The sequence below is a fragment of the Falco cherrug genome, chromosome 5, assembly GCF_023634085.1.
Source record: "Falco cherrug isolate bFalChe1 chromosome 5, bFalChe1.pri, whole genome shotgun sequence".
Lineage (NCBI taxonomy): Eukaryota > Metazoa > Chordata > Aves > Falconiformes > Falconidae > Falco > Falco cherrug.
Window position 1 is genome coordinate 76,205,816 of NC_073701.1, and position 1,153,433 is coordinate 77,359,248.

Consider the following 1,153,433-nt stretch of genomic DNA (forward strand, 5'->3'; position numbering starts at 1 on the left):
GCATCTGGAACATGAACATATTTTCATGCAGGTTGGGTGGAAGTGTGATATCCACAACTTGTTGACAGTAAAGCTTCCCCAAGAAGAGCTGCTTACTTCTGCTCAGTAGGTGCCAAGGCTTTCAGCCACCTTGACTACCACTAAGCAGGAACTTCACCAGCTGGCACTGTCCCTCCCCAGCAGTACTGCCCTGCCCCACTTCGCTCAAACCTGTAAATAAGGTTGGCTGCAGAGTTTTCGAAATTCTGTGATTCAAGAGTTGTAGCAATTAATAAATGACTATCAGTCCCACCATGTTTCACATATCTAACTCTAATCCAGATCAGATATCACAAAAACCCATGATGTGTTGCCGTTGCTTTACATGGACTAGTTTAGGTACGAACACCTCAAACCTTCCTCCTTCAACTTTCAGCCCCAGGAGATTCACAAAAGCTGAGCTCAGCCCAGCACTAAATCCAAAAGGGGAAGGTGCTGTAAAGTTTAGCCCAAAGTTCACCTTATGTACATATCTATTAGTAAAAACAAAAGCAGGTAGTAAGCATTTTGAAATATTATGTATTTGCATCCAAGCAGTTCAGTAAGTGTGACAAACGTTGCCACCTCATGGACAGGTGCAGGGTTTGATGCAGCTCAGCGGTAGGAAGGAAAAGGGATCGCGGAGATGACTCATCGCTGCCCTTTCACACTCTCCTGAGGGGGGAATCGGCAGCTCGGCCAGAAAGATGCTTTTGTCACTTAGATTCACCTGGAACTCATTCATCTGGGTCTGAATCCAGTAGCCTGGCTACACACCCACAATTGGAGCAAAAGAAGAGAAAAAAAGAAAAAGTTACAGATATTCAGGGTATTTGACAACCTCCAGTATCAGAGCAGGGAGGGGAAAGAATGATTTTTCCTTGGAAAAAGTGTAATGGTCAACATAAGACATGCCGTGGCCTTGTACGGTCAAACAGTCAACGGCTAGCATTCAGGAGTAAAACATCTGAGTAACAGGCTGGGGGACCTGGAGTTTTCATCTTCAGATCCATGATGACAATAATCCCAAACTGGACCAGGGGATTTTAATACCCATAAAGGCAGTGGCAGTTGGGAATCCTCTACTGGTAAACTGGAGACACATATGACTGTAGTGTATGCCATCATGTATTTCCAAAGTTTTATGTTCTAACACCACACTGATTAGTCACTATTCCACTTCTTCCGGGGAACTGCTACAGGAATACTCTGTCACCTGTTGCATTTGTCCCTTTCTGATGGAAAGGCAGCTGTGTCCTCCTCCTCTACAGGACACATCCCGTTACAAAACCCATTACACAGTGTGTATCTTAAACTATATTCATTCCAAACGGCATTATTATTAACACTTAATAGAACTGGATGAGTGCAGGACTATAAAACGTTTAAACTAAAATAAAAACTTTCAAGTTTGACATCAGGATAAAACTTTCAGAATCAATGATTTTCTAAAACAAAGCTCTGTAAAAATAGATTCATAGTCAACATTTATGAATGGTCTGAAAAAAAGACAGTATGGTGATTAGTTGGGAGTTTCCTATCATCATGATCTCCATATAACAGTGTAGCAGTCTGCCTACAAATGACTTTAGAGAAAGAAGAATTTATACCAGCTTGATTTTAAGTATGTTCTTATGCTTATTGTATTTTGCTACTCCACTCTTCTAAAATGGTGGCCTCAGGAAAAGCTGCTTTGGCAGGCAATCGCAAAGATTCCTGCGGAGAGGAAGTGAAAAGACTGGGCATACAAACAAGGGCTGCTGCCATGTTCAAAGCACTGGGGAGAGTTCATAGAGCAAAATGCAGTCCTAAGTAAATGGGTTTCAGGCAATTTCAGTGTTAAGATAACATCATTAAGAGTAGAACAGATTGTGCTCAAACCCTGCTGTTTATAATTAACACATTGCTTCCAAATACTCCAGGGTCCCTGGTAAATAGTCCTCTGCTCAGATCCACCCAGACCAATCAGAGTATTTTCATCAGGTTCCATGCTGGGATAGCACCTGTTTGGACAAATCCAAAAGAGCCAAAATACTCTTCTTTCTGGCCAGCTAAGTAGAGAGATGAACACAGCTTGCCTTAGTCATTGTCACAGTGTCCATATGGCTGTGAAGCTTGTTTTCACAAGAAATCGTACAAGTACTTTATTATGTCGAAGTTCACGGTCCTATAAACAAAAACACAGTATATTAGAGCAATCATCTTAGCAGTGCTAAGACTTTAACCTGTTTGGAGACGCACACGTGGGACATTCTGCATAATCAAAATTAAGCAATATCCCAAAAAGAAATGCAATCAAGGATGAATGAATTTTTAACTTCTAATATTTTTTACAATACCTATCTTCTGATTACTTAAAGTCTGTAGGATTCTGAAAAAGAAATAAAGCAGCTTTCTAGTAAAAAACCGGAAGATTCTTACTTTGATCATTAGGCAGTAAAGATGTATCAAAGTTAGTAAGATTACATTTTCATATGGTAAATACAATACTTGAGTTGGTGATGCAAAGCAGCAATCTTTTTATGCTATTGAATGTTTTGTTCATCTTTCAAACCACCTGTTTTACCATGTACTACTCCTTCATCTGTACTCATTTGCAGTCTATGTTCTTTCAGTTTTGACACTAGTTGACCCATGTTCACAGCTAAATTTGAAAAATCCAAAAATGGCACTCAATGGGACAGAAGATTTTAATGTATACTTTTGTACTTTAATGACAGGCAGAATGAAACAACAGTAGAATAAAACATATAATTATTTTTTTGTCTCTAAACTCATTCTGCTATACAATCTAACACTCAGACTTTGGGGTTTACTGTTTGAATAAATAATGCAAATTACTGCATGTAATGACAAGTATAAAATTAAAAGTTTTTTAAGCATTCAATGATGCAAAAATAACCGCTCACAATGCTAAGTGAGATTAACTGGCTGAACGTCTTATTTGTTAGACTGCAATCATTTAATATTCTCTGTTCACACGCCATCCTGTAACCCACTTTTCAAAAAGTTTCTATAAAACATCGTATTGGGCAAAGAAAAAGTTCAGAAAACCCCAAGATATATAACAAGAAATACTGTGTTTGAGTCTACTTGTAATTCAGAGACAAATTTAAAGAAATTAACTGCCACTGTTAAGACTCACATGACATTGTGTCACTCAAGAAAGTACTTTAGTTACCACAGAAACAAAATCACACACTCTAACAAATGTTGACCTTATCAACTAAATGAAGCACAATTGTCCTGTCATAACAACTGGGTTCATTAGAGACTATATGAAAAGTTCCTTTACGTTCAATAAACATTAAGAGATCCCTACTTCAGCTACAGAAAACTTATGAACTTAGGGCTGAAATTCTCAAAACAGAAATTTAAAATGTGTAAATACTAGATGGTAAAAAGCATGGGAATCTGTCTGCAAAGACTGAATGTATGCAACAGAATAGAGGCAGACATGAGGTTCTGTGGTACTGAACAGACAGAATGTACATGGCCAGTTGTTATCACACTAAAAGCCACCGGGAAGAGACAAAAGTGTTTCACTTTTTTCCAAAACCAGGTGGCTTTTGTCTTGGTTTTGTTTATAATCCATACTTCACTTTTGCTTATAACATACAGAAAATGAAATGACAATCTGAACAGCTTGAATGGTGGTGGGGAGGGGAGGAAGCATGCATTTTCTGTCTTGCTCTTTGCACTTTTCAGCCTTCCATTAGGAAATACGCTACAGTAGCAAGGCTGTGATGGTAACAAGGCTGAGGTATCTGAAGATTTTATTGACTAACAAACTTATTTTAGTACTATTACAGTAATAAAGAAAAAAGAATCAGGGGACGGGACTGCTTACTTGACGTGTATTTTGGTTGAAATGGCAAAGTAGTTATTCCTCTGCAATAAATGTAATCTCACCCCTGAGTCGTTAAAAGCTACAGGCAGCTGGCAAGACTATAGCACAGCTGGAAAATGAAATTTCTTAAAGCACAGAAGATAACGCCTTTGCCCTGTAGCTAGCCCCATCAAGACAAGGGGGAAGCCCATTTATCATGAGTTCATGAAACCTTGTATCTTTATGGATTGTCCTCCTTGAAGATTTCACAAAGACTGTGGGCTGGAAAGATACTTAACAAAAGAAGTGTAACAAAGGAACAAATCAAGAAAGAAAAAAAAAGTGGGAAACAGGAGAAAAGTAGAACAGGCCAACTTTACAATCTGTCAGGTCACTTGAATGGCCCTACCTAGGCAGCATATAAACACTTCCAAACTACTTGGAGGGGGGGTGGGGAAAGAACTAAAGAACTGCTTTCTTCCTTATAAAATGTAGGGAAAGTCAGTCAGGAGAGAGAGAGAGAGAGATACACATATACACACACACACCTGACCTAAAGGAAAGCCAGCCAAAGCACTATACGGTGCACTGAGGTTTAAAGTGGTAGCATCTCCAACAACCACTTTCTCCAGTAAATGTGAGCTGTATAGCACAAGTTTTGGTCCCGTTTTCTGGCTATATCTATCTTCTGGCAACTTTAATGGAATCAATGAAACTTCTAAGGATGTTAAAGTTGCAAGGAGAGGGCCATCATTTCAAGTATCTTAATCCAAGGCCCCTCATAGTCAGTACAGAGTTTATGAACTCATCTCTCTATTCACCATAGGAGTTAGAGCAGAGACAAGAATTTAGGGATGTTTGTATACACAATGATCCATGTTGCTGAGCAGATGGTCTGCTGTACATGGTACCAGTGGGAGCTTTTTCAGGGCATCATTCACAAGTGACTTTATTGCTGGGAACAGCAAATTGACACAATGAAGTCATGCAGGCCTGAACCAGATGAATTTTCATTCTATGGCCCGTCCAACTGCAAACTGAAATTAGCATGTCTGTGGGGTTTACTGACAAGGCTATCGGACATTTAACAGCTCAGGACAGCAACATGGGCACTGATGTTATGGGATACAGTCCACATCACAGGTTCCTCTGAAGTCCCACATTACAGAGAGGAGTTGGCCTTGAGAATGTTTCTCCTCCTTTTCGCCACATGTCATTTCTGGGCTCTGTTCTAGCTATAGCTTCCTTATCCAAGACCTGCTAATAAGCTGGCTGCAGCAACAGGTGTGAGGTAATGCTGTTGGCATTTCATAAAAATGAGATATAGGTTTGATTGTTGCCTATGCATTGCATGCATTTCTGCCTGTAATTTATCACAATCTCTCTTGATAGACCTGGAACTGTTCTCAGACTCCAAAACTGAAAGTTCTGAATGAACGGAGCAGATGAGCCACGCACATTCATTTACTGAATTAGTTTGTATTAACTACAGATCACACAAGACAGACTATGTGGAAGAATTCTTATAACCTATGTAGGTTTTGTATCATACGTACAACATTTCAGATTCAAACACCATAATGTGCCTTTTGGTAATGAAATGGACTGACATTTTTGAGTGGTATTTTCACATGAAGTCCTTGACCTTTATTAAGCACAAAGACAATATGTTACTGTAACACATACTGCCACTGCAACAATTTTTTTCTAACAGGATTGGACTATACTTACCTCAAGTTCAACACTTCTCATAAATAACGTGATTCATTCACTAATTCTTCGAAAACATTAATAGATTTCTACTGTGGTCTGCAGAGCGCTATACATTGAGCAAATACTGGGTGTGTTTTTCAAGTCAGCACATAGAACAGTAAACGATCTCTAACAGACTCACCGGGCAATAGCTCTGATGAAGTCCAGAGATACAGTACATTTATATTGTGGTCCATCAAGCTGGTCATTATGACCAACCATGGATAACAGCTGGAGAGTCACAAGAGAGGTGATCTACAAACAACAGACATGAATAATGTTAGTAATTTTTGCCAAGGTGAATAGCAGTGCCCAATCTTTATATTTTTTTTCCCATTTGGCATCATTCCCATAATTCTTTTGGAAGCCACTCACACTTGTTCACTGTTTTTCATATAGTTCCGCAGCTAGCAAACCCGGGAACATACATATACATTTTCACCATTACATTTTCAGCACGGGAAGTGACAGGCATAGGCTAAACCCTGCATCCCTCATATCGAGTTATCCTGGAGTTCTAATTGGAGAGACTGTAGTGGGTTGACCCTGGCTGGATGCCTGGTGCTCACCAAAGCCACTCTACTACTCCTCAACTAGACAGGGGAGAGAAAATACGATGAAAGGCTCGTGGGTTGAGTGAAGGGCAGGGAGATCACTCAGCAATTACTGTCATGCGCAAAACAGACTCAACTCGGGGGAAAATTAATTTATTACCAATCAAATCAGAGTAGGGTAATGAGAAATAAAATGCAAATCTTAAAAACACCTTCCCTCCAACCCTTTGCTTCTTCCCAGGCTCAGCCTCAGCCCCAGTGTATCTCCCTGCCTCGAGGGGTGCAAGGGGATGGGGATGGGGCTGCGGCTGGTCCCTCCCCTGCTGCCTCTGCCTTTCCGGTCAGGGAGGCTCCTCGCGGGCAGGGGGGCTGTGGGCACCTGCACACAGCGGCCGCCCCACTACTAAAACCTTGTCACGCAAACCCAGTACAGAGAAAGGTGATGCAGGAAACAGAAATAATAGGCATGAGCTGAACATTTTCCAAATCTCTTCCTGCCAACCAGGAGAGACTTTGATTTACTTTCCTTTACACCTGACGACCTCCTCTTGAACTTTCACACTCAGAAGCTGGATATTACTGTGCCAGCTCATACCATATTTTGAACAGATGGATGTATCACTCTACTCCAGACAAAAAAAGAATTTGAAGGTTGGAAAGGAAAGGCTGGAAGATTGTGTGCTTTAGAAGAGCAAGGACTGAAAGGAGACAAATTAGCCTATAAACACACATACAGCATCTTGACAGAGGCACAGATTATTTTACCAAAATAGCAATGTACCAGAGTATTTTTCACTATCTTTGTTCCTTCAGATGATGACTGTGGTATCACTAATGTGCAGTCATGGGATGTCACTGTTGAGCACAGCCCGTCTGTTCTGCCTCAGTTAGGAAAAAAAGCCATGGCAATTCCACTGTCTCCCTACCTCCTCCCAGCTCCCAGAGGAAAGAAAGATGCAAAAGCAGAAAATAAGAAAAATTTTCCCTGGCCTTTGCTATAGATGCCAGCGACAATTCAAGGCAACGAAGTTACACTCTATGAAGAACTGGTATCTGACCACAGCTCTACTTTTAAAGAGAAACCAGCCAACCATGACCTACCTCTGTGTAATGATAACAGCATAGTAAGGAATTTCTGAAGAATAAATGTATCAGGAGAGAGACTGTCACTTTAAACTTTCAAGGAAGCACATTACTATAAAAAGCAACGGCAAGTTTGTTCCAGCATTAATAACAACAACAACAAAAAATCTAACTCAGTAATAACCCTACTCTTTTGCTGACAGTGAACTTGGGTCTTCAAATTTGTGACAGTGCTTGCAGGAGACAGGAATCATTATTAGTTTTCCCTTAAGTGGATATATATATATATATACACACACACACACACACATACATATATATATATATATACATATATATATATATATACACACACACATATATATATATAAAAGACACCTACCTATAGAGAACAGAAAAGATTATGGTCACCAAGAATGAGGCAATTTTCCTAACAGCCTGTGCTTAACTATCTTTTAAGTGGCATAAGGCAACAGTAGTTTGGATGCCATCATTCTGCAAAGTCTTTGGAGTATGGTTAAGGAATACTGGTCTACTCTTATTCACAAAGACAAATTCCATTTACTTAATTCAGATCTATAAATTACATTAAAGAGTAGCACGTGATTTACAAATTGTTAGCATTGAGTTCAGTTTTCTTGAATGCTGTCAATATAAAGTAAATGGCTCAAAAGCCCATTCATGAATCACTGGAATGTATCACTGAATTAGGAACAAACTCAAACTTGTTAGGTGTTTATTTTCTTCAAATATTCATGAGTTTGAGAGCACATTTTTCTACATTCTTCATTCAATGAAGTCCTTATTTAGACAGTGCAGAAGCATTATGGAGTCAACTGCTATATAACAATTGCTAGTTTACATCCCAGTGCACCATACCTAGTGAATCACTTCTGCAATACATACTTGCCGCTGGCCTCATTCAGAAATCGCCAGCGAAGGAATGCCAGGAGGCTCCTAAAAGCTCCCAACGAGCACAGCAAAAGCCTAGTTTGGAGTAGCACCCATCTCGGTTTTAAGTGGGATGTAAAAGTGACCTTGCTGCTGCATTACAAATGCTCCAGCAATACTTTTAACAACAAATTGCAACCATTTTCTTTTCCAACTGGCACCAAATGCTACATATGTAACAAAGTCATCAACATAAAATTCCTTACTAAAGGCTGACTCCATAAATCTGAAATAGCAGACTACACGCTAAGTTTCATTGATGTTTTTGACTCACTCTAAAGACTCAATATACAATATTACAAGACAAATGATGTTATTGATCATCAGAGTAACACAAAATCACTTAGCAAACTGCAACCCTTTACTAATTTCTTTCACAAATCCTCTGTTTATTTAGATTTAAAATATCACCACAGGGATGTGAGTGCTAAACAGTGAGCCCTGACACTGAGACTGCTTAAAAAGACAATCTTTTTATAGAAAGAATCGCCATTTTAAATTCATGCAGGTAAGAAACAGTTTTATCTCCAACCACCTAAGAGGAGTAAATAGGAACCAGCTCCCCTACAGACAGGCAAATGTTGGAAGCTAAAATACCAAACTTGTGAGTCTTTGGAGCAGAATTCAAAACTTAATTACAGATGTCTAGCCTGTACATGGAGAAAGGCAGAGATCGTGGAAGGACAAATCTAAACGCCTGCATGCTGAGGGGGAAGCAGGCTGGAGCTCTGTTTGCACAGCTTTTTCAACAGGTTCAGGAAGAATCAAAACCAACGAGAGAACTCTGCCACCCCACAGCAATGACTTCTTCATTTTTTCCTGCTCTATACAATACAGCCGGATTTTCCTGCTGCTGAGTCAGTCACAGAATTGCACAACACGCATATTTTCTGCAATAAATTGCTTTATTGGAAGAAAAGATTCAATTGTGGTAGATGTTGGATTATTAAGGTCCTCAAATATTTTGCGCTGAACCTATCTGTCTAGACCTCATTAATAAAAATAAGACAATTGTCTCCACCAAATGGTTAAGTCTTCTAAGACACAGAAGATTCAATTCCCTCCTGCCACAAGATTTCATGCATCTACTGAACTTGTAGCAGCTAACTGGGATGGGGGTAGTGGAGGAAGAAATTACCAGACCTAATTTTCACTCTAACTGCTTCTGGCACTGAGCTATTTTGCATAAAATTGCATCTGTGCCTACTTAGGGCGTTAACCTGGTAAAGCAGGGTACAGTAGAATAAACTGGGCTTAAGACAGTGTGTTTGTAGCAAAATTTAAAAAATCAGCAATTTTCATGTTAATTCTTAAGGTCCAAATGCCACCCTGCAACTTAAGCATTGAAAAAATGTTACCACTTTAGAAGTTCAGGTGTTGCAAAACTATGGAGGCAATCTGTTCTTAAATGAAGATACATCAAAAAGTTTTAAACAACTGGGAAAAATATGAATGCAATGTCAAACAAATTGCACTTCTTAGCAAAAAAAACCCCTAACTTCAAAGTTTTTGTTTTGTTTTGGGTTTTGGTTTTTTATTAATACCATGGGTACAGTGGCTCCATTTCATTATCACAAAAGCTTGGGAAAAAACATCTGGCAAGAACAGACTAGAAGCAAGCCAGAAAAACTGTGTGGGTGACATAAGAATACTTATTGAGAATCTTTTGAACAAAAGACGTTACAGTTGGAAGAAATATTCTAAAGCTATTCATAAAAGTAAAGTTAGATCTGGTAATGATTTAATACCAGCAGAAGTTAGGAAGTAAATTGAATTTTCTACAGGAACAACAAGAAAAGCTGAATAGAAGTTACTGATCTGAAAGATGCGAAGGAACAGGTGTCACATGTATGTTTAAAAATAAGCCATGACTGAGCTTTCTTTTAAATATATTTGTGTGAGAAACCTGTTGCAGAAAGCTTGGGACCTGGCTGCGCATTGGTTGGCGGGTGGTAAGCAATTATATTGTGCATCACTTGTCTTTCTTTTTATTTCTCTCTTTTTTTGTCTCTCTCTTTTCATTACAATTATTACTACTACCACTATTATTTTTATATTTTATTTTAATTATTAAACTGTTCTCATCTCAACCCATGGGTTTTAACTTTTTTCCAGTTCTCCTCCCCATCCCACTGGGGAGGGGGCCGTCAGCGAGCAACTGTATGGTACTTAGTTGCCAGCTGAGGTTAAACCACAACAACCACTGAGGTTGCTTCTAGAGATTCACTGGTCAAATATGGACACTGAACAAAAAAGCAATGCACAAGCCATCCTTAAAGGCTGCTTTTTTCCTACCAGGCTGGACTAACAGATGGGCTTTGCATCATTCCCCGAGCAGACACAAAGACTGGCTTTGTCAGCACACGGCTGCATGGAAGCAAGAAGGATTCCAGAAGTGAGGGCTGTCTGCTGAGAAAGGCCAGGCTCTTCCCAAGGACACCATGAAAAGCCAGAAAACATTCATGGAGGTGCAAAACATGAGCAGAATTAGGACCTGAGATACAGGGAAACACATGGCTAGTTTGTGTAAGCAATGATTGACTGCCACAGGAAAGAGTCTGAACAAAGTGTGTGACAGATTCAGAGGACAAAACTAAACAGAGAAAATGATGCTGATTACTGGCGGGGGGGGGGTGGGGGGGTGGCGGGATTTTTTTGAGGGGGGGGGGGAACTGTTTCCTCAGAGATGTGATTGAAATCTCACCAAGTGGTACATTTTAAACTGGACTAGGAAAATACTAATGAAATACACTAGCAGGAACAATTTCAAACTGGCAGAGACATACCAGATGATCAGCAAGGTATTTTTCATCTCCACAGTCTATAATTGCCAATTATCTTGCCCAAGGTACAATGTTAATTGTAACTCTTCAGTCAGGCATACTTTCACCCACAGCTTTTTGATTCTGAACTTCAAACCTACCAAGAAATTAAGAACTTTCCTTATTCATTACCATGAGACAACAGTACTACATTCTTTCACAGTCCTGCTAAAATGTATACACACCCTAGCACTTTGCAGCACCATCATCACACAGCTCAAAGCAAACATGCAGCTCACTGCACGTGTTCAAAACTCACCACTGCCAAGAATTATGTTCACACCCATGCTAAAACCACTGCTATGCAACAAGGTAGTTTGAAAACCAGACGCCGTTTAGAAAACACATTTCAGTCAAAATTACTGCCGCAATAGTCTCCTGGAGTTAAATTCAATGACCCTAGTATAAATTACGTGAGCATAAACCAAAACCTACTCAAAACAATTTCACTCAAAATTATAGCTAGAGTATGCTCAGTATATCGTGTCAGTCTCGTTAGAAGAACACTACAATTATATGTATTTAAGTCAGCGATTGATCAAAACTGTTTTAATAAAAATTATTAAAAATAAATCAACTTTTCTAAACACTTAAGATTTTAATAATCAGGTTTTGATTCTGACTTATGTTTTGTACAAGGCTTCTAATGCATTAAAAAAATACAACAGAAGGGACACCCCTCCAAACTGCTTATGGCCTCCCAGTGTGCACTTAAAAGCATTCACTACTATATGCTTCAGCTAAATACTTTACCTTTTTCTCAGCTTAAATTCATCTAGTGCTTTGTGAAACTATCTTATGAATGCAGTCAAAATGTTTTTGACGTTAACAGCCACTAACAGGCAGGGGCATCTCCCAGCCACAGCCTTGGTGGTGCTCCACGGACAGTACTCTGTGCCCCTCATTTGGTAACATGCACATAGGTGGCTGTATAGGATACTACAGTGATCCAGCCTGCTCTGCAAGCCGCCGCCTTCTATGAATGTTTGCATTTGGTGTTTTTGTCCTGTATTAGTCATTTTCTACATGTCTCACACATAAATGTGACTTCACTATTTTGCATTGACTCTCTAGGGCCTTGCGTGTTATTTCTTTATCTGCAGTAGTACATACCACAATTCCCAATTTTTAGGTAATTTCTGCATCTCATCAACATGTTGACAATATTTTAGCAGAAGCCTTCATCAGACTGGGTCAAAATCTAACATTAATTATTAACTTGAACAAACTTTCAAGACATAAATATGTTGACAAATTCCAGATGAGACAATGTTATAGTCACTAAATGTTTAATTACTATGGGGTGGGGGGAATGTGGGGAAGGAAATCAATTACTACTTCTGTCTGCTACCATTTATCCTTTAAAAACTCATGTTGCTTAGGTTAACAGATTGTTATTTTTATTTTTTTAATTTGTACACCCATTTAAGGATTTGGAAATGTTTGTTCTATCATGATGTTAGGGATGATTAGCTGTTACTAGGAAGCACTCTTGACAGTCTGGCAGGGAAGATTTGTATAACGTTTTCCCCTGGGCATTATCATGCAATGTGCGTACTTTCAGTCTTGAGTACAATGAATAATCTAGTGGATTGAGATCAGTCCATGTCACTGAAGCCATCATGTCCTACCATCTTTTTCATGAATGCACTAAATTTTATCAGGAAAACAAGAAGATTTTTCCCTCCAGCACAATGACTCCCACAGAAAACTTTTTTCAGAATCTTACTGATACACAGATAGGAAAAATTGCTTCATTTTCTTAAGTAATTTTATTCAAGACCTATTTATTTGAATACACTCTTAAATTTTAGTGATATCTTTTTTTATTTTTTACTCTGCCTCTCTGTCTTCAGTCTCCTCTGTCTTCACACAAGGTAAATCTGTATGATTTACAGATTTAAACAAGTTACCCTTTTGGCTTTTCTAAGCTTCATCATATTGGTGGATCAGTCGAATTATTAAGACAGCCAAAACTTCCTTTAGTTTCTAAAAGATGATCCCTCTGTTTTAAGAACGACCTTGAATATGACCTTGAATTTCATGCTGTTAAACCCACTGAATTTGTATCATGCTCACCACCCTCACAATATTTCTTGCATGGCTTCATAGCAGAAAAGCATACTAAACCCTTTGCATACAATAGTTAATCTTACACTGCAAGATTCTTTCACTTTCCACCATAAAGGTCATTAGAGTGATTCTCATACGGTATTTTCCCGTCTGTAAGTGTTCACCACTTCTGTCTTATTCCACTCAGTCTTACTTTTTTTTTGTGTCCCATTTATACTAAATGATATCTGACAAAAAACGCTGTCAACTTCACAGACTGGTTCAAGGGATAAATGTGCATCTTTTCAATATCAGGACCTTCCCCTCCTCCCCTTCTGCATGACCCCACCCTCTCCTGTCTTTCAGACCACAGAACACCCTTCTTCTGCATACTAGATGCTGCCTTATTTCTACATTCTCCTGCAGTTTGCTTTCTTGAAATTGAAGAGAAGAGCCACAAGTGAAACTAATGTATTTTCCTCCTTTGAGGAGACACTTTCCCACCTTGCTCTAGAACTCATATTCATACTTTAGAATGACTCTCTTCGATTAGCAGTCTGTCTTCTAGGGTTTTTTTGTTCAGAGACTCTGACTAAGTGCAAATCTTGACTCATCAGTGCAGCGTTCTTTCATTTCTCCTTTGTACTTTCTCATTATGCCTCACATCATCTCTTCCCGAACTGAGTATTTTCCAAAAAAACCCAACCCCATAGTTTTTTGAAATGAGGACACCGAAACAAGATCCAACAAACATCCCAGGAAACTAAACAGGCAATTTAAAAAAGCAAACAAGAACTCAGAAGGAGGTATTTCTTCATCCAAATTTGTAGTTAATCTGTCACATACTTTGCCACTGAAAAGTCCGTGCAGTGGTAGGGGGTTTTGTGGAGTTACAAAAGCAACTGAACACATTCATGGAAGGAAATACAACCACAGGCTGCTAAATGCAAGGAACATCGACTCCGTGGCAAGCATTTAAGCCATGGGTAATAAGATGTAACGTATACTAGAATAAACTCATCCTCTGTTTGCCAGTCATCTATTTTTCCTGCAAGTCTGATATTAATCAGAAGTAGTCAGACAGTTTTACTGTCTTCTAAGAAGTAGAACAGTGAGTAAGCCCAGTTTTGGCCTGATTTAATGTGGCCGTTATAATGCATTCACTAAAGTATATCATCTGCATCTTCTACATCCTACAACTTTGTGTTTCCCCTTCACCTCTCTCTTGGGTATCTGCAAGGGTGCTCTCACTATTAATGACTGTATTCTTCCCATACTCTGCAGTCTTAAAAAAAATAATTAAAAAAAGAGAAATATGAAAATCCAGCTTCCCCCATCATCTGGAAAACTCAGTATCTCAAAAACATTTGCACAGATTAGCCCTACCCACTCACTGTTACAACAACATCACTTTTTAGAAGTAGTTCAATAATTTATTTGGTTTGGGACTATTATTAAAGGAATCTTTCAAAGTATCAATGAGTTTGCTTTTTGTTCATTATTTTTATTCAATATAGAAATTAGGAAAAAGCCTCTTTTTTTCTCTTAGCACATTTACTTCAGCATTAATCAATTTGCCTAAGAAGAAAATTGAAAATCAACAGCAATTAACAACAATCTGTGCTTCACTGCTCATCAATTTAAAAGAAAAATATAAAAAACCCTAAGAGTAATGCATGGATAAATCAGTATTTCTGAGTCAGTTCCCTCACCTTGAGGATCAATTGAAGTACTTTATAATGCCCTGAAAGGCATGCTAGAAATTTGCTTAATGTGGTATTTTCTGAGAGGATCAAATTCTTTTCTGTACCCGATGATATATTTGGAAATATTTTCAGAAATTTGTCAAGAGCCCTGGAACTGATCACAGGGGAGTTTATTATGATCCTCCAAAACATGCAAAACCGAGATTTGAATGTACTTGCAATCTGTTGGAGGTGCATGCATCTAATTTACTCCATAACAACCCAGGAGAGGTACTCCTTAGGAGGAGGACTACAGAAACGAGTTGTAGACAGATAATTCAAAAGTACCTGCCTTTCTATTTCATACTTCAAAATCAGAGCAACGGAAGATGGTAACAGATGGTCAAAAAAACACTTGGGGAATGATGTTTACAGTTAATTTGATTACTTAAGTCATGTAGCTTCATAAAGTGGACACCAGACAAAGGCTGGCTATTTTTCAAGGCACAGGCAATAGCTAGCCAACAGAAGTATCCTTCTGCCACCCCCTGATTAATTTCTGCATCAGAAGTCTCAGGTTCCAAGCATTTCTTAGAAGATGAGGAAGGCAACACAAAGCTGGTTTTGCAGAAGCAAACCTCTGTGCAGCTGGCCAAGCATAACCTTAAATGCCCAACTCTAGAAAATTTTCACCTGCTTCTTTTTGTCCTTCATTTATAACACTTCTGTCCCACAATGGCAGTATTTCTAGATATTGCAAGACGAGTTCCATCACAAACAGAAAAAAGTAACCTGAAAAATACTACCAAGCATCTGTGATACTGACAGGTCTTGAAACATTTACAAGAAGTCTCTAAATTTTTTTATGCTAAGTAAAATACAGAACTGTGTACACAGAGTTACTAGCCTTCTACTGCTATGTGAAAGAGGTTTGTTTGCAATTATTAGTTTGTACTCAACAAAATTAAAGTAATAAGGATTTCTAACCTGTCATGAGGACAAAAATCGGTACTCTGTATATGCTATGAGCAGAAATCATGAAATTAAAAAATTCCCATAATCAGATGCCTGAAGATTTCCAACATGTCTTAACTGCAGTCTAATTTTGGATGATTATGATAATTAAGTGTTAAAAGAATATTGATCCAAACCTTGTATAAAGAAACATGATAGTAAGAATTTTTAATTAAAACAACCACTTCAGAAAGATTTAACCCAAATACTTCTAAGTATGAAAATCAGACATTTTAACCAAAAGGCTAGACAAATGGTAAAATACATTGTAGTCTGAAGTGGGAGTCTGCACTGAAAAATAACAATTTAAAGATACATTTATTTTGTATCTTTACACTCCCCACAGTACCACGCTGCATCCCAACTGCTCAGGAGAAGCACTGCAGAAGACTGCAATCAACACCATATTCATTGTGACTACATAAAACTGCACATTTTAGTGGTTCTATAATAGGAGTAAATAGTAACAAAAATAAAAATAGAAGCAACTTGTATCAGTCACTAAAGTACATCATACTGGTACAAAACAAAGATCCCTCCTGGTCCAACATGCTGTCTCTTGAAAAGACGCCAAAGGATGCTTAGGAAACAGTACAATAAAATTGTAGGCAAGGGAAAATTCCCCAACATACATGACTGGCTTCTGGTAACCTTCATTTCTGGGACTTCAAGTAATTATGTATAAAATTGTTCACAGATATGGATATGACCTATTGGAAGGTGATATCTCATGTTGTTCTTGTATTGTCAAACTGGAGCTAGAAAGATGGTTGAATTGTGATGTTAATGCACCTAATCAACAGATGAGAGAAATTCATTATGAAGCTACTCATAAACACCAAGAAATTAGAAACACCACCACTGTCTAGCTCTCAGCAAGAGCTGCATATACAGCATTGAGTCACACTAGGTTTTACAGCACCAAATAGGGGAGATTAAAAAAAAAAGATCTGATTTCCTTTCCTATAATGTAGTAAATAGAATTTGATTTCATACATAATTTTGGATCCTGGACAAACCAACAGTTACAAACAAAGTTCTTGTACAACAGCAATTGAGAGGAACAGTTCCACTTCTGTTCAAAATCTTCCCTAACAAAATGAGGACATTTAAGTTTAACATATTCCTGTATCTTTCTTCATAGGTAGCATTAGGCAGAACAGAGAAAACACCCAAGATGAACGCAAGTCCCAATTCCAGGATGGCCGACTGTCACCATGCAGCACAAAGACAGGACTCTGCAAAGTCACTGTTCTTAGCAGTGGGACATGGTCAGATCTGGAATCTCCCCCAAGCATGCCAGCAATACTGACGCTCAAGGAGAATATTCTGCTTGCTCTGAATCAGAGTATCTATGGCATTCTGGCCCTGCCAGTAGCAGGACAAAGACCAGGATGAAGACTGTTACTCAGGAAGTCAATTGATCCCTCTAGTTGCTTCAAAAACCAATGAAAAACTCCACTTAACAGCACAAAGCTGATGGTTGTAACCTACCCTGAGAAATTTTGGGTTTATTCTTTAAAAAAAATCTGTAACTACAATTTAAGTTTGGGCACACTACAACAGAGGCTATAAATTTATAACATCCATTTTTGTTAGTCTTTCTACAGAAAGTAAAGCTTTCAGTCATCCATGAAATGGTAAGTCATTAAATATTAAAAATTTAGGCTCAATGACCCATTAAATACGTTAAGATGCGATCGCAAAATATATCTATTAATATCTTTATACCTCCTGTACGGATGATCCTGTAAAGCGGTCAAAACTACCAGTTTTCCATCTTTTATTCAGTTATATTTGGTTTTATCAGATAAAGAGTATTGGAACATCATCTGTCAGCGTGGAACATCATCTGTCAGCAATTAATTGGGAATGAAAAACTCTGTTCTTCAAAGACAACACTTTTTTTATGTAGTTTCTGTCACCCTTTAATGCAACTGTGAAATTCTGCTAGTTGTAACATGTATCACTTGGCTTTTCTAACCTGAAAAAAACCAGTTTCTGACACTCACAGGTTTGGCAAGCACATATTGGGTAAAAAATTAGCAGCCAACCAAGGCAACCAATGAATATACTGTATCTGTAGGCAAGTGGGAAGGGAATGGTCAGGTTGGAATGAGGGAAGAGAAAAATTTTGTATTGAATACTACTACACTTCAAGAAATCCACCAGAATTGGTTTGCTCTTTGGAAAAGTGACTTAAGTATGTGTTCCTGCAAGAGGGAAGAATTGCTTAGTGATGGTATGCAGCCAATAAGTATTTCTCCTGACTTTACTGCATTCAAGAATAACACCATTTAGATAGACTGAAACATTCAAAGACACAACCCCTCCATAGCTTCCTAAGAACATCTTGCTATATATATTGTTTTAAAATTTGTGTAGCTGGTAAACACTATATCGCTCCTACATAACCACAGATCATTTATGGAGAAGCAGAGTCTAAAATAGTAATGTGCTGTACAAGGCAATTTCCACATAATTCAGAAATGGATTAAAAACATTAAAGAACCTACACAAGGCATGCTATTTTAGTTTCGGTGGAATACAATGCAACCAAGAAACAATTTCTCAGGTTTCCATGACTAATTAGCTTGTTTTTTGCAGTTGATTGTTGTGATAGTCACTGTATTTTTTCCATAATCATTGTGTCAAGACTTTTCTGTAACATTGAGTCATTATAAATCTGAATTATTTTGGAATGTTAAAATAAAATCACCATAAAAAGGTTTAATCCCCCCAGAAGTACTATATTGATCACCAAACTCTGAAAAATCCATACAAGAAATGAATGGAAAGGTGCAAAAAAGCAGGAAAGAATCAAGCAATCAACAAATTCTTTTGATCTCATGGATGAAAGACAGTCACCCTCCAACTAACAGGGATATTGCCTGCTGTAGTGAGAAAACACAGGAGAAAAACCAACTGAAGAAACAGAGGGGAAACAGATACGAGTTCGCAAAGACACTAGTAGGGTCTGATGAAAAGCTGCTTGTCATTCCAATCAACTCTACTATATCCTGAACACTTTTTCATCTCCTTGGAGGCCTTTCACATCAACTTTACATAATAGATAAGTAGCTCCCACGGCTATCTTCTGGAAACTTTTTGGTAAGCAGAAACAAAAGTATAGCCCAAGTATACTTTAAAAAGTCCATAGCAGAATCTGCACTGCAGTCAATAAATGTTAAAAAAAGCTCTACCAAATAACCGACTGATCAGGAAGTATTGTTATCAGTCTGCTATTCCTCAACAAGAGAAGCTCAAGCAGCAGAGACCAAAATGTCATCTAGGGTATGCTCTGGTTGACAACACTTACCCTGGGGGTCTTCCCCTCTGCCACTGAAGACTCACCTGCTTTTCAAGGAGTTGTCAACATATCTTGTATGAGACAACACATTAAAACCAGAACACATGCAAGGTAGTTACTGCCAGGAGTTGTTGGATTAGACATCCAGACTAGACCTCTAAGGTGCCTGGCAGCCTGTACTTAACGGCCACATTCAATTTTGTACCTGAACTTGTGCAAAGCGTATGATTTTCTGCATGACATCCTTGTCTCTAAATTGCAGAGACATGGTATTTGATGGATGGACTGCTTGGTGGATAACCAACTGGCTGGATGGTTGCACTCAAAGAGCTGCAATCAATGGCTCAATGTCCAAGAGAAGACCAGTGACAAGCGGTGTTCTTCAGGGGTTGGTATTGGGACCACTGTTGGTCGATGAGATGGACAGTGGGATCGAGTACAACCTCAGCAAGTTTGCCAATGATACCAAGCTGTGTGGTGCAGTCAACACAGTGGAGGGAAGGGATGCCATCCAGAGGGACCTTGACAGCCTTCAGAGATGGGTGCATGCAAACCTCATGAAGTTCAACAAGGCCATGTGCAAAGCCCTGCACCTGGGCTGGGGCAATCCCAGGCACAAATACAGGCTGGGTGGAGAATGGATTATGATCAGCCCCAAGGAGAAGGACTTGGTGGTGCAAAAAGCTCAACATGACCCAATGAACGTGTACTTGCAGCCCAGAAAGATAACTGAATCCTGGGGTACATCAAAAGAAGCATGGCCAGCAGGTCAAGGGAGGTGATTCTGTCGCTCTGCTCTGCCCTTGTGAGACCCCACCTGCAGTACTGCATCCAGCTGTGGGCCCCCCAAGAAGGACATGGACCTGTTGGACCGAGTCCAGAGGAGGGCCACAAAGATCATCAGAGGGCTGGAGAACCTCTCCTGTGGAGACAAGCTGAGTTGGGGTTATTCAGCCTGGAGAAAAGAAAGCTCCAGGGAGACCTTACAGCTCCAAGCTGCTTATATCAGCCTTCCAGTACCTAAAGGGGGGCCTACAAGAAAGCTGCAGAGGGACTTCTCACAAGGGCATGCAGTGATAGGACTAGGGGGAATGGCTTTAAATTGAAAGAAGGTAAATTTACATTAGATACAAGGAAGAAATTCTTCAATGTGAGAGTGGTGAGGCACTGGCACAGGTTGCCCAGAGAAGCTGTGGCTGCCCCAGCCCTGGAAGTGTTCCAGGCCAGGTTGGATGGGGCTCAGAGTAACCTGGTCCAGTGGCAGGTGTCCCTGCCCATGGCTGGGGGGTTGGAACTAGATGGGCATTAAGGTCCCTTCCAACCCAAACCATTCCATGGTTCTATGAAGTAACATTCTTGAAAGTAGCAGTGCAGATCTCCTCCAACTTAACCAGTGTTCAAAACTAATTTCCCAAAGCTCTCTCTGTCCTTGCACATCTTGTCTTACAAAAGCACTACACATTGTTAAAACTTAACTAATTTTATCTGGAAAGCGTACCAAGACTTCATCACCTCAAAAATAATTTTAAGACCCTAATCTCTGACACTGCATTTCTAAGATCAAATTTGCATCACAAAAAAGAAAACAACCACCAACCAAAAAAACAAAACCCCAAAACACACAACCAAAAAAACCCCCACAAAACTAGAACAACCATTTATATAAAGACTTTTCTGTCTCTAAAACTGTTCTCAATTTATTTTATAACAGAGAAATTGTGCAATATGAACGCTACCATGGTAACAACTCACTTTATTGAACAAGAGAGAAAATAATTATCCCAAACCTGCATATCATGCAAGCACATGCAGTAAATTTAGTGCTGCCCTTTTTCCCCTTGCTATTTTTCTTCTTGCAAAGAGAGATAGATTTTGAATTTATACCTTATAGCAAGCCAGGCATCATTTTGCTTGTCCCTCCCACTTCTTTGTATATTTTACACCTCTTGAGTGCATGATGTGAAGGACCCAGTTACTTACAAAAAGAAAAAAGGATTAATGAATCAGAAATACTCTTCCCCCTCCTGAGTTAAGTACAGAAGACTCCTATGTAAATGCTTCACACATTTAAAAAAAATGAAGCCCTAAGGCAAGCACAGCACATGCTTAGTATTCACTCAGTATACTTAAACAGGAACCCTTACATTTATAGTAAACCAGGAGTTATTCATCTCCAAACATAAATTAAACCTGATTTTACTGTTCTGTCCAAATATTCTTTGTGATATTATGTTTGTGAACATTTTTTTTTTTATTTTATATACAAGGGGCTGCAATATTTTCAGAAGAACTGCATGGATTTAGCCATACAAATCCAATTAATCTCAATAGAAGTTGTATGGCTAAATCCCTGTGCTCAGCTTTGACATTTTGGAAGCAGTGGGGGAGGTTTTTCAAGTAGTGAATATGTATTATACAAAACTCACTCTTCTCAAAGAGAAATAAAATAGCATATAGATAGTTACAGATATCAACAAACATTTATGTGACTCTGTCAAGAAAATCACATTCCTAGTAAAGCAGTCAATGATTTCCACAAAACTGCTTTACAAAAACTAACAGTATTATCCTGCAGTCCATGAGATAAAACTAATCACATGTACATATTAGATGGATAAATTATTCTTAAAGTCATTTTTATCTTTTTTACTTCATTTGGAGCGGATCTGCCTGTCCGATATAAAACGTTAAAGAGCAAATTTAATCTTGTATTCACAGAGGATAGCCAAAATAATGTTTGGGATACATTAAATTCTTGTTTTTAAAAGGTCACCTTAAAGAAGTGACTTGGAACTGTTGTTTAAAAACATCTCTATTTGCCACAGACCTTCCACACTTTTTTGGGTTTATTTACAATCCCAAACAACTTAAGGAGTAGAGACAAAACTATTCTTATCCAGCTTCAGCAACAAAGAATGCAGCTAGTTTTGGCTATTTCTTGGTAGATTTCCTCAGTTACTAGGAATAATTTACATGTGCACACATTCATGAACATACAATGCAGGCTGTGCAAAACCTTATTTCAGCAAGCTGTCTTCATAGAGCTGGAACTCTCCAAATCATCCAAATACAGCTCATCTTGATAAAGAATTCTTTTTGAATTATAGACTGTAATGATGTGTCCTTCAGAAATACACACATACGTCTATACTACTAAATGTATTCAATACCTCCCTATGAAGGTTTTAGAGAAAATGGGAATATAATTCCAGTAGTTGAACTGGTAAAACTTATGATTCCATATAAAAAAAGGCTACTCTTAGCTGCCTTCTGTCTTCCCCCAAAGTCATCAACAACCAATACCAGGATTTCACTTCATAAATATCAACTAGCTGCTTTCCATTTCAAGAAGCATAAAAGCAAAACCACTAGAGATGTGTTTCCTATACAGCAGTTGAACAGTTAAATCCCAAGAGCATTTTAACTGTAGAAAAGATATAAATAATGTCTCATTTTACAATAATTTAAGTTTTCCGTTTAACAGCACCTGTTGTATGGATACTTTTCTTCCCAGTTCAAGCATAATTCACACAGAGGCAGCGGAGCCTATTTTTTTTTTTTTTTTTTTAAAAAAAAAAAAAGAAAAGAAAGTAAGTGACCATTTGGGAACTAGCCGGGCATATGAAGTATTTAACAAGCAACTGAACGATTAGAACAAATTCACCTAACAAAAGCCGTCATGCTGCAGTTTATTTTTGCTGTGTATGCATGGCTTGGTTGGTTGCTCACAGGAAGGCTTAGCCCACATGCTACTTGAAAAGTTTTATACAAAGCCTGCTATATTTCAAATTAATCATGACCATTCAAGCACCATAACCGTAAAGGCAGGAACAATAACCACAATTTTTGCCTGAAAGGGATGACAAAATCTGTTACTTCAAAAACACCTAACACCATTAGAAGTAAAAACATTGCTATATAACTATAAAGCAATATTTTTCTGGACTGCTATATTCTGAAAGCCTTATAATCTGACTTAAAGCAAGTTCATAAAACCATCAGCATGTTACAAAAAATACCTATCATCGATTGGGACAGTATCTGAAATACTAGTCCCTCTGGCCAGAAGCTCTGCTTCTTCGACTTTTGTTTTGTACAAAAGCTGTAAGATCTGGGGTACAGAACTTCAGTATATTAAAAATGCTTAACATGATTATACATAAGTGATAAAATGTTTAATACTTAACTACTTAAATAAGAACTAGTTTTGCGAGGAAGACTTTCATCAATAGGTCTTTCCCAATGCAAAAATCTGAAACACCCCTCTGCCCGTGTCTCTTACAATCTCAGTTACTTCTATCCCACTCACAATTCAGAATCACAGATGGCTGAAGTTGGCAGGGATCTCTGGAGGTCAGCTGGTCCAGCCCCCTGCTCAACCAGGGCCACCTAGACCAGGCTGCCCAGGACCATGTCCACACAACTTTTGAGTATCTCCAAGGATGGAGACTCTACCACCACTTTGGGCAACCTGTACCAGTGCTCGGTCACCCTCACAGTAAAAAAGTGCTTCCTAATGTTCAGATGGCACCTCCTGTGTTTCAGTGTGCCTGTTGCCTCTGGATCTGTCACCAGGCACCACTGGAAAGAGCCTGGCTCTGTCTTTGTTGCACATTCCCTTCAGGTACTCATATACACTGATCAGATCCCCCTGAGCCTTCTCCTCTCCAGGCTGAACAGTCCTATCTCTCTCAGCCTTTCCTCACAGATGCTCCAGTCCATCACCTCTGTGGCCCTTCAGTGGACTCTCTCCAGTATATCCATGTCTCTCTTGTACTGCAGAGCCCCGAACTGGACGCTATACTCCAGCTGTGGTACTCACCAGTGTTGACTAGAGAGGCAACTCCTTCCAGTTGCTCATTACATTCCTTTACACCCCACACACCTTCTGCTCCTCCTCCTCCCCTCCTTTTCAGCACAAGATGCTCCACACCCTGGTGCCTGGGTCTTGGTTAGGCCCTTGCTAAATTGCCAGCACCAAGTCAAACAAAAAAAAACCCCAACCTGCACATGTGCTGAAGAATCTCCTGAACAGAGGGTATGAACACAGACACCAATTTCCATTAGATGTGTAAGACTGAGTGTCTTTGAAATTTGTGCCTGTCATTTTCAGCCAGAACTAGATAAGCTTAAAATGGGTGTGATGGATATAAACAGGGTGAAAGAACTCACAGATAGGCGATCAAGTGTGTTTCCTTAGGTAACCATGCGAGAAGATAAGAAATGAAGTAGCACTCTGAAAAGCAGATACTGTGACTATAAGGCACATACTAAAGATCATCACATTCAAACATACTAAATACTTGGGTGAGATAGCCTTATCAGATTTATCCTCAACAACTTAGACAGTACTTCTGTGCTCCAAACAAAACAATGTTTGAATGTGGAGGAATGTACAAGAACTCAGTAACTAAATACTGACATATTTATCCTATTTCAAGTTTGTTTTGTAATGGTGGTTTGGGGTTCTTTTTTGTTGTGGTGCAGGAGTTTTGGCCTTTTTTGTTTAATTTTTTTTTTTTAAAAAAAAAAGATATAAACCAAATCCTTCCTTAAAAGAAAGAAGAAAAACCAGAAAACTGAAACAAGTATGAGATTCGCATGCAGTCTCCTCTGACCAAACCTTCCTGGTGGTCTTTACTAGTAGTAGCTTGTTGAAGAAATCCAGGATGAAATGCAGTCAGTGGCTATTAATGTCTGCTTCACAAATAAACTGTTAATTATTAATTCAGCAATGTAATTTCCATTCAGTTGACTAATGAAATGATACCTCACTGTTAGATTTTTCAGAGAATAGTCATCGTTATCTAGGTTCAGGGCTTAGCTTTTAGTCTCTAAATGCTTATTTTCTTCAAGTGACAAGACTCTCGCACTTCCGCTTGAGTGCAAACCACACACACAAAAAAACGTGTCTCCCTGCTTTTAGGCTGGCTCATCACCAGCCAGAGCCCGAGTTACAGTTCCCAGTGGCAGAATGCAGCCCATTCAAAACAGCATGATTAATTTAACTAAAAAGAAAGCCACAAGCAGAGAGAAATGGATTAAAAAACAACAAAACCCTACATACACATGGTCTTATCTGAGACTTGCCTTGTTAACATTCCACTTTTTTCAGCCACAGGGTGAAGCACTTGCTAGTACTGCCTGAGTGCAACTGCTGCCTCTGACACTATAACCTGAATCCTTCCCCCTCTCCAACACAACCCAAGGCTGAATTCAGGTATTGTTCCTCCCATCACAAAGCAACTGAAAGAAAGCCACTGCCAGGTTCCCAGAAAGCTGGGGAAAGGCTTAACTGCATTTAACCCTTAGGGTTCCCTGGAACCAGCCACGCTACATCCTCTGGTGCTAGGGACACACACAGCACCAGTAATTCTCAAGTTCTTAACTGTTAAATGCTGTATTTGAGAATGTCACAGATGATGCAGGCACAGAGCTTGGAAACGGTGCTATGAGAGTTTCATTTTCTTCAGTGTGATCAGGTGTTAAAATTCTCCTAAAAAGAACTAGCGGCAGGACTAAAGATACAATATGGTATTAACAACTATTCACTGTCTGTTTTTTTCCCCTAACAAATAAATTTATTCAATTTTCCAAATTTTCTCCCCAGGTTGTCTGTAAGACGAGAATCCAATAATGTAACAGACTGACAGGAAGGCAGCTGTGCCCCAAAATACACATTTTACCATTTCAATTATATGACTATTATTCACAATAAATACCCACTGCTACATTCCTTGCGCTCAGAATGGAAAGATAGCAGTATATATGTTTATGGATGTCCGGCTTACCACAGCTGCAACTCCGTATTTAAGATCGGACAAAGAAAAAGCTGAGACAATGAAAAAAAAAAAGTATCTAACATACTGATGAAAGCAACTGGCAAATCTTATTTAATCAAGAGGTTAAACACATACGGAAGAAAAAACACTGGTGACTTACATTGGGTCATCCAAATACTTGACATAACCAAAGATTCCAGTGACACAAATGAAATTATCACTAAAGTCAGCTACTCAGTAAAGAGGCAGTCCAGACACCAGGATTTATTGCAGCTGCATTGTCTGTCACCTTAAATTCAACAAAGAATTAAGGAATTTTGGAAGATGATAGCCTATTTCAACATAAATTAAATGGCTTTCCAGACAGATACTCAAATGTTTGCTTGCCTTCTACAGTTCAAGACTAGTTGATTATATTTTTAATGTATTTATTAAGTATTGTCACTTAATATCACATCCTTTTCCTTGAACTCTTACTCTAGATTCCTAGAGCAATCAAAGTTTCCTGGCCTATCAATCAGTTTTAGAGTTGATGAGGTCAATATCTGTGTCATTTCATATAACATACTCAACTATGATTACATACTAAACAATGTAAAGATACAATTAAAGAAAATGTTCAAGTATTACAAAATAACTAAGACAAGTACTTGCACATCTTTTTAGAAGCTGGAAAGTGTCATTTTTTAAATGTCTCCATTTACAAACAGTGGGCAACCTGAAGATGCCGGTACTGCATCAGTGACTTCAACTACAGAGTACCCCTATATTAAGGATGAGTCTTCCATGTACCCACATGATCATGTGTCTGGAGCATAGGGCTAGATCCAGTATTTCTCCAGAACAGTGCTTGTTTGTTTGTTCTAACATTGCTACAAAACAACAAAAAATTAAAAAACAAAAGCAAAAACCACAGAAGATGAAGAATACATGGGCCAACTTCTATGTCCCTGGTTTCCAATTCCTGCTTCTTCCTATTCAAAAGGTATTAGGATTGAACATCAAAATGAGCAGCTTTTCTCTTACTACCTAAGCAGATTCAATTAAAAGTATTATGAAGATGACAGTGATTGACAGTTACATGACACACATCACATCTGCCAATACTTACTTTTTTCCTCATTCATGCAAGTTTATTTCTTTTTCCAGAAGAATATGGTATTTATTAGTACAACATTTGCTAATTCAACATGCAAGAAAAGTTGCTCAACTACTGTTTTAACATTTGGTTGTAAAATAAGAGTTAATTATTTTTAAACAAATTAAACCCCTGTGTTTCAGTACTTTTATTCATATGAATGTGACCTTAAGCAAGATTATCATCTGATGCAATAGATACTTTACATGGATAGCACTTTTATAGGTAATACAGATAAGAGTATTGTTCCACTCATGAGGCAGAGGGAGTTAAATCATGAAATATTCAGTTTTAATGATGATGACTGTATCAAAGACAAGGCTTAATGCAGAACTCAAGTAAGGATCAAGGTTAATGCCTGTTCTAAAGGAAATTTACATAAATTATGTTTCACTAGTGTACCATGAGCCTTATTTTGTCAATTTATACCATGTGAGATCATAGAAATTAGAGATGGAAGAGATCTAGTATCTATCTTCACTCTCCTCCCTCCAATGCAAAATTCTTTCCTCCAGTTTATGTCTGAATCCTTTGTCCACTATAATTTGCAATAGCTCAAGCAGTTAGGCATTCCACTAAAACTTCAGGGGAGACTATTACACACTTTAACATCCCCAATAGGAAGGTTTTTTCTATGGTATTCAAAGTGAAGATTCCCCTCATCTTAGTTCATTACTCCTACTTAGACCTCTTTGGACTCCTCCAAATGAATCCTTTCTTAGCATTTGAAGCCTATAAATACTTTCAGACATTTTCATCATCCCCTGGTAGCTATTTAGCCACATTAATGTAGGGATCATCTCTCTTCATCTGAACATCACCAAGCACACAGATAGCTATAAGTAATAATTACGCATGTTCATTTCCTTTAATCTTTCTTCACAAGTCATTCCCTTCTAGCCTTTAATTTTTTCCACTCTTCAAGCCTCCATCTTCTTTTAAGTGTTACTACTTTCAATAATTTTCCTTTCTCTGAACAGCTTTATTTCAGGTCATTTCCACTTATGTATGCTAGCTTGAATTTACCACTTCATCCTGACTTTTCAATGATGTGTGTAGGTTTTTGAGGTTTGGTTTTTTTGGTTTTGGGTTTGGTTTTTTTCTAATAAAATATATGGCTAAAATTCCTCCTCTGTTCATGTCAAACAACCCCAGAAAAAAATATTACCACCTGCACTACTGACCAACATTTTATCTTACTAAAAATATGAAAAACATAAGTGCCTAATAAATTCAAATTGTTTACATTACTCATTTTTATGTTTGATTCTGTTTTTCCAGGGTTTAAACAGCATCACCTTTGCGCAATCAGTTTGACACACCTTTGCTTTTCAGAGTACAGATAATTCATGCTTTTTCTTTGTATTTTTCTTTTTTAGCAAATGCATTGACACTTTCACTAACAAGAAAATTAAATCAAGAATTCAAACGTAATTTTTTATCTCCTATAGTATTGAGGATTCCTATCATGTTTGCTACCTTCCTTCCTGACCACTCCAACACACCAAGCTATCCCCAGTGTCTGAGCACAATATAAAGTTACAAAAGCCTCACCTGAGCCAGACTGAGATGGCTTTGCTCCCATCGGATGGCAGTTGGGCTCACTGAAGTGAATTCCAGATGTGGAATAGAATTAAAATCTGGGTATTTTCGGTATGGGAGATGAGAATAAGAGATTGGTTTGAGCAGGTGTTAATTTGATCATAGCAGTGATAGAAGTAGAATTCTTTTCTGCTACGGAGATACTGCCATGCTAATTCTCCACCTATACCCTCTTTACTTCTCCCAGTTACCAAGTGGTCTAGTTCTGCTCATGGTTGCACGAAAAACATGCTAAATTAAATGGTCAAATAGCACTCCACAAGCTAGTCCTGTGAAATGCCTACTACAACATTAAAACCAGCAAGGTCCCAATGCTTTTTGCTTTGTCTAGGAGGGAAGGAAAAAGGCAGGCTAACCATGTGTTGACCAGCAGATCAGCCTACCCATACAACAGCTCCAGTCAGTCAGTCACCACATTTTCCCAGTTATGCATCCTTCCCCACTCACTACTTCTACTGGTAGCCTATTGCATTTTATGATACAAATTGATAATTTAAACAAAAAGCTTAGCTATGTCAGAAGTTCATTTGTAAGAGCTAAGTATCCAGGATGAAGTTAAATGGCAATCCCCTGTCACTATTAACTAATAGGCAGTCAGGTGAAAACAAAAGATAGATTTTTCAGGATACAATTAATAAGCCATACAGAGAGATGATGCCATTGATGTGCCCCTGCGATACCTGTTCAGTGAATCAAAACAGATTACTTCAGTTTCCCAGTTTTCTAGACTGTCAGTCTAGCATCTTTCACAAGTGCTACAGTCACACAAATTCTTAAAAAGCTTTTCTCTACACCATCAGCGTTACACATCCATTAGAGGCCACTCCAGGCTAGAAAATATCTGTTGCAAGAAGTCTTCCTGGGCCATATGCTTGTAATAAATAAAAAAAGGCTGGAAAAGATAATTTTGTAACAACAATCTTCAGTTTTCTTCTCATGTCTGTGTGGTAATCTCTTAAGTCAATCTGTTTACCCCTGATCAACTATAGCAATTATTTTATTTTTTATGTATATGATTTGTTAGTTCATCTTTTGACATTCTTATTTCTTGCCTAGATATCTAGAACATGGAATGCCCTCTTGTTCGTTTTATGTAGGTCACAGATGGTCTACAACATATCCAGCACTCTTCAATTATTAAAGCAGATCAGCTTGGGTCTTCATAGTCTCTGTCTATGCCTTTTAATAAATACTTCAGCTACAACTGCTCCTATTTTTTTTAAGCTCACTACTAACCAAAGTCCGAATTCAGACCATTTCAGACGACACAGATGTTCTGTCTCTATATTCTACTCCTCATACTGGAATGTTTTAATACATTCATAAAGGATGATAAATTTCCCACTCTTCCTTTTATTTCAAGAAACCTTTCTGGAAGGTAAGCAGGCCAGGAAGAAAAAAAAGTACGTAAAGACATACAAACTGAAAGACACCTCTCAATGTTCTATGCAAATTGCTATGGAGACCTAAGAACATATCCTGTTAGAAATGGCAACATATATAAAATTATAACCATATTCAGAAATAAATGTTAGTTGGAAGACAAAACAGTAACTTGAAGATAAAAATACAGAACTTTTGGTACTGGGATTTTTGTTGTCATCATGTTGGGGTTTTTTAAAGACCTTCCTCTACACGGGTAACAGCTGGGTAATGGATGTTGATCTGAATGAAGTTAAAGCTGTCCTGTCACATGTTAATGAAACACATACGGATCAGCATCTGCTCATCCAAACTAGATCCATCTTCAAATATTTCAATTTTAATTTCAGTTATGCTGTGCCCAAAAATCCACTCTGGATAATTTAAGTTGTATTTTTCAATTTTACCTCTAAAACACTTCCTGAAACGTAAGTAACTGAGTAGCCTTTGATTTTTTTGTACTTAATCTATGAATTCCACTTGCAGAGGTTACACTTTGCCTCTTCCTATTTCAAACAAGAAAGGCAGAATATCCTACCTTTCTTGATGTATTTTGTTTTCTCACATGGGAAAAGATCAGTCTCAGTGTTTTCCACATGACACTGAGCTGTCCTGTAGCTGCTGTTATAGAAATACAGTTCAAACACATACAGTTCACATTCCACTTTCAAGGATGACAGATCATCATTACAGAATTCTGCAAAATAAGCTTCTACTTATTTCAAGGAAAACCTTGTCACTGAAAAGACAGGGTTTCAGCACTTGCTTTCAGGAATAAGTCAAAATGAGTCCAGCAAAAAGGGACGGGAAGGCCAACACCAGCTTGCAAGCCATGCAATGCAACCCTGGGCATGCTCTTCCCAAGTATACAATTCAGCATAACTGGCCAATATAATCCACAGGAGGAGTAAGTGGGAAGGTGAACAAATCAATTATTTCCCCTATTCTGCAAGTGTTCTGACATGGAATACAACATCCCAGAAAGGATATTAGATGCTGAGCTTTTCCGTTTGTTTTACAAGCAATTCAGCATAATCACTGAGAAAACAACTTTTGGTCAGTATGAAGAAAAATTACTGAGAAAACATCTTTTAGTCCTTCAGGATAGAATAGCTTTAGATAGCTACAATGTAAACATTTGCATCTGAGGCTGTGCTGACTCCATTTCTAGTTGATGACACAAAATCAGTACATCAGGACATGGTTCACTGTAACCTAGTACAGATTTTAAAACTTTTCATGAATGGAGTAGTTTTAGATGCTCATGTCTATATCAGGGTGCATTGAATGATCTCTGCATGCCTATTTCTCTCCATTAACTAGAAAAGCACACTAAGTGAATCCCTGAGATACACTTTTACTGTGCAGACACATATATAGCTAGAACCAATCTCATCCTAAATAATCACACTATTTCTTCTGTTGTCCACCCTCCCTCACCTCATGTGAGAAATTAAATGGTAAGGTGGTAAGGACAGAAACCTTTGTGCAGTACCCAATACACCTTCAGATATTCAGCACCATTTTCAACCTTTAAAATAATCATCATCAATTTCATGGCAGATTCACCTGTTGATTAGCCAAATCACAGGACTTTTTCTAAAAACATACTTTTCTGGATCAAGCTTTTCCAAGTCTGAGGTACTGTAGGATTTGTTTCAGCTTATTCTATCACCCTCCATATTTTAAATGAGCACTAAGTACAATGTTTACTATGAATGTAAACTTTTTGTGAGATTTACTCATGTCCTGCTATTAGTTTTCCACATTGCTCCCCCAAATATCTTCCAGTTTTCTTTTCCATAGATTGAGAGACTACATCAATTAACTACCCATCTATCAAGAGGCATTCTTTTGTCAACAAGCTTCATATTTTGAAATCCTCGCTTTCAAATTAACTGTAATGCAGCTGCTTCTTTTGTCCAAGATACTGTGGCAAGCCCCACTACCCCCTATGCAATGAACACAGAAAGCAGCAGAGTCTTTGGGGGAGGAGAGATTTCAAATGGAAAGTCAGTAGCTAGAACTGACTGCAGCTGGCAGGGCAGAAACTACAAGTATTCACCAAAGTGATCCAACATATTCTTTAATGTACCATTTTGCTACCTTGTGCTCTAACATTGTACATGTACACAGCCTCGTGCTTTCCAACCTCATCAAAACCTGGAAGGGGTCCCTAGTACAGATACAATGCTAAAAATTTATTTCACATGCGATACAGCAAAATCATCTGTATTGAAGTGACAGGTATGGTGTAAGTACCTAAAGAGAACGTAGTCTAGGTAGGGAGATGTAAAAGCATCTTAGGCAGGGAGAGGAGGGCAGGGAACATATGACTAAAAAGAATATAAAATTACAGTCAACTCTTCAACCAGTAATTCTGACCATCTTTCATTCTATTACTGAAGTTGCGGTTACATTCATTGCTGTATGTGCCAGGAAGTAAAAGACATACTTAGCAAGTGAAGGCCTGCAAAATTAAGATATTGAGAGGATATCTGCGTGCTTACAACTCTGCTGAAGCAAACACCAAGGAGCAAGTAAAGCTATTTAGGCTAAAAGACAATGGCAGAAAAAAGAAAAGCAGGTAAAATCGGTCTTGAGTAGTCTTAAACATGGAATTAGATGTTAGTTCTACCCACCAGGGAAGCGAAAAAATGGGGACACTCAATGTAACTATTTGACCACAATGAGTAGTTCTAGTTCTGAAACTGTACTTCACTGAACCAGGTTCTATACAAATGTTCAATAAAGAGTTGGTTCATTCCCCGAAACAGACTGTGATCCAAACTGTCAGAGAAATCAGCAAAGTTATTTTTCAGGAAAAGACACATAAAATTTATGAAGTGTTAATGATGTCACCTGAGGACTCAACAGGTTCTTTGTAGTCTTGTATCATCTTTCCAGTCATATCATCTTAAATCAAGAGATTTGCAGGAAAACCCATGAACTCTACCCCAATTCTCTAATTTACCTTATTTCAGTATTGTGTCCTAACTTATTTCTATGAATAGCCAGTGATTCTGGAATAGATTATGTGCATACACTAAATGGTTAAAGCAAAGTGATTACAGAATTTGTAATATACAGGCTGGTTTTAGATATATATGTTATCAAGAGAGGTTGTGCAGCACTTGCTTAATTAATCTTTGCTATCTTAACAGATGAAGCAGATGTACTATTATATTCTTTGTTCTTCCCTAAAGAGGGGATGAGCCGATTATTTGTCTCCAAACAATAGCAGTTCGTGTACCACAGTGAAGAATTATTTTTTTTTTAAATCTGGAAGGCAATCACTAACAAGCTTCAGCTGCAACTGCTTGATGTAAACACAGTGTGAATTTTTTCCTGGACTATTAAATTATGTTACTTCCATTAACTACATGAAACCAATTTCTAAATAGGAATTTAAAGAAAAAGGATGGAAAAGACAGTTTGGAAGGGGGGAAAACTCCCTTTCATCTTTCATGTATCCATATTTACTTATTTTATACACTAACACATTTCATAGATAAGTTAAAATTTGAAGCTTCAAATATTGTTTACAAATAACGTGCTGAGAGAACAGAAGTTAAAGAAACTGTTGGTTGATGCAACACATTCCCTATGTTACATAGCATGCAATCTAAGACATGTGAAGGGCACAAAGGAATACATAACATTAAGTTCACAGGGCCATAAGAATTGTTTGTGAAAGTTATTACCAGATTCACAGAGCATACAAAACTTCATCATTACCGTAGCAAACTTGCATACCTTAACCCAAAATCACATTTTTTTTATTTTATTATAATTGTGAAGTATAAATTTATTGTAAATCTGTTTTAGAAAACCTTATTGTATACCTACTTCCTGGTTTATGTGACTCTACAAATTCTCAGGGAGATGCTACTAAAATGAAAAAAGATTAAATAGAATTACAGTTTTGAAATAAGTTGGTTTTTCTACATAAAAATGACAACAAATTTAGGGATTCCCTTTATCTTCCTGATAAGGACTTCAGATGAGATTGAGTTTATTCCCTCTCTCTCAATAGCCTTTCCCTTTCATAACCAAAATTTCTTCCATAAAACTGGTTTTCAATAATTCACAACAATTTGTCTTCATAAATACATTAAGTGCTTTTAAGACACAGATTAAGTGCCAAGCCGGGCACTTCACAGAAGCTCTTCGCAGAAATAAGGTAAGTTTTCTACCTTAAATTACTGAAAAGAACGAACTCTAATAGAATAGAACAGAATTTGATTAAGAAAGCCTCCCCAGAGATTGTAAAGCTGTATTAACAGTATACTCCAAAAAGTGAAAACATCATCAAACTAGGTCAAACAATATAACATAGCTCAAACATAATTAGTTTTCCTAAAAGATCTTTTCTGTATCAACTAAAACTAGAAGAAATCAAGCATATTAGTATTTTCACAATTTTAATTAGAAAGTACTACTTGAACTAAAAATACTTTTATTTTTATTCACAGCCATGCTGAGACTTAAAAAAACCACAGTCAGCTATTTGGTTAAAAGTAATGTTTTCTCCTTTCCTTGTGCTTAACAGCAGGCGCTCTCAAGCTGCCATAGTCAGTGCTAAAGTGCTAACTATGTCACCATGCTGTGCATCACATTAAGTTCCCATTTCAGCTCATGAATTTCTGCCAGATTAGTCCAGTGACCAATAACAGAAAATGAGAAAATAAGAGTTATTTATTACCTCTTATCATCATCTTTCCAAACCTACTGAAAATCAACAGAGTACTGATCAATACATTACTGCACTTTCTAATCAATAGACAGATCCAGCAAATAAAGCATCTGATGTGTAACACACCTATAAAAGCATATAGCCATTAGGATCAAATACAAAAATAATAATACAATCTTATCAAAAACCTGCAGCTACAAATTTGCCAACCACTAAGAAAGCTGTTCTAACAATTTAAAAAAATCTTTTAGGTATGGGCAACCATGAAGCCACAGGATCAAAAGGCTGCATTACAAACCTGTTTGTACAGTAAACCTGCATATACAAACTATGTATCTATATAGATATATAAAATAATATGTTACATACAACATTTATATAAGACTAACAAATATTCTGTGCTGGCAAGATGTGTCTACATATCTCCACTCACACTGAAAGAAAAGGGGAAGTTTATTTGGACCAGTAATGAGAATGAGATAACCCCAGAGCCTACAGTTTATATTCAATCATTCCTGTCACTGGAAGGCTATGAAGCAAAGGTCTTCTGACAGACTAGATAGAGAGGTATACCATAAATCTTAATACTTCTCATGAAGAAAAAACAAAGAAGAAAAAAAAAAAGAGAAAAGATGACCTTTTAACACCTAGTTCCATTTTTTTTTCTCGAAGTAAATCTTTCAACAAGAAAACAGGAAATCTCACCACAACATAAACTTCCATAATGAAGTTCTGAATGCTAAACTCATCTGAGAAAAGGACAGAAATGTATTCTACCAAGAAGGTGACCCACACACTTACACAACTAATATTTGCTACAAAATTCTGAATTATTTCAGGCAAAATTTTAGCAGTGACACTACCTGGTTATCCAGAAAAAAGACAAGCACAACGCTTAAGAACTTTCACAGTAAAAGGGAAGCAAAGGAAAGTGGTTTCAGAGAAGAAGCAGAATCAGCAGGAACTTTCATTTTTCCAGCATATTGCTTGTTTTCAAAAAGCCTAATGACAAAACCAACTTACTTACAGACATATAACCAGTACAAGAGCCTACTCTGTATTTTTCACACACTCTAACATAAAAGTCTCCCACTCATCTTCATTCTGTTTTCTAATAAGGCCTCTTAGGGAACAGCATAGCATAAGACACATTTTTAACAAGATCTTTTCCTCTGGAAGCTCACCTACCTGCTCACTTTTCAATAGAGATTATTCTATTAATGTTAAACACTCTAGTCTGGCCAGATATAAAAAGTTCCTATGAGCAGTCCCTGCAACAACAAGGAAAGCTGGAACACAATACAGGAACAGCTGATCTAGCAAAAATGAGTAACTCTCATTCTGCCAAGAGTTGTCAAGTGTAGAATGGAAAACCTAGCATTTTCAAACACTAACACAATCTGAGCTTGTAGAAGCAATTACAGCATTTTCCATTTGTAAAAAACCTGTTGACGAAGTTAACTCTCATAGATGACTTTCAAAGTTGCTGCATCAAGGGGATCTAACATAATGCACTACCACAGCACTACAATCGTGGTGTAGATATCTGGTATCCAGAAAGGCTGCACCATAATAAAAGCAAACGCAACCAGACATCTTTCCAATCTCTTAATCAGAATTTTACCATAGCTGGCAATTTACAAAAAGAAAAAAAAAAAAGGTAGTTTAAATACCAAATTCTCATCTCTAAAAGCAAGATACAAACTATGCTTCTAACATAACAGGGACATAGAAATCTTGCAGGTAAATTGCCACATACTGTTCCAGTTTACATATATAATACTAGCTATTCCTTCACCCATCCATGTAATGCAGACAAGAAAGCAAGAAAAAAACCAAACCTGCCCCAAAAGCCGCCCCCCCCTCCCCTTTAATTAAAGTAAATAACATTCCTCTGGCTCTCTCCAGCTGGAAGCATGCTATACATCAGTGGTTTTGTGTATTTCTAACAGAACCATATCATATTGGCACTTAACACACTATGCTAAATCTTGTATCTTCAGGCTTTTTCTAACTTCAGATAAAAAGCTTTTGCTCTGTAGCCAACAGTTTGCAACGCTGTTTATCATTTTGCCAGACTGGAAAAATTCTAAATTGCTAACCTTCATTCCAAATTCTTACACATTTATAACCACATTAGTTTTAGGAATTTGTAGTACTTGTAGGGAAATTCTGGTGCTTTTCTTAGATCCTATCAAACAGATAAGAAATATCTAATAAACCAGATGTAGACTATGATGTGTAAGATACCTGACGTGTCACCATACAACCTCTGTAGAATTCTCTGTTTCCAAATGCACTATAATCAGAAAAGAATATCTATACAGCTATCCAAATATATTCACTGAACGTGAGTAACAGTAAAACCAAACCCGATTCTGAATGTAGACACCAAACTTTGACCTAACAGTCTAATGCATTAGAGTGAAAATGCAACCAGAATTGAAGTTACTGATCAGTTACCTACTCGCTAACTTTCAGCTATTAGTGTATTCTGAGGAGTTATCACGCCTCTCCGCACAGATGTCTTTCCAAACATTCAGGGATATATTAACTGGAATAAAATACCAATAGCATGCAAGACAAAGGGTTTGATTCCATTTTACCTAAAATATATAATACCATAACTCAAAACTACAAGTATATCTAAGTCAAGCCTTTTTATGAAAAGCGTATTTCACAAGAAAGCAGAAGCAAGTTAAAACATCTAAAAATGAAAAACGGTTAGGAGAACTGAAATGATTTGAAGAAGTAATTGAAAACAACATTTTGGTAAAGGAAAAAGTATTGGTTAATTTTGGCTTGTAAACCCTAACTGTAACAACATCTGCTTGCTCACTGGTTGTGATATGAAATTAACAGCCCTTGTCCCCTTCAATGTAAAATGAGCTGACTTAATTTAAATTGGTGCTGATAATTCTTGCATGGTATTTCATGCATAAATTCACTCATGTCCTATACTAAGGCACATTTTTATAAAAAGAATAATGTTGTATTTCTAAATGTGGGAAACCTGAAATGAAATACTACTCTTCTACAAATCAGAACTAGTAAAATCTCAGAACCTTTCCCAAATGCACTTGAGATAGGCATTATAAAGTTTCTTTGTATCCCTCCATTCTGTACTATTTGCACTTGGGCACAATGCACATTTCATATTCTGCACAGTGGGTCCATGTGTACACACAAATCATACTCCTGGCTGCTCCCTAAGCCTGAAAAGACATCAACTGCTGTGCCTAGGTAAGGAGAGCCTATGATTTATCTGCTGTGGTAGGATGCAGACTGCATACCCCAGAGCTGCACTCTTTAGCATTGTGTGAAAGTACATTTGCATTTTTTCACCATTAAAAATAGTTTTATCTTTTAAAAATACTTCAGCCACATGCTCAGCCTAGCCATGTATTAACCAGGCCATCGACTGCACGAGTTCTGCCCCATGCACAGAACGTAACTGCCCAGTAGTGGTGGCAATATCATCTCCAACCTGTTAAATTATTACACAAAAGTGCATCTGAAGAAAAACGTTTAAAGATCTCGTGCTCCGAAAGGGCTGCAGAAATCCATAGTGTTTTAACCTCTGTTATCTCCTGGTTTAAAAACCAAGCAAATAAATTCAAACAAACAAATTCAGTGACATGTTACAGTAACACACAACGTGTTAAAAAACAGCATCATGACAAATTAGAACTACTAAGAAAAACAGTGAATGTTCTGCACGAAAAAAAGCACTGAAAATTTCCCAAGTGAATACAGACCTATATCTACATATGTACTGAAATCAGTAGTCTAAAACAAAATAAAAAAAAAAAAATCTTACTTTAACTTCCTCTCAAACAATTCTCACTAGGTGTATGACAATTTTATTTTAAAAAAATCACGCAAAACCAAGAGAAATTGCAACTTTAAGGGGATAACTGAAAAAATTTTCATTTGCAGAAGTGGAAATTTACATTTGTTTTTTTTATCCCGATGCCACTGCCCTGTACTACTTAACAAGGAAAAACAAAGTGAATGAGCCCAATTCTTTCTCATATAACCCAATTACACCAAGAAGTCAGAGCACGAAAAACTTAGTCTCTTACACAAAGATCATGCTTCTGAAAGGAACATGTTAACTTTTTGTTTAAAAAAACCTATGAGACCATTTTAAGGACTAATTAACATTAAAAGGCAAAAGTTAGATTAAGATTCAAATTTTAAGTTGAAATTCTATTTAGTAAAATTGAAACATTTTCAATAAACCCTAGCATTAAACAGAAAATTGAAATTTTGCTGCTTATTAGCATAAAAAATCTGCTTTTGAAAAGCTAATAACCAGAATTTTCATGTGAATAGAAATTATGCACAGAAACAAGAAGCAATAAGAAATATCACAAAATCAGCAGCATGACAGATCTTAAAGCAGCTGCTGGTCCTTCTTGAATCTTGACTGAGATTGTTGATCAACTTTAAAGCCAAGGCATGCTATTTTCTGACAGTACATGGGGAGAATTAATAAGTATTTGGTTCATGTACAGCCGTTCAGTTTACAAATTAAAGAGCACATAAAATTAATGTTGAATTAGTTAAGAAGCCAAATATTTGATTTAGAACATGTTAAACTTCTGCACAATTCAAGAATGATTTCCATGCTGTACACACAAACAAGAAAATAAAAGCTTGTGGTATCTAACAGTAATACGTAAATGTCATCAATACTGCTAAGGATAACCCAGCTCCTACATATTTACCCGATTCAAAAAAATACATTTACAGAATAACTAGTGGCAAAAATCAGTGGAATATAAATTGTTTTAAACTATTCAAGAAGAAAAAATTGCAATTACATATTACGCCTAGATTAAACTACTTACGAAGTCTACTTCAAATTCTGTTGTATTTTATGTTAGTTTACATTAAACACTTCAAGATTTTTTAATTAAATTGAATGCAAAAATCGTTTTCATAATTAAAAATACTTTAAAATAATTTATGACATTTTATTTCTGTATAAACAGATTTAGTTTCGATTTCTTTGCCCCTCCTAACCTGGTTAAGGTTTAATACAATCTTTTTACATCTTTCTTTTAAATATATATATCTTTATAGCTTAATCTGCATACAGCTATTCTTTGATAACACTGCCATCTAGTGTACACTATAAATTAAGAGTGAAAAACTTGAATTGTTTCATTCTGCAATTTAGTGTCAGGAGGAACGACACTCCATGTACAAACTATGTCTTCAGTTCTACTTAACTGTGCATTGAAATAATGACATTTGTTCTCTCACCTGGAGTGCATGTCAAATACGCAGACATAGACATTTTGAGAATACACTGTAAAACTGTTATACAAGATATTCACAACTTAAGTATACCAAGATAGTTTTGATAGCCAAAGAGACTATACAGTGAATCCTACACACAAAGTTTTACTATGTAGTGCTCCCAGTTTTGTCATAATCATTCCTTTTCACATTACTTGAGTAAATTGCGCTGAAATTTGCTCCTGGAGATTGTCAAAATTCAGGCAAAACTGTAAATTTCATAGTTGCAGTTGGACAATCCATTGTTTTGCTTCTTGCCTGTTCTTTCATTTTATGCCTTAAAGGTTGCCCTCTTTCCATCTCAAAAATGAAATGTAGTTTAAAGATCATAGTGACAAGAGTCTTCTAACACTTGAAGAAAGAAAGAAAAGCAGAGTGCACACGAGTGCACCACAGAGCCAGAGCCAGGGGCAGGGAGAGAAAGACAGAAAGGCATTGATGAGAGAGAGAGAAAGGCTTGAAACAAGAAGTACCTACATGGTGAACCATCAGTAGGTTTACAGGACAAGTGAAACCAATCTGAACATGAATTGTATCTTACTTTCTTCTGAATTTCCTTAAGGCTCAACATGACTCCATTCCTTACTGAACTAAACCTAGATCAATCATTGATAAACTAACATCATTAAACAAGACAATCGCCTTTTGCCTCAGTACCCTGAGTTTCAGCTTCAACACTTCATGTCTTAAATCAAAAAATGCACAAACCAGAACAAAACACAGAACCAGTGTCCTGTAAGGAAAGAGGCGTGAGCGATACCTTGACGAACAGACCTGATCAACAGACTTCACAGTACCATGAATTAAAGAACCAACACAATGCCCATAAAAAAGCAATTACCTCGTGCTACATCTGACACTGGCCCCCCAAAAAGTGAATAAATATAGCCAGCCAAATGTATGCATTTTAATGAACACTAAGGTCCCTGTATTCTTTGTACTCCAAAGTTGCTACAAGTAGCTACAAGGCTGCAGCCATCATCCAGTCTGTCAGAAACCGCCTGCTTCAACAATCTCTGGTGTCCCTTCATATGGCACTCACCCATAGGAAATTTCACATAGCTTTGAAATACTAACAGAGTTAGGGTTCCTTCTGAAAGCACAGTGAATTACTGAGGTGCCAGATGACAAGATAGGCAAGAAACAAGCAGAGGATGCATAAACATCTAAACCTGATTTTTTCAGCCACTTCCTGAACACCTCTGAGAGCTAATCCATTGACCTCCCAAGGGGTACAGACTGTAGACTGAAAAATCACTCATCTAATTACAAAAAAAAGTAAATGCTTGTATTAACAGATTTTGGAGGTTGTTGTCTAATAATTTCTCATGCCCCAGATCATATAATAACCTTTAAAGGAGCTTGAGAGAAAACATCATGTGAAGGTGTGAGTTCCCTACAGCATCTGTAAAGCACCCTGGTCCGCATCACTATTAAGATATTCACATAGCACTGAATAAACCAGTACTACAATCCTCTAGCTTCTCTATTGCCTGATTTTACAGTATGTATATTTATGGTTAGTTATTATACAAAGTTGGGAAACTAATTTTGCCAAACATTTGTGTGAACACTGAACAGTAATGATTAAAGCCGTAGCAAAATTAAGTATCTTGAGCATATGTTTCCTAACTTTACACAGACACAGACATCAGATTCAAATAATCCTTGGTTAAATTTGAGACCTAACAAGGAAAGGTAGAAAACATTTCTGCAAGTTAAGCACAACTGGAAAGCAGGACAGAAACTGAGATCTTCTGAGGTGGAGATGAAAGATCTAAGAATCACATTGACAACAGAAAGCCATCTTTACTTATACAGAATAGGTATTTACACTTGACAAACTCAGAGCACTAGAGAAAACTCCAGATTTACTTAATTCCACTCAACTCTATAGTTATGCTGCCATCTAGCGAAACAGGATACCCGCTCTCCTCTGTAAGGCTCTTAAAAGCTGGTCCATGGAAAACATTATCCCTACAGATACATGCGTCACAAACACACACCTTTTGCCCGCAAATAGCACCTTATTCTTCCCTCTGCTCTTTCTTCACCACTACATTGCTGTAACATGTTACAAAGGAACTAAGTTTGGCCATAGGACAGTGAACATTTATATACTTCACTTGAAACGCAAGCAGGCTAACAGGCTTCAATGAGAAGCCAAGGACCTAATCAGCGCAGATCACAGCCTGGGATCAGAAGAAAGTTTGCTATTAGAAGGTTTCAGACCATTACACAGATGAAGTCTTGAATTCATAGTTAGTAATGCAGATAAATACTACTCTGAGCCTTCAATTCCAATTACTGTTGTGGTTGTTTTCTCATTACATTTAATTAGAATGACGACTCACAAAAAACAATGTAAAACCTTTTCAAAAATTCCAGGCAGTAAAAAGGAAATAAAGAAAGTAAGCACACACCCACCTGGGAAAATATATTTGCAGTTGGAGGAACTCTGTTGTCCACAATACTGTACAATATTGCTAACAATCTGTCCAGGGGAAATGGCTTTGGCCCAAGGAGGTGATTGCTGGTCTGCAACAGAAACAAGACTTGTCAATCCAATAGATCTTCCGTGGGGCACCACCGGGGGTTATTCTCACATCTTTTTAGCCTCTGGGGAGGCACTATAATTCACAGTAGTCTTTCATACAGCCTACTTACATATTATGGAGAACACTGAATACATGCTTATTGATCAAGATAAAGATACAGACATAGACCTCTATTTAACATGGCAAGAGCTCAAACTGCACAAGAAATCAGAACATTTTTGAGCTATAACAGAGGATCTGATGCCAACTTTCCTGTCACTACGTTTATAAATTTACTTGTCATATTTAGTTACTTTGCCCATTCTAAAGATTAAAGAAGACAGACTATATTTTATGGCATTCTCAAGATACACAGTTTTCTTCAGTTTCTCAACAGCAAGACAAGTTAGGCTTCTTAAAAGCACACAGAATTTCCAGCTAGTGAAAAATTTTAAAGGTTTAGAATAATTATCTACAGTCTGTCTATAATACACTATCACCTACACAGAACTGCCCACAACAGAACTATACTTTTTATGAATCTATAAAACCATCAACCGTTTTGGTTACTGAAGACTGAAGATTTTACTGGAATTTGCATTTGAAAAAAACATAAAAAGAGAAGATTCTGCTAAAGTATCAATGTACCCACTTTCTTTGAATCACTTTAGCCAAAACCTTTTCTCTTCCTCTCACAGAAATGCAAAGTCATAACAAGAGTTTCTTATCTTAAACGTCATACTGAACTACTCTGAAAAACAGCCTTATGGTCTAGAACACGAGTAGAGTAATTTGGCAATGGGCACCAGCTGTAATGCAGGAAATTGTATCTAAACACAGGAAAAAAAGCTTTTTTACCTGAGGGCACTACAACTTACTGCCCAAGACAAGGTTGTGGAGTCTCCATCATTACAAATATTCAAAACCCAGCTAGACATGGTCCTGAGCAACCTGCTCTAGGTGATTCTGCTAGAGAACCCATGTCACTGCCTGGCTGTCCTCAGAAGGAAAAAGGTTTTCCTTATATCCAGTATAATTACACTCATTGTTTCTCACTATCCACCATTGTATCATATAGTCTTTATGATCTCTGCATATACAGGACAGGCTACTTTTGGGCCTCCCTTCTCCAACTTGAACAACTGTAATTCCCTCTGCCTCTCCTCGCAGGGCAAGTGCTCCAGCCTCTGACCATTTTGATACCTCTCTGATGAACTTGTTCCAGTTTATTGATGTGTGCCTTGTACTGGAAGGGGGCAACACTGGACTGTGTATTCAAGATGCAGCCCAAAGAGCGTTGAGTGTGAAGGCCCAGCATGAATCTGCCTCCCACAAGTTCAGCTGGCTAAAATAGAGAGTTCAGCTGGCTGAGCACAAGGTCAGCTCCTTTGCTGGTAAGAGCTGCTGTATTAAGAGCTACCTACCAGCTACAGACAAACGTTATCAGAACACAGCATATTTACCCCACTTTGCATTTACAAAGCTATTCTGTCCCTTATCCTTCTTTTACACCACCCTCTTCATCTTCACACCTCAGCTGACACTGATGGACATCTTGGGCATTTCAGGTTATTGCATGTAGTAACACCAAATTCAGTTGAATGAAGAGAAATAGGAGTTCCTGATTTTTCGTTGTTAAATACTTTTAAAATAACCAATTTTACAAAAAGGAGAACATTTCATAAGGCAGAGCTGGGCAGTATTACAACTCAGGAAGCATTGTTAGGACTACAGAGATTTATTTATGACCCAGACTGTCAAAAGTTCTGACAAGGAAAATACTTGTTTCCTTTTAAGGTTGTATTTCATTCTCTCTACTTTGACATCCAGTTTCCTTTTTTGCAGTGTACATTGATTTATTCTTACTAGCACAGCAGCCAAGATTAAAGAGAAATTTCAAAATAAACTTTGTTTCAAAATGCTTCTGGGAAAGAACATCTCTCAAATAACCCACCAGCAACTCTGTGCTGTTAGTCATCAATAAAACACAACCACTCATTTCTTCAGCAAAACAAAAAGGTATTTCCAATACATATTCTAGATTTTCAAATCTAGGAAGTGTCCCCAAAGCTACCTCTTGGCTAACAAAGAAATAAATGTGAAAAATAATGGAAACGTAGTCAAAACTTCAGCACAGCACTCTCAGTTAGAATGCAGGTATGGTGTAAGTTATGAACTGTACAATTCCCTGCCCTTCTGCTTCTAAACATGCCAGTTATGTGAAACATACTCTTTATTATCAACAGGGAAGTCAAACACACAGTAATTAAAAACTGCGCACTCCAAGCAGCTAGCAAGCATACTTAGCATGTTTGCTTTCTGAAGCTGTGTTTAGCATAAAGTTGCTTCACAGGTTTCTTGCTCTTAATATTACCAGCTCTCTGCTTAGACAGAATACTGGTTTGAACTTTCAAATTATTTGAGAGAAATGCTATCGTTTGGAAAAGCCAGAAGAGTTAATTCCAAGAAAGTATAATTTCTTGAAGAAGCACTTCATTTTTATTTCTTTGAGAGAAATAAATTCCTGGAAGAACAGGAATGGTTTAGAAAGTCCTCCAAACAGAACATAGTATAGAATAACAATTTTACAAGTCTTCTGCAAGGAGCTAAGGCATAATACTGTATAGAACAGTATTTATAAAATCCAAGGGATCCCTCAGCTCAGTTAAAAACAAAGACAACTTTCACATTTAGAAACTGTCTTCAAAAAGTTTTGTAGCCATCTAATTAATTCTGTCTGTCCTCTACCACCCTCTATCATCTTTCCCCCTTGGCAATACGCTTGCCTAATGGTTCAAAAAAGACTTTTCCCCAGTTGCCACTATCTGTGCTTGTGCTTTTCCTGTACTGTGTCAAGAGTTTCATGTTCCCACTGTTCAACTGGCCTAAGTCTTTCATCGTCCCACAACTGCAAACCATGTATAGGCATTCCAGAATTTCACAAACAAGAATGAGAACCAAAAGCATTCTTTAAAAGGTAAAAGCTTAACACAAACTAAATTACCTGCACAGAAGGGAGAAAGTCCTTAGCATCAGTTGGCTGAATTTTCAACCTTTTTAGCACACGCTGAAAAGACAAAACTACACTTCTCACTTTTTTAGCTCAAAGCATTTCCGAACTTCCCTGGTTGCCATACAAATAAAGCATCTTAAGTTGTAAGCTAGGAATTCTGATACAAAACAAAACCTAGACTGAAGTTGAAGCAGATATACTAGACAAACTTTTTTCCAATTAAAAAAAAATAATCACACCAACACATTTGATCTTCTGACAGGCTGACATCTGAAAAATCATACTCCTGCAAAAGTAGCTTCACCAGGAAGATCTCTCACTTGTCACTAAACTGGAAAAACACTGTTCCAGGGCAACCATGCAAAGAAACCCAACAAATTGTGCTGTTAACAGCAACAAAGCAACTAATAGAATAAGGACAGTATTTTCCCTCATTCACAAGATTTATTTTTCTAATAAAAAACCCACAGCCTCTGGACTGAACAGAGTTAAGAATCAAAAGATATTTAGCCTGGCTGTATCTAAACTTTTAAGGGTTTATTTCATCTAACGTTAGCTTCCTGCCAAGTAGGTATGTACAGCCAAACTAGTTTTCTACGTTCCCATTATAGCCAGTAAAAAGTCTAATCAATACAATTTATGGTGCAATTCATCTAACTGAACGTATAACCTACTTTAGTATGAGACTAATCACACCCTACACTCCAATGACTGCATTGACTAGCTCTGCTATAAAAAGATACTAGCTTAGATGCAGGTACCCACTTGGAGTTACGTGAATCTGATCTGTAAATTGGTCTTTAGACAAGCTTCTCTGAGGGAAGGTATACTGACACACCAACTGAAGCAAATCAGCCTTTATTTATAACACTACATAATGTAATTGTCACAGTTTAACCCCAGCCAGAAACTAAGTACCACACAGCCACTCACTCATGCCACACACCACCACTCTGCAACAGGATGGGGAGGAAAATCAAAAAAATGTACAACTTGTGGATTGAGATAAGAGCAATTTAATAATTGATACAAAATAAATAAGATCTAATATAATAATAATGTAAAGGAGCGAGAAGGGGAGAGGAATAAAATCCAAAGGGAAGGGGAAAAAAAAGCAAACAAGTGACGCCCAGCACAATTGCTCACCACCTGGTGACCGATGCCCAGCCAGTCCCTAGGCCAGGGCTAGCTGGTGGCTGCTTACCCTCCTAGTGGATACACCCAGCATCTCTATGGTATGGAATAGCCCTTTGCCTAGTTTAGGTTAGCTGACCTGACTGTGTCCCCTCCCAGTTGATTGTGCCTCTTCAGTCCGCTTGCTGGCAAGGCCTGAGAAACTGAAGTCCTTGACTTAATATAAACATTACCTAGCAACAACTAAAAAGATGTTATCAACATTATTTTCACACCAAACTCAAAACACAGCACTGCACCAGCTACTGAGAAGAAAATTAACTCCATCCCAGCTGAAACCAGAAGAGTAATCCTTTACCCCTGTATTTCAGTTTCCCTCACTATAGAATCATAGTACCAAAATATACAAAGTTTACATCTGGGTGATTGTGTATCTGTACCAATATTTATAAAGGTTACAGTATAGGAAAAGGAACGTAGATAGGTCTGGAAGATCCTCCCAGGCACTGAGTCCTGTTCCCTACTATCACAGCTACCCTGCCTCAAAAACCGTCAAAACCAGACTCTGCTATGAACCTACAAGCACTTTCAGTTTCTGGCATCAATACTTATAGCAAAAAGGGTCCTTACCCCTGAAGTGACACCATAAGCAGAGAATTGGTGCACTGTAACTAGAAGCAAAGTTACTTGAAGTGCCACAAAGTTCCTTTCCTATTCATTAATCCCTAAGACACACTCCAGTTTATGTCACACAATCAAAGTTTTGTGACACTGTCAATTCAAGAGATATTTTCTGTTAACTATATTTACCAGGATTACGAAGCTGTAATTCTCTTCATTTGCATTCTTATAAGTTCTTCCTGATCATGCAAGTTATTACAGCTGAACAATAAACCAAGCTTCTTTAGCTCACACAAGTACAATCACACTTTCAGTATAATAGTTCAGTGCTTAGGTTGCAGGGTAATATAAAGTCTACAAAACTAGAATTAATCTAATCAAAGAAGTAACTGAAATCTTACTCATCTTTTTGACCATTAATTTTGTTTACATTACATTTGAGTTACCCTCATTTACAGTTCTTTCCTTAGTATCTCCATCTGTTCTGGTTTTGTACCTAGTCAGTAGCATTTAGTTTGCTGCACGAACAATAATAAAATGAAAACCAATTTATCGTTAATGTGGGCACTTCTGAACACCAAGTAGCAACCTCAGATACAAGCCCATTTAACATAAACAATGACACAAGAGAACAAGCTCTACAGTACAGTTAAGGTGATCGTGACCTCAGAATTTCTTCATCAAATCTCTATTTTCCCATTCCTTTTATGTTCCTAGCTGTTCCCATCTCATCATCCAAGTTGGAAATCTATTGCCAACAAAAAATAAAAAAACACCTTTCCTGCAGAGGATGCAAAGAAAGAAGATGATTTTGGTGTAACATAAAATAATTATTCCTTCTCCTGAAAAATATTTATCAACTAATTAAGATGTGGAGCTATTTCAAGAACATAGCAGTCCTGAAAATCATTAAATGCTCTGGAAGTTCTTGTGAGTTCATGTGCCAGGGACAAAACACATGAGGTCTACATGTACAGGGCACATGCATTCAGAGACTTCAAAATTCTTAAATTCACATAAATATCTACCTAAAAGTGAAACACTTCATACTGCTGAACTAAAAGTATGCTCACTTACACTTTCACATGCAAAAACTGTGCTCCTACAGAAATAAGAGAACTTGGAAAAAGTCTTTGGACAGCCAAGGACTCTCTTCTTGCAAGGGCAGGAGAAAAATTAGGGAAAAGGCTATAGGCAGGATCAGAAGCCAAGGATTATTAGGCAACATATCATATTAAATTTTTTCTCATATTATTTATACTGCCTGTAGTTTAGAGAAGAAAAGGATATAACTATTATTTCAGTAGGAATTCAGTGCTTGTCTGCACTGCTCATTATTTATAGATTTGTTTAAAAATAAGTCAAGTTACCAATGTTAAAATTTGAATTGTCTTTTTACTTTAGTTATAAATATACATACAGGTATTTATTTTTCCTAGCATATCAAGCCTCTGTCAGTAAAAACTGGTATAGCTCCACTGAAATCAATTAAGTTTAGCTATTTATAATCATGAAAAGGTCAGTTAATAGTCTGACGGAATCCTTAACAACAGACAGAAGTGCAACGTTTCCAAGCCTCAACACACAAACTTAAGGTGTTATACCTCACTGCATCACTGGGAATTAAAGTGACTCGACTTTCAAAGCTACTAACCACCTATTACTCTAATATCTTTGACAGAAATTCCAATATCTGGCTCTTCCCTATATTATGTCCTTCAACTACCTTTTTTAAGCACTTTTTGTTATACACAAAAATATAGCTTTAGGAAGCAAATTCATGCTACATTTACCTTTCAGTGAAATAAAAATGTGTGTATCATACAGAAATTTGTAACATACGAAACAAATACAATAATAATTGTTATTTATGCAATTCTGTTGTATCTAAAGTAAACAGTGAGGTAAAATAAAGTATACATCCAGCAGTACAGCAGAAAAAATATTTGTTGCCAAGCTCAGCTTAGAAAGGTAAAATACATACCTTTTCCTGTTTCTTCATAAAGTTGGTCTTCCTAATTTTCCCATGATGCTGTAAACAACAGATGAGAAAATATTATATGTCAGTTATTTTATGCCGCTTCTATAGCAAAGAGAATCAAAACCGTGAACAAAGGACAGACACGTTACATATGGTAGTACACTAGTCTGGGTCTGCTTCTTTACTACACCTCCAGTATTACTAGCAATCCTTCTTACTAGAAGCCTTAAAATTATACTTGCCTTACTTCTTGCTTCATTGTGTTGCAAGCGGTGCCAAGCCAAAAAACAACACAAGAATATTTTTTTGGTGACATGTGTGACTTTTTTTTTTCTGATCTGATCAGGGACTGATGAAAAGAGGCAGTAAAAATTTGTTTTTAATATGACTTCATGCCACCATCCTACTCCTATCCTCAATCATCTAATGAAAAAGACAGATGTTTCATTTCTCTTTCCAGACAAGTTTAAATGATTGCCACTTCATTTTTAAAATGTATCCATGCATAAAATCCATCTGAATTTTCACCTTTTATCTGCTCCATTTTAAAATTTGGATGGTACACAAGTTGGCAGAATGACAAGCAGGAACTAAATCAATGAAATACAAAGACAGCTCAAGGTGCAGGAGCTAAACGACAAAGCGAAAAGGCTGCAGGGAAACATCATTTAAAAAGGCACAGTTTTAAAGTAGCCTTAAGAAAGGAAGGACTATCCAGAGTATCAAGTGGGTTTGGATCTCAGCTGAAAAAGTGAAGGCAAGACAAGGACAGAAATACAGTAAACAAGATGTTACAAATGAATGTGTAAAAACAAAAAATTTAAAAACACAAAGACAGCCATGAAGGATGACATGTAAATGATGTATAAAACTAGTGGAGAGGTACATATATAATATTCTTTAAAAACAGTTAAGTGCTATTTCTCAAAATATCTGAAAAAAAATTCTCGCCTGTTGAATTTTTCCACTGCCTTCAGAAATATACCTTATTACTAAGTATACCTTACAAGCATGGTCAATGAATAAGGGAAAAAAATATCTCAAATGAAGGAATTAACTTCTCATTATCATGTTTAAAATCTTGTACTTAGTGTTTGTGGACCTCACTACTCAGCCACGTCAAGACGATCTCAGTAACTGTGCCTCTTCTTGACTGACTTCTGAAGAGCTTAATATTAGACAGGGCTTTAAGTTTCCTTTACATCATGTGCTAGATTAGAAAAAAAAAGTAGTTCATTCAATGATACATATCACACATACTTAGAGACAGCAAAGTAATCTTTTTATCATGCCTTTGAAAAGAAGGCTGCAGTGGTAACAGAGACCTTTTGGAAGGGAAAGTGATCAAGCCTGACATTATATGGCATTTTAGTGATGGATCACAACATACTGCATTCGTGCATTTTAAAGGTTATGCTGGGATGTCCATATGGTGTATTTAAGTTATATCAAAAGTGTTTCAAAGCAAGTATGCAGGTGCCCTATTTCTACGCAAGCACAAAGAAACGTAAGAAATTCAGGACTAATTTTCAGTTAGCTTTTAATCCTGGTTTCTTTAAAATGATAAAAGGAAGACTTTATATAGATTGCTATACTTTTTTGTTTTAAAGACTACCTTTCAAAACCAGCTTCAAATTATTCTCTCCATCTACTGCAAAGCTCTTAAATTTTCACATAACTAACAGCAGCGCTGTCAATTACTGCTTCATTGCTTTATCAGTCTGTTAGCATTCCAGGCTGCCACAACCTGTGACTTTATCTTTAGCTGTAGTATATGCTAGCACCTGTACCAGCAGTGCAGTGTATAGGCTAGCACCTGTACTAGTAGTGCACATTAGCAGCTCAATGACCATCTCTTTGTTTGCAGCCCTTTTGCTGTCTAGCACTCCTTAGTCAAATCACTCCAGAAGACTTTTCTGTAGTCTACTCTGAATCTCATTATAAATCTGATAAAACTAATTCTATTTTCACAGGCCACATGACTCATGAAAACATTCAGCTTGAACAACACCCACCCCCCCCACCCCACTCCCGAAAAGCATTTACTTTGTTGGGCTTTGAGATGCAGCTGTTTCTGAAATTCACCTTAGCACCTGATGAAGGGCTAACTGCTATCCGATGATACATGTAGCAACAACCGTAAGGTCTCCTGATTCACCAATTTTTAGCAAAAATACTTAATAACAGAGATTGAAACACCGTCATGGTCCCTGCTTCAAAAACCATAGAAGGTCATGCTTTTTGTGCACAAGTTTACTACAGTTCAGGTGCAAGAGTGGAAATTAACTTCAGAGATACTAAAAAAGGAGAAACAAAAAAAAAAATGTAATTGACAAGGCTGGTCAGTGAACACAAACAAGAAAGATATGGCACTTTTTGATAACACGCTTTACTGACTTGACTGTTGTCAGCTTTCCCGTTTCTTTGATTTCCAAGATCGATATGGAAAAATCTGGGCAAAACCACTTCTTCAGCAAATAAATCTCTCACAAAGAAATTGCTTTGGCCAAGTGAAAAGAACAAAGGTTGCCCTTAAAGAAAACTTGTCAATCTGCACTTACTACAAGTAAGCCTCCATTCTTCTCAGGAAAGGACTAGACAGAAGGGTGAAACAGCTACAGCTTTCAAAGTAAGATCATAACAGAAACACAAAACCCATATTTAAACTAAAAACTTGCTAGTATATCATCACTAGGAACTGCAGGAACTTTTCAAAACATGATTCTACAATTTTTTTTTCAAGAGGGAAGAAGGAAGCAAGCACACTTGTACAGATTTGTCTTGCTCCCATTTTCTCAGTTGTTCAAACCTTCTATCATGAATACCATACATACACACATGCATACATTAAAACACACTGTAATAATCTAGAAAACCTTGGCATTGGTAAAATGCATAGAAAGCATAATTGCCCAATCACTTTTCCGATAGCTGTCTTCCTGCCTATGTTTTGTCATATAAAGACCCCCAAAACAACACAATGAGGCAGGCTTGAGGAGCATAAAGATCCTGGGTAAGAAAGAGACAGATTACAAACTACGGCACCATAGCATTTGTTTGTGGCATGACCACAACATAGCCCAAAGAAAAAGAGAAGAAAAAAAAAATTCAACTTGTACATGGCAATAACTTAGAGAAAACAGGGTTTAGCTTATTATTTGGTAGTGAGGATTAATATATTCACCCCAAAACATGCACTACCATCATTTCAATACAACATGTGCCAGCTAATAGAACCACATCTTCTACAAAAGCAACCATTTTACATTTCTGTTTCAGAAGCTTAAAATTGTGTAAGTTAACAATGCCCTATGCCATTTTACCTCATAAAAGGCTAAAGGCAGTTATGGTTTGTATCTTACTCTGGAAATTTCAGTGTGGCTTATACCTAAGGACACTGCAAGTACTCCACTAAAATCTTTACCAAAGGGAGCTGTACCAACTTACAAAAGCAAAGAACAATACCTGTGTTATATAACAGTGTTACACATTGTGACATGAAGAAGTTGGATTTATTTGCCATTAGTAACGACGAAGTGATCGTTACCAATCACAACATGTGATCTACAGAAAAACTTCTGATCAAATCAAATGACGCACACAGAGAAACAGAACAGTTGAAGGGTTTTAAACAAGGAAATGCAGTATGCAGGAATACCACAAGCAGCACTAAGAAAAAATCTCATTACCTTAAGAAAGAACCTTTTATCTGTTCTAACAGGATTGTAGGAGGCAAGGTAAGCAGCTATTAGAAGAAATTTGGAGTAATAAGGAAGTTCCACATGTGTATGTGCAGAAAGTCCTATAAAATAAACAAACAGTTTATGAGTCACTGAAACCAGTCTGACCATCCACAAACTTCAAATTAGACTTGCTTGCACTCTTCCTTATCTCCTGCTCTACTCCTGTAGCTAAATGAGTATGGCTACTTTCTCAACCCCATTATCACAGACATAGTATCAGTCAAGGGCCAAGAAATGGCACAAAGCTAAACAAAACTAACATTCTGGACTCCTTATGAATTCATCTCAGAAATTTTAACTGAACCATTGAGGATTCATAAATCGTAAGGTGTGATCTCCCTAAAAAAAAAAAATAAAAAAAAAATCCCAGGATACTTTCATTTAAGATTATTTTTTTCTGGCAAACAGGGCAGATGAAGAAATATGTTCAAATATAATGGCAAAGCTTTCCTCCAAGATCCAACCTTGAGGGTGCTCCAGACTGTGCCAGACAGCTCAGCCAGGAATAGGGATGACATGGTAAAGAAGCCGTGCTGCACTTCTGAGAAATAGTTCAGCATCTCACAATTTTTAGCCAATGTTTTATTTGCTACAGAAAATGGTTTCAAACTTTTAAAATTGATCCAGTTGACCTAGCTTGCTACCACGTATATAAAGTCTCACACATTAAATGGCACAAGAACTACAGTCTAGTATTTTCCTTCCCTCTTTTTACTTTTACTTTGTATTTTTTCCCTTTACGTTCTCCTGCTTTTGTAAACGTAGTTGCTTCTTTCACACAGATAATGCATATGAGTAGGACGATCAAACCACCTTACTTCATCAGTTGTCTAACTATGGAGACCACTAAAGGGTCTCTCTTGTGCCTTCTTTGCTTACAGATTTTCACTTCAATGGTATCTTGTTCTGTGAAGTACCTGTACCCTTATGCTTAATTCACAAGCATCAGCAAATAAAGATCAAGGAATCAAACATTAGAAGTTAAGATTCAGAGCCCCCAGTGTGATGAGAAGCATCCTAGATGACAGCTAGTAACAATTTCCTCTCATGTGGGCACAAAAGGACAGCAGTTTTAGTTTCATTTACAATCAAGAGACTGCTTTGTGCTGCATGTTAATTACAAAATCCAACACCAAATAAATTTACTTTAATACAGAAATATCTGTTTCTACACCATTCTTGACCTGGCAATACTGCATCGTGCACTGAATTATATGGTTATTTACATCAACAGTAAAATTTATTATAATTGCTTTCTAAGCATGTTATTATCAAATGCTTCTTACCAATAAGGCAATTTTTCCTTCTACATATACCTAAAAATATTACAAAATGCATTTTCAATAAAGCCTCCCTTTTTTGGGTTCTCAGGTGCAAAAGTTTTTCATGACCATCTAGGCACAGAAGGAGGGAGTTTACTAAGAACACTTTGAATGAAATTCCTTTCATCAACAATGTCAAAAAATTTCTGATCATAATGCAAATACAGGAAACAGTTTGATCACAGCCGCTTAAATTGTCTTAAGATAATTGCAATTTTACCTGCTATCTAAAGAAGAAATTATTTGTCATGATAAATAATATGGATTAAGTGTTCCCAAACTACAAACTGGTCAAAAGACCGTGACTGACTGACATACCAGGAAAATGCTTCAGTATTTCTTCCTAAATTGTGAATGACAGCTGACAGATATATTGAGATTCAACTTTCAAGCCTGTCTAAAGTATAAAATCAACAAACATTTACTCCTTTAATGAAAAAACAGAAAGGATTCTTGCAATTCTGGTATTTCTCTTTGCCAAGAAATCAGGACACAGCACAGTTGTTTTGTTTAGGAACATGTTAATCCAGTGTAATACACCAGGTATAATATTCCCTTCTCCCCACTCAGACAATTCTGACAGTTGGCACATGGAGGTCTGACCATCAGGGGTCAGCTCAGTCCTCATCCATTCTTACATAAGAAATACTGATTTAAAGAAATCTGCTTTTACCCACAAAGGACCTTAGAAAAGATTACTACCAGGATATATGCTAGGGGGGGAAATAGTCCTTTGTAGAACACCATTTCTCAAAAAAACATGATTACCCTGAACTGTAACTGAATGCTAACAGGTACCTTCAGCTATATAATTTTATTCACATGTTCTCAGATAATAACCACCAAGTCAAACGGAAAAGTATACATTTCACATTACAGAGTTACTGTATCCAATACCTTTCAACTGCCCAGGTTCTCCACTGCCACGCTGGAAGCTCTCCCACTGTGAGCTAAAAGACAAATAATGCAAATATATAAAGACAAAGTATTTGTTAAGTCTTTTAGAGAAAACTACCTGCTTGGTATATATATATTTTAATTTCATTACACTGGCTAGGATACAGTCAGTAAGAAACTAATTAAAAATTAGTGCAAGTCTTACTATGTTGCACATAACTTTCAATAATGTGCAGACTATATGTATTTGAAAAAACTGCAGAAAGTAATGTTATATTAAAGTATAAAAGTCAGTACAAGCTAACTGTAAAACAACAACTTCTTTCCATCTTATTATCACCACTAAGCAAACAGCAATAGTATTCTAAGTTTCAAGAACAATGCAGAATTGGATAAAAAGAAAAAATACTGATAGTTTTGAATATATTTTTTATTTGTGTAGTAACTGTTTATGCTAGTGAGAACAACACTGTAATTACTTCATAATGCAATTTTGAAGCCTATGGAAAAAAACAAAGCAATATTCATTCTTTACTTAAAAACTTTCAAGACATCCAGATGGAACATTTTGTCAGTGAAAAATGTCTGCAAATAGTTTGGTGTTTTCCTAAACAATAGCAAAAAAATTCACCTTAAAATTCCCTTAAGAAATTATATTAAAAATGTTGTGATTTTAGATAATTTTGTATACCACAAGGGGATAAAAAAACCACCCAGGTTTTGTAAAGCGCCAGTGCTTTTCTGTTTTGAGTTTTTTAAGATGTTTATGAACAGTATTTATCAGCCATAAGCCATAAAACTCATGAAAACAGTTTAATGAGAGCTAATGTAATACTCAAATTATAATGAATTATCAACCAAATTATCAACAAGCAAAGTTTTTATCCAATGTCCATTTTACAGGTAGAAAAAAGTAGTTTCATTTTGATCTCAGTTCAGGGATTACAACAGCCGATAGCAAAGTTCTATTGCTTTAACTTACAACTTGAAGAAAAGCTGAGAGTAATTACAGTTCTGTGGCCAGAAAAATTGATGAGGTCATTTTAATTCCTCAAGCATTTACTGGCACACAAAGGTAAATCCTAGAACTATTATGCAGAAAGCTGAAATTTCCAATAAAAAACCAGTAAAGCTCAAATTTATAATCAAAGAGAACAGTAAAGAAGGAAATCAGCTATTTGGAAACAATTCATAAGCTATTTTATATAATAATCTTATCTTACACCCTAATTAGAGCAGGCAATTACACAACCTAAGAAGTCAGGATGATCCTGAGTAGAGTGTGTAATGAAGATCAATACTGAGTATAAATACATACCTGAGGCAAACAGAATAATGCCTCATGGTACAGTGAAGTCTAGCTTATACGGGGTAAAATCCATTTTCTTTTTGAAGGAATGATCACTTTTCCAAAACATTTAGCAAAGACTTCTGCTACACACCAAAGTTCTGTTACCAGAATACTCTATGGCCTCAATGACATTCAAAGGAAAGAAATCACTATGTTTGTATAAAGGTAAAGAAATAAAACACTACTGAATTATCTCTATTTACATGGTATAACATCAGAATCATCTTAAAGACAGAGAAGACATTAAATCAGAGGTGATTATTGCCATTGAAAATGAACACCACCATCTTTCTTCTAGCAGTCTAGCAACGTAAGAAATAAACAAGGAATCCAAAACCATACCCACAAGAAACTCCGTCTGTTAGCAGGACACCAGCTTTTAATGCTGTCAAAAATGGCAATTCCATATAAGGAAAATTTTGCCCTTGGACAAGAAAATAAGGGGTCAGAAAGCACAGCAAATGTACAAATCTAGCTCCAGTAAATAAAGATAAGGAACACCTATGTTCAAAACCTGTAATGTCTCATAAGAATTTTGAAGCTTCCATCCACCCTTGGTACAGTGAGGATCTGCCAAATCAACTTTACAAGTGTGCTTTAAAATGTGCCTGTACATTCTGAGGATGGGTTCCCATGCCTGGGAGCTTCATGTATGACAGAAAATGGATATACCTGCATGACCATCAGTGAAAACAGAACACAGCTTGCTGCCACTGATTTACTTAAATATTTTATATGCTGCAAATACTGTTTTGTTTAAAAATTTCCTCCTGAGATGCCCTATTTCTAACATTATATGGCAAGAAAGAAATACAAATTAAAAAGATTCTACCTAGCAAGAAAAAAAAATGCCACGAAACGTAATACTTTTATTATCATCAAATATTCAGAGAGGAAGCTTGTTAAAAACAGCAACCTCAACAAAACAAACCCTCGCTCCCCAAATTACCTGGATATTTCTCGGAGATAAACAGTCTGCATTGCCTTCTTCAAATGAGGTTCAATATTTTTCCAGAGCTTGCGGGTGTCACGTTCATTTGCTGCATCAAGCCAGAATCAGCTCTGTTAGATGTTTAACTCACACAACACTACAAGTCTTACCTCTGACACCTGAATAACCACAGGCAAGATGTAAGTCTAACACCCTGACTCTGAAATGCTGTATTCGGATGATGCACCATCATCATCCATTTGTAAGCACACGCTACCATGCAAGGCTGTTTCTCTGTGGGTATTCTGAGATACTCTGGGACAGTGTGGCAGAACCCCCACTTTCATTTCTCCTTTTAGCCTTGACAGAGAAATTACTTATCCCATTACTTCGCAGAAGTCCTGGTGGTTGAGTAAGGAAGAAGATTTATAGGGGGGAAGCAAGTTTTCACAGTATTTCCATCTCATTTCCGTAAAACACCACCCACAAATGCCATCTACTGCTTCCGCTGCAAATGTTGCCTACTGGGTGCAACTGGAATAAGTATGGCCATCGTGACCAGAGAAATGGTCACAACACAATGAAGATCAAAGCAAAGTCCTCCACAAAACCCACAGGAAGGCACCTGTACTCTCATACACCCGCTCAACCTAAAGACATAAACTTACCTTCTCCTCTGACCACTGGTTCACAGTATTTAGAAAAATTGAGCACTGCCTACAGAAAGTAAAAAGTACAACACATTAAAAATTTAAATATATTTGATTTAGCTACAGAATATAACAAGCAGCATAATTCATTACTTTGCAAAAGCAATGAATTATTTTTGTTACTAATTATGCTGCTTACTTCCAAATGTTATACTGTAAAACATCACAATACTTCTGTAGATTAAAACACAAGCAGAAGTCATCTATCACAGGTTACTTGGTTTTGATCTCAGCAAAATCTGTTTACTGTACTCAGAGGTTGCATCGGGTTTTTTACAAAAAATAGTAATTAAACATTATAAATGCAATAAAAATGTCTTAATTAACTTTTTTTACTCCATTTTCACATAAAACTTTCCATTCCAGGAGCAGTTCAGCATGTGGAAAAGTAGACCACACACACAAACCAAAATTACTTTAAAAAACCCAAACAAACAAACAAAACCCCCAAATATAAACCGACCCTGCTAACACATTCCATATTCAAACTATATCCTTTTGCTTAAGGTAAGATTGAGAGAATTTTGACAATGTTGTCATCTAGATTTTTTTCTACAGTGGTTAAATCAGTATCACACAGAATTTTGTAAAATAACAATCCTCACATTTCTTGCTCCTATTGTCCTATTGCACCTTATTAAATCTCTGTGCTAGTATACAGAACTCAATGCAGTAACTTCCACATCTAAATCTAAAATCATTCCAGAATGTATTCATTAATAATCATGCATAGTAAAATACACATTTAGAGTCTCTATTAGCCACTACGGAGTTGTTCAGAAGCCCGCAGAGGGTTGTATGTGTCTGTCATTACCTTCTACAGAAGAGACCTGTCAAGCACAATAATTTATGGTCCAGTTACATAAATCTTTTCATAATGTTAGTATTTCACACACACACAAACACTACATCTAAAGCTAATGAAATCGTTCTGTTAAGCAGAATCGCTCAAGCACATGTCTAGAAGAACTGTGACCCTAGTTTCTATTTGCACCTCCATCAGATGTCAGCCATCTCATTTAAATATAAAACCTTTATAGTTAACAGGTAAGTTCAGCTGAAGTTTAGCTACATGGTGCTGATGGAAATGCAGGCAGGACGTTCAGATTCTCTCACCAGCACTGCTTTGTTCACCGGCCATAACCACTGATCCCTTCAAACTTGTAAAATTTCCTTGTACAAAGTAGTTATTTAAATAATAATCTGGTCAGCTAATAATTGTTATTGCTGTTCAGCTTTTCTTATGCAAAGGTCACCATCAAGTAATCTTTTATTTTTCTTCTGTTAGTTTGTTCTTCAATTGATATATGGTTAAAACTCCTTTTACCAAACACCTTCAGTTTATTTTTGTTCCCTCAGGCATGACTATACTGCAGGAACTTTGACTTAACTATTTTATTCTTAATTCCAAAACAAAGACAGTGAAAACATTTATGTCACTCCTCGCTTCTCTAGGCCTTTGAGTCATATTAATATGCTATGTTTCTGTAAAACTGTGCTGCAGATCTGGCTTGTAGCAGTTTACCTTAAAACCCTCCACAGGAGGCAAATCAAGTGAAAATTTTACATTCCTGAATAATATAGGAAAATATTTCAAATTTGAACTTAAATTTCCCATAAAGTAGAAGTATAAAGAACGTTGGTGGCAAGTTACATTTAATAAACACAGGAAACAATAGAACTTGAGAATGGACATGCTGAGACCTGCATTCTTCAAATGTTGAAAGCACCTGTTCTGGCATTCCACTCTATAGTCCAGAAAATGAATACAACAGAAGGCTATTTAGGGATTACAGATGTCCATGCAAGCAAGAAGGCAGGAATAAGAGCAAATTCACATAAGCACATGTAAAAATAACTTGAAGAGAAGCAGCACTGTGAGGCTTATCACTGCTTGAAAAAGTAAAATTGTAACTATTACTACCTCTGACTGAACTGCAAACAAAAAAATCATTAACCAAGTAATGGAGTTGTTCCTCAAAAACTGCTGCAATTGCAGCAATCGATTCTGCTGTATTTATTAGTAGGAATAAAAGGTTTAATCACATCTACCTTCTTATCCCAACAGGTAAAAATAGGTAGCCTAGTCTTCCTAGTCACTCTCTGATATAAAGGAACAGCTTGAGCTCAAAAACCAAAACAGATGTTCTAGGCTGGGTGAACCCCATGCAGACTGGCATCTTGTTAGTGCAGCTATTGTCTCCTCTGACTGGAAAAGTACATAGTAATGGAAACCCTTTACAGCCACCAAAACAATTGCAGCCTTCTTTATGGACTTTCAGCGAAACTGCATTTTCAGCTAACACATACTTAAAGAGGGTAGATTCAGACTAGATAAGGAAGCAATCTTTTATGGTGAGGGTGGTGAAACACTGGAACAAGTTGCCCAGGGAGGTGGTAGATGCCCCATCCCTGAAAACATTCAAGGTCAGGTTGGCAGGGGCTCTGAGCAACCTGATCTAGCTGCAGATGGCCCCGCTCATTGCAGGGGTGTTGGAATGGATGACCTTTAAAGGTCCCTTCCAACCCAAACCATTCTATGATGCCATGATTTTCTGTTTGTCCTTATTCAAAAATAAATCTAGACTTTCAGAGCTCATTTGGCAAAAAGTACCCCAAAACAAAGTAACAAATCTAAAGGAGCTCATCTCACCAGATGCTGAAGTTCTTTCAGGTCCCTACAGACCATATAGAAGACACCAAGCAGAATATTGATATATGCAGCATAGAAATCCGCAGAATATTCTGGGGGATGATTCTGAGACAAGATCTTCTGCAGGTGTCCTGTTTAAACAAAAATAAGTTTTGCTTATCTAAAGCTAACAATAAACTGACTGCATTTTACAAGTTAAGTGGAAAACCAAACTGTAATCATCACTAAAAAAACCAAAATCCACAAAAAACTACGCTGATTAAAAGAATCAGCAAATCTAAGGGAACCAAATGTTACTTTGAAGTGTTTTGGCAAGTGGAAACAGACAAATCTTTTAGAGGTTGTGTGAATACAGGCTTTTACATCCCAGGAATATTACATATTCTGGATTCTGTAAAAGGCATACTGATAAACACAGAAAGAACATTTGGATGTTGTTTGACAAAGTATTATTGACTCCCCAAAAAGCAGATTAAAGAATTATTTACCTATGCTGTAATCAGGAAAATACAAGGTGAATGGCTCAAAGCATCCAATACTTGGACGGAACAGTTCCCATACTATTTCACTGAGCAGAACAACTGTCACATTTCTGTCAGTCTACAGAGAGAAGAAATTGAGAATGAAAATGAGAAGAATTATTATTGTGAGTTTTCTGTCCCACAAAAATCATCAAATTTACAGCTCAATACAAATTACTGGCATAGAAATAAAGCTTCAGCTGGCCTAATCAAGAAGCTCATTTGCAGATTTTCATAATTACATGAGATTTTTCTGCATCCCTTGCCATTTCACTGACATGTAAGCTTTGTGGGGTGATAGAGCTCTGGTACTAGACAATACCAAGCAGATTCCTGCCTTACTCCCACAGTTAAGACAGCATTTTACTTTGGTAAATAAACCCAGACTTTCAGAACAAAAAGAAAAAGTTAAAAAGCAAAAAACCACTCAGTTTTCGTCTGAAATCAAGCTATATAGTACTTTGTTTTTAATGACCAGCTTATTTGTAAAATAAACAAAAAAATCCCAGAACAAAAAAACCAGTATTAACTGTGTACCTTACCAACAATGGCTGCAACATAATAATACATTCTTTTTCACTGATTTTTTATTGACAATTTATTTGCCTTGAGTTTGATGTTTTGGTCAATAGACAACAACATGCTTCACATTAAAAAAAAAATATCCTTATTTTGATAACCCTGCAATGTATCAGCTTCTTAATATGAAGCTAACTGATGCATCATTCTTCCTTTTTGCAAGTTTTTTGTAACCGTACTAAAAATCCTGCATAACAAAAGATGTTTTTAAATATAATTTTTCAAGAAAGACACTTCAAAACTATCGAGGTGCCTCAAGAAAATAAAAGGAAGTAACCTGATCAAATTACAATGCTTAATATGAGATATGAATGACTTGAAATAAAAGTTAAAATGCTATTCCCCTTCCCTGAAATTCAAGTAGAATCTTCTTTTGTTTACTCTTTCTACTTCTTGCCAATGTGGCACCCACTGATATTCTTTACTGTTTATTCTTTCCCTGGTTTTATGGAACATTTTTTTCTTCTAACAAAAGTTCATCTTTCCATAGATTTCTTTCAGTTGTATTCCTCTCCCAGACTTCCTAGTATTTTAGCTGATAAAAAGTGCTAGAGTATTTTTAGTTTAGCTCCTGACAGGCCTTCCAACATGAAAAACTTCCCACCATAATCTTCATGGAAATCAGGCATCCCATAATCCATTCTTCACCAGTTCCATGAAGTCTTTCAACACTGATGAAGTTTCTTGCCTCCCTTCACTCCAGGAAAGGAAGTGATGTAGTAGATTTGCTCCTACAACATTTCTTTGCAACATCAGCTGCACAAGAGTTTTACAAAGCCTCAGTCCAGAATTTAAGCCTTTTTGGTTCCTGAACAGCAATCATAGGCCCAAGGTTTCCTCCCGTCTCTGCCAGGTTGTTTCTACTTCTGGGGCAGCAAAATCCAGAACATGGTAAGAACTGACAAGAAGAGCCAGAAAACACACCAGCTGCCAGCATTAAGAACACAGCTGTGAATCAAGTCTTCATTCAGCAAATAGAGAAATCAGTGTCACCAGAAGATTAAGAGTACCACACAAAAATCTTGAGATAATAAGTATCATTTCAGCTATTCAGATGTTCAGATATTTCAAAGTACCACCATCTTCTGGTTTTGTCCTCAATTTCTTTTCAGAGGATGCACCATTTTTCCCTATTCCAAGGCATAAGCTTTGATACTACAGAAGGGAGAGAAAGATGCAATGGTTTACTCCAATCAGAAACATACTGTGGCATAGCAGTGTACAAACTCTCTGCCAACATAAAGTACGTTCACAGCTGCAGCTGTGCAGCTCCAGCAACAATTAAATAGCTGGTGGTCTACTGACCATCCCCAAGCTGACCACTGCATAGTGTTCTGAAGTTTCACACTGGAGAAACTTGAGGAAAACAAATGTTTCACAAATTGAAAATTCACAATTCCAATGCTGAATTCCTTCAATGTGGCTGGGCTCTCTGAATCAGCAGCCGACTCAAAAGCAGACCTTGGATTCCCACACAAACATCTGACAAACTCTAAAAGGGGGTTTATTTATTTATTTGCACCAAGCTGACAGGAGCTATGTTGAAGCTTCTCCTTACAGATTACAGCGTGCTTGAGATTTTTTTTCGCCAATTACTACAGAACTTTATTTAAAAAGTATAAAAATTCTTCTTAAAAACAAAAAAAAATTACAGAAAAGACAGCTATATATCTGACACCAGCCTCAAAAGAATCTACAACAGATCAGATATCATAAAACAAGATACTATTAAAACAGAATTCTTAAAAAGAATTAAGAAAAACCTGCCAACATTTACATTCTGGTTTGGTTTCTAGTTTTGACCACTGCCAGGTGATTACTGGGGTGGGGGGTGGGGTAAAATTAATTTTGCAAGCCTAGATGGACAGATACCATGTGTTTAGTTACTTTCAATATGCAGGACTCACATGGCTGGTTTTTTTTTTTTTCAGAAACTTACCAACTCTTGAAGCCGAAGAAATGCTGGCAGGATGTTTGCTTCCATTTCCCTCAGCTGTTCTGCTCTGTCCAGTACCTTTTAACAAAACGATGACATTATATAGACAATGTCAACTTCCACTCTTACATGGACTTAAAATCAATTCATAGCTGTTGGAAACTTTTCACCAGAGGCTCTTAGACAGCAGAAACCACATAAGTATCAAGACTCCTTAAACCAGCAACTTTGGAGAGATTATTGCTTCAGGTGTGCTTCCAGGAAGACCAAGCAGCACTGCCATCCTTTAAAAACAAGATTCAATCCCCAGGCAAACAACATTCGCATGCCTTAGGGCAGTTAAGAATTAAAATTTAAGTACATATCAGTCAAGAAAACCACTGACAAAGCCATGATAGCATTAACCACCATTGAAATCTCAATTTTTATTCAAAATCCTTCTAATATTTCAAAATTATGTGTAGTACTATAGCACTGTATAAACATGTTTACTGCAGGAGAGCTATCTTTTCCCACTATGAAATTATTTTTCAGAAACAAGTAAGAGCTGATATTTTCAAAAAGTTAGCTATCTGGAATTCACACAACTGAATTTTGAGAGAAACTTTTCTTGCCATAGTTTGTAGCCTAGAAATTTAGAGGATTTATTGTACTGTACGTAAACCTCACATAGCAGTAACAGATATGTAGCATATGTAAAGCTTAATTAACATTTTGGAACCTAGAGAAGAAATAGGAGCATGAAAACATGCAAGTTTATCCTTTGGCAAAAAAAATACATTATTCCCAGTACAATTAAAATCTTGACAGGAATGAAAAAAGATAATAGAAATATATTTCTTTCGTGTTCTATTTACTACTCTCAATATGAATCTAAATTCTGAAATTCATTACTTCTTTTGACTTACTGCTGTTGAAAGAGAATCTATAGGTCCCTATAAAATGTATTTTTTTATCCTTCTAATATTTTGATGAGGGGAGGAAATGCAAGATACCTATCATTTCTGCTGCCCACAGTAAGAAAAAGAATTTTATGTGGACAACCAAGAAACAGTTTATGAAAATGGTATTTCAAAATCACACTGTGCAGGAAAAAAACCCTGAAAGAGCAGTATCTGCATTAATAGTTCATACTTCTTGGAATTTATTAAAACAGCAATAAAACATATGATTTTATACTGACAATTGCATTTGGTTCATATAATAAATAACTTCAAGAGTGAAGACCACTTTAGGTCCCAGCCAAATAGACGCTACATATTTTTACTAATAAAATACTGCTTATTGGATCCACTGACATGTAGCTACCCAACACAAAGCTTTAAGATCTTGACCTCAGTAGATCTTACTTTTTAGCTAAACAGAAAAAACCCTAGAGTTTCTACTTACAGCAGATACAATACACTGTGACCCTGGCTTGCAGAGTATGTCAAGTGGTTCACAGAAACAGTCTGCCCGCAGACCTATAAATCCATGGCTTATTCTTTAGTTTTAATATAATTTGTCACCCTTCAGCATTTTAAAAAAAACTATACCTTTTAGGACTGTCCATTGACAGCAGCTTGTTACTTCTGTAACGTGCTAAATACTGTAAAAGTATGAATAACTACAAGTTATACTTGCTCCAATTTTTCAGACAGTCAAAATGAATAAATTCATTTTTCACAAGTAATCACACAAAATCAGTATCCATGCTTGGGTTAAGAGAAACCTTTAGAAACCTTTCACTGTAAGTAAACATTTATCTTAATTGGCTCCCAGTTAATTGGGCTGAAATATCGCATTATTTACTACCAAAATGAAATAAACTAAATTAGCATTGCCAGTTTATGTTACCAGCATGCTGGTCTTCCATCAGTCTCAATTTCAACCACTCTACACTAAATCCAGATGACACAGGTTAATACACATGAATTGATTTTCCCCCATTCCTGTCTGTTCCCATGCAGAACGGAACTGAAATACTAATTTAATACTGAATTCTTCCGATTCAGCAACTATTTATGTAATACAATTGAACCTTTCCAGGTATTTAATGGTTTGCTTTCCATAACCATTGTTTTCTCTAGTTTTCTGAGTGATACTAGTTTTCATATAACTCATGAAGCATTCTTTACTGATGTAGAACAGTTTTTTAATGCAATTTTTAACCTGAAAGTAACATTTTGCTATATAAATTATTTTTTTTAATTCCCTAAAGGTTATTTTCGCACTAAATTTTGTTCTTATGGAATTGTTGAAGGCTGCCAATACCACTTTTGTAACAGTAAATTAAAATGAATTATCTATGTATAACTTCTTACCTATTATAAGTACTGGTGCATTTTTTCTTCCTCCAATTTTTAAGAAGTATGTCAAATTTATTAACCTTATGAGCTGGAGAAAACTATGAGATAGCACTGTTTCCACTAAACATAATATGAAGTTATTTAACACAGCAGTCAACTATTTTTGAATGGAAATAAAACTTACTGAACTATAACTTGTGAAACAGAATGAAGTATAATTATGTTATGTAATTAAGTGTCATTTAGTTCAGTGTAATTACGAATTTCTTGTTTGACTGCAAAAAAGCCAAAGCAGTGTGCCCATTGATTGCTCTGAGAAACATGCAGAGTGATTACCCAGGGTCATTAAGCTTTCAATCCTGAACCACTTTCAGGTTTTCTTAAATAATTTCACCTCTTTTAAAACCTCTTTACTCCTGCTGCTGGGCTGAAGTTTCAGTCCACGTGTTTTGAAGGTCCACAATGCATATAAAATGCATTAGTAATACTATGGCATTCAAATTTTTAAGAGAATTTATTTTTTTCAACCAAATAAGAGCTGAGAAAAAATAGTTTTGAGGAGTCTATGTCCTTTCTTCAGACCTTTTGTATGCCTAAAATTTGTTTCTACACTCATCTCTTGGCATAATAAATGCTGTTGCAAATGTCTGCAAATTTTGAATCCTTTATATAGTTAAGATTATCACAGAGTAAAACCAAACCCAAAACCAAACCCCAGTGTTCTAGTACTACACTGATTCAATCATATTTGTGATCTAAATTCCGATTATTTTTCATGCAGTCTGCCTGTTTATTCCACTTGAGTATGTCATCAAATTTTTCGTTGCCTTTTTTTCCATCTTAATTTTAAAACTACAGTTCTTGTCTCTGAGGACCACAAGCGTAGCTGAAGACGTAAGATCTCAACAGCACTTTTACAGAGGAAATTATGCATATTAGTTCCTTAATACCAACTTCTAACTTGAACCTATTCTAACCAATCAATTCTTGTAATTTGCGCACTCTGTAATTCACTTCTGCCCTGCTTTCCACCTTTGCTTTCTCATTTGTGAAGCTATCTTCACAAAGAAACAGATAAGCATGACTTACTCATAAAACAAATACAGGCTCTCTATATGTAAAGATTTTGTAATACTATTACATACTCAATTTAAATATGCAGTGTGATTTATTGATTTATGTTCAGTATTAGCTACACTATACAGGTTTTCTGCAGAAAAAAGTTCTAAAATCAGGAAAACTACAGAACCTCATCTGAAGTCAGTAAAGCAACAGAAATGATAAACCAGTCAATAGATTCTGAATGAGGCCCACACAAAAATTTTGTGAAAAGTGCTCTAAAATGCAGGTTTCACATATGTAGTATTGATAACAATTACTCACACCACCTTAACAGAAATGGAACATTAAAATTACATTACTTACAATGTATAATGTTTGATCTTGAAGCTCTTGACTCGCAACAACTTGTTTAAACAGACGTACAAAGTCATTTAAACTATCACAAGGCACATGAGAAGTCTGTTCTATCTTAGAAGAATAGCTTTGCAACTGGATGAGAATTTCTTCTAAAAGAAGTCGTGAAGAAAAGTATTCCACACAGTTCACAAATACATGAGGAAGCTGAATAGGATAAAAAGAAAGATACAACATTATTTGGCTTTTTCAGTGTAAATACTCCAGAATCAGTTTTCTTTTCCAGGTGAGACAACTGAAGAAACCACACCGTGCCAACAGAATACAGAGCACCAAAAAAACTGGCAACGAAGAGTGATTACTTATGTACCTAGTCAAAATATTATATATCACAAAGTGAATATAAATCTGATGAATGCTCATACAGAACAGTATATCTTCTAATTATGCTTAAAAACTGAAACACACAGTATATCTTATAACTGTATTTAAAAATTGTGAGCGATATGTAAAAAGAAAACCAAACAGCACTTAGTTTACAGAATAGTTAAGACAATTTTAACACATCACAGTATCGTAAAATAGTCCATTACAAACTACGGTGTCTAGATAGCATGAACTTCTCAAACTTACGCTACAAGGAAAATAATCTAGAAGCACGTTGCCCAAAATTACTCCAGTATTTTTGGCATTCGCTGCATACAAATGATAAAGTGTAAGTTCCTGTATCAGACGTGTAATTGGCCTGCTTGTGCAGAACATTTTTAGAAAACCGAATCTTTTTAGAGCAAAGAGCATGTGAAAAAAACAGAGTATGAGATACATTTAATGGCAATCCATAAAACGTACTTGTAAGTACCAATTTAGTAATATTGAAAAGTTAAGATCATTTTTCTAGAAATAGAAGACACTATAGACTACAACATAGTACCAGTATTCAAACACACATAAGGCAAAAAACAATTTTCTAGCAACTCTATCTTTAAGAAATAGATTATTTGCATAGCTTCATACTCTCTGGTAAGGCATATGCTCTTTTTCACACTGAACGTTAAAACCTCTGTAAAACATTAATCACTGGGATACATACGCACTACCTGAAAAACTAAACTTCTGATACAGGAATGTGTGTGTCTATAACAAAACAACAACAAAAAAATCTAAGTACTTCATTCCAGTGTTACTACTTAAAATACAAAATATGGCATATAATTCAGCAGATGTGGGAACGTGTGGGTATATGCTGGCAATCCACTCAAACATCATGTAATAAAAAGCTTTTTGTTATTTTGAACACTACTAAAAGAAAGGAGTTATATCTCCATAACACCTATGCAAAGTGTTGCACCTCTACAGCAAAAGGAAAGCCGGGTGCCTCAGATATGATTCACACCACCACATTATGTAGGAGACACCTATACTTGGCAATAGCAAGTTCTACAGAAACAGTTGCTGCTTCAACCCTATTGATTTCCAAGGTCTAGCCACATCTTTGGGTATGTTGCAAGTGGGCAGCACAGCCTAAGGAGCATTGCACCAAAGGCTACTGCATGGAAGGGGATCATTAACCACCATCTTCCACCTTTCTCCCTCTGCAAAATTTTTAATGAAGGAGATTTTTGCATAAAACCCAGTCCTGCAGATATGTGTTAAGCGGACTCGGGACAAGCCAAAAGTATCAGGGCTATGAGAACATCTAAGCGGAGATGTACGGTTTAGGTGTGAAGGTAGCACCTGTCATTGGATTTAAATCCCTGAAGTTCATGAATGACAAAAACATAGGTATTTACATGTTTAGATGGAAATTTCTGTAATGATACCCTTCACCTTAGGAGGACTTTAAAATATGTTTTGGGAAAAATTAGAACAACGAATAAAACTAGCATGAACATACACACTTGCTAACGGAAAAAGAAGGGCCACAAAAGTGCCAAGAATCTAGTGCTTGGAAGTCTTCTGCCAGCAGTGACTAGAGAGGGACTGAAAAGGACTTAAGGCCATACCTCTCTACATCATTCTTCAAGATAACTATTTTTGTAAGAAACATGCATTCAGCCATGACAACCCACACCTAGTTCAGATTCTCACATGAAGTTTAAAAAGTAGCTTTCTCTGCCTGCAGCCCTGGCAACTGAAGTTCATTCATAACAAAGTTCCTGCTACAGTTTAGTAACCCATAGCAACTCCAGTATTAATCAAGGATATAACTCATCCCCTAGTAGACAGTATTAGTTTTCTTCCGTAACAGTTGAGAGAAAGAGTGTTTGTAGTCCTAGCACCCTAGGAATGCGAGGCTCCAAAACCAAAACTGTATAATGAATTCTCAGTAGTTTCCACTTCATATATTCCATGATCTGTCTTACCAGTCCTCCTTGACCTACTTCCTGCCTACTCCCACACCAGTTTCTAAGAGCAGGAATCCAAAGGAAGTTTATGTTAGATGGTGAAGCTGAAAAAGAACATACAGTCCTAACACTTCTGAAAGTGATGCTCGTACAGGAGTAGCCTGGTTTCAGCTGGGATAGAGTTCAGTTTCTTCTTGGTGGCTAGTGCAGTGCTGTGGTTTGGATTTGGTGTGGGAACAGTGTGGTTGGGGACTTCTTAGTTTCTCAGACTTCAGGGGTGGGAGGGCTGGAAGGGCACAGGAAACTGGGAGGGGACACAGCCAGGTCAGCTGACCCGAACCACCCAAAGAGACATTCCATACCATGGGATGTCATGCTCAGTATATAAACTTGGGGGGGGGGGGGGGGGGGGGGGGCGGGGGCAGCTGCTTGGGGACTGGCTGGGCATTAGTCAGTGGGTAGTGAGCAGTTGTATTGTATGTCACTAGTTACCTTTCCCCCCTTCCCTCTGGATTTCATTCCGCTACCCTTCTCCCTCTTTTTCTTTATAACTATTATTATTGTTGTTCTTTTATTTCAATTATTACATTGTTCTTATCTCAACCTCAAGTTTCACGTTCCTTTCCAATTCTCCTCCCGACCTCCCTGGGTGAGGGGGTTCTTAAATACCAGCTGGGGTTAAACCAAGACAAGGAGGAAAACAACAATAATGCTGGCATAGGAGAATAAGATCCAATTCACCGCAAAAGACCTGGTAATGCCAAGCTTAGTAAACACAAACACACCTGGATAACTGATTTTATTACATTAGAAACCGTGAATGGCATCCTGTTTATTAGGGTTTCTAACTTACAATGCATATCAAGACGTGTTTGGAGGATCTAGAATAAAGTGCACAAAATTTGTATTTTTAAACAGGTTTGGAAAATATAATGCTAAAAAGGGCTATCAGTACACTTTTCCCATGTATAGCCGATTCATTAAGCAAAAGAATAACTGTTAATTGTTCAGGAATTAAATCAATTGTTCCTATGCAACATTGCTCCAACATTTTAGAACTCCTGCACTGTTTCTTTTTTCAGAGTTTCAGATTTTCCTGCTTCTGTAAGAAGGATGATCACAACCAACCAAATTTACTGCAATGAATACAACATTCACCTCAAGTCTGCAAAAATAACTATCGATATCAGAAAGAATGGCAGCTGCCTGGTATCCAGCCAGTGATTTTCACCATTTCAGACTCAGGTGTGGGTTTTTTTAAAGCAAACATGTATAGCTTGTACGTTTGCTTTGAATGCTTTTAACAACTTTATTGTTTAAGCTTTTAGGCTGACATTTACACAGATCATAAACTCTATTAATTTCATTTGGATGTGTGTCAACACAAATAGAACAGAATTCCACTACTGCAAATTCTTCTCACTGTTCTTCATATGCTTGCTCACTCTTTTCACATACGAATAAATTAGTTTAAATTTTTAAATAAAATAAAGGAGAATAACAAGAAGATTCAAAAAAGGTACACTATCAGTGACTCAGATTGAATTGTAATCATCATAAGAGTACTTGTCACTGAAGCTATTTCAGGTTAAAGTCAAGGGAATAAGCTAAACAAAACTGGGCTTCTTTTTTTCTTTTTCAAACTTTCTTAGAAAAGTTATTATGATTTATATGGCATCTCAGGGTTAAATGAAGTCGTACATACCAAGTGCATAGTGAGAACAGCAACACATTCATCAAACAGTAAGTGGAGAAGAACTGAGAAGGCAGAAATGGCTGAGGAAACAAACCATTTCAAGTGGAAGCTAGTTTGAGGGATCATCTGTTACAAATAAATTCTAAATTCAATCGCCATTGTGAAAATTCTTACCTGTAAGGTGTTTAGAAGAGTTCGCATCACGTAAGTCTTTCCACTAGATGTATGTCCATAGATAAAGATGGATGGAAGACTAAACTGCTGACGCTAAGGAAAAAAAAAAAAAAAGAAAAAAACCACTGCCGCCATTTCAATTCTTTTTTCATTCAACAGATGTAAGATTTATCAACAAAGTTTCTCTCCAGAAGAAAAGTTATCTTTTAAACTGAGACATTAAATATAAAATATGCCAATTATTATGGAATCAGCGTGATCAAGATTTATGTTTCATCTTCACTGAAATGCTGGGAGGATAAGTCCCAAGAATCAAGTATCATACAAAAATACTGGTGAAACTGTTATAACCACTATATATTTATTTTTTTTTTGGGGGGGGGGGGGGGGGAGGGGTGGAGAGCAGGACGGAGACGGACAGACAAGAAAACTAATTTGAATTAAGAACCAGCTGCTTTTCTTACTTGGTCTATGTTTTTGTTGGTTTGTTTTTGTTAACTAACACAAAATCTCAGTAAGCACAAATTGCAAGTTTTACGTCGTTATAACTTCTGCAAACACTACAAACTCTGTTTCTTTCCATTAGCACCAAACAGAAAAGAATTAAATGGTTTGATGGAGGAGATGGTAAAGGAGCCCACTCTTCTCTCACAAGGCAATATTTGATATAATAACTCATTTATCTAATGGTACTGATGCTGTGTATTTCATGGATTTTTTTTTAAGATGCAAGGAGAACAACTCATTCTTTCTATTTCATTCTGAACAGGTATTTATGTTTGTGCTTTTCTCACTTTTAAGAATCTTGTACATTGACTTAAAAATGAATAAAAAATAAATTTGACAAAAATTTAATGAAAAACAATAATATTCAATTAATCCAAGATGAAGGCACTGTTGTGCAAGACATGCGGATACTCTAACCTACATATTTAAGAGGAATTTAAGTACCTTTTTTTTTTTAAGATGACTTGTTGCCACTATGCTTGTAATAAATACATAAAACTTAAATATTGTAATGTGATGTAATTATTATCTATAATTAAAGGCAGAACCAGAAAGAGATACTAATTTTCATTTTGTTAACTGAATGTAAATGGATACACCAATCGCCTTTAAGTTTGCAGATAAAAATCTCCATTACTTTTTACCACAGCTTTTCCTAGCATTAACAGAATCAATTAACAAGCCAGTGATTTCCACCTTATGGTCAGCAACAGAACTAAGAATCAGACCAATTTCATGTACTTCGAATTCAGGCACGTAGATGTTAGATTAACAGCTCAAAAACAGACATAATTTCTACATTGCCACTGAAAAAAAACCCCACCAAACATCAGAACTCTAGAACACGGAAGCAGACAGACTTACTTCCTGCTACTAAATGACAAAGATGGAACAGAGCTGGAGCGAAATCAGCCTTCATCGACAGCAAGGCACAAACTGCTCTAAGCTTGTTTGGGTCCTTACAGCTGCAAAACAGCTTTCAATCTTCAACCTTACTAGAATTTATCTGTCAAACACTAACGTTAAAGATGAATAACAAAACAAACGAACAAAGAAGAACAAATCCCAAAGACACAACCAAAATATGTTCATCGTGACATCACAAAAATGCCCTTAAATTTCTACTCTCCCCTCTGAGACAACAGAATGTCTTTGTTCTACTGAAACGTACAACATAAAAAGCACTACCTCTCCAAATATTGACAGCAACATGGACACTTGGGATTCTCGACAAGGCACCAAACTTTCCAAGTGAAGCAGTGTAGCTGCTGGGTACGCTGGATGTTCAAGGTTAGGCATTTTGATGTTCCTGTAGTTAGTTACCTAAACATGCATGTCCCATTTAAGGTGCAGAGACAAGAGAGAAAGTGATCTGGAAAATAAAAGGGTTTAATTATCACTTGCTGTCATATACATAACGGAGAAAAATGAACAAAAATTGACATAAAATCTAAAAAGACATTCTAGCTCAGGATAATGGTATCATTATGATAGGCTTAAAAGACCTCATCAAAATTGAATGTTACTATGTAATGCATTATACAGACATTTTCACAACAGAATTTAAAAAATCAAATAAAAAAGGGAAAGGTATACAGGGTATGAGCAAATCAATATAACAAAGAATTGTTGTAGTTTAGTTAACTGGAGAAATACATATTTAGTTCTGGTTTTATATACATTTAAAAGTAGCAAGGGAGTAAAATGAGGAAAGTAGATTAGTCACAGATCATCACCTCCCTGGACAGCCAATAAACTAGGATTTACAAGTAACAGAGAAAAGGTAGGGCAGAAGGAAAGATGAGGATGACAATATAGTAACTCTTCAGACGTTAACAGAAATGCTCACCCCAGCTTAAAAGCAGCAGAGACATATGAAGAAAATTCAGCTGATGGTAAAGACTGGAAATACTCTTTTAAAAGAGCAGGAACACAAACCAGTTAAAAGCTGTAATTAAAAACAGTCTCCCTTTTAGACAAGGACTAGTCAAGAAAGACTGGGAGTCTTGATTGTCCAAACACTGGGAAGGCAGAACATGGGAAAAAAACCTCAGTCAAAGGCACTACTACTTTGTCCACAGCTTCTAAAACTGCTGGAAAGATGGTACAGCTACAGACAAATGTAGGATAACATGCAGAGAAATCAAGTAACCTCGAGAGCTGAATCCTGACTTGGTCAAATGTAACAATAACTTGACAGCCAAAAAGAAAGTTTGGTACTTTAGGTAGCACAATAAAGATATCTCATCAGCAGATAGGAATATCTGAAAGTTATCAAGACAAAGATAATAAACAAAGCACTCCAAACACATTTAAACGTATTTGCAGCCAAACTTGTTATACTGGGCATAAGTACAATGCCACATGATAAAAGATTAAGTTAGCACAAGGAGACCAGAAATAGCACTGGACATGGAAAACAAACTTTTCTGAAGAAAAAAAGCAATATTGGGTTGCACTGACAGGGGAGCTATTGGGCTACAATGAGGTTCATAAATACAAATGTAGTTACGGAAAATGGTATACTAAGAGTTCATTTGGGGACCAATCTCTATTAAGTATTTCCATAAATACATTTGAGGAAATAGGGTGTGTGCGTGTGGGTGTGTGTATTTTTATACCTCACCTTCAGAGTTTTCTGAAGTAAAAATCAGGATTGTAGAATCATCAATAGAAAACCAAGTGGAATTAGTGAGGAAAAAATGGATAACCCCAGTAACAGAAGTAATGCCAGTATAGTACTTCAGTACTTCAAATTACACATTTTTAAGCATCACACACAGTTAGACATCAAGAAATTGTAAGTGTGAAGCAACTTGGAAAATAAACAAGTAAATCACATACTGTATGGTTTAACCCCAGCGGGTAACTAACTACCAAACAGCTGGTCATCAACTCCTCCCAGTTTATATACTCAGCATGATGTTCTACAGTACGGAATATCCCTTTGGCTAGTTTGAGTCAGCTGTCCTGGCTGTGTCCCCTCCAGCCTTCCTTCCGGCAAGGCCTGGACTTAGTGTAAACATTACCCAGCAACAACTAAAAACATCTGTTATCAACATTATTCTCACACCAAATCCAAAGCACAGCCCTGCACCAGCTACTGAGAAGAAAATTAACTCTATTCCAGCCGAAACCAGGACACAGAGTAAATACGAGAAATCAAAATAATGCGGCTATCAAAAACCAAATGCATAATCATATGTATCAGGCAAATTACCTCCCCTAAAATCATACAAATAGCCTTGGCTCATTTTATCAGATCAGCTTTGAACAGATCCACCCACCCGTCCACAGTATCTATTCAAAATGGAATGAAGATACAAAATACTGAATAGCTTGATTAAGGTTGATCTCTAAAACTGATCTAGGAATAAATATCAAGGATGCAAAGAAAAAAATTCTGACAGTAGCCTCCAAAACAGAGAACAAACAAGGACGGAAAGTTTTAGAAAAGGCTGAAAACTTTGTGTGGATTGAAGAAAAAAAAAAATCTTTTGCTCCACTGACTACATGACTCAGTGTTCTAAATGCATCTAAAGTCATAAGGTACTTCAGCTTCTCTACCCTGCTGCCCAACTGCACTCCAAAAAAAGCACAAATTGCCTGTTGATGACACCGTATCTGCCAGTGCTCTTTGCTTCCCAAACATCCCAGCACATCTAAACTTATACTAAACGCTTTTAAGCCACTGGATGAAAACCCATGCTTCCACTGACTATGTTGGTATCTCAGTCTTCAAAGGGATCCCATCCTAGAGTTCACATGAGAAAGAATGTTTAGAGCAACATATTCACAAAACAATTTAGATTAAATGACAATGCTGATGCAAGGACTAGCATCAGCCGAAGCTTGAATTCAGGATGTTCCTGACCAAGAAAGGTTGTACCAAGGTTGTACATGTCATTCCAGACTGATCAGGAGGGACAAAAAGTACTTACTTTCCAGCTAAGTCCAAGTAAGGATACCAAAAGCACAAGTCAGATTTCATGGTTGGATTTGATGATTTAGGACTTGTCTCGGTTCACTGGTCCTAAAACGCCTAGATTTAGCGTGTGTTTCCACAGTTTAGCTGGAGAGACTCGCTCGGTTCTGCTTCCCCTCAGGCCCCATAAGCACCCTGGCCCCACTAGGTCACCGTCAGCACCGGCGTGCCCGGGCTGTGGGCAAATGACGACCCTCAGCCTCCACAACGCCGACCCGCTCCACGAAGCCCGGGCTAAGAGCTCCTTCAGCCACTCGTCTGAGAGGCCGAGGGCGGGTCTCGGTCCGGGGGGCGGCTCTGACGCCGGCAGGCCGGGGGGGAAGCGGACTCCGGGCTCCTCACCCCCGCGTGCGGCCCCGCACCGATTCCCAACCGGAGCGCAACAGGAGCAGGTCTGCCCCTTCACCTCACTCCCCTCCTCTCCCCCAGCTCGACTGCCAGAAGCCAGACAACCCGGAACCGGCCGCCTACCCCACCACGCTCGGCAGCTTACCTCATCTTCCCGCCCTCACGCTGCCCGCGCGCCGGGCTCGCCCAGCCCCGCCCCCCGGCAGTGCGCAGGTGCGGGGCCCGCACGCAGGCGCCGTAGGCCGCGGGGCGGGCGGCCCGGGCGGCGCGGGGAGGGGAGGGGCGGGGCTGATGGGCGGTTCGGGAGTCCCGGTGCTGAGGTGGCATCTTGTCCCGTGGGGACGTCCCTGGGCGTAGGTGTCTGGAGCTGCGTTTTAGGCTGCTTGGCAGCAGTTCCGCCGGGGCGAGGTGGTGGTGTTGCCGTAGGGAGCCGAGTGTCGCTGGGAGGGGGGCCGCGCTGCCCCCGGGGGTCAGGCCTGGACCTGGGGCCTGGAGCCAGGAGGAGGTGGCAGGTGCGGCAGTGGCTATGTTGAACTCTAGCCACCTCCTGTAGGGGACACAGGACGGCCTTTAGGGGACACGGAGTGGCGTGCGGTGGCCGTGGTGGCTGTTCGTGCAGGGCTGGGTGTGGGCTGCAGGGTGCCTGGCGTGAGGGGCTGGCAGGAGGAGGCAGGAGGCCTTGGGCCTGTCCCCTCTGCACACCGGGAAAATAAATGTTACGGGTAGAGAAACGACTGAAAGAAAGCCATCGAGAAATTGTGTGCGTAATTGATACATACCAACACAGAACACAGCTTAAAGGCATGGCTGTGGTGTCACTGAAATCGGGAATCCAACCTCTGAACACCAATGCAGTGTTAAGCAACAGGCACTCCTTTATTGCAGTGCTGGGTGCTCGGTGGTGTCTCCACAAATCAAGCACACCTATGCAGGTTTCACCCTTACATTTATGCACAAAAATTACAAGGTTGTACACTCCCAGGTACAGTGATTGGTTAGTAATTTGCATATAATATCTGCTGTGCCATCCTCTTCTGTTACTACGCTTGCGCAGGGGAAGGTTCTTCACCTGGGCAAGGGTTGTCTTGACCTATGGATGTATTTTTTAGTATTATAAAAATTTATAATATAAATAAAAATAATTTAAAAAAAAATTTAGTATTCAGGACACCTTAAAAGTAAGTTTTGTTGCCAGGTTGGACGGCTAGATATCTGCCTTGCCGAGTTGTCCAGTAACTCAACCTATACACAATAGAACCTAGACGCTCTGGTTATGGTCTAAAGATTAAGGACTAAAGTTATTATGGTCTATAGAATAGGAACTTCAAGTAAGACAGTCTTGGATAACAAGCAGCATAGCTAACGTGGAGGTTAACTCTTTAAAATGAAGATCTTTCTATAACTAACTGTTTCACAAACACAAAATATAGAAAGATTCAGTAAATCACTAAGACAATCTGCAACAGTGGAGCCTTCGCTCTGGTCAAATTTTGCGAATGGCACTCTAAAATGCACAACAATACGTCCAAATTACAGTTAAAGTTATATTATGCATAATTGTTGCACTTCGTATTAGAGGGATAAATGACTACTGCATCCTGGGCTATGAAGGCTAAAGTGATATTCTCTCTCTGGGGTCTAAGCTGGGTGAAATATTTAAATAATAAAAGTTGTGTGAATCAGGCATGGTTTCTTTTTACCAGTCAGGTTTTCTGTTTATATACATACGGGTGCATGCACAATCATCATAGCTTGGCCTAAACAGAGTTTCAGATTTAGCTATATATTGTAAATTAATGGACCAAAACTATTCTGAATGGAATTAGGGAAAGAGTAGCAGAAAAAGATGCAGCTGATTCGGATTTATGTTTATATATACCAGTTTGTATACAGCCTTGTTTTTTCAAATGGCCTGTTATTCATCACAGTTTTGCCAAAGCATACTAATAAAATGAAATTGGTTTTAATGTTACTGGATTTGCATATAAGTGAGCAGAAGTTTTAGTATGTAGTAGACTAATTTAGTCCACTTCTTGTTAAAAAATCTTAATTTGGAATTATAGGTACATTTTAAAGCATCGTATGAAGGCATATGCTTTCCAACAGAGTGAAATACTTTTTTCTAGCTTTTGAAACCGTGGAATCTGTTGGGGCAGATTTCTCTGTGTACAGATAGGCCATCTTTCAGAAAAAAAACCCAAATATAATAACTGCAAGGAGTCTCAGAAAATCCACGTTTTGTATAGGCTGTGTGGGAGCTGAAATTAAATACTTTGGAAGCAGTTCTTAGTGAGGTTCAGAATTTGCATCTTCTATGGATTACTACTGAGCAAATCTGAAATTTGGCTTTGAGTTGAGCAAGAATCCTAAAATGAGAGATCAGTCTTTAAAAAAGTAGTTTTCACTTTAGTGACTCTGTGAGGCTGTAGTCCCTCCTAGGGTCACTTCAACACAACATAAATCCGTATTGCCTTGAAGAGGAGAGTCTCACTCTCCCTGTTCAACCCCCACTTCTACTCATTTTCTGGTCTAGGATTTGGGTGGTTATGAAGAGAGCTAGCTCAGGGAACCAGTCCAGCTGAAATTAGACCAAACCAAAAAATAGCTACTTCAGTAATTGCAGCCTTGCTTCCGAAAGCCTGCTTATTAACTGAGTGGGACCACCACTACTGTCTCATTTAGCTTCAAGTCTGGAATTCAAACAAAATACCCAGTAATAATTCTGCTTATTAATCCAAAGTGGCACCATTATTATAATGAGGTAAAAAATGAAAAATAAATATATGTATAGCTTTAGTAATTTAAAATTATTAAGAATATGGGTATTGATGGAAATGGAGGGACTATAATGCTGTTTTTGCAGGACTGACCTGAAGTAAGTAATACAGAATCCTGGACTCTTAAATTTGTAGATGAAAAGCTGTTACTGAAGACTGTTGAACAGTTCTGTCCAGTTTCTCAGGCCTATCAGTGTCACAGAATCACTGTGACAGAATGGTTGGGGTTGGAAGGGGCCTCTGGAGATCATCTAGTCTAACCCCTGCAAAAGCAGCTCCTCCCAGAGCAGGTTGCACAGAGTTACATCTAGGTGGGGTTTGAACGCCGCGAGAGAAGGAGACTCCACAGCCTCTCTGGGTGGCCTGTTCCAGTGCTCTGTCACCCTGAGGGTAAAGTTTTCAGGTGGAACTCCCTGTGCTGCAGTCTGTGCCCATTGCCCCTTGTCCTGTCGCTGGGCAGCACTGAAAAGAGCCTGGCCCCGTCCTCTTGGCACCCACCTTTGAGATATTTGTATGCATGGATAGGATCCCCTCTCAGTCTTCTCTCCAGGCGAAACAGTCCCAGTTCTCTCAGCCTTTCCTCATCAGGGAGGTGCTCCAGTGCCCTCATCTTCTTCACAGCCCTGTGCTGGCCCCTCCCCAGTAGCTCCCTGTCTCTCTGTAACTGGGGAGCCCAGCACCGGACACAGCACTCCAGGTGCAGCCTCACCAGGGCAGAGCAGAGGGGCAGGATCCCCTCCCTCGCCCTGCTGGCCACGCTCCTCCTGATGCCCCCCAGGACCCATTGGCCTCCTTGGCCACCAGGGCACACTGCTGGCTCATGGGCAACTTGCTGCCCACCAGGGCTCCCAGGTCCTTCTCCACAGAGCTGCCTCCCAGCAGGTCAGCCCCAGCCTGTACTGGTGCATGGGGTTATTCCTCCCCATGTGCAGGACCTTGCACTTGCCTTTGTTGAATTTAACATATGTGTCCATATATTCCTATAGGAAATCTCTACTTTCCAGTAAAACTGTTTAAATTTAGTAAGTGTGATTTTTTATTTTCATTCAGGAGGTCAAAACTCTTTTAAGTAGCAGTTGCTAGAGATAGGATTCATGCCTAAGTATCTGGCTGGTTATGTGGTGTGTATGACGTTTTAGTTTACATCTTTCATCAACCTCAATTTTAATTTATGTTGTTACTGAATATGCATTTCTGCACAGCTTTAAATGATTTCTTTATACTAAGCTGTCAGATGTCTTCATCTTATACTGACTATGAGTTGCTTACATATCAAATACATTCAAAATGAGAAAGCAAACAGTAAACTGAGGTTTGAAACTTGCATATAACAGCAGAAGAGAATCCTTTCACATTGTGTTTATAGTCAGGCATTTTATATTAATACTTTTTTGTTTGTCAAACTTATTTTCAGTACAAGTAGTGATTAATTTTCATTTAAGTTTTCTTATCCATAGCTCCAGTTCAGCAACAATCTGTTAAGTATAAAATGTAGTACACTCATCTCATTCAAATCACTGGAATTCCTCATTCCTTAAGCTTACAAACGTGTGCTCTAAGTGAGTTACAGGATTAGATTCTTCAATTTATACATGTAGTACTATACGTACATACATACATAGAACTGTGTATAGAAAACTTACATATTCTATGTAGATTATGTAAGAATGTGGAACTATAGTGAGAGAATTATGTACATAGAATATATGCTTTATTTTTTTACTTCTCTCAGTCTTTCCAAGACACATTTTACCAGAAATGCCATTGTGCAGGATGCTATTGAGACTGCGTGTGGATTATTATATAGCAGTCTCTTCCTATTCAAAAAAAGTCAATTCAAGCTGACAGAGGTGCAGAACAGGGCTCTGACAAAGAGCAGGGAGATAAGAAATTACTGGTCTGGAAAGATGTTCTCTTAAAAGCGTCATTGAGGTGGTTAAGAAATTACTGCAACCAAGTTTTCTGCCTTGTTGGATGATACAGCTCTTTCAGCCAAGCCAGTGTCATCACTACATCGCTACAAGGTAGTCTCATGATCTGCCTCTACACAAGTCATCCATTTAACTCCAGTTCCCAGGTGGAGATTATTTAAAGTACAAACTGAGTGATTTTTCTTTGAAGTGGATGAAGAGATTCCAACTGGTTCATTGTGCACACTGTGGTAGAGGAACTAACCTTAAACAATGAAAAAGAAAAGAAAACTGCAGTAATTTCTACAATGGTTTCAGCTTTATCTGCTAATGGTTATCTGACACATCCTAAATAAGGGTGGGATGTGAACTTTTCTGAAGAATAGACAACAAAGGGGTGAAGAGCTGCTTAAACTAAAGGACAAGGTTGTAACAAAGCAAATAAATATTTTAAGTAAATACTGCAATAAGGAGGTTCACAAACTTCAGTAAAATACACTAATAAAAGCAAACTCTGTAATGTTTATGCAGATGGAAACCTGACAGTCCAATTGGTATCATTTTGCAAGTGGGTTGTTTAAAAAATGCATATTTAAATACATACTGAAAGTACATTTGAAGGGCAAAAGTATGTTGCACCAGATAACTCTGGTCTATCTGAAATACATCTACTCTGCTGCAGGCCGTTCTGGGGAAGGTAGTAGCTCTATGCACCAGCTGTAGGAAGGTGGCCAGGTGCATAACAAACACATTTTAAATGCCCACCAGAAGCCTAACAATTATTACTTAATGTCAAGTGAAGTCACAGAGAGGTAGATCAATCAGTCTGTGCCCACATTGCACTTGTAACTGCAAGAAGTTGTTCGGTGCCCTCAGGGTATGGGCTCTCCCGATACCATATTGAAACAAGGAACAAGTTAGGCTTTCTAACGGAAGATTTGGACCGAAGGACTCAGAGTTCCATCAGGAAAAGTAGTCCCTGGAGACGTTTCTGTGGGCTGTAGATTGCAGGAGTGCAATATATTCCTTTCACGTCTTTTGCTATCTCCCAGTCAGCCCCTGTGCTGCTGCCAGGGGGTAACAGCAGAGGTGACCTGGCACTGCTCACGGCCAGCCGCGCTTCTCATCCACTGGCACTTAGCTGTAGGACCAGAAACTGAGGATCTGATCCCTAATTTCTCATTAATTTTGCTAAAGATAGACAAAGATGAATGTTTAACAATCTAATCGTTCGTGATTATAATCACTGACAGTGGATTTTCAAGCAATTAGTGGTAATTAAGCTCTCATTTATAACTCATTAATATGAAAAACAGTAATTCTTTGGATGAAATACTCCCATAGTATCTAATGTAGAGGATTTTGCAGACAGAAATATGACAAACCATCTAAAGTTTGAGATCTCCAAACAAGATTTGATAAAAATATTACCGTAGTCAAACACTGCTAAGTTTCAGTGACAGCTAAGCCTGTCGCATAGTATCATAACATATTACTTAGAATTCAGGCCTCAAGGGGACCAATCTATTAAAGGTGAGGAGAGAAAATAAATTTACAAACTCCCAATAAACAAAGTCAATTCACACTGTAGATAGTTTAATTTTCAATTACATTTCAATTAATTTTAGACACTGTTTATTTTCCATTTTATTTTTCTGGGAAAATGATGTCCTAGCACCAACATCCTCAGTTAAATCAGTGTATTAATTAGTATGTGTATTTCTCTTAAGAAGGTATGTAGCAGATTGCAGTAATGTACATACCCCTCACAGAGAATGCTTTACCAAAAGTGTATCATTTTTGCATACAAAACTGCCAAGTTTTTGTAAGTTACGTTATGCTGTTTACAAATCAGGAGGTCTAAGGGAGATGAATGTCACTACATATATGTAACCAAGCCCTTTTATTTATCAATATATATTCAGGTTATGAAAGTCATACCAAAGTGATGCCAGTTCTACCTGAAGTTAGTTCTACCTGGAAATTCTTGGTTTACTTGCCTAAATGCCTGAACTTAGACTGAATTAATTAAGCATCTGAGTTTGGACTTAATGAGTTTCCATAGCTGGAATTTATGTATGTGCTGCAGAAAAATGTACTTTTTTTTGTGAGACTGCATTGGACATGTTAGTGACTTACCAATCCTCTTTCAGAATCAGTATAAAGCATAGTTTTTATGGCATGCAAAATTTAAGCAAATCACCAGCAAGCATCTAGAGATTTCTCTAGTTATGTGTTAGAATACAGTCACCTTTATCTGAAAAGACCTTTGTTATTCTGCATCTGCCACTAAGCAGCCATTTGGCTACCTAAATATTGTTATCTGTAGTTCAAAAAAGGAAATACTTGTCTCAGCTAACCTGTGAAGATGGAAGTGAGTCTTCTTGCTGTCATATTTCCCCAATTCTATTTTGTTATGATTTTCATTGCAAAGTTTCAAAAGACTAAGCATATATCTGCATATTAATGAGTCATAAATTAAAGGAATGTTCCATTTCATGACATTATTTGTAATGCCTTACTTTGCTTACTTCCTAAAATATCAAAGTATGCAACTGCCCAGGGAAAATTACTGCTCCAGATCTGCAGTAGAGTACTTACCGATGTGCCCATCAGTGAAATGAGATGAAGACATATTGCTCAGCCGTTTGGTGTCACAGAGAGGTAATAAAATTTCCTAATACAGCTCACTTTACAGTCCGGTTTTGCGTTGCATACATGTGTGAGTGTCACCATCAGCCCAGCCGTTCCTGCCAATTTCATTTTTTTATCCACTTGCCAATTTCAAATGTATCTATAGAACAATTCCTGTATTTATGTACTAGCTATGTAGAAGTTTATTGAAAACAAGCAGGAATGCCCCCACCAAAGGAAACATTCCTCTTTGAGTTTGTACCCCACCATGCACCAGAGAAGCCTTGAAGCAAAGCTGTATCTGAACTGATTGCCATGGTTGGAGATGTTTCCCTTTCACAATACTGCAGTACTTTTTGCTCTGCAATACTTTCTGGCAGAAGTTAGGGTGGTAACCTGCGTCTCCAAGTCTTCCTGGTCTATATGGCTCGCTGATGGGAATTCCCAAGTTTCTGCTGTGAAATGCAGCAACGTTTGCCAGGTTTCTCCAAACATAGTTAACATGACTCCATGCATATTCTCCTACTAATCTGGTAGTGGAAATATTGACAAGGTACCACATCGTTGTAAAGGAAGATCACCCATTCGCAATTGATGAAGATAGCTTCACACGTTGTTTTAATGTCTGAAGTTGCTAGAAATGTAACGTGTGAAAGCTGAACCACGTGACACAGGTGGAAGCTGAGTATCATGTGAGGATATCCTTGCTATAGCCATAAAAATGGGATGATGCAACCAGTCAATGTAATGCGACTCAGCCCACATCACTGTTGCCTGGAACAGGGAAAATGCCAGAGTGCTGTGTTATGTACAAAGACAGAGGTTGTAAGCTGTTTGGTGGGGACTTGTGCTCTGCCAAAGCATTGGCCTACAGACAGGGAATGTACTTTTTAACAGTGAAAATGTATTTTTCAGTTGTAGGTCAGTGTTTTAATTCTCTCTTTCATTCAGCCCAGTGTAGCATTGTCTCAGAAGTTAATCAAAGGCAATTATTATACCACTCGTATTTATACTATGAGCATATGAGTATATACACGTATGTGAGTATGTATTCATGTGTGTATGTGTCAGGAGTGTACTAAAAAGGAATAGTTCTGCCCGTTAAAGCTTGTGATAGTTCAGAGTATTGAAGTGGGACACTGGCACTTCTAAAAAACATGTTTGGTGGCCATGTTTTACTTTAAAAAGGAATTGCCATTCTCTCACTCCTAAGATACGACATGGAAAAAGACATGCCTGTTCAGTGGACTGGCAGCAAGGTAAGGCACCTCGATTAACATGAAACGAACCAAAACTAAATATGCAGATCCAGGTGGGGAGAGTAGCTAATGACTAATGTCACTCTATATGCATTTTTTTATAAGAAAAACCTGTAATCCCAATTTCTCATTGGTCATTTGAACCAAAACCATGGCATCTGGTCATTACTACTCCAATGCAGATACATGTAGCAGTGCTGGGGCGGGGTAAGGGCTGCACATCACATCGACTGAATCACGTGGTTTCCACTGGGGTACCACCACAGGCAGTTTACACAGACACTTTGTTAGAGACTCGTAACACTTTCATTAACTCCATCATTAATTCTAGATTAACTGCATTCCCTCAGCTGTAGGCTCATCAGGAGCTTTCTAGATCCCAGTGTAAATTAAAGCAAACCTGAAGTTGTTTTCACCTATATTAAACTCCCCATAGTGCCAAGAAGTAACACGCTGCTTTTATCTTTGCCCATATCCTCGGGTACCTTAAACAGAGATTGCTGACAGTCTTGGTTTACAACTTTACCCAGTTACAGAGCCTTCTGTGCTGGGACATGACGTCCTAGAAACTTTAAAGTGTTTTTTTTTTAATCTCCCATGACATCATCTGCGATGCAGGAATCACAATCCCAGGGAGCACAATCTGTTGGGAGACTTTTCCTTTCCTTAAATTGGACATGTAACTGCTGAAGCATCCACTGTGAGCCAGTTTTCTTTCATCTGGGCTTGGTATTATTTTAAAAGTGGTTGAGTCAGTTGCTTTCATAGCCACAGTAATATCATTCCTGTGGGGTTTTTTTTGCTAGCTTCCAGTAAATTATGAGAGATAGATCCCAACACATTTTTGTCAATGTAGAATTGAAAATGAATTTAATCTTTAAATAGAAAATCAACTAAATATCGAGGCTGCAGGAGGAAGCAGCAACTGAGTCATCACATTTGTGGACTAAACTTTAATATCACAATTTTAATCTATAAAAGTAAAAAAAAAAGCTGAATTTCACCCTGGGCAGATAGACAGCTTACTGAGACTAATAAGAAATCCTATCTACTTCTCAGCTTGAACTTTTTCTGCAGCTTATTTTCCATGACCGTGCAGCTGTCTCAGTCTTATGCCAACCTCCCAGCAAAATAAAGTTGACATTTAAATAAGTGCAGAGGAGAAAATTTCCATGCTAACAATTTTTAATAATCCTAATTAATTATTGATTAGTGCTAATGACAGTAAGCAAAAAATTGGTTTGCTGTTTGTAGTGAGCTGAAATAATTTACTCATAAAATGAAAGCAATTAACCCACAAGACTAAGAGTAACAATGTATCAGTCTCCCATTTCTAATTCACTATATTAATAAAAAGGTGTCTGTTTGTTAAGTGATAAGCAAAGGAATGCAAGATAGTTTTAGGTAGTAGATCTTTCATTGAATTTATCACCAGTGTGTTGTGCTTTCTTTCATCTACAATAAATAATACATGATTTGGAGAGAAAAGCTGTACAAACCTTGGTATTTTTTCCTTACAGTACCCTTTGGGTAGCAATAAATGACCATGTAGGACTGACTTCTCTCTTCTTCATGTCTTTTAGCTACTTCATCAATATTTTTAACAACTGTAGTTTTTCTCAAAGCATTCTAGTACTTAACCCATACAACCTATACTCAGCTTTTATCTAAAGAAAAATCTGTGCTGCCTTTGAGAATTTCTGCACTTAGAAATGTTTTCTCTTCTCTTTACTTACTAGCATGTTTTTGTAGTCAGGCATACCCTGTGCTTGTGACATGCAAACAGCATCTTTGCTTATTATTCTTTTAATAGTTAAAACTGAGTATTTAAAAATAAATTCTGAATATACATGCAGTATTTCACCGATACCATATACTGAGCATCATATTGCACCTTCAAGCTTTTGTTTGGTATTCCCCATTTGTAGGTCCAGCAGTTGTTGGCCCCTTATTTTATAGCTGTGTGCAAGAAGTTCACAATCAACAGGCTAGTTTTGATTACTCTCCCCCACAATCCCCCAGAATCTTTGTATATTACTTAATTTCAAGATATAATCACATACTTCATGATTATGACCTATATATTCTGTTCCTATGTGTATGTGTGAGATTGCAGTCCAAAAAACTGGAGACGGACAAACTGGAGACAGATCAAGCTGATCACCGGAACAAGCCATAATCATAATGTAGCAGAAGCCTAATTATTCCTTCCCCGCCCCCCCCCTTGGTATATATAATAACAAAAGGCAGTGTTAAGGAAGGAATTGGAAAGAGGTAGCTGTGCTGGTATTTAAGAAAATTTATAAAAAACTTTTTAAGTGTAGGTGGTCCTGATTGGAAGGACAATTTTGGTTGAGAGCATGACACCTGATCAGAGATGCAGGCAACATTTCGTGTTAAAAGAGTGTGGAGATGTGTGTGTGGTGATGGGCTATATGTGCAAAAGTCCTGTGCTGAACAGAGACATCATTTCAGAACAGAGATCCATGGTGGTGCCTGGGTTACAGGTGACCAGCAGGATGGCAGTGTTGTCCCAGAAAGTCCAGAAAGAGGGGGAGAGTCCAGGCAGGTTAAGAACTCTGTTTAGACCCTTTTAGCTCAGCATGACTTTTAGTCACTGAGGACTCATGTGAGAGGCTGTGATTTTTACTTCTGTACAAAAGAGGACTGACTTGAAGAGAGAAAGAGTTAGTATTGCTGAGCTGAAATAGAGATGGGAGCAAAATTTGTATTTCGTACAGAAGATCAGAAGAATTAAAAGAAAAAAAAATTGTCTGCTGATACTCTATCAAGAATAATTCTCTCAACTATGAGTAAAAACAGTTTTCATTTGAGGACATTTCAGCTGATGATTTCAAACTTCCGAAGTACAGTAACTGTTCTCTCTGTGAAACTAGTAATGCTGCCAAGCCCTGCCTTTGTGTCAATATGTGTTCTGCCGGTACTACAGTTTTGTTTACATGTCTCAAGACACTACATGTGTTGAATTCTACTTCATTCTGAAAAGATCAAAAGCAAAACGGTGTAACAGATGCATCAATTATTTATAAATCAAGTCACGATATTGAATTAATCTTGATCAAAATACAGCTATGGCTCAAAAGGAAAGCTGACCGCTACTCCAACCCAGCATAATTCAGAAACTGATATGTCAAAGTTGTTCATTTTTAAGTTGTCATTGTTACCAAGACTGCCATGGCAAGTAAAGCCCAGCTTCATCAGCAATTCTTGAATCCAGGCATGGAAGAAATGCCCAGCACTGCAGACATTGTATGTCCTGGTGGGTTGTCACATGTTCACAGAATACTCCAGAAGCCTTATATATTTCATACACTTTGTTGCTATGTTTTTGTTACTTCCAGTGGAAGTTAGTAATCAGAGAGATATCTTTGCTGCTTTTCCTGTCTCCATCTTCCTGCAAAAGATGTATAGCAGTGGCAGACATCCTACGGTCTGCTATGCCTACTATGTATCTTCTAATGTGCAAATTACTGTCTGAATCAGGAATAGCCCAGCAGCCCAGAGGGGAACAGCATGGATGGCAGCAACAGGCCCTGGAGGAGGAGAGCAGAGGGGTTCTAGGGAGTAGCAGACAAGAATATTTGGAGGCAGAAAGTGGGAGCTTGCCAAGTGCGAACGCTGGGCAGAGTGGTGAAACAGGGCTGTGATGGAGAGTCCTGGAGATGCGAGAATCAGATGAGAAATAAGAATGTGCAGGAGTTGCTGTGATAGGTATGAATATATCCTTGGCATCTAGTAAAACAGTTCCTAACGCTAACAAAAGTGTCTCCCGGAAACAGAGATGCCAGTTCTAGAGCAAAGAAGTGGAAAGCCATCCAGCAAAATGCTGTTATTGTATGATGAAGTATGCTAGTTTTCTTCTGGAGTTCAGGGTGAAATGAAACATGTAAGGATCAACTAAATCTTGACAACATTTCCACATCAAGTATGAACAAAAGGTGTGATATCCCATGTGTTTCTGTAATTGAAGATATAACTCATTTTGGTGACAGCTCACATAGTGGCAGTGAAATAGCCTTGACCTAGAAAACACTAAATCAGGAATAATCAAACAAGAGGCACAAGTGTGACTCAGACAGATTTGACAAGAGATGTATCAGTCATTTTCAAAGAAGAAAGGTGTAATATTATCATCTTTCTGAAAAGGGATAACAGTGGGGCAAGGGCTGTCTTGTCTCACCCTGATGCCCTGCAGTGATACATGTGGCCAGTGACTTGATGTTCCCAGCAAAGAATTGTCCCAGGTTCTTATCTATGCCCAGCGCCTGTGTCTTCAAACGTGGTGGCTGCTGCTGTGTCTGAGAATAGGCAAGGATTAAACCTTCACCACCGGAGTTAGCTACCAAAGTGTCTGTAATCATCTATCAGGAGAAAGCTCACTTTCTGGCTTCCTGAAGCAGATTTCCATGCTGTTACACCTTCAGGCCAACAGGACACTGTAATTATTTTGCCAGCCAAAGTTTTTTTTTTTCAAATTTGCATCACAATACGTGTCAGTGCAGTTTATGAATAAGTCCAGCTCATCCATGTAAGGAATGAAGTAAAAAGCTGTAACTTAGTAAAATGTTACTTTATATTTTTCATTAATTCTTTTTGAGTTTGAGAGCTTTCTTCAAAGGTTTAATGAATTATGTTGTCAGTTTGATATGACTAATGTATACTAGCACATCGTAGCATTTATAAGAATAGATTTACAAGTTTAATAACCAGATCACATGCGATTGCTTTTTCTAGCCTCCAGTGAGACTTGATCACATGGTCAATTATATGATTTCAGTTGAATTTGTAAGATTCCTTTTCCTGCATCTCATTAAACTTATTTATAAGGCACTTAAATTTTAAGCTCCAGATTCTCACAATAGCAACAAAGCAAAATATGGAAGAAGCCTTGGATTTTCATAACCACTTCCTTTAGGTGTTGTGAGAATTAGCAACAAATAACTTCCGTTAAGTATATATTTGTTATATGTAAATTGTCTCAGTTAATGGAGTTTTAAAAGTTTCTATCATGCAATTTATTTTCAAGTTTGCTCACCTCTCTCTGTGGTCCTTCAAAAGCTTTGCTTCTTCATGGCTAGTGCTGTAGTAGTACAGTCACAGTGATAATCCTGCAGGAGAACATGGTCTGTCTGCACAGGAGTGAACTTAAATCCTAATCTTGTTATACAAGATTTATAATTTTTTAAATGAAAATGCAATTCAGAAGAATGCTGTGGCAATTTGCTAATCTTCTATGTCAGTGATGTTACTGTATTACATTGATTGAAGGGAGAGAAAAACTCAGTTGTGCTGAATTACCATGTGCTTTGGTATCACCAAATAATCAGCACGGTCTGGATTTAAAAAGAAAAAAAAAAGGGGGAAAAAATGGATATGTGGCACTTTTCTGTAACATTCTAGAAAAACTGAATTCTCAGAAATGTCTAAATATTCACTAATGTTTCATGTTGGGCACCCTGAATTGTAAGTATTCCAAATCATCTCCTATCACTGGACCATATATGAAAAATGTGAATTATGATTTGCTCTTTTGTGAACTTTCTGAATTTAACCCAACACTTAGAAATATTTGAAAGACATGGCTGACCCATTTCACCTACCAGAAGAGCCACTTCTTTGCTTCTTACGTTTCAAAAAGAACTGTCTTATGTATTACTTGAACTGCAAAACTGCATGCTGAGGCATTGCACAAAGCAACGGGTAACTGGGGAGACCTTCTGGGAAACGCTGAGACACAGATGCCTCTCGTGATACACCAACCAGTCCATTTCTCACTGGCATTTTTTGTCAAAAGCTGATTTTAAAATGAAGTTTTAGCTCACATGAGAAGTCTGTGTTAAATGAAAAGAGCATGAAGATTGTGAATGAACAGATTTCATGAGCCTGCACAGATTAGGTACTTGCAGCCACATAATACTAACTGGCTTCATCATCTGCAATGCAGCAAGTGTATTAAAAGTAGCTGGTGAGTCCAGAAATCACTTTTTTTCACCCTTCCTGCCTGAGAACACGATGCTGTTTGGGGAAAGGGAAGTTTCTGTTTGTGTTGCAGCATCATATGAAGCTGGACTAGTGCTGTAGCAGTGAAAATGAAGCTGCTTAGACTCCTGGCACCATGAGCTACTGCACTGGGGAGCCTGAGCCTTCTCCTGTCCTTCACAGTCACTGCATGAACAGCACTGGCTTAAAAGAACACGCTTGACTCCATGACAGTAAGAGATAAATCAAGAAATAAGAAAACTTGATACAGATTGCAGGGATGCTCCCACACTCTACATGCAGAGTTATCGATGGAGGAAGAACACATGCTGCAAAAAAGCCTCCTTGGAACATCTGGCAGGATTATAAATAGCTGCATATTCCCAGAAGATAGCAGAAGGTTAAAAAGAAAAAGAGACTCTGCTTCATGCCTGATGCTCCTACCCAAAATATACATTATTATGGATCATAAAACAGAAGTGGAATTGTTAGCCAGCGCTCAGTCCAGGCATCACTGAAATCGGGAATCCAACCTCTGAACACCAATGCAGTGTTAAGCAGCAGGCACTCCTTTATTGCAGTGCTGGGTGCTCGGTGGTGTCTCCACAAATCAAGCACACCTATGCAGGTTTCACCCTTACATTTATGCACAAAAATTACAAGGTTGTACACTCCCAGGTACAGTGATTGGTTAGTAATTTGCATATAATATCTGCTGTGCCATCCTCTTCTGTTACTACGCTCGTGCAGGGGAAGGGTCTTCACCTGGGCAAGGGTCGTCTTGACCTATGGGTGTGGTTTTTAGTATTATAAAGAAGGTAGTTCACTTCAGGACACCTTAAAAGTAAGTTTTGTTGCCAGGTTGGACGGCTAGATATCTGCCTTGCCAAGTTGTCCAATAATTCAACCTATACACAATAGAACCTAGATGCTTTGGTTATGGTCTAAAGATTAAGGACTAAGGTTATTATGGTCTATAGAATAGGAACTTCAAGTAAGACAATCTTGGATAACAAGCAGCATAGCTAACATGGAGGTTAACTCTTTAAAATGAAGATCTTTCTATAACTTACTGTTTCACAAACACAAAATATAGAAAGGTTCAGTAAAACTTTAATCTGCAACACAGGTGGAGTCCATTTCTTAGTAGCACTATTCTGAAACTCCGCAAGCATTATAAGAAGCCATGGGGAAGCAAGCAGAAATAATTAGGGAATCTGTATCTTTAGAGTAAAAGCTAAGTCCCCTGCTGCTGACCCCTGCTTCAGTACTTTGCAGGGTTTGGCAGTGCTTACATGCTGCCAAAAATGTGTCTGTGGAGAATGGAAGCAGGGTTATTCAAAACAGGTTTGAAGAGCATCCTAATGTCCCTGTCCAGCACCCCCAGCTCAGCTTCATTTCAGGGCCCACAGTACACATGGCCACCAGGGAACACCAGTCACAGAACAGAAAAATAAAATTTCCTCCTGTCTGTAACCTTTTTTCCCATTCCTCTGTGGTGGAGACTGCCAGTTTGGCCCTTGTGGCTTCCTTAGTAACCTCAAACGCTTAAAAACCTTTTGGAAACCAGCTCATACTATTTCTTTAAGAGCTTCAATTCACAGCTTCAAAGCTGTGTGGGATAGTGACTCCATCTAGTCTAACTGCTAACACAAGGAATCTGTATCTACAGCTCCAACTCAGAAAAAGTGAAGGAATTTCGCTCAGCCTTTGTTAGTGTTGTCCTAAATAAAGATGAATTTTATCACGTAACTAGGCCTTTATTCAAGAAAGCACTTTTGCTTTCCAGTGCATCTCTAAGACAAAATTCAGATTAATTGCCTTGATACTAAATTCCTTTGGGAGCTCCCTCTGTTACCCCAACTCTATGTTTCACCTCCAAAGCCTTATGTTGAAGCAGAAAGGTATTTATTTGCGAGTCAGGTTTTAAACTGTGATCTTTCACTTGAGTCGCATTTAGGCAGGGAGAAGAAAGAAATTCTCCAACACTTCTATTGTATGATTTACATTGCAATCAGGTTCTCGATAGCCCACTTAGCAACTATTTGGCATTTGTGGGCTTGCAGTGTGGTCTCCATTAACAGACCCGGACAAGACCACATGCAGCACCATTTAGTGATGACCAAAGCCCTACTCACACCAGCTTCCAAGCATTTAGCTCAGCTGGCTCATCCAAAGTGATCTCATGCTAACTGGATGGAAGAAAAGAGATTCAGCCCAGATTGCTCCAGGCTCTGGGATGCTCTTCATCCTCTTTTCTTCAAACTGCAGCTACATTGCCTTTCAGTGGCCCCATGCTGCGGAGCAGAGCTCTAGCTGAGCACAGTCTGCCTCTGCTTTGAATGCTGCTCAGCCTGTTCAGGGGGCATAAAAGCTCTTTCTTGTTCCTTTCTCCTTGTCCTAGGGCTTCATCCTAGGAAAGCTGGCTACAGACTAGCAAACGAGCAAGCATATGCTTCATTTTAAGTAAATGGGTATTACACTGAAATGAACTACATCTATTCACATACTTAATGTAAAGCATATGCTTAAATGCCACCAGGATGCCTAAATCTTTGTAGAATTGAGCAACCTGCACTGGAACAAACCTCTGCTGGAAAAAAATGATCAGCCTGAACTGATGTGCATCACCCTGTATTTGAAGCACAGTGGGTTTAAATGTATTGTCAACCCCCCTGCGTAACTCCCGTGCGTGTTTGATTTAATTACTGCATATGATAGCCTCAGGGAAAAACATCTGATTTTTTAATGTACTGCATCAGTTGCTAAAATTCATGTGAAGGAAGCCAGCATGAACTATGTGCAGTATGAGAAAGACTAATATTCACGCTTCTGCTGTTATCACTTAGGCTGTAACTACTATCAGCTATTCCTGCAAAGGGAAGGGCTCTGAAAGAAGCTCATACAGCTCCTTACTGATGGCAAAATTAGGAAACTTAAATTTGGATTCCAGCCTATCTTCCTTACAAATGCAGGTCTTAATTAGAATTGAAAGGGAAGGGAGGGGCGCAGCCTGTTCTGGGGCAGACAAATGGGGCTGCTTCACACTGTCTGAATCATTGAATTCACCAGAGGGTGTGTTACTGTTTCCATTAAGTGTTAAAACTATTAACTGTCCTTGGGTTTTATAGGATGTTCTCTGCAAGAGACTAAACTCATTGATTAGCATCAGTGCCATTTCTTCTCCTTCCCTTCATCCAACGACCTGGACTGGATTCCCCATCTCCTGCCTTCCACCTTTTTTGCCTCCTTTCACAATGGTTTGAACCAGGGTACCCCCAGGATTTTCCCGGAGGGGCTCGTCGTCTCATCTGGATCACCGCAGGAGCAGACAAGGACTCCATCCTACTAAGCAACAGGTATTATCTTTATTCAAATATAGTATTTGGGAATACTTCTGGTTTTGGGGACCGGTCTGTTTGTAAAGCTATCCGTAAGACATAAGACTGTTATATACTTATGCGGGATGGCATATGCCGGGTAGCTAGCACTCCAGGTATACATTTGATTTGGTGTTTGTTTCAATATTAAGCTAATGTAGATGATTTGTGGTTTTTTTGTCTGAAGACTAGATACTTTTGATGATTTGGAGTCAATCCATATATATAGGCTTGATAGTCATAGGCTTGATATTACTTGTTTTGCTCGTGTTATGTTGCAAATGTAAAGGAATTTCTGTATTGGGTGTGATATAAATGTGGGTGTGTGAATACTGTCTTAAGCATCCGAAGGGTGAGTGTAAACCTCTATACGTTTTAAAGTGTATATGGTGTAAAGAAATATTGTATATACAGTGGGGGCAAGAAATTGAATGCCCCAATTGTAAGGTTTGGACTCCTTGGGATAAGAAAGAGAGAGCTGTAAGTGAGATTAAAGTGATTTGTGGTTGGGATAACAGTTAAGGTGTTATGGGGTGGAAACAGCAGTGGAATATTAAGAAAGAGCCCTTTAGGATGTGTTTTGAGCCATTGGAAGGAAATAGGAGGACAACCTGGAGGAAGCGTAAATAAGAAAACCCTGATTAAGTATTGCAATCAGTGGTGGCCCCTGTATAAGTTAGAGGAGATGGGGAAAAGTGGCCCTTAAATGGGACACTGAATTATAATACTTTGTGGCAATTAATGTTATTCTTAAGGCGGGAAGGAAAATGGGATGAAGTAACGTATGCAGACATGTTTTTCACTCTGAGGAATCACTCCGAGTGGCAAAAGAGTTGCGGTATTAATTTAGCTCCACAAGACCCTCTAGTGTTAGCAAGAGAGAAGGATCAGAAGGGTAGCACACGACGATGAAGAGATGCTGTTCGGCATGTAGTATTGGGCAGAGATGTATAAAATTGAATGAACCAGAGGAAAGGATGGAGGATTTTGTTTTTGCTCCACCTTTGCCTCTGGTACAACCAGAAAATAATGTAAGTGAAGAGGCAGGTATTGAAGGAGCAAGTGGTGAATCGAGCTCAAAGGATTTAGGTTTTACTCCAATAACAGCTCGTACCTGAAGTAAGGTTGGGCTAGTAATTCAGGCCCCCTTACGACAAGCTATAGGGGCTGCTGGTCTGGCTAGGACTAAAGTACCCTTTACAACGAATGATTTGGATTCTTGGAAAGAAGCAGTAAAAGGGTATGGAGATGATCCCGAAGGAATTGCTAAGAGATTTGAGCCAATTGTTAAAAATCTAGATACAGATTGGAAAGATACAGATTTAATGCTAGATGCGTTAACTGAAACTGAAAAACAATTAGTAGTTAAAACTGCTCGGACTCAGGTCCAAATTCAGACAATGGCTGGGGCTCTACCGGGTGCAGTTGATGTTCATGTGCCAAGAACAGATCCTAAATGGGGTTATAATGATTATCGATTGCTAAAGAGATATCAGGAATGGATAAAAATTGGCATTGAAAATGCAATACCAAAATCGGTAAATTGGTCAAGCTTGTATACTGTAAAACAAGGACAAACTGAAACCCCTACGGAGCTTCTTGATCGATTAAGAACAGCTATGTGAAAATACACCACCTTAGATCCTTCACCTGAGGGGGGCAGACAACAGTTGGTTTCATTGTTTCTAGGACAATCTACTGAGGATATAAGGAAGAAACTTCAGAAATTGAAAGAACCAGAGATAAGGTATTTGGAGAAACTGGTAGAGGGGGCTTGGAGAACATTCCGAAATAGAGAAGGGGATGAGAGACAGAAATTAGGAAAAACCATTTCTGCAGCCACTGTAGCTGCATTGAGAAAACAAGAAGATCCCCTCCGAGGAAGAGGTTGGGGAACTGGAAGACGAGGACTTCGACAGCCCTTAAGATCAGAACAGCGTGCCTACTGCAAAGAAATACGTCATTGGAAAGGACAATGTCCTAAGTTAAGTGGAACTCAGCCTGTTACAGCTAGCATTACCCCTGATCAATGAAGGGAAACAGGGGAATCTGCCCTAGCAGATCCACTGGTTAAAATAAAGCTAGGGAATATAGAACAGGAAATAGACTTTTTAATAGATATGGGGGCCTCTTATTCAGTGTTAAATCAGAAATTGACACCAGAAGATAAAGAGTTTGTAACCGTTGTAGGGGCTACTGGCCAACAAGAAAAAGCCTTCTTTTTAAAACCACTGAAATATAAATTGGGAAAAGAGATGGGAATACAAAATTTTTATATTTACCAGGATCCCCAAAGTCTTTATTAGGTTGGGACTTGTTGGAACAGCTAGAAGCAGAGATCGTTTTTGAAAGTTTAAACCAGAAACTAATAGGGTGCAATTTATATACTACAATAAAACAGGTATCTCAGCAATGTGAAATTTGTCTACGCAATAACCACAATGTGGCAAATAGGATAAAACTGGGAGTCATTAGCAGAGGGTATTATCCAGGACATCAGTGGCAAGTTGACTTTTCAGAACTCCCAAGAAAAGGGGGGTATCGATATTTATTAGTTATGACTGATATGTTTTCAGGTTGGCCAGAAGCCTTTCCTTGTCAAACAAATAAGGCAAAAGAGGTAACTAAAGGATTGTTGAACGAGATTATCCCCTGCTTTGGGGTCCTGACAACAATCTCTTCTGATCGAGGCTCACACTTTTGTGCTAAAATAGTACAACTAGTGAGTACAATACTAGGAATAGATTGGCAGTTACACACTCCTTATAGGCCCCAAGCAAGTGGACAGGTTGAAAAAATGAATCATTTAATCAAACAATAGCTAAAATAGGACAGGAGACAAACTTAACTTGGCCACAATCTCTTCCCTTGGCATTATTAAGAATACGAACGAAACCTAGAACAAAGGAAAATTTGAGCCCTTTTGAGATATTATACGGGAAGCCTTACCAATTGCAATTTGCGGGAGATTTAATTCAGTTAGGGGAAGGATATTTATGTGAATATATGAAGGCCCTCCAGAGACAATTACAAAATATAAATAAACAAGTTCTGGGGACTAGGGCCAGAGGATTAGACCATTAGATCCATTCTTTTAAACCCGGTGACTATGTATATGTAAGGACTTTTTCAGGAAAACCTTTGGAAGAAAAGTGGGAAGGACCGTATCAAGTATTGTTGATGACCTTTACTGCCGTTAAGATAAGAGAACAACCATCCTGGATACATTACTCGTGGATAAAGAAGGCTCCTGAGAAATCATGGGCCGTCGTCCAGGCAGGACCCACGGGACTATGGTTCTTCAGATTGTGATTATAATGGGACTGTTGCCAAATTTGAATTTAACCTTATGGAACAAAAATGTACATTTATCATTGGTACAAGGCATCTCTCAGTCTTTGAATAAGACTGGCTGTTGGATATGTACTCATATGCCTGAACATGGGGGAAAAGGTGTATTGTTAATTGGAATCCCATTGCCTAAGAATCAATCCTGGATAAATCTTTGGGAAAATACTGCTTGGGATACTGAAAATGATGAAATTCTGAAATTGGAGATAAATAGTCCTGAGATTCAGAAATCATACTATACATGTGTACAAAGATGTAATCCACCCAGAGGACTAGGAAAATTAGATTGTAATTCTGTAATTATGTAAGGGTTCAAATGGTCTGTAATACGACTTTAGGTATTGGTACCTCATTTTTTGTTAATTCTACAGCTTGTAGTAATGATACAGCCTGAAATGTTTTACCAGAAAATTGGATGGGGACATGTACATTGGGAGCAGTAGTTCCTAATATGACTTTGCATGATTTCTTATCAAAAGGGTACCTGAGAAATCATGTTCGGAAAGTTAGACGAGATGTTGAAAACCCCCTGATAAAAAGACTGAGTGCTTTTCATAGCTTTGCCCAATGGTTTATCCCATGGTTGGGAGTAAGTGAGTTGGAAAAGACCATAGTTAATGTATCAGCAATAATAGAAAACTTAGAAAATAGAACGATTGATGCAATAAAGGCTCAACAAAGAGAGGTATCTAGTTTGTCACAAGTAGTATTGCAAAATAGAATGGCTTTAGATTTATTATTAGCAGCTCAAGGAGGATTATGTACAGTTATTAATACTAGTTGTTGTATGTACATAGATCAAAGTGGAAGGGTTTCCACTGACTTAGAGTAAACAGACAAGGGTTTTACATGAAATTGCCAAAGATGATTTATCATGGGATTTTAAAGAAATACGGAATAAACTAACCTCGTGGTTGCCTAACCTAGAATGGCTAAAACACACTTTTGTTATAACAATTATAGTAGTAATTTTAGTAATACTAATATGTATATCACTTCGATGTTTCATTTGGTGTTGCCAAGGAATTATCATAGGGAACGATGATTTTCTGTAGTTGCAAAAGGATTTGCAAAAGTTACTAGAAAAGGTGGGAATGATGAATGATGTACCACTTATCTAAAGAATAATATGTTTATCTAAAAGTTGGGAAACGTCCAAAGACCCTTATTGTTGACATAAAGGATGTACTAATTGCTAAGTCCTTGGGTTTTTGTTATCTTTAAGAAGGCCATCTGGTCCTAAGTTCTTGTTGTCTATGCAATGTGGCAAAGACAAGGACTTTAAATCATGGTCACTAGTTTAGTGAGGAACAGAGTCTGTGCAGAGACAAGAGGTAAAAAGTTAACTGGAGGAAGACTCAGGATCTTCATCCTGAAGACCCCCAGACGACCACTCCTCAAGGATATTGCACAGGCATGAGATATGTAAATGAGTTCCCAGAATTGTAATGAATATGTAAACAATTTCCCAGAAAATTAATGGATAGGTATGAGTAGCCTGTATAAAGAAGGGACTGAAAAGTCCCCTAGGTGTGCATGACTTTGGTGGGGCGACCCCCATGCACCCAGCACTGCCGAATGAAGATATCCTCAGCTCGCATATTGGTGACTGATTCTTTAAATCAGCTTTAGAAGAAGAGGGGGCTATTTCACAGGAGTTCAGTATAGCATCAATATAAGAGGAACTTTGAAAATAGTGTTGTTTATATCACTCAGAGCAGTGCACTACATGCCAAAACCCCACACCATGCTCTGGGTTTACTCATCTATCCACATAGACTTGGACTGGGCACAGTCTAAGTAGAGTAATTAACTAAGCATTAGTTTCATGACAAAATACTTGCAGTTTAGCCTGTCTTCTTTGGGATTTCTCTGCCACACAGGCATTTCTTTAGTTCCAAGTTTTGTTGTCCGGACTATGTCCAGCACATCCATTCCAGTCTCTGGAGATACACACAAAGCGCTGAGTGTCAGACACTATTAAAATGAACTGAAATGAGTGAGATAAAAAGCAAGCCCAACCATTCTTGTTTAATTACATGCCATGTCTCTTTCAGTGGTTCATATACCTGTCTCCTAGATCATGTAGGCATACTTCTCACCAGGCATGGGAGAGGGAAACCTATCTTGGAGCGTACTTGGAAGCAAAATTTAAGTCTACCTTAAGAATAAGCAGTTATTCAAATAATATAAAGATGTACTAGCATCCCTTACAACCGGTGGACACCAAGTACAGTACTTCAATCATCCCTTGGCCTCTTTGCTCTTCCAATGCACTGCATGGCCTTAAATGAGAGCGGGTCCTGGCAATGAGACACCATAGCCTGGCTGTGATGGATTCCTTATTTCAAGTACACTGACTGACTAATCTTTATGACAGCTTTGTCGTTTCTTACTTTGAGTCTTTGATAAGGCACAAATGACCAGGTGAGCTCGAACAGAGGCAGGAATTGAGTAAACATATTCCAGCTCACAGGCTGTCCTCAGCAGCCATCCTTCCCCAAGTCAGGAGCAGAGGAGCTAACCGGGCAGTATCTGAGATACATCCTGGCCCACAGGATCAAAACAAAGCTAATGACAAGTGACAACCTGCTCTCCTACAGCTCCAGCTGCAGAATCCCTATGGCAACTTAGCCAAAATGAAACTGTCTTCACCACAGCTGTAGGAAGCTCTCTTTGAGTGCCCAAACAAGCAAGAGAACCTGACAGCAGATTTACTTGCTTGTCACCACAGGAATAAGGTATCTATCTTTTTTATATACAGCAATTTTTTACAGGGATCATCTTACCCAGATCATCTCTATAATAAAATCCATGACCACTTTCCACTACATTCCTAGAAAAAGCAGGTCTCACAAAAAACCTGTAATGCTCAGCAGCACATAATTCACCAGTCTCTGCAACAGCCACAAATCATCAGCAACCTGGTATTTTGAATATATTTTTAGCAACACAGAGCAATGAGCACAGAGAACATAAACAGAGACTGAAATGTGAGTATAATGACAACATTTTAATGGTCATTTTAAGTCTAACTTAATCCAACCTCTATACTGAAATTTATGAAGAGTCCATGCTACAAGATTTTTGTCTCAACATCTGTATATTATCTAATACTGCTGGAGGGGCCCCGACACACTTTGTTTTTAAGAAGTCTAAAGAAATCTGAAGACACTTTCAGAAAACATCAAACAAACCTTAAGTCATTCAAGTTCCCCACTAGTAGCAGGGAAGATACCAGAATGCTTTCCACTGGTAAGCTTTTTGTATTTCTTCTGAGTTCTGTACTGCCTGTCAGTAATGTTTGTCTCAGCACAAGGAATTAACATCTACTTGAGTCTGCCTTCGCCATTCTCTTAACTCCTCATATTTTGGTTCCTGTAACAATAAACAGCATCTCACTTTTATTTCAATCTGTTTTCAGCTAACCATAAAAGCCCTAATAAAGTTTCTCCAAATTTAATCTTGGAATCAAAGGATTTTCCAGATTTCCCTATATCAGTGCCAACTGCAGTCAAACACCCTGCAGCTCAGGAGCTCCAGCTAAAAATACTTAGAATTCAGGGCAGTCAAACCAACATCCCTATGTGTTTACAATGAGCGTGGGAAGTGTCCATCCTTTATCAGGATTTTTGCATAACTGATCACTCAGGACCTCACTGAGGATAGTATTTCTTGTTGCTTTCCTGCACTGCAAGGTCAGGAAGGCCACGTTTTAAGGTGGACTGGCCACCGACAGGGCACTAGATCACCCTGAAGGCTGGTGGTTCCTAATCTCCAAAAAGGCAATAGTGTCCTGTATTTAGAGAGGTTCACTAAAGCTTGATAGTAAGAGTGAGTTTTGAGGAGAAGACATGATAGGAAGCCTGCTGAGTTTTGGAATATTCTGTACATGCCCCAGACATTTTGTATCATGTATCGGCCATCTCTCTGCAAGCTTGATCCTTAGCTGAGCACAGATAGCACTAGTCATAAGCAACAGAGCTGCGATCCAGATGAAGGGTAGGTGGTACAACTGCATGATGAGATGGGAGAGTGCAGTTAGGTCTTGCATATTTCTGTGCAACGTATTTATGACGCATCAGGGATGCAGCAGCCCCACTGAGCCCATGCTGCCTATGTGGTCAGATGCACAGTAGTTCCTAAACCTGTACAAGAGTAATCGATGAGAAGTTATTAATGAAGGAGGCTTTTGATCACTGCTGCTGCACATTTAATAATTTAAAGCTGTAACACATACTGCAGCTACAAGGAAATATTCATTATTTACTATTTAACCATGAAGAATTTTGAACATTTCTAAAGGAATTTTCTTACACTAATTTTTATATCAGTGTGTTTTGTAGGTTATTTTGCCAGGGAAGTCACTGCCATCCTACCTGCTAATGAATTTTGTGTATGTGAGTCAAAAAAATTGCCTTTTTATGCATGTTTATGCAGATGTTTTATCTTCATCCTCAGAGGAATACAGAAGAAAATAATACCGAAATCATAAGTAATCCATATTTTTAATGTAAGTTCCAAGTATGCTTCAGTTATGCAAATCTTTCTTTTTGAATCTTGGGTTAGGCCAAAAGGCAGTTGAAATGCCTTTGAACAAGGACATTAATTTGCGGAAAGGCTGACTTTGTTTCATTGTAATCTGAAGAGAGCAATAACAGTTTGCAAAATGCATAATATGATTCACTAACTGCTACTATACAGAAAGGCATGTTGACTGGTAAAATCTTCAAGAGGTACATGAAGACTTTAACAAAGTTCATCCCAGGAGCCTTAGAGCTGTACAGCCAGCTGGCTGGGATTTGGGCTGCAGCAGTTTGGTTCATTTGTGCAATTGATGCAATAGCATTTTAACCTACAGTTATTGATCCAGAAACTCTGGAATCTGATGTTTTGAGCCTCACCTTAACTTTCTGCTGAAGGACATGCAAGAAAGTCAGTGCTTCCCCTATTTTATTTCACTTTGCTGAACTTTCAGTCTAGTAAATGTCATCACACCCATGTTTGCATGGCTTTTAGCGAGTCCGATTCATACAGAGCTCTGGTTCCCACTCACAGAGCACAGCCAGCAGCCAGGAAGGGAAAAACATCCTTGGATTACTGATGTCAAACAAGCAGGCCCATTTGGACCCCTCTTTTCCATCTCTGATAGTAGGCCAGAACATGAAATACAAAAGTTTCCCTGTAACCCAGGCTCAAATATTCAGAAGTAGCAGTTGCTGTTTTCTCTGTCTGAAGAAGAAAATAAAGCTGTTTTGTCTTTCTTCAGTGCAAAGGCTGCCGAGGCCTGAGAAGTTGCAGCTCCATTGTCTGAGGCTTAAGAAAGGCTCTCTTGTGTTCGGTAGACTTTGATGTAAATTGTTCAAGAAAAGGGTTGTTTAAATAGGAGTCACATCTGTGATGATTTAAAAATACATGCAAGGTGGGCCTTTGAGGGGGTGGTAACATCTTATTAGACCAGCAGAAAGTTGGGAAAAAAGGGGTGTGCTTTTCATCTTACCCAAAGGGCTTTCATGCATGAAAGCTCTTTTCTCTGTTTCCAGCTGCATCAGGCAGTCAAATGGAGAGGTAACTTCTCCACACAAGCCTTGTCTCTATTGGTAAGAAATACCATCTCTCCTTACCTGCTCTAGTGTGGAATTGCTATAATTTATTAGTTGATTTTCTTCCTAGAACTCTTCTCGCTGTTTGAGTCCAATTGTTTTGGAAAGCTTTAAGTAATCCATTTCTCCATACTCAGGTTGCCTCCCCATAGATATTTACTACTTAAAGAATAATGTGCCTCAGTGCTAAAGCAAACTGTCTTTCTATAACCAATATAATAAACTCCAAGTATTTTTATTATTTTTCTCAGTGTGACCAAAGGCCTCATAGAAGAGGCAGTGTGGTTTATCAGCTGGAGTATGGACCCCGGGTCAGGAAATCAGGCTCTATTCTTCTTGTGCTGCTCAGTGCTCATGCCATGTGCATAAAGCGTGAATTTTGCAAGCCATGCTGATCTGTGTCCAAGCAGAAACTGCACAGCCACAGTTAAGATAAGGTTTATCGCCCACAACACACCCCCTGCTAAGAGAGAGCCGCATATTCTTTGGTGCAGTGCTGTGCCAGCACGGTGCAGGGCTGCCTCTGGGCTCAGAGAAGAAATGTATTTGCATCTTCCTACACAAGAACACACAAAGAGGTGCCTGTGCCCCCAGATCTCCTCTCACTTACCTGCATGGTCACTGTAGATTTTAGGGAGATTGGAAGAGGATTTTTTGCATCCAACATCTTTTTATAACAGCTCTTGTAGTTAAACTGTCATCTTCTTTGGGGTGATCCTATGGAAATTATGAATTAATATGCCACATTACTTAATACAAAACCACAGTTGTCGGAGTCGTAGGATACAAGTAGTCCAGAAAGTTCATTAGCATTCTTCACCAGATAAATCTGGAAATGTAGTGTACATGCTAAATGATGAAAAGATGTTCAGGTGCCTATCTCAGGGAAATGACTTCTTGTCCCTGGTGGGTTGTTGTGATTACTCAGAAACTGCATAATCTGAGATGGTGATGCCTGTCTCTTCTCCTGAATGATTAGAAATCTTTCCTGTCAGAAAATATTTAGTGTATAGTTTGTCTTCCATTGCTTTCACTTCCCAAGGCAATTACATCAGAAAGACTTAGAACTGGACCGGTGTGATTTTCTTTCATACTGATGTGGTTTCATCACTAGAAACATACTGTTGATGCATATTCTGGATGTGTGGGTGCCTATTCTGCCAGAATCGTTATTTCCCTGGGGATACTGAAAACCACCATTTCCACATGAAGAGGATATATTGCTGTACTTAAGTCAGTATGGGTAACATCGTGTGAATCCCAGTTTTGGCAAGACCTAAGAAATAGATACAAGTTTAGTTTAGAGGGCAGCCCAGCTTCCCATTGCTATCTGCTATTGGTTAGGATTTCTGTACCTGACCAAGGCCTGTTACTGCTCCAAGGGCAACAATCCTGGATTGTCTCAAGCCCTCACATTCAGAGGTTATGGAATATACATCCATAAAATGGGAAATACTTTCTCCTTTGGTTATAGTGGTGACTGGATTGGGTAACAGTGTGTGTTTGTAATTATGTCATCTATATTTATTTGGCAAATCATCTCCAAGACATACATGATCACACACAGCACAGTGGAATTCCCCTAAATACAAAGGGGAACAGTGATTTATGAGCTAAATCATTGTACCTAGCAGAAGCATAAATACGCAGCTAAAAGTCAAATTAAAACAATTCAAAGTTTTTCTTTTTAATTCCTCCTTACATCCTGGGGGGAGAAAGCAAGAGATGGTAAAGCAACAGCAAAGAACAGAAAAGAGGATATCTGGCAAGGGGGTCAAGCTACTTAAAGATTATTTTTTTAAAATAACCCGAATTATTTTCAAATAGTTGAGAATGCAAGGGGAAAGAGAGAAAATCCAGAGTATGAAGAGGAGACAGCTGAATGATCTAGTATTGCCTCCTCTAGAACTGATCCATAAGAAGTTTACTGACATTTACTGACATTAGCAAAAACCTAGCTTCTACCAAGGCATCCAGCCCTGGTCCGTGGTGTATAATTCACAGGGAAATAAGTCCGCTTCTCTGGTAACTCAAATTAGGAGAGGAATTTGGAAGGAACAGTCTGCGATTGACAACTGGACTGGAGAGGCTGAAGGGTTTTGTGAGAGGGATGCAGGGATGGGGGGAAGAGTACCTGCCCCGCTCAGCTCTGCTGCCTCTGTGGTGCAGGGCTGGATTTTAATTTCCATTGGGTTTAGGAATCCAACCCCAAATTTCTGGTTTTTAGCAGGCGGTTAAAAAAAACAACAAACCAACAACAACAAAACCAGCAATGCCACCACTGGTTTGTTTTGGGTTTAGTGCATTCAAGGGTATAAGCTACTCTTCTGTCTCAGACTACTGACATCATTTTTCACCTTTTGGCTTCTAATCTTAGATCTTTTATACAAGCAATACACATTCAAACACAGAATACTGTTTTCTGTTCTGGCTAGGACAAAAAGCCAAATAACTTTTAAATATAATAAATAATCATCTATCTATTTCAGACAACCACAGCAAAGAGGTCCGTAAGGAATGGGAGACAGTCATTTGCTAGGCATTAAGAATCATCTTAAGATAAGTTTGAAACATAATAAAACCATTGGCCAGTTTTTAAGGCAATATAGAGCATTCAGCTATTTCTTTCTCCCCAGACATCAATGTCTTTCCCCTTCCAGACCAGGCCTCTGAAAAGATTGGTTGTGTTTCTGTAGTAATCCGAAGAACTGAGTAACTCAAAAGGGGAACATCTTTCTGAGTATTAAATCACTTGTTCACCAGCAAGACACTATACCCATGTGTTTAGACACAGTCCTAGTGTATCCTCAACTATTCTCAACTTTCTTGCTGGTTCTCCAGTAACAACAGTTCAAGTTTTTGTGCCTCAACACTTCAAGGAGCATTAACCCCATGCTGCTTAGAAGTATTTGCAAACACGCAAAATGACTTTGATACTTCCCCCCACAAAGAGAAGGAAGAAATTTAGGAAAATTATGCAATTTAGAAAGAAAAGGCTCAGCCTCCATTTCATCAGTTATGTGGTACTGAAGGCAAGGGAGGATCGTTTGCCCAGAGTGCTGAGGTCACCTGTCATTTGCTTCAACATTTGCAGGTATTTTGGTAGGGCTTGGGGAGGGGGATGGAGGTGTCTCTGATAAAAAGATATTTCACACATGGCAAAGTCTGAATGACTGCTCTGAGTGCATCATTCTGAGCTTTCCATAGGATCTCAGCTTCTTCTGCACTTGGGTGGATGCATGCAGGTTGGGTTGATTTCAGCAGCCCAGTGTCACAGGCCTGTGTCATTGCTCATAAACATTGGGTACTGCTGCATAAATGAAGGAGCTATGGCAAAACCAGGCAGCACACTATAGAATCAGAATTAATTGCTGATAGACGTGGAGAAGCAGGGGAGTAATTTTGATGTTTCCCTTCTAAATGTTTTTCAGAGTTACCTTTTGATAACTTTTGATATCATTAAAGTGGCAAAAGAATAACAAAACCAAAAAAGCAGAAGGAAGGCAGAAAGTTAGAACAAGCTGAGACATCCTGAGGTATTTTAGGATAGTGACAAATGAGTACCCCCACAGTACTTCAGCTGTTGCAGTTTTAGATGCTGGGTCAGTACCAAACACAAGAAATGGATGTGATGTGCAGGGAGTGTAAGTACATCACACAGATGAGAGGAGGGACAATGATTTTGCCTGCCCTTTCCCAGGTCTCCAGTTTGTAGGTACCCTGACTGCACTTCCAAGACACCAGCAGCACTTTTCAAGGCTGTTTCTGGTTGCCTTACCAAGCTTGCAGCTCCAGGCAGTCAGGCCTTTCCCCATCAGTATTTTTTTCAACAGACAATTCCTTGTGTTTAGTAATATTCCCCTTCTAACCAGGCTGCCTTGCTGGGTGCTCACATCAAGGTTGGTTTCTTGTCTTTTGCTCCATTGCATTTATCTGCCAGATTTGGGTCTCTGTCTGTTTGGTTTAATGCTATCCCTTTTTCCTTATAATCCCATTTGACAAGATAACCTTAGCAATAAAAATTATTATATCCACATATCCTTAACAGTCAGTGTGACTGACTCCCATCGCTGCTTTCTGTATCAGTTTAGGTTTGGGTCTCTTTGCCCTCTTGCTTGTGGCTTCCTCCTTTTCTTATCACCCCTTTTGCATTGGGAAGGTCCTTGACCAAACACCCTTCAGGGAGCAGATGCTCTCTCCTTCCGCATAGCTTTACAATAATAATTAGGATCTTGCTGAGCAGTGAGGAACATGCTATCAGACAGCAAAAGGAACTGGTGTAATGTTAAACATATTCTACACTAGTAGCAGGACTTCAAACTTGACACAAAATTTCACCAGAAGCCAGCACAGAGACTTTAAAATGGGAACATTATGTTGAAACAACAAAGCGCCCAGAAGACTGTGAGCTGCTGCATCCTGAATCAGCTGCATTCAGGAGATAACACAGTCGGTAACTCCTGCAAACAAAGAATTGCAATAATCCAGCCCTGAGAAGTCAAACCAATTGAAAATCCTCCCCTCTTAGGAAGGGATGCAGCCTGGTGATGTTTCATAGGCAGCACAAAGATGGCTTAGTAATACAACGCACACATATCTGATGATCAGTCTGACAACAATACAAAAGCTTAACTCTTGGGAGATTGATTTAAAAGTGCAAGATGAGTTGAATACTGGGATGGCCACCACATTCAGCAAATGTCTCCTACATGAGCCTTATTCAACTCCATAGTGATTGCTGTGTCCAAGGACTGACTTTCTTCTCCTTACAGTTTGGCCTAATACGGTTGCTGGTGTCTCCCTTGCCCTGTCCTGGGTTTGTCTCCCTGCTCTTTGTTTCTCTGCTGTCTTTGTTCTTTTTTAACACAGAAAGCTCAAATGTGCCATACACAGCCACTGGGACCCTTGTCAGACAAGATACCCATTATGATTAAAAGTAAATCTAAACAGAAACTGGTAAGACATCTGCAGCTGTAATCATCAAACAATACAGATGTCACTGATAGTACTGAGTCATGCCAATATAGCCCAAAAGTGGAGATTCAAACTCACTACTGTTTTCCTCCATTTACCTGTCAGCAGTTACAACAGTGAATGTGGAGTGGGACAGGGGACAGTGAAGGAGAGGATAAAACACCCTCTTCTCTTTGCAAGAAAAACTGGAGCCCCAGATCTGCCCAGCAGTGTCCATACTCCCACCTCCCAGAAGCGCCTCTGTCCACCCCCACCATGAGCAACACAGGATGGCTTCTTCTTTCCATGCTCCCCTTTTCAGAATCTTGCCTCAGTGGGGTAAGGTGGTGTTAATTCAGTCTGTAGAAACAGCAGAAAGCCTGAACCATTGCAGTTAACAGAGCAGGGTACAGCAAGGGCAAAGAGGCACCTGCTACCTTTGCGCTAATCAACATTTCAAATCTATCACATGCCTCAAATTAATTTCTAGCTGAAAAGCAATCATTTTTCAAGCACTTGATACAAACCACATGTAGAAATTAGACATAGCTTTGATTGATGATAATTTTTCTGATCAAAATGGTTATTTATGATAGTTACAAATTTGATGAAATAAATTCATTTCAGTAAACTCCGATTTTTTTGTTGACAAAACCAAAGAGCATTCCCTTGGCAATTCCTGTGCCAAGTGTCACAGAGATCCCACCTAACTGTGTGTTTTGAATATCATCTCGTCGGCACAGTCAGACCTAGGGAATGCCTCTGCTGCAGTAAATGAGGTGATTATATGGCACAGAATTGTTCATGTTAACTCTGAACTAGCAGGGATAGAGGGGATTGTGCAGCTGATGGAACATCCCTTAACAGAGCAGTCAGGTAAGGTGTCACGCAGCACACGTGCAGTTCGGGTCCTCCTTCCCTCTCCCCTCAACTCAATCAAATCAAGTCTGATCCAGTCTTGGAGGTAGCTGTCAGTCCTGTGACGGCCACAGAGGGCTCAGAGAGGAGTAATTTAGGCTCATCAGTAGAAAACACTTGAGGAAAAGAGCTCCTCATTCCTCAGTCATCACCGGGAGAGAGCAGGCACAGAACTATTCACTTGGAATTGCCCTAGAAATGTGGGTTCATTCCCTGAGAAAAGCCCTCATCTCAGCAAATCACTGCAAGGCAGAATGAGCACGTGGCTGACACATTCAGTCTGTTAGTGGCTGGCTCTAGATATGGTGCTCATGTGCTCAAAGCTCTTGCCGGTGGTTCTCTCAAAGAGCCAGCCCAAGACCTCAAGTCAGCACCCAAGATCTCCTGACCATACCTCCTGGGCACTTAGGTGGGCTTTTTCAGTGCTCTGGTTGGACTTGAGCTTCCTACCTTCCCAACGATCACCTGGCAAGAGGGGAACACAAGCCTGGGAATGGGATGCTGCTGCTTCCACCCTGAGGTTTACTCCTGATCCTCCCTACAAGACCAGGGAAAACCGTGTCCCACAGGAGCAGGCCAACGGAGGAGAGACAATTGTCCTCCCTTACCTGCTGAAGGACACCTGTGACAGTCATTTAGTGAAGTGCCAGTCACCTTCCCCAGCTGAGGAGCTGTCTGCAACCCAATACAACAGTCACACACAGAGTTAACCCTTTGATATGGGCATACACCCCCCTGCCACACTCTCTGGAGGCAATCCAAGGTAATTGCAAACCTGTCTACCAGTACCATGAAAGCAAGTGATAAGTAGTGAAATATCTTTATGGGTTTAGGAGGCTGGCTGTGGTGTTCACACAGTTCCTCCAAGAGGAATAATCTCAAAATAGATTTGCTTAGCACTAATGAGAAGGTACTGGTATTCAATTGCATGTGGTTTCCATGTGTGCCAAAAAGACATGCAGTCTCATTAATCTGCTTTAACTGTGAGCCATTTTTCTTCCACTTTTAATATTCTCAAGCCCAAGGAGTGCCAAGGGGAATACAGGACAGGATGACTACAGAAGAATTATTTCCTCTGAAATCATGCTCATCTGTCTGTTAGGAATTCCTGAAACAACTGCAATAAATCCTGAATTTTTAATATGGTTCACAAGTTCAGAGACAGAAAAATCAGTGCTCAGACAGCTGGAATTGTGGTAGTTATCTACGATGTCAGGGTACACATGTTTCTGTAAAAGGAAATCAAACGGGAAACTGCATTGAAAAAAAGAGTGATAAATATGGTGGAGAAGGCAAAGAATGACTGCTGGAAAGCAGAGGAAGATGAGTCAGTAGAAATGGGTGTGAAAGGGTCAGGAGAGAAAAATGAGCTCTCTGCCTGATTCCTTATTGTTCTACATTATGGCCAAATATATGGGCCTGTATTTGCCAACACCATACATGTAAAGTAACAGTACTCCAACAGTGTAACCTAGGCTGCTGTCTTAACACTCAAAAATCCAGATAGGCCGACTCCTTACAGAATTCTGAATTGTAAACACAGCAAATGAGACATGACTCCAGGGGAGCTACAGATTGCTTTGGATGGCCTTGCTGCCCACAGAGCACTGCCTGCAAACCGATGGTGTGGGCTGAAATCTCCCTCGTGGTCCCCTCAGACTCAAGAGAGAAGCACATGAGGTATAAGAGGAGGAATGGCTGCTGCACTGCACAGAATCATTTAGTTTGGAAAAGACCTTTAAGATCACTGAGTCCAACCATGTCATCGAGTTCAACCACAGACAACTGCATGTGTGTTACTCAGCTGCAGTTGTGGCCCCACTGAAGCTGAAGCATCAGACCCCACATTTAACATCAACATGGCAAAACATATGCAAGGAAACAGACAGAATTTACATTAAAGAAAACTGATACGTCAATGGGCATTGACACCTGTGCACACCAACAGATGCAGCTGGGTCACAAATGACTTCAGGAGCTGCAGTAGGCTTGAGGCTGGAGGGTGAGGAATGAAAAAGAAGCACGAAGGTCAGCTGGAGCCGAGGAAAACAACAGAAAGAGGATATCGTTCAAAAACTGCAGCAGACCTTGTCTTGTTCCACCACAATGGAAAAGACAATGAGGTCTACCTTCACCAAGTCCAAGACAGCCCAGTCATGCAGACAGAGGGCCAAACTGTTGTGAAGGGAACACGGCTTGAAAGTCAAGGAAAGACAAGAGACAGTGTGCATTGCAAACAGGTGAACTAGAGGTTCTCTCTTGTCAGCTTTGACAGTGTGGCCAGTAAAAACCTGTGATGAAAATAGGGAAATCTCAATGGGATTTGTATGTGTCCACATATGGCCAACCATCTATGATCCCGCTAGAGCCAATGGTGATCTAGTCAGTGCCAGTTAATTAGTGTAGTGGTGTGATTAATCTAATAAGAAGTAAGCTTCTACTTTAGGATGGTATCAATCATGATCAACTCTATTGACTACAAAGGGACTGGGGTCATTTCCTGTAGATGCTTACAGTCTGGATAAATACATGAATCCAGATGACTATCCGTAAAGCAAAGAACAATAAAGAAAAGTCAGTGACAATGGCAAATTCTGGCCATTACATATAGCATTCCAGGAAATAAACAAGATTTCCTGCATCAGTAAAAGTCAAATACACTCCTTTAGGTTTCCAGGAAATGTTTTCTGCAGCCTTTCTGAAGGCAACAGCATCAGTCAAAGTTAGTGGTGAGAAGATCTTTGGAGAGTCTCTCCATGAGAAGGCTGGCAGTTTCAATTTCCAACCCACTACACTTGCTGATGTAAACAGTGTGTGTGGATAGGTTTTCTGGTGCTTTTTGAGATTTCTGATGGTGTTAAGTATGTGAGTTGGTCTTGAGATGTTCTGCATACTGACAGGAACATAAGGCTAACCAATGCCATGTCCTGGGCTGGCCAGCACAGACCTTTCTTGCTGTGTCGATGCATTGCCTGGCTGTTCTGCCTGGGTGTGGTAACCTCTCTTCTTAGCTGATTCCATAATTACACAATTTTGCAAACATCTTAATATTAACTAAAACTCCAGTCTCGCAGCTTATCATGGTTTGCAAGCCCCATGCAGCTGGGGAGAGAATCAGAAGAGTAAAAGTGAGAAAATTTGTGGGTTCAGATAAAGGCAATTTAATAGGTAAAACAAAAGCCACACACACAAGCAGAGCAAAGCAAGGAATTAATTCACTACCTATCAGCAGGCAGGTGCTCAGCCGTCTCCAGGCAAGCGGGGCTCCATCATACGTAACAGTTACTTGGTAAGACAAACACCATAATGGCAAACATCCCCTGTTCCCTCTTCTTCCCCCAGCTTATATACTGAGCATGATGTGCTATGGTATGGAATACCCCTTTGGCTGGTTCGGGCAGCTGTCCTGGCTGTGTCCCCTCCCAGTTTCCCATGGCTCCCCAGCCCTCTTGCTGGCAGGGACTGAGAAAGTGCAAAGTCCTTGACTTAATATCAATATTACCTAGCAACGACCACAAACGTCTCTGTGTTATAAACATTATTCTCACAGCAAATCCAAAGCACAGCCCTGCACTAGCTACTGAGAAGAAAATTAACTCTATCCCAGCTGAAACCAGGACACAGCTTCAGGGATCTCTTGAGCATGCAACATGGGTTACTGTGCCAAAAGGTTTCTCAGAAATGAGATGTTGTCTTACACTGGAGCAGCTTGACATGGAATCAAGGGAGATGCAAGACCTTAAGACCTGCTAAGAGATCTTCGAAGCACATAGGAGAAAACAGCCTCAGGCATTCAAATGTTGGTAGCATACGTGCTACCTAGAGGGTCAAGACCTGAGCTTAGGCCACTTCCTTCCTCACATTAGAATATTTCTGCTAGTGAAGCCAACTGGCTTTCTTCAGCCCTGGGCTAGAATGGCAGCTAGCAGTTCAGTGTTTTAATGATGGTCAGGAAGCTTGGACTTCCCTTAGCTGACGATTCCCAGCTAATACTGTGGGGAAATCTGGTTAACTGCTAACCCAAATACACAACAAGGCCAGACGGTGATCAGAGGAACCCAGACAGCCCAGCCCATGGGAATCATCCCCTCCTAAGCCCATCACAGGTGAACAATTCAGCAATTGCCCCTCTTGCAGAACCCTCTAAGGCTTTCATCAGAAGAATGTCACTCTGCAGTGCTATGCAAACCAAGGGGGACTTTGCTAAAAGGACTTACTGTGGGATGTCGGAATGCATTAGATCTGATGGTCCTTAACAAACACCAACAATGCAAACACATGTCCATGAGACCCTCCTTGTGGAGGCCTCATCCTTGCAGGGCACAGTTGCATCCTTTGGATGCCAGGGATTAATTAGGGATTGGCTAAATCAGCCTGAAGCTGACGTGGAAGAGCTTGGTGAGCAAAACCTACATAAAAACCTACATCCCTACACCGGAGAGGCAGGAATCCTCAATAGGTATGTGTCCAGAAAGGGTAGGAGAGCTTGTTCTCATATGTGCATATAGACTTGACCCTTGTATGTTGGGGATATGGGACCTTGATGTAGTGTAGCAGATTGGTTAGCTGGTTTCACCTCAAATGTGGATCACATGAAGAGGCAAGGAGGGAAAAAAAGGAAGAAGTATTGCCCCACTAACCATGGGGTGGAAGGCTGCAGCCAGGCCTTGCAGGTTTCTGAGACTGGGATCTGCACTACTGTACATGCCATGCACATGGAAAGCTCTCACAGGGAAGTCTCTACACCTTGCACAGACACACTGCCAACGATCCCCGCTCCTGCACAGCTCATTCATCTGCACACAAATCAATGCTCGCACTTTGCCTATAGATAGCTGACATCCATCACAGCAGGGACAGTACCTGGGGCATCAATAGCTCACAAAAAACAAGCGACTAGATGGCACAGGCTGTTGCACAAAATAAAACTAAATAATGAGAAATATGGAATTGGTTGGTAGGGGCTAATATAGAGATGGCTTAAGTGCTACTTTGGTTTTTGATTCTTTACATATAGAGAAAGAAATAAATATGTATTATGCACATACAGAAAAATACTATGCATATACTAAATGGTTATACAGAACTTTTTGAATGGTTCAGATAGTGGAAAACTCCAGAAGAATGACAGCCAAGGGGTTATTTTTTACATTTTAAGAACAACAAAACAATTCTTGCAATTCCTTTTGCACGCCATGGATTGCAGTGGGAGCTGGAGCCAGTTTAGCTGTAAAACAATAAATACCAAGCCTCTCACAAGTATTGACTGGGTATGGGGAGAAGTCCCCTTTGTGCCTCAAATGCCCACTTCTTGTGAGAGGAGCTGGCAATGAGAGCTGTTAAGGAAGCTGTTTGGCATTCATAGCTGGGAGGATGGCTTGAGGATGGCTTCCCTATGCAGCACTGATTCACCCAGGATGTGAATCACCCAGGTGGCTGGTTGCCCAGAACGCCAGGTACCCAAAAACTGGTATGCTGCTGGTAAAGTGGCAGTTTTCTGGTGAAAACAGGAGTTTGACACCAAAGTGAAAGATGTGGCAAGTGTGTGTAATGGCAAGGATTTCTGCAGCAGTAAAAGGTCAGCTCCTCTTTCCGAATAATTTCAGGAGAGTTGGAAAAGCTGGTTGCTTCACATAGAGCGTGTATGGCCAAATAATAATTAAAAACCCAAACAAACAATCTTCTTTTTAAGAATTCATGGCTTTCAAGGCCTGTTTCTTTATTTTGGAGTTTTGATTAGTCACATCAGATCATGAATGAAGAATCCAAATGTTGACTCTTTTGTTTGTTGCTCTGAAGTAGAACTCAGAATGCGTTGAGCCCCCATGCAATAGGCAGATGTCCCTCCCTGATTGCAGGGGTCATTGAAACCATCAGCCCAAGAACAACTTCCTTTGCAGCATAGTGTACTTTTTTTCATCTGTTTGTAAAAACACAAGGTAGACTTACGAAACCAGCCTTCTACAACAAAATTGGTGTATACGCAAGGAAGCAAACAGAATGGTGCAGAAGAAAATCAATAGTTGGGCATTCACAATGCAACCAGCTTTTAGCTGACTGCAAAGGAATAGTTACAGCAACACTGTACAGGATGGTCTGGGGATTCTTTTCAGATTCAGTGGTCTTCCATTCAATAGGCTGAGAAACACTACATTAAAACATGATCAAAGGTCCATTGATGCCACTTAACACTGTTTTGATGGCTTCCACTCTCTATGAAGATGTCCAGCACATACCTGCCAAAGAAGTTTACTGTGTTGGTTGCGTGCATAGAGCTCACGGCGAAACATGTTCAGAGCACTAAGCAAACCACCTGCCAGATGTGGCATACTCCATGACTGTTGTTACTCACTTCTCTGTGTCTGCTGGTCTGGAGTCCCAGAGGGTCAGAAAGTCACTGCTGTCACCATGACTAAGTAAGGAAGAAGTGTCCTTGAGATGCTTGAGACGAGATACAGGGAGGCAGTGGGAGGCTGCTCACTGCCAGCATCAGGCGATTCAAAGTTGACTTGAACTGCTACCCACTTCAGTGGAGGTTTGACTAAGTATTATTATTTTATCAATTGGCTTTGTAAAATTTTCTATGTTCCTCCTTTCTTGAAGTTCTGTTTGCTTAAAACCAGTTTAAAATCGCCACTCAGATAGGGGAAAGCCTTAGGTTTCCAGATGGAGGCTTGGACTGGAATTACTTCTGTTCACTTGAGAAAGAACCATGAAATTATGACACCCAGCTAACATAGCCCTTTTTAATGCCAAATGCAGCTGGCAAAATGATTTGTCTCTAAAAATACCATGGTTTTATCCTTTGCCAAGCATTTGCAGTATTTTGCTGTCATTTATGTGATACCCATTTATATGCTACCTTTCTTTTTCTAACTTAGACTATTAAAAATGCAAAAAAAAATTATCTGTGAGCTGCAGAATCTTAAAGTCACCAAATCACCAAATAGCTGGGGTTGGCAAGGACCTCTGGACATCATCTGCTCCAGCCTCCTGTTCAAAAGCAGGGTAGTCTGCTGTGTTCAGCCAAGTTTTGAATATCTCCAAGGACAGAGTCCCCACAACTTCTGTGGGCAACATGTGCAAGTGCTCAGTCACCCTCAAAGTATACAATTTTGGGGCTTTTTCCAATATCGATACGTGATTTTCTGTGCGCATTGCTTCTTGTTCTGTCACTAGACACCACTGAGAAGAGCTTGACTCCATCTTCTTTGCTCTCCCCCATCAGTATTTATACACATTGATGAGATCCCCCTTAACTCTCTCTTCTCCAGGCTGAACACTCCCAGTTCTCTCAGCCTTTTCTCTTAGGAGAGATGCTCCAGTTCTTTCAGTACCTTTGTGGCCCTTCACTGGACTTGCCCCGGTATGCCCATGTTACTCTTGTACTGAGGAGCCCAGAACCAGGCCCAGCACTCTAGCTGTGTCTCACCAGGACTGAGAGGAAGAGGATCACCCCCTTGACTGCTGGCGATGCTCTGCCTAAAGCAGCCAGGAGACTAGAGAGAATCATGAGAGTCTGAATCAGAAGATGAAGGCATTTTGGGGCACTGTGGCTCTGGGTGCACTACTCAAGTTTGGTTTATAAAATGTTTTGACATCCACTGTGGGGCATATTCATATAAACTTCAGAGCGCTCTCTCATGTTAACCCATATTCATGTTTGATCTTGAAGTGTAGTACTTGAATAGTTGATCAGTTTTGCTTATGCTGAAGTAATTTTTCACACAATTAGCTGTAGGGAGACAGTAAGAGAGATGGTTCTAATCCTGTTACTTCCCACGGGTAAGATCAGAAGTCAGGCATTTTTAGAAGTTTCTTGACAGGGACACGGTGAAAGTTTTTTTTAAAAAAAAGAGTACAATTGACGTCAATGATACAGTACTTCTTGGTAGAAGCAAGAAACATTCAAATTGCTAAAAATATCTTCTTCTTTTTTTTTTTTTTTTTTTCCTTTTAAGACCACTGGTAACAGCTATTTATTCTGCTTTGGCTTTCCCTCGAAGTCTTCACAAATGTGTCATTCTGTTTCACCTACAGACTTGAAAGCAGGAAACAGAAAGTCTCATTAGCTGTTTGTATTTTTGAAACTGTAGGCGCTCAAGTCCCCCAGAGCCTGTGCTGGTGAGATGGGTGCAGGTTGCTTTGCTGTAAGTGCTTGCACGCAGCCCAAACGGGCAAAGTCCTTGTGTGCATGGGATGGCTGAGCCCTCCCTGCTTCCTGAGTGGGGCAGGTGACTTCAGATCTGCCTGAACAAACAGCATCACTTTGAGCACAGGCTCTGAGATACAACCATGGCCACAGAGAGCTGCCTTGGCAGAACACCCAGCAGCAGCGCTCATTCTGATTTGGGCCCAGCTGATGGAAATGAAAAATAAGAGAGTCCTCTTACAGCATCACTTGTATTCCCAATACAGCATCAGAAATGGTGACATCTACCTTCTGTATCTGCGATGTGATGATGTCCCACAGGGGAGCTCTAGTAGGCACTTGGTTTCAGAGCACCTGAATTTGCTTCCAGGTTGGCTGAGGCCAGACTTCAGGTGTTCAATGATGGAAGATGTTCAGTCTTACTCAGAACATCAGCTGCATTACCTGGGCTGTTTCTCTGACTCACAGGCATGAAACCATGAAGTAACCCTACTGCAGTCACAACTTGCTGTCTCATATGGCCATTAGCATTCCTTTCAGTGTAAAATTTCTTTGGATTTTCTATTCAATTTCAAAACCCTGTGTATTTACCACAGTGTTAGTGGCAGCCCAGTTTGATTGATCTCATATTTATGGTCCAGAACAAATACCATAAACATAGGGGATAATTTCAGTAAGATGTGGTAAGTTGTGGACTCATTTTCCATCTCCTCCCTACCATTCCTGAAACTTCTTCACAGTTCAAGCATCATGTGTACTACCTTGCAGATTCCACCTTTGCCCTTTTCTTCTAACTTTCTGCCTACTTTCTGCCCACATGCAACCATCTTTTGTTTGGGACCTCTCCCTGTTCTGGCTTGATCACTCTGCAAATGTCACTCTGGAGAAAGTCCTTTCCCAGAACTGTATGGGCTTCTTACTGGACAGGGAGGTAGTTCTGAGAAGATGCTAACACCTCTGCTATCTGCCTATTTGATCCAAAAATTACCGCTGCACACAGTTAATGTCCATGCCTTTCTACAACTGCCAGATACACTCTGTCTGGATGTAAGTGGATTAGTCCATGTGTACTCAGCGTAAACCTGCACATTGTCTTCCAATCGTTAACATCCAATTTTATTACTAATATTACAGAATTAGCAATGTAGTCAATGACTTTTTTAGTATCTCTTTGCTCCCAGCATCATGATTATCTGATACACTGCAGTGGCTCTCCTCAATATGAATACACAGGCATTGTTTTGCAGTTTAAAAAGGACATAATGGGCTTCCCCACGTTTTCAGACCTCCTCTTAATAGATAATGAAGGGAGATGGGAACAGAGGAAAGAGAATGAAGGAGAAGTAAGACAGTAAGGAATTAAAAACAGGAGTTCATTCACTAGTTTGGAAGAGAGTGGAAGGCAGGTATTGGAGGAAGAACTGCCAGAGAAATAGAGGTCAGGAAGAGAAAAAGAGAGTAGTAAAAGTGAGTAAAGAGAGTGTTTGGTGGAACAAAAGATAAATTAGAGACCCTGATACATCTTCCTTTTGGAGGAAGAAAGATATGCCCCCAAGAAAGAGAGAGAGCAATAAAGCTTGCAGAAAGTCTGGCACAAAAAAAGGAAGTAGGGGAGCAGAAGTGTTTGTGGGGGAAAAAAGCAATCCAGAAACCAGGGGTACCATCTGTGTTAGAGATGTAGTTCTTGTTAAAGGAGAGCTGTAGATTTTCTGTAACCTAAGCATTTTTAGAAACACTGTGGAAGAAAGGGAAATGCTACAGAAGAGAAGAACAGGAAGAAGTGTTGGCCTGTGTGTCTTCAGTAAAGCATCCTTCAGTTAATTGTTTACAGGAAGGTTATTCATCCACCTTCTGAAAAGGGTTGTTAAATATTTGGGATGCCATTCTTGACCCAGACTCTATGCGTGTTGCTTTTGAATGCTGGAGATTGTACCAGGTGACAGAGCTCCGGCCACCTGTCCCCACATCCTACCTACTCTGTGCTCCTCTGCTGACCTCAGCACTGGGGGCTGCAGGTCATGCTGCCCTCTCCACCTGGAAATGCAAGTTGGTGGCTGAGTCTAATGGTGAGGAAAAATATTTTAGGACATGTCTGGGTCATTTAATGCCAGGAGCCTGTAAGTGAAATAAGCAGGTGTGCAGACAGCTTACTTAATCCAATTGTACCGCTGACGTCCACAGAGGTAATCCATCTGGAGTGCCACTTCCTTGGATAACGGCTGTAGCAGCCCAGCTCACCAAGACAAGCATTTACAGGGAATCCCCAGGGATGAGTGACTGTATCTTTGAATCCCTGCCAGCTTTCACTCACATAAGGTAGAGCACATATGTCTTGTTAATTCAGAAGAAAATACGATTTTGAAATTGCCATAGCACCTGACTCTGTAGCAAATGTGCATGCTGTGTACAAAGGGCCATGTACATGCAGAATAAAAATCAGGGTCCACAGAAGCAGAACACAACACCAGATCTTCTGATTTTGCAGTGGGTACTGATTTTTACAAAGTATTAGGTCAGAGGAAGCTCGTTGCTGTAGTTATAGCTGCAGTGTGTAGTACATAAGTGTGCCATCTGCAGCTTAGAGATAGCTTATAGTCACTTGTTTCAGTGTTGGAATGGGTTTTTGGTTTGGCTGCTTGCAGTCCTCCCCAAAGCAAAAGATGGAATGGAATTGCCAAAAGCGAGCAAAATACTTCAACTAACGGAAGATGGAAAAGTTTAACTGGGCAGTTAAGCCTAATGAATGCTACCAAAGATTTCTAGCACTGAGAGGTCTTCTGCTGTGGGAGCAGGTGCTATCAGCTGATAGGGGGATTGCAGCTGGAATGTGAGCTTTATCTGCAGAAGCATGTTGACACTTAGTGGATCACACTGCACTTTGCCTGTGTGCCCTGTCTCCACTGTGTCAAGGGATGAGGGACCAGTTCATCTCCCTTTACCTATTATCAGACGCTGCCAAACACAGAAGAGCACCAAGATGTGACTCCAAGCAAGCCACCTTACTAGTGAGTTTGTGTTACTGCCGCATCCTAACTAAATTATCCAGCACCTCCAGGACAACAGGGAAGTATTCTTACATCCTTCCAGCTTCCTGATGTAGCACCGCATCCCAACACATCCTATTCTGGGTACGAGAACTTCACTGTGAGACTTTTCTCAGGCTGGTCAAAGGGCATTTCCACCAGCTAACAGGCCTTCCTGGCACTATGTAATGCTCCAGCTGGAAGTGCACCATTTTTCATTATTTATACAGTAATACGGTTGGTTTTCTATTAGTCTGAATTCCATACCGATGACTCAAGTGCCATACTCAAATCTGCTTTTGTCCCTCACAAAATTTTGGTCTTCTCTGAAAGTGACTGCTTCATACAGAGGACATTTAATTCTCCTTTTCAGTTGCATTAGCATGGTACAAAGTGGTTGTTGCAGATCAAAAAATGTAGTCTCTTTCTCATGTCCTTCCACCTGGACAGATTGCTTATCATAGCATCTATTATCACCTCCACTTCTCATTACCACTTGCTGACACTAGCCGGTTTGAAATCTTCTTCAGGTAAGTCTGTTCCCTCTCCCACACTAATCTCACTGCAAGGTGGGATGGGTTTGCTTCCCTGAGTTCATCACCCAGAAAGAAACGGTACATTTGGCAAGAGAAACCCCCATAGTCACACTCTTGTCTCATCCATCCATCACCTTTCTAAATCATCTCTTCCCACATCTTAAGAAAAGCCTACCATTCTGGAGTCCCCTCGCCTGGAAACTGGTCTTTACCCTCCTAGTTGCTGCATTTTGCACAATTTCCCATTAATCTGCCTCCTAATAAACCACTTGCGCTGGCTCCCTGTTGTGCATCTGTACACACTTCCATCTTCTGCCTGGACTATTGCAAGTCCTATCAGTATAGTTTTGTTCCTCTCTCAAAAGACCTCTCTTGACTTCCTATCATCTGCAAAACCAGCCTAATCATCCCAAAGTCCCTTAACGGGGCTAATGGGTGGTCTCTGCATATTGCTAGTTATTCCCACTGACCTCCATGTGGTGGCTCTCCTTAGTCCTCAGACCAGCCTGAACCTGAACCAAGTAACCTTGGATCTTCTTTTCCCATTACAGGGTTCACTGCTGCTGTCACACCAGCTACAAACAATCATTTTGCAGGCTGTTATATACCTCCTTTATTAACACATCATCTCTTTCAAAATTGCAGCCAAAGTCCTCCACTCTATCTTGCTTACAGCCTTGCAGGCTGTGCCCCACACCCTGCCTTCCTCCTACCAAAGCGTCCCCTAGTTTATGGCCCCCTATCTCCTCTGATTTTATACTGCTACATTTTACATTTTCCCTTGCTGCAATTATTGTGCTTCCTAAGGTTTTGTATGCATGACACCTTATAAAAATAAATGGAACCTCTGCTCTTTTTACTGTTTTCTAGCCACAGGGGAAAGTAATTCATTTGTTTGAGGAAAGGGGTGTGGAGAAGGCGCCAGCACTAGGTCAAAACTACTCAAACCTAAAACAGATTACACTTCACCGAAAGGCAGAGAGATCAAAATGTTTCTTCAAGCACTTTTCCAGACATATGGAGATTAAAGTTAGAAATAAAATTGGTTTGTATATATTTCCCTTCAGCTTGTGTCACTTTATCAAAGATAGTAATTTTCAAAAATGTCTCAGTAATAAATCAGAAATAAAACTTTGGAGAAACCAATGAATCTTCACTTATTTTTCAAAGATGCTTTTAACTGGATCGCATCCCACAGATATGCATGGCCTTTCTCTGCATGGATATTTATTACTGCTTCACCTGCCTCACATGCCTTTTAATAAACATATTAAAGTGTCAGCTAGACTCATTCCATCTCCCCTAAGAAGTAATTTTGCATCCTTCACTTAAAAACTAGATTTGAAACATCCCCAAGCAATTATTCCTCAGTGAATCACAACAGACAGCTTGGTATTGTTAGAGGCAGAGTGCCTAAGGGTACTACTCTTTCCTTTTCCTCAGGAACCAGAACAACAGCAATGGCACACACCCCACCTCCAGCCCCTCCACTCTGTATGCCTCAAGCCAAAAAAATTCTTCGTTTACAGTCATGATCACAAAATGTGTAAAAACGCATTTCAAAGGGCAGTTATATAAGAGCGCAGGTAAGTATGAAGATAGTTAAGAGCCAAAGCTACACAATTTTTTACTCCGAATCTTACAGCATTTTATTTCTTGAAAAATAAATTATTTATGACATCTTTCCACATCAGTTCCTCATAATGTAATCCTTCTAGGAGGCATGACATCAGTGTTGCTCTCCTCTCTCACAGCGGGAATTGTGAGCAACTTCATTTGCAGTTTGTATTAATTACAGAAGATGGCAGTACTAAAAGTAATTATGATGCATGGCTGATTGGAAGATTACTTCATCTTTTATTCTGTCTCAGTCTGGCTTTACAGAGGCTGTAGCACACCAAAGCCAAACTGGGCTTTGAGGCAGAAAAATTATGAGCTCTGGGCCAAAGCAACATTTCAGTAACTTCAGGTGAATTAAAAGGTTTGGGTTGTATTCAACATGAATAGGAATGATTCCTTGTATTATTTAATTATGCTAAATATTATTAGAAATACTGTTTCTATTAGTTCTACATTTCCTTCAACTTTCTACAATAAAATATTTTCGGAGTGCTGCAGAGTGCTGGAAATTACAAAGGGGATATCCATCCATTGGCACTGGAGACTCTGTTCATTGTGGAGAAGGTGTGGGGGCATCATCCCACCATACCCAAAAGGTGTGGGATCATCCATGTGGATTTGAAGATCTGGGTACTCAGGAGGTGAAGTCCTCTCTTTCTCCCGCCACTTCATTCCCTTTTCTTTGTGGGGCACTGAGTACTGCAGACTAAGGAGTGAAGGAGAAGACATGTAAGCAGATGTCCTTGGGCTTCTGGGTGAACATCCCAGCAGGAATCCATGGGCTCCTTTGCCCATGCCCTTCTGGGAGCCACTCAGGTGGCTGCTGCAGCTTGCAGAAGAGCACGCTGTGGCTGTGATGGGTGGCTGTGCTGGGTGACTGCTCACTTCTGGGAACTACAACTGGTTTTAAGGTTTTAAGGAGCCTTCCTAACCTGGAGCATGACCATGGCAGTGATAGGAAATCTTCAGAAGGGACAGTTCTGAAGGTTACAGTCTGCAACATTATCCAGTGCATTTTCTTTTAATTATTAGCTTTTCTAAATCCAGACAAAATCCAGAAGATGGTTTATTACGAGAGGATATTTTTTCCTATTCAACCCTCCATATAAAGGTGAACAAATAATTGACTTCTGGGGATCATAAGACCATTCTTGCAAGTAGCTGGGAAAATTACTATCTGCATTTCTGTTCAGAACTTTTAAGATGCAAATTCTATTGCAAGCACACAAACCTTCAGTAATGAGACTGATGCAAAACGCTGTGAAAACCTGATCTACCAAAATCAGGGTTTAGGCTCTTTTAATGTCCAAGGAATAAATCAAAGAATTTGAACTGCTTGCATGATTTCATTATTAGTTGTTTCTGGAATTAATTATTTATTTTCTTTAATGCAGAGATTCGATTCTGAGATGAAGACAAAAATCTAGTTTCACTACTCATTTCCATGAGAGTTAATAGCCCAGTGACTTCAAAAGGAACAGCATATAGCTCACCAAGCCTGAATTTGGTTCACATAATATAAAATGAAATATGCTTATGCAAAACAAAATCGCATAAAAGTCTTAAAGGATGAAATCTCACAGTCATGGAACCCACAACAGAAGCAAAAACTGAACAGGAGAAATTCCAACTCTGCTACCACAAGATTTCACCATTTTTTTAAAGAAGTGTGTGTAAAGTGATTTATTTCTTTATGCGGGTTGTTTCTTTACCTAAACCTCCCCAGTCTTCAGTGATAATCCTACTGCAAATAACACAAGTGAGGGCATGCAGATAATATTGAAAATGCTGCAGAAATGGAAAGGATTTTCCTCTGAACAGACCTCAAGTCCTCCATTTAATTTTTGCTAATACTGCTTTTATAAAATTATTTTCCATAACTTCAAAGTTAATTCCAAAAGGAATTGAGGATGGCAAAACCTACTTAAAGAACAAAGTGGGAAAGCCTGCTTTACATTAACCTGCAAATTCAGACAGACAACAGAAGAAACAACCTTGAAGATCCACTTATGCGCATGCATTATACACACATGTAGCCCTCACTTTGGCTCCATGCTCCCCACTGAATAACCTGGCTTCCAAGAATGAAAAATGTGACAATAAGTACAAAGAGAGGAAAGGAGGGAAATTCCATGAAATATTACTGGGGTGAGTATGTCCACCTTTGCTAGGCAGATTCTGTTCCTTCCTGAATTTGTGCCTTTGTGCCACCTAAGTGCGAGCTGAGAATTCAAAACTGACTTAAAGCTAGTTTAATTAAATCCTGGGCCTGTCAATCTGTCTTGTCTTCAATAAATTACATCGGGATATTTTTAATCAAGGCAAAGCCAGAGCAGATCAGCCCACAGGATCAGAAACCCGGCTATGCCCTGTTCATCATTGCCCGGCTCTGGTCGATTAAGAGTATTTTGAAAAGTATCTTGCCTGCGTGGCACCACAAAGCATCCAACAACCTTAACAGGATTGCAGTTCTGCAAAATGAGGACAAGATCATGATCAGTGAAGGGCAGTTTGCAAGAAACTTTCCCTTTTCATCATCCCTTGCTCACAGCTGCCTTCAGTTGCAGTCCTCTTGCCTACCTCCAGCAGGCACGAAATCATGCTCCAGAATGCTTGGGATCATTGCTGTGAAGCTGCACGGGGCCTGCTTAAGCACCTCATCCTCCTAGATTTGCACCAACGCAGCATTATTCTATCCTTCTTCCAGCATACACGACACTTCCTTTATACACCTACTGAGCATCAGACAAGTGCAAGGTACACCCCATATATTTGTCCCAGCCATCTAATTATCTTACTGATGCTGTTCAAAGCAGAATCTGTTATAGACCAGATCCTACCAAGCACTGCTTCTACTTCTGTTAACATTGGTCCCAAAGCTTCAGTGGTTGTTGGTCTCATACAGACCTCATGCTCCTGACTACACTCACACATGCCATATTCAGCCCTTGCTAGGATAGGGGGAGGGAACTTGACAGTGAAATGATCTGTAGGGCATTGCTCATTGATGCATCCCATCTCCAGCGATACAGAGGAGGCAGGAGATCTGAAGCCCCAGGATGCAAATTTAAAAAGGCAAATACAAAAGGTACTTGTGCTGTGGCAGTACCTGGGGAGGTGCTGGCATGCACACTTGGAGTGCTGTGTGGTGTGAGTGACTTGCGCGCCAGTCAGTCCTACTTCAACCAGTGGTAAAATAAGAAAAAACTGTAAAACAGAGGTGTGTCGTCTTTCCTTATTAAAGAGTAGGTCACAAGTGTTGCTCTGTGGCTTGGGAAAATGCTATGAACTTTTTGTTCATTTTTGTGTGATTTAGCCACTTTGAGATGACATTCAGTAGAGATGGTGACAGCAGTGGGAATATAACATACGAATTATTTCCTTTATTACAGGCAGAAACAAGTTCCTGTGAAAAGTATGAGGGAGTGTTCAAGGTTTTATCAGAGAAATTGGCTAGCTCTCTCTTTCACTAGTAAGAAATCCAGCACAAAAAATAATTTACAATTAACACTATTTTAGTGCCTTTTATTGAATTACATCGGAGCACTTTGCAAAGTGGTCAGCAGCCAAAGAAGTTGAGTTGCTTTGTGTTCACGTTTACAAGGTCATTCAGTCTGGGCAAATCCGGAACAGGATCCCAGTAACTCTGATCCCTGGGTTCTGCTCCAAGCCTATGGAGTTCAGATTCATCAGGGTAAGTAGTGCAGTATCAGTTAACAAAATCATTAACCATCAAGAGGACTTTTGTATATACTAACAAGAGAAAAAGACCAGTCTTGGCTGTTTTTTCATTACCTATTTACTATTCACAAGACCAGACAATTAATTCTACTTTGTTTGGGTATGGTGATGTTACAGTTCAGATACCAACAAGCCTCTCCTATAACTCATTTTGTACATTACCCTTTTACTATAATGTGTACCCTGTTCCAGTCCTACTGAAAAATAGTCTTAATCCCATACTTGTTTAAAACCCTTATCTACATTGACTTTATTGATCTAGTTCTTAACTTGAAAATACTCTCACTATGTCCCCTTGAAGCCTCTTTAATAGAAAGAAACACAGCTCCTTTAACTTTTCTTTATGTCCTGTTTTGCAGAGCTAGTGCAATCTTTGTTGATCTAGCCTGTACCCACTGCAAAGTAATAATGAACTGTCAGTGTGTGCAGGGACTGATGTAGTGCTCAGTATTTGAAATAGTGCTTCACAAGTGTCTTATCCAGAAAAAGGATCGCCTTTTTATAGTTTGTCTTTTATTGGTACATTAGTTGTATTTTTCTTTCTGAGGCATTAGTGGGCATGAAAATTCCAATATTGCTTTCATACAAGCTCCCGGTCTTATTTGATTGTTTCATTTAGCACCAATTTCTTGGGCTGTTTCCTCAATCTTGGACTAATTATTTTACAGAATTCTACACTGAATTTCCTTTACCATCTGCTGGTCTAATCAACCTAATGATCCATGTCCTCTGGAAGCAGATTGCATTATTCCTCATTATTTGCTCTGCTTCTGACTTTACCATCACTCACTCTGCAGACTGAGGACTTGGCTGCAGTTCCTGGCTGCTGCTGAGGGCAGTGACAGCACAACTTTAAGCAGATGTTAGATAAGGTTACCTCCAGAGGTATTAGTATCATCTCCTATGACAATTCAGAGTAGCCTAAAAACTACCTGAAATGAAAGCAGGCCCTGATGATCCCCACAGCTACAATCACTTAAATCAATGGATTCCACAAAATCATGGGGATTGGTGTCTCATAGCCATGCTCCAAATGGTGCCTGAGGAGGGGGAATAACACGGAAGCCCACTTAGTGCCTATATGCTACCAAAGATTTCTCCTACCAAGATTGACTTAATGGAAATTTTATACTATCTTCAAGGCGTAAAGCAGTTGAAGTGCTTGTCAAGATCAAGCCCGTGTTTTGACATACTTCTGATTGTTTTGGTGTAGAATTGTTGAGTATGAATCAGGGCCCTTAAAAGTGACTCAGAGCTACTCCAACTGTAATGCTGGTGAAGCAGTAAATAATTGTTCAGGATCAGAATGTCAGTTTTTTTCAGTTTTAAAAGCATATAGCTTCTGCATTAAACAGAAATAAGCTGGAGTTCCAGCAACACTTGTGTTGCTGGTGTTTATAGACTCAGATCTAGGGTCTAACACAGCCACTCATCCTCACTACTGCTTCTGCGGAGGCAGTTCCAGAGAACACATTAACTGTCAGACTCCTGACTGAATTAGCAAACCTATTGAATAGGAAAAGTACTTTTTCTTACAAGCTGAACACTTCTCTGCTCAGGTATAGAAGTCACTGAAAGTATTCATAATGTCTGCAGGGTAAAAGTCTACAGTAAAGTTTCTGTGAGGTTGGTGTTAGTCACTGGAATGAATTTCTTTAGAAAGGTACTTGGATTTCCATGTATTTCTGAAAAGAGATACCTGCTTTGGCTTCTTCTGCAGCAACAAACATTATGGGGTCTATATTTGGTTTCCTACAAATAGGTTGTAAAATATCCTATGGTATCAGAAACATGGGGGCAAACACTAGTTGAGACTTTTAGAAGACCTTTCTGAGATGGCAGTGGGAGGTGAAACTATATTCTCTAGGCGATGTTCAATAGTCCACAGCACCTAGGTGTGGGCAACTGGACCCCAAATATAGTTTCAGTGTATGTACCAAAGCCTTCTCTAATATTACGTAGAGATACTTTGCAGACTATCTGTGGTGGTCAAATCCCCTAAAAATGGTGAACACTGCCTAAGAAGGGTAAAGCAGTGGCGAGAGATGTTCTGAATGGCGAATTGGTTATCTCTACAACAAATATGTCAGGTGTTATTTTTGCAAAAAGCCAGCAAAGCTTCACACACTGCAAGCCTACCCAGGGCATTGCACAATTAACACTTTCTTATCAGCTATGATTTATAAGATCTTTTAACATGAAAGACATCCATTGCACATCCAGCTGCCTGGGGGGGTAAAGCACAGATAAGGAATCAATGTTGCAAGGAGACTGCAGAGAGAGGCATCCTGGTCCCAGATGAGCCTGACGATGTTTGCATTCTCACAGAGAAGAGCTAATCAAAGCTGTGACATGGTTAAGTTCCCCTAAATTAGAAGATAAGGAGGAAGGGGAACTGAAGTCCCCAGGAAATTATTTGATACTTCATTTGCACTCAAGAGGCAACCCGACAACTGTCACTGTCACTGGGGGGACAGAAATGCAAGAGAGATGCTGATTCCTTAGGATAACTCTGAAGGAGCTGAGCACTGCTGATTTGCTTCCTTGGCTTCTGTGCCCCAGAGAAATCTCACAGTGACAAGTAGACTGGAAGTTGCTTTTATTGTTTGTTGTTTCCCTTCCAGAACTTGGTTTGTAATGAGGAATTTAACCTTCGCTTTTCCACATAGCTTGTTTCAACAGAAAACTTCCTGAGCTTCTCAAGTTGAGGTGAATCCAGCAAATCTGTAGTGCATGCATTGCTTCAGAGGAGATGAATTCAGGGAGAGCTCACCTTGCAGGCACCTGCTGAAGGGGAGCAGGTCTGGCAATTACAAAAAATGGGATGTTTTGCTCACCGTCTGGAAAGTTTGGGTTTGCGGGCTTGCAGCAGCATGTGCTGCAATGAGGTGAGAACCACCACTGGCAGGTGTTCTCAGTGAGGAATACGAAGGGAAACCATGGCACCGTGGTCCTGAAGATTATTTAATACAAATAAATCTAACAATGTCATTTCAAATGTTCAAGCACATATAAGCGTGCATTAAAAATTAAGATGCGTTTGAAGGTGGCTGCATTCTTTGGGAAAGAGTATGTGAACCTCAAGCCATTACAAAACAGGGTGGGAGTTACTTGACCCGCATAGTTCAGGCCAGATCTCCTTGAATGAAAAGCACTTGAGAGAACATTTTCTAGAATGACCTCAATTCATTATCTGCAGGGTTCCTTGCATGTGGGAATCACAAGAGCAACTCTCAAATTCTGCCACTGCTTTTAAGAGCTTATATGTCGCTGGAATTTATCTGACTTCAGTTTCTAGCCAGTGAATCATCATCTGCATTTGTCTAATGGTAAGAAGACATTTATTACCAAGTTTATTTTGTGAATATATGTGTGGATTGATTGAGTCCTCTTGTAGCCTCATCTTTGCTAATCAGATGGATTTGGAATGCGGGGTCTTTCAGGTTAAAGCATGTTTTCTCCTTTCACTGCTGTTCTGATCTTTATGTGAACCATTTGTAATTAATTAATATTCTCCATTACCTGGGGTACTAGTGTTACACATACCAGTTGCATGACCTCCAAATACTCTTCACTTGATTTTTTTCTGCATGTGCATCCCAAAATCACATCTATAGAGATGTTTTCCATCATTCCTATGTGATTTAGATTATTTATAACTTAAATTTGTAAAATGAAATGTTGTATATTACTAAATTGAGTATCATATAGATGCAACTGCATTTTTTTTTCAGACGTGTTGAAGGCTGGTCCGACTCCCATAAGAAATTGTTACATGGACTTAATGCTTTGTCTGTCTCAAGAACATCTAACCACTACATTATTATAATGTACAGTTCTCTGAGTAGGACTTTTAAAGACCATGGTCTCTGTCCCTGGAAGTGATCCTAGGAAAACGGCTTTATGGAGAATTAGTTTCTTTTGTTGGCATAATACAGTTAATGCTGCTAGTCCTACAAATCTAATATAGTGACATTACTCTTCTTCTTTCATATTTTAATGCCTTCAAGGTTTTCATTCAATTTTACCTTGGGATGACATTTTGCAAATGTAAAAAAAAAAAGAGCTTCTATTTCTTATTTGTCCAGACAGATAGGAAATTTTATGACAACCATGGGGGGGGGGGAGATGCCACTCCTTTTTGTCTCTGGTGTTAAGGCATATGACAAGAATAGGTAAGGATTCAAATGCTCAGGTGGTTTAGAGCTGTTATGATGGAAACCACTCAAAAAAATTGGTCCCATACAAAATGCAAAATTAAAATACTGACCCTTGAGTGTACATTTGCCATATAGAAAGAAGCAATGTTTAGAGACTGAGCCAGCCTGCAAAAATGCATCTGTTGGACACTTTCAGTAGTGTTTAAGAGACTTGTCATTATCATACTAAACAACTATTAGCCTGTTCAGTGACAGACTATCATGTTGAGATTGTGAGAAGCATGCGGAAGGGTTGAATGTGCAAGTCCTTCAGCAAAGACAGGCAGTTCTGCTAGTGATGGCAGCTCCTGTCCCCCCTGTCCTGGAGAGATTACAGCTCCTGTGAGGTGCTAACTACCCTGCGCTCATATCACAATTAACCTGCACGCTCACAGACACATAGTGCTTGCAGACGGTCGAGGGAGGCATCTAGACAGCCACTCACTGAGAACCAGAGTTACACCAACTTCCCATGCATATGGGCTCTGGAAAAGCAGGGAAAATTTACGCAGTGATGCACATCTAAGAAGGCTGCAGAGAATGAACTGAACTCCTGCTTGGAAGCTGCTCACTGCTTTTGTATCAATGAGGCTTTTTAAACATACAGCTGAGTTTGATCAAGCGCTTCAAAGTTCAGGGGAGTCACTGTCAACGTGCTGGAGTTGTACCTGAGTGGTGCCAAGAACCTAGTCTAATGTCCACAGCCATTCCAGCATTGTTCTTCTTTCCCATCAGGAAGAAATGCATCACTTCAGAAGAAAATGGGCTTTTTCACTCTATACTTGCTATAGACTTGAATTTACTTCTGACTAGCAAATATTATCATGTTTCGCTTTCATGTGATATGGAGGAACTAAGAACAGTCTCTTTTTTTGGGCCATTTGTCTAAGCATATCTTTGAACAGCTGCAGCAGGTATTTTCTCTTCTTTGGGACTCTTACAAAGGAGTTTTTAGGGTTTTACTTTGCTTTGATATAGAAATGTATTAAAATTGAAATAAAAAGCCTGCAACAATTTTGTTTCAGGAGTCACGCTGTACAAAACAAGTAAGGAGTAACCAGAGGAGATTCAGTAACCTTCTCACGCAAGATGAAATATTTAAACATCATCTCACTCAGGGAACAAGGACATACTTCACACTGAGAAAAGAAGATCTAACCACTGAATTCCTGTAGGAAGTGTTTCAACCTCTGCTTGACGGCCAAATAATATCATACACTGTCCATGCAAAAGAGCAAAGAAGAGGCAGCAGACAAAAAGACTGTAAGGAAATCTCTCTGCAGGCAGATCTCTATGTGATATTCCCTGCTCTGCTTCTCTGGACAACAGCAAAAAAAAACCAAAAAACCCAAGGGTGGGGGGAAACATCCTGGTCAACTAAATTTTTCTTGGATTCAGGGATTCATATATGCAAAATCCAGCTCAGCAGATCTGCATGCTCCTAAACACAACTTCTGTGGGCAGCATTAGACCTATGTCATGCTCCAGGAGCTAGCAGCACATGAGCTACTGAGTCCTGGAGTGACCAGAGTTCTGCAAGCTTGAGGCAACCACATGTGGGCTTTTGAGTAAGGCAAATGGCCCACATTTGGTGGGGCAGCAGCTGTGTCTTAGGAGGCGTAAGCAGGATGTTTAGCATGGTGAAGACTGGGTTCCACCAGTAGATTTCTGCTTTCTCCTGAAAGGTAAATGTTAGATAAATCACAGCCTGATGAGGCTGGACTGTCACCTGCTGGTAACCACTGGACCATGGACTGTTTCTGAGGTGTCTGCAAAAAGTGACAAAGAAAAGTGAGTCTATGATTGGTATATTAAAACTTGCTACACCAGCTTTGTACCTTCCCTGGGAAAAGTTTATGGGTCTGCAAGGTGGAAAAGGCCAGGACTCTGTGCATGGCTCTGCTTGGAGCATGGTGGCTTTCTGCTGCAGCACTACCCAGAACACCACCTCAGAAGCGTGCTTCATTCACCCTGCACAGGCAGTCAAGGGTAAGGATTCCTCAGTATGAGGCAATTCAAGAGCTGGAGGAAAAACATGAGAGCAATAAGGGAATCAGACAATTCTCCAGGTGGCAAGGAAAATGTAACTATTGAGCAGTTAGGTAGGTTCAAAGGCACAGCTTACTCCTTCCCCTGCGTACCTAAGGGACAGTTTAAGTTCTGCTTATTATGAGAAGCCTGCAGCCTCCCTGTCCTCCCCCAGCTTGCCAACTGCTGTTTCCTAGGATGGTGCCACTGTCGCTGTCACTTACTGGCTGCCACTGAGGCAGCACAGGATGTGCCACTACGACTGAGGGTGGGAAGTCACGAAAGTGCTTGTTGAGACCAACTGTGTCCTGGGGTGAGGACACCCACTTTTCAGGCAACGCTTTTGCTGAGCATCCAGATGGCTGGGAGGAAGTTTGGTAGCAGGAAAAGGATATAGAACAGAAAGTGCAGCCCTGGAAAAGAGTAAAAATATCCTAGAACAAGGAAAAGCAAATATGCAGACAAGGACACCAACCTCAAAAAAAGAGCAAAACCTGGAAGAGTAGGCTCTGGCTGCCCTGCAATGCACACCACTGAATACAGAAGAGGGACGACAATCTGCAGTGAAGCTGTCAGCTGGGTCAGGTTTGCCAAACAGAGGGGATGAGGTGTTACCTAGGGCAACAAAACACCCGTAACTGCTTATGAAAGTGGCTGCATCTTTGCAGCAGGTCTGACAGTCTGCCTGAAGCAATGGCCATCTCTGGCCCTGCAGCTGTGGAGGGCAGGCTGCGGCCGCCAGTGTGGCTCATCAGCCCCAAAGGTAGGGACAGAGCTGAGAGCACAGCAGCACTCAGCACTGCTGCCCTTTGAACCAGCTCAGAGGAGCCAGGATGTATTAGATAAACACCTCCATCCACTTTAAGCAAAAGAATTTATTCATAAATGTCTCAAGAGAAAGGAAGGCACACCTTCTTCACCTACATAAATGTAGTTGATATAACGGTTTGCAAAGGATTTGTAATGCACAGGTTAGCAAACAACCTTTTTCAAACTCCTGCAGAAGTGGGCAAATGGTTGTATTCAGACTCCTGCAGAGAACATTGGCACCCCAGGCACTGTCATGTCTCCCCCTTTTAACAACATAGTATGCTTACAATTTTGCAGAATGTACAGGAAAAGAATAAAAAGTCAGGAGCTGTCTCCTCTAGAAATGTAATTATGCTGAAACGTGCTAAAAGATTACATCAATTTCAATAACATTTGAAAGAAAAAATCCTAAAAATTCAAGGCTGAGATGGAATCTTACTTATGCTTAATTCCTTACAATTATCATCTATATTTAGATGTTTATTATACGTTTGCTATTTTTCTCACTTTGTTTTCTGCAAACGGGGCAGTTCAATAAGGTTATATCACATTTATGAGCTGAATTATTCTGTGATTTCAAACTTCTCACTTTTGTTACCTCTGGGCACAAAAATCAGTCCCATGGCCAATATTGACCTTGGTGGAGCAGACTGTGGATGCAGAGTTCGACCTAAAGCATGGATAGAGAATGTGGTAAGGCCAGGAGAAGATCATACTGTGGGACTTCACAGTTCCCTATGCCTTGTTGTGCACCTGGCATCCCTGGAAGCAGACTGAAGGAGAGGAAAATCCAAGCAAGCTCTGTACAGAAAGGGCTGTCTACAAATAATTTGAAGTGATTTGTAGTGAGGTCTTTAACTCCAGGTCTGTCTGCTCTGTAGAAGAGTTGGGATTTAATTATACTTGTTGCGAAGCTTTTGTAACATTCTTGAGATAACTGAGCACATACTTAGAGCAGCAAACTCTGCAAACCATTAACATTAATTTTTCTTTACAGATCCTGGAAAAATAGAAACACTGTTCAAAATAGATATGGCATTTTTTAATCATGCTGAACGAATGGTCAGCAAGTGTGTCAGTCAATGTTAGTGATTTCTAGCAAAAGGATGTAACCTGTAAGTTACAGAAGAATAGGGTTTTATCAGATTAGTGTGTCAGAGTGAGAATACCATACAGCATTTAACTTCCTATTGTGTGACATTTTGATTTAAAAATTAACACTATCCAATATCAATATTGCAAGTACTTAGTGGATTAAAAAGTAACTTGGTATGTTTTATGGGGTATTTCTTAAAGAGAATGCTTAATAGAAGAAGCTGTCTGAAAAGCTCTCACAGTGATGGCCCAGTACTGTTCTTCTTTTTTTTTTTTTTTTTTTTTTTTTTTTTTAAATAAAAATAGGAACTGGCTAATAATGTTTGTAAAAATTCATGCAGTAGCAGAATAGTAAATCATTAGGAGAACTTACATAATGTGATTCTGGACCACTCTGTAAACTGAATACATAGTGCAGGGGGAAGAAAACAACAAAAACCCCGAACAAATAAAACCTACTGCAGCCAATGACAAGACTTGCTGCCTTTGACAGAGATGGGGTTTTACATGACTTGTTTTAACAGAGCCAGACAAAGGTTAATGTGTCTGTAAACAGAGATTGCAGTTCTGCCTGTGAAGGCTGGGGCATTGTATTAGGATAAACAGGACTGGAAATATTCATGGGTCAGGGCAGCTCAATCAACTGAACAGGAGCGCTGATGATAAGACTGCTGCTGCAGGGCTGGACTGGGAAGCAAGAACATTTTAGCCTCTTTGAAATGGAGCCCTTGGCCTGAGCAAGTCTGGGAGCATTCACTCCCGTGATGCCAAACAGCTGAGTGGTCCTGAGCCAGATGCTTCACTTTTTCTGTCATTCCTTCTGTATTTCCATAGTTAGTGATGTTGTGGGCCAGCCTCAATGTTTTTTCCATCTCAAAAGTCAAACGATTATCGATAAATTGGCAAAGGTTTGGAAATGAGCTGGGCGAGTAATCCAAAATCTGGGAAGTGCATATTACAGTGATTAAGCATCTCTGACAGCTTTTCAATGAGTAAGAAGTAACTTGATCAAGGTCCTTATGTAGGAAGAAGACAGCCTCTGATGCATTACAGTTCTGTCATATATAAGAAAATATATAATACCTGGAAGCTGAATCTGGACAAATAATTACCATTATGTGATATCCTAAATCTTGTTTGGGGTCTTGCAACAGGCTGTCCCTAGACACTTTCCTGGGCAAGTAAATCTGCAGAACAGACCTAACATTCCAGTGTAGCATCTTGATTTCAAGACCCACACTCAACTTCAGACGGGTTACTGTCCTTAGCTCTGGGCCCCGCAGGCGAGGCACAGCAAGGAACACTACAAAGGAAACAATCACATTATTTTTTACTCAGAATTCTTTTCATTTATGAGCTGCAACATTTGAAACAGCCAATGCCTGAAGGCAGCCTTACTCTGCCAGGTCTCCCCAGCACAGGCACGCCAGCACTTTACATCTCCTTGGCCAGGGCATTTCCCATGGTGGTGGCAGGGGCAGAGGTGTTGCAGGCTGAGGTTGCTCTGGCCTCTGCCAACTGCGGGCTTCTGCAGAGAGGCATCCTACGTGGCCCTGTTCTAAAAACCCCCACGGCACAGCAGTGAAGACCTGTATGATGCTGATGGCCCTTGATCACTTTCTCTCATCTTCCCCATCCCTGGTGGCTGGCAACGACCAAGCCAGCACTGTCAGGTGGGGCTCCAGCCCACAGTGACTTCTACAGGACTTTTGCAAGACCAAACGGGACCTGTAGTTTGACAAGGAGAGCTCCCAAACTGTGAGATGTTCTCTGAAATACATACCCTAAAGACCAAGCACAAGTTGTTGGTGTGGAGGCAGGGCATTCTTGGTGAATTATTACAATCTGTGTTTTGCAAATGAGTCTATTACATTCATTTCTCAAAAAGACACATTATGAATCAAAAATCAATTCACATATTGAGAAATTCATTTTGAGTAATAGTACCAGGGGAAAAAAAAACAAACCAGAAGTGCTCTGTTTCAATATTTTCAAAATGAAATGGTCTTGGTTTTGTTATCTAATACTGCTTCACTCTAAAATTGGTCTATGTTTAGTGTTAATAAATGGTAAAAATATGTGAAAAGCCAGTAATGTATCTGACTGGATATTAGTTTTCCCTAATTTATTTCCAGTTTGGCCACCAAACAGAAAAATCAATTATACTCACAATTCTATTCACTATAAATAAGTGCCTCTCTTCCAACATACTGCTCTGCACAGCTTTCTCCTCTTTTATGGAGACTCTTACTTTCACCAGATAATACTAACTTGTGGTTTTCCCCAGATGATCTTTGCTGATATTTTCATTCATATACATTCCCCTTAAATTTTTCTACTGTTAGTCGTGATTATAACTAGTTAGCCTCTACTGTAAGTTTCATTAACATGATGTTTATTGCCTCCTTCAGATAATGAAGCTATTAATTAAAATTGTATCTAACAAGGATCCACTGGGTATGTGACTAAGTATTGCTCCAACGTGGTTAAATGTTGGTTTTGATTATTTTCATTGTCTTTCAAAAGGTTTTCAGTACACATTGTAATGAGCCCATCCAAGTAATTTAGAATAATTTGGACAAGACACTACAAAACACAGTATCATGTTCTTCAATGAAATCAGAATGCTATTGCCCTTCCTTCCTATTGCCATTTAATTGGCAAGAAATATGTTGGATAAAACATTTACTAGTAAAATCCTATGTTTACTGCTCATTGTTTTCATTAACCTCTTCATGTTAGTGGCCATCTGCATCTGTTTTCCCCATCATTGTACGCACACTTGTTTTATGCACAGTGTGTAATATTGCCAATTTGCCACGGTGAAACTCTTGATATGTTTTTGAGAGCTATTTAAGTGTTGGCTCCACTCAACAGTTGTTTACCTTATTATCACCATTAAGATGAAAAATCAGTTTAGAAACATTTTTGAGCCAAAGATCATTTAAGCAGGAAGTAAACATTTATTGAAAGGACAGCCTGGGCTTAAAACCAAGGAGATGTTCCAGAAGTCCATTAGCATCAGGAGAAGGACTAAGACACTACAGAAGGTGTTTTACTTCTCAGTGGAAAGGGAAAATTTATAACAGATGACACGAGGACTGAAATTTGGAGGGGTGGGGGTGTTGCTTCATCATGCTAAATTTGATCATATATTATCATCATTACAAAGAAGTAAAACTCCAGGTGTGGAATAGGCATAGGAATAGGTTAAAGACCACTTATATGGGTTTGTTGATCAAGGGAGCCCATGGAAATTACTGAGGGAACTCTAAATCTTAACAGGCAAGAGGCTGAGACAATACCATGGTATGCATGGGGGATGAGAAGTTTTAGAGTATTAGAAAGATTATAAAAACACAAATATAGTGTCTGTGTTTAGAAAAAGATGAGGGAGGAGTATGAACATGGAGAATAGAACTGAAGGCGTTACAGATCAGTCCGCCAAGCTTTAATTCCTACTATGGAAATAAACAATGGTTTTTTTATGAATACATGGAAGATAAAACAGGGATGAGTAACAGCTAAGATGGGATTATCAAGGAAAAATCTTGTCAATTTTAATTTATTCTGTTCTATTACAGGATAACTTGTCTTGTAGATGAAGACAAAGATATAGGTGTGCTATATCTTTAAGGCTTTTAGTGCTCTCTTATGTAACATTTTCATAGCCAGATGAGAAAAGGTTGTTTAGGTGAAGCTCCTGGAAGGTGAATGCATAGGTAGGTGGCAAGGAACCCTTTAAAAAGTAGTAACTTGTAGCTCACAGCTATATTGGATGTGTGTATCTTTAGCAGTTCCACAAGAGTCTGCCTCGGGTTTGCTGTTTGTCAATACTGTTATTAATGGCTTGAACAATTAAATAGGTTATATGCTTATTAAGTCATGAGATTATATTAACCTAAGTGAGCTGCAAGCACTCTGGAGACTTAAGCAGTTAAGTACATAAGCATGATGGTGCGCCCAGGTTAGTATAACCTGCTTGTCATCAGGGCTAGTTAATCATATTAGCATCTTGCTAATGTGACCACACTGCTTGCAGTAGCTATGATACCCCTGAGTGGCACTGCATTATGCCACAGAGATACTCTGAAAGAGAGAAATTCCATACTTTTTCCATTTAATCTCCTTCCCCAGTTTGCTCCAAGTCAAGATGCTGATTTACTGGCAGATCACTTAGGTATGTTTAAACATTTTACCATAAATCCTCCTGGAAACACAGCAGATTTAGTTGTGCTGTGTTGTGTAATGCCAGGGTGAATGCTCACTTTATGCTAGAATATCATCTTGTGCAGCATCAAAATCACTCTCTGCAGCTCTCAAGCTTCCCTTGCAGATTCTTCTATCCAAGTATTGATCAGGTTCTGCATGTTAGAAAGGTCTGCATACTCCCCAATACCTACACTAGAAGAGTGGTAATTTTCCTGCTTTTCCTGAAAATGTATTAGGTTGCAGGAGGACTATGATTCTAGCAGATCAATGCCAGAGGAGTTAATATCACCTACTTTGGCCTCCCCATTGTATAGCTCTAAAATTAGAAACAAGCAGAAACACTATGCAGCATCCTAATTGGCTTGTCACTAGGGTAAAGTAACTGGCCAGCTTCTGACTTACTGGAGATCAGAAGGTCCTTCTCTTGCTGCATCCTCACTGGTCTGTTGTTTAACCTCTCGGGAAGAAATATTTGGAAATAAATGTACCATATATTTAATTGAATTAGAATGTTAATCTACTCAAAGCATAATTTTTTTATCCAGCGTGAGGTAAAATGTTTTTTGTCATTCTCCACTGTGAAAAAAATTACCTGAAAATATAGTAAGTTACCTCCTGGCTGCAGTACTATTAACTTCTTAAGGGCAAAGAAGGGACTTCAGTACTGGCAGGTATAATTTTTGAAAGTCTCATCAATGTTATGTTTAAATCATATAATCCTTATTCAAACGACTGAATGATCATGCTAGTAAAGTTGCAGCCACCTACACAATGCTTGGGGATCTGGAAAGAAAACCTAAAACGCATCTTGTTGGCAGGAGAGTTTGTGTACTTATTTTAAACCGGACTAGTCTAGAGAAATATATGTCTTTCTCCATATGAATTCCAGTCTAGGAGACATATCTTAACTAAGCTGTTATTATATGAAAAACATGTCTAGACACAAGCCTTAACTGTACAGCTATCTTTGAAGAAAAGCAATATATAGCCTGCAGCACAGCATTTCACAGTGCCTTTTGTATTGAATCTACCGACCCTCTGACAAACAGCTGCCACAGCAAGACAGGTGAAATTTCCATCATCTCAGGAGTCGCTGATGGTGTCTCTGAACAGCACAACACAGCAACCCACCTGAAAGCTCTGTCTGGGTTTATTAGCAGCACTGACAAGCAGGCTACGCTAGTGAGGCAGCGCTGAGCTGTGTGGTTATTGTTGGGAGCAAGACCACTCGCTCAGAGAAGCCCTAGAGGCTGCCCTGGGCCATGTGGAATGCCCTTCAGAGCTTGGCAGGCCCCGAGAGGAAGCCTTTCTTGGTGGGCAGGGACTGGAAAGTTTAAATCCCCAGCTCCCAAGTGGCCCATGAAGTTTTATTTTAGCTAGTGTGTTTCAGAGTCGTTCTGCATCTCCTCCAAGTTAGAGAGGCTGAGGGAAGGAAGCTGAAGCAGGTCTTAGCCAAGCTGTGCATCAGAGTGAACTAAGATCTCTTCTTCTTTGCCATGGATCTTAATTATGTTCCCTTTTTCCCTCTACTTACTTCACCCGGTTCATCTGTACTCCCACCCGCTTTCCCCTTCAACAGCCACTGCTCATCCCGCTTTTTCTCAGGTGAATCTATCCTGGGTTATAAAGTACAATCTTCTGCTGTCACTGAGGAACCTGCAACTTAATCCCTTTCCCATGCTTTTATTTCTTTTAAAGGCTGGTGGAATATTTTCTTCCTTTCAATATTTGCTTCCACATACAACCCAGGTATTTCTCTACCTTCCTCACATCCCTTCTGCCTCACTGCAGCCACTGCTCCTTGTCAAACCACCACTCTCCTGCTAGCCCCCTCTCTGCCTGCTGAAGTGGACTCCTGTCATTTGCAGCCAACTACCTTGATTCAGGGTAGACTTTGCAATATGTGGCTTTTTCCTAATGATTGCACTCCATTTCCCAGTGCTTTAGGACATCAAGTCCTGCAGCCTGCTTGGGATGCGGCTCCAGCAGGGCCTCACTGTGCTTCCTGGCTCTGCCCTGCTTTATGGGTGCCTTACAGGACTCCCCATCTGCTATCACCAAGAGCAGGACTAAATTCAAGAGAAGTGGGCCAAATCTTCTAAGTTATCAACTTTCTAATTTTTAAGGTAGGCCTAAATTGGACCATTTCTGACTGAAACAGTGACAGCAACAGCAGTTTCACCAATACTGATAATGGTAATTCTAGCTAGTCCTTTGCTGTGCTTCTCCCACAGTTGTAAACACTACAGAAACAGAAAGAAATGCCATTTCCCACTCCCTGGGAAGGAACATTTCACCAGTGTGGCCGGACCCCAGCAGGAAAGAAAACCAAAATGTGCAGAAACTAGTAAAAAAAAAAAAAAAGACATAATGTAAAAGTTAATGCTTTTTGATAGACAGCAAGAGCTCATCGGTGGAGAGGCTGTGGGTTAATGTAGCGATGGGGCTGCACACCAGGTGGAGAGGCTGTGGGTTGCTGTGGCGATGGGGCTGCACACCAGGGTACCGGGGCTCCCAGCACTCCCTCCACTGCCCAGTCCTGGGCTTACTGGGAATCACTGCTGCTCTGGGCAAACACAGCCAGCGACTGTTTGCAGCTGGCTACAGACAACATGGGACAAGGGAAAAATTGATCTGGGCTGACATGTTTTAAGATGCTACCTATCAGTGCTGGCACCTGGTTAAGCTGTACTCAAGCCCAAAACATGCTCAGGTTATCTTGGCCATGGCACAAAAATTGCTGCTTGTCCCTTTAGCATTGTCCCAGCTTCAGCTCACACTAAGTGTAGGAAATAGGGAAGCAGAGTGGAGACTTTCTGCTTTTTCAGCTTCTGCTTTAAATGCCCCACATACCCTTGGACACAAGCTGGAGCAGCATCAAGACTACCATGGCTTGCCTTCCACCTCTTCCAGCCTCAGGATCTAGGTCAGTCCAAATTGGATGAATTTGTTTGTTGGACATATCCATATCAGTTGTGTTAAAGGGTTTTAAAGAGTTCCGTGTAGCTATTTAAGTGGGTTCAGAGTGAAATTACCAGTTGTTGATAGGCATTGGGTGAACGTGATAGCCAGTGAGTGATACCACAGAAACCCGGGAGGTAAGTCCCAGAAAGGTAGAGCAGTTCATGTACTCTTACATGCAGTGACAGATATGTAAAGCCATCTGGCACCTAGACCCCTCTGTGAGGTGAAGAAGGGAAAGCCTCTGAGGCAGAGCTGCATTTTAAGAGGGTCAGATGGGGGAAACCACTCAGAGGGGTGGGCAAGAGGGAGTCATGTGCCTGAACAGGGGCATCTCCCTCCCATGGAAGTTTGCCTCTGTCTGTGTGATCATGTTCTCATGTGCTCAACAGGTCTTCCCAGTTCCTTCGACTGTCACCCTAGCAGGGTCCAGCCCTACCAAAATGGATCATTCATTTTCAGACACCTTTATTGCTATTTATTCTTTAACACATAACTTCTTACTACCTCATTCCCTCCTCAGACGCTTCTTTCTTTTTTGTGTAAGTCCTCTCTCTTGCTGACTCTTCTCCAACCATGCATTTACTCCATCTCCTCACTGTCTTTCTCTTAGTTTCCCACCACGTGAATACCAATGATTTCCCAGGTGTACATTTCTTGCCAGGCATCAGCCATGGCCCAGGAACTGCATTCATCTGTTGTTCTTACCCACCGTATCCAAGGGTTTCCCCAGTACAACATACAGGCCTTCCACACAGCACACCAAAAATGTTTAAGCAGTTCTCCACTGCAGCTCCACCACTGCAAAAAATTGGCTAGTTCCAAAGAGAAATGCTGGGATTAGAAACACTAACCAAATAATAAGTTTTTATGTAGTGTTTTGTGTAATGATCTATACATACAAAAATGAGCACATCTGTGGTCAGAAAAAATGATCAACAGTATGGTCAAGGCCAATTTGGGGCACAAAGTGTATTTTTAAAGATTATCTATGTTGTCTTTAAATGTGCCTATTTTTAACCACCTGTGCACACAAGAATGTTTTTTAAAAACAATGTTGTGGTTGTAAAATCCAGTACTGAAAAGTATGTGCCAAAAATGAGCTGTCTATGCCACTTGATTTATATCCCCTTTGTTCTGTGTCACATGCTCATTTGCTAATTGGTGAACAGGATCCTACCTTATCAGGTGCATGAGACTGCATCTGCTGTCCGGAAAGATCAGGATGATGAGAATCCTGTTTCACCTGTTGAAGAAGCTTTTGGTGAAAATCCTGGCTTAAGACTCAGACTTTTTTAGATGAGACTAGATGGCAGCCACAGGGCTGGGACGCAGTTAATTCTCAGGGAGAAAAATAGTGGAGGTACAACAGGGCTGTTGAGAGAAAGGATAATCTTCTGAGGATTAAGATGATGAAAGCTGTCCAGAAGAGCTGGAGACTATCCCTGCTTCTGCCACAGAATTCTTCTGTGATGTTACTAGGCAAGATGCTTACAACTTTTTATAGATGAGCAGCGACTCAGTACATCTCCTTCTGAGGCCTCATTTGCGGAACTGCTGCAACCAAAATCCATAGGAGCTCTGCTTTGAGAAAAGAGGGCCCAGCTGCCTTTTCACTGTTCTGTCCAGAATACACCATCCTTTTATCTCATAGAGACGTGATATTTTCTAATACTCTGAAGCACACATGTAATTGTGGTAAGAAGCATCAGAATGCCTCTTGAGCTTGTTTTTGTATATTCTGAAGAAATTTGTGATAGCAAAGAGTAAGACTAGAGGATTCAAAGCTCTAGAGAGGGACACAACTGGAGTGACTCAGGTGCTCCAAAAACCAGACAGCTAGTACCACTTTCCCATTTTTGATGCGCTAAACTGAAGGACTACTGGGTATCACTTAAGAGTCCATGTGAAATCTTTTTGGTGCTGGAGGCCAGGCAGGATATCCTAGGACAACCAAACCAGCCACTGCCTGGACACAGGCAACCTTGTCTTCTTTCCCACACTCTTTTACTCAGCTTGTCAGCAGAATCCTAGTTTCTTCCCCTGCTTCTGGCCTTTTTCTTTCATGCCCAGTCTGGCTTCCACATTTCCCTACCCCAGCCTGATTCCCTTTCACTGGCTTCTCCTCCAGTCTCAGTTATTTTGGCCTCCTCAGCTCCCTTGGCCGATTTCTCCTGCAGAGCACCTCATTTCTCCTCTTCTGGCTCCTTCCCAGGTCTGTATCTCTTCCTCCTGCCAGACCAATTCCAGGTTTCATCTTCCTTGTGTGCACATTCACAGGCCCGCTACCCCTAAACCTCCCATTTGGCCCAGCTGTTAGCATGTAAGCTAGCATATATCCTTAGCAGTTCTCAGTCCTCTGGCTTCTCTCATGTATGCTCATGCACTCAGTCTTTCCACTCCCCTCTGTCCCATCTCTTGAGACCTCAGGTGCACACTTCATATAAAAGACAGGCTTTCTGCTGTGGTTCCTTTGTGGTACACTGATGTCCCTGAAGCAGCTCGAATGTTGCTGATGACTGATACGTATTCCTCCTTTTCTGAGGAGCTGACAACGTTGCCGCTTCACCCTTGGGAAGGCCACCTTCCCCACTACCTCCTCTCTTTCTGATCTCTCGGGACTTCTTGCCCAGCCCTCACTCCGACTTCCATCCCTAAATTGTCTCTGGCCACTTCAGGCCAGAGCCTTTTTAAGTCTGGCTTGTATTGTCTTAATCTCCATCCCCTGTGGCCCCTTAGAGGACAGGGAAGGCAGGCATCCCGCACCAAGCCCTGGGGTCCAGCTGGCCTCATCCTGGAGGAAACAGGACCGAGCACTGAAGGGGAAGGCCACGACTCCTCCTGCTGCTGGAGGCTGGAAGGAGTGCAGTCCCTCTCCGAAGGTGGTGTATGAGCAGTCCGGTCACGCGCAGCAGCTGCAGCAGGAGCATGCTGAGGCAGTGGAGCATGCAGGGGCACCCCTGTCAGTGTTGCACGCACCACACTGGGTGGGAATGGCCAGGAATTTCAGCTGTACTTTGCACACTCGAACCCACCTCCCTAAGAAAGTGAGGCAAGCTTGAGTACATGGGGTCCACGCCACCCCCGCCGCCTGTGTCTGAGCGAGCCTGCGCCATGCGTGCCACCCCACTGCCCCCGCAGAGGGGAGCGCTCCCGCATGCAGGGCAGTTGCGGCAAGGCTATGCTCTGAGGCGGCTCCCTCCTGCTCTCACCCCTCGGCAGCAGCTCCTGAAGCTCTGACTGTCCCCAGAAATGGCGCGGGGGCCTGGAAACCCGTTGGCAGGTGCTGCCCCTTCCTAGCCCCTCTGTGGCAAACTCGGGGAGGGCCGGCGTGCCGGCCCTGCTGAGCTGCGCCTGGTTTTTGGCAGTCATGGGGCAGAAACGAAACTTCGAAACGGATTAAAGATCCTTAAGAGCGCCGGGAGTAATTTCCACGCGACCCTCCATCCTCCCGGGACTGGCGAGCACCGGTACGCACCGCCGGGCGGCCCCTGCCTGCACCGGGCGGCCCCTGCCGGCCTCGGGCGGCCCCCTGCCTGCACCGAGCGGCCCCTGCCTGCACCGGGCGGCCCCCTGCCGGCCCCGGGCGGCCCCCTGCCTGCACCGAGCGGCCCCTGCCTGCACCGGGCGGCCCCCTGCCTGCACCGGGCGGCCCCCTGCCTGCACCGAGCGGCCCCCTGCCTGCACCGAGCGGCCCCTGCCTGCACCGGGCGGCCCCCTGCCTGCACCGGGCGGCCCCCTGCCGGCCCCGGGCGGCCCCCTGCCCCCAGCCTCCCCGCGCTCCGGCTGCGAGCACGTCCCGGCAGGGGACAGCTCCCCGGGCGCTCTGTGTATGCGCCATCAATTACCGCTATTAACTCAGGCCCGGCGCAGAGGTCAGTGACTGCGAACGCAAGCGTCGCTGGCATAGGAATGATTATTACCAGCTGCTAATTGCTCATTAATATACGCTAACCGCTGCTGCATGCCAACATGCTCAGCACACCCAGCGCCCAGCCAAAGTCGCTCGACCGGAGCGCAGCTGCTCGTCGCCACCTCACCCACTCGCACCGAGAGCCGCCACCGCGGCCCCGCGGCTGCTCCGTGCTCACAGCGGGGTCTTCCCCGCAGCTGCCACCCCACCTCCTGAGGTGAGGAGCTGCCCCCGATGATTCCTGCGCCCCCAGGCTCCAGGCTTTGCCCCCGCGGAGGTTTGCTTCAAGCGGGAGACAAGCACCTCGGGCTGCACCGGTGGCAGGGCCGGAGGCCGCTGCTGTCCCCAACCCAGGGGGCTCGGCAGGGAGAGCCCCCCGCTGCAGACTGACGGGTGTTCTGTGAAGGAAGGGGCAAACCCCACACACGGGTTTTCAACTTTAAAACCCGCTGCCAGAACGTGCCTCCCCGGACACGCAGCATGCGCGGCGCCGGGAGCCGCTCAGCCGGGCAGCCGCTGCCCCGCCCGGGAGCGGCGCCCCAGGAGCCCGACGCCGGCGGCGCTGAGGGGAGGCCGCGGCGCCCCCGCCGCCCACAGGGCTCGCCTTTCCCGCCGCCCGCCCGGCGACAGGGCGCCAGCGGCCCCGCCGCCGCCTCTCCTCAGGCACGGCGCTCCGGCGACCCCCCAGCCCCCCGCTGGCGGGCGGCGGTTGCGCAGGGCGGCGGGGCGCCCCCGGCCCCGCGGCGGGCCCCGTGGCGGGCGGCGGCTGGCGCCCGGCGCGGCGGGGAACCGCGGGCGGCGGCGGGAGGGCGGGCTGCGGGGCGGGCGGTGCGCGGCGGCCGGCAGCGCTGCGCCCCGATAGGCGGCGGCGGGCCGTGTTGGTGCTGCCGCCGCGGCTGCTGCTGCTGGCGCCGAGCCGCTGAAGCCCGGCGGAGGGGCTCGCCGGCTCTCGCACGCAGCGGCGGCGGCGGAGCGCGTCGCGTCGAGCGGAGCGAGCGGGGAGGAGGAGGCGAAGGAGGAGGAGGAGGAGGAGAGGAGGAGGAGGAAGGGGAGGGGGGATCTTCTCGGCGAGGATGCCCGGAGCGGCTGCAGGGACGGCGGCGACAGGAGCAGGCTCGTCAGGAGCGGCAGCAGCGGGGATGCTCCCGGCTCAGGAGGCGGCCAAGATCTACCACACCAACTACGTGCGGAACTCGCGGGCCATCGGCGTGCTCTGGGCCATCTTCACCATCTGCTTTGCCATCGTCAACGTGGTGTGCTTCATCCAGCCCTACTGGATCGGGGACGGCGTGGACACGCCGCAGGCGGGCTACTTCGGGCTCTTCCACTACTGCATCGGCAACGGCTTCAGCCGGGAACTCACCTGCCGGGGCAGCTTCACAGACTTCTCCAGTCTGCCCTCGGGAGCCTTCAAAGCTGCTTCCTTCTTCATCGGGCTCTCGATGATGCTCATCATCGCCTGCATCGTCTGCTTCATCCTCTTCTTCTTCTGCAACACAGCCACCGTCTACAAGATCTGTGCCTGGATGCAGCTGACCTCGGGTGAGTGAGGGGCAGCGGCCCCGGCTCGGGGGGGGTGTCTCCGCGCCGCCCTGCGCTGCCCGGCCCTGCCCGGCGCCGCCGGGGGCACGGGCGGCTCTGGAGAAACTTGCGGCGGCGGCGGGGCCGGGAGCGGGTGGCGGGGCAGCGGCGGGGGCTGGCGGGGCGGCGGGGCCGGCACCGGCAGCGCTGCGGCGCGGTGCCGGGGGCCGCCTGGGGCCGCCCCACCGCCCGGGTGGGCACCGGCCGCGGGCCCAGGTCAGGCGCAGCCTCCGCCCCTCGGCACCGCCCCGGGGAGCGGGGGTGCCCGGAGAAATTGTCCGGCTTCGGGCCGGGAACCGACCCGTGAGCATCAGGCAGCTGCGGGCAGGGCTGGCGGGCAGTGGCAGCCCCAGGCTGTCCTCCGGCGCTTGGTCTGTCGCTAAAGGTCGGGAGAAAATGGCAGTGGGGGCCGTGGGGGACGCTTCGAGGGCGCGGCGGTGGGTGAATTTAACTCAGCGCCTGTTGAAGGTTAGTCCTGAGCCCGGGTGGCCCCCTGGTCCAGGCAGAGCCCGCTCCAGTTCAGCGGGAGGGGATGGCGAGGGCTTTTGCTGGCCAACTGGAAGGGCAGCCGAGGTCATTGGGTGTTACATGCGTGAGTTTTGGTTGGGGTCCGTTCCGCCTGTGCAAGGTGTATTCTTCTCTGTACGTTAGGAGTGTAAGAAAGAATTCCTTTTGGTTGCTGGTTTTGCCTCCGAAGGTCTTCTTACTTTCCCCATCACATCCAGTGTCTCCCTGGGGAAAGCGCATGATAAGGAGGGAGAACACCAGGACATCCCTTTCTGCATTCCCAACACAGCTTCCCCTCTGAGTTAGTAGAGAACGGGTGATTTGTGTGCAGCTGGGAGGCAGAGGAGGAGAAGAGAATGGTCTGTAGACTTGAGATAGTAACAAAATCAATTTTAGCAAGATAGTAAAGATTAATTCTTCAATAATTTGAAAAAAAAAAAGTCTAAAATCAAAGCATACCTTCTTGCTTGTCCTCCTGATAAAACCCTGAAATTGAGAAGTTTTGTCTTTGCAGGAATAAGCTGTTAGGGAAACTGAGCAAAATATCTCCAAAATGGGCTCACAATCACTTTTGAATTGACCTATATTCATTTCAGTTTCCGAGCAATAATTCTTCTGAGTTGTTTGCTGAGCAGCTTCAGCATTATTCAATTTGCCACCTAGTCCATGAGGCTTAGTGGAAATTTCTGGTTTGGATTAAACAGCTTTAACCATTTCTCTCTGTGATGCTGGTTTTATGTGTTGTTATATATATATATTTATGCTGTTTCCATCACTCATGTTTATGGTTTCTTTCTTTATCACTTGGGGATTGATCTGCAGTCATTTGAGGTTGGTAGATTTTCTCTCAATTCCAGTCAGGCTAGGTTTGGGCTCATTATCTCTGCAATGGGAATCCTCTTTGATGCTGGTGGCTACTTTGTTCAGTAACATGCATTCTGGTATGATCTTATTAATTGTACACAGTCATGTCACTTGGCTCCAGGCAGAGCAAACTGTTTCATCTTTGCACCACTGACGTCTCCTCTGCTCGGTTAAGGACTTTTGCTTTCAGCTGTCTCCTCTCCTTATGGCTCCGCTGGTAAAAGGTGGCATGAATATTCACTGGTTTGGTGCATCCTCAGCCTGTTTTGTTCATGCCCAGTATGCAGTAGGACAGCACAGTTTCCAAATCCCTTACATTTTCCAGCACCAGAGATAATGGTGTTTTATTTATATGGTTCCACTGCTTCATACCAAGAAGATAGTGCAAGGTATATAAAAATGAATCTGATTCCTTTACTGCATTTCTGCACAGGTGAATAATGATTAATAATAAAAACGTTTAGAAACCACTGCATGCAGCTGATCTGTGGGAGCCCTACCAGTCTATAGCATGCTGCATATGTGCAGGTATGACACCGAAGATACGTTTTCAGGCAATTAACACAGAATTTTTGTCATCTCCAAAGCTGGTAGATGCACTGTTGGCATTAACATTCAACATCAGGAGTTTTATGTCAGCAGTAGAATCACTTTTCAGACTGCTTACCTCCAAAATTAAAATAATAGGGGAATACATGTATAGCCAAGTGGTTATTGGCCATCTTTCCTGGTTTGTATGTAAATGCCCTGGAAGAGCTAGAACAATGTTGGGTGTTGAAAGAACCTGAATTTGTTGTTTTGCTGAAAGTTGTACCTTAATTCAGCATTTCCCTGACTGTTAATTACCTCAAAAAAGTTTCCTCAAAGGGAGAGGAAACTACCAGAAAATCCGTATCGGTTTGGGTTACACCCTTTGAAGAAGAAAGCATCGGTGGTGGGACAGAAGGAAACCTTAGAAAAAATTGTGCAGGACAAGAGAGTTATGAGTTCTGCTAGGTTTTCTATGAGCTATATGACCTACTTTTGTTATTATTCTACTGTTTTGAGAGGATAAGTAATAGGCAATAATAAGCTTAAGGTGCTTATCTCACAGATAATAATATAGTAATGTCATCTACATATGTGTGTAGTTCTTTGTAGTACAGGAATAAAATTGAACTTGAAGTAGTGAAATAAGCAAGTGTGTTAGTATAACTTTGATTTTGCTTGCTATTATGTACCTTAGTAGTATTAGCATTCATCACAGATCATATAATACTTAAAATTTAATTTAAATCTTCTAAGAAGCATTTTTTTTTTGACCTGGGATCATGCTTGATTTAGGATTGCAGATGAACGCTTAGGAGCTAATTTCTTTAAAAGAAAAAGATTTTGTTCACATTCTGTCCTGCATGAGTCATTATAAATTGTCAGCATGATATAGCTCTTGTTTTGAAGAGATGTTTTTTAAACAGGGAAAAAATAAACAATATCTTGGACATACACATTTTCAGGCCTCCTTGCTGTCTAATCATGTCTATGACATGATCAAGCAGAAAAATCCTAGGAAAAAAGCAGTTTCCTATGTGTACGTGAGGACAACATTAGACTGCCTTACGATTTTGCCATGACTTAGACTGCTTTTTCTGTTTCACGTGCATAATGCAGTCAGGGTACACTTGATATCTTGAGAGCCAGTGTTGGCAGCCTTGTTCTCCAGCCTCTAGTCTCCCCTTCTGCAGTTTCAAAATCATGTACAAACACTTGCACGTACACTTACCAAATCTGAGCAGCTGCATGAACACACTTAGTGAAAGTTAGAAATGAGGTATTATTGTTCTTTATTACCCTGCATCTAAAGTTTGCAAGAAACCTTACAAAGACATTTCTTGAGATTTATTCCTTTGTAAGTTAAATAAATTAAATGCTTCAGTTCTGTTATTGTGATTTTTTTCATTATTAGACATGTCATTACTTTTGTCTTTGCTAGGATGTTGCAAGTTACAGGAAAGAAAAGTAAAGTAAGCAAAAGAAAGGCATAGAAGCATCCCGTGGACAAGTAGGATGAAACCAATGTACATATTTTTCAGGACACGGCTAAGCCCATGCCACAGTAAGAGGACAGTTGAACAAAACGACATAAAACCTCTGTACTTTGTCAAACCACAGGCCCAGTGATCTCCAACAGTGGTCTGTCACATAAGCCCACAGAAGCATCAAAGCTTTGAAAGCTCATTTTGCCTTCACTACTCTCTGTCCTCCAGCACTTGTGTTCAGGGATTTGCTAAGATAAGTCTTGGCATTTAAAAGCTCTTGCTGGAATTAATTTCTTTTTCATTACTTTGGTCACTTTTTGAACCTGTGTAAACTTACAGTGTTTACAGTGCTCCAAAGCAAGGAGTTCCACAGCTTAATACGTCTTATGTGAAGATTCAGTAGTGGGTTTTTATGTTTTAAACCTTGTACCTGCCCATTTAATTTGATCCCCCAGCTCATGTTTTGGAAGAGGCTGTGAGCAGGGTGTTCCCAGACACCTTCCCTGTGCTGGTCCTTGAATACACCTTTGCTGTATTCCCTGCTACCTGTTTTTGAGACTTGATGAATCTTTGGCTTCTTAGTCATTCCTTGGTTGTTAGGTTGTACCAGGCCTGTGGTCATCCCTGCTGCCCTGCCCGCAGCCGTTTCCAGCCTGCTGTATCCTTTCAGAGGCGATGGGATGAGAACTTCATTCAAGACAGGCAAACCAGCCATTTATACAATGGCATAATAATAATCTCTCTTTCATTCTTTGTTCCTTTCCTAGTAATTTTTAATACTCACTTTTTCACTGTTAGTGAACGGTGAGCTGATTTTTTTATGGAACTACCTATTACAACCCCAAGATCTTAGTCCTGAAGTGGTAATAGTCACCTTGGAGTACATCACTGTGCAGTTAGGTATTTTCCCCTCAAGGAAATGACTTTGTATTTATTTATCTACATTGACTTTAATTTGCCTTTTTATTGCCTAGTCGCTCAGTTTTGTAAAGTCTTTCTTCATAGTCTTCCCTTATCTTAGCTACCCTGAATGAACATCAGCAGCAAACTTTGTCATCTCACCATTTACCTTGTTTTCCAGTTCATTTATAAATAAGCGAGCAGCTCCCAGGTTCCAGCACAGATCCCTGCAGGACTCCACCGTTGACCTCTCTCCGCCTGGGAAATTGTCAGTATTCTCCTACCATCTGTTTCTAATTATTTATCCTTGCAAGGACATTTATTTTTATCCTCTGGGAGTTTAGTTTTTTTAAGACTTATGAATGACAGATTTATCAAATGTCTTTTGGAAGTCCAAGTGGGCTTTGTTAATGAAAATTTCCACAGATCGCATTATTTTCTACTTCTTTGGAGAGCTCTGGTAGTTTTGTAAAAAATTACTTAAAATAGGTGTGTTGGTCCTACCTTACTCCCTTTTGTCACACAAATATGCTATGTTTGTGCATGTGCCAACATAACTCTGTTGTTGCTGATGTACATGGTGCAGATATCAGTCTTTCTGTGGTTCCCCAGGTTTTACCTGGACCTGTTTGAAACCAGTTTTTAAAACTGGTTCCATATTACTCAATTGCCAGTTCTTTGGAGAGGTTATTACATGCCACAGTTAAAAATTCATTTAAAACAGGGAATTGTTTCAGAATGAGAAGGTGGAATTCCTCATTGCAGCTGTGTTGTTTGACTTGAAATCAGTCTGCAGGACCAGGTGACTTTTATGTAAGTCTTAAATGCCTTGACCTTGATGCTCTCAGAGCCTTTGTTACTGCTGTTTGTCAGATCTTGGTATAGGGGTAAATTCCAGAAGGCTGGATGAAAAACCAGTCTTGCACCAGTGTTTGAGCAGGATGTCTGGTGGGGTCAGGCAAGGCGCTTGCCTGTAGCCTCAGTGTCTTTAAAAATCAGTTGGGAGAATAATATACATTTATAGCTGCTGAACTTTGGAGGTGGTACAAAAATTATTTGTTTAATAAATTATAGTTATTTGTTTAATAAATTACAGTAAGGATAGCTAATTCCATAGACAGATTTGGATGTCATAATAACCTAGGCTTGCTTCAACAGCCTGTATTGTAATACATCAAATGCAGCGTAAGGCTTCTGGGGATCAAAATGTAGGAGACATCCTACTGATGGGAGAATTACCGAAGTTACGTGTTATGGAAAACAGTTATTTAGAAGAGAAATTAGAGGCTGTCGTAGATGTGTGTCTGCGTGTGAGCTCTCACTGCAGTGCTGCACTTAAGAAGTCCGATGTGGCCCCTAAATGTGTGCGCAAACAATGGGACTGCTGTTACCACAGTGGTTCCCATGCCCACTCTGTCCAGGACAAACATCTGTCAAGACTCCCTTTCAAGTATAAAGGAGATAGGATTTCAGGACTGGTTTAAATAAATGAAAGAAGAAGACCTAAAAGGATGAATTTTCTTGCTATTCAAAAGAAGATTAGAATTTGACAGATTATGGTATATCAGGACCTACAGGGGGAGATTTCAAGTCATGCTGTGCTCCTTAACTTGACAGATGCTATGTCTGGAAGCTGAAGTTACACAAACTTGCATGAGCCATGAGGTATATACATTTTTAACCTGTTAAATTTAATTTGTTAATTATCTTTACAGTGATTGCTTCTTCACTTGAAGCCTTTACATAAGATTGGCTGCCTCTTTCTAAGAGGCATGGCCTAACTCACCAGAAGCAAAGGACCTTAACCAATGCGGCTGCCAGCTTTTGTTCCCAACATGTACCTCAGCTGTAAAGCGAGAGGCACATGGGAGGCCAAAGGGAGAGGAGGGCAAATCCAGGAACATCAACCAGAATTTTGAACTGCATTTCAGCATTGATGCTGACTTTAATAAGAATGTTAACAACCCCCACCCCACCCGCAGGGTGAGGTAACTGAGGTTATTTAGTGGTCTGTGAGCAATAATGGGAGCTGGACCTTTGGTGGAGAAAATTCTGAAAAATTAGGGATGCTGAGGGCTCTGACCATGATAAAATGAGGATTGCCTCTGCGTCTTGGTGAAATGGGGTGCTGGAGTTGGGCAGGTGGGCAGGGAGCAGGGAAAGAGCTGAGTGCTCTCCTTGCTAACAAATAGACTGTCTCATCAAGCCTATAAGGACATTTCCTAAATTGAGTGGGCCCTGGTGCATGTGCTTCTTTTTCCTAGTGGAGAAATCATGCTGCCAGTATGATTTTCTGTCCGTTCAGCTCCAGAGGAAAGTTTCCCATCAGGCTTAATAGAGGTTCCCAGGGTTCCTCATCCTTAGGGTGGGAGTGCCCCATGGTAGCCTGCACTCTGCTACTGTCATGCTGGCTGTGATGCGTACTGGAAGTGCCCGTGTTCTAATGTGAGTTGGAAGGTTAGCTGGGTAGGTTGGAAAGATGAAGAACTGGAAGTTTTGTTATTTTATTTGAAGTAAACATTTTGATGTATTTCATGCTTTGGCTATAAAAATGAAGGTTAAAGGTGTGTCCTGTGAACAGTGGAAATGAAGGAAATGTGCCTCAGTGTCCCCTCCGAAAGTAATTTCTTCCCCAAAATACCCTGTGCCCACAGTATTAAAAGTTCTTTCCTGCATCCCGTCATCCCTTGCCTTCAGTAGCTAAATTGTCTGACTCCTCACACGCTCTTCATCTGTGTAGTTGACAAGGACACAGCATGTGTTAGAGCTGGCAGAAAGCTGTTTGTGTGTTGATTTGATGTCCTCAAGCTGCCACCTAGATTTGTTAAAGGATAAACTATCCCTGTCTTTCCACTAGTGGGAATTAGGAATACTTTCTGCTCTGCCCAGGAGCCAGCTTTTTCACAAAACTTGCAGAATTTTAGTATCTTGGAGGCTTGTAGCATCAGTCAAATTTGTTTGAAGTTGGTCATCAGGCTTAAAGTCACACAGCTGCATCAGTCTTGATACCAGAGGGAACCTGGCTAAAATGTATCACGTAAGAAGTGTATATCATTTATTTGTATGAGTGATTTGAGATTTTGATAGCAAAACTTGTTTTTGAAGGATAAAGGTGTGTTGGGAATAAAGAAGTTATATTTTCTTTTGTTTTAGAGTGTAATAAAGATTTCAGCATCTTATAACTCTGACAATTGCCTTTTATGAACATCCTGGGGGCTGTGGCCCACTGTTTGAAAAACACTAAGATAACAGAATAGTAAGATATAAAAGGAAATATATGAAGTTATTTAGGCAATTTGAGGCCAAATTCCAGTTCACTGAAAAAAAGATGTATGGGAGTTGAGAAGGAAGCTGAGAGGGAATTCAGAAGAGGGGTATATCACCTATAGAAATGTGGGGCGCTGAGAACTTGAATACCATTGGGAAAGAGAAATGGGGGTGAGCTTTTGGAAAGCAGCTGATGTTGGCACAGTTCTGCTTTCTTGCACCTGAAGGGGCATCACTGGCATAGATATGTCTGCTGCTGAGTTCTTTCAAAAATTCCTTCTAAAAGTTTAATGAAGAAAATGGCTATATGGGAAAATGAAGCCAGAAGAGGAGAAACATATGGATATTAGTGGCAGTAGAAGGCATGGTATAAAAGGAAGGATAGGTTTCAAACACTAAGGTTATTCTACCTTTTTTGAGAAGTGAACCTTTTGAGCAGTGTGTCATAAACAGCATTAGCTTTGATCTTGCAAACATGAAGAGAGCAAACATATCAGAACAGAAAATCTATGGTGTGATCAGGCAGTGTGGACTCAATATTTGAAACTAACAAGATCCAGCTGTGAGGAATGGCAGGGTCACAGTAGTGAGGCATCACAAAGGAAAAAATAAAAACATTTTTGCTCAGAAATGGTGAAATGGAAAAAAGACATGAGCAAGCGAAGAGCCTGAAAAGTCTGCAGAATTTGATAACATCAGTTGCTATCAGCATTGTTAAAAAATGCAGTGGCAGCATGACAGAGTGAATAGCTAGAATATGCATTACTGTGTGGAACAGTGTGCAAATCCCAATTACTAAGAGAGAATTACAGCTGGAATCTTTAAGAAGGGGAATATAATAGACTTCAAGATCTATCTGTTCTAAGGAAGATATTATCTGTCTTCATGTTGGCATTCAGAGATAGTGCAGACTTGAAAAAAGCTGGCCTTAGAATGAGTAGGTCATACGTACCAGGGGAAAAGGTTGCTTTATTTTCTCCTTGAGAAGCCAGATGCAAATTTATGAATTTCATTGATTTTAAAAGGTAGCTGATGGCCTCTGTGGAGAGCCACTTTGACACAAGCACATCATGTGCTATTTCAGAGAATATTTCAGAGAATTATTCAATCAAGTAATTGAGAGTGCATCAGAAGGAGAGAGCTACCGAATAAATGGTTTAAAATAAATTATTACAAACAGTTGATGAGTTGTCACACATTCTACTTTCCTTATTTTTCTGATTGTCTTTCAGAAAGGAAAAGTTTATAGAGAAGAAAGCTAGACATGTTGTACTTGCAGGGTCAAAGACAAACATTCTGAGTTTAGAGGTTTAGAAAATGCTACTTGTGAAACCTTTGGAGGTTCTTGTGTTTACTGCTCTAAGTCAAAAGTCATGCACCTTACTTATAGAAGTTCATTGAATAAGGTGAGACACCTTGTGCGATGAACATGGCCAGAATGTGTCTTGCAGTGCTGTGCTAGACTGCACCTCCGCAACCTCTCCCTACAGTACTTTGTTGTGATGGACTTTGTGTGCAGCAGAAGTGTGAATGAAATCGGACATGGTCTCTTAAGATCAGGGAAGATTTATGCAGGGAGGGGAGGAGGGTGGGCTAGAAGCAGTGTGTTTACCTCCTATCTGACCTCCTGCCTCTTTCTCTGCAGTAACAGGCTTCTGGAGTGGCTGTAGAAAAGCCAGTGTTCCTCAGTTCTATGTAACATAAAGTCTCTTTAGGAGAAGGTTGTTTTGCAACAGCCCAGATGCCAGCATGTAAGCGTGAAACACCTACATAAATGATCCCATCCTTCTTGGAGATTAAGTCTTCAAAGTTAGGCTCAGACATTTCCGTATCAAGTCATCTCCTCAGCTTCCCAGTGCCCAACAGAGGGAAGCAGTGGCTGGGCCTGTATCTGCAAAGTAAGCATGTCCAGAACCACCCTCTGGTGCACAGTCAGCTGGAACGCTGGCCAGTGTCCATACTATTACATTTTTTTACCTTCTCAAACTGGGTCACCGGACTCACACTGCCTATGGGGAACCATTCCTGGCATGTCCTGACTTGCAGACTGTGCCCTGGCAATATTTTGGAAGATTGTTAGTTGGAACAGACTGAAAACACTCCCGTGACACATGCTGTGGGACAATTCTAACAATTTAATAGCGTAGACAGTTGCGTTTCAATGCCTGGGAGTGCTCCCTGGCGCTACTTAATTTATCCGTGTAAACATAACCACTACGTAGCAAAGCCTCAAAATGAGGAGCTCAAGAAGTACCCGTGCAGGAATGTGAATGTGACATGGGATTTAGTCCTTTAATTTAAACCAATTTATAACTGCAATTCAGTGCCATAGCGTTCAGTTGTGATTTTCTTTGTTTAAATTAACCATAAAAAACCCTGTGGATGAGAAATTGGCATGAAGTGTAGTTAGCTTTGAAACTAGGCTTAGTAATGACCTTGAAAAAGAAAAAGGTTTGTAACCTTTGGCAAGAGGAAGAAACGATCAGAAATGTAGAACAAGCCACAAAAAAGTTTTTCACCTAGACATGGGAAAATGTTGTCCACGCATCTAAATGAGTCTTCTCTCAGATGTGGACTGCATGTTTCAAAATCAAATTTCCCCCAGGTACCTTCAGCTTGTCTAATACGTTTTTGAACACTATAAAACTGTTACGCATTGAGTCTTTACCGGAGAGACATTCAGTGTGGCTTCATAAAGAGTTAATTCAATGTTTTAAGATTAATTCCATGAGAGAAATATTAAGACTTCCCATGAAAATAAAACTAGTCATCCTTGTAGCTTTATATTCCTCTAAAGAAAGTTAATTATTACTTGGTTTCTGTGTCTTACTATTTAGCCTTCCTATTACTGGTGAAGTTATATTAGAACATCAGTAAAATAAAAAGGTTTAAAGTGCAATTCATGGTCATTATACTAGAAAAATATGGTCCAGAATAGTCCAAACATGCTGATGGGTTACCAGCAACAATTGCTTGCATTTAGTTGATGTCAGGCATTTGTATTTGAATGGATACATTAGGTAGTGTGGCATCAGCTGGTTCACCAACAGCCATTCCCAAGCTGATGCTTCACTCTTTGCCAACCTGGAGGAGCAAGGTGATAGTGGTGGCATGGACTCACTGGTGCAGAGCATAAGTCCATGCAGCTGAGGATGGGTAATGGGTGAAGAGAGGGCCTAAGTACATCTGTTCACCAAAGGATGACAACGGGATGTCAATGTAATGTGGCTGTGAAGAGGGCATATGTGATCTTGGCACATATTTCATGAACTATTTCTAGCTGATTTAGGGCAATGTTGACATTGTTATGTAATACACAGTGATAATTCATGTAGAATTCTGGACACTGATGTCTAATCCTGACTGAGACGGCAGTAGCTGCAAAAAAGGAAAACCAGGTGATGTTTCTTGCAAGGAGAAAACTAGGAAGGCTTGGTTACTTTAATGTAGAAAGAGGAAGTTTGATAAGATGTCCATGACTGCTGTCTGAAAATGCATGGAAGGCTGAAAAACAAGAGGAAGGGAAAAGAATTGTTTAAGCCCGTGCTTTTCACTTCTATTTGATTTGATTCCCAGACTTTTTCCAAAGATGATGCTACATGCCCTGTTGCATTGTTAGAGCAAAGTACAACCTGTTAGGCCTACTTTGCGTCATGACACTTTAAAAATCTCAGAAGTGGTTTATGAATACCTCCTGAGTCCATGGCCCATCGAATGAAAAGTAATGACTTTAAACTTGTGGGTAACAGTGGCACAAGAACAGACGAGTATTGTCTGGATACAAATCACTTCAGCCTGGAAATTAAAAGAAGGATTCTAACTATTAAAGCAGTAAGGTTCTGTAACAACTTTCTAAAGGGAGTAGATTTGGTAAAATACTGAGCTGTACATTGGAAACAGATTGAGTGCCTGAAAGAGATTACAGAATGCAGTGTTTGTAACAGCATGCCTTGTTCCCTTCTCATTTCTCAGAACATCTAGGTGAATGCTCTTTTCTATTCTACTCCCATTTGTTCTGTTTTTTAAAACATTATCACTCCTATTCTTGGTGCCTTCTAGGATTAAAAATAGACAGTGACCAAAATATGTAGATCAGTCAAGTGGGGCTCCGTTCTGCCATTCCATTTGGCATTCTGACCAAACAAACAAGCAAGGTTTGGTCCTTAAATTCCCAGCAAAACTGTAAAAGTGTCAACAACAGCTGCTGTGGTTAATGTGCTTCACATTTTCCCTTTGCAGTCAACATTTTCATGTGACTTGGATATTTAATTTCCTTTTAGAAAATTTAAGTTATGTCAGCTAAATACTGATGTTTAAAAGTGAGAGTGGTTGAAAAATGAATCTTTAAAATATTCTAAAAGACCAAGGTTTCAGGAAAAACAGTTTACAAATTGTCAGTTCTATGACTAATGTGAGATCTAGTTTTGCTAAGGATGTTTCCCTGATAATTTGTTGCTTGTTATCTCTCCATGCACCTAATTATTTTGTGATGCCATGCTGCTACGTAAAGAACCTTTCTAAACAGCTAAGAAACATATAAAATCTCTTCCTCTTGTTGATATGCTACTGGATGCTGCATTTTTTGTGTGAATAACTTTATGTCAAATGCATTGGATATTGTAGAAAGAAAAGGCTCAACAAGTGGTCCTTGCTCATGCACACTGGGATGCGGAGCAGCACTGAGTTCCGTGTTCTGTCCATGCTGCCGCCTTTCCTGCCTCCTGTGGCAGTTTGAGAGGGAGAGAGAGGAGGGAGCACTTTGGCAACGGGATAAACAAGTGTTCAGTGCATCAAACAACTGTATGTAAGGCACACCCTGAACTTCAAATGAAACACTTTTGATCTTGCACTTCTCTATGAAAGCTATCTCATGCAGTATGCATACTTAAAAATGCCTGTTTGGGATTTCACACCCTCAGGGACACATCTGCAGATACAAGTATCTGGGTTTACATGTAGCCTTACTGAATTCAGTGAGTGTCTATGTCAACCTAAGATGGTATATTTAATAGCTGAGTGTTAAACATATAGCACAACATTTCATTTAGTTTTAATTGTGTGGTATTCTGGAGGAATTGTGCTGAGGCAAAAGTAAGGTTGTCTGGGAAGTGGTAACTGCATTTTTGTCTCTTCCCAAGGCACGTAATTTTTTTATTCCCTGGGGCTGCTTTTTCCCAAATCAAGTCTGAACCAAATGCAAAGCACACTTCTACAGACAGCTCTATTTTACTATAAACTACATCAGGCAATGGGTAAGCATAGATACAACAGCGGAGTTGTGCCAGAGAACATGCAGTGAAACACCTGGCTACACACGTCTGGCTTAGACTGCGGTAGGATGGTGTCACCATCGGCCCTGGCAGAACTCACCTGGCCCTGGCAAGGCCAGGCAAGTGTTTCTGCAGTGAATCCATGAGTGTTCGTCTTAGTGATAACTTACAAATACAGGCCTATTCTGTGCACTAACGACCTGCATAAAGGAGGAACTAAAGCGAGGGACTTCAAGGACTGATCAAGGAAACACTTGCTGCAAAGAAGGTTGTCTGACTGGAAGGTTGCCACACCATGTAAAGTCAGCAGAATTCACAGTAACTAGAACAAATGTAACAGTGGCAGGGGGAGATTGCGATTGCCAACTCAATTCAGGACTAGAAGACACCCACACCTGCCCCCCGACAGGTGAATTGAAAATACATTGTAACTTTAAATCAAAGGAAGAGATATATAGACCACTAGAAAACTATAGTGTATAACCAATTACCAATAATATCTTTCAGGTAGAGTTTGGAAAATACGTATGTATAACTAGACTGTATAGATATTATTCTTCGTCTGAGTTTTGAGCTAGCTTTGTGGAATGCCACCTAGCTGCCAACTTTGCACAGACTTGTAATAAAAGAAATACCTCAACACTGTGTGTATTGGCTTGCATACCTGCGTAAAGATCCCACTTTTTGGACATTAGGTTATTATGTCAGTCTGTGGAGGCCAGGCCATCAAGCAGTTGCCTACATCCAGGTGTCTGTGCTTAAAGTGCCTCAAAGATCCTGTCTGACCTGTGACTGCTTTTCCAGGAGGATACAGGCCTTCCAGAGGTTCTCCATCATCCACACACAGATGTCTCATGAGTGGTAGAAGAGCTCAAGTGGTATTAGGCACCAACATGATGGCAAGCGAATCAAACCCTAGCTTCTACTCTTAAGTTGCCTTAACTTAAAACTTAAACCACTTTCATTTAGGTTTCTCAGTCTGGAGATTAATCCGACCCTCTGTGGCTATGAAGCCATCCTGGTCTCAGGCACCTAATTAGCCCTGGATATGAGCTGTTCTGAACAGAGCCACCATGCCTGCATGGCATGGCTGTTCTGTCATCTGGTTAAGCATTCAGAGATCCTGGAGTTGACCAAGTGCCTATGCAGCCAGCTAAAACTGCCTGCTTTGGCCAGTGGTCTGCAAGAGGATCATCCATGGGACTAACTGTATAAGTGTTTTAGTTCTGGTTAGGAGTGCATTTTTAAAGTTGATCTTCTGGTTGCCCAGCTTACTACACTTTGATTCACTTGGTGGAACAGTCTTGGGATGTGCAAACTGGGTTTCTTTCTAAATAAACTGAACCAGATGTCATCCAGGAGTACACCTGATGCACTTCTACCACTGATGTGTGTGCCTTCCACCAGACCAGCCTAGGGCTCGTCCAGAGTGAAACCTCTGGAACGCACACATTGTGGATATTAGGTCCTAAGAACTGTTTCACTTTTTAGGTCCACTTTGTTGCAATACATAACTTGCTGATGTAGATACAGGCTATGCTTCCATCCATTGGATTATAAAGTTGAGTATAGGAATGATTAAACAAGTATTTTGTTTTAAATTAGCCATGTAATGTCATAGTTCCTTCTTAGTAGGCTTTTGCCTGGGATTAAAATAAAGCTGCAGTGTCATAAATTAATCAGAAATATGATAAAGGAATTTGAATTACCTGATGCTGAAGATTAGTGGCTAGTGTATGAAGAGCTGCAAAATAGGTATTGACAGTTGCTAAACAAAGCTATTGTTATTTATTGCTTCCATTTATCATAGCACTAAAAGTCAGGTTCTAATCATTTAAAGTAAATACCTCAGTTCTGCTGAGCTTCAGTCATCCCTGTCAGAGAGGAATAAATGCAGGAAGTAATGTGTACCTAACATAATTTTCTGAAAAACTACATAATTTTAGTAGTGTAAAATGAAATTGCATTAGTATTTTTTATGTAGGTTCTGCAGTGCCTTAGTTTTTGATGCTGTATCCTCAACAGACATTGTGATAAGTCATTAATTTGTATGTGGATTTAGCCAGTTGAGAATAGGAGCAAGGAAGGTCATTGTAAATGAATACACATTCTTTTGTTCTGTAAAATAGTGTATTTAAATTGTGATTTCTCAAGCTCTTCTAGAGTACATTATGGTCCTATTGTGCCGATCTAGAATCTGTTGGCGTCAGTGAAAAGATGCTGCCCATTGGTTTCAACAGAATCCATCAGCTGAGCAAAGAATTTAAGCACATGCTTTGATGGGTTGGAAGCATGTTTTAAATGCTTGGCTTAATTGAAATCCAGAAAAAATACTCACCCATCTGGGTATCAATCAAATATTTCCTGTATATCCTTTTTCATTATTTATACAAACACGTACATTATAATAAATAATGGAGTAGCAGATCCATACCAGAAAACTAAAGGGTTAACTTCTAAGGACCATTCAGCAATCCTGATGTGGTACTGAGCAGTCTTACTCTTGCAAATAATCCCACTGTGTCTATGCCATTCAGTATTAGAGGAGCTATTAATTCTTATATTATACCCAGTTAAGTCTTTTAAAGAGAAGTAGCTATATGGTCATTTGGTTCATAACGTACTGCTAACATGGAGCCACATTTGGATTCCGTGACAGACAGCAAGGTGGGAGTTAGTAGATACTATATTACTGCAGTGCTTAGTGAAAGTTAGCGTGAATGAAGTGATTTCATTAGCTTATAGTTAGTGTACCACAATGTGATGTGCTGTAAAAATGTGTAAGCACATGCTGTATAAAAAGGTCTACAGCAAGAATTGTCCTAGCAGCAGATTAGAGAGGGAGGTGTAAACCTAAGCATAATACCACTTTTTGTAAAGTACAGTGTACTGTAAGTATGGGGTTAGTGCAGTGTGAGTCAGTCTCCCGAAGGAGGGAATAGTAGGATCCAGTTGCTGTCTGTCAGTGTAATCAAAGACCATAGGAGTGAAAGTAAAGTGCTTGTGCAATTAAGATTATGAAGATAAACTGCTATCTAAGTAACTAGACAGGTGGCTGTCAGTAATGCGCTTATATTTCTTACCCACCTAAATAATTTAAATAATAATAGCTTCCAGACTTCACAGTTATCCAAAACAATGTGAAACCTTACATTCAGGTTACTGCTTTCTATCTGTCCCTCTCTCCTTCCATCCCTTTCCGCTGCGTTTTGTGTTCCCACAGAATTATGTCCCTACTGAGACTGCAAGCCCCCTGGAGCAGGGACTGGATTTGATTTGATGTTTGAACAGAGCCCAACATAAGCTGAATCCTGATTGTGGCCTCCAGCCTTGACTGCCGTGCATATTGCAGTAAAAATAATAATTATGGTTTGAATTTTGTTTGAGTGGTGTGAGTAGCATGAGCAGATGAGCTACCCAATTTGCCACAACTCTGTACTGAACAGAACCTGCTGTGCAACCTTGGGTAAGTCATTTCACCTTTCTGAGTTTTCCCGACTGTAAAATGAGAGTGAGATAATTCCTTAGAAAATACTCTACGGTCATAGGCTTTATTACTGCAAAGAACTGATTGCATGCAGATTCTGGGTCTGCTTTGTGCAACATGACCCCTCACCCCAGACGTCTCTGGGCCATCTTAGTAGTAGTCAGTGTAAACAAGGAAAAATGGTAATTACCTAGAATAGGAAAAAGCAAAATTAAACATATTTGTAGATGTACATCACTGTGAGCAACCATCTGTAGGACGATAAATAGTGGCATACGTATATAAACACACTGGGTTGTGATTCCAAACAACATATTCTGTGTGTTTATCTCTGCATTAATGAGGTACTCAGCCTGCGTTTGACATCTGTCACTTTGCAGTCATGGCAGTGTGGTTCTGAATTTGAGAACAAAATGCATGGGGATTATTTTAGCCTTTCATTCCATGCACTGGAAGTACACGTGATGGAAGACATTTGGCCAAACCAGGTTTTTTCTCTTGGATGACAAAACCAAAATGACTGCATACGTAAGCAGATGACATAGCTTGAAATGCATCAGTTCAGGAACCCAGGTACTGAGGCTGTGATCGTCATGGGCAGGCTTGAGAGCACTGCTTTCGTACAGGGAGGAATGACTGACAGATAAGCAAGGTTTAGCTAATCCTATTTATTTGGTCACTTCAGCATTCAGCAGAGTGTTACACTTCCTTTTTGACTTGCTTTTTCTTTCAGAAAAGAACAGCAGCATATCCAGATACATAGCTGATGGCTCATTTACTCACAGTGCCAGCGAGTGCCACCGCAGTGATTCTCTTCTGAACTTACATGAATGACAGATTGTTCAGACCACTGGTTTTTAGCATCCCCAGCATACTGTTGGCAAGAATTCCTGCAGGGAACAGAAGTACAGTTGATACCTAAGGAGTTACCAAAGATACTCAAGCCACATCCTGGTACCATTGCAGATGAGCGCACTAGCTTTAAGTTCCCACAAGATTTAGCATTTCACTTTTTCCTTCTTCCTCCATGTGTTCTGGTTGTTCAACTGTCACTGCTTTGAGAGGATAGATGGTGGCATGCAGGAAAGACAGCATACACAGAGAGGCAGAGCTGTTTACAGAGTGACTTAGAGGAGCAGCAGCCAACACTGATTTTCTGCATCTGGGTGGAGAGGGCAACCTCACCTTCATCAGAAGGACCAAATCTTGGAGACTTCCAGTGCTCTCAGCTATAAATCAGAATTTAGTTTAAGTCTCAATAAAGAAGGAGGATTTTTTTCCTTCTTCGCTCTTGGCTCCACTGACTGAAGTTATTATTCTTAGAAATATATTTGCCCTTTTTGAAAACAGTCTGTGCACCTGAGCTCGTTCTCACGTAAGGCATACTCATGAGAAAATGCAGGTAGCACAGAATTACAGGAATGGGTAATTAAGCACCCTTTGCGCAGTCATGGTTGATGGCTGCGTAAGTGGGTTCCACATTTTAAGAGCAAATGGGTAGTCATTTGTGGTGCATTGCTGCAAGCTAGATTTCTTCTGTCTGAAGAACAGAGAAGAACCTGCAAATTGCCTCTTAGAAATTCTCAAAGGTAGTTCGTGCTGTGTATGCTCTGGTTATCACTTGAAGTTCTTACAGAAAAACTGGTGTGAGCCTGGAAGTAAAGGGATAATAGTGAAACTCCAGGTAAATAATCCTTGCTATTGTACTGCAAGTATATCTGTTACTTCTCTGATGCTAATACCTTGGAGTTTCCTTCCAAAAAGCACAAAAATAGTAAGAAGAAAACCAGTTTTCACCCAAGGGTGGTAATCTGACAAAGATATGGATACTATTCCTGAGCTGTGAGTTTTAGTGCTACCTGCAGAGATGGTGGATGGATAATTTCAATCACAAACACTTAGGAGAAATCTGATGTGGGGCACTGTTCCAGGAAAGCAGTGCCAAGAAGGATAATTTTATTCTTCAGTGTGGTTTTGGGTGGTACTTGCCTTATGCACTGAGAACCCTTTATAGGTTATTTCTTGAGCCACATTTTTGTCGATGAATCTTCTGCTCCACGGCCAGGGAATGCTTCTGGCTAGGGGAAGAAAAATCCATAGTGTTGGCAGCAAATTTTATGACATATTGGGTGATGTCATTAAGGGAGCTGTTAGCAATCTGTCATTTAAGGAACAGCTTCGGCTAGTCCAACATAAGGGAAGTGATTTAATTTCATGTCTGCTTGGATTTCTCCTATATAATCAGTGGAGGCCCATGAGAATTAGGAGGCACAGCATGATCCTCTCCTGATTACTTTGCTGTCATCTCCAATTTATGGCCTAAAATGCATGAGAATAAAGTGTTCATGCCCAGAGGAACTCATGAGGGCTTGTTACAGGGTGCTGCCCCGATTCATTTAGCTATAGTGACTGTACAGGGTAGGCACCCTTGTTCAGGGAGTCACGGGGATGACTGTAGCATCTAGCTCAGGTTATGCAAACATGGTTGCTGACAAATGGCAGGGGGACGAGAACTCTGTAAGAGTATCCATGAAGAGGTACATGAGGAGGTGCTCTTCCTGGCAGAAGGCTGCGCATTAACCCAGCTTGTACCCATCCCTTGGGGGTTATTGTGACTGTTACAGCTTTCTGTCAGCCTTCATTTCACCCCCAGGTGACTTGATCTTGTCATCTGTGAGTTTTCCCATGAAGTGGGGAAGTGAAGGTATGGATGTCCCACAGAAAGGGCAGCTCACTAGAAATGGAAGGAGGGCATGTTCTTATGTTGCTTCCTTGAAAGCTCCTCAGCTCTTCAGTGCAATATTCTGTTTCTGTTGGTTAGTTGTGTTTTAGGTCGGAGAACTGAACAGCAGAAAATTATCCCAGATTGTGGTTTGGACATGCTGCATAGCAAGTTCAGCCTCCTTCTGCTTTTACTGTAGGGCACGGGAAGATGGCTTGGGAGTACCACCACCAGGAACCACTGAGGCTGGTCCTTCTCCCCATCCCTGCAGGGTGCAGAGCCCAGTACTGTGATGCTGGTGTGGGGATACAGGGTGATAGCTCCAGTTTGTTGCCAAAGGATGTGGAAAGCAGAAGCACAGGTTGCTTCAGAAAAGGATTAGACAATTAAAGAGAGAAGTGATCCAGTGATGGCTATTGAACTTGCTGGTCTGCATGGATCACCCTCTGGGGAGGAGATGGGTGTCAGTAAGGAAGGTGTGATGGGGGAAGAATGCTTCACATTCAACTTGCTTTTAAGTGTCTGATACTGTCTGCTGTTGGGAATGTCATTCCAGGCTAGATGAACCTTTAGTCCCAACAAAGTGTATCTGTTGCTCCTTTGCAAGTATTTTTAACAGAGATTATTTATTCTTTCAGTGGGCCATGGCATATTCCAGTATGAAGTACCAGTCAGAGGATTGCCTGACCATTAGCATCTTGGTTTGAATCTTGGAAGTGCTTCGGGAGACTTTTTCTTTTCATAAAATTAATTCACAGATCTACAGACTTTAAGGCTAGACAGGTCCATTAGTCTGCTTTACTGGATAACATACACCATAGAATTTTACCAAGCTATTGCTGTACCGAGCCCAAGTATGCTAATATTTGTTCCTTTACCCTGCTAGAAATGGTAATGAGATGCAGTAAGTGTTTGCTGCCAGAGTCAGAATCATTCTTTTCCCTTCCCAGGAGATGGCTACTGAGTTTATCTTCTCCATATATCCTATGATTTTAAAAATACAGTTGTGGCTGATATAGTAAATGGTTTGTGCATAACATCTGTGAATGAAAAAATGCCCTAAAGTAGGAGCAATATCTAATAATATATAGTTAGCATTTATATAGTGGCTTTCAACTGTTTCAAAATACTTTGTACATAAGGATAGGCATGGTTATCACTCTCCTAGTTTTTTCGGCCTCGGCATGTGAGGACAAAATGCTTTGCTGTCTGCCCACTCTTGTGTTGTACATCAATAGCAGAGTCCAGAATAGAATCCAGCTTCTTGCTCTGCACTGTTGTTGTCTGTCTAATCAAACTGGTATGATTCTGGCACAGCCCTTTATAGGGCCAGTGGTTCTGCAAGTGGTTGAGCTTGAAAGGAGTGAAGGGCCATAGCTTCAGTGACTGAACTGCCATGGCAGATAGGCACTTCTGAAATGCAGCTTGGTCTTCACCGTCCCCAGGAAGTGGTGGCAGTGATGTGGTGAGGATGAGGGGTCAGAGGTGGGAGTGGAGCACACTGCAGTCACGAAGGCTGAGAATGGATCACATCGTGGGAAGCAGAATTGGCAGCAGTGAGAACTCGGGTGCAACCACTGCTGTTACTTGAATTCTTAAATCTGATCGTAAACTAACCATGAGTCAACTACCCATGAGTAGTCATGAGTCAAGACCTCCTAGAATCAAAAGTCTGCATAAAAAGACATCACAAAACCCAAATACCCAAAGTTGGTAAGGACTAATTGCCATTTAGAGTCATACCTTTTCAGATTCTCCTTTCCAGAGTTTGGTCTACAACTCTGGAGGTTAACGTGACATTCTTGTGACTCGTAGATCTCCAAGAACCAGCTCTTTGGTAAGTCACAAAACGTCTGAGATACTTGGTGAAATTCTGAGAGTGAGCAACACTGGGGAAAAAATAACAATTAACCTAGAAACTGCAGCCTGAGCTTCAGTGGTAAAGAGTTGCAAATGTACTTTTTTAGGGAGGAGGAGTAGATTTTAACCTAAGTAGGAAAAGCAGTTGGTGAGACAAAAATGTTGAAATCTAGGTAAAATGACAGGGCTGGCTGATGAGCCTATTTTTTTTTTTAAAAAAAGGTTTATTTACGTGGAGGACAGGAAAATGGCAGAAGGGAATGTGTCTACAAGAAAATTTATGACAGTTAAATTCTAGCACGTAGGGGAGTGTTAGAAATTGGAAAAACACCTGTCTAAGAGAGATAAATTTGGCTGTGCAATGATTGTCTGTAAAAGCAAAGTTTAGTACAAAAAAATCAGCTCTTGTAGGTTTTTAAAATCTTAATTGTATAATTTCTAATAATCTGCAAGGCTTACTTCTTCATCATAAAATTCCTAGGAATCTAGGCAGGAATTTAAAAAAAAAAAGGCAGAATGAGATTTTCAGTTTCAAAAATAGTTTGCCAAGACTGGATGTTGAGAGAAATCACTCTGCAGTGTTTTATTGAAGAATAAGTACTATTGAGTAAAAGAATAATTGATAAATGATTTTTCTCTCTTTCTATTCTCTAAGCTGGATTTTGTTGTTCTGTCTAGATGAAATATTCACGATGGCACTGACCCCTTTCTTGTGCAATTTGTCCAATATTTGCTTGGAGATGTTCAGAAGTAGTGGAGCAGAAAATCCCCTGCTACAGCCAGCATTTGCTGGGGATTACTCTTCACACTGGTATATGTTGAAGGAGAATCACTGGACAAAGTGATGAAACAGCTGTGTGACTTCAAGACTAGAAATCCTTTGTGAGTGTGGTCCAGCCAAACACCCTGTCCAGAGATGGAAAGCTGTGGTCGATTTTTATGAAAGGTGTAAAAATACAGAAGATGTTGAACAGTTCCTTGAAGCATGCACATTTGAGCTTCAGGTTAATGAGAGAGGTGAAGACAGTGCTGTCTCTGCTTCTTTTCAGTCCCTAGGAAGGGTATTTTTGGGGTCGACTGGGGATCTCCATTTCCTGAAGGAATGCCGAGTGTTTGCTGATGCATTATACCTGACCATACTGACTTTGCTGCAGCGCCACTGTGAAGGGCATTCTTAAGCATGGGGTGTAAGTCTCAGTTAATTAACTATCAAAATAAGTATGTATAGAAATACCTATGTGTCTTGCAGAGTGACCAAGGGATTTGTGTTCTCTCTTTTGATAATTGGCCAATTTTGCTAGAACTCACACCTGGGAGCTCATCAGAGCAGTGACGACTCCTGGTTTCTGAGAAGCGCATGCTTCTCTTTGGGTACTCAGAGTCATACTGCAAAAGAAGTTGTGATCAGAACACTTAATTAGTTTTTATCTTCTACTGCCTCCGTAACCTGTCTCCATTATCGTATTGTCGCATTTTGCTCATTACAGATGGCTAATGATGGCTGACAGCAGAGCAGGTGCAACCTGCAGCGTGAGCGAGCCCCTTAGCTGCTCTGTTCTGTCTGTGGGATGTATTGCAATGGCCATCTGGCTCCAGCGCTGGCATTCTGGGCATTGGAAACACCAGCGTTATCCCTTCCAGCCTAAGCAGCTGTGTCAGAGACGCAGTGAGGGCAGCATCTCATGTCTTGCTTTCTCCCTGAACTTTTGGTTCCCTAGATCTATCATCCCATTTTTATTTCCCCAAAAGTCTTGTCTCTCTTTTGACTCTGTTTTGCCATTTGGCCAAAAGGATTTGTGGCAAACGCCCAAGAGGGCAGCTTTTGCTGAGTTGAGCACCAGTTACAGGAACTTACTGCCTGTCAGGATAAGGAGTGTTTCCGGAGGGGAAGGGTGCTCCTTTTGGTGGTGGTGGTCAGGGAAGCTTCCAGTTGTAGGCTTACATCTGCCATGAGCTCCTCCTGGCACTGTAGTCAAATAATGTTCTGAATTTTATTTCTTACAGTCAGCTGAGCAGGAGAAGACATTATTCTGGCAAACTCTTAGTTATGCCAGGTAGTGGGGAGGTTGTTGAGATAACCTGGATGAAACGAAAACACAGATGGTATCAAACATGCAGGTAAGGCAGAAGGCACATGTGCATGGAGGAAAAGCAGGCCTGTGACGTTGCTGGTCGCATGGTGGAGCAGTCCCTAGATTCTTTCAGGGTGAGTACACAGAACGTGGTGCTGTGTGAATGCAGCTGTACTGTTTCCTTTTTGGGATACCCATGGTATGGGGCACAGATGGATTGAGCTGAGGTGTTTTTAAAGAATGTTCTACCAAACTTTGCTGAGAGATATTAGTGGTAATTACATATCATCTTGCTCCACGGTCCTCATTTCTAATTGCTTGGTCTCTTTATGTCACTGTAGCACAACTTGGCTCTAATCCAGTCCATCTCTGGTCCACTGTACTCCTGTCTGCTAGAAGTTTTTATACTGAAGAGCTGCCATAAATGTACAGTATCAGCTTTCCTAACCTGGTTAACTCAGTATTTTTTTCACTACGATATCAGAAGGTATCTGCTTTTATGGATGGATGACTAGAGAATATATTTTTGTGAAAAAGATCTCTTTTTTTAGTTAGGAAGCAATTCTAAAGATTCCTGAACAATTCTTAATGATATTTATTCTACTCATCAGACCTAAAAATAGTTAAAGCAATTTGTGTAGGAATGAAAAATTGCTTGCCTGTGGAGTTTCAGCTCTTGAGTGGAAGGCAACCTACTCAGATCAAACGGTGAGGTGAAAGTCAGGATTTCCTAGTTTAGAATTGCAATTTTGATACTTTGCAAAAGTACTCATTGTGGCTTTGAGCACATCATATAGTTTACTTCTTTAAGTCAGCTGTGCAGATTACTTACTACCTAGGTCTGCTATGGAAATGCCATAGTTAACATTTCTAAAAGTGCTTAGTAAGTCACATCATGCTGCTTTGTAGTTGGGATGCATTTGAATTTAACCTGGAGATTCATTCCATGTAGGTCGTGCCACATTGCTTGGGTTTCCTTGGGAATTGTTGGAGAACAAGAGGTTAATATGTAACCTGCTAAAAGCCTGTTTGGGCCTCAGGAAGAAAAAGGTTTCTCACCCTTGCTTTGCTCTCTGATCTGAGAGTGTTGCAGCACTTTGCAAACATCCACGGGTGGAGCATCTTAACCCCAGCAGGAGAAGGGCAGCTCTGCTGCTACTTAATGAGTAGAAAACGGAGGTTCAGAGAAACTTACACCAGCAGTTTAGACTCCAAGAGTCTGAGTCTGAAGATGCTGTTTTTCTGAGGCTGGGTCAAAGTTGCTTGGGAAAGCTGTGATATGGCCAGGTCCGTAGCCTATAACGCTAGTCTCTCAATAACCAGATTACCCCTGCTGTGACTGCCAGGCATTCCTCTGAATGGAGCTTCATGCAGAGTTAGAACTGATTGAATGGGAAGGCTGACACTGTATTAGCTAGAACACAGCCGGTGATATTGACATGAAAATACAGCCTAGATTAGCCAAAAATTCTGTGTTGTATGTTCAGTGGCATGTTATTTAGTATTGAATGACCTTTTCCATCATATTCTTTCCATGACTTATAAATGGAGATGAATCCAGGTTTGTCTGAAGTTGCAGTGCTGTGATGCAGCTGATGATAACCTTACAGTAAAACTATGTCATGAAAAACCTATTTACTGTGAACTCTCTCAAATGACAGTCCTCTCGTGGGCATGCCGGGAGTCGGGGACCCCTCTGTAGTGTGGTCTGTAGGAGACTGATGCACAGGGACTGAAAAAGCAGCACACTGTCTATTTGAAGGGCCTGACCTCTAGCTGAGCATGAGAGCCTGCAGAATAGCGCAAGACTGCAGTAGGAAGGGAAAAGTGCCTTTCTTGTGGCTAAGACGTTGGGCACTGGTCTTCAGGTTGGTCTGTGTGCTAGTCTGGCCCAGAGAGTGAAGTGCCTTTTCTTCCATCTGGAAATTCCATCTCCATTGATCTTCACAAACTATAAGGACAAAGGGACCGCTTCGAACACTTGGCCTGACCTTCTGGTTAATGTGGCCCACAGGGCTTCCCTGAATTAATTCAGGTTTGAATTAAAGGGGAAAAAAAAAAAGAGAAAGAAAACGATTCTCCTGCCAGTTCATCAGATTCCTAACCAATTCATATTTCAAAACTTTTAATTGTACTAGTTTTACTGCAGTTACTGTTTCTTTTCCAGTTTCTTTCTAGTTCAGATCTGGATTGGAGAACACCATTAAGTGTGTGGTTTTTCCATTCCTACTAAAGGCTTTGCATAGGCGGCGGGCTGTAAGGAGGGACTTGGGGCAGAAACTCTGGAGGATTGAGCAGGGGCAGGATGGATCTAGTTCACTCTGCTGCCATGTAGCTGAGAGGGTGTAAGGGAACAGGCACCTGCACAAAATGCCTTGGAGCAAAGGGCTGTGAGAGGGCAGAGGCCGGTTGTGCTTATGGCAAGATGAGCTGGAGTTCCCATCCCTAAGACCTGGAGGTGAAGAAGGAAGCTTTATAAGTAGCTTGTCAGCTTAAGATTATTTTGATAAGCTTTGAAGCTAGTCAACAGATGAGATGGGTTAGGAAAAAGATACTCTGTGGTGCAGCACCTGCTGGGCTTCTAACCACAAAACCCAAAGTTCATGGACCTCAGAATCTACCTATGGCTTCTGCCCTCTTGCTTTCTAGGAGGAATGAGGCAACAGCAGCTGGACTGTCTGCAAAGTCAGAGGTCTTTTTTCCATTTCTGCTCTTGTCCATCTTTTCTTAGGGTGATGTGACTTAGCAGTCCTTCAGGGGCAGGGCTGCACTCAAGCCTGAAGCATGAGATCAAGGTGCCTGGCTTGGCTTGGCTGCTGAAAGCAGTACTTTCCTCTTGACAAGAAGCAGCAAGGATCAGACTACACAAAAGTCAGTGTACTCAGGTCACTATTGTGATATAACTGTCTAGGACAAGCATCTCAGCCTCTGATTGTTGTTTGCAGTATAAACAAACTTTAATTGCAGTTGTGGGACAGTTTTTCCATTGATGTGAGCTTCCCAGCAGGAAAGGCGAATGCAAAGCAAAGTTTTCATAGATGGAAGGATGCTGGGAGGTCCTGTCCCGCCATATCGGTCATAGCAAACCGAACTTTTCTCGTGTTATAGTTCAACACATCCTGAAAACACAGCCTTTATCTGCACCCTGTTTGGCTGCCAAAATTCTCCAGTCATCACCCTCGTGCCAATCCAGTCATTCATCCTGCCTATGTATGTGATTCACCCTGCTTTCACGGACGGTATCTGTGTCCTCATTCCTCTGTCTGCTGTTGTCGGTGAGCTACCTGGCTGTCAGGTCTGTCCAGCTGAGATGCCAGAGAACAAGTGCAACAGTAATTGCTTGTGCTTTATAAAAATACCTGAACTCTTCAGTGAGCAAGAGTTTTTCTGCAGTTCGCAGCATTTAAAAGTGTTATGCAAAATGCTGGCTTATCTAAGGAAGACCTGATTTCCAAACCAAAAATTGATTGTTTTTCCTGACTCCATTTCCAATATATTCCATTTCCTGCAAATCCCGAAAGTGACAAAAGGTCATGCAAAAAAGCCCACAGAATCTTTACGTTAGGACATGTGTATTATTTTTTTTCTGTTAAATTTTAGAAGTCTGTTTAAAGAAAAAGAAGAGTTTATTTAAAAAAACCCTCATGGCTACCCAACTTCACTGTAGTAGGTAACAGAGCACTTTCCAATGGTGCTGACAGCTCAAGGCAGGTTGCTGGGGGTTAGCAGTGTTCTGGCAGAGCACATTTAACCTCTTAACTGACTATGCTCCAGTCTCCAGCCCTGCTAATTACCATGTAGCACAACTAAATAAATAATGCATGCTGCATTCCTCTGAACTTCTAAATAGGCAAGTGTTACACAATCATATGGACCTTCCCATTAATGGTGTCCTATCTGCACAAGTAGACAATTTGTTAGGGCATCTGTCCTGCTGCTTGGTGAGAGACTCATTAAGAGGTGACACTTCTCAGCTTTTCTGCATTTCCTAGATGCTTGCTAGTAATGCTGGGTCTCACGTCCCCAGCCCATAATGATATGGCTGGGAGCTGTTGATTTACATGAATCACACCCATTCTGGCTTTGCCTACTACCGGTTCACATTGTAAAAGGTTTGCAGTTGCTTTATCCAGTGATAAACAGCAATAAGGAGACATTTGCAGTGTTTGTTTATAGAATTTAGTTGCAAGATTGGTTCAGAAGTAATGGGTGCAAAGACATTTCCAAATCCATCAGAGGAAACATCTTGGGAAAATTTGGTTGTTTCTGTTCCAAGATCATCCATATAGCTGATTGGAAATTTTAACAAAAAGATTTTTCATTAGAAAGTGCTTATTTGCAGTCATCAAAACCACATGTAGGAGCATGTTCAGTTCCAGCAAAAACTGAAGGTAGTGGGAGTGGTGTCTCCCATCTAGGGCAGGAATTATGAGGGGAATACTTGGAGTAGCCCATTGTCTGAGGAGCCGAACACCCACTATCAAATCTTGAATCAGAAAGCCTAAACACCTAAATGTTAGAAGTTTCTTCCTGCCCAGGAGGATGCCCTGATAGTCACCCTGTTGGCTGTCCCAGGATGTCTCTCCCTTTTGTGGAAATCTTCAGAAAGGTTTTGGTGACATCGCCATGAGGAGTGGGTGTCCTTTAGGTCCCTTCCCAGGGTAACCGCACACACAAGACCATCCTGCAGTGCTGAAAGCCAGTGTAAACTGTTGCTTTCCCCTTCGCCTTCAAAAGGGAGTCACTCGTGGCAGTGCACGGGAGTCTCTGAGATGTCACTTGCTGAGCCACTGCGTGTGTTACGCTGCTGGGGCGGCTGAGCCCGATGTGGTGGGGCAGGGTCCCGGGCAGACCCCTGCCCCCGCCGTGCCACCTCCAGCCGTGTTCCTACCTCTGCATTGCAGGCAGGGAGCAATCCTGCGTGTCGCTCGCTGGTAAGTTGGGAAAGGAGGAGAAATCATCTTGCATGCACTTCCCTGCTGTGCAGCTTGACAGAACCAAGTCTTAAGGCTGTTGTTGTGTTTGCCTCTTATGGAGGGAATAAATAGGCCAAATAAATAAATGAAAAAGGCCAAAGGCTTTTTGTCAATGGTTGTTCCTTAATTGTGTTTGGATCCTTCCCCCCCCTGCCTCATAACTTACAGGAAGCCCTTTAGTACCAGTTCTCATTAATACATGAATGAGTCCTTATTAAAGACCATGCATTCCCATACACTTTTCCAAAACTATTATCTGTCCATCCTGGCCTCTGTAAGAATTCAGAGTATTTCTTGGGTTGTTATTGTGGTGTATTGCACTGCCCTTTTCTGGATGAGGATAATAATGAAACCTTGCTATAACCCATATTTTGTCTGTCTAACATCCCATGACTGTCACCTTCTGAAGGAAAAAAAAAATTGTAATGTGGGTGCTTTCCTTATTGAAAATTAATTTCCTTAACCATAGTGAAAGAGTAACGTTACCTGTAATTATATGACTAAAGTTTTTTGAAGCTTTTCCATATCATAACATAGATGGCAATGTAGTCAGATTAGCTGTAAAGAGGAATGTTTTTTCCTTTATGCTTTTGTGGCTGTGGCTGTGTCATAAGGTCATATCCATATTATTAGTATGTTTGGCTTGTTTTTCAGTGATTAATTCGGTCCTTATTACTGTAACTTGTTAGATAGTATTTTCGGTTTCAGTCAGTGCTTTTCCATTTACATTAATATCTATTCCAGATAAAAATACTATAATGAGTGCTGACATAATAGATGCACTAAAGGGTGGCTCTAAGGAGCTCCAAAGTAACAGCTATCTATTGGTGCATAAGGGACTATGTTTGGTTTTATGAATTTTCTATTTTGTTCATTTATTACGACTGCATATGCTTGACAAATAGATCAGGTGGAAGGCTTTAAAAGATGTACAGGAGCCGAACAATCCTTAGCGGTTCAGATCATTCTGTTTGGCTGAATACTGATACAGGAAATTTAATTGGAATGCACTCTCATTTCCCAGGCCATTTGAAAATGTGATGAATTTGGTGTTCCTATGAATGCTGGCCTGATTATGTGGCCCACATATTAAGCTAACTTTGATGCCACTGATCTGGTAACCATAGAACATCTTACTCTGTCCTGTGGAGGCAAGTCCTGAAGTTCTCAATGCAGTTCATCAATTTAGCTGACTGGTGACCAATCTGTTGGGTTGCAACCTGCAGACCTATCAAGGTTTAACGCAAGGCAGTGTTACAAAACCCAGCTTGACTGATTGATTTCTTCTGTTTCAGTAACACCAACAGTGTGGTAGGTCCTGTACAAGCAGTACCTAACCCAAATAGTTTGCTTTCTTAGGTCAGCAGGTGGCAGATAAGGGGGAGGGATAGAATATATTTTCAAGGGTGGCTCTTTTAAAAGTATTTTAATGGTTTCTTTCTTTCATCGTCATTGCTTTACTATGTTTCTTGTATATGTCAGTGTAGAAATTAGTCTAAGGGGGGGCTCAAAGGGAAGACTGTACTCTTACAGAGTGAGCAGGTAATCTGCTATATAGCCAAAGGATGGTGCCTTAATCACAAACATTCTGCATAGGATTATTTTTAACTTTGCATAAGAACTTTTGACAGGAGACCTCTAAACCATTTGTATTGACTTACAAAGGGCTAGGTGTGACAGCAGTAACCCTGCTGCAGAAATGGATTGCAAAAGTTTGCTTTCGCAAGTTTCTTTGCTATGGCTAATCCAGACCCAACAGTTTGTCCATGGGCCACAGTGTTCAGGGTGGGATTCTCTTTGCAAGTTAGGTAATTTTATAAAGTCTGTCTTCAGGGATGCCTGGGCAAACTGGTGATTGCCTCTTTGTCTCACTCTTATTCAGTGTTTATCAAGGGGAAACAGTGGCTGCAGTGAAAGCCCATGAGGTCGAACTTCATCAGTGTGTAGAGAACCCTAAATCCAGCCCTTATGGTGAAACAACCATTGCGAGGCTTTGCTTTGCGAGGGGAGTTTCTCACTGAAGCAAAGACCTCACCAACTGTGAAACAGCTAATGCTTAACTGAGCTCAGCTTGCCAGTGTCCAGCATTCACTCTTGACCACAGTCCATTGCAAAACTTTTGCTGTTGGGTTGAAATCTTTGACCAATTTTGGGTCTGGCTGTCTTAGAGACTATCTCTGCCATTAGCCTGCACTGCATCTGCTGCAGTGGGTTGTTGAAAGCCCATGGGTGAGGGATGCTTGTCCCAGCTTTGCTCATGAGCTGCCGCTGACTGTTGATAAGGGAGCATTGCCTCCCCAAGCCTCCACTTCTCTCTTGACCTTTCCTGTCTTCTCCAGACTGTGGGTCCATTTGTTCTTTGGCTAAGCAAGATCTGAATCTACGAGACCAAATTCTGAACAGGGACTTTTGAATTTCACATATGTGACCATAAAAAGCCAGAATGCGCCAATTTATTAATGTGTACATTCGTGTTGTCAATGCTGCAACTTTGCGCTTCCCTGCTTACAACTGTTCTTTTCTCCTTTTAATTATTTGTATCTTTTTATATCAAAACAATTTGAATCTATTTCTGTTGTGAGATGGTGTAGGGTAATGATAGGCATTTATGGGTTCCTTTGTTGAGCTGCAGAAAGTGTTTTAAAAGCCTTGTAGCTTTATTTTTCTCTTGGAATGTCATGCTACTTGCAAACTGACATCTTCATCAAGGCTCACTTATGACAGGACAATGCAACTTCCTGTGCTCATTGACAGTCCTTGGAGCTTATTTCACTCCCTGCTCTTTTCCGGAGACTATATTTGAAGTAGGTAAGATCACTGAAACCATGGTGAGATGTGAGAGGCTCCAGATAAATTAGATGGCTGAAATAACAGTGATTGCTTTTAACTTGATTTTTCTTTTTCTCTGTTTGCAGGCAGATGGGAGAAAAGGTCTGTACTGCAGTCATTTACATGATTGCCTACTTTATCGCTTGACCTGAGAACCTGAGTAGTGGTAGGTAGCATAAGCTCTAGTCAGGCAATGAGAGGCCAAAGTGAACAAGAGTTTTCTTCGTTTAACCCTTCCCTACTGCTTTTACTGAATACAGCTAATTTTTGTCACTCACGTACAGAGGCATTTTGAAGTTGAATAGAGATTAAAAGGGACATTTTAATCTATCCAGCTTTCTTTGTGTGAAAGATCAGCATTTAACAGTTGATTTTATTAACAATTCAAATGAAACTGATGAGTTTTCTGTATATTGTGTTGGTCTTTGTGGCAAATAAACATTTCTGCAAACAGTAAAGAGCTCAGAAGGTACATGTGGTGTATGTTTATTACTCATCTGAATTAATCTTTTCTACCTGTAAGTGGTGGTGGGTGGGAGTCTTAGAATTGAAAACAGAAGTATTTAGCAAGATAAATTTGAGATGACAGCAACATTCTGGATTAAAAAAAAAAAAAAGATACAGAAGCAGAAAAATTCAGTGAAGAAAATTTGGAATAGACTCTTAGGGAACAAGGATGCTGGAAAAGAATTGGACAGGAAAATCTCTGTTTCACAGAAATCTAGAACAGGTGCTGAAGTTGCTTGTGCAACATGTTTGATTTCGTGCCTAATGCATATACAGAGCAAGGAGTGATGGAAGCAGACTGAGTGACATTGGCCATAGCATTGCTGAGGTGCTGTTCAAAGATGCTGATGACTACAGAGATCAAGCCAGTGAAAAGAGGAGCCTGCTAGTCAGAAGGGAGCCCACCTGAGGAAGCCACCCAACCCTGAGGGCCGTGGAGAGAGAAGTGCCATGATAAACACGCTTTTGGGTGTTTGGTCCCAGACTGACTCTAACGCACACCAGATCTGTGTGTAGGAGTATGGGAGATTAGCTTTTCAGCTACACACAGGTAATTCAATGGTAGTTAAGTTAAAAATTAGGTAAGTTAAAAAAGGTTTTTGCACAGGATTTGTTTTTCTAGACAAGTCCAGAGTTAGGAAGTTAAAAGACAGGTCATTTTTATTTTTGCCAGAGCTAGTGATTTGTTGGCTGGCTTAAAATAAGTTATCTAATAAAGGAAGCTACAGTTTAATTACTTGCTGCTTTTGAAGTACGTGATGTGATCTAATATTAGAAAGGGAAAGATCATTCTAATACTTCATTACAACTTCTAAAATTGTGACCATAATTTCTGCTCCTAGGGCCAAATAACATTCTGCAGCTGAGGTGGGGTATCTTTAGTTACAGACAATTCATGACTTAGGTAATTTTATGTAAAAATTGTATACGCAGACATGCTTGAATTTTTAAAAATAATTAGAATAATCTGGAAGACAACAAAAAGAATCAGTGAGTGCTTTAGATAGTAAGCTCCTGTTATTTTAAATCTGAACATAATTCTACATGTCCTGTACCAAGTAAGTACTAGACAGGTGGAAAGGATACATATTTATATAAATAATAATCTTTGTCATGACCTTTTGAGAGTTCAGGAAAAGGTTTGTATCTTTGGTGTCATATCCAGGTACTGTGTAAGTATTTTCAGATAACTTGAAGGAATCTTCAGGATTTTTGTAGGTGCAGTTTTCTGAAAGCACATAAAAGGCCTTCAGAATTTACCATCTCTGGATGCACAAGTGCTCTGATGCTTGAGTGAAATGTTTGAAAGCAGAAATGATGCCTCTCCCTCTTAAAGCCCATGTTCTTTTCCTCGTCAGAGCAGTCCATGAAGATATGCAGTTTGCCACATTGCTAATTCCATTTATACAGTTGTCAAACACAATTTATTTCTAAAGATTTCAAAATACCTTGCAAACTAAATGTTCTGTTGCCAACACAGTAGATCTGAAACCTGGAACAGCGGAATCCATATAGTGGGTGAAGGGAGGATGACCAGGGTCAGCCACCCATCAGTAACCACCAGGCACGTCCGCGGTGAGGAGGCAGCTGGGAAGGTCAGGCAGGGAAGTCCATCAGTGTGGGTCGCATGGCACGTGGCCAGGTGCTCCCGTCCCTAGAGTATATCCCAGCAAAGGCGAAAGGGAGAGGTCTAAGCCAAAACACAGCTCCTGAGCCAAGCCTTCTCAGCTTCTCAACACAGCCCTTTCCCGCAGCTGAGCTGTTTTCACAGCAGTCGTACCGAGAATCATGTTGGTGCAGTGTGCTGGAGCAGACCTCAAACAGAGCAGCTAGACCCCAGGGAGGAGGAGAGGGGGGTACAGAGCGCACCAGCACCCATGGCAGATGGTGCCAGTCTGCACGTCCCTGCTCCTAAATCAAACATAGCTGCAGCTCACAAGCTGGGCTCTTCAGATAACTCTCCTGGGGGATGACATCGAGTCTTGGGAGCACATTCTGGGGGCACTCATGGGTGCTCCCCATCCCCGGGGAAGGCTCCTGCCAGCTGCACCACCTGGATTGCTGTTTAAAATAAATGGCAATTGATATTTGTCACTATTTCTATTTCCCATTGAGAAGACTTGTGTAACCTTCAAACTCTTGCTGCTGTTTTTTGGGAAACTGTAATCGTTTCCAAAGTGCTCTGTGTGCTGGTTGTTACTCACACCAAATCACCGTTCAGAGAGGTTTTAGTTGCATCGTCTCTAGAGCACATTTGCTGAAATTCATCTGAGCTGATGCCTATCTCAAGGTACATGCTGGTCAGGAAGATAAAACTGCTCAGTTTGTGGATATGTATTTCACAGTGGAGTTGATCATGATTGTGAATACAGTTTCCATCCTTTTAGTGAAAAGATCTGGCTGTCTGAGTAGGCAGAAACTAGAAATGCTAACCCAGAAATTATATCCTCAGAAAATAACCTTGAGTGTCATGGCTGAAAACATACCTTTAGGGAGCTGATGAATTCAGTTGATGAGGATTTCTTTAAAGAACACAGTTCTTTAATGCGGAACAGATATTTTGTTCATTTTGTTCCAGAGCATTGCAGTGGTAAAAGGTGAGGTTTCCCAAAAAAAGAACACCCCAGCTCAGGTTTCAGTAAAAAGCCAAGTGAATAACCATGTATAATTCCTTCCCACTGCTTTCTAAGATGCTCTTCTTTATTAATTTGAAGGGAATCCAGGAACAAGGCCTGTTGATGGGCACTGAATACAGGTATGCCAGGGGAGGACTGGATCCTTGCATATTTTTTTTTCTCCAAATGGGTGGACATAAGATCTTTTGTTCAAGAATTCAAATTTTAAATATAAATAAAACTAAATTGCTTTGACCTCTAACAAGGCTTGGGTTAATGAGGGCAAGATGTGAGATTCAGACATTGTAGAAATAACAGAACAAAAATTCCATGTACTGGAGCAGTTTTTCTGAACCAAGAAGGAAAGGATGCCAAGGAAATTACTAATGTAAAAATGCCAGCCCTTCAGATCTGAGTACACAGGCAAAATCTAGGACTGAGTAGGTCATCTTCTTCAGTCTGTTTTGGGATGTGTCACTGCCTCTCCACCTGAGCTCTCGCTTTCTTATTTCCTTATTGCACATGTCCCTGTCCAGAACAGCGCTCAGCAGAGCTGTTCTGCCCAGGTCATCCTAGCCCCTGTGTGCACCCTTGCAGATAAGCTCATTAGGGCTAGTGATAGCCAATCTCTGCCCTCTGTCTAAAAGGCAAAACGGTGGCTAATGTTGCCACTTTCTGCAAAGTTTGATCGAGACATGGTAATTAGGGCTCTTTCTTTACTTGCCATCATTGCCCACTGGGTCTGAAAGGGTGATACCATGAACAATTTGCTGAACAGAAACCAGAGAAATAGTTCAAAACATGAGAAGTGGCATTAATATGCTGACAGGTTCTGTCTGCCAGATGATTTCTGGTAGTGAATCCAAACAGCCCAGACCACTGAAACCTCTGTAGGTACATTCACTCCCTGCTTATTTTTCTCCCAGCCTCCAGAGAAGTGGAAGATTCCTTTTCTGGTCCGACCGCAGGGCCAGGGGATGGTGGAGTTGTGGCACAGACTGTGGTACTTCATTGTGAAAGCTGAACCGGGCTAGTAACAGCTTTGTCGTGGAGACAAAGCGCTGGTTTCAGCTTGGGGCCCTTGTCCTGTGCAGAACCCTGTTGAAGTCACCGTCTGAGTGTCCCTCATTTGGCTCATTTTATCAGAGGCCGTCCTCTCATAGAATTCCCTCTAAAAATCCCCAAATTTTCAGTGGTTTTAGAATTATGAAATATGTTCATGGTCGTGTGAGAAGAGAGGAGGCGGTTGCACTTGTATTTTGTCCATTTCCTCTGCAGTCATGAAGTTGAAGCCCCTCTACATAGGAAGCATTCAGGTGCTCTGGCATCCATTCTTCCATTCCTACTTTATCACCAGTGGATAAATCAGCAATATTTCCTTTTCTGCAGATTACAGGTTGAGAGAAGACAGTAATTTTTTTCCTGAGTATGCTTGCTCCTTTGAGAAATCAGGTTTTGAGGTTTTGGTTTCCTACTTAGGACAGCATTTGCAATCTATCACTTCAACAAGGCTATCTGACAAGGCATCAACATTGCTTTCTTGTGTGAGGCTGCACAATCACAGTGGTACAGTTTTTCCAACTATACAGCAAATCACTCCTCAGGTTTGCAGATTCTGTTGGAGATGGTGTTTGGGTGGATGTTCGGTTGTGATTCAGAAACTGCCTCCTCTGCAAGCCAAGCTGCAAACAGTCTGTGACTGTCCCCACTGTCAGGGGTTTGTTGCAGGTTGTACCATGATTTTCCTCTGTAGAATTACTTTTTTTCTGTAACCAGCTGCCATCCACTTCAACTCAGCATGTGTTTGTGTCAGTACATTTCCAAATTGTTGCCAGTTCCCAAACTAAGACTAGCTTACTCCATCCAGCATGAGAAGAATAGGAAATACGGGTAAGCCACAACATGGACCGTTACAGGAGTCTTTGTAGCTCTGAAAGTGGCAAACCGCAGTCTGCTGATGCAGAATCTGCTTCTCACCCAAACCACCGAGTTTCACAATAATGATAATTTATTTTTTTAAAAAAGAATGTTCTATAATAGGAATAGAATCCTACAAAACTCTGTGTATCTGTGAACATTTAGGGAGCTGGCCCATTCAGTGCACAGCCTCCTTTCTTTATGCTGATGGAAATTTTTGTTCTGATGATAACATGCCTCCAGTAAACTTCCAGGCTTTGGAACAACTCTCACTCCTTTGGCTTTAGTTCGAAATGAGCAGTTGTCAGTCCATCTCAGATGGATTTTAAATATTTAACTTCTTGCAGAAACCTTTTTTCAGCTGGCCTTAGGATATCATCTGCAGGTAACATAGGAGCTGAGAGAGGCAGACCAGGTAATACTACCTCTGTAGGACTGACAGATGGGGCAGGTACACTGCCCAAGCCAGGGGTCACCATACATTGCTGCAGCCTGCGTTCAGCTGTGAAAACAGTTTCCTCTATCTTTTCTGTCCACTTCACCTTGCCAAAACCCATTATCATATCTCTCTTGGTTGAACCTGCTGCAGAGTTGGGTTATCATCTCTCTGTAATAATGGATAAGAGTAATTTCAAATTAAATTAATTTTCATGGACTAATAGAATAACTGAGGTTGGAAGGGAAGATTATCTGTCCAAGCTTTTGTACCTTTTCTCCACTTCTGATCTGATTTTACCATATTTTTTCTTAACCAGAGCTCTAGATGAGCCCAGAGACTGGTTAAACTCAGTTACGCATTTCCTCACTGACTAGGAATACTTCTCACTCTTGTAGAGGGAGAAGGGTTGGTGTCCTTTGGTGTCATTCCCTTGCTGCCCCTCTGCAGGCAAAGTGAATGGGATTGGGAGAATGATTCCTGGTTATTAACCAGAAGCATCTTAGACCTCTATGCTGGAAAAAGGCCTGTAGGTTGTGTCTTAAATGACATAAAGAGCTTTTAGCTCTTGGTGCATATCCTGGCTGCATCTTAAACCCACAGTGGGGTAGGACTGAAGTGCCTCGCTTTCCAAGGGAAGGAAGTATGGCACATAAGCCTTATCTCATTGGTCCCTTGTCTGGAAAGCTGCTGGACTGGAGCTTTGGCCATCATAGGTACTCTTCACGGTCAGTATTTAGTCATGAAGTCTCTTGAAGCTTAAGCTTCTCGTCTTTCTTGCCCATAGTATTCCTTTACACCAGTCAGGGTAACTGGTTTGGGGTTTTTTTTCAGCTTTTCTTCCATCTTTCATGATCCTTCATCATCTTCACAGCAAAAATGTGTCCCTGTTCTCTTCACCTAAAAGGCAGTAGCACCCTCAAACTCCCCAACAGTCTAGGTCCCAAAGATGCTCTAGCCTGTCTTTTTACCTCCGGAAACTATCCCAGTAGTGAATAACTATTACATGGGTTCTTCCCTTGAGTGAAGAACAATTTGCTGACTGTGTATAATTTGTTTCATCTGACCCACATCTTTCCTTTTTTCTTCCCTCTTTTTTGTTTTTTACAATACAAAATAACAACTGTCTCGGTGATTCTCATGTATCTCATCGTTAGTGCCCTATCTTCCTCCACTTAACCACCTGCTTCCTAAACAGAAGAGGGACTTTGGTAATAAGGACGTCTCTTTTGTTATGCATAAATTGTTCTTATTTTTCTAGCTATTTTTTGACTGTGCAGGCATTAGCTAAATGAGTTCCTATAATTTTTCTACCAGGTCTCTATTCTCTTTGGCTTAGAAGTGACTTTTAGCTTCTTTTTTGTCTACTAAATATGAGTCTTTCTTTGACTTTGTACATACTAAACACAAAGTTGTGCTTACAGGGCTTGTGGCAGCTGGTCTTTCTCACCAGTGCTGCCTTCCTATTATGGGATGCTATTACAAGGAAATATTGAATGTCCTCTCAGAGGCCTCTGTTTTCTGGTGCTCACCAGTATGTCCAAGCCCAGCTGATAAAGTTCATGCTGATTCACTGGCATTTCATCCTATAAATTCTCAGTGCTACTGGGCAAGTTTTCTGCATCCTTTAGCCTTCTTAGTTCTTCCTAGACAGTTCTGGTTTAGAGCATTTTTCCATGTACTTAAATCTGTCTGGCTGGACCCTGTGCCTCTCACATACGGGAGCTAGCTGCATAACTGACAGAAAGGGTGGGATCCCAATCTGCATCATTCAGTCTCCTCCTAAAGCATAAATCCTTCGAGGGGCCCAAATGGGCATCCCGTGACTCTCTTCCATTCTTTCTTGAGTATCTGATTTCTTCCCAGAGCTGAATTTTGTGATGTATTTTCTAACCTTCTTGCTATAGCTCATCTCTATTAGCAAATTCCAGATCAACCAAAGTCTGTTTGCATATACAGGAGGAACTCTTAGTCTGCAGTAGATAGACAGGTGTCTTTGCTTTGCTTACTGTTTGCAGTTGGAAGTTCTTATCGGAGCTCTCCTTTTACTTGCGTTGTCCAATGTGGCCATACCCTGGGGTTGTTTCTGTGGGATGCCCTCCTGTTTCTTCACCTGTACAGTTTGCCTTAACATGCGTGGCCATGCAGTCCCCTACACACGCACATACGTCCCTGCACCCCAAAATACTCAGCATTGTTATTTCTTTCAGAACGTTTGAATACTTGCTATGCACTGTGCCGGGATTTTAACCAGAAATGTATTTCTCTGTCATCTTTTATGACGTGGATGATGGTAGCTAACCGTCCTGATTTCAATGAACTTTAACCCACTTTGAAGATACTCTTCTCTTTAATTAACTTGAGAGACTCAAACCACATCTTGAAAGCTGGCACCACCAACAGTGGCTGTTGGGACAGCTCTATTTGAAGGCCAAGTGTGAGTTGACAAGTGGGCAAAACATCCTCTCCCCAAGTCAAAGGGAAGAAGTATTTTACATTGAGAGTTGCAGCGGAGGTGGTAAGAGTACCAACAAGGTGGATGAAGGGGAGAAAGTATCTAAAGACACATAGTAGGCTCTGTAGATAATTTTTTCTGGAAGTGACTTGTCTACTGATTCAAAGAAGATGAATATAAAGAAGTGGGTGGATAGATTTCTTTCAGAATGCAGGAAAAGTCAGGTAGTACATCAGGATATAAATTAGAAGGTCTGAATATAAATGAGATGGCACAGTAAATGATGAGATGTAAGAAGAGGCCAATGAAGGTAACGTGTTTTGTTCTCTTAGTCTGGAGACTTTGAGAGACTGAAAGAATAAAAATGTGAACAGCACTGGGGGTTTAGTGATGGGTACAAACCACAGGCTGGAGTCTTGCTCAGCCTGGTATAAAACCAGAGGTACCAAACTGAAATCAGAAAAGCTGCCTTAACACAAAGCTGACAAAAGTGATAATCAGGCTCTCTATGAACAATCTGGAGTTCATCATGACAATCTGGGCTCATCATGACGGCTGAAGGGATTGTATTAAACAAGGATATTTCAGGTGGCAGTGGTAGCAGTTCAGAAGAGGCTGTTTTAGCCAAGGATGAGATAATTTATCTAAACATTGTCATACCTTTTCTGGCTTACTCTAATGGCTGTAAGCATTCCAGCAGTGAGTCAGTAAGTGACTGCCATGGCCAAGTTAATTAATACAAAGATCTGGAACATCTGTTTGCACAGGCAAATTAGCGTGTGCGTGTGCACAAACCTCCCCTCCCCCCCCGCCCCCCCCGCCCCCGCCCCCCCCCCCCCCCCCCCCACCTCGGTTGGTCCTGCTGAGCTCCGTGGAAGTGTTTGAATCAGAGGCTGGGAGAAAAGGTTTATTTTTTCCCCCTCAAGTGTGATTCACCTTGTAGGATGTTCTATTTAAAAAATACTATTCTTTGAAGTTTCTTGCCATCATTTTCTTTCAGATGTAATTCATATGGAAAGACTGGTGGTGGAAGAAAGGTGTTATCGGGCATGATACTGCAATGTGACTCTCATGCAAAAATTCTGTTACACAAATAATCTATAATAGGGAATTCTGTTATTTCAAGGATTGTGCTGAAAATTTTCAGCTTTGCTAAGGGCAGATTCTAATTCTTAGAAGATTTTATAGATTTTTTTTGATTACCAGAGAAATTGTGGACAGAGGCAAAAAACAGAGTAAAGTATGTGTTTGTGTTGGAAGTGTGGCTATAGACAGGATGAGTGGAGGTAAAAGTTACTCTGTCCAGCAACAGAATATTCATTTTGCTTTGTTTCTGAAAAACTTACGTTGAGGAAATGGGAACAGAGCAGCTCCTTGTAAAATCTCTTTACCTTTTTATTAATCCTTTCCTCCTCAGTAAGATTCCTTTTCAGTTAAAGGAGAATTAAGTATTGTACTGTTGTGTACAGAACTTGTGATACCTATTTTTTGGAAATCTACTTTATGGGAAGGTTTACAGTCTACTGCAGTGCAGGTTAGTGAGAATTTAATGCACATGCACGGGATTGTCTTTGTATTTCCGTGAACATCAAGAGTTATTGTTTCACAAAGAAATTATTGACTGCAGGTTGCTTTGGTAAATATTTACACTGCATTCAATAAATCTTGATATTCATCTCAGCAGAAGTCAATATCTACTTATTAGTAGTATTTTTCAAAAGAAGATTATTGATAAGAGCACAAAATAGCCAGGTGTAGGTGACAGGCTGCTGATAAGCATTCTGAAGACGCTAAATCAGAATTGTCATGTGATAGAGAGGTAAACTAGTAATATCTAGAAGTTATAGTCTAGTTTTTTAAAAATATCAACTACATTTGAAATGGTGCGAAAAACAGAACACGAGTGCTTGCACCTTGGGCATCCAGGAAAGGAGGGAATTACTTAGACATTGTATATTTACCAAGTAGAAAATTTACATGCAATAGATTTTGAAATTCAGCAAAATAACAATATGTTGGATGGTTCGGACGTTCAGTGGTATTTATTATTGTGCATACTTCTTATAAAGTAACAGCTAGAGTAGCAAAGATCCATAAGATCATTAAATGTCTTGAATATGTGCTATTTTCCACCATAATGTGGCAAATACTGTATCAACAGATAGTCAAGAATATTTTGTTTACAGCCAAGAGGAAAAAAAAAAAGCCTAGAGAACTAAAAATGGCACCTAATGAAGCTTTTTGGCATTTCTAGTGGACCTTTCATTGTTGCAGCTTTCTCAGAAGCAGAACAGAATTTCTAGTCAGAACGAGGAGAAATAAAAAAGGGAGAAATAATGGAAGTAACCTTACATTTTGCTTTCTTTTCATCAGTGGAGATCAATAAAATGCTTGGTTGGATGCATTTACACTCTCCCTCCCTCTCACCTTCCTTCAAAAAATTACAGAAAATAAGGCAAATTTTATTTTGATGATTCTTATTTCTCCTTAATTCTACAGCACAATATAGGCTAGAAATATTTACAAAGCATCCAGATCCATCCTGAAAAAAAGGCTGCATGTTGCTTGAATTGGTAATAGTCCTGTTCCAGGATATCTTTTATGTTTCTAGAGCACAAACATCTACAAGGGGAGTAATAATATTATTTCATTGTATTACATCCATTTGTTGACTTCTTCAAGTCACAAGGGAAGGAAAATACAGGAAATACTGGATTGTTAATGGTGTTTCTGAAGATAGAAATTCCCAAAAGAAGGGTCCAAAGTAGCAGTTGAAGAGAACTACCTCATGATACTTTTGATAATGTAGGAAGGAGGAAAAAACAGATTGAAATAATTATTTGCCTTTGAAAAGACATATAAAGATAGAAGATTCTTCACAAGAATCAAAAGCAGTTCAAGTCACATAAATGTAATGGAAAAACTTAGATATACTGACTGAAAAGTGCAGCAAATAAAACTAGGTGAACCACCTTTTGTGACGAGGGTGTCAAAGCTGATAAAATTCTAGCTTATCTACTGGGAGGGAGAAATCATGAGGAAGAAATTTGTTAAATAATAACTGAAAGGCATGTTATAAGACATTGTCGATCTATTTAAATCTGCCTTTCGTGGTTCCTCACGAATGTGTATGTATTGTGAAAGAGAAAATCTACTGGAGTATTTAAAATGTAAAAGTTTTGAGTTCTGTCAGCCTCAAGAAAGTTGCAATTGCATTAGAGAAGTCATTAGCTTAAACAGAGACGGAAAGGGTTGTAACAGTTTGAAATTTGGGAAAAGCCCAGGACTACTTCTGTACAGTAACAGTCTGTAAAATTACAGACCTAATTACACCAGGTCTTGGTTAATGTTCTGACAAAGATGCTCATCTAGAAGCATGCACTGTCTTACTATCAGATGACTCATAGGAAAATAATGCCACAGATGAGAATGCTTTTTATTACCAGTGTCTCAATAATAATAATAATAATAATAATAATAATAATAATAATAATAATAATAATAATAATAATAATAATAATAATAATAATAATAATAATAAAATAAAATCACACTGCATGCTGGAGAGAAGGGCTACTGGCCTTGTGACTGCAGGGAGGCAACTTGGATCTTAAGACATATCCAAGGTAGATATCTACACCTGAAGCTTCCTTTATAGCTATGTAAGAGAGAGAAGTTGCTTTGCCCTGTTTTCAGGTGAGATAAACATCTGCTCAGACACCTCAGAAGTGTCTTTTTCCATTGCCTCCTTTTGTTATTACCTTTAAATGAAGTCTAGGCATCAACTCAGATGTACCTACTCACCACATTGAAGCCTATATTTGAACAGGTAAATCCCCCACCAAATGCTTTAGACTGCAAACATAACTATTTCTTGGAGCCACTTTTCAGATAATATATAACACATATTGACCTGTAACCTTATAACCAGATCAGAAAAAAACAGATCAGCCTTCACGTTATTCTCTTGGTGCAGCGAGGGCCTTTGACTTCCTTGAGAGGCTGATTTTAAATTAAATATTTCTGTCTGTGGCCCCCGGCATAGCCGTAGCTAAATGTTTTATACTCAGTCTGAGATCCAATTTTCTAGCAAAGGGCTGCTTTAAAGGGAAAAAGAGTAAAGGTGATCCTTTAAAAACTTTTTTATTTGCCTAGTTAATAGAGCAACTAGTGGGAAAAAGAAAGAGATCTTGTGTGTCTGCTAAATGATCTGAAATTGAAGTGTAACACAAAGTGACCTTACATTTAGATGACATTTTACTTCATTTTACGTAAGTTGCATCTTCTGTATCATCTCCTTTCTGGGACAATTTTAGTTTTAGCCAAGTATTGAGCTATAAAGTAGACATTTCTTAGAAATACTATCGCTTGTACTGATGGAGGAGGAAGTCAGAGTTCAAAAGTTTCATCTCATAATACATAAGCTACTACAAAACCGATTTTTTAAGTATATATGTACATTATTTAACAGGCTGCTTCCTGAGTATTCCTCCTTTTCTGAAGTGATCACAAGAAGGAAACCTACTGTCTAGAATAAAATATATATACATTGGCTGGGCAGATAACATACTCTACATATGAATTGTCTGCCTCATGTCTTTGGCTTTTCCATGTGGTTTTGGCAGCTCTTAAGATTTCTACCTGGAAAGTAGAAAAGGAGGTTGTAAGAAGGAGACTGCAAACCGAATTAGGATTAATATCTTCTGTTTTAATAGTCATGTCTGAAATAAAGAAGAATGCCTGTTTCCAAGAAAATCATTGTCCTTTGGAAAGCATTTAATCAGCATTCAGTTAATGCAGATAATCATTTAAGGAGAAAGAAAATTCATCACCTGGGTTAGGAATGAGTAAGCAGCTGTTTGGATAGTGGTAGTAAAACTTCTCCGAATTCCAGACTGTGGCACCTCCGTTTTTCTAAAATGTCTTTTTGAGTCCATGAGTTTACACTGTAATTGCCTTATAGACATTGGGTTGCAAAGTGGCTGGGTAGATCGCAGGGTGGTAGGTGTGATTTATGAGCCACAGCCTTTGTTTGAAGTAAATGACCATATAAATTACGGTAACTCTATAGTCATCTCTGGTTAAAGGAGATAATACTGTTGTTTGTTGAACTCATTATATTTGCTGTGTTACTTTAATATAGGCATATGCTGCAACAGTCTGCTTAGACATTGCTTTTGAGTAGGTAGGACCCCAAGCAGAGCTTATTTGTGTTAAACAAAACGGATGTGCTTACGATGAGGCCTGAGGTACATGGGCACAGCAGCCACTACAGAAGCTGTGGTGCCCTCAGTTAAAGAGTAAATCAAGACACCTAATGGTGTGTGAGGTTTCCAATTCTGCTCTGCCTTTACAGGTTTCCTGTGGATGATTTTGGTGAGAATCCAGAATAAGTAGGATTTATTTGTAATTGGGCTTGAAATTCTATCCTGAAAAATTAAAGAGGATCAGCCTCACAAAGCCTCTTTGTTGAGTTTGCTTCTGGTGGAGTTTTCTTGCTGTGCGTGCTGTGCAGCGAACCGAACCACTGGCTGCATGTTTTCACCTGCTCACGCTGCAGCAGGGCTTTGCACGCCGTTCTTGTTCATTCCTAGCTCAGTCCTTCCAGGTTTCTGAATGTGTTCCTTACAGCCACTGCAGCTGATGAAGTACTCAAGTACTCTGCTCGGAATGTCGGCACGGTTATTGGTGTTCAGCCATGAAGTATGGTGTAAGAACTCACAGTAGTTTTCTCTGCATCCGTGATTGGCCACAGACAAAAAAACCCAAAAAACCCAAAAAACCCCGCAAAGAACTTCTCAAACTCTTTCTACAGTTGTGCAGCTTGTTCTCCTGCTCTCATTAACACGGTGCAACATTTAGGCCTTTACTTCGCTTAGTAAAACTTGTTACATACATCTGTTGAGCATCTCTCTCTAAAGCTTCTGGAAGAGGAAATGCAAGCTCTTGCTTTCACTCTTTAAAGACCAACATTTGTAGTGGGTTATGCTACATCAGCCCCTGTTGACCTCTGCGGGATCAGAGGGAGCGTGCTGGGCTTCTCCCCAGGTCGCACCCTGTGGGCAGGGTTAGCTCAGCAGCCCTCGCTCGCCCACCAGCCTTGAGCGGGCAGGGTGACTCTCGATGGACTGCAGCGTCAACAGGGCAAACAGCAAATTCTGGTGAGATTTATTACCCTTTCTATAAAGAATACTCGATAGCATCCTAATCTGTACAGAAGCGCAGGACTGTCGCTGAATATATTATGCTGTTGCTGGATGTTTAAGATATCGTTATGTTTAATGACTGCCATTATTGGTGTTAAAATGGTGCCAAGAAGCTGAAATGGGGCATCTGTGCCTATCTTGGGTTTGGCATTTCCCATCTATGGGATGCTTGACGTTGCAAGCCTAAAACCTTATTATTATACCTAGGGATAATTAGCATTATAATTCACAAGGGAATACACAAGACTAAAGGTTTCAACAGAAACTATTATCTTTAACTAAAATAACAATTTAACTAACAAAGAATTTTCCTGTAGCTTTGCTTGCATTAATAATGCTGGTGGGCAAGGCCGTTGGTCCATAATAGCAATATATGCACTGAACTGCTAAAAAAAAAAAAAAAAAAAAAAAAAGAGGAGTCTGTTTCAGTTAACTCTAGTAAAATAATCAGCATCTGTTGAAGGAAAAAAGGAAAAACATCAATATAGAAGAAAAATATTTACACCATCCAGGAGGGACTGAAAAGTGAAAGGGAAAAAAAATCTTTAGAAAAATGCACTTTCTAGTGTCTTTGAGAAATGGATCAGAAACAAAATAAACAGCCATTGAATGTTCAGAAATTCAATGTGGTGAAAGTGAAAATCTTTAGGAATAATTAAGGTGGATAAAATCTCCTTGCATTGCAAACAGTAGAAACAAAACCTTAATCACAGTAGGAGTCAAGCTTGATAAAATGAAGACATCAGTAACAGTGTCACAAATAAGTCATTACCAGGCTGTGATCTTACTGTCACAGCACAGATCAAATTCTTAATTTTTTCAACTGAGAGATTTGTTTGTATGGGGACTGCACAATTCTGCTAGATGTTTTTAGAGTGTTTTTACTCATAAAAAGTAAGGAACATCTAGAAGCCTGGATGTAAAATAAAACTTGGTGGCATAAATGAAATTATATCAGAGATACCTTAATAGGAGTTTATCTTTATCCCCACAATGACCATTTTGTTAAATTTTGGTGTGCTGAAGTCAGAGATGGTCTTGAAAAACTCTAGCTGAAAATTGTGGGAGTTTGTGGGTTTTTTTAAGAGAATGTATTGGTCAAAATGTATTTCATAGCAAATGTAATGCATACAGCTCAGGGACTATGTTCCAAAGAAAATCTATTCAATCGAGAAGCATCAAAGCATTCAAGCAAGACCTTGAATGAGTTATTAAACAGTAAATAGTCTGGGAATGAAGGTAGAAAATAGATATGAAAGGGAAGGCAGTGGATGTGATGAGCCTTCTGCAGAAGCTGTTTTTTCCCTTGGCCTGTAATTTAGACGTGAATTTATTCTGCACTGCACGTATTATTTATATCTTTCCTCGCCACCTTTTTTATCTCATGCTTTTGGGTTTGGAGTAACTTTAATGGGAGCAAGGAACAGGACTTAGCATAAAATAAAGATGTCATCCTGAGAGGCAGGCCAGGGTTTGGCCTTTTTGAGGATCAAGTCCTGAAATATTAAGGGTCATAACAGTTGTTGATTGCCTGCTGGAATTTCCCCTAAATTATTGCCTAAAAATACTCCCAAGTTTAAATGGAAAGTGTCATTTGCCCCCAAGTAAGCTATTGCTCTTTAGCCATTAATTGGAGAAAGTACTGTGAGCCATCTGTTACTCTGCTCAGTTTCTGCAGATTATGTAGCAAATTTTAGTGATTTTTTTTTCGCCACTTCACTGATTTGTCTAGTGATACAGTGTTTTGGGGTAATTATTTCAGCTGCTAAAGATCATTTAAAGTATAGGTTTGCTATAAATATACACATACACATAAAGCATAAGGCAAGGAGAAAGAGTACTGGTGAAAACAATTTCATCCCTAAGTTATCAATATAAATCTGGCCAAGCTCTGTAATAACGTAAAGCTTTAAGATGTGCATTTATCAGCATATCCAGCCTTGTTTAGGAGAACAGACTTTCTGCAGAAAGTCTGGGAGCAGGGGTCAGGACTGAGGTCGCTTGTCTACAGCATCCCTTTCCTTTGTCTGCCTGTGAATCCTGAAGGTTATGTTTTTGGTAGCCTCTTTCATCAGGACTTTGCTGCCTTTTCGACTTTGGGATTCAGAATCAGTAGTCTACAGCTGTCACCTACTTAAAACTTTGGGAAGGAGTGAAAAAGAAGGATGTTAGTTGAAAAGGCTTTTTAACTGGAAAAATAAACTTTTCCAGGAGAAGTAGAACAGGAAAAAAATAAATTTTTTTTCCAAGGGAAATTTGCATTGCTGCTGCATTTTTATCTGGTAAGTAGACACATTTGTGGAGTGGCAGGTTTTCAGGCTCCCAGAACACAGTATAATGAGCTCATCTAAACTCCTGGCTAAGAGAGGCCTCATGTTTTTCTCAAATGAGTTAAGTTTGAAACAGGACATACATATCTTTCAGAGAAAAATCCTGTGAAGTGTTTAGTTTCTAATGATGCAACATTTGTCAAAGAACTGGAAATCATCCTCCCTATAGAAAGTATACACCATATGTCCGAATGGTTGCTTCTGATTCAGTTTCCAGTTCTTGGGTCTGTTCGCCACACTGAGGAACCCTCTAAATCCAGTTTGTGTTTGACATGGTGCATCATGGGCTACAAGCAGATACTTTTTGCTCTTAAATATCTTGAACACCTTGAACTTTTTCACGGGAACCATGTTTTCCAACTCTTTCATCGTTCTTTTGGCTCTTTTCTGAACTCCCTCTGACTACTCAACATCTGTCTTGAACTGCGGGCATCAAAGCTGGACACAGTATTTCAGTACCAACCACTAAGGTGAACACCAGGTACCCCATCCAGTATTTCCATATACAGGGATCACATCCATTCTTTTAGCAGAACATCTTACACAAATGCCTATTCAGCTGAAAACCCCTCAGTAAACCCCAGCTCTTTTCAGATTTGTTTTTTTCTGAGAATAGAGCCCTCTCTGCATGGTCTTTGGTGCTGTTGGAATTGATGTCAGTTGGTTGTGCTGGTTCCCAAAGCAATCCATTCCCCTCTGTACCGCTGGCTCTGTGTCCTCATATTTCAGCCACTCCTCCAATCTTTGTCCCATCGGCCAACTTTATTAGTAATGATTTTGTGTTTTGTTGGAGATCAGTGATAAAATGTAAAGAAGAGTAGGGCTACGGACCAGTGGCTTTAGAATCCCGCTGGAAACCCATGTTCAAGAACAATTCCCTAATAAATGATCAATTACTTAAATTTTAATCCTTCTAATGTATGTCATGTTGATTTTTATATTACACAGGGTAATCAAAACATCATGTAGTAAGCATCATCTAAAGTAGCCTTTAGAAGCCTGTTACACCATCATGGTTACTTTTAGCAACTTGAAACCCCATATAAAGTCAAATTAGTTTGACAAAATCTGCTTGCTCTAAGCGTGTGTTGATTGGCAGTAATTATATTAGCCATCTTTATTTCCTTATTAATCAAGCCCCTCTCAGCCATTTCATTATTTTCTCTGGGATTGCTGTCAGGCTCACAAGCTTTTAATTACCTGAGCTGCCTGTGTACTACCTACTGAAAATACTGGAACAACAGGAGTTTTCTTCTGGTTGCCTGAAAGTTTATGTCCTCACATATGAAGAACAGTGTCAACGGCACAAGGGCCTCTTAAAATCCTTGGTGGCATGTGGAGCAGATTATTTGAAATCTTGAAAAAACTAAGAAGGAGAATATATAGCTTTGTGGCTTACAGAACGTTAACAATCAGGGCACATCACAGGCAGGCAGAAAGATAGCATGTGGTTTATATGGAAAACAATTTTCTGATTGCAGAGGATTTTAACATTACCTCATTCATTTGGAAATATGAGAGACTTGATAAGTGGGGAAATGTTACCTGAAAGTAGCATTCGTAAGTTATTACTGTCTGAGCATTTCTCCACTTATCTCTGGGCCTGTCAATCAATATTTTTTTCTCCATCATCCACCAAAAATATAAACAAATTAGAAAATTGGTGAAGTTTTCTGCTAGAGAAACTTTACTAGAAGTCCTCGCTTATATATTCAATTTTGCAAATATCAAAGTCTCGCTTCAAATTAGAAGTTCTTCTTGCTCTCTGATGTAAGTAGAAGACGAAGCCTTTGTTACATTCATTCATAATCAATAGATACAGACGTCCAAACCTAATGTCTTCAAGAAGACATCCCGCTTTCTTCCCTTCCCGCTGTCCTGGCTGTACATCCCCATCGGCTGGACATTGCCGATGTGACGGGGGGACCCACCAGCATCGCATCACATAGGGCTTCAGAGCTCCGCATCCCGCAGGCTGGCCTGTGCGTGCTGGTTTCCTCCAGCTGGGGTACCGGGCAGCCGGCAGGTCCCAGGCCAGTGCGGGGTGGCAGTGGTTTCGTCTGAGGGGACACAGATGTCAGTGGGAAGCTAGGCACTCGCCTGCTTTGCTGGAGACTGTGAGCCTAGAGGAAAAATAGATGAACAAGGGCAGGACTATGGGGAATGTGTGCTGAGCTTCTCGCAGACCCACAGAAATGAGGTTAAAAAGATGAAATAGCTCTGCTGCTCTTCCCCTGAAGCTGTGTGGCCATTTACTGAGGATGTTATCCATGGAAGTGCCCCTGCCAGGGCTGTCCTTGCCCGGCGGCTCAGTGCCCCGGCCAGGGGCAGGACTGCAGCCACGGCACGAAGGTCAGCCCGGAACAAAGCCGAAGTAGGAGACTGGAGTTTTTTCAGAGTCTTTAGTGAAATGTGTCCACCTGTGAGCTGGGACCTGAATCTGTGCAATGGGAAAGCAAACCCTGTGCTGCTGATAGGGAGAAGGTGCAGAAGCAAACTCCTGTGAGAGCATCTTCCCTCCTTCTGCTGTCTCTCTGTCATGCTGTCCTTTGCAGATAGAGGGGTTTGTCTTGGTCTTGGTTGGTTTCCAAAGGAAACTGAATATCATTAAAATAGTTAACTGGTTCCATTTGAAATGCCCATGGGGACAGCACTATTGCCACTACATCTGGAAGCCCCACCACTGCCAGAGGACATCTGCATGGTGGGACTGCATGGCCCAACACTTCGCTGGGGGCACCGTGCAGTCAGAAAACAGGCAGTGGAAAGGAAAATGGTTTTCTTAGACTGTTCCACCTTTTACAATACCAGCTACTGCATCATATGATGTTGTCTTAATACCTGAACTCTCATGCAGTGCTAGGATGTTTGAGCCAGAGGAAGGTGCTGCTGAGGGGGTGGCTGCCCTCATGTTGCACATTTGCCTGTTGTTTGCCTTAGCTGACAGCAGGTTAGCTTTAGCAGACAGCAATCTGCCAAGCCATGTTGTGCTTGGGGATTCATTGTGCAGCCCTCCTCTGTGGTTGCACTGAGGTCTGCAGGTCTCCCAGCAGGAAGAAAAATTACTCAGCCAAAGCATGGGAGCAGATTAGCGTTAATTAGTGTATTGATTATAATCTGTGCGGTAAGTGTGTCTCAATGCTCTGGCACTTACACATGTGAAAATACTATTTGAACCATACCTGCAATAAAGGTACTGAGCTTTAAAAAATAAAAAAGCAGCGATGTTTTTTTACTCTCAGGTTACCAAAACCTTAGTTTTATAGTATTCTTACTAAAGTATTCTTACTAAATAGTATTCTTACTAAAAAGATGTAATTTTAAAACTTCGGTCCTTGGTCTTGACCTTACAGTTGATGTAAGCAGACTGCTGTGCTTGCCCTGAATGCCACCCCACCCTTTGTTAGCTGTAGTATGAAAAAAACAGTTGGTCAACACCCTTTCAAAATTATACATTGAATGTCTTATCTTTGCATCAGGACATGGTGTTATCTTTTGTGGTGGGGGAACTTATTGCCACTTCCTGGCTGGTATATCACTGCCATTCACTTGCAGGAGCTATGACTTAACCATGACATTGAAGAATCCTTCTTGCTCAGAAAGAGGTTTTATCACAAGGGGGCTGATTTACAATGCAAGGTTTCTGTGCTCTTCCTTGTATTAACCATGGTCGTATGTATATTTCTCAATACTTTTATTTTAGAATGTTCATTCCTATATAAAACCACGTTTCAACTCCTAATTATTTCTTAGGTTTTCTCATATCATGCCCATTATTTTTATCTTTTAAATAAAATGTGCTCAGGGACAGACGTTTGCACAGATGGTGTATCTTAATGGGCTTTGTATCAGCCTGGTGGTAGATACTGTTGTCCGTAATAGTTAACTTTCTGTTCTGAAATTCAGAGGTAGTAGCATTTTACCAGGGCTGGTCAAATACAGTGACATCGGAATCCTGTAAAGTTTTATTATACTCACTACTCTTTAAATTGGAGTTACTGATTTTGTCATTTGAGATTTTAGGTTACCTACTTGACATTTCTTTGTGTATAGCACAAAATGTGCTAATTTTTGTATTCATAATGTAAAATGTGCTGAGAACATGACAGGTTCTGTATAGCTATATCCGAACACAGCATTTTTCTTTGTGTCAGTACTCATGCAAAATACCATGTTAAGATCCCAATCCAACAGCCTTGAAAATTTGTTTTTGGTTGGGGTTTCTAGCACTGTTCCTTGTATCCCCTGTTCTCTTCTGGTTCACAGGCTGATGCAGCTGGAGGAGTCAGCCCTGCATATCTGGAGTTTTCCCAGGGCTAAAGGAATAGAGGAAAGATGCTGTTGTGTTCATATCCTGATTCCCTGTGTCAAACAAGTATTTCTTCCACACCATAAATATTCAAAAGCAGAGGGAAGCTCCTTATCTTTGAAATTATTTGCCAAGCTATCAACATTTACAGAGCATATGGAGGATTTTTTACAGAACTTGTCTTTTGCATAATTCATCCATCTAATTTCTTATCAGATCGTTCCTACCAGATCTTTCTGCTGACTCAGGCTGTGGTGATCATGTAATCCTATGAAATGTTCACAAAAACAACACTTACAGTTTGTTGCAGAGAAATGTACAGAGTATATTATGTTTGATAGAGGGATTTATCACTGTTCTCATAAAAGGAAGTCAAATGTTTACTGATTTGTCTTACTTGCCTATGAAAATGGTTTATTTGACTTGATCAAATTCTGTCAGTAACCAAATCCAGTCCATTTTACTGAGTGCTTATTGCAAATGACTCCAGTGAGGTTACCTGTGTAAATGATAGCACATGAAGGACTTTGCTCTAGACAGCAGGAAGACCCATCGTAATTCCATACCCCTGGGTAATTTCCATCTGCTCCTTCTTTTTTGTTTCTTGTACTCAAGAGCAAACACCTGTATACCCATGTTTTGTGTCGGTGGGTGCACAAGAGATCCCTTCTTTGGCAGCGTGCGCTGTGTTTGGGCAGCAGGTAGCTTGTCACGGGGAGCAGCATCCCCCAGCAGTGAGTGGGGTCTGACAGCAGCCTCCAGGTCTGCAAGGCCAGGCTGGGATTTCTTGCATTCGAGCGTGTAAGTGCCTGCTCCCCCAAATGCAGTCAGAGCAATGGCTCCGGTGTCCTCACATTCACTCGTGTGGAAATTGGGCTTGTAGCATTCTCCAGCTAATTCTTGTTCAAGAGCCCACACTTTTTTACCAAGATAGCCAATAAAGTTAACACAATGTGAGGTCAAATGATCAAGAAATGATTAATTTTTGCTTTCTTATCAACTTCTATGAGAACCAGTGAAATACTTTCTTGCAGGCCAGATACTGAAAAGCTGCCGTTGATTTTTTTTAGGAGAGGGTGTAGAGTTTAGAGCCCCCGCATGGGCAACTTTCTGATGATGATGTACCTGATTTGGTGTCTAGGAGAAGGCTACAAAAGGAAGCAGTGTGCCGTTAGGTCTGTCAGGACCATGAACCAATACTCCTCAAATGAGGAAGAATGCTGTGGTTGGGAAAATATGTATAAATTCTAAGGCGTCTTCAGCAAATATCAAAAATGAAGTGAGAAAATGAACACCAGCCTATTAACCATAATGCAGTGTAGCACTACACCAGGCTTTCGTTCTGGGAGAACGGGCTTTCACAGGCTGGGATTAGTGTGGCTAGCATTTGCAGGCGCAGACTTCTCTCTTTTTCCCCCTCGTCACTGCAGCAGAGCAGACACCCCTGCAGCCCTGCTGGTGCTAACCTGGTCAGGGCTGCACCCCAGCACCACAAGGGACTGGCTGTGCAAGTGGAGGCACGTGGCAGGTGCTGCTGCCTTTTGCGCTTGTCAGTGCACAAATGGGCTGTGCTACATAGTGGCTGATGGAGCAGATACGTTGATGTGTACTTCCAGTGGAGTATAAATAAGAGAAATTACAGCAAAGTTAATCACCTACTATTGCTGCTGCCATCCCTTCACACAGTGCAGGATGGCACTTCTCAGGCCTGGTTCAGTCTGTCACTTGAATGATGACCGGAGTGCTGCTGATGCACATGAAATAGGTGGCTCAAAGGAGTCCCAGCCAGGGGTCTTTCTGCCATGATGGGGCAGGGACACACACACAGACACACACGCACACACACACCCTCCCCCCCACCCCCCCACACATTCCCACCCCAACCCACACCCCCACACACCCCCACACCCCCACACCCTCCATGAGTGTGCAGAGGGGTGAGGGGTACAGGGCTCCGCACAGGGGGGGGCACTAATCTGGCAGACATCCTCATCCCCAGCCTGGTTTGTTTGTGCATCCTGTGGAGTCTGCTCTCGGAGAGGTGCCGGCAGGCTGAGAGGAGGCACCCAGTTTGACTTCAAGGCACAATAAAGCCGATTGCAGCCAGCATTCTGCTTTTTTCCCCGTGTGATAGCTGGCAGTTGTGTATACCCATCATTGGCTGTAATGAGATCCCTTTTTGTCTTGTTTTTCCTTTTCACTTTATTCTCTCTCTCCTTGGACATACCTTCCAGGATGCCCAGGGAGTGAATGTACGGGCCTGGTTCATCAGCTCTGTTCACTGTTTATTTAATCAGTGATCACCTTGACTTGAAAGGGCTTATTTTTCCTGCTCAGGCTGTGTCTAGAGCTTTCTTTAGTTTTATTGATTAATTTCTGTCCAATCTGGGTTTTATGCCTGCTTTTGATACAGGATGAGGGGAGTCAGCATTTATATTCTTAAATATTTGGAGGTGTTTTGCCAGAGGGTAAAATCCTGTTAGCTTTTCTCAGCTGGTAAAGTTCAGCTGGATGGGCTGCACAAGGATGAGAAGCGTGATTTCACTGTGAGCTTGCATTTTGTATCAAAAATAACAAGAGTCCATCAGAGAAGTCAGAAAATGCCATTTAAAATTCAGGGACACCCTTGCCCAAATCATGTCGTATCGTCAGCTATCAAAGGGAATTACAGATACCTTCCAGCAGGATCACTCCTCTTTGTGTACTTTTGTTGACTTTGGAGCTTTTGTGACAGGTATTTCTTTCCCCTTTTGAAAGTCTCCGGTTTCATGTAATGGCTCAGCTCAGAAAATCACAAACTCACTATTTCAGCTGCAGCATCACCCTGTAGAAATGTCCGGCAAAGCAGATAAAACCAGGGTATTTTTTGGTTTTCTCTGCTGTGAGCTCAGGGGCAGCGTGCCTCTCCCACTCTGCAGAGGTGCCCCCCTCCGCCCCGAGGTCCTGGCATCCCCCTGCCTCCCAGCTTACCTGGGTGGGACATGCAGCCACAGCCACTTCCCACAGCGCCTAGCTATACTTCTTTTGATTTATGACAGCAAGGAGCCCAGTGTGATTAGTCCTGGTAGAGTTAAGAGGAACTTAATCTATCATTTGGAAAACTATTGTCAATCCACTGTGCGGACACTGCATTTCTGTAGCAAACCTTGTATTTCCAGCAAAGAAAAAACCTTTGTGCTTCAGTGGCGATTAGCAAACTTCAGCTTCTCAGCAACCAAAGGGCATGGGAAAAAAAGCGAGCTTTAATTTGTTAAGAAACTCTCTTCACTTAGTGGTTGTCATTACAAGTTGGAGGCTGCACATGTTCTCCACGGGCTGCCCTGGAGGAAGGGATGGAGGGGTACAGCTTCATGACCAGAGTCCTCAGACACCTTCGGGCAAGCTGGTGGCACTACTTACCAGTTTCACTTCACAACAGACCCTCAAACAAGGAGCAGTGCACCTCAGCGTGGCATTTTGCATTGATGACAGCATGGCACATGGGAGTGATTCCTCCCTTTGCGTGTGAGCTGGCACAAGCAGGATGCAGGAACAACCACAAAACCACAGATGAAATGTAAAGAGTAAATAAATCTTTGTTACCTCGCCAACCAGGGGATCCCTGAAGCAGCACCCAGGCAGAGGCACCCAGGCACTGTGAAATTCTATCCGTGCTAGAGGATCATTGAACCTGCTGGTGTTGCCTGTATTTCAGGGATTCACACAGGTGTAATTTACCACTGTGCTTTGATCTTTCCCACAGCAGGGCAGGAATCTCAAGCATGTTGAATAGGGTGCCTCTAAGTCGATCACAAGTCTCTGTTACCTAAGGAGAGGTGTTCTATTTGTCCAGCACACAAGGCCAAACAATTAGTATTATATATGTGTTTTTTGACACCCCAGCTGCAAGTCACTTGAGTGTGTTTACACTCCTCCTCGCCAATCTTCTGTTATTTTGCCCCACTTTGCTACTGGTCTTGGTAACAGCCACGGTTGCACCTAAGTTACATGTAAAAATAACGAAGGACTAAAGTCTGCTTTCTTAAATTGATGGGAGAGGGGCATAGATGTTGCTGTTCTGGAAGACGCTCCATAGGCAATTATTTTATTTTTTTTTAACCTCTGGTTCACCTTCCTCCTTCTTAGTGTGTAAGGCTTGCTGCCAATATATCTAATTGAATAGAAGCCTATGGTGGAAATTAAACATTCAAAACACATGCTGGTCACAGCAAAATAACCATTATCCGTGATGGGAATTGTGTGTGCATACTGAGTAAGGGATTCACCGCTCTGCTTTTAATTCTATGTCATTTAGAATTACTGAATGAATAGGAGTGTGTGTATTTGGGCTTGTTTTCATCCCCCTAATGCACAAAAGATCAAATCCTAATTAAGGAGAAATAATTATCAGTCCATCCTCTCACAGTTCTCCTTTCTGTGTTCCACTGAAATGGTTCTGAGTATGTATAGATGGAGTCAAAGATTAGCAGCGGTTTATGGCCAAATTGTGATTTTTAATCTTGCGGCAGGTCTGTCTTGTTCGCTGGTGAGCTCATAAAACAGTAAATATGATGGCTCCATAATTAGCCTGATTTACTGCTGTTTAGCTGATAGTGCAAAATGCTCTTCAGCAGTGTTCATCAAATAAATACTTATTTGGGCATATCATTTGAAAAATGTGGATTGTTTATCTACTGGCCTGAGATTTCTCATCAGACCACAGCATGGAGCTAACTTGCTGTTGCCTGGCCAGCTTGTGCCTTCAAACCACTGTTGGCAGTGAGGGGAGGATGGGGTGCCTGAGGGACATCAAGTCATTGGGGGGTGCACTTGTTAGGACACCCAGTTTCCATAGTGCAATGCTCCTGTCTATCCCGGAGCTTGTCAGGCATGAGTGTGCGCTACAGTCCTTCCGTCTTCCAGTCATCTTGCTTCTTGTCAGCATATGCCAATGCCAGCCCAAAGCAAACCCGTGACATGTGGGCGCTTCTCCCTCCTTCAGGCACCTGCTGGCTTGTCAGGGATCGTGGCAGCAACCACAGCATCTCATTCTGCCCTCATTTACATCCACGCAACAGCACTGACATCAGCTGCCTGTACCACGCGGCAGGTGCTGGAAGTAGTATGATTTACAGCAACTGCTCTGTCTCACAGCTTTGGGAAGATCATGCCATAACAGGAGCTACAACACATGAATTGTCTCTCGTCTTGTAGTCACCATACTGGAAGAACACAAATTGTTCTGAACAATAGCTTGAAAAATTCGGATCCTCACTGACAGCTGTATGTGCCCATTTTAATGAATGTTTGTGAGTGAGCTGGGGAGGATTTGGAAGAGGATGTGTGCAATGCGGGTGCAGAGAAATGAAGGCAGTGCGTTGATTAACATTGATAATATGCAGCTGTGGCCTTGCTGTGAAGGCAGTGGGTTGATTGACATGGATGATGTGCAGCTGTAGCTCATTCCTGCTAAGTCGTTAAAGAGCACTGAGGAGTGCAGGAGAGGAGATGCTAGATGAAGGAGGAGCCTGAAGAAGGAAGAACCCAGATATAGCAGAGGTAAGGAGCAGAGTGGTCTGGCCTCAGGAGGATGGGAAAAACAGCATGGACAGTAGGCTCTGACCCACGGTAAAGCCTTATTGCAGTTTGCTAGCTTGCTTGTGCTGCGACAAGTGGTGCCATGTGTGAGGCTCTAACTGCTTTGGGCTCAACCTGCAGCATATGGGCAACTTTAAAGCAGCATCAGCATGGGAGCAGGTGTCCCCAGATGCAGTCAGGGTGACCAAACTGACTTTTTCCAGCCTGGAGTATGGCAGTCACGTTTCTTTTACAACAGGTAAGCCATTTCTTGCTTTAAGAGAAAAGACTGGGTCGGTCTGCCTGGAGAAGGAGAGATGTCGCACTCTGAGAAGCCACCAAGAGAATCGGAGGGGGAGAAAGCTCATGTTGCTCCTTAAAATGTGGTAGATGGTGGCTCATGGCAAAGAGGGTTCAGCTTGATTTGCAGGTTGCAGTGGGAGGTTGTGAGGTGGAGGATTATGAATGGAAGTTTGCTTTTGTGCTTTGTGAAATAAGTGTATTTAAAGTTGAAAGAAAAACCTGAAATGCCACAGACCATGAAATGAAGATTTCACATTATATTTCTGGACGGAATTAAGCATTGCATGCTGTGCAGTGTGGGGATCGTGCTACAGTCCTGCGTCCCACAGCCAGGTACCTGCAGTAGCCACAATCACTTCTGGGCTTCTCTAGCTAGCAAAGACATGTTGGCTTGTGGCACTGATTTAGTGATCAGGCCAAAGAACCTGTGAATGTAACACCATGAAAGCAGGGGAGCATTACAATGCTTTTGATTTGTCATTATTTAGGAAACACTGAGAAGACGGGAAATGTGTGGACGCTGGGCACAGAAAAGTAGGGTCTGGAGTCAGCAGGTTAATGGGGGGCTGCCTGGTGTGTGGGCTGATGTGGAAAGCGGTGTGGGGTGCAGCAGGATTTCAGTTCCTGTTCCTGCTGATGGTTGTCTCTAGGTGCAGCATGTTTTTGTGTTGGTGGCTGAGGTGAAGATTGCACCTTGTACCCGTGCACTTCAGCTGCCTTTACCTCATCGACTGTTGAAATGAGAGCAACTGAACAAGATCTTAATTAAAAAAAAATAGACTGTTGTCTAAAGCTTGTTCTCTTCTTGTGGGATCCCTTCAGCTTCAGTTATCTTGTGCATTGTGATTAAAAGAACCCTCTGGAAAAATTAGAAAGAGGTGGGAGTAAAATCTCTACTGGAGGACATTGAAGGCAAGAGCATTTCCTTGCAGTGAGAGTCATGTGAAGGCCAACCCTTAATGTCATAGAGCAGCATATGCATTTGCCACTGCGTTAAAAATTATTGCTAAAAGACTTTTTTATAGTCTCATTTCCATAATATCCACATGCCTCAATTCTTACTCATCTTCAGCCCCAGTTAGTGAAGAGAAGAGCAGGGTCTGTGTAGACATAGTCAGGTGTTGTAGACTAGGTTACTGTAGCCTCAAGGTAGATTGCTGAAGGTATGTAAGCACATAATTTTCTTTAGCTTAAGAGATCTCTCTAAGGTAATATGGGATGATTGGGCTGTAGCAGAGATTTGAATCTAGGTGCACAGTCCTCTATTAACCCATGGATTATCATGTTGCTGAAGCAAGGCAGTTGGGAAATGCAAAGATACACAGGTGTCTGTGCGATCCTTATCCCGGTTTGATACAGTGAATTTAGAAAAGAAGGGGTTTGGATGCAACCTTTGATTTCGTAACATTGTGAACAGCATATTTAGTACTTCTGATCCATTCTGCTAACACAAGAATCGTATTTCAGAGATGTGGAACAGCAGGTGAAGTGTCTTACTTTCAAGCCGTGTTTTATTCTTAAGGACAAATAGTCCATCAGAATTCCTGCCCTGCATCATCTGAGCAGAGAAACTGGAATGAATGATGTGGCAATGATGAATAGGCCTATTACCTTGTAAATTGTAGTGTGTAGTACCTCGCGTAACAACACGAGATGCTGATGCATTTTTCTGATTTGATGATTTAATGCCTATAATGTTGTTTTAGCTCTCATTCTGGAGGCAATATAGACAGAAAGACATGTATTCTATAATGAAGTTAAAGTTGATAAGTTTGTTTCATATAACCATGTGAAAAAGAACCATGCTTTGTATTAGTAATAATAATAACAACAGTCTGTAAATTACACTTTTCTGGTACCAAGTTTGAAAAATTTCAAATAGAGCTACTTGTCTCTGTCACTAGGAGATATTTATTGCCTAGTTATAGACAGTGGAGAATTTTCAGGGTTATGAAGTTAGGATAAAAGCTGATGATCTAAGGTAAAGTTTTTACCATTCCTATGATGTTTGTATACCTTTGGGTATACCATTGTTGCAAATAGTTCCAGAAAGGAATGCTAAATAATCCTTTGTAGATAAATTAGTGGTGTTTTGGCCTACTTAGGTCACCTCGGTGTGAGGTGGAACCAGTTGATTTGCTGCATTTGGTGTAGGGAAGACATGACTAAATTGGATAAAATAACACTCACCAAAATCTGGGGTTTCTGCTCCTTCAGAAAAAAATCTGCAAGACAACTTCTTTGTGTGGAATCATAATTTTTTAAAGACCAAGTAGCATCTGCAGGAGGTTACATAGGAAAAGTCTCACTGGAGCTTTTTGCTCAAGCTCACAGTGGAGCTCAGGGACCAAAAGATGCTCCAAAGGGCTTCCAGCCTCCATGGTTGCTGTTAGTAGTCTCATACAGCTTCTCCTGTATCTGTGTCACCTTCTATCTTGGAAGTAGTTAGATTAGTGGCCTCACTGCTCAGTTCATATGTTGATTAGAAGTGTCCTTCTTACTTTTGATATAAATGTTAGCAATAGACCTATACATGTTTGTTTTCTTATTGTCCTTTAACTTCACCAGCTCTCTTTCCTCCCTGATAATAAATATGCAAATTCTTACCCTGATACTGTGTTTATATTGAATAATCATAATCTGCTCTCTACTACCCCTTGCCATCCCAACAAACTCTGTTCTAGTCTTCTCTTGTAAGTCAGATCTTCCATAGCATCATAAATGTCCCATCTCTGTTCTTGTTCCACTTTGAGGTCATCCTTCTTAAACATATAAGCATGCTATAATTTAATACAGAATATTGTGGGGGAGCTCTCACCGTTTTTGTGCAATGCTGTTAATGCTTCCCTGTCTCTGTAGCAATATTTCTGGTATGTTGTAGGATCTCTTCTGTCATTTCTGTCTCATGTTGGTGGTTTGCAGTGGTTCTGGATATCTAGCAGTGTCTGTCCTCTACCATTTCCAGATGATGAGCTCTGTTTATGCCAGAAATGCTCATTATTAGTCCCTAGCGGTATGGCCTTGCACTTTGCACAATTGATTTGCATCCATTTCTGTTAGTTCAGACCTCAATGTCAACAGGTTATTACTGTGTGCAATCCCAGTTCCCTTCTGAATTGACAGAACTCCCCCTAACTAGGTATCATTGGCAAATTATTACCATCCTTTTGGTTACAGTCTTTAATGAGATTGAGCCCCAAAGTGAGTCTTTCTGGAAGTCCCCTGGTAACCCAGAGGTTTACTCTCAGGTTTCATTGTAAAGGCACAACTGGCATATGCTGGAATTTATCTGCATCTTTTCAGCTATTGCTGTCTTGTTGGTGGTGGTGTCCGATGGCAAGTGGCTGCCCCTCCTGGGCTCCCTTCTCTGCCATGCTGGCAGTCCACAAAGCAGTTTGGGAGAAGGCGATGGGATGCTTCACCCCACCCCATCTGCCTCCAGCTGGGGCTTGCAGCCATCTCTTTCCCTCTTCTGTTTTCCCCTGCGGACAGTTTGTCCTTAACATAAATACTGACACTCTGTGCTAACTTTTAATTTGTTTTAAATATCAAGATTGACTTAAAGTCAACACATTTTGCCATAAATAGGGTGCGTTTTGTGACAAGTACATAATTAACTTTTTCCTAATTAGTCATTGGCAGCTTGCCAAATTAATTCAGTCACAATATGTATTATTGCTTAGGATGATACCAAGAAAATTACTAGTATGTCAACTAATTGAAAATGTTGAAATATCAAAACTTCAGCGGCCTGCCATTTCCAGTTGGAGGGGTGCTGTTGTAAACTTAAATGGGTAAGTTTTTTCCGTGTGAGCACCATTTATTACCTAGGATTGATGCCATCATCAGAAGTTATGATCTAAGTCTGTAACTGGGTAAAACTTGATCCTGGAGTAACCAGCTTTGATGCAGTTAGCTGAAGGGTGAGTTTAGCCTTCTGCCTATACACAGAGTAACGCCAGCATGATGTGGTAAGCCATGTGCTTTTGTGCAATAATGGAGGTTATTGCCAGGTGGTGAATTGTTGACTTTTAGGTAAAAAAACCCACCAACAAGTAAAACTGGTACATCTTGATTTCAGTTTTTGATTAGGCTTGTGAAAAGCCCCATTCAGTGGTCTGCTGGGAAGTACAGGGCTTTTCTTTCCCTGGTTCACTGCCATGCTTGGAAATCCAGTCCCGGCATTCCCAGCTCACACTGCTGTCCCAGCAGGGAAGCAAGGGTACAGGTGAGGCATCTTGCATTGTCTTGCATTTAGTGACCTTCAGCTACTGAGGAGATCCCACCCTGCTGTGTTTTCCAGGCGATCTCATGGGCAGCAAGGCTGGCACCTGGTGTGCTGTGGCATCCCTCTGCAGCAAGGCTTGGCACCATCTTGTGCGCTGCTCGGGCAGGGTGAGGTGACCTTGGCTTGTTTCTCTCACCGCCTGGATGCAGGGGCTGATGCTGCTCCACCCCCACCCCCAGTTTCAGTGCAGTACAGGCCAAGTATTTCACCTGTAAAGAAAACCTCTTGATGCTTAGACTTTTGTGGGGCTTGCAGCAATCACTGTCGTTTAGCTTTCCTCTCATCCTGGAACATTTTAAAAGGTAATGGTGAAAGAGGACTGATGTAGGTAATGTGTTGGTGGGGCAGTTATGGTGATCTATTTTTTTTTTACTTTTGCATGTTAAATTAGAGGGCAACAGGGAAAAAATGCTATGCACCAGTTATGGACCTGTATTTTCTTCCGTTTCCCTCCTTTGCACTTTACCAGCCAGGGGTGTGTGTGTGGGGGTGACATGGCCCCAGTAACAGCTGGCATGAGACACATTTCCTTCTCTTTCAGTTTTTGATTTGTAATTCTTGGTGTGTGGCAGCACCTGGAGTGCCTGGTCTTTCTTAGCTTGCTCCACGCAGGCTGAGTGCTCTTGCAGCTGTGTCTCCAGAAGGCTGGAGAGGAGAAAGGTGCTGTGGACCATGCAACAAATGTGTCCCCCTGGCCCCCAGCCCAGCCACTACCTGCCTGGGAACTAACTGGAGGAAGGGGGGCATTAGAGAGCTGCTAAGCCCAGCAGGGAGCAAGTAATGAAGTATGCAGACACAGCTGGCATTATTTGCCAGTAATCATAATTTAAGTGAATGCTAGTGAATCAGCCAGAGAGCTCATGTCATTTTCTTAAGAGTTTTGCTGTGTAGTTGGGAAGTTGGGAATGGTGGGAGGTAGCAGAAATACTCTGGAAGACCTTAGAAAGTGGGCAAAATCCAGGCTGGAGGGATGAGTCTGAATAGAGGTATGCTGAGTTTAATGTCGCTTGCAACCCACACTTTTAATTGCCACTTACTGTAAAAAGGGTGGTAAAATCTGAGCACGACAAGGGGTCTAGGGGAACCAGAATTTGTTGAGATACAGTAGCCTGAGCCTGGTGGCTGGCAGGGGAGCTGCACTCCTGCAATGCAGGAGATGTCCTTGCCCCTGTCAGCTGGCTCTGGCAGAGGGGACCTGGCATGCACTGGGGCTTGAGCGTTTCCTTGACCAGGAGGTATTTTCATGTCACTTACTGTTTAATTTTATTTTTTAGCTATAACACCACATAAGCATTTTTTGGGGGTTGAGTTAATCTAAATCTGAATAAACAGATCAAACCACTGAGACCATTATTTGGCTGCAGTAGTTCCTGCGTGCAGCAGCCACCCATCAGAGCTGCAGCCTTTCAATGCTGCAACGTTTCAACGGCCTGGAGGCTTTGTGCTGTTCTGTAAGTAGATCTATTGCAAAGATGACTTGTTTAAAATCTCTTCAGTTTAGATGAAGCAAAGAGCATCCCAAAGGGCTGGATTCTGGTCTCCGCTACCTCAGCGTGGTTTCACAATTGCTTACCGTCCTGGGGTCTCTGGGCTCTGGTTTTCACCCTGGGGTGAACCCATTGATTTCGAAGAGAGAAGAGAGCTGTGTCTATGCCTGAGGTGAGTGCCCATGTGTGTGCTGGTGGAGGATGGCGCTCCCACACCTTGCACGCCTGCAGAGCAGGCTCTCCACCTCTGGGAAGACAGGAGGTCTGGCAAAAGTAGGTGACTGGTTTTTCTACTAAAGCTGGCTTTCTGCAAAGCGGAGATCAGCTGAACTGCATCCTCAAAAGTATATCTCTCTGTTCACTGTACGGAGCAGTTTACGTGGTTTAGTGGTGGACTTAGCAGTATTAGCTTCATCTTAATATTGGATCTTAAATCTTGATCTTAAGTCTTTTCCAACCTAAATGATTCTATAATTGTAAGAGTCTATACTTGAGTATGGAATTAGGGGAGGTGAAAATATCCCTATTTGGAATTGGCTTTGTGGATATGATAGAAATATCCTATCTGCCTTACATCTCTCTTTTCAAGTATAAGTTGCGAACTCCTCAGGACAAGGTCCATCTCTTTGGGCCCCATGTATAGCACCTTGCACAGTGAATCCCTGAACTTACCTGAGGTCTCAAAAGGTCACTGTACTGTATCTTCACCTATCTTATCACTTCTCTATGAAGACTAGTATTATTGTAATATGATCAGTAGAAGTGATGCATTACACATTTGCATTCTGTTAATGAACATGCCAGTCTTTAGCTTAAAAAAAATTTGCTGAATTTTTCAAACCTAACCTCTTTATGACTAATGTACTGCAGTGGTCCCTTTTAAGTTAGCCACTGTAGTATGCATTAAATGTCAAAGTGCTCTGGACTGAACAAAACAATATGTCAACAATTATGTAGCAGTTGAATGCTAGATGCATTTTAGATGCCCAGCAAAGGAAGAGAGATGCTACATTGTTAGGCATTCTTCTTGACTTTCAATCAAATAGCTTATCTGAAATGCCAAACACAAACTGCATTTCATTTAAAAATGCTGCTAGGTAGTCTTTGATTGAACACTTTGAACCTGATCAGAATCTAATTTGGTTTTGTATTACAAAAGACACTTCTATTAGCACCTCTAGGAGATCAATAACAGATTTTAATGCATACTAATAAAAAAGGTCCTAATTTCAAATATAGCTTTAAGTTTCACAAGAGCAACATAGTTCCTGCTAATCAAATATCTTTGTTGAACAAGAAGCAGTGAAATGGAGTCCTGTTTTCAGACAGATGTCTCAGAATTACACTAACAAATGCTGCAAAAGGAAACCACTCTATTTTTCAGTTTTGAGTGCAATTAAATAGTGCATTTTAAGGGAAAACACTTCCTCATGGGGGAATCCTGACTTCTTCCTGATGGTTAATGATGCTGCTCAATGCATGCTGCAGTAGTTTGCCTTTATGACAATAAAAACTGTCATCTGTAGAATTAAGAAAACATGGAAAAAACTATGTCCATACATGATTGCTCACACTAGCAAGTAGTGTATTGACTGGCAGAATGATTTTGCGCAAAGGATTTGCCATGGTTGTACAAACTCCATATTCAGCTAATTGATAATGAAGACAACCCTTCATCTCTCTCTTCTGTCGTACACCAGCCAATGCGTCCTTGGCAGACTGGAGCCCTAGGAGTGCTATTGCAATAATAACAGTATGTCAATCTAGTAATAATATGTTAATTCAAAACTGTATATAGATAAGATGCAATTTGATATTTTTTTAGGATTTATTCTTATTTACTCCATTGCTCTGTTAATTACATTAGTGGATTTGGTGAGCAAAAACTCAGCCTGTCTCCCAGATTTCAGCAGCCAATGCAAAACTTGAGAAATTGATCTCAGCAGTTTCGTGTAGCACTGCAGGCAATTTGCTGTGTGGGAGGTGGAGGAAGATTTTATTGATCCTGTAATGTCATTCCCGATACTTCTATCCTTCCACTGATCTGACCATTTCTTCTCCCCTGCAATCATCCATGTATTACAGAGCCACACTCCTCTCTCTGGTATAGCACTAGCCTCTCAAAGAAATGCTTATGACCCCCCTTCACTTTACTACCCACATCTATTCCCTGGGTCTTGTATTCTGACTGTGTTGTGGCTGGTTGTAGTTTAGGGTTTTTTTGTGTGCACAGTCATACTCATTCAAAGTATCCAAGATTATTTTTGCTGGGCCTGCAGAAAGAATTATGCCTGTATAGTTTATCATAAAAAACATTAGACATGCGGGTCTGTATCTGTTCACCAAAGCAAACAAAATATCCTGAGTGCCTGGGATTATATTCATAATGTGATGAGGAGGCAAACTGTGTATACAAACTAGTATTTGTGTTGGAGCCCCTGCTTCTATATTTCAGGCTTTTTCATTCTAGAGAAAGCTATGGCGATTTTCAGTTAACGAGGCAAAATTATTTCTGTGGTTAGGTAATTAAACCTCACAGCACAGTCCTGTTTCCATACACTAGGGCCATGGCAAGCAGGGTGCTTGTGTCTAAGCTCCACCTGGGAACTGGGGAAGGGCAGTCCAGAGTCACTGGGAGATGTCCTCCACAGCCGACTTCCCACCATGTGGAGGTTGCTGCTGAGGATGAGGAGACTGGATATGGGATGCCACAGGTTTAAAATGCCCAACCTTTTCCCTTCCGAAGTAGCAAAATGCCCTGCCTAATGTCGTACCTAGATAGCAAGTGTTCAGCATCAGTGTTGTCCTAGTGGGGTCCATCTGTGAGTGCTCTCCTTCCCTAACTAAACAACATGCTTGCCCTCTTCAGCTGGCACTGGAGGAAGGGGTGCTAACACCACTTTCAGACAAAAGTTTGCTGTTCAGCTCTTGGTTAGCTTTTGCATGGTATTGTTGTCAGCTGGCCTGGACGCTGTGGGGCGAGACAGCCCTGCTACCATCAGAAATGGCAGCTGATGGCACCAAAATGAGCACATAAGATCCTCCAGGCAGGGAAGGTGCTTACATGTGAAAAAGAAAGAAATAGTCCTTGGAGATGATGTTCCTCAAGTCTACTTTGGTCTCTCTCCTTTCCACTCTTCCTTGTCTGATCTATCAGGCTGAATTTACAATTCCCAAAGCTGAGCATGGCTCTTGCTCCCAGGCTGGCTTGGCAAGCATGTCTCTGGCTGACAGCACACTGGAGGACCCACCAAGCCCATCCCCACTCTGAGGACAGCTGCTCCAGGGATGATGTGGGCTGCAGGTTGAGACCACCAGATGCAGCACATCCAGCAGTAAAACACATTGGGAGGTGCCTGTGGTTTGTTTGGTTTGTAAATTCATGGACATTTTATTTCATAAAACATTGCACATTGTGGCATAACTGAAATGTGGGCTGCTTTTGTAATAGGATGGGCAGAGATAGAAATGGGTGGATTTCCCTAACTGTGGGTTGCTGAGCTCAGAAGTTTGCCAAACTGCGTAGGATATTTGCTCCTGTGGGATGTGTTCTTTCACAGAAGTACTTTGTCACTCTCCCTTAAAAACTAAACTGAAACAAGGACAGTAAACATATTAAACACATGAAGTTTGCATATGCAGTTGGATGGTCAGGATTTTGCTGGAGATTAAAGGCTGCACAAATGGTTACAAATCTGGTAAGGAAGTGTCACTGATGGAGTGATATGTTACTTATGGCCAAATTTGCTTCAATTTTGTAATTGTGGATTTCTCAACAGTATTTAGTAGTATTTGCCTGCTGATGTTGCTGTTGTTCAGAAATACAGTGTCTCTTTTGCATTCATAATTCATATGAAAGAGGATTTCTCAAACTTTTGTCCTCTTACCGTTACTTGCTATACTGGAAACTATTCTTTCAGAAAAGCAGATTTTTGGTTATTGTTCATTCTGTAATAGCAAGGTTACTAATGCAAAAAGAAACCTAGATACAGCCCAGAAGTTTTTATTAACATTTTATTTGGTGATGACTTAAATCTAGAAAGGTTATATCAAGTTTAAACCACATTAGCATTTGTATTGAGCACTAACTATTCTCTAATGACTTCAGAATTACAGTTTACTGCCATGAATACTTCATCTTGCTTACTGGCTTTTAAATTAGTAGAATAAATGCGGCTAAAAAGAAAAAAAGAACAATTCAAGTTAAGTACATAGTGGAGGTTGTAAAACTATACATTATCATTAAATCTGCCGTAGTATTTGAAGTTGATTTAGGACTCAAAGGACATACTTATTTTTTATGGACAACTATATATGGAACATAAATAATTCTAAATACAGTTCAGCCAAATATAAATCAGTAAGAGTGAGAAGAGGAGGGGCCCTGAACTATATCTCATTGCTTTTTGCCGCCTTCTATATACAAAAAGAAGCATCAAATTGTTAGCTTCTAGTATTTCAGGCATATGTATTGTTTTAGTATCCTGATATCAGTGTTGTCTGTGTCTATCTGCAGCTTGGGAACCTGAACTCATGGAAGGCAATGCCTGATTTCCCCAAGAGAGCATATCTGTGGTGTTAGAGGTGCATGTTTCACTTAGTTTGCAGTGTATCCTCAGGATGACTGTTACTAATTTGTGGCATCCAAGCTACAGAATAGGTTGTTTGAAATCCTACCAGCTTGTTAATCTTGAAATCTTGCTGGGTGCAAAGGGAAAACACAGTAGATCTAAAGCCAAGAATTTAGTCAGTGTCTTAATAGCCCAATGTAAGTGGAGTAATAATAACTCTTTCAATGATCACAATGAACACAAGTCCAAATTGTTAAAATTATATATGCACAAAACTTTCTAATACCCATCAGTTGCTCTGGTGTTGTGCTCATCCTTCCATTGGTTTGCTGGGTTCCACTGTCAATAGCTTCAGTTTTGGGGTACAGGGCATCCTCAGCATCCCAAGTTGCATGATGTTGATGTTTCCTCCTAGAATCCTCTTGGGATTGTTTTTTGTCTTTACAAACGTACTGTAACTTGCCATTTCTTCACTGGCTTGCAAGTCCATGTTAGATCCAAATTGATTGTGTCTCTCGCATATGGTAAATGCTTGGTCTTTGTTCATCTTGTCACTCCTAAAACCAGTTTTGCTCAGCTTCCAGGCTGCAGTCATTTGACCAGTAATGCTTCACTGGTGAGCTGCTTATAGCCCTGGAGCCACTGGTATTATTGCTGTTATGAATTTGTCATCATTTAGAGGGAATTTCACAGAATTTCTTGCTTTAAACTGAGTTTTACTGAGGGACTGCTGAGGAAACTGATGGGGCTGTTCTGTTAGGCTGAGAGGGAGAAGTCCTTAAAGCCTGGAACATTTTGAAACTTTAATTGCAAGTAATTCCTCTTGCAATGCTTATCAGGTGAATTGTACCTATTATATAATGTAAAATACTGCTCTAATCATAGCAGTGATTATTATGCAAAGCTTTTTTCCAAGGTAGGTCTCGAAATGCCCTAAGGACACAGCAGCGAAGTGTTGGGGAATTCAGGATGCTTTTTCACACTTCTGTTCTATTCCCTTACATTTCACAACACCCCATGCCAATCATTTGTTAATGAAGAATGGGGATTTACCTTGTTGTCATTTGTTCTTGAAATTGTACTTTTCCTCTGAGATACACACTGAAGAAAGAACTTGCCATTCAGATGTTGCTCTGCTTTCAGTCAACCTTTGTAGACCAGATAGAAGAAGGTGATCCTGAAATGAAATGACCTTCTTGGTGCTGCAATCTCAAATCAACAAACATAGAATAAAATAATTAGGAACTCTTTTTCTATATCATAAGGCTGTGGTATTCAGTTTGCATTTCTTTTCAGTGGAAACACTGAAGATTGTGATATAATGATGTCCACATACAAAAAGCAAGAGTAAGAAGGTGCAGGGTAGTAACACCATCGCCTTCTATGACTAGGCTAGCTGCTAGGTTTCACGTAAATTGGATTATTCCACAGCATCACCACTCTAAGTAGACTATTACCCTACACCAGAAGTAGAAGTTGCCATCATGCCAGTGTGCAGTGAAACCCAGCATCTGTCACTGCAGCCAGACTGTGAGTCAGGAGAACGCAGGTCCTGCTTGTGTGTCCCTCCTGGTATGCAGGAGGACCCCAGTCTTTCCCCTCCACTCACTGTTTGCATGCTTTTAATTTTGCTGACAGCAGCATTTCTCAAACTTATACTTATTCTGAATTCTCCCATGCCAAATGGCTGTACATTTGTACCATAAGAAGGGTGGCTTATTCACTTGCCTGGTGATGCCACTGGCATAGTTCTCTCTTGTTTAGTTGCTCAGTTGCTGAAATAGTCATATTGAATCCTAAGGTCTTTCTTCGAATCACAGCTGTTGTGGCTTTCAGTTAGTGATGTCTTTGCCTGGAAGCAGGATGTAAATGTTCATCAAAGGATGCTGTGGTTTGTGGGTGAGAGTCTGAGAGTGGTGTAAGTGTCCAGTCAGCCTGGGGGGCAATCAGACTCGCATTTCTCACCTCAGAGGAAAGCTTCCCACCTCCTCCACTGTGGTTATGGTGATATAAATCCTTAGCCATTGTGGAAAAGTGAGAACTTGGGGCTCCTCCTCCTGGACAGGCAGAGAGACAGATTTCATTTTGCTCATGCTCTCTGCTCCAGTCAGTCTCCAGTTACCTTCTGCCAGGTACCAGTGTTCCCCGTGGGGTGGAGCACCTCTGGCCTGCTGAGGGCTTGATTTCTATCACTCTCATGGGGCTTCCAGGTCTTCCATGACCTGGACTAGTGCTGTCACCTGTGATGTTTCAGGATGGGGAAGAGGTCAGGGATGTCCCTGGCTCCACCAACATTAGCCACATTCATTGGGAAGGTGTCTGGACATCTGCTGTACAGGGATCTCTCCCAGCAGGATTGGTCAGGTGCATTCAGAGAAGTTTGCATCCACCTCCTTCCGGGCCTGGCATGGGAGGGTCTGTTGAGGGTCTTGGTCATGCTTGGGTCCAAAGGAGGAACTAAGCTGTGTTAGTCTGCCAGAACTATGGGGGACAGCTCCAGATGCAGGCACCTCTTAGGCTTTGGCCTGATGTTGAATATTGCATCCGTGGGCTGAGACACATCACTTCAACAAAAGTCAGCTGTAGCCACCTAGTCCTTCTGTTGCTGTGGGCCCAATCCATAACAGGGCTCGAGCTTCCCACTGTCACCATAACCCCTGACCTCCCACTAACCCCTGTGAGGAAGACAGGCTGCCTGCCCAGGCTGGCATCAGGAGCCTGAATACTGTTGTGGTTTGTGGCCCCATGGTGTTAGCTTCTGACTGGTAAAACAGCAACAGCCGTCCTCCCCTTCCCAGGGATGCGCTGACACTGGCTGATTTCTGGAGCATGAGGGTAGACCACGTTTCATTCATCTTCCCAGTTCTAGATGGGACAAAAATCTACTCCAGCATTTAAAGCTTAAATAAGGGAGCTTATCAACAAGACCATGGACATATCCCTCTTCCTTTGTCAATGTGGAAAATAAGTCTTTTAGATTCCTCAACTGGTACTTTGTATTTTTTTTAGGTCGGGATTCTCCTTTTGTTTTTAATGTGGACATTTCTTTTTGCACTGTTTCTTTTAGCCATGCATGCAGGGTTGCTGTGGGATGGTAACCATAGTAACTGCAGAACATGGAAGATGTAATTTCACCCCTAAAATGCATATTACTGGGTTTGTGTTTGCTGGAAGTGAATTGTCTAGCTCCCTGAACAATAGGAGGATGCAAAAAGAGCCTACCATTTCAGTGATTAAAGGAGAAACTCATAGTTAGCAGACGGTGGGAGAAATAAGCATTAGATGCTGTTCTGGTATCTCCAAGAAGCCAGTATAGACAGATAAGACCAAACAATCTGAGTGCTATTTCCATACAATATTTAATAACAATGAAATCTAAGCTGAGGCTTTTTTATCCATACTGGGCATTTTGTTATCTTTTTGAATGTTGTCAGGTGATCTCAGGGGTCTGGTGGGGGGGGCTTCACTGCTATGATGCCAAAGCCGTGGTTCTGCATTACAGGTGATGCATAACTTGCCCCTTACTCCCCAGCAGATGCACCAAATACAGCAGTAATGCAGTGTGGGGCTCAGCCCTTCATCACCCCTGCCCAGCTGTGAATGTTTACATACAGTGGGGGAAGCAGGGGTCTCCCAGGGTTCTCCCCCAGGTGATGGAGTTCAGCATCTCAGGAAATAATCCTGAGCACCAAGGCCCCAGGCAGGGGAAGCTAAGGAGTTTGTTCCATGGGATTTAAAACTGCTTGGGAGGACTTAAGAGTATGAAATCATACTGGAAAAGCCAAGAAGTGATCCTGCTGTAATGACATCCACAGCCTGGTAAAATTGCCCTGTTGTGTCAAATACAATGTTCTGTGTGCAACCAAAACATTTTTATTTACTTGACAGAGGTCCCCATTTGAACTGGGGTGTTACATGATATTACTGCATAATGCTGTTGCAAAAAATCTAGTGTTTTCTCTGCCACCCCCTTCTCCTTATAAACAATCCTATTGAAGAGGCAGCACAGGCTCCATGACTGCAGTGATTTCAGTTTCCAGCTACACAACAGACTTGTGTATTTTAGGGACCAAACCAAGATCATGACAGTATGTAGTAATGCGAGTTATCTGTCTTCCTTTTGATAGCATTTAAACATATAGCTGCATTTATTGTTGAATGAAATAACTTATTATAAAACTTCACTACTAAATAGTTCTAGGGATTTATTTTTCTGTGCATTTGAAAAATTAGTGCCTTGATGAATCACACACCAATAAATATCTTTTTCTACTAGAAATACCTTTATTCAGGGGACTGCTAAGCCTAACCCTGAGGAACTTAAAATTACTACACTGCTTAAAGTAATAAGATTATATTTGTAATACTCAATTTTTAATAACTTTAAAAATAAATTACCCTTGCTTTTGAACTGATATTTACTTTTACTACTTCTCAGAGGGAAACAAACTTTAAAATGAGAGAAGCTGAGTTTTCAGACTAATGAGGCTCCACAAGACAAATATTAATGAAAAACAATAGTGGCAAGAACTGTTGACTTAAGAAAAGAAAAATGAGGCAGCTTAGCACTTCTCAGCTGGTCTAATGCTGAAATTGGAGTTACTACTTTATCTTTTTAGGAACCTCCTCCCATTATGACTTCCTACAGACTTGAGTATTAGTATTTTCATCATGTGGAAATACTTGTTTCTCTCCATTACAACCAAAAAATGTTACTTGGGGACAAACAAGCATTTTTGCAACACTGGAGAAGAAAAAGCAAAGCCACAGGCTTGTAACAAGAGGCACCTTTCATGGCTATGCTTTTATACGCTTCCATGTGGATAAGCAAGGGCACCTTCACCTTCCCCAATGAGCATTTTGGGGTTTTGCATGCTGCACTTCTTCCCTATCTGATCTCTGGTAGACATTCCTCATGAAAATGTTGGTATTCCCCCAGGTTTCGTTCGTGGGTTTGAAAACAGTGAGCTCCTGTTATCCAGCAGAGAAAGTGGGAGGATACTACTACAGCTGCTGCAAATTCAATAACAACATGAATGATTCTTCACTTCATAAAAAAATATTTTTTGCCTTAAAGAAAAAGAAAATCCCTTAGAGAACTTCCAATGTACAGCAGAGTGAATGATGCAAAAAAATATTTAATATAGCAATAGTGGATGAATAAATTGATTACAAGAAAAAAACACTTTAAAGATTCATGAATAAATGCAGTTAACCAAATCACCTGCTATCACAACTAGCAAACCATGTCTGTGTGAAAAATATATTGCCAATTAAATGTTATGTAAGTGAAATCAGTGAAGGAGGCTGGCTCTTGTACAAAAAGGAAAGAGGATTAATTGGTATTTTTAACTGAATTGAAGAATTTACTTTGTTCTCTGGAAGAATTTGATTTCTTAGCTCAAGTTTCAGAGCTGTTGCCTTTCAAAAGGTTGTGAAAATATTTTTTTTTTCAGCATTCAAAAGATGTCTTTCCATGTCCCTTCCTCCCAGTTAAAAAACCCACCAAAACATCTAAAGTTCAGATGCTGTAGAAAAATATTGCCCTGAGGTCTGAAACCAAATACAAGAAATTTCCTGCTGAAAGCATTTATTCTCCCTGCAAGACAGAAGCAGTGACAGGTATATTTATTTTAAAGGGAAGGCGCCCCAGCCTGTGTGCAGTACAGCTTGGAAGAAAACACTGTTAACTCCAGCATCAGTAGCTGTGGAAGGGAGACTTGTCAGTTGAAGTGGTTCCTTGTGTAAGGAGTAACATCACAGGCATCCACCTTAGGTGGGTGAGCAGGAGCATAGCAGGTTGGATGTCAGATCTGCTGGTGTGTTATTTACTTCTTTCTCAGAGCCTGGCAGTGAACAAGCAGGACCAGTTCTAGCTTTGAAATCTCTGAGGAAGCTGCTAAATAATCTGCTAATCCAGCTGGTGGAGGTATTAGTTTCAGTGGCATTTGCCTCTTCCTGGATGGTACTGACCTGACATGACCAAAACAGGAGCTGGAAGCGGTTTTGTTTGTGTTGATTACCTTGATTGCCTACTATAAACACCTGTTGAGTGAGCTGAATGAGCAAATATGTTCTTAGCATGTAATTTCTTACAGTAATTAGAAATATCCCAAAAGCTCTTTGACTTTTGTGAGCTCTACAAGCTGACCCTCCCTTCTGGTTTAAAACTTCATGTTCGGTTTATTTTAGTTTGCAGTGTATCATGTGAGTTGACTTGGTTTTGATGTTGTATTGTCTTCCCAGCCTTGCACTGTGGGCTGTCTGAGTGTCTGATGATACTCAGTGGCATGCAAATAAATAGACAATTACAGTTGGTACAAACATCCATTGTATTTCACAATGTGCAGGCTCCATAGCTGATTTCCAAACCTAAACATGTGTAAGTGGTTTCAAAAAGCTGTTTTCTGAAAATACACATTACTGTCAATCCAGGCCACTCCATGGAAAATACCCTTTTAAAATGTCTTTATTCTCTCGTTAGTGCTTGATTGGCCCAAAGATGTGAGAACGGTGCTGCTTACCTGGTGGGGTGCTGCACTGCTCCTCACTCATTTAGGTGCTCACCCATAGTCCTAGCTCCCATCCCAAGAGATGGAAAGCTCAAACAGCTTTCCGTGTTATGTTCCATTAACATTTTAAAACTTACAATACTTTGATATGTTTCAACCCATTTATACTGAGAGAATGATCCCAGGTATTCTTCCTTCCATGTCCCAACTGTGTATTAGATGGCAAGGAATGGAGTTTCATCAGAGTTTAAATATCCAGTCCAACATGCCAGCAGGCTTTTCTGTTTTATTACTGCTCTGAAGATGTGATTGATGCCATGATATTCTCCATGCTGAATATTAGATGGCCTGGATCCGTTATACAGGATCTGTTTCTCTGCCTCTGCGCAGCATTGCCTTCATGCTTATTGAAGGCTCTCCAGATAGGCTAACCTAGCCCAAACCTTAGTCTGAGGGTCCCTGGAAGAAGCTTTCTTTTATGTGCTGGTTTTAGTTGCTCCAAGAATCTTTGGTATGATTGGGGGTTTCTTATATGATGTTAAAAAAAGGAAGTGGTGATGACAGAGGGAAGAGACCTGGGGAGTCAAGCCTCAGTGACCACTAACACCAGTGGGCTCCCTTTTACACTGCAGGTAGGTTTCGTTCCCACAGCTGCTTTCGTCCATGCTAACAGTAGTTTGCGTGGATTAGAAGAGAGTCACTTTATTTTGTGGTTTCTTTTGTGCTTTTGTCAGAGTGTCTTGTGTTTATAAAGTTCTATGCATCTAGAAACAGAAGCTTTCCTTGGGTGCTTTCCAGTCCCTCTCAGCACGACTAGCTGCTTGGTTACAGGTGCCACCAGGGAACTGGTCTCCAGCAGCAGCAGCTAGATCTGTCTGAAGGGCACCAAAGAGGAGCTTCTTTGCGGTCTCAGTACAAGATGGATTTAAACGAAAGGAACTGTGAAACCACAGTGTGGTAGTGTTAAAATGAAGGATAGTCAGGTACAAGCACACCGCGGTCTCACGCACAGACATTTGTGTTTCTTTCCTGTTGACCTGTTGCAAACAGGAAAGGTAGGATTCGCCTCCACTAGCTGTTCGTGTGCTCATCACCACAGATTGCCAGAGGATGCTGTATAGAGTGATCATGTCCTGGGGTAAGAAACAACATGATATAATGGTGCTGCTTTCCAGTAGATCCCAGGACTTTTTCACTAGCAAAAAGTGTAGAGGAGAATCTGACTCTTTTTGCATGGATGATCAAGTTGTTTTAGAGAGCACTGCCAGAAAGCTGTAGTGTTTGGTGATTCAGGAAGTAAACTGTATGAAATTTCCATGCTATCTACCAGAACCACAACCTACCAGCCCATCTTTGTGCTAGTTTTATTCCTGAGCTTAGCAGCATTCACCCAAATCTGCTAATAAAACTTAATGGATCAAATTATCTATTCCACATTAAAAAGTTGGGCATGCTCAGAGAGCTAGAAATAGAGCAGTTAAAGACAGTCAACTGAAATGCAGAGTCAAGTGATTGCAGAGCTTTGTAAACACTCAGGTTTCACTTTTCTGGAATAAATCACAAGAAATCTCTTCATACAGGTATCTGGTTTGCAAATCCTGCTGCATGCCCTGGTCTCCCTCTTCTCTGTTATGAGTATCTTCCTCAGCTATAAGTAGGATCTTAGCCCGTGAAGCTCAGCTTACTGACCACTTTCCTCTCTAGGTATCAGTCTAGTCCTGTCTGTATAGGATATATAGGAGGATTGGAGCTGGTCTGGTGGTCAGTTCAAAGCAGCAATGAGACAGCTGACTGAGACAAATGTCAGTTGTCTATTACTCACTAAGCTGATGTATGGAGATGGAACAAAGAGATGTAATATGAAGGCAAAATTCACCTTGAAGAAGCAATGAAAGAAAACTGGAGGTTGAGGTTGGCCAGCCAGAGAGAAAGCACTTAGCTCAGAGAAAAACGGTCACAAGGGAAAATGAACCTGGCATGGGCAACTGAAAAAGTGATGGAATTGAAGTTTTGAATCCAAAGATGACAGTAGGAATAAAAAACCCAGATAGAATCACTACCAGGTAGTCAAAATTGCAAAGGAAAGATGGAGGAGAGAAACAGAAAAAAGCACAGAAGAAAACTGTAGCTACTTGAAAGCTTTAGTTGCACCTAATTAATGTCCTAAACTGCTTCACGTGTAAAATAAAGTGATGAGAATCGGAGTAATATATCTTCACATGGGAATTTGCATGAGTCTAAGTGATTTAAACATACCTCCGCTTAAATTGTCTGAACAGTTTCAGTATGGAAAAGTCCCAAGAGACAAAGCAACAGATGAAGTTATCCTTAAACCTTCTTCCTGGTTCTGGACAGGATAGTGAATCCACTTGTCCTGTCCAGAAGACCAGTGGGACAGACAGTTTGTACTGTGAAAGTAGTCTTTCAACAAACTAGTTAATTTTAATATTTGGATTTTGGAGTAGTATGTTAAAACATGCATTATGCTTCACCTTAAGTTCCCATGTGTACTAAATTGGCAGAAAACAGGAAAACTCTTCAGCAGAAGTCTGCAAGACGTGAATTCAGATTTCCATACTCCTGCACCCTGTTCCCTCTCCTTCCAGAAAATGTCCATAGTAATAGTTGTCCTTATATCAGCCATTAACCATATCAAAGAAATACAGTTTAATACTGAATAGGTGCTAGTTATAGAGAGGTCACCTTGAATAATTAAATCCCAAGCACAGTGTCTGTAACACTAATCTTTGTTTTGAAATATTCCCCAAGGCTTTTTCCAGTAAAGGAGTTAAATACTCTTCTGCAACCATCAGGTCTTCTTTAATTTCATCCCTTAATTTTCCCTTCTGTTTTTATAACCACCATCTATTTTTCCTTTCCTAACTATTTGCTTAACCTAGCGGTGTTGGTTTGAACTCTTTATGATGGGCTTGCAGGGTTAAATTTAGCAGTTATAGACCCTGCAGCCCCAGTCGTGTTGTTCTGGCTGTGTGAATGTACATTTGTGTTTGTTTATGCTGAAAAGGTTGGGTTTTGAAGGAAGAAAATCTCTGTTTGACTGCCGAGCAGCTCATTGATTCACTGAGAAACACGAAAGGTAATTTGATTTGTCCTTACGTGGTTGCAGCTCTGCCCTTACTTCTGGGGAAGGTGTTCAGCAGGGATCTTGGAAGAGGCAGGTTCATAGCCCCACTTACTTCCCCTCACGTAGAAAGTAGTGCTGGCTTCATGGAGATGCGGTTTTTGCAGAGGAGTATGGCTGTGCAGTATTGCTGTGCGTACTAGAAAATCGAGGATGGCCTCCAGGATTGAGTAATCTGTGTACCTAAAACTTGGGACAGTATCAAAGTCTTAAAATACTTTTCAACGTATTTGTAGTCAAAAGCCTTATCAAAAGTGTAATAGGAGATGGCAGCCTCTTTTGACAGCTCAGTTTTAAATGCCACACTCCAGAAAAGTAGGCATAACAGTTAGGGTATTTCAATTAGTATTCATATTGGATGGACTTTCTTACTTGATCATAAAGTCACAAATCAAAGCTTATGCATGGTTGCCTTCTGGGATATTGATCCATGTCCATGCAGGCAGCCTGGCAAAGCTTCTGTTAAATTAATGCAGCTCTCAAGAGTGACTGAGCAAAGGATTAATGTAGAAGACTGTTAATCAAATTAAGTGTTTCCTAAAATTCTGTAATACATTTTATCCACAAAGGAAACTTTGGTAAGAACTCGTTATTACAACAGAAATTATTTATTCTATTGTATTTCATAATACCAAATGGAAATTTGTTCTCTTTTTCAATGAAATCTGGTGTTCAAACATTATAGCATGAAACATGGAAAAAAGCCTGGATGCATAATGATTTGCAGCAGGAAAAAAGGATGTGCAATATGGAGAAAAAGGTAAAATGGAGGTTCATATCTTGTTTAGTCACTCATGTCATAGGGATAAATTTATGGGCGTGTGTCTGTATAGATTTATGAAGCTGTTTTGACCTGAATTTCTTAGCACTTCGAGCAACTCCAGTGGTTGCTTTGTGCAAGGCAAGCAGGTTCTTGACCCCAAAGAGTGGACTTGTTCTGCCTAAGTAGAAACAAGAGCTCAACCAGCAGTGCTCTCCTGCAGGCAAAGCCCTTGCTACTTCTCCACTGGAGCACCTGAGCTGGGCAGGCGTGTGGAGAGGGATGAAGCCAGGTTGTGGTGCAGTGGTGCTGCACAGCTGCTTTGCAAAGTTTTGAGTCCATGTGGTAGCCTCCAGGTTCCCAAATTGTACAGGTCTTATCAGGTGATGACAGCTAGTTTGTTGAACCATGCTGGTCACATTTGAGAGTGGTTCCATGCTGGCAAAACTGCAGGGGAGCTTGTGGATTAACAGTTGTCCATGGGCCACAGGTTCAGCTGTAGCCCAGCCCTCCCAGTTAGTGGTCAGCCATCTCCTGCTTGTGCATCATCAGGGTGCCCTTGGGGTGGGAAAGGCCACATGGGTCCTGGGCTGTGTTAGCATGAGGAGAGGGCCCTGATTATCACCCTATATTCAGCATTCCTGAGGTCTCATTTGTTACGCTGTGTCCAAGGTGGAGCTCCAGTGCCAGAGAGAGATGTTGGCATTGATGTACTGGAGTGAGTCCAGTGGTTAGCCAGCAGGATGGCTAGAGGGCTGGAGCACATGGCATATGAGGAGAGACTAAACGGGTTGTGTTCAGGCTGGAGAAGAAAAGGCTAAGGAGAGTTGTAATTCTTGTCTTCAGCTAACGTCAGGAGGTTGTAGAAAGGGCCAGATTTTCCTGAGGCACACAGGAAAAGAATGAATGGCAGTGGACACAATGTGTAGCAAGGAAAAATCTGAGAAGATACATGGAAATAATTCTTGACAGAGTTGTCGGACATTGGAGCAGGAGCCAGAAATGTTGTTGAGTCTCCATCCTTGGAGAGGTATGAGATTTTGCTGTTCAAGGTCTTGAAGAGTTTAAGCTTGAAAGTGATCCTGCTCTGAGTAGGTGATTGGCTCGGAGGACCTCCAGATGTCCATCCCAACCTAAATTATTCTGTGACTCTATATTCCTGTTATAGTTCAACTGTCCTGCAAGGCTGGATGGAGAACTCTGCTGAACAGTGGCATGGACAACTTCTTCCTCTTCCTTCATAGAGGGCATTGTTATTTTTTTCTGTCCCCCAAAATTATTTGGTATATTCACAAAGAAAAGGGATGAGTTTTCCTTTTAATGTGTTGGGCTGTGGAACAAAGGCAGAGGTCCCTGTTGGTAGCATTTAAGTCTGTATTTGTGAATAAGTGAGTAATAGCTTTATTGACCACTGAGTTTTTCCACGAAAAATACACCCTTTCTGTTCCCAAGATACTAGCAAATAATACCTTTTCAAGCTACTGATCAACGTTAAAAAGGGCAAACTGGTTCTCACATAGGCTGAATTTCATAGTCACTTGTTATGGCACGCTTGGAAATCCTTTCTCTAATACAGGCAATGTACTGTGACACTGCCCTGTTTGCAAAACGGTGATCCACACAGATTATCACATTTCTTACAGGAGGCACACTTGGGTCCCACCCTCGTGCCCAGCCTGAATGCAAGCATCAAATGAGTGATGCCAAGGGTTTTGGCACCATCATGACTGTCTATCTGTGACAGTAGAATTGCAAGCTACCCCCGAGATATGGATCTCCAAAGTTGCCCTCTGGCAATCTGGCACCCTCTCAATGTTCTTGAGAGCACTCCGGATCACCTGGATCCCACCAGGATCTTCCAGTTCTGCTTCTCACCTCTTGTATGTTAATGGACTATTATTGATAATTATGTCCAGATTAACAGCTAATAATGCTTCATCTGGTCTGATGGGTAGATTAAGTAGTGCCTGTAAAGAAATGCAGGAAGGAAAATGCTATTAAAGTTCTCAATAGTAATATTTATATAACCAAAATCCGAGGAGGAGTATGATGTTGCAGTGTGTCTGTGTGGGCAGAGATACATCAGCACTGCTGCCTTCTCTGGAAGTTCTCTATGTTCACTGCATACATGGGTGAGCTTTTCATGTGCAGCTTGATATACTACAACAGGTTCATAATTTTTTTCTTTCTTCCCTTCCAATTTACGACATTTACTCCAAGGCCTGTTTTGATCACTCATATTGCCAGACTTTGCAAAAATACATTGGACTTGAAGAAAAAAATTCAGATACATGTAATCAGTACACTCTTTGCATATAGGAAGCAACTTATTAAAGGCAGCAATTTGATATATGAAGAGTTCATAATATACATGAAGTTTACCTAATTTAACAATTACATATATCTCTCTCTGTGGTTGACAAACCTGACTTATTTGGGCTGATAAATTACAGACTGCATTAAGTCATTGGAACGATTTAAGACTATTCTGCAGAAATGCAGCTGAGGCACATTACAGTGGGTCTTTTTATTTTTAAACCATATTATTTTAAGAGTTTAAATTGCTACCATAAACACTGTTTTAAGCTTTAACCATACAAGTAGGTCTGTTTTCAAAGACCGTCATTTGTCTAGCAATAAACAGTAATTTATGATACTCTGTGTTGGTTTTCATTGACTCCCCAGCTCTTTGGCAGTGACATAATGCTATTCAGCTGCTTTTGTGGAAAAAAAAAGTACATCATTATCATTTGTGTTATTCTGTGAAACAAAAATACCTCCTGTGTTTAAGAAAATAATGGTTTGAAAGTTGGAGAGAGTCCTGCGATTTGTTTTGGTTTGAAAGTGCCTGTCCGTGGCAGAAGTCTGGTGGGAAACTTTCCCCTTCCCATGGGCTAATAGTGGAGGGCTGGAGGACAGATCCTCCCACTCCTGCGACCCCTCTGGGGAGATCGGATGAAATCTCACCTCCTGGGGCAGTTCTTCTCCCAGTCCCACATAAGGAGCATCCGGGGGACAGTGTATGTGTGGATGTGGTTTCTGAGCGCTATTTTAATATCTGAGTGCTAGTGGGAAATTTTTTTCTTTGATATGTAAACCACCTAATAAATTGCATCTTGAATGTATGCAGTATTTCTTAAGGTTAAGTTACGCCGCTCCCTAATAAAATACAATCAATAACCATTGCGCGAAGCCTGTAGGGTAGTGTATCATTTATCTTGAAACCTTCTGCTCTGAATAAGAATTCTGACTTCACTTTTCAGTATAAATTGTGATCTCTCGTAGCTTCTGCCAGGGATACCATAAAACACGTTGTTATATTAATCAAAGTCCCAGTGTCCTGGCATCCAAACCATGAATTATTGCTGTAGTACAAATGCTCAAGAAAGAGTACTGTGTCTTCTCCTAGGCTTGCTGAAAAGTGTAACATTTGCAATGTAGTGGCAGTGAGGGCAGGAGAATTTGTAGAAATGCTAATTAAACCTTCTCTTTGGAGATTAGATTGATTTGATAAGTACGCTTTAACACTTAATAATCTCTTTATTACATGCCCATAAACTACCTATGACCCTTTTTAATGTTTTATAAATAAATTAATGGCTTAATTAAATATTTCCTATGTACTTTCCAAATAGACTTATGAAACTCTTGAAGTTCACTAGAAAGATTTATGGACCTTGCTGTATAATGCAGTACTTGATGTTATTTAAAATTTTTTTCAATACTTGAATAAATGTTGAAAGGAGTTTGGGGGCAAAATCAGAGCTGTAATTTTTGGAGCCAGAGCTGCCTTAGCCTCTGGAAAAGAATGTTCCAGGTTTTTCTGTGAGTGACTGGCCTCACAAATTAAGTCTCAGCTTCTTACTTCATTTGCAGGGAATTACCTTTTTTAATTTGTTCAGGGAACAGCTATGTTAAACATTTACATGGAAAGGATCAGGAAAACACAATAGTGTGTCTCTGCGTAAATGTTTTCATGAACTGTGAGTAGACTGCATTAAAGATTAGACAGGAAATATTTAATTCATTTATGTATTTATAAAGTTCTTCACTGTGTTTAGAATGGATTATGGAGGGGTAATACAGTGTCAGAAAAAAGCCAACATCAATTTGTCTAGAACAAATTGTCAAAAAATAAAATTCCCTCCTAGAACAAGGGCAGGAGACTTTGGGGACAAAGGGAGAGCAAGGGATGTCACAAGGCTTTCGGTGTCTTCTCACATGGGAATCTCCAAGCAAGCTGGAAAGGGAAATCTTGTCTAGGGGAAACTGTGGTAGGTGAGCACTGGCTGCGATAGCCATGCTCACAGGATGAAGACCATGGATTAATTTCCAACAAGAAACTCCACAAAGTCATCCTGAGCCTAACGCTGCTCAGTGATATGAATGGGAGACTGAGGAGGCTGCTTATTAAAAATCTACATGTGACAAAGGAGCTGGATGGCAGGTTTAGAATTAAAAATGATCTATCTCCCAGATTGGGACAAAATTCTGAAATAGTGTAGCATGCTACTTGGCAAGTTTCTGTAACTTTTTTCCCAGCCTCCCTCACCCATTGGCCACCAATTGCACAGCATGTTGCTCACTCTCCAGGCACAGGTTCCTCCTCCAGGTCCTCTTTCTAATTCGGTTCTTCTTAACAGGGTACCTGTCTGCTCACAAAAAAACCTGACTTGGCACTGAACCTATCACTTGGATTTATTTCGTCATCCATACACCATGGCTGAGCTTGATTCTCTGCAGGAGACTGACCAGAATGCACTGAGCCCAAATGTTCAGCAGTCTGAAACAAAACCAACCCCATCCACAGCTTCCCTTCCTCTGTGTCTAACGAGTTCAGTGTATGTTGTATCATGCGTTTCTCTCTTAAACCGGGTAATGTTGTTATCCATATGCAATGCATACAATCTCCTGCCAGTAGCCGCTGTTTGGCTCATCCAGTTTGTCTTCATGTTTGAACATTCCCCAAGTGCATGTCCCTCCACGCAGTGATATATGTGTCTGTAAACCTCTGTCAGTCTTCTCATAAACTACACACATCTGGCTTGTCAGTGCATGATCCAGTTGCTCAACTACAGTAACAAGTCTGCATATTTTCCAAGCTCCATAGCACTGCTGTACACAGCAGCAGCAGCTGGTGCAAAAGCACTGAGCACTGGTAAGATCCTGCTTAACTGAGACTTTGTTACACACACAGTCTATAAATGTGGCAGTAGCATCCTCTGGGTGGCAGAGAATGGTGAAAGAGCAACCGCCATTGCAGAATGCAGAGCCATGATACATATAAGACATTAAATAAATAACAAAAGAAATGTTCCACTGAGAACAAGTGAAAATTCAGCTGGAGTAATCAGTCAAGATTTGGGCACTGCACTTCCAGAAACAAGTGGATCACATTGGAGAGCAGCAAAGGTAAACAGTAAGACTAATCAGAGATTTAGAAAATGTGGTGTAGTAGGAAAGCTTGAGAGAAAACTGGTTGTTTAGTCCAAAGAAAAGATGGTTGATAGAAGACATGTCTGTCTTCACACCAGAAATCTGTTCTGCTGCCTCTCCCAGCGATGAGACTCTCCATATTCCCTGTACACTGGATAAAAAAGTAATTTGCTTAAATAGAAGGACATGGAGAATTAGGTTTTGTTTTAAAATACTAAAGCTCTGGGGGAGTTTGCTGCAGAAGACTGTAGTATCTCAATCGCTGGATGATCCTGACAACAAGTCCAAGATATGCGTGTGTCAGGAGTGGTTTGAACCTAACCAGTTCTGGTGGAGATCAGCCCCTCTCTCAAAGACCTTTCCTTTCTCTCTTCAAGAAAACAGGCCTTTATCCTGAGCTAGATGCTGGTTGTGTGACCAGCACGTAAGTTGCTGTCTTACTTGTCCCGAGTCTCCTTTTCTGGGAGGTGCAAGTCGTCACAAATCCAACTTGTAGGTTTTTTTTAAAAGGAAGATATTATCATTTTTATTTTAAAGGTGGTGCTTCAAAAGTCAACCTGAAAAGTGCAGTTATCAATAGAAAATCAGCCTGTTAAAAGAATCTTTCAAATCTCATAGTTTTCAAGCTGTCATTATTTTTCATGGGACTGTCTTGTGTTTTTGAAATGTTTGGAGTTGGCTGGCAGGTACTCTGATACTTCATATTCACACAAAAATTCCATGGTCCCACTGAAAATTAGAGGCAATATCATTGAGTAAGAACTGCTTGTGTGATGTGGGTGTTTGCAGAGTTAAACCCTTCTTTGCAAATTCGTAAGAACTGTCATCTGTGGACCCCAAAGCAATTTAGAAACATTTAATGTTAAAAATCAACTTGGCTCAGGCCATAACTGAGTTCAAGCAGCTTTGTGGAGCTGGCTGCTTTTCAGTGGAGAAAAATAATCCCTTTGGAAAGCAACTGGGCTAAGTGTTTGTAGTATTTGGAGTGCTAAAAAAAATTTAGGGCAGATATTCTTAGATCCACACTGGCAGCCATCTAAGCCAACTCACTGATGCAATGAACCATGAGTAACCCTGTCAGGGCTTATTCCCTGTGGTGGGTTGGCCCCGGCTGGTGTCCGTGCCCCCCAGGCGGGCAGGGGAGCCACCCCCAGCCAGGCCCGCGGGGGTCCGGGCAGGGAGATCGCTCTGGGGGCCGGGGCCGGGGCTGCGGCCGGTCCCTCCCCCGCCGCCTCCGCCGCCCCGGCCCCCTCCGGGGGAGGCTCCTCACACGCCGCCCGGCTCCAGCCCGGGCCCTCCCGCGGGAGACGCTCCTCCAGGCCCTTCTCCAGCGGGAGCCCTTCCCGCGGGGGGGCTGCAGCTCTGCCCGGGCCGCTCCTGCGCGGGGCCCTCCCGCGGGGCGCAGCCCCTCAGGCACAGGCTGCTCCAGCCCGGGCCCCCCGCCCCCGGGGGCACCGGCCCTGCCCGCAGCCCGGCCCCGGCCGGGGCTCCGCTCCCCGCTGCCGGGAGCTGCTCCGGCGCGGCGCGGCGCGGCGCGGGCTGCCCGCCCCCGGGGGCACGGCCCCCTCCGGGCACCCCCTGCCCCGGCCCGGGGTCCCCCCCGCTGCGATCTGTCCCCCCCGGGGCGCCGCCGCCGTGGCTGAGGGCTCGGCCTTGCCCAGCGGCGGGGCCGCCTTGGAGCCGGCTGGCACGGGCTGGCGGGCAGGGGGGGCTGCGGGCACCTGCGCACAGCGGCCGCCCCGCCGCCGCCGCACACGCCTGGCGCACCAACGCCGTACATTACCACAATGAGAAGGGAACCTGGGTACAAACAAACCGTAGCCGGTGTAAACTCTTCATTCCCTTTTCGGGCTGTAGCTCCCGTGCGAAGTGCCCCGTGTCTCTCTGCACAGGAGGCACCCGGCAGTGCGGGGGCAGTGGGCCCTTACACGCTGCCCCTTGTTCCCAGTTCCCTGCTCCATCCAAACCACCCGTGTTTGAGTATTTCCAATCATGTAATAAAGATTTCTATCTTCAGATGCTGCGGTGCTACATTCAGTAGCAATTCATCCAAGAGGATGAAACGTGATTGTTGAGGCTGGAAGGGACCTTTAGCAGGTCTCTACTCCAACCTGCTTCAGGCAGGTCCAGCTGTGGGGTAGACAAGGTTGCTCAGGGCTTTATCCAGTGAGGTCTTGGAAACCTCCTGTGGACTGTGTGACGCCCCTGGGCAGCCTGCCCTACTACTTGATATCTTCATGAGGAAAAAGTTTTTCTTCATATCCAATCTGAACTTGTTATGTTTCAGCTTATGCCTGTTGCCTCTTGTCTTCCTACTATGCCCTGCTGTGTGGAGCCTGGCTCTGTCTCCTCGATGGCCTCCTCATAGACACTGGGCAGCTGCTGTCATATCCCCCGATGCTGTGTCTTCCTCAGACTGAACAAGCCCCGGGTCCTCAGCTTCTCACAGAGCAATTGTTCCAGCCCCAGCCAACTTGGTGGCCCCTGCTGAACTCCAGTTTGCCTATGCCATTCTTCTTTTAAGGAAGTCTCAAACGGGAGAGCATGTTCCCCATGTGGACTGGTAAGTGCTGAGCAGAGGGAAATAATCACTTGTTTTGCTGGCTGTGCTCCTGTTAATTCAGCCCACGATGCTTTGGCCTTCTCTGCTGTTGCTGGCTCCTGTGCAGCTTGCTGTCTGCCAGGACCCCAGGACCTTTCCTACAGAGCTGCTTCTCTGCCAGTCAGTCCTTAGCTTGTATCACTGCAAGGTTTTCCTCCTTCCCAGATGCAGGACTTTGCATTTGTCCAGGTTAAATTTGAGAAGATTCATCCTGTTTGGGTCCCTCTTAATGGCAGTCCTACTTTTGACCGTGTCAACTGGTCACCCAGTTTGGTGTCTCCTGCAAATCTGACCAAAGGGCACTCTGTTGCCTCCTTCAGATCATTGGCGAAGATGTTGAACGGGTTGTGTTCCAGGACAGACCCCTGTGTTACCCTCCTTGTCACAGGTGCCCAGGTAGAGTGCAACTCATTAACTACTGCCCTCTTGAGCCCCACCACACAACCAGTTAGTTTCTTATATAGCTGTCCATCCATCTTGTATCTGCTTGGATACAAGAATATTACGGGAAATGGTGTTGAAAGCTTTGCTGCAGTCAAGGTAAATGGCATCCCTTGTTCCCCCCTTGCCCACAAGCCCAGTTATTTTAATATACACGGCCATCAGATTAGTCAGGTATGATTTGTCCTGGGTAAATCCATACTGGCTGTTCCCAGTCACCACCACCTTCTTCATGTGCACAGAAATGTGTTCCCAGAGGACTTGCTTCATGATTTTCCAAAGTGGGGCTAACTGCCCTGTAGTTCCCCACAATGACCTTTGCCTTTTTTGCAAATGTGTGCAATCTGCTTTTTCCCAGTTGTTGGCAACCTCTGGTGATCTTTCAGTTAACTCTGGCTATTAGAGGTGTTGGGAGCAAGCCTGACCCCGACCAGGAGCAGTCTGAGAAGTTCACAGGCACTGCTGGGTGTTCTAAAGATTTAGATGCTTCAGATCCAAATTTAAAAGGCGTGATGAGAATTATCTAAGGAATTTCATAAGTTTATCCTTCAGTGGTGCTATGTTTTTTTATGATTTAAAGGCTGTTGGGAAGGAATAATATTTGGTTAGTTGTTTTTTTAATGCAAAATAATATACTGAGGATGCAGTTCACACATTTTGCTTCCCCCCTCTACAGGAGAAGAGGTTGGCTCAAGCTTAGCAACAGGAAAATGGAGATAATTCAAACTTAGCAAGGAAAAATCTGTGGCTTGCATTAGTGCAAGCGTATGAATAATTATAAAGCATATGAACTGAGTATGTCACAAGTGTGCGCCTGGAGTCTGTATTCAGTATGCTGTGCAGTCCGAGCTCCTTTAGCTGAGCTCTTGAACAAAGCCAGAAGCTACAGTGGTTTTGTTAATGCATGGCTAAAAAAACAGAGGCAGGAAAAATTGTAAGAACTAGGTGTTAGTTATCCCAAGATTTACTGTGCCAATATCATCTGGCGTGTGCTGTCATGAACCAAATTGAATAGCACAGTGGTGTGGAGCAGATCTTGGAAAATGAATGAAGGGTCTGGAAATGGCTGCTGTGAAGCACAAGCACTTGAGGACTGAGAAGAGCATTCCTGGGAAAAAACATGGGAAGAAATTCTGTAATTCTTTTGTATGCAGAATTTACAAAGTGAGACATGGTGAAGGTGCTAATACAGGGAAAGACAAGCCGTACATACAGGTGCAGATACTAGCAAAGTACTTTGGGAAGGGGTGTTTGCAAGCACTGAGATCCCACCAGAAGAATACCTGAACCAGAGTAGGTACAGCATGCCTACTGACAGTATTCCTTAGACTAGCCAACAGTGAAATGATCCAGGAATATATACTGGATATAGATACATAAAATGTAATATATTTAATATATAACTCAGCCTGAAATCCTACAAAATTACTAATAGTAAAATGTCCCTAAATCAAAACAGCTAAAAAATACCTTAAAAAATGCATTTATAATATTCGGGGAGATAAAAGTAGCCAGGAAAATATGCTGAATGTGATTGCAAAGGAGCAGGTATTTGTATTTTTGTATTACGTCCGTCACTGTTACAAGTTATCAGAAAAACAGGGAAGTCATCAGGGCTTCATGACAGCACTTGTTTGACATAAAATTATAGTGCTGCTTTTATAACCCCTTCGGAATCTTGTGAAGCATTTTGAGGCATAAATCTTAGTGTGCCTCTCTTGATCCAGAGTTTAGTTGCTAGAAAGTCAGCACATCTGGTCATGAGTGTCATGCAGGTGTTGATGCAGGGGAAATAACCCCGCAGCTCAGTAAGGCACCATCACGTGAGTAACCTGTCTGTATGTCAGGACTTGTCTTTTCCTAGTGAAATCAGCTGTTTGCTGAAATCCCAGCTCCACTGTAGTCAAATGGCAAAACCCCACTGATAGCTATGAATCCATGATTTCACCCTCCAGTCTTCTCAGATTGAGTCTGCCACACCGAAAATTTCACCCAAAACATCCATCCTGGACTGCTTTTTTAAAGATCTCTTAAGCTATTATGGATGCTCACTGACATTTTTTCTGGCATTGAGTTAGTGTGGGCCATGATTACCAGCATGCAGAAGCTGGAGAGCTTTTTCTGACCATTGCAAAGACACATTCCTGCTGCGAGATCAGAAAAATCTCTCCATGAAACAGTCACACCTGTTGTGGCCTTCCTGCTAGAAACTCTTAGGGGTCCAGGATTAAGTTTACCACAAACTTGACGTACCCTTGCTTTTTTTCTTCAAAAAGCAACTTCTTCACTGGGTTTAACCTTCTGGTATCTTTGTCAAATATTGCCTCAGATCTATTAAAAGTGTAAGAACATCTCATGCTGTATTGAAATAGCAAATTTTATTTGTTTGTCATTTAGCAGCAAGGAAAGGCTGCAGAAAGTAATCCTACCAGGGATTACAGAGTATTTTGACAAGTAGTAAGTGCTCAGATTCAGCTAAAGCCTGCTTCTTCCCAGGCTCCTCAGTAATCCTGGTTCAGACCAGCAGAATAATTAAGGTGTCACAGGAAACCAGAGAGTCCTCAAAACGAAAGGTACCAATGAATTTGTAAAGTTCAAGAGCAACTGGACCATGAGAGGTAGCAGAAAATGCAAAGAACAGTGCAAGTCTTGGAAGAAATACCATTTTGAAGGAGACATTTCAAATTATTTGTTCTGAAAGAATTCAGAAATCCTAAACTTTTTATTAGAGCAACTAATCCCCCTTCATCCCAGCACTGAAATTCCGGGTGTTATATATGATAGCTGTTAAAGAAGAAACTACAGTTTATTGTCTACCAATTTGTATGTTTTATAAAGGCTGGATAAAGAAACAGGTACCAGCAAAATATTTCTGAGAAAGTTAGTTTGCCTTTATGTAGAAATTTGCCAAAGGAAAACATGCATTTGCAGCTCATTAGCCCCAAGTTCTGGTTATGGTATTCAACATTCTTGACACATTTTGTAGCGGTTATTGCCAAGTGAAAAGATTCGATGCTAGATTCACAATAGTTTCTTTAGAGTGTAATTACCAGTCTTACAAAAACTTAAACAGGCTTATAGCTTGTGAAGCTAAAATTATATCTAGCATCTGGACACTATCCTCACTCAGCTTTTTCCTGCCCCTTCCTTTTCGTCAAAGAATCAGTTTAGTGTATCATTATTGCTGTTGGGAATAACAATGATGAGAATTGGTAAAAATATTTCCAGAAATCTCTTTCTCTCATTTACCATTTAAAAAAGAGCAACAAACAGATGTAAAACAAGAGATAGCACTTAAAAGCTACCAATAGCTTCCACTGGCTTTCATTTGAGGAAAGGTCTTTTCTTACTTTTTTCATTATTGTCTACTGATAGTATTAGATAACACAGTGCCATTCATCACTGGTGGTGTATAACATACAGAAAAGCAGCCACCTACCTAGCACTAGGGTTTGCTTTCCTACAAAGAATCACATTATTTTTCCAAAGGGCATGTAAAGTGACATGATTGTGCTCTGATTAATTCAGCCTGAAACCATGGATCTAACCCCATTCCTAGTGGACACAAGTATGATGCAGGTTCAGTACATGATCTGTGGTTCTGAGAGACAAACCCCCTGAAAGAGATGGTGGTACACCTTGCCAGACCGTTAAGTGGTCACTGCATGGCCCAAGAGCAAGTTAGTGCAGTAGAAACTGTCCTTGACAACCTTTGGGAGATCGGCTTGTCAAAGGCAATTGGAGGAAAACCTCATATGAAGGTAAAGATTATAAGGGTCATTTATTTAAGAGTAGGCATCACAATAAAAAGGAGTAAAATAGGAATAATACCAAGGAGTTGGAATGGCAGGCAGAAGGCCATAGTCAATGAACCAATGAACCTGAAAGAAGGGGATTCAAAAGAGAAACTAGGAAATACATTTTTCCACTGTAAGCAGTAAGACTTGACATTCCCATGCCATTAAAAATTGTTGAAGCCAAGAGTTTAGTAAGATCTAAAACCAGACTGTATGTTTATATGGATGACACTTGGAATAGTAGGACTTAACAAGTTAAGACTAACAACAAACTGTTGGGAAACTGTAAATTCGCAAGTTTCAGGACTTGTTTTCAGTACCAGGAGGAAAGCTTCCCAGGAGAAATACCACCTCATAACTGCCTTCTTGTAGGTCATCCCTAAACATCTGGTATTTAGCATTACTGGCAACAAGATTTAGATGAAGTGGGCAGTAGTGTGGTGTAATCTGGCAATTTGCATGGGGAGAAGGAGGTCCAAAAAGTATTTGGTCTTATGCACGCGATTTCAGTTTCAAATTCCCCATGTGACTCAGTTTGGCTGGCCAAAGTGATAGGCAAAAAAAAAAAAACCAACAAGCCCTCAGTAGAAATAAGCCAGAGATTTTGATCAGAATAAGCCAGAGATTTTGATCAGTCTATCTTTAAAAATGATTTGCAGCAGTATAGCCATGCCATGCGTTCTGTGTATTGCATTCACAAATAGCAGAAGGAAAATGTAATGGGAACGACAGTTTGCAGACAAATCCAGAACTATGGGAGAGGCAGAGCAAGCATTTACTGGGAAAACTATTTTCAGCTTTGCATTGTAATATTTTACATCTTTGGCAAATGTGGCAGTGCGGAATATCTGGAGTGCTGGTTTCTGGAAAGGCCTCAGTCCTTTCCAGTCAGTAGAGCAGTTTTTAGTTTATGCTCTGAATAACCATGTACCTACTGTTTTCTAGTTGGTGTATGTTCGAGCAAAGCTTGCCTTGTGAGTAAAACCAGTTTTACCTGACCTGCTGTTTACCCTTCACCTGAGCTAATGTAAGAGATCTGGACATAATACCGTTTATAAATATCTCTCCCACTGATTCCTTAATGCATCCTTTTAGCTTAGGCTGGAGTCCTCAATGATATTCAGGTCCCACTTGTACAGCTTATAGCGTTCTCAGATCACTGGAGTCTCTCTTGTATACATGTCATCTCCTTGAGCTGGTTCCTTACCCTCTCCCTTTGTCCTCTGTGTCCCCTGCCCTTTCTCTGTGCAGCAAAAGCTTCCTTTCTCTCACTTTGTGCGTGGCTTAAAGTAGCTTTGCTACATGTAGATCCATGGTCACATAAAACCCAGAGGCAGCTTAGGCAGTTTAGGCAGAATCTCAGTAACTAGGTCCAAGAGTGTGAACCTCTCTGTCCTGTCTCATCTTTTTGTATGGATCTGTCTGTTGACACCTGAGTTTTTAATGCATAGGTTCTCTGGAGCCAGAAACATGTCAAGAATGGCTCCAGCATTGACAGTGTTGAGCGGTTTCATGCCATCTTATGTGCAAAATGGGAGATACACAAAACCTATGTGAGTGAATGTAGAGGAATGAAGGCAGTGGGTTGATTGGCATTGATGGCATGCAGCTGTGGCCTTGCCTCGGAGGCAGTGGGTTGATTGACATGGATGATGTGCAGATGTAGCTCATTCCCACTAAGTAGTTAAATAGCCCTGAGGCTTGGGGGAGAGGTGGTCAGATGGCAGTGAAGCAGTGTGGTCTGGCCTCTGGAGGAAGGAGATACAGCACAGACAGTAGAATCTGACAATGGTAAAAGCCTTGTTGCAGCCTGCTAGTTTGTGCTGCAACGAGTGAAGTGACTGGACCGCAGGGTTGTACCACACCTTCATGCATACATCTGCTTCTACGGTTTCCAAGAGATCCCATTGGTCTTGGCTGGTTTTCTCCATGATAAGTGATAATGCTGTAATCCTTGAATCCAGACATGCAAATGCTCAAGAACTTGCCAGAAATTCCAGTGTAGATGACTTAGTCCCAGATTTCTTATCTTCAGGAGGGCAAGAGTGAACCACCAACCACCATCACTGTTGAGGCCGTGTTGCTTTGCAGTAGTGAAAGGAGAATTGACTTCACCCAGAGGAGCTCCAGTGTGGTGCCTGCAGTGCTCTCCATAGGCTGATGCCATGAAGCAGTCCCTGGATGAAAGGCAGATTTCTGATGTGCTCTACCAGCCAGGACATATCACTGGCCAGGGGCCACTCGTGGTTTTGCCTTTTGAAGGCATGTTGAAAGCCTCCACCTCCCTGCTACTCAGCATGAGGAGCGTGAAGGGCTGGTCTCCTAGGCCTTTGAAATAGCATCAACGCTGACCTGTGGGCAGACCTAACACTTATTTTAAAATCTATTTTTATTTTAAGCTTTTAGTTGGGTATTTTTGGCACAGTAAAGGCATATTCTTTACGGGACCGATAGCAGAAAATTTAGTCTTTCACCTTTCGTACAGGAGTGTGATTCATCTTTGAAATTGTCTAGATTGGTTGCCAAAATTCAGAGGCATGTCACTCGTTAATTATTCTTGCAACATGAAAAAAGCACGTGGCATTAGAGTAGTGCATATCACCACTCTTCAAAGGCTGAACTTTTGCAAGTGATAAATGTTAATCTTAGAAGAAACTTTTCCAATACTGGAAGAAGCAACTGCAATGAAGGATTTGGACTAGATCCAGAAGAGGAGGAGGCATTTACTGGTTAAGTGCTGCCGTGCCTACCATTTAGGGTGCCTGATCCAGGCAACTGGGTCCAAAACCCGGAGTCACATATCTCCAGTTCCTCTGCAATGCCTTGCAAAAGGAAGGACACACAAGGCATTACATGCTTAACACTGTACAGACTCAAAACATATTTCATCTCTCCCAAGGAGCCACTTCTTTCTGTGGAAACAGTCTTTGCTTTAAAGAGAAGAGGATGAGAGTACCTTAATGTACAACAGAGTACAGTTTCTCTGTAAGAGGTTGAAATCAGGAAAGACAACATTATTTTCCCTCTAGTTCAGCACTACATTTACAGAGAAACAAATTCTTCAACCATTTTATCAGATACTGCCGTCAAATTTCCTTGTCCTTTGCCAACTTCTGTGTGTGGACTTTGTTAAGTCTCTATACGAAGAATCACCCTAAATTCAGATCCAATTTAACGAGCGAAGGCAACTCTGTGCAGAGCATGAGGGACTTCCCCTGGCAGGTGTAATCTGTGCTCCCAGGGTAGAGGATCATAGCTGCTTCCTGCTCTGTCTAATTTTTTTAGAAACCTCTTTGCTTTTATGCAGTTTTCCACAGGTCTCAATCGATTCAGAATTTATCCCATCAAAACCAGTCTGAAATGTATATTTCTTCAAAGTGAATAGATACCTAGTTCCCATGGGAGTGTGAGGAGAGGCATACAGGAGTCAAGAAGAAAACGAAAGGGTGAAGAAAGGACACAGAAGCAAATGGAAAATGTTAAGAAAATAGGGGAACTGGGCAAATTGAAGAAGGACCTTGCAAAGGCAAAGGTACAAAGTTAATTTTGTAGGCACACTTAAGTTCCACATCGCTGAATTACGATGAGACTTAGATGAAACTTTCCTCTTGATTTCCATCTTGCTGAGTGCCTGTAATGAAATGGTACTCAGGCTTCGAGGACCATTTGATCCTTGCAGAGAGTTTCTGGCCATTTCCTACAGCCATTCCATCAGCTGTAGTACTACTGCCTGGAAACAGCCTGGCCTGCCTTTCCAGGAGATATACAAAAACCCTGTAACTTTGTGGGTAACTTTTCTATGTAGGCAGAGCATCCCAACAGCTGAAGCAAAAATTTAGAGACATGTAGCTTTTTATCTTCAAAAATAACTATTGCACTGCACTGCAGTAATATATAAGCCACCCAGCTGGGTTGTACCCCACTGCACAAACCTGCTGGCTGCTTGGTCCTGTAGGTAGGCAAAAAATTGAGGTTTAACACTAGATGCAAGAGCTGGGGAAGCGTGCGATGGGAGGGAGCATGGGAAATTAAAACAGGCAAGGTGGTGCTCCTCAAATTGTGATGGTATTTATGCTGGAGTACGTGCTTGATGTTGAGGGCTAGGTGAAGGAAGCCCATGCCTTACAATTATTCTTAAGTCTTGTTTCTTAAGGTTTTTCAGGTATTTCTGCAATATGAAAAATCCTTTTGAATCTCTGTATATGTGTTTGCTGCAGGAGTGTGACAAAAAGACAGTGAAATTGGCAGCCCAGCGAGGTCAGAAATGTTCCAGGGCAAATCTAACACTTGAACAACTCAGCTGCAATAAATTGATTTGTGCAGGGTGGAAATGGAAGGAAAACATTGTCCTATTCAAGGCTTTTGATCAGCTTTTCCCCCCATCTGTTCATTCATTCCTGTGACTTACGCTTGCAGTTTCAGTTATTTTCCCTTCCCAGAACCCTGTTTTTCACTTTTCCTTGGGTTCCATTTTATTCTGTACATTATATTTTACTATGGTCAGACTTTACTTCTGACCACAGACTTCAATATCAAAGCATTTCCCAAGAATAAAAAAATTTACAGGGCTGTTCTGAGGCTCAAATAATGTTCAGCTGTCTGATAACATACAGTTTACTAACTGCTACTGAGTTAGTAAAAAAATAAAGAGTGGTATATATTCTGAGAAGTAAAAAAGGAAGTTTATCTGTCAAAAAAAAAAAGGAGTAATACAGATATGGCCAGCTGATAAATTCTACACTTAACAAAAAGTGGACTTAAAAGCATACATAATTTCTCTTTAATACAAATGGATATGCCATACTTCGTAAGATTTTAGCTCCCAGTTGACTTTAGAAGTGTAAAGATCAGTTGCATAACTTCAGAGATGCTTTTAAGCCGGAAGGATGACAAGTATATTACAGCATCTTCAATCACAAGAAGAGCTCTAGGCTGGCCTGGGACTCCTAAGTGCCCAGACAGAAATTAAAGCTGTAAAGAGAAGCATCAAAATCCTCAAAGATCCAGAGGTCTGCTTTGCTCTTGCACTGCCACCCAGCCCTCCCAGCAGTGGGAGCAGTGAAGAGAGCCTCACAGGTGTGCTTCAGCAGCAAAACCTGTCCCCTTTTTACCTAGCAAGGTGACAGCAAGGGTGAACATGCCTCTTGCTGCCCTGTCCCTTGGAGCTTTTTAAAGGTGGTTTTAAGGCCTCTGAGCTGTCTGGAGAGAATTAATCATGCTATACTTCTGGAGAGGGCAAAAGTCAGCAACAGGGAAGTTTATACTTACCATAGGTTCACCCAAAGCCTTCAGAGAGCTCAGCTCTAAACATACCTAAAAAGATGCTCCCAGTGATCAGTAATTTCTAACCTGGTAAAATGCTGTGTTCCTGCCACAACCTGTTATTATTCATTGGCTTTGCTGTTGTTCAGAGGAGTTCTAATCACGCAGCAGAGAACCGAGTAATGCACAAACACAGAGCATGAAGGCGGCCAGGTATAATACAATACAATACAGCAGATGAATGTATTCAGAGGGGTACAAAAAGCAATGAGACAATATATTTCATCAAGTGCCTTAGTGCTGTCAAGTTAGATTTTTTTAAGACATCCTGATAAAAAGAAAGATTTGCCTTGCCTGTCTTGTGCTGAACTGGATATAGTTGTCTAAATCACCTGCTCCCTGTAATCCATGGAGAGAAACAGGCCAAAGAGTACTAATTGTCTCTCTCTGGCCGGTGTCTGAGCTGCTCAGGATGTGTCTTGGCCAGGGTGAGTCCTTGCCAAGGACTCTGCCTTGTGATCAGAGACAGGGCTCCCCAGGTTTAATTCTCAGCTGAAGTTAAAAGGTGATCTCGTGCCTGTGGGAAAAATCAGCATAGCCCTGGGCAGCCCTGGTATCAACACCCCCAAAGTGTCGACTCATGCTCTGCAGTCCTGTTCAGTCTTGGCAGTCTGTGATACCCTCTTGAAGCTGCCCAGAGATGTTGCAGCTGACCTGCCTTCACACCTTCTGGCTGAAGCAAATCTCCTCCCTGAAGGACCTCATGCTCTTCACATTTGTGCTCTGGAAGGCAGACTGATGACATGTGCTCCGGATCAACCTCCTAACTGTGTTCACTAATCTTGGTTGTATCGTCTGGTCACCGTGGTTTGAACTGTCACCCTTCCCATCTGTGGGGCATTTTGGTATTGGCCTTGGATGCAGAAATCTCGGGACAGTTCCAGTTCCCCTGAAGTTTGCCTTTCTGTGGGAGTCCCAGAGATAGGGTGATAAACTCCCAAGCGATGCAGCAGAAACTGCTCCAACTCATTTTTTAATAAAATACACGGCAAAGGCAACCTTGCAAAGAGGAGAGGGGACAGGATAATTAGCTCAGAGCTGAAAGCAAAGAAAGATTGCAGCATTATTCTTCTGAACACAGGCACTCTATGCAGAAAAAATGATGATTCTTGGCTTTTATCCCTCAAAGGCAGTTGAAAAGCCACAAGCTTCTTTCGTTATCATTTCTTCAGCTTTGTGTCGGGGAGTGTAATTGCGCGTCCCCACAGACTGCCTGGCGGCATTTGCTGGCCGGCTGCTCCTGGCACCAGGGAGCAGACCTGGGCTCTCCGCCTTGTGCAAAGAGAAAACGTGGAGCTGGATGAAACAGCCTCACACCACGAGATCCACCACCTGTCTCCACCTGTCTTACATCTAACACAGTAAGAAACCAAATGTCACCGGATCGATGTGGGCTTCTGTTAAATTCTCCCTTAAACTGAGAATTTTTGATCTCTGCATCTCTGCAGCTGCCCAACCTCCCATCCCAGTGCTTGCTGAAGCAGGGAGGTGTTGAGCTTGCTGGAGGGATCCATCCAGATTTTTCTATTTGCAGCTGAATACAGGAACCCATTCCTTTGCCATCGGGAAAGAGTGGGTAAAAGAATATCTTGACCTTTTCTGAGCTGGTATGAGGCTTTCCTCAGCCCTGCACCACTCTCTGGTGGTGCTTTTCCCTGGGAACAGGGCATGTTGCTTTTAAAAGCCTTCAAAATGCTCAAGTGCCACCTGGGCAGCTTTAGCATAATAGTAGAAGCTATTTAAGAGATCAGTCAGGAAGAAAATTGGGATTATGGTCATTCTTTCTGAACAGGTAATATTCAGAGTATAAAGAATTATTTAAACCCAATCAAAATGCCTTTCCCAGTGAAGATCCCATGCATGATATATAGTTGACAACGTTCTCTCCTCAGCATATATATATTGCTAATACTATTACTACAATAAAAGAGAAAGTCTACCCTTACTGCACTGAGGGCAAAGCCAGTCTCCACTATGCTGAGAAGGCAGCTGAAGCCATGGAGGGCAACAGGAGTAGGAAGGCATTGTCCTTCAAGGCTGGCATTGGTGCCCTCTTCCAGGAGGTTTTCCATTGTTTTCTGAGGGTAACTTGCACAGAGGAGAAGATTTAATAAGCAAGGGAGAAACCCACTCGCGAGCCAGCTGGGCACTGCCACTACCCCATGCCTGGTGAAGGTGAGCTTGGTACTGCCTGCGCCATGCACTTCCCTCCTGCACCATGCCATTCTCTGCCTGCTTTCCAGCCACTGGCAACGAAGCTCTCCAGGCACAGCCCAGGCAGAGTTGAGGGAATGGCATGACCTAGGGCCAAAGCAGCATCCCCAGCCTGTGCTGTCGAGGTGGTGTGGGCTAAGCAGCTGGGGCAGGATGGCTTCAGCACAGCTTTCGTGCCTTTCCCTCTCCCTGATTCAGAGAGGAAACCACATGCACTGGCTGTGCTCCCCCTCCAGCTGCATCAAACATCCCTGAGGATGCGTGTAGTGCCTTTGCACTGGGCTTGAGTGTGAACAGACAGCAGAAGAGACATAGATGGGTCAGAGGTTCCTTAAACCTGGCAGTAGCCCAAGGTAGATTTTCAGGGCTGTAGAAAGCCGTTTTGCAGTGTGGTTTCTCTTGCAGTGAAAAGTGTTTTTTCTGTCTTATCTCCTGTAACTGATATGCTGGTGGTCCCCTGTGAGTGAACAAGATGTCTGTATTAGTAACCCCACGGCACATGGGATGAGGTAGCTGCAGGAGCAGTTTCCCGCCAAGGCCAGCTGTGCTGTTCATCTGCACTCACAACTCACGAGCTTTGGTAAATGGTGCTCTCACACAAAATTTCTGACTATCCAGGCTGTTTTCTGTGGTTTCTAACTCCAGTTAGGTTTTTTAAGGCTGTGATTTATTTTTCTTCTGCTCAGTAGCATTTCACTCTGACATCTCAAGTGTGAAAATATAAAACATATGAAATACATCCTAGGCAGAAGAAGGGTCCAGTATCACCCCATCATCTGAACTCTGCAGTGGCAAAAGGACCTGGGGAGAGCACACGAGCACAGCCATTTTCTCCAGCCATTGCCTTGCACTCTGCCAGCATCCCCTGCCTACTCCCCTTCCCCATCCACTAATAGTCCTGTCTAATCCATTTGAAAACTCGCTGTGCTCTGTGCTCCCACAGCCTCCTCTGCAGAAAGAGGGCTTGCTCTTACTTCCCAGTGCCTGTACTGAATGTCTGCTGATGTGGTGGGCTTTGGTAAACAGCAGCTCTGCTTTCACCTTCCCCGCTGCCGTCTTGGTGCCGTGTACCAGCCCAGGCACAAGAACATTTCCCAAGACCTTCCATCCTTTTCTGCCTTGGTCCTTCCCCAGACAGGTTGTCCTGAACTTCACCAGCACCTGCCTTATTTCTGCAGCTGTCTTAATGGCAACTGAGAACCCCCTCAGTGGGAGACCTCTGCAAGGACTTCCCAGTTTGGCCTCATGTTCAGAAGATGAAGTGATGAATTCCTTTAGCTAACATCATGCTTAAATATCTAAGATAGCTGAAACTGCTACCTGTGCCAGCCTCTTTATTTTTACAAAAGTTTGATCCTGCAGCAAGAACATTTAGTGGCAACCACAACTACATGTGTGTAGGAAGTTTTAGCAAGAGTGCAAAACCCAGCTATTTTCCCGTTCAAAATGGGCATGTCTTCAAAATGGGCATGTTTAAAATTCTGCTCCTCTTGCAAAAAAACCAGGATAACAAAGATTACATGACTTTTAACACAAGCTGCGTATGTTCCATATCTGATCCAAGGTATCCATTTATTCTTTAGCTTTGTCAAACTTTGCCAGCCAAGAAACCATGTGAGCAGTCTAACGTAATTTGTGGAGCAACTCACCTGTGCAAGATTTACAGCAAAAATGTAAGGAGATAAATTAAAAAAAAATAATCAGGAAGACTTTTCAAATTATTAAAATATTCTCTCAATTTTCAAAATTGTTTTAAAACTGTGGAACATATGGATTAGGAATGCATTTAAATTAAGGCATAATTTCTCTATTTATACATTCATTTACAAGCTCCCTGATATTGAAGCTTAGGATATTTTCTAGGTTCTTGAACGAGTTTTCAATGCTATAAATATTTTATTGTGTTAGTAATAAATACTTGTTTATATACTAGGAATTCACCTGTGTATTTAAATGCTGTCGTAAAGATACAACTAATAAAAATACGACTTTTGTGCTTTCCTTTATTGTCAGGAGACTCAGCAAGCTGTTGTGCTTTTCTGAGTGCTGAATACTGATTTCCATCCTGGCAAAGACTTTGTTAAGGAAAATAAGTTTGGTGTCAGTGCATTGAAAAAGCTGGCAAAATGCTGACAAAATGGAATGCATTTATCTTCAAAAAGCTATAGATTTTTAGATACCGACATTAATGCTCTGAGGCCCAAAGATCTGGAATCAAGGAACTGTACCTTTGCTATTCTGCTTCTGAGTATGAAGGGACAACAGTTATTAAATTTAGCCATGGATTAAGAAATATCAGTACCTGACTTGTAACCACAGCAAAAGGTAACAAGGTGCAGAACAAAATCAAAGGCAGTCCTTTTCTTAAGTTTCTGGGACAAAAATTGTTGCTCCCAAGTAAGAAAGTGCCCTATTTTGTGAAGCATGATATCATCCAAAGCAACAAAAATGTGAAGAGAGAGGTGTGACAGGGTGCAACACCCATATGTCTATCATCATGTCTTCTCCATCACTTTCACTGCCTCTTTCTGCTAGCTGGGTTATGTTTGGAACAAACTTCCTCTGTGGTCATTGTATTTTGTTCATTTTCTTGTATTTTGTTCATTTTTGCTGGCTTGTGTGCATATCTAATGTTCAGAAGAGACAGGTTAAGCTTAATAGCATTCTTTGCTGTGGTATAGACTAAGAGCTTTTAGGGGTTGTTGGACCAGTTTGTGGCCCATCAGAATCTATCTCTGTAGTTAAGATGAAAAAGGTCATGAGCAGCCAGGTGGAACGGAGAGAATCAGCTATCCCAGCAGAGATAAATGGAGCCACTTACCTTTTACATTAGATGATGTCTAAATCCAGGCATCCCTTAATGCACCCAAATTCTAACCTGAGGGAATTTGCTGCATGTATTTCCACAGGGTCTGTGTATGACTTAGGTCAGGGATAGAAATGTTTTGGGGTCTAGTCAGTCCTGGTGACTCCCTTGATAAGGTCTCTCTTATGGAGACAACTTGAAGCTCTTGTTTTCCAAATGCCTAATGCTGAAGGTATTTGTATCCATACATTTTTTTCATGGACTCTGGTAGTGAAGTGCAACAAGTATCTCCTTGCTTTTTACAGTACAAGAGCTTTCAAAACCAATGGGGTGAAAAATAGATTTCAACAAACAGCATATTCTGAATATTTGAGTTATTTGTAAATAATCTCACAAATTTTAAAGTGGTCATGGATGAAGATGTTTTTCTAATTAAGACCTGTGCTTGTTTCATGGCACAGTGCAGTTGCTGCATAAATGCTTCGTTACCAACATTCTGCTCATTTTCCTGCTTCTGGCTCTCTCAGCAGTTACATGTATCTCCTTTGTATCCAAACCTGCTTAAAAAATCTTACTTTAGATGAGATTTCTTCCACTTTAAGAGAGATTAGGGAAAGTATTGTACCTCAGGAACCTGGTTTATTTTGCTTTCCCATCTGGACACAAATTTTTGAAAGGGATTTTCTATGTCAGTTTTGCATCCCTTGAGTGTATGGTAGCTTGGATTTTGGTGTTGACTGCAAAGTGATCACAAAATACATTAAAAATTATTATGGGTTGTGTGATGCTGCCATTGCCCAGTCCTTCCCGTACGTATATTCAACGCATAATATTAAAATCAGTTCTTGCTCATTTATCTTCCATTACAAAAAGCCATCTGTTGTGAATTCCACATTCAAATGTTTTAAAGTTGTATAAATACAGTATTGCAGTGCCCTTAACGCATGGTACAGTATTAAAAAAAAAAAAAATACTTGAAGGGTTTTTAAGGGAAGGATTCATTGCCAGCCAGCTGATGCCAGTGCTGTGGAGAGAATTATAAACTGCCTTTTCTAACCAACACCGTATGGTGACTGGGGAGAAACTGATGCGTGATTAATTTATGTGACGTTCATTGAGGTAACCCAGCCAGTAGTAAGGGCTTTAGAAATGCAGAAAGTAATAACAGGTGAATTGAAAAGTCTCTGTTTTGATTTACTGGAAAGGAAAGAGATAAAAAGGTGAATATAAGAGAGGAGGTATATGCTGTGAGAGGGGAATAGTCACAGGGTGGGCTCTGCAATGTCACCATGGGTCCCACCAGCCCTGTGACAGCAGAACGGCCGCTGCTGCGGCATCTTCTGCAGGTGGCCTTTCTTCTCTGTCCTCTTGCTGTCACGCTCCAGCCCACTTGTAATACAAACCCTTATGAAATGTGTATCAGAAGCAGCATTTTGCTGTTTCATTTTGAACTTCTTACATTTGCTTTCCCTCTGTGTTCAAGGGAAATCATTGTTGCAGTGTAATTTGAGTTCCACTGCTGCTGAAGATTGCAAAAAGTATATATGTGTATATACAGTTGAGCTGGCAAAAAAAAGGAGACTGATTGGCACTGGAAATAAGACCTTATTGTTTTCAGTCATTAATCTATTTGTTGATAAATCAAATCTTATGAATATAACCCAGAGTTGTTCAGGAGAACTGAAGAGCCTCATATTTCTGTATAAGCTGTATACCCAGTAGGAATGCTACAAAGCTCACCGTGTGTACATTTTAAAAAATTAGGAATTTCAAACAACATTAAAGTTTAATTACGTTAACGATGTTCTATTTGTGCTAATTTGCTGTAGATATTTTTGTCTGTTAATGTCTGACAGGTTGCTGTTTCCAAGACTTAATTGATACAGGAATATGTTGCAGAATAATAGAAGCACAGGCCTGGAAAAGACTTAGGTCCTTTTGACTGCACTGATACAGAAAATTAATGATCTAAAACATATTAATTAAAAATCTATTTTATCAAACAAAGCAGTGTTATTTATCCAAAAATTTGCCTCTGAAGGTTTTTGTGCGTTATCTATTATGTCACAATTTAAACAGGTCCAGTCAGGAAGCAGAAATAACACCATGTCTGTTTAGAGTGAGGTACACACAATACATGAAGTATGATGATGCATTTTAATACACTGCTTTATGGCAACTGACGTGTCTATACATTTAGAGTGAATATTGAGCTGTCTTCTGAGCTGAGAACAAAGCCAGTTGACAGGTGAGAAGTCCTGACTTATTTCTGTAGATCAATTTCTCTGCATTGATCTAACAATAGGGCTCATTAGCAGATGTTTAATTGGCTCTACAACTTGTAGAGATAGTAGATAGAGAGCAATTTGAACATACAAACTGTAACTATGGGTGAAGCTGTTTCTATGGCCAACTAGCAAGTGCACAGAAAGCCTTGGATCTTACTGAACTTGCACCGTCAAAGGTTTTAGTGTGGGTCTGTTTGCTGGAGTGGAACCTTCACATTGCAGACCCACAGGGCAAGCATCCCAGCATTTAATCAGCCCTGTTACCTTGTGCTCTGCCAGGTGGTTGGCACTTGCTCCACCAGGACTTTTTCTTAGACAAACCTTGGTTCATACGCAGATGTGCCAGTTTTGGAGGAAGAAATTATACTTATTATCCAAAAAAGCTAACACAATAAGTTGTGTCTGTGAATCCCTGTTATTACTGAATAATTGTTCAACATAAATATGACAACCAGATTTTGGGCTGATTTCACCCCCCAAGTTCTGTAGCAGAAAAAAAAAAAAAAAAAAAAAAGTAAAACAACTTAGCAGAGTAGGGTAGAGTAGAGTAGAGAAGGGTAGCATAGAGTAGGATAGGGTAGGGTAGGATAGGATGGGATAGGATATGTAAGTTGGAAGGGACCTACAACAACCATCTAATCCAGCTGCCTGGAATATAAGTATGAATTTATCCTCTGTAAATTGATTTGTCTAGTCCATTTTCTAATTTATGTGTTTATTTTTTTACAGCATTCTGCAGTGTTGCATTCACAGTTCAAATACTCATTTTGTAGGGGGAAAATAATCGTTTCTTTTATTTGCTATAAATGTCCTGCTTGGCAATCTCACTGTGTTCTTCATAGTTGTTGTGTTACTAGAAACAGAAGGAAATCATTCCCTATGCACCTTTTTCATCCCCTTCAGGACCACTTCAGCAGCACAGGGGCATTCTCACTGTTGTACCCAGCCTAGCTGTGGGACAGGTTGCAGGCTTTCCTGCAGTGTAGCTTGGACAGAGACCAGGGGTGGGAGCTTCAGCTTAAATGCAACTCCTGAGCAAAGTGGAGGGACCCGTGCTAAAGTTTCCTGCAGCTCTCTTTGAAGCTGGACACCTACAGCCCCTCTAACCTTACTCTGAACCAAAGCAACCAAACCCCAGCAGAGAAGGGGATGCCTTCAGGTCCCTGATATGGGGAGAGAGGAAGACCAGCCCCACAACTACAGCCCTCTGAAAACTCAATGTCTTCTGTGTTTAGTAGGATTGCAGCGCTTGAGAGTATCACGATTCTTTTCTGCTACCTGTGGCGTGAAACAGTCAAGTATGTACTTACTACCAGATCTCAAACACAGCACTTTATTTCTTCTGGTCTCTTGTTTTTCTCGTGTTTTATCTGGAGTCCTAGTTGAGGTCTTCGGTAAGTAGTTCAAATACAACTACAGATGTGGTATTTAGACCTGCCCAGCAGTTCTTTCCTAGGACTTTAATTCCATGAAGCGTACTGCAATTTACTGGCAAAACCACAAATTCTGCTGGGCCAAAGGAGCAAGTTTTTGGGGAGAAGGAAAGCAGTTGTGTTCTTTCAGAGACAGTTCAATTAAAAAAAATATCATTCATTTGGGATACCAGAACTGCAAAATCATGAAGTGTAGGCTGGGAGGATCTTTCTGTAGTCATCGTCCCTTCAAATGTGATCACCCTTTCCCTTTATTGCATCCTCCCATCATTGAAACTGTCTTGATAACTAAAATGAGCCAAGGACCATTCTGCAGCCATGTGGCCAACTGGCTGGACATGCCTTACAAACATATACGTAATCTACCAGACCACAGCCAATAGCCTACCTGAAGTGGCGTTGGCATGCTAAGCCCTCAGCCTTTCCTAAGCATTGTACGGGAGAAAAGCAGAGGGTCATTGTAAAAACCATGCCAGGAATTGAACAGTGAAAAATTATGGACAATAACAGGCTGGTGCATGTGCCTGTACCCCAGCAGTTTGGTTTCCTTGTGTTGCTGTAGCTTTAACTACTGTTTACTTGACTCATTAATTAGATGTTTCACTTTAAGAGATCATTGGAGGTCATTGCAATTAATAGCCAGAGATTTCATATGAAATAAATACAACAACAGCATGCTCCTCAGAGAGTTGTCTTCCAGCCTGCTGGCCACGTGCCTGTTACAACTGGCTGACATACTGAAGAGTATATTTGCACCTGCAGGATCTAGCCTTAAAAAGCAATCTCAGATTCAGAAAGATTCTCTAGAGTAAAAAAACCAACGAACATTGCCTCCATAACCAGCTGCATGCCGAGATAGATCTACAGCCATTCAACAGCCTGCTCTGTGCCACCCTGCTGGGAGAAAGGGTGATGGCAGAGGGATGGGAGCATGGCAGAGGAGCACCTTCCAGCCTTTGGAGAAATCCTTCTATGCCTGCACAGTTAGGGACATTTTTCTGGGGGCTGACTAGACACTTTTGCTCCTGCAACTGCCTAGCACCAGCTCACCCTGTTTGTAAGTCTGCTTATTAGCGTCTGTCACAGTGCGGAATGGGTTTTTCTTTCCTATACAGTGGAGACTGGGATACATTTGCACTTCCCTGTGGAGTAGCCATCCCTTCAATTCATCCTTTCTCCAGCAGCTCTGCCTCACTGGGTTAGCAGTTTGCCTTCGGAGATGGTATGCTCTGGCATGGGCCAGAAGGATGGTTTCTACAGATGCTGCCTCTCCATTAATGCTTGTTCCTTGGGGCATTTCTGTTTTCACTGTCCTTCAATATATGCCATGCAAGGAAGCATGTAGCCCTAATTCCCTACTCTAATCTGTAATTTGAGCCTTTATTAACATTTATGAAATTTTAATGAATATTACTGTCTGCTACCCTTGAAGTAATACACACAGAAAAGAGCTGCTTGCCAGTACAGCCATCAGACATGCCTGCAGAGAAGCTGGAAATCTCTGCTAGAGAATTATTACCTGATAATGCAACACATTGCTGCTCAGTAACACTACACACCGTCTTTTACACCATTACCATCCTCCAGCACTTTTATTTAAACACGCTAGCATCAGCTCTGTGTGACTCCAGTCACTGAAACTGCATTAGCATGCCTTTTTGGTCTCCAAGAAGTTTTGAAGTTAGGTGAAGTCTTTACATGTTGACTATTTTGGCAGGCTATATTGTTCTACAATTTATCATTTGATAACTTTTGCTGCCTCACAGTCATTGTGTTTTCCCAAGTGAAGAACCTTTGGCTGAGCTCTGGAAATATATGCATTTCACAGAAATGAAAAGTTATTAAATCAGTACTACAGGGGAACGTAAAGGAATGATCTGTTTGTAATTCGGGGAAAAACAATTTAGAACACTGTTTTTAAAGCTTAACAAAATTACTTAAAATCTTTCACAAAAACAACTAACCTTTTTCATCTGGTCTCCAAGGATTTTGTTTATCTTTCAGATCTAGTTGCTGCAAAATACTGATAATGCAGAAATTCCATGAGGCGTTAAATCTCCATCTATCAGTGGCTTGCAGAATTAATCAAATTACCTTTTAAAGTTAATGCAGCCTGTGAGAAGAGTTTAATGATATTCAAAACCTTCATGGTAATAATTACAGATGAAGAGGGTCAGTCAGTTGAGAATTAATGCAAAAAGTGCACAGAATGATAATCTGAATTAATGTATCAGACCGTGCAGAAGGCGTTGGAAGAGTGAGCCATGAAAATAAAATTCATTTGCCTCCATTCAGAAGAGTGAAATAAACTCGCATGTGTGAGAATTTGAAGTAAAGGATAAATTTGAGGCATGAGCTATGCTATAGAGGAGGTGGAGGGTTGAGAGAGGTGAAGGAAGGGAAGAAAAGGAAGAGAGAAGATGAACAGGGATTAATCTGGATTATCTCACAAAGTTTGAAGCTGTCAGTCTTTCTATCGTGACTCAAAGAAGCTTTTCCACAAATTTCTCTCACCCTGGGGCTCTTCACCTTTTTGATTTTCTCTATTCTGCATGCATATTCCCCCCCGCGCCCCCCCCCCCCCCCCCCCCATTTTAGAAAGGATCAAATACTTGGCAAGAGCAGAGGTTTAACTGTCCTTTCCCACGCAGTTCTTAGTTCTTTTGCTGATAAAGAAATGGAACAATTTTGAACGGACTTTCTTAAAAATTAATACAATGTGCTGCCACTTAAACTGAATCTGGGTAAGCTCAGGCTGCACTTGGGTCTCCCCAAAATAGGCAGCAGGGCCGTCTGTGTGCCAGCAAACCTGGAGCTGAGTGTTCATGTGACCCGAGACCATTGCCTCCAAGCACCTCTTCCTTCTGGTGACTGGCATCAAAAACCGCTGTCACTGAGGCTGTCACAGTTTCCGAGTGCTCCATCTGAGGTAGCGTGCAGTGACATTGCTGTCAGAGGAAGGCTACTCAGTGCTTTCTGGAAAACAGGCCTCTATTACAACTTGACAACCCCAAATATCTTCAAAATTACAGTCAATTTTGGAAAATCTTGACCATGTTGATCATTTATTTCCCACTTACCATTTTTGTCCCATTAATACTTAAATACACCTGTGTTTGTTCTGTTCCTCTGAGAGATGTTGTCAGTTGCTGTCTTTTCCATACTACTAAATCTGCTCAGGCGTCATATTATAAATGCTTCTGAAAACTGAGGCAGTGTTGCTTTTATGGTTAATTGCATATTGAACTTTTTGTGTGCTGTTTTCACATTTCAAGCTTCACTGCGTATCAGCCATTCAGATGCTTATTTTGCATCTATGAAGGGACTATCAAGTGTGCCTGCCAAGCCCCCTGCAGAGAGCCTCTTTACATAGCAATGCAATTCTGCAATTGGACTGTAAGGATACAAATTATGTTTCTGCATAACTATATATATACTGCACTCTTCAGATCAGCAGTACCCAACCTGCAGCAGCCAGGGAGTTGCAGTGACACTGGAGATTTCCAGAGGCCCAAGTTGATCGTGGATGGATCCTTCACTGCAGTTGCAGAATCAGAATAGAATCATAGAATCATTTAGGTTACAGAGACCTTTCAGATCAAGTCCAACTGTTAACCTAACACTAAGTCCACCACTAAACCATGCCCCTAAGCACCACATCTACACATCTTTTAAATACCTCCAGGGATGGTGGCTCAACCGTTTCCCTGGGCAGCCTGTTCCAATGCTTGACCACCCTTTCAGGGAAGAAATGTTTCCTAATAACCAATATAAATTTCCCCTGGCACAATTTAAGGCCATTTCCTCTTGTCCTGTCACTTGTTATCTGGGAGAAGAGACCGACCCCCACCTGCCTACAGCCTCCTGTCAGGGAGCTGCAGAGAGCAGTAAGGTCCCCCCTGAGCCCCCTCCTCTCCAGGCTGAACAGCCCCAGGTCCCCCAGCTGCTCCTCACCAGACTTGTGCCCCAGACCCTTCACCAGCTTCTTTGCCCCTCTCTGGACACGCTCCAGCCCCTCAACATCCCTCTTGTAGTGAGGGGCCCAAAGCTGAACCCCGTGTTTGAGCTGTGGCCTCACCAGTGTCCAGTACAGGGGGACGATCACTGCCCTGGTCCTGCTGGCCACACGATTTCTGACACAAGCCAGGACACTATTGGCCTTCTTGCCCCCCTGTGCACACTGCTGGCTCCTGCCCAGCGGCTGTCACCCAGCACCCCCAGGCCCTTCCCCCCAGGCAGCGTTCCAGCCTCTCTGCCCCAGTCTGTACTGAATCATGAAGCTATATCCACTTGTGACAATATGCCATCGTTGCAACTCAGGTTCACTGCTAGAGGCTGCTTTGCTCTCCAGATGCCTCCTGGGAGGATCACTCTGCTGCTGCTGTTTTTGTCCTGCAAGCATATTCCCAAGGGAAAGCTCAAGAGCTTCTCCCAACTCTTCAGTGAGTCTCACAGTGTGGCTGTGCCTTCCTGGGGCTGTTCTTGCTGCTTTATGAAGCGACTGAAGGACAAATTGAGCACATCATATGATGGCTTTGTACTGCAGTTGTCCCAAGTAGTGACATAAGGACATACATTTCTGCAAAATCAGAAGCTGAACATGGTTCAGCTTCATTCAGCAGAGCTGACCTTGCAATAACGCCTGACATATTGTCCCGCTGAGAGTTATAACTTTTAATCAAAGCACTTAAAAATACTGCAACCCTTGTTTTTCCAATGCATTACAAAGAAATTTGGCACTTCCCTTGCTTTGCTGCAAATATTTTTGTTTGCATGTTTGTCATTTGAGAAGTGTAGATAATTGGTTTGGCTGTGTTTGATCTCACAATCTGGCAAAAAAAAAAATATCCCGTGGTGTAAGCGGTTTTTTTATGAACCACTAAGAAGCAAAAATGATGTAATTATAAAATGTTACAGTTAATGCCTTAGTGATCTTGACATTTGGAAAACGAAAAAGTGTGCAAATATTCTTGGAGGTTCTGTGATTAGAGAACATGTTCAGCATAAGTAGATAGTTGTTTTTAAACTAGGTATCAATGTTTTGTGTGACACACAGGTTATATGGGTAGAGGTTAACTCCCTCTTCTGTACTGATTTCATCTGAAAGATACAAGAAGATTTCCCAAATAAAAATTTTGTTGTTGCAGCTATCAAATCTAAGAACTTGCTTTGAAGGACTCTTTGTAAGACTAGTCAAGATCTTCTTTCAAACCATTTTCCAGTAGTCTTTTACCTAGACTGAGACTGGCTGTAGGCAACAAAGTTTTGTGTAAAAAACTGAGCCTGGAAATAGTTTTAGCCAAAAATCTAAATCGAATTCAGATTTGTGATGCTTCATCCCTAAATAGGCTTCAAACCAGTTAGAAATGCCTCCTTCCCTCTCCCCCATTCCCATCACATCATTCCCAGCACTGTTTTGCAGCAGTGAAGGTGTGAAGGAGGCTGTGCTGCAGTGTGCATGCAGGCCAGTTTGTTGTTCTGGTCCAGATGCTATTGCAGGGTGTGAGATGACTTAATACGAGCATCCCTTGTTGTGTCATTGGAAAAAAAGCATTGAAGTACAAGAAATTATGTCCGCCCATCTTTTATTTACTGCTGGCCAGTTGGTGCTTTTCCTGAAGCAAAGCACTTTGGTGGAGTGCACAGAGAAGTCACAGCAGCTGCCATGCAGCTGATAGGCTTCCCCCATTTCATATCTGTGTCATAGAACCAAAGATCAGATTTACTAGCTTTAAGGCAGGCTTCAGAGTTCAGTGCTCTGTAGTAAAAGTGCTCAACATAACACCTTTCATTCCTCACTGCTTGTGTTAGCAATACATTAAAATCAGCCTTACAATTTTGCTGAGGAGGTTCACCAGCCCCCACCCCAAATTCTTCTCAACAGCCCTTTGTTCTGATCATGGGAAAGAAAAAAATCTGACAGTCATTTACTTCTGCCTGAGAAAAAACATGTTACTGATTTGGGTAATAAATGAGCAAAGCTTTCTGAGATCGCTTTATAGCTTTAAGTGCTGACATTGCATGAGCTTTTTAGAAAACGCCAAAGGTAATGATGCCCTTGGCCACGTGTTTCTCACTCGTGCCCTCTCCATCTCTCAGGGGAGAGCTGCTGTGCATCCCAGCTTGTTACAGGGTGGCAAATAGCAGCTCTGTGCAGACTGTAATGCCCCAGGGCTTACGAGTCCCTGGGGGTGCTTGGCTAATTCCCCTGTTGAGCTGGGACTGGAAAAGGACCCTTAACATCTCTTATGAGAAAACCCATCCAACTCCAGCCTTAACAGTGTTTAATGATTAGCACGAAGTTTTCTAGCATCGTAGAAAGCCAGTGCCACAGCTGGAAGCCTCTGCTCAGCAGAATATTGCAGGGTTATTAAAGCTCAGGCGTGCTGGTAGGGCCCCAAAGGGGAGTTTGTCTGTGCAGACATGGACCTTGGGTTTCTTAGTTTCTCAGTTTCATTTCTGACTTCTGCATGGCTGTGACAGCATGTACACTTTGTATAACACGGTGCAAGTTCTTCAGACACTTACCAGTGCATTTCAGCCTTGCCCAGGGCAGGGTGTGTAATAAAAGCAAAACCCATAAGCTTTGTACCTTCCCATTTCTCATTTTCATCCAGTGTTTGATCCCAGCCCTGTGCTTGCCCAGTGCCATCTGCAGTCTGTGAGCAGCTGCTTCTGCTGCCTTTCTCCTTGCGGAACCCAGGAAGTTAGTTTTCATGCCATATGATACATGTACCTTCTGGCATCAGTCACAGTCACAGAATGATAGAACATTTTGTGTTGGAAGGAACCTTTAAAGGTCACCTAGTCCAGTCCTCCTGCAATGAGCAGGAACATCTTCAGCTAGAGCAGGTTGCTCAGAGCCCCGTCCAACCTGACCTTGAACATTTCCAGGGATGGGGCATCTACCACCGCTCTGGGCAACCTCTTTTTTTTTTTTTTTTTTTTTTTTTTTTGAGGTTTCACTACCCTCATCATAAAAAAAGCCTTCCTAATATCTAGTCTGAATCTATGCTCTTTTAGTTTAAAACCATTACCCCTTGTCCTATCGGTACAGGCCCTGCTAAGAAGTTTCCCCCCATTTTTCTTATAAGCCCCCTTTAAGTACCAGCAGGCTGCAACAAGGTCTCTCTGGAGCCTTCTCTTCTCCAGGCTGAACAACCCCAATTCTCTCAGCCTTTCCTCGCAGGAGAGATGTTCCATCCCCCTGATCGTTTTTGAGGCCCTCCTCTGGAGCCGCTCCAACAGGTCCATGTCTTTCCTGTGCCCGGGGCCCCAGAGCTGGATGCAGAACTGTAGGTGGGCTCTCACCAAAGTGGAGGGGCACAGTCACCTCCCTCGACCTGCTGGCCATGCTTCTTTAGATGCAGCCCAGGCTATGGCTGGCTCTCTGGGCTGTAAGCCCACATTGTTGTCAGGCCATGTTGAGCTTTTCATCCACCAGCACCCCCAGGTCCTTCTCCTCAGGGCTGTTCTCAATGCCTTCATGCTCCAGCCTGTACTGATACTGGGGGTTGCCCCAACCCAGGTGCAGGACCTTACACGTGGCCTTGTTGAACCTCTTGATGTTCACATGGGCCCACTTCCTCAGCTTGTCCAGATCCCTCTGGATGGCATCATGTCCCTCAGGTGTGTTGACTGCAACACTCAGCCTGGTGTCATCTGCAAACTTGCTGAGGGTGCACTTGATCCCACTGTCTGTCATTGATGAAGATGTTAAAGAGCAACGGTCCCAATAGGGACCCCTGAGGGACATCTGGACATTGAGCCATTGATCACTACCCTCTGGATGCCACCATCCAACCAGTTCCTCCTCCGCTGACCAGTGCATCCATCTAATTCATATCTCTCCAACTTAGCGAGAAGGATGTTGTGGGGAACTGTGTCAAAGGCTTTACACAAGTCCAGATGGACGGCATCTGTAGCTCTTCCCTTGTCCACTGATATAGTCACTCCATCATAGAAGGCCACTAGGTTGGTCAGGCAGGACTTGCCCTTGGTGAAGCCATGCTGGCTGTCTTGAATCGCCTCCCTGTCCCCCATGTGCCTTAGCATAGTTTCTAGAAGGATCTGCTCCATGATCTTCCCAGGCATGGGGTGAGGCTGACAGGTCGGCAGTTCCCAGGGCCCTCCTTTCTACCCCTTTTAAAAATGGGTGCAACGTTTCCCTTTTTCCAGTCAGCAGGGACTTCACCTGACTGCCGTGACTTTTCAAATATCACGGAGAGTGACTTGGCAACTACATCAGCCAATTCCCTCAGGACTCTGGGATGCATCTCGTCAGGTCCCGTAGACTGAGGTATGTTCAGGTTCCTCAGGTGGTCACGAACCTGATCTTTTTCAGCAGGAGGGACTTTGCTCCCCCAGCCGCCGTCTCGCGGTCCCTCCACTTGAGAGCTGTGGGAAGAGAGGTTGCTGGTGAAGACTGACGCAAAAATGTTGTGGAGTACCTCAGCCTTCTCCTCGTGCCTTGTTCCCGGTTTGCCAGCCTTGCTCACCGGGGGAGGTATGCTTCATCTGACCTTGCTTTTCTGGCTGACCTACCTGTAGAAGCCCTTCTTGTTGTTCTTTGCGTCCCTCGCCAAGTTCGGCTCCAGCTGCGCCTTGGCCTTCATAACCACATCCCCGCACAGCTGTGCGGCACCCCTGTGCTCTTCCGGGGATGCCTGTCCCTGCTTCCACTGCCTGCGCATCGCCTCCTTGCCCTTTGCCCAGCAGGCCTCAGCTCTGCCATGCCGGTCTCTTGCCTTCCTTTCCTGGTTTCTTACACCTGGGGATCGAGAGCTCTTGCGCTATATGGGAAGTGTTCTTAAAGATGTGCCAGCTCTGTCCTGCTCCCTTGTCCCTGAGGGCAGTTTCCCAGAAGTCCTGTTGACTAACTCCTTAGCTGGAAGTTTGCTTCCCTAAACTTCAGGGTCCTGACTTTGCTCTTTGCCTGACCTGTATCCCTCAGGACTGCGAACTGCAGCAGTGCATGGTCACTGCAGCCCGGGCTGCCTCCAGCTCTGATGTCACCATCAGCTCACTTGCGCTGGGGACCAACGGGTGCGGTATCGTGTCCCCTCTGGTAGGGCTGCCATTACCTGGCCTAAGAAGTTATCCTTAATGCGCTTCCTGGATCGCCTGCAGCTCGCCGCGCTACTGCTCCAGCGGATTCGGGGTGGCTGAAGGCCCCCAGCAGGACGAGAGCCTGCGAGCGCGATGCTGCTGTGGCGGCGGTGGGAAGGCTTCGTCAGTGGCTCCGCTTGGTGGGGCGGCCTGCAGGGAGCACCAGCCACACGGTTCCCTTCCTTCCCTCGGTCTCTGATTCTTACCCATAAAGTTTCAACCTGCTCGTGGCTGTTCTGCAGAGACAGCTCTTCACAATCTATCCATTTCTTGATGGAGAGGGTCACCTCTCCACCCTTTCCTCAGCTGTCCCTTCTTAAAAAAATAAATCTAATAGAAAACATCTGCTTTCCCGTGCTACTCTGTTTCTCCTGCCGCCTGAGGTTGAAATCGGAAACTACATTCTAGTATTAATATCTAGCTTTGGTGTTTGAGACTTAAGCTTAAAGGAATCTTAAATAAAATCCTTGATCTATGGAAAATAATACTAAAAAACCTTATTCATGCACAATATTAACTGAAAAATAGCTTTTGAAGGGAAAAATGAAGTAGCTTTTAGCCGGTAGTTAACAGACAAATTGTCCAAGCTTGCAGAAGGTATGATCTGTGGGTATGAGGGATAATTAATTTATACCAGTTCAAAAATTCTTCCTGAGATGTCAGCTGGTATGCTGCATTATAGCATGAAATATTTAAACCGTATAGTTTCAAGAACAATCCTAGAAAGTCACCAAGAACCTTAAGGATAAGATAGCTGCTCACTGGGCAGTGCTGTATTTCACTTAATGTCCCAGTTTCTGGAGTGGGAAGAAGATCGTGCGTCGGTGGTGAAGGTGTGGCTGGACTTCCCCAGCCACAAGGCCCTGCCAGCTCAGGCTTGGAGACCTGAGCATGGGGAACACTTGATGGTGGCCAGGGACATGAATGTTTCTGCAGAGGTCCGAGCTCTGGTGAGATGCTGGAAGGAACCACTGCCCTTGTGCCACCAGGGACACCTTTGGGGCAGTGTGTGGTGGTGCTGGGCTCTCAGGTGCTACAGCACTTGCCCAAATGTTTTCGCGTTTCCAAGGAGCCCAGCAGAACTGCAGGCAAATTATTTGGGAAGTGAATATAGTCATACTTGGTAGTGATGGTTATAGAAAAGTTACATCAATAGGAAACTTTAAAATCAAGCCAAGAATGTGAGCTCACATTTATATATTTTTTTGCTTAAATCAAGAATAAGTCAGCTGTTTGTTGGGCACGCTACAAAAATGAGCAGAATAAAAATGTATGCTTGCATAATACTGAGCTTTTATCCTCATCTCTGCATATTGAAGTTACGGATTAATTAATTCTCTGTAGTCTGTTTTTTAATTTATTTTTTTGTGAACAATGCATTGCTCTGGAGATGGGTGCCTTTTTAAAGTAGAGAACAGGCAGGGTTTAGCCTGTGTGGATTTCCCCAAAATACATTGCCAGTCAATTGTAGCTCCAGTATTTTTTATTAACAGGTTATTTAGTATTTTTGATCTTTTGATCTTTGGCTCTTCACGGATATTGTCAACATGACTGCAGGAAAATATTATTTACAGCAGTGTGTTGTCAGGGGACCGTTGTATTGGTAGTAAATCATACCTTAAATAAAACCCACCTGAATGTAAGTTCTCAAATACTCAGTACATTTGCTAAAACGAGGTATAGACTATTTAGCAGAGTAAAGAAAAAGCATTAATTCCAGTTCTTGAAAAGAAACAATTGGAATTTGGCTTTTTTTGGGAGAAGAGCTCTGTGTTCAGGGTGGAGATGTACACAGAAAAAGAGGAATGTGGTGGAAATGCTTCGATCCCTCCCTGAATCCCTTCTTATTGACAAGAAGCCAAAGTGCCACCATCCTGGCAGCTGAAATAGCAATAGTTACACTATGGTGAGATTCAGTGGTAAGGGCAAAGATAAAAAAATAAATATAATATTTATATGAATTATTGAAAAATATTATAAATTAATTAAAATAACTATAAGAATAAAAATAATGAATATAAACAAGGTAACCACAGTTCCATTCCAGGGATGAGCACCCAGACCTCGGTACTGTTGAGGTGCCCATTTTTCATGTCCCTGTGTGTTGCGTTTTCACACATGCACCCAGGTAACCAGTGTGCCTTTGAAGGGTCTTTTCCTTCAGGACTGACAAGAAAGAGCCAGCTCTAGGGTAGCAGGAAAAAAAAGCAGGGGACGTACTGGATGGAAAGAGTGCTCACAGTAAACCTTCCCTTGTCAGACTACACATATAACCCCTTTTTCCTGTGAAACTGTAGAGAATCAGTTTTCTCTGCAGATCACTTGTCGTTTGTATGCATGAAAATGCGATATTTCTGCTGCAGTGAAGAGCTTTCCCACAAACTTTTACAAACTGCTTTGTTGTATTCATGCCTTTTTTATCACTTTATTCTCTTCTTAGAAAGAGAAATAAGGCAAGTATGACTCCTTATAAGCTGTCCACAGATCACAACCCGCCATCCATAGAATTATCTCCTTTTGGGTCCTTCATGAATCTCGGTAACTTTGGACTCACAAAGCAGTAGATCTTTTGTATGCAGCCAGGTTATAAAAATGTCATGCGGTAGTCTACCACATCCATTGATCATGTGTTTCTGTGCTATACTATTGTCCCATTACAAATGCATGAGTTATTTCTAGTTCTGTTTCCACCAAAGATTCATTTTTAGGAATGGAGACTATTTTTTAGAGGAAAAACCCTAGAACTAAAGTACTTGCCTCAAAAAAATAAAATGAATGGGGCAAGGAACTCCCCATAGTGTGCATGTCTGGTAACATGGATCAGAAAACTCTTGTGACCTGGGAGACCAACAGGAACAATGATGCACACCCATCTGCTCCTCCCCACAGGATTGTGCTTAAGTCCGGTGTGGAAAATGAGCATCCCTCCATCAGGGAGGCTTGGCAACTCCCAGTGGCAGACATCCAACTTCTGGGGTAGAATCTACATTCTGTGGCAAATATGTGAATAATATACAAACCTTGAAAACACCACCTTTCCTGCCTTTGTTACATGTACTTAAATCCATGTTTATTGGAATCCGTGGTCTTTGAAATACACTGGTTTATCCAAAAATCCTGGCATCCCAGAAACATGCATTGAAATGCATGAACACAGCTGTTATTTGATATAATGACTAATTGCTCATAAGCTACCTGACAAACCCCCCTCCCTGCTGAATTCAGGGAAACACATTATTTAGTATAACTAATCCTTTCTTTTTCATAAAAATAGATCAAATAAATTCATAGTCTCTGCTCAAACATCCCAGTCTCTCTTTGGCCTGGAGGAGGCTGAGTCGTTCTTTGCTGTTAAATGAGGTATTGATTTCCTATTTCTGCTGGCTGACATCCTGTCATATGAAAGACTTTAATCAATAGATCATATGTCAGCTGTAGTTATTTCACATATCATATTGTTATAAACATCATCATCATTTTTATTAGTTTGCATTTCTGCCTGGGCGGCTCTGGAGTTATTAGTGTGTTTTTCCCCTTGCTCCTTTCTCTAGTTCCTCTTCAGCGTAGGAGACCTCGCAACATAAGCTGCCAAAGGATAAATTTGTTTCATCTTATGTCAAAAACAGGCAGTAAAATGAGGGATTAAAGAGAAAACTGCCCTTCCCCAAGAACCCGCCCTACTCTTTCTGAATCATCCCGAGTAATCTGTTCCATCTTTCCTAGCCTGTTTTTTTCTGTACCAGAGAAGAAATGAGCTTCTCTCCTTCACGTTTGTGATCACAGAACTTCTCCTGGCAGGGTAAAAGCATCAGCCCCGTCCTGTGTGGGAAACGAGTTGTGTTCCCTACTCCTGTCAGTGGCCGGTGCCTGCTTTCCCTTGGCCCGTCCTTGCTGCCCAGGGGCCAGCGGAAGCCCCAGACCTCAATTCACCGCAGCATCGTTGTATTGTAGTAACCACACCAACATGGGTTGCCATACATCCTACAAAGTGCAGTAATTAACCGAAGGACATTTGCCCCATTATTCTAATCTAGGTCTCACTAGTGTTTTACACAAGTTGGCCTCACTAAAGAAACTCCTCCATTACATAAAAATGGTTGAGAGCTGGATCGAGCCTTCATTTCTGGAGAGAGACATTCTACTGCCTGTATTGTCAATCCATATGCCTCATTTTTCACAGGATCCGCTGGGACTCCAGGCTGCTCAGAATTAGCTCGTGTAATTTGTTATATCTCCTTTTCCTAGGCTTTTCTATAATGATGCGTTTCTGTTGTGTCTAACGCATTTCTGTCAACTTTCAGGTCTATTATTGGCAAAAGGCACAGCTGGAATCTCTAACAGAGAAATAACACACAAAAATTCATTTCTACAGTTGCATCCTTTTTTAGCTGTGGTGTCCCTTTGCACATCTAGCACAAAATTAATGGCAAGCTATTCTTTTAGAAAGAAGTTAATGGCTTCCTTTGAACATTCCCAGAAGTTATGGATATTCAGTGAAATTTATTCACGTTGTCAACTAGAATTTTTTTTTATGTACACATATATAATCGTTATTTTGGTCAAGAAAACAGTGAAGGCATATGTTAGAGAAGCAATGTATGAATACTTAACATGTGTAAATAAGAATATCTTACAAAATCCTGGATTTCTATTTTAAATATTTTTTTTTTTTGTGGCTTACATTCAAAATAAATTAGCGCCATAATGAATACATTTTAGGACATCTACAAATTACTTTTATGAGTCTTTTTCCTATGGAGTCACAGATGTTTCAGCTTGTAATTGGTAGCAATTCTACCTTCTCATGCTTCCAAGAGGGCAAAGCATAGTTCTCTGAAATACGGAGAAATACTGTACATCTGACCTTCAGGCCTTGAGAGACACAGTTATCCAAAACATAAAGCTTTGCACAGAACCCAGTGCAAGTCTTGTGATGCAGAAACAAATCCTTTCATTCCAGTCTGCAGCTGATAGTCTAATGATGAAATATTTTTGTTTCAGGCTGTTTAAAATTCCCATTTAAATGACAGAGAACGTAAGGAGTTTAAATTCTTTGACTTAGGAGGAACCTGGCAAGATCCTAAGCTATATCCTAAGAAACTTTAATCGTGTACGTGCATGATTTAAATTTTACTTAATATGTGAAACTGTACATTTTGTGCTCATCCTACATTTTCAGTTTGTTTTCAAGTTATCACACTGGACCTCTATTTCAATGCAATCATGAAAAAACTATCTGCAATTTGATGTAATTGGGCTGTGATGGGATCTAATGGACAGATAAAATACCTTTCGACAGCTTTTCAAAAGTCTGGGGGAAGGGAAAATACCCATTCTTTTTACAGAAATTCATATATAACTAACAATTGTGATTATGATACTCATAACTGGGGGAAACACTACCTTATACCAGGACTATTCCTACTGAGCTGAATGAGTCTACATAAGGAATTAATCTCCCCAGTCTGAAAAAGGGGTTATCTGACATTTTAGTGTTCCCATTTTACTTGACCTTCAAAATCATGACCTCATGAATTTTCCTCTGACTTTGCAATGACCCTCTCCTGATTTCCCTGAAATCTTCCTTTCTCTTTGCAAACAGTTTGCTTGTGAATATGAAACCTTTAATTTCTGGCCTTTCAGAAGGCATCGGTAGTCAACCAGTGATCAACAGCAAAATCATTGAGTATTTGATATGAAGCAGTTAAAAACGTTGATTTTTTAAGCCAATAGGAATTTTGTGTTCATTACTATTTTAGGAGTTGTCCCCAAATAAATTACAGGCTTTCACAGGCAAGGAATGTCCTTTCAGATAAATCCAAGCCCAATGACAAGTAGCACAAGTTGTATGTTTCTTTGTAAAGTAAGATGTAAACCTTAGTTGTTAGTTCAACCAAAGCTCCCCATAATCTGAGTAAACCTGTATTTTTTTTTTAAACTGTTTGAATAGCAAATTTTTTAGGTTATAGTTCAAGATCATAACCTCGTTTAGCAGAACTCCTAAGCACACATTTAAGAACACGCTCACGGGTTTTGATAACTTAAACCCAGGGCTAAACTGCCCTGTGCAGTTGCAGAGCTACTAATGCTTTCACTGGCTGTTAGTGTTAATCCTGCGTAGACGAAACTCCCATTTGAGCCAGTATGGGAAGAAAAGCCAGCTGGGTTACCCTGACTAAGGAGTTTAGTCTTCACTACACCATCAGGAGGAGCATGCAATGCTGAGGTTATCACTTCATCCTGTGCATTTTGAGTTACTGTTTAGGTCTGTAGATTCAGGCAGAAAATAAACATTCACACAGAGATGATTAACAACATGTAGAGAACGGATAGAATACTGCATTTGCTAACAAACAGTTTTGCAAGCACCTGTTCTAACAAAGCCTAGTTTCCTACAGATTTATGTCTCTTGCTTGATGGGCTTTATGACTGAATTACAGTGAGATTTTCTGCTGTCCCTGCATATACGTACAGTCTCCTCCTGCAGAGTAATTTGACAGCAACTTGCAAGCAACCATTTGACTGCACATCTCAGCTGAGACTGACAAGTGACTGGGGTAAGGCTGTGGGTGTCTGAACCACGGTTTCTCCTCTGTGTAGTCCACAGCTTTCTAGGGAGTCTGTAGGATCTTGATTCTCTTTGAGACCTTCCTCTTTTGCCCGGTATGGTTGGAACTAGATGGGAAATTAGTGGCAGCAGAGGGAAGATGAGGTCCCGTGTAAGTATGCTTCCTGGTGCAGTCCAGAGGGATGTGAGAATAACCAGGACCTGGTCTCCAGGAGTATTTCCCAGGTCCACTGGAAGGTGGAAATACATAAATGAGATAGGATCACTGAAGATGTAGAAAGCCATGGCCCGTTTTACCAGGCTTCTCAGGGCAGAGCTGTGTAGCTTCACTGGAGCCTGACCACGCTCCCTCCTCCAGCGGCAGCTGCTGCTGACCTGCAGGATGTTGCTCAGCGGCTGGTGGGGACTCATCTGGCTTTCCTAAGTGATTTGCAGCCAGACCCTTTGGAGACTATACCTCTAGATACTTTTTTAGCACAGAGATGAGTAGCAGGAGGCAATGCTTCACTTAAGCTTGCCCTTCCTTCATATCTCTAAATGTCTTCTACCCCCATCACCCTTTTCCAGGCTGAGGACTTTGAAGGTGTCTCTCCCCACTGTGAATCTGCTGACGTCTTGTAGAATTAGCACCCCAGCTCACCTGCTGGATGTGTTCTCAGTCCTGCTTCCATTCCTCAATGTCAGGGAAGATGAGGCTGCAGCTGATAAGCTTCTCCTTAGGATTAATCATCCTTGCTGCGTGGTTGCATTTCTGTTCTTAGTCTGAGCCTACATCCCTGTATATGTGTATGTATATGTATATGTGTATGTGTATGTATATGCGTATGTATATGCGTATGCATATGCATATGTATATGCATATGTATATGTATACATACATAGAGGCTGCCCCAACATGCCACAGCTCCTAATTGAGGAGGTACAACTTTATTCATCTGAAGTTTTTTGTCCCCTAATGTAGTCAGACTTTTTCTTCCTTTGGATCACATCGGAAGCCCAATGTAATATTCAATTCAATTTAAAAAATTAATCTAAATATTTAAAAACATTATTTAAGAGAATACTCTGTGTAAACTTTGGATTTTCTTCATGAGTTGGCTTGCAGTAAACCAAGAAGTGGTTTAGGTTTTAATTTATTTCTCTCTGCTGGGCATCCGTCACTTCACAGGTTTCTCAGTCCGGACAGGTTTCAGAACGCTGCCTGCCATTCCTTCAGTGTTGCCTCTGACACTGAATCACGCGGTGTATGCAGGGCTGTGACAGACCTGGGCGTTGCTTTTTAATGTTCTCTTTATGACTGTGCTTCACCAGTCTTACTGCAAAGAGGCAAAAATCTTTCCCACTTAAGATTATAAGGATATTTTTTTTGTTGTCGTGCCAGTTATGGCAAATCTACCTGAACATACATCAAAATCAAATTACTTCATTGTAAATTTTTCTTCTAGTCAGGAAGGATGTGGAGGAATGTCAAAGCTACTCAATATCATTTTTCATCATTTACGATCCCTAACGCATACCTGAGATTTCCACCTTTGGCAAAAGCATCGTAAACCTTCACCTTTTTATGTTGCTACTAATAGATGGAGGAAAGGCAACAGAAATCTTACCTCAAAGCTAGCTACATCTAATAACTATGGTTTGTTATGTTAGACTCGAGCCTTTTACTATTTTAGAGTGAGATTGTTGGGCTAATTTCAGTTAGGTATTCCCATATAGGAAGTCCTCTATACTATATTGATGGAAATCTATTTCCTATGCAAAGAAGGTCATAAGAATTGCAAATTTCTTGGTCTATGTCTCTGGATTTTCAGTGGTTTCTGGAATATTTCAGAGGTCCTCACTCCCTGGCTGGCATTCCCGGAAAGCTTGTAAATGTTGCAAGAGCAGAGACCTTCTGGTCCAGGTAAGATATAGAGCATATAAATTTTATAGCAGCAGGAACAAGTGCTGGAGGCAAAAGTCTCTCTAGTACTCCAGCTTTATAAATGCCACAGGTGTCATTAACCTGTTGGGTGTTCTTGATCCTAGCCAAAATAAGATCAAGAGGGATGCCTTCTCATACTTCAATCTGAATACATTTTACTCTGTGGTTTCTCAGCCCTGAACTGTAAAATAAGTGTCAGCTACACTGGAAAGAAGTTCTGTCTTTCTGATCCTCTACACAAAGAGAAGAGATTTCTTGTGAAATCAAAGTAATGAAGAAAACCATTTTTATAAGAAAATGGTTGTGTACTATGTGTGAACATGGAAGTGTGTTTTCATAAAGCTGCTAAGCAAAGTAGTAGTTTCTATTTTAAGAAGAAAAAAGACAAAAATAAATAAACGATACAAGATATTCCCCCAAACTGTCAGACTTGTGCAATGCATCTCATTCCTAGTAGCTCAGAGGTTCTTCTACATCTACAACATCCTTTTTCTTCAGGTACATTGATGCTCTTGTCCTAGCTGCAGATGTGCCTACTGGGACACACCTGAGCTTGATGTAACCCTTACCAGGGGTCCTGAAGGCAGGGTAGCTGCAGAAGCACAGGGAGTAGTGCAGGCTTGAGTATTTTGAGCAGGTTTGGCTCAAATCTGAATTGAATTTTCCTGTCAGCCAGTAAAGCTACCTTGGGTATGCTGACAGCAGGGCGAATGGACCCCACCACACAGCTGCAGGGGTGAAGTTCAGTTTGCTATGAGTAAGTATATGCACAGCAGGCACCTGTGGCTTGAGTAAATCATCAGGAACCACGGCAGGGAAAGGAAAGTAGAGACTAGCTTCTTAATTTTACATTAATTTCTCAAGCAATAATCAACCAAAACAGATTCACATTTGACAGAATCCATTCAAATGGAGGTTACATATATTTTGTGGAGCTGGAAGCATTTAATTAGTACTGTTTAGAAAGCAGGATTCTATGCTATATAATTTATTGATTTAAAAAGAAGTTGTGCTCTCTGCAGTCATCCAAGAAAATTTGTTGGCTTCAGTAAGGCTGTTGAGAGGAGGAAGCAAACAGGTTTTGGACAAACCAATCGTAACAGCAATTATGATTTTTGGTGAGATGGATCCCAAGAAATATTTAAAAAAAAGTTCCTGGAGATCAGTTGGCTTTTGTTACATACAGTGCCATCACCTTCATCTCACTTTATATTCTGTTGATATTTTACCTCTCTGGGCCATGGTGCTTCCTTATTAGTCATTGTCTTCATTAGAACATGTGTTCATTAGAACATTGTGTTCACTTATTCTCATTGCTGCATTTCTCTGCTGCCCTATACCTGTCCTGCTTGAAAAAGCATTTTCAAGCTTTTAGGTACAATTTCAGATCTTTTTTACTGCAGTGTTGCTGGTGGCACCCCTAAAAAATACTGATATTCTGGAAATTTCAGTCAGAGATTCATAACCAATTCTTAGCCCCATGCCTATCTATTTCCTACGTATGCTATTGTAATGACAGAAAATTAATCAGTCCTTGCATTAACAGCCCAGAACAAAGATTTGCTTCAGTTTTGGATCTGCCTATATACAAGCATCCTGTTTGCTGTAGGAGGTGATTTTCCCATCAGTTCCGCTCCCCTGCTGTGCACCCAAAACAAGGAACCAGGCAAAGGCAAAAGGAGGGCTCCTGCTTCACCCCCATATATGATATGCTCTTCTGGAGACCTCACAGGAACATTTTGTGGTCCCCCTTTACTCCCCCGATCCTTCCTGGAAACTGCTCCTCTCCTGTGGCCACAGCACAATGGATGGCAAGTGCACCTGTGCTTTGGACCTGTGCATCAGCTGGAAAATTATGTGACTGTCATCTGTCACTCTTCACCCATCAAGGGCTCTGGAACATCACCACCACCAGGGAGAGTGGCCAGGGATCCTCAGACCACGTGTATTTAATTGACACCATGGCCTGGTACCTTCAGTGAAGAGACATACAACTCCAGCTGCCTGGTGGGGATCCAGTGCAGCAGAAAGTAGCTGGGGGGCAATGGTTTCTTGAAGCTTTTCAGGCATAGCTAATGTGAGTGAGGAGAGACAAAGCTCCTTTGAATGCTGAGAAATGCAAGTTGAAATATTTCCGGAAGCAACAAATACTGCCCCTTTGAAAGCAGAAGCACAGGGACAAACTCAGCAGGGAAGTTAATGGATAAAATCAGAGCTGGTTTCCAGGTTGAGATTCACAGAGTGTGTGGGGAATGATCCCCTGCACACAGTGCACCAGAACAGGGGATCCAATGAGGAGAAAAGCCCAAAGCCTTTGCTGGGTCTGTTGAGGCCACATGCTGAAAAGAAATGGGGGATGTCCTGCTCTCCCTGTCAGAGGTATGAGGGTCAAATAATAGAGTATGTCCTACAAGACACAGCATGAAGTGCTGCGAAATTATACCTTAAAGACCTGCAGCTGCCCTAGAAGCCTCTGCCCACGCTCTTTGTGAACACAGGGTTTCAGAGTGATTCCCCAGAGTGCTCTCTCCCTCTCTCCAGGGACTGCAAGGGGAGTACAGGATAACAAACCAGCTGAGCTCTGCTGCAGGCTTAGCATCTGCCTCCAGTACTCCAGCAGCCAGCTAAAGGCTGTCCCGCTGCTTATAGGAGACTATAAGTCTCCTATATATACAAGACACAAGTGCAGACTCCTGCATCCAGGTGCTGAAAGGGCCAGTGCTTCTCCCTGGATAACATTTATCTGCTGCATAATTAAATAAACATTACTTCAGCTTTCTGCTATGGGCAGGAATGGGCTCAGGCAGCATCAGCCCCATAGTGGCAGTGAGTTAAATAAAAGAAATAATGAGAATAAATAATGATGTGTCACATCCTCCGTGTGCTTTCACAGGCAATGCTATCAGTTCCCACTTGGGCTAGAAGTGCCACAGCTGACAGGCATCTAGCAGGAAGAGAAAGAGAAGTGCAAGAGCTTCTGGCAGATACTTCATGGGTGGTATCACATGCTCAGCTGTATCAGGGATGCATTACAGAAAGCTGCACTTTTTGTATACAGTAAACATACAGGAAAATGAGTGTGCAAACCTGTGAGACAAGCAGCCTCTTGTTCTGGCTCCTGCATGACTCACTGGTACGAGCAACTGAAAATACTACTTTTTAGCTGCTGGCTCTAACAGATAGAGGGGAGGGGAGGCTGGAGGTCTTTGAGAAGGTGTACAGCTTGTAACCCTGCCCTGGCAGGGGCTATCTCTTTCTGCTAGGAGATGGCTCCATAGATTTGTTTGGGGAAAGAAATCCATATCTGATGTTGTGCAAAAAATTGCAGGCAAGGTTTCTGGTTACAGGAAGATTAGGCAGTGCATGAATGTGATCCCATACTGTCTCCTTCACATCAGAGTGATATAACCTGTTCCTCATCCCCACAGAGTCGGGATCAAACAGATCAAGCCTTCAGACGAAACCTCTAACAGGTTCCCTAATGGGCATCACCAGCAGACAGGATTCAATAAAAAAGGTTCTTTTTTTTTTTTTTTTTTTTCATTAAAGTGAAAAGCAGACACGAACCCTTCCAGGAGATAGGCATTTTTCAAGCAAAAGGGGAAAGGTTCTGTATTCCTATGTTCTCCACAGGTCCAAAGGAGGGATGTTTTGAACTTTTGACACAGTCTCATGCACTGGCAACAATACCTGATTTCAGGAGGGTGAGCTGCAGCCTGGTTTTGAACCGCGCTGCTGGAGGCCGATGGCCACGGGAGCACCGTGTCTGCTCTGCCCGGGCACTGTGCCGGAGTGCAGCACTGAGGGCACCACGGCTTCTCTGGCACAAGGAGCTACTGAGACAGGAAAACCAGCAACAGGCATGTAATAACTGAAGGAAATGGCTAAAAATACCGAGTGTCCCTTGCCATTCCTGCCTGGGGTCAGGTGCAGAGCTGGTGGTTCCCCGCTGAGCACCAGGTTGTGGCTGTCCCCTGCCCTGGCGTGGGTGGGACCCCAGCCTCAGCCCTGACCTCCCTGCGGCCACGCGGAAGCAGGCGCCTTGTGCTGCAGGTGCTTTTGATCCATCTCCAGGCGTGGCTGGATCTCTCTGGGGTTCTTCTCAAATCCACCTTGTTACGAGGTTGCAAACATAGCCTGGCTTGGTTTTTCTCCACAGAGCCCTCTGGTCTTTTTCAAGCTGCTTTGAACGAAGGACTTTGTTATGCACAGAGGGGTTTCTGGGTCAGCTTTATCAAATAATTTTGGTAGTGGAGGCATATTTTATACTAGTAAGATAACTTATATCAGTTTCCTGAACAAAGTTAAATTTTAGTGGTAAAGGACTTTTTTATTTTTTTTAATAACTATTTCTGACCTGATTTTCTTAATTGAGGGAATACTTTTTTTTCACACTACCAGCTGGCTCATAGCAATAATATAAGCCCAAGTGAGGTAAATAGTCTTTCTGTGCTGGTTTTTATGGGAAAGGGCTTCCCTTTAGATATTTGCCAGCAAATACCACCTACATCGGACAAAAGAAAATACAGACCGCTTTCAGAACACGTGTTTCCCAAAACCAGGCTCGGTTATCGCAGGGTAATCACACAATTTGATCATCATGGTCTTTTTAAATTTTCCACAAGCACAGCTTTGAAATGCACTTGTTTGCTCTGTGTGTTTTCTGAAGGTGGGGGACTTTTTTCCTTGCTGTTCCCAACCTCGCAAGCAGGGAACGCTTCCAGGCATACCCCAAGGATGCATGTGGCAGCCGCAGCAGCTCAGAAACCTAAAAACTTGTAGGTTGGTTAAAGGCCAGAAGGGTCCATGGGCGACTGTGGGTGCTGAGGGGTTGCTGTGTCACTGAAGTCCTAAGTATAAAGCCTCTGAGGTACGTCTCAGAAGATTTAACGCATTTCTCCAAACCCATAGAACAGTTCAGCCGCTGCACGCCCCATCAATATGCTTGCAGCATTACTGGTGCACTTACAGTGTGTTGTAAAAGAGACGGGAACCTTCTCCACAGCCAGGCATTTTCAGACTGCTCCAACGATTGTGTAAAAGTTGGAATTTACATAATGGCCCCATCTGACAGGGAAATGGTACCTGGAGAATCATTTTGCAGGCATAATTTTTAGACAGGAAAATCTAAAAAGATTTACTTAAAAAGTAAGGGGGTAACATTCATCTGGACGTGGGTTCCCCTAGAAATTTAGGCTTGGTTTCTGAATCAGATATTCTTCAAAATGCATGTTCTCTCCAAATGAAGCCGTATCCCCAGCTTAATACATTTTTTGTGGTGAGCTCAACCATCCATCTCACAAGTTGAATACTCTAATTCAGAGCATTCAAGATTTACTAATGTAGCTCTCAAATTGTAATGCAGATAACAGTGCCTCTCTGTGAAAGCATTCAATTTAGAGATAAAATAGAAAAGGACTCTATTCTGCATTTCAGTATTGATATAATTTAAATGCCGCAACAGTGCAATTCATTCTTGGATGCCTTTGGCCAACTGCCAGCCCAAAAATGGTGCGTGGGGAGAGGGAGAAAAAGAGAAGACATTGCAAAAAATATAAAGTATCCTGCGAAAAGGAAGATTTTTATGGTAGAAACTGTACCTATGCTATTAATTTTGTTGCACAACTCCAGTAAAACTCCGTCCATAAATTGTCCGTGGGCAAACTTGACTGATAAAATGCATCATTTTTCAAGGTCTGCTAACTATTTTTCTATTATCAATTCTAGTAATTATTGCATTGGCAAACAAAGAAACAGTAAAATTGAGAACTGAAGAGCAAGGCTCTCAGAGATTTCCTAAGAGAGCTATCTCAATAGACAGCTTAAATGTTCTGACGTGGAACAGTGCCAAGAGGGCCATCACCTGTGTGTGCTGCAGGGCTGGGAGTATGGATGGATCAGCTATTTGCATGGGAGAAGTTGGGATATTTTTCACTGAGATTTTCCTGGCTGGATTGTTTTAGAATAGTTTGTTCACATTAGAGTTAGTGTGAATAAATTACTTTTAACTAACTCTAAATATTGTGGCTCATGCAATAAAAAGAGATGTATACTTGCACTTTAGCGAACCTGGGAACAGTCTCATAAATATTAAAGTGGTACACTTCATGCAAAGTCCCTTTAAGCCAGCCAGCCCATTTCCATAGCGTAACTATGTCTTAAGTCTCTTTAAACGAAAATCGGCGATCATGTTTCTTTTAAAATAAAAGATGGATTAAAAGTTTCTGTAAGAGCTCATTTCCAATATAGCTCACCCATTCTCAAGCCAATACTGCGGTCCAAAACAAATGTTCAGGTCATCCACAAGGTATTTTTGTCAAAACAATGAAACAGCTGTCAGTCTTCACCATCTGTTTTCTTACAGTAATTCTTGTTTTCACTTGAATTCCCATCTTACAAGTCGTTTAGGTTGTCCAGAGACAGGCTGGTTTCTGCAGGCTGCAAATGCTGTGTGGTTCTCTTAGAGGAAGCCCCAAGTGTGATCATTTGAAATCAGTGAGTTTTTAGAACACAGAATTAAATGGAAAAATATTTTGGCTGTGTTACAGTGAGGACTGCAGCAGTGAGGAGTGCTGTTTATTTTTGATTAGGGAAATAAACAGTAAAGTGGCAAAATGGAAGAGTGGAGCTGGGGAATTGGACTTGTTCAGATTGTGTCCGTAACAATTGAGTCTGACCGCTGTCTCTGTGTCCAGCGGTAGGGGTGCTGTCAACAGAGTGTGGATTTCTATTTGGAAATGCAGGAAGCACCGTGCGACATAAGGCTAGATGTCAGCCCGGTCCATCGGGTAGCCTTGGGTGCATGTGCCTACAGTGAGGTGCAGCACAGCAGAGAGACGGTGTGGAGAGGGTGGCACAGCAGTGCTTGGTGGTCTTCAGTGCTTGCAACCAGATTCAGCATGGCTGTGTGAAGCCAGCATTAGCACGCTTTTCTTTAGGCAAAGCACTGCACTGGTTTGGCTGGACTGCACCTATGTCAGACGGGGAAGCTCAGGACGTGCTGCACTGCGCTGCAGAAGCACGAGTCCGCTCGGTCCGTTGTGTCTGCATCGTACACCACTTTGTTGTGTATATTTCTAGCACCCCTGAAACTAAAAATCTTACAGTGGTCAAGCTAATGGCTAGCTTAGAAAGACAGATAGACATTTATATTTCCATTTTATTTTACCTAATAAAGTGTGTGCTACTAGCTTTGTCATTGTTTGATCCTTTTGTTAATTCTGTAAGGCTCTTGTTACTTCGTAGCTTGAAATAAGGACATCTGGGGTTATTGAGCCATTTTGTTTTCTAATTAAAAAGAAGACATTATCTCAGATGTAGATGAATGCTGCCTTCCAAATACTTGAAATGTTACTTGGCTTTTGACTTATGACAGGGCAGAGAACAATGTTCAGTATATTCAATTTTGTTCACTTGCTCTCTACAGTCACAGGCTTTTCAGTTTGTCTCTGATACAGGAATTATTTTCTACCTTTATTGACCTATGTACATTAATTAGTATTTGCACTATTCCTTTCTGAACTCTTTCTGTTTGAACTCTATTCTTTTGAGATACGAAGCTCAGAACAGACACACAGTTAAAGGCAAAGGTGAGCATTTTGTTTACCTTGGGACTTTACAAGTTAAGAACTGTCTGTCCTGTTCCTTGTGCATCCCAATATTTTGGCTGTTTCTGTAAGCAGCAGCTCATACTGAGCACGGGCACAGGTCTTTTTTCCTTTGTGGCTGCGTTACATTTCCGAAGTAGTAATACAGAGGAGTTATTCAGACCATTTCCTACACGTGTGTCTGTGTCCTAGCTGTCACATCACTTCATCAGGACTCTCTTGAGGACTTCCTTCTATTTTTTCTAGTTTTAATTAATCTAAAGAAGTTGGGGTTTTGTTTTTTATTTTTCCTTGTCTTTTCTCTAGTTCTCTTAGGTCATATATAAATATAATTAGCACAACTAGTTTCCGTTTGGGACTTCAACACGCTCAAGTGTAACGTTCCGTCATGTAGAGAAGCGACCCTTTATTGATGCATCTGTTCCGTCCCTGCAGTGTCTGCAGGCCACATCACTGCTTATCTTTCACACCATGATTTACTTACCTTCTCAAACAGAACTATGCCAGTGGCTTTTTGAAAGTGCTGTTGAACCCTGTCAGATACTGCTGTTCCTATCCGCTATCTCATAGGATGGTGAAAAATGGAAAAATCCCTCCGAGCCCCTCTCCCTGAGCAGCAGTTTAAGGAATGCAAGAAACACAGTTGTGACCAAACCATTTCCCTTTTGTTCCTTGTACTCAAGAAAAGGACAACTGAAAAATCTTCTCTGCCACAACATTTGACTTATGCCTTTCTTGTTGACTGATTCTCACGTTTACAGCCTTGTCTTTATCTTAAATTAAATCAATATTAGATATTGTTGAAGCCAGACATCCTTTGAAACTTCATGCTGATCATACAGAGGCAGATACCAGCTAACCGGCAGGTATTGAAATACCAACATCAGCTTTAGGAAAGGAGGATACAGCTTTTTTACAAATGCATTTTCAATGTAATTTTTTTTTGTTCTTCCTTGTGCTCCTAAAAGGAAAGTAGCAGCATTCTTTGATCTCAGAAGGCTGCAACGCATTGATGAGTGTAACAAAACTGTTTCCTTGCTTATTAGAAGAACCAAAATGTTTCATTCTTTCCTATAATTTTAGCATGATAGAAAGCAAAACAGCTGATATTGAAAAGGAAAAATTTGTCTCTGCTCATTACGTGATTCAAAAAGGGACTGGAGAAATGCATGGCATGAAAAATCCGTTGCAGCCATCAAACGCTGCCTCTGGCTCAAGAAGTCCCTGACCTACAACATGCTGCAGAGTGGCGAAATATCCCTATATATTTTCCCTGTGCAGTCTTCCCTTCCTTTCCCTGGGGTCTGCTATTGGCAGCTGTTGAAGAAAAGGTACTGGGAAGAATGGAGACCCTCTTCAGGGTCCCACTCTCCAGGGGGGATGGAGGAAAGACAGTTACTGAGCAGTGACACCTGCCTAGGTGTGCTTGGAAAGCCAAGTTTCTCCCTGAGAGACATGGATGAGCCAGTACACCTTGTTGTAAGGCAGTTGGGTCTTTTCTCTTCCCTTACACAGAGCACAGGAACTGGAATCTGATTGTTTCCTTCAGAGCAAAAGCAAAAGGTTCGCCAAGAAGGCGAGTACTTCAGTGCAAACAGAGGATATTGTTGCTTTGTGAAATGCTTTAATGAAGACTACAGGAACTGTATTCAGCATCTTTGAAATATGACGTCTTTGATCAGCTGTATGTGCAAAGATGGGCAGAGGTAAAAGACAGGGAGAGAATGCATGGTTCCTTTTAATTAAAATGATTGATTACGACAGTGTGTGATAGTCCAAAACTGATTAATGTTCTTAATGAATTACTTTCATCTATTTGCGGGAGGTTTTTTCAAGTCTCTTGTGGGTATACATTAACAATACCTTCCTTCGCTAAAGCAAATTATTTTTTCTCTCTTTTTTTAGGCTCATTTATCCAGATAGCCACATTCAGAATTACAGATGTTAGAACTGAGGTTGCTTATTCATTGGCAGGAGATTTAACTAATTATTATCTAAAACATACGGCCTTCTAATAACCTTCCCCAGAAAGGCAATAGAGATGCAGAATGAGACAGTAGTAATCAGAGAAGTCACAAATGTCAAATTACAGCTTCTGAGTAACAGTTTAATCACTGATTAGTTCATGCTGGTCACTGTCTTGCCTTTTAGGAGGACAAAGAATAAATCCCAGTTGATGACTGACCTTACGGTCCTCCTACATGATGGGCTGGGCTGGGGCTTCTTGCTAGAGCCTGGTCCTGCTGGAGCATCCCTCCTGTGGTGCTGCCAGGAGGTGATGGTCCTGCGTTCCCCCTGGGACTCAGTGGAGGGATGCTGAGGGACCAGGGGCTTTTTGGGGGTTGCTGCTCTCAGCTGAATCAAGAAGAGGTGGTATGTCCACATCCAGAGTTTGGCAGAGGTGATGGAAAACTGATCACCTGATTGATATTTTTTCTGCTCAGTTAGGAATGCATGAAAACACCATGTCTTCACTGCAGTCTCTGGTCCCATTGTGCACCCCGTGCACAGTGGCAGCACTGCACTTTTGGGCAGAAGGTCCCAGTCTCTCCAGAATTTCTGTCTCTTTAATTGAAATTGCTGGAAGAAAATGCCTCTTAAACCTCAAATCTAGTAACTCTGGAACAAGATCTTTGAATCACACAGCTGTTTAACACCTGGTTTAAAACCACTCAACCTGGCAATAATGAAATTCATCTTCATTAGGTAAACTTGATGGCAGTGCCACTCTCCCTAGGCTGCAGTCATCGCCAGTTGTTATTGGTCCCTTTAAATGACTCCAGGAGATGTCTCACTGAAGGGCATGCCTTGGGTCAGTCATTCCAGGGAGAACAAAGGATCCTATAATTTTTCTTTTATTGCTTATCCTTCGTTCCAAATGCAAAAGCATCTCTTCTTGTGTGGTACAAAAGCTCATGTGCTTCCTGTAGGTCGTCTCTCTGGTTTCTTTTTAAGTATGCCTCTGTGCTTGCAGGAGCCTTTCACTATATAGATGTGTGATTTCTTTGTACCCAGCGTAACTCTGGGACCCTGTGGAGACTTGCCTGTGGAAAGAAATACTTGTTCTTGGCAGTGCAGGGTGGTCTTGCTTCTCTGTGCCAGCTGACTGAGCAGTGGGAGCTGTTAGATACAGCTGTTGCTGTCAGAGCTGCCCATCACTTTGGGTGTACCTACAGTGCTGCATCCAGCTCTGGAATCCTGGGCACAGGAAAGACATGGACCTGTCGGAGCAGCTCCAGAGGAGGCCACAAAAATGATCAGAGAGATGGAACATCTCTCCTGCGAGGAAAGGCTGAGAGAGTTGGGGTTGTTCAGCCTGGAGAAGAGAAGGCTCCAGAGAGACCTTGTTGCAGCCTGCTGGTACTTAAAGGGGGCTTATAAGAAAAATGGGGGGAAACTTCTTAGCAGGGCCTGTACCGATAGGACAAGGGGTAATGGTTTTAAACTAAAAGAGCGTAGATTCAGTCTAGATATAAGGAAGGAATTTTTTACAACGAGGGTGGTGAAACGCACTGGAACAGGTTGCCTATATACCACGGTAAATGCTCCATCCCTGGAAGCACTCAAGGTCAGGTTGGATGGGGCTCTGAGCAACCTGATCTAGCTGAAGGTGTCCCTGCTTATCGGAGGGGGATTGGACTAGATGACCTTTAAATGTCCTTTCCAACCCAAACCACTCTATCGTTCTATGATTCTGTGATTGCCTCATGCCTCTGACGCAGAGCCTGCAGGCAGGTATTTGCTGTTTTGTTGGCTGGATGAGGAACTGGATCAGCTCCATCCATTCAGAAGCCTTTGGCATTAGATATTTGTCTTCTGCTTTAAATTCAGCCCGTGAAGGTAGTATCCCTACCTACAAGGATGGTGCCAATGGCATGATGAGTACTCATGTCCAGGTCTGCCACATCTGCACCACGGTTGCCCATGCTGTGAAGCAGTTAAGGAATATTATACAGTAAAGAAGCAGGCTGCTTTATTTTTTTTCACCCCTAAGTTCTCCATGCTCATCAAGTTTGAAAGCCTAGGGCAAGATTAATTAAAATCAATGGAGCAAAGCAAATTAAGCACTTAAAAGTGCTCTTTGGGGGCTATCAAAACCAGAATAATTCAAAATAAATATTCAAATGTCTGGGGCTTGTTATGAGACTATTTTATCGTTCAGCCCATTCATCCTCTCTCTCTCTCTCTCTCTCTCTCCCTTATTGCTTTATCTGCTTTTCACAGGGCTCAGCAGATGCTCTTTCCTCAGCATTTCACACCAGCATGTCTGTGTAATCTCAGGACTCTGCTCCCACGCACCCAAAATAAAAATCGCACTCCAAACACATGGCCTAATCCAGCGACTGTTACTCACATTAGTAAGCATTGCAGAGATATAAATAGCACTGTTCAGGTTAATGGGATGGTTTGTGAGAAAAAAGTCAGCTCCGAGTTCTAAGTAGCAATCGTGGGATGAAAATCTGTGTTTTGTTTTGACTAGAAGCAGCACAATTTTGTATTGTGTGTCTGTGATTATTAGCAAAAAACGTATCACTTGCAGGTATCTCCAGATGCTTTAAGCTGTCTCCCCAGTTGTCTTCCAGATTGAAGCCCAGACTAGAATAAGCATCCTCCATACAGGAAGACTTGTAAGGCTAGATATTCAGTCTGTGAAATCTCAGATCTTTTTGGTTTTGTTTTTTTTGATCCAAAACTCAGATCAGTTTGGTTTTGGTTTGTAATTCGGTCTGTGCTTCTGCACCACCTGAGTGGTCCTATATGACCCTGTCTGGTAGGAAAATCTGCTGGTTAATATATGCCTGCTTCTGCTTCAAGGTCTTAGTGACTCTTTTAAAGTGATTCCAGCCATAGAATCCATCACTCGTGAATGGATGTATTCGATACTTCCTAGTATAATTCCAGATTTTATGGGAGTCTGTGAAGGTGATCACTGAAATCTCTAGCAGAATAGTTGTTGTCTACTTAGATGGTATTCAACCTGATTACACAAGGTGAGCAGTGGCATTCAGAATTGCATCGCCTGTTTAGCAAACCTGGTATTGAAGTTACCACTTGAAGGAATAAGGATCGGGAGATAAATCCTCCAGCTTACATTGTGTCTTCGGCTCTACGTGGTATGAAGTAAACTCTGAGTCCCCAGGGTCCTGGCTGCTTGTCTGTAAACCATGTGCCGCACTGGGCACCAGGCTTCTCTCAGCGCTGCAGCACTGGTAGTGCATGACGAATAGGAAACACTGTTACCTGCACCCCAGCCTACGCTCTGATATTTTTGTGGTATCAGAAAACAGATCGACATGCATAGAGTTGTTACTTCAGATCTTTTTTTTTTTCCCCTCTTAAATAATTTTCCGCGCTCTCTCCATTTAGCTGGGTGATTGGAGTGACACTGAAAGGTGCTGCGCTTGTGCTAGCCAGATCGAAAGCTCGCTTTCAGAAGGCTCATTTGCTTCCCGAGTGTGAGAGAGATTGCTACCTGCAACAGAGCTACCGGTCCTCTGGCTCCTGTAATAATCTTGTAGCCTCTGAATACAGTTTTTATTTTGGGGAAAAAAATAATTGGTTTTCTCTGCTGAAGTTAAATGCATGACAGTTTGCTCAAGTCAATATGGAGCCATCATAAAAGCAGCGCGACGTGAGCCACACACACCACACAGAAAGATTTATCGATGGGGATAGTGCGGCACCGACCCAGGACTTCCTTATGAGGATACCATAGGTTTGATCCTTACTGAATTTCTCTCTTTCAAATGCAGACATCTGAAAGTGTGAGGTGCAGTTTTGTACATGAAGCTGGAACAGAAAATAAAGTGAGGGCTAATGTGTGGCCTGGGTGAGTGAATACATACGCTGAATTCTCCCAGAGACACGCCAGTCTAAAAGGTTCAGCTCAATAATCCGCAGTTAACAGTTTCTGGATGAATAAATGTCATCATGAAGCCTGATGGAAAGCTAACAGAGGTAACGCAAGTGCTTCCAGGGACTCAGCAGCTCTGAACGGTTGCTGGATTTTGTCGGTGTAATTAACAGACAAGAGAAATGAAGGAAAAAAAGTAACTAATTCAGATAAAAAATCTTTTCAATGGCAAATTGCACAGCTGTTGCTCTACTTTTAGGGCGTTTTGATAGAAAAATTAACAACTTGGTAAAAAAAGTGGATACTTTCAAGGTTTTAGTTGTTGAAAATCTGGAGAATTACTGAATGTAAGTCTCCAGAGACCTTTTTCTCTAATTACCTCTGCAAAATATTTCAAGGGGTACTGTTAGCGAGGAATACCCCTGTTAGTTGGCCGCATGGGAGAGGAAAAGACGTTTTGCATCTCCTCATTTCTTTTAAAACATAGGAATCTAAAAATAAGCAATTTACCTAGATGTACTTCTGCATTAGGGACTAAAAACCCTTTCTTACTTCTAAAGAGCTTTTTCAAGATTTAGATCTTGTATTGGCATGTTACCCTTACAAAACCTCAGCTGGATAGGGAAGGACATACTGAGAATTTGCCTTCCTAAGAAAAGTTTAGACTTATTCCAGTTAATAAAAATTAGTCAAACATCACAGAAAAATTCTTTCTGATCAATTTATACTTTCAAATAACTAATTCAGTTGGGGCTGACTTGCACCCAGTGTTTGCTTTTCATAAACATTTGAGTGATGAAGTTTTACTGGCATGGATGTTCACAGCAAGTAAATACATACTCTAAATAGTCAATTAATATTACTTGATTTTATATAGTAATTAAAGGTTCCCACTGGGACTGGAGCCCCCAGGAGCCAGTTTAGATGAGGAAATGTCCAAGACTCCATTCTATAATTCATGGCTTCCTTTTCAAGGCCAGGGTCTCTGCCCTTATTCTCTAATTCCTTCTCTCCTCTCTGGTCCCACATTTAAAAAAGGTCACAGATAAAAAATAAAAAGATAAAATCTAAGCTTCTTTCTTCCTATGCCCTGTCTAAAACCTTTTTTATCCATATAACTCTTTCTCTGTTTTTAATGTTAACACAAACATTTGGCTTCTTTGGAAAATTCAAAGTCTGAACATTTCAATATTCGGGTGTTTATAGAGGAATATCTGGTTTATCTAGGAAGCATTTGCTCTTCTGCTGTCCTCTGAGGTGATATAAATATTACAGTCATGTACTGACAAGCAGACATGCAGCTGCTGTTCTCCCATCTAATAAAGAGCAAAATGAAGCAGAAAGGCTTCACCATATGTATTTCATTCTTTAGAAAGGTTACTAAATTATAGACTGGTGGCTTCCTCATACCACCAAACTGACCAGCCTTACTGAAAGAGCAGCTTTTGGCAAGAAAATGTCCCAGAAGGGCAACCATAGTGTGAAGGTTGTGGGAGCCCTCTGTATAGCCTTGTAAATACTGCATATTCACTGTGACTTAAATAGCTGATATTTTGCTTAGTGCCCAAAGCCATCTCACTGGGCTTTACTTTTAGAATGTTGATTTAGTGTAAGTTGGTTTTCTAGGCTTCCTCAAGAGTTAATAGAGAGAGTGAAGCTTAGTACCTCCAAGGAATTAATCTTGCCATGCTGAGATTAGTACCTGAGCTGTGCGAGATGAGTCATTTGCCAGATTTGCTTCTTTCTTTTCACAGAGTCACAGGCAACGGGCTTAGATGAGAAGCTGTGCTCCTGGATGCTTCATGTGAGGCAGGACGGATGCCCCTGAGCAGGGGCATCCTTGCTGGTGTTGTCTCATGGTGCCAAGAACTGCACAAGAAGCTCTGGTTTCTGCCAAACAGCATCAGTTTCTGGCAAAAGGCTACTGCTGAGCCCCAGCAGCACACAGAGCCGTCATGCCCAGGCTCAAGTGCCCTCCACAAGCCGACGACTGGGAAGTGTGAAATGGGTGACAGCAGCCTGTGGCAGAAGGAGAGCAGACGTGGCCACCTGGGTCAGCCCTCAGAGAGGCACAAACTGCTGGGGGGGGCGGGGGGGGCATCTCCCCATCCTGACACCAGCAGATCACTGGGGAAGAACCTGCTTTTTTCGGTGAGAGGAGGCTGAAATAATATGCAAATAGTATTCACTGGTTTTCCTAATCCTGCTTTTCTGGTTGTCAAACTGCTGCTGGCATTGTTGCCTATGCACGTGTTTGTCACAGGAGAGCACCACCAGCTATGGACAACGCTCTTGAAACTGCTGTCAGACCAGGGCTTCCATCCTTCCCTGCACTGCCGGCTCTAAAAGGGGCTGCCAAGAACAATACACATATATTTAAATATATTCTTATGATTCAGTTGCAGTTGAGAGCTGCAGAGAGGAAGGAAAACAGCTCATGGTAATGCTGTCCACAGCCCAGCTCTTGTGTCTGTTGGCAGGGGACTCTGCTGTGAGCATTGTCACTGCGTGCTTGCCAGACAAGGATATCATCCGTCATGGTTTGTGACAAAGGCATTTTCACCTATAGCAAATCTGATCCATTCAGAAACTTGGTACAGCCCTTGCCAAAATACTCACCTTTCTTTGAATACTTCTTCCTAGACACAGAATTCTTCCTTGCCACCAAAATAAAAATGATGCTGAAGTTACAGTGAACTGCTGTTGTTCAAAAGCCGGTATCCTCTAATAATCATATTAATTCTTCCCCCATCCACGCTTAAATGAAAACCTGTCTGTGCCACTGTTCAGTTTCCCTGGTTACAGTGACTTTATGTTATTCAGGTGCGCATTTCTGATGTTAAACACAATGTCTTATTGCTTTTGGGCTGTGGTAAAGGTTAGAGGGGACGGATGAGCTTTTGTGTGAGTAAAAACAACATATTCTTATTAACTTACATAAAAATGGTAACATTTACACTACGTGCATGTTTGTAATTTTGAAACAGACAGAGGATGTCATGGCTTAACCCTGGCTGGCAACTAAGCCCCACGCAGCTGCTCACTCACTCCCCTCCCAGTAGGATGGGGGGGAGAATCAGAAGCGTAAAGGTGAGAGAACTCATAGATTGGCATAAAGACAGGTTGATAGGTAAAGCAAAAGCCACATGTGCAAGCAAAGCAAAGCAGGGAACTCATTCACCACTTCCCACGTGCAGGCAGGCTCAGCCACCTCCAGGCACAGAGGGCTCCATCACACCAAACGGTGACTTGGCCCAACAAACGCCATCACTCCGAACGTCCCTTCCCAGCTCCTCCTTCCCCCAGGTTTGTATGCTGGGCATGATGTCATATGGTCTGGGCTATCCCCTTGGTCAGTTGGGGCCAGCTGTCCTGGCTGTGTCCCCTCCCAGCTCCTTGTGCCCCCCCAGCCCACTCGCTGGTGGGGTGGGGTGAGGGGCAGAAAAGCCCTTGGCTCTGTGCAAGCGCTGTTCAGCGGCAACGAAAACATCCCTGTGTTATCACACTGTCTCCAGCACAAATCCAGAGCACAGCCCCATACTAGCTACTATGGAAAAACTTGTCTATCCCAGTCAGAACCAGCACAGAGGAGTACTTCTTAATCAACAGAGGAGTGAAACTGGGAAAACATACTGTGCTTGGTTACCAAAGATACAGGTTTTGTATAAAATTTGATGAATATTTGATTTACATCTTTGTAATCTTAAGCAAAGCAATTGGATATTCTGAATACATAGGAAAATTTTACCTTTGGTGGTCATAAGGCACATTCTTTATTGCTGCTTCAGCTTCAGCAACGAATAAATGGTGGCAGCTTTCTTACCTGTAGTACTGCAGGCTGCGATGGTTAGGGAACAGTTTCAGAATCCCCTTTGCCAGCCATGCAAAAGCAATGGGGGCAGACTGCAGGATTAAACACCTTCTCACATTTTTACTTCGACCCCACTGCACCTTCGAGTGCTGGTGTGGATGCAATCATTTCTCTTGCCCAGAGGCTGCATTTAGACCATCCTGTTTTAGAAGGTTACAGCTGAAAATATTGCAAATTACATTCCTTCTTCCCTCTCATAACGTATGCCTAACATGCATTGCCTTTCATTCCACTTGGACCATGAAAAGCAGCTACACAGAGAATTTTGCAACATCTACTCCAGCACTGGATGAGAATGGTTTGGAAGTAAGCATCCTTAAATGTTGGCACTGTGTGGGTCTTTCCGTCATGCTTCCATGATAGCATTCCTTTGGACAGGAACCTTTTTTTTGTGCTTGGAGGCAGTTTATTATGAGTTTTACCCAATTATGTTACATAATCCTGCAAAAGTCCGAAATTAATCTCTTCTGTTTTATCAAATACTGTATGATGTTCTGACACCAACATTACCTAGCATGTTCTATCCTGGCATATGTCTGTTACAGAGGCACAGAAACTGCCATTTCAGACCAAAATGTAATTTCCTGGTGCGTGGTGTCCTGTCTTTGACAGCTGGTTGCAGAAGAAGTATAAATTAAGATGAATGGTCTTTCAAAGAATGTGTTGTCGTTTGGGGATTTTTTTTCTTACCTAAAAGAGTGCAAGGTGAGCTTTCTGGATTAGGAAACACTTTTGGTTTTCCAAAATCCAGGCCTGGTATGGGGTTATTGACTAATGATTGGGGGGTTTTAGGCTTAAATAAAATTGTTCCATTCAGAAATAGGAAGATTTTCTGTTTGATGGATCAGGAGTTGAGAATCTTTAACTAACAGACAGCTCCTTTCTCCTAAGCAAAAGGCTGATCTCTCAGAAGATACCACAGTGAAAAGTCAGCTGCCCATCCTAGCAGTTAAAGTGAAACCCCTGCTCTGAAGGTGGTCAAAGGGTATGGACATGTGCAAGCACTTGCATGTTACAGACACCTGAGATAGCTCCGCTCGAGCTCAGCTGTACAGCACAGCATGGTGCTGCACAGACGTCGTGTCTGGCTCTGTAAGTCACAGCCACATCAGTACAGCGCTATTCCCAGGCTCATCATCTCTGCCCCTCAGCAGAGCAAACATCCCCGGGCATACGTCCACACCGATGACTTGTATTGCTTTTCTCTCCATCTCTACATCAGCATAGTCGGGGAAACTCTGTCCTTTCTTCTACTGCGCATTACCAACCTGCCTGCACAGACCTTGGAAGAAGTGTGGATGTGCTTCCTAACAAATAACTTACAAAGCAACTATGCAACATCCCTGGCCAGGCCAGTATAAAGAGAGCATTTCTGATTAAGAGTCACTATTTTTCTCCCCAGTGCAGTCTGCACAGTGGAATTGAGTAACCTACCTATGACCAGCCATGCTGGGTTGAAGTTCCTTCAGACGTTGCCCAGTTTATCTATGTATGTATTTGTGGCTGAATGTATTTAAGTGCAACTATTTTAAGAGGAAGCTGCAGCTGGAGAGCTGAAGGAATGGGAAGAACAACCGTAGTAAAAACAAAAGAGTCTCTGGGAGCAATCTCTCATGTCAGTAGCTCATAGTCTTCAAGAGGCAGCCTGTGAGTTGTACCCACCTAGGTGGCAGGATGAGAGCCTTACTGGTGAAAATACCTAAAAAGTAATAGAACAAAAAGTTACACCAAATAAATTTGGATAATATATTTTCTTTCTTAACACTTACATGGCCTTCTGTACATTAAAGACACTTTCTAAATATTTGAAATTTAGTCACACAAGTCAATTTGGATGAGATTTTTACTTTTTACCTAGTTATACTGTGTAGATGACTCTCCCCTAGTAATTACTGGAGGGAGAGAGAAAGGTACTTATAGGGTGATTCATCCAGACACCTTCGGATTTGCGTCCCTCTGCAAGTGCTCAGCTAGGCTCTCAGATTCAGCTTATCGACATCATCCGACCCTGTGAGAAACACATGAAATTGATTAGACATGCCGCATAAAGCAAGAGCTACAGAGAGCTTTCAGTTTAGCTTTGTGTGATATTTAACAAAAATACCCTATGGACTCTTTGGTATAACAAGATTTTTAGCCTGGTTTCCCCTTGAAATGAGGCGTATGAGATCAAGCTGTCTTCCTATCTGTCACGTCCTTCTCAGAAATTTTATTATCGATGTGTACTTCAGACGCATCTAACAGAAGAGACCCAAATGTCATATCTTCCTGAGAGGTCTGATACCAACTAGTTTGACAGAAGAGTCCCGAATTAGTATATTCACTGGATGAAAAATGGGAATGAGAGCTCGGTGGTTATCAGTTTGACCTCGTGATTGGCTGCTGGCAGCCGATGGACTGGTAAGTCAATAACGATGCATGGAGCTACGAACCAGTTACGGCCTCTGCTGCTTTATATCTGGTCAGCATTTAGGGGATAGGGGAGTAAGGAGATCTCCTTACGCTTGGGGAATTTGAAGAGGAGGAGTAAGAGACTTGGATATACTGAGGTATTGCACCTGAGAGCTAGTGATATGGGACACAAAGCCATAAAAAAAATTGCCTAGTTCTGCTGCTCCCCCAAAAAACTTTTAGCCTGTATTTTTAATGTCACCGGATTAAATACTAACCAGCATTTTCAGTTCACAGCACTTACCTGGAAACTGACACGCAAAATAATGATGAACCCACACAACTGTTTGTAGAGTATTCTCAAATTATCCTCTGATATATCTGTATGCACATCATTCCTGTTGAATTCTCTGAATTCAGCATCATTCCAGGACATGATTACTTAAAGCACTGCCCATATACCAATTTCTCACTCTAACCTGAATGTTAATATTTTGCAAGTTTGAAATAGTTGAACGTCAACACGATTTACAGACTCTACTGCAATTTTCTTGAGCAGTTATCATTTCAATTCTGTAACTATGGAAATTAATAAGACAGGATAGAAAAATAAATGACAGAATCATCTGTGCAGAAATGATAATACATGGGTTAAATAAGGGCCAAGAGTGCATAATGCTGAAAAGTGCCAAGTGGCGACTCAGCTTCCAGAAAGATTGATAGTAAGGGCCATTATTTTGCTATTCAGTTTGAAATGGGATTCCCCATCGGCTTAAAAATTGAGCCATGATATTGCCAGGATATTCCCATGACTGTTTTACTTACCTTTTGCTGTTCTTGAGGACTACCCTCATGGCAGCATACTTTTTACTGTTTTTCTTTTCTCCCACATACCTCCTCCTGGCTACGCTTTCTGAGTTTCTTTTACCCGTCTTCCCTCCATCTCTCCAGCAAAGCCTCCTCTGTCAAAGACAGTCTCTCATTCCTCCTCCTTCCCAGTCTACCCATTCCAGTCTCTTTCCAGCAGCCCACTCGCCCTCTGCACTCTCAAAGGCCAAAGGATTTGTCAACAGTTCAGCTTTTCCCTTCCTCACTCAGGGCCCTCCTGAGCACTCATCCCTGTCATCCTCCCTATGGAAAGTGAAAGAAATTCAGGCAAACAAATGTGATAATATCTTCATGCCCCACTGAACTATCCCATCATCGCTCTGTTGCCACCCTTACCTTTATCAGCTTTCCCTTCTACCATCTCTCTGCCTTGTCTTGGGTAGTAAACCATGTGCAGTCCAACTCTTTGAATCAGCAGGAGTATCTTTCCATTACAATGTTCTATCACAAATAATGAAAGTGAGAGTATATTCTATACTGCTAACTACTACATATTTCACAAGCTTTGAATTTGATGAATCGACACCAGGGAAACCCACTATTTTTCTATTCCCCACACAGTGTGTTTAGATTTTGCTGTTTAATCAAGTGACGCTTAGCTCATTTGAACTGACTTATGTACAATTCTCAATCGTCAATTCCCCCAGTCTAATCAACAGCTTAATAACATGCAGTAAACAATCATCACACTTGATCCTAGCAGCACGCTGCACGGTGAGGCAGCAATCTTGAATTCAAGGACAAAACTCAGTCTGGATCCACCCTTGTTGGGCCAGAGACTGATTTTCATTTTCCTTGGCAGCCAGGGGGAAAAGCTCGTCACGCAGTGCGGTAGATGTCTAAATTTGCTTTTGGTTGTTTTTTGGTTTGGTTTTTTTTGTTTGTTTTTTGTTTTTTTTTTAATCAAAGAGCAAACCTGGCACAGGTTTGCATTTTCTGTACAAAAAAATATAGTACCTGGAGGTAGTTAAATGAATGCTAGAGAAAACGTCTGTTGCTTGGTAGGCTTTATGAGTTGTAGAACATTTTGGCAAAAAACTGTTTGGAAAGTGCTAATGCAAGTAAATTTAAGAGTGACTTCTGAGGCCGAGTTCATCGGTTATTCCCACTAGAGGTCACAAACTGGAAATATGTGTCATCCCCCTGCAAACACATTATGTAGCTGGGTTTTTTTATTTCCATTACAGCATTAACTGAAACATCTATATGCAAATATTTTGAATTATTTGCAAGGAATACACAGCTCTTTAATTTGTTCAGACTTCTCATAATCTCACATTGTAAGACTAGATGTCTTGAGCAATAAATACACCAGATGGATATATCGATGACACCAGGATGTACTTTTATGTGTTAAGCTGTAGTGACATCATTACACTGTAATGCATCAATGCCAGTAATACCCCACTGAACAACACTTTGATTAAGGAACATTAATCCTTAAATCTACAGGTTAAATTTACCATTTCAGTAGACATACATCACACGTATATCACAGGCAGAGCTATGTGTATGCTGGTGTGTAGGTGCTATAGGCAAAACACTGCCTGTAGTAACTTGCCTTTAGTAGCTCAGGATCACTGTGTGTTATGTTCAGTGAGTTAGAGATGTTGCTTGAATTCCATCTTTAATTTTCTAGTTCTGAATTACAGTCAAAACCATCATGTTGCAGTTAATAACTAGCAACAGTTTGACAAACTGGATGACACAATTTGTTGCTTAGATAAATAATTTCTTCCAACTGGAAAACAAAACATCACTCACAATCTAAAAGAATTGTGTACAGAAAATGTATCTTTTAATGGGAAAGCGGCACTAATGTGATGAGTGTATAATTACATTTTTTAAAATGATTTCCCAAACTACTCCCAGCAGGGGGATGTCTATTCAGATTGGCATTTATATGCTTTTTTTCGTTTAGGTCCTGCTCCTGGGAGTTGCCATTGCATTGCTCACAGACAAACATCACTTTCTATTCATAATTTTCCATTTGAAATAAACAAAATTGTATCAGAGGAAAGTTACACTTTTGAGAGTGTAAACTCAAAAAGCATTAGGAGATCTGGTTATGGGCTCCACATCTGGTGTGCCTTACCTCGCTTGCAGTTTCAGTGCATTGTGCTCTATTGTTTAAATTTCCTTCAACATGTGCATGTAATGTGTCTGAGATACCATGAATGGATTGGTACTAATTAAAGAGAAAACACAGTTATATGAATGACTCTCAGGCAGGGGAGGAAGATCAAAAGAAAGAGAATCCAAAATTCAAAAACAATTTCTCTCCAATTTTTACAATATTTCTGGATTTAGAATTACCAGACAGAGAGCATTTGCATTTAAGTGTTTGGATTACTTATCCGGAAGAAAATAGTAATTTGGGGGCCATACTGAGCATTTTAAGAAGGCTGAAGGATAATAGAATAAATCTCACACTAATGTACATCTTCACTCTATCAGGGACAAAATACTGCAAAAACATGGGGCCAGTGCCTACAATAAAGTTTTCCTTTTCAGACATACTGTACCAAAACAGTGTTTCTATATTAGAAATATTGGCTTAGCCGAATCAAATATTAAAATCTGGTTAAATCGACACCGCTTCCCATGAGCACAAGATGTAAACCTAACACACCAGTATAAGCACGCAGTTTATTACACAGCTGTTTGTGATGGAAAGCTGCGTGTTGCCTAAACCCCTCTGAGGTATCTACCTGTAGCTGAAGAGGACTTTGACCAGAAAAAGAAAAACAATTTTTGAGTAAAAGTATCTGAAATATCCCTTGGCTGAGTAAGACGAACTGCCATCCTCTATCTCTAAAGCTATCTGTCTTGTAAGTTCTTCCAGGCAGATCATTTTTCTGTGGCCTGGATTCTGTTAACATTATATCAAATTTATTGCACATTCATTATTCTATTTAAAATATGAGACTAACTCCAGTGTGACTGCACTGTGTGAGTTCAGATTTTCTCTATGGTTGGTGTATAAATGGAAACTCACGTACTTTGGAAACATATATGCTGAGGGAACTGAAAAATCTAAAGATATAAAGGGACTTGTGTTTAAGAAGGCTTAAGTAGGCTTTACTTTTAATCCTTTTTTATAAATAGACGTGCTGAACAATTATTCATTCAGAAATTGTAAGCCATAAAAAAATACAATGCTATAAGGTAAGAACTGCAAATGAAATAAGGTCAAAATCCTTTCTAATATGATTATAGTTACACATTAGGATATTCATGATCTAGCAAGAGTGTAAGAGCATCCAAACCCTGGTTCATCTATACACAGTTTGTTTAACAGAGCAGAGTTAACCTATTTAACACAGCTGGAGCCAAAGTATTTATTTTCTTTCACAATAGTAAATGTCTACCTTTGCTGCCTGGCTTATTATTTCTGCAGCAAAGGAAAATAAATCCCTAGACCATGGAGTGGGAGATGGAAGAGAAGAATGATAAAACCTCTTAGAGTGATGAATAAATTTCTAATTAAAGAGAGAGCTGTTAGTAGTGCATGGGTACTGTGGCCTTTCTCACCTACGGTTAGCACTTTATGGCTTTCTTCACGGCACTTCATGCAGTTTGCATTTACACTGCAGAAACATTATGTTAGACAGACCAGAAGAAAGACTTCAGAAATACTAGTTCGGAAAAAAATGGTAATACACCCTGGGAGAAAATTAATGTATCTTCCAATTCACTGCGCGTGTATAATATTTCAAAAAGTCTAATTAAAAATCACTTGTGACTTGCTTCAGATAATGTGCAGGAGTGTATTCTAGTTTATCATCTTGGCCAAAATTTAGTTCTGTCCCAGACATAGTCAGAGCTGTGTTGGTCCCTCTTTTGCTCAAATGCCAGCATTAATAAAACCAGGGCACAGGGCAGGATTCAGTTTGCAAATTAATACTTCAATTTAGATGTCTATACATGGAGGGCTACATGTGCATTCCGCGCCCAGTAACTCCCAGTATAGCTACTGGAGATGTGGTCAATAGAGTCAGTAGAACCTGGGGAGCTATGCAGCTCACCTGGAATACGATTGATGAGTGAATTGCCACCTAGACTCTGCTGACTGTATTGACCACATCTCCACGGAGCGTAAACAGTTCAATTTGGCCATCTTATTCTCTGTGCACATTGCCAGCGTGAGTGCTGGTTGTTCATACGTGTGTCAGAGTGAATTACGGAATGGAGCTAAAAAAATCCTGAATTATGCCAATGTTATTTGGTAATATTATAAGCAAGAACCTCTTAGAAAGCTGTGGAGTTTGGCTGCTTAACCAGACCTGACTGAGTGTTTGAAGCACCCAAACCCAATGTGCTTAAAATCACCAGCTGCAAATGTTTATCTTTCCATACCTAATTTTCCATGAGTTTTTAAAGAGCCAAAGGACCATAGTGAACATCTACATTGAGTCTCTGCTGAATACAGGTAGTTACCGTGTCAGCAGATCGAGGGCAAAGATTTAAAGGCGTTGTTCCCTCTGGTTGCCCCCCTTAATTCTACTAGGTACAGATCCACTCGGGGTCATGGAGTGAGGAGGACTCACGCAGCTGCGGAGCTGTGTATCTCCCACCATAGGCTATGGCTATAGCCAACCCTCCACGTATGGAACAAATGCATCTCAAAAGTTTCTAGTGTCCCTGCGTGGGCTGGGGGAGGCCACAAGGGTGGGGATGAATTTGCTCACATTAGAGCCTTTGAAGCTGCGGTGTTAAAGACCAGGATTGTATTTCTGCAGCTTGAACCTGAATGCTGAAATACCAGAAATGTCCTATGTGTCCCCATGAGTAACTGTTCACCTTGAATATTTTTGAGTGAAGGGACCTGAATAAATTTTATCTTGTAGCAATTTTTATATGAAGTTTATGAAACAAAGTCCTTATTTCTTCACAAGTGAGCAGAGGGACTGACCCTGGTGCCATTTAATCAATTCTGCACTTGACTTAGCAGAAGCAGAGATAGGCCCATGGTGAATATACATCCAGGGGAAACTACACCCAGGTACTTTTCGATAAAATATTTATCCAGTTTAAAATAAAATCCTTATTTCTTTATTTTGACAGACAGTACTCTCAGTACTTCAGGCTAGCTTATGCATGTTGCCTTTCTCTACAATGCATTTACATAGAAAAATCTAATCTCAGCTGCAGCCTTTGATGTTGAAGGAGGTGTTTGTATGTGGCTTTACTTACTAAGTTCCTTCCCAGCCAAATATACTGAAGTACTAGAGTGTCACACTGTGAAGCACAGTCTGAGCAGTTAGTATCACCTGGAGTGTACAGGGGAAAGAATGTTTTGATGATATTCATGCTTGCAGCTTTTCAGGTCTTGTGCATATGTTTTGCAAACCTTAGATATCTTGCATGTATTTCATCAGTGTCAGCTATAATATAAATCTTCCCTGAGAAAATTATACAATATTATCTACATAGTAAGTAAAATGTACTGATACATCTGAAAGTGTTGCCTGGAGTTTGAAGCTGTTACAAGCATTATGATCCTAGACACTATTATTAACCTATCAGGGTGTTTAAATATGTCAAATTAGAAGTCTGACAGAGAAGGCTGGTGAGTATTGCAGAAAGGAAAAAGGCATGTGTTCAAACACTTCTCCTCACATAAAAGCTTTAGAAACAGTGTTACGGGTGGCGCCCGAAATTAGTCTGCTCAGGTCTGCCGTGTTTGAAAAGAAGAGTGAATTTCATGTGGTTGAGCGTGAAGCTCTGATAAAGCGGTTCTTTGTTCCTCTCCTGCCAAGCATCCCTGCGTGCCGGCACCAGCATGCTGCACCAGCTGGTCACCGCAGCGATGCGGGAGGGTCTGCCCACCCCGAGGAGGGGCTGTGCCTCCAGGCCAGCTTTGGCAGGGCAGGGCTGAAGCCTGGTCTTTAGATGATATGTCTGTGCTGGATCCAGAAAGTTTCCTACCATAGATGTCAGGGTTTGGGGTGCAAAATAATGGTGCCCTGAAGGTTTCCCTGTCTACTCAAGGGTGGGATTTAGGAACAAGATGTCGTATGTAGAGCAGATCTTACAATGTGACTGCCAGGTCCTACCACCTGGAGAAGGAATGATGCTAACAGTGTGTCCTGGTTTCAGCTGGGATGAAGTTAATTTTCTCTTCAGTACCTGGTACTGTGCTGTGTTTCGGATTTAGTATGAGAATAATGTTGATAATACACTGAGATTGCTAAATAACCTTTATAGGAAGCCAGGGACTTTTCAGTTTCTGGGGCCCTGCCAGCGAGAGGGCTGGGGGGGCACGGGACACTGCGAGGGGACACAGCCAGGACAGCTGCCCGAACCAGCCAAAGGGATATTCCATACCATAGCAAGTCATGCCCAGTACATAAACTGGGGGGAGCTGGCTGGGAGGTGCCGATCACTGCTGGGGGACTGGCTGGGCATCGGTCAGCAGGGGGTGAGCAACTGTACTGGGCATCACTTGTTGGGGTTTTGTTTATTTGGTTTTTTTCCTTTTGGATCTTATTCCTCTCTCTCCTTTTCATTACAATTCTTGTTGCTATTATTATTATTATTATATTATATTATAGTTATTGCTATTATTATTACTACTACTACATTTGGGTTTATTTCAACTGTTAAATTGTTTTTATCTCAATCCTGGAGTTTTACTCATTCCACCAATTCTCCCACCCCACCAGGGGAGGGAGAGGGGGTGAGCTGCTGCGTGGTGGTGAGTTGCCATCTGAGGCTAAACCACGACACTGTATCAGAAGTGCTGTCCTGCGGGTGGTGAGTATCTGGGCTGAACCCCTAGTTCACAGCTCTCTGTGGAAAACCAGGCTGGGCACAGGCTCCTGTGTGCACTGGCCCCAGATCGGGTCCCAGCAGCAGACTGAAGCAGTGGATTTGTTTTAATTTACTTGTAATTATTTTATCCGCATGCCAACCTTCAGGTGTACTCTCAATTCTTCTTTTTAAGAACCCATAAAAATCTTCCACGTTGAGGTAACTGTTTTAAAACGCTGTGATATTCGCAGTGAAGCGGGGAGCGCTGACAGCGCTGGTGCGTAACGGTGCGGGAAGTGAAGGATGCTGTCAGGCCCCACGGTGCTATCACGCAGCATTCCCAGGGGCGCTCAGCCACAGGTGACATTCGAAGGCATTGTGATTTTTCTCCAGCAGGAGCAAATACATAGTCTCGCTCATACTCCAAGATAAACGCTTCACTTATTAACATGTCTCACAGAATTTACGACTGCTGCGTCAGCAGAGATAAAATGCAGCAATTGTGGGCTAAAATATTACATCTCCTATAGCAGGGTTTGGGGTAGTAGATTTACTAATTTTTCTTATGTGTGTATCTTGGGGGATGCAAATGCTCAACAGCATCTGAGTTTGCAAATCTTTACTTTGGCTGTTCATAAGAACAAACGGAGCACCGGGCCCTTACCAAGTTCAAATATTTCCTTCAGAATGAGACCTACAGCTGTAATCTGCAAATGGTGGAGCCTGGGAGAAAAAAAGACAACTTAAAACCCTGGCAATTTGACTTTGAATTCAAGCATAATGAGGCAGAACAAAAAAACCACCATTTGAGGAACAGCTAGTAAAAGGCATAACAACTACTAATCCTTCTGGAAAAAAACATCAGGAGGAAATCTGCCAGAAGTCCAGGAAGATGATCAAAGTATAAAGTCTCTGAGAAGTCTCTGATAAAAGTCTCTGAGAAAACAGGGATATTCTAGGAAAAGAACTTAAAATAATTCTTCTGTACACTCAGTTACTTTGGAGGAGTTTGAGGAGGTTCCCACACAGAAAACCTTCTTTCCAGGAGACTTGTCGGATGCTCTTAGTTCCTAACGGAAATGGAGATAGCAAAGTTCATGGAATAAATAGACAGAATTAATGATAACATATCAGCAGGATTGACAGTAACAGGTAGGCCAGAGAGTTTTAAAGGAATTTAGAGATGAAGTATTTGACATTTCAACAGCATTGTCTAACCTCTTGTTTAATTTAAATTTAAAATTGCCTTGGTACCAGGGGCTGGGAGATGGTTAATTTGGTACCAGTTTTCAAAGAGTTCGGAGGAGAAAGAAGGAGCTGCAGAACAGTATGTTGGTGGCTGTACTGGGCAAAGAGGTAGAAGTTTTGAATTAGTGGCCACATTGGTAAACATAAATATTGGGAACAACCAGCATGGATTTTAGAAACAGAAAATATAACTCAGCAGAGCAGCTCTGAAAACGCTCAGACAGGGGCAGCAGAGATGAGCAGAGACAGCAAACCTCTTCCATACCAGGACAGACTGAAGAGGCCAGAACTCTCCATCCTTGCAAAGACATGATAAGACAAGGGAAGGGTCTATATAAAAGCAGGCAGTACATGGGTAAGTCTGATTAGAAGGGTATTGTCCACTGTAGTTTCTAGTACAGGAATTAGGAACCATTAAATGAAGCTAGCAGGTGAAAAATGTAAACATATTATTATTATTATTATTATTATTATTATTATTATTATCATCTAATGGGTAACAAAACTGTGGAACTCTTTACCTCAGGACATTGTGGCCACTGAAAGTTTACAAGAACCAGCTGGACAGATTAATTGAGGAAGGAAAAATTCATGAAATCTCACCAAGTATAGAGATACCTCCACTGAACTGCAGGTTGTCTGAGACTGGCAGAATGCCCCAGGGAAATGCTGCTGCCAGTTTGTGCCATGCTTGCTCTGTTCTGCTGCCTGCTGCTGGGGACAGGGTGTGGGGAGATGGGAATGAGGACAATGATATGGAGAGAAACAGCTAACCTGGTGCACCTGGGTTTATATTGTTAGGTTCTTCTGAGCTTTTTGATCACTCTGTCTTCCTCAGTTGTCCACACACAGATAGGTGGAGGACCAGAAGGCTAGAGGTATTTGAGTTACCCATTCTAGCTGATTTTCAAAGGAGTTAAACCAGTCAAATAGTGGTGGTGGGCACCTGAATAATATATACTTATTTACTGCCAAAAGAAAATATTTTCCTTTAAAAAATAGCATCAGTAGTGTCATTTATTCAAATGGAAGCTTACAGACCTTATCTCCAAGTGGTACAGAGCCTATTACTAAGAAGTTCTGTATCAGCAAAGGGCTGTTGCTTTGTAGGGGTTAGATGCATTACTGCAAGTGACAGAGCTGTGACAATGCAGCACTGGAAGAGGGATGTCACTGCAGGACCTCTTCTCACCATCAAGGTGAGTGAGCCAGTGAGGTCCCTCTGGGTTCCTGCACTAATATTTTGAACAAAAAGAATTAAAATGCAACGTTAACAGAAACTGTTAGAGAAGTCTTTAGCACTTATATTTGTTACTGGTTTGTGAGGATTTTGATGCATTAATAATGCAAACTAAGGACAGATAAAGATACAGATAAAGCCCTGCAAACTCTTAAGTAAAGCCAACTAAACCCAGGTCCCAGCAGGAAGATTTGAGAATTTTGAAAAAATATGCATCTGCAGCTCACTAGAAAGGGAAAGCAGGAATGTGCCTGAGTGACTGACAGGACCAAAGCAGCAATCAGCCTGCAAATGTTGCTGACATGTTCAAGGAGGAAGACAACAGGAAGGAGAAGACTGGGAAATACCTGCAGGAAGCATATGGAAGCATTCAACTGAGAAGTGGGGCAATTCATTTCAGAGAGGTTGGAGAGTTATCATTTAAACAGTGAAACAGAACAAGGTCTTAAAAAGATTAGTCAGGATGAGTTTGGTACAATGCTCTGGGTGATGCTCTGTTTGTGTTGAGAAAGTAATGTACTCTGAATAAAAGGTTCCACTGACGATGTTAAAGGAAAGTACCCTGAATAATTAGAAAAGATAAGGTGGGCACCTGAAGGAGATAAGGAGACCATGAGTCAGGAAATGGTGGAACAAAGAAAGCTGAAAGATTTCTTCCACCTAGATCCCTCCTATTATGAATAGAATGATTAGGTGTCAAAATCAAATGAATATGTATGTAAAGATGTTGTAGCCTCTCAGGAAAACTATAAATTACCTGACTTTTCACTGAAAACCTTGGAGCTAGTTTGTCCGGTGCGAATCGGCTAGCTCCCCAGCGTTGCACAAAATAAACACCTTTGCTGCTTAAAGACAAAATTCGTCTCTGAGCAGTTACTCTGTGCCATTTTGGCATCATCAGAAGAACAAGAGAACAGAATGGAAGACTGAGAGGAAAGAGATGAGAGCTCAGGAGCACTTCCCAAAGTTGGGAAGACCATCAGATGCCACTTCTTACTCCCATCCTCCCATACTCTAGGTTTGGTCACTGTAGTCCCTATTAAATCTCTTGCATCTTGAGTCCTCACCAGTGTGTAGGTGTTCACACCAAAACTGCGGCAAACTGTTCATTTTTATGTCCTCATTCAGCTTCTTTGAGGGGATGGAGATCTTGCTACACTAATTGTGGAAGCCGTGGAAGCTGCAGCCGGCCAATGCTCCTACCTGCCTGATTCAATATCAGGGCACATTACACTTGCACTCTTTGTTTTATGAGGGCAGTTTGGGATTAAAATCAAGGTGCTCTTGCAATGAATGCTCTATGGGATACCAGCACTGCTCCCAGGAAATCTCTGGAGAAACTTCCATCGTAGAGATGGGAACAGCCATCTTCAGTCATCTGGACAGCAGCCAGGCTCATCTACCAACCTTGTGATTAAATGGATGGTTATTCACAGACAGGGCTCTTTCGGTACCGATGTGCCTGTACAGGGAGGGGACATGAGAGGATCCTGACTTGTTGAGTTTAAATCACAGTTTTTCATCCGGGTGACATCCATGAGACATAGATTAAGTGAGTCTTCAGCAAGCATTCATTCACGCTGGAGACTGCACGGGTGTCTCAGCCTTCACAGATAAGATACAGGTACCCAAAATATTTCATAATGTCACGCATCTCTGAGAGAGGTTTTTCCACTTTCCCAATTCAGACAAATATGTTGGAAAATGTTGTATCTTGGATATAATCTGTCTGTTGTGCTGCAGACAATGTATAAAATCTATCCATTGTGTGCTGTGTGGAAGGAGGGTTGGCAGACAGAAAAAATACCCTGAGCAACAGATGGTAGGTGACGTGATAACTGTCTGAGCAGTGATAACCTTAATCTTACTAGTTTCCTAATAAAGATTAGGAAGATGCCAAAGGTGTGAGAGAAGGTGAAGAAGAAAACTGTAATCTATAAAACAAATGTAAGAGGATGAGAGATGTGCTGATGGATAAGATGCAGGAGAGGAGGGAAATCACAACAAAAAATACTGTATGTCTTGTCAATATGAAAACAAAGTAGTCAGACCTTGCATCAGCAAGCATGCACGGAAGAAGAAAAAGCAGGATATATGACAGAATTATAAACCATTATATGGATAACTGAATGACCAGGAAGGGTCAGCAGGTTAGGCAAAAGTAGCAAGAATTATTTTAAAAGTATATAGGCATTTGAGAAGAATGAATGGCATTACCATTCAAACACAGTTGGAGGTTGCCTGGTTTCTGCTGGGGCTATGAGAAGTGGAAAGGCAAGCGAAAGGAGAGGCTGAGGGATATCTAAATGAAATTTTTGCCCCAAGCAATGTCTACAGTAGAAACTGTTAAGAGGACCATTTCCAGCCTTGCCTTTCACCTAGGAGCTGTGTACATTTAGCTCCCCTTGTCATGCTGGGATTTTTACCCAGAAAGCTGTCCCAGCAAAGCTCCCACTGCTCCGTCAGCACTCTGTGCTACTGATCAGCTTAAATCTCTGCAGCTGCATCAGCTGAGCTCTCCTCTCTCTTTTATATTTGGGACAGATGATGCGTTTTATGCAACTCCCGTAACTGTTACAGCATCTGCCTATGCAGCACTGAGAAGTGCTTATGCAGAAAGCACAGAGCATGGACATTGTCAGCTTGCTACAGGCATTTGCTTCCCAGCTGCAAGTGCTGGAGTGGAGCACGTGTTTATGAACCAAGCCTCAGCAGGTGGGACCAGGCCATCGGGCACATCAGGAAGACTCAGCAGGGGCTGCAGAGCATTTGTGTGTGAAAAGTGGCATTTCTTTCTTGAGCCAGGCACTGGCAAACTTGGCAAGAAAAACCAACCGGCAATAAACCTCAAATTACATCTTTTCTACCTCCGATGAAAATGCACTTTATTTTTGGAGGGATTCTCAATGATAATTGAGCACTTACGGTTTTTCACAGAAATGCCTTTGGGTTTTGTTTGGTCGAGTTCACAATGGTCAGCCTGAACGTTTACAATGTTCACACTGGCCTGCTGCACTCTATTGGCAAGAAAAGTTTCAGAAAAAATGTTTCACTCGGTACTGCCAGAAAGGAGAGGTACTGTGGCACTGGTAAGAGGGAAGGCATTAGCTGGCAGCCTTGGCTGGCAAAGGATGTAGGGGCAGCAAATCTATGAGAGAAGCTGAAATCCAAGTAAGTGAGGCCATTAGTGGGTCTTTCTGCATAAGACTGTGAGTACGGTTGTGCATAGGATCTGCCAGAAAGATCTCACTGTCAGGTCAGGTTGGTTATATTCAATAGGAATTATTACATTTCTTCGGTTTGTTTCTGACTAGCCACGAGGGTATCACTACAGAAATACTGGTTTGCTTCAGCAGAAAGAAAATACTACTTTTCTTATTGGTAAAATAAGGACAATTATTTGCCCTGCTAGGCAGAAGCAAGGTACCCCCAGGCTAGTGCAGGGACATCGCAGGAGCCCCAATGTCACACAAGGGAAAGCTCCAAAGAACCAGTCCTTAATTGTGCATTTTAGCTAATTCATGCATTTATTTTCAGGAGTGCGTAAGTTAACACACGGCAATGTAATTCTTGGATACACAAATTACTTCCACCAAATTTCTGTCAGCACTTTATTATCTTGTTCCCATGGTTACGCTATTAGAACAATTTAACATAGCACTTTCTTGCTAACCATAAATAATTCTAGCAATGAACCCAAATAAAAAATACATTGTTGTTATTGTCCAGTTTAACAACTGGGCAAGGTCAATATAACTTCTCTGGTCAGTGAGGCGGCTCTTATTTATCAGTACACCACGGAGTGGTCTGGAGAGATGAATTTTTAAAAAGGCAGCATTGCAAACAAGAATGTTTCTTCAGAGCAGTATGGTCAGAGTGAGGGGGGTAGCAGTACCAGTTGTGCTCCAAGGAGCCCGAAACGCTCTTTGCATCTGTGGCTTGGTGTGCCTTTCAGACTTGACTAAGAATAAAGTTCAGTGTTGTCTGGGCAGTTGCATGGACGAATGCTAAATGTGGTTCTCATTAGGCTGAGAACATTGAGCTGGTCATGGTTCAATGAATGTGAATCAGAGATTTATATTATTAAGGCTGTATGGTGTATCTTTATGTTGTGAGCCAGGATGGGAAGCGTTATTCTCATAGTAGAAAGGCTAAGAGGAAAGACTGATTTTGAGGGGCTCAGCAGCAAGGTAGTTGAGGTGCTGAGAAGCTGAGTGCCTCACCAGCAGCCCTCTCCATACACTTTGAGTTAATTTGTGCCATTCCTGAATAGACTGTATTTGCCTTGGCTGGGTATTATAAGCACACTGTTAGTACATTTCTATGAACCTAATGGACTTATTCAGGGACTTTGAGATGTCAAATGCCAGTTTTCAAGGACAAACATTATACAATATTTTATACCATGCAAAACTGAAAGCGCAAAGTATTGGCTACTGTTGCAGCATGAATTACAAGTTATCTCTGCAATCTCTATTTTTCTTGGCCTTAATGAGAGGCAAATTGTGACATGGTGTTGTGTCTTCAATCCCAAATCGATAGTGTCCATGTGGAATGACTGCTACTGTACAGGTTTTAAGGAAGTTTGATTTTACAGTCTCTGTATTTGATGTCTCAGGAGTTGGGTAGCATCTTGGTGCGCTTCCCTGTGCATTTCTGGAGTTCCTGTGCATCCCCTGGACCAAGCACTCCAACCTCTCCTTTCCGTCAGAGTCTGAACTTGGACTTTTGGAGAGAATTAAAGAACATGTTTTCCATATGCCCATGTCTTTATCATCAGGGTTAGGGTGTTTGTCAGCAGATTGAGGAAGGTGCCTCCTCAGTCTAAACAAACTTTTATAAAGAAACTGTCATGAACTCTGAAGTAAATTAGATTTACTTCCAATACACTTGTTTGGAATTGGTATTAGAAGCTAGAGGTCAGGAGCTCTCAGCCCCATCACTTTGTAGTACCATCTCCAAAGAAATAGTCCTGTGAGACTGAGAAATGAATTCACAGGTGTCACTGGTAATAGAGGTAGGAATAATACATTAAAGATTGCTAACAACTATAGCCAGTGGTGATTCTGAGGGGCGGAGGTCTTGAAGTACATATTTCCTCAAAACATTTATTTATAAAATTCAAGTAGTCTGAATGATGAGATACTGGATTGTTCTCAAGGTACACATTATATTTTCTGTACATTTATTAGAGTGCTCAAATATCTGTTACACTGTAGTATTTCAGCTGCTTGCAATGTAGTGATAGAAACACTTACTGCCTGATGCATTCAGGAACATTTTGAGTTGCCAGTGGAATTTCTTCTCTTTTTTTCTGGTGCCCACCCAAAGAGTTAAAGTAAACCAGTTGCTTTAGAAAACACTTCTATTATACAATTTTTCAGTCATTATTTATTTATAGAGTGCTGGAAAAAGGACATGGAGTCCAGGACCTATGAACATTTTTGAAAGAAGAGACAGTTATTGCAATCCCAACTAAACTCCTCTTTCCTCTGGCTCTATCTCTGGATCCAGCTCAGTTATAGTCCTCTTACTCCCTTTGGAAATATCGTATCTCCTGGTTCATCCTTCTTAATGAGCTGGTGGGCAGCATGTACTTCTGGGGTTTCAGAGGTCACCTAGCAAGCCCTCAAGCTTCGTAGCCAACTTTGCAGGTACCCAGCTTTCCCAGCAGCCCATGTCAGTCTCCTTGATTTTGGTGGGACTGTCAGGTTTTCCCTTTGCCTTGCATCGCTGCTGTGCCTTGCATTTTTCCAGTCCTTTCAGTGCCTGAATAGGCATCTCTAAGGCAGAAATCACCAGCAGTAGTACGTTAATAGGCATATGTCAGTCATTTTAAATGGAAGGGGACCTACTTTCTGTGACTTCTGGACATTAGGGCTGAAAATCAGCACCAGCATGGTTGTTTGCCATGCTGGAAGTACTAAGGGTTACTTTACTTCAGAGGCATTGCAGCACTGCAACAGTGCATGTGCTGGACTTACAGAAATGTTCAAAAAGGTATTACAACTTGATATCATAAACCTAGACAGGACTTGAAATGGCATGTGCGTGCACACAAGGTTTTGCTGACAACTATACAGGTAAACTTGCTGTATAGTGCAAATCTTGGGGTTAACCAGCAAAACTAAAAATAATAAAGGCACAGAAATGTAATTCTGTAGAAGTCAAAAGAAATTCCAAAATTAACCCTTCCAGTTAGTAACTGGTAGGAGAGTCAGGATTGCCAGAGCACCAAGGCAAGGACTGTTGCAGTTATACTGAACAAAATAGGACATATTATTGATCAAACAGACTTCATAGCAAATGGAAGATGAGATGTGCTTGCCAGTATAGATATAAGAAGATATTCTTAAATTAGTTCAGATTCCTTCCACTTTTTGTCAAAATTTTAAAATTTTCTCAACTCTGGCATGTCAAAAGCACTGAGTTTAGGAGGCTGAGCAATCTCATGTGCTTAGCCCTAGGTAAAAGGGTAGTCTCCCCTTTAACAGGAAAAAGACAAAGGAGAAAAACATCACCAGTGTTCCTGGTCTCATTCCCCAGGGCTCTCTCCTACCATCCAGAGCAGAAACTCTTGGTGGGAGAGACATTGCCGCTGCTGATGCCTCTGCTGCTTTTAGCTTCAATGAGACATCAGCTCCTGAAAGGCAGCGAAGTCTCGCTGCCAGATGTCAACTTTAATGAAGAAGCAATGCAGCCGAGCGGTCTCAGGGCCTATTGTCCATTTCTCTTCTGCCGAGCAAAGCTGTTAGGAGATCAGGCAGAGCTATAGCAGAGATAAGTGAAGAATAGCACATGACAAGCTGTGCAGGCATAAAGATGTATGCGTGCGCCTCAGGGGCACTGAAAGGAACTATACAAAAGTCGATGCCTTTATCATCCGTTCAGAACTCGTCTTGCCTCTGTGCCAGTCTATTTGCAATATCAGCTAGAACTGCTTTGGAAATCAGATTTAAATGATTGCAATGACTTTAGTTAAACCTAAACCATTTCCATCTCCAGAATAGGGCTGCCTCCTGCCTCCACCTCTCACTTATTTTAAGCGGAGACCGCTCCATATTACTGCCTCCCAGCCGCCCATCCCCTCCACATATTAAGGTCCTCCCTTCTGCAGGTCTTTGGCTTTGCATTGCCTGCATCATGTGGCACTTGCCTGCAGCATAAAGGTGCTTCAAACCCTGTCTCACTTTTTCCTGTCCCACAAACCACTCTGAGGTACAAGCGTGGGTCCACTCCCTCAGAGGAGGTGGGGAGCTGTGTGCAGGCTGGCTTTGGGAAGGCTGCTGATTTTAAAAGGGGGAATGAGACCAGTCTGGAGCTGGATCTTCCCACACAGAGCTAGCTGGAGCCCTCTGGCAGAGTACATGGAGGGATGCCCAGCCCTGAGGAAACTGGGGAATCCTGAACAGATTTTAATACTTGGAGGGTGAGCCAATGTCTCAGAGAGGGTGAGTACGGTTCCCGTTTGTCAAGGAAAGCATGGCATTTAGTCAGCTGCAGGCAATCTCTAGCAAAACATTAATGCTTTACAAAAAACAAGAGAAACAAGAGCCTTCCACTTTCTCCCACAATGCATTCAGTTACTTCTTTTTTTCCTTGCTTATGACAGAATGTTCCCTGGTCCTTCACGTCATCTTTCTTCCTGACTTCAGTCACTCCCTCTGAACCTTCATTTTCTCTACTAAATACATGGGAAACACAAAGCTCAGAGTGAGGGCAAAGGGAATGTCATGCCTGCAGTCGGGGGATGAAATGCCTATAAATTGCAGATCTTAAACTACTTCTCGTTTCAGCATTAAGTCACATTCCCATATCATGATGCATTATATTCTGAGAATTGTAGCCATGCTTTGGCAGGGAACGTAGAGTGACCATAAGCCTGCGCCGCAGCTTACAGCAGAGAAATCTTACCAGTGCCTATTTATCACACCCACTGCCAAACAACTACTTGAATCTCTCAATCAGCTTCCATAGGCAAGATTTCTCCAGCTGGCCAGTGACCAAGAGCAGGCAGAGGCATCTGCCTGGCAGCTGTCTGTACTGCAGGTATTTCACTGCTCCCCATCTGCCACCCGGGTGCTGAGTCAGCGTTCTGCCCGCAAAGGTGTAGGAGAGGCACAGCAAATTTAAGAAAAGTCCTCTCTCACCTTTTTTATTTCATTTCCTTTTGCAAGTGTACTTATCGTTTGGGTTCCTTTTGTGGCAGCAAAGCGGAGGTCAGATAACAGTTGGTTGAATTCTTGGTGGCTATTTTGAAATCGCTCGCTCAGTTGTTGGCCACTGACCCATGCTATTTCAGGTACTGGATGGGTGAGTTACGCCATTTTCCAATAATTTCCAACCGTGACTGTCAAATACCTGTAAGGAGTCATGTAAATGAAACTGTGAACGCAACCAGAACATCATACCAGATGTTCTCTGAAGCCGTAGCGTGTGGGGGCTGATTCTTTAATGCATTGCTAATGCACTACTGCTGTTAGTGTGCTCCGTGGCATGTACCAGGTGGGATGCAGGCAAACCCCTGCAGTCAAGGGTTGAAGTAGTGTGGATGGAGTTCAGGAACTGCGTAGGGAAATCTTGCTGGCTGTGAACTCCATGAGTTTACAATGTGTAACCACAGGAGGAAAAACAGTCAGCAAGAAGCTTTGCTGACTACAATACAGGGCAGGGTTTATTCAGATAAAGAGTTTTGATAAATCTGTGGTCAAAGGAAAATAAATCTGAAGCTTTTCAGCAAAATGGCCATGGTGCCCAAGCCTGGAGTTTGCCTCTCAGTGTTGCGCCTTCCCTAAGGCTCAATTGGGTGCTGTTTGCGTTGTCCTCGTGTTCAGCTCTGCAGCTACTGCAAAGTTCCTATGCTGACAACAGTGTTGACCTCAGGTTTCTGAAGTCTGAAGAAACATGGTGTAAGACTTTTAAGTTCCTGCAGTTATCTTAAAGGCCCGAAGTAGCTGAATTTAGCCTCACAGAGAAACATATCCTAATACATTTTTAATACAATGACCAAACTCCATCTTTAATTACTATTTAACAGTATGAACTTGGACAACTTAAAACTTTTCGGCCTGGCTACAGCTACTGATTTTGTGCCAGAACCTCTCCCCTGACAATTCAAAACTGCCTTCTACTTTATAGCCTAGATGTATTCCTGGACGTTTTATATCCGTTTGTTCCAGTGCCAAGACTGCCCTTCCAGTTAAATTGCTGTTCTCCCTCTTTGGGTCCATTCTCTTGTGTTTATACAAAGTAATCATAAAATTCCACAGTGCACCAGCACTATAAGGCATGCAGATCTATTTTCTAGGTGATATTACATGGGGTTTTAGAGGTTTTTGACTCCTTTTTTGCAAGCGAGTACTTACTGGCTGTGAAGTTGCTAGTTTTCAGAAGCAAAAGATTACACAGTGATATTTATTGTGGACTCTACTATAAAGTTAGTTGTAGAAATCCCTTTTTTCTATGAATATCTTTTGCTTCTGCATCTTGCTTCTACCTCGGAAGCCTGCAGAACCCTCCCATGTTTATCCTGAAAATGGCGGCTGGTGCATTTCCAGACTCCCCGCTCACCAGCATGTTTAGAATTGCTTGCAGTTGCAGTAGCTGCAGAAACAAGCCGGAGACATTACTTCCCAAGTATAAAACCAGGCTGTTGTACTTGCTTGATGTTTGGCAGGGAAGTCAGGATAGCTTGGATGAGGACTGGCAAAAAAAAAGAAAATAACTTCATGCCTCTCCTCTTTCATTGCCATCACACTGTCAAACCTTTAATAAAGATGAGAAAAGGCAAATTTCCGTAAAGACCACAGTGAGAGACCCCAGTAGTGACCTCCTTCTATGCCTCGTACCCTCATTTATTCTGCTAGATTTTCTTGGTTTGATGTAGACAACACTATTTATGATCTTAGCTTTCTGTATTGCTATCTAGCTCCTAGTTCTTTGGCTGCTATTCCCTCAGATATCCTTCTTTATTAATTTCAAATATGTTTATCTCTCAGCCCCCTCATAAGAACATAGGCCTAGAAACCACCTACTAAATCATCAAATCTAATCCCCTTATCATGGCCACTTACAGCATCATGCAATACTTTTCCTAAAGTACCACATTACATCTTAAAATAATCTTGCTCTCATTAACTGGTTGTTCCAAACATCACTCTTCTAAAGATTAGAAACCAACAGCACCAGATGGCTCTAGTGATTACATTATGCTGAAAAAGTTTTCCCTGGTGTTGCTAGTTCTCATGTTTACCTTTTTCATGGGTGCATTTTACTAGTGACTCAAGGTCCTCCAAAGGCTGATCAATATACTTTCATGTTTTCTCTTCTTTACCATTTGTCCCACTAGTCTTCTGCATTGTTAGTGCCTCCCGTCAGTGGATTTTACTACCAAACCTCTACTCTTGCCAAAGCTTCTAATGAAAACACTAAATGATTGATACTCAGGCTGGTCCTTGAGGTGCCCAATGTATGCTCAAAACAACTCAAGACTTTTCCTTCAAGCAAAAAATGTCAGCTCCCCATGAACAAGCACCTTAAATTCTCATGCTAATCTCTGTATTCTCCAGGTTAATAAATGTTTCTATAAGACACAGTATCTAATGCTTTCTGAATAGCGTGTTGCTTAGCTTTTTATAAAGTCACTGCTTCCCAGCTGTCAGGACCATCACCCCACTTCGTATTTTTTTCCATGTCTTCAATTATTCTTTCCTTCAATAATTATTCAAAGAACTGAGGTCTAAGAATGGATAGGTGAGTGTTTGCTCCAATTACTTTTCAATTCTCAAATTTGTTTTGTTTTTTTTTTTTCTAAAAATTATGTAGCACATACTGTTCGCCAGTATCTCAACAATAAATTTGTTTTTAAAACCTTCCTACCAGCTTTGCAGTTTGATGGGTTGGTTATTTCAGTATTTGGGATTGGAGGGTCCATTCCTTCACCTTGAGCACATGATGATCATTTCAGGTTTGCTATGGGCTTGGAGGCAGGAGTTCCCATTTCCAAATGTTCATGCCCAGCTGTCAGGGCATTGTCCCCCTGTTCTCTGTCATCCTCCTCACTGAAAAATGAGATAAAGAATTAGGTCCTAGACCCAGCCTCACTCTGTGTCTGCTTTTCTTCTTCTTTTTTTGTTAACCTAATTGAAGGTTATTTGACTTTTTGTTTCAATTTGTCTTGAAAGATTTAGCACAGATTGAGTTTTGGCAAGCTTTTAGACCTGCATTATCTAATCTCCAAAATGTGTCTTTCTTTGCTAACTAGTCCCTTTTCCTGTCATTTCTAAGGTCTTTGCGCACATCTTTCCTGGGGTGATAGGTAATGAGGGTAGAAGTGAACAGAATTTGCTACTTATTCAGACAAAGCTGAAAGTACCCCTGGAATTTTATTCATCTTTGTCAAGCTACTTCAGAAAATGTGTATCTTTGAAAGAAATTCAAGGCATTCCCCACAATTAAGTATGGACCTCTTCAGTGTAGTTGACTAGTTTCTTTAGATTATCAAAGTTTGTCCCTCTGAAATATGCATTTTTTAAAACCCAGTTTCAGCACCATTTTTATTCCTGTTCATTTTATTTAAACTGAATTGACTCATGGCCACCAATGGTAAGATTATTTTCAGGTCTTGCTTCTCTTTACCAAAACCGTATTTAAAATAGCTTCACTGCTCGGATCAGTAACTTGTGATGAAACATCAGCTGTATAAATCTCAAGCAATGTCTAGCCTACGCCATTCATAACAAAGAGCACCTATTCTCCAGCCTGTCTGCTGCAGCTGATGCTGTGTTTATATTGAGTTTATTCATTAGCTAAATCCAGTACATTTCAGTATGCTATGGTTTGATAACGCTTGGCTAAAGACCAGGTTCTACAAAGAGAAGTTAACATTACATTAGAAAGCTGTAACACTCTGTGACAGCATTCAAAACAAACACTTCCAACGGTAAGTGTTGTTACCAAGCAAAGCCAAGCCAAAATTACATTCGATGGCTGTGATCTGGCAAAAACCAAAGATGCAATATAAACAAGGAGTTCACGCATTACTTATACATTTCTTTTTCAGGAGACTCTAGCATATGAGGAAAGTGGCTTTTGGATATCCCCACATCATCAAACAACCTGGCTTCATGTCAGTTGACTCCCAGGTAGTCTCCCTCTGAGCACATGCATTCGCAAGCACCTTTGTCATATCCGTGATCTCTGGGCACGGACCTTCAGCTGACACACAGAGCTCGTAACACACATTCCGTGATACAAAGACATGTTAGGAAAAACTCTGGTGGGCTGTGACACAGTTTCCATGTTATTTTAGACATTTCAAACAGAAAAATCAGAAGAAAAAAAGTTCTTAGATCCCAGGGCCAGTGGACATCACAGGAGGCGATACAGTGTAAAGGTAACTTTTGACACATACTTTCCTGTGGGGGTCTAGCTATACAACCTCCCATACCTGCTTCATTGTGAAGAAGTATTTTTATCTCTTGTCATATACAATTTCAGTTTACCCATTTTTCATCAGTTAGTCATCTACCTCTGCTATAGCTGTTAGCAATTCATTGTCATGACATTTCTAGACATTTTTTGCCCACACAGTGATTAGGCCTGCATCCATTAATAGTCCCTGGTTTCCAAATTTTTTCTGGACAAGGCACTATAAATACCTATGGCATATAACCATGGTTGGAACAGCAGAAGTTGTGGTCTTTTGCAAGGAGTCATAGGGATGCACGTTGTGAGTCACCTGCCACACACTCATAAAAATCTATGATACTCTTACATTATCTTTATGCTTAAGATAGTTGTTGTACTAATTTATTCATAGAACTGCATTAATCTCAAAGTTTAATTACCGTGGCTAATGATTAACACTTGGAAGTTAAATGCTCCCATGATGATACAACCCCTCATGGAATCTCTGTCTCTGTCATATCAAAGAAATCTCTACCCATACGTAAATCCAACACTTGAGGTCTAAAACAGGTCCCCTTAGTGCAGTAAAATTTCTCTTACAGTTCTTCCCCCAAGCGATCTTAACTGAAGTACCTTGCACTGTCTTGGTGATTCTTTTCTACATATTTACAGCTTAACACATTCCTCACATATAACTTCACTTTCCCAGTTGTTTCCATCTTTCTGAACAATTCATGCTCTTTAGTGCTTGTCTTTGGGAGTGGCTATTGGTCAACCATATTTCTGTTATCCAGCTTCACACCTTGCAGCAGCTGATAAAACACTTCCATTTTGCTGTCTAAGCATAACTAGCAGGCATAAAAATCTTTCAGGTATCTGTCAGCTCAGCCAGGTTATGGCGAGTCATCTCTCCCTTATTGTAGCACCTACCTCACTACCACTTTTCACAGAATTATTTTCTTTCTCTTTGCCGTCCAGTCACTGAATATTTGGTCTTTTTTTCTTTCTCTTAAAATCAGTGTGGGAAATACACATATCTCTTGATACATGTGTGTAGATATATATATTCTTACCAGATTTGGCATCAAAAGGTCAGTCATATGGCATTTGCCTCTTTGTATTTCACAAGAACCATTTCAGGTGTTAAGGAAGCTCTGCATGGTTCAAGAGCCTAGGAGACTAGGCACAGGTTTTGTGGTGATGAAGCCCACACATTGAGTCAGAATGTTAAGATCCTCATCCAGCACCGAAGAACTTTTGGAAAGGAACTTCTGATCTGTTTTATATGCACGAGAACTGTTTCTGTGAATGGAAGCAGTAAATGGAGAGAATCAGTGCATTTGCTTCAAAACTGCACATTTGCTCCAAGCCAGAACATAAATGTAAACACAGAGCATTATTATCCCACTCATAAGCACAGTCCACATCACTCAGATCAGTCTCAGCTGCATGGATGTGCAGCCTCTGTGTTCACTCAGGACTGTATTTGACCCCGTGTCTTCAGCCACCTCCCCTCATTCTTTCTTTCCCAGGTACAAGACTGTAGTCCTGATGAATGTCCCCTGCCAGACTCACCTTTCGTTTCACTCTGTCCTAGAAGTTCACCCCACCAACATGGCTGGCAAAATCTCTGTTCAATTTATTGGAGTTTAATGGGTCACTGGCTTTGTAAATATCATTTAGAAAAAAACCTGAAAGCAAAGAATCTTTCAGGTTTTGGAACTGTGGAAATTTGGAGGCTCTTGCACGTGTGGGTGTGGAAAGAAAATGGCTGGTCAGTACAATTCCCATACAGTTTTTTTGACTCTTTTGTCAGGAAACTTGCCATCGTCATGCTCTACATTCAAGCAAATTGGGTGTGTTTTCAGGAAAAGAATGAAGATGAGAGAGGAGTCTTGCCAGCAGGAATTTCTCAGCACTGGTTTCCTGTATAACAGTCAGCCTTTTTATAAATAGAACCTCATTCCATGCAATGATATAATATTAATCTGTCACCATATTTGGCACAACCATAGGATCATGAACTACTTGCTTGCTAATTACCATTTGAGCTCATGCACAGAGCACAGGCTGTGATAATATTAGCTTGGTCAGAGTCACAAGTCTGTCACTGCCAGCAACAATTCAGTGCCTGTTTCCAGTTTCTAAAAGTGTTGTATCTGCATCCTTTTGTCCGAGGAGGTAAAATCCTGGACTCCCACTCTTAGTATGAATAATTTGTCTTGTCACTCAGAGCCCTAAAGGAAAACCATGTGACAGTTTCTGTTAGCTGTTCATATGATAAAAAAGAAGTGAAGTAATATGTATCAGGCATGTTTAACTACTATTTATTAATCATTTTTTTAAAAGCTTGAAAAGCTTCACCAGACTCCCAGTATGCAGGAGAAACAATTTATTACCCCATGTATTGTAAGAAAATTAGAGGCAGGACTGGAGGATGCCCAGGGCCATCGTTACAAAAGCCCTAGCCCTGCCAGGAGCTTTCCTAAGCAACCAAAGGGAAAACAATATGGATATGATTCTTGTAAGTTTTACAGTTGCCCGAATAGTTCTGAATGGTGTCAGTGACACTAATCAGTCATTTATCAATTTCCTCCTGCTGCTTCTCATGAAAGCTCTTGATTAGCTGCAGAGGTCCTAGGCTGGGCTGTCTGCAGGCTCAGCGAGATGGCGTTAATCCAATGCATTCAGCTCACACACAGAAGACTGCCTTCGACCAATATAGATTTAACTTTTTCCTCACTTGAATCAAAAAGACTGTAGGAACTGATGATTTAAGGCTTTTCATTCAATAGGTGAGCTTTCCAAATGCAAAAGTTTCTCAGTTTATTAGAATATATATATTGGATAGTAGTAGTAAAACAGTGGTAGCCTTTGTTACATTTCCATTTCAGTCACGTTGCCATTAGGGACAGTGGAAGTTCAGAAAAAGATATGGGACCCATGTCTGTGTTATAAAATCATCTCTTAGCAGTTTCACTGAAATTGCATAAAATGGTTTCCATTTTTCAAATTTGTATAAAACTGGAAGTAATTTCCTTCTAGAGAAAAATCTAATCCTTTTCAGAAGGATTAAAAGGTAAAAATTTCTAGCAATACAAAGTAGATCTGTAGGTGGTTTTTATACCTGTCTTTTTGGTCTGGTAGCTGATAGATGAATCATTACCTGTTTTATATTTTTGAGCAAGTCCGTATTCTTAAAGGCATTTAGTGCAAAATATTCCCTCAGCAAGGCAAGACTTGGGGCTGACTAATCCTGCTTCTGTTAACCTCTACAGGTAAGTTACGATTCCTGCATCTGAAAATGTTGACCAAGCAGTCGTTTAGTAGAAAGTATCTAAACTGTAGAGAGAAAGGAGAAAATAATTATATCCCCTCTTTGATATCTGCCTTTATGCAAAGGGATCTAGTTCAGCCACCATTTACCTCTGTGTCTTATTACCGAGAGAAGTCCAACTGCAATCAACAGAATGACTCCAGAAAGTTAAGCAAGTATATCAAAGCGTGCAGGAACAGAATTCAGGAAAGATGAGTTGATTGGAAATCTGAGGAATACAGCTGGAAAGCTGTACACTGAGTTCCTGAAATAAGGACTTATATTTTTAGTTAACTAGGTAGGAAAGAACAAAGTGAAATTATGTTTAGGAAATACTAAGAACATATGTCTGCTGTGCTATGTAATAAAAAAAACACAGAGACATTGGTATTTGCTAATTATTCTTGCACAATTAGCAGAAAAATTCCACATCTATTGTTCATTAACTGATCGTTAAGCTTCCTCTCATTTTGAGGACAATTAATAAAAGTAAACTGGCTTTGGTAGTTGCTGTTATATAGTAAATCTAACTTTTGTCACCGGTTACCTAGGTAAACGTGGACATTTTCATGACCACCAGACATACGCAGATTTGCTGCACCGTTTCAGTGGAGTCCCTCACAAGTGTGAGGGCAATGCTTATGTGTTGACTGTGAGAAATACTCTTTCTGTAAGTGTGTGTAGTGAGCTCAAGAAAGCAAATTATTGTACAGTTGGTCTCTAAGATCTTTGGAAGATCTGGTGAAATTGTGTAAATGAGTTAAGGCAGGCAGTAGGCAACTTACAATTTGCCAAACCTGCATGTTCTGAGTAAATCAGACCTTATCTAATTGTCCTTATTTCTAAGCCTTATTGTCCTTGAAAGTGTTATAAGCTGTTATATTTTCACAAAAATGAACTGCTTAGGAAGAATTTGTCGAATGCCTCAGGTGCAGCTTTTGTTCTACATCAGGTGCTTTCTGCAGACCTGCTTTCAAGGCTTTGTCTACAGCAATTGTGTAGCTGTCGGAAAGAAACTGCCATTCCTGAGCTGTTTTCACATCTTTCTTCCAGGATTTCATCATATTGATTCAGTGCAGGTGTGGTTTTGTTTTGTGGGCATTAGAGATATGTAAAATTACAGTGCTTATGGTTGTCCAGAAAAGACAAGAGCTTGTTGCAATTCCCACAGCGATGGCAGCTGTTGGTTGCACAGGCTACTCGGTGTATAAACTGTGGTTTCCAAACAGAGGTCTGGCTCAACAACTGCTTAAAAGCCCAAAAGCCACACAATGTATTCTTTTCAATTAGCACATATACCTGCAATTTAGAGCACAATGCACCAATATAACATTAAAACTTATAAAAGATGGTTTAGGATCCGTCGTATCTCATCAGCTATACTAAGAAGAGCTAATGCTGGAAATACACTTGGTTCCAAGTTAGAAAAGGCGGTACAGACAGTTACTGAGAGCATATGGATTTTCTAATTCTCCTAAATGCAATAAAACCTGAGCAATGAACTCATTCAACATCATCTTTATTTTTAGAATTTTCTTGGTTTATTTTTAGAATGTTCATGTTCTACTTAATTTTTATGTCCTGTCCTCCCCTACTGAAGCCAACCCTCTGCCATTTCCCTGGCTAGTGCTGCACTCACATTGTTTGCTTCAGTGAAGGCAACGAGTCCGTCAGCATGACCAAGGGCTGCACTGAAGTGTGTCTGTGCACTGTTCTCATTGCTCTGATAGGAAATGTGCCATGGGTACCCAACTGCTCGGTCCCCTGTTACCAACATGCCACCTCCCTGCTGAAAACCAGTTCAGGTCGGATGGGACCTCTGGAGACCACCTGGTCCCTCACCCCCCTCACAGGAGGGCCAACCCACATGGGGGTTTCCCAGGGAAAGACATTGTCCAAAAGCAAATGACAAGGTACAAGTTGTGCTTTTCTGTGCTCCTTCAGCTGTGCCTGGTGACAGTCCCTGCAGGCAGTGGGAAGCCAGGTCCTGTGCAGAAGTACATCTGGTCCAGTCCTATGAGATTGCCATATTGGCATGTTTTCTCAGCCCGTGGATTTTCTCAGGTAGAGACTCAGTGGGGACCAAGTCAGTGAAGATTCATTCAGTGCATGGGTTTGCTTTTTTGGGTGTGTTTCTGTAATAATCTATCACCACCTCAGGACACATCATATCCTCTCAGGGACAGAAGCCCTGGTGCTGCATCCCTGTCATGGTGCCCTCCACTGCAAGGCACACAGTCCAGTAGGAAGAGAGGGCTGCTCCCCACAGACCACAGGACGTGTCTGAACAGCAAGTCATGGGCTAGCCCAAGGCTGTGGCCAAACCCCGGCTGGTAAGATGCTGGGGCAAGGACTATGACCATGCCCCAGAACCCAGCAGGGGCCACGCTTGGGGTCTTCTTGCCCAAGAGCACACATGTCCCACCCAAGATGTGAGTAGCCAGGCACAAGTAGCCGTGCGTGCTCAGCCCTCACACTGGCACCACATCCAGGCAGGGGACATCACAGCAACTGCTGACCAGTGGGCAAGATTGACTCTGCTCCGGGTGATGGAGCACGTTACTTTTGGAAAAAAAAACCTTGTCACACCATCTTGCTTGCTCCACAAGAACCACATTGGCCCGTGACACTACCTGCTGTCCCACAGCAGGGCATTTTCCCTGGGAACCAAGTGCAAAACCAAATTTCTGCTACTTAAAAATTAAGCTCAGCCTTTTAGCAGTCACACAGGCTGATGGATGAGCACCTGAACGTTCACCCTCTGCCTCTGTCCCCGCCATGGTACGGCTGCCCCTACCCAGAGCAGCTGATGGTTGATGTCGGCTGGCTCTCCATGCAGGTAGAGGCTTTTCATTTCTCTTGGTGTTAAAAAGATCAGTGCTTTTTCATGTTTGAGATGTCATGTGGTGATTCCTCAGGTAAACCAGATCAGCAGTTGACAGCAATGTTGACAGCTTATTTTTCTTTGCAGAACAATGTCATTACTTGTGTTTTTGAGGAGTACAAACCCGTTGATGCATAAAATGTATTTCAGTTAAAGGAGTACTGCCAACTGACAAAAAAAACCCAACCAAACCCTCACGCTATTACCTACGTTTGTTACCTATCTGTGTTACTTTGTTTACCAGAAATGAAAAGTAGTTTTTTTCCTCTATTTTCCTCTGGTTTGTTAGTAACCAGTGTTTCCTCTGAATATCCAGGTTATTAATTGTTTTCCCCTTTTGTTTTGTGTGAGTGTTTCTTACTACAGTGAAGAAATCAGTCTCACTAGGAAAATGTGATTGCACTAGTACAGAAGCTGGCTGGGGATTCAGGACTGGGGTTTTAAGCAAGGTGCTCAATTGATGTTGGATCTTAGGTTTTTATATTACATACTTAATCACAGCATATAATCCTGTGACTTGTTTTTAAGTAACCTAGCTTTGAAGCTCAGAATGAAAAAGTGTGTTGCTTTAATGATAACTCTGTAGGTTCTCATCAAAACGAAAGTTTGGTCTCATTATCCCATTGTTCTCCTTTTCTTTTTTCTCCAAGCTGCCTGTCTCGTCCTGGGTTGTATGATTTTTCCTGATGGCTGGGATTCAGATGAGGTAAAACGGATGTGTGGTGAAAAGACAGACAAGTACACGCTGGGGGCTTGTTCAGTCCGCTGGGCATATATCCTGGCGATTATTGGAATCTTGGATGCCCTGATCCTCTCATTTCTGGCATTTGTGCTTGGCAACAGACAAGACAGCTTGCTAGCAGAGGAGCTCAAGTTGGAAAACAAAGGTAGGACTGCTTTTAGAAACACTATTATTGGGTGGCCTAGGGGGCATTTGCTTAAAATCAATTATTGGTTTCATTTTATTTTATACTTCAAAGTTGGCATGCTGGCTTGCTTCCTAAGTTGCTGGGAAAGAAGAAGTGCAAGGGGCAGAGGAAGTTTTGTTTTTCAGCCTCCAAAGTCTAAGAATGCTCGAAATTGCCGTAATTGCTGTACTATGCATGACTTTCTTAATAGTATTTAGAGCTGTAGATGGTATTGGTTTTGTGTTACTCACTTGTACATTATTTCATTAGCATTTAAGTTTCACAATTTCCATCTTTTTCTGTACCCCATGCAAAATTTGTTCATTTGGTTCCTTTAGGATTTTGCATTATAATGTGAATGGCTGTAATGCGGCATTTGTGTTAGCACAGTACACAGTAAGGGGGGGGAGTGTTGGCTTGGGAGATGGGCTGTGAGCTATGTAACGGGGCTGCCTATACAGCCAAGCACCAGTGGACTAAGGATCAGAGCCAGCAGTGAAGAGGAATCCTAGTTCTCGTTTGATTGTGTTGCTTTGAGCTCATTAGTCAGCTCATGGGAATCTAGGATGCTGTAGTAACTGAATATTCATGCAGTGAGTTGGGGATGAAACACATTTCTAGATTTAGAACATGAAACTGGCTCAGGCCAGCAGTTGGTCATGCAGTTGCGAGAGGGGAGATGCTGTTGGGTGAGTGTGTGCAAGCCTGGCTGATTTCTGGGGCCCCTTCCCCTTTTGCTCCCCCAGCACCCACAGCTGTGTATCTGACGTGACAGATACCACAGAGGGCACATTGCCTTGTCTTTGTAATGGGCCTGTTGTCCCTGGATCTGTCTAATCCTTTCTGAAGCTGCTGATAACTGTTGGCTTCTGCAGTGCTGTGTGGCAGCAAGTTCCTGAGGCTCACTACTGACTGCTAAAGAAGTACTTTATTTTATCTGTTTCAAAGTGATCCCCTACTAGTTTCACCGAGTGTCCTCTAGTGCAGGATTCTGCATTCAGCACATCCACCACCTATGCAATTTTGTAGGCTGCTTCTAATAATAGCAAAGATATTAGGAGCCCTTCACCACTGGATTGGAAATCAAAAGCTGTTTGGCAGCCTGTGTTGTACAAAAATAGCTGGCCTCAGTCCTGCTCCAGAAGAACCATTATCCGTATATCTGAAAGCACCAGTACAGTGGCCCCAGCTTGCTGAATCGCAGACAGTCAGCACACTCAGCCCAAAGATAAATGGACTTGAAGATTGAACTTCACACACAATTCCAGACCTTGTTAGAGCCTGCTAATGTTGTGGGTTAAAGAAAGTGTGTGTTGCTTGCAATTGCATGTGTACATCTGTTCTGCAGGTAAACTGAGGCCATCGGTTTCAAGAACTGTCCCTGTAGCCCTTTTCTGTAAGGATAATACTCATCTGCATTTGAAACTTAAAATACTTACCAGAAGGGCATTCACAGCTATGCCACAAGTGTTTTTGGCATCAGCACCGTGTCTGATTTGTCTATACCATACAAAGCTCATGAACCCGACAACTACTTGTATCAAAAAACCTCATCTGTTTTGGCACCTTATGAGCAAAAAACAGCTTCTGGAGACTCATCACCTCTCACATCGCTGGCACAAGCTCCTGCCAGAACATTTGGTCCTCAGCATGTCAGACAAAATCATTCAACAGCTAATTTTCCTTGATTAAACACAGAAACATACCATACCACTAGCTACAAAGCAAATCAGAACTCAACAAAAAGGGACCCACCCCACTTTCCCCTGCCCAGTCAAGCCTGATGTTCACCACTTTTTAAACTTATCTTTCAAATGAAAAGAGAAAACGGCAACTTGCCTTCTAAAAAAGACATCCTCTCCCCTCTTGTCCCAAAAAGCTTCTGCTAAGGAATGACAGGGCAAGTCTAAATTCCCCTGCAGCTCCCTGGCTTTTCTGCACCTACATGTGTTGCTGCCAGGCACAGCTGTAGCCCCAGAGGAGTCCCAGGAGAATACAGCGGTGGCAGGGGTGGCATGGGGACATGGCAGGTACCAGTGCCAGCAGAGCACCAGCTCTCCCCTTTGCTGGCCAGAGATCAGTCCTTCTTCTGGCCTTTTGGACACTAGAAAAGCCTGCTTGCAACCTAGTAAGCAACAAGGCAGGAGCACTTAATTCCCTCCTGTGGTCTCCGATCTCTACTGGCCAGGCTGCAGTTTGCCATCCCCAACACCGTGCTGATGGAGCAGGGCTCTGGAGCATGGTCCCTGCAAAGCAAGGAGAGGTTCCTGCCAAAAAGTTTGCACTCTGAAATATGCACTGGAATGTGTAGGTAGTGTTCACGTATTTTTGCAGTTGGAAGTTATTTAACGATGTTTAGGAGGAAGATTTTGGGTTCATGTGGCCAGAATTATGAGGCAAGTTTTGTAATCCTGGTGGTCACTGGCTGCATGCTCAGGTGATCAGTTTGGGGCAGTGGTCTGTGGTTAGAGGAGGTGTTGATTACTTACACCATAATGATGAAGAAGCTGGTAGAATGTTAGGGCCAATGCTTGTCCTTGAGCTGGCACCAAACAACCTCCAGTCTGCACCCCTGGCACACACTGCACATGCATGAGAGCTTTGACACTTACCCCATAAACTACATCCCCTTATCCCCTTTCAGGTTAAGAGATACTGCAGCATTAGTCCACATGAAGGGTATCCATGCGCCTTTGGGAAATGGTCAGGATGGGAAAATACTGAAATATGCAAATATCATTAGCATGCCTCTCGTATAGACAAGAAAATAAGACTAAGGATATAAGCAATACCATCCTCAGCCTCCCAAGCTACTCTTACAATGTGAAGTCAAAGCCCTCATAACCAGTAACCATGAAGATTAAACACCCCCCATCACTTCTTCCCCCTCCTCATCTATGTGAGATCTGTCTCCAGGCTTGTGCTGGCTCCTGCTACTAGATTGGCAGGTATGGATGAGGAGCATCCCTTTCTCAAGGAGGAGTGCCTGTGCTGCTGCTGTCTTCCAAGGGGCAAAAAAATGTGGCTGGATTGTCAGGGCTGTCTGTTGGGTGGAACCTCAGGGACTCCTTCCCCTTGGTGGTGGGGATGCCCTTTGGTCACAGGCCTGGGATGGCCAAGGGATGTCCTGGGATGGCTAAGGTGTTCCTTTAAGGGACAGTCATGGCTCCATCATTGCTTTTTGGAAGAGTCTGCCTGGGGAGCAACCAACACTGTACCTGAGAGGAACCTCCACTTGCCCTGGCAGCTCTTCCTCTGCTGCAAGGGCATTAGTCCCATGCACGTAGATATCATTCTGTGGTAGCTCAGCGGAGGGGAAGAAACAATAAATTAAGTATAAGAGTCACAACAGAGTTCATGTATGTGGAAAATCCTTCAAGAACAAGAAATGACTAGCCAATGATCAGCTGGGCAGATGTTTTCTTAATCAGGTAATAGTTCTGTCTGGAGGCTTCATTGCAGATCAGCTCCCACAGGCTCATTAATGAGAGCCTGCGGTGGCTGTGCGAGTACCCGGCACAGCTGTTTCTGAGCATTGGTGAAAGGAAACAGTTAAAAGTATAAGCAGCAACAAGACGGTAAAAAGGTGAGAAGATGACAGAAAAAGAGCAAGCTGTACTTCTCTGTAGACTTACTATGCTGAAGTGTCCACCTGCTCTGTGCTTTTGATGATTACAGTTCTGTATTTTTCCATAGGTTAATGAATGCTTGTAAGTAAGGAATTTGACTGTTAAAATTATTCGTGGCAGAAGATGGATGTATTTTTGCCATAAAAGAAAGTTTCCTTTTTTCACTACATGATAAAAATAGTGCTTACTCATTTCTTATTTGCTTAGGTGTAAGAGTAAACTACCATGCAGGTTTCACATCTGAGAAATATAATTCAAATTTAGCAGACTTTCTTCAGGTCATAATCTATTTAATGCAGTTTCCTAATCATGCAAATTTTACACAACAATCTGTCCCTTTCTCATTTAAAAAATCATCTTTTGAAGAAAAAAGGTATTTTACAAAGACTTTCCTATTATGTTTATGCCACTAGCAAAAGGAGGGGAGAGAACAGTATTACATGGTTTTCTTTAATTTATAGGAACTAATGGTAATGACTTTTGAAGGCCTGTATGTTATTAAACTAATGGCGTGCAGGGTGATAACAAATAGTTAGAATCCATCTTAGCTTTAAGCTTCATCAATGCCATTTTGAGTGAGCCATCAACATCACACATAAACCTGGATGTGCTGTGTAATGACATAATTTAACATTTTTAACTGTAATGTCTTAATGACATAGAATTAAAGTTCTGGCCAAAGCGTGAAGAGACCAAACGAGAAGTTTCCAAAAGAAATTGAGAGTGCAAGGCAATTACTTTTATGGTAGAAAGTGGTAATATTGTCTGCATTATGAGTGAAAAATACAAGTTTAGAAGAAACTATCCTTAGCAGTCAGAGCAGGTGGGTGATGCACTTTGTGGACAGCTGTGGGTTTTCTGATGGGTAGAACAGCTTCACAAGGTGTTTATGTTTAACAATTGACTCATTGTTGGGGCCCATATGGTCACAGATAAGCAATTTGCACAAAAGATTTCCTGGAGTTACAAGCCCAGGGCCAAAACAGATAAAAGGAGCTGGGAGCTAGACAGGAGATTTGAAGGATTCATCTACCTTGCAGTGATTGCAGCTCACGTGGACTCAAACTATACCACATTGCTCCCAACAATGATGTTGCAGAAAGCTGCCCAACCCGGGACTTGACAGTTGGTTGACATTTACACCCTCATTATTCTCCATAGCAGTATTGTCAGGGCCTGATCCAGGTTGTTGAAGGCTGGCTCCATACATCTGCCTGAGCTGCAGTCACTGCAGAATAAACACATTTAAAGATAGAAGCTAAGGTAAAGTTGCTTCTTGGTGACAAAGCAGTTTTCTGTAAAAGAAAAAAAATAGTCTTGCACAGAGATTTGTGCATCTTTGGCTAGAGAAACATCTTCTGTAAACAAGAACAGTCTACCCACGTGGTTGCTGCTGCAACAGAAAACCATCTGCAAAAGCCCTAGTATCTGAAGCTGAGTGACAGGGGGGCAGCAGCACTCTTGTCCCATCAAAGAACTACATGACAGAGTGTGCATCAGCTGTCATTCTTCAAAAGAATAGCTCAGACCACAACACGTGCAAAACCGCTGCAAAATTGCAAAGCCCTGCTTATCAGCATGTCATTCTCCTGGCATACGCTCACAAACATTCAGGCTAAGATGTTCAAAGCTAGGTAAATAAACATGAATATTGGTACCTGATTTAAGTTTTCACATATAGCCCCAGTAGTAATAGAGTACAAATCCTGTCAGAACACCATGTATATCCATGTTCTCTAACCAATAAATTTATATAGTCGCTTTTTTGTAAAGTTGTGTACTCTCTGACTCCTCCTGAAACACAAAAAGCACCTTTTCATGTCAGTGAGCATGTACTTTTCAAAACTAAAAATACTTTCAAAAATAAAACGCAGGATTTGTTACTGTCTCCCCTTTTTCAGACTGGTATTGCTCTTCATGTCTGCTACTCTCCTCCGATCCTTCCTTTCTGAAGGGTTCAAGAGTCACCCACTTCAACCTCCTGCTGCCTCGGTGTGTGGCTCCATGTTCAAATCACTTACGGTGACTTTGAACTCAGAACCAGCTTGGCCACTTGAATTTCCATTTGAGAAGGGAAATGTGGAAGAAACTCACTGGGGAGTGTTCTGTGATGGATTGCTATAGACAGCCCACCACATGCACTTGCCAGGCTGCAGCTGGCCAGAGGAAAGTGGAACTGGGTCAAAAGGTTTATGTTCTTGCCTCAGGGGAGAAGTATTTAAGTACCCTGCTTTTCAAAAGCAAAATCAGGCTCTTCTTTGAAGCCTACAGCCATAGGTTCCAGGCTGGGAATTCCCGGGCTTCATTTCTAGCTTCTAAACATGATTCTCTGCCATGTCAGCCAAGAACAGCTTGTCACAGCTGTGAAAAGCTCACATGTTCTCTTTCAGTTTCAACTGACAAGTCCTTCATCTATCATAGCATCACTGCAATTAGCTCCAGTTGTTTATTTCTTTGTTTAATTGCAACCTATTTTCCTTCAGGTATCACCTCCACAATGAGCTACAAGAAGCTCTGAGTACAAGAACAGTAGGCAGGTAGTACAAGACACATTTAATCTAGAAACCTGCAACTAGAAGCCAAAATAGCAGATGTTTTTATAAAATTTTTTCCCCAAAATTTCCTTCTTTAGATCATGGCAACCATTTGCCTATGATTTCAACTATATAAATAATATTTTTAAGAGAGAAAACACAAAGATAAACATGGAGATTTTGTTGTGTTTGGTGTCAGAGGAAACTGAATCTCTCCAGGATGAAGATTCTCATAGCACTGCTGTAGGATCTATGCCCAAGGTATGAACTTTTATCCAACAGCTCCAGCCACTGGATTTTTGGGCTCCCCCCTCCACAGCCGTCTACAGCATGCTGTTAAGAGAAGGCTGGAAGCCTGAGCACCTCCAACTTGAGGAGAGAACATCCTCAAACTAAGGCAGGCAGAAGATCAAAGTATTTTGGACATTTTAGTAGAAACTGAAGGGAAGAAACTGAGAAGTGAGACCAGAAGTCGAGGTTCTTTGATACAGGCTTAGAAGGCACTTCCAGATCACCCTTTTGAAAATGTCTACTTTCATGTTTACAAGCATGTGAGAAGCACATGCATATGCATGTGAGAAGGTGCTTAGATTTTTCTACTGGTATTGAGTGGCAGTAAGGCAAAAGCCCTGGAGAGGTGTTCTGAATAGCTGAGTTTGATTCCCGGTTCTCTTAATGAGCTTGGATCTAACATTTAATTTCTCCATTTCTCTGTCTTTTAAATGGGGAGGAATGAGACTAACCTTGTTGATAAGGTATATTGTGGTTCAGCCATGAAAGGTGAATTAGAAAAGGTAAATGTGGTGGAATTATTATTAAAGTATATATTCCAAGACTAAACCCTAATAAAAGTGTTTTATCAGGGAACTACTTTAGCAATGCGCTAAATGATGATACTCTTAAGGGAAGGCAAATGAGGCATCAAAACTAAAAGTTTAAAGCTGATTAAAATAACTTATTAAATAAAGGTCAATCTTGCAGCAGAGCTGATTGATACATCAGCTGATCCAACAGTTCCTTTCCAGCTCTACTTTCTGTAATGAGAAAGTAAAACTAGTCATAAACATATGCATTAATTACTTAACTGAAGAAGTTGGAGACCATGAATAAAGAGTCCTAGTTCCCCACTGATTAATGAAGGAAAAACATAGTGAACTGCTTTCTGTCTCTTAGAAAGATGGATCCCACTTGCTGCTACACTCTGTAAGGAGTGCCATGCAGTATCTCGGTGAAAGAAGTTATCGTTCTGTTTAATGAGCTCATGATCTGAGGAGCCAAGTATGGGGAATTAAGGCATGCTGGTAGCAAAAAGCTAGGCAGCCTCAAAAAATGCTTCTTAAGCGGTATAGGGAACTCAGTGCATTGTATGGGCTGTGTGCTCAGCCAAAAATTCTGTAGGGCAGCAAGCCACAGAGGGGTTGAACATTACCAAGTGGAGTAGCATGATCCGTGGGAATGGGGAATGAAGTCATTAGACAGTGCTGTTACAAGCTACAGACAGTTCTCCGGGCTGGTCAAGACAAGTCCATACAAAGCCTGGACAGATCTGGAGACCCGTGGTGTTTACTTAAAAGGAAGCCTATGGCCTGTTACAAGCAAGACCATATTTACTGAGTTAGAAGGCAACGAGTCCAACTATGTCATTGCCAGTAGCTGCATTAGAAACGGTGTTTTGAAGTTTGGAAAAAAAAAAAAAAAAAAAAAGGATATTTCACAATACATAGATGTATAGAAGGGAAGTAGCTGACGTGTTTCATTCCAGGTAGGGCTGGTCACACACAAAGATTATCACACCCCACTATCCACACCTTCTTCCCTACTGACAGGAGCCACGTTTGTAGGAGGAACAGCAGAGAATGGGTGAGCTCATGACTCAGCAGCTCTTGCATGAATGTTTTTGGGCAAAGTGTTAATGCAGACTAAATAATGAAGGCAGGTTTGCGCCAAGAATCTGGACTGTGACTGGGAACAGCTGATCTAGAGGACATTTCTGCTGCCCAGCCATCCTGCCACTTGAGAGAGCTGCCTGGGCTGTTCATACCAACTTGCCTTGTCCTCACACACAGAGGAAGCCTGTAGAACTGAGGTGTAACTGCTCCTTCTTGAAGCAAGTTCCAGTAATTTTCTTGGAAATCTTTCTCATGATTTAAAATGTCATTACTTTCATTACCTCATTTCTACAGTGAATTTTTTGTGACTCTTCTTCAGCAGTTTCATAAAGCCAGGATCATTTTCTATCTGAAAAAAAAAAAAACCACCTGGAAAAAAAATGCAGGTAACCTCTTCCTTTCTGGACATACAACAATGTTGTCAGTAGCTCTAGAATAAAGGAGCTACCAAAAAATCCAAATGACAGCAAGGCAAACAGCCCTGTTTCCCAAAGTTATATTCAATGAGGCATGTAAGTCATACCTAATGAGATATTTGAGATATCTGTCTCTTCCTGGTTTCTGTTACAAGTGACATCCAAGACCACTTACACAGTAACAAGTAAAAGTTAACCTGTTGGATGCTGGCAGTGTAGATTCTCTCTATTTAGCCAGTCATTATTATATGGCTTTATTCTAGAACCTTAAAACTGTTCATGTTACTTCTGGAGCACTTCCACAGTTGGTAAGTACTTTCTGTTGAGCCCCTCATCTTCTCCTGAACGACAAGCTTGGTGGACTCTAGTCTGTCGTTCCCGCTGACCTCTCCCTGGATCCCTGGGAACCCTGGCCCTGGGACAGGTCCAGACTAGGGCACCCACATATTTTAGTTCCTTGGCTTATTTAGTGGTGACTTCAAAAAGACCACATTCAGAAACAAAATCAGATTGACATAGCTAAAATCAGCTCACCTTATACAAAATGTTTACTACTATTCTTTTAATTTTTTGATAGATTATTGAACCAAAATCCTCAAAGTTTTTCCACTGGGCATGTTGGACATGATTATGCAGTTGTGGTTGTTTTTTTTTTTCATCCTGTGAAATCAGTAAAAATTTTAGAGGGTGGGAGTAAACTGAATTCATTAGAGCAACTCATACGCTTTGTAAACTGTTATGAATCTTACGCTAATCCTTGAGCACAGTTTCAAGCAAAATTTTTCAGGTGTTTTCATGTTTGTCATGTATCAAATACATTTACATTTCCTTTGAAAAATTATCATAGCACTGACAATAACAAGTGGCTGACCCCTTGCAAATAAAACTCTGAAAAAGCAATAAAGTTCAGGCATCATATATCCTGAGACAAATATTGGTCTACTAGAAAAAGTGCAAGTCTACTAGAAATCATTCGATGGGTTTCAAATGTTAAGGAGAAGAAAACATCGTCAAAGAGTTGATAGGAATTTGGTACAGAAGCCATGCTGGCAAAGTATAAAAGTGACGTACTTAGGAAGACAGTGACAAAAACACAGTACTTGCATCTTTAATGGAAATGCTGGATTTGGCAACATGGACAGAAGTAATGCCAAATGGTTAAGGAGCAACTTTTCTTGGGAGAATAAAAATTTGTATCAGCGTTAAGGCTGCATTTCTGTGCCCTTTCAGATCTAGCCTGCAGCATTTAATTGTTGAATTTAAAACGATAGTTGAAAACCTCTGAGCTTTTAGTGTCACGTGGCCTCAGCACTTCGAAAGCAGAGGCAATAGCTATCTAAAGAGCAAAACTGCCCTCCATTGTTCTGCTGCAGTTTTAGAAGTATGCTTCCTCCTGCTCTGTAGATGTTAATTCTTAGCCCATATGGACAAAGATGACATGTTATTAAATACAATATATCTTCCCATATAACCATCAGCCCAACTGTTGTCCTGAAGAGGACTGACAAGCTTATCTTAAATAATTCCCTAAAAGGGCTCTGAAATGATTAGAAGTTGTGTGTTTACAATGATGCCAGAAGATCAGCAGGTTTATACACTGATCAATCATTTATATGCTAGTGAGCAGCTGGCATCTGAGGCTGTGTGTGCTCATCTGTCAAGCAGTTCTTACAAAGGTTAGAGGTAGTAAAGTCATACTCAGACACAAATATAAGATCCTGATCACAATTTGCCAAGGTGCCACCTTCTTCCCTAAGTCCAGCTCAAGCCCATCCATTGCTTTTCAGTGCAGTTAATGTCCTTGCAGGTAGACGCAGCATATGTGCTCACCCAATTTCAGCCTCAAAAAACATCTGTGGATAGGATAATATTGACCTTTATCCTCTGTACTATGGAAAGTGTTTTTGAAAGAACAATCTGGGAACCGCTGGAGAAGCTGGAGCTGGGTGCAGAGAGGAAGTCCAAGGGCCAGTGCTTGGGTCTCTGGCTCTCACAGGCTGTCTGCTTTGGAAGGGACCAATTCTCCCCATTTCTAGGCAAAGACTAGATCTGACTTAGAAAGAAATATAAAGAGAAGTCCAGGAAGGGAGTCCTGAACGGTGCTGTGAGTTCCAGCAGGAAAACAGAACAACCAGCAGTCTGGGTCCTGTTGGTTTGCCTGAAAGGGTTAGTGGCATCTTCATAGTCTTTCTCTTTCCACCTAAATCGTTACTTTATGCCTATGAATGTGAGCACACATGCTTTCAGTGGTGCCATCCTCTCAGCTTTTGTGCTTATCACTTCACAGAGTGCCTTCTGTAGAGTGCTCTTCCAAGCCTTGAAACACAGATATTTGTACATGTATGAATATTGGGAACATGCAGGACCCTTCAGAGCACTGGGAGCACAGGAACAGTTACCACGGTAGGGAAATGGGGTAAGCACTGGGAGAGATTCTGGTAGCCAGTGATGTCAGTCCCCGCTATGGCACTATATTTACTACTTAGATTCTTTTTTAATATAACACCGAAAACCTGACAGGTTAGTCCAGTACCATCTATCCACGCTAAACCCACATTACATTTTGTCCCGTTATTCTTCAGAATATTTTCTAAAGCTCTGCATTCCATCAAAATCACAGTTATCAGCCTGTGTTTGTCTAGACCTATAGTTAACGTTTTCTTCTGACATAAATTAAGACTCTTATCCAAAACATTGCAGAGAGAGAAAGTATAATCTCTTTCAAACTAGGGTTCTATTATAAACAATATTAAAAGTTCCATTTTCTTTTCCCGTCAGGTTTCCTGGGCTGTGCCTCAGTTCCACCTTGGTTCTTCTTTCTTGCTTTTCCCTGCCTTTCTCCCCTCTCTTTTCGTAGAGCATGTATTTATTTCCCATTTGCTAAGCAAATCTCTTTTATTTTACTTTTATTTCAGCCCTTCAGCTTTCATAATCCCAGGATAAGGTGTTCATAGTTTATATGTTCATAATTACAGAAAAAATATTATATCATCATTTAAGCAGATGAAAACCAGAAGTTAAAGGGATTTTTGGTTGGTTGGTTGGTTGGGTTTTTTTAACGTATGTCTAGTATCACTTTCTAAACTTTAACAGTAAAAGCATTAGAAATGGCATTGTCACTCAGCCTGCTTGGGGAGAGGAGGTGAATGTTATCATGTAATAAGTATACATGGGCTGTTATACCTATCACTCAGATCAAAGCCTGCTGCATTGACCAATTCCATTTTTTTTTACAGGAAAAGAATGCAGCAATTTATCACTTGTCCAGTCTAGTTAATGTTTTGTGCCTTTTTTCCAAGAGTGGAATTTGTGAACTGGCTAGCTTTGACAGTTTGAGATACTTGGTACTTTTCATTTCTAGATCATTGACTAAAATATAGCGCATATTTGATGAAAACTGACTGAAAATTAAATTTGGAGGATGCCTGATGGCTGAAGTATGTAAAAAAATGTTGGTTTCTGCTCAACTAATAGTAGATGGATGCCAATAACAAAAAAAATACATATATCTTAACCCTGTCCTAGCAAACATTCTAACTAGGGAGACTCAGAAATGAATGGAGAACATACTTACTTTTGGATGCCTTCATCACTAAACTCCTAACTTTAGCTATGGCTTACCTAACTCCAGAATCGGAATTCACCTAGACATGCCTCTGAAATCTCTGAAAATCAGATTGTCAATCTAGTATATATCATGCACCGCCCCACATCCAATAAAGGATGGAGATTATCCTTGACTCTCCTTTTGTTTCTAGTGCATTTGTAAAAATATTTTTTGTTACCTTTTATGTCAGTAGCCAGCCTGAGTTCTAACTGGGCTTTCACCTATCTAATCTCCCTGTGTAACCTCATGACATTCTTATAGGCCTCCTGAGTTGCCTGACCCTTCTTCCAGAGGTGGTAAACTTTTCTTTTTCTCCAAAAAAGAGTTCCAGCCAAAGCTCTCTGTCCTTACAGACTTCAGACTGGGCACATGATGGAGATGGGTGCGGTGTGAATATCTTAGGAGAGAGCTGATGCACTTTGGCAGGGCTATATGGTAGAGCCAAAAGTCAAAAGGATGGTTTGTATCTGCCTTGGAAAATACAGCAGTCTCTTGGCATTCCCAGTCTACTTTGCCATTTGAATCTTATTGAATTAGTGAAGTGAATTAACCTAGTATTTGACACTTCTTTCTCTAGGTTTTTAAGAAATTCAGTCTCCAGTGATTACAGTTTTGCTTTGTCTGCCATTTTCTGGTGAAAGATTAGCTCCCAATTCCCAAGGAACATAATGAGATATTTAAGATAAAAATAGTCCTCCTTTTGTGCTACACTGTCCAATTTGGGTAATCTGATTTTTAACTTGCATTCTCATTTAAAGAAAGAAATTTTGCCTTACAGCAATGAATAGATGGCCCTCCCGTCCTTCCAGGACTGCATGAATATTGTTGCTTTTAAAAAGACGATGACAGGCAAACCAGTCTTGGCACTACAGTGGCAGGTCATGCGCTTGCACGCTGCACTACACATTTGGATAACACAAGTAAAGGAACTGTATGTAGTTCAGAGTTCTGAGTTCAACTGTTCAGAGTTGCAACTTGTCCAAGTCCTGGAGTTAAATTCATATACTTTCAGAGTTGGTAGCAAGGATGACATTTCTGATTGTTGTATTTTCCTGTCCTCAGAGAAATAGAAGGACTTTTTCAACAACAATCAATATATTCAGAAATTGGACTTTAGTTTCAGCAATGTTGCCATGATTCCTTATGGCATGATGTGTACCAGCTAGATGTCAAATCAACCCAAACCTAGTTAAAGAGCCTTTTTTGACAAACTGCAATTGCAATGAGCAAGAGTATTTCAAGAAACAAAGCCTTTTAATGGATGGCTGTTGAATTTAATGCTTTGCTTTAGTTGGATTTTTTTTTTTATGTTAATACATCTTATTTTGATAACTGAAGGCAAAAATTTCTTACTTCTCCATCAAAATAATTTCTTTATGAAACTACATTGCTCATCTGCCCACCTGTTTATCAGTTCTTCTCCCTAATAACTTTCAAACGTGTTGTCCAATTTCAACAAAATTTAACAAAGGCTAACACTGTAAAAATGTCAAACTCCCAAAAGTATTCTGAAGATCAGTGGCTGGATAAAAAGAGAGCATTAGCTAGTGAACTCACTGAGAAAGCCAGGAGATTCAGTGCTTAACAGCACTTTAGCTGACCAAGTCAGCACAAATCTCATTTCAGATATTCTGCACTGTCGGCCTTTTCTTGATCATCTGTCATGCTCAGTAAAGTCAGCTAGAGTACATAGGAAACAAGGCAAGCAGTATTTCTGTACATATATGTTTGTGTGTGTATATATGTAGATATAGAGAGAGATATATAAAAAAGTGTAGGGAAAGTGGAATGAAGCCAAGAGTCCTGTAGGAGAGAAGCTGTAAGAGACATCTGGGAGCATGTGGGAAGCATGGGAATTTGGAAAGGTCTGGGGTGTGAAGGGAGCTGGAAGTACTAGTGAAGGAACCAAGGACGTGAGAAACACAGGTATCATAGACAGAAGGTGCATGAATGGAAAAGCAGACAGGGTATTGCTATGGAAGTGTCATGGGGCTGTGCCAAAGGAGCTGGGTCGTTGTACTCTGGCCGTGTAGGAGGAGGGGGGCACTGAAAGCCGGGCTTCACTGATTCCTTGTACCACTCATGCAACATTAGGCTTATTTAAAACTGACCAAGAAAAAGGTTATTCAAGTATCTAAATAACTCACAAAGTATTTAATGAAATATTTTGGTTTAACTTTAGAAAAAAAGATACCATAGGAAGTAGTGGGAACCCCATTTTTTCAAAAGAAACTGAAAAATTCTGTTTCAGTTTAGCCCCAAACTATTATTTTCCACTGCTTGCTTCAGCCATTGAACTGAAAAATTGGTTATTTACCGAACAGCCATACTTAAAAATATTTGCAACGCAGGCATGGCCAGTACCTTTCATCCAGAGCTCTGCTGTGGGGACAGCTCACAAAACGTGCTGGGGAACCGGTGCTGCCTATTAAGTTCTGGCTGATAAGATCTCAGGCTGTGCTTCGGAGAATTTGTTCCCTTGTTCAGCCAAAGATAAACAAGGTAGAACCAACCAACCTGCCTCCACTGATGATAATCTTCCTAGGAGATGCTATCATTTCAGCAGCCTCTGTAAGAAACTTTCCTGAAGGTCGGTGCATACAAAATAATCAATTCTCATCTACAGATTACAGTTTGAATGTGCCAAGTGCTACCAGGGCTTATGATACCTGGTTCGTGAGAGGAAGTCTACAATACTGATTGAAGACATGACATTTGCTGCAGCTGACAAACTGAATGGACCACGGGCAATTCAGAATTCAGAATTTCTGGGGAAATTCTTCTAGCTTCCAGAAAACACATACTAACTACTTCTAATGAGCAGTAGGCAAGCAATGCCCACAGTACAAGTGGTCTGTAGATAAGCAAAAAGCTATATTCACAAATAACTGTTGATCAACACTTTGCAGCAATTTCCTTTAAAAAGAGAGAGAAGAGCTGGTCTGGGAAATTCAGCGTTTTGAAGATGCAGTGTTTCTCTTGTTATAACTGATGAAAACGTGGGATATAAGCATGTGCCATTAGCATGCAGCCTCACCAGCACTGCACAAGGGTATACTACATCTGGCAGCTCCGTCCCAGCTTCAGTCACCTTTTAGGCTGAACCCACACCCAGCACCTCCAACAGACAGTGTGGGGCATGAGTGGACTTTTGCCAGTGGAGTGAACGCCTATGATAAACCTCCATCTCCTGATCTCTGCTGTGGCTGCAACAAACTACTTCAACTCTCACAGCAGTGTGAGCAAGATCTGAATCAAGTCTGTAATCTTTGTTCTAACAAAACTGAAGACAGTTTTCTTCTCCTGAAACAAGAACCTCATTATCCTCTGTCCAGCTGGCTAAACCTAGAGATCAACCCGGAGTCAGATTGTAACTGCCAGTTCAAAACATCCAAAAAAAAAGATGGGTAGAATGCAAAGTTGATGGTACCCAAGGGAAGAATCTTAATTCAGTTACTTTGCATGCTGAGACAGTTTTAGGAGAGCATTAGGTACATCTAAACTTGGCCTGTGGCAGCATATTCTTCCATGCACGTGCCTCCCTTAGCTTGAGAGGGAAGGAGGTCACAGCATCACTGTGGCAACGTGATGGGTTTGGAGGTACTGGCCCTTAAGGGACACTGTTCACTCCAGGCCTGGAAGCAGGTGCAGCAGCATGGCTCCATACCAGCACTGGGCCCAGAGGCGACGCACGTCAGCACAGGGTTGAGCTGACACAGCCGTATTGGGTTTAGGACTCAGCTAATATCCACACAGCACCTCGTGCCAAGAGAACGTGCTTTGAGCTGCTGGTTTGGTCTCTGCATGTCAATTTCTGTTGGTCATTTCCCTCTGGATGTTGCTGAGATGCTGTTTCCATCTGGAAAGGAGCATTTTAGGTATTTTTGTCTTTGGCCGTGTGTGTATCGCCTAATGGAGCACAATGCACAAATTCCCTAAGCTCACAGCAACCCACGCAGACACAGGGCAGAGCCTGGCTCAGGTCTTCACAGTCTCATAGCTGTGTTATTGCAGCACTGCCTAAGATAAGAAACCCTGTTGGTGTGCAGAATTTATGGCCTTGAGCAGAGAAATAGCCCCGTCACAGCTGCATCCCCCCTTTCAGGCAGAGGCAGCTGCACAGGGTGCTCTGAGTTGTGTCATTTTGTGTGATGAACAAACACCAAGTGTCCCCCAGCATCACTACCCAGTCTGCCTCATCAAGGGCTTGTCTCACCCTCTGCAATCAAAAGAAGTACAGTTAGGTGCAGGAAAGGAAGAAGTAATTCAGTGCTGGAATAACTACAGTTGGCTGGATTAAAAATGAGCACTGTATTTTTGCTCAAAAGCACCCAAAAAGCAGAACAAGAGGAGGCTAGAATCTGTCCTCACCTTGAGGCCAGAAGAGAGGCGTGGACAGTGAAAAGACTGTTTCCAGTTCTGTGGGACTTTGGAAAAAGCACATAACTATTCTGTGCCTCAGTTTCCCCATCTGTTCTGCAGAGGCTCCAGCACTGTTGCTTGCCTCCAGCATCTTCTATAAGGCTTTTTCAATTAACACATCTAAAATGGTTGGAATTCCTCATAAGGATCAATAAAAGTGCATATTACTGTAAAAAAGAATTTGCTAAAAATAACTTTCATCAAACTGAGGAAGCTGAAAGAAGGTGCTGTTTTGTTCAAACAACGTAAGGGAGAGCCAGAGAGGGAACAGCACAAATCTCATCCTACTCAGATGGAGAAGACCAAGTGGCATTGCAGGCATTGCGTCTGCACGGCGCAGCTGTATGTCCCAAACCAACTTGCATTTCTCTGGCAAATGCAGGGGGTGAGGTGTGTCTATATATAGCGAGCAGGGCAGGATGTGATGGAAGGACAACGATGCTGGGGGGGACAAGGTGACATCTGCTCCTCGCGGTGCCGAGCAGCTTGGCAGGCGGCTGCCATGCTCCCGGCTGCCAGGCAGGATCCAGCCAGAGCTGAGCGCTGCTCTCATTAATGCCACGCTCTCATTAATGCTGCACCAGGCTCCTCTGCGCTCTGGTCGGCTCAGGGCTTTTGCTTTTTTTGCTTATGCAAGCAGCAGCCCCCAAATCTGTACTGTACAGGGGAAAAAACTCTGTCTCATTGATCAGCAGGTTCAGCAGGACCCATGTGCATTGAGTTATTGCCAGGAGAAACTTCAGCTGCTGTAGCAACTGTTCTGGCTGAGTTGCTGGAGATTGGCAGTAAGAAGCTTTCACCAAGATACATACAAATAAAACTCATGCAGTTGCTTTGATATCTCGGTCTTTGTTTGCTACAAGCATTCATATCAGCAACTGGCTAACTCACAGCAAATTCCAAGAAAGTGTGACCAAAGAAGTTGCATGTCCTGCAGAGGATTTCTCTGCGTGGCTTCACCTCGCTTGTTAGAAATCTTTGATTTTTTCCTCTTCTCTCCAAAAGTTTCAGATATTTGATCAGGAAGAAGATACCACATGAATTTATGAACCATCCTCCCAGAACAAACGAGCAGTGAGCAGAAGACGAAGCAGCTCAGAACGGCACAGGCAGAACAAGCAGGTTGAGCTGTGAACAGCAAATGTGTGGAAACCAAACCCTGTTACCACAGAAAACACTAGCAGAAAACAGGGAGTTAAATTCGCTGAATAAAACACTTGTTTGCAGAAGTTTTCCCCACTCTCCCAATTGACTATGCAGTGGTTTCCATGCAGTTTTCCAGCAGGTATTTGGTCCAAGCCAGTTTGTCAGGCGGAGAAGTGGCTGGGTTTCTCCACAAGCAGCTGCTTCTGTCCCCAGATCAGTTACGGATGGAGCTGCCCCACCAGGAGGTGCCTCCAGCCTGTACGGCGTTGGTGCGCCAGGCGTGTGCGGCGGCGGCGGGGCGGCCGCTGTGCGCAGGTGCCCGCAGCCCCCCCTGCCCGCCAGCCCGTGCCAGCCGGCTCCAAGGCGGCCCCGCCGCTGGGCAAGGCCGAGCCCTCAGCCACGGCGGCGGCGCCCCCGGGGGGACAGATCGCAGCGGGGGGGACCCCGGGCCGGGGCAGGGGGTGCCCGGAGGGGGCCGTGCCCCCGGGGGCGGGCAGCCCGCGCCGCGCCGCGCCGCGCCGGAGCAGCTCCCGGCAGCGGGGAGCGGAGCCCCGGCCGGGGCCGGGCTGCGGGCAGGGCCGGTGCCCCCGGGGGCGGGGGGCCCGGGCTGGAGCAGCCTGTGCCTGAGGGGCTGCGCCCCGCGGGAGGGCCCCGCGCAGGAGCGGCCCGGGCAGAGCTGCAGCCCCCCCGCGGGAAGGGCTCCCGCTGGAGAAGGGCCTGGAGGAGCGTCTCCCGCGGGAGGGCCCGGGCTGGAGCCGGGCGGCGTGTGAGGAGCCTCCCCCGGAGGGGGCCGGGGCGGCGGAGGCGGCGGGGGAGGGACCGGCCGCAGCCCCGGCCCCGGCCCCCAGAGCGATCTCCCTGCCCGGACCCCCGCGGGCCTGGCTGGGGGTGGCTCCCCTGCCCGCCTGGGGGGCACGGACACCAGCCGGGGTTAAACCACCACGCAGCCCTAGGGATGCTCATGCTCCATGAGCAGAGGGGCATGAGCATCTTGTGCTAGTAGAGTTCCCTGCAAACGTATTCACCTGGATTTCCTTGCAGGTTGTCTGCATGGGTAACATTTTAGTAGCACTGGAAAACTCAATCTTTAACGGTCTGAAAGAGCATTATAATATGTATCATTCCATCCACATCTTCCTAAGTAACAAAAAAGTATGAAATGGTTAGAAACAGATCATTTGCAATGTATGGCAGCCTGGCTTTTTATCTAAACCACTATTACTGTCACTTTGGGGAGAGGAGAAGCAGCTTTTTTCCAACATAGTAGCAACACAAAAGTAAGATTTCAATTGTAGTAATCGAACTAAAATAAGGGTATTTGATGGTAAGTCTGTTTATCTTTTGTATACGCACTTTTAGTCTCCATTAGAATATATAGTGTCTTGTGGCACAGTAGGGTGTTTTGGATGCTCTCCTTGGATGCACATACTCATGATGTGCATTGCATGGGAGCTGATCCAACAGCTCATCACTGCCAGATGAAGGCGATCCAGTTGCCTTCCTCACTTTGAGCCTCTGCCCCCAGGGGCAAGCTCCATCCTTCTGCCTTATGGCTGCCAGGCTGCCTGCTGGAGCTCAGAGGAAGAAAAATTCCTGTTGCGTTAGTGATCAGATCAGATCACAGGGATGTCCCACAAGCTCCAGCAGCACCCACACTGTTGCTGCACAACACAGAATCTGCGGGTTCAGGAAGGAGAGGAGGGAGGGAAAGTCAAACCACCTCTGGATGGCAACAAGGTGTTAGATTGACATGGCTGCTTGCTGGCCTTGAAATACCTCAGACCCTTTGAAAAGACTGGTGCATCCTGAAGTGATCTGTACATATTGGAAAGGAGGTATTAGCCAGCTGTGCTATTTCATCCGAAGCACCATTAGGAGGGGTTTTCCGCTCAGGTAACCACACAGAAGCCTTCCAGCATTGGCACCTGTTTGCATTAAATGCTATATTCACTCTAGTTAACTGCAGTGCCAATGTGTGAATGAAATTGGGTCATGATTCTGCAAAATATAAATAAGGCATTATTAACATGTCCATCAACTATTGAGGATGTGATACATTTTGCAAACTGTTCATTAATTCTATACAAAAACAGTGACAGGTACGGTATTGTTTCCACAGCTGGGGGTGAAGGATGTCTCATGTGCAAACCTGCAACATCTGCCTGGCTTGGGGATTTACCATCCTTTTCTTAAAATGAGTAAAATATAGATGAACACTGGAGTCATTCACCTGACACGAGTCAGTAATTACTGACTATTAATCCTATTGTACTTTAATTCTGTGGATTGTAAACAGCTTTTCATTGTGATGGAACAGCATGTCTGATCTACTTGGGAGCTGATGAAACTTAACAGCAGCAAACTCTTTCTTTTTGAGACATGTTGCCTTGTTTAGAAAAGTACATGAAGCCAAGTGCCTTACACCCCTGAAACTAAGGATGACTTTACCAGAGCAGGGGCAGAGGGGAGCAGAATAAGGCACCGATTTCCCATGTGTACAAGGAGCCTTAAAGCCTTTCACGGAGTGGGATCAGCCTCGCAGGGAGTGTGAGCCTGCCCTGCTGAAGCCACTGGGAGCTTTTCCACTGACCTCAAGGAGAGATGGATCAGGCCATCATGCAATTCCACTGTAAGGAGAGTTAGGCCACGTGATAAAGCACTGTTATCCTTTGCAGCGAGGGCATCCATGCAGGAATTAAGTGCGCTTTGCAATCACATCATCTGCTAATTTACCTCCTCTTTCCTCAACAGCTGCCTTTAGATATGCCAGCCTGAGCACAACCGTTTAATGTTGGCACCACACAATTTAATTGAGCTGATTTCCAAAAATATTTGGTGTCTGCCTGGCAGCCTTATAATAGCATATATTTCTGTATTTAAACTTCCGTGATTGCACAAGGAAAACCAGGATATATGTAAGGAAATATATACAGACACTCTGGGACTCACAGTTATGATGTTGGAGTTACAAGCATGCTTTTCCCCCACTTTGTTTAAAAAGGATGTGTGTAACAGCACTACATTATTACATGTTGTAATTACACAGCCTCATTACATGATTATATGTCTTTACACTAATTACACAATTAAAAACCATTACAGAAATGTTGTGAATATATTTGAATCAATTAAAATATTTTTAAACCCACTGAGGCAACTGACTAACAACAAACCATCTAGGGGTAGCAGGCAAACCTGCCAAATTCATGGTATGATACCCCACTGGGTCCTCTGAGAACCCCCTCAGAGCTGTTTTACTCTTGGATGAACGGGAAGTGGAACAGCACGGGTAAATGTTAAAAAGAACAATTTTGTGCTCCATGTACCTGGAGCAGAATTTTGTAATGCCTTCTAGCATGGTTGCTCTATAGCAAAAGAATTACAGCCAAGATGTGGTGCCAGTGTCTTGAGAACCTGGAAAAGGTGTGTTGTTAATGGCGAGTCAGGCTGCTGATTCACCGGATTGAATCCAGCCCTATCTGTCACGGGGTGGAACCAAATAGGATGGTTGTGAACATGTACAGAGAGCAGGGCTGTTACAGAGCAGGGCTGTACCGAGAGATCTGGACAGAAAACAGAGAGTCTGTGGGGTTCAGGGCCACCAGAGGAGATGGGGAAGACAGAGACAAGGCTGGGGTGCTGGTGGCAGCTCCACTGCAGTTGGGTTTGGCAAGGGAACATGCTGGAGGCCATTGCGTGGGTGACAGAGCACAAGCACAGGTATGCATGTACATCCACTCTGTCGTGAGCTGCCTGGGTGCCCTACGGTGAGAAGTGTGGCGACCACCTTGCACTGTTGGGGGAGGTCAGCAGAAGGCACAAGGATGTCCCTTCTGCTGTTAACAAGAGGCACGGGATCTGTCCTGCATGGAAAATCCCACTTTCCAGAGAATATCTGGCAGCCTATTGTTGGAAAATTGCAGAGAAATCTGTTTCTACTGGGCATGCTTCTGCTCTTTGGAAACAAAGACTTAATTTTTCAAGGCTGTCAATGTACTATTTTCTGTAAGCACTAAACTCACCTGAAACTATTCCAGGCCCTAGGACATTCCCAAAATGAAAAGGAATGTGACCGGCTCATTTATCCCAAACATTGCCAAGGAACAGTCTCATTATGATCACTACCATAGACAATGCATAGAAAACAATAATTTATTTGGTTTGTCTATATTTTGCTTTCTTTCTGTCTAAGCACTAAGGGATATTAATGCACTGACAGAATTTGTGTATAGATTAACAGCAGATCAGTAGCCTGACTGATGCAGAATTAGTCATAGGCTGCCAGCCCTGCCAGCAGGGAATGAGTAGGTATTTTTCTGGCATGAGCCTGCTTTGGGAAATCCCACTCCCAGACTTTACAGTTCCTCTTTATACGTGAAAGCGAGAACATTATTTAGGCTTTGATAAGCAACATCTTCTACCTGCAGCATAACCATTAGAAGCTCAGCAGATGTGTTTCATGAGATATATAACCCTTTCGAGCTCCTTTTTATCCTGAAGGCACAATAAAACCTTCACACAAGATAAAGATAGTGAGTCGAACTTCCCTGGTTTTGTTCAGCTTCATGTAAATGTGTTCTGTTTGCAGTTTCGTTCTCCATTCATTCCGTATGGTTATTTTAAAATATCTGTATCAGTGTCTCCCTGTATGTATCTCCCACTCCTTTCAGGGCTTTACTTCTATTTCCCTGAACAGCAGGGCTGCTCTGTTCAAGAAGCTGTTCCTTTTTCCTGTTCAGTTCTCACAGTTCAATCACATTTTAATGAACTTCAGAAGACACTCCTGTATTTTTCTCATGATGACTAAGGTACATCCCCTGTAAGTTCAGGCAAGGCTCAGAGGGCAAAACGTGACATGGTATAGATACAGAACCAGTACGCTGGTTTCAGGCACATCACACTAGCAAGCTGATTAAAGCTGTATCTCTCTTGGCCATTGCTTCACACACCCAGCATGGTCAGCTCTGCTCCTTTCCCTGTTTGACCTGAGCAGAGCTGCAAGCAAACTCCGCACAGCAGGGCAGAGCTAGCATCAGGCTAGCTTGTACAGGCACAGCAATGGAGAAGTGGTAGCACAGGCTAAATGTACCCATAAATTAAAGCACCTGGATGCTGCATAATACTAGTGAATGATGCCTACATCATTGCACCTGCCACTGCTGTAAGCCTTGCTATGTAACAGATAGGCCACAGCTATCCCTGTTTATCTTTGATTACAAGCTGCAATCACATTATCAGATAGCTGCAGCATAGACATATCTTCGTTTGGTTATGCCTTGCATCCCCAGTATGTCTGTTCTGCAATAGCATGGCCAGTGACAACACAGCCACTAGCACAGTTTGGGTGGGATTCAGATTCAGAAGACACCTGTACATAGATGCCTGAGCTCTTGTATCAGGGGAGGTGTAGTCAGCACTTGTCAATGGAGAGCAGAGTGCAGAGTCAACGCATCCTTCATGGGATGCGCATCAGGTGCCCATGTTTAAGTGCCCACAGCCATTTGAGATTTCCAAGTGGATACGAGATATCCACAGTGTTCTGGGGATGAACTACAATCTGGATATACCTATTTTCACCCTGTGACTTTTAAAGGGGCCTGGAGGGCTGATTTTGATTAGATTCCTGTTTTTTAAACAGTTAATAAACATTACAACCTTCCTCCCAGTGTAAATGAAACTGAAATACAAAAGTGTATCATCCAACTCTTCCAACAGTGAAGGGCAGACACATCCTCCACATCCAGTTTGGGCTCCCTGGCTACATCTGTATTAATCATTTGTACACAAACAAGGGCTGAAGCACTGTCTGCTACTGTCCAGGCTGTTAGCGTACTGTGGGTGCATTCTCTGACCCAGCTTTGATTTGCTCTGGATAGTAATATCTGGGACAAGCTTTGGGAGATAACATTGCCTAGAGCCCTTACGTGTTAGGGAGGAGGTCATTTTGGGAACTGGAGAGGATTGGAGAGAGGCAGGGCTGAGGACACCCTGCTATGCTTCTTGCCCTCAGGACTGGAGAGGAGGATAGTTTTCGTTTACTGGAGTAGATGTAACCCTGGACCCCAGCTTGAAGACAGGCTCTGGAAGGTTCTGTGAATGCTCCACACACTGCAGTAGTCTCTGCTACTGGGGCTTTTCCTGCTTTGCTGTTTCATCACCCATGCCAGCACCTTCTGCTAAAGCTTCCTCCACATCCTCTTGCATTGCTCCTGCTCAGTCCCTCCTGGCAATAGGAGGAGAAGATTTCCATTCCAGCTCTACCTCACTGCAGTAAATACACACTGCATGTGCTCTAAATTCATCCCTCTTGCTGGAATTTACCTTTGTTTACTTAAATATCAGCACAACATAAACCTTAATCTGGAATTCCTCTTGACCTTGGCAGTTTTCAGAGTCTTTTCCTCTGCAGGGCTCCTAGTGAGATGAAAAAGTTAGCCTTTTGGGCAAGGGCAATAGGCATTGAAAATTGAATTATTAAGCATTTTTAGCAGGCCGGCCTTGATTTAGAAAAACAAATGTGACAGGTAGTTGGAAATCAAGCCAAAGAGCAAGATTTTGTGGTTGCATCTGCCTCACTGAAAGACGAAGACATTTCATATACTTATTGACATGTAGAAACCAAGTTAAATTAGACATCAAATATATCTGATAATATATTGTTACAAAAAAAACCCTGAAAAATTAAAGATTTCAAATAGCAGTTCTTCAAATGAGAAATGCAGTGCTTCGTTTGGGGATTCCTGTTTGCTGTGGGGTTTTTCCAGGGGACAGGAGAGGGATTAGGGGAGTTTATAACACCTTGCAGCTGTAACCAAGGGCTCAATCCTGCATCCCTCATGCAAACTGAATTCCTAGAGCCAATTTTTTAACTAAACGGAGCAGGACCTTTCCTTAAATATCTGCCCTCCGCTAAGTCATCAGTGCTGGAGGATAAGGTTCTCTCTTGGCTTGGATGCAGCAATAGGATTAACACCCGTTCTTGCCCCCCCCCCCCCGCCACCTGTTCGTCTATCAGTGTCAGTTCTGCTTCCCCCCCAAAATTAGATTATTTTTCATTCTGGAAGTGATAGCTCAAATTATTTTCATACAGTATTGCTGCAAAGAAATCGTCTGAAGAACTTCTTTCTCCACTGACTTACTGTACCCTGCATAGGGGGCAGCAACTACACCAGGCTGAGATCAGACCAGATGCATCTGTGTGATTGCACTGATTACATTAAAATGAGATTCTTGACCTTTTTAGTTCCTGAGCACCCCAGTACAATTTCTTCAAAGGTTCAAATAATCTACTAAATATTCTGTATCTATAACTAGACCAGATAGCAAGCTGAACAGTTAAGCTTCCCATAGCTTTACAAAGCAAACTTCCTACCTGGCATCACATCAATCAAATTCCAGAGAAATTGCCCCCCCTGATATATTCCACCTACTAACTAAGGTAGTTTAATACAACCCTAATTGATTTTACCTGTATCAGTAGGCAAATAATTGGAAAAATTCTGGCTCCCTGTGGATAGATTTTGTGCATCTCAGTCACATACCTAAATTTGGAAAACAGGTTCCTCAAACCACATGTCTGGCACTTGGTTTGGTTTCAACAGGTTACCTCAGACAGAGTTCCCAGCCACTCCACTGCATGTGATGTGCTTTCTCAGTGTGTGACTCTTGTAGAAAGCTCCAGATGGCTGAATATACCTGAGGAAATTTGGTACTTGAGCAAGCCGACCATTAAATCTCACAGCAGACATTGGCAAGGCTGCCTGACATAGGAGACAGCCCACCACTGACCTTTCTGCTTTTCACTGGTTTTCATGGTTCAACGTATGCTCAGATCATAGTTAGCATTGCTTCTAAACACAACTAAAAATGCAGAAGAAATGAAAAAATGGTAAATGGAGATATTTTTTCCTGTAGCGACTCCTGCCAACTGTGATACAAGCATTGTTGATTTTCTCTTTTCCCCAAATATGTTTTTTTCCAGAAGAAACAAAAGAAAAATTTTCATTTCTTTTTCTAAATAAACATAATGTAATATCAAGGGGATGATACTGTGTGAGCACAGAAAAATAAAATCAAGCTTTGCTTTCTGTTAGAAAAACAAATAATTTATGACTTGAGGAAGAAAGAGTTTTGCTAAGCTGTAACTAATTTGAATAGTATCAACTATTTAAGGTTAGAAATTCATTCCTTGCAGATAGATTTTTTTTTTTTATGGTGGAAAACAAAGACTCCTTACAAATCATCAGTGATTCATTGATACGAACTATTTTTCTTTTTTAGACAAAAAGATTTACATGTAAATTTAGTTCACAGTATTTTTCTTGTTTTTAATCCATTCACATACAAAAGCTAACAGCAAGATAGAGGAATATGGATAAAGTTTAGACACCTCAAGGTTATCTTTATGTGTGTATTCTATTATTAATGTACATAATCATTTTGATTTTCTTTTAATCTGTCAGGATTCAGAAGAAAATGCACTGGAATGTAAAAATTCTCCACAATTTACAGGCAACAAACAAGACTTTCTTGACATGAATTTGGGAAGGAGAAAACATCTCTAAATAATTTTTTAATAATCAAAGAGCCAACGCTTAGTTTGATCCCCTGGTGTTCCTCAGACCAAACTGAAGCAGGAGTCACCCCAAGTGATTATGAGCCTGATCCAGCACTTCATATTCCAGGAAAAGAAAGAAAACCACTTTGTGCTTTCTCCAACCCAAAGCTCTAAAACAAAAAGCAGAAAAACATTTTGCTCATCAAGGTCAAATTGGGTAGATCCCAATCCAAGCAGTAAACTTACAGTGTTTGGGAGCTTGGGATTTACAGACACTGACAGCCGGTCCTCAAGGGCCATCTAAAATGAGCATCCAGGACCTCAGCCTCGCCCCTGAGAGGCAGAACACACACATCTCCCCTGCAAAAGGAAAAAGTAATTAGTATGGTTAGAAAATTAAAGAAGTAACTACTCCAAAAAGAAAATCTGAAAGCATTTTTTAATGTGAGAAGTGCTTAATAAAATGCAAATGCTTTGTGTTGGGTAGACACAGAAATCTGACTGCCAGTGTAAGTTATGCTGGCAAAGAAACACGGCAGGAGGGAAGCTACAGGAGTAGCTGTGGGAAGTGACATTTCCATGGCTGCCATCTCCAGATCTCTACCGGACTCCACGCCACCATGCACAGAGCCATGCAGTGAGGGGGCTGCAGGTACACTGGAACATGTTTGAGCTCCCCTGGGGTACAATCCTGTCACCTCGGTTCAGAAGAAGGTGCTGTGTCGGAGGGGAGGCTGGGGCGTTGGGTCTGTGACCCCGTCCTGTAGGACCTTGGTTTCTTTGTGCCTCAGGCTTGTCTGCTCGGCTGCACAGTTGTGGATGAAATACACATTCCTGAAGCCTTATAGTCCGCTGCTCTCCCTGGGAAGTCCCTTTGCTTTCCCTCTCTTGCTCTCATCAGGTGAGCAAGCGAGCTCTGCATTTCATCTTCAGTAATGCCGCAGGGCAGAGGAGAAGCCACTGACCCATGGGGAAAGCCTGGGGAGGTGATGGGGTAGGGGGCATAGGGAAGCGATGGGCTGGTGCTGATGGGACCAGGGACCTGCTAGTAACAGCCAAAGGGAGAGCAAAAACAAAATCAAGCTACAACTTTCTGCCTGACAGCGGGAGAAACACAGGGTGTCTTTGAAGAAGGCATTTTATTGTTGCTTCAGTATGTGCCAAACAAAGCAACCTTCAGCAACCTGACCTGGTGAAACATGTCCCTGCCCATGGCAGCGGGGTTGGACTGGATCATCTTTGAAGGTCCCTTCCCACCCAAAGCCTTGGGACTGTAGGGTTCACAAGTCCTTCGGTGATGATGGGCTAGGGCATGTCTTCACACAAAGAATTAGTGTTGTGGTTTCATTCCATTTCTACCGCCAGGCTTCGTGTTGGGAGACCAGGGTGAGGGAGTGAGCCACCAGCGCTGGTGACCCAGAGCAGACCACTGTGGCCACTGGCCACCACTGCTCCAGGGGCAGATGCTGCAGCATGGCTGGTCACAGGCGTGCGCGGATCCAGCATACCTGGGCCAGCGCTGCAAGAGTCCCTCCTGCTTCTCCCTCAATTGAAATCCAATCTCACAATGTTGCAGCAAACAGAAATCACCCAGCAGCAGTGTCACTGGGGCTCCACCTCCCCGGCTGCTTGCAAATCTAGATTTTACGAAGCCTGATCACTTCAGTGAAGGACCTCTTGACCCTGATGTCCATCCATCACACAGAGCAATGTGTTTGCCAACAAGAATATCCAGTTGGACAGTCAATGATTTAATAAGCTTTTCTTCCTACGCAGAGTTTATTGATTTTCTCTTTTAGTGAGAGCAAATGACTGTATTGTCAGAGCAGGTGTTCTGCAGCTCTTGCATCCTTTCCTCTTGTATCCTTTGTTTTATTTCCCTCTGTGTGATTTCCATCATCCCTTATTGCCACAGATATGCTTTCTGTCATCTCTGTGCCCCGAAGCATCTGATTTTCTTTTCGCTTGTTCCTTGATTAATGTCTTCATAAGTTTTGCTTTCCTCTACTGTGGAGTGGCTGCCCTAGAAGCCTCTTTTATGTGAAAACTATTGGGATTTGTGTTTAGATTTTTTTGGTAATTTTCATTAATTTCCACTTCTCTGTCTCTCTTTGTCAATTTGAGGTATTTTATCCTGATCTCTCTATTGATTTTCTTATTGTACAAGTTAGCAAGGTTTTGTTTAGTTGTTGTTAAATCAGCTGATTTAAATGTTCATCTCTACCAGCCAGAATGCTATGCTTTTAATTGCCCGCAAATGTGGACTTTAGGTCTAATTTGCCCTTCAGTTCTTATTGTTTAATTAAGACAATTATTGAAAAGTCAATGGATTATACCACAGCCAAACTGGTAGAGGCTCACAACGGAGTCTGCAATCAAGCCTTTCAGTTTTCTGTCAAATAACTCATTCTCCATCCTTTTGAAAACACATAACTGACTCATTAGTTGTGCCATTTGTTACCCCTCTTACCCCTCTCTGCCTGCTAAAGGAAAAAAAAAAAAAAAAAAAAAAAGGAGGAAATACTCCTGTGCTAAACACATTAGTGAGTGATACTGCTTACTGCTCAAGGAAGAGCTTTTTCCCTTGTACCTCCCAGGAGCAGCTACAGCAGCTGCATTTCCTGGAAGTCATGGGAAGAAAATACAAGGGGTCCTGGAGGAAGGAGTGTGGGCTGGGAAGAGAGCAGGATCTTAAGTTTCTTACTATATCATTATGAGACCAGGCAATTTTCTGCTGAGCATCCTTGGGTGATCTGCAGCTTGTCAGTGGAGATTACTATTAGGGAACTATTCATGAGCCAAAGGAAAGTTACTCTTTCCAAGGGCTGAATCCTCAAGGGTCCCAGACATGCAGTCTGGGATATTGCAAGGCACTGCAAATTCAACCACAGTCTACATGTCTTTCTTCTCCAAGGGCTGCTCCACCATTACTAGCACTGTTCAGATTTTTGCTCTTCTATAGGAAGTGTATGGACATTTTGATAAATTCTTTAGTTGACTAAAGGAGTCTCCATCCTGAAAAAGTCTACAAGCACCATGACAGGGTGTTAGCATTCCCTGCTTATTTCCAGCATAGCTCTTCTCTCACTAAAGAGATGCATTTTGTCAAAGATAAATTTATGAAAGCCTGAGACACTGTCCATGATGCAGTCACCTTCCGCTTGCAAAGCCAAGTGTGGGAGTTAATTTTTGCCAGCATCTTGCCATGAGACTGACAATTTAAAGGAATAAAAAGTTGCTGCAGTCCACTTCAAAGAAGGTGGGGGTTATTGTTTTGCCACAGGTGACATCATACCCACCTTATTTTGAGCCTTTTAGCCCTGTTAAGTTCAATCCTGCCATGGACTGAAAAATATTATAATTATATAGAAAGCCATTTGCTAGATGTAAAGGCACAGCTGCAGCAGAGCATAGCTAGAACAGGGTGCAGGGCTGATTCACAGAGTGTGCACAGCTAAGTTCACCAACTAAGTGAAAGTGAAGCTTTCCAGTAGGCATTTGAAGGATGTTGTTGCTCCACTGGGGAAAAAATTGTTTCTGTCTGTGGAAGATGGAGAAATGGAGAGAGGAGGCGGGGGGAAGATAACAATTTCAGTTAAGAAAGAGTATTGAGTTTCAGACAGAAAACTCTTTCAGAATGAGGAGACGGGTTGTTCTCCTGAATAATCCCCCTGAGGAAGGCATCACCCACCAGAGTCATGTCAGCCTGGCTCAGCACCCCAAGCCACCTTCCCTGCTGGGGACAGGTGCGAGCCGGTGTAGTCACCCCTGCAACACCCTGCTGTCCCCTCTGCTTGTTAGGAAGAGTTTCAGTGAGGTCAGACAAGCAAGGGGTTTGTGCTGCAAGGGATTTTGGAAACAGCCAGGCAGGCTTTTAGGATTAAGTTCCAGCACTGGTTCCTGGCATGATGATCCTGTTGGAAGGGGAGAGAGTGACAACAGGGGCTCCTTCTCCCTGCACAGACCCCCAGCTGACATGCACACCGCTATGCACCTCCAGATGTACAGGGTCCCAGAGCTCAAAGCTGGAAGAGACAACTAGGCTTTATCACAGCGCTTGAAATCTCACCCTGTTCTGCCTGCATTGGGATGGACAGAAATAAAACATAGCACGTGTACATTTTTCTCTCTCAGAAAAGCATTGTGACATATTCATCAGCACTGCAGACCCCTCAGCAGCTTGTTTCCAACCCTCACTATGAACGTGTTTTGCCTGATTTCCTCTTCAGATATATCTGGTTTCAGCTTTCAACCATTCATCCTTTTCCACCAGATTAAAAAGCTTTTTCCTCCCTGTGAAAACCTTTCAATCCTCTTTTTGATAAGCTAGACAAATAGCGCTCTCTCTCCCTATTAGGTGCCTTCTCTATTCCTTAGCCACTTTTGCAGGTCTTCTCTGCATCTTTCCCAGTTTTTCAGCATCCTCGGTGATAGGTGGATACTGAGAACGCAGATAGTACACGCCTGCCAGCCTCAGCTCCTGCCTCTGTCTCAGTCATCCCCTGGTTAGCCACCCAAAGTCTCTAGCCTTCTCAGCTATTAGAGAACTTGAGGTTTCTTCTTGTTTGGCCTCTAAATCCTTTAGAGGAAAAAAAAAAATAAAATAAAAAGCACACTTAACTAGAGCAGCCATTATTTCTTCTTCTGCAGACTTAAGCTCTTAAAAGGTGGCTGTACTTAAAAACAGCAGATCCAATTTGTCATGGCACTCTCCAAACTAGCCAGCTGCAACAAGGTCTTTTACAATCACATACCAACATACACTTCACGCCAGTCCCTCTGCTGCTTTCTCCTAGTCTCTCCTCATTCAGGGCCCTCTGTCTCTCTTCTTCTTCCTCTCTCTTCCTCAGCTGCTCTCTCTTCTTTGGCTCTCAACCACTTAACAGAACCAGCCACAGCTGCACCTTACCTGCATCGGCCAAGCCACCGCCCCTGAAGCCAGCCCACAGCTGTATATTATCAATGATAATTAACCTGCCTTCGTTCCTCTACACGACTGACCAAGCAACAGGTCTTGTATGTATGGCTGCCTTCTCTTCACGGTTTAAACATAACATCAGTTCTTGTGCAAGCTACAGATTGTATCAGCTGTGATCTGATGCAGTGTCTGCACTGTTGTTGAACAGTTTAAGGTTTAGGAACAAGCTCTGCACATCCCTACTAGGAACACCCCTGTTTAATGATGGTGGCTCGTTGTCAAACACTCAGGGAAAGCAGTTCTTCATATCTCTGTCCTACACGCTTTATTAACTCTACATAGTGCTGATGTTATACCCTGCAATATCAAGCCAAACACCTTAAGAAGTCTTTTGTATTGTGTAAATCCATGCTTTTTATAAGCCATCTTGAAATCTGGTGCAGTAGCAAAATGTTTGTCTGTGCTGCGGAATTCACTGTGGCTGTTAGTTCGGCAGCTGGAGGCAATCTCCAGCCATAGTAGCAGAGAACCCTCGTGTGCTTATTTACCCTGGCGCCCTACCTATCTCATTAGCAGCGCAATTAAAGAGGCAGTTCAAGGAACTCCTCCACATCAATTCACTGAGAAAGTTATGACAGTGTTAGAGAGAAACAACTGTAATTTGTTAATGAGCATTTTTCTGGGCAAATACAGCATTTACTTAATAATGATTCCCTTACCCACACGGAGGGAGGACCTACCTGTAGGAAATATTTATTGAGGTGTGGGAGGGAGACTTGGTGATGTCCAGGGAGCATTCTCTCCTATCCAAAATCCCAGCCAGCACACTGCAAATCTGAAGATGCACATGGCTAAAGGAGGCAGCCTGGGCTAGGAATGAGTACCACCACCAAGGATCAAGGCTTCATCCCCTCCTGGCCCTGCAGAGGTCCCAGGGGAGCTGTGAGATGTCCCAGCAGATTTTGTGAGAGACAGCTGGGAAGATTTAGTACAGTAGAAGGGAAGACAATAAGTGCCTTCCTGGAGTACAAGGGTAGGAAACAGCAGGGGTCCATAGAAATGCTCTTGAGTAGAAGCTTTCTACCAGCAAGGAAAAGCTGAGTATTTCCTCTGCATTTTGTGCAGAGCTCAGCAGGCTTGCATTTCAAATGCATCCTGGCTTTTATGTTTTCTGTCTTCTAGCACAGACAATCCTTCTGTGCTGTATTGGCTTTTCTGCATCCCAAGCTAAGGAACCTATCTCTCCCCTCACACTGCAAGCTGCCTACCTTTTATATCCTGCTTTGTGAATGCTTGAGGAGTGTGATTTCTGAAAAGTGGGTGCTATAGTATCGTTGCATGATAGTATGACCACTCTGTGAATCTAACCCACAGGGCACGAACAGCCCCAGGGCACTCTGCACCAGCACAGCAATGGTGGGATAGGTATATACTGACATTTAGTTGTAAAGGTCTTCATGAGTGATTTTCACAATCAAATTCAGAAAAACTGCATCCAAATACCATTTATTTAATGTTTGAGTATTACTGTGACAGCCACAGGAAAGCTGATGTATTTTGTCTCCTCTCAGAGTCAGGAACTCCTTTAGGCAATGGTACAGGTTCTCAAAAACTGCTGAACTGCTGTGCTGAAACTTTAAAGGAAAAAAAAAAAACCACAAAAAAAGCAACCTGAGGCAGAAAGAAGTCACAGAAGATTCCAGCCCAAATTATTAACATTGAGGGTATTTATTAGCAACTGCAAACAGGAGTGTGCAAAACACCCAGCGAACAGCATGGCAGGCAGCCCGGTAGTCGGTACCACTGCCTCCCTGATGCAGCGGGGCACTGGCTCCAACGGGGCTGTACCAGGGTCTCCTCCAGCACCCCACTGCTTCCCGCACTCCCTGGCTGCCAGCCATTGCCCTCCAATGATAAAGCAAATTATAGGAGTCCCTTCATTTAAAGCAGTTGTAAGGCTGCAGCACTAACTGGCTTTCTGCAAAGAAATAGGTGAAGTCTAGACCTAAGGCATTCCCAGCGAGCTGGGTGCAAGTTTTCCTTGAGTTCCTTTGAAATCATCCTCTTTCACTGCAGAATTTCAGACTAACAGCTCTTCCTTTTTCAGCCTTTCCTGCTGGAATAAGAGCTTTTATCCCTTCACCCGTGCCAGCGACGCGACTGCTGTGGGGCTGCAGGGAAGGAGGCGGTGCAGGAGGCTGGCGGTGACTAACCTTATCCAAAGGACTTCTGGGGGGCTCAGTTTCAACTGACTTTCAGAAAATGAATGTCCAACAAAATCCATTCCTGTGCGAGGGGTGTAATGCACCCAGTATCACTAGCTACTTTTGAGAAACCTGGTCCCAGCATTCAGCAGAAGGAGGGCAAGGTGCAGCTCCTCCTTCCTGCGACAGCATCTGCGCAGCCCCAGGGTGATGCCCTGGCCTGCCTGTCTGTGTGGAAGGACAGTCCCATCACCCACAGGCAGGTTTCTCCCTGGGATTACCATGGCTGTGCTGTCCTGACCAGTTACCTGCCCAGCTGTGCTGGGGTGACCTTTATCACCCTGCGCTGTGGAAGCTGTTCCACTTTTTATAAATGTCTCCAAGTTCACTGCATGGGGGAACTGAAACTAGGGCTTCCTCCCTCAGATGAAAGGAGCAGGAACGGATGCTTTGAGTTAGACCCTTTGGTCTGCAGCTACCGGCTGTTAACAAAGAATGATACTTTCCTTCCCCCTTCTGCACATAGGTGGTACTTGGTTTATGGTTTCTCCGAATGCTTTCTGTTGCAATTTTGCTTTTGAAATATGCACCTTTTAGAAGTCACTCTAAATTCTGGTTGTGTCTCCATTTCTCCTGAGGAGATGAGGCAATGCACTACCTGTGTCCAAATTATATAGTTAGCTACCCAGGTGCCATACACAAGCCAAGCAGGATGAGTAGTGGGAAAAGGAGCATGGCAGCACTTTGCAGCCATTGCTGTGTATTTTACTCCTTGTACTCTTAGTACGGTAAATTGCTGCTTGCAGAGAGAGCAGGAATGCCCCTGAAAAAATGCAGACACGAGGATGCCAGGATGGAGCAGGAGTAGCTGTGATACACCAGCTGGCTGTCAGCTCGTTAGACTCAGCACTTGTTCCTGTCTGTGCCAGCCTGCAATTTCAGAGGAACTGAAGCTGCTCATCCCAGGGTTGAATTTGGGTCACCACTTCTCTTTGAGCATTTTTGATGATTGCCTACCACATTTGCTAGTGATAAGTGCTCGGTGTGGGGGAATTTGCAGGGGTGATGCTGTAAGGAGAGAAGGAGCTTGGCTGTGACACAAGGGAGGTGGTCCACATGGTTTCTGGGTCCCCTGGCCCTGTGCAGCAAGGTGCTGAGCAGTGTTGGCAGTTCCCAGCTGCTGCTGAAGAAAACACACAAAAAGCTGGTGACCCTCTGAAACACAAAGCGCTGGAAGGATGTTCAAAGAACCTGGACTCAGATGGCACAGGGGATGCACTTGCCGTGTGCAGGGGCACGCTCCATTAGCTGTGCCATCCGGAGGAGAAGGATGGCAACAGTAAAGTCAGCTGGAAGACAGCTGTTCTCATGGGTTGGAAACTCTTGAAGTTAATTACAATGGCCCTGGTACTACAGTTACACATGGCATTTATCCAATATTCATCTAAATGAGTTTATTCTGGTCCTGCATAACTGTGATTCCTGATTTATACTAGTTTGAGATCCAAATCTGACCCCTTATCTAGTGTGTTGCATACTGATGGTTAGAAAAATTAATTTGTCCTAGAATAGCCTGGTTTTGCAAGAGGGCATTGCACTGAGAGCTTTTCCTTGTATAATAATTTTGCTTTAGAAACTGATTACTCACGATTCTGATCAGATCTGAATTGCAGATATCTGGGGGAGTGTAGCACTGGGATATTTTAGATTGAAATAGCTCTGCTATCTGTTCTGCTGTAGCTCTCTTCTAAAGTAGACTTTATGTTAATAAATTACTCTATAGATTTGTAAAGCATGGCATAGAAACATTATATACCCTCTAAGTGCTTTAAAATTAATTTGTTCTTGAACATGTCCATGTATGAATGAATTTGACATAAGCCTTTCAATTTTATGCTTCACTACAGAAAGTGTACAAAGTACAAACTGTAAATCAACAGCCACACTTACTGAAATAAGTGCCCATAATTTAAAGAAGATTTAGATAGAAAAATAATAACATGTACAAGAGAGCTGACATACAGCCCTAGGACCTTCTAACCTAAACCAGCAGGCTTAGTGAAGTAGCACTGATGTACAGATCCTTTAGGCTGGGGCTGGCTCACAGTGGCGAGGAGACTGCAGGGAGGCTGTTGAGATTGTGATACTGTCTTGACCACCGTGTTGGTGGAGCCGCAGGATTCACCAGCAGCCCTCCTGCATGTGCAGGGAGAGCTCACGGGCATGGGCTGTCATGGAAAGTGGTGGTTTCAATGTGCATGGCTATTGCTCAGAGGTGCTGAGCGGTATTTAGCAGCAACATTTTTAGTTATTAGTTAAGAAATGCAATTTGGGGTCATAACAGTTCTTTATTAATTTGGTCAAATTCAGCACTAGTTTTATCTGATAGTTTGGACCTTGGTGGCAGTTTCCCTCTTCCTTCCCAGGTATACTGATGTTGCTGGAGGATGTGGCTCCAGCCCTCCCTATCCTGGGAGCGAGGAGCCACCTCTGCCCTTCTTCAGTGCTCATCCATCACACTGCACAGAATTTTTGGGGAATGTGTCTGAAATCTCTTCTTTCAATATAGTTTAATTGGATTTAAATGGCTTCAATGGCCATTCCCACCAAGCTAAATCCCAATGGTGCTGTGCCTCAACCAAAGGCTGTACCAGGCTGCAGTCATTCAAACACACATTCTTCCCCCTCTCTCAACTGCTGCAACGAAAAGTAAAATAGCCACACCAGGAGAGCTGGAGAACATCTTATTTCTGGTGACCTCTGGCTGGAGCTAGGGAACATCTCTACTAAAAGAAGGGCTTTGGCTCAAATCCCTGCATGTAGCAGAGTGTGGGTTTGACCTCAATGATTGTCTTTTCCTTTGAGTACCAGGTCAGGGAAGAATAGCTGCCATACCTGCCTCTCCCACTTTGTGATACCAGGCTTTTTTTCCTCTACTTTCATACCACGTCCCTCAAATTGTATTTTGCTGATCTGAAATTAAATTAAATTTTTCAGCATTGCATTTTGGAAGGTTGACAGAAATCTTTTTTTTCCTGGTTCTGCTGCTGAACCAAAAAAAGCCCAGTGATTGTTACAGCTGTCACGGTGAGAACCCTCTGCTTGCTGCCATGAGTGATGCTGGGAGTCTAGGGAGACCCAAAACAAAAGCAGCAACTTAATAGGGAAAGAAACTAAAAGGGACCTCACTCAGCTGCCGTAGAGATAAATATTAAAACTCCCACTGACTATAGTGATTCAGCAAAGAGATCTTTCTCCTCGATTACACAGGTAACTTTACTATACATGATATACACCTCAGAAGCAAAACCAAACCTTTGGATGGGGGAAATAACTTTGGGGACAGATCTTTTAAAAATCATGCATTGACAATAATAACATAAAGGGATGAAAACTAAAGGTGGAATTAAACAGATTAAGTCCAAACTTCATTGCTTCTCTGAGAAGACAATGGAAGTAAGCTTCAGTCAGGAAAAGATGAAGGAAGTATGGTTTTTATTTTCAATAGGGTGTTAAATGCTGTGTTCTTATAATAATAGGGACAATGTGGTGCTTTTGTTCCATAGTTTAAAAATGTTTAATGGCTTAGGTAATGGGGGTTCTAGCACCCCTGTGTTTTGCAACTTAGATACCATCCCTAATATGTTTTGCACACAAAAGCGCTACCTAAAGGGAAGTATTATTATTACTAATACCCAATTCTTACTAGAAACCCAACAGTGTTTTTTATACAGGCTATTATTGTTATTATTACTACTAGTTATCCTAGTGTACAACTAATATTATCACTACTATTAATAGCTGCCTGTATAAAAAAATGTTGTTGGGGTTTGGGTGAGTTTTTTTGACAAAATCAATAGGGAAACCTTTTCTCCAAATATTTTTATTAGAAAATATGACAGAACTACTAAGATGTGGTACACTTCTCTGCTCAGCCTTGCTATTAGCCTCCCCTGGGGTGCTCCGGGATCCAGGCAGGTGCTCAGGGCCTCATGCTCCAGTTCCTGCTGTGCTGACAGCAGCGTACTGCCTGCTCTGCTGCAGAAACCAAGTCAGTGCTTTCTGTGCTTCTCTTGCCTGTCCCTTTCCCAGCCAGCATGTGAGAAGGAGAAAAATGTCTTCTCCTCTTCCCTGCAGGCTCCAGCAATGAAGGTAGGTCTGGCTCTAGAGTGCAGGTCTCCATCCAGCAAAGCTTTTAAGCATGCAATTAATCCATCCCCATTTAGAAAAGTACAGACACAGCTACATTTTGCCAAGCAAGACCTGGGAGCATATGCCAATTAAGGCACTTTGGTAAGTGCTTTGGTGAGCGAGGCTGGGCAGCTGATCGGGGACCGCAGAAGGGCGACAGCAAACGATAGAGGGAGGGCAGCTCTGGTGGCATCGGAGCAGCAGGAGCAAGGAGGGCTGGGAGTCAGACCATGACTCAGGAAAGCCCACTTCTATTTCAGTGCCTTTGTTGGCTCTGGTGTCACCTTTTCCAAGTCACTTCACTGTGCCATTAGAGTTAATAACAGCGACCTCCTTGACAATATCCTTCTGAGATTTACTACACACGAGGAGCACACTGTGAAAGCCAAGTGTTAATGATGACATCTTTGGTGAAATCACCTGGCTTTGGTATAAGTTCCATTATCTCTCTAGAAGCTGCTCAAAGTCCTTGATTCTGACCTTGGGGATACAGCTGGGATCTCACAGATGTTTCCCACTGCTTCACACAGTCTCAGTTAGGATCTGCCCCGTCAGCTCAGGGACATGGAAGGGGACACAAGTCAGGGCAAACTGCTCAGCTCATGGGCTCAGACTAGCCCTCCAAACACCATGGGCAGATTTAAGGGCAGCCGAGAGAAAGTAAATACAGCCCCTCTGCTAGCAGCAGGCTGTGTGTGTCACATTCATGTGATCCAGCATCAACACCTGCAGGGGAAACAGTGGCTTTCAGGAAAGTTATTTTCCAGAACGAAAACAACTGAGTGGATGGGAAGGAGGGAAGTGAGATTTCCATTGCTGGGAGAAAAAAATAAACGCTATAAATAAAAGACTAGATTGGCTGAAGACCATGGCTTCTTTCAGGGGACACTCAGCACTGCCCAGGGCCAAACCACAGCTCAGCAGAAGAGAGCAGGTCATGAATCCAGATGCTCATGTTGTCCCAAATTATGTGCTCGGAGTACTCCTTGATACCCAGGCAGCCTGTCGCCATGACTGCTACTTACCTTCGGTACAGGCGCTCTTAATTCACTGGCACGTTTGAAGCACCCGATGAAAATCTCTCTGATGATCTCAATTTGGAAGCCCTTCTTCTACAAAATGCTTCACAGGAAAGTCTCTTTTTTTAGGAGATGTACGTACCCAAAAAGTGCTAAAGACTATATTGTTCAAGACAAATGTATGAATTGCTGTCATCTAAAATAAGCAGCTAGTGCAGTTTGATGTACAGCAGAAATTTTCTGGATGTTACAAAAATAGCCCCTTGTATTAATCTGACAGGTCTAGCCCCCACAGAGGTGTGCAAAGACTTAGCGCTAGCAAATACCTTCTGATGATGCCTTGCTGAGTCACTACATCACCAGCTCCAGACGGAAGCCTTTGTCTAAATATATACTTTATGTTTCACTAATTGCTGTGACGTGTAAAATAGGGCATGTAAGCATGATACAGGTTACAGGGGCTGGACTGTGATGTTTAATTATAAGCTACAACATCTCAGTGTCATAAAGATTGTTTCTATTAGTGATCTGACAAGGCTTCTTGCATCTTACTGCAAGATGTCTCTGTGGCTTTAATTCATTGAGTGAGCACTTTCCTTTTCCCTCAAGAACAGGAGAATTTCATCATAAGAAACAAATTAATCAAATACTTTTTATACTAAATATGCTTAACCTAAAGCTCTCTCCCTATTATTTCATAAATGCCTTGAGATTATAGAGGCTCAGCTAGCTTAGTAAAGATGAATTGCATGTGATCCTGGGAATACAGCCATTGCATTAGTTATTATTCTTCCTTTCTGTTGCGTTACACTTTTTGTAAATAATCTGCATGTTTAATCAATGGAGACTAATTAAGAATACAGGACACACTTTACTGTTGTATTAACACCTGTTCATTGCCATAGGCAAGATGTCATCAGTATTTTTTAGATTAAAATACTACTTCTGGAGATATACATCATGGAGAATTTTACTGTAATCGTTACAAAAGCTAAAAGAATATTTTGTCACTGGGCACAAACAGCAATATGCAGATTTGCAGCTATATAACCAAATGCATCATTCACCCATGCATATGATATTTTGGAAGAAAGGGATTATAATGGACTTGATTATTTCTTCCTATAGCCCAAAATTCGAGGAGGCCAAAAGACAGAAGAACCTCTTTAAACTACCTCCATGCTGCTCTACACATCTAAATAAAACCAGTCAAATGCTGATACCAGTTATTGCACTGTAAATATGTACTTTCTTCATTGACTTTAATAGATTTTTCCTAAATTCACAGTGGTAACAAAGCAGTTACTGCTGCCCCAAGCAGCTGATTTGTATGTCAGATAATACGGTGGATAAATGCCACTGAGGGCCGGATCTATCAACTTTGCTTGTACAAACAATCGCATTGATTTGAACAGGATCAATCAAGTCAGCGGGATTTACTCAGGCAATGTCTGCATTAAGAGTCGGAGCAGGGCTGCAGGGTGACCCGGCTTGTGCGGGGGCCCTATGTCCGTGCCAGTGGCGTGGTGGAAAGAGGATGTTATTCCAGGCAAGCTCCCACTTGGCCCCACAATTGCCCATTGTCAGCTGCAACAAGCACAGTAAATGGGAAATTCACCTCAGAAATGTTCTCCTGATCCCAACTGAAACATGGATGTGTGCATAAGCCCAGATGGCCCCAGGCCTGCCAGTGTCTCATGCACATTGTCATGATTTACCAAGGGAAATAGGTTGGGGATTGGTCTTCCCAGTTCACCATGAAGCGCTAGGTCATTCTAATGGCTGGTCTTGTTCAGGAGCGTCCTGGTTTTGACTGGAATAGGGTTAACCTTCTTCCTCATAACTGGTACAGTGCTTTATTTTGGATTTAGTATGAGAACAGTCTCGATAACACACTGATGTTTTAGTTGTTGCTAAGTAGTGCTTACTTTAAATCAAGGACTTGTCAAGTTTCCCATGCTCTGGCAGTGAGCAGGTGCTCAAGAAGGTTGGAGGGGACACAGCCAGGACAGCTGACCCGAACTAGCTGAAGGGATATTCCATACCACAGAATGCCATGCTTAGTACATAAAGTGGGAGAGGGGTTAGCAGGGAGGTGCTGATCACTGCTCGGGGACTGGCTGGGCATCGGTCAGTGAGTGGTGAGCAATTGTACTGGGCATCGCTTGGAGTTTTTCCCTTTTGGATTAATTTCTCTCTCCCTCTCCTTCTCCTTGCTTTTTGTTTTAATTATTAAGCTGTTCTTATCTCAGAAAAGGTTCTACCTTTTTCCCCAAATCTCCTCCTCATTCCTCTGGGGGAGGGCTGTGAGCAAGCAGCTGTGTGGTACTTAGTTGCTGGCTGGGGTTAAACCACAACAAGGAGACAGCCACCAGCTACATACACTTCACCTGCTTAGAAACCTATATTGTATGTGTATTTTGGGGTGAAGAAAGTAAGGTTCATGAAAGGTATGTCCCTCAAGGAAAGATGCCAAGGGGGAACTCAAGGAAGGACAAGAGTTTTACCTCTGACCAAAGGAAACCATTGCTTATTAACCAGTTGAGGGCCAGAAACTATCCCTACTATGGCTACATGATACTTACTTTTGTATGGAGGCGAAACAGTCCTTGACCAAAGAGGATGGCAGGAGAGTCTCCTGTGGAGAGGAGGTGTTGCCCAGGACAATAAACTGGTGCAGATTCCCCAAGAGGTTTGAATGGGGAGATTTGCTTTACTTCTGTATGTTTTACACTAACTGGGTGATAACGAACCCTTCATCTCCTTGGGGATGGTGAGCCTAAACCAAGGCGCATGGGACAGGTGACAAGCACTTGAGCTCGCCTGGGTCTTCTCCCCAGCATCCCAGGGGTGAGAGTGCATGTCCCTCAGCCCTTGGTGGCTGCAGGGATGGCATGGCTGGGGGGCAGGACAGGCAGGGACATCCTCAGGCGATGCTGGGGAAAGCTCCCTTGTCCGAGGAAAGGCAGAGCATGGGGAGCGTGGAAGCCTTCGTCAGCACTTGAATAGGGTCTCAGTTTTCCTAGGGTATTTCGCAAGTGTCTCCAGTTGGTGTAATGCTGCTGAAAGGTAGCGACTGCCGCCTAATCCGCACGAAACAGCATCGGTTCCACGTAGCCGCAATGTGCCAGAGGGAGGCAGGGAGCCAAGCACAATTACGTCCCTACAAATTTCTGATCGTTGGCTCGTGCAATGCAGAAGGATCAAAATAAAATAGGGGAAAAAAGTAAAATTATGTCAGTATCACTTGTTTAAGAAGCTATTTTACTTCATTTTCCCCCAGCATTGTAAGACAGCCGCTTTGCTTTGTATCTCAGTACTCAACCAGTGTGCGTGTTCTTCAGCACTTCTGTTCCATGTTTCATTGCTGAAATAATGGTAGGAGGCAAGTCCATGGAGGCACTCCAGTACCAGGATACGAACAGTCGCAGCTTCCAAGAAAAAAAGAAATGCAGCAAATTCTTTTTTTTAAAAAAAATGTATATACACACACACACACACACAGATACCAACATATATCTGTTTTTCTTACTGCCTACTGTGAATCTTTAGAAAAGGTAATATATTTTCACCACTGACATGCCAATCAGTTAATCAATGCAGTTAAATATTTCCAGCTACTGTGTCTAATTTCTCTGCTGTATTTTACAGTGCTTCTACATTAGACCTAGCTAGAAAACACAACTCTGATGTTATTTTGGCTGTTTGTGATTTATACATCAAATCCACTTTGAAGTTCTTAAATTCTTTTCAAAACAGTTTTCAAGCAATAATGGAACCATTGCTCTGTGTTCTTAGTTAAGAAATTACTGCTTTAAGGTAGTGTCTCAAATTGTATCTGTTTTAGCATCTCCTTTGAGGCTTCTCTGGCAGAGCACAAGTTTAGACCAATTGATTACTCTGCCACTCCCTCAGGAGAGACTCTTGTTCCTTCCATGCTTGTTATGGATTTTTAGCTGTTCAGCAGTATAACATATAGATGTGCAAGTAAAGATTTTTTCTTGATACAAATTTTTCAGCTTGCAGGTGACTTTCAGTATCTGTCCTCATCAGACATGAAAGGTTTATACACTTACACAAAGTACTGTAAATTCACAATAAATTATAGGAGTGGGTGACTGAAGATACAGCCCTTTGAGATCCAAAGTACCTTTAGGTTCCCCTGGGCTTTCTCAGGGCATCGTGGGCATAAGGTCTCACCAGAGCAGGCTTCTGTGGGTACGTAATTAAAAGCGCAACACGTGGCTGCCTTTCACATCTAAGCTGTTAGGACAGTTTGTGTGTATAAGGATTTGTAGACTGGGTCTTTCAAAGGATACCTATGATTCTGGAAGGATGATAAAAAATGATGAGCAATGTGTCACCAAGATGTGCATGTGTTATTTTCATTTTATTACTGTAATTTCTTATCTAGAAGAAAGACCTCTGTAGATCCATACATACTGAGATGATAACTGATGTAGTTTTATCTCTGATCTCATTGATTGTTCTGATCTGTGGTTGTTTGTTTTTTAATTTTGCATCTGTTTTCAAATGTTTTTGAAGTAGCCAGATTAACGTAGTGTTTAGAATTGCCCACTGATCAAAAGGTGTTACTGGGAGTTTTGATTCTGTCGTGACGGCAAAAAACCCACAGTAAAACAAAAATTCTTTGCTTTTTTATGTGTTTATTCATGTTCTGTCACTCTTTCTCCTCTGTTAATCCTGGTTTTTTCATCTATCTCTTAGTAACCCATCGAATCGCTCACCTGGCTTTCAGAAAGTTCCCTGTTGGATACATTGAGGCAGAAGCCTGAACCATTGGCACTCTCCACACTACAGCCAATAATGAAATTGTTTACAAATTATACTACGATGTGCAAGATCTCATTTGATTTTACCTTAACTATTTTGTTTTTCCCTCCCTACCTCACAGATGATGGAAATGCTTAAAACAAGTTAAGGTAGTGTGACACTGACTAATGTAAGTGTGCGCATGGCATCCAGGAGACAAGCTGTGAAATGTTTGCGCGCTTCTGCCAAAATAGATTGTTGCATGGCTTTCTGCTGTTGTCTCGTGTTTCTGATGTTAGGCAGCATGTTCAGCAACATGTAAGCATTTCGTTTGATATTTATATTCCCAGCTTTGGTTTTGTATAGTCTTAATAGTCCACGTTTTTCAGGAGCTTGTGGCAGCTGCTAGTGGCAAATCTGCAAGCTGTGTATGTTATTCTTATGTTCAGAAGTACCTACGAGGATCAGGGCCCCATTGGATACGGCTGTTTAGAAATACACTGTAGAAATGTTGAAGTGTGCAATTCAGATGGGTCAGAAACAGTCTCGACCCTTCTTCTGTGCTTGCCGGTGGAAAGCATCAGCTCCCCGTCTGCCTTGTTTAGAAGTCAAGCCTGGCACCGGTGCAGCTGGCTGCTGCGTATGGCTCTGCTACCCACCTCTGTGCCTTTGCAATGGGAATGCTTTGTGACGACGCTTCTGTTCTCAAACTTCGTGTGACAGATGACACATTGGAATTAAAAATGTTATGTTTCACAGTACTGTTTAAAAGAGACTACTATGGGCAAATGCGATGTTCTCCTGTGTTTATATACTTCTTTTAACCGTAGTGTATGTAATGCTTATGAAGGTGAGACCAATCACAGCATCTTGAAACATAGAGGTCTTCTTCTGCTGCCTGGTGTTGGGAGGCAGAACTCAGTTATTCCCTGCCTGGATTTCTGTTCACCTGGGATTGCCACTCATATTTTAAGCACACTGTAGGTTTTGCTATATGAGGCTGGTCAGATATTGACCAGATTGCCCAGCAAAGTAGTGTCATCTCCCTCCTTGGAGGTACTCAGAACTTTACCCTGGACATTATTCTGAGCAACCTGCTTTGGTTGGATCTGCTCTGAGCAGGGAATTGGAATACATGACTTCCAGAAGTCCCTTCCTACTTAGAGTTGTCAATGATTCTGTGATTTCCTGGCTGTATGGGTGGGGAGTAGCATGAAGCCACCAAAATATCTTTTGCTATGCTGTAAGCTATGATTTGAAACCAGATCACCAGAGATCAGTGCGCCGGTCACTGTTCCACTTTTCTGGATAATAAAATGGAGATTATCAAATGCTGGTTGTTACTCTCAGTATACCCAGTTCAGCCACGTGCAACGGAGCTACATGTGTAGGTATTTGCTGTATTTTCTTGTCATGCATCAAAAATATCTCTTTACTCCATTGCACCCAATGTGTGTAATACGTGTGGAGTTACAGCATGTGTTGTGTGAGAACAGGATGGTTTATCAGAAACACATCTAGTTCTGAATTACTGGAACTACGCCAGCTGACACTGACAGCTGTCTACATGATGTTTTTATAGCTGTTCTCAAGTTTCCCGTGTAAGAACCCTACCTCTGTTCCTAAGACATTAATGATTAGACTGTCAGAGCTGAGAAAATCCACATGGCAAGCAAGGTCACCTTCACCGTTCTCAGTAACAAAGGAAAACACCAGGCTAATGAGGCTAAGGAAGTCCTAATTAACGTCAATAGTGAACTCAAAGCTAGGGAAAAATAGGGCTGGCAAAATAAGTCTCTACAGAGCAAGGTTGTTTTTTGAAAGAAGCTTTCATTGCAAAGGAAGCCTGGAAGCTGTATTTTCAGATACGGTTAGTGCTGGGGATGGGTTGCTGAAAAGAAAGGGAGTCAGTAATGGGTTTGGGATTTTCCTGCCTCCTCCTCCTTGGTGAGTTCCCACCAGCACTCAGAGCCTCTGATACTCAACTGACGCCCCGAGGCAGGAGCACCACCATAGGTCGCTGTTCCCACCTGCCAAAAAGTCACCATGCTCCTTCTTAAGCTGAGCCCCTTCACTCCCCAAGAAATACGTCTCCTCAGGGAAGCTGGAGCCATGACAGACACGCAGAGCTGGACCACCCCATAGCCTCCCACCTCCTCCCCTTGCTGTTAGAAGACCCACCTTCTGCATTCCTGCACAGCAAAACAAAACAACAGCCAACATCTACCCACAGTTGTTGTGCATGGTAAATGGACGTCCCATTGCGCATGGTAAATGGATGTCCCACAGATCATTTTTGATAGGGGCCAACTCACAGATCCATCTCTAGCACCACTTAAGGATCCTGAGTTTGCCTGAGTCTTGCTGCACTGTGCCACTGTGACAAGAAATAGTCCATCCTCCCAAAGCACCCAATTAAGCATTTTTGCTCCTGTTTTCTTCCCCTAAACTACTCTTAGTCCAAAGTTCAGATTCCCTGAATTGGGCTAATTCCCCAGGTTGCTACTCCCTCCTCTCAACTCTCTGACCCCCACTGCTGCAACCAGCCGTCTCTCAGACCCTTGTATCTGGCAGAGAACTGCTGAGCCATGCAATGTTTCAGTCTATTCACTTGTATAACCTGCTGTTTCACACTGATGTCCTTACTTAACCATCTCTGGTCTCTGCCAGGCTGGTGCTGCTGGAAGAAGCCTGTTTTCCCCACTGATTTCCCTTGCATGGCAGGGACATCTCCAGCTCAGCTCTCTTAGTTTACAAGTGGGAGGGAGCAGTCCATAAACAAGTGACTATTCTTGGTTTTCAGTGCCTGTATATGGATAATAGCACCTGCAAGCATGTTTCAAATTCCAGAAAGAAATATTCAAATCAGATATGACAAAAATCCCACAGCCTTTTCAGCAGTGAGGAAAGTGAACCCAGAAACAATTCCGTAAGGGTACTGTGAGTTTCCAGTGTTGGAGAGCCTCAGGGACAAATTATTCAAACACATCGGAAGTGACACTGGTGCAATTAGCCTACCTTGGGACAAGCAGTGGTCTGCATGACCTCCTGAAGTTATCTCCTGCCGTGTTTTCATATGATTCTGTTATTTTAAATGATGTTAACAGCCTCAGCCACAAAATTTAATCACTGTTCTAAATTATGCGCATGTGTAAGTGGCTGACACCAGGACACAAATCTGCCGGTAAGAGAAGACAGACTTGAAGAACCACTGCAGGTCACCATCTCCCTCTTGCACACATACACACAAGGGTGTAAGTCCACGCACACTGCTCCTGCCTGTTAGCGTAAGCTATTACATACTCAGCCAACTCCAGCACTGGCCACAGAGCCAGCTGCCATGGCCCACTGGATCATGCTCTCATGTGTTCTTCTGCAAACCATGTTGTCTTGGCTGCCTTCCTCTTTGAGCCTCAGAGCATCCATCCTTCACCAAATCCTGCAAGTTACCTTCTCCACTTATATCGTTCTGAGCAAATGATGGGACTAGTTTTTCTAATGACCTACGGTGCAGTTTTATCCCTCCCATGAAGGTTAAATCCTCAGAAAATTAATCACAGATTGCCATCATTGATCAAAATGGTCTCCTACAGTTTCATTCAACCTTCAGCCACACCCATCTCTGACCATGTCTGATTAGGAGACTTATTTCCAACATCTCTCCTCTTTCATTAACAGGAACACATGCCTTGGGATTTACCATGAAACCCTCTGCGCTTCCCAGGCAGGGACATAGCTCCTCACAGTGATGCTGGGTGGCTGTGAATCTGTCAACACTGCTACTGCCTGCTGCTTCATCTGCCCAACAGCAGCATTAAGCAAAAGCCAGTGCTCTCTGAAATTATCACTGCCAGCTCACTTGCCTACTCTTTGGGTTCCTCTGTTCCCTGTGTTTAGATATTCTCTGCACCGTGAAGCTAGCCATGCCCTCATCAGGACGTTTTTTGTCTCATGCCCTAAACCCTGGCAGTCCTTTGCTGCTAGATATGTATGCTGGTCTCTGTCATCTCCACAAGGTCTTCTATCCCAACATTTCCACTTGCCTCATCCCGTCATGCTTGCCCAAGCTGCTGTTGCAGTGCCACCTTTGGGGTTCTGTGATCCCTCCATGACAAAAAAGGTACACACTCCATATCTTCTTCCGCTCCCACCTGCTGTTTTCAGCCACGTGTGATCACTTCCAGCATTGCCAACTTTGAGCTCAAAGTGTTATTATTTGGGGAGTAAAGATGAGTACATGTGTTTCTCACCAGAACAGTGCGTAGGCACAGCTCTCCTTTTCCTGATGCTCATATTGCTTGTAACCCAGAACAGTGCTTTTTAACTTTAAGCAAAAGCATACCCTACTTACTCATTTTCAGAAGTGTGGCTGCGACTCAAGCAAGCAGTGCATTCCCAGGCAGTGTCCATAGCCCATCCAGCATATCAATATGGCTTCAAGGGATATGAAGGAGTTTTACACAAATGGGGACATGAGAGAGAAGCTGGACCCAACCCAGCAAAGCACATTGTTTCCTGGAAGTGTGTAAGGAGCCCTAACAAATTCAGCAGGATGATCCATGGACTGAGAGGTGTGCTCTCATCTAAGTGTTTTGCTGGCTGATGGCCACAGACCAACTTGCTCCTGAAAGCCCATGGGACGACTGAGAAAGCGAAATCTGCCCAGTGGAATACCAATGCCTCCCTTGCCCAAAGACTATCCAACTTGCTGACGTGTGAAAATTGTAGGGTCTTTATCAAAGACATTGAAAAGCTCAGCCAACCTCAAACTTTCCTTCCTTCAGCAGAGCACAGTTACAATCCTTCACTAGGGCTGGCCAACCTTTCTGCATCACGAGGCCCCAAAATGCCAATCTTTTCCAAGGCTGGCCAACAGCCATCAGGCAGACCATGAAGAGCTGAAGCAGGACAAAGACAAGAACAGGGTCTCTCTCTCATGCTCGCCATGGAAGACAGCTTGGCTGGGTTTGTGTCTGAACCCCACATGTTCTGGCTGTGCTGGTATCTGCAACCCTAAAGCCTGCCCTACCCCAGGGACTCCTGCATCAAGTGGATGCTCTCAGTCCCATGGGGACCACTGTGCTTTGGAACCAGGTCCGAATGACTCATCCTCAAACCTACCCAAAGGATCAGAAGTCATCCACTGTCTTAAGGGTTGCATTTGCTGTGTGTTGTTGGCATTCAGACTACCTAAAGAATTTAGCAGGCAGAAACCTGTAGTAGCATTTTACAACCCGTCAATGTATTAACCTGGGAAGTTATTATCCGTGAGCTGAGCTAGAACTGACTGATGCTGTTGTACATGCCCCTTTACTTGTCTTCCTGACAAATGGCTATTCTGGATTTTCCAGTCATTCTACACGCTCATCTTTAGGAGCATTTTCTTATTTCTTAAGATACATTTCCCTTTTGTAGTCCCACTGATAATCACGTTGGCACTATGAGCACAAATGCTCATCTTCTTCATGACAGCATTTTCAGCAGAAAGTGATCCTCTGGAAGACTAGAGATAGAAAAGACTATACTGATGCCCATGGAACCAGTGATTTCCCCGTTCCAGATTTGTTTCATACCAAAATGTGCACTGGAAACCATACCTCCTGCTGTAGAGAACCATCTTCAACTGACTTGGAGTGGTGTAAAGGGTAATTACGAGGTTATTCCCATCCCTAATCTCTGTGACAGAATTATAAAAATCGCAAAATGCAAAAATCTTTCCCTGCTGACAAATGAGATCTGTTGTTTGATTTTGGTACTCACCAGAGAGGGAAGGGTGGTTAAAGGCAAGGAGACCAGGTACCTCTGTAGCACCCTTTGTCAACCAGCAAGAAAGGGCAGCAGGGTTTTTTTTCATTTTGGTGTTGGCTCGGGACACGCAGGGCACCACCATCTGGATGCCAAGGAAATGCATAAAAAAAGCAATTTCCTGAAATGAAGGCATACAGCTATCCTCAGCCTGTTATATATTAAGGGGAGGGCAGTCATTCTCCAGAATGCCTGAAGCCAGCTCTGAAGGCAAAGCTGATATATTCTCAGAGGTGCTTAAGCTCAGATCAGCTTTGAGGGGGAGAAAATATTGCTTCCATCCAGTTCGTGCCAGAGGAGATCTCAAGAAGTAAATCAAAGGACACTAGGGACAGATCTTTGATAAAAGCGTATCAAAACTTTTTTAATTTGTTTGCACTGCTGTTGTAAAGCAGACTCACCGGAGACAATATGATCTACAAATGGAATTTGTTACTAAATCAAGACACAACTTACTGGAAGGATAAGTAATGAGTTCATCTAAGTCATTACATCTCGCTATCAATAGCGTATCTCTGTGTGGAGCATGCTCGCCTCTGGCTGAATATCATATAAACCCTGTGGAACAGACTTTAGATGCCTGACTCAAGGACATGGCACACCCAACCACCCCAAAATCAGTGGGTCAGATGGTCCCTGGTTGAGATCAGAGGTGCATAGTTACGTACAATCAATGGTACATGCAATATCCAGCACATAATCCTTTTGGTTTGTAAAATTTGATTCTGCCCAGATATGTGGGAAAGGGACATTTGTTAAGAGCAGAGAAAGGGGATGTTTCTCCTGGATACAGGCGTGTTCACAGGCACTGTGACCTCCAGGTCTGACACATCCCAGGCACGTACTCATGGCATCAGTGTGCGATACAGATTGGACCAAGGGAGCATGCATCTCACAGTGAGTGGATCTGCCCACGTGCACCTCCAACCTGCAAAACTTTTGCAGCAAATATCAAAAATACTAAAATGCTGCCTAGGCAACATTTCTGAACAGGGCAAGAGTACCTGTACATGGGGGAGCTGCACCAGTGTGGTGGGTTGACCTTGGCTGGATGCTAGGTGCCCACCAAGCTGCTCCAGCACTCCACTCCTCAGCAGAATGGGAGAAGGTCGAGGGGGAGAAAATAAGGTGAAAAAAATGTTGTGGATCAGGATAAAGACAGTTTAATGAAACGATAGCAGAAGTCACGCATACAGAAGCAAAAAAACCCAAAATCTGTTATTCTCTACTTCTCATCAGCAGGGGATGTTCAGCCACTTCCCGGGAAGCAGGGCTTCAGTACGCGTAGTGGTTGCTCTGGAAGACAAATGTCATAAATAGTTAATGCCCCTTCTCCCTCCTCCTTTCTTTTAGCTTTTATATCTAAGCAGATGTCATATGGTATGGAATCCTTTGGTCAGTTTGGGCCATCTGTCCTGGCTGTGTCCCCTCCCAAGATCTTTCCCACCCCCGTCCTGCTGCTGAGGGGGGGAAGGCTGGAGAGGCAGCCTTGGTGCTGCGCGAGCCCTGCTCAGCAGCAGCCAGAACCCTGGAGTTTTAGCACCACCTTTTTAGCTACCGAATCAAAGCACAGCACTAGGAGGGCTGCTACAGGGCTCAGCCAGACCCAACACAACCAGGCTGAAAATCAGGATGCTGGATAGCTTTCCAGACAGCCTTGCCTTATCCCTACATCCCTCATCTCTGTCCTTTATACTGCCAAAGTCTATTTTGTGCCTTTCTTCCCTTACATGTTTCAGTGCAGCTGTTGTCCATGCTCTTTTTAAATCCTTCTCCTTAGCAATGTCAGCTTCTGGAAACATCATTCATTTCCTTGGAGTCTCCTTCTTTGCCTCTTTTTTTAAAAAAAATACCTCCCTCTCTCTTCTGCAGGCAGATCTCCACTTTCCAGAACAGTAATGCCAGTTAGTTTCATTAACTATACAGCTGTAGTTAAAACTGACCCCCATATCTTACCTCGCATGCCTACCCTGTCTGATTGTAGTTGGGAAGCCTATTAGCTTCTGCATCCAGGCAGCACACACCCTCAGTGTTATTTTAAACATTATCACCATCTTCCCTCTTCTTTCCAGACTGATGCTGTTATTTAATCCTGCTGACATTCCCTCAAGATTGTCCTGCAAAACTATCTATTATTATTTGTTCCCACAGTAAGTCCCTGATAGCTTCATCCTCAGTATCTGTGACCTTCTCTGTTCTGGCCCTCTTGATCCTCACGATGTCTTCCCTCAAAACGTCACAGCTCAAATCAATTCCTTGCTTCGATTCCTTAGCAAACCACACTAAATACTTTCACTGCTTCACCTTCCTCCTCTTTGTCAAGATCATGGTCCAACCTTTCGAAAGTTGCCATAAAACTACTCCTATGGCTTTTCCTGATTATCTCCTCCTTTCCTCCAGATTACTCATTTCCCTTTCCTCTTCATGGTCCCTCCTTCCCCCATCTCAGGCCTCCTGCAACACAAAACCTCCTCCCGCAGTGACACCAGAGAGACTTTCAAACCATACCAATCTTCAAGTTTTCTATGGGTTTGAGCCATTTTCGGGAAATCCGGCTTGTCTGTGCTATATTTAAGTCATCCTTTGGACTCCCACCTACTCCTGCCTCTGGCGTTGAGGTACTGCCTTTGATGATACACATGCAGTAACTCACTTGCTCTACGGTCCTCTGTGGAGACAAAATATGTGTGGAGCAGCTGGAGGAGAAATCAATGCCATGCTCCTGCCAAAGTTAGCCTTGCTTGAATTTACCTCGAAGTAAACAAGAGCCAGCCTTCACCTGTCATTTGTTTTTGTAGCAGGGGACCCACAGCTCATATTGGCTTGAAAACATCCTTTTTTTTTTTGGGGGGGGGGGGGGGGGAGGGAGACACAGGCCCTGCGTGTTTCCTGCCTCCATTCTAAATTATGTGGAATGGAGAGTATTATGTCTCTAAAAGACCTAGCAATACATTAAAATTATATTGAAGAAAAGATCCCTCTCAAAAATGAAAAGGAATTTATGAATGAAATTTGGATCAGGAAAGTGTCTCAGGATGTCTATGTCCAGATAATTTTTTTTTTTTCCCAGAGGGAAAATTAAAAGAAAGTGACAGTATAACCATAAGATACTGAGTAGACTGTATTGAGCAGAGTTTAGTACCCACCATCCAGAGGATATGCATTCATCTCAACCTTGTATTTGGTTCTTAAGCCAGATATGAGGCTTAAAATTATTTACTGTATCCCCCACAATTTCCCTGAGCAGCTTATTTCAGCTGGTTTACAAAAAATTATTTGCCTGACAGCAGCCATCTCTGAAGTAGTTTGTAATTAATATGTGCATTTTCAGATTAAAGACAATGTTCATAATAAGTTAGAAAGATCAGAGATGCCACAAAGATTTCTCAATAGCAATAATTAGTTGTGATTAAATAGATCACTGTAGAGTGGTGAATAGACTTCTCAATTACATATCAAAGTTAATACACAAAAAATGAGTACAGCTATTTTATACTGATGATTTAAGGAAGCATGCACAAGAGTGGTTCGTTCAAGTCTGTGACCCAGAGTACTTACAGGTGTTGGTGGTTCATGATTTTGGGTACCCCGCACTAGACTTAAAAGGGTTAAGTTTTTAAAGTCTGGATATTTGGGCTTTTTTCTGAAAGATGAAGTTGCTACAGAAATGACATCCAAAATTAGAGGGTTTGAAAGGGCTAATTCCATTTTGCCAGTTGTCAAGCCATTTGTAATAGGTTTTCAATAATGTTGCCAAATATGTGCAAGTTGTAACTTAACTGCATTGCTTGTACATTTTATGTCTAATTAATTATAGCCCGTATAAAATATTATGATGCTCCATTCACATGCTTAGAATTTAATTAACTTGTAGTTTACATGCCTAGGGTCCGTGCTCTTGGTCCAGAGGCTTACAAAAGTGCACAGCTTTTCATCAGCTTTAAAGGCAACTCTGTCACTGACAATAGTAAAGTTTACTGAGTCCTACAAAAACTGCCTCCTTCACATAACCTTTGTTGACCATGTTGTATGAAAGGCAACAGGCAGTATTTATAGACTACCTGCATCAACAAAAGCACAGGCTGCACTCAGACTCCCTTGAAAAGCCTGTGAACCAGGTAGTAACATCCCAGTGCTGGTCTGGGGGTTCGTATCAGTGCAGCAAATAGCCTATGTCATTTCCCAGGTAGAAAATGTAACACAAAAAAATCATCCAAGTTGGTTTAAAACACTTCATCCTAGCGATGTGCAGGGTATGGCAGTCTCCTCTTACCACCTGTTGGGATAGAAGCTGGTTTTCTAATTAGAGCATCCTGAAGGCTTGTTCCAGCCTCTTTTCAGGAACAATAAACCAGTCAGTCAGTCAAATATGTTTTTAAACATTGTCTGATAGAAACATCTTGGAAAAAACAGGAATATTTTGCTCAAAGGAATAGAAAAACAGGGACCATATATTCCTTTGGCAGGATTTGTTAAACACTGTGCCATTATAGAGTAATACAGTCATGTTTCTTGCTAAGGATAGCAGCTGTCTGGAGGAACCCAATTAGGCAACTTGGCCATTTACCCAGCTAATCAGAAATCCTCATGTTCCTGTTTTTCCTCACCATCAGTGATACTACCAGAAGGTGCAGCAAACTGTTTCCATGACCCGCAGACACCCTCCCTCTCTGCTTTAGCGTGGGGCACGCACAAGATCACTGTCAGCCATGCTGTTGGGATTGAGGGAACAGCCTTTTTTTCCTTTTAAATCCGAAGCCACACACCCCACCTGAAAAATTAATGACTGACTGGGTGAACGTTGCCTGCTGGGGAGTTTGAAGTGAGGTCAATGCTGATTCACCCTCAGGAGACGAAGGTGGTTTAGGGGTTGGCACAGTGCCTTGGGCTGAGGGTTCAGGCCAGGCAAGCAGCAATGTCTGTGTGACCTGGACTTCACTTGCCTGTAGTTGCCCCTCTGAGACTGTACGTGCTAAAAGGGTTCACGAAACAGCTGGATATATTCATGGAAGAAAGACTTGCAAGGTGCTTATGTGCAATGACGCCTGTTGGGCTCCTGAAGGCCCCACGCTGCAAATTTTGGTGAATGGTACAATATCCTGGGGAAACATCCCTATGGCTTTCCCCATCCTCCGCTGCCCTGCATATCCACTGCTGGCCACTGTCAGAAAAAAGGAACAGGGTGAGCAGACCTCTGGTCTGACCTGACACAGAAGAGGGAGAACTGTGTTTTCCCACCTACCTGCTCCTGAGGAATGCCTGTTCCCCCAGGGAGCACTGCCACCCTGGCTCCTATGCAACCTGCCCTTCGCATGCCCTCATGTTCCCACCAACCCTGTATTTGTCTCATTACAATATTTATGCAATTACAATAACGCCTCCTTAGCTCCCCACCCCCCCATCACAGAGCAGGAGCTCCCCGGAGTGCTGGCTCAGCAGAGCATCCTTAGTTCAAAAGCTCAGCCCAGCTCCCTCTTGCTGCCAGCGCTGTGTCACTTTTTTCTCACGCAGCAGAGATCTCTGTTTTACTGAGGTGCACAACATCCAGATTTATTTGCTGGAGTTACAAAATATACAAGCTGATACAACAACCAGTTTCCACCAAGGCTGCAGGACAAAAGGTTGTAACTCTCTACCAGAGCCCCAGCTCCATCAGGAAGGAGGAGGTTTCACATGAGCGAAGTACAACACGTAACCACTTCATAAAAACAACCCGAGCCCACTGGGGAACCAGCAGAATGTACAGGCGTTGTGCCAGGAATGGGAATCCAGTTGAATGGCAATCCATTAGAAAATACACAGAGTAGTTAATATTTTGAGGTTGGTTTAGCTTTATTTGTGTATCTTGATAGGTGACATTTCCAAGACACCACAGGTCTCTGCAGAGTTGGACCTACTATTGATATTGAGCGTGCAGCTGAACTTTGAAAAATCCTTACATGACAGAGAAATAAAGAAGTGAAGTTCTCGGAGTCATTTCTGCCGGGGAGATTATTCCCTGAGGTTTACCATCAGCCTCCTGGTCCTGTTCAACCGGAGGCAAATGCCTTGAGCTACTACTACACAAAGTGGATCTGGAAACCTACCTTTGCTTTGACCGGAGGTCAGCTCCCTGCCCTTTGCCCAAGACTCTTTTCTCACTTGTTTCTGTTCTTGCAGCTAAATACAGGTGGGAGTTTCCTCCCGGGTGGTGTTCCCAGCAGGTATAACCTCCTGTGGGGTTATGTTCTTCAGTGGCTCCCTGGCTGGCTCTCAGCTGTAAAGGGTGTGCACATGGTCTTTTCCCTGATGGCGCTCCAGCAAGGAGAGCCATAATTCTGCAGGACAGTTGGCATCGTCCCTTCTGCCCGGGACCCTGCAGATGGCCGTGGGCAAAACACTAGCCAGAGCCAGGCCTACAAAGGGATAAACAGGGTCATTTGCAACACTGATGTAGGGCAGGAGCTGGACAACAGGTTTCATCAAAGCCGTAGCTGGAGCTACTGGTGACTCAGGTGGATGCACCAACACCAGCTGTAAGGGCAGCTGAAACAGCTCTTGAATGACTCCTGTGAATAAGCTTCTCTGAGACTCCTGCAGACAGTTTAAGAACTTCCTGATGGCCACGTATGGAACCAACCAGTGCAATTGGAGTCCTCCTGCGAAAGCTACTGAGGACAAACCCTCCTCCCCAGCATCATGCTTGCCCAGCTCTTCACGAGGAGCGCAGGGAATGTCCTGAGAGGCTTAAAGCTGTTGTTGCCCACAATGAGACAAACAGAGGAAAAAATATACTAAACAGTTGTTTCAGCAGCTGAGACGACTGTTGTGGTTTCTTAGCAACTGTGGGAAAAGAAGGTGCTTGAGATCTGAGCTGCCCGGTCAAGTGCAGCAGGCATCCCTCTGGAGGGAAGCCCTTCCTGCGCCAGGGAAGATGGCAAACAAGCCCACCTCCCTCCGCTGAGGGACAAGGGGACAATCTGCCCATGGGATGAGGGGACAAGCTGCCCATCAGAGCCTTCACGTGTGGTTCCTCCAGATGTGGGAGGGCTGCTTGGGATTAGGCTGCTTTTCATTTTAATGAGCATGGAAAGGATGAGGAAATCCTGCACTAACAGCTGCAATCAATGACGTTCCCAGGTTGCACCTGAAATCGGAACTGCAGCAGAGAAGTTGGGCTGCGGCTTTTCCATGCCTTGGTGACAGGGTCGGGCTGGGGGGAGGCAGGAGGACACTCCCGTGGCTTTGGCCATCAGCCTATTAGACTCTGCGAACTAAACCTGAGCCTGACAGCTTGGTGCCGCAGGAGCCTGGCATCCTCCTGCGCAAGGCACTCACCTCCTCTGCTGGCAGTGCAGGTGGCTCAGTTACAGCATCCTTCAAAGGCTGCTGTTTTGTGATCGCTGCTCTGAGTGCATGAAAAGCTGTTTACAGCTGTTTTCTCAGTGATCAGCAGTGTCAGTCTCTCGCAAGTCCCTTGAGCAAATCCACAGAAAGGGCTGATTTGTGCCAAACTGTTTCAGATCTCGGTGAGCATCTGTGCTGGAGGAGGTTTCGGCACTGGTGCAACGTTTGTGTGGGTCTCTGGGCTGGAGCAGCAATTTCATTGTTTTGGTTTCTCAGGGACAGCGTTTAAATCATTTAAATTCATGCCTGTTAATGACATACTGGCCGCACTCATTGCTAATAGCTTATTTCCATCCATACTAACACTATCTCATTCATTCAGACATAAGTATGAGGATGCTGACCTGTAGTTAATCCTACACATCCCTGACTTTTAATTTAATGACTATTAAATATTAATGGAAGAAGAGAGTGGAAGTCAGATCACCTTTTCAACAGCTTAGTGCCCCCATCACCAGGCTACAATGTCATCCTTGATCTTGTTTTTTTATTCCATTTCTCCCAGTTTCACTTATAGGACAAAGAAAGCTGCATTTTAGAGAAGACTTTGCAGTCAAGCAGCTATTGCAAGGATTAGAGCTCTACCAGGATCTCCCACCTTGTGGGTGGATGTTCAAACCACCATGCTGTTGGATGAAAAGGTGGTCTTTTTTGTCCAGATCGCAGGAGAGGTCCCTACACCCCAGCCCAGAGGTGGAGAAGAGGGGAATGGATACAAACACAGACACCCATGACCTAGATCCCCTGCCGGTGCTGTGCAGGAGAGATGTGGAAGGTGTCTGGCGGTTAGAGCCCTCCCCAGGGTATGGGAGCACTGGTCATGGCTCCACCAGGTCTGCCTGTGCATAATTCATTAAACAGTGAAGTCTACAGTCTGGTGCTAGGGTGGACCCAGATGCCCTGGTGCAAACCTTCCTCACTGGAGTGCCATGTGCCCTGTTGTGTTCCCAGGCTGGTGATGGGAAAACTTTCCTGGCTGGTCTGGGGTACAGAAATGAATCCTCCCTTCTAGAAGAGAGAGATGAACATCACCCTCTCGGTTCTTGATGAGTATTATAGTGTCTTGATTCTCACAGGGAGCACCATCGATTCTTCTGGACGTGCTTCAACAAAAGCAAACCACGTCCTCCACATGACCATCCAGAGCACATTACATTTTCAAGCCGCGAAGTTTTGGGGCAGTGGTGGTGGTATAGGGATCTCTTTCTCTACATCTTCCCATGTCTTTTATTTCCTCATGGTCTTTTCTTTGCATCAGGCAGTTGTGACTGTGTCCTTACAACAGCTATATCTAGCTGCTGGAGGTATTTGTGCTCAAATCTACATATCTTCAGATGATGATATTTTTCTGATTATAAAGCTAATGGAATAAAGCAGAACTCAATCAAAGCAGCTGGGCTTGAAGTGCGTTAATACTTAGTACTACCTTTTACTATTGTAATTATGATTTATTTACTTTTTTAATTGCTATCTGGTTTACTTATCTCTATGAGAGACATTTCTCAAGAGTATCTTTCTGACTATAGTGGTTTATTTTTGCAGGAAAATGCAGGCATTTAGTGGGGTGGAAATTACTTCCTTATTATTTAAAATTAAGTCAGCCTGTCAAAATGACCTCATTGCCATGCACAGGGCTCCCTTTTTAATTCATTCTCAGCCTTTCCAGCAACTGAAATTCTGTGCTGAGATGATGTACATAGGAGGCTTTTTATACATATTAAATGCTACGTATTAGGAGGATTAAGGCCGCATAAACATTTTAGAATTGGGGACATAATTAAGAAACAAGTTTTGCAGCAGGGATAAAAGAATGTCAGTTTTCCATTGGTCTTGTAAACTGCTTTGCTAGCCAGGAATGAAGTTGCAAGGATGCCTGATGGGAATAGAAGGGACTCTTGCCTGCTCCTGGAGGACTCCAAGTTTTGCTAAATCAGGACAAAAGTAGAGAAAATATTTACATATAAATAATTGGGATGCCAGTGCTCCCTCCTTTTCTCTTCTTGGAATAAAAAAGAAGAGAATGGAAAGTAGAAAAGGGCAGAGGAGATTGAAACTTGTGATGAGTATAGGAAGCAAAAACCTTAAGAGTGGGAGAAAAGTGCCTGTTGCCTGTGGAGGGAGGGAAGAAAATAAGGGGTAAAGGGAGGAAGAAGAGGTTTCTGACAGCAGCAACCTGCCGTCCGGTTGGGCCCACAGGAGTTACTTCAGGATCAAGAATCAATGTCTGTCTCTCCAGTGGGCTGGAATTGCCAGAGAGGTGGTGCAGTGGTGGGCAGGGGTGCAAACTGGTCCCCCCGCGGGGTCAGCACTGCAGCAGGGGAGGTGTTGCAGCACACCCCACCTATGGCTGCATCGCAGTGGGAGGGGAGCATCTCTCAGCAATGCTGTCTTAGTCCCTCAATAAGAGCTGATACAATTAAAGCTGTGTAAAACAAAGCCTAGTGGCAGGAGCAGCCAGCTTCAAACCCGAGTCTTGGGACCGCCAATCCCAAAACCACCCTTGCCAGTGGGAACCAGTGCTAACTCACTCCCCATCCCTGGAATCTAAAACCTCAATAACTGCACATGTGCTGTAACTTGTGCTACTTTGGTGGATGTTTCTGGTGAAAAAAGCACCTATGAACTGCTGAAGTACCAAAACCGTATAAATAAGAGTCCATGAGAAGAAATCGGAGCTTGCTTTCCTCCCACGTTCAGAGCTTCCTTTGTCCCATCAGCTGTGGCATTCCCCCAGCAGCACTTCGGAGGTGGGAAGCACACCTGGGCTCTTACCTGCCTCTCTGCATTTTGTTTCAGGTGATTGCAATTAGCTAAGGATCCTGCCACCAAACTCTGTTGGGACAGCAAGATGTTGGCTTTTTCACATTTAACACAAATTACTGTGAACCATCACGAGTGTTTTATAGATAAAGTTTCTGAGGTTAAACAGACTGGGCTTTAGTTTGAAGTATTTCATCTGTGTGTTGCAAAACTGTAGGAAAAAAGCTCACAATTTTCAGATAAACTAGTAGATTTTAATCGCTTTTTAAGCGAAGTCTGGTAACTTCAAAATACTGTTTAATGAAGGATCCTAAACCGAAGAAGTTAATATTTTTTCATTTTGAACATTTAGTAATGGTTTCAGGCCTATTCCAATTTTACACTGTTTTGCATTATGTTACAAGTAACACTAATTAATTTTCTTGGTAATGCCAGTGATTTTGAAATTACCAGTACTGGTGGGAGTAAGCGGGTAACTCTAGGTGCAGCAGTCCCCTCTAGTGGGTAAAATCACACCATCCCGATTTTGCATGACCTGCTGCCTCCTGCTCATTAGCACTGGCTGGAAAGAAAAGCTTTGCTTTTCCCCCAGATAACCTGAAGACTTTGAGTTGATTTTGTCTTTTTATCATTTTTTTTATTTGTTTATGGTATGTTATTTCTGTTCTGAATTCTAACGGAAAGGAGAGAGGGACATGTGAGCCTCAGGTTCAGTTCGTACTTGTGAACCTTGGTTCACAGCAGTAATTCCCCACATGCCCTAGAAATCCTGCTAAAAGTGTCATCAAAACTAGCAAGCTTTGCGTGAAATACTTTATTTCCACAAAACATTCTGGGAGCTGAAATTATTTCTTAAATAACAAAAGGGGACTAGGCGCTTCATGAAGGACAGGTTCAACAGACTTCACCGTCCAGCTCCTGGCTCAGCAGCTCATCTAAACCCACTTCAAAATCCTTATGCACTGGCATATTCTGATTCAAAGCTATGTCCTTGTAATATTTCCCCGTTCTGTGAGCAAGAAGCAATTATGTTTAGGTTTTAGGAAGCCATTATGGTCAATATAATAAAGAATACCCTTCCCCAAAAAACATGTCTGCCCATTTGTTACAATTCTGCTGTGGTGCAGCTGTAAGGGAGAACTGTTTCTAACACCCCACACCTCTCTTTTGTTTTTCTGTTGCATAATTGCGATCATGTTTTTAATTAAGTTAAAATAGGATACTGCACCAAGCTTCTCAACAGCTTTCTGAATTTTGTGATCTATCCCGTCAATCGACTGAAATCCGAGCCCCATCTCCACTGGTACCACACACACTGAGTACAAGCCACAGATATTTGCATGAACCAATTTAGCTCTTAAAAATATTTCTTCTTGACTGAAGCATAAATTGCCTTTACCCTAATGCGCTAGGTAATGAATTGCATTTGAAATACGTTTATTTTTAGCAAACAAATGCTAATGGCAGCTTGCTGTTAAAAATAAACTGATCAGTTGGCACAGAGATAAGGGCTGGGGAATCTTTCTTTCCCTGATCAGTGGAAATGCCCTTTGTGTAAGTCACCTGGGGAGAAAACGTGATGTCCCTGTGGAGGTTAGTCCCTCCAGCTGGGGGAACTGCAAACAGCAAGTCACCCCTTGCCACCTGAGCCCTGGCTTACAAATAGCCTCTGCACTGCAGCCTCTCCAAGGGGCTGTCGTACCTCCTGTGGGGCAAGGGTTGTAAGATGGAGACAGGGCATTTTTCTTCTCCTCTCTCCCTGTGGGATGTCAGTGGGTGCAATACAGGTTTTTTATGTGCCTCCAGCTGTGCCTGGCTGCAGGGAGTGGGGGCATTTTGGTGGGGGGAGCGCTCTGGGGCTCCCACTCCTCTCCCAGTAGCTGCTCTGCTGGCCAGCAGGCTTTATCCCAGGCAGGCTTTTCCTATTGTCTAAGCGAAATTTCCCTGGCTGCACTTTAAGCCCATTACTTGTCACATCCCCAGAGAGAATGATTTATTCCCTTCCCTTTTGCAGCAGCTTTTTTTCATAGTTCAGAGTGTTATGTCTGGTAAGTCTGCTTTCCTCTAGACTAAACAGTTCAATTGCCCATATTTTCTCTTGCATTAAGATTTCCAAGGCTTCTGATCACTCTTGTCACTCTGCTCTTGTCTTTACCCAGTAGGTCCACTTCTCTCTCATAGTCTAGTGCCAAAAATCGAACCACACAGCTGAGCCCTTGCTGAGTAGCCTGGCAGAGCTGCTTTGCACATCTTGCAGATACATTTTCCTGCTTGCACATTTGTCCTTTTTCACAACAGAAGGGGCCCCATGGACTCATGTGGTCAGTTGGTCCCTAACTTATGTTTGGTACAACTCCTTCTTCTGCCCATGTACATATTGCTATTTAATGTGTCCTATTTTTTAAGGCCATTTCTCTAATTCATTATATATGTTGAATACTGTTTCTGTTACAACACACTTGCAGCCCCTCCTGGAGAAGTGTGGGCTACAAATGGCAGATGACATCCTCTATTCCATTGGAGATCCTCTATTCCACTATCCAAATGGTTAATGAAAATATTTTAACAACATCAGACCTAAGAGAGATTCCTATGAAACTAATAAATGCAGTCCTTCAGCTGGACAGTGAGTTGCTAATCACCACTCTAACAATATGTTTTTCCATCAAGTTTTTCATGTATTTTCTTAGCAGTCTACTTAAATAGTGTTTCCTAAATGCTGTGAGAATGTTTTTCAGATCGTAGCCTCAAAGGTGAATACCACAGACAAGATTTGCAGGGACGGTTCAAGTCTTTTAGTAAACAGGCTTATATAAGAAGTGGAAAACAGATAACCTTCCAAGCACACAGGAGCTACACCAACCAGTGTGCACCAAATACTTGTGCTATACTTTCAGTAGATTTTCTTTCACTTCATCCAGCATTGATGAGGCCGCTGTGATACAGGGGCTGGTCTTCTCACCTCATTTTAATTTGTGGGTGAAGTATTGTGAAAGTGCTGGTTCTAGTGATAATTTGGTTACACAAAGATGCCCTAAAACCGGAGAGACATGCTCACAAGGTCTAACTGCACCACCAAAATCTCCTAGGTGTGGCAAATGATGCCTGGGAGCAACCCAGCTGCAAAGCTGCGCTGGACTCCTGCTGTCCCCTCCAAGGCGTTGTATTTTTGCTTGCAGGTGTTGTCCTGTGATTCTCAGCACTCCTGGGGCTGGATTTGCCCTGGGAATAGTTTCACGGTGCAGCATGGAAGAGCTCGCCCAGCTCTCCCAAGCCACACAGAGGATATGTCCTTCAGCTTCCAATAAAATAGCCTAAAGCACATCTGCTGCTCTGCACCATTCATCCCACCTGGAGCAGGGACCCAGTTTGGCACCTGTGGGCCAGTGAGTTTCTCAGACATAGGATTTACGGAGAGGAGGGATCTTCTCCTCAACAACAGCAGGGGCAGTGGCAGACTCCAAGACCTCCTACTCTCAGGGCTGAATGTCTGCTGGTCTCCAATGGGTCGTTGCACTGGGGCTCACCTGGCCCTGGATAATTTTGCATTGAAAGCACACAGTTACATGGTAACCACACTAGAAAGGGCTCCTTGTAAGAGGAACAATGTTAACTTTCCTGTGAGAAGTTTGAAGTCACAGACAAGGAAGTGCTTTAGAAGAGAAGGTGTGACACAAATCTGCTCTTACAGGCTCAAGTCAGGAGGGCTGGCAGCTGCCACCATTCCACTCCAGAAGCATTGAGGTTGTTTTCTGGCTCCTAAACTAGTGTGAGACACAGCCCCTGCTCAACAGAGATTACAAATCTAATTTTGAACACTATTTTCCAGCATTTTGCTTGAAAGGTAGGTTCAAGTAGGGCACTGTCTCCTTCTTGCTGCCAAAGGATCTTATCCACTGAGCTCTAGTCAGCAAATGCTGCCTTCATTTAGCAAAAAGGACAGTTTTCATGGAGGACCAGACAAGAAAGTCTGAGTCATTGCTAGTTGAAAATTACCCAAAAAAAGCTGATAATTATAAGCTTAGCAGAAAATTCCAAAGTCCTAAAAGATAATCTAGTAAACATGATTTATTTCTTTCATATGTAATCAAGAGAAGGTTCTTAACTTGGGAAAGAAAATCCCAATGGGAAATCCTTGACAGATCCACAGTGCTTCTCATTATCGTATGATCTTACAAGCCGAGTTGGCTCTGCTGAGTCAAAAAGGAAATAGAAAGGTCCAAAAGGGTTTCCAGCAGATGTAGGTTGTAACAGAAAACATGGCTGGGAGTCTAGATAAAAAGCACTAGTTTAAGACAAGTAAATCTGATGCCTTATTGACAGGCTTTAACATTTTCTGGGACAAAACCCATTACTTCATAATTTTAGACTGCAAGCTAAACTAGTGTTATAACAACCAGAAGTCAGGAATCCCAGTTAAAGATTTACCCATGGTAATGTGTGTTCCATTAGCAGGTAACATGAAGGATCAGTATTTTATGACCTGCCACATATTTGAGTCATCTGTCATGTTTTATCCTTAGATATTGAAATTATTTGACAGCTCTAAAGTAGAAAGAAGCAAAACAGAAAAGACGGTTTTTGCTGGTGTCACAGTCTCAGACAAATTTAACAGGTAATAGTCTACAACAAGCAATTAAAACACATTGGTCTCTTATTACAGAACAAATTCTATTCCCTGGGGCCTGAGGGAAATGCATCTCATAAAATATGCTGGTTTTATCTAAGACAGCACAAACTACATTTTTCTTGCATGAAAAAAAAACCCACAGAAATGCTGCTACTTAGCAATGCGCAGAAGAATACTGACTTGGTCACTTCACATAACAGGGAAGCAGAAAGGTCCACTTGCAAAGCCTCAACACTTGTCTTCTTGTTTTCTGGTGGGCTCCAGCTACTCAGACCTCAGATACCAGAGTCAGCAGAACCACAGACCTAGGAACGTACCCATATGGACGATACTGTGTATCTGTTGTCCAGATAAAAAGCACAGCAAAGGGAGGAGATTAGATTAAATAAAGAGGAGGAAAGGATGAAGATGAAATGCCTGTGCAGTTACCTACAGGTTTAGAACTGTCACAACTGCTCATGCTATTTTTTTTCCCAAGTCCCAACTCTGAGTCACATGCTACACTTGAATCTCAGCTTTCAAAAAAAAAAAACCCCAAAACCAACAACCAACCAACCACCAAAACCCTTCTGTTCATCATAGTTGCAAAGAAAACCCCTAGCTCTCAGGAAATGTGAAGGAAATAAGAAAGAAATCAGGCTTTTCAGAAGCTCGTGTTTGTATGTCTCCCTGGTTTGTGAAGGTTTGTGGCTCATTAAGGCTTTCTGGAAAACAAGGACTTCATTTCATGAGCAGCATTGACAGGACAGGTCTTCTCTCCCTTCTGGTGTGGAACGGAGAAGGAGACATTTTCATTTTTATTTGGTTCTCTAGGTAGTTACTCTAAAAAAGCCAGTTTCCAAAGTAGGCAAGACCTTGTTTACCAGAGCACTTGCTTTCATTTTCCACATCCCCCTAGAATAACTGCTTTGATGTGATAAAAACAAGAAGGACCTGAGAAAACGTCAGTATCAATAAATTGGTATTTTGCACTGAAAAACCCTCCAATATAGAGCTCCTACAGGCAGTACCAGGAAAGCCCAGGAGAGTGAAGAAATCTAAATGATGGCATTTTTCCCTGTCTTCAAGCAGTCAATAATAATATGGAACTTTACTAGCAATGGGTTGTGAGAAAAACCTCGGAGAACAGAACAGACACATGGTGCTGCAGGGGACGTAGGATGTAGGAATGACCACCAAGCTCATCTCCAGGGTTTGGTGACCCACCACTTTGGGAGCACCACGAAACAACCACCTTTACCTAACTACAACCATGGCTGATGCTCTCCATAGTGTTGCCCACATGGAGTGAGCCACCCCACCACAGCAGATGCTCAGCCCATGGCACCAGATGCTCAGCAGCATGTCCCAGAGACAGCCCAAGGTGGGTGCTAGGCCACCTCTCCCTGCTCTGCGTAACAAAAGCTCAACTGCCTTAATCAGGCACATCAGAAAAAATAGAGGTTTTTATTTTTCCTTGAGTTTCTGCTTATTGTTAAATTTGCCAGGACTGAAGCAGCAGCTTGGCTCGCCCCAGCTGCACGGACTTTGCTGCCGGCAATCCCCTGCCCTGCAGTCCCAGAAGCCAGGCAGCCTGCGCTCTCCCCCAGGGCTGCAGCGATCTGAGAGGATGTGACCGCTAGAAAAGGACTGCAAATTAGGAGACGTTTCAGTGTCTGAAACGATGAAATATTTAATCCCTGCTCTCTCTGGGATATGCATCATCACAGATTTACTTATCTCAGCTCACTGACAGCAGTGGCTGACAAGGACGATGACAGCTGACATGCATTAACCCAGCCGCACAACACAAGCTATCACTCCAGAGCAGAAATCCATCATTATTATTTAAGCACCAAGGAGGTGTCTCAGTTGGTGCCGGATACCAAACACAGGCGGCACCTGCACTGAAAAGTTGACGCTGCTGGGGTCTGTCGGAGGCAAGGGGCTCCCAGCACAGCCCCGAGCCCTGGTAGCCCAGCATGGCCAGCAACAGGTCCCTGAGCATGCCAGCGCTGAGGGTACGTGCAGGGTCCCCTGTGCTCCCACCACTGACCTGGCCATACCGCGATGGCAGAAAATGAGAGGGAAGGATGGACAAAAATCATTTGATAAGGGGGTAGGAGGGTAGGAGCCTTTATTAGAGCTTTGCTAGAGCTACACAGCAGGACAGTGCATTAACCTCCCCACACACACATCCCTGAAGGCTGTAGGTGGAACGAAAGGCATCGCTGCACGGCTCCTCGGGGAGTGCTGCTGCAGGTGTAACTGCGCAGGCCACACTGGTTTTCCCTTTGTCTAACTCCCTGCTTTTTTACAGGTGAGTTTCATTTCTGAGTAGATCTGTATCAGTCTGTTCTTTATCTAATGGGTTGTTCTGAAATGTTACTGTCTCTGAGGAAGGGGTGACTGAGCTTTGAGGGATCCTCATGAAACTTTTTTGGTTTGAGGGCGTGGGGTGGGGTTCCCCCACCCCCCCCACACAACCCCATTAGTGTTTTCCTCCAGACTGGTTGCTTCTTGAGACCACCCTGCTGTCTCTTGCTCTTACAATGCCTTCCTTACATAGAAAGGTGGCATTTACACAAGAATTGCCTTATTCTTATTGGTGGGAATTTCCAAAATAATGGAAAAGTGTGCATTCATGTGCGCTGTGTGTGAATTAGGTGTAGGTGGGAAGGGGGAAATAATCATGGAATGGTTTCGGTTGGAAGGGACCATAAAGACCATCCAGTTCCAACCCCCCAGCCATGGGCAGGGACACCTGCCACCGGACCAGGTTGCTCAAAGCCCCATCCAGCCTGGCCTGGAACACTTCCAGGGATGGGGCAGCCACAGCTTCTCTGGGCAACCAGTGCCAGTGCCTCAGCAGCCCCACAGCGCAGAATGTCTTCCTTATATCTACTCTGAATCAACCTTCTTTTAGGTTAAAGCCATTCCCCCTTGCCCTGTCACTACAGGCCCTTGTAAAAAGTCCCTCTTTACCTTTCTTGTTGGCCCCTTTAAGACTGAAGGCCACTATAAGGTCTCCCCGGAGCCTTCTCTTCTCCAGGCTGGACAACCCCAGCTCTCAGCCTGTCTCCACAGGAGGGATGCTCCAGCCCTCTGATAATATTTGTGGCCTCCTCTGGACTTGGTCCAACATGTCCATGTCCCTATGCTGGGGGCCTCAGAGCTGAGCACAGTGCTCCAGGTGGGCCTCCCTCGACCTGCTGGCCACAGTTCTTCCGATGCAGCCCAGGCTATGGCTGGGTCTCTGGGCAGCAAACGCACATTGTCAGGCCATGTTGAGCTTTTTGTCCACCAGCACCCCCAGGTCCTTCTCCTCAGGGCTGCTCTCAATATATTCTATCCCCAGCCTGCATTGGTACTGGGGGTTGCCCCAACCCAGGTGCAGGACCTTGCACGTGGCCTTGTTGAACCTCATGATGTTCACGTGGGCCCACTTCCTCAGTTTGTCCAGATCCCTCTGGATGGCATCATGTCCCTCAGGTGTGCCGATAGCAACACTCAGCCTGGGGTCGTCTGCAGACTTGCTGAGGGTGCACTCAATCTCACTGACCACGTCACCAACAAAGGTGTTGAGCAGCATCTATCCCAGTAGGGACCCCTGAGAAATACCACTCGTCACCAGTCTCCACTTGGACATTGAGCCACTGACTGCAACTCTTTGAGTGTGACCATCCAGCCAATTCGTTACTGGGATGGATGAAGAAGCCACCAAAGCTCCTAAACTCTGGAGCTGATCTTACACTGTATGAGGTGTGATCATTCCAGAGGAGGCAATAAGATGGGTTATTTATAGTGCCACATGGATGCCACATCTGAGTGTTAGAGAAGGCTCTGCTGGAGAGCTGGAGCTTGTAGAAAGAGCTGCCCTTCAGACCGCTGATGGTCTTCTCACTCCTGCAAGAGACACCACAGGTTACAAGTGAAGTTCATATGGTTAAGGCTTCTGTATTCACACCTTCATATTGACAGGCCTCAAGGACAGGGCCAGAAAACACTGGATGTATTGAGATGCTTACAGACTGATTACCCAAAGAGTTATTTACTTAGTCTCTTTTGTGAGGGCATTACGTACCAGAGCCATCACCAGGAGGGACTGTGTGTGGGGAGTGCAGCAGCATGCAGAAATGGGACAGTGGGAAGAGCAGAAAACAGCTGTGACATGGCACTAGGGAGATGAAGCGATTCTGGATGCAGAGGGTGGCATACAGGGAACACCTGCGTCTGCAGGGCTCCTGTGGGAAGTGGGAAGAGGTGGGAGCCAACAGCTTCCCTCCAAGGACTGGCTCCCTCAGACAGGAGGAAGGCAGTGCTAGGAGTGATGCTCTTTTTGTTGGCATTGCCGTTTCCTGTGCACAGCAGTTGCTGAGCCTCGTATGGCTAAAGCTTCAGGGCTTGCTGAATACACCAGGTCATCACCTTCCTGTTCTAACCCAGAGGAGAAAGAGCACAAGCAGGACACTGTACCACACCTGTCATTCAGGGCTGCTGCTAACCAGCCTGTCTTCCTGCATGCTTTTCAGCTGGCAATTTCATAACACAGCTTTCCACTTTCTTCTCTGTGATGTTTGTGGTTTTTTTCTCTGCACTGCTAATCACAGTCTGCCTTCTGTGCTGAAAGCTCTTCAGGGAAGGAATCTCCTCTTCTTCTTTTGCAAGAGTGCACTTAACACTTCTACAGCAACTCAGAAAAATGTTTAAGGGAATAATATATATTAATAGCAATAATAAATCCTTATATCTTGTCCAAAGCCTGCATAAATCAGTTTTGCAGTAATCCTGTGGGACAGCTGGAAAGGGAAGATGTCTGAAACAATGCCTTTAGAACCATAAGCATCCAACACACTCCTTGCCACCCATCAGGCAGGTTTCCATGATGGATGGTGGTCACCAAAAACCTCGCCCTCTCCTTAGACCCTGGCTTTGCCATGTCCAAAATCTAGCCTCTGTTCTAGCTGAGTATCACCTAAATGCAAGAGATTTTTTTTCAGTAGTTTGACATGTAAACTTATAACCTTGGAAATTATCATGGGCCTTAGGCACAGTCCCAAATATTTCCTATTTTCCTAGAGAGTATGTAGCCAGTTAATTTATATTCTTGTGCTCAGGTAAGGTAATCCACAGTTTTGAAATCTCAGACTAAAAAGCTTCTCCAGATTGTTATCTTTCTGTTTCCCATAAACATGTAACTTGGCACCTGTATCTTTCTCAGAGGCAAAAATGGGATCAGTGTTTGCAGCTCATTAGCAGGTTTTGATTGAGACCCAACATTAACAGCAGCCACCCATTCCATGAAGAGTTTGTGGTCAGGGCGAAGGACCCACCGCCTTGGTTTGGTCAGCCCCTGCCCCAGAGGCACTCTGGATGAAGGCCTCCAGCCCTGGAACCCTTCCCCCACACTCCCAGCCCCAGCCCAGCCCACTTACCAGATTTTCTCTTCCCACCAGCACAAGTCCCTACAAAGAGAAAGTCTGGAAAACTTCTGGAAACCCCTGGATGTGCCTTTGTACAGCAGGGAATCAGGTGGGATTTGTGCCATGCTCCCAGGTCACACAGCTTTGGCACTGGCTGGAGAACAGGGAAATTCATTTCACACAAAGAAAGTTCAAAAGTTTTCATTATTCTGCAGCATTTAAGGTTCACCAGCATTGATATTTTTTACATTTTCTGAGATGTTTAAATTGAACTTGTTGTAGATGTTTTAGTTATTATGCTATAATTAAAAATCAGCAAATTATTTCAGGAAATTCCGTTCACAGAAATGCCATTGTAACATGCCAGAATGGCCAGAGAACTGTCATGGCTCTTGTTCTTTCTGTTATGAGTAAAATCACATTATATGAATCGGGAAATCATTTGGAGAAATCCAATCTGTTGAAAAAAAAGAGCAGAACTCTGTTTCTGTCACATTGCTAAAATAAGCCCCATCGTAGCAGTTTCCTTATGCAGACATCCTGGCTGGCACCTTCAAGAATCTGCCTCGATATCTTGGCTTTCTCCCAGGGCCAAACTCCTACTCTCTGCTGCACAGAAATGCAGGCTGGAACCAACGTGACGCCGGAGCACCACGCTTCCATCAGCGCTTCCATCGGTGGCGGGCTGTCCCCAGCTCGGGCGTGCTCATAGCCCCCTGCAGCCCACGCTGGCCCGGGTGGCACAGCCTGGACAAGCAGAGCTTTGGATCAATGGATCAACAAGATCTGTTTTCCCAGACCAAAGATGTGCCAATGTCAACTTCTGACATTGCCCAGCACAAGAAAACTCCTGGAAGATGTAAAGCTAATAAAGCTAGATACAAACTCTTATTAACAAAATGAAAAAAGGTAAGAGGACACAATGATAATGCAAACATTGTCTGGCCAATCTGCCCAGGACCTTTTCAAGTTACCTCCACTGACATGGCTGGACCCTCAGAGGGGCTCTCAGCAAACACACACAGATCAAAGTTGGTAACAGTTTTTAAAGACGATGGAGACCTTTCTGAGCAGTCTGATCACGCAGCTTGAAGGCTGGTGAAACAAACAAAAATATCTATGGATCCTCTGGGTTCCAGGGGAGAAACTGAAAAACAACTCCAGCAAATGTGCAGAATATAAAGAAAGTAAAATATTTTCTCATTAAACAGTTAAAGAACAGGAAGAGTTTAGGAATCGCTGTTCAGGGACTCCTGTTTAGTGACAGCAATTTATTAGACCATCTGGGTAAAGAAAGACTGCAGCAAACCACACGGAGGAAATAAAAATAGATGAACAACAAGTAACTGATTTTGCTTGACTTGAGCCTACAACTCCGTGGAGCAGGAAGCTACTTCATGTGAAAGACGTTATTGATGAAGGCATTTCAGTCTCCCTCCAGTCCTTCCAACAACATACTAGATCTCCCATGCCAGCAAACCTATCCTGAGACGTGACTCCCATCCCAAACTTGCCAGAAACATCACCAAGTACAAAAGACAAATTGATGAGCCTTCTGGAAAGGGACCACCGGAGGAAGGAGCATCTCTGTGGTGCTCCACAGTAAAAGAAAACTCTTTAGAAGAAAGAATAGGAGGCTTTTTGCTGTGTTTGCTCACTATGATAAAAATCTTCCTTTTCTTGACAGGCACAGAGCAAATACTGAAATGGAAGAAAACACTGCCCACTGTTCTGGGATCTCATCACTACATTTCAGTGTTTCAGTACCCACCTTGAGCAGACACACAACCTCCTCCCTCGTTCAGGGCACGCTGTGCTGTGTGTGATGGTAGCAGAGGGGCAGTTGTGCCTTCTCCGGAGGTACACCAAGCTGTCCAGCTGAGGGACCCAAAAGCTGTTGGTGGCAAGGCGTGGGTAGTAGAGCCATCACCTGAGGGAGCCCTGTTCCCATCAACCCAGACTGGTGCCAGCAGATGACGGGGATGATGACTTGCTCCATCCTTGGATAGGTCTCTCTTCCCTCTGCCTGTCACTCTCCTCCTGCCTTTCTCACCAACACATACACATATGTTCTCTTCTTGGAGCCACATTCAAACCAGAGGAAAGCCACCTGAGCCAGGGATTAGGAAGGGTGGCAGGGAAGCTTGAATCCTGCCCAGATTTGGCGTTTCGGGGCCCGTCAGTGCCACCAGGTTATATTTAGGTGCAGCTGAAGGAGGATCTTGCAGAAATAAGAAAATTGCCAGGCTCTGATGTGCTGCCTTCTTTAGGCTGCTCTAACCCTGGTTCTCAGGGTTTGCAGTCGAAATTCACCTGCTCCCCCAGGCATGGTGTCGCTGGCAAGAGCAGCCAAGCTGACTGCCACACATAGCTTGGCTCACGCCTTCCCACCAGGCTGGCCCACTCTTTGCATTCCTACACCCAGGCTGGTGAGCCTTTAAGCTGTTCAGCTTATTTTACTGACCCCTCCCAGGCTGGGGTTGAAATCTTAGACCCACCTTCTGCAAAGCCATTTGCTTGTCCATGAAGGCAGTCCTAGTACACAACTAATTTCCAAATAAATCTCTCCTTTCCCTACTCCACACAAGGTGATCAGACTTCATTGCTTAGTCCTTTTTTTTTTTTTTTTTAATTGATTTGTCTTGACAACCACAAGTTGTCAAGAAAAAGTAAGACTTTTTCTTACTCACATAACAGCTTCAAAAAACTTTCTGTCTGGAGAAATAAAAGAAAACATAGAAGATAATATTTCCCTGCTGTGTCGCTCTTCTCCTCCCATAGCAAACTGCCTAGAACCAAACAGCCTCTGAACTGACAGCCGTTTCTTCCTGCCATGTGTCAGTCTCCACACAGAGCAACAGAAAAAGGCAGAAAAAACAATGTAAGAATAAACTGGATTTTAAAACTACAAGAATTGGCCAGAGTGTGGCAGGGAAAAGCAGGACCTAGACAGCAGGGCAGTCATGAGAAGCATGAAGTGTGCAAGGAGTGTAGCTTTAGGTCTGCCAAAGCGCTGGGTTTTTTTCTTGTGAATGACAGTATATGAGTTGTTGATGGCAAATATCTGTCCGTCTGTATGTCATACAGGGATACTGGAAACCTGGCAAAATTGATCTGACTGGATCCTTCAGCAATTTTTCTGTTTCTTTGTGGAAGATGTCCAATAATAGAGCATTCTGTCTGTTCCATGATTAACTCGGACCATCACCACCTTTGCAGCCCTGAAACCGCCCTCCCAGATGCTAGAAAAGCCCTTGTGCAGGCATGAACTGAGCCTCCTGCCCTCAAAACAGCCTGGGCCACCTTTGACAGACATCCAGAAAATTCTTGAATGCTCTTGAAACCATTTCCTACAGCCCTAAAACACTTCCTACAGCCCGTGCCCAGGAGTTCAGCTGCTGCCACTAACAGGGTGCATGAAATACCACCTGACAGATAGAATAAGCCCCACCATTCCACACAGCTCTGGTTTCACGGGGCTTGCATACCGAATCAGTTAAAACCTTGTCGGTTTTTATGTGATGCAATTCTATTTTATTGCAAGGAAGTGCTGCGGCAGAAGAGCCAGCTCGCACACCCTTCTGCTGAGACGAGCTTCTCCTCTAATGCCATAAAGACCAAACCATCACCTAATTTCCACCCCAAAGTTTTGTAAAGTTTTCCTAACTCCCCAAGGTTTGCTGTGTACTCTCTTTAACCCTTCCCCTCTCAGGTCACCTTTGGTAGCTGTGAGTGACAGCAGAGCAGACAGTTGCCGGATCCTGCCCGCTGGTTTGCCAGGAGGAAGAAGGAAACGTGCTCAGGCAGCGCTGGTGTGGGCAGGTCATTTATCATGTCTTGAGAAGATGTTGAACAATTAAAGCACTGAAAGAGGGCTGCTAGCCAAACAGTTATGGAATTTCTCTCCATTCTTCCTTCCATCTCCATAAGGCAGCCTTGTTCTCTCACTACTGTGTTTGAACAGCAGTGCAGGGGTAGGGACCAGGGAGCACAACTCACCCACCTCCTGGCCACACAGCTATTTCCAGGATGATCTGTGGGCAGCATCTCCAAAACACATGCTAGACTTTCAGCTTGGATCACCAGGGCTCTTAAGAGTTTGGAGAGGACCTGAGTTGGCATATGGCTGTTTATTGAGAGCACAGTATTTGCCCCAGGATGGCTCTCCACAAGCACCCCTCAATGAAGCCAGGGCAAAGGATGTGTAGTGCATCAAGAGGGGAAAAGGCACCCATGGCAGGTGGGCAAGTGGAAATACACATTCAGAGGCAAATGGGAATATGGATTATTCCTGTCTCATCACATGGAAAACAAAATCATTCCTCCAAGCCACTCAGATAGGTTTTATATGTGTAAAGGGAATATCCTAAGAAATAAGAGAAGACAGGAACATGAGTTGCCTCATGCAACTGGGCATCTACCTACTTTCATGCCTTTTAATTACACGCATCTGGATGTTGCCCAGGCCCTGAATGTATGTTGCTATTTGAATTTAGGGATGCAATAGCGAGAAGTGGAGCTTTAACACACTTAGCATTGCACCAACCCTAACATAAACAACGAAACCATCTACCTGTGGTTATGAGGGCTGACCCAGCTCACAAGCAGAAAGGCGAAAACTCCAAGCACCTCATTAAAACTGAACTTGTCCAAAATTTTTGGCCTACTGCCTGGGCAGCAGTGTTATGCAGGGTGCATCAGAAGTCTGTTTTCAATTGCAGACCTTCAGCACAATGTTTCCCTCCTCCTTCATCTCCTCCCACGCACCAAACCCAGCGCCAGCATTCAAGAGAAGAGAATGTCACTCTCTAGGCTAGAGGAATACTGTGGAGACACTGGGAAGAAATCTCTGGTGCTTCATTAGCCCATGGGTTTCTGCCAGCTGATGTGGTTTCAGAATAGCACCAGCTGTGGTGTCACCATGAATGTTGCTCTCTAGTTTGGTGTTTGTGTGTGTTTGGAGACAGCGACAAAAGATTAACTCTTGGAAAGGTTATTTTCTAGGTGCTAGTCAAGTAAATGGTAAAGAAAGTTGCATAAATATAGCTGGTGACAATTAATGGTGTAAAGTGTTAAGACTTTCAGAGAGACTGCGTATTCAGACCTAGAGGGTCTGCCTTTTTCTGTATATTTACTACCCATCTGACTGCCTTTACAGTAACAGCAGGTAAGGGACTATCTGAAATTTGGTACGTGCTTTATACCTTGGCAGGGAGCAACCTGGAAGTCTCCCATGATTCATCTTCAAAACAAAGAACTATCAATGGCCTCTCTCTGCTAATGTACATAAACACAAAAATGCTGCAAATGCCTCCAGGTTGACTGTACCCCAGCTCTGCAGTCAAACAGAAGAGACTGCCCTAATTGAACAGGTCAAATACCAATAATAACCATGTTGTCAGGATGTCAGCCCAACAGGCAGCCTTTCAAGGCTTTAAATAGAGAACTTAACAGCAGAGCACCTAGATGGTTTGGGTAATACAGCTTTCACGAAAAGTGCTTTCATTAACTGATTACTAGGCAACAGCACTAGAAAAGGGTTGTAAAGTAGCTCTGAGAAAAGAAACTTCAAGGAGTCAAAAGCCTATGATGTGATACAAAGCAGACTGAGGGATGTTGGATGTGAATGACTTATTTCTGCCTTATCAGCTAGGCATCTCTGGCATTTATTAATTTTCATTTCCATGTGTACAACACCTGTGTGCAAATTTGTCAAAAAAACCAAGAGGTTTTAGTATGTTACAACTGAAACACTGAGTACCACTGGAAATCCAGTAAGCACTGTTAAGGATTTGAATAACACAGGTACTTGAGATTATGATTAAAAATAATTGAAAGAAATGGCTCATTCAGTTCTATTAACTATAAATTGTTCCTAGGAGTATCAGGGCACGTGCTCCTCACCATGCAACTTTGGCTTTCCCTGGATTTCAGTCTCACCAACCATTGTTTAAGAGGCTCACAAAATATCTCACTTAGCAAATACACAGATTGGAGGCTTAAGCACTTTTTCTTTCTTTTATTGAGTAGCACTACTTACCTATATTAATAATTACCATATCAATTAAATTAGTAATCATATTAATAAAATGCACCAAAATTCCCAACAGACCATTTTTAATAGATTATATTTATCACAAATATGTGCATTTCTCATCCATTCTTTGTCCTTCATTTTTGCCACATTTCAAAAGGATAAAGAAAGCTCATGGAGCTCTCAGTGGTGAGTTTTCTTTTCAGTTGGAAACTACCATCCCTATTACATACTTGTGTCATAAAAGTGTTTTTACCACAGTCAATGCCATACTGCATATTCATTTCCTGACGAAAGCAAAACTGATCCATTTGTGTTCTGCAGGGCCCCCCTTAGCTCACCTTCTGTTTCTCGCATAGCTTATTTGCTACTTTCTAATCTCAGCAACATCAATTAAAAGTGCCTTCTTTGTAAAATGTATGTGGACTACAGATACGTGCTGAACGCTTGTGGGCCATAACAAGTCAGGAATTTTTTTCTAAAACAAACTTTGCTTGTAAAGCGTCGATTTGTTGGAAGTTGATGGGGGAAGCAGGCATCCAGGGTCCGTGGCAGAAGGATTAGCCACCAGTGCGCTCCTTGGGTCATGGTACCACCATCCTGAGCTCTCAGGTCTGGGCATCCTGCTCTGGGGTGTCACTTTCCCTGACATCTGCAAGTGAATCAGCAGAAGGACAAGGTGACCGTGAGTGTCAAGGCGGGTGAGGAATTGGTGGGAATGGGAGAAGGTGACTGCTCCATCTAACGGAGGGGGGGGATTCAATATTTCAGTCTTCTTACAGTAACATTTTTAAGAGTTTCTAGTACTGAAACTCTTAGTTCACCACCATTTCACAATGAAATTCATTCTTATTGTGATTTCCCCTGAGTTCTGCATTCCAGCAGTCTCCTGCAGAGGCCTCTGCATTACGATGAAGGCAGTGGGGTTGTGATGAGGGTGGCTGTCTTCTCCCCCAGTCTTCGGGCTTGTGGGACCTCTGACCAGGGAGCCTTTCACAGGACACAGCGGGGAGGCTGCCTGCCAAATGACTTCACCGTTTGGTCTGAGTGATCCAGGAGAGTTCAGCTAATGGTGAATTTGAAGATGTCATTTGGTGCAAAAGCCTTCTGATCAATGCCAAACGCTGGACCAGTCAGGTTTTTACATTTCTGTATACATAGGTACTTGCACATATACATTCTCATTAAGCTCCTGTTCCGGTGCATTGCCCTCTGCGGCACCAACTTATGGACAGTGACCTCCAGTGAGGAGAGGGGAGCCTTGGTCGCCCCGTTTGCAGTGCCACCGCAGCCCGTGTCCACTCTCCTGCGTACGCGCCTGTTTACGGTACATGGAAACTGGATGGGTGAAAATTAGTTTTTAAGGAAGCGTTTGCATTGAAAACATCTCTGTCCTCATTGGGGTCTGCTCCTGCGAAAAGTAACACAAGGTGTTATTTCATGCTGTTTACAAATGTGGATTGTGTGGTCAGCAAAATGAAAGAAGTTATTAATATGGAACAGGAAATGTCAGGATTTTAACTCAATTCATGGTACTCACGTAGCAAATGTCGTTCTTGCCCCACACACATTGTAGCTTTATTTTCATATTGTTCAAACTTTAGATGAAATAATCTCATTATTTTTGACTTCTCGTGTCAAATAGCTGATGAAACCTGATTTTTAAGAATTCCAGATTACAAATCTTTGTCGTATCTGAAGATTAAACTTGTCATTTTTCATGATAAATGGAAATGCAAATAATGAAGTGTATTAGAATATTGATCAGAGTCTTGCCCTGAGCCAAGCACAGCATGAACAACTTTATGTTTGCTGGCAGTAAACCAGCTTCTTTCTTCTCTCTGTTTTGCACAGTCCTACTAAGCCAATCCTCACTAGAATGAGCACAAAACAAAACGAATAACAGCTTTTGTACATCAACATTAAAATGAGAAGAAGCTTGGGAAAGGGCCTCTAACAGAGAAGAACGCTGATGAGTGCAAAAACGCGTGATGGGTAAGCACCACCTTCTAAACGTAGATCAACCAGACATGGAAGTGATTTTCAGAAGAGAAATGCAATCATGGATTACACACCAGCTCATTAGAAACTGTTGCTGAATACAGCATCCAGAAGACATGCATGAAAAGTCACATTTGGGGAATAAATTAAAAGGGGTGTAGTTGTTGCTAGATAAACATATGTAATATATATGCATTGAAGAGGTTTGTAAATGTCATTTTTTTTATTCTGATGGAAAGCAAAAAGCTTTAAAACCTTTCACAGTAGAGAGGCAGTTAACTCCAGGCTATTCCTATACCAGTAGCCAAGAAGCTGTTAGAACATCTCTCTTAAATTAGCATTTATAAATAGACTGAATGTTTCCATCACCTAGTGGAAAAAGCATAACTTCTACTGCTACATTGCTGCACTTCATTTACTTCACTGTATAATAAGTTGACTAAAACTGTAAAGCTTCTCAATTTTTACTGCATATGTGTTCCAATTAATCTATGTCTGTAACAAACTTAACACTGAAAAATTATTTCTGACCTATATTCTAGTTCTATGAAGCATATAAACTGTAAGGTATGTCTGACTGAATATCATAGTACTATAATTTCCCGAGGCACATAGAATTGTTAGTTTTTGAAGTGACAAAATAAAAGCACTCGATTTCTTTTTTTAATAGGAGAAAGTAATTTACCCCTTAAATATAATACAGAGCTGCTCACTGCAAGGGCATTTCTGTTTTTTTCCCTTGTTCTGCCATCTAACCGCTGAGTGACACCCTCTGGTCCGTGCTAATGCCAATCAGGCGAGGTGATCCAAGGATCCCTTTAGGCCTTAAATTCAATACATAAATGAAGAGACTCATAAGCAAATACACACTGCAAATAGCTATGTGAGGTCTGGGTGCACAGAGCCCTGGAGCACCGGTGGGGCTGGTGCTTCCCTTTGCAGGGCTCGGTGGGTGGCTCCCCAGAGGACAGCCTCATTTCCAGAAGCCCCTGAGCAGCAAAACAGGGGGAGGCCGAGAGTTTTCAAGAAAGACCCCACAGCAAAAGGCCTGGATGCCAAGTGCCAGGCACAGAGCAACGGAGGGAAGCAGGGACCCCAGGTCCTCTGCTCCACTCCGATACCTCCCAGCGTGGCATGGGTCTCCTCCTGGCTCAGGACTGGGCAGGAGCACGCTGCTCCCCACATTTTTTCTGCCCTCTTCTGCGTATTGCAGCTGAATCCAGCCCAAACGGACCCTGCAACGCTATTTTCTTCAGATTTTTTTAAGCCTGTTGCTTCATTCTTTGGCTTGTGAGGAAAATGGCTAAAATAATAATTCAATGCTAATGTTGATCCCAAATAACACAATATGCTGAAGACATGAGCAAAATATGAGTTAAAACTGTTCTTTAACCATTGGCTGTACAGTACAAATTATTCCAGATTTTAGTGCATGAATCTCAGAAAATTTATTTTATTTTTGAACAAAAAAAATTATCTTTAAGCAAACTGTCAATAAATAAATACAGGGAACTAGATGACTCTTCTACCTAGCTACCAAGGTCCCAGTGTGGCACTGCTTGTCTTAGAGACTGAACGCTGATATGGGTATCTACCAATTAAACTTATGTGTGAATCTGGGCAGCATTTTTTAAACAAATACGTTGTTTTAATACAAGTCTGTCCTTGTCACTGTGTCTAGGAGTCTCCCCTGACTTCTACAACACCAGTGTTAGAGCTGGTCAGAAACCCCATCCAAATTATCAGCCACCATAAACATATTCCCAGTACCTGCTACTGACCTAAAGGGGGTGGAAGTAGTTTACACATGAGGCTTCATAAACTCATTAAGGTCCCACTTCAGACAGGTTTTTAAATCTGTCATTAGTCCAGCCAGTGTCAGCTGGAAAATGCACATCCTTAAGGGCCAGATGCCTTCAGGAGTCCCTGTTAAATCACGTCTCAGTGAAGCCTGTCTTCATTCACTGCCACACTCTCACCTCAAAAGCCTGTGAAAGGGTTTGCTATCTGGATGTGCTATCTTATCACCCTCTTCATTTGCTCCTTAGGTTTACCTCTATTCCACATTATTGCAGTCATGGCACTTTTGCTGCAACAGAAATCACTGAAACAGGGTTTCTCTGTATGGTATTATTTTATTACGGACACTAAGTTTTGCGTCATGGTGACTGTGTAATGTAAAATCCCTTTCTAAATATACACAAACATTGCAAAAAAAGTGTCATCACAAGACCTTGCAACCCTGCCAGGGCAGCTCAGTGAATATGTACACAGTCAGAAGGAAAGACATACCAGGATGTACATCACTAAATGTTGACTCAGTATGAACAGTATGTTTTACCTTTTTAAATGTTACCGCTTTCCCATCCCACTCCATTGTAACTTGTCAACTGTAATTTTTTTTAAGTCAACAAACTGTAAAGAAAACTGTTGAAATACTTGATTTTCTGTAAAAAGTAATAACAACAATAATTTTTGTTACTTTAAAGTATGCTTGGTATTAAAGTACCTAATAAAGTTCAACAATGAATTTTGTAGCATACTAAAATAAAGTGTGATAGTGCTTTTCTCCAGCTCATCTGTGGTAACAGCTGCTGTTATTGGGATTACTGTCCTCCTCCTAAACACAAGCCTGGCCACCTCCTATACACTTGTACCTACACAGATCCCTGAGGTATGTAAAGTCCAAGGAAAATCTGATGCCTTAATGTATGCAGGGATTTGCATGCATGGATCAAATTCACAGTGTAAGAACTTTGTTGCTAAGTCATCTCCACCCTCTCAAACCTGACTATATATATATATATATACACATATATAGGCAACAATATAAAGTTCCTGATCACTTTTTTTTTTTATAAAACTTAGTTTATAGTAAGAGAAAAGTGCAAATTATTTAGGAATTAATTATAGTTAAATAGAGAACTGCCAGGTTTGTAGGATGCTGAAGTCCTGTTCATTTTTATAGGCAATGCCTTTCAGTTATTCCTAAATATCTCAAGTGGACACAGTAAAGCTCAGGAACTGATTCCCCCTAATTTCACTACATGAAGTTACACTGGAGCTGTCAGGGGCTGTCCCAGATGTGCATCATCCCAGAGTTTGCACCAACAAGAGGTAAGTACTTTCTTGTCAAATAGACGCTGGATTTGCCTCCGTGATGCTGATGCAGTGGTATCCGTGTTTGGTGATGATCTAGAAATGATTGTGACCAGGGTCTAATTATTCCCAAACTCCCAGGCAAATCTGCTATATTTTGACAATGGATCAGCTTCCCTCACACCATCCAGCTTCCCCTCTTCTAGGTAGGAAAAGGTAATGCTGGGCCCAGCAGCTTTCTGTCCATTTTCACTCTAGTCTGATGTCCTTCAAACATTTAAAAGTTTTAGTAGTTTCAGCTGATATTCTGAGGATTTGAAATGCAGTAAGAACTAGAAAAATTAAATTAAAAAAAACAAAACCAAAACAAACAAAAAAAAAAACCCAAAACACCACAACACCACATTTGTCCTGACTAGTTTATACATTGGAAAGCCAGCCATATGCTGAGTAGCTTCTCAGGCAGTGCCAGAAAGCAACATAGGTTTTTTCCCCATGTGCTAAACCCTAGTGGTTTACACATTTCTCCTTTCCAAGGAGCTCTGTGCAGAAGGGAGCATCTTTGTCTGCTGTTGGAGTAGCGTGCAGTACCTGCACGCATTGCAGCCATTCCACCTTGATCTGTGATCCTCATTGGCTTACATTAATATTTTGAGAACAGACTTTCATGGAAGACTCAAAATTCTGCAGAAAGTAGAATATGTACTTTAAAAATTCATGCTCTACCCTTTATATCAAACAACGTTAGTCCCATGCTGCCAAATACAAAAAGCCAAGGCTTGCAGTGATCAGATACTGCCGTGACACTTTCTATTACCCATATGCCTCTCTTAAATTTTTGCTTTGTGTTACTTCATACTGCCTTCTGAAATGCCTTTTGCATTTTAAAAAGTAAACTGCTATATCCTTCCCTTCTTTGAGATAGTCTTGTAACACCGCTGTGGGCAGTTACATAGCTTTTCCACTTCACAAGGTGACAAGGGAAGTATTGCCTGTGCAAGAGAGAAATTTCTGGGGAATAAAGTGTAAGCAGGCACACTGTGCTCACCAGCTCCCAGGAGGAGTTGTGGCCCCTAATGGCCTCCGAGACACTAAAAAGCTCCCCTCCTTTTGAAGCGGTTCCAAAAATTGCTGCAAAACATTTCCCAAGACCACTGGTGTAAGACCAGCCTCCAAGTTTGAACATCAGCTCAGTCACCTGGGAAAACAGCCTGGAAGGAAAGATGCTCCAAAAAGCTAGGAGCTGGGGCTGGGGAATTTACCTCCACAAACTGGTTTCAAATTAGCGTAACAATATGGATTATTACTCCTGGTTTTGTCAAGCACAAGTTAGCTTTATATTAGCCCAATATAGCTGTAAGAACTGTTAATAAGGAAAATGAATTATGTATTCATAATTGTTAATAATAATTTTTAATCTATTACCTTGCTTTTTCGTAGGGAAAAAACTGAAATAAAGGTTGCCAAAATCCTATATGCTAGACTGATGTCTCTTCGTGGGATTGTTTTTTTTTTAAACATGTAGTAATCCTATCAGTTTAACTCCAGAAGATGCTCTGGAATGTCAGTTACATTACCAGTTATACAGACTTAGGATCTGGCCTTCGGGTTTTAACACAGAAAGGTATAAGTTTGGCTCTGCCGTAGAGAAGATCAGGCACCTCATTACTTTGACGATTCTCAAACATGGCCTTCTTGCAATGTACCAGGTAAAGCACTGGGATGTCAGCACAAATATTAGGCTTACAGGCATGCAATTAGCACCTTGATTCTCCTTTATCTGGCTTTATGCCAACACACTGCAAAATTAGTAATGAGCTAGGTGAGAGTCCTCTCTGTTTGCTTCATTTTTTTTTCCATTAATAAAATGAAATTAGTTGTAGTGCCACTGGAATATTCTGAGGCTCAATTAAGCACTTGCTGTATTTGTTGAGTTTCTCAAATGGCAATTGAAAATAATGTAAAATGTTACATGCTTCAGGCAATGAGCTGAGGTGGTCGGTGGCATCAAAACAAGGAAGTTTTCTGGAAGAGCTTTTAGGCTATCAGCTGCTATATCTGGCATCAAGGAAGGAGCTGGTTTAGTCAGTATAGCTGAATTCCATGTATGCTTCAGAAGGATAAGGAATACAATCATTCAGAAATTCTGAAAGAGCTTCCAGCTTAATACATGTCACTGCTGTGGGGTTTTATGTTGTGGGTTGTTTGGTTGGTTGTTGGTTGTTTTTTTTTTTAATCTGCTGTAATATAATACGAAATTCCCCATTTACAAATTTTAATTAATTTTGCGTTAAGTAATGTGAAAATTCTTCAGCCACAAGATACGCTGGGGATGCTGAGCGCAATGGCGGGGTTTCGGTGGAGCAGCCCCGGGCAGCGATGGCTATTGAGTATATCTGTGCTGCCACCTAACGGCCAGCCGCTGCGGCAGCGGGCCACCCAAAGGGCAGCTGTGCATTTGGGTTCACAGAGATGAAGTAACACAACCAGCGGACACATAACCTCCTGTGCCTCCCAGGAGCAGGGCAAAAATCAAGAGGCAAAACCGTCAGTGCATTAACCCGCACTGGACAACTATCAAATTTGAGAATTTCTACACTTATATTTGAATTTCTAAAGACTGAAGAGAACATTAGCTTCATCTCTGTACATGTGGATGAGAACTTTGCCTAATGTTTTAAAAGCGTTTTCCAGAGCTGTACAGCCCAGTGCTTCCCAGGGACAGGTTCCTGCATTTCCCAGATAGGACAGACGCTAATTCTCTACCCTCACAAGGAGCACGTGGGTGATGATGACATTGTCTTCCCTCTTGGCGTATGACTAATTCAGACTTGCAGTGATGGTATATACAGCTTCTCTCTCATTTCACTGTAGTCGCATCACTTTATTAAAGAATATTTAGCAGCCTTCTACTTTTTCCAGTTTGTGGATCCCACACAAATTTTTGAGATCCCTTCCCAGATTTCATATACACACATGACCCTACAGAATATGGAACTTATTTTCAACAAGTGATCTTTTGTATATCTCCTAAAAGCCACCTGCGCATCCTCAGACTGAAAATCATTGTTCCAGAAACACGTCTTCTTCTGGGACTCAGTGCATTCCTATACCCCCTTTCCCAAGAGCTGTTAATACCCACTGTTTGCTTCCCTCTCCCTCCTTTTCTCCCTGTTTTTCCCTACTCAGATGTTCTGTCCAATCCATTGAATCCCTTACCCAGAAAACATGATGCTTAAAGCTGGTTTGAGGGAAAGGGATGGTCTGCTGTGATTATACAGCTTAACGTGAAGTAACCAGCAGGACGACTTTCCATCACCTGAAAAGGCTGGGGGATGCTTTCATGATGGCTAGCTCCTTAGCTAGAAATAAATAATCTGTTGATCATATCTGAAAATCTAAATCCTGCAGAGCAGAATAATTTGGACACAGAGCCCCACTCCCCGAGGAACATGATGACTCAGCAGGGTGCAGACCACCTCTGAGAAACAGACAGGACACCAAAACTACAGAAGTAGTGCAGGGGTTGAGCCCACCCACAGAGCAATGTGAATTGTAGGAAGGCATAGCAGAAAAGAGGAATCAGGACCGGGAGAGCTGAATGCGAGCCCTGAAGAAGAGAGTCCCCTATTGCCATGCCAAAGAGTCCTTCCTAAATCCCACAGCCTTTAAGATCCACTCTCACCTCCAGCATAAACTGGGCAGGAGGGCCTGTATCAAGGCCCTAAGTGGTGTTTGAGAGCATGAAATGGAGGGATGGAAGAGCACAAGTAGCAGGCATCAGAAAGAATGGAAAAGTTAGGTAGCTTAAGTCAAACCCCTGTACCAGAAGATAAGCATAACCAGCCAGCATTCCTCCAAATTGCTCCTGTTGGAAGACCAGAGGTTAATGAGGCTACTGAAAAAACGACTCTGAGACAATACTCAATGTAGCACTGGTGAGCTATGGTCATGCAATAGGAGACTCATGACCATCTTCAAAGGTGACAGAACAGGGAAAATTGATGGTCCCTAAAGGAACAGGATATCAGATTTAGGCCATCCTAGATAGCGTCTGCTCTGAGCATACTAAAATCTGATGAGATTATGGATTACTGGGTTGAAGGCTCTGAGCAGCTAAAGCCCCTAATCCAAGAGAAAGAAGCAGGGACTCTAGAAGCCATTAATACATTAGCCATGAGCAAAAGTGTTCTGTGAAGGTGCAGCGAGACCGCCAGGCTGTGGCAAGCATATCAGCAGCAATGAGTCCTTCTTCCCACAATCCCGAAGAGACATTCCCAGGCCCCTACCACTCCCTGGTAACACCAAGGGAGTGTCTGGGGAATAGGAACTGGTGGCGGAACCATCCTACTTGGGCACTGCCTGAGGAAGGAAAAGGCTGGGCATGTGGCAATGCCCAGAGAAGCAAACTGGAAAAAGTCCAAAGCCAACACTGGCATTCGGACAGGGTTTCTAGCAGAGAAGCTCCCAAAATTATAAGAAGAGTACGACCACACACATCTGTCCCATGCATTTCACACCAAAGCACCTGATGGTCTTCTCAGAGGCCTTAGATAACAGGTCTCCAAAATGAGTTTGTAAAAGAAAATGACATTGCATCTATTTAAGCCAACTGCATGACCCTGCCTGCTGCTTTTGTAAGACAGGAGTCACTGCTCCGCGCTGGGCTCCGAGGAACTACCACGCCAGGCAATATTCTGTTTGCCAGTTAATTGTCTTTGGACTGTGCTCCTGTTCCAACACGGAGGCCACATCTCCAGCTGTCACCTTACCAAATAAAACATGCCCTTATATTTCTTCCCCTCTTTGCTGCTTCTCTACCCTTACAGGCTCCTCCAAAGTAGAAGAGCAAAATACTAATATCTGTACTCGGCACTCATGAAAACCTCACAAACACAGCCTGTTTTACTGCTTTTCAGTGGCATGGGGTTTTCTCCTTTTTACAAGAATTATGGAGGGATGAAGAGGCTGGGATAAGCTTTTACAGACTGGAAAATCCATGGAAAAATCTTAAAATCTGATATCCATGCCTGAGAGGCCTGGAGTCACAGCATCGCAGGGACACTCGGAGGGGCCTTGGGAAGCCTCTAGTCCAACCTTCTCCTGCTCCTCAGGGACAGGGCTCTACCTAGGCTTATAAACATCAGTGGTGAAGAGCACACGGTATTTCTGGGCAACCTGCTACAGTGCTTAATTAGCCTCATGAATGAGTCGATATTTAAGTAAATATCAACCAGGAGACACTGATAAGTGGTATCAGAGCAGCTGCTAGGTGTGCGGCCCCACTCTCAAGGGAAACCATTCCACTCTTCTTACAGTACATTTTTAACTCCTAGGCAGTCAGATTTTAATATATTTATAGTGCTAACTTGTCGTTGGTACTGAATTATATTCTTGCTGTAGTTGGAATGGAAATATTTCACCTAAGCTTGTTCATCTTACCTGTAAGAGCTAAACCCAGAAAGTTTTATTACTGTGTTGAGAAGTAATAAACGCACACAGACCAAAAAAGAAATTAGTGGTCTGTAGCCCTCACACTTGTAGCTGTGTTTGCTGCAGAATTCCCCAGCCAGGAAAAGTCAGGTTGAACTAACATGTGACGACAAGACCCGTGCCTGCAGCCCAGGCAGTAAATTAAACTCTGCCAGCATGCAGTACCTCAGTTTCATGTTGTATAAAAATACCAGGTTTTATGAAAACTATTTTTCAGCAGTAGATAGGAAGATTTGCAACAAGTTATCAATGAAAACTGAAGCACATTGTTATGCAAAGCTGCTGTTGAAATCCAGAAGGATGTGAAAGAAGCCAAGCACAAATTCCTTGTGCTTCGATCCACCTTGGTGGATGTAGGTGCACACAAGCTGGTGTGGTGATGTAGAAGATCAGTGTAACAATCAGCGGTGTCTGTTTCCAGACCATGAATTCTGTTCACCTAGGACTTCTTCTTTGCTGGTGGAAGAAATCCTTCCAGACACAGGGAAAGCACTCAAAATCTGGAGACATCTCTGTGAGTGTTACACCATCATGGCCCCTGTTTCTTCTTGGGCTTAAGCCATCTTTTCAAGGTAATAAGTTTTCCTTCCTGTTTCTCTGATTTTCTTGTCCCCTTATCTCCCTTCTACTTTCTTAGCAAGAATATTGCCAGTTATCCTATTTTTTTAATTGAGTTTCTGATAACTGACGTTATTCTGAAAGCCCAAATAATTTACTCTGGACTTCTCAATAAAAAGGTAAGGATGTATTATGTTTGTTTTGTTGCTTATGTAGTTTTTGTTGGTTTGGTTTTTTTTTTTTTCCATTTTTAAAGTGACTTCTGAGCACGCACAGTCATGCTGAAAAGCAGGAAGACATGCATATCACGTATTCTGAAGGTTTCTAAGCCAGAAGGCAAACAAAAAGAACTCAAAGCTCAACAGTACTTAAGCCTCATTATTTTTAAGCCAAACCTGTGCTACTTTGTAGCCTGATTCACTGTATTTTAATGCCAAGTACTGCAGTAACCAGCTAAAAAGCGCACTTTTCCTGGGGTGTGGAAAGGAACATGTCAGCCAGATGTCGTCCCAGGCCAGAAAACAAATTAGCATGCAGCAACGAAAACAAGCTCCCGGTCTGAGCCGCCTGATGCGGTGGCTGCTGGGCATCGTGCCAGGAAACAACCGCCTGAAGCAGACGTTTTCCCAGTTGTTGCTCCTGTTCCCTCCTTTTTCAGCATATTTCTACGTTAGGATTTTACAGATGAGGCTTCTGACCCGCAATCCAGCACTCAACTTGTCTTTCCTTTGTCTTCTCCTCCCCTCCAGATGCCAGATGGTTTGTATCAACAAGAGACTTTTTAAGCAAAGGAATTTATTGAATACAACAGGAAGCGAAGTGAAACTTTACAGACTGAATGATCATTCCAAAAGGTCAAGGGAGGAGAAGTATTTATGAAGACAGAGTAGACCAGAGCCCCCGTACAGTCCAGACCAAGATTAATTGCTTGCAGATTGTAGTAGCTAGATGAGAAGCCCAATACCTCCAAGCCCCCAGAGCCAGTCAATGTCAAGTGAAGGCCCATTCAAAGACAAAGATCTGGGGGTTATCACAGAAGGATGGGACAGAGAATCAATAGGGCTTGAGCATCAGGACCCAGGAATTCACCTCCTGAGTTAAGGAGCAGATATGTTACTAGAAAAAAGTATTTACTTACTATGCTACAGCTGTGAAAGATCAGTATGATCCTTTTCTTGTGACCGCTTGGTAATTTTAACTAGGAGAAAATTAGCAGATGCATTACTCAAATCGGGTGCAATTTCTCTCTCCCCATAGGCCCAGCCATGTGGTCTTGGTGGTCCTGGTTCTTTCTTGTTGCATGCAGGGATTAGCCCACGCTGTGGCCAGGCCAGCTCCATCAGAACTACCAGTTGTCCCAGTATCCTGGTTATGCTGTCTTTACCAGACAGAAGCAGAGGAATTTGTCCACTGGCCTCAGGTCTTGTGCAGCTTCATCTAAGCATGAGCCCCACCAATAGTTTTGCCTGAGCTGCCCAACATGCTAAAATCACAGACAAATCACTGAGAACGCGGTGTCATGGTCGGAGTATGTCAATCTAAGCACATGCTACTGCCAAGAGGAGCAGTCCTGCCCTCCCCTGCCTGCTCCCATCACCTCTCCTGTGTCAGCACTAGTACTTGTGTATCTCCACAGTAAGCTGCACCACTGAGCTGGTTCAACCCACGCTACGGCCACATGATTACCAGCGCCAAAATGCATCGGGGAGCACCAATATGGGGACTGAAAAGGAAGCCCGCAGCAGATGGACATATTTTGTTCAAGAAACCTACATCACGACTGTGTGTGCAATCTGGTGCATCCTGATCCCATTGATGACACTTACTTACTGTGCATAGTCTGAACAACCCACCCAGCACTTGCACAGGAGGTCCAAAGCACCCCAGGTATATCAGACTTGAAGGACACATGTTGTGAAGTCCATCTTTGTGTGACCACTAAGACTACTTAATATGCACAGACTGCACCAGACAAGTGGGGCCATTAGGTGGGACACTGGATCTGCCTAATGCTGCGTAGACACAGCAGGATCACTCATTTATCTGTGGAAAGGGCAGTTCCACTTAAGACAACACCACCTGCATCCATACTTCTGCCTGCAGCTTCCCAAATTTCCCACCTCTACCTGACTCTATACTCAGGACTGTACTGAAAGCAATGCGCTGGTGCAGCAGGTGAGTCAGACACAGATGAGGCAGCTGTAAATGGTGCCCATGAAAGGGAAGAAAGATGACTTTGACTACCGAGGTTTTTAATCCGACAACAAAGCCTTCCACGCACTTGGAAGCTGAAGCTATTCAGATAGAGAAGTACGACAAAAATGTGTAAGTAGGAGGGTCATCCATTATTAGTACATGGCAAGCTGCCTCCGTTTCAAGGTTTGAATCAAGATCTTCAGCAAAGCAACGTTTGGCCTTGGCTGAGGCATTTCTGAGCACAATGGTATGTGTATAGAGACTGTGTATCGCTGCACGTAAATCCCAGGCAGCCCTGACAGACAGGCTTTAGCAGATCTTCCTGCTGTTGTTCAAGGAAGACTTGCCCCTATCTCTTCCCTCTGCCTCGCTGCCAGGGCCTGCTGAGCCCACCACGGGGCTCACAGAAGGGAGTTTGCCACTTACGTATAAAAAGTCAGGTGACTGTCAAAAATTGGCAATTAGGATGAGTATACAAGCAGGACCTGGCCCAGGGACTGTCTAATGACTCCTCTGAGAGCATTAACAGCAGAGGAGTTAGGAAGGAGAGGAAGAGTCACAGACAGAGTTAGGAGGGAGGAGAGGAGTCATAGCTCAGGAAAAGCAACTTAAACTGGACGAAGGGAACTAATCACAGTTAATTTACCAACACCCTCCAAACAGCCCACAAAGTGGTCTGGCTTTCAGCTGACATAAGATATATTATGTGAATGTAGGATAATTAACATTATATGACTGGCAAAAAAAAAAGTTATTTCCAAGTTTAATTAAATTTATATGAAAATAATCCCAGTTTTAGCTGAATCTTCCTGAGCAAAGAAAGAGTTGCAGATTCAAGGTTGATGTTTTTTGCCATGTAAAGTTATTTATATATAGATGCTAGTGAAATTACTTAAATGTTAACAAGTCAGAAGAAGCAAAATAATTTTAGCCGAGCTTGAAGCGCATGCACTGCACACCAAGCACCATCTTTCCCTCAATGCATTCAGTGTTCCCTCAGTTCAGTTTCCATTTTATCAATGCTTGATTGAACTCCAGGTTTACAAGAGCACGGGAGTAAGTCCCAGTGAAAGGATACTTCCCCCTTGGTTTTCTGTGTTGTGTATGAGCAGGAGCAGTGAAAACAATGGAAAGCCGAGCTGCACCCTTTCGCTCTGCACAACTTCCTCCAATTTCTCCCGAGTGAGATATGAACTGGGCTACAGCAAAACACAGGTCATGGTTAAAATGGCATCTGTTAGTTGTGCTGTGGAATTTGGGAATGGTGACATTCTCAACCCATCTGCTTCTTCAGGATAAATTACTTCGTTACCCAGGTGTATAATAAGATGTAAAGGGGAAATTTAAGATTAATATCCTCCTGGGTTTTTACTAGTCTCACCAGGCGAACAACAGAAGTCCCGTTTTAAACTAAGGAAGGAGAAGAAGCACTAAAAACTGCAGGGGAAACGGCCCAACACTGCAGAGGACTCGGATGAAAGGCTTTCAGAGCTGCAGGCAGAGGTCTGACTGGGGAGAGGCAGAACCAGCCGCTCCTCGTCACTGCCCCGGAGCGAAAGCAGACCTTCACCCACAGCAGCGCATGTGTCAGCGCGCTGCCGGCCCTGCCAGACAGACCGACCCGCACGGATTAACCAGTTTAAACTGGGTATTTGAAATAAGCCGCAGGAACTTTCCTGGAGGGGATTAGCAAGTCCCTGCAGCGCCTGCCCTGGCCTGACAGCATATCTGAGGGCATCCCTGGCATCGCAGCTGCGACAGACAGCTGAGACGGGGTCATGTCTTCATCGGGCTTCAACCGAAAATGTGGCAGACAGGGCAGCACTGTGCGGGGAGCGGTGCCAGCCCGAGGTTTCCATTCCTGCCCCAGCTGTCACTGCCCTGCCAGACGTCACCGTGCTGCTGCCGCTGGCTCTTCCCCAGCTGGCCACCACATTAACCGGAACGGGGAGCTGTGTCATGGGGCCGGGGCAGCTGCGACATCCCAGAGCTTATGTCTGCCTGCAGCCTGAGAAGTGCCTGAATCTGTTTTTACTTTAAACCAGTTTTACAGTCTGGACTGGACTGGGATTTACATGTATTTTATGTGGCCTAAACCACCCACTGTGCCTCATAGGAGATGACAGTTCCTGCCATGAGAGGTTTACAGCCTCAGAGCGACTGCAGATGCCCAAAGACCAGGGCGAAGTCTGCTCACTTCTTCCTTTCCGTGACTCTTCCCATGGCTGGCCAGATCACTTGGTGGTTTCTGTGTCCCTTCCCTGCCTTGGGGCAACGTCAGCTTCTCTGTACAGGCTGAACAGGCTTCACACGCTTTCTCCAGAGTCTGAAGCAGCTTTCTGAATCTCAGAGCTGTGCGAAGGTACAGGAGACGTCCTGCTGGCTGTTGCCACCACCCAGGATGAGGGGTGACCATCTGTGAAGCTGACCAAGTGGGAGGTGGTGGCAGCAACATCCAGAAGACTGGAGGAAGGGAGAACCTACTCTAGCCACCAAATCTTGCAACATCTCTGCACAGCACACCTTGTTTTCTCAGGTTTCATGCTTGTGTCCTGCTGTCACCAAGTCTGTACAAGTCTACAAATTAGAAGCTGGGGGCTTTTTTTGGATGAATCTAAGGGAGTTAGGAACACAGCTCCCAAGAGCATCACTTTCCCAGCCCAGGACTGTACCTGCAGACCAATGACCACTCTGTGTGCACACGGAGGCACACTGCAACCTACCAACACATTGCCCCTCTGTAGCTGCCATAGGACAGGAGTAGATTAATGCACACCCAGAAAAAAAGGGCATTGAAGAAAAGGTGTGTAATAGAGGAATGTGGCACACAAAATAATCTTTGGGATCATCCAAGGAAGACAGACAGGATGGAGGGCCAGCAGCGCACGTACAGCATATTCCTTATCATCCTCTTGTGATGTTCAGCGGTTTGCAAAGGTACAAAACCAGTGCTGCGTTCAGACTATGTCTCACCAGGAACCGACACGTTGTAAACCACAAGCTAAAAACTCACACACAACAGCCTCACCTTCTTGATAAAAACAGTGAGAGTGGTTTCTTTATATCTAATCCACCGATAAGGGAGGAGATGCATGGTCTGGGACAGCAGAGCTGGAAACTGTTTCATAGGAAGTAATATAATCCAAGTCCTATATATTTTTAACCTGTTCAGCCCTGCCCCCTCATAAAGCAGCATTTCAGCATGCAGCACTTCTGTTAATTGAATGCCTTCTTAAATGCAAACAAGGAAAGCCACACTAAAGTCACTCAAGACTCCAGATAAGATTTGCAGCTGGTATAAATAAGTGAAATGTCACTAAGGCCAGAGGAATTGCTCTGTTCTTCCCTCTCCTGCTGCTGCAAGCTGTGAACTTGACCCTACATTTCCATAATCCTATGAGGAGCAGAGCACAGCATCAGGCATGTTGCTGCAATCCCTCCTCCCTCCCGCCTCAGCCTGCCCTTAGCATGACGCAGGTCAAGCCCTGGCCCTTCCCCTGGGACACCGGTGTGTCAAGCGGGCTGGAGGGAAAAAGAGCCAGGGAGTGTCTGGCCTGGGCGGGAAGGGAGGCCTGCGTTCCCGTCATTTCCTCTGCGATTACTTCAAGAATTTTCAGTAAAAGTCTCTACAGGATGGGATGGGCTGTTTTGTCAGAGTGAGATTTGAGCAGACCAGTTTTCAGTGAGGTCCTTTTCACCCTGCAGCCCTTGGCCAGAGCCTGCAGACCTCACCTCCCCAAACCCAGCACAGCCTTGCCCAAATGACGGGTGCATTGAGTCCCACTGCGGATGGCAGAAGGGACCGCTGACGCTCCCTGCAGGAGGACAGGCTTTTGCTTTCATATAAGAAATAACACTAAGACCTTGACTGCTGACAGGCAGTCCTGATGGTGTAAACATAAATCTCCAGGTCACTTACTTGACAAGGGCAAGCTTACTCCTTCATAAGCAATGAAAACATGAAGGCATTTGAAACTTTCCAACCAGACCTTTGCTTTCCCAATCCCTCTCCTTTTGGCCTCACATTTTAAGCAGAACAACAGCTTGCAAAATGAGCAGGAAACAACAGCTCCTTCCTGCTGCACAGCCCCAGCCACCCGTGCGGGGAGCTTGCCTGCTCTGGGGCAGGGTTTGGGTGTCAGCCAGTGCTGACCAGCATCCCTGTCTGAATCACAGAATCCTAGAATAGTTTGGGTTGGAAGGGACCTTTAAAGGTCCTCTAATCCAACCTACTGTCACTCTCCTGTTGCTACTGATGTTGAGTAAAAGACTGAGAGACAGGTTACCTCAGCTCAATCCCAGTAATCGCAACAGAGCAGCAGCTCTATTGCAGCTGACACAGATAATGCTTTTTCATTCAATCGTTTCTAAATCCTCTACATTTCACATATCTCTTCAGATTTTCTGGGCATTTAAAATGTATGCCTGACATATGACAGCACAGAGTAGAAATAATGATCTCAGTTTGGGATATTTTTAGATAAAATCTTTCAGGGAATAACCCTAGCTTTTAAGGATGACACTACTATTAGCTTATTGTTTTTATCTGAGAGCCCCAGACATCAAATAATCTGCACTAATCCCATCTGATTGATGGTGCCCCCTACGTATTTGGAAACCAAACCTGAAGATGGCATTCAGAATAAAAGTTAAATAATTCAGTTAGATATTTGCATTGTGCTGATGAACAAAGATAATTTCTTGATGTTCAGACATGAGTGAGATGCATGAGAAGTTTTCAATTGGATTAGTTTCAGGTGAGCTCCTGCATCCAAGCAGGTGTGCAGAAGTAGAATCTATCCCATAGGGAGAAGAACAGCCACGAGCAGGTTGAAACTTTATGGGTAAGAATCAGAGACCGAGGGAAGGAAGGGAACCGTGTGGCTGGTGCTCCCTGCAGGCCGCCCCACCAAGCGGAGCCACTGACGAAGCCTTCCCACCGCCGCCACAGCAGCATCGCGCTCGCAGGCTCTCGTCCTGCTGGGGGCCTTCAGCCACCCCGAATCCGCTGGAGCAGTAGCGTGGCGAGCTGCAGGCGATCCAGGAAGCGCATTAAGGATAACTTCTTAGGCCAGGTAATGGCAGCCCTACCAGAGGGGACACGATACCGCACCCGTTGGTCCCCAGCGCAAGTGAGCTGATGGTGACATCAGAGCTGGAGGCAGCCCGGGCTGCAGTGACCATGCACTGCTGCAGTTCGCAGTCCTGAGGGATACAGGTCAGGCAAAGAGCAAAGTCAGGACCCTGAAGTTTAGGGAAGCAAACTTCCAGCTAAGGAGTTAGTCAACAGGACTTCTGGGAAACTGCCCTCAGGGACAAGGGAGCAGGACAGAGCTGGCACATCTTTAAGAACACTTCCCATATAGCGCAAGAGCTCTCGATCCCCAGGTGTAAGAAACCAGGAAAGGAAGGCAAGAGACCGGCATGGCAGAGCTGAGGCCTGCTGGGCAAAGGGCAAGGAGGCGATGCGCAGGCAGTGGAAGCAGGGACAGGCATCCCCGGAAGAGCACAGGGGTGCCGCACAGCTGTGCGGGGATGTGGTTATGAAGGCCAAGGCGCAGCTGGAGCCGAACTTGGCGAGGGACGCAAAGAACAACAAGAAGGGCTTCTACAGGTAGGTCAGCCAGAAAAGCAAGGTCAGATGAAGCACACCTCCCCCGGTGAGCAAGGCTGGCAAACCGGTAACAAGGCACGAGGAGAAGGCTGAGGTACTCCACAACATTTTTGCGTCAGTCTTCACCAGCAACCTCTCTTCCCACAGCTCTCAAGTGGAGGGACCGCGAGACGGCGGCTGGGGGAGCAAAGTCCCTCCTGCTGAAAAAGATCAGGTTCGTGACCACCTGAGGAACCTGAACATACCTCAGTCTACGGGACCTGACGAGATGCATCCCAGAGTCCTGAGGGAATTGGCTGATGTAGTTGCCAAGTCACTCTCCGTGATATTTGAAAAGTCACGGCAGTCAGGTGAAGTCCCTGCTGACTGGAAAAAGGGAAACGTTGCACCCATTTTTAAAAGGGGTAGAAAGGAGGGCCCTGGGAACTGCCGACCTGTCAGCCTCACCCCATGCCTGGGAAGATCATGGAGCAGATCCTTCTAGAAACTACGCTAAGGCACATGGGGGACAGGGAGGCGATTCAAGACAGCCAGCATGGCTTCACCAAGGGCAAGTCTTGCCTGACCAACCTAGTGGCCTTCTATGATGGAGTGACTATATCAGTGGACAAGGGAAGAGCTACAGATGCCGTCCATCTGGACTTGTGTAAAGCCTTTGACACAGTTCCCCACAACATCCTTCTCTCTAATTTGCAGTTATGTATTAGATCGATGGACTGCTCAGCGGATGAGGAACTGGTTGGATGGTGGCATCCAGAGGGTAGTGATCAATGGCTCAATGTCCAGATGTCCCTCAGGGGTCCCTATTGGGACCGTTGCTCTTTAACATCTTCATCAATGACAGACAGTGGGATCAAGTGCACCCTCAGCAAGTTTGCAGATGACACCAGGCTGAGTGTTGCAGTCAACACACCTGAGGGACATGATGCCATCCAGAGGGATCTGGACAAGCTGAGGAAGTGGGCCCATGTGAACATCATGAGGTTCAACAAGGCCACGTGTAAGGTCCTGCACCTGGGTTGGGGCAACCCCCAGTATCAGTACAGGCTGGAGGATGAAGGCATTGAGAATAGCCCTGAGGAGAAGGACCTGGGGGTGCTGGTGGATGGAAAGCTCAACATGGCCTGACAATGTGCGCTTGCTGCCCAGAGAGCCAGCCATATCCTGGGCTGCATCACAAGAAGCGCGGCCAGCAGGTGGAGGGAGGTGACTCAGCCCCTCTGCTCTGCTCTGGTGAGAGCCCACCTGGAGTCCTGGGCACAGGAAAGACGTAGACCTATCAGAGCAGCTCCAGAGAAGGCCACAAAAATCAGGGATGTAACATCTCTCCTGCAAGGAAAGGCTGAGAGAGTTGGGGTTGTTCAGCCTGGAGAAGAGAAGGCTCCAGGGAGGCCTTATAGCAGCCTTCAGTACCTAAAGGGGGCTTACAAGAAAAATAGGGACAAAAAGAAGGGCCTGTAGCGATAGGACAAGGGGTAATGGTTTTAAACTAAAAGAGCGTAGATTCAGACTAGATATTGGGAAGGCTTTTTTTTATAATGAGAGTGGTGAAACAGGTTACCCAGAGAGGTGGTAGATGCCCCATCGCTGGAAACATTCATGGTCAGGTTGGATGGGGCTCTGAGCAACCTGCTCTAGCTGAGGATGTTCCTGCTCATTGCAGGGGGACTGGACTAGGTGACCTTTAAAGGTCCCTTCCAACCCAAAATGTTCTATCATTCTAGGATTCCATGAGACGGAATCTGTTAGGGGAAGGGAAGGCACTGTGCGAAAGACTGACTCCATCAGAGAGCATTTGTTTGAGGAGAACTATAATAATGAAGCAAAGAAATCAGAAAGGTTCGAACTCTTTTCAAGCAGAACCCACCCATCCCCAGCTTTGGAGAGGAGAACTCATACTGCAGAGGAATAGAGGTTTAGTCAGCACAAGTGAGAGAGGATGGAGGGATGACGTGGAGTGGCAGGACTACAGCACAGAAGAGGTTTTTAACCTCAATACTGATCTTAGTGTGCATGTGCATCAAAGGTCCCTACTTTCTGCTCCTATGTAAAATACATAAAACCATGTCTCCTGGCTGAAAAGAGCGGAGTCAAGCCATGTCCTTCTTCTCCACGGCCTGCCTCCTGGAGTCCCATTGCGATGGTTCTACCACCTTACTGGATGCTCCTTATCTTGGCTCTTAAAAAGCCCATGTGGGGGTGCAGTACTGGGCACTTTGTTATTTTCTGGGCTTTCCCCTGCCCAAGGGTGTCCTGTTTGTGAGGATGCCAGAACTCCTTCTCCTGTTCTGCCCATAACCTGCCACCTGAAGGGCCTGGCTTTCTGCCTGGGCAGCTGCAAAGAATTAGCCAGCTAAGGTTCACTCACACAGGGGAAGAGTGCAGGAAAGACAAGACTTCTTTTTTTTCCATTCAGTCCACTTGAGCTTCAAGAAACTCTGGAATTAAAGCCCTAAGTGGACGTGTTGAAACTGATGGTAGGGTCAGTCCAGTCTGTGGCAATCCTGGTTTCACTGGTACAGATTTGCATCACTACAAAGGTGTCTTGAGAGGCCCTAGTGTTTATTTCTTCCCTGCATCCCATACTGGGGATGTTTTTGGTGGTTCCTATCAACTTACATATATTCCCCAAGACTTAAAATGCCTTTTTTTCCATTACAGAAGACTTTAGGTATTCTCCCAAAGGAATAACCTGTTTGCTTCAGATGGTTTTGCTCATTCTGAAGTACACTGGTTTTTCCCAATGTCAAGCTGAACAGTATTTTGTGCATAGAATTTTCCTTTCTACTTCACTTTCTCGCTGTACTGGTACTCACAGATTTGAAGTATTTGTTTGGACAAAGGCATTTTAGAAAGCACATTACCCATTCATCCTCAGATCATTGGTCTTTGTAATTCACAATGCTTCTGAGACTTGTAACAATTCAACACTGGCCTTGAAAATTTCTGGAGCGTCCAAACATTCAGGAGTTCCAGAAAAAAGCCAAATTATAAATCATTCCCCACTGAAAGGAAAGGCTCCCTTAATAATTTCTATAGGATTATTCTTAAAATCTTTCCTGGAAAGGACCTCAAAAAGTATCCCAGGCCACCACTTTCCCCAAGACAGGGTCAGCTATGCACTCCAGATATGTTAAACTCTTCGCCAGTTCCAGCAAGGATAATTATTTGCTTATGACCAAGTCAGAAAGTATTTCTCTCTAGACAAAGCAGTGGATTATTTCTTGCCCTTTTACTGATTATTTTTAGTAGTTCTCAGATTTCGTTTTCAAAGTGGACGGGAATTGGTTTGAGGTGGATGAATTATTCCCGCATACAAAGGGATTCAATTTCATGCCTGGCAGGAAGCGTTATAAACTGGAAAGGGAAACCAACTTGCCAAGCAGAGGGAAACACAAACTTTGCTTCTTCTTCCACTGTCTTCTTCAATGTTGATCAACATGGACACCTCCACCCACCTGTCAGCCGGCTAGGGCTGATGCACAAATCTGCCCCATGGTCTGTCCCCTTGCCTACCCAGCATGGCATTAATCCAGGACACTCTTGTCCTCCTCCCGAGGTCTTCCCAGGCCAGTGTTAATACCAATACAAACCTGCTCTGAGGATCATTGCTGTTATTAATACCACAGAACAAAAGCAAGGGAAGATATACCAGACAGTGGACAAGATGGGGAGAAGTGTACATCCTTGTACTACCACAGGGAATGTCTTCATAGTGTTCCCACTCCTACTTGCCATCCTCCTAGTGGCCGCATCCACCCTGACACAAATAATTTACAAACAGACAACATAAAATGCTCTCAGTAGCCTGTTGCTTTACGGGAAATAAATAATGACATAATTGCTCAGTAATATCTCATAGAATTCATACTAATTGCTTTCACTGAAGCTCCAGGTTTCCTTATCAAACCTGCTAGTCTGAAATAAGCGAAAGTCTATAAACCAGTAAATAATTAGCTTAGAAAATCTCCTTCTTGCATCTCCTGGTGTTCCTTTTACCCACAGCAGGGAATGGTTGAGCGGGAACTCAAGGGATTTCTGCCAAGAACTTGTTTGTGCCTCCTCAATGCCCACTTTACATCAATTCAACAGGATTAACATCAAGGGAAAAATGAAGCATGTGAAAAATGCTTGACAGAGAGCAGGGGCTGGAGGCAGTGGGGACACCCCGCAAGCCAAGCCGGGCTCCTGCCACAGCAGGAACAGGGGCTGCCATGGCAAGGGGGCAGTAACCAGGCCCCCAACCCCATTCCTGTGGGTAGGGTGTTTTTGTAACATCTTTGCATATTTGTGCTTCTTTGCAGGAAGGTGCCAAAGGCTGGCGCTTGGGTGGGAGCTCCCACCTGAAGGAACCACCACTCTCTGATGTGCTTCAGTCAAGTCCTGCAAGGAACCGCCACAAGATGCTCTCCCTGAGAAACACCTGCCTTCTCCCACTCCCCTCTGTGGTTTAATTAAAGCATTTTAAGCAATTTCTGCTTGGCAGCTTAGCACTGCAGGAGCTCTGTCAGCTGCAAGACCTTGCCCTAGGAGTGCAGCCATTTCAGGTGTTTGCCTGGGCATCAGGGCCCACCCCTCATTTATTTTTACCAGCTCAAACATGCTTTAACCCACAAAACCTCCTTAATGAGGCTGAGCATTCTTAGCAAACCCTGCTCTTTCAAGACCATGCCTGTACCTTATCTTTCCAATCATCTTGTTTTCTGACAGGGCAGGCCCCAGTGCCTGCCTGTAAGCATGTTTGTTTACACAAGCGATGCTGGTCCTCAGCAGACTTCTCAGTCTTGCCTCAAAACAGCCACTGCAATGGTACAGCTGAGGGAGGCAGATGGGCGTTTTGCCCCTGGCAAACAGTTCATGTGCTTAAGGAGGCTGTGCAGCCACAGGTACTGCCATCTTTCCCATTCTACCAGCCCGTGTGGGTCAGTAGTGATGGGTTTATCAAGCTGGTAGCCACCCCGCTGCCTGCCAGTAACACAGAGATACGCCTGACGAGTGGTTTTCATCAGTCGTCGGCATCTGACTTACAGTAGATGGAAACAGGACAGCAAGTCTCTACGTGAGGTCCTGCTCCTGGCAGAAAGGTTTCCCTTCCCTCCCAGAAGCTGATCTGCAGCAGGGGCCTCCTGCAGCAACCCAGCACCGCAGGGCAACGCCAATGCATTTGGGTGTTGGGACAACTCCTGCAGTGGTTACCCTGCTTCTTCACACCTCTTCTACTGCTACCGCACTATGCTGAAGTACCTGAGATCCAGAGAGTTATCTGGGCGGGAGACTGGTCCTGTGCAGCTGCAGAGCATCCATGTACTCCAAGGAGATCTGAATCCCCTGGGGCAGGAGGAAAGCCAAAGCAGCTGCAACACCTGTCCCTCTGAGGTTTCACCCACACTCCACAGCTCCATGTATGCAAATTAAAATTAACTTATTAAAGTAAATTAAACTTGTTGAGACCATTCTCTGCCAGACAACAGCCCACGCTCTTACTATTGTAGTCTCAGCCCCCAAAGCAGTGTGGCTTCACCCAGGCTGCCCACTGGGAAGGGGACCTGGCACATGCCAATTCCCAAATCTTACCCCAGCCTCATTTGGGAGACCATCTTTGCCTCAGGCTAAAACCAGGCTAGGAACCACTGTGCCGGTATAGCCAGCTTAGCTCCTCTCCACAAGAAAGCTCCCTGATACTGTTTAGTTTGACACAGGACACTTGTCCACCCAAATTTACCTCCCTACTGGACCGTGAAGCCTACAGAGATGAGGTTTGACCCTGAATTCAGTGGGAGGTGACCCTGTTAGTTCACTGTTCTTAACACAGAGAAAACATTCCTGTAGAGATACGTTATTTGTGAATTTCTCAGATCAACCTCGGTCTTAAAAAATCCAATTTCATCAATTAGTGTGACCAAACTTCCCCTCCTGTAAGATACCTCTTTATATATGAAACAGCCCACCTGGCTTTCTCCACATTTGGGACAAAAGAGGTTTGCAGCTGACCTATAAAGTATGTTATTAACTTACACCTTGTTTTGTTTCTCCAGAAACCAGCCCCTAGGAACACAGACCAGCCACCGCAGAACAGTGGCCCATGGTACCCTGTGCTCCCTCTGGGCTCTGCTCTGTCCCACGGGTAGCTCTCCACACATGTGACTTTGCTTTCAAAACAAGAAGCATCAACACCACAGAAAGCAGTTACCCATTAGGAAAGGCTGTTTATAATTGAGGCATGATTAATCCTTTGAAATAAGTTACAAGTGTTGGTTGATGGGTCTTCTAGCACAACCCTCTATTTCTATTTCACTTCAAATGGTAGCATGTATGTTGAAAGCACTGAATACTGAGAAACAGAAATACTTAAGCTTAACAATGGGTTGAATTATTAAATACATTGTTAGTTATTTAATCAGTTACTATAAATTTTAGAAGTGCTTTAAACCCCTGAAATGTAAAAAATAGCTAAAGAATGTAAGAAGGGCTGAGTCTTCACTGTCTTTCGCACACTGTACTTTTAATAGCAAAAGGAGCTGCCATATCAGTATCAAACATCCTTTCTGTACACTACCAGTTGCAAAGGTATAAAGATGAAGGGAATTAAGGTCACCGAAAGAGCACATTTTCCCTTGTCTCCACACAGCTTCCTGCCCTGTGTGCTAACTGCGCTTTGCATAGGGCTGAGACACTTCGCTGAAAACTTCTGAGGGAATTTATTTTAATAAACAAGTTCCATTTTTAATAAGGATGCTAAGATGTTTGTTAAATGCTGTGGGCAGGCAAACTGATGGCATGAAATCTGAGAAAATATATGTATAAACCAAATACCCCCTGGTATTACAGAGCCGGGAGAGGAGCGATTTTCAGTAGGATTTGGGCAAATCCCCCAATTATTAAAAAAAAAGCACCAAATGACTAACACTGACTCACTGTCTTGGCATGATGTAGGTAGGTTTCCTACTGTTATTTATAGTTGTGTTGTGTTCTGGTCTGGTTATGACATGCTGTCAGTAGAGAAATGGTTTGAAATATGTTAGCCTGGGGTCCAATAGTTCTTTTGTACCATTCTGTGTCCTACAAAATAGGTTGGGGTTTTTTTTTAACTTCCTCCCATAACTCAACATTCAGCCACCCGTTTTCCTCCTGCAGCCCCACATAATCCCCACAGTTCCTATAACTTGGCTTGCTCGCACTAGTGGCATTCAATTTACAGGTTTCTTTCCCTGCTAGCTGTCAGGTCCTGTCTCATCCTGGCTACTTGCCCCAGGGAGGGCCTCTTTCTTATCCCTGCCAGGAACAGGAACCCTTGCAAAGCACAGAGGTTGTCCTGTTTTGTCTTGCCAATCCGCAACCCAAACCCCAAGTTTCAGGACAGTTTGTTTGGAAAGAACACACTTTAGCCTGCATTTATAAAAGTGGTCAAGTACTTCAGGAGCCATTTTTTAAATGAATTATGTGCTTAACATGGTTTCTAAGATCATCCAACATAAAAGAGCAGCTGTTTTGGCATTATAGGATGTCCAAAGTGCATAAGGAGACTTAATAAAGAGCAATGGTATGTTTTGCTTCATCTTAAAGAGCATAGTAAGGTGTTTATATGAGAATGAATTAGTTGGCTAAACCAGAGATAAATGCAGGGAATTACACGTTAAAGTACATTATACAGAGAACCACTATGCTTCAGAGCCCAGTCCCCCACTAAATGCTCAGAGGCAGAATTCAAGCTTATTTTGTATTTTTCCTCTAAGAGGCTTCTTAAACGTTCTTCTGAAACAGCTGATACCAGCTGTTCTATAAACAAGTTACTGCAATTCTATGCGTTGGGTTGGATTTTAATCTCCGTTTGAGATTACAAGAACTCATGTGAAGTGATTGCACAAGTCTTGATTCAATATTTAAGGTAAGTAATATTCTAGATAAAAAGGCAGGAAGGACAGCCTGTGTTCTGTCAAAAAGAGTGGTGGACTACAGCATCAGGGGATATCCTCCTGCTAGGTACAGATGCCAAATACAGATGTGGAAACCTTGTGTTTTTATTTTCACAAAACCCATGTTGCCCTAATCCACCTTTGAATTAAAAAAGGTCCATTTGCTCTACCACAGTACGGGCAAACAGGATTAATTGGTTAATTGATGACTTAATGAAGCACCATGTCTTCAAATAGGTGCTTTTCTGTGTTTGGGAATCAGTTTCAAGGTCATCTAGCAACTGGTAGTGTCACATACAGAACAGAAAGAGCTCAGTCTGACAGTAGTGTATCAACCAAGAAAATGTTGATACAAGGTGATGACACACTGCCCTCCTGAATATGCAGATAAGCCTGCATCATATTTGGATATGGAAAGTGCAGTGCTGCTATCAGAACCACCTGACCCCACCATTTTAGAAATTTAAGTGAATTAAGGTCACATAGCCTTGGAGAGGAAAGGCAAAATGTATTGACAATGAAGTATGCCTGGTATATTGTGGGCAGTTTCAGCTGAGTCACTTGGACAACAGGGCAGTAAATCCCAGCACTGTGAAGAGCAATCCCACCTACCTATTTTGGAACTGTTTGTTTGCTTAGCGCTTTCCATGCGGAATTTAGCAGGGATGCCCTTTCACCATTCTGCTACACAAATCTGGTGCTTGCGAGGTTTCTGCCAGTTCCCAGAACATAAACTTTAAGTCTCAATTACTACATTTATGCTATAGTTTCCTTGGGTTTTTAATGCAAGATTTTGTAACTACAGTGCTATTTAACACTGCAAATATCTGTAAGTCTTTGGGAGAAATGCAAGTCTTTACAACTTGCTGCACAGAGTCATATTACTTCTATGGTTTATAAACTTATTTCCTCTAACTCCTAGTTCCACTGCCCAGAGGGTAAACCGCTAGGGTTAATTTAAACCTTTAGCTTTACTGCATGCTAACTTGTCCCATTTCAGGTCTAGCTACGTGTTGCTGGTTGATGAGTCTGGTCATAATTTAGCTCCTTATTTTACGTCTAACCTTATTAAACAAGATGTCTTGTTTACATTCCGTTGGAGAACATTTCTCATGTAAAGCCTTTATAACTCAATTGTCTGTCAGATGAGATTCATTTGCTTCTCATCTTGGAAACAGAGCCCCCAAATAAATGAGATCTACCTGGATCCTAATGAAATCATAACAAATGTTGGCATGCAGTTTCTTTTATTTTCCTTTTAATTATTTAATGTCATAGAAAAATAAGCTTTTAGGTAATTGCTTTTAGTCACAGTTGACTTGTTAGAGTAAGATGAAAAGCCTAACTATTTTCTTTTTTTAAGCAGACTGTTAGAAATCCAGATTTATGTCACAAAACTTGAGGTAGTTCTCTCTCACCTAGTCTTATGGTACCTGAAATGGTTGGTCTCCTCTCTCGTCCAGTAGGACAGGAGAAATTTAGAGCTGTTTAATAGACTACATTTCCATCTTTGTTGCATTTAAACTGTCCTCAAAGTCCCGTTACTGAACAGAGTGTTGTGACAGTATTATTCCAATAGGAGACAAACTACATTCACTAAGCAGCTTTGATGGAGCTTGGGCAAATTATTACCTACAATTCCTCTAAGCCTCCTCAGTTGCTCTGAAGCACAGAGACACTACATTTTGTGATACTGTATTTCCCAGGAATCCTAAGACAAGCCCCTTGGTCTTGATAGCACTGAATGCAGGTTAGGTGCCCACTTCACAGCTAGGCACCCCTCCCCCCGGTCTTGCCCGTGGGCCCTGCAGTTCCCAGTAATCACCCTGAGCAAACAACGTACCAGAAGTCATCTTCATTCAGTCTCACGGGTCATGATTTGATGGAGCTGAAGCTGGAGCAGAGCCTACCCCAGCACATCTACAGGCTTAGACTGAGGACCTTACTCAGCAAGTGCGCCCTTCACCACACCACTGATGAGCGAGGGCAGTCACCTGCGTGCAACCACTTGCGGGGTCGTGCTGTGAATCAGACCAGTGTTGGGCTTCTCTGGCTTTAAAAGACAACCCCACCCTGCCCCCCAAGTGTTCTGGTCTTCAGTGCTGTTTGTAGGGAATTGTGTTCATCCAGTACAGTGTCCCATAGCACGGAGGGAGAAAGAAGTCTGTGAGCTGGTATTGCCATCGAAGTCCCCGCATCATCACATTGCAGGATGACTTCTGCTCTGCCAGATAGTTCCCTGAAGCACCCAAGGCATGAGACACTCTCTGATCCACCCCTCCACAGACAGCATGGACATCTCACTACTTGTACTTTCCCTGTACCCAAAGCTCTGGGGCTGGAACATCTAAAACATTCCAGTGTGGGAATGCTTCCTGGGGCAAGTTCAGCTTTCCTTTTGCTCCATCTGATGATATTTTAAATTGAAAGGGTTTTTCCTTCTAACCATACGGAACAGTCCAGGGTGAAAGAAGGGTGGAGAAAATGTAAGAAACAAACAACTTTTTCTCATAGGATTTCTTACTTTCATCCTACTTTAAAGTCTCCCTAATAAATAGTTCTTGTATCCAGTACCAAGATATTTCAAAAGGACAAGCTAAATTTTTTCCTTATGCGACAGTTACTGAAAAGCCTTTTTTGAGTATACTTACTCAATGCATGCTGGTATCTTACCACGTGCATAAATCAGATATTCCTCAAGGTGTACGTGTCAGAGCCAGGAAGAAGGAGCGTGCCTTTGATCGCACAGCTAGCACATCACGTTGAGTTTGTGCCTCACGCTGAAGCTGCTGACATGTTGAAAGTATTACTGTAAGAGAGGTCAGTCCTGGGAAGTAAAGCAGCATCCTAAGGGTATGTGGGATCAGACCCCTGCTTCTCTATACCAACATACAAGTTTGAATGAATCCAAGCAGAATAGTTCAAAGGTTTGTTAGATCAGAGCAGTCTGTCAGGTGAACTTGGCTAAGATACTTCCATTGCTGCAGTTAACCCCATCATGGAAGGAAGAGGTTAATTTACCACCTGGTTTGCTTGGACATAAAACTAATCCCAAAAGACCTCTTTCATCTGGGTTGGGGAGGGGCTAACAAATTAAGACGTGAACTTGCACATCTGGCTGCACAGTGGGATGCTTTAATGACTCTGCTTCTCCCCCTTCTTCTATGCAGGAGTGTTCACAATGCCAGCACACGGACCCACAACCTCCATGTGTCACCATGTTTATCTTGTTCAGGAGACTGGAAAGCTGACAGCAAATAAAGCAGATACTCCAGACGCTCAATAATTTCCCGTTTCACATGTAAAGTCAGCTCCCAGGTGCAGACTGCTTCTCCTACATAACGCTTGCCAGCCGGGCTCCTGCAAGCAGGTACCTCTTGGGATGGGGCCTTTTATTTTTCTCTTTAGCCTGCTGCCATATGTAATCAGAGGACTTCTAGGAACACCAGCCATTTCAAACCAGGCTTAAAACTAGTTCGTACTGCCAGAATTGGGCAAAACTTGTCTATAGGAGTTAAGGATTTGGCCTCAGTACCTGCAAGTAACTGAGCCATTCTCTGCAACAACTGATTTCTCCAGCCAGATTACCCTTAAATAAAATAAGAAGCTGAGAGATAACGTCCGATAGTAAGGAAACCTTCGTATCAGTGCTACTGATAAGCCTGATGTCTTGGAAGGAAAAAAGCAGTGCATAAAACTATTCTGGCAGAAATATGCATGTCTTCTCCCAGAAGGGTGACTTTCAGTACAGACCTGCATGGTTCAGGAGATTCAGACAGTCAGGGTCTCACTTGCGCTAGCAGCTGAAGTTCCAGCTAAGTTCACAGGAACCACCAGGCTGGGCGTTCTGCTTCGCTCTGCTTCCTTTTTCTAATGATTCCCCCAGTCTTCAAATTACAGGTCAGTTGACTACTGCCAGACCTATCTGGAAGCCTTTTTCTGTAACAAATCACCAGTGAATAGCAGCTGCTGCCTCCTTTAATATGCCTTGTGTTTCATTCCTGATAAGATAGAATGATTACAAACTTGCAAAACTCTCAGGGCTGAGAACAACTAACCCTTATTTACTCCATAGATCCTGTGCCTCCTTTAATATGCCTCGTGTGCTTCATTCCTGATAAGATAGTATGATTACAAACTTGCAAAACTCTCAGGGCTGAGAACAACTAACCCTTAGTGACTCCATAAATCCTGACAATTACCACTGTAGTTACATTGGAAAATTCCTCAGGTCTTAATTACAGTTGCTTACAGCTGTGCACCCTCACCCCCCACCCCCACCCCACCCCCTCCAAGTGCCATCTGCCTGCAGCTGTGCCACCCCAGGCTCTGTGAGCTGATGAGTTTTCATAAGCAAATTAATTTGTGAGCAAGAAACCTCCAGGTGAAAGTGCTTCCAGGAAAGCAGCACTGGGGACATTATTCTCCACTGCAGAGCTGAGCCATTTGCCCCAACATGTCAGTGGAGGAGTTGTCTGACCGGAGACTCCCTCTCATCCATCTTGAGGTATGATTTTTCTCTGTATTTCTAAACCTCCTCTACTGTAGCTAACACCCTTCTGTTCAAAGTTCCTAGATCAGAGAGAAGTGCGCTGTGTAGACCTGATTTTGCGCAGCAGCTTCAGCTAATGAAGGTGTTTTTGCGTCCTGTCCTGGGGCACGTTACTGTTGCTTTTGCCCAGGATGATGGTCTATAGCAGCAGCTCTTTCACTGGTGTAAGAAACTTCTCCAGCGTGGTTGAAGCAGTTGTGAAAACCAACCCAATTCTGCTATGAGCAAGTATGAAAACACAAGCCACAGGCAGACCAGGCAAGTAACAGCAGAGGGGAGACTGACACAATAAAGACAAACTTGAACAATTTTCAGAACAGGCAAGAGGGCTAGTTATCTAATTCACAACAGAGGCAAAAAATCTCCTTTCAGCAGCCTCTCTCAAGGAGGTATCTATATACCAGCAATTCTTACACTAGTTTTCCCAGTGCTGCATTCCAATTCTCTTTGCCTAGGATAAGGAAAGTAGTATGCAAGATGCACAGTTACGTCCAAGTGCTTATGAGTTTCAGAGCTGTCCCCCAAATCCTTGCAGAATACACGTTCCTTTCCTAGATGTTACTCCAGGTGATAAAAGAATTATTTACTTTAAAAAAAAAGGGGGGGGGGGGGGAGGGGGGAAATGTAAGTATCTATAGTGAAAACCAAGAAAGAAATTTGAAAAACATAGGATGTTAGTTATATTATGAAGAGTTAACAAATCATGTCCTCAGGAGAAGGAACAGACACTTAAATACGTTAAGCTGGGTTGCAAGATAAGCTCAAGAATGAATTGGTTAATGACACCAAACAGATTATTTGAACCACATCACCCCTTGAGCAACAGAGCCCCCTACTAACAAAGTCCTTTCCCCACAGAACATATGCAGGAAAAAAACCCCACCCCAAACACTGTACCTTTAAATGGAGACAAGGCTTGTAAGAAGCAAGCGTGACTAAATGTAATTGTTAACAATTGTTCAAAGTGTATAAAAGTTTTACTATGTGTTGAGAGGTGTGCTAGCTTTGTGGATTTACCACCCAGCACCCATCTCTGCGCAGACATGCAATAAACAAGTATCTCTACTGCGTGTGGGTCGGCTCTTGCACACCGGCTGAAGAACCCAGATTTGGGGTAACACAGGTACTAAGCCAGAATGATTTATTAGAGAAGGCTGGAAAAATGAAAGCAAAGACCAATTAACGGCATGATAATCGTATCAGCTCCGTTATATGCATTTCTCATCTTGTATATAGATTGTGTAACTGATCTCCCATACAGCTGAGCAGACATGTATGAATGGACAGTATTCTACAACTACTCAGGCAACCAAACCAAAACCCACCAGGTCTCCTTCCACTGCTTTCTATAAACCCAAATGCTGTCAGACCGTGGGAAACATGAGACATCACACACATCCTTGATCAGTCACAGGCTGATGAAGCACAGGGCAGCAAGTCTCATGCCTAACCCCTTCGTTCAGGCTAAAGCGAACAGCAAGTTCCTTTATGGAGAAAGATGGTTGGGCACAGCAGAAGTCACTGTCCAAGTACAGCAGCAGGGACACAGATTGGCAATGGTAGCGGGAGCTTGGAGATAACCGTCTGAGGCACATGAGCCTTTGTGAAAAAGAAAAATCAGCAGCCCAGCAGAGTGAACAGCTCCAATTTCAACCAGGACAGAAGGCGAGGCTCTTTGACACATCAGCTTAGCTAGAAATGGAAGGCTGAGCATGGTTACTGAGGTAAGTACTCATTTTTATGCCTTCCTGCAATGTTCAGAAATACAGTGCTGCACTAAAGATGTATGAATTTATCAATGGGTTTATCCTCCCACTAGAAGGACCCAGCCAACTCCAAGCCAGGAGGAAGCACTGTGTGACTGCAACATGTGTACACTGAAACACTGCAAATACTGAAGAACAATCATTCCCTGATGTATTATTACACCTCAAAATGAGAGCACAAACCCTTCCACAGATACTACATGGCCTGTAAAATCAAGACTAGGTATTCTCATAAAATACAGACTGTAATTGAGAGGGAAATTACTGACTTAATGAAAAAGTTAGCAAAGGTTCTACTGATTGCATTATTTGGGAAGTGAGAATAAAATCATACTCATACCTCCTGATCTTAACATTTATGATCAAAGTAGGCATCTTGTAAAAACAAGTATTTTGTTTACTCCTTTAGTTTTTCTTAGAGAATATATGCATAAAAGCCAGTTGATCTACACTGTGCCCACGGGGCTGTTTTGCAAAGGACATGAATAGGAGGAGACACATCCTCTCCTAAGCTTGGCATGGGGGAATAGTGCTTAAAAGCAGAGGAGGTACTTGGCCTGATAACAGCTACTGGGAGGATGTACCTAATTTGGAAATTCAGTAAATAATGATTAAATCATTAGGTAATAGTTCACACTTAATACAAAGTTATTAATACAGATTTTATTTTATTCCTCCCCGCCCCCCTTTTTACTCCCTATCCATTATCTTGCTTGTATCTGCTTGTCAATGGTTTTCTATTGGTTTAATTGCCTTGGAGTGCGATACTCTCATTACCTCACCAGTGTGGCATCCATATTGATGAGGACATAGCTTCCTAGTCATGACTGAAAACAGAAGTGATATTGAAGGAGGTGCCCACACCTATTCCATCCATCCCCGGCCACACATACTTACCTACTCCCTTCTGTCCACACTAGTGATTACATGACCACAGATCTGGCTATAAAATAACACAACCCTGCAAACAGAAGAGTTCTTTTCAACCAGAACACCACGAAGGGCCATGTGGGCACTAGAGTCAGTGCAATGAAGAAGGTCACGTATGTCAGTATGGTGAGAAATGATGGGCAGTAAATGTAGAGCATTAAATGCTGCAGACAGATTGTGCATATAAAAAGCAATATCCAGGAGAAGAAACAGTGCATTGAGAACAGCTTCCAGAGCCACATGGCTATAGAATATACAAAAGACATTCTTTGGCATAGCTGGTTTATTTCTAAGATTTCATAAAATCAATTAAATATCCTCCCCATTCCTTGCATCAAGACAAACACAGTAAGAGATTTTTTTGTTTCACCTTTTAATTCTTTTATCTTTATGCATTAGAAAATAAATGATCGGTTTGCAGTGCCAAAGGCCAGGTTTCTTTTTATTGTGAACATACAAGAGATTACTTGCATGGTTAGAATAAAAGATTGTCTTATTCATTACCGCTCTGCTCCTACAACACTTTGAGTTAGTCCTGGACTTCTGCATGGGTGTAGCTTGTGTATATTGCCTGGCTGAGGTCTAGGAGCTCTCATTTGTTCATTAATCTTTAACAAACAGTCCAACTTGCCAGGGTACTTTCACAGTAGCAGGCCAAATTCCATCTTTTTATTTCATTCTAGTGTAAAAAATTTTGGAGTCACCAGAGGGCACCATTACAGATAGCTTTGTAAGTTTCGCATAACCGATGCCCTAAGAAAGCAGATTTTGGGAAAAGTGCCTGTTAATAGTCATAGGAGTCCTCATAGGGATGGCAGCATTCGCAGGACAAGGGAGTATTTCCGTTTGCCCTTTCCTTAGACTCAGCACAGTACCACACCTAACCTGCACTGCAACAAATACTACAAAGAAAAATTCAATTGCAAATAGTTTAACTTAATTATAAGCAGATCCAAATCACAGAATTAGCAATTAATTAAAAACGTGTGCTTCATCTTCAGCCATCTCTTTTTCCCCACCTCCCAGTTCATGTATCTTGTCTTAGCTGTATTTATTCAGATGAATCTAACAGATTACGACAAACTAAAAGAAATCGCAAACCTTGTATGACACCATATTCCATCTGACTTTAAAGATTTTATTTCCAGTAAATGCTTATTTTTTTCTTCCTGAACGTGGCTTTGCCTCACAATCCGTTTCAGCAACCAAAAAAAAAAAAAAAATTTACCTTCCTTTACCCAAAGGGATTTTAAAATGAAGAGTCAGTCTCGTATCGTTAACATACAGCCTCCTAGCTCTCCTTGCCAGCAGAGGAGTCTGTTCAGCTAATTCCCACACCTCTTCAGCCAGACCTGCAGCTATGTTAAGAATAAAGCAGTTCCTTTCCAAACACATGTTTTCAAGGACTTTTTTTTTTTTTTTTTTTTTACAGTATCAGACTTAACATTATGACATCCTTTCCACTGATTATTGATAGATTCATTTCAACTCTATTCATGCTTATCTGGAAAGATGATCTTGCACGCAAAAGCAAATGTGGCAATAGTCAGAGCTCAGAGCTGGCCGGCCCCTAGATGTCCAGGAAAGTATTTTTGATGGATTTAAACCATTTTTTTTAAAAGGCAGGAGTTAACTGCTGCAATGCTGTGTAAGGATGGATGCACAAGCTAGTAACCACAAGCCAGCAACTCTGCAAGGAGTATCTATGTACACACTCTTACCTGCCCCCTCCCTTCTTCCTGTAAATGCAAGATAAAGTTACTTTTTAATTATGTCATGCTTACTATTGTGTATTTTAGGGAAAAGCATACACACACACACTTACTGTGAAACAGCACATTAACAGGACGTGAAGCATCAGTTTGGATTCAGCCTTTTACAAAGTATGTGTTGCCCTTGTATGTCAGCAGTATCAGTTCTTATATGTGCTCCATGCACACATTCCAATCCACAGACCTAGCAGGCCTATGCCAATACTTGCACTTCTTTGTTTTATCAAAACATGAAAATGTAACTGCCAGTCTTCTGGAAACCGTTACTACATTATTCACTGAGCAGTAATTCAAATGCTTAGTAAAACTAAGATGATCATTTACTCCCAAGTTGCTGGATTTGAGTATTTTTCCCCCCCTTCTCATATTTTGCTTTCTTTCATTGGGTAGTTTAGGACTAAATCAGCAAATGACCTTTTACCAGCAGCTACATCAGACCTGGCACTGTCAGGTTTTCAAAGACTGAGGTTAAGCTGCACAGCCACAAGGAGCCTTTTGTTGGTATTTTAAAGTAGGTAGGTTTAATGGAAGAACAACAACGACCACACACTTTGCTCAAATTATTAATGACAACATTCTGTGCTCAGGAATGGCTGACTTTGCTAAGGAGATTTGTCTCTGAATTAATTTACATTAGCTATTTCAGCTATGCAAACCACACAAGTGAAGTTGTGTGCCTTTCAAAGAGCTTCACCCAACACCTTACTGAAGATCCAACTATGCAGGTAAATTGTTTCTTCACCTCTGCTTGGAGCCTTTATCTTCTTCAGGAAAGGAAAAAGGAAGCACAAAGACTGTACTGGGCAAAGAAAGGGCACTTTTCACCCCCCCTTCTAGTACTCTGCAGATTCCCAAATACCTGTCTGGATTATTTTTCACACAGCATCAGGTACGGTCATGAAATGGTCCTTCATACTGAACAAATTAACTACTCATAACAGATGGCCCCCAGAGCAGACTGAAAACTTCCAAGGGTTGGACCTGCTCTGCTGGAAACAATCCTTATACCCGATTCCCCTGAAACTGCTCCAGCTCAAGCGTGAGAAGTTTTCAGCTCAGACCCTGATCTACCTGTGGACAAAAGCAATTTCTAGTCTTTACCAGGTCAGATTCAAGTACGCCATCAAGTACATGCAAATAACTTAATAACTTCAAAATACATACAAAACCCTGATTTGATCCATTTTGTTGTATCCACTCTTTTGCTGCTACAAGTAGTAACTCCTATTAACTTACACAGCAACATTAATTCTGTGGATTTCCACAGCATTTTTTGTTTGAAAGTATTTCACAGACATTACTTGCCCTTTACAGACACACCATGTCACGGCATTTTTGTGACATTCTGCAGAGAATGTAGAGAAGTACTACAAAACAGTCACATTGCCCAAGTCATACTATTTATCAGCAGAACCATAATCCTTCACTAATGAGCAAGTAGTAGAAACTATAAGAAGGAACAGAATTATTAAACAGATAAACATGATACACTTTGGGAGAGCCCACAGGGGTTTTTGTAAATTGAAATCTCTATCAAGCACTATGAGACTTCCTGGAATGGCTCAGCAGCCACAAAAATGGGGATGGTTTGCTTGTTAAGTGTATCTGAGTTTCCAGAAAGCTTTCAACCATGTTCCTCAACAAGACTTAAGGAAACAAAGCAGCCATGGCTTAAGAGGGAAGATCCTTCTAGCGTAAATAATTGCTAAGATCAGAAATGGGAGACAAGACAGTCAGAACCCACACTGGACCAAATTCATCACTGTGGTTCCCTAGAGACCTAATGTGGAGCTGTCTGGTACAGCACACCTGGAAAAGGGGGTGAACAAGAATATGACAGAGCTTACTGATAATACGAATTATTGAGGATGGTGAGAGTGAGACACAACAGACTGGACAAAGAACCAGTCAGTAGGCAATAAAATGGCAGACAGAATTCCATATAGAGAAATGTAAAGGTATGCATATGCACAAAAGCAATTTAACTTCACATATGCATGCCCATGTATGTGGCCAGACCTCACCATTAGCACCGAGAAGTGAGATATTGGGGTTACAATACAAGTCTCATACAGTTTCAGCTCAGCGCTCAACAGACATCACAAGGATGCTGTGAACAGTAAAGTTTAATACTAGCTCAGTGGAAGAATGGACAATCTTGGAAATGCAATTTGTCAAGGTTTGTTAAATGCACAAACCCCATATTCAGCTCAGGTTGTGAAAATGGTTGGAGGCTGGGACAGCAATAAAGGAAGAAGGATTTATACCTGCTCTGTTCTTAGGCTTTTATCAAGGCATCCACTTACGGTGTCTGCTGGAGGCAGCATCAGTATCAGCTACATGCATCTTGGCCAGGGCCAGCACAACCATTCTTCTATATTCTAGTTACTGCTCTATGAAACAATCGTAACCCTCAGGAGCTTTCACGCTGAGAGGTACCATTGACAGAAACTGCTATTTTGCTAGAAATGTCATCACAGAATGGCAGGTAGCCCAGTCTAAAACTGCTCTGGGTCAATAAACCTGAAATAAGCAACATCTTTAATCCCTGGAGAGCCAGTAAGACAGAAGAATGCTGGCAAGGCTAAGAGCTTGCTGCACATTATGCTTAGTTGTGTTTGCATTTTAGAGGTATCAGAAAGTTTGGGACTTTGCATCAGGCCAGAAAATAATATGGTATTTGTGTCCTTTGAACAATTTGAACATATAAGAACCAGTGGAATTTATTTCTTTAGGCAGCAAGCCACCAAAGGCTCATGTTTTCAGAGGTGTCATAGCTAATTAGTTCACTGTAAATTAATTACTCTTACTCTGGAGTTTGTGCTTTTATTTGTAGCCTGGTATCTGGAGAAATGAGGTATTTTCAGACATTTGCAGTGAGCAATCTGAGAAAGTATTTATGAACTAGACTTAATAAAACTAAACCTAGAGTTTGACTTCCAAGGAGGTAGCAGCACATTTTCCTGATACTATGCAGCGCAAGGAAGTGAATGATTATGAACATACAGCATAGTCTAAACCAAGTAAAATCTAAACTTGCATCATGTTAGCAGTCGGTGGAGTTTGAAATTCAAATTAAAATCTGGCCTATCAGAGAAATTTAATAGTTTGCAAACATAGCTACCTTTAAGTGAATCTAAATCTTATTTTTGTCTTTTGGAATACATGAGTTAATTTTTTTTCTGTTCAGAGCTTCATTTTGAATGGCTGCATTGTATAGCTGGACTGAAGTTTGCGAACCCATCAACAAGTTAACTCCTACACATCAGAACTGCACTGGATCACAATGTAGGTGCTCAAGCACACACCAGTCTCCCCACAAACTAAAAGCGAGGCTGGATCTCCTCTCAGCCTCTGCTCCTGGAGAGCTGCTTGCCTTGCAATGCTCTCAGAGAAACAGCACAAGAGGGCGCCTCATGCCTCAGATATCTGAAGTCTGACTTTCACAGTCTTTTCTGCAATAATATGTCATATTCCCAATGTCAAATTCATATAAAAAAATGATTGCGGTTGAGGGGGGGAATGGGAAGGGGCACAATAAATCCCTGAGCAACACCACAGCTGCATACGGTTTAGCCTCAGTTTTGCTATCCTGCTGAAAGCATTTTAGAGTATTTTTGTTGTCTACTAAATGAAGACTTGATTCTCTGTTAGCAACTCCTGGGTTTCCTAAATGCAAGCCCGCATTAACTTTTGTGAGGGAAAACCACCCCTGCCATACATGAGATTTAAATGGTAGGAAGCAGGAGAAACATCTCCAGAGAACAGTAAGACAAAAGCCAAAAAGGTTAAATAATTTTATGTCACATTTAGCCTGGCAACCACCCAAACCGTGGACTTTGGCAGATTGCTTGCTGGTTGTAACAGAAGCCACTTCCTCTGCAGCAACAGGCATATCAACACTATTGTCTGCTTCCTGGGGATGGGCTTGGGGTGCTTCAGTCCTCCGGGTGGGAGCTTGAAGCTGCATAATGTTGCTTATGTGGAGCCAAGTGACTGTAAAAAAAAAACAACCAACAAAAAAACCCCACCACAAAAGCCACAAACCCCCACCAGTGGCCCTGTGGGGAATTCTCCCATGCATACCTCGTCAGGAAATGAATCGGGTATTTTTCTCCCTGCCCTGGCTTCGGGCACTCTGACAGCTCCATTCAGCAGAGGGGAGGAAGGCTCTGCACAAGGTTACTCTACAGCTGCAGCTGACTCACACTGGAAGAGCCCCTTTCAGCCAGATTTAAGGGGACAAGAAATCTTCCAGAAGTTTTTCCAAGTTAATTTTAAGACGCCCATTCCTGTAACTTCAAAGCTTTCTGCATAATCACTGCTTACACAGTGGAGTCTGGCCTGGTGCAGACCAGACAACCTGAGGAAGCAGGAAGAGCAGCAGGCCGAGGCTGCTCCCCAGGGGTGCTGGGGCCACCAGCTCCCTCCTGGCAGCCATGCTCCTCCCTCTCCTGCAGCAACACCCCCAAGGAGAAACGGATCCATCCCTGCTACATTCTTGGGACACACAGGAGAACCAGAGAAACGAACCCTGCTGCTCTCCTGGTCCACAAAAGGAGCACTGTGCAAGCGGGACCTCCTCGGTGCTTTCCTGCTGTGACCAGCACTGCCTGGCCAGAGAGGCAGGGACATGTCTGAAGCTCCTGTTCCCCCTTTTCATTGCTTTGTTTGCTTTAGGAATAAGTATCTTCCCTACCCTTCTCTTCTATAGCTCCATTCGGGCTATGGAGGCACAGACAGAGTTATGCAGGCTCCAGCAGCTCACCCACACTAGGTGAAGACAGACAGTCCTGTAAATCCTGAAGACAGTTCTTTCTACAGAAGACAGAACGAGGAAGGTACCTCTCCCATCGCGTCACCTCTTCCTCCAGCTCTGCCCCCCAGTTCCATACAGAGAAGGCTCAAAAAAGGGACCTTCCGTTTGGATTTCAGCTGTCAGAGCAGACACAAAGTCTTCTCATAGGGGAGCAAGAAAGGCTTTCTTGCAGAGCTTCAGGCAGAGCACACCATCATGCCCCCCCCAGCAGCATGTGTGAGAATGACATCATTATGCTAATACATGAGACAGGAAGTGCAACCAAGCATAAAAACCACCGAGAAAGTATCTATGAAGTGCTGCCAAGAACACTAACGACAGCACTAAACAGAAAAGGAGGAGAAAAAAAAAAAAAGGTTTGGTTCATCTAACTTCTTCCAGTTTTAGTAATCACTAGTGTCACTTGTAATAAAAACAGGTCCTCAGCCACTGCTCAGGGCCTTTATACTTTACTAGGAAAAATGAATATTCCCCCTCCCCACAAGGTGATGGTGTCCTTCTAATGTCCTATCCCAGTCCACAAACTGAATTCAGTACTTTGACATCAGTCTGATGATCCCGATAAACCAGCTGGTATTTGTAAACCTGCCCCCTCCCACACCACACCACACCCCCACCTCCCCCCCTTATACTAGTTCATTACCATTATCTTGGTTAGCCATTCTTGCATTTGTCTTTTTACTATGTGGATTCCTTCATTTTCCATAGAATTGTACTGAGGTCTTCAGTCTCCTTCAGCATGGCTCACCTGCCTAACTGTAGCTGCTCAAGTCTGAGCCTAAACTTCTTTATAGTCACTCAAGAGTCACCCATTTAATTGTGGATTAATGTAAACATACAAAGAGAGTGATCTGAACCACACTTCATCCGTAAGACTTCTCTCCATCAATCCTAGAAATTTCTAGAAAGATCCCAGAAACTCATAGGCAGCCAAGTTTGTGACCTGCCACTCTATCAAGCAGCTGACAAAGAGCAGCAGCATCCAGGAGAAAGGTGGTATTCTGTTGCCTTTGACAACCACAGCTTTCCACAGTTATGCATGTGCATGTAACTTACAGATATGACTTCCTGAAACCATACAGCCAATCTGATTACTGACTGCTGCCAAACCAGCACGCTCCCCCTCCTGCTTCTCTTGCCTGGGCACTCAATTGACCCCACAATCAAGCTGTTCATGGAGCTACACTGGCATCAATAAGCCACTGCAAGAAACCCAAGTTTTTTTCTGCTGACCCAGCTTACTGCAAGTTCACCTGCCTGCCAGTGCTGGTATATAGGTGGACTGGGGAGGGAAGGAAGCTCACACAGACTGGGGTATGCAACCTGCTTGGCTGAATCACTGAACGATGCACTATGTTACTGAACAAATTGAAGTGAATTAGTAAAGACCCCTGTATGGACATCTGATTGGAGTTTACAACTCTTACTGAGCAATTATATTGATTTGACTTATTATGCCCCAGTTTGCAGGCTTCAATTTCAATACTGCAGGACTAATGATGGGGCACAGCTCACGGCAGTTGGAGCAGATACTTCTGCACCATGCAACATTTGAGAGGTCACTCACTGAAAACACCTCCAATCTCCTAAAGTTTCTAAAAGTGGTTTCCCATACAAATCATGTTAATTTAAATCACTACCAACTGCAGAATTTTTGAAGCTGAAAGCATGGATATATGGCTCTGCTTCTTTTATTTATGATACAGAATCTGTACAGCATAATACAAAATACTGCAGCCTTAGCAACATTTTCCTCTCCCTCAAAAGCTTGTTCATAAACTGACTTTTTCTACAACATAAGCAACCCCACGCAGAAATCATTAAATAAAATACAGACACACGCTGCTGCCATTCACAAGACATTTTCGGCTCCCTGCTGTTGTATCTACCTACCTAATGTTTGGAAAATACAGTAATTAAGTATGTTGTTACATCCTCTCATAATTCAGCATGAAATCCCATAAACCTAGAGGTATTAAAAATATAATTAATCCCATGAAATCCTGGAAAAAATTATTTAATAATCTTGGTTTTTAACTCTCAGACAGTTGAAATGTGATGAAAGTATCACTGGTTTACGTAGCAAGATTGACAGATTAATTCAGCCCCCACTTTAAATAGGCTTCTGTACAAAATACACCCAGAAATCAGAGACCTCCCAAAAAAATCCCAACCTTAAATAGCATTAAGCAGTCTTTGAATAACCACTAGTCTTATCAGCAGACTTATCAAATGAAGGTGGCCTGCTTTGTCTCATTTATACATCCCTACAGACCAGGGCAGAAGACCCTCTAGAAATGAATGCTGCATACTGCTGTGACAATGACATTACTCCTTAGTGCAGTCACTTGTGGTATAAGCTACAGGCCCTGAATTTACCTCCCTTAATTTTGTAAATGCGCTCCCCATTGTAAATACTTTGAAAAGAAACCAACCAACAAGAGAAAGTAACAACTGCTGATTTAGAACCCATAGCAAACAATTCTTTGCTTCAGCTACGATAGGGGGTACATGAATGAATGAATGAATTCACTGCTTTTGACAGCAGCAGGGACTGGGTTGGCTTCCCTGTTCCCAGGGCTGTTCTCTACTACTTAGTACCAGGAGCAAAACCAAAAAAGATAGTTTCTGGGTTATGTTTCTTCAGATAGCAGCACTGAGAATTTTCAGTTATTTGTTCAAAGCTTCACACCAAGACCAGTTACGAGAAGTTTTAACAGTTCCTGTTCAGAGTCACCTCTGAAGAAAGGTAACGGCAGCAAGCCTAACACTGAATGTCTCAAAGGCAGCGGGGCAGTCTTCCATCACATGACTCACACCCAGGAGCACATCAACAACGTGACTAAAGCCGGCCAGTCTGGAGCACAGTCACGTGAATTTATCAATTCCTGTTATTTTAAGGAGAGTATTTACATCTGTAGTTTTGCCCTGTGGACAAAAGTACCTCTAGGAAGCCAAGACAAGGCCATCAGCATCTGAAGCCTCACTACTGGCATAAGGGGACCACTACCATCCGAACCATTACCCCAGTGACTAGCATCGACTGGAAAGGTAGGACAAAAGCCATCTGAGATGAGTTTCCTAAAAATATGAAAGAAACCCCAAAGAGACATAGAGAAAGGAACCCAAGCCTGACAGCTTTGCACCGTAATACCCCATGTAACATAATCGTGCGGAGCAACAATGACAGCCTGAATTGCCAAGGCCAGGACCGGAGGCAGCGAGCAGGTCTGGAAGCACTCCACACTGAGGCTGGTAATACAACACAGTCTTAATGAAGAACTCTTGAAGTACCTGAACTGCACGCTGAGCCCATCCCAGGTTGTGCACTTTTAACAGAATAGGCCAGACAGGACCACACAATCATAGAAATACCCTATTATCTACCAAGATAACCATGTGCTCATAGAAGCACAAACGTTTTTAGCTTTAGGCAGCTACATACCCTTGAACGCAATTCATGAAAGCACTAGGTCATTTCAGCAATACTGTACAGTTAATGACAGATACAGCTGCATGTTCACTGCAGATTTTTGGCAGCTATAGCCACATCATGGGACCGGTCACTTATTGTGCTACAGAAGAGCCACTGAAGAGACACAGAAAGGATTATTTTCCCTTAACTTGTAACTGGGTGTGTCTTTTCAAAAACACTGCAAAGGGGACTCTACTGTGCCAACCAGCCCAGGAGGAGACTATCCCCAAAACACGGGGATGGCCTTGGTGCTCTCACACCCTTGGGGTCATCAAGAGACATTGTCCCTGGCTAGGGAACAAGGCTGCAGCATCAGGGTAAGACACAGACGAGCTCCACATGAAAAAGCAAATCTCATCCTGAGGGAACTTCTGTTTACTTGAACGCCTTCCCTATAATCCCATTTTATGGGCCACATGTTTTGGGAATGCTCCCGGCAGGAGACTGGCAGACTAAAGGGAGGCGATTCCTTTCAAAGCACTGCAGAAAAGCAGGATACAGCCTCAAACACTCTCACGGCAGCCTTCTGCTTAGCTATATCTGTATTATCATAACAAAAGTTTTGGTCTTAAGCAGGTACTGAACTCCAGGCAAGAAATGTAAATTGTACCTCTTGTAAAGTAAGAAAACTGTAATATGAAGGTTTTAAAATTCACCTTGAAACACACTGTTCCCATTTGAAAATGGAACATGAAAAATAGCACCTCAGCTTCCTAAAAAATAAGCTCCAAGATGATAGTGTAGGTGAAACAGCTTAAAAGAAAAAGGAAAGAAAAAGGGAGAGTGAACAAGTTCTACCATTTCTGGCTTGATAGCTCCCTTCTTTATGGCTAGGTCCATTAACTTGCAAATGAAATAGCACATAACTTGCCAATAAGTCTGAGTTGATTCAGAAACACTAACCACCCCTATCTCTTTGGTGAGGTCTTAGATCCAGATACCCTATCCTTTCTTTTTGCAGTAAAGACTGAGCCGAAGTGAAGCAGCGTCAAAGAAAATTCACCATGCTTGAAGCAAACCACATACTGTGTAACTTCACCCCCAAGACAGTAAGTACTGGCACGGCTGCATACAAACAACTTTCAGGCTTAAAGTACATCAATTATCAATTGATTCACATAACTAATAAAACACTCTCAGCTCCTTTTACCAACACAAAACCTTTGTTCTCTAGCCAGGGAGCCTAAGTTTTAATCCCCGCCCTCCCTCTATTCCAGTAAGAGCAGAGTGCTCAGTACCTGGCAGGACCAAGCACCTGTTAAGCTGCTGTGATTCCTTTGCATTAGTATTTTCCATGTAGTACTTTGGAAAAGGTGGCAGGCAGATAATACAGTGACTTACAATCCTGAAGAACAATGGGCATTTCTGTGAGCTGGTTTTCTACACAGGATGTGGGGTGAGCCTTCTTGAGCTTGTGTAATCAGTCTGGAAGTCCAAAAACCACACTCTGAAAACATGTTCTTCCTTTAACAGTCACACACACACACACACACAGTCTGACATTAGTTTGCGTGGCTGTCATTCACCATTAAGGGAAATTTTCATTAAAAACTGTTTGGAAAAAAAATATCTTACTATCTAAAATAAGGTACGTGGGCCTTTATCCAGTTAAAATATATAGCCCTTTTTATTCCAGCAGGAGCTATACTAGGGGATGGAAGCTTCACTTATTTAAAATGGAGTGAGGAATTGTATTTCTGGTAGTGCTTTAGGTGCTAGTTTAGATCCTAGGATCACTAATACCCAGAGATGAAAACTCAAAGGCACTGGAAACATTTTCATTGAACGCACTTGGAAGGGACTTACAAAGTGAAACACATTCAGATTATCCTGTGAACTAGGCTTTTCTAGAGGCTCCAAGACACCAGATTTAACAAATTCTGGCAGTCCACTGAAGTCCCTTAATCCAGACACTCCATTAAGACCAACTCTTTCCCCTTCCTCCAAGCAGCACCAAAAGATATTCCATGACAAGAAACTGTCTGCTGTACAAGGACTGGACCATGTATAGCAGAGGTTAAAATATGAGAGGGAAATGGCTTCCTTCAGAGCTCTCCTCTGGCACTGTTAGATAAAAACCCCCAGCAAATCTGAAGCAGCATACGAAAAAAGTACATACAGGACTAATGTACTGTTTCATGCTATTCCACATTCAGAAAGCCTAAGCAACAGTTTTCCTACTTATTTCAAAAGCATTCCTATATAAATCTAATAGAGTGCCTGAAAAAAGGAAAGAACTTCCACTGCAAAAGTATTTCCATCACAAATGCCTGTGCTGTATGGTGCAGACAGCAGAATAAAGGCACTAGAGTCTTTAGAGTGGGCCTTGAAGTGGGGTCTCTGAAGAACATGCTTCACACTAAACAGCAGGCTAACATTTCTAAGCATTGGAAAGCATGTCATCACCTTACAGAAGTGCAAGACTTAACTGAAGTGATAACAAGTACTGGCTATGTTCTTCCTTTTAAAGATTTAGTTTATCAGAGTTACCTGCCTAAAAAATTGACTACCCCCCTTTTCGGTTTGCCTCTTGAAGCTGTAAAACCTGGTTTATCAAGAGCAGTTACTGAAGGAGTTCATATGAATTCTCTTAAAAGTCTGTGTTCATAGTAAAAACACAAGTCATATCTGACACTAAAATTCAGTACTGTAACAAACTGTTAGGAGTACTTCTCGCCTAGGAAGCAAACAGCTGAATGAAGCAGGTATGTATTTCAAAAAAACTCGTTATCAACTTACTACTGTAACTCCCAGCGTTATATATTTTTAATTCCTAGTGAAGCCAGATAGTAATTTGTAACTTTATCATATTTCCAGTGCTCAGTTTTCTGAGTTAATGTTTCTGAAGCCACAGCTTTTTCTTCTGCAAGTAGCTTTTCTTTCTTTCTGTGGGAAATGGGGAAGAATGGAAGTTGATTGAGCAACTGGGGAAAAAAGTCCCAGTACTCCAGCATACTGGAATTTATCTTTGCATACTATCAGGTTTCAAATGGCTAGAAAACCTGGAGAAATCTACCCCCATTTCCATACGTTAACTGAGATTAGCATACGTTAGTTTAGGCAAATTGTGAAGGGATAAATCCTCAGCAACATTACATGCAGCAGTTCCTACCGCACCCTATGATATTTTGACAATTACTACACAATCTGAGTCAGAAACTATTACATTCTGTGCAAAACTGTTTGGCTTCTGTCTTCATCTCCAGCAAGTTCCTGCCTGAGCTCACAGACTATGCAAAAACAGCTCCTGCAGCTATGGAGGGGAGAGCTGCAAGGAAATCCCAAACCCCAGCAGGAAGCAACATTTCTGTGATTCAACATGTTGAGTCTTTTCCTCTGAGATGGCACCAACCAACATAAAAAGCACAGCATTAACTGCATGAAAAAATCCTTGTACCTTCTGCATTACAGATCCTAGGACCACTGAAGTTTTGGGTGACTGAGTCCGTCTCCCCCTTCCAATTCCACCAAGTATTCCTTTAGCGTAGTTAATGCTATTGTAGTTTAAGGGAGAAAAGAGACTTGACCCTTTTACTTGAAAAAAAAAAATATGATCAATGTAATATGCTTATACCAGTCTGTGACTGTAGTGGAAGTAAAGCAATGTATCTCAGTGAAGGCTTATGGCAGATACCCCAGCACACTGGAAGATGACTGCACAGTACAGTGACTGGACAGGAGGAAGGCACAAGCCATCTTCTAGGTAAAATAACAATGACAATATCCAGAGTTTTGTTAACATCACAAGCCACAAAACAGAATTAAAAATTCCATTCTGCTCCCTGCAGTTCCCATCTGGTTTTAATTTGCTAAAGACAACTGAAGCCTGTATTCAAAAAAGACTGAGTTGTAAACATTAGTCTCTGCCAGCATTACTAGTAACTCGGGAGGTACTGGAGTTGCCATGGAAAGGCAAGGGGGAGGGCGGGAGAAAAAGGTCTGTGAAAGTAAGACTTGCTCTGTCATTAGGATCATTCTTTTAATTGCATTGTTTTCATCTATGAAATAAGAATGAGAAGTGTTTGATGGTCAGAAGAAAACACTTGCAGAAAATCCAGTTCTACTCATCTCTATTTTGCAACATTACGAAATCAAGCAGGGGAAAGCTGAAAAACGTCAGAACAAACTGTCTGGGCCACCGGACCCCCTTGCTCTATAAAGCTTATAATTACAGGCTGCATACTGTTGCCTAATTTATTTCTCATCATGTATCAGTAAAAGATCCCTGCGTCATCTCCTGCAGGAATAGTTTTGTTAAATTGTGACAAATTAATGAGCCCACAGCTAAAAGCATCTCATGCTAATATTTAACAATATGCCTTTAATGAGACTTTGCCCCCTCTCTGCCTTAGACTTCCTATGCAACAAAACTCCTCTAGCCAAATTTTTCATGGCTCACCAGTTAATAGTTTCTAGTTACCTATGCCCCTGACATAAAGCACTGACATGCTTTGCAAATTCACTTACACTGTTCAAACAGAAATGTAAAAAAAAAAAAAAAGGAAGGAAGAGGTGTTTCTACCACAACACAGGCCTGGAGGGATTTTGTTTCACATCATACAATAGTTGCCCCTCCATTTTGATGGATCTTTGAACCACAACCAAGCCCCAGTTCAAAAATTAAACTCAGGGGCGGGAGAAAGCAAACTCATTAAGCAGACCGATCCTGCGTTCACAGCATACTCTCACAAATTATCAACACAACTGAGGTGATGGAGCACTACGCTCTGGTATCAGAATAACCCATAGGTAGGAGTGGTGAAGAACAACTATAGGAGAACATCTCAAGCCAGTATTGCCTCTCGCACCCACAACAGGCCCTGACATACCACTTCCTAGTCAGGGCTCATTAAGCTGGCAGGGTTCCAATACTGCATTGAACTCCTTCAGTCACCATCAACATGGTCCTACTGCTAATTACTTTTTACTTTGTTGGGTTACTTTCCAACTAGTTATTCTTTCTTCCAACTAGCTGCAACACCTCCATGACTCCTCCAGCCCTTAGGCCAAGCTAACAACCCCATCAGTTGCCTCAGTGCTGTTTTTGTCAGTCCTGTGCTTCCAGATCCAGTGTCCGGTAAAGTAAGTCTTTACTTCAGCACTGACTTCTTGATGGCAGATGTCATTAGCTAACAGCCATTCAGTTTCAGCAGGTCCTCACATAAGGCTTCCTTTTCTTCCACCGTTGCTAAAGATGGCTCTCTTCCCCATACGCCCTTCTCTTACTCCTGGACTAGCTCACCACTCTTGCCCATTTGATATTCACTCATCTCACCAGTTCCCACCCCCATCTCTAGCTCTCAGTGCTGCCTTCATTCCTGGAAGTCCTTAATTTCATCTTAATTCACTCCCCTTAGCCTTGTTGTGTCCGTCTGTCTCTCAGCCACCACTTGCTTCTTATTATTGATCTTTCAATAACAACAAAAAGCTTTAACCAAGCCATTTCTTCCTTTCTGCTCAAATGTTAGTGTAATTATAAGCAATTAACAGTAATACATTCTCATACACTCAGCTCAAAAGTCCAGAGTGACCACTATATGAAGAATTTACCCAAGCCTTCCAGATCTAGTTAACGTTCTCAGCCTCTACGAGATACATGTGAACAGGCTATGTTATACATGGCTAAATCACGTTTCACACGTCTGAGGTATGTATAATCTGACTAGCATCAGGAATTACGAAAGGCTCATTTTGAAATGTAAGCTTCTTAAACCACGCCCACTACTTAGAGACACTCTTTTCCCATGAAAGGATCACAACTTGGACAAACTTTCTGGCAAGTTCTCAAACAAGCAGCAGGAGGCTTTACTCTAAAGCATAAAACCCAAGAACTGGGGCATGATTCTCCCCCCCTCCCCCGCAACTCTACTACCTGCAACTTTATAATTGGGATTTAGGAAAATTAAAAACATATCAAGAACAATGGGTGCTACTGCCCTGTTTACATTCTAATCTTTCAATGTCCACAAAGGGCTTACATGCAGTTCATAGACCCTACTGTTTGAAGGGAGCATACATTGACTTAAGCCACTGTCCTTCATGTGATTCACTGCTTTAGCTTATGTTTATATACCGTTCAGCTACAAATGGTTCCTTTTTATCTTTTGATGGAGATTTGTAGAACTACCCCTAACTACCTAAGCACTCAGTTAAGTTTATTACTAGTTTCATATTACATTACTGTAAGAAAATGAGAATGCTTTGGATGAAGCTGCAAAGCAAACCATAGAAGCCTGCAGAGTTACCAAGTTTAAATAAGTTTCACTAGCAGCAAAAATCTTGATTTTTATCTACAAAATAAAAAAAAGTATTTGACAGCAAATGGAAATGCTAAACTTTCTCACTAGTCAAGTGACCATACTGCTATGTCTTTTGAACTGAATGACCATGATTCAGACATCAGGGGATTAAGGTTTTACTGTCTGGGCCTCAGTAGTGATGCAAGAGGTTGCAAGTCTCTGTCAGACACTCCATTTTTTTTCTCCCAAAGCTCAAGATTTTCAAAATTGTATTCTCAAACAGTATCCTTTCATGCATAGTTTTCCAAAGCAGCTAATACCAGCATGAATTTTGCTTCAGCAGGAAGAATCCCAGTAAGCAGCTGAGATCTGTTCAGATTTCTAAAATCTTAACTTTAAATGAAACAAAACCCCAGACAAAATTGCAAACGAACATCCCCAGAGCATGACCCCCATTGCTAAACATGTGGAACGTTTACATAGAATACTGGAGGAAAAGCACAGTTCTACACTGTAGTGACATGTCTGTGTAGCTGCTGGAAGAGCATGCTAGGACAAGCCTGCTGTTTCTATCTTTGCTCCACACATGGGGACACTTCTGCATGCCAAAACTAGTATTTATCTGCTTTTTGCCTGAGTGATTCTAGGCCTGTTCTGCACTCGCTTCACAGTGCCAAGAAGCTTCATACTTTTAAGTGGATTGCTGCAGACTGATTTTTGACAGGAAGAAAGATTACTTACACTAAGGGTATATGAACATTGATTGCAAATATAGTGAGACCCACATAATAGCCCCAGATGCTTTTCTTCACAAATTCAGCACCTGTATACTGCTGCCAGTAAACTCATGCAACAAGAAAACTGGTCTTACACAATTTTTACAGTACCAGTAACCAGGACCATATGCATTTTTTCGCATTTCTTCCTTAGAAGAAAATCCAAAGCACTGCTATGAATCTCTTTATGCCTCTGTGGACCAAGGTAGCAATTTAGGGTTTGTCTGGGTTTGGGTGGGGGTTTTTTTGGGTCTTTCTATTTTGTTAAGTGGCAGCAGTCTGGCATAGCTCTAAATAGACAGGTACTCTTACCAAGTTATTACATTCCTTTGCTTTATAGTATGGATACATACCAAACCTACCACAACAAGTAATTTGTACCTATGGATAAGAAGAGAAGTGGCAGCTAATGTGAAGACATTAATAATTATTACCTAAATATATTCATGTTATAATGACTAAGAGGCACTAGAGTATTCGGTTTCACTGATTTCTCGTGTTAAGTCATGCTTTGCATACCATCAAAGTTCCCATGACAGCAACTAGAGAAGTAATTCTACCAGCTTTAATAGCCATGTTTCAGGATTATCCATATACAAGTAACAGCTGCATTCTTCTTTCAGTCGAGAGGCTTGATGCCTTTGTGTTGTGGGGAAAAAAAAAATAATGCTGTCAGAGTAGTAAAATGTTAACTACAGTACTACACACCCCAACCCTCAAAGGCTGCGGGGGGTGGGGGTTACCAAGCATAATGACCTTGTTCAATTGGAGCTCATAAACCAGATCAGCAGATCAGGGTTACTACTTTTCTTACCCTTGCCAAAGATACCCAAAATTCTGGGGGGAGGGGAAGACAGGAAACAAGAACTCTTCCTGCTCCCCAAACCTAAAAATAATCAAGACAGTATTGCTGCAACGTTTAAGCCACACAAGCACTCAATAAAGCCTGAAATATTTATACTCTGGGCAAACAGTCACAGAACTCTTGGTTTTTGCCCAGTATCTTTTTATCATTATCCAAACAGATCAGGAGATTGTGGCAGGAAAGTTTACTTTTCTGAGGGTAGACATTAGCCTGTTGCCAGCTGTTGTTTTAAACTACAGCTTTTTTTTCCCCCTGCCATTATCTTAGAAGTCCGTTAAGTAACAACTACAAGCTACAAGACCATTGTCAACTCAAGCAACTAGCTTCCCCCTTCAAGCGCCTCTTGTTCCATCATGAAAAAACAGCACATTTAACAGTTTCTCTTTCACATTAGGAAACAAAAGAAACAAACACCTCAATATTCATAAAGCTGAGTACAATGTACTGGAGATAACCTGGTTAGTACAAACAGCATGGGTAAATAAGCTAGAAGATCACATACGTTACACAAAAGTTAGAAAACTAATACATAGAGCCAGCTGCCATTAGACAGATTTTCCATGACAGTATAATAAATCATGTTCTTTCTACTTCCACCTATAAACACCTAAATTCCTAGTAATTGAGAATTGTAAAAAAACTGTGAGATTTATTTATGCCACACAAATTTAAATCATACAAAGCATCTGCAGGACGTTGGAGGCATCCTTACAGACAACTTCATTTCATTTCTCCTGCATTTTAACAAGACTACCAATTTGGTGGTCAGAACCTCTTCTTTCAGAAAGCTACAAAAGGAGATCTGGCATGAATGTTAAGTTTCAAAAGAGGATTAAAAGTGAAAGGCAGATAAAGATTAGCACCTTCTTTGCTGTGCTGCCCATTCTTGAGCAGTCTTCCTCACTCTGCAGCTTGCTTCCACAGCTTCTTTATGTACTTCACAATATCCATTTATTGCATAGGAAACCTGTGAGCTGATTTTGGAGAATTCTAGTAGGCAGGTGGAAATTTAGGTATAAAATTGCTATTCTTCAAGCTAGCCTCCAAGCCCAGTCATTTTCTTTCAATGTTTAGAAATAACAGGGTGCCATTCAGATATAGCAAAACCATGTTGAGTTTTGAAAGTAAGAGTCCTTAAGTTTGAGGGTGAAAAAGCTTAAATGGGTCTCGCATGCTATACTGTTAGCTTATACATACTACCCACTGACCATGATAATAGCATAGTACACCTAGCTGTACTCACCCAGAAAGCTAGGGAAGGAGTCAATGATTGACTTTCTAATCAAGGGGTCCTCAAACTTTTTAACCAGGGGGCCGGCACACAGATGCAGTGGCAGGCAGTCATCTGCGGCTGCTTGGTTTCCCCCCCCAGCCCCTGGCAGGGGGATGGGGGTGGCAGTTCTGTAAATACTGGGGGCTGGATTGAAGACCCTGGGGGGCTGTATCCAGCCCGCGGGCCGTAGTTTGAGAACCCCTGGTCTAATCCCACAATAAGATGGCTTCCAGCGACCCTCTCCCCCTGGCGACTCCAAAGCTTACTCAAATTTCATATATGGGCAGGAAACCAAAGTATATACCACATGGCCAGAAATCCGTAATGTATCAGACATGAGTTCCCAACAGGAAGGAAGTTATAGTTAAATATAAGTCCAATCTGTGTTTCCCTCCACAAGCTCCATAAAATGAATGGAAAAAAAACTAGGCTCACAACCATGTGCTGCATCCTACAAGTGCTTGAAATAGGGATGTTATTCACATACAGAAGATCCCCCTCTAAAGTGGTCTTTCAGAACTCTGCAGTTAAATATGCCTCTGTTTTCATCATTTCTATGATCTACCCTAGACATAACCTTGAGCTACTTAGAAGTTGTCTGCTATTCAAGAACTACAGGTTAGGCCTGCTTATTTTCCAACCAAGACAGCCAAATTTCAGTCAGGTTTCCTTCTCACAGTCCATCCTTTTGCTGCAGCTAGGGGCAGGACCTCTCATGATAATGTACTTGATTCAGGATTCCCCGCCCCGCCCCCCCCCCCCAACTTTTTTTTTTTTTTTTAAGTGAAGAACAGCTTAGAAAACCTGCAAATGCTGATGAGAATACTTATCTAGGAACCATCCTCCAGTTCACATCCAGAATACACCCTTTGCTTCAAGCCATCTATTCCTTGATCCCTGACCCTGAAGATCTACAGTTACTTCTGGAGGCCTCAATCATCCCCCCTTTGGTCACCTGTAATTGCAAGCATGGTCATTCACATATATTGATATTCTGTGTTTTGACTGGTTTAGTTCACATATACTGAAGAACAGTTATTGAAACAGACTAAATGGATCTCAGGTACGTTATGAAGTTTGTTTACACAAGAATGTATTTAACACTTTTTCTTGCCACAGTTAGAAAGGCCAGGAGTCCCCTTCGACCATTTTCAGTTGAGCATTAAGTATTTGATACTGAGGGAATTTCAAAAAAGCTATTCCAAGTCAGACATGCTCCTGCTTAATGGGGCTCAAAAAACTATTTTTTAAAAAAATCAAAGCTTACATTAACACTTGTGTAAGGGAAAAGCAAATGTGTTTAACAAAGCATCTCATCTTTATTTTCCATATGACACTTACAAGATTTTGGCTTATGAGCTACAGTAAAAGTGTTTCTAAGCTGTAAAGAAATCTTTCCTTCACTCCAGTGCACACAACTTGGAATGTCCAAAATTCAGATTCTACCAAGAACCTTAGATAATCACATAAAAGAAAAAAAAAGGTCTACTGGACCTACCTTTTTGGTCACCCAGTTCAGTTTTCTTTTTGCTCTTTTATGGCTTACTACTGTAGTGGGGACTGATGATGCAGAACGGTAAAGAGTACCAATCCCAAAGCAATACTTATTCTTGCATCATGTAAGAAAAACCCACTACCTGTTTTAAACTGTTACTTCAGACATCCCTTAAACACTTCAGATTTGAAATACAGAATGGCTTTTGAGCAGCTGTGAAGCTGAAATATCCAGGACTGCAACATGCTATTTCTAGAAAGATGCAACAGATGTTTTACACTTGTTAATATGTACATCCTGTTCTAAACAGGATGTAGAGTTTACTTGTACTGAGTGCAATCAACATGTAATTGTTGCTCAAGAACATTCAAGCAAGAAGAGGAGGCACCCAGAGCAAGATACTTCCTCTTAAATACATCAGCTGTCTACATGAAAAAAAATCCAAGCTTTATGCAGCATCTACAGACATGCACAAGCACCTTCCAGCAAGTCACTTGAGATAGCAGCATTTGTAGACTGCTCAATCTCTGCCTACTTGTGAAATGCCATTTACAAAATACATTAAAAGAACTGAGGACTAGTCACATGTGACATTTAAGACATAAACCTATAGTTCTGATCAGACAAGGTAAAGGCAGAGCCATCAAACTGAACAGAAGAGGACACAAGTGTATTAGTGTTCCTGCTAGGTTACAGAAGTGTGTGGAGTTAAGTTTTTTTTTTTTTTTTGTTTTAAACAAGGAAACAGTTCTAGAACATGTTGTAGTATCACTGCACTATTGAAATTAAAGGGTGTGTTTAAGCAAACAGACTTAAACAAGAGATCAAGTGCAGAAGGTATCATACCCTTCAAAGGGATTACCTTGCTTTGGTAACTGTAGGATGGAGTTACAACAGGTCCAATACTAAGTTCTCCCCCCTCATGTAAGCACTAACACTTGGCCTACAAAGCAAAATTTAGATAGCTGCTCTTTGCCTTGGTATCTGTTAACTACGCCAATTTATTTAAATGGGAATAGTATTATTAAGCAGTCATACCACTGAAACAGAACACAAACCAATTTGGCTAACAGCTGCACTTCCAAGGACAGTATCTGTAATGCACAATCTGCAGGAAAGCACAGAGGAGCAGCGTGCCTGTTCTAGGAAAAAACATCACACAAAAAAACCCAAAAGACCCTGCTATGCCAACTCATACAAGTAGCACAGCCTTAGCCACAGCCTTCAGGGTACAGTCCCAATAATGCTTTGAAACAATGATTCCCTCCCATTGATTAGGTCTACACTAGCAACTGCAGTGGTTCAGGAGTCAGTCAGTCTCTTGAAAAAGCTAAGACGTATGCTGATTTTTCACTGTACAATTCATCATACAGCAGCACAATTTTTTTCTTCCTATTCACAGTACTTAGCCCAGTTTGAAATATCCCTGCCTGTCAGTTTTAAAAGACAAACAAAACCAAGTCTAAAAACTTCATTAGTATTCTTTACTTTTGCCCAAAGCTACATAATATATATTCTCTGAAGCAGTCCTTCAGTTTTGGAATTCTCTCCCTAGTATAGCAAGAGTACGTTAACACCCATATTCAGTGTTTGTATTTCAGGCCTAGTCTGAAGCGCGTGATCTTGAACACATGAACAAAAAGCCTTAAAATACTAGTCCTACTTACATACAGAACCCAGCTGCATTTTTGTGCAACCTTCCAATGTCAGTGGAAATTCGTGGGGAAAAAAATAAATCACACAATTGTAGTAAATAGGTTACTGCAAATCAGTAGCAAGTCATTAAACAAAGGCACTATGCTTAAGATACACCAGGAGAGATATCAAAGCATTCCAGCTCTCAACTCTTCTTGTACTCCATCAAGTGAAACAAAGCAGATGCTTTCACACTAGCAATCAGGATTCCTATTAAAGTGACTAGTCTGTCAAGCACCACAGACCTGTATCTTTTATGGTCTATCAAGCTAAGGACTCAATAGCCGACTGCTGCTACTTCCTAGTCATTTCCCCTCCCCAGGAGAAGTCAGTGCAGATTCAACTTCACTATCTCTGAAGAGGAGACAAGTTCAAAAATTGCTGTTAGCTGTACCCAGACACTGTGGCTCCTACATAAAAGTATAGTCTTCCCTATGCTTGTGCAGAGATAGGAGACAGAAGTGTTTCTCAGAAACAGTTTAAAAATAGGATCTGACAGCTGCCCAGCATGCCTTTATAAGCTTATGAGCTTGCTCCAGCATATGAATGCTGGGGTAACAGAACACAGCTTTGGAGATGAATTCAAAGTGCAGCAACCCTCTGATAAAAGCAATAGTTTCATTTTGAGAAAAGTAGGCTTGTAAATCAGGATAGCTATGACGATGACATTAACATGCTCTTATAAAGTTTTCTAATTAGAAAGCCCATAGTTCTTCTAGATGGAATTTGAGACAACTAACCATGTCTCAGCAAACAGAACTACATCAAGCAACTTATCATCAGCCCAGCAACACTGGGTCACAAACACCATGACCCAAAATGAAGCAGCACAACCGTTACAGTTTAGCACTTACTAGGGAATAAAGCTGGTAAAAGACCCCTTAGGTTAGAGGCTAAATTACTATCTCAGTCTCACAACTAGCTACAGTCTCACAGTCTCTTCAGGGGATTGCTCTGCCTGCACTAATAAAGCAGCACAGCTCTGCACCTCCAGTTTTGGGGTTGTTTTGTTGTTGTTTCAAACTTCACATAAATTTGGGGAATCACATGACAATCATCCAACCTGATAAGGAAAGGCAGGGACATGGGAAGCAAGGAAAAGAGGGAGTTTAGCCCAGGAATTAGTGACAGCTCTTCAGCTGAAGTTCTGCTTGTGCCCTCCCCACTAATTTTGACACACCCAGACCTACCACACAGGGTAGTTGTGAACTTGTATCTGGTTGGTCTATAGCAACTGTACTGCTATACTGCACTGGATTGAGCAGCTATCAAAGATCTGTACTTGTGACAACCAACAGGACAGAAAGGCAGGTACTAATTTCTGTCGATCAGATACTAAGAACTGAACTCCACTAATACAAAGCTTCATTAGTTACCAATCTACCGAAGTTTGCAGCAAACAAACCCGTTATTGTTGCCAGCGGTACTCAATGTCAGAAAGCTACCCATTCCGGGTATACCATTCTATTGCCAGATTTCTGAAACTGTTTGAGCCCTAATACGCCACATTGAGGACTACGGCAGTGAAGCCTTTCAAGACAGGAAACACTACTGCACTCAAAACTGCACTTCTACTTTTAAGTACAAACTACCGTATGACTGCGCATCATTAACAAACCACCAGACAGTGCTCCCATACTTAAATTTTCTGAACTCCTGTGGTTATTTGTTGAGCCTGTGATTGTTCCCTACTCCATTAAAAAGCTCCCTCCAGACAAGTCACAACAGTAAGTTTCAGCACAGATAAGCGCTGGACAAAAGAGGTTCCTTAATAACCACACAAACAGAGCAGCTGAAGGTGTTTTTTGTTTCCAAGCTTACAAGCAACACAACTACCTGTTTTCTCTGTAGCAGGACCACCTCCAGCTGCCATTCCAGGATGCTGGAGCCCACAATTCAGTAACTTCCTGACTCTGACACAGCACAACTCTCAAACTAGAATTATTTCTCCCCATTTTCTTCCTGGAGATCCTCAAGAACCACCATTTGTCTGCATCTTAGCACTGATGGAGGAACCATTCACCTGCCAGTTATTTCCAGCATCTTCATCAAAGAACTGTTATTGACAGGCCTTCAGGGCTAGTGGTGTATTACGATCAAGTCAGTCACAGTATTACCTCACTTAGGAGAGTAACTACACAGCTTAATGCTGCTCTTCAAAGTAGCCAGAAGTTCAGAGACTCTACTTCAAAAAACAAGGTCATGCTAGACGGAGAAAACAAACCACTGCCCCACTTCACTACACAAAGGTCATACCAGTGAGCTGGACTTGGTGCAAATTCCCACTAATCCTGGGATTAGTAGGGCACACAACAGCTTTAAACTTGCTCCTATAAGTGAGGAACTCAACTGTTAAGAATTGTAGAACCAGCCAATAACTTGTTCTCCTTCTGGAGAAAAACCTTACTAGTTCAAACTTTTCCAGAGAAGCTACTCATAACACAAAGGCTGAAGTACTGTGCAAAGGAAGTTCCTGTCCTGTCCTGCTGCTCAAGCCTTGAACAGCCTTTACACATCCAGGTGGATAAATTAATCAGTCACTGCACCTGCTCTTATACTACATGCAAATAATGCATATTCATTTGACTAGTGACCACTGTGCCCAAAGGTGGTTGTTTTTTGGTTTTTTGTTTTATTTTATCTTAAGATTAGCTCAGAACTCATGAAGTAAAAGTAATTATTCACTCAATACCCCCCAATTGCTACATTATCAGCCACTTCTGGAAGAAGCCAGCCTATTCAAGTCTTACCCTGTTCCAATAAAATAAGCTCCTTGAAGTCCAAAATCCTGTGAACACTTAACTAGGCTACAGTTGAGAAGAAACAGCGTTTCACTTCTTTTTGTAGGCTAGTATTTCAGTGAATATGAAGTGATCTTGCCACGTACAACTGTAGGTTAATCTAGCGGTGCCTTACATACTCTTAAATTAAGTTTCAAACTTTCAGTGCTGGACTCCTTAAGCAGCAATTTTGGCTGCACTAGCCAAGTGCCTTAAGAGTTGCCTCTCAAAATTCCCTAAGAACTGCATCTCTGCTGAGAAAATGCACACCTAATTTCACTAAAGGTTAAAACCTGCACACCTCCATTCTCCCTGCAGGTGCTTCTTCCTACTCCTGTTCAAGCAGGAGTGCTTGTGAAGCCACATAATGAACATTCACATTAGAAAACCATCCATTACAACTATGCTTATGCTAGATCCATTCTTCTCTTCCCATGTGATCCCACACACCATTAAAAAAGGTGTGGTGCCACAGCAAGAATGAACAGCTAGGAATAGGTGCAGGATCATCTTTCAGCATGAGCTACCACCTCAACTGTTTAAACTATGGCATTAATGCATACTCAGATCTATTACACTGTTCGTATCACCCTCCTTTCTCCCCTGAATACCCTTGAACTCCTGTCAGTCCCTTCATAAGGCTGAAGGTAAACAACAGTGTTTAAATAACAGGTCTTAGCATAGGCACAGACCACATGCACAGACAGGCCATCACGGCAGGTTAAAACCACAAGTCTAACTGCTGGAGAACATTCAGCCAATTGAAGTACCCTTATTAAAAGGAAAGAATTATAGTTCAGTAGAAATTGTTTCTCTCTGTGGTATCTACCATAAAAACAAGCTACCTGCCTGGTTTTTACCCAGTCTCCCTCTCCTACAGCTCCTTTCCTTCCCCCCGCCTTCTAGATGAAGGCATAGTCTGCACCAGACCGGCCTCTGGACAAATCCCCTTACGTGAAGTTTCTGTCTCAAAGTAGTTAGCCCGTTTGTTTTTTCACTCATCTCCTGCAGCAGAACTAATTCAGAATGCATCAGACATTGTTTGAGACTGCACTACAACACTGCTGCAACTACTGCTTCTTTGAAGGTAACCGCTTCCCTGAGAACAGCTAGTAAAACAATCTTGAACAGGCAAACAATAAAGTATTACGTGCTCATTAAAACTTGCCTTCATTGCTACAGCTTCATAAAATCAGAGACAACTCAAGTGCTGCTGCAATAAGCTACCACTTACACAGAGAACTTCTACAGCAGGTCACTTGGTTTTCAAGAAAAAAAATAGTATTAACATGAACTACCTAAAAGGGTGCTTTAAGAATTAAAAGCTCTAGCTGTCACAGTTAAGCTTCTGATTTCCAGGTATTATATATAAACTACTCTGTAACATAAGCATTTGAACTGCTCCCCTGTAGGGAGGTAGGCAACTACTCCCCATTTTGTATAATACATGCCTAAATGCAAGTACTAATAAAATAGGAATGTTTTTTTCCAGATCTTTAGTTTGAACTAACATTCTTCATTTAACACATCTTCAAGGAATTATTTACAACATCAGGTCCCAAATAAATCTGATCTGTATCAAAAGAACCATTGTACGCTGAAAGCCACTCTGGAAGCTTCCATTACAAAGGGAGTATTTATTTACTTTGTGTCATACTATGCCTACACAAAAAGAATCAATAATCCAGTCACTTAAATGTTTGGTCACCAAACCAACTGCCTCCTTCTAACACCATTTCCAGTAACTCACGACCTGTTGGACTCAAGAATCCTGCTCTCTATAGTAGTCTGCACAGAAGAAAATTGGTTGGTGTGATACTCAGCTGACAGCCACCATGTGACACTCCAAAAGCCAGGGGGAGGCAGGGGGGGATCCTGTTCTTTTGGGAAGCAGAGCTTATATCCTAAAAGCTAGGCTCACATGAGACTCCAAACTTTCAATAACTCCACACTGTGTCATCCTTAATTAGCATCTCCTCCATTTCTTTCCTGGTATCCTTTATATAACCTACAAGGGAAAAATGTAGCACTATTAGATGCTTCCAATCCTGTTCTTCTACCCCTCTCTGCTCCCCCCCAACCACACAGATGCCCTGCAGGCTGTATCTGCAACCAATATGGACTACTTACAGTAGTTCCCAAGTCCCCAGTCAGTTCTTATGTAATGACTCCACCCCACCATATTACTTATGTAACACATATTAAGTAGCGTCGATTATATAGGAATCTTCTATATTAGTCATATACCCAGTTACTTTCATTCCAGTAGTTCTCACACAACATATTCACCAAATACTCAAGTTTTATTCCCCACCAGGTCACCACTGTGGGGGGAGAAGAAAAAAATATTCACATCTCTCTGGGAACAGACTAAGAACAGTGTGTTACGAAACTTCTAAATGGAACAAGCCATCACACTTAAAGCATCAGCAATTTTAACTGTTAATTTGTTCGTTGGGTAAGATGCAGAGGCTAAATTTACACCCTGCCACACAAGAACATGTGAACTAGCACTGAATTGCTCTGAAAACACGAGAACCCCACCCAAACAGTAACACCAGTTGCAGTCCTTGAAGAAAACAAAAAAGCGTTAGGATTGGAAAATACACATTTTTCACTTCCCCGTAACAGAAGACTGAAATAAAAAAAAACCCAGAGAATGTATCTGCCAAGCTTCCAAGCCTACCCAGACCTGTGTGACAAATTCATTTTCCAATGAACCTCTGAAAGACATCGGGGCATATTCACCATATTCACATCCCATAGTTTTCATTTGTACCACGTATATATACTTACATCGTGGTGTTAAGACACAGGCCACCCGCGGCCTAACCTTGTCATACACACGTTACCCCACAGAAAAGCTGCTCAAGCCCTACAACAGGATCCAACAACGTACAAATAAAAGCATATCGATCCATTTTTCCGTAACGAAGCTCTGTTCAAATAGAATAAAATTATTAATAGCTTCCAGATTTTTCCCTCCGGCCCCCCACCCCGGCAAAACAACACTAGAAAGGCGACGACCTCCTCATCAGAGCAACTCCGCATAAGCCTGTACGTTTTCGCCAGCTGTTTTAATGAGGTCATTTAAACATCGCCGAAACCGACTCTTTGCACAATTCCGGGGAACCTAACTTACAGGTAACAGGGCTCTCGTACACGAGGAGGGGAAGCCGAGCGAGAGCGGGTGGCATTTACGTTAGTAGGGCCGGCCGCCGCGGGGGCCCGGCGCAGAGCCGCGCACCGCCTGCTCCCACGCTCGGGCGGAGCGAGTGGGCGCCCGGGGGAACTTTCCCTTGCGATGGGTAAAGCCTTACGCAAAGAGGGGGCGGAATGGAAAGCTTCCCCCGAGAGCAGCTACACCCTGGAGAGGGGTGGAGAATGAGGAAAGAAGCGAGAACCTTCCTCGGCGGCAGCTACACCCTCGTGCAGAAGGTTAATGGGGGAAGGGAAATGGGAACCAACGCGGCACCGACGGCACAGTGCGGGGAGGAGGGGGTGGGAAGCACGGACTCTCCCGGGCCGCCGCCGCCGCCTCAGCCAGCTTGGTCTGCAGCCAAACCCCACAAGAATGCAACGCGGTCACATGACCTCCGGCGGACGTGCAACTCCCTTCCCTCTCCAGGGAGACCCTGCGCCATCTTGTACTGACGCAGTTACAAAAGCAAGCACGAGTTGCTCTTCTCCCGCTCCTCTCCTCACAACCCCGGCACTGTTTGGGAAGGAGAAGCCAAGGCCTGGTCCTGCTTTCCTTTTCACCGACTCTTCAAGGATCCCCCGCCCGTGAAGTCCTCCCTCTCGCTGGGATCATGGCGCCCGTTTTCTCCCTTTGCACCAGCCTCCCCCGGCAGCTCCCCAACCCAGCCCAGCTGCGGCTGCCCCTGCTGCAGGATGATGTCAGCGTCAGCCAATCAGGGCGCGCCGGGCAAGCCCGGCCAGCCCGGCTATTGGCTCCCGCGCAGCTCCCTCCCCCCTCCTGACTCAGTCGCCGCCGCGGTTCGTTGCGGGGCCGCAGCCAAGGCACAAGTGGGGGGAGGGGAATAGGAGGGGAAGAAAAAAAAAAAAAAAAAACCTACACAAAAAACCGACAACCAAACCCACCAAGACGGCAGCCGCCATTTCGCGCAATAACAGGCAGAACCCGAGCGAGCAGCCCCAGCCAAGCGCCCTAAGGAGAGAGAGAAAGAAACAAGAGACACACGCACAGAAGAGTTAGACAGGAAAAAATACCCATAGACTCCGCCGTGGTCACAAGACGTTTAATCGCCCCCCTCCTCCCTCAGACTCAATGCCCCGTTACAGCCGCCTCCTCTGCGTCCAACCAGCTAGCGGATTCCCTTCACCTCGGCTCCCTCCTGCCGCAGCAGCAGCTCTTTAGAGCCCCAAACTCTCTCTGCCCAAGGTGTGGGGGACGCTAGTCTATGGCGCTGCTGCTAACTGCTTCTCCGGTCACCCGATTGTGGCGGCTCCATCGAGGCAGGGTAAGAGCTGCCAGCCCAGCTTTTATCTGGTGCCCCGAGTTTGCGCACTGAAGGAGGCTCGCTCAGCCCCTGGTGGGCGTCGAATGAAACCCCAGCCGCCGCCTCCCCTCCCTCAATCAGCCATATCGCTGGAGGGGCTGAAGCCGGGCAGGGGAGGCAGGGCGGTGTGCGGGCTGAGCAGGAGCTGGGAGGGGACATGGTGGAAGGAAGAGGAGGCCGGTACAAACGGCAGAGGCTGCGTCTGCCTTGAAACACTGCGCGAGCTTTGCCAGCTCCCGCTGGTCCGGACAAAAGCAGACCGTACCTGCTCCCCAAGTGCCGTTCCCTAAAGGGGAAACTCCCTTTAGTTCTTCTAAACTAAGAGGAGCTCGTTCACTGCTCGTCTCGTTCCCGGCAGAAAAGAAACGCCTTCAGTTAGTGCTGTCCCACTCGCTTTAAGAAAAAACGCTGTCTCCCACTTGCCTTATACGAGCCCTAAAACGCCTTGGGGAAGCTTCTCAGCCTCGAGTGCCTTACTGGCAGCAGAGGTTCAGTCAAAACCTCCACGTTGCCCTGAACGGGTCTCAGGCACAGCTCCCACTCCCGTTTCTTCCCCGCCCCTCAAGTAAGGTCCTCTGCTTGTGCTAGACCCGGCGGGTCTACCCGGCTTTTTTTGCCTGCTTTGTGGCAAAAATTTATCCCTCAGGCTGAGATTCATAAAGAACAGGTATGCTGAGAGTAACGCCGGCCGCGGGGAGGAGGCCGAGGCGGCGGGGGGGGCAGCCGGGGAGGGAATTTTGGCGTGTTTGCCTCAGAGGATGCAGTTCTGAGTCAGACATCCTCCCGCCCGCGTTTGGTCCCGCAACAGCCTGGGACGGAGCCCCTGCCCCTCCCCCGCGGTCTGCGCCTCCGGGGCTGCGCATCGCCCCCGGCAGCAGCCCCAGCTGCAGCCGCCCCTCCTCCGCTGCCCTACTTCTCTCCACACCTCCTCACAGCCCCCCTGTCCAGCCCCTGCCGCAGTCTGGTGTCTCGGCCGCGCCCAGACCCGAGCCGTTCAGTGTAACGTGCAAAGCGCTGTTGCAAAATGGACACTGAGGGCTCGGCGGGCGCAGACTGCGCTCCCAGCCCGTAAGCAAAATGGCGGCTGTTTGGCTTCGCCTTGGTAACCCTGCCCCTGCCAGGCGGGGCGGGTGAGCCCCGTGCAGTGGGAGGGAGGGGAGAGCGGACGCCATTTTCCCAGAGAGAGGCAGTGACATAGAAGGGAGCGTAGGAGGCTGAAAGGAGGGAGACACGGGAGCAGCGGTGGCAGCGGGGTTTGTACATAGGTCCCAAGGCAAAGGCGCTTCCGAGCTGGTCCTTGTAGGGTTCTGCGCGCTGAGTTAGGTTTGGGGGGAGGGGGGGGTCTTCTTTCCTTTCTTTCCCTTTTCTTTCTTTTACCAGAAGCCTGCTGAGGGTTGAGTCCTGCCTAGGGTAGGAATATCCGCAGTGGGGCTGTTGCATTGTTTTGGTTGGGATAGAGAAGGGGCTCAGCCGAGGGGTCCTGCTGCTTGGCCTGTGACCATTACAGGTGAGTCTTCGGTTATTACCAGCGTATTCTGCTGTGGGTGCTGTGGGGAGGGGGGTGGCAGAAGGGGAGTGAAATGCGACGGGAACGTCTCATTACCCTCGGTGCGAGTATAACTCCTTCCCACCCTGAAATGCGTTTAAATTCTGTTTAAGTTGTCTTGAATTTGTTTTTCCTTTTGTGGGGTTTGGTTAAAAAATGGCAGGCTGTCGCTATATCTTGTGAATATGGCGGGTTACTGTAACTGGAGGAGCTGAGGAGAATTTTTTGGCAGTTACGCCAGATTTATGCATTATGCTTGGAAAAAGAGCCAAAAGGGGCTATTATGTGACAACGTACAGTTCCTTAGACTGGTGGTTTTCAGAAGGGGTTTGTGTGTTACTGGGACTGCGTATTGAGTTTTATGAAGCTTAGGGAAATCTATTCTTTTCCTCCATCCTGTGTATTTTTGCTTTGTGGTACTAAAATGGCTCGTTATAGGCCTAATCTCTCTGCCTTCCACACCCCCGCCTCCTTTCCTCCCTCCCTGCTAATACCTCTGCTTCGTGGTGTAACCTGGACGAACGGAAAGCAGTCCTGAAGAGTTTGTGCCAATTTAAAAGGGGATCATTCTCTCCACCCCCTTTCTTGAGGGTGTAAGTAGTTATATTGGTGCATCCCTTTCTTGCTTTAGTTTCTGCAGCCAGTGTTCGTGTTCCTTGGGTGGCATATTTCATTCTCAAATAAATAAAGATCGGTGGGGTAGACCCTATTGCTGTAGACATGGGGGGGGGGAGGGAAACAAACGGTTCACTGTGTAGTACTAAATAGGGTAGAGAAACATAATATAGCTTGATTATAAAGGTCCTGTATTCCCCCATACTCAGCCATTAGGGAATGTGCGGTGGCTAAAAGCCCTGAGGTCCCTAAAACGGTACATACTGCGTGTCTTTAAAAGCAGAAGTTTTGTGCTGCATCTAGATTTAGGAATGTTTTAGTCTGTTTATTTACAGTACCTTAAAGGAATAATAACGAAACGTTTTTGTTACTCAGGGCTCAGATCAGAGAAAAGCAAGATATACCCATGGCTGTACTTGTAATGCATGATTAATTGATTATTATCACTATACTTTTAAAGTTACTTTTCAAAAAATGTGGAGCAAATTTTTTAATTTCCCTCTTTTGTCCTTTAGAGATTCTAAAAATGGCGGCCTCAGGCTGATGTTGTGGTAATCTAATCAGCTCGGGTCCTCCACACCCCATGCAGTGCGTTTGTCTGCAGCGTATTAGAGTCTTACTATGTTTAAATGAAAAGACTGTTCCCTTCAAATAACGTACAAAACATCTCTTGACTTTACTGCGATTTAAAAATGCTGTGTTCCAGCTGATTAATTTTATTGGTTATGTGTGTGAAAGGCAAGTGAACGAGACCACTCTTGTCGGGGAAAAGGGGGGTGGAAAGAGGCAACAGACTCAAGCAGCTTCTTTGAGGGGTGTGTTTAGGTTGCTGTAAGGTAATATGTATGTCGGTTTAATAATTAGGAAAACCCCCTGCGTTTGTGATGGGTACTGTACTTCTGTCCATCCTATTAACGACATAAACCCGGTAATATTTATCAAAGATCACTAAAACAGCCAAGTTCTTTGTGGAATCACATTTGTGAACATCAAGTTCACCTTCCAGGAAATACCTCTGCTGGGCATCAGGGTAGTAATTCCATGTATTTATAGTTTGAGAATGCTAAAAGAATTTAATACTTGCAGATATAATGCATGCGAATTTATAACCTGTTACTTTATTAAGATGTGGAATTTCTTCTGTCACCATGTGATCTTGGTATTACATTTTTTCTTCAATTTATTTTGTATATTGCTGTATGAATTGTATATGTGGTGATACACATACAAATACTGAGGGAAAGTGCGGTGCCTAACCTCTAATTTTTTTCCTAATTGAAATATGAACCTTTTAGTATCACCACTATAAATATGTTTGAGTGGGGGGAAGGGAGGTCACAAGGATTTATTATTTGGTAGTTGGTGTAGTGTACTCTGATACAAACTGTGGAGGCTACAGACTCTGTGGTTTAAGCAACAACAACAAAATAGTAATTTTTCACTTTTTTGTTTTTGATGCCTGTCTTTAATCTTGTCCTTGGTTTAACGAGGTATGAATTCCTGTGCTAGTATAGCTTTGGAACCTTCTGGATTTAAACAATCAAAAGTGAGGTATTGAAGTGGCAAAACTGTCTGCAATCTCTAAAGAATTTTAATTTAGGTAGCATTTAGAAGCACCAATACATGGTTTAAGGTATACCTGAAGTTGAACAATGAGATAGTAAAACATTTAGTGTGTTGTTAATGCATGCCTTTCATGTGTTTTGAGGCCAAAGGCTGAGTGATTCCAACCACCAAGTGATGCGTTAATAGTCCAGTATTGCATGCTTCCATCATACCTTCCTTATTTATATAGATTTGATATTTTTAATAAACCATGTCTTACTCTGTATATTTAAAAGTACCTGAATAAGATTCGAAAGAATGTATGTATAGGCCTTTCGGGAAATGTTTTCCTTTTGTTCTCTAGGTTTAAAGCTTCTGTTCTTGTGAGTAATTTTTTTAACGTTACGACTTAGAGGGCTACACAGTTCTGCAGTCGAACTTTATGGCCTCAGTCATGTTCTCAAGCAGGCATCTGATTCAAGATGAAAATTAAAAAAAAATTGTACACTTAACAAAAAACATAGGGTGGGTGGGTGTGAAATAAACACAAAGATTGAAATATTCAAAATTTTCAGCTTATCTTAAAGATTACAAATTTTATGCATGAAGAGTCTGGAATTTTGAGATTTTCCGGAGTTGCCCATGTATGAGTTGTAGTGAGTCATTTTGCCTTTGTGACTCAGTTTCTCCATTTATAAAAACAGATTTGTGATTTAAGGAGACAATGTTACAAAGAAAAATTTGTATTTAACTCCATTGATGTTGATATGTTGAAGTATATTCATGAAAAATGAAATGTCCCCTACAGATTAATGAACACCTCTTGATAGAGGGAAGATTTGAAATCTGAATTGCCTTTTTTTTTTCTTTTTTTTCAAGAGGCATTTCTGATTTACAAACGTTGTGTTACAAATGCACTGTAATTTGTAGACTGTAGTTCTAAAACCGTTTATGTATCTTCAGGCTTTCCATATCTGAAGGAAAAAAAATCTGCTTAACTGTCACTTAGCCTTTTGGGTGAGCTTTTTTGCCATCTGGGAAATTTCGGAGGGGAAATAATACAGGCTTTTTAGACTATATCTAGGGGAAGTTTCTCTTAGCAGTAAAATTCAGATTACTTTTAGGAGTTGCATTATCTCATGTCTTTGGTAAAGTTTTAGCACACAACTCTTTATTCTGTTGGAAAGCATAAGAAATGCAGAAATGGGTGTCATACTGAAGGCTGTAGTGTCTCTCTAGTCCTGATCTCAGTTTGATTTAAGGACAGTCTTTCTTTGTGTGCATGCTAATAATTATTTTATATGTGGACTTGGGTGAGTCTATTTAAGTCCTAAGTTAAGGATTATTTGTGGGACTCAGTTAAGGAGTGGTGTACGTAATTGTGAAATTGTGGCATTGTTCTAAATAGATTAATGTAAATAAAGGCTTAATGAAAGTATTGTGCTGTTTTTGTCTAACATTCTAACAAAATTGAATGAGGGGATGTAGAGCGGAGAAGATAAAAAATATAAAAACCAATTCAGACTTCTAGAGAGATCCTAAAGAAGTCCATCTATGTTATTGGCCTAGTGACTTCCATACAAATGAGCATTTGTGAATCTCAAAAGCAAATTTTGTTGGACAGTGTTTTTGGAACAGGTACAGTGCATAAATGTTTCCACTGTGCAAACAGTAGTTTTGATTTATTGCTAAGAATGGAAGTTAAGGCATCTCTGGTTTAAAAAAAAAATTACCTTATGTATAATGTGGATTAAGGAAAAGAAGAAAGATTTTTTTTTATTATTCCGAATTCTGGATTATTTGAAATGCTAATTGTAGTGGGTTTTTTGAATGGTGCAAGATGAATATTTCTAACTACATCAGTGTTCACATTTTCTTATTAACCAAAGAATCATACCCACAGAAGTTAACCTAATTTTTCTGAGGATTCAAAATTCTGCTGATGGTCTTCATACTACAAAGCCCCCCTGCTATAGTTGTGTTCAAAGACAAAACTGTTGTTACCTTTAAGGAATAACAAACAAGTTATTTAAAAGAAACCTTGTCAAGGTTTCATATACTTACTGGGAAGCACTGAGATTATTTTTCTTTCCTCTTACAAATCTCGATGTGGTATTAATGAAACAGCCAAGATTTTAAGCTGTGCTGTTTGTTGAAAGGTTTTAATAATGAAGGTTATCTGTAAACATTTGAGGACCGTTTTGTTGTAAAACATATATATTTTTAAAAATACTTAAGTGCTTTATTTTTTTAAATTAAAATATTTAAGAACTATGGTAAGTCACAGTGTCTGCTCAAGTTAAGATTTTTAAAAGTACAGATGAAGAATATGTTGAAATAGCACACAGTGCATCTGTGCAAGTAGGATGTGTTTGTTAGTTTTGCATATTTTATTGAAAGAGTGCTAGCTCTCCTTTCATGTGAAAGTTCTTACACTGCTTAGATGGAGATGCAGGGTTGTAAAACAGCCTCATTTACAGAACTGCTGGTCCTTTGCAAGCCTCACCTAAGTGTAGGAATGCCAAAATAGTATTGTTCCTAGTTTTAGAATTTAATTTTAAGTTAACATTTGTCAGTAGGGGTAGATAATAAAATGTCGTAGTGCAAGCTGAGGTTTAAAGAAGCTTTTAAAAATTTTATTCTCATTTGTAGTTTTGTGTATTGTTTTATGCCGTTGTAGTCTAGCTAATCATTCACCTTTATGTCTTTATCTCAAAAATAAGTTGTCATCAAGTTGAAAGACAAGATGATAAGACTAGGATTTTAATGACACTATTGTACCTTATAGTACATTTTAAGAAGGAGGACCTATAATTGGTTGCCCATTGGTTATTGTATTATTCATAGAAATTAATATCCTGTGTTCATGAAGTGAGAATTTTAAATTTATACAGAACAGCAGGTTTGAATCTTACCCTGAGGAGCTTCAAATATTTTAGTCAGTTTGGTGTTCATTACTCTCTAAGTCTCCTTACTTGACTAGGTCTAAAGATACTTTTTTCTTTAACAGTGGGTGATGCTCTTAACTTGCCTTGAGTAGTCAAAATGAGCTAACTCCTAATTGTTACGGTTGTAATGGGGCTGTGTTTAAAACTGTATCACAAGACAGATGATATTCCAAGTCTAGACAGCTAATCCTATTTTAACCATTTGTTTAAAGACAGTTTTCCAATGTTTTTAGTAGATTCTACTTAAACTGAAGGTGAAGACCTGAGAATTACAGCAATTTATTTATAACTTTTGAGGAAGGTATAGAGAGATCATACCTCTCATTTAGTTTCCAAACCTATTGTTCTATAACTGTGAAGGAAATGTGAATATATATATGTGATAAACAATACAGTAGTTATTTTACTAGTTATAAGGATAAAGTTCCTCCCTCAGATGCTTTACCAAGTGACATAGCTAATTGCTCTTTGCTTGGGGTAGAAACTCTTGATGTGAATCTTGGTCTTTAATTGCAGGGTTTTCATGAATGACTAGTGTTTTCTAAATTCTGTTCATTCTCCACTGTCTCTTTCCAATCATATCTTCTGTACTGGAAGACAAATAAAATACAAACTGCATCTTCCCGCTCCCCCCCCACCCGCGTCCACCTGCATCTGTGTGGCAGTAGTATTGAAAGTTAAAAGCTGTGTTTTGTGCTTCTATTGCTGGGCAGACCATCATTGTTTTTGTGTTTATTTTAAGATTATCTATTTCATATCTTTGTTTTTGCAATTAAGAATACATACTGAGATACCCTTGGAAAGCACAGAAGTACAGTTACAAATGCATGGAATGTAAATTTCTTAATACAAATCAGTCAATATAGTTTTGCAAGATAATTGCAATTGAAATGTTTTTTTGTTTTCTTCAAAGTAGGAAAGGTCTTTTGATACTTAAACTTCTGTACTTTTTGGCTGTCCTTGAACATGACATAGTCCCCTCCATCTGTTCCCTCACCCTTTCTTGCACTCTTCCTCCCAAAATTTTAGTAAAGAGCATTGAAATACTGCCAGGTTGTTACCAAGAAGTACAGTCCAGGTTGAACTGTGATTAAAATTATGTAAAAAAGTTCTAACTGCTAGAAAGTCTCTGTTTGAAAGGGTGCAACTTTCTGACTTGCTTTTGTTTTGATTCCTGGGCGTAAGTGTAACAATTAAGTGAATGTCTACAAACTGCTTCTACAAGTAAAAGTAGAAGCACTGCTGTACAGTTCATGTAAGTCAAATGATAAAATGGGGAACTAGGCTTTGGAATCTACCTAAGTAGAAACATAACAAAATAAAAATTTGCTTAGCTGAAATGTCAGACTTCAAATAAGTCAAAAGAATATACTTCTTATGTGGCAGGTACCTAATAATTATAGTAGAGTCCTAAGTCTTATTAAGCAGCATAGAAAAAAAAAACTATTTTATTTGATGTCATGAAGCCACCAAATGTTTAGGCAGTTGAAGGCAATACCAATGTGTATTTGTAGCCAGATGCTCCAGTTCCGCTTTTCCCCCCCAGCCAAGCCTTACTACTTCTCCAGAGGAATTTTGGGCCTTAGAATTTAGACTTTCCAGTGGCAGAAGTACCATATGACACACTGTTAAATTTAATAAAAAAATAAATAAACCCTTACAGTTGCAGACATAACTTAGAGAGTACTCTTTGTATTTTGAAATGTTTGTCAAGAATAATGACTTAAAGTAATGGGTGTGAATAATGTTTTCTTGGAGAATAATTGGTAAGTTGCATACAGGCATTTTGTGTAAATTTAACCAACAGTTATTTACCACTTTCTGATAGATGGAGAAAAAAGTTTGCAATAAAACATCTGATAGAAAAAAGTGACTTAAAGCCAAGATCTGTTTATTGGTGAATTACTTCATTTGTTTCCTTAACCTTTGAATTCCTATTTAAAGGAATTTTAGGTCTTGCAGTGATACAGTGTAACACGGTAATGCTAGGTAGCTGATGCATACTTAAAGTTACAAACAATACTGCTATCAAAAAGTAATTTTTTCTCTTTGCTCTTCTTCATTTGCTACGCCTGTATTTTAGAATTCCTTGATTCTCCAGCTGAAATAATTGGTAATTTTTGAATGGATAGGCCTTTTTGTTTGTGGTATATTTTAAGAAGTATGGCAGGTGTTCAGTAAACATAGAGACATCAAGTAATTGGCAGTTAATTTTCAGGTTTGGGGGTTGATTTCTGTAAATATAAAACCCAAAATCTGGAAATGTATTTTTCTCTATAACTCTGCTTACTGCTTCTTTGATAGATTTCTGTTCAATAAGCTAATCTTTACTCTTTCTGTAAGTGCATTTACTTTTATTTCTTTCTACCACTCATTCTTTTTCTATTCCTAGTCTCATACTTTGTCTAACTTCCACTGAGAGAAGAAAAGGAGGAGTGAAGAGAGAGAAGAGGTAAGGGGAAATCTTCCATGTTCTAACGGGATGGCATAAATATTTGAGGAAGAGAAATCGCTTTCTGTGCTTTCTATCACTTCTTCAGCAATACGCAAAAGCAGCACTCTTGGACCAGATAGTAAAGGGAAGATAGCCTATGGCCGGTGGAAACTACCTCTTCCGTGTGGCAGAAACTTGGTTGGCTGACAGACTGTTCCTAGGTTTATACTTAAAAGGGCAGCTTGCTTTCCAATGACTGGAGTTGGTGTAATGCATATAATGAGCTGTACTGAAGAACTGATACATACATGGTAGGAACTCAAGTTTTTTACACATGAATCTTGGATACCATGGAGGAGGCAGGTTTTTTTCTTCTTTGTTCCAGATCCCAAACTTGAGACCAATTCATGAAGTTTGGCTGTCATTCCAAACATGCCTGAGGTCTTTGTTGAATGTAAAGCCCCGTATTTATTGTATTGGAATGTTCATAAGTATGCTGATGAACTCCTTATTTCACCATGCTTGTTCTTACTCTATCTTGGCACTAGACTAAAAGCAAAGTAGGAGGAGGAGCCTTACCCGGTAGTAGTTTGGCTGTAATAGCACCGTTTCTTAAGTAAGTTGGTCTAATGATCACTAGGTGTCTCTCAGTACAACTGATAACTTAAAAACCAAAAATTTGATGGTTAGGAACTTGGTATCCTTGAGATTTCTGAAGCTTAATGAAAATCCAAAAGGGGATGGAAAGGGGCAGCTATGACTAGTATGCTGGGAGAAGTAGGGAGAGGAAGCGTAATGATTTAGCCATTACCTGTTGTGTGTGTAACTCCAAACCAGCTGTAACAGGTACTTTTTTTTTCTTTTTTTTTTGGCTGGTTGGCAGGGCACCTAAAAAGTAGGTGAGATCGACCTGACTACTGACAATGTGTAGGTCAGTGTGGATGGCATAGGAGGTTATTGAGGGGCTTATAAGGCCAGGACCAGTTAATACTGTGATGGGGAGGAAGATACTGCTATGAGAAGGATATAGAGAATATTAGGTCAGTGGGAATGTTTGGGCACAAACTCAAAACACTTAGGAAACCAGATTTCTTTGAGTAAGGTATTTCTTCTGTGTGATTTGCAGGAGTTAGTCATTACTGAGTCCTAATTTGTGTATTATATTTGAGTATGCCTACTCTGTCTTATTTTACCTATTACCTTTTTTTGTCTTGGCACAAATTTGAAGTAGACTGCTAACTTACCTGTTAGGTTACCATAGAGAGCCTCAAACAGTAGCCAAGGTCTGAATTTGGACTCATAGTTTATGTTTCTAAGCCTGCATACTTACACCACTGCAGTTGCAGTATGAACATTTGGAAGTTGGATATCCCTCCTAATCACTTAGCAAAATCTATACCATGGTGCAGCATGCTGGGGGAAACAGAGAAGGAACTTCCTTGTGGGTAATATTAGTCATTTATTCATGTATTCTGCTTCTAGGTCTGATTAAGGATGTGTTATCTCCTTAGAAACAGCCAGTAATACATAAATACTCAGATTATTTTGATACATGTTTTTATGCCGCATGTGTATGCTACATACATTTACTCCGGATTTGTGTGTAGATACATACATATATGCATATACACACATGTGTGTGCACAGAGTAGTACACTATTGGAAGGATATCTAGAGTATATCATTAAAATGTCAGTTTGTATCCCTAGTTCTCCAGATAACCTAACTGTTGTATAGAGAAGATGAGAGTGGTTAGAGCAGTAGTGGAAAGCAAAAGTTTACCAAAACACATAGGGTTTTTTTTTAGTAAGATCTTATTAGTGTTTTCTTCTCCCTGTAAACCCCCTCCTCCAATTAAAACCAAATTTTTTAAAAAAAGTAAAAAAAAGAAAATAGTAGGCAGGGAAGCCAAGTAGGAAAGCTCAGTTTGTTGGCTCTACGGTAGGTCAGGACAGCAGTTTTCACACTGGATTTGTGGACTATAACACACAGCATTTTTACTTAGAAGTTTCTCCTGTATAATAGTACCAGAGCATAGGTGTTACCAACTTCTCTTAGGTATGCTCTTGTGGATTTCTTTGTGGGAACGGTGTTTCCCATGACCACAAGTTAAAATTGTTGGCCTGTAAATCTGAAGGAAGGCATGACAAGAATTGCTTTTGTTAACGATTGCAAAATGTGTATACACATATGATGTAATCGGGGGGGGGGGGGGAGAAGAATGTTTAGATTGATTGCATGCTCAGTAAATGGCAATTTATGCATAAAGATGTTTTTAAGCATTTGTCCTCTAAATTCTATTTCTCCCTTTTTCCAATGTATGTAGTAGACTTGGTGTGTTTCAATTTTAAGATACATAGCTGTGTTCCTGCATGCTGTATTGAGTACCAGCACTTCAAACATGCTTTTATGCACTTCCCCTTATAAAGAAAGCATTTTTAAAGGGGAAGGAAGGCATCAGCACACCTTGTAGACTGTTCTTCCTGGTGTGGTAAGGAAATTGGATGGAATGCTACCTGTTGGTCATCTGTATTACCTGAGATGACTTGTATAATACAACAACTAATGCCAAGTTCAGCAGGAATCAGCAGAGGTCTGAAAGCAGTAGTATGATCTTGGAAGTCTTTGCATCTTGCCTGAAAGACCCTGTTGAGATGTGAGACTCTAGTTACTAACTTCAGAATGATCCTGTGGAGCTGACAGGGACCCACAGTAGCATGAATTTTCTATTGGGAGCAAACAAAAGCTGGGGTTTTGGTTTGAGCTTAGTGCTGTGTGAGTACAGATAGATTGCTGTTACATTCAAATTGAAGTTACAACGAGATTAGCATGATGTGCTGGTTGAACTGAAAGGTCTTGCTTGACTCAAGACTGTCATGTGACTGGTTTTTGTATTTTACGTCTTAATCATTTTTATCTGTAAATCTGATGACTCTTCTCTATCATTCCTCTTCCTTGCTCCACGCACAAGTGGAAAATTGCCTGTACAGATCACTTTCTTTCAGCAGTTTCATCTGTTTTGTTCCAGCAAGCTTCAAGTTAATTCCCTTGGATTTGTACACATCCGTTAAAAATGAATCATTATGTGTACTGTGTGTATTCTGATACTTAAATATTGCTCCAGGAAATTGTTACTAATTTTTTTCTTTTATTTAAAGGATGTGAGGCAGTGGGTTAATCAGTACTCTTACTTTAGCAAAAGAGAGCTGCTTCTGTACTTTTGCTCAGGGGAAATAAGCTCTGCTTAAACATGGGTTGAACTGCCTGTTTCTCCATAAGTTGGGAAACACAGGCTGTAACTTTTCAGATGTTCAAGAGTGCTAATTATTCTCAGGTGTTTCAGTTACTCAGTTTACTAAATATGGGTAAATTATCACTTTCACCTTTTACATATTTTGTGGTATATTTAAAGTTACATTTTTTTTTCTATTAAGGAAAGACAGTTGGCATTTGTACATAGGTTAGAAGGTTTGATTAATTTTTTTACCTCATATGTATTTTGTATGTAGACTTTGTGAAGATGCAGAGCAAGCACACTATAGAGATGGTAATTTGGTTAATGTGATTAATCCTTCTGCAGTGACATTAGCAAAGGACTTTGAGGTAAAGTTGCATGCATCAGTATAAAATCTAAATAATTTTTTAATCATAAACCAGCACTGTTTCCTCTCATTAAACACACAGAATTACAGGCTAATCTAATTATAATTAGATTTTTCTTTCTTAAATTTTTGCTCTGGGAGGGCCTGGTAATCCTCTCTGCAGAGGCATTCTGTGATGAAAGCCCCAAGTCTTGAAACATCTAAACTATGTAACTACTTTCCCCCCTGCTCCCCCCCCCCCCTCCTCACGTTGTAATTGTCAGTGGGTGGTGACCAATGGAGGCAATTGCTAGATAAAAAATACTGAAGAACTTCAGGTGTATACTGAGGTAATAAACAGGAACAAAAATACTATTTTTTTTAATACTTAGTGATGTGAGAAACTTGAACTGATTTAGCGATCAGCTTACTAAAATTAGTGTAGTGTTTTGTTTATGTGGAACATTCTTAGATTCGAGCTAGGAAATAATTCAGTTGTAAGCTTAATTCATGATTTCACTGAGGTCCCTCTGTAAATCGGAAAACAAGTGTTGTATTGCACGTAGTTTGAATTCTGTTCCTTTTTGTAGTGGATTTTTCCCCCCCCCCCCGACTTCTAAATACTTTTTGTCTTTAGTACCTATCACATGACAACAGAATCTGGAAATTGATTTATAGGGAAGGAAAGACAAGGAGCAGTGACACTGTGTGAAAGGCTGTCAGATGTACTAAGAATACTAACAACAGATTTCATTGATTTCCCCCCCCCCCCCCCCCCCCCCTCCCCAGCCCTTTGGTTTTTTAGCATTAGGGATAAATGTGGATTAAAAAAAAACCAACCCAAGCCAAACAAAATCCCACCACCTTGTTACAGTAAGTATGTCATATTATCATATTAATTTCTTTTCAGGATTTCTTTTATGATTAAGGCAAAAAATTTGTTACTGGTGCTGCCACCATCTCTTATCTTTGATTTTTGTGAAAAGTTTTTTATCTGTGCACCCAGATAAGAGCTTTAGTGTTCTTACACATATAGCATAGGTTGTAGCAGGATACTTAATCCTATTTAATATTCCCTCTCCTTTCTTGAAAAAGATTAAACGTCTTGCAGAGGTGAGCTACCAGTATAGCACGTAACTATGTGAGTTGTACCTTTCCCAGTACAGCAAGTGCTGTTCGGTTTCTTCTCGTTTGAAAAACATACTTCATGATTAATAAAAGTAAAGGTAAGTTGCAGTTCTCTGATCAGATTTAGATCCTTACTTTCTGTTTGAATCTAAGTACTGGGATCCCAGTTTCTGAATCTGTAAAAGAAAAGGCAAGTAAAATTAGTTAAATGCTTTTTTAAAAAAATACTTTCCTACCTGAGAAAAAAGTCGAAAGATGCAAAATATTACATGGAAAATGCCGTGGAAGAATTTATCTGGACTCTTGACACTTAGAGGATGATTGATAGCTGGGGTTATGAAATCTTGTTGGAGTCATCTGAACAGTTTGGCTAGACTTCAAGTTCTTATTTTTCAAGTGTAGTTTCTGTCTGGGTGATCTGTCATCTCCTTGTTTTCTGAAACTGTTCTGTATAGCTTTTGATGGTCTTAGAAGAAGCAGGTGGAAGGAGAGAAAAAAAGACATGCTGATAAAGTAGACTTGGGTGTTCTTTTTTGCCAGCATTTGATCATAGCAACTGGATTTAGTTTTGAATGTTTGGACCCTGTAGGATTAGGTTAAAAAATACAGATTTAGTTTAAGATTACCCATTTACCTTCTGATTTAAGAGTTGAGCCCTCTATATATTTTTTATTTCCTTCCTCTGTGTACCAGTGAAAAAGTTTTTAATTCTGCTGTCAAAATTTGATCTTACAAGGATGACAGAAAGGAAATGTAGTCTTTGTTAGACCACAGAATAATGTTGTGTAAGTGGAATACCTCAGGAATAATATGCAAGTTATTTTCTGTTGTTTAGTGCTTAAGTGATGTCATTTGTATGGAGTCACACAAATGAGTAATTTGCAATGTATTGTGCTCTTATACTTCTGCTAGAGCATGATTAATTTAAAAAAATGATTGTGGTATCATAAAATGGATGATGAGAAGTATGGTGAAGCTTCAAATATTGTAGACTTGATATGGCTATTAAGTCAAAAAGCTCCTATGTATTTTCTAGAGGGAAAAAAACACTGCCAGAGAAAATGTAAACCAATGTGACTGAATGGTAGAAGTGTGGTAAGTTTCTTGCAGGAGGTTGATTTCGTGCAAGATAAATGCTTTAACCAGGTTGAACAAGAAGTGTTTTTGTTTTTTAAGATGAAAATTACATTATTAAGGCAAGATAAGCTTTTTTTAACTGCACCTAAATAAAAGCAAAAATTCTTCAAATAAGGAATGTGTTTTAATATGGAAAGCTGGGCTGGTAGGGTGATAATGCAGAAAATCTTACGGATCTTAAGGAATGGCCAAAATTTTGTCAAAGCTTACAGTGTCTTATCACTGAAAGAATAGTGGGCCCTAACAAAATGGGAGGTCCTCTGATGCCGAGATTAAGCTACAGTACGTGAGCAACTTTGCCCAATAAAGAGTTGATCGTTGAACGCTGGAGGACAGTTTTTACGTAGTGCCTTTTAACTATATGACTTTGAAATTAACCAGAGAAACCAGCATGATCTTGCTGACTTTCGAATTATCATAGTGCTTGAAGACAGACTTTCTTAAATATTAAATTGTGTATAATCTGCTTGGATTGTAGGAAGACAACTTCTCAGCACCCTTCCTTCCAGTCCTTCTGGCCAGTTATTTAAAGGAAGTGCACCTATGAAAACAGTTTCTTAGAAGGCCACGGGTGACAGGTTGTCAGAGGCCTGAAATAGATGGGTACTTGCAGAGATTGGGAAGTACCATATTATGATAGCAGATAGTATTTTATGACTCATCTAAAATACCAAGCTTCAAAGGATAAGCAGTCACTTTTTAAGATGGAGAAGGAAGAAAGTTCTCCAGGGTTACGTTATTTTCTGTTCCGAACTTTCAAATTTTTGTAGTATAATCCAATAAATGACAATATTTTAGTGTGTCATGGCAATACTTCTGGTTCTGACATGACAGAAGATAATTATTTTCCTTCATCCCAGGTCTGACATCACTGTGTGTTCGTCATTGGATGGCCTATAAGGTCACAGTTCTGTTAATAAGTGAGCATAGTGTAATGACTTTATCCTGCGTCTCCCCCTACCCCTATTCTGCCCTATTGCAAGAATTGGTTGAGGGTGGCTACTCAAATAGTGAGCTGTGTTTGTTTGAAATAACTTGTCTGTGTAGGTATTGCGAGCTGGTGACTGCCTACATTCTTCCATACTTAACTATAGGCAGAGGAAAAGCATTCGAGGGTTTTGTGCATGTGTGTGTTGTCAAGACCTGAAATCTTAAGGTGGTAAAAAATGATGAGGTAGCATTACAATCATGTTCTGCTTCCTTTTAGATGAAACAACTGTTTAACACTGTTTTGCCAAAGTCTTTGATTTTACTTGGCATAGATTAGTCTCAGAATTTGTGGGTGAATTCTGACTAAGGATGTATTTCAACAGCTGACAGTAGGGTAAGAAGTTTGTCTTGGCTCTGTTGTTCCTCCCCCCCCCCCCCCCCTTTTTTTTTTCTTACAAGAGTGGTGATGTATTTGCTTGGTCAGAGATAATGGCATCTATTGTGCCATGCATTAGCAATTAATAGCCTGCCTATACATAGCTCTTTTCTTTTTCCACATCAAAAGAAAAAAGCATCCCCAAATTTCACTTGATTTTCAGATTTGGTAACAACATCTTTCTGTGTTGCCAATGAAGGTCACTTGAATATGTGATGATTGGGTAACCTTAGTTGCTTTATATAAGTTTGTAGATGTGCTAGCCCATGAGGCAACTGTCGAAGGCAGGTTCTTCACTTCCATCAGTCTCCTGGGCATTTTTGTGTATGGAAGTTTCCAGTTGTTCCTTTGCTTGGTCAGAAGCGTTTCAAGAACACTCGATTAAGAAAAATCACACCACCACCAGGAACAGTTTTAAGTGCAAAAAATGTGTAAGTGCAGATCTTGATGATCTCAGGCAGTATGTCTTTCAGACCTACTTTGAAACACACTGAAACTGTTCTTCAGAATTCTATAATAAGCATAAAATAAAATCTCTGTTATGCTAATGATTTGTTAGCGTCGGTGAAACTGCCGTTGGTAGTGGAACAACCTTTAGCCTGTGATAGCCAATTTACCTGTACTAAAGAAGTTGATGGTTTCCTTTCAATTATTGGGTAGAAATTAATATAAATGTTTTACTTTTTCAGAAGAGAACTAAATGATAAACTGATGTTTCCTGTAAGTTGTAGATGAGGCCATTCAAGGTTCTACCCTATGAGTAAACTATATGGTGGCAGAATGAGTGCTCACTTAAACTGTAAGAGGTGCTTGGGGTTTCTTTTATGCCTGCTACTAAAACTCTATACCTGCTTTTGGTGTAACATGTATTTCTTGCTGCTTATTCTTGAAAATAGTGTGTGTTTTCCTTAATTTTATGCATTTAACAGTTGTGGTATTCATTAAGAAAATGCTCAGTGTTTAAATGAGGAAAGCAAGATACCCCAACAGCTAGTTGGCCTGATTGCTTTCCAGTTCATTGTATTTTGTTACTCGTGTAATGGGACCAAAACACAACCTCTGCTGTCTAGAGGGAGTATGAACTGTAGAAGGTTTAGGCACTTTAAGAGCATGCCAAGATGTTTGATGTTAATTGCCAGCCTTCAGTAGTGAGATAAAATTTAAGAAGTTAGATGAAGATTTGCTGCCAGTTCATACCTTAGAAATGCCCTGTTGATGCCACTTATCATCCTGAAGATGCCAGCTTTATCGATACGAAGAGCAAATTCAGATTTAAGTCCACAATGTTTTCCTGGAGTCCTCCAATTTTTCACTGGAGGCTCGTTACTTTTTTTGTTTGCAATCTAGTGTTTGGCAAGGGTGAGTGTGTTAAAATAAGTTGATCTCAAAACTGTTGGGCTTTTGTAAACTGCAGCTAAGATACTACACTTCTGTCAGGTGGGAGGAGTGTATTAGGCACTGTATGTGCTTCATGCAAAGTGGTCTCTGTTCTTGCAATTTTGACATTTTGGAAGGAGTTTGCAGTTACTTATTATGCAAATATTGAAGATGGGGGTATTTTCCTTCAATTATCTAGTCACCGGTGGAATACCTTGTGTATATTAGGCTATAAAAATGCATCAGTTTACTAATCTGTGAACACAGGTATCTGAGGTGCTGTGTACCTCTCATACTTGGTTGAGTGTTCTGTCCTACTTGGCAAGAGGAGTGGGAGACTAGCAGTAACTGCCATACAGGTAGGATTGGTGTATTGACTTGTGTGAGTCAAGCAGACTGTAGCTTTGCTCTACAATTAAACTACTTCCGATTCTTTTTGGTTTACTACTTAAGAAAAAAGTCTTGTAAAATTGGCACCTGATGGGTATAGTATCTTCTGATGGTGATCTATTGAAATGAGGTGGAAATTGTTTCATGCCATTATTGTGAATCATTAGAATGATTTTGGTTTAAAAAATACCGAATGGAAGCTGTGACACTTTTCTTTTGACATCCTTGGTTTGTATTGTAGATACTGAAAGTTGTGTGTGGTGGGATTTTTTTGTTTGTTTTTTAAAGTGCAAAACAAAAGTGACCTAAGAAATACTTGAAAAATTCTGTAACCAGGCTTCTATTCAAATGTACAGCAGTTGAGCTCAGACAACATAGAGCAGTAAGCAAATGTACTTTACATCTAGTAAGTCTGCCTTAAAGTCAGTCTTTGTCACCTCCCTGAATGTGAATATTTTCATCGCTAATTTAAATGATGATATTTTTGTCAGTTTGTAATATTTCAGGCATCATCACATGCTTAGAATAAGTGTATTTGAAGTTAACTTTTAAAGATGATTGAATATTTTCTCTTTGCTTCTGCAAAATAAAACTAATGAAATTACTGCAACAGTGATTATTTTTTTTCTTTGTGATGTAGAATTGCCTGGTTTTAAAATGAACTGACCCAGTCTTCTGCCTTTTTTTTTTTTTTTTTTCTTTTCTTCTTTTAACAGGGTTTGTGGATGCACTTAGATGTTTGCAATGAGCACTGTGGCTGGCATGCCCCAGTGTTTTGGATACCAATGCATAGGACTCCGTAGTAATCGAATTTATCAGAAACGAACGTCATGAGCATAGTGATCCCATTGGGGGTTGACACAGCAGATACTTCTTATTTGGAAATGGCTGCAGGCTCAGAGTAAGTATGTGAACATAATTTGTAAGTTTTCCTTTTCAGTGCTGCTTTTAAATTTATTTTTTTCCCCAGTGACTTGTGTTTTTTTTTTTTTTTTTATACCAGTGGAGAGGATTTAGGATTCAATAAAACGAAGCAGACTCCCAATACTTAAATAACTGTCACTTGATTCTGAAGTCAGTTTATTCCTCTTTGGGGAGAGCAAAGAAGAGAAGCTAAACTGTTATACCAATGCATATTTTCCTTGCTTATCAGACTGAGAAATACAGATGCTGCCAGTTTTGCTCTTGTTGCTTAGAATACTTTGCCTTTTAACTCTATGAAAAAAATATTTTGATTTCCCATGTTGGAAAGGTGAACTCATTTGGTGTGGCAAACTGCAAGAAAGTGGTAGTAATTAAGACAAAGATGCCTTTATGAAGGTTGAAGACTTCGCTTAATTGTCTAATGCTATGTCTTCCCAAAGTTATTTTATATTGAAGAGCTAGCAGAAATTCACTTGTTAATAATTCATTTCAGTTAGTAACTTTATATAAAGGATTACAAAGAGCTAATGAAATCCTGAATTCAAGAAACTCTTCCTTTGCATTAAATAAGCCATAGTGGATTTCTGTGTTTGGCAGCGGGTGAGGGGCAGGTGGGGGTGTTTTGTGGTTTTTCATTTGTTTTGGGAGGGGATTGTTTGTGGGTTTTGGTGTGTTGGGGTTTTTTGTGGGTGGTTTTTTTTTCCCCTCTAGTGGTGTCTGTATCTGTAGAGTATTGATAGGCTAGCGTTCATCTCTGACTGGAGGTTTTTTCTGTCAGACATACATCTTTCCATGTGTATAGTATCAAGCCGGCTGTTGAATGTTACGAGAGGAGAAATAGCATTTTGGACAGCTTGGTTCTTGGAGAGGTGAAGGACCAAGGCGGTATTGTAACTTTCACCAGTGTACATAGGTACATGATTCCCTTGATGTCTATATATTTCAGACAGGTTTTTTTTCCTCCATTTTTCTGTTGCTTTTGCATTAATGGAATATATGACGATGAGTTTCTTGGGAAGAGATGTGTGTCAAAAGATTCTAAAGTTTAAAGATGAAGAGAGTTTGTATAAGCCACAGTCAACCTTGACTACTACTTTACATACACATACAGAAAAAATGCCCAGTTCATGTCTTAGATCTAACTAAAAATGTTAAATTCATCATTTATATTAAATTGACTTTTTGGGATTTGTTTTTTGGTTTGGTGTTACTCTTTGCCTTCCTCTGAACCTTTCTGTGGTAATGTTAAAGGCTTTCCCCATCTTTGGTTACCACAAAAATAATGTGCTTGGTTTAGATACTGAAACAATCAATTAGACTTATTTTACATACATGTTTGAAATTTTTCATAGATCAAAAATAAACTTCATAAAGTGGTCCTTCATTTAATGGATGCATTGAATAACTAACAGGAATTTAAATAGTTTATACACAGTCTTTGCTGGAGAGTGTGTGCTAAGTAATATTATTCCATTTAAGGAGCAAATGGCTTTCCTTCCAGACTTTGAAGGAATCATTATGCATTTTAAGCAGAACTCGTGAACAGTTCTTAAAAGGGCTGTCTCTCTCCTATGCTTTCACTTATATATGAGGCTATTCTAACTTTGTGCCGTTCATCTGAAAAAAATCAAGCATTTGCAATTTGAAGCTTCTTGTCATATCAGTTTTTTAAAGTTTTTGTTGATCTCTCATATCATGAACACAGGTTTTCTTGGTGCAGGATATTTTTTAACTTGAGTGACCCATTCACAGCTCTTCCCATTATCTTTTCCTGTGGTTTTCTTTTATGTTTGGAGAAGGTCATGATACCTGAGGTTACTGACATTCCTTGCAGACAGAGCATGTTATGCTGAAGTTAAAATAAATAAATATAGTTGTTAGTATAAACAAGATAGTTAATTGTGTTATTTGCTTGATACTGTGGCATAGCAACCCAGTTAGGAACTGCTTTTCCTCAGATATTAAGTGACTGTTGCCAATTAGATTAGTTCTTATCATCTCTGCCAAACTTACGCTGAAAAATGTGTAGTTGCATGATTGACTTATGCTGACTTAAAAGCCATGTCACTGTCTAAAGAAGCGTGACACAAAGGTGTGTCCCTAACCTACCAGCTTACACAGATTTACATGGGTTTTGTATGTTTTCTTCCAAAGGGTAGTGTGCTGGATATCAATTGTATTGATAGTAATCATAGATTGTCTTTTAGCAAGTTCTGGGGTTTTCCCAAGAGGGAGGAGTTGGAGTTTCTTCGCTGTGACTGATAGGTCTGATACTGCTTCATCAGTTGCTGAAGCATGGGGGTATGGCAAACCTGATCATGTAGGGAAACTCTTACCTTAGTGCAGTCTCTTAGTGCTTGGAGATTTTTCCCTTATGCTTCAAACTAAGGGATAAGCCTGTTAAAAAGTTACAAGTAAGGGTACTTAATGTGATTGCATAGTTTCACATATTTTAATAATTGTAGGGAATAGCTTTGTGGAGAATAACTCCTATTAAAAAGTTTGAATGTCTCAAAAATTGGTTGAAATAGTCTGTCTCTTGTTATTTGTACCTAAGTGAGCTCTCCAGCGGTGGATTATTTTTGTAGTGCCATAGTAGTCGGAACACACAAGTATTTTGCCTCCATTTGTAAGGGGCTTACTGAAGATGAATATGCATGACTTCTTACTGTTAAAGACCTTATAACAGTAAGCACAGCCAGCCATTTTGGAAGGTTTAGAATGCACTTCCTGACTTGAGAAGAGAGCATTAGTCTAGCTTAGAGCATGAGTATAAGTTGCGCACTGGGAAATGCCATTGATGGTACTGCTCTCCTCTTTAATATCTGCATATGTTTTGTAGAGAGAAGGCCTGTATAATGAATCCAACAACCACAGTATATGGGTCATTCTATTGAGCTCAATGTCCAGGAGAAAAGTTTATGAACATTATTGTAGTCTTAAATGAAAACTACCCTCCCATGACTGTTTCTGAAACAGGGATTATTTTTTTTATTACTGTTTTTTAAAGTATTTTAAGACAATGGGAAGCTTGCCTGTTTGTACACCAGTATCTGGTCAGCTTATAGTTTTAGGACCTGCTATGAAATGCTTAGGTAGCAGAACCCACTCTGTGGTAGAGTAGTAGTACCCGGTTCTTTGTGGTCTAGATAGCGAAGCCCATCACGTTTTTGATTAGGTGAAGTGTCTTGAAATAGAAAATACTGGTTTTCATACAAAATACATTCCTTTATCTGAGCTGACCTTCAGCCAGATACTGCTCAGGGCTGCTGGTGCAACAGGACAACAAACCTGAACTCCTTGAAAATGAGATCTGTCAAACTGGTGTATGGCAGATTGATGCTGCTGAAACATGCTTGGAAGCAAGAGGTTTCATTTGGAGTTCTGGCAAATGTTATCAGGAAGTATTACTAGCTAAGTTCTCATAACCTAAAGCTTGGATTTGCTTTTGGCACCTGCCTTTGAAAGTTTTAGTTTTAATGAGATTTTATTTCCCATTTGAGAATGTACATTTTTATAGAAGTGGTTGATGGCCCCAAATTCGAAGGACTGATTGTATTTCAGGTATTAGTCAAACTGCTTGCTGGGGTCTTTTTTTGTTTTCTTCCTTACTACATGGTCAGAAACAAAACAGTATTTAAAAGGAATGAGGTGGGGGAGATGAAACTTCTTAAAGTAGAAATTACTATTGCTTAGAATGCTTGATAGCCGATTCCCTTAATACAGGTTAACTATAGGCTTGCATGGAGTTTTGTAAACGATCTGATTCCATGTGTTTTATTTCATTTCTCACTAATGCCATCTGCTGGCTACACGCAGAACTTTTTCGGTTTGAAATTTGAAATATGAACGGTAGGAAATGAGCCAGAACATGAGGAGTTTCACTTGCAAAATGAAAATTATTTTAGGGGGTTTTAAAAAATATGGGTATCTTTGCTTTTTTTGATTAATTTGAGAAAATATTATGTTCCTATTTTCATATGAACATCTTGAGTCATTGCAGCCCAAGAGCATGGGAGAAGGTTTTTTTGTGGTGCTTTTTACTTTGTTCCTTGTGAATATTTTGCAGTTTCGAATTGCTAACTGAAAAACTTAACAAATACATGTGATGTTTTAGCAAGATATCATGGTCAGTTTATCATGGTAATTTGTTTATCTTGGGGCATAATACTAAGATTTTGGTCTAACTTCAAATACACTATATTGTAATACTGACATTTCAGTTTTGATAAAACTAAAAATGCCATAAATATCTCCCTTAGTTAGACACTTAAGTGTGCATTTGCTTGAGGTGAAGCTGAAAAATGTGGTGTGCTCAGAAGGCTGACAAGCTTAGTACCTCAGTCTGTTAAAGAACTGGCTTATGTTCAAAAATACAAGAAGGGAAACCTCATAGTATTTCAGATCTGAACGCTTATGCTTTTTCTTCCTGAAAACTTGATTTTTGGGATGCTCTTAAGAATGCCAATGGTGAGATTAGGGTAGGTGTCTATAATACAGTAGTTAGTGCCTTGCTACTTGAGTACAAAATTTCTTACAAAGCCATTTTTAAATTAAGTGCTATCTCATGCTTTAATCAGCTGTACAATGAAATAGTTTACCAAGGGGTATTCCTTCACAAAACTTGATTTTTGAGATGCTTATCTAAGAGCAAGGCCTTGACCTTTGGACAAATGATAGTATAGAGGTGTATGTTTTCTCTTTAAGGTGAGGGTCATGCACATGGTGGGTGGAAGGCAGGGAACAAGGAGTTCAGTGCAGGGCATATTAAAGCGTTGGCAGACCTGTCTGCCAAAGCTAGAAGGTTTTCTGTAGTTGTGTGAGAAATCATAGTCATTCTGTACTGCTTATGGGATGAATATCACTTTTCTATTGACTGTAAAGGAAACCTGTGATGATTAATTCCTAGCTTCAGTAAATGTTCCACCATGTCCTTCCCATATTTCTCTTCTCTTCTGCACAGTATTGCCCACCCTGGTCTAGCATTTGAGTGGGTAAATGGAACAGTGAGTTACATTCAAAGCTCTGGTGATTATCTGTTATAAGAAGTACCTGTGGCTCCCCTGGATACACATTTGAAAAAAAGTTTTTCTGAAAGCTGATTCTGCTCTAATTTTGTATTTGTTAAAACTTATAATACAAAGGTTTAATTGCCTTTGCGTTGCGTAATTTTCTCCCACCCTTTTTCTGGCTTTCCTTGCTCAGATGAAGCTGTGCTTTTTGCTTTTAACCCTGTACTCTGAATCTGGTCTATAAGTGTTAAAATGGTTGGGGGTAAATACATTTATTTTAAGTATTTTGGTTTTGGAAGATTAATACTTCTGCTTCCCACAGCTGTTATGCCTCTAAATACTAAACTTGGTTTCTCTTAAGTGGTTTATAAATTGCTGGAGTAGGTAGAAATGGATTCAGGGAGTGTATTGTCTTGCCACACCTTTTTAATTTTTGTAGTCAGTAGATGAAATAACGCATGACCTCTTTTTTTAGGACATTGCCATTCTGGTATCTTTCACTGAATTCTCCCATATTTAAGTAGCTGGTATTTAGGTCGTGTTAATATTTATTTTTAATGAAGGAAATTCTCCTAAATTAATTGTGGCATTGTTGAAGGATGGATTATACCTGAATTCTGCACACTGTTCTGTATCAGTAAGCCTTCCTGCTCTGAAAACTGAGTTATTTTCGGTATAGTGAAGCAAACAAGACTGAGGTTGAGCACTGAATGTGTCGTAGATAAGAGTAGCTGTGCTGCTGCTTGTCCCATTCAGTAAATGTTGAAGTATAGCAGTAGAAGGAATACAGTGGTCAAGACCCTCTTGAACCATAATTTCTGTCCTAGCTATGATGGATAGATAGGTAAATGCCTCGTTCATTGGCATTTTGATTGGCTAGATCATTAGAGGGATTAACTGCATGACATTAATGGTGTATGATTACTGCATAAATCATCATGTCAGTAAATGCATAATGGCAAATCTGTTGGAAAGGCACAGCTTTTCCAACTTTGTATGGATTTTCTTACAGTCATGGGTTAAATGAACCTGGTAAATTCTGGGCTGCTTCTAGAAGATAGTTCCAACAAGCTCTGAATAAAATTATTTTCAGTTGAGAAGTGGTGTAAGAGAGTAAATACAGATTTTTCTGCGTTTAGAAGGCAACGAAGGGCAAGTGTCATCAGAGTTGGTTTTTGTCTAATGCCAGTCAGAAGTTGTATTTCTAACATCAGTACTTTGATTTGTGCACTTGCGTGTTTGCTCACTAGAAAAAAATGCAGCTGGTGACTGTTAGACATGAATGTTTTTAAAAAGATGTTTTTTCTTTGGACTCTAGAAACCAAAGTCTTCACCCAATAGTGTTTTTTAACTAGTGTTTCTTTTATTGTGTAGTAACCTCACATGGGGAAAAGCCAGTAAGAAGTGGGCCATCAAAAACATTAGTAGGACACTTTCAAGTCGATGTGAAAATACTGTATGTTATTTTCAGAAAGCTAATGATTAATTATACTCTTACAGAAAGTGTTACCAACAAATCTAAGTTGCTGGTGTCCTTTTAAATCAAACTAGTATCACTTCACAGCGTAACAAAAAAGCCTCTATTTAGTATCTCAACGTCTTAAGAAAAAAACCTGGTATCTATTTTAACTTAAGATTCAGAAATACCAACTTCATTAAAAAATCAATTCAAGGAATTATTGAGATATTTCTGAGGGGAAGTAGACTTCATACATAATAAAACTGCAAATGGGAAAAGTGAAACGGGCTTGATTTGAGATGCAAGTCAAAAGCCACTTCTGTTTTAGGTATTGATATATTCCCCTGCCTTCCAATGTTAAAAAAAAAGAAAAAAAATGTAAAAAAAAAAAGAAAAGAAAAAAGAGAAAGAAAAAGTTACTGGGTCCATTTAGAAGTTTGTCCTAGTGTGATTGAATCTTATGATGCAATGAAAAAACTAGAATTTACTGACCACAAGTGTGTCTCAGTCATGTGTGTGCTTGCATGCACACGTGAATGTTACTGCTGAGGAAAGGTGGTGAAGGTATACTAGTGCTTTAAAAGATCTTCCTATTTTGGTATTCCTTTATCTTTCTTGTCTTTGGTGGCATGGTTTAGTGCATATAAAACCATAATTTATATATTAAAAAGACACTGCCTTTCACTCCAAAACCACCTCTTGCAATTTTTTATCTCTTTTTTTTTTTTTTCCCTTTAAAGATAAATGCATACGCTGCCTTTAATTTTTCCCTAGTTGGGATTCCTGTTTGTAGAAACAGTGCTCTGCTGCCTTGTGGGCTGGTTCGTGCTGGTGGCGTGTGAACGTCGCCACTAGATGTCATTGCAGAATTGGGTGGGATTGGTGGTAGTGCAGGGCTGTATCTGGTCTGCAGCTCTCTGAACTACTGCTTCTATCTTTTGTCATAATTAAGCTGAAGTCCTTTCTGCAGCCTCTGTTACAACTCTCTAGACTTGGGTGTACAGACTGATGACTCCCTGATGAAGTGTTCTAACATGCTTTCCTGTTCCAGTGATTCAGCATGTGCCTTTTTTTTTTTTTTTTTTTTTGGAGAAAAAGTTCTAGCTCTATAGAGGTCTGAGTTCTGCCACTCTGGAAGCTTCATTTTAAATGAAAGGAGGAGGTTGGGTTTCCTTTTTTTTTTCTGGTTAGTTTTGTGGGTTTTTTGAGGGAGCTGTTGGGGGCAGGGGTTGTTTCCTCCCTCCCCTTTTGTATGCTCCTTTAAAACAGGATCAGCAGGCAATTAATGATAAGTTGTGCAAGAAATACCTATAATTTATTAATACAAAGTACATAATTGCATTTCTTCTGTCTTTTGCCTTGCAGACCAGAATCTGTAGAAGCTAGCCCTGTGGTAGTTGAAAAATCGAACAGTTATCCGCACCAGTTGTATACCAGCAGCTCGCATTCACACAGTTACATTGGTTTGCCCTATGCAGTAAGTTTCATGCTAAATATTCTGTATAAAATGGGTTATGTAAAATCTGCTGTTCTTAACTGCAAAAACTGATTCATGCTTACATTTTTATATCTTACTGGGAGTTGGGTAGGTTGGCTCAAGATGGTTGGTTAGAAGTAGAATGCAGAACACAATGCATTTACATGTAAAAACATGTTGAGGAGGTAGAAAACAAGAATGACTAGATTTTAAACTATTAATAAAAATAAGTCTCTGAAGTTCTTTACAGAGTGAATTTTTACACTCTGGCTTTAATAACCATCAGCATATGAACATTTAAGAGCTATAACTATCTTTCAACAAACATCTAGGACCATAACTATGGTGCTCGGCCTCCTCCAACGCCTCCAGCTTCTCCTCCTCCATCAGTGCTTATAAGCAAGAATGAAGTAGGCATATTTACCACTCCCAACTTTGATGAAACCTCCAGTGCTACTACCATCAGTACGTCAGAGGATGGAAGCTATGGAACTGATATTACCAGATGCATTTGTGGCTTTACACATGATGATGGATATATGATCTGTTGTGACAAATGCAGGTAACGAATACTAAAATAATTTAAAAGGTAAAAATTACTTAAAAGTTAAAGCTGCATTGAAAGGAAATGTAATTAAATGGTGTTTTAATTATGTTGAGTCATAGGAAGTTTCCTTCCATCAAAGCAGTGTTTGAAGGTTGTATGGCTTGTTGGTTGGTTGGTTAAGGCCAGTGAGTGTTTTATACTTGTTTCCAGTCTGCCTTGACTACTTGTGTTAATTTGTTCATGCCTTGACTTGTGCCTTGTTGTTTAGTAAGAGTATCTTTTTCCTCTCTTAAAAAGGAGATCACTTTGGAATTTTGTCCAAGTTATTTGTTAGTATGGTAAAATAAAGGCCTAGGGGTTGGTTCTTAATCTGCATATACTGAGTAGCAGAGCATCTTTGTAAGTTATGTATATGTAAATCAAGTAACTTGCAGGATGCAAAATAATCTGAAAGAAATTTCTCACATACTGGTTTCTCTGTGCATGATCTTTCTGATAAGAACTCTTAATTTTCAAAGGACATAGTTTTAAGAATTGCATTAACTATGGAAGGACTAACCTAGATTCTTACTGGAGAAGCTGAAGTTAAATGTTTAAACTTCTGTGTTCATGCTTAAGCACCTGCTTGTCATAGTAAAGTAAGCAGGTGCTATCGGACTTCGAAAAAATGACTTGGGAACAAGTCTTATGTTTCTGGACTTTACTCAGTATTAACCTGTATTTTTACATTCAATGTGTTTAACAAATGCTGCTGAATTTTAGATCGTTGTGTATTTCTAAAATGATGGTTAGAGGTAATTAAAACAGTAATTTGAGCTGCATGATTCCATCTGCTTACGTAACAAGCTTGCTTGTAGCTCCATTGCTGAAAGAACATCTTAATAAGCTTCAATATGAGGGAAAATGTTATCAGAATCAAGGACCATCAATAATGAGTAACAATCAGCACTTGGGTAGGGTCTGCTTATTTTGAAGAAGAGATTCTTTGTGAGGAGTTCAAGAGAGTTGTGATAAATTCACATGTGGGAAGATAATGATTTCTGCATCCCAGTTCCTTCTAGCAATGTGGGAATGAGCAGAAACTACTGTCCTAGGTTAGCTTTCAGTCCAGCAAGCACCCTCCCTTCCCAGATTGTGGGAACCAGTTAAAGCTCTTCCTATGCTGCGTGGCAGTGCTACCAGTCATGTGGGGTGTGTGTATGCAATCCATATGTTTATATGTTCTGTCAAAACATACAAGTAAATAAAACCATATATTTGTATATATTTTCATATAGAAAAATAAAAATAGTATTTTATGCATATATTTATAAAAGGAAATGGAATCCTTTTGTTTAAAAACAATGCTCCTGTTACAATGTAAAGCATAAGTCTTGTTGCTGAGGGTATTTGTCTCGATCTTGTTCTCTATTGTGATAATTTGCCATTTTTTATTTCCAGTGTTAGAGAAAAATTTCCAAGAGGGAAATGAGTCTAAAGAAGCAGAGAGACACCGGGAGACAGCAACAAGATTGGAATTACAGTGATCAGTGGAATAGAAAATCAGCTAGCAGAGTGGTGGCGAAGACAGTGATTGAGATGTAGTTTTAGGCAGTATTCAATCTGAGTAAAGATCATGATGAAAAAAAAGACTGTCTCGCACTCTTTGTGTGTGTGTGTGTGTGTGTGTGTGTCTGTATTATGCACACGATTTTAAAAATTGTACTGAAAATTAAAAGTTTTTGGTTTTATTTTTTAAAGCGTCTGGCAGCACATTGACTGTATGGGGATTGACAGGCAGCATATTCCTGACATATATCTGTGTGAACGTTGTCAACCAAGGTGAGTAGTTTGGTTGATTGTGAACTCTAAATAACTAGAGACTATAAAAAGGGGAGGTACTGGAACAATCGACAGGGAAAAGCTTAACTTTTTGATGGAGGTGATCTTACTTTTCCCTTGTTCACAGTAGTTATTGTTTCACCTCGTGAGGCAGCACTCAGCAAAACAGCGGTGATTCCTGGATCTTTTCTCAGGCAGACTGATACATAGACGGGCCATTCCATATTTGTTTCATGGCTGTCATACATTGAGAACCCTTAACAATGGTGTTTTCAGGTCAGCTGCCCTACCAGTAGTTTTCAGTGTCTTTTGTTTTTATGGCCCCATTCCAATATGCTGCAGACCTCACTTCAAGGATTTCTTGCTCCGAAACGAGTATGTATTTGTATGCCTGCCCTCAAACTTAGTCATGACATGACAAGGAAGGCATTTTGTTCTGACTGTGTGGTAGGTAGATAATACCTGACATCATCGTTGTCCTGTGACATAAAGTGCTACTTGTTACTTACATTACAGATTGTTAATTAAACAGTGAATAAAGACATGTGCAGAATATTTTAATTCCCAATAAATTAATTTTTTATTTTTGACAATAGTTTGGACCTTGTTGTAGAGTATTTGTATCGTATTGTGACAATTGTGTAGAATCTGCAGGAAAATGGTTTAATGCCTGCTTACCTGTAATCTGCGGACTGTCAGTCTGTCTTCTGTGCTATCAAGTTTTCATTATATTTGAAGTGATTTGGATACTTGTATGCCTGTGCTTTGCATTAAAATAGAATGGAACAGTGCACAACTGATGTTTTTCTAAGTATCTAAACATGCAGCTGGTTTTGTTCTGTAATAGTCAATGGAAAATGGTAACTATGAAAAGGTTTGTTTTAATAAATTGATATGTAAGTGTGAGGAATGGAATAAAATCTCTTTTCTAATTTCAGGAGTTTAGATAAAGAAAGGGCAGTGCTGTTGCAACGAAGGAAAAGGGAAAATATGTCAGGTGAGCAAAGTTCAAAGATTTTTCCTTAGTAAAATTTCTAAAATTACATCAACTATAGATTTAAGAGTGTGTACATGGTTCCTGCAATTTTGATAGTCTTCAGTAGATAAGGTTCAGTAAATCAACTGATTTTTTTATCGACTTCATTGTTACTAAGATAACATTATATCAGAACCATTGCAGTCCCATGAGTTTTGCTAGTTGCCACTACTGCCTTTTTTCTTATCACAGTGGATTCAATCTTCAACCTGTTTGAACATTGTTAAAGTTTCATAATAATGAATGTGGCTTTTATAATAACAAGACTCCTTTGAGTAAGCTACTGAAGATAAGGTGGAAGAAAAAAATATTTCACAGCTCTGTAATTTTTATTCTTTCATAGTGTAGACTACTCATTTCCTTATACTAATCTCTTAAAATGACTCCATTGCAGGTGATATTCCTGTCTCTAAAAATTACATAATTGAGATTTAAAACAATCTATCATAGTTTTGAGAGGGAATCCTGATTCTTATTGGTTTGCTCTAGATTTAGGGGTGTATATTTGTATGGTTTTGGGTTTGTTTGACAAAAATTGCTAACCTTGGATAATACAATTGCATGATGTTTTGAGATTTTTTTTGGCTTTTGATAACTAGATGAAATGTGTATTGGAAGTACTTATTTCAGTCTCTATATTTTATGAAATTAGCTCTCCTGCTGTTTGTAGAATGTCAAAACCCAGCTGGCCTGACTTGTCAGGAGTTCTGTCCAGTAGTGTGCCCAGGTGGCCGAGAAGGCCAACGGCATCCTAGCTTCTATCAGAAACAGTGTGGCCAGTAGGACAAGGGAAGTGACTGTCCCCCTGTACTCAGCACTAGTGAGGCCATACCTCAAATATTCTGTTCCCTTTTCGGCCCTCACTACAAGAGGGATGTTGAGGTGCTGGAGCGTGTCCAGAGGACAGTGAAGCTGGGGAAGGGTCTGGAGCACAAGTCTTGTGAGGAGCGGCTGAGTGAACTGGGGCTGTTCAGCCTGCAGAAGAGGAGGCTCAGGAGGGACCTTACTGCTCTCAGCAGCTCCCTGACAGGAGGCTGTAGGCAGGTGGGGGTCAGTCTTTTCTCCCAGGTAACAAGTGACAGGACAGGAGGAAATGGCCTCAAGCTGTGCCGGGGAGGTTTAGACTGGATATTAGGAAACTTTCCTTCACTGAAAGGGTGGTGAAGCATTGGAATGGGCTGCCCAGGGAGGTGGTGGAATCACCATGCCTGGGGATGTTTAAAATACAAGTAGATGTGGTGCTTAGGGACATGCTTTAGCGGTGGACTTGGCAGTGCTGGGTTAACAGTTGGACTTGATGGTCTCAAAGGTCTTTCCAACCTAAGTGATTATGATATGAAAATGTGTTGTTGGTTTCCTGATTGACAGGTGGTGCTTTCAAGCTCTTAAAAAGTCATAATTTGGGAGGAAGTCATCCTCCTAAATTTAACGTGCTTTACTTTCAGATCATGTCTTTGAAATACTGGGGTATGTGCAAGAGTGTGTGCATTAAGATTTCTTTTTAAAAAAACATGTAGACAAGGTCCTGCTGCCTACTTCATATGCCTTCAGAAGGTTCTGAAGTATGATGTAGCCTAGAAGCGTGTGGGGCTTAATAGCGCTTCTCGGTGCAGTCAGTGCTTTCTGCTAATCACTGCTAAGCTGCATTAAGTCCCTTAAAGGCATTAATGACTGACTTAGAAAACCATGATAATTTTTGTTTTGTTTCAACAAAACCAGACTTAACTTTGTAAAGCTTTTGTTGACCGGGTAGATAATACAGATTATTATTTTTTTTCGGAATGTTGGAATTTATTTTTGCTGATTCTATTAAAATAATAGAACAAGTACATTTATAATGCATTTGGAGTTAATGAGTTTGCTAAGCGGTGTGATGTATTGTGAGGATGAACCTGAATTTACATCCAGGATAGGGGAATTTGATGACCCGAGCTATTTAAGTCATCTGTTAGGATTTGTAGCCACACTATGTGGTTATTTACTATAAACTTAAAGGAAGAGATAGTCAAAATCTTAGCAGGAGCTGAAGAGATTTTACCTTTGAAGTTAGTGTTCAGCCCTCCTTAATCCTAATGATCAGTCTTTTAAATCTGTTCTATGCATTCAGTAGGAAAAGAGATAATAAATGGTAAATCTTAAGTATCAAAACAGAGTAAAAAAATGTAAAAAATTAGTCTTAAGACTTAGCTGGTGCAGTATAATTACTGTGATTTATAATACATAATGTCGAATGTATGCTTACATCTCTACTTAATTTTTATTTTTTAATTTTTATTATATTTATTTATGATTTATTTATTATTTTTGTTTGGTTTTATTTAGCTAGTACATTTACTTGGCTTAAATGCACTTCTTGTATGTTGACTGATAATATATGTTTCAACCAGACTTAAAGTAATTCTGAGTATGGACTGTCTACCCTGAGACACTAGTAGAACTGGCCAGTTTTCATAATGATTCCAAATAGGAAAAGCAAAAGTGGCATCTGTTTTGATGTATCTGTTCAATGTTTTTAAGTATTCAACAGCTGCAGAATGTTACTTGTAACTTACTTAGCAATAAGTTACAGGTGTTTGATTAAAGGTAAGATTAGACTGTTTGGTTGGTTTTTGATGAGTAGGAGTGTGTGTATATATGTATGTATTTTTTTTCTTTAGGTTTATGTATAGTGGGACTTTTCACTTAGATATGAGTGTACTTTATGGTGTAATAGTTTTTATTGTTAAGATTTCTGAAGATAGCTGTTTTAGCCATGTTGCATCCAAATGTAAACAGTGGGAAGCAAGAAGTAGATCAGTTGGTTTGCCTCAAGAAAAGGGCTTTTAAGTGAACGTTTCACAATACAAAATTTTGTGAAAGTCTTGCGCTTTTATGCGTAACCACATCACCTTTTTTCCTGGCAGCATTTGTAGCCTGTTGTTCTGGGGCCTGTGGTTGTATGTGGTGGTGTTGGTTTTGTTGTTTTTTGTTTTGTTTTGTTTTTTTGTTCTGGGATGAAGGTGTAATTCTGTTGCGGCTTACTGTGCATTGGATTACTTGCTGTGGTTCAGTGGAGTGAGCACCTTTGTTAAGCCCCTACTCAGCAGTATCCTGGATCTTTTGGCCTTCATTTTTTTTATTTTGTTGCAGGGGGTGTGTGTGTGGTGTGGTGTTTATTTTGTTCTAAAGATACAGGATCTACATGTGTAACTTGTTCAAGGATGTTTCTTCAAGCTGTCTGGTCTTGAAATTGGTGCTGATGAAATCACTTGCTGCTTATGGGGAAATGAGTCTGGGCCCATAACTTCTTACGAAATTTGTAGAGTTTGTATCTTGCCTTCCAAGATGCAAAATCTTCCCTTAGTGTGCTCTACTGAGGCTCTTTACAGTGAAAGCAGGTTATGTAGGTTAGGAAGGAGTGTCTCAAAACAACTCTGTAATTATATGTTCAGTTTAGGTAATTATTCTTTACAGTAAGTTAGGACACAGTGTAGACAACAATTTTGAAATGTTGCTTCCCTAAGGAAGACTGTGTTGGGGGGTGGTGGTGTTTTGCCGTGACATAATGGTTCTGTAGGCACTAGTGTATGTACTACAAACACTGACAATTTCAAGAGGGCCTTGGGTGTGATTTCTCGGTCATTAGTTATTCTGCTCTTCGTTCTTCTTTGATTAGACATTTCTTCTTTCTATGTGGTTCTTTTAATGCTAGTTCAGAAAATAGTCCCAGCAGAGATAAACACTTCCAGAAAACATCATTGGTTCCTAATATATTAAGTATAATTATATACCTAATAAATTGTTCAAAAGAACAACCAAGATGGTAAAATTGGATTGGTTACTATGCACAGAAGAATCCTGTTAAGGAATGTTGTGAGCAAGGAAAATCCAGAGTAACCAGTAGCTGGAGTTCTTTATTTAGTAAAGAAGGTTTCAAGAATTAGGGCTTGAGTGCACTGATTAAGGCAACATCCTTCTGAGCACAGAAGAAGTGCTTTCTCTGCTCTCACATGAAGTATTTGTAAAGCCTGCTTTTATGCAGTTTCAGAAAAAGTCTTGCTTAGTGTAAAATGTATTTACTGAAGGCAGAATATTTGGAAAAGCTGCTAAAATCCAAGAAGCCTGTACTGAGGACATGTGAACAGCAGTTTCCTGTCTGTGCGCACCATCTCTCTTCCAATCATCCCCATACTTCACAGCCTTTTGTCTTGACAGAACTAGGGTAATCCTGTTCCAGGTCAGGAAATGTATTTGTCTGACATAAATGCTGATGTATGCTAAATTTCAGGCTTTGGCTTTTAGGTCTGTGGGTGCACAGCACAAAGAAAAAATATCTTGTCAGTTTGTGTATGATCTTGTTTTAACAAAATAAACTTCACATTTCTCTTTGCTGAGTAGTGGAATGTTACTGCTGTGGGATTTTGAGAAGAGAAGGCTTTTGGCTAAACTGACATATTTACCCTGAAAAAGGCACTTGATGCTGAGAATTGCAGCTGAAATAGTTGATTATGACTTACATGTGACTGATTAATAGGGCTTTACAAGAAATGCTGGGCAGTCATTAATTTTAATCCCATCTAGAATACAGTCATCTGAAAGAATTCTAAAGCTATATTACAAGTAAAAGCTATATATAAATGAATGAGTTAGGTTTTTTTTAACCATTTTTGTTCTGATTCTAATTTTGTTTATAATTGAATATGATAATGTAATTCCATTCTTTGGAAGGAATTAATCTGGTATCTTTTACTTATTTGGCGTTACAAACAAACGTCTGTTAATTACCAGCTTCTCATTGGTCATTCATTTTCATGCTGTTGCAACTGTGGGTGAATTTTGCATGTGAGTGCTTGAAGCGTTTGTCAGTATGCATTTTTATATTTTAAAAGCAGGCGTAGAGTAACTAGTGAATGTTCTTTCTGCAGTATTTGATTGTTTACAGGATGTTCTTTGTTTTAAAGATGGGGATACCAGCGCAACAGAGAGTGGTGATGAGGTTCCTGTGGAACTGTATACTGCTTTTCAACATACACCAACTACAATTACTTTAACTCCTACAAGAGTTACAAAAGTCAATGATAAGAAAAGGAAAAAAAGTGGAGAGAAAGAACAGAACATAGCAAAATGTAAAAAAGTAAGTGAATGTAATTTCTCCTTTTATAACTCTGTTACAGGTTATAGCTATGTGACATCTCTTACCAAGAGACACTGGTTTTAAAAATCAGGCTATTATTACTAATAATGTTTTACTACCTGGGTTTAGCTTGAAATGTAATACTCCGCGGTAAATGATACAGTCCTCCCTATCTGTTCCCCGCACCCTTGCTCTTAATTCAAGTTAATGTGTACTAGCCATGAAAGTTCAATTTTACAACTGAGGCAGAATTTGTAAGGAGGAATTGTGTTTACTGGACCACTAGGTATAGTTACAGATTGGGCAGAGCAAGCTTTGGGTGCCCAAAGAAGGATTCTCTGTCTGAAAGTTTTCAGTTGGGGTTCTTTTAGGTTCAGAAATACTTGCTGTCAGTTGTCCTGATGTGACTTCGTGCCGATTTATTTGGGTTGAAATTGTGTGGAACTGTACTGTCAGAAAGTTAGCTACTGAACTACTTGAGTAAAAAGGATATTGACATTATACTATTTAGCTATAGGTGTAAACAATGTAACACATGTGAAGACAAATATATTGAAGAAGTAAAGTGCATGGGATTTCCTAAACTTAACCAGTTCCTTTCTGCAGTTCAGTTTCACTGGCTTGGATGATAACTTAAAATTTAAGTCAGAATTAGTTATTGATACCTCTTTGGAAATCTTGACTAAAATGTTTCCTTTGAATGAATAGTTCCGAATGTAAATTTACTATCGCATTCTTCTGTTACCTCCCAACATTGTGTGAGATGTTTGAAAGAATTAAGATTCTGTTGTAGAATTACAAACTTTTTTCAGAAGTTAATGTTATGGGATGTCTGTGACACCTGCTTCCCTTTCCCCTCTTTCCATAAATCGTGAGTGGGCAATTTACAGGTTTATGTGATGGGCATGGGGTATTCTGTAAGTATCTTTTTAGTTTCTTTGCCTTGAGTTCTGAAATTCTAGAGTGATACTGTAACAGGGGAGAAAGGTAGTGGTACCTGGATGACTAGCTCTGACATCCAGTGTGTACTTAGCTTAGAATGCTGAATGGGTTTTTAGAACATGTGTTGTGAGATGTAACCTGTTGCCGCCTTGGGATTTCAATGTAGTTTGTTCTGTTGTTGCCTTCCATGTTTTATTGAAAAGCTGTTAATACATTAATAGATTTTGAATTACTTAAGAGATTTTTGCATGTCCTCCAAAGAAAATAAATACTTACTTTTGTTTCAGGCATTTCGAGAAGGATCCAGGAAATCTTCACGAGTAAAGGTAACATGATTTTGTTTGGGTTTTGTTTTAAACCTTAATTGTACCTTACTTAAATAACACGAAGCATCAAGAGTGCAGTTGGGGCTACACATTAAGCACTAAAATACTCTCAGTAAGAAATGTGCTACATACACGTTGTAGTAATTTTAAATTAAGGTATGAGCACTACATCTTTATGTCCTGGGAAGCTAACTGAAATAGTATAGTGTAAATTTTTATTCTGGGAATGCTTGGTTTTCAAGAGCCAGTGGAGGAATTAGGGCTTGTTTTTGCTATGCAAGGGAGTAAATTTGAGTGCACATCTTATTTGAACTTGGTAGCTTCAGCCTTTCATAGCTCTAAGCAGCAAAAGAACGAAGTGGCTATATTGCATTTCAAAGCTAAACTAGCGGTTCTGCTCTGTCATACCTCCATGTATTCATCTGGTGGGACTCTACTCACTAGTGCTGGCATAGTTTAAGGAATCATGTTGGGATGTCTGCTTTGTAATATTTAAGTGTTATAGCAGTCCTTAAATTGTCTGTGAGATAAAAATATGCATGGTTTGAAACTAGGTATCTCCCATAGTTTATTCATCCTTAGGATATATAGAAACAAGTGGGACACAATTTACATTTCAGCTTTATAAGATGTGACTTGCAAATAGTGAAGACACAACTGGGGAAGAAAATCTATTCTGTGCTTTTTGAATATGGTGCTTGTAAGGTTCCATTGCTTTTTTCATGGTTTTCTTAGCATCATACTTTTTAAAATGTTGTTTGTGTGTATGGTTCTCTTGATGAACAAAAGAAATCTGAACAGGTAAATTGAACTGCTGAACTGCTTGCTGTTTTATTATGTTTAATAGTGTCTCTGCTCAGGTGGCTAGAAAAGGGAGCATTGGTTTGCTGCTGCTGTCCGTAAGGAGCATTGGTTGGCTGCAGCCTGGCTGCTGCTTGTGAGGTCTTGGAGGTACTATGGCACTTTCTTTAAAAGTGGAAGGATCTGAAGCACCGCAGAAGAAAATTGTTTAGTGAGGACCAGATAAGGGGAGAAAAATGATCTGTGCAAAGCCTGTAACACTAGAGTCACAACCTTAATGTAGTAGATGTAAGATGTGAAGTTGAAAGGGGAAAATCAGATCTGTTTATTACAGAATGGAAGCTAGAGTTCTTTTGCATATGTTCAGGAAAGTTGAGTAGGCAGGGAGATCTGGCCCTCCAACTCCAGCCCTCCTAGATTCATGATGCAGTGCAGCTGTGGGAGGAAGCAATGTCAGTTTCTATTCTCATCCCACTAAAAGCTAGAATACATATTGAAAGGGGGAATGTATTCCTGAATTTGGGCAGTATTTATGAAATGATGCAATTCCTAAAAGGACAAATGTAATGCTACTGAATTCAACTCAGTGCTTGTGAGTAATGCAGAATTTTATACCAGACTTTTTTTAAAAAAACCCAAACCTTGAACCCATGGCGCACCTTTGCCCTTCGTTATGTGTCTTGTTGTAGACTTGGGTTTTTTTAAATTTTAGTATCTTTTTCTTACCTTGTAATATCTGACCGCTTTTAATTTCTAGGGCTCTGCTCCAGAGATTGATCCTACTGACAGTTCAAACTTCGGATGGGAAACTAAAATCAAGGCGTGGATGGATCGTTATGAAGAAGCAAATAATAACCAGTACAGTGAGGGTGTCCAGAGGGAGGCACAAAAAATAGCTCTGAGATTAGGCAATGGAAATGACAAAAAAGATGTCAGCACCAGCAATCTGATTTTCAAGCCTCCAGTAGAGGTAATGAGCTGTGCCATGTTGTGTTACTGCATGCTGGTTTCGTGCCATGACAAAGATAACTGTTTAGAAGCCTGAAAGGAAAAAAAAAAAAAAAGGGCAGGAGGGCATACATGTGACACAACTTCACATTCATTTTCTGTATCTAGTCTCACCAGATCTAAGCATTAGAGTTTTAACAGCTTTTTCAGTATTTGTAATTGATTTTTATACATCCTGTGTCACCTCTGGTTATTTACACTTCCATATCAGCTCTTACAAAAATAGCTAAGGTGTTAGTCTGAGTGTGAACACTGAGTTGTCCTTGGACTGTCTTTTGTGGTGGACATTACACAGTAAACTTTGCTGTTGTTTCTCTGCTCTGTGAGGAGTATCAGGAGTGATTAGAATAGATAGAAGCATTAAAGTTGGAATCTTTTTTTCCTGCTGTGTATATCAACATGTTAATTGTTCACATCTTTCTTAAGGTGTGGTAAGTGTTCTGGATGTTCAGGTACTCAGGATAGAATTTCATTTACTTGTTCATGAAGGCTATTTCTGGTGGTAGGTCATACTTGATACTGATTTTCTTTTTTCTTTTTTTAAACTCATGTGATCCTGTAATTTCTAGTTCATGAAGAAACTGTGTGATGTGTTTTTCCTATCCTTAATATCAATTACTTAACCAGCTTCAAATCAGAGCCATGTAACAGATCTTAGCATTTTGTAGAAGAAATCTCGAGGAGTAGTTACTGTAGCAGATTAATGGAAGCATCTTCGCTTCTTTTCCTCAAAGACCATCATGGCGTATGGGACACCCTCCTTAGAGGAATATCCCTGCTTAGAGAGCCTTTTGCCTACGTAAAGGCCATTTCCTTTTTGATTGGTGATGACAGTTTTGAGAGGTGTGAGTTCACTAATTGTCAGGGTATGTACTGGTTTTTAAGTAAAAGCCGTCCTTCCACCTAAAGACATGAAAATAAATTTGGAAACTCTCAGGATTCTTTTTTTTACTATTGTTGTTTTTTCTAGTCTATTTTTCCTTGAATGAATCATGAACGTCCTTTTATGCCTGCATGTTTTCTTTTGTTTGAAGGAATTAAAGCCTTCTGAAAGTGTTATGTGAAACAATGCAGCAGTTCATGCTAGTAGTGATGGGAGTTAAGTGCACTAGGGGATGTAGTGCTTGAATTGTGAGAACATGAGTGTCTTTTGATTTTCAGGCATGTGCTGGAGAACTAGGGCTAAAGCATCCCTTGAATCTAAATTCATAACTAGTTCTGTTGGCAGGGGAACAGGGCAGTTTGACGAAATCAGTCTGGAGGTTTAATTACAGAAAGGAGGGTGTTTTCATGCAGAATTGTTCAGTAGTTGTGAAAGTATAATCTGCTGTTAACAATAATGGAAAAATAGTTGAAAATGATACTCCATAAATTAACTTCTGTCTTTATAGAGTTACGTGCAAAAAAACAAGAAAATTTTAAAAGCCGCCAAAGACTTGCCTCCTGATGCACTTATTATTGAATACAGAGGGAAGTTCATGCTGAGAGAACAATTCGAAGCTAATGGATATTTCTTTAAAAGGTCTGTTCCAAATATTTTAATAAGGTAACCATTAAAATGCTGTTTTCCCAAACTCTTGCCTTAAGTACAGCTGGGTCTTGGTTGCCAGCAGTGTCTTGCATTTTAATGTTATGTGATTTAAAATAATTGCAGTTGGAATCTGGTCTCCCCCTTCTCTTCCGGATATCCTTACAGATCTGTTCAGGAGTTGGTTTCGTTTTTCTTTGTTCTTCCCTGGTTACAGGATCCTGCATTCTCAGTGGGGTAGTTGTGACCTTAAACCAGAGATTGGCAGGTTCTACCATCCTAAAATAATTCAGAAGGTAATGGCAAAGATGTTCTCTTTTGTGAGAGAACTAGATTTTAAACCCATCAGGCTGAGAATGGAATTGGACACAGGTCAACTGGGGGCAGATTTTGCTGCTGGAGTTCTCTAGTTGGTTAAGTTCCTGAGCTATGCATGGCTTCTTCCTGTGGATCAGTTTCAGTGCTGGCATTAACTGCACAGACATGCAATACTATTGGAGGAGATAAAACGCAGAAGTTTTGCTCTGTAAAGATGGAGGGATTCCTTGACACTTGTAATAGAAGAACTTAAAGCACACATTAGCAAAGTGTTTAGATGCCCCTTTTCTTGAGGAGGGTTGGGTGCTAGTGATACTGCAGATGTTAGGCAGGGATGTGGAGGTGTTAATATTTTTTTTTGGATGACTCTGAGGCACCTAAATCTCTACCTGAGTTTCCTTCTAGGAGGTGCCATAAGAAAAGCTTAAGAAAGATGAAAAATCTTAACCTTTTTTCTTCCACATTAAGTGCTTGTCATGTTATTGTTCCTCCCTTTAGATCCTTTGCAGAAGAATTATATTCAGGGCTGTAACTCTGACTTTGAGTATTCTGAGAACTAGAGAATGTACCAGTTACAGTCCTGAAGCTTAAATTACAAACATGTCATTCTCGGATTAACCCACAAATTTGGTGTAGCATGCCAAACATCATGTTACAAAACTAACTGATGTGAAGAGTAAGTGATACGTAACATGTTTAAAAATTATAAACCCCTGGTTTTCTTGCATCTTTTTCAGGCCATACCCATTTGTTTTGTTTTACTCCAAATTCCATGGGCTAGAAATGTGTGTTGATGCAAGGACTTTTGGAAATGAAGCTCGATTCATCAGGCGTTCATGTACGCCAAATGCAGAGGTGAGCATATACATAAAGGTAAAGTAGGCTTTATTTACTTAGAAGTCTCCTTTTCCTTGAGTGTCCCAACTGATAATTTGAGCAATCCCTGTAATTTCTATACAGGCACTTAAAAAAAACCCCCAAACAGACAACCAAACACCCCCACCCCCCCGAAAACAAAAACCACTTCCCAAAGTACTTCATGATTTCATTATAATATAGTTATGTTCTCTTGAATGTAGGTGAGGCACGTAATTGAAGATGGAACAATTCATCTTTATATTTACTCCATCCATAACATTCCAAAGGGAGCAGAGATTACTATAGCATTTGATTTTGATTATGGAAATTGGTAAGTATTTGAGCATGCTGTTCTAAAATACATCTACTGCATTGCAGTTCAGAGTGGCTTTGTTCTTACATCATTTGCTTTCTTGCATGCTCTAATAACACAGAGCTCCTTAAGCACTGTATTTACAATGAACAGAGTGTGTGTGGGCAGGGTTTCTTTGGTATTTGTATTTACTGCGTATCTGTTGCCGTTTTCAGCAATGTTGCAGTTACTTGTAAATGATGTGGAAAACGTGCGAACTTAGGTGAATATGAATAAAGATGTACTATGAGAATTCATTGTGTGTAGGTGTCCCATAGTGTGGGGAGAGTAGAGGGAAGAAAATGTAGAATTATACAGTAATGCCCTATTTATTGCAGAGTGCCTCTGTAGCATAACTTCAGGAAGACAGTGTCTGTGGAATTTAGTTATAAGTTGTGTTTGATATATGATTAAGAGTGTTCACATACACTGAATGCTTAGTGCCTTAGATTCTATAACCTGTTACACGTCTTCCTGAATATAACTGCTGCTCCGTTGATAAATTGGGGAAAGCTCTAGTAAACTGTTGACATTGTAAGCATTGTTTTGAAATGGTAAAGGAAATAATTCACGAAGTTCTGTTCACGTATATAGGGACTGTTATTCAAACTCTTTGAAATCTGATGGCAAAGTAAGGCCTTTGAGTGGTACGATCTAGTAATGGTTTCTCTTGGCTCGTAGGAAATGTTCTAGGGTATAGGTGCATAGTGCAGGAACCCCTAGGCTAACACTAACCTTGGAAACTGAGGCAATGGAGAGCTTATTTTTATATGTGCACTTGGTTGTGTACAGAAGCAGTCCAGTTGTTTTGCAACACCAAGGTAATGCGCTTTTCTGTGGTCTGCTCGTAGTTCAGCTTGGATGCTGTGTGGTCATGCCTTCACTACTTCTGGACCTGAAGTATTTATGTCCAAAGAGTACTATTTGTATTAATCAGTTTGGGTTCGGTTGAGCTTAAGTCACCTTACACTCTCAGGTGTTGTAGACACTCCTACATGCCTCACATGAAGACAACCTGAAAAACTGCCTGATTGGTAGGGGTTTTTTTGGGCGGTTATTTCTCCTTTTAGAAGTATGTAGTAATTGTGTTTAGTACCTGCAGCTGAAGCCTGTGTAAGTTGAATGTGTTTGAATAACATTCCTACGTACCCAAGTGGAATTTAAAATTGTACGAAGTGCCTCTGAATTCTTGCCGGTGTGCTTGTTCTGTGAATTGTCTGCTGTCTTTGTGTAAAGCAAGAACATTGTGCCTTTGATGCATATCTTGATCTCTTTAATGTGGTAGCTATATTTCCATCCAGGATATACCAAGGTTTTAGATGTCTTCCATCTTTTAAGCAAATACTAACCTTGAATTTAAAGGAATTTCATGTGGCAAACAGCCCCAAATTCTGTTAACCAGTATATGTTTTTTTGAATTACAGTGGTATTGTATATCTTGGTGCAAATGAGTCAGCTGCTTTTTATATGGTTAACTTGCATAATAGCAAATGTTTAATGTGAAATGTGCCTGCTTGTGTAAATTAGTATTGAAAAGTCTCATTGCTGTACAGCCTAATCAAAATATGCCTTCTTGCATTTAATTACTTCTAGTAAATACAAAGTGGATTGTGCTTGCCTCAAAGAAAATCCTGAATGTCCAGTTCTCAGACGTTCGGAGCCTACAGAAAACATCAACACTGGATATGAAACCAGAAGGAAAAAGGGCAAGAAGGAGAAAGATACTTCAAGAGAAAAAGAGACTCAAAATCAGAACATCACATTGGACTGTGAGGGAGCAGCCACCAAAATGAAAATTGCAGATAATAAACAGAGGAAGCTCTCTCCCCTCAGGCTGTCCATTTCTAATAATCAGGTATTCATACAAAAGATGATCAGAAAGAAAAGCTAAATACAAATACTCTCCATTTGTAGTTACTAAAGGAATTTGAAAAGTTCTGAAAAGGGGTATGGAGATTTATCAGAAATCCTAAGGATGGATAAATTCTTTAGAATTTTTTTTTATACTATTCTCAGTTTTCCTTAATATTTGATATGTTGGTTTCCATACCAGTTTTAACTATAATGTTTCCTCTGAATTTCTTGGAGGATCTCTAATGTAAAAGCCTCATGTTCACACTTTGAGGAGCTCCCAGTCCATCCTGAAGTGCCTTTAGCTTAGTTGCATATGTTACTCAGAGTAGTATTTTAAACTCAGCAATAAGTAGCCCTGCCCTATAAAAAATAAAACTTCAACCCACAGTATTAAGTGTTTGCTGGAGCTCTTGTTAAATAGAGCTCTGCAGCTCTATTAAATAGTTCGGGGCGTTGGGAGGAGGATGGTGTGTGTTGAAGCTAAATAACTGGATAATAGGTAGATAGTATAGTAAAGCCACCTGGTAATATACCATGGTAATAAATTTTGTATTAGTCTTTCTTTTAATATGTCATTTCAAAAGAAATATTGAGAGGTCTGTGAGATTAATTATTAACATAATTTTGCAGACAGATTATTAACATGAGCAGATGGCTACCTTAGTAACTATCAATCTTCTCTTTCTTTTTGAGGGTGGTGATTTTTTTTTTTTTTTTTCCCTTACATGATGGTTTTTGATGATGCTTTGGGATAGAGAGGAAGGAGTTATTCTGGGAGGGAGCCATTTCCTGGTTCTTCTAACATTACTTAGGAGTAAAGGAAATAAGATGAAATTGAACATAGTGACACTCAGTTTTCATAAAATTATTAAATTTTTCTGGGGTTTTAGTAGCTAAATAGCTTAAAAGTGCTTGGAAGTCCAGAAGGCATGGCATGTGACTGTTAGAAATTATGATCTCCAGAGAGGCAACGCTTAAACTTTTATCATCTTAATTGATTTTTAAAAAAATTGTTTGGGTGTTTTTTTGTTTTTAACAAGTGATAACTGGTATCTTCTTCTGAGCTTTTAATGTACTATACAGTGCTTATATAGAACAGTCACAGGAGAACTATTGTTTTTCAAAACTGAGCTTGAAATGGTAGGAATTGTGAGAATAAAGCTGTTAAAATGTGTGTGTAAACACAGAAGCCAGTCATCAGATTTTTTTTCCTGGGGTAAAATACGTAATGCTAACCAAAGAAGGAGTATGGGGAAACTATAAATGTACTTTCAAGACAAATACTAAAAAAACCTTTTATGTAAAAGTGAAATTGCATATAGGACTAATGAACACTTAACTCTTTTCAAAGTTACTGTTTCATGGTTGGGTTTGGGTCAGTTTTTTAATTGGGGTTTTTGTGTGTGTGGTTTTTAGTTTGGTTTTGTTGTTGTTTTGGGGTTTTTTAACAGAAAACCATTATTAGTTAGCTAACTCTTGTGTTTCCTTATGGTATGGCACTGTTGTATTGTGTAGTGAGACTTAAAATTGAAAATCTGACCTTAATAGAACAGTTCTTAGCTGAAAAGAACTTCTGTGTAATTGTTAACGTCTCCTTTGGCACTTACTCTATTTCAGTAAAACAGATTTTATTCTATTTCAATAATTTTTTTTTTTTTTCATGGGTATGTAATGTAAAGCTCATAATTCTTTAACTGATTATAAAGTGGCTAGGACAGTGGCCGTGTTAGTGCCCAGAAGTTTCTGTTGGTTTGGAGGTTTAATTCTGATTATTTTTTGTTGTTGTTGGTTGATGGGGTGGGGGAGTGGGCATGGATCCCCAAAATTTCAATAAGATCAGTATGCTGAAAAAAAGATACAGATGCTCAGAATGGAAAAGATCTAGTCAGCTGATTATGTTTACAGGTTTATACAAAGGTACAAGTGGTTGTTAGGTTTTTTTACATTTTTGTCTTCATTTATTGGCTTGGTTACTTTTGACGTAGTGATCTGAGGATTCTTAGTTCTGTGCAGCTTTTAGTTTTCCCTGGTTTGCAAGATTAGTAGGGCTTCTGTAAAGCAGTCATTTCTGTCTTTCAGGAGCCAGACTTTATTGATGATATAGAAGAAAAAACTCCCATTAGCAATGAAGTAGAAATGGAATCAGAGGAGCAGATTGCAGAAAGGAAAAGGAAGATGGTAAGTTGGGAAGCAAGTAGCTGCCTAAAGTTGTCATTAAGTCTTAGTGACACCTGCTCTTCTCATGCTAATTACTACCTTTTTGTAGGCTTGTAGAATGTGAGTGTATATGAAGTCAGATCCTCACATGAACTTCAACTTAAAATGCAAGGCTTGCTATTTGATAGCATTTAATGTGGCTTGATCATTGCTTTGTGACAGAAGCCTGCTTTTATCTTCAAATGTGTGTAATTTTTTTATTGCCTTTTAAAAAATATTGTAGAAAATCTAGATTTCTTTGCTCTTTATTATTGCTTGTTATTTGTAGTGGCCATTTTTATAGATAGCATTGGGGTCAGGATTTTTGCCTTACTAATTATTTGAGTTCCCATCTTCCAAATCCTCAGAAGTCCTAATTTTGAGAGGTTGGTAGCACAATGTTACGGAACTGGCATTTTAGAATTCTGTTAGGTGTTCAAAATTTGAGATACTGAAATTACTAGTTAAAATCTTAGCCAAGTTATTTAATGAAATACTAATACTTGGAACTTTCATTTTATTGTTCATGCTCACAGAACTTCTGATAAGTAGAGTTCAAGGTGGCACCAAAACTGTCTGCGTCTGCCCAGAACTTAATAAGAAAATGAAGGGGCTAGGGGCATACATTCCTTTTGGTCAGTATTTTCTGCAGTCTTGTCAGTATCAAAATTGATGAGACGTGTTTATTAGACATCAGAAAATAAAATCTGCTCAAGTAAAATGTATATTTTAATACAAGACCTGAAGAGTGACAGCATGAGCTGTGATACTATCAAACAATGGTGTCTCGTCGTGGTTTTGAGGAATGATTCTCATCACACTGTTGGATGTGTTAGTTTTGCTCCAGAGTATGTGCTGGCTTTTTTTTTTTTTGTTGGCACGTCTTAATAAAATGAAGCTCTCTGTGGAACTTCGCTACAGCAGAGTTGCTGTAGTAAAGTTGTAATTAGTACTCTAGCACTGTTATGAGGATGGTGAATAGTTGCAAGTTCGTATTTTACCAAGCAGAGGCAGGTTGAGTTGCAAAACAAAATTGCCAGAACAAAATCATTCGCTTATATGACCGATACGTTTGCAGGTATTCCTTCTTTGATACAAACACATCGTTGCTGTCAATGCACTGTTGAGCTACAGATGTTATATAAAAAAAAATTTATAATAAAGCCCCCAGTTCTGCCACCTCTGTATTGTCTTAGCAGAGCTCTGTGCAGATGGAATCTGCCTCTATGCAGCACTAGAACCTGAATTACAGATAGACAGAAAACTAGCTTCTCTGTGTGACCGTACGTTACCTTGTTTTGAAATGGTGATTCTTGGATGTTGATTATATGTTTTGATGTAGCTTGTGACACTTGGAAAATTGGGTCAGGGGGTAATGCTTTCTGTTGCTTCATACATGTATTAGTATTTCATATCTTTCTCATCGTTAGCATTTTATTGTTTTTGACTACATGCAAGTAAGTGGCTCAGAGCTACATGTTATTTTTATGCTTTTAGGTGAGTGATTTACTAGTAAATTATATTTTTAGTAATTCTTAATCTTAAATCCAAAGCAGGACAATCTTGTTGTTTGTCAAGGCTGGTATGAATGCCAGCCTTTCTTCAGAACTCTGTAATAATTGCAGTCACTGTAACATCTCCCTTTCCTTTGAGAGCTTCTGCTGAAATTGATATCCATGTCAACATACACTGAACATGTTCTGAACTACTTGGGGGGGGGGGGGGGCGGCGGAGAGAGTATGTATGTATTTACATATGTGAAAGATTGACTGAAACTTTATCATGATTATTATTAAATCCATCAGACAAGAGAAGAACGGAAAATGGAAGCTATCCTGCAAGCTTTTGCCAGACTAGAAAAAAGAGAAAAGAGAAGAGAACAGGCTTTGGAAAGAATCAGCACAGCAAAAACTGAGGTTAAATCAGAATGCAAGGAAGCACAGATTCTCAATGACACTGAATTTATTCAGGTAGTTATCTGGAACTTTATTTTAAAGCTAGTTTTTAACATGGCATATTTTATCGGTTTGGATGTTGAGCTGTGCTTCCTAAGATATATGCCATTTTTCCCCCCTCTGAACTCAAAGATACTTGATCAAAATCTGTATAGCTCTTTGACATTATATTCCATTAGCTCATTTTTTTCCCCAAGAAAATATGTATAGAATTCGTTTGAGGAATTCTAGTTACAGTAGTTTATGCGAACATGGACACATGCACACCAGCTCTGTAATGCAGTCTCTCTTAGAAGTTCAGGATAGGAGGCATTTACCAATGTTGACTTCAGTCACAGGAGGTGCATTTCCTTAGGCACCCTCCGTAACCAGTGGAGAACAACTTGCTGCTTCAGTGGCTTACTCAGGAGTAGATTATAATCCTTTCTTTTCTTTTAAAGGCAAGGGGTTATTAAGGTGTAGTTTGTTCTGAGTTCTTGCAGATGATACTTAATGTTTCATAAACAGTTTTTTACTCTGTTGCTGGATGCTGGTATGCTTCTTACTTGCAAATACTCCTGCGGGTTCTCAGGTCAGGTTGTTTACCTGGGTAATTTCTGTCAGCATGCTGTCACAAAAGGTACTTGACAGTGCTAAACGCGTAGTAAACTATAAATTGCAGAAAGGATATTGGATGGGAAGAGATAATGTTGTAAGTAGCTGATTTCTACCTTATGGATGAATGAATGTGGTATGGCAGTTCTTTACACAAATCTGTGGTGATCTAACCACTGACAGGTGTGCATGAATACTCTGCCAATGGTATAGCAGGTGCTTGGGAGGAAAATACAGGAAGTATTGCAGTTTGCCTTGAATTAGGATAGAAATATTATCGCTGAAGTATTTTCGTTCTAACAATTAAAATGGGATAAAGACTTTTTAGACCTGTAAAGGAAGGGGGAACTGACATTTTGTTTTAAGAAGATAATGTAGCTTTCATGTGTATGGGGTCTGTTTACTAGACTTCTGTTTTGTACCAGGAACCAGCAAAAGAAGAAACTGCCACCAAGCCTACCCCAGCCAAAGTTAATAGAGCTAAACAGAGGAAAAGCTTCTCACGGAGTAGAACTCACATTGGGCAGCAGCGTAGACGACACAGAACTGTCAGCATGTGTTCAGATATCCAGCCATCTTCTCCTGACGTGGAAGTAACTTCACAACATCATGAAACTGAGAATGCTGCACTGGTAGCTGAGCCTGAAACAGAAACTGTTGTTACAGAAATGGTTACTGAAACAGAAGCTCCAGCACTTAGTAAATGCCCTACTAAGTATCCTAAAACAAAGAAGGTATGTCTCCGAAGGGATGGGGAAAAGAGGATGGACTTTTAAAAAAAAAAAACCTATAGGTTGCTGCATCAGTATGCAACTATATATAGATTTTTAAAAAAGAACCTTTGACTTGTTTCTTTAAATCACTATTATGTGATTTTTTTTTTAGCTACTCACTGGTAATAAATTAAGACATTAAAAAAGGTATGTGCAAGATCCATTGGTAGAAGTTATTTTTGATTTTAAGAGACTTCCAAAATACATCTTTCAGAACACTTTTAGAACAACTGTTTTCTAAGGGAAGTACTTTCTAAATGGGCTGAAATAAATTACGTTTTTGATACGTATACTAAGTGGTTAATTTAAGAGGAAAAGAACAGAAATAAAAAGTTGAGTTTCCTTTCTTTGTTCATCATATGCTTTAGAAAGTATTTTAATGGTAGCAAACAGTATCTTAAAGGAAATCATTAACTTCTAATACTTCGGAGATGTCTTTTTCTAAAGTGAATGGATTTAAACACTCAGATTTATCTGCATGTTTGGAAGGACGATTCTTTAGTACTTTGTTTTAATTTTTTTATTATTGGAGTGCATTGCAGAAGGCTTTAAGAAATGCCTCAACATTTAAAGACACTTGAAAAAAATCTTAAAATCAGCAAGTGTGAATAAAGTAGTAAAACTTACTGCTTTAAAATTCTACAGACTGCACTCAAAAGTGACTTTTTTTCAGTGTGCTTTACAAGTTCTGAAAACTATTCTGTGGAGGGGAAGGAGGAGAGGAAGTCATAGGTTGAAACTTCTTCCGAAATAAACAGTAACAATTTCAAGATGGTTTGATCTTAACCCCCCCAAACATACTTAACTTAAATATTTATTTATTTTCCCCACGAGGCACCTGAGTCATCCTGTAACACTGCTTATTGCATCGTTATTAAATTCTTGTGAGAATGGAGACGAGAATCTTTTTTCCTTTTTATGTATGGCATAGCAAAAAAGAAGGAAGATACAGAAGTCTGAGTTTCACTGCACTTTTTTGCTGTTTCATAGTATTGAGGATAAATGCCTATGAAATGCCTTCTTGTATTGTACCCAGTGTACCATGTGTGGACAAAATCCTGCTTTAAAAATGAATTAATAAATATAAATAGGTTTGTAAAAGACTAGCAACTTCAAATATTAGTATGATATGAAGGCTTTAATACAGATTATAATAATATATTTAATGTGCTGGGTTTGGATGTCCTTAGCTTTATTTAAACATCGTAAAATTTAGGAGGTTAGTCTGTATCTGTTAATAGGAACCAAAATCCACTGGCATGTTTTTAAAACCCCCTGAACTAGCTAGGAGAGAATTCCTCTTTTTGAACAGGTGTGCCTTAGTAAATGTGTTGTAACTTAATATAACTACAATAGTGAATAATGTTCAAGGCATCTGCCTGACATGTTGACTGAAGCACAGTCCTGACAGTACAGAAGTCTGAGGAGTTTACTTTAACTTTGTTCTATTAATGTTACATTACTACTCCTCAGCTTAGGTGCTTGGGCATAAGTTTAAAATTTGTCTTGGAATTCTGTTACTAAATTTATACTGTAAGTATAGTTGATCTGGGCTCTTGTATATTCAGTGAGACTTAAATAAAAGAACTAGATGTTAGTTTACAACAAACAAATCAAACCCAAAAAGCAAAACCCCCAAAACTTCGGCATGTAGAGCAAATTTATAGTGATTCCTTCTCCTGTCCCCATTACTTTGCTAAAGCTGTCCTCATTCTTGCCCTATGTATTCTTAAATTTGCAGCCTGGAAACTAGCTGTTTTCTGGGTTGTGTAACAGTTGACTAGGTGAATAATTAAACTAAACAATTCCTAAAAGCCACTTATAAAAGCACTCATAAACCACTAATTTTTTCTTTCTCTCTGTTTAGCACTTGGTCAGTGAATGGTTAAGTGAAAAGAGTGATAAAACAGGGAAGCCTACAGACAGTCTATCAGAAAGGCCTCTACGCATAACTACAGACCCTGAAGTTCTGGCTACTCAACTGAATTCTTTACCAGGTCTCACTTACAGTCCACATGTATATTCAACTCCAAAGCACTATATTCGTTTTACTTCACCATTCCTTTCAGAAAAGAGGAGGAAAAAAGAACCTGTGGAAAACATTACTGGCTCTTGTAAGAAGGTAATGCTTCCCTTCATTATGGTTCCCCATCCCATATTAATTAAAAAAGTCTTTGTTTGCTAGCACAAATTCAGGCAGAAAAAAGCTAGATTGGCAAACCAATTCTGTCACGTGTAATGTGTTTTGAAACATTTATTGTTAATCTCTTAAAGTCACTGATTTGAACTTGGTTTATTACAGCGTTGGTTGAAGCAGGCTTTGGAAGAAGAAAATTCAACAATAATTGATAGATTTAATTCACCATCACAAGAGAGATCTAGAAGTCCAGCCATCAATGGTGAAAATAAAAGTCCTTTATTACTGAACGACAGCTGTTCCTTAACAGGTGAAGCTTTTATTAGTATGGTACATAAGAGCTATGTCACCGTAGTGAAATGTGGAGGACTCTGTTTTTTAAAGTGATGAGTTAATGAAAATTCCAGGGGTATTTGCACTATTTCCTGATACTTTCCTTGAAAGAAATGCTTAGTTACGTAGTGGTTGGGATTTTGTCCCCTTTGAATGTATAATTGATACTACATAAGTAACCACTGTATCTCATAGTGTTTACAGTCCACAAAAGACTGCCATTTTTGACTATGGGTATTAAGAGATTAGATTATAAATTCATTTTCTGTGCTGTTCTGTATATTTAGAATTCCTTCTAAATTCAGTTGGCCTGTTGCACACAGAGGAAAAGCTGTGTAATCTTGTAGGCAAAATGAAAAATGGGAACATGCTAAAAACTAAATACACTTCCGTAAGGATATGGAGTTTATGAGATAATTCCTGTGCACAGTCCTGAACTTGGAATTTCCACTTTTTAGCTGAACAGTCTTAAAAATGCAAGGAAGTTGACTTTACCTATTCTGGAAACAGAGACAGTTCTTGCCATCATCCTAGCACACAAGTTTCAGGTTTTGATGTAACTGTAAGCTCTTAAGAGTGTATTTTTTCAGGAAGCCTGCCCTTAAGAGGTTTTTGTAATCTTACTGATTCTTTCATATGGAATTCTTCATCCATATTTAATTCATTACATCAGGTACTTAAACAGTTGTAAGTGATCACTATATCTAGACCTCTTCTATCTGTTCTCTAATTTTAACACACAGATCTAACCACACCACTAAAAAAACGAAGACTGTATCAGCTGTTGGAGTCTGCATTCTCAGAAACCTCCACACCAACTCCTTCTCCATATGCCACACCGACTCATGCTGACATCACTGTCTCCGAGGCATCATTGTTTGCTACTCCACCTAGGATAAAACCAGAAGATGAAGCTTGTAGAAATGGTTACAAACCCATATATTCACCAGTTACTCCTGTAACTCCGTGTATACATGGAAATACCATGCACTTTGAGGTAAGATTTATAGTGAATTTCAGCACGTTCAGAGAATGTGTTTAGATATTCTAGTGTAAATCACTATTGGTACTCCTGCTAGAACTGACTTGCAATTTCTTCTTATTCATGTAGAATATTTCCTCACCTGACAGTTCCCCAGAAATAAAAAGGCGAGCTTACAGTCAAGAGGTAAGGATATTTGCCAAAAACTGCAAAGGGTATCTTGATTTCACCTGTATGACTGCATCTTTCTTAGTAAATGCTCTTCACCAGGCATTGCAGGTTTCCTGGAATGTAACGGGTAACTTCTATGCAGGTTTTATTTGCTTACTACTCTGTATGTCCACTTCACCTGTTTCATTTTGTGTTTTAAATGTTTCTCTCTCCCCTTTCTCTCTATCTACTTAAAAATCCTGATGGCTGTCATAGAAAGGAGTAACTACTGCAATTTATAGATAAGAACAGAAAAAACAATGCTTGTGCTTTTCAGCCTGTAGTTAAATCTGAATTAACATTTCTCCTTGTTACCCCCAGTATCTTGTAATGGTTTTTATTAAGCCTAATTATGCTCAGAGTGAGAGAGCAGAGCAGAAAGGTAATAAATGGATGTGGGTGGATTAGTTCAGGAGCAGCAAGTGCTGCTGGAATGTGCCCAAGTACTCCCAGCCTGGGGGATGGATGTGTCTGTGTCCCAACGCTGGAGACTTTCACTTCTGGCCAGCTGTGTAAATGAATGATCTGGATAGTCTCCCCTGGGAGTTCAGCACATAATGTAGGGGGGTGTGTGTTAGGTTAAAATCTTAACTGTTGAAATACACAAAGTTTTTCATGCGATCGTAGCTGTTGACTGAATATAACAATTGCTTCCAAACTATTGTAACTGAATGTTTTAATGTTTATCTGACTCAAATAGAGAGGTTTTACTTAGGAACTTTGCTTTGTAATACAAAGAATTTTAAAACGATTTATGAAAACATTAAAGCATGGTGATTGAGAAAAGCTGCTTCCAACCATGGATATGTGCTGAGTACAGTTTTAAGAAGTACAAAAGTAGTTTCTTTAACTTAATTTTTTTTCTCTCTCTACAGAGTACTGATTTGAATATTGTCTCAAAATTTTAGAGTATGTTTTCCTCCCCACCCCCCAAATGAATATTTTGACCCTGAGGATCCTTTTTATGTTCAACTGAAGCAAATGCTTTGTAATTTCTTGGCTGGGGACTTGCTCCTGTTGAAGCTCCTCCCCTTCCTCTTTGAGTTATAAAAGAAAACCTGGCTTTTAAAGTTTATTTTGACTTTGGTTAACATGCATTTTATTAAAATGCTTTTACATGATATATAGTAATAATAGAAGTAAGTGTCTGGCTGTAGAATTTTTTTTTTTAAACCAGACAAATTCATGGTTACTGGAAGGCCTTTAATCCCACTTAAAGGCACAACTGAGTATCAGAATAGTTGCCATTTTGTTGGAGTGTGAAAAAATAGTTGACATGCTTTTTCTTCACACAGGGGTATGACAGAGCATCGATTCTAGCACTGAATTCTTTCAGAAATTCCAACCTGACAGAAATGGGCCTGCAAGAAATAAAGACTATTGGATATTCCAGTCCAAGGAATAGGACTGATGTCACACGGCAGTGCACTGGAGAAATGGAATCTGTATCAGACCTCCAGCAGCTGGGACTCGAAGTAATTGAGCAAAGTGCACTGCATAAAAACCTGGAAGCCCCCACACATGATAGGACTGATTCAAACAGCCAATTAGAAACTGCTCATTGTGGCCGGGGCACAATTTATTCTTCCTGGGTAAAAAGTCCCGACAGGACAGGTGTAAATTTCTCAATGAATTCTAATTTGAGGGACTTGACCCCTTCACATCAGTTGGAGGTAGGAGGTGGATTCAGAATAAACGAGTCAAAGTGCCTGATTCAAGACGATGCTAGAGGCATGTTCATGGAAGCATCTGTTTTTTGTACTTCAGAAGATGGAATTTCATCTGGCTTTGGAAGGACTGTCAATAACGACAACTTGATGGATGGAAATTGCACACCCCAGAATCCTCCACAAAAGAAAAAGGTTATAATTTTAAGAATCATTTGGTCTGTGTTACATAGTCTGCTAATGATATTTCTTTAACGGAAAGAAACATAAAATAAAAAACAGCTCATGGCTTATCTTTAGGTACTGTAATATAGTAGACATTATTCAGGGGCAGTAATGAAGAGCAAAGAGTAAAGCTGCATATACCCAGTAGTAAATTAATTTTTCCAAGTAATAGATACACATTCACCTTTATTTCATATGAGTCTTAAATGAATTGCTCAATAAATAATCGCTTTTGTGGTCTGAAAAAGGTTGCTTATGCCACCAAGTATTACAATATTCTGTTATACAGAATATATGCTAGTATCAGAGCGATCATGTACTGCGAACATTTGTTATGAATTACAGCAAGAAATTGCACTAACATATGTATGATACTGATGCTTTAAAAAGCCCATTTTTATATACTTAAGGTGTCATGGCTTCACTGTTAGAACTACACAGAAATCCTAGGTTCCAAGAAATCTTCTTGGCTTAATTTCTTTTTTTATAAAATATTGTGTTTGAAAAATAAGCACAATCTAAGTCTGCTGCTCTCAAAATGGTTCTTGTAGGCAAGTTGTGTGGTCATGGGCAGCTTGAACCAGAACTGGAAGCTACTCTGCATAACTGTCCTTGTCGAATTGTACAGGAAAGCAGAGTCTACCTTTGCTCCTTGCAGAAAAGAAGGATGACAAACATGGAAGACGATAGTCTCTCTAATGCAACAGCTGGCCAGTTCTGTGTCATAACAGACTGAGTAATCTTTCTTGTTTGAAAGATGTGATTTATTTTCTTTATGGAAATAATGATGAGGGGGTGGTGTGTGTTCTGTGTATGCACATGTATGCGGAAAGGGGTTTTGGTTTTTTGGTCCCACTGAAACCCCCTGACACACCTTCTTCCCTGTGCTCTGGGGGCATCCTGCTAGGGAGCACTCATGGTTCTTCAGAAGTTCTCCATCAGAATTGGGTTTTCATTTACTGTGCTTCAAGCAGAGATGTAACTGAAGCAAGATGGTAGGAGCTCTGTTCTTACCTGATCCTGGCCTTGAAAATTTTACAGATCCTCTGTGTGTTACTTCTGGCAAAGAAAGCCAAAAAACCAGAAAAGCCAAAATTTCTGTAGCTTCCTTCTTCTTTGAAGGTTAAATTAATTTCTTTTCAAATCCCAGCAGCACTTAGCAAGGAACAGGAGGGAGGGTTACTGAAGCACTGACAATTGTGGATTCTTCCAGGTTGTTACTGCTGAGGGTTTATGCTGTGCTAATCCTCAAATGAAAAAAAGTGTGGCTACCTCCTGACACACACCACACACAAGCTGCCCAGGATTGCTGTCTAAAAGTCTCTGTTTGAAGGAACAGTCAGAGAAGACTGTATCTGTACCCCTGAAAGAATGGGGTTTAGGCTTTCTGAAGAGACAAGACGCCAAAAAAAAGGGGGGGGGGGGGGGAGGGCAGCTTTTTACAGTGTAAAAAGGGGTGGGGGGAATCTCGCCTAAGGAGAAGCTGAGAATACAAGAATTTTAGTAGAATAATAAAACCCTTTGCCTAGGATCATGTAAGACAATGTACTTAATGCAGTTATTAAAGGAGATTTTCCAGATTTCAACATGTCTATGGGCATTTGCTGCTCTATTTTCTCTCACCATTGTACAAGCTGATCACATTTTGGTATGGTCCTGTACATTGTGGCCACATTGCATAATTTCATGCATTCTTAACATCCAGGTTTGCTTTAAAGCAGTATTCTTCAAGGGATCCCAGTCATGTGATGTGGAAATTGTTTGAAAACAAGAGCAGTTCTTAACCAAAACTTTCTTTTACTAAAAATAAAGTATTTTTAACTGGTTTTATCCTGACCTGTAGCTGAGTCTTCTAGTGGGTAGATCTGTTTGAAAGTGAACAAACACAAAGCCCTAGGACTTTAGACAAAGCAGACTGCCTTAGTTCTCTCTGTGTAGAGATGGATGTCCACTTTTATCGAGGACTAAGCCAGTTAAATATGAATTTTTTTCATTATTGCTCCTTAGTTTCTTGTTTTGGGTTCTATATGGTTCTGAGTAGGTTGTTGATAACTAGAGAAAAATATTGAAAGACATCAAATGTCATTTCCACCAAACCAGTGTCATTACTGAATAAAGTAGGTCTGAAGGTCAGTATTTCAGCTTTCTGCTTGAAATCCTGAAGATACATAGGGAAAACTGTTGAAAGTTATTTTTCTCACTGAAGAGAACTTACTAAACATTTAAACTTTTCTATTCTATGGAAGCTTTATGTAGTGATTTTATATAAAAAAATATGTATAAATTAGAAACCACTCTTGCCTTTGTGTGTTACTGGTTTTGGTAATAAACTTGACTTGGAATTTAGCTTTAAAGTATGTTCTTAATCAGTCTCTTTTAAAGTGCAGTAAAGACAGAAATTCAAAATAAACTGGGAAAAGAATGAAATTTCAAGTTGTGAATTCTATATATTAAAGAAAAATGTATGAAGAGCTTAGAGTCCTTTGATGCATGCATCAAGAGTGAAGCAGAAGCACAGCGGGTTTTTCATACAAGGGAGTCAGACTGAGCACAGTGTGAAATCTCTTCAGATGAGCTTTACTGTATCAGTATTCTAATGGTGCAGTTCCAGGGGAGGCCTGTGAAGTGCCCTGTAGCTTCAACCAACCGTATGACTTCGGCAGCAAACCTTTTGCTGACCTGCGTCATTGCCCGTTTCTTTTCTGAGGCAAAATGCATACTTCTTTCTCTTGGCAGAAACTTTTACATCATCCTTACAGTCATTGGTAGTAGCTCAGTACTCCAGAAATTCACTGCAGATGTGGTGAAGTATCTTCAATTAATTTATCCCTTTTCTTTTAGAACCAAGTAAATGGTATGTCTTACCGAAAGAAACGGTGAGGAAGGGAACAAGTCAACTTCCCTTCTAATGTTTGTGATTTTTTTTTTTTTTTTTTTTCTCCCTAGGTATCTTTATTAGAATACCGTAAGAGACAACGAGAAGCTAGAAAAAGCGGCTCAAAGACAGAAAACTTCCCTCTGGTTACTGTATCTCCTCATGCTGCTGGTGGAGGAAATATTAGTAACAACGGTGCTAATGATGGGTTTAACAACAGTGGTGAAAACGGGGAGCAAACTGATACCGCTGCAAGCCTACCTTTACCACTGCCAACTACTGTTTATAATGCAGCCCCAGAAGACAACAGCAACAACTGTGCAATTAAAGAATCTTCTTCCAGCGAAAAGAATGAACCAGAAGTTCAGTGGTAAGCCATAAAACTGTAGGACTAAAGTGCTGAAGAATTACTTAATTCTAAGTCTTTTCTATTTGAAATCTAGTTTTCATAGGTAAGGGTACAGTTGCAGATTACTAATTGGAGGGCTCTTTTTAAGATTAGTAGAGTTATCTTACCTCTTTCCTCAGAAATACAGCAGATACCTCATAAAGACTAAAATAGATGGAAAATTACCCATAAGATACTGGTTAGCTTATTTTCATTGTGCTTTGCTTTTTTATTTTCTGAGAGCAAAATAGGTATTGGTTTAAGCAAAACAAGTTGCCTAGTTCTGTAGATTATAAACTCAATGTAGGTAAAGTACAGTTTTAATTTTATAGAAAATGGCATCGGTGAGTAGGCGTGCTCCTTCCACCATTGCACAAGCTGGGCTGGGTGTGCTTGCTAGGGTGTGTGGAGGAGAGATAAGCAGCAGCAGGATGGAGAGGATGCTGTGAGAGATTTTTAGTTGGTTTGGGTTTTAGTTTTTCTCAGCATGGCCTTGGCTCTGCTCTCATGCCCTTATATCTCCACTGCTTTGTCTGTGGGCTGAAGAGAATATTTTTTCATCTTAAATCTCAAAACCTTTCCAAAAGTACTGTAGGGAGGAAGGGTGGAACAGGAAAATAGTCTGTATTGATTAGGAAAAGCTTACAGAAGACTTCAGGATATTTGTTTTTCAGTGATCTGGGGGGAATGTGTTTGTGGTGGTTGCTTGCTGCTGCTTAAATGCAGTGTGCAGGGCTGCATGCAGTCTGCCTAACGGCTCCTTCTGCCCAGGTAGAGAGTGTGTGGTGATACTGGGATCGTTGTTTGTGATCATTAAATGGTTCCCCTGTGTGCAGAGCACGTGCTCTGTTGGATGTCACACCAGATACCCCACCAACCAGAAATCCTGGGCAGACAGACACGGTGAAGGGGGATGCGAGGGAATGACTTCAGTCTGTATAAACATTGCACAACATTTTCCACTGCGTTTTTGGTAGCCTTAAGGTCAGCTGTGGTGATGCTGTCTCCAAAAATGTTATTAGCACAAAATATACCCTGCAGATGTTCTTTACGCTGTAGAGAAGGCCTAACAGTACTGGGGATGAACGTGGGCTGAGGAGTTGGAACATCCTCCTGCTCAGATGCTCCAGCTGTTCCAGAATGGAAGGATTTTGTAGAGCCAGTTGTAGAGAGAATGTAAGTGGAATCTTCAAAGTTTCACTGAAAAGGGGCTGAAAGTTCACTGTGCAGAAGCTAGTGTATTGTATTGTAAGCAAAGAATGTGGGAACAGGCTAAAGGGGGAAGAATTTATCAGCAAGTTTTTGGAGTAATCCTGTAGACAGCAGCACCAAAATTTCAGTACAACAGTATTGTAAAGCAATGCTGTATGGTTTTGCCTGAAAGAAAAAGAAGAGATTTACAGAGTGCTGTTGTTTATGGTGTTCTTGATCTGGTTGTTAGACGTAATTGACTATAGAAAGCAGATATGACGCTTAATTTCTTACACACTATCTGGCAAGTTAGTAGAAGCATAAACGGAGTGTATTTGTAGTTGTGAAGTATTTATAATTACAGATCCACTATTAAAGAGCAGTTTCTTAAACTACAACAAAACAAAAAAACCCCACATTTCCAGCTTTGGAAGAAGACAGTTTTCTACAAATGGAGAATATGAAGTAGTACCTGCAACTTTTATTTTTTTTAAATGTAGTTTTTCACTTTTCGTGGGTCAGAGAAGGAGAAAAAATAACCCAAACCCCAGAGATTTACAGATGTTGTTTCCCTATTAAGAGGAAATGTGAGTTCTTTTAATGTAACAAGGTGGCAGGAAATCAGTATATTGAAAATTGGGAGAAAATAGATACAAATTACTTAATAAATCCCAGTTATGTACAACTAGTTGACTGCATGTAAGAGCCAGGTAACACTGTAAATTTTCTCTGACCCAGTATTTGCATATACATTGTCCTAAATTTGGTCTGCGGAAGTACATTCTCTTAAATTTTAAATTACGCTTGTCTCTTCTAGGACTGCATCAACCTCTGTGGAACAAGTGAGAGAACGAAGTTATCAGAGGGCTTTACTTCTCAGTGATCACAGGAAAGACAAAGACAGTGGTGAGTTGATTTATCATGTCGAAGGTAGATAAATCTAACCAGTTCCCCTGTGGTAGTCAGTAATCATTCTAATACTGTGTTTGGGTCTGCTTCATCTGTAGGGGGAGAATCACCTTGTAGCCCATGTTTACCGTCTCCACCTTCATCTCATTCAAATCTCATTTCCCAGTTGCAGCTTAAGGTCCCTTCTTTCCCTGAATTTATGAAAGGTCAGTAAGCAGATGACCTTGTGTGACACTTGACATACTGAATAGTCTCTTACAATAACATCAGTAGCTCTTTTAAAGTCAAATATAAAGTGCTTGACCATCTTTGTGAAAGACTTGATTTTCCCACTTTGATATTTGTCTCTGCTTTATGTCTGTAGAACCTGATTCGGAAAATCCAGAGCCTACTTCTGAATGTCCGTCCCCAGATACTTCGCAAAGGACGTGTAAGAGTCCATCAAAAGCAAGCAAGGTATGCACAGCGTATGCAGGCGCGCGTGTGTTTGCGCAGACATCTGTTGTATAATATGCATATGAGTATGTATGTACGTCTCTATCTTAAACTTAACCTCATGATTTACTACTAAGGTTACATACGCGCATGTTCGTCTGGCTGTGCGGTAACTTAACATAGGTGAACATCGGTAAGAATAGTTGTGGTACTCCATACATGCTAAGAAGTTGGTTTCTGTGTAAGCATTCATAGGTGATCTTGCGTTCTGTAGACGTGGAAGAGATTGTATCGGTGGATTCAGTGTCGCCACAGCTCTGCAGGGTGAATGGTGAAGAACTGGCAGTCAGAACTGACAGCAGTAACAGGCTTTATGTACTTCATAGCTTAACAGGAGTTTGCCCTTGCCCCGTCAGGGTTTGGCACTGCCGGAGTAGAGGTACTGATAGGAAGAAAGATGTTGAGTAGCTGCCTGTACGGTATTAAATGAAGTAATTCAGGTTGTAACGGTTAGTCTTACCTGCTTGTGCTATGCCAGTTTTAAGATGTTAAATCACTCTAAAAATGGCGTTATTTTTGTAAATGGTCTCGTCTGGAATTCTTTCTCACAGACTCAGAAATCTAAAACTTGGAATAACAGATTCTGACTTTGACCTGATGGGTCGTATTTCTGTTACTACTTTAAAATACACTTGCTAGTCTTTGACCAATGATTGATCTATCCTTGCTAAAAATGGTGTCTTGCTAAGTTCAAGCTTTCTATTGTTACTGTGCCTCAACACTTCTTTTCACGGTCAGAGGGAAAGAATATTCTAGGAAGTTCTTTTCATTCTAACACGGGTGTAGTTGAATATTCGGAATGTTTTGCACTGACTGACTTTCTCTTCATTTCAGCCCTCTTCACCGAGTCCTGTAGTTTCAACGCAGTCACTTGGGAAAACACCCACAAAACCGGATTCGCACTGGGAAACTGCAGCTAATGCACCCGAGGCCGAATGTGCGAACCATCCAAAATCCGAGCTGCAACAAAAACAGCTGACAAACAACGTCCAAGCACTTTCAAAAAACCATCCATCTCAATCACACCTGCGCAGTTCTGCTGAGCAACTTTCACATTCACAGAAGTTGCCTTCTGCACCTTTGAAGCTGCATTGCCCCCCTTCACCTCACGTCGAAAATCCTCCCAAGTCCTCTACGCCCCACGCGCCCGTGCAGCATGGTTATCTTTCACCAAAGCCTCACTCGCAGCAGCTGGGATCTCCGTACAGACCTCATCATCCACAGTCACCTCAAGTTGGAACGCCCCAGAGGGAAACACACCGCAACTTCTATCCGGCGGCAGCAACCCTTCCGCCTGGGAATCAGCAGCAGCCTAGCGGACCCCTGTTTACTCAGCCAACTTCAGGACAATCTTCAGCTTCTTACAGCCAGTTTAACCAACAAAATTTGAACAGCAATGCACCACCTCCCCCGCCCCCCCCACCCCCTTCTTCTACGTACTATCAAAGCCAGCAGCCCTCTGGAAACTTTCAGAGTTACAGTCAGCTGAAGGGCAGCATCCCCCAACAGACTGTCTTTTCATCTGGACCAAATCAAGCACTTCCCGGCACTGCGGGTCAGCAGACGGTGCCGGGACACCACGTAACGGCAGGGCATTTTTTGCCTTCTCAGAACCCCAGTATTCATCACCAGGCATCAGCGTCTGCCGCTCCACCTCCTCCTCCGCCACCACCTGCTCCAGGCCCTCACCTTGTACAGCAGCAAAGTACCCATCAGCAGCACTCCGTAGCACACGTCGTCGGTCCAGTTCATGCCATGGCAGTAGCGCCTGGATCGCACATTCATTCTCAGGCTGCTGGTCACCATTTGCCACCGCCGCCTCCGCCACCAGGTCCTCTCCCCCACCACCAACCTCCCCATCCTTCAGCGGGACACCAAGGTTTGCAAGCACAACACCAGCATGTTGTAAACTCTGCACCTCCCCCTCCTCCACCCCCCCCCTCCACTGTTATAGGCTCGGGGCATCACCCAGCATCAGCACAAGGGTTACACCACCCATCTCATCAAGGACCCCCCCATTTTCCTTCAGCCGCTCACGCGAGCGTGTCCTCTTATTCCTCACAAGCCCCACATCACACAACGTTAGGACCTGGACCTCAACATCAGCCTGCTGGAACAGGACCTCATTGTCCACTCCCCGGTCAGGGTCCTCACCTCCAACCTCAAGGACCAAACAGTATTGCAACACCCACTGCTTCGGGGTTCTGCCCTCACCCCGGCTCCGTAACCCTTCCCCACGGAGTGCAAGGGCAGCAGCAGGCGTCCCCTGTGCCTGGACAGATCCCCATTCACAGAGCACAGGTGCCGCCCACTTTTCAGAACAATTACCATGGTTCAGGGTGGCATTAGAACAGATCCCTTTAATTCTAAACATTTTTAAAATGTTCTGTAATATAACCTGTGTATATTTCGTATGTACCTATTCAAGGTACTTTTTAAAGCTTGTACATGATACTTTGTATAAAAGCAGAACACCAGTGCTCTTTCATTGTATTCTTTCCATTTTTTGCTTTTTAAAATTCCTGAAAATGTGCTGTTAAGCCAGTATTAGGTATTTCTTTTTATTTTGTAAGTGGACATTCCAGCGGTTTTTTCTGGCAGTAGGTTTGATGCTGCATAATCTTTAAAATTTTATTGTTGCAGTTAAATTCATTTAGTGAATGTTTTCTATATTACTTTTATACATATGTAATTAAATAAGTACACAGGCTAAGTGATGGCACTAACAGTTTTTTTTTTCCCATTTTCTTCTGTCAACAGTTCTTCGTGTGCATAGAGATAGAAAACAATGCAATACAAATTTTTATAGTTTTGGTGTGGACATGGCTTTTTGTTTCATCAGTTATTTGCAGGAATTGTAATTTAATGTATAGACTGTTTCTAATGTCTCCAATGAGTGCTGTAAATACTGTATTTCTTTTTGCTTGTACAATTGCTTAAAGCTTCTTTCATTTGATATAGTATTGTATATAATAAGTCTCTTTTGCAAAAAAAAAAAAAGTGTGATCTTTGTGAAAGTAGTACAGTATATGATCTTTAATTTTTTTTAATATACTGTCACATTGCAGCACTGGTTGGGCATTTTAATTCATGTTAATAAATCACGATTATGTCAGTTTTAACTGCTTGTCCTAAAAGGGTGGTATGTCTTCAGGGAAGTGGCCTCAAGTGTGTAAAACACACAGCCTGGCCCCTCTCTGTGAGGCTGTTCACTTCCCTGCAGTTTCCAGCTGTGCTTTATTGCTGTAGCGTGGACAGATGTGGAACTGGCTGGAGGAGGGGGGGTTATTTCACCTCCGGAACGTAGAGGTGAGGAAAAATCACTCTTAAGCACAGCGGGGTCCGGTGTCGCTTTACCAGTGGGTTAATCGGTGGGTAGCGCTGTTCGTATACCAGCGCTGTTGTGCACTAAAGCTGTACTAGACGTGTCGCTCTGCCCTTGGTTACAGGCGCTGCAGCACCACCTGTTTGCCTCCTCTGGCGGATTTCAGCCCCTCCTGTTAGTGCAGACTGCGGAGAGCTGAGTGAGCGGTGCTGCAACAGGGTATGGAACGTTACCAACTATAGAGCAGTGTACTTTTAAAGGGAGGGGTATATTCCTGCTGCTGAAGAGCTGTTGCACTTACTTATCAGGTGCAGAGTTATTCCGTAACTGGTGGGTGACAGTGTCCTCACGTCTCAGCAGTGACCGCTGTCATAACCAAACTCTGCTCAGTGGCTCCGCCTCGGAACCAAAGAAAACCTGAAACTGGATGGGAATTGGCCGTTCCTACACACTGGAAAAGGTGGTAATTCTTTTTAACATAGGAAAAAAAAATGGGCAGGGGCTGCTTTAAATTCTGATTTGCCTCCCATTATTCAAAGAAGTAGTTAGTAAAAATAGTACGGTACAAATACTTCCCTGAGCAACCGCTGTCTATGCAAAACAGGCGTTGCATGGAGTACCCCGTTCTGTACTAGCACGAAGCAGAACAGGATTAGGCCATTGACCGCAGCAGAACAACCCACCCCACCCTGACTGCTCAGGCACCGATTTTGACGAAACTGCATCGCCCGCTGTAGCCCAACATTCAAATCTGGTTGTCCTGCCCCCTGCCCCCTTCCATTCCTCCATGACGGATGTCAGTAATAGTCTCAAATACAAGAAAGTGTAAAATACACACTGTACGGGGGGTGCGGTCTTACAGCAGCATGAGCAGCTGCTGTTGTGGAACAGGACTGGTGCCGCGCGAGGTCCCAGAGTCCCCTGTATCGCCATGGCCAGGCGAAGGGCAGAGGTGCTGCAGTTACTCGCCTTGCCTGGCTCGCATTTGAACTGCGCTAGACGCAAGCGCGAGGATTTTCTATGTATTCAAGAACAGGCTTCTAATTAGCTGCAGCAACTAAGCACTACTGGGGGCTAGGCCAGGTGTGAAGATGAACGTAACGTTTACCTCTAGCTCTGGAGTCCATTGTGGCATTGTCCTCAACCCGTGTCTTCCTTGCAGCCATTAAAAGCGGTTCCAGTGTGAAGTGCTCAGGGTGTGGAGGGTGAAGGCACGCGGTCCTGAAACCCAGCTGCTGGCGGGGCCTCGGCACGTGGACCAGTTCCTCCCGACCGGTGCGTGTGTGTCACGCTGGGGTGGCCTTGCAGTTTCTTTGTGGAAGCGCGGCTGCACCAGCCTACCGGGGACGGGGTAATCGCCGGCTTGTCCGCAGTAGTTAAACACCTTGTATGAAATACTTCCTTGGGGGTTTGTCACGTCTCACCTAGCACCCGCTTACATACCGCCCCTGGGGCCATACTACCCTTCAGGACGCTCTGGTTTACACCAGGTGACGTATTTTATGAATTAACACAAAAGCTGTTTTTTCTCTTGGGCCTAGCTAAGGCAGCCCCCCCGCCCCATCACCACAACTCGGCCCCGCTGTTGCCATGGCTACCAAAGATTCCAATGACCAGCACAATGTCTGAAAAAACAAACCACTTTAATTAGACAACTGCAAGCACCTCAAACAACTGGTTATTGTTACAGCATGGGGCTATCTTCTCACAATCTAGTTATTGCAAAGGCATGTGAATAAATTTCATATGGACAAAAGTCAAGAAAAAAGTGGCACCATAGTTACATGAAGATCAGAAGTAAGCTTACATTCATCCCACTGACTTCTAAGAGGCCAAAACACACCTCCGTACTGTACATTCTAAAATCTGTATTGCCTATAAGCTTCAGCCTATGCAGCTTGCTTTTTTTTTTTTTCCTAGGAAACAAGTAATTGTTGCGTGCATCTTACAACGGGTAGTCGTATGTCTAATGATGGGAAAGAAGAAAGCTAGTGCAATTTGTTTTAGAAACATGTAAAGCTATGAATGGAATGAGCATGATCTCGTTTCTTGGATTATTTTACCCGCTGCACTGTAAGTAGCTGCAGCTATATCCTTCCTTAACTGATGCCAAGCACACACTTTTATTATAAAAGATCAGGAATTCTACACAGAGAATGGTTCTCATGCTCTACTTTTAATTTTCTTTTTTCTTAAGGTATAGTACAACTTACAGTGCTTACAAAAAGGCAACACCATATGGTACCATGTCTTCACTATCACATTGTAAGGGAAATTGCTATTTTTCTTTTCTTAAAAGCACTTAAAATAGGCAAAAGTTCTAAAAGGGAGTGCTAAATGGTAATGCATACTTTATTAGAAAGAAGTCTAGCCTTCCTTTAAAGTGCCATTTGGGGAATGAAATCCTGTAAACCAGAGCCACTTTTTTTAAAATCCAATGAACGGGAACTGCTACAGAATAGAAAGTTTACACAATTCCTTAAAGCAGTTTAAAGTCCACTACATGCAATTGGTTTGCTATAAAGCTCTCTAAAACTTAGTCGCTTTACTCTGAAATTGAGTCCCCAGTCCCATATTTAAATGGAAATAAACATTTACAGGGTGCATTTACATACACTATAATACAAGAATGACGTCCCTTTGCCAGAAGATAAAATTGTACAATTCCTCGCCGTAACTCAGTTCTGACTTGATAAATTTCTTACACTCGTAAATTATATAATATGCATCAGCTAAAATATTTTTTTTTTTCATAAATAGTTACAAAACTTGCCAAAACACATTGGGGGGGAAGTTTCCTTTGTTCAAAAATCTGACATCTGAATGCCACACAACACAAGAAACAATGCTTAAAGACACGTTAAGTGTTTTCTGAAGAAAGTGGGTGAGTAAACTACTAGCTGAAGACAAAAAGACTACCCTTCCCCAAGAACACAGTGCACAAAAAGCAAAATGTCAAACAGTACCTCAAGCAAAATAAAGGTCTGAGGATTGAAGCCAGCTCACGTGTGATCCTGCTAAAGAATTTGTGACAGTCACCATTTAGGTCCAATGCATTGGAAAGTGGTTGCTGGCTTTTTTTACAGCTGGGAGACTCTGCTAAGAATTCAGCCACGGATGCCTAAGGCATTCTCCAGCTGAAGCACGTTTCTCTGGGACCATTTCTAGCATGGGAATCAGGAAATCTGTAAACTGTGCAGCATCTTCGTGAGGCCAACCATACTTCTCCACAAGCACATCAAAAAGACTCCAAGGTTTCAGCTTGGTAATGTGTCGCAGTTCTCCTGCAAACAGAAATAGTAGTGGCATTAGAATAGGACCCCGTTAGCCCTAGTAGCGACTAATCCCTGTTCCGTTTTTCTCCCACTCTGCATTCACAGCACCTTGACCAGGCTGAGAATCGTTATTGAGGAAGGGCAGCACAGGGCAAGCTTGCTCGAGGTCCTCAGAGGAGACGAGGATGGCCGACGTCAAAACCAAGAAATCAGTCCTACAGCAAACCGTACGTTACACCTGGACTCCACGGTACACATCATTTCTGATGCTTCCTTTTGGCTTCATGCCGTCTCCCGCACACACAGGCTCTCATGCACACACACGCTCACGCCGTAGACAAAAAACCACGGCAGGCCTTCCCTTCTTAAGCAGCCAACAAACCCAGACTTTACGCACACTGCTGCAGCCCTAAGCTGGAGGTCTCGGCAACCACCGAGAGGCCACTGCCCCGCTGCATGGCAGCTGCAGGCTACGCAGCCGAGCAGCCATCCGTTCCAAACCAGGCCCAGCACAGAGGTTTGGCACTTGGAGATTCTGCTCCATCCCTCAGACAAACACCCCCAAGAAGCTGGGTCTGAAGCCCTCCACAGAAGGAAGCGCCCGCTTTGGCTATGTCTCCTTCAACCAACCACCCACACAAGCGGTGGCAGCAGCTGCAGCACTCGAGTTCCATCAAGGGAGGGCATCTGGCCACCCCGGCAATGTGATTCAGACCAAAACAAATGAAGGAGGCGAGAACCCTTCTGCCATTCAGACCAGCAGTGTTATCCAGGTTTATCCACAGGTCATCCAGCGATGGGGAAAAAGACTCTCCTGCCTCCTCCCCCGCCATCTCCCTTCTTCCCAGGCATATGTCAGAGCCAGGCGGTCTCTATGCGATGCTACAAAAATCACTTCGGAGACCCTGACAGTGGTGAGCCTGCGTGTCCCCTGAACTGCTGGAGTGTGATGGCTCTCGCCCAACACCCACAGCTTCACAAGCACGCTGCACCGTCCAGTATGGGGGTACACGAGCCATACTATTTTTAAGCCAAGTGGTTTGGCAACATAATTGTCGTCCCTGGCTGTAATCTACTGCCCATAAAATGCCATCAGACATCAGCTTGCAGGTCTGAGTTTCTACACATCCCTGTGGCTGCAAAAGTTCCAAAGCAGGAGAAAAAAACCATGTCTTCAGACTGACCCTGAGAGGGGGAGCATCTGAATGCCACAGATTAAAAGCACCACAGGGCCAGCAGGACACAATTCTGCTGCCTCGGGCCATAGCAGAAGGTTCTAGGCAAGGCGCAACACTTGGAAAAAGAAGCTCCCTGGGTGCTATCTTAAAGATCCCCAAAAAGCAAGTGTGCATATGGTCAATCACTCACAAGAGAAAAAGAAGAGACCTGCTGGTAATAGAAAGTCAAGATGTGCTTCCTACAGCTCGCCCACTGTCCTCTTCCCATCTCACAGGGTGGGAGGGGTGCCGAGGTCGAGAAGAATGAAAGCAGAAGTGATTCCTGCCGGCCTGTGTCCGTACATTTCCAGTACGGGCATGTCCCATCAGTACCCTCGAGTCAAACACAAAAAGGCTGTGCTCTGGGCGCGTGTCACTAGCCCTCGTTCTCGTGGGGGACTCCAACCTACCGCACGCCTGCTGGAAACACAGCACAGCGGGCGGGAAACGGCCACGGAGGTTCCTGGAGTACGCGGAAGAGAACTGCCTGCCACAGCTGGTCAGCGAGCCAGCCCGGGGAGATGCCCCACTGGGCCTGCTGTCAGCAAACGGGGAAGGGCTGGTGGGCGATGTGTGGTCGGAAGATACCTGGGGCATAGCGAACATGGTATGACAGAGGGTTTGGTTCTGGGAGAAGCAAGGAGGGGGGTCAGCAGAGCAGCCAGCATGGAATTGCAGAGGGCCAGCTTTGGCCTGTTTAGGATCCTGGTTGACAGAGTCCTGTGGGAGGCAGCCCTGAAGGGCCACGGGGTCCAGGCAGGCTGGACATTCTTCAGGAAGGAAGTCTCAAAGGTGCAGGATCAGGCCATCCCTATGTGCCAAAAGACGAGTTGGTGAGGAAGACCAGCCTGGCTGAACAGAGAGCTGTGGGTGGAACTCGGGGGAAAAAGAGTTTACCACCTTTGGAAGAAGGGGCAGGCAGCTCTGGAGGACTACAAGGATGCCACGAGGTTACGCAGGATGAAGATTAGAGAGGCGAAAGCCCAGCTGGAACTCAGGCTGGCCGCTGCCATAAAAGATAACTAAAAATGTTTTTACAAATACATTAGAAACAAACAGAGGGCCAAGGATAATCTGCATCCTTACTGGATGCGGGGGAGAACATTGCCACAAAGGACAAGGAAAAGGCTGAGGTACCTAATGCTTCTTTGCCTCAGTTTAATACCAAGACCAGTTACCTTCAGGTTACTCAGCCCCCTGAGCTGGAAGACAGGGATGACGAGGAGCAGAATGAGGTCCCCACAGCCCAGGACAGGAAGGAACTTGGTCAGTGACCTGCTGCTCCACTTGGACACACACAAGTCTATGGGGCTGAACAGGATCTACCCAAGGGCACTGAGGGAGCTGGGGGAGGGGCTCGCCAAGCTGCTCTCCATCATTTACCAACAGTCCCAGCTAACTGGGGAGGTCCCAGCAGACTGGAGGTTAGCCAGTGTGACACCCATCTACAGGAGGGGCAGGAAGAAGGATCCAGGGAACCACAGGCCTGCCAGCCTGACCTCAGTGCCAGGAAGGTTATGGAGCAGAACATCCCGAGTGCCACCACGTGCCACATGACAAGCACAAGGCCCACCAGCCTGACACCACTCGGGCCATTCACATGGACTTTCAAAGAAATGCTAAAACCGTAACAGTAAGTGAAAGATTCCTAACAGAAGCTCTTTATTTAGATGTTTGATAGTGAAGCACCCAGGAAATATCCTGAGAGGACAGCAGAGTTGTCAGAACTGTAAAACCCCTGTGGCCAAAGCGGAGGCAGCGACAGACCTTCTGAAAAATGGAATGTTAAGTCAGACAAATTATTAAAGAAATTTCTGAAGGGCCGGGGGTGGGGGGAAGATGCTATTTTAAAGCTTTCTTTGATGACTGCAGTACAAAGAAACAGAGTTAGACTATGGAATTTGTCAAAGACAAAGCTGTGTCACCGCACAAGAGGGATATGGATTACTGAACAGTAAGAAAAGGATGACATGAAGGACTGGGGAAGCAGCAGGGGGATATCATCTGCTAGTATGTATTTAGAAGACACGCTCCTCAGAACTAATACAGGAACTGCTGGCGAGGCCCCACAGTACTGAGGTGGAAGAGAGGGAAGTGGAGGAGAGCCCTCTCCTTTCTTCCAGCATGGTAAGTAAGCAGCAGTGTTTTTCCTTGGTACAACTTCCAATGGGCAAAGCCAGCACCTAGCCGGCATCTCACACAGGTTTAGGTCACAAGGAAACAGGGCTAGGAAATACCAGAAGAAAACTAAAAGGGTCCACAGCCTAGCAAACATAAAAGCGTTTTAAAGTTTTAGTGCCAAAACATATTAATCATTTCTACAGACAAAACAGCTTTCATGAAGGCACTGGAAAAAAGGACTCACTGGAGTTATTACGCGGCTCAGTCAGGATGAGACCCTATAAAAAGTATGTGAGCATTTGTGTTATAGTGACTAAGCAGTAACTTATAAATGCTTTTCCTTTTTTAAATGCACCCTCCTATTTTACTGAGAAGAAGGGACTTACTTAATCCTGTAAACTCGTTAGTTGGTAACACCTTTCCTTTTGTGCCTATGACTTCAGTGGCAACTCAAATATTTCAAGTTTGTCTCTGAGGTTGAACTTGCCTAGGGACAGGAGCAACACCGAAATCGTAATTCCTCGATTTTCACCCAAGGCTCATGTTTTCAAAACAGGAGCCTACAGTTACATTTCTAAGCCCACTTCTACACCGCAGCATGAAATTTTTGCAGAAGCCCCAGGCCTGTACTGCATGGCTTCTGATCTCAAGTGCTCAGGTCATAAGCAGATGAGTACAAAATGCTTGCTGGCCAACTTATGAATTGTATCGTTCCCTGCCAGCCCATCAAACACAGAACCCTCCCGTGGGCACCAGAGAGGCTGGCAGTACTGAGGTGGCCAGGAAAAAAGAAATGGATATCTGGTGCCCAATTCTATGAAAAAAATCTCAAGCGAGCAGGAAACCCACCACCTCCATTTTCCCTCCACAAAGCGTTTCAGTTTTCCTGACTTGTAACAGTAGAATAACTGGTATGATCTGAAAATGCAGCTTGGGCTATTACGCCTCCAGCCCGCATTTGAGATTTTCTGTTTTGAGCAGAACAGATGGGATCCAGTCTACTTAAGCTTCCACAGCAAACTTGCATTTACATTTTGTGTGGCAGCTGAACCAAGTCTTTCAAAGTGCTTAAATCCCACCCAGAGCCAAGGGAGACGACGCCTCTGAGGAATGTCAGTGACGTACAGGCCCTACAGGACAACAGCGGCACTTAGCAGCGGAAGATCTCATGGAAGCACGTGGAACTCTTCACCTCATGGGAATTTTACAAACTACCCTCTTCTGTGCGCCGCAGACGCTGTGGTTATTGTGTTAGGTCATTTTAAGGTTCTACGACATCATTAAAAAAATGCCAACCCACCTGGTGTAAAGTGAAAAGCGGGAACGTGAGATATGCTTTAAGGGGGGTCAGGCTGGGTGATCTTTCTAATTCAGTACCTGCCTCTGACGGGGGCGGCGGGCAGAGGCAGGGAGGGCGGGCAAGGAGCCTTCCCGAAGGCCCTGCCCACGCTCCAGCAGCTGCAATTCCTATGGCGGGGGGTGCCAGAGGCTGCCCCCTGCCCACCTCTTTTACTGCTTTATACAGTGTGGGCCTCTCAGCCCTGAGCTTGCTCATCTCGGTCGACATGAGTCTCTTTTCCAGGCTGCTGCTGCTAAGGCCGCTCTCTGCGAGCCCTGTGGCAGCGGGCTCCTGAAGCTCGCCGCTGCGCAGGGAAGGACTTATTTTCAAGCCACCCCCGCAACTTTCACTGGGTGTCTCCCAGCCCTCACGTGGCAGGTGCTGGAAAACTGCAGCCGTCTTCAGCTTATCCACTAACTTCCTGATTTTGTAAACCTTTATTATTCCTCCGGCAACACTCTCCCCTCCACGCAAAAAGCCACAGGTATTCTAGACTCCCCCAAACGGCAGTTGCACCATCCCCTTGATCACCACTGCTGCCCTTCTTCACACTGTTTAATGCCATTACATCCTCCTTAAGGCGATGAAGACATGCAGAGGTCCCTGCTGTACCAGAAATACCCACGCACACGCCAGCCCGCTCTCACGCAAGGGAGGAATGAATCACTGGACTGTATCCTGGCCCATGGTCCCAGCCTCTCAGAGCACAGTGCTGCTGCCACTGCTGCCCCGGCACCACACGTGCCCAACGCAGCTGGCTGGCACCAGCGCTGCCAACGAGCTGCACGCTCAGGCACGGGCAAGAAAGAAGCCACAGCACTGTTCAGCAAGAAAGCGTGCTCATCAGCTGCAGCCAACAGCCCCCGCAGTTCCCCCACCACAGAAGGGGATGCTCCTGAGATACCATGTCCCTCCATACAACACAGTGTTGTCTCAATATATTGAGGGGCCAAAAGACTCTTGAAGCATCACCACGCTCCTTCACGTGTCAAAAACCTGTCTTAAAGGGCAGCCTGAACAAAGACAAAGTACAAATTTGTAAAAGAACTGCAAGGCCCAGCGCATTTGTTCAGATTACTTACTTTCTTGTATCAATTGACAATTTTAGAGGGGCTGCACTTCTGTACAACGCCAAACAAGCTAACTCATCACCTACGGCTGTGGCACTAAGGCATTACAGTAATTCGGAGCGTCTGAAGTGCGACAGCACGGAGCACAGCAGAGCAGCTTTCTCCACCACTCTTGTCACACAGCGATCTTTTCTGCATGCTGTCCCTTCAGGGAAGTTCCGAGTGCGTGACGACTGACTACATGCAGCTGCGTGCCTACTGCCCCCTGGGCAATATTCCCTTCCCACCTTGGTTAATCCTTGTCAGTGGCATATGCTGGACCACTATGCACGAGCAAAAGTAGCTGACAGGTGATTTTCCATCGCATTGCAAGCTATGCATCGCTCCATTCCGTACGTTTACATGAACACTGGACAACAACTTCACACAGACATTTGTTATCATCCACACTTTGTTGAGTACATCCCAAAATGAATTTTAAATGTAATATTGAAATGAATACTGCAAATCATGGCTTTTCTCAGAAAGCCAAGTTTACACCAAAATTCTTCTTTAATACGAGCTCTCCATTTAAACGGATATATTTCTTCACTACCCATAAATGAACATATTCTCCTTTTGGATAGTGCTATGCTTTAAATTAGTGTTGCATAAATACCGTTACCTTTTTTGGTGAAAAACTCCTTGGAATATTTCCCCAACATAGCGTATTTTCGAGGGATTTTTCCCAGCAGTTCAATGATCAATGCTATGTGGTCTGCATTGGAGAACATTGCCAGCAAAACAGAAACATACAACAGTTTAATCAGTACATTGCATGCACACACTAACACTGGCCCGGTACAGACAGAAATAGATTGATCCTGGTAAAAAAAGATACGTGCACACTGTTCAGTGGCTAATTTGGAAAGATGCTTTCAGCAAAACTTCCTTCTGAAAACAACATTTGAGTATCAGCTGCTACAAACAAGTTTTGCTATGTAATTTAAAATGTACCAATATTTCCAGAACTTTTAGCTAAAAAAAAAAAAAAAAAAAAAAAAAAAAATTTATAAAATTTTGTCACAGATTCCTGCATGTTTTGTTTTTCCAAAAGAAATTTTTGTTGCGTGATTTCAGGAAATGTTCCTCAGTGGGACATCTACAACCAGCAACAGCAATTCCACTTCTGTCTGCATCACGGCACCTTTCAAAAAGAAGAGGTACTACCTCTGCGATTGAAGAATTCCCGAGAATATTTTCCAGATAGAGCAAAGTGCCTTGGGATATTGCCTAGCAGCTCTATGATGTGTGCTATGTGGTCTATGAGGGAGAGAAAAAAAGGATACGGGAGTGGAAGGGGCAGGGAAAGGATGGGATAAAAAAGAAGAGGAAAGAAACTGGAATTAGTAAAAAATCAGAAATAGTTTCAAATCAACAATGTTTGCAGCAAATCCATGCAGAGGTTTCCAGGATCAGCAGAGCTCTGGCATCATTAGTAGCATTTAGGAACAATGAATGATGCCCACATTACCACTGCAAAGAGCATTTACAAGCAAACAAGCATGAAAATGGACAGGTATACAGATGGAAGCAGGAGTTAATTCTGATTTTAAAAAAAAATTAGTATTTGCCCAATTCAAATAAAAATACACAACGTAGACATTATTCCAGTGTCACTCTTATAAAGAGAAAATACTATAAACTTCAGATCTGTCGTTTCTTTTCTAAACTAAAATGTTGTTATTCTCAATCAGGTTTCCACACATATGCAATCTTACAAGAAGGGCAGTTTAATTCCTTCAGGCAGTTGTTAAGTAGATGAGTATCTGCAGAAGGCAGTTTTTGCCCACCCACTGCTAGTGATGGAACTTAAAACTAAAAAGAAAAAAATCATATTTATATTCTGAAAACAATGTGTATGAACAGTTCACTCAAATACAAAACTTAACTCCACTCTAAGCTCACTGGAAATTTAAGAGGAGTGTGAAAATACGTACAAACTCATACAACAGCTCAAAAGATTCATACCTTCATCCCTGGAATAGTCTTCACCAGAGTGTGGTTCAAACAAATAATCTCCAGTCGCAAGCTCAAAAGCCTATAATATAACAGACATATTTATGGGTATTTCAGAAGTAATTTCTAATCTTAAGATGTCAGCAAAACGTCACAACTATCTGAGAACCAAGAGGGAATTAACATTCGAAGTTCAAGGGCTACAAGTGGATCTGAGACTGAGGACAGGCCACTTACCTGGGGACCGTCATTCCCGCAGTGCAGCGACAGCACGAGCCCCGGCTCAGGAAAGAGCCCCCGTTCAGCCCCGAGCGCCCCCGTCACTACCAGAGGCTGGAGGTTTGGACACGGGCAGCACACCCGAGCCCCAAGCGTCCCCACCTACTCAACCAGGATGAACAAAGGAGACGGACAAGGAGTGTGGAACTGCAGTCCCTTCCCCGGCAAGCCCTGGAGCTCCACCAGCTGACCAAGGAGCACTTCCCGGGAGACAGCGAACAGCACCTGGCAGCAGAGGAAGCGATTCCGCACCGATCGGCTGCAGGAGGTGTGAAGGGGGCACCGGTGTAAGCTGATATTAAACGTGTTTTACCTACCAATGTGCCGTCTTGTTGATCGTGTTAAATATGTGTAAGTTAATGAAGCTGAGAGAGAGGTATTTCTAAATATATGAAAAACAGCTACATTTCTAACTGAAGGCTAATTATCCGTCAGCTTGCATGGTGGGGACCGAAATAAAAAAAAAAAATCAGAATCAGAAATAAAAAAAGAATCAGAAAAAAACCCCATTTAGAACTACAATTAATCACTTGAAATTAGAAAACAGGGTAAGGTTCCTTGATGACTCTAAATCTGGAAAGTTTTTTTTAAAAAAGTATTTTTGTTGAATCAGAAGTCATCAAAGTAAATACTGCAATCACGGGGTAAAATAGTGAGACTGACATTGATGAAGGAATCCAGAGCACACACCATGATGACTGATTCTTTCGGGACACTGCAACACTTCGACGGGATGCTAACCCCTATGTTAGGTCAGGACAAAACTGAGTTTCTCTTCATGGGTGTAATGCACATTAAATGTCACAAAGCACTGAAAAAACTATGACAGCCCATACTTGTGCACAATCATGGATTCACCTAGCCTAATTTGTTAAAACTCTTCTCTTTCTGTTCTGGATCACCAATTACCCAAGAAACCACAGGAATCTAATTCTTTCCAGGTGGTTTACTCAAACTATTTTCCATCTCCAAAACCAGGGAAAAGATCTGATCCAGAAAATCATTCCAAAAAACAGGCAGAACTTCCTGGCACATTTCTGGGATGGGATTTCACTCTGTTAGAACATTTACTACAAAATATTTGTCTCCTAAAAATATACATGCTTCTGTTCCAATTTGTAGTCTGGAGTTGTTAAATCACCTGCAAATTTAGACTATTTATGGGCACTTGGCTTTTTCAAGCTGGGAACTGCAGTGCCATCCAAGTGGGCTACAGCCAAAATAATTCATTGCCATCACACACGGCAGCCAAGAAAGCAAGAATGCCCCTTGTTGACACTGATCCTATGAGTGGACCTTTAGCTTCTAAAGTCACCATCACTGGTAAGAAGTCATCCATTCTTTTTCTTACTCTACTCTTGGATCAAGTTTTCATTTTACAGCTTAAAGAAAAAAAAAATATATATGAAGGACTTTAATAAATTACCAGGTATTTGGACCAAAGAAATTTTTAGAGTGGCGAGAAGAGATCACTGGTAGAGGTCTCTAACACAACGTGGAGAATATTGTTATTCTCTTGAGATAAGACTGAGAAGCCCCAAGAGTCCCCTCTGTATCTCACGGCAATATATTCGCTGGAAGAGCTGGACCATGCTGATGGGGCCGATTTCTGAGGACACTGAGAAACTCACTGCTGTAATTAACACAGGTTCCTGGAGAACAATGGAAACGTGGTTGAATTTAGCCACAAAGGTAGACTCCAGAAGAATACAGCTTCTGTCCCAAGAAATGAAGTATTAATAGCTTGACATGTCTCTGTGGGACTACAAAGATTAAGTTGGAAAAATGGTCAAAACTGTTCATAGAGAACCACAAGAAGTAGGCATACCACTATGATACACTGAATATCAGATCAGTTTGTATATAGTAAGAGCTGCAAACGCTAACAGATTTGGGATACTTGTACCACCTTTTTGCTGAAGAGAAACTAAAGCTTTTCAAAATGATGATACCGCTGCTTTCTTCCTTTGTGTGTAGCTTTGACTCCATGCCCAGTGGGCTGGAGCCACAGCATCTCAGACACTCCATTTCCTGACTCTCTTTAAAGGTCTCTGCACCAAGAATGAAAAAAAATCTTCTGACTCGGATGCACACATGGACAGCCCAGAGACAGCCTTGCTTTTTGGGTGCTGCAATAAATATCTGCAATAATACTTCTTCGCATTCATGCAGGACAACGCCTCACAGGTTCATCTGTAGCAACCTACTAATAGGTTTCTAGATATTTACAGGATGGATTGGCTACATAGCACAAGGTAAATGAAATCAATCGGGTCTCGTAAAAAAGAATAAATTCTTGAGCTAGGTTTTTACCATAACTTAAAAGAATCAGCATTAATAAGCACATACATAGCCATAAGAAGGACAATGACACCTCTGGATTGTATCAATCGGCATTCTTCTGCTCTTTAGGCTGATGTCCAAAGGCCCGAAGTGCCAGAAAGACCAGAAAGTGCGCACAGTCCTGTTAATGAGTCAGTGCCACCGAAAGAAGAGCACTCTGCTGCCCGCACTCCGAGCTACGCTTCTGGCAATGCACTGCTGCTTTGGATTCCCCGAGCACTCTTCAGTGCTTACTGACACTTCGCACCCAACTGCAGGCACAACTGTAAAACTGCTCCAATTCCTAAGTCACTCCGTGATAAAATCAGGAGGTGGAGACCCTTGATGGACAGCAAGGTGAACACAGGCCAGCAGTGCACTCTTGTGGCAACGGAGGACAAACACGCACCGGGCTGTATGTAACAAGCATGTTACCAGCCCTCGGTGGGACGCGACTTCTCCTTCCCCTCAGTGAACCAGTTTGGGGCCACCAGTATGAGAGAGACCCTGCCAAAGTGGCGATAGACCAGGAAGGACTTCTAAGAGATTAGGGGGCTGGGCAGAGGATGCAGGAGGAGAGGCTGGTGGGGCCGTGTTTGTTCAGGTTGGAGAAGGGGAGAAGAAGGAGGGATGTAATTGCTGCACTCCACTGTCTGAAAGGCAGTAACAGAGAAGACCAAGATACGCTCTTCTCAATGAAAGGCCAACAGACACAAAGCGAGATGGGAAATTCCAACCAGACAAGAAGAAAAAAATCCTTCAGTGAGACTGGCTGCTCAGAAAGGCTGCGGAAATGCCATCCTGACAGATGGATTGCTCAGCTGGATGAGGCTCTGAGCAACCTCATCTAACCTTGACATTAACCTTGGTTCAAGCAGGAGGCAGACTAGTAGTGATCTCTTTCAACTTAAATTTGGCTATTATTTCTTTGATGCAAATACAAATACAGATTAACCACATTTACTTACCCGATTTCCCTTTGAAAGTATTCATTTATAAAAACTAGTTTCTTGACAGAAACTTCCAACTTTGAAATACTATGATCTTTTTTACTTAACGTTGACATTTACCTCAACAGAAATCAGCATTTCAATTATTATATGGAGATAACAAATGAGATACAGCACACAACATATGGCACAAAAGCGCAAGGCAATCATCCATCCTTACTGACTGTACTGGCAATTGCTACTTATCACTCTCCTAGGGTTATCGCAGGAAAACAGTCTAGACTGTTTTTCTCCATCTGCAGATGGAGACCCTTTCATATACATGGTCACACTGTCGCTTCTGTAGGCTCTGGAGAGGCTACGATTCCTTTTCTGCCACACAATTCTATACGAACCTACCACAACACTGAACTGTTGGCATCGCTACCATATACTGTGGATCCGTGTCTAATCACACAATTGGAAATAGCTACATTTTCACCGTGTGACAGCTGTGTACTCAATCTGGTGACTGAAAATGGATGCACGCCTAGGGAAAGCTGTCTGGGAGAGGACTGGAAGAACAATTCACTTGGACTGCATCAGCCTCCCTGAATTCCTCTTATGAAACCCCAGCCGAAAAAGGAAAAGCTATAGGCCAGAATTATTATTTTGACAGTTGAGATCTGGCTCTTGCCCAGAGTTTCTCCGCCCCAGCTGAAATGAAGAGCTGTGAATGAGAAGATTGTAACCGTTTCAAAAATAGGCTTAGTTTTAAGAATGCTGTTCCACAGGTAAGTGGGAGCGTGGAAAGAAGAGGGAAAAGCTTTTTGAGATATGCATACCAACTGACAAGTCTGTTCTCCCATGGACATCTTCCTAGGCCAGGCAATGGGAAGAAAATCAAAGGACATTTTGCATGGTTACTGCATGGTGAGAAAGGCCAGTTATACACAACACCGACATGCATGGGATGCTTGAAAAAGAAACAGGTTTCTATTATTTGCTGTACTCCAGTCTTGGAATCGCGCACATGCTGAGTTGTTGCTTTGGAAAGTCAGTTTCTTTTGAAAATTATTTTCTTTTGAATGCTTCGGGCTGTCCACCCACCACCTTCAAAAAGGGTGTACAGTGATTAATACAGCATTTTCCACTGGATCTGCCTACTGAAAAATATGTGCATACTGACTTCAACAACTTCTTTTCTCTCAAGCAGATTTCTGATTTTCCATTTTTCCTAAAAATACTGCTTCTGTGCAGACTGAGGCTTGTCATCACACCTTTGGTATGTGCCACTCACACATACTAACATGATGATACTCATGATCCCATGGAGACACAATCATTTTTCCCCCCGCTTAAACACAGGAAGAGTGGTTAAGGACAGTTACCTCTCCACCCCACATTACAGGACATCACGCAAAGTAGTAAACTGGGGGCTGAACTACAAGCACTTACATGTAGGTTTAATTTTGACATCGTAAGTTACTATATTCTGCTCATTCTTCATTCTGTCCCTCCAAGTTCTCTCACAAGCACAGAAATCTCATAATAAAAACCACCGCTGTAAGCTCGCTTATCTTGTAGCAGCATCTCCCTAATTTTTAAAGCTGTTTGCCTGACCACTTTCACTTTCACCCCAGCAGTATTCTCTTTCATCGTTTGTATTCTCTTTGGGTAGGTAAAACCACCAAATACAATTTTTGCCTTCTTTGACCTCCTGCTGATCTACAGCTATGATCTACTTGCTAGTTCTTATTATAAAAAGAAGCTATTTCAGGAATCACAACTCACCACAAAAGCCACCTCAGATAAGTGTTGAAAAAATAGTCTTGTTAATGTCCTAGCTCATGACACAGTCATCTCCCTGCAGCTCAAACAAGGCTGTACATAATGAACAACAAAACTCAGATGATGAGACTCATCATTTCAGGTGTTTTTCCGGTTTCCAATCCAAAGAGCATAAACAAGGAAAAGCAGTGGAATTACGGTGCTTGCAGTCATATCCAGGAGCAATACAACGGGATGCCCTCTGCCAGTACTAACTCCCTTATCTTGCCAGGATTTCTTGGCAACAGCAGTGGAGTGCTGTGTTCCATCATTTTTGAGATTTAGGAAATCCTAAAGCATGCAGTGCCTATTCAGTTTCTGCTCCACAGAAAGCAGCCCTCTCAATACTGCAAACGTGGAAATTCAGCCTGATAAAATTAAACGATCAAGGCTGGTTTCAAGCCTGTCAAAGGCACTGTTGGCTCCAAATCTGTTCCCTTTTTTGAGTGAAAATGAGAGATGCACCTCCCTGTTGGCTGAACTAAAATAGGGTTTAGCACAGCAGGGGAAATTAGAATTTTCTAGAATTTAATAAATGTGGAGAGACATTCCCAGCGTCTAGCCTTCCATAACAAAAACTGAGTATCCCACTTAAATAGGCCACACTGCTAAAAGAAAAAGAAAGGGCACTGTGCAACACTCAGAGGAAGGTCACCAAAGCTGGGGGAAAAAACCTGAAGTTACACTTTGTTGCATTCTTTGCTGAGCACAGACCAAGCAAACAAGTCTATATTGCACTCCGGAAGAGCCACTGGCATCTCACTTCTTTCATTAGGCTCACAGCACACCACACACACACTGATTACAAGCCTCCAAAGATCTGTATCATCCTCTTTTCTCCCCTGCCTTCTTTTTTTTTCTTCTTTTTCTTAAAGACTCTGAGACTCAGATCACCTGCGCACAGGACTGGTGCTTGCCTGAGGATATTCACCCTCATCCTTTAAGTCTGATTCAAAGTTAAGGGGCACAAGAACTGGGCCCTGCCAGATCATCAAAAACTAGAACATTTAGCTCGCAGGCTGCTGGCTTGCAACGCTACTAATTCACTGACCTAACACCAAAAGAAACAGAACTGTAAGGTCATTATCACCGAGTTATTTCTCCCTCTTTTGCTATTTGGGTAGAGTCCTTACGTGATTCTATTCATGTATGCTTCCAGCACAAGTAATCCTCATCAGAATGGCTACTCCCATACAAATAAACCAGGATTTCTTTCCTGGAAGCTGCATCAAAACCACGGAGGATGAAGCCAAAGCCATATTAACAGAGCCCAGGCGAGGAGCACACTCCACACAGACACGACACGCGTGCCTGTTTACTAGTACGCAGAGTGTTCTGGACTACTTGTGAGCCAGCCCTTTTAGCAGAGTTTGGCAGCCATGTTGTGAAACTTAAACAATGCCCACTGAGATGAAGAACCTGACCACAACTCTGAACCAGCAGGTCTTCTGTCAGCAAGAGCTACACAGATGGAAGAGTGAAGAGCACACCTGGATAAGTCTCTGTGAGAGTACTGGTCAGAAATCTCCAATCTGAAGCTTGTGGGTACACACGGATCTGTAAGATGTATTTGCACACAATTCCATCCAAATGAGGTCAAAATATTTTGAACCCTCTTTCAGTGCAGGTTCAGAGAAATAACTTGGTGATTCAGTTGTGTGCAAGGGTTTTAAAAGCACAACATCTCATCTTTGCTTTGATACTACCTTACTAGACTCTGCATTCACATTAATACATATCATTCGTATTAGGCACACATTTTTGCAATATGTGAATCAACATTCAGTAGAGAAAAGGAGGAGAGGAAGCTCATCCAAGGTCAAAATCATAATCACAATGAAGGACAGCATCTGCAGTACTGTAACGTGGCTCCCAATGCAAAGCCCCATGGCACCCTGCCTACCCATTCACAAACACGGTATTTCTGACAGGTGGAGACAATCAGAACAATTGCTTACCTAACCTGGACACAGCCTCAGACTTAGGTCACATAATGACATACAGCTACCCCATAACTGACAAACTTTTTCAAAACAAAAAAAATTTAGAAAAGGAGGACATTAGAAATACCATATGCAACCAATACAGAGTCAGCTGGTAGGACACTACGTCACGTGTGCCCACTGTCACACTGGGTGAAGTATGGAAGGACAGAAACTCGCGAAGAAGAAAGTCATGGCAATACTGCTGGAGCATTGGTTTCGCATAGCACTGCTTCCAAAAACGTCCTTAATGACTTTGAACTTGTACAAGCAAAGCAACACAACAAAGAAGTCTCCTTGCTCTCCTTTAAGAGTCTGGGACAACATGGCTAACAGGGTATCTGAGCTTTATTTTGGCTGAAAATAAACAACAGCTCCTGCTCTAGCAGACAGTCCTTTTGAAAACACAAGTAACAGTAAAGGTTATGGAATAAAGCCATTATTAAATATATAATTTATATAAAAATAGATACTATAAATATAAAATATAAAGTAAAATTACATACAAACCAAGAGCAAGATAACCCAGAAATGCATTTTCTGAACCACATCTAGGTACCACAAGGATTCCAGACTTGACAAAGCCAGTGGGACTACAAGGGCATTAAGACACTTTGGTACTTCACCGTTCTTGGCTGTGTTAGGGATTGGAGAGAATCAAATCATAATTTTTGAAGACAGCCTAAATAAGTTAATTGGGAGTTTGCAGTTCCACACCAGGAATGCTTCCCTGGCCATTAATCTCTCTTAGAAGTCCTCTGCAGAAAAAGCTGCTCAGGTCTTCAAGTCAATCCCTACCTCAGAGCTGTTTTCCATCTGATACAGGATCAGCACTCACAGCGCTTTGACCTGTTTTCTCAACCACACAGGATGAAAGCAGATCCCGAGGGGGTTTGAAACAACAAATTTTTGGAGTGAGCTTCAGAGACCGAACCCCACTTTTTACATGACTATACAATGACAACAACTGAATTCAACAATTGTATATCAGTGCTGTAAGATTATAAAATTTCTACTGCATTTTTAAGGGCAAAACCCCAAAGGTCTGTGGCAGAAGACATAATTCCAGTATTTCTGCTTCAAATGCTTTACTATCTTTAAAGCTTACATAACAAAAAAGCAAAAGTATAGATTTTGCATTAAGATACTGAAATTTCATAAATAATTGTGAATCTGATCTTATGATACTTTATGATACCCCTAGCGGGAGAAATGCTTTAGGCTTTTTTTTTCCCCTTGAGTCTGAGAAAGGACTCACATGAAGAAAGCACTTATGTAACATGGAAAAAATGTAAATTGTAAGGGGCTGAACAATCCTGTGTATTGTAAGACAATATTCCCGAGGTGTGATATTGCTGTGAAGTACCCCACTTTCTTTAAACACAATCCTAGATAGACTTCAGCCTTTTTTATGTGGCTTTAGCTACAAGACCCTATAAAATTAGCAGGGGATAGGTACAACTGTAAAGAAAGATAACTCTAGGGTATTCAATATCATAAGAAGGTATCAAAGTTCAACTGAGGTTTACCAAGTATCAAGCGAAAGGAACAAAAAGCCTCTATAATAATTTTGTAGTTAGTTAAGAGAAGAATCATTCAAAGAATTAAGGATCAAAACTGTGGAATATTTTCTCTGCTTTGTTTTCAATGCAATAGAAAAATTCTACATTTTGCTCCAAAATGGAAAAGTAAATTTGGAAATGGATGTTCTTTTCTGTGTACCAAGTAAAAGCTAGTATTAAACTCCAGAGAAAATATACTTGCGGTTTTACTTATGGGTTAGTTACTTCCAACACATGGCTTGTTGAGCTTATAATATCTGTAGGATTTTATGTTCCTTTCAGTCCTCCTCCTCTCCCTCTGAGCTCTGCAATTCTTCTCATCACCCACGCCTGCAAACTGTGTCTAGTATTTGAGTCTTCTCCTCCTCCTCACACACTTACTCTTTTCAGACATGTATTTGTAAAATATAAAGATTTGAATAAGTTTTCACTTTCAAAATAGACAAAGATATTTCTAAATGTATTTCCAAAACTATCTTTAATGAGAAGATGCATATAGCTTATTTGTCCTCAAATACATACTACAAACCAAACAGTTGAATGATTAAGTTTTTACTTTTTCTATTCTTTAAAGATTTTTTTAAAAATCTGTAATTTCAGTTTTACTGTGTTAAAACGGATTCTGCAGAATGTTACTACATATTTTACTAATAAACTAAATTATTTTCAAAGTTTAGAACGTAAAGCTGTGATTTGCAAGCCTAATTTGATGAACGTTTTTTCTGCACTTGGCAAGAATTTTAAATTATTTCACTATCTGCTACTTTATGCAAGAAAAAGGAATGGAAACACAGAAAACAGTCGCATAGATTCTAAGATGGGAGGGAAACATGCAGTTGTACTACTGCAGTTAGATTTTTTTCATTTAAAATACATATGTATTTCCCTCCAAATGTGAATGTTTTTAACTAAAAGTTTAAAATGCATCAAATGAAAACTAGAAATGCCCTACAAAATAATTCCTTTTGATTACAAATGCTTGAGAAACTGAAATAAAGGGGGAAAATCATCAGCAGCTATCTGATATGACATAATTTATGATAATGTATTTGTGTGAAAATGTCAGAACCATCCTTGCCAGGTTTCCTCACTAAATAAACAACTGGTTTTAGGAGATTTATTCTTGTAAAATACACATTGTATTGTTCTTACCATACATGCTGTACTCCAGATATCAGCAGGTGTACTGTAACCTGCTCCTATTAAAACCTCTATGGATCTATATTGTCTTGTCTGGATGTCTTCTGTGAAGTGTTTATGCTAAAATAGAAAGAACCACATTAATGCAAAAAAAAAATTAATTAAAAGGCCTATTCTAAATAGTGAAGGCTAAACAGCTAAAATGATGTAGTTATACTTACCACCCAGCAGGCATTCCCCAGGTCAGCAATTTTAACTCTAATTTTATCTGCATTTCTTGGGTCCAGTGGATTTACCAGTAAGTCAGCAGCACGAGTTTTTGCTAACACAAGCAAAATGCAGAACAGTTAGTATTTTGAGCACCCTATTCAATATCTCTAAGCAGTTTTGCCTTGACATTTCATCCAGTTCTGTAATACATTAAAGGCATCAAAATAGTTTGCTGAATGTTACAAGAAATTAGAACAACATAAATAGGGTTTCTTACCTTGATGTATAAATATCCTTACACATTTCAAGTGCAAATTTTTGCATTCTTTAACTGCCGAATTACTATTATTAGAATATCCAGAGGATCTTGTAAGCAAAAACAGCACATGTATTTCCAATAACAGACAGAAAATGTTAAAACTCAGACTCCCAAGAAATCCACATGAAAGATAAGTTATTGGAACAGTTCGGTTGAGAAAATAAATCCTACACTTCCACTTTTGGCTAAGGTAAATAATTTATCTTTTTTAAAAAAAAATCTGTCCCAAAGGGAAGACAACTCACAAAACCACGGCTAATTTGGGAGACTAGGGGACTGTCACTGATTTCACAAATAATTCAGCATTGAACCAAAGTTCTCTGAAGGTCCTACTTGCATTGAGCATGATTCAGATTAAAAGGGCAGAACTAATTAATCCTGCAATCTTTAGAGGCTCTCGGGACACTGATGACCCTAACATATGACAGTGAAAGACTGCCACTTTTATTTGTTTTGACATACCACCTGCTAGCTCCTAAACTGCACTGGAAAGAAAGAAGATTGACTTGAACATGGAAGATAAAACCAGGTATCACAGATCATATAGCAGTAGAGGATTGATTTCAGTTTCCTTGCCCTAAAGCTAAAAAGACTAAATTGGAAACTGGTGAATGACTTACTAGATCCAAAAGGCGCCTGGGACTCCAGTGGGATACAATGATCTGTTAAACTGAAGTAAGAATTGGAAGAGGAAAATACACCAGGCATGGGACAAGGAGAAAAAATACAGGATGTCTAATGGTGAGTTCAGAGTGACTAAAATCAGATGAGGATCTTCAGCTGCTGGGACAGCAAGCCTGAATGGACCATCAGGGCACTGAAATATGGGCCAACCAGAAAAGAAAGTGGCAGGATCCACCAGGGAGAGAAGGAAAGATAAGACAAGACTGAACAGCAGAAGACAGAAGGAACAGTGACCTCAACAAAACAGTCCTCTAAAAAAGCTGGAACAGAGTCCAAGACTCCAGCTTAAAAAAAGCACCAACTCAGGGCGTAAAAGTAAAATACACTGAGACAGTAAGGTTGCAATCCAGCATTTAGAAGACAGGAATATTAACGTCTTCCCTTATGAGTGTGCTGCACCGTACAGTTGAATTTTTTTAGAAACACCGTCACATGCATTATTCAAGAAATAACAGGACCTTTCTCAATTCAGTAGCCCTGGCAAAAAGGTAATAAAAAAGAAAGATAGTGCTAGATAAATCCTTCCCACACATTTGTTGAAGGTGAAGGACTGAAGTAAATAATGCGGTATGAAGAGGGAAAAAGGCCTCATCAGCAAGACATGCGAATATGACGTTAGGAAACAGCTTTCTTCAACCTTCTTGTAACAGAGGGACCCCTCACACAGTAATAGGCAAGTGCCTACACATCTGCTTTTCTCAGGAACTCATGCAGTTTATGTCCCATATTTTCCGAGACATGAATATGAGACCTTCAATTTTGAATTTGACAAACATGCATCAATCACAAGTGAAAGTGCAGTCAAAAGGAGCATACTTCTCGTAAGTACTCTCAAAAAAAAACATCCAAAGGAGCTCATTCTGAGCACAAAATTAGTGAGCATTTCTGATTTTCATTTTTGTGTGTCCTAGTTCCGTAAAATAGAAGTATCGCCTCCTCTTCTCACAGTCTCAGCACAACAGTATACTTAGTAAACATTCAAACACTGAAATGAGGAGAAGAGTCATGAGCAAATTAATAGATCTGTCTTAGGGGCATTTGGTCACACGGTGAAAACTTGAAAAAGATAAAAACTTAATAGCTGTTCATCCACTGAACACAAATTGGTCCGTGCACTGACTGAGGCAAGTATCCTGAAAAAATCAAGTGAGACCATGTTACTTAATAATGTATAACAATGCCTAGACAGAGAGGAACAAATAAAAGTCTACTTCTATACAAGAAAAGGGCACTAAAGTTATAGTGAAAAAGTAGCACCTTTTAAAAATACTGAGTAGCCTGCAACTCTTGTATCTTTCTTCTTTCTAAATACCTTAATCTGTTTTATTACTCTTTAACCCAACATCATCAGTGGTGCCATTAATAATGTTTAGCTTTTCCTCCTTCTGCAGAAGAAGTGAGCTATGGATGCATTTACTATCTTTCTTCTTTCTTTGTACAAAAGGTCTGTAAATTGCTCCTGGTGAGATAATATCAAGGAGGAATAAAGCAGGTTTGTTTCTCCAGCTATGGAGATAAGCTGCTCCCATGATGACAAAACCAGCTTTACTCTCTGGAGGCATGAGGATTTTACACACCACCCCAGGAAACCAGCAGCAGAGGCTTTCTGCCTATATACTGTCAGCAGCACAAAGGAAGAGGCTATAAAGCATCTAGCAACCTCCTGTACATGGTTTCAGGGACTACAAAGTATAAGGAGATGGACTGGAAGACTTATTTGTCTGGATCTTGACATTTTCCAGAAATACAGCTCTACTCAGTTGTATTTTACTTCACATTTCTTGCCTACCTGCAGATTCCGTTACCTGTCAGACTCTAATAAACTGTGTGAATTGTTCTTCTAAAGTCTTAAACCAACAAATACACTTGACCGTACTTTTCAACACATCACTATTTAAATTCAGTAATTCCATCTGGGACAATGCTGATGGCAGGCTTAGTGATCTTCTCCCTAAGCCATCTCTTTTTTTTTTTCTATCCACTTACACATTTAGTCTCTCAGTATTTTCTTCATTGAAGCTGAAACCCATATATTTATCATTTAGCCACAGGCACTATAAATAAAACCTATGTGTAATACACTGAAGCTATTTAATTTAATGGCAAAAATCCAGCTCTTTGCAATGAAACAAAGATTTCACCTTCCATGTCTTCAAGAAACAGGATTTACAGGCAAAAGGTCTGGATCTGAGCAGCTCTGGTGGCCAGAATTTAAATGTCCAAAACCATGCCGAATATAGAAAAACCATAACGAATTGAGGGTTGGCAACATGCCTTGTAGAGACAAAGACTTCATCTTGCTAAGTTTTAGTAAAAGGCTAAGACAGGAACAGTTTCAAACAGAAAAGAACCATTAATGAATGACTACACAGCATATCACAGAATTTTTTAATATGACTGAGAAAAGATAAAACAAGAAGTAACAAATAGAAGCTGCGGCTAGACAAATCCAAACTTGCTATAGTTCTTCTGAAACAATTCTGAGTAGAGACCAGTGGAACACACTTCAGCCACACTAGATTTTTTATCATTTCATTTGTCCAAATAAAGATCAGGTATCTTTTTAGAAAATATGTTTTAAGCCAAAAACAAAGGTTACTGGGCTTAATAGATGGTGTATTTCTGGCTTGTTATAAAAGGAAGTCAGATTACATGATCTCATGATCACCTTCTCCCCTTAAACTATGGGAATAATGCCTACTTGCAACTATAAACTTTCTTTCCTCTTTCCTGTGTAGACTTATCTGTCAATGTGAATATTTCATCTACAGTAACTTGCTTAATACCCTTAAAAACAAGTTCAGTGCGTGTGCACGTTCAAAATCACAGTTCTGTGTTCCTCTTAAAATTTAAGATGGAAATTCGTTTGACTTTAACAAGAATGCTTTCGCATTGTGTTTCAAGCTGCATCAATCAAACTCCCAAGTTTGAATGCAAGAAAAATATCCAATTCACTTAAAGTAAACTTAGCTAAGCTATTGCCTTTAATTATACAATCACATTTTTTTCTTAACTACTGGCTTTTTCTATTGCACTTAGTGGCTGCCTTTTTTTTTTTTTAATGTAATACATGCTACTAGACAAAAGTCTTCCATCGACTCAAATCAAAAGTGTTCTTTCCCCCCTGTATTTATAAAAGCCATTCAAAACTAATACATTTGCTTTTCCTTGAAACCTGGTCCTAGGAGGTCAAAATTCACCAGAACGCTTTTGGACCAAACTAACTTACGCACCTCTTCTCCATTTCTAGATATCTGCTCTGCCTTTTTGCCAAAAGTCTTTACAGATGAAATACCAAGTTTAAAATAATCATAACTGAGATTTTGCATTTGTACAATGTATGATTCAATGAGCAAAATATTCAGTGTAGACATAACCAAGAACATGAAGTCAGCCAGCAATGCAAAAAGGCTTCCCAGTAGCGGGCTGCAGCTGTAACCCAGCCCTAGCTATGGTTAATCTGACCCCATGATCCAGCTCCCTCCCCAAGTCTGGGGAGTGCCTAGGAAAGAGAGCATCTGGGAGCAGGCTGCACAGATTCCTCTGCCTGCAGAGGCTGGCACACAGGCACCATCTTTTCAGTGGGCACTCTTCAGACTCAAGCACGAAGCAGGCCCAGACATGAGTAGGTTTGACACACACCCAGAAACTCAAAATGTTTAAAACACTTCACCTGTAGGTACAGAAAAATCACCATCACTGAGAAGTGCTAGACCTAGCATTCAAAGTCAGGGAAATGGTGTGGTAAAGAGTTCTTGGTGGTTACTGAAAGGTCCTTCTGTGTTACTGAAAGAAGTGTGTGACAGCTGACCCATAAGGCTTGGTATTGATTTTTCATCAAAAATCCCCAAACAAATAAAAAGTAAAATCTGCATATATGTGTCACTGACCACAGGTAAAACACATATGTAAGGTTTAACTACTCATTCTACAAAAGATATCACCTACAGCTCCAAGAGACTTCAAGCATGGTGTACTGCACTTAAAGAGGAATACTCACTTTTTGGCAAATCCCCAGTGCTTGAAGCTGAAACTGTTCTGCTCCTGTCGTGAGATGGGCTGCTCTCCTCTCTTTCGGTTACAGTTGATCCTTCAGAAACAGCAGAACCACAAGCTACAGATTCTAGAGCCCCAGAGAACACTGAGGCTGAAAATTCAGAGAACTGTGACTCGGGAATTTTATGACGTCCATTTGGCAATTCACCATTAAACTGTTCATAGGAGCTGCTATAAGAGTAATCACTTTTTGCATTTGGCTCATCAAGATTATACTCCTCTGGGTTTGGATACTCCTCTTCTTCCTCATCTTCATCTTCAATCTGTTGTTCCAATAGGAATGGGCCGTTCACAATATGGCCATTTGTTTTGGGGGATTCTATCCACTTAGGGTCTGTAGGGTCAGTGTTGACAAGTTCCTGCTCAACATCATCATCTTTTTCAGTGTTTTCTTTCTCTGTGTCTTCTTTCTCATCCTGATCTTCTGCTTCACCTGGAAAATTTCAACGATCAACACATTAGATTATACATCAATATACCATTTTTAAATTAGGCATTCATAATTCTTAAATCTTTAGTTGACTAGTTGACTCCTGACATATCACACAAGGAAAGACTGATTTGAAATACTGCAATATGCAAAGCATTTAAAACCTAAATTAAAGGCGAAAGAAAGAATAAGGCTGTGGGAAAAAACTAAATAATGGGAAGTGGTTCAGAAGGGAACAATTCAGCAGAGAAGAATGTTATGAAGGGAAGGTATATGATGTCCTGAAAGCAAGCTTTACAAATCTGTAATTCAATCTGTGTCGAACAGGGAGTCATCATAGAAGCAGGAAAATACGCAGTAAGAGCAGAACAAAACTAAACAAACCAAACAACAGTCTCAGTAGTTACGTTTTAATCAGAATCAGAGAGAGTTGACAAGAAAACCCAGGGAAGCCAGAATAGAACTGGCCCACAACAATTCTGCTCCAAATCACAAAGGCTAAATAAGAATTTTAAGAAGACATTTAAAAAAAATTTAGTGACAAACCTGCCATTATTATTACCTGATAGATCATTACAACAAACATTTAACAAGAAAAGACGAAAGCAATGATGACTCTAAGTACATTAATGTTACAGAATACAACTTCATCGTTTTTCTTCTATCTCACCAAGATACTTGGCTATGCCACTTAATGTGGTATGACAACTGACTGTTCTGCTGAACTTTCTGTGCTCTTTTGTGGGATTTGATAGCTAGATCGCTATCCATGTTTTTCTTCACTTCTATAGTAGGATTGGCTTTTCTTTCCCTTTCTAGACTTTGTAGTTACCATTTTACCTACAGGAGGAAATGAAACTTAATGATCTAGGACAGTATGGAGATTTTGTTCATTGCACCAGATGTAATGCTGCAATTACTTTCCCCTCTGAAACAGTAAATTCAGGGTCAATAAAAGCAGGTAATACTAACCATCATCGTTACCAGGTTCTTCATCTACTACCTCTTCTATATCAGCTGTTTTTAGTTTCACCTCTGGGTGGTACTCATCTTCTTGTTCATTTGATGGCACAGCTGAGGTTACATTTTCTTCTATTTTTTTCCTTTCAGCTTCTCGCTCTAGTTCTTCTATTTCCTGCAGGCGTTTTTCTAACAGCTCAGCTTGTCTCTTCTGTTTTTTCTTCAGTTTTTTCTTTTTGTTTTTGGATATTTTTCCAATCTGAAATATTAATACAAGCAAAAGAAAACAAAGGGGAAAAAACCACCTCATTCTCAAGGCATCTTACACCGAATTCACCTGCAGTATGATTACGTTTTACTTGAAAATACTGGATGGCAATTAATATAGTAAATACATTGCTTTTTCCATTTTACATCAAATCAAGAATGACGTAGGGTTAAATGAGGCAAATAAAGTTACCAAAATTGTACATAGTTATACATGCTTTTACATGGTTGTTTATTAGATACAAGAGCAAAATACATCGAAGATGTCACAGTAAAATTCCTATAATCTCAACTAGGCAAAATAATATTGAACTTCAATCTAGACTAACAGGTGATCCTGTATGTAGAAGACAGTCTGCTATCATATCTAGTTGTTTACACATTAATTCTATACATGATTTTTCTCTGTATAATGCAGGTAATGACTAGCAAAAGTATGCTGAGAAAAATATATGACAAAACTAAAGGGACTGAAAACAGTAAAGAATTTAAATAAACCCTGTGTTTATTTCCTTGTGAAAGGAGAGCATTTTTATTATTCACTTCTGGCCCAGAACATACGATTCACAAACAACAGATGGCCATTATGAAAAGTTTCACATTTTATATAACGTAAGGATCGAAACACTCAGGTGCAATAACAAGAAAAAAAAAAATCAACACATCTGAGCTAGGACCGAAACACTTTCTCATATTTTAACTGAGATCTGACTGCTGTTTTTACTATTTGATAAATGACATCCATCCAGTTTTAATTCATTGTTTAGGTATCACAGTAAGTAATCCTCAATTCAAAAATAAAGTACTAGGAACAAAGGGAAATACTATTTTCTCAAAGATCTATCTGTAAATCCTGTTCTCTTCAACAGAAGCTATAGGCCAGTCAAAACAAGACAGTTAATTTGACAGTCCTATTATATTTCATCTGCGTCGTACGCCCATTGAAATGATATAGATTCTGTACACACAGAAAGCAGGTTTGACCTCAGATATTTCTAAACAGCTGTATTATCAGTGGCTATTTGCTTTATGTATACAGCAAAAAGATCTTTAAAAACTCATTAAAAAGCCCTGTCTTTTAAGGCCTTGAAGATTAAGGCCTTGAAGTTCTTAAGCTATTGCAATGCATGATACTTACTGCATGCACCCATTTTTGTCAGGATTTGAAAAGAATGGATTATTCCTCGAGAGATGAAAACGGCAATGCTTAACTTCCTTTGTCATAGCTATAGAACAGTACATCTATGAGAGCTCCCATCAGAGCAATACTGTGCCTAAACTTTGTAAGGCCGAGACATTAGAAGAAAAGCATTCTTTGAAAGATAAAGGTTTATTCAAAGGAAGCTTTTAAAAATGGTAGAGGCTACCAACAGTCTAATAGGTACTAACACCTACAGAACCACAGAAAATAAGATAGTTAATTTGAATTACATAACAATACTTACAGGCTTTTGTTGTGGAGCTGTACTCACTAAAAAAGAAAAATAAAATGTTAAAGATATATTTTTACAAAAACAACTCTATAAAAGCAGAAAGCAGTAATCATGTAAAAATATTCTTAACTAAATATAAGGCTGTGATTTTTTGGTTTTTAAGCCAGATTTTTTGCTCTTTATAAGCACCTGCTGCCTGAAATCGTCTGATGCCTCCATCCGAGCATCTGGAATCAGATGGAGCTAGCACCAATTTCTAGTCACTCTGTTGTGACTGAGGGAGAGTTAATGAGTCAGAAAGGAATGTCTGAATCAGTAAAGAGTGGACAGAAAACATTAAATGACTGCAGAGTTGTCACAGATTAAACGTATGTAGCCAGCTGACTGGGCAGGTATAGATAGATTTTAAATAGTTCAGGAAGTATCAAAGACGACTACTGTGTTGCACTCAACAGAAAAGTCAAATATTCACATTTCCTTCATTCTGAAACAAAGTAGTTTGATTGCTAGGACTGGAGGCATGAAGAGGTGCCTATGTCAAAAACACACCACCACAGAAAAAGCACCTCCAGCATGGAACTCCTCCTAAGAATCTCTCAGAAGGGTACCATCAATGACTAGGTCTGATAAGAATACAAAACTAACTGTGAAAATGCACACAACAGTAATACAAGCCACATGACACACAACACCACCCCCAAACAATCAAAACCAATAGAAACAACCAAATACAGGAGACAGAGGCAAAGTGGAAGCGAGGAAGAGGAACTGAATGGGGGAAGAAAACCTCTCACAAACCTCTTCAAACACACATGCATATGGCAATTAACAAATGCAAAATAAAAAATTTAGACAGATGAGCCTTCACAGTTCTTTTATACGTTCAGTTCCTGCTGCTAAGTTCAGTGAAAAAAATGCTTCTATGTCACTGAAAGGGCAAATTTTTCAAAAAGATTCTTAAACTTGAGTACCGTCATTGCTTTAAAAAGGAAAATTATGCAGAACCTGTTCTTGAAATGCTGTAAAGAAAACACATCTTCAACTCCTGTGTAGAAAGCCAAAGATTCACTTACAATTTGCTAAGAACAAAGTGTGATAAGAACTCCAGCAATATATTCCTTAAAATAATATTTATTTTAATGTCAGGAAGCAATATAAAGGTTGCACGAACAAAATCAAGTTACCTCCCACACAAATAACATACACTCTTTAGCTATGTATTTAAACTCAATACAATATATTAAGGATTTATATGATTTTGCATCTTAACATATATAATACTGTGAAATATTTATGAATTTTGACCACAGTATTTGTTCCTGATATAGCAAGTATTTTTATTAGACCTCAGAGATTTTAATCTGTGATAAGATTTCTGACAATATTACAAAGGTATTTAAACCTTATTTCTCCACTGCTTGTAGCTTATGTGTTTGATTGGCAAATAAATAGCAACTGTGGTACTAAAGATGACTAGAAAAGCCACACGTCCTCCTTGTTTGTCTTTACTGACTGCTGTGAAGTTCTTTACCTTGGCTTCTCCTAGCAAAACATAATGTACATTTCGTCTTTAAACTCTTGGCAAGTTTATTATAAAAGATTTCACATACAGTGCTAGGGAAAAGGGCTTATCACAAATTCAGTTAGGTACAATAAATTCCATTTTCAAGGGTGAAAACCTAAGGACTCTAAGACTTTTCATTGTGTTCTGAGAATAAGTCATAACTGACAAGAAGGCACATAATTTCACAAGGATGCTGATGAACTTGTAGCGGGACTAGACACATAATTTAGATAAGATTATTAATTACTGTAAATATTAGAGATGCAAGGCTTCAATGCGGCTATAACCCAGCCATTAAAGCTTGTAGGGTGGGAAGAGAGTAAGTTTACGCCAATAAATCTTTCTCTGTATCTGGGGATCCCGAAAACTTGAACGCGTAAAACCAAGAAAAAAGCATTTTCCTGATGGTTCCCAGAGCATGAGTAAGAATTAACTAGACATGTATTTTTCACATGCAAATATTTAAAATGTTAATGTTCATTAAACAAAATATTGTTCATGTTAATATACTGAAGGAACTTTACTACATGCATTTAAATATACTATCATACCTGCTGAACCAGAGGGGGGAGGAGCACCAGCTTTCTGCCACTCAGTTGCTTCAGCAGCCATTCTACGAACATAGGCATCATCCACACACATCAAAATGTTTTCTGGCTTTATATCTGTATGAATGATCTTGCACTTGCTGTGTAGATAATCTAGACCTTGAAGTACCTAATTACAGAAGGAATTTTTTTAAAATTTATTTTAATTATCCAGTCCAAGCTGAATGTATTTATTATTAGTACCGAGATGTTCAACCAATTGCCTGCAGTCCATATGTGGCCTGACAGGATAATTTATTTAGCTCATAAACCCAGCTATTGAGACTTTCATGAGTAAGACACTGGCTAGATTAATTGTCTTGATGACAGCAACCTGCTGTCAGACTTTCATTTCTCAAGTTTCATTTCAGCTCTTCAGCTGATCTGCACATGTGTAAAAAAAACTGATGTAACTTCGTTTAAAAAAGGAATTTGGTTGCTTAGTCAGAAAGGCTGATTGTCACTGGTACTGGGTCCGGTCTTGTTCAACTTGTTCATCAGTGACCTGGATGAAGGGACTGAGTGCACCCTCAGCAAGTTTCCTGGTGATACAGAACTGGGAGGAGTGGCTGATACACCTGAAGGCTGAGTTGCCATTCAGCGAGACCTGGACAGGCCAGAGAGGAACCTAAGGAAGTTCCACAAAGGCAAGAGCAAGGTCCTGCACCTGGGGAGGAATAACCCCATGCACCAGTACAGGCTGGGGCTGACCTGCTGGGAGGCAGCTCTGTGGAGAAGGACCTGGGAGCCCCGGTGGGCAGCAAGTTGCCCATGAGCCAGCAGTGTGCCCTGGTGGCCAAGGAGGCCAATGGGTCCTGGGGGGCATCAGGAGGAGCGTGGCCAGCAGGGCGAGGGAGGGGATCCTGCCCCTCTGCTCTGCCCTGGTGAGGCTGCACCTGGAGTGCTGTGTCCAGTGCTGGGCATCCCAGTTACAGGGAGACAGGGAGCTACTGGGGAGGGGCCAGCACAGGGCTGTGAAGAAGATGAGGGCACTGGAGCACCTCCATTCTAAGGGAAGGCTGAGAGAGCTGGGACTGTGTACCCTGAAGAAGAGCAGACTGAGAGGGGATCTTATTCATGCATACAAGTATCTCAAGGTTGAGTGTCGAGAGGACGGGGCCAGGCTCTTTTCAGTGGTGCCCAGCGACAGGACAAGGGGCAATGGGCACAAACTGCAGCGCAGGGAGTTCCACCTGCATAGGAGGAAGAACTTCTTCAGTTTGAGGGTGACAGAGCACTGGAACAGACTGCCCAGAGAGGCTGTGGAGTCTCCTTCTCTGGAGATATCCAAACCCACCTGGACACGATTCTGTATGACCTGCTTTAGCAGGGCGGTGGACTAGATGATCTCCAGACATCCCCTGCAACCCTGACCATTCTGTGATTCTGTGACTGTTTTTTTGAAAAATAACACTGCAAATAGTACACACTATACCTGAAGTCTGGTTTGTGAATAACCGTCTTACAACTGATTATTAAAAAAAAAAAAAAAGACAAAAAGGGAATTGTGTTGTTGAGATGAAATGCTAACTGTAGCTTTCCTTAGAATGCCAACAGTAATTCAGCTTTTAATGTGATTCCACATAAGGATTTGTCCACCTGGATTTGTCACATGTATTTTTCCACTAGCCTTTCATACTTTCTGCAGGCTAACTTCTGCTAGCTCATGTCAAACGTGCATATCTAAAGACTTGAAAATGCATTCTAGGATATAAATTAAAACATGTTTTTTTACACAATGAAAAAAATTCTCAAACCTAAATGGAACACAAATACTTGTAAAATCACAGAAATTACTGTATTTTAGGTAAGACCTAGGGAAGCCAATCATTACAATTATTCAGTATAGAATAATGTAACAGTGTAAACTAAGCTATTGCTATGTTAATCCACAGAAATACTGTAAAAAAAATATCAGCAAGAATGATAAAAAAAAGCAGTAATCTAGCTGATCCCACTTAAAAGACTTCTATTTTTAGAGAACATTCTACAGCATGAAACAGACCTCCAGACTCATGAGCTCCAGGTACGAAAACATTCTGCCACTCTAGGTATATTTATTATAAATAAACTAGCAAGCTCTTTGCTCTCAGGATCCTTTAAGACATAACTAGCTAGGGTGAACTTTAGAAGCAAAATGTGTTGGTTCAAAATACCAGTAACAGAGCACAACGACATTAGTCCACCATCCAGTCCTGAGCTAGTACCAGAACTGGTACATCCATTCAGCACACAAGGTAGCTCAAGAGAAGAGCAGTACCATACATATATTTACACTCAGGCTAACGTATCCTAGAAATGCGTGGCACTGCTTTCTCCAGCTCTAGAGATAGACTAGAACAGCAATCATTCTGAAAAGCTTTCTTTATAAGCCTATATAAAACCTGTATGTTCACTCCAGCTGGACTCAGTGTCAGTTCCAACGGTGCACCTAGAAACTGCTGCGTCCTTGATAATTTGGATTTTTTTCCTACAGATCCAAAATATGCTTGACTACTTGGCAAAGCAACTGAAAGAACATACAGTATGTCTCAAAGTAAGAAATGTTAAATAAAGATTGGAGGGTAGGTAGTGGTTAAGTGACTTCAAATTTTAAGAGGCATTAACAGCAACAGCAACATAAAGATGGATTATAATAGTCTCTTCCTCGACCCACTACACTACACACCATCTTACAAATTATCACTGACTATCTGTAATTCTGAGGCCAAGAAAAAAAAGATTCCAGAGTACACTGAAAGCCATAAACATTCAGAAGAAAAAATATCTGTTCCACTGTGATATGCAGAAGTGGAATTTATGTGAACCTAGATCCGATATCTCCCACTTTAAAAATATAGTCTTTCTCCTTTTAAATAACAATGTTAGGGTAACAGCTTACAGCTTTGTCTTTAATTTGGCTGAAGAGTCTTTTTTTTTTTTTTTTTTTTTTTTTTTTTAGAATCCAAACCAGCTCCATGATTTACCATAAAGGACCATTCTGCTAGAAATTTAAAATTAGAAAGAATGTTCTCAGCTGTCTTAAAATGTGGACCAGACTGCCTAATGCTAAAAACTGGAAGTACATTATACCATTAAACCGGTAAGGAAACGTATACTACATGGGCATGCTTTGTACCATGCCCTGAGATGATGGGAGAACAGGGAAAACACTCCTAAGTTTTTATTTACTTGTCCACTGAAAAAGGGGAAAAAAATTAAACGGGTAATGTACTGTGAGTCTGAAAAATCATGACAGTCTGTTACTACAATCAAAAATGTAAATTAGAAGGCTGTATTTTTTCCCTTGTGAAGGTCACATGGTTACTTTCACAAAGAAACTAATTATTAGCAGTTTCTAATTAATATTCGCTTCTTTTCTTTTTATTCAACGAGCCACATCATATTACCTCATTAAACAGATTATTTACTGTATTGTAGATCAAAGCAAAAGTGAGAATTTTCATTGATCAAATACACAATGTTTGCTTCAGCGTTAGTTTCGATCCTCTCAAAAGAGACTGAGACTGTATGTTTTACAACCCAAAGTAAGGATTCCAGAACGAAATAAATGGGCACTTCCAACCACATCCACCGCAAAGAAGGAACTGTAGCAACTAACCCTTTTTTAAATTCTACAAGGTCTTCTCTTGCATGACAGTTCATAGAAATCTAACCCAGGGGAAAAAAAAACCTGCTTGAAACCAAAATAAAAATTCTTATTAAGAAACTTAACTATCAGCTGCATTTAAAAAAAACCAAAAACATTTTGTCCCAATGTTCAAAAGTACTCAAAAATCGAAAAAAGTATTTTCCAAGTCATAGCATAAAAATTCCTTTTCAATTGTAGCATGGAATTATAGTACTTTTTGAAATAAAATTGTCTGCTGTACAGTAACAGCAGTGCGATAATTATTTATGAAACTTGAATATGAAAAGTTTTTAGTACACGTGTAGCACAAGCCTTGCTTGAGTAGAAGAAAGAATAAGGATCTACATCATCTTTAACGAGATGAACAACCTCGAAGTCGTACCAGTTTATGATAGTCTCACTAGTCCAAACAGTTCACTTCAACCTCACAGAAATTAAACCTTTTTAATCTTTCAGGACTAACCTACTCCTCTTTTTTCAGGTATCAAGTGTTTGAATTACTTGGAATTCTTACCTTTGCTGACATCCAAAGCGTAGTGTAGGTTGGAAGACTGTGCGACTTAAAGCCTCCCCGTCTAAGTCATAATAGCCTCAAAACTGTATCTAATGTCAAAGCAGCCTGCTCAGAGGCCACACTGCAGACAACCTGTTCCAGTGCCTGACCACCCTCACAACAAAGAATTTCTTCCTAATACATAACTAGAATTTCTGTTTCTAAATTGTGTACATTGCTTCTTGTCCTATCTCCACGTATCGACGAGAGAAATCCAGCTGCCATTACTCTACCTGTGCTGAAGAGATTAAAAGTTTCCCCTTTTATTAGCCTTTTATTAGTTCTTCCCTGCCAGGTTACAGGAGCCTGTTGGCAAAGATGCTGTGAAGCTGGGCTCAGAAGTTCTCACCTTCCTTCCAAAAAGGGGTTGTTTTCAGCCTGGACCCATTCAGAGGTCTGGTTTACAAGCAGTGTAATTGAGGTAACAGTACACTGCCATAGGGAGCTCCTAAACCCGACTTTGCTGCTTAACCCAGTGTATCAAGAAATTTAATTGTAATTTCTCAAGTTTTGGCCAAAAAACAGTGCAACCAAAGCAAAAACATTCCAAACAAAAAAAATGACATTTACTGAAAACGGTGGATATTTGTATGTACATATAATACAAATACACACATTCCCATTTCTTAGCAGGCAGCTCAGTTTGGCTGGAGCACTGCATTACTACAGCTCCTTATTTCTGAGACACCTAGTTGTACAGAACTTAACGGACCTAAAATTGCAACTATATACTAACAACTGCATCAATCAGGTTATTTAGCTAATTCTCATTGAAGAGGTGATAGGTTGATATTCACCAGTTGACATACAATAATAATTACAAAGAAACTAACCAATTAACAGATCGCTTATGAATAAAACAGAAGTAAAGTTGATGAAAGGCAATACAAATTGCCTCTAAGTGCCAAAATACTTGGTTTGTAGGTATTAACTGTGAATAGATTAATAGTATATACAAAACCACGGAGATATAGCTAAGAGTTTTCCTTGCTGAGACACTATTTCTCCTTAAGATCACCTCTCAGCAATTTGATTTTCACAGTATATCAAAAGAACATATTTAGAAAGAACAAATCCCAGTGAAATATTCTGAACTGTTTCATCTTGTTAACTCTCTGATTTTACAAAAACTTAAATACAGACAGACAACAATTTTTCAAAGAACAGTTTTTCCTTTAGAACCTCTTTTTCAGAGTCAGATACAATTTTTGTTCGGTTTTATAATGATAATATATTATTTCCCACTGTTTTGATGTTTTATCCAGATCTTATTAAGAAGCATGATGTGTCAACCAAAACTGCAACCGAATATGAAAATCCTTAGATCTAACTTTTTAATTTCTAAAGCAGCTCAGGAAACTCTCTGATCAGTGAGAAAACTTGATTAAAAAACCAAACCAAACACACCACCACCACCACCCCAAAACCAAACCCCAGCATGCAGAAATACAGGATATCCAGAAAGATGCTCTTGCAACCCCACACCCCTCCTTGGCATTACCAATAATACTATCCTTATCCTAGGTATTTATTAGTAAAAGTGCAGAAATACCATAATTCTAACCTTCAAACAGTCAACAACGGTAGAAAAACCCAATTAAAACATTAACAGGTCTTACCTGTCGAATTATACTCTTTACACAACGGATGGGAAGGCCTTGATAATTGGACTTGATTATCCATTTTAGGAGATGATGTCCAAGCACTTCAAAGACCATGCAGACATCTGGGATTTAATTAAGGATAACTTCCAAATAAACTTGTTGATGAGATCAACACAAATGTTTGTGTACTGGCTAAAGCAATCATCACACTGTTTAGAGGGAAAACAGTTCCCCCTAAAATGAGCAGAACATGGTATATGCTTTGGTACTACAGTTCAATCATATATAAACATATCAAGGAACAGTGCCCGAATGCAGAACAAATTAAAATAAAAAAATTTAATTATGCAATTCTTGTCAGCTATTTCTACACGTTAACAGTAGCATTAGGGTGAACAATGAAACAGGTAACTGTAAAAATAACATTCATTTTTGTTGTCTTTGAAATAGCTGAAAGTACTGATTTGGCCTATTATCTCTAGTTTCTAATAAATTTTAAATTATATGAATAGAAGGTTTTAACAACAAAAGTCTGCAGCAACAGTGTTTTCGAAAATGAACTGTGCTAAACATCTTTTTGATTAGGCTCAATTGAGAATACTTGACAACAAAGACTAAAGTAGTAAGAGAATGGCTCCCTTACCACCTACAGTTTTAACTGCAGAGAATAAAGGCAATCACCAAAAAAGTCAGGAACAAAGAATATAAAGAACTCAGAAACAATATGCAAAATACACAATGCCAAAAAATCTAATTTGACCCAGCATCTATTATTGGCCGCCAACAGAGGCCAATAGTAGATGACAAGGGAAGAGCATTAGGAAAAAACAAGATGTAGGAACTTCCAGTGATTTGTGGTTCAAAGGCTTCCCCTTTTATATAGAGAGAGATTCTACAGTTAATATACCTGGGTAGGTTATTTTTCTATTGCAAAAAATACTCAGATATTCAAGCTAATTTAAGTTTAAAGATCCACAACATTACAGCAAGAAATCATACTACTTGTCTGAGGATTAACTCAGCATAGTCATGAGCTTGGAATGACCTTAACGTCGCTAGAATCAGAAAGAATGTTCAAAATCTTAATTATATGACACTGCAACGTTGCAAAGAATAATGTAATACAAATAACAGAAAATTAACTTATTGAGAGATACTGCAGGAAAATCTCAATGGATGAGATTAGACTGTATCTCAGAGACCGTTCATAAGGAACTACACTGTTAGGGGAGAAATCTTACCCAGCTTCTCTAAGTTTTATTAACTAGAGTTTTAGCAGTGATCTTAAGAGTCCATGACTTAACTTGTGTCAAAAGGAGACTTACTTTGTCTATCGGTCTATCATTTACATTCTTCTCAAGTACCTACCTATATGCATAAACTGAAGTTTTAAAGTCTGCATCCCCTATGTTGGAGTTAGATCAAAACTAGAGGGTCTCAAGGCTGTTCAAAGCACAACATAAAGAACTGTAACATTTTGATTGCTGCTACCCGTTCCTCTCACTTCATGTTCTTTAACTCCTGCATTAGAGGAAACAGTGAATAGTCATTTCCCAATCATACCAACCAAGTCTACTCACAATATTATAAAACTGTTCCATTCAGAAGAGGAAACAGTCTTGGTTACTTTAGCACACAAGCATCCAATGAACAGAAGTCACTAGTAAAGCACACAGCCATCAAAAAGGATGAGCAGAGCACGTTAGCTCTGTAGGGCTTATTAACTTAGCCCATGCGCTGAAGTTGCACTGCTACAGGAACGCTACAGCAACACAGATTTCAGAAAGGCAAGACACTGCAGCATTCAGAAACGAAATTTAGGACACCCGCCCACAGTCCTTCAGACCACTGCTGCCGCAGACTCTCCAGTGCACATTCCCGCCATTCCTTGCACTTGGAGAAGTGCTAAGGGTTGCCAGTAACCAGAAGAGAAAGATGTGTAGGAAAGTGAACAGCGGAGAGGCAAGGGGAGGACACAGAGAAGGAACAGGCAAGGAGGAAGGCAGAGGCACACAGAGACAGAGGGCCACAAGAAAGAAGGGATGTTTACCTGAAAAAAAAAGATTGCAACGTTTTGCTGGGAGGACTCAGACAAACTCAAGACATGTTCAGTACTGGGGAGTCAACTGGGATGGGAAGAAGACATACAGGAGGCTCAATGTTTAGAGTAGGTATGCAAAAATGTGACTGCTGTCCGATCTACTGTCCTGACTTGAAAAACATTAACTGTAAGCCAGACTGCGCACAACAAAGAGTTTGGGAAAAGCTGTGAGTTAACTATTAGGAAAGCAGCCTTGCAAGCCCCAGGATCTTCCTACAGCACCAACATCCTGATAGATGAGTGTGTCCAAAAAGTCCTCCTGCAAAAATAAACCTGAAGCCCACTCAGCAGACTAATTAAGCTACATGAAATAAGGCTCTGGTACCATCATAGAACACTACTGGACGTACCTCAGTTGCTACTCTATTAGCAGCATTTCAGCTCTATGGTATTTAATTAGTGCTGTATATTCTTTGGAGATAAATTATTACAATTATTATAATGTCTGATTCTGTCAGGAATGTTCCCATCTTCATTTAACTTGTCTCTCCAAACGCTTGTTTCATTATGTGACAATCTGAATCTTTTATTAAAAAAATGCTACACTCAAATAAATATTTAAGGCTCTCATAAATATCCAGCGCAGACAAACATAATAATCTACACTTACTAAAAACACCAAAGTGCCTGATTTCAGGAATTCCATTATTTCATGAAAAAAATCATAATTACAACCTTTTTAAAATGTACAAGTAGTTAAAAAATTATCAGTCTACTGTAGCATAACACGTTGTTAAAATCCCTCTGTGTATCAACGCTTATTTCAGCTCCTAGGAGAAAGATGACTGTTTCCAGACACACAGTGCAGGCCAATGGCTCCGCACATTCCCATCTCTGTGCTACATCGTTCCTGACAAGTTTCCCTGTTTGGAAGCTCCATGACATTTTGTGGTATTAGCCATCCAAAGGATTCACCCACCTCTCTTCTGTCTTGCTTTAACTTTTAAATGCATTCCATAGCCAATAATCAAGCCTCTATGAAGCATATGTTGTTTTAATTTACAGTCAAGGAACAGATATATAGAGACGTGCTCAAAGGAAGCTGGAAACAGCAAAGCATGGAAAAACTCTCAAAGTACTGTATTTCTCTCATCCTGTTCAAATCAATAACACTACCGTAGCACTAATAAGGCATTTTTAAAATGGCAAGAAATAGCAGCAAAATGTTGAAGTCAGTTACCTGCTCCCTCCCAAAAGAACCTGCACCAAAGATTATTTTCCCTAGAAGGTAAAAAGGAGTTGATTAAATAATCAATGCAACCAACCACTGCTCAAATAAGCAACGCAACTCAGGACGCACAAGCTGTTCACAGGAAAACTTGAAGTATAAGATACTTGTTACCATATTTTCACTGATGGCTATGACTTCAACAGACTTCCAGTTGTAACTTAAATTTGAGTCCAGTACAGCTCATCCTGTCTACTGTAGCTTTCTGAAAAATGCACTTCTCAGGAAGGAACATTTGCCTTCCACATAAAACAACTTCTGTACTGCCACTTTTCAACATGAAAGTAACACTGAAATAGAATGAATCAGTATCAGCTGTCCAGTTTTAATCTGCTAACACAAAGCTATTTGAACCCTTTTTTTTTCTTCACTAGTACGTGGTCTCCTTTTGGCTTTGTCAACTTAAGTGCTATATTTCAAAAAGATAAAAGTTTGGACATGCTTTCAAAATATTATCACTAACCAAATTTACTCTTCAAACTTTGAAATGGCTCTTACCCTTAATAAAGATGTATACATACATAGCAATAATTGAAGAATACTAGTGGGAAACTGCTCTGTTAAATAGATAAAAGAGTTATTTCTATGTATAGTTATGAATGCATTTTCTTATTCCCTGTTTTGTATTTTTTTTTACATATGTTTTACAATGAAAACAGTAAGTCAGATTTCTGATTTCTATAAATAAACTTAATTATTTTTCAGTCATACAGCTGTCAGCTGAAAACTCAAAATGCTTTGGTTGGATTAATTTTTTGTGAACCTAGTTAGACAAAACAGATATTTATAAAACAATTCTTAATAAGCATCTTAAGTCATAAATTAAAACCTGGGTTTTGTAGTACAACAGCAGCACCAAGAAACCCTAACCCGGGTTATTCACCTCACTGTGTTAAGCAATTTCCTTGATCACAAACCATTTATATCCAGGTTGAAATGACTACTGGCAACTATATGGTTTATTTTAATTCATTTTGATTTGATGATAAAACCTAGGAAAAAAGACTGCACTAACTTCACCTACTTTCTACCATGGTAGTGGACCACTGAAGCAATGAGGAAACAAATCAAAATGGGACAAACAATGTAGTTAAGATGTCATTCTATAACCGAGAATACTTGTCGTCACCCCCCTGCCCGCATTCTCACTTATCACAGATCCAAAGGCTCCATAACTAATGTCAAGAGGCAGATGGATGGGATGAAAACCGCTTGCACACATCTCCCTGAAAAGATGCTTTCTAGTGGGCATTTAGGTTTCCTGACAGTTACCTCCTAGATTCCTCTCCTAGAGGATGAGAGTTGGTGAAGAGCATCTTAACCTGATCCATTGAAGATTGCAGGCACATCACCAAAAGCGACTTAGTGTTAAGCGCTCTAAAGCAGGAACTGTCTCTTTGTCTGGTAGTGCGACACCATGAATGATGAGGTCTATTATCAGGGCTCCAAGACACAACAAGCATACCCATAAATACCAGCTGTAACAGTAAATGAAAGCACAGTAATATAATAAGCTGCTAAAATATCTAATACAATTAGCAAGGATAACTCACTTCAGCTCAACTCTAAAATCAAACATATTTAGACTTCCTTGAGAACAATATTCAGTCATATTTTACTTTGTCTCCTTTTTTTTTTTAAGGAAGCATTCAAAGACAAAAGTTTAAATACCTTTGCCAAAAAACAGGTTAACACGTGGCCAAAAGAGGATCACATAAACAAAAGAAGAATCTCCATGCCCTCACATTTTCCACAAGAAAACAGAAACCAGCTTCTTTGTGACACTGATGCTTTCTTTCCCTTTACTAGTCTAGAGCAAAACATATTTCCTGTAAGCCTCGGTTATTAAAAATCTTTTCAGTAAACTCCAGTTTTAACTAAACTGCCTCTAGTTCTAGCAGACCATGACAAGATTCAGAGGAATTTTTTGTTGTTTTGCATTGTGTTTGGAAACGCTAAACAACTTCCACTCCAGTGAGTGCGTTATACACTGGACTACTCTTTGCATCTACATATATTTTCAAGTTTCTATGCTACATATTTAAAGTAAGACCAACTAGAAAGAAAACCAGAACTGAACTCTTACTTATATCAGTAAACCATTTTTAATGAAGATGCCATGTTTTCAAAAGGATACGAATTCCATTCATTCCAGAAATTTTGAAGTCATCAATTAGCTGTACAACCATATCCTTGTTGGGATCATTAGGGTCACTTTCACGAACCTAAACCAAGAATGTAAACAGTAACATTTTAGGAGAAAATTCACTTTAAAATACTAATTAATTACCTTTCCACATGAAGTTAAACAATATTCTGGAGATTCAGAAATCATTCAGAATAATAAGCCAGCTATCCAGGAAAAAAACCACAAACGTAAAAAGAGTTTAAAACCAATATTCTGCTAGGTTTTTTTTTTTCATTCATTATTACTATTATTACTGGTATTGAGCACTGCATTGCATGAATGATACTTACACATTTAAGCAGCTTTATTTCATCCAAGGCTGTCTCTGTATAATGCTGGGCACTTTTTACAACTTTCATTGCAACAAACCTTTTCCCCCTTGAAAAGAATAAAAAAATTTACAACAAATCCTCTGAGCTAAAACAGACATACTTTAAATACTGGGAAATTTTAAATAGAGTATTTCATAACCTAATGTAGTCTGACAGAAAACACTGAAATTACACTTAAAACCCACTTTCAACCATACTGTGTTAACAGTCGATTTATTGGATATTTTGTCTCCTTGATGCTAATGTCTTTAAAAGAGGAATTTGGTTACACTTTTATCATTCAATCAAGGTATAATTATATTTTTTCATTAAAGATGGATACAGCAGAAATAAAAAATCAGCTTACTCTCACATGTTCAAGACAACATGCACATTCAGTAAGCAAAGATAATTTGTAAAAGAAAACAGAATTACACTTATTTCTGAGAGCTTTTATAAACTATACCCTCAACCAAGAGCAAAGTAAGACTGCAGACATTTTTCTGCATAAAAAGATAGTAAACATTTACATAACTTTATCATGCATGGAAAACGTAAGTTACTGCAAACAAAATAATATAACATATTAAGAAAAAAAATGAATGGAAATAGTTTTCTTACTGCATATCCCAGCATAGCCAGACCGTAGAGAAGTGTCCCCATCCTAACTTTCTAATAACATGATATCGGCCATTGAAAAGATCACCAATTTTCACTGGATGATAGCCTCCTTTCATGAAAAAATGAGTAGAAAAAGAATATTCAGAAAACAAACAATAATTCCCAGGTTTTCAAGTAATTCTTGTAGTAGAAATCTTTCTCTTCAAATTGTCCTGCTCTATAAATAGGAAACCTAAAGAAAATTCTACTCTGATGTTAAGCATTGTGCCCTACTTGGCCTGGAGGGAAAAAAATCTCACGTCCTGTAACTACTGTAGGGTTCATTCACCCTTCTCTCTTGACGGCTTTTATTTGTGGCAATATAACCATCTGTTCTCTATTTCCCCAGGCTTATCTTCCACTTCACAGAGAGTATAGGAAAGATCTACATTATTTCTTTATCATATTTGAAGCCTCTCCAGTCAACATATTTTGGATGATTGCAGTATCTCAACAGAGATTGTTTTAATTCCCATTTGCTTTCTACTAATAAAGGCAGCAATAAAATACTTCCTGAGAAAATGTTACGAACCACGCAGACTGTATTGATGCTCTTCTGCTTGCTCCTCACCCACAGCAGCAATGCATTTTTCTCATGTCTGTTTTTGCAGTGAGGAAGAGAGAGCAGGCAACTATGGGCTTGAACTGTTTTTTAATTACTGAAGTCTGCAGTCCTAACTTACACCACTACACAGGTCCTCAAAAGCCCCCTTGACAGGAAGACAACAGGACAGAGCAGGCTGGAGCTTAGGTTTCTAGCTAGTGTGAGGAGTGTAACGAAGCTTTTTAACTCCTTCATATTTTAAGAGGCATGCTTCCTCCCAGTGAAACATAGAGGAAAACAGTGATCACACAAGATTATTATTCCGTATTTAACACGCTAATAATAACATGTACAATTTTGCCTAAATTGCAAACAAATAATAAAGCTGCACCATGCAACCCTCCAGCACACCACCAGCAGCCAACTCAGAGCAGCTGTCAAGGAATCACTTCTTTGGTTCTTTCTGGTCCTTCACAATGTCACACCCAACTGTCCTTTGGCAGGATCCTCAGTTACCAATTATTTCACTTAAAATTAGGAAAACCTCAGATCATTATGTCTAATTTGCTATATTTGTTTTGAAATCCCATTAAAATCTTGTTAGAACTGGTGCCCAGTTAAGACAACAATGTGAACTTATCACTTAATTCCTTGGATTTAAAACATGGACTTCTCTCTTATCTCCTTTTTTACCTGTGGAACAGTGACATCGCTTCTGGATATATTTGGATCTTTTCTTTGCTAATAACATATTTTGTCTTCAACAGAAGTTCAGTAGTTTGTGTACTTTTCTCAAATGCTTCCAGAGCAGATTAATAAATTTAATAGTCATACGATTGAATGATAAAGGTTAGACATTCAACAGAACAGTAATTCTTAAATAATGTATTGCTTTAGAAGTTTGTATGTCTAAACGGAAACTCTAAAACACACACAGCTTCGGTAATTGTATGTTAAGGTGTAACTTCAGGCTTAGCAGACACTTGCTGGTTTGCTCACAGCCTCAACCAAAAGCTGACCCATCTGACAGGGTTGTAGCTGCCCAGGCTCCCACACGTTACGCTGCTGGCAGTGACTCAGACAGCTTGGCCCAGAACATCAGGGAAGCAGCACTCAAGTTCTTTGTCGCAGCAGGGGCCCGTCTGAACCAAGCGAAAGCGATGATTTGAGATGGGCAGTGTAAGTCTCTGCTATACACAGCATTGAGTGCATGTACCTCCCTGCCCACCTGCCTCCCAGTTTATACCACTCCAGAGGGCCAAGCATGTTCACCAGGCACAGAAACGAGTCTGCTGTGCATCGGCAGCATGCACAGGCACACAGAGCAGTCGGCTCCGCCAGCCTAGCAGGCAAGGTGCTGAAGTTTCTTCTTTCCCATGACATTTTGCACCCAGATATGAGAACAACCTTTAAACTTTTAACCTATAATAACTGTATACTTACAATCACATACAACATGTAATTTCACAAACCAGTAGGTATACAGACACCAATGTTTTCAGTTAAAATACAGCAAAGAAAAAAGGCCCTAGTTCAGGAGCAGTACAGGGCATTACAGGAAGACTGAGACATACAGAACCAGCCTAGGACTAAGTCCCAGGGACCCCTCCTTGGGGAAAGACCCCCCCCCTCCCCTCCATCACTGGGAAGGAAAAGCCCATGGAAAGCTGCCAGGACAGCTAACCTTGCAACCTAAAAAGGTACCTTCATTTCCACTGCTGAATTGTGTCAGCCTCAGTAAGAACATGCAACGTTGCCAAGTGGGAACTTACTTCCCAAAGAAAAGTCAGATCACTTTTGGAACACCTGACTGGATTTACACTCCAGGAAAGGAGTGGGGGACACTGACTTAGAATTGTCGACTGTTATGCTGTCCACTTCATTTGCAGTAAGAAACGGCAATAACCAACATAAAGCCCAAGTCTACTGCAGCTTCATTATCACAGCAATTTTTCTGAATAAACTCATATACACAAATCCATACTGAGAGAACCATTAAAAACAAAACTAAATTTTAATTTGGCTATTTAACCATCCTTGCAGTAACAGCTGATTAAAATATTTTAAAATCTGGATAAATATAATCATATTTAAAGACAGCTATTGACTGGTTTAAAAAAAAAAAAAAAGAAAAGAAAAAAGTATTATTACTCTTTGGTAAATCGATAGAACTCTACCCAGGATGACAAAGTGACAGATGTGAGTGGAAGGTTAAGAGAACATGCAGCAATTTTACCTTTCCATTACTGAAAAGGTTTGCATTTGTGAAATTAATCAAGTCTGCTGACCTGACAGCAAGAATTACTCAAAACAGTTCCACATAATCATTATCACAGTATCATTTCTTCCAATTTGAGTTCTGTCCAGCATGTATCATTGCATGAGAACAGTGAGAAGTAGACTTTATTCTCTGTATAATCATTATTCCTTTGCAAACAGATGTAATTAGAAAAACTGAAAAGTATTTAACATGCAGTTTTAACACCTCTCCACAGCTTGCAAACAGGTTTTAAAATTCAACAATACAAATACTTCTGGAATGTTTTACTATTTTCTTCAATATCTTGTCGTATTAAATCATTCCTTAACAGTTGTATGGCTTCAGATGTATTATGAAAACACTCAAAATTCATGCAGCCTTTTGCACTGCTAGAATGGTGCTAATTGAGCCTTCAAGTATATAAAACGTTTAGTGCAAAAAAACTACTTCTAGACAAAGTATTTGCTTTTTTAACATGTTAACAGCATAACACTCAACTATGAAGAATTTTAATGCAGGTAAACATTATTTCTAAGAATACTTTAAGTAAATAAATGCTTTATGAGTGCCACTCTGCAGATAGCTTCAAAGGGTCAAAAATATAAAAAATTTGGGATCGTTTTTTTCCCATCAGAGACAGGAAAGAGAACACCCTATGGAGGAAATCAGTCAAAGACACTAAAGGCATGTTAATAAACTGGGGGTTGCCAAGTTATTTTAGTAAAATCTACGTACTGCAAGAATAACAATACTATATATGTAAACGCAAAGTTATTTTAGTCCCTACAGTACTGTCATAACTAATTATAGCAATACACCAGCATATGCTACAGATACCAATAGCTCTAGCATATTCTCTGAGCATATATACATATATATACACACTTCACAAGATACTTTCTACTGTCCTAAGCCACAACATAAGCAGTCTTGGAAATAATCGATTACCGTTCCTGCACACAGAACTCCTTGATTATTCATGTCAGCAACATACTCATTTATAGGCTGTGGACAACCAGGTAACAACATGCTTAGTTAAATGCATTTTAAAAACTGGTGTCATCCTATGATGAATGTAATTAAGCTCTTCATCACACAGGAAGTATTTCTAGATAGTAGTAAAAAGAAAGCATCTATGCGAAGTTAACGGGTTGAGAAAAATTATGTGCTTTTGGAAAAACAGTACTGGTATTTGAAAATACACAATGTGTAAGCGGCACTGCTGATAATGTTACAAAAAAACCTGTTGTCCTATTCACTGCAACACACGCAGAAAAAGTCTCACAGCTAGCTAGCCAGCTACATGTACTCAAGAAAGAGGGTCAGAAAAATGAGATCATTATTCCTAAATGTCTCCTGAATGTATTGGTAATTGTAGCTGGCTAGTTCTATGTTTGTATAGGGAATTATTCCCTTTGTGAACTGGATGAATGGGAGACATCTCTAGGGGGCAAAGATGATGATCAGAGAAGCAAAGAATTCCAATTACACCCATGACACAACAGGCTCTTGAAAAAAATCTCCAAGTGTTTCAAGGCTTTTCAGAAAAGAAAAAAATCCTAGCTTTACTGCCTAAATACCCCTTCAAAAATCACATAGTTAGACTTCTGATATTTTCGTTCCTTAAACAAATGAAGATTTGAAAAGCATTTGATGTAAATTCAGTGACACCAACAGAAGTCATTTCACAGATTTAAAGAGGCCCTGGAGGATGCCCAGGGGGAACCGAGGTCAGTCTGCTTTACACTGATGGCTGTTAGTTTTCTCTTTCACATCAGGTACTACCTGAAACTAATCCTGTTTCTTGCTTGAAAATACTATTATGACTATTTACTAAACACCATGTAATGTGGTGAAGGTGTAAGCCCAGCACATAGTAACATATTCTTAAAAATCTGAGATAAAAAAAATTAGTAACAAAAATACCCTGGCAATGGGAAGTACAGTAACAGGTAAAATGTGGAATTCATTAAAAAAATTAACTATATACTCTCTCATCAAAACTGCCCTCCTATGAGATTTCAGATCAGGGTTGAGAACAGATGAAGTATGCTCTGTGTCTCACTCAAAGGTCCTGGGAGATTGACATTTTGGAGATAAAATTAGGAAGAAAAGAGACACTCCAATAATATGTGATAATTTCCAAATATTTATCTTCCACACTGTAAATACAGGTAAGGCTACCCAAAATAGAAAAACATATTCAAACTAATAAAACACCTCACAAAAAAATGGAAATAACATATCTAAAAGCCATCCCTGGAATTCTTTTCCAAGTAACTTACTCATTCCCCATACCGAATATAAAAAAACAGAAAGTCCACACGGCCCCAGATCATCCCAATCTGGCCATTCAATTTAGATTTTTATGGTGACCTTCCTTCAGTTCAAGCCCAGCAGACCAAAAGCAGGAAATGTACTGATCAGTCTTACAGGAAATTACGGTCAGAAAATAGGTAAATAAACCATCTACTGAAGCAACAAAAACACTGTTCTCGCATAAACAAATAATGATTATGACATCTAAATGAAGCAAAGCTTCAACCATCTTTAACACACTTCCCCCAGTTCAGAGCTCCAAAACCAGAAGAATTCTGAAGAACCCTTAGTGTACAGAAGTCGCCTTTAATTTTTCAGGAAACTTGGAAGTATTCTCAGCATAACATGCAGCTCATTGTAAAAGCACACAGACCTCACTACTGACCTGCTTATAGTCACAGAGACTTCAGTTAAACAGGTAACTTATAAGCAGGCTGTATACTTAGACTGTTTTTTCATTTGTTTTGTGATCTAGCTTCTCCAGATGGTGACATTTTGCAAGAGATACTGGAACACAGACAACAATGGATTGTTTGAAATTAAATGCAGCCCTTACTTCAGGGAAGAATTAAGTGGGGGCCTTGAAACACTTAATCTCAAGGAAATAGAGATGTTTAGAAGTAAACAGATGTTTAAACAACAAATCCTTACTCACTGATGGAAGATGTTACAGATACCAAAAGTTATCTTAAGGAACAAATGTGCTGTAACAGAAATATTTCTTTAAAAAAATACAAACATGCTTTAGCAACACGTTTTCCTTTTCCCTGCTGCAGACTTCATTTAGTTTGAGTTTACTGTTTGTTTTTCACTATTGGTATCTGTAAGCCACCTAAACATTTGAAATATCACATATTAATAAAACTTCTTACACCAAAATGCAGTATTTTGAAGAATAATTTCAACTGTTAAAGCTGAAAATACAAAACACTTCTTCCAGGATGGGAGAGGGGATACTTAAAATGTCCAGGCTTACGCAGAAACTTCTGATTAAGAAGACATCATCATATCTGACTGAGAAAGCATTTCTTGGTATGAGGAATACAGCGTAACATATAGTCAGTGTGCATGCAGTGGTTTTTGGCTGTTCAAAAACATTAATCTGAAGCGATAAAACTCTGATGTTTCCTAAAGTAAATTCATATCCTTGAAATCTAATATGATAGATAAATTATAAATAACGAGTCTATCAACTTTGGGTTTTCATGTAAGTACACTATACGTTTTACACTAATGGGAAGAGACTTGCAACTTTAGCAGCGACATTAAAACAAACATAAGTATTGATGCTATTGTACTGCACTTTCATGTTTTCTTGCACTTAATGACATTTACAAAATGAATACAAGCAACTACAAGAATTCCAGAAATCAAGAGCTAAACCAAGGATGTAGAGAGCTTCAGACAACACTGAGGGCTCTGAAAAACAACATGAAAAAGAAGCATGTAACATAGGCTGGTGCAGGTGAGACAAGAAGGGGAAAAATACAAGTTAAAAAATAAATGTAGTTGATGTTGTTAAAAACATCAAGGCATTTTAGAACTTTTTGGAGCATGGGAGGGGTTGTTTGTTTTTGTTTGGGTGGTTTTGTTTCTCTTGTAACTAACATCAATCAAGAAAAGTTTCTTCACTATTGCTCTAACTAGGACATCAGGAAGAAAACAGAGATGCGGTATTCATACACTTATTGCAAAACGTATAAGCAGGCTATGGCTAAGCGAAAAAGGAAAGCTGAAGACAGTTGTGCATCTGGACCTGAAATACACAGTTGTTCATAATTCTTGTATAAATAAATTCTGTAATTAAAGATCAGGTTTTTAAAAGCCTCACAAGAGCCAGTGTTAAGGCTTGTGCAACAATGCTTATGCCCATCGACACTGCTGAATTGCACACACCTTTACAGTAATCTGCGGGATCCTCTTGCTCCTCATCATCAGACCCTAAAATCTCCTCCTCTGGCTCTGGTGGTGTAGGCTCCGGCAAGGGCGGAGGTGGGGGCGGGGGTGGAGGTGGAGGTGCAGAGGGAGCTTTCTGTTGAGGCTCTGGCCTGAAAATGAAAGACAGCGTATTTAGTAAAGAGCTTCCACACAGGGGTAACAGGGGGAGGAAAAAACACCTTGAAAAATACTAGCAATGCATCTCACTTCTATTCTCACTGTCATCTTTCCTGTCACCTGTGGGACCCTAGGGATGCACCTGACCAGACCAAAAGCAGGTCTCAAGTAAACTTGGACTTACTTGCTGGAACAGCTTGCAAAAGACAGATGAAGTATATTATCAGATACAGACAAGCTTTTAGAATTTCTGATGAGCAAGTAATATGTTCGACTTATCTTCCTGAGCATGATTGAGAAGAAATATTTTTCAGAGAATATCAAGTTATTCAAAAGGTGATAGAGGAAGGAAGAAAGATCTTGTTAATACACAGCAAGAAACAATCTTCTAGCAACACTGACCCAAACCAGACGACTTAATGCACTTCTCATCTGTAGCTGCTGCTGAAGAACACGGAAAGCTCTATCAGTATACAAAATACTGAAATCAGCTATTAGGAAGTAAGAGAGAAAAATTAATCTTCCTAGGTAGCCTATGACGCACTCCTAGAACTCACACAGCATGCTTTAATATGTACCAACCGAAAAACAAAACAAAACAAAAATCACCAAAACCAAACACTGCCAACCAAAACATGGTTTTCCAACTTGCATTGCATCACCAGTTTAGAAAAAAAAAAAACCAAAAAAATTATATGTTTTAGATCCTATTCTGAGACAGGCTGTACTTGGTATTGCTAAACACCTACAAATTAAATTTCCAAATTCTGAATATTTTCAATACACATAAAAAATTAAATCTGGGGTTGAAGTATACCTGTTTATCAAATAATTAAGAAAGCCTTCTCCAAACAGTTTGACACTTATTTTTCATATTCATACTTCATAAAATTAAAAAATATATATTTGCCAAATGACAGCTTGCAAAATAAATTTGCAAATTAACTTAAAGCATTTATGCCAACAAAGGTTTCCATAATATGCCTTTGTAACTACTTCAAATCTAAGCCATCTGAAAAATACTGTATTAACAGTAATTTGTCATTCATACAATAATAAAAAGAAATCAGTAATTTGCTATTTCTTCAGGTCCTATAATTCAAATTCAAATACTTCCTTGATCATGAGTAAAACCTGCATTTGTTTGTCCCACCCCTATAGTCCTCCTCTTTATAATTCCTCCCATTTACACACTGTGATTGTTCAAGACAGACAAAGCATTTGGAGCCTAAGAGTACACAGTTTGTCAGAAATAAATTCCACTGGCAACATGCACCGCCTGCACAGCAGCTGCTATTATGCTTTTGCTTTAAAGGACATCACTGGAAGTTGCACATACCAAATTTATCTGCCTGCTACCCCTTCCAGATAACAGCATTCTTCTGTTCCTTCAGTATATGGTCAGATTTAAAAAGAAATATTTTAATCTAATTTATTAATGTTTAAGTAATAATAAGAAATCTTATAATAAATAAATTTATGTAATTTTTAACTGCGTAAAGCTTAGGATAGAGCAGAAGAGAGAGAAGGGATCCACTTGTAGGATAAACAATAAATATGTTTGCATGTGCTTCTACTTACATAAATTACGCTTTTCTTGCCTTTATCTTTCCTCTTTTGTTCCCAACAGATGTCTCTATATTGTACATTGCAAGGAAACCAAACCGATATAGCAAAAGGAAGGTACAGCACGTTCTCTGGCCAGTTAATCTTACTACATGATAGATTAGTGGCCCTCCAGTAGCCTGGTTTCACAGTGTCAGCAAGCCGATGGCCCCCACACCCAGTCTGATGTTGGCAAAAAGCTTTAACCAAACAAATCATGTGTAACAGTCTACATTATAAACCTTGAAACCTCACCTGCTGGGCACAGGCCATTTTGGATACACAGATCAAGAACAACGAACACTCAAAAATTAATAATACTAATGATGAGCAAGAAAGATAAAGGAGAGCAAAAGAGCCTGAACTTCATAAATGGATCTGAAAGCAGTGTGCCAGGTAACAGAGGCACGTTCATCAGTGCTTGGACTCATTATTTTGGACAGTACCATCGGTTTACTTCATTCTGACCTCAAGTTTCTATGTTGTTGATCACATAAGATGGTACAAATATTGGAAAACCTAGGGTAGGTTAGGGCAATGTGGCACAGGGGTCCTAAGTTCAAAAATCCATTGAAGCTGTGTCAATTTTGTCTTTAAGATAGCAACTACTTGGTCTATTTCTGCACACGATAAAGATGATGCTTTAAAGAGAACTGGAAATATTTCTGGAATTGAGAATCACACATTTTGTCACTCATTTTGAAATAAACATCAAGGAACACCAAGAATCTCTCTTCAAGAGAGGAAGAAGTGTACAACTTTAGATTTCAAAACAGCCAATATCTGAATTTATTCCTAGGGAAACAGATTAAAAAAAGACTCAGAAGCAGCTCTACTTTCTCATACTACTATATTTAGTTTTATTTTGAAAAGGGTTTTTTCCTGTCTCCAATCCTAGTTGTATTTGTTATTGAGTGTTGTCTTATTGTCCTTTGTGGACATCTACTTTATTTCCTTATGGAGTTAGTTATGATTTTATCTGTGAATAGCAAAACACTGTTTTAAAGTCAGGAAGAACTTTCATTTGCCCTTTTAGTTTTGCTTGCACCTTTCGAAGCAATCAAATACTAGTACATGAAGAAGGGTGAAGGAAAGAAATGCTACTGGGTTACATCAGTCTGCTAATTCTGCATTACTGGCTTATTTTGCCATTTTTTGCTTCAGTTTCGGATTTTTAGTGAGAGATTCTTAGCACTGTTCTTATGTTTTGTTCACGGTCACATTTCTGGGGTATATGTAAAGATCAAATCTTTAACACTTGACCTGGCTGCTTAAATTCTGCCTGCAAGTCAAATAACACATCCTGGCATCACTGATAGTTGCTCTTCTGCCAGTACACAATTTCAGAGTTAGGTAGGACATGAGTTGATGAAAGAAATCAGATTTTGCCATTTTTTAGTAGTCCTTGTGTTGAATTGGAAAGAGAAGCTATGATGAATGTTTCCACAATACCTTCCTTTACAATATATGGCATGAATATATACATTATTCAGCTTAGATTGCATTTTTCCAGTATAGAATTTGCTAAAATGTGAATTATTTTTTCTTCAAAGTGGACTTTAAAACATCTTTGGCATTAAAAGTTCAGCCGTTAAGAACACTGTGAGTAATACACATGCATGCTCACCTCCATTTCCTTTTCAGAAACATAACTGTCAAAACCTACCATAACATAAGCTATTCAACAACTGCATTATTTCAGGTTATTACTCTTTCTTATTTCCTAAAAAGATGCATGCTATGATATGCATTATGTAACATAACTAAATCTGTTTTTCTTTTTTATGAAGTAATCATTTGCTACTCTGGGGTCTATCACTACTAGATACTATCACTACTAGATTCATCACCATCCGAGCATAAACAATTAATAGAAGAAGATGACACACCATCTCTAGACTCACAGTATTCTGTCAGTAGGTATGCAGAGAACTGACCATCTCCACAGGCTACAATGACACATCTCAGAGCTGTACTGAAAGTAGCATTACAAACAATAACAAACACTAGCCAGGATATCTTATCTTTTAATTAATCTGTTTTAAATGGACAAAAATAGATTTACCGCAGAGTCCAATCAAAACGCAACAGAATCCTATTTTTACCCTGGTCTTAGAGGGAATGCTTAGTAAAAGACAAAGTAAAAGTTGAAGCATTTCTCTTCTGCGGTGAACTTGAAGCAAAATATGCCAGAACGCTGATTGCCCACCCTAAGAAATACAGAATTACTGACAACTTAATGAACATACTGCTCCATGTTCCAAACAGGGAACGCCCAACAGTAAAAGCAATCTCTGTAACATTACAACCTGAAAATGCTGGAAAAATTCTATCATTAGAAATTCAGGAAGAACTGTTCAGGTTTTTTGTTGTTGATGTTGTGGGGTTGTTTGCTGTTCTTCTGTTCTAGAAAAGGCAAAACAATAGCAGCAAGGGTGATTAAAAACATGAAATGCCTTCCATATGGGAAGCATCTGAACACACCAGAACACTTCAGTCAGGAAAACAGATAGCAGACATCTATAAAATCCTGAGAGGCATTGAGAAAGCAAATAGGAAATGACTGTACACTGCCTCTCCCCATGTAAATTGAGCCAAGTTGACAAAAAATCTAAAGAAAAAAAATACAACATGATGTTAAAAACTAAAGCCACCTTTTTTCCTTGGGTATCATGGATAAGAGGAGTTACCTAAGTTCAAACAGGGTTCAGAGATAACTCACAGAAGAAAAATCAACCCATAGCTAATACTAAGCCACCTTTGAGTCACGAAGCGTATCAGCCCCAGATCACTGAATTTGGCAAAGTATTCAGTGTATCGCGCCCAACCCTGCACCCTTCCACAGGCAACCGCTTGTGTTGACACACCTTGGGTCTGACCTCACGTAGTCACTTCACCTTCAGACATTCCTTCCTTTTCCTCAACAAATGAATGACTTCCATTACTGAAAACCAAAACAGACTTCAGGCCTCTTTATCCAAAAACCCCACGCAGACAAAAAAACATGTGTTTATTGTTATTATCAAGTAATGGGTAATAACAGATTGCAGGCAAGACTGCTATACAACAAGATTACTTGGAGAAATCTTCATGATGTTCTCCAAGGGGAACAGGCATATAACAGGAGGAACACTATGAGCACTGTCCTCTAGGCATGGTGAGCTACTGAATTTATTAACCTAAAGACTACTTTTAGGTAAACAAAACTTTACCTTGAATGTAGCTAAAACCTTCACCTGATTCTCCCAACTTAGGAGAGCGTTGTCTCATAAGGAGAACAGACTTCAGTCAAATGGTAAAAACAAAAAAAAGGAAGGAGGCAGAAACTGGTAGCGATAAGCAAAGAATTACTTCGATCTAAGGGAAAAACAAAACTCTTTAGACTTTCAGATCAATGCAGCCAGAAAAATTTTTTGCTAAGAGAAAATACAAGTAAAAAGAAGTTAAAAGGACTCCATCTATTTAATAAAATAAAATTTGGAATAAACTGTATTCTAATGATGTTACTAGACTCCCAACCTGTCTGCAGAGGCTCTTTGGGGAATTTCAAATTAAAAAGGATAAAAAAAAAACCCAAAAAAAGAAAAAAACAACAAAAAAACCCTCCAAAACAGGAGGCAGGGGGAGGGCAAACATCAGAAGAAATGTGCTCTAAACCTCCTAAGAGATGTGAGCTTTAGGAAATCTATGAGTGGGTGTGGGTCCATCTGGAAGGAGCTCCAGCTATGCCTCCCTCCAGCTCCAGAAGGCAAATCTTTCATGCTCCCAAGCAAGGCTCACAGGTACTGTAGAGCAAAGCCTGAAATCTCTATACGCAAGTTTCTTCCAGCTGTTACTAATTGCTTAAGGACTCAGTTATTAGGATATCTCTCTCTCATTTGTTCAAATGGTGTCTGCTTTACCAGTTGAACTCTTGCCTGTTCTTTTTCCCAAATGCAGATTTAGCTTAATTAGACAGGTGTCTTCTAACAGTGAGCTCTTTGAACTGGAGGCAGCCTTAAATGAAGGCTTTCTAAATAAACCCACACACATACAACAAGCAATAAAAACAAAGAAAGATCAAAACAACCCTGAAGTTCTTCTTCAAGGAACAAAATGATACTGTATATTTCAAGTAAGATTTTAAACTGGTTATAATTCTGAATAATTTAAAATTTTAGAGCTATTATGATTTATTTGTAATACTATAGGTTTTTTAAATTATGCCAGAGGTCATCTTACTGTTTGTAGAAACAAAGTCTATAAATCCAGAAGGAAACAGAGCAGCATAAGGAGACATGTTTTTAACTAACTTCAAGAAATTATTAATGTCAACTTCCAGAGACAGCTTTGCTTTACATGAAAGATGCTATATGTGTTTTATTCTAGTGCAGAACTATACTACAATTTCCAATTCTAGAAAATCCATGCATAATAAGAGAGACTGTTGGCAAGTCACAAGCATGAAACAGTTTCTACATTTGGTCATTATCAAACAAAATCATCATTCCTCCTGAGACTTAACATTCCTTCGAGAAATACCATCATACCATCAAACATTAATCGAAGCACCAGTGGAAACCGCTCCTGGAATAGAGCAGGCTGAGACATGGTAGATTCTGTAACCTCAAACAAACAGCAAGACAGAGAATGAATTTTTCATTCCCACCCAGCTTACTAGCCTTTTGGAGGCAACCTTGGGCTTCAACATATATCCAAACTCAAAGCAAAAAGCCAAGGAACTCTGCCTTCTTCCATTCTGAACTACAAGTACTATAAATCAATACCATTTCAAGCAGCTAGTACTGCAGTCTTACCATGCCACCACACCAGCCTAGCAGCAGAGTGCTGGTGCAAAGAGAGATCCTTCCCATTCTCTGCTCGTCTCCATAGAGCTTCTCCCGTGCCTCAGCGCTAGGTCTAGCAATTACACAGCCACAACGGGTAGCGAACCCATGAACCGGGCCCCCTCGCTCTGCAGCCACATCAGAGGCAAAGTGAGCAGGAGGAACACATTGCTAAGGGCAGAGTTGAAGGGAACCCGTAGCAGCCTGCCATTATATCAAATCACAAGTAAGATGTAGCAGTAAGGTCTGTCAGGTTTGTAGACGTTAGAGGAGGTAGCTCTTTTGGGCTTTCTCTGGCATGGATTTACACCAAGTTCCCAGAAATAACTGGTTTCAAACTCTGCAAGTCAGTCCCAAATGAAATTTTATTCTCAAACACATACAATTCTGTTAAAATGTTCTTAAGACAGCAAACCAGAAGCCAAATCTATCCACAAAGCTTCAATCTTTTCTGAACTTGCCAAGGTATTATGTTTTCCTCCTCAAATACTGTTTTTCTTGCAGAGTTCTACTTTCCAGACCAGTCACCCATTACAGGCTTGCAGAGGAAAAAAGTCAACAGTTAAAAAAGAAAGAGCAGACCCAGCTGGTGATCCAAAAAGAAAACACCTAGCTGTACACTCAGCAGCTTACATTTTGCCCATATTTCCAGCCATCAGTAAAGTGTTACAAAGGATGAAAAAGTTACTAGAATTTTTTTAAAAAGGCACAAATTCCTAAAAGCCGAAGAGGAGAAACAGCCATCCTAACTTTGTGGAATATGTACTAATCAACGGAGAATACATAGTTTCTTATACACGCATCCTAACATGCCAAAATGAAACCTCCACCCTGAAGTCAGTCAGATAAGGAATATCACTCCAATGTAATGATAGAAGCCTAGTTAAAAAACAAGCCAGTCTCATACACCACATACGGAGCTTCACCTTCTCCAAATCCTCTTGCAGTCCTTTCTCACGCTGCATGGCTCCTTCCTCCGTCTCCCTGCACACGCACCTCTGCTTCTGACCGATTAGAAGACCTGACAGGAAACACTGGCACACCAAAACAAAAGTAGCCACAATTTGCTTTGACTTCTTTTTCCTCCTGCTATAGTTAAGCTGAGTGATGGATTACTTTTAACAGAATGACTCAGAAGTGTATAAATGGAAATTATTTTTTTACTTTCTTTTTGGTGTGTTACATTGTTATAGTATTTAATGTCTGACTTTATCTTTGGTGTGTTAAATTACAGTGTTTCTAATCTTTCTATTAAGAAGACATAACCAGAAAACATGCTGCTGTTGCTTCAGTATCTTACTGTTGCCACTAGCAACAAATCTGCAAGTTTTGAAGGGGAGGGGGAAGAAGCACCCCTTGCTCTCCAACAGCCCTATCTGCCCCTGGAAAACTTAAGATTTAACTTAATTTGGCATCAAAATCACTTAAGTCAACGACCCTTTGAAGTAAAAGGTGGACTCAAATATGAATTCATAACTAAATTATGAAATATGGAATTTAAGCCTTTGTTTATCAGTACAAGCCAACAACTTCCTTAGAGTTAATATAAACATACATACACTACAAGGAAGTATATTTATAAGCGTTGGAAACCATATGAAGACAACTGTGATAGTCTTAAGCAAAATAAGGACCAGATCAACAAATGCAGTGTTTTGCACCCTTTTTTACCTATTTAACAGCCTAGTAGAAAAACTTCATAGGAATAGTGAAATTGTAACCCTTCACTTAATTTCAAAAGCAGTTAGCAGCAGAGTACCTCTTGCCTTTATCCCTCACCAAAAACCACCCTGCTAAAACGTAATCCTGACTTCACGTGATCATTTCAATGCAGAAAAGCGTTTTTCATCTCAGCGCTTAGTTAATGTTTGGAAGACCCATCCACCCAGTTAGTGCAAATTCATCATGCTCTGGATTATGTCTTGGAACTCAAGCCTACAAGCAATGAGAAAAGGGTAGGCAGACAAGCCTTTCCTTTGGATGGAACACACACCGAGACACCCAGCTGGCAGGGGAAGAGCCTGAAGGAACAAGGCTGCATGAATAAAACAATTAGAGGAACCCAAGAAGTTTAGAGGAACCTTGTCTGCAGCAAATACTAAGCATTACTGCAGTGATAAATTCTGAATGCCACAGTTGGAACTCTGTTGATACCAAACTTCACCTTGTTAACCTGCAATGAGCGTTTTATTTACATTAACAATCCTAACTCCTTTTCACTAACAGACTTTCTTCCAAAATGAAGGATTGAGCACACAAACACCCTCCCAAACTTCAAAAATGCTAGTAACATCTATAGTAACCATATAACTTTACAAGAATTTTAACAAAACTCTTCACAGTTTGTAGTGGCATTCTGTGAAAGAACCCATGCTTGCAGCGCAGTGTCAAATAATAAAACGAAGTTAAACAGCAGTAACTTAAAACTTTTTATCTTAAATACCAGACTTAAGTTGCAAATATAACTATCATTCAAAAACATGTTGTGTTCAAAAGTTACTAAAATTCTTCCATTTGGGGTATATAAGTACCCATATGTAAGTACGTAAGTATATACGTAACGATATATAAGTAAAGAAGTACAATATACAAAATGCCTGCTTTGAGTTTCTTTCTATATATTGATCGGTCATGTTTATTTAAGTATCCATTTTCATAACTGAAATACATAAAAGCAGCAAAGACATTGCAAAGTCTAGCAGCAGTTGAAAGTGAGAAAATGGAACAGAGATGTCTTTCACGAAAACTCATTCTCACCGAAATACAGATGAACAGCAAGCAGCTGGGTTTAAAATACAGCCTCAAATACTTTGAGGGCTGCACTTATACTTGGAAGTGAACAAAATTTTAGCATCCATGCTTCTATTTCTAGGATTATCATAAGCAAGAACTTTTATTTTGAAACCTGGACATTGACCAGGACCAAGAAACAAGCTGCCAGTAAGCACAAACATGGCATGCTTTTGCTGGTCTGATTAGACCTGCACCCTGGCTTTACTGAGCTTTCCTGAACCTGGGAGACAGCTCTGGAGCAGCAGTTTCATAGGGGTGAAAAGAAAAGGAATCAAGAACATGGTCACTCTTTAGCTCTGAACAGTCCAGAAGAGACAGGTTTTTCATCTCCAATATCAGAACTTTCACACTGTAATAAGACTGACACAATGAGGCCTTCATCATCTTCTCAAGTAATACACCATGCAATTCATGACACTTTAGTTCATCTTTTTTGTCTTTTCTCAATAGAGGCAGTAGCAACCATTACTGTTCAGACACAAGGAAGCAGTTTTTATTTGGGTAATTGTTTCATAAATTATCTAGAAGAAAACAGTACCTTTAATTCCTGAGAGAAAAATATCTCTTTTTTAAAGTGCGTAAATCTCTATAAGCTTTTTCACTTTACTTTGCATACTTTTTAATGCAAAATTTACAGTTGATGTCTGGCCTAACCACCTTATAGAACATGGTGCCTTTTATTTATTTTATGCAAATTTCACAACATATTTCTGAAAGCCACTGCATTCTGTGTCCTCTCCTGTCACAAGCTCCCTTAGTGCAGAGGTCACTATTCCTCAGTCCGTAAGATTCCTCTGTGTGCCAAGTTGCCTATTCAACATTCCCCGGGAAATGCCCTTCGATCCCTTATCCCCATCGAACATTTGTCTTGTGGGTTCTAGGGCCCATTTTGGAGCTCTCCATTTTTTTTTTTAAGCTTGCAAGTAAAGGTACTTTCATTTGACTGGATCTTCAAAAAGCAGCAGCCATTTCAGAAGAGTTAGGGAAGTCACTTCAGTATCTTAGAGCCCAGCCCAGCTGGTTCAGCTGGCTTGGATGAGGCAGTTTTGGATACCAAATATACTGTGACGATTCCTGATGAGGTTTTCAGAATCTCTTTTGTGTCAGCAAGTCTGAAAATAAGGGTTATCAGACCATCTGACTCATCTCAGCCTTGGCAAGCTTTACCTCACAGCATGGATGCCGGATGACTCACTTATTGGAATATTCCTAACAGCAAGAGACAGTCTCATCCATGGTGGAAAAGCACTCAAGGAATCCCAGCTGTCGTGGTATCCCAGATGAATATTCTCCCTTGTAGAGAAGATGGAACTGTAAAGATGCACCATGCACCTGCCTCCTAGAGGGAGATCTATCCTTATGCCTTGATACCACAATACTGACTGAAGCTCTACCAGGTCGGAAAAATAGCACGCCTCAGGAAAGGAAGCTCATCTTGCAAAGGTAAATTCTGAACCCAGATTACAGCAAGAAGTGGACAGCAACTATTACTACCAGGAGGCTATCACCTCCAGTTCACCTCTTATCCATGAGTAACCCCATCTCAGGGTTTCTCAGGGAGGAACAATGGTGTCTGCACCTAATCGCTACACAGAGCTGTCTGCAAAACTGAAGAACTTGCCAATTCCAAGTTTCAAGAGTCAAATGTCTAGGATAATTGGCGTGGCACAGTAAAGGTCAGAAACACTCTGGTGCTGAGTCCTAATGACAGTAAAGGACAGTGACATCATGACTGCAAACCCACAACATACTACAAGCAGAAACTGAGGTTCAAGGAACTTTCTAAGTTTACTGCTGCTGAAAATGGAAACATTAAGATGTTATGGTGGTGGCAAAGCTTCTGATCTTACTGATGCTAAAACTAAGACACACCACATATGTTTGCAATGTATTGCCTTGACTTTTGCTAAGCTGAGTCTGTGCAAATGCCAGCTGAAGTCTACTCTGGCATTCGCTCAGTTATCTGACAAGCCTCAAGGAAGTCTTCAAGAAGCTATGTTGACTATCAGCAATAATGGATGGAAAAGAGCTGAAGGAAACTTAAAGAACTGAACTCCCTTGCCTCAAGAGACAGAGCTGAAAGGAACTGAAAGCATACCAGGTTCGTGTCACCTTATGTACCTATAGTTACTGCAGAAGCAAAGTTATTTTTCTACTCCTGAATGAAGATGAGTATATGCAGTCAGTGCCACTGTGCACATGGGCTATCACTTAGAGCCTTTGATTTGCTAAACCTCTGAAAAGATGACAGCCGAAACACATGCTGATTGCAGGATGGGATGAAGATACTCCGCTATGAAGTGAGACATCTTTAAATCATCAGCACGACAAGGCAGCCAAGCCTTGCCTTGGACAGTTGTAAAATGCCTTTGAGCTTAATCCTGATAGATAGTGTGGGTGCCAGACATAGGGAAGAGGCTAATATTCCTCTGTGAACATTTTATCTACTTGAATTTCTACAAGAATCCCAGTTAGGATAAATCAGTTCCCTTCAGACATTTGATGAATTACTGCTAGGCAACACCAGATACAGAGTAACTGTATAGTGCTAGGGGTTGGGAAAGGGAGATGATGATTCATTGAGACGAACAGAGCCCTTCACACTTGGGAAAAATACTGCTTCCAGCTAGGTTCATCTTCTCAGAAGGTTCTGACTTCTCAGAACGTCCCACTTCACTGAGGCAGAGCAAGTACTTTGCAGTGTAGGAGGCACAGAGAAATGCAAAGAGATGAGTAAAGCTTCACCATAATCCCATCAAAAATAAAAGAGAAACTGCCAGCTGTAGAAATCCCTTCCCTCAATGACTCCTGCTACCCAAAAGAAAACGTAGCATTTCTAGAAAGGCCCCTGCAAACTTTAAATCATGCCTTCCTCACTCCTAACTTCTTCATCAATAACAAAGGAAAATAGCTACCTGAAGATTTCATCAATGTAGATTTAATTCCTTAGAAATACAACTTCTAGGGAAGTATAAGGAACAGCCTTTTTTTGTATTAAACACAACCTTCAAGTTCTTCACCTCACCACACATCCCCTGATGTCCCAGTCTATCCCTATCAGCAATCTGTACAAGTACATGGAAGACAGTTTGTAAAATAATGTCCATAATACTTTCAACTTCATCTGAATTTCCCTTAGGTATCTGTGTATCAGCTACAGCCATTCCTTCAACAAATAATGATGACACCTAATACACAAACGGCAATCAAAAATATACAAGGAGGAGCAATTGTGCAGAACTACTGGACAGTCTCCAGAAAATAGGAGGGACAAGGGGCCTCACCACTGTTCCTCACCACTCTTGGTGATAGAGGAGGGGGGAATAAAAACAAGGAAATCAGTGTCAGAGCCTTCTCCATCCCTATGATCATGCAAGACGTAGGAAAAGGTATACCAAGTACCACTGAAGGGTAACAGAGGATTGAAAGAACAAACAAGCCAGGATTGTATTTTGAAAACCTAAAGAAAACTAGTGGGATAGGATTGCCATAAAAAACCCCAAGATTTTTCTGGAAGTCCTCAAAGATGTCCATGAAAATGTTTAAGAGTTCAAAAGGTGAAAAGGCTAGACCAAAAAGGCTAGGAGATTAAGCTAAAACTCAGTCTATTTCGTCCCTGGTTTTCCCCAGCACAAAACTACTCTGTCCTCAGTACAGAAGACTCCATGCTATCTCCATGCAAATATAGCAGTACTAATCGTGTATATTTTTAACAGTGCTGTCCTGTAATGTTAAATACAAATAAAAATTAATTTTCTATTGCAAACAGCAAACAATAGGTTTTAATTTCCGTTGTTATACAGATCTACCTTTTCAAAAGGTTTATAATTTTTTTTAAATGTTTGTGTGTCTTGAAATACATTTCCTATCTAAAAATGTAGGTCTGCATCTCTTCCCTTGCATAAAAATACCAACCACTGCACAGCATCAGCCTTTCTCCCAGTGCCATCGCATTGCCATGGAAACTGGCCCTGATTTCTACTGCCAATATAGGTTCCATGTAAGCAAGAAAAGAGCTTAAGTAATATTTATATAATATGCAACCGAGAACATATATACTATGTTTATGATTTCATTGGAGGCCTGCAGACTGGCTGAAGCGGCTTAAAGAATACTCAGACTCACTTCTACCAGACATTCAATGTATATTTCTATTACTAGCCTCAAAATCATAGCACAGGAAAATGCACATATGCAGAATTCAATGTATTCTTTTCTCTCTCTAGTTTTCAATCAAAAAGACAGGCAAGCTCTGTACTCAAAAAGTAAATAAAATCTTGTGTTCTTGAATTCCACTGTGAAAAATCTAGAATTTATTCCCTTAAGAGCAAGACAACACCTTTGCCTTACCCTCAAAAAGCTATGATAGACTATAAAGGCTTTTTTATAACAGAATTTGAAACAATGAAAAACCAACCTAACCTTCAGTAACCTTCTTTTAACAGGGCGGCATGTCTTCTCTTCTCTCCCAACCCCTTCAAACAAATTTCCTGTAAAAATATTGCAGTAAAAATACCGCCCTGCAATACTGGTGGTTTTTGTGGTGTGTTGGTTTTTTTTTTTTTCCCTGAATACTAGCTATGTATGCCCACACAGTTAGCCTTCACAGAATCACAGAAGGGTTGAGGCTGGAAGGGACCTCTGGACGTTGCTTGGTCTAACCCCCTTGATGCTCCAGCAGGGCCACCTACAGCCAGTTGCCCAGAACCATGTCCAGACAACTTATATTGACTATCTCCAAAGATGAGACTCCACCACCAGTGCTCAGTCTTCAACACCAGGCATGAGATCAGGAGACACATTCAAATTTGGCAAACAACCCAATGGTTAATGCTCAAAAAACATTTTCAATACCAAAACAACTTTATTAGCTTACTGTAAAATGACAGAATGGAAAACTAAATGACCTTTCAAGTCAATTTAAAGGGGCAGTAAATGCTGCAAAGACTCTTACACACAGAAGGAAAAACTAAACTCTAATTTTCCTCACCTCTGTTAGACTTTCTCAGAACACTTTTTCAAAGGTAACATTTGAAAAGAACTACAGGTCTTAAGTATTTTTTTTGTCTGGAAGAATTCTGAAATATGAAAGCGGGAGAAACAGACACACACACACACACTCACTCTCTATCTCTCTCTCCACGTAGACAGCCTGGGAAGGACTCTCAAAGGCACGTTCAAATCCATGATCTACGTGACCTAAGACATAATACTTATTTCAATGATCTATAGTTCTTTCATATGCCATAAGCCAATAGCCAAAGTTTATCTAGTAATAGGTAATACTACTGGAGTCAAGTCTTACCCTCATTCTCACCTACATAGCCTTTCTTCCAAATAAAATACTTTGTTACAAACACTAACTAGAATGAATTCTCCCTCTTGAGACAGAAATCCCATGGAAAAGGAGCAGACCTAAGAAGAATGCAACGATATTAGAAGTGCCCTTCTAGGACATATCAAAGATCCACATAGGCCAGTATCATATATTTAGAAAAAACATGTACAGATATCCAAGGAAAAGCACAAGAGCAAGCTAAGCACACAGGGATCCTTCCTCCCCCAAGCAGTCTCCAACAAATGGCAGCTCAGAGGCCACCAGATGGGAGCCCTATGTATTTAGTAACTCCCACCTGATATTTATTCCACAAGTCTATCCAGTTCCCCCTTGAGCAATAGAAACTTGTAACATCCACATACTATGGCATGAAATTCCAGAGCACACTGACAGCTTTTCCAGAAGATCATCTTCTTGTGTTTGTTCTGCATCTGCCCTCTCACAGCTTCAACTGACATCTTTTGAGTCTCATACCAGAAGTGCCTACTAACAGTCATTCTGCAGTCACCCTCCCCAGCACACAATTTAATAGACATCTACTGTATCTCCTTCTGCCATCTGTTTTTCAGCCTCAAAGAGTCCTACTCAATTTTGTCTTTCCTCACAGGAAAGCTGCTCCATAATCCAAGATCCTCCCCCTTCACTCTTCGCCCAACCCTGTCATGCTGTACCCTTTGTACACAGTATTCCATAGGTGATGCGTGACAGGCTTATGTTTTGGCATAATATTTTCTACTGTGTCATCTCCTTCTTTGTTCCTAATCATGTATTTGCCTTTTTTAATCACTATTGAACACAAAGCTAATGCTTCTATGAAACACCTACTTCAATGGTAGTTCCCTAAATTATGATTATCACCTCAGAATCTATTATTTTATATACTAAGTTATTATTTTCAATGTGTATCACGTCAACATTTATTGAGGATGAATCTCATTTGCCATTTTGACATCCAAAATGCCAATATGAATATTGTAAACTAGGCTTGATGTACCTTCTTGACCAAGAGCCACCAAGATAAAAAAAAAAAAAAAAAAAAAGAAATGCATATGCTTTCAACCAGATAATATAACCAAAATAATCTGGTTTGCATCTTTGCCTGCAGGACCAGGGCAGTGACCGTCCCTCTGTACCGGGCACTGGTGAGGCCGCACCTCGAACACGGGGTTCAGCTTTGGGCCCCTCACTTCAGGAGGGACGTTGAGGGGCTGGAGCGTGTCCAGAGAGGGGCAACGCAGCTGGTGAAGGGTCTGGGGCACAAGTCTGGTAAGGAGCAGCTGGGGGACCTGGGGCTGTTCAGCCTGGAGAGGAGGGGGCTCGGGGGGGGACCTTACTGCTCTCTGCAGCTCCCTGACAGGAGGCTGCAGCTACAGCTGCAGGTCAGTCACTTCTCCCAGATATCAAATGATAGGACAACAGGCAACAGCTTCTAGTTGCACCAGGGGAGGTTTAGACTTGATATTAGGAAAAATTTCTTCACTGAAAGGGTGGTCAAACATTGGAACAGGCTGCCCAGGGAAGTCATTGATTCACCATCCCTGGAGGTATTTCAAAGACATGCAGAAGTGGCACTTAGGGTCATGGTTTAGCGGTGGAGTTGGCAGTGCTGGGTTAACGGCTGGACTAGATGATCTTAAGGGTTTTTTCCAACCTAAACCTCTATGATTCTGGAAAACAAAGAACTACTTTTGATTGCAGGCTTTTTCTTGTTTTTAACATCCTAGGTCTATGACTAGCTCATATCACTGCGACTCCCCAGAATTGTCTAATTATTGTCTAATAAGATTGTGATTATGGTATGAGTTACTACCCCTTTCAATAGACGTAGATTAATCAGTAGCTCTAAAAGGAAATGACATTTCCTTTTAAACTATCATTTTAAATAAAAATCATTATGTACCTCATGAAATTTAAGTAAATGAGATTCCAGAATTGTAGAGAGACCTGAAATTAAAAATATTTACCAAAGTCAAACACAAAGACTCTTGCTCTGCTTTAGTTAACATCAGACAGCCCCATAAAACATACACTTTGCATAATAATGCAAAGATGACATGTTCTTTAAGATAATTTTATCCCTGGCTCAAAGATACTACATCTGTCTTGAAAAGAACATATACAGTTTATCAATACAACCTATGACTTCAAAGCAGCCATCACATCCACCGAAATTCAAGTTTAGAAAAGAAGTAATTGTCACTGACAGGAAGAAAGTATCAACGTGAAAATACTAGATACTACAGACTAAACTTAAAGAGGAGGAGAGTGCTCACTACTACAGTTCTGAAGCTGTATAAGACGACAAAATATCCCTACCTAATTTAGAAAGTTGAGGAGACTATTAAAAACCTAGTTGACTTCAACTCCCTTTAGAACAATGGTAAAAAAGGGGGGCAATTCACACATCAGGTAAGTAGTAAAAACAGGTATTTAATTTCAAATAAATGATGAGTGCTATATTATAAGTGAACAAACTTGATTAAAATAATTTTGCTTTTTATCACTAGGGGGGACGATTACAACTGAGATATGGGCCTATTTAAATTTCAGTGATAACTCAGTTTACACTCCCAGAACACAAGTAAAATGAACTGAACATGTTACAAAGTTAAGGTTTGGTCAAGGACAATGCTTCTCCGGAAACAGATGAACTGAAAATATCATAGTGACAACAGCTAAAGATAAATAAGAACAATTTTAAAACCAATGGCATGGGCTTAATTGCTATCTATTTGCAAAAGCCTAGAATCTGCTCAGACAGTTCCAACCTTAAAGCAGATTTTGACTATGTAGTCTAGAGAAGACAGTAGTTGCTTCAGGCAATTTATAAATTGGTCAAAATCTTCCATATGTTTGTAGCAGGACAATATATTGAAGTTTTATTAAATTTTATATTGTAGTATGTTTCATTTTCACTTCATGATTGCATAGAAGACCTGGCCTTTATAACTAACTTCATTATTTTTCAACTGGTAAGAATATATTCAAATAAAACCCCTACAGAATAGTAGCAGGCTGCAACTTAACCCAGTAATGTAAAAAATAAATCGTTTTCCCTTCAGCTATTTCTGCACAGAAAAAATGCTATTTTCAGAGATGTCTATTATTTACCTATGGCTATAATTAAATAAAAAGTAAACTATTTTTATGAATCATTAAGATCTATAAAAATGAATAATGAAACAATTCTAGTTTGAAAATAGTCATTTGAGCAAATGAGAACTCTAGTTCTACAGTGATCTTTGTTCAAATAGTCTGACATTCAGCACGATTCTCAATTCTAGCTTCCACAAAAGGTGTATCTCCCACTGCACATGGACAACGCACGCATTTGTCAACAGTATTAGGAATTTTAAGATCAACTGGGCAGAAGGCTAAGATCACCATAATAAATACAATAAATACAACAAAGTGAACAGGAAAAAATCCTTAAGTGAAAACTGCTTTTTAAATGTAAAATATTAGTTTGCACTTAAATTTCAAGGTAAACCTCAGGCAGTCTGTTCTGACTTTGCTTTAAAGTTATTTTTCTTACTGTCAGGTCCCACTGGAAATAGCGCCACACTATCTTATATGTGCTAACACACGTTAATTACACATAGCTGAAATGCTTTCCAAAAATATTGCCTAATAATCAGATCTTCAATGACCAGAAGCAAAATTATTATTATAGAGTGGGTTTTAAGCTCCGTGGTTTTCGGGGTTTCTTTTTCAATCTGCAGAGCGAAATACTAAATCTAAGCTAGGAAAAAAGACAGCTGAGGGAAAAACTTTCCCATTCATCTTCAAGGCTTTGCTCACTGACAACTTCAGCCTCCCCACACACAGCCTTCAGTTGACCTATCCCCACGAGAGCAGAAAACAGTCGTAAGATATAAACAGAAAGATACATTCATTTATTTCCTGTGTATCTTCTGACTTCGCTAAGAAAAGTATTTCAATCAATTAAAGGAAAACAGACACGTCAGAAATGTGACTTAACTCATATATTCTTGCCAGGTTTTGAATTGTGACTGAGAACTACAGCTACCACAGCCCCTGCCCAAAGAAAGGCTTCGACGCATTACCCCTATGACAGTAAACCACAATCTTCCTAAACAAAGGAAATGTCAGAACTAGACAATAATTAAGCACTCCCTCCCATTCGGCAAGGTATAGACTGGTTAAGTTACATAAATATTTGATTTGCTGAATGGTGTTATATTAAATACAAAATTATTCTTACAGAATTAAATGCAACTGTGACTTTTACGTTAATACATCCATGTCGCAGTTACTCCAAGTAACAGTGAAATGATAGGAGCAAGGATGCAATGGGCTGTGACTAGGACCACACGAGAGCAGCCAATGCCACTGCCACCAAAGATAGAGGTTCTCTTTTGGCATCCTCTACAGCACTATGGATTCTTTCAGTACCCTTACTGTGATGCTGCTATTTAATAGCTAAAGAACAGACTTACTGGTTCCTAAGATAGCCAAGGCATCTTCCCCTTGCAGCACTGAATCTCCTACTTTCCTTTTACTCAGGTTAATGTCGGTGTCTATATCACCTTACCAAAGACAGTCTTTGCATTTGCATCAGAGCATGCAAATCAAAAAGAAAACAAAATAGTAAGTGGCACATATTAGGTTCAAAGTTCTTCAAATGAAAAGTCAGTAAACTCTAAACAGGGATAAAACGTTTCAGTAAACATTTCCTGAACTTTTCCAATATCCATTGCATTCAACACAACCATGACTGCATAAGAGAGCTGGCCTTTATCATTTTATTATTTATTATTTCTCAACAACGGCCTATGGAAGAGTAATTTGCATAACATGGCTCCTAAAAGCTTCATCAACAATGTGTAAAGGAAGGATCAGAATACAGTACCATTCTGGGTACTGTAATGAAATGAAGATGTCGGAATACACACATACAAGCAATGTAGCATGCATGACACCAACACAGATGCTTCAAAAGACATAATTTCGGGTTTGGAGGGGTTTTTTCCTTTTCAAAAAACAGATTTGATATGCAGCCACCACAATTTCTAGGCTCAAGAAGAGTTTTAGCACAGTTCTGTCAGATATAATGAAAGCAAAAGATAATCATACTCATTTTACAGATGACATGAGCATCCTTAAGTTTTGCAACAGAATTTTATTCAGGTCAAGGGAATTCTCAGGGACAAGAAGCCACGTGAGCAAAACTGCTGCTACAATTTTAAAGAAATACGGCAGTAATTTGCATTGCAATTAATGTGCAATGTAAAACATATGTAGACAGACTCCACAATGAAATAAAAACCTTATTTGTTACTCACAAAACAAATCTAGGATTTTAGGGTCACATGAATGCTGAGGAAGAGGGCTTTAAGAATCATACTGCGAGACATTATTCCAGATATCCTCTAAGAAACACAAAAAAATATCTGAAAACAGGTCTGAGGGAAATGCAAAGCTTTCAATTTTCTTCAGCTTACTTGTTATTTGTATGTAAGTATCTGGCTCAGGAAGGATTTTCTTTTAAATTTAAAACTCAAATGTAGTGGTCAGGCTGCATATTTGTGCAGGAATGTTCTTTAGGAAAAACTGGAAAACACAACTTGCTTGTTACACTGTGTTACATCCCATGCTATACTTAGTTTTATTAATTCTTTTTGAGTTATGGTTTGGTTTTCCTAATTAATTCTTTAGAGCAAGTCAGAACCTGGATGCATGTACTCTTTGTGCTACATTTGACTACACCCCAGAGCAAGCTCAAACTGTAGCACTCTCCTGCTCATGTAACCATTGTAAACTGAGTTACCACCTGAGAGGCAGGTGCTGACTGCCCTGTCTCCATTTCCAATGGTGGAAGACCCAGGACAGAAACAAGGGAAGGGATAAGACTTGCAAAGCCGTATTTTTTAATGCAGAAGAGAATATTGCCATAGCAACATATGTGAAATGAGTTTCTAGATTATTTTTTCCCTTCAGCTTGTGACAGTTCTGCAAGGCTAAATAACTGAGCATATGATTTCATGCCTAAAAAAGGTTTATGGATATAGACTTAAGAGAAATCCTTACAATGCCTGCAATGCTCTGAATCTTGGGTGGTTTTCTGGTTTGGTTTTGGAGGAGGGGCAGGGGGGGAGGTGGCTTTTTGTTTTGTTGTTTCACTTAAATTACTCTGCTCTGTGAAAGAGACTGGAAGAAATTCACTTATGGGAACTAATTCACTCATGTGAAGGATCAATTCTAAAAATTAACAAACTGATTAAAACGTTAAAATCCTTGCTAAAACCCCCAAATTTACCAAGCAACCTACCTAAAAAGCACAGGTACTAGAAACACAGTAGTTTTATTTAGCTTATGGCTGAAAATAAAATAACAGTTCTTCTGTTCATTCTTCTACCTAGGATCAAGTAAGGTTTAGAACTACCCCCAAATGACCCACATAAATTTGCTAAATTTAAAACTTCACAGAAGATTTTTGTTGCATTTTTTTTCTTTACTGTGTAATTGCATGAGCTTAAGTAAAACTCATAATTTCACCTTCTACAAGCTAAAAATCACCGCAATGGAAATGAAAAGGACACTTACAAGTGTCACTAAAGGATACTGCTGCATCAGTGACTATAAAGACTGAACAAAATCCTATGCAAGAAGTTAAATGCTTACGGTCAAAACGACACAATGTGGCTACAAACAAAGTGTTCATCCATATTTTCCATTTAAATCAAAATACTGAAAATAGATCTGGAATGTAAGTCTTTGGAGAAATATAAAATAATAAAATTGAAAATAGCAACTAATTTTAAAAAAATCTTTTCTTAAAAATACACTGAAGATCCCACTTTTACAGCTCAATAACCAGTCCAAACCAAAGGAGGTCATGTTTTGCAGAACTAGCCTCCAAAAATAAGCATGCAAAAAGGACAGCAAATTTTAAAAACTACTGCTGCAAGAGTGTATGAATAGAACAGCAAGTGACAGTTTTGCAAGTCTGCTTCCAAACCAGCCGAATGTGCCCTCAATCCTTGCAGGATAGGGACTGTAGTTAAATCAAAACATGTCTGAATACAGAGTCTAATCCACACCAAAAGCTTATAGATGTGGACACACTCTTCTGCAAACTTAACTTCCAAGGCCATGATAGGCCATGCTTCAAAAAGGCTTAAATCTAAATCATAACACAAACAGCTCAACTTTTTATCTCCTTTACCTTTTCCACCTAATCTCCAACACTTTGGAAGCATCACAATTAGGTAGTTAAAACAGGACAAGAATGGTGGGATGAAGAATGTTTTTGAGAATTTTATGAGAACTTTAAATGGATGGTCAAACTTCACACGATGCAAAACAAAGTCACCCAGCATTTATTATAGGACTCAATTTTCACTGGCAAGTACACCACAGTGGTGTTAAAGCTGTAAAGGCCTAAAGACATAAGGAAAGAAAGCTTACCAAGAACAGCAACAATCTTTTAACAAACAGCTCTTGATACTGTGAATGAATTGCAGGCTTGGAGTTTTTCCATCAAGATTGACAGTAAACTGGTTTTTGTTAGAGCTGAGGAAAAAGCTCTGAGCCCAAATACTTTTTCTAACTCATTTGGTCTGGTAAAAGCATAAGGTATTTGGCAATGTTAATGGTTTGCACAGCAAAGTTATTTCAGAAAACCACCCTCTCGACAACCCTGTATCCTCCCAGATGATGGACTGAACAGTTAGGTGTAGTTCTAAATGACCCTTCTGCACACACAGAACCCAAACCCCCAGATAAAGGCTCACAATCTGACTTCGTCTCTGTTTCTCCATTAGGTGCTCTTCAACACTTCCTCAGTGACAACTGCCCCAGAACACCACCACCACGTTCACTACAGGAAGACCGCTCCAGCAGGCTGGCTGCCACGTGTCTGTCGCTGCCCTTGGGCTCAGCTCCGTTCCCTGCTCACTAGCACATCCACCAGCCTTCCAAAGGGTGAGATCTCCGTGCTCCTCTCTGGCACTGGGTCCCAGAAATTTTAGAAGACCATGCCTGGTATGTGCGAAAGTGCCTGAGCAGGTACACACTGCTGAGTACAGCCAGCTGCAGGCACAGCTGTCCCTCGGTACGATGGCACAGCCTGCCAGGGCTACACACTGACAGTGCAGCTAAGGGTGCTCACCTCACTGCACTCTGAAGTCCCCTTAAAGTCCTGTCATTATACCCCTAGCCATGCACTAAGGTCGAACCATTACAGACAGTGGCAGCCTTGTCAGCACAACCAGGGAGCTTTAGCAGGAAAGTGGAGTTGCCACCTTTGAACATAAAAAGCTGAGGGCTTTTGAAGGACCTACGGTTTGTATGATGGATTCTTTCCCTTCTAAAATTAAGAAATAAGGGGAGAGAACCTACTGAAGAAAAGAAGATTACTCAAAGATAATGTGAAGGCATCCCATTTAGACTCTCATTTTGTATTTAGATCTTAAAAAAAGCTCTCATCAGAAACAGGATCACTGCATTTTTTGGACATTGACAGAGTTACCGAATGTCTGTGCACTAATATCCAAGAAAGCCTAGAGCTTAAGTCACTTGCCAATATATTGTACTCTCTACAAAATCAAAAGAGTTCTTGTGAAAATAAAGCATCACTTGCAGGGCCTGACAGTCAACAGGCTGACTTCGAGAGGAGGCTCTTTGTAATAACACTGTAGAACAGTCTGTGTAAAAAACATGACAAAAAAACCCTTGGATTTTCTGAGAAAAACAGTCTAATGAAACACAATGAATTAAAACATGTTTTTTATGAGGGTTTTTTTCCTCCCTTTTGGCAGAAGAAACTGCAGTCCACAGTTACACAACTTACACAGTAGCCTAAATCCCTGTTACAGCACCCACCTTCAAAACTGCAAATTGGTCTGGCTGAATACAATCTTACTCTTGAGCACTGCTCATGAACTGTCATTCAGATTAAAAAAAAATATTAAAAAATAGACTGACAAGTGGGTGTAATATTCAAGTAGCACATGCTGCACATACATAGTGGTGAAAGGGAACTCTTAATTTTTAGCAGACTATAAGGATCCAGACTTGAGAAAAATGGAAGCGATGTGCAAGGCAACTACAACTCAGTTTTGCGCTTTACTACACTTTGACTTCCCTTTCCAAGAGAGGACAAAAAGGAAGCACATAATCTATGTACCTATTAAGTGCAGAGAAAGAGTGCAAGAGGCACAGCTGGCACTCACACAATTCCCACAGTAACGGACACACCAAATAGCAAAGCTTTGCATGGTGGTTTCTACACAAGCTCACTGAGGCCTTCTTTTAGTTAGTATGCTACATCTCATTTATAAATTTTTTAAACCCAGATTCCCAAACAAGCCTGGGTTCAAGAACGCCTTAATAAAGTTATAACTTCATAATTTTTTGAGATACTGGTTTTGCCTTTACAGACTCTAAAATGGCTTGCATTAATAATACATCTTTTCCAGAGTATTAAAAAAATGTGAAGATTTCAAGGAATATTATTTAGTTAAAAGTTTACAGCAATCTTTTTTTTTTTCTTTAAAGAAACTTTTTAGGCATTAAAAAAAAAGATGAGTGAGTAGAATAAACCAGTATTTTCCATGGAAAATATAATTAGAATATCACTGATCTGAACAGTGACAAAATTTCATTATTAACTCTATAAAAGTGCCTTCTCATTTTGCTACAAAAATGGAGAGGTATAACTTAATTTTTATACAAGGGTGATTTTCAGCATTTAAAAATATTGCTAAAGCTCTGGATAAACACAGCATCGCTGACAACAGCTCATAGCTTTCAGTAAATAAATTCGTGTGTGGGTACACAGCAAACAAAGACTGAAGTTAACTTGCAAGACTCCAGTCAAATTGCTGTGAGAGAGATGGAAACTAAGCTGGGAAATCATCACAAAGACCTGAAGCACACACAAATGACAAGGTGGATGTAATGCCGGTTACCATATGTACACATCAGAGAATGGAATTCACGCACCAGTTAAGGAAACAGGAAAGCAGCAGCTGAATCTATTTAAATTAAAAATGGACCCCATTTATCTGTAGGAACAGGCCATATGGTAGCTTAAAACTTCTCAATGGTCCTATGGACCCCATTTATCTGTAGGAACAGGCCATATGGTAGCTTAAAACTTCTCAATGGTCCTAGAAGCAGAAGACTGAATACAGAGAAGAAAAAAACCTGCTAAATTGTTAAAGGCTTTAATTTTTAAAACAATTAAAAAATCAGGTGCGCAACCTAAATCTATTAATATTTAGCCTTGAGGTTAATTCAGTAACTGTTCAAACAAAAAGTTCTGGCTTTGGTTCTCTACACATGAAAAAAGGACTCCAAAACACTGTCATGACTTCACTGATTCAATATGTACTTCCAGTCCTTCTGTTTCTATAAAAATACATATAAAATCTATACCATATATACATAAAGCAACCACAAAAACAGGTAAGTACTGAAAAGGTTTTTCCTGTTTTGTGTGAACCCCATGACTTTGCATCTACCTCATGTATACCCTAATTACCTTGCTACTGTCACCAAAAATTGCCTCGCACATGCTTACAAGTCTATTGCCTTAAAAAAAAAAAAAGTCAAAACCCCCTTTAAAAACAGGAAGATGTGTGATTACATATCTATCCTCCCTTTACAAGTTCCTTGTGAAGTTTGAAAACCTGTAAATTTTCATTTTGGAATTCAAATATTTTTCTTGCTTGTTCTTACTTTAGACATTGAACTACCATCTATCTATGTTAGAAGATTCTGTAGGTGGTTAAAAGAATTATGTGATTATGACTTTTGAGACACTCTGGATGATTAACCTAAGAATCAAGATGAGATGTGAGGTTTTATTCTGTTTTGTCCCCTCCACCTCAGTCTGCCTTGATATGGATTCAACAACTCTGCCACTGTAATTAAAACAGTGAGAACTACTAATGCACATGTGACTCATGCAAAAAAACCTCCAGCAAAACACAGAAGATACCAGACTAGAAATTCTATTTAAAAGATGTTAAAAGCTGGATAAGAGTATCAAAAACATTTTGGAGAGTAGGAGGGGAACAGTCCAGAACACCTTCATAATTTCTGTATACATTTCAAAATCAAGGTACAAGTTTATTTCTTCTTTATTCTGTACATGGCATGTTCAAATTAGCAACAATTAGGAAGAAAATAGTTATGGCCTTTTGCTTAGCACCTGAAACGGCTTCAACAACTTACTATTCACCATTTCTAAACAGTCTTCACAATAAGGACTATTACAGAATTATTTTCTAGGAAAAGAACACCGAGTTTGTGATTTTTACTACATACTACTGACCACTTCCAAACCCACACACATTCATTTTTTCTTATCTACAGATCTGAGACTTTGTTCAGTCATCTATATTGCCCAAGTTCTTTAAAAACTTCCCATGAAATGGCAACACTCCATACTTGTATATGTGATTTAACCAAATGTCTGTGATTTTAATATAAAACAGCCCAACTTGTTTCTCTACAGGTAGAACAACAATAATCAACAGTTGCGTATTTCTACCTTCAAAAATATATATTTTTTAAGAGTCAAAAGTGATCAGTGCCAAGTATGGTCCATTAGCCCTCAGGAAGAAAAAGCCTAGATTTAACTGGGCCACTTACACATTACAATTCAATCTTCTCAAAAATAAAACTTATCTTGACAATACACATAGCTACTTTGAGTTCTGCTAGCAGAAGAATGGCCAAAGTCAGATCAAAGTTGCATCTAGTCCGTTATCCTACTCCTGACAGTGGCTGAAAGTGGGCATCTTGGGAAGAGCACAGGAAAGATCAAACACATGACAACAGCCAAACACTGGCTCAGTCTGCAACAATTTGCCATAAGGACTTCCTGGGCCACAAATGGGATCTTTGTATTTAAGTCTTCAGTGAAGTATTTTTCTACAAACTTGTTCAGTGGCTCTTGAACTGATGAAAATGTAACATTAACATCCCGTGGCAAGGACTTCCACACACTTAACTGCCCACATTTGAAGAATAATTTCCTTTTGTTTGTACAGAAACTGCCTCCAAGTTTCCCGTATTGGAAGAAACAGTGAAAAAATATTTCTTACTCACTCTTTTCATGTCACTCACAATTTTATAAATTCCATGTCACTTCTCTCAATCATTACATTTTTTCCAAAATGGCGAGCAGGCACTGAGTGCCGTATTTAAAGCATGAGACACCACTTATTTACCCACTAACCATGACTCCTTTCCTGATAGTCCCCAACATCCTACTTACAGGCCCATCAATCCACGTCACAGCACTGAGCTGTGACTTCCATGGACCCAGTACTCCTCCAATATTAATAAATGCAACTAGATCCCATCACTAGTTGTAAAGGTTTTTCCCCCATGAGCTTCATTTTACATTTATTACACTATCATGTACATTACCTCCCTCTTGTAGAGTTCTGACATTTTTCAGCAATCCCTCCATTTTACTGCCTAGAGCAAATCAGTACTATCAGTACTAACATTACAACAGCAGAAGGTCACGCACCCTACTCCATTTTTTTTTTTTTACCTGCCTCCAGCTGCACACTCCTTTCCTGCTAAATCCAGGAAAAAATCCCCAAAGCATATCGAGCTGGTTAACATTTCTGTCTTAATTTAAAAGTAGCACACAGAAGAGCCGTGATTGATACAGCTGATGCAAGTATAAGGTATGGAATAAACAACAGATGATGAACATGCACAGCAGAAGAAAGAGTAAATCATCATCTTCCCTTCCTTCCTTTTTTTTGGCAGCAGGGAGTTAATCTCCCCACTTTTTTCCTTTCCTGGGACTCAGAGTGGATCTGTGGTTCAGTCGTATGTACAGTGTCAACCTGAGAGCTCCCTGTCACTGTCTAAGAGTCAGTCATGCTCCTCTCTCATAGTCACGGGCATGCAGTCCTGCCCTTTCCTTTCCACCAACTCTAGTACTTGTTTATTCACTTCTTTTGGAGGCTGTTCTAACACGCTGAAGCATAATGGGACAAGTTGTAAAGTGAGTGCAAATCAAGGGATAAGATGATATGGACAAGACTGCACAGAAGATGGATCAGCTGTTTGAGCTCTTGGATTTGAGTTATATGAGCTCCTGGATTTGCTGTTACCCGGTATATCTTCTGAGTGTTATTTATTAGAATTACCTCTTTAGAAACTGTCAGAGTGAAGCTTCACAATTGACTTAGGCTGATCCAAGTTGATGCTTCCAGTGAGAGGGACTGTCCTGCCTTCTGATTATTTCCCAGGCATTTCTTCTGCCTGCATCTGTGCTCATGCTGCTATGCTAACTCCTTAATCCAGATGAAAACCTCCTCCCATCCTCTGTAGCAATTTTCAGGCTGATCAAACCTCGATCCAACTGACTGCATCAAAAGCACCAGTGCCAGCACTGAAGAACAGAAGAAGCAAGTGCTAGGGATAAGGTAAGACTTCAAATGTAGGCTTAAGCCAAATGCAAAACTGTGCTCTTGATGTTTATTTTCAATATGAAGTATCTCCTCCATGGAATTTTACACAGAACCTTAAAAACTATTAAGTAACACCTACAGTACAAATGCCTTAAAGGAAAAATACATGTGGCTCATTACAGACTTCCCATGAAGAAGAGAACTCTGAGGTTACAATAAGCCTGAGTGATTCACCTCAACATTTCTCCTGTAACAATACTGAAAAAAAAAATATATATACATACACACACACATAAACACATGAATCTTACACTCTGTCTATGCAGTATAGATGGCCTTGTATTGAAAAACCATTAGCATTCTACACAGGTCTCACCATCATCGTAACTAAGCCTTACTGACCTGATTAACGTGACACTCTATTGTAAATTACGATAAAGAAACAAAGCATTTTTTAACAGATTGACTTTAATAAAGTAGAGAATCTGTACACGAGTGAAAATTTTATGGGTATTATCTCTATTTTGAGGTGAGATAGTTTACCAGAGGTAGAAAGCTCCCAGGTTTTAAAGTATTGACAGGTTTCCTTTGCCAGGTGTTGCCTTTCTTCTCAGAATGAAACCAAATGATGCAATATTTTTAGTCACTGATACTTGAACTACAGTTTCTCAGGTCCCTCTTTTTAAACTGTCCCAGAGAGGGCAAATGCCGTCACTCTCCTTAAGTCACCTTGTCGAAGGCTTGGTGAATTCTAAATGTTCTTTTCCTACCTCCAAACAGGACTATCAACAGGGTAGCCCTGTCTCCTGGGGTTACTGAGCCTTAGATCAAATGTCTTTTCACACTAGCACGATCTGGTTAGGTACTGTTCTAACTTTAAAGCTTAAACATCTTTCCTGCAAAAGCAACATAAAAGGTTTTGGGTACAATGAATGTGAAACGGTTGTTACAGTATATAATGGGTGCTTTCACGTTTCAAATGAGTCTTTGATGGCATTTAGATCTCCAGCTCCTGGCTCATGCACCCAGATCACTGAAATGAGTAAACACACACAGAGGATAATTTTCTACAGGATTTTTGGTGGGGTTTGGTTTTGGGGTTTTTTTCCTTTCCATTCAGAAAACTTTTCTTAAAATGTTGCTGTTGAACTAGGGTTAGTATTTAGAAAATTTTTCCCCTCTCCAAGACTGGTCTAAAAAACCTGTAGTATTGATTACGGATAAGAACACCTTTTCTCATTTCACAAGTAACTATTTGTTGCTATGCACGGTACGCCAAGGAGGATGTTAAATTGTGAAAACATCACTACTTGATATGAACTCTAACAGGATTGCCAATGCCTTGCCTTAGCAATAATTTCATTTTTAGAAGTACAGAGGCAGTGCATCACAGAAGGTGTGCTGTACATGCAGTCTTCATAGATGAAATGCTATGCTAGTAACTAACCTACAGCTAAACTAAACTACAAAAGGAAATCTCACTTGACTTCCATAGCCAACATGGGATGATAGAGGTTATCATCATCCCTCCTTCCCCTTTCAAGAATGAAGTCTCTGTTCTGGAGGATTATAATTACGGGTCCCCAAATATATGTCCCCAAACAGTGATGGCACTGTTGCACTTTACACAGTTTTTTAAAATATCAATGCCTGTATTCCCAAAACTGTGTCAAACAACCCAAATGCTTTCAAAGACTAAGAGTTGCACTGCTGTTAGTAAGAACTCCTGAGACAAGAAATTAAATGCCTTAGACCACACAGATTAATTGTAGCTGTTGATCTGTGAAATAGAAGATAAGAAAAATGCTGGATTAATTAATGCTGAAGACAGACTGTAAAAATAGAAACTGTCAAAATGCAAGGGATAGCCAGCCATCCTAACCAGTTTTGGAGAGAGGTGATAAATACCATGCTCATGATGTTCCTATCAGACACCTAGGATCCAGCAAAAAAACAACCTGAAAGTCTCAACCTTCATCCCCCCCAAACTGGAAGGAGTTGGGTAGTAAGGCTCTACAAGAGCAAATGAGCCTGTGCTTTGTAGGTGAGCTCTTCCTCCTTCAAGTGATGGCTGACTTTGTAATTACTCAGTGAAAACCTCGTACCCAAGAATACTTCATTTTAATGTACATTAACCCACAACACCCAAGCTAGTCTGAAAATCTCACTATCTAATCATTAAGATTAAAAGAAATGTCTACCCACGTATCAGTTAAGACATTAGAAGGATTACTAAATAACTCAGTTACGCGGTGTATTATGCATAAACTCTATTAAACATTTGATTACTAAATACAGTGAAAGACATGCCACATTCTTACAGTATAAAACAAACAAGCATTCATCTAGATCAACATATTCCTTTTTGTCAGAATTTCTGTTAAATCTTAAAAGTTTAATTGCAACATTTTCTTTTAGCTAATGTTTTACTTTTTGCAAACTGCAGCTACAATAGTGGGGACTACTATAAAAAATGTCCACAAAACTATGCTGAAGTGTTAAGGCTGACTTAGAACAAGCACAAGAGAATCTTAGGTGAAGTTTCAAAATGTAAACATTAATGTTATGCTACGTAAAAAAAGAACAAAAAACAACCACACACCAAAAACACACCTCGATAGCTCGTGGTGAATGTGGTATATGCAATTACTGCCTGGCTCCCACGTTCTCTGCTCCCATCCAGCATGTAGGCTCTGGCACTTACCTGATGCCCCAGTGAACTAACTCATTGAGGTGAACTACTTGGGGGGTGGGAGTGGGGGTGGGTGGCAGAGGGGAGAGGAAGACTGGCACAAGTCAAAAAGCCGTGGCAGGACCAATTTTTTCAGTTGCAAAACTGTTAGGCTCAGGTCAGCCCTTCTCACGGAACCTTACAAAAGAGGCATTTACCCCTTGCAGTGAGAAGCGAAGGTAATCGGGGTAAGTTTATCATGTTACCAGTACCAAAATCCTGTTACAGAATGTGCCAAGAAGAAATCCTGGAAATACTCACTTAGAAGACATCTAGGACAGTATAAGATATCGCTAGCTCTCTAGACACTTGTTTCTGTGCCAGAAGTCAGCTTTCCTGTAGGAAAGTGAAGAGAAAAAGGATGTGCTCAACTAATACTGCACCCAGAATTAATCTGTCTTTAATCCAGGTACTACTGTGAGACTGATTCCCTCCTACACAGACCCAAGCAGGGCAGCAGCACTGCCACATTAACTGAGCAGTCTTCATACTTGCCTGCTCAGCTCATTGAGGGCGTGCAGACACACACAGCAAGCACCTGCTAAAAGCTTGAGAACAGCTACTATTTCCTCTTGTAACATCAAAAAATTCCAAGACAGCACGAGCTACATCAAAAGGTAAATCAAAGTATGTTAAAAATACTAAAGAATCATCACAACCATGCCTTAGTTTCTCTCTGATCCGTAACATGGATCCTCACACACAACATGGAGACTTAAAAATTACGCTGGCTGCAAGAATGAACAAAATGGCCTAGAAGTTAAAGCAGTATGAATACAACAGCATTTGATAATCAAACACAGGCCTTTTGCTTTGACTGTCATAGGCTGGCATCACTTCAGACACGGCACAATCAGGTCCTAAGGGAGAGTAAGGACTTTTGGTGCTCTGCCTAAAACCCTAAGGACAATTCAAATACAGTTATTGATGAGTCCTGGAGGAAGATACATCAAGCTTTCCTCAGGCAAGGATGTGATAATCATCAACCTAAGTAAGCTAGAAACAGAAGTGCAAGATGGAGATAGGTACTTACAATCAATGTGGGTACAAATTAATACAGCTCATTGAAATCAGAGTTTTACCAGCCTCAGACAGTATCTGTTTCTTTTAACTAATGCTTTAATGTCTGCAGACTGCAGGTATAACTACAATATAAAAAGTCAACAAAACAATACTGAGGTGTTAAGAGTCACTCAAAAACAACTGCAAGTGAAGTCCAGGTGAATTTTTAAATTGAGCACTATTTTGTTAAAAAAAAAAAAAAAGGCAAGAAATACTCAATGAAGTTAAATATGTTAAAACATTTTCAAAGATAATATTGCATTTACATGTGCCTTTATATTTATGCTTTATAGGAAACCATTAAACATAATTTCTCAAAACTGAAGTCTCATTTCTTCTAAAAAGTAAAAACCTGGGAAAAAAAAATCCTTCTCTTCAGAGTGTATTCATATCATGTCTTTCCACTAGTCATCTCTGTTTGGAAGAAACACACATATGCATCTTTCACACTAAGAATCCCAGTCTTAGAGAAAATCAAATCATTTAAAAGAAAACTTTTAAATAGACAAATCACAACCACACAATTGAAGAGAAGTTAGCATCTCCAATTAAAGAGAAGTTAGCATCTCCTGTGAATAAAACATTTCCCTTTTGTGTTTATACCATTAATGAACCTAATTACATCATAACACCACCATCACTTAATTATGTTTATGGATTCCAGTTCAACAGGAGTTTGGGCTGTTCTGAAGTATGCTGATACAACAACGTACAATTGACTAAAACTTAAAAAAAAAAACCAGAAACCCTAAGCAATGCACAATATGACTTAAGCAAAACACAGTATATTCAACGGATGTTGGGAAAAATTAAACTAGTCATGTCAGCAACACTGGAACAGTAATTAGCAATATCTAGACATGTTTGCCAAACTTTACTAGCATGAAGCCCATAAAACTAGGAAAAGACACTGACAAAAGATACAGTTATTACAATAGTATAAATATTACTCTCTCTTCCCCATATTTCATAACATTTTTTGCCCCTTAAGTTTAATATAAATAGTGCATTTCATGACTCCTAGTAACTCCTCTTAACATTTGCATTTTGAAGTCAAATCTACATACAAAATAAAAGCTGACTTACAAACTGTCAAGTTTTCACTTTCATATCCAGTTAGTGATTCACTCCTAACAAATCACCTGCACTGACACTTTGTCAACATCACCCACACCTCTACACAACAGCAATTTAAATTCTCCAATCTGGCACAAGGAAGCCAATCTGTATTTCACTGAAGTTCTAGCAATTTCTATTACATGCAGTGAAATAACACTGTAATTGAAAGCAGACTTTTGCATTACTATGAAATTATAGGATTGAATGCTAACAACAGTTAACAAACATGCCAAAAAATAACCAGAAAGATATTTTAGGACTTTCAATCTTCACTTACATTTTAAATTACAAAACTTTGATTCCCATCTCAGGAAGAGCTGATTAAACAAAGGACTAGGTTACTTGGGAAAAAAAACCCCAACAATTTTAAAATTAGATGTATCAATACCTTCCCTCCTTTAATCAATTAAACCACTCACTGTGATCCATTTACATATGGCTTTAAAAATAAGTCTTAGTGCAAAGGCATGCTCCAGAACATAACTTTTAGTTTATCATCTCAACATTATTTTTAATCAATATAAACCTTATTACAGTCAAAAATAAATACTTTTCATAATCCCCCAAAGCAGTCTGTGACTGAACTCTGCAGACAGACTGAATATGAAAATCCTGTCATTATCTTTCTCAGAATTCCACATAATCCTGCTTTGAAAAAAAAAAAATCCCTTTTACTAAGCAAGAACTACTTTCTTTCTTGATTGCCTACTGATTCTTCAGTATCTAGGTCTTACAGCAGGCTACCAGCACTACTTGAAAAGCTGCAACATAAGTTGATATGCTGTAGCCTGTGATCTTCCTATCCAATTCAAGGTAAGAAACAAATTAACAGTGGACACAAAATACACACAGGTGGGGCTAAAAACAAGAGACAGCATTCTGGTTGACAGTACCAAACATTTGCGGTATGCACAGTATAAATCACTGAGGTTTACGTTTGTATAAAAATAGCTGTAGCCCACTAATTGTTACAATGTGTCTATCCTAACAAAAATGCAATGTAATGTATTTTACAAGTTAAATCTTTGCGCACCAGCATCCACGCTGACAGTAACTGCATTACACTCGATTAGTTTTTACCCATCTCTATTTATAATAAAAGGTCTCAATTCATTTAAAGACAGAACACTAAATATTTATCCCATATTCTCCACTGTTTTTATAAAAAAGTTTCATTGCCGAACTCTTACCAATGAGCTACACAATGCGCTAAATGTCCATTTTTTTTTCTGTAATTTGAAGTATCTGCAGTTTGCATTCCAGTACTTAGAATGGGCTGGTACCAACTTAAAAGAGACAAGACACAGGTAAAGATAACTCTAGGTGATTAATTATAAAGAAATTGTTCCAGTTTGCCCAGTTATTACCTCACAGCAGCTTCCACAGAAACCAAAATAATAGTTTTGTTACCAATGAATAAAGATGTGATTGCCCAAGAAAAGGGAAAGTTTCTGTATTACTTGGCATATCACAAGTATATTAGTCACATGTGTTGAAGGAGTTAATTTATCACATCATTAATTCAATAAAAAGCTTTCTCTGTCACAAATAAGGCCATGAATTTATCATAAATAAGTAAACACCCCCCCTCCCAACCTAAATCTTATTTTAGAGTCTGCTGAATGTTTCATAGGTGAAAAGCAAAATTAACTATGAAAACTCAGAGCATCAGAAATTAAAATGCAGGAATAATATATGCCTCTGAAATATCCAGGACAGATGATGAACAACAAACACACACCTCCCTCATTGATTACCTATGTCTTATATCCACTGTAAAACATCTCCCTATAGATCTGAGATCCAATCCCTTCCCTAGATGCAAAACAGCTAAACACCAAATAACAAAGCACATTCTAGAAAGAGCGGAAAAGACAAAGAATTAGTATTGTACAGCTAGTGAAGCCCCAGATACTGTAGAAGGGGAAACATTGCCAGAGAGATAGAACTGGACCAAAACATCTTTTGGACAGGCTTTTTTTTTTTACAGGGTTTGGCTCTATGGCCAATAAACAAGCATACATAGAACAGCATCAAAGAAAAGCTATGTGCTCTCACGTGAACGACTTGACTACTGAAAATGGTGCTTTCAACAGTGAAAAATTATGACCAACTAAAGAAGTAACCAGTCTTAGGATTACAGTTTAAGTATAGAAGTCAGAAATACAAATTTAAAAAAAAAAAAAAAAAAGTAATGGCTTTTAAGAACTCTAGTGTGTGCCTGTCCTGGTTTTGGCTGGGATGGAGTTAACTTTCTTCTTAGTAGCTAGTACAGTGCTGTGTTTTGGCTCTGATGTGAGAAGAATGTTGATAACCCACAGATGATTTTGGTTGTTGCTGGGTAATGTTTATACTAAGTCAAGGACTTTTCAGTTTCTTGGGCCCTGCCAGTGGGAGGGCTGGAGGGCCACGGGAAACTGGTACGGGGCAGCCAGGACAGCTGACCCGAACCAGCCAAAGAGGTATTCCATACCATGGGATGTCATGCTTTGTATATAAACTTGGAGGGTTGGGCGGAATTGTTGCTCAGGGACTGGTTAAGCATCAGTCAGCGGGTGGTGGGCAGCTGTACTGTGCATCATTTGTTTTCCTTTCTCCCTTTTCCTTTTTATCCTTTTCCCCACCTTTCCATTATAACTGTTGTTATTATTTTTGTTGTTATTATTGTTATGGTTTTCTTACCTTTTAATTCTGTTTAAATTATTAAATTGCTCTTAATTTCAACCCTTGAGTTTTACATTTCTCTCCGATTCTCCTCCCCACCCCTCCAAGTGGGGGGGTGAGTGAGCAAGGGGTTGCAGGTGCTTGGTTGCCGGCCAGGGTTACATAACACAGTGCCTTTCCTGTTACAGTTTTAGCTGAATTTCAGAAAGCAAGCTTTGTCCAAATACTCTGTTTCTACCCACTCACAGAACAGTGGGGCTGGAAGATATTCGGTCCCATCTGACTGCTCAAAGCAGGATCATCTTGACCACGTTGCTCAAGGTCATGTCCAGGTTGGTTTAGAATATCTGCAAAGATGGAGATTCCACAATCCCTTTGGGCAACCTGTGTCAGTGTTCAACTACCCTCACAATAAAATGTTTTTCTTATATTTGAATGGAGTTTGCTGTATTTCAGTTTGTGCCTTCTGCCTCTTCCCTGGTCACTAGGCACCACTGAGAAGTCTGTCTTCTTTACACCCACCCATCAGGTATTTACTTACACACTGGTAAGATCCCCTTGAACCTTCTCTTCTCCAGGTTGAACCACCCCACCTCTCTCAGCCTCTTCTCGTATTGTAGGGGCTCCAAGCCTATCACCGCCTTTGTGGCCCTTCAGTGGACCTGATCCACTATGTCCCTCGAGAGCTCTCTTGCACTGGGGAGCCCAGCACTGGACACAGCACTCCAGTGTGTCTTACCAGGGGCTAAGCAGAGGGAAAAGAAGATCACCACCTTTGACTTGCCAGCAACACTGCCTCATGCTTTGCTGGCTCATGTTCAATGTCTACCAGGTCCTTTCCTGCAAAGCTACTTTCCAGCTGGTTGGCACTGCATGGGGTTATTCCCACTCAGGTGCAGGACTAGGCACTTCCCTATGTCGAACTTCAGGAAGTTTGTATCAGCCCATTTCTCCAGCCTGCTGAGGTCCCTCTAAATAGTAGCACAACCTTCTGGTGCGTTAATCACTCCTCCTAGTTATGTATCATGCAAACTTGCTAAGGGTACACTCTGTCCCATCAGCCAGATCTTTAATGAAGATACTAAACAGTATTGGCCCCAGTAAAGGATGACTGCTGGAGTACATCACTAGTGACTGGCCTCCAGCTGGACTTTATGTCTCTGACCGCAGCCCCTTATGCCCAACAGTTCAGTCGGATTTCAACCCACTTCACTGTCTACCTACCTAGCCCAGACTTTCTCGGTTTGTCAATTAAGATGTCACGGCAGAAAACACCAAAAGTCTTGCTAAAATCAAGATCTTGCTAAAAACAGATACTGCTATTATTTAACCAATGTTCAATATATGTTAATCCTGTTAATGTTTTTGTCCTTCAGTATATACTTAGACCATTTTTTTGCTATATCACAATAAAGCCTATTATTTCTCTTGTGAACTCTAGCCATTACAAGTCGATAACTGAATTACGGAATGTTCATCATATATACACACACAGAAGCAACTGTAGTACCATATTCTCATGTCTTTAAATTCCACTTCATGTAATCTGTATCTCTTTCAATGCATCAGTACTTTAAATTTTCAAATAACCTGCACAAAATCAAAGGCAGGGGTAAGAAAGCAAACACAACAGATGACTGTAAGCAGATGGTACCTAAACACAAAGAGGGACAACAAGAATGAGGACTGGGGGGGGTGGGGGGTGGGGGGGTGTAAAGGAGGGGTGGGGTGTGTAAAGGGAAAGCTCTGGAATAAACCTCCTGTTGCATTATTTGCATATAAAACTCCACTGCAATTCAATCTTGGATTACTTTTTCCGGGCAACAATACACACATGAACTGCTAGTTGTGGACAAAAGGAGGAGGTCTTAGAAGTTTAGAGAGCCAGGAAGTTGTGAGTCCCAGAAACTTTCGGGAGTTAAGAAAGACAACGCTTATATCAGCTCCAGCTGACTCATACAGGGTTAGACCAATGGAGCACAGTGATGAAGCATCATGTGGTAACCTAGAGTCAGGCTTTCTAGAGAAAAAAGCAATCATTTAGAAGAAGAAGAAAAACAAAACAAAACAAACAACAATAAAAAACCCATGACAGACTACATCTAAACACTCTTGCCCTAGAGAAGTCCAGTGAAGACCTGGCAGAAGCCTAGGAAGACAGATCCTAAAGCAGTTCACACCTGTCCATGGGAAAGGCCTGACTACTGCTATTTGCAGTATAGGGCAGGAGTCCTCAGATGCCATGCAACGTGACCTGGGAACAAACTGTGGAGTCCAGAAAATGAATAAAGGTATTATAGAGTGCATAAAGACTTATTTTGAAAGTTGTATTTTAGGCATGGCATTGTTATCCTAAAAAAAATAATGTCTGTGATCAAGTTGCTCTCTAAAGAACTCTGTATTTGGCTTGCAATCAAGGCTGATGGTTGGGCTGAATACCCTCTTTTTAGTCTAAGTAAAGGAGGAACATTAGGCCTTTTACACAACAGCTGTAAAAAAAAAAAAAAAATGAAAAAAGAAAAACATTGTCCAAAGTACTTATCCATCAAATCCAGTCAGCAGTCAGTCTATAACATGTGTGAAGGATTAAGATTTTATAAATCACAATTATGAAATTAAAGGAGTTGGGGGAAACTGTTGCAGTTATACATGTCTCTTAAGCAGAAAAAAAGACAGCAAAAAATGCTGTGCCTGTGATCTCAGGAGAGCATGCTGTGTGGGGCGGGTTTGGGTGTTGTTTTTTAGAGTTTTAAGGGTTGGGGTTTTTTTTACTGCAGTACTTGCTAGACAGGCAGACACATCAGCAAAATAGCTGCTTGTTGCACTTTGTTTCAATTCCGCTCAAGCAAACAGAGCTCTGTTTACATGCTTTGTAAATAAACAGGACTGCACACACACAAAAATCTCACAACCCTCAAATCACCATCTATTTCTCTTCCTGAAAGAAGCAACTTGGCAAAGACTCAAGTATTAGTTAGCTCTCGGGCTCTTACAGTAGAAATAATACACGCCAGGTTTTCTGAATACAGATGTCAGATAGCCAAATATTGGCTAATACACATTGTGGGTCTGTGGTTTTTGCCTGCTCAGCTACTTTGCAAAGGAATTGAGCAATATCTTGATGCCTGCAGGTCAAATTAACAAATAACTGGCCTTCTTGTCCACCTGGGAGACATTACTCCCTTTCTAAACAATGATGTATGATTGCTTTTTGCCTTCTTTAAACTGGCCAAAGAAGTTTTGTTTTTGGTTTTGGTTTTTTTTGCTATTATCAGACAGCTGCCTTCTGGACCAGAACACACAGAGGTAGGATGTCTAGCCTTAGTCGGTTTATGCTCCAGAACTCCTTCCTATTATTATGCATCCCTGTGCTATCTTATCTCAAACAGGTTTTGCAACAAGCACACAGAAGACAAGTTCAGCAGAGTAAGTAGCACCACTTGCTTGTGATCCTTGCTGAGCTTTGCTTTCATTAGAGGTATGAACCTAACACCTCCAGCAGGTGTTAAGTCTGAAGCACTGAGTATATATTTAACACATTGTAAGAAGATACCTCACTTTTCCTTTCCAGAAACATAGGTCTATAAACTGGATAGGAATGAAGTAGTAGGCAAAACTCTGTTGTACTATGTTTCCATGAGACTCAGAAGTAGTAGGAAAGGATTTGTGCATTTGGTTTCCTCAGCTGATCTCAATCTTTTGGATACCCCTGTCAGATGGCTAAAAATCCAAACAAATCTAGATCCAGCTTTGCCTTTGCCAGGTACTGCTAGGCCCCTGGGAGACCAGTGTTAGGTTATCTGATCAAAGGCTAATCATAACAGAAACTGATCCAGCAAGGATCACTAGAAACAATATGTAGAGAAATCCTAACAACCTCATCAGTGAAAATGGACCACCTGAATCAGCTACTCACATGACCATTAATTAGACCATATTTCTCCAGTGTGAAACCCACCAAGATGAGTCAAGGAGAAAACTCCCTCCCCAGAAACACCTTGAAAACTAAAGGTTATTCCCTTAAAAGGCATGTGACATTACAGGATGCAGAGGAAGAACATTTCCGGGATTGTGTAAATCTTACTGTGGGACTGTGAGAATATGGCAAGATGTGAAATGTTTAGGGGGAGGCACCTGAGGTGGAGAAAGACAGGGGAAAAGGTGGGTAAGCGAAAAACAAGTATGGGAAAACTGCAGGGAAAAATTATAAATGGGACACGTCCAGTACAAACTGAAGGCTGGTCACTGCAATTGTCTGACCGAACCCTGCCCTTGATCATGACAGTCTATCCCATATTGTCATTAAACCCTATTTCTGTCTTCTTTGGGGATGCACTTTCTATTCTGAGCGCATACATGCAAACTCAAGCCAACTTCAAGCTAGACTGTTCAGCAGTTAGATAAGATGTCTAAGTACCAGCAACTGGACAAACATCAGGGGCTCAGAGGTCTTGGTGCCAATAACCAGGGGACACCAATAGGTCAAGGCTTCAGCAACTACAAACACCATTTAAAAACTGCTACTAGGAGGACCCCCATATAGCATGTGAGTTTCTCCAAAAATTCCACTAGTGGACTTCCATCCTGAAGAACTGGAAAGAGGAAAAGGACTGGGCTGTCCGTGCAGTTCTTGCTTGAGTGCTCTGTGTATGTTTACGTGGGTGCCAATAAAAGCGCTGGTTTGAGCCTCTGTTGATCTGTGTGGACAGCTGCGTATGCACGTTCTGTATGTGAGCGTGTGCACATGCACGCACACCTATTGGGAATAAGCACTCAGTCTCATTACTGGCTGGCCCTGGGGACACAGAACTGCAGCAGTCTTGTGCTTACCTATTTAAGCTGGGACAGAAGATATGCCCCCGGGACCCAAACCCCTCCACATTTGGATACCTCTAACAACTGGCATGGCTAAAAGGACACCCACCTTTAGCAAGCTTCTTAGCAAAGCTATCAGTGACACTTTGAAGGTGAAGTGTACAAATCCGCCTTAGATTCTAGCTCACTGTAGCCTATACCTGCTTAAGCTGTCCTGGCATCTACTGGAACACACACCATGCAGTTTTGCTAAGGCATGTTGTAAACCACTGAGTATTTAAATGACAGTAAAAAAATGTATTAGCATTCTCAGGCATCATTCTACTTCAGTTGGACGTCCTCTGGTTCTTTTAATAGCCCTTGAAATTGCTATGTGCTAAACACATTTGAAAGGAATCTTGACCGGATCTTTCCTATGTGTTTTTAAGTCAGGACTCAACTGTACGTTATTATAAAGCAAGAGTAACACAAATAAAGCAAAAATACAGATGAAACAAAGTCGATGAAAATTAACTTACAAGAACATATTTAATAAGTTTTCCTTAGAGAAACTTGTAACAGATTTCCATTAAAAGCAACAGACCTTTAAATACTAGTGGTAGGCACAAAAAAAAAAAAAAATGATGCATTCTCTGGCAGCATACTACGGCTAGGGTGCCCAAGGAATAGGGTCGATGCCAATTCATCATCTCAGTACTCCACCCACAGATATCAAGAGTACTTGTGAGAAAGAGGAAGACTTCTTCCTTGATCACTGGTAATTTCTTTGTAAGATCTGCATTCTCTCACTTCTGTTGTGAAACACAAGCATTCTGAGAAAGGCTGTAACTTTTTTGTTTAGCTTTCTAGACTAATACTCTGAAATATTAATTACCTGGGAAGAAGCCAAGCGGGACTTCAAACTAAGTATATAAAGACTGTTTGTACTCTTATTTGTATTATATTAGAATTACACATTTTAATTGATAAAAATATACTTCAGAATCACTGTGGTTCATCATCTTTTTCACATCTCTTAGGGAAGTCTTGATCCAAACCTGTATTAGTCTTCTCAGAAGCAGACATTTCTCATAGCTAAGACACCAAGCAGCAGTGGAAATTCCTGATTCTTGTCAAATAAGTAATAGGAGCCGTCAGAAGGACTTTATGCTGTCATACTGGGGATGACAAAGCACCACTCTGAGGAAACCACCACACGTGGTCTCCTATGGCTAAGGTAATCCTTTTATAGAAGGATTCATAAAGAGCAGAGCTAATTCCAAACATCTTCCATTCTAGTTCATGGCATGGAATAAACAGAGGTTGATAGGTCTCTTTGGTATGTGGGCATAGCAGGAACTGAATGCTTCTGTGGATAGTGGCCATAGCAGCTGAGGATGACAGACAATGAGAATCTGCAGGTCCTGATGCTGGATACAGAATAACAAAACAGGTATCTGCTAAAACCTGTAAGAATTTCACACTCATTTTCCACCTCCACAAAAAAAAAAAATTATATATATATATATATATATATATAAATCACCGCTTGATGTTTTGATACAGTAGTTAGAAAAGAAAATAATACTGGTTCTTTATAGTAGTATTAATGACAAAAGCCATTCTCTCAGTTTCTGCCAGAACTACTGCTAATATTTAAGTTTTGACAACACAGAGCAAACATGTAGCTTAAGAAGTTTCTGTACTAATAGGGCCTTCTTTGCCCCTAAAATGATAATACATTACCCTATCCCCACGCATTGTAGTAATGAGCAAAGTGAGGACAAGTCTTTGCCTTCTTAGGAAGGCTGAGAACATCCCAGTAGATTTGGGGCATAGGAAGTTGCTTCACGAAAACAAAGCACTGAATTCTCAAAATGTTTCATGTTACTCCAATGATATTTTGCCAAGTAAGAAGCAGCATTAAGAAATTCTCCTCCCTTCCACAGAATTATGCTGCTCCAGGTTTTGGAAAAGAAGTTTTCAAGATTAACCAGCACAACATTAAAATATAGATGTTTCTCAAGCTTTGAAGAGATACGTTCTTTCAGTAAATGAGGATATCACCAATTTACAATCATCAGTTGTTTTAGCAGACACGATAAAGTTAGAATTAGGACATATTTATCAGTACAGAGAAGTTATGTAAAATGCCTTCTGAACACACTATTAAACACAGTGGCCAAAATTTCATACAAACAGAACATCTACATGGGATGCGGTTCTGGTCTTGAACACTGTCCAGTCATGGAAGAGATGTAATCAACCAGCCTGACTGACCTAAAGCTATAATCAGACGAGGAAAGCCGTGTAGACAAACTTGGTAAAGAACTGGCACTCCCTCATTTATAGCATATGTAACAGGCACAGCTTGGAGCTGCATACATTTGTTTCACAACTGGAGCTTTAAAGAGTTAGAGGAAAAGAGTGAAGGAAAAGAAAGGGAAATAGCAATTCACTATCCATCTAGTCACAATCAGCAGCATGAGTTTGGGAGGCATCCTACATGAGATGGCTTTCATATTTGTTTTTAAGGTTAACAGTGACTGCCTGGATTTTGCCAGAGACTTTACCCATGCATAACGGTGAGTCTTGAAGAAAATACAGAAGCACCTGGGGCAGATACTGGCTTAGGAGTGTAAAACTCCTAAAAACAGAACAAGTAAAAAACCTTCTGGTCACAACGACATTTGGACAGAAAAGGTATTTTTCAGTCAAACGGTAAGACTCATGTATATTCTCTGAACTGTATGGCAAGATTCACAGCAACTCACAAGCTGAAAGAAGCCACAATTTCCTGATAATATGCTTATAATACACAAAATATGCAACAAACCAGAATGCTTAAATTGGCATACGTTTTGCTTAACCTGTTGCTTAGCGTCTCTTGGTAACTACATCAATTGCAGATCAACGAAAAATATATATCACATTGCGTAAGTTTACCGAATTATATGAACATGTAAATATTTTATTATTCACTTGTAAATGTATAATGTGAAGATGCAGAAAATCACAAATCAATTTATCCTGTAACACAGCACAGTAACAACAGAAATGCAGTCATCCGGCATAGGTATACATTGTTTTATGCAACCTATCAGGTAACGTTCCCTTAGCATCTGCCTAGGAGCCTGGAGTAGACGTTTTAATGAAATCATGATTAAGACAGTGATTAGGTAAAAGTTTCAAATCATGAAACAGACATATTTATAATACAAAAGGCTTTGCTTAAAATGACCCATTACTTTTTCGCTGACATTTTACCCTGAAGTGGAATTGGAATACATATGTTTACATTAGAAAGTATATTGTTCAAGTCATAGTATTCAATTTTTTATTTCTTTTTAAGCTATAAACTGTGTTCTAATCATCATCAGATTGCTAGAATTGGTTTCCAGTGAACAGTTCTCACATAGTAAAATCTCGTACGAGCCCCCACCAACTTCAGTCTCTCCCTTTCCCAAAGTTCTCTCATTTTAGTTCCAACAAAAGTGCCAAAAAAAACCCGAGATTTGTGTTTTCAGAAGGTATATTAGCAACTCTGTAATAAGTATCTCACAAATAGCTGCATGATGAAAGATAAAAAAGGGGGGGGAAAAATCAAGTAGTGCTCAGATCATCTGAACAGCAGGGATACTAATGATACATTTCACTTGTCGTTAAATTTAGTATCAAAGTACATTATTTTCTTACATACAGAAATCCCCGACAGACACAGAAATAAACAAAGTATCACTGAAGAAGAAAACACACTTCAAATTTTAAAACTTTTCAAAGTCTATTGATGAACTGATACAGGCACTATCAGCTCTAAAGAGTGCAGTGTCCCCTAAAAACATCACTTTGAGTGAAAAAGCTGTTCCACAAGTGGCTGCCTCTATATAGGACATTGCCTTTTTTTTTTTTCTACACAAGCACAACGACACGTTGCAGCATTCCTGTCTCTACATCCCTTTCATACTTCAATTAAAAGCCTTGCATGCTAAAATAATCAGCCTATGAAAGCTTTAATATGAAAAATACACAAAACAGCATTCATTTTGGTCCAGTTTTAGTAATCTAAAATTAAGTATCTAGTCTATGAGAGCTATACAGGCACACCATCACCAAACGGTTTGGTGGTAGAATCAAGTGCCTCCCTGGACAAATAACTTAGGGCCCACATTAAGATAGGATGATTTCCTCCCTACTTCTGAGATAAATCTAAAAAATAGCAGTATTAGCTTGCAATTTTGAAAGAAGGGAAAAATATACACTGCTTATTGCTATCATATATTATTTTAAACAAAACTGAAAAACTGAAGTTGCATGACAACTAAATTTGTACTGTCCTGAAACGAAAGCTAGGCAATATTTCTTTTGCACTTAAAAAACAACAAACAAAACCAACCAAAAAACAAACAAACCAGGAAGGCAGCTAAAGAAGAGATGGCATTTTAAAAAACGTGTTTTAAGTTAGTGGAATTGATGAAATAGTTGCATTATTCCGATAATTATTTTTTGTTTCAGTGTTACATAAATAAGAGTAGAATTATTATCTTATAATGCCCTATTATCTTACATTTATTCCAAAACTGCAATGTCAGCTCGTACTGAATGTTGTGAGCTGATGGTTCTACTTTTAAACATGTTTTATTTCTATACTAGAAGTGCATCCATAATTAAAGTAAAAAAAAAAACCCCGAAACACACACACACAGACTCACAAAAAAACAGAGCAAAAAAATCCCACGTTCCTAAACCTGAAGGAATCCTTCAGCATCCTACCTTGTTTCACAATGCCTCTTACAGCAACTAACATTAGGCCTCTTAGAAAAGGAAGCAGACTACTCAATCTCCATCTTTATTCTTCCTCCTCATTTTAGATTTCTTCCTCCTTTACTTTATCCCTGACTGCATTCCTGGCATGACCTGACGAAGAAACCACGTAAAAGCACCGAGAAATACATCAACTTGCTCCACCATGATAAATTACAAAGAGAGGGGTATACATAGCCCAAGGCTAAAAAAACCCCCAAAAGCCAACAAATACAACATTTGCCCTTAAACCTGGCCTGTACCATCCCACTCCAAAGACTTCTACACTTTGAATAACAAAAGCTTTGCTGTCCTACTGCCCTTTGAAAGTATCTTCCCTCGACTGCTTTTTGTAAAAACCCTCAAAATCAAGAAAATTTAATTATACACACACTAGTTATCTACTTAAGACTGGTCATGTGTGGCTGCTATTAATTTTTTTTAAAAAAAAAACAAAACAACACACTGAAGCAGAAATTCATTTTAAAGAAAGGTGCATATGCAGCCTCTGCAATAAGATGGGAAAAGAGCAGGTCAAATACTTCAGACTTCTCAGCCTTGCTAATAACCTTTACCAGTAAGTACCCTGTGGTCAAACTGCATTGCTACGATGACATAAAATTAGAATCCAAAATCAGAGCTAAAAAAATGCCAAGTTCTGTATCCTAAAGTATGGAAAAGAAAAACGGTATATACATTAGGTTTACAGCCTAAAGAGTAGAAAAGTGATCCAAGTAGAAGAACTGACTTTTTTCAAAATGAAACTGCAACTTGCAAGGAGTTCCACAAAGCCCTTAAAAAGGCAGAAAAGAAAATCTGTACAGCTCAAAGTGTTGACTATACTGTACACGAGAAGATCATGCAGTCATACAACAGAAATGAAAGTATTTTTTGGTTTCTTGGAGGGTTCTTGAGAGACATCCTCCTCCGTCTGGCTGCTGCTACTTCCTTTCCAATGACATTTGTGAGGCTTGGAGAAGTAACCTCATTCAGCCTCCGCTGAAATATAAAGAACATGGGGGTACATGGCAGTTAAATTACTACTTATTAGATAAAGAAACAAGGTGCGTGTCACATTGTAAGCATGCTGCAGGAAAACATTACGATGGTATGCTTAAAGCTCAGACATCCAAACAAATCAATTCAGTGTAACAAGCTTCAGTAGGTTACCTGATCCACTGTAACCGACCAGGAACACAGGCATCTGCAGTTACCCAGGTTACCTTATCAACACGGAATGAGGACTTTGTCGTAGGCTGCTAATGCACACATGGGCAGCATTAACTGCTCAGAAATGTAGGACTTATAGATGCTGTCTGATTGTGTCTGCTTAATGAAATATCCCATAACACACCAAAACACAGATACCTTGTCCCCACCATCTGCAATTACAGGGTTTTTTTGGGGGGGAAGGGGGAGGGGTAAGGGGAAAGGAAGGATGAATTTCTAAGAAAGATGTCTCAGGTTTGTATTAAATTTATTTTTCAAGGCTGCAATGCCTTTAGCATCTCAAAGGAACCTCAGCAAAAGGGTTCATCTCACTTTCTTGCCAATGTCTCCCAAATGCCTCTTGAAAACTTTACAACTGACTATCCTAAGAGAACACTGTAGGATTTCTAACATATTGAGCTTCCATAACGGCCAAACTATCCATTATATTCCAGCTTCCTTCTCAACAGTTTTTTCCTCTAGGATAGGACAACATGTTGAACTTGCCAAGTGAGCAGGAAAACATACAAACAGTAAACTGCCTTACAAAAGACAAACCAAAGAAAGAGGTAAGTAACGGGCTTCTCTCTCATTTCTTTTCTATTACCTTTATTATTACCTAATTATTTTCTGTTATTCTTTTCTATTCATCAGTTTCTGTAAAAGCAAAAAAGCACCTCCTCTCCCCTCCCCTCCTGCTATGCAAGCACTGTCTAGCAGCCTTCGCTAGTGTGGAAAACAAGAAACAAGCCATGGACTATTTCAGATCTTCCACCCAGCACTTCCACCCAGAGAACTCAGGCTTCTCAAAAAGCCCAACCACTCAGAGCAAGGGTAAATACTGGCGATAAAAAAATATGCAAGTATGAATTCCCTATCTGTCTGTCAAAAACATGCATATTTTCATGCCTGTACGGTATGAATACACACCACAATTTTGCTGTAGAGCAGACTGAGGACAGTTTAGCAGTTCAGACACACTGTAATTTTTTTTTTCCTTAAAAAAATCTTATACAGTGATTTTGAAAGGGCCTTGAAAGGAACTGGCAGCTAATAGGACAGACAGCACTGTTTCGTAACAGCTTGCAAAAAAATTCAGTCTATTTTTAGATAAGTGAAAAGAATGTGGTTATTTTAAAAAAACCCTCAGATAATAAAAGTTACTTTCATTTATAACTGACTACATAAATTGTGCAGCTGATGTGTCATATACATCCCCAGGTGAACAGTACCACATATTTAAATCCTCAAAAGAAAACTATGTGCATATACAACATTCACATTTTAATCTTTATTGCAAGATAATGTGCATCGTGCTCTTTTAAAAGCTTACTGTTTGATGAACGGCATTTAAACGGATCTCAGACAAATGTATCTTTTCCTAATTCTGTGTTACAATCCTTTACAGGGACCTACTCATCTAGGACTACCATTAGTTCAACTACGAGCATGTTTTGCTCAAAAACAGACTGATCAGTATTAGGGTGTTGCACAACATTCACAGTGATAAAATAAATGTCTATATTCTACACCAAATTTCCTCACAGCAATGCCAACAAAAGCCTTTCCAAAAATCAAATTAACACCTGTTTCCTTTACTATTTTCACCCCATCATCCTCTCTGTTACCACCACCATTTTATTAGTCTTGTATTTAAAAATTTTAGGCATCAGGGTGGGATTGAGGTAAATAAATAAACAACGTTTCCCTTCATGATTTTTAATTTGGAATAAATAAATAAATAAAATATCTCTCAAAGCTCTTCTTATATTTCTCCATTTTGGAAAGGTGACTTAACAACCCATTCCCCCCCACCATTTTCTGTATCTCTCATTGCTGATATTTTGTTATACTACAACTGGTGAAAGGCAATGCAGTTTGCTTCTACGTATCTTACACAAATATACTTATAAATCAAATTAAACTGCTCATTTTGTTTTTTAAAACCATGCATGCCAAGAGCACTCGTTCATATTGAAAGATGTCCTTTAGCCTGTTTCCTTAAGATAGCTTTCAGTGCATTACCACGTCTTTCTCTACTGAGCCATTCAATAAAATGTACTTTAGATAATAATTACAGCTAAACATAGAGTTTGAGTGCTTAAAATTAAGATATTTTTTTTATCAACGTCCAATATTAAAATGGCAAAATAGAGCATTCAGATGGTCTTCTGCATACAGCCAAAACGATTACTGTAAATAATGTGGGGGGAAAAAATGACATTATGTCGCTCTGGATTTAAGCAATTCTGAAAATAAAAATCTCTCCTAAAATTCCGTTGCAAGCAAAACAGAAGTGAGCAGCAGGGCTGCATCATTTAAAATCCACAAAATAATCACCAGGAGGTTATTTCATGTCAGAAAACTTAACATGCATTTAGTACCTCAAAATATTTCTTTAAAACGAAGCAGCTACTTGAAATCGCAATAATCTGATTGACAGATAAAATAATTGCTTTAAAAACACTTCTGAGTCATTTTGTCCTTACCTGCAGGCATGAACCATTACTGCATGCAGCGACTGCTCCATTTCCTAGCACAGACTTGAACAAGGATCACATCTATCTTACAGAATGTGACTAATTGGGGGATTTGCGATTCCTGAGCTACTTTGCAAAGGACACTCCCTTTCCACATAACAGGACACGAAACGCTTCACCAAGTTATATTTCCTATGCATTTACACTGAAAAGAACCCTTTGCAACCGTGGAACGGTTTCCTGCAACACAACAGAACCGCGAGGTCTTTAAAAACGGATTTAGAAATCGAGATGCTGTTTGCATGACAGTGGAAAGGAGCGAGGTCTACAACACCAGCACACACACCAGCAGCCTGCTGTAGCATGATCTGCATGCTGCAGCCCCGTAGGCTTCGTTAAGGGAAAAGAAATCGATAAATCTCTGCAAAAACGCACAAAGCTTAACCAAAAAGAGAGGTTCGATGGATACGGTACAATAACCAGCATGCAATACGTAAACAATGCTAGCAAACTTGACAAGGAAAAGCAAAAAGCCCTGCGCCGCTGCTTGGCAATGCTACACCATGAACCGTTCATGCAAGAGATGCAGCCGTACCTTTCTGAAGAGGACGACTTCTCAGAGTTAACTGACATCAGCAGCTCAGTCTTCTGCTTGATTTCTGGAAAAATCAGAAAATATTCACAACCGAGACCGCCTGCTCTCGCTTTCCAAAAGTCTTATTAACCAAACGCTGTTCTTTGCCTAAGCCCTTTTGTTCGGGAGGAGGCCGCAGGAGCCACGGTGCCTGTGCGAGGGCCGGCCCAGCCGCGCTCTGAGGGGACGGGGCGGGAGGCGGCGGGAGGCGGCGGGCCGGCCCGGCCCGCGCACATGACTGGGCACGGCGGCGGGCGGAACCATTCCGCGGGCGGGGGGGGGAGGGGGGCGCCTCTCCGCGGCGGGAGCCCGCGCGGTCACCGGGCCAGTCTCAGCGCGCTGGCCGCCAGCGGGGGCGCCCAGGGGAGCTTCTGAGGGGAGAAAACCCCGAAACAAAGGATTTATGGCACGGATTCTGTCCCCGGTTAGTTATCTAAACTGTACCGGGCACCCTCGAAAACCTCCAGATCAAAAGCCCTGAAAAATATGGCTCTTTGAATCATTTTTGTCACAAAGAATGAAGTATTAAATCACTACTTGCATACACGGGTCAGAAATCGGACGTGGAAAACGCTACGCACACCCGGGTTTTATTTTTTCAATGCCCTGCCTCTGATTTCCTCCAAATAGACTCTGAAAAGTAGTATTTCAATTTAAAAAAAAAAAAAAATGTCTCGCGATTACCAACCTAGCACTTGTAACAGCGAAGCGGAACCACCCACCCGGCTGACGGCGCCGCGGCCTCACGGCTGCGCCAGGAACCACCCGGCAGCGCCCCCCGGCACGGGCGCCCCGCCGGCCGCCGCAGGGGGCACCTCGCACCCTCGTGCCCTCCGTCCCTCGCTTCCACCAGATCCTGTCACAGCAGAACCGAGAGGCTGCCGAAAAACGAATGCACCAGGAGCTCCGGAGTCCAGACGTCTGTGACCCAAAACCCCCCAAAGAATAATGTCACGGATGCGAGCATCATTTTAGACCCCATCCTCGCAGGAAACCTATGGACATCCTGGTAAGACCTGTGCGAGGTTAAGATGCTGTCCACTTGTTCACAACCGAGGTAAACTTCAGCTATTTGGGATTAGCCATGCTACGACAGCAGAGCTTAAACCCGACTTATTTTCTTTCTTGACACACATTTCAGACACAAACCCTCAGCAATTTCTGCGAACGGAAGAGAAACAAATATTGCTTGGTTTTGTTTGGTTTTTTTAAACCAAATTTTACCAAAACACACTGCCCAGAGAAACCTCCAAGAAGAATCTCAGTTCTCACATACAAAGCAGATGCTTCTCAGAGCTTTCAAACGTATCTTTGCAACGTCAGTATGTCCACAACTGGCTCAAGTGCATGACTGCAAGGGCCATGCAAACCTTCCTTCACCGCTGCCCATCCCAGGCAGCAGGTGCTCCCGGGAGCCTTCTCTGCCCACGTTCCAACACAGGCACAAGTTCAGCTGCCGCAGGAACATCCAGGCTGATGGCTGGAAATCTCCCAGGTTCTGGGCAGCTCCAGAGCTGCAGCATGCTCAAGATCAGCTTGCTGCTCTTGTGTCTTGGACCTCATTACTGAAAGTCCATAGCAGTTCTCGCTTAGGCCATGTGCATCTTTCCCTCTGTGCCTCAGCTCTCGAGCCATGAAGAGGAGATGACAGCATCAACTAAACTCCCTGGAGTACTGGCTTTTTTTCAGTTAAAAACCAACATGATAAACATCAAACTGTCTCATTTTGTACTCAGTGCAATCTCAAAAATAGCTATTAAGTAACTTATAGCTGTACAGTAGCTAAGAATGGAAAACACTGAATATCCACCCAATCACTGAAAGACCCACTCAATGTTACAGTAAAAAACTAAATCTGGTATGTCATTAAGACCTATGTTATCCTGCATAAAGGCTCCACAAACAGCTTTACTACCCCTTCGTTTTAAACTATAGAATCACACTGTTAATTTAAACCAGATTTTTAGTGCAGTATATGACATCGGTGCTGATCATACAAATTATGCAATGCACTGGATATATTGTTACTTATTTCAAAGATTGTTTTAAACAAGTAGGGGAAGGCTAACCCTGTAATACTGGTGTGGATAACTGGCTAGCTGAAAAGGGTCACATAGACATAGTCCAGCTGGCTGGACAAAAATGCACATCGCTCTCAGCTTATCTGAAGTAAAGCAAAAATAACTGTCTTTGGCTGTTCTTGTTACACAATAACAGGAAGATTTTGGTGGGAAAAGAATGTTGCAGGTGGGAACAGATAACTACAGAAGAGAAACTAGGGGCGGGCTTGGTATTTAGGCAACTAACCAATAATGAGCTTAACTTTTGTAATATGTATGAGCTAATTATAACAAGGCATAAAAGGTGACTGTAAGGGACAATAAACGAAGTCTGCTGATCACTCATATTGAGCGACTGTGTCTTCCCTCCGTCGTAACATACTGGGTTATCATAAGACAGTGCTTTCCAACAAATTTATGTTTGAACTGTATGAAGGCAGTGCAAAAGATCAAATAGACCAAAGAACAGTGGCACAGTGTGATCAAAAACATCTACTGCAGGACTCAACCAGGTATTCAGAACACTGCAAAAAGACCTCTCTGAAAGAGACTGCCTTTAAGAAAATTCAGGAAAAAAACTGACAAGTCACTGAACATAGACTACTTCATATTACAGAGGTTAAAACAAAGTATATGTACTTTTTTCTTAAGGACCAGCATACCTGCAATTCCTTATGGATTCCTCTCTTCATACTGTGACCTGCTATGGTTCAACAAGAACAGGATGCTTTGTTACACATTGTGATAACACATTTGTGTTATCAGTACTAAAAGCTACACCACAGTAATTTTTGTAGGATGGAGAAGACTAAAGGTTTGGACAGCATTGTGGAGAAAGCTTATCCCTTTAGCACCCTAATTCTGCTCCACTCTCTCCCCCCCCCCCGCCGCCCCCTGCCCCCTTCTGTATGAAGCAATGTTAGAAGGCAGCTCTCAGTTGCTTACCCCCACTTTTAGACAGAGATAAAACTGATTATTTGGAGATGCAAACTGAAGTTCATTTTCCCTACCGAAAATCCTTGACGCTGACTGACTGAGTATGCTCCTCGATCTCATAATCCAGCAATTTTTTTAATTCCTTCTGAAGATTCTTAACCCTGTTAGAATTTAAAATGGATTATATAAACAGGTATTAACAAGGCAGGATTTTATGACAAAACAAAATCCACAGAGCTTGGATTAAAGCGATCAACTGATCCATTCCATAAGCAAGCCTCCAGACAGGCCTTTCAATGGATGCCTAGAGATTATTACACTTACACGTTATTGCTAACACACAACAAGATGTTAAAAATAAAATCTAAGATGTAAGTTACTTCACTGCAAACAAAGTCCCTGGATGTTCTAAGAGATGCAAAGACATTTATCTCTGATGGTATTCCAGCACATAAGTCAGTTTTAGTTTTACTTTTGGCAACAAGGATCTATTTAATATAGTGATGAGTAATTTAAATAAAATGAGACTTCAAAGAAAAAAAAAAATCTAGCATCATTAATGAGTGTTCCATTCCACAATTCAGTAACACTTCCATTACAAGGTTGTGGAGTTTTTCTTTCTTTTCCCTCTCTACTTCTCTCTTGTCAATTTAAAATATTTTCTTATTTGGGATTTACCTGTCTTTTGTCTCTGCTGAGACTTTTGAAAGTGGACCCATTTTGCTCATTTTGAAAAGCCAGTCTGTACCTTTACATACCCATACTGCACCCCAAGATCAGGCTGGTACCACCATTATCACTCCTGACACAAAATTGATCATGGAAATAAAATCACCAAAATAAGACAGATGAGTTTTACACAATGTGCCTTTTAGGCCGTAAGACAAAAACAGCTGCAGAAACAGCGATGTTATCACTTATTTTGATTATTTATAAATTACATATCCAGAAATCTGGGCTCATTTACAGAATTTATTAGAACATATAAATTGCATTCCAAGTCCAAATAAAAAAATAAAAAAACCTTCCAAATTACGGTTACCCTACCACCCACTCAACCAGCATTCACAGCCCAGAAGAATGCAAATTATAGCAATATTTGTAAAACGTCAAGTAAAAAAAAAAGAATTAAAAGTTTTACAGCAGAGCAGCTCTTCTTGAACACCTCTTGGTTCGAGCCCCTCCAACATAACACAGAGAACTAACACTTTTGGTTCACCTCAAGTGCTGTGGCAGAGAGGGAAATGCTGGGCAATTTAGGACCAAACCCCATTATGGATTCAAAGAACACCACCTTTAATGACTTTTATGCGTTAATTAGATAGTTGTATTGAACAGCACACAGACGTACAGAGAACCTCTACTTTGTGAGAAAGCACTTATGTTCTCACTGAGATTTTTGGACTGTCCTTATTTCAGAGGCAACAAAGATGGCACTGTACGTAGAACCACATCCAGACAAATAGATGACAACACTCTGGCTGAAAAAAAAAAGAAAATTTGTGCCTGCAAATCCCAAAGCAGCAACTAATACAATACGTTTTCCAAGCTACAAAATAACAATACATCCAGGTATGGGCAGCAGTATCATTGCCACCAACTCCTCAACCATTCCATGTACTTTATCAGCCCACTTTGAGTAATTTTACGTTGTGTACAGATCAAGTGGCAGACAACTGGCTCTCATCCAAGACCTGAGCGAAGCAGATACACTAAGTCTCTAAAGCCACACTATTCAAGCTACGATTGAATGAAAACAAAAAACGAGCTCAGGAAGTCTCTGCACTGCCCAAAATGGCTTCATAATCATCACGATTTTTTTTAAAAAAAAAACCAAAGCAAACTAGAGACTAACATTTTAGTGGAATCTGTGCTCAAAATTATTTTTTTTTTCTTAGCCTAGTTATTTGTCTCCTCTGAGGTGTCCACCTGTAGGTTGTGGGTTAGATCAGAGAGAAAAGCATCAGAAAAAGCCAAAATGGGAAGGGATCTCCTTTAGAGAGAGATCATTCACTCTGCCAAAAAAAGAGGAGACCAGACACTTGGAAAAAGAGAGGAGAGCCCTACAAAGCAAAGCTGGCAGTTTCTAAACTCAAAGGGGATGTGTAAGAGAGCATCATGCCAAAGGCTCGAAGGAACAATGTTTCCACAACAAAACTAGAACGAACTATCTCAGAAAGGAATAAGGGAAGAAACTCTCCAGACAAGCCAAAGAAAGGAAGCTATTTTATTTCAATAATGTGAAAGAAGAAAAAAAATCTGATATCAGAATTGAGAACATCTGAGGAATATATAATCTAGAAAAAAGTACAGGGGAGCAGGTCTAGCCTGTAGTTTTGTTTGTTTTTACCAGTAAGAAAAAAAAGCCAAGAATTCTCCACAACAAAAGGAAAAAAACCCCACCAACTAGCCACGGCTTAAGCACAGATGGAAAAATGTGGACAAGGTATACAACACTGCATAAATTGTTCCTATGACATATAGGTAAATATCAGTCACCACTATTTCAAAATCAACTGACAAAAGTCACTGTTTCACTACAAACTTAATCATGTCTATTGCAAACATTATCTCAATGGTCTACAACACGTTCGTCAGCGAAGATCAAAATATCTTACTGACAGTACATGTATTAAATTTATCCAGGGCAGAGAACCGCTGTTCCAGAATGCAATTAATACAGCTTTTTTTTTCCCCTTGTGGGAGCAAGGTAAGAGACAAAGTAGTAGCTAAACATACTAGCTTCAATTTATTGCCACGTAAAGCCCTGCCATACAAAATTCCATACGTCTCTTTTAAAATAAAAATTATACTAAAAATATGCAAAAAATATACTTAGTTTTTAATTAATAAGTAGGCTCATCCACATGTTTTGTTAATCTAGCCTGATATAAACTAGCAGGTTCAGTGCTTTTCTTCCATTTTCTGCGCAGCATGTATGTTAGAACACAAGCTCAAGATGCTTTTAGTCTTTCTTCTACAGTATCTTCAAACACCTCCTTCCCCATCAATATCCATCCTCGTCTATTCTGTTGTCTCTTCCTTCTTTACATCATATTAGTGCTACAGCTGCTTGGATCTTACATTTTGCCTATTACAACACTCACTATGCTGTAAATTGACTGGACTCCCAAATGTTACTGGTAAAATAAAGAATCCTGCTTCCCAAATCCTATAGACAGACCTAAAAATATTATGCAAAGCAAATTAACCAAATGACCCATTCTAAGTAAACTTTCAGCCTTGGAACTATGAAATGCACATAGGAACTTAGGTATTACTAACATGATTTTATGTGGACAGATCTATGTTTAGAGCTGTGGATGGCTGTTGTACAAGTGACATCCTACACAGTACAAAAGAAAGCTAATAAATCAAAATTCTCCTGATGAGGCACTGGGTAACACAGGACAAAATCAGGCAGATTTACACAAAACTTGAAAGGTTTGCTCCTTCATCTCTTTTAATTAGTGTACTTTTAAAATAAGAAATAGTCCTACAAAATGAACTGCTGGAATGACAGGCTCTGGTACCAGGGGTTTCAAAATGGCACAAACAGAGCAATCCTAAATCTGATCAACATGTGAATAATAAAGGGTATAGTATGGAAGCACAAAGAGTATAATTACCCTAAAAGAAACAGTTCTTCCAGATGTTACTGAGCTTTTGAAGCAAGGAAAAAAATAGTAGCTTTATGGACTTCTTCAGGTCTCATGCATAATAGTCACAGCAATGCAGAAACACAAGCCAGTGACTGCCTCATTGAAGAGTAACTGACAGAAAACCAGCTGTTTGCAATCTTCTGTTGGAGAGATTACATTAATATTTTTAGTATTATTCCTCTTCAGTATCCTAAATAATATTTCTGCTCAGGGCATGAGCAAATTACAATAGAACTTTTAAGGTTATGCTGTACTTGCAATATTAAAATCACCATTTTAAAAACCCATTTACTTCAAACTGATAAAGCTAACATCCTCCTTTCCTAGAGGGGTGCAAAAAAAAAAAAAAAAAAGAAAGTCAGTAGTATCAAAATGCATAGCATTTTAAACATTTATGTAAGACTCGTGTTTTAGCTACTGTTCTGAATGTAAAAGTATGTTTTAAAAAACACTGCTCCATCACACACACAAGTAGTAGAGACTGGATATAAGACACGAGGTGGAGCACAGATCCTTTATTTGTATACACTGCACGAGTCCACACACAGGCACCAGCTAAAGCTGGGTCCCACTCATACTCAGCTTGGCAGGTATACATAATAGGAGCCAGTACCTCCAGGGAAAAAAAATATTCTAGAAATAAAGAGGAAAAACAGTATTTCATTTTTCCCTTGTATAAAGGGGAAGATGAATTTACTCAGTATTTACAAGTACCTCATGAGGACTTAATGTTAACAATACCTAATCTTTTTTTTTTTTTTTTTTTTTTTTTTTTTTAAGGAAACTATAGGTTACGTGATCTCCTACTGACCTCAGAGATAACAGAAACACTGCTTTTTCAATTCTCTGATACACTTAAAACTCTACTGGAATCATCTGCTCAGGTACTTTGAAGAATATATTCATAGTAATATCACTGTTATCTTTCCAAATTGAGTTTTCCACACCTGATCTGAGGTTGAAAAACAATATTTTTACAAAATATTCTGTTTTCCTTTAAAATGGCTGCCACCCCCCATTAATACCCAAGAGAGAAGTCTACCCTAATTCTCAGACAGACATCTTTCACCCAGATGACACTGCTAGTTTAGTACTGTTCTCATTAACACAAATGGAGGCCAAAGCCAATCTGAAAGACAGTGTGTATCTTTAATGCTCGCTGTTGCCTTGTTTTCGTAAAGGAAAATGGAAGATTATTCACTGAGAACTTACTGAACAATGCCATTTTATTCAAGAAAAACAGCAACACTATACTATCATTTTAAAACTTTGTTTCACTGAATCTTCATAATGAGGAGGACACGGAAATACACAAGATACACAAAGGAATGAAACATGGTAGGAAGGAAACACAAAGTGCAGATCTTGGGGTGGAAACCAGAAGCATGAGAACATCCACCATACAGTCAACTTTGCTTCTGCTTCTCAAAAAGGGGAAAAAGCATACAAAATACTTAGATTAATTTGCCTTTTACTTGTTAAAATATTTAGTTTCCAAATATATAAAATATAAAGCCAAAGTCACATACTTAATACCTCTGAAGAATTTTTAATAGAGTCAAACTCTTGAGTTTCTTGTTTATGTTTATATATGGAAATCTTTGAAGGAAGTTTGTAAATAAACTTGAGAAAGCATTGAGCACTTAAGAAAAGCATTAAGATATCCTACTGTTACTCTAAATATGGCCCATTATAAACCCAGGGAAACAGAACTACAGTTAAATGGAACTATGCATTTGAATTTCTTTTAAGTCACCCACCTAACTTTAACTAAGCCTTGTTGACTTAATCTGGCATTTGATCTTTTGCCAGACTGTACTATTCATTAATGAAGTGCTTACTGGAACACAAAGATGACATTAGAGGAATTCTTCATTCTGGTAGTTCTCCTGGGTCTGGCAGCATTCGCTGTACCAGATGCACGCCTAACACCAAGTTGTTGCTTTTCCCTCCCTCCTCTCATCTCAGCCTAATAACCAAGTCTGCCCAATGTTTGTTTGGAAAATCTGTGGTTGTACAAAAAGCCATTCTTCAAAGAAAAAAAACCCACAAAATTTAAACTTGCATAACTACCTATCAGATTAAATACCAGTAAAGCACACCAAAGAAAACATTTTTAACCCTAAATTTGACTGTGCCTGTTATTTTCCAATTATTTATATGTCTTCATATTATTTATGTGTACCAACATTATTTATATTAAAGTGTTTATATCATTTATGTCATATTAACTTTATTATTTATATGTATTTAACCTTCACAAGAAGGGTTTTGTTTGGAGGGGACAGGGACAGAGTTGAGAATGTTCCTTAGAATTGCTGGAAAGCAGAAAGTTTATCTGTAGAAGTTTATCCACAAAAAAAATATAATAATTACTAAGTACGTTAAAATGTATCCTCCTGTTCTTTTTTTAAAATCAGCTGCCAATTGTACCCATTCTTAGGCAAAATACATCTTCATATGGGAACAGTTGTACATAAGGTAGCTAAAGACAGAGTGATTTAAGAAGCTATTACTGTTTGTTAAAACACAATAAACGATTAGATGTGTTTTCCAAACCTTGTCTAGGGTGACCCAAATGGTTTGCTGAGTGTGACTGATCAGCTTTTCTGCCAAAGCTGAAAGAAATTCAACCTCTGGCATAATGATGGAGTGTTAATTTTTTCCCACCCTCAAACTACATCACTTCTACTATCTTTACTATCTTAACTCACTAGACAGAATGGATAATTTCTGGTTTCTAGTCTGAAATATTTCTAATATATTCCTTCTACAATCTAGTGTACAATTGTTACTATGTTAGGATTCTTTCAATAACAGCATTTTCTTTCAAGTCTACAATTGGTCTAAATGCTTTAAGTGCTATTCAAATCTTCAAATACTATTATTTTTCCACTCATTTGTTATGTGCTTTTTCTTCAAAATTCAACAAAAAAATAAATTGCTTTTATGTTGCGGAAAGACAAATTAAATTCCAGTCTTAAGAAAAAACAGGTTTCTATTCATCCAAATGAGTCAAGAGTATGTTACCTTTTGAAGACTAAAGCAATGACTCATAAAATCTTGCACACGCTCTGATTCCTGCCTCTCCTAGGAGATGAAGCTACATGATTTACCCAAAAGGATTAAACTGGGTCACAATCATTGAATACATGTTATAACCTTAAAGTCCAGGTTAGAATTTCCCATTAGCCTCAGTTTTTATTATCATCCACTATTCTAAAAAGCTTTATGTTTTTACTTTTTGTTAGAAGTTTTACATTTAGAAATCCTTATAGTAGAAATACTTTTAAACTGAAATATTTTGACAGGTTATTCACAGGATGTTTTTCAGTATGTTCTGTCCAAGTTTTTATAGTGCAATCACCACCACAATATCTACATAACTGACTTTTGCAAATATTCTTGCAAGGATTTCAACATTTCTTATCCAGCAGATCATCAGGCTCTTATACTCCTTGAATTCTCAGCTCTAAAGATGATATTCTCAGCTCTGTTCCTCTAGAACAAGATATGGGTCTTGTTTCTCCTTTCCTGGCCTTATAAGAGGACAAAGAGTTCTCAGAAGAAGCTCCATCGAAAAAGTATGTGCCATCCTGAGCATAAAGCAAGCCAAAAACCTCTCTGCTTTAGCAGTGAGTCGTGCCCCACTGGTACATGGGTCCCACATGGTGATCACCTTACACAAAGCATAACTCTTCAGGAACACAGGGGAGGATTTCCAAGTTGTCTCTGTCAAACTTCAGTTAAGATGTTCTTTATTGTTTACAAGGAAGGAGATGAGGGGGGAAAAGGCAGAAACAAGTGTTTTTACATGAAGAAGGAATGAGAGCATCTGTGAAAGACAGCAGGAGAAGCATCCTCAGCAGTCATTAAAACTGCCAAAACCAAGATACTGATGGTCAACTGTATTATGCCACATTCACCAAACAACATCCAATATTCCTTCTGGTTTTACCTACGGCTTCTTCATTTCGACACTGTACAACTCCTGTGTAAATAAGCCTGTCGATGTCCACCATGTGTAGTCTATGTTCTGGGACTCACTGGCACCTTGGAGCGAAGTATTAAGGCTTTGTCTCACAACAACCTTCCCAATATTACAACAGACCTTGAAATTCCATATTCCACCAGCTAGCCGTCCTTCAATATGCTCTTTGTAGTTTGTTTCTTGTTGAAGAGACAACTGAAGGACCAAAACAAACTCCTGAAGGACACCAAAATCCTCTGCTAGAGCCTGTCAGACCAGCATCAGTTACTGCAAAGAAAAGGTTTTGGATCATGGCACCTGCACACAATGCCTTTGCTATCACTGAAGCGAAGCACACAGCTGGCTGAAGAAACAAAGTGAACCCATCATCACTTTCCATCATCTGAAGTGCACGTGTGCTAACTGTAATCATACCTGCTTCTCCTACATGGATCTGCCTCCGTGCTACCATAACTATTGCCAATGAAAGCAAAAACCACCAACATATTGCACAGAAGGAAATCATTATCTATCGTAACAGACGACCAGTGGCAACAATAAATCTGTAACAATTGTACCTAAGAACAGCTCTGATTCCCTGTTAATATAGCGCTTTTTTATTATTGTATAATATTATTTTAGCTAACTAAATAGATCTACCTACTCTTAAATTACAACTTGATCAAGTTGTAGATCAAGCTTTTAGAAACAGTTGAAAATTATTAGTGGAGGTAAAATTGTAGTGATGACAAATTTTAAACATGCATGCAGTGCCCACGAAAGGAGGAACCTTCTAATTATATTTCAGGTGTATTTCTCATAACACCATTTTCACTCTTTAATTGCCAGTGTCCTGGATTTACATAGCAGCATGAAAAGACACTGGGGATTTTTCTGTTGGGCTTCTCCCTAGCTATGACTGGACATAGTACTAGTAACATAGACGTAGTACTAGTAACACTAGAAAGTATTTATTTAAACTGATACAAATGTTAAACACCCTAACACTGATAACTTGGCACTCAGCCAAAATCTTCAAGTAAAGGACATTTATCTATTTACACTTTCTTTTTTCCAAGGAACAGAAATACCTTTAATGCTTCAGATGCCTGTCTCTGTGAAGTCTGAGAGTAACTACAGAATAATACATATACATACTAAATACCTATCATTGAATATACAGAGCAAGAACATACTATACTCACAAAAATGAAAAGAAAAAATATGAGGTGCTTCCAGTTAACAGAGTGCTATGAAAGTCTTCTCGTCCTGAAGACTTCCATCAGAAACATTTTTGAATTTATAGATAAAACATACAACACACAGACATGCAAACACATGTCAAAATATCCCTTTGCTTTTGCTCTGTTCTTTTAAGAAGTGAGATGTTGGTATTATTTTTTTTAAAAGCAACATTATACATATGCAACAACAATAAATGATTGGAAAAGAATCTGGAGAAATATCTACAAACTTTTACTGCAAGATTTGAGAAAAAAAATAAATAGAAAAGATTTTTAAAATGTTATCTCAAAAAATTCTGGCCGCTAGAGACAAAATTTTTCCATAGGAAAGGAGGGAATTAAAACTAACCACAAAAGTGGAGGTATTTATATAAAGCAGAGGTCTGTCCAGACATGACATCTGATATTGCAATCAGTAAAGCTATTTACATCTTGGCTGCCTTTTTTTTTTTTTTTCCCTATTAATGTCTCATCTAAAATCATATCATCATCAGCTATTGCTGATGAAAAATTCCATGTGTGCTTTGCTGGTCTGCAAGCCTACCTCTTGAACGTTAAGACTTTCAAGATATTTTTTTCAGCTCTACCTTTTTTCTTTTCACACCCTCACCCCTCCTCCATCTGACTTCCCCATCACTTACTCAGCAATCACAGGAAAAACCCAGTATTGCTTTGTCTAAAAGCTGGCTACAAGTAGTTTCTTCTGCAGTGAAGAAATAGTGATGTAGGTCGTAAATCATCACTACTATTCACTCTGCAAATGTGTAGTGACCATCATTCAGTAGCAAGTCATGGTCCTTCGTTACCTCCCATCTTCTCCGACATTGTATGAAGCTGATTCTGTTGAGCGATGCTGCTAAAAGCGTAGCAGTACGTCACTCAGCCTTCTCCTCCTCTGCAACCCTACTAGATTCCTCTCCAGGTCTCAGCCCCAGTGGCTAGCATCTGATGAGTCATCAAATTATGTCACCTACACATGTCCATACCCACCCGATTTCTTCTTCAAACCATAAAGTTAGAACTCCGATACATTTCCATTTTTTCTTGCCTACGTGAGCCGAACAAAACACCTTGACTTCACTGTTGGCAAGAAGCATCTACAAATTTAGGATCTCAGCAACATAGTCCTAATTTTGGCAGCCGTTAGAGCAACATTTAAACAATACACAATGTTGAACAGATTGCCAATAGTGTCAGTTATGTCTTTCATAAAAGAAAAAACCCTACCAGAACCAAAAGAAACGCTGTTTTAAAAAAATAGACCAATGCAGATAGTCATAAAGACACAAAAGGAAAAAGAAAATGGAAAGAAAAAACAGATTGGCAGGTAATAGTCTACCTACTACTTCAGGTTTTGCTGAGGGCTCAGAGAAAGGGTCCATCTTTAGAGCATTCCCCTTTTTATAAACACAGGGGGAAAATTAAAACTACATTAAATAAAATAAAAAACCTCATGAAAGAGCACTGGAAGCTAAATTATCTGAATTCTCTTCCAGTTTCACTATCCTGTTCATTATTTTCTAAAGTATCTAAGTTTACAGTCATAGAAGATATGTGCTTGAAAATCAGATCATTCAAGTTTCAACAGGACTGGCAAGTCTAGCCCAGACAAAGCCTACCGATGATCATGCCATCCTGGCTCCCTTACGGTGAAGGAAACACACTTCAAAGATTTTATGTATTTTTAAATGCCACTACTACTTCACCCTACTTACAGGAAATCTAGAATATAAATAGATTTATATAATCATTGTTTGCTCCTGATGTTTAACAACCATAATGAGATACTTTTATATATGCATAAAAAGGAAAGAAAAAAATGAAGTAATAAGCAGCAGAAGAAAAGCCAATCTTACAAGACAACTCTAAACAATGTCATTTTGTTAAGGTGTAAGAATCACCAATTTACCTTCAAATATTAATTAAGAACTAGAGGAAAGAAAAGAGATGAGAAAAAGTTGGGAGACAAGGGAGCAAAATAAAATTAGCAGAAATCACTGAGAGCAGAGAAAAATCAAGCAGGAGAAAAATAAAGTAAAAATTCTAGGAGAAGGGAATAACATTGAAAGGGAGCAAAGGTATGTTACCAAGGTGAAAATAGGTAGCTGAATACAGACAAAGAATTATGAGAAAGCTCAGGAGAGTGTAGGAAGAAAAGCAAACTAAAAAAAGACAAAGACTAAATCTTGCAAGGGAAAACACTGAATGCAGCAAATGTGCTCAACTTAAATGAGCTGATGTGTGGTTGGTTAGAAGAAGCAAGGCAAGACCACTTTGAATATTTTAAGGAAGATCAACGTGTGCTCTCCTCTGCACTGTCTACACAATACACCAGAATATATAACGGAAAACAATACATCCTTCCTTTCCTCCCAAAAAAAGGGACATGACAGTAAGCAGGTTACTACTCCCTGCACCTTTGCACCACTCCTCCTCCAAGAAGCAACTAAGCAATGACAAGAGCAGCTGAGGTAGTGGCAGGTCCATGAGTTGTATCCAGCACTTTACAATTAAAACTATGTTTTGGAGGTTCCTATATATGGGAAAATAGGATAAATTGAGTACACCTATTTTAAAGGAGTCCAAAGTATATTTAGAGAACCTGTAGCATCTGCTTATTTACATAAGAAATTCCGCTTTTGCCCATAAAAAAAATTGTGAATAAAGCAGCAGAATGACATCACGAACAGAAAAAAGTAAAATATGCATTTAGAAACAGGTTCTTTTCCAGATTTTTGTTTAATTTTGCTGTTATTTTTCATACTTATTTTAACAGAAGACTAGGGAGAAGAGCTTGCTTTTTTTTTATTTTTTAAAAATACGCAACAACCCCAATTGTTATGTTAAAATTGGAAAAACTCCCAATCAACATGAGTCATCAAACCACTCGTCCAACAATAATACAACAGCAAGACTTAACATCACCCTGGTTTATTTTCACTTAGAAATATCAACAAGAAAAGTGACTGAAAGTGATAAAATATTCAGACTTGTTTTATCCCCCAAGGATAATTATTACAATTATTTTCTTCCTTTGTTAATCTGCTTCACAAAAGCACACAAGTTGACTAGATAAAGAAAAGGCCAGATCTAGAAGAAGTGTGTAAGAATTTGTAAATTAAATTATATTACACTTGGCTATGTCCAAACATCCTCTTAAAATTCTAGCTGGAACAGTTTCAGAAACTACCAAACCCAGCATTTGTAGTGTATAAATCCCTAGCGTACTATGGAGATCATTGAGGACATCAGCATTAATTTTGAAGAGAGAAGAAATTGCTTTCCTATGGTGACAAGTTCCACTGACTGAAGAGGCATGATAACAATTTTCGATCACTAACTTTTAGACAGCTTAAATGAACTCTACCTGTTAGTGTCTACCTCTGAGTTATCATAGGCTCCTTTTGCCATAAATGGGGAAATGGGAAGTTCAGGACAGAGTTAATCTTGTTAGTTGGTTAATCTAATCCCAAACAAGGTGCATCCCCCCAAGGGCCAGTGGCTCTTCGTGATAATAATGAAGTCTGGGTAACCAGATGAACTGCAGACATCCACAAGAGGTCAGGGTGAATCTCATCCTCAGTGATGCAGGTAGCTGTATCAACGCATACAATCTTCACCTATTTAGTTACCAATTCCCATTTAATTTGATTTAATGTGGGATTAAAATATCATTTAACATCACCCTTTGTATATTAATTACACCAACTCACTTTCCTTCCATAAGGTATAAACAGGGATGGAAGGCTGTGGCTTTGATGGGTTTTTTGTTTGTTTTACAGTGGAAAATCTCAGATGTTCAAAAATGTTTTTTAAATTGCTATTATTCATTGCATTCCACATATGATAAAGGTTAGGAGCAGCTACTACTATAGCTACATTAGCACATAAACCCCGCTATGTAAAAGCAAGTAATCAATCATACTAACATTTCTTCTACCTTAGAAAGAACATTGATATGACAAAGTTTGAAGACAGGAAAGGCACAACAAATCAGGGAGAACACCAGTGGAGAAAAAGTGAAGCAGTTACGAGTTTAAAAAAAAACTGAAAGAAGAGTGCACAGGCATGTTGGCTGAGAAAAATAATTTTTAAAAAAATAGACAGGGAAAACCAAACAAGTTTCTGCTGTATTTCATTCACTCTCATGTCACATTCATATTTCTGCAAAGTAACACAGAGGCTAAAAATTTTAGAAATAAGTATTATGGCAAGATAAACAATAAAGTACACAACAGCACGGGGAAATTTAAGTAGTGATTTAACTCTGCTTAGGCTGATAAAGTTACACGGGGTAAGTTTAAGTAGATATATTTGTGAATTAAGAGATACATAGGGGACTATAAGAACACTTCCAGCCCTATGTTGCTCCAAATCTCTGTGCGTACGAAACTTCCAGTTATCCATCCAAACTCTTAAAACTTGGGATAGATATACTAAGGACCACTGCAGAATCAGTATTTTTATTTACTGACCTAAAGAATTTAAAATTTCAGTGGGGATAAATATATTATTATTGTCACCAGCACGACAAAAGAGCCATCAATGCAGCCACTATATTGTTGCCAGAGTGCAAGCACTCTAAAGCAGATATGGCCAAGCAGCCCGTGTTCTGCAGCCAGGGCTGGGCTCTGAAAGAATATGGATATTGCCACCATTATAGCAATCATTACTGACCCTTTTCAACTCAGTTGTGCATTTTATATTCTTTTTATAAACTTTGACACTAATACCTCATTATGAGTTAATGTATGAACGTGTGAATTAGTGTCAAAAGACAAGGATTTAGACACACAGCAGGTTCAAGAAACAGAATCCTCAAATTCCTACTCATTGAGGACTTATTTATCTTACAGTAGGGCATATTTTAGCAAGCAGCAATTGAAAAGTGACTGAACAGAACAGTTATACAATAGAAGGCTTAGTCCTGTAACCATTCATTGAACTAAGGCTCTAACTTAAGAAGTGTACTAGAAGGTGGCTGAATGATAGAATAAAAATGAAACTTCCACAATCCAAGCAACAGACAAGAGGGAAACAGGCCCATGAACAAAGATAACACCTTCTGCTGTGCAGCAAAATCTGTCCCAGAGTGCAGATACACACAATCTTTCAGTTCTGACTTACCACTTTTATTATAAATGTTTATACTGAAATAAATCGTGCAGATGGTTTAAAATATAGGTAATATACAGTTAAAATTCAAGCCGAAAGTGTGATGATTAAAGTGAAAATATCACCCAAAAGTAGCTCGCTTTTAATATTCAACCACGTCACAAAGTGTAAGTTATTTTATTCTGCCAATTAACCTACAGTGTCAGAACATCTAAACTTCTTTAAAGAAGCTAACCAGAGGCCATCTAGTGACAGCACCAAGGAGGGTAGGCTCACATCTTGCATACTGCCATGCATACAGTTGGTACCAAAGCAAGCTCAAATACCCCTACGTTACACTCTTGACAACAGTGTACACCTATTGAGTGTCCAAGAAAGTACAGTCTTATGAGATACTGTTAATCAGATTTTTAAAATAAATAAAACACAACCATATTCCAACTACTTCCTGTGCATTTCTGGCACAGCACCCACAAAACACAGTCAACTGGAGGATGATTTGTTTCCCTCTACTTCATTATTTTTTTTTTACTTTTACCTCTCTGAGATGAGGATATCAGTGTTTTACAAAATGGCCTGAAATAGCAAAGGGCTCACACAGGCATGGGATTCTTAGTCACTACAAGGTTACAAAGTACCAGAAGTGCCTAACTATTGGGTAGTAGCCTTGACCACTTGGTCCTACTTGCACAGTCTCAGTATAGAAGCAATTGGGGCAGAGCCTATTTTAGCTCTTCTGTCGAGGTTTCCTTTACTGACTACTTTTGTTTGAAAGCCAGGGCAATATTGGCATGTTTTCTGTCACTGCTTAGAGTTATATTTCTTTGTTCTTAAGGTCTTTCCTCAAGCAAGAACTTTTGGCTTAAACTGGTTTCTCAACACCTCTTGTCATGCAAAGCTCTCGCTTTCATCAGTATGCTTTGAAGAGGACCTTCCTCCTCCCTCTTGTCCTTGGGACACCCACCACAATCACATATTCCGGATAGCTGCCAGTTTCACAAATTTTGCTTTAAAGGTTTCAAAGTTTACAGCCAAGATTTGGCCCTTTGCCACTTAAAAGGTTTTTGGAGAGGCTAAAACTGACACAAGTATGAGGCTATAAAATATAACTGCACTTAGGCCATACAAGGCCAGATAAAACCCTGCACATCACCAGCTGCTAACACATGCCAAAAGCAAACCTGTGATCTGCATGTATTACTCACACATGGTGTTATTAACCACAATCCCAGTTTATGCCCTCCGGCAGGCCTTTACTCATCTTTCCTTCCTCAATTGTGAGTATGTTCTTAAATCATGTCAATGATTCCTTTTTTTTTTTTTTTTGCCTTGCCCTTAGACTATTTTTGTACACCAGATAGTCTGTATGTTTTAAGCTGCGTGTTAACCTCTTGAGATCCACTCAGAAAGAACATGCTCAGAGAAAACATGTTTCATACTAGTTTCCTTTAGATTCTGTGGGAACATTATTAAGAGAATTTTAAAAGGATATTCTCTTTCCTCAAAGACAGTACAGATTATGTAGTCACAGCAGTATAAAATCAGAGACACACTTCTGCCAAAATCTGAATATGACCTGGAGATTAAGATCAATCCTTTAGTAAAGTCTGGAGAAAAATCATAAATACAGATTAAAAACAAAGCAAATTTTTGGCAGCTTCTATCTGGCAGAGTTCATTTTCTCAAATAGCTTTGTTACACTGTGGCATTGCTGTGACTAGCTCAAAAACCAGAGACCTTCTACTGAATTTGAAAAGAATATGTAAATGGCTATGTAGCAACTAGGAAAACAAATGCGGTGAATAGTTGTGTTTTCAATTTTTCAACACAAAGCTATATACCCCACACAGCGGCCTGGAAAGATTGCTACTTATCAAGCATTATTCAATTCAATTTGTCTGACCCTCTCAGTCAGTTCAGTGTTTTCCAGCTTTGAAGATCTCACAGCAGGTTTCATCACAGGTTTCCAATGCTGAGACAAGAGCCATTCCAGCCTTCCTGTAACAATAGAGCTACACCAGCTCTCTGAAAGAGGAGGACTTTTTTTATCACTGACCTAAGTTCTGCCCTGTAAGACTCATGTTGACAAAACACAAGTTAACCCTTAATGAAAAGTTTCAGCAGTATGGTGGAGTGGAAAAAGGGCTGAAATCAACATTTTTTTGCAGTCTGTGTTTAACACTAAATCCCTCTAGTAATCTGTTACTTAACAGTTTGCTTTACTGTTTAAAAAAAATCATTAGTCATCTTTTTCATTCAGCATTCCTCAAGGCAGATTGATTATAATACTGCCTTGCCTCTCTTTGTAAGCAAATGCTGTAGAGGACACTTGGCACCCATGATGCTTTTCTTTCATCTCAGATACTGTATGCATTTCCTCAAAAAACTACGATCATGCCCAGTATCAGGATACATTTCTGTTTTACTGACATAGTTGACAAACTTTTTTTTTTTTTCCCCCCCCAGTGACTGTGGAGAGTGACAACTGTCAGGGAGATGCTCAGATCAAAGTCTCCCTTTTGAGGGCTGTCATACTGCCTTCCAAATAAAACCATGTAGGTTTCTTCCTTTGAACATTTTTAGGTATTTTTTGGACCTTTACAAAGAAATGCTAGGATAAGTATGCTCCAAATACATATCCACATTACAATATTAAAGCTGTTTTAAGATACATTTTCAAGCCAAGTCCTTATTTTTATCTCCTTCAGCATCATAGCCATGGAGCATTTCTGACAGACCTCAAAGCCTCCTAGAAATCCAGTTTTCCACATTCTAGCTCCAACACTGTTATCAGACCCAGAGCTCATAGTGAATGATGAGGCTCCTATTTACACCAGCCAGAACATCTTACATAACAACAAAGTATTCTTATAGTGTTTACATTACATTAGCCTCAGTTAGGGTTAGAACATACTGTTCCATACAAAAACACAGAGACAAGACTGCTTCCCTGAATGAAGTTTACAGACTAAGAATATGAGGAGAATACCATGGGAGAAGAAAAGGCAGGTATGGGGAGATAAAAGCATTTATAAATGTATCTACACAGGCAATGTTTATAATTAGAGTAATGCAATTGCCAACCATATCCATCATCCCAAGTCTTTATGGGTATGATGGCAGAAATGGCTAAGGAGAAGACTGAAGCTGCTACAAATGCTGGTGATGAAGGGTATTTAGAGGAAAAGGAACACCACAGGAGGAAGAATGGAGCATTTACAGGAGATAAGGAATGAGTGGGCAAGGCTTACAATGTTGACAGATATGAAGAGACAGACAATGCAATCAGATTTGCACATGAGGGAGGAACACAGTGGGCAAGTGCAGATAACAATGAAAAAAAAAAAAGAGCTGGATCAGCTTAACCACTAAAGTTGATGAAAAAATTTAAAAAGGGTACTTTGATCAAAATAAGAAATATAATACATTCCACATGCTTCTTGGAAGGACTCAAACGGATGATCCTGCAGTAATCAGGCTGGCTGGCTATGGCATACGTATTTTTTTCTCACATAAATTGGTCCTACCCACTCGAGAAGCTGCCTTTTAGCATATAAATATATTTTTATTGCTCCCAGCCTCAATTAAGATGCTCTTCTGCATTTTGTATCTTCAGTGATAGCATAACATCAAGCACTCCAGCCTTTTTTTTTGTTAATTTATTTTTTTAAAAGAGCTTTTATGATTCCATATTAACATCACATAAACTGGTAGTCTAACACAGTTGTATCTGCAAGTTGGTATCTTTAGCAGCACAGTGTTCTGTGCTTTAATTAATATTATGGAAAATACAGAATCTTGAAGGAGAAAGGGTTGGTAACCTCTTTGCTGTAATGCCTCAGAGCAGGAATATGAAAATATTATGAACTAAATTATTGTGTCTTCTAGAACCATATACTTTAAAATACCTTCCTCTCAGTTGTTGTATGATGTCATCAGGATGACAAAACTACACCGACCTCTTAAATAAAATGTACATTTCTTCTAAATCTCACCTGAACTCTGTATTTACTGAACTATATGCCTGCATGGTAGGTTACTAGTGATATCTCAGTAATACTGTTTAACCTTTAAAACACTGGTGCATACATTTAACACAATCTATATCTGCTTTTTGCCTCCAAGTATGCAGCAATATGGAGAGACTGCTACAGTATGTTTATATTCTAATGTCTTTCTTGATTCACACATTTCTGTTTCATGAAATGGTAACTGCACAGTGTCACTGCTAGTAATTATCAACAATATCACACGACCAATCAACATTTCCTTTCTACAGTTGATCCCAAACTACAGAAGATATTAAATTACTCAACTAGCTCTCCAAAAGACAGTTACACGTCTCTTCTCTTGATTCTTTGATGGCACTAGAGATACATTTACTCTGTAAATGTATATAGAGACAGCTTTTACTCTGAGTCAACTTTCAACGTCCAATGCTACCATAAATTTCTCTACCTAAGAGAAGAGGGCTCTAAACACTACTTCAAGGACAAACTTTGCATGCAGCATTTCTAACTGCATATGGCTTGCCAATTCACACAAGACAAATGCTTAACAACAGCTTTACATATATATGTATAAAAATCAAAGGGCATACACTTAATGATTTTCTAGAAACAAATAGCATCTAATAAACAACAAAGAACAAAACTTTTTTTTTGTCTACCGATTGCTTCTCATTCTTGAGCAGAAAGCCCTATTTCAAATTAAGTCAAATTACATTAATGGAGTCTAATGATCTTGTAGCATTATCGCTGTCATACATGCTACCTGCTGAGAACAATCTCTGAAGACCTCAAGTTGTAATAGTCATCAACACATGGATGAGATGGCTCCAACTCTCCTTATCATCAGGAGAACACAGTTCAAGTTCCTCGCTTTTCTAGCATCAAGGCAACTGATTAAAACAAGTTCCATGAAACTAACTGGAAGTGAGAAAAATTATGTAGAATTAAATTATCAAACTGTTGAGTTTTAAGTGCAGCCGTCAGAAATATCAAAGTTTTAGGGACACCTGCAATATTTATTTCAAAAACTTTATGTAGATTCTGCTGGCTTTACGTTCACATGTAGTCTGTATACAAGCCTGAACCTTAGAATGACTCACCCCTTTGATGAGCTTTTTAACTGAGCAGGGTATTTAATCCCATTAAAAATAAAGAAGGTAACTAAAAAGGCAAAAATATAAATTCTAAACCCTAATGGGATAGGGTTTCACAGGATAATCCTTTCATATTTGTAGATCACTGATCAAAACATGCAGGACCACACTTAAGGGCATTCATTTTCAAAGCAATACCTATTGCATTTACTTAAAAATAAGTGAACAACTGTACATTTAATCACTACAATCCAAGAATATAATAATGAAGAAGAATTATAATTCTCTTCAAAGAAAGGGATCACAAGCAATCCCCAGACTTGCGTTTGTGCTTGAGATATTTTTCCATATGGGAAAGACACACCTCAAAATTCAGAGCTGCTGTTACTGATGAGGGAATTCATGAGTTAGCCTGAGTGACGAATGTCCAGCAGGGCCTCCCGAGCCCTTCGCTTGAAATTACTTCCTAGGAGGAGGCAAATGAAAGAATATAAAACCTACTAAGAGGATAATTTAAGAGAATGCAAAGTATTTTTCTCTGTTGGACGGCTGGCAGGTGGTGAGCTATCACCATGTTCAGTATTATTTACAGGAAACTATTACAGAGCTTATCATGATCTAAAATACAAGTTACTACACCAGGTTTAAACTCCTGCAGAATGGAATACATTTATAGGAAGAAAAATGAAACAAAAAAAAAAAAAAAAAAGAGACATCACCCTCAAAGCTAAAACAAAGAACACATATACAATACACAACAGCTTAATGCATCTCTTATCTGGCAACATGCTTGGGTTTTTTCTTTCTGTTTAAGATGACAATACAGATTTTGACAAAGCTAGAAACCAGTCAGGATTGAAGCAGAAAGTCCCTAGACAAGACACTGAGCCTTGGAATGTTCCCTGGCCAAATCACTACAACTGTGCTTAGCAACTGCCTAGTCAATACCAGCCTGTGGATGCCATTCAGTAGTGTCACGATGTGAACAGTTTACAATTCAGCCTCAAACAGGATGAAGAATTTCTAAGAGTGCACATGACTTTACATTGCTAACTGCTGATTCAGTTAAGAGATTCTTTTGGGTTTGGTTTTCATACTTTTTCACCTTTGCAGAGTCACAGGAAGGGGCAGGAAGCAGCTAAGAGCACACAAAAGTGCAGCTGCTCTAAAACATATCATAACCATTTGTCAAAGGGATTTCAAACACGTGCGTAACACCATGCAATCCTTGCGCAACTGAGTCTTCCTTATACTAGTGGCCTGTGTTCCGAAAGCTGAAATCAATGCCCACAGGGAGATCTTTCAGATAAAAACTTGGAAGTAATGAGGCTCAAAGGAATTTTTTTTCTCTTGGAGGGCAGACTAAAAATCAAATACTCCTCTGAATTTAAACATCTTCAGAACATTTACAGGAATTTATCTTTTCCCTTTACCTACAGGCTATTAGTTAGCTAATTATTTTCTTACTGAAGCACTGGAAAAGCTTGCTTTCACCTATGATATATTAGGACTCCAGGTCTATAACTGTACAGTTAAGGTAAAGATACTGCTACATAGATGAACTTCAAACATCCTCAGTCATCTCTAACACAAGTATCATGAGTAGGCAAAAGGAGAAAATAATTTCTAAAACACATACAATAAAAGATACATAAAACATTTGTCAGTCCACAAATGAGTCTGACAAACAATTCTGCTATGGGAAATTCTGTAGTACACAGAAACATCACTTTAAGGGATTAAAAAAAATATTTGTCCTGTTTAAAATATCACAAGTATTAAACACACCATCTTAATTTTGATTTGCTTTAGATCTGACAAGTAATCCCTGCTCTGACAGAGAATCTGACCATACAAATATTCTGAGTGCCTAAGACAGCAATAACTGTGAGATGCACATGAACAAAGAATTTGTTCGAACAGCCCCACCAGCTGATGTCTGAGATGGAAATGAAAGGTCTCCTTTGCCTACCTAAAAAATGCTGTTCTAAGGTATCTCTGACGTGTCACTGAAACGGAAACTAGGAGCCTAAAGCTTTGGTAAATCTGGGGTTATATTCCTATGTGACCTTTCCTAAAGGCTTTGAATTTACCTAGTGTAAATTATTACAAAAAACCAGTTTGTTCTACTTCGAATATCAGTGTGCTACAGGTAACATCACAAATTAGCAACATGAAGCATCCAAACCAAAACTGAATGTAGGTCTTATGCAAAATAAAAGTCTGATTTACTGATGTCTTTAAAATTGTGATTCAAGAACACTTGATTCAAATATCTGCATTGCTGCAAGTACCTAAAAATCAGTGCAACACCACTGAGATTATAAATCTAATCATATTCACCTCCTTATACTGGATCTATTAAATTACTAAAGGTCTTGATTCCAGTTCATCACCAGCAGTATCACAATCAAATACTGAAGCAAATTCAGAAGTAGTCTCATACTGGAATAATCCACCATGACTGAATATTTTAATTATGCATGTTTCAGCTCACTAAAAGCTACTGTAAGGTTCTCCTTTATAAGTCAGATTTCCCCCCCCCCCCCCATCATTGCCTAAATAAGTAGCTAAGTATTCCTAGTTGCTTTGGGTTTATATCTCCATTGAACTCTTCACAAATAATATGAATAAATGCCCTAATGCCTGGTTTAAAACTTCATTCCCCAAATCTGACCCAGAAAAATTTAATATACCAATTTCTATGATTACTTTTTTTTAAGTAATTCCCAAGCAGCCTCCTCAGTGATCTAATTTATTTAGAGTAAAATTAGCTTTCTCTCCCTGTTCTTCTGGTATTAAAATTAAGCTGTGTCCTATTGTATTTTTTGGTATTTTAGTTTGATATAGTAAGACTAGCACTTTGATTGCTCTTGTCACACAAATGAATATAAGCCTTTCAACCACTTCTGCCCACTCGGTACTTTTCACCTCAGTGTAAGTGCAAAATGCCACATCTAAGGCAATGACATCATCCTAGAGGTATTCAAAAATTTAAATAACACAATATTAGCTTCGCTCATACTAGTCACTTCTCTATGCATTGTTAAATAATACTGCACAAGCTAAAGAACAGCATAAAACAGAAACCTATGGTTCTCTCTGAAAATATACCCCTCCGGACTATAATGTATATTGCAGTCCTGAAACACCATGTCTATAAAGCAAATCCATACTCCTCTCATCATTGCAGTTAAAATATTCAGACAGACTCATAGTCAGAGCAAAAAATAAAGCAGTATAGGAATAATTAATACTTGCTTTAAGTTTTGGGTTTAAAACCACAGTGATGAGAGTTCCCATAAGCTTTGCTTTCTACAGCATCCCACCATAGCCCAGCAGTGAATCACAAATGCAACCAAAAGTCACAAAACCCTGTTAAGACAGAAGCTCTGGGTTTGCAGAACACAAAAGCCTATTTTCCAAAGCAGCACATCTCAAGTACAGCAGCATTTCACTCTATCATTTACCAACAGTCCCAGCTAACTGGGGAAGTCCCAGCAGACTGGAGGTTAGCCAGTATGACGCCAATCTACAAGAAGGGCAGGAAGGAGGATCTGGGGAACTACAGGCCTGCCAGCCTGACCTCAGTGCCAGGAAGGTTATGGAGCAGAACATCCTGAGTGCCACCACGTGACATGTGCAGGACAACCAGGGGATCAGGCCCAGCCAGCGTGGGGTTATGAAAGGCAGGTCCTGCTTGACAAACCTGATCTCTGTCTATGATAAGGTGACCTGCCTAGTGGATGAGGAAAGGCTGTGGATGTTGTCTGCCTGGACCTTAGTAAAGCCTTTGACACCATTCCCACAGCATTCTCCTGGAGAATCTGGCTGCTCATGGCTCAGGCGGGTGCACTCTGTGCTGGGTCAGAAGCTGGCTGGCTGGCCGAGCCCAGAGCGGTGGGGAACGGGGTTACATCCTGCTGGCGGCCGGTCACAGGTGCTGCTCAGGGCTCCGTGCTGGGGCCAGCCCTGTTTAATGTCTTCATCAACGATCTGGATGAGGGGACCGAGTGCACCCTCGGTCGGTTTGCAGGTGACACCGAGCTGGGGGCAGTGCTGACCTGCGGGAGGGCAGGGGGCTCTGCAGAGGGGGCTGGGCAGGCCGGGCCGATGGGCCGAGGCCACTTGTAGGAGGTTCAACAGGGCTCAGTGCCGGGTCCTGCCCCTGGGTCACACCAGCCCCGCGCAGCGACGGGCTGGGGCAGGGGGCTGGGAACTGCCTGGGGGGAAGGGCCTGGGGGGGCTGGGTGACAGCCCTGGGCAGGAGCCAGCCGTGTGCCCGGGGGGCCAGAAGGCCAGCAGCGTCCTGGCTGGTATCTGAAACAGTGTGGCCAGCAGGGCCAGGGCAGTGACCGTCCCCCTGCACTGGGCACTGGTGAGGCCGCACGCCAAACACTGGGGTCAGATTTGGGCCCCTCACTGCAAGAAAGACACTAGGCACTGGACCGTGTCCAGAGAAGGGCAACGCAGCTGGTGAAGGGTCTGGAGCACACATCCTACAAAGAGAAGCTGAGGGAACTGGGGTTGTTCAGCCTGGAGAGGAGGAGGCTTCTAGGTGGGACCTTACTGCTCTCTGCAGCTCCCTGACAGGAGGCTGTAGGCAGCGGGGGTTGGTCTCCTCTCCCAGATAACAAGCAACAGGACAAGAGGAAACGGCCTCCAGTAGTGCCAGGGGAGGTTTATATTGGATATTAGGAAAAATTTCTTCACGGAAAGGGTGGTCAAGCATTGGAACAGGCTGCCCAGGGAGTTGGTGGAATCACCACTCCTGGAGGTATTTAAAAAAGTGTAGATGTAGTGCTTAGCAACATGGTTTAGTGATGGACTTTCAAGTCCTGGGTTATTGGCTGGGCTTGATGACTGTAAAGGTCTTTTCCAACCTAAATGATTCTATAAAAATAAACTCCAAAGCTGCACAGCTCCCCCTCAAGCACAAGGCAAATCTACAGCACAGTTGGGTCAAAGCTGCAACCAGACAGCAGGCCAGGTCAAAAAAATCACTGAATGGGTACTGCGACAAACAGACCCACTGCTATTGATCAAAATCAGCTCTTTTCCAGTGTTTTGTGTAAGTTAAATTCAAATCCTCCATTAAAAACTGCATATTAGTATAGGTGTGTTACTAAAAAATGCATCTGTTTATGAAATAGCAAATGTAAATGGAACCCAAATGGCAGCACCTCAAGTCTGACAAGTCAACCCCAATTTTAGCAATTCTTGCAGACTAATGGAGTCACCACCTAAATTCCCTTTAGATTGAAAACTGAAGGAAAAAAGCCTAAGAATTTCTCCGAACAGTATTAACTGAAGTCAGATAAGCTAAGCACAAAGCAGTTCTCACAGACAAAACCCAAGCAAAACTGCCTTCACACTTAGATGAACATGAAAACCATAAAAATCTCATGTTCCAAACTCAAGTCAAATGTTCAAGCTAGGTATTTATATCATGCAATAGCTTCCACACCTCCTCACTGAAATGTAAAAATGCAACACCAGGATTATGAAGACTACTGTAATACAGGGAACTTACTCTTGCTATAAAGCATAATTCCACAATTTTCCTCATACCTTTGGAAGTACAAGGAAGCACATGTTATGCTCAAAGCACACTTTCAGCAGGAAAACTGATGACAAGGTCATCCAGGAGTGTGCTTTTTTAATGATAATTCTGCTTAGTATTTATGCTGATTTTAGGAAAAACTTTTATTTAACCATGCCCACAATTTAAATAAGATGACAGAAGTATCCTTTTTCCTTTACTTCCTACACTATTTTTTACAAGTAATCATACTTATTATAATAAATTGGTTTCAATTAAATTTTATAATTATTATATATAAAGATTTCAAGTATGTTCATAAAATAAATCAAATTGAAATGGGTTGAAATACTTGCAATAATGAGTAATAGCAAGAAAGTTGCCATAAATTAGTTGCATAATTAACAGATCCCGATTTCCTATGTTTTGAACCTTTTTTCCCCCACTACTTTCTTACTCCAGTTACTGCAAGCTTCTCCAATACTCCTCTGACACGCCATCGTAACACAGGAGGGCAAAACTCGGTCCCCTGCCCAAACCAGGGGTGTGAAGTCCAACACTCCCTGCCCAGCAGGCAGTTCTCACACATTTTCAAGAAGGTTTGTCTTTCAGACCCATATCTCCTTCTGATTTGGCATAAGGACTGGCCTAAAAAAAGGTAGCTGCTTGCAAAGCCTGTCAGGTCCCTGGAAGATCTTGAAGCTCTCTTGGCTTCTTGGAACACTACCTGTATTTAGTAATTACAAAAATATATATTTTAGTGCTTACTACTACTTCCAATCTATGCCTGATTCATATGCACATCAAGGGCTTTATTAACACATAAAGCTCATCCTAGCCTCTCAACATGCTAACACAGAGATTAGTTTCGTTAGTAATACAGTTTAAAGCAAATCAGAATAGAATTTTAAACATACCACAGCATGAAGAAATAAGACCTCTTCTACTTGATAGACTATTTTAGACAAAAACATAAGCCAGTGTGCTCTCAGCTCTTAAATCCACCAAAACAAAATATAATTCCTATACTAAAGAATAAAAAGAAAAGTTTTGTTCAAAGAAAAAAAATCACTGTAGAAAAGGACAGAGCTCACAGAAAATATGAACAGGACCACAGGTGGGATCCTTCACCTACCTCAAAGTAGGATATTACTTAAGTTTCTCATTCTTCAAGTGAGAAAAATCATGCTTGGTACAATATCATGACAGTTACAAGGACAGTTGTATTGTTTTATATACTCACCGTGATCCTAATAAAATACTAAATAGCTACTTCAGTGAAGCATTTTAAATAGCGCATTTTTGACTGATTTTATTGTTCATGCAATGCAAATGAAGTAGGAGAAAAAGTCAGCCCAAGCATGCAGCTGAGTTATTGCTCATCAGTTAGTACTACAACTCAGCTAACCGATGGACAGTGTCCCACTTGCTTCCACAGGACTCCTAAACATTTGTGGAAAGATTAAACAGGAAAAAAAAATTAAATGTACTAAAGTTCTAAAAGAAGAAGCTTTTGGGATTTTTGGTGGTTGAACTCACTCCCCTTCACTATCTGAGTTTGTCTTTATGTTCAATTTACTCATAGCATAACTGGGTGTTTTGCCAGCTAAAATTTCAATTTTAACCCTGTAGACATTGTCTATCATTTACACAGCTCTTTATATTTCAAACTTTATTCATGTTTGACAGAGTAGTCACCTTTTATTGCAGTAGAAATGAAGTAAAATTCAACACATAACCTGTAAACAAACAAATACATGGACACAAATGGAAAGCAATTTTAACTTAATGGGAATACCTAGATTTTGTAGTGTACAACTCTGTTATCTCTTAGAATAACATCTTGGGCCTAGGCTACTTGGATAATTTCCCTATTAAAATCTGAGAGAACAGAAACATACAGCAAAAAAAATGCAACACAATAGAAACACTAGTTTTCTTTGTGTTCACTATTTACTAAATGAGTCATATAATTCCCTGCAGCCAAACTGCATTGCATTTGCTCTTCTTTTTCAAAGCAGCAGCAAGTAGGGAAAATAGCTTTGCCACACACAAAGGAATGTTTTTGTATTGCAGCTACCAAAAATAGATCAGGGCTTTGCTGATCCCATTTCTCAAAAGCATGTAGTACTGAAGAAGAATGAAAATCCACACAGGAGGCAGATGAACTCAGAAGATTTTGGAGCCAAGACCACTGACATCCTGCAAAATTTCTCAAACCAACACTTACAGTCAACTTTCTGTTTCTTATAGTTCTGCAAAGTCACTGCAAATAGTTTTTCCCTGCCAGGACCCACTGGAACACAGATGAACCACAAAGACTTTTTATTTACCAGGGTCCACAAAGGCACACATACTGGTAGCATCTCCTTGAGCACAAATAATAAGGTACAGGAAGAAGCAGTAAACTATTTTAAGCACTTCTGGTGATTTTAAAGAAAAAATGGATCAATTCGCTTGGATACTGAGTGTTCAACCTCTACTGCTTTCACAAGGTCTTCTCTTCTTCAGAAGCCCCATCTCCCTTACAACAGAAGCAGCCTGCAGTCCCTGCTCACCAGGGCTGCATTGCTGCTAGACACAGAACCAGGTACCGTTTTGTTGAATCACTGGGAGACATAAACCAAGTGCATACCAAAAGAATTTACTCTATCTTCAAGAAGCAGAAGAGAAAACAACAAAATTGTTATTTGCATGGGGGGGAAAAAAAATGAAAAGCATTTGCAGCCTATAAGCTTTAAACTAGAAAGTACTGCAAAAAAATATTAAAATCAGATTAAATAGGAGATAAAAGAGCTAACATTTGCAGCATGTGAGGCAGACAAAAAAAACCCCAGACATCCCACAAAACCTCCCACTTTCTGATGTGCCTTGGACAAAAATGCAAGGCTATCTACAGAGCACCAATCCTGACAGGATACTTGCTGAGGCAGGTGTTTCAAGCAGGCAACTGTTGGTTTGTTGTTGTTGTCGGGGGGGGGGGGGGGGGGGGGGGGGGGCGGGCGCTAACCTATTCAAGGATTCTGTTTCCAAAGAAGAAAAACGCTCTCCCAGACATGAACGTGATCAGGGACCTGCTTAGTGACTAACCCAAGTTGAAGTAACAGAAGACCCAGTTTCTACAGGAACAATGGTGTTCAGGACTCATTCTTAAAGGGATCCCTCAGATGGGAAAAAAAAAAAAAAAAAAATCTAATGAAGGACCATTCAAACATCAGAAAAGAAGCCAGAACAAGCAAAGCACGATGGACACCGAGTGTTCAGTTTGTGTCATGTCTGCTGTCCTGGTCCCTACAGAACCAGGAGCTGCTGGAAGAGGCAAGGGAGCTACAGCAAGGTGGAAATTACAGAAAAATGATAGAAAAGTTTTAAAGGAGAAACATTCAGAAAGGCACAGGTACAGTTACCCTGTGGTAACATGGACACCATGCTATCACAGACGCAACACACTCAGAACAAGAATGCCATGAGGGCACAGACACCCACTGTGCAAAGTACATGGCACACCTGGAAGAAAAGCTGTTAAGCAGAAATGACACAGCATTATTTCTGGCTACAATAAACCCTGAGAAAAAGGAAGGCTAAGAGAAGTACAGGTATTTCTTTATAATAGAAGAAGAAATACCACCAGGATTCAAAATTGACATGATGACAGAAAATATATTCTAATATATAACATAGTCCAAGGCAGAAACTTGCTTAACACAGACCATCTCAAATACAAGCAGGATACTTCACCTACAGAAACATGCAACAATGAATACCACTAAGAGGAAAAACACAGCAAGAAAGTCAGCATTGGACTCCAGATCTGAGTCTAAAAACCTTTAAGAGCATTTCCCAACTCATTTTGTCTCATGTTCCCCTTCCATATAAAACCTGACCAAATAAAGACCAAGAGTTAAAGCAAGAGAAATCATTACCTTCTCAAAAATACCCAAGAATCACAGCAGGGTTAGCAACTTACCCATCCATGTCAGCACAAGGCATTGGGAATAAAGCTCAAAGTACTAAAGCTCCCAGGAAGAGGGCTAGGCCATCGCGCTCCAATTAAATCTAACAAGAGAACAGCATATTACAGAGATGTTTCAAAAATGCATGTGGAGTGGTACAGGCATGATGGAGCAGGCAGATATCTCCACTAAAACTGCACTCAAGTAGAAATGCCACTGTTAATGCATGCCAGCAATTTCATTACACGTATTCCCAAAGTAATAACCCATACAGGACTGTGAAATAAACTTGAATAGTTCCTAAGCAGGAACATTAGCAACAGCATCTTCAATAAACATGCTGAAAAAGGATATAAGTATCTAAATAAAAGGACAAAATACCTCTGATGAGACAAGTCCTGTGACCTAAGATTACGGGTCTCGTATGTGCTAAGCTGTGCAGGAAGCAGACTGCAATCACAAGCTATTTAATGACAAGTCTCTTCAATCTTCTATCCCATGTACAAACACAGCCTGTGTGCTGTGCAGTGGCACCTCCACCAAAGAAGATATAATCAGTACATCCATTAACAAGTGTCTATTTGTAACAGACATATTCACTATTTCATAAGTCTATCCACAGCCATAAGTAAATTCATACTGATTTTACATTAACTCATTTACATTCACACCAGTGAGGATTTATTACTGATATAATCCCAATAAGTTCCTTCTAACTGGCAGGCTAAAACAAGTTTCACCAAGTAGTAATATGGTAATAATTCACGTTTTCAAACGTGTAATATATATTGCCAACATATGAAAGTGAAAATGTTTCCTCTGTATCCAAGCGAATACACCCAGCTGTCCTCAGTCACCCACAGTCGCCAAGTGCTTTTGCAGAACACCTTCTCTCTAGATCAGAACAACTTTACATGCAAGAAAGTTTAATATTTTCACTTTAATCAAACCTACTGCTTAGTGTCCCATTTTAGAGGACAGCTTTAACTGCACTTCTTGGATTTTTTTTAATTGATATTGCCACCTAGCGGCTTGTTTCAACAATATTAAATAATCATAAAAGCCAGCATGAGAACATGAACATCTACAGTAAGTTTGAGAAAACCCATCAGATTTTTTTTTCCCCACCAATACAGAAAAATCTAATTCTGCTCTCCACCCAAAACAAAGGAAATGGCCAGGGACTACTTACAGGATTAAGCCCAAGACAGCACATTCTTTTTAAAATAAAACTGTTTCTAAGGGCAAAATAAAACAGTATCATCAAATAGTTTTGTTTATGTAATAGCCCAACAGTGAAAAATTGCCCAAACACATAATCTCAGAGAAAAAGTACCATTACTATAATCTATTTTTAAAGCTTATTTCTTTCACTCTCTCAGATACAAAACAGAGAAGAGGAAGGTATTTACCATCTGGCTGGTCTTTTGTTTATTGTAGGTTTCTCTTACATGTTTAAAGGCAAGATAATCTAAGTACCCTAAATACAGGAAACAAAATGCAGACCAAGTCCTAGTTTACCTAATATAAGAGAAAAAAACCTTCCAGAACATTTCTGCTAGCAAGTTTGGCTTAGTTCTAAAAGAGACGAGACCAAACTGGACAAGAAGTTCTCAGAATTTATGCAGCTTTTCCATTGCTATTTCATTCTGATCCAAACCAACACACACACATAAGAGTCCTACTGTTACAGATAGCCCTGTTCTTTGTTCAGATTACAGCCAGCTTCAGTATCTTGTGGAAATTCAAATGCTTATTATGCAGCATTAGTAACAGCTGATTGACAAGACTGTATGTCACTAATTCTTTCTGCTTCTATGACACTATTTCTAATAAAAAAATCATTTGCCTTTTAATGAAAAATTAAAATTTTCAAACAGGTGGCAATATTGCTTGGCCCAGAGAAGCTGTGGCTGCCCCATCCCTGGCAGTGTTCCAGGCCAGGCTGGATGGGGCTTTGAGCAACCTGGTCTAGTGGCAGGTGTCCCTGCCCATGGCTGGGGGGTTGGAACTATAGTTCCAACTATAGTCTTTATAGTCCCTTCCAACCCAAACCATTCTATGATTCTATGAAACGCAAATAAAACCAAAAGCTACCCTGCAAACCACCAATATTTTAAGATACTACTTTAACAAGATTTGGCCTTCAAAGGTCTTTACAAAGCCAATTTGCAAATGACAACTTTCCAACGAGCCAGGATTTTCCCACTATCTACTACTTCAGTTCCCAGAAAGGAAATAATTTCAAAATATTAATAAAATAGTTGAAAACCTGACAGACTTTCTGTGAAAGCAAAGCAGATTGTACTTGAATTTTAACTCAAAGCTAATTCCCTTAAGATTTTTCAAATGTACAGAGTTCCTTTCTCTGATATAATTTCTGCTTGCAGTAGGAATGCTACTTGCACATATTCCCTCTGATGTGCTGATTTAAGTAGCACCTTTTGAATTCCAAGGTCATCTATTTTCCTGGAAAAAGGTCCAGAAACACCACTTCACTTAGGAATCACCAGATCAGCCCTGAACTTAGGGCCTGTCACTCCCTAGCTGCCTCTTGCAAGCTCTGAAATCACCCGAGCACCAGCAAGGTTCAGAGCATGGCAGCAATTTTATAAATCCAACATAGTTGCATCCAGTTTGCCTGAATGAAGAGCAGTGATTGCTTCTCACCACAGACTCCTAAGTATGGTGTTGCCATGGTTTGTAATGGGCCACAGGCTTTGTGTGAAGCTCATAACACAAGCCTTGGGACTTACCAGGCTCTGTCTGAACATATCTTGGCCTGCCTGGAGATTTGTCTTAGCATTGAACACAGTCTACTGATCAAACAACTATTACCTACTCTGGTTTATCTATAGCTTAGCTTTTTACAGTTGTATGATGTAGCACCTATTGTTATACATATATCTGGAACTAATATAACAATTATTCTATGTAAAGTGAACTATTTAATACACTGTAATAAAAAGCAGTACAAGGGGGTAAAGACATGGAACAACTGTAAAGGACCAGGAAGTCACAGGATGATACAGAGGCCCAGGGCTACAAACACCTCACCAATGGCCTGGGAGCCACTGCACCAATGCAACCTGGAGCTGGGCAAAGCCACTCACAGAGGGAACAAAGAACAAGTATCAAACGTATGTAAAATATACCATTATATAGTAAATCTGGATGGATTGACATGGATTGTGACATGGATTTACAAGGCAGCACAGGAATAGTAACTTATAGAAACACAAAAAATTACCCAAGTGGATTCTGGAATGGGGAGGAAGAAGCTACCAACATCAACCTCATAGATATCCCAGTGGGGGCTCAGAAGGCTGACGACCAGCCATCTCTCTCCCTCCTCCCAAATGAAACCATTCACCTTAGAAGAGTGGGGATAGCACCAGAGAAAGAGCAGATACTACAAACCTTGCATATTCATCATTTTGACTGTACGCAACAATTTGAAACAAATACTAGTATCACTGTAACTCAACTATCACTAATTCTTTGATCGGACCATAAAGACTTACTAAACTGAAAATTCTTGACTCTGCAAAAAGTGATCATTCCTTCTGCTTATAACAAAACTTTGAGCATAACAAAATCAAGCAATCTATATAAAACCTGTATGCAACAAAGCAGTGAGAAGAGACTCTAAGATCTGGAAGGAGAGTCGGTATGGACAGATCCATTGTAGCTATTTAGCCTCAGCAGAAACACACAGGTCCAAGCTGCATTAGTACAACACCTCAGCAGCAGGTGGGTGAGGACCATGCTGCAAACACGGGAGATAAGCAGTGAAGAACTTCAGGCTGAGAAAGTATGCAGCTGGAATAGTCACAGGATTCCCTCCCTACCAGTCTCCACAAAGTAAACAGTGAGTTCAGAATGACATTAGTTTATCATCCTCTGAAGACAACAAACAATGCGTTACTAGGAAGGAAAGTATCAGGCAATTTTACTTTTTTATGTGTATATATATATATATATATATATATATATGACCACCACACACACACACACTCAGAGACATGCTCTCTTCACCTCACTAAGTCCCAGATTCCAATTTTCAGACTTATTTAAGCATTTTCGGTGTTTGCTCACGCAAAATGTGCATACAAGTTTTTTCCAGTGAAATCCTACATTGTAAATCACTTTCCCTTTTCTGCTAAAGTAATGGTCCTCTTACTCAGCTTCTGCCCTGTCTTCTATTTCCTTCCTCCAAATTCATCTGCTTAAATAAGGAAACATCATCAAATGCTTGCTCACTTTTCATTCTCATATTCTAGGTATACATTTATTGGCATCAAATCTGGGCTTTGCTGCTTTCCATTGCTGCTGACAAAAGCAAAATTTAAATTCTATTCTGGGAAATGGGGTGAAGATGCTTTTAATTCTTGATTTGATTTTTAATTCCACATTATCTATGGTAATTCAGTTTGAAGGAAACCCTATCATCTTACAACAGAAAGAAAACAACTTGTTCCTTTTTATTTCACTTGCTTCCAACATTGTCATGCTTTGATAAGAACACCACAAGAAGAAAACCCATGAAGGCAGGCAGTATTACTAGGTGAAGAAGTAAGAGGGAACCCATTTTTCTACTTTGTTGTTTTCAGCCACCCCTGAAACACTATGAGATTGCACACTTCATGCCTGGCTGTTAGACTGCTTACCTTCGTAGAATGTTGAGAGACTATGTACTGAGCTTGCATGGTATTTAAAGACTCCCAAATTAAGTTTCTTATGTAAAGACAGTATTTTATCTACATACACGTACATAAACATTTTTTATTCCCTATACCAATCCACTACATAAAGTATAGCATATACATTTTCTTAAAAATAAAATATCGGCAGAGTTGACACTGAATCAACTGTGGAGAAAAAAACTGATTAAGGATACAAACACTGAAAAACAATAAAATCATCTTATCACTGCAATGTGATTTTAAAACAGCATCTTTATTACTGATGTAAAATTCAAGGCATCAAAACTAAAATATTGCTGTGCAACAAATTCTGAGAAGCAGTTTTGAAAAACAGACTCTGCTATCAACTCATCTTCCTGCTAGAGATTGCTGCTTTGTAGCAATCATTGCTAAATCAAACATGTCAGTGCCTGGTGCACCACAGTTCAGAGTTTAACGCATTAATTTAAACCATGCGTAGTTTCAATTCTGCTTAACACCTCAGGGTGTGAACTGCAATTAGGAAGAAGCTGGCACACATTCAGTTCCATCGCCCTTGCGTATGAACATCACAATGTCTTAAAAACACTCTCAGTAAACTAATCGGACAAGCAAGTTCTCTGCATTTTTTCCATCATGTCCTGATACTAATGAGGTCCCATTTGGTCTGGTTTGGTTTTTTAGGTTTTTGGTAACACTTGCACTGTTTCCATTATTTTTGTCATAATTAATCATGTATTTGTTTGGATTTAAAAGAAACACTGTCAACATACATAATGTTACTTTCCGATTTAAAAACTTGGTCACACTCTTCTGCTTAAACATATGTCTTCCAGAAAAATTAAGTGAGGTTTCCCTCCCCACATCTTGAAGAGATCACAAAAAGTCATTTTCAGCAATCTTACAAATCTCACAAATAAACTGGAAAGGTCACTTTTTGCCATCACTTAAATTTTTGGTCAGGAGAGCACCTTCTTTTACCTTTTTCATAGTTTTATTTTTAAGGTGACTTTACTGCTTGACATATCTAAAATGTCGATTAAATATTTTACAGTGGGAACAACAATGCAAAGACATAAATTCTTTGATTCAGATATGGCACAATTAGAAGAGTGAATTCCTCCTTTTTATACCCTGAGTTAAACTAATGTGTGCTCCTTTTTCCTCATCTGCAAAGAGAATATCAGGCAAAGCCATTGAGAGGCCTAGAATTTTAACTATTTTCAGATCTTCACAAAATGTATGTTAACACAGTACTATCATAATGTACTATATGCCATAATTAGTCTATTATAGAAATATTAAAATATTTAAAATGTCTGGTATGCTGTGGTATTAATGAACTGTTACCACATCCAAAGATACTTTATTTACACCTTCCCTACGCAGTCCCCCAGTCACAGCATGTTAGTATTTCAGCAAGCTGTCCTAAAAACAAGGAATACCAGAAAACTATGTTACATTGTCACAAGTTGTGTCCTATCAGAATTATTACATACAAGGTCAACAGTTTTCTGTGGGAGAAAAAAGTAACTTCCCTCCTCTCTTTTTTTTTTTTTCTCCTTTAAACTACTTTGAATTCACAACTTCAACACACTTTTAAGTTGCACGTGATGAGGTAGTTCCAGTTTTGGTTGTACCAAACACTTACCCTTGCACTCTCCAGAACTGCATCCCTGGTGACTCCAAAGCAATGAGCTTTGATTTTATACATTGTTCCCATCTTCCTGCAATATCATGACAGCTCCAGCACGCTTATCTTTGTGCACTTAGCCATGTTGCTGTGATGGGCACTGGTGGTGGCTAATCCAAGGCCAGAGAAGCTGGCAGAAGACGCAGAACAGTTGTCCTGGTTTCAACTGGGAGAGAGTTAATTCTCTTTCAAAACAATAGTCCAAGCACAGCAAACATGAAACTTAAATGGAAGGCTCAAGGCCTTCTTACAAGGGAAGTCAGCAACACCTGGGGACTGTGACATTTAAAAAAAGTAGCAAAAGAGAAGCAGGAAAGCCCACAAGCCAGATATGCAACTGCTGGTCAAGACTTCCAATGGACTAGAAGGGAAAGAGAACATCTAATTTACCAGAAAGAATGACTGATCAAATTATCACCAAAATTTCTCTATCAAATTCACCTGGTAGTTTCAAACTCATCACCTTTGGCCATAACAGTCAGCAGGTCAGCAACATGTGTCTTAAAACCAGACTTACCATTGCACCTGATTAGCCTTAAATTGTCATGTTCTTTCCTATGAATCCCAAGATAGATGAAGGTTTCCATAAAAGCCTGTTTATTCCAAACAACAAATGAAAATCAAAACAAAGCATTTGGTTCAGTGAAATGTTATGCCCAAAATAAATTTAATTTGTTGATCTTTCCCAATTCTACTATCCCAACTACATTCTCAGTTAATCACCAATGATCTACAAATATGAATTCTGCACACCAGCACTGATGTATGGAAAAAACTATAACAAACAACAAAAGTCTCAGAATAAATCTGTAAGTGCTTTCACTTCAATATGCATATTCAGTTGTGGTTTATTTCAATGTTCTTTTTAGTTGCAGTTATTAAAAATACTCTGTTTTCACCAGCCTGCTACCACAGAGAAAGTACAAGTGGAGGAGAAGGGAGTCTGGTCTACTTACACTTTATCTCAAGTTTTTGTAATGCTACAATTAGGACAATGTATGGCACCTTGTGAGACACAAGCTAGTTAGAGTCATTTTGGAAACACAAAATTAGATCAAAACGATTACTTTAAAAGACTAACACCTTTATTCCCAAGACAAATATTCTCATTACACAAAACTGATTTTTCTGGCTTCAGAAATAAACATTAGAGAATACAGTTATTCTATGTCTCAATAATAAGAACAGGAGAAATAATACGATTTTCTGCTCCATGTTTCCTATATAATATGCAGAAAGTTTGCCAGCTTTGTTGCAACCTGTTTAGATAAACTAATCAGTTCTCAACAATTATTTTTTGGGGGTAACTGGGGAAAAACAGGTATTGTCTATTGAATAAATAGTTTTAACCTAGTTTCTAGATGCTGGAATTACTAAACAACTTCGAATAGCAGTGAGAATGTGCCACAATTTAACCCCAGCCAGAAATGAAGTACCACACAGCCACTCACTCACTCACTCCCCACCCCCCAGAGGGATGGGAAGGAGAATCAGAAAGGAATGTAAAACTTGAGAGTTGAGATAAAAGCAATTTAAAAACTAAAATAAAAATAGGAGGAAAAAAACCCAAAACAGTTATAATGAAAAGGGGGGAGAAGAGGAGAGGAATAAAATCCAAAGGGAAGGCAGAAAAAAAAAAGTGATGGAAAATACAACTGCTCACCACCCGCTGACCAATGCCCTGCTGCTACCTGAGCAGCGATCACCAGCCCCAGCCAACTCCCCCCAGTTTATATACTGAGCATGACATCCCATAGTATGGAATATCCCTTTGGCTGGTTCAGGTCACCTGTCTTGGCTGTGTCCCCTCCCACTGGCAAGGCCTGAGCAACTGAAAAGTCCTTGGCTTAGTATAAATATTACCCAGCAACAACTAAAAACATCCTGTGTTATCAACATTGTTCTCACACCAAACCCAAAACACAGCCCTGCACCAGCTACTAAGACAAAAATTAACTCTATCCCAGCTGAAACCAGGACAGAATGCAATACTTGAAAGTAACTGATCCATAGTGACGACCAAAGTAGTTATCAAACAGTTATCTGGTGATCTAAAAGAGCTATAAAGAGCTAGGCTGAGGTTACCACAGTATATCTCACATTTTAAGTCAACTTGAGATTCACACATAGTGTTTTCACATCCAGCTTCTCCAAGAGCCTTGACTGGCGGGTGTGCCCAGATTACATCTGCCCACAACAGCAATGAGTCCACCACAAAGCTCCCAGTTCCCAGGACTGCTCATCCCTGACTACAGAGCGACTCCATAAAATGCACAGTGCTGGAAGCAACTACCAGACTTGTTGTGTATCATCTTCTCAACACTCTTGACACAAGTCATGACATACCAATTGCTATATAGCAAACATTTCTGGGAAACAAAGAAACAAACAAATGAAACTCTCTAATTGACATTAAAAAAGAGAGGCAATGCTCTAGTAGCATCTGAATAGAATTTGATTAAATGTCTAGGACCAGTATCATGGAATTGGACACCAACTTGCGCTGTTATTAATATACAAAACAGGTTGCCCCAAGCAACAGACTACCTTAAACACAACAAAATGAAAGTAAAATGTTTTTTTCAGATATTATCTGTAAAGATGATTCCTATTCATGTATCATGAAGCTCCTGGTCTTTTCCAAGTTTCCCTGACACTGCTAAAATTTTAACACATTCACCTGGGAACAGATTCTGGCAACACTGATCTGTCATACCATGCCTTGTGTCACTAGGAAAGGGAACTTGAAAGAAAATTTAAGCCTTTGATCTCCTCAGGACTCCCTCTTTCATAAAAATGCTGAATTGTAACTGCTATGCCAAAAAGAAAAATCAAATGGCTTCACTCTGACCAAATCACCATATGTGTTTGTTTTGTAACTCAGAGTTACTTGGCTACAGTCAACCAGCATGCTGATACCTGCGTATCACAGAAACTTGATAGCAATGTTTCCCTTTTAATCGCTTGCCCAAAAACACCATCAGTCTGTTGCTCTTGATTATTTCACACAAGAGATGTAAAGCTACTGGACCAGCATGGCCTATAATCCTGTGACTGACACTAGCACATGGCCAGTTGTAATAATAAGCTTGAAATTCCTCAGGCATCTAATTCTTGACAGGTGAGTGAATTATTGAGCTATTACATAAGCACAAGACACAAAACTTTAAAACACAAGCTAGTTATTCACAGCTCCAGAGGAAATAAAGCAAATTCTTAAGATTCACGACTTTAAATCCCAGGCTCATTTTGGCATTAAACTCAGACCTGCAGATGGCATCAACACCTACAGGAACGGCAGCATTTCAGGCACACCCATTCCTTAGGTATTTTGCACTCCTTGGCATGCCTCCCCACCCCTTCGTCATTACCTTACTGTTCTGGAGTTTATGAAAGCTCTTCTCAAACACACACCTCTACTGATTCACTGTAGAGTCGAATTTAGTAGCTAACTGCAGTTTCACAGCTCCTTCCTGAGCCAGGTACGGGAATGCCACAAGTTAGACCACTCAAGCCCCATTTCGATCTAGGCTTACAAATACTGTCAGGCTTACGCATACTATCAGATGTTGCAAGTGATTTCCCAAGGTGGCCTTACAAATCTAAGAGCTGCCACACTAATTAGATCAAACACATACCTAGGCCAGCATTATACTCCTAGGTGCCAGAAACACATGTTTAGAGACGAGTATACAAGTGGGTCACTCTGCATTAGGACAAACTTAAGATGACAGGGCTTGAGCAAACATGGCTTGGAAAGTCAAACTGCACTGACAGTAGTATACTTAAAAACTACTGATGGTTCTAGTGTCCAGTCTCATCCAAAGCCACTTTCCACTATTTGTACTGTACGAAAAGTATCATTTATTTTTGCATTAAAGTCACTCTTCAGATAGCGTTGTTTTGTAATGAAGAAAGGCAAGTTATTCATTCTCTTCTATACCAGTAATGATCTTTCAAGCATGTCAAAAAGCTCCTTAACCACGTTTACATATCTGAAAAGCACTAGTCATAAATGAAGCAGTCCAACATCCTCAATTACCTCTACTGCTTCCTTTTTTGATCAATATCTAGTTCTACTTCATCTTCTTTGAGATGGTAAGATGTGACTTAAGCACAAATATAAAACACAACTTATACAGAAGCACAATTAATTTAAAATATTTTGTAATTAGCTTTCAAACATTAAAATAGCCACTAAAAAAATCCGGTTTAAAGAAAGTTGTCTTGCTATGTACCCTACTTAACTACAGCCTTAGCTGCACTGAACTGGCATTCTTTTAATTACTTTCTACTTGGATTTTAATAATTTTTGCCTTATTTTGTTCTAGGATTCAGTGTTCTACTTTTTTGTTTCTACAGGATACATGATTTCAAACTACCCAACTGTCCCTCACCAAAGGTGGTAAGTGACCACTGGGTACTCTGACTCTGGCAGGAGAAAGGAATAAAATCAGCTGACCTGTCGCACTTCCACAGCCCCGCACAGCACAACAGAGTGCGCCCAGCCCACAGAACTGCCACCATTCCGCAGGACAAACCTCAACCAAAGCCCAGCCCTCTGAAGGTCTTGGAAAGGAATTCAGAGTTCTGTCTTTCCTAAGCACTCTGGAAAAGAGAGAAGGCACCCTTCCTCTATTGACTGTGCCTTCTTTCTTGAAGGTACAGCTCAGTCATGCATTTGTTCCCCTTACGCAGCAACCTTTCAGGCAACCAGTGACAGAAACAGCGCTTCCGTTACACCCATCTCCAGGCTCCATCCAACTACCCAAAAACCTCTTCTATAATGGTTTTTATACAAACATATATGTCTCAGTTTATGAAGGAATAACGTCATGTATAGATGAGCAACAGCAGGAGAATAATGAGTGGGAGGCAAGCACAACTATTACTGACAAATTATTGTGGTGAGAAGGAAGACTAGAAGAAACACATCAATACAAAGAAAAAAAAAAAAAAAAAGATGTCCCAAGAGAGAAATTTCATTAGAACCATGAATATGAGAACAGTGCAATTTTAGTACAGTTTGAAAATCAGTTAACAACTGATTTTAAATATCAGAATTAAAGGTGCAGATATTGGACCTAGACAGCCCTGACCTTTATCACTGCAGCAGACATAGTAAATTTTTTCCTCAGAGACAGGAAAATATAATTGACCTCTTACTATGGAATTCTCCCTTTCATTTTAGAAAACTGCAAACTACACATTGACAATAGCTCAAGGCAACTGAAGCCCTTGATTCGTTTAGTCTCCTACATTCAAATTATTGACTTTTAATCAAATAACTTCTGTTGAGGGAAAAACAGTAAGGCACTAAGTCTGTCAAGAAGCATTATTTCACCAGAGTCTATTCTGTCATTTGCCTTTAACTAACAAGTTCAAGATACAACTCCTTTAGCATTAAATTCCAAAGAGACTCCCTAGCAGAACATTACTTCATTACGCAGGACCTTAATCTAAAAGTGAAACATCTCCCAGCTGCTTTGCTAGACAGAATCAGAATATGTGGTATTCAGAGATATGTACTGGTTTAATCACAGGATTTCTAAATACATAGGTTAAATTAAAACCAGTACACATATAACACAAAAAAGTTACGACATTTACAGAGATTCGCTTTGAAACTTAGTAGACCACCTTTTCTTAGCCAAAAAGTTTGTTCGTAACATCTTCTGTAAAATACAAAAACCTTTCCTATGGTTATCAGAGGTTTAAACAGACACAGACTGTTGCAGATCTCCTCTGTAACATGTGCTTTATTACACTATGCTTAGCTTTCCAGTCATTTCTCCACATACCTTCTGCACATTGTCAGAGATCCATTCTAACACAACAGTTCCCAAAAGCAGAGCTCATCCTAAAAGGCATATTACTAAGGCAAAAAGGAGGGCACAGGACAAAGATTACTACCAAAGCTCTGTCAGCTTTAAATAGAACCATCTCTCCTACAGTGTGCTCTAACTGTTAACAGATCAAAAGTGAAAAATGAGAAAACAAGAGTAAGGGTCTTAAAACAAGCAAAAAAATTTGTCACTAGGAAAACCAGAAAGCAAGGGTTATCATTTCAAATATATGAAGGCTGAGACCAACAGTATTTTAAAGATATGAACACCAGGAATTGTTAAGACAGGTAGAAAGAAGATTTCCCCCCCCCCCCCCTTCAAATATTAATAAAAGGTTGGGTATTTTTCTTTTAAAAACAACCTAGCAAAACGGGGGACATTCCCAAAGTCCCCATAAGCAATTAGAACAGAATTAGCTATCGATTATTAAAGTACAGGCTAAATTACAAAGGTAAGAGTTGGGCAGAATTACAACAGGATTAATCAGTAAGAAAAGGGAATGATGATGAATACAATTGCTACTAGTTATGGTTTCATTTTTAAGAGCCCTATCCCACTCTTCTATAGAGAACTAATGTCACTTCATTTGCTTTCATTAGATATTGCCATAATTTTGGATACTATCCTTCTGAATCCTTCCTAGTCCTCCTCTTTAAAAGCTTTTGTGACATTTTGTCTAAGCATAACAAACACACTCGAGGAAGCATTGAAACACTTTTGTAATATTCCCTGTACACTAACTTGCTAGTCTTCCTCATCCATACCTAGACCCAGGCTTCCTTTAAACAAGGATTAAAATTACTTTTAACTTCTATATACATTATAATGTATAAATATGTATGTATATATGTTTGTGTGCTTAGCAGCAAATCTAGTAGCGTTTTCACACGAGAAGACAGGAAAGGGAAGCTAGATAAGGCTTACTGTCTAAAGCTCATTGTCTTATGCAATCACAGCCGGAGACCAAATGAAAACAGTTTTCAGTAGAGGTACAGATTTACTGTTTTGCCACAGACATTAGTAAGACAAAAAAATCAGTGAATTCAGGTATGCTTACAAGAAGCATGTGCAGTTTCCACTACCACCCTACAGTTCACTAATTAATCCAAAAGTAGTTCACCTTTGCCATTAGCTTTCTGGATTAAAAGATGACAACCCTCAAAGACTGTAATCTTGAAATCATGAATGGAATTTAAAACAAAAAACATATTTTAAATAAAAAATCCTGGTCTCTGAAGAGTAAACTAATAAAACAAATCTCCTGTGTCTTTTCCTCAACAGGACCAGCAGTTCTTCTCTAAATGAGGAAATGGAAGAGTTTAAACCAACACAATGTTCTGATATAATTTTCTCATTGTCCCACATTTCTATTTCCTTAATGGAATTTCTAGCTTAGAGACATTTACTTCCACAGCTGTTCCAGAAAATGCTTGAAAATTGACTACAAACTTCATTTCAGAAGATTCATGTTGTAAGGCAGCAATCAAAAAGTTGAATATTTAGCATAGCCATGAAAACCGGCTTCTTCTCCCCAGGTTTTCCTTTTGCCCTATATATAGATTATCTATGGCCATCAAAAAAGATTGCGTGGATGCCTTCCAGTCTCTCTTTTTCACACACACTGACTCACTGACGTAGACACAAAGCATGTTTCAGACACCATCAAGAAGTTTGTACATATTGCATGCAAGTCCATCTATTATAACCAAAATCAAGTGCTGTCACCTTTAAATAGTGATATATTATTCTTTTTCAGTAGCCTGGATGATTGAATTCAAAGTAAGGCAATACCAAGTAGCTTTTATTATTACACGCAATTTTAGATACAGTCTTGATTCAAAACAAAGTGCTTTCTCTTCAGAACACGAGCCACTTAACTTTTACTTTCTTATTTTTCCACCCTATTACATAGAAAAATAGGGTTTCACCTCCACCAGTTCTCATCATTGACTTAAGACATCAACATTGAGCAGTTAGTAAGACTGATCTCACAGCTTTCTGTGGCAATTAAGGTCATAACAGAAAAAAGCTATTCAGCATTAAAAAGCACTGTAATTTTTTCTTCGTCTTGTGTCATCATCTTAATATTCTTCAAACAAAACCCTGCAAGTAAGATGCAATATAACTCTCCTAGCCAATTCCAGAAAAGGAATCCTGCCGTTCCTTTGAAGCACATTGTTACCAGCAACAATGGAAGTTGCTCCATAAAGCTACGGACCTGGCAGAGAAGAGACCTCCAAGAATGACAGTTCAAAAAAAAAAACAAAAACAACCAACCAAAAACCCCAACTAGCTCTGGGTTCAAAACCAAGTAACCATTTTTACATGGTTAACAATTTCACTACAGGGAATTTACGGTATAGAATTTCCACCCCTCAAATCAACATTTTCAGTTGCAGCTACTGAGCATTTGATGTGCTTTGCAGAATCTGTACAGCTCTAACAGACTAGTATATGCTGTACAGTTGAATTTAAAGCAAAGCTACGAACAGGACAAAAGAGATACTTTTGTTGAGATTGTCTTCTGAAATAATGTTTAATGCTGGCATTATTTTGGGAGCCTAAACTATTTAGCCATATGCAAGGAGTGTTAAAAAATTGAAAGGAGTTTCCCTTTCCTAAAGAAGCATAAAACAGAGTAGGAGGTCTCCATAGCATACAAGTGGTATGAAGAGAAGAGAAAACATACGCAGCAGAAGAGAAATGATGGCTCTGTTGTCTACCGTAGCAAAACCACTGTTTCCCGAGGCAACTGAACAGATTGGGCCATTGCATCTGGAAATGCCGACTCAGTATGGCAAAAGGCCAGCTACTGACTGTGCACCCTGACTTAACCATAGCCAGTTTCTTCAGCAAACACAAAAAGAGTACCAGTTCTGTACCTCCTAAGTGTTTGTGAAAGCAAACTTTTGACAAAGTCATTCAGCAAGGCAGCCCCACTAAGTGTATTAAATGCTGTATCATCTAAGTAGAGCAGAAGTTTATTAATAACCTTGTGGTTAAGACTTAACTGAAAGCTACAAAATTCTGAACCTAGAGTTAAAATGAAATTTAACCTATTTCTGTTTTCAAAGTGGCAAAACAAATCCATGTAATGTTACAAACTGACTTTCCAAAAGGTTTTTGTAAACAAGGGAACCAATCCAATCTTGCACATAAAATTTATTTCCATTACAGTAACTTCAAACTCACACAACTGATAGCATAATGCTGCTTTCATACAACACTGGAGGAAACAGCAGTAGCAGAGCAGGATGTGAACAAAAGTTAGCTGTCAAAGCCTTATGACCACTACACCAGCACTTCATCCTACATTATTTTTACCCACCTTAAAGGGGAAAAAAAGCCCATTCATCCTAACTAAAAAAAAAATAAACAACCAACCTCCAGGGTCAGGGATGTATTATTATTTCTTTCTATAGAAATCAGAAAGAAAAAAACCTTGCCCTTGAATCATTTGCCATAGCACACAGCAGCATCTTTACCCCTTCACATATATATCAAATCATCCACTACACCCTGCTTCCCAGCTCATCCAGACTAGAGGATTTGAGTGAACTTCCCAGACTGGCCAACTAGGAGGAGAGGGGGACAAGAAACATCAGGACATATGTTTCCCTGTCAGAACAAAGCAGGCAGCCTAGATCCCCAAACAACAAAGACAAGAGTCTGTTGGTGACTTAATGAGTCGGCAGTAAAGTCCCACTAAACAAAATACAGTTGAAGTTAGTGAGAGAAGCACATAATCCTATGAGGAGAAAAAATAAAATAGGGAGGAGTCCAAAGCCACATTATCCTAGGAAAGAGCAGTTAAAGTGGGAACACTATAGAGATGGAAGAATGTTCCCACATGGTTCAGTGAAAACAGGTATTGTGAGAACGAGAAAAGATGAACTGGACAGTGATAAGAACATGAAAAGTTAGAGGAAGACAGGGAAAAAAAAAAAAACCAGATCATGACTTCTGCCTGTTTCTGGGAGACCAACAGAGATTTAAACAACAACAAAATAATACTGGCATCGGCATTGCTGTCAGTTAGACACATCTGGGAACGGGAAATAACCTGACGCTACAGCGCAGGAGGCAGACAGCAGGACGGGTGTATCAGGCAGTTCCAAGAATGCTGAAAGTGCTGCCTATGGATGGGACAGCGCCTCCAGAAAGAGATCTCAGCGCAGACAGCCCAAGGAGAGAAAGAAGACCACGAAGATGAGAGAATCGGAGGGTGACTCGAAAGGGACACGCGGGATTTAAGGACCGAGCCTGTGCAGGTCCCCGACCGACCAACAGGGCTTCCTCAGAGGCGAGCCCGCAGCGACCGGCCTTCCCACGGGGGAGGAAGGCCGGCCCGAGGGAGGCTGAGCCCGGGGCCAGGGCCGGGGACGATCCCCGGGGGGCCGGGGCGCTGCTCCCCGCGGGACGGCCCGGCCCCGGCGCGGTGCGGGGCGAGCCGGGGGGTGCGTCCTGCCAGGGGAGCTGCCGCCTGTCCCGGCGGCGGCGGGAGCGGGGCAGCTCCCCCCGAAGGCAAGCGAGGGGGCCGGGGCCGCGGGGGGGCAGCGGGGCCGGGCAGCTGGAGTGCCCCGGCAGGCGGTACGGGGCGGCCTGAGGGCAGCGTGAGGGAAGGGCGGACAACGACGCCGTCCCGGGGGGGAGGCCCCGCCCCGGCTGGTCGAGGGGGTCCCCGTACTCACTTTTTGTGGGGCGGCGGGTGCTTGTCCCTCCTGCCGGCCGCCGCGGACTGCTTGGGCCGCCGCCTGCGGGCCTGCAGGGCCAGCACTGCCGGGGAGAATAGAACAGCCGGGAGCCGGCGTGAGCGGCGGCGGCCGCGCAGCCCCCCCGCCCCACCGCTCCCGCCCCGCAGCCCGGCACAGCACCGTACCTTTGCGCGAGTTCATCGTCCCGCGCCTCACACTCCTCGGCGGGCACACCGCGCCCCGGCCCCGCCGCCTCCAGTCGCGACCGCGCACCGGGCACCGGCCGGCAGCATCGGCAACTGCCACCACCCGCGCCGCCCGCCCCGCGCCGCCGCCAAGTGCGCAGGCGCAGCGCTGCCGGCGGGGCCGCGGCCGGAAAGGCGGGGGTGGGGCGGCGGCAGGTGGCGGCGCGGGCCCGGCGGCAGCGCACCTGAGGCGCGGAGCGGGCAGCAACGCCCGGCCCGGTGGTACAGCGGGCGGCTCTCGCCCTCCCGCGGGTCTGCGGCTGCCGCCCAGGTGGGCTCGTTCAGGTCGTGCGACCGACTGGAAATTATTTTTGCGAAAATCTGTGCTCAGGTCGGAGTGGCGGAGTGACCCGCCCTGCTGGGTGCTGTGACAAGAGGAGGGCGGCAGCCTACCTCCCCGCCGGCAGCTGGGGTGAGACCTGCTTTCGTTTGTCCCCAGACTTGTGTGGGGTTAGGTGCCACAACCAATTAACCTCATGACACAAATCCAGAGAAATTAGATTTCCTTAATTCTGATTGTCACTAAGTTACTTGCTTCTCACTGATGGACAACTCTGGGCAATGTTTTTTTCCCAGCCGATGATGTCTTGTTGCTCCCAGCACTGGGCATTACTCTGGTTTGGCCTAGTCCTGACCTGTTGAAAACTGTTGCTTCTGACTTGGGCTGTGCAGAGCATGGCTCAGCTTTTGACAGCATTTATGACTGAAACCTTGTGTCGGTCACCTGGTGCAGAAAATGATCTGGGTCATATCAAAAAGTCCGGTATGAGTGTGAGGCTTGCCTGGCTTACCTTCATGTGGGACTGGAATTGAAAGGCATAGTAACTGAAAGATTACAGGGGACAGCCATTAAATCTGGAGGCACAACTGTCTCCCAAAATAGCAAGACAAAGAATCCATAAGGATGAAGATCTAAAAGCAGCTGTGGTCAACATACGAGAGTGAAGGGAACTAGCAGTAATTGCAGGTCTTAAGTAATTGGATCACTGAGATTTCAGCTAGACAGGAAATCAAATCCGTAGTTATGGTTAATTCAGTTTAGGAGTGGGAGGCAAACAGACAAAGCTAGACAACGAGGAGGTGCCCCAATGTATGCTTTTTTGTCTTGACTAGAGAAGCTAGTGAACGGAAAAAAATAGGACCATGAAGTTCCTAAACTATAGCTCTTACAAGGCACCGCAGCTGCATTTCTAAATCAAAACAAGTTGTGTCCTATCCTCCCTCATAAACAAACATTTTCAGTATAAGCTACAACTCTGGTAATGTGCAATATTGGTATGTTACGTCTCCCTTGTTGTGGTTAGTCTTTGAGTGATAATTCGGTGTGATAGATCAAGAAACAGAACACTGTTATGAAATTTTAAAGGCTTTCTGCTGAGAAAGTTTAGGGGTGTGAAAATTAGTAATAGTGGAATGTTAAAAAGCAGATGACAGATTTACCCTTTGTTTCCAGACTAATTTTAACGGTATTGGTTAAATTGTGCTCCTGCATGAATACTTGTGCCTGGACAGAGAATGGTAGAGACAAGCAGCTGATGATGGAGAAAATGGTGAGACTGCTTTTTTCTTTGTCGGGGCAGTGCTGGCTTAACATTACCTTGTAGCTATGCCTAGAGAGCAGAAACCATATCAGCATCCCAATCGTATTTTCAGCTACTCCTGTGCAATTCTATGGACTTCAACAGGAGGTTTCTATGTAGGACGGATTGGACAATTGGGTCTTAGACAGGTAGAGTGAGCTTTGCTTACATCAACAGGATTATAAATTCGCCAAATCTGGAGTCAGGAAGGAATTTCCCTCATGAGCATAATGTCAGCAACATAATCAGGGCAAGGGAACAATCTGCTAGTGCACAGAAAGGGAATTATGTTAGGACCAGGTGGCTTTATACTACACAGTCAATTTCTTTCAATTCTAATAGACACATATTTGGGACTGTATTCTTCCTGGGTTTTGTTTTATTCCCTGCCCTGCCTCCCCCCCACCCCACCCCCTGTCAGAGAATGCTTATGCAGAAATGCAAACAAATCACCGAGACTATATGGATGTATAGAGAATTACCATGTGCAATTAAGTAATTGGAGAGTAAATGAAGGCCGGTAGAGGCTAGATGTGTTTCAGAAAAGAAAAAACAACCCCCACCTTATTTCTCAGACTCTTGAGAGTATAACTCCCTTCCTGAGAACATAAACATTAAGTGAAAATTCAAAATATTATAGAAATAATTCAAGATATGTGGTGGGTAAGAATGGATCTACCCTGGATTATGTTTATTTGAACCCACACATTTCTGTGAAATTCTCCATCTTTATTTCAATATATCTCTTATTGCATGTAACTTCACTGTTCCAAAAATAAATTATGAGTCAAGAGAGAAGACAGACTAAATAGCAAAAGAAAGCATTTGTAAAATCAGTATACAACATAAATAAAGAACAGTGGAGTGGGTCAGAATTATCTGTTTCTGGCTGTCTCTCTTTGAACATAATATGGGAACAGGTGTCTTACTACAAGGGTTACCACAGAGCTCATTTGCTGTGGGGAAGGACACTGTGAGATTTAGGTTACATGACATACCCAGAAAGCAGGAACAACAGCAAATTTAGGTGATCTTAAGTGCAAACATCAGGGGAGAAGAAGGAGAAATTATCAAATTATGTAATTACATTTTTACCTGTTTATAATAGTTTGGACCAGTCACCTGACACCCCACAGGTGTTTGGTTTGTTTCCCTTTCATCTAGCTTTGATAACCCACTTACACAAAAATACATTAATTTTTCAGATGTGAATGGAACGCATTTGTACGGAATAAAAAGTTACCTAGCAGCAATCCTGTAAACACGATATTGTCGTCCTTCTGAGAATAATTTTAAATTCTTCCTTCAGCAAAGGGATGTTAGAAGCTTTTGCCCTGATCTCTGTACCAGTTCCTTTCAGCACTGCTTTTCCCACTGTGTCGTAGCATGCTCTCTGAACTGCACTTTCTGAGAAATCAGGATATGAGCCAACTTCATGTTGCTTGAACAGAATGGAACAAATGAGAAATAACACATAAGGCAGAGGAAGAAAAAAAAACCGATGGGTGGTGGAAAAAGAACAATGTAGTGAAAGGAAATTCCCAATTAAAGGAGACTTCTCATTAATATGCAAGTCCAGCCTTCTCATCCTCTCGCCTTTCATGCTTGTCTCTTGTTCCTTCAGTTCCCACCCCCATTCTGCATTTCTTTAAGTGATACACTTGTGTAGGCATACAAACAATGAGTCTGTTCTTCTCTTGTTCACTTAAAAATTTTTCTGGCTACCAATGTGCTTTTTTTCCCCCCCTTCAGCATGTAAACAAAGCAAAGAGGACAATTCTGAGCTTGGTTTTCAGCAACACAGACAACAAACTTGAAGACAGGAAGTATTAAGCAACGGTAACTAGTAAGCTGGGTTTGCTTTTGCTTTTAAAGTCAGGAGGCTCATCGCTGCTTGAGTATAGCCACTTAATGTTAGTGGGAGCAATGTACATATTAAACGAGAAAAGTAGGTTTGCTATCTCAGTAGTGTAACAAGAAAAAATAGCAGGAAGCATGAGTTGGGATTTCCAGAAAAAACAGGTCAGAAATTCCTGAATTTAGATTCCTGGCTCATTCAGTGATTTACTGTGCTCTTCTTAAAGCAAATTACATGATTCACCTGACTCATTTTCTTCATCTAGAAAATGGTACAGTGTATGCCAGCTGCACAGAGTTAATGTTGGTAGAGAATTCTTGTTTATCAAGTCAATTGGGATTACTAATAAAAGAAGAAAGATATAAAGGACAAAGCAGACCAGTTTAACACCAATTTGACATGAAATTAAAGATTTACCTATACCCAGAAATAGTTACATCAACCCAGATATGTATTATACAAAGTCTAAAATAGGGCATGAACTGGCATGACTTAACTGAGATCTGAAATAGGATTAAAACAGACTGTGGCAATATTGTTATGATAATATTTGTTCTAGTACCCAGATTTCCAGAATGACTCATTCTAGCTTCCCCCATTACTTCCAGCAGGCTCCAAAACACCCTTTCAATCAAACTTCCTCCAGTTTCCTGGCTCCTTGTCTTAAATTTCTTCATAAGGCCCCTCTGCTGATTCCCAGCTCATTACCCAGCTTGCCCTTCTCATCTCAACCTTCCTCATCCCTTGTTCCAATCTATTGCCTTTTTTTCTCTCTAAATTGGATGGTTTCTTCCTTCATACTGATTAAGGGTCAGCAAGGGAAAAGAGGATCACTGAAAGATTAGTGACTGCTCTCAGTTTCCTGATAAAACACAACACAAGCAATTATAGGGAAAGTTCTTCAGCAATGATGAACTCTGATGGTTTGGACTCATGCCTGCTATTTCTCTCTGAATGGCAGCTATGCAGTCTGGTCATGTGTATGAGAGATTTATCTGCTAAGTGAGCGTGGAATATTTTGAGACTTAAGTATTAAACCCTCACATGTCTCTATCCAACATATGCAAAAGGCTGTTTTACAAAGTCTCATAATTTGGCTGAATTTGAGAAGATTTTCACAGAGATTGCAAAGGCACATCTTTGATATTAAGGCCTCTTTCTATGAACTCTCAGCTTCCTACTTGAAGTTAGGGATTGCCAACCAGTAAGGTGAGAACCCATAAGAAATCAGATGCAGGACTTACCCACTTTCCCCTTCGCTTGGCTTGGACTGCAATAGTCACAATGAAAACAAAAGGGAAAAACTGTAAATTCAAGCTTAATGTAAGAGGAAGCATGCAGAAGAATGGCTGCAGAAGCATGGCTTTAGAATCTCTGAAGATATGCACAGTCCAGGCCTGGTATTAGAATAGGCCTGTAATCAGAATTGTGCTGAAGTTGCTGTGCTGAAGTTAACAAGAAAGGTAGCCCTGAGCTATTCTTGAATCCTGAGACCAAGTAATTATTTGTGCCAACAGGCCGTGGCTGTAACAAGCTACAGCTGCTGGGAAAGCAGGTGCAGGGCCAAGAAAGGTAGGGACCGGTATGGGAATATAGGGAGTAACAAACTACAAGGCTGAAGCACAGCAACACAATTAGCTACATGGATAGAATGCTTATTTTAGTCATGATAATTAGGGGTGTGAGAACCGTGCGCGTTTAGAGACTACTAACCAATTATATTTCTGCTTTACGAATATGCATGTGTATCGGTTCTATATAAGTAGTGTTAGAAACTGATAAAGTTGAGCAAGATGCATAACTCATATTGAGCGTCTTCTTGACTCCGGCGAACCCTTCTTCCAACAGAAGCAATTGAAAATAAATATAAATAAATTGAAAATAAATAAAAATAAAGCTTCTTTCTTCTCCACAACCTCCTCTGTACTTCTGCTTGATCCAAGATGTTTTCACAGCCTTCAGAAAAATCAGACACCAGCTGACTAGTAGGATGATGCCATGTTATGTCAGTAGTGCCCCAGATGTCCTTTCTTCACACATCCTTCAGTGTGACATCGCTACAACGCCCTTGCCAACACCTTTCTGGGAAATTAACAGCCATTACCGTACTGCATCTCAGTAAGAACTGGTATTCATTTACAAACTTTCAGGTTACAATGGATTCTGAAATAAACTTCTGTTAGGGGAATGGCCAGTAAAGAAGCACTGGCCAAACTGGTTTGTCTGGGTGCAGTTCAAGAACTTCTTGACAGCAGAGTAAGCATGTCCTGTTTTGTAGGAAGCAACAATTTGGGTAAAGGATGGCTCAGTTACACAGGCAACATGCATTAGCAGCTACAGTTATCAGTACACTGTTGTTTACTATTAAGGCACAGAACAGTGCCACTTTGGCTTAGTCTTGTCCACATACCGGATCCAAGGAGCTACTGTGCTAGAGGGGTATTTCCAAGAAGTGTCTCAGAATTCTTTTAATATGATCAAAACAACATTCCTTAAAAATTATGGATTATTTCATTACTCAGCATGGCATAGTTCATCCCATATGATTAAAATTTAAAAAGTTAACAGTAACTGGATCTTACAAAGTGAAATGTCAGCCAGCTTCAATAGTCATAGGCATTACCAGCCTGGTTCATAACATGTGTGAACCAGCCATTCAGTTTCATCCTATCTGGATATGTCTATGCCATAGCTATAGCATGTAAAATAGCAAATGAATTTTTTAAAAGCAGAAAATGTTACGGCTAATTGTTATAATAAAAGTAGAACTGGCTTGGCTTGTTAGCCAACCAGTATTTCTTTACATCCTTCACAAAGACCACTCATAAATGAACCTTGTTACTTTCAAAGAACTGAATAAAGACCGATTGTCCACCTCTAGGCACATGAAATTCCCTATGCTCCTACTATAAGATGCATAACACCAAATAACAGTGAAAATATTATAAACAGTCAGCTATGTTCATTCAAAGCACAGAGAATTAATCCATTGCAATTTGGCCTTGTGCACTGTTTCTTAGAAATGAATTCAGTGGGCTTGATCTTTTGGGTTTGATTTAATCATGTTTTACACCCACTTTGCCATTCATTGTAGTAACACAAATGACTGTGGTAGGAAATATTCCATGCTTTTGCCTTCAGAGCTGAAAAATATTATAACAAACATTAAGAATGTAAATATCGTCAGCAAAGAGTATGTCTTCATTGCAGTATTTTCTCAAGCCAGGTCTTTAAGATAGCTACACTGTAAAACTGCATTCAAACAGTATGTCCATCTATTTAGAGTAACTTCTAAGTATCAGGATTTTTACCCACCTTCCAGAACACTCCATACTTTACTAGCTGAGCTGCCCTGATACAGAGAGGGATTAATAACGAAACTAAAGGATTATGGCTATTTCAATTCCCAGTGAAGAAGAAATCCAGTGTAGGACAATGATTTCTTCTTTGTCCAGATACCTGACTTTAGCCTGTTTGGAAAATAAGGGGGTTTATTCCCTTCAAACACTAGTTACAATGGGCATATAAATCCATTCCCTAAAATCTCCTCCTCTGTCCTAATTTATGCATTATTCTTAAAGTAAGAACACAACTGCAAAAAGAGCAGAAAAAGCATAATGGCAAGAACCAGCTGCAAAATGGTAATAGCATGCACATCTGATTAGTTGATGGTAGGATACATCGGAATCTATTTGTTTACGAATGTACTCGACACTATTTGCATTCAATGGAACAATGAACTGTACCGTTTCTGAATGCACTGTACCATTTCTATGAGGACAGAAGCAAGAAATGACACTGTGAACTCAATACCCTGCTAAATCCAGCGCATACACTTACAGCATGCCTCTCATCACTGAAAATCCAGGAGAACAGAATGTACCTTTTCTGTCTCTTCCTTTGAATTGTAGTTGAAATCCATGTGGAAATATGATGTTGTCAATGGTTTAATCCACATACTGATTTATGTAATACTGTTCTGGTTACAGCATATTTGTCTGCCCTGTTCAAAACTTTGAATAAAGCTCCTTGTCTCTTCTTTCCTCAAAATAACACATAGTTCAAGATCAAGAATTCTGGTACAAACTAAAGTACCATATGAAATGGTACTGGGAATCTACCTGCAAATAAGAAAATACGCAAAAAATCTTATTTGCAGTGAAATTAACAATAATCTCAATTGTAATGGAAATCTGCCTTGCAAGTGTACTATTCTCCTTTTCTCCAAAGCCAGTCTGGTCCTCATGTAAAAGAAGTGCATCTGTCCAGGTGGTCTTCCATTTCAGGAGTTTACGGTTGACCATTACCCTTTAAAATCCGGGTTTTCTTAGGCAGCTGAAGCACCTGATGATGTGAAATATGTGTCCCCTGTATATCACATACAACCTGGTAAAGATGTGGGGGCTGCAGCCTATTGGACATGAAAGGAAAGAGCAACTCAAGAAACTACACTTGATTTTATAACTTGTGTATCCTAACTTTCCAGTTATTCTCTAAATTATTAGCAACCACTTTTTCCTTCTTCCCAGCTCTTTTTTCAGTGGAACTCTAGATGCACATTCGGCCTGCACCCAAGGCTTATTTGCAGCAGGTTATACTTGAATCTTTGTTGGTTTGGTTTTGGTTTTGTTGGGTGTTTTTACGTCTTTGCTGCATCAGGGTCCTTTTTACCAAATATGTATCTGATTTTGCCCACAGAAAGAAGCCAAGAAAAAAAGTATTAACCCTGTAGCATTTTGTATCATACTAAGCCTTAAATCAATATTTTATGTGCTTACTGTGCTTTAGTTTCATCTCTCTTTTCTGTTTAAAAAGTTATATCCCATGCTTCCAGTCTACAGAGCCTACAGTATTTCATATTAATGCATTCTTACACAGAAATCATGACGGTTAGGAGGCTCTTTCTGAGGGACTGGGACCATCAGATAAAAGGGATGTTTACCAGTTACGGTTTCAAACAGAAATGCCATGAGAATATATTAATCAGTTGGAAGTCCCAGACTGGAAGAAGAAATAATTTTTCCTGGCGTCTGGTAGAAGACTATTATAAACTGGTGAGCGATTAGCAAACCACTGCATGGAGAGAGCCAATAAGCTGTAGAACAGATACAGGAAGTTAGCACTCTCCAGCAATGTCACTGACTACTGTGATTTTCTCATATTTCAATCATTTGTAAGATTCATCAAGCAGGAATGGGGAAAATTTACAGTTGAGTATTGAATTAGGATGCCAAGGCTAGCTAAAAATAAATCTGATTCTTACCTTTTTGGCTGGAAAGCATACTGTAAACTAAAAGTGACAGGGAACCAAACATTGCAAGCACAAAATTATTTCTTCACTTAATACAAGTGGGACTTACCATGGACACTTTCTGGAGCAGTGCTTTAATGCCAGTAACTGTACAACACTCACAGAATTCAGTAGGTATAGGTAAAAAGAAAGGCACTTGGTTCTTGCTACGCATCTAATCCCAGCTTTGAATAAGTTTAATAGTTACCAGTTAAACCATGGCTAGAGTAAATTGTTAATCGCATAAGTACATTTTCCCCAGTTGGAATTTATATTGGATCATATGTGCACATACCCAGTAGAATAAGGGGCCCAAGGGGGAAAAGGAGACAGGGGAGTAATACAAGACCCATCGTTGACTAAAGGAAGGGTCATACTGTGCCGTCTGCTGTCCCCCATGCTATTATCTGCATAGATTATACTGTGGTGATGGGTGTAACCCTATCCATTACAAACAGACCTTCTACCCGGTGCCTCTGTCATCACTTCTGTTTCTACATGAGTCCATCCTTTGATAAATCCATGGTCTCTGTCCATCTGGTTGTTTTTGAGGCCTGCTCCATATGTAGGTGACCACTTCACTACCTGTGCTGCAGGAATTTCTTGCAATACGGCCCTTTTTGCCCCAATCTAACTTGTCTGAAACAAACTGCCTTCCTCAAAAGCTGTCCAGTGTGAATGTGCCTGTAGGTGCATTTTATTTTCTCTTTCTGGCATGAATTACTCCCTGCTTGATCCTTTCCTCCTCAAACTTACAAAAAGTAATCATTTGTAAGAATGTCCCATCCAGATTTACCTTCTTCGCTGTGCTCACCGCAGAGGACCGCTAGGTGGTTGTGCAAGTCTCCAGCTAGCTCACAGCATGCTGGAACACAGCTGTCCCACAGAGTCTCTTTTTGCATTGCTTCAATGAAATAGCTGTACAGAGATGGAGAAAGCAATGTGAAAACAGGGACTTGAATCTCATGCTCTGGAAGTAAATGGAAAATAAAGTAAATAGACAGACAAAAATAGAAATCAATAGAGTTGTGCAGGCCCACGGAATAATATCCAGTGCACATGCTGTAATTCATGTTCACACCACAAGATAGGTGAGAGGGATACCAAGTAAGCAAAACATGACTTTAATTTATCTCCTTAGCTATACAGGTAAGACTAGACTCAGGGGACTTCAAGAACCTTTCCTAATATGACTTTTTCAGGAAGACATAGCAAGGTATGAAAGTATAAGTCATGTTTCCTTTCCTGTCCTATTTTTGGACATCAGTGGCCTTATGTAACTCTGAAGTTCTCCCTCTGAGAAAAAATGGTTCAGCTTTTCATCATAGCCTAGTAATTTTACTTTTTCGTTGTCAGGATCAAAGTGCCTTCCTGATTATTTTTTTTTAAACGTCCACTGCAGACAAAGGTACAGCTGCAACTTGCATAAGCAGGTCTATGTTAGCTTTAAATGAGCCAGCCTGGGTACTACAGCAGCAGCCTGTTATTGGTGACCTGTGGTTATTCTGTGCTAAATTATTGAATGAATGAATTAGTAACTTAGAAAATCAGCATGCTACACTGCTGGATAAATGCCAGCCAGCTAGCTAAAGTTAGCTTCAATTTGTTAATACAAGCTGTAGTTACACAGGATCTGCAGAGCTGAGAACTATTTCTGTTATCTTAGATCGTAAATTACAGTCTGCCACATGGCAATACATTACAGTCTCATTGGCCTGTAGAGCACTGAGTCAATCTGAAACTCAGCACCCAGAATCCCCAGCTATTTCTCAGCCTTACATTGAAATGAAATCCAGCCACACAACCTTCTCCACCACCTGGTTTTGATGGGTGCAATAAGAACTGGACATGAAGCCAAAAAGCAGCTGTACTGCACTTTGCTCTGGTCTCCAGTCTGGAGGAACTAAGGGACCAGGGTTAAGGTATATTGTGCAGCACAACAGTTCTGCAGTTTAGACCAGACTTGAGAAAGTTTAGATTGTTTTAGATTAATAATGAGTTAGTTGAATACCTTGTGTATAAAAATTATTTTTTTCTAAATTTGATCACTGCTTAACGATGCCTCCCCAGCAGAAAGTAAAAGAGCTGAGATATTTCAGATTCTTTCCCTGTTTTTCTTGAAGTAGCATATCATTAATCTCCTGTTTCTGAAGAGTTACTTTTGTGGGTGCTTTCTAGGCTTGACCTCTGCCCCCATATATATATTTAAGCACTTAGATTTAAAAACATCTCCATTTTTACTACATTCTTCCTTTAAGGAGGGTTTAATTTAATTAATGAGGTTATGGTACCCTAACAATTTATGTTTGCAATGTCTGAAAACTTTGCAAAAGAGCTATCTTTTCATGTTTGTTATCATGCTGCATTTCTATTTGTTTTCTAAGCAATAAAACAAAGACATCTATTAATGAAGACCAGATACTCACTTAACCACAGATATAGATTTTTATTCAAGCAGTATTTAATTAAATTGGAAAATCGTCCTTTGGTAGGACCAAAAGTGTTGAACCTAAATGGACATATATGTCAAATTGTTCTCCCCCGCATAAGTACTACAGCTCACAACACAGTCATTTTAAAATGTCAAGAAATGCTAGCACCAGCACATTTGCAAATGTCAGAAACTTTTAGTTAGGTTCTTAAAGTTTTAACTCTAAGTAACTTACTCATCTCATAACTCATTTAACCTCTTTCTAAATGATAATATTAAGCTTTTTTTTCTGAAGTGGAAAATTATTTATTTGTCTGAGTGCAAGCAATCTAACACTCTATTTGAAATATCTAACTGAATCATCCCTAAAGCTACTTTAATTGCTCTTTTACTCCTGGTTTGTTTTATTTCAATTAGGATTTGTATTAATATTTTGTTAGCATATTTACTAAGAAAACAAGTTTTGTATGAAGGATTGATCCCCATCTCATATTTTTTTAATTCATTGTCCAATTTCAAATGAAGCTGGCAGAAGGTTAAAAGTCTTGAAGTTACTATGAGAATACTAAGGGTAGACACTATTAATGTCTCCATTGAAGGCAAGGGAAGTAGAACTCAGCAGAGCCTTCTACTCTATTTGGCAAGACTTGCTACATCCTCACCAGTAAGTCAACCCATTCTACTGTTGTCCAGCAACAAGCTGAAAAGGCGCAAACAGAGGACAAAGGTGGCATCTAGAATGCTGTACAAATGAACTAGAAATATTACAAGGTGGGAAAAAGGTGTTTGAGATACGGAAGGGAGCTAAGGGTATTGGAAAGAAGTGCAGGAGGCAGACAGAAAGACTGGGAAAGTATTTTCATGGCATTATGGTGCCAAGATGTAGGGACCACAGGATATGAATTTATGCAAAAACGACCTTCACTGGTTTTGCTACTCATGAAACAAAGTAGTGGTTTCATAGGCCAGCATCTTCTTAGTACTTTTAAATGGAATCTATCTGCATCTTAATTGCCAAAGTTGTTTAAAAATGGGATTTCTGGCTGGGGTTTCTACATCTTTTCTTTAAAATGTATCCGTTGAACTTAGAATCATAGAGTATCTCAAGTTGGAAGGGACCCATAAGGATCATCAGGTCTAACTCCCTGCTCCTCACAGGACTACCTAAACTGAAACCATAGGACTAAGAGCATTGTCCAGGTGCTCCTTGAACTCTGACAGGCTCAGTGCCATGACCACTTCCCTGGGGAGCCTTTTCTGGTGACCAACCACCTCTCAGTGCAGAACCTTTTCCAGTCTGAACCTGAATCATATTTAAAATTAGAAGAGATTGTTATAAATGATTGAGTAATTTGGACACTGTCTTTGGATTTCCATATCTTTCTCAAACTTGAGAAAACATGATTTGCAAATCATAGAGTTCTGGCTTTACAGATTTGATGTTGAGTGCTCAGAAATTGGTTCAATTGTTTTCACATTTATTTTCAGCTAATGAACAGCTGTGATTAGAAGCAACAGAGGTTTTAAAATGGGCATTGAACCTTACATCTTGATTCTGACTGAGGGATGCAAAAGAAATTGCAGGGTTATGATTCTAAGATAATACTTTCTCATTTACACCAGGTTCAGATCTTCTCATTTATTCTTTTGTGGAGTAGTTGAACTGCATTCTTCCCAATGTTTAAATTCTGTTCACATTTTTATCAGCGTGTCCAAATATATTTGAAGTCACATAAATACAGGTCTCTTGTGGGTATTCTTAGAATCACAGAAGCATAGAATGGTTTGGGTTGGAAGGGACCTTAAAGATCATTTATTTCCAACCCCCCTGCCATGGGCAGGGACACCATGCTCAGAAAGTACAACTGTCTCTATGTCAGTTATGTGAACTCTCCAGTCTTAGACTAGAAAACCAGAATTTGGCATCTTGTTCTTTAAAGTAAATCAAGGGTTTATTAGTCTGAGCTGCAACTTTGCTTAAGGCACAGTTTCAATTGCTGCCTGCTTTTGAGTGTGTATTTATATGGCAAGCCTTGCTGAGAAAAATGGAGCATGCTTATATCAATAAGCTGTTATTGAGCAGGGTGATATTCATGCAGCTTGCCCTTGTCATGTCTGTGGTTTTTGTAAAAGTTATGAAAAATCCTGAACCTAAATTCTTTTGACTTGGGTACAGCACTGTGAGCTGATTACCTTTAACTACCTGGAGCCTATTCAGATTTCCTCAACCTACCTGGAGCAGAACCCTTTTAAAAATCTGTCTGCAGTGTGCTGTAGGGCATTTTTTTCTCAGTATCATATCAATGGCAAATACTGTACGCTGCTAGAGGGTGCTGCTGCTGCCCACACATTACATAAATGCATTTTATAGAAAGACACACTTACTATGGATTTTTTTTTTTTTGAGGGATCTCTTCTGCTTGTATCCTAAGTGAGTATGTGATTGAACAGCTGTGTAGAGGGATGCTTCAAGATGTGGGAAGAAGCTTTTGTAGTTTATTAGACTGCATGGTTGTCAGCAAGAGAGAAAGCATCAGAAATACAGTGCATTTGTACAAGATAATCCATGTTGTAACTGCCACTCTGTCCTCAACTGTATTTCTGTAGCAGGAAAACAAACACCAGGATGATGAGTGGAATTATTATTTGTAGGTCAGTGATGACTAACAGTGGCATGAAAACTTAATGGACCGATGCAAAGAGGGGAAGTTGTTGACCGTTGGCCACCTGTGGCTGCTGTGTGATGCTGCAGTGCAGCAGTGAGCCACGGTGTTTCTTGTGGAGGTTGTTTACTTAGGTTGGCTGTCGTGATTTTGAAATGGGACTTGTATAATGCACTGGAGAGAGCTTTTCACACTTTCTCAGTTCATAAAGGGCAGTTCCAGACCCTGTTGTAGGGAGGAGTGTAGAGCCAAATAGCTGCTGATTAATGCCACCTGTTTTGTGCCTGCTGAATTTTACGGATTACAGTAAATAAAAGGCTAATTTGTCTCCTAAAGCATATATTGATATAAATGTGATCACTTTTCTGCACTACATAACTTGGGTCAATGGACTGTTGCTTCAATGTATTTGTTTCTGTCACGTTCTGACCGTATCGATAATGTCTTTGTGTGGCCTGATCTTCCTATTCATTACAAATGGGTGAACAGCAATAAGCACTTCAACAAACAGATATTTCTTAAGCTGTCAAACTCAAAGCCCGAATAACCTAAAGAGGAGTGCTATCAGACCTGCCAACTATAAACAATAAACACTTTTCTAAAATGCAGAATGGCTTACAAATCAAATAAAACTGAAAAGTTAGGCTGAACTGCAAGTCAAGGTTTTTTTTTAAACATTTCTGAAAACATTAATACACAAAAGAATGAAGGCAGCACCAGTGCCTGATACCAACTGCCGGCTTTCTGCTTTTTTCTCTTTTTCCTTCCCACTTCTTTCATGCACAGCACAACACACTACAGGCATACAAAGGGAAAAAGGGCTGCAGGGTTCCCTGAATTGGTCCAGCTAATTCTCTTCCTGTTTGACTGCTAACTCCCTTGCATAGCGATTAGAGAGAGACTTGAAGAGTTACAAAGAAGCTGAAGCAGCAGCAGAGCAAGTAGTGGGTATTCACTGCTCCACGCAGAGGCCTGAACGCGCACAGCTACTGTCTATGTGATTTTAACCCTTCCCTTTAGCTTCCACCTGTAAGAAATTATTCTGAAATTCCTGGGTCTGCACACACTTATACCTGATTTTGAAAAGATAATGTAATTTCCTTAGTTACCTTTTGCCCATAATCTCCATTCTTGCAAGCTGCTTTTTCCATTCCTTCTTTTCCTGCAGTAATTCAGAATTCTCTACTGAACTTTGGACAATTACGTTATATGCTTCACATTTCCATATGGTCTTCTGTGGCAGCATGTTTGTACTGAGGCTAGACAGTAAAATGCCCAAGCTGTCCAGCCTGGAGCCTCAGACAGCAGCGACAGTCCAGTCATTTTTTGGGTGTGTGTGGTAGAAACAGAGACACCACCACCACCACCCCTTCTACAGAATAAGGCCATCAATCACAACCGTATCATGTCAGAATTTTTACCCTGACTTACATCCACAGATAGTAGGCAAATATTAACAATAGAAAAAATTAATAATATATTACTTCATTAATATAGATACTATTTTTAAGAAAGGTATCTTACTCTAAGAGAAAGCAGTATGACTGTCAGTGAAACAATTACCAGGGAACAGAAATCAAAAATCTGAGTTTATTAGTCAAGGCTGTCTGCCTTTCAGAGCAATTAATCAAAAACATGCATATTTTGGAACCCCAGGATGATAAAAAGGTGTCTTTCCAATTTTGGAAGAGGAGAGTGTCCTTTCAAGGATACAATGGTGCTTTTCAGAGACCAGTGACTGTGCAACGTGTCTTTCAATGGAAGGCTCAATTCAGAGCAAACCTTTTCCCACCACTTCAGGTAGCTATTGACTGACATTACTGATTGGCTAAAATTATTGTTGCAAAAAGATCTGCAAATATCACCTCTTCAATATGAGTAAAAATCAGGGGGAAAACTCAGATAAATTGCTTAACCACTTTTTGAATGGTGTCTGCTGAACCAGACTTCTCCCTTGCCACAGGTTAAGGGGAAGAGGGAAGAAAACTGAACTTCAACACTGAGGGCTTCCTTGTCTGACTTACCCTGGCTGAAACTCTGACTGGCCAACAGGACTTCAGCCAGAAACACTTCACCACTCCTTCCCTCACCCGTTTTTCTCACTCCACTCCAAGACAGTTTCCACAGAAACAGAGTAGCACAAACAGTACAGGTTTTGGGTGCCTTTCTGCAGAAATAAGTGTTTTTTAACAGAAGAGTCTATGTATAGTATTTCCCACTTAACATCTCATTTTGGTGAAAAGCTATATTAGAGTTTAGGTTCAGAGGTTATCCGGATACTAAAAATCATATTTGAAATTCTTCTCTCAACATTTTAAACCTTGTAGTAACTCCACAGATTGCCTGACTGTCTGGCAGCAGAAATACAAAATGAATATTCTATTTTATCACTTGGTTTAGAACTTTTTCATATTTCTTTTCCCTCTGCTGTTTATCAGCAACATTGGCAAGTGTCTGACATGCAAAACAGAATCAAGCAAACCACTGCATCAGCCCACTATAGGCCTTCCACTGTGCCCCACAGCCAAGCTTAGAATCAAAGCAGAATCCTCCCTAACACTGCACTTATTTAACAATTACAAAGTAGTTTTGTACAATGAAAATTACAGTGAAGGTGGTTGCTCTTAGAAAATAGTCCATGTTCCCAGCTAACCACCAAGCCGGTACCTGAGAGTCCGGGGTCACGGAAAGGCGTACTCTAGTTTTGCCACTGAGCCAGCCTCCTGACCTCCTTACAGACCTTCCAACTGCCTGTAAATAATTTCCCTGACAGAAAAATGTTGTCAGGCCAAGTCACTAAGCTCGATGATTAAAAATTGGCAAGTGTCTCTCGCTCCATATAACAGGCAAACTTTGCTGGGCTGTTTCCAGGATTTTGGTCCTTGTCCTTACCTGCGTAAGAGAGCTTAATTTGTGCGCTCCCAGTACCAATGCACTGGCCCAGTGAATGCCCAGCTAAACAAGCTGCTGTGAAAGGACACTGTGGTGAAGTATGTTCCTATTATCTACTTCCTATTTAGAATCATGAGTGTTTACTGTACTCATTCTAGACAGTAGCCTGAAGTCAGTTGTGCTCCTTTTATCAAGTAGCCAGGACGACCCAGAGATTACTTTTGCCAATGCTAATCAGTTTGGACAACTCTGTAAGTGAATGAAGGATCAATAGTATCTCCAAGCAGCAGGAAAGAGAAGGGTGATAGAAAGGTGGAGGATTGCCTGTATTCTGGATTTTATTGTCCAAAACTACATGAGGAATTAGGCATTTAAAAAGGGAATACTACAGTGTGGCTACAGCCTAGAAGTTAACCAAATGTAGATAGCAGGATTTTCTGTATGGATGATGGGGAATGAGTTAAAGTCATTCACAGCTATGAGTAAAAAAATACCACAGGTATTTCCATAATGCATTTCAGTTTCATGTCTCTCCATCTTTGACATGAATGCTGTGGCTTCCAAAGTGTTTTTAGTGACCAGATCCAGTTGTACTGAGGACAACAGGCATTTTACCAGGAATTTAATAGGGGACAAAATTTCCCACCAGTAACAGTGATCAAAGGCAGCAAAAAATTTCATGAAAAACCCAATGTGACCGTAGGCACAGGCAAGGCAGGCAGGCATATGAAGAGCACACTGCTACCCTGCAGGCCAGCGCTTGAGCAGCACAAGCTGCCAGGATAGCTCATTTTCTCCCTCCACCTTCGCAGGCTTCGCCTTTCCTCCTGGGTATGAGGCAAGAGCTTTGCTGCAGGAGTCGGTCCCGCTCAGCACCGCTCAGCATCCTTGCTCTTTCGTGGCCCTTGGGAGAGGAGCAGGTGCAGCCAGCCCTGCTGGCAGCTCATACTTCAGGCTCTTCATCCTGTCTCAGCTGTTTTCCTCCTCCCATGCAAGTGGCACCAGCCCAAACACACTGAAAGGTCTTTCAGACTTTGGAGGTGAAAGGCCTTCCAAGATAACTGTGGGTGGGTGCAGAAATACATAATTATTCCCCCAGCTCAGATTCCTATTTCTTGTAATACTTGTTCTTTACTGTCATCACAAAAATTAAATGCTGCCACTCAAATATACTTGATATGTGGGCGACAACATCCTGTCTTGTCTACACTGCTGCAAAGCTTTGCAAGATCCCTGAATCAAACTTCTAACAGTAAACAAAGGTACAACAAGAAAACATATTTCACAGTTACCTGCCAGTCCTATGGTTAAGGTTTTACTTAATCTTCAATGGTCACACACATTCTTAATTTAAAATTACACAGTTCAGCACAGTGCCTGATGATTTGTTTACAGCTACCTTTATATCATTAATTTTTTAGAGAGGAACAAACCTGGTCAAAAAACCCACAGTCCTCTCTGTCTAAAATTCTCATTCTCTGGCTAGAAAAGATGCTTTTCCACCTTCCTCCTGTTGCAGGCTAATTGACCAAGGGATTTGGAGAGATGAATCTAAAAAATAAGCAGCTTTTCGTTTTAAAAAAAGAATGGCGGAAAGGAAAAGGGGAAGAATCAACTTGAAGATGATAGCTTATTAAAGTGATACAAACCTTGATAATGTGTTCTCTGAAAAACATTTTTTGTCATTATTTTGGAAACCTGTATGATTCTTTTTGGGCTGTTTTCTACGTTCTTCAAAGAATCTCCTCACTGCAATTACTTACCTTATGCATTAAGTTCTCTATCTCCAAACCTCTCCATTTTTTAAATAATACTGTACTTTTAGGTTTTGCACAGCAAAAAATTATCACTTCCACTATTTGCTTAAGGCAAGCCTTCAAAATGGGCATTAGAAATGCAAACAACTTGCATATGAAAAATACATTAAGCTTTTAATAGTTCTTTCATTTTGATTCTCTGTGGTGCTATTAATGACAGGTAAAAATCAGACCAGTTAAGTGCAGCTAGTGCAAAGAGGTGTAAAATTACAACTTATCTGCCTGTTTGTTCCCCTGGGAGGCATAAAACTGAAGAAGAGTGAGTGCAGTTATTGCTGCTCTATTTTATGTTTTTTCTATGCAGTGGGAACAGCTCAGCTTCATACCTTTGGGTTTTCAAGGGGCATCTTTGGAGGAGATTGACTCAACATGCTTGTCACCTGTGTTCTTTTCCTAGCCAGGTTTATGCTCCCATCTGCCAATACGAGCTACCCCGATTTCCTCTCCTGGGGAGCCTGAGAGTAGGAAGACGTTACAAACTTATTAAAGGCCATCACTATGGTCGATCATATTTTTTTCCTGCAAAACAAACCTCCTTCATGTTGCATTAAATCAAGTTTCTGTGGGAATGTACTGACACTCACATTTGAGTTGAGACTGTATTTTAATGATAGCACCTGACAGGTATATCAGACCATTTATAATGGAGTATTTTTAATTGTTAAACCAACTGGAGGGAAAAAATGATGCTGAAGTTGCAGCCATATCATTATCTTTTTATTATATTTTACAGTATACTTCTGTACGTAAAAGGAACACTTGATTAATGGAAAGAGAAAGTGGTGATGACTGTGTGCCCTTTGCTAGCCCACACGTGCAAACCATGTTAGGGGTAGACCGTAACGGCAGGTGACTGAGCATGCCGTCTTTCAAGTACTGATGTTCTCTGCTTGCCAGGATGGCTCAGTTTTATCTCAGAAGCAGAACAAGAAATCCCTTCCTTCCAGCCCCTGAACCACATGAAGGATGGTCTCAAGGATTATGCCTGTAGATTCTCAGACATAGCCAAATAATTCTTTTGTTGGAGGTTGCTTACTGGTATTGAGACAGGAGTAAGAAATTTTGCTGAATATATTAGAAAACTTGAGAAATGCATAGTAATGATCTTAATAGCTATTCGCCTTGTGGTAGCACCTGCAGGTCCTTCAAAATGCTGGCTCTTCACTGTGTGAGGCACTTCATACCACTCCAAATTTTATCCGAGCTGATGGTAGTGGATGATAGATGAACATAGTCAATAGGGAGAACTAACAGTAGGGCAATTATCATACAAAGCACAGGTTGTAACATACAAGCTACCTGACAAGGATTTTATAGACAGGAAGGCACTTAATGTAGGAATTTGGAGGAGGAAAAATAAGTATTTTAGGGAACTTCCCCTGCACACGAGAAAAGAAGCAAAACGTTACATGAGAAAAAAACATTGGACCGATGCATGGTAGAACACAGTAGAAGTCTTGCAGAAGGATCCCCCCAGCTGGATATTTTCAGCCAGACAATATGCCTTTGCCCGGGAGAGGTGAAGGAATTACTTTCACATCCACATACCGGGGCTCCAGTAACTGGTCGGATGACAGAAATGTTTAAACAACGTATAGCTCTTTTTGTATGCCCCCCCCCGCCCCAAGACAGCCTGGGAGCTGAACAGCAGCAGGCCTAGCTCTGGATTCCTCGGTGATGCTACAGTCTTTGGAAGTCCCATACTCCGCTTTGTTGATAGCCAATGTCTATATCGCTGTTCCCAGTCCGCTGTTGGCCTGTTCACAGAAGCACATTAAACCCACCCCTGATACTCCTGCTGGTTTCTAGCAGGTTATTGAAGTTCCAAGCGTTAAGGGTGGATGGAGGGTGGGAACTAATGCTCTAACAGACAAAGCTTTGATCCCGTTCGTACTTGATAAATCTCTGTGGATCCATCCCCGCTCAGAAGTAAGGATAGCCACAAGTCTATGCTCTTCCCTTTCTAACCACAACATGCATTTCCTTGATGAGGTCTTTTATAAGCTATAGACCAATGCATGCATACCTGGGACTTTTTAATCCAAACCAAAGCACTCCATTGCGTTACCTCCCCTCCCGGGGTAGAATAAGAAAGTATACGGGATGAGAAAAGAAGTCTCCCGTGCGTGCACAGCGGTTGTGAGCCTCATCACAAGGGACCATGATGAACAGAATGCAACCAGAGAGCGAGAAGCATGAGAAACTGAGGCGTGGTGCTGGTAGCCTGGCAAAGGGGAGGCCCGAGGCTGGCTAGGGTTAAGATACAACACAGAGGGGCTTAAAAGCAAAGACAAATCGTGCATGTAGAAGTTAATGAAAAGACGCTCCTTGCACCACCGCTTAGAAATACAACAGGGGGTAGAAGACAAAGTTCTGACAACGTCAGAAAAGACTAGCAATGCAGATCCAGCCTGGTTTGCGCTAGTTTTAAAGTTCTGCCTGCCGCTCCTAGATGCTTTAAGCTGTTTGCTGTCAAAGGAAACTCCGGCAGGCCTGAGGCACCGGATACCGTGCGGGACCCCTGGCGGGCACCGCCACCGCCCCCTCCCCCTCTGCGAGCCGTCACGCCCGCCGGGCGCCCCGGGAAACGCTGTAATTAACCACGACAGCTCCGTGGCCGGGCGCCCCGCTGGCCCCGGGGCAGCGCCGGGCGTTATTCACCGCCTTTCCCTCCGGGCGGCGCGGCCGAGCCCCGTCCCGCGGAGCGGCGGCGCTGCCGCCGGCAAATGGCTGCGGCGGCGGGCGGGCGCGCTGGCCGCCGCTGGGCCGGGCCGCTGCTGCGACGGGGCCGGCCGGGGGCGGGCGCAGGCAGGAGGCCGCCTCCGCACACGCGGAGCTGGGGCGGGCCCGCGCCGCTCCCTCCGGCCGCCTCCTCGTTCCCCGCGGCGCTGGCGCCCGGCCCGTCCTCCCGTGCCGGCGTGCGGGTAAGTGGCACCCCGTCCTCTGCTCCCGCCCGGCGGCGCGCCCTCCCCCGGCACCGCGGCCGCCAGGGCTCCTCAGCGGCCGGGCGGGAGCCGCGGCCTCCGCGGCGGGGCTGACGCCCGCCCCCAGGCTGGGGCGCGGGGCCGGGGCGGCGGGGGCCGGGGCTGAGCCGCGGCGCAGCTGCCCCCTCCCCGCGCCTGCGCCGGGCTCTCCCCGGCCCGCTCGGGGCTCCCGCGGCGGGCGGCCGCGTGGTGCCGGAGCCCCCCGGCAGCCCTGTTCTCCTGCTTCCCCCGCTCCTCCCGCCCGCCCCGGCCCCTTCGCTGGCCCCGGCCGCCCCGGGGCTGGCGGCGGCGGAGCCGGCCCGCGGGACCTACCGCCGCTCCCCGGCCCGGCCGAGCGCTGCCTGCCGCGGCCGCTTGGCCCGCTCCCCCGCGCCGCGCCGTGCCGCCCCGGCCCGCCCCCAGGCGGGTCCGCCGCCGCCTGCTGCGCCCGCCTGAAGCGGCTGCTGCCTCACCGCGCCCGCCCGGCGGCGCCGCTGGGTCCCGGCTGCCCGGTGCCGTGGAAGCCGGCTCGGCGGCCGCGCTCCCTCCCGCCCGGCCCTGCACCCGCCGGAGCGGGACGCGCCCCGTGCCCCCAGCCCGGGCCCTGCCGGGCGCCCCCACCATCGCGCAGCGTTACGTGCTGGGGGGAATCCAGCCCTGCATTGGCAACGGCAAATTCAGCTTCTGCTGAGACATGGTCTCTGTTGAAACTGCTGCGGAGTTGCCGTTGGTGCAGATTCTGGCTGTTACGGAAGCACCTGTTTGCTGGGAAAGGGACCGAGATGGTTGAGCAGCCGTCAAAAAATTGCAGGCGCCTCGGCAGTGGCCTGCGCAGGTGTGATGCAGCGTGCCACAGCCGCTCCACGGGGGCATGCGCTGCCGGGCACGCTTTGGCTTGCTTCTTCGAGTAACTGTCCTGCAGAAACTTTCCCGGTGACAGCCACTGTTTGGCACAGGACGGGACTTTGTGCATGCGAGGCATTCCTCTGCTGTGGGAACGGGCCTGATCTAACAGCTTCAGAGTATTTGTGGCCAGCGTTGAATTCTTCTAACGGCTTGTGTCATTCAGTAACTAGGTATTGCAATTTTATTTTAGAAACATGGGATTTGTCTCATTACCTCCTTCGACAGGTGTCTCGGAGGATTTTCCTGTGCCAAGCGGTGTTTGGTCGCCAGACGAAGACATTCATAAGCCATCTAGAAGCCTTTTCCATACCAGTGCTTTATAACCTGGGCTCTTTAAATTTGGCTACATAGGAGAAGAATCTGGAAATGATGGTGAATTGCTTCTGTTGGCTGTGATTTATTTTATTTTTTCTTTTTAAAGAAGGATCTTTATTTGAGCACAAACAAGTTGGTGCTGTCTGCTTGAAGGTATATTGGTTTGGTAATCGTTCTGCTCTCTTCTGCATGTGTTTTGTCTTCCGGCAATACATATGCTTTTCTATAAGTCTGTTCTCATTTCCCTTTTGCCTGGTCTTTTTTCTAGTGCTGTTTTCAGTTCTTCATTTGAGCAAAGCATTTGAGGTGTTTCTAAAACAGTTGTTTCTGCCTCTTTACCTAAATTTGTGACCTCTACAAGGGAAAGTCCAGGCAGTAAAACAGCAGTGGCTAACAGCTAACTGGTAACAGATAGTTAATAGCTCAGCACATGGTGATTATCAAGTTAATAATGAGTCTTCCTTTAAAAACATACCCTTTAAAATGAAATAGAATATGCAATGCAGTGGCTGTAGAAACAGTACAGGATGATGTGTGTGGCTCTAAAATACTGCTTTGTACCTAGATTAATTTCCTAGTATCAGTTGAATCCTATTAACTTACAAACTTGCCTGTTGTTGCAGGCAAACTTGTCTTGACTTGGGGAAATGAATTTATTGCCAGTTATCGCGAACTCTTAATTACTGATTTGGCTAGTGAAATACAAAGAACGCCACCAGTTAAACACTTGGGGAAAACTCCTTTCCTCCCGCTTCCCCAGGCTCAGCTTCACTCCAGACACCTCCCCTTCCCTGGCTGTCCCCACAGGTTACACTCCCTCCCTTGGGTGAGGCAGTAGTAGTGTGGGAGGGCAGGGCTGATGCAGGGAGGTTTCTTTCTGCTGCTGCTTCTTTCTCATTTCTGCTGCTCCCAGGTAGGCCCCTCCATGGGCCACAGTGCCCTCAAGGGCATCCCTGCCCCAACATGGGCACCTCCAAGGCCGCAGTACCTTCAGAGGTGTTCATGCTCTGGTGTGGAGAGCATCCTTCTAAGAGTGCATCTCCAGCTGTGTCCCTAACAATTGTCCCCTTCCCTGTGCTTCCCCCCATGTCTTTTTTTAGCACGCTGGCACACACCTCCCTCATGCTTCCCGTTGCACTTTATGCCCCTGGCGGCTCCTCCCTTTCTTAAATAAGCTGGAGCAGAGGTACCGTGTGCTCATCTGACGAGCTAGAGTTTTGGCAGGTGGTGGGTTTGGTCTATTATGGAGCCAGCTGGAACTGGCCATGACCAGCACAGGACAGTTGATGGCCTCTTCCCGTGCAACCCACTGTTACCAGAACCTGTGGTTTATTCCCAGTACGCTGGTGTGCTGGCTGGGTGATGCTGGGAGAGAGGTCCTGTCAATGCCTTAATTACAGGAACTCCAGTCTACTTTCATAAACATAGAAATAAAACCAAACTTCTGTGCTGTGGCTTGCTAAATAGCAATATTGTGTCATGTCCATAGGTTGGTAGCACTTTTACAATTGCATTTGTTACTAACTTGTCCATCTGAGTAGTTGTGTCTCCTCCTATACAACTGCTGATACCTGGGTTTGGCCAGCTGGTTTCTGTAACGATCATGTTCGTACACGTTTTCAGTTGGGATTTTTTGTCTCAAACTTTCTCAAAGAGTTAGTTTTCCTCTTTTTCAGATCTGAAGGTACAGCTCTGCTAATGCAAAGGTGGCAGCTCAGGTTGCCAGGGAAGAGTCAGAGCTCTGCTCCACCAGCGTGAGTAGTCCTGTTCTTCTCAGAGATCATTTCACTTCCTTGGTTTTTTTTTTGTCCCACTCATTTGTAGCCCAGTTTTGCTCTCTCACGCCTTTTATCTTTTGGTCTGAATTGCTGCCACCTTATGTTCTGGGACTGTGTGTGTTAGAAGAGATGAACTTAGAAAAGGAAGAGATGAGATTGCAAGCTTGGGAGAATCTAGCCATCCTCTCTCAGCCCTTGTAAGAAGGAATCTTGATAGAAAAAAGGAATAATTGAGAGTAGTCATGTTTAACAGAAGGCTTGGGAACAAAAAGTTTCTGAGGCACTAAATTGCTATTGACAGCAGAGGCTGTCAGCTGTGCCAGGAGTTGGCAAGAATGATGATGGTGGTAAATGGTCGGCGTAGTGTTGAATCCTGCTGTTCTGTAGCCTAGTGTGCATGCTGCCTTGTGTGTGTATCAAGCCCTCTTAACATCTCCCTTCTCTCTTCCCAAGTACATACTGTTTCTAGCTGTGCAAAATCTTTACTTGATGTTTAACTGAAAAATGCAGAAAGTTATGTGGTTTTCCTGAACTGTTGCAGGGGGCAGAGTCCTTGGAGTGAAGAGACTATGTGTTGATATTGCTCTTAAGCAGACAGGAAATAAGCCATTCTTCTTGCTCCTCAGGGCTTTCTGTCCCACACTGTGCCTTAAACATGGAAACTGTAGAAATGAGTAGTGTATCCTTGAAACGTCCTCGCTCTGAGGATGATGTGGCCAATGCAGACGAAATCAAAAGACAGAAGATCGTAGAGAAGTCTAAGACAGGGAACGACTCTGGGCAGAGCATTGAGACTGTAACAGAACAACCTGACAAATCTCTGCTTGAGGACACGAAAAATGAAATACCGCCCAATGAGGAAAGTGAGGAGCAGGAAGATGAGGAACTAGAGGACAGTGATGAAGATGGAGATCCAGAGAGCTTTGCAGACATGATGAAGCATGGACTGACGGAAAGTGATGTTGGCATAACTAAATTTGTTAGCTGTCATAAAGGGTTTTCTGGAATCTTAAAAGAGAGGTAACTCTTTGTCTTGTTATGTATATTAATTCCTCGTGTTAAGCAGCTGTTCTTCATTTTCCTTTTCTAACTTGCAGGATGCACTGGATTATATGTAGCCACTTGGGAGGTTCATTACTTTCTTTTCCTAGCGCTGAGACTGGAAGAAAGGTTTCATTTGGGACTTTTCTAGATTTATTTTTTTTTTCTCCTTTTTACCCTGTCAAATAGAGCTCTAAAGAAAGAAGCTGTGTATGTCTAGAAATACATGATTACACTGACCTTTGCCATTTGTCTTGCTCTCTGGCAGCAGCACACAGCATAAAACCTTACACAGTCATCCACCTTTTGTACCACTCTTCAGTGCAGATACAAGATGCGCTGGAGAACAGTGTTGAAATCGTCCCTCTTTGGTTCTTCTTTGCTTTTCCCTGACTCTCATGCTAATGTCTTCAAACACGTATATTGTCAGCTGGTCCGTTAGGCTTTAAATTATAGTCTGATCAGTTGTAATGACACTTATAAAATTTCCTTTTATGTTTTGTAACTCGGGATGTGGAATTTTGCTTTCTATACTTAATAAGATGTTTGGATTTTAGTAGCTTTTTTTTTCTAAATGAAACTTCTGTTTTTTTTAAATTAAATAACATCTTTGGATAAAACAGAATGCAAATACAAAACACAGTCTGCGCTGAACCTCCTTGGTAGTCTGCCAGTTTTGGGCTGAGGTGGCCAAAGGTAGCTGAGTGGTAGAAGTGTTTGTTGGCTTACAGTTTTTCTTCAATCTTAGTTTATAACACCTATTGTTAATTTAGTCCTGGCATTTTTATGGTACCAGTCGCTAGCATGTCTAGACAGCTGCAGATAATGAGAGAGGACACGTAACACTCCTCAGGAAGGAATTCTACCAGTATGATATATGGCTGTGGCTGCACAGAGGTGTGGCAAATGGGATCTTGGGGGAGATAGAGTAGAAGCATTCTTATGGTGAAGTTTTACTTCTCTTTCAACATTTATGTTCTGAGGACTTTCTTCTTTTTTTTTTTTTTCCTTTACAAGCAATTGCTACTTAAAAATCATTTAGCAATTGCAACACAGATTGACTGTGCTCCATTGTCACCGTCAAATTCTTGCCGTCATAGAGTATGCAGAGTAACTGTTTATTTGGCAGATGTTCTCTATAATTGAATATATGTAACAGAGCTGGATTTGTCCTGCTTTCCTTAGAGCAGCTAACGGGCACTTTATTCTGCATGTTATTTGAAGTGATGGAGTTAATGCATTTGTTCTCATTGTAGCAATAAAGTAGAGTCTTAATTGTCAGTAATGACTGGGATTGAGGATATGCATTACTGATCTCTGCAAGCTACTGAGAAAATGACTCGAAATAACTTCAGCAGGTGTTTGGCTGTTTGCAAAGAAGTCTGCTGAGTATCTTAGATGGGCCAGAATTCCTTCTGTGTTCTTGTGCTGTCCTGAGGGGAGGGAATAGGTACAGCTTTATCATGGCTGAAGTTTCTTCCATGTGAATTGAATTATGTGAAATCAGAATTCTTGAAGTTTCTTCCATGTGAATTGAATTATGTGAAATCAGAATTCTTGAGTGAATTCTGCTAACAAAATAGCTTCTTTTGAAAGGACTTTATGTGGTATGGGATTTTTATTTCTTTAATTAAAAATATAATGCGTGTTTCTTCCTATCAGATACTCGGACTTTGTTGTCCATGAAATAGGCAAAGATGGACGTGTGAGCCATTTAGATGACTTTTCTGTTCCCGTGGATGATGAGGTAAATGTTGAGGTAAAGATTCGGTAATGGCTATGCTCCTTAAGCAAAAGCATCAAGAGGCTGGAAGTTGTTCTGTCAGGGTTACTGGATGTTTGTTTTCCTCCTTCAAATGTGTGTTAGGACCCGTCAGAAGAAACATTTACAGTTTTGTCAGACGAAGACAAGCAGCGTTTAGAGGAGCTCCAGCTTCTTAAGAATAAGGAAACTAGTGTTGCCATAGAGGTAAAATTAATAAATGATATAAAGTTGGGTGGGGGGGAAGGGGGTGAGAGAGTGAGTGCATGGAAGGTGTGCGCTTCCTAGCGCATGTAAGGTATAAGAGCAGTTTGAATGTGATGCAGCAGGTGGTACAGAAATATTTTCAGTTTAGGGTTTAATTTTGTAAAGCCTTAACAGATACTCTCAAGTTTGCTCACATGAGTTGTCATTTTGATTTCAGTGGGACTGTACACGTGAACTCACGTACATGTCTTAATTTATGTGGTGTTAAAATTTTCTGGCAGTATTTTGGTTTTCTGTCTAGTAGTATTTTATAGAATAATTGTGCAAGAAGGATTAAATAAAACATCCATCCTGATGAAAGACCTATTTTCAAGGTCAGTGTTTAGTGATTTAATAGAAAAGAAAATAAATACGCTCTTCTGTAACAAGAAAAATAAGAAGGTACAAAATGGTATTAAAACTTGGTATTTTTAAACATCTAAATACTCCATATACTTGAAGAATAATTGTTGGGCTAAATTTGGGACACAGAGATGAGTAGGATTAAATCTGGTAATTTCAAATAAGCATTCACACATTAAATAATTGTACCTAGCTTTTTTTTTTTCCTTTCCTTTAATGTACATAGAATACCTTTGTTTTGCCAGAGTTGTCATTAGAAGAGGGGATTTTATTAAGCACAGAAAAGGGGAATAAATTTTGAGAATTTTATTTTGTGAATGTTGAGACTGGGATTTGTAGCAAAGTTACTTATTTTTTTCAAACTGATTTTAGTAAGTAGGCTAGGCTTTTAAAAGCATACTTATTCAGTACTTTAGTGTGATTTGGTAGGTTTTCTTTAAACATGGAAAATTCAACTCTGAGAGAATCCTTCCCCTTTTGTATTACTTTATTTGGTTTCTACATGTGTGTATATTAACACAGGTAATTGAAGACACCAAAGAAAAAAGAACAGTTATCCATCAGGCTGTAAAGTCCTTGTTTCCTGGACTGGAGACTAAAACAGAAGATCGAGATGGAAAAAAATACATTATTGCTTATCATGCTGCTGGGAAAAAAGCACTGGCAAGTGAGTTTCAGTCGCGCAGCTGTTGGGTAAAGTAAATGCTAGAATCATCTCAAAGCTAAAAATCGTTAGCAAGTACTTCAAATGGAGTGCACCTCCTAAGGCAGCCTGGTTTGCTTTTTCCTCTTTGCAACTGATGCTGTACATCTAAAATGATGAAGGACACAAGGAGTGTCTTAAATTTGAATTTCTACTTGTTTGTCTTTCGAAATCATTCCTCAAATACAATGGTGTTAAAGTGAGAGGATCTTTTGCTATTTCAGTGGAAACGGGCAAAATAGGGGCTTCATTATCAGTGTTGTTTGCACTTAGCTTTCATGAAATTACCTGGATGCATAAGTGTGCATTGTGGAAGTAAGAGATTGTAGCTGAAATGCATACATTAGACTGACAGTCAGTGTAATCCTGACTGTCTTGAAAATCATGACAAAATTCTCAGTGACTTGAGTAGAGACAAGCACCTATTTGTTTTCCCAAGGTTATAGATTTCTATAATCATAATATATTTATCGTGATCTTTAAGGCTACTTCTGCTTCCAAGACCAATTATATTTGCAGAAAAATTTTATTGTCTTTATTATGAATTATTTTTATATATAAATTATGAATTTATAATGAATGAAAAATCTTTATTCATTGTTAATCACAAAGTAATGAAGGATTTTCAAAATGAAGTGTTATCCACCTCAATCTTGCTGAATACTGATTGGGTTACTGGGGGTAAATTCAGATATTCTACATCTTTTAATGTTTTAACATTTGTTGCTACTGTAAGTTAAGAGAATTGTCTATATGCAGAATGTTGCACATTTAACAAAACTTATTAAGGTTTGATTTGGTTTAAACTGATTGTATTCCTATGTCATTTCAACCTACTACAAATGAGAGTATGTAAATCTAGCCCTTCCATTTTAAAGATGGAGATGGGATAAGGAGATAATGTAAAATTGGAAATAACACCATATCCATTTAAATTTAGTTAGTTTTTAAGGCTTGTTCTAAGTAAATATGGGAATGTTACACTGTTACTGGTACAATTATAATGTGTTTGTGTATCTTGTTTAACCATGTTTAGAAAATCTGTACATTTGCATGCTTTATGCATGGGTTATGTATACTTATCAGCACAAAATTCTCCTCAGCCAGTTTTGTTCTCTGTTGGTTTGTAATGGTTTTACCCCCACCTTTCCCTTCTGCTGCTTCTATTCTTTAACCATTGTTACACTCCAGTGGTTGTTACTAAGCTGACCAGTCTGATTTAAGAGATACCATATGAAGGAATTCAAGCATTTGAAATACACTGAAAAGAATTTAGTGATGTGTCTCTAGGAGTAAAACATTATATGAAGCACCATCTTGTGATGCAGAGAAGCATCATCTATTTAAACCTCGATTCCTAAGTTTTGGAGCTACAGACACTGGTGCACGTTGGTGAAGATGTGTGCAGTTTCAGTGACTGTGTGCGTAAATGCTTATGAATGTAGGATTTAAGAGTGCAAGTTCTTCGTGGTCAGGATTATATTTATCTTCCGTGTGTATAGCTGCTAACACGTCTTAGTCCTGAGCAGGTTTCCCAAGCAAGAAACATTTTAGAAGTGTAGAATATTCAAATATTAGCTGAGATATCTAGGTATCTGATTATTTTGTTGATAATGTAAAAGATTACCAAAAACACTTTCCTAAAATCTAAAATGAGAAGCTGCTTTGTGTCTATAGTAAGTTTACACCCAGAATACTTAAAATACTGTCTTACTAAATTGTCAGTAAACTGCTGTTTCATCATTGTCCACAAATGAAGTTTGTTGCATCTCCGACTGAAGCTTTCCATATGTTCACCGTTTGCCTCTGCACGATTCCATTGCATAACTGTCTAAATTGCTGTCATCCACCACCTAACTGTTGGATGCTCCCTAAAGCATAAACAATCCCATAACCATAAACCCGCATGTTCACCTCTAAAAACCCTTCGACAGTCTAAAAATTAAACACTACTCTTTTGTGCTCTTTATGCTATGCATTGGGACAGAGGTCAGAACTGCAACAGGTAAGAGATGTTGACATTTCATGCTAACAAAATGAAATGCCAACCATTACGACCTCCTAAATAGCAACAAGACTGGCCAAACTAGTAACAAATAATTCTTTAAAAACCCCTACACATAAGTAATGCTTAAAATTTCCCAAAACACCAAGAATTGGGCTTGTGTTTCCTTTTTTCTTCCTAGTGCAGTATAGGCAGTAGTCATTCAGTGCAGAGAAAGTTTGCCAGTAATAAGTGATGTAAATTATCAGTTTTGACAATACTGTTTGACATCTATGGTAAATTTTCCATTGATTTCATTAAGCCAAGCCTTTGCCCTTCAGCCTTGCGTTTCAGACACCACTATCTGTATTTATACAACTTTAAAAGTATATATCATACATCCCGATATTAAAAAAGAGTCCTCAAATTGCAGCAAAAGGTTGGAAAAAGGGCTTGGAAATAATGTTTTTACTGTCAAAAAAAAGGCAATGTGACTCAAACATAGCAGTAAGGACTGTAAACCATCCCTCTGGTCCACCTGCCCAGTTGAATACTTCAAAGTACTGGATGAGGAGTCGTTAAATACTGGGACTGTAGCTGCAGCCTCCCAGTACTCAGCATGGCTGGCAGTGAGGTGGATAGGCACATGGCTGTGATGCCCAAAGCATGAGGAGCCCATTAGTATATATAGCATCTATAGCAGATGTCCTCAAACTACGGCCCGCGGGCCGGATACAGCCCCCCAGGGTCCTCAATCCGGCCCCCGGTATTTACAGACCCCCCTGCCCTGCCCCTGCCAGGGGCTGGGGGGGGAAACCAAGCAGCCGCAGATGACTGCCTGCCACTGCATCTGCGTGCCGGCCCCCCGGTTAAAAAGTTTGAGGACCCCTGGTCTATAGCATCCTTTTAGCCTAACCCAGATAGGGCTCACTTATTGAAGGGTGTTGAAATGACCATGTGCAAGATGGATTAGTTTAAATTTAAAGAGCGATTCCAGCTGGAGAAGACTTCCCTTGTGAATCACGCTCTGTGTTCCTCTCTTCCCTTTAAATCACGGAGTTCTTCAGGGAGGACCTTGCTTTTTCAAGCGGAATGCGGTGTTTCACTGACTGTGTGAGAGCAGTCGTGGCTCGGAAGGGAGACCAGCAGGAGCACGAGTTCTCTTAACAGGCTTTGGACCGTACTGCTCAGTTTAGGTCCTAGGAAACTCCATAAGGGGGGCTTTCCTTAGAAACTGATGGTACAAGACAAGCGTTGCAATAATTTGTAAGTGATTAAAACCTACATGTATAGTATTTTATACTGTAACATCCAAAATCAGTTTTGCAGAAGTGCTTGTGCGGATGGCAGTGTCTCAAAAAAAGCAGGAAGAATTATCTTTTACCAAAAAGTTCCCTGAAAATTAAAGATGCTCACTGTCTGTGTGGGATATCTGGGCTTTTTTAAACTTACTTGAACAAAAAGAGCAAAATTTCCCAGGAAGTTTCTTCCTGCATTGGTGTTTATATACTGGAATAGGACTGGCTTTTTCTGTTAGCTTTTGCTGTTATGAAAGATGCTTAAGCCCTTTTTGTACAAAAACAGGAACGTCTGCTTGGTGGCCACCAAGAGATAAGGGACTTCTTATTTAAAACAAAATAAATCCTTAGTTTTGTTATAAAGACAAAGAATTTATAAACAAAGCACCTCAAAATTGGTTGCTAAGCCTGTGTAGAATCAGCCCGCCTTCTCAATAGTGCCATCAACAGCGGATGATTGTAAAAGGGAAGTTTTATCTCTGGAGGCTTTTATGTGCAACAAAAGCTTGACAAATACCTTGACAGTTTTCTTCCTTCTCTAGAAAATGCCAGGTCATTGTACAGAATTGTAATTCAGTTGTTAGTCTGCAGGAGCTGAAGTTACCTCACCCTCTGGCCTTCTCTGAACATGGCACAGTATCTGGCTTTAATTATTTGTTAATGTCTGTGTTGTGCCAGATTTCTCTCTCTCACAGGACTTTTAAAAACAATTCACCTTGGAGTAATCTTTTGTGCGAACACTTTTTGTAGGCTCTTATAGATGACCATGCTTCTGCATGACACACGGAAAAAAAATCCTACAGAAATAAATATGTTGGTACTATAATAATTGTAGTCTTCCAGCAAATAGGGCTCCAATGGTCCTCATCTGTTAATTACAGAAGGCAGCAGATGAATTGTAGAGTGGCTTTTATTGCTGAAAGTCAGTGTAATGATAATGTTTTTGAGAAATTTAATCAGGCAATATGGCAGTTAAATGGCTAGGGTCTATTTTTAGGTAATGTAATGACAAAGGAACTGTCACCATTTCATTGAAGATTTTCTGGGTGACAGAATTGATTAAAGAGAAGTTTCCAGCCCAGTGGAAGGGGAGAAGGTCTTTTTCAATGTGCTTTGCAGCTTTTGCTGTCAGTAACTCACTTTGTCCATTTATTTTTTTTTTTAAAACAGATGGGAATTAGCAGAAATTTACTCTTACATATTTGTTTTAAGTGTAGCTGCAATGGCAAAGATATTAATTACATTTTTTAAAAATGACACTTTACAAATTTTAACCTTTTGTTTTTAAAGATCCAAGAAAACACTCTTGGCCAAAATCTAGGGGAAGCTACTGCCACTTTGTACTGTACAAGGAGAACAAGGATACTATGGATGCTATTAACGTCCTATCCAAATTTTTACGGTAAGGCTGGCTAGCATGCAGTCCTCCCCCTGTATATTTTGTGTTACTGTGAATGTTATGCTTCAGAATTATGTATGACCAACACAAATGATTACTATTGCCTAATTTGTAGCTAGTGTTTTAAAAAAAAGTTATTCTAGAATATCAAATTTGAAACTCGCAAGTTTTGGAAGGAGGTTAGAACGGAACAAAATGATCCCAGGAAATGTAAAAGTACTTTGCTACTTCAAAGGAAGAAGGTCCACAATTGATCTGAGAAAGGCTTGGCAGCTCCAAAGCCTCAATGTGTGTAACTTGAAGTAAAAGCCGGCTTTTTCCCAGTGTGTGAATATATGCAAGTATGTTACGAACCTGTCAGATATTGTTGCGATAATATGTTGATCAGTTCCTACGCAGTTACAGTTCACAAACTGTTGTTCCATGTATTAATTTCTCCATGGCAACACAGTCTTAGTTCCTTTCACCCCATCAAGTGCAGCAACAAAATGATTTGCCAAAGGCATGATGTTAACACACAGAATTGTAGAGGAAGGGCTATTTTAAAATTGGGTCAGATCAGTGATCTACTTGTAGGGAAACTTCCCTGCTTTTTCCCTCCTTTTTCCTTCACTCTTCCTGTCCATAAATAAATGTTTGTAATCTAGACTTTAACCAGTATACTACTAGTATTTGTATTTGAGAACAGAATGGTAGGAGCATAGTTTGGTGGAAAAACGTATGTAATGGCAATCCTGCAACCCCCTGGTGCCCATAGCTGGAATAACTGGAAATACTCCCTGTGCAACACAGGCTGCAAAGTACAGAGTGGAAAGGAAAGGTGGTTTTCCTCTCAAGGAAAGAAATGGATCAAATTTTAAATTAACGTCTCATATTCTCACATAATGTGAATGCATGGATTTCAAACAGACATGTTATTTGAAGTTTAAGGAAGAAATGGACCTGAATTTCTAGTGACATTAGTGGTGGCTGTGCATTTGTGCATTGAATGGATATACAGAAAGAAGTACTTCAGAGCTTATGTTATGAAAGCACAGTTATGGTAAAAGTGAATCTGTCTACATATAATTAAACCAGAGAAATTTCCCTGTGTTTTATGTACTTATAGTTGAGATTAGAAAATGTCAACATATGTCACATTGTAGCCTGGTTCTGGGGAATATATGCGTGTTTTCTGGGTTTAATATAGAAGATTAATAATTCTAGGTAATTATGCTGAAATTATGTTTGATCTGTGGCTATTTTAATATACGTAATATCTGTTCCTGTTGCTTTTAAGAGTGAAGCCAAACATATTTTCCTATATGGGAACTAAGGATAAAAGGGCTATAACAGTTCAAGAGATCGCTGTTCTCAGGTAAGTGAAAGTATACTGGAGTATTTGCACTTCTACCATGGTAGCTTGAATATTTCAGTAAATACCTCGAAGACTCGGTATGCATGTGACACAGATGGCTGATGAAGGTCCTGGTCTTGTAAAGCACCTGTATTAATGAAGGTGCTATAATCCTTTTTTATTCCATGGCGACTGCTAGTATTTTCAGTCAGTGGTGCTCCGAGTCACAGCCTAGATACATGTATTTGGCTGAAGCAGCGGGCCAAATTGTCTGCGTGGCTCCCGTGCAACAGCAGAAAAACAGAATGACGCGGTGAAAACTATGTCCCATTTCCTTCCTGACTTTTGTTTCCCCCTTCCTCCAGCTGGAATCCTATTTTCTTTCTCACTGAACTCTCTGAACAGCTCCAGAGAAGGATAACTGCTGCCTTTGCTTATCTGTGAGCAGCCAGAAGGGGCAAAATTAAGAGGAATTTTTCCTGCCTTAACCTACTCCCATAAGTCCCCTATTAAGAGAAAATAACATCTATTTAGTCATATTCCAAGATAATTGTATGGTTTCTGGTCACTTGAAATTAGTGTTACATCCATAAGTGAGAATGATGGATGCCTTGCAGTCATACATTGTGATTTCTGTTAGCTTGCTGGAATATTCTACCTTGACTACTATTTACAGCCCTTTTAAAACCGCATTGCTCAAGTGAGGAATTCCAAGGTTTGAGAGCCAGAAATTTGATCAAATTCTTGTTAAATGGAGGGCATTCACTAAATTGTTCTTATTTTTCCTCCCAGTCGTTTGCATGTGCATATGTTTGCACATATAAAAGGAATTAGTAATTTGTGTATTGTGAGAAGCCCCAGATTCTTGTTGCTGCAAGGCAAGTTTGCAAAGTGATGTCCGTTAGTTAAACTTGTGGTGTGGTGTAGCCATCTCAGGTGCTGTTCCGTTTACTTTTAACATGATCGCATTTCATGTTGTGTCCATGAGCTTCAGTGTATTGTAAGCATTGATTATGGGGGGCGGGGAGCATACTGATTTGTGGTGTCTGTTCTGTAGTGCCACAGTACCCAACTCTCCTGTGCAGCGTTGGAGAAGGATGGCACAGGAGAGGAGAGATCACCATTTATCAGCCCGCTCTGAGCCGAGCACGCTGCCCATGCTAGTTGATAAACTTGTCTATCCTGGTACAAGTTTTAGTGGAAGTGTCAAAGAGCAGCTTGGTGATGCAAAAAACAGAGTATGCTTCCAAAAGTACTAGCAACAAAAATGACAGATAGGATTTCCTATTCCTTCATCTGCACTAAGCTTACACAGTGGCTAATTACTTAACTCTGTGTTTCTGGCTGTGCTAACTGGCGTGTATTCATGGTGTAGTTACTCCAGTAAAGCAGAGTTCAGCTTAGGGGCTACAGTATACGTCAATATTGCAACATACTTCTTTTTGAGTGCATACTGTAACAGAGATGTGAAAAGACAGTACTAACAGTCTTTGTCATGGTATACATTTTCTCTTATATGCATAGCCATAATAGTTACCGGTTCTTTTATTTTAGATTTTTCATTAAAATACTTTGAAAAGGCAACAATAGAAAATTGGGGAAACTAGACTCACTGCTTTTTGGTTTGAAATACCAGCATTTCTATAGTTATTTAATAATCTACTTTTCTAAGCATAGGTTGGTCACTGTGGTCTGTTTCTTTTTAGAATCACTGCACAAAGACTTGCTCATTTGAATAAATGTTTGATGAACTTCAAATTAGGAAATTTCAGTTACAAGAACCATCCACTGAAATTAGGAGAACTGCAAGGGAACCATTTCACTGTTGTTCTCAGGTAATATGTTAGTATGTATTTAGACAGTTCTGTTAGAAATTTTATTTTCTTTTTCTTTTTTTTCTTTAAATGGGTAAGAGATACCAGTGCATCTTGTGTTACAAAAAAGAAGGAAAGTCCTTCAATTGGCAGGAATCTGTTGAATTTGATATGTGCTATGTAATGTTGATGTTGAGCTTTAATATTAGGGGGATCACCAAATAGTTTAAACCCTTAGTAACCTGTCTATAACTTTTTTGTTTGCTTGTTTTTTAAATGCTAGAAACATAACAGGAACTGATGACCAGATAGAGCAAGCAATGCATTCTCTCAGGGAAATTGGATTCATTAATTACTATGGAATGCAAAGATTTGGAACCACAGCTGTTCCCACATATCAAATTGGCAAGTATGTGTTGTCTTCATCCCTTTTTTTTTTAATTTTATTTTTATCCCTGTATACTTCTAATGTATTTTTGGGAACTTTTTCTAGCATATTGCATGTGCCAGTTTTAATTTTAGATTCAAGAAGTAACTTGTTTCTGAACTTGCTTCAGCCGATATCTTGCATAATACCACTACTTTTAATCTTGCATAAATCAAAACACTAATTTTTTTTAATAAGTTGGCTAAATCTCCTTAAAATATATTTAGTCTGTTATTAATACACTTTCCTGTTTGAATCTTAGAGCTATTCTACAGAACAATTGGAACGAAGTAATGGATTTGATATTAAAACCACGACCAGGAGGTAAGGACTGAAAAATGATATGCAAAGTGTTTCTGCTTGTCCTCCTCCAAGAATTGTCTGTTCAGGAACAACACTTTCAGATTTTGATTCTTTTAATTTGAAAGTATGTTTGTGAGAACAGCTTTGTACACGTGTTGTGGTTTAACCCCAGCCAGCAGCTAAGTCCCACACAGCCGCTCACTCACTCCCCTCCTGGTGTAATGGGGGAGAGAATCGGAAGAGCTGAAGTGAGAAAACTCGTGGGCTGAGATAAAGACAGTTTAATAGGTAAAGCAAAAGCCACACAGGCAAGCAGAGCAAAATAAGGAATTTGTTCACCTCTTCCCATGGGCAGGCAGGTGTTCAGCCACCTCCAGGCACGCAGGGCTCCGTCACACCTAACAGTTCCTTGGGAAGACAAACACCATCACTCCAAACAGCTCCCCCTTCCTCCTTCTTCCCCCAGCTTTATGTACTCAGCATGGCATTCTATGGTATGGAATATCCCTTTGGCTAGTTTGGGTCACCTGTCCTGGCTGTGTCCCCTCCCAGTTTCTTGTGCTCCCCCAGCCTTCTTTCTGGAACACCTTGCCTTAAAAATGTCCTCGACTTAATATAAACATTACTTACCAACAACTAAAAACGTCAGAATCTTACCAACGCTATGCTCACACCAAACCCAAAACAGCACTGCACCAGCTACTAGGAAAAGAATTGACTCTATTGCAGCTGAAAGCAGGACAACACGCTAGAGCCAGTTAAGCAATGGAGAGCTGTCTTCAGACTGTCTGCCTTTCTGCTTCTCTTTCCTTGCTGTGCGGTTTCTTGCAGTGGGGGTGAAAAGGAACCTGAATACTTACCGTCTGCTCAGTCTCCGCGTCAGGCCTTCCAGCCCCAACTACTCTGTGATCATGTTTATCGGTATAATTACCATGACTGAAGCTTTTACATTTTTCAGCTGCTTTAACAGAAGGTGAGATGGATGCTTTTTTGGTGCGTAGTTAAAATATTTCTGTTTTACATCCTCATTCTAGCTGAAAAGGGATACTTAGTAAAATGCAGAGAGGAATGGGCAAAGACTAAAGATCCAGCAGCAGCCCTCAAGAAACTACCCGTAAAAAGGTGCGTGGAAGGACAGCTTCTGCGTGGACTCTTAAAGTATGGAATGAAGAACATAATCTCTGCATTTGGCATAGTGAGTGTAAAAGTGCTGTGGGGTATTTACTTAAATAAACATTCTTTTGATGATATGATGAATTTGAAAGGGACCTATAGATGCTTGGTGAGTGGAAGGTTAAATCTTTATCCTGCTTTTTTGCTTGAAGTACTGCTGCATGGTGACCGACAACATCTTTAACTAATATATGCATAATGAGCTTTGCAATTTATACAACAATCTCTCTGGTACATTGGAAGCAACACAGTTATACTTAGTAATCATGTATAATACAGAGCTGCGAATTGTGCAGAAGCTCAGTTTCAGGATTTTTCTGTTGCTTTAGAAATATAAATCAAACTGATAGTGCACTAATTAATCAGCTTGGCATAGAGGTGGTGGATTCACTGTCATTTTCAAATACTGTAATCAAGATCAAGTCTTTGGAGAAAATACCTCATCACCAGCAAACTACTGGGCCCATTGTAGGAGCCAAGGAATAATGTCTTGTTTACAAAGAAGATAATTAGAATAACACTGTGCTTTCACATCTGCAAAGTTTGCCTAAGATTTCAGGAGGTTTAGTATGAATTCAGTGTTTGATCATAGCCCCAAGTGTTTGATGAGCTGTTGCATAAAATAAATGAAAGCTTTTTTTTTTTTTTTTTTTTTTTTTTTTTTCAGATTTAAGCCCAGGGGGTTTTTTGTGTGGATTTCAAAAGTGTAAAAGAATTACTTCTTCACTTACCCTTTTGCCAAATAATGAATAAAAATTAAATCTGTGTACCAAGAAATTGTATTAGTCTTGTTGCTGAAGAAGTAATGTTTCAAATATATGCCTTTTGTTATGATGGATTAAAAAAAAAAACACCTAAAAATACATCTTTCTAATGTTTCTTTTTTTTTTTCTCTTTTCCTGTAGATACCAAGAAATAATCGTTTAATGTATATTCATAGCTACCAGAGTTATGTGTGGAATAATATGGTGAGCAAGAGAATAGAGGAGTATGGGCTTAGAGCTGTACCAGGAGATCTCACACTTAAAGGAGGTAAAATCAGCCAAGCAAAGAGCCAGTGGTGCTGTGTAGTTCAAATTGCTGGGAAAACAAGGCACATATCTGTTTATGTGATATTGCTTACATATTTTCTTCTCCTCAAGCATTTTGGTCTAGTGATTTCTGAATCCATTGGCCAGTTTTAGTCAAATTTTGCAAGGAATCTGAAGTTAGGTATTACACTTCCATGAGCTGTTGGTTTGCTTTTTTTCCAAGTAGCTGGGTAGGGAAAATAGACTACGAAGGACTAATTGTTCTCAAGGATGAACTCCAACTTAATTGAGCTATGGAGAACTGTCAAAGGATGTTATGAGTGTTTTAATCCCAGAAGTTTTTATTTGCATTAGTATCTTGTGAAGCACTGTTAAAACTGTCCTCATCTGGATTTGCTCCAGCAGTTCCCTGGGGTGAGAATATCCACAGTATTTCTCCTTCACGTACGCCTGATGCCTGGTAAGGGGACCCTTGACCTAGCAAACCTTACTTCATTCAGCTTTCAAAGTCACTGGAAATCAGGCTGTGATTATTCTGGTAACTGGCAGCCTTGAAGACTGTTACTTCTTTTCTTGGATATGTTGTCTATTAAGTGGAGATAAAACACAGTAGTTATCCCTCTCAAAGTAGGCTTGCTTCAATCAAATGATTCATTTTAAATTTAGCTAACGTTAACTGTCACAGGCATCCGTACTGGTAACTGTTCATTTTTCTGTCCTGATTGTAGCCACAGCTGTTCATATTGAAGAAGGAGATGTTGAAAACTACACTATCCATGATGTAGTGATGCCATTGCCTGGATTTGATGTTATTTATCCAAAGCATAAAAGTAAGTCTTACTGTTCACTTACATACTTCCTCTGCAAATGTAAGTCTGCTTGAAGATGATTCTTAAAAGGAAGATTAGATCTATGCAACCTTGGCGACCATGAAAACAATACACTATTTTAAATCTCTGTTACGTTACTGTCAGCCTCTCCCATTGTGATGGTAATAGTCTGCATTGTAATTTGTTTCAGTGAACATAAATCTATTCCGTATTTCATTTTAGCTAGTAGCTTTTCTAAAGAAACGAATTTTTTACTGAGGCAAAATTATTTATCTCAGCACAAGGGGAAGAAAATGGTGACGTGTTAATTGAAAAGTGTATGCATTTGATTTTTAAATTGGAAAACAAACCAAACTTCTAGAATTTGTAACCCAAGCAAATGCTTGAAGTTAGGAAACTAAGAACCAGATCTGTTTAATTTAATATTAACCAATATGAATGTTTTAAAAATTAAAAATAAAGCATATCTTTCATTTCCTGTATATACAGTATTGGATGTAAATGGTTTTTAACGGAATAGGTCGAGTGATCTATAATTATTGCATAGAACATGATGTTGTTGTTAAGGCATAGAGTTGTAGAATCATTTCTGTTGGAAAGGACCTCAGGAGGCCATCTGGTCCAGCCTTCTGGTCAAAGCAAGGTCAGTGCTATGTTCAGGCCAGATTGCTCAGGGCATTATCTGAAACTTTCAAGAACAAAAAGTCTCTTAAGTTCTCTTCTAAGTTTTCTCTTCTCAAAGTTAAAGAAGCTTCTCTCAGACTGTCCTCCCAGGGTATGGGCTACAACCCCTGGCCATTGGGGTGGTCCTCCGTTGGACTCATTCGAGTTTATCAGCATCTCCTTTGTGCTGAACACACTATTCTTAGCGCAGTCTCATGAGTGCCAGTAAGGGGCAGTAAGGTTTTTCTTGGTGTAGCTACTGCCTAAGCTGTTGCTATTAGCTTTTGTCGCTGCCAGGGTGCTCTGTTAAGTCTCCTTCCCACCGGGAGTGCTAGGTGACCGTCAGCGGAGTTGCCCCCTAGCCTGTACTATTGCAAGGAGTTAATCATTCACAGGTACAATACTTGGTCCTTGTTGAATTTCATGAGGTTCCTCTTGGCCCATTCCTTTAGCCTAGGTCCCTCTGAGTTGCAGTCCTGCCTTTGAGTGTATCGACTGCCACTCTGGCTTGATTTTGTCCGTCAACTTGTTGGGGTGAATTCCAGCTCCTCCTCCACATATGCTAATAAAGGTGTTTAACAGGGGACATCGCAGTTCTTGAAGAATTCTGCTTGTAACGAGCTCAAACCAGTAGTGACTTCCCTTTGAGATGATGAGCCAGACAGTTCTTGACTCATCTAGTACTCCACCCACTGTAACGTTCTAACCTTGGATACAAGGATGCTGTGGGAACATGTCAACAGACTTGCTAAAGGCAAGATGGGCAACAGTTACTGCTCTCCCCTCATCTACAGGTGTAATAATTATTTAATCACAGAAGAAAGTAAGGTTGGTGGGTTTTTTTGAATTTTTCTTTTTTTTTTTTTTTTCCCCTTTGGTAAAACCATGCTCATTATTATTCTCATTGTGTGCCCAGAAACATGTTCCAAGAGGATTAGCTCTGTTATTTTTCCTGGGGACCAAAGTGAATCTGACTGGTCTGTAATTCCCTAGATGATCTTTCTTGCCTGTTTTGAAGATGATTGCAGTCACCTGAGTCCTCCCCAGAGCTCCACAATCTTTCAGAGATGGTAGAGAAAAGCTTTACCATGATGTGAGCCAGCTTTCTCAGCCTGTATCTTCTTCCACTACTGGTAGTCCCTCTCTTCCCTGAACCTTGTCTCTAAGATCAGAGGCCCGGGAGACCTTTCTGGTCAAGACTGAGGCAAAGGAGGCACTGAGACCTTCAGCCTTATGTCTATCACTAGACCAGCTGCCCTGCTTAGCAGAAGACCAACATTCTCCTTGTTGTTGTCTTTCATTACTGATGTCGCAGTTTAACTCTCGTTGCTCTTGATGTCTGCTGCTGATTTCAACTCTAGTTGAGCTTTGGCTTTCCTAGCGCCGTCCCAATGTGCCTGGACAATGTTTGTGTGTTCCTTCTCTGTAGTTGGCCCTTGCTTTCACCTACTGTATGTGACCTTGTGTATGAGCCGAGTCATGAGTTCCCTACTTAGCCAAACCAGTCTCCTAATACATATACTTGTTTTCCTCACTTTGGGGTTGAACTGCTCCTGTACTTGTTTGTCCTTAAAAGAGTCAAGTCTCTTGAGACTCTGCCTGTCGGAGCTAAGTCCTAGAACTAGGATCCCATTTATCCCCCATCTCTGAAACACTGAAAGGTAAAGATCTGTTCGTTGATGAGGTGTGACTCTGAACCACACTGAGTTAAAAGAAAGTGGAAAGAAAAGGTGCAATTTTTTACATTGAATGTATTTATACTGGGATTTGCCCACAGTAAGCCTAAATTATTCCTGTTTAAAATTCCCAACCGCATGAAGTAATGCTGGCAATTGCACTGCAAATCAAAAGCACCAGACAGCATTTTAGCTGCAGTATATTCCTGTATTTCCGTTGCCTTCCCTAAGTGTGCATGCTCACTTCAGGATACAAGACTGTAATATAATTACTTCTTCTGTTGGCAGTGTACTTAAAGGTCCCTGCCAGCTATTTCTTCAGAGGGCTCTCAAGTCATTTCACTCTGCTGCTTTTTCAAAGATAGAGCAATAGGTAGTCTGGCCTCCCCCCCCTCCCCCCAATACCTGAGATGATCTTAAGAAGTTTAGATAACTGAACACATGTATGAGATGTCAATAAAATAATTTTGTAAATGTTGGGTTTTGATGAAATTTGGATTTACTAAGATTCTTCCTTGGTTACTGCCTGTACTAATCAGGTTGTAGAAGCAAATATTGTAGGTAATAATATTTGCAGTAATTTATTTTACACTTCTGTGTGACATCCCATATGTGCTGGAAGCTACTAAATATAAAGGAAGGAACTATCCATGAAAACAGGCTGTTTCAATCAGTTGCACTACGCTCTCCGCTTTTAAATATTTTCCTCTCTTGCAGTTGGTGAGGCCTATAAGGAAATGCTACTAGCTGACAATCTTGATATCAACAACATGAGGCATAAGATCAGAGATTATTCACTTTCTGGAGCATACAGGAAGATTATCATTCGACCTCAGAATGTCAATTGGTAAGGAAGGAGGATAAAGGAAATTACACTTGAATTGACAACACAGAGTATATGTGGGATGACTAAGTACAAGAACTATTAGATGGACCCACAGGACATACATATGGACTGGAGCATAAGTAGGGAGGAATCTCTGTGCATCTCCCTTGTGGTTTTTATGCAGCTAGCTGAAGTTGAACCTAACCTTATTTCTTCCATGGTCCTTTCTGTGAAGGCTGAGTGTTAAGACACCTATCTAGTTGTACGCTCCTTGCAAGGGCTTGCCTGAACACTTCATAGATAATTATTTCTGTTGAAACCATGATAGATAATATTCAAAACAGGGTTTTTTTGTAGTCTTGCTGTGAGAAAGTTGGTCTCAAATTACCTGTCTATCAATCAGAAAGATTTGTGTCACTTAAACCTACTAAATCACTGTTGATAGAGATAAAACCTAGTTGTCATATGACAACTGGATAAATACCTTTTAAACAGGTGACTGTACAGGTGTGCAGAAAGACTTGATCACTGATGCACAGAAGAAAAAAAAAAGGGGGGGGTAGGACTGAGACAAAAATACAAATGTTTACACTTCATTTTAATTTCATAAACTGTACATCTTGTATAGCTGGAAATCCTGACAGCCCAAGAGGGAAAACAGATGAGTTACGCAAAGAAACTTCTCATTAATTTTTTTATTTTTTAAAATAATCATGAAACAGAGGCAAGTCTTCTACATAAAGCTTTACCAGTTACTGCACCATAGACGCCACCTTACCTTATTTTGTTAGAAAGTCAATTTCATTTTGGTTGTAACTGCTGAATTGGAATAATGATAAATAATAATAAATACTACTACTAAATTAAAATATAAACTTACATAAAATAACAAAATATATAAATGTTATTGTAAATAATAAAAAATAATAATTTCAAAATCTTATGTATATTATAAAGGGACATCGTTGCATATGACGATCCCAGAATCCCGTTATTTACTACAGATTTGGATAAACTGGAAGGAAAACAATTACCAGTTCTTCCTACAGGTAAGTTTGTTTTGCTGCTGGTGTTTGCAAAAAGCTGACTGTTGCTTTGAAGAGCTACATACTGAAAGCTCTTTAAAGGAAGAGCTTAAATTTAACTAGACTTTCAAGCAATGGTATTAAAGATATCTAAAGTTAGGTGTCTAAATGAGGACCCTTATTTGTCAAGAGTGTCTGTATTGACTGTTATACTTTCTTATAGGCATCTGTAAAATTGAGCAAATGCTTAGCAGTAAATGTCTGAAATGCTTGAAGGTGCAATTAAGCCACAAATTGTCTGTATGGTTGAGCATGTGTTATCTGTGCTGAACACAAGAGACTACTCAAATACTTAACAGAATCCAATGGAATTTTTTTTATAGAACTCTGGTCACAAGGTCTTTTTGACACTGCTTTCCAGAGAAATTGAAGAGGCTAGGAATTCAGTTTTGAAAGGAAAAAAGTTTATTTTGCTTTTAAAAGAAGAAAACCTGCAAAATACTACTACCTGCTGAGAAAAAATGTTAGAAAGATGTTTCATGAGATTCCACAATGGACTGTAAATTGGAGTGTGGTGGCGGCGATTGTTTTGCTTTATGGGTTGGGGGGGGTTGGTTGTGGAAAACTTAAGTCAAGATGGCATCTGGAATAAGCAATGCTTACGGCTTTAATAACTTTTTCTTGCTTTGTGTCTTCTCTTACCCCTTGTGATAGATGGTAAATTCAGGGCACTAAAGATGGAGTTCTCCCTTCCCCCATCCACTTATGCTACCATGGCGATTCGAGAAGTTTTGAAAATGGACACAAGCATAAAAAATCAGACACAGCTGAATACCACCTGGTTACGCTGAATGAACTGCAAAAATTACTTGATTTTAACATATATAAAGTGTTTTCCTATTTCCATGTTCTGTACAAATCTTAAAAGATTGGTAGCGAGAGATTTGTATTTTTTTAAGTTTTTATCAGCGCTAGCGTTTAACTTCAGTAGTCATTTGCAAGACTGTAATATAATAGAGATCTTAGTGACTGGTGGTTTTTAATGAATGAGTAAGTTGCTTGAGCTGTAACACGGGTGCATCTTTGAGAAATAGGCGTGGAAGTTTCAGACCTGGAAGAATGTTTAGCTTTGCTTTTTTTTTTTTTTTTTTTGGGGGGGGGGGGGGCGTGGAGGGCAAGCACTGAGTATTTTCTGGAGTTCAGCACACCTTTAAGTCTCTTCAAATACATTACTTTACAGCTTGGGAGAATGAGTTACGACAAAATCAAGATATCCATGAACACTTATATCACATAGCATTTGCACTGATGCGGTAGAGGGTTACGTTAGCAAGGCTTTTTATGTGCTGTAAGGATGTACAGCTGTTTTAATTAGTTGGCCTTTTCATTGAGAAAATACTTCCGCGTATTTTCCAGCTTTACTAATACCTGTACCAAAGAATGGGTACTGAAAATAAATTGACTGGAAAGTCTAAGCGTGTTACCAGGACCTGCTTCCTTTACGCATCTTGCCGGTGCATGGCCGGCAGGGGATGAGCCGGGCTTCTGGTAGGGGGGAAAAAAATATTATTATAAAGCTGTCTAAAAAGACTTTGCGTTTCCAGCCTCTTCGCAAAGCAAATACAGCGCCTACAGTGTTGCTGAAGGCCGGCGAACGGCAGAGGGCTGGCCGATGCCGCGGGCGGCGCTGCCCCTGCGCCTTCCGCACCCGCCAGGTACCTCAGGGCAGGGCGCGGTTCCCGCGGCGCTGGCGCCTCCCGAAGCGGCGGGGCCGCGCTTCCCGCACGGAACGGAACCCGCTGCGCCCCGCCCTCAGCGGAGCGGAGCCCTCCCTTGGGGCGCGGCCGCTCGCTGCCCGGGGCGGTACCGCCGGCTGCGGGGCCACCGGCAGCGAGCGGGCACCCCCCGCATGCGCGCTGCTGGCGGCGGCCGGGCCCCTCACCCGGGCGGGGGGGCAGTGCGCGTGCGCCCTGCGCTCTCCGGCCCCGCCCACGAACGTGTCAGGGCGCCCGCGGGGCCGCCGAGGGAGGCGGCGGGTGAGGGAGGCGGCGGTGCTGTCAGCCGGGCGGGCCGGCCCTGCCGCGGGGCTCTGCCGGGCCCTGCCGCAGCAGCTGTCCCTCCGGCGGGCGGGAGCCCCGCGGGGGTCGGCCGGCCGGCCGGGGGAAAGGCGGGCCTGTCCCGCCGGGTGCGTCACCCCAGCCCCGCTGGGCGCCGCGCGGGAAAGCGCCGCCCCGGGGGCAGAGCCCGGAGCGGGCGGAGAGGGGCGCGGCGGGGCGCTGGCGGCCGGCGTGGGAGGGGGCTTGGGCCAGCCGCCGGGGCCGCGGGCGGCAGCGGCCTCCCCGGGGCCTCCCAGCGCCCCGTGGAACGGCGCGGCCCTGTGGCGGGGGTGGGTGCGGGGCTGCGTGCGCCAGCGGGGGGGGTGGCCGGGGGGTGCTGCAGTGTCCCGTGCCTCTCGCCTCCCGTGTCTTCATCTTTTTCTCTGGTAAGAGCAGCGCTTGGGCAGCAGTCTGGTGCGGTATTACTTGTTTTCCTTGCTGCGAACCGCATGGTGCGTTTTACTACTCTTTTTTTTTTTTAATTCATTTCTTTGTCAGCAACAGCCTTGGTCTCCCAGTTTGTTCTACTGGCTGCTCGCTGCTGCTTCTCCAACTTTGGCTCAGCAACTGCACCGTTTTCTCACTCTTTCCTGTCGTATGCCTAATAGTTTGGGGTTTTTTTAGTTAATGAAAACTTGTAGCAGATAAAGTACAAGTGTATGATTTTCATTTATCACTTTTGAGAGTGATACTAAAAAGCTGAGAACTGAACTAGCCAAACAGTTGTCATTGTTGCCTTTTTTTGTTTCACGGTACGTGATCCTCTCAATTTCAGGTCTGGTTTTCTCCGGATGCTGCCAAATGTGTAGATCAGCAAGTGCCTTTTCTGTTAAACTGCGTGGGTTTTCTCAATGATGATTTTACTCTACAAATCATCGCAAGACTTGAGCGGATCCTTTGCTAGTATAAGTCAGTCATCAGTTGATATCTCTGGAGCATCCTAAACTGTGCAAAGAGGTAAAGCAGAATATTGTTATCTTCCTTTGTATTTTGCAAAACCACTTTTCCAGTATTCCTCATTAAGATTTCTGTATTACATATGTAGAAACTACATATGTACTGAACTGTTTTTAATGAAATTCATACTGTCAGGGAAGGTTGAAATTGACAGGCATACTTCTCTTTTGTAATTATTAACATATGATAAATTACCAGTTGGATGTGTAAGCAAGGTTTTATCAGCTAAGACTTAGGCCACCAAATTGTCTCACTTAAATATGACATTCAAGAAATATACTGCTTTAAGTTTCAGTTTAAATTGAACGGGCCGGCTTTTCATAAGCTCAGTAGATCAATAGTTTTTTTTGTGCTTAGTGGTGACTAATTAAAAATTGTATGATCAGTATTGCAGAGAAAGAAAACATGGCAGCTGTTGCTGTTGGAAAGAAAGAAGTCACTAGAGACCTAGATCATTGTGATATCCCATACTATGTTTCTGAATTTGTGGAAAGAGAAGTTGGAAATGACTATGATTCTCTTAGGAAGCTAGACAGCCTTATTGATAAGCTATCTGAAAATAAAAAGCAGTTAGAAGAACAGGTAAGCATCTTTTTTTTTTTTTTCTTTCTTTTTCTATATATGCTGTATGACTGATTAAGTATGTTTAACCAAATTAAAGCAATGTGTTAATATCTCAGATGGCAGACTTCATATTTCTCTGTGAATGTAGGTACTTACAGTTTCATCGGAAGTTCCTAAAAGAATACAGAATGCTTTAAAGAATGCAGAAGATTCTAAAAAGTCTCTGGGTCGGCTTCTAGAGGAAGAAGCTCTTCTGTCTGTTTCAGTCAGTAGCCACTTACTGAAAGCACAGCCATGCATGGAGGATCTCCATGTACTAATTAGTCAAGTGGAAGAGATTGAACGACACCTGGCCTATCTTAAATGGATTTCACGAATAGAAGAGTTAAGGTAAAGTTCCGGAGTACTGCATCTGTGTTCTGAGACTGGTAACCTAGATTGTCCCATTGTGACAATAGTTTCATCTTAATTTCTCAATATACAAATGATTTTTTTTCTGTTACCTTTAATAAGTTTTTGGTCTTGACTTGTATTTTATAGTGATAGCATTCAGCAATATCTGATGACCAACAATGTTCCAGAGGCAGCCAGTACTCTAGCGTTCATGGCAGAACTAGATATTAAACTTCAGGAATCATCTTGTTCTCATCTTCTTGCTTTTGTGAGATCCACTGTTAAATTCTGGCATAAAATTCTTAAAGACAAATTGTCGAGGTAAGAGATGTACTGTCACTCTCTCATCTTTGGGTTGTACTGTAGATTCGAGTTAAATTGCTTATTTTGTGTTGCAGTGACTTTGAAGAGGTACTAACCCAGCTCCGCTGGCCATTTGTGGGGCCACCACAGTCTCAGGCATTCGGCCTTGCTGCACCAGCCAGTGCTCCTGATGTATACAACAATTTGGAGATGTTGTTTTGTCAGCTTCTGAAATTGCAAACCTCGTATCCTTTTAAATAATTGTCATGTACTTCAGTAAGAATAACAAATGTCAGAGATGCACGTTCTCAAGGAGAATTATTTAAAATTTTGTTCTCCCTAAAGACAGAAGATAATTTGAAGTTATGTTACTTTGTGTTAACATTAGAATGAATTTTTTTGTTTGTTTAAAAAATGCCAGGTGCTAAAGTTGCCGTTTCTGGCAGTAGCAAAGTTTCCTACCTCCAAGACATGAGATCTAGTCATCTCACAGTAGCTGACAGTTCAGGTTTCATGAGGATCAGGCCTTACATACACTTCGGTAAGATTACTCGTGTTAGTAAAAAAAATAGTGATGTATATTTTATTTTACACAGTTAACGCTCTTCCTTTCATAGCCTTTTTTGAAATCAGCCATAATCACCTTGATGCGTCCCATCCCAGAAGGAAAAGAGGGAAAGCTAAAGATAATGTTTCAGAAGGAGACTTTGTAAAAAGGGGTGACTAGAGAAGGCTTTTCATTGTGCAATAGTCGTCTGCCTTTGAGGTTAATCAGAAGGCACTGCTGCTCGTTCTGTTCCTCTGGGGTTATTTTTGTGAGTTAAACAAAGCAGAGCTAAAGCTCAACCAAACAATTTTTCCTGGAGTGATTGTGGCTGCTTTTTTTAAAGGCATGGAGTGGGAAGATACAAGACCATTCTACACAGCTCTGAGCTGGTAACAATTTTGGCCTGACAGACAGGGTCACTTAAATCAGGTACATGAAAATGGGAGATCATGTTTTGTATTTATTAATCTCATGAGTCTTTTATCCTTCTTTTAACAAATATGAGTGTGTCTCTTGGACAGCCCGTGTGTGGTACTGACAATGGTGGTTTTCTGTGTTGTTTTTTTTTAATGATACGAGTTTCCTAAATCAGACTGACTTAAGTGACTTGTATTGCGATTGAATAAATAATCCTTAGCAGCCTGAGTTGTATTAAATTTTATATGAATGGAAATATTTTGAGTATTCTTCATATTTGAGGAATTGTATTGATTGCATAATGCTGCCTTCAGCCAATGAGGTAAAACTAAGAAATGTTCATTTTTATAAACCCATGCTATTGAAATGATGATGTTGGGAGAATTCCACACTTAAATTCATCCTTAACTGTCAAACTTAGAGATGAACTGTTAACCACACCTAAACAATTTCCAGAAAAGTACTCTTTACCCCCATCGCCACCCATTATCCTTCCAATACAGATCATGCTGAATCCTCTTCAGAAAAGATTCAAGTATCATTTCACTGGAAATAAACAAACCAATGTTTTAAACAAGGTATGGGAGAAAGCAGTTTTGCGGGGGGTTAATTGCTTTTTAAAGCAAGAGATAGATTACTGTATTTAAATTGGATAGCTTTAACACTTTCCTTTCTGAAATTAAGGTTCTTCAAAACTGTGCAGTTCTTGTACCTACCTAAGTGTGGACAGACATCAAAATAGCACTTGGAGACTTTCCAGAGGCACAAGCATTTTCTCTGGGCCAGGCAATATTTCTCCCTTGCCCAGATCCTTTAGAAAGCGTTACTACAATCTTAGACTGATTCCCATAATTTCAGAAGTTTTGATATATTTCCTCTGTCTGCATGAAAATGCACTGTTCCTTATCGCTTGAACTCAAAGGCTGTACAAAGCTGTGACTTTGATTTTTGGCATTGTCTTTTGCTGCCTTCATGTAACTGAAAATGATGGATTCTGCTGTTACTAGATAAAATGTGATTAGCCTAAAGGCACTGTTACATAGTTTTCTGGGTTAAATTTTTTAATTGACGTACAAGAGATATCCAGTTTACCAGTTAGAAACTGAGTCATTTTTTGTCTGTGTTATCTTCAAAGACTGAGGATTTTTATTTGAGAGTAATGATTGGAGCAGGTTTCAATGCATTAATGCTGCTGCAGTACATCTGGAGCAGAGTTCGAGAGCTGATTGTAACAGTTTAGTTGCACAAGTCTGTGTGCTTGTATTGACAATCTCAGGTAAATGTGAATATGTTTGCAATCGTGACATTTGCTACTATGGTGCTTTTAAAAATAATGTTATGTGTATTAGTGGGGGAGAGGTTTTATAGATATGAACAAAATAATTTCAGAAGCAAACAGGAAAATTACGTTTAAGAGTTGAAATCTGTGAACAAGAATAGGTGAACAACTGTTTTTCTAAAAAAACTTGTGAAGATAAGTTTACAGGTAATCTAGTGTCAGATCAGAAAGGTATTCCAACAGCACTTTGCTCAATTTTGGGTTGTTTTTTTCGTTATGGTTTGGTCGTTGTTTTTTTTAATAATACCTTGGGTAATGGTGTAAAGAAAATAGCCATGTGAAATATTTGAAAGACATCAACCTGGAAGGGATTACAAGTATTTCAGAGGACAGGTTCAGAGTTCACAGTGATCTTGGCGAGTTGCAGAGGGAGGGTCAAAAAACCCCAACCCCAAACGTGATGAAATTCAGTAGACAAGTGAAAATTAATACAGATGTGAGAAACATGCACAAGATCTGGAGAATGTGAGTGCAGTTCAACAGAAGGTTCTTCAGCTATTGGGAGTGAGGAGGATAGGAACTGCTTCCACTTGCACTAACGCTGAAAGAAGCGTTCATCAAAAACCACAGACCGTATCTTTAGGTATGGAAACTGCAAAAACTTATAGGCATTAAAATGTGAAATGAGAAGGTGATACATTCCCCACCTCCTGGGGGAAGGTGGGGCTGAGGTTGGGTACAATGACAGAATGGAGCTACTGGGAAGGAATTTTTTCAGGAGTACATCCTTTTTGCTGTACCAAGAAATAAAGACCACAGAGAAGAACAGGAGGAAGTACATGAAGCAGCGAAGGGGACCTCACGTCTGAGAAAGCAGTAGAGAAGGGGAGATAAAAAATGGAGCTTTTGCCTGAGAAGAAACAGATTAATTGGTGCATTTAAGGCAACTGAAATCCAGAAAATACTTCTCTGATACTGCTTTTATGAAAATCAAAGCTAAGTAAAACACAGTGAAAGACTTGTGTAATCTGAGATCGAGAGAAGTCAAGGGAAGAGACTGGTGATTTTAGATGTTTGTCTTAAGATGCTAGTAGCACTTGAACAAATGTTGTTGGATGCATTTAATACTTTATTTTCTTTTTTATATAAGCCTGAGTGGTATTTAACGCAAGTACTGATGTGGATTGGAAATCATGCAAAGTTCCTTGATGACAAAATCCAGCCAATACTGGACAAGGCAGGATCTTCAGTGAATGCTGGGGTAAGCACTTTCATGGTTTTACATATATGAATTACAATCAACTTCTGGTAGATACTTGTGTGAGCCCACTTCCACTGATTTCACAAAGTAATTTGGTAATACTTAACTCAGTCTTGTAGCGGTTTGTTATGTACATGTTTGCATATGTTAATACTTCCTGTTTCTGACATTTTATTCACTTTTTTTCTTTCAAAAGCTTGAATTCTCTCGTGCTCTAGTAATGCTGATTTTGGAGAAGCTGGCTGCTGATATTCCATGCCTGTTGTATGATGATAACGCTTGTCACCTTGTGGATGAGGTACTTCTATTTGAGAGAGAGTTATACAGTGTTCATGGTTATCTCAGCAGCCTTCCCAGCTGCATGCATATTCTGTCAGAAGAATCCTGCTTCCAAAGGTGGCTAACAGTGGAAAAAAAAATGTAAGACTTCCATTTGATTTTGTTGTCTTTTATATTGCACAATCAGAAAGTATGTGTATACTTATATGAATAGCATTCTCAAATAGGATGAGTCACTTGGACAGGGCTACTACTAAGATGTGCGTATTTTTATACTCTGATTATTTTGGTGGAAGATTGGTTAGACTCTTAATAGTGCTTCTGTACTTTGTAGGACTCTTGTCCCTAAGCTGCATGTGATTCAGTAGACTTATTTTTAGAGAAATGTTATATTTATGTGTGTGCAGACAAGGGTGGACTTTAAATTGAAATAGAGGAAAGGTATTAATTTTTGAGAAATGAAGAGGAAATATATTGGAAAGGAGCAAGCCAACTGTTAAAAAAACAACAAAATCCCCAAACAATTCTGTCGTAGCTGTTAACAGCATTGCAAATGCAGATATATTGAAGCTGGTTTCGTATGAAGCCAGTCATCAGTAGTTTTATAACCTGAAAATGTAAATTTAACTTACTAGAGTTAAGGCTTTTATCTTTCTGTATTTTAGAAGGGATTTTGTTAGATTTTTTTTTTAATTAAAAACTTAAACAGTTTACAAGTTTTGTACATCTCAGTTGCTCTTCAGAAAATGGACTCGATGCTTTCATCAGAGGCTGCGTGGATATCACAATACAAAGATATCACTGATGTAGATGAAATGAAAGTCCCAGACTGCGCTGAAACTTTTATGACTCTGTTGTTAGTTATAACAGGTAAATGTTAACGTATGGGCATTGCTCTTGTTTGTAATGAATAGTAAAAACCCTTCAGCTAACAGATTTCTTTCCTAAATATCCATTGTCAGCAGTAGTCACCAAACAATGTTGCGAAGTTGGGATGTTTGCAATTTAATAAAAGCTTTCCTGTTCTTTTTGTATTTTGGACACCAAGTCAAGACACTATTCAGTCTTGAGCTAGTGGCATGTTTACAAAATAATAATTAAAAAAATACATTTGATATTTAGCATATTAAAACCCATTCATAACTGAGGGAACATAATTTGTTACAATGCAGTTATAAAAAAATCCTACTATTCCTTTCAAATCTGCGACAATTTAGAAGCTATAAAGTCAAGTCTGCTTTCTTGGAACAGAACAAGTAAGAGCAAGTAAGTTTTCAGGAGACACTTAATTGTGTATTCCACGATGTTGCCTTACTCTGTGAGTACGCTCCAGGGGCTGCACTGGATGGTGTGGTGTAATGACGTTGCTTCAGGTATTACAATACAAAATACTAGTGGAAGCAGGAGGGGGGAGGATGAAGTTTCTTTACGTGTTTAGCTTTTGCATTGAGTAGCTTCCCTGAAACCATTAAAATATGCCACCTGTTTTAAATACTGTACGATGTTCTCATAGGTGTAAGGTTGTGTAGTAAGATGACGGTAATGTTTCTTTTTGAATAGCTTTTCTTTGGTGTTGGAAAACCTAACAACACTATTAACGTCTTTCCAGACCGGTATAAGAATCTTCCAACAGATTCCAGAAAACTACAGTTCCTGGGCTTACAGAAGGAGTTAGTTGATGATTTCAGGATACGATTAACTCAAGTAATGAAGGAAGAGACTAGAGCTTCCTTAGGATTCCGATACTGTGCAATCCTTAACGCTGTTAACTATATAGCAACGGTGTTGGCAGACTGGGCTGACAATGTAGTAAGTAATTATTTTACTTAAAATAATTAAGAAATGGACTTTGAATGTTTGTTTGATATCAGATGTTTTATTTTCAGCACTGTTTAAGTGTATTCAGAAGAACTAATTACTAAGAAATATAGATTGAGATGTAAATTCAGATTTAATAAAAGATGTGTAAATAAGGACAGATTATTGTTTGAGATGTAAGCTGCATTAATTAGAAACTTTACAGGGAACTGCAGAGACAGCCTGGGGAGTGGAATAATCTGAACAGACAAAAAAGTAGTCTCCTTTACATGCTTTGTATTGTAAAAAGTGAGTTGATTTTGGAGCTCTGTGAGCCAGTGTTAATGGCATCAGTGTTAAAGTGCGTGCAGTGGCCTATGCACAATGCTTGAACTAGTCCCATAGCAGGTTAGTTTAAATGGATTTGGCATGGGTATCTGCGTTGCAACCTGGTTTAGGTGTTGCTCAGAAAAGCCACTCACTGATAACAGGATATTGGGAATTAGTTATTTTTTTTTCCTATATAGTAACCTTGTGGCAGCATGGCTGTTCTGCAGCATTTCAGCTTTTCTATGGTTATTGGTACACAACGTCATAAAAAAACTGCTACATGTAAAGTGTGTAGAAATAGGTATTGCGTGCAAGATGGGCAGCCTCCAAATCTTTTTTGTCTTCACAGGGAAGTGTGGCTCTAGCAGAGAATAGTCTTGATTTGATAAGAAGCTGCTATCATGTTGTATAGCTGTGGCTACCTAAGTGTCTTGATCTGCTTAAAAGCAAAACCAAGAAGTTGTTACCACTATGTCACATTAAACTATTTTCTTGCTGTTACCAGCCCAGCAAATTTATGATTTAATGAATGATTATTTCTAAAACAACTAAAGATTCTAGTTTACTTTTGCAAACATCAAAAAGGTCAAAATCAGTTTGGTTTGGTTTTTTAAAGCATTCTGCTGTCAATCTTAAAATACCTTTTTAGTATTTCTTTAGATGTATTCCCATTACCTATCTGTTGTTGTATCTGGAACCCATGTCAGTTCCATCACTAGTATTAAACCACTCTCTTTTGTTTTTCACTAAATCGGGACCATGGGGAAAGACAAGCAAGCATTTTTTAAATCTTTAAAATGTTAAGTTTATAAATGTGTCAGGAGAGTGTTTTCTAGAACCGTGCCTGTTACAGCACCAAAGAAAACGTCAAATGGCAATGATTTTTTGTAGTACTCACATCTGATTGTTTCTCTAGTTCTTCTTGCAGCTACAGCAGGCCGAGCTGGAGGTTTGTGCAGAAAGTAGTGCTGTGAGTCAACTGCAGCTCGGGCAGCTGGCTTCCATGGAGAGTTCTGTCTTTGATGAAATGATTAACCTCCTGGAACGTCTGAAACATGACATGCTGACTCGTCAAGTAGATCATGTCTTCAAAGAGGTCAAAGATGCTGCAAAGCTGTACAAAAAAGAGAGGTGATTTTGTCTGTTTACTCTCTTCCCATGTTACAATATTATTTCCTTTTAAAAATACTGAGGTAAATAAAGGCAGGAATAGCCAATAGGCAAAATTATTTTCCTGAATAGGAATGATGCAGAGTAGTAAGTTTTGGAAAATTTTCTTAACACTTATTATATATAAGGCTATATATACATATATATATAAAAAAAAGGTTATATATATGTTATATATAAGGCTGTGTATAGTTTTTTGTATATATTTATATAAGACTATTTCAATCCTATATTTTCTAAAGTACTTCCACAATTAGTGAGTGCGTTATCTTAAAAATCCTAGGAAGAATTCTGGATCACTCTATTTTGGAGAAGAATTACTTTCTTCGTGTAGTATTAATAAAGTTAATGCAGAATGCCCTGTAATGACTGTTCTGTCTTCACAGACTCAGGGCTTCTTGAATGCTTGCTCCTGAGTAGAATTTCTGACGTACTTCATAAAAGGAATACAACTACTCAGTGATTTTGTAAATTAGATGGGTTTCTTTGAATGGCATGTTCAGAGGTTTATAACTAAAGCATGAGATTTAATATTAAAGGAAATTTAAACATAGCATTAGACTGCGATTACTTTTAGATTTGAAATGGGGAAGAACTCTCTCTGAACCATTGTAAATGGGTAGGGTTTTTCTTTTTAAAGGGTAACTTTGACTTCAGTTGTCATATGAATAATTTCATTATGATGACTTCAGTGTGAAAATTTCTTTCAGGTGGTTATCTTTACCATCTCAAGCAGAGCAAGCAGTAATGTCTTTATCAAGCACAGCTTGCCCGATGTTGTTGACCCTACGAGACCGCTTGCTACAACTAGAACAGCAGCTCTGTCACTCGCTGTTCAAAATTTTCTGGCAAATGCTTGCAGAGAAGGTGGATATATACATATATCAGGAAGTAGGTATCAGCAAAATGTGACCTTTGCAATACAGTGTGGGTGTCAGTGACTGGCTTCAACAGTAGATGCATCTCGTTGTGTTTGTAGATAATTATGGCAAATCATTTCAACGAAGGAGGAGCAGCACAACTCCAGTTTGACATGGCTAGAAATCTGTTCCCTTTATTTTCACACTACTGCAAGAGGCCAGAAAAACTACTTCAAGCAGTAAGTAGGCAAACCTCATCTATGGGTATCTCAAAAGTGAACGTCTGGATGAATACAGGTGTCTTACAAATCACCAATTTTTTTTCACAGTGAGTTTTGATACATTTAAAACGAGTGGATCATTTATGCTTCCAGTGTTTACAACTAGGAAAGCTTTGACTCAGCAGCACGTATTCAGACAGCACCAGACTGTGCCATGTGTTCCGGAGTATTTTGTGCAGGCAGGATATCCAGATAAATTAACTTACAGAAGGAATAGAAGTAGCACAGACTTCTAAAACTGGGGCCAATAAAACTCTCAAAGATACAGTTAGAACACAGTAAACTTCATTGTTAGAAGAAAGACTACTTTACACTGTCTTCCCATTCAGAATTGCCTTGCATAGCAGTCTAGTTGCTGTCATTGATGAGAAGCAGCTACCTTCTTTGTGGTTAGTCTTTTTTAAATAGCCCACAGTCTTCCAAAGAATCTACTGTTAAACTCCTGGACTAATTGGGGCAGAAATCTTAATATTTTTAAACCAACATGGAGCATGGCATTCAGTCTTGAACAGTTGAAGACAAAGATTATATATTGGCATTTTTTAATTGGAATATTGATGTAGTTATCTTCAGGTTTAAGGCTTTTTTTTGAGCACATGACCTTCATAAAGGTAACGGATACACACGTATTATTCCCAGCATAAGAGGAAGAACGGATGCACAAAGGAGCCATAAATAATGCATAATGGGCACGTGGCTGTCTGTCATACTTAGACTAGAAACAGTGTGACAAAAAGACAGGGTATCTGTTTCCTCCCTAATGAAATTAATTAGGGAAAATGTTCAGATTCTAACAACTGTCTGTTAAACTGTGCTCTTAAAATATACTGAATAAGAATTATCTAATTCTTAGGGGAAAAGTGTAGTTAGGGAAAGCCAGACAGATTAAGTGGTAAATCCTATTCTGTATTTTTAATAGTGGTGAAAACTTAAGAAGCAAAAGCCATGCCAGGCACTGGGAGGCAAAATACTGATGCTTATGAAATACACATACATAAGGGAAAAGGCTTAGACAGTAAGAACAAGTATACTGTTTGCCTTGATCTGAGCAGTACCTTTGAGTCCAACACTTCTGATCCCTTTCAGAAGTCCATGGAGTGTTTTTTGTTGATCACTTGTGCACAAAATTAAGTGCATCTCATGCACACTTCTTGTGTTAATCTATTTAACTTTCTCTTTTAGCATAAAAGAAGCCTGCATTATCCTGAACCTGAATGTTGGCTCTGCCTTGCTTCTGAAGGATGTACTACAGTCAGCTTCAGAAAGTGACACGTTAAAGCCAAACCAACCATCCGCAACAGCAGCACTAAACGAACTTGGAGTTTATAAATTAGCTCAAAAAGATGTTGAGATTCTTCTCAATTTGAGAGCTAGTTGGCCAAATACAGGAAAATAAAGACTTCTTCAGGAATGGTTAATACAGTAACTTGGTCTAGATTACTTATTTGCTTTGCTTTTGTTTGAAATAAGTATTAATACTTGTGTAGGTTTTTTCAATACTCTATGCTGAATGATTGGTTTAATCTAGTCTTATACCTTACTGTATACGGTTTTAGAAAAATTTCAAAACACTCCTGACTTGTGTGCAGCCCCCTTGCTGCTGCATTTGGAAGCTAAAACTGTCTTCACCTCTAATGAATACATCTGCCTTGTCAATGTTGTGTGCTGGGTAATGTTCTAAGAAATAGAGAGTATGTAAACACACCCGTATACAATATGGGCAACTCTTTTGTATGAACAGGTCCACCTTCATTGAAGCACAGATTTTTTACATCTTTAAGCCCCAAGTAATGGGTATTCTTTATTGAAATGTGTATAAACAAGACACAGAAGGAAAGAATGAAGGAATATGTCACTTTGAATAAAGAAAACACACTATTTTTTTTCTTCTGTGTACTAGAGTCTCTCCTAATTTTTGTTTAAAGTTTCTCCTTAAAAACTGCATAATGACTGTAAGTAAGAAAACAGCATTTTACTTGGACGTGCTACCCTTCTTTAACTGTGGACATTTGTTGTAACTTGCTGAAGTTGGTCTTCCCTTTAAAAAAGAATGAAACACACCCCTACAGCACTATGGCACAAGCCCAACAAACTAAAAACAGCTTCAGAAATAGTTCAACTCTTAAATTTATTCAATAGTAACAAGCTAACAAGTAACAACCCCTTACTGTAGGATACAAACTAAAGGAGGAAATTCGAAAACACTACTTTAGTTCTGTAAAAAGAGATCTGTATTCCACACAGCCCCCCCCCCACCCCCCAATCTAATAATATTCAGAAAAACAATTCTTAAAAGATACACCTCCAGTGCCTGGCGAACATGACCAAGTTCTTTCATTTGTCCTTTTCAGCTGATTGCTCAAATGACGGGATGTGGGGAAATGAGAAAAAGAGAGGGCTGCTTAAAATCAGTTATCCACAGCTGACAAGAATTGAGCAAGATGCCTATTTTTCACCTATATATAGCAGACCACTGCTCAAACTAATACACAGTCCAGCTTTCCCGCATTTTTTTCTTCCTAAGACAAAAAAAAATATATTTCTAGTTAGATAATGAGGGTAATTAGTTCTTTACCTTTCAGTGTTAGCAACAGTTACCAAAAAACTGGTTGTAGCACCTATATACCTTGGCCATGAGAAGTTGTAAGTGAGCTAGGTTAATCTACAGCTGTGGTACTACCTCTGGCAAAAAGACAGCACTGCTCCAGTATTCCGTGTTTCTAGATGAGTACTGGAACCCCTGGGCTACCTGATGACTCTGTCTGACCGGAGGGGTCGGTAACCTGGGCGCTCTGCTTTGAGCGGACCCTGAAAGTGAGGTGGTGGAGGAAAATGCCGAGTTTGGCTCAGGCTACAGCAAGCCAAGCAAGGTCGGGCAGTAACGGACCTTGTTAAATCTTGCAGTGCAAAGTAAAGGGGTTAAGCTTAAGTCAGCAAGTCCTTGAATTATGTAGTTTTATAAATAATAAAAAAATAAATCTCAGTAAAATATCTCCTGTGCATATCCCCCCACCCAAAACTTCCCTCTCAATTAGACTTACACTTCCTCCTTGAATACGTCCAGTGTGATAGTCACGTCATCGCCGAACTGCAGACCATCGGTGCTAAGTCCCAAAGTTTTAAGAGCTGAAGTTAAGGGAAGAGGATTTCCTATGCAAGTCTTTGAAACATCGATCTAACATCAAAGTGGCTTAGACAGATGTAAAAGGTAAACACATGCAACTGAAAAACATGTAACTTTTTCAATTCTCCAAGCTGCGCAGCAGCAGATGTATGGATACTTTTATGAAGTATACATATGCATGGCTTTGAAACTATTTTAATAACTGTGCAAACCAATTACAAACCCTTTCCGTATGACCTGCTGCCCGGGGGAGACCCACCTTCTCTGTACTGTGCCGGCCTTATGCAGCCTTGGCCCACGACATCCAGCAGGCTGAACATGGCGGCCAGGTTGGCCTCGTCCATGAGGTAAGGGTACTCCCCCTCGGCCCGCTCCGCCGCCTTCACCCTCTCCAGCGCCTGGATCAGGAACTCGCGCGGCCGTTCTGCAACGAAGGCACAGTCACCCACGGACACGGGGCCTCAGCTGGCGCCCGAGGGGCGCGGGATCGCCTCCCCCACGCCTGGCCACCCCGCTCCCCGCGCCGAGCGGCCGGGCTCTAAACCTGCCCAGGCCGCGACGGGGCGTCCCGCCCTGCCCGGCCCGGCCCCGCCCGGCCCGCGGCGCCGCACCGGGGCGGTGGTAGAGCAGCAGCGCGCCGAGGCGCTGCAGCAGCTCCGGGATCCGGTGGCGCCGCAGGTACTCGCGGCCCTGCTGCTCGCCCGCCGCCATCCCGCGCTGCTGGGAGACCGCGCGCCCCGCCCCGCCCCGCCCCGCCCCGCCCCGCCCCGCCGCGCCGCGCGCCGGCCGTCAGGCGTCGCCGCCCCGCCGGGAGCTGCCTGAGGTGAGCGCGGCGGGACGGGCTCGGGGAGCCGGAGGGGCGGGAGTGGGCGCTGCCCGTGCGAGGAGGAGCAGGCGGAGGAGGGGGAAGCCCTCGAGGAAGAAAATGCAGCGGGCAAAGGGACGTGGGGGCTGGGCGGGAGGGACAGCGGCCGCTGGCCGGGGCTCCGGGGCGCTCCCTCGGGCAGCTCGGGGCGTGAGGCGCGGCACCTGGGTTACCTCGGTGGGTAGAAAGTAGGAAGCAAAAATTAACTTGCCCGGATGTCATCACGTTAGCACTAGAACAGGAAAATCATCACTGCCAGCCGAGTTTTGCACCGCAGTTGCATTAATTCGTGGGGAAAGCAAGTTACACGCGATGGTTCTTAACGTTCACGCAAGGCTTCTGGGTGCCAGCCACATCGCTTCCCATGTGCAGTAAAGCGGCCGGCACCCTTCGCTGCCTTTGCCGTACATCGCCTGCCACCCGGACTCCCTTACTAAAGATGGTCTTGGTTATTCCTACTAAATGCGAGAGGATAGCAAAATGTCCAGATGCCACCTAGTGGGACGTGATCGTGTGTGCTCAGTACTTCCAGGGTATGCAAAAATCGGTGATGAGCAGCTACGAGTAAGAAAGGTTACGTTTTTAAATCGTTATTGAGGCTTGCAGCATTGCCTGTGCCAACGGAGAAGAGACACCAAAGAACCTTTTTATGGTACTACCCAATGTGAGTAGGAGAAAGATAATGAAGTGTCCCACTAAAGAAAAAAGGAAAATACAAGCAAATCTACAGACATAACCATCTGCCATCAAATAAAAATAGATAATGATAATTGAGCATATAGTAAAGAAAAATAGTATTCCTGTGAAAGTCGATCACTATATATACTTAACTATTTGCCAAAACTAAAATATCGCAAGACATTAATAGAATTCACCTTCTTTTTCCTTAGAGAAAGAGTGGGAGAAAAGCAGCATCCAAAACTGCAGAGATTGTACAGCCATGCTCTGTTCTGTATTCTTTACTATTTTAAAATGGTTATGCTACCTGCTTCAACTCTTAACTGGGGCTAGAGGAGCTGTAGGTTCATAACAGCTACCCCCCTCAACAGCTACCAGCAGCAACAGAAACTTTCTTTTCCTAGGGAATAAAATTCATGGTTACTGAATCCATTCCTGCATTTGACTTTTCTACACCTTTCAGTGGAGTTTGCAGAGCACTAGCAAAGTTTTTTGCTAAAAAGTGATGGGAGAAAGTGTAGACTGAAGTGCGGAGAAATACAAAAAAGGAGACTGAGCTGGTCAGCAGAGGAGAAAGAGAGACATGGCAAATGTTTTTGTGAAAATGAGAATCTAAGGATAGGGAGATTGACAGGGAAGGAAGGAGCAAATGAAAGACTGGAGAGAAAGGCAGGTAAATCAGTGTTTGGGAGAAGGAAAACAGCATTTGGCAAATGAAGTGTCTCCTTTAGGAGTCAACAAAGATAATCAGTATGAAATACATATGTCAAAGGCTGAAATTTTAAGAATAAACACAGGAACTACAGATTGAAGTGTATTTCTCTAAGGAATGGTTCAAAAGAATCACTAAGCCAGCAAACCCTAATTTCATTTACAACTCAAAATATTTTTTTTAATTCTATTTCACTGTTAAGCAGGCACAGTTTATTTTCTTGAATAAATTTCCTTTTCTGCAATCACCCATCTTGTTGCTGATGACAGCACTCGGACCCCTCTCCCCTCCTTAATCTTCTTGTCTTAAAACTGAACAAACCTTTTTTTTTTTAGCATATGCTTACACATCATATGCTTTAGCTACTGATCATCTTGGCAACGCTCCAGTGGCCTCACTTGAATATATGTGCTGCTGCTTGTGTAGTGTGTAGTGGGCCCCAGACTGGACACGGTTCTGCAAATGTGGTCTCACAAGTGCCAAAACAGAGGGTGACAGTCAGTTCCCTCTGACTGCTGCCTACATCCTCACTGCGGCAGCTCAGGCCGCTGTTAGCTTTCAGCACCGCCAGGCCCCTTACTGGCTCGTGCTCAGCTTGCCCACGGGCCCTTTTTCCTGCTAAGTGGGTTTCTTGCCAGTCAGCACCCGGCTTGTTCGATGACATGGGGTTACGCCTCCCTCCTAGGTGTAGGGCTCTGCAGTTGTCACTGATGAACCTAATGAGGTTCCTGTCGGGCTGTTTCTAGCCTGTTGAGCTCCCTCTGAAGGGCAGCCCTGCCCTGTATCAGTCACCTCCCTACCCCACAATCTGTCGTTATCCATGAATCTGCAACCCATCCCAACTTTCAGGATGGTAATGAAATCCTTCAGCATTATTTAGCTCAGCGGTCACCCCTGAGGTACGTCACTAGTAACAACCAACCAACCAGACTTCAAGTGGCTAACCTCAGCCCTCGTGAGTCGTGCGGTAGAGCTGATCTTCCACCCACCTCACAGTCCGTGCCTTGAATCCTTGTAAGAATACACAAAAGCACACCGTGCCAAAAGCCTTGCTAAGGTCAAAGGAAACACCATTCGCTGCTCTCTGCTCAGTACCGGCAGGCAGCCGTGTCACCACAGAAGGCAAGCAGGCTGCTCAGTGTAGTTTCTCCTTGGGAAATTCATGTTGCCTGGACATGGCTTCTAGGAAAGTTTGTTCCGTAATCTACCAGGGATTGAGGCTGGGCTGAGCAGCCTGTAGTTCCCTGGGTCTTTCTTGAAACTGGGCATCACATTTGCCTTTTCCCAGTCCTTAGAAGCCCTGTACCCTGTTCACCGTGATTTTTCAAGGATGATAGCAGCCTTATAATGATACCAGCCTGCACCCTTGAATCGAGCCCAGCTTTTCCCATAGCCTGGTATGGATCCAAGGTAAGTACTCCCGAACTCAGGCTTCCTCTTATGTGGGTAGTACCTCACTCCCCACTCCCTGGACTCTGCCCAAAGATCAGAGCGCAGACGTCTCTAGTTAAAACCTGAAGCAAAGGCAGCACCAAATATACCTTGGTCATTTCCATGTCCTTTGTCACTAGGTTACCTGCCCCACATAGTGGGGCCCACATTTTACTTAGTCTTCCTTCCATGTTAATGTACAAAAAGCGTCCTTCACATCCCTCCCTAATTCCAACTGCAGCTGAGCTTTGGCTTTCCCAGTTCTGTTTCATGCCTAGGCAGCATTTCTTTATTCCTCCAGGGCAGCCCACCCCTGCTTCCACAGTCTGTATATTCACCTTTTGGGTTTTATTTCAGTCAGGAGTTCCTCATTCAGCCATCCTGGGCTTCTCCCATGTTTGCTCAGCCTCCTGCGTATCAGAGTGGACTGTTCCTGTGCTTCAGCTAGCACCCCTGGGCCCTTCAGGGCAGTATTGTGTGGGATTCTGCCAACAAAATGCCTGCAGAAGTCAAAGCCTGCCCTCCTAAACTCCAGGGCTGCAATTCAACTATTTATCTTCTTCACTTCCCTCAGAATCTTAAGGTTTGCTATCTTGTAGTCACCGCTGCCAAGGCTGCCACCAATGTCAGTGTTCCCAGCCAACCCTTCCTTATGTGTGACTAGCGTGTCTAGCATAGCCCGGCTCAGCTCTTGTTGAGCTCTTCTGTCAAGAAATTGTCCTTGATGTCCTACAGAAGTAGCCTGGATCAGGCGTGCATGCACCACATTGCCACCCCAGTCCCCTCCACAAGAACAAGAGCCTGCAGTTGTAAGGCTAAGCTGTGAATAATGGTGTTTGGTTGGTTTTTTTTAGTCAACTGCAAAATACAGACTGAACCTGCCATCAGAAATCATATACTGGGGAAAATTAAATATCGGGAATTAGAAAAATACTTCCAGTTACTGTTTCCAAGTCAAAAAGGAGTAAAAATAGGTCTCAAAAAGACTAGTTTAATATCAGGAGATTTTGCTTTTTTACAGAACTGGCCGCTACCCAGTTGGCTGAAAACCCAAGAAACTGATTTCCTAGAACTACAGTGGGACTCTTGCTAAAGGCAAAGGGAAAAAAGAAGTTATCCTGCTGAAGCCGTCATTCTTTGAGATGCATACTGTATTTGTCTGTTCAAGTGTGGCTCTGAGCCCATAGCTCTGAAGACCACAGATGCTTTTATTCTAGCAGTATCTGTAAAGCGAGTTCACACTACACAGGGTGGTGGAGATCAGAGATCCATCTCCATTGTCTTAGTTTCTCTGACCCCCTGCCCCAGTCCCAAAAGAGACATTTTAAACAACAGAAAGGCTGGGCATGCAGTTAGGAAGCAAAACTACGTGTGGGTTATGTGTCTCCAAAGACTCACGTTACTGATGAGCAACCTCTGTCTTTTCCTGTATTTGACTGTAAGTCCACATGTCTGTTCTAACACTAGTCACTTTAGTCAGTACCCTATAAAAGCACAGTTACCAGGAAGAGGTCTTGGAGGATTTACCGATGTCAACCGTGCTCTACCAAATCCAGCGCTTCTGGAGGCATCAATATTTGATGAAGGTTAATGCCAATGTAGGTGGTTTTCCCATAGGTGTCAAGAATAGATGTGCTCTTCGTATAAGCTGCAGTACTGCATGTGCTGTAATAGAGGATGTGCTGATCACTGGGGACAGTCGGTTTAGAAGATAATGCCATCTAGTTTGTTACACAGTTAGCCGTCCTTAGACGGTCATGATTCCTCTGAAGAAAAGATTAACATTCTTGGAGAACGTTAATTAAGTGCTTGGTTCTATGAACGTAAAAATACAAGACTTAAGGTGGACAGTAGTTTCTCTGCCTCATCCTATGCAGTTTTAGAAACAAAGCAGGTAAGTGTATTCAAAGTAAACTGTGCTATATCTCAAGGACAGCTTTGGAAAAAAAAATCCAGTAAAGTATGTATCTAGGAAAGACACAGTGGAGTGAGAAAAGCCAGTGATAAGGTCTTGGGTGACATGAGCTCTGAGTGGGAATTACAGCTACCAAAAAAACTGGTTAATGAATAACATAAAGACCAAGCAATGAAGGGGGTTTGGCATTAGGAAAACACCCTAGAAGGCCCTAGGGAGTGTTTCTGAGAAAATGACCCTACAAGATGAGTCCTTGAGAGAGGAGTTAGATCATCATTGTTGCTTTCTTCACATTTGGGTCGTAGGACAGGAGGTCTGTAGTCCAGCTTCCTGCTCAAAGCAGGGTCAGCTCTGAGGTCAGACCAGGTTGCTTAGAGCTTTATCCAGTTTGGGTTTAAAATAAAACCTCGAAAGCTGGGGCTTGCACCCGTCTCTCTAAGCGACTTGTTCTAACGCTTGCCTGTCTCCGTGGCAGGCAGGTTTTCCCTTGCATCCAGTCTGAACCACTTTTCTACCAACTTACGTCCGTTGCTTCTCACCCTCCCACTGTGCAGCAGTGCAGAGCCTGGCTCTGATCTACTCGTGACCTCCCTCATGGGCATTGGCACGATGTCCCCTGAAGTCAGGGCATGCGAACTGGAGCCAGGGGTTCATTACAGTGCTGACCCACTTGCTTTGTGCTTCAGTTTCTTTCTCCTTTTCCTTTCTTGGCAACCTCCTAAGGCATTTTGAAGGCCAGTCTGGACAGAAGCTCGAGATGGAGAAGCTAGTATCTTTCAGGCTTCATTGGTATTTAACCGCAGATGAAAGGAGTTTGGGTCAGGGAGTGTGGCCCTGTAATATGCTGGGGGCAAAGTAGAAGAGGCATCAGACAAGCATCTGTTACAAGTGAAAGGCCTGACGCAGAGTCCATTATGTGCTTCAGGAGCAAACATGCACTTGGCTTATTCTAGTTGAAGGAGCACAAATGGACCATTTCCCTTTAAATGACTGGCGGGGGGGGGGGGGGGGGGGGGGGAGGTGTGTGTGTGTTTCCCATTTTTTTTTTCTTTTTTTTTTTGGAAGCATCCACACTCAGGACATGAAGCTGTGTAGGCCTTAGAAACACTGCAAAATAACACGAGGGAAAACCAGCTTTCTGCACCGTGGTGCCTCCATCGATAACGAAGCAGCGAGCCCAGTGTGTTGGTATTACTGTTCAGGCTATGTGTTTCAGATACAAATCCTTGAAGAGAATTAACAAGGAAGGAGTAACTCAAGATTTTTTTTTAAAAAAAACAACAGCCAAACAAAACCCTCCCAAAACACACCACAAAACTCCAATTGATTATGCATCAAAATAAAACTAAAGAAAAAGGCAAGTAGTTGCAATTTAAGACTAGAGCTGACCAGAAGGGAAAGTTTCTTGCATAGGCTGTTGAGAATATCTTCAGAACTAAGGTGACAAGCCTATATATTCTGAATCTGTGGTGGGAAAGGCTAAAAGTTGGAGCCCAAGCAATCCTTTCCCGGTGACCTGTGTACTCACCTGTGACACAGCTGTCCAAATCAACACCGAGTAAATTTGCCACTGGGAGGGGGTGATGGTTTTTCTCTTCTGCAGCGATGCTTACTCTTGTCAACATTTCCTCCTCTGCCTCAGCACGGGCCAGGCTGGAAACCAGCTGACAGACACAGGACTCACAGGGTCGTACTCACGAGTTCATCAGGCCCATGCACTGTATCTACCCCAACGGGCCTCTACATCTGTCGCCCTCTATAAATACACTTTGTTCATGCCAGGCATCTTTTCTGAAAAACCAGTCTCTTGTGGTGTCACATCAACCACGTTAGTAACTGCTCCAAGTCAACCAAATCCAGATTCAATCGCAGCGCTAAATCTTTCAGGTTTGGGAAATCTGCAAAGGGGCAGCTGAATGTTGTGCACCATCTTGAACCCTCACTGGTGTCCCTCCCCTCAAATCAAGTTCTCCTGGATCCTGACCGTTACTTCTGGCAAGGTTCCCCTAAACTGGGGAAGCTTCCCTTCTCCCTTCCGTAGGAGGGCAGATCACAGACTAGATGTAAATATTTCCGCAGGTCAGCCGTAAACACCGTGCCCACCCCCCCAACAGAATCCAACCCATGTCACTTGTGACAGAATCCAACCCATGTCACTTGTGATGCGTTACAAAATGAGAACAAGAGTGCGCATACCATCCACCATGGATCCTCCAGCTGAAGAGCGGACAGGGACCCGCTGCTTAATTACCAGCTTTACCTTTCTGCTACGTAGGAAAGTATGTTTTAAAAGTACTCGTTTTGACTAGTAGCTTTCAAGAGGTACTCCAGGAGCAGAACAGCATAAAAATCTGCATGAAATAAATATTCTTGTGTTCTGAAGTCTGAATCTGTTGTACGAATCTCCTCCAAATATTTCTGGAATCACTATTTGGCATTTCTTCCAGTTGTGAATCCTGACAGATTTGGAAGAGTAAGACAGATACTGGCTGCAACAGCAATGACTTTCTTTTAAAATGAATAGTTCTGTGGTAAAAACAAGCATAAAAACTGGAGTGAAATAAATAAAAAGTTACAGTGTGATCTACTTCCCTCTGAAACTAGTGGTAATTAAGATCATGTTAGATAATACAAGCAAGAGTGCTCTACAAGCAAAATACTTGCTGTATAACCAAAAAAGGGTGGGGAAACCCAACTCCAAATAGAGAACAGCTTGTACATCATTCTAATCAACACGCTAGTCCTAAAAAATTACTCAGATTCACATCTGGAAAACAAATTCACTGGTCTTTGGCCTTTGCTGGCCACGGGCAATGATGGCAAGCAACTAATAACTCATGGCTGCAATATTGCATTTTCTTGGCCGTATCTTTGATTTCTAAATGCCTGCTAGAAATAGCAAAGCATCCTACAAACACAATGTCACTCTTTGGCCATACATGGTGACCATTCTATCAGATCAAACTTCAGTGTCTACTGTTACTTCATGACATTCAGGTTTTCTATACTAGAAAAGACAAACTCAAGATTAAAATAAACAAAGGTTTCAACATATAAGCAGCTGAGACCAAGGCATGAATTGGACAGTAAAGAGGAAGTTAAACTGTAGCTTTTGCGGCAGGTATCGGAACATGCAAGACATCAAAGTTGTTTACCCAGAGGGTAAAATTTTCATCCTTCGATTACCGTTTCCTTAACACAGGCCTGCTTTTTATATCCTCTGCCAGTTCTGAGTGTGTGCATACAAAAATGCAATTTGCAGTCCAAATGCCTTGTTTTTAAAAAAGATTATACCGTAATTGTAAGCATCCTCCCTACAGTATCTCCAAGACTAAGTTTCCAGATACTTCATAAAAGGAGCAAAAAAAAGTACATCTTCCTCAGATTTGCAGAAGAGGTTTGCTGAGAGAGAAAAAACTGCCATCCTCTCTGCAGAGCTGACAAGCCAAATGAACAATTTAAGTCTCATTTGATCTGTAATTGGAACACGCTTTACACAGAACAAGAATCTTAATGCCTAGATAAAAGTTGCATTTTTAGTATTAACAGTGATAAAAAGACTGGTTATAAATTTGTACTGCTTATTGAAGTGAGAATTCGTAAATCGAGCAGCTGTAACAAAGTTAATTCTTACACTGATAAGGAATGAGAAAATGCATTCAGCTAAGCAAAGAAATTTAAAAAGGATTTATCGATGCAAAAACCGCAGTAGCTGATTGTCACACGTGTCCTGACACGTAAATAGAGAAATACTTCAGACATGAGCGCCAGAAATAATCCCAGAGAAGTTCAGCCCTGTACAGAGAGCTGGGCAGGTCTTTCAAACTACTGGTCGAATTCTCAGTGCTGGCTGTCCACACTGCGCGTTTCAGCCTCTGGGGAGAAAAAGGGCAGTCTTGCAATACACACCACTTTTGCTTTGCAAAGATAAATAATGACAAAACCCATCTGTTTCTTACAAACATATAAATTATTTTATTTACAAAGCCATGTTACAAAAAAAAAATAATAATAAAGCAAAAAAACCAAAAAATACAATCGCTCACTAGAGAATATCTCCAGGCCTGGTGTTGAACCATGGCAGTATCAATCAGATACGTGTTTGTTCTGTTTTTCCTTTTTTAAACTGTAAGCCATAGAATTTACTATTTACACCTACTTTAGACATTTATTCTGCTTACAATTATCACAAGCATGGAATGAATTCTATCTGATACTGCTAATACATAAAGGTGCAGGACAAAGAATGAAAATACTTAGTGTTACAAAATATGGATTGTAGAAAAGAAATTGGCTGTACAAGTATGGCATTTTTTTTTTCTTAGAATGATTGGACATGCTTTCTTCAAAAGTCTTCTGGAAAAGGTTCTAAAATCTGTAGTAGGAAAGCACAATATAGCAGGTGCAAATTCATTTCTGTGCAACAACAGTTATTTAATATATCCCATGACTGACCAGCTATGCAAAACCCACAGAGTTTTGTTAAAGTGCCATGGGTCAACAGCATAACAAAATATAAGGTGTAAATAGAAAAATTTCTTTTTTTCTTCTTTTTTTTAAAACAATAGTTCACTGAGAATCAGCAATAATAGAATATGCTGTATAAACTATTCTCTACAAAGGTCGATCAGCACTATTTACAATTGTTACATCAATACAAAAGAAGGCATACAAGTTATCCAAGTCGCTTTTTATGGCTGACGGGCCTATGCATTGCGTATGTGGAACAACCAAAGCTTCTGAGCCTCTATTGCTGGAAACAAATCACAAGATTTTCAGGCAAACGGGGAAGAAAAAGAACTACTGAGTGAATGCTACACTAATAATGCATTATAGGCTGGTCCAGTTTGTATCCATTTTTTTTCAAATGTCTACTTCCATTTCACTTTTCAGGCTGAAATTTTTGATACGTATAATTAAATAATGATTCTTTGATGATGAAAGAACACTGTGGGATTTTACTTCATGCTTAACTTTCCTGAAATGCTGTCAGGTGTAAGCCAGTTGAAAAAAAAATTTAAGCAGCATTCAAAGGACAGGCTCCATATTCCAGCTTTCCAATTAAAAGATGCATGGAAAGAGCTAAAGCTTCCTAAAACTACAAAATTGCTCCTTCAGTCATTGATTAGCAGTATTTCTCAGAAGCAACCACTGAATCTCACAACCACTGTTTTCCCTCAACAACTAGAAATAGCAGTTCATTGATTACAGAGGATGACTTTGTTACTGAGATTTTTAAACTCCTGCAGTTTCATAACTCAAAATAAATTAAAAAAATCATAGTACTGCTCCTAAAACTGAACAAGACAAAAATTGTGCAAAAATAACAAAGATATGTACACATTTTTCAGTCTGAAGAAATGTACAATAAAAACATAATTCAAAGAACATTTTAAAAATATAAACATTGCTTAAACTTTCCTAAGTTTCATACTGTTTCTGAAACTATACCGGTCAGTTAGCTCTGAAGTATAGCAAAACATAAATTATTACAAAATTAACACTATAAAAATTTATTTTAAGAATATTTCTAAACTTTTTTCAAAGGGTCTAGCCTTGTTTATAATTGCTTAAACATTTTTAGTCTTAAAATTTGCCTTAAGCCTTCTTTTTTTAAAAAAGAAAGTAGTAATAATCTCCCTATTTGCAGTCTCTCGCCTTTCCCCAAGATGTAAATAAACCAGCATATAAGTGCACTTTTAACACTGTAGAAATAAAAATTAACTCCTCTGTACTACTGTTCCAGTACCTAGTATTGGCTTCCCGATTATAAAATCTATATTTTATTTAAAAAATTATTCAGTAATCCTATAAGAAACACTGTCAGTGCAATTCTATTAATGCAAGCCAATCTGCTCAACTCCTGTCCTTGCAAACCCAAACTGCTTTCTGGAGTTATCAAGTGCTATGATCTTAAGGGTCTAGAAATCCACCGAGATATGGGGATTTTACACGTTGAGCCCGTGATAACATTAATTACAGTTTGGTGCAAAAATCCTCTATGCATTGATTGAAGTATAGATTTCTTAAGAGCCTGATCCTGGAAAAGGCTGAACACTCAGAATTCCCACTGAAATTATTAAATGCTGTAGGTACAGAGCACCAGTCAGGATTAGTCCCTAAAGTTGCAGTGCCCCAGCTGTTTGCAAGTTACTAAGAAATGCACTCAATTTTTATCCATAGGACAAGCTTAAACACAGAATTACTGTAATTTTTAGTTAATGAAAAAATTTGGAGATCCTTGAAATAAATTCAAATCATGATCTGGATTCTTTTTTTTTATTTTTATTTTTTTTGGAATGTCCTCTGTGTTCTGGTAAGGAAACAAAGGGAGCATTGCAACGCTAACAGCTTTAAAAAGGCATGAAACATAACCAAGCAGAACACACAGATCAGTGGCAAATACAAGTGAAAAACTAAACAAATCACTATTACAGTTTTCTGTAAATTTAATTCTGTTTAAAACCACAAATTCATAAAAGGTTAAATCCATCTGCAGGACATAGAAAAGAAAAACCCTGTGGAGTAGGGCTGCTGAGAGCTAGAGATTATAGGCTGGTTCCTTTTCCTTGTTATGGAAGAGTCCTTATTCTACCAGTCCGGTTTGATGTCTTCTAAAAGAGAAACCAGAGCCAGGTTCAAAATCACAAAATGTCTTTCAGTATATAATAGTTTAATAACATCTGCATCTGACAGAACTCAAAGCCAGAATGTATTTCAAGTCCCTGAACTAAATTCCCTCCCTGTTTACTGATTACATTAGACCTTTAAGAGAAGGAACTGCTTTCAATAAACATCGTACTTCCTTTTGGGACCGTCTGATTTTAGTAAGCTTTGGTGAATCTTATGTTCATTAACTTGGGGTATCATTACAAACAAGGAGCAGCAATTAGACGACAACTCTGAAGAATCGTTTCCTCTACACAGCATGTTTTCATGCACAAGGAATCCCCACACAGCATACACGTTGTCACCTTCCCTTAATAAAATGATCTAGTTACTCAGTATTTAAAAACCACCGCATACTGAGGTCTTGAAGTGTTAACACATTCAGGCACCTAAAAGCACTATGAAGACAAAAACACTTGATTAGTTATAAACCTAGAACAAGTATAAAATCTGGAGAAAACAAGCTTTTAATACATCATTTGTATTAACAGGCACAAATAATCTGACTGTAAAACTACGATTCCATTAATGTTTGTTAACAAACATGTAGGTTTTGTAAAGAAAAGTGATGTATTTTTTATTAAAGCTACGACAGTTGGAAAAACAGGCATGCTTTTATGTATACAAGCCCCCATTCAGGTCTCAAATAGATGCAGCAACATTCAAATGAAACATGAATTGAGAACAATTTGTCTGAGTTTACCCTGACTTGAGTTGAACGCGCTGGGAGGGAACAGCCAGGCCCGGCAGTGGTCCTGGCGGTGGGGCGGCCGCCCAGGGGAGCGCCCAGCAGTGCAGTGTACTTCCCCAAATGTAGGAGTGACCGAAAGAAGCTACTTGTGTGAAATCCAAACCGCCACAGCCCACCTGTATCTCCCAAGTCCATAATGAGAAACAGCCGTTTCCCAGTGGCAGGTGGCTGTCACAGCACTGCTGCGTGTCCCCTCAGCTCCAAGTGGCCACCTTCAGAGGGTGAGCGGGCAGCTCGCCGCCTCCGGAGGGCTGCACACAGGTGAGCCCAGGTTCCCACCAGACTGGGTTTTCAGCCTACCACGTTTCCCAAACGCCTTCTCACCCAGTCACTCAGCCCCGTGTGCAGTTCAGGACCTTTCTCCCTTCTCTTGAGAGACGGCCACCCCCTTCTAACAACTTCTCTGCGCCAGCAGATGACCCCGACGGGTTGCCTGGCCGGGTAGCACGGCGGAGGCCATCAGTAACTGCTCCACATGCACATTTAGCTTGATGGCTGCAATTCTGCTTCAAACTGCATTGTTAAAAGTCTGTTGTCCTGACTTGTATTCATGAAAACTTGCCTGATTTTTCCAACTATAAACCCCAGAATACAGCTGAGATTGTCTCTGCCTACAGACCTGGTTTTGCCTGGACTCCCTGATTATCACGGTTATAACACCACTAACATTAAGAACAAGAGAGCTCAGCCTCCCCCAGTAGTAGCTTTACTGACACAGCATATATTTGCAGATCCACTTATTGTTACCTGATTAATAACACCTTCATAAAGAAATATTATAGCACAGTTTAAGACTAAAATTTCTTTAGAGACTATTCAGTTGCTAGACTGGAGATGAAAGCTGTCAACAAAGCAGCTCAGAATTATTTTGACAGTGACAAACATCTATTAGATAGGTAATCATTATTCATGGTTCCAAATACTAAATTCTGTGTTAAGAGTTTTTAAAAAAGTTTTTATTTCAGTTTTCTTTTGTATTTGTATTCTGGGCTCTCTATTCAACTACCAAACTAACAGAAACATATTTTTTACAATAAAGAGTTTGTGGGGCTTAAAACAAACACTTCTACTTTTGATAAAAACTTTGGGAACAAGCAGCTGAAAAGCTCAGCGATAGCCTCTGTTTACATAAGGCTGCCACAAAATCAATGCTTTGTACTGTTAGGTTTTCCCCATGGGATCTAGGCAACAGATCCTAACAAGCTCTGTCCCTTGAGTAGTGTGTATTTTATACTAATACAGGCGCAGGAGGTTAAAGCAAGAAGTCTTGCACTTCAGAACAGCTTTATCCCATGTTTGTTACTGGCAGCTGGATGACAGTGTCTCACACAGGAAAATGCCAGTCCCTAGAGGTATGAAGAAACTTTCCACTTTATTCCCCTCAGAGTAGTTCTTCCCTACATATACTGCATTGCATTCAGCGCCACGAGAAAAAAAAAATTACTGTTTGGCAGTTCATCTCAAGATGTGAGTGATTCAGAATATTTTTAATGGGGATACAGTTGTGAGTTATCATTATTACAATCATTACTATTTTTTTTGCTGTGTCTACACAGCAGACACTAAGCCACACAGCCATCTGAAATAACTACTTCTGTATAATTTACACACAATACATAACAGAATTCTAAAATACTGACTGGTTGTACAGAAAAATCCTCTGAATTTTTTGTTTGCTTGTGGCTGTTACACCTTGCTGAGGTGGGAAACCTTTTCACACCAAGGATCTCGACAATGAATTCTTGATAAACTACTCAACTTGGAGAGTCAAACAGTAGGGGCCATATTAAAAAACACAGACTAGCCCCTCAGTCTTCCAGACAGATGGGGGCTGGATCACAGGTCAAGCACCTGTCCTCACAAAAAAGCTGAGTTACAGTATTTATTATAATTATACAATTATTATTAGTCTGTGTGATGGATATGCCACCCCTGTATGGCGGGAGTGATAAGGATTTCTCGCAGTCTTAAGAAGAACTCAGATTACGTTTAGCTTAGTTATGCTTTCAGATTAGTTTCTCTAAATATTCAAGTGCCCTGTCTTCTCTGTCCTGTTTCTGTCCTCCCTTTGCTGCTTTCACTTCTGGTCTATTTTTAAATGCTGTCCTTCCTATGCCAGGCTGGGGACTCTGCTGTGCCATCGCGCTCAGCAGGACAAGTTAGATAGAAAAACCAGATCAGCTTAGCTGGATCCTCTGCAGACAGTTCCCGCTGCTGCTGAGTTTGTACGACCAAAGCAACAGCCAGTGGCCAACATAAGCTAACCTGAGGTGTATTACAGGTGGTGAAAAACCAGTAAAAGCTTTTTATTCATAAATCTCAGATGGGAAAATAGCTGGAAAAAGAATTAGGTGAGAGGAGAAATCTAGTATTAGTTCACTGAAAGACACCTTCTCTAAAGAATTGTATTAATAAAGAAATTGTGTTTTAAGGTTTTACAGTATAATATCTTTCAAAACCACTTACAGACTACTTAAGTACACTTTTTTAAAAGCAACTTACTTGTCTGTTGTGTACTGGATTTGATGTACTCGAAGGACTGGATTGTGACAAAGCTACACTGCTATTTTTTCCAATCTGAAAGACATTAATTGAGCAGTATTGAGAGGCATATTTGTCAGTTGAACACAGATGCTGGTAATGGCCTTCCCTTTCCTGTGTAAAGTCACACTAATTGCTTTGCATTTGGAACAGGTATTTTGCTATTGCAAAAAATACACTTCGGATAGAATTGTAATTAGGTCTTGGAGCCTGTACACTTTAAACTAACGCTTAAAAGGCACACAGATAGTATGAGAGGTCAGAAAACAGTGTAAGGAACAGTTACTGAGAGAACAGAGATTGTAAACCCCCACCCCTCTAGACTGAAATGCTAGTTCCTCTGGTTACTGCAGTGACTCAGAACAGCTAGTCAGCAACTGAGAGAGCACAGAGCGCTCAAGGTCACAGTCTCCTCCCCAGGGGACCTTCCCACTCCTGGGGAGTTTAAAGCAAGTGGCCAAGCACCATAGCATGCCCCGAGTTACCCATTTTCTTTCATGTAGAGTCTTCATTTATTTTTGCTCAATAAAGCAAGTGTTAACCAGAAGACTCAAACTCCAGGTTTAAAATTGCAATTGTTTCCACTTACTGCATCAGCAAATTTGTTTGGGAATGAGTGCAAATTGATAGTACACCTATATGCATTTTAAAAGTACTTAGTTAAAATATTGCAATATTTAATCGTCGTATTTTCAGTGCCTGAGAGATTACAGCACTCTGCAAGGGCAGTCTGTCTTCGGGTCTTCTACAATGACCCATAAACATAGCGTAGATGCTTGTTGCGATAGAAAAGGGGAGACAGCTGTTGAGTCAAGAGTAGTTCCTCAGGGGTTACAAGGGTAATAAAAATTAACCATGGACACCTGCCTGCAAATGGCAGATGACTGGAGTTTGAATAGTTATTCACAAGGTCAACGAACTTCAAGTAATGTCAGCTTTAATCATGTGATGGAGAGGAAGCAAGGACCTGTCTTCTAAAGTGAGAAATGCAGCTGCAAGTTCCTTACTGAATAGGTGGGACTGTGACATTGGCTGGCAGGGTTTTCACCAACATGGGTTTTCTCCTTCCCTTCTGCAACATTTTTTGTTATTTTGCCATTTCACATGTATAGTGAAAGGTAGCCTTTGTCTCCCTCTCCATATCTGCCCTTTTTCACACAGTGACTGCTTGAAACAGTGCTCTCGGCGCACATTCTATCCAGAAGAAATGTTTAAAGTTGTTGTTTACAGCCAGTTCTGAGGGCAGCCCCCATGGTGCGCAAGGACTAAAAGGATCAGCCTCTGCCCATCCTGTTCCCTTTAGCTTGTTTTGCATGCCACAGCTGTTCTCTCAGTAGCAACGTGCTTTCCTTCAGTATACAAATCTTGACTAAAGATACACAATCTTGTAAAACCTTTCCTAGCTACTCAGAACACCATGACACACCTGCACATCTGTCTTCCCTACATCCACCATTCTAACACTCATAAAACCCTTCCGTAATAAAATACATGTCCATCTTCTCAGTGGAAAAACAGCTACTAGGAAATCGACTTGCTGAGATCCTAGAATCTTGAGAGGGAACACGGCACTTCTTTGGGCTTTCATTCACTCAGCGCTCCTGCAGCTACCAGACTGCCTCTCTACGTAAGACAAAGCAAGGAGCAACACAGCTTGCGGCACTGTGGTCGGCTTTGAGCTGCTTTACCACCCTGGCTTCATTCAGACCTGGAAAGGCAGCGCGCCAGGACAGAAGGGTAATTCAGACAGACCAAACAGTTGCAGCGCTCAGTGAAAAAGTGAAAATAAGAAAGACTGATTTCCAGTTGTGTTGGGTCTTTAATGATGGCAACGCCGTATCAAAAGGATCACAAGGACTGGGGTGAGGCCAAGACCCGAATCTTCCCCCCCTCCCCCCCGCCTTTAAAAAATAAAGTGTACTTCAAAACCCAATGGTTAACACTTTCAGTTACTATCTGCAGGCCAGACTTTAATTAAAATAGAAAAAAAACCCACAATAAACCCCCCTCAGCCTATCACCAGTCACTTGACTTTTTTTTCTATGTTCCTAGTCTCTTAATTTGCCCTATTACATCAGGGAACAGGAGCAAGATTTTAAGTAATACTGATTTTGTTTTGTGTGGAATTTTTACCTCGATTGCATTTCTAGAACACAGCAAGTCAAAACAGCACAGCTTAAAAGTGATTTCAAGTATTGTATTCTCCAGAGCTTTAATATTCACATGTAGAGTACGTAATATTATTTGACCCATATGCTTAAGTGGGTACAAATTTCATGTATTTATAGCACAAATAAGCAGTAGGAAACGTCTGTTTTGTATTGCATACAATTCAGTATCCTTGTCACAGAGACAACTGGCTCCCAGCCAGACATCTGAAATACAATCAACTCCACTTTACCTCCTATTTTTGATTACTAGTGTAGCTCCAAAGACCAGCAGTATAAAAGGAAAGTGTGACCAACTTTTACATATATACACACACATATATGCATGTATACATGTATATGTATACGCACTTGTACATGTGTATAAAAACATTATGTTTAAAAATCAGGATATCATTATACTCTTTACATATATTTAATCTTTTACTTACGGAAAAAAATACTAGCGTGAATTACATATTTACAAATAATCAGAAAAGACCTCTGATTGATTCTTTGTGATTTATTTACTTCTATTACTGTGCAACATGCTTAAATACATCACAAACTGGAATAAGGATGTCCCACAGGAGCAGATCTAATCACTACGGGAACTGAAATCTGAACTCAGAACCTCCTGCGTCTATCTGTAAGACTTCCTCAGACTGCACTAGCTACAGATAGTCTGTGTTCTGTGAAAGGATGATACAGTCCATTTCCTACTACCAATGTTTGTACTGACGTACCAATTTGTACTTACTACTTCTTCCCATTTGAGATCATGTATCTCAGGCTAATTTAATCTTTTTTTGGCACATACATATTTCAAAAATCAGATGTATGACAGAATGAAGAATTTACAGTATCCTCCACTGATTTCAGTGACTTAAAGATTAGCTAGGATTGCAGGACACATTTAAAAGGCTTAAAACAGAAAGAATGTGCCACTACCCATTTTTCAAAGCCAAACAAGTCATCTCAGTTGCACCTCTGCTGGAAGAAGGAAAGAGAATATACACCTGCTAAGCCACTCTTTGAAACCTTCATTCTGTCTACTATACCAGTTTTAGAATTCATTTATTCTTTTCTTCCACTCCCATTTCTGTCTGCTATTACATACGGATTGCCTTGCCCAAGATCTTACCCTCTCCATTCCAGATCTATTTGATGTGCAATATCTTTAGGAAATGAGAGTTTCACAAACAAACAAAAAAAATTCCTAAGCTACCTTCTCCGGATTTTCTAAGGTATTCTATTTTCTATGGTTTTGTCTTCCAGGCTACAGGGCCAAGCTTTGTTTTCTGTGCACTGCACAGCACTGGACAAGGCAGCAGAATGGAACAGTAGATCATTATAAAGACCATATTGGCAGTTTCCCCACCAAATTCTACTTCACATACACTTTTTTCCTTATATAGCATCACTGAAAGGGAAGTCAAAGCTCTATTGCTAGTGACAATGAAATGAAGAGTGTGTAACCTCATCTGTTGCACTGACTTCAATATTCTGAACACATTCACAGTAAAGAAGACAACGAAATGTCCACTAAAGGTCATCTGGTTGAGATCTTAATTTCTTAATTTTTTCAGTTTCAAACAGGAAACAGCATCTGAGGTCAGGCATCTCAGACTCTCTCCAGAGGAAGGGTAGATGTAAGTGTTTTGCATAAAAGAGAAATCAGGGGACTTGCATAATACTAAGAAATGAATCAGCAACAAGTTTGGGAAAAGAAACAAACAGAAATGCTGACTCTTATCTTCCTGTTTTAATGACACAATTTATTTCAGAGAGATGAGAATTAAGATAAAAAATTAATTGCTAAAAATTATTTATCCATTCTGGGCAGTAAATTTTACTTTCAGAGATACAAATGGCTACTGTATTAATCGAATAAAAAAAATATCATAAAAATATTTTAAGAAAGTAGAGATATATATAACTATCAAAACATCTTTCTATGCTTGGTACAAAACAAATACAGATATGTTTCTGTATTAGACTAGAAAGTAAGTTGTGTGAAGTAAAACCATCTGAAGCAAACATAGCATTTTCCTTCCAGAACGCATGAAATATTTCAAGTAAGTCAGACATGACCTGCAAAAAAATAACTGGAAGAGTCCCTTACCTGCCGAGAGATGGAGCTGCTTGTAGGATCTGGCACCGCAGAAATAAGGTTGGCAGTGCTCTTTCTATGAACACTATTCATACCAGGCATTTTAGTGATTTTACAGGCTTTGCTACTAGAACTAGAGTTTTTACGCTTTTTTCCTTCTGATTTGTCAAAAGAAAGGGGTAGAGAAGACACTGCATTATGTGCTCCCAGGGAATGGTCCCCTGAGTGGTGCACAAGAGAAGATACAGACAGATTAGAAGAGTCAATACTGCTTACTACCATGCTCATATGTTTCACTGAGTCTGTTGAACTACTGGATAATGAAGTCCGTCCTGAGGGCTCCGATTTGGCACTGAGTGGGCTTGTTCCGTTATTTGTATTGTGCACAGACATACTGTTATAGGAAGATGTAGCCTGATAGGAGTTCAAAGTTGAACTGGGATTCAGGACACAGTTCTTTTTGTGGGACCCTGAAAATGAAGATGAGGAAGATGTCTGTAAAGATAATGAGGACGACGAGGACGACGACTGCGGCTTTTTCTTTTTGTTACTTGACGACTCATCACTCCGAGATGACAGGTCTTTCACTTTTGAGGATTTGCTGGTTTTTGTTTTGGATGGCTTGTGGGATGGGGAAGGGATGACTGCTGGCACTGGTGACACAGCTGATGGCGCCTTAAAAGTTGAGTCCATGATACTTAGACTTGCAGCCACATGAGGAAAAGCTGTAGTGTGCGACATAATGGAATTCGTATCTGACGTTGTCACAAAGGCTGCATTTGATAACATGGCTGATGTCATTATGTAAGAAGAAGAAGTGATTCTTGAACTGATAGGTGTTGAAGGAATATACACCCCACTGGGGTTGCTGAAAGGCTGTAAGACTGATGCTGGAAAAGGAGTGGAGACATGTGCTGCTGGAGAAGGCATGGGACTATCTGCCGCAGGAGGAATTTTCCTAAATAAATAATAAAAAAAAACAAACAGAAAGAAAAAAAGAAGAAAAAAAGAGAAAAGAAAAAAGAAGAAAAAAGAGAAAAGAAGAGATTCAGATACATAAAAAAATCCATCCAAACAATGCAGATAGGAAACAATTTCTGGGAAGGACCAACTTATTAAAGGCGGCAAATCTAGTTCATTCTAATTTTGAGTCCTATTCTACCAATCACATGTATTTTAATATTCACCGTTCAAAATCAGCTCTGCATTCTACAACAGCTTAAAAATGCTTTTACTTGTGATTTTTTTCCCTCTTTTTAAACTTGCAATTCCGTTATGAGGTTCTTTGGGATTTAATACAACAAAATGCAAACCACATGTGTTTTAATATTGCAAAGATTCAGGAAAGCTGGATTACGAAGTGTATTTTCCTAAGAATTAATTTTGAAATGAGGCACATTAAATCTGTGAAGGCAGCAGAGACCCAACAGAAGATGATTAGGTAAAGACTTTTGCAGCATAATTTTCCCTATAAACTTCTGTTATGGCACACAAGCCCTAAACTGTGTAACTCTGTTAAACCAGAACTGAGCTCCGTTTCAGCACAAGTGCCCCATGTAGCAATTAAGTGCAGTGTTACAGTTTAATCACTTTCTTACAAATTTAATTTCCATTTTTCCTCTCCTATTTTACCAATTAAAAAAAGCAAATAAAATGCCTGATGGTGGGAATCTATAAATACTCCAGTCACCATGTTTCATTCATTGCATATGTTTTGCTTGAAAGTTCAAGTTGTGGGACAGTTTCAATATCAACCTAAAGTCACAGGTTAGACTTGATGAGGGCAGTAAATGAGCCTGTTTGGGGAGCTGTGAAGCACTTAATCACTGAGCTTGAAGAGGAAAGGAGGAAAGCTCATCCTTTTCCAAATGCAGTGCTATTCCCAACAGCTCATTTGAGAGCTGCTTAGAAGCGATTAACTAAGTGATTAATTTCACTGATACTGAAAATTTGACAAAAAAATTAAACTATTTTATAAGCTTTATAACTAGTTGAATACTATTCTGAGAATAAAATCTAATAATATTACCTGTGAAATTAGTAGAATGTATTCAAGCTCCTTCCTATTCAGCCATCTTCTATTATTTTATCTAGTGCAGTGTTAACAAAGAACCAGAATTCTATGATGTCTCTTGGAAAATTATCATGTGAGCTTTTCTCATTATTTAGACTAAAAGTTAATTCACAGTTTAATCCTATTTCTCTTTGTTAAGAAGCTGCACATCACCATAACACTGCCCTTGTTATCCTCATTATTGACATCTTTTCAGTTTTTAAAGGCCTACTCTTGCCCTCAAAGAAGTATGATAAAAGAGCAGCACCAGGTGTGCTGTTTTATCATAAATCAAATCCGAATTACAAGTGTTCTCTTCCGGTATTCCTCCTATGGAGACTGTCAGACAGAACACTGTTTATGGCACAATTACATAAGGGATTACATACAGTCCATGCCGCCAGAAATGAGGAAGTCCTACTGCCTGCGACTCGCTGCACAAACAAAGCGGCTTATTAGATCCATTCCTTGGTTTATTTTTAAAGAGGTGCAAATAACTCTTAAACACCTTTGTGAAGTACTTTGAGAAACAGGGATGAAAAGTACTTTGTAAATGTTACTATCATGCTCAAAACATGGTCTTGCATCCCTGTACCTCTAGCCACAGCTACAGAGCTGCACTAGCACCGGTTATAAAGTAACAGCTTTACGCATACCACTGCTTGGAGAAGATGGGAAAAGATCAGTCCAGAGGAGGGTTGAGGACAATAGAAGAATACAGCAGGGGTTAAGCACTGTGAGCTTCCTGTGTTATACAGACAAGTAAGTATGGATGGAATTCATTAAAATATTAGAGATTACACCAACAGCTAGAATTTGGGAAAACATTTACAACTGGATTTAGTGGGAGCAGGACGAGGCCTGTTCATTTCTTGTATCATATAACTACTATAGAGGGTTTTTTTTGGTTTTCATGATAGTAGTGGTACTAGTGACACATTTTCTCAGGTGCCCAAGTATCTTTTCTCCTGACAAACAAAGCCCATAGATAACATGTTTTAATCTTCCTATTTAAGGAAACCAAATTACAGTTTTATTTGTGGAAGGTGACAGGCACTAGTTAACAGCCAAATTTACAAAGCAGAAGAGAGGAACCCCTCGCAGATCAAGTGTGATCTGTCTCTAAACAGACATGAAACTGACCCTTTTATGGCAAACCCAACCACTTCCAAACTATGTCTCCCAGCACAGTAGCACTGTTATCAAGTTACCAGGTTAGTCAGACAAGCCAAGCTTTAGTGTTTCAAAAATATATTTAAATAAAAATCAAACCTTGTTTATCTAATGGCTGGCATCCAATGAATATAACACAATCCTGATAATAAACAGTGACATGAAACACTGCACTTTAGTGTCGTTACATTGGAAGAAGAATGCATATCCTGTAGCAGAATACTCCCCAAAAAATCAATCCTATCTGCACATGCCATGAGCTTTTCAAATATTTTTTTTTAAATCAGAAAGAAGTAGCATCTTTTTTAGAAGTGCAGTCTATTTTAATGTATCTGTGTAGCCAAAACCTATAGTGCTTGGAACCTGCATACGTGATACAGAGGTGCTTCAACAGTGAGTAATAATCATCAGAATTTTAAGACCCCAAAGCCAGTAAGGGTGCTATGGACTAAAAAACTATCATATTCCATCTTAGGCACAGGCAAATGTGTACTGAGTTCCTTATCTTACAACACATGCGTCTTACAGAGCAAAGTCTGAATGGGTGATACGAGTATAAAAACCTAGGCAAAATCTAACCTGTGTTATAAAATAATATGATATCAAAACATATCTCCAAAATCAGAAAGCTCTGAGCTTTAATGCTTTTAAGTAATGCTAACAGAACTACGGAATTATTCCTCCCAGATCAGAAGGACTAAAAAAAGTCCTAAATCTGGCAGAAATTTACATCACAATAGGAGATCGTTCTGTTGTGCTGTATATTCCTTAACAGAAAAGATAAAATTTGTACTCATATTAGTGCTATGCCTTAATACAGAGGTACTTACAAACGCTTCCCTTGGAGTGTTTTATTTAGAAGTTTTACAGAACTAAAAATGCTAAACTGCCCACCAAGTGTAAAAATACCACTTACTTCCACATCTGTGAGTTCAAGTGTTTTTCTACCATGGAGTTTAGTGCGAATCGAAAATGGTCCCATCTTCTGTCAAAAACATAGTAGCCTCTTCCCATTAAGCGACTGCCATATGAACAAAACTGAAAAGAAAGGATATTTCAATGTTCTTTATAAAAAAATGATATGTTATAAAATAATTATCATTTATAGATCAAGGAACACCTTTGTAATTTGTATCATGCATATAAAAGGTGTTTTTCACTATCTGCAGCATAAATACTTTTTGCATGATATATTAAATATGTGCATAATGTTTAGGTTAGTGTGAAGTATACTTCATACTTCACTAACAAGTCAGTTTACTATCAGGCACCAACGTGTGCCAGGGAAAGAACATAAATGCTGAGGTACTGTTAAGGAAGTGGTTCTGGCTAATAATACTCTTATTGCCTCAGAAAGACAGTTACACCATTCTGTGCACATTAAATCTTGTAATACTGTAACAGGAATAAAACTAACTGAAGAGGAAAAAGGTGCAATGGGAGCATTCTTTAGTATCTTATTTAATAAACAAACAAACCAGTGATGTTTCAGTAAAAAAATTAATTATCATCCATGGCACTTGTGCTATAACAGAACACTGGATACACTCTTCACGGTGTATGAAAAGCATCTAGAGGAATAGTAAGTATTTTGAGAATTCTGCGGAGCTCAGGAGTATTTGCGCTGCTTCCTCTGGAGAACTTCCTGCAAAGTCCTACTACACTGCAATGGTGTGATCAAGAATCTACCCTTTCTTGGGCTCAAGCCTTACTGATCGCACGTTACATAGAAAACTGCTGCAACACCTATTTGTGGGAGAGAAACCTGTTATAAATCACCCTCAGAAAACAAGACAACTCTCCATTGTGCAGGGAGAAAGTCACAAATCCTGACGGAGGGCAGAAGCTACCAATGCAGCAGGAAAGCATCCTTTTAAAATACTTTTCAGCTTAATGGACAGTGAGAGGTGACTGTAACTGTTTATCTTAAGTCTGTTTCACAACAAGGTTAAATAGGTTAATTAAAAGCGCCACTTAAGTTGATAAACTAGCCTCACCTCCCAGTGACACAGATCAGTTACCACTAAGAGGTAGTTTAAGAAGCTACTGCCCTTTCCCCATCAATTACCACCACTTAGCTGGGAGAGGGACTTGGTAAGGAAAACAGTCCACCTCAGCAGGAAATGCAGCAAGTTACCATCAACTGTGCTGGAGGCGATTTACCCAGTCTTTTCCGAATTCATGTTGATACGGACTAAGAACAGTTGCACTTTCAGTTAACTGCTTCAATTGAGAGATGCTAAGATCTTCCAAGAACGGATGAGCCAGTGGGATTTGCCTTGAAACAGCACTAGGATCCTAAACCAAAACGGCTGTTGACAGCCGTGCCTCACTGATGATGCCTGCACAAGAATTGGCTGCACTTTGATTGTTTTTTTAACTTGTGTGGACACACATGCAGCGAGCTTTTAGTTCTTAATTCATAGAGAAGCAGTCAGCAAAACCACAGTAAAATACAAGAGTACCAAGTAAGCAGGAGGTACCTGCATATCATAATATAGACTATAATAACTCTTATTTTCTGTATAAGAACCAAATTCAGAATTTCATCTGACAGTTATTTCACGTTCAGCTACTTCTTCCTGGTGTCTGACAGTAACAAGTTCTCTTTTGCTCTAGGGAATACGGACAATGTTACAGTTATCACACTGTTTCATTCTGTACATCATATGGAAAACACATAAGCGAAGTCTTCATTAGTTTTATTCCTTGGCTCAATTTTGATGAGAACCAACTGCTTAGAAGTTCAAGAGTTCTCCCATTGCTTCTTGCTTTGTACAGTGTAAACAAATTCACACTGCAGACATAATGCCACAAGGCAGCTCTTACTACTTACAGCGCAATTTCTCACTAACACCAGAGAGAGACCAAACCAGCTGCCAGAGAAGCGCATGCTTCAGCCACCTCCAGAGCAGATGGGCTATGCCGTGCTCTAGACTTTCCACTTTCGGATGAATGAAGCAGTAGGTTTTAAGTCCACATCCATTTGCATAAATGATATTTAATTAGAGCTTCAAACAGACAATACTTGACAAAGCACTGTAATAGCCCTTTGCTGCCGTATGATTTTCAGAGCCATAACCAATTGCAAGGTACAGTTTCGTAAGAACTATGACAACAAAGAGATTATCTGTTCACATCACATTTAAAACAATGCAACTTTGCTCAGTTTAACAGAATTACACCTGAGTTGCAGTCTACTGAGAGGAAAATCTGAAACTAGAACTTCTGGTTTTCTGCTGCACATCTTGTCCTGCAACCTGTTTGCCACATGCATTGACCAGTCTTCTCCTCCTACCCTATCCCATCCATACAATTTTCTGTTAAATGTATGTGTTCTCTTTAGAATACACTTTTCATAATACAAGGTCCTCATTCCTTACATTTTTACTGAATTACTTTTTTTTTTCCCTCCCTTCTTGAATTACATAAGAATAACAGCAAGGCATGCCAGAGACAGACACATACCCCAAGAGGTCTGGGATGGTGTCCAGAAAAATGACAGTCTAATTTCTCAGATTCTTCAGCTCCATCCGCTTCTCCTTCATCACTGGACAATCTGCTCGTTAAATCTCCTCCCATGGAAGGCAGTGGCAGTTCTGGTACGTACCCACTGTGGTTTGAAGAACTGTTGCTGTTTATGCTATTTGCAGATGACGGTCTAAGAAGGAGAATATACATCGAAATCATCAGTGTTCAAAGGCTCTGCAAACCTACCTGCTGGAGTCAAGCATCAAAGTAAATTATACCAGAAATGATCATATAAAGAAGACAGTAAAAGATACAGAATAGCTGACACTTGGTCTTGTCAGGAATATATCATGGGTTACCATCAAGTTAACATTAGAAGAAGCACCTTTTTATTGCTGGAAATTTTAAATTTGCCATGATGTTGAGTTTCGGATCTTGAGAGAGGCAACGTATAGTAAAAACGCAAACAAAAATCAGATGTGTAAAATCTTCTCACATTGCACCATTACTCTGCTACTTGATTAACCTCAAAGGTCCAGTTATGAAATTTTATTTCATACCAAAATCCCGCTGAAATTAGCGTACTAAATATAACAAAAGAGTGTTTAGCTGACACCCTCTACAGCTAATTAGTAATTGGAGGACTGGGAGGACCTCTTATAGCATGTAAGTTTTCTTTACCTTTGTCTAAAATCCAATAAAACAAAGTGGGAATGCCTCTGCGCTACAGGGTGTGATGGTGCTCTGCCTTTCAAAAGCAGCCTGGAGATCAGAAGTGGGGTAGGAAAAAGATTCTCAGTTAACAGTCTGTACAACCAAGAATGTATGTGGACCTCGGAGGTTGGAGGAGACGTTCACATTGAGAAAAATCTGAAGATCTTCCATTTCATGAATTTATGCTATCAGGACAGAGCAGTCATAGACTGCAGACAGCTGCCCTCTTCTGAACTCAGCAGGGATGGCTCACCAGTGTCTGTCAGCTAGAAATAACTGCTGCAGTTGCTGTTGCAAGGGATAGATTGTGCGAGTGCTTCCTGCCTTCAGGAAAAGCCAGACAGGTCAAGCCAAGTCACCATCAGTAAACCAGCAAGTTCTGCCTCAGCAGAGCAGGGAGCACTCGCATAACTTCTTCCAGCAGCACAGCTGCAGGCTTGCTGGCTCTCAGCAGAGAAGTAGCAAGGCTTTCCTCTGGCATGGCTGCTTGCAAAAACACAGGACGACAGACAGAGGCACTGCAGCAGAAACCAAAGTGTAGACTGTACAAACACAATGCATGACTGCTAAAATCTTCCTCCTCATGTACCACTGCCTTTGCAATTTCTTCAGCTGAATCTCACTAAATCGCGTTCCAGTTTTGCTGTAACACTTGTAATTCCAGACTATAACACCTACCAAAACCAACATCTGCCTGTCCCTCTGTGCTCCTCTCTATGTAAGGACTGTGTAAGGTCACTCCTTTTCTGAGAATTATGCAGACTTCTCACCAACTCATCTGCAGGTACTCTATTGTTGTCCTTTCACTCAAACCCTGTAAGGCCCACCTCTGCCACTGCATGAATAAAATTTCATTATGGCTTGATGAACACAAAGAAAACAGTGGAAATGGCAGTCTCTGTGAGACTTGAGATAGCAAATAACAACAGATTTTTGTTGTTTGAAATAGGGAGTATCTTACTACAAAAGCCCCAAAATTGGCACCTAATCCTGACTAAGGCTTCTGCAAAGGAAAGAAATATGAAACAAAAGAAATATGAACAAACCCAACTAGTTTAGCTCTATCTACTGCAGCCAAAACTAGTACCAACCCCCGCCCCAAACAAACAAAACATAAGGGAAGTTTATCAGCGGATAATTACAATTCAGTAGATCCAGTACCTCATACTAGTTTTTCTAAAGTGATGTCTTTACAAGTTTGCATTGCCTTTCTGAAGACTGGTTTTGTCCTTTCTAAGAAAAATCTTTGAAATGAGTAAAGGCATGCTATGGACAGTTTCAAACCTTAGCTGCTTACATTGTCATTTACACTAAATTTCATATTTTTTTTTTTTTTCCCCCCAAGACATTCCATTGCTATAACTGGTGAAGTATTTGCAGAGAAAAATTCTACATAAATGTGCAGAATTTCTCCACCGACACCTATTCCGATTCATTCAAACAGACTTTTATTCCCAAATGTGCCATAATAGCTTGAACATAAACTTCCCTAATTATTACTGACCATTTTACCCCAAAATGCAGTTAGTCTGAGATTCTGAGCTGAGGGTGGACACCACTCCTTCCCTCATTCCCAATCAGACCACAGCCTACCCTGGACAGATTTAGGTTAATACAAGCATAATCTGTCTTCTATGGACAGCAGAAACTCTTACATTAATATGTTTTATCATGCAATTGCCTAAAGAGGAACTGAATGCTTGTAAAATGAGCTGCAGGAAAGACTAAAGACATTTCTTACAGTACCATCAGAATGCAACATTCCACACTGGCGAATTGCTTACCTTGGAAGTACAGAATTTGGTGGTCTAGATTTTGCAGGAGATGTTACTTTAGATTCTTGCCCAGAGTTCACTGAAGATCCTGACAGAGAGTCTTGTGCTGGTGTGGGCTGGCTCTGATAGCTTTCCCTTGCAGATGGTGGATGCTCTTTGTCTTTTGCAACTTCTTTTTCCCTGGATCGAGCTTTGTGTTCAGCTAGAAGGATGTCAAACTGTTTTTTACGGCCTGGAACTGCTCGTCGATGATTAAGTGAATGAGTCTAAAAATAGGGTGGTTAAAAAGCATTTGTGTGTGCATGACATTGTTTATGAGTCCTCTATACTTCCGATACACCACAACTCTAAAAGATAGAATCTACTTCAAACAACTTTAGCCACAGTTATGGAAATAAAGCTGTTATCCCAGCATTGATAATTTATGAAGTCATTCTTAAAAAATGCCAACATCAAGGCTAAAATTACTTTTTGCAACAGTTTTCATACAATAAGAGTCTACTGACTTACCTTTTCCAAGACAGAAAATATAATTCCAATAGTTTTAAAATATTATGAAGTAACATCATTGTAGCTCTTAACTTACAATGAAAAAGTGACTTCATTGGCTTCAAAAACATGAATACATTTTAAAGCGTATTTAACTGATCATCTCTACTGACAGGAAGCACATACACGTACAAATGTTCATTATAACATCTTACATTGCTGCTTCTTTTTTGACATGAGACATTACTATCACAAGGGCAGCCTCCAAGTAATTTATTACACAAAAATCATGTGAATTTTTTACTAAAAATTTACTATACTTCAACACTGTTGCACACGTGAACCAAAAAAGGAGCATTTAAAATAACACTTGTGCTTCTACATGAAACGTTAATGCTTTTTGCATAATAAAATGACACGGAAAAAAAATCTTTTTAGAAATATCAGTGGAATAATGCAGATGCTCTGATTCAAAGAAACAGAATTACTCAAAAGAATTACCTGAAGACAGTGTCTGAATACCATACCCATTGTCTGTAAGACAGGAGCAGGTATGACCTCTCAAACTACTGTGGTAGGATTTAAACTATAAACAAAGCATCTGATATTTTATCTTCTAAGAAAAATACCTTGCAGGTGAGCGATCTTGTGCAAGGTTTCTTTGTTTCAGGATCCAGTACTCCACAGTGTTTATTTGGGTCAAATTCTCTTTCTGTTTGATGGGGGGGTGGGTAGAAAAAGGAGAAAAAATAGATTATTACAGAAATTTTAAACAGAGTAGCTATAATTTTTGCCTGATAGCGCTTAATTCAGCCAGGCTCAACCAGAACCACTGATCCCAACCCCAGCGCCCCATAACAGTGCCATGTGCATAACTCATACAGTTATAAGGACAAAAAAAAAAAAAAGGCACAAAAAAAAAAAGCGCAGCATGTTTCATACTATTTAGAGCAGGCTTTCAGTCACAGACTTCATAGAAATATGTCTGCTTACCGAGCTGTACTCAGAGTGGCCCAAACACAGGACCAAGCCAAATAAAGACGCACAAGGAGTTCAACCCCCCCTGTAAGGCTGGCCGCCTCTGAGGCTGTGAAACACAGCATCTGCAAACCCAGCATCTGCGTCTGGCTCAGGCACATGGTAACTAGATATCACAAGTGCTTTGAACAACCTTTCTTTGACATACCCAAAAAAACAACCCGTGGTATCTCAAAGCAAACGCAAGACTACTAGTGACATTTTAAAAACAAAATTTCTCTAAAATCTGTCCCCAAAATCTCTGTAAGAATACCATGTACATTAGTTCTTATTTCCCTAAGTGAATGGAGGCATGGAGTTTAATGTTTGCAGGGATTATGAAAAAAAGGCATTTACAGGAGTTCTACTCATGATTAAAAGTGCATTAATATTTAATATGCTATATTTTCATATTTCATTTCCATTAATATTTTAGTATTTATATAGCACAGATACCATCACCTCCTTTAGGTTATGTTAATATAATTTTAAGAGTTTGCACTACAGAGCTGTAACAAAACTGTGGACATACACTTTTTAGTTTATGCCACCAAAAAAAATCTACCATTATCTTTATATACCTTGACATTGTATGTTTAACTGGCAGCCTGGTTTGCTTTTGTTTGATAGTGGAATATAAACTATTTGCCAAAGCCTGTTTTAACTATACAGTGGTGTTACATTCAGATACAACAAACATCCTGTACTCAAATACAACTTAAGCTGAGGATCTAAAAATTTTTATCAACAAACAAATCAGAGCTAAGATGAAGACAGCAATTCACAGCTATGTTACAATGTTATGACAGCATCACAGGAAGCAGAACAGCTGGAAGAAGAAACGTGAGTCCAAGCAGCCTACATCAGACAACAACTGTCGTCCAGATGTCACAGTTACTAGCAGTTTTATGTATTCTGCTATATGGACTTAAAAAGGATAAAGCAAACATTAAACAGTTATGTTATCGACCTATTAGCAGAGACATGTCAAAAAGTGAGCTTGGAAAAAACAGTTGGCACTGTTTTTTTGGTGAAATCTACAATGGGACTGAAATCTGTCACAAGTAGTTATAGTTTCTGTGGCCTTTACAGCACAACAGAAAAGTAGCTGTGTATGACTAAATGTAATAAACATTCTTTTCTACTTAATGGATGAAAATGCATGTTCACAAACTAAAGGAGTTAACTACTCCCAGTTTTTGAGTGTATGTTATTCCTATCACAGTTTCCTGAATCACCCATCTAAAGACCTTCAACGCAAGTTAAACCCCAATCTAAATAGGCTATATGGACTTAAAGATACACCTTCAAATGAAAAATCCTGAGGGTAATCATAAGGGTGTGGAACGTGTTCTGAAAGTTACTGAGTGAGGACTGCTTTGGACCAACAGGGATCAAAAATCAAAAGTGGTCCCTTCAGGAGCATCCAGATTGTTCCTTGTCAGGAAGAGTGTCCCAACCAAGCAGGGCTTGCAGGACTGATGATAACAAAGCCAATTATTAGGATAACATACAGTGGTCAAATCAACATAAGGAATTACAGTTAGAAAAAGTGAAAGCCTCCACCATCTACTGAAAAAAACAACATGCTTTCCCTGAGAAACAGAAAATACTAAACAAACAGAGAACCACTTCTGGCTGAAGCGTGCATGGCTGTTCCAGAGAAATTGTGACCATCTAATTGCCAGCTACAGACATGCCTGATTTGGGCAACACATTAAATGAAGATTATCACCTGCTTATCAGTAACGAAATGCAGTTTCTGACTATCTCTGTACTAGGAAATGTGCAGTGTGAGAAGCCCTAGACTCCTGTGCACAGCCACAGCTTGAGAAAGTTGCTTTTCCAGAATGAATCCCACTTCTTCATGTTTGGTGGATGAGTAAAAAGCATTCATTATAACCTCACCGTAAGAGGAGGAAGGGTCAAAACTGAAGGGTCTCAAACTCTTGTTTGCAACCCAACAGACATTCTTGGTGTAAACTGGGCATCTGCATTCTTTAACTTCACCCCAAAGAGAACAAGAACTAGGGAAGATTTAGAGAATTTTTTTTTTTTTTTTTTTTTTTTTCAGTTTGCTACTAGAAAACACTGATCCACTTATGCTGGGCAGCTACAGGCTGTCTTTTGTGGTTCCACAGGCTGTTTCCTCTCTCTCACCAACGACAGTGCTCCTGAAAAGAGGGCAGGTTCATTCATCACCCAAACAACCACCAGCTCTCAGCAAAGAAAAAAACCCAAACTTCAGCCACAGTCAGGGAAATGGTGTGAGAGAGAGTGGCGGTTGCTATAAATAAAAGAAAACAGATGTAAACTGGCCAGATTTATTAAGGAGCTTCAAAAATTAACAGCTGTACAGATCCACAGCAGCAGACTGAGGGAAACCTAAAAACTTTATCCACTGTCTCATTCTTTTAATGTGAAATGAATTAAATTTATAGGATATCTAAAATAATAATCTCATTGACCTTCCAAGATCTTTTTCTCAGCCTTTGCAGTCCTGTATAACAATGGAGGGGAATCCATCATAGTGACACACAATCTACAGGCAATTCATCTGCAGTGCTCTCAGGACTTCTATTTGCATCATTGCTAAATTATTGCATTGCTGCATCAATGCATGAGGCAGTAGAAGCAAGACTAACCAGACTCTAAATCTGGTAGTGACACAGGAGCTGTAAAAAACAAAAGTGTAAATTCTGTGGATTTCTTAACCATATAAAGGTACATTAACACCTATCGGAGTGCCCAAACAGTCCTGTGCAGAAATTTCCACCAGTGAAACGTTCCCTAGCCTAGAAGGCTAGGTGACACCTTAGAGACAGAACAGCGATGGAGTCACCTCCAGAGAAAAAGCAAGCAAGCTGAAGGAAGGGCCTACAGAAATGAACCTCTTTTATGAACACATTCCAGCAAGCACTTGTACAAGAAAGGTATGAGTATCACCTACAGCCCTGCCATGGTACACGGTGATGTGAGGAAAACAAGTATCTCAAACAGTAACATTTTCAATTGCTTAAGTACGAATTCAGAATTGATTAGCTAAATTAAGCATCTAAACACTAAAGCAAACAATAGGTGAAAAGAAACCAGTATTTTAAATGAACTGTGAAATACAGAGAGGTTTTATTAGAATAACAAATTGATCTTAGCAAGTGAAATCTAAGGTTTAAAAGCCTTTTCTTGTATGTATCAGCTACGTTCTTGTAATATCTTTTCATTTTGTGGAATGCTATAAATGAACAGCAGTTCTGTTTTCTTATACGCCAGCTTTAACTAGTTAAGAAAGCAATCAGTGTCCTGAATCCTTTAAGGCAATGGCGTTGTTCCATACCCCACACAGCCCTAGCAAACACCTCACGCTGGTCTGGAATCAAGCCAAGGTAGCAGTACCATCGGCTAGCTGCCAAATTTGAGAAAATGAAAAAAACAAACCTGATATTCAGTCAAAAAATAGGGCACACTCATTAACTGGAAATTAAAGCATTTATCTTGTACAACTTATACTTGGTTCATAACTAGTGCACATTTAGAAATCACATGAACTAACTTTCTGCCAAACTGACGATCTAATGCGGATCATGCTGCCATTAGCAAAATTAGCCTTTCAGCACACACGAGAAGTTCCTGCTCAAATCACAAAGTGCTGCCAGCTGATGAATAGACCCCGCACAGCTTCTGAAGCTGTAAAGTTGAGTCAGTTACTTTTGCTTTAAAATAAATAAATAAATACCATCCCTCAAAACACTTTGTTTCTTTTCATTCAGAACAAAAACGTTTTGAGCTTTAGGGGGCAAATTCTCTACTCACTGCCCAACAGCTGGCATGAGTCACCTCTGGGGAACTCCATAGAAAATAATTCTTGCAATAGAAGGCAACCTCTCTGACGGAGCTTCTGCCCTCCCATGATGGGGTGTTCCATGTTTCGGTGGCACTGGGACCTACATCCCCCGATACTGCCCTGCCTAAGGCCATCCAGGGCATTTCCACATTTAATGTCACCCCCTCAACCCCACCATCCTGACCTTACTGAGGAAGATCAAGATCCCCCATGCTACCACCGTCTTCACTCATGTGTGAATCACAGAGGGAGAGGGGTGGAGGGGAATTATGATTTTTAAGAATTCCCCAGCATTTCCTGTATCTTCTTAGAATTTTCTAGTATTTAAATCCAATAAAAAGATTGTTTAAACAATCACGACTTGGTGGATAATCCAATGTCTTAAACTTCAACTGTTCAACCTGATCATGACTATACTGAAGCCACCCAACAAAGGCACATTTTCTTTCATTGTAAACAGACCCAAATGACATAATGACTTGAGGAAGCCTTCTGCCTTTCTGTTTTACTGAATTTACTTCCTTAAAAATTTGTATTTGGCCTGTTGACCAGTTAAGAAATGCATTAAACACTTTTATTTCAAGCTAAACAGAATATGTACTTTGAAAATATTTTACACAAGCTAAGAATGTGAAAGCTTTTTTTTTTTCCCGTAAGTGCAAACTGGCATCTTAACAGTATAAAAACCAACCAACCAACCAAAAACCCCCAAACAAACCAAAACCAGGCTACAGCATTTTATTAGTACATTATTTCTGAGCTATAGGACAGATGGACCACCTCAAAAGATTAACTACATCACTCACCTGAAAGTCTTTTGTAAGGCTTGTTACTGCTTTTAGTGCCATTTTGGTGTTTCTTGTCTATTGATGGAGCTACAATTCCTTTGCCATTCAGAATCTTTTCTGGTGATGGTGGCACTGACTTGGATGTCAAACCAGATTTAACCAAAGTTGGAGCAGGTATGGTGGATGAAGAGGCTGAGGAGGAGGTGATGGTGGTAGTGGTTGCAGAATTCATTTTAACATTGGCACCATCTGCCTTCACTAGGTTAGGAATTTTCTCTAGACTGACTACTGGAACAGGAACGCTGCAAAACCAAAGGAAAAAAAAATCTTCATCATATTTTCTGTACCAAAGACTTACAGTTACTTTATCCCCTTCTGCAGATATAAAAATTACCATGCAAGTTACACTATACCTTAAGATCACACCAAAATGAAAATGTTAGTACCATTATTGCCTATTTTTGTACAATCAAATGTTTACAAAACCAGGCATCTGTAAAGCCTGGCAATGTAGAGAATTATGAAAATGAACCATTGTATTTTTTTAAGATCCAATCCCCTACTATTCATAAGCAAAATAAGTTTTTGCTATTAAGCAAGACATACCCTCTTACACATACAGTCTCATACCTTTAACATAAGCACATAGCAGGTATGCGTATGCTGTACTAAACTCACCATGATAACAAAATAGTTTTCTAACGAATACTAGTATTTTTAAACAAACACAAAAATAATTCATTTGATCAGACGTGTCTGAATGACATACAAGTTTGGAAACAAGGAGAGAAGAGATTTCAAGCCTAGAAATCTTAACAGTGAAACGACCCTTTAAAAGTATTAAAATTCTTGATGAATCAAGCATTACTGAAATGTATTTTTAATAAAATCTTACAAACTTAAAAAAATAAAAATTCCCAATACCATTATTAGCTTAGTTGGCCCTTTTCAGAATAAAGTCTCCACTAACTTCTCCTAACTTAACTACCACCACAGCATATTTGTGACACTAACAAATGTTACCTTCTTCATTTGGCAGCAAAAAAAGATTGAGACAAATTATTTTCAGTTCCAACATTATTTCAACATTTCCGTCTCCTATCTGCATGAGGAAATACCCGACAACAATAGCTGATTTTTACCTACTCAATTGCCCCAGAATTGGATGTCTTGTGTCTACCTGTTAATATAGAATATACAAATTATACACCCATTCTTACTGAAACAAGCCCAAAGAAAAAGTATTAATTTAAAAACCTATATTCTCAGAGCTTTAAGCCCAAATGTCCCTTTCATTGGAGGCCATGAATGAAAACATCTCACTTATTCAGTTCTTTCCATACACTGCCTGAAGAATTGCTTTTGCCAAATAGTTGACTGTCTGCCTCATAAGCAAATTCACACACAGATCATGCTAATGACAATTTTCAGACTATCATTCCACACTGAGCAATCAAAAGAAACACAAGTTTTCTTAAATGAAAATGCAATGGTGATGTTTAAAAGGTAAAACAAATTCTTCATCTAGAAGCATGAGAGTGTGCTTAACAGTATTCCTGTATTTTCCTTTCTGAACTGCACACAACTAAAGTAACCTCGGTAATTTTAATCCCCAGCATAAAGGTGGCTGTCAAAGAGGCTGTCCTACACAGAAAAACTTCTTAAAACTTGGGGATTCTTTAATCTATTATTCTCTTAAAGGTTTAACTTGATGTATACGCTTAAAGGTAAAATTAAATGTATTTACAAGGAGTGCAAAATTTCTCCTTAGCAAACTGTACTGAAAGTACAATCTGCTTCCTGCACATCACTGCAGTAATTCTGCATGGTAGTGCAGAGCTTCTACAAGTGTGTTATGCACGTGACATTTGTTAAACACACAACTGCTGTTAAATCAGTTTATATTCTTAGGCACGCTGGCATGTTGCAGTTCAGGTAAGCAGAGTTGCTTGCCAGGACCCCACCGCTGTCAGTGTCCCAAGACAGGCAATATTTGCCTGTCTGCACATCACTGTACGGTTTGGGGCTTCCCCCCCTTTCACAAGTCTCGCATAATTTCAGTCCTTTTTTGTGTCTAAAAAATGGCACCTTTGCTGCATTTTCCTATGGAAAGAATGGTTAACAGGTGTTAACAGCCAGAAAAAGATGACTTTGAGATGGCATTCTGCATGGGTCACCCGTGGGAAACATCGGAAGCAGGTCCAAAATAACTCAAGTTTTGACCTTCCTGGGATACTACAAAACCTCTGTTTCTCCATAGCTGCTGAAGATGATCCAAGGAAGTGCGGCACACGTGGCTGGAGCAGACCCTCCCATACTGGCAAGTTGTTACTCTTTGTTCTAAGGGTATTTTAACATAACAAAATGTACAAACCTTGATATAAACATAGGTATACAGAACTAAAAAGAAGACTGAGACACCAAGACATATTTTGGAGCTGGAACTAAATTACATGAAACTTCCATATCCAATGGTACCACAAACACAACACCAGCTAGTCAGAATACAGATTCGACTGCAGTAAAATGTAGACTGCTGGCCAGTAACCAAGCAAAAAAAAAAAAAAAAAAAAAAAAAATTACTCACAAAACCAAAATTGCATCAAATATTTCAATGAATGCAAGCACGGAGCTATGAAAGACAGAAGACCCTCTACTTTTTTAAACTGCTCTGAATTTATTAAGTTAAATGACAGACAAATTATAATATCTTAGGGTAGGAATTATTTTTTTTCTGCTTTTAAACAGATGGCCATTACATTTGCTGAAAATAGGAGATTTTTTTTTACTGTAGATCAAGTAGTTTACTACATAAAAACATGAACAAATCTTCATGCCCAGTTTCTAAGATCTGTCTTTGCCTTCTTCTATTTTCTACCCTTTTGCTATACCACTTACTACCTGAACTGCAAGCTTCAGCAAATGATGGTTTACATTTATCTTGTGCACAGCGCAGTAGTGCTCCAGCACTGCTCCAGTCTCTAAGCACTGCTGTATTAATAGCAACGTTAGAGAGATGTAGGGAAAAAAAAAAAAATCAGAGCTGACAGATATTTCTGGATGATGTATTCACAATAATCCTTCACATTCCAACTACAAGAAGAGAAGTATTAAAACAGCAGCTACAAAAGTGAAACAGTTCCAGATCTCTTTAATCTGATCATTCCGATCATGCTTTTTACAGCATTCATTGAGGAGCAACCTGAACCTCTGCAGCACATCTTAGAACAACACAGGGTGTGAAGAAGAGAAAGAGCTACTTGGTCAATGTTTAAGATGATGGCTCAACCAAAACTACAATGAATTAAACAATGGAGGAGTTGGGTCTACATAAAGGCAGGTATAATAACAGATCTACTGGGCCATGCTGTTGCAGAAGCCATTGCTGAAATACTACTACTAATTGTAACAGCTAAAATTTGTAAGATATACTGTATGAAAGAATTGGGCAAGTGCAAAGGTTATTCCAGGTTTGGGAAGCAATCACTACAAGTGACAATTCCTGAATTAAGCTAATTTGTAAACCACAACACACTTGGATACATGATCCTATTTGCACTTTTGAATAATTTCTCCTTTAAGAAAACCAGACCTACTGAATATTTTCTAGAATTCTGAATAAAAATTATAATCCACTAATGGAATAGGAACACACACTTTCTTCCGTAACAGCTGTCAGCTCTATTTAACCTGTGATGATTATCAGGCTGATTTTAGTCTTTAACAAGTTATGTAATCTAAGGGTACTTAACACTAAATTTTGAAAGACAGTTTCACTGATCTCCACTTAAGCCTGTTCATGATTTGTTAGTGATGAATATAGTATCTTCAACTACCATGTGTCTCATTTTTCCCCACTGGTAAACACAGCCACAGTATTACCTCCTAGCAGATCTGCAAGAATTGGGTAATTCACAGGTACAACTATGACATAATTCATTGCCAAAGTATTAACAGAGCAGTTAAAACAAGAGTTTTCAATGGCTAAATCTACCTCGTTAATCATGAGTAAACACTTGGGATGTTCCCAATAATAGGAAAAGGGATTGGTGGAAATGCTCAGTTATTTTGCTCCCTTCCAGCTTTTCCTGACTGACAGAATGCCATCTGCTGCCAGAACGGAAGATATCGTTTATAGATTCAGTTAGTATGCTGAAATGTGGATATGTAAGTTGCTGTCTGTAACACTAGGATGGGAAACAGGTTTACAGTCAATAGCGTTAACACTCCAAAGTCCTTTCTGCTTTCCTTTTAGTTAGACTATAAAAAAAAAATCCTCTCACATAAAATTCCTCTGCAACAATTAAGAACAAAAAGTCACTATTCAGTCAATAATTTTTCTTAAAATAATAAATGAGGCACACCTTAACTAGAAGAGCCTCTACCTCATCTGTGTGTAATGTAAACATCCAGATTTTCTGTTTTCAAAATTATATACCATTATTGTCCACAATGCTGATCATGCTTATAGAGATGGTGGGTTCAGATTTATAGGAAGATTAGATTTTGATCAAGTTTGTTCCGGTGCAAGGTAAATTCTACAGCTAGGCAGAAGCTGCTCTCTTTGAAATTGTATGTTTCAAGCAGAAAATAGAAGCTATTACTGTAACGTAATTTGAGTTTATGCTTTGTCTCAGGAGTGAATGGTTTGCAATAGATTATTTGCTGCTTTAAGGGAGTTGTGTTCAGAAACTCTACCTAAAATCATGACCTTCTTATGCTAGATATTATTAATAAAAGGGAAAGATCTTTACACAGTAAGTAGATAAAACTTCAGAAGAAGGAAGTCTTACTATCTCAAGTTCACAGACATGCAACTGAGGCTGAGGAGACTTAAGTGTAACAGTAGCCTGTGCAGAACCAGGAACTGAACCCAGATCTCAAGTCACCAACCTAGTGACCTAATCACAAAGCATCTTTTCTGTAGATAACTAAAGACAAAACAATTTCTTTTGAGATAAAGTAGTGACCCAGTTCTGCTCTCATTTACATTTTTGCAACTTTGCTGCCATCATCACAGTCACGGGAGGATGGGCCTGGCAGTCTCAAAGCCTATATGTGTATATATATCACAGTACATGATGTAAGATGCCCCCAAAATAGTGATTTTTGCAGCCAGAATTTTCTTCTGTCTTCTTATAAGGCATCAAACAATATCAACATACAGAAAGAACTCCAACAGCAGCTGTTGTTGAAGAGAAATGACTATAACCAGTAAGTTTTCATAACCATCAGTTAACCCAGGATTAAGAATTCTGCAAAAATTATCCTACTGTTTAAAAGCATCAGTTTTAAGCGCTGATACTGTAATGGAAGATGGACCTTAAAGACAGCAAACTGGGTCAATATCTCACTCGCTATATGCATTTTTGAAAAGCAGAAACTTGACGAAACATCAGAAAAGTAATCCAGTCCTTTTTCCTCTTCCTATATATATTTTTTTATTATTTAAAACATCCCTGTTTCCTCCCTTAGGAAGCATAGAGGCTTAAAGTGTCAACTTAGGTTAGATTAGAATATGGATTTTTTTTATGATTGTGAACTATACATAGAAATACTTATCATTTTTTAAACGCCAACATCTTTGTAACTATTATTTTGGTACTCACCATGGTTTATCCCGTGATACTTTTGAAGGAAAGACTGTGTGCTGTTTGCTGCTGGAGGTAAGTAGATTGTCTTTGGGCGTTTTGAATGGCTTTGAGTTGCTGCTGACAGGGTTATGGCCGCTGATACAGGATTTCGGTTTCATCTGTACGAGGGATGTCCTGGAATTGCAGGCTGGAGAAGCTGGAGAAGGGGAAGGTTTACACATTGAACCGTGTCTTCGTTCTGTAATGGAAAAATAATAAACTTTACAGCATTTCATAGGCTAAAAGAAAAAAAAAAGAGAAGAGGAAACTGTTCCTCTCTATGCTAGTTACAATGATTTCATCACTCCAAAGAACACCAGTTCATTGCTGTTGTGAATTACAATCAAACCAAATTGTAATTAAACAAAATTAACTCTGCAAAGTGCTCTGAACAATGTAAAACCTGGTAAAATAAATGCTAGTAATCTACCAGAAAATTTCACCAAGGAGAAATTTCCTCAAACCATTTTTTTTACGTAATTAGCAACTACCAGCATCTGTGTGAGGTATACTAGGTATCCCAGCTCTTTCATGTAAAGAAGAAAGAGGACAGTACGTAACAACAGCTCAAATGACTTGGTGAAATACTCTGTGACAGACATCAGATTGCTTCTATAATGGTTTATGATGAATTCATGTGAGCCGGTTATTGGGCAGTTTCCTTTATGGCTATATGGGAAGCTATATGGAAAACAACCAGAAGACTGAGAAGTAGCGAAAGGTCTGCTTCTCCCAGCCCTTCCAGAGAGGCAGGCTCTGCCTGGTTCGTAGCTTGGAGGCTATCTCCAGGCTCCAATCAAGGTGAAAGTTTAATTTTTTCGACAGAGAGCAAATAGCAAGTGCAAAAAAGCAGAAGTTTCTGTATCAGTTACAAACTTTAGAGGTCAGGCCCTCGTGTAAGCACTGCTCACGCTCACATGAGACACCTCTTAAGTACTGCAAAAAGCAAGGCCATGCTGACCCTGCAACAGGAGAATAGGCTTCAGGACAGACAGACTTCAGTAAAATTGCTTGCGTTTGGTTATTATTATTATTATTTGTTCAAATTTGAATGTCCCATCCCTGATATTGTTAAATAAAAAGATGGCTTTAAGAAGGTATTTGGCCATACTTTACAAATTATATACTTCTCCAGGGGAAAAGTGCTGGTTCTTGGCCAGCCGCTAGATCACAGCGTGCTGCAAACAACAGGCTTGGTGCTGGGAACTTAGGCACAACTACAAAATATTACAAGAGACAGGAATTGGTTTTGGCTGAGGGGTGCTATAAATCCTTAACAGTCCTGTTCCCCCCCATTTGTGGGAACACTCTTTCCCCAATGCCTTCACTCCAGTGCTACCCCCAGAGGCAGCAGGCAGCACGGGCAGCCCGGGGGAAGAGGAATTTTCCAGTCAGCAGGGCCATGGCTCAGCAGCAGCTGACTCCGGCTTGCGGCCGCCCTGGCACTAAGAGCCTCCACGGCGGCAGGGATCAGCCAGGTACCTCTGGTACTGACACAGTAGTCAAACGTAGCAAGTGCAATGTCATCATGGACTGAGAACTTTGGACAAGCTGGAGTTTCTCCTTCAACACGCAGCAATTTTTCCTCATCTAAAGCATTCAGCGCTTAACTTGAAGAATCCAAGTGGGTGCTACTCTCTGCACTTGCACAGCCTTGCCCCGTCAGCCAACAGCAGGTTAAGGAAGCAACAGCAACCTGCTGCTGCAAGGGAAGATTTTGTATTTACATCATCAACCCTGTGCTCGCTAGTTTGATATTTCAAGGATAACTAAGAAAAATTTTCCCACAGAGAATCAAAACATGACAATTTGTCTGGCATCCTCACAAGTAAAAACTTGCCAGTAGCAGAAGGATTCATCCATGATTAATTTGCAAAAGGCGAATACCTCAAGAACAAAGAGAAATACTTAAAAAAAAATTTAAAGAATATTCCAAGCTGTTTCTATCTCCAATGACTAAATAAAGGCATTTTCTATTAAAGGTCATGAACTCCTGCATCTTCATATTCACAGCTTTAATTACAAATGCTGAAATTCCCTCTAGATTCTCCTGCAACTGAAGAACAAAACGGTCTTAATTTTTTTAAAATAGAAAGTGTCTCCCTTCACCCCCCAAATGCCACCTGTCGTTTGCCAGTTTTCACCCCAACACACACCTTAGTGTGCAGCCTCTGCCTTTAAAAGTCCTTTGCAGGATGCAGTTAATTTACATTCATTTCACCTCACATCTGTGGCAACAACTATGTAAGCTACGCATCTGCCTCTGAAATGCAGAGATCCACTCAAAGAGTATCCATTTCATTAAATAATAGTCACTGTTTCAGGATTCGCCAACCTTCTCAGCAGCTACTTGATTTAAATTAGCTTAATAAAAATTTGTAACTTTCCCATTAATTACTTGGGGACTGATAAAAAGGAACTGCAACGTAACCAACAAAACCAAGCTGTATACAACAAGAAACTTGGGAAAAAGCATGATTTCCATACACAAATTATATAAATTCAGGATTAATTACGCCAATCTTCACATCAGCTAGCGGCTGGTTTTCTCAAGACTGACTGCCTTCTACTAAACTGTGGTCACCGATGTCATTCCTATGGATATATCTGGAAGTAAAATACACTACTGTTATCAAAATTAATCTTCTGGAAAGATGGATGTTCAAGATACTGACCATCTAAAATTATAGTTTAAAGTCATCTAAGTATCACATGCCATAGCAAGTTATTTCTTCACAGTCTCTTTACACTGGAGTTTTAGTCAAGCTAAACAATTTGGTGCTTTTCCCTAGATAGCTTTCCCAATTTATTAACTTCCAAGAGCAAACCAGTATATTAACTTTGTATTTTTTACTGTAACATAGAAAATGGTGGAAGAGGCAGTGTTGGGATATGATAATATAATAAAGTGCATCCCACTACTTTAAATAAATGTTTACTTAAAAGATAGGAAAGGAAAAGATTACAAGATTACTTATTTTATGAGTGTGTCAGATTGGCGGTCATTCTCGTGTCAGAACCAACTGCACTATTTGGTGTTTCCGTTTACCTCCTGAAACTCCCCTCTTCCCCCAAAAGATGGCTACAGAAAGCTTCTACCTTTTAGACAGTGTCTGATACATATTTGAGAATTATCAGCATTACCCAGCTTCTCTTGAAATTTCCTAGAAGCGAAATGGAAATTATGACCACTGTAAAGTTATAACAGGAGGAAGAATGTAAATAGCCAGCACCACACAACCATCAGTGCTCTCAGACACTGCTCAGATGGGTAAAGTCTGCATGTTCAGTCACATGTTAACATCACTTCAGTGTCAGCAGGAGAAGATGGCAGTAATACCTTGCAGGTAGGGCCACAGTGGAGAACCGGAAGCGTAACTCCCTCCAAGGAGGCAGAAAACCACTGTTTGAGCTGGGCAAGCACAGCCGGAGGAGGTCAAACCTGCTGAAGCTGTGAAAACTTATAGACAAATCTCACTGGTGGGGGCGTAACTTGTAAATAGATATTGATATATTCCTTCTCAAGAACTATTAGGTTGCCTCTTGCTTCCTCCTTCCTTACTACGTATGTGGTAGTGAATCAGCTTTAAACATTGGCAATAAGTTTCAAAAAGAAATAATGGGAATATATGACAAAGCAAGAAGGCTGTCAGCTGTCAAAATTGGCTGCTTAAACCAGGGTGGTGGTGATCCTCTATCAAACCGAGTTTCCTGGTCACTTTTATTATTTTTTTAAATTTCTACTTATTTGTCTATTCATATTTTACATATATACAAGGACTTACACACAATATAGAAATCTGCTATTGTATAGCCTATGTAATAATATGTGAATGAAAGACATTTGCACATCAAATACTTGTTATAAAATTAGGTATTCACATACTAACACATTCAGAAGACAGCCAGCCATCTGTGTAAAAATTTCTACGCTTGTTTGCATTTCATGTGTAGACAGATTAGATCTAGCAGGGCAGGTGAACTTGTACACACACAGCTGTAGACATTGGCTGTCCCTGTTCACGTACAGAAGTGGCATAGTTACTGGACATAAATGAACCTGAAGTAGAATGAAAATCTGGGCCCCTGAAAAACATAAAAAGCCAGCAAGGCAACTAGAAAACCAGTTATCACTTATAAGATACTAACCTAAATTCTACATGCATATCAGTTTATGCAGAAGCCTGCAACACTATGAATGTGTGCTGAAGCTTAAAATATGAAAAAGAACTTTTCTGGTTCATTTAAATACTTCCAAATGGATGTTTCCACTCCACATAAATAAAAACACATACTCTGTTTTGTTTCTAAATAGCAGCTGCTGTCAAATCCAAGAGCAGAGCTAACACAAGCAAAGTTACAATCCTCATTACTGCATTAATCCTTCTGCAACCGCTCAGCTGTCTTAGGGCAGCCGTTGCAGCAAGGGACAAGCAACATGTGACTTCTGCTGTCAACCAGTTAATGTATTAATGACATTAATCTCAGAGGAAAGTTTAACACTCTCTCATGGAATTAACTGCACTTTCTAAAGAATCAATTTCAGATCAATATCTGTTATTTTTTCTAGTTTGTGCAAGAGCCTAAAAGCCCAACGCTACATACCATGCTAACGCACATTGCAAACTCTGCATCAGTAGCATTGCGAACAATCTTAAACTATTCCAGGAGATTCTCCACGTCCTATGGAAACATGGATATAGTCCAACTTTCTCAGCCAAATCTGAATTGTTTGTAGATGTGAAGTCCTTATGTTGTTGGAGACTTAACAGTCCCTGAATCTCCAGAGCTTCTCTCCCATGCCCTTGTACTCCATTTCTAATCCTCCTTCCTGCATCATACACAATGCAACCCCCCCACCTTTCCCCAAAACCTCTGCTGCAGCTGCCAAAGTCCTCTAGGTCTGCTTTTGAATCTGTAATTCCACTGAATCCTCTCTGACAGGTCACCAGGGAATACTAGCAGCTGTTTTGCAGGAAACGCCACATCTCCTTCTAATCATCAGCAAAAAAGCAAAGCAATAGAGAGGCAACATGAGCTCCAGAGCCACAAGCACAGCATGTGGGAAAAGAAAGGCAAACCCACATTCCGAGTAGAAAGTCTCTTTTCGTATTTTTGCCTTGACTCTCTTACACAAGATCAGGCACTCCCCTTAACTCACAGCAAACCTTACAAAGACACAACAGTAAATAACGCTGCCTGTAAAATATGCCAACTGTGTGTTTCCAGGTGGATTGCAGTAGTTTTGTACCCAAAAAGATCTTTCTATGATCCTGAAACTGCAGGTATCTCTAATCTAGACTGCAAACAAAAAACATTTCTTAGTATATCTCACTTACATCTATTCTTACCCAACATGCGCTACTCAAACTTGATCAAATCAAGTGAACAGATTTTGCTCACAGTTAGTGTCTTCTCCGTCGGTGAGACACAGAAGACTGCAAAGGAGAAAAGTCATGATACAGCTTGAGCGTAGAGAAAGATATACCTTTGGTTTTTCAGTAATTTAGTAGCTGAAACAAAAGAAAAAAAATCCCTCTAACGTTGTCAGAAGAGAAACAGTAGAACTTTGTCAGCACCAGTCATTTTGAAACATTACTCTCGTTCAGCACGATCCGACTTCCTGCGTACAAGAGGCCTAAAGCAAAAATCAATTTTAGGTTGACCCACAAATCACCCAGAGACGTATTGTTATGGATTATAGCCTGGTATTGCACTTGGCAAAACCAAACAAAAATAATTGCTAAAACCCAGAAAGGTAAAAATGTTATTTGCTGTTAGTAAACATTACATTTACAGAAATAATAGAACTCTTTTTAAGCTTGTGTTCATCATAATCCTTGAGTTCATAGCCCTTTTACTTAAAATAGCATAAAGTAACTGATCCGACTGCCCTTAACACAATACGAATACTGTTTGTTATTGTCCATTTTACAATATTTAAGCAGATGGTAATGAAATTTAGCATCTCATCCACAACGTGACTCTCTTCCAGTAACATACAACAGTCCTGTTCATGAAGATGTTACTTACGGTAACTCCATACACCACCTATGCGCAAATTACAGTTTTTCTATTTACAGTACATCCTGAGGTGTTTTGTTGCACAGCCCTTCACTATGCAACATTGAGCAATGTATACTTACAATTTCAGTAAATAGTAAGTGAAACCTGCCACCTTGTACTGATCCCAGTTCAAAGTTTGCAAACGTACTTGGCATAAATTCTAATAAAACCAAAACAGAAAAAAACCCATACATGCCCGAAAAGCGACAGCCAGCGACCAGAAAACTGAACAACTTAGACTGCTTGCAGAAATGTGTCATCCTGCAGTAACTGGCAGCTGGTTCATAACAAGAGTTCATAAACACCTTGTAAGCACTTTCATTTTGCAGCCACAGTCTGAAAAACTCTAACAAAACCCAGTACGTGAGGTTAAGCAAAAATAAACTTGGATTCAATGCTAGCAAACTACAGCATAACATTGCAAGACTGAAGGATAACTTTACCAGCTTTTTTGACAAAACACTATTCCAATTCCAGCTGAAAAAGTTTGGAAATAATATCTGCAAACCGTTCCACCCTTCTTGCGCTGCGCACTGGAAAGGAAACAGCACAGTCGGTTTCATTTTGATACTTCTTGTAAACTGACAAAGGAAATAAACTGCCAGCTCAAACCCCCAGACTGATCCGCTGCATAAAATGCAGCTCGACAATTGCAAGCTTCATTCCAGGTCAAATGACATAATTGGGAAATTATCAAGTGCTAAAATAACCACTGTTCTACTGGTGTTTATTTACAATAAACACAAGCTTTGCTTTCTGACATAAACCCACTAAAATGAGTCTCCATTTCACAAAGTCTACAAGTGAGTAGGATCAGCAAAATTATGCAAAACATCCTGCTAGAAGAAGAAATGTAAACTGAGCCACTTACAGAGAAGAGCAGGCTGCCAACTTAATCTGATTCTACGACGACTGTAAACATGTACTTTTGGAACGTGAAACGATTCACATTGCCACAGATGCCGTCAGAGAAACACAGCAACGTGATTAGGTATTCTGCACACGGTAAAAAATCAGGCAGATGACCTGCTGCAGCAAATACCAGATCAGCGCTCGCACACACCAACTGTTTTGACTACAGGCACTTGTTAAGCACCAAGTTTCAGGTCCTACCAGTTGGACACCAGAACTGATCCCGTGCCAAGAACAACAAGAGCTGAAAACGGCTGCGGTGGTGTGGGTTTTTTTTTTTTTTTTTTTTTATAATCGTTGATACAACTCAAGTAACTGCAGAAATGAACAAAGTACAAAATTAAAAGCAGCAAAACACACAAGTGTATATTTAGAGGAAGATACTGCATTATTTTTTTTCTTTCTTGATTCAGGAAAGGAGGAGGGCACTTGTATTTAACACAGTAGGATGAACCTGCTGTTTTCCTGAAAAATCTTTTATTTATGGGATAACTTGGCATTTGACAGGGTAATTATGAGAGACAGGAGGAATAATCTCTAGAATGTCACTAAATTACTTTTAAAAATGGCTGAATTCCATAAAAAGCCACACAGTCAGCATTTCCCAAAATACCTCCATTCCTCTTCGGTAGACAAAAAAAACACCCACCACCAAAGGGTCAAACGGAAACCCAGCACGGCAAAAATATGCTTCAAATAGTGTGATAAATTACACTAAATGTAAAATGAAGCTGCTGGGTACTTGTCTGCTTCTTTTGGAAGGATTTTGAGATCTAAAGACAAAGCTCCAAAGTATCACTGATGTATCAGAGAGACAGGAAAATGATGGAAGAGTGAATACCTTGCCCTGGTGACAACGTCAGTCTTCACATCACTGAGCTGGAAGACCTAGATTTAACTTGGATGTCAAGGCCTGTTTCTTCAGCTATAGAAGGGGATATTAATGATTTAGGGTATTAACTTGATTAAAAAAAAAAAAAAAAGAGTTTGAGATTTAAGTAGGAATTCATCAATTCCTGTGATGACACAATTCCACATGCATAATCAGCATTTGCCACCTGATGCACTGCTACTGCAGAAAAACTAACAATTTTCAGCTATAAGTCATACGCATTTCTCTGCTCAGCAATGCCAAAAATCCCTGGGCAAAACCAAAGTAACAGAGCAAGCAAATCCCAGGCACACCCTTTCTTGAGTGACACTCCACCAAAGCAAAGCAAGGAAAGCTTAAGCACAGAAATTTCCCTTTCTGCTGGAGGAGATGCTCTGGTTGTCCATCATGAAACTAGTGAGCCACTCTGATGTGTCTGGGAGTGTCTGAGGTCAATACCATCCCATAACTCGTGTCCAGGGCTTATACCACAAGGCCAACCCTCACAATACTTTTGCACGGGTTCCTCTGCACTGGTATCTTACTACCCGCTGACCAGTGGTAATGGTATTTCCTCCATTTTTGTTCTCACAGCAAAGAATATTATCAGCCCTAAAATTAGGGCAGATACATTAGGTGAATGCCAAAATATTTCTAGCAATCAAGCAACGGTACTTCCCTTCAAGCAAAGGTAAACACCACTGACAACTCAGAATTTTTTTATTTGGCTATTTGTTGGATGTAAGAAAAAAAAGCATCTTCACATTTAACACTGAACTACAAGAGGAACAGCACTCTAGTTTATCAATTATATAAATTTAAAAGCAACTCACCTATTCATTCCTCCAAATACCCAGACACAAAGGGGAAAATTTAGCATTGCCATCCTCTCACATACTGTGTAACAAAAAGGCCTGTTCCCTCCGGCCTCAGGGAGATCTTTCACATTCAAGGTCATCTGATGATACATATTTTTATTTACTTATACTTATCAAGTAAAATATTTCACTGTATCTCTATTTCCATCTTTAACAATATTTACAATACAGTAACAAAAGTAATTCGTGCATATTATTGGTTTAGGAACTCACTGGATGTATCCCCTTATCAATCATAAAACTATTACAGAAAACTTATACTTCTTTAAAGCTTTACTTAATCCAAACATATAACTGCTTTTTTCCTTTCCTTTTTTTTTTTTTTTTTTTTTTTTTTTTTTTTTTTTTTTTTTTTACAGATAAGAAAAGATAAGCCATAGAAGAGTGAGGTGGGACTGTTGAGGTGATTTGGCAAAAAACAATGCTGTACCACAACTCGGAGAAAACAAGCTACCGATTTTAGGAGACTTATGTTCTCAATCTGTTTTTGTGCATAGTATCATGTCAGATTTTATTCAATATCAAGATAACACATCATCAGCTCGTTTCATCATTCCTTAGAAGAAACTTGTACAAACCCAGTAACTTTACTGAAATCAGCCCAGAATAATAGCTTTGCAGGACTTTTATACGATCTATTGTTTAAACCTTCTGGCTTTTTCAGCTCTAACTGTTGCTTAGGTTCCAAAACAAGCATCTGGTAAAACAATGTATTTCTTAACAAGCTGTTTTCTAAGCTCAGAAATAATGAAAAATGTTTTTCTAAAAATCCATGGGTTTGATCCCTAAATTTGCTCCATCTCTGTTAACCTGAGTTTCACTGCCCCCCAGCACCCGCCCCATTTCACCCTGTTTCCAGTTTTTTGCTCCACTCCGCCCCACCCCCCCCACCCCCCAAAGAAAGAGACAGCATAAGCTTTGTCTGGTCTGTAGGTATATATGTAACAACTGTCCGTACAAGCCTGCTACTGCCACAAGAAATACTGTTCCCCTGGGGCACATTAGTTAGGGTGTCTCTTCACAGTTGCTAATTTTCAAAAGATTGCTGAAACTTCGTATTTTTGGACCAAATCAGCAAAGAGTTAAAAATTCTTAGACAAAATTGGTATAATCACATAAGCCTTATTGCTATTATTATTACTACTACTAGTAGTAACATTGTTACAATAATTATTTCAGGAAACTCAAGTTAAAATTTCTATATTAATTTTTTTTACTTGCTTTTTCTGTGTTGGCCACTTCTCATGGGTATTCCCAGGCATCAAATTAATCCCCTTGGAATATTCTGACATCTTTTGAAAATCCAGGTAACCCAAAAGATCTGCCCAACAAAGGACACTGTTTTGTTTTGACAATTGAATGAGCTTGTATTTAAGTTTCAATTTGCTTTATCAAACCCTGCTACAAAAGCAGCATAACTGTCAGTGCAGAATATTTCCTCAATCCAGACATTTTAAATAAATCAGCTCACTCATCTTTCATGCACATTATTTGCCATAGATAATAAAATCTGTTATTTAGAATGCTGCAGTAATACCCACAAGTGATAACCCCCTAATACACACCCTCCAAAGCAGATGTGCAAAATAATTTCTGCAGAGGTCACCTGGTCATGTTTCCAGCTCCTACAAACAAACCACCAAGCTGAACCTTCTACACAACAAAACTGAACCAGACAACACCGAAGGACATACCCAAATACAGAACTGGGTTTATATGGCATTTTTTACCTGTTCTTCTCCCTTAAAAATCTCTTTAGTTCTATAGTTACATGCAACTTAAGATCTAAAAAGACAGTTTCTACTTTAACTTGCATCATTTATGACTTCTAACTGTGCAAAACAAAGAGACTTGGACCTAACTGCACATGAATGAAATTGATGCAAATCAACATCTGAGAGTCCAAGTGTTAACTACTTCATGTTCTGCCTCTGAATGCACCTCTTAACCATTCCTCACTGTAACAAATATAAATGTATTACAAATTACTTGTTTTGGATAAACTGTAAAAGCTTTCCCTTCGCTCCCTGCAGGGGAGAGAGTGTTTTATACTTATAATTTTAAATGTCTGTTTTACCTATATAGAAGTTTTCTTTCAAATGGCCCTTTACTCAGTTTTTTCAATCTACTATAAAATTAATAGCAAATTGAGACTTCCAAAATGTTGTGAAGCATGGTCAGTGTGTGAAGAAAGGTGTTTTCCAAGGCCACACAGTGATTAGAGTGCAGATCTGAATTTAAGACATTCCAAGTTTGCTAACCCACTTATGCTGCCTCCGTCATGAATCAGTGTGGCAGAAGTGGCACAGGGGAGACACAAGATTTCCATTACAACTACCTACAAAGGTGCATGAACCGCACTGTGGCACAGCTTTCCCTCCTACCACTTCCAATGCCTTGAACAACCTGTCACCCTGTGCAGGTGGTTCCGACTTCCTATGCAACTTCTCAGAAGCAGACACATATTATATTTAAAAAAAAAAAAAAACAACAAACAACTTTTAGGAAAAAAATAGATGTGTAGATTCTCATCAGGTGATGACACAGGATATTTTTTCCTATGAGGCACTCTAATTACTTTCTATAATTACTTACATAAGCTCACTGGGGGAAAACCCTCAGTTCTCATTTAAACCAGGCACAGCTCAACTCAGAAGAATTCTTGTGAGTTTTAACATGGACAGTAAGCAAACAAACCAAGATCATTAGAAGTCCAACTTGCAAGCAAGTCCATATGAAGGTATCAGTTTTACCTGAAGACACTTAACTATGAGATATGCAACCATGAGATATGTTCTTGAGAACAAGCATGCAATAAACAACTTTCCAAGGTATCAAATGTTTGACATGTATCAGTGGTTTTTTATTTAAACCACCAGGTCAATTGGAGCATAAGTAAAACATATTAGGATGGTTATTTCCTACCAGGGCTTAGCTGGCTTTTTGTAGTGTGCTAGAACCTGGCTTCACCCATGCTTGGTGTAACATGTCATTTCAGGTGGGAAGAGTGAATAGTACATCTGTTTGTCAAGAGATGAGAGTAGCCTTTGGTCAGCCAAGAAATGATTACAGAGAGAGTAAGACTGGAAGCAAACAGGAAGAAGAGAAAATAATTTTAAGACAAGGATTTCAAAGTGGGTTATTTATAGAGTCAACACTCAATTATCCATGGTCAGATTATCTGTACCAGAGATGCAGAAACAAATCAGCTCCAGCTGGGCTCATTAGCCTAGGTGCAGCTCGGTGCAAATGTTCCTATACTTCTAGGGACAGCATGGGTCCAGAAATTATGCAACAACTTTTTTTCAGCATTAAGGCTGAAGTCCTTCTTTTAAAACCTAAAATAAGGCTCTTCAGTTGTGTCTGTATGGCATTTCCAAAGGCAAGAGCACTGGTGAAAATGGCAACTGGCTCGAGACAAGTTACCTCCGTGCTTTGGGTCCCAAGAATTTTTATTAACTCAGGCACAGTGTCAAGCCCGAGCTGGCTGCATACATTCCTGCCATGCTGCGTCAGGGCTGCGTCCTCTGCCTGGACGTCAGGGAGCCGGGGAGCTCGGTGCAGACAAGCACAAGATACTTGTGACAACGCAGGAGCCAGGCACCAGCCAGCATTGCAAACACTAATAAACCCAAATACAGCTGGGATGGCCTCCGTGCAGAGGGACTGGGCTGTGAGGTCACTTGAGATTATGTGTTACAGTTAAGTCATTTAAACCAGATATTCTAAATAAGGGAAAGCTTAAAACACAAGTGCTTTCCTAACTGTAAGGAAAACACAGCAACAGACAATACCAATCCAGCTTGAAGCTGTTTTCCTGGCCACAATGCCAAAAGTGAAACTGACAGTGAAATAAAAAGGTAGACAGGGAGGGAAATGGAAAAAAATCCAACATTGTATTTCATACCTGCCAATTGCTTCCTCTGAATCAGAATATCTGTGTTCATGCTGAAGGGCTGAAACCTTTTTCCATCTGTCAGGAGATAGCAAACTCCAGAAGAGACTTTATGCTCTTTAGACTCTTCTGGAAGTTGTCCCTCCTCATCAGACTGCTGCTGCTATAGTTGATAGAAATCCTACTGTTTAAAGATAACAAGAGATACTTCTAAATTGGAGGAGTTTGAGATTCAGTTTATTTTCTTCCAGCAATGGGAGTCACTTGACCAAAGAGGCAGGGAAAGGACAACGAAAAGGATACTGGCATGAAAAATCTCAGCTATAATCAGCTGACTCCAGCTTGATTACAGAGGAGGAACTAAACTCTCTATTTGGCAAATGGATCACAGAGCAAGTCTTTTCTAAAGCTTTTTGCTGAGTCTGCCAATTGGTAGCTAGACAGTACAGCAGATTTAACCAGCAATGGCTAACAAGTGAACCAAAACTAACCATGCCTGAACTATCACCCCTGGGATTTGCCTACTGTATCTAAATACTGAGAGAAAAAGGTTTATTTACAATGAAGAGCACAATGCGTAGCAGAGAACTGCTCAAGTAGTTTCGAGTGACAGCAAGAAATGAAGGGTCACAAAGCACAGGATGAGGCAGACATATCCCAACAGAACACCATTGTAACACTCGAGGAAATCTGCAGGTCCAAATGCTACAACCTTATTACCCCTCCTTTCTTCCTCCCTAGCCCCAAATGCTTTCATTTCCCAGGTTGCTTAAGGTCTGAAAAACAAGTAATTCAAGAAAAACAATAGTTCAAAACCAAATTTCACTGTGATAGGTATTACTTATCAGAGAACTCTAGCAGTTTTAGTTATTATTTCTCCTTACATTTCAGATTCCTAAATGGCTATTGCCTAAAAGGTGGCAGCAGTGGAAGTTAGAGGTTTATAGTCTTTCTCCACTGTTTCATCTTAGGACATGAAGTTTATTCTCAGTGTTAGTGGATAACATGTTTTGGAAGGTGTAACATTCGGCAAACAAAACCAGAAACATATCTTCTGCTGTAGAGTATTTGCAGGTCTCCTGTATGGTATTTATCTTGGAATACATACTAAATGAGGACAGCAGCACAAGCACTAGAAGGGAAAGGGCTCAATTACTGTAAACAACCAGGAGCAAAAGACTATTAAACATTCAACAAGTCAAATCAACCAAAGGTTTAGAAGTTTTCACCTCTTATCTACTGTAACAAAATTAGGTCAACACTCCCCTCCTTTCCCCGCTAAGCCCCATCAAACTAGGAAAGACCATAAATGCAAAACCACTGCACTACCTCACTGTCCTGTTGAAAGTCTCAGTTGATAGAAGGTTTGAGGAAAGACACCCAATATATTTCCCCTTCCTGGGGGCCACTGCCACAGCAAATTTCAGCCTGTAACTTCCAGGTAAATTGGCTGCCTGTCTGTCAAGCACATACAAGTGAACTGCACTTATAAACTTCCTGCTACATTACTGCTCCCCCCACCTCAAGATATCAATCCTAGCCAGGAACCTGATTAGCAACAGACCGTGAAAGACTTTCAGAGAACTTCAGAGGTGGCGCTTGCAAAAAGACAGTGAAATTTTATGTCCTGAAGGCCCCAGAGCAAAGCATGGCAGCTGGCATCAGGCCTCGTGTGTTACGGCTGCGGTCGTACCACAGATCAGATACACAAATTCTATTTCTGCTCTTCCTCCCTTTCAAAACATTCCTGGCTTACCTTTGGCTTCAACCTGGTATTAATCTATGGCTGAATTACAGTGTAGGCATAGAGACCAGGCACACTGCGTAATATAAGCTTGAGTCTTTCAGTAACTGCTTCCTAGAATAGGCTGCTCCCGTCCTGCAAGTACAGCATGTATTGCTGCACCCAGATGCAGCCTCGTAGATTCAGTATATTGAAATAGGCTTACAGAATCTGCTTTTGCAAGCAACCCTGATTCATCCTGTATCAGGGATCTCTCTCTCTTTTTAATTATTTTATACCAGGTTACCAGGCACAAATCTTCCATGCCCCACCCCCCCCCCCTTTGGTTAACCGTAAAATTATTAAATACTGTAGTGATATGGACTACTTTTGTATGACTTCTGTCTTCTTCATAATTACCTGTCAAAATCTGTTACACAGCGAGTTTAACACAAATTATTCTATACTGCTTTTGTATTTTAATTAAATATAAAGCAATACTGGTCAGATACCTCAGGACATTTTCATCTTCACAGAAATCAGAGCTCATTTAACAGCCAAATTTAGAGAGCTAACACATCACATACCACTGGTTTCAGGTAAATAAGTAGGTTTTCTTTTTTCCCCTGAAAACTCTGGTGTTACTTAGATTTCATAGTTATAACCATTTAAAAAATAATGTAATGGAGATACAGAACTTTCAGTTTTTCTCCTTCTAAGTTCATTAGTACAAATAGAGGGAGGCTGTAATCCATGCACACAGCAAATCGGCTGTAATTCATACTACAGCATAGCAGAGGTAAAGCAGTAATGCTGACATTAAACCTGATACTATATAGCCCTTAGAGATTGCAGGTAATCCCTCTCCCTCTTTTCCTCTGAGAGAAATCAAATATATGTAAAGAATAGTTCAGTATCATGAAAGTACTCCTTTCCTTTTCATTTAAACGTACATATCTAGAACCATATCAAAGCTTCCAAAAGCAAATGCTCAACAATTGCCTTGTTCTTTATTTGAAAAGCTCTATGGAATATATATAAAAGAGTCCATAAAAAAGTTGACAGCTTCTAATTCAAGAGTCAGCAGTTTCCCATTACAGTGGCACATTGTGTTTAAACTGCTTTGCTACCACTGTCATGTTATTAATCAAATTAAAGAAACACCATGTGAATTATATAATTCTAAACTACTACCTATTACCAATGTAATCAGATGCAGTTTGCACTATTTTTTGTTTACCACATTCTCACTTGTAAAATGTATGTGGCAGAGCAAAACATAGGACATACAAACACATACCACGCATAAGGGAGAAAACATGGTAACTTCTTTGCATATATGGGTCTAGCTAACTTTCTAGTTAGATCTCGCTAATTAGTTTGTGAGCTTAGCATCTGCTCTCAAGTTAAAGATCTTTGCAGTAATTTGTGTAGTTTCTGCATATAAAAATAAAAATCACAGACTGTATTAGATTCTAAGACTGTAAGCAACACGAGCTATCCTATTTGCACAACAACATGCCAATATAGTTGGGGGGAAAAAAAATAAGTCACAGTACAGATAAGCAAGGGTCAAAGTTCTGGTTATGCTTTAAGTTCCAGTATTGGCACTTCCTGTTCTAAAATACTAAAACCAAAGCTAAAGTAATGAATGACTATTCTTGCCCCCTTCATATTTGTACTTCTGATTTGCTTGCTTACGTTATTATAAACTATTAGGCCGGTTTTAAAAGGTCTTCACTCCACAGGAGGCATTGCCACAGGCAGGCAGGCCGGCCAGCGCTGCACTTAGCTTTCCTGCACCAAGCTCGGCCCAGGAGAAACCTCCCGGTGCAGGGCGGGAGCCGCAGCGGTACCCCCGGCGGTACCCCCGGCGGTACCCTCGCACCCTTCCGCCTCTCGCCTCGCCTGGGTAAGTCTCTTGCTGCCAACCACCTGCCTGCGCATTACGCAGCTATCTACAAGTGCGGGTGTTCCCCTCCAGGAACACTCGTGCCCTATAGCCTCGTGCGGCTCCTACAGCAGCTTTCTTGAGCCGCTGGTCCTCAGCGGCAACAAACCCACCCGGGGTCTGGGGCGGCCCACGCTGACGTTCACCCCCCTCCGCGCAGCGCCCTGCCCCGGTGCACGGCCCCGCAGCTCCCCCTCCCGGGCCCGCCGCCCGCCCGCGCTCCGGAAACAAGAGGCGTTACTTACTGACGCATGCTCCCGCGAGGCTCTTTTTTAAATTTTTTTTTTTTTTTTTGACGTCCCTGTTCAACTCGACGAGCAGGAAAAGCTCGGGATTGGCACAGTAAATGCAAAAATTTTCATCGTGAAACCCCCGTTTCATTTATCCCTTCATTCTTCGCCTGAAAAGTTGTCAAACTCCTCAGGGAGTTTAGGCGGGCTTACAGAAAGCAAGCCCTTCGAGCAGATGACGAGCCCACCATACCACAGCTTCAGCCACTCTACAGTAAGGTTACGTGCTCCGTCTGCCTCTCTCAGAATCTAGCACTTGCTAAAATCCATGGAATAATGCATGGTAACCGGTAATTAAAAATTCAGCTTCTGAGATTCTGATTATCTTTGATTTTTACCCAGCGGTGTCCAAGCAGACCCAGAACTAAGATCCTGTTACAGTCAGCTCCTGGGTAAACACTAAACTCTTTATCACCTATTTTAATTCTTAAAAGTACTCCACACTCACACAGATTTCCAAGCTGTGGTGTCACCACCCAAAATAAAAAGCTACATCAGCAAGCTGAGCTCTGCTGCGGCACAACTCCGTGTGTTAATGCCGCCCTCAGGCAGCCGACTGCTGCGGGAAATGGTGGGTTCACCAGTAGCTGGGAATCCTTCAGCATCACTCTCAAGATGTGGAATGCAAGTGTGTTTAAGCCTTACCCGATGCCATTACAACAAATTTGTTTCAACCGCATCTGAAAGGGCAGCCCCTCGGCTCCCCCCACAAACACGCAACATCTCTCGCAGCTGAGCAGTTGTTGGCTTGTCCACTAAAACCAGCCAAACTCAACAGTTTGCAGGACACCAGCATAGGACCCAAGTTTAAACGCAAATTTATTCTCACAGCTGTGTCCAACATGAAACATACCAACAAATATAAGCTCAAATCATAAGGTACTTACAAATGTTTTAGGATTAAATTCTGTACATTTGCACATGTGCGTGGAGCAGTGTTCCCCAGGAAATTAAGCTGGAAGATGTTCTCTAGAGTGCTGCATTCCCTGGCTGTGCACCCTCCCTGACTCCGCTGGGATCCCAGTAGAGCAGGAATGGCCCCAATTTATTCCAGTTTCTTTCTTAATCACAAAATCCTCTGCCTGAGGCCTTGGAAGAAGAGAGAAAGCGGATGGGGAGTGTGAAAACATGGAACCAGCACTGTCAAAAATTAGTTACGGTAAGTAAGCTCTTCAGCGGGCACTGCGAGTCCTTCTGGCAGCAGTTTTAATAGGGTAGAAGACATGCTGACCCAACTGGACCTAAAATGGAGCCCAGAAATTTAGCCAACAGATCTTTCAAGGTACATAACCTGTTGGTTTGTGTTTTGTTTTGGTTTTTTTGGGGGGGTTGTTTTTTTTTTTTAATTTAATTTGAACATGAGGCTTGAAGTAAAAAATAAAACAGATTGTATGTTTGGGGCATAAGCACACGTATAAGCAAAATTATCCTGAGTCCCTCCCCAGGATTTCTGTGTAAGAAAGTATCCACTACAGGTATACATGCCTCACAGAAGAGGCAATCACTGAAGCAAAAAAATAATGAAAAAAAATAACATACTGAAGCAGAAATAAGCAGAAGAGAAACAAGAAATAGGTACAGAAAGAATAGCTAAGTAATAGCAACATGTAAATAAATAATAAGACAAATAGTTAAAAGTTTAAAACTGACTTGAAAAAAAATCCAGCAAAAATTTATGCCCATAAAAAGCTCCAGCAAAGCTGGCTAGGATGTTAGACACTGCTAATACCTATTTGTGCATCTCAGGTTCATGCCTGTGGAGTATGCTGTAACACATAATCCTGGGGATCCACAGGATTGCAAGGCTGCTGCAAAGCGAGTGCTGACTGCTGCCTCACATGAGTACGTGATAAAGGTCATTATCACGGGTCTTGAATGGCCATTAAGTCATTGTGTGGTTCTGAATGTTTAAAATATAACAAAGGGTAATGCTAAAGAAGGGTTAACTACTTAAACAAAAAAACATACCAGAACTGGGGGGGGGGTGGTGGTGGTGTATGCATAGCAACCATGCAAACAACCTAGCAGAAGTAAATTCAAAATAATCCTTTTGCTATCTGAAAATAAAAATGCATCTCCTGAAAAGCAAAGCTAACATTAGCTTTTGTTTAAGGTACAATTAGGATATTGACCGTTTTCTCTGTCTTAATATAAGGCATCTCAAGTGATCCATCAATAGATTGCCTGAACTAAATGTTTCAGGAAGTGATAACCAACGCTTTCATTTTCAATCTAAAAAAAAGAGGAACTTATCAACAGTATCAGAAAGCTTATTTAAATAGAAGAGGACTTCACAGTTGAGATGAAGACCACAGATGAATGTGTTACTTACAGATTATATAGAACCTTATAGATTAACTTCTTGTAAATAGTTTTCTTCATACAATATGATGCTAACAGAGACAGTTTGTGCTAATGATAGACAAGTTCTGCACTCAATCATACAGAGAAAATATTGCACAGCAATTAATTATTTTCTAACTCTAGAATCTTAATACATAAGTTTTAGCTACAGAACACAATCTGGAAAAAGGTGGAGAACAAAACAAACCAACAGAAGTACAATTCATTGTAGGTAATATGGGGGGTGGGGTAGGTGGGAAGGATTTTTTTGGTAAAGGATCACTCTCTTTGCTCATCTCACAGGCTTTAATTAAGTGACTAAGAAATAAGGAGCACCTAATAGCGATTCCTTTGTAACCTGCTTTTTTTCAGACTATGAATGTGGCTCTGGTAATAGTAGTACTACATAAAAACATCAAGGAAACTGCCTATTTATGTCTTGATATAGACATTAACTTACCTGATGTCAGCACCGAGTTAGTCTTAAAAACACCCTGATATCCTATCTTGAAAAGAAAACATCTAATTTCTGTAGTTAGTTGTGGACTGATGGATCTGGGTTTGTCCACACTGAAAAAATCAAGTGATACGCCAGCAGCACTTTATAGCAACTTTTGTGTGCTGTGCATCAGAAGAATATTCCGACAGAATTTTCAATAGGAGGTTCCAAATATAAATATTAAGTGCTTTCCTGATGGACACTGGCACTATCAGACAGCCTGCACATTTAAGCTACTTGAACCTGGGAACATTTCTTAGTACCCAGTACACGGAGACTGCCTAGTCTGGAATGTGTTCTGGGACTAAAACTTTAAAATGCAGAAACAAGAGTCCAATCTGCTGGGAGTATACATGTTTCTTGCTAAAGCTGTGTGGGCCTAAAATAGTGCCAAATTTAATTTTGTTTTCTCATACTGCTAGGTAGGTCAACATGCAGGGGTCTTTTTCCCCACCTAGAAACAAGGCTACAGCTTCAGCAATTCAGCACCAGCAAAAACAACAGAACAGACTTCAGGCAAAAAATCTAACCTGACAGAGAAACAAAATACCAGTACATATATTTGAGTAGCAGCTGTATGAAGTCTTTCTGGGTTTTCTGTAATTGCATATTAAACCCACTCTGAGCCCCAAATCAGGTTTATGTTTCAATGCCACGGATATTTCAACACCAAAGGACAGAAGAGGGGTGTCAAGAGAAGTGCAAGTCAGTGCACTGGGGAAAGCCAAAATTGTACTGGTTTTGCCTGCAGAGATAATTTCAGAAGAGTCTCTTAAAACTCCGCAGATGGCTGGGTAAAAAGTACCAACAGATATTTCATCTAAACCATATTTAGCAGGAAACAGGAGAGGGCCCCCCGATTTCTATGAATTCCAAGGATCCTGACTCAACAACTCCAACAGGTCAAGTATCTGATCCAGTTTCAGAAACGTGCTCTGTGAAGTTCTTTGTGGCCTATAAAACACCCCTGCTACTCTTAAAGCATCATAGACCTTCATAAATAAATCAAACAACTGTTGTTGTACTGAGGAAAAGTACAAAGCCTGACTAATAAGTGCTGCTTGACAGATACTCAGTTATGCTTAGGTTACCCTACAGATCAGACTGATGCCTCAGCAGTCCTGAATTTTCACAGCAGCTGCTCCAGAAAGGCCACGGCATTCTAGCTTCTTGTTTAACCTCTTGGAAATGAAAAGCAATGAACAGAGGTTTAACTGAGGAGTGCCTTAGTTCTGCACAGTTCACTCCTAAATCCATAAATTAGACTATTATTTCTAGGAAATCCTAGAAGGCCTGAGATATATCCATACCCTGGATACTCCATGTGTTTCTGCTTGCCCAATCCATGCATCTGAGATCTGCCCGTATTTCAAGCAAGGAAGCTACTCCAGTCCCTTTCACTTGATAGCAGTCAGTCCTTGCATGAGGTTTGCCCCATCCTTCCCATACAGAGATGTATGACACACATAGTTCTCTCCATTTTCATTCTTCATCCAGGTCAAGGTGGTGTTGCCCATTTAGATGTCAATACTCATACAAGTGACATTTTAAAAACAGCTTCAAATACTGTAACAGCGTAAGAAAAGACAAGCTACCATCTGCTTTCTTAGGAAAAACATAATCTTTTCCGAAAATGCTTATTTAATGTCTAGCATTTCTAGAAATCTAGGATTTCTCTTTCTTGGTCATGATTCCTAGGGCTTCCTTACAGATAAGTTTCTCTTATTAAAAATAAAGCATTGTAACAACAAAATTAAGAACAAAATTTTGTTTCCATTTTGAGTTGAAGTTTTCTTGCTGTAAAACTTTTAACCTAAATTATCTAAGCAAGTTGAACTATCAAGAAGTGATCACACTGTACACTATTAATTCTAGCTACGTTTTGGAAAGACAATCACATAAAAACCATTCCTTCTTCTCAATTGCTTATAAATGATGGTATCAAACATTTGAGCACCTCACCAGTGCCATGGAGCTCAGCAGTAAAACCACAAGTGCAGCATCACACTTACATGCTTCTAGGACAGCTGATGAAACTAATCCAACAAGGAACAAACATTCGTTCTCCAACACTTAAATCTGCAATTCTTCAAGCAAGCTCACGGAGACAACAGATCCTTCAGTACTTCTATCATACAACTTTTTTCCACTGCTCTATTCTGAAAGCTTTTGAATATTTTTAAAGAAGTTTTACATGGTAAATGATACACAATGAGGTAATGAACGCACAAATAAAATATGCAAAAATAGTATTTCTTACGGGAGCAATGCTGCTGTACATTGTAGTGCTTTCCTTTGTCCTCATACACATATTGCTTCCTTAAGGTGTTACATGGAAAAGGTCTCAAATGTATCCTTTAATCACTTAACAGAAACGAGCAAATTTGTTGCTTGATGTGTGCAATGCTGCATACATCTTCACAAGCACCCCATTGTTAACATTTTCGCTGTGAAATTCCACAATCCTAGGTCCTAGTTGCTATCTCTTAATGACTTAAATCAACTAATTATTGTTTTATTTCAGTTAGTCTTTTACTCTCACATTAGATTTAGTGATATAGATTTAAATTAAATTCACTTAATTTTCATGTCCTGTGGGCATGCATGGTTTGACAGTACTGCAAAAATCTACTGCAAGTTGCATAGAAGTTGATTTAAACCATGAAACCAGTATTTAATTGTTTGCTGACATGTACCTCAATATTGACTTATGAAAAATAGTCCAGAGTGGATTTATCTGTACATACAAAAGTACACTCAGAAAACATTTTAAAGACACCTGCATGCATGGAAGGAATACAGGTTTTATTATGATATTTTAATTCCTGAATCACAAATCAAAGCTTTTTTTCCATTATTTGCTCTGTGACTACATGTACCACCTCAGACTTACAGAATTTTTTTCCCACATAATGGTTATTATAAAATTTTACTTTTATGATTAAAAAATACATTTTAGAAGTTTTAAACCTAAAAATGTCCTAACTTCTTTTGTTCTGATCCCCAGCCTTTGTGTCATTAAATACATTTGCTCAGATATTATACAATAAAAGCAATCCATAAGTAAAATTCATAAGGTTCTTGCGCAAACTTGTATTTAATCTGTTAGCTCTTCCCTCCTGAATTTAGTGCTGCAAAAGGCAATGTCCTGGTTACACAGTCCAGCAGTCCTCCCCATTTTTCCCCATTTAATTCTAATTTTCTATAATTTACAACTTTTACTTTAATCCTATTCAGTCAGCATATGTGGAGTTTTAGAGTTGCCTTTCTGGACTTCCTGTGTCTTTTTATAATATTAACAGGGTTACTCCACACATTAAAATTTACTCCCTACCACATCTCCCTTTAGGGCTGCAAATTCCTGTTAGAGATGAGCATGCCTTTTTGGGGAAAAAACAGCACACAACCATCAATTCTTAGATACATCAACAGTCTGTAGACACCAACTACCAAAACCCCCACCCCTCAAAGCCAAACAGCATAGCCCTGAAAAATAACACTTTCAGATTAATTCAAACAGTAATTCTTTCATCTTCAAGGTCAGGTGTCCTTTTCAAAAGATACGCTTTTAAGATTGTAGTTTAGATAAGACAGGCAGAGCTGATTTAATAATTAATTGCTGCTGCTGTTGCCTCTGTAAGTGCTACTCAACCATGCACTCTCCCTGCTTTTTCCTTGCCACTGTCTCTAGCATTCACTGCCACCCTGCTGGGTGAGCTTAGCTTGCTAAACCAGCTGAAAACTAACCAAAGAAAGGGGGGAAAGGTGTGTAACAACAAGAAAAAAAAATATCAAAGTAAAGAGCTTTCTCCTTTCATTCAATAGCAAGTTGAATAGTGTCACTACAGGGCAAGATGAGCAGTGGAAGCACTGCAGGTCAAGAAGAGGACCCCAAGACCGGGTAGGAAGGGTGAGATGAGAGGGGTCGGTTCTGCCACCTATGCAGCAGCATGCTATTAGTTTAATTCAGGTGCCCATTAGATGCCCAATGAGCGACAACCTGGCACAGTGATAGCCAACAGAGCTGTAAAAAGGGCACTGATGACACCAACAGAGAAAACATCCTGGAGAGCTAATAACATTGTAAAGCTGCTGAAGGTTTTGCTGCTGTCAAAGCAGGTTCTTGCTTATTTTACAAGGACCGCTGCTGTCACTCGGTGATCAATCCTTGCTGGAGAAGAGCATCACTGCACCTTGTGACCTGGGGCTGCTCTCACAGCTGAGCCTCCAACCCGTACTGCCTTCTTCCAATCTACCAATGTTTACCATTGACACTCAACAGTTTATTCCCGCAAAACATCACTGACTGCTGTCCTCTTTATAACAATGTTATTTTGGGAAACAATGGCAAGCGCTGACAGTCTGGCATCAATTGTCTGATACTTAGTTGCACCACACTGGCTGGTCTTAACTAGCTGCCTTCAGTAATGGCCTTCATACAGAGGAGAGGACATGACAAATGTGGGAAGAATAAGTAACTAGTCATACAGTAATATTCTGTGAAATGTAAAGAACTGGATACAAAAGGAGAAAAACTCTTAATTCATTGTGTATCACCACAAAACAGTGTGCTTCATTTTCAAGAATAAAACACTAGAATAACTTAGAGCTGCTGAGCCTACTGGACACGCAGACCTATGCCATCAGTGACTTTTACATATCTAAGAAAAGACTATTAGAGAAGTAATACAGAGGCACATGGAATTTTTTATAACGCTTCTATACTCAGTGCACCTTGCTAGACTTGGGACTCAATACTAGTAAGTAACATTAGTACCTTACTTGTGAGACCAATACATTTCATTCCAAAAAAAATCTAATCCTGCCACTGAAAATTCTCTAGAACTTAAACTTTACAATAAAAACATTTTGTATTTTTAATTTGCCCCAAAATTTTCAAATAAAAGATGAATTGGAAATATAAGTTGCACTGTTTATCCTCTCTCAATTAATTAAAAGAACACTTTTTTAGTTAAATTGAGAGTTTAAAAAAATAAATCCCACTACATTAAAACTAAGTTCCACGTCAAAAGAAAGTTTCACTATACTAAAACCAGTAAGTCAGCATGGAATACATAAAACTAGGTTACTGGTCAAAAGAAAAAACAGCATGAAAGACAGTGTAAGACTGCTAGGTGTGAAGATCTAAATGTTCATTTGTACCACAAGTGAAGAGGTTATTGCATTTCTTGCCAACACTACATGAATATTCCACACATTAAGGAAAGAGATCAATTCAAGCAACAAACTTCAGGAAGCCTTTTGATAATGTAAGAATAGATGGATTGCAATCAAAGCTAAAAAGGAAACTGCTACAATATGAGAACTTTGCTGTAAGTGGCTACTCCACATTAAAAGATTAACTGCAGTGATGTTGTGTTTTTATTACTTTAGATTAATATCAACTAAGACAAAACATATTTTAATGTAGGTTATATTTTAAAATTGTGTAGTCATTTTTGCCATCAATACAATCTAATGTTTCTAGGAATGCAAGTTATTTTTATTAGGCAGCCAGCTGCAGACACTGTTGGAACTACTTAACTTTCAGAAAAACTGGGAAAATTACCATTCATATGCTTTCAAAAGCTTCCCAAACATGTGAATGGAAGCTGTGTTTGAATGGCAAAAGTCAAACAGTTTTGAAACTAAAGGAAATAAGTAGTGATTTATTTGCAATGTATCTTTTTATTCCACATAAACCTGCTTATGCTTAGTGACCAAGATCTGGTCCATGCCTACAAGAAGGTACTACTGCAATGGTGTATTATGAAATAATCTTTAAAAAATGAACCATGAGCAACTGCTTTAAAGAATTACTTTCATGCACGCAGTGTAGAGAAGGCAACAATGACTAATGGGGAGAGGCACTGTTCACCCAGCTGAGTCCCACAGTGTGGGGGAAGCACTGCATACCAAGGAATGCTTGCAGGGAAGGTAAAGCAGAGATACTCATATCGTGGTGAAAATACAAGGCAATAAAATAACTTGCTCAGCCTTTCCTCCTGTAGTATTTTTTTGTGTAATTAAAATAAGCTGCTAAATGTCAGTGTAATTATATGAAAATTCCCTTTGCTTTCACTTAGATAAAGCCAATATTGAATAACTACCTCACATATAGATGTCTATACTGTCTTCACCTAAAGACAGGTAAGCCTAGGTCTCCATGCTGTACCATGACAGCGTGTGCAAAGCCCACATGATAAAATCTTACTTTTTTGTAATAATAGATTCCCAAGATATCAGCATTCATCCCTTTTACAGAGAAATCAACACACAAAAGTTATTTTAGGCCACAGCACAGCTTCCTATACAATACTCAGCATAGCTGTCATTCTTCAACTTACACAAATTATTAATTACTACAGCTCCACCCAGCAACACTTCTTATGCATATTTCTGAATGATCTAATTAAACTTCTTGTTCTTAGTTAAAAAAGCAGAGTTTAGTTTTTGCAAATAGGTATACTTTATTTTTTAGTCAACAAAAATAGACAATGTAAGTATCTTCAAGTGATTTGAATCAGAGACTTAATACACTCAACTGCAGTCTCTAAGGTAGCATCAGCTACCTACAAAAAGTAGCACCAGCTAACATTATGGTGACCACACCTGAGTGTGCAAGGAACAGCACTAGCGCAGCAATGTGGCCACTCAACTTTATTAAATCTTAGAAAACTTAATGTAAGTTCTTGGCAAAAATTTTGCGGACTCAGAGCCCCAAAACCATTTCTCCCGAAGACCACCAGTATACATCTTGCTAACCAAGTGGATCTCAAAGAAGCCAGCTATACCTGCGCGATGTAACATGCTTGTGCTCTATCTGTGGTCCTACTTCAACTTGGAGGGTTGAATTATTTAAGAACAAACTGACCTTCCCCAAACTAACCATTAAATAGAACATTTTAAAAAAACAATTGGGACTGATCTGTGTGGTTCAGCTGAAGCTGAGCTTTAAAGTGAAGCATAATAGAAAAATGAGGATGGCAAAGCTTAACTGGTAAAACCAGCTTAGGTCAATAGTGATGCTGTCTCACCAGGTGTAAAGGTCTTATGTGAATTGCACTAACAAAAAAGAATCCTAATTTGGGGCGGGGGTGGGAAGCTGGGTGAAATAGTCTTTAAATGCCCAGCACAATTTGCAACACAAACACCGAGGAGCCAGCAGCTTCCTCTTTGAATGAAGCAAGGGTCTGACCCCTTCCTGTGTCACAACTCCCCAATGCTTACTTAATATTTTTTGTACTGGCAGTAAAACAAACATCAATTCTATAAGCTTCACAGACACATGGGTATCAAACAAAAGACACCATATTGGTATTACATCCAATTTTAGAAAAGATAGAATACTTATTTGAAGGAGCACCTTCAGATCTTTGTTGTCTGGACTGCCCAGTAAGTTTACTTGTGATGAAATAGCTTATAACTTATATTTTATAAGTTAACTTACATTTTTAAAGCAGATGCTATACAGCCACATAAGAACAAAAAATGATGACTCTACATTTACAAAAAAAATACAAGACTACCATAAAGAAAATGCTACTTTGGCATCCAATGTAACTCCAAAGGCATGCTTTACAAAGCTGAGTTAAGCCACACTTTATGCATTAATTTCCTTCACAGACATTAAATGCCCAGGTCAGACCTTCAGTTAGCCGACTCTTATACAGACACACACAGAAGTTTCAGATGATTATGTTAATTGGAACTAAGAAGGATGTAATACCTTTTCAAGAAGATTTTCTCATAAAAGAGGTTTCAAAAAAATGAAAGTACTAGTGGACCCCTCAAAATCCTGTTTGGGTAGATCTGAGTGGAGTACAGTTTGTATCTGCCAAAGCTAAAGAAGGAAAGGCTGCACAGTAAAGGTGTGATAGGCTGCAGCAGCAGAGATTACTTTTGTTAGATCATGAACACATCAAAGCATCACCTGTTTTACTTAACAGTTGATATTATGCAACTTTGACTACAGAGAGTCAGAGCTGGCGTACGTACATTGTCTTGCCATTAATCAGGACTTTCCAACAGATATTCTAACTTTCCTTAAGCACTAAAGAAAATAATTACATTGTTTTCTCTTTTTTCTGTTGTATCTATGTTTTGAGGGAAAAAAACAACAAACCCAAAACAAAAAAAATTCCAACCAATCCAACCCTACATTAAATGTCAAAATTAAAAAAAACCCAAACAACTCAAAATAAGACACAAGGCAATTCTACTAAAATGACTTTAAACAAAAACAGCTTAAAAGCTGAAAACCTTTTTTTATAAAATGGAACTATGGAACAAAAAAATCAACGAATAATGAATGGTTAAAATAAAATCTTGCACCCAGCTAGCTGAATTTAAGTGTTCAGTGGAATGTATTTGTTTCTATAGCTCTCTTGAAACCGTGACGCTTGAAGCTTTATGTACCATTTAGTTGAACTTTGCTTCTTCTCAGTGATACTAACTAGAATTATCACATCCATACCTACGTGTTAAAAAACAAAACCAAATCTAAGTTGCCTGCTTAAACAGTGCTTCTGGTGCAAATGCTGGCAACAACTTTGTAATTCCTTCATATAACTGCATCACATGATAAGCAACTGGAAATAAACTTGTCCTAGCACAGGGGCTACTGAGTAACTTGAATCCCTCTCTGCGGATGAAAGCAAAGCAGAAGAGACCGAAGCCAACTTTGCCAGGTTCCACTGACACAGATCTCAGAAACGCAAGGGAGAAAGGCACTCCACCTTTTCCTGCTTGCATTTCCAAATCTGCCTTTGTATTTTGACTTTTCATCACACGAAGAACAAACAGGATACTTACAGGTTCAAAATGACTGGGCATCCTCAAATTTGGGAAGAAGCAACAATTCAGGTTTGTTCCCTTATGCCTCTCTACAACACTGGCACAAAGTGTTGAAAAGTAATGACCTCAGAGCATGCACAGGCAGGATCTTCATTTCGCCCATGCTAACTGTAAGATACAATCTTTTCAGCTGTTTCCAAGATCCCCAAAATTGGGGAATGACTGAATAGGTAACATAGTGATCTCAAAACTACTAATGCCTGTGAGACATGGTAGTCCACTATTTGTGGTTTTGTTTCTCTAGTTTATAAAAACAAAATGAAAGCTGTGAACATAGCATGGACCGGATATGAAAATATCCCAACCTGCCTCTCTTCCTAGTTCCCTTAAATAACCCCCAAACCCTGCAAAGCATGTCCCTCACTGCAACACTGCCACTGACCTTTCATTCTTGCCCCTTTTCAAATAGAAAGACAGGCTAATTTTGATCTGATTTATTCCCAGTCTGCCCGATAAGGCTTATGGAACAGTAGGGATCTGCACCATGGAAGAGAAAAAAAAACCCCAAACATTCCAGTTCTTCCCAAGTCTAATAAACAGACACTAGACTAAGTTTTCATGACTCCCAGGACTCCAAGCTAGGAAATACAAACTGTTACACTGGGGTTGTAACACCCTCCTTCTGCCCTTGGGGGAAAAATATAAAGGGCTGGGGTTTCTGGTTTGTGTCTGCACCCCCAGCCCCACCCCACCCTACCCTCCCCCCACGCCGTTTTTTACCTCTTTGCAAGGAAAAAAAAACCTGACCTTGAGAGGTAAAATGTTACGGGGCATCTGAGGTATTATCATGTCACGTATTAAGGAATATTTAACTCAGCGCGTGCACAGTCCATAGCTCTCCACAGCCACCAGACCTACTGGACATGAGCTGTGCAGCAATGAGAAAGACAAACCATAAGGGAACACTCAGGCTTTGTCAACCAACCTACTGCTGGGAACTGCTGTCTGAGCATCATGACTGTCCTCAAAATTATTTTATATTCAGAACACATCAGTAGTTATAACTGATCCAACAAATAGAGGAGCTGGTATTACTATGGCTCTTCCCCCCCGCCCCCCCGAACTATCAATTTACAATTCTCTGACAATTCTGTGGCTGGCTTTACTTCTTTTATATGACCAGCTACTTTGGCTTGGTTCAGAGAGTGGATTTGTTTTTAAAATTCTGACTGACAAAGTACTATGTATTTGTAAATTTTTTTTATTAAAAAGCCATTTAAATGTTAGGTCTCAAAAGAAAGGTGGTGAACCCCAGTTAGATGACCACTTCCCTGATTAAAGCACTCAACTTTCTGTAATCAATCTGAACCCAAATCTTCCCCTCTGCAGAAGACAGCCCTGACTATGAGGGCAAAGTATTATAAAGGGTGTTGAGGGTGATTGCTCTCCCTCCTTCCCAATGAAATTATTTCAACCTTTTATAAATACACTTCCTGAACCAAAGATTGGATCCCAAGTGAACATTTTATTTGTCAGAGTTAGGGATACACTCTCTCTTAGTCTGAGCAACAGCTATTTAGTTATTTTAAGCAAAATATAAACATGAAAAAGAGAGAAGCAGTCACTGTGGACTTGAACTTGTGTCTTCCAGTAGCAAAAGCACCAACCCCCTCAGCCTGCAAGTAACTCTGGGCCTCTCTCAATCCTTTCCATTTTTTCCCATATAAAACACACTGGAGAAGCAGGCAAAGCCTTGCAAGAAGAGCTGTTCCATCACTCCCTGTCAGATGAAACACCCCAGTTCCCATTAGCATTTATTAATGGAAAGAACCACACTGTCCACATGGGTGACTACAAACACCCATCAACACTGGTAGCCTTCTTAAGGTGCTCTTGATTCAACTCCCCTCAGATTAGGTAAGAAAAGGGTAAAGAGAATGTCCCACATTGCATATTAACTGTTCTAATCTCCACACTAGTGGCTAAAGGATCAGAAATCATTTTACAGACCTAGACTTAAACATCTTCTGGTTTTTTTCTTCAGTCTCCTAAAAGAAAGATTTTTACCTCAGGCCAAGTACAACATTTCACCTCTAGAGGCATGAAATTTATTTTGATAAGAAAATGAGAGAAAAATTTGTAACACTAAAGTCATTTCTTTAACATGAAAAACCTGTGTGTTTTCTTCTTCAGCAAGATATAGAAAAAAAAAAAATCCCATATTTTCCAAATGCATCTACCCAGGAAATGGCAATGAACCACTCCCTAGTAGTCGTTCTAGAATTAAGGCTACAATTGCATTCAGGGTGCAACTGATTGATCAGCTGATATGTATGTATACATACAGAAATGCACATAGACACATATGTGTAAATAAAGCTTTGTTTCTTTTCTAGTCCTGACAAAAGTGACCTTCATGGTCCAGAAGCTCCAGAGGACTTGGAGATCCTGTCTCCAACTGAGCAGTGGCAGAGGAGGCTGCAAAGTGGTTTGACAGAGCCAGACCATCTGTATTCATTCAGGAGCTCCCCAGAAGCCACAGATGCAGTTACTAAGCTGTTAAAAAGAAAGCAAAGCCTCCCACTGAAAACCACCTTGAACCTAAAGATCAGAAAGCTACGTGGACATCTGTGGGAGCACAAACAAATAGAGTAGCAAGTTTGCAGTGTATCCAAGCCAGAGGGGTAGAAGCCCTAAGAAGGAACCAAGTTAGTGTACATACAGATATGTACAATGTATTGGGGGAAAGTCAGTGTAGTTTTGTGGAAGACATACGAGTCACAAACACCCTGGAAAGCATAAAGCAATGTGTGGACAAGGGACAAGGGAAAATCCAACTGACACAGTCTGTGAGACAGGAAGGAGAGTTGCAACCCCCACCCAAAGGCTAAGAAACTACTTACAGAGCAAGGAAAAGAGGATAAAAATGGTCCTCAAGGAGAATTTCAGCAGTGGCATGCAGCAAGAGACTGCATTAGCGCCTGAACTATTCAACATATTCAGAAGTGATCCAAAAAAGAAAGCGATGGGTGAGAGAACAAGATCTTTTGTATATAATTACTCAAGAGTACTAAAGATGAAAATCAATAGATTGCAAAGAGACCTAACATTACTGAATGGTGTAATAAAATAGTAAATGAAATTCAATGTACAGAAATGTAAAGTGACAGACATGGAAGAAAACAATCTTGACTTTACATACAAAATTATGATCTCTGAATTATTCTTACACGGTAATGAGAAACTGGTCTTGTAACAGTTCTATAAAGTTATCATCTCAATCATCTCTAGTGGTCACAAAGGCAAACCAAATGTTAGGCAAAGAATATAGCACATCATACCACTGCTCCCCTCCTTTCAAAAATGGTTTAGAAGAGTTGGGCAAGAGTCAAAAATACATAGCAAAGACATGGAGAGTCTCTGCAAGAGAGACAATTAGACAGATTTGAACTTGTCAAACTGGATGTGTGACTACAGAGGAGGGTTATGATGCACATTTATTATGAAGGTGGACAGGAAATGATTGATTGTTGCTGGTTCAAGAACAAACCAAAAAAAGAGGTATTTTGTCACACAGCATATAGCTGAGTTTTGAGAATCCTTTCCATAGGACCCCACAGCTCTCGAGTTTCCATTATGTTAAAAAAAAAAACCACTGAGTCAACAACGACAAACACCAGACTTTTCAAGGTTCCATTTTTTTGCTGTACCATTTCTATACCCATCTTACTAATCACACAGTTCTGCACTGTGCTCTTCTCCACAGCCTTAACTGTCTGGTCCTGACTATGCCTTTCCTGCCCATATAGAAATGCTGAAAAGCTTTACTGCTCAGTTCACCATTCCCACTAAATGCACCTGGCATTAGACAGTGACAAAAATATTTATTTAAACAGCAAACTAATCCTTTGTTGTCCTAGTCAAATTCAAAAGCATTATTTTTACTCATACCTTACAATTTTCATCTACCTATAGTCACAGAATTGAGAGACACTTGTCTTTAGACTCATTTGGACATACATAACACTACTGCAAGCTTAAAGTACACGTGAGGATGCATCAGTCTGCACCGTTCACGCAATCTGATCACCATCAAACACACACTAAAGCAACCTGAAACACCTATAATCAATGTAGACCTTTTAAGTATTGTTGGCCAGCCACTGGCCCATGTTTCAGCTTGCACAGATGTATTCCTGCTTCAGTATTTTGAGGTAAAAGCAGCACCAAAAATGAGACTCCTCCCTGCCAATCTTTCTTCTAACAAATTAAATTAAAAAAATAGAAACAATTATTCAATCACCGATCTCAAACCTGAAACTACATTTAAAAAAATATTAAAACTCTCTAGTTACACAATTAGGAAAGCACAACATTGATGATATACTCATGAAAAGAATACTTTATACAACACAGGGAACAAATAGAAAGCAGGCTTATCAAATGATACATTAATGCTTGCACATTTCTCATATGCAACGCTTGATATTTTATGTAAGTATGGTATTAGTTATACTTCACTAGTTGCAGAGCAGATGCTAGGCATGATAAGTGTATTTCACAGAAACAAGAAGCCTGTCCTAAAAAAAAAAGGGGGGGGGGGGGGGGGTGGATGTTAACCGGGAACATTTTCTTTTGATTAGTGTTCTGGGAAATAACAGCATTACTAGTCTCACAAACATAAATAGCTAATGAGGCAAGTTACATGCATTTTATTTAGGCATCTTAAGAATAGCGAGGTTTTGGTGCAGGAAGCTAAATCAAGTATTTGAAATTGAATCGATATCAAGATATACACACAGTGAGGTGAACAAGTTGCCCATTATCATCTGCCTAACATTTTAAACAATTCTTTCATTACATCTTGTAAAATATAGTTTCCTTAACCTATCTAGATGAATGCAAAAAATTTTATTTTGAAAACAGAAGCCTACAGTGTATCTAACCTATCTGTAATAAAATATATTTTAGAACAAGGCCTAATTCAATATTTTAGCATTTAATGTGACAATTATTACATTAATATCACCAGTTAAATAGAAAAGCAATAAGCTATTAAGGTAATTATATGAATCACTACAGGACTGTGAAATGGGAAACACACAGAGCTTCAGCTATATTTGAAATGATGAGAATTTTAAGTACAGTATTTTATGCATGCAAATAAAATGTTTTGAATAGGTTTGGCACTAGTCAGGTACTAGGTTGTGTACTGCTATTACAATGAAATAAACAGAACTCACTAGACTTTAAACATGCAGCTGTAACAAACATACTTGCATACTAGACGAAAAAAAATCATATTAAAATAAAGAAGAAGGAATATTTTAAAAATTAAGGTGGTGTACAAAATCTGGGTTAAAATTGTGGAATAATACCTAAAACAGATTTGCCAGCCTTGTACTAGCTAGCTTATAACAGTTGAGATTCCCCTCTACTAAAATACAAGGGATTTTAAAAATACTAAATAAAAAAATTATTTCTTCATGAAAGGCATTTAATGTCACTACTTCCAACCTGAAAAAAACATAAGGCTCTTGAACTACAGCTCGGTCTTTACCTCAGTTGGTCTCTATTGCACCTCTGTGAAACAGAACATATGACTATCCTATTATCTTCCTGTATTGTCCAGGGACTTTTGTCTTCCCAACTGCACCCAAGTGGCCTGCAGATATTAGAAAAGCAACAGAAACATTGTTGGAAAGCAGGTTTTGAGACTATCAGAACTAGTACTTCCGGAAAATAGCAAACTGCCACTCCAGTCTTCTTTCCGCACACCATTGTACATAAGGTAGCTAATCTTGGCAGCCGTGAGGGCCAGCGCTATGTTCTGTGGTCATCCAACCTCCTCCCAGGCCCAGTTCTCCAGCTTTCAAGGGAGCTCTGAATGCACCTTCAGCCCCACCTGCCACCTCACATGCAGACTCAGCAACCGCAACTCACGGCAGAGAAGACGTTCAGCTGCTGGAGAAGACACTACCCAAAAATTGCTGCTGTCCCCTTTGTGAAAAGCCAACAGTCAATGGGACAAGAATCAACTTTATAAGCCAGCTTATAGCAAAAATCTTAGTACAAGGAGAGTAAGAAATTCCTAAACTTGTAATACGCTTTGGAAGAAATTGCTACTCAGTTACATAGTAGAAATTGCAACAGTCAGAAAATGAACAACCCAAAATGTTTAGACAACTACCCAAAGTCATGGTCAATGGGCAGGGCTATATTCAGACAAGACGTCTACAGACTTGGAGTGGAACCTATGATCTTCAGTAGTGACTAATCCAAATGTTAATTACCTTCTGTAACACATGCAGAGTGAAACACTGCACTACCAAAAAAACCTACACCCCACCCTCAAAAACCCCACATCTTCCTTGCCTGATCACATGCAGGATAAACAAAGAGATAACAGAGAGAAGAGACTTGCTCTTAACACTTCCATACTTTTCAATACAGTGAAGAAACAATTACTACTTATTAGGGCCTTTGGCAAATTCAGATTCCACTTCAAATTTCTTTTCTTTACAGTGCATCACAATTTGATATAAAAAAGCATTTGTTCTTACTTATCTTTTACTCACCAAAACACTTCCAAACAGTGAATTCAAGAAGCTCTTAAGTCTGTTTTGCACTTTATCTAGGAACAGGACCACAAAGTCTTTTTTAAAAATTATTTTTAAAAACTTGCCTTCTCCAAGATGGAAGACATCCACCTTATTCAGACCAGGTAAGACAAGCTACGGAAAACCTCAAGTCAAATACTATTATTTTTAATTTTGCCAGATTTTTACATGTTATGATGGAAAATTTTCACTGTACCTTTCACTTCTCCCTCCCTATCACAATCCCCATCCCTCTACCAGTGAAGCAGCTGGAAGAATGATGCACTAAACGCAGCCCTGTAAATTATAGTATGTAGGAGATTAAACTTAAGCCTAATGCTACAGCCAACCTTCAGCAGCTGAGTTCTATTAATGGACGCTCCTTAAAAGAAATCCTTACTGGTTGCTATTTAAAACTACATCTCTATTAAAAACTTGACTGAAAGAAATTACAAGTAATATGTATCTCTCATCAATGCCATGACAACAACACTCAGTTCAAGTACATACTGCATCATTTACCACAATTTATATGAAGTAAAAAAAAAAAAAATACAAAAGGGTTCACTAATCAAATACTATCAATGAATACACTATGCAAAAGAGATAAGCTAATTTATAATGATAGGAATTATCTATAAACTGGAACAATACACTTCCAGTGCACTGAAAAGCCTGGTGTCATTATTACTCTTTCAATCTACTTCCTATATCAATTTATTTAAATCAGCATTGTAAAATTACAGCACAGTCAAGGCACTGTAAAGGCACAACTTAACACATTTTCTTCTGTTAAATATTCACTGCTCCCCAATGCCCAACCCTTTAAGATTCAACGCTGCCAAAATATTGATGCTTTCTCATTCAAAGCATCTTTTGAATGAAGAATTTTTCAATTGACACATCAATCTAGGATTAATTTTTGAACTGCAGTATTTATCTATGGGACGTTGTCAGCTTCCTACTTACACGAATCATTGACCTTCTAACTCTCCCTGTATCACATATATTTCTACATCTGAACTTCGCTGTTTTAGGTCTGTCACTGATGATGAATTAGTAACAACAAAGATGAAGCAGTTTAAGTAGTGGGATGAGAGTAGAAACATAAAAAAAGCCAACTCTATCAAATATCCTGCTACTTATTTCTAAGCAGGCAGGTCAGTAAGTCTGAATGCAGCTCCACTTTTGATTCATATGCTAGACTAAGAAAAGAAAACACAACAAACTCCTCCTAGCCTTGTGAGATCTCAGCAACCTGCAGGGTGAAGACACATTACATTTGCTGTTGCTCTAAGCAACAGCTGCACATTTTTCAGATCCTATCACACCCCATCCCTTGGTCCTGGTACTACTCCCTGTTTTAGCCTAGGTTATGGTGTGCCTGGTGGTTAGGATATTTTCCTCTCCTAGGGGGTGGAAGATGAGAGAATAGCTCCTATGTTGCAAGGCTACTCAATCCAAACCTCTTGCTTCCTGGACAAGTAATTACAGAGAAGGTAGGATTTTTTTTTTTATTTTCTTGAATGAACATGGCCTTGTAAAAGTATCTTTCACTGATGTCTCTCCAAGGTACATATCAAAAAAAAACCCCAAGCTGTTTGCAGCCCTGGATGAACACAGTAGCCAACAATGAGGTGACCAACACTTTCTCACACACAAGCGGCTAAGATGGATTTTTATTTATTGCTTCATTTGAATCAAGTATTAAAATGCCAATCGATTACCTTTTATGAATCAAAGTGCTTTTTTGTATCTGGCCAGAGTCCACCAGCAGTTAGGATATAGCGCTGGTCTCTCCAAGGAGTAAACAAAGACATACTTTGCATTTCTGTACCTATCCAGAATCTCAAGAATTGCTGACAGTCTAAAAATATGACACTTCAAGAACATGTAGGGGAAAAGATTAATTCAAAGGAGTGCTGTTCTAGTTTTGCCTCTTCAAAGGTAATATTCATTCTACCTGGATTGTTCATACAGCAATGTACTGAAGTTCTATGGGAACGGTGCAAAAGATGGCTTGTGACTGCAGTTTCACAGTGACTGCCATTACACTGGGTTTGGAGAACTTGCAATGATATGGACACAACAGACCCACATAACCTGAATGTACAATTGCAGGAACTACAGCTTAGATTTTCATTGCAGATAGGAGACAAGAGGTTTACGCCACTGGCTGTACTTTGGTCTCAAGAAAAAGATTTCTGATAGAAAGACTGTAAAGCTGAAGGGAATTTTTTGTATGCTTTCAGCTACTAGGGGGTTCCAATTTAAAGTAATGGAAATGAAAGTTACAGACAAAATCAGTGTATCCTAGGCAATTACACAAGTAAAAATATACAAATAAATAAGGTACATACAGAACATTCAATTACTTCTCCTCCCACCCCACCAAAAGAAAACTGGGATTCTTGTAAGTCTAGCTGGTACTATTTCCATATTTAACAAAAAGCAGGAGGAACAAGGGTAATTTTCATTATTCTAATTCTTTTATGCAGTGAAGCCTAACCATGTAACAACCAGAAAGTTATTCAATCAATAATGATATCATATAACAAGTTTTGACAAGGCTGTGAAAAATGAAAATCTCAGTAACAGAAGGAGAATCACTCAAAATGCCATTGTTTTGAAGGGCACAAGAGCACTCCCCCTGCTAAAAGGCCAAATGCAATGGATAAAATATTAACAATTACAGAACCCTGAACAGCTGTATTTAATAAAAAACAAGGCATTGAATAATTGAAAATAATATAAAAACTGAGACTAATCCATCAAATGTGACAGTGATTCCTGCCTGTATCAAAATCCTTATGCAAAAAAAGATGCCAGCTAGTAATGTTCCAGCTAGTGTTAAGAAAGCAAATAATTCTTATTCATACAGTAAGCTCAGCCTTTTTGTCTTCATTCGTGGTTCATTAGATCGTAACATACAACCAGTACAATGTACAATACTTAGTCTGAGTGATTAAAAACATATAACCTCTCTTAGGAAACTTATTATGATATGAACATGAAAATAATTTATTTAGATTCTTCAGTACTCCATTGCTTTCTAGTTTGTTTTTCTTTTAAATGATGCTTATACAGCCAAACAGAAGAATAAAAAGGAAATATCCTTTTCCAACCTTCATGAGAACACAAGGATGTCCATCCAAGGATTTATAACTTGGAAGTAATGAAAAACAAGTGTAGGTTTTTTTCTTTTTTTAAGGAATAAGAACTTCTACTTCTTAATTAGAAACCTGTTAGAATAACCTCAGAGACAGGCAGGATAGACAGCAATGAACCTCCAATAAATAAATCAGCAAAAGAAGAGATCTTCATGGTCATTTCTCCTTGACGAAGGAAATTTGTTCTCCTCTGTATGCTACAACTGCATCAAATGGGGATCTTAACTATTGAGTTCATTAAGATACCCTCCACAGTTTTGGAAACTGTTCCACAGTATGTTTGGAAACCTTCTTTGATGATTATACTGCAGTTATTGTTTAACCAAGCTGCATTATTTAGCTTGATAGTTCACCTCTTCCCCCCACTTTTAACACTTTCCCATAATTAATTTATTTCCTCATATTAGAGGAAGTAAAGAAGTTTTGACAAGCTCTCTATATGTACAGTGCTTGTTCTTCACTGTGCCAGAGCTACCTTTTAGGAGAGATTCTCCTTTCAACAGGAAAAGAGCAAAGTTAACAAGCCTATTATCATATGGAACATTAAAAAAAAAACCTCAAAACACCAACCAAAACCAGAACTGCATCTGATGCTCTTTAGTCTAGTAAAGGGCAACACAGTATAAGAATATGAAGCTTTACTCTCTTCCAGGCCAAAGGAAAATACAAACAACTGGGAAATGGTACGGGTCCCATCTTAAGTAAAAGACAGACTGTCACAGAACTGGAGTTAACCGAAGTCATATGGACAGAGCTCAGCATAGGCTGCCACCCTAAAAACCTCCTAGAAAACAGATATATTGGACAAAAACCTCCAAACAAACAGCAAGAACATTATGGTATTGAGAGATACTAAACCACAACATTTCTGGTGTCCCAAGAAGTGCTCAGTATCTTCACTGAAGTTGGAATCTGAGAACAAAATCTCGAAACTAAAATTCCCCACATGCCAAGTACACTTAGAAATGCTCCTAGCTGCATAACTAGATTGACTGCTCATTTCAAACTATTTTACAGAGAAATAAATACAACTACATGTTCACATCTTGTACCACTGCAACAAGTTACTCAAAAGAACTAGCTTCAGAAGCAAACAACAGTATTTCAACCCTATTGTTGATGACATTATGATATATTATTTTCTAAGTGCACAATAATACTGAATGACCTCAAGATATTATTTGATTTATATGGTTTATCCAGCAGCCTATAACAGTAAGTCTCTCTTTCAGTTGGGCTTACACCATATGTACATGAACGGTTTAATCCTTACAAATGGATATAAATGTTTATCCCACAGATAAAGGGATGTGAAACTGCTCTTAAAAATAATTCAGTATTTCTCTAACTTAAGAGGCTAGAACAGATCTACTACTTTGCAACACTGAGCTTTACACTGTTTTTATTACAAAGACTCCGAAGTCCAGCAAGCTAGCCCTCTAATTAGCCAGATGTCTTCTTTTACCTTCCTGATTTCTACCGGTCTAAGGTTGTATGATGCGTTCATTGCCTCCCATTAAAAAAAGCCTGAACCACAACCAGATTTTTCTCTTTTTCTGCTTGATACTCCAGGAATCAAACCCTTAAAAGTTAAGTAACAACATCTCCCTCTATAACCTTCACAACTTCCCAGAGCCATCAAGGATGGCTGCCACAGGTCTGAAATTAGAGACAAATGAAACAGTGGGCCTTCTTACACTCTGGAGGAAGGCAAATACCAGTAAGGGCTCAAGAGCAGTGTTACAAAAACGTTTGCTAAACTAAGCATTCCAGTGCTGTTTCAAAAAGCCAAGACCTTCCAGTTACAATGCAGGGAACCTAGAAACATAAAGCACGCATCTGGCACAGACCTAAATCCTTACTGAGAGACTATGGACTGGATCTTACCAGGGATATTAGTAACAAACCACACTTTGTGGGAGATTCTGGGATAGATCTCTACAAGTCCTTGTCAGTAGCAATAAAGACTCCCCATGTCGCAGCCTTCAAGAGCCAAAAAACCAGTAGTGGCTTCTAATGTTTTCTCATTCCACTGTCTTTGTTACAACTTTACAGCTGCAGTTCAAGACATGTAAAATAATGTGGTTTATCATACATACGATAGTCTAAACCACCTCAGAGTCTATTGACAGGTATGTTCAGCATCACTGAATTTACAGGTATACTGCTGGATGGCCTAACTAACCTAACAAAAACTGATCCACCAAATTGTGTTCAACAGGTGATAAAACACTAAATAAATGTGAAAATTAAACATTCCTGTTTCACAGAAGAGCCTAGTGCAGCCAGAACAAGCATCTCAAATGAAGCCTTCTCTAGACCTTTCTCAATGGACTACTGGTAACATAACTTATCCAGTGAGCGATTATTCAGCCACAAGCAGCTCACAGTTAATCTTCTCTAATGCAAGATTTTTACCATTTTCTCACCATGTAATGCAACTACAGATCAATTAAGAAGATCCATGTATAGCTCTTCTTTATATCTTACTAATTTCTTATGAAAACAACTACATGTTAGTAGATGCATGTCACTTATATGAGTACTTTGAACAGATAATTGATAATTTTTTTTAAAATAAATTATTAGTCATTTTACAATAGTTCTCAGGATCTCCAAGAAACTTTCTCTCTTGTAAAACTTCTTTTATATCATTCTAGTACAGCACCTTCACCTTTACTGCTTTTTCTTTAAAGCAGAAAATGTTATCTATATATTTAAAGTTCTTCCACAGGCCTTTCAGCAATATTCCAGTAAACCTTTTCTGAAACAAGTCTGACTAGATTAAGTACAATCTTCAAAAGGTAGCACTTTTGGTCAATTATTTTCAGTATTCTCCATTTCTCTTAACACAGTCTACTTTTTTTTTATTTTTTTAAAGTCTTTGTTGACCTTAGGCTGTTAAATCAAGCAATTCAGAATTTAATGCCCAATTTTCAGTGTAACAGGATTGCTATAATGAAGATGAAGTAAAAGGAATTGAATAAGAAATGGAGTAATGGAGAAAAGAGAAGAAGAAAAAAGGGCAGTGACTCACATGATCTTTGCAGTTTACAGGCAATATACACTGATGGTAACCTGTTACTTCGAAAAAGCTCAGAAAGTTCCTTCTAACATGGATTAATTTACTGACACTAGAAAAAACACCATTCTATATGCCTCCTACATGAAAACAGGACCAACTTTCATCTGCTCTCGAAACCAGAACGTCATGTCGGAACCAGCACAACTATGGAAGACTATGGCAAGGTGTTATATAGGTTCCTCTGTTCTGTAGCGGAGCTTTATTAATGCACCAGTTCAATGTTTATGGTACCCACTGTACCTATGACCATACGCAGAGATGCTCTTCTATCAGTGAAAGAAGCATAAGATACCTGAAGCTGGGCAGGAAGAAGCCATATATGACTAAGGGCAAGAAACAAATTTTGAAAATAATAGCAGGACAGCTTGTTAAAACACTGAAATTAACACCTGCCCCTACCATTAAATTAGTAAGTTCTTATCTCACTACATTAATACTTCCAGATCTTTTCTTATTCACTGGATATAAATGCTACATTCTACTAGGACCATTTTTGCACAATTATTTCAGTCCAGGCCAAAGGTAGTGGTGAGTCGTACAACTGCCTCTCATTAGCATGAATGCAGTTAGTTACTCCTGTTTGGTTGTTAGCAGTCTATTCACAAAAACCCAAGGTAAAGTTTTGGTAATATCTCTTTAAAAGTAAATAAACTTTTTACATTTTCTGCTCATCCCACTTACATTTTCCATTTACTGACTTGCTTTGCTGTCAAGAAGACTGAAAGGACCACAGGATTTATGTTTATTTGTTGTCTGTAGGCAAGGAAAATCTTTTTTTTTCTCCCCTTAATGTATTTAATCGATTCCATCCTCAATACTAGCTGTCTTTCATTATTATGCAATCACCTTCAAATTAATTTGATTAAACCTTATGCAAAAGCTAGCCATTCCAGTCACACTCTACAATTCTTTAAAAAGAAAACCAAAACAAACAAACAAAAAAACCCCAACCAAACCACCACAGAAACAAACCACTGGACAAACAACAAATAAAGCACTGGACAAGTAATAAATAAAGCTGACCTTGGGATGAAGTTTTTCAAGAATATTTCAAAGTAGTTTGTTAATCAATAGCAAAAATTTCTAACTAAAGTAGTTCTGCTTACAAATAATCAACATAAAAATTGTCACCTTGCTGCTGTCACACTAATTGAGAAATAAATATCTGCACATTTCTGCAGCTTCTCAAATGAACATTTTTCAAGAGAATCTTAAGAAACATGACTCAACATGCCAATTATGTAAAAAATGAAGCCCTATGATAAATATAAAAATAAACCCTATATACACCCATGCATAAATCCCATCAGAAAACAATCCATAACATCCAACTTGTAGTTAACGTAGAACAGTATTACAATCCTCACTTTACAGCTTTGATAAAAGACAATCCAATGTTAACATCATAATAGTTTTAGCCTAGCTAGTATTTAACTAACAGGATTTATTTGTTGTAATACATTAATTTAGTATAACAAATTCAACTTGAAAAGCCCAGCTTCTAGAACAACTAATTTAACTTCCTCTACAGGAAATACGCTTATTTGAAGGCATTGCTGCTATTTTCTGTGGAAAGAACATAAGATAACCAGAAAAGTGTATCTGCAATGCCTCTGTCATGATCGTATGCAGTGATTCTTAAGAGAGCCATACGCCAATTTGGCACTGTAATTCAGGAAAGAAAACATTCACTTACCGCAGTGTGACTGGAAAACCTGTGGCTTGACTACCTGATTGCAGATATTGCACACTACAAGATAGAAATCATCATGAGCTGGATAATGGCCAAATAAGTGCATATCTGTGGGAAAGTTAAAAATATATACAAGAATTAGAAATTATGCTTTAAATATGTATTAAGAAAAAAAAAAGGAAAATACTGTAGGGCCACTACTGTTATATTAATTTATACAAAACAAATTTATACACTGCTCCATAAGAGCTTCTTACTATGTTAAAGAGATATTTTTTTTCCTCTTCTGGGTTTCAAGGTCCTATACTAATGCTGCAGCCTCATCCCTCAGTCTGAGTCAGAACACAGGCAGCAACACCTTTGTCTTAACACTCACTGCCAAGAAGTAGAATAAGCATTTCTGAACCGGTCAACTGTTGAAACAGTAAAAGAATAAGTTTTTTAAAATCTCTGCCTAAAGATCCTTTTAGGAAACATGGTGCCCAGGTTATGCTCCACGTTACAATATTCCAAACTTGACTACAGATCGCTAGAGAAATCTCCTGTTTAAAAGCCAGTTATAGTAACCAAGGTCAACAATCCTACAGCTCAAAATGCAGTTAGGAATGTCATCCCTGTTTTGAACCAAATATGTCATGACATGAAATTTCTGATTCCATGTAGATCAAATGCCCTGCTGTTTGTTTCCCCAACAAAAGCTCTGGGGAGAGACAAAGTTGATTAATGAGGTATTTCTCAGTGACAGCACGAGGAATTTCATTAAATCAAAAGATGGGTACAGTCAGATGATGACAGGCACTTGTCCCTCTCAGCTGAAACACATAATGCAATACATGCATTCTTAAGCCATTACAAACACAGATTAAAATAGGCTTAAATTACTACTGAAGGCCTCAGAGCTCTAACATTACAATTGAGGTAACTTGTTTCACTCTGCATTGCTGTAAGTTAAAAACAAGCACACATACTCATCCACCACAGCTCAGCTTAGAAGGCAGAAACTCCAGTCACTTTCATGCACTTCAGTGTGACCATGTCACCATACAAAGTGTTGTTAACAAAAGTGTTGCTGCATTAGTAAACCCATGCAGAGTATTGGCTGCACAGATTGCACTACCTCTCAGAACAAGGCAGTGACATCTTTATTTAAAGATGTCATAAAATGGCATTCCAGTGTTATTCAGCACTGAGAATGTGGTTTCTGACTCAGACTGAAATACCAACCTAGGGCCTTATAAACAGGAGGAAAAACTGGAAGACCCTGAATGAAGACAAAGATGCACAACAGCATGCACGCAAATTGATAAACGTCAATGACTAAATCCTACTTCTCCAATTAGTCTTATTTTTCTTTAAAAACAGTGTTTTCTTTCAAAAAGACATTCAAGCAGATACCTTATTTCATTAGTTCTTAACCACAGCAAACATTTTGGCCCTAGAACTATTTTTGTAAGTAATTCTGCCCTGACCTTGGCATGATGAGGTGCAAAGTGTCCCTGAAAACCTCACAGAGGAGCCCTCTCACGGTAGTTCAGGTAGTATTCACAAGTAGATCCAAACAAGTTTGTTCAAGCATCCTTGGGCACAAATCAGCACCACAAACCCACAGATATTTTGTAGTCTGATATGACGAGAATCATTCCTTTATCCCCTGAAAACCAAAAGTCTCTCTCTATGTTACTGCTCATACCAAGCTATGAAATCCAGTTGAAAGGTTAACCCATCATGACCCCTTTGCAGTGCTGGTCTTCAATTAACCAAGCCTTTAAATACCTTACACCCAAATGAATACCATCAACACTTCAACATACATTTAAAGGAACAGCAATGGTGAGATATAAACTTCTTTGGTAACTTCTTGGTGTAGTTAGCATTAGTACTGATGAAGCCAAAACTGCACAGTTAAGAACAAATAAAATCCTCCCTACTGCTAAAACAAACAAACAAAACCCTAAGCAGGCACTCCTCTGGCCTGTTCATTTTATTTCTTGTTTTAATTTCGTAAGTCAGTGATCTTAAAAATCACTTCACATTGGCAATTCTTAGCCAAGGATATTTTTGATCAGAACTTACAGATTTCCACTAACAGCATTGTAAACTCCACAACGTAAAGTATTTCTTCCAGGTATAAATTGACACACAGTCTCAGCTTGAAAACATATATTTAATTACAGTTATGAAATACTTCAAAAATGGTTAAAACAACTCAACTTAAAAACATGTTTTTCTGTTGTTTGAATGGTCTGGTGGCAATCTTCTTAAGAAAACATCCAGACTTTGCACATTACAAACACAAGAGTTACAACTTTTTTTCATTTTATATTCCTGAAGTCCATTCAGCCTTCACAGCTCTGTATACTACTAGTCTTTCAAACATGCCCAGTTCTAGAGGCTTATGAAGTCTGGCTGGGTCTGAGTCTTTATGAAGCCTGGCTGCAGGGAGTAACTTATGAAAACACAGAAGGTATTAATACTGGAGAAATCTATCCAAGGACATAGATGGAATAAGAAATCAGGTTAGTTCACAGGATCACAAAATCATCTACATTTTCACAGGCACTGTCAAGGAGACAGAGCAATGAAGGAAAAGTCCCCGTACTTACAAGCTCTCTGCACAACCCTGGCAAACTGCACCACACCTAACAGGTAAACAGCACCATTTAAGATTTTATGATACCGAGGTGGCAGAAGTTGACATGCAAAGAAACATCCTACAGATGTGTAGGAGAACGCACCAAAATGTCTGTGAGATACAAAGCATCAAAATGATGCACAGATGCAGAGTAAGTGACATCCTGAAACAGTGCTTTGGAAGTTTTTTCATTTTGCAGATGCCTAGGAACAGCCCAGTGGAGGTGCAAGCATCTATTTTAATTGTGAGTCTTCTGATATGAACTGAAGTTATTAGCTACCTGTTAAAAGTCCACTTAAATTAATCCAAGAATCTCAAGGACACAAGACCACAGGTTGGAAACCAGAAATAGAAATCACAATACAGAAATAAATCATTACTGTTGAATCTGAACAGCTAAAAAACTTAAACACTACCTTTCAGACTGGATTCCTTAAAAGCCTCACTACGCAGAGGTTTGTAAGAAAGGAAAATTCACCAAGTCCAAGCAGGTTTAACTAATTCTATTAGTTCATCAGTGTTAACAAGATAGGCACAAACCAGTTTTCATGATTAAAGTCATGATTTGTAAGCACACACAGTATATATAAGAGTATATATAAATTACTTTTTAATTAAAACTGTATGGAGCATTAATATTGCACTAGAAATTCCAACTGGGGACACACTTTACTAGGCATAACAATATTACAAATGCAATCCAGATCAGAGAATTTACAATGAAGAAAACAAGGAAAGCTGAAATGAAAAAGCAAGCAGAAAATATAACTAACTATATGTATCTTTTGATACATGTTTTCTTGTTTTTAATAAGAGTAGGTCAATGTTACCATGTCCTACTCAAAGGGACCACGACTGTAGGGTTATTCTGGACACTGCTATCATTCCTAGATCAGATTACAGCCACTTGACAATCTAGACCTTGTACGTGTAGCAAAAAAGACAATGGCCTCTCCAAAGAATTTGTCTGCTAAAGGCAACAATCACACCTCCCTGCATGTGTGAATATGCAATGGTGATAAGCTTTTCAGAAAAGATTAATTTTGGAGGAGAAAACGTCTTTCTCCAAAGTTAGCTGAGGAAAGACTTCTTCATAGGAAAAGGCAAGACCACTGAGGAAGACAGCAGATAACTGGTGGATAAGGTGAACATCTATCAAACAGTACTGAAATAATTATTAAAGTACAAAAAGAACAGGGAAGGACTGAAGAGCAACTGCAAAGAATATTTATTTTCTACCAAAACTTGGGTCTCCCCTAACAGGGAAACAAAGTGACCAAGGTCTGCATGACTCACCCCAGACTAGCATGGTGATCTCTACCACTGCTTGTGACCAGATTGTTCCTTATGTGTAAATACAGACACCTAGAAGTCTGGACAGGAAGAGCTGGTAAGTAAAAGCCCTTCTGGTAAGTAAAAGCAGTCCACAGCCCCCATCGCAGTTACCTCGTTTCACTGGATGATGTTTTTGATGGATTCAAAGAAGAGTCTTGATGGCAAGAGAGAACTGATAACTCATTTTCCAGTATGTACACACTTTGCAGAAGTGCTGCTTATACACACCCCACTCCCCGCAGTACTGAATCATCCTCCCCTGACAATGAAATCTTTTGGCCACTCATGCCTTTTGATACTGCACACTGACAAAGGTCTTGCTTGAAAATGAGCTATTTGACTAACAGGATGTGAGAGTGTCCCATATCATATGAAAAATATGCAAGATAGGTGGAAATCAGAGACAGTGAATGCTGAGTGTAAGAAATACGACCTTCCTAGATTAAAATCTTAAACCAAGTATTACTTTGTGTATACTTTGCTATGGCACTTGTAAAAAATATAACTTCTGCTTATAGTTTTTATATTACTAACATTTGCAAATAAAAAGACAGCTGTAGCCATATGACAGTTTTATAAGACATCGGCTTGGTAAAATGTGCATTAAAAACACAAATACCATAGAAACAAAAGAAAATGTTGCTTCTTGCAAATTGTGGCACAAACACAAAAATTCAGGTGTCAGATATGACTTATCTTCTCCAATAAAACACACAAAGGAACTATTTTTAGCAATAATCAAAGCCAGATGACTTATATGATGTTCATTCTCTATTATTATATAATTCATAATAATTTACATCCAACTGTATAATAAAACACACACTAGAAACAATCCAAAACATTCTGCCACTGAAGAATTGGCGTTGTCAAACAGTAAGGCCTCATAATATTGTGTGGGAAATTAAATTTTTAATTGTGATCTTTTGCTATAAATTATACACACTTTAAACTTTCTCATAAATCTCTGTTGCTCCACTAAATATACACACAAAGTCTGCTTTGAAAATTAGTGATGTTTATGTGTAAACAGAGAGAAGGAGAGGGAGGAGGGGAGAGAGGAGGACTATTCAACACTAGCTTAAAATTAACAAAGCAAAGTTACAAAAAAAGGCAATGGCAGTGGACAAAACCAAATCCACATGGTTTCTCCAGCTCCTGGAGATACAGATTTTTAAACTCTGTGTCTAGAAATGTGCTCAATATCTCCCTCTTGTTCCATAGAAGTGACAAATTGATCCATCAATCAAAAATGGAGGCAAGCACAAAATCTTTCAGTGCATTAGATTACTTTAAAAAATAAGTAATTTGAATGCCGAATTGAAACTTGAAGCTGAAACAATAAAAAGACATCTTCAGGGTATTACTCAGAAAGCAGTTAAACATGCTTGCATAGACACGATAGTCTTATCTTAGAAATAAATGTCACACACTTTCCATTTAACTTTATTCTCCCCCAAGTATGGTTTTCCTTTAGTTTTCCTTTTTTTACACAAAAATTAGTAGGTTGTTTCAGCAATTAGTTAGCCAGTATAAATTGCATTTTACCCCTGAAAATGGCAGAGTCACAGCTGCAATTAATCACAGAAGAGTTTAAGCTAAAAGAGATTACTGGATGTCATTTACTCCAAGACCCTGCTGAAATCACAGCTAACTTCAGGATCAGAACCATGAAGGAATGCTCAAGCTCATTTCTTTTCTGATGAAAAAAATGCAGGTCATGGATGAAGTAATCAAGAAATTGAGGAAAAAAGTAAAATTAAAATATTCAGGACAGAACTAACATAGGGCCAAACACAACTGTCATAAGTCCTGACTGATAGATATCCTTTGGATGTTAATACAAGGAACTAAAGATTCTGCATGCTAAAAAAATCAAGTAATTAATGAGAACAGAAATACTGGACTTTTCAACAACAACAATAATAAATGAAACACAATAGTGACAAAGAAAAAAAAAATGCAGGGAAAAAACAGTAAATACATTTAACAAGAGTCAGGGCGGTAAAGAGTCAAGGTCATGACACCTTTTAAATCAGACCAGTAACTCTGAATGGTATGCTGCCTCCTAGGTTACAGCAAGCATAAGGATGCTGGCAATCCTAAAGAATGTTGGGAATTTTTCATTAATTACCGTTCATACAGGAAATACTACTCCCAATGACTTGGAAAGCTTTTGTACTACACTGTTTTATCTAGGTGCTTTGAAACTACTGAAGATGGAAGTGATGCCTTCCATTCCCAAAGACCCGTAACAGAAGAGAAAACCAGAAAAGTTCATGATTGGGAATTACTGATCTAAATGAATATTGCAGATTAAGAGTATTCGCATACCTTTTGTAACAACATGTGTGGAAGGGATTATAAAGTAAACTACACGTCATTGACACTAGTTTTTGCACAAGACACTATATATTAAATAAAAAGAAAAAAGAAATAAACATGGGAAAACATGACAAAGCTTTTCTTCTACAATTTGGAAGACTTTTATTAATTTATGTAGGCTATCTGCCATTCCAGTCTAAAATAATTTGGCAACACAGGACCAGAACTGCCTGGGCTAGCAGACTAATGCATCATAAGAATACTGGAGGAGAAAACCCACAACTCACAGGTCTAGAAAGTATGCCTCATGACACCAAGAAATCTCAGCTTTTTACATCTAAGACATCTAGAGGATAAGACAGTAGCTAACGTAAGGTTTTTCTCCTTGAAAAACCTAGTTCTTACAACTTGTTTATATGGAGGCATACAGCCCCTTACTCCTTGGAGCAGGCAGAAGACAGCTCATCTGATTATGGTATGGAGTCTTTATTTCAATCTCTGTACACAACTCAAATAGAGCTTCCAACACCAAAAAACCTAGTAAATGCTCAGCTACTCTTCTGTGTTTGCAAAGGCATTTAATTTCTCCTGTAACAATCTTCTTTCTTTAACCCTGTATGACACTGAAAACAAATGCTGGTTTGCAATTTTGTGCAGCATCACAAGAATTTAAACTGATCAGTTAGGCACTGGTATGGTCCTTTTTGACGCCAAACTTCGTATTTTTGCCCCTCCCTTGTGCTTGTACTGTCAATTAACTGATTATACAAGGAGTCAAATTAGAGACAATAGTTTGCTCTGAACCAGGAGCAAAGTAACAACAGGAAGGACAAAAAACAGGTAAAGGTTTTCTTACAGTTTAATTTCATGAGTTGCCCTACTGCAGAACCTGATGAAGGCTAGCGTTAAGTGAGGGGAAGGAAATGGAGAGCCCAGAACTGGAGAGCAGGACCAACAGGATCAAGATCAGTTAAAACCACTGTGGAGCAGTGGTGCCTCTCTAGCTCCCACTGAAATCTGTCACACAGATTATGTATGCAATATTAAGGGAATACACGTGGCTCCAAAAGAAACTTTCTAAGAATAAGGCTACCTGTCCCTCAATTAAAGATAGCAGTAAACAAGTTCATTGATCTGTACTGTATAACAACACTCAGAAGCATAAAATCTCCTTTTACATAATTCTTTGTTTCTAACACTTCAGATTACTGAACTAATCTTCAAACCCAGGTTCTCACTTCACCACTTAACTTCTCAGTTATTTTGTGCAGTGTAACCAGACAGATTAACTTTTACCTTTTCAGTTCCTGAACACACTGGCTTTACCTGCCTGTCCTTCAGTCAAAGAGCCGCCTCATTTCTGATGTAAAGGATGTAGGTAATACTGCTAAGAAAAGAGTGCACATTAAGAGAGCGTCATATAACACTGAGATCTGTTTGGATGGTTATGAGAATTCTGGTTAACACCTTCTTTTTAGTTTTTTATCATCAGAGTTTAAACTACAAGGCAAATACAGACATTAAAGCTGCTAAAATATATTAACGAAGTTAGTGAACATTAGCATTTGGCTGCTGCAGCTAAGGGCTGGAATGACAGGGGATGGTCCTGGAAAGGGACAGCAAGAGCAGAGACAGACCGTTCACTGCCTTGGCCATGGTCTGCACCAGCCCTTCTCCTGCAAGTCTGCAAGGAAGAATTTGGGAAGTGGAACAAGGCTGAAAGGCAAGGCAAAATACAGTTTTAGCAGGGTGACAGGCAATAAAACACATGCTTGTAATTGAAATGGACATAACTGGATTACATAATACTCAGTTTTAACTAGGTAAGTGTAATCATAACATGAACACGAGGCAATTGTAACAACTCTGGTAACATGAAACTATTGCCTACAAAATTGTAACTATTCTTACGTTTCTCTTTCATTATTAGATTACACTTCAGGGAAATCATCTCAAGGAGCATCCTTCTCATGAACCTGGATTTTGAGTTGCCTCCCATTTTACATATAACATCATCTTCCAGGAGCTAAAGCAACTGCTTACAAAGTCTACTATTGTAAAATTGTATAAAGTCACTACCTGGAAAAAAATCCCGTTATGCAGTAAAATAGATACCAGTTAAGCATATTAAGGTCCAAAGTCAGAAACAAAAGAAAAATGAACCCCAAACCTTCTTCTACACCTCAGTTAAATAACATGCCTCAAAAATCAAGGTGAGCAAAATACAAGGAAGAAATAGGCTTTCATGTATTTAAAAGCAAGCTAGAAGAGTCATGTAAATATAGACAGTATCTTCACTTAGACCAACAGGTAAACAGTTAGATCTGGCTTTTGGGCTTTAAGGAGATGGATGCCCCAAAATGTGTCTATTTTCCCTGCCCACTACAGTTGTTCTAATTAAAGATATCACCTCCAGCTACAAATTTCATCTCGCTTATGTCTGGAAATCTTCAGGACAGCAACAGTATTATTAAATGACAGCAAAAATTAAACTACTGAGGGCAAGGAAACATTAAAAGATACATTATTTATAAGGATCCAGACTACACACTCCATATCCAGAAGCAGAGGTGACACCCTGTTTGTAGAACATAGAGAATAACTATCCTGACTCCTGAGTATGGAAAGCATGGCAAAGAAGTCCTGATCAGGAGACTTTCTCACCCTTCAGAAACAGTGGATTTCTCTTAGATGCTCACATACATCACTATCCAAAACCCTGTACAGTGAGCATGGCTGCACACAGCTGTGCATACAAAGGATAGGGAATGTGCAGGAGGATTATCAGTCTCTGGATAAGAGTTCAAATTTCTCAATTTCCCATAGGCAGGCATAAGGGAAGGAATGGCTGGAAATCATCTTCATTTCCCTCATAATTCAAAGTAAGCATCATGCACCTTGAGTAGAGTGTCTCCATGAACTACTATATAGCAACAGAACAATTCTTTCTTCCTTGAACATATATCAAGAGAAGTCTCACTGCAAATGAGACTTGTCAGCACAAGTAGTATCCTTCATGGATGATGGGACTAAATTTCAGCTCAGATTGATGTATGGCTCTCCTGAATTTGATGTTTGACCTGTAGCAATAGTTAGAGGGTTGCACCACATACATACTTTCCCAGAGACTTCTACAGCAGGTGGACTCTGTCAGCCTCTCTGCTGGGAGAGCACACCTCGACACAGGAAGACATAACAGGTCTACAAGTTAATTACAATAACTCACAGAAATAGTGTTTCAGCTTTTGATTTTCTGGCATAAGATGGTCAAAGCTTTCTGATGCCTAGCCAAATAAACTAAAGAGGCAAGGCAACAACATAACAATACTGAGTAAAGTGAAGACCTGGAGATATATGAAATGCTGGTTGAAATATATGGGTTCTTTTTGAATTTTTCCTCAAAAATCAAGGTGAGCAAAATACAAGGAAGAAATAGGCTTTCATGTGTTTAAAAGCAAGCTAGAAGAGTCATGTAAATATAGACAGTATCTTCACTTAGACCAACAGGTAAACAGTTAGATCTGGCTTTTGGGCTTTAAGGAGATGGATGCCCCAAAATGTGTCTATTTTCCCTGCCCACTGCAGTTGTTCTAATTAAAGATATCACCTCCAGCTACAAATTTCATCTCGCTTATGTCTGGAAATCTTCAGGACAGCATATTACTAAGCTACAAAAGTACTCAACCAGGACTCCTTCTCAGCTTTCACCTTTGGCATTTCAGCAGCTGATAATTGTCACAGGGCAGTAACTTGGTATTGCTGTCCTTCATTCGTGGAGTGATCAATCCTTTTTGGAGCCTGAGATGTTAACAGGTTTCAGAAAAGCATACTGGACTTCTGCAAGTCATTAGAGCCCTGAAAATCCAATTATATTAGTCTGTCTAGAGCCAAAGGTGAAAACACAGTATCAGTGAAAATGAGGGAATCTCTTGCTGGAAAGACGGGCCATTCAAATACTCCTACCAAGAGTCTGGCTAAGAATGCTAACGAGGAATGAGACTTCTTCCCTTTTATCTGTGATTAAGACCTTCTTCTTCATACCTCCACAGCTCTACAAAGTCTATCTATCCTAACATAGGTGATTGCCAAGACCGCCAAGATTGGCACCAATTCAGACAACAAGGCAAATGGTAGTTGAGGGAATGGAAAAAAAAGGCATTTCAGGTCCTTCAAAGCAAAACGTGCAGAATTTGAAGGAGACAGTTCTGCTTGACAGATGGGAAAACACACCTATTTTATGGTAACAGAGAACAACTATTCTTTCAGGAAGTTGTCTATATACAAGGCATTGTGGTTTATTACAGAGTCTGTATTAATGCAGGTTACAGACTGGTACCAGCAGAGCTGGATCTGCCTTAGTCTTGCTCCCGGAAGGCAGATTTAGTTGGAAGAACACTGCTAACACCCTGCCTAGCAGTCTGACGCTTCTCTTTAGATCCAGGTTGTTACAAAGCTTCCCTGTTCCTTTTGTTAAAAGGCTGATCTCTTTTCTTTCTGAGCTTCTTGGTCAGCACTTGGTTTGATCCCATTTGGTGCTACTTACATAAGCAGCAAAGCTTAGGCCAGAGTATAGTGATCATCAGAACACAGCAGTTGAAACAAAAGATAAAAGGTTGAGAACGGGCATGTTTAACTTCAGCTTAGGAACACAAGAAATTCACAAAGTACAACCTTGCTGTTGTGACAGGAAACTAGGGGAAAGCTGCAACTGTTATCGCAACCTCCTGACTTTGTAAACAGAAGACTTCAGCTTTCCAAGCTAAAAGAAGAACTGGACACAGTTAAAAATACTTAAGTCTCGCATACCAGTGGCAAGTGCTACTGCAGTGGGACCAGCAGCAGCATCTACTCCAAGAACCTGTTCCATGTGCGTAAGACATTTCCTCCTTATGGGAAACCAATTAAGACTTTTTAAAAGAAAGAAAAATGCAAGAAATTTCATACTGGAAAAAACGCAGGTCTTTCTCTACTGCAAAGCAAATCTTGCAAATATCTTCTAATGTTCAAATTTAGTTGACAATTGCTAGCTGACTACCTCAGAGAACAAAAATCCTGTGAGGCTATTAAAATAGCTGAGGATGAGCCAGAGTAACCAGAGAAATTTAGTTCTTAGTTCACCATAAATATCACTTCTGATTGTGGCTGGCTGAAGAGGTGAGAAGACAGCATAAAATACTGTCAATTTGTCTTCTATATCATAGCACAATAATCCTAAGTGTTCACTATAATCAATAAGTATTTACTAATGATGTAGCTATGCTATTATTTGATTTCAAACCAGCAGGGCTTCTACATGGACTTAGGGCAAAGACCTGAAGCTTCCCATTGTGCAAATGAAAATAAATACTTGATAAAATAAATTAATAACCCATCTGTAAACTGCACAACAGGACAACTGTGCTACAGACTATGTTTACAGTGGGTCAGAGTGAGTACTAAGGTTTTTTTCCCCCATTTGCTAAAGCCACATCTTCAATGATCTTACATTAAGGAAATGTTGAATACTGAAATGTGGAACAATCCCCCAGAAATCTTTTAAATACAACTAATTTGTAATACTTTATTTTAGTAATCCCATCATTTGGAATACCAGTAATGACATGCTACAAGGATTGCACTTTTTCTTCTTTCATTTCCTTATTAATGAACACTAACAACAAAATGTTATCTATGTAGTAAAGCAGTCCTCAGGAGAAAAAACCCATGACCGAAACAACCCTTCACTCCTATTTCTTCTGTGCAGACTGCCATGAAACAGAATTTAATCCTCCAACTGGTGTTTTCTTCATAAACACTCAGCAAGACACAACTGGCACTCACATGCTGCTAGCCTGCAAAGCTGTATTATCTTCTGCAGAAGAGCAACTCTGGTTTAAGGCAGTACAACTGGACTAAAGCAGAGAGCTGGCTTAATTCCTGGCTCCTGAACAACATTCTTGCATGACCCCGATTAGATTTTTCTGTGCCTCAGTATCCCATCTCTAAAATCAGGATAATATGCTCTTTGTTTGCCCTGCCTGTTTAGATTGCAGCCTTTCAGTATTCTCTTACTATTTGTCCATACACTGTGGCCACAATGGGGCCCTTCATTTTGGCTGGGACCTCACTATGACTATAGAACAAGCAATGAATAAGATAACTTTCAGTATGTTTTAGAAGTGGTGTGTGACAATTGGGATGCTATCACAAAGATTTATTAAAGAAGTCTTAATAATGTTTAAAGGAGTGTTTTCATATCCAAGGGGCATATATAATTGCAGCATATATTCGTCTTTGTTGACATTTTCAAACAAAACTTTTGCTACGCATTTTTTATAGAAATCCCGCTTTTTTGAATAAGAACATGTGTTACTAGAAGTCCTATAAAATGAAAATTTTCACAGCTTTTTAGCTCAGCTCTTTAATAACAAGATTATTATTGTTTTTATAATAAAAGTTTAATAAAGATAGCATCATCAGGAAAATATTTCTCAGACAATGGCTAATGAATATACTCTTCTAATTTTTCTATGAGAGAAAATATTGAGTAAATGAGCAAAAAATATTGACAAAAACAAAATCCCTAATCTCACCTATGTAATTTTGAAAATGCTAAGTATCTCATTGCTTGTCAATGTACAGGAAGAGTGGACCTACATGTTGTTCCCATTTCATCAAGTGCTGTTATGGGTGCCTTTACTGCTGTCATAGTATCCATTGCTGCTGAGGAAAGTCAGTATTTCTTTATACTCCACAACTCAGCCACCAGAAAGTCCATAGAAAACTCAAATCCAGTTCCTCACCTCCCAAAGTGTTCTGTACAGTTTTACAGTCAAGTCACTATTTCTTAATGCCAAGTAAGGAAAACCCCTGTTGCTTCAGTAGACCTAAGAAAAAGATGCTATATCCAGTAATAGAGCATGTTTGGTGTATATCATCTTTCACTACTAAGTTGCTACTTCAAAGCAAATCACTAGTAGTACTGTCCGTTAAATATTTGGTGACCACTGTATACCTAAGTTTGTTCAGAATAAGGTTGCCAACAGAAATAATCACAGACAGATCCACGACATCACTGGTACACTATAACAGAAAGGGAACTCGTCTTCAGCAAATCACATCATAAGATACTATGAGGGAATTTGCTGTTTACCTGCTCTATAGTCAACTTCAGTTTCTGGGTCTGTCAGTTCTTCAAAAGCATAGCTAAAAAAAAAGTCAAACATAACTAAATATCTAAATACTTTGCATCTCAAAGCAATCAGAAGCACCCTCTGAAACTAATTAGCCATGACATTTACAACACATGCATTTTACAAGCAAAACAATCTTCAACATTCAAAACCTGACTGAACGAATTGAAGAGGGCACTTTCTATGCAGCCATGTATATCAATTTCTATTTTTTTTTTTTCCTTCCCCCCCAATAATTGCCTAGCTTTTTGCAATCCCCACGTCCATTGCCAAAGGTGTTTCTATTTTGTCACTTCACTTCTCCCCTCAATAAAAGTCAAGGGCAAGAACATAAGATTATTATTTTTTTTAATTTAACAACTCTCTTCTCACTCAAGATGGAAAGTATCGGCTTGTTCTTAATCAACTGCTGGGTATTAAATGAAAACATTGTCTAAAAGGACACAAATAATTCTTACGCCAATTCTCTGTGCTTCTTCTGTATTGCCTCCTACACTTATAACAGCACCTCTCCAGGAATATTGCCTCTCACGTAACTTGAAAGTAACTTCTATGACAGACACATAGACTTTCAGTACAATCATCTTTTTCCTTCACACAATTCCAAATGAAATTGATTTTATTCTCTTCCTTGTTGGCCTGCAGATTGAGGTACCACTTAAAATGCTCAACTGCACTTTTTTTTCAGTTAGGGGACTTTATGCCAAAGAAAAATATGAGAAAAAGTTCATTAATGGGTAACAGGATATGGAAATATGAATGAGAAACTTTTTAACCAAAATCCAAACATACCAAAACTTCATCCTAAGGCCACTTCGGCAAAACAGTAAAACAGACATTAATATTTCCTGCAGATTGAAGTCTTTAGTTCCACTAACATACAACTCCAGAAAATAGCTCTCTTGTTTTAAGAATTCTCCTCTCAAGGGAATAATTATCCTTGCAAGTACAATCAGTCAAATACTTCTACTGTCTGAAAAAGCATACATACATCATCAGCTCTTACACTGAGATTTATACAGTACAGTTACATGTACACCACATTTTCCAGTATAGGAATATGCTCCTCCTGGTTAAACATGTTAAGTATAGAAAAACTAGTCTGGCAATGCAGCACTTTGCACTGGTACAGTAGTCTCTTCCGTATTGCAAGAGATAAAAGCACAGTTTTGCTCGACTAACTGAGCCCATGCCAAGAGCTTGCTGCACACCTCAGGGAGTGTTCTTGCTTCCAAGAGACACAACCCTAAAGAAGAACACAGTCACAAACAGCTTAGGTCAGTGCAAGTCTGTATGCCACTGAAGTGTCCATCAAATCCTCAATATGAACATCCTTAAGCACATGTACATGCTGCATTCAGAGGTATTCCCTTCCTTTCTGCTCCCTCCTTCTTCCAGGGGTGCTACTAATTAAGTTACAGTTTGTCACAGGTGCAGGATCAATCACAATTTAAAGCCTCAAAATAAAGCTCTGCGGTTAAAGCAATCACCCTATGAAGGCACAAACTCCGCTACCAAGACATACTCATGAGATTCACTGCCACTAGATGAAAGAAAAATGAGAATTTTTTTGTTGTTGTTGCTACATCAGGCAAAAAAGGCCTTAAGAAACTTGAGGAGTTTTTACCAACTAAGGAATAAGCAAAAGAAACTGTAAGTATTTCACCACTGAAATATCAGGATATTTCAGTTCTGACATCTTTCAAAAAATTTACAGAGCAAGTCTAAAGAAACCTGCCCATACAGTAGTACTGAAAAAGCAAAAGAAATTAAAAAGCAACGGAAGACACATTATTTTTATCTGTCAAAAAAAATATAAAAATCTGCAGTTGTTATGCTGCACAGTACCTATTCATAATACAAATCACCAGTTTAATATCATCACTCAAAGACATACTCACTAATACAATAAAAGCTATTAATGGGGCTCTTTCAATGAAAGAAAGCAGCAGTTTATTAGTTCAATCATGTTATTGTTCTGTTTCAATTTCTGCCATACTGAATACTGCACAAGTCATATTCTGACCTGCACCTATGTAATTCTTGCTGTTTAACAAACGAAAAAATTATGAAACGATTTAATTTTCACATTCTTAAACAGAGACTTGGAAAAGCTTTAGTTTTCTTTGGAGCTGGTTTGTTTGTTTCCTGGACAGGAGAAAACTGTGGCTTTTGGGGAATGAACTACTCAAAATACAGAAAGACAACTGTTTTTTCCTAATTATAGTCTTAAGTATATGACTACTGCAAGGATCTTTCCAGCTCACTCTTCTTCAGAACGTGACCTCACTTTCCATTTTTTCACTGCAGCAATAACTTATCAGCACTTGGCTAGTAATTCAGAAGGTAACTCGAATACCACAAGGTAGCATTTCTGAGGCTTGGAAAGTCTTTCTTTTTAAAGCAAGACCATTGAATGTAATCAAAAATCAGCGGGCTGATTCAGATCTTGAGATGTGCTACGCTGACTGAAGCCATCTGACCATGAAGGTAGGAAGTTGGCTTCTCAATGCAGGCGCTTGAGCCCAGTTCCCTTGCAGTGGGTACCTGCAGCTTCATTACTGTTGACACCTGACTGAGATTAGGATTCAAATGGCTCAGCCATTTTTACTGGGGAGCTAAGAACATCCTAGGAAAACACACAAAGAAAACTGCACCGAGATTAAAGCAAGCTGCCGAAAATGGGTCTGCTCATTGACTGTCTCAGGTTCTTCACACAAACATGCAAAAGGTCAGCAGCAACATTTGCTGACATGACCTCATCCCAGAATCCATGCTTTCACCAGCACCCAGCGTCCCAGATAATCTCATCCACCTAACAGCTCACCGACATGAGCAGACCACTTAACACTTCTTATGCTGCAGCCCGATGCCAGTCAACTTTGCTTAGAAGGCATCTCCCTTCCAGCATTATACTATTCTGAGGATTTGGGTGTAGCAAAGCATTTACTAATTTATTTCAGCCAGCATTACAGTGTTGTGCTAGCTCTGTAATTGTTAAAAATACCAAACAACAAAACAGTTCTGTTTAAAGACTGATTCTTCATGTGTTTAGAATCCACTTTTTTTCAGCTTTTCTTCAAGTCTGCTGTGGCTACTAGTACTCCATGATTTACCTAATTGTAGGATCAGTGGAATAAGAGGTTTCCTAGATAGAGTCCAAGACACAAGTTTTCAGAGACACTGTCAATTCCCTGGCACACACTTGTCTTCAGCGGTGATAGCGCCTTGAATAGAGAGAAGAAAAAGGAAATAGAGAAGCAAAAATGCACTGCCTTGTCTCATGCATTTAAGGTACACTCCAGCATCATAAAGCAATAAAACGTCATCAAGATTCATGGACAGAGACCACTTAAGAGACCTTTTCACCAAACCCATTAAACAAAAATATCCTCCACACTATTACAAGGAACAAATTTTACCCCCATTTACTGTAACAGTATGGGTCCTTGGAGGGCTTTTACTAATTACCTCACAATCCAACAGACCTGTCAGTGGACAGAGGAGTCGTCAAACCCCGCATTCCTTCATTGCCTACTGGGAAAACTTTTAGCCAGATTTCTTGAATTCTTACTGTCTTTCCTTGTACATCAGGAGCAATTATGTACATTGTAACTCCTAATTAAATACTTTCAAATTTACTGATGAAAAGCATCATACACGAAAAGAAGTATATCCATTATAACTTGTATCTTAATATATGTTAACACCTCATCTGCAAGTTTAAGTGTAATTACAATGGCATGAGTGACAGCTAATTCCTATCACAACATCTCATCTGGAAAAAGCCACTTTTCCAGAAGACTGAGTTCAACAAAATTCAGCTTCTGAAAAAAAAAAAACCAACCACCCAAACCCAACCCACAATCCAAACCCCAAAAAACCTAACAGAAAATAGCCTAAATACAGTATAGCAGCCATGTGAGCAAATATCTGTCCACTGAGAATTGTTTGCATGTCCTCCAAGTGGAAATGTATCGAGGATCAGAAGCAACCTCTGGAGCTGCTTGTGTGAGCTGAAGCTACTTTATTGTGAAAGAGGTACATACATACATATCTTGAGGGATGCAACATAGTTCAGCGCAGGACTGCACTGTGTATGCTGTTGCAGCACCAGACCTGTGGAAGGTACCTGCCTCAGGGCTCTTGGCAGCAGTTGGGTGAGAGATTAACGTGGTACACGGATTTAATGAAGGGTAAATGAATATAGTGTCAGACAGAATCCCTATTCTAACCAAAAGAGGCCGTGAAATTCTTTGTTAAGGAGGCTAAATATCTGAGTATAGAAAAAAATGCAGTATGCACTAACACCCCACTCAGCACAGTACAAGGAATGACCATATACATCTGTAAGGTACATATGTGGAGCATCCATCACTCACAAAACCTCTAAGTTAGTGATGTGCACCTTCCTTCTCAATCTCCTGTTTGATAGACGTGCTGTATCTGACTGGCATAAGACACCACTTGCTAAGGTAAACTCCCTGTTAATGAAGGTTCTGTAAATGATCTATTCAACTACTCAGCAATTAGATACCATTCTGTTTCTGAGATCATCATAGGTATGTTTTCCAACAACTTTCCAACAGAAAGGATATTCTGTAGTTATCAGAGCAGAAAGACTAAACAGTCCTTTTAAACAGGATTTGTGATAGAAAGCCTCTGCCTAAGTAGAACTCTTAAGCCCAGAATACGTTTTCTTCCACAATATTAAAATATGAAGCATCTCCAAAGTATTGGGCAGAGGATTCCTAAACCTGTTTCATACCTCAGAGTACATTTGCTCTTTCAAGTCTCCAAGTTCAAGTGCAGTATACCATTTGATACTTAAACAGAGTCCAAAGACTTTAAACCCTGTATCTCAATTGCAAGCATCAGAGTCCGGAATCTTTGTAGTTTGTAAAACTGAACTCTGTTTTGGTTATAACACGCTTCTGCAATATAAAAAGCCTACAAGAGCTGAAAAAAACCCCAACACTATCTATGGGGAAGCACATACTCTAAGTTACTAGGATGCATAGTTGCTACATGAGTATACAGTAGGAGTTAAGGCAGTCTGGATACCTTACATATAAATTTCTTTACTGATTTGATGAGTTTCTTTAATGTCTGAAACACTCCTTTATAAATTTTTCACTCATCACCTGTATTTGCGATACTTGAAGGACACTTGCAACATCTCTTTAGCCATTAAAAATTTTGTAATATTACATTTTCTCAACATAGTTTTAGGTTAGTGAATAACAAAAAAGAGATAATTTTTTTCTTTCTAACTGTAGCATACTAAACTCTTCATGAACACAAATCAGAACTTGCTAATTACAATTCTATTTCTTTAACGCTTAAGTGGAAGCAGTTTCCATTTAATGCACTAGCTGAATTTTACAGCTAACATTATCAAAGTCATCAGCGATTAAATACAACAATGCACTAACAATTTCAATGGAAAACATGGGCATAACTAAGATCCAAACCTAAATTCAAAATCTTAGTCTATAACAGCACGTACGTGAAGTGAGAAGATTTAGTTTCATCTAGAGTTATATTTTACAGCAAGGAGAATGTTGCAACTATCTACCCACTTACAGCTTAGAAGCTGGCTATTTGTCTATCACAGTTATTTTGGTTCAGTATCAAGAGGGTGGCTACCAGAAATTAAGAGGTGACAACCTTCCCCCTTGTGAAAGAAAGGAGGAAAAAAAAACAAACCAAAGAAAGAGGGTGGGGGTGGGGGTGGAGAAAAAAAGGGAGCAATCATGAAAAACAAATTATAATACAATAAAAATTGCTAGTAATCATTCATGCCCAGTTAATTATCACAACATGGCCCAATTCTTATTAGAATAACATATTCATGGCCAGTTCACAATCACTGTTTACATTCCAAGATAATTCACAAGTGCTTTACAACTGCATGTATCAATAACCTGACAAGGACTTTTATTCCTGTGTGGAAACAGAGGATCACAAAATGTCAAACATGTTGCAAAACCACTGATGAAAATACAAATAAGATCCTCTCTGCTACAATTCCACCAAACAGATATGCTATGCAAAAACAAATTAAAGCATTCCTCCCATGTGAATATTTCTTCTTTGCAAAAAAATACATTAAAATTTATGTAAATAATACAGGACTATTTTTTCCAGTTCTGTCATCAACTGTATTTCACACACTGGGATTGCATTTCACTTTATTAATGTTGCAGAGCTTTGCCAAGGCCTAAACATATTTTAATGACCAGATTACTATATTATCATCATGACATCTGCATACAAGGATAAAAGGATCCCCTTAAAAATGAAATGCATTGATTTGACTGTGTGGCTTTCAATTACATTCAGAAGATGACTAGATTTTACAATCTCCGAACACAAATGAAAAAGAAGTGTTCTCATTTTCAAAACAGTCAATATTCTGAACTTTTAGGAAAGATCTTGGACACATAAGGTAAGCAAGATTATTCATAATGGGAGCTATCCTGCTGTTAATGAAAACTTTGTCCTCTATTTTGCTGTGCAGAGCACTGAACACACATACTAAAGGAACTGTAAGCCATCAGTAACCGACACACCATCAAAACTAGGAACACTTCAACCAAACAAAAATTTAATCATTTACCACTCTTCTTGATTCCTTCAAACAGATTCTGGTAATCTGCAAACTCCCATAGTATTCCCATTAGGCATATCTGAAGCACTTACACATAAAGCAAATTAGGCAAGAGGGCACACTATTAGCAAGGACACATCACCTGAAACTTAAGAAGATATGCTCCCAGAACTCTACCACTGTGTGAAATCCCCCCAGCTCCTCTTCCCTATCCTTCTCAAGGGTAATTTCCTCTCACCTCTAGCCCCCTGTGCCCTTTCACCTGCCCAAACCCCTCTAATTAAAAACAAACCTATGGCAGAAAATGTCAGGAGCAACTCAAAACCAAGTAAAAGAAGGTATCACATACAACAGCAAGTTCCTTGCTGCAAAATATCTCTCTGAATGAACCAACTCCATAGCAGCACTCTTGAGTCAGTATGCTCTCATAAAGAGAAAATAATGAACTGATACCTGCTCAAGTGACGGAAAGCCTCATTCAAGCCATGGAACATATACTGTAGCATCCAATTGCTACTCTGTAGTCTCCTAGGATCTAAGCACAAATTCTGAGCAAAAACTCCCCCACAATTCAAAGCTATCTGAGGTTTCAATACACTGGATAGTAGAACGCAGTCCACAGATATTCCTGTATAAATAATAAATTCCAAGGCAAGGTTTGCAGTGCTGTCTGGACAGAATGTAGTTTTTGCTAAGCACCTGACTTTGTTTGACTGCAAGTATAGCAAAATATCAAACACAAGAAAACAACAACGACAGGAAAGTTCAACTATACTGATGACAATTTTTTTACCCCCTAAGATAGCCCAGTAAGATTGGCACTTTCTGAAGAGATACAGAAAAGCAGTTTTTCCTCTCCTCAAACAAAAGAAGAATTAAAACTTGCCAGTAGCAGCGTAAAGCTGTGGCTCCTCTCAGTTTCCATGTTCCTACATATGTACATGGTCCTCCATCCCCCTGCTTTTCAGAAAAGTATCAATTGTTACCCAAAGTGAGGCAAAAAGGGATGGAGCCTCTGTACGGATGCAACTAGATACAATGTAAATAATAAGATACAGATCTTTTGGGGAATATGGTTGAAAACTCGCCATGTGCTGCCATTACACGCAGCAATTTATTTTATTTTTTTTACTTCAGCCCCATACAATCTCCAAATGAAGACGCATTTCAGCAAACTACTCTAGCAACACAACCGGAGATTTATTGTATACGTTTGGAGCAAGTCACTTGGCCTCTCCATGTTTCTGTTTCTCCATCTGTGACACTTCACAGAAAGCTTGAGAGGCTTAATTTATTAAGCAGCCTGCCAAGTGCTTTAGAAAAGTGTGTTACTAAAGCATTAAAACTGTGTTCTTTGGTTCTGAAAGGGTAAATCGTTAAGTCAAACCAAAATAAAACCCACAATATCCTTAAAAGAAGGCTACACTTTTTAAATGTAGAAGCATCATGTTTACCTTATTTGCCTTTATACAACAAAAATCTCCAGACTACAGGTATTCTAGGACATCAGAGAACTCACTTTCTTCTGAACCCCCTTTGCCTCCATTTACTGTTACACTCCTAAAGGAGGTGATCAGCAGAGAGAAACGCGTCAGTAACACCAAATGAAAGTAACACATGCCCAGCCAGACTCTCAGTCCCCAGGCCACAGGGGAAGACCTCTACACACCAAGGCCTGTCAGCAATCTTCAACTGACAGCAGATGTCAACTACAGCTTGCCTGATCTGGGCAGAAACAGTCTGGATGCTAATGCAGACAAAAGCAAACTGTTCCCAACACCTGCAAGAGACAACAGATTCAACACTGGCAGTGAACACTGTTTAAGCACTAGACTTCTTTCAAAGCAGTATCCACATGGAACTTTGTATCTATACAAACCCAAGGTTCAGACTTTTGCTCTTTTGTAAATGTTGCTTTTGCTGCAATTATCACTGAGAGAATTCCCACGAAGCCATTCCTAGCAAAAGAAACAGTCCACCTAAAATACTGACAATGGACAAGGATCATCTCAAAATACTGGCTATACAATACAGCCACATTGACCAACTCCCAAACACTAGTTCCACTTAAGAACACTTACGAGTATGTAATATATACTTTTTATAGATAAAACCAGTTGCTATAAAAGAGACAGCTGAAACAAAATAAGAAACTCAAGAGACTAACTACTTATTTCCTGTAAATTTTCAAATTATTACAACATGAATAGCCAAATAAGACAAACATTATCCCACATATCCAGATTAAAACCAGCTTTCATTTAGACAAAAGAACTCCAGCACACTGTATAAAATTTGTAAGATCAGATGAAGGAACATAACTTATGCCTTGCAAGAGGGTCATTTTGAATCACCAGATACTTAAGAAAAATCTCAAAACCCAAAAGCAAATGTGATTACAGAGAATTTTCTAAATATATGAATATATGTATATACATACATATATTTTTAGGGTATCTGCCTGTAGATTTTCAGCATATAAATATGGCCATACTGCAGTGGCATCCTTCATCTTGTTCATGCTAACCTTTTGGTGTGCTTTATATCTTTTCCAGACTGCAAACGTGTATTTGTGCTACACTTTGTTGCTAGTTTATCCAGCACACAATTTAAAAGATGGCCTGATACAACTGTCAGGATTGTGCACTAGCTCTCTGCATCCCTAAGCTCCCGCATCAGTACAAAGTATTTCAGTTCCACACTTCCAAGTCCACACTGTGGAAAATACCCTGCCCATGGCATCCTGAAGAGTCACTACAGCACAGGTAACATTATTTCCTCCTGACAGGTCAGTGTGGCTCACTCTCAGCAGGTGACTGGCAGTAAGAAAGTAGAGTTCCAGTTCAACCGGATGCACAGAGATGAAGTACTCGTCTCCTGGAGCTGGCATCTGACTTATGTGCCATATCAAGTACATACTGCTCAGCAAGAGCTAATGGGCTTCGTCACATTGCTGCTGTTCAGGACAGGAACTTTTCCGCTGCAAGTGATTGCTGTCATTTGTCTCCTGCAGAAGCACACCTTGACATTTTAGTAATGGGAGTGGGAAAGAGAAGAAGGGCTTCCTCATGATCAACAGACATCAGATGGAAACACGTGGTTTAAGATGCCCTGCCTTTTGGTAGGCAGGATACTGACAGAAAAAGCCAGGGAAATACTCAGAACGGTTTTGTGCCATCATATGCTATATGTTCTGAAGGTTCAGAACATCATACAGGTTCTGAAGCTCTGCAGCTCATTTCTCCTGAAGCAAGCACAACTTTTGGAAGATGATGGTTCTGATCCATTTAGACTTTGAGACTGTGGCATGACAATCTAGAGCATGATTTTTTTCAACATGTACTTTGTTCTTGTAGAAGGTAAGTGAAATAAGAAGTGTGGTGCTATTAGCTTCCAGCTTGAATAATAGCCATGAGGAACACTACCTCAAAGGAAGGTGAAACCTTAAGCTTTCTACAGTACAATGGAGTTTTTAAAAGACCTTTATCTGATAATAATAGTGAGATAGCTCTGCCTAACACACAGCCCATCAATCCACTGCCTTGACCAGTCACACTGTGCAGGTAGAGTAACTTTATCTGACCACTTCCTTCAGTTTTTAATGAATCTGTCTCCACTGCAGGGTATCAGTCTCCTTAAAACTCCTGCTTTCAGATTAGAAATTACCCTTTTCAGTGCCCTAGATCAAAGCAAATATAATCATTTGTTGTTGCATTTGCCATAGTCTCAAATACAATTTACCTGAATGCAGGTATGGATTAAATGATGCTGGAAAGGTTAAGTAGACCAATCATCTGCTTGATTGATAGCATGGTTGTTAGTATTCTGCAAAGAATACTGGCCTAATAGGCAGATCCTGGCCCAATGTAACATTTGTGAAATTGTGGATAAAGGGATCTACACAGTGAGAGGGCCATGACAGGGACACTCAGTCCAAACATTCAGTCCAGCGCACTACACAAGTAACACACTAAAGGCAACTCCAAGTGTAGACTTCCAAATATTTTGTAACTACTCAGCTAAGAACTGATGGATCAGACACTTATCAAGCTGTGCCACCTTGTCACAGGCAACAACAAGGAACTAAGAAGATTTAGATTCACTGGACCTTTAGAATCCCCTCATGGTACCACAAGGCAGCACATGTGTGACCCTGCACATTCCTGACCAAAACAGCCCAAGCTCACACACAGAGAATTCACATGGTTCTAGAACAGAACACACACTGACACACATTTGAAGCAAATCTCATCTTCCAGTTCACAGTTTTAGCCTTTCCTGACTGGGGGGTGGGTGGGTGGGGGAACTCATCAAAAAACAAACCACAAACCAAACCAAACAAAAAAACAACAAAAACCCCACACCTGTTCTGCAGTCCTGAAATTCTTTAGGTTTTGTTCAGTCTGTAGGCCCAAAACACAATGATTTCATGAAATCAAATCCAATATTGCACGTTTTCTTTTTTAGAATGTCAATTTATGCTGACTTCTTTTGCTTTCCACTTATTTTGTATATAGTACTTACAAGAGTTACAAGACCACCAATGCTGTGGAAACCTCTGGAAGTATGTCTACACTGAAAGTAGCTTATGTGTTTCCTTTAACCCCACATACACAACATCTCTCATGTAAGTTGAATGGTACCTTAAATCAGCATTGATAGGCCTTACTGTGGGCATAACCAAGAGAAAAGGTGACACTTTCAGACTGGTGATGATTTTACAAAGAGGCAAACTAAATTATGCAAGTGCTTCAAAAGATTCCCGCTATTTCTTTTGTAAAACCAGGACAAAAAAAGTTTTAACAAAAGCAGCATTTAAAAAAATTGTGAAATCTTAGGGAAGACAGGAATTAAGAACAAAAATCTTCCCTATGATCTGTACTGAATCTCTATGTTACAACAGGACATAGAATTCCATATTATTCTAGCTTCAAACCCAAGCCTTCTGGCTGGCTAGAGAACCAGGTGCTTCCTGGGAAAGCATAGAGCCTTATGCGAGTGTTTTGTGCGACAGAGAGCCTCTACATCCCTTGATAAGCTGTTCCTATTTAATTGTATCATTAGAAAACTGCACCTTATTTCTACTCTGAACTGATCTAGCTTCAGCTTTCAGCCATGAGAATCCCCTTAATCTAGCTGACAAAGAACCATCTAACTGTCAGATACCTTCACCCTGTCTAAGTACTTATAGACTTATCAGGTAGCCTCTACCGTCTGTTGATAAACTAAATAGACTGAGCTTCTTAAATCTTCCATTCTAAAGCTGATTATCCAGACCTCAAATTAAGGTAGATTTTTTAGAACTCCTTCCACTTTTCCTGACACCTGATGTGCTCATCATAACTGTGATACAGCATTTCAGTAAAGCTGTATAAAAAGTAGTAGTATTCACTTCCTTCCTACTCTCCAGGTCATGCATATTCAGCCTTCTTCAAGACTGCTTTGCACAGAGAGTAATACTTAATCAACTCTCTAAGGTAATTCTTCCATCCCTACTTATATTCTAGATAGTTCTTCCTAATACAACAAATTCAGAACAGATCATGAACAAATGTACTTCCACTTGTTATAAAGAAAAACATTTATTTTTTTAACCTCAACTGCATAAGATCCTATGAATTCAGTGTCTACATTTAACAAGAGAAAAACCGCAGAGAAAAAGATTACATTGTAATCATGTAATGGTTACCCAATTTAAAGCTACCTCTTCAAACTATTTCATTGAATAAATTCACCACTTCCAACCTATTCTGCACATGGCATTCTGATGCTCACTTGTGTATTATTCACCTCTTAAGGTGCTGGGTGGCCACAGTAGATTTTACTTTCAGCAAAATCCAGTGGGCACAACGAAAGATTGCTTCAGGCTAGAGGCAGTGTTCTACCAGACAAAAGGCAGAGCTGCAGGCTAGTCATGGAGGATTTGCTAATGTTATAAATCTACTCATGTAGTGAAAATTAATTGCCAGTTATAATCTTCAATTATTACTGTATCACCAGCTAGTTTCCCTTCCTATGCTGGATGAAAAAAGAACCCAAGTAAAATCACGAAGTATCTAGGATGACATTTCCACAAACAGAAACAAAAAGCAAACTGCCTCCCCCAAAAAAAATCAAAATAGAGACAAGATCATATCTCATAAAGTATACATGGTCCCCATTGGCAGGGCAGGTGCAGGAAAGATGCTGCTAGTGATGTTTGCACAGGAAAGGAGCAAGCAATCTAGCTTTTGGAGCAGTAACATCAAATTCTACTTCTAAGTAATTTTAAAATGATAGAAACCCACCATACTAGTATTTGTGGTGACTTGCTAAAATATAGTGAAGGACTGTGATTTTTTGCCATAAAAACTGGCCTATTTTTGTAAGCTTGGTTTGGATAACCTTTCTTTGATAGAAAGATTAACCACAACGATGTATTTTGAAAAAATGGCACTCTTTGATCACTGCTTAATTTTAATGAGCAAAATATGGGAGCATCGTATTTTGGAAACCAGGAAACGATTGCTAGTCAATAAAGCATGCCATGACCTCTCACAGGGAAAAGTAACATGCTTTTGTCATTTTACTTTTGCTGTTGTTTGCAAATAAATTCATTCTATGTACCTGTATTCTCTGTGTAATCTAGAAATAGGGTATTGTTCCTTTCCTTTCCAAATAATCATGCAATAATATATTTCAGTGAGGACTGGATTACACCCTATCAGTACACAGTAGGCTTTCAGCCTTCTTTCATTTAATTCCAGTGCAGGTAGGATAAAGCTTTAAGCAGCAGCCATACCTATGTTCAGAGACACTCCTGCCCCCTTTCAGTGATAAATGGATTAATTTTTGCACATATCTGGTAGAACACTTTGGGTCTTTTTCTAATGAAAGGTGATCTATAAACATTATCAGTAGTCAGCTTGTTTATTCTCATTATTTCTTCCCATCCACTTGCTCTCTCTGCCTCTCTCCTCACACCGATAGGTGGGCTGTAGGCATGAATCACATTTTATACCCTTTGCCTGTATATAAACACACTGTCCCGATTACTACTCAAAACAGTTTTAATAGATGATTTTAAATACAGGGAAAGTCTCACAAATTCAGCGTTAAAACAAACAAGCTTTTAAAAGCACTTGTTCTATGTATTGTTTTCATAGCACTCTATGCTTGCACATGGTGCACCAGAAAAATTCAATCTTCAGAGGAATTCGGACACAACAGGACTCACTCTAAGGCTGAAAGTTCATAACAAGAGTCAAAGCTGCTTAGAATTTCACATGTCATTTACTCTCCAATTCTGTAATATACAAACAAATAGGCATAAAAGTACTAATACAGAGGAAGGAGGAGGAGTATGGAAGAATGACCAATGTTCCATACATAATGTGTTAGTTTCTCTTCACTTTTTGCCCAGTATCAAAACTAGGGCACCATTCAAAAGAATAGATGAGGTTGAAACCTAATAAGAAAGGGAGTGTTTTAAGTACTTGGAGGACAGAGGGCATGGTTAGGGAAGATTAAGATTTATCTTTCAATATTTATGTTATTTTTGCAGTTTGACAATTACAATTAGTTTCGCTTTCCATCTCCAAGACAGTAAGACAGTATTAACAAAACAGGGAGAGTTTATTTTTTACAAATAAACTGCTTTCACTAGAAATCTGTTCTGTACACTGCTTTCCTGTGTGCTATACTATTAGCTTTGATGCCTCCTTCCTCCACGTCAACTAATTATTCTCCATCTCCTTCAAATTCCTCCTTTAAAATAGCTGCCTGCATTAAATTTCTCAACATTCATAGACTGATTTTTGTCTTTGTAACATACACTGCTTATGGTTTTGTTTGAAGTGCATTGTAAGCTCTCTGAGATATAGACCATACCTTCCTGGTTTTTAGAAGCTACCACTTCTACACACGTTGCATCATTTGAACACGTTGTGCATCTCTTCACAACTTTTCCAAATATATACTTAATAACAAAAAATTTAAAAAAAAAACAAACCCAAGAAAAACCAAACCCCACAAAAACTCACATTCAGGATTCACTCTTAACTTCCAGGAAGTGATAAAGGTTTACAATAGCTTTGATTTGCCAAAGAACTTGGAAAACAGTCAGAATAATGACAGTTATCTGACAGTGTTGGTAGAAGGCTGGAAACAATAATAAATGCTGCAAAATAAAACTTGTACCACTCCTTCCTTCTGTAATGCAGTCAAGAATAGCTTTTTCTGGTGAACACAAAACCCCAAAATATGTAAAGCTACATTACCTCTTTCAAAGTTTAAATACCTACAAGTCTTGGTAATGTTCACACCCAGCGTGTCCTGAGTTATGAGTGTAGCTGAAGAAAACTTACACCAAGCTCAGAATGTACAAAGACTCTATTGAAAGTGCTATACACACAGCTCACCATAATTTCAAGAGCTAAAACATTTTTTCTCCTATTTCTCCTTATGTTTTCCCATTGTCATGCATTCAGTTTCTTAGTGTATTTGCCCAAGGTTCTTCAAGTCTTCTAAAAAGCCAAAAATAAAACAAGCATGAATACAGATTAGAACCACAAACTTTATGATAGTGCACAAAAACCCCCGAGAGACCCTGAAGTGAAAATCTGAAGACTTTTTTTTCCTTTCCTTTTTTTCCTCAGGAACTCTGCAATACAATGTATGTAAGCTGTTGGGATGACTGAACAGTAGTAACATACAGGGACAGGCAGAAAGTTGCTTAGTAAAAGCAGGCAAGGTAATGGATAAAACCTTCCAGCTCAAAGGATCAGCTCAATCCTTTGTGCATGAGTGAACAACTCTATCTCGCAGCATTCTCCTCTTCCTGGCTCTTTCCTTAGACAGATGTTTAGATTTAGTAGAGAGATGTAAAAACCTGAGATAATTTCTTAAATACTGAGAAGCCTGCATTATGAATGACAGCCATTCTATAAAAAACCTCAAAAATAACGAAGTCCTGCTTTCTCGGGCGGGGGGGGGTGGGGGGGGTGGGAAGTGCTGTATCATAAAGCATGCCTGCCCATAGCATGTAGACAGAAACAAGCTTGTTTTGTCCTGCAAGACAAGCAAAAGCCATACAACCATGTTTACCGCAGCACTGCACTCAAGCTCTGCTGATACACCCTGCACAGTAGACACTAGCTGGGGCCCAGTCCATGATAATGTAATCCCATTATGGCCTTGTCTTGGCTCTGGAAGCATGAAGCACAGGTCAATATCAGTATATGATCATGTAGACTTATTATCTACTTACAATGCACTGCAAAGAACAGAATGACTGAGCTATAAACCAGCAAGCAAAGTACTTTCATGTCCATCATGCAATGTGATAGATATGACCAGTCACTAAGGCACCCTGCTGCCACAGCCATGGTCTACACACTCTTCTCTCTCCTTGGAGAAAAGGCAATATCCTCTGGACTTCTCCAAAATGCTGCTTCTCTTCAAGGTTTTGAACTTTCTTAAAGGTGCGTTATGGATTCAAGCATGAAGTTGTCAGAGAGCACAAACTGCCAGGAGTCTTCACTCCAGTAATCTCCAAAGAATCTTTCATCCAAGAATGTGACTCAAAGGCTGACCTGGCATATACTGAATGGCACCAATTTACTCTCTCAGCACTGTTCATTATTCACATCCCATTATTTCCGATACCCAGGACTCCACCCTCTTTCACACTGACACAACATTTTTTGCCTGTTTTGTTTCCACCCTTTATGGTTTTGCTTCTCCTTTCCACAACTAGGCCCAACTCTACTAATCCTGAACCCATGCTCATCTTAAATATCCACTTCTTTCGCTTTATTTTTGCCTGTCCTAGAATTTGCAGTGGAAAGGGTAACCAGTCTGGAAATGAGGTTATTGCACATTCTCTCTTTCTCTCTCTTTCTCTCCTGCTGCTTACTAAGCTGTGCCATTCTTCCAGTTGAGCTGAACCCACACCTGCTATTTCAGCCTTTTTTCCTCCTACTTTTGACTCACTCCTCAAACCTTTTCTCTTGTATCCGTTTCTTTCTCCACAATAGAATGCAAATATTTATTGCAAGAGAAAGCCAGGAAACATAATAATAATTTCACCTTCTCTCTTCCCACTCTCTTTCTCCCCCTTAGAGCTCTCCCTTCTTCCTCGCACCATAGATATGAAACACATCTATCCCACTTTCCACTTGCCTCACTCACATCACCCCATACCTCACTTCTCCTTTTCCCCTCTTGCTCTGATGGAGCAATGGGACAGCCAATCAGTCTTTCATATATTTGGAAATCTACTTCTGACCCCTAGCTTCTCTAACTACACTGTTTCTTTTTCTATCCTTCTTTCACCTTTAAACACATTATGAACTATTTTATAACAAATTACACTTTTAATTTGCCTCTAACTTTAGTCTGAATTCCCTTCAGCTGTCCCCTGCACTACACTGAAACTATTTTCACTAAAATGTCTAAAGTCTTTCACTATTGCAACATCAAAATAGCTTAATAATTTCCATCACACATAATCCTTGTGCATTCTTCATAAAAATTAAATGCATTTCTCCTTTTGAAGCATTGATTCTTTTCTCACTTCCACGACTCTACCCTCTCCTGTTTCCCTTCCTCCCTGTATCAACTCCCTCACAGGTTACCGGGAGGCTCCTTATCCTCCTTTGTCTTCTAGAAGGGCTCCACTGAGCTACATCTTTTGCCCCTTCCCTTATGTCTGGGAATTTCATACACAAACTCAGCTCCTAAGGAGGCAGATCTCAAATAGAGTAGATTTATGACTAAACAGAAAAATCTCAGTCTGTCTTTTTGACACCTCTTTTCACTGAGTAACTGTCAGCTTCAGCTCAATACTGCTAGAACAGAACTTAGATGTCTCCTCTCCCACCCTCTTCTCTCCACCTCCTCTCTTGATCATTGTGGACAGCATTATCACCTTGCCCATCATTCAGATAAGAAATACTATGTCATCTCTTGATCTGTTCATTCAGGCTACATCTATATCTAAGTAATTCTTCTTGTCTTGGATCTGTAGGACAAAGTCTTCTCTAAACACCTTCAGAGCTAAAGGTTTGTCTGGGCCTTCACCTCACATTAGTTACTAAAATTCTCTTCTTGTTCATCTTGACAAACATTATCCTTGTCGTTCACACTGCTCCAGAAGTTCTTTCTTCTATACTGTCATATCAATCTACCATTACTCTCTCTGCACAATCCTAATCCTCCATTCCAACTCTAAACACTGGAAACTACTCGTGTTTGCTTTCCAGGCTCCTCTATCTTACCTACACTATACTGTCCACATCCTACTTGCTATCACAATATTTGCTCACATTTCTAGTTGGCTCGTGATTCAGTATCCATTTACTAAGCTTTTACCAACCAGTCTGTGTCCTCATTCAGGCCAACTTGGACACGAGTAAGTATACCTTCCAAGCTCTTGCAAAACTGCTTCACTGCCCTTCGAACATCACCTTAAATCTTTCCTTGCCACAGTTCTAAGAAAGCCACAGTTTAGGCTAGAGTCTACCACCTGTCATGTTGAGCAACTAAGTGCTTCTGTGTGTCAACATTAAAACTCCTGCTTCGTCACATATTAAAAAACTAGTTCTCTGCAGCACAATAATTTCACAACACAACCTCTCTGCACTGGTACTCTGCTTGGTAGTATTTAGTCTCTGATGGGGCTGCTAGGCATTAGGATCATGCAAATAATAATACTGCCTCCCTAATCATGGCAGTAACAGATAAAATTACCTATATTCACCCAGATCATTGTCCTCTGAATGTCTCCCATTATCAGCCCCAAGCAAACAAGGTTTTTGCTCTGTCAGTGGTTGTTGTGGTGGTGTGGGTCCAACAAACTTTTCAGATTTAAATCATCAGTAACATCCTGTCTGCATGAGACATAACTAAGAGCATCTTAAAAAATAACTGAATAGGCTAACTATCATCTGATAATCTATCTAATCTGGACAATCACATGGGGCCAGCCTAAAGGCCACTTGAGGACAGAATACCTATCAGAGATTCAAAGATGAACACACATGATGAATTACACTTCTGTAAATCTCTGCTTCCATTCTGACCATTTCAGCTCAGAACAACGACAAGCTGAAGTCACCTTATTCTGCCACTAGAGAGATCCAGTCCCATCCTGCTGTGTCTTGCTAGAGAAGACACTTTTGACCCAACAAACTTGTCAACAACTATTACTTATACGATGTTATTAATGTTCAATACAAATATAACTGCAGTTTCCCAGTCTCTGCCTGCCTGCTACGTCTAGCCCCTGCAGTAGGAAAAGGAAGAGAAAGAATGGCTGGAAAGGAAAAAAAAAAAAATCAAACACTGTATATTAGAAAAAATTATAAACAAAACAAAACAAAGAGCACAGCAATGATCACCACAGAGAATCAAACCCCATGAACTCTTGCCCTTTGCCAGTCATTCTTAGGTCTTGATGTTACTCATCAGTCACCCTTCTGTCTCTTCTGCTGAACACCTGCTCCAAGGGAGCGGAAAGGGAAGCAAGCCTAAACCCCTTGTGTACTGTGCACAGCTCTGTCACAATACAACTGCTTCCGTTTTACAGATTATTCAGGAGAGGCCTGAGGATTAAGTGAAACTGCACTAGACATACACTGGTAACAACAGTTGTGCAGATACTAAAACTTTTGTCTTCAAGCTCTTTGCTGCTTCTGGCTGATGCTCTTTCTGATCTGGGAAAATTCCACTTTTTTGCTAAACACTACACATTTTATAAATACCTGCATGCTGAAACCAAAAAGCAGGAAGAGCAAACAATTCTAAATTCTAACTGCTGTCAAGAAGGCAGATAAATAGGAAGATGTTTCAGGCTTAAGGGCTGTGTTATTAATACAGCTTAGTTAAATCTGAAAGGAAATTGCTGAATAACATACACAACATTTCAGAAGGAAGGCATCACTAGTTCTATTGAGTGCAAGACCAAGAGTAATCAGAAAGCTCACTTTTCTAGCAACATCAGTGGCTTTCAAGCATAGCTTTTAATATGCCATACAAAAAGATATGATAACACCAATCCCTTAAAATCATCAACATTCAACCATAGAAAGTGACACAAAAAAGAGAAAGTGAGAAATGATGTATGCAATAGGTGTTTTTCCATTGCCCCCTATCAGTCCTAAGTAACTGTGCTGGATTCCATCTCCATTTTGAGTTTGCTTAGACAGTTGCACAGGACTACAATAAAAAAATGGTATAAATAAAAAAAATAAATAAAAAATTTTACCCCCATAGCATCTCTTTCTCATCCAGCAAGAGAACCATCAAAGACTTCTTGCTATAAACTTGCTGAAAGACCTCTGTCAAGCCCCATTACTGTGTCACGACAGCATTTGCCAGAGGTTTTTTGACATATAAATTACCTAGAGACACCGGCTTCACCTGGCATTCTGCACCATTAACTCCTGAATAAGCTTTTTCAAGGACAAGCTGGAGAACTTCTGCACTAAGTTGAACTTGGAAGACAGAAAGATGCAGTAACTTAACCCACGCCACATAAACTGAAAATCTTTCTTGCTAGTTATTCCAAAATTACTCCTAACAAGTTATCATGGCACTCATATAACCTTATGGTGGAGTTAACTCTCTAAGAAGTACTCATACCAATACACTATTTTTACTAAAGGTGATCTTTCTCAGTAATGCATGCAGTGTTGTAAATCTGAACTTTCATTGGGACTACCAGAAACTTATGCTTTCTGTGTACAGAACATAAAATGTGACTTGAAAAATGTTTTCTACAGGATTTTCCACTGCTTCCATCTCATACACCTCAGCCTTGCTCAAATGGCTAACATTTTTTGCCCTAAAGGCAAAACAGAACCTGATAATGTCCTAATTTTTAATTAGCTAGAAAAGGCCATTTCCAGGAAATTACTCCTTTCACAGCGGAAATGGTTCAAGTCTTGGAGTCATCTTCGTTTATATGTGGAAACATATATTTCATCTATAAACTATTAACCACATACAGAGGCAGATCAACAAGGAAACACACACAAGGAGTCATTTCACTTTCCATGGTGACAGAAGGGCTTGGGGTACACTCCAGTAAACACATCACTTCCCTCTTTCTCAAGTCTGCTTGTAATTTACAAGTAGAAAGAATGTCAAAGACAGATCCTTAGTGACAGTGCTATCAGCTGACAAAAAGTCATACACAGATTCCTCATCAATGATCAAAAGAGGTACCTTAGCCTACAGGAGATCTAACCTCTTCAGAGTAACTGTTGCAGACATGCTGAGAGAAACATCACCTGAACTCCATCAAAGTATGTGCCACATAACAAAACCAGAATTTTTAAAGAAGTAATTTATAGAACAACAGTTTTAGATACATATTAAAAAAACCAAAATCCTGATTCAAAACACAGAATGCCTGATCAGAAAGCCTTATCATTACTCCACTCTTTTCATCCAGTGTGTGGGTTGATGAACTAAAGGACAGGTTTCAGAAAATAACTATGAGGATAAACTACAATTCTGACTAAATTTCTGGGCACTAACATACATAATGTTTCATTCTTCCTCTGTCACCATTCCTTAAGACACATTAAATGAGGTGACAGCCACAACCAGAAGCCACGCCACCCCCTTGCAGAAGCTGTCCATGGGGGAAAAAAAATAAAAATATTTGGCATCAGATATCATGTGTGAGCTGATCAGGCATTTAAATACCAGAATGAACACCAGAATTGAATCCCACTCTCATTTCTCATCCTAAAGAAACCCCACCTGGGGACCTTTGCTCACTATTCTTGTTCCCAGCAGAGAGACAAGAATGGTAAGAAAAAGTTTCTCTTGACAACAGCCACAATTTTGTACCCTGATAATTCTCAGTTCTTTCACTCATCAAGGTCCACCTGAATACGACATCTGTTTTAAGAACCAGTATCTATGGAACACATTATTAGCTTACAGTGAAGAGAAAAAATTATACAACATTCACCCCTCTCTTCTGCTCACTGCAAAACCAAAACCAACTCCAAATCACTAACTAAGGTGGTCTAATTCAATAACCTCACCTCTTTCTTTTGGGGTATGTGTTTAAAACATTATTATAATTTCTCTTCCCTCTCAACCCTTTCCAGCATCCCCTACCACCACAAAAAGGTGAAAGATGAAGTTTGCTAAGAAAACCAAGAATGTTTTATTCTTAAGCCTTTGTTTGGTATGTTTTTAAAGGAGACAAACAGCACTGTTGGCAAACCACTAGTGAACAGAACAAAACAAAAAAGTTGAAAGAAAAGATCAACTCGAATCCCCATGCTTACATTAACCAGCTGGTTTTATCTCGTCTTTTCTTCTTTCACAATCTCATAAATAATTTTAGTTCTCTTCCTCTTGCCTTTCAAAAAGTAGAATACTGTATGCTACATCCTTTCTTTCCTATAGAAGTGTTCCCTACCATCGCCCAACCTCCTTAACTTATTTTTCCACAAAGAATGATAAAATCTTCAAGATATTTTTCTGAAGAATAAAAAAAAACACTGAAAGCAAAACTAATCAGTATCCCTTTAATTTTGTTCTGATGTTGCCAAAGAATTTACCAAAAAGCTTTCCATCAGATACTTATGTGGGAAGTCAAAATAGGAAAAATATATTGTAAACAACTATCCAAGAGATTTAAAACATGTGATTTGCATGTGTAATCATCAAGCAAAATGGTCAAGTTTGGGGCTGCGCAATTATGATAGATAATCTCTTAATTTTAACACAACATGAGAAAAAGAAAATAGAATTTTTCACATACATCCTTAACGTTAAACAATAATGAATCAGTACAGTTAGTGAGAAGATTATCTACGACAAAACACACACATCAGATTGAAACCTTAATAATACAAACCCACTGAACTGTGAAACTGAAGTTGAGTACAACACCAAATACTCAAATATAGATCTGAATCCCATAGGTCATATTTAACCCTGCTGTAGTTGATGAAGATAACACAGGGTATCTTTTGCTTCTTTACAGCCTCTGCCTACCTAGAAATAATCACTTAATGCTTGGACATTTACTAACCGATTATTAATAAGAGATCTGCACATAAAACCAAAAAATCTCGTTATTCTATTACTTTCTTAAGTATTGTATAAAGTAAAACACATGCCTCCAAAAATCAATCTAAAATCAGTTACAGGTTATGACGGATCTATCTCAGGCATACAGTTACTGTGACTTTTTAGAGGACATAAACTGTCAAATAAATATAGACTCCTTGTAGTATGCATGCTATCTACAAGAAAATCTTCAATTCTTCAAATATGCCATTCAACTTTTTAAAATTCAATATAAATTCTAAATGCTGTTCTAATTCTGATAACCCCTCTTTTAGCTAAGCCAGTTGGTTGGTAGTGATTTGTCAGATAAGTTACACAATACTGTTTCTGTTTCCTGATTAGATAAGCAGATATTTTTTTTTTCCTGGCACAAACACTTATGCATAAAATTTTTCATTTTCTGTGAACACTTGCAACTTTCTAATCCCTTCTCCACAAATCTACATGCCAGTAGAAGTCAACCACGGCCATACTGCATTTGCTAAAGGAAAACATAAAGTAAGTATTAGCATGCAAAAAGCAATTCTGTCTACAAAACTGAACAAACGTTCAGGAAATTTCTCTCCCTCTGTGCTGCCTACATATACGCTGTAGAATAAAGGAAAGCAGCAAGCAGTATTTCTACATCTTTATTTCTGCCCTAAAGATGGGGCACATGGCCTCAGTGCATCTCTTGCATTGCAGAAATGAACAGCATAGCCAGACTGCGACCCCTTTGCTCAGACATGCACTAAGAAGTACCAACCACTTTGGCAGGCAGAGGTTTGGCAGTGCTTCTCCCCACTACCACAGGGGAACGCTGCCTCCTGGGTCCCTGCCTGGGTCAACAGGAGGCGGAAGAGCAGCGCACCACTCTAAACACATATCGGGCACACCTAGAAAGGAGGCAGCAACGCAAGGATGAAGCTAGCTGGAAGCACTTTTTGACATCTGATATAATTTTCTTCTACAAAAGTGAAGTGGAACACCTTATCATGGTCCAGAGGAGACCACCATCTTCCCAGCCCCTCCCTCAACCAGGTTCTCCACACACAGTTTCACTAGTCTAAAAAGGTTCCTTGCTTAACTGCTTTCAAGGGAACAGCCATGTAAATCTGGTTGTTATCAACTGAAGTTGACATTATTAAGCAGAAAAATATTACAAGAAGTAAATGCAGTGAGATCACATTTTACACTGTCTTTATGAATCAGGACAGTAGTTTTTGATACTTAAAAGTCCTGTCCATCTGTCATCCTCCTGTTACCTTATACAAGTAAAGTCTTATTTTTCTAAAACACGGCTTACAATCTTCTGGCACCACAAACGTCATAAGAAGTGGTGGTGCAATTCAGATAAGATTGCAAAATAAAATGCATTGGGTCTGGTATTAAGACCTACCATGGCCACAACCCTTGTCTATGACCAAAGCAGGCAAAAATGCCAACATGTCACATGACAGATGCGTGCAAGATCAGAATAAGCGCACAAGCATTTCCACAAGTACGTGAGCAATATTTTCTGCAAACCAATCTAACTATTCAAATTTTTCTCCACCTTTATTAATAAGGACAGTGAGGCTCAAGGAAGATTTACAGTGGGTGTTCAGACACACAGATGGGTGCAGTGAAAACACCTCTATTAACAGACTGCTGAAGTGAATACAGTAGAAATATTTCAACACGTACTAATTTATTCAAACTGTGAAAGTTCTTTCTAAGTGATCCAAAGCAAGTTACTACTCAGAAGCAATAAAATTCCTAAAGCTTTTTATTTTCTAAATATAACAGTCAGTTTGGGCTTTTTAAACCATATTACAACATAAGTACTATAAAAGCTAGTAGAGTGCTTCACACCTGTCACTGTCAGCAATGACATCACACTTTGTTTGGAAATAATTTTTCTGGACAGCGAGTTTAAATAGAGCTCCTTTGACAGAGTCTCTAACCCCCCCCAAAAACAAACAATGAGAGATTAGAGCTGATAATCTAAACCGAATCTTTCTAGGAAACAATCTGCATATTATCTATGACTAAGGAGCAGGGATGTGCTTCAATCTTTATATCTCAAGTAAGCTTATAGTAGGAATTAGTGTCCAAGAACTTCTAGGTGCAAAGTATTTTACCTCAACAAATTAAGCTCCTTATTAAGGCCAAGCTCTAGTAGCAAGATTTTTGTTCCGATTAATTCAGAAACAAATGTACATTCAACATTACTGATAAGACGTACAAGTTCTTTGAGCCTTGAATCTTTTACCTATAAATATACTACATGAAAACCCCAGTTCTGCCTCTCACTTATTTTGGGGCTGGCAAAATAAGATAGGTTCAGGCATGTAAGAATGAAGACAGGAATACAATCAAGCTTGGCATCTCTATAAAGGTCTTTCAAAAGGGAGGTTTTAGGATATTTTAAATAATTTTATTTAATGTGTACTCTGTGCAATTTTATAGTTTACCACACAAATCTACGTTACTGATTAATTCATTCTTTTTTCAAGAGCTTGTTTAGAAAACATACAATTCATTTAAGCTGCCAAGATGCTCAAAATTGAACGCACGTGTAACGACAACTATAATATAACGAGAAACTTAACATCATTTCAGAATATATATTATGACATTACAGGTAATAGTGGTTTTTTTCTCAGCATGAGTAAGTCACACCGAAGTTTCACTCTGATGGGACTGTTAAACCGACTTCACAAGAAATACTTCTCATTACAGAAAGGCTGTAATGTATACTGCTTTCTTAACAAACCGGAAACAAACAGAAAGCTACAGAAAAATATATATCCCAAACCATTTCACTAGTTGCATCAGGTGTTACCCCAGCATGATGTCGCCATGCACAAAATAAACAAAATGTGTAAATTAGATGTGCCTAAGCTCAACACTGAAGTTTCTCCTTTTGCAACTGACAGAACTGTGTCAGGTATGGCATGTGAGCAAATACCATTAGCGTGGAATTTGCCTGTTCATACTTATGGTACAAGAAAACCTTGTGGCCCAAATGACCTATTATATTTGGTTTTGCACAATATGCATGGCTTGGCCTAACGTAAGATAATATTAGACGTTACTCACTCAGTTGACTGTAAGTCACACTCAGCAGTGAGAATGAAAGAACAAAATGCGACTTGAGCTAAACTGAATGAACTCAAAGATCGCAACAGACCGCTTCTCTCCGTGAATGAAAATGTTTTTCACTCTAGTCACTAACAATAATAAAACATTTAAAGTTGATGCACAGGTTTATATGCTTATCTTCACACAGAAGCATGTGAAACATTGCACCAAGGGGCAGGTTTCTCAAAAAAAATCCAATATGGCCACTGATGTGTAGTTGTCTTTTGACTTAAAATTGCCTTATCTTTTACCACGTCTGTCAGTCGCACGCATACACCTGTTATACCCATACTTCAAAAGAAGTTGACACAGTGACAGTCATCTGTGTGTATCCAACCCTGAAACATTCTTCACGGCAGAGAGATCCATAGGCTATTAGGCTACCCTGTCAAGGCCAAACCACAGTCACCCACAGCCACCAAGAGACAGACAGGTAGAGAGGTGTGCCAGCACTATCCACTTACCTTCTTTATTAAGCCTCATAACCTCCCTGCTTTTTCCACCCTCCTTTCCAGTCTCTTCTAGATCTACACCTGCAGAAGAGAAGCAGAGTCAGGAAGCGCCGAGGGCCCAGAGGTGTGCATTTATTGTTTGGCGGGGGGAGGAGGAGAGGTGAGGAGGTGAGCAGTGTTTCTATTTGCAACAGCAAAAGCACAATGGTCGGAGCATCTGCCAGGGAGCGGAACCGCCGGGCCCCCCGCGGCAGCACCCTCCGGCCCCCCCCGCAGCATCCTCCGGCCCCTCCGCGCATCCTCCCCCTCGCCCCCTTCCCCCACCGCGGCGCCGGCCCAGCGGCGGAGCCCGCGCCGCGGGGCAGCGGCACGGCACAGCACGGCGTGCGCCAGCGCCTCCCGCACACATGGCACCGGGGGCTCGGCGCGTCAGCTGAGCGCCCGGGGGGGCGGCACCTCCCGCCGCGCGGCGCGGCCCCGGGGAGGGGGGGAGGGGGGGCGGCCCGGCCGGGCCCCCGGCCCCTGGCCCCGCCGCCGTGCGTGCGCTCCGGGGGAGGGGAGCGGCGTGCCGAGCCGCGGGCCGGTCCCTGCCCTTACTGTGCGGGGGGGCGGCGCCGTGCGCGTGCGGGGGGGCGGCCTCCCGCACCCAGGCGGCCCAGGGCTGGCCCAGGAACGCCTCGGGACTGGGCACGGGCCGCTCCAGGGCCGCCATGGCGCCGCGCCTGCTCCTGCCTCCTTGTTGCTTTTCCCGTTTCCTTCGGCGGCGGCGGCGGCGAGCGAGCGAGCGAGACACGGGATTCGAGAACGCCGCACGTCATCCTCGGGACGTTCCGCCGCCCACACGGGGGTAGTGTCAGCCCCTGCTCCCTATCAGATCGGGCTCCCCGCCGCCCAGCGCGCATGCCCGCGCCCCCCGCGCCTGCGCGCCGCGCCCCGCGACGCCGCCGGCAGCCGGGCCTGCCGCCCGCCCCGAGGGGGGCGCCGGCCCCGCGCCGGCTGCGCGCCGCGCTCCGCGGCCCCGCGCATTGTCGCCGCCCGGCCCGGCCTGGCGCGGCCCAGCCCGGCCCGGCCCGGCCGGGCCCGGCGGAGCCGCCGCCGCCGCCCCGTGGAGCGGAGCGGAGCGGTGCCGGCGGCCGAAGAGCCTCGCCGGGAAGGCAGCCGCTGGGTTGCGCGCCCGGGGGTTGTGTGCCCCGCGTCTCGCAGCGCCCCGCAGTAAGTCCCTGGGACGCGCTTTCGGTAATTGCGGCACGGCCCCCGCGGCCCGGAAACGGGCCCGGACTGCGGTGGAGCGGCTCCCCCTCCTCCCGACCCCTTCCAGCTGCGCTCCTGTGGATCACCTATAACCACAACCACAGCCATTTTGTTGTCCAAATACTACCTAATCTGTGTGTGAGTACGGGCTGCGTCTGTTTGCAAATGGGTTTTCTCTTGTTTTGATGTTTTAGGCTGCAGTACAGCAGCTCTGAACTCACAGGTCCCGCGCCTCTCCAATAATGCCAAGGTTTCCATCTCGCAATACATAACCTATGGGATGTACATGCTTCTAATGTAATTTCAGGACCGTGTCATTTCTGGCTTATTTATTGAGATAAGAATAGAAGATAACACTACCGTGAAGATTTCTGTACTCGATATACCTAATTTGGCTAAGGAGTTAGGGCATAAGCACATTGCTCCAGCTCACACCTATCAAGCCAAACATAAACACCACTCACTGGTGAAGGACCTGGTTTCATTTAAGCAGCCTCACTGACTCCACATGCAGCATCTTTCAGACAGCTGTACAGCCCCAGCAGGAGTACTGATACTGAAGTTTGTGGTTCAACAGACACTTCTCAGAGTGGTGGTGTGGACTGTATGTGGTCCCTTCCCCGTCCTACCTCTCTTCCCAGCCTCTCATTTAAGGCCCTTTGTCACCATTCACTTTTTGCTGGTTCAAACCGTGGTGGGACAACACTGAAGCAGAGCATGGAATTAATCTAGACTCAGGAAAAAAGAACAGCATTTAGGGCTCCCTCAAGGGTTGGAGCAGTGGTCAGAAGGGCAGGACAGGAGTTGCTGAAGTCAGCACTGCTGCCTGCAGAAAGGTACGTGGTAGTACAGTCTACAATCAATTTAAGTAAATTTCTTACAGTTTCATTAGAACTGGGCTCTTTGCAGTGCTAAAATGGATAAACATCTGGGGCAAAGGACAAACCCTTTGCTTTATATATCCTGTCAACGGATGCAGTATTAAATACAGACAGCATTCACACTCCACCTCTTTCAAAAAGTAGCTGGAATATACAAGTCCTATCTGTAATACCCAGAGGCAAGCCTAAAAGCTGTCATACCCTATGGCCTGGCCAGAGTGTCTCCAGTTGTGTAACATTAGCTACAAGAAACTACAGGAGCGCAATTAAAAGAGAGAGGCAGAAAGCTCACCAAAGTATGCCTGAAAAGAGAACCAGTCAATGGCAGCAGGCTTATTAGCAACCAGTGTGAAGCAGCCGTAAGATGCGTGACCTTAGATACATTACACAGGGAATTTCCAGAAGCAGAAAGGTTAGTCATGGTATAATATGCAGCCCAGGCAAGACCTATCCTGGAATATTAAGTACAGTTCTAGCCACCAGTTTAAATTAATCTTCCTACAAAAAAGTGTGGAAAGGGTTATCAGAATGATCAAAGGAATTAAGAGTCTATCATATGAGAAGAGCTTGACTTAGTCTAGCAAAATTCAGCTGGGAATGGATATGATTGATGTTTTTAATTACAAGGAGACATAATCATCAGTGAGGAAGAAAAAATAAAGAATAGACATAAAGTGCTTATGTTGAGGATGAAAACTTTGCTCACTACACATAAAACTCTTTGGTTAGGAATAGCAAGATGGAATTCCTTAGAAGGAATGATAAATGACATGAACTTAATAGTCAACCATGTTTGGCACTTGTGCTCAAATTCACTGCAGGATAGTTGAACAAAAGTCTTTACGGCGGACAAACAGTCTCATAATTAAAGAAGTTACACTGCACAGCTTATGTCATAACACTTCTGTGATTACCCAAGACATGTATCTGGAGAGAAGGTACAAAAGCAAGTCATGTGAGCACCCAGGAAATCCCCATCAATGAAAACCAACGTAAGATTTCAGGGAAGTACGTATGGCCAAGCATCTAGTATTAAACACTGCCACAGGATACACAAGCAATAAAGCAATTCCTAACCACACAACTGAGAAAAAACAGGAGGGGGAGGGGGAAACTATTTAATACAAGCAGCCACAAACCAAGCAAAAAAAGTGAAGAAACTTTCCAACTTTAACACATGGCACTAATCTACATGCTGCTTACCATGACACACTGCAGAACTACAGTCTAGGCTCTAACAGAAACAGACCATATGAAGGAAAATTAGCATTAAATCAAAGATGCAAGATGTACCAATTCCTTCCTAAAAAGAAACAATCCAGTGACTTACAGTTCAAGAGAAAGGTTTCCAAAGCCCTCCCAAAGGAATTCTTCCTCCTCCCAGCCATATGTATTCAAGAACAACATTATCATTAAACAAATGGTTCCACAGTCTTCAGAACAGATTTGCCCAACTTCCTAACGATCAGCATCTTTTGTTTCAAAAGTGCAAGTTCTGCTCTGATTATGTCTATGCTACCTCTGTCTGTACCAAGGAATGAACCCCATCCCTGAGGAAACTATAGATCAGTTCGTGTCCATTGGTTTGTAGGGTGCAAGTCCTGAAGCTGCACAAAAGTAGCCTCCATTCTGCGCTAGGGCTTTTCCCCAAGAGCACTACTTATTTCACTCCGGACTGGAACCAAATCAAACTAGTGTATGGAGCATGGACAACTGTGTTATGCTCTACAGCCCTGTAGCAAAATACAAAGAGAGCTGATCTGACATTATAGAACTTTTTCCCATGGTTGGGAATATCCGTAGTTCTCTGTTGTGATTGTGAACTCAGGCTGCAGCTTTACCATAGCAAGGGCATTCAGATGGTTTCTTCTTCCTTTTTCCTGGCATCTGCTTTCACAAAGTTTGTAGGAAGACAGTTCTATTTAAGACTTTTGCTCCTCTTTCAAATTTGTTTTTATTAATCAATGGATCTGAAAGTTATGGGTGGAGAGGAAAAAAGGGAGGGAAAGGCACAAACATGATCATAGAAGAATTACTTCCATAGGAAATGAGCAAAAGAACTGCACATGAAAGTGCAGATTAAACATTCTCTGTTTCTTTTGCACCTGCTCACCAATACAAAAATTTAATTCTTCTATGACCTTGAACAAGTCACTTTGCTATAGAAAAATAATTAAGTCAGTCAGAAAAGGTACTTCTTTCCCTCCCCAGTCCCTATGGATCTTGTTTTATTTCAACTGCCAACTAGAGGCTTCCTGTTACCATGTGTTTTTTCAGAATTCAATATAATGCAGCCTTGATCTTAGTTGCAGCTTCTAAATACTACAGTGGTCCAATCATAACATGGAATTAAAAAAGTAAACTATAAGCAAATTAAGACCTTTAATTAATAAGCAGGAAAATACAGATGAAACCTGAACTCTAATCTTTTTAATCCATATATCACAGGTCTTTTAATAAGATGATTTCCAAATGCAAGCTTTCCACCAAGTAACCAGGAGATAAAAATCATATGGTCCTACATCTACTTACTAGGATTATAGTTAAAGAGTTGGGCTTTATAAAAGCACAGGAAAAGTTACGACATTTAGAAGAGGTCCAAACCTGTGTATCAATCTCTGGCTTATGTGGAGATTCATCCAACTTTTATATGATTTTCAGGATCTAAATGTTAAAAGATAACAAACTAAACTAGCAGTTCTCACATGTGGCTATCAGGAACATTGTATGTAGTCACCATGTAGAAATAATGACATGATTCCATATCAACTCCGCTGTCATATGCTGAGAAAACATGACTTTGCTGAAGATGCATGTGTAGTCACAATAACAACAACAAAAATTTGTGACCCTCTGCTTTAAATCATGTACACCTGGCAGTACGTGCACCAGATGGCTTTTAATGGGCTACAAAAGTATTAAAAAACCCCAGCTGTATAAGGCTTCACTATTATAACAAGATTATAAACATATGATATTTTTGTGACAAAGTCATTATTGTTTAAGCAGTTTGGCAAGAGATTCATTAGTACTTCTCAGGATCCTATTTTGCAATGGATTTACCACAATAGTGGTTTTATCTTACATAGTAGAAATTATTACCTAGCAGACAGTTTTATGAACGCAGGTATCTAGTTTGGTGGGAATGGAACCGTAGATGAATCACAAGACTTTCTTAAAGATAGTCACCAATGGAGTTTGCATGTGAAAATCACCAGCAAACTAGCTGGCTGTTGGTAACACAACTACAAAAGCATCAAACCTCCTCGAGGATTTTGAGGAGTGTAAAACTAATTTATATGTTGACTTGTGTGCAAATTATTTTTATAGTGGATTTTTACACTCTTGCTAATTTTAGCCTGTAGATTAACTATCTGTACTCTCTCTTTCCACAGTGGATAAATCAAGTTACTATTTAATACTACAACAACACTTCAGAGGAAAAGATGCCAGAGGCATTTATATCGGGAAGGTGCAAAACCCACCAGATAGATAGTCCTGCCTTTCTCTGGCAAAACTGATTTAAAAAAAAAATAATAATGTGGTGTAGCATTCTTGTCTGCTATGTGATCGTTGTCAACAGCTAAATTCATTAAACAAACCAGATAGTTAACCCTCTTCCCCCTATCTAGGTTTCTGCAAAAAAGATGCGTACAGGATGGCCATTAAAACAAGTCAGCTCAGCACTTAACAAGCCAAATGTAAAAGCCACTATGAGCCAGGCTCCCCAGAGCCACTCTAGCCAGAAGTTCAGTCTCTGTACTATTTCTAAGCTCTTCGTATTTTCAGAAGGTGTCTCAAACACCATGTGGATGCCATCATAGAAATCTTGAGCTAGAAAACTGTATTAAATAGACACTCATAGTAGAGAAATCTATTTTAATGTCCTCTGAAACAGCACAAGAAAAAAAATCTAAATTAAGCTTTTGGTTCCATCTTAGCCAAAGAAGCCAGCACTCAAAACAGAAACAGTTAGAAAAATGGAGAACTGAAAAAGAAATTCTAAGTGAGATACTCTTGTATCCTAACAAAAACATATTTCTCAAACAAGTGTTGCAAATTGCTTCACACAAAACAAAACAATGCTCCAAACACTACAGCAGCACTAATCAGATGAAAAGGGAAATCTAAAGTATAACTAAACGGTATATTGCACAGATCTATGAACAGAAAATGCACAATAAGATAACGTATTACAGTAAACTCTGGAAAGTTTCAAGTAAAAATGCTACCAAAAAAAGGCCGTGAACTAGAGGTGAAAATCAACAGTTACTACACATTTCAAACCCAAGACAGTTATGCAAGCACTGTGAAAAAATAAATTGCACATCCTTTGATTCCAGTGTCTAAAAGCTTGTTCTAAACAATTTTGCTCAAGTATTGGTTGTAGTCTAAATGCATTAACATAGCACTGTACTGCAGATAATTTATCCTGCTTTTCAAGAGGATAATTTATCTTATGTACTGTATTACCATAGCTGGAGTGTTTATGATACCAAAGCTAGTAACGCCAAGTATCAATGTATTATAGGACTGCTTTGTACAGTGCAGACATGCATCTTCACTGGATGTGAGGACTTACTAATAGCTTGTAAGAAACAAAGCAGTTTCATTATTTTATGCAACAGTTTCAGGTTTCATCTAGGAGTGGCTGAGAGTTCACTTCAGACCCATCTTCCTTTCCAATACTTTCTCTCCCTCGAGAACATTCCCCATGTCCTGACTTCCACCAAACACTTGAATATCCAGTCTCAGCGCTATAGTATGAACCCTTATGAAACATGGATCTCAAACTTGGAACTTCTTAAAACACACTACCCAAGGTCCCTGGTGTAACACTTCATCAGGTGGACTTAGGGCAAGGAGCTGAGGATTAGACCAAGTTGGGGGAGTGTATTCACTGCAGAACACTGAGGGGTAGATTCTTAACAGTATGGCTATTTGGGAAGATGTGAGACATGAATGACAGGTCAGAGTGCTTGACAGGCTAAAATTCAGTTTCCCTGTATTGACAGGTATTCAGGAAAGATAACAGGGGAATTGTTTTAAAACATCCTCAGGGCATGTTTCTTACTGCTCCTTAAAATTATTAAGCATGTCTAGAACTGGTGCAGTGAATCACTTGTATTTTACTTACTAAATATTTATCTGTTTTATTTGAAACAGTTTCTTGGTAAATAACAGCAACAATAATATCTTTGAAGGCCATATCCAGAGTCTAGAGGAAGGCTCTTAACTGTCCACTTGGGACAGAAACGAAGAAAGTTGTAGGAATTCCCTGCATTTTTTAAAGATATGGCGAAGTTCTTTAGATTTAGAGATAAAGAACACTGGGGGATGGAGTTACCCTCACCTCAGTATCAAGTCTGCATTCAAACAGCATGCTACTTTCGTAAGCTTTGGTCTCTCACAATGCCCGTGTGAATAACAAAAAACACAAAATACGGCTCCCCAAAGATCTTAAAACATTTCTCATGAGGTAGGCATAGAAATATTCTTTCATTAAAAATTAAGTTTGCCCTGCTGAATAATGCATATTATAACTTGCCATTCACCAGCCACGTCTGTGTGTGTTGGCAGCACACAACAGCAACTTTCTGCATCTCCCTTACTGCATCGCAGTCAATTTGCTTCTGTTGCCTCTCAGTGTAGATGCCATGTTTCTCCTGTTTGTATCCCTCTTTATTCCAGACGCTTCACTTTTCTGAATTTTGTTTGCTTCTTTCTGTCACTTTTACCCTAACACTGCAGAGTAGGTTTTCATCTCCCATCGGGTTTCTCTGCTGAAGCACCATCTTGGGGCCTGTTTTTTGCTCCCAGCCTCTCACCCACCATGCTCACACTTGGGCCCAGCTGCCTCACCAAACGCTACCGTGTCTTTAATATGCCTTCCTTTGCTTTTTGTCCCCTGCTTTGCAGTTAGGAGCCTCTCCTCTCCCCTGCCTCCCTCAGTGGAGTCATGTCTCCACCTCCCACCAGTGGGCTGCCTCTCTCCTCACAAAGCCATTTAGAGTTGCCCTCTTCTCCTTTTTAAACATTTCCTCACCTGTCTGGGGGAAAGCTCTCTTTCCTTCTCCTCTTCTTTCAGCAGCCAGTTCTCCTCTGCCTCTCCCTGGGCAGCCAGCAGTCCTTCCCAGCCTTCCCCCAGCCCTGGCTGGAGGCCCCTTTCCCTCAGCGCAGAGGCCTGCCTCCCCTCCCGCCATTTTCTGTAAGTGCTGTCGCACAGGCTTCCCCCGTCCCAAGGGCTCACTGACTCCCACTGTAAATGGAGGCTCATTCCTGACAGGGCCAAGCGGCGTGTGTGAGTAGGCTGAGGGGAGGCACTCCAAGGGCTGCCAGAATAGCAAAATAAAGATTTCAGCCTGGGTGGACTGCCCCTTGGCATTTGGGAGACAGTTGAATTTTACTTCAGCCTGGCTCTGGAAGTTTGGGGCTGCCCAGACAAGAGGTCGCAGTGATGCCTTTGGTGGAGGTCACGTTTGGGCCCTAAATCCGTCGATAGCCGGATAGCGAGGCAAGTCGACAGTGAGGGCTCAGCCCGCTTGCACAGCTCCCCAAGCACTCACTGCTTCCAGAAGCTGGCTCCAATCACACATTGCTTGAGGTCCTGAAATGTTTTGACAGTTGTTATGGTATGTCCTCTTTCCAGCTTGTACAGGAAGCAGACATGTTGAAATCACAGAAGAAAGCAAGCCTGTTCGTCTTGTATTTCTGGCTGAGGCTGGAAGTGGAGTGCCAGAAATCAATTGTGTCTCATCTATTGTACAGAGAAGTCTCTTGTAGCTCCTCACATTGCCATGCTAAGTTTGTGAGGAGCTTTGTCCTGAGAAGATCCCCATCCCAACCTGGAAGAGTCAAAGATAGTGTATTCTGATAAGCACTGCGAATTCTGTACTCAGCCCAAATGGATCTCCAAGGCCTTAGCAGGAATGTGGGTATAGTGAGCGACGTGCCTGACAGTTAATGGCACCTGAAGTAAAAAATCTGCTTGATATTTAAGCATTGGCTTACATGCAATAGGAGGTTGTTTCACAGATGTTTTGATACTGCCATCCTTCAAAACGTCTCACAGGCTACCTTGCACTTCTGTCATCAGACTTCACCAGACATTTTACAAAGGCAACATGGCTGCAAAGAACAGATCTGGATAGGCCTCAGGTACAGTCTCACAGATCTAATGAATTTTTGAATTAAATCCTCCTCTTAATGATGTAAATATGTTGTCCTTTGATAGTCTATTTATTGGAAACCTGTAGTTTGATGAGTGTTCCTAAGGCACTATTTCCTTCAAGCAGACAAAGTATAAGCACAAAGTACTAATGATTCTCTGGGGTTAGAAGGAAAAACATAGCTAGTCAAGAAGACAAAGTAAAAGTTGAGACTTTATTAAAAATATCCCATGTTGCCTGTAAAGGGTGCACACTTCTGAAATGCCTAGGAGCTAAGATTGCAACTTTGCAGGTTTAGATTAAGAAAATCTTTGTATGTCTAAGGCCAACAAATATTTTAACTGGCTAATAACCTCCAGTGATGCAGCTCTGTGTGTTGAATTGTCTGGTTTTGTAGATAATCAGCATGTGACATTTGATATATGCAAAAGTTGCAAGACCAATGAAAAGTGAGAAATACTGGTTTAGGAGAAAAAAACCACACTAAAAATCATTATAAAATCAGCATTTGAGTATTTTGTAGTTCAGATACCTGTTTGATGCAAGATTATAGCCAGAACTGTCTGTTGTTTTCCAAATCTTGTAATCGACAGATAAAAAAAAAATGTTTTTCCTTTACGAGACAGTGGGCATCTGTGAATTTTCTCTATGTTTAATTCTGCTGAAAAATATACAATAATAATAGATCAATTAAACATATTTAAATTCAAACCATTTACTAAACACAAACTCCTCTTCCTCCTTGTGTGGAATTGGAGTCTTATTCTGCATATAATAAATCTGAGCTATTACTTTTTTAATTGTATTCATATTTACATTCAAGGACTATAATAATCTGATAAGACAGTGCTTGTTTTTCCTTCTGTGCTAAGAATGTTATTTTTCTCTGGCCATTGCACCTATTAGTGACTTCAAAATACCGTTACGATTGTAGCCTGTGAAAAGCCACAAAAAATCAGAATACTTTATGTGTAGTGGACTGTATAGTTTATCTTTTGGAAAGCTACCAAAATCAGTATACTTTATGTACAGCGGACTGAAAAATCTCAAGGAAGATTATCTGTCTAAACATATTTTGGCTGGCAAGAGGTGTCTACTCTTCCGTTTACAAGAATAGTGGAGCCTTTTTTCTGTGCCCACACCCACCATCATAATGATCATAATCAGTACAGCCAAGTCAAATGTATTAGTAGCATAAACAGTGGCATTTTATGGAATTTATGTTTGTGTCACAGTAGAATTGGGCACTGTTAAATATTTCTAAAGTTGTTCTTAACCAATGGATCAGAACTTATGTCATGCTGTTATAAACAAATACAGATAGGAAGTCAGAGGCTGTATGGAAACAGTGAGTTAAGGTGGTGAAAAGACCTAACACCTGTCCCTTGATAAACACAACATTTAATAGCAGTACAGTACAAATTCCTTGAAATAGAGAGATGAGTCTACATTGGAGGGGTTAGAAAATGGTCTTGTTTGGAGAACTTACGGGTGCATGGAACCACGAACATGTGTATTCTGTGTTTGCAGGGGGAAAACTTGAAGGCCATCTCTAGGTCCTGAAAGTGCTCATGTGGGTGAATTCTTCCATTTATGCAGGGTTTAATATTTTTGCCTGTGGAAATTTTTACATCAGCCTACAGAATCCCCTCAGTCAATCTGAATCTTAATGCAGCCAACTGTTCTGTTCTGTTCTCACGCTGCATTTGTGGTGTAAGAGTCTAAGAGCATGCTGTGTCAGCCATGGGATTATTGGTCCTAGATTTTGCAAAATTTCCCATACACACGTTTAAAACAACAGCAGACAATTATGAGAGTTGGCAGATACCACAGATGCAATTGTTTTCACCAGTTAAAATAGATGTTCTAGGAACATTTCCTTACTCAAATCTTTAGTTAGTTCGGGGCTGATGAAATACAATCCTTCCTGTTGTCTGCTGCCCTCAGTGTATCCTCTGGGTAAAACAATCAGCAGGACGTCCATCTTTCTTGCTCCTTCTTGCTCTTCACCTGCCAGTCTCACCTTTTAGATCACTGCTTCAGGTAATTTGCTGGGCTGCCTCTCTGATCTGCTGCCCCTACAGCTATCCAGCCTTTGCAAAGGCTTCAGAAGAATCATACATCAAAATAACTATTCCATCAAAACTGAACTATGCTGGAAAGATGGTTGAACTCATCAGCAATTTGTTTCAAAAGGGAGCATGGATAATAAGTTCCATTGGTATCAAAATGTCATGTGTTAATATTTAAGGAATGGTGATGATGATGATGTCACTGTTGTCTTTTACTTTCCTTTTTTTCCTGTCCTTCTCTCTAACTTGAACTGACCTGGGATTAAACAATCAGAAATGTCACCGTAACTTGCTTCTCATGCTAAAAGAGCACATATAGGCTAACCTCAGCACACAACAGAAATGGTTGGAGTGGCAAAAGGTAAACAACAGTTTACAATAGGTACACATGTGATCTTGACTGATTCGTTTATACCCACACCCTGCCTGCAGCACAAGTGGCCACACATCAGTGAGATGATAGAAGTTTTCCTTTCTTTTCTACCCATTCACTTCCCTACTCTGTTTACCTAAGCAGCAGGAGTCATCTTAACAGTTGTTAGTGAGATAAGGTACAGAATTTAATACATCTTCTTGTCCCTTTGGAAAGACTTTTGGTAATTTTGGAATGAATGTCTTATTCTCTCCAGGATACTCTGAATGTAAATTTGGAAAGAGGAATTCCTCCAAATAATTATAGTTTAAATGCTGAATTCCAAATATATTTATTTTCTTTGCTTTTTTGTTGGTGCACATTGCATACAAGCTTTAAGAGATTTCTTTTTTGTGGTTGCTATGGTAAAAAACAGTCCCCAGTCCTTTTACTTAAAATCCATGAACTCCAATTAACTGTTTAATGTTGTAACATACAACAGCTCTAGTAACACCTTAACAGCTTTGAGCATGATACTCCATCATATCAGCAGATGGTGATTTTTGGCATTCTGTGTTTTCAGTTTAGTCTTCTCCTTTATAATCCTTGCCATTATATCTTTTGACAAATACTTCTGGACTAACTTAATTGCAATTTGATTATACTGAGGCATTCCTCACATCTTTTTATATTTCCATTAAATATGACCAATACATGAAAAAAATGTTTGTACATGTATCCCTGGCAGCAATTATAAAAGCAGATTTCAATGTACCTTAAGAATCTGTTTCTTCTTATCTGTAACCATAAAAACACAGTCTTGAAATACCCTTAGTATGCTACAGTAGCCCTACACCTCAACAGAAAAGGTGACATAATTGATTCTTTTGGGAAGAAAGTGCAACCCTAAATGTTTGTCAAGTGTCTGAACTAAATAAGTTACCAAATTCAACTTGTTTTACCAAAGGGATTTGCCCTTTAATATTATTATTTTTATAGAGCTGGACACTGAATTCCCTATGAATATTGCTCAGTGTTTCAAAGATTTATGACTCATATAAATCTCTTTTAACATGGAGTTTCAATCATATTTAGAAAAAAGTTGACTTTGTCCAGACATTATCAAGAGCAAGATTATCGGGTAAAACCCTTTTTCAGCTGCTCTCTCTCTTTCTCCCATATAATACATTTGCATTCCATTCCTAATTTTTTTTTCCCAGTTAGAAATGGATTCTATCAATTTAAAATCAGGACTGTTCTTTGTTATTTTCCTTGAAGCTCCTTTATCTATTAAGGACACTTCAGATGTGTAATTCTGTAATAGAGGACAAAGAACCTTTTTTTTGGGGTAGCATTTCTTCTCCTTTAGGAAAAGAAAACAACAGTGAAAAGGAAAAGAACAGTTTTCCTAGAATCATAACAAGATAATTTTGCAGTTTCAAGTTTTGAAATATGAATGTCTCATTCACAGCTATTTTCTGGCTGACTCCAGGTTTCTATGATTATTATTTATTCAGTGCTGATAGTGTGCTTGACATGGTGCAAATATAGAAGGAGATATTCATGTGGACTATCTGCCAGGATTTCCTAGTTGTTAGTGGCAGTGTTAGCCTCTTTAAGCAAAAGCTTGAGGCTGTCTTTAAAACGGAGATGCTTATCCATCCTGCCAACATACAGCTTCATGCATATGACCATGGGAAACACTGCTTAAAAGCACCCAGCAAGGCTTTGGAAGGGTGGACCCAGTGGAGTTTAATTTAGTTAGGACAGCAGCAGTGTCTGGTAACTCTGACTGATCAGACCTCAAGACTAGTCATGATAACTTCAAAAGCTGGAAGTTTTTTAGGGAAAGGTAACTGGGAAGAATCAATATTCCTGATCTGATACCTAAAGAATCAAAGATGTTTGCCTGAGTGCCACATGCTTTTAAAATCCTGTGTCTTCTGTGAAGTCTGTGAACTCTTTTGTAACTTATCTGTGGTAACTGCCAACAACCCATGTGCTTAGTTCACCTGGACAGTGATGTTGGTGTACCTCAAGTTGTTGCTGCCATTGGCAGACTTCTGTTGCCAGACGGACGTCTGCCACTGGCTTTGTCAGAAACAGTATCTTCCAAATGTGAAGTGGCAGTGAAGACTTTTGTCAAAGACTAATTTCTCATGTTAGTGGCATTTGACCAAAAAAAAAATATTTCTTTTTAGTTTAAATGAGAGGATTGTTTGTCTCTATTAGAACAGTTACCATCTTTGAAATTCCTCTCCAATGGAGCCACAGCAAAATCATTGTAATAGATGAGATCTTTAGCGACTGTTTCTTGACTTTATACATGAAAGAGCAGAAGGGTTGCTTTTTCATGAATGAAGAATATTTTCCTCATGATCGCTTAAAACAATAACATCTACTCCCCTGAAAATCCCACCAAAAGAAACAACCTGCAGTGAGGGAAAAGGTGGAATACAAATACTTGTTTCTCCCTGGCTAGGATGAGCATTTCATTATCTGATCCTTTTCAGATATCCCAGCAGAATGAAAGGATGATGACAGTAAGCTTATTTCTTTGTCTGAGATGGTGATACCCCCTGTCCAAACTAACACTCAGAGGCCTTCGTTACAGAAACACAAGTCATATACAGGAGTCAATATCAAAAAGCCCCACATCCAGAAATGAACGTATCTGCCACCTATTGTACAGAAGCGGCCAAAGGAAAAAGACTCATAGAAAAATAAAAAAACTGAGGAATTTGAAAGCTGAAGTCAAATGTATTGAGCTCAGTTCAGAAGTGTAAAGAAGGTTAAAAAGTTATACATCAAGTCTAATGTATAAATTACAGTTCCTGTATTAGTCATAGTTCTTATATCCCAGAATTTTTTTGGAAAAGAAAGGGAGTGCCTAGGTTTCCTTGCCTCTCTACCCGTCACCAAAATACTTCCCTTTGTTTGCAAGCAATTTTTTACACTGAGAAAATGCCTGGTTTACTCTCAGAGGAAAAGTCTAATTAATTCTCATTTTACAAATCCTCCACAATATTTATTCAAAAGATTGGCAAATTCCAGGAAGTTCACCCATCCCTGAAAAAGAAGTTTTGTAAACAAATCTGGCAACAAATTCATTGAAACAGCAGCAGCCCTGTGAATCTGTCAAGATGTAGTTTGTTTCTGACACTTGATTAAATTCTTTTTGCTTAAGAATATAAAGTAATTTGCTACAAACCATTTAGCTGGGACATGGTGACTGCCCCTCTGATACTTCCCAGAGCATTAAATTCAACAGAAAAATCTAATAGTGTAATGTTTAGCTTTTTTTTTTTTTTTTTTAACAGAAGCAAAGCTAAATTTCTGTATTCACAAACCAGGAACAACATTAGAGGTTTCAGGATCTGTAAAACCCATTTATGGTGTACCCACAGCCTGGATCATCATTACTCCACATCCTCTGGACACAAATGGAGTGTTTTAGGCTGTGGTTCCACAGGCAGTTGCCCAGACCCCCTGTTTCCTGGCTATTTGTTCCTGGCTGTGTCATCCACTTGCTCACTTCTTACCCAGCATCAATTCATAGATTCAGTTCCCTGTGCGGCAACACCAGCATTTGTGCGGACATGTTAGCCTGGGCTACCCCAGGCTGAGATGAAACAACTAAGTGGACTGTACAGCTTAGGCTGGTTTTGTCAAGAAAAATGCCTATGTCCAGGAAAATGGTTTATGCTAGGAAACAGTCTCAGAGGTTTGCAAATATCAGTAAAGCAAAATGGCTAAACCCCACTGTCTGCCATTAGTGTCAATTAACACAAAAGATACATAGGTGTTGTTGTTAAACATGCATGGACATTACCTTTCTTTGCATTAAGATTGTCCATCCAACTGGACTACTGGTTGTGTGAACATTTTGGGGTGTCCATCTCTTCATTCTTAAAGAGATTTGGCATGTCATGTCACTGCAGCTCCTTAGCACAGGAAAACAATTTGTGAATTTATCTTATGTCATAGCTTCATAAAGCTGCACATGTCCTGCAGTAAAGGCTCAGCTAATGCAAATGTCAGTGGGTCATGACAGTTTGTACCAGCAGGTAAAATGTCCATCCTGACACATCCCCAGCTCCCTCAAACCTAAAAGGCTGATCCAGATCCCGGTGAAGTCAGTGAGTGCTTTCTCTCTGTGCTGGATCCAGCTGTAGGCAAGTATGCAGCCTCTTAAGCACAGCAATTAAGATATTGAGCTAACGTTAGTAATCCTTTCCTGCCTGCCTGGAACACCCAGACTGTCTGAGCTAGCCTTCATCTCAGGCAAAAGCCTGAGGAAATCAGCTGGGTTTATGTTGCATCTGAAAGGTCAGTCTGTGTCCCCATGGACTAAGAGGTATGGGAGAATTCCAGAATATGCTGCTAGCTTCTTGGTATTTATTTCTGGAAGCTGTTAGCTTAGATTTTTTTTAGCTAATCTTAGTTATGGGGAACTGAGATGATAGAGTGAGGGGTTTATAAAGTCACCTTTCTAGGTGCTTTAAAGTGTATTTATAAATCTACCGTCCTTGCTTTTCAGTTTCCTTTTTAGATGGAATTTTAATTCAACATTATTTATTGACACTCAGGACAGTGTATATATGCTACTTCTTTTCTAATATCACATGTAAGGACTTTGCTAAGTGACTGCCCCTCTAAAGCAAAGAAAATACCCCTAAAAATTACTGACAGTGTTTGACATCAGTAACTTTATACACTACTATTGTTGTGAGACATTTTATTACCTAAGTAATTCCTCATTTGGGGGAACCTGTGATACTCATTTTTTGCAGCATATTTAAAAACAGCGTAGAAAAGGAGAAAATCCCCTGTAAGAATTTATATTTGATGATGTGAAATAATGAATTTTTAAAATATAAACAAATGAATTTAGCAGCCTTTTGCTTAACTTTGAGTCGTGCTATTTAAAAGAAAATGGAATGGTGGGTGTCTCAAATATTCTAACCCTTCTCAGGCTGAAAATTAATACTCTTTTACATTATTGATTCTGATTCTCTCTGTGAATCCTTTTATTTACATGGTTAGTGGGTAGAAATAGTGGGAAAGTCACAACCACAAGCAATAACATGACAATTAACTTAGAGGTACTGGTGGGACATAAGTAATTTTAAGACAACATATATAAACATCACATGGTTGGCTTGAAAATCTGGACATTGTTTGCAGCTGGAAGATTTGATTGCCTAATTGATTTTGATTTTCAAATTGCTTTTGAAAATCAACCACTGGTTTGAATCTGCTCCAGATGGGCAATGACTAAAAATTGTTATAATCTGGCACGTATTTGGAAGGATAGATAAGTGAGTTGATGACTTCGTTAAAAGTATCTCAAACATACGCACTGATTAAAAAAACCCCTCATCTCTGGCTCAGCAGGGTCTTGACTGAGGGAAACTGAACTGCTCTGTCACCCCTAAGAGCTCTTTTGGGCAAGACAATGTGAGGAAGTTCATAATGTTGTTGCACACAGAGGTGAATATAAAATATATTATGGTCTGGTGTGCCTGCCTAGCAGCGAATGCAGTATGTTACAGACCAGCGCTTGTTTCCACTGAGGTCAGTGGGAACTCTTGTGTGAGTACATGTGCCCCCCTGCACCCGAATGAGAATCACACAACTACAATCATGGGGTTTAGGACTCTGAAAGTGATATTTATTTTTCCACCAACAGGTCATCAAAATTATTGCCTACCTAGTTAAAAATGGTAGAGAGAGACAGGCACTAGGGGTTGGAGGGATCTGAACTTCAGATTGTCACTGTGGAGAAACAGATGTTTCAAAAGTACAGGGCTTCCCATCCTAAAGGCGATGGCTAAAGTTGGTGACACCAGTTGTGCCCTAGTAGTGCCTCTTTGTTTCCAAAAGAAGCCTAGGGTGACTGTATAACATTAACATATACAGGTCAGTGGTTTAGTTAATTCAAGGTAGGTAAGATAAAACCCATCCTCAACAGCATCTCATCATTCTGACTGCTACTTGCTAAAGTACTATGTAAGTACTTTTGCACTTTTTTGGCGACCTCTGAACAACTGTGAACAGGGTATGTCCTCCAAAGTGTTATTACTTAGTTCCCTCAACACAGTGTCATTTTTTTAAAGGAGAAAATGTACCATTTTCAATAACAAGCTTGGCAAAGATATTGACCAAAATGATGTCCCTGGCACATAATGTCCCTGGTTTTTAGTATGCTTTGTAACCATCACCTACATGAATTAAATGGCACTTTTCTGTTTGGACAGCTGGATTTCTGTGTGGCACTAGATGGCAATATTCCCTCAGCTCCAGAAATGGACAGGGGAGCCATACACAGCAATGGGACATATTCTGACCTTGTTTACTTGTTATCACCCATGTAGCTCATATTGTAACAGCCGGGTTTTATGTGAATGAGGTCAATCTGGACTGCAGAGGCTTTTTCTCTCGATGCATCTATCCACCTACCTTTAGAGCTTTGCAGCTCTCTGTCAAAATATTTGTTGGACAGTGTGCTTACTGTGTGTTGTCTTCTGTTTCATTAAGAAAGCTCCTGTGGTCTCAGGCTGTTCCATGATGTTGATGCTCAAATACACAGGCAAGAAGTATCTACATCCAGGCTATGGCACTGCTTTCCTGCTGCCTTTTGCTTATTACTCTGGTGGCTGACTCAGTCAAGTCATTACTCAGATATAATGTTGCCTCATGTCACTTATAAGTGGCTTATTTTTTTCACTCGTGTTTGCTGTCAGATAAAATAAGCATAACCTAAACTCAGCAACTGTAAAAAAGTGATTCTGTGTCTGCACCCGGTTTATTTTGGCCCTATCCCTGTGTGATACTTCTAAAGGCTTTCTCTAGTCACAGAGCTTACAGGCAGCAAGGAACAGAGCCAGCGGTGAATATTGCATCTGTCTTCTTTGCATGATTAAGATTTTGTTTGCCTTCAGACAACTTTATTCAGGCCCAGGTCTGTTGAAACTGCTTCTTTCAAAATCAGGCTTGTCATTGATCTTTGTGAGATCAGGATTATTAAAATTATTTTCCAGTAGCCTAGATGAAATAGTAGTGTTACCCAAATGTGGAAAGATTCCAAGGATGGCTTTAGACAATGTACGTCCCAGGCAAGGTATTGAGTTAGAAACAGAAATTATTGTGGAAAAGCTGGGGGTTTTGTTCCCTCACTGTCATAGGACCACCAAAGCCTCCTCTTCAAGCAGATGCCTGCCACTTGCCATTCACCCCACCACTCAGCCTTTTTTCCAATTTATAAACCTACGTCTGTGCTGTCACAGCTGTTCTGCCACATGATTCTTAGAGTGAAAAACTCAAAACCACATACACTGCCTCCCTCATCCTGTTACTGCACATCTCCATGTCCTCAGACCAAGACCCCAGCTTCACATGCCCAACCTTTTCTTTCTTTCACTCCCCAACTTTCCCAGCAGAGATCCAACCTTTTCTCCACCAAGCCCCTTCACTGTCTCATACTTCATATGTATGAGATACATATGGGGCTCATAAAGCCCCAGCTTTAATCCTCTGCCTCACAAATCTCTGTCCTCATGTCCTCATGTAGCTGAGTAAATTGTGGTACTACTGCATTGACTATTGCTAAGTATGTGAACGGAGCAGAAACAAAAATGATACACTAAATCCTCAGGTGGTATCAAACAGCTGCATGCTCTCTGATCCATAGTAGTGGAAGGACTGAGACTATGCATGCTGCAGTTGCCATCAGTCAGCTGATGGGTAGTCATTTGATGGGGCAGAAGCTCACAGGAACACCAGAAGTACAGAGCCTTGAGCAGTGACCTCGCAGTTATTTAAAGTCCTGCAGAAAAGAGTATTGTCCTCTTTCAGACAGTTCAGTCCAACAGTTAGACTGCAGCTTATACTGTGAAACAAATGGCGAAGAGAGTGAAACATCCCTCTTTACTCCCTTACACATGTCTTCTAGATGTCAGGTTCAGCCACAGAGGAGGGAAGAAGCCACTTTTCCCCCAGGGGAAGCCTATGGTAGGAGGTATATGCAGTACTTTTTTCCTCACTGGCTTTGCCATGCCAATACCTGGAGGAGAATGTTACTCTTCCAGGTATGGGCTGCTGTTGGGCTATGATCTGCCAAGGAGAAATGAGTAAATTCAGCACCTTTTGGGACTTAAGGCAAAGCTCATTGGAGCCCTGGAGCAATAAGCCAGAAAAGGATGAGGATCAGGGAAGAGCAGAATCAGGTATAAAGCAAGAACCTGAGGTAGAGATTTGCTAGTTTTGTGTGCTACATCTGATTAAAAAATTAAAGAATCCCACAGGAGAGCACAGAGCTACTTCTGACCAGTGTCTCTGGGGATGCAGCCATTGAGAGGGGCTGGAAGTGAACAAGATGACTGTCACACAGCATGGTGCCCCAGGGGCCTGGCACAGGTCAGTCCCTGCCACAGCCTTGGCAGCCCAAGCAAAACTAGAGTGTATCTACATGCCCTTCTCTCATCACACGCCCCTTCTCTGGTCCCTGGGAGAGTTAGAGAGCCCAGTTGAATAGCTCACAGCTGTTGAAACCATAAACAAACAAATTTTCACACTGTTAGGAAGTAGTGAATCATTCTCACTCCTCCAGTTCAAAGAATGGAGGAACTGAGGTGTAAAAACCTGTCCATCTCCAAGTGAAACTCCACCCTCCGAGCACTCACCCTTTGCTCAGAGACGCTTTTTTTGTTAATTGTATACTGGTTTGGGTTTGGGTTTTTTTTCCCAAAGTCAATAGAAAATATTTTATTTGTGCTAAAATGCAAGGTTGCTTTTGCAAAATATAGTCAGATGCCTTTTGATGATAAAATAGATAAAATAGAGTATGTTGCATGATGCAAAAGCCTGTTCAAGGAACTCTTTGTGATACATTAAAATACTTGACTAAGTGAAGTGCATCATGCTGTGTACATAGCAAACTCAGAGTTTCTGTACCCATATTTGCCCAGAGCATTCTTTCTTGTTGCATTTGCATAATTTGCTACTTCACATCCTTGTTTATGTATTTACCAATCAGGTCAGGTGGCCAAGCAATTACAATAACAAACAAACTTGTAATATGCAGTAAATACTGTATCATGAGGTACAAAGTATTGCCACATGGGTCTTGGTCCTGATCCAATATCTACTAAACTCAGGAAGAAGACTTCATTGGCCTAAACACATTTTTTCACTGAATAATTACTTGCACAACTGTTTTTTTGAAGACAAATCACACGATTAAAATTCAAGTGACATATGTAAATGGTGTGGACAAGTGGCATAATTTCTCGTAGGTATTGAATGTTCTACACCACCCCATATTTTTGATCTTGAACCATAAAACACGAAGTAGTTGCTGATATAGTCTACTTTTGCACAGGTGAATGAATATTTGAAGCTTGTATTTCACTGACTTTCATGTTGTGTTAATTGCAGAAGAAAAATGAAGTATTTTTAAGCAGTACAAGAACTTCTCAAAGAGAAAAACATTTGGCAACAGTGTGCTTTTTACACTCATCGTGACTGAGATTGGGAGTGAGAACTTTGGCTTTTCTGGAGTATGGCCTTGGAGAAGTCACTTGACCTCTGTGTAGGGAGGATTCAAGTACATCTGGAGCTTTCTTGAACTTACATCCTTGTAATCTTCTATCTGCCTCAGTCCACATTTGTCAAGATAGAGTGGAGGGAATGGGAAGTACCAGAACCATCTCCCCTTCTTAATGCCTTACATATTCTCAGTCCTTCTAAAATAAGTGCTCAGATTCTTTGTGGCAAAAGACAGACGCCCGGGATTCCTCCTTCTCCGACAAATCCTTTCATCCCTTAGGTGTATAACTGCTGGAGCAATGGGAGGAACTTGTCAGCACTGACAACAGCAGTGCTTTGGGGCTTCTGTGTGTACTTACCCAGATTCTAGACCAGGGGTCCTCAAACTTTTTAACCAGGGGGCTGGCATGCAGATGCAGTGGCAGGCAGTCATCTGCGGCTGCTTGGTTTCCCCCCCCCCAGCCCCCAGCGGGGGAGGGGGGCGGGGGCGTTCTGTAAATACCGGGGGCTGGATTGAGGACCCTGGGGGGCCATATCCGGCCCGCGGGCTGTAGTTTGAGGACCCCTGTTCTAGACTATTCTTTACTTAAACCTGGATCCCAGAAAAAGCTCTTGGTGTGATGGAATAAATTCTTATTAGCAGACATCTCAAGTTAATTATCAAGGAGGTGACTAGTGGGTTTATGTGTCTGCAAGTCAGTGCTAGAAAATAGATGGCCCAGAGATCTGTCTGGGACTTTTTTGCTTAATTGTATGGGTTACTAACCTTGCTAAGATGGGATTGCTTTAGGTGAGATTAAGGTAGCGTGGGTAGTACTCATGACTTTTAGTTTGCTTTTTTCAATCACAAATAGTACAGAGGAAGCTTTTAGCTGAGAAATCAAATTAAATGGTACATAAGTTTTTGGTGTAGGATGCTAAGGTACTGTTTTAATATGTTAGGAAAGGTTACCAAGGCAGTGGATGGAGAAGCTGTACTGTTTAAAGAAAAAGGAGATGAAAATAAAACCTGACAGTCTAGGTGATTTAATTCATAAAATAACAATAATAAATATGCTTGAACTGAGGCTGGAACCAGTGTGTGAAAATTCTCCTTAGGCTGCTCAATTTTTGGTGAGTAATTACCACAGAAGAGCAAAATGTTTCCTTTCATGTGAGTTGGCTAAGAAGAGAGCCACTACTCTGGCTGAAATAGCCATTAATGGGGAAATTGTCTTGAACCTCTGATGTGTTTGAAGAGAGAACATTTCTTTCCTGTTGACAGACTGGAAGCCAATTGAGAATTAAATGCATAGAAAAAAGATTAATGTCCTGAACCTGCACATTTTGTTATGCAAGGCTACTTGTCTGAGGCTGGCCTCTGTTAAAATCCCTTACTTTTCTGAGGACAGGCAATTGAAAGCTTGCACATCAGTTCTGCTCAGTCCCACCCGACATCCCTCACTTCCATGTTCTTTCTCTCTGCACCCCAACCTAAGACCAGTGCAGTCTCTTGCACTCTGATCTGTTGGTCTTTCTCTTGAAATGAAGATTATTTAACTTCTTGGCAGATATAGCATCTTTCTCACATTCTCCACCTTACCTGATAATCCAGAAGACATTTCTTCAGAAGTACATTTTCTCTGCACTACTCTAAAATGCCCTGATTTCAAATAATCTTGAAAACCAAGGAATGATTAAAAATCCAGATTGTTCCTTGACTTTTTCATTTGCTCCAATTAATTTTTCTTCCCTCTGTTTTGCCTGCAAACTCCCTGGGTGTATTCTTGCTTGCACTGCCTTGACCTCTCTTCATCCAGCTGCCTTAAATTCCCGGGAAGCTCATTCCTGACCTTCCTGCAGCGGCAGAGTTACTGTTGCTAGTCTCACCAGGGAACTTCTGCCTTGCTCACCTTCTCCTAACTCATCTGTTCCTAACCAGCTCTGTACTTGATGATATGCATATATTTATTTCTACTTGATTTTCAACCTGTTTGGGGCTCTTTTTTAACTCTGGCTGCTTTTTCACTTTATTCCTTATAGGCTGGCAGAATGAATCAGAGAACCACAGAAATCCACTCAGCAGAGGGATATAAGAAAAGAGGGATCTATAGGAGGCATTGAGAGGTACTGGCAGTGACTGAAGGAAAAAGAAGGAGCCAGAGCCCTGTCTGCTCACTCACTCCACCTGTATGAGCTGCCCTCCATGCTCTCCTCCCTCACTGTGTGCTCCTCTTGGCTCTACCCCCGGTCTCCCTGGTCACCTCTATGGTCTCTTCTCACAACATGCTTGAACCATGAGGCTTAACAGGAACTACTTGAAAGCCCTGGAGACACACTCAGAGAGAAAACAGAACTTAACCACTCCATGGGTATTCACATAGCACCTGAAACAATTATCTGTTACACTTCCAGGTGAAGCTGGGGAATGGCAGCATTTCAAGCACATGTGTGTTCCAGATGTCTTTGCTGTCTCCCATATCCCCCTATGATGTCTCTATCACAAGATGTGCAGAGGAAAGTCTGCTTTATATGTATGGACGTTGAACTCTTACTGAAAGTAGATCTGTGTACATTCTCAGATGAAGGAAGGACAAAACAAATAAGATAGAAAATGTATTTACAGAAAAAACAAACAACAAAAAACCCCACACAAAAGTGATTCCCCCAAAACCCCAGCCTAAGAAGTAAGAGAAAGAAAATAAAGGACAAAATTTGTAATCTCTGAGTTATGGAGAAGGATGGAAACAGTCCTATCACTCAAGCTAGATGCTAAACAAATTTAAACACGTATCTAAAAGACTGCCTACTTTAAAACTTAGTCCAGATGTTCCCGTAGTTCTTTCAATATTAAAAGAATCAACAGAATAATGGGATAGATTGTATATTGCAACTAAAAGGAGGGAATAAAGCTAGCAGCAGTTTTACAGTGCTCTGATAATTAGTAAAAGATCACAGGCTTATTATACAAGCCTGGTTCATGCCTGTGCACACAGAGCTCATCTTTGTGAGATGTCTGGTAAGATCAAAAGCTTCTTTGTGGACCCAGGAAATTCATATGAAGGGGTAGCCAATGATCTGATAGGTAAGAGGACTGGTTAGACCTTTTGCCAGTATAAATATATTTACATTAATATCTTATCAGCATAACTAGGTCATTTGAGGGTGGGATTTTCCGTAATTTTTTTACTAACATAAAGTGTAGGCACACACTTCCTGGGCCAGCGGAAGACCAGCTTCCTCTGTACTACAGGTTGATGCAGTATGTGCTCCCAGATGATATGATGTGGCCACATTCACTTTAAACCCAGGTTGGATCTGAACTTGGCAAGACCCTAGAAGCACTTTTAAATAGATGCAGATCAACCATGAAATAAACTTTTCTTATGATTCCCCAAACCAGTATCAGATATGTAGGTATGGCTCAGTTCCTATCAGTAGGCTTCACTGATGTATGTTTTCCAGTTTCATTGTATCAGTGAATCCTCCAGGGCACATGTGTATAGTAGTTTAAGATACGCACGCAGCAAGCATAGGCAATGCCTGCTCCAGTGTTAAACTAGCTATTCATGTTCAGCATGTTCAATTAACATGCTCATACTACACAAAACACAGGAGCACAGGACAGAGCTCTCTAAACTACTGTCAGCTTTCACTGGGACAGCCACAGAATGTGATACAGAACCATCTAGAGATGTTAGCTTAGCTCACAAATCAGTGTGGTTTCTCTAGAGCTGTGTTAAACCTGAATCTCTAAAATCTGCCTCTTAGTAGAGCTGTTAAGTTTGTGTGGAGGTGTTTGAGAATCAACTACATGAATCCCTGAGCAACCTGATCTAATTAAGCCTGCTTTGAGCAGGGTTTGACTAGGTGACCTCCAAAGGTCCCTTCCAAGCTAAATTATTCTGAGTTGATACTGATGCACCAGATATTGCATCCAGTTCATGTATTAGTGTCACCTCTATACTATGCTCGACAAAAAAATGCTAGGACTACCCTTAAATATTAAAAAAACCCACAAAACAACACCAAAAACATTTCACTGGTGTATTGTGGGCTAGCTAGCTAAATGCCTAATCTAAGGGAGACACTGCACTTTGCATAGTAGTCTATGCGGGTCCTGAGACAGCTACAGCAAAGCTAACTTCATCATGTATGTGTGCTGCTATCTCACCTCCAGGCATGCAGTGTATGTGGCCTGAGTAATTCTCTGATAGCCATAGAAATGAGAAAACTTCAGGTTCTTGGTTTAAGTAAAAAAGCATGAGTATTTGATTCTGGTGTGTGAAGAGAGCACCTAATTTGCCAGTGATGAAAGCAGCATGGTATTTTCAGATTAGAACATACTTGATTCTTTTCATAATGCTTCAATAAATAAAATAATTGCAGTGAAAGACCTATTAATGATTGTTTTCTCAAGTGTGGCCCAGGTCTGTGGATGGAGTGTCAGCAAGGAGCAGTTTTCTGACAAGCAAACAAGGTGACAGTGTTTAGAAACTCCCTTAGAGACACGGGTCCTTTGTTTTGTTTCTCACTCTACAACATGAAAAAGAGAAAGCAGTTAGGTGGAGCTAATGTAAACTAGGGAAAACATACCATGATCTTCCTTCAGTTTGCATCCTGGGAACATGAAGGACAGGGTCATAAAGACGATGAAGAGCATGCTCCTTCTCCTCATTTCGCTGGCAGTAGTATCTGGTAAGAACATGATTTCATTATGCTGCTAAAATTAGAACACTGTTGGCTGTTATACTTTCTCTTGGGAGCTTTATAATACATATTTAGGGATCAGACACGGATGGAAAAAATCAAGTAACAATTATTTTCCTACTGAAATAGATTGAGCTCTGTGGTTACAGCAGTATAATGAAGAAGGGAATAGAACTCCTTGCTGGATGAGGCACTTCATGTGCAATTACCACTGCTCAGTGTGACAGTGTTGGAGTGGGAAAGGAGGACAGCTCTCCAAGAAACAGTATCTAATATTAATACTCCAATAATCATCTTCCAGATATTGATAACATTTCTTTTTGATGAAGTAAAACAAGCAACCAAACAAGACCAAACAGGAAAACATGTGGAGAATATTAGTAGGGTAGTATCACTGTCTTTGCCCAGTCTAAAAACGTGGGAGATTAGCCAGTATGAATATGTGCACATTAGCAACTGAAGGTAGATCTTCAGACTGCAGTCTGTGTGGCTCATGGAGCACTTGGTGTTACTTGTAGTAAGGTAGCTGCTCAGGGAGGGTCAGTTTGCTCTCAAGGAACTGAAATAGTTCTGCCAGCCCTCAGGAACCTGTCCGTATTTGGCTGTTTTCCTGATGTCCCAAAACACTGAGCAGGACACTGCATATGAATCTCAGCTTTCCCTGAAAAACAGCACTTTTCTAACCTGCATGGTTGTGGAGAGAGAAAAGCTTGAAGGTGTGACTCAAGCACATTGTGAAGACTAACAGATCACAGATAAATAAGACTTAAATATATATATATACTTCTCAAAGCCAGTCTTATGGTTGCTTTGTCTTAGACTTAGCATTTGTCAATGTGTGGGGTTGGTAATTCTGATAAATAATGTGTTAAATTGCTTCAGGCATGTTTTGTTCTCCGAAGTAAGGAGGTAGGCAAGGACTTGTGAATATGGAAGGAGAGCTTTTGTAAAATCAGTTGGAAGAAGAAGTTGCCATTGAGATGCAGTACCAAAAACTTCAGTTGAAAATAAAGAGCAAGAAATAAGAATTTGTGATTTAGAAAGACAAATCCTGAATAAACAGCCAATGAAATCTTTAGAGATAATATAAAAATGGCAACTCTTTTCTTTCTACATCTCTAAATTTTACAAATAATTTCATTGATTTTATGAATGGTTTCCATTAATGAACTGTGGCTTGTTGAGGGAACTGGATTCATCGGGTACTCTCCACAAGAGATTATATTCAAAGTTCAGCTCCGCTTAAGGAAATGTATCCCCCAAAGTGCGTCTCAGCCCAGTCTCATTTGCATAGGTGATTTTTATTGATGATGTTTTCCAGAATCTGTAAGGACATTGATAAAAACTCGGTCCTTCACTGGGTCTTGCTTCCACTGACATAAATCAGTAACAGCTCAGCTGAACTCAGTCCTACCAGTGTCAGTGTGACCTGTTCAGACTAGCTCCTACAGGCAGTTCCCACCTCACAGTCTCCCACATCCCAGCCTGTACCTCACCTACCTGCAGAGCATCCCCAAGGCCTTTTTTTCCATAAATGCCAGAGTAATCCCAACCAGATCAGTGATCCATGGACCTGATGTATCTGGGGTGTGGGAGCATGGGAACTTCCATGCAGCTGTGGAGAGGCTCCGGGGAAGTGCCTCAGTTCTGCCTCTTACTGGTGAGGCCCTGTGCTCAGAAGAGGCCTTCCCAGAGGCGAACTCTCTCACCACAGCCTCGTACAGCTGGTTACATGAACAACACCTGCCATGTTCCCTCCTTCTCCCCACAATGCAGACTGCAAGAGAAAGAACTGGGGGTGTCTGATGGAGTCATGCCACTCTAAGCACTCCAGGAAATGCTCCAAGGACAGGTGCCTCCTGGGGTAGGATGTGAGAAGAATGGAGACCGTGGGACTCCATGCTTTGTCTTGGGGACTCATCTACTGCTACTGGGTTTGCTTCTCATATAGCAAAGGCACTGGGATCCTAGGTCTTCTCTGATCGTATAGGGAACAGTTATTTAAGAGGCCAGTAACAGGAGCAATGTCTATCACACAAAGGCCATATGTGGGCTATCACTAAAATGCTCCAAAATTTTTCTAGGGATGTAAGGAAAGAAGATTTTTTGATAGTTTGGGAAAAAATGTCACTAAGGCTTCTTCTAATGTCATTGGAAAGCATTGGAGCTGAACTCTTCCACTCCAGATTAAAAGGCCTGCTGCCCCTGGAGGAATGGCAATTAGAATGCCTCTGTGGTAGCTGATGTGGGTCATCAGTCAGTCACCAGCTACATGAGGAGGGGCAAAGAGAGATGGTTCTGTCCCACACCACAGAGGTGTTGCAAAGCAGAAGCTTGCCCTTTGGCATTACATTCCCAAGCTCCACGCTGAGGCTGAGCATCCAAGCATAAGCATGTTGCAGCCCTAATGGCCTCAGACTAGTTCCTGTAGCAGTCTTTTACCTTGCAGCTGCCCAGTAAAAATAAAAACTTCATGGAGTTTTGGCTACAGTAATAGCTGGTATATGAACAGCCTGGTCAAGCTGTGTGAGAAGTATCTGCGTCCCTCTTCACACACAGTGTGTAGGGAGTTTGACTGAACACAGCCGCCTTTCTTGGCAAGTGTTTTGGACAAGCCAGCGAAGCTCCCCTAAGCAATGGTCAGCCCTGCCATGGTCTCACATTGAGGTAAATTGCCAGTTCAGGGATGTGAGGTTACCAAGATGTTTCAGGCCATGCCCTACAAGCTGTCCTGATTTATGTTTTCTAGACATTCTTTATGAGATAAATTTGTTAAAATATTATGTTACTATTTGTTAAAATAACAAACCCCAGAAGCTAAATGAGAAAGGAAGCAAAGATTTTGGTTTGGGAAGTCCAGAGGTCTGACCGAGAAGCAAGGAGCTCATGCAAAGCTGTTGGATGCCACAGCAGTCCATGCTGCTTCCAGGCAGTTTTGAACCATAGGGTGCTTTTGTGGGCCTGCATCTCCTCCAAGGACTGGAGGTTGCTCTTCCATGCTCAAAGCAGAAGACACAACAGCACAACCCCCAAAGTTATTGCTGACTCACACTACCCATGAGCCAGGCGTGCACAGAGCTATCCTAGAAAGAATAAGAGGGAAAATGGAAGAAATGGGCACTGCAGATGGTGTAATTCACAAAAAAAGATTGCTTCTTTAACATCCAGGTCAGTGTGATTCAAGGTGCTTTTTGATGTGATTAGTGCACAGAGGCAGCAATTAGTAGAGGGGGTGAAATGAAATAACAGAAACATGTTCCATTTCTTTGCTTCTGTATAAAGGCATCTATGAAGGCAAATGATGCAGTAACAATGCTACTTTAACAACAGCCACTGTAGATGACAGCAGTATAGTACTGAATTAGATAAAAGACTGATTCTTCTGCCATTAGCACTGGATTTACTACTGTGCAATGCCACCATTCATAAGCAAGAAGAGAATCGGGCTGTTTTGAGCATTAATAATGGCAGCTTTTGGCACAAGCTGTGTGCTCCTGCTAGCCTAAGATTCCCAGAAGTAATTTTACATTCATTTTCATCTTGCAGGAAGAAGAACCCAGTTGCTTAAGGGCTTACCTGCAACAAGCACCGTCGAAGAAAATGCAGCAGCTGGTGTTTCAGTTTATACCTTTAACGTAACTGTTTCTCCATTGTCTTCTGAAGGCGTTGCAATACTTCCTACCATAGTAAATTCAAATCCACTTACAGAGGCTTTTGATATTGAATCAAGAGGAGGTCTTGAATACAGGGTGAGTTTTACCTTTAGCTTGAACAATGTTTGGTCATGTAGGCTGATGTTTCCTGGATTACTAAGCACCGAGAGCACAGTGCCTTATGATTTAATCAGAAAAGAGTTGCAAATGCAGACTGTGGTAGTATTTGGACATGCTGTAATGGATATGACAAATGAATAGCAATAGTGATTATAATTTTTAATTGCATCTAGACAAAACCCACATATCACAATAATTCCATTGATTCCATGATAGAAAAAATGTGATTTTTGGAAAATAAGAGGTGGAGAAGGACATATAGGACCTACTTCTCTTTTAAGGATTTGTCCATAGTTTTTCAATTTATATAAAGTCACCATGAATTTAAAATGCTTTAGTTAAACTACATGCAGCTTCTGTTGGGTCACTCTCACCTAGAATTAAAATGAATTTGACTCGCTTCCAAAATAAAGTAAGCTGAGTCAGGTCAAAATCATATTTGATTCTGAATGAAGGCTGTGACACATGAGGAAGTTATCTTGAGGTAAGAAGTTACCACACTTCCACCCATCTGTGATCTCTTTCTGTTTATTGCATGCTCTTGTCCTATGGCAAATGCAAAGCAATTCCTTTTACTTCAGGCTAATTTTCATTTCTGGATAAATTAGCAAGTATTAGCTCACATTTGTCACTAGCAATGAGTGTTCAGGCACATAACTTGTTATACCATTGTAACTTGCTTGTGTGTTTGAGCCTGAACAGTGACAGTGTCTTTAAAAGATACAGACAGGCACTGAGCAGAGTCTTAAACAGTTAATTTGAATACATTTTTCTGGGTGTTTCCAAGAAATTTCAGGTTTTCACAGAACTGATACAAGGGCTCTTTTCTTGTTGTCTTTGCTGGTGTTTCTGGGGGGGAAACTTGGGAAAAGTAAGACTGTGACCACAGGTAATTGCAGCTCACTGGTTCAACCTGCCTTCAAGGAGCTGCTGCTGTTCCACTGCTCCCTCCCAGCACAGTACAAAGCTTGGTTGTGCCAGCTCTGCTGGTTCTTTACCTGCTCCCCAGCCAGATCAGTGAAATGGTTAAAAAAAACTCTCAGAAAAGCCTTCTTTCACATGTGAAGCATAGGATGTGGCTGCACAAACAGCTGAACTGGGTCAGCTGAGGGGATGTAACAGGCAGAAGGAAATGGATACATACCTTTAGATGGCTTTGCTGACAGAGAATTTGTAATGTGGGACTCCCTAGGCTGTATTTTGGCATTTTGAATCAAAGCTATCCATTCTGCTGCAAAACATAGCCCTTTCTTATACCTGTTTGCTCCTGTCCCATGCCTTCTCTATGCTGTGCAGCACAAGCAGTTTATGTTGCTGCTTGTTGAGTGGGACTGAGAAATTAATCTGGAGGGAAAATAAGTCTGCAAATAGATAAAAGGTCTCTTCTTGATTTTTTTTAATGGCAGGCATGATAGAGAAATTCTTGTTCAAGCACAGTGCAGAGTGTGACACAATAATGGAAATGAATGGCCAAGAAAGTGTAGGCTGGAGACTGTCTTCCAAAGCACCAATTTATATTAATTTCATACCACAGCCCCATTACCAGAATGGCCTGTGAGCCCTTGTATGCCTTGCTTACACTGTAGCTGTTTACAGGGGTTTTAATCTCACTTGAGGAACTAGAACAAAGAAGTTGGGCCAGTGAATATCAGTCATAAGAAAATAATAAAGCAAGCTACATACAAATTCTGCAAATTAGCAGCTGAGTGCTAATTACAACTCATAAGACAAGGATAAATACACAAGTATTCTTGGTTCATTTATGTGATGAGGATTGCTACTTCTGATTATTTATTCTGTGTTGTGGCAGATCTGTACAACATTCTGCAAAAGTGATGTGATCCAAAATGAGATACTTCAGCTCTACCTACTGCCATTAAATCTTTGCTAAGATATAGAAAAAGACAGTATTTCATGTATGAATTATGAGGTTTGCAGATGAGCTAAGTACCTGTTAGCACAGGCTCTTCTGTATTTATGAAGCACATTTTCTCCTGTTGCAGCAAGCCAAGGCAATATCACAATTTCCGATATATTTTGAGATTCTGAGAACGTCACAGTTTCTGAGATCTGAGCCCTGCCCATTCCTCCTCACTTTACTCTTGTTTGAAGAATCCCGTGGGCAGAAGATATGTTGAATGCATGAAAACATACTGCTGCCTGCGGCTGCCTTGATGCTGTTAGTGGTGCTCTCTCTGCATCGTGGGAGTGAAGGGGGGAGCAGGGAGCAGTGAAATTCTCAGGTGGAATGAGGGGTAGACAGTTATGGGGTGACTCTAGATCCCCTTTCATGAAGTGTGCAGCTGCTTCAAGTGTGTACAGTGTTGCCATTATCAGTAGGCATTGCTCCTACCTGGAGGAGAGGTGAACTGTGGCTCACAGCCTATGCCAGTGGCAAGCTGTTCTCAAAAGCAATCTAGAAAGAGGCCATCTAGAGTCACATCTTCACTTGCAAGGTCTCTATAAAGGAGGATAGAAGATGCATAATTAGGCAGTCTGGATGTAGTTACACCACCAATAAAAATATTTGGCTGTGAACTGGAGGGGTAATCCCCAGAGCACATAATTTCTGCTTAGAATTGGACAGTTTCTCATTTTGAATTAATTGCATCTGTTTACTGTATTTAGTTCTCCAGCAAACATTTATTTTGGAGATCAACCTTCCCACTGGTGTTACAAGCTTTTGTAGAATGTTTTTTTCTGAGTTAGCATCACTTTTATGGGAAACTGCTATTTGTGCAATATAGGAGAGAAGGAGACCATCCAGGACACAGGTTTTTTCTCCTGTACTATAACAGAAAGATCCATGAGGTTCCAGAGAGCACCTGTTTTACATACCAGAAGGCATAAAATGTTTGTGTTCCTGTTCACTCTCCTCCAACTGTCTTTATTAATTGGCTCTGTTTTGACTTCTGACTCCTAATTGTGCTGAAATCACTTTTGTCCTCTGGCCATGGCATCTCATCTAAAATCAAGGATTTGTTTTGTTGTTCTCCTGCATCATCTCCAGGCTCCTCCATTCTGCAGTATTGTGAATACACTGACACACTCCTTGTCACACATACTTCTGAGCCTCAACTCTTCTCCATTTCCACAGCACCCTGCTACTGTGTTCAAGCTTCACAGTTTTTTAGCTACACAGCAAATTTGACAGTCACATTTTCCTTTCTTGTCCAAGAAAGGGAAGTTCTTGTTTCTTTATTAGCTTCAGCAGTGAAGATTGAGGCACGCAACTTTCAGCATCCTGCTGTTGCTTGGGACTCATCCTAATTCCAAAAGGAATGTATTTAATGTTTTTTCATGGAGTGTCAGTCTTGTGCTTGTACATATTCTGTGTTGAGGCAATATGCAAAGCTGGAAGCATTAAAAAAACAAACAAAGCAAATATTTGCCTTATCAATCTTGTAAAACTTAAGGCTTAAGTTGTTTTTTAATGAGTTTGGCATTTTCACCAAACAGTTATGGTCCCTCTCTCGTACAGTGTGCTTTTGCAGCTCCCTTCGTCCTGTGGTTTCCTGCAAGTCTTCTCCCAGACACACCTTATACAAGGCAGGGGCTGCTACCTGCTAGACTATACTGTTTCCTGCCCCCCGCTCTCCCCTTATTGCAAGTAAAAGGTCTTCCCTTTCATGCTCCTGACTCACAGAAATAGTGAAGCTGCCCTTGTGTCCTGAAGGGCTTCCTCCCAGTTTTCAGCCTCGTCACACCTCAACTGCTTCTGGAGCTTGGTGTGGAAAGGTGAAGACTTGGCACAGAGAAGTACTTGCGAAGTGTAGTCCTGACCTGTAAGGCAAAGTATTGCCTGTGAGGCAGGACAGCTCCTTCCAGGCTTTCTCCTCCTCAAACTGTCCTTCACACAGGAGGTCCTTGAGTTGCTCTATGAAGCCACAACATTTTGGGCTTTCCACTCTGTTTTTCTCACGTTTCTGCCACTGGCAAGAAATGTGCCAGCAAGTAGAAGGTGACCTAAATTACCATTTACTGATGGAAAGTGTCACTTTACTTGATTTCATTCATATAGACTATAACTTACATCTTTTGCATCATGTGCTAATGGTATTTTTTTTTTCTTTTCAGGTTGTTACCACTGGAAACCCTGTTCTAGATTATGAAACTATGCCAAAGAGGTTTGATTTAGAAATTTTTGTTGAAGACACATCTGGAAGAACTGACCTTAACATACTCACTGTCCAAGTAATAGATAAAAATGAGCGTCCTGTGTTTCGAGGAAATATGGCAATTCAAAGTAAGATAATGGTAGTATTTGAAAAGAACAATATTTGAAAAGATGACATCAGATTAAAAACCCATGTAGCTGCATACAGTGAATGTAGTTAAAGTGGTCTGAGCATTTTCCTTTAGAAAAACAGGGGAGGAAGGGTACACTGTTTTTATCAGAGCTTTATTTTACACAAATATTTGGTATACTTCATCTCTGGAAGAAGTGCCCTTTTAGTTTTCTTGAAGTTTTGACCAAAAATGATTTGACCATTTTGAAGCACCTGAAGAATTAAAAGAAAAAAAAAGATGTTTTTTGTACAATTAAGTATACATGTTCTTTTTTTTTGTAAGATGAATACCTACCTAGCTGTATGTATTAGAAACTTGATGTTTGGTGGGGATATAACTGTTGAGTATGTTTCAGTAGTTTGTTGAAAATGTTACTGATTTGGAAAAGCAAGACACATTTAAATAAGTGTATGTTGTGTACATGCAAGAATTTCTGAGGGAAAACAGTAAAAACACTGCTCTGCCAATGTTTTACACCTGCATTTTTCATTTGCATCTGCACATGAGAAATTAAGCGGAAAATCAGTTTGAAGAGCGTGATCTCAGAGATTATGATCTATGGTGGTGCAAATGTAGAATCAAAGAGTTCTTTCTCCTGCATGGGGCAGATGGTGTTAACCAGGTTTACTTTCAGACCACAGGCAAAGGTGCATTGGGGAGGAGCATGCAGTAGCCTTAGGAATGAGGCTGGAGAGTCTGGACACCAGCTGTTGTCAGTGCAGGATTTGCATGCCATGCAGTACTTAATACAAGGGACAATGCCATCAATAGGATAGGAAATAATTGTCTTACTCTCTGAGCAATCTCGTTTTGTTCATTTACTAATGAGAGGGACCTGGAAAAGTTGTACCATGAGGTGACAGAGTATAGTGATGTATTTATTATGTATTCACACACAGACAGAACAGTTCAGGCAGTGAGTAAAAATATGTTCCTATTATTTCACAAGGTACTGAGAGCCTGTTTGAAGTCTTGATATTCTAACAGCACTGTACTGAAGAGCATTCAATAATTCAATATTCTTTTTTTTTTTAAATCTGAAAATATCAAACTGTGATCTGTTCATGGGAGGTATTCGGAGCTGGCTGCTGACCCCCCCTCCAGGTCTGGACTAGCAGCTGGAATTATGTAGGCTGGATTCGCAGCCCTTGGTGTGGTCAGCAGGGCTGCAGTCTTGATTTTTGTGTGCGGCTGCAGAGGGCACGGCTTGTCTGCCTGGACGGTTTCGGACCAGGTCCACTCAAATTCAGCCTGCTTCACTAATGCCTCCTAAGCACGTTGACACTCTTGCTTCCATACACTACTTAGTTTGTAAAGCAAATTAGCTTCCCTGAGGGAAGAGGCTGTGTCATCTTCTCACTATAGCTGGTGTCTTGCATATCATGGGTGCTGCTGGAATCTAATAATAATTAAATGTGACACTTCAGGGGATCGGCACAGCATGAAACACACTTTACGTGGGAGCTTGTTACAAATAAGTGCATCAGCTTAACTCTCAGCTAGAGCTGCCATTAATTGGCAAGCACAGATGTCTGATCTGTCTAACTGTGTGGCTTTAGTTAACAGTACCAGCCACAATTAGACACTAATTGCGCATTCGCTGGTTATGAAAAAGCATCTCCCTCTCATTAAACTTTATATTAATATTGTTGTCCTCTGGCAACAACTCATTATGCTTCCCTGGGATTCCCACTGCTGTGATGAGAAGCAGCAGTCATCAGGGGTCACAGTGGAAATTAATAGTCCAGAAATAGCAGGTCCAGCAGACACAAAAGGGCATAAAGCAAATAATGTGATCTAAAGATATGTTGTTCTGTGTCCTGGTTTCAGCTGGTATAGAGTTAATTTTCTTCCTAGTAGCTGGTACAGTGCTGTGCCTTGGATTTAGCATGAGAATAATGGTAACATGCTGATGTTTTCGTTGTTGCTAAGTAGTGCTTAGCCTAAGTCAAGGATTTTGCATTTTCCCATGCTCTGCCAGTGAGGAGGAAGGAGGTGCTCAAGAAGCTGGGAAGGAGCACAGCCAGGACAGCTGACCCAAAGTAGCCAAAGGGATATTCCATACCACAGAACACCATGCGCAGTATATAAACTGGGGGGAGCTGGCCGGGGGAGCTGGCCAGGGGTGCTGATTGCTGCTGGGGGACTGGCTGGGCATCAGTCAGTGCGTAGTGAGCAGTTGTACTGTGCATCACTTGGGTTTTGGGGTGGGTTATTTCTCTCTCTCTTTTTGCTGACTCCCTTTTCATTACAATTATTTTTTATTATTAATATAATTACATTTCATTTTATTTCAATTATTAAACTGTTTTTAGCTCAACCCATGGGTTTTACATTCTTTCTCATTCTCCTCATCTCACCACTGGTGGGGGGTGGGTGGGGAGGGAAGTAAGTGAGCAACCGTGTGGCACTTAGTTGCTGGTTGGGGTTAAACCATGACATTCTATTAATTGCTCTACCTAAGGAGAGATAAGCCTATTGCCAGTGGCCCAGTACAGGATAGCCCAAATGTGAGAATTACTGGCATGGGAAGAAATACACTTTGCACTGAATTAGCACCCTTAATAAGGCAAGAATTTAAGTCAGAGCAGACCTTTCACTATTCATTTAACTCGCAGGTGTAAAGGAAAAGCAGAAATGAAGAGTAAAGTCTCTGAGCTCTCCTGGCAGGGTGCAGGGGGTGAACAGGGAGGGGGTGGTGATGAGGACCCAGTACAGGACTATGTTCTTCCAATCAGCATAGTAAAGTGTGTTGTGGTTTAACCCCAGCTGGCATCTAAGCCCAATGCAGCCACTCACTCACTCCCCTCCAGGTGCGATGGGGGAATCAGAAGACTAAAAGTGAGAAAACTCATGGGTTGAGATAAAGACAATTTAATAATTAAAGCAAAAGCTGCACACACAAGCAAAGCAAAACAAGGAATTCATTCACCACTTCCCATGGGCAGGCAGGTTCAGCCATCTCCAGACAAGCAGGGCTTCATTATGCATAATGGAGACTTGGGCAGACAAGCCGTGACTCCAAACGTACCCCCCTTGCTCCTTCTTCCCCCAGGTTTGTATGCTGGGCACAATGTCATATGGTCTGAGCTATCCTTTGGTCAGTTGGGGTCAGCTGTCCTGGCTGTGTCCCCTCCAACTCCTTGTGCCCTTCCAGCGCACTCGCTGGTGAGGTGAGGGGCAGAAAAGCCTTTGGCTTCGTGCAAGTGCTGCTCAGTGGAAAGAAAACATCTCAGCTTTATCAATATTGTTTCCAGCACAAATCCAAAGCACAGCCCCATACTAGTAGCTACTATGGAGAAAATTAACTATCCCAGCCAAAACCAGCACATAAAGACACAGATGTAGCCCAAATGCATCATTTCATTCCATACCCTGTGAGCAGCTCAAAATAGGCTGTATGTAAAGATCAGTCTTTCTCCTGAAGGCACAATTAATATTGCAACTCATGGGCACAGTTAATATTGCAACTCATGGTGATGTTTGCCTGTTTACAGACCTGCAATTGTTTTCTTTTTATCTTGTGTTTGTGCTCTTTGTGTTGATTTTGGAATTGTGAAGTGAGAAGATGCAATAGGCAATAATTCATCTGGACAGCTTCAGGGTATCAGTACGTTTACTGCTGTGTCCTTTATTCTTACCCAATTAACACCGAGTACTCTTCTATCCATGCAGCTGTAATGATCTATGTCTTGGAAGGAACACCTCCAGAACACATTTACCAAGTTGATGCAGCTGATCCTGAAAATGCTGATCTCAAAGTAAGTTGTATTAAAGAAAAAAAACCCCAGAGATGATAGAATCCACTGTATCTGAAATGCTAATTGCCAGCATCTTTCAACAACTTCCTTCCTTATCAGGAACACAGGAAAAGGTTTAGTCAGGAAAAAAGAACAATTTTCAATAATAAACTAAGTAAACCCAGCCTCAGTGTTTGGACACAAATTGTTTTTTGAGTTCTTAGCCCTCCAAAATTAAGGGATATTTAAGGCAGAGTTTGATATAGTTAATCAGAGATACAGTAGAAATTGTCTTTTTTTTTTTTTGTAACATAGCTTGCAAAACATTTCTTGTAATTGAGAGTGACTAAAAGTAAATTAAAAATTTTAACCTTCTGTATCAAAATATAAATTCTTTTAAATGAGACAGTAAGGAAGTCACTTACAAGGCAACTGAATCTCAGCTTTTTGACAATCCCAGGGCAAACGTTAAGAAAATGTTAGCTGATCTAAAAATACTCTTGGTATCAGCAAAAATTTCTGGAAAGTGGTAAGTAACTGCACTTACCTAAGAATTGTGTTGTGGCTTTGCTTTATTGGCTTTGGCTTTGTAAAAGACAGCACATTCAAGAAATGGAGTTCAAGATGCCTGAGTAGTGTAGCATTATTCAAGAGAGCAATTAACTTGAAGTCCATCCTCAGGCTTTGCCCAGTTAAACCACCGACCTGAGATGGTGAGGAAGGAAGCAGAGGCCTGGGGGTTTAGCTCTGATTTGTTTCTGAAAGCAATAGCAGGGAGTTCCATGCGCCTTCTAACCCCTGATGAATCTCAGGCATGATAAGAAGCTGCAAATACAGAAATGCTGGGCAACAGGTAAAATAATAATCCAGAGAGGGAGTTTAAAAAGTTCAACTGGCAAAAAATTGTTAAAAGAATTGTGATCACCTAGCCACTTTTTTAAAGCAATTTCAATTAAATCTATCATTGCAGGAGGCAAGTCGTTTCACTCAACTCTCTGTACCTCCTGTTTTTTTCCCAAAAGGTAACACCAGAGCAGTTGCATCCCCTGGACAGATCTGCTCTGTGGATTTTGCAGATTACTTGTATGGTGCATGACCCTCTGATGTTGCATACTTCAGACTTTATGGGTAGTATTAGCATCTGCACTAGCAAAGGAAATGTCCTTGAGGGCTTATTGGTGATGGCTTGGCATGTGGAAGATAGCAGGGGAGGACATGGTGGGTATGTAGTAGCTACCTCATGGCCACAGGGAGGAGGGTGCTGGCTTCCACCCTACCGTGTACAGTGTTGGGGTACTCTAGTCCTTCCCACATCTGCGCGCTGCTGTTGTACCCGTTTGTGTTGTGTACTGTCCAGAGCAGCTGCTGCTACATGCTGCTGCTGGGCAGCCGTGTTAACGCTGGGCTGTTGTGAACATGCTTCACTCTCACAACCCTCATGTACTCTGTGAAAGTCCACTCTCTCCTTCTTGCCCTCTCCCATCATCCGGACCCGCAAACTTCATTGCCTCCTCCATAGCTCTTATGTCCCCCAAATCCAGCCTCACTGATTCTTCTCTCTCTTCTTTATGGATGTACTCTGCTGACACCATAAAGCTGATTTTTGCCTATGGCGCTGTGGCTCTGCTGGCTGGCCTTTATGTTAAATTCTCATTGCAGACCTGGAGCTCACAGAGGTATAGCGTGGGCTTTAATGCAGCTCAGTGGCTGACTCTCCGCTCGCTGGCAGGCAAAGCACTTACAACCAAGTCTGAGCTGCTTCAGCTCAGATGATCAGGGCTTGTGCTGGCATCTGTATGTCAGCATGTTTCATTACACAAAGTTTGAGGCAAATGCTGTACTATAACTTGGCCTGTTCTACAAGGCAAAGAGTGAATGGAGGGATATTTAAAGTTACAAAGACTAACTCCTTGCTTTCTTCATTTCAGTATTCACTGCTCCCTGCATCAGTGCCATTCTTGGTCTTGGAAAGTGGAGCCATTTTTTCCACAAAAGAATTTGATTATGAGAAAGATCCACATTGGTGAGAGTGTATTTTATTCATGTGGTCTGTTAGCTTACAGTAGGCAGAGAAATGTTTTCCTGTATAGCCACAGCATGATTTGTGTTTTGTTTTCTTATTTAACAGTTACCTTTTAAATATAACAGCAACAGATCCAGATGGACTCAACACGACTAAAACAGTGAACATAAATATAATTAATATCAATGATGAAAGACCTTATTTTACCACGTGAGTGAAAAACTTCCATTGTACTTGAAACGTAGATGTTTTCCCAGTTTACTGCTTTGGCACCAACATAAGGGCAAGTAAATATAACAACAAAATACTACTGAAAACAGTATTTTAATTTTGTTATGATTCCTGTTTTTATACTGGAAAGCTTTGCCCTCATTTCCCTCTTTTATTCTTTTTTATATTCTTAATAGTTTCAAGTTTTCCAGGCTCTGCCTTCATACTAAGAACAGCCAAACAAGCTTGTTGTATTTGTTAGCATTTAGAGAGGTTAAAGCTATGCAAAGACCTTTGGACAAGTTCAGACAAAGAGATGAATGTTACCCTGTGTGAATACAATCATATAGAATTTACCTCTCATGCAGATGTGCATTTCACCATAATAGTGTTTATTCATGCAGAAATGTCTAGACATAAAAAGGTCTCACTTTTGATCTGCCTTCCTCTTCTTCCCAGACACACTTGTAAACGATTCTGGTGATCTTTGAAACACCGTTGTCTCTTTCTGTGTCATAAGCAGGGAATTGTGTCATAATACACAGAAATAGATTTTGAAGATTAATGGGGTTTTAGTTGGAATCAGGAATATTGTTGAAAATTTGGAAAAAAGGGAAAGAATATACATGATTACAGAATATACACCAGCAGGCTGTTGTGAAAAGCATGATGGGTGATTGTTTCTGAAGCAGGAGCTTGACAGTTATTACAGTCGATCCAATTCTGATGATGTATCTCTGTCACTTGCATGAGGCTCTGAAGGGATTCAAGACACTTTCTTTATGTCTTCTGATCCTGAGTCTCTATAAGGTTCCTGCTGAGAATATTTATCATGTCTGCTCTCCTGCCATCTATGCAGAGGAGAAGACAGTGTAGCACCTGGGTCATGCCAAGAGGTTTTCAGCCACTTGTTTGGAGCAATCTTCTGGGTGTTTTGTGGAGGCAGAACAATGCATGGTTCCTGGGCTGAGGCCAAGGATCTGGACCTTGCTAGGTAAAGTGGTGGAGAATCTGAAGAAACAGAAGAATAAAGTGTTAGAAACAGAGATGGATTGTTTTTGTTGTTGTTACTTAATTAATACTTTAACCTCATGTCTGCAATAATCAATAAGGTTAACAGCTTTCTCCACGTTTCTGTACTACTACAAGCAGGAAGAACCCTCCTCCCAGTGTCAACATTTGCACATTGTGTTCTAGACTGATTATTTCCTCCAAATGTTGCTATTTCTATGTATTTATCCTTACGTCTGGAATGCTAAAGGAACTCTTTCAAACATTTATCTACTTGTTTGAATTAATGAAAGTTGCAGTGACTTGAGCATCCATAACACCTAAGGTCCAAGATTCAGTTATCATATGGCACAAATAAGTCCTGGTATTTGAATCTTCTCCCTTTTAGATTGACACTACAGACCAAAAAGAGAAGCTCAGTTTGTAAAGAACTTCAAGTTACAGTTCATGATCTGTCCTCAGTATGCACATGTATGGCCTCTCCCCTGCTAAAATGTGTGCTGCAGGCTGGGGCTATGTACTTTCTGATGCTATAATAATTAGTGCTGGGATGGGAGCTGGGGAAACTTGATGAGTTAGCAAACCTTCTTTATTTTCTCCTGATCAAAGCTGTCAAGAACAGAGTTTCAAAGGGTCTTTTTAACTGTTCCCATAGTATATGCAAGCACATCTGGTTTTGGTGTTCACAACACTACATTGGCATTCAGCCTTTTGAATTTCTGGCTGTTAAAATCAATGAAGACTTGTGGAGTCAGGAAAACAAAGAGAAGACAAGAAAGCAAACACATGCTTCCTTTGCAACTACTTTGCACTGTTTAAAATGTCTGCTTGAACCATCCTGTAAAAAGCCACTGACAGGTGGCAGACAGATGGACAACAGGGCACAGCCCAGACATAGCTGCGTAGGAAGTGGCCCCCAACTCCTTCCCAGCTGTACTAGTACTTAGTGCTATGGGGTTGTATTCAATAAAGTCCAGCTTTGGCCCAAAAGATCTGGTGGGGACAGGACAATGGCCCATGCAGGGTGCAGGAGGGCTGGTAAGGCTGTGAAGGTGGAGCTGTGGTGAGTTTACTGTCCACGGAGAGGACAGAGTTGTGGTCCCTGTGGGCATAGGGAGTTCCGTACTTCAAGCCAAAACCAGTTAGATCTGTCCCTCCCGTATTCCCCAGTGATCAGAGAGTCATTCTGGGGTGGCATTTTTGGTAGCAGTGAAGGAGATCTGTTGCTATTTGTTTTGTTTCTGAGTGACTCCAAAAGCAACAGGGGAACAAGGAAGAGATACAATGCCAAGAGTGAAGTGAGATAGAAACTTAGTAAAAAAAAATAAATACACTGATTCCACAGCTTTCACAAACTCCTTGTTTACTTCTGGCTGTAAGTTAGGTATATTTACTGGGAAAACCCTATGTGATTTCCCTCCTGTATGTTTGCCTCTTTTCGTAGGATCTGAAAAAGCAGTTGAAGATACTGTGTTTTCTTAACCATTTTTAAAATTGCAAGTGAAGACCCAGAGCCATGGGATCTTCTGTCTCTGCAGTTCTCTGCTCCAATTGCTAAGTGCCCTGTGATGTTGGTTTTCAGAGGACAATGGAGGGCTCATGCTTTCCTATAATGGGAACTATAGACTAGGCCATTAGCTTAGTGGTGGCATAGGAAGTTTAAAACGTGCAAAAAGGAGTCAATTTTGAAACATACTCCTAATGCTTTTCTGAACTCTTGAGCACCTTGAAGTCCCTTTGATTTCCTGAAGCAGATGTTTGTATGTGTTTCAGCCTTCATAAAATCCTTGCACAATTACTGTGCTTGCCCATGCCTGCTTTTGCATGTGGTTTGCTTATACATTAAGTACCATAATTGCATACCTGAGTACCCATGTGAACATGCAACTGCAACCATTGTAAACAATCCTGCACAACTGCCTGCCATACTCTATCTGAGATAGAAAATTCACTTAAGTCATGGGAAATTTGGAAGCAGTGACATACCAAACAGCAGTAAAGAACCATTTTCTGTATGTAAAATGAATCAGACAGACAGATGTTGCTGGGAGTTTGGAACATGTTCATCTGTTGGGCACCCACAGAAGTGCTCCTCCCTGCCTCCACCTACTGCAGGGGCAACTCAGATTTTTAGTAATACTGTTGTCCCCAAAAGGCCTCCAGAATTCATTCCAAAAGATAATTAATTACATTACTGCATCTGGTTTTGTTTTCCTCTTGCAAAATGAAGGAAGTAAAGCAAGTGGCTTTACAAGCTGGTGGCTCTGTAGGGAGATGGACTGAATGACTTAACAGCCTCTTCCATCTTCAACTTCCATGGTTCCGTGAAAGTCAAATTGGGTTTTCTGTGAAAAAGTTTCAGGGGAAGGACACTTATTTGTGTGGCTATGTCATCCTTTATGACCACATACCGGTTCAGCTATTGCTACACGTCCAGCTGGCAGAACCAGTGACTGGGACATTTACCCTGACTTGCAAATAGCCTTCTCTGAGCCAAGCATGGCTATGGCTCTGCTGCTACAATTGGCTGCTCAGCTAAGTCTGTAATCAGTTGCCCTTGCAAACACAGATGTGCGCTTTGCTGATTTTTATTTTATCTTGTAGAAAACAAAGAATCTACAGGATTCCAGAGGAGCAAAGCCCAGGTACTGTTGTTGCCAATATAACAGCTAAAGATCCTGATGATGAAGACTCTCCCAGCAGACTTTTCTACAGCATCCAGTCTTCTGACAGATATTTCTCCATAAATCCATGTAAGACAAACAAAAATGTGCATTCTGGCACCCAAAAAAAGAGGGTGGCTACTTTGGCGAAAACATTTTTGCCTTGGTTTTAATTTTACTTACTTTATTTTGTGGCTGCCCCTAGAAATAAGAAATGCTCAATACATTATTAGGGTCAAATTCTTTGGTCAGCTGACCAAGATTCAGTAAGACATCTTGAAGAAAGTAGACCAAAGGTGACTTCTTGACAAATATTGATTTGTGCCTGGAGGGTGAAGGTCCCTTCAGTGGTAGTAAGATTAGCTGTCTTCTTTTTAATCTCCGAGGACTGCAATGACCCTTCTGGGGCTCTTGAAACAGCTGCACATAAAGCATAATGTCCTCTGTCCTGCCTGAAATCTGCTCCAGCATTGAGATGCACAGCAAATCTGCACCTCAGCTTCATTGTTTGATTCATGATCCTCCTCAGACAAGGCCATCCAAAAGAGTCCTCTTTCTCATGCTGGTCCTGTCTCCTCATGCTCTCTGGGGGTGCGTACACTAGTGCCCTGAGGTTTCTGCTCCAGGGCTGACATTCAGTGACTGCTTTGCTCCTTATCTGCTGTTGCTTTAGAACTGCTTATCACAGCTGTAAGAGATTCCACACAACACAGTGCTGTGGGGGATCAGGATGACCCTTAAATGCTTTGGATTCCCTATGCCCTTTGGCCATGTATTGCCACCCTCTCCCTCAATTACAGTCCAAAAGGCAGAGGACATACACACTGTTCCTTTACCTCCTTTGTGCTCTGGGAATAGTATTGTGCTGTGCCATTAAAATCTCTTTTTGAACAGAGGCTAGCAGAAGTGAAAAAAAAATATGTGAAGTGAATGACTGACCAGAGTACTTGGTGGAATCTGTCACAGCTAAGAGCTGCTCTGTTGATGTGTGAGTAGATTTAGAGGTGCTGAAGGATGCTTGAACAGTAGAAAGTGAAGCGGCCTTACTAGCTTGGAGAGCAATGACAGCACAGGCATTAGCAGCTCATTCTCCTTGATGCTCTGAGTGCACTCAACTCTGATTTGCGCTAGCTCTTTGAGAACATAAGGGAGATCTAACTGCTTTCCAAGCCCTCTGCTGAGGCCACCTATGGCATATTTTTGAGCAATGGGTATCTATCCGTGGAAGTCTTACACAGACCTTTCAGAGCCATTTTGTATCATTTTAAAAAATGACTGAACTAGCCATGATTTGCACAGAATAGAAGACTTTTTATTCTGCTACCTGCCTGCCGAGCTACCTTGTCCTCTTGCAGGTACAGCATGAGTGTTTGTTATTTTCCCTCTTGGAGAACATCTAACTTCTGGCTGCTTTTTGCCCAGCAACAGGAACACTGCAGGTGACTGGGAGAATCAACCGAGATGCCATTCCTCTGCGGCTCCATCCTAACATCTCATTGATAGTCTGGGTGGAGGACAGTCCCAGCAGTGGTCACACCAGTGAAATTGAAATCACAGTCATTATTGAGGATATCAATGACAACCCACCAGAATGCAATCCTTCTACCTTCAGGTATTGAGGCTTTTCATTGCCTTAGTGCTGCCTTGTTGCCCCAGACCAGTGTGCTGTCTAGGGCACATCAGTTAGGGTCCCCAGACCTACAGCAAGAGGTTTGAATGGACATTTATCATCAGATTTTAAAGTCTGGTGTTCACTCTAAGTGTCTTAGGGCATGAAACTCAATTTCCTGACATATTCAAACTGGAAATTTGGACTAAAAATATCTGTGTATAGTCAGCTTATTTATTTCTATTTCTTTCAGATATCTAAACCCTTAGGATGTGTTATAGAGTCACTTTTCTGACCTATACAGGTCCAGGCTCCTCCTTTCTTACTTTATGTTAAACCGTGGGGAATTATTCAACAAGGAAAGCTTGCCAGTCAGTTCTGGAATTTTATTTTAAACTTCCTGATCTTCTCTTCTGAATTTCTCTCTGGTGACCTGCATGGTTTTGTCTAATGCAATCTGTAAGGTCTTCAGAGTTCAGATCACCTCTTCTTATAAGTGTCCTCTGCACACAGTAACTTAGTCATGGACTTTGCTATGACTATGAATGTTCTGAGACCTTTGTGATGATTGAGTAGTTTATATTTGCAGATGAGGGCATAACATTAACTCCGTTTTACAGATGAAGAGTGTCATAGAAAGACCGAAGTAAAAATTGTCCACCTGAAGTGTTTGATGTGCCTGAGCTGTGAGCTTTCAAGGTACACCACATTGCATAGTGCAGTTCTTCAGGTGTACTTATGGTAGTTTATGGTCCTGTAGGTAAAACCCCAGCATCTTGGGCCAAGAACTTATGCAATGAGGATTTCCCAGTTAGTATCTGTTTAAATTGCTTGCACGCTATCTAAGAGAAATGTCTTGCACTTAAATCACATACTTTTACATACTAGCAGGAATTGAATCCAATTCTTCAGGGTGCTGCTTAGTTACAACATCCATGACAATAACACAACAGTCTGTTTGTTATCTAGTGAGCTTAAATTTTGATCTGAAGGAGGCAAAAATCTTCAGGGAAAAAATGTGATCAAATAAAGAACTAGTCTTACAGAGATTGCACAAGGGAACAAAATCAGGGCTTAGTGGTATTTCAGCTGGTTCTTCTTTTTTAATTTATTTAATTCTCTTGATTTAAAAAAATATAATTGACACCCTCTGCCCCTAGTTCCATCACGTGCATCACAGGGACCGTCACTATCAACAGCAGGGCCAGAAATGCTAGTTTCACAAAACAGCAGAATGGTCCAGCTATTAGTTAAGGGGAAAAGAATGAGCTTCTTAGCAGGAGGACTTCATAACATACTGAAGAAATGAGTGTTGTAAAGATATTTAAAAAAAATACTAGCTGTTAACTAAGCTAATCTTGAACATTAAGTTCTTGTGGCAGCTTCTGAAGTTTAGCTGAGTTTCAGGTTTATGGTTCAGATCTAGTTAAATATTTCTGCCCTGCCCATTGTACAGGGCTGTTGTCCACCACGGCTTATGGATCAGATTCTGCGTTGCTTCATCAACTATTGCCTGTTTAGTTCTAGGATTTCACTTAGTAAATAAATGGAAGTCAATGTTTTGGCATGTGATATGTGAAAAGTTCAAGAGGAGAAATATAAGTTGCTCTGATGGGAAATGTGTTTGTTTTAAACAGGAAAGAGGCAAATGAAAATATGACTGCTGGGACATTTCTTCTTGATCTTAGAAATTACTGTAAAGATATTGATGTTGATCCATCAAACAATCAATTTAAATTCACTGGATTATCTGGTTTTGGAAGCAATAACTTCGCTCTGGAATCTACTGTGTCTGGAAGACTTGTGGTCAGTCATCTGTGGCTTTATGTTAGATTGTCCCGTGTCATAAGTCAACTTATGAAATATTGTAAGTTCTTTGAATTCATTGTCTGTACAAGACAAACGAAGAATTACTGTAGTTCATGTCACAGTGGGTATGATGTGATAATGACTGTTTTGACTGGATGTGAACTACATAGCCTTTGATAGGATGCTTTCTATAGATTGTACAGAATTCGATGAACAGAGAACTGTTTTCTCCAGTTTTAAATAAATGTGCTAGATGTGATTGAAAAAAAATACCCTTTTTTAGGGAGTGAGAAGTACCAGCTTTGATATAGATAAACAGAGAAATCTGATGCTATTTCATACCCATTTATTCATGCCAGACTGTGGAAGGTCCTTGCTATTCAGCACCAACAATTGAAATACTTGAGAAATCCCACACACAGTAACTACTTCTCAGCTTCGTTGGTCAGAATTGTAAAACAACTTTGATTGCTAAATTTTCACAAAAGTGTGGTGGGATTTGAACCTGTGTGATTCTGATTGTTAAACTATGGGTTCCTTATACTAGTAGCCGCAGGCATATTTGCATGGGCCAGAACCCCCACCAGTTGCTGGACATGTGCAATAGTGGTTGATTCTTTGCTTTGAAAAGAACTGTGGGCAACTACAGAAAAAGGGAAACATAACAAAAAATAGGCATTCTGTCTAAAAGACAATAGGGCTACAAGGGAAGTAAAATTATTTTTATGGCTTGCTTTAATGTTTGATCAGAGGTATATGTGTCAATGAGCACTGCCCATAGCTGCTTCATCTGCCAATTTCATTGCTGTACAGGATATGATTGTTGTTAGCCCTTCAATCACCATGTGTGTATAATGTAACAGGCTATCTGAAGTGTCCTGTTCCTCCAGGAATTTCCCTGTAGATGATCAACAGTGGATGCCTATGCTTTAGTCCTGCTGCCCCAAAGTTTATGAGGCTTCTACAGAAGGATAGAGAGTTCAGGAGATTAGGATTTAAATCTGTGTGAGCCACCACTTAGTAACAACTTGGTTCCTGGATAAACACTTGTGGCTGAACCCAGTACCTTTAATACATGTCTGCAGGCATGAGCTCAAGGAGTAACTATTACTATTTAGCAATAGCAGATTCTTGTTGAGCCCACAAAGGGCAGAGTAAATAGCCAGCTCATTACATGAGCTTTGAACTAACTAGGTAAAAGGACAAGACTTTATGGTCCAAATGATAAAACTTCTTGCACTTAAGGGGAAGAAATTGTGTTGGCAGAAGGAAAGAGTTTTGAATTTCCAAGAAACACCAGAGTGTGAATATGTAATTCAATCCTGTAATTGATTAATAGCCTATATTACTCCTATAGAGCAATTCTATATATCCAAGGGGTAGATCACACAGGAAGCTGAAAAAAGTAATTGCCATCATGTGTATAGTGACTTTATATAAGGAAGTGTAAATACAATTGTGTTTCTTTTTAATTTAGATGACTGAAAGTATTGATTTAGAAAGCCCAGCTAATATAGGAGTTGAAGTTTATTGTTTGACTGTCAGAGTGCAAGATATTGCCTGTCCTACCTACTCAAGCAAGTATCCCTTTTACACTTCCTTTGATATTTTCCTGTGCTGTAACAGCATGGAGAGAGGAATACCATATGTATTTTGAATATATGCATGAGAAAATTTCACAGCCATACTTAACTATGATTTAATCTTCTGTTATATTTCCAGATATCATCTACATTTACATCAGGATAAAGCCAGTGAATGAATTTTTTCCTGTCTTCAGTAATTTATCATATGTATTTAATGTTCCAGAAACTACTAAAGGTACAGTAAGTAGCACTGGCATGATAGAAATAGTGTTGTCATGTTGGTAGTTACCTTTTTGCTCTAAATGGATTTTCATATATTTGAATGAGGAGAATGTCTGGAAGTTCCAGTTCAACCAGGGTCTCTCTATACAGCCACCTACTACCCTTAAATAGACAAAACTGGCAACAACTCCAATTGTACAGATGGAAGCTGAGACACAGACAAATTCAGCAATTGCACAAGAAATCTGTGACAGAGCCAGGAACTGAACTCAGCTGCCTTGTTTTAGACCATCTTTCTGTTCTTGCTAAATTAACCTTTTGGAGGGACTGCAGTGGTGCAAAGACACCATTATAGACTGACACAAATGAGTGAGGACTTCCTTGGCCCAGGCGTGGTACAGGATGGCCAGCACCCTGTCCCCTTAGACCCAGCTCACCTTGGGTGCACTGGGTGCTGTGAAGATGGGGTGGGATAGGAATGCTCAGATGGGGAGTCTGTGCTCAGCCAGATGGCAGTCAGAGCAGCATCTTCTGCCTGGAGCCAGGGTCCCTCCCACTACTGCAACAGCCCAGGACCAGCAGCTGCAAACATGGCCTTAAAACTGCATTTGTTGAAAGTATTCACATGCTTGACTCTCACCTCAGCACCCTTCCTGTCCCCTGCTGAGTCCTGCATCTCATGTGTTTGCAGAGGAATGACATAGCACCTTGCCTCCTTGGTAATCCTTGTGTGCCAGGTGTGACCACCAGCCAGCTCTGTGCTGTGCTGCTCGGTGCACAGAGGAGTTTGCACAGGAATGGCATTTTCCCTAGCTTTCAGTCTCTCCCTCACATGACCCGAGGTACCAAACACAGGCCTTCTGCCCCAGGACCTCACTTACTGGCTTTATTCTCTTTGCTGAAGAAAAATTGAGAGGTACGTTAGATATATGCTGGATAAATCTTGACCCTCATTCTGAACTTCCTAGGGTCATAAAAAATATTAAGGCGTAAGGGATCTCTGGGGGTCTCAAGTCCAACTTGTGCTCAAAGAGAGGCTAATTTCAAAGCTAGACCAGCTTGCTTGGGGCCTCATCCAGTTGTGTTTTGAAAATTTCCAAGGATGGCGACTCCACAACCTCTCTGAGCCCCTGTTCCATCTAAGCAATCTTAATCCCAGATAATTTTACCTTGTACCCAGCTATAATTTCCTATGTTGTGGCTTGTGTCTGTTCTCTATTGTCCTTTCACTGTCTCCTTCTGAGAAGAGTGTATCTTGGTTTTCTGTATTCTTGTGCTTAGGTAGTGAAGCACAGCAATTAAATCCCCCTTTTGCCTTCCCTTCTGCAGCCTGAAGAAACCCAGCCCCACCAGCTTCTCCTCCTGCATCCTCTGCTCAACCCTCCCCAGCCTTTCTCCAGTTTTTTTAACATATCTCTCATACCTGGGCCCCCAAACTGGTCACAGGTAGCTTTATGAGGGGTGAGCAGAGTGGATTAGTCATTTCCCAGCATGTGCTGGTAACATACTTGTTAATGCAACCCAGGATGGAGTCCCCATTTCCCCAAGGGTGCCCTGGTGGGGCATGTAGAACCTGTCCCCCAGGGCCTGGGGCCCAGCCCTGCCGAGCTGCTGCCTGCTCAGTCCGTCTCAGCCTGCACTGATGAATGGGCTTGTTCTGGCCCAGATGCAGGACTTTGCGTTTGCCTGTGCTGAGCTCCATGAGTCCTGTTGGCCAGTAGCTCCAGCATGCTGGGCCCCTTTGAGTGGCAGCCCTGTCCCCCAACACACCCAACACTGCCCCAGGCTGCTGTTACTCACAGACCTGCCCCAATGGCCACATGACCAAGGAGAATGTCCAAATGCACCACTGCATCTCAGTGAGACATGGTGAAGCTGCCCATGGAACTCCAAGAGGTTTAGCAGCCAGCTAATCTAGTATCTGCTTGAATTCATCAAATTATTATGGTCAGGGCAGGCTTAAAGCACAGGTGAAGGCAGCTGTGGCTATGGTCAGCAGACCTGTGGGCTCTATAGTGTTTCTGTGTCCATTTGCCTAAGCCAGGAGGCAGGGGGTGGTGGGGAGGAAATGCTTCAAGTAGCCCTGCCATCCTGCCCACAACCTCCTCTCCCTTGCCATGGGCAAAGGACCAAGCCCATGTTTCCAGCCCTCACACTCATCAATCTGTTTTCTTCCTTTTTTGGTCAGGAGGATCTTGCCAAGGCCCACAGGTCTGCAAAAATCACTCCTGCCTGCTCTGTAGAGAAGCTGACATCAGGCACTGCTGAGTATGGCAAAGCTGCAGCTGGTGTGGGGAGGCATGGCCTGGGAGGGAGCTGGAGAGACGGGGGAGACTGGAGTAGGGGGTCTGGCTTCCAGGGGGTTCTGCCTGGCAGAGAAACCCTGGCAGCCCTGGCTTCTGCAGGAGCCAAACTGTCAGGAAAGGAAGGCTAAGGGGGTATGAGGAGGCACAGGACAGCCACCCAGCAGTCACAGGACACCTTCAGGTGTTTATACCAGCATCTCGCATTGCTCAGCAGCCTGTTCTTGCCCAGCTTTTATTTCTATGGTGCATGGATGCAGCTTGGCTTTCTTCATTGTTTCTCAGTGGGCATGATGTGGTGAATTTTGTAGCATTTCCTATCCTGCATGTGTCTCCGCATGCCACTGACATGTTTCTTCATAATATAACACTTCAAACCCATCTGTGACATGGATGTGTCTGTAAATCTCTCTGTGTCAGCCACAGAACTTTTCTGGATACTGAGACTATCAAGAGAAATAACATGTTTTTTCTGACTCGACTGCCTTTTGTTTTGGGTTGAGTTGACATTAATAGGGTGCTTGCTATTGCTGTACCAAACAGGAGCCAAGTTTGCTGGAGTTCATGGGGTCAGGAAATAAAAAAAACCAACAAAAAAACCCCAACCTTTCATTTCATTTACACCCTCCTTCTGTCTTACTCCGTGCATGTGGAATATTCATCCTGTATATCCCCAGTTCATGTGGATCCACTTAGCATTGAATCAAGAGATAGGTGTGCACAGTTCCATCTTTGTTCTTACAGTGACAGCACTGCCATTTGTAGTTTGCTTCATAAATGCTCGGCATGAAGGTAATTCAAAACTTCCATGGATCATGCTCTGAATTGTTGTTTTGAAAACAAACACCTGGGAAGGAACAGCAGCAATTACTTTTCAGAGCAGACAAAGAGCCTTGTTCCTTCAACCAAGCCAGCGCTCAGGCTGCCACAAGGTGGGAGTTTGTGCATGTTGGTGCAGGGCTTGGGGTGGTCCTCACCACCAGAGCACTTCTATTGTGGTTTGCTGTAGGCTACTTGTGTTTTGGTATTTATTGCTATAGTGGGCAAGCCCAAACATGGGGGAGCCATACAACAGCATGGTGAACTGGTATTGCTCACACCTTTGCTTTTGTTTTTTGAGGTGAAAAACTCTAAAACAAATCTTTAGTTCAGTTTTATCAAGTTTTAGTTGGAACACATGCTCTGTACTTCCTTTTCCTTAAAATGTTAATGAATTCTGGATTTTTTGTCTTTCAGTTGGATCCAGCATTGGAAGAGTGAACATGCTCTTCCATACATACATACTCTGGACACATACTCTGTTGGAACACATACTCTGTACTTCGTTTTCCTTAAAATGTTAATGAAATATGGATTTTCTGTCTCTCAGTTGGATCCAGCATTGGAAGAGTGAATGCCAGAGACAAGGACAGGCCACCCAGTGTCATCACTTATTCCATTATATCTGGAGAAGGCACCAGGGATTACACAAATATCTTCTGGATCAGCCCAACCAAAGGAGATGTGAAGCTTTTAGCTAGATTAGACTATGAATCAACTCAGAAACACATCCTCACAGTCCAGGCCTCAGACCAAGAGAAGACTGCAACAGCATCTGTGAGTAAATCCACTCTACTTCTCCCACTTTATCTACATTTTTCTCTCTTCTGCCTGGCAAGAATGGTGAGATACTGGGCAAAGCACTTTGGTCAGTAAAAGGCAAGTCCACCTCTGCACAGAGCAGTGTATTAGTCAGATGAAAGAGGTGGTGTTCACTCAGTCTTTTTTATTTCTTTCAGAAAGGATTAAAGTAATATTTTTATATTTTTAACTCTGGTTTTTGTTTCTCAGTCTTTATTTTTTCTATTTCATCTGGGCAGTGAAATTGTTTTCTGTGCTCTAGACCATTTAAAATATTCTTTATGGCTACATATGTACCAGAAAATAGAAAAATGACAGGGTCTTGAGGCCAGGTAGCACAACCTTATTGTAGTCATGCTTAGTACTAAGCCCTTTTTGGAGCCCGTATACTGCCCCTTGGCTCTCAAATACATTTTTCATTTTGTATGTGATGTTTTTTCACTGCAAAGTGCCCAAAGTAATGTGAGAATCATTTTGCAGCCCACCAGTTGTGTTTTCATGAGGTTGGACAGAGAGGATGTGCTGCATACCTTGGGGATGGGATGAGGGCTTGGACAGCCTCTTGGGATAATGTCAGAGGGCCCAGCCCAGTACAGCTGTGTCCACACGGCTTACTGGAGATGGACCCTTACACGTGCCTTCCCCTGACCGTGGTCTAGTTTTTTCCCTGATGATGCTATCTGGCAGGAGCCAAGAGCATGTCTGAGGACCATGATAACGTTAAACAGCAGGGTTGTGCTCAAGTTTGCTGCCCAGACCCATTTTATTCAGAAGAAAAAATAGAGACGATTTACCCACAAAGGTATTTTATAGTCAATTATTTCGAAGAATCCTGGTATCCTTCACATACTTCTTTTTACTCCTTTTCACGTCTTCTCCCTCATGACTGCCTTGCATTTGATTTTTGAACATTTGTTGGGGTGGGGGGTGGGGTGGTGTACAAGTGCTAGATTTGCTTTCTCTTCCAGCCAAGAACCACCCATAGAGATGCTAAGTGGGAGGTAATTAAACCTCTTTATCACCTATAATATTTCAAGGTGATGATTAATGAAAATTCAGCATCAGTAGCTTTTAATGATGACAAGTTTATCTGTTGCCTGTTAAAGACCACCAGACATTACAGGAAAGAGCTATGAGAAGGGCAACCTTTTTCTCTCAGCCAGCTAATCCCAGCTGACATTAAGCACATCTGGTGCTACCCAGGGTGCTCACAGTCATGCAGAAGGCCGTTGCAAGCGTTTCTCTCTCACTGGGAGCAGTCTATAAGGAGTTTTCCTTTCTTCCATGGGTCATGCACTGAATTATTATTAAATATGCTAAGAAGTCTAACTAATGACTGTGGAGCAATTTGAGAGGTTTGAAATGAAGTTTAATGAATACATGCTACTATTATTATTTCTCATTCTAACTATGACACAATTCAAGTGATTCAAATAGTCAGACACATCAGCTTGAAAACTCCACAGTTTGGGAAGATGGTTCAAATTAAGGAACCTGTTCCCAAAAGAGTGCTGATCACAAGAAGAATTGAAGGTGAAATGATCACAGACATTTTCTGGTAGAAACTAGATTGGAAGGAAGGTTCATTGCTCTTCAGCTGCTGTTGATCAAAAGAGCAAAATGGGCAAAGCCAAACAGTTTCTGAAGTTAATAAAACCCTGGCTCAGCACAGTGGAGGGCCTTAAGCTTCCTATTCTCTTTTCTTTCAGGTAACTGTCAATGTTTTGGAAGTAAATGATGAAGAACCAATTTGTTCACCCAGATTCTATTCATTTCAAATTCCAGTCAGCTTAGCTGTTGGGACCAATATTAATGGCTTCAGGATTGAATGTCAAGATCGCGATTCTGATCCCAGGTCTTTCCGTTACTTCATCAACAAAGGTACTGTGTCATGGTGTATGAGCTGGGAGCAGTGCAAAAATTAGTGAATGCTGATGATTCACTTTGATTTGTAAATAAAAATCTAGCACAGTTTATGTGCTACTCGTTGTGATCCACAAGTTCTGCACATCATTACTTTGCTACTTAGCAAAATAATTGTATCTCCACAAGTTGCCTACTGGTGCTACCACCTAGAACAATTCCCTTGCAAGACTGGATTGCCTACCATGTTAATTAATTGGCAATTAATTACACAGTTGACAAGGACTTCAGAAGAATGAGCTGGAATGATATGCAGGGTCAAATTTCCCTTCCAATTACAGCTGAATAAATCTTGAGAAAAGATGGTGGGTTCTGTAACTCTGCATACCTCATCTTTAGATGCTGGTACACAGTTCAAAACAACTGAGCAAACCTGCACATCCTAGGTCCATGCTGTATGCATTAAAAGCCCCTTTTAAGAATGTATGTTTGAACTTAATGATCAGCTGCATCCACTTGGAGAACTGTAATGGTATGGGATGAGAGCGTCACAAAAAAGGGAGCACACTCTCTTAGGGCAATTCCTTTTTTTTGCTGCTGAGGTGACTTCTGAGAGAATAAAAAGAGAGAACTTGTGTCCTATTGCAGCCCCTTAATGCTGCAGGAGAGTTCTGCAGCAGTGGTATTTACACATGAACCCATACAAGGGCTGTGTCTGTATTAGTAAATCAAGGTCTGCCTGCAGGTCCAGTTTTGACTGTGCAGATGTTAGCTGTGCCATGCAGCTGGCCTCTGAGCCACAGAGCAGCCATGGACTGGTTTGGATTGTACGATAGACATGGCCTTCAAGGGCACTTCAACTCTGGAGCTCTATGGGGCAACAAGAGCAAAACCAAAGCACATTTGGTGCATTTTCATGTCTCTGATCTCTTGTATGTTTGTCCAGAGCCTAAGAGCTGGGGCTAGCCCACCTGCAGCCCAGGCTGCTGGCAGCTCTCCAGCTATCCCAACTGAAAATGAGGGCTGGGGAGCCAGCATCACCAATGCCCCCCCTCCCCGCCCCCCCAGGGCAGACAAAGCCCTCGAGGCAATGAATGTCTCCGAGGCATTAGCTCTCTTCTGGGGGACATGTTCAAAGGCCTCTGCCTCTTGACAGGAGAGAGGAGCCATGGAGAGGGGCTGGAGGGGCCTCTGAAGACACTGGAGGTGTCCATGTGGCCAAGGGGTCTCTCCAGGGATAGCCCAGAAGTGGAATGAGCCCTGCAGCAGCATAGGGCCCTCACCCTGGGCGAGTGCTGCTGCTTCTGGGTGCTCTTCAAGCTGTAAGGGCAGGTCATCCAGATGACCTCTTGTGTGCCTTAAGGCTCTGAAGTCTTTCCATAGCTTCCTCTCAGCTGTGTCGCCATAGAGGGCCTTATTCTATATCTTAATGTTTTTTTGACTATATTGTTTTAAATTATTGTATCTGGTACCAGGAAGATCGAGGAGCCATTCTTGTCAACGGTACAAGCATACATGTACATGTAGATGGTACAATGATACCATTTCGCTGTACAGGTGTACAGCGATCCATAGCAAATTGTCAACAGAAACTGATCTTTTTGCTTGTTCCACTCATTTACGTTAATGTGGGATTAAAGTAAACGTTTGGGCATTTCAATGTTTTTTTGCAGGCAACGTGAACAATCATTTCACCTTTTCACCAAGTGCTGGCTCCAACACATCTCGATTGATTCTTGCATCAAGGTTTGACTATGAGAGCGGACTTGACACAAACTGGATTTATAGACTGCGCGTCTATATAACAGACGACAATTTACTATCTGCCAGGGACAAAACTACACACCCAATTAAAACTGGGATGCTGACTTTAAGCATCAGAGTTATTCCAAACCCAACTACAGTCATTACCACAACAGTAAGTTCAGTGAAGTTTATGTTCAGTTCTGCATTTATTTTATGGACTAATCTCCACAGAAGTGAAGAAAAGAGAGTAGGTGTATGCAAAAGGAAAGCAAAAACCTTCAGTGGGCCCAGCCCTGGGAACTGCTGAGCCTTGTGCTCTTATGTTGAAGTCAAAGGGGGTTGATGTGCTTAGTGTCATGAAGGACTGGTCCCAGCTACAGAGTCATAACATACATTTTATATTTTAGTTTCTAAAACAAAAAGGGCAAGTAGCCAAAGGACCAGGCATGCTGCCATTACCACGCAACTGGAAAGTTAAAGATTTTGGCAGCTTTGTTAATAAGGAAAGAGTAGGGGTTAACCTTTGCCTAGAACCTTGAAATTACCTCATGCATTTTGCACTTTTTATTCATAGCTATTCAGTCCCTCAAGTGCCTTGCACTTCTATGTGCTTCTTTAGCAGTGGGACACATTAAACTGTGGCTACTAAAGTTGAAATGAGCAACAACAATAACAACAAATCTTAATCACTTGGAAGGAGCTTTTCCCATACCTTTATATGACCACAGTCATACAAAAATTTGAGCTGCCTGTCAGGAACCGAAGCAGTTGTGCACAGCCTCAGCATGTTGCTGAGGTTTCAGCAGGTTTCAGACAGCAAATCCAGAGAGGTGGGATGGGTCTTTCTTAAGCTCCCTGCCCGCATGGTGGTCCATAGCTGAGCTGGGGAGGCTTGCACAACTTTTGGCAGCCAGAGTGGCATCTGGCTGTGCACAGCCTGAGGAGCTGTGGGCTTGTGTGCCAGCAATATAGTCTAGTCCTCCGCATGGCCATCCCAGGCAAGCTCTGGCTCACCAGTTCCATTTTGGAGCTGATTTCCGTCAAGCTCATGCAGGACATGAGGACATCTTGCTTTTGTCCTGCCTGCAGAAGTGGCACAGCCTGTCCCCATCCTTGTGCTGGTTGCCACCTCCATCCCTGCTGCACCATCTTTCCATCATCTGGAGTCTATCCATTTTCTGCCTGTCTGCAGGTGGCATTACCCTTTTTTCTCTTGCATGCAGGAATGAAAATATGAGTATGCTGGTGAAGGGGTAGAAGAGCTATTCACTGTAAAATGGTCTGGATCTGCCAGGGGCTACTGGTAACTGAGCCAGAACCAGAGTATCCTGCAAATAGCATAAGCAAGTCTGGACCCTTTGCTCTGAAAAAGCTTAAATCCAAACTTGCAGACTGATTAATAACCCTGTTATTATCTAATGCTCTGTTGGGAGGGTATAAATGGTTTTCTCACAGCCTTCTCCTCCCTTTACTTGCTGTGGAAATGAAAAGTTAAGCTGAATAACAAAACTTGTGTATTTCTTTCCCGTGCTTTACCACAAATACAAACAGTCTAGACCACATACCACCGCGTTAAATCTGCCTCCCCAGAGGTATCAGCCTTCCACTTTCAGTCTATTTTCCAGAAGAGCACTTCCATTACAGCAGCTTCTCCTATCACTACTCCTTACATGTGTTCAGTGCAGCAACTTGATGAATCAGGTGCTGGAAGGCTGGTAGTGTAGAAAAGAAGCCCCGTCACAAAAAGTCACTTGTGACTTCAGTCCCAGCGAGGTTGGAGTGGTAGTGGTGATCTTGAGACTATCTGAGAGTTACTCTAAGGATTGGATATATCTTCTATGCAAGGCTAAATAGGTTATTCTAAAGGTATCCTTAAACAGGAAAGAAATAGATACACTACTAAATTCCATACGCAATGTGATTACAAATGTCTTACAGAAAATGAAATAAAAAACTTCAGTAGACAATCAAAACTAATAGTACCACACTAGATGATGACCCAGGTAGAGAGAATTAATTTCTGATCTATGTGAGGATAGTTTCATGATGGGACCTTAATGAATGAGTTGGTAGCACCAAGTGACGTGCCAGATCAGAGACTTGTCTCCTGGCACTTGGGAAGATGTGGGAGACTGCAACTGCTCAGGAAGTCTGCGTTTTCCCTTTTGGAACAAGTCACAGGGGGGGAAAAGGAGTTTCATTTCTTTCTATACAATAACCCAATTCCTTGGGGTTTAGCTCCTCTTATGAAGCGAGCGGAACGATCACTGCAGTGAAGATGACCTACTTCCAGTTTTGCCTTAGGTAACAAGAAACCATTATCTTGGTAATGGCAGTATTCCCTGAACTTGCTCACCCTCGACAGTGTGCTCGCAGCTTCTCAGGCAACCTGAGGCTTTTAAACCTCGCCATCACATGCTTATTTTAATATAAGACATTGAAACGTAATCTGGAACCTCTTTTTTGCATCGTGGGTGGGCTCCATTTCACCTGCCTTTGGTTGCCTCAGGACCTCCATGGTCCATCTCAGTCATCTGAGCTGCCTTGGCAGTCAACAGGCAAGTACATGGGATGAATCACTGTCTCCAGCAGACACTATCTCCCTCTGCCCATCATCTGCAGAGCCCCAGGGCAAGTTTGGGCCAGGTGCTTCAGTGCAGAAGTTCAACCAGATGAAAGGTGCTATTTGTGTCAGTAACCTTACAAGTATGCAGCACTGAGGATCTTTTCCTATCTTGTTTTAAAAGCCTGGCTTCACTGTTGTGACAAAAAGGGAAAACATCTACTCTGAATCAGCGTGGTACGTGCCATTCATCATCACCCTCGACGGTTTGCTGCTCCTGGGACTGCTGGGGTACCTAGGGTTCCTGCTGGTGACGTGGGTCCGCACCCGCTGCCCTCCGGCAAGCAAAGCAGATGGCGTGGCTCCGTGAGTCCTCCCAAATGTCATGCTGGGGACATACCCAGCAGCACATGGCAATGACAGAGATAACTCAGGCCTTTCAGCTGTGATGAAATCTATGCTTTGAATATTTTATAGTGGTCTGTCCTTCACTCTGGTAAATGCTATTACCAGCTACAGTGATATTTGGTGTTAATGATATGAAATTAAGGAAAAATTTCCATGTAATTTTTTTTCATGGATTTACTAACACTAGCATTAGCTGAAGTTAATAGTGGAATTAACAATTATGACCCTCTAAAGGCAGCTATGCTCATGAGGCACAGTCAGAGGCTGTACCTGACTGTGCTGACCAAAACCACAAATGTTTTTAGGTTGTGTTTGGCTCCCGCTCCAAGGGAGCTCCCATCTAGGTAGTTACTGGATGTATTTTCCTCCCTTTCAGCTATGGATCCCAGAGTCCTTTCCAAACCTTGGTGCTCATGCCAAATGCTGTGTTCCGGCAGAACTTCTGCAGATTTCCTGGAGTTTTTACCCAAGCCCGTTGCAAGGCTGTGGCCCATAAAGCTTCATGGTACCTCTAAGTGCTCCTGCTTGGCAAAAGCCACGGAAGCACCTGGGACTGGCTCTGGTTCACTGTGGGAAGCAGCACAGATCCCTGCTGGCTGCCTTCGCAGCAGGCTGGAGCCAGACTGCCCCTGAATTGACTTTTTACTTCACAAAACAAAGATAAGCAGCTCTTTAAGTGGACTGAGATATTAAAAAAAGGATTTTTATAAGTATTCTCAGGATTTGGACCTAAGTTTAGAAATTATAGTCAATATAAAGAGGTAATATATGACTGTGATTATAATTGAAATGGTTTGTGCAAGGAATTTAGCAATTTGTGATAAAAATGACAAATGAATCTAGCAGCATATAGCTTGGCTATTGTTTTTATTTATTAATAGGCCAAGTGATTCATCGGAAGCCAGGCTCTCCCATTAAAAAGCAATTTATATATTTTCAAAAACATTTACAACATTTCAGATATTTGAAAAGGTATTAACTGAGCACATCAGATCCAAAAAATTGACCTTCCTCCAAGCATGGAACAAGGTGATAATATTTGAAAATATATTTTTCCAGATTATATAAATCCATCATGCTGTCATCAATAAGACTTTATTTTTAATATCAACCCTTCTTGGAGAGGTGTTAGAGCAATGCTCAGGTCTGTTTTCTTTTTTGAGAGCAGAATTAAATGATGCAGGCCTTCAGTGAAAGCAAAACCAGAAACCAAACAAATCAAGCAAATGCCAGAACGCAAGGAAACACATCCTTTTTGCCAAATGAAAGAGAAGAAAGCATGATGTTTTTATGTAGGCAAAAGTATGACATTCGTTAATTACACTTTTAATCTTTTTTTCATTACAGGATAAATGCTCCAGGTATGTACCTCTTTTCTTTATTTTAATACTTCACAACAAGACCTTGTTTATGATTCAGTATAAAATTTGTAAATCCATTTCTAGACAAATAAATTTGACCCAGTACAAGAGCACTGAGATTAAATAAACCTGGCTGAGTATGGGAGGCATGCCTAAGTGATTTCATGGTCCTTTTGGTCTTCAAATCTACTAACTATTAGGTAAACTCCAAATTCAGAGTAGCCTGGTATTCTGGTGTGGATGCTAAAGAAGTACTGTGCTTTTCACATGCAATTCATATGCTATCTGTTAAAAAATAATCCCATCCCTCCACGGCACCTTCAACAGTCCTCTCCACTCTAATTCCCTGTTCTCTGATCCCTTCATTTGCTCCCTTGACACCATTACTTTATGTACCTGAAGATTTATTTTTAAAGTATTGCTGCTTTTAAAAGAGGTTTCTATAACTTAGCAGGGGCATAAGTTGTACATTAAAAGAAAGTGGATTTTTAAGCAGTCTTGTTCTTTTTAGTCCCATTAGCTTTCTGCCAGCAAGCACGGCTCATATGGGCTCAGTAAGACCCCGCTTTTATAACTCCCTCTCCTCACTCAGTATCTCCCAGCTTGAAAAAAACACATGACTAACAAAACCCAACAAAATTAGCTGTTGTCTTGGGTGCCCAATTTGAGACATTTCAGCATTGGCTGGTTTTCAGAAAAATGGATGCTTGGTGCTTTCTGAAAATCTAGTTCCAAATGGTGGGCAGCAAAGGCCAGACAGAACAGGGTTCCCATCAGTGCTCAGGTTGAGACCCATCTGCAGCACTTCAGAGTATTGCACACGAAGCTGTAAAGCCCATTCATGGCCAGGCATACAGTTCTTCAAAGAGAGGCCATTCAACAAATTGGCAAGGAGCGAGCAAGAAGAAATCACAGCAACTAGCTGAGTATCATCAACAGATCCATGCTGTCGAGATGCCCATGGCAGTGCTGCTCTATTTGTTTACATGTGGAATGAGTTAATGGTGTGGTAACACACATAACCAAATGGTACTTCGATCTGAATTTTACTTGACTGGATCTGCAGCACTTCCCTGTTTTGTCTCCAAGTGCATGTTTGATTGCACAAACTTTGCCGCTACAAACATTCATGGAGAAAGAATAATCTACATTTGTAGTTCAAATATCCCCAAGGGTGAATTTCTATATCTGTTCATATTATTTAGAAAGGGAAATTTGTTAAAGAAGCCATTGTTATTTATTCATTACTGAAGGAATAAGTCTTTTCAAGGCTAAACTTTTGATTACTCATTGACAAGTTTGGACTCTCACTCCAAAATACTATGAAGGAGTTTGCTTTTCAAATAGTTTGAGGGATCAGCCTTTGAAAAGAAATAAGGCTCATCTGAGTTGTCTCAGAAGCTGAGTACCAAGAATGTTTGTTTGAGGAAGTCTTGGCTTTAGTGTCTATAGTCACTGTGAGAAAAAATCTGGTCCTTTACAATGTGCATCTTCCTTCCTGTAGAAAAGAAGAAACCTAGGAAAGAAGTAGTTGTGGTAAGTACTGCTGTCCTCAAAACAAAATGCAGTTTTGCCCAGCCCCACCATGCAATATGATTGTAGGACCCTTTCTATGAGAGGTGTCTGTTTCCCAAAGACAGTGTACAAATGATAGGTGAGGAAAAAAGGATTGCCCCCAAATGCAAAACACTTCAGTGCCCCAAGTAGCTTCTGTATTTGGAGACAACATTGAGGTGAGGGGTGCTTACCTGCGCTGTGGCCGCTTTGCTTTTAAGTGCTGAATTTTCTAGAATCTCTGCAGCCCCCTATGTAGGAGGCCAGAGAGGCTGTGCCCAGAGCATTGACAAGGAGGCTCACTGCAGCCACAGAGGCAGGATGACAAGTGCCCGAGCTTCACTGATGGCAATGTTGCATTGCTGAGACACTACTAACCTGTGCAGTTAACCCTGACCCACATGAGTGCAACCAGTAAGGTACACAAGTGTATCCAAGCTGTAGAGTTTGGTCTTGATGAGCTATTTGCAGCAAAATGCCACAGTTACTTCCACTGTAATATATATTTCTTTGCTTCTAGTTCTTGGGGCTCCTTCCTTTTTCATAGCCATAATAGCATAAAGACTGCGAGGCACTTTCATTAGTGTACTCTCCCTCCGCAAGTTTTTCAGAGAGGGGATTACCAAGCCTCCTCTGAGTGGAGGTGACCCTATTGTGGTTACACACGTGGAGGCATTTAGCATGTCAGACCTTATTAAGTCTTCTGTGAACATCTAGTGCCAACACCCTACACCACAAATGGCTTTTGTTGCCAGTTCTGATTAAACCCAGCCTACAGGAATGCAATGTGCAGGTCATACAAATCCAACTTCATCCATGTAGGTCACGGTTTCCAAGTCACTGCTGCTCTTTCTTACTTAACTAATTCACAGGATTCATTTTACATTTTATCTCTCTTCACAGACAATGACAAAGCTAAACACTGCCTTTGATGGAGAAGCCAGAGACCCAGGTAATAAAAAGCAATTAACAGTGGATATGAATGCCTGGCTGGAAAAAAACTAGATTAGTTGATTTAAATATGGTTTGGCATTTGCTTTTCATATTTCAGGTTTGCTGTTTCCAAGGAGAATGGGAGCTGTATTTCACAGATAGTGAAAATCAAGGCAGTGCCCTAGTAACACTTCTGATGGTAGAATATACCTATGGCCCTTGACAGCACACATCCAATGGCCAGATTATTCACCACTCTGCTAAACCTGAATATATGGATCTGGTGTAAGAAGGAGTGAGGGGAGAAGGAATTCGCTGCAAGCCTCCTGCTCTGGTGCTGTTACAGCTATGTGGTTTCACCATTCCCATGTCTGGGAAATGACCCAGAGATGAATGTGCTGCCGTTGGCCAGCAAATGGCCAGCAGCCACAGAGGTACCAACTTTGCCTCTTAAACCTCTCCCTGGCTGCAGGGTGGGTGGGTGAGTTGCTCGCTCCTGCACAAACTTCCTCCCTTGCAGCAACAGTGCATTGCTGCCGTTTATCTAAGGCTCAAGCATTGCTTGTTGGGGAGGAAAGGGAAGACCATTCACTTTTAGATACAGTTTTGTTGGCATCAGCTACCAAGTGTGTTGCCAGGCTCCAGCTATGCTAGCACTGTGCATATCTGATTAACCAGCTGGGAAAAGTGAAATTAAGACAAAAGCTAGGAAAGCCAGGATGACCGAGGAGGTATACTGCTTATACCCTTCCTCAAGTGATGGCCACTGTGCTCTGCAGCAGGGTTCATTACAGAAGATTTTTTTTTTTTCTAAGGGTTGATGTGCATTACCTCAGTCCCTCTGAACCACAGCCCCTGCCTGAGCCCCGCGCCATGATGCTTAGCCTGGCATTAGGGTGCCCACCCCTGTCTCTGATGGCTGAGGGCCCCAGCATGGAGAGGCAGGGCTGGCAAAATGTGGCAGTCAATCAAAAGAGGTCTTTAACAAATAGATCTGAAAATAGGTCTGAAACAATAAGTCTAAAAATTATCCAGAAGAAAGCAGGCTTGTTTCAAGGCTTGGATTCATCTAGCCAAATTTCCATCCAAGTGTCTGTACCTTGTGTTTCTTATTAGCTGGTTCAGAGCTGTCGGGTGCCATGAGCTAATGGGAAGCATTAGGGGCATGGGGACTTCAGTAGAGTTTGGGCAAACAAATGGGACCCTACTGTGCAATTAAGCCCATCCACAAGACTGTTCAAGGCCAGTTTGGTCCAGTTCCAAGCCCACCTGCTATTTATAGAGAGATCTCTAGGGATGGGCTCCAAAGTCCTTGCTATTTCCCTGTGTAACTGTATTCATAATACATTAAACATGGATGTTCCCTAGGCCGCTGCAAGAGTTGCTTCGTGGTGTTTTTGCAGGACAGATGGTGGCTCCCCTCCTCAACAAACCTGACCATACCCGACTTAAGGGTATCTAAGCCCATCCAAACCGCCCACCATATTGTCTGTGTCATGCCTCACTTGCATTAAGCTGTTACACAGCTTTGTGGTGTTGGCAGATAAATGTGTGCTCCCCACTCCTCCCCTCCCCCCCTCCATGGCCCACCCCAGATCCTAGAGGAACAAGTGCTGGTGGTTTGGAAATGACATTTAATAATTCCCAGGACATCATCTGTTGAATATGATTAGGAGGAATGGTCAGGAGCAGTTTCCTGTTCTGGGCTGCTTTAACATGCCTGCCTTGTAAGCAGTCGGAAAAAATAACATGTAAAGAGACCCAGTTTCATCTTTAATTGCTCAAATTGTGTTAATGTGTCAGAAACCATTAGTTCTGATACAAACTGTAACATGTAGTAACATGTAGTAACCACCATTTCTTTCCAAGCCTTAATAGTCTTTTGTTTGTCTCATATTAATAATGTTTAATTACAAGAAATGCCACTATAGCTCCTGATTCTCTAGAGACAGTGATTTAGACTGTGAGACAATCATGCTGGATGCATGGCAATTTTTCCACCTATCTCTAGGTAGTAAATGAACTGAAGGAGAAGGTACTTGCTTTTAAAGTACAAGTGGAAATTGCCCATAAAATCTGATGGTGGCCAAAAATCTTTTTAACAAGGAAAGGTAGCCATGTGTGCTAAACAACCCACATTTTTTTTAAATAAATATATATGTGTTTTATATATATATGAAATACTTATATATAGTAAATACATATGTATTATAGATATAATAGTTTTATATGCATGCACTTGCACAAACAGAAAATGCATAGTATTTCACTCTGTTAATGACAGTGTGCACAGCAAGCCTGGAGCAAAGCATTTTGTACAAATGAAGAAGCAATGCATACAGGCAAAATTTGTTGGGGATCCCAGATCTCAACATCTTGGGTCAACATAGACAACCTGACATGGTGTGGAAGATGTATGTGCTCCTAGCAGGTTTTTCTACCTCAGGTAGGCAACTACTTGGCAAAATAGGCACAGACATACACAATGGCCTTGTTCAGCATGGCTAAAGGCAAAAGTTTTGGGACAGTAAGTCCTAACAGCTAAGGACTATGGATGTGTGTGTTAAACTGCCCATGTTAACCCATGGTAGCCGTAACTTGGAAAGAGGTATAGGGTGATAAGAAGGCCCTGGGTTTTGGAACAGGAATGTTTTGAATATTCCTATTCCCTGGACTGCAGAGCCAGTTTTTATACTGATAGAATAGCATTTCCCCTGAGTGGCCACCATGACACCCAGGTTCCCATGCTCACTTGTGGAAAGGAGACTTTCCCTGTCGGGGCTACCTCCCCAATGCAGCTGATTTTCCAGGTGCTTCACATCTCTCATTTCAACCCCATCCTGAGGAGAACTGTCATGTCTTAATCTGCTAAAGCATACTTAATCTGCTAAATTCTATTAATTGGTTGTCTTTTTCCCTTGCAAGTTACTGGCAAAATGTATGAATTCAATACGCGGTCAGGGGCCCGGAGGTGGAAGAAGAGCACTGAGCCCCTTCAGCCGGTGCTGGCTGCACAAGCAAGATCCAGTGCTGCAGACGGTAGTGGCCAAGCTACAGACAGAGCAGAGACACCAAGCAAAAAAGAACCTTCAGAGAAGGGGAAAGAGTCGGCTGCAGGGACAAAACTAGATGCCAAGCCCTCAGCAGGGCAATCAGAAATACCAGGCCAGGATGGGCTGAGATTACAAAAACAGAAATAAGAGTCTGAGGACAAGGGGTTATCCTCGCTAGCCCCCCAAGGCAGATACTGACCTCCTTTCCCAAAATGAACACTGCATTGCTATTAAGCCAGCCTTAAAACAGAGTGCATGAGACTCCAAGGTACCTCCTAAATGACCCTTACTCTGAACAGCCAGAATCAGATGTGATTTTCTCTATATATATCTCAGCTGCAAAACATGAAGTGGCTATTGCTGTGTAAACTTGGAACCAAAAGGCAGGATGAAGCCAGACTTACCTTTGGCAGGTGCAGGTAAGAATGGGAGAGAAGGGGAAACCATAAAAGGGGGAGAAGAAGAAATAAAAGCGGGGTCACAGACAGAAGCATCTGCTGCCCTCTGCCCCTGGGCTACAGCCACTGGAGGTTTCCTCCTGGAAGAGCTCTGCACCCCGAGACCAACACGGCCACATCCTCCGACTGCCTTTGGGGAGGGCAGCATCCACACAGACATGCTTTCTTACCAGTGAATGGGATGTCCTGTCCCTGCTGAGCAGCAGAATGGGTGAAAAGCACATCAGGGTAAAAATATTTTCTTTTCATTGAGTATTTTATTTCAGCCCTTCCTCACCCTCCCAGCTTGCTGTAGAAAAGACCATGGCTTGAAAGCAATTTTGGAGTGGAGAAAGCCCACAGCTTGTTATGGTATCTCAGGCTGTCATGTCAATGCTTTCAGCTTATTTATCTTTTGTAACACTAGCAGCATTCAGTATCTTCACCTTTGGTATTTCCTCTGGCATATTTAATGTTTTACAGAATCAAGTGGAACACACTCAAAAGAATAATGACAGCAAACACATGGGGTAAAATAATCTTTTCTGTGTGGCAATGTATAATGTCTGTGCTATCTAAAAACCTGACATAAACCAAGCAAACCCTACAAGATTTCAGAAAATTATTTTAATTTGAAGAAAATTAATTATAAATGATGACTTTATACTCCATGTCTTGGCTTCTTTCCTTTCTGGATTACAAAAAGTTTTTCTGGTAGCAAGGGATTGATATCAGGTGGCAAAAGAAAATACTCAGTCTAAGATGAGCAGGAATAATCAAGGAAGATTTTATCCAATCTGTCACATACATTGATTTTTATGTTACAACAGAGGACCTGGATGGAGATGTCCAGGCTAATTTCACTGCAGATCCAGTGCTTTACAAAACCACCCATCACGGTGCTACAACGCTTTGCTGTGCTCTGAGGGAGCAGTTTGGCTCAAAAACAACTTCCCTTACAAACACCAAACGTCTTCAGTCAAATGCCATTTCATCATGTAACCAGAAACCCAGCGTGTCATGAACACCACACTGATAGAGACAGGAAGGAGTGATTTGTACTCTCGGAGCATGTTATCAGTTTACTGTGCCTGTGGTGGTTGCTACAGTGCTGTTTGACCCTCCAGCACCAACAAGGCTAGCCACACGTTCAGAGCTCCAACCCACCATTGTTTGCATTCATTTGCTGTAAATACAGTATGTTCAGTTTCGATGCAGGTGATTCTCTGGTGACATGAAGAAATTCTACAGTAACTGGTAGTGCTGCTATAACTGATCTTTCTATCAGTCTGACCCCAAGCTACCCACAGGCACGCCTGGCACCTACAAACATTAAATCTTCATTACCCAAAGAAGATAGCTGCATTCTTTTCATGGCAGGAAGACACACAGTCTTTTGCATTTATTTTCCTGGGCATTTCTTTAGGGCAGCTGCTCTGCTGCCTTGATTCCTCTCATTCTACTTTCAGATGAAGAAATAATTACCCTTTTTTAAGGGGAGGCAGAGACAGGGTGTAGTTTCAGCCAGGAAACCTGGAAAGAAATGGATGAAATCTCATCTTTCTTTACTACTGTTCCTGCTGCTGAACTGCACGAAGTTCTTTCCTTTCTTCTCAGGAAAAAACCCAAACCCAACAGCAGCGTAACACAGTATCACAGCATGCTCTGAACATCCATGTATGCAAACACATTTTCACAGCCAACGCTGCTGGTGCCATAGTGTCCCACAGCTGGTCAACAGCTGAGAGAAAAGCAACTACCCCCACTGTGATGCTCACATACTTTAACCTCTGAACAACCGACAGCTCTGCAAAGAGGCACCATGGATCTAAGAGCTGCCAGATCCAAAAGCTAACGCTGCCCAGGATGCCTCCATCCAGTTGAGGTGAGTTTAATTGGTGTACTCGGCCTTTCTGGGGACAGGTTCAGGCAAGATAAGGCATATTGTGAATCTGATGCAACCTCATGCCTGGGGAAACAGGTGTGCTGACCATAAAGCACAGCTACATCCTTCCTTACTCACACTGCTGCTTCAACATGTGCAATGCTGATCTCCAGCTCTAACTAATTCTTCTTCCTGATTTTCACTGTAAGACCTTATTTTGGCCATGCACAAGACTACTTTCCTTGCTCGGGACCTACAAAATCAAGGAATAACAAGGCTTTACTGGAGCATCAGCTTTATGCAAAAGCAGCACAGTTTTCCTATCAGCTGCCCCTACTACTAATGACTTTCCTCCCTGTGAAGGAATCAATAATTAATTCAGGTCTCACGGCCATTCATTTCTTTGGCCTGTCCTTGGTAGAGCAAAAGCAAAGACAGAACTGACCGACCTAGATGTACATTTATTGCACATTGTATGGAACAATATGTGAAAAAATGCTTTGAATATATGTAAAAGATACATGTTTCATAAAATATAGATTATAATACTTACGCTGTGCAGTACAGGTTTAAATGTTAGAAACCTCATCTAATTGCTAAACCAGCTTTTGTGCTTTTTTTTTTTTTCATTCAGAAGTGTCTTTGAGAACACAGGTTCAGTGTTGAAAACTGGCACTAGATGGACTGAGAGCAGGGATTAAGTGCAGGCTGTAGACATTAAAAGCATTTAATTATTAGAACAATTAGCTAAGACTGTGAGGCCTTTCCATCGTTTGAAGACTTTAGAAGTCAAGAACAGCTGCTGTGTGCTGTAGAGGGTCAGACTGGATTATGAGAACAGCCTCTCTAGTCTTCAACAGCTCTGTTAGCCTCTGTGCATATAGTCACAAGGTGTGAACTTCAGTGCCATTTTTTTAGCATGATGACACCAATAAGCTGAAGCTAGAAGAGGAAGAAAGGTGTCTGGTTCAGAGAGTGGCTGAGGGCAACAGTTCCTGACTGCCAGTTGTCTGTTACAAGTTATGCATTAATTTTATCCATAGTCTCCAAAAATCATTGCGAGTTCTGCCACAGCTTTTGATTGCTGTGTCCCTGCCTATGACACCCCTGAAGTGCTTTGAGACCTTTGGGTTAACGTTGCTCTGGAAGTTTCAAGAGTGATTACGGAAAAGCGCAGGTCATGTTTCCTGACTAGATCTGGTTCCCCCAGCAGTTCATGCGTGATCGTATTACTGGTATTTTCTTGTGCTTTTCTCCAAAGTGAATGTACTTCTAACATGTAAGTGCTCTGCTTTCATGTTGGTATTATAAATAGCACTTGCAATAAACATCAGAAGTCTCAGCTTCTGGCCACATAACTTCATTTATATCAAGGCATGTAAGAGTGCTGGTACCGTATTTGTCCATGGTTTCCAAAAGACCTACACAGGAGAACCGTTTCAGCTCTAGAGATGGCAAAGGACTGGCCGGGAGGCTGCCACTTTGTGCCTGCCCACTAGGAGCAGGAGATGGGGCTTGAACTCCCTCAGAGAAGGGAGGTCAGACAAGGGGAACAATCCTCCTCCTCCTGAGCAAAGGATGCAGCTGCCATGTTATTTTACGAGACCCAGATTGCAACACCAAAATGGATATAACATTTTAACAGCAAAGCAGTGATGACGACACCTTGTACATGCCCCAGTTGATCAGTTGTCTGAGATCCCCAACCACAACGGCCCTTTGCCAGGCTCCAGCTGAAAGGCTGGACACAGGCTCAGTGCTCACTGGGCTTCACCTGCACACACCTTGTCTGAGCCAGACGCTGCAAGCTCCCCATGTCATCAGTGGGGAGGAGGAGACTTTGGGGATGACTGACTGCAAAGTACACACCTATCTAGAACAGATCAGGTGAACTGTGCCCTACAAGCAGCTCTTTCTGGCTGACTTGATCAGGTATCGATGCCCACACACCATACACACAAAGGCAGCCCAGCTGAGTCTCAGCCCCAGTTGTTCAGGTGAGGGCATGTCAGTGCTGCTGCACCAGTGCCCGAGGAAGCTGAAAATCAGCGTGGAGCTGAGCATGGAGATCAGCCTGGCCCTGCTGCTGCCTGCTCCGATCCCAGGAGGAGATGGGGGCACCACCCATGATTTGTTAGTGCTCCAAGGTCTGCAGGCTTCTTTCTGGGACCTGTCTTTGTGGTCATTTTGCATCTAGAAGCATGTATTGGGATGTGCTTCAAAGCAGCCGAGTAGAAAAGCATGGGCCAGGCCAGGCCAGTGAGGACTACACGCACAAGCTTCTGCAGGTTTTCGCAGCAAACTCCATAGTCCTGACTGAAAGACACACTTGATAACAAAATAGATGAATAGATATTTCTTTGAATGTGATTCTGGGATGCCACTGCTCCACACTTCTCTGGTACAAAATTCCAGCTGCCACAGGTCAATAGACCCCCTGAGATTTGATTTTGAGGCAAGGTCCTTGCTTAACTTCAGGGCTTGAAAAAAGCAGTTGGTAAATGACACAGGCAAGGCAAGGCTGGGTCCAGCCATGCGGTTGTGCCTGATCTTCCATTCCTTCTGGCAGATGCTAGCTGGGGCCACGCACACAGGAGCAAGCAGCGCTGCGTTTGCACAGGACCTGCCTGGATTAGTCCCACTGGGCCCAGCACAGCCTGTCCTGCCCAGGTGTCTGCACTGGACTCACTCCCCAGTGCCCTGCCAGCAGGCTGTGACAGCCGGCTGTTTCCCGAGGGGCTGAGCACAGCCCGCTGCACACGAACCCCGGGGAGCTGGCGGGCGCAGGCAGCAGAGCTGGCAGGCTGCGTGCTGCCAGATCCGCACGCTTAGCGGAGCTCTGGGCACCGCAACCGACAGGGGCCAGGCAGGCTGCCAGGACAGCACGTGGACGCCGGGGGAAGGGGAAGCATCAGCAACCTCTCTGCTGGCCCGATCCCCCCTTGCTCTGGCCATCTCTCCCGTAATTACTAAAAGCAAGAGCAAAGGGAGGGGTCTCTGCCATCGGGTCAGTGACTAGTCAGCTGAAAACTCTCTCCAGGGCCCCCGGCACCGCTGGCGCAGAGGGAGGCGGGTGACAGCGCTGCATTTCGGACGGAGAAACCGAGGCGCGGTGCTGCCCCGCCCCCCGCCCCGGGCCGACCCCCCCCGCCCCGCAGCAGCGCGGCCCCGCCGCTGCCGCGGAGCAACACTGACCCCCGGCGGCCCCTCCCGCTGCCGTGGCCGGTCCGGCACGCCCGGCCGGCGGGGCTCCCCGCGGGGCGGGGCGGCGTGTGCGGGGGCCCAGGAGAGAGAGCCAAGGCAGAAGGAACAAGTACGTTGGGGGAAAACGAGGGAGGAGAGCCGGGTCGTGAGGCATCGTAGCAGTGCAGACGTACACAGAAAGATCCCATTATGGGATTAATTTTCTTGCAGAGCACGCTGGGTCAAGCTTCTGGAATCATGAAGTGCCCTGTTTTGTGTTTTCCTTGAGCTTTTCCTTTCGCCACACCAAAGGCAACCCGTTCCTTACTGTTTATGTACAGGAGCATCCATCCTGTGTCTTCATCAACTAGTCTTTATATCCAGACTAGGTGCAACCAGCAGGCAGGGAAGGATGCTCTGGCATTTCTCTGCACGGCATGGACAGCAAAGTGATAAGGAATCATATTAAACCCATTTTCACACTGAATTTCTTGAATGCTCCTCCCTGCAATATCCAGCCTAACCACGGCTTCCCACTTCATGCAATCAACACAGCCCCTCTGACATCTACAGGGGAGGCTGAGCTTTCCCCATTAACTGCCAGCAGCCAGGGCTAACTATCTAATGCACTTGCTCTGGAACAGCCTTACAGGCACCAGGGCGTGCAGCCTGTGGCAGAAGCACTTATGAGATCAGACACCCCTAAAATTCCAGAGAAAAAAAAGCAGTTCAGAAAAGTGACAGCATTCAGAGATCTCAGAGTAGACACCAGTTTCTGCCAGCGACCTTCTGTCAGAAGGTATTTCCTATTATTTCCTATTCCCTACACTGAGAGACAACAGTATTTGTTTGCTTTCAAAGCTTAAAAGGCAAGAAATAAAATCTAGATGTGCAGCCTCACCTGTTCAGCTGCTACCCAGCTCTGCAAGTGCCTGAAGGAGCTGGGCACTTCTGTCTGTCAATCACCACCCCAAAAGCTTCCCCAGTTGCCTGAGCATGCACTTCCTAGCCTGCCTAGAGAGACCAGAGTCCAGATGGTGTCCAACAGTGACATATCAGCCTCGGTGAGGAATTTCCCCCACTACTTTGCCTGATGCCAGGATGTGTTTTGAGGTCCTACCTACCCCACTGGCTCTGGAGGGGATGAGAGGGATGGGGGAAGTGAGCAAAGTGTTGGTGTAACCCTCCCTGGCTGTCTGCACCGGGTGGATAGTCTCCATGGGACAGCTGACAGCTAACCCGCTTTAGTGTGCCCTCCAGGCTTCATACCCTTTTGTTCCCTCTCCCCATCACTGTTGTGTTTAGCGTCAGGCAGCCAGCTCAAACAATCAACACAGAACTAAAATAACAACATTTCAGGTTCTGACAGGTAAGTCAGGACAAAGGTGGATGCTCCCAGGGATTTCTTCATGCACAGCGAAGGCTGAATCAATACCATGTTCTTACATGCTCCTGAAGAGATCCTGCCCCATCAGTGAACCAGAAGCTCCCTCCGCGCCCCCCCCCCCCCCCCCCCCCCCCCCCCCCCCGAGTTAAAGAGTATGAACTTACCCACTTAGCAAAACAAAGCAGCAGCCAGCCCCAGGGTACCTCCAGCCAGAATTTAGCTGCAATCACACTGCTGTGTGGAAGGTTCGCTGTCCTTTTGGCTTTGCTACCTGTAGGTCACGACACATGGTTGCGACTGAACAGTACCCCAAGGGACTAATCCTGAAGAGACTGATCCTTCTCAGTTCTGCCGGTTTTGGGGCACCAACACTGATGCATGGCAGGTAAAACTGTCACTCCAGACTGAAGCCCTATTGCATTTGCTGTAGATCCATACAAGTAACTGCCCAGCACATGGGAGAATAGGTTCATAGTCTTCTGAAGGAGAAAGCAGAGATCTTCCAAGTTTCCAGCAATCCTGCTCTATTTCCAGCAAGGTTGAAAACTCTGAAGTGCCCACATTGGCTGCATCTATAACCAGACGATCAGTAGAGTTAAAAATTCAACTACTTGATTAAGAGCTTTCAGGGCCTCAGGACAAGGATGGGAATGTGGGCCCTTTGGCTTTTTTGCTTTAGTAATGCATTTCTCAAATTCATTTCTTGGTCTAGCTTCATCCTCAAGATGCTCCTCATGGAGCTGAGTGCAAACCTCACAGCCTCCTGTGCCTGCCAGTCCTTTCTCATTACTTTCGATGCACAGTCTCTGTGGAAACTAAAGCTAAAAATAATCACCCTCATCTCCTCTACTAGCACATACTGTTTATACACTACTAGCATTTCTTCTCTAATGGTAACTGCTTGATCTACCTGCATTTGTTGCCTTCCAGGACAAGATCCTACCAGTACCACGCCCATTTCTGCATGAGTCCTCTCCAGGGGTACTGCTGGCGCTGTACCTGGGGTCATTGCTTGTACACTGTCATGAAGATGCCTTGCATGCCACAGTCACTGCTGGAAACCTCTGATAACCCCGAGTTCAGCTCTAGGCTTCCACAGCTTGAGGGACTGTATCTCTTTTTCTGCTTCGGATTTGTTATTAGCATATTGTGTCCTTTTCCACTTCTGATCAGGATTTTTTTTTTTTTTCTTTTTTGCTGGCTATCTCAACAAAATGAAATGTTCAGTTGAACTGCAGGCTGTTTCCATAGTGTAAACATGACTTGTTCCAGGAGTGCTAGAAGCACACCATGTAGATAAAGAACCCAGAGACAACACTGGCCCCTTTAGAGAGGGAAGGCTCCCGAGATGCAATACTCCTTGAAGCCCTTGTGTAAGAATAGTCCAATTTCCATCTGAAGGCATCAGAGACTCCTTTTGCTGTGTTCAGGCTAGGTTGTTGTATGGTACCAGAAAAAATGTTTTGTTTTTAATTAGTTACCCAGCATCTGTCCTTTATAGTTTGCCCAGGTTTTGTTTCTTTGCTGGACAACAGACTTTATGTCACTGCAGGCAGTGACCCTGACAAACCACTAATGCCACTCAGATGATACCAACTTATCCAGCTGAAGGTCTGAGCAATATAAGAGAATCAACAACAAAAAAACCCCAGGATCATCCAGGCTACAGGCACCTCTCCATGAAAGGGTGTGTCATTTCAGCTCATAGGACCAGGGATGATACAGAGGCAGTGTTCCCTAGTTAATGTAGAGCTTATAAAGTGAAACTTGAGGATACAGTTTCTGTATTACTGTGGCTGCTGTGGGAGCAGCTAAAACATTTTGTGCTAATAGAGCCAGAGTAAAAGCAGAAAATGACTGCTTTAACCTGAAAACTGGTTTAAAAGAAAATGCTAAGACATTTGAAAAGGAGTACAGTCTAGTGATTCAAGAAGGTAATAGTGAAATACAGTATTTTCAATTCAGAAAAAAGGGAAAGAAAAGCCACAGAAGCAGAAAGCGGCAGAATCCAGCAGAAGGATTAACATGCACAGTGCAGCCATTCACCCTAGAGCAAAGGAGAGCTCCAAGGGAACCTGAACGTATTAAATGTGAAGCTAAAATTAGAAGCTTGCAAAAGCAGATCAGGATGCAAAAATTAAAAAGAGCTGCTGTATCTGCAGAAAGTGGTAGAGAATTAGATTTGAAGTCACCAGAGGGAGATGATTTAGGGGGGTGATATGTATAAATGGGAAAAGAAAAAAGGAGCTGGAAGCAGCAGCATGTATAACACCAGATAGATTACCATCCCAAGGCAGGGGAGTGCAGCAGGTAAGATTACTGCTGCTTTACGATACAATAAATATCAGAGGCAATTTGAGACACATAGCTGCTGATCTTGGGCCAAGAAAGCAAGCACAACTGTGGACTAGAGTGTGGTCCTTTTAGAAACTACTCTAAACTTTGAATTAAAATGAAATAAAAGGTAAATTGATCAGAGTTTGTGCTAACACCAGGTTTAACTCAGATTGTGAGTAAAGGATCAGCATACAGCCTCCTCAAGGACTGCATTAATGCAAATTGCTGCACAGACAGGTAAGAAAACGTAGTTGGGAGCATCAACGTTAAGCCACAAGCCAAGAAAAGACAGAGCACATTTTATGAATAAATGTGGAATTGCTCAAATATTGGTAGGATGTAATAGCAAGTAAAACCACGCATTGCTGATGGGGCATAGGTACCTGCAGCTCTTCTGGCAGCAACAGCAATCCTTGAACAGGGGATAGATTGAGAACTGCTTGCCCAAATATATCCCCACAATTCACAACAAGCACCGATGTAGCAGAATGAGAGGGAACCTACCTAAATACCTAGAAAAATAATTTGAAATCTTACTGAGTATTATGGGTTTGGTCAAGGAGGAAGAAGTGGTGTCAGCCAAGCAGGATCCACAGTAAAATATAATCTGGCTAAGGCAGATTTTCTTAAGGAAAGAAGGCAAGAAAAGTACAGTCAAGGTTAGCACATATTTCTCTAGCCCCTAGAGTGCTTGCCCTGAAATGAAGGGCAAAAATCTTTGACTGTGTCCACACGGACACAAATTTTAACAATGGCACAACCCAGCTCGATATTACTTCCTCCCTGACTCAAGATGAAGAATGAAATATCCAGAAGAGAGTGCTACTGAGCGCAGGCAAGTTTTTGGCAGTCGCAACTGAAAAGTACAAGGAAAGCTTCTAAAAAACACAGGTCAAATTTTCATTTCTTTTTCTCTGCTCTAAATACTGAGTGTCTGTAGGAGGGCAATGTTATTAAGGGTACACATAGATTCACTTGACAAGACAGAAAAGGGATTCCACATTTGAGTCAGGCTTTAAAATACAGCTCTGAATAGTTGTTTCTCACATACACAGACTTGTTCTTAACCTTGAAAGAAACTGCCTCATTCACTAGTATTTAAGAGTAGAACGAACACACTCCTACCCTGCAGCATTCTTTTGAATAAATTCATTATTCTGGTTAATATTTAAACGTGACTAAGCAGCAAAAACTGGCCTCTGACTTTGTGACAACTTTGTTTTGGGCTATACAGCAAATCTTCTAGGAACAAACACTTAAGTACTGCCACAAGAATAAAAGTAGATGATCTGATGGGCAGTCACAACTTGCTCGATTCAGGCATTTATGGAAACATCAGGGACTATCTTAAGACAGCTTCCAAGAGTGAGATATGTTGTCAGCTCCCCAGGAGTTTGTAGCAGGGCAGACAGCCAAACCAGCATAGTGCAGCACAGCATGGCCAAGTTCCCCGTCTTTATGGGCTGCTCAGCACTAAAGGATAGGGAAAAATGAAGAGGCTGCAGCTTCCCTGTGTACTCAAACAGGTGATGAGCCCAGTCTCACTGCTCTCTACATCAAGGCGGCACCTATCCTCTTTTCTTGCTTTCAGTGACAGCTATACACCCGCGCCTGCTGCTAGCAACAGGAGGTGCACAAACAGAGCCAAAGCCCCAGTGAATTTGCTGCACATCACAAAACACTGTTCAGCTCTAGTACAGTAAAAGGTGTTAATACTGCTGCCCTGCCAGCTGGCATTTCAGCATCCTAGCTCCAGCCTGCATTTGAGACGGGTTTGCTCACTGGAGCCATAGTGACCACAGCAATACAGATCCCAAAGTGACTCCATTCAGCACTTCCTGCGCTGGCTACCAGGGATCTGACATTCAGATCTCTCTTGTGCTTGAGTTTCATATGACTTCTCCTGCAGGCTGGTGGCAAAGCTGTCAGCTACCACCAATACCACACCAGCTCCCATAGCAGGGACACTCCTGGGGGTCGGCACACGCAGTATTTCTCAGCATTGTCACAGAGGCCTGATCTTCAGATCACTGGTCACAGCACCCTAAACCACAGAGTGCTCTGTTCCTTAAACACCTCCTGATGCTGGCGGATTTTGTTCTCCACCATGGAGCTCCCTATTGCTATCCTATACTGACTCAGCTTCATTTTCCCTCACTGTCACCATCCAGCCTTTGTTCCAGCCATGGGTTTCTAATTACAATCCCTCTCTCTAGCGTCCCACCAGGTATCATAATTCATTTCACCTGCTAGAGCTGCATAACTATAGCCTGCGACCAGAAGAAATCACACAGTATACAAGGATTTTTATGAGCTTACTCCATTGATGGCTGCAAGGGAGACTGTTGCCAGCTGAGGATACCTCACCTATAGAGATCTGGCAGATTTCCAGGCCCTTTGTTCCCTCAGTACAGCGGGATCAAGCACACTGCATCTCCTGATAGCAGTGGTGATTCTTGTGCAGTCAAGATAAAGCTGGTAAATTAGCCAAAGTGTCTTCTGCCCACCCCCCCCACCCCCCCCCCGCCCCCATCTCCCGTGGGTAAATAAGGCACAGAGTATTTCGGTGCTGTCAGCATGCATGGGATGTCAATTCAAAGGCAAAGGCTGCTCAGCCCGTTGTGGGTGTCCAGGGTAAATGAGAGCAGCTGCTTGTTGCTGCTGCATGATGCTTTCCATTTCATCTCAGCTGCAGGACTCTAGCAGACGTCAAAGCCAGCAGTGTTCTGCATCAGTCTCCCCCATGCAAAGGAAAACAAGTCTTCTCCTAATGAGCCAGAAGTACACATGTGGTTATTTTTCCTTTTTAAGATCTTGCTTGCTGTGGACTACACATCATGTTCACCTTAGCCTGCAGAGCTAGAATGCTGTTAACATTTAGCTGTGTAGAACAGACACATATGCAGCTTGAATTTCTATAAACATAACCACAGATGTGTTGATCTGTATTTTACCAGCTATAGTCCTGCCTGCCATATCTTGTCTCCATGTCTTCCGAAGGAAAGCACTCTGGGGATGGGGCACACTGGTTTCATCTACAAGAAGTGTAAGGGAAAGTTTTAGCCCTATGGAAAACAAGGTGGTCTCTTTGAGTGCATATGAAATTTAAGTTTTTGTTGAAATACTCAATCATAGTGTGCTAAGCTTTCCAACTCAGTTTTAGTTTCAGTTGTTGCCTAGATCTGAGCCACCAGTGAAGCATATACTGATCTAATTCATTCCTACTATCATGTGTGCAAGACTACACAAAATTACCATTTTGTAACTAAGCCACCCTAATGACTAACAAGGCTATTTGTGACAAAGTCAGTTTGTCATAGAACCGGAGCTTCATTTGGTAGGTAAGCACATACTAAATAGGAACACAGTTTTAATAAAGTGTTTTAGCCACATCATGTGTGACCTTAAAACCCCAAAACCTGAAAAAATTATAGATATTATAGTAAAAACCTTAAGCAATATGAAAATTCATAGAAGTTTATCCTAAATTAGGAAAAAAACCTCCAAACATTACAAAGAAGGGACCTCTGAAAAAAACTTGATACAACCTCCCTCTCAAAGCATTGCTAACTTTGATCAGGTGGCAAACAATTTGCTTCAGGTCTAGCTTTGAAGTTTAAAATATCATAACAGAATTACCAAAACATCTAGATACTGATCTTTGTAACGTTGTACCAGTGATCCTATCATAGTTCACCGTGATGAAACAGCACAGAGCTTTTTATTTCAGGTGTCTATAGTTCTGTTCAGAAGAGTGCAACAGAGAAGGTCCAATAGTTTTGGCTTGCCCAGAAAAAAGAAAGAAGGGAAAAAAACCCCCCAACAAAACAGTCCTATGCACAGCAACAAAGTAATTCTCTTCGGCCATCTCTTCTCTGTCCTGCTCTTCCCAACTACTCATAGTGGTACAGGTATAACTTGCAAAACAAGCCATCTGTGACAACTGTGAATTCAGGGCAGCATTCAGCAATAAGTGAACTCGCTTCAAGGAGGAATGAGGATTTAAGGTTTAAAGTTACTATTTGGAACATGGAACTGATGCAAACAAAGAGGTCAGAAAGGACACCACAAAAGTAATTGCTGACAGAGGTTCTTGAGAGGCAGGAGAACAGCTAGCACAAGAACACTTCGAAATAACACTTCCTTGTATTTATCATCAACTGCCTCAGTTCTTTAAATTTCAATAAAAGATTTGTATTTTATGTTAGCTAACACCAAAGCATTGTAATTGCTATATACACAGCCTTTCCACAAAAGTTACACTACATTTAAAGCTCAATGCAGTTCTGGTGTGTAGAGCCTGGTAGCAGAGATGAAAGAAAAGATCACATTCATCTTTTATCATCAATACTTCCAGCGAAGCTTCAAGACTAGTTCAGACCACCGAAATGACAGAAGACTACTCAACCATAATTCATTTTCTGATAGCAAAGGAAGTGCAAACAGCATGGGACTACTAGAAGAACGCACATGCCCTAGGCCACTCACATAACACATCTACTCATGCAAGAATGTAGAGGGCACCGGGTCAGTCGCTCCATTAACACAGATCTGCTTAAAGACCTTTGAGTGTGAACCTAAAAACCCACTCCATTGTCAAGCCATTTGGCAGTTTCATCAGCTCTCTAGAATTCAGGGGTCCTCAAACTTTTTAACCAGGGGGCCAGCGCACAGATGCAGTGGCAGGCAGTCATCTGCGGCTGCTTGGTTTCCCCCCCAACCCCCGGTGGGGGGGGCCGGATTGAGGACCCTGGGGAGCCGTATCCGGCCTGCGGGCCGTAGTTTGAGGACCCCTGGTCTAGATCATAACACAGTGTTGCTAACAAAACAAACCCAAACAAACCCATAATAGAAGTAACTGGTTTCATATCTCACTTCTGAATACAAGAATGGTACTGTCCTTCCTAAACCCTATGCCCTAGTCTTCTCCTGCTGAGAATTGCCTCTTGGGTTGCAGAAGGTCCAGGACACAGAGGGAAGGTCCTGAGAAGACAGCATTATGATTTTTGAGTGCCATACTTTTGGTGCAAGTGCTGGAACAGAGTACTGCTTTTCTCTTACCTTCCCTCAAGAGGCCTTTGTAATACTTGGTACTTAGGTAAGCACTGAGAAAAGGCAAGCCTGCTTTCTCATGGCAGTAACACAGATAGTATTGTCCTTAAGAAACAGCAGAAACTCATTGCTTTCAAATCCTTTATCCAGGAACAGAGAAGAAACAGAAGAGCATGCTTTTAGAAAAAGACACCTCAACACTGCACTTAGCTGTTCCAGAAGGATATTCAAATGAAATTTCGGACAGTAATAAAAGCCCCCACTTTGGGCTGACAGAAAGAAGTGTCTGAAGTGCAGCTCTAGTCTGCAGGAGTGATATAGTCCTCTCTACAAAAACCCCCGAGGCATCAGTGTAAAAACCCTTCTTTAGCACAGATAACTCATTCAGCTAGGAAGGACGGCAATAGCTAGAGCCATGTTCCAGAAGCTACAAAGCCAATACACTTGCATTGCTGTTCCAGCAGTAAGGATGCAAGGCACATTCTTTCAGCAACAGTCATACTTATTTTATTATACTCTTTGGACTGGAGGTTTACTATCAGAAAATCAGTAGCTCTGGCACACTGAACAATTAGGATTTGTTATATGTACACTTAAGTCTATTGTCATCACAGTTTAGATCAAAAAACACCCAACAGCTTGGGTTTTTTTTTGCAATTCAGAGTCAGATATCTTAATAAAGAAGTCCACGTGACAAAAGCCAAATACCGCTCCTACTGAATAAGCTGAACAACATAAATGAAGACAGTTATATTAAGATATTTCCAGTTACGTACTTTCACACAGAAGCATTGTTCATGCACCTCACAAGGAATGTGAGAAGCCCAGACACTAGCATTTAGAATATATCAGCTTTGATTTCTACAGTACTTGTATGAGTTTTAGGCCATACGTTACTTTTTTTCCTCTCTCCAAGTTTTCAAGTCATCTATTGCACACATATACACACTCAACTCTGTTAAACAAGCTTACAGTGGAACTATAAGCTACCTTCTTGTTCAGAAATTGTCCCAAGCCACTGTAACAGCATATTAAACACAGAAGTAGTGTCCTTCCAGACAGGCTTGTCAGCAGATTTGATACAATAATCTGAATGGAATATCCAGAAACCTACATGTGGTGGCTAAAATGCTGACAGAGCTACGAGTTCAACTCTGATGGCTCTTGCAAGGTATCAGTGATAGAAAGAAGCTGAACTGCTTTTTCACATGCCCTAGCTGCATTTATTTTTTGTTTTTTCAGCCAAGGCTTGTTATTATTGCAACTTCTTTAGTTCTAACCCAGATGCAGTTGCTTCTCACCCATCCCTCCTATGAGGCTAATTTAAGAACCTGGAAGGGTCAGCATCCAGATTGCTTCAACATTTTGCTCATCAAGAACTGTAATAAAAAGCTGCAAAATTTCAAAAGGCATAATATATTTCAAGGTAACTAAACACTTGGATTATCCGAGACCTTATGTCAAACCATCATAGAAAACAGAAGTTTATTCAAAGTATTATTAGTTATTATTGAAATAAATCATAATGGCTCCATGCTCTGTGGCAGCGTGACGTAAAAGTTGAAGCCCTTCAAATTATCTCCTTGGTTTTATACTCCTGTTTGAGCTGGATATGTTCCTTGACTTCGAGAAATTCTGTTTGATTGGTTGTGCAGGTTGTTGTCCTTGTACATAAACCAAATATTTACTACCCATAAAACCGTATTAAGGAAGCCAAACACCTGTAGGTTAAGAAAAAATGTGAGATTAAGTTGTTTTTGTTTGTTTGTTTGTTTGTTTTTTAAAAAAGACAGAATATGACCTCAAGGCAAACCAGAAAAAATTGCTATCTTTAGCACCCCTTTGATTTGGAAAGACATTCCCACATGCTTTAGAGTATTACAAGACATTTTAACGGACTTCTTTGGAAGTCAGATAGTCATCATACTCTATCCTTGGTATGGAATTAGACAAGCTCTTTTCAGTCACTTGGCATGTCTGCATATGTACATCCAGAGCATGTGATTAACTACTACCGGGCCAACGAATAACAGCCAGAGTTTTGAAAAGCAGGAATCACTAGGAAGATCATACAATAAGCCTCATTTGCCCTGCTGTGAGGAGTTCTTCCTGTGAACATGAGCTTTATATCATTGTATTACAAGGAGCTTCCATTTGATGTGTAGAAGTGCTCACAGCTGACTAAAAAGCTAGGTTCAACACCAAAAGACAAAGCAGGAAGCATAGTGTTTCCTCCTTACTTATATCAGTCAAACCACTTGGGTGGCTCAGCAATATTTTATTTTGCATACAGTCAGAAATAACAGACTCAAATATGTCTAGAAATGCTGCATCTAAGAGCTCTAGGGACAGATCCTACAAGTTCTTTCTCTTAATTTCTTTGAAGTTATTTCCTTCTGAAAAAGAAGTCTGGTCAGTGTTTTACCACAGCATTAATGGGCCTGAATGACTGATAACCCATAAACCAATCTTAACACATAAAGCAACACATGCAATCAGTAGAACAGGGCTCTCAGGTGCCATTGGCTATTTTCTACATGTTTACTGTACCCATATGGCAGAAGGCGTACATACCACAGACACATTCAGAGTTCCCATGCTGGTCACAGAAGCAAAACGACAAGTTGTTCCTAGTGCTTTGCAAGATTCAATTCCTGGAATAATGCTGGCCCCTGTGGACATTTTGATGTCAGCAAGTGCCTTTGCCCAAGCAAAGGTACTGAAGAGCCACAGAAAGGCTGTTATGACAGTGATAGTGAAGTCCTGCGGAAGAATACTCATTATTAGGTGAAAAATTTTTGCATGAATGTAACATAAGAGAGCAAAGCAGAGACAGTATCAATTATATCTCCGAAATAACTGCATCAGCGTTACTGACCACAAGCAAATTTAGCTGTTAACCATGTTGTAATTACAACACAAGTTATATTCTGTGTTGATAATCAGCTACAAAACTGTATGCCTTTTGCACCTATCAAGCATAAGCAATTTTATCCTTAGTAAGAAATCAAGTGCTAGGCATCTTATTTTAGAAACAAATTTCTGATTATATGAATTTATATTAACTTATGTTACAAAAATTTAAGTCAAAGTTTAGTAAAGTGGGGGTGGTAGAGGAGATAGGACAGAGGATTTCAATCTGCTCACTAGGTCTGTTTCTGGGCACGCTCTGAAATTTCTCATTCGAGGATCAGGGCTTTGGTATTTAAGGTGACTAAAATGTACAAGATAACTATTTCCCTCTGCCAATTGTGTCTGCACAGCAGGTGCTCTACACAGGGAAAATTCCCAGAGACTAACAGAGGAGGTTCTGCCTATGGAACAATTCTATATTTAAATTCATAATACAAAAGAAAAGTTGTGTTGAAGACACCGTTTGCCTGAGGAGGTGGAACTTCATTCCACTCTGCTCCAATAACTGCATATGGTACGATGCCATGGATGTTCAAGGGCTTTGGGTCCCCTTTTCTGCTTGAGTGCTGTAGTGACTAGACTGAGATACTTGTGTTCACACTCCATCTAGCCTTTGGAACTACTGAATATTCATAAGTTATTCAGATAGTCTTGTGTTAACAGTGTTTCTCATCTCTTTCTGGTTTCAAAGCCAAAACATCAAGATACCTTAGTATTACTTACAGTTAGCGGAAGCTTGTTATTTTGCCGATACACATGCTTATATCCAATATATACCACAAGTGCAGCAATGCAGTAGAGGAATACCAACACTGCAAGTGTAACAAAGAATTGTGCATAAGAGGAGAAGTTGCCCTTGAGATAGACATCAGTCCAAGTACCACCGCAATGTTTTGGGTCTGGTGCACTAAATACAACAGTATTCAACCTGCAAAGATTACATCCTTCATGTAGTTAAGGGTTTACTACATAGGGGAAACTTCATGTAGTCATACTTCCAATAACAATGCTTCAGCATTCTAGTTCAGTAAGTTTAGTCCAAAAGGCAATTTATATTTGTAGAAGGTATCAGCTATATGTAGAGGAATGAAGGCAGTGGGTTGATTGACATGGACGATGTGCAGGTGTAGCTCGTTCCCGCTAAGTGGCTAAATAGCCCTGAGGCTTGGGGGAGAGGGGGTCAGATGGAGGAGTATTGTCTAGTCCATCTTTGAACAAAAATATTATAACAGCACATCCAAAATAATCTTATTAGGGCTTCCAAAGCAGCTAAAAATTGATGAAGAAATAGGCTGTTACAATTAATTGTGTTGCTTTGCTTATTAATTACCTTCTGTAGCATTCATGCACTGCTATAATGGAGCTTAAGGTGGAACGATACAAAGCAGTAATACAGCCTGTTGCCATTTCTACCTACTTCTTTCTATAGGGCACTGACAACTACAATGCTTTGAACAATTATGACTAAATATTTATTTATTGCTACTACAGAGCAAATCAAAGGTTTCACACATTCATTCAGATATATACAGTAGGTACATATTCAAAGGGAGACAGATGGGGAATGACTGAATAATAAATAATTAGCATATGAGTGACAACTGAAGAGCTCATACTCACCTGAATGGATAAGCAAAAGCAGCTGTAACTGTTTTGTTTACCACATCTTTGCAGGAAACTAGAAGGGTAGTTTCACCTTGAAAGCCTCCACACGTGGCAAAAGTAAAGATGGAAAAAATCTATAGGAATTGATACATAGACATGTTAGTCCACACCTCTAGAGCTCAAAGGAAATAAACTCAGTATTTAGCTGAAACAGCTAAAGAGGGCAAGAAATGGGGACAGAGTTAGCAATGCTGAAGTATGAAGTGATGTCAAGAACTAATGAAAACATTGAGTTTCTATAATCCACAAACATGAGCAATACCTCTAGCAAGAGCCCATTTGAAAGTTCTTCTTGTTTATATTTCTTAGCTCTACTGCAGAAGTTTTTGTTTGTTTTTTAATACTAAAAGCCAGCACAGTACCTCTTGTGGTGGGTAAGAGAAGTATTTTTAGGAGTCCCAAACATCTACAACTGTAGATTGGAGTAGCTAGAAGGTACATGCTCAGAGTAATCCATACCAGCTTGACCCTCTAGCTCTTGTTTTCCCTTTGTTCCCTAGCAAAACCCTAAACCCCCAACAATCACAACACACAACAGCACAAGTCAGTATGACAGACTAACTAACAGTAACTAACGTAGATTTTATGTATCCGCAGAACTGTTTTCTCCCTCCCTGTCAGAGGGCTTGGCTGAAGAGCAGTCTGGTGTTGAACACCCACCATCAGCAACACCAGGCAGGGGGCAGGCAGCCCATTAGCACACACCTCTCCAGGCTTACCCAACTGAGGCACAGAGCAAAGCCAGGCCTAGCAAAGGGGAAGAAACAGCCCCACAAAGAGAACAAAGTCCCCCTCACACCTCCCCACCCCTACTCGCCCACTCGAGGACTTTAATAAAGCCCAAAGGCTCCAGCAGCAAGCCAAAGTCCAGCCTCAAGCCATCCATCCTGGGAGACACCAGAGCAGCCAGCAAGGACTCACACCACCACCTGCCTCTCCACAGCCACCTCCCTGTAGGGCTGGTTGCTGTGCTCTGCCCTGCCACACCCGCTCATCTCGCAGAGGAGCTGGCCTACCCTCCGTGACCTCATCTGGGGCTCTTCAGTGCAGGGCGGGCGCTACTGCCACCAAGGACCTTGTCTGTGCGTGGGGGAAGTGGGGCAGTACTGTCAAGGAAGGAACGGTGTCAGCCATTTTGTGGCATGAGGCAGCAAATGTGTGGGACGCTCCTCCTCCCCCGGCAGGCTGAGGGGCTGCAGGGCTGCGATGAGGGCTGGCTGTGGGGGCTGCGGGGCTGCAGTGAGGGCTGGCTGTGGGGGCTACTGCCACCGAGGACTTGTCTGTGGGTGGGGAAGCAGAGCGGTACCTGTCACAGGAAGAAACGGTGTCAGCCATTTTGTGGCACAAGGCAGCAGTGGGATGCCCCTCCTCCCCTGGCAGGCTGAGGGGCTGTGGGTCTGCAGCGAGGGCTGACTGTGGGGGCTGCGGGGCTGCGGCTGGCTGCAGCAAGGGCTCGCTGTGGGGGCTGCATGTCCCCGTGGCCAAGCCTCACAGGAGGGACAGCAGCAGAGGCTGGCAGCAGAGGCTGGCACTCTTCAGAGCATCGCCTGTGCCATACCTTGGCTTTGGGCTTAGTGATTTTCCTAGCAAATTGACAATTCACGCACAGTGGAAGTTTGCTGAAATGTCATCATCAGCATTTAATTTTTTAAGCTTTAAATCTTTTTTGTGATTGTGCTCTGTTGTTCATACATTAACCTTCAGTGAAACCGAAGAGCTAAAACTCATGCTGAAGAAGATTTGAGGCCTGTGTGAGGGGCTGGCCACCGCCCTCCGCCCTGACTGGACAGCACAGTTTCCTGGCTTTGCTTCAAGATCTTCTAAAAGCTTCTTCTGGGATTGCAGGGGGACTCCTGGGAACCCACTGAGGAACACGAGGGAGTCTGGTGCTGCTCTTGGGAAGGGAGGCTGTGGCTGCTCTAGCTAGATCCAACTGATCTAGCAGCTTCTGGCAAGCTCTATGAGCTGCTCCTGGCCAAAGGGTGCTGGGAGGTTTTGTCCCAGCTGAGCCCTGTCATGGCTTCAGGCAGCCTTACAGCAGGTGTTGAGGGTATGCCAATGGAAGAGCTGGCTTGGAGTGCAGCTCCCGCGTATAGTTAGCAGGTACAGCCATTTGTGCAGAAGCGGGCCTTTGCAGAGCAGCATATGCATGCTCAGTGGTGGTGGTGTGCTGCAGGTCACGGTCCCCAGCACTGTCTGGATCAGCTGTCCCTGGTGCATCAGAGGCCTTGGCTCAGACTGAGCTGCTGAGGGATGGTACAGCTCCCCAGTCCTGGGGCTGCAGAGGAGTGCCTGGGGCCTCTTGCTGGGGCTATGGCACACAGGCTCCTTGCCTGCAGGATGCGTGCATAGGTGAAAGGTGTGTGTCACCAGGAGCTGTGGGAGGAGGTCAGCAGCCTACACAGCATCAGAGATGGTGAGAAAGGGATCAACTGGATCTTCTCTGAGATCCTGCAACTCCAGGAAATGGAATCCACCGCATTCCTATAGGAGGGGCAGGTAGAGTCTGTGCCCATGCGGCTAGGAAATGGAGGCTGCCATGACCGTGAAGGCTGGAAGCTTGTGGCTCCTGGCACCAGAAGGATGGCTGCAGCTGTAGGTCTGCAGCTATAGAATGGAGTCAGTACCCTGGTAGCAGAAAAAGGGTGGGGAGTTTTCTCCAATGAAGCTTCTGTGCCAGCTGAGCCTGAGGTTTGCTGCTCACCAGGGACTTGGATCCAGGATGCTGTGAGAGACAAGCTTCAAACTATTAATTGCTGCTGCTCTTCCATGTGAGTACCAACAATACTGCCAGGGGAGACCCAGAACATTTCAAGCATGACTGCTGCGTTGTTCTGGAGTTGTGGTCAATGTCTTGGGGGCCCAGGTGGTTTTCTCCTCAGTTTTTCCAGTGAGGAAGAAGGGCTTGGGGAGAAGTGAAAAGATCCTGCAGATCAATTATTATTTGCGCAGGTGGTGTCAACAACAGGGATTCAGCTTTTATCACCATGGAACCCTCTCTGAGAACTCAAGATTATTACGAAAAGATGGGATCCACTTGACCAAGTAGGGCAAAAGCATCTTTCCCAACAGGCTGGCTAATCTGCTGAGGAGAGCTTTAAACTAGGAGTGATTGATTGGGCATCAGGGGAAGAGATGATGACCCACATTAAGTGAGGAAGTGGTGGACTGGTTTGGTAAGCAAAGTGCACAGGATGACATGATTTGAAGGGGAGACTTTAAAAAAAGAAAACAGGGCAGAACTTCCCCTCCAAGTGTACGTACGCATGTAAGGAAGTGCCTACAGAACAATGTGGTGGTGCAAGCTCTCTCTTCTGGGAAGTCAGCATGAAAGAGTGACTGTCTAAAGTGCCTGTATAGTAACACATGTAGCATGGGAATAGACAGGAGAAACTGGAGATCTGTGTGTAATTGCAGGGCTACAATCTCATTTCGGTCATGGAGACAGCATTGGATAGTTCATGTGACTGGAGTGTTGCCATGGTTGGATAAAGGCTCCTTAAGAGGGACAAACCAAGATGGGTGAGAGAGCAGAAGAAATGATGAATGAGGAGCCAGCTGAGAGTTTATGGGCTAGCATTAGAGGGCAGAACAACATGAGTGATGCTACTGTGGCTGTCTACTACAAGCTACCTAATCAGGAAGAAGTAGAGGAGACCTTCAGATAACCAGAAGGTGGCTCTGGTTCCCGAGAGGAACTTTAAGCACCTGCTGGAAGGTCAACACAGCAGGGCACAAGCAATCCAGGAGTTTTCTGGACTGCAGTGATAGCTCACTCGCACGGGTGATGGAAGAGCTGATGAGGTGAGGCGCTCTATGGACTTGATACTGACAGATAAGGAAGGAATGGTCAGGGATATGGAGGCTGGTGGGCAATATTGGCTGAGTTTGCTTTGTGACAGATGTTACTACAGTGAATAAGTCATGGGAGGCCAGCCAAGGGTGGGAATGCATAGGGAAGCTTCCAGGTTGGGGACTACATATGAGAACAGTAGCAAAGCATCAGCCTTTCAGCCGGCCTGGGGCTGCACTGCTGCAAAACATTGGCAGAAGGGTCTAATGTTCTCACGCAGTTTGCCTCTCTGTTCAAGGAGGATTTTCGACCCTAGCTTGACAACAAGCAAGAGAGATGCTGAGATCTGCCTGCTGCTATGGGCTCCTGGAGGTAGTCCAAGTTTAAATCTGTGGAAAGGATGGCTTTTTCTTTCACTGCTATGTTACAAATACAGCTGCTGCCCAGTCTGGCAGCCTCCTCCCTGACACTTTGTTCTTGTTTGTGCTTGTGAGCATGCCATGGACTGCACACACAAAATATGGTCATTCCCCAGTTGTCAAATTTTGACATGCAAGTCCTTAAGGGTTATAAAAACTCTTAAAAATTAATAAAATAGGTTCTTTATTACATAAACATTACACCATTGATACTTCAAAATACAATTAATTATTATTACTGATTCTATTAATCTCAGTATCTGCAAACAGCTTTTAAATCTGATGTAACTGCAAGCTTGCTAGCATCACTACTAAGGTAGTTGTTAGTGTATGAGCTCGCTGTTAAGATCAACTTGCAGATTAGTAACTAATTTAGAAATTATGACTAGTTGGCTTGTCTATTGGAAATCTCCAAGAATATGCATTTATGGGTACAAACTACACTTGGTACAGAGTGCACTGAAGGGTATGAGCACATGCATGCATACCTGTGGAGCTTTCCTTGGCAGAATGGGGCCATTCTGCAAGTGCTCAAGCCTCCCATGGCTCTAGCAGAGCATACAGGTATCATCAAGCACATGCTAAATTTAATTTTTAAAACGTTGTATTTCTTAGTTTTGTCATGGAGCAGAGCACTCCCAGATGTGTGCAAAACATTGGCAGAAGGGTCTAATGTTCTCACGCAGTTTGTGTGAGATCAAAATGATCAGCCCCTCCTCAAAGGAGGCTGCTACAACCTCTCAATACTGTTGGAAATTGCAGCAGGGTATCATAGGAACGGCAACCCCCAAGGTGGTAAGAGGAGCCTAAACCACCAGTCTGCAGAATGATGACACCTTGCATTTCCAAGTGAAGGTGACAAGATCTGTGAGCGTTCGGGCTTCCTGTGTGTGCTCTGGTGTGGTCTTGGACACAGCCTTGAAACAGTTCCATCTCCTGCAAGTGCATTGCTCTGTGGTGCCATCAGCCCTGTAGTACGGCAGGGGCAGAGCTGATTCTGCCTGAGCCTTCATCCTGTTGCCTTGGGCATGCTTTAGATATGCTTAGCAGATGGTACCCGAGTACCTCCAGGATAAGGTTTAAGACAATGAAGTTAGTTACTTCAGTTATAATGAATTTATGATTTGACTTCATAAGATATGTCATTGAGTGATGTTACAAGGGGAGAACTGTAACTGAGTAAGCTGTGATTTTGGTGATGAAATTAATCCTTCTTAAATGCAATGGAGCTGAACAGTGGATGCAAACTAGGGAACAAGACTGCAGTAGAGCTGTGCAAGTCTTCTAGTGTCTCTTTTGTGGGGATATTGCAATGGCACAACTAAAATGTGCTTTAGTTTGGGCTGTGCATGTCTTGCAGGATCAAAGTCCAGTGGAGGAGTCTGTGGAACTGACAGTGTTTTTGCTGTGTTTCATGGTGGTATCTCTAAAGCAGTTGGTGAAATGTCCTTTGATCTTCTACGGGTCTGTCACAGATTTAAATGAGCAGTGTCCAATCCAGGAAAACATATCCTGTGGGAGAATATCTATGCCCCTACTCTCCATATACTACATGAAGCTCGCAAAAAAACCTCCACAGTCCAGACAAGCAGTACAATACTGAGGGTTCAAGCCACCTTGATTAGCTTAGCTGCCTGAATAGCCAGTGCCTTTAAGGAGTAGAATAAGAATACAAAAAAGGGACAGACCAAGATAGAAGATGGAATATCTATTTGCTCATCATCTCCACATCCTTCATGCCCAAGAACTGTTCCATACATGTGGCATATAAAGACTTGGTTCAGTTTAAATGAACCAAGAAACTCCTTGCCCCCCATCCAATATATTTCAGTATTTTCTTTCTCTGTCTTCCTTATTCCCCATCTTCTACTTACACCCTGTAGGCAATGTATCTCCCTAAAAATGCATATAGGCACTTGTTTGATTCCTCTCCTTTTCCACTTGTCAGTCAGTTAAAAGCATTTCACTATTTAAAACTTTCTTCAAAAATGCTCCTAGCCCTGATTGATTTTTTTTTTTTTTTACTTCCTCAAGTCTTTTCAGTTGTTAGATGTCTGCTTTGGGTGTACTCTGAACTATATACAATGTTCTAGCTGTGGGCTCATTAATGCAAAATTGGAAAAGGCTCTTAATTTTTCACTCCATATAACTTATGTCTCCACTGGGTTTAAAAGTATTTTGGAACATTTTTGCTAGTGGATGGCATTCCAAAGTGATATCAAACACTTTAAATATAGCTAGTACTTCCACAGGGCTAATTTCATAAGCTAAAACCAATTCTGAACCAAATCTTTGCAAGGAAGAATTTAAGCAGGTATACTGTTTAAGAGGACAAAAATATCCCGCTACAGAAAAAGAGAGTTATTTTGCTTAGAAAACCAGTTTGGCTTAGGGAGAAAGCGACAGAAGTATAAAAATTACATAACAAATGGGAGCAGGGAGAACTTGGTAATAATGAATATAAATTAGGAGGCAGCCTATGGCAGAAAAGTGATAAGAAAGCAAATGGACCAAGGGACCGGTATATGTACAGCCCTGCAGACAACAGCAATGCATTTTTGAAACGCAGAAGGAAGACATTATAGCAAAGTGAATAGACATAAATGATGGAAATCAACCGGGGCGGGGGGGGGGGGGGGGGGGGGCGGGGAATAAAAAGGAAAAAAAAATGCAGGAATGGGCAATACTATTTTGTGTATTTGGGAAAAAGCAGCAAAGAATCAATACGCTAATTGTGTAATAAATCCTTTCCACTCCAGCAGAGCTCAGGATAGTGTTGAGTTACATCTGCTAAAGCTTTTGTATCAGTTGTCAATACTCAGCAGCCGTGTTTGGCCAGGGCTGGTAAAGGAACTGTCTTAATATGAACAATAATTGCCCATCATCTTTAAATTGGTGGTCAAGATCCAGATGTCAGGTGTTACGGCATTATAGGCTTATCCATTTATCACTATACCTAAGAAAAATATGGGCTGACTGATGCAGAACCATACTGATAGAGAATTAAATTAGAACAATATAGTTAATGTCAAGCTACACAGTCATGTGGGAGTTAGTTTTTGCTGATTAGCTGATGAATAACCAGTGGTGATCAAAGGTTGGGGCCAATAATAATTGTCACTGTAACTGCTTCCAGGTTCTACAAGGTATTTGACCTGGTACTTGATGACTCCAGAAGGATATGAAACTGATGTGAAACACAGACTTAATTAGAAACTAGGTAACTGACAGCTCTAAACTGAAAATAAATATTTTAATTAATGAATATTGCATTCTTAATAATATAAAATATTAAATATTAAAAATTTATCAGTTTACCGAATCCCATTCTTTGGAAAATAAAAAGAAGGACAATCTGTGGGTTTATATAGCTGGCCTCATGGTGTCTGACGAGACTGTGGGAGAGACCAGTGGGATTCTTGCCTGCCCTGGGGATACGTGTCTCCGATGGAGACAGCAAAACACTACTGCCCCTGTGCAAGGAGCGAGTGAGCCTCCTCTGGAGCATTACACAGCGGTCTCATTTACTAATGCTTGTGAAAGATTAATTCAAACTACCTGGATGATTAGGGGTCACGGAGAGCTCATTTTCTCAGACTGAAAGAACTTGGGTGATTTAGCTTAGCAAAAGGAAGGGTAACTGAAGTTATTACTGCTGACTTGAAGTTCATGAGGGAGTAGACCTAGGGAAGGCAGAGATTTATATTAAGACTGTTTTACCACAGGGATCACTGCATATAATCAAAGAATATAATTTATGCTGAACATAAAGTCTAAGTCTGAGATTCTGGAAATGTCTTCCAACAGAAGGCAAACACTGGAAGTTGTTTTAAGAGGGAGTTTAGAGTATTTGCAATATTGTTGCTTGTGATAGCAGTGGAAAAAACCTTGATGATACATGATGTTCTTTTCCCATCCTAATCCCCTACACAGTCCAAACAAGGATTAATTCAGGGAAGTCCTGAGCTCTGTGTTTATAGATAGAGAAAGAGTGGATGATTAAGTTAATGCTTATCTGGCAGGGGACACACCGTTGCATGGTACCACTCTGTCCACAATGCTGTCTATTCAGTAGGTCTGTCATAACTTTGGAAACTGCAGGTGGGGAAAATGCTTTTCTTCCTCCCATATTAAATAAATCTCACCTGCCAAATAGCTGTCTACAGGTAGTTTCTTGTGATGTAAATAGGCTGCATATTTTTTGTCCATTCTGTTAGCTATCTGTTTGTTTTCTAGTATCTGTATCATTTTATTTGCTTGTGTGCTCTGATGTTTTAGATAGATATTCCTTCTTTAGACCTGGTAGTATATTTATTATTCCATTTATTTCTCTTTTGGATTTCTAATAACAATGCCAAGTGATGTTGTTCCTTTCCCTGATTTCTGAGGCACCCCTCTGCTTTTTTCTCCAAGGCGCTGGAAATCACTGTTTAATGTTGCCCTCTACTAAAAGTCCTTGAGACATATTTCATTGCATGTACCATTCTTCTATCATATCCAAGCAGGTTTTAAGGTCTGTGGATAATAAAAGTTAGATTTTCTCTGAGACACCATATCAAAAATTTTAAAATAAATGGTAAACATTTCACTCATAGCAGGACAGTTACTTCTGAACTATTATGTTGCTTATTAGTACCCTTCTGCCTTGAATTTCAATTTTCTACTGTTGCATGTGTAAAAATTCTTGTTACTCTCCTTGATCTCTGTGGAAGCCACCGAAAGGCAGGCAGTCATGTCCCTTACCCCCCACATTTTTGTGTACATTTCCAAAGGGCAAGAGGGAGCAGTCCTTGCCACAGAGGCAGTAGCTCCTCTGAAGGATGCTTCAGAGCAAAAGTTTCTCGTAACTGCATGTCTCCCAGGCAGTGTGATTTCCATGGGGGATCAAAATCCACAAACGAATCCTGTGGCTTAATTTTCATAGTTCATAGCTTTGTAGGTTTTAACTAGGTAGCTGCGGGACTTGCCCTCTACAGTAAGTATTCTGTTATGTGCCTTGTTCTGTAAATACACGTTGGTAAGTCATTGCTGAAGACATTTCTGGAACATAACAATTAACTGTAAGGGACGAAGAATATGATGTATGCACTTGCAATAAAAACTCTAAATTACTTTCTAGACTTATGAATCTTCCACCAGAATTAATTTAGTTTCTTACTGGAAGGGTTTTTTCTGGGAGCTCTGAGTGGCTACAGCACTGTGCAGACAGAATCCTGTTCTACCATCTAGTGGCGTGTTGTGATAGTGCACTCTGTGGAAATACCCATTTTCAGGATAAGGGGCTTATTATTCGTTTAATAAATTATTATTAATTTATGTTTGTCATCTGTGAAACCCAACAGAATTGATTGGATGAAGGGAAGACATTAAGAATACCATAGATGCTGATTTAAAGTGGAAATCATGGAGGAAAGGTGATAGAACATACTTTGTGCTGCAGCCAGACCGCTTGAGCTTGGTGTGGGTTATCAGTAGGATCCCTGAATATACATTGGTCTCATGAAAGCTTAGCATTTAGTACTACATGTGACCTGTACACTATGGAAAACACACCTCTGTAATGCTATTATTAATTGACTTTTTGATGAATCTACAAATCAGAAAACCCCTCCCTCTCCCCCTCTCTTCATTTTCTGACAGCAGTCTGAGAACTAACATAGCAAGTTCAGTTTTGACCATACCACCCCATTTTCTGGCAATATCTGTCCACTGGACTTCAGCCTACCACTCTGTTTTCTAGTGCTTTATGTGCTGCTTCGTTGGCACTGACTGTTAAATAAACATACTTCATCCATGGCTGCACTGTTTTCAGCGGAAGTTTATACTGTCACACATTTGAACTGATCAGGGCAAAAAATAAACTCATGAGTAGGTTCTTTTTTTTTGTACCAAATGGATGCACAAAAGCTTGTGTTGGCACAAAGCAAGAGGTAGTTTGGGGTGACATCCCAGGAATGTTCTGAACACAAAGAACAGGAGAAATTGGTTCCCAGCAGAAAATGTAGGGTAGGACAAAATCCCTTGGGAGCCCCCAAAATGTACTGAATCAGACTCCTGAACTGGATTCAAGATCAGCTGAGGTCTATAGACCAGTTGCAAAGGGCCTGTTGGAGCGTACTGACTCTCAGAATTAAAAAAGCTTTAAAATGTGTCCATTTATGAGATGGATGGATAAAATGCAGCACCAACGCTACATGCTGAACTACAGCTGCTATGCTGCTGTGCAGCTAATGCTGCTACAAAAATTGTTTGCATTTCTAGCCAAATCTCATTAGAAGTTTATGTGTAATTAATTGTACAACTAAGCTGAATTAATTATTTTTTTATTATTTATTTTTCTTGAAGGTTCCAGATTTCCCAACTGTTGACAAAGGATGTGTTAATGACATCATTAAAAAGTTCTGTTGTTTACTGTTTTCTTCAACAAGTAGTAATTTTATTGACTTTGGCAGAAAGATTGGTGTTTTGCATGATTTCAATAGATTTTGTGACACAGAGGCATAATATAAACCAAGATGTTCCAGAATAAACAGGACTATTACTACCAGATGGAAATAGTCCTGAAGCATTATTGGACTTGAAAAAACAAAAACATTTTAGGAAAAACATTTTAGGAGTCAGCTTAATCATCTTGAAAACAATATCTGAATATGAAATACTGGGTTTTGAGCAAACAATGGAAGGATATAAATAGTAATTATTTCAGATCTTGCTACTTTATTGTCTATGCACATATTTAGAATATGATAGTCTTTAAAAGACATGCCAACACACTTGAGTTAGTAAGCTAACTATACAAAGCAATTTGAATCTGTAATTAGATATATCTGATTATAACACAAATCAAGGCAGCTAAACCACAGAAGATATTCTAAAATATACATGAACTTAGAGACAGTAGATGTTGGCTGACCTTATTTGTAGAGCTGGTCAAATGATTAATTGTGATTTTCAGATGAATTCTAAATTTATCCTGGTAACAATAGCTTATGTAATCAGTGGATAATGAGCCCTGACACATGACCAGTTTATAACTCAAATCCGGGTCATGGACATCAGGCCATAAAATAAAAATTAATCTATTCAACAGTACAAATATTTCTCATTCTAAATGGTGAGAAAGGAAGTCTTGTGTACTTGGGTGGGATAACTGTACACAAATACAGATGGTCAGGCAGGTATTATTTGTCTGCCAAAGGAGAGACAATAGAAATTCTTAAAGAATCTGTTAAGCATTTGGAAGCAATGAAATACACTAGGTAGATCGTATCTTTTACATCACAAATTGCAAAAATACACATGGGTTAAATAACATGGAAATGGCAATGAGAAGTGAAGACTGAAATAGAGGGCATAATAAAATTAAAGTGTTGCTATGTAGTTAATTCAGTTATTATCTGACTGGATTAAATTTTCTAGAAAACAAAACACAAATCAAACAAGTCTCAAGCAATCTATGTAAATAAAAAAGCCTTCCTTGATGTCATTAAAAGCAAATGCTACTCAATGAAAGAAAATAGTTCATAAATCCTTAGCCTAAAAGTTCATAGCCTTCCAAATGCAAGGGTGAGGTCTCTCCTCGATGCAAGCCAAGAGTTTGGCCAAGTCCAACTTCGCATGGAAAAAGCAAACCATACTCTTGGCACTGTAATTTGGTAGCTACATGTTTAACATCTTTCCTCCAAGACCGCTTCAGCGCTTGACATTTAGCAGAGACAAACCAAGTAGGCACACAGTGACCCCTGGCCTCTGGCCTTTGCTTGCTGCATCCAGTCAGGGAATAAATTTGGGCAGTCAGACTGTGAGCTTCAACAGGAGCACAATTTTTGGCAGAAAATGGAACAAACGAGGATAGCAGTTGAGAAAGATGTTGCAATGTTGCCAAATTATCCTAGGAAAGCAATATCACAGAGAAACCAGAAGAAAAGGGTCTCCTATAGGCTACCTGACAAGTCTGAGCCTTCAGATACTTGGGCTGTAGAAACAACTGGCCCTCACAGAAAGATTTTTAAAAATCAGGTTAAAGGTTTGCTTTAAAGGTTTTTCCAGTCCAGTTTTTAAAAATTCTTATCTTTCCACAGCCATAAGGCTGTGGTGGTTGGCAGTATAAACGCAGTGTAAAATGTAGTATAAAATACAGAAGAAAACCTTAGTTTCCCAGATGCTTCAGCTGCAGTAAATTAAACATGGCCAGGGACCCTCCTGGACATGGAGGCCAGCTGACATGGCGTTATCTGACTCTCCACTCATAAAGCCTTAACCTCCAAACCATGGTGGCTGCAGGACTGGGTGGGAATGATCTCTGGACCATGCTCACTCCTAAACTGTGCCTGATAATTGAGAGCTGGTCCATGTGTCTAGTTCCTGCCCTGGAATGCTTCACCCGTTTGCTGACCAACAGTCCTCCAGGGCAGGTGGCTGTCCTTGCCACTCTTGAATTTTCTCATATAGGAGCAGCATTTTTGGGGAAGAGCTGGAGCGTACATAGAGAAGTTGTTGCCTGGGATTTCCTTCTTGCTCCCTGTTGTGGTGACTCTCATTGCTCTTCCACCTCTCCAGGTGCTTAACGCTTGCGTCAGCCCTTGCAATCCTGATTTCTCCCTTCAACCATCACCTCCCTCCTTCATACTGTATCCTTTTTTCATAGGATCTCTCTCATGTTAACCAATTCTGGGAGAATTTTTCCAGCCTCCTGTGATGGGAGATAGAAGGCGGCAGGAGGCTGGCAAGAAGCCAGGCAGGCAGGGGAATAATAATGCTGCCTTGTCTGCTCCAAACCCATTTTATTGTAAGCATCCTGCTGTACAAGCCATTTCATGAGCCATTCATCATATTCACAGATGAGCCCTTTACTCAGAGAAAATTTTGAAGAACTGAAAGCTTAGAAGGAAAGTCTAGGTTGCCTAATTATGTGGTTGCTCTGGAGTCATTTATACATACTGGTGCCCCTGTCATTGTAATGTGCCCTTCAGCAAATACCTGCATGTCAGTAGAGCACAGCCAGCAGGATGTGCCTTACCTGTGCACAGCGCTTTAATGCCTCCAGCTCTGCTGTGCTGTAAGAGATAACCTGTTGCGCTGTCATCTCAGGATCACGGGCTGGCTGCATGTCTGTGTCTGTATGAACATACCATTTAAACCAACCAAACCCAGGAGTGGGTTCTAGGAACTAACACAGCTTGTGTTTCAGTGCTGGAGATGCTATGTTTTGACGAGCTTCCTGGGGATTTTTCCAGTAGTTGGTTTAATCAGTCCTGCTGATCTGTTGCCCCCAGGCAGCATTTCGGTTGTGCGTGTTAGTGAAACATAAAGCTGGAACAACCTCTGAGGGCCACAGGCAGCAAACTGTGAGGCTGTCCCAGCTTGGCTGGTTCCGCAAAGGCATAAATCCACTGTTACTGCCCCCTTTGATCACTTCTGTGAGCGTGCACCAAATTCTTGGTTATACATAGTGCCTAAAAATTCTACCTTCTCCATGCTTGCCTGTTAACATCCAAGAGAGAGGATTTGAGGGGTTTTTTTGAGCTCCTCACAGAGGTATATATAGGCTTGGCACATAACATATTGCACACATAATCTACATTAAGATATGAATTTCAAGTACCTGATTAAAATGCATATTGTTAACGGAATGCAGAATTTAGGGCCTAAGTGTTTTGACAAAACCTTCTATAAGATGGAGCTTCATTCGATTTTTTCATTAAGATGATATAAATCAAGAATAACTCCTTGGAAGTCATATCCTAAAAATGTGGATGCCATTGGACATGTCCCATGGAAATAGATAGCTTTAATTGAAGAATTAGGCTTCAGTGCAAAAGCATGAAAGTAGAAATCAACCCAAATGAGAGCAATTGTATACAGAGGTGTGTGTTCCTGTTTCTCTGTATACATAAGATGAGGTTCTCACCTGGACAGATACTACCAAAACAGGGTATAAGGAAGAAATTTTTACAATGAGGGTGGTAACACACTGCAACAGGTCACCCAGTGTTCATGGTCAGACTGGACAGGGCTTTGAGCAACCTGATCGAGTGAAAGATGTCCTCGCCCATGGCAGGGGAATTGGACTATCAGATGATCTTTAAAGGTCCTCTCCAACCCACAGCATTCTGTGATTCTGTGAAAAATTATGATCTCTCTAAGTTACATGCATGCATCCTTTCCCACCAGCTTTTTTCTGGATGAGACATTACTGTAGCCATGGGATTCAGAGTTGTACAAAAGAGCTCCTTTTTTGCTACAGTGCCACTGGCAAATGGACTCCCTCACCAAATCCCGCATGTCACAACTCATGTGAGGCTGGAAGAAAGACTTCCATAGTTTTAGGTATCTTTCCCCTAGTTTGGGGCACTGCCATGGAACAGGCTACAGAGCCAGACAGGTTCCAGGTCTGATCTAGTGTGGACATATGTGGGCAGTATAAATTTAAAATTCTCCACACCAACTGGTGATGATCCTCTTCATGTGCTCACAGTAGACTAACTCCTCAATAGATTTCTTTTTAGCCTTTTTTTGGCAAATGCGCATTGCTGAATGAGAGGGATTTGATGGCTTGGCACAAGATTCAAGGGGTGCTGGAGGTGTCCCCACTGAACTGTGACTGAATGTCAGCATGCCATTAGCCGAGATTGTTTATTCCATGCTGACCACTTTGCTTCCACTTAAACTGTTCCATTAAAAATAAATGTGCTCTTCTGATGGCAAACGGACAGTCCTTGCACAAGGCTTGCTGCGATGTGAAGCCCAGCAGCTCGCAGTGCATCTCTGCAGGCAGCACCTGGCTCAGCCCCAGCCCTCCTGGCTGGGAACACAGTCATGGGCTGTCACGTGCCCGAGGCCAGCCCGGAGCGTTGCCTTGCCAGCTCAGACATGGCAATGTCCTTTCACACTCACAAGACCCTGACATGCTTCTGTCCAAAGAGCTCTGCATACTTGGCAGCCAGCCTGCTTGTGATTTTCCAGTGGCACGTGTTCAGCGACTGCTGCTGCTGTTAGCTTTGGCAGATGCAAGGAAAACATTTTGTAACCCTGGAAAATTCCCAGTAATCACACTTCATCTGACTGGTTAGCAGCATCCTCCTCCAATGGCATGTCTGGACCGAGAAGCATCAAGGACTGTAAGCAATAGGCTAGAGCCTTAGAAAAGAAGGAAGAAGGGCAGGGAGAGAAGAAGGAAAAAGCAAGGATCATTTTTTTCTTTCTTCATGAATTTAATGATATTTCTTATTCCAACTATTCAAAAGTTGATAGTTGGTCCTCAAAAACGTGCTGGTTTTAAGCCATGCAGTTAGCTTAAAAATCAGTTTTTTGCTACAGCTGATTCTTTGTCATTTGTCTTCTGATTCTTTACCTTTAGGAGGTGACATTTGCCAGCTTTTCTCTGCAGTCTCAATAGCTAGAAACCTACTTTTCAATGTCTTGAAAGCTGAGATCCTCACATATTCATATGACTCCAGAAGCCGGAGATAGAAGTACATTGCGTCCCACAGGACCAGACATCAGAGTGCTGGCAACACTGCCGAATTTCCCCAGAGAGCTCATCCTGCTGTGCTTAATGTCCCAAAGATAATGTACAAAGTCTCGGATGAGCTGAAGGAGCAATCTAAAGGTCGCATTCAGCCCCGTGCAATGAACCAGCACAACTCTATAGATCACTTACCGCTCAAGTAAGACCTCTCCCATCTAGGCAATGCTGACATTCAAGTTGACCTCAGGACTAGATTGAATTTCACTCAGGTGCATTCGGAAGAGCCAACAGCCCTACTGGTGACTGCAATATGAATGGAAGCAAAATTGCAGATCTAGAAAAGGGACTGGGTCGGGATTTGTTTGGGGTTTTTTTCTTCTTTTTTTTTTTTTTTATTTCTGATAAATGGCTTATTCCCCTCAAAGTTCTCCTGTGTTGACAAGAAATTGTATCTAATTCAGAAAGTGTCTTTGGGGTGAATATAAGGGTATGATATATATACAGAAAAGAAAAAGATATGACATATTTTTATTAATGTTACATATATATAATATACATGTATAGAAATAAGACTTCCATTTTACATATTTTCAATTAAAATGCTGTAGTTTTTCATTTTGAAAACATGTTTTATTCTGAAATTTTCTTTATTTAATAATGAGAATAGATTCAAACCTGATCAGACGGAGAACATGACATTTTGGATCCAACAAAATCTTTCAGCTGTATGTGAATAAAATGCGGTTTATTTGAACTCAGCTGCCATATTAAGAAAATCAGCCCTCAGCATGGGATTCATCTCAGACACTCAGAGAATGCAGAAGATTGTCCAGGAGCCTGTGGGGAGCCAGGGCTGGAGGCAGCAGAGCCCCCAGAACTGCCCCATGCTGCTGCAAAGTCATTAATGACTTTCTTGCTGCAAAAGCTGCTTTGGGCAGAGGAGGTCACGTTGCACCCAGCTGCTGCCTCCTGCTCCAGCTGGTGCAAGGGCACATCAGTTTGAGCCTGAGCTTGTGCAAAAGCTTGCGAGGGAGCAGGGAGTGCTTATGAATTTTGCAGTCAGCTAGCAGTGTGTTTTCTGCATTTCTGTGTTGGGGTAAAACACCCAAACGCCCTTGCTGATAGCCTTCTCGTAGACATCAACGGCATTGCACCCAAGCAGAACCTAGTTCTTTTAGGATACAAGTTATCTCTTTTGTCTTATTATTGCTAAGGATTTATTGCTAAGGAATTATTGCTAAGGAAAGGAAAAGCAATAAGAAGCTTGTCAATGTTTTGGGTTTTTCTCCATTATTTGCACAGCCAGAGAGAGGATTTCATTGTCTTCTGGGTTCTGGAGCAAGTTTGGACTGCAGGTCTTGCTAAGGATTGGATTTCTTGTCCCCATTTAGGTTGACAGCTTTGGGAGGAAGGGGCATATGCTGCAAGAAAAGCCCTCGGCTACTCTGTAAGTCCAGAAAACTGCCTCGGCATCACGTTTGTGGGGAAGGCATTTGACGCAAATACTGAACGGGCCTTTTGTGGCACATTTTGCCTCCATGATGCTTTTCTAGTGCCTTTCCGGTGGCAGGGGATAGTGGGGCACAGAATAGGGTGACATACCCGGTTGTGGTTTAGTGCAAAAATAAAATGTTGAGTGATGGAACACACTCAGAGAGGAAGTAATGTATTTCCTTGTGCAGCTGCTATCACAACGATGTTGATGTCAGGTATTCCATACATGAAAGAAAAAAACTAAGTTCAACAAAAACAGGGCCTGGTTCCTGTATGGATGAGTTGTCGCCTCACTCTGGAAGGTGGTTTTATACAGCCCCTGTGCACAAGAGCATCAACCAAGCAAGATGCCATAGATGACTACATTTGTCTTCCTTTATCTACAAGCTGCACAGCCCTGAGTAAGGAAAAACCAGTGATTTAATTCTGTGTGGCTGAATCCAGTAAAAAACAAGGAGGGATTTTCCAATAGCACTTGAGGCAGTTTCATTTTCATTGCCCTTGAGACAGAGATTTATAGTCCTGTTACTTGAGGGCAGCTGCTTACACTCTTAACTCCTGTGCTGCCTTTGGGGAAAAGGGTAACAGTCTTCAGTGACCAAAAATCTTCCTTGGTCATCTCATGTGGGAAAACTGGGGATTTCCTGGCACCAGAGTTGACTCAGTTGTAGTTTTCACTGCAGTTGTGATTCCTCTGAGAAAGACGCTACGTACTCTGCTCAGCCCACTGGCAAAAAGGACGAGACTCATCTTGGCAGATACATGCTTTTTCCTTCTTTTTCCCTTGCAATTTGTTCTCCCTGTGTTGCTGAGGAAGAAAAGACAAAAAGAGCTATTGTTTCATCAACCCTTTCTCCAGCACTGCAGTCCATTTTTAACTTTTGAATGAAGTGGGAGCAGGGAGAATTTGCGAAGCTGTGTGGCAGCATTTGACTATAGAGGAAAATCAATGCTTCCCATCAAACCAGCTCAATAGCCTCATGTACATCCCCTTCCCCCCAAACCAGCTCAATAGCCTGTTGTGCATCCCCAGCTGTTTTGTTTCCAGATGCTACATCTTGCTCTAGCAAGGTTTCCAGTTGCCATTATCAACCTGAGCTTTATGTTTTACCTGCAAATGTTTCAACTTGGTTGACATACTAACAGGCTCAGGTTAATTCACCTTCTTTTAAATGTGTGGAAAAGGAGACCTGCACCAGAGTTGGGGATTCCTTGTGAAACGGCATACAAGAGACTGAGCAATGAGGTACAGACAGCAGTAATGTGCATTTACGAACCTGATGGGACCTATGTCTGATTTATAGTGATTTGTATGAAACCAGAGTCAGCCACAGCCACCCTCGGGGGTTTTCGGGCCCTGGGGGACAAAGCCTTGAGCTGAAATGGTGCCTCTGTAGCTGCCACATGCCTTGGACTCACACTCTCAGGGGTTTGGCAACTGCTTTGCAGATCCCTGCCTTGTTCGTGGAGTCAAAGGATGAAGCAGCAGCAGCATCCCCAACTCCTCCAGGGTTTCCCGTTCTTGTTTAAAAAGTAGGTCTTTCCTTGAAAAAACTCCTGTTTGTTTCTGTTTGTCTACATGGTATCTTCTTCTTTCCTTGAATCCCTTCCAGCTATACCTGTGCTCTCACATTAAGCCTGTACATGCCATAGTAGCCTCGTTGAAATTATGGGCAGTGACCAACCTGTGCTGGCTTCTTGTCCAGGAGGCTGCTACAACCCCTGCACTTGTCCTGGTGGCTCCTTGCCAGCACTGGGATCTTCATGAAATCCCTCCCTGCAACTATGCCCACCACAAGCATGCATCTCTCTGCTCTGTCCAGCCATAGAAAATTTGTTTGCATCCCCTTGCAGACAAGACAGGTTGTAGCCACTGACTACCTGGATCGGTGGACACGTGTCTCCTGGAGCAGAGGCACATCCGTGCATTTCTATCTAATCACTGTCAAATTCAGCTTATGAAGTTGCCCAGCAAGACTGAGCTACACTTTGACCCTCCCCTACCTGAAATCACTCCTCTGGGGCTTTGAAGTCCATCTACTTTCATTAAAAAGAAATGCAATCAGTGAGAGACCAGCGGTCACACTGTAGCAGTGGTAACGGATAACATGGTGATGTGCATGACGTGGGGACAGTCTTGTGCACTTGATGTGCGGTCATCTGTGCTGCCACACAGGAACCCCATGGTGAGGACAGCAGTGACAGTGTCCCCACGAGCTGGCTGTCAGCTGGGGACCAGTTACCCAGGCTGAGAACACAGAGGGAGGGAGATACCATCCCCTACCCTCCCGCCCACAAGCGCCCCAGCACAGGAGTGAAGAGGCAGGTAAGAAACCGGCTTGAACCATGATGGGATGTGAAGAACTACTCACAGAATGAGACGGCCCTTCACATAACTGAAGCTGGAGCTAAAAATGCTGAAATTAATTGATACTGACTTTTCCCACTACACAATCCCATCCCATAGTGCCAAGTCAGACAAGCAACCTAGCTCCAACATACTGCTCAGCCGAGCCATGAAGTTGTCACCTTTATGTCAAAAGACATGTCCGAGCTGTTGTGCACATGGGATTACTCCAGCAGGTCACACACAGCCTCCAGCAACCAATGCCAGCCTGAGCATGAATCCACCGCTGAGCATGAAGGCTTCACTGCAGTGGTTGCAGCACAGACCCGGGATTGCACTGGTGGGGACGTCCTCATATTTTGTTGTCCTTTGAGAAGGAAAAACCCAGCCTTTTGCTCCAGGAGATGTCAGCTCTGGCTTTTGGCAAGATGCATTTCTAGATCCTAACTAGAGGGTTCCTATGTGGGTTTCTACCTAATTATTTTCGTGATTAGTAGAGGTTACAAAGTATTTCCCTGAGGAAGGCCTTACAGACCTACCAAGAGAAAATGCCCCAAAAAATCAAGCAGGCAGGGAAGGGGCACAGCCTGTGTTCAGGTGGCATTATGCTCAAGAGGCAAAGGTGTGATGTTACACTGTGCCTGTGCCACAGGGCTGCAGCTGAGCATCCTCTGCAAGCCCAGCACTGATTTCTGGTCTCAGAAACCTAAAGCAAATCAACCTTAAAGCTTCTAGGTTGGGTCTGGAGTCAAGGCAACATTTTTTATACTAGTTTGGTTGTTAGTTGAAATATTTTAAATAAATAGTCAAAATAAAGATAGTCCTCAAAAGAAACCAGTTCCATCTAACAACAGAGTAGTTCAGAAAGCTGCACAGGGCTTTCTGATAGTTATGTAATGGATTCCCCCAGTTTGGTTGGTGAAATAATCTTTCTTACTGTATTTTTATAGAAAGCAAAACTGAGTTAAATAAAATACAGTTTCATGCTATTGCTATTTGAATGGGGACTACAGCATGGGATGGATGTGGGACTGCACTAGACACCCCAGGAGGCAGGTGGTGCTCTGCAAAGCTGGGGTCAGGCTCCTCTCTCAGGCTGGGTGCTGGGGTGGCTGCTGGGCAGGAGCGGGGCTGGGCTTCCTGCCTGGCACAGTGAAGCCCAAGCCCAAAAGGACCGCATCAGTCTAGTGTACAACTGTTATTATTTCTTCCGCACCAGACATGGGCAGAACAACCCATAAATATGTAGAACACAAGCTGACATTGACTTGGCTTCAGTGGCATTATTTTGGGCTGGAAAATGGCATTATTCAGGCTGCACTGCTCCTCTGAGCTCCTGCCACTGCACTGCAGGTGGCTGAAGGACCCCCAGGCCCAAGTTGGGGTGCCCATGGTTCGGGTTTCACCCCTCCCATCACTCCACTGGCTACCCTGGGAGCTTTGTGGCTCCTGGAGGGTGAGGATAAACTTCCAACAGCCCAGCCAAATCCTGCCCCTGCAACTCCCATAGACAATGCCAGCAGGAGCTGGGAGACAGAGATTTCCCATTGCCAGCAAAATCCCAGGTGAAAAGGGAAGCTACTGCATCACCCCAGGTCTTGGTGGGAGGATGCATCCCTCTGCCCGCTGTGGGGGATGTTGGATCCCCAGCCACCCCTCAAACCCTGCCTGCAGGTACAGGCACCCACCTGATCTGGCCGTTTGGGCACTGTGATTTGGGGTGACTCTCTGAGCTAAGCTCTGGGTGCTGAGCCAGCATGGCTGTTCCAGGGGCTATGAGGACTGTTGACAAGCATTCATCACCAATATTGCCCAGCGGGAGGAGGACGCTGGCCTTTGGTGTGAGCTCAGTGCGTAGATAAACTAATTACTGGGTAAAATGCCTATTAGAAGATAATTAGGAACTGCATGATCCAATGATTGATTAATTAAACATTTATTAAAGGCATCCCTGGTTGACTCTCTTTGGGTTTGGACCAGATTTATTCCAAAAGCTCCAGGGACTTACCTTTTTTATCGCAGTGAATCTTTCATGACCCTTGAATTATCTGTTTCAGGTGTAGAAAAGCCTTCAGACTTCTCTCTCTCTTCATTGTATTTATTAGACACATTTAAACATAATGCTTTTGATTCTTGGGTATTGTTATTCACCTATAGCTCTGTGAACTTAAAAAAGCCCACAAGGCCACTTTATTCCTGGCTATTCAGGAAAATGTTAGGCTAAGCAGCAAGGAGGCAAAAAAATAAGTGATGGGTGATTTTTTGAAGAGCAGACATAGACATTAATTCCAGATGAAGAAGCCTCATGCCCAGCTGCCAGAAAGAGCAGTTTGGAGATGAACAGCTGAGAGAGCACATGGTTTTGTCTTTCTGGCTTTCAAACAGATACATCTCTTGCTCCAGCTGGGGACCTGAGCAAGGGCAGGTTTGTACTGATTATACACTGCCTGGTATTAAAGTGTTGCTTCAGCCCTAGGAGGATAAAAATCAACAGCAGCAGCTCTCAGGGTGACTTGCAGCAGGATGCATTATCAAGCAACAAAGAGGAAAGACAGGCCACTTAGTGTCTTCTCTAACAAGCACAAACCAGCGCATTAATTTGGCACTCAGGAATTTGAATGAGAAGGGCACAGCTGCACACAACCTGCTCAGTTGCAACCCCAGTGGATTATGAAATGTGCTGTGCAAATATAAGTCATTATTTTTGCCTTTTTGGCCCTAAGCCACAATAAAAGTTATCTATGATGAGCCATAGTTTCATGCCTTTGGTGTGCCATGGGGCTCAAGGCCAAAGGCAGCATCATTTCACCCAGGCGGGAAGCGCATTAGCACCTTGCCAGTGCAGGCTCTGGCGGGTGTTGTTTCAAGATGAAGTCTTCCTTTTCTGTTTTAGCCTTAAACCCCCCACTTTTCCCAAAATTAGAATTAATGTATCTGGTTTTGTGTGCTTTCTCTGGTGCAGAAAGCAGGTGGGAAAAAAAAGAGTAAAAAGAAAGACAGTTTACTCACCTATTTTTAATCATCTGCTTTGGTTTCCCCCACCCACCAGTGGTTACCAATATATTTCCTGAACAAAAATACCTTTAATGGAGGGCAGGATCTTGACTGGACTCTTATCTTGCTCTAAACATGTCTCACAGTAGTTCCAGCCCAGAGTACTTCCTTTTTGAGGTAAAAAGTAGCAGCAGAACAGTAATAAGCCTTCTAAGGTTAGTTAGTGTTGGTTAGTAAGACCAACATGTGCCTTTAGCTTAATGTTTCTTCTTCTTTTCATTAGATGTCTTGCACTGCCTTTGGTGAAGAGGGAGAGAGCCAGAAATGCTGCACCTGTTGCTTGGAACCTGTGCTATTCTGAAAACTGAAAAACCCGTCAAATAGGGGCAGATCAGTAAAATAAATAGAAATAAGGGCAACTCTACATCACCTCATCCCTCCCCATGCTGCCTGTGGGCTCAGGCAAACCATGCAGTGGCTGTGTCCCACCTCCGAGCCACTGGGAGAATCTACTCATCAGTCAGAAGGGGCTTCCTGATTTCTAACTAACATTATATTTGCATCAGGGTGCTAGACATATTTATTTTGTGCACAGCTCTTCAGAGGAGTTACTGGCTGTGTGCTGGCCTGAACAAAGGCAGAGTTCGTGCTTTGCATGACCATGGTCACAGCCACAGGTCAGGGTCAGCCCATTTTGGAAGAGATACCTGTAAAGAAAGCGATGCCATTGCGCAAGGTCAGCAGTTTATCCTAAAGCACAGGCATGAAGCCTCACGGCCCTGGTGCCCATATACCCTGCAGCTTTCCTGCCAGGGCTGCTTACCAGTCTCCTCCTGGGATGGGGTGAATGTTCCACTCCCCAGAAACCCAAATTTCAAAGCTGTTGTAAACTGATGGTCACCATGTGTTTTGGTTTAGGTCTGTTTAAACATTTTGGTTTTAAATAATGCAAAAACAGTTATTTTTTAGTTCAATTCTATTGTTTATTATTGTTGATTTTTTCTATTTTTTTAATTCTAATTTTTTTAAACTCCAACTGTAGACAAACTTCATATTTGAAGAGTTATGCTGACAAACTCAGCATTTCAGCAGTTTCAAAACTTTTCTAACCAGCTATCAAATGGGCAGATTCACTGAAAGCGAGCCTTTCTGCAAACTGTTCTGGTTTTAGCAAACTGACATTTTTAAAGGAAAAATATGCCTCACAGGAGAAATTCCAGTTCTCTTTGCCCAAATTATTGTATAAAGACTTTCATAACACTCAAAGGTCAGTTTGTTTTCTCAGAGAAAAAAAAGTTCATATTTTCTTCCACTCCTCCTCTAACTTGAAAGGAAATAAAACCTGATAAACAATCCCCTTTTGGTAGTAGAAGTGCCATTTTGTACTTCTATAAGAACTTTATACATTTGAAGCACCACAGGAAAAGTAAATAAGTAGCTTAAAACTTCTGCAGCTGAGCTGGTGAACCTGAAGCTGTGGAAACGCTGAAGTCCCAAAGCTGAGACATCTTGTGCTTGCTGGCTCACAGAGGTCGGTGGTGGCCATCAGGCTGCAAGGAGCTCCCGTGTCCTGTGGCTCCGCACAGGGTCACCACGTTGGTGCCTGTGCTTCCATTAGCGGAGCCCTGCCAAGGCTCCTAATGTGCAAAAATCCCACAGATTACCTTGAACGTAGGGGTCTGCTCAGGCAAAATCGAGATCTTCTGCGCCTGGATTTACTCTCAGTTTTCCAGAGCCAGAATTTCATCCTGGCTGACAAACCTGCTGCTGTGCCAAGGTCTTAAAGGTCAGCAGTGCTCACCCACCCAGCACATGGGCGCAGTGCGATTGGGGTGTGAGCCAAGTCCTAGCGCCCTGCTGTGAGACACCAGCCGGCGGGGGGGGCACCCTGAGCTGAGGGGATGATGGCACTGCTGCCACCCAGGTGGCAGTTACTGCGGGGGCTTTTGGAGGGTTGTTGATGTGGTGCAGGTTTGCTGGGGAAGGGGCATAAACTCCTCTTTATGAAGCACTTTGCAGTGGGAGGTTAATTATCTTGCCAAAGAGAGGACAGGGAGTGGCTGATGCATGTCCATACATAGCCACCTGGGGAGAAAAGGTGACATTACGGGGGACTTGGGTTCGTGAGATGTGGTGCCAGGAGGATGCTGCTACCAAGAAATCACTTCTACAATGTGAAACAAATTTGGAGGGGGAGCTGTTAGCCATGGGAGCAAGTGGCTGAGGCTGTGTCTGACACACCAGGCAGGAGCGTGCCCAGCTGTGGCCATCAGCCCTGTGTCCCTACACTGCTGGGACCATGCCACTTGCAGACAGACCAGGTAACTTGCCTCTTCTGAGCCTTGCCCCATTTGCAAGAGCTTGTCTCTGTTTAATGGGTGTTAAAGTTCTGGCATAGATAAAGAAAGCTGCGGTTTTAGCACAAAACAGGTGGCATTAGGGGGATCCTGCAGGTAATTTTGCTGGCTTGGTGTAAAGTTATAGCTGTGGCTTATTGCTCAGTCAACTAGTTACTGTGTCCTTACTCATTTATGAATGAACAGCAGCGCTCAGGGTCTGGATCCCTTTGTCCTTTGAGGTAAGAGATGATGTAAGGCACATTGCGTGTAACGCAGTAGGGCAGGCAGGAGAGGAGCAGGCAAGTGGGGGATGATGAAGCTGCCCTTTTCTGATAGCAGGGCCTGCTAGTGGTGTCCAGCTACCAGATCTAGGTGTTTGTAGCAAGCACTGTGTTAATACTGGGAATGGTGTAGGATACTCAGAGTATATGATCTGTTGTGTGACCCTTGGCACTGAAACCGCTGAGTCACCGAAAGGCATGCGTGGGAATTACATTTCTTGCTTTAAGCAAGACACTGTTCACTTGCCAGTGGGGCACCAGAGATGACATCCAGGTTTACAGACAGACTCTGCATGCTTATGGAAGTGTTCAGGTCAGTTTAACGAGGACTGTCTGGACTTTTCCTGGGTACATGCTTATTCTCATGCATCTCGGAGGAACAATATGGAGGGCATTTCCAAAACTGTTGTTGATGCCCTGGATTGCTGATGCTCCAGGGAGGTAAATTGCTCAGAAAATTAGTATCCTTTGCTGGGTGCATAGGGTCTGCTCAGCCCCTTGCTGGAAGGTAAGGGTATATGGTCCTTCCTGCTCAGCATGTTCCCAGCAGAAAAGTCCCAAGTCACAAACAACTGAAAATAGAAAAATGATCTCATAGATCAGTTGCTAAAAATATGGAGAAGAGTCTAGTTACAAATGCTGTGGCCAGGTAGTTTGTTATTCACCCAGCAGAGAAAAGCATCAGAGAACCCTGGATTCTTCCACTTCTGAAATAATTTTTCCTTTCTGGAGTTGTCTTCTGCCCTTTCCTGACTGGTACTGAGCTGACATCAAGCCTATCAGCGAGGACCTTAATCAGAAGGAAGCATCAATGAGTGAGGGAGAGGTATAGCGCATCTCCTGTGGGCCACTGGCGCTGCCAACACCTGCCCATCACCCGGGGGTGCCTGGTCCCCAGCCTGCACCAACAGGAGAGAAAAACATCACACACTGTCCTGAGACAGCGGGCCTCTCCCCAGGGGAAATAAACACAAGACGGGTGAATAGTTTTCACCAGAAGCCTGCTGCTGCCTGAAGACCAGATGTAGTTTTGTCCTGAGGCTGCTCACTCACCTTTGGAACTTACCTGGACCTGGGAATGGAGTCACTCCAGAGGGTGCTGGGCTGCAGGGACAGAGGGGTCCCTCCTGAGAGCAGCATCTGGGCAGCAACTGCTGATGGAAAGGACTCACTGTAGGGTCCCAGACGGCCTGGCTGTGCTTCTTGGCTTCAGCTTGACACTTCCAGAGAAGCAGCGTGCTCAAAGGGTGCTCAGCTGGCTCCAGTTCAGTTCCTTCCCTCCCACCTCCACTTGCACAGGTGTGATGGCAAAGGCAAAATGCATTTCTGCAAATTACAGCCAAGGTTTTGGAAGCTGAAAGGTCACTAGTGAGAGCTATACAGTCCTCACCTGTGCTTAACAGGATGCCCTCAGCAGTGTCCGTCCCTCTGGCTTTTCTTAGCTGCAGACAGAGGGATCTGGCATACTCGAAGCAGCCATTTCCCTACAGACTGCCTTGGTCTGTGCGACTTCTGCTGTCCTCGAGCTTGCAGCCAGGCTGACCTGGAACTCAGTTTTGAAACACAAATGCCCTGGGCCTTCTTGTGTGTATGACAAGCATTGGCATAACAAGGGCTAGAGGCTGCCCTTTCCACTGGAGAGGATGTATCACCAGCCTGCCCTGGACCATGTGTATCTCAAGAAGTTGTGCTCTCCCTTAAAAATGTTGTTCCTTTACTCTTTTCCTACCTCATCAGCATTGCTCACTGTTTTGTGGTGACTTCTGGCACATAAACATGGGGGAACACTACATTTATGTTCATTTCAGAAGCCTTTAAATGTTGCTGGAGCAGAGTGTTGGGGACGTATCATCAACTTGATTTAGGTCCACCACAGCTATCTTCCACCTTCTTTATCACCAAAGTACACAGGTTTTAATCTCATAGAAACATAGGTGCAAGCTGCACCATCATCTGCTGGTTCTGTCCAGGTGTTGAGTGCTTCAAAGTGCCCTGTCCTGCATCACCTGGGACCTCCCCTCACCCAGGAGCCCCCTGGTGCTGAGGTGGAGCCCAAGCCCTGTGGCTCAGCAAGCTGGTCCAATGCAGACATTTGCCCAGGGATGGATGAGCTGCCAGGTCTGGGCTGTGCGAGGCAGGACAGTCCCCAGCGTGATGGTTTCTACTTCTCCTGTGACTTTACCTAGATAACACACAGGTCTCACTTCTCCTCCAGGGCCGCTTTCTCCAGCCAAATATTCCCAGCACATTCCTTGGCTAAAGGTATTTCCTTTCATTGTTAGGAATTGCAGTAGATGCCAGGATTTGGCTGGCAGTACTTTCTGCTCAAACCTAAAGGGACATCGTCCTTAACCTTTCAGTTCAGAGAACTTTAATAAGTAGTAATGAAGGGAATTAAATAAGGCTGGTGTCTTTTTATTGATGGGATTGCAGGTCTGTTGAATAAAGAAAACCATCCTAATGCAATGTTAATTCCTCCAAGGCATTAGTACAGCACCACATTTGGTTTTATTTATTTACAGGTAATTGCCAGGTAATTAACTAGATGGATTAAGAACTAGTTCTTCCACTGATATCAAAATATTGATCTTTGGGAGTCACCAACAAACACAACCATTTTTAGCAGCGGTGCCAAAGGGCGGGGGTCTTTTTGCCACAATTCAGTTTGTTCATCAGTGAACTAGACAATGCCATAAAACTTCTGCTGATTAAGTCTGTGGAAGACATGTAAACTGAAGGGTAATAAAGAGGGATAAAGACAGGTGACTGCTACAAAAACCGAAAACCAGTCTTGCCTGGTCACAGTCACATGACGTCCACTGGCAGGTAGATAAATACCAACTTACACAACACCAGAGGCAGACATGCAGACTGTCTTGGCAAGCACTAATTCAGAGACAGATTTAGGAGTAATCATAGATGATCATTTCAGCATAAGCTGCCAGACAGGTGGTAGCTGAAAAGGCTGCTTACACAACGCTTCTGTGTATAAAATGAAGCCGTCGGGAAGAAATAGGGCAAGGATCCCTGTACCGAGTCTGTGAAAGATCATAGTCCATGAAATATATTAGAATGTCTTTAGTCTTTATGGACATATCCTTCTATAGATAGAATATATACACATCTATATACATCTGTCTATTTATAGACAGAGAGATTTGCATCTTAGTGTATGTAAAATATACATGTATGTACATACACTTACAGGCATTGATCCCTGTACAGTCAACATATGTAAAATACCAGTTGCCCGTGCTCACTTCATGCCCACCAAATATGCCAGAGGCACCTCAGTGGTTTCAATATACCCTCATTTCAAGGACAGAGATGACCAGGTTTATATAACTATTTTTTTCGGACATGAGACATGTCCACAGAGCCTTGCATGGGATTCTAAAGCAAACGGCACTTTGTTCAGAAGTGCTCTGGAGTCTGGTTTAGTCCAGAGTCCCTTGTGGAATACAAGAACTTCTCTGGAGTCCAAGGACGAGCACTGTGCAGACTAGGTTCTCCCTGCCTCTAGTCCACATCAAATTCCTCGTGAAGAGGCTGGTGAGGCTGTCTCTTTCATAATGTCCAGCTTTCCTGTTTGTGCAAGTCCCTGAGAGGCATCACCAGGTGCCGAGCCTCCCACAAGCTGGTCTGTCACTTGACAACTGTGTCTCTTTACTTCAGACCTGGTGAATAGATTTGTCCTAATACCCAGCTGATTTTCTTATCCCAAGCTACTCCACTGAAATAGGTGACTGTCAGCACACGAATAGCATTGGTGAATAGGTGAATGTCAGCACAATGTCGGCATTGTGCCATTCATCGCTGAGGACTGCATTGCAACATGGCAAAGACAGCAGGAGAACAAGATTCAGTTTCACAAATTCCCTGAGTTGTCTGGAGCCAGATTTTGCAAATTTTGAACTGGTCTTGTGGACAAAGGCACAGAAAGACCGAGGGGCTGGATGATGAAGGTAGACAAACTTAACTTTGTAATTACAGTGGAAGGAATGAATTTAAGCTCCTGGGGAAGACTCTGGATGACATGTGCAAGAGAAAGTCACTTTCTTTGAAGCCCTTTGAAGGAGTCAACGGCTTTGTGGATGAGACCCTTTTAATATAACCTACTTTAATTTCAAAAAGACATTCAACAAGGTTCGTAATCAAGTCTTGAAGGAAGCTAAGAAGTTTTGAGACGTGAAAGGAGATCCTTACATGGGTACGATGTTAACAGATAGAAAGCACAGAAGGAAACCCCCTCAGCTTTCACAGTGTGAAACTCCACTTAAGTGATCTGTGCCGGAACTCATGCTGCTCAACATGTTATTAAACAATCTAGAGAAGGATGAGTAGGTAGGTGACAGTTTGCTGGAGGTGCTGGTTACTCGGGGTAATAAAGATGGGAGTTCATTGTGAAGAATTGCAAAAGGACCTTATGAAACACAGTGACTGCAAATTAAAATGGGAGATGAAATTTAGCATAAACATAAACTGATGAGTACAGGAAAAAATAACCCTAACCTCACGCATGAAGTGATGTGTTATGATTCATCTACTACCACTTAAATACAAAATCCTGGGGTTATCAAAAACAGCTTCACAAAAATGTCAGTGCAAAGCTCAATAGCACTAAAACCAACCAAACAAAAAGAAACCCAAGCAATTCAACTGTTAGGCAAGAACAGAGACTGTAACACAGAGCTTTACCGCATTGTAGGAAAATTACATGTGGCTGCTTGGTGAGAGTGGTACTTTCCAAACTACATTTTAAGAGAGTAGTAAAGAAAGCCAGTTGGAAAAGAACCAGAAGCAGCCTTAGCCAACACGCATCTCCATACCCTTGCCTTTGCTGCAGCACTGTAACAACCATCTTGGAGACAGTATGTATATCTAAACAATTGACTTGGGAAGGAATTATTATTTACAATCATAGCACAACCTGCAAAGTCACTCCCTCTTCTCATGCTGGCCTACACCACACCATATAGGTTCTTGCCTCAAAACACCTTTGGGCAGGACCGTATTTTAACAGGGAAGAAACTAATGAAACTCTTTCCAAGTCTTGCCTAATCACAGTACAGGCTGTGAAAATCAGACCAGGGATCCAACACTTGTGTGCTTTCTTACAACAAACCAGCCACAGGAATAGCCTCGAGGCTATAAGTAGAGCTGGAGCAGAATTAGGCTCACCAAACCCACTGCAAATGCATTTTGTCCTTCGGGGGTCCATGATGGGGTTATTTCAAGTAGCGCTGGACTTGCCCAGCAGACACAAGGCCCAGCATTGTGCTCTCTATGCACTTGAGTACTTTGCCTTGCTGTGTGCCCGCGTGGCCTCTCTGTCCGATGGGATTAACCGTCTGGAAACTGCCTGGCACCTGGCTGGGACCGGGGAGTCAAAAAGCACCCGCAGAAACCAAGCTAAAGTGTTTGAGTATTCATCTATGGTTTATGAATTACAATAAAGATTATAAGTGTATGTTTTAGTATATGGCTTTTATAAGGAAACCAATTTTTAAGAGAACAAATCCATTGTTTTGCCAAATCCTCACATCTCTATTAACATTTTCATGGTCACAGCTCAGGACATGAAAGGCAGCAAAAGGACAGCTTTCTCTTTTGGTTTTAGTGTGCGAATCTATTTGCTTGTGTCCGAAGGTGTAAAGATTTGCAAAACCTCGTACAGAGGTGAAATCTTCCTTTTTATCTTCTGGAGATTTATTGTTGCAATAAAAGCAAATAATGGTCTTCAAGTACTAGTGCTGTGGTGGTGAGGCTGCAAAAACCAGCGTGTGGAAAGAACAGTAGCTTTAATGAAGTTTGTCACTGGCATTTGGCTTAACAAGTAGCTACAAACCTTGAAAAACGGATGAAGGTGAGACCAGGGCACGTTAACAGACCCCTGCTTTGTTATCACAGGGACACTGCAACCCTCTGCTTCGGCTGAGCAGCCTCCACATTTGCACAGCAGATTACAGGATGGACTTGAACCTGTTGAACCTGCTCAGCTGAAACAGAAGTGACAGGGAGGCCCCCTCACCAGGGGGAGATCAGTCGTCATGCTCTGACCTTTCTGTGACTTACAGGCGTACCTCTACCCAAAGCCATGTCACCCAGAGATCACCCTCTGCAATTGCCAGGGTATGCCAGCCTTCTGCCACATCCAACAGCAAGCCACAATTCCTTATGCTTAAAATAGGGCAGCATCGTCTGGAATAGGGAAAACTTCTTGGAAAGCGAAGAGCACACCAGCCTTGCTCTTTAGCCAGAGAGCTGAGGAAACCACATCCAAAATGGGCTGAGAAAACAGCCTTTTTTACCTTCTCCCTTTTGTGGGAAAAGAAGACACTTGAGAGTGATGTTCTTCACTTTACTTTAGAAGATGGAAGGTTTGGAGACCATACAGTCAGCCTGATATGCATGTCACTTTTATTAATAATTTGGTGATATGAATACTCAGTCATTATAAAATAAGCTACCTCATCTCCTTTTGTGTAAAAGCTGATGTGAAAGCTTTAACCTAAACTGACAAAGTAGTAAAAATGTCAAGCCCTTAGATCTGTCCATGCATTCTTTATCTACACACTTCAATTTCTTAAGTACTGTAGTTATAGAAAATTCTGAAGCCATTTTCAGTAATCTATAATTAACTGGCTACATAGTATGTTTACTTGACACAAGCATTGGAACAACTACAAAAAATCAGATCCTCAGATCTCATAGACCAATATTAATCAATGAAGTGTATGAAAATGTAAATAGTTATGTATCTTGATAAATTACAGTATGCTTGAGTAAATGTATCTTGTGATCTTGAAACAGCTTGAATTGATTTAGAGACAGTCTAAATTGCTGGGGGAAAAGGAGTTATACAACCCAAATATTTTCATTTTTTGGCTTAAAGGTAAACAAACAATAAACTTGCCCTTGAGTTTTGTAAGAGGGAAGTAAAAACCTTGCTGGAGGCATGATGGCTCTCTATCCATCCTTAAGAGACCTCTCCACACCAGCCAGGGTCAGGAGAGAGGACTGCAGTTCTGATTCCAGGAAACCTCACCATAAACAGAAAATTCTAGAAATTCGATTAAAAAAGCAGCTAGGAGTACTCATATAAAGATTAGTAAGGAAATTATATGGAACAGAATATGTTGCCCAAGAAGAATCCTGCTGACTTCACTCCCCTACCCTTTGAATTGCTCTGGATTATGTTACAGCAGGAGTCAGGGCACTTTTCAACAACACACCATGCCACAGGAAAATACTTTTTCAAAATGCTCTGTTGCCAACTGCTTTTCATCCTTTATCATAAAGTAAAACCAAACATATTTCAATAACTGTGAAGCATGGTTTAAACTCATTAACAAGGTCAGCTGTGTTACTAGTAAAACAGCAGGGGCTGGGGAACGAGTATCATCCCTGGTTAACAACTGCAATTTCAGTAACTGTTACTTCACAGAGCATCTTCAGTCTCAGCATTCCCTTATTTCCGATCATTGGGTTATTTAGAAGGCATGCAGCTCTCCACATCAGGTGCTTTCATCCACCAGGTGTAAGAGAAGAGGGTCATCTTTCTTTCAGGTGTTACAAGTTTCACAGAGGCGTGCACCTAGAGGACCCCGATAGGGCTCTCGTGGACAAAACCCCCCATAAGTACCAGGCAAAGATGCAATTACTATTGCTCAAATGAATCCTTAACAGTTCCTGCCTCGGGCAGCTCAGCACAGATACTATTTTATTTATTACAGTAAATTGGAGGATGTGGGAAGAGACACATTTGTGAGTCTCTTGCCTTCTCCTGCACAGCCTGAGGCTTGGAATTTCCCTGCAGACTCCTTTGTGTGATGACCCGGGAGCCCACAGTCACTTACACCAAGGCTGGCTAGAGTGAGAAAAGCCAGTGTTGTAGATGGAGGATCTTACCAGCATGGGGAAGAGGAAGAGGCCTGCCTACCGCTTAAGCTGTGCGTGTTCTCTGTAAAGATAACGTAACAGAGACTTTAAATTCAAGTGCTAAAATGCCATTATTGTAGGCTACAAGAGCCCCTTTTTACATTATGGTACAACCTGAAGAGACCAGCAACAAATAACAATAAATAATCTTTACACTAGCTGCCTTACAAATGCTGTTGGTGTGGATGTGTGTTTGTAACATACCCTCTGCAAGTTAAAATGTTACGAAAATCCTGTCCAAAGGGACATGAGATGTTCTCTCTGATGAAGAGCTGACATTTTTTGACAGATACTGAAGTGAACTGAAGGCTGGCTGAAACATCTTTGGTTAATTTGCTTTTAATCAAGCATTTTTAGTGGCTTTAGAGGTAAAATTGAAATAATGCATCTTTATTTGAGAAAGGATTATGTCAAATATATATAAAAAAAGGATAATTCCTTGTATCAAGCTCAATTACAAGTGCTTCATTTTCAAGCACAAACAGGCAAGATGCTGAAGCACCAATGTGCTCACACACACCCCTGCAAAAAAAAAAAAAAAAAGGGGGGGGGGAGGGGGGCAATAAAGCAAAAAAAGAGCCCATTTTCCCCTCTCTAGAACTGAGCTGCTTAAATTCAATCATCTAATCACAAACTGCATGCAAGCCAACTGAGCAGCTCCCTACAGAGCGCTGCAATGACAGCACCGCTCTGCTCCGTGTTCAGCAACAAAGAGCACAGGAAGGAAATCGGATGCCCAACATCACAACTTCAAGACACAGTCAGATGGCTATCATTTTCACTGCCAGAACTAAACTTTATTTCCATGTGTATTACATACTGGTAGTTGATGTCAAGTACATTAAAATTACTTTTAACACAGGATTTAAGTGAGGAATATTTATTCTTCACTAAACAGGTTAAGAAGGAATGTAAAAACCTTTAAGAAAAAAACCCAGCTGTTTAAGCTTTGTTCCGATTTTGGCAAACCAAACAGTTAAGTACTCTTCTGTTCTCTCCTCAGATCTTTCGAAGTACCAAAAAAGCATCCTTTCATAATCATGCAGCTGAAGAAAAAAAAATAGTCTTATAAAATCCATTTCTTATGCTAAATATGGTTACAAATAAGAGTCTTAAACACAAAACTCCCAATTCCTATTTTTAAATACAAATACTGTATTATATTATGAAATGGGGATAATTAAAATATATCAATGACTACAAATCTAGTAATTTAAAGCAAACAAACATGCTGCCTGCTTTCATGTGGAAGAATCAGGATATTTTATGGTTCAAGCACTGCAGTAATTTCTGTCAACCCCTTGATGCCCAGAATATCAAACCGCCAAACACAGAGACATGTATTCAGGTCTGAATAGCACCAGGTGTTCTTTTTTTTTTTTTCTTCTTTTAAGATACTAACATTTAAGAAAATGAGTGATGCGACAGCTTCTGAAGGTGACATGCACAAGTTGCTTCAACTCTTAAAAGTTTTAGACAATACCGAACAATTACTAATGTATTTCATGGTACACAAGAACACAGTGCTTCCACAGTATATTCTTAGTTCTCAAGTACAAAAATATCAGTTATGGGTAGTCAATAGTTATCAAAATTTTTATTGGTACAGAATGAAAGCAGCATTTACTTTATTGTTTTTTTAAACCATACATCATAAAATTCCCTAGTACACATGTGGAGGAGTGAAATAGGCTCTGTACTGTTTACCTGCTACTGATCCTAGGTCCAGATTTCAAACCTTTCCTGGCCAAATACAAACAATATCATTAATAGCAAAAGGAAGGCAGTTCCTCAGTGTGAAAGGTCAGCATTTAGAGTCTTACTAAAGCACTATCTTTAAAACAATACATCACTTAAATGTATAATTACATACACTACAAGTGGAAAACAAGTTGTTATTAACAAGAACTATTCAGACTGGGCATAAATGTCTTAACCACAAACCCTGGAAATACTGTGGGTGCTTTGATGTGGCCCTTTTTGGCAAGAGAATAAGAACAATGAAGTATGGCTTTTCAATCTTCCTTTAAAAGCACATTTTATAAAATGATATAGGCTGAAATTATTTTAGATGACCCCTAACATTTTTCTGGAACATCATTTACTAATTAAAAACATTAATTACACCAGTATATTGAGCTATTGGCTGATAGCTGATCACCAACATAACGCAGGAGCCATTTGCTTTTGCTGTTGTTTTTTTAAGGGAGGTACTTTTCTAGCGAGAGCCATCCTACAGTACTATCGAACATTTCAGAGGTTACTACATAGCTTCTCAAAAAAATCCTTAACAGTTTTGTCTTCCAGCAGATATTCAAATCAAGCATACGCAGAGAGCAAATACAATCAAGTGCAGACAGTTCAAAAGTCTCTCTCAAACACATTGTTTTACAGTTACCCTCTGCAGAAGAAAAGCCCCTCCTCACCCCAGTGAGGCAGGGCGAGAAGGGGAAACAGGTCTGCCATTCATGTAGGAGTTTGGCTAGCATAAAGTTTTATTAAAGTTGTTAACAAAAATAGTTAAACATTTTTACAATTTAACATCCAGTCTGACAAAAGGCAAATCAATGAAAAAAATACAAAAAAGTAAAAAAGTGCACTACCCAGTCCAGTATTTTGCTTTAAAGTCATGTCACTTACAGTATATGAAAAATAAACCCAGAAGTGTAGTTACTTTAAAATACACCGCTTCCATATTTCAGTATTTTACACATATATTCTATAGTGGAAGAGGAGATCTCTTAAAAACTTTACTCTTAAAATATTGAGGTGCATATGCCAAGTGGGATAGACTTGGCAAGGTAAGTTGCAGTAGAGAATCCTTTCAAATTTGGCATTTCATTTACATACCTTACCGCGCCGGCAAGGTCTGTAGTACCTAAACCTTCTAGTAAGAACAGTAATTTTCTTTAACGCAGATTTACTAATACAGACAACTACAAGAAACGGTGAGGTGAGCAATTCTATGGGATCTTAAGGAGAAACAAGTCCTGATTTAGTCATCAAATGGTACAATGTCACAACAAACTTTAAGGCCATGTTTTATTTGCTGATTAATGGACAAAAGGCAATGGATCCCCCCCCTAATATTTTCTTGAAAGTCTGTGCTCATAAAAATCATGAAAAGTTGGAAAGACTTAATTATTGAAACTTTAAATATATTTTACACAATCTTGTTTGTACAAAAATACAAGTTAAATATAAACATAAAGCAATTATGATAATTTTATGTAAATCCATTTTGTGATATTCTGTTATATATAAAAAAGTTTCTCAGCTCTGTCTCATTTGTGAAAAGATCAATACCAGATTGAATCACTACCGGCAAAGGGCCCTAAAAAGCACACTGTAGCATTAAATATGTTTTACAATGTAAGTACCATTTCCTGATTTCATCTTTTCTAAAGACTGGCAAAAGATAGGGCAGTATGTCCATAAACCAACAAATAATTTGGCTACAATGTCATAAAACACTAACAGACAAATCTGTACAATAAACCCAGTAGCTATGCAGTACGTACTTGTTACACACACACACACACAGAGACATGGAATGAAACTTAGTGAGACGCCGTTTCTAGTTCACTGTTCTTCAGCCTGGCATTTTGTCTTACTTCATCAAATGAGTATGATTTCGTTACCTTTCCATTCTTAAATACTGTATGAAGGAGATCCTGCAAGAAACACCACTGTTTTAGTGAGGGTGATTTGGCAAATGAACAAACAACACAGGTTACACGAGCTCAACAGCGAGCACCCGCATCAAGCTGTGTAAGAGCAGAGCTTTAAACCGTCAAGATACCAAATCTTTACAGCTTCTCCTGACACCTTTCACTAACAGTAAGACAGAAGAAGGGAATTTAGGCAATCTTGTGTGCAGACAGAAGCTTTGCGGTGAGTAGTTCCTAAAGTGACCACATCTGGCCAAAGCCAAATACACACACGCTAAATACACCTTGCTAGAGCAGCTAGTAAAAAAAACCACTCCACCAATTAAATACAATTCTATTACAAAGCTTTAAACGACATCTTTATTTCCTCTTGAGCAACTACGGGGGGAGAAGTAAAAAAAATAAATAAAAATGTATCTCTCTTCACAGTCCCCTTTGCACATATATTTTGTAAAACAGTGGCTCAAGAAGTGCTTGCCAACAGCACACTGCAAGATCAGTAAGTACAGCTTTGTACAGAAAATTAGCACAGAAGCCGTGCTGAGCAGTTGCTGTGCTTGATGACCTGTTGCAAGGACCTGCGGCTTTAGGGAAATGGGCCCACAAAAGAGTGTACGTTACCCTGTCACTTTCCAGGGAGCCCCAGAACCTGCACACAAACAACCCCCTCTAATATCCCAGGACAGAAATTTGGGAAAATTACTTACTTCATCTTTCAAAAAATTAGTAAATGTATATTGCCTAACTTCAGAGCCAAAGTCTTGTGATTTGTTTTGAAGAGATTTCTCACCATTAGGTCCCTCCCTCTCTACATACATATATATATATGTATATATGAATGTTCAGCACGTGTGTACTTGTATATACAACTTTGTCAGTCTTTTCTTATTGTTGCATCCAGACCACATTATCTTTATAATACTATCGTACAGTGTATACAACTCTGGTTGTTGTTTTCTGTCTTGAAATTTCTCAGAGACATCTCAGTTTTATGCTTACTGTTTCAAAGAACAGTATGCCTAGTAGTATCCCTCTGCCTAGTAGCACAGAAATATGCTTCTGTATAACAGAAAACTCAAGAAATTTCCTGCTTCTAAAGCCTGAAGTGCAATTTATCACTTATTTTCCAACCTCTTATTTCAGGAAGAGGCTCAACATGCAGTTAAACATTTAATTGCTTGCATGCTGAAAATGTAAGAGATATCAAACTGAAGGCCTGAGATCAGCATAAAATTTGTGCTTATCTTACTGAAATAGTATCTGGCTTTGCAATTATACCAGGGAAATTAGATTTCTAGTTTAAAGTCTTTCAAAACTGGGCAACTACTCCATGTACAGAGCATTAACACCCGAAGGAACTATTTAAAAATCTCAATGGGGAAGTAGAAACAAATTTTAGTTGTGCCTGTCCCTCCCCCACCTGCAAGTCAGGTCACTACTCAAATTGTGCGATACAGCCCATAAAGAACTTCTTTGTTAGTATATATTCTGCAACGTTGAGACATTAGTTTTTGAAAAAAGCAGCAATGTTCTCAAGACAAACATAAGCAAAAGTTCTCTAGTTGTAAAGCCTGAATGTTCTACTGACATTCTAACATTCTGCTGTTACTGAATTTGGCACTAGGTGCACTTCAGTAGTAGTAAGACGGGAGCTGAACAAAAAGACAGTAAGAATTAAATTATGATATTAAGTTACAACCTGCTTTTTTCTCAAGTCTATTTTTGTATGAGAATGATGCAATGCATTTTGGAAATCCATACCTGCCCATACTCTTCAAGATCTCCCTTGCCTTCTTCAAGTGTCACATAATCTCCAGCAGGTGTCCTATGCAGTGACAGTCGTCCTTTCTTTGACCTTTTGTTCGGATCAGCAACTGGATCCTTGAAGACATTTACCTAAAATGAAAAGAGTATTTTTTCAAAAGGAAAGGGCTTTGTGGGGCTTGTGTACCTAATGTGGATGATGGTAATGTAACAGGAAACATCAAACAGATTTTTAAGTAGGGAGGCCTCTACTGAAAACAGAGTAGTAGAAGTTGTACAAAAACATACCCCGAGACCGTTGGTCACCACATAACTACATTTGAAGGAACAGTTTAAGAGATCTCTGGTTAGTTTCTGCAACAAAGCTCCACCAGATCCAAAGGCAATATTCTCAATGCTCCATTTATTCTTCTTCATTCCTTCCACAATCTGATAAGAAAAAGAAAATTATGACAAAGCATAGTTCTAGGCCATGCCATTTTTCAATAAAAATATTATACTACTTAAACAAGATGCTTTTACAGACAATTAAACCAACTAACATTCAGTTTCCAGGAGATGTATGTAACAATTCTGTCAATACTTGGCTCGCTGTTTGCCTTTTTATTTGTGATTCCAGCATGGCACAATTACAGAAAGCTTGTGCTGTAAAACTATTACCATGCCAACATACATACTTCCCACACTAGGGCAGCACAGTAATGTAATGCCCAGACAATGAAAACTTTAAAGAAAATAAAGAGACTTCGTGGGCTACTTCAGAGCCCTCCAGTTTCTCTGAATTATGGGAAGACCTCAAAGCATAGCGTGTATCCTGAAACAATGCAGTCATCTTGCTCATCCGTTCCAGAGAGTTGTTATTCACTTTGACCAGTGACTTCAACAGAGCAATTCTCCTGAAAAACTACACTGACTAGAATTAATCAGATTAGCAGTTTTGAAGATGGGAAATGGAAATACATACAGCTGCTCAAAGAGTTCACTTTGCCACCTCCTCAGGCAGGTACAGATCAATGTGAGCTACACTGCTCCCAACAGTCAAGTTAAAACTTACTAGAGTATGTCCCCCCACCTTCATTCTGTCCAGCCAAACATGACATCCTCTAGCCTGAAGTAATGGGTGCTAGTTTTGTCATGCTCATAAATGGTCAAAATCTGTTCCCCTGGCCTGTTACTTTTATGACAGCCTGAAATGATTGCTATAGCCCCAATAAGGGCATCTTTAAAGTCCTATCCCCTAAACGTTTTACTAACAAGAGTGGGTGAGAAAACTTCAGAGCAGTTGAAATAACAAAATCCCATCCATCCAGAAAAAAGGAAGGTGAGAGGCAGAATGGAAGGACATGATCTATGCGGAACAGTGCAGTTTCAGAGCTCAACACAGCCAGAAATGTGGTAATCCTTTGTGCGATCTCAGCCTCCTGCACCAAAAAGAAATGCCACAGTAACACCGAACAGCACCATTACAGGAGCTCTGATGACAAGCCATTTTTTTTTTTTTAGGTGACAGCTAAGTCAAAATTAAAGGTTCATTCATTAAAAAAAAAAAAAAAGGAAAAAAAGAAAAAGAGATTATTCCAACTAAGGCAGTGGCAAATGGGTAGCTACCGTAAATAAAAGAGCATACTAGTATTTTGTTTACCCAGTTAGTCACATACAGTCTCTTCATGGATACTCTCAGCCTGAATGCCTACAGAGGCCAGCCAACAGGGGAGGTGGACTGCAGAGCCGTAACATTTTCAGGGTATGCTCTGAACACCTCCCCACTACTTTTTTAGCAGATTGCTCCCTAGTAGAGATCTCACTGATAAGTTTTCATCATTCTAATGGTACCAGCTTACTCAGCCTCATCTAAGAAGCCAAGCAAAAGAATCTCAGGCCCTAGCACCATGGCCTTCACTTAAGAGAACCTTTTGGAAGCTTTGTAGCCTGAACAAATACCTCCTTGATATGTGTCAATCCTATTGATTTTAGCAGTAATCATCACACCCTTTCAGACAGTGACCATGCACAAAAGGAATCTGTATTTTCAGGTGATTAGGTTCTCCTGGAACCAGTCAGGGGTACTCAGGGAGGAGAAAGGATTGAAATTAATTAAGCATCTCAGAAGTAACTGAAGATGACAAAGAAAGGGTAAGGAAAAGGATTTTGCATACCCTCTACTTAAGCATAAGGCCCTGTAGTACCGTAAGGAACCAGACTTGACTGGGCTCGGATACACACCCTGCTTACCTGCACTGCCTTTTGAAGGGGTAAATGTATGTAAACTCCACCCGGACTCTGAGCAAGTTCTGTCAAGATGCTGACCAAGCCTGAAGCCACAGGAACTGCTGGCCAAGCCTAAGCCAGCATTCTACTCCTTTCCTTATCCAGTTTTCTAGATCAGGTCTGACACTGAACTTGCTTGAACATGCCCACAAGATGCAGCGCAAACTACCTGGTATCAACAACATCCTAGTAAGGTACACTATGCTTAGACTTGATGTTCACCGATACTTGTAGGCTAACAGCTGCTAGCCCAAGTACAGCGTAGGTGGGCCATGGCCCCTTAACCTTCTTGCCTGTGTGAGAAGAAACGTGAACCCCTTTTCAGCTAGTGTTCCTGCTCTCATTTACAGATGGCTTGTTCATCTCGGGCCACAGGCACAACTCCTCACTCACCCTGGGTGAAGAGCTGGCTTCCACCTTTCCACTCTCTCCCAAGGGATTTCCTTACTCAGACTGATCTTTGGCTGGTGAGGGTGGAAGGGAAGGGAAATTGAGACTAAGTTGAAAGACAGCTCTGACTACCAGTGACGTGCAGCAGAGGACTAGGTAACAGCTTCTTAGGTATGGCGAAAATACGGCAAACAGCAGCAGTAACAGGGAAGAAGAAAAGGGGGAGATCTGAAACAACTCAAGCCTCCCCCAAAGGGAAACAACACAGAACAATTTCTTGCCTCGCACTTTCAAACCTATACAGGCAGAACAGTTCAGATGTCAAGATTTTGACCAGCTTCCTCTGACCATTATGAGCACGATTAGATACACCAACTGTGACTCCAGATTAGAGGATTTTCTTTGTGTAAAAATTTGAAGACACCTGGAAATTGAATGTTCAAAGAAAATCCTTTGAAAGTGTAGTAAATTGTGGATTAGCAGATTGTAATGATTTTTAAAAGTGAAAATGCTAAAAGAAAGTCAGAAAATGTTCCTTACCTGTTCTACCAGCATCCCCTATTAAAACAAAGAATTTTAAAATCCAGTTTATACTCCAAGTTGTTTTCTATATTGTTGTTTCAGCTAGTTTGGATCATTACATGAGACTGATTGGTCATTACTCATCTAGATCTTCCTATTGTACCCATTACCTTTCATGTGATCCGTAACAATAAATCACACCTACAACATAAGGCTGATATGGAATAATTAGAACAATCACTTGCACAGGCTATAAGTGGGGGGTGGGGGGGCGCGAAAAGACTGCCACAACAATATTCATATTTGTTCACGTAAAATCCTTTTTAAAAAGGATGAATTATACTTCAGGTTTGGATTGGTTTTGGGGTGTTGTTTTTTGGGGTTGGGTTGGTTTTGTGTGGTTGGTTCATTTTTTTAAACGGCAAGCTATTACCCTGTCTTCCAAAAGGCAGCATGGTAAACTTGGTTTTGCTGATAAAAGAAGATAGAGATCCATGAAATTTAAACATAACTAAAATTAGGCTGCAAGATCACAATCTTTTTGCTCCAACATAACTTGCTGCTGTCAAATGAGAAGTGTCTCTTCCCTTCCTGACTGCTTCTCCCAGTTCAAAATGACAGTTTATTCCCTGTCCTGTATGGTGCTAGTGAGTACTGGCCCCTTTTTTGGGCCAAATTAAATTCATTAAACCACAAAATTGATTGCTTTCAGCTGAAAGAGTTTGCTGCTACATGTGTGGGCTAAATCAGTTTAATGACTGGCAGTTCAATGCCCAAAGCTGACATGATGTGTGCAGCAAGGTTACAGAGTCAGGAAGAGATGAGAAGGCAGCCACTAGGCAACAGTGAGTTATGTCTGCTCTGCACATCTTGTGGAACTACATCTTCAGCTCTCTTCTTCTACAGGAAGCCTTTTCCCTCTGTAATCAGTTACAGTTCAATGAGGAAAACACGTAAAACAGGCAGATCATCTGAACAAAGAATTGCTCCTTCTACGTCATCCTTTCCCATTCGCTACAGGAATTATTTTCCTGCTCTATTTAGAACTTTGAGAGCATTGCATTTCTAGTTCTAATGAAAAAATTTTAAATACTAGTTTTAATATTTTGATTACAATCAATGTTATATAAGCATCCAGTATAACTTACAGAAAGCAACCACTGAGTTCCATACAAGAACGAATTAATAGTCCAGTTTCGTTCCTGTTACGACTCATGAAAGTCTCAGTGACAGCCTACTTTGCCTAATACAGGCATCAGTCCTGACAAATGGTTGTTAGGAACAAGCAAAAGTTTTTTAAAAAATAAAGCCCTTTTCCCCTAGTATTGAGTGAAAACTTTCTTTCCAGCTATTAGCCTCTCTTGCTTGTGTTCAGTTAAACTCATTAGCACGGTTGTACAGTCTCAAAAAGCCACATGGGACAAAAAAAAAGTAAAATAAAATTTGCTTTAAAGGCTATTGGAGGAGGAGCAAAACCATAACGCATGTCGGGTAACAATCTCAGTATTAACTGCTTTCCAAGGATCCAAGTGACAAATCTGAGTTCTGTTGTTGAGGTTCACATGGGTGCCCATGTCAGATAGGCAGTTTCAGACTAAAGAACAAGCCTGATGGCTCTCTTGCTTCTAATTTTGAGAACCGGCAAAAGCCAACTTTGTTAAGAAGAATCTAAGGATGTGTCAGTCTAGAAAGCTAAGACAAGTGTCAATAAAATCAAGTTAAATTAATCTTAAGTTTATTCAACTTCTTTCTGTTTTTGAACTCTAATACAGCTGAAGATGAATGATACAGGACAAACCTAATAAAAGCCAAGTCGTCCTCCTCTGTCATCTGCAGTTACTGCAGTCTGTACCTTCGCAGCCACATTATATTACCTAGGATCTCCATCTAGTCAATAGTGGTGAATTTATAACTAGTTTCAAGCATGCAGCATGTACTAAATAGCCAATTTTGGCCTTGACGAAATTGGACTTTTAACTCAGACTACAGTCTAACCTGTTATACATGTTGCCTGGGCTTTCACCAATCCTTATTCCACTCTCCAAAAATCAATGAACCCTTACCCTTGTTTTTAAAAAAGGTCTTCTTCAAAACTACACCTTCAATATTTGAGTGCAAGCACACTTCAGATGGTACATAACTAATGAGCCAAACCCGTTAATTACTACTGTTGCTATAGCACAGCAATCACACAGTATGCCTGAGATATCAATGAAAGGACCAAACACTGCCAGATTTTGATTTGAATTAGATTTGACAAGCAGGATGAAAGCAAACAAAAGGAGAGACAGTGGGAGGAGAAGAGTTACAACAGGGGGATTAGGAAATGCCTTTCAGTTTTTTTATGAATCTTAAAAATTCCCTGTGGAGTTTTAATGAATTTGTTTAACATGTGAGGATATAGCTGCCAGCATCTGGAATGAAGGGGCAGGGTGGGGTCAGCAGTCTCTGCTGCAGCATCTGACTAGTGGTAACAGAGTCCAGATTAAATATCAGCATTATCAGTGTCACCCTGACACATGAACAGGATCTCCTACCTCCTGCAATGTGTTGATATCCACACCATCCCCCTGAATAACTCTGAGATATGGTGGCAGCAACTTGTAGCCTTTCGAATTCTCCGTAATGGGAAACTTCTTCCCCAAGATCTCCAAGACCTGTTGAAAAGAGAAGGGAGACAGTTCAAAATAAAAATAAAAACCTGCCATTCCAAAACAGAAACACGATTTCCACACTGAGTCATGCTCGCTCTCTCTCAAAAAAACCCCAACCAACCCAAAACACTCAAAACCAGCAAAAAAGCAAACAAACCAACTCATAAATAAATCCACATATCCTGTTCTAAATCTGTCCACAGCAGCACACAAACAAAAAGCATGCCAACCATTGTGGGGGAAGCCATCAGATTAAAGCAGTCACAGACCATATGGCCTCTACGAACTTGTACCCAAAGAGCTAATCAAAACCATGCCTCCCTCTTCTCCCTCTTCGGTTGCTGTAAGTTTTTGCTGTTAAATGCGTCAGCTGAAGGTTCTGCTCTTCTTTTGACATCCCTTAAGGTGTTAGATGAGGCTTTTACTTTTCTTCGGTTTTGTTAGCGACCAATAATTTAAACTAAACACTTCAGTTACAAGTTTTTCTTATCAGTTCTGATAAAGATTATTCAAAGTTCCTATTTGGGATATGTCACTTGTCCCGAAGAAAAAAGTGTTGAAGCTGTATGGATCTGATTTGAGTACCAACACAACTAAAATCTCCCCTACTTTCTATTAGAATAGTGCTGACAGCTACTCAAATTCAGAGGTATCCAAAGCTTTTACTACAGAACTGCAACAATCATTATGCTCTCTAAAGAGCTATGTGGTGAGAAGCATCTTTCAGCTTGGAGGTCACATGCCACTGACCTAAATGCACATCTTACAAAAGGGAGAAGAGTGCTAAACTTGTATTTGTAGCATAAAACATTGAATTACATTAAAACAGGATGCCAAGATACCTAAACTCATTGGTAATAAGTCTTACTGGCCTGCCATTTATTAATACTCAAGTTGTTTCCCATTTTATTTAAGCGATGAAAGTTTCTCTTTATAGAATCATTCCGGCATTGTTAGACCAGCAGAACTGGTTAGTTACTGTTGTAAAAGCTTCAAGGATGGTATGCAAGAATGGGTTTGATGAAAAAGATCAAACTGTTCAGACTGCAAAAGTTTCCATATCTATATTGAGATGAGGTAAATGTTTACATTTTTTCATAGGTCAAAATTGCCCAGCATTGACTATACACTACGTGTAGCAAGTTAGAGCATTATGTCTCCTACGTTTGTTAGCCAGTCACTACAAAACAAACAATTGCCCTTCCCAATCTTATATACAAATGACTTAAACAAGGATTACCTTTAAAACAGTGTCAAGAGGATTCCCAGAATCTGGTCTAATGATAAGCGGTGCCTCTGGACTTCGGGCTTCAATTATATGCCTTAAGTCATCACCCCATATTCTTTCACAAGCATTGTAAATGTCATAGCTGTCACTAACCACAGATACAGGCACTGAAGAAAACTGTGTCACTATGTGTTCAAAAGCATCTTTTTCATGATCTTTCCCCCAAGCCGTTATGGTACTGTAAAGCCAATTGAAAAATCCGTATTAGAGCAGCATTTATATGTTAAATCACACATTCTATATTTCCTACCAGCACAGTTCAAGATAACAATAGGCAACATGATTACAAGTACATAGCTTATGCTGTCTTATCAGCCCTGTGTTGCACGGATAATAAATATGCTATATAGTAAATAAACAGCACCCTGGATTTATCTTTGGCAACTCAGACAAACACTTGACACATGAAACTCCTTTCACATATAAATGTGGTTTGTTTCTTTTACTTTCTTTTTTTTTTTTTTTTAAACATTTGGGAGAGAGTTTCTCTTTTAAACCTGAAATTCAGACAGTGGGGAACTACAGATACAAGTACAGAACATCTGCTCTGGCAACTTCAGACTGCAAAATGGGAAGCAGGGAACTAGCAGCATATGGCAGAAAAGTCGTAGAAGGAAACACAATGCCTTTTCTGTTTTAACAGTGCTATAAAACTATTATCCTCACTCATACAAACATTCTTTGAGAGGAACCTCAGGGCATTACCCTTGGTAGAAGGGTACAAACAAGCATGTAAACCAGAGTTGCTAAGAGGTAGTAAGTTATGGAATGCCAGTGGATTGGCAGTAGCTGTTTTGTATGAGGCCACCACAGACCAGTTTAAGTGACTTAAACCTGTGTGTGAACACCTAGAAACACCCTCACACAAAGAACGGGTGTGTAGTAAGAGCTTGTGGGCATTGGATTTTTACTGTAAAATGCTAGCATGAACTACTGTGTGGACAAGCCCCAGGTCGTCACAGTAGTGAAGAGACAAACCAAAATTTCTTCCAAAGAGGTTGGGGAAGTCCAAGGCATAACCCTGGTGGCACACCAGAGGTGAGCACCACACTCACACCAACTCACATTGGTGGCTGTGGAACAGTAGAACAATTCTGGAAAAATTTTGGTCTCTTGCACAAGACCCCTTTTTGTGTACTAACTTGGAAAGGTGTGACTGCAGCCTGTGTTTGGCAATGCAAACTTTAGTTAGGGCAGTTTAAGCCATCTGTTCTTATGCCACCATTTCAACATGCTATGCAAAAGACGCTTGTTCTCTTGACTCCGTGTGTTTGCTTTCATTACAAAGAATTTTATAGTTGCTTGGGCCATCATTTCTGGATTTAACTAGTATTAAGCTAAGCCAAGAGAAGATGTTCCAGACAACATCTGTAATTTCTACTGATGCAGGAGTTCTAGAACAGCACTACAGCAATGGTCCAGAGCTACATGAAGCAGTATTCCTTTAAAGATGATCACTATCCTCTAAGGGCTATTCGTGTAAGCCTTTCCAGTATCTGTCTTGCAAAAGTAAGTGAAAATACTCACTATTTAAAAGCACCAGATTTTGTACTCTAAGAAAAGCATAACTGTCCCTTCCTTTATCTACTGTTCATTCCAGTATGCAGACATGCAAATAAAGTCCAACGATTTGCATTCACTCCTGACCTTGTACAGGATTTGGATATAAAAAATGAGAGCTCTTCATCTCAATGTGTTTGAGATCAGTTACTCCCAAGAACACTCTCACAATTCTTCGAGATCAAGGATTTACCATTGGCTGAATTAGTTATGCGGATGGAAATCTTTAAAGGAACTTCTGGAGGGAAAACATGATGTGGGGAGAGTCCAGAATTGCAACTACTATGCTTTTTTAATTTTATAATTTTTTGTTTAAAACAAAATTTAAGTTCACAACACAAATCCTCAATATCTACTTTAATCAGTAGGCCTTCAAGTTAATTCTAAAAAGAATAATTCAAATTTACTTAGACACTGATAAGAAGGTTATACTTAAAAACATTTAAAAACACATTTATGGTTAAGAACAATCGTGCCACTCTTGTGCCCCTAGAACACACACAGGCATCAGTATTGAACTTCTGCCTCAACAATTGGATCAGTCACAGTTACTACTGTATAAGTGAAACAGTTTAATATTTCTGCATACAAAGACAGATAAGAAAAAAAGTACATTTTGTTAAGCTATTTTTAAAAAGGGTTTAATAGCCCAATATCTTACCTGTGTTCAGCAGCTGGAACAGAATATCCTGGAACCGGATCTTTTGTACCATAGTACTTTTTAATTAATGCAATTCCTGCTACAGTGTCTGTTCCTTTGAAGTTCACCAAATGAGCTGAAGCTCCTATTCCTGCAGTCTGAAAAAGATGCAACTTCCAGCTGCCACACCAAGCATAGAAGCCTAAACCCAGTCACCACCTAGCACTAGTTTGTAGCAGCAAAACTCTGCCACTGTTCCCATTTCACCAACCCCCTCTTCATGCATTTACACAGGAAGGACAGCTTCCATATAGAAAAAAGCTCTCCCAGCCTAGCGCTCACAGTTCAGGCACAGATCTACCCCCTGCCCCCCCCCCCCCATAAGTCCAAACACAGCATGCTCTCCCCATTCACAGTTTCACTGCTGAACAGGGACACAACTGTTAACAGATGCACACTACAGTCCTTTATGGTTAAGAACAATTACACTTCTCCAACTATGAGATAAGTAGTATCACCTCTTGGGAAGAAACTCCTCTGTAACCGAAGTCATGCAGTTTATACTCCAGTCCTTCTAAGCTGCCAGAAGTCTCTAGCAAATATTTGGCCAAAATCTTTTTCTGCTCTCTAGAGTTTGTAGCCACTGTTATTGGATACCACGACTGCACAAGAATAGTCTAAAACAAAACACATCACATTAATTCCTAAGCAAACATACACCTAATAAAAATCCCCACTTGGCATTTAACCAGGCACAAAAAGATCTATTTATTTTCACCGCCCACTCAGAAAGTACCGATGCCTTCAACAGTTTGCTTTAGGGCTGAAGTAATTAGCCTTTATAACACCTTTATAAGGTAGGCCAGATATTTGCCACCTCAGGAGTTACAGCTCCTGAGCTACAAGACACACAACGCCCTGTTCCTCATCCTCCTTTCCTTGTGGATGAAAGTACTGTTGTGCATTTCCTGTAAAGTTACTACAGTCTCTTGCCAGCTAGGGGGGAAAGGTCTATGTAAAAGCACTAAAAACAGAACCCAGGCTTACTTAAAGGCGAAAATTAAAGCTGCCAGATTCCCCTTAAACCAATAAAGGATTCAGCCTTTAAGTGCATTAATATTTACTTAGAAAAAACATGTTAACTTTCAAAACTGACCTCAATCCAATTTGTGAGCCAGTAGCACTCTGGATCTGTGTTTTCTACTGTGAAAAGAACATTTCCTCTGGGAATTACAGAGCCCTCAGGAACAGCCTTTATTTCTATAGGAAGATGGCCATCGTACTTCTGTGTAAGAAATAGTCATGTTGTTAGACAACAGGAAAGATTAGGACCTACCTCTTTTATTTGACTGCAACGGATAAAAGTCAGGCTACAAGTTTATCAATAAAGCTTTTGTTTTCTTCATTTTTTAACCTTAAAAATAATTTTGTTTGTTTGCACACCCACAAGCCCAAGTAAACAAACAAAATCTGCATCTATCAAAAAAGGAGGAAAATCCTGTAACTTAAAAAATAGTCTCTTTTATCAAACCAAATGATGGTTATCAGTTGTATTCCTTCTGCAAACTGAGTCAGGAAGGCTTAAATATTGTATAAAAAGCCACAAGTTCTACCTGCAGAACAAGAAATATTTGCAACTCAGTTTTCTTCAGCACTTTCACATGGAGTAAGCTGAAAAAAGTTTAGCTGTATTATCTAAGTGCCATGGTTTAACCCCAGCCGGCAACTAAGCCCCATGCAGCTGCTCGCTCACTGCCCCCTGCCCAGCGAGATGGGGGAGAGGACTGGAAGAGTAAAAGAGAGAAAACTCGTGGGTTGAGATGAAGACTCTTTAATAGGACTGGAAAGGAACAATAATAATAATGATATAAAAAGAATTAGAATATACAAAACAAGTAACACACAATGCCATTGCCAACCACCACCGTTGCAAACGGATGCCTAGGCAGCTCCTGAGCAGTGCCTCCTGGCCGGCTTTCTCCCCAGTTTATATACTGGCATGACATGTGGTCTGGGCTATCCCTTTGGTCAGCTGGGGTCAGCTGTGCCAGTCCTGTCCCCTCCCAGCTCCTTGGGCCCCCCCAGCCTTCTGCTGGCAGGGCCTGAGAAGCTGAAAAGCCCCTGACTTAGTGTAAGCACTGCTTAGCAACAACCAAAAACATCAGTGTGTTATCAACATTATTTTCATATTAAGCCCAAAACACAACACTGCATTAGGTACTAGGAAGAAAATTAACTCTGCCGAGGCCAAAACCAGGACACTAGGCCTTCAACAAAACCCCTAGTTTTGCTTAGTATAGATGTGTGCTTTGTTAGTTTATTAGGCCAGGATCCATTTAATAACTATTTTAGAGAGTATTTTGTCATATCAACTACTCATTTATCATGAAAACTCATCTTGAAGCATCGTTCTTTTGTCAAAGTCAGTCTTTCACCCCTGAAGGACTAAATATTGTGTGAAATATGCCTTTTGAAAAAGTAAGTTGCAAACAGCAACTCTAAAAGACTAATTATAACTTGCTGAAAGAACTTTAGAACTTTGCAAGCTAAACTGATAATACTCAAAATGTTTGGTGTATTAATTTTTTTTTGTCAGGAAACTTCTCATAAGATATCCTTTAAAGGCAACAAAAATTGCATTAATTCAGAGATATTACACAGATTCATAAGCAGCGTCAAAATATTCTCCAGCGCTCAAGACATGTTAGAAGTCTCTTCTACACTATGGTTTAAAAGTTTCTTTGAAAGGGTGATATACTGAAGCAAACTGTGTTTATATACCACACAGGGTTTAGTCAGCAGACTTGGAGATGTCAGCTCTGGATTAACAAATGCCAATGAAGCCCTCAAAAAGGCTCAAAATAATTTATTAATGATACAACAAAGACAAAAGTATAGTTAAGTGAAAAAACAAAACAGATTTCAAAGTTGCCATAGGTGTTGATTTTATCCACAGAAAAAAAAGCAGTATGGTCATGCACAGCACTGTATTATAGCCCTTTTCGAAATTTTTAGGTAAAGTCAACTTGTATCATTTAGGGCTTACATCTCTATCACTCATCATCAATTTCTGCCAACTTCCAGCCTCTACACGACCCCCTCATTCTCCAGGCTGTCTGTTTCTTTCTTCCACCCCTTCACCCTATCAGTATTTACTCATTCATTTACTCTCAGTACAAATTCATGCATGTACTTTTCAAATTCATTTTTGCACTTCATTCATACAGCTACTGCTCCCTCCACTTTACCTAACACTACACATTAGGTAACAGAGCCAGAGAGCGAGCAGTGGTAGGTATGTAAATATATGCAGGAATTCAGTGAGCAGAAGCAGGGTATATAAGGGCATACAGAGACCCAAAGGGTACATACACCTCCAGTTTGAGAGCCATCAGCACCTAAGATCAAGAAGTGGAAGCTGTGTTTGTTTCTACATATGCACGATTTTACCAAGAAAATCCGACAAGGGAATAAACAGTGTATACTGGGGGTATGGATGAAGGCTTCCCTTCACTAAACCAAAAGTTGAACGGAATTAGTTAAACCACATTAAAACTCAGCATGGACAGACATGCAGCATTAGAAGTGTATTAATTCAGTTTAGCCAAAGAGGGATCAAGATTACTTTAAACACAGATGAGAGCAGTTCACAAAGCATAATGTAGCTTGAAGACAAATATGGATTGAATTCACATCTGTACTTATTTGAAATAGATGCAAGTCCTCTAGACACCTCTCACTCTCTTAGTAAATAGCAGCTTTATTTACCTTGCTGCCATTTGCAACATTTAACTGAAAGTCACTTTTCTCTTGCACACCCTATGGTCCACCCTGGTTGCACGATGACACGCATAGACAGATGCCACCATAAAATGCATACAGTCAGGGTATCCAGGGAAAAATAAATGCAAAGAACTAAAACCTGTGTTTTCAAATGCCAAAAATATCCATTCACTAGAACCCACAATGAAACTTAGCATTTAATTAATCTGCCGAGATTAGAACAGCTCTGATGAATGCTACTAGTCTGAATCTGCTGCTTTTCTCGAGAAAAGATGTTTGCAATTACCTGAAGACTGACACCTTTTTAAACAAAAGGGAAAGAGGATAATTGTGGAAAGACTTAATTTGGAAGTATTTGTGTGTCAGAAGTGCTCAAGCCTTGTATTTCATAACAAAGTTCAATTTGAGTATCTCTGAAAAATTTAGGAATTTAACAAAACATGTATTTTCTGGAACTATTTACACATGCAAGAGGTTGTACGGCTTTCTGCATTAGAATAAAAATGGTTATGATTAGTTACAGAAAGCAATGTAAATGATGCAAGCAACCACTAAGCACTATATTACATACGGAGACTTGCCACCAAGCCCCCACTTAAGACTAGCTGGCTGACGACAGCCATAAATCCTTATTACCTGCAAAGCCGTATTTGGCATCTGAAAGGATGAAAATTACTTTTCTCTACGGAATTACAATTATATGATTATTCTTTGACAGCTGCTACTCCCTGTACACTAAACATAAAAAGCTAAATTTATCCAGTCTTTACTATCACAGTTAAAAGGAGAGACTGCTCTATTTATTCTACAGTTGATTCATAAATCCTTCATTATGATCTCATACTGTTTTCATAAATTCTTACCTCCAGAATATAGTTCCATCCCTTTTCGTTGAAGACATCATCTTGAAAATGCTCCCTATATACTTCTTTGGCTTCCTTGATTTTCTCTTTGGTCACCACTTTACCTGTGGTTTCAAAAACAGGTGAAAGCTTAGAAACTTAAGATAGTCATCAAATTATAAAATAAATAACAAAAAGGTTCAGACACAGAAAAGTCTTTGCCTCCCACAAAAAGATGGAAAACATGTCAAATGCAGTATACCAGCTATGTGAAAACCAAATTTTACTTTCATTTATTATATAGATTAAGATGCTCAGGAAAACCACCAGGACAAAATACACTTGTGGTTTGCGGGTGACTCAGGAACAATTTGAGATTATTACTTTTTTATGACAGACAACAACCTGTCAAGAGTTTTATTAGCAGTGCTTTTCCCAGAGGAATGTGATGACTGTGCAAGCTGGCACATGCAACAAGACATAGCCACACTAGCACAAGGGTTAAGCTACGCTGCTCCAGGGAGAATTCCCGTGGAGAAGCCTTACAACCAGTCTTTGTTTGACCACTTTGCGATAGGAACTGACAAGAGTAACCACGTTATTTGAATAAGCATTGCTACTGCTGTAGGATCAAGCATCTACTGGAAATCAACATTAGAGAACAATCTTCAGATTGCTAAAGAGAAAAGAAACAAGATTATCCAGTGTTTTGATTATAGTGGAATTCCAATCTTTGGCAAAACTGGCAGAGATTTACAGATTCTGGATCAAGACAAAGCTATGAAAGCCCTATGACTAAAGCTTTCCTTCTAAAGCTTGGCAGAAGGCAACTCGCATTTAGGCCAGAACAGGTGATATTTGCACATAATGCAAAAAAGCAAACACCACATTAAATGGCACCAAGGAATTTTCAGATGTTACTCTTGAAGTTGTCAATGTTGAAAACACTTTCACACATAGCTGCCATATTCCATGATCTAAGCTGAGTGGCAACCAAAATTTAGGGGAAATTAAAACCGTTACTAGTTTACACAGTAAATAAGCCAGTAAATACAGACTAAAATTTAAATTCAAAACACAAAATGTATTTTCCCTTGAATCTCTGATCTTCTTGTGATTGTATGCACAGTCTTGCTCGATTTCCATTCATTTTAGCCCACTGAAGTTGGGATATAAACACCTCTTGATTTTTAATAAACCGTTGGCATAAATAACATAGTAGAGAGGTATCTGAATTAAACAGTCAATATCATTTTACGAGGGTGGGCATCTCATTTTAAGAATCAAATAAATAAGGTCTTATGCGTGTCACCACCTACACTGTATGAAGATAACCTAGAGTTGTTTCAACTACGACACTCCAGGCTTGAGAAATACTATGGTATTTATTTACAGGTAAAGTTTTACTGGAATTTGAGACAGTTACCTTTTAAGTATTTGTTCAGAATGTACTGCAAACCATAAAAAACAGTTTCTTCATATTTCACTTTCCTTAATTTGGAATTTTCAGTCTTCTTTTCACGACATTCAAAGTAGGAATATACTTTGCTTGTGTTAGGTGGATATTGCTTGTAGTGTGTAACCTACATTAAGAAAAACTTCAGTAAGAGCTCAAGACATCACTAGAAAGCACAAGAGAAATCATGTTTGTACGTTACAGCTTAGAGTAACCCACAGTTCTTCTGGATTATTATTATTTATCCCATTCACATTCTAGACAATACTTAGGGGATTTCTCCTTTTCCAGCCACCTTCAATTTGCAGTTCAAAAGACTCTCTTCCTTATCTTATTTTTCCTTCTGTGTCAACATTTTCCCCTTGGAGTAATCTTCACGGTCAGCTCTTCCACTCCCCTGATGACTTCACTTTCATTAACCAGGAAAGCCACTGGGCAGGATTTTAGGAGCAGCCCTGAGCACCAACACGCCGGGTCAGTTTTTGCTCTCCCGCGCTTTGGCCAAATCAAACAGCTACGGGAAGCACAAAATCGCCTGCCACTACCAAAGTGGAAGTACCTGCTTGTATTCGATTCAAGTTTTGAAGGCCATATTAACATAGTTTAAATAAAAGCCATCCAGACTCCAGGAGGCATTGGCAATGGCCTTTACCCAGGCGTCTCGTTCACTGTGAGCACAGTGGGCTTCTCAAGCCCTGGTTACATCAAAACCAGCTTAACAGCATTACTGGTTTTGTAAGTTTGCTAGGCAGAGGTCTTCTCCCAATCCTTAGGGAAGTTCACGATCAGTGTGAAGGAAGCAGAAAAGTTGCAGCCTGTAAGCATGGACTACATACAGTGTTATGCTGGATTCAACCATAGCAGCTTTTTTTTAAGCTACTGATAGTCAGTCTACCCAGAAACTTAGAGTAATGCATCATTTGAAGCAAGTACACTCTAAATATTAACAACTTAAACCTGCAAGATTTTATCTCCTAATGTGTAAAAGGCAAACTCCATGCAAAGTCCGTAATTCCATATTAAACAAAAAGATTACACAATGACATTAACTTCAGACTACCGATATTTAAATTACAAGATACATAAATCAGCTTAAGGCATTCCCAAAGGTGAAGCTATGAAAAGTTTTCTTAAATTATGATGAAAAGTCTGTGAACAAGTCTGTATGTTTCATAATGGAAAACTCTTCCTACAGCCAAGTAAAGTGCCATCATACATCAGAACAAAACCCAAAAAGGTGTAAAAGTCACGTCTGAATTTTTTGCAAACCCCCATATTTACAAGGCAGTCATGCTCTAACATATAAGTCTTTTGCTGTTACTTCTTACTCCAAATCACCTTAAATATTTTATTTGTGATATCACGAGGAATTAGAAAACAGTTTTACCATTTCTTCCTTGTCATCCTGTTTTTTTAAATGTATCCCTGACACATTCAAAATAAAAGATCTGAAGGTTTTCCCATACCTATATTGCTAAAACTGTATATTAAAGTGTTTTAAAAATACAGTTTTCTTTTTCCTCTCAGATACCATTTATCCCTAGTATTTCCCTCAGTTTGGTCAACAAACTAGACTGCTCAAGTGAATTTTTTCCTTCTCCTATACCAGCACAACGCTGCTACGCTTGTGTTTCCAATGCTGCAAGAAAACCTTCAAATAACAAAAAGGTAAATTTGCAGATCTTTCCATCGTCTTTAACAGCATCAAGTTTTCAAGGCCAATCAAACAAAACCCAAGCTTGTCATTGCAGGTTTTCTGCCTTTACTTCACACAGCACACACCTTTCCTGTTCCGATTCCACCGGCACTTGCACGCCAAACGCTGAACAGTAGCAATGTTAGTCCCAAAGACAAAACCTGGCTTTTAGATCTAGTTCTAGCTATTAAATTTCTCACTCCACAAATTACAACATGTCCTTTCCTAGTTCTACACAGAGCTTCCAAAAAAGTAAACCATACTGCCAGCTCACAGAAAACTCTCCTCAGGATATCATAGTGTTTTTAAAGGAAACCAAAGAAACAAAACCAAAACACACCCCCACACAACCTCCTCCACCCTTACCTTGGAGCAGTCAAAAATACGCTGGCTGACATGTCTTTCTAAGGGCAATAAGGATGCCACCCCCCCACCCCCCCAACACCCTTACAAAAAAATTGCATTAAATGGACTCCAAGAAAAAGAGCATGGAACAGATCACGAGCAGGTCCATTCACCATGGGGCATGGTGAGTAGAAACTCCTCGCTTTGCACGCTTGCCACTTCAGTCCGTTACAACAACTAGATGAAAAAATTTTGCTGTGTTTTGTGACTGGGACTGGACTTTAAGTTGGTGAATCTTTGTGATGTGATTGTATCGCCCGGGAACTCTGTTCAACTTTTGTTTTTGTTCTTCATCCTACTGGCATGCTCCAGCTCCATGATTTCAGAGTAAATGCTCGCAGAGCCCACCAGCTTCCAGTACATGTAGCAGGTGGCCCAAGAACAATTCCCCAAACTGGTATCTGAATTCCCTGAGAGAAGCTCCAGAGCAAACTACTGTAACACTGTTCTACTACAACAGTTCAAGCAAAACAAAGAAAACTACATCTGCATGAGACTGCCCACTCAGATTTCTTTAAAAAAATTAATCATCCAGCTTACTAAGTATGGGCAGGTTGCTCAAGCCAACACCTATGTTATGATGAAAATTTGCTTGATCTTCAGCTACTATCTTTTAATTATTTTTTTTTTTTTTTACTTTTGCAGTTCATAGCATCTCCTCCAGCTAAAAGCTTCTCTCTGTCAAATGGGTTACAGACCCAAATTAGCTGAAGGTGTGCAGTGCACACACTGAGTTGGTGCCACCGTTTCCTAAGGTGTTTAAATACAAAGGTTTTTAGGGACCTCCCATTCTGGCTCTACTTTGAAGTATGATCACAACACACTGTGCTCTGGCTGCAAATCAGAATTGGAGGGCTGAAATCAGGCTGGAATGCTAACAACCAGATTTATTCTTTATGTAGCATACCTGGGGAAACTGCTCCTCCAGATTACCTACCAAAAAACGCACTCAGGTTTCCTCAAACATGAAATTACAGGTTTAGCTAATTTTTCTGACATTAGATTAGATATTAACCTGAAAATACATACCAGCTAATGTCCAGAGCACAGTTATTTCTAGGGACTCAAATCTAAATAAAAATTCTGTGCATGGTAAAAATGTCATTTTATCAATTAAATTGCTTCAAGTACTTGAAAGAGCCCATGAACTACTTTTACAACAGTTATAGGTGTAAGATTCAATTATATTCTTCACACATTAGAATCTATTTAAACAGTGAAAAATACACATCCCTGGCAATTAAGATATTTAGATCTAAGCAAACTTTACAACTGCAATTTTAAATAACTTGTGCTTCTTTTGACATTCCTCAACACTATTAGTTTTATCTATAAAGCTGAAACACGCCTTGGGTGTCCACAAGGCTTCTTGCAGACAACTCACTATTTAAAGACACCACACTTGCTAAGCATGGCTTACTACAGGCATGCTGTATAGGTATGTGAAAAGTTAAGCCCACGACATGGCGTCCCCTGTTCACTTATCTGACTGTCTGTTTTGCTTTCAAGCTGTCAGGGAGGGCACTGTACCTGTCAGGAGCATCTGCCTGCAAAACATCACAGCAGCTCTGACCGTTAGCTGGCAGTTCTGGACTACTATGACACGGGGAAATAATACCCATCCACCACAGTGATGGCTGGGAGGTCTGGCATGTAGTGAAATGCCTGGTGGTTAAAACAGTCTGAAAAAGGATCAAACTCTAGGGAGCAGGAGCAGTTCACAAAGAATGCCAGGGACAACAAATCAACCAAATTAAAAAAAAAAAAACAAACAAAAACCCAACACAACAACTACAAGGCACTTGGACAATGAAAATGATGCTTCAAAAAATGCCTGGACTTTCCTTGTTGTCAGATGAAGTTTTCATCTTTCTGTATTCTAAAGAAGAGAAGGAACAACCAGTGACAATGTAAAATATTTGAAGTGTATTTTATGTTTTACAGATCAAGAGAGTATTGATAAATTTGTACTTTCTGTTAGGGGATGACAGATGCAGGACATGTGCAGACAAGCTCTTGGTAGGCAGGAGTGACTATAAAGTCAGTAGGGGTAAAAACAAAACCCAACAAAAAACCAAAAACAAAACCCCAAAGACCCTACTGGGATTAAGAGACCCTTACAAGAAAACAAAACCCCAAAATATCTTCAAATGCTTTTTGATAGTCAGTTCAAAGGCTGTGGTTTAGGTTTTGTCTACAAAAAGTATGACAAACAGCCTTGGAACAACCACCTGCAACAAGGTTATGTACTATGACTGAAATAGAGCACTTTTATTCCAGTTGTGATATCTTCTTATTAAATTTAATCCAAATAAGGGTATATCTGAACAAAGAACACTTCCACAACAACTACATCTCCTTAACTAAAACCAAGCCAGCCATTTGAGGAAAACAGGAAAACCATGAAGCACAAGTTGCATTTAGATCAACCAACCCAAAAACCACCCCAAACATTAACAGTTAAATTCTAAGAAAAAGGATTTAACAGGTATTCATCACAAAACAGGAATGACTAAGGTAAAGGCTGTATTTTTATAGGCTAGATAAGAAAACCTTTGGCATAAAAGCCAAATAATCTTCTAATCTACAAGCACCGTTGGACAAGAAACTGCAATTAAGTTCCTTTGAAAGACTGAGTCTATATAACTCAACCACTTGAAAACATGAGAAAAGCAAGTCCGACATGAGTAGAGAGGTCAGGCATGGCCAAATTCTCCGTCAGTGATTTATTCCTGGGGCTCACCTGGCTCAGATGGGTGCTAACATGAACCACCAGAAAGATGCTTCCAAGCCCTGCCTATGGTGAAGAAAAGCAGTCCCCAAGTGTTTAGGCAGCAGGATCTTGCCTACAGTTGATACGATGTTAACAGTTCAACTGTGACAGAATTTGAACTTTCTGGAGCCATTCTGAAAAATCTTTATGCAACCCATGTACAGAACCCAGCTACTGAACCCATGGTACTTCACAAACATGAAGAATCAGAGGGACAGGTGGAAGACAGGCCAGAAGCAGCATATCCCTGGAAGCTCATAGCTGGGCCACTCAGCAAGAGCACTTCAGGTCTGCAGCAAGTCACTGGGCCCAGGTATGGGTCAGTCACTGTCCTACGAGCCTGCCTGTACACTGAAGTGAGCTACAGCCTTTCCAGCATAGGTGAGAATTGACCGCAGCCTAGTTGATGTGACAAGCGAAAATGAGAGCCTTGGCTGTGGGGTGCAGTGTCAGAATGGCTCGCTGGTGCTGGAAGAGATCCTCACCCCCACGTACAATTTAGCTTATTTTACCACAGTGGTGCTTCTGGCATTTACACCGGGGAGAATGCTGCAAATCACCTCTAAGATCCCCATGATTATTTTAAAACATTGTGGAAAGAGGTCATTGAAACACTGCTTTACCTAAACCTTTACGAGGTTTAGCCAATGGAGCGATTACAAGCAAAGGCTGCCAACAACCTATACGGAAAACAACATCGTTAACAACAGCGAGGAGGTGAACCGGTACTTGGGAACAAAGGGAATGCCTTATCAGATACGCCTCACTGGGATGAGACATAACTGACAGCAGTTATAAGGTAGTGCTGACCCCCTTCAGGAAAACAACCAACCACGACTGTGACTAGCAGTTATATTCAACAAGGATGCTGTTGTAGCTTTCAAAGCAATCACAAAAGGAATACTCAACACAAACAAACGTGGAAATGAAAACCAAACCAGAAGTCAGCGTGGTAAAATTATAAGCTTATTTGAACGGAAGAGGAAACATCAGAAGAATCAATCTTTTAATAATTCCACAAAAAGGGCATCCAACAATAGCAGGTAAAGTGCAAGACACTTGAAGTAAGTAAAAAAATAAGAGACAAGTATAACCTTACTATTTTGGTTATACATGAGCTTCAAATTACAAAAGTAGCCTCAGAAAGAATCCAGACCCCCTTATTAAAAAGGGTGTGTGTTTCTGTGTGAAGTGAAGCAAATACAGATTAAGATAATGTTTGAGAACTAAAGTGGGAATATCAGGAGGTATCTGATCTTATGAGATGACAGGGATAAGCTAATGCAGGTTATGACTGAAGGTTAATCCTGTACCACTTTTAATGTCTCTGTATTCCAGTTCAACCGTCATCTCTTGTATGTGTACTGAAAAATAAGAGGACCAGGGATGAGGAAAGAAAAGTTAAGAGCTCAGTCAGTACTAAACTAAGGAAAGTACATGCATGCAACTGAATTCCTATGGAAGCTGCACATTATCAGCAGAGATGCTGTAAGCGACCACATCCACACTCATTAAAAAAACAAGGTCATGTATATGCACCAGAACTGAATGTATTCTAAATTACTCAGAAAAACACAAGGTAACACTTTATGGCAGGTTTCTTTACCACTAAAAATTCTGGTGTGTTTTTCTTATGGTTTAACTCCAGCTGGCAACTAAGCCCCACACAGCCTTCACTCACCACTCTCCCTGTGGGATGGGGGACAGAACTGGAAGGGGAAAAGTGAGAAAACTCGTGGGTTGAGATAAAGACAGTTTAACAGGTAAAGCAAAAGCCGTGCACACAAGCAAAGCAGGGAACTCACTCACCACTTCCCACGTGCAGGCAGGCTCAGCCACCTCCAGGCACTGAGGGCTCCATCACACCAAACGGTGACTTGGGCTGACAAACGCCATCACTCTGAATATTGCCTTCCAGCTCCTCCTTCCCCCAGGTTTGTATGCTGGGCATGATGTCATATGGTCTGGGCTATCCCCTTGGTCAGTTGGGGCCAGCTGTCCTGGCTGTGTCCCCTCCCAGCTCCTTGTGCCCCCCCCAGCCCACTCGCTGCTGGGGTGGGGTGAGGGGCAGAAAAGCCCTTGGCTCTGTGCAAGCGCTGTTCAGCAGCAACGAAAACATCCCTGTGTTATCACACTGTCTCCAGCACAAATCCAGAGCACAGCCCCGTACTAGCTACTATGGAGAAAATTAACTCCACCCCAGTCAAAACCAGCATGGTTTTGCATCCAAAATTATCGTAATAAAGATGACAAAATGCCTTATGTTTACTGCTTACACATTTGTGAACAGTCAGCCGTACCACTTCACATACTGCTACAAGTTTCCTGTTCCTTAATGAAAAAAGAAAAACATTTATCTTTTGAGCAGTGAGAGCTGCAATGATTCTGGGAGGGGTTACTTTCTATTAATTTAAAAACTGGCTGAATTCTGTACAGTTGCAGTGTTCCCTTAGAACAACGATGACTGGGGGTTTGTCACAGGACTGTGTGACTGCAAATCAAGACTTGGAAGATAATGAACCTAGATGGAGCGCAGACTGCTTCTTATGAGGAGTGCTGAAGCGTAAGTTTCCAATGCTTTTCCACTGACAGAATTACAGAAGGTAAGAGAACACATTCAACCCCTCAATCACAAGACTTTAATTAAAAAAATAAATATACACACATATATGGGCTACTGAAAGGAGTATTTTGTAGTCATTATGTACTACTCAAAATCAATAAGCTAAAGAGTACTCATGTCTCTTCTTTGCATACCTCTAGCCTTCTAAATAAAGAATATACAGGCTGCCAGAGCCTGGAATTAACACACACTCACATGAAGTGTTTCAGAAGTGCTCTCCTACATCCATGTGAAATAAAAGAATTCAAAGTGACAAATACATAAAATTCAACACGTAAGGCATTGAGCGTTAAAATGTATCTTTCAGGCTTCCTTGAAGGGTCCGGAAAGAACTGAATTCTGAAGCAGATCTCATTTACAGTTCAGGTCCTCCTATGGGGTAATTGCATGACAGCTTATTATGACTATCAGGTTAATTACGAAACATTCTAAGCAACAGCAATACACCTCACTGGTAAAAGCAAAATAAGCTATCATCACTGCAGCGAACAAGGTTCAGTTCTCATCTGGATAGCCCTTTCACGCCTGCAGCTCATGGCCCATCCACCCAGGGCTGGTATACGCCAGTCACTGGTATCTTCCGACTGAACGGCACCACAGCTCTGCTAAGCTGATCCTCTCAGTACAGCTTCAGACTACACATACCCTGGAGGATTTCTTGCCTGCGTAGAAATAAACAAATATGGGTAAACAGAGCGTTGGGAATCGAACAGAAAGACAATGCAGAGGTGGTGTGTCAACAACATCACACGAGTGAGGAACTGAAGGGCAGACGCCCTCACTCACTGCACTTCTCAAGCAAACAGCACCCTCGCTGTCACAGAGGGGCAAGACTGCAGGGACTTCTTGGTATAGACACGAGAGTAAGACATCACGCAGCATGAACAGTGAGCTTCAAGGAGCCTGCTGATCCCCCTCACTTGCAGCTTTCTACCAACAACAGTTCTGACCACAAGTGCTTCCCTTTTTCAGCAATACTGAGTCACCAGCAGAAGACTTTACTATTAGAAGTGTTATTGCTACACTGGACATCCACACAAAGAGCTTCCCCAGCTAACGCCGCTCTGATGAATCTCTTCAAAGTCTGATGATCCAAAGAACTAAAGACTGCTATTATTTACCAGCAAGATACACACACCCCATACCATATGCCTATGCCCAGAGTCTGAGGGGATGGCATATAACATCCAGCACACAGAAGGAATTACACTGGTAGGGGATTTGGAGAAGCTTAAGCATATGCATCAAAGTACACCGGAAGAAAAAAACCTAACTGATGTCAAAATGTTTATCTTGTTATGGGGGGTTAGAGATAAACTGCACAATTTGAAGCCTGGCCTCAAAATCCTGGAGCATTTGTACAATTCACTAAGCCCCAGTTCTTAACGGCAGCTCAGTGCTTAGGTCCAGGGTGTAGCAAGTCTCTGAAATTCACCTGACGGGAACTATTCCTATCTAAAAATATCCGGTATGCTAGAAATTAGCATGACACCCAGTTGTTTTTCAGGAACAGCTTGTAAGAGTTTGAAAGCAAGAATTTGATAATCTTCTATGACTTAAGAGGAAATGTCCTGTGATGTACACACAGACAGGAAAATGTTTAGAGGAATGGGAGGCAGGGTTAACTGTCAACAGACAAATCTTTGCCTACCAAACTACTTTGTTTCTGAGTTTTTATAGGCACTAAACCAGCAACCAGTTTTCTCTCTACCCAAATTTCCAACTGTAGCAACTGTGAACTAGGACACTGGAGCTAACTCAAACTAATGAGTTCTGACAGATATGACCCTGAGATACCAGAACTTTTTCAGTGTTTCATTGATTAGAAAACGAGAGTATCATCCAAAGGAGAAGATAAGCGATGTTTGCTTATGTTACCTAACAGGATAAAAGAAGCTACTTGTTTCAGCATTTTTCAAAGAGTCTGAAGTTCCTAAGATTTGGAAAAAAGCATACAGGAAGAGAAACAATTTGAGCAGTCCTAACAAAGCAAAACAGACAATCCCAACTGTTTTTAATACAACACAAAATGCTCCTAGCTGCCACAGAAAACCTCACCCAATTTCAGATTTAAGCTGGAAGAGAAACAGAAAACTTGGGCCTTTTAAGATTTCTACCACTCCTGGAATAATCTACAAAACAGAAGCAAACTGGTCACCTGTCACTCCAGTGCTGCTCACTACCACTAACCCTAGAGCACAATCCCGTGAATTTAGAAGTAGTGTGCAAATTAGATTTAAAATAAGACACCGTTTCAAGCCAGGCCTACAGTATTTAATGTGATTAGTCTCAGCCATAGAAGAAAAGTGGATCTTCCAGATTCGAACAGGTTTGATAACGAACACTTAAACATAGTTCTTAAACATCACTGCAGCTAGATTAAGCCCTTACTGAAAGCAGTTTCGTTAGCCCTCAACAGCAGCACTCAGATGCTTCGCCTGAGCCACTCTAAGATTTAACAGCATCTTCCAGTCTTCCAACACACATTCCCACAAACAGCAACAATAAACGTTAAGGATTTCTTTACCAAAAAAGCACCCTGTAACATCGTACAATAACAACATCACAGCGGGAGGAGCCAGGAAAGGTGTACAGCACAAGTCAGCAGCTGGAGCATGTACCGAGGCCGGTATTTTGGTAGTTAGACAGTAAGGAGACCCGGCCACAACATCGTATTTGCTTTTTTCGACTCCTTATCTAGAAGTACCCTCCCTGCTGAAACCCACGCGAGTGGTCAGAGAGCTGTAACATAATACACGCTGCATAACGACAATCGGGTCCGTCGCTGTGGTTTGTTCAGGGCACCAACCTCTCTGACACCGCAGGGCAGCTCCGGAAGGAAGAAAGTTTTTCAGTCTAGGAGACACATCTGTCCCACCAGGGTCGGGGACCCCTCGCCGGCTCTGCCCGCTGCCCGGGAAGCGGGCGCTCACGGTACCGCAAGGCTGCGCAGCGGCGGGCGTGCCCGGGGCACCCCGCACACCCGGCTGCGGGGCACGGCGGGGGCCGCTGGGTCGGGGGGCGGACAGCGCGACTGTACCTGGCCGCGGCGCCAAGCACCCCGATTCTTAAGTGATTTCACGGAAGAGGGCGGTCGTCGAAGGACTACGATGCCCTGGCTCTGCCGGATCGCCCTGCCCGGCACACCCGGCACCGCAAGGAGCGGGACCCAAGCAGCGGGCTACCGGCGCGCCGGGTCAGGCAGCCGGGTCCTGGAAGCGGCCTGTATCGCAGCCGGGCACTAACCGGCGGGCACCCAGCCACCAGCACCCTTTCTCCCCCCAGGGAGAAGCGAAACGCGAGAAAAACCAAAAAAAACCACCAGAAAAAAAAAAGAAGCGAGTTACAGTTTCGCCGGCTGCCGCCGAGGCGGCGAGCGCGCCCGCTCCCCTCCCCGGCGGGCAGCAGACGATGCTCGGCGGCGGCCCCCCCCCCCCCCCCCCCCCCGCCCTCAGCGTGCTCGCCATGGCGGCCCCGCGCCGCGCCGGCAGGGCGGTGGGACGGCGGCGCACCCCCTGCCCACTTTCACTTTCTGTTCTCCCCAACCGCCAGCGAACCCGGGCACCCCGCGGGGAGGAGGGAGGAGGGCAGCGGGCCCGGCCGCCCCCTCGGCGGCGCGGGGCAGCGAGGGCAGCACCCGGCCAGGCCTCCCTCCGCGGTGCCCCTTCGCGCCGCCCCGAGGCAGAGCACCCCCTCAGGCGGGGGGGGGGGGCGGGGGGGGCCCTCCCAGGGCCGGCCAGGCGGGCAGGGGGAGGGAGCGGTGGCGACGGGGCCGGCCTGGCCCGGCGCCCCGAGGATGGAGAAGCCTCGGCGCCAGGCCCGGCGGGTCCGGTGCGGCAGTGCAGGGGCGCCCACAGAGGTGACCCCCTCCCGGCCGCCGTGCCCGCGCCCACCTTGTAGGAGTCGGTAGCGAGGAGGATGTTGAACTCGGTCCCCGCCGCAGCGCACTCCATGTCGCCCAGCCCCAGGAGGCGCCGCCGCCAGCACGGACAGGACTAGGCTACGCCGCCACCCGCCGCCGCCAGGCGTTCGGTGCGGGGGGAGAGAGGAGAAAGGGGAGACGGTGGCGAGGCGGGGACAAGGGGATTACGCCTGGGGGGCGGGGCTCGCGCGGCCGCCCGCCCCGCTGATTGGCCGCACGTCTCCGCCGTCGAAGGAGGGGCCGTGAGGTCACTGCCCGGATGGGCGGGGCCAGAGCGCCAGGCAGGCTCTGATTGGGCCCGCCGCCCGGTCGGTGCAGGGGAAGGGAGGAGTTGGCTGTGACGTTGGGGGGGCGGGAAGATGCCCCGTGCCGCACGTTCGCTTTCATTGGATTCCGGGCGGAGGGCAGGAGGGGCGGGGCCGTCCCGGTGACGTCACTGCGCGGGCGGTGCGCGCTCTGTCGCTATTGGCCAGCAGCGCGGCGGCGTGCTCGGCAGAACGGGCGGGGAGGGGGCAGCTGCCGGGGGCGAGGGGGGGTTCGGTTTCGATTCTCCGCGGCCAGCGCCTGCGGGCGGAGGTTACGGGAAAGGGTGGGCGGCGGCTTCGGCTTCCGCGGGGGGCCGGTCCTGGGCGGGCGTGCCCCGAGGTGCCGTGCCCCGGGCCACCGCGGTGCCGGGGGCACGGCAGCCGGGAGGTAGGGCCGCCTCCCCGCCCGCCTCCCCGCTCTCCCGGACTGTGAGGGGCGCAGAGCCGCACCGGGCTGCCTCGGCCTGGGGCTCGCCGCAGCTGTCTCCCGCGGGGGAGGGTGCCGGCAGCCGCAGGCGACCGAACGCTGAAGCGAGGGCAGGGCGGCCGCCCGGCGGCCTGGCCTCGCCTGTGCCGTGGGGTGCAGGGCCCCCGCTAGGCGGGACGGAGCCCGGGAGAGGGGGTTTAGCGGCCGCCCCCCCCCCCCCCCCCCCGAGAGTGAGGCGGGCAGGGCCCCGGGCGAGGCCGGCTGCCGGCGGGGTCTGGGCCCGCGGGCGCCGCGGTGAGGAGGGGCCGGGAGACGGGTGCATACGCTGGGGGGAAGAGGCGGGAGCGACAGGACTGGGAAGACGGGGAAGGCCGAGAGCGCCCGGAGCGGGGCTGGAGCTGCTGAGTGGAGGGAGCGCGGTGTGCCCGCGCAGCCAGGCGCTGCCCGGCCGGGCCTGCCGCTGTCCCCGGAGCGCCGGCCTGCGGGCCTGGTCCCGGCACCCCCGGCCGCCTGCGAGAACACGATGCTGCTTCACTGACTTATACCCTCTTTGGAGCAGGTGCTGTCCAGTAGACGACGTACAAAGAGACGTACGCCTTCCGACAGCTTTCCTTGTGGCCACCGTCGCTGAAGTCTGGTGGTGTAAATGCTGGAGGTGTTTGAGTTACATGTGATCCTGTGACGGCGGAGTGCTGCGCTTGGAGGGAGCGCGTGGCAAACGGGGCTTCGGGTGTAATAGTGGCTCGTCCGTGACAGGAAGATGGGCTGCTTAGTTTGTACTAAGTAGATATATAGAAAAAGAACATGAAATATTAACAACACTACCGATTGGTGCTACGTTAGAAAGAAGCTCCATAATTGGCCTTTTCCGTAAAACCATTCGCAAATCAACACTTAGGTTGATGTTTGATGACATACAAATCCAAACCCAAAAGCGTATAACTGAAAACTTCATTAGGATGATTCGGAAAAGATGGCTTTCACCAGTTAGGTTTTCATAGAAACGTGACAATCCAAGAAAATTGCACAGAGTAAGATCAGGAATGGGGATCCAGATATTTTGGACTTGATTGTATGTCAGTCCTGGCAGATCCATAATTGCACTGTTTTCAGTGCAGCTTCTTTCAGTCACCCTTGTGTGCCCCTGTTGACTTCAGCGTGCTCTTACTTTATGCCATTTAATGTGAGAGAAGTTCCAGGTCTTTTATTTAATTACAACTTCTAAGTATTAAAGTTATTTGCTGTTGGTTTTTTTTTTAAAAAGGTAAACCGTGACAGCTGTTATTGCTGTTATCCACTGTGAACTTGCAACTAACTCTGCTCCTTGTCACCAAGTTATGTTCTTACCATTAATTCCCCATTACAGGAAAAAAAAAAAAAAAAAAAAAAGTTGAATTCTCAGTTTTCTTTCTCAGGGCTTTCTATAGCTCTTTCCCTTCTTACCTCTTTTTCTTTTCTTGCTGCATAGTCAACCCAGTCTGCTTTCTTCCCTTAGCAAAACTTAACTTAAAGTGCTATTTACTTGCTAGTCTAGAAAGCTGCTCTACCTTTTCCCATATCCTCCTTAAACATAAAATGATTTTTCTGAAGTTCTCTGGGCTTGACTTCTCCTTAATTCCTTCCAAGGATTCCTTTTGTGGTGTGTCCTATTAATGCGACAATATGATTATGGGATAATTTGAAATGATATATAAATCTCCCTTGTTTGGTCCCAAAACTTTCTTCTGTGATGTCATTTACATCAGAATTTTCCCACTTACCACATCATTTATTTGTGTGTTTTTCATGGAGAAATTTCTCTGCTGCAAAGGTTGAATCTTATTTTTTGCTTGGAAAGTCTATTTTAATATAAGGCAGATTAGTAAAAAGAAAAAAATAAATAAATTTGATCAGATCAGTCTTTTATCTTAACTGTTGCAAGAAGTTAGAAAAGTCAGGGAAATACTACAGGGCTTGTTGGTTTTTCAAAAAAATGACATTTCTTGCTACAGAATTATCCAGATATATCTTCAGGCCTTCAGTAGAATAATTGATGATGGTTTGCTGAGACAGAATTTTTGTCAGCATCTTCCTCCTCCTCCTGCTGGCTCTTTCTTGTATCTTAAGACGTGCCAGAACTTGAATAATGGTTTAATTTAGCTCATATGAACATATCTAAAGCTGTATCTGTAATGAAATATTGTAAAGTTAGGACACTGGAGTATTAATAGAAAATGGTATTATGCTAAACAGAACTGTATTAAATCACAGTTTGCTGGTGAAAAGAACATATTTTAAGTTGGGACAAAATTAAATACAACTCTTGCAGCAGTAGATGGTGTGAGTATAGTTAAAATGGTAGAAGAGAAATAAACCTAGGAATCTCAAATAACTCAGTTCCTGTGCTGCATTTGTCATCTATTATCTGTGAAAGTGACTTTGAACTGTTCATCTGGCTTATTGAAATCAGGATTTGTAATGGATGTGGGGCTTGGCTTCTCTTTTCACATGGAACCACACCAAGAAATCATGTTCTTCAGTTTAAATACAAGTTCAGCTAAATTGTTTCTGATACCATTTGGCCTGCTGATAATGTTGGGGTTCTTCAATAATTGCCTTCTAACATTTTCCTTTGGCATGAGAGAGATTTTTAGAGATGAGAGATTTTTACTCATTCAGATATTTTTAACAAACAAATCTCTTAACGGTAGCTTTAATAAATTCATATTAATCCAGGGACACGTTTTGTTTCCCAGGGATTTCTGATAAATAAGTGATATTGTGCATAGCAGAACTCTCCAGTCAGCATTTTATGTATATGAAGTCTATAGTGTAGCCTGCTGCTGTGTATGGGGGAAAGCTATCCTGCAAATATATCCTCAGGTTGATGTCTTAGGAGGTATACAAGGACAACCAAATTAAGATCAATATTACGTTATATCCGTTCTTTGATCACTGTTGCAAAACTTTATTTCATCTAGCCATGAGAGTCCTGTCACAGTTGCACAGAAGATCTATGTAACTGAACGTGGTTACGCACAGAGTGTGAATTTCCACTCCTAAAGTCTTTCTGGTTCTTTTGGTTGTTAATTCGGAGCCCGAACCAATCCCCTGTGCTCCCTGTATCTGTATGATCATTCCAAGGCATATTGACAGATTAAATGTCAACATTATCTCTTCATGCTGTTATTTTTCTGTTCAAATATGCTGGCAAAAGAGCAGTATTTTAGCTGTACTCCCTTGTGCTTTAGGTTTGGTGCAACTAGTGCTTATGTTGGGCTTTAAGCTTACAGTGATTGGCAACAAGTCCCTCGGTGCCTGACAGCCAGGCTGGTGTTGCTGGAGTTCATCAGGCATCTGTCACTCTCCACCTTGGTGCATACAATTCTTCACTGTGGAGCCAGGAGGAAAACAGAGTGGAGCCTGTAGACTTTTATTCAAGTCTAAGTCTCCTAAATCTCCTTTCATCCTTCCTAAAGCTTCCCATCCAACAACATTCTGCAGCATCTCAGCGTTTCCTCTGTGTTCTTGTAGCCTTCTTTCTCCTTGAATACCTGGCTGGGACTCCAGAGTTAATCAGTGCATAATTGGTTAAGATCACCTAAGTAGATTTTAGTGGGCTCAAGAATTTAATTCTCATTGCTAAACAGTATCCATGAATAGTCCTGTTAAACAGTATCCCAATCGCAAGGAGTCACGGAGAGGTAGATTATTTTGCATAGGCTTGAATAAAAAAATCCTGCCGCATCATACTCAGTGAATGAAAGCCTAGTATTTCTGCCTCATAGTCATTCAAAGGCTTGTGTAGAAGTCTGTCTTTAAAAATTATGTCCTGTGCAGACTGTATAAATAAATGACTATAATATGTATGAAAAATCAGAGGAATTGCTTTGTCTATGCAGTATATAGGACAAGGTTCAATCCAGTTCAAGATTCTGTTTACAGGAGATAGCAGTCTTCTGGTGATCAGTCGCACTAGATTATATCTAATTTGATATTTAGATCTTTTGTCTGTGCACGTGTGTGTATATATATATATACATGTAAACCATATATAGATATATGTAAACCCTAATATTTTGTGGCTTGGTGGACTGTCTGCTGAAATTCCTGTTCAGTCCATGGCATAGCATCTCTTTCCTGAACTCCAGCTACCAAGAGGTGTTTATATGACTGCAGGACCTGGGTCAGTAAGATTCACACCTCAGCACAGCTAACCTTCAAAGGTTTTGTCAGTTTTTGTGCTTCTAAGCGTGAGTCACAGCCAGTCATTTTTTCTTTATACCTTCTTAAGAACTGTATCTTGCCATTAGGTCTTAGCTTTGGAAGTCAGTGCATGTATTTCTGCTGAGAGTTGGATTACGAGCTTTCTAGACGTGCTGTGAGGCTTTTGCCTTGATTTTTGGAAGAGGTGAATTTCAGATTATGATTATGGCTTTGTATCGCAGCACATAATGTTTTATTTCTTGGCATGCATTGCATAACCAGTACTGAGGTTTTTGCATGTTCTTCAGAGAGTAACAAAAATTCAGTTGCTTCATTGTTCAGAGTGATGTGAAGCTGACATAAGTTGAAAATGCTGTCACACAGGTGGATGAATCCCACAGGACACCCAGAAGTTCCATGTGTTACAGAGATGCCTGACTGGTTCTGCGTAGGTGCTGTGGATCCAGCACAGTTTACCAGCTTTGGCTTAGTCCTGAGGCTCCCTCCACAAAGAGCCACTCAGGTGGATCTGCTCTGTGGTTTTTTTTGATGCTTAAGATTCCTCGTGAGTTGGATGGCAAGCAAGTGTTACGAATGGATATTTTGAGTGCATCTGTCTAGCACCAGCTTGGACCAAGAACAACCTTCGTGGGCAGGAGGTTGCTGAATCTAACATAGCTCCATGAAGTTAAAGGTGCTGGTGCAGCATTTCTGAGTTTTCCTGGTTTTGTACCGTGGCCCAGATATACAGTGTCTGGCTGGTTTGGGTCAGTGTTTTGACAGTTGGGTCACAAGGTCAGTTAATCTTCATGTTCCAGATCACATAAAAATGGCCAAACTGCTCCCAGTTCTGAACTGACACCAAAAGCTGTTAAACCTTGTTTGTGCAGTGCTGCACCTGAGCCAATAAACTTTGTATTAATTACCTCTGAGCTATACAGAGTGTGTCCATGGCATAATTGATGTGCAACTGAAATAACCCCATACAGCTTGTTAAGTGATGGCTGTGGAGTGTGGGAGGCAGTGCAAGAAGGGAGCTGACATGAATATTAGACTGGATCACCTGCCTTTGCCCACACATCATGGTCCCCAGACATTCAAACAGCTGGATTTCTTTTTCTTTTAAATCAAGTAAGCACAAAATATTTTCTTTGTCTCCCAACCCAAATCTCCTCTTCTTCATTACAGTGCCCTGAGGCTCAGCTTGGGCAAATAGAGTTCATCATGGTGAATGCATTTGGCTTTTACAGGAAGAAGAGTGAAATACTTCTCATAAATCTATTTCAGGATTCAGAAGCACTTCTAAGTAGTTTCTTCAGCAGTGTTTGGCCAATGGAGAATATATGATGTTATGACATAGTGTGAAGATTTTACTGCCATTTGTCTAGAGTAACATTTCTAATTTAATCAGTTTTACTGCTCCAGAGTAAAACAATAAATAGTGAGTCCTCTGGAGCTGAGACCATTTCTCGTTCCATGTTTGTTTTATCACCTGATGTGGGTGAGGACGGATTCCAGCCAGAGCCTCTGCACTAACACAGTAACAACAGCAACCACGGTCTCTGCGGGGCATGATGGAGCTTTGTACGGTGGAAGGATAAGAGACCTGAAGCTAAACTGATTGGGTTTTTCTGAGTATTTCACAATACACAGTATGTATTCAAATATGAGAGAGAGACATACAGTTGTGTATCTAGGTAAAAATACAAGGTTGACAACACCCGCTGCACCACTGAGCTGGCAGAACATGCAAAGGTTCAACCATGCTGCCACAGTTACGTCTGAGGGCCAAATGACAGTTGTCTAGTTTGAAAAGTGAAAAGGCAGAAGATGACTTTCTAATGATCTAAGTCTCCATGTTTGTTCTAGCACGCTGAAAGTTACATTTATCTTAATTTGATTTCTGCCTACCCAGGAAGAAAAGAAAAAACCTGGAACCCCCCAGAAACACTGATTGCCCGGAATTTCTGTTTTCACTGTGTAGACAAAATGAGAGGTTATACATATTTAGTATATGTAGTAATGGCCCGGTTTCTGTAATATTCATGATGTTTTTGCCTGACAATATGTGAAGCAAAACAAGGTAAATCAACACATTTGTAAAAAGCAGTAGAGGGCCAGACCTTCAGCATTTTGGAACACCCATCAGCTAGAGTTGCAGTTTCACAGCTGATGACATCGACCAGTCTCCTCATATGAACTTCAGCCCTGAACTGTCTTTTCTTTGGGGTTGTGTTAACACGCTCAGACACTTTCTACTTTAGGCCTGATCCTGTAACGTGCAGTGCTTTTCCAGCGAGCACTCTGAGCTGCTGCTGTCTTTAGTATGCTCAGGATCTTGAATACTGTTTCTTTAAAGAGGCAAAAAAAGGACAAAATTATTTATGCTCTCTGAAAGAATGCTACGGAGGGCAAGCTGTACTGAACAGACAGCTTTCTGGCAAAAAAATATCACAAGGTTACAAAATTTGTCACACTGCAAGTTTAAAGAAACGTGTGATTTTTCCCCTTGCACCCTTTCTAAAGGAGAACTGGGAGCTTTATCAGGCAAAGACCTTGCTCCTGCTGTTCCTGAGGAGTGTGAATATTTAGATTATAAAGGGATCAAGGCAGAGCCCCAAGTGTTGTCCGTTTTGCTAACAGTCCATCACAGATTATGGTTTGACCAGGAGAGAAATTAAGACCATTTTAGCCAGTTGGGGGTGCTTGTAACTGTGGCTGGGGCTGTGGTACTTGTAAGGATGCCGGATGCCTGGCTGTTGTGCTAAGTCATCCTAGCTGTGGGTGAGAAAACCCGGCAGACAGATTCAGGATCATTTCTGCTCACCCAGTGCTGGTGCATGCAAACTGCTGCTGGACTGTGCCGTGGCCTGTGCTTCTCTTGCGCAGACGTGGAATAGAGCTGTCTAGGAGGACACCTTTGAAACCGGGGAAATCCTCATGGAAATTTATGTTTAGGTTGGTATTTTATTGCTTCCAAAGGTAACAATGAAGGGAAGAGAGTTCAATTTAGACTATTAGCCTAAACTCATAACCAGCAAAAACTACCTCAGGGGATTAAATTTAGGGTGCTGCCAGTTTATTGACTCGAGCAGGATTAAAATCAGCATGTTTGGTGAGTAATTGCAGAAGCGATGAAGTAATGTGTGGATGCACTTGTTTGCGGAGCTGGAGTTCTTTCTGATGTCTCAAACAGAAATCTCTGAGATGAAGTTTGTTTGGTTGTTTGTTTTTAAAGTGGTTTTACATAATATTTGCACTGTGCACAGGGCACTGTGCTTCCCAGGATCTCTGTGTGCTGATGGACGTGAAATGCAGAGTCACTGGAGCAGCAGACACCCTCCTAGAGCAGTGCCCCACAATCCTTACGGTGTAACTCAGATGAAGGCTTCTTCTGCTCCCTTTCAGACCCAATCCATTGTCAGTTCTACACACAGCACCCAGCCCTCGGTAGGCTGGTCGGGGAGCTGTGCCAGAGGGTGTGGGCTGGGAGCATCCGCGCTGCCCCTTTCTGCCATGCTGCTGGTGAAATGTGTGGGCAGTTTTCTGCTCTCACTCTCTGCACAGAAAAAGATTGCAGCTGCCTTTTGCAAAGAGCTTAATCCCATTAGTGTGCACAAAACATGGCCTAGAAATGCTTGCTGGATATAAGCAGAGGGATGGTTTGTGGATGCTGATGGGCTGAAGAGAGGTAGGCACCAAAACAGTTAGGCTGTGGGCTTGCACAGAAGCAAACCGATAGCCACCATGAAGGTCTTTGGGCTAAACAAATAGGCACCTACTACATTATACAGAGTTTTATGAATGGTAGAATGGTATGTTTGGATTTAGTTTTGTGTTGTTTTTTTTTTTTCTTTCTGTTAAATTCTACTTTATTCACCTTTGTCCCAATTTTAATGTAGTGCTTTGTAATTACACACAAAATGAAAACTGGAGATTGGAGCCTACTGTGGCAGGAGAAGAGGAGACAGGGATGAACTTTATGCATCCATTTCAATCCAGATCAGACTGATGCATAAATTAAAAAAACACATAACCTCAAATTATGAGGCACCACAGGAGGTGCTGAGAAGTGGAGGGAAAAGCTGCCTGAGCCTAGCAGGAAGAGAGATGGCAGGCATACTGTGTAACAGCTTGTGCTGCATCAGGAATCAATGTGGGATCCCAGTTTAAGCTATTGGATTTGGATCGCACCCACCTAGCAGATACCTGTAGGGTCTGGCTTTACCCTTTCACTTTGGCGACATTAGGAGAGTTTGTCAATCTGATAAGTTGCACTGAACTGATTTCCAGCATGGCCCCCTGCACACGGTGTTTTCTTGCCAGTTTGTCTTCGCCTCCTGGGTTGCCAAGCTCCCTGAATTCAGTTCCTGCCTATAGTCTCATTTCTTCCTCAGTGCTCTCAACAAATGAACCAAATAATTAAACCACACCCCTGAAATCCACAGTTGTTTATAGCTAGTCCTTCCTCTGGGATCATTAGCAAGGTGTCTTTTATATTTCTTTCTCTGTAAATTTGATCCTAAGATCTCAAGGTTAGCGGAGAGGGAGAGTTAGTGGGGAGTAACAGAAGTGAGATTAGACATTGCTAATTTTTAGAAGTGTGATTTTTGTGTCAAAACAGCACTGAAGTTGGGATGAAACAATAATGAGATCTGCTGCAATATTACTTTTTAAACATGAAAATTAGATAATCTTTAGCTTATCAGGTAGTGAGTAATATTCATTCCACAAGTATTTTGGGAAATTTGTGATCCAATGAACCCGGTGAGGTGAATAGTTAGGTAGTGACAATCCTTGGTGTCAAAGGAAATGCAAACCTTTCTATAGTCTCTGTTAATTTTACTATATTTAATTAATTATATATAAGGAGATATACATATATATATATATATAAAAGGAACCAGTCCCTTCCTTAACATTTTCATTTTCTTGTTTATTTTGTCTTTTTATCTAAAGCACCCACTTTGCTGCTTCTGGCAGGAGTTTCTTCTTGCTGGAGAAGCAGAAGGTATATGATGCACTTTTTCTCTGCAGATACCTTCTTCTATGGTTTACATGGTGATGTTTTCTCTCTTTTATAAACTGATCATAGTAGTGGAAATTAATCCATATTCCTCTTAAGAGGATTTATTTCTGTGTCACTTGATATTTTTTGGTGGTTTTGTATTATCCAGTAACCTAACTTATACTGTCACAAAGATCTGCCATTTGATAACAACTTGATTCCAATTAAAAGATTTAAATTTAGAAGACTTCTGAGATTTAAATAACAATTGACTGACAAGTGTTGTGCAATATATATTAATCCCAAAGTTCTCTTTTACAGAGAGAATGGAAATGCAACACTGGAAATGTGAGATGGAAATGTGCAGGGGGGATGTCTGAGTGTGTAGCTTAAGAAACAATGTTCTATTTGGTGCTGAAATACTGAGGGGTCAAAACTTTTATTCCCAAAGACAAATATTCAGGGGACAATGAGAGTCCACTGACTAGCATGGAGCAATGGAAAAGAGTGGGAGTGGAATTAAAGATTGAAAATAAATGATCCAGAAGACAACAGTGAGAATATGTATGTAGAAGAAATGGTCAGTCATCTTTGTTTATGCAAACAGTGCTGGAGCAATCTTCCCCACCCCTCCTATGAGTCATGGCTATGGGAGAGTTCTCAGGAATTCCACTAGATCAGGAAACCGCAGAGGAGTTGTGTCCTAATCTATGTGTTGAGTCACACTGGAACAGTGGTGTTCTGGCTGCTTGTTGTCCAGTTTAGCATCTCTTCTAGCATCTCAGCTTTCCAGGAGATGTACCTGAGATCATTTAGTATGCACATTAGTGTGCAAGGCTGGGTTAGGGCAAGGAGGATGGCTATGAACTTCCAGCCTCATAAAGGTGATATGAGAGCTCCAGATGCAGTCAGGAGGTGGTATGGTTCCAGATTCAGACCTGGGAATTAGGGATATCCCTGGATGCAATGGTGTATGTGTAGTCTCTAAAACCTTTTTGTTATTTTGAGCTGGTGGGAGCGGAAATGCATCAGGAAGGGAAAAAGGTGAGCTGAAGTCTTGGCAAATCCTGAGTCCGTTTCTTTTCCCACCATTTCCTGATGGACCTCAGGCAACTCAAATGCTCTGTGGTAATTCATAGAGCTGTCCAGATTGGAGGAGGCCTTGGAAGAGCTCTGGTCTGGCCTGCTGCTCAAAGCAGGTCAATAAGGAATTCAGATCATGTTGTTCAGGGCTTTGTTGTGTCAGGTCTTGAAAATTTAAAGGACAGAGTTTCTTCAGTGTCTCGAGACATATCCCCCCACCGCCCCCTCCCTGCCCACCCCACCTTATATCCAGCTGGAACCTTCTGTGTTTCAGCCTGCTTGTAGGCACTGTAAGGCTGCTGTTAGGTGCTCCCTAAATGCTTCTCCAGGCTAAACAAGCTCAGCCTCACCTCATGGGGCATGTGTGATCTGATCACATTGGACGAGTCAAGATTTCTTAAGAGATACTTGCCTCAAACCTCTTCCAGGAAGAGAGTTCTCCTTTGCTCCCCTCTCTAGACACAACAGCCCTTGTTGGGAAAGGCTGAGGTAAAGGAAGCATTGAGTACCTCAGCCTTATCTGTGCCCACTGTCACTAAATTACCCACCCCATTCAGCAGCAGGCCACATTTTTATTTTAATGCTTTCTTTCAATGCTAACATAGCTGTAGGAGCTCTTGTTGTCCCCGATGTTCTTTGCAAGTTTCAACTCTAGCTCAGCTTTGGTTTTCCTGGCATCATCCTTGAAAGCCTTTCTTCCATCTGTCCGTCTGTCCATCCATCCATCCATCCGTCCATCCATCCATCCATCCATCCGTCCGTCCGTCCGTCCATCCATCCATCCATCCATCCGTCCGTCCGTCCGTCCATCCATCCGTCCATCCATCCATCCATCCATCTATCCATCCATCCTTCCCAGAACTCTGGTGATATGACTGGTCTCATGTCTGAGTGATTCCAATGATGTCATAGCTTTGTATCCAGATGCAGAGCTCTAGCTGCTCCTGTTTCTCTAGCTACATGTATTTGTGTACATGCATTTGGGTGGCCCCTTTGCACCTGTTTTATCCGTCCCAAGGGGTCTCTTGCTCCCTCACTTTGTCACACCTACTTACCACCTGGACCTCCCTTGCTTACCTGCAAGCTGTTATCACCATCTTGTGATGGTGTATCTTGCTGCCTGTTCCTTCCTTGTAACATGAGGATGGTTGTACTTCTCTGTCTTATCATAATGATAAATACATAAAATAACTGGGAGCAGAGCTGGTTGAAATAAGAAATATCTGCTTTGTGGGAAACGTGTGTATGCAGTGAAAATTCTTTGTGTTAGTAACAGAAGTAGAAATGTCAATATTTGATATGGAAGAATTTACTAATAATTGTTTTATTATAAACACCAAATACATTCTTAAAAACAGTCTTCCTCAGCTTCAAGACACCTGCCTCAGCTGCAGTGCACAAGTTGGATGCTCTTCTTGGAGCTGAGTGGAATGAAAGGAACTGGGAGACTGGAAGCCCTGGGAAGAGTGATTGAACCTGGAAGCTTTGAAACCAATGGCTGCAGGCTTTCTGGGCTTCCCATTTTCTGTCAGAGCACTAAATAAAGCTGGGTCATCCACTGGGGTTTCCTGGAAGCCTGAGCATGCTCTAGCCTGACAGAAGTGTTGGAAACAAGCAGGATAAGGTTTTATTTTAACTTCTCTTTTCAATAAGAAACTCTTTAAATCCTATACATATTCATGAGATTTGTTAGTTCTACCTACTCAGTCTTTCCTACCTGTTAAGTCAGAAAATGCCCCAACCAGTTGTTTAGATAATGCAGCACTGTTGTTCCGATGATGTTGGCTGTTGGGTACCAAGGAAGTGATGGTACCTGTCATCACAACCAGAGATTACGGAAGACCCTGAATACTATGCCAACAGTGAAAAAAGGTGGCTAAAGGGCAGTACATGAATCAGCTGTTGCCCTTTTACTGTGCACAGATAGTGACCTCTTCATGAAGATAGCTGCCTTCTTGATGACTTTCTTCAACTGAGCTGATTGAAAGACCCATCAGAACGGGGAATGTAGATTGCAGCTGTAGGTGTCCCACTTGGAAGGACACCACAAGCTCTGTAAATACCTTCTAGCAATTGCTGTAGTCACTATTTCTTCTGTCAACTTCAGGTGAAAGTAATTTAGAACAGTTCTGGTTCAGGAGGTCAGCACGTGATGGTGCAGTGGGTCTGTATAAGCAATGCCTAGCGAAGTCTTTTCCCATGTAGATATTTCTGCACACCTTTTGAGAAAGATTTTAAATTCTGTAAATTTGTCATAAGGAGCCAAGAACTTCCAAAACACCTGTGAGTACTTCTGCGAATGCTACTGTGATTTATTAATGTGTAAAAGACTATGTTATATTTTATCTTCTGAAATTTCTGATCTTCAGCTGGGTTATCTAGAAAGTCATAGTGACTTCCTGCACAGATTTAATACTTTAGATTAAAAATGCCTAGGGAAAACCTGGACTTCACTTAACATTTTGGGAGCAACACCTAGCAGTTAACATAGAGGCAGTGCAATTGAGGTGCTTTAATCTTCTACAGCTCAGGTCTGTGTGGCTCTACCTGGCACTCAGTGCCGATTGTGCAAGTACAGGTGCTTCAATTTTTAAAGACAGTGATGGAGCATAAATTTTTACTTGTTTCATATGTACTGATTACATACAACTTAGCTGTGTGAATAAGGAAGGTTGAGAGGAGTCAAATTAAAATGTTTGGGGCTTGTTTCATTCACTGCTACATTGATATAAAATAGGCATAAGCATATTGAAATCAGTAGTAATTACTGCTATGTAAAACAGGTGTAAGATTATGGAATTAGGCATATTTAAGATTAAAGTTTCCCCTCTTCTGGTTTAAGTAAAGTGGATTATCACATATGAACTCTGATTCAACAAAGGCAAAAGACTCATTAGCACAACAATTTAAAATGTCTTTTTTTCTGATCCATGTCCAGTTTGGCTAAATAATGACAATTAAATCCTTCAAAGACCAATTAAGACCTGTACCATTAACAAATTTCTTTTAACATATTGGATAAAAACAGATTTTCAAATAATGAATAAAACTGCTGTATGTCACATCAGTGTGACCATGTATCATATCAATATTGAGCTTCTTGCATTTAATCTGATTAAACTCACAAGGACTGGGTTTCTCAGTATTAAAAACACTATCAGGAGCAGTAGTAGATTCCTATCTTCTATGGACTAGCCAGTGGACAAGATGAAAAGTATATTCTATTATTAAATAGACTGCATTTTTACTTTACAAGTATCAGTCACTGATTATTTATGCTGTTATCAGAAGGTCTTGCATTATAGAATGAAATGAAGTGCCCACATCACTATATTGTCATGTAAAAACCGTTGGAAGGTTTTGATAAAGCCATTAATGCGGTTAGATTTGGAAAACATACCTTTCTTTCATGGAATGTTGATTACAAACATTCCTTGGTAAATGCCTTCTTATGTACTTCACACAGTTTTTTTTTTAATAGGTTATTTCTCCAAGAACCGTAATTTTACATTTTTCTGTCTCCTGTAGTCAGATCAGAAGCCCAAAGAGATCTGTGATAGGAAGAATTTATACTCTGTGATTTTTTTGTGTTTTTATCTTACAGAGCCTTACAGATTTTTTAAAAGTAATTTTAATCCAGCATTTTGAATAAATTTCCCATTTCTTCAGCTTAATTGGAACAGAGGTCTTCAGGTTATTTTTCACATGTAGTCAAACACTGCTGTGTGGTTTTGAAAAGTCACTTCAATTCAGGGAGAATTTCCAAATATATGAGACATTTTGATCAATGAGATGGTAATCAAAAAGAGTATGTTTTATGCTTCTATAGCAGTCTGCCCTCCTAAGATCTTAGAGCTCTTTGATCATTGAAGGAATGAAGCCTATGAAATATATCAAATAGGTAAATTATTATTTTCATTTAATAAATTGGGAAATTAAGACATACAAATTTGTAACCATTTTTTAAATGTCCACTGGGTTTTTATGGGGAAAGACTTGGTCCCAGGCTCTGGATTCAGAACAGTTTACAGCATTTAATTGTGTTTAGCCCTTGAATTTTCAATTCCACATAGTCATCTGGAAGAGTTTTTGTGGTGCCCTTGTCACTGTGTGTACTTCATTCTCTAATCACTTTGTTGATGTTCCTCCATGGCCTGTATTGTAGCTCCAAGAAGCCCTCCACTCAGCAGCTGGGGTCCATTGGCATGGGCACTGCATTTGGTTGCTGTTCGCTATTATCCCTTCTGGGGTTTTCTGCTGTACTTTTTGCTTTTTCATTCTCCTCAAACAGACGTAAATGTCCCAGACTGCATCCTCCTACAGAAGGAAGACGTGAGGTCTAGAAATGACATTGTTTATGTGAGGCTATGCTGGGAGAAGGGAGTCAGGTTTTGCTGCCAGAAGGATTTCCTAGCATCCTAGCAAGAAGGGGATGCTTATTAGCAGCATATTGATTTGAGGTTTAGTCAGTCAATGGTCAATGGCTTGTCAAAAATGATCTCACTTAAGATGATTAAGATGAAAACTTTGACTAGGAGTTCGTTGTGGTGCCACATGTTGTTTGGCCTTTATATAAGGCCTGTCACGGGAGAGGAAACCTGAGACACTGGCTTGTCATTCCCATCTGAAGGCAAGAACAGTGATCTAGATAAAGTCCATCCAATGGAAACAGTAAAGAGCGTCCTTCCTCTGTCACTGCCATCCTCAGTCTTCATGCCGTGGTTCTTGATTACCCAGAAGCCTAACACTGGTGATTGGTTTGCTTTGTACAGTTGCTTCAACCCTAAGAGAAGGGGGAAGGGGGCATGAGTGCAACAGACTGTGAGTGCAAACATTTTCCAAAGCTGTCCCAGCATTCTCACTGTTGTAGACCACTTACAGACAGTCGAGTGTCGTGGGTTTGTTGAACAGGAGTTTCCCTTGTTTGGTATCAGCTGGAGAAGACTTCTACAGAGACGGCAGCTGCATCACATCAGTCGCTCTGGTTAAGACCATAATGCAGTAATTGTGCTGGTTGTGTACATTGTGATTGCAGTTCTGTGAGGAAGAATTGCTCTGAACAGCATCCGCTTTCATTTCCTGCCAGTCATGGTGTTACTGGCAAAGTGCTACTGCAGTTACATTTGCTCTCCTTACATGGGAAAAATCAGTGCAGCGCTGCCTTTTGCATGTCTTCCTTTTTCCTTTTCCAGCTTCCTGGGCTACAGTGTTCCTTCTCCATCTTCCACTAGCCTTGGAAAATGCCTGCCCATTGTGAGGCTACACTGGCATTCCCAAGAGTCCAAGCAGTCATCAGCAGAACCATTCCAGCAGTATGCTACAAGAAGGGGGAAAAGGCTGAAAGAAATAGGTATTTTCTGGTAAAATAAAGCAAGATAGGAACCTCTTAATGCTTCAGACAATTGAGCCCCAGGGTGCACAGACAATTGTAAGTCAGCATGAGACCAGTGTATGTTGGAGATAACTTCCACTGAAAGCCATTAGAACCTACTGTTCTGTTCCCTAGCTGAACACAGAATCCATGGTGTGTCACCATGCTCACTGGCAATGGGCACAGCAATGAGAACTCCATGAAGTTTATAGAATCATAGGATTTTTCAGGTTAGAAGGGACCTCAGGAGGTATTAGAGTCATCTATGGGATCAGACTGTGTTACTCAGGGCTTTATCCAGTTGGGTCTTAAAATTCTTAGAGGATGGAGGCTCCACAACTTCTCTGGACAATCCGTTCTAATGCTTAATTGCCCTTAGGCTGAAAAAAGTTGTCCTCAATACCCAGTCTGATACTAGTTCTTTTATTTCAGTTTATGCCTGTTATCTTTTACTTTTCTGCCATGGATCACTTAGAACCTTGTCTTCTCCAGGCTATAGAAGCTCAGCCTCTCGTCATGGGGCATGTGCAGCAGCCCCTTGATCACCCTGAACCTTCACTGAACTTAGTCCAAGTGATCAACATCATTAGTGGAGGGCCCTAAACTGGATGTGGAATTTCAGATGTGATATTTCAGATGTGGTCTAATGAATGCCAGTCACTTTGCTCATTCTGCTTGTGCTGCCCCTGTTATTACACCCCAGAGGCTGCCAGCCTTTGCTGCCAGGGCACGCTATTGACCTATGTTCAGCTTGCTGTCTGCCCAGACCTCTGGGTTCAGCAAAGCTGCTCTCCAGCCAAACAGTGCCCAACTTGCATAGTTGCAGGCAGTTCTCCTTGCTGCAGGTGCAGGACTTTTCATGTCTCCCTGTGGATTTTCAGAAGGTTCTTGCTGGTCCATTCCTCTAAGCTGGCTAGGTCTCTCTGAATAGCTGCTATGCCCTTGAGCATACTGTCTATTTCTCCCTCCTTCTCTGTCAATTTGGTGTCATCTGCAAACTCTATGACAGTGCCTCCTTCAGGTGACTGGTAAAGTTAATGAACAGGGTAGGTCGAATGATAGACCCCTGCAGTACTCCGCTTGTTACTTGCCTACAGGCATACTACTACCCGTTAACCACTGAGCCGAACCATCCAACCAGCTTTTTCCGTCTAGTTGTCCAGCTATCCAGATTGTAACATCCCAACTTGGGTACAAGATTATTGTGAGACAGTGCATCAAAAACATTGCTAAACTCAAAGCGAGGGGCAGCCACTTCTCTCCCCTCACCACAAATCTAGTCATTTTATCATAGAAGGCAGTCAGATTGGTTAGATATGATTTTCCCTTTGTAAAGACCATGCTGACTGTTCCAAATCACCATCTTCTCACTCACCTGCCCAGACATGTGCTCCAAGAGGCCTTGCTCCATGACTTGTTAAGGGATTGTAGTGAAGCTGACCATGCCCTTTTGAAGATGGGTGTAACAGTGGCCTTTCTCCACTAGTTGGGGACTTTCCTCAACCTTTCAAAAATTACAATGGTCTCACTACAGTATTGACCAGTTCTCTCAGCATTATTGGATGCAGCCTGTCTAGTCCCATGGAATTGAGTGGACTGAAATCTAGCAAATCATCTTTGACTTGATTGCTGGTAGTTCTTCTCCTTAAACCCTGCTTTTCAACCCAGATGTCCAGGAGACTTTGTAAGCGAAGGCTGAGGCAAAGAAGGCGCTCTATACCTCAGCTTTTTCTGTGTCCACTGTTACTAAATAGCCTACCCCATTCAGCAACGGTCCCATATTTTCTTTTTTCAGGTTTCTACTACTACTATAGTAGTAGAAGCTCTACTATTATTACCCTTCACATCTTTTTCAGATTTCAACTCCACTTGAACTTGGCTTTCTTAACTATCCCTGTGGGCCTGCACAATCTTTCTAAATTCCTCGTTTGTTGCCTGTCCCTGCTCCCAACCTCCTGTATGCTGTTTGATTGCACTGGGGCTCAGTCATGAGTTCCCTATTTACACTGTCCAGTCTCCTGATAAGTCTACTTGACATCCTGCATATTGCACTTGTGCTTGGAGGATGCTGTACTTAGAGCCTTGGCAGCTTTCTTGAGCTACTTCACACTTCAGAGCTGTTTCCCATGGGATTCTACATTTTTTTTCAGTTGCCTGAAAAAGCCACAGTTTTCTGTCTTAAATTCCAGGGTCTGTACTCTCCTACTTGCCTTCTTCACTCTCCTCAGGATCTCGAGCCCTGCTATTTCATGGTCAGTACAGGCAAGGTTGCCACTGATAAAATCACATTCACAACTAATTCTTCCTCCTTTGTGAATATCAGATCCAGCTGTATGTTACCCTTGTTTGGCCCATTCAGTTCCTGTGGAAAGAATTTACCACTGGCATCCTCCAAAATTCTCCTGTATTGTTTACATCCTGCTGTGTGGCCCTTCCAGCAGATGTCAGAGAGGCTGAACCCCCCCACAAGTATTAAGAAGTCTGTGATCCAGAGACTTCTATGTTACAAGAAGACTTCAATCCACTTTCTCACCTTGATCGGGTGGTCTGTTACAAAGTCCCACCACAATACAGTCTTTATTGGCTTGTCTTCTGATCCTGACCCATAAACTCTCAACTTGCATGTCATCTGTCCCATAGGAGAGCTCCATATGTCCAAGCTGCCTCTTCACATAGAGGACAACTCTCTTGTCCTCTTCCCTCCTATCATTCCTGAAGAGCTTCTATCCATCCCTCACATTACTGCTGTCATACAAGCTGTGCCACCACGTATCAGTTGTTACAGTGATGTTGCAGTTCTGCATGTAGTGCTCTAGGTCTTCATGCTTGTTTTTCAGGCTGTGGACATGCATTTGAGATGGGTGTCCTTTTGCCCTGTCCTATTGTTTGTGACATCTCTCTTGTTCCCACCCACCTGCATTGTTTGCTTTCCACTACCAACCTCTGTTGCCTCACCTAACCGTGGGTCATAACCTGCATTTCCCAATCTTTCTGGTCTAAAGTCCTTCTTACCAGGATGGCCAGCCCTTTGACAAAGATGCTCTGGTTCCAATTCTGTCACTCCCCAGCAGTCTTCAATCCTCAGATAATATCCTGTCTTTGTAAAAGCCAAATCCCCACCTGACTGCCAATAACGGTTGGTTAAAGTGTTCAGAAACATGCTGGACCAGACCACTTCTGGGTCTGGATGGGTCACAGCATAGCATACAGCAGGTGAAGAGCAAGTGTGGGAAGGGCTTTGTCTCTATATTTGAAGGCATCATTCACCTTCCTAGAGGACTGCCTGAATCAGCAAGAGGTGCTCAGTTCACTCACTAATTAGAGTTGTCTAATTCCCAGCAGAGGAGGACATCTACCATGATGTACTTCATGTACTGTGCATAAACTGACTCTTCCCTCCCCTTGCCTGTGCTTGCTCAACTCCTCTCTGCGATCTGAAGCATAGGTTGCTGCTGAGCTGAATGTGTTGAAAGAACCTTGCCACTCAATGGCCTAATCCTCTTACAACACGGGCAACAAATGAACAAGTCTCTGAGGCTTCTCAGTCCATTGCAGTCACTGAGAGCACTGCAGGGAGCAGGTGTGAGCAGTGCATTGTAGTGTGCATTTTCAGAATCTTCACCTGCAATCAGACAGGATTGATACGCATGTTCTCTCCACAGGATTCTCAGGTGGAGAGACACAGGCTGCTGCCATGCTGCCATGGCTTGTCCTTCTGCCCAGGGCCTAGAGGTAAATGGAGACTGGTGACCCTATCCTGCCAGGGACCCTGAATCAGAACTGGTCTGTTGACTCACACCTGGTCTGCAGTGGGAACATCATTTCCCCTAAATGTGTGCCTATTGACCATACTGGAACTGGGTAGCAGAGCAGCCACTCCTAACAGAGCAGCACCAGCAGTCCAAATTGAGGCAACAGGATTGGCAAAGCCTTTAAGACCATTCAAGAGCATGCTTTGTGAGCCTCCAGCCCCAGAGTTTTCTTTTTCTGTGGAGTAACTATCAAAGCCCAAGAGTTTTCTGCCATTAGAAGAACACTTTCTTCATACTTCTGCTCCAGAGGCCTCAGTGTCACTTTTTGTCCTGGAGAAGTCACTTATCCTATAGGGACCTTGTTGCAACTTCTAAATGCTGTGCCACTAAAGACATTGACAAGACCCATGTGCAGCAGATAAATGAGGTTTGTGGTGTGCATTAGAGGTGTCCACAGCATTCGGGTGCAGTGCTCATGGAAGGGCTCTTGAGCCACTGTGCAGCGGAGACCTGCCCGATCTGGGCAGTGATTCAGACCAAAATAACAATCCCCAATCTCCCATTAACCACCAGCGAGACACAGCAATTTGACAGCAGCAGTTTGGGCCCCATAGTTCACTCCAGAACACATAGTAAACCCTTACTGCAGACTTACCCAGCAAGGACGTTTAGCTGAACGTTTGTTTTCCATAACACTGAGAGACCTGACAATTGCTTGAAACCTGCTTTGAGATACAGATAACTCCGTAGTGGGGAAGTTATGCAACAAGCAAAATCTGAGCCAGACCTTTTGCAGCACATGCCTTACAACAGGCATACAATCAATCTGTACGTAGTACTTGTAGTGATAAGGTACTAAGCAGAGAAGTATCTACATAAGGTTGGACACTCAGTCTCTTCGAGAAAATTATTGGGGTTTTGGGGATGATGACGGTAAGGGCTCCTCCTACACAGTGTTCTTTTATAACAGGGCATTGCCTGTATGCAGCCTTGAAAATGCTTTGCTTCTTCTGTGAATGCAGAGGTTCAAATCCCTTGAAGCCATGGTATGACAGCCTTGTCAGCTAGCAGTCTGCAGCTCACAGCTTCTTATCTCAACTGACTCCAAAAAAATGCAATCTCAGACTAATTAAATAGACAGCTGCAGCCTTTCACAAGTTCCGGTAACATATTGCCCTTTGCTGTTTCCAAGTCTTTCAGCAGGAATATAGTAACTCACATGGGCTTTAGTGCAGCCCATATGCATACACTGAAATTAAACAACCCATCAGTTTCCAGCTTTTTACATATATAATCATGTGTAAGGAAAAATGTGATCTGGGAATTCAAAGACAAAAGTTTAAGTTAAAAAATAAAAGAAAGAGAGTGCAGAAAGGAATGAGGAAGACAGCCTGTATTTAAAATTATGTTATGCTGTTTCACCTATCAACATTTGCACAGGAATTCTGAATCAGATTAGTCTTTATGCAACTCCCCCCAAAATACTTGGTTTTATTCCAGCTATTTACTATGTGCTGAAGTACCTGTCAGCTGAGAATGCATTGTCAGATATCACCTTCATATATCCTCAAGGAATCTCCATTCTCTTGGCCTTGGGAGAATATATGGAGCAAAACTCAGTTGCTGAATGGCTAAATGCTGCTTTCATCTGGTGTCTGAGAAGAACAGTTAAAGGTTGAGCATCTTTAAAGGGATTTGAGAAAACAGGCATTGATCATTTGGCAGACTGTATCTCAATCTACTATATCTGACAGATGAAAGATACACATGGAGTGACAGTAATTACCCTGGGGAATTTGTGAGTGCTTCTGAGAAAACTTTGTGGTGTGACTGTAGAAGTTTGCAACTGTCCAGAGTAGTGAGATCCACATATAAAAAAGAGATACTTTTTTTTTTAAACATAGATTTAATTTTTTTTTATAAATATATATTTATTCTCCTAACTATTCTGAGATAAATTACACATAGGAATTCAATGGAGATACTATTGCCATAACAGTAAAAAAGAATACGGTATGTGGCAGATTAACTGACCTATGTATATTTTTTCTGCCTGATGAGGGGCCAGAACTTGTACTAATGGTGACATTTTCACAGTCTGCAACATCTAATATTACAGTAGAACATGTCTGTGACTCAGAAGTTTTATTTGTTCTTTTATCCAGGGGCGTATCTCTCAGACAACCTGTGTCTGTGATTAAGGGGATCTTCAGCCACTGCATCTGTTGACAGCAGAACTGACTGCCTTGGAAATTGTGTAATAGCACAATTTTATTTCCATTTTTGATTTACTTGAAGTAGGATTAGGGATCAGCATTAAAATTAAGTGCCTGGCCACTGCAAACAGCATTCCCTGAGAAGCTGCCATGGCTGTCTTAATTTAAAAGTGTATTTTGAAAAGAATCTTTAGGTTTCACAGTGCACTCATTATGGACAGCAATATCTGAGCATATTTGAGGACTTTATAACTGCTACCAGAGTTGACATTGTTCTTTATAAATTTAGCTAAGTACAAATAAAGCTGTCAGAAATTATTTAGACCAATGAAGAATTACAGCAATTGTTGTACCTTCAGACAGAGCAGCACTGGTGTGAAAAACTACCAAGCATGAAACCTCCAAGTCAGCCAGCAGAAGCAAGAAGGATAGAGTCCACCCAAATGTACAAACTGTGCAGGCTGCCCCACACACTTAAGCCTCTCTTAATCCTTTCCCAAAATGGGCACAGCTGGAGCAGGCCTGTACAGCTCTTACATGATACGAGGAGAGTTTCCCCATCTCATAGTGTGACTACACAGAGGAATTGTTTGAGACGCTTTATGCAAGCCTCAGTGGTCCCAGATCTCTATTTAAAGCATACAGAGGTTAGTTAGCTACATGACGCCTGACTGTGAGTAGGGCTTTGACTTCCATTCTGCCAGTTCAGCAGATTCCCCATTACACACACACGTGTGCACACGGCAATCATAGGACCGAAACTCATCCTAAAGTAGGACCACTACTTGGCAGACATGGGGCTGTCAGGTTTCCTCCTTCGCAATGCTTTCTGAGAAGTGGACAGCCAGCCACTTTTCAGACTCCCTGCATTTGGCAGCATAAACAAAAAACTCAGTTCTGATAATCTTTGGCTGTACTTCTGAGGTGGTTGCTACAGCTCCTAACTGAAGTGAGCCAACTGCTGATAGGCAGAGTTAAACCTCATGTCCATGCTTTTGGTGATATACTGAGCCACTGAGCTGTGTAGCTTTCAGAGGGAGTGCTATGAAGGTACTTTAATAACCATGTCTCATGCAGCCCGATGTTGAGTAGACACTCAATGACTGAGTGTTTGTTTAAAACAAAACCATTACTTTTCAATCTTATCATAAGCTAACTCTCACATGGGGAATCAGATTTCTCAGAATGGTTGCTCATTGTCCCGTGCCAACAGGAGTGCCCACTACAGTGCTTGTACAAGTTCTGGGTTGCAAGCCGTCCCACCGTCCTGCATGACCAGGCATAATCCATCCCTGTGACCGTACCTGCTGCAGTGGGCAGGTGTTGCAGGCTGTATGTAGCATTGGTTTACAGCGGTGACCTGCCTGGGGCAAGCCCATGACCTGCCATCTGCTGAAAATGGTTCCAGCCTGCCCTGAAATAGGTGAAAACTACATGGTGAAAAAACACACCTATGGGTGACCCATGCCACAGCAGGGACACTGAGGAAGAGAGCAGCAGAGGCCATGATGTACGGTGCAGCAGAAACCATTACACAAAGAGTGTAATGAACCACAAAATGCAGCCTGGCAGAAGAAGTTACGTGCCAGGCAGCAGAAAGCCATCACATGCATCCTACACCGCATATCCCATCACCAGAGGAGCTGTGACAGACTGGTAACTGTGGCAAAAGTAAGGGAAGTTGAGGCTGGGAAGGAGGGATGATGGAGTTTCACGTCAATGTTTGTCTAGCTGTTTGTGTTCATCTTTCCCTTGGTATCCAAATCAGGGATCAGAAGCTTGTGTGGTCTGGCAATAAATGAACTCAAGTAAAATTTCCCAGCTCTGAACTGTTTTGTCCATGACAGCTACATACCAAACTGGTTTAAATATCTTAACTGTGCACAAAAGGCTGTCCTACATGAGTATTTTTGCATCGGCAGGAACTGTTTGTACTGACTGTTTGCAAATGTCTTATCTACAAACAACTTGATCCCTTCTGCAACTGCTGAAGGAGCAGAGATGTATGGGAGTATCAGGGACACTCCACCCAGGGTATTAATCAACATATACACATTTAGGCATGCAAAGGAGAGGAGCTACAGCAAGAGCTACCAGGGGGAATATGTATAACTGTGCAAAATTCCCATCTGGAGATCTCCTGTGTCAATTAATTATGGAGGTGCCAAGGAGTTCAGACCTGCTTTCAAGGCAGTCTGTTGTCTCAAACCAGCCCTACCATCTCATCTGTACTGATAACAGGCTGGGGTGTTCCTGGGCCACCCAGGGAATTAAGGACTGAAGTGTGCTGGGCTTGTACCTAGCTGTGCCACAAGTGTAACTATGGGGCAGACTTAGAACTTCAGTCTGACAGCTCCTGCCACTCCAGGGTATCTTCCTGGTTTTAGAATTTGGAAATCTCTGTTCTTGGATTACAGACTGAAAGAATTTATTCAGACTGAACAAACTTCCAATTCATTCTGGATCATAAAACTTCCCAGGAAAATTTGTAATATTGTCCAAAGCAATCAATCAGTGCTGCAGATAAGTTTTTATTTATCCAAACCTATGGCTTAGCTCTACCATCCAAACCTATGGCTTAGCTCTACCATTTTAAGGGTATCACTGGCCTCTGTCACACTTGTAGCAAGACAGCCTTACAACAAATTCTAATAGGGTGTAAATTATTATGGCAACCGTTACATTAAGCTTTTTTTCATCTTGATGTTTGCCATCAGTGGATTTCACTATCTGCATGTTGTCACGTGCTGGAGCACAGCAGGTACATTCATCAAGGAGTCAAGGGTAACAGGGAAAGCAAGGTGGCCTCACAAAACCTCTTGAGACCACCCTCTGCTGATTTCTTTCACAAAGGTAAATGGGGGTTGCATTGATGCCTTGTTTCTTGGGCTCTCCAGGCCCCCAGAGATACCTTGTTCTTCCAAAGTGCCGTTTTCCCCCATCCCCAAGAATTGTCTAGGCCCTGCCCCAGGCCTGCCACATGGGACACTGAGCTTCTGAGGTCCCCTAAGCTCTGCTGGATCATAGTGTTCAAAAATCAGCAGTTTTAATACAGACTTCGAGAAGGGCTTGCCAAGAATTGCTTCAGGGAAACATTTCTGTAGCCAGTGCTGCCTCATGCAGTTTCCTTTTTCCTCCATGAGGAGAAAAAAGCCGCCCAAGGGCCACATCTCCCAGTGTCCACAGTTTAGGCTGTTTTACAAAATCCAACAGCTCTCAGATGGGTGCAGGTGGCCTAGTCTGGTGTTAACGTGGCAGAGCATGTCTTGATGCAGAAAAGAGAAGCAGCAACCCCAGGCCACCTCGGCGGTGCCTCAGAGGGTGTCTTCTCAGCCAGTCCAGTCAGCAGTTGCTGTAATACATCTCGCCTCTTCACGCTGGGGAGGAAAAAAGAGGAACCATCTTGCTGAGAAATGGGTTTTGAAATAGTGAAGTATTTGATAACAGCCTGAGGTCAGGGCACTCTGCATCTGGGGTTTTCACTTCAGGCTTAGGTTTCTGGGGACAAAGAACTGTAACTCCCTGTGTGTGTAAGTGAATAGTGCCCAGCTGAGTGTGGTTTCACTCCCAACTGAACATCACTGAAATTACCAATGAATAAATAATAATCACTGCCAGTTTAATAGCTGTCTGTGTGAAAGAAGTGCAGCACTGTTTAGTTTCAACCAGCAGTAACACTGTGCAAATCAGTACCATCTGGTCTCAGCTCAGAGCTTTCTTGATCAGCACAAAATGAAATAGATGCAGAAGTTTCAGAAAATAACAGATCCCCCCAGATTTGTCAGACTAGCATCATATGTCAGTATTTCTTTCCAGCAGTGCCCCCAAGGCTGTGCCCACCATTACTTAGGGGCAACAAGGTCTGGATCTCAGGCCTGAAATGTTCTTGCCCACAGCTTTGGGGTTCCAGCAAAAACAGAACAAGAATTTCGTCATGTTATTAAATTATGTTCATCCTTGCTAACCTCTGGTGACAAATGGCTCCATCTGAATTTAATGCTGCCAGACTCTTTGCAGCTGTATGAAATATAGTTATAATATATCTTAAGGACCTGTCGGGGAAAGAGCTACAGCATTTTTATGCAGGATAACTCCCTGAAGAAGTGGGATGAAATGGAACCACCTCAAAGCTTACTGCCGGAAAAAGCATTTGAAAGCAGTTCAGTGGGAGTTGGGTCCCAGAATTGCCCAGGGATCCACAGCAAACAAAGAGACTTTGTTTCTGTCACAGGGCCATCCCTGCTGAGGGGTGACAAGCTCCTGGAACCGAATCAGGAGCTGGAACAATGAAATGGTGTGGAAGAAACCAACTTCTTATTTTTCAAATATAGCAGTACCCCCTCCCTTTCTCATGCTAACAAGTAAACAGGAGTCAAGGCCAACCCATGCTGCAGCAGCACGGAAATGCTGGTGGCAGTGTTGTGCTGAGCCATGGGCTCGTGGGGCTCAGCATGGGCTGACAGGCCCTGACAGGAGGCAGGGACACCAAAGGGCTTGGGAGAAGCAGCCAGGCTGCATGCTGTCTCAGTGGTATGTCATGGCTGCTTGTCAGACTGCTGGTGAGCAATACCATGTCCTCTCCTGGAACCCTGGGAAATCACAGTCAGCTTTAAGAGCTCATAAAGGTTACGCCCAGCTTTTCTAGGCCCTTGAGTTTCAAAGACAGGAATAAATTAAGAATTGTTTTTCTTCGTTCCATCAAGCTAGCAAACACTACCTCTCCTTTCAACAACTCGCCATTTCTCAACACCCTGTTGACGTTCGTGCTCCACCTGCTCAGTTAGGTACTTCAAGAGCAAAATGGGGGTGTCTCTTTTTAATACACATCCTTGCACAAGAGCAAACTGCAGGCTTGTTCCATGACTCTCCCAGAGATGCAACCTTCCAGCTAATACTGCTCTTGCCATAGCTAGGGAACAGTGGAACGTGAGCTGCCATCCTTCTTCCCCTCACATGCTTCTGGCTGGCTAGAGCCTGCCCAGGGTGCCGGAACCATGTGCCCTTTCAAAACCCACCTTCTCAGAGACACGCTGAACTTTCCATTCAGTATTTTACTGTCTCAGCAACCTAAACACTAAAGTTAGACTTAATCCTGACACCCCTGGCAGTCAGAATCTGTTAGGATCTGCCAGAGTCTGACAGTCTGACCTGGGACTGTCTATGGGATGGGAAGAGATGCAGAAACGGAGGTGGCAGAAGGAGCAGCAACAGTAGTTTAACCGATGATGGGAGCAAAGTCATTGCTTGGTGTTATGGAGATGCAGAATTCCTTTCCATGGCATGGAAGGTGCTTATGCCAAAGTAATAAAATGCTGAATATGAAACCTGAGCATGCAACAATCACTGAGGTTTTGGGAGAGCTTTTACACTGCCTTGACTCAACCCTGGAACAAAGTTGCTTGTAATCTGCAAAAAGTCAAGTCATACTATATCCATCACACTTTGCTGAAGAGGCTGTTGTGTGTATCTTGCTTCCAAGAGTTTGCAGGCTACACTGAAGGCTTTCCTGATGTGGAGGCTATGTTTGTTCTAGGAAATAAAACCCCGTTCTCTGGCCCAGAGGCCCCCTGGCATGGTTCAGCTTGTGTCTATACAGCCAAACTTGCTCATCACCAATACAGATGGCTGCATCCAAACAGCCTGCAAGGAGCCAGGCTCAAGCCAGCCCGCACCTTGGCTGGCCAAGGACCTTTCAGATGATATAGTTACTACAAACTGGTGCTTAGGCCTTGGTTCTGGCTTGGATTTGTTCTTTGCTGGAGACTACGGCTTGGGTGTAACATGGAGAAGCCTGCTGTGGCTTGAAAGGAGGTAGTATGAGCAGCCGGGCGCCATGGAGTGGACTGCCCACCCCATCCATGATCAGCTGTGAAGGCTGCAGCACAGCACCTGCTGGCCCAGCTGGCCTGACAGCCAAGGGATAACTGGCTTAGGGGCATCACCTCTGCTCGTAAACCACAGCAAGCATGGTAGAGGGGCTGTTCCCTGGCACAAATGTGTGCACAAGGCAAAAAATTTATGGTAGGAGAGGTTTTTCAGGAAGGAAGAGGAAGGATGTGCTGGAGTTGAGGGCTTTCATGATAAAGGAGTCATTGTCCTGAACAGGAGCTATCAGATTTTTACAGGCATTTAGGGAATCACGAGAGGACATGTGTGTAGAGGAGGACAAGATGACATCCCAGCTCAAGTGACTTCACAGCTGGGCTCCTTCAGCTGGGGATGGAGCAGGCACCAAGGGAGCAGCCACAGGCTCTGGCAGTCAGGAGGGAGGACTGGGGACGAGGAGAGAAAAGGAAAACCTATGTGAGGGAGCAGGCTTGTGCAAGGTGTTAAGCATGTCTGTAAATGGTATGGAGGCAACGTCAGGTTTCAAGAAAGGCAGAAGAGAAGGGGAGATTAAAGATAATTGGTAATTCACCCTCTCTTCTCATCCAAGCTGTATGATGCTTCCTCCACTTACCTCTGAGCCAAGCCCTGCTTCTGCCCTCCTTGTCCTGCCCTACTTCTTTCTGCCATTTTTGACTTTTCTTCCTCCTATTCCTCCTCCCCCATCCAGTCCCTGTGCACTCTCTCTGCATGTATTGAGAATTCACCAAATGCATCAGGCAGGGGCAGCTTGGGGATACATTGGTGAGAATGGGGTCTGTAGCCCTCACTAATATCTCTCCAAGCCTTATTCCACTGTTGGGCTAACCATGGCCAGTGCATGTGCCAGCACTGGCCATGACACCATAGTGCCCTGGCAGAGGATGCACAGGGTTGGAAGGTCACTATGCCTGTGCAACAGCCCTCAGTTGGGGTTTCACGGGGTGCCTTCAAGTTTGAGGAGACAAGTGTGTGGCAACTTGGGCTGAGCATGAAAAGCAGCAGGCAGGAGCTGGTCACAAGGTCTCGACACCTTAAATGTCCTGCCATGTCATTTGTGAGACAAGTGGTGAGAATTTATTGGGTAACTGTGTACTTCAAACCTCCAGTGAGTTTGAGCAAAGCAGATTTTTTGAAATCCCACAAGATTGCTGAAGAGCAATGTCAAGACAAATGGGATGTGCTGAGCATTTTGCAAAGCACTTCCATCAGCACCAGTCACCTTTGCTGGATTCCTTTAGCAGCTGCATCCACCCACTCTCTGCAATACCAGATTCTCAGACAGACCTTACTGATTTTAGACGTGCATGGCCAGAAACTTGCCAGGAGGGAGGTTTTGCCCCTTTTTGCAAAACTGGCTTTCAAAATCAGTGATAACCACCTTTAACAGCATGCAGGAGCTGTAATTAGCACTCCAACCAGGCAGAGGCTCAGATGAGGGGAGGAAAGTTTTGGGGCCAAGAGGGACCTGAGAATGAACATATTTGCCAAAATACATCCAGTTTTGTTTTATTGCAGCAAGGTTGTGAATTGACATGCTTCCCCTCCCAGCGCAGAAATGCCACAAAGGCACGCAAAGGGTTTGTGGCAGAAAGCGTTTCTGCTTGGCCATCTGGGCTTCTGTGCCTGAGAGGGGATTTGGCTAACCCTGAACATGATGCCATCTGCCAGATCCATCCATTCCTCCTTCGCTATCTGTGTAATACTCCTTTTATGTACCCACAGCAAATGGTAGACCACCTGCATGTTATATCTTTTAAAAAGAAACCCCCAGCTTTGCTGGCTCTAAAATGCAGGATTAGTTGAGAAAAGTTTTCTTCTGGACACAATGTTATTTTTTTAATGTACAAAGCTGAAGTCGTACAAAGACCCATGCCTGGATTTAATTTATGCTGAGGGCATGTGATTGATTGTGTATTTTTTTTATAAGCTCAACGTCTGGTTTACTGCAGTGCCAGAAACCCACAGTCAAGATTAGGATGCAATTATGCTAGGTGCTGTACAAACGTGATGAAAGTAATTTTACATTGAAATACAGATTGAAATCAGAAGACTGGCTGGAAGTGCCAGTGATTATTTCTACTCAGGCCAAATGGTTTTGTCTCCACTGCCTCTCTTTCGAGGACATCTCTCCCTATATTGCACTGCCAATCTCATCTCCAATTTTCCAGGCTCCAGGGGGAGATGAAGTGTGCTATTTGTCATGCTAAAGGGAACATAAGCTGCGTTTCAGACGAAAGGGCTATTCAAGTGGAATGACACAGCCAATACACTCTGTGCTGCAGAATAAGCAAACTCACATTGCTACTTGAAATTAAAAGAGCGAAGAATCAGAAATCAGCCAGACATGGGAGAACCAGTCAAGTCCTGGATTCTCATGCACATTTTGCTTAGATCTGTGAGCATGCAGACTTTTTTTGGGAGTATTTTCTCTAGAGCTAGACAGAGTTTTGTTTAGAAAAAAATTATTAGTGCTTGCTGACACATATCTTACATTCATCACAGCTATTTACTAATTCACTTGCTGTGATTAATGGGATAGCAAATGATGATATTTAATGGAGAGCACTCCACAAATGGTCAAAGCAACTGCAAAATATTTAACATTTCAGAGAAAGGAATGTACTTGGGAATACCACTTCCTTTGCCCTTGTATTTCTTTTTTCTCCCATCCCTCGTAGCGTGTATCATGGGAGTCTCTGACTGGGCCTTGGCCACAGCTTTGGCAGCTCTTCTTATGTTACAGCTTCTTCAGTGACTGGGCATGGGTGCCGATAGAATAAATGTAAATTTGAGATTTTTTGAAGGGGAAGGGAGAAGACTTAGTGATAGCTGTGATTATAGTTCAGTATTAGTTACTAGTGCAAGAGCATTTTATCCTACGTCTCTTCAGACAGTACCAATTGTAGTGGTTCACAGGGAGTATTTGTGTTTATTAAAATGACCTTATTGGAAAAGCAGCTTCAGCAAACTTCAGCCACACGAACAGAAACACCCAGGGTCACAATGAGGCTAATTTGGGGGGTGTAGAAGAATGAAGCTGGGTTAATTATCATTGATAATATACAGCTGTGGGTTGGCCGATGTAGATAAGGTGCAGCTGTGGCTGGTTCTTTTAAGAGGTTGGGCAGCCAATGAAGGGAGAGCAGCTGAGGAAAAGAGAGTGGGCTCTGGATGAGGTGAGACTAGGAGAAGGTAGCAGAGGGACTGGCATGGAGAGTATGCTGGTATGAGGTGGTGAAAGACCTTGTTGCACCTGGCTAGTTTGGAGAGTGCTGCAGTGTGTGTGTGTGGGGGGGGAATGCTTCAACTGCTCTGAGAAAACTGCTAAGGAAGTTTCATGGCTCTGGGGTTGTTTGCTAACTGCTCATCCACCTACTCCTGTTACTTGGCTTTTCTCTCCTCAGGCCTTTCCTCCATACTACCCCTCTGTATCCCTGCCTGCCTGCTGCCTTCCAGAAGGGAAGAGGCCAGACAGCTTGATGAGAAGCACACTGTGCCTGCAGGGCAATGGCACCACCAAGCAAAACTCATTGACTGGTTAGGACATTGTGCAGTCAAGGAGCAGAACTGCCTCCACCCATTGAGATGTTACGATACCATATAATTCCCATTAACTTGCTGCTTATTATTAAGCTGTGTTTTGAATCCTGTGGCTTAGACCAGAAAGCATATTTTCTAGAGACAGTTGACTTAGTGAGTAACAAGAAGGTTGGCAAGCTACCAAGGGAAGCTGAACAAAAAGGTGATTTCCATTCTCTGAAGGCTGCTGAGCTGACTGCTGATAAGGTGCCAGGTGCTTCCTAGCTCTTGTAGATCTGGACTCCAAGTTCACAGGCCTTCTGAGGAATTTAGGGGTCTCTGTTAAGCCTATTAAATCCCCCTGATGTTTCAAACAGCTTAGATTTTATCACTAATAAAAGGAAACTCACAGTTCCGCTGGATTTAGTCCACCTTATCTCAACAGCTGAAAGAGAGCTTGGCTAAAAGGTTAAAGAACTTCTTTCTTTCTATCAGTGTAATAAGCCATTCTCCTTGCATCAGTCCAAAACAGACAAATGCTCTGACATACTCTTGAGCATTTGGGCTGGAATGATTCAGAAGGTTACTGCTCTGGCACTGTGGATATTCCTGTCCCTGAGCAGGGGCAGCTGCAGGAGTTGGGCATTAAGCTCCTTAGCCATCCTATCTCTGTATTAATGTGAGTGGTGCCACTGGCACTGATGCCTGCTTAGGTGAACTGAAAAAGGGACAGGCTGCTCGTCAACTACCTGTGCTATGAGCCAGGAGCTGAGGATCAGAGCAGGCACCTACAAGAAATACCATACGGCTGCAGAGTCACAGCATGGATAAGGTTTGAAGGCACCTCTGGAGATCACATAGTCCAGCCCCGCTGCTCATAGCAGGATCAGCTACAGCAGGCTGCTCAGGGCTGTGTCCAGGGCACTTTTGAAAATCTCTTACAATGGAAATCCCACGTGCTCTCTGGGCAACCTGCACTGTTGTCTGAACATCTTCACAGTAAAAGTGTTGGGCTTTTTTTGTGTTCAAGTGTAATTTTGTGTTTCAGTTCACACCTATTTCTTCTCTTTCTCTCACTAGGCACCACAGAGAAGGGTCCGTTTCTATTGTCTTTGCTCACCCTATCAGGTCTTTATACATACATGCTGATAAGATCTCCTTGAGCCTTCTCTTCCCAGGCTGAACAGTCCCAGCTCTCAGCCTCTCCTTGTGTGTCAGATCCTCCAGTCCCTTAATCATTTTCATGACCCTTTGCTGAACTCACTGCAGTATGTGCATGCCTGCCTTGTACTGGGGAGCCCAGACTGAGATGCAAGACACCAGTGGTAAGCAGAGGGGAAGGATCACCCCTTTCAACCTGCTGATGCTGGTGATGCTGTGCCTAATGCAGCCAGGAGGCTGTGGCCTCCTTTGCTGCAAGAGCAGATTGCTGGTTCATGGCCAGCTTCTTCACCAGGACCCCCAGGTCCTTTTCTGCAAAGCTGCTTTCCAGTCAGTTGACCTCCTGCCTGCTTTGCTGCCTGAAGGCATTCCTGCCCAGGTGATGGACTTGGTGTTTCCCTGTTCAAGGTGTTATGAAGGTGTTGAGCTTCATAAGGTTCCTGTCTGCTTGTTTCTCCAGCCTGTGCAGGGCTCTTTAAACAGCAGCAAGCCAGTCTGGGGCATCAGCTACTTCTCCCAGTTTTAAACTGTCTGCCAGATTGCTGAGAGGGCACTGTCTTATCATCCAGGTCATTAACGAAGATGTTAAACAGTATTAGCCCCAGTATTGACCCCTGGGGTACCCCACAAGTGAATGGCCTCTGGTTGGACTTTGTGCCACTGATCCACACCTCACTGTGCATTTATCTAGTCATTGGTTTATCATCTTCATTGGTTTGTTTATAAAAATGTTTTGGGAGACAGTGCCTAAAGCCTTGATACCATAAAGATAAACAGTGGTCACTTTACCTTGGTCTTTACTGGTGAGATTTGCCCTCAAGAATCACAGGCCCCTGAGGCCAGTGGGAAATGCTCTTCCTGATCAGGTGGTCTGTAGCAGACGCCCACCACACCATTGTCCACAGTGGTTGGCCCTCTAACCCTAACGCATAAGCTTTCAGCTGGCACCATCCACCCCAGGCAGAGCTCTGCGCGTTGCCCCTGCTCTTGCACATAAAGGGCAAACCCCTTCCTTGCTTTCTCAGCCTGTCCTTCCTGGAGAGCCAGTATTCATCCATGGCAGCACTTCAGTTGGTGAGCTGCCACACCATGTCTCCGTGATCCCAGTCAGATCACAGATCTTGTAATTCCTGCTGTGTGTGTACACCAGTACGGGCTCCTCAGAGAGGCACTTGGTCCTGCTGGTTTCCCAGAAAAGGTCTGAAAGCAACTCCCATGGTGCTGTCCTCTCAGTGCTCCCTTATTTCTCTGCATGCATTTGTGTTGCACTATATTCACTGCAGGTTACATGCTGCAGACTGTGAGCTGGAGTCTAAGCCTCTTTAAAGGCAAACAGAATTTCCTGAGGCTACAGATTAAATTCCATATTCCCTAGCTGCTTAGTCACAGAGACTGGTGTGGAAGGAGGCTTTGGCGTAATCCACGAATCTGACCCCAGTACCATCTCTAGCTGGAGACTCCTCTACTTGTAGACCATGTCTGCAAAAGCCCAATTATTTCAAACTATGTGTGGATTCACCGTGATAAACTTCTCTGATGTGATCATATGTGATTGCTGCTGTTGGGTTGCCTGCCTCATTCCAGGCAGTGCTTGACAGAAGGATTTGGCAGGCTGGTAGAGGGTGTTTGAATACCCAAAACTGTCTGTACAGAAGTTTTGTGACAAGTACAGGGTGGGGATGGGTCTGCTGGAAACTAAGACTGCTCCTATGGGATGGTAGATAGGACGTGGAGGACCTGGATTGTCTCAGTCCTTCTGCCATTGGCTTCCTGGTCATGACAGATAAATCTCTTTGGCAAGATTGGTGGAAGACGGTAATAACTTTCTGGCCCTCCACAACTGTTGTGTAAAAGTATTTTTTGAAACAATAATGAGGAGCACCATGGGATGAGAGTCTGAGATGAAAAGAACCTGATATGGTTGTTAGGGTGCCACAAATAAAACCTCGGGCAGCTGAGGAGGGATGAGTTTCACCAGCAATACTGAAACCCTGCCTAATAGCCAGTTTGAGTCAGAAAAAAAAAATAAAAGTGTTTCCTAGCAAGATGAGAAGGATAAAAAAAAAAAAGCTGTATTGTTTCAGCTTTAAAATAATTGCTAAAATGACTTTTAGAATAGCTTTATAGCTGATAAGACAGGGAACAGAAATCTGAGAGTGGGCATAGGGGGTAACTCCTCCTTCAGGAGAACCCCTTGCTTAAGGTTCAGAGAAAACAGGACAAAGTGTTACTTGCGAGATGCTCTGGAGAAAACTGATTTTGCATAAAGGGGGGTGTCAGGTTTTCTTGGTTTTGTTTTCCCATGGACCACTTTGGGGGCTGTATCCAGGGCTTACTGGGGACAAGGCAACTGAACAGACACGTGGGAGCACAACAGTGAGCTCCACACACTGCCGCTTCCTCAATGGTTTTCTCCTGATTTTCACCCACAGGAAATGTGGTTTCTATTCATTTTGCCCTCCTGTGGCTTCCCAAGTCAGTGGATCACTTTCAGAGATTTGCTGATGGAGAGCCCATGAATGGCAGTGTATGCTATGAAACCAGTGTTCCATGGGAATGTGTTGGATATGGGTACAGTGTACATTATTACCCCATAAACAGTGTGGCTTTGTAGTGTGTCAGCTGCTTTTGGGTTACTGTTTATGTTCGTACTCAACGGTAAAACAGTAAATTTTGGGAGCCTTCAGGCTTGGTGTCCTTGGGAAGGTGAAGCATTAAGGTATTGTGGCAGTCAGCACTAGTCCTGGCAGGTAAAAATAGCCAGTGAGATCCATTCCTGACCTTCTGAGCTATTGTGCTGGGTATATGTGGAAAATCACCCTTATTTTATATGGTTTCTGTCCCTCAACAAAGCTTTTAAAGCTTCTCCTGTCCGTCATCTCAATGATGCTGGCTGTGCTTACTGCATGTTATCAGCGCTTCTGCTGTGAAAGGACACGAAGCTGCTTTTGCAGCAGGCAGAATACAAGTGGTTGGTAATCAGGGGCCTTCATTCAACATCTGCATTTAACACAGGTAAAGACAAAGTGAGAAAATACAAGTTGGTATGTGTTCTGTAGAGCAGAAAGTTTCTTTAACATCTGGCCTGAGACTGCTGGGGTAGTGGGTATCTCGTACAGTCACTGCAGACCACCAGATACATTTCAGATCTCCATAATCTGGCAGAGAAAAAGTCCAGTGGGGGACAATAAAAAAGAACATGATTAGGTGAAACTGGATGCACATGGTTACTGGCAGCACTATTAAAAAGAAATAAAATCCCTCCCTTTTTACCTTCTGTTCACTTCTATCCCCTCTCTTTCTTCTTCCCAAAAATATGCCAAAGCATTGCCAGTTTTTCATGAGGAATGCTTCCGCCAGGAAATTAAATGTTGGCTATTACAGTTTACATGTTACAGGCCCATCTCTGCAAATTAGTTTAACCACCACAAAAAATGTGCCCTGCTCATGTGGCAAAGAGAAAGGTGAGGGAGAAGATTGTCTTAGGAAAACTTTCCCCAAACCCTTTGCAAAATCCATTTGAAAAGGGTGTTCACACTGCATTCAGAACAGAATTCGATGAATGTAAAACACAGAAGCAGCCATAACTGTTCAAGATGAATCTCAAGAATTGCTTTTCAAGCAACACTGTGATCAGATTGAGTCATCCACATGGAAGCAGAATCTTGGGGACTACAGGAGAGGTTTAAACTTGGGGTTTAGGAACATTTAGTGATATTTTTTTTCCCTGTAATTAGAAATGAAGGAAAAACACAGCCATAAAGGACACCAGAAAACCACACTAGTTTCTTTTGGGGTTTTGATTTGCTTTTATTTCTAGAAGCCTGACTGACCCCTAAATGTTTTAAGTAAAATGTTTACATGAATATTTTAGAAGCATAGCTTTTTACTACTGTAAATTCCAATTCTGCTTCAAGAACTGCAGAGTAAACAACCTAGGTGTGTACATAAAGCTTAGCACATGCATAAATGACACGTGATAAGGCTCTACTAGAATGCTTGCTGCATTCCAGTGTTTCCAAATCTGTTATGTTTGCATATGCATTATATACATTTTGTTACGCATGCAATGCATTCAGACACAGACACATATAGATATATATACATGCACTGTTGCCTGTTGTGTTTCTTCTGTGTAATATGGCTATTTACTTTTTCTGTCTCTGCAGGCTTTGGAGAAGCAACCAGTCTGAGAGGACTTGATGTTGTTATAGGTTGAATGCATGAATTCCTGTTGATGACAAGGCAGTGGTGAACTTTTCTTCAAATTACCTTTTCTCTGTTGACCTGTCAGCTGGATGCCTTCCTTCAAAGCTGTGCTGTCCCAGTTTTATCATCAGTTCCTTGGTACGAGTTGTTTGCCACCCCATCGCTGGTATTAAACTGATGAGCTTTAAAGGACTATCAGGATGTCTATAAAACACATGCATGAAATTCAGTTTTTTTGTAAGCTCTCTTGGGAAATCTTTTATGATCAGTATAAACCCAGCTCACTTCTGGTAAATCCTTGCCATCCTTTTGGTCCTAAGGAGATCACCAAGAGCCTCAGAGCTATACCCAGAAAGGGTACAGTCAGTGCTAATTGTAGTTTGAGGTGTTGGATGTAAGGAACCTAAAAAGTCCAAGAATGAGACCATAAGAGGATGGTGGAAATTACAGCAGCCTGCCGCACAGACATCTGGGTTAACCATTGGATCCAGTAGTTGATTGAAACGCAGTTTTGCAAATATCCTAGATATTCAATAGTGAACCCTTTCAGAAAATGTTGCATTCTCAGCTGCTGTTGATTTGAAGATGGTGTTATCAAGGTAAACTCATTTTTCAATTCCTGCCCTCTGCCAGGTGAAATCTGTGCTGAACTTTGCTCATGCGAACAGTGCTTTTACCTACAGCAGTAGCAGAAGTTGTACAACAAAAGTGTGAACGTGCAGAAGCAGCTGAAGATCCAATTTCAATGGGGGCTCAAGGACCCACTTGCATTAACCCAATTTTGGAATTAAGGCCTTGCCATACTCCTTGCCATACTCCTGTGAAGACTCCAATCACACATTTGCTTAACTTCATGCACCTATAGCCAAATAAAAGCAAAACCAATTGCCCAGGCTTAAGGTCAGCATATACACACACCCGATCTGCTAGTTTAGGACCATACAAGGGCTGATAATCTGATTATACACTGATACTTGATACAACCATTCAGGAACACGGACACCTTCTGATCATCAAGTGCATTTTTCCCGGAGTAGCAGCATGTCGTATGATCTCTTCCCTGACCTTACCAAGGTCAGTACAGCTTGGTGACAAAGGAGTTCTGGCTTTTGACCCTGGTCTTGAGGAGTTCTTGAAGCAGGTTCTGAACATGGCTCTCGATCCCTATGGTTACTCTGAGTGATTTAGGGTTTCTCAGAAGAGAAACATTTCAAAGTACTTTTAAATCAAGCTTTGCCATTTTTCTGTTTATACAGACTCAAATGGCTGAGTCCAAAGCCATATAGTACAGGCGTGCACATATCCCTCATCATATTTTCAAATAAATATAATTCATTTAAAAAATATAACACCTAAAAGTACGCATATGGAGAATCAGGAGAATAATGCATAAGAAATAATCATTACAAAAATGATTTGATTCAGTGATACATCGTCAATTAACACATGTAGCAAAGTGCTTGGGTTTTCAAATCATATAGCCCAGATAAAATATTTTAAGAGTACTGCTCTTGACATTTGATCAGTGACACGTTTTGAGTTTCTGGAGATGCCTTAAAGGTTAGTGCTATATTTCATCCTTCCAAGCTCTGCATTCAAAAGCTCAGTCCCATGAAGCATCACCTGGTGCCAAGAAAAGGCAGTCATTGTTTAAATCACATTCTGACACAAGCTGTGCAGAAGTCTCACTTGGCATCTTCTTTGCAGGCAAAATCAGTACCTTCAAGAATGATGTAAATCAGATGAAGTACTTTTTCAGACAGGTGCAAGAAAAGGAGAGGAGAGGGAACTAATAAGCCCGGGATGGCAACCTGGCAACCAAAAGGAGCAGACGGAAAGAAATCCAACTGGGAAGGGCAGAGGGGGATGTAGAAGATTGTTTTCCACCCACAATAACATAGTCTGAGAAGTAGAGAAACAAACAAAAAAGGGGGGGATTTAGCATCCACTGGGGTGGATTTGATGGGCAGAGTGAAAATGGCTGCTGGCTGGAGGAGACAGGGACTGGAGGAACTGAGGACAACAGCTGTAGGAGTAGCATGGGTGGAGGGATGGCTGCCCTGCTTAATAAGCCAGTTATTGGGCATTAGGACATTGTGTGAAACACTCCTCTGGCCCTTGTGTGCACTGGCAGCCCAGCACCACCTCGGCTGCAGAGGGAAGGATGATGGGGTATCCACTAGGGACAGCTTTGTGTGTGATGTGCTCCTTCTCCAGAGCCTGAGCTGGCCTGGGGAGAAAGCCTTGAGGACAGCACCAAAGTATAAACAAGCAAACCTGTTGTAACCATGGAGTGACACCTGCTCTGAGCTGGGACAGACGTAGGGAAAGCAGAATATTGCAGAAATGTCACTTCAGCGATACCTTTAACAGGAAGGTTGAATCCCTGACACAAGAACTGAAGAGACTTTTATAAAACAGTAGTGGGAGAAAGCATGTCTGAGGACCATTTCTGATGAAATACCAAGGGACAGCATTCACTATGAGGAGGGGGCTGAGCTGCTGAGAACTGCTGGGAAACAAAGGATGTTTGTGCTTCTGGCAAGCTGCACTGGCTGGAAGCAATAAACTGTCCTACAGGCGATTCCTGTGACTCACTGGATGACATAGTCCTTGCCCCAGAATACTGTCCTTCAAGGATTAGAAGGGGAAAATATGTATGTACAAAGACTAAAAATACCTCTGCATCCCTTGTGCTTGCCTGACAAAAGGACAGCTCCAGCAGGTGCACCTACGCAGCAGGCACAGGTCTTGCAGAGAAGACACACACTTCTTTGTGCTTGCAGTGTTCATCCTTACACAGTAAGAGACAGTTAAAAATAGCTTGTACCGCACAAGTCTCTTAAGACCAGTCAAGGAGGAGTTACAAAACCATCTTGGGTGCCTTTTTAACCATGTCGCTATGTATGGCTTGTTTTTCTGTGTTTACACAAGTCAAGAAGTCATTTGAAGACAAAATTTGTAGCGTGGTGTAAAATACAAAATAAAGCATCACATGTCCCCCAAAGGTTTGACTTTTAACTCTGCTTCTAAGGTGGGATCTGATGTTTACTCAAATATGGAGAATGAGACAGCAGAGATTTTTTAGTTTGTCAAGTAAAGGTCTGTCAACTGTATTGCCATTGCATAGTCAATAAACCAAGCCATGTTACTGAAGCAGTTCACATCTAGCTTTTTATTTAATGCACCAGATAAAAAGCCTTGGAAGAATTACTCTTGGATTCCATAGAGCTGCACAAATACAACACAAAAAAAAGCTACACAAAAATAACTTTTGCACCTTGCTAAAAGTGGTGATGCAATCCAAACCAAGAAATGGGATGAACATATATATTTACAAAGCTCTAATGGTCTGAGCTGGGAAAGGAGATACTGCTGTATTTGGATATACAGTCCTATTGAAAGAATATAAAAGCAAGAAACCTGTAGAAGCAGCTAGCATTCCTCACTGATCCAGACTCCTAACGTATGTGACCGTTGAAAGAAGAGTTTCAAGTAATAGTCATGACATCTGGTTTGTCGTTCTCATTCCTGAACCTTCTTGCCTGTAACAGCACAGAATAATCAGAAACGCCCTGTGCTCTTGGCTGCTTGCTTTTAAATTAGCATTCAAAGTCAAAATAGAGAATTTTGTTAAACACAGTCACACAAAGTGGCAGACTTTTAGTTTTTGCTCCTTATTCTAAAAATTCTTCAAAGCTTTAATCTTCTCAAAAGAATAATTAAAAGGAAAAAAATGAAGTGCCTGCAGAGAGAGTCCTTGCAGAGGAGAAAGCTCCTGTGTCTAGACTGCTTGTGCAAATCTAGCCCCGAGGTTAGCTTTTAGTCTCAGCCGACCTCAGAATCTTATCCCACCAGAAATGAGTCCGCCCAGGCTAAATTGCTGGGCATTGAAAGGACAGGATTCAGCAGCTCATGGGGCTGCTGACAGCACTGCACTGAGCAGAATGAGGAGCTTCCATGCCTGAGCTGTGGGCTGAGTGCCCTTTATCAGCTCTGGATTCACACCAGCTGAAGGGGCTAAGAAGAAGTGATGGGCATGTGTGCGGCGATTGTACTCACAGACTCTAACTCTTTCCATACAACACAATACATATATATATATATGTGTGTGTTCATATATATGTTTATATAAATATACTCTATTGCTTCATAATTACATTATTTATATTATATATTTGTAGTCTGTAGTATATACATTTTATATCCTCAGCTCTCCCTATATGCATATGGGTATCTGTCTATGTATACACACACACATAATCACAGCATTCTTTTAAATTCCAGTGGTACTGGAGTTTCCAGGAGAAGGACATAATAAAGCAGCCAGACTGTTCGTGCGAGCTGTGCAGAGCCACACACCATCTTCTTGACAAATGTTTGTTTACAGTCTGCTGGGTAAACTGTTGCGTACAAGGCTGCAAGTACCGACAGACACTGCTGGTGATGTGGCAACCCAAGGTTGAAGCAGGTGACGATCACAAAGCTTTGCCTTAAAGCCACTCCTAATCCATGAGAAGCTTTGAAGATTGGAGCTTCACATCCATTTGCTCTTAATGCAATCAGATGGGAGCATGATACAACCCACATTGACAAGGGATGAAGTAAAAGTGTAGGTGTTCATCGGCTGCTGGCAATGGGGACTGAACCGATAGCTGGTGCGATGTGCTGGAGCAAGGGGCTTAGCATGCATCGCCACATTTGTCAGCTGGCCCTCAGACACTGGCACTGGCTGCTAGATCTGGTCTCCTATCCAGCTTTCCATCAGAGAATGGCAGCTGGCAGAGTTCCCCCTGAGTGAGTAGAGATGCCCCTCACGTCAGCTTTAAGGTCCTGGAGAAGGAGGGTCAGAACTGCAGGTTCCAGGCAAGCCTTCCCCACGGCCTCACAGAGCAATGAGGTGGGTATTCACACAGGTGGCTTCATGCAAGCTTACCAGTCATGATTTACTCTGCAATTCCACTACACAGGCTTGGAGATTAGAATAGCATTCACAAAGGTACATAGGAAATGGGATTCTGTAGTTTACATCTGATATGTCTTAAATGCGCCATAAAATTCTGTTCTGCTGCTCAGGTGCATACTGAGAGCCACCGAGCCAGCAGCTGGGACACAGCAGGTACCACAAGCACTGGAGCTCCCCAAAGGGAAGGAGTGTGTTGGCTGCCCTGCAGTCACTAGCACAAATTCTGTTCCTCCCTGGCATTTGCCAAGATGTTGAACATTGTGCGGCAGTGCATGAAAAGATACTGAACTCAGACTTTGATTTTCAGGTTTGCATAGGGCTGAGCTGTGCGATTACCTCTAACCGTCAGGCCAGGAGAGATCATTTGTCTGAGTCCTTACCTAATTCCCCCAAAGTAGCCCTTGATTCAATTCCAGTAACTACAGGTGAATCTGAAGGTATCCTTCAGAGAAACACTGACTGAAAACTTCTTCAGGGATGGCAAATCGATGACAATTTAGTCATGAGTGAAATATTTTTTTTTCACTCATTAGTGAAAATAATTATATTGTATTTCTCACTTAAACTTACCTATCAACTTTAAATCAAGAATGCTGTTGTATCTTTATCTGTAACATCAAAAACTTTTACCAGGTTCTTACAGACCATTTAGAGAGGACAAGTAGTTTGTGTCTCCAGTAAGAGGTTCTTCAGGCCTTCAGACGGTATTAGTCTGTGCTGAACTTTCTCTGATGTTTTTTATATCCCTCTGGAGCACAAAGTGCAGGACTGGACATCATATTCCAGCTGCACCTGTGCCAAATGTGGAGGCAGCAAACGCTACTGAGCTCATGCCCAGTGACAAGCTGGGGGCTACATTCAAGAACAGCGTTGGCTCTGAAGGTCCCAACATCATTCTGCAATTTCATTACAACTGATTATCTACCAGTAAGCCCTAATCTCTTCCAGAATTATTGCTCTGCAAGACAGAACACCTTATTAGGCAAACATGACCTGCATTTTTTTTGTTCCTAGAGATGTTTTATCATATTTTACCAGACTGAAATACTTACTATTTGCTTCTGCCAGTATTTTTACTAATTCCTCCAACACTGTCAATAATGATTATTTTCTTCTGGATCTCTCCTGAAAAAAACAAAGATTCAGTGTCAATTTTGTCTTATCTTCTATCTCAGTCAGAATACAAGATTAAGCAATCTTCCTTACACAAGTCTAAGCGTATTGCTCTAATTGCATCATGTTTATCAACCGAACTTCTCAAACTAATTTAACATTACTTTTAAAATGAGAATGTAATATCTTTCATAAATCTAAGTTATGCAACACTAATCCTATTATCTTCCTTTAATTATCTATTAGTGGATCACTGTACCAGTTCTTCCAATATTATTGAAGACGGACAGGTTGTTAATTAAGGGACCTGAAGCATCAAGCACTCGATGAACTGAGCTCCCACCCAAAGCTCATACAAGGTACTGCTGAGACCTGAGGAGCAGCACAACTCACACCATATGTGGCAAGCCTAAAGTAATGAAATCAAGAAAAAAACTGAACTTTTTGAGGTCTGACAGACCCTGTCTGATGCAGAGGGCAGAACCAGGAATGCCTCTGAGGCAGCAGGCAGCGGAAAGGCACCATGGCCTCATCCTTTCCTACCTGCCTTGCCCACAGCCCAGGACCCCATTCCAGCCTGCATCACCATGAAATGCAGTTCAGCCCTGCCCTGCAGACCCCCAAAGCAAGGTTCCCATGGACTGGGGCTGCCAAAATCCCTGGTTACATACAGTGGTCCTAGGGCTTTCTCACTGGCAGCTGTTCTGGCCAGACTGCTGGTCAGCCTGGTGGTGCAGCCAGCCAGGGCCACCACAGCCATTCCCCATTTCCTCCCGCATCCCTCTGCACAGCAGCTTCCACTGAAGTTGTAGACACAAAATGGGCTCCAAGCCTTTCACGTACCCCAGCAAACAGGCACCCCTGCTCCAGCCGTGTCCTGGTGGCCTCCCCAGCTTATAAGCACCCTGCTCCCACAGTGGGGTCTGGGCAGGGTCACAGAAGGGTGACTAGGAGGGTAGGGTCCTCGATGATGTCCAGAAGACCACTTAGGATGGGTGTGGTGGAGCTTTTGAAGCCAGAGAAACTCCCGGCAGTTCCCTGTCATTATGGGCAGCCTGTGATGATCCCCATATCCCCATCACAGCCTGAGGGACCTCACAGGGAAGAGGAATGGTGTGGGCCAGATTCACAACCATCATGGCTGTGACCCATTGGGGTCTTTCTTCCTGCCCCCCAGACATGAGCTGCCCCCCACCAGTCACCACCACACCCAGAAGCAAGCACAGCAGGCTACCAAAGTCAGGGACTGGACACCCCAGCAGTGCACTGATGTCTTCCAGACCTCAGCAGGGCCTGGCACTGGTCTCGCACATTCCAAGCTGTTGTTTGGCAGAGGGCTGACCAGACTGGGCTGCAGGTGGGGATTGTGGTGATATCCTCACTGTGGGCAGTGATGCTTTGGCAATGTCAATGACTGCAGCAAAGTGTTGAGAGCCCCACAGCAACTGAGATCCTATTTTTGCCTAGCAGTTGCTTGTTCGTACTCGGAATGGGTGTGGAAATACACTAGCCATGGTGGGAAGGTGTTGATGCCTTCATTGTGTGCAAGGGGAGCGGTCTCATGGGGATGAGAGGCACATCCTGTGGGCTAATGCCCCTCCTGTCCCCAGGGCAGAGAGCACAGGGGCTGAGTGAAGCCTCACGTCTGCCCTGCTTTGGGTCTGTGCATCACCCTGGCAGGGGAGGAGATCCCTGGGAAGGCTCCATCTGCTGCCCAGGATGCCCTGGGCTGTGCAGCACATCTGAGGGCACACAGAGGAGTGGTGGCATGAACTGAAGTTGCTACAACATCTGCATCCTGGCAGTGAGCAGGAGCACCATGCGTATGGTAGCAGCTGTGACACATGAGCATGGAGGCAGATGGAGGGAAGCAAGGACACAGCTCACTGCATGGACAGGGCTGAGGGAAGTTGGTCCCCACCCATTTTGCTGTCTTTCTCTCTGTAGTCATACACACATAAAAGACAATAAGCAAAACGTGTGTGTGTATATACATATATTCATTCATATAAACAAATACACACACATACTCCACACACACATTTATATATATCCTCTCTAAGAATAATCTGGAAATTCTGTCTGTAGTTTTCTGGAGCTTCTGCAATCAAATCACACAGGAACAGGTGGTGGAAAGTCATAATCATAAAGCAATTTACCTTTTCAACTACACTTTGATAAACTGAGTGGTGTTTGCTTAAGGGTTAGGTAATACCTGTTTGCCAAAGAGGCGGTCACAGAAGTGTTGTGAGAAGGTGGAGTCAGAGACGAGAGTAACGGGATATAACGGGATATAACTCTTCATATTGCTGTAATGCCAAGGGGAACGTCTCCTACCCCACTGCCTTTACCTTGTTTTTAAGAAGTTGAGGATGCTTAACTAATACTTCCGTGATCTGTGCTAGTATGCGAAGGCATCTTGAGGTTCTCTTCTCAGGAGGGTTCAAGCATTTAACTGGAGAAGTGGCCGGGGCAGCTTCCAGGTGGGGCAGTGGGGGGATGCTGTATGCAGACATCCCTCAGGACAATGTCGCAGGGGTTGCCCTGACTCTGCAAATCTTCCAGGCCAGAAGTAGAAATACACAGTCACACTGCAGAACAAGAGCAATCGAATTCTGTGTAAACTTCCAAAAAAAGCATCAGCCTGGGTTCCAGAGAGCAGGCTGGTGTGGGAGCCCACACAGGCAGTGCCACTGCAAAAGCCTTGGGAAAAGTCACTCCTGGAAACAAAACACCCACTTGTGATTTTCCTGAAGGGCAGCATTTCTTTGAAATAGCACTTATGTCCCAAAGAAAGAGCCTTCCCTGGAGCTTGGCGAGGAGTATGAGGTGACCAGTTAAACCCCTGGTCTGAGTAAGGGCTGTGTGGAGCTGCACCGAGTCTGCTCAGCGCAGATCAGCATGGAAATGCTGGGGCAGGGCACTGTGGTCCTTGCCTGAACAGTCCGATCAGGGCACCAGGTGTGGCAGACCACAGCCTCAGCAAGCTCGTGCCAGAAGTTGAGCTGAGGGATGCTGTGCAGAACCCAGCTCCCGTCCATGGTGCCCAGCCACGCATGGATGTCCCAGAGCAGGGGAACCCCCATGGAGCATCCACAGGCACTGCTGTGACCCCAGATGTGGGTCTGTGATTTGGAAGGTGAGCTGGAGGGTCAACCCCAGTGCAGGCCACTCCTTGGCCTGTGGCGAGTCCCTGTTTTTGCTTGGATAATGAGGGTTGCAAGTGGATTGGGCATGGGCTTTATGTTCACTTTATACAAAGGAATGTCGTGACCTTTCTGGTTTCCAGTTTCTAATTACTTGCCTTGTCCATGTCTTTCTCTAATATCGCAGGCACTTTCCTCAGCTAAACTCTGGCATTGCCTGGGCATTTGATGGGACTGTGCAACCTCCAGGAAAGCCCCTTCTGGCCTATTTTTGCACCAGGCTACAATGGACAGGGCAGGGCTGCTGGCCTACCAGGGAAGCTGCAAGCACTGCACCACACTGAGCCGTGCAGGTCAACCCAAGTTCTCCCACATTGCAGCGAGGCCAGGAAAGCTTGTCCTTTCCCCCCGCTGCCCCAGGAAAAATGTAATAAAGGGCATTTGGCCAAGACCTCATCACCCCAGTAATCCTTCTGTTATTTTGTCTGTATTAACAGGCATCTTTGCTGGATGTAACGCTCAGGATAAAAACCAATTTCAGAGACCCTGGCGTGTGCAGGAGCAACCCAGGCTGCAGTCAGAAGCAGATGCCTGTGCTCTCCCTGCTCCCCCATGGGTGAGCTTGTCTGACTCCCTCCCATGCTGCCTCCCTTGCCATAACCCGGAGGTGACAGCTCAGGAGCAACTTCAGTCCAACTCCTGCATCCAGCATTTTGTGAAAGAAACTGTGTCCTGTGATCTGCTGATCTTTGATCTTTTGACATAACTAAAGATCCTGAATTAATTCGGCTGTTGTCTGTGGCTCTGCCTGTCTGACAGTGAGCCTGAGTTCTAGATAATCTTTTGTTTGGTGCACTGCCGAGATGCTCTGATAAGCAGCATTTCTGTGACTGGTTAAATAGCAACTGTGTGTGGAGAGCAGGGTTGATGGGAAGGTGACAGCAGTCCCTGTTGCAAGGATTTGGCTAATTATAGAGTAGCAGCTCCTCTGCTGATGTGAATTGTCACAGCCCTGCTGGAAAGCACAAGCCATAAAAATTCACATCATCTGAAGCCTCTTCACATCAGCCAAGAATTTGCTGCAGCTTTGTCTCTCTAATATAAATATTTATGTGGATGAATCTGGCTCCATCTTGCGATTTGATAGTCTATGAAATACAGCTTCGGACCTCCTCCTCACCTTTCTGCCTCATTATAGCTCTAACAGAAGGTATTATAAACAACAGAGCTGATTTCCAGACATTGGGATTTTTATTTGAGTCTTGATTCCATGACAGTCAGATTATATTACTATTGGTAACAATTAATGTGCCTATGAATTGTCTTTTTTATCCTTGTGGATGTAGGATGCTCAGATGCATTATGAAGCACCAAGAGATCCAGAAAGAACTAAGGCAATTGTAACTACGCATTTTATTTCAAGCTGAAAATTTCCCTATATCTTGCTTATGGTCTTTAATAGAGCATACGGATGAACACATGCTTTTAGGGCACTAGCTGCTTAAAGCCTAGAGATTATTGTGGATATTTAAAGAAAGAATAGAAAGAAATGGACCACTGTTTTTTCAGACATTTTCTGAAGGAGTGCTTGTGAGCATGGGTAATGTGCCGTGGCTCAGTGGAGGGAGTGGAGAAGTGGCATCACAGACCAAGTGAGCTGGAGGAGCTATAAGCTGAAACTCCAATTCTGTTCATATCTGTGGGTCTGAAGACTTCTGCTTAGCACCATGCTGAGGCACACAAATACTGGTTTTTAAATTTCTCGGGGCCTCCAGCTTACTCCCAGGGGAGGCTGGAGCGGCCCCAGGCTGTCAGGAGGAGCTGCTCCATGCCTGTGTTCAGGGTAAGATGCAGACATGGCTCCAGACTGGACAACTGGGGGCTGACTCTGTCCAGTACCCTCATAATGCAGCTAGCACACACTAACAGCATCAGGCGTCTCATTAAATGCAGAAATACTGAATACCAGCCTCTTTTACCTAAGGTAAATGTGGTAAATTGAGTTGCCTCTTGTGCCAGAAGAGGATTTGAAAGCACATCTTCCAGGAGCCAGGGAGACCGCTGGCAGGTCGGGAACATACCCTTGCACTGAAGCTGACAGTGTAAAAGCGGGTATCAGACATGCTGGGGATGTCAGAGGACCAAAGACACAAGTGGCTGGCACTGGTCTGGTGGTCCTTACACTGAGCCAGGCAGGGAAGCCCCAGTTTCTTCTCCTTATTGCCCAGGCTGGCCCCTGTGTGATAGCCTGCCAAGCCTTCGGATAAAGTGCAGGAGCAAGTGTGGGGAGCAGGACTTGGCCTTCCCTCTCTGTCCCAGGCAGGTGCTTGGACTGGGTCTGGCTGGGATGGAGTCAACTTTCTTCACAGCAGCCTGTACGGTGCTGCAGTTTGGATTTGTGGCTAAACCAGTGTCGATAGCACACCAATGTATTAGTTATTGCTGAACCGTGCTTGCACAACGTTAAGGCTTTCTCTTTCCCCCACTCTGCTTCCCTGCGGCGAGTAGGCTGGCAGTGGGCCAGAGGCAGGGAGGGAACACAGCTGGGACAGCTGATCTGAACTGGCCAAAGGGGTATTCCGTACTGTACAATGTCATGTCAGCAATAAAACTAGGGACAGGAGGAAGAAGGGGAGGTTTGGGGCTTCTAAGGGAGCTGTTGCTCAGAGACTGGCTGGACATCAGTCTGCTTGTGGGAGGTAGCGAGTGATTTCCTTTGCATCACTTCTGGGTTTTTTTCCTCATTCTATTAAACTGCCCTTATCTCAACCCACAAGTTTTTTTGCTTTTGTTCTTCCTATTCTCTCCCCTGTCTTGGGGAAGGGGGAATGAGTGAGTGGCTTTGTGGGTGTTTGGCTGCTCGCTGGGTCAGCCCAACTCCGTGCTTTAAGTACCTGGCTGCTAAGTGACTTCATAATTTCATGGAGATCGGTGAAGCATCACCAGGAGGGTGAGGATAAGAAGGATTCAGCCTCAAAAAGGCCAACCAGACCGGACTGCCCAACAAATGTGAACAAACCCTCCCTGGGCAGGTGCAATGTCTGAGACAGGGAGGAGCTGCATGGACCTGCTGCTCTACACGCAGACAGAGCTTGCAGGTCAGGGATAGTGGTATCTGTGGTACTTCCCTGGGTAGGTTCGGGTGGGGGAGTAATTTTTGTAGTCATAGACACAGATACCTCAACTCACCTTTGTGAGTGCACCTTAGTAGATACATTTCCAGATACATTCCCAGGGTCAGGCTGATAGGTCTGAAATTGCTGCAGTCATCTTGTTCATGTGCTGACATTGCCGATTTGCACCTGAAAAGCCTATCAGGTAACACCATTCAAACCTCATACAGCAAATCTAAGAACAAACAAGCAAACAAAAAGCCCATCCCAGAAGACAGATGTTTCCCACCAAAGTACCTGTTATCCCCTGAATCACAGTTCCTGAATCACCTTGTCTAATAAGAAATTGGAGGGACTGTAGCAGTAAGTCACAGCAAGATGCTAGTTTGCACATCTTTCTATTCTTGACTTGTTCCCCTATTAGTCTTAGAAAGTATAGATGTGGATAATAGATCGCAATTTCATCAGATGACTGAGGAATTCTGAAAAGGTTGATATGAATGGAAAGAGAAGGAAATAGAGACAGACTACATGCAATATTGGAAGGGTTAGGCAGGAACATACAAAGCAAAAACTGATAAGGAACCATTTAGTTAAACACCTAGAAGAAATGCCAGCATATCCCTAAAACATAAAATTTTCAACCAAAAATGCAAATGTTTTTATGTGTTCACAGATGATTAGTGCCATCAAATTTGCCTCGCAGTATGGTTAGAAATTGCTAATTTGCTGTATTTAAGAACTCCTGAATCACCTGAATCACAGGGGAAGGGGGCCGCATGAGCCACATTTTCCCCAGCCCAGTTTTAAAGAAGTGAGTCCTGCTTGGTTCCTTGAAAGAAAAATCTTTGACGACTCACCCTGACAAATCCTTTCTGGAGGTGCTGATGCCAAAACGGCACAGAGTAACTGCTCAGAGACTAATTTTGTCTTTAAGCAGCAAAGGTATTTATTTCGTGCAACGCTGGGGAGCTAGCTGATTCGCACTGGACAAACTAGCTCTGAAGTTTTCAGTGAAAAGTTAGGTATTTTATATAGTTTTCATGAGAGGTAACACAACATCTTTACATACATACTCATTTGATTTTGACACCTAATCATTCCATTCACAATAGGTGGGATCTAGGTGGGTAGACCTTTCAATTTTCTTTGTTCAATGATTTCCTGACTTGATGGTCTCCTTATCTCCTTCAGATGCCCACCTTACATTTTCTAATTATTCAGAGTACATTCATTGGAACCTTTTCTAATTATTCAGAGTACATTCCTTTCTCAACACAAACAGAGCATCACCCAGAGCATTGTACCAAACTCATCCTGACCAATCTTTTTTTTTAAGACCTTGTTCTGTTTCAGTGCCTGCCCACAGCCCTGGCTGAGGTGCCTGGGGGCTGATGCTTAGCTCTTGCCTTGCTCTGGGCGTAGCAGCTCTCCAAGGCTTGCCTGGAGCACTGACTGTTTTGGATCCAATCCTGAGGGCTCTTGTGCATGGGAGAGGGGTCCATAAACACCCAACAGGGTGCAGAGTCCTGCATTTCATTTGTGAATGCCTCACCTGGAGGCAGCCAAGTTCTCAGTAAGAGTTGGGCCTAAGGAGAAGTCATTTTACCTGTCGTGTGTCAATCATACCCTTGCATACAGGCTCACATTTCAAAGGAATCGATAAACCAGCTGGTGTTGGGAAGGAATGTAATTTTAAGCTGGAATCCATGGAATAATGAGAAGTATTCTCAAGTGCAGAAAAGGACACCTGCAAAGAACAGAGGAATTAAGAGACAGCAAACCAAGGTCTTTAGAAATATCATGTGTTACCCTCAAAGGACCAAAAACATGCATCTAAATTCCCTGAAAAATGTAAGCTTTGGAAATGACAATGGCATGCATTAAACATAAGTTAACACAAAGTATGGAGAGAAAAATAGTGTACAATAGTTCAATTTACTGAATAAAAAAGCATGAAGGCTCAGTTTTGATTCTCTATTTCAATGTAATTCTGGAAAGAGAAAACATATTTTCCCATGAGAAAAAAACACATTAATGATTCCTTCTTTTCAAAAGCAAGTGGGAGAATGCAATGTGACAGGTATAAATGTGTGTAATGTCTAAGAATTCTAACTTAGAAAATTTCAAAGCAGTGACAACTCAAAACTCACAGTAGTAGAAAAATCACATTACTAAGATGCTAGAAATACTTGGATTCCTATTTAGATTTGAATTAAACTATGAAACCAGAGAAACTACTCAATCAAGAAAATCAGTACTTGCCAAGGACAGCAATTTTTTTTTCTTATGCAAACATTATAATTCTGCCTCCATGGGAGAGGTATAGGGGATGATCTGGTGCATGAGGTGCTAGTCTGAAATCTAGGTTCAGTTCTTTGTAGCTGTCCTCTGTGCCCCCAGACAAGTAATTAAACTGCACAACCCAAAAAGCGTTTTTTTACCCAACGCCCATCAGACTTCCAGTGAGAGACAGGGAAGGGTCAGGCACTCCTCACCTGGGCACTGGGCTCCTTGTGCCTCGGTTTACTCTTTGTAAACAGGGATAATAGTGTTTCCCTTCTCAAAAGTACAATAGCAGGTGCTCAGATATAGTGAGAATGGGAACCAAATTACACACACACATGTTGAACATACTATACACTCTATATGCATGTGATGTATGGCCTGGGCACGAAAATGTAGGAGATCCCAAGGCAGTGGTGACCCAAGCTATTTTTCAGAGGTTACTGAAGTGCTTGTGACAGGTTAGTTAAAAGGCTTTAATAAATCAAATCAAGTTATTTAAGTGCTTGCCCCACCCTGTAAGGAAAATTTGTATTTTAATAGCTGAGTGGGATTAGTGTCTTCCAAGCTCAGGAAAAGCACTGTGCCATAGGCAGAGGCATATCCTCACTCCTTGGTGGTTTTCACCTTGGCTAAGCTACCAGGAAAGCCAGCTGCATGAAAATCAAGTGTACTCTAGGCAGCTATGTATTAATTTGAGAGGAACCTGCTGCTGACACGTGCCCAGCATCTTCAAGAGCTAAACCATCAACCACTGGTTCGACAGCAACCCTGGTGTACACATCCCAAGGCACTGGTGGCCTCAGGCTGGTTCCAGCAGCGACGGCTCTGGAGCACAATGACTGGAGCCACCACAACTCTCACAAGATGTCAGGTGATAAACAGCTGAGGCACCTCAGCACAATCCCTGCCAGAAAACAGGATGTCAATGTTTTTCAGCCATTCAGATAAGATCAGTTAGGATGGGAGCAGATCTCAGGAGATCAGCTAATCCAGCCTCCTACCTGGCTGCCCTTATAGCACTTCTGAACAACAGCTACTGAACACTTTCTTAAATAACTTCCAAGCATGAACATGCTTCTGTAGGAAGCTCAGTGTGGGGCAGTGTTTAAAGTACTGCAGAGAGCAAGAAATCAGAAGAGTGGCTAATTCATGCTCAGGGCCAAGAGGAGGGCAACCATTTGAGCCCCCAGGGATGTCCCAGTTGCTGAGCTACAGCCACACATGACAGGTCAAAAGTTCAGCGGCAAGGCTGGAGCTGATCCATAACACAAAGTCTGGAAACATGTCACACAAGGGCACTCCAGTAAAGAGCAGGACTGGGTCCTCATCGCAGTCCTGCCAGATGGCATTTATCACCTTGAGCAGCCCACCTCTGCACTTCAGTTTTCACATCTGCAAACCGAGGCAAACAGCATGTGCCTACTTCAATGAGGCTATTTGCTGTCGTACTGCAAAGAGCTAAGTGTCATTCAGTGCTGTCTAATTCTGCATTATCTTCAATAAATATGGATGTGGCACGATGAGCTCACAGCCAAAAAGCTTTTTTATATGCTGAATGCCCTGTGTAATGGGACCAGGTGAAATGGCATTCTCTGCTTAACTCACTCTCACCCTTCAAAGGCTTTAAGCAAAGCTTTCCTTGTGCAGCATGAAAGTGCATTGCAGCATGGACCACCGATCCCCCTGAGAGCACATACAGTCCAGCATTGTCTTGTTAATAAATGCTAGAACACAGGAACAGCTTCACGTGCTTTAACCTCCTCCTCTTCCTTGGTCACCAATAAAACAACCTGCTCTATTTCACTGGTAAAACATTTCCTACCTCCTGGGTCACTGGCAGCCACAAAATGCTTTTCTCCCTGAATTAAAATTGCAATGTATTATGCAAGCAGTTCAGCAATGGAGAAAGAGCTAGAAGCCTGCAAGAAATAAAAATAGAGCCCCACACAGAATACACATGACTTTGCATTTTTGTCTTAAGGATTATAAAAGAACTGGCCTGGCCAGTTGGGTTAGCCAAGATTTAAATCCCTGTGATATTAAATGACACAGGCATGACACAACTGGTTTTGCATAATGGATTTTTACAAATTTGTAAAACTTGCATGACTTTTCCAAATGTTAGTCCTGGCTGTTTTTCTCTCATGGCTAAATGCTAACTCCATAGGAATGCCGTTCCACTGGAATATCAGATGTTTCACAGGCAAACACAAATCTGGGAGGCTATGGATCATTTTACCTTTATGGGTGCAGATATTTTCCCTAACAGATGTGGGATCCCCCTGTGACAAATTCAAGCTTTCTGACAGTAGGCTTCCCATTTGTTGGTTACTTACCTTGTACCCAGGGGATTTAACGGGCTGCAGGTTGAAAGCTGCTGATTTAAATATTAATCGACTTAATTCTGTAGAAGGATTTCTTTGCATTTGTCATGCTGCAAGAGAAAGAGCTCAGCCACTCCAGGCTGCAGGAAGGGGGGGAGTGGAAGATTAACTTGGGTGATTATGGGAAGCTCCTTTCCAGGATTTCTTGTTTCAGGGATATTCTGGGTTGCTGGGCTGAGGGATCACAAGACCAGAGAAGTATCCGTTGGGAAAGGCACTGGGCAGCCTCAGCCTCATAACAAGCCTTTTGCATTAAGTCTTCCTCCTTCCTGGGATTACACCTGAGCTCTGAGACCACAGGTACAATTCCAGAGTCCCCTTTAGCCCAGCATCATTCCAGCCATGACTGGCCACCTCTGCACCTCCTCTTGTGATGCTGCCTCCTTTTTGCCTGCCTTTTGTCATGGGCACTTTTCCCCCAGCCCAGTGCAAGGGGACTCAGCCCCAAGCTGCATCTAGTTCCAGCTTAACTCTGATTCCACAAACGAGCCTGCAGTTAGAGCACCATCTGGGACTGAAAATGTGGTGTGCTGTGCACCACCTCTCCACTCTCACACAAGAATTTGGGACTGCACAAAGTTATTGATCTGCAAGTGGGAGTTGTGTACCAAAAAAATTTGCCCATGGACCCACGCCCTACAGACCACAAGGCAGCTTAGGAAGCACCAGCCTGCGATATTTGGTTGTTGCACAAATTCCAGGAAAGCACTCCACAAACCAGACACCTTTGGGACCAGCCTGGTGCTCCCTGTGCCTACTACAAGTCCTTTCATTGAAGCACATGATATAAAGCCTGATTTTAGGGTCAGAAGCTTTTGGTCTGAGCTGTACATGTGGCATTGCACAAGACATACAAGGGAAAGAAGCAAACTGCATCATCAGCACTGATGGATCTTTTGCTGGCCCTTTAGTTTGGAAAGTTTTGCCTCTGGTTTTGAAGTTTTTGCTCACAATCATCTCACAGACTTTATTGATTTTCTGTGATCTTTGGTCCTGTAAACATTTACTGCTGTCAATTTGTTTGATATTCCTGTTGCTGTCCAAGGGTCTGAGTATTACAAACCTTAACCTAAATAATGCAGTGCGGCTTTTGTTCAGTGAGCATGTTTCGGCTCCTGTGTGACATGAATCACAAGTGAAACCAGAAAACGTGTGGCTGGGGTTAGTTGTATAACAGCAGGACTGCGTTACACAAGTGCAAAATCCTGTGCTGAAGTCAAAGAGGGGACTTGTAAGTCAGGGGTTGCCACCTACAATGATGGGACCTTCACCAGATTATTGTCGGACCTTGCTTACTCATTGACTAATTAAAAAGAGCTGCCAAACTGGTGATTTCCCCTTCCCCTCACCGCAGGCTGCATTTCAATCATGTGAGGAAAGCAGAGAGGTTTTCAGGGTTTCATTTCGCTGGGCCATTGTTTTGCTCTGTTGTTGGCTGAGGGCAGGAGCTGGCCACGGGAAGGGGCAGCAGTCAGCTGCAGCTCCCTGGGAAGCACGACTCCATGCCATTGAATCACATCCAACATGATCGATCCTTCCCCACTGCTGCAAACTCTCCCTGGAGGCACTGTCAGGTCAGGTTTGTCTAACCCCTGTGAAAGGCTGTTCTTCCTGGTGCACCCCAAGGTGGCGTTCACTGCTATAGGGCTGTGTCAGGGTCTGGGATCCCATTTGGGGGACAGCCTCTGGGTGCCAGTGCAGCCCTCACCACCCCATCGCACACTGGGGCCGTGGCCCTGCTGCAGGGCATTGGCACAGGTTGGGCCATGCTAGCAGTGCACTGGGCACTTGTGGGGCTGGAGGTAGAAGCCATGGGTGCAGCAGTGGGAGCACAGGAGAAGCCCCCTGCTTCCAAAGCACTGCCCCATTCGGGCTGCAAGCACCACAGCCCATTTGTTTTCATGTCATGTCAGCATGAGTTTCTGCAACACTGGAGTGCTTCCTTCCAAGCTGCAACATGTGCCACTGGGCAGGAGCCCACCCAGCTGCCCTTGCAGGGTACAAGGATGCAGCTCCTTGCTGCTGGCACTGGACATGCTCTCTGCTGGGTTTCACTTGGGAGGAAGCATCTGGAGGCTTTTGTCCATCCCTTGCCACCTCCTGCTGTTGTTTGATGCTCAGGGTTTCTTTTTTGAGCATAAATGATCCAAATGATTATGTCACAGTTAAAGTGACTCATGGCTCAAGAACACATTGCTCTAGGTTTTAAAAGGGAAATATAATCTGATTTTCGAAGCCTGAGCAGCCACACTGTATGCTCCAGATGTGCCCCAGTAACTTGTGATAATCCTCTGTGAAGGTTAAGGCAACTCTGTTTACAAGGTGAGAAAAATAAAACTATCCTGGCCAAGCAGACATGAAAGTACTGAGTAAGGAGGGCCAAAGTGATTTTCTCTGCAGCCATTGTGCAGCACTGAGCTGAGAGACTGGTGCTTTGCAAGCACAACCCATAAGAGACACAGGGGTGGTCCTGGCAGCCCCCGCTGCCCACCAGCCACCATGCGCCCCACAGCACCATGGCTCAGGGTCCCCATGCACCTCCGTACACCTCTGTACACATTCCCATTTTCTTCCTGGCTTGTACTGAAGGGAGCAAGAAGAAACCTGCAGCATCCATCGTGTGCTCAGGGAGGTTACTGCCTTAGCCCCACCACGTCTCCCCCCTAGGTCTGTGGTCATTGCTTCAGTGTCTGCCTTTGGCAGGAGGGCTCAGCCTGTGCACACGCTGCGCCCGCTCGCACCGATGCATCCTGAGTGCCACAGAACAGGCAGGCTGCTCTTCTGCTTTGGTAGCATTTTCTACTCCCTTGGCAGAGGCCTGAGGAATGACAGTGGTGGGGTCACGGGGGATGAGGACTCTATTTTTCTGCAGTAGCTGTAGAACCAAAAATATGCCGGCATGAATCAGCTGGTGCACAAACACACTCACAGTTGCTTGCATCAATTAAGCTTACATCTACATTGTTTGAAGAACATCTGCTTAGTGACGTTCAGGAGTTTGACAACACTGATCTGAGGTTCAGTTTTTGCTTGCTGAGGGGCTTTTACAGGTGTCTTAAAGCTCCCTGGCCAGGTTTGCTGAAAGATGTGCTGTGAGGATGATGATCTCACAGCAAGAGGCAATGGATTAGCCCATATGTCTGAGCCATAATTACCACTGCTGGCAGTCTGGTGTGTGAATGCAGGATAACTGGCACATAACATCATGGTGCAGCACTGTGATGCTGCCGTAGGTCCCCCTCGGGACCCCCTTGTACAGCGCTGCTGGCTGGGACAGCTTCTGTATGAGACCAGGGTGCGGGGAAGCCTCAGTGCACCTGACCAGAGCCTGACCAGAGGGGCACTGTGCGCAGAGGAGCTGGGGACCCACGGAGCTCCATTCGTGCACTGCATTCCTGTGCTGGGGCACCCTGCAGCTGCAGGACAAACTTCACCACCATCTTGTAACACAGGAGCCTGCGGGCAGCTCCCACTTGGTGCCAGCAATTACACCACTAGCGTGGCCTTGCTTTTGTCCAAAAGTGCGGCAAGGACTTGTGATGCAAATATCCTTTCTGCTTGACAGTAGAAATGATGCACAGAGTTGTTCTCTTGTAAGAAAATCCTAAACCAGCTCAAACTGGGGTAACCCTGTCAGTGGAGGGGTCTGCACAGCATGCTGCGTGTGGGTGCACAGCTCAGGGTTCCTGGCATCTAAAGGGATGGAAGATTATCTGTGCTATTTTATCCTTGCAGTGTTAGTTCTCATAAACAGCATTTTAAACGATACTTTACAGAGTCTGAGGGCATTTCTTATGGGCACTACCATGGATCAGCACCTCCTGGTGTAGCACATCAGGCGCTGGGTGCCAGGCTGAGAGGAGTCATGCTGCTCCCACAAATGGGGTGTCCTGGAGTGACAGCAGAGCAGCCAGGCTTTTCTGTAGAAATTTAACCCAGGATCAGTCTTAGAAAGGTCATTTTTTCAAGCTGGTGCAGCACTTCTGGTAATAACAGTAGTGTCTGGCACATGCTGGCCCACCATCCTCTGCATAAACAGGCAATGAAAGTGCCTTTTCTGATTGTCAGTATGGACAAAAGTTCCATTTTTTTTAAAAAAAGAAAGACATCATAAGGAACAATCAATGAAGAAACCCCAGCATTTGGCAATCCACCTCCTCCATAAAGATTCTAGTGTCCGTGTTGCCTGTACCTGGATGCTGGTCAAGTTTATTTTTGGATCAATCCATGTGATGTTAAATCACTTCCCATGCAGCAGTGTTTTATTACTCCACTCCACTGCCTGCATGATATAAAGGGTAAAACTCAAAACTATGATAAATCTGATAAATAATAGATGGGTTCTTTAGCTGTCACTGCTGATCACTCTCTGAAAGCCAGGAAAGCACTCACCAGCGTGCCCTTGATTTGCAGCTCATAAAAGCCTTGCCTTCAAGGAACTTAAACCAAAATCAGAACAGCAACTGTAATAATTACACTTTATAGCTCCTACCATTGCTATCAACTTCCAACGGCTAGATTGCAAGAAATAAAAGAATAAAACCCCAAACCAAAACAAAATGGAATTAAAACCCCTTGAGAATTTTTGTCAGCCAATCGAATCACTGCACGGAGTTGGTATAAATGCATTCAAAAAGGCATTTCTGTTCTGTGGCTCAAGGTTTGTTCCTGACCCTCTAACTAGGACTTAGTGCTCATTGTGCTGCTCGTGTTTATCACAGGTTGCCACCACATCATTGCAGGAGGAAGGTAAGGCCCCTAAAAGAATAACATTTCCAAGTGGAAAAATGTTTTGTCTTCTGTCACCTCTTGCTTGTGCAGTTACAGGACGATTACTCAGAAGAGTCCTTCCCTCCTTCGCCTTGTGTATTGGCACAGTTGTCAGGACACAGAGGCCATTCCCATGTACTGTGCCTCTGCACAGTCAGTCAGGCTATTAGTTTTCCTGGTATCTGTCCAGCTCTTCCGTCTCATGATAAAGGAGCTAAAAATACAGGGCAGTGCGAGCACCACATTTCGGCAGAGGAACTCATGGACAAGCAGAGGATCTGGCACATTGCAAGCTAAATCTTCTACATTTTACAGTAAAGCATTGCATCACATGTACTAATAGATTGTGTGGGAACTGAGGAAGCGCAAAACATCTTCAGGCTTTCCACAATCTTCATATCAGAAGAGCTGCTTTCCCCCCCCCCCCCAGTTGTTTAATGACTAGGTTCAGGAAAGTGAAATGAAACTGTCCCGAGCTTCTGGGAAGCTGCTGCTGCTGGTCTCCTAGGCTCTGCTGCAGGCTCACGTGGTAGAGCACCCAGCATGTCAGAGCCTCACCTCCCCAGCTCCTCAACTGCCCAAAACATACAATAAGCATCACCTTCAGTGCCAGCTGGACTTCTGGGGCCTTGATTCATTAAGGTTAACCAAAAAAAAAAAAAAAAAAAAGATAAAAAATGCAACATGTACAGTTTTGTTCATGAGATATTTATACTTTTTGATAGAAATTACTGCAAAGTAGGTCACAGATGAAAGAAAAGAGAGATTTTATTGTAATGATAATGCTCTTTCAGAATATGGCACACTGCAGGTAAGATGTTTCTAACCAGATTTTAAACATACATGCAATGGTACAGCTTTTATTAAAATGCTGCGGTTGGGGGAATTTCTTAGAGCAAAATTGTACAGCAGGTAGATGGACTGATCCTATATTAGCCAGCAGTTGCAGCTACAAAGAGCTGAAAATTTTCAAACAGTAAACAGAGTTGTGTTGAAACCCAGAATCCCCAGGAAACAGGAAGATTTCGGTGACATTTCATAGGAAAAAAATGTAAACACCTATTTGGGTAAGGCTGGAAGTTTTATTTTGGCACTGCCAGAACAGAACATTTTTACTTCATAGCCTAATAAAAATACTTCGACATTCAAAACATTGCAGCTTTCAACATGCAAAATCTGAATGCATCCAAATCTTTTTTAATTGTGATCTCATTCTGATTCTTTACATTATGAACCTTCCCGTAAGGAAGACCTGCAGGTTCTTCCCTGTGTTCTGCAAGTGAGCTGCCTCTGGTTTGTACCACAGAGCGCAACACGGTGTCCGGAAAACCAAAGCTGACCCTTTAGCTAGGGACATACACTAAAAGCTTTGAGCTGCAATTTAAACACATGATCATACCCTTCTTAGCTGAAATGCCACATAAACTTGCACTACCTGAGGAACCTTATTCTTTTCCCACAGTTCTAAGAAACATTTCTATTGCAATAACAAAGTGATCCGCCTCTACTTTGCAAAGTTTTACCAGACTAGATGTTTTAGCTTAGAGTGCAAGACAATTTGGCTAGAGCAAGGCAATTCTCAGTCAATACTGCAGAAAATTTTTAGAAAAAAATATTGTTGTTGTTAAAGAAAAACATCCCTGCTGACAGAGTGCTGCAGGCATGTCCTCATTGCTGGCATGGCCTGAGGCCAAAGAACAGGGTCCCTCCCTTTCTGTGCCTGACATCACTCAAGTTGGGTTGGGCCACCAACTTCTGGTGAGCAAATAAGCTCTTCCAGAAGTGAGGCCATGAGACCTTTTCTTCAAGGAGTCTGGGTGGAACAGTGGTGAGCTCAGCTAAAGTTCTTGGGGGAACCGGTGTTGCAATAGCAGCAGCAAAACCCTCTGCTCATACCTGCCGGGGTTCTGGAAGCCCAGCTCGTGTAGCCAAGACCCTGCGGAACAGGTCAGATGTGATATGGCCACAGACCAGGCATGGGGTCCTGGTCAGTCCTTTGTAGCATCCTTCCTTATCATCAACATGAGGTTTCCTCCTCCAGTCCACTTTGTGTTTCTTTAACATCACCTACTAGCACCCAGCCAGTAGCCTGTCACCAGCTGAAGGTGACACTACTGGGAACTGATTAAGCTCATCATTAGAGGATAAACATCAATAACTTGAAGGCACCAGTCCAGGCAACCAGTCTAAGGCTACAGTGCTACAAAAATGTGGGCACACAACCTGTGCTCCGAGCAAGGGAGACCATCCCCAGTTCTGGGAGAGGGGACTTCCTGCAGAGAGGATAGTAGACAGGCTGTAGGAAAGCAAGGGTTGAGATTTCTGCAAATAAACTTTAACCAGAACAAGGTGGAACTGCTCCCCTCAAGAAAGAGGAGCTACCTTGGCATGCCTTATCCCATCCTGCTGGGTGTGGGCAAGAGGGTGCAAAGCTCCAGTCTGAAACCAGGTCATTGGCCAGCAAATGCCTTTCTGGTGACTTCTAGTCTATTATGGAGATAAGAAAGATCTCTGTGACCTTTCTGTTAAACAGCAAAAGTCCCAGGAGTTTGGGTTCATCCTGAAGTGGATGGTGGACACTTCTGATTTCTCAGACATCTGTGAGAGCAAAACTGTCTGTCTGGGTGTTTCTCCTGGAGGTTTCTACTCCAAAATCTGTTTCTGCTACAAGGACTCTGTGCCTGGGTGGCTATAGCATGCAGCATCAGCATGTCAAAACTAAATGCATTTAAAGAGTCAATCCTCTTCTTCTTTAGGCAATACAGAGTTTACCGACTTCTTTGTACATGGTCTAGGATGCCAGTTGGTGAGTTAGTTGTGCTTTAATTTACATGAACTTAAATGCCAAGGGCATGCTCATTATCTGATGGGGTTGGAGCAGCAGCTGGGTCCTCAGGTGGGGAAGCACTTGCTGGCAGAGCTGGAAATAAGCTGAAGCACTCTGCAGGAGGGAGGGAGAGGGCAACATGCCAGAAGTAGGTACAGTGTAGGGGACAACAATTATTAGAGACAGGCAGTTTGGGCTCCTTTAGCACCTTCTCTCATCACAGTAAATCCAATGCTACCTCAACATTTTTATGCATGTTTTCTTATTGCTACTCTAAATAGCTCATTATAGGTCTATCACTGCTCCTACACAACAGAGTTATTTCCTTTGAACTAACAAAAACATATGGAGCCCCCATGCCCAATTGTTCCAGCCTGAATCCTTAGACAAAAGGAGAAATTCAGCCAGAAATTACTAAATAGCTTGTTTTGTTGGGGCTGGAGTTTGGTTTGGTTTTTTAAAGTGGCTGGATTCCCTTCATCTTTTCGCTCAGCTCTACAGATTCTTCTGAACTGCAGAGCCAAAAGCCAGCCAGGCAGGGCTACATACCGCAGGAACAAGAGAGCGACCAAGAGGGATGTTTCGATAGCTAATGCTGAAATTACAACAGCAACCACTTTGGTTTGCTTTGAAAAACCCTAAGTAGTGTTTATGCTGAAAAAACACAGGTAGTCAGACCAGCAAGTCTTTGCTAAAACTTCTAAACTGTTGCTTCATTTATAAATCTGCTCAAGACTTCAAGTATTAGAAAGTATATATGTCTTGACAGTCCTTGATGGCTGTGTAGGACTCCGATGGAGACCATCCAGCCAACACTACCCACATACTCGCTGGGGCAGAAAGGTAAAAGGCAGCAGGCCCTCTCCAGGGCTACTGATGGGCCCCTGTGATTCATAATCAAGGTAGAGGCTGGGTTCTTATTGCAAGAAATAGAGTGGGAACATGTCCCTGGTCTCACCTTTCACATGTCCAACCTACAGCTTTCATGGGTGGTTGGTGGCACTTGCACGAAGGATGCCCAGCGCAGAAGTAAGGTGCCTAATCTCCATCTTTGCCTTCCAAAACACTTCCCTGCTTCCCTCTTCCTAGAGACCAGGACTCATCAGTAGGTGGAACCTACATCCTTTTACGTATAGCCAGGGCTACTTATGCTTCCACATTTTTGTAGAGGTACCCTTTATCTTTTCATGTATTTCAACATGTTATTCCATCAGTTGATAAACTAAGTTTTCTCTTCCAAATGACAATGTTCCTGCAAGCTGAATAGCTGGGAGAAAATTTCATTCTGTGCCATGACCAGGTGATTCAGAGGGCCAGGATTCAGAGGGTTGTTTCCGAGCTGGCTTCTGCCAAGGCTGCACTGGGGGAATTTAAGAGACCTCTGCGGCATTACTTGCAATTACCGCTAGAGGAATGAATCAAAAGCACATCATAGAAGATGCTTTTAGCTATTGAAACAAAGATGTATTTGTGACCCATCACTAGAAATTAGTAGCCTTGATTAGTCAGCTGGGCTTGCATGGGATCTTTGTTGGAGTTTGTTCAACTTGAGCATTAAAAACGAATAAGCAAACAAACAAACAAAAAAACCCCAACCAACCCACCAACCACAATACTACAAGAAAACTACCAAATGGTTCAATACAAGGCAGAGGTGACAAAGCTGAACAACTGCTTCAACACTGTCCCTTGCAATAGTAGGTAGAGACTAATGGTGGCTGTTCAGTGACATTTATAAAATATAATTTTTATTTATATTTTATATATATTATAATACAATACAATATAATATAATATAATATAATATATGATATGATATAATATAATATAATATGATAGAATAGAATAGAATAGAATATTATATCATATTACATTACATTACATTATATTATATCATATCATATTATATTATATTATATCATATCATATTATATTAAATTAAATTAAATTAAATTAAATCATATTATATCATATTATATTATATTATATTATATTATATTATATTATATTATATTATATTATATTATATTATATTATATTATATTATAATACATTACATTATATTATATTATATTATAATACATTACATTCTATTACATTCTATTACATTCTATTACATTCTATTACATTCTATTACATTATATTATATTATATATAAATATAGAGATAAATTCCTAGCTGATGAATGTTCATGTAAAACAACACCCTGTTTAAATTCAAAGTGAAAACACAGCAGAAGGTTGGGGGTAACTGCTGCAAAGACTCAGATCCAGCCTGCCAAGGGGGTGGGTGGCTATGTCCCCCAGTTTGCACCCCGAGGGGGGCAGGGGTATGCTGGGAGGTCCCCACGGAGAATGGTGGGCTCGATCCTGCCTGTTAATATACCGTGTCCCACAGAAACCCAACTTTTTATTTTCTTTTTTTTAAAGAAAAAGAAAACCACAACGCTCAGACATTTGTGACATGTTAGAATATGGAGTTAGTACCAGGAGGTGGCTTTTGCGCAGCAGCTCCCCGGGCCGGGCGATGGCCCCTCCAGCGATGCCGAGCCACCGAGCATCTTACGCTGCCTCCAGCTACTGTGCTTCATTTCTGCTGCACCTCACATGCCACCTAGTGGCTTCCGAAGTGAGGAAATTCCTTGTTCAACATTACTTTCAGACAGGCTGCTTCTGCCAGCTGTTCCATAGGTCTCACCCTTGCTATGGAAGAAGCAAGCTGAGGTCCCGCACACCGCGGCGCACCCCTGGCACCGCCGCAAACCTCCGCCCTGACGGCTCATCCCAAGAGCTGCCCCTCATCCACCCCAGCAAGTTCTCACTCTTCATTACACCCTCAGAGACAGAAATTTCCAGCACCTTGGGCTTCACTTACGGCTCTCTCCTGTTTGACCACCATGTTCAAAGCCTCCCTGGAGCCCCAGCCCCTTCGCCTGCCCACCCTGCCGCTCTGCCCCACCGCCTTAGCCAGATGTCTGGTGGGGAGGAGGCTGCACATTTTACTTCTAAGCGTTCGGTGGTAGCAGACACTTGCCACAAAATTCACAAGTAAATTAAAATCCATGTTTTCCGAGAAAAAACTAAACCAGAAAGCTTTAAACTGGTCTTCCCCTTTCTCTCTTCCTAGCTTCTCACAAAGGGCGGAGAGGACTGTATCAGCTCAAGAGCTATTTTCGAGTGCCCTACAGCCATTTTCATTCAGACAAAAGGTGTAACACCACAGCCTTGTGGTTAGGCCGCTTCTCCAAGAAACAAGAAGTTCTGGTTAAAAACTATATTTTCCCTCCAACAGAGTTAATTTGATTAGTCTTGCTCCCTTCTCAGCACGGTGGCCTGACCACTGTGTTAATAAATACCTCTGTGCCTTGGTCAGCCCCTAAGTGTGGCTGGCGAAGTGACACAGCATCTGCAGAAGAGGTCAATGGGCTCTCTGAGGACTGCCAGCACCAGGGTCACTCAGGATGAGCCCAGCTCCTGCCAGGATGCCTTGCCACAGGACACAGAGTGCATATTTGCCATTACAAAAGGAGGAACTTCATCATCATTAAATTTAGGCAATGAGTGTCCAAGTCACTCTGGGCAAAGAAAGGATCCAGACGTGATCCCTGTTATCTCCAGCATTTGCATTAGGCAGAGGTAGCAATAAAAAAGGAACCACTTTCCCCAAACATTAATTCCTTTTCTTTCATTTCAAATGGTTGAAAACAAAACAGTCCATGGTGAAAGTGCCAAATGTTTTCTTTTCTCTGCAAAAAACTTTTTGACTTTTCTAAGGGCGGAGGGGAGGGGGGGTAGGGAGGGACACTACCAAAAAAAAAAAACCCAACTAAACCCAAAGCAATTCTTTCAACATTCCTGAAATGGTTTACAACTTCTTCCTTTCAGACTGTTTGGAGAAATTATTTTGTGTTTGTGAATGGCCACTGCCAGGCTTCACCATGGACAACAAACACGCACACACATGCTGACATCCCTAAAATAATTTCTCCCCTCACCAATGTAACCAGTAGAACACATATAGCAACTTCCCAGTATGAGAAGGGGAAAATGCTCCTTTTTCTCCTCTTATACATTCATGCTTTCTCCTCCTTTTTTTCCTACATTATGGTATGCTAAGGGCCTGATCTTATATCCTGGGTCTTTTAGATAAACTCCAGAACAGACAGAAAGTGAGGAAACACTGTGGAAAGACCCATAAGGTGCAACCTTCCCTCTTTTCGCTTTTCCTAAACAACTACTGTATCCAGCCACAATTCAAATTACTGTCTCCTTGTAGTCAATTTAATTACTCAGACTTGAAATCCAGAAGATCTTTAAGGTGCACCCCACTTCTTGAAGCAGCGCATGCCTCAAGCCATTAGCTTCTTAATCCACGGCCCCTGCCTCTGCTTTGCACGGCAATCTGTTTGTATGGTGCCACATGCTTTTGTGCCAGTATATATAAGCAAGTATAAGCATCAGGTTGTCTTCTCATCATTCAAAACTTCCAAATGCTGAACTTTTCCAACATCTCAGGGGCACTATGCTTTTAGAGTATCAGACCCCTAGCACACAGATGATCTCTTGCTTTCTCCTGCGTTTTTCAAGATCCTTTTATCCAAACGATATCTATATACATAGTTGAACTGGCATTCAAACACACTTTTGCTGTGGCCCTTATCTTACACCTGGTTTAAATTCAGGTGCTGACCTTAAGTGCTATGCACCACCCGACCCTGAGGGCTGCGAGAAATGGTGCTGCCCTTCAAGGCACCATGATGAAGGCAACGCGGGTGAACTCGCGCTACAAACTGCTGCCCTGTGGCTTGGACGATCAGCTTTACTGTGCAAAAGTCACACAGCTGTACTACATTAGTGAATGGCTGGTCATCGCCATGCAGAGGAACCGCGTAGCAAACCCAGCTGGAGCCCCTGAGCCGCTGAACCAGCAGAGCCCAGGAAGCACAACTGATCCTGTCCTGCCTGCTGTAGGAATGCCAGGGAAGGCGACGTGTGTGTGCGCAGCAGCTAGAGGGCAGGCTCATTTTTCCTTTAAAACTTGGTAAACGCTTCCTTGCAGCTTCAGTGATTTCCAGTGTTACACGGAAGCAGCTCCGCTGTAAGTCACTCAGGGGTAACTCTAACAGGAGTAGTCTTCTGTGTATTAACAGGGGGCAATGGAGGGGGACCCAAACCAACCCCCTCCAAAAAAAATCACCGGTACACAAAACTGATGGTTGCTTTTAAGGGCTTGGCTTCTGCCAGCTGGGCCTATTTCCAACACTGCAGAGCGGCAGGAATCACATCCAAGATGGGAATACTCCACAGATGTGACCACATCTCATTGCAGGCACATCACAAAGAACACAGACTGGCCTCCCAGGCTTCCATGATGGGAAAAAATAATTGAGAGGGTTTATAAATAGCGCTTATCAAAGGTCTCCAGAGGAATAATTTCCTTTTCGGGTTGGTTTATTTTTGCTTACTATTCAGAAAAGGAATTGCAAGACTAGGGAACATATAAAGTGAGCTAAGCCATCTCTGCATAGCTCAGTCTCAAGTGAGTTATGTGTTCCATAATGAAAAAAAATCCATTATTTTTGTGGCCATAAGACTTGGGAACTCGGCCCATGGCACTGAGCACAGCTGGAACAGCTGTCCACGTGCCTGCCTGGTGCTGCTGGGTGCTAGGCTGTCGGGCCAGGAGCTGCTGCACTGCCATGCACCTGCTCAGACGGGCAATTTTATGTTTTCATGGGCAAATTCTCCTTCTCTTTGTTGCTTCTTAAAAGAGCCATTGAGAAATCACCTGTCATTATATTACTCTTTGCAGTGGAAATGACTTTACTTACTGAAGTATAAGGGGAGACTGTTACACTGCCTAGTATCACTGCTGTTCATACAATTAAGGACTAGGCCAAGTAACACTACAAGTGGTGCCCCAGAATTAACATCATTATGTGGGTTCTGCCAACGCAGGGGTTTGCATTGGTGGAAACGCCAGGCAGTACCAGCCTGGTGTGGACAGAGGAGGTAGTGCCATGTCGAGCAGGAGAAGGATTTGAAAGCTCCCAGCATACACTAGCTACCTGCCAAAACAGCAGGCAGAAACTTAAAAAGCAAACAGATATTTGGAGGCATTGCAGTTTTTCCCCCCCCAATCTTGCAGCAGTCATTGTATCCCCTGACCAAAACAACCTCAGGGGCACCCTTAATGGGCAGTAACATGTCAGAATCCCACCAGAGGAGCAAGGTTGGGTCAGGACCTGGGCACTTTTCTGAGCCAAGCAGCAGCCAGAAATCACAGAAGTCCCCAGAGATACAATCCGTTGAAAAATAAAAAGTCTTGCATGAGTGGCATGCTGCACAGGGCTGAAACATGACAGCCAGGCTTAACATAAATACAGTCCTCAGTAGATACAGTTAATGAGAAAATGGTTCCTTTTGCTGCACTTCCTCCTGCGTATCTGCACATGCCATATCCTTACGGCTCTAACATGGCCATATGATGCATGACGTAGAGAAAGTCTTGAAAAAATTTTGGATTTGGATAATTAAGAAGCCATTAGAGGTCTAGAGAGCCTCCATCCCTGGGAATGGATAAAGCCATGAGAAGTGCTCATCTTCTCCCTGTTCCCCAGTCAAAAGCCAGAGGTTTCTGTGAAAAAGCACCAGGAGGAGAGAGATATGTTTAAACACAGCTATGTGTCAATGCAGGCAGCTGGGAGAGGGCAGGCAGAGGTGGAGCTGCAAGGAGACAGCCTGGTGGGGGGCTGCTTGCTGTCCTCCTCTGCTCTGACTTTCTCCTTGGGTTATGCTCACAGCCACGTTTCAAGTGACAAAGTAAAAAAAAAAAAATAATAATGAAAACTTGATGGCAGCAGCCCCAGCAGCACCTGATTTCTTGGCAGGCTGCCGCTGCTGGAGAGCTGCTTCTGGATCCATCCTGTGGCTCAGTCACTGCTGCATCTGGATGACATTTTATCTTCCTAGTAGCTTTTATCTCTAGGTCGATAGGGCTCCAACTTGCTTTTTTCACCCCCCACACCCTCCTTTTCTTTTTTAAAGGAGGTATGAACCACTTTCTACATGTGTAAGGTCACATCTGGTGAAGAACAATCAAGCACCATTACATAGCATGGTTATTTGTCTTGTTTAACAAAGTGTAAACGAAGCAAGCCATGAACAAACCAGGAACATTTCAGCCTGAATTGTGTGGATGAAAGAGATGCAAAAGCAGAAGTAGTAGAGGGCAGACCTTCTGTGGCCGTCACAGCCAGCAACAAGGCCTGACCTCAGATTTAACACTGCTATTATAAATAGCCCTGGCCCAACCCCTCATGTAGAAACACAGGAAGATTAAGCTAAACTGGTGTTCAATGAGTAAATTTTCCTTACTCCCAAATATGAACCAAATTACAAACAGTATTTTCCTTAAAGAGGGGATAAAAAAGACCCAGGAAAAAACAGCCAGGGAGGTAAGGGGGTGCACTGGTGGGAGCAGCTCCTGCTGCTGCTGCTTGTCCACCTCTGCTCCCACCTGGGCTTTCCCTGTGCCAGTCACCTCTGCCTGATGCTTGATACTGGCTCCAGGACCCACACAGATTTCAGCTGCATGGAGCCAAGCTGCCTCTGACTCAAGAGAGGAAACACTGCAGCAGCTTCTTCCTTTTCACACATTTACCAAAATGCCTCAAGCGCCCTGCTCCTTGGCAGCCTCTCTCACACACAAGAAGCCTTGCTGGCAGGCTGGCATGGCCATTTGCCCAGGGGCACCAAGACCAGGTTAGAGAGATAGATAGGTCCATGGCTGAGGTTTCTGGTATACATTCTCCACTTAATGACATAACTACTTTGTACCAGAGATACCTCTAACACAGCAGAGCACCACCAAACCCAATGCACCTGCATGTTGGTCTCTCTCTCTCTCCTACTCCACCATATCTCCATGGAATAGCCTCCTTTGTGGGGGTCCCTCCTGCCACCCCATACCAGAGCTGTCCCCTGCCCTGCACAGTTGGTTATGGGTAAACAGGGCTGCTGCCCCTTGGGCTGCCTCCCCCCTCCCCAGCTCCTCACCACCCACACTACGTGGGGGAGAGGCTGGGGACCAATGCTACCAGCTGCAGAAATTATCAACCCAGAGTGACTGCAAATTCACTTGTTCCAAATGCACAAGGTCCAAGCCCAGAAGCTGTGCGTGCTGAAAGCTGCTGTGTAAGGGCAGGAGAGGTACAAGGGAGAGAGGAAAGCATGTTGTCAAAATGCTTTAAAGCAACCCCCAAAATGCCAGCTACCCACATGCAAGTTCATTTGTGCCTCTGCAACCCAGTCTGCCCTTAACTTCTGCCAGAGGTGATAACAGGAGTACCCAGCTCATGGGCACTAAAAAATGCTCCCTAGGTGTGGCTATTTAAAAAGTCCTTGTTTCCTCACCAAAGAGCAAACATGCAATAGCTATTTGCTGTATAAAACCCCATGCAAAGATAAGGTCCGGCTGCAACCTCCTGTTGGGCACACCAGCAAGGTGAGCACCACCAGCTCTTCCGGCTCCTTCTCACTTTGCTCAGCCCTAGCTGAAGGATATATCTTTCCTCCACTGTTTGCACCAGCAGAGGGCTTCTATGTAAAATACCTCCTTCTGACAGCAAAGGCCAGTTTTGGACTGACCCTCCCAGTTCATTCCTGCAAGCCAAGCTGCTGGAAACAACTTCTTGTCAGGATTAACCAGGGCAGATTCATATTAAAGGAGACCCAAAGCCTCCTGGTGCCTCCTCATTTGATTCCACTGCATGGCATTCCCCAGCTTCCCACCTCCAACCTCAGCACCCCTCAAAAATATATAAAATGACAACAGCAGGATACTCATTTTTAGCAAACTTGTCATTGATGGTAACAAAACAGTCTGCTAGCCCGGAGCTCTCAGTGGGATTACGCATGCACTTCCACAGTAGAGGCATAAGAAAGAGCTGACAGAGCAATTGCCTTTATAGTCATCTCCCAGATGGCTGAGATGCTGGATGGTTTAGCAATTCACTGCACAGATTTCCTTATAATAAAGAAGAGGGACTGATGCCTCCCACAGAGATGCAGAGGAGGACCTGGTGGTAGATACAGGAGTAGACCCATGTGTGCTCTCAGTAGCACACTTGTGACCCAGCCTGGCAGGACACTGCATGAAAGGAGCTACATCTTTGTAGTCAGGTTCCTGGTAATCAGAAGCTTCAGAGGCAAAGAGCAAGCTGAGTCCAGATGAACCACAGCACGCTCAGGCTGTTTACAATTCGTTTAAATCACAGCTCCTTCTAATAAATCTCAGCTGTGTTCTCACTAGTGGCAGATCTCCTGTGGCTGCAGCAACATGCACGGTGTAGGACCCGGCAACCCCAGTGCTGTGGGGAATGCTGTGGACATGGCCAGGTCTTTGGCTGGGACAACTGCTCTCAGTGCACTCATTTCCACCCATCCACCACAGTGCACACAGATTTCCTTCGTGGTAGGGGAGCACTGCCGGATAGCGGGATCAATCATACCTCTGTCTAGCAGGTTGTTAAGGCAGGAAGGTTTCCATTAAGTTAGCAAGGGTGTTAATTTATAGCATGTTTGCTGCTTCTCTCCAAACACTCTTCCAGATGAGAGCTTGCTCCCTCGTGCTTGCTGCACGCTAAGGGCAAATATTAACAAGCATTTTGTTTAATGGCAGTGATTGATGCAGTCCTTCACCCTTCCCACCCCCCACTGTGGGCTCCTGGCCTTCACTTCAGGTTGAGCTGCTGCTCAATCTGCATCAGAAGATTTGTCTGATTGAAATAAAACCTAAGGAAAACATATATATGAATATATTTTTTGGCCTAAAAGTGACTATGGATATAGTGCTGCAAATGACTTGAAGTATTGCAAATGCAAAGCCAAATCTTGCAAAAACTGCTGTCTGGACAAGCTCTAAGTGACTGTATGCCAAGAGCTAATTGTTAGCGGAGTCTGCATCTACCAACACAGAACTACTTCCCCAATAACAAATGCTGTGAATTTTGCCAGCTTTTTGATACCAAAAAGATTTCAGAGTTGAACAGCTAGAAGTTTATTATTGGATTAAGGACAAAATAACCAGCAATGGAATGAATAATTAATGTATAGAGCACTGTCTGGGGGAATGCAATTACTTATATCACATATGCTGTAGGAAATTTCTATTAATTTCATATGAGAGGCAACTAGTTTCCAACAAAATACTTCAGAGTAGAAACTTAACACATAACAAGCCATGCTTCATTTTCATATTTGCAGCAAGGATTATAAGAATTATCCAATAAAAAAAATAGTTTCATGGTAATTCATTGGCCTGTACCAGTTCAAGTCAGCCAAAGTATTTTTTTATTTTTCTTGTGCTCTCTTCATTATTACAAAACTTTAAAGACAAGATAATACCACTCAGGTCTGAGATGTGCCTGAATGACTCTTGGACCACAAAGAGTCAAAGGAGACTGGAGCTGTACAATGCCACCAGGCACTCCTTTCCACTGCTTTGCATTTTGTAGAGCTGCTTACACAACATACAGTGACATGGCATACAACGATACAGTGTCATTGTGCTTGTTCCACCCAAGTAAAAGGCAATAGAGAATTAAGTTCAGTTCTGTCTAGAAAGACATTTTCAGTCCACTGCTTTCATTCCAGTTTGTTGTGCAAAGGCAGATGTAGGTTATGGGTAACAAGCCTGCAACAGCAGCTGTTGCAAGCCCATGCTCAAGAGGAGATAAGTCAGCAAGAAATGACAACAGAAAGTAGACTACATACAATAGTGATCTCTTTTTTTTGTATGACTCATAGAGATTAACAAGTGACAGGCTCCCTAAGTCCATTAATAATGCTGTTAGAGATGGAAAGACATAAGGAAATGTAAATATGATTTGAATTGCTCTTACATTTGCAATAGCCAGAAGGAATCTCCAAAATGAGAACAGTCATCCCCAAAACAAGAGCAGAAAACCACCAGACTTCTTTGGGTGAAAAAAGGTGCAACGGTATTCCTAACAAATTTCTATTTCATATGCCAAATTTCAGCCAAAGAAAGGACTTTTTACTAGTTATTAAACACTTGAAAGCCTGAGATGACTACACAAAAGCTGGCACAACAGTAACTGATGATGGTTGCTAGCAGAAGTCATTGCAACACCAGCCCTTGTCCCTCTTTCTGTTGCAGAACCATCCCACATGGGCCTGGATGAAACCAGTCATTTGTTCCTACATCAGGGTGTCTCATTTCCACTGACACCCTTCTTCTCTTGGTGGTGGGAGTTTAACAGCAGGAGCCTCCTTCTCTCCCTGAATGAAGAGCTGGTCTGTGTATTCTCACAAAACTCTGTCTGTCCAGGGTCCCATCCCTACCCACTTGCGCCTCGTGTAGAAATACCTAAATTCAGTGCTCAGCTGTTAAAGCAATCAGAGCTGTGCTAGGGAAGAATTATTCCATGCGTGCAGCTCTGGGTCACGCTGGCAGAGCTCCTCAGGCAGCAGCGATGTAGCTGGCACCAGGCAAGTGCTCTGTGAGGCAGGGAGGGCGGCAGCCTCAAACATCTTCTGCAGAAAGGGTGCATTTTCTATAGGCAACAGTTCCCGTTCTCTCCTGTTCCCATTAGTCTGGGCATAGCAACAGAGGGTGTACTGAAGAGACACTGAGACAAAGTCATGAGCTTTTGGGGATTTAGCCAGCCTTGCTCATCTTGGAGGTGTCTGCTCACCTCCAGCTACCTGAAAACCTTCTCTGATGCATCAGACTCTGTCTCGGCATGTGTTAGCTGTGCACTTAGATTTATGATGCACACAGAAAACTGCCTAGATCTCTCTGTTGAGTTTTATGTGGAAAAGCATCTTAATGCGTCATGTTTTCAGAGCAGTTCTGTGTTAGGTAGCCTGGGACACTCTCTCTCCAAATAGTCCATTGCTCTTTGAGATGCTAGAGGTAAAGAGAAAAGTGAGGAGGAGTAATAACCAAAGTTATAGTCAAGGGAAAGCTCTCAGGTGCCTGTAACAGCCCATCATGCTGCCCATGGACATTTCAAACTCACGCTGACATGCACCACAGCGAGGAAGCTGCTGCGCTGCCATGGGAGGTAACATGCTCTAGCATCACTCACACAACTGCAGGGCTTCTTTGGTTTTGTTCTTTACACACACATTAAGCTGGAAAATGCATCCTCTCATAAAGTGGAGTGTGACAAGCAGCAGCCATAATAAGAAAAGCAGTGTTGTCTCTTGAGAAAAAGCATTTGTGTCCTCTGCAGTGGAGAACAGGCAGCAGAAGGTTGCTGGTAGCAAGTCCTCTGTGCTGTTTCCTCTGAAGCAAAGCAGAGACCACGTCTTGCTAACCCATAGCTGAGAAAAAGCCCAACCACTAAAAAAAATATCCCTAGATTATAGGAGCAATGCTGGCCCTCCTGCTGTGCAATGAGTTGTGTTACACCATGCAGAGGTAAGAGAAATTCAAGTGGAGAATTATGGTGATAAGGGCCTGGATGGTCTTTAAGGCATGGCTGCGTTTGGACACAGTTATGAACAATGATGTTGGGCAACATAACAAAAGATGTGAGCAGGATACAGGAGGTCTGCTCAGACCTGCATCACTTACCACAGGTGTTCAGAGACATGTTCAGGTCTGTAGTATGGACCAGTCTGAAGGCAGGGAGGAAAAATCACACCATCTCAATGACAAAAATCACTGGAAAAGGCCATGAGATGTTCCCACATGGAGGATAAGCAAAGGTCTGGAACCAGGAGCTGGTGTCAGTGATTGCCACATGCATGTTTTGGAATTTCACAGACCTACTGAAAGTTTTGTGTTATGCAAAAAGGATGTGGCAATTTCTGAACGTTGTTGAAGCCAACTCAAGTTTCCAAACTAACTCCTTGTCTCTCTAACCTTTTCATTAGAGACAGTCCACTCGCAAATCTTTGAAAATAAGAAAAGGTACAGTGTACTACTTTCTGCTTTTCAACTGGGAAACCTAACAAACAAGTTAATCTCTAGAAGTCCTGAGCCTGGTTGAAATTGCTTCCAGTGGTGGAATTCCATGTTATTACTACTGCAAGGCTTGACTTTTCCAGGGCTTCAACAGAGCTGGGATGTCTATGGGATGAAGACACTGCATGAATGAACTGTGCTTTACTGGTGAAAGAAACCAGTGAAGAAAACTAGTTTTCAGATTGAGTTACGCTCCTTTTTGAAAAATCAATGCAATTGGGAGGCTGCTGGCTTCTTATGAAGTTCCTTCCATCACAGATCGTGTTAAAACTTGCTGGAAACAGAAGGTATTGCAGCTCTATTCATTCACATTAAGCAAAAGCGAACAATTAACATCCTTTATGGAATCAACTATCTGGAACAACAGAAACCACACCAAAATGCAGGCGCATGATACAAGTCTTCTGAGGGTGCTGAGCTATGCCAGCAAAACACATTGCTGGTATTGCCTGGTAGTACAAACTGCATGAACCACTAGCTGGAAAAGAGCTTGGAGCAGTGAGCAAAGTGTTTCCTCATATTAAACAAAGAAGGCAGTGCCTGTTCTTTGTAAATAATCAGCTAGGTTTTGAAACAATCCTGACACTAAATAATTAACTGAAACAATCCAAACTTTGGGTAACCACTAGAGTCAAAAAAGGATAATAAATCCTTTTCTTCCTGTTCACAAAGCCCACAGTATTATTTTCTAAAGCCTTCAAAAAATAAAAATGACATCAGGGTGAATTTCAAAAATTCCTAAATGTTACTTCCGTTGCCTGGCAGGAGCATCCCATCCTGTCCCTTCTGTCCTTTGCAGCAGGGACAGCCTGCCCCTGGACACGGAGGATTGGTACAACTCTGTTTGCCATGATTACAACCACTTGGCAAAGCAGAGAGCTGGCAGTGTCAGAAAGTATGAAGAAAGTATGGCTTTTCTGGATGGTGTAGGCTGCACATGGCACATGTGAAGGATGATGGGTCCAGGTGAAGAAATCTGAAGGACAATGTGAGTCCTTGGAGTGGAGAAAGCAAGAAAAGGGCAGAGAGGTTCACAGCAGGGCAGAGCCGGAGCACAGAGCTGCAGAGGAGGTGAGCAGCGAGGTCACAAATGTTAATGATAATACAGAGTTATTGGTAGTGAATATGAGTGCAGATGGTGAGAAACTCAAGGAAGACCTAAAGAGAGAGAGTGACCAGCCCATATAATGGCAAACGAAATTCAGTCTAGGCAGATGTAAAGCACAAATGCATTTAGCGAGAAGCAGCTCCAGCTTCATGTAGAAATTATGGTTTCTGTGCTCACTGCTGCTGGTCAGGAGGGAGGCCTTTGTAGAGCTACTGTAGATGCTTCCTCGAAAACATCAGATCACTGCTCAGTAACAAAGGGCAAATAAATGTTTGTGATTACTAGGAAAGGAAAAGCCAGTAAAGCAGCAAACATTGCTGTGCTGCTGTATAAATCCATCTTGCACCCACACCTTGAAGACTCTGTGCAGTTCTGGTCCCTCAAAAAGGATAGAGAAGAGCTGGGAAAGGTTCAGGGAAGAGTTATAGTGTGAGCAAAAGTGTGACACGACTTCTGTACAAGGAACAGTGCAGGAGACTGGGGTTTCTCAAGCTGTAAAAGAGATGAGATGGGGGACACTGTACACGGAAAGCTATGAAATCATTAACAACACAAAGAAAGCAGTAGGGATCAAGTGTTGATTGTGTCTCCAGGACAATGGGAGATCAGCTAGTGAAGCTGGTAGGAGCCAAGTTCAAAGGAAATGAAAGGACAAAGTCTGTCATGCAGCAGGCAGCGGACCTGCCGAGGAGGTCCTTCCTAAAGCACACTGCGATTGCAAGGAGCTTACATGCTCCCAAGTATTTGCAGGGGTCTATGCTCACAGGCAGACCACAGCAGGTTCAGGAAATCCTCTGAGCTGAGAATAGCTGGAAGCTGCGGTGTTATTAAGGGAGAAATATCTACATGTTAGTCTGTTCTTGATTTTTCCTAGGAGTCTGCTTATGGCCACTGTTGGAGGCAGAGTAGATCCATGGGTTAGATGGTCCAAACCATCACAGCTGTTCTTACCTGGAGTGGCAATAGGTAAGACAGGACTCAAGTCAAGATGAGGATCCCAAAGCGAGCAAAGGTGACAGGGTGCAGCAAAGCAGGAGGTGAAGTCAGGGGTTTGGTTGAAACTGGCACAGTTAAACTGCAGTCCAAAGGTGTAGATAAGGAAGCAGAGGAAAAGCTGCAATTTCGACTCCATCAGTGCTCAGGCCAAGCTTAGACACATCCTGCTGTAATCAAGAGCAAAGCTTCCACCGACTCCAGCAGATCAAGCCCTAGAGACACAAAAGCAAGCAGGCAAGAGAGGAGTTTCAGGGTCAAAGAATATCTCCAGTATATCTGGAGACACAGCACAGGTGAGTCTGAACAGGCAGAATTTGCAGTTTATCTGTGTTTGTTATCTATATGCCAAATCTGAATGGTTTCAGTCCTGATCAGATCCAAGTAAATTTGGAATTTAAAGATACTCCTTTGCAGAGTCTGCATGATCCTAAATAATAACTACTCTGTAGATATCGCCCACAGCAGTTATTTTTTAAATCTTTTTAACAGGCAGTTTGAAATAAGCAAATTCAGTCCAAATGTGATAGAATCCAGCAGTGAGAAGTTAGAGAGTCATGGCCCCAAGGCAAGGTGCAAAGCTCCCCAAAAGGCCAATAGTTTCCATTTTCCTTAAGAGTATGAGGGTTTAATAAATATGGCCTCCAAGTGTTCCTTTTAAATGGAAGGAACCACTATTCATTTGTTACTCAAAGCACTGACTATTGCATCAATCAGCAAAATAAATATGTTTCTTCCCAGAACTGAAGAATGCTTCACATTCAAGTGGACATTCCTAACTATCATGATTCTCTCTCATACAGACAACAATCATTTTGGGTAATGAGCTTGAAATTAGCCTTTCCTGTTCTGTGGTTGTGTTTTTCTGTAGGACTGATCTTGGCTTGTTTGCTTTACAACTCCCACGTGCCGTTTCTAAATAAATGCTCATGTTATGGTCAGTATTTTGAGAGAAGTGTCTTTTATCCTTTTAGCTGAAGTAGACTGCTTTTCTTGGATGCTGAAAACAAAATAATTTTCAGAAGCTGCTCTGATGAACTGGGTTCAGCTAGAAGTGTGCCAAATCACTCTGCAGACATGGCATAGCTGTTGACCTGCGCCGAGATGGGAAATCTTTCCAGGCTGTGACGTGCCATGTCTGCTCATGTCAGCTGTGCACTGGGAAACGCACAAAGGAAGTGGCTTGCTGAAAAATGTCCTTCGGCTTAGGGATCAGAAAGGTTCCTGTAAAATGTATTACTTGGGAGGAGATCAGCCCCTCGGACCCAAGACAGAGCAATGTAATTTCTCACACAACTTATCAGGATTTTTCAGTTTTCTTCCAGTGTACCTAGGACAGCACACACAGAGGGACACACGGCATCCTTATGAAAAGCTTTACAGACATCTGCCCCATTCAATCCACCTGGCCCTGTTATTCAGCCTGATGCCACTAAGCCTTAGCAACTCAGGTTGTTTCTTCTTTTCACTATTAAGATTTTTAAAAAATAGTTTGCAGTAATTTGGCTCTGACACTGCAGTGTGACACCTCTGTGTGTACCTTTGTATCATGTTTGCTCCCCTGCCTGCTGCTCAGATACCCACTTTGCAAAGCTGGGCATCTCAGCATGGACCACACCTTGGTCCCCACTATTCAAGGATGCATTTTGGCAGCAGGAGGTTGCAGTGGTGGGTTCAGTATCTGTTCTCCTGTTTGTCTTCCTTATCACATCTGCTCCTTTTGCACATGTTCAGTGGGGAGGGGAAGCTGGCATGTGAAGACAGATGTTTGGAAGAAGAGCAGACCTACCCCAGTGCCAAGCCTGAGGATCGCTGAGGACATGCCTAATAGAGCTTTTGTTCACAGTTAGGAAGGAGGAGCTCGTTTAGGCTGTAGTCCGGTGAGCACTTTCCTTTGAAAGGAGTCTCTCCCAGCTGTGCCTTCAGTCTGTTTTTGTGCTGTCTTCATGCTATGCCGTCACAAGCCAACGTGCAGCTGCACCATGAACTGGCCCGGGGAACTGATCTGGCTGAAAACTCACCCAGCTGAAAGGGGAGGGAAAAAGGGGGGGAGGGGGGAAAGATTATTTTCCAGCCAGATCAGTTCTCTGATCTCATTTACCACATGGCAGCACTAACAGTTGTACCAGCACCAAGGAGGTAACCACTTCCCACAGCTGTGCTGACTGCTGCCAACTCTTCCTCAAGAAGCAACCCAAGCCCTTGCCCCATGGACATGCTCCATAGCAGGAATCGGGTTTTCTCATTTCATTTCCACTACTCAGCCAGTTCTAGCTTGTGTAGACAGGCAAGGACACATGGACACCCAGTGTGTCACTTGAGGAGGTCTTGTTAGAAAGCTCACATGGGGCAGGGTCTGCCGGAGCTTTCTTCTTGTAAGTGCAAAGGCAAAAAAAAAATATTCTTTGAGTGCTTCTTGATTCACTTCTTGCTCTCATGCCCCCTTGTGGAATTTAAATAAACAGTTTATATAGACAAAGTCTTTCAGTAGTTTGCCCCCTCTGCTCCCTGTTCCTGTTAACCAGCAGATGGAAGCAGCATTCCCCCCTCCTTGAGACCTCCGGTACCACAGAAGTTGTTTGACACTAAATTATTTCCCTTATAGTGCAAATTACTGGGTGGAAACAAGAAGCTGGTAAAATGTGACCCACTTGCCACACACTACAGCTCTGTCTGTTAATAGATGTGACCTTGTGTAATATAGCACTGGGAGGTACTAGGAGGGTGTGTTGAATCCCTCCCTCCAGCACAGTTGTCATCCTCATCATCTTATCACCCATCCAAGTGAGGAAGCTGCAGTCTCAAAGCCTGCCAATTCCTGCAAGACACACAAAATGCTGGATTAGGTCCAGACAAATCAGCCAAAGAATGAGGGATTTGTGCCGGGAGATGACAGCAGAGGTCAGGCCCTTGCTGAACTGCCCTCATGCCTGGAGCTCAGTCCCCGCTGGGGTGGCAGCCCCACCACTGCCCTCGCTGTGTTTTCAGACTCCGCCTGGGACGGGCATCCCACAGCTGCATGACAAAGAGCTGCAATTGCAGATGCTGCAGATTGCAGATGGCTGCAATCATGCCATCCCAACAGTCCAGCAGAGTCTCTTCCCACCTTCTGCCCTCTGCCTGCAGATAACAAGCTCTGGGCTCGGGCACAGGCTGGATGGTTTTCTCTTTGCAGAGCACACTGGATGCCAAGGGGCCTTTGCAACGTTTGAAGTGGCAACTCCCAGTGAAGAAAAAGCATCACAATCCATTGAAACTGCCCTGCAGCTGGATCTGAGGCTGCGAATTTTCCTTCCCCAGGTCTCTGGTCTGGGTGATATTGTTACAGACCTTGTTTAACACAGCAGTACACAAGAAGCCCCTTCCACTTTCCAAACCACCACCAACTCACCAAACGTTCTCACCCATAACATCCCACACTGACACTGCACCCTCCGGTCTCCCTCCCTGAGCCTCTTGCCCCTTCCCATAGCCCCTTCTGTCCCTGTCATCCCTCAAACTAAATTTTTTTCTTTGAGTGCTTCTTGATTCACTTCTTGCTCTTCCTGACCCTTGCCCCAGCCCCAGTCCTTGCTCCGTGTCCTTCCTCCCCCCATTCCTGGGGCTTCTCCCTGCCCATCCCCTCTGCTCCCCAAGGAGATGCATCCCTGGGGCAGCACACACCTTGAGATGGGAAGGGAGGGGGCATCTCGCCAAACTCAGCCCCACATCCACCCTTTGCGCACCCTTGCACTGATGCACTGAGTGCAGCTGCCTGGTCGTGGTCCCCCTCTTACAGCATGGCTGTGTTCAGTGGCTGTGGGCCAGCAGCAGGCTTAGGATGAAGTCACAGAGCCCATTTAAAGCAATGGGCCAGTGCTCCCTGTAGACAGAAGGAACATCTACAATATTATAGGTATGGAAAAATCAGCAGACAACGGCAACTTTTATCTCAGGTATCAAAGTGCATGGCCAGTCAACCTTGCATCCTCATCAGGGAAATTTGCAGGGAACTACCAGGCTGTAAATGCAGACTTTGGAGCATGTGGTGGGATGTGCATATGCAATAGGCAGAGGACACACAAGCAAGGAGAAAGAAATACGGAAACAGAGCTGTAGTCCTTAACTTCCAGATAGCGCTAACCAGAGAAGCTTGGGCACAGTGGGGGAAATCCCCATGCGGCTGATGTGCTGGGGAGTGCTTCGCACTGCAGCACACGGGGCCAGCACAGCCGCTGGCCACAGCAAGCATGGGGTGAGATAGGCCTTAGAATAATTTTGCCAAGAGCAATAAAGTGGTGGTGGGGTTGACCCTACCACTCTCAGGGCAAGATCTGCCAGGCAGTGAGTCATCCTCTTTCTGTTTGCTTACCTGTCCCCTGCATTTAATCCCCTCACAGTGACTTCATTGCTTTTCATTGACTCATGGTTGTTCTACTGTGAATTTCCTCTTTCCTTACTCAGCTTTGCAGATATTGTCCCCTTGCAAGAACTTGCAAGTCATTTAATTAAAGAATGAAAAAAATCATAGAAAGCTATAGGCAGAGGACACACAAACTGCAGCATTGCCAGTCTCAAAAATTCAAGGATCGTCATCAGAATTTGAGAAATATAGATTTTGTCTGAAGATGAGTTTTGAACTTCTTTCCGATGTGCATGACAGAGGCATTAACTTCCCAAAGGAACTGGCTTTTGCTCTGTGGCTGTGGCACCCCTGGGTTTCCTCTGTGCATGCTCTGTGGGCTCAGCTAGGCTCCCTGCCCTTCCCTCCTTCATCCTGACCCTGCGCCATCACTTCTGCTCTACTAGCACAGCTTTAATCTGGCTGAAAAATACCCCTGGTTTGTTGGGGTTTTTTTTTGGGGGGGAACAAACCAACCAACCAAAAACCCCCAACCTTTTGCTGAATTATTTCCCCAGGAGTCTAATCCTCCCATCTGATTCACCACATACAGAGCAGCTGCTCTAACATAAGGAGAAGATCCAGGAGCAGCAAAGTGATGGAGAGATGGTGGCAGTGTCCACACCGCTGCTTTTCTCAGCGTCGCTGGTGAAGGTGAAGCTGCAGGCTCACTCTTGCCCTTGCCAGTCACCTGATAACGTGACACATCCAGCCCCTCTCCAAAGCCTGGTTACTCAAAGTTAATGTATTTGTGCCCTTTCCCTTCCACACATACTCTCCTGTCCTCCAGCAATTAACTATGAACCAACATGACTTACATAAATGTTCCTCCCTCATTTGCCTCATGGCACTGCCTGGGATCCTGCCCCCTCCCCTGCCCCACAACACCCTGGGGGATGGGGTTTGCCCCCCCGCCTCACCTGCCAGACATGGGGGTGATGGCCGAGACTCCCCCCCTGCTCCTACATGTAGACTGAGAGAAGGGGTGAGGTGAGGTGAGACACCCTGGCTTTGCATGTGGGAAAGGCAAAGGTGCTGCAAGTTGCTCTCTGCCCTCTCCCTCTCCATCTGCCTCTGGTCAGCTCTGAACTCATTCCCAGGGGATGGAAAACAGAGGTGGCAAGGCAGGGGTTGGATTTTTCCCTCAGGCAGGGCTGCCTTTGCAAGACACGTGGCACTGGCTCTGGAATAAGCCCAGCAGGAACTGGGCTGCACTAAAAGCATGACTGAGAACTTCATCCACCTCTGAACTTCATCCACCTCCATTCCTAAAGAAAATCCCAACTCCCAGAGGGCCACGGGAGCTGTGCTGCTGCGTTCAGCAAGGGCTCTCTTCAGCCTTGCTTTGTCATCTCTGCAAAACAAGCTTGTGCCACCACTTTGGATGCATTAATACACACCACAGCTTTAGAAATCTACAAACTTTATCTGGAAATGCATTTTTTACTCTAAAATTTAGACTTCAGCTCCTTTTCTCCAAACAATTCTGTGTATGACTTTTTTGGTTTAGAAGTAAAAACTCCAGGGAATGGAAAGCCAGGTCCTGAAAATTTTCCTGAACGACAAAACCACATATGCCTCATGGAAGAAATGCCTTACACTCCGGCACTGCAAAGACCTCGCTTTTCCTCCTCCTGCGATGCCGCGCCTTCTGCGTTGTGCAGCTTGGGGGTGCCATGGTGTCCCTCCTACAGCAGGAGCTGGGGAAGGCTGTGGGCTCAGCTTGAGAAATCAGGGACTCCATATGTTGGTCGCTACCTGGAAGGCTTAAGGGAAAGACTCTACTGCTCAGCCTAGCACGGGAGATGAACTGAAGGGTGGACACAGAGTGCCACTGCTCTTAACATTAAAGTGTTTCATCAGCTTCACCAGACTGTAGTGTCAGGAATGGAGAAGCAGCATCATGCAGTTCTCCTCATGCCAAAGTAAATACAGCCAGGGTTCAAAACAAACTTAGGAAAAAAGTAAGTATTTTCTGCCAGGAATAAATTTGGAAAATGAGCTGTTAAAATATTTACTGTATGCAAAGGTCTTTGCCATCCATGAGCCTTCAGGATCATTTTTTGAGATTATTATTTTAAACAGTAGAAGTGTACAACAAATTCTGGTTGGAATGGTCCCTTTTTATTATCTTCAACAGGCTATGTGGGAACATGATAAAACTGGATGTTGTCCTTGACACTGAGCTCCTCCTTGTACCGCCAGCAGTAATTCTCATTATTTGGACACACTGTAATGTGCTTTGCAGCACACTCAAGGCCAAGGACTAGCTGGGGGTTGCAGCAAGATTCTCTTGAAATGTTACATTATTTTACTATCAAAAGTCTTAAAGAGTGAGGCTGTAGAAAGAGACTATGCTGACATTTTCACTTTATTACCACATGTCCAAATAACATTAATCAAGGAATGTATCTGTCAGAAATATCCTTGTTATGAGGTGCAACTTGTTTCTGTAAATCCGTACTTGAAGCTTTTGTGTCAGGTTTCTTAGATAACATGGCAATACATTTCAGAGTCTCTTTTCCAGGGTCTTCAAAGAGATAGACTGGAGTGTCCCACATTATCCCAGGACATGTGACCAGTGTGAGCTATGTAAAAGCTCGTGAAACAATGCTCCTGCAGGATGGATGCTCAGATCCCAGCTCTGTCCACAGCCGTACCAGGCTCGGGCAGGGATCAATGCAGACTGTACCCCTCAGTATTTCCCACCATTGCTGCTGGACCACCAGCCGGTTTTTCACCTGCTTCTAATTAAGGGTTTAAGTGAGCTCTGCTGTGACAGGCATAGCACACTTACCAGGACCTGTGTCCAGCCAATTGCTCAAAATATCTGTGGGTGGCTATGCTGTCAGAGGCGTGACGTTGTCCAGATCAGATGAAACAGAGAGATAGGTATCTCCCAAATACCTGTCCTGAGAGACAAGCGGGGTCTCTGCCAAGGTGCGCTAGGGCAGGACACCAGTAACAGCTGCACCCACCCTTCTCACAGTCTTCATGTCAGTCAAAAATCCAGGAGTAGTTGGGATGATTTGCCTTTTACACTAATAGTAATATAAATGTAAGGAAATGGTGTCACTGCTCAGACAACTGTGTAACTAGTCCTTCTGGAGGTGGGTGGCAGGGGATGTGTTGGGCTTGCAGTGGGCTGCCCTAGGCATGATCTACATGTGGAGGAGCTGGGTACAGTGCAGCTGTCTCCCCACCTCCCAACCTCCCTGCCAGTGCTAGAAGAGGTGATGCCCACAGCTTATTCAGCATATTTTGGAAATCTCAGAGGTAGGAAGGAAAGGGCAGAGAGACAAACCCATGGGCACAGCTGGCATTTGAGGCAGCCAGCTGGCGTTTTAAGCTTGCTGTCATGTTAAGGAATAACCCCTAGGAGTGTACAGGGTGTCTCACACTTGGCTCCCCTCTGTATGTGCAAGTATGCTTTTGCCAGTTCCCCAGATTTTATCACAGTTTCACAGTATTTGCTGTTATCCATAAATCCAGTTCACAGAGTTAAGTAGTGAGTATAAACTTCATTTAAAGTTCCTTGTTCAAAGTTAGAAAGATATAGCAACTCACAGTTTAAACAGCTCTAAAGGGTTAACAATAACTTGGAAGATCTTTTCAGTGCTCATCAGTTGTAGATAATTATAGATTTGACGAGATTTGCAATTCATTTATAAATACAACTTCAGAAACTTTCTACTGAGACATCTTCAACAAACTGCTCAGCTTCATCGTTAATTAAGAAATCACATTTACAGACACATTTAAAAGTGTCAAGAAATTACAGGAGCACTTCTACTTTCATTTTAAATGTTAAACTTGAGAATTTCCTGGCTGGGGAAAAAAACCTGAACCCCCAAACTCAGGAAACGAGCACAAACACTGTCACACTGGCTGTGTTTTACCTCGTTCTTTTGAAATCCATGCCATGAGTTTTTTGAATGTATTTCTGAATGAGTTGGCTCTGAAAGCCGGTTTGCCAATCCTGACTACCTCAGTGATGTACCTTAAAATTTACAGCCCAGTAGTAGCTGATTTAAGTCTTGAATATCGTAGAGAAGGACGGTGTCTACTGCTGACTACTATGCTATTTGATCAGAGATTTTAATAGAGTGTGCTGGAGGACATCCAGTTTGCATCTTTTCTCTTTCTTTTTTAAATAGAACGTGCTCTCTTCAAGACATACAGGCAGTGTGCTGTCTCAGCGCACACACGGTGAGAAAGAGCTCCAAACCCAGCCTGCCAGCAGCACGTCCCTGTCCCTTGCCCAGCACTAACCCCCTCCCCATGTGTTTGGGGCAGATCATTTAACCCATGGGCCCCCGCACACGGCTCAAGGGCTCCCCTTCCCAGGCAGCACACTGCTTACGTGGCTCAGCACCTCGTGCAGCTGCAGCCTCAGTCCCTTCAGGTGCTCCCAATAAAAGGTCTGGCTGCCATTGCTTTGTGATCACCATACCAGAGAGCTTCCTACATTTATGCACTATCAAGAATACATTTGATGCTCATTAGGTAATGAGTGATGGTGCTTGCTTCCCTTATCAAAATCGATATTTCTTTCTTCAGAGCTAATTCCTTCCTTCCAGCTCTGATTTTCAAGGTGATGTGTGCTCCACCACTCCATACGTGCAAAAACGCAAATCCCACAATCACTCATGCAACAGCTCCATTGCGAATCTGTGTAGATGAGATTGCAACCAGCAGTCTCATGGCAAACACAGCTTATTAGAGGTCCCCCAAGACAGCCAGTCCCCTCATATTGAAGCACTCTGCAGAAGGAGCTCTGCTGATGTTCAGGTGGAGCACTCTGCTCACAGTAACTTGATTCAGATCTGTGAATACACTAACTGTGTATGTCGGATTTGGAAAGCTGGGAACAGCCTTTTTATGTGTGCTGGAACTGGAAACAGGGATGAACCCAGAGCTGCACAACGCAGTTTCCATCTCCATCAATGATTCTTTCTCTCTTGCACACACATGCTTTTATCCCAGCCCATCTCCCTTCTTCCTTGATTCAAGGAACTTGAGCATTCAGCCCTATGGATCTGCTCTCAGACCATGCAGCCTGATTTAGGTTACTTTAAAGTTCTGGTGTATGTGAGTTTGGGAATCTAGCTCAGACCCATATCTGGTTTGAAACACTCCTGATATGAACAGATAGTAAAAAAAGATGTCAGTTCCTTTGATCTCCCTTCTGGAATAAATAATTATTCTGCGGGCAGATGGTCTTTTCCAGCTGTTATGCCCCAATCATTGAAAAGTCCTCCAGAGACCACCTCACATGACATACAGTTCCTGTGAGAGAGCAGATGGTTAAAAACTCCAGCAAATGGTGCAGAATGAGTTATCAAAATTTCCACTTGGACCCCACACTGGCAGCACCCTCCTGGCACCATGCATGGCTACTCCTTAGCACAGCTCATGTCCCACAGACAGTGAACAAAGTTGCATTCAGCTTGAACCTGGGAAGGGAGACATTCGTATGTTGTTCTAGATGGCAAAGTTATGGCTTAACATATTTAACAGGGGAATAAAGTGGGCAGCTCAGGGACTGCTGGGTGTGGACCCACTCCTTTGCTCCATGTTGTTGCTCCACCCTGTTGATAAGGATCATATACTGTCAATTAAGCAATGTGCTTTTGGTTTTTTTTTAAGTTCTAGGGACAAAGTCTGGGGCACCAGCACAAGAAACTACTCTAGGGTTTAGGCAGAATTTCTGTCTATATCTAGCAGAGCAATCTAGCACTCAACAGCTTGGGGGCCATCCAGCCCTGAAGGCACCATAAATTCACCGGGTACTTCCTGGACGATTTTCCTACCTGCCAGAACTGCTGAGCTAAGCAGGGAGTGCCACAGCCCACAGTTAACGGTGGTTCCCCCAGACATCAGGTATCTGCAAAGTCGAACACTGCAGTGAGCCCAGCACAGTGGAGCCTGGGCTGTTGGTAGGAGTCCTGTGAGAAACCGTACGTGGTTAAAGGCCACCCAACGGACTATGTGTGCAGAGAGCACAAACATGCCTGTTTCTACTTCTTCCAAACTCCCCAGTGTTTAACTTCATAACTTTAATAATGCAAAGGTTACACCACTTCTAAACTGTGTTTATTTTCTTAAGTTTTAAATGAAAAAAACCCTCCCTGAAATCCCATAAACATTACCATGCAGTTTGTATCACCTTGGCAGGGACAGTACCCATCCACAGCACTTGCTGTCTACATGGACCATGCTGAACCCTTTACAGCTTACCTACCTGTGTTGGGATTTTTTTCTCATTTGGTATCTCAGGGGTACAAATACTTTGAATTGTTTTCACCAAGCCTTATTCAGACTTGCCTCCTAGCTCTTTCTTCTGTTCTGTCCCTTCCACACCACCCACTCCTTTTCCCAGCTTTGTCCTCAGCTAGGCAACTCTTTGTGTCTAAAATCGACCTCCAAACGTCTAGGGTTTTACCTGGACCAAATGTTTTAAAACAGACATTTGTTTGACTGTTTTGATTAAATCCTGCCTGTTGGTATAAGGTAATAAACAAAGTGATACTTACCCAACTGCACTTGAGTTATCTTGACTTTGCTCCAGTTAAACTCATATCGTTTGCTCTTTTACCCTTGATTTTGCAAGGTAATGTTATCACAGGGAACAAGTGAAGCCAGCTGTGGCATTGGATATCTAATATTTCCCAGCGCTGAACTCAGACACTTCGTATTTGACTTCTGCCACACTCAAAAGCCACATCCAAATGCTATTTTCTCCGCTTTCCAGTTCAGCTTCTAAAAGGATTTAACAACACCCCTGTGTGCACAGTTATAAACCAAGTTCAAAGTGCCTGGTATTGAGTCTCTAAGTGAAGATATGAACCAAATTCAGTGTGTTTCCTCATAAGAAAATTTCGCTGATTCAGTGCAATCAGTTTAGCAACTGAGCCTGTGAAAAGGGTTGCACTTCTGTAGAGCTGTCCTCATGCTGGAGAGGAAGAAACACCAGGCTTCAGGGAAGGATCAGCTACTGGTCAAACCCACCCTTGCAAATGCAAGCAAGCCCCAGCTGTCACTCTATGTGCCAGCCTGGCTGGCAGCTGCTCAGGGTCTTCACCCTCAAGTTCCTTCACAGGAAGCTGACTTACATGTATACGGAGCCACGACTCAGCTGAAGCCTCCTAAAACCCATGGAAGTGAAGGTTCACACCACTGAGTAACTCGGGCAGGCTTCCTCTGGTGGTTCCTCCAATAGTCACCAGGCCCTTCCATTTGACTTACACGTTGCTTTTGTGTCCCACTGCCAAAGGATACATCAGACCAAACCACCATGCTCAAGCAAGTCTGGTTCTCCACTGCATGAAGGAACAATTTCAGAGCTCCGATGGCAGTGCCATCCATACACCCGGGCTTGTGTCTTGCTCCTGTTAGTCCTGATGCTCCTCAGACCTTAAAAGCAGGGTGCTGTAGACATACAGAAAATCCACGGGCAGCCTCTGGGGGCACATTCTTGCTTCCCATGAGAACTGCTTCATAGGTTCACTGCCCATCTATCTGCATGTTAACATTTTGGCTAGTTTTGCTTGTTCTTCCCTGTGAAGTTTCATCGCTTCATTTAATTGCAAAAGTCAACGACTATATTCAAGAGATGAATTTCCCTATTGCCACAAGAAAGTTTGATATGTAGTAGCTTAGAAGTTATTTATGAGTGAAGTGGTTCTTATTCTGAAATACAACATTCATTTGTGGAAATTCTGCATTGGGGAAAAAAGAATCAATGACACATGGAAGGTGCTAAAGCCCTACCAAAATAGCATCTTAACTGTTCCTTAAAATGGTGAAATGTACACAAATAATGAAAAACAGTTTAGAAAGTTAACCAGCTTAGTCCTGGAGCAATGTAAGTATTTTGAGACAGATTTACAGTGCACTGAAAATCTGATTATGTAAACTATCATAAATGGATTCAGTGTGTTAGAAACCAACACTAAATCTTCAGCTGTTTACTGAAAAAAAAAAAAAAAGGCAATAAGGAACTATACATTACTATGTAACTATACATTAAAATGAAGATTGATTTTAGAAAGCCTAGCATAAATGAAATATGCTGACACAATGGGTAAGCAGAGAGAAAGCAAGCATAAAATTAACAATCATCAGGTCTTGCTCCAGGATTACAACTATAAACTAGAGAATGACATTATTGGTAACGCTAGTCCTTGAGATGAACTGCAGAAGTTTTGGTAGAGCTTGTCAAAACTTTCCAGGTTCCTGGTTCAAAATCTGTGCTGCAATTATGCCTGGTCATTAAAAGTAATAGAGGAGACAATCCTGAAAAATCCCCTGCCTTTTCTGTCAGGATGGTGCCCTGCAGGGCATGATGTCAGATGGGCTAGAAAGATTTGGGGGCCTCTGCGCTGCTCTGGTCTCACCCGACACCTTAGTGTTTCTCACGCATCGCCTTAGCCAGCCAAAACATTTTGTGAGTCTTATCACATTGTACAACATTATTTTGATGCTATTGGAAAGTGCATCATTAGCAGGCAGAGCTGTGGCTCTTGGCGAGGCGTAGTGGAGCCGGGAGCTGGGAGAAGGGCATCCCCAGCCTCAGGCACCTGCTGGAGCTAGGAGGTTTTATTATCACCAGAAGGAAAATGCCGGTTCATGGATATCTTATTCTCTGGGACTGTGTCAAATGGTGGCGAAGACAAGAAAAAAGGTTTTATTTCAGAACTTGAAGGTGGATAACAAAGGGGAGAAGGCTGGGTTATGGAATGTCTTGTTCTGGATGAGGCTTCTAATGGCCTCAGAGGAGTGAAGCCTACATAAAACATGTCTATAAAATGGCACTCAAAAAAAATTCATCACAATTAGCCAAGACTAATTATAATAGATATATATAGATTATATATATTATATATTTATATAATATATATAATATAATTATAATAGGTATATATAATTATATAGATAAGAGTAGTTATGCATAACACCCTCCTGACACCCTCTTGCTCAAAACCAGCACAGCCATAAATTGGTGGTGGATGGCACATTTCAGAAGTAGGGGTCACTGAGTGTGTATCTGTCTGTTCTGCTCAGCACGGCGATGTCCATCAGGGTTCAACACACTCAGGGTGGTCCATTTTGGAAATTACATCAGGTGAGGGGTTTGGGGTGTTCCATGGTGAATATAGCTATTATTTGTTTTGGTCCAAGGCTTCACAGCAAAGTTATTGTGAATTCTGTAGTACTTTCATTCTTGCTTTTTTACCTACCCATCAAGGCTGCACTTTTAAAAACTGTATTTAAATTGCCTTGATCCTTCTTTAAATCTATTTTCATTGAACCTCATTATAATCCTGAAAGGGCTTATATGTGACTTGACAAAAATTTGTTGTTAAAATATTATATTTATTAATTATTTTTTTGGTTGTTGCTAGGCCCTTCTTTTTCTCTCCATTCCTCCCCAGAAGGAGTGTTCAGCAAAACTGTTTAATGCTACGGTTGTACTTAAAAGGTAGCCCATGGCGTTGCAGTTGGGATTAGATGTGACCCTTTACTGAATGTATAAATGAAAATAAACAAATTAAAAATCCCCCAGGAAACCATCCAAAGAAGCATTTCAAATCCTGAAAAGAATATATTATGCTGCCTCTTTTGAAACCAGGTCTGTACCTTTAGGTTGGCAAATTAGTAATTTTTTTTTAGAAGACTGAATCAGTACTGGTGGGCACCCAGCTCAACGTATAGGCTCCAGGTGTGCTGCCTGCAGCGCTGGGCTGCTGCACCAAAGTGGAAAAAAATGCAAAGCAAAAAGTCAAATCAGTCTCCAGCTGGTTTACAGAACAGTTTCCAAAGGTCCTGCCACCATCCTGTGCTATCTCCTGCCACCATAGGAGACAGTAGCCCCTGCCATCTAAAGACTGGGTGTTCCCACGTCCTCAGGGAGAGCCAGGCTTTTACATCCTTGGCACTCCTGTGGTTTTACCATTGCACAGCATAATGGGAACAGCCTCAGCACCAGAGGATTGGCATAGCAACATCAGTTCGACACCTCCAGAAAGCCTCTCAATGGTGACCTGAGGCTGAAGGGTGTCCAGCTTATTTCAAATCAAGTATAATTTTGATTTTATATCACTTTAGACTAGAAGCCTGGGTTGATTTGGGGAAGGAGGGGAGGGAAAGGCTGTCTAGGGCATTTTATCTGTACACAAATAAGTATTATGAGCATGGGAGAACCTCATTTTGTCCTGTATTTATCATGCAGTACTTCCCTATAGCAATTAATCCAGTGGATCTGCCCAAGTAGTGTCTATGCAGCAAAAATATAATAAAAGGAAGAGCAGTAAGTCAGGTGGAGAGGGGTGGGAGATGGGTCTGGATGACAGAGTGGATTATTTCATCAGATCTCTAAATGCATGTGCACTTGTTTCTGACTCACCTGGGGCAGGATCCATAACCCGTCACTGCAGGTTACCTGCAGTGTAGCCATCAATGCCAGAGTGTGTCATGCAGGCTGTCTCCGAGTCAGCAGGGGAACAGGCACTTTTATAACGTGACTCACCTTGTGCTAATGTTGATATTTAACCTAGTCAAGATGAATTGGGCCCTGTTTCCCTCCATTGATTAAAGGGGAGCCAGAGCCACAAGCTCTGGCAAAGATGGCTGCCCTATTGGCATCTGCAGTGAGGTGAGAGTCATTTAATCTGCCGTAAAATGTGATCATGGGCTTGATTATCTCAGATTTTCCTATTCGTACAGAGCAAAATTCAGAGGAAAGAAACAAGAAGGAACTTGTGTGAAGCAGCTGGTGTGACTTGGTACCCCAGAGGTGAGTCACTCCGATCTTTCTCCAGTAGCTCAGAGACGGGTGGATGGATAACTCACATCACTGCCAGCACGCAGACACATCCATTAGCCATGATGACAAAGTCATAAAACCTCTGTTTCTGATGTAGGTGTATAATTATAGTACAAAAAGCCCTGAGTCACAGGTGTAATTCAGCCTCCCTTCAGGTATGCGACACGTAAGGTGTTAATCAGTTGAAGGACTGGAAAATACTGAAGTGATCACTGTTCAGTATTGGTGAATCAGAAAATGGATTTTCTTGGATGTGGCATATAGAGAATATGTGGTTTGAAAAGTGGTTGGGGCAGCTTACAGGTGCTTGATCTTTCACAGTGTTTTTTTGCAGAAAGGCAAGCATGTCTCTTATTACATCCCTACTAATTTTAGGTGGATTCTTCCAGACAGAGTCTGGAGTTGCGGATTTTCTTCTAAACAGATATCAGAATATCTCAGGGTATGAAAACACACATTTACAATACTTGCACAACCTTTCCCAACCAGGTACCATATAATTACTTAGTGTACAAATGGAGTGCAGTTGTACTAGAACTCTAATGCCTGCATAAATCCAGTTCAGAATTAAACTGCTACTTAAAAATCCTTTAAGGACGGCATTATATAATTTTATTTCTTATTCTAGTGCAATTAGTGTAAAGATGCAGGGTTGTTTAGATACCTTATTTAAACATTTCTGTCTTCTCATACATTGTTGTGATTTGGGTAAAACCCTTCCGATGCTTGGAGTAACATCTGACATCCACACATTCAAGAAGAAGGAGCAGTTAAATGGCCCTTTATTTGTGAAAGGCTAATCAGAAAAGGCTACCACAGAAGCATGGACCTGGTGTCAGTGCCAGGCAGGAGTTGCACCATCAAGCCACCACGTTTCCTAGGTACAGGGCTGCAATGAGGTCCACCCCAGCACTGGGGTTGGTGACATCAGCCATTTACTTGGGAAATGCTGGAGAACACCAGTAAACAGGAACAGGAAAAGCCACAGACACAGGCAGGGCTGGAACAAGGCATAGAAAGAAAGTACCTTTTTTCAACCTGACTTACTCATGGCCAACCTCTGTGGGCTGCTACTTCACATCTGAGTTTCTTCTCCCAAGTAGAGTCTGACAGGTAGTTTTTTATTCAGCCTTTTAAGGACTTTGATCTGACCCATACTAGGTCTTCCTTTCCTTTCTTTTAATGTTTACTTCTTTTCCAGTCTTCTGCAGCTTCACAAATCCTCCAGGATGCCGTCAGCTCCTTGCTGGAGCCTCAGGAGGGCTGAGACACTCCAGTCAATGGATACAGGGAACCATGAAGTCTGTGGGAACACAATACAGAGATGCTCCAAGGTCTTTTTACAGACTTAGCTCAGATCCAGTTGGACTTATTTTGGACTCATGTTAGACGGGGCTTTTTAAATGGGCGTAACAAGTGGGCTCGAAAGGACCCATACTACTTTCCTCACACTGTGCCTAAGATGATGATTCTTCTGGTGCTCAGCAGGGAATATGACACAGGTACAGGTGTACACAGTCAGCTCACATCCAGCTGGGCTTTCTGAGAGAAGGCCTTAGCTTTGTCCTGAATGTAAGTTTTTGGACTATTTCTAGACCCAGCCTGACCCTGGAATCTGCAATGGTGCTCATGCTAATGAGCCATGAGCTACCTCTGCATCTGTGGCACAGATAATCTCCAAACTGGATAATTCATCCACAGATGCCTGAGAGCTAGTTTTAGCTGCAGACACCTCTGTGATTGCTTCAGCCATATCCCTAAGAACTCCACAGTGATTTTCATTAGACCCAACCAAGCTGAAAGCATCTAATTGAAGAAGTACTCCCTGATCTGTTCCTTCTCTGCTAGCCTGAGTACTTCGCCTTTTGACAGTGCTGTTAATTGCATTAAACATCTGATACCAGTTAATCTTTTTAGTGAATGTGGACATAGAAAAAGAAGTATTGGGTAACTTGAGTGATCATGGAAGTCCTGCTGGAATGGGGCTTGCTCTCAAAGGGGTGGTTGCATTGGCCAGATCTACCAGTCTTCATACAGGCAAAACTAAGCTGGTATTTGCTGTGAAAACTTGTCCTGCCACCTGAGTGATTCCTTCTCAGAAAGAGGAAGCTTAAGCACCACTTGCCAAAGCAGTACAGGAGTATGGGACTATCTGCACTAACCATGACTGAAGTCTGAGAAGGAAGGAGGGTGCGAGGAAAACAAGCAATGGACAGTCATGAAATCCTGAACTCACTATCTCCTCAGATTATACTTTCACCCATAGGCATGAAGTAGAAAGCAAAAAGTAGCAGGCATTAGAAAGAGAAAGCAGCTATAAACTCAATGCAAACTCAATATTTGGTGCCCTTCCTGCCTCCCACTCTTCATCTCCTGTGTCCTATCAACTGGTCTTCAGCCCATTCAGCTGTGACAGCACAACCATTTGCAGGACTGTATTTTGAACTGGATTAGGGACCTGATCCGATTAAAAAAAAAAAAATCCTGCCAAGAAATGTCAGTTCTGTGATGTGAACAAGCGATTGTGAGAATAATTGAAACCAACATTGCCACTGAACATGTTGCATTAGGAAACCACAGCCCCAGCTCCACGGCCAGCCTGGCTGGGCTGCTCTGCGTTGTTCCGATTTACAAAAGAATCTGCCGTTAGAAGTGGGGAGTCCTCTTTCCTGGTATTTTTTTTACTTGTTTTGTTTCAAATAACTGAGTACTGATGTCTTCCAGTCACAACAAATACTGTGGCTGTCTTATTCAGCGCTCATGCTTGTCATCTTTTATCATAAAAATGAAATTCAAAGATAGAAAATGGTGTTAGAAATGGCTGAGAGGTGAAAGTATGTATCAGCAGTTGCAGAGTGCAAAACATAAAAGAAGGTTCCAATTACAGCAAAACGAAGCCTTACAAGCCCACCAAAGTCACAGGAAAAGCTATACTTAAAAAACAAAACAAAACAAAACACCAAAATTAAATAGCTTCTCTTTGTCAAAATTATGCATGGTTGCACTCCAGAGGAGGCGTGTGCCTACCCATGGCATGAGGGATGAGACTCCTGCCAGGAAAGCTTTCAGGACAAAGTACCTCTTACGAGTTCTCGTGCTCCCAGCCAGGAGCATGAAAGGGTGAAGTCACTCCCATTCTTTTTGAGATTTTTCTTCTGGTCCATAGCAGAGGTTAAAATTTTCAGGCTACATCAATACCACTACCTTTAACAACACCAGGAACATCCCTCAGCAATCCCAGTCCTCTGCACCAGGAAGTGTTTAGCACAGGTCTTGGCACATTTTCACCTGTGCCAAGTAGCTTTCTCCCATACAGTTTCTGGGTAGGGTTCAGAAGCACCATGGGCCAGGGACTGCTCCCAGCACCAGTTGCCACGTGGCCACCCTGTTTTGGAAAGCAAGGCAGTTTAATGCTAGGGATGCAGGCTGCTTCTTGCCAACTGGCCTCAGTGCCAGGGAATAGCCCCAGGCACATTCAATTTGCTAGTATAGACAGCTTCAGTTTCTTTGTGCTGTAGTTCCTCTCACTCACTTGTGCTTTAAAACCTTTTTGGTAATAGTTTGCTTGTGAGCTGGTAGGTATTTTAGACAGCAATTTATGGACTTCGCAGAATCCAGTTTTATTTTCCTAAAATAAATCCACTGTAAATATTCAGTTGTCCTGAGGGTTTACAGCCACCTCCTGCAGAGCTGGGATAACTGGTAGCAACCGGCACCCAAGCCAAGCGTTTGGGTTAGGCATGAGGCAAATCCTCTGTTTGCAAATGCTCCTTCTTATCTTGCACTAGAAGTCTAGATGTTTACCTGAGCTGGCACTTCATAGAAGAAACCAAGCATTTCTTGGCAACTCGAAGTACAGTGGCAAGCCATGATCTTAATTTGCTAATACTGTTCTGGTTTAGGGAGTTGCCCTAATGAAACTGTCATCTGAAGAGAAGAAGCAGGAGTCAGCCCCCAATGTCCTGTAATTTCTGTGTTTATGGGCTCTGATTGCATTTTGTCCTCAATTCCCCAACACTACTGCTGTACAGCACAGTCAAACCAGCTGTTTTTTGGAGAGCCAGGCAAATACTAATGCCCAATTTAACATGCAGCTCACGTGCCTTTAAATAGCTGTGAGAGCTGAGCCAAGCCATCCACTGCAGCAATTTCTGGACATATGTGCAGAGCCCCCCGCCTCCCCTGAGCCCTCCCAGCCCAGAGCTGCAAGTGCACATGAGCTGTGCAGAGGAGCCGGGGATTGGTGCGGCTGCCTGTCATTTCACAGTCACCCCACTGACGTCTCCTCCACACTGTTGACTTGATCCTGTTTGTAGCCAATATAATTATAACATGGAGAATCAACAACTGTTAACAATTTAGGTTAAATGTAATTTAATGCCCCAAGATTACCACACTTAGATGAGATTTCACTTCATGTGGACCATGCAAAGAACGTGAAGAGCCTGCATACTTCTGTTAAATTAATTCTGGACAAAGGAAAGATTGACACTGGCTTCCTCAGACTCTATTAAATGCTTCAATGACTTTGGCACGAGTTTCTAATCTGTCACTGCTCTTGGAATTCCACATGTGAGAACAGAATCTGTCTATGAGCCGAGGTTCAAAATCCATTCTTCTTTGGGGGAGGGTGTCCATATATCTTAAAGAAAGAGAGCTCAAAATCCCTGATCATCTCTAATGGTTTGCTTAGCCCCTTGAAAAGACTATGCCTAATATTTCACTTGAAGTGCCATTGTAACCATAAACTGTGGAAGACAGCATGAAATATTGCTGTTATAAGCTCTAAGAAGTAGTCACACAAGCCCAGAAACTCAAAGAGTCCATCATAGAGCGCTCTTGTTGCTTCTGGGACAGCTGCTGAGCAAGGCATGCAGATTGCTGTTGCTGAGCTTTTGAATGATGAGAAAATAACCGAGACTGCTCAACACAGCAGACACTCCCTGGAGCACCCAGAGAGGTCCCCTAGCCAGTTTCTAGGTGGACTGTGGTAGATCCTTGTTCCAGAAGTCAGAGCCAGATCCCAAACACGCATTTTAATAGAGGTTTCCAGCTCCATACATCCATCCAAAAGAAGGTTTCCTAAAAAGGGATTACGGCTTTTAGAGCTCATTTGCCTTCTCCCCAGATGTAAAATAGCTATCGCTTTTCCAGGCTTCCACACTTCCACTGCCTGACTAGGAATGCAAATATTTCTAAATTATATTGCCAGCTATTCTCTAATTCCTAAGGAACTCAGCAAAAAATAGCCTCAAGTCCAGCAGCTTTTGTGATTTGGTGACAATGAGCCCTATATTAATCTTTAGTACTGAGAGAAAAAGGTTATCTTGACACACGATGTATTTTGATGCAGTTATTTATGAGCTTGACTTTGATAGGATTGATAAACCCACACCTCTCTGCTCCTGAGAAGCTGCTTCGATGACAGCATTTGGATTTACTGGCAGCAGCTTGTTGACCTGCTGGATCACAGCACATAACAAATGGAGGAGCTTCCACATTCTGGGTGTTAGTGTTGAAAAGTCAATGCTTACTATGGTCTTACTGACTTCTGCAGCTATCCAAGGGGTTAGGAGTAGGTGCATACTGTTTGTAAAGCACTTTGCTCAGGTGGCATGGGGTAACTTTTCCAGGAGCCTGTTGCAAGTACACTGCTCTCCACCATGCTCTCCAAGAGGCTTTCAAGTCAACTTTGATTTGCAGTAGCTGGAATCAGTATGGTGATTTTCTTGATGGTGTCCTGACAAGAATCTCAGTCCTTGCATGGAGGATTTTCAGTGAAGGACAGATGCCAGCCTAAGAACCAGCATCTGCAGCTGACAAATAATGACAGAAAAGGTTCTGTCTATAAGTAAAAAAGTCATGAACTAATGACACAAAGAAGAAAGCCATCATTCTCCTGTGACGTGAGGCAAAGATCAGTTATGCAGAGTGCTTTCTAGCCTACCCAAGCTTTTTCAGTTGTTTGGAAGTATCCACAGAAACAGTTGTTCTCCAGCATTATCAACAGTTTTCATAGCTCATACAGTTTAATACCTATTAAAACTGCTGAGATAGTTTGTAGTGTTTTGATGTTAGTAAAACCAGAGGTGAACATTCCACACTTCGTGATTTACAAATGTCCATCACATTAACATCACTTGTTTTATTCAAAAATATATAAAACTGCATAAACTATGTTGCCTGAGCAGAGTCTCTGTTCATATTTTACATGTAAAACAGGTCACTACTTCTAATGGTAGTTCACAGAAGCAAGGAAAAAAATAATGATATTTGACCAAAGGTCTTCCATGTGGCTCTCTGGAAGAACAAGAATAGCAGTATTTTATATATTTCAAGTATTTCACATTTAGAGCAAGATTAACCGCCTCACTATTAACAGCAGGATTTGTAGTATAGTGACGGATTTAATGATACAGTCACATAGGCTATTGAAATGATTGCTTTTCTGAGTGACTCACCCAGAGTCAATCATTCAGTCATGTAATAGGAAGCATCACGGGATGGTTGCCAACTTCTTCCCCTTCAGATGAGTCTTCTACCTGGAAGGACTTGGAATCCATTTCCAACACGTAGACTAGACGTGGAGACCTATCAAAAGGACAGTCGCTGATACAGCTGAGAATGTATCAGGACTTTCCAGAGGAAGGAAGGAGCAGTGAATCACTGCAAGCACATACAAACACACAAAAAAAAACCAACCCCAAAGGGAAAGACATATTATGTCAATGTGGATAATGGACTGCTTCCATTGTGCACTAAATAGACCCCCAACTGAAACAAGGCTAAACCTGATAATGTAAGATAAAAGATCTGGATGTATACACGGATTACCTAAGGGGAACGTAAAGCTTCAAACAGTAAACTACAGAGATATGAAGACTGTTTGCAGGGAAAGTAAGTGCACATCCACTCAAAGCACGTGATATGAAGAACAAAACTACAGCACGGAACAGGGTCTAAAATGCATCTCAAAGGAAGGAGGAAATGCACCATGACAGAATTGCCTAAGAAAAATTTAAGTGATTGAGACAACTGGAGATATGTAATGCTCCTGTCCAAAAAGGGGCTTTGTACAATTATTTTGAAGAGAAGCCACAGTACCACTACCTAGAGCTAGCTGGTTTCCTTCCTAGTTCTTCATTCAGTGACAATACCTTCACACTACATAATATTAATGAACAGAGAAATTAATGGCATCTAGTACTCTTACACTTCAGTGATTGTAGAAGAGCATTTGCCAACGATGCTGTTATAGCAAGATACTGAAAATACACAGATTTATTTGGAAAACCATTTCTATTTCCCAAAATCTTTCTCAGTACACCAGTAATTAATTGATTGCTTTGACATCAGTGCCGGCATAGGCAAAGGTACATCATCTCCGTGCAATGTCTCATACTGCTGTCTAACAAATATCTGGCATGGAGTCCCAGGAGTGTTTGGCAGTCTCGGTTTGCAGGGGATATCTATTCATCAGCAGATGAGATACAACAAAAGACAAACAGCTTAGTCAGAACAGCAAAACAATAAGGTCTTATAATCAACAGGTCAAAAAAGCAAAGGCAATGAAAATAAATATGACCTTACGTGGCACTGCTGTTCTAGAAGGAGTAACTGCAAGCATTGTTGTCACATTTATTTACCCAGGCAGTATATCTCACAGCCCCCATGACTATCTGTGGTGCAGGGCTCAGATGGACAGGGGAAGGACTGCTGGTGAGAATACAGTCTAACATAAATAATGTCTTCACTAAACTGTGGATCGTGGAGAAGCGACAGGTGTATCAAGCACCATATAAACAACTTGCGGTTGGAGATCTGTATCAGATATTCATCATAAAATTATGAGATGAAGAACAAGGACAGTTTGAGGTGTATACCATTACCAATAGCTAGCCAAAAGTAGAGATAAAGAAGATAGAATATGTTAGCTATATTCTGAACAATAATACTGAACAACAGACTTAATGACCTGAGGGCCAGAGGATAAGATGTTGACTTGAGGAATGACTTTGCAGGATGTGAAGGACTGAATAAGTGACCTTGCAGGTTAGCAGATGTATCAAATAAAAAGTATTGCTCAATGACAGAATTAGTTAGGGGCAAATGACTTCTGCCTTACGTCCCAGCACATGTGAGGGGTGGATTGCTTTAAAGCATCCTTGTATGGTGAAGTTTTGTCTAGAAACCAGGCATCCAGTCTCCCACATTGTCAAGACAATAGCTATATTCACGCTGTCTACTGTAGGCAGCCTGGAGTTTGCTCTCATGACCAGTTTTCCCTAGTACACACATGACAGGCCTGTACACCTGCCGGTGGTTGCTTTGGGCATCTCACTGCCAGCGTGACCAGGTGTGGTGGGTTGACCCTGGCTGGATGGCAGGTGCCCCCCCAGCCGCTCTGTCCGTGCCCCCCAGGCGGGCAGGGGAGCCACCCCCAGCCAGGCCCGCGGGGGTCCGGGCAGGGAGATCGCTCTGGGGGCCGGGGCCGGGGCTGCGGCCGGTCCCTCCCCCGCCGCCTCCGCCGCCCCGGCCCCCTCCGGGGGAGGCTCCTCACACGCCGCCCGGCTCCAGCCCGGGCCCTCCCGCGGGAGACGCTCCTCCAGGCCCTTCTCCAGCGGGAGCCCTTCCCGCGGCGGGGCTGCAGCTCTGCCCGGGCCGCTCCTGCATGGGCTCCCCGCTCCCGGGCTGCGGGGGCGGATCTGCTCGCCCGCGGCCCCCCCAGGCTGAGGGCACAGCCCGCCCCGCCGGGGCTGCACCGGGGGCTGCCGGGGAGCCTCTGCCCCGGCGCCTGGAGCCCCCCCGGCCTCCTACTGCCCAGCCCGGGAGGCTGCAGGGCCGCTGCTCCTGCACAGCCGCGCTGCTCTCTCCCGCCCCGGCAGCCCCCCGCTACCAAAACCTCGCCACGCAAACCCGATACACCACACACTCGCTATAAAAGATTTTCAGGTACAACCTATTCAGCCAGTTGTTTTTGCTTTCCATTGAACGCACCAAGAAATTCACCACACATCACCAACTGAGGCGGTACCTTTTGTGATCTCCCCTCACAGAAACAGGATTTAAAATACTTGTCTATTGCCGGCTATGCACTGATTTGGACTGCATTTAAAAGAAGGGGGAGACTTACATATGGTTACCCGAACCATCTTTATAGATGAGGTTTAGCAGCATAAAAAATTTATTCCTCAAACATATCAGGGAACTGAGGTCTCTTAGTACTGTAACGCAACAGAATCAATTTCCAGCAAACGAGATCTTTTTCTTAACTCATCAAGTATTTGCATTGAACTATGTTAAAAGAATGTTTATCATACAAGGATACAGTCATAGGGCAGTAATAATTACACCAAGAAGTGTTGCAGGTTCCAACATAGCTGTTTACACGTCTATTTTCGAAAATAAGTACCTGCTAAAGGTGTGTGCATGCTGAGGTATTTGTCCCTTCACCTCCTAAAGCTGTATGTATGGTTTTCCATAGCTACATTGAAGATCATAGGCAATTATTGGAGAACACATCAGTCAAACCTCTTTCACAACTCAATAAATACATATGTAAAGATAAGACAAAAGGAAGGAAAGGAAGAAATGGTGGCAGGAAGATAGAAGAGAGGAATTTTCTCTTGTTTTATCTTGAATCCAAAAGTACATCCTTTGCTGAAGGTTTTCAACAACAGTGGAGAAAAAAGTGTATCTCAGGCAAAGAACAAAGACAACTTAATTGCCTTAGTACAGAGGTTTGGACTAGCTGTTTTTTTTTAAATCCCTCCCATAAAACTTAGATTGTTTTGGGACAGTTTTCTCTTCCTGACCACTTTTGACCCTGAGGAGCTAAAATCCCTCATAGGAGAGACAGTGAGAGCAGGCTGCACCCACCTCACGCTGGTGGCTCACCCCAAAGGCAGTCCTGCAGGGGTTTGGGGACGATCCTTTCTGGGGGACAGCAGGCCAGATGAGTTCCCAGAGCCAGTTTATTGCCCGGCCACACGAACGTGTGTGTTGGCAGAAGGGAAGGATCAGAGAGGTGGCACGTGTCCAGGAGCCAGGGGGAGCAAGACTTGATCTGCACCAGGATTTGAGCTGGCTTAATGTGACCGTGGAACAGGAGTATAAGTTGTTGTTAAGGCATTGGAGCCATTGTAATTAAAGGTTTCTATTTTCGTTATAGATCTGGTTTCTCACTGAACTTCGGCACATAGAAGCCATTATTTAGATGTCCGATTCCATTCAGCTTCAAAGTTAAATGATGGGTCTGGACTGGGTCAACATGCCAAATTTTGTCAGCCTGAGTTCAGTGTGTACTTGCACTTCACCTTTCAGGTATCTGTTTCTTTCATTAACATCATAGCTAGTCCATGCAATACTGTGGCCTTCCCAAGAGGAAACATCAACATTTATACCCCTGCTGCAGCTTCTTGGGTCTCTTCTTTGCACTTTGAGACATGAAACAGCCAAACTTTATCACGGCAGGACTTGCCCAGAAGGGACATGCTGGGCAGGAGGCTCTCTGATGGATGTGACCCATTAGGTTACTACCTCCCTTTCCTCTTCACCATGCACTGGCATGGGGTGGCTTGTGACAGAGTACCTATTCTGTTCCTTCAGCTCCAGCTGGTCCCTTTTTCATACTTGGGCAGGAACTCAGCAATAGCTTTGTACACTTGTTTTTGGACTGTAGCCTCATCTTCATTTACTTTTAGAGACTTCTGCATTGCAATTTACATGTATAATGCACAGTTCATTACAGTTTAAATTAAACACACAATAATCAAGATATGATGATCTGTTTTATCAAATCAGGCTGTGTAAGATTAACAGCTATTATAAAATAGATGGAATATGTAGATAACTCTTACTGTTTCAGTGGCTCATTCACAGCATCATTAATTCTCTGGGATGCAGTGAACATACCAATGGAGACCACATTGCTCATACTAAAAATTCAGTCCTGTCCTTTGTCTTCTTTTCCATTAGACTGCTGCCCAAGCACACCAGAAGCTGAAATTTCCTACGGTTCTATGACAATCTGATATTTTATACTTAAACTTTATATCTTTTCTCTTGCTTACCTAAGTACAAGCTTTTAGTAACAGTCTTTGCTAGGAAAAAAGAGAGCACACAAAAATTTGAATTTTATTAACAATGCATATCTTGCTATAGTGTCTGGGTCTGTCTTTTCTATTCCTTGAGCAGAAGAACAGCAAAATTACTAGAGGATGTTCCAATATCCTATTCCGAGCAGGACTTCAGAAGAACTTTGTGGTCAGCCCTTTTCCATGAATGCTCCTCAGGCTGCTGCTCAGAGCACTCTCTGGGGAAGCAGCATTCAGGCCGCACATGCAGAAATGGGGATTACATGTGAGCCTTCTACTGCGTGGATATCACTGACCACAGTGTGTTGCATAAATTGTGGAAAACTTCTCTCTGATAGGCTTCAGGATCCAGCATCTAGCCAAAACTACTGGGTGCATTTTTCCCCAGATATACAAATAGTCTGGGAATAACTGAAAAAAACATTTGGGGAGAAATTTGCTATTTGCCGTAAAAATTAAAACTAGCAATTTACCCAGCTGCAGTTGTGTCTTACGTTTTGCATGCCGTGCTTAGAGATGTATCTGTGGGGAAGCAAGAATGTTTCCTAGGAACAAAGTTAATTATTCAGTAGCAGTTCTTAAAGTACTCAAAAAGAAGGGTGTAAGCTACCTTTTTTTTTTTTTTTTTTTGATACAAAAGAGCTGTTCTTTGAGGTACTGATCAAACTAAACAGAAAATCACGTGAATTAAGGATCGGCTTCAATACTATGCACAGGCTTCCGCTGAGACAGAAATGGATTATTTTCCTAAACAGCAGCAGTGCCCACCAAGATAAATTATTTCTTTAAAAACAACCTCCATGTTTCTTGATTTGGTATGTATTTTTAACTTTGGACTAAGTTGTGAACATTCTCTAGGAAGATAAAAACCAAACTGTGTTTGAGTAGTTCTTTTATTTAAATGAAATAAGCATAGTTATAACAGTGAGGATAAAGGAAACAAAGAAAAGAAAGACAAAAGAAAGGCTCTTCTTAGCATTAACATTATTTATTTGCTTTGTCTGTCCCTAGCAGCAGAAGTCATGAAGAAATACCCCATTATATTAGGCACTGTGAAATCACAAAAGGAAAGGACAGACTGTGCTCCAAGTAGTTCACCATTTAAATATAGCACTGCAAACAACAGGCAAGTATTGACTAATGGAAGAGTACAAGGACAAGCAGACCTGCACACCTAATGCCTGATGTAGCTGTTACCAAAGGATGGCTTCCAGAGGGACACATGGAGGTGGCTTTGGGGAGTCCCCCTCAGCAGTGCCAGCCATGGGCTGATACTCAAAAGTGTTTGCCAGAAGATGTGACAACAGGATGGTGGTGGATGGTGGATGGTGCGTGGTGGATGGTGGAATGTGGATAGTGGACATCTTCCAGGCCAGATGGGAGAGGATAAGAAGCACTGGTCTTGAGGAAGGGCTTGTGAATGAAGACATGCTTTATGAAACAGAAAAGAAGGGGGCAATGGAGAGGTGCTAGAAACACAGCTCAGAGAGCTGGAAAATTATTTCTTTGCTCCTGGGTGGTGATCAGAGGGCTCTCCCAGTTCAGACAGGACATGGAGCCCTTTCCTCAGATGAATGAACCCCCCACTTTCTTGGGGAGAATCAAACAACAAGCCTGACACAAAGCTGAGAGCTGAGTCAATGGGACTCCTGCTTCAAATCTTTGCGGTATCTAGTAGAAAATTGAAATTGTCGAGCCCCCTGAGCAGGGCAGGAAGGAGCACTCCAACCAACCCAGATCACCTGGAGGAAGAACTTACAGCTAAGGGTCAAACCAAGGAGAGGAGATAAGGATTTACAGGAAGCAGAGATGAGTCAAAGCACTGGTCCCCAGCATAGCTTAGCTAGGCCTTTATTTTCTGACAATTCCAGCTCAGCAAAAAGGCAGGATTTGCCCACAGCTTTACAAAGTTTTTATTTTCCTCAGATAACATGAATTTTTTAACAGGACAAAACCTGCAAAGGTTAAACATCAGCCCCAACTAAAAATTCTCAAAAGGTTCCTGGAGCATGTTACATCCCTGTGTAGTGCTGAAGAAACTTGGTTGCTGCAAACATTTTCCCACCATCCCAGGGCAATATTACTTACTGCAGTTACCACTCTCCTTAAAAATTTGCTGTCCCCTTCCTTTAGCTCAGCAGGTTTGTTGGTTCCTGCTCCAGACAGTGCCTTCAGCAGCACCTAGGTGCCTCCTGCCTCCTGACCAGCTGGCTGAGGCCCCCAGCCAGAAGCCAAATCTCCTCTGAGTTCTGCTGTTGGCAACGGGAGCAGGGAACTCATTGAGTTTTAATTCTAATGGCCAATAATATTTCTGTTACAGCCTTTCTTCTTCTACCATAAATCTTTATACAGTGAACCATGTTTATGTGTTTAGTCCTCTTAAATACATAGAAGATTTTGAAATTAGATTTCTCACTAGTAATTTGTCCATAAAATATAACAGCAGTTATGTGATCAGGTCTTTTGAGGAGTTATTAGATCCTCCTTTTCCCCATGTCAAAATATGTGAATTCAGTGGTTTTTCTTATTCAGTTTATTGTATTTTTTTTTTGCCACTTGGAAATAGCATTGCACTAATGCTATTCTATGCGATAAAGTATGGCAGTGTGCAGTATCAGATCAATCCAGTGATTTTTTTCCTAATGGATAGCTCATTATTTTCAGATGTGCATTAATTGCTTATGTGCTACATTTGTGTCACCAGAACTCCAGTGTTAGTATTTCTCTGTAATTTCAAATCATACGCTTTATTTCTGTATTTCTTAGTGGTTATCCAAAAGCTTCATCAGCCTTCCTCAGATCTTATGATGTTACATTATGAATTAATTTTTTTGTCGTGTTTTTTAGTACTGTTAGGTTGGGTGGGATACTAATATGAGGAAGAAAATATAAAAAATGCTGGCTCAAAGGAATTGTCATATAAGCAGGTGTAATGTACCATACATTAGCTATCCTACTGGCTGTTGCATCTCTTCTTTTTTCATATCAGACACTAAGCAATTTGAACTAACATTCTTGGCTGCCTTGAGACTTAGTCAGATACCCACTTTGATCTAGTTTAGGATAATCATATGCATTTCCACTTTTGATCGAATCAGAAATGGTAGAATAAGAATGCTTTTATGAGCTGTCTTGAGCAAAGGTGAACTAACATGCCAGCTATGCAAATTGCTTCTTTCTTTTCAAATAATAAAACGAATGTTAAGGAACTAGACTGTTCCACAGGATTTTCAAAAACTGTCATTGATTTGTTTTTCTTCAAATAAAGTTTTCAATAGCTATTTTTGAATTCTATTAAATATGACTTTTAATAATATCAAGTGTTTGCTTGTTTAACAATACAGCTTCCTGCACTAGATCACAGCTTCTGTACGCTGTCAACCACTACCCATCTTCACCGCTTCTTAGAGGCTGCTTCACCTGTGTGTTAAAGCTCATAAACCAAAGTGATGCAGCAGTGGTTTCCATGGTCAGGCTGGTAAGCATGACGCTGCAGATCATTGAGTGGGACTTTTCTGACAAGGGGTCACCTCATTTTAAAAGCATACTGCTTGATTCAACATGAAGTTATAGGAAGACTTGCTGTTATCTTTGGCAGAAGTAGTATAAATAGTCTTATCTGATGAGCTCAGTTCAGGCCAGCCCATGGTGTTCATGGAGAACCTCAGGAACTGTACTGGTTCTGTGGACAGGAGCAAACCTTTCAGATACAGAGCCCATTGCTGTCCAGAGACTGAAGTGGCAGTAAAAGAGCTCCAGGAAAACTTTATGCTAAAGTATTTTATAAAAACTTAATTGATGTGCAGATTATTTTTTTTAGGTGAACTGCTATTTTAACTGTCATTTTTCATACTTTAGAAGTTTGGCCCCCATGGCACTACTTTTCCCTAATTCTCCTCACAATTCTCTTGCCGTTCCTCCGGCCTGCCCTTGGAAGAGCTTCCTGGCCTGTTTCAGCTTTGAGGTCAGGATCTGCTCAGCCTTGCTCACTTCTTTTACCCTGACCTCTCAGTGATCTCGCCCATGAACTTGACAGCCCTCCTTGTGCTGTCTCACAGGTCTACCCTTTCCTTCAGAGCTTTTGTTGCCTGTGAAGATTGAAATAATTTTCAGTCTCACTTATGGATGAATAGCTACAAATGCAAACTCAGGGTGGATAAAAGGGACACTTGGGACTTGTTCAGCACAGATTTGTGAAGCTGAAATCATGTTTAGCCAACCTGATAGCTTTCCATGATATGGAGATTGGCTGCATGGATGAGAAGAAACACTGGATGTTTATGTAGACTTCAGTAAGGCTTTCTCTCATAAAATCCTCATAGATAAACTGATAAAGTATGAGCTAAATGTGTTGTCACTGAGGTGGACTGAAAACTGGCTGAACAGCTAGACTGGAAGGGTTATGATCAGCAGCACAAAGCCCAGCTGCAGAGCAGTCACTGGTGGCATACCTCAGGGGTCGATACATGCATGATGCTTTGCATGCTCTTACATGCACTTATAAAGCTGTATCACTGCTTTCCTGCTGCGCTGGGCTGACATCAGCCAGCAACTAAGCACCCACCAGCTGCTCACTTGCTTCTTACCCGCAGCAGGATGGGGGAGAGAATCAGGAGGGCAAAGAGAGAAAAACTCACGGATTGAGGTAAAGACCATTTAATTAGGGAAGGGAAAAAAATGGCGGGGGGGGGGAGGGGGAGCGGGAAGGTAAAACAAGTGATACAAAGGCAATCACTGACCACCTCCCATCAGCAGGCAGATGCCCAGCCAGTCTTTGAGCAGCAGCTACCTTGGAAAGTACCTCCAGTTTTATTGCTGATCATGACATTCTATGGTATGAAACATCCCTTTGGTCAGTTTGGATCAACTGTCCAGCTGTGTCCTCTCCCAAGCTCTCGCTCACTTCCAGCCTACCTGCTAGGAGGGCAGCACGAGGAATAGAGATGGCCTTGATGGAACTAAAACATTGGTGTGTTATCTACACTACTTTGGTCACAAATCTGATACACAGCACCATATGGGCTACTATGAAGAAAACAAACTCTATCCCAGCTGGATCAGTACACCTACAAACCCCTCCAGCAGCTCTGCTTTGCTGTGATTTTTCATGTGACGGTGTGTGCGGGCACCTGGCATCCATCTGGGGTTAACCCACCACACCACAGTTGTAGATCAAGAACCCACAGAAGTAAAATTACTGCGTTTGTTAGCTTTGAAAAAATCCCATTCTATAATTTCTTTTTCTCACCTAGAGCTCTCCCTGAAATCCTCCGGCCTTGTAGAAAATACACCTATTTCCAGATGGCAGCAGATGATAAAAGATACAGAATGATTCAGTCTTGTTTCTTGCTTTTTTTCCTCCCAGAGCTGCAGGTTTGTGGGTTTGTAGTTTTTGCCCAGTATAAGAAGATAATAAAGCAATAAAAATGCTTAATCTTATTGCCATGTTTCAGCTGTGTGCTCTTAACACATAACTTATGGGGGCATTCGTTTAATAGAAAAGCACTTCCCAAAGTGGAAGATGGCTTCATGTTTTTCTCTGTTTTCTAAAAACATTTTCCCTAATGCTCAAGACATGTTCCCGATGTCTGCCATTTGTTCTTCCTGCCTTTCAGCCTCCTTTCTCCCCATTATTAGCACATTAGGGACTAAGGAGTGGTAATCTTTAATGGCAACAAGAACTGCAGCAGGCTGTGACTGCTGAATGTGAAGAATAAAAATTTCTAATAATATAAAATGGTGGATGCTGGTTGCAGGCTTTGCATGCTCTGCAAATTATCCTTTTCTTGTTTTCCCTTTGATTCCTTCCATCTGAGTTTACTCCATGTAGTTAGTGTGTTGCTGCAGTCCCGGTAAACACATTACAGTCCTCAGGGGTGACAGGACTGTGACCTTAGGGGAACAACTGAGGAGGAGATTATTCCTATAATGTCTAAATAATTGATGGAAGGACATGGGTTTCTGAAAAGGGTAAGTCAGAGCACCTAAATTATGTCCCGATTTATTTATTTATTGTGTTTCTGCTATAGAGGGAGCCTAATGAGACTGATATCCTCGTGACAGTATCTTAAGGGTCATCAAGCTCTGTAAGTTCAGGGGAGAGATGAGCTATACCTGTAAGGAGAAGGAAGGGTTAGTTATGAACCACCAGTGCAGCCTTTGGCTTCTCCTGGGAGTGACCCAAGTCCCTGGCATGGTATGGAAAGCCCTGGGACTCTGTCAGAGGTAGAGCAGCCCCTGAGCAAGACGTGCTCGTGAGATGTGGAGCTGCTTTGTACAGTGACCACCTTTGTGGTAAGACTTTTTCCATGTGAAAAAAAAATATGCAGTCTAACACAGGCATGACTTCCAGGGTGGATTTTACCGCTGAGCATACTGTGACCAAGTACAGCTGTGCTTACCTGGGCAAGAGGAGTTAAACCCTAATGCATCAGAGTTTAAGCTAGCCTTGATTTGTGAGAGACTAGGAATAAATTTGACGTAATAAAAAGTATTGTGCAGCTAAATTTTCGTACCTTTGGAAGCATCCTCTGCTGGTTTCATGACTGGGCTGGATGTGTTTCTGCTGTTGTCTGCTATAATGTCCTTCTAGTGCAAGGATCCCTGGATGGAATTGGCACTTATGTTCCTCTTCTGGACTTTGAAAGCCTTATAATAACTGACTGTTGCAGTGGAGGAAGGATTATCTTTTGAATCTTCAGAAGAGGAAGTTACTGAATTAAGTTTCACAGGGGTGTGTTGGGGTCCTATTTGGAAAGCTAGAAAAGAGCTTTATTAAATTTGCAGGCAGCAATAGGCTGCGGGGACTTCCAGCACTGCAGAGAATTCAAGTTGACCTTGAGAAAATGCAGAAATGCTGTGGAAACATTAGTTCCACTTTAACAGAGGTAAGAGCAAAGCTCTGTGCTCAGGAAAGACAGTTCTGAGCTGCACAGATGCAGAATGGGGAATGACTAACAAGGTAGAAATTCTGCTGAAGAAAGGCCGGGATGCGAACGGATCGTTCACTGAATGCAGGCCAAGCTATTGCATCTGACATTTATCAAGCCATTGCAAAAGAAGCAAATGTGCTGTGCTGTGTAAACAGGAGTGTTGTCTGATGGAGTGCCTTCTCCATCCAGCATTGCTGCAGTCTCAGCTGGAGTAGCTGCTCCTGCGTGGGCACAGTACTCCACCCACAAGGGGCTCCAAATGGAAGTGGCAGCTGAAATCATCAGGGACCTCGCAGGTGAGATGTATGAGGAAGGGGTTGAAGGAAGCAGTGGTTTAAGATACAGAAGAGACAGCAGAGGTTAATGTGATAACAGTTTATCGCAGAGGTTATTATGATAGTAGTAAAAGTAGTAAAGAGATTTAAATATCAGCAAGAAGCAGTAAGTGTAGGTATTAAGAAAAAGAGTCAAAGGATCTTGAACACTCAAGTTTCTGAAAATAGCTTGTAGGCTAACACAAAGGAAGCCTAAGGAATGAAATCCAACTATTGTAGCTGGGCAACTGAAAGGCTGCGAAGCCTGATAGTGGGGCTTTTAAACAGTTCGGTATAAATGAGCTATAAATGCCTGTACCACACTGGGAGACCAGCAAAGGCCAATATAAGACAGTGTGGGAGTTAATGGAGAAGCTGTTGTAAATCTCGCCTGGGGCATGGACACGATTTCTCAGTGTCTTGACACTCTTATATAAAGTCCAGAAACCTGTCATTGGCTCTGCTCCCATAAGGCCATAGCAAGTGCTTGAATAAACAGTAGCATAGCAGAATAGAATTTAGGATTATTTAGATGCAAAACTTGTTTTGTGTTTATATTCCTACTGGCAATTAACATGTAGTTTTTGTCTTATATTTTAGGTAGTTTGTTGCATTTGGTGTCCTGTTTTATTTTCTTCTTTTGCCTTCAATTTGAAGTCTTTTATGAAATCCATGTGGCTGATTCCTTCCAAGATGACTACAAGGACTGCTTTGTAGTTCTACCTTATAATATATTTTATGTAGTTTTATGCACTAGTGTCTGCCATAATCTCCCAGCTGATATATGAATAGATTAATAAATGTAGAAGTGTATCTTCTAGGCCAACACTTCTATTATCGTCATTGAGAATGCAATAAAACTGATTCACTGTTCATGAAAGCATGCAAGAAAAGGGAAACCCACTGAATTTATTACAAGGCTATTCAATATATTTTATTACTAGAAGAAATTCATATACAGTTACATTTTCAGATGGTTTAAAATGTTCAGGGAGGTAGATAACAGGAAGTTAATTTTGCAGTCTGATAGGAGGTACTTGGTACTGTGGTATCCATACTGAGTCACCTATCTGGAAATTTTAATTCAGTTTTGTCAATAATTGTTTAACTTCAAAATATTTTTATATTAAATATGAACAAAAAAGAGTGATAAATGTAAAATGGAACATCTTAAAACAACTTTGGCTGTCAATCAGAGTATTGTATTTTTGTTTGTTTGTTTGTTTGTTTGTTTCAGTATTGTTATTAGCTCTAAATAAAGCAAATAAGGAAGATGAGACATTTAGACTATAGATTAGTTCCCAGAAAGGTGGTTTTGATGCAGGCTACTGGATGAAACATAGAAGCAACCAGAGCTTGAGTTTAAGTGTAAGTATTGGTGTAAACATACTATCTTTTTCCTACACAAGCAGTCCTGAAGTGTGAGGCAGATGCATGTGTAAGTGGTGCAGAAGTGTTGACTCCTTTCTTTTTTTCTTACCTTTTAAATACATGTGACCACTTGCAGAGGAAGCGCAAGTTGGTGCTTGCTTTCAGACCTCAGCATCCCATTCCCTATGCTGTGGTAGCACGTGTCTGTCTGGCACTAGCAGGGTGTTCATGTCTTGAAACCAGCTGAGACCTTAGGCAGTGCTACGCAGGCAAGAGAGGATTTTAATATGTCTGGAGTAAAGAATAAGAAATTGTATCCCTAATAAAGAGGAATAAAATGATATAAAAAAGAGCCTCTCGATGTGATTCACAACAGCCGCCTACCAGGGAGACTCTATGAGTATCCTTGGGGATTCTTCTGGCTCACATTGATGGAAAGGGAGGACTGGGCTAAGGGATACTTTAGGTAAGTGGATAGACATTTCTTTATACATTTTTTAGAGATGAATGCTTATTAAAATGCTGGATCAAGGGGCTGGGATAGTAATATAAGCACATGTGGAAATAATGTACTGAAAAAGCTCTGTGGTTTCATATGGAGAAAAAAGATAGCAGCCAGCTCTAGCTTAGTGGGCAACTAATTAAGCCAGCAATCTCTCTGTACATTGTATTCTAAATTCAGTACAAAGGCATGTATCAGCAAGGTGCCATATGACTTTTCCTTTATAGTTTGCAGTCGATTTCAGGAATGAACTATGCACCATCACCATAGCGATCATTTAAAGATGAATGGGTTGCCTGGATGTTAGATGAGACTCAGTATGATTAATGTGTCTTGTTCCTGTGCGTGATCATTTTCCTTGGTCATTTGTTCACACACAGGTAAAGCTTGTTGTTTCTCCCTCCCTGATTTTAATTGGATCTTAGAATGATAAAAATATGAACATTTTTAATGTTTAACATTAAATTATATCGAGACAGTTGTAAGGAGTGAGTTTGCCATTGCTACATATTCTGCTCACTCCATTTAAAACGGGGTGCTGTGTTTCATGATTCCTTCCCCAACTCCATCCACTATTTCTCCAATACACAGAGACCAACCACAGTCTAGAAGACTTTTATTACAGGATACAGGAGAAGCAACCCCCCCCCCAAAAAAAAGGTGTGAATTCTTCATGCGGAAGCACAGCGTGTGGTCTCAAAATGGCACCTCTCACCAAAGGAGTATGAGACATTTAACAGTGCATTATGTGGAAAACAAAACCTAAGTGTGACCTGCCTCAGCTGCTTCTCTAGTTTCATTCTTTTTCCACTTATTCATAATGACCTTATTCTTCTACATTTGCAACAAGTAGGACTGGGATAATGCTGCACAAAGTCAAATACAAGAACATCCTCAAACAAAAACCTAAACCCTGAGTCTCCCTAGATTAGCACATTTCATCTGGCAACTGGTGGGGCACATCTGGCTTGCAGGAGGTTCATATCTAGCCCTTTTCCCTGGAGGTGATTGAAAAGCAGTTATGTGAACCACAAGCAAAGCCAAGTGCCACCTTGTGCTCCCCAAGCCTGGGTGGCTGCAGGCACAGGGAGGCAATGAGAGGGGCAGTGAGCAAGGGGGGCTGCATGCAGCATGAGCAGCCTGGCAGGCAGTGCTTGCTGTTCACACTGTCTTGCCCCAAGGCCCCGGTGTGAGCAGCTATCTCCCACCTAGAGCAGCGGCCAGCCTCTGTCCCTGCTCACTGGCCAAAAAATACTTTTGATGATGGGATGTGAGTCTGTCTGGGAGACACAGGGAAAGCTGGCTGTGTGGAAGAAGGAAAGCAAGGGAGAGAGAAGGAACAAAACTTTAATCAGGCTGATGTTGGACTATCGGTGCTAGATCAATGTATGCATCAGTATTTATTCTGTGCTAGCGGCAGCAGAACTGACTCTTCAGGCTGACATTGCATGACTTGTTTTACAGGTCACAAAGCACATTCCTACATGTGTTCAAGATGCATTTTATTGGCCTGAACATGAATCTCTTGCTCTACAACACATGCAGTGTACCTATAATGTAGATCACTCCACAAAGGATTTCAAGGAACATGCTAGCATGTTATTGGCCTGAACATGAATCTCTTGCTCTACAGCACATGCAGTGTACCTATAATGTAGATCACTCCACAAAGGATTTCAAGGAACATGCTAGCATGTTCATGCTAGCATGAACAAGCCCAGCAACAATGTCAAGCTGCAGTGGAAAAAGGCAAACAACAGGCTCCAGTGTATAAACAAGAGCACACTTGGGAGACACGTGATGCCCTTCCACTCCTCAGCTACTGAGATCACCACGGCTGTGTTTTGTTGAGGTCTGCAACAGGAAACCAGTGGTCTGACTGTGGAGCTCCCAGGGGCAGACAACAAGGGTTGTCTAGAAAGCACAGCCACCACAGGAAGGTTAAATGAATTAGGGTTGCTTGAAGCCCCTGGAGGTAAGGGGTGGGACAATATTTTTCTCTGTCAGCTATGCCTAGCTATATCAAAAACTCTTGAAGCTGAGGAGAATAATTTGTTTGCTGTAACCATAAAAGGTAAGACTAGAAGCAGGTCATTAAATTGCAGAAAGTTTCAGTTTAAACATCAGGGAGAACCTTCCTAAGAGGACAAACAAACTGTGGGACAGGCTGTTGTGGGAGGCAGCCTGCTTCTTCAGCAAGAAGAACAGGTTAGACAAACATCTGCTAATAATGACCTGGGTCTATATGAGTCTGTCTAGGTGGTGGAGATGGGTTAAGTACTCTTTTGATGTCCTTTCCTGTGTTGTTTTGTTATGAGCTGATGTCTGCAAGCTCTGCTGCAGCGGTACAGCATTGGACCGCTTTTATAAGAGACCTACTGAGACATGCAAGGTGTAACTTTCTGCTGATGCTAAGGTATGTGCTGAAAAACTGCTTTGAATTCACTGGAGTTACAGTGGGGTTACATGGTATAAATGAAAATTTAGCCCATAATTCTCTCCATAAGTCAATGGTGATTCTTAAAAGCACAGTTGGGCTGCCAGCACATTGGACTTCTGATTTATAACAGGGTTCACAGTATTTTCAGAATGAAACATTCTTGAAAATGCCTCATTGGAAAATATAGGATCAGGCATCCTATAAGAAGAAGTATCAGATACGGTGATTTGAATTTCTGAGTCTTTCAGGGGAGTCTATGGCTAATAAACATGAGCAGGCAACCTAACTACAGATCTGAGTTGCATAAACGTACACCATGTAACTTTCTCCCAGGGTGTTCCTAAGGTGAAGCCGAATCATATCATAGGTTTTTGTAGCTTACAAAGCCCAGCTCCTGGTTATTATAAGGAGATTTAAATGATGTCTTTGTGACTGCTGGTTAAAGCTGTGTTGTTAGATTACAGCGTGCAGATTCAGCTCTACAGAATATAAGCAAGCTACCTGGGGAGTGTTTTCATTAGTAGCTACGATTCCATGCCAATCATATCATATTTCTCCTGAACTTTCCTACTTTTTCAGCATTTTCTTTCCCAAGGATAAAATCAAAATGTTAGAGGTTACAAAACCAGAAAAGTGATTCTGACTGTACCTTGGGCACATAATAACACTCATAGAAAGCAAGATTGTGATAACCGAGATAACAAGAACACTTCTGATTTTTAGTTACACTTTTCCATGAAACCAGAGCTCACGTTTGTCTATCCAAACAGATGTTAAACAAAGGAACTATTTAACACCAAATTAAGTGTGCTGAAGCCAGGTTGTTAGGCAGAAGCACAGCTCTACACCCACTACTTTAAAATATATGTATGGATGGGGCTGGCATGGTCCCAATGCTTCCTAGGATCGTATTTCTTGCTGTACTTACAGTTGTGCCACATTTTAAGTGCTGTGGCTGGGTGTGCAAGGGTCTTAGGAGTCCAGGACTACACAAGACCCCAAGAGTCAGAGCCCTTCTAGAGTATCATAGGTTTAGGAGTCCTCATGAACTTAGTCAAGTAAGTCGTGCTGTTGCTGTTCCCTGGCACTGAGGTGGCGGGGCAAAACGTCCCCTTATTTAAGTGACTAATTATCTATCACATGCAATACATTCACTGAGATGCTGGAAAGTGCAGTGTAACTGGTGGTTTCGTGTTTTATCACACACTGCTTCTCCAGGAAAGGCTGTGCTGAGATTGAACCTTGAAGGGGTCAGCCGTGCAGCAGAGTACTGTAGGGCATTACTCTAGGTAGGAGGCACTGCCTGCCAGACACGGCTGTGGGCAACGACAGCTGACAGCCACTGGCCTGATTATACAAAACAGAAACAACCCCTGTTTCCTTGGGAAGCTGATGCGATTGCAGGATGGAGGTTGAGGACACGGCTAATAAAACTGGGAATTTATCTTTTCCTGGTGAGAAAGAGCACTACGTCTGGAGAGAGAACAAGGAAGGATATAGAGATGTCCCGACATCTTTAAAGTTTTAGCTCTTGAAAAATTCTTTAGCACTGCTCTGCATCTTTTCAAATATCCCATTAACATTTACAGAAGGAAGTCTATCGTGGTTGTTCAGCCACACTGCTTGCTAGAGCTGCTAGTCACCATTTCAAGTGACCAAATGACAGAGAATGTAGCTGGTGTACTGCACACCCTTGTCAAAAAGAAATCAACCAAATCCAGCCTGCAGGATTACGTGGGAGCAGTGATAACTGTAGGGATTTTTGACCTCTGCAAGTTACTAGTTTTGCATATCCACATGTGTATGGCTTGAATAGAAGCACAGCAGTTTGTTATTTTCTGTTCTACAGCTTGCAGCTGTAGAACACTTTAAATCTGAATTTGTCCCAAATCTGTGAAATCCCCAGTGATGTAGGTCTTACATCCTGGCAGAAGTTCAACTCAGCATCCCCAAATGAGTGTTGATGAGGTATGCGCTCTCATCAGATACTTTCTATATTTCCATCCTTGTGGAGTGCAGCTGCCCATGAAAGAAGCCACAATACTGGGACAGAGCAAATACCAGAATTGCTGCCCTTGAGTAGCTGTAGTTTCACCATCTGAGAAACAACTGATTGCATCCATTTTAAATATTAACTGCTGTGTTATTAACTTTTTTTTAGTTATTATTTCTTGGTGAGAGCAGTAATCCAAACATTAGCACAAACTGGTGCACGCCTTGCAGCACTTAGAGCATAGGGAGAGGCATGGAATTTTCTTTGGAGGCCACCAATGAGTCTCAGCTGAGGCACCTTCTCAAAGTGGGGATGTAATGCTTAGCCACCAGCTGCACGTATTTTGATTTTTTTTAGGCCATCTTCAAGTACTTATGTTGAATATTCCAGAATCAGAAATGGAGGTGAATTTCAGTTCTTGGTTTCTGAAAATCCCAGAGTCCCAGCAAGCTGTAAGTGAACTGCTCCTTTGAAAATGAGCTCACTGCTGTCCAGTGACCTAACTACAATTCTAAAAGCTTACTGGTAGGTTCACACTGGAAAAACATTGCCAATAGTCAAAATTAAAAAATTTGCATGCACAGTATTGGCATAACTTGGGTATTGTCTAGTGAGAAAGCCTGGAAGGGTCTGAGAACCAGGTAACAAAAGTTTTTTTTCCTTTTTCTCCTAATGCCAACAGCCCAATGTAACTCTAGTTTTACTCCTCAGCGTGCTGTATTGGATTTTATCTGGTTTTATTAGAGTAGCCAGTTTTTGTGCAAGTCTTTCCATACATGAAGTTAAGCAGAGAAAATAAAAGAGGTAGAAAGATCAAATGACCATGTTGTTAGGTTTTTTTCCTTTTATTACTTGCAGCAGAGCATACAAATCTTATGTACCATCATATTCTATGAAGGAGGCTGATGCACAAGCAGGAGAGGTTCACATATAATTTGTCATTGAAAATTTCAGGTTTTTAGGTTACTTGGGAAGTGCCACTGGTTTAGAGAAAATGCACATTCAGCCACTCTCCGTTTTCACTGGATCCTATGCATAAACCATCCTATTACAGAGTCCTAAAGCCACAGGAACTTACCAACTTTCCTTTCAAGCTTCCAGATGATCTACAAGTATTTCAGTAAGTCTTGTGTAGACTCCTGATACAAAATTAGATCCCTTAATTACAGAAAGAATTTACAGTTTGAAGATTTTTTAAACGGGATTTTCTTTTAAACATAGTTATGGAGAGATAGCTGGCTTTATAAAAGCATATCAGATAAGTATTTCAGATACATTCACTAAAAGATTTTGCAAACAAAGCAATTTTTTAAAAGCTCTAGAGGCAGTGTAGACCCCAGCTGCCATGCGCAGCAAATTCCCATTTTGAAAAAGCTCCTGAAACTGATTGTAAATGATGCACTAATTTCCTAAAGAAAGGGATTTGCTGAAACCAGGTTCTACTTCAGGTCAACCTTCTAGACAGCCTTTCAGGTGCTAAACTAATGGAATATGGTGTCGAGCCTCAGCTGAGTTTAACTTAACTAAAAAACTTGTCAATCAAAAATATTGATTGACAAATTATCTGACAAGTCAGATTATGAAACAGCTGATTCATGTTCTTTTTCCTAGGGTGCGTGAAACTTCAGGCATGCACACATAGTATCCAATTTTAAAACAGGTCAGGACTTAGTGCACATGCACAGACACTGACTGTATCATTACTGTTAACTGGGACAACTAAGGAATCCTTCTCAGTGACCCCAACCCACCTATGTCAGACATCGTACAATCATAGAGCAAAAATATGGTCCCTACTCCAGCTGACTCACTGTCAACACATGAAACAGGGAGGACACAGAAGGATGCAAACAGATGAAGGGACATGAAGAAATAGCAAGAGAACTACAAAGCAGCAGGTAGATTGTGTAGTGAATGTCTGGTAGAGCTCAGGCATAGACAAAATTGCAGACAAGGTCCTTGCATTTTCTCTTTGAATCTCATTAAAGCATCAACAACTATAAACTTACTTTAACTGTGTAATTAACTGGGGCTTGTGCTGCTTTGCATAACTAGTACTTTAAAGGCATGTAAAGATAATTAATATTAGTTTGTTTAGAAGCCTTAGTGGTGTCATGATCAGTTTTAAGGGTCAGAGGAAGAACTGTGATGGGACTTGATTTCAGCTATAAACTTTTGAAGTGATTGCATGTTTGGGGGTGACGGATTGCTTCTTGTTTTAAATGTTAAAAAAATTTGCCTTTCATTGTTTTTATTAATCCCCCATGTAGCTAAATAGTTATTCTGGAAATACCATTAAAAAGGATTAAAAATAAATGTTTCCCATAAGAGACTTTTCATCATTGCATTCAGTCTTCTCCATGGAAAGCAGTAATTTTAAAATGCAGTTGAATGTCAAAGCTCTGCAGATGTGATTTTTGTGATTTTTAAAAGAAGAAGTTAATTAAGTAGAAGTGACACCCACCTGATTAAATTTTCTCTCTTTTGGATGACTGCTGCTCCATCTCTGTGTGCAAAACTAGTGAGTGGAAAAATCACTCAAGAAACTGAGAAATGAAAGAAATTAAAAGAACCCTAAAAATGTTGTCTGTGTCCTGTTCAGCAAATACTATCTTCATAAAAAGAAAGGATGACCATGGTATTCTGGAACTGCCTTGCCATGCAGAAGGTGATTCAGAAATGGAGGAGGTCTAGAAGGACGGTGGGGGTGGTGAGGAGAAAGAGAGAATTCCAGATTTAATAACATTGGAAAATGTGAATCAAACCTGAACTCCATTAAAGTTTCCTGATTTCTGTCCTGAAATTTGGAAATATCAGAACTGTACAATTTCTCCAGTGGCTTAATACTTGACTTTTTGCAGCTTGGGAAGAGATGATAAAGCAACTCAATTCAGAGTTAGCTCCAGAGAGCTCCTGCATCTTAGACACAAATGCTGCTGAGTACTGTAATAAAGCCAACAGTTTTATGCCTCCAAGAGATTGACCTCATTGCAAGGGCTTAGGAAGGAAAGTATTTTAGGACTGGGAAAATCTTTATCAGCCAACTATACTGGGAAATGTTTGGGTCCAAGAGAAGGGTAACATTATTGTGTAGGTAAAAAAGACATATGCTCATCTGGCTGTACTTCAGAATGCTGTATATACTGCTCTTTATGTGGTATGTGATGTATATGAACATCTGGAACAAACAGTATTTTCGATAAACAGTTGGTGCTACAAGAATTTTGTACTCTATCACATACCCAGAGGTCTATTAGAAGGTTTACAAAAGCTGAGCACTTTATTGCAAGGGTTGAAATTTGAAACAACAGGAAAATAATCAAGAAGTGGATGAAGATCTCCAGACATACATGCTTTACCTGTCAAACTGAGCCACAAGCACAAGGGCCTCCTGAGTGTCCCATTTTGAGAGTTCAAGATGGCTCAGAGGGCTGTTTTGGCCTGAGGTTTATTATTGCCTTGTGCACTGGGATAAAAGAAAGAATATTGGTCATGTTGATGTAATTCCAGGAGAAACCTGCAGAAATTTCTCTTTGCTTTTCTCTTTCTTTTTGATGCTGAATGTGAATTTTCCAAACCATAATATTGAGAGATTTCTATTTTGAGGGTGTTTCACAATGAGTACATTACATATCTTTGCAATGTCATCATTCACCATTTTATGTCAATGATTTCATTCTGTAAAAGTTGTAATTCACCATAAAGTTAGGGAAAAAGACTATAAAACTTTGCTGGAATTGTAGAAAAATTGTGAAGTTTAACTCACCTAACAGAAGCTTGGAAATTTTAGTAAGCTGATGTTCAGATTTGATTCAAACATTCCAGATTCACTGAGTTGTGATAGTTTTCCCAAAATGATCTTCCTTAAGGTCGAGATTAGGGTCAAATATTAGGGTTAGGTCTTTAGGTTAGGACTTTGGGTTAAGTCTCAAGGTTAAGTCTAGGGTTAAGTCTTAGGGTTAAGTCTAGTTTAATCTTAGGGTTAAGTCTTAAAGTTCAGTCTTAGGGTTAAGTCGTAGGGTTAAGTCTAAAGGTTGAGTCTCTGGGTTAAGTCTTACATTTAAGTCTTAATGTGTAAGTTTTAAAGTTGAGTATTAGGGTTAATTCTTAGGGTCGATTCTTTTGGTTGAGTCTTAGGGTCGAGTCTTTAGGTTGACTTTTAGGGTCACGTCTTTCTGTTGAGTCTTAGGGTCGAGTTTTTGGGTTAAGTCTTAGGGTTAAGCCTTAGGGTTGAGTGTTAAGATTGAGTCTTAGGGTTAAGTCATAGCGTTAAGTCTTAGGGTCGAGTCTTTCGGTTGAGTCTCAGGGTCGAATCTTTGGGTCGAGTCTTAAGGTCAAGTCTTAGGGTTAAGTCTTAGGGTTAAGTCTTAAAGGTTAAGTCTTAGGTTGAAATCTAAAGGTTAACTCTTAAGGTTGAGTCTTAGGGTTATGTCTTTGGGTTAAGTCTTAAGGTTGAGCCGTAGGGTAGAATCTTAGGGTAAAGTCTGAGGGTTGAGTCTTAGGGTCGAGTCTTAGGGTTAAGTCTTAGGGTTAAGTCTTAAGGTTGAGTCTTACGGTTAAGTCTTAAAGGTTAAGTCTTAGGGTAGAGACTTAGGGTTAAATATTAGGCTTAGGTCTTTAGGTTAAGACTCAGACTTAAGTCTCAAGGTTAAGTTTAGGGTAAAGTCTTCAGTTTATTCTTAGGGTTAAGTATTAGGGTTAAGTCTTTCAGTTGAGTCTTAGGGTCAAGTCTTTCGGTTAAGTCTTACGGTTAACAACCTTAAGGTTGAGTCTTTGGGTTAAGTCTTAGGGTTAAGTCTTAGTGTTAAGTCTTAGGGTTGGAACTTAGGGTTAAGTCTTAAGGTTGAGTCTTGAGGTTGAATCTTTGGGTTAAGTCTTACAGTTCAGTCTTAGGGTTAAGTCTTAAAGTCGAGTCTTTGGGTCGAGTCTTTGGTTGAGTCTCAGGGTTGAGTTATGGGTCGAGTCTTAGGGTTAAGTAGTGGGGTGGAGTTTTTAGGGTTAAGTCTTATGGTCGAGTCTTAGGGCCACATCTTAGGGTTATGTCTTAAAGGTTAAGTCTTAGGGTCGAGCCTTTGGGTTAAAGCTTACGGTCGAGTCTTTGGGTTAAGTCTTAAGGTTGAGTCTTTGGGTTTAGTCTTAAGGTCTAGTCATTGAGTTAAGTCTTAGGGTCGAGTCTTAGGGTTAAGTCTTAGGTTTGAGTCTTAAGGTTGAGTCTTAGGGTTGAGTCTTAGGATTAAGTCTTAGGGTTAAATCTTTCTTTCGGTTAAGTCTTAAAGTTGAGTTTTAGGGTTGATTCTTAGGGTTAAGTCTTAGGGTTAAGTCTTTGGGTTAAGTCTTAGGATCGAGTCTTAGGGTTAAGTTTTAGGGTTAAGTCTTTGGGTTAAGTCTTAAAGTTGAGTCTTAGTGTTGAATCTTAGGGTCGAGTTTTAAAGTTAAGTCTTAGTGTTGAGTCTTAGTGTTAAGCCTTAGAGTTAAGTCTTAAAAGTTAAGTCGAGACTTAGGGTTAAATATTAGGGTTAGGTCTTTAGGTTAAGACTGCGGGTTAAGTCTCAAGGTTAATTTAGGGTTAAGTCTTCAGTGTAATCTTAGGGTTAAATCTTAGGGTTAAGTCTTAAGATTGAGTCTTAGGGTTGAGACTTAGGGTTGAGTCTTAGGGTCAAGTCTGTCGGTTAAGTCTTAAGGTTAACTCTTAAGGTTGAGTCTTAGCGTTAAGTCTTAGTGTTAAGTCTTTCGGTTTAGTCTTAAGGTTGAGTCTTAAGGTCGAGTCTTTGGGTTAAGTCTTACAGTTAAGTCTTAAAATGTTAAGTTTTAAGGTTGAGTATTAGGGTTAAATTTTAGGGTTAAATCTTAGGGTCGAGTCTTTTGCTTGAGTCTTTGGGTTTAGTCTTTCGGTTGAGTCTTAGGGTCGAGTCTTTCGGTTGAGTCTTAGGGTCGAGTCTTTGGGTCCAGTCTTAGGATCGAGTCTTAATGTTAAGTCTTAGGGTTAAGTTTTAATGTTAAGTCTTAAAGTTCAGTCTTAAAGGTTTTGTCTTAGGGTCGAGACTTAGGGTTAAGTCTTAGGGTCAAGTCTTCCGGTTAAGTATTAAGGTTAAGTCTTTCGGTTGAGTCTTACGGTCAAGTCTTTCGATTGAGTCTTAGGGTTGAGTCTTAAGGTTGAGTCTTAGGGTTGAGTCTTAGGGTTAAGCCTTAAAGGTTAAGTCTTTAGGTCAAGTCTTTCGGTTAACTCTTAAGGTTAACGCTCTGAGACTGAGTCTTAAGGTTGAGTCTTTGGGTTAAGTCTTACAGTTAGGTCTTAATGTTAAGCTTTAAGGTTGAGTATTAGGTTTAAGTCTTAGGGTTAAATATTAGGGTTAGGTCTTTAGGTTAAGACTTCGATTTAAGTTTCAAGGTTAATTTAGGGTTACGTCTGAGGGTTAAGTCTTAAAGTTCAGTCATAGGGTTAAGTCTTAAAGTTCTGTCTTAGGGTTGAATCTGAGGGTTGAGTCTCAGGGTTAAGTCTCAGGGTTATTTCATAAATTTCATAATACGCATACATATCCGAAAACCTCTCCCCTAGGCGTCAAGCGGATTCTTCGCATGTGCTGCCCTTAGTTTGGATGGGGCGCTGCTTCCGTCTAGCGAAAAAAATTGGTTACTGCAGCCAATCTATCTCACATAGGCTGCAAAGTTTATTACAGGAATGGAATCAATAAGGGAATTCTTCCCAAGGCCCATATAAGAAGTTGTCTGGCTTCACATCTCAGTGGATGAAGTTCTTAGAGTTAATGTATTCAATTCAACTCGTCTAGATAAAGAGGAAAAAAATCACTCAAGAGAGACTAGGCATACGCTTTTTTCCTCATAAAAACACTAACAACATTGTCTTAAAAATAAAAGAGGTAATGAAACTTTTTATTGTAAAATGTAAGGGCATTAAAGAGAAAATAATTCGATAGACAATACATAAACCTCTCCAGCTCTTTCCCCATGTCTATTTTACATCTGTTTCCAAAAGCTTTCTCGGGTGAATTTCTTTTGTCTTTGAGCAGTGCAACAGATGGTTTGCAAACAGTGCAAATCTGGTTTTTAAAAATCAATTAAGACTTTGTAATCCCTTTAGATGGGGCACTTTGTATTTAAGAGAAACAAAACCAATCTTGAGTCTTTTCTTTAATGATATGGGCCTATTCACCTCTAAATTACAGAAACAACGTATTTGGTTCTGATCTCTCAAGGAATTTTAATATTCGAACATACTGCACTGTCAAGATCAACAAAGCAGTTTCCTACCATTTGGTCAGCGAGTAATAGGACTGTCTCAAGACTAAATTTCCTTGAACAAATACTGAAGAGATCTTCAAGACTCGGTCCAAACAGCTCCATCACCATTAAATTGTAGTCCCCTTCAGCTCCACACCACTTAATTGTGGGAACGCCCACTAGAAAAAAAGAAACAGTTTATTCAGTATAACAATTTGATTTATATACAAATCTTCAAGGCTCCTAAGATGAATTCTAAGAGGGTCACGACTGTGAATGTCTGTACTCACAGTGAAGCTCAATATTTTATGCAACCTTCAGCCAAGGAAAAGGTGAAAAACTCACCATCACTGAACATTTCATCATCTGTAAGTTGCCCATCCTTAGCATAAAGGACTCCAAATTTAAAATTCACAGGTCCCTGAGAAATAAAACCAAATATTATAGGATAAACAGAAAACAAAAGACCTAAAATAATGTCTCCTCTAAGGACTTTTATATACATATTTTGTATATGTCCTACACATGGGAATATACACTTCATAACAGCTCCATTATATGCTCAAGTAGCAGATACCTAATAATTTACTTTTGATCATAGGTTATTAATTTTATGATATAAGCTGTTTGGCTCCGACAAAGTGCAAAAGTCAGTGATTCCCCATCTCACCCCAGAAAGCAGGTAGCGCAACTTTTGTGGTGCGCTTCAAATGGCTACCGGGGCAATGTGAGAACTACCAACAGAAACCCTTCCTGGCACGTTCTCCAGTGGAGCTGTGCGTGGAGTGTGCCGTGGAGCATTTTGGCTCCGGCTGAGCTCAAAAGTCAGCAGTTCCCCATCTCATCCCAGAAAGCAGGTAGCACAACTTTTGTGGTGTGCTTCACATGGCTATCGGGGCAATGTGAGAACTACCAACAGAAACCCTTACTGGCACCTTCTCTGGTGGAGCTGTGCATGGGGTGTGCCGTGGAGCGTTTTGGCTCTGGCCGAGCTCAAAAGTCAGTGGTTCCCCACCTCATAAATAGGTTTGGCAATGATAGAAAAGTCCGGGATGTGTTTTCTCCAGAACACCAATAACCCTAAGACATGTTGCAGATCCTTTTTCGACTCAGGTATTTTGATCTGTTCTAAGGAAGCAAGGGTATCTGGTGGGATGCATGTCATTCCCCCTTTCCACCAGGTTCCTAGGAATTTCACTTCTTGCGAGGGCTTTTGGACCTTTTCTGGAGGGATCTGCAAACCCAAATTTTCCAAATGTGAAATTATGTTCTGTTGGGTTGTTCCCACATCCTCTATTTCATCTCCCCCTGTTAGAGATATACGCCACATGTACTCTGTTTCGGACTCTTTAGGAAGACGTCCATACTCCCTTTTCAGTTTGGCTAGCTCAGTGGCAGTATATGGTATCTCTTTGGTTGTAATGTGAGGATCATCATCATCCTCATTCAGAGAAGTATATTCTGATTTAATTAAGGGTCTCAGTTAAGGGTTTTCTACAAAATGTTTTCTCACCTCCTCCAACTCCTTCTGAAGGTATATTGGGTTAATACTCTTTTCCTCTACTTCCAGCTCATTTCACTCAGAACTTTAGTGTCTTTAGAGCATGCTGCCTTCAGGGTGTTTTTTAACAAGTGGTTTTCTTCCCTTTCTTTCTCTTATTGTTGTTCTAAGTCATAATTAATTTTTTGCAGAACTTTCACAAATTTTCAAGGGATTCTATAATTTTGTTTTCATTGCTACGTTTTCTAAGGTGATCTTCGATTGCTGCGACCAGGCTGGCTCCTAAAATGGCACAGACTATAGATTTGCCCTTACCTGATCTAACTTTAGCTTCAGTCTGTAAAGATGTTGCTCGGTCCACTGCATTCTGCAAGTTTGCCCAATTATCTGAAGCCAAATCTTCTCCAGGTACAGAGGGTCGAGCCTCATACTTTTCCAGAAATGTGTAAAACATGTTCCAATCTTTCATTAACAAAGGATTTTGTTTATCAGCCTTTTCAGCCATTCTCACTACGAAGGGACCAAACCCACTTCAGGGAGGCTAGACTTAGTTTCAAACACACAGCCACTGCTCGTCGCCCTTCTCTTCCCCGAATGGTTGAAGGGACCAAAAATCTGCTTCAGGAAGGCAGCTTATAGTTACTATAAGGTTGTCCCTTCACTTTCCCGAGCAGAGCAGACAAATTCTGATTAACATGAGGGCAGCCCCCCTTTTTAGCACTTTCCCCCTTTTGCACTTCGAGTTCTTTTAGTTGTATCCCAACAGACAGAGCCCTCAATTGGAGTTTGGCATGCTAAGTCCTAGGCATGTGTGGTATGCAGGAAATTCAAGTCGCCCCCCTTGCTTTCTGGACACCTCTCACCCAGCTGGGTGTAGGGCCAAGTGTGGCTAGAACAAAACGTCCTTCCCCTGTTACAAACCACACACAACCTGCACCCCTCTGTCTCTCAGGATCCTGTCTGTGACGCCAGTTTAATGTCACAGTCCACTCAGTGGACTTGTGATGGTTTGTTAACTATGATCTCGAAGCACAAAAATCAAAGTGACCACGCCAAGGGGTTTTGTTCAATTAAACAGCACAATTTTATTGCTTGCCCGTAAAGTGGCGTGCGATAGGTAGAAAGACAGAAAGTGAATAAAAGGTAAAGTAAAAAGAAAAGGAAAGAGGTTTATAGCTACCACCATGGGTCCAAGGCGTCCCTATAGTCCCAGGTCCAGGCAGCGTCCCGCCGGTCCTTCCGATCGTCGTGATCCTTGGTGGGGAAGATCTCCAATGTTTGGTTGCTAAGAAGGCATCTTTTTATACCAAGCAACACACCTTTCTCCTCCTCTGGTCCATGGATTGTTGCCAGTCTCCGCCTTCTCGAGCCAGGTTATCATGCGTGTCCAAAGAGGAGTGCTTGAGGCGTGGTTTGCCTCAGAGGCGGGTAGCTTCAGACCAGGAGGTGTGTTTTTGTATTATAATGATATTATAATGAAGTATGTGGCCTTATTGTAGTTGTTCCTTTCAATCCCAGGTGGCAGGGAACGGCATAGTACTCCTCATACCATGCAGTTCTCCTTCCCAGGGTGCAGTTGTTCCTTTCAGTCCCAGGTTGCAGGGAGCAGCATAGTACTCCTCATACTGTGCAGTTCTCTTTCCCAGGGTCTTTGTGTCTTGGTGTCCATAAGGACCACATTCCATTTCCAGGTCTCGGTTGGCAATGTTGAGACAATATTGTTCTCTTTAGACCAGCTCTTACACTCACCCAAAAGTGGCGATGCAGGAGCCGGTGGGCCAGGTGAGGATGACGGAGGGCCTACCCTCATGGTTGCCTTCCTCCTCCTCCTCCTGTTCATCCTGCTCGCAGACTCCTTCCTGCTGCTCAGCACCCACAGCTGGTCCAGCGCCAGGCGGAGCTGTGGGCGCAGGCTGGTGCCATGCCTGCAGAGAGCAGAGGCGGGCACTGAGCTGGAAGGGGCTCCTTGGGCTGGGTCCCCATGCGCAGAGCCCTGTCCCCCACCTGCCCTTGGGATGGACATTGGTGCCTCCAGCACCGAAGGGCCGGGGCCTGGGGCTGGTGCCAGGGTGTCCCTGCCCTGGTCCATGGGCCGGGGCTGGGGGGAAGGATCTGGGCTCTGAGGGTCTTACCGCAACTTGGCGACCACCAGTTTCTTGTGGAGGAGCAGAAGGCGCCTCTCGCTCCTCTTGCAGCCCCGGGTCAGCCGCACATCTGTGCTCAGCACCAGCTCAGCGTCGCTGAGAGCCTCCCTGCAGGGCAGAGAGGGTCAGGCATGAGCAACGTCAGTGCTGCGTGGCCCAATTGTGCCCGCAGGTCCCCGAGCCTCAGGGGGAGCCCACCTGGAGCCGCAGCAGCAGCTGGCCTGGCCCACCCTGCCCGGGAGAGGAGGGCCCTGGCCGTGCAGCGAGGAGGGGGCCCAGCCGGCGACGGCGAGGCTGGGAAGCGGGGTGCTGGTGCTGTGGCAGCGCTGCTGGGCCAGAGGCTGCCTCCTGCCAGCGCCGCTGCATGCCAGCACAGCTCTGCCCTGCTGCCTGTGGTGGCCGTGGGCTCCCCGTGACCAACGTTCTGAGCCCAACAGAAAGTGGGCGGAGCCTAGGGGGGCGGGGCTGGGGCCCTTTCCAGTATGGCCACCCCTGCCTTGCCTGGGGGAGCCCCGAGCAGGACAGGGCAGGGGGCAAGGACCACCTCCCTGCACCTGCCGGCAGTGCCCCTTGCCCTGGGCTTCACCGCTGGGTCCTGCCCTCAGTTTCCCCTCACCGCATTTACATTTATAAATTTCTTGGACTTTTTATCTGGAAATCAAATCACCCTCAACCTCCGTCTTCCTACTGGCAGCTCAGTACAATGTTTGTTTGGATTTTCTCCTAGGATAATGCAACACACTCATTCCCCTTCACCAAGATAAAAAAAAGATTAAAATTTTTTCTTAAATTCAGTTTAATACGAATTTAGCCAGGGAAAAAAAGTATAAAGAAAATACATGTCTTCCACTCAGATTTCATTTGTCTTCGTCTCTGAATTTTCTCCAGTGAATTTGATTTTCTCCATACTTACCACTTCCAGCTGCTTTTGTTTACTTTCTGCATGCACTGTGCATTGTTTAACTGTAGAACATTTAGGTCTCTTCAAATGCAGGGAGACTTAGCCACTATTTAGCGTGACTATTATTTTTCCAATGCCAGTCCCATTTGTGGAAAATACCACATCAGGTTACAATGAAAATATAAGAGAAATAATTTATAAAAAATGAAGTGTAGAAGAATGGCTGCAGAAGCATGGCTTTAGAATCTCTGAAGATATGCACAGTCCAGGCCTGGTATTAGAATAGGCCTGTAATCAGAATTGTGCTGAAGTTGCTGTGCTGAAGTTAACAAGAAAGGTAGCCTTGAGCTATTCTTGAATCCTGAGACCAAGTAATTATTTGTGCCAACAGGCCGTGGCTGTAACAAGCTACAGCTGCTGGGAAAGCAGGTGCAGGGCCAAGAAAGGTAGGGACCGGTATGGGAATATAGGGAGTAACAAACTACAAGGCTGAAGCACAGCAACACAATTAGCTACATGGATAGAATGCTTATTTTAGTCATGATAATTAGGGGTGTGAGAACCATGCGCGTTTAGAGACTACTAACCAATTATATTTCTGCTTTATGAATATGCATGTGTATCGGTTCTATATAAGTAGTGTTAGAAACTGATAAAGTTGAGCAAGATGCATAACTCATATTGAGCGTCTTCTTGACTCCGGCGAACCCTTCTTCCAACAATGAAGGGAATTTGTTCAGTTCCATAATCTCACAAATCAGGCACAACCTTCAGATAAAAATTCTCCTATTTGCCTGCTAGGAGTCAATACACCCCATATAAGTGTGCTTTTTGACTCATCTTCATTTTCATCAATATTCAGAACATTCACTGGTCAACACCTTTTACTTGTCAAGAAAATGCAAATGATTTCAAATGTCGAAGCCCTGCTAAAACCATTTTGGCTGGAATATTGTTGGAGACTGCTGGACGGTCTTTGAGTGGAAAGCTCTGGCACCTGCCAGATCTTTCAAACGTGTTACACTTTCCATGTGCCAGCACTGCGAAAATTTGGGTGGCAATAACGGAACAGATCTCCACTGCACTGGGCTTTGGACAAGCTTTGCAATTACAGACTGGTATTTAGAAATATATGTGCTCTGTTCTGCCTGCAAAGACGAACTGCTGGTGTTGAGAGAAATCAGAGGTTCTGTCCAACAAACAGCCGTGGATGCCTCTAACTGATCCAATAAAAGCTATTAAAGTTATATTTTAATGAAATTAAACCACTTTTCAGATCAAGTAAGCCTATATCAAAACACATTGCTATCAAATCCAAATTCTTCCTTAGTAAGGAATGTAGGACCAGGCACCTGAGAAAGCCACAGGTGTATCTAGATTTTGGAACACCTTTGCAGCAGGGCGTGTTTATTGATATTCTGAGAAGGAATATCAATGTACTGCACTGCTTGTGGAGACGGGACTTTTCCAGAGAGAATTGCTGACTAGCAAATCTCAAATAGTCCCGCCTCACGTTAAGTGCCTGCTTTTGACAGTGGCACTTCAAGGAACGAGTCACAAGGCAGAAGCTTAGATCACCCAAACAATGTAATTACTGATGAAGGACACGGCAGGCAGAGAGCATTTGGACATCACCTTGTTTTATTTCTGGAGCTGATGAAAGCTGCAATTTGTTACTGAGTTAAACCTTGCAGATTATTGACCCAACAAACCAGATGCTGTACACTGCATCAAAGTCACAACCACCTTATTCAGATTCCTTACCTATTAAATCAAATCTATACCTGAGCAAACCACATCACTAGTAAAAAGCATTCCATCAACCATGCTGAGATGTCTTTAATCAGCATTTCCACCTCAGCCCTGGATTTCACTGCCCTGAATTCATGCAGGATGGCCATGACAACGCAATGTCTTACAGGTGGATGAGCTGCTTCGGTGCAAATATGTTCTCTCTACAAACGTGCTGCATAAATATGCCCCATTTGGTATAAAGACGCACCATTCCTAGGCTAATCTCTGGAAATATCTCTGAAATAATCTCTGAAACTCCCATCAGTGGCTGCTCAGAACATGAGAATATGGATGACAAACCCCAGGAAATCCTCATTTTGAAACCCAACTTCAGAATTAAATCATGACAAGGTGTCAGAGAAAGCTGTAAAATGCATTTCTACCAATCAATCTCTTCTGTGTAGCACACGTGTGGCTGAGTTTGATGCAGAAAGATTTTAAACCAGCTGGGTGGGGTAGAGATGAGTCTATGTACCTTTTACACATACAGGCAATGATCCTCATGGGAATGATGGGATCTCCCCCCCCAAGCTAGTTCAGGGAGTTCTTCGTGGATCAGGTGAATCTGAGCCTTGTCAGCACCCAGAACATTAATACCTGGAATAAAAGGAACAGTGGGAGCACAAAGATGGCAGAAAGAAGTCAGAAATAATGGAATTTCTGGCCAGTTAATGTACAAGAACAAGCAAAGCATTAGCTAATGTCTTCATGAGACCTTGCAGGGCTGTTACCTGCACTGCACCTGCCACTGGTGCCTGTACTCAGAGGTGGAAGGGAATTGCAGTGCAAGAGAAATAGGAAAAGAATGGAACTCCCCAGCTGGACTGTCTGGAGGAACATGGGTAGATGCAAGTATTTTGCAGATGTTGGAGCAAAGAAACAGTACAGCCAGGTTTGTGATGCAAGAATAGGGTCTTGACCAAAGTTTTTCCCAAAGACTGAAATGCTTGAAAAGCATTCATGCTCTGGGTAACCTCACTATGTGTCTTTTGAGAATATAGCATGAAATTCTTTGCCTGGAGTTCCACTAAGCATTGTGTTTCTTCTGTGTAGACACTAATTCAGAATCCAGGCAGGAGGAGCAGTATCCCAAAAGCACCGAGCGTTTCTGTGAGTCGGTGATTCTACTTGTCACTGAGGCTAATTGACCAGAAATTAGTCCCCCTTCATTCCTCTTCCCTATATCTTGGGGAAATAGCCTACAATGAAACTCATTTCCAGAACACACAAACTCTCTTTATATATAAACAAATGGTGCTTTTCTGCCTACAAGCTCTGGACAGCTTTTGGATAGCAGGGCTGGGGCTGTGCACAACTTCTATGTTGCGGTGGCAGGGCAGTACAGACCCGGACCCGGACCCGGAACTGGACCCGGACCCTGACCCTGACCCTGACCCTGACCCTGACCCTTATCCTGACCCTGACCCTGACCTGAGTACGCAGTCAGCTTGTGTGGCCAGTGCCGGTGCAGTTCTGGCACAGAGGATCAAGCGCTTCATGCTTCAGAGCTGTCAGGCTGACACTCTTTAGCACTCAATGAAGCTCTAAATTACAGCTAAAGGAAGACAGAAATTTTGCTTCAGAGCTTGATAATGTCATTCTGATCCATCCTTTTGCTTGTTCAGTGGCTACAGAAGGGAACCACTGCCTTGGTAGGAGCATCCATTGAGTTCTTCATGCATGAGATCATTACAGTAGGTGTTTTGAAGATGTTCACGTGTGGTACATAAAACCTTTGCCAGTAAAATAGTAAATCCACGCAGTGGGGTCTAAAGCACACAGATCCAATGCAATCCTCCAAAGAGCTTTGAAAGTGTCTCCCCGAGGGTACAGACCTGGCTGTTGGTGATTCTGTTGAACTGCCTTTTATTGCAGGTTGCTTGGAGAAGTTGCTATGTCAGAAGTCGTCTTCTGGGGCCGAATGCTGCAAATGGTAGGATGTTTAAGGAAGAAAATTAATAACCTTCAGACTTGGTTTTACTCTTTTAACAGGTTGTACACAAATGGGAGGCCTGAGCAGGCTGCTTTTAGCGGGGGAACATGACTTGACTACATAGGAGGCAAGGAACTCTCTTCTCTCGCTGACCATGAGCCCTCAGTTTCAAGGCAGATCTGAAGAGGAATATTTGACCCGTGGGAAATGCAACTTCAGATACGTAACTCAGGTGGGACTGCCGTGTGAGCCCTGTGATAGGAGACGTGTATCCCAACCGTGAATATAGAGGTTGGGCCCAGTTTATCTTGGTTCAATATGAACTCTGCTGACTGATTCTGTGATCAAGAGCAGGCAAGTCTGCCCCCTGAGAGGATGTTGTCATGGGTGGAAGAGTTGAAGTGCAGTGACTGTGTCAACAAACAGGTGGTTTGAAAAGTCTTTCGGGCAAGGATCCGGTGTGCTGGTGTAATGCCTTTTCCTGGACACAAAGGTGTCCAGTAAACACAAGTGTTCCTGCATGTGTCCAGTAGTGCAGAGACCTCTGTACTTTCTTTGGACTGATTGTTATGTAAGGTCCGGTTTTTTTTGGGACAGCTCTGAAAATTGTTCAAAAGGTGTCTTGTATGTTGGGTGAAATGGGTCATCATTTCCAAAAACCTCTAGCCTGTAAAGAAGAGCCGTGGAAGTAAGAAGAGTTTTATTTTTTTCTCTTTTTATTGTTACTGGGAGGAAAAGCAGTGATTAACTATTGACCTGTGTAACCCCCAGATGCAGACTGTGCAGTGAATTTGAGGTGGATCACTCCTGTACTGCCAAGACTGAGCCCAGACTCCTCAATGCTTTGCACACCGGCACTGGAAGTCCTTGTGCAGCTGTGGGTACTGGCTTTCTGTGCTGCAGTGTGAAAAATATAAAACACTGGGGTTAAGGTTTGCAGAGAAGTGGGAAAAAGTTGATTATTTTGTGCTAGGAAGAGAATGTCCTGTAGTTTTTGAATGTCTCCACTTGGAATTTAAAAGTGCTTTTAACTCTGCTGCTGTGTTTCAGTGGGAGGGAAGGTGTGTGGTAGTTACAGATGATCCGTTCCCTTAAGAAGGATCTTTGCCTTCTGAGTTGAGCTTTCTTGGCTTTACATAAAAGTGCCTTAAGCTGTACGATTTCAGATGGCAGTGAAGGAGTTACATCTAAGTGGGGATTTAGAGACAAGTCCACAAGTATGTTGCCTTATTGTTTCAGTATATGAACTTTTTCAAACAGGATTTGCTGGGTTTTGAGCAAGAGACCCACTTCCCATGTGCCTACATAAACCCCATTTTCTCAGACACATGCATTATGGTTTGTGATGCAATATTTACTTGATTCGTAAGCTGTACTGTGCTGTGCTCTTCTGGGCTTGTCGTAGTCCTTTGAAACGCAGCCCTGCACATCAAAGGGGCAAGCTGTGTCATCTGCTTTCCCCCACAACATAGAGCAATGTAACTGTCATAAGTGCAGGCTGAACAAAACTAGTTGAGGGATTTGTGGGCTGCTGTTCGAATCATGGTGGATCAGGAATCAGCCCATGCTTGTTAATAAGTTTAATTGTCCTACGCCACCTGAGGGGCAGGACAGTGTCAGGGCATTTTCCCGGGGGATAAACCTGGACATACCTGATTCTCTCCGAGGGTCCCCTATGTAAAAAAACATCCTTCAGCACAATCTGGATGCTTGGTGTTCTCAAAAGGACCCAAAGGGATGAAGTTCACTCCTCCGGCCTGTGTGACAACAGGAATTATGTCTGCAGCTGTGCTTCTGCACACTTAGAAACTGCCTCTGTTTCTTTGCTTGGCCAACCAGAAAAAAACCCAAAAAACATGAGCTCAGTTGGCAACAGTGTCTTGCTGTCCTCTCTGAAGGAAGTAATTTACCATCATCTTGCAGCTTGTCAAACGTGCACTAAGTGTGAAGAAGAACATGACGTGCACTGTCCTAAGCTCTCAGCAGGCCAGGTTTTGCTGTCCTCTGGAAACTGTCTAGTTCTTCAGTTTTTCTCCATGAAGGACACACTGTTTGGAGTAGTGACGAGGTGGCCCCCCAAATGCCCCAGCTTTATTTCTAAGTGCTATTGAAGTATTTTGCCTCCTGAAGAGACTGTGTTCCTCATGAGGAACGGTTACTTCGAAATAAAGTGACCCCCTTTCCATCTAAAGGGATGGAGCTTGAGACTGTGGAGGTGCTTGGTGAGGGAGGCAGTCAGGCAGTGCCAGTCTGGGGGTGCCCAGCTGCGCAGGGCAGTGACGGCACCCGTGTGCCTGGCGAATGCTTCTCTCGCAGTGTCGCAGGGAGAAGGTGTGAGGGTGCTGGGAGAGAGCCGGTGCCCCTGGGAATGACAGCAGCTAAAGGTGAGGGCTGGCTGCGTGGGCAGCAAAGGGTGAGCCAGCCATTCCCTTTGCAAATGCAGTGGAGAGGGAGGGAGCCCCACCATCAGCACAGCAACGTCTGCTGGGGCAGGGCCAGAGGCACCGGCGCCCAGGGCAGGGCTGGCAGGGGGTCTGAGAGAGCCACTCCGCCACCGCCTTGCTTGCTGACCCTGTGGGGAAATTACTTTGGGGACAGCGACTAAAAAGTGCATGCAAAGTTTTTAGGTCCAATTGGAACACTGAGAAGGGGTTCGGGGCCTTTCTCAGAGCACTGCACGTTGCATAGTTATGTGTCATACACAGGTTTGGTTACTGGTTTCTCGCTTCTAATGCAAATGCGTATGCATCTGCAATAGCACTGCTGAAATGTTTTACAAACTACTTATGCTCCCCAAGCGGGATTTTGGCCTCTTTGGGGCAGAACTATTTCAGTTAGAGGTCGCCATCTCCCACTACCACAATTTTCTTTGTTCTATTTTAAACTCATTTTCTGTTGATGTCAGTGGATCCCAAGACCTGATCAGCTTGTGTTCTCTTGCAGCCAGAACTTTCCTCATTGGAAGTCTTCTTCCTGTGCAACTTAGATAACGGTGCTCTTTTCACTACCTGCTCTTTGTTTCTCACCCCTGCCAAGGCTGCCTCCCTTGATGAGAAGTCTCTTCATTTGTAAATACTTTAGAGAGTGGGTCAGCTCCGTGGATCTCGACAGACGGGAGGGTGGAGGGTCAGATCTCTGCATGCAGCAGGGGCTGCATTAACTCCCATCTCCCGCTATATGAATGACTGCAGGCAGAGTCACTGTGCAAGGAACATCAAACTTTTAATGAATTAAGAAAGACAGATCTGGTAGAGGGCTGGGGCTGCAGTGGGCAGGTGCAGGTCACATGTCAGAGGGATCTGTGCTCCACACCTTCTCTATCAATATATCAATGGCGACTGGGGTGGCGTGGAACACTTTGTCTCCTGGTGTTCCTCAGGGTTCTGGCTCGCTTGGTGGGGATGTAGTCACTATTGGATGCCCTCTGCTTGCTGCTGCCCCCCTGCTCCCCACTACAGCCCACCGCCGTGGCATCCCTGTGTGGCTTCCCCTCCCAGAGGGTTTTGGAGCTTTTTGCCACCGGGCACACCACCATCTTCTTCTTCTTCTTCGGTGACATGCTGCCCCGTGGGGGACATCTCTGGCATCCTGAGGGTGTCAGCAAATGTGGGGTGCTTGGCCTGTTTGCCAGCAGCCTTGCCTGATCTGGGTGCCACCCGGCAGGAGGAGATGCCTGGTGGTGGTGGCAAGCAGGTCAAAATGACCTGGGGCTGCCTCTGCAGCACCTTCTCCACCAGTTGGGCCATGCGGGGTAGATGATGCTGGGGTGCAGTCAGGGGGCTGGCCAGGGGACTCTTCAGCAGGATCTGCTGAGGACTCTCTGGGAGACCCTTGTGGGGACCCTCTGAGCATCCCTTCAAGGGGCTCTCCTCTGAAGTGTCCGTAGGACCCTCCTGAGAGGGCTCCATGGGACTCTCTGGCAGCCGGGTGGGGAGGACCGCTACCAGCCCACCCTGCTTGCCTTTGGCATCCAGCAAGGGGGATGTTGCCACCCTCTGCCAGGAGGGGTTGGTGTCCTCCTGCATTGTGGCTGCCACTTGGTCCTTGGGACAGTCACCGTCCATCATGCACTCCAAGAGCATCAGCGACGCAGATGCCCACGTGACCAGAGACTTTTATCCAATCACCTGTGTGTAAAGTCGTGTGAGTGGTCGGTTTAAGTTATAAATATGACCTGTTTGTTTAATAAAGTGAGCATGGCATGTAGCCATATTGGTGGGATTGTCATGACTTGGCCGACTCTCCACTGGGGACCCTCTTCGCAGCCCCACTGGCTGGTAGGGCACAAGCATCCCCATCACCACTTGCTGTCCCCAGCCATAGGCAGGGGGACAAGGAGCAGGCAGAGGGGGCAGCTGCACACCGCTGGGGAGCTGCAGCACGTGTGGGAGCTGCACGACCTGCCCCGAGTCCCCCAGGGGCCCCTGCATGTCCTGCCAGGTTGCCTGGGCGGGCTGGTGGGTAACACTGGGGAGCTGGGAAGGCTGAATGGTGATCAGCAGCCCCGGGACAGAGGGCAGCACACCAGCAGTGACCGGTGGCAGCATGGTCAGGGTGGTGAAGCTCATGCCGGGCACCTCTGATGCCATCGGCAGCTGGAGGGGGAACCTCTCTGTTGGCAGAAGCGAAGGGGGGTGATGGGGTGAGATGCTGGCCAGCAGAGCTGGTTGGGGGTTACCCGAAGGGCAGGAGCACCACGAGGAGTGTGCTGCTCTATGCCGCGGCAGTTGGCCAGTTTGGGATTTGTTGGGGCAAACAGTGTTCTGGAGTTCCATCCCCACGGCAATCATTCCGCCAGCACCTGGGTCAGCCGGCATTGTGACAGTTTGATTTTAATTCTGGAACAACTTCCCATCTCAATGGTTTCCCATACTGCTGATGCTTTCCTGTGCTCAGCACTGATTTCTCATCCCCACCATATTTTCCCACTGGAACTGTGTTTTGTTTTGGGAGTTGAATTTCATGTGAAAGGGGAAGGGACGGGGCCAGCACTGCTGACCCTGTGATGCTGACATCTGTGTGCTGGCCAGCCATTCTTGAGGGTGGAGGTGGGAAGGGGCCTTGGGGCACTTTTAGGTTGTTTTTGTCCTCCCCCCTCTCTGGTCTGGACCAGAGATCAGTCTTGGTCTTGCTGTTGGGGAAGCAAAGCTGTTTGCCGTTCACATGCCCCTTCCTGGGGAACACTGGTGGGGCCATGCCGGGGGTCTGTCCTGGGTGTGGGGAAGCATGACGGGATAGTGAGCGGGCACCCTTCCCTGTGGGGTCTGCCAGTGCAAGGGGTCTTCTGGCGGTTAACGAGAGCTGCAGGGAGCCCACCCCTGCGCTACAGCTTAGCTGGGCTCTGGGAGTGTTCATCACAGATGCTCAGGGCCCAGCAGGAGGCTGGGGAAGAGACGCTGGAGGCATCTGGAGCCCTGCATGGCTTGGGGAGGAGCTTGAGAGGAGCTCCTGGGGTGCAGGGCATGCCACCGCACCCAGCAGACCCTCAGCCTTGAGCTTGAGCACAGTGATGAGGAGATGCGCAAGGGACAGATCTCTGACCCTGCAGAGCTGCAGAGGGAGAAGAAGGAAACATCAGGAGGCAATGGGAGTGAAGAAAATAATGGGTGAAAACATCTCACCTGCCATGGGAAGCCCACCTGGCCCGTGCCCACCACAGACATGAGCTGGTGTGGATGTGGCAGCAGTACTTGGTTCCAGCCCAGAAGTGCTTGGTGCCAGCCCAGACAACTATATGATCCGGAGCAGGTGATACAAACTCTGTGAGGCATCTTCTGTGTGTATAACCCTCCATGGGCTGACATGCAGCAAGTGTTTGAGACTGTGTTTACTGCTGATGTAAGAATGAAAATCTGAGAATGAAATGAAGGATCAGCCATGGAAGCACAGGGCAGAACCATGTCATAGGCAGAGAGTGACCCAAATCAGTACCCCAAGCTGACCGGTCGATAGAAATATGCTGCAGAGTAAATTGGGCCAGGGTGCAAGGCTGTCAGCAAGGAAAGGCTCAACGTCCTTGTCCATGTTACACCCGACCGGCTAAACAAGTGAGCATGTTTGCAGAAGTCGGCCCTGAAAACAGGGAAAACCGAACTCTAATGGTGTCTGCCAGTGACCAGGGATAAGGAGGGGGGCTGCAGTGCAGGACAGCAGCCTGTGCCACCCCCACAAACGGCCACTGAGAGGTGACTGCCGAGGCGGGGGTTAGTGCCAGGGGCCAGGGAACAGGCAGAGATGGGGTGAGAATCAGGATGTGTTGCCGGGGTGGGCTTCCTGCGGCAAGGGGTTGCTACTGCCAGTTGCTTTCTCTTCTCCCGCTGCAGGCCTGTAAAGCCAATGATGGGGAAAGGAGAAGGGGGACCCCTGGAAGAGGCCCAGCTGTGCTGCCCTCTCTCCATGCAGCTGGGACATCCCCAGGGAGGCTTCCTCAGGCCATCTGGCAAGGTCCTTGGCTCACATACTGTGGGGCTGGTGGGCAACTGGCATCTTTTTCCTCCCACAGGAGCCTCTGCACGAAGGTGGAGCTGGGGACAGGCGTTTTGAAGCCAGCTGCCAGCTCAGCCACTCAAGGGCCTGCAAAGCGGCGCAGCCAGGCTGCAGGGATTGCAGGTAAGGTCGGCACTGCTGCTTGCTGTCAAGTGCTCGAGGGTGAGCTCGGAGAGCTGCTCTGTGCCCGAGCTCCGCCCAGATGTCACTGGTGGCAGGAGACGAGCAGGCCGCCTTGCTCTTCGCCCCAGGGAGGCAGTGCGTGGGGTTCGGTGCCGCCTCCCAAACAGAGAGACAAAACCCATGTGGCTGGGCATCCTCGAGAAGAGACCCCAAGAGAGAGGCCCAACTTTTCTCTGGTTTCTTTTCCTAGGAACAGTCTTCAGCCTTCCTGGAGACGGCAGGTGCCCTTATCTCATTGTGGAGACATCTGCTGAGCCAGTGCATCTTCGCCATATACATACCACATCTTTCTGCTGCGGACAGGGGGAGAAAGGGGGTGTCTGAGGGCCAGTGCAAGCCAAGGGGAGAGCAGGGGCTGTTCCCCAGCCAGCTGCCCAGTGCTCTCACCCAGGCGCAGAAGCACGAGTGCTGCTTATGCTGTGGTCATTCTCAGGGAGGACCAAGAGCCAAACCCCTCACAGTTTCAATCCCATGCATTTGCCGGAGCCCCAAACTTTGGCCATGATAGGACAAACTGCTGCATAGCCAGACCCTCGGGTGCACAGCCAAGGCTGCGTCAGGGAAGGGGTTTCTCCCCAGCTCTGGCAAGAGACCACGCAGCTCTGGGAGGGCTCTGGGAGGAAAGCCAGACAAGGCTCCTGCATTTGCCAGCTGTGCGGAGAAGCACCCCTAAGAGAGATCTGTGTGACCACAAGTGAAAGCAAGGCTGCTTCCTCAGCCAAAGTGAGAACAAGGTTCACATCAGAAAGACTGCTGAAAAGCACTCTTCATCGGACCCACCTCTTCAGAGATGATTTCAGCTTCCTGGGATGATTTTCATTCCCTTGTGGAAGGTGCTCCTGGAGCTCTTCCTCTGGGGAAGAGCTGCCGGCAGTGTTGAATGGTGTGGACAGAAATCCTGTTGCTCCTGAGCGCTGCTCTGTCAGCTCTCCCTCAGCAGCAGACTTCCAAAATGGTGCATTTTGACCTGAAGAGGGAAGTCCACCTGTGGTGAAGGGTGTTGCTCAAGACTTGGCTCATTGACAGCCACAGGACTCCCTCTTTTTCAGGCAAAACATGGCCCTGCAGAGGAGGAGGTTCTTGAAAGTCATCTTTGTGTTGCTCCAAGTGGCTTATGGTGAATTTCCATGAGCAATCATCTGAGAGCGACATCCTGGCTGTGTTGGGTGCCAGCTTTCCTTGCTGGCCCATACATGTGGAAACTCCTGTGGCCCAAGTTATTCCTGAGTATGTCCATCCATGTCCTTGACTGGGACTTGCTTTTGGACTACCAGTAAGACTACTGGTCTCACAGCCTGTTGCATTAAAGGGGATGGAGTAATGTAGCAGGACATAACACACCTGCACCCCCACACCCCCACACCCCAGCGCGTGCGCACACACCCCCCACCCCCCACCCACCCACCCCCTGTCCTTCCAGCTCTCCTCATTGAGGTGGGAGATTAGGTGCAGCTAGGTTTAAATTCTAAGTGATGTCCAATTTATCCTTATAAGTCCAGTCACATTTAATAAGTATATTAGACTACCACGGGCCTGGATACACTGATAGCAGTCTGCACTGCCAGTACAGTTGTGCTCATGAACTAGCACAGCCACACTCTAGGGTATGGTCATGTTCAATGAGAAACTGTGACAACCAGCTACTTAACAGTACAGTTTTATCAGCAACAGATCCACAGGTTCTTTGATTGCTGGTGATAGTGAGTGTTTGCAAAAAGGCACATGCAAGTAAAATGTTATAAAGTATAAAAAGCGTGGAAAAATTACAACAATTCAGCCTGGCTACAAATATTAAAGAGTAATTCTCTAGAGACATTTCTAAATCTCCTGAAGAAGCACTTAGTTTAAGTCTCATCCAAGGCATCCCAAGGGGGGGAGAAGCAAGGCTCAGCCTGTCAGCCGATCCCAGGAGTCAGTCTTGGTGGTGTCTTCCATTCACTTCCTCTCCGTGGTGTCTTCCCCATTCGTCCCCTCATTTATTCACTTGTTATACTTCTCTTTATTCTCAGGTGTAGCTTGAGTGACCCTAGTCATACATTCTTCTATTGTGATTGGTGACTACGCATGCTTCCCGAGCGGGGGTTTCACTCTTTTCAGTGGTGGGTGGGTGGGTGGGCATTTGAGTAGGAGGTGTCTAATTCCTCCCCCCCCCCCCCAGGTGATTTTTCCATTCCACAGATATGTTCTCTCTCTAGAATAGGTCCTGTCTTCTCTCCACAGGTCCGCGACTGTGAGCACACCTCTGTCCTTGGATGTGCCATTACATCAATATCAACCCAGAGATCAGGTGTATCTGAGAATGTGGTTGGATGAATTGTTGAAAAAGAAGTGTAAAGGACCTTTCCAGATTTTGCTCACCACCTACACTGCTGCCAAGCCTGAAGGAGTCACTCCATGGACATATCATCACAGGGTTAAACCTGCCACAATGACAGAATATACTGTCAACCAAGAAGAACCTTTATGCTTGAAACTACCTCCAGAATCCTAAAGTTCTATTTTAGGTATCTTGCATTAATTACAGACAGCATAGAGATGAATGACTGAAATAAGACCCTAGATAAGATTGAGTTGTATACAGGGAAGTTGGAGTCTGTTAAATGTCTCTGTAGATGTTTGTTGAAACATGTTTTACAGATGTGTAGAATTTGGCCTGTGATGTGGTGTGCTAAATCCTCAGCTTGGGTGGGATCAGGAGGACTCATGGACACGGAATACTCATTTTAAAATGGTGAGAAGATTGATGAATGTTGTTAATAAGAGGGGTTGTTGTGTATGTACCCATTTCCCTGAATATACTCATGCAGGAATTCCTCTAGCTGGTATCCCCATCCCATTTGGGACTAACGGGACTAACTTGTAGCTAAGACCAGGATACACTCATTGGAATGAGACTGACCTCCAGACTTGGACAACATTGAATCCACACTTGTCCACTGTGAGGTGTGTTACTACAAATGAAGCCAAGACACACCAAAATGGAACTCTGGTCTTTGTGGGGCCCTACCCACATTGTGATTCATCAACGCAATTAATGAACCTGTCAGAATTCACTGCAAGTAGATACTGGAATGTTCCCCTGGGGACTGGGTGATGTTGGGTAAGTGGCAGTGTAGCACAAAAAGCTTTACCACCAAGATGGTCGGGTACTTGTACTCGGGGAGGGATTTTTCCTGATATGACTGTAACTGAGATATTGTATAATAACCTGTGGTTAAGAACTTACCTGCAGAGACATAGGCGGAGTCAAAACCCCCTTATAGAAAGACCCACTGGGTTTCATTCTTTTGCTGTGTGGATTATTCCTTGGTTAGGGGTTGCTGAATTGGAGAAGGCAGTGGTAGAAGTATCCATAGTAATGGAAGAGATGCCCAAGAATGCTTCAGGTGCCAAAAAAGCTTTGCAGAAATAGCCCCTATGACTGTGCAAAATAGAATGGTATTAGATATGAAGCTGGCATCTCAAGGTGGAGCCTGTACTATTGTTACTACCAATTGTTGCATATATGTAGATCAAAGTGGAATAATTTTACCAACTCACTAGAGATTTGGAAACACACTAAAATTTTGCATGAGATCCAGAAAGTCGACACCTCCTATGGATTTCAAGAAGTTTGGAATAGGCTGACATTCTGATTTTCTGACTTACACCTATGGATTTAGAAGTTACTCTCCATATGCCTTCCTCCTCTTACTCTTGGATCATATCTGTCCCTCTCACCCACCTAGTTTCTGCTTTGAGCTTCAGGGAGGTAAATTCTGACTGCCTTTCAGTAGTCTCCCTGATACTTCCTATAGGGAAGTCTTCAGTAATGGTGATGGACCTCATGGGGATCTGCTTGAACTAACCATAACAGAGCTGAGAAGTGTATTTTAATATTTATTAACTTGGATTGGGTTTGCTTCTAGTTGTTTGTTGGGGTTTTTTTTCCTTACTGAAAAGAAACCCTTTCCTATGCCTATTTGCACCCAGGTCACTGAGGGAAGAAAGTAGCAATTGCTGCAAAGAATCTGCAATATTCAGCTGCAAAGGTGGCTGGAGAAGTCTAATGTCAAGTGATGAAAGTGCCGTGGGGCTGAGGAGAGAAATAGCGGGGCTGGAGAGGTGAGGAGCAAGGCTGTCCACACAAGTGTTCAGCTCCAGGGACTGATTTTCCCACCTGGCCACACCTACTAAGAAGAATCTGCATCAACAGTAATTGGTGAATCCTACTATCACTTCTTCAAAGTCCTCATTCCCTGCCTTGCTCTCTCCCTGTACTGCCAAAACTTATCTCATTAAGTGTGCAAGCTTTGAGGAGCAGACCTCCCTGATGGGAGAGACATGGCTTGTTAGGGCTTTCTGCCTCGTAATGAGCCCAAGGTGTCTGTGGTGCTGTGCACTTCAGGTGGTGGGAGGAGACTGAAGAAACCTCTCAAGAACACCAAGTCAGGAGCAAACCCCATAATCCCTGGAAGCGTTAATGGGCCCCGCTGAGGGCCATGGCTGAGAAAGCCTCCCCATGGCCTTGTTAGAGCCCATCCTTGGAGGCTGTGGTTGCAGGTGGGCAAAGGCGCTGTGCAGGCAGCTCTGCTGCTGAGCAAAGCCTTGGCTTGCTTGGTGAAGCAGAAAGGCCAAGCCATGACCTCCAGCCTGTGGGAAGGTCGGTGCTGTCCCTCACACAGGCCTCAGGGCTCTTTCTGAGGACCATGGAATGTGGGGCATCCAATGGTGAGTGAAGGACAGCAACGGCACAACAACTTCCAGCTTCCCCATGGGCTTGCAAGGAGGCAACGATGCCCCAGTGCCATGAGGACAACATATCTTCTCATAGGCCTCAGTGGCAGAGACAGCTGCCGTAGCCGAGGGGACACAGTCCTGGGTTCTGTTGGTGCTTTCCAGCCTTGCCAGCACCCTTTGCCATCTCCACCGCGGGCTGTTCTGCATGGTTGGACACCTGCCCCTTTTTCCCTGCAGTCTATAGGCGGCCATCTTGCTGCCCTGCCTTTCTCTCACCCTGACATTTTCATGCCTTCACTGAGGTACCTTCACTCTCACTGACTGTTACTTGAAACACAAAGTCATGGGCTGATCTAGACTCCCTCTGCCTGACCTCTTGCACCATGGTGGGACCCTTGGAGTGACAGGTTTTCCCCCTGATAGCTACTCTCCACCTCCCAAGTTGCACTTTGTGACATTTTTTCCTCTCTCCTGCTTTTTCCCACTATGCAGGAAAGATCTACCATCTCAGAAAATACCCTTAAAGCAGGGAGTGCATCCAATTAGCCTTTACTTATGGTCTGTTCCCTCACCAAAGAGAAGGAATACCCACATGTTCTCCTAAACCACGTGACTGCTTCTGGCCTTTCAGCTTCTGCCAGAGACATGGCCAAGCCATGTGCCTCGATGCTGTCCCATCATGTCCCCATTCAAAATGGACATGACAACCCATATCTCAGCCCTTTTCCTGGGTGGGTCCTAGGGGCTTTTTGGCAGTGGGACTGTCCCAGCCACATTCCTGTGGCTGGCCCGTCACCTCCAGAGACAGAACTGACCTCACAGGCCCCTCACAGCCATGCACTTCTTCCTGCATGAGGAGTTTCTGAGGCCCAATTGACCTTCTAATACCATAGCCCTCCATCACCCTCCTTATGGTGCTTGACTACTCCAGAGAAAAGCATGCTTGTTTCATCAAATATATCAAATATGTTTCCCACAAACCATTTGAGTGGAGGAACATTCTTCACATGAAGACCTCTATTTCATCTATATCCTTGTTGAACCTTTTTTATTATTATTTCCTTTTTCTTCAGCATATTCTGTCATCAGAAACACTTCAATGCAAAGATTCATTGAATTATGGAGTAACTCAGGTCTGGAGAAAGCCCTAAACAACGTCTTGTCTGGCTCTCCTGCTCAAGGCAAGGTGAACTAGAGGAGATGGCTCAAGGCCTCTACCCAGTTTTGCCTCATCCACAAGGCAGCTGAAAGTGCACACAGTCACAGCATACAGGGGGATCATAAAGATGTTCAACAGTGTTGGTCCAAGTGCTGGTCACTGAGGGATACCACTAGTAACTGCCTGCATGGAGGATTCTGTACCTCTGGTGACATTGGAATAGAGAGGAGATGACAACATCATTACTAGTAGAATGTTCTACTAGTAGAACAAGACCATAACCAATCAAAACAACAGCGCACAGGCTGGGCCTGTAATGTGTTCCATTATAAGTGCTGTGCAGAAGAAGGGCAGTTTCTTGCTTCAGAGTAACATTCACTTGTCAGTTTCGACACTGCACCCTTGAGCTCCTGGTTCCTCATGCTGTAGATGAGGGGGTTCACCACTGGAGGTACCACCGAGTACAGAACTGTCACCACCAGGTCCAGCGATGGGGAGGAGATGGAGGGGGTCTTCAGGTAGGCAAACATGCCAGTGCTGACAAAGAGGGAGACCACAGCCAGGTGAGGGAGGCACGTGGAAAAGGCTTTGTGCCGTCCCTGCTCAGAGGGGATCCTCAGCACGGCCCTGAAGATCTGCACGTAGGACAGCACAATGAAAACAAAACACCCAAAGAATAAACAGGCACTAACCATGAGAAGCCCAACTTCCCTGACATAGTCTATTTCTGAGCAGGAGAGCTTGAGGATCTGAGGGACTTCACAGAAGAACTGGTCCACAAGATTACCATGGCAGAATGGAAGTGAGAATAAATCAGAGGTGTGCAGCACAGCAGTGAGAAACCCACTGGCCCAGGCAGCTGCTGCCATGTAGACACAATTTCTGCTGCTCAACAGGGTCCCGTAGTGCAGGGGTTTGCAGATGGCCACATAGCGGTCATAGGCCATGATGGTGAGGAGACAATATTCTGCTGTGATCAAAAAGAGGAAGAAAAATAGCTGTGCAGCACATCCTGCATAGAGGATGCCTCTGGTGCCCCAGAGGGAGTTTGCCATGGCTTTGGGGAGAGTGGTGGAGATGGAGCCCAGGTCGAGGAGAGAGAGATTCAGGAGGAAGAAGTACATGGGGCTGTGAAGGTGGTGGTCACATACTACAGCAGTGATGATGAGACTGTTGGCCATGAGGGCAGCCAGGTAGGTGCCCAGGAAGAGCCAGAAATGCAAGAGCTGCAGCTCCTGAGAATCTGCAAATGCCAGGAGGAGGAACTGGGTGATGGAGCTGCCGTTGGACATCTGCTGCCTCTGGGCATGGAGACCTGTCACGGAGGAAAGGCAGTGACAATTTAGAATAGACTTTCTACAGTAAAGCCAGTCAATTTTCCCCAATATTTTTATCTCCCTGTGCAAATGCATTTCCTTCCTCTGGTCTGTGCTGGCAGAATGTGAGAGAGAAGCAGGACTGTGGGCTCTGAAGCAGTCAGCTCTGCCCTGCTGTAGTGGGGACATGGAAGCTGCTTTATGAGAGCTCCAGTATTCACAAGGGATGTCAGTTGTAAGAAAAGTTTCCCATCTGCCCTGACAACTCTAAAGAGTGTGGGCAGCAGAAGAGAGGCTTAGCATGATTTTATAATGATCTTGTCTGAGGTCTGGTTTTGTTTTCCTACTGCCACACCTGGCAAGTGCTATTTTCAGGGACAGAAATTCTAATTTTTGTGCCTGAAAGTGTGGACAGGCTAAGGAGGGGACAAGTAAATGGGCTCACCTACGTGTGGTTTAGTGCATAGTCAGGAGAGCTGCCGAGTCCATCAGTCTTGCTCTCAGCCACTCTGCGCTTAGACTCGTGCTGCCTCAAGGGGGACTGCACACACAAATTACTCTTTCTAAATATCTTTATCAACAACTGCACTCTGATGACAGCGGGCAGTGCTGTTTCAAAGGGCAGATCTGAAAACATTCCCAGCCCCAAGGTAGAGTTGTGGTGGAGAAGGACATCATTGCTCACAGAGAGAAGCAAAGGACTCGGAGGGGAGCACTGGCTGCCCAGGGAAAACTCAGCATTCCCTTGGATGCTGCAGGAGAGCTGTGCTTTTCTGGAGGGCATGTGGCAAGGCCAGGGGGACAGGCAAAGCAGACACTCGGGGATCCTGAAGGTGCCATGTCTTAAAGGTAGAATCAGATCATTGCTCAGCAGACAATTACTAGCAGATCCCTCCAGGGAAGGACCAAATGAGAGCTTTCTGAAGACAGCTTCCCGCAGTGCTTATCTGCAGTTTCCCCCCCACCCTTTGCCCATGTCCCTGATGCCTGGAGCTGTGCCTATTTGGACCTGGTTCACTGTCACCACTTGTCCACCCTGTCAGTGCTCACACAGCCCATCCCACCCACTACATGCTCAGCTCTGCCCTGCAGACCCCTGCTGGCAGCCAGGCACAGCCCAGGGCAGCTCTGTGTGCCTGCAGGGGCTAAGGAGCAGCTCAAACAAGTGCTGATGAGAACAGAGGTCTCCGTGCGTTCTGCAGAGTGCAGAAAGAGCTTTCCATCTGCCACTGCCCACCCAGACACCCCAGAGAAGAAAACTGAAAGAACAGGCTCCTTCTCTTTCAGGTCAATTCTGCCTCGATGTCCTTCTTCCAAAGACAGGGGGATCTGGGGCTCTGAGCAGCCCTGAGCCATGCAGCACCCACCCTCTCAAGAGCAGGACCCCGCCCTGCCAGCGGTTGCTCCTTCCACCCACAGCTTGTCCTCACAGAACCGTGGGGAGCTCCCTCAGCAGGCTAAAAGATGACCCTGGCAGGCAGCAGTGTAACAGTACCAGCACACAGACCCCTTGGGAGCAGGGACCTTGCTCAGAAGGACAGCCCTGAGCACCTCTGGCTGCACAACCACCTTCACAGCCCTGCAGCCATCCCTAAGGCAATGGAGATGGCATGCCTTCTGCCTCTGACTGTGCAGCACAGAGTCCCTGCTGCAGAGCGTGTCCCTCTCCATTCTACCAACCAAGGGATATGCCAGGTTGAGGGGACCCTGCCAGAATACTCACGTGCATTGCCCTGCAGCCAGAGACTTACTGTGTAAAAGGCTGTGAAGATTTCTGACCCAGTGAGATCTTGGCACCCTCCCTCTCCAGACTGTCTTTAACATCCCTCTGACATGCTTCTCTCCCCTGGGTGCCTGCAGGCAGTGCCTCAGCCCTGTTCCTAGGAAGAGCTGTCTCTCTGCAGTGCTGCCCATTTGCCATGAGCTCCCTTCATGGCAGGAGCCCGGCCCAGCTCAGCAGCAGGGAGCAGCCCAAGGCAGCCCTTGCTCTGCCCCTCTGGGCTCCCTCCAGGGGTCCCTGGGGCTCCGGGGGAACCTGCTGGGGAACAGGCTCATGCAATCACCTCACCTCTGCAGAGACTTTTCTTTCTAGCAGTGGTATTTCTCCAATCAGAAGATTTGGGCATGAGAATCAGCTTTCCTTAACCCATATTAGACAGGACACAAGGAAGTCTATAGCAAAGCATCTTAGTTCTCCAAGCTGGGGAGGGGGTGGGGTGGGGAATGTCTTCAGTTACTTAATTAAATGTAAGCATTTAATTCTGGGTTTGTAGTCCTAGGGCTACAAAGATCAGCTCTCTTTTCCCATGCCACATCACCATTCTGAAGCAAAGCCTTTGCACCCACAGGCTCTGGGACACTTGGTACCAGGTTGCCTTATGGCCAGGCAGAGCTGGGCTGGTGCCACAGCTGGGGGGCTTCAGCCCAGATGTGCAGCAGTGCCCTCAGCCAGGGGCCCACGCAGAGGCAACTGGAGCCCGTCCTGTTGCAGACAGAGCTGTGACACTGGGGGAACCAAGTGCCAAGGCAGGTGGCAGAGCTCAGCACAGCTGCTCTGCAAGGACAGAAGCCTCCAACAGCCCAGAGATCCAAAATGGAGTTTAGACCTGTGGGACAATTCCAGGGAACCCTAAGGAGTGTTCCCT

General features: G+C 41.5%; 12 protein-coding genes and 3 long non-coding RNA genes across 48 annotated transcripts; 7 read left to right on the top strand and 8 right to left on the bottom strand.

Moving 5' to 3' along the window:
* Positions 1-538: 538 nt before the first annotated feature.
* Positions 539-76,904, bottom strand: ORC5 (origin recognition complex subunit 5). Of its 4 annotated transcripts, none has more exons than XM_027811477.2 (16): positions 76,854-76,904; positions 73,564-73,747; positions 71,869-71,961; positions 67,663-67,860; positions 63,953-64,027; positions 61,402-61,513; positions 60,914-61,044; positions 58,219-58,267; positions 57,569-57,659; positions 55,269-55,321; positions 52,996-53,108; positions 49,310-49,357; positions 42,448-42,558; positions 5,742-5,854; positions 2,097-2,185; positions 539-787 (listed from the first exon to the last, which is right to left on the bottom strand). In XM_027811477.2, exons 2-15 carry the CDS (start codon positions 73,672-73,674, stop codon positions 2,140-2,142), a joined length of 1,344 nt encoding a protein of 447 aa, XP_027667278.1. In that variant the 5' UTR covers positions 73,675-73,747; positions 76,854-76,904; the 3' UTR covers positions 539-787; positions 2,097-2,139. The 4 variants fall into 4 exon arrangements, with proteins under 4 accessions (XP_027667278.1, XP_055567748.1, XP_027667280.1 ...); XM_055711773.1 differs by lacking the exon at positions 76,854-76,904 and adding an exon at positions 76,317-76,827 and having other exon boundaries at positions 539-783; XM_027811479.2 differs by lacking the exon at positions 76,854-76,904 and adding an exon at positions 76,317-76,827.
* Positions 76,905-146,592: 69,688 nt separating this feature from the next.
* Positions 146,593-398,708, top strand: LHFPL3 (LHFPL tetraspan subfamily member 3). 2 transcript variants are annotated; one of them, XM_055710952.1, is made up of 4 exons: positions 146,593-147,325; positions 318,580-318,816; positions 362,285-362,332; positions 396,014-398,708. In XM_055710952.1, exons 1-3 carry the CDS (start codon positions 146,857-146,859, stop codon positions 362,299-362,301), a joined length of 723 nt encoding a protein of 240 aa, XP_055566927.1. In that variant the 5' UTR covers positions 146,593-146,856; the 3' UTR covers positions 362,302-362,332; positions 396,014-398,708. The 2 variants fall into 2 exon arrangements, with proteins under 2 accessions (XP_055566927.1, XP_055566926.1); XM_055710951.1 differs by lacking the exon at positions 362,285-362,332.
* LOC114017024 (uncharacterized) lies at positions 390,874-457,540 on the bottom strand. 2 transcript variants are annotated; one of them, XR_008732333.1, is made up of 3 exons: positions 456,267-457,540; positions 454,425-455,478; positions 390,874-395,570 (listed from the first exon to the last, which is right to left on the bottom strand). It is a non-coding gene; the product is annotated as an uncharacterized LOC114017024 (long non-coding RNA). The 2 variants fall into 2 exon arrangements; XR_008732332.1 differs by having other exon boundaries at positions 455,601-457,540.
* A 1,605-nt stretch (positions 457,541-459,145) lies between these two features.
* On the top strand, positions 459,146-521,488 carry KMT2E (lysine methyltransferase 2E (inactive)). Of its 8 annotated transcripts, XM_005443465.4 has the most exons (27): positions 459,146-459,500; positions 467,040-467,099; positions 476,777-476,961; positions 484,821-484,932; positions 485,265-485,494; positions 487,220-487,300; positions 488,239-488,297; positions 493,277-493,449; positions 494,679-494,717; positions 496,276-496,488; positions 497,918-498,048; positions 499,110-499,227; positions 499,452-499,561; positions 501,176-501,437; positions 503,516-503,614; positions 505,438-505,602; positions 506,607-506,915; positions 508,822-509,076; positions 509,257-509,401; positions 510,168-510,421; positions 510,536-510,592; positions 511,912-512,478; positions 515,455-515,753; positions 517,780-517,868; positions 517,970-518,077; positions 518,236-518,327; positions 519,201-521,488. In XM_005443465.4, exons 3-27 carry the CDS (start codon positions 476,891-476,893, stop codon positions 520,713-520,715), a joined length of 5,553 nt encoding a protein of 1,850 aa, XP_005443522.2. In that variant the 5' UTR covers positions 459,146-459,500; positions 467,040-467,099; positions 476,777-476,890; the 3' UTR covers positions 520,716-521,488. The 8 variants fall into 8 exon arrangements, with proteins under 8 accessions (XP_005443522.2, XP_027667300.2, XP_014138914.2 ...); XM_027811499.2 differs by lacking the exon at positions 467,040-467,099; XM_027811500.2 differs by lacking the exon at positions 517,970-518,077 and having other exon boundaries at positions 459,148-459,500.
* Positions 521,489-522,641: 1,153 nt separating this feature from the next.
* LOC114017025 (uncharacterized) lies at positions 522,642-529,828 on the top strand. Its single transcript, XR_003561830.2, has 3 exons — positions 522,642-522,966; positions 525,072-528,310; positions 529,286-529,828. It is a non-coding gene; the product is annotated as an uncharacterized LOC114017025 (long non-coding RNA).
* SRPK2 (SRSF protein kinase 2) lies at positions 523,318-671,015 on the bottom strand. Of its 5 annotated transcripts, none has more exons than XM_055710946.1 (17): positions 670,876-671,015; positions 670,688-670,772; positions 572,561-572,712; positions 565,503-565,611; positions 564,861-564,948; positions 564,520-564,607; positions 559,069-559,175; positions 553,230-553,395; positions 551,127-551,152; positions 549,427-549,673; positions 547,969-548,457; positions 542,977-543,077; positions 542,768-542,875; positions 532,724-532,793; positions 531,923-532,015; positions 531,378-531,470; positions 523,318-524,975 (listed from the first exon to the last, which is right to left on the bottom strand). In XM_055710946.1, the coding sequence occupies exons 1-17, from the start codon at positions 670,889-670,891 to the stop codon at positions 524,791-524,793; spliced, it is 2,223 nt and encodes a 740-aa protein (XP_055566921.1). In that variant the 5' UTR covers positions 670,892-671,015; the 3' UTR covers positions 523,318-524,790. The 5 variants fall into 5 exon arrangements, with proteins under 5 accessions (XP_055566921.1, XP_055566922.1, XP_055566923.1 ...); XM_055710947.1 differs by lacking the exon at positions 670,876-671,015 and adding an exon at positions 622,148-622,211 and having other exon boundaries at positions 670,688-670,754; XM_055710948.1 differs by lacking the exon at positions 531,923-532,015.
* Positions 671,016-692,246: 21,231 nt separating this feature from the next.
* Positions 692,247-718,387, top strand: PUS7 (pseudouridine synthase 7). Of its 9 annotated transcripts, none has more exons than XM_055711096.1 (19): positions 692,247-692,390; positions 693,561-693,803; positions 695,327-695,404; positions 695,970-696,448; positions 698,132-698,228; positions 698,337-698,438; positions 699,363-699,507; positions 704,116-704,227; positions 705,504-705,581; positions 707,267-707,395; positions 707,658-707,783; positions 708,064-708,125; positions 709,139-709,299; positions 710,183-710,309; positions 711,037-711,138; positions 714,195-714,324; positions 715,261-715,352; positions 716,043-716,876; positions 718,200-718,387. In XM_055711096.1, the coding sequence occupies exons 4-18, from the start codon at positions 696,084-696,086 to the stop codon at positions 716,177-716,179; spliced, it is 1,965 nt and encodes a 654-aa protein (XP_055567071.1). In that variant the 5' UTR covers positions 692,247-692,390; positions 693,561-693,803; positions 695,327-695,404; positions 695,970-696,083; the 3' UTR covers positions 716,180-716,876; positions 718,200-718,387. The 9 variants fall into 9 exon arrangements, with proteins under 9 accessions (XP_055567071.1, XP_055567080.1, XP_055567072.1 ...); XM_055711105.1 differs by having other exon boundaries at positions 698,132-698,216; XM_055711097.1 differs by having other exon boundaries at positions 696,055-696,448.
* RINT1 (RAD50 interactor 1) lies at positions 718,241-729,755 on the top strand. Its single transcript, XM_055711107.1, is given in 15 exon segments — positions 718,241-718,381; positions 718,768-718,963; positions 719,094-719,335; positions 719,486-719,659; positions 719,737-719,886; positions 721,027-721,183; positions 723,035-723,145; positions 723,342-723,565; positions 724,134-724,294; positions 725,034-725,233; positions 726,468-726,682; positions 727,432-727,612; positions 727,701-727,805; positions 727,807-727,820; positions 729,045-729,755. Coding segments are annotated over 14 exon segments (2,325 nt in total). The 5' UTR covers positions 718,241-718,381; positions 718,768-718,786; the 3' UTR covers positions 729,259-729,755.
* A 218-nt stretch (positions 729,756-729,973) lies between these two features.
* Positions 729,974-731,725, bottom strand: EFCAB10 (EF-hand calcium binding domain 10). Its single transcript, XM_055711106.1, has 4 exons — positions 731,598-731,725; positions 731,246-731,410; positions 730,904-730,988; positions 729,974-730,381 (listed from the first exon to the last, which is right to left on the bottom strand). The coding sequence occupies exons 1-4, from the start codon at positions 731,695-731,697 to the stop codon at positions 730,345-730,347; spliced, it is 387 nt and encodes a 128-aa protein (XP_055567081.1). The 5' UTR covers positions 731,698-731,725; the 3' UTR covers positions 729,974-730,344.
* An 8,813-nt stretch (positions 731,726-740,538) lies between these two features.
* ATXN7L1 (ataxin 7 like 1) lies at positions 740,539-855,109 on the bottom strand. 9 transcript variants are annotated; one of them, XM_055710977.1, is made up of 12 exons: positions 854,845-855,108; positions 854,260-854,328; positions 814,537-814,641; positions 771,739-771,961; positions 766,148-766,431; positions 761,113-761,195; positions 760,004-760,260; positions 757,503-757,695; positions 754,951-755,072; positions 750,821-751,766; positions 746,510-746,584; positions 740,539-743,201 (listed from the first exon to the last, which is right to left on the bottom strand). In XM_055710977.1, exons 1-12 carry the CDS (start codon positions 854,957-854,959, stop codon positions 743,160-743,162), a joined length of 2,514 nt encoding a protein of 837 aa, XP_055566952.1. In that variant the 5' UTR covers positions 854,960-855,108; the 3' UTR covers positions 740,539-743,159. The 9 variants fall into 9 exon arrangements, with proteins under 9 accessions (XP_055566952.1, XP_055566953.1, XP_055566955.1 ...); XM_055710978.1 differs by having other exon boundaries at positions 740,539-743,654; XM_055710980.1 differs by lacking the exon at positions 854,845-855,108 and adding an exon at positions 827,958-828,010 and having other exon boundaries at positions 854,260-854,498.
* Positions 855,110-855,195: 86 nt separating this feature from the next.
* On the top strand, positions 855,196-921,653 carry CDHR3 (cadherin related family member 3). Its single transcript, XM_027797642.2, has 20 exons — positions 855,196-855,459; positions 883,757-883,959; positions 888,061-888,229; positions 891,949-892,034; positions 893,942-894,036; positions 894,142-894,246; positions 895,106-895,240; positions 897,862-898,010; positions 899,343-899,532; positions 901,167-901,335; positions 902,816-902,915; positions 903,061-903,159; positions 906,819-907,045; positions 908,779-908,950; positions 910,606-910,850; positions 913,426-913,607; positions 914,997-915,010; positions 916,515-916,546; positions 917,468-917,516; positions 920,423-921,653. Exons 3-20 carry the CDS (start codon positions 888,100-888,102, stop codon positions 920,695-920,697), a joined length of 2,454 nt encoding a protein of 817 aa, XP_027653443.2. The 5' UTR covers positions 855,196-855,459; positions 883,757-883,959; positions 888,061-888,099; the 3' UTR covers positions 920,698-921,653.
* Positions 921,654-936,420: 14,767 nt separating this feature from the next.
* SYPL1 (synaptophysin like 1) lies at positions 936,421-940,295 on the bottom strand. Its single transcript, XM_005433818.1, has 5 exons — positions 940,227-940,295; positions 939,365-939,483; positions 938,468-938,672; positions 937,406-937,594; positions 936,421-936,552 (listed from the first exon to the last, which is right to left on the bottom strand). Exons 1-5 carry the CDS (start codon positions 940,293-940,295, stop codon positions 936,421-936,423), a joined length of 714 nt encoding a protein of 237 aa, XP_005433875.1.
* Positions 940,296-973,259: 32,964 nt separating this feature from the next.
* Positions 973,260-1,004,889, bottom strand: NAMPT (nicotinamide phosphoribosyltransferase). Of its 2 annotated transcripts, XM_055711389.1 has the most exons (12): positions 1,004,716-1,004,889; positions 993,296-993,452; positions 991,891-991,994; positions 988,401-988,529; positions 987,763-987,921; positions 987,266-987,402; positions 984,997-985,222; positions 983,640-983,759; positions 981,121-981,138; positions 978,211-978,351; positions 977,920-978,054; positions 973,260-976,161 (listed from the first exon to the last, which is right to left on the bottom strand). In XM_055711389.1, exons 1-12 carry the CDS (start codon positions 1,004,773-1,004,775, stop codon positions 976,048-976,050), a joined length of 1,500 nt encoding a protein of 499 aa, XP_055567364.1. In that variant the 5' UTR covers positions 1,004,776-1,004,889; the 3' UTR covers positions 973,260-976,047. The 2 variants fall into 2 exon arrangements, with proteins under 2 accessions (XP_055567364.1, XP_055567365.1); XM_055711390.1 differs by lacking the exon at positions 981,121-981,138 and having other exon boundaries at positions 1,004,716-1,004,888.
* Positions 1,004,890-1,005,293: 404 nt separating this feature from the next.
* Positions 1,005,294-1,006,713, top strand: LOC129736284 (uncharacterized). The gene is made up of 2 exons (XR_008732649.1): positions 1,005,294-1,005,437; positions 1,006,036-1,006,713. It is a non-coding gene; the product is annotated as an uncharacterized LOC129736284 (long non-coding RNA).
* Positions 1,006,714-1,149,798: 143,085 nt separating this feature from the next.
* On the bottom strand, positions 1,149,799-1,150,776 carry LOC102047613 (olfactory receptor 14A16-like). The gene has a single exon (XM_005433820.4). It carries the CDS (start codon positions 1,150,762-1,150,764, stop codon positions 1,149,799-1,149,801), a length of 966 nt encoding a protein of 321 aa, XP_005433877.2. The 5' UTR covers positions 1,150,765-1,150,776.
* Positions 1,150,777-1,153,433: the final 2,657 nt, after the last annotated feature.

What these genes read in the sequence shown, in the direction of transcription:
- ORC5 (XM_027811482.2), bottom strand. Translation starts at nt 73,674, where the DNA reads ATGCCTAACCTTGAACATCCAGCGTACCCAGCAGCTACACTGCTTCAC. An exon ending in ATAAAAGGTTCTTTCTTAAG is followed by an intron (nt 49,358 to 52,995) that starts GTAATGAGATTT and finishes TGTTGTTTACAG; the next exon opens with CATCATGGGAAAATTAGGAA. An exon ending in CTGCAAATATATTTTCCCAG is followed by an intron (nt 5,855 to 42,447) that starts GTGGGTGTGTGC and finishes TGTTGTTTGTAG; the next exon opens with ATCACCTCTCTTGTGACTCT.
- LHFPL3 (XM_055710951.1), top strand. Translation starts at nt 146,857, where the DNA reads ATGCCCGGAGCGGCTGCAGGGACGGCGGCGACAGGAGCAGGCTCGTCA. An exon ending in CTGGATGCAGCTGACCTCGG is followed by an intron (nt 147,326 to 318,579) that starts GTGAGTGAGGGG and finishes TTTTTCTCCAAG; the next exon opens with CTGCCTGTCTCGTCCTGGGT. An exon ending in GCTCAAGTTGGAAAACAAAG is followed by an intron (nt 318,817 to 396,013) that starts GTAGGACTGCTT and finishes TGTTTTGCACAG; the next exon opens with TCCTACTAAGCCAATCCTCA.
- KMT2E (XM_005443465.4), top strand. Translation starts at nt 476,891, where the DNA reads ATGAGCATAGTGATCCCATTGGGGGTTGACACAGCAGATACTTCTTAT. An exon ending in CATGTACGCCAAATGCAGAG is followed by an intron (nt 499,228 to 499,451) that starts GTGAGCATATAC and finishes TCTTGAATGTAG; the next exon opens with GTGAGGCACGTAATTGAAGA. An exon ending in TTTCCCTGAATTTATGAAAG is followed by an intron (nt 518,078 to 518,235) that starts GTCAGTAAGCAG and finishes TTATGTCTGTAG; the next exon opens with AACCTGATTCGGAAAATCCA.
- SRPK2 (XM_055710946.1), bottom strand. An exon ending in CACCCGCCGCCCCACAAAAA is followed by an intron (nt 572,713 to 670,687) that starts GTGAGTACGGGG and finishes TTTCATTTTCAG; the next exon opens with GCCAGAGCCTCAACAGAAAG. An exon ending in TTCTGGAATGAATGGAATTC is followed by an intron (nt 559,176 to 564,519) that starts GTATCCTTTTGA and finishes ATTAAATCCCAG; the next exon opens with ATGTCTGCATGGTCTTTGAA.
- PUS7 (XM_055711096.1), top strand. Translation starts at nt 696,084, where the DNA reads ATGGAAACTGTAGAAATGAGTAGTGTATCCTTGAAACGTCCTCGCTCT. An exon ending in CAAGAGATCGCTGTTCTCAG is followed by an intron (nt 705,582 to 707,266) that starts GTAAGTGAAAGT and finishes GTTTCTTTTTAG; the next exon opens with AATCACTGCACAAAGACTTG. An exon ending in AGATCTCACACTTAAAGGAG is followed by an intron (nt 710,310 to 711,036) that starts GTAAAATCAGCC and finishes TCCTGATTGTAG; the next exon opens with CCACAGCTGTTCATATTGAA.
- EFCAB10 (XM_055711106.1), bottom strand. Translation starts at nt 731,697, where the DNA reads ATGGCGGCGGGCGAGCAGCAGGGCCGCGAGTACCTGCGGCGCCACCGG. An exon ending in GCTGCTCTACCACCGCCCCG is followed by an intron (nt 731,411 to 731,597) that starts GTGCGGCGCCGC and finishes CCTTCGTTGCAG; the next exon opens with AACGGCCGCGCGAGTTCCTG. An exon ending in GCCGGCACAGTACAGAGAAG is followed by an intron (nt 730,989 to 731,245) that starts GTGGGTCTCCCC and finishes CCTTAACTTCAG; the next exon opens with CTCTTAAAACTTTGGGACTT.
- ATXN7L1 (XM_055710977.1), bottom strand. Translation starts at nt 854,959, where the DNA reads ATGGCGGCCCTGGAGCGGCCCGTGCCCAGTCCCGAGGCGTTCCTGGGC. An exon ending in CGGCGCCGCCCCCCCGCACA is followed by an intron (nt 854,329 to 854,844) that starts GTAAGGGCAGGG and finishes TCTCTTCTGCAG; the next exon opens with GTGTAGATCTAGAAGAGACT. An exon ending in TTGAACTCACAGATGTGGAA is followed by an intron (nt 751,767 to 754,950) that starts GTAAGTGGTATT and finishes TTATTTATTTAG; the next exon opens with GAAAATTCCTCCTGCGGCAG.
- CDHR3 (XM_027797642.2), top strand. Translation starts at nt 888,100, where the DNA reads ATGCCAAAGAGGTTTGATTTAGAAATTTTTGTTGAAGACACATCTGGA. An exon ending in CTACAGTCATTACCACAACA is followed by an intron (nt 910,851 to 913,425) that starts GTAAGTTCAGTG and finishes TTGTTTTAAAAG; the next exon opens with CCTGGCTTCACTGTTGTGAC. An exon ending in CTAGGAAAGAAGTAGTTGTG is followed by an intron (nt 916,547 to 917,467) that starts GTAAGTACTGCT and finishes CTCTCTTCACAG; the next exon opens with ACAATGACAAAGCTAAACAC.
- SYPL1 (XM_005433818.1), bottom strand. Translation starts at nt 940,295, where the DNA reads ATGGATGGCTTGAGGCTGGACTTTGGCTTGCTGCTGGAGCCTTTGGGC. An exon ending in TTATTAAAGTCCTCGAGTGG is followed by an intron (nt 939,484 to 940,226) that starts GCGAGTAGGGGT and finishes CAATTCCTATAG; the next exon opens with ATTTTTTCCATCTTTACTTT. An exon ending in ATAACAAGCTTCCGCTAACT is followed by an intron (nt 937,595 to 938,467) that starts GTAAGTAATACT and finishes ATTCTTCCGCAG; the next exon opens with GACTTCACTATCACTGTCAT.
- NAMPT (XM_055711389.1), bottom strand. Translation starts at nt 1,004,775, where the DNA reads ATGGAGTGCGCTGCGGCGGGGACCGAGTTCAACATCCTCCTCGCTACC. An exon ending in GAGGAGTTTCTTCCCAAGAG is followed by an intron (nt 987,403 to 987,762) that starts GTGATACTACTT and finishes CATCTTTTTCAG; the next exon opens with ACTGCAGGAATAGGAGCTTC. An exon ending in ATCTTGAAGAGTATGGGCAG is followed by an intron (nt 976,162 to 977,919) that starts GTATGGATTTCC and finishes TGTTTCTTGCAG; the next exon opens with GATCTCCTTCATACAGTATT.
- LOC102047613 (XM_005433820.4), bottom strand. Translation starts at nt 1,150,764, where the DNA reads ATGTCCAACGGCAGCTCCATCACCCAGTTCCTCCTCCTGGCATTTGCA.